Source organism: Hyperoodon ampullatus (assembly GCF_949752795.1).
Source record: "Hyperoodon ampullatus genome assembly, chromosome: 14".
NCBI classification, from domain to species: Eukaryota; Metazoa; Chordata; class Mammalia; order Artiodactyla; family Ziphiidae; genus Hyperoodon; species Hyperoodon ampullatus.
This window is the reverse complement of record NC_136927.1, coordinates 2,525,550-3,675,120: the sequence shown is the minus strand read 5'-3', so window position 1 is coordinate 3,675,120 and position 1,149,571 is coordinate 2,525,550. Positions and strand designations below refer to the sequence as shown.

General features: G+C 44.6%; 1 protein-coding gene and 1 pseudogene across 2 annotated transcripts; both read right to left on the bottom strand.

Moving 5' to 3' along the window:
* Window positions 1-214,003: 214,003 nt before the first annotated feature.
* On the bottom strand, window positions 214,004-1,054,973 carry SDK1 (sidekick cell adhesion molecule 1; the record flags this gene model as incomplete). The annotated part of the gene is made up of 45 exons (XM_079719129.1): window positions 214,004-214,249; window positions 229,889-230,018; window positions 230,403-230,523; window positions 233,007-233,144; window positions 236,137-236,301; window positions 246,693-246,818; window positions 247,377-247,538; window positions 254,814-254,951; window positions 256,680-256,866; window positions 258,755-258,870; window positions 274,771-274,872; window positions 276,898-276,957; window positions 278,252-278,387; window positions 289,084-289,154; window positions 291,620-291,723; window positions 298,430-298,631; window positions 300,300-300,494; window positions 312,817-312,915; window positions 314,979-315,168; window positions 316,499-316,614; window positions 323,729-323,966; window positions 324,528-324,678; window positions 326,336-326,445; window positions 348,840-348,961; window positions 351,746-351,937; window positions 358,001-358,099; window positions 365,256-365,448; window positions 367,278-367,393; window positions 398,715-398,896; window positions 403,410-403,550; window positions 404,498-404,645; window positions 422,819-422,955; window positions 436,352-436,528; window positions 439,365-439,467; window positions 441,410-441,577; window positions 442,711-442,827; window positions 445,407-445,601; window positions 449,016-449,099; window positions 457,839-458,029; window positions 458,703-458,814; window positions 572,663-572,796; window positions 751,680-751,827; window positions 753,965-754,071; window positions 768,343-768,502; window positions 1,054,727-1,054,973. 45 exons carry the CDS (start codon window positions 1,054,971-1,054,973, stop codon window positions 214,004-214,006), a joined length of 6,576 nt encoding a protein of 2,191 aa, XP_079575255.1.
* Window positions 466,376-467,931, bottom strand: LOC307063158 (cytosol aminopeptidase-like; annotated as a pseudogene). The gene has a single exon. The product of its transcript is annotated as a cytosol aminopeptidase-like (transcript).
* Window positions 1,054,974-1,149,571: the final 94,598 nt, after the last annotated feature.

Here is a 1,149,571-nt window from a genome sequence, read left to right as displayed (position 1 = left end):
AGTATCCTGGGACCCATACTAGGGCCCGGTGCAGTCGCCGCCGGCCCTTTACACCTCTTACAGTCTCGTGGGGGAAGGCAGACGCCTGCAGAGGGGTCTTCTGTGAAAACGCGGAATTGGCCACCTTAGGCATCCTTCAGATCCCGCAGTGCTTCAGGCATTCCTAATTCAGCCAGGGCCCCCTACAAAAAGGTGGCAGTGTCTGCACACTGCCATCATTTAATAATTATTGAGTGGGAGAAAACAGACCCTCCCTGGTAGAGCTTACGGTGTACTGGGAGATGTGGACAGGAATCCAGTAACGTTCTAATAAATACATACAAAATTACAGCTGTCTCAAGTCCCGTGAGGCATTGTTGCCCAGTGACATGTGCAGGGAGTGTGGCCCCCCTAGGGTGGGAAGCTTGTCTGCGTACCCACTGTCCAGCCTGGGGCTGCAACAGATATTAGCCCAACTGTCACATGATTGAATATATAGGTACAAACAGAATTAGTGCTTGGGGGGCAAGTAAGACATTTTCACAAGAAGCTGTAACGGGAGAACCTACTTGAAGGTGGAGGAAGACAAAAACGGGGTCAGGGATCTCTTCCCTAAGGAGTGACACTTGAACTGAAGTCCAGCGATGATTAGGAGAGGGGGTTGGAGTCCGGGGACGGCATTCCAGCCAAGGAACAGCGCGTGCTAAGGAACGGAGCATGGTGCCCTCCCAGGATTGACAGGTGGAAAAGAGAGAGTGACCACGTCAGCTGAACAACATCAGTCATGTAATTTGGGTCTGATCCCCAAAGCAATGGGAACCACTGAGGGGCTGTAAGCAGAAGGGCAACATGCAGACCCACATATTGGATTTAGGATCACTGGCTGTCGGGCTGAGCCTGAATCCGAAAGGGGTCTGCGTGACCATAGGAGGCCAGCTAGGAAACTCGTAGACCAGGCCAGGGGCTGAATTAGGGAGATGGGGAGAAGTTGAGGGAGTCAAGCAATATTTATCTCAAAGACGTTTACAGACACATTGCTGGCGAGAATGGAGAATGCTGCAGCCCCTCTAGAAAGCAGTTTGGTGGAAAACATACGATCATCTGATTCAGCGATTCCACTTTTCGGTCTATACCCACGAGAATTGAAAACAGGGTCTTTATTTGTGTTTAAATAAATTTGTTTATTTATTTTTGGCTGTGTTGGGTTTTCATTGCTGCACGCGGGCTTTCTCTAGTTGCAGCGAGTGGGGGCTACTCTTCGTTTCCATGCATGGGCTTCTCATTGCGGTGGCTTCTCTTGTTGTGGAGCACGGGCTCTAGGCGTGCGGGCTTCAGTAGTTGCAGCACGCGGGCTCAGTAGTTGTGGTGCATGGGCTTAGTTGCTCTGCGGCATGTGGGATCTTCCCAGACCAGGGCTTGAACCCGTGTCCCCCGCACTGGCAGGCGGATTCCTAACCACTGCGCCTCCAGAGAAGTTCCAAAAGCAGGGTCTTGAAAGGACATTTGTACACTCATGTTCATAGCAGTGTTATTCACAATATCCAAAAGATGGAAACAAGCCAAGGGTCCAGCGACCTGTCCGATGGGACATTATTCAGCCTTAAAAACAAAGGAAATTCTGACACCTGCTACAACGTGTCTGAACCCTGGAGACATGGGGCTAAGTGAAATCAACTGGTCACGAAAAGAGAGATCCTGTATGATTCCGCTTATGTGGGGTCCCTAGGGGAGTCAAGTTCATAGAGACAAAAAGTAGTAGGGTGGTTATTTCCCAGAGGGACAGGGAATGAATGGGGAGTGAGTGTTTAATGGGGACAGAGCTTCCGTTTTGCAAGATGAGAAAGTTCTGGAGATGACGATGGTGATGGCTGCACAACAATGTGAATGTACTTGACGCTACCGAACTGTACACTTAAAATAGTTAAGATCGTAAATTTTGTGTTACGTGTCTTTTACCACAATTTTTTCTTTAAAGAGAGAGATTTACATAAAACCTCCAAAGTTCTTTCCTCTGGCTCATCTGGGGTGACTTCTCTCTTGTTAATGACAGGTCTGTTTGAGAACAAGAGGGATATATGTGCTTCCACAGCCCTCAGGCTTGACGATGTTAAATGTGAAGACTTCTTCGCAGACTGACAGACCTGGACAGTTCTTTTCCTGACCAGCAAGAACCTGTACGTGACAATGGCAGGAGCTCCCAGGGCTGACTCACGATGACCCTGCAATCCTAGACGCCCACTGAACCTTGCAATTCCTTTCCTCTTAAACAGCAAGCCTTCGATACACTGACAGCTTCAACAGAGAGGGCCAGAAAAGGGGCAATAAAAAGCCATTATAGAACCAGAATCGGAGAAAGTGAATTCTTCTCATACTCTCTCCGGGTCTAGAGGGCCTGCTAAAGCTGCTTCATGATGCATTCGCTCAAAAAAGGAAAAAGAAAAAATTTGCGAGGGAGAACCCAGTCAACTGCTGGGAGCCCACGACACCCAGGCTCTTACCCTGATGGAAGCCTCTGGAGCTGGCTGCAGGAACAAAAAGGAACAGAATTAAGTACAAGACACTAAACCATTTACAAGAAAAACACACCGTATTGGGGAGTGACGATGAAGGCCACGTTAAAAAGAGGCCATGAAATATCTGGAGAAACAATCCATTAAAAACAAACACACATGGGACTTCCTTGGTGGCGCAGTGGTTAGGAATCCGCCTGCCAATGCAGGGGACACGGGTTCGAGCCCTGGTCCAGGAAGATCCCACATGCCGTGGAGCAACTAAGCCCGTGCACCATAACTACTGAGCCTGTGCTCTAGAGCCCGCGAGCCACAACTACTGAGGCCCGCACGCCTAGAGCCCGTGCTCCGCAGCAAGAGAAGCAACCGCAATGAGAAGCCGCACACCGCAACGAAGAGTAGTCCCCACTCGCCGCAACTAGAGAAAGCCCATGTGCAGCAACAAAGACCCAACACAGCCAAAAAAAAAAAAAAAAAAAAAAGATAATTAAAGCCTTAAAAAAAAAAAAAAAACACATGAACAGATCCTTCACTAAAGATACAGGCGTGAAAAACAAGCCCAGGAAAAGATGCTCAACATCATTCATTGTTAGGAAGTAGGATAAAACCACGCTGGGATTTCTGTTAAGACTGATGAGAAGGTCTGGAGTTCTCCCGCGTGGCTCGCAGAATTCAAGACGGTGCTGCCACTTTGGAAAAGTTTGGCAGTTTCTTATACAGTTCAACTACCTTACCGAATGACCTGAAATCCCATCACTAGCTATTTATCCAAGTGAAATGAAAACTTGTGTGGACACAAAAAGTTGTACATGATTATCTGTAGTGGCTTTTTTTCCTAAAGACCCCAAACTCGACAACCCAACAATCCAAATGCACCTCACTTGGGGAGTGGAAAACACACTTAGGCACAACCGTACGACGGAACATCATGCAGCACTAAAAAGGAGCAAAGGACGCATACACAGAACAACACAGAGGACCCCAAGTGCATCCTGCACGCTTTCATTTGTAGAACTGGAAAAAGCAAAACTATAGAGACAGAAGCAGATGAGTGATTCCAGAGGCTGAAGATCTGGGGAGAGGCTAAGTACAAAATGACACGTGGGAATCCTGGGTGGGAGGTGATGATCGTGGTGGTGATTATATGACTCCATGTATTTGTCAAAAGTAGCAGAACTGTACACAAAAAAGTGAATTTTACTCCATGTACCTTTTACTCTATGTACATTTAAAATTTATATATATATATATATATACATATATATATATATATATATACACACACACATCTCTAGAGAGTTTGTGATTATAGACCCAAAACAAGGATTGAGGGCCATGTCGTCCAATTCAGAAGCCGCTAGTCACATCTGGCCATCTACACTTATACTCCAATGAAAATGAAATAAAATGAAACCCTTCTTTGTGACGTGGCACGAGCCACATTTCAAGAGCTGGATCTGGAGGCCCACGTGGCTAATGGCTGCTGTACTGAACAGTGCAGATGAAGAAAGTTCCGGACCGTGCTGCTCTGGGGGTGGGGGGTGGCTGGGCTGCCTCTGCCCTCTCCTCCCTTCATCCTCCAAAGTCAGGGAATCACACCAACGTGCTCCGGGCAGAGCCATACAAGACCTCTGCAAAAAGCGCCGATGGGGTTACCCTCCTGCCTTGAGCCAAAGGGGTCCTCGCTTGGCCTGCTGTTCCCCATCACAAGACAGGGGCCCGGTGGAAACCCCTCCACCTAGTCCTGGCTGGGTCTGAAGGTGGGCAGATGGGCTGAGAAGCCTCAGAATCTGAAAGCGGCGGGTCCACACTCACAGCTTCGAGGGCCTGAAGCTCGACGTGCATCTGGCAAATGACTGATGAGCCCAGACCATTCTGTGTTTTCAGCGTCCCCTTCCTCTTCCTGTCTGCTGGATGTCACTTCCTGCTGCTTCTATATCCTCTTGGATCCTCCCTGCATCCCCAATGCTGCTACCTGTCTGCTCACTGAGTCCCTGGGGCGTTACATCACACAGTGATGGGCCTCTGACCACTACCAAGAAGGACTGCATTTTTGTATCACCACAGAAGATAGAGACAGATAATCCTCCAAGAAACTTCCTCACCCATTTGAGGCCCCCCAAACCTGAGAGAGATGGCCCCTGTGTCCTCAGCTCACTTGGAACAGGTTGGCTTTTCTTTTACAGCCTCCCCTGGCCACCCTGTCATCTAGAACCGATCATATTTCTTAAACGCTAATTCAGGAAAAGACATGTCTGACTTCGACACCACAGGAAACTTGTTCAAACAAAGCCGGGGTGAAAACTACTCTTGAGAGAACACTCGGGTGTTGGCGCTCAGGAAAAAAAAAGATGTTCTGTGTGTTACTCATCCATGGCTGTGTAACAGCAAACGGTTCCAAAACGTAGCAGCTGAAACCAATCAACGTGTACCATCTCACAGTGTCTGTGCGTCAGGAATTTGGGGGTGACCCAGTGGGGTGGTCCTGGCTCGGGGTCTCTCGTGAGACGCTGGCAGGGCTGCGTCTTCCAGACGTTCGCCTGAGCCTGGAGGCTTCGCCATGTCAAGACAAAGCAGAACGAAGGTGCTGGGGGAGGGGCGCCAGCCCCACTGTTAACCAGCTCTGTGCCCTCGAACAAGTTACTTGGCCACTGGGCCTCAGTTTCCTCTGCTGTGAAATGGGCTTAGGGCTGTTGGGGGACACTGAGTCACTCCTGTGACCTCAACAAATGCAGAGTGTTCTGTAAAAATAGACTTGGAAATAAGGAAAGCAAGACTCTTAGCCCGAGGGCCAGCTCCGCAGAAGCCCCCAGAAGCTGCTCAGCCAGGCAAGCCTTACAGAGAATAGAAAGAACGCACGATGCCTGTTTTCCTCACCCGATGTAAGGAAGCTCAAGGGGATTTTTTTTTTCCTGATCTTTACTGTGAAAACCTGGCAGGGCTCCGGGTGGTAAAACTCATGTCAGTGTCAGGGACCCCAGGACGGGCTCCCAGGAGTGTGTGATCTGTCCACCCAGTCCTGGGTCCCCCCGCCCCCCACCGTTTCCTGTTCTCCGGCTTCGTGCATCGTGACTCTGCATTCGTCCGTCTGTCCCAACAACCTGGGGCGGCGGTTTGCCCTGTGACCTCACTGCTCTGGCAGATCTAAGACGAGTTTTGATTCTTCAGCTCATTTAGCTTTTTTCTTGCGTGGCTGGGAGTGGTGTGTTATGGACCAATGTAAGCTCCGTGCGTGCAGGAATGGAAACAGAGGTCATTCCAAGCAGTAATTCAGCAGCTCTGTTTCTGCTTCTCCGCGAAGGTTTTTGTGCTGCTATTTCCACCACAAACAGGCTCAATTCTCTGAGCGCTCAGGGGCCCGCTCTTCTGGAGAGACATCCGATGGGCTGCATAAATCACCTTTGTACCGGGTGAACAGGTCACGCCAGATTTTTAAATCAGCGGCCTGAAGTCAGGCCCTCTGAGTGCCCAGTCAGTGGTGTCATCCCAGTGGAGGGTCCCCACTGCAGACAAAACCAGCCCCTGCCTGATGAGCCACTGGGGTTGTGCCCTCAGCGGGAGCCTTTGCTACAATCCTGAGGATGCAGCTGGGCAGAAGTGATGGTCCTTCTAAGGCTTCATGATCCAGAACACATGCAGAAACCCCAGAGGGATAATTTATAGCCCCTTTATAATTTGTAGCTCTTGAGCACTGGAAATGCGACTCAGCCAAAGTGAGATGTGCTGTCCATGTAAAACACACTAAACACCGATTTCAAAGACCTAGTTTAAAAAAAAAGGCAAAAGGTTATTAATAGTATTTTATATATTAGTTATAGTTTGAAACGATAATTTTTTGATATTGGGTTAAATAAAATATACTACCCAGATTAATTTCACCTGTTTCTTTTTACCATTTTAAAGCAGTTACTAGAAAATAAAAAATTACCTCTGTGCCTCACATTTGTGGCTCGTATTACACTTCTATCAGACGGGACTGTTATAGACCAATGTAACTTTTTTGTCCCAACAGATGTTTCTGTCTCAATTATGACGGTGCTCTGAATTTGTGTTTTAGCAGAGCTCGGGCTGATCCTATCAATCTGGTGTCTTTGTATCATGTGTATTCCTTCCTCTTTGGTTATCAGAGCACTCTGTGGGAGTTTTAATGTCCAAAGGGTCTGTGTTTGTGGCTGGATCAACTGAGGGAGGTGGAGAGATTTAAAAGTACATCGACCACTTGGTGAGCTTTGCTGTCTCTGCCGCTGGGTGCTTCGGTTTTCTGCCACGGAAACCAACTCTGGCCAACTTCAACAAAAAGGGAATGTGTTGGCATGATGCTAGGTTGATCACAGAACTGGAGAAAGCCGAGATCCAGCTTTCAGAAAGGGCTGGAGTCAGAGCAGCCCTGGGGATTTAGCTGCAAAAACCCCAAGGCTGGTCTCCCAGGATGCCCGTGCTGGGATTAACCAGCTACAAGCTTTCCCCTTTCTTGCATCATTCCATAGGAGATTGGAATTCCCAGGAGAAAGCAGCTGACGGGTTTAGGGACGTTCTGTGTCCAGGCCTGGGCCAAAGGAGGGCAGGCACCAGGCAGGGCCGGCCCTGGAAGGCGTCATGCAGCCCACGCTGTGGGGCTGGCCCGTCCACGAAGCAGTCTGGTTACTGTTAGCAGAAGGGGCGGGGACGCGGAGAAGGCAAACAATAGATGTCCACCTCCTCATTCCAACTGGATTCCGTCAGGGACCCGCCAAGAACTCAGCCAATTCAGCATTTTTTCAAAGACCCTTAAGCTCATCTTTTAAAACTTTTAATTGTGGGAACGTTGAACACATAGACAAAAGAAGACAGAATAATACAACAAACACCCATGTACCCAAAACCCAGCTCCAGCAGGGATCCGTATACACAGCCTTGTTTCATCTATAAGCCGCCCAAATCCTCTCGTATTCGTTTGAAGCCAATCTCAGGCATTATATCATTTCCTATAATTCACTGTGTATCCCTAAAAGATAAGAGTTGGTTTTTTAAAAAATCACCACAATATTATAATCCATGAAAGAATCGCAATCCTGCCTTAATAGTATACAATTTTTGGCCAGTGTTTAGATTTTCATCTTTTAATAACCTTATTGATGGATAATTTACCTCAATTGAGGTATAATTTACATACCACAAAATTCACGCACTGTAACGTACAGTTTGACAAATTTTTGGAGAATTGTACAGTTGTTCAATCATCACCCCAATCCAGTTTCAGAAGTTCCCTCAGGCCCATTTGCAGTCAATCTTCACTCTGACCTTCAGCCTCAGGCAAACATGGATATGCTTTTTTCTCTATGGTTTTTCCTTTTCTACCAATTTCCCATACACAGAATCATACACTATGTGGTCTTTTGTGTCTGGCTTCTTTCACAAAGCGCAAGGTTTTGGGGTTCATCCATGTTGCACGGATCAGCAGTTCATCCCTGTTATTGCTGGCAGTGCTTTATTGTATGAATATACCACCGTTTAAAAAAAGAAATCCGTCCACAAGTTGAGAGACACATGTGTTGTTTCCAGTTTGGGTTTTAGTAAAACTTCTGCTATAAACTTTTATGCACTACTTGTTGACATGTGTTTTCATTTCTCTTCAGTAGATTTATAGGGGTGGAATTGCTGGGTTACACGCCGAATGTATACTTAACTTTTAAAGAAATTACCAGACCGTTTTCCCAAGTGACTGCAGAATTTTATGTTCCCAAAACGAGTGAGGATTCTCTTCATCTCTTTTAGTCCATGTTTTCCCTCCACCTCCTTTTCTCCCCCTTTCGATTTATTTTTAAAAACGGGGTCACTTGTTCATTAAAGTTTCCCAGAGTCTGTTTCCCACTTTTGCTGACTGCATCTCATGGAGTCTAAGTTCATCTGAGCTAAAACAAACCAACAAACAAAAACAAGATTAAGCCGCACGTACAGTCAGTACACAAAGTGCAAACCTTAAAGTCTAAGAGAGTTGGTAGAGATAAATCCCGGTTTTAATTCTGAGCTTCCTAACAGCCCAAAGAAGGAAAGAGGTTTGGTTACAAGAGTCACTGTCCATAAGATAAAAACAAACTGATTGCTCTGAGGAAGCCGGCTTTTTCCTACTAGAGACCAAAGAGAAATTTCCACCATCATTCCCTCTTCCTTATTAGGGACGTGGTAGGAATTCGTGGGGCAGCGCCCTGACTGGTGACCCAGCCAGTGTACGACAATGTTCTTTGTCAGGGGATGTCAATGATTAAAAAAAAAAAAAGCCAGTAGGCTCCTTTGGTATCTGATGAGGTAACTTAACAAGTCAGACTCCCAATCCCAGGTCAAAAAGGGCAACTTTTGGACTTCCCTGGTGGCGCAGTGGTTGAGAGTCCGCCTGCCGATGCAGGGGACACGGGTTCGTGCCCCGGTCCGGGAAGATCCCACATGCTGCGGAGCGGCTGGGCCCGTGAGCCATGGCCGCTGAGCCTGCGCATCCGGAGCCTGTGCTCCGCAACAGGAGAGGCCACAACAGTGAGAGGCCCGCGTACCGCAAAAAAAAAAAAACAAAAAAAAACAAAGGCAACTTTTAACCACATAATTCAGGTCCTCATGTGAGTGTTCACCATCCAAGCCCCAGTGCTGTGTTGCTGGGAAGAGAAAGAAACATTGTTATAACATAGAGATAATTCCCAACAAAGTACCTACTATATTAGCTGCCCTTTCAGGTCTGTACCAAACCTCCCCACAAAACACAAAAATACACAAACAAAACGAAAACAAACAAAAAACCCGCTGTCAATTCATACTTTTTTTTTTTAATTCACGTAGAGTTGATTTACAATATTTTGTTAGTTTCAGGTGTACAGCATAATGATTCAATTCTTTTTGATTCTTTTCCATTATAGGTTATTACAAGATATTGAATATAGTTCCCTGTGCGCTAAAGTAGGTCCTATGTTGTTTATCTATTTTATATACAGTAATGTGTACCTGCTAATCCCGAGCTCCTAATTTATTCTCCCCCACCCCGCTTTCCCCTTTGATAACCATATGTTTGTTTTCTATGTCTGTGAGTCTGTTTCTGTTTTGTAGATAAGTTCATAAGCAGCCTTTAAATGCAGATCATAAGCACCATCCTCTGTGCCCATTCTCTTACCCTCAAGTGACAAACAGGCAAGTGTCTGAGATGTAGGGGGACAATGACCAGCAGATGAGTAAGTGGCACCTTCCTGAGGAGGGTGACTTCCTCGGCCAGCTTCCCATGCGGTGGACCTGCCTCTCCCCCCGAGGCCACATTTGGCCAGCTTATCTCGGAGGCCCAAGAAGAGACCTCCCCAGCAAAGGAGATGTTTGGCCCTGACCTTGCTTGTTGCAAACCTGGCTTAGATAAACTCACGTCCTTTGCATCCTGTTTTTCTTCTAAGTGTCAGCTGTACATCGGGGTCCATGGTCCACCTCAGCACTTTTCTCTCCCTCCTTTCTCACTGACCACATCACACCTTGGAGGTCTCCACGGTGACGAAAGGCACTGGACAAGAGCGACTTTTCACCCCAAGAAACTTGAACATGGAGTTCCTGGCTTACTTGAAGCCTCACTGTTTATTCCAAGTCCGGCCTTCTCGGCAGGAGCTAAATAATTTCAATATCTTATATTTTTGTAGCAATTTATAAATGTAAGATGTGAGAGAATGAATTCGAATCCAAGCCCCAGGAGGGCGGGGACCATCTTTTGTTTGCTGTGGCTTCCTAGCACCCATAACAGAGTTCGTGCTCAAACTGTTGTTTGAATGGATGCATGACTATGAACGTACAGCCATTCTATGGGATGTAGGAGGTGTCCCTGTGTTTCTACAAAATTTAAAAATAATTCTTTGAGTGCAGACGTGGTGCAAAATTCAGTTTCTCTCTTGCTGGCATCCTCCCTCTAACCCGGAGGTGTGCAGAGGCCTAGATGTCCTGCAGGAGGGCTCAGGCCTTTAGCCCACACTGAGCTTTGCTGATACGTCCTTTGACCAAGACCAATGCGGTCAAGGACCCCGCAGCTTTGTGGCCAAAGTCAGACACAGCAATTTTTGGCAAGGTTGGAGGCCTGGTTTGTGGGGTCCAACCTTCCCATGTGCGGCCCTGTTCCCTTCTTGGGGCTCTCCAAGAGAGCAGGGCTTGGGTCCCCGTGGCTCACAGCACCCCGAAATCTGGCACCTTCCTTGATCTTGCTTTGTGACCCCTCCTCTGGGAGGAGCTGGGAGCCACGGCTCCTGGGAACTTTTCTCTCGCCTTCTCCCTCCTCGGAGGCCCTAGTATAATCCCTCATTGAAAACTTAGGCTTCACTTCTGCAACCCAAGCTCACCTAAAACAAGAGGACACAAAGCCCGGCTACTTTCAAAAATAAACACAGAGAGGACAAAAATACAAATTTATGTATCAGGAAACATCCTGCCGCAGACACTTCGAGGAGCCTGTCTTCATGTCTTATCATTTTCAAAGTTGCTGTTGTTTTTTTAAAAAAATCTGATTTGCTTGCAGAGGCCAACACAGAGGGAGGTGTCACCAGTTCCATTTTACAGCCTGGAGGCTGAGGTTCCAATAGGACTGGTGAGGTGTCCTCGGCTTGCAGAGGTGGGCCTGCAGCCCAGGGTTCTCAGGGTCTTTCCCACCCTCATGAGGGGATTAGAGACTGCTGTCCTGGTTTTACAGCCAAGAAGGTGGCCACGCAGACTTGAGTTTCATCTAAGCTCACAGAAGATGCTAGGGAAATATTAACCAGGCTTGTCCCAGCAGATCTTCCCCTACCAGACCCCCAGCTCTCCCTTCTGGGTAATTTACTTTAGTTGACATTTATTGAGCGCATACTGTGTGCCAGGCACTGTGCTGGGCGTCTTGGGTATATTATTTAATTCTCCAAGCAACCCTGTGAAAGGCGTTATTAGCAGCTCCATTCCAACAGGGCCGAAAAGTGAAACTAAGATCTAGAGAAGGGAAATGACTTGCCTGAGGGCACGTTGCTGGTGGGACTGGCTGAACTGAGGCTTAGCTCTCAGGCCACCTGATGCTAAAGCCGCCTCCAGCTCTTGGTACTCCCTGCTCTTTGCAAAGGGATGGAAGCAATTAATTGGAGGGAAAGTTACTAAAATACTTAAGCAAAAAGCTTTCCCTTTGTACTTTCTACAAAATGCTCTGTAACCCATGCAGATGATAATATGCCTGTGTCCTCAGGTTAATGGAGCTGATGGCATGCGGGTGTGTTGGGTGCATGGACAGGCCCTGGAGTCAGAGCCCCTTAGGGTCCAAATGCAGCTCCAACACTTAGTAAGTGCAGGGCCCTGGGCAAGGCACTTAGTCTCCACAGGTCTCAGTTTCCCCTCTTCGCACGAACCTCCAGACCACAGGAGGGCCGTGTTACTGAGTGTCAGGACGACCCAGATGCAATTGCCACTCGGAACTGGGCAAACGCGGTCCACTGGTATTCCTTTCCCATGGTTCAACCTAAACTTATAATCAAAACTGAAGTTGAGGGTCTTCCCTGGTGGTCCAGTGGTTAAGACTTCGCCTTCCAGGACTTCCTGGGTGGCGCAGTGGTTAAGAATCCGCCTGCCAATGCAGGAGACATGGGTTCGAGCCCTGGTCCGGGAAGATCCCACATGCCACGGAGCAACTAAGCCCGTACGCCACAACTACTGAGCTCACGTGACACAGCTACTGAAGCCCGCGCGCCTAGAGCCCGTGCTCCACAACAAGAGAAGCCACCGCTATGAGAAGCCCGCACGCTGCAACGAAGACCCAACGCAGTCAAAAATAAATAAATAAATAAAATTAAAAAAAAAAAAAAAAAAAAAAGACTTTGCCTTCCAATGCAGGGGGTGCAGGTTCAATCCCTGGTCGGGGAGCTAAGATCCCACGTGCCTCGCAGCCAAAAACCAAAACATAAGACAGAAGCAATATTGTAACAAATTCAATAAAGACTTTAAAAAATGGTCCACATCAAAAAAATCTTAAAAAAAAACAAAACAAAACGGAAGTTGAAACAAATAGGCCCAGGGGTGGGAGTTGAACTGGAAATCTTCAGAGCTGCGAACAGGGAAGAGGATGAAATAAAGACAGTGAGAGAAAACGAAATTGGGCTTCGGTGACTTATGCGCCGTAGGTAGGAAATGCTCGTTTCTCATTCTGCTTTAGGTATATACACTCCTAGTTTTGAAGTCGGAGAAAAGGAAAAAGCAAATGTAGCTTCCCACATCTATGGGGAAACCTGTATCCGAAAGAAGGAAAGGGAATTCAAGAAGCCCTAGCTTTCAGCCCTGCTCTGGCTGTGTGTAAGAAGAGCAGTTGTACTAAACACACATGGCGCTAGGGTGAGGGAAAGCAGAAGAGACGCAGCCTCCTGTTTCGGGTGGACCTTGCGGATACCTAAGCATCATCTCGTCCATATGCAGTTTAATCTACCCACGCTTCAAGGGAAAGAACCAGTTGGCTAAGAGAGTCTTACGAAGTTTAAGTTAATCAAAAGATTAAAACTTCAGGACATGATGTCGCCTCCCTCTTTTTATGTTTCTTGTTGCCATAAAGAACAGGCAGCAAGCTGTTGAGATTCAAGTGAGTCAGCATACTGACTTACCGGCTTTGAAATTCTCCCTAGCAAGTGTTTTCCTACCAAGCCAAGAGTAGTAAATGCAGGTACCGAAGGATATTTAGAATAAACCTAGGATACGATAATAATTACCGTCTGAGAAAAGCGCCAAATAAATATAAGATTTAAAAAAGAAAAGAAAAGAAATACAGGGCCCAAGATTCCTGAACCCCTCTCAAAAGTAAGAACTGAAAACCCCGATTCCCACTCGTATAGAGCCTTATTGGACTGTAAACACAGAAAGGAAAATAGAACTTATGTAAAACTGCCATGTATCATGTGGTGGGAGGGGTCACTGCCCAGCCCATCGGCTATAGGATTTAAGTAGCCCCTGAAGATTTGAAACACTGAAGGATGGGCATGATTCTCCCCTTCGGGCTGCCAGAGAGGAATCACTGTTTGAATGAGGAAAACAGGCAGCATGTCCCAAGGGAGACCACCATCAAAGGACCCGGCTTCTCGTCACAACTCTGATGACAGCCGTGTCTCAGGCAATGCCCGCGGGTAGTTAGTGGTTACAGCCTGGAGTTAAAAGGGCAAAACCACCAGCAGCCTCCCCTGTGGCCATTCTGCTCTTTTCCCTAATTTTTCCTAGGATGGTAATGCGCCCAGTTAAAAAACTACATTTCCCATCCTTCCTTGAAGCCAAGTGAGGCCATAAGACATAACTAGGGTTAATGCATTTGATGAAGTCACAGGGTTTAGGTCGACCAACTCATTGCCTATACTTTCTGAATTTTAGCCACGAAAACCCTGCATCCTGGGAGACTCCTCAGCTCTGGACAAACTGGGACGGCCGGTTATCCTAGTTGAAGGCTCTGTGAAAGGCGAGATGCAGGTGGCACGTGCCGGCTCCTGTCTGCCCGTCCCCTCTTGATGCACGGGGTGTGGACTCCATCCTAGAGGTAACGATGAATGGACAGACATGAAGACAAGAGCCACCAAGCTATGTTAGCAGCAAGAGCTTGACAGGAAGAACCGTTAACTAGGTCCAAAGCTGTTAACAAGGTAACGGAAAGGGTACAAAGAGAACTCTGTCTCTTGGAGGTCGGGACTAAATGAGGTGGATAATTTGGTGGTGGTGATGGGGGCATGACGTGAAGGGCTTGGGATTATGGAAATGCAGGAAGTCAGAGGAGCTGAAACTCCGGTTCCTGAGGGGGGGCTGGCTGTACTGTCGTTTCCATAGGCGTTCGAAAAGCAGCAGACAAGAAGCTGCTGCTACCCAACGGAACTGACGATGCAGCAGTAGAGAGGCTCTGCTAGAACAGAGTCTATGGGAGTAAAGGCGCTGGTGCAGACCTAACGCGGAGGAGCCCTTCTTTGCTTCCTCTTCCCTGCCTTGCAGGCTTGGTCTAGCGCCACCTATTGGCAGATCCTGCCAGGGAGCCGGCTGGCTAAACAGAAGCATGGTGTGCAGGTCTCGGCCGCAACTCCACAGAGCCCCAGGCTAGGACGATGGGTTTGGGGCTGAGAGGCCGTAACTTAATAACTGGCACACCTTCCCCGGTCACATCACCTTCCCTTCCCCCCAGGAGGAAACCATGGCACCAACTTTTAAGTTGTTTTCTTGCTTTTCCTTAGAGTTTTATCACATACCCATGCAACCCTGAATGACGTGGCTTGATTTTCCTGTTTTTAAACACTTAATGATTGGAATCAAACTGCCTATGATCTATCCTGTCTGGCTTTTTACAGTCGAATTGGGGATGCACCCGTATTTTGCAGGTGGGGGTAGTTCATTCATCTCCAATGCTTTACCGGATTCCATTGCACGAACGTGCTGCACTTTATTCATTCAACTGTCGATGGACATTTTTAGCTATGACTCTGAGGACAGTTCCTGTACGTGTTTCCTGAAGCCCATGAGCACACGTTTCTCCAGGTGGTTCTCAAAGTGTGGCCCCCAGGTCAGCTACATCAGCGTCACCTGGGAGGGAACTTGTTAGGGATGCAGATTCTGGAGTCCTACCCCACACCTACTGACTCATTCTGGGAATGGGGCCCAGAAGCCCTCTGGGGGATTGTGATGTCGGCTAACGTTTGAGAACCACTTTCCTAGGTTACACATCCAGAAGTAGACCTGTGAGTCATCGGATATTTTTCTAGACAATGTCAAACTGTTTTCCAAAGTCACTGTATCAATCTACGCTCCCACCTGTGCTGTCTCAGAGTCCCCATGGCTGTCTTTGTGACCACTTGGCTGGATTTTGCCAGTCTGGAAGGTAAAGAGATCTCTCACAGTTTTAACAGGCACGTGGATAACTTCCAGTGAGGGTGAACACCTTTCTCAAAAGTTTCTTGGCCCTTTGGATGGCCCTTTTTGTGAAGTGCCCATTTTTTCCTGTTGGGTTGTCTATTTTTCCTTATCAGTTTGAAGTTCTTTACATATTTGAAAAACTGGTTTTTCTTGGTTATATTTGTTGCAGGTATCTTCTACCGCTCTGAGACTGGCCTTCTCACCTCAGTTTTCTCTTTGTTGCCATTCTTTGATGAACAACTTCTTGATTTTAATTATCGCTATTTTTATGATGAATGCTTTTAATGACTTAAGAAATCATTCCCTACCCCCAAATCCTGAAGATGGTCTCGTTTAATGTCTTTTTAAAACTTTGTAGCTTTGCCTTTCACATTTAATTTTTTTTATAAAGTATTTTTTTAAAATTTTTATTTATTTTTGGCTGCACTGGGTCTTCCTTGCTGCGCACAGGCTTTTCTCTGGTTGCGGTGAGTGGGGGCTACTCTTCGTTGCGGTGCACAGGCTTCTCATCGCAGTGGCTTCTCTTGTTGCAGAGCATGGGCTCTAGGCGCGCGGGCTTCAGTAGTTGTGGCACGTGGGCTTAGTAGTTGTGGTGCACGGGCTTAGTTGCTCCGCGGCATGTGGGGTCTTCCCAGACCAGGGCTCGAACCCGTGTCCCCTGCATTGGCAGGCGGATTCTTAACCACTGTGCCACCAGGGAAGCCCCACATTTAATTCCTGAATCCATCTGCAATTGATTTTTGCATATGATGTGAGGTAGGGGTTCCATTTCTTTCTTTTTTTCCATGTGAATACCTAATTTTCTTAGCACCATTGATTGAAAACTACGCCTCTGCAGTGCCACTTCTGTCATCAATTAAGTGTTTATGCACGTGGATCTGTGTCTGCGTGCTCTGTTGTTTCACTGGTGTATCTGCACGTACTTGAATGGATACCGCGCTGTACAGGATACCCTGTCACCTCCTCTGCTGCCAGTCTCCGCAGAGGGATCCATCCTCTCAGAGGAGCTCCTGATGCCCTCGAGTTGAGTTGTTCCTTTGCGCCGATATCATTACAGCCAGATGAGGTTAACAGCGTTGTCTGTAATTTTGCTTTGGGCTCACATGTTTCCGTGGGTGTTTCATGCCCTCTCCCCACACAGCATCCCTGCCTGTTGACACCCTACCCTTCCTCCAATGCCTCTGCAAGGCCGACACCGCTGATCTTCCTGCGGCCAGAAGGGATCCCTTCCTCCTCAGACATACCTGCAGTAGGATGTCTGTGTGAGTTTGCTGAGGCTGCCGTAATAAAGCACCACAAACGGAGCAACTTAAACCACAGAAATATATTACTGCACAGTTCAGGAGGCCAGAGGTCTGAGATCAAGGTGTCGGCAGGGTTGCACTTCCTCTGCAGGCTGTAGGGAAGGGTCTGTCCCGGCCTCTCTCCCACCTGCTGGCAGTTCCTTGGCTTGTGGCAGCCTAACTCTAATCTTCCCAGGGCATCCTCCTGTGTGCCTGTCTGTCTCCATCTTCCCCTTTATATAAGGACACCAATCATATTGGATTTGAGGCCCACCCTACTCCGATACAGTTTCATTTTAACTAATTACATCTGCGACCACCCTATTTCCAAAGAAGGTCCCATTTCGAGTTACTAGCTGTAGGGTTTCCACAGGTGAATTTTTCAGGGACACAACTCATAACAACAACTGTATAACTGATCATCTGAAACTGGGACGCTCTGGAGAGTGAACCAGGACACTCGTGATAATTATCCCAGGATCCCAGGTTAGACCGTGAGTGCTGGGGATTGTCCACGATGCGTGGGTTACCCCACGAAGGGGGAGGCCAGGGGATCCCCGTCATGCAAACCTTTAGCATTGGCACTGGCTCACGTGCAAGGCTTTGACTGCAAATAACAGAAAGCCCAGCTTGACGTGGCTCCAGCACGGAGCAGGTTTATGACCTCACAGACGAGAACTCAGGTGGAAGGGCGGCCCTAGGGTGACTGACTCAGTGACTCAGGGACGCCAGGAAGGACTCAGCTTCTGGCCCGCACTCGGCTCCTTCGTCCTTCATGGATCGACTCTTGTGATTCTGAGGTGGCTGCAGGGGCCTGAGGCCCCTCATCCTCCCAGCCCAGGATCTGGAGACCGCCTCTGCTTCGTGCATCTCTTTTCTAGGAACAAACACTTCTCTCAGGACCTCCCTGCCCCAGCCCACTTCCCCTCATGTCTTACTTGCCGAAAAGGCACCACATGCCTGTGTTTAAACCACTTCCAGGCAAGGGGTTTGTGACCATCATGCTTTTCTTAGCCCGATCACGGGTTTCTCTTAGGAGCTGGGCCCCAGCTCTCCTGAAGCTGATGGAAAGATGGTACAGGACAAGAATCTGGGTTCTCGTGGCAGGAAAAACAGAAGGGTGGGGAGGAGGCTGCTAGGTTGGTAACTACAACGCATTTGCTGCAACAGGAGAGAGAACAGGGTCCCAGAGACCAGCAGTGTCTCAGGGACAGGTAGAGGAGGTTTTTACGGCTGGGCATAGCAGCGGAAAGCTAGGAACCACGGATGTTTAAGGCGTTATTCTTTTTTTTTTTTTTTTTTGCGGTACGCTGGCCTCTCACTGTTGTGGCCTCTCCCGTCGTGAAGCACAGGCTCCGGACGCGCAGGCTCAGCGGCCATGGCTCACGGGCCCAGCCGCTGCGCGGCATCTTCCCGGACCGGGGCACGAACCCGTGTCCCCTGCATTGGCAGGCGGACTCCCAACCACTGCGCCACCAGGGAAGCCCTAAGGCGTTATTCTTTCTAGTACATTTATTAAATGTAATGTTTGGGGAAGTTGGCAGCAGTACCCACGTCTCCTAAGGTGGAAAGTGGGATAATTGAGGTCAGATCGTTTCGTTTATTGCCCTGGTCTGAAATCATTTCACACCGATTTGCTCTGCAATTCAGCATCACTACAGAGTACCAATGAGGAAAAGGCAATCAGTAACAATGACTGTTACCAAGCAACAAGCAGCCATAGCAAGAATTAAATAAAAGGAACGTAAATGGACCGGTCAACTCAATCACCAGAAAAAGGTAGCATATGGGAGAAAAAGAATAGGAGAAAGTTTTCCCAGTTTCTGTTAAATTTCATTGAGAAAACTACATGCCACGATGCAACACACGGTCGCTGCAGAAAATTAGGAAAATATGTATCAAAAAGAAACTAATCACAGGCATGACTTCACCACTGATGGCTTTTAAGAGTTGGGTGCATTTTCTGCAGAACACACACATGCTCAGTTTCCTATCTTGCTTTTTCCACTTCACTTTATACAGTATTTCCCCATGTTATTAAAAATCCCTAGTGGACATCATGTTAAGTAACCGCATAGCACAGGCATTGATCAATTACTCTTAGCAAAACACTATAAATTGGTGCTTTGGAAGGTCCGCACAGAGGAAAGGAGGTGAGTTGAGAACCTAAGCGCCAGCCCTTCCTCACTGTTCTCCTGTGCTGAGTTCTGCCGTTAGGTCAAAGGTGTGGCATCTTGCTAATCTCCAGTTTGGGAAAAATAAAAACCTGTGCCGGGGACGGGGTGGGAGGGAGGTCTCTGAATTTTTTGGTGGCACCCCGTGCATTGCTTTGTGCTGCAAACCATAAAGCCAGTACATAAAACTTTCCAATTATTAGTGGCATTTTTTTTTTTAAGGTCAGCCATCAAGGGCCTCAGCACTTCCTGGAATCACAGTGAGTGGGCCTTCAGCTGTACCTTAAATTTCCTACCTTCACTGGTGTGATGGCTCCTTCGGAAGCTCTGTAGAGCTATTATTATAATCATCTCTCCTGTTAGAGGGTCATTTTATTTAATTAAAAAAAAAAAAAACCCTCACAATAGCGAAGCTCCAGAAGTACTTTTTAACTGCCATGCTAGCAATTTCCCCCGCTATGTGATTACAGTGCGTGCCAGGCAAGACCATCCACATTCCAGTCATTTAACTCCGTTAACCTCTGAGGATGAGCAGGCATCACTGATCGCAAATCAAGTCGCAGAATCTGCCTCTCAGGTTTTTCTTTCTGAGAAGAGCACTGCTAACCCTCTTGGCTTGGGGCAGTGCCTTGGTGGTGTCCTGTGAGACTGTGCTCCCCTGGTCTCCTGGGCCGCATCACGTGGGAAGCAGCCTCCCCCCGCCCCAAAGTGTGTTCTCATAAATTATTCAAGAGGCCAAGTTCAGGGGAAGGAGCACGGACGGCCTCTGGAGCAAGACAGACCTGGGTTTAAATCCTAGGTTTACGCTAAGTGGCCTGTTCTCGTGACTAGACCAGGGCAGCTGCTTGTCCCCTGGGAGCCCTGGTGTTCTCACCTGTAAAACAGGAAAATAATACCCGCTCCACAGAACCCAGAACTCAGCAAGGGCTCAGGACTGGACGAAAATGGCTAGTGGGAGGCTTCTGTGCTCAGAGCCCAAGGTCGTGTTCAAGGTGAGACTGGCATGCATAGGGAGGCCGTATCCCGGGCAGGCCAAAATCTGCACCGTGAATTGCACCCCTGCCTTGAGAGGCCAAGGATGATGCTTTTTCAATAAACTGCTGTCTCTTTATTCATCTGATTTCCCAAGCTCATGCTCTGCGTTGCTTTTGGATGGACTTCTGCCCTCAAATCTAAATGGATGACATGCCGATGCTCTGTGAGCCACCTTTTTTTCTTTCCTTTTTTTCCTTCAAATTAAATTTTAACAAAGAGAACTTGCCTGCACTCAGAGGCATAAACGTCTAGGACTGTTGCCCCTGCTGCCTGATAGGGGCCCAGCACCTGGATAAAAAGGCGATTTTTCTCTGTAACAGGACAATTCAGACACAGACACGGGACCAGAGATAACATGCCCCCTGGTCCCTGGGGGGATGAGGGCTTGCTGGGGAAATGACTGCCTGGTGTTCTGGCCTGGGCCTTCTGTTTAAAAAGAGAAGCCAGGGCTTCCCGGGTGGCGCAGTCGTTGAGAGTCCGCCTGCCGATGCAGGGGACACGGGTTCGTGCCCCGGTCCGGGAAGATCCCACATGCCACGGAGCGGCTGGGCCCGTGAGCCATGGCCGCTGGGCCTGCGCGTCCGGAGCCTGTGCTCCGCAACGGGAGAGGCCACAATGGTGAGAGGCCCGCGTACTGCAAAAAAAAAAAAAAGAGAGAAGCCAAACTTCCTATTTATAGATGAACGAATAATGCAGTATCAGTTATTGGTTAAGGCAGGACAACAACACGGGAAAAAAATAGACAAAGGGGTTGAGGTTCAAGGTTACATCGGAGAAAGAAAGCAGATGGGATTTTTGTTTCATCTCTGCCATCCTCCTAGTATGTGTCTACTTTTAAAAAATACCATTTAATTGGGTCTTGTTGGTTTCTAAAATAAAACAAGGCAGGGGCTGCGTGCAGGTGAGACCCCTCGCTGGCCATCCCTAAACAGCCTTTTGGGGGCACAGGTGCAACTGGCTGAGGTCCAGACCCCTCTCCAGGCAGCTCCTGTTCGTGTGTGTGTGGGTCCGGGAGGCCCCGGCAGGCGTCTTGTTAGTGTTACGCTGGTGAGAGGCGCTGGGGACTCTCTCTGCTCAGCTCTTTCTCTCTCTCTACAAAGCTCCTCCTGCTTAGAAAAGAGGTTTTGTTCAACTCCTTTTTTGGCCTCGGAGGCACCAAAGGGAGTGATTAAGAGGGAACCACCTCGGGGTTTCGAGAGGCCACGGCTAGAGCTCCAGGGCCTCGGGGCTTTTGTTCGCTGGGCTGCGGCAGCCCAGGGGTGCGGCCTTGCGCTTCGGGTGGGCCCAGGGGGCGGTGGCTGGGCCTCGCCAAGTGCTAGGGCCCGCTGGGGCCTGGAGACCGGGTTTCTCTTGTGAAATCCAGCAGACAGGAGGCAGGGCTGGAGACGGACAAGCCGATTCCCGGGGGCAGGGTGCAAGGAGGGCTCCTCAGTGGAGGCGGCATGGCGGTCTGGCCTCCAGGCCTGGGAACAGGGAGGCGGCACTGGGCCCAGCTCGGCTAAGCTGTGGGCAGGCTGAACGGGGCTCCTGTGACCACACAAAAGCAAGGCAGGCTTGGGACGCAAGCGGAAGGTGACCAGGCACAGGGCGGGGAGTGAGGGGGCGGGTTAAACAGAAAGGAAAGCAGCCTGGCCTGCCCAGGCCTGGAAACCATTGTCCCTGCCCGGGGCACGTGGCTGGATGCTTCCTGGGGCTGCATTTATCCCCGCGGTGGAGCAAGGGGATTAGAAGGTTCTCCTGTGGAGGCTTCCCTTCCTCAGGCCCCAGGCCCCTTTGCTTCATTCATTTCACAACTGCCAGGCCCTCGTTAGGATGGGAGCATCCTTGCAAACTCAAGCCAGGCGCCTGGCAGCATCTGTGGAGACTGAGTCCGGCCCTGACCACGTTTGCAGGCGCAACGCAGAGGGGAAACGATGACACAGCTGACGGCGACCTCCCTGTAGCACGGAAGTATTTCACGGCATGTTTTCAGAGGAGATAGAGCATGGTTGATGCGGGGAGTGTCTTAGTCAGCTAGGCTGCTGTAACAAAGACACCACGGGCTGGGTGGCTTAAACAACAGACATTTATTTCTGACAGTTTGGAGGCTGGGAAGCTCAAGACCAAGGTGTCAGCTGATCAGGTGTCTGGTGAAGCCTGCCGTCTCTCGGTGTCCTCATGCTGAGCGGGGGGAATGAGAAAAATCGCTCTTGTGTCTTTTTTTTTTTTTTTTTTTGCGGTACGCGGGCCTCTCACTGTTGTGGCCTCTCCCGTTGCGGAGCACAGGCTCCGGACGCGCATGGCTCAGCGGCCATGGCTCACGGGCCCAGCCGCTCCGCGGCATGTGGGATCTTCCCGGACCGGGGCACGAACCCGTGTCCCCTGCATCGGCAGGCGGACTCTCAACCACTGCGCCACCAGGGAAGCCCCTTGTGTCTTTTCTTATAAGGGCACCAACCCCATCCACGAGGACTCCACCCTCATGACCTGGTTACCTCCCAAAGGCCCCATCACACTGGGGATTAGTGTTTCAACAAATGAATGGTGGGGGGTGGATAAACACTCAGTCCACAGCAGGGAGTGAGGCTGCCTGGGTGTGAGCCCTGGCCCTGCTCCTTGTAAGGCATGTGGCCGCGTGCAAGAGGCATGGCCTCTGTTTCAGCATCCTCAGCTGTAAAGTGGGGGTTTGTTGTGGCTGAACTGCATTTCCTCCAAATCCATATGTTGATGGCCTGAGCCCCAGTGCCTCAGAGCATGACCTTATCTGCAGACTGGCTTTACAGAGGTAAGGCAAAGTGAGGGCACAACGTGGACCCTAATCCCATGGGACTGGTGCCCTTATAAGAAGAGGAGGTCAGGACACAGACACGCACAGAGGGACGACCATGTAGAGACACAGGGAGAAGACGGCCGTCCCCCAGCCAAGGAGAGAGACCTCGGAGGAAACCAATATTGATCTCAAACTTGCAGCCTCCAGAATTGTGAGAAAATAAGTGTCTGTTGTCTAAGCCGTCCCATCTGTGGCATTTATTATAGCCGCCTGAACTAAGATAAGGTGGTAACAGTACCTGCCTCCCCCCAAGGCCGTTCTGAGCATGAAGTGACGGAACACCTGGGGAGCAGCTGCAGGCGGCATGTCCATGCCACAAAGGGCTTCAGCCCTGAAAACATGCCACCCCTGTGCCACGCCCGCCCATGTGTAGGCGGAGCTGCAGACACAGCATCCAATGGCCACTGTCCCTTGTACCCATCCCCCTGTACGGACCTGGTTAATGGCTTTACATGGCGAACGAATCAGGATGCAGGTTCGGCCCATCAGGCACCAGAAAACCCAACTCAGAATGGCCTAAACAATGCCGAAGCGTGTCAGTCACATACCTGGGATCTGGGTGCAGATGGAATTTCGGTGTGGCTTGACCCAGGGCTCCAGCTTCCTCGGTTGATGATGACGCTGGAAGCCCAATGGTTGCAGCGTCCCAGGCTGCGCACGGCTCGTCCTCTGTCATCGCCCCTGGAAGGGAAAGGCCATTTCTTCTCACGGCTGCCTTGTAGAAGATGGGAACCCTTCTCTGGAAACTCCTACCAGATGCCTGTTTCAATTGGACGCCTGATCTTTCCTGAATGGCTCAGGGAATGGCAGACAGTGACTCAGAATCATTTGCTGGCGGGTCACCCTGTGTGGTGTAGACTCGCCCGGACCCACCCCAGAGCTGGGGTCAGCACCTCTTGCCCCTTGATGGCTCTGTAATGGGTGAGGGCTACAGGAATGCTGGCCACTTAACGATGTGGTCCACTGAAAGGGGCCATCTCACCGCACCCTGATGCTGTCCCACAAGGCAGGGACCACTGTCATCTCCAATTTAAAGGTGAGGAAACAGAGGCTCGTGGACACAGGTAGGCAGGAGGTAAAAACTCAGGCACTGGAATCCAGCTCTCAACCTCATACCCACTTTGCAGTGTAGACAGGCCACAGAGTCAGGACAGTGAGATCACAGGGGCAAACAAACCCACTAAAACCCACTGCCAACTTTCCTCAGACTACCCGAGAACATTCTGGTGCAGTTATTTCCTGCTATTTTTATTGTACTTACATTTCCTCCCCAACCTTTACAAATTGAGAAATGTAACTCACATACAAAAAAGACACATACGTGCAGTGCTGCAAAACAAAGGACCACAAGTTTAGCAGCTAAAACGTACACACATTTCCAAGCTCGGAGTCTGTGGGGTAGGAGTCCCGGTATACAGCTCAGCTGGTCCTCTGCTCAGGGTCCCACGTGGCCACAACTGAGGTGCTGGCCCAGCTTCTTCTGGGCTGCTGGCTGCCCTCAGGTCCCAGAAGCTCCATGGTCCCCTGCCAAGCGTCCCTCTCTGGGGCCGTTCACAACATGGCTGTTTGCTCCTGAGAGGCCAGCGGGAGAGTCTGTCTCCAGTTGTCATGGGGTCATTTGGGTCCTGGGAGTGATGGGCGTGACATCCAACTCTCTTTACATATGATGCGACCCAAAGGGAAGGGATGACATCACAGCCCTTTCACCAAATTCTACTGGTTAGAAGCACATTGCAGGCCCCACCTACACTCATGGGGAGGTGATGATACAGGGCATTGACTCATTGCGGGGGGGGCAGGGGTGTTTCACCTTCCCGTGTGTCTAAGTTTAACCCAGAAACAGAACATCACCTGCCCTCCCAGAAGCCTGGCTTACCCACCCCCAGGTCCACTTAGAGGTAAGACCAGTGTGGAGTTAAGAGCCAGTTAGAGCTGATTGTTAAATATTCAGGAATTCCATGAGCTAGCTGTTAAACACAGATGTTATAAAAAATTGAATTATATAAGCTTAGAGTGAAATCAATTCTATCAAAAACAAGCTCTCAAAACTCACCACTTCATGATTACTTTACTAAAACCCATGCTTTTGAGGTTACTTACATCTCTTGTACCAGCATGGTGGAAATACTTTCCCTAACTCTGCATTCAAGGTATTTCATGTTGGTTCAGATACTCCCAAGTTGGCCATTAGAGAAATAGTTACACTGTGGAACTCTGGAAATGCTACAATTCAGAGCTTGAAGGCCAAACGAGGCCCTTGCTCAAGCTAAGAATGGCTTTTACATTTTTTAAAGGTTCGTAAAAAATAAAACAAAGAACATGTGCCAGAGACCATTGGTGTCCGGCAAATATGTATCTGGCCCTTTGTAGAAAACACTTCCCAACCCCTAGTCTAGTAATGGAGAAAATTAACAGTGCAGCTAAACTTAAAATTGTGTCCAGTTTTTAGCCATTATATTATGACTGGCACAAAACATTCATCCAGTACTGGAAAATGATCCAATACAGCAAAGAAGTTGCTCGCATCACTGATGAATAAAGATCTATATCTTTTTGGTTCATTTCTGTCTTACTCATTGATGTGATTAAATCAACCAAAGTTCATATCACATATTACATTTAATAACAATAAATTTATTGGAAAAACAGTGCGTTGGGAGACAACTCAATTTGATAGATTATGCTTGAATTTTAACCATAGGTTGGCCATGGATACAAGAGTTCAGCAAAAATAAGCAACAGCAACATCTGAGAATCAATTGGCTCCAGGGAATTTACAAGAAAGAGTACTGTATGTTTTACCATTTTTGGTAGGCTGTGTACTGCACGCGCTTTATACTAGTTAAAATTCATAATAAATGTGTCTACAGATGCACTCCTCCCCCTGCCAGCTGTTAAACATGTACCATCAGCCTGAACTTTGGGCGAGATACTTCCTGATTTCCTTTATAATTTAACCACTTTTAGGTTTCCTCTTACCTAGGTGTGGCCCATCTTCCTTAGGACCTGTGGCAACATCTGGTACATACTAGGTATTTTAAAAATACGGAAGTGGGTAAACTTCTGAGAAACACTAATTTTACAGAGCAACCAGCAGTGGCAATGCAACTGAGCAATGCAAGTGAGCCTTTAAGATAAAACGGCAGAAAAAAAGGGGGAAAGTTTCTTTGCTTTTCAATCTCTAAAAGGCCCTGCTCAAATCTTTTTATACTTAACGGAATAAAGTCAAAGGACCAAAAAAAAAAAAAGGCAACAGCCGTAACAGTAACTACCACAGACTGCTTGCTTACTATGGGCCCAACAGTGTCTCTCACGTAGAATCCCATAAATAAAACCTATAGAATAGGTGATAAAATAAAAGACCTAAAACACTTCCTGAATATCCTAATAATTAATTCACCCTCCGTTCATTGATTTTACTGAGCATTTTACAGCGCGCCGACAGGAAACCAACGGTGTCGGCCCTCCGGGAACTTAAACTCAGGCTGGGGAGGGGCAGCCAGTCTGCAGCCCCTCCGGCCCGCGCGGATGCCCCCAACGCGCATCACAGCCCGGCCGCCGTGCACGTCCGGCCGCAGGCCCCACTTGCGCGGGGCACGGTCTCAAACCTCCGCCAGCCCCGCACGTGCGCCCCCGGCGGCTCGCCTCGCCCCGCCCCCTTGGGGACCGGGGCGCCGCGGACCCACAGCCATCACGAGGACGCAACGGATCTACGCCCGGCTCCTGCGTAGACCGGAAGGCGCGTCGTGACGCGTTGTGCGCAGGCGCGACGTGCAGCGCAGAGCACCTGGCCGCCGCTAGGGGGCGCAGGGGCCGCCAGCGCCATGGGGGAGGGGAGGCCGCCGCGCCGGGACCGGACCACGTGCACACCACGTGGCGCCCCCTGCAGCCCCGGACCGCAGTAGGCTCGCCGGACCGGCCACGCCGCGCAGCCAGCAGCCCGCAAAGGCGAAGGGATGGGTCTCCCCGCCGGCGCCCCCCTTGACCTCTGACCTCTAACGCCACTACCGTTAGGGTCACCCCCTTGCCGGTGGCCGCGCGGTGTGTTTATAAACAGAACTCCCGGCGGGGCCAAAACCCCGGATCGCGGATTCACGCCCGGGGGAGCGGAGCTTTCCGTGCCGTGCGCCTTCTGCGCATGCGTCCTGCGGGCCGCCGGCCGGTTCCTCCTGCTCTTGCGCACTGGCGGGCGGGGCGGGCCGCCGCGCCGGGCGGGGTCGCGCTGCCGGGAAGGGGCTGGCGGCGGCCGGGAAGAGCTGGATGCGGCGGCTGCAGCCCTGCCCCCGGCCCTGCCCGGTCCTTCCTCACTCTTCCTGGCTGTGTGACCTGGGCAGGCCGTCAGCCTGCTCTGAGCCGGGTCCTCGCCTGAACGGCGGGGCACAGATGGGTGGTCGCGCAAGTGAAATACTGACCTTCCCTGGCTGTGTCCTTGGCCCGTGTTGACCCCTCGGGGCAGTGTCGCCTGGCCCTGAAGCGAGCCTTAAACATTTCCGTCCACCCGTGTTGACGAGTGGGTGAACAAAATGTGGTATCTACCCGCAGTGGAATACTATTCAGCCTTAAAAAGCAACGGAGTAAAATTTGTGTTATGCCTACTTTAATCACAGTATGACATGTGCTGTATAACATGGGTGGATCTGGAAGGATACTCCAGACACAGAATGACACGTGCTGTATGATTCCACTTACAGACATCTCTGAAATAGGCAGATTCACAAGTAGCCAGGGGCTGGGGAGGGGACCGGGGAGTTTTGATAGGGACAGAGTCTCAGTCTGGGAGGATGAAAAAGTTCTGGAGAGGGACACTGGTGATGGTTGTACAACAATGTGAATGTACTTAATGCCCCTGAATCTACACTTAGAACTGGTTAAAGCGGTAAATTGCATGTTACGTGTATTTTAAGCCCCGCCCCCCCATCAGTTCACGTTGTGCCTGAAAATATCCTTCCCATGTTTTAAAAGGCCTGGACCTATCTCACCCTGCCTGTGTCATTTTGAACCCCTCTAGCCTCAACCTGGTGCTTTTCTTACCTGGTACACACCACCCTCCTCACTTCTTGCGGTTCTCTGACAGAAATGTTTGTCCCTCTCATCTTTTTATGGCTGTGTCCTTCTTTGTATATTCATTCGTTTAATCAACATGTATCCATGCTTACCTTGTGCTAGGCTTTATACATGGAGCAGGGGACACACAGGTGATCACAGCAGGGAAGGGCTTTCCTCTCACGGACTTTGTTCTGGCAGAGAGCACAGTCAATAAACACAAACAGAAAAACATCATCAGATGGTTGGTTAAGTGCTTAAGAACCCCCTGGCGATGTGATAGCAGCTGGGGATCGGAGATCTAATCTAGATCAGGTGGTCCTGAGGGGCTCTCTGAGGGCTGACTGTTTGAACTGAGACCTTACAAGATAAGGAGGCGGCCATGGAAGATGCGGGGAGGGAGGGGAATTTCCAGGGAGGGAGAGGAAGCTAGTGGAAAAAACCCTGAGGCCAGAACCATTTCAGTGTGTTTTAGGAACTGAAAAAAGGGCAGGTGGTAGGAGCCCTGAGCAAGGGAGAGGTTTAAGAAGTGAGGGCAGAGAGATAGGTGCTCCCATTACTAAAACCATGGAACAAATTACCCTCAAACTTGTAGTGTAAAACAACCAACTTATTTGACTCACGATTTGATGGCTCAGCAGTTCGTTTAGGGCTCAGCCAGGCAGTTCTCGCTTGTGGGGGGGTGGTCTATGCGGTGACCATGAGACAGTGGTGGGGCTGTGGGCAGCTGAAGGCTGGACGGGGCTGGATGTCCGGGTTGGCAGGCGACACTGGCCGTCAGCTGGGAGCTCAGATGGGGCTGCCCGTCTGTGGCTTCCTCCACGTGGTGATCTGAGATGAAGTGCTCTTTTCTTGCAAAGCAAGGTTCCCAGGGGAACCAGGTGGAAAGGACACCGCCTTTTAAGACTTATCCTTGAAAGTCACGTAGTCTCATTTTTGTCATACTTGGTTGGTCGGAGCAATCAGAAACCTGCACAGATTCAAGGAGAGGGGGAAAAAGAAAAGATGACATGAATGCATTTCTACCCTAGATTCCTAGATTCTCAAACCAGTCCATAAGCACCCTCTGGGAAACGTATGGACTGATCATCCTCAAAAATAGTTAAACACAGCTGTACCCAATCTAGCATTATGTATTTACTCTTTTAGACTATAACTAATTTAGTGTTACTTTAGTATTGCTTCAAGAATAGCTCACATAATGTTGGTGGAGATAGGGAAAAAAAAAGCAGAGGGGACGGAGACCCCACCTCTCAGCGAGAGGAGTGTCAAAGATTTTTGGAGCCAGGTTTTAGAATCACTGCACAGGTGATCTTAGCTCTTTGTACAGGTGGAGAAAATGATGCTTCCAGGCAAAGTGACTTGCCCAGGGTTACCAGGCAGAGCAGGGCTGGGCTGAGTGAGCCAGGCCCCTCCCACATCTTTCCGACCCTCCTGGGCTCCAGCCACAGGGAACGGAAGGGAGGCTTCAGGATCAGAGTCTCACGACGGCTTTTGGCTCACACGTCTCCTCAGAGAGGCCTTTGGAAGACTGCCCAGTTCAAGTAGCGCGCGGCCCTCTGGTTCATGACCCTGATTTAGTGCCTTCACAGCCCTTATCACTCGGGTTATGGGTTCATTGTCTGTCTCGCCCGCTCCCGGGAGCCTCGTGTGTCTCTCACAGCTGCGTCTGCAGCCTCCAGCAGGGGCTTAGCCCGCAAGAAGCATCGCCGAAGCCCCCGCAAGGAGCCTATGGGTTTAACGCAGGGCTGGCTCACCCGGCCTTCCTAACTGCCGCCTGAGACAGCCATATAGACATCCACGTGGTCCTCCCAGCAACCCTTAAGCCCATTTTATAGAATAGGAAATAAAGGCTCTGGAAGGGAGAACCAGGATTGGAGCTGCGGACTGGATCGTTTTTCCACTGACGACAGCCCTCTCCTCCCTCCCAAACTTGTCACGGGTTAAAGAGGCAGTAAGTGTGGGGCTTTAGTCAACTGTGGGGTCCGACGGGGATGGCTGTGAGGGGTCTTTATTAAAATATGTGTGTCTGGGGACTTCCCCGGCGGTCCAGTGGTTAAGACTCACGCTTCCACTGCAGAGGGTGAGGGTTCGATCCCTGGTTGGGGAACTAAGATGCCACGTGCCCCGCAGCGCGGCCAAAAAAAAAAAAAAAAAAGTGTGTCTGTTTACATCACGCCTTATCTCTGAAAGGACAGAGGCTTGCCACACCCTTTGGTGGCATCGCCTTCCTGAGTGGCGCCAATGGTTGATTTTAGAAGAGGACCCTCGGGGAGTCTAACTGCAGTGTGTTGGCAAGTTTCATCACCGGCCAGCAGGATGGGGAGGCCCGGCCGGGCCCATGGTCCCAAGGATCCCACAGGAAAAATCCTCGGTCTCCCTACCTCATGTGACTTGTCCCCCTGCCAGCAGACTGGAGCAACTGGCAGGGTCCCAGACACCACTCCTCTGAGTGTACCACAAAGAGCTCGTAAGACATGCGGGGGCCAACATGTAATTACAGGATCCCAGACTTGGAGACAATTCTGCTGGTGCAGGAGCCGTGAGGCCATTCATGCCACTTGTGACACGAGTCCACAGTTAACAGGAGACCGCTTCACTGAAGCATCTATTTTAAAAAACTTAGCTTTCCCTACCCCCCAAATTGTACTTTTTAAACCTTAGTTTTTGGCTCAGTTTCCTCCGGCTCTGCCTCCCTCCCCCAAATTTGGAGAAAATCTATGAACTCCTTCAGTATCAAGGTATGTATCTATCCCTGGAATGGTATCCCTTTTTTCTGCTTTTCGACAGAAAAAGTCCATTACACACACACACACACACACACACACACACACAGAGTACAAGGTAACTCTGCATAAGTAGTATGATCTTGTAGTAATAAACCGAGTTCGGTTGCTGAACACGTGGGAACACATTGTAGGGTATAGATTTGGAATTCTAACATTTAATAACGTTGGAGACAATGTCTAAAGCAATGATCCTCCAAATGAAGTCTGAGGACCACTCCTGGTCTGTCCAATGTTTACTGGTCTCTGACAAAAAAGTACAGAAATCGGAAATAAGCATTTAGAAACTTCTTTAGCAATTTGACCTTTTAATGACATCCAGGAGTGGATTCTGTAGACGTCATTTATTTTACAAAACACATTGGGAAGAAGACTGAAGCCTGGTCCCTCACCACACATAGAACTCACCTAAAATTTTTTGTACATGATGTGAGCTCTACCTAGAAACCCAAGACAGTTGGAAAACTACCATAAGAAGGGTGGGTACACAGCATAAAAAAAAAAAATCGATAGAAGCTCTATATACAAATAATACCTCCTTATAAAACAGAAGACCCCTTTTACAGTAGAAGCTAAAATGAAAATACCCAGGAATAAATGAAGAAATGTGCAAAATCTTTATGATTGATTTTTCTCCCTTTAAAAACCGGAAGACACAAGGAATTTTCTTGACAAAATTGAGGTGTTTTAGCTGATCAAGTAGGACTCTGACCACTTTACAATAGTCCAAAAGAACATCCAAGAAAGCCCAGGTGCGAGTCCAGAAACTCATGGCTTCTTGAAGAGCCTGAAGAACACATGTCTGCCACCATGAATCTGCCTGTTCCAGATATTTCATGTAAAGGGATCATACACTATTGTTCTCTCCTGTCTAGCCTCTCATTTAGCTTATGATGTTTCCAAGGTTCATCCATGGTGTAGCACGCATCACTACTCCATCCCTTTTTATGGGCGAATAATATTCCATTGTGTGGATAGACCACATGTTGTTTATCCATTCATCTATTGGTGGACACTTGGGTTGTGTCTATTTTTTGGCTGTTGTCAATAATGCTGCAATGAACACGCATGAACAAATATCTGAATTCCCGTTTTCAATTCTTTGGAGTGTATTCCTAGGAGTGGAATTGCTGGGTCATACGGTAGCTCCATTTTAACTTTTGGAGGAACTGTCGGACTGTCTTACAGCATTACACCATTCTACATCCCATCGGCAATGTGCGAGGGTCCCAATTTCTGCCCATCCTCACTGGCACCTGTTATTTTCCACTGTTACAATGAGATGCATCCTGGTAGGTAGGAGGTGGCATCTCACTGTGGTTTTCTCCTGCGTTTCCCTACTGATTAGTGATGTTGAGCATCTTTTCCTGTGCTTGTTGGCTATTTGTATATCTTCCCTGGAGAAAAAAATCTCCAATAGATATTAAGAAAAATATTAGCAAAACTTAATAAAATATTGATAAAGCATTCTAATAGAAAGCAAAGTGCTTGAACTTTTCTATTAGAATCACGTGGGGAATTTTTTAAAATCCCTGATATGCAGGTTGCAGCCAGTACAGATTAAATCGGGGTCTGTAGGGATTCCCACATCAGCAATTTTTTTTTTTTAAAGCTTCCCGGGTGGTTTCAATGTGCACCTGAGCTTAAGGACCATGGTTCTTGAGCAGAGCATCTCAGACTTTACCATGTCTATGAATCATCTACAGATCTGGTTCAAATGCAGGTTGTGATCCAGAAAGTTGGAAGTGGAGCCTGAGACTCTATTTTTAACAAGCTCCCAGGTGATGCTGATGCTGCCCAAATGGGGACAGCATCATGAATAGCAAAACCCTTCCAGGAATGCTGCTGTCGAGGCTGCTGGCCCCTGGACCACAATTTGAATATAGCGGATGGACTGCTGCGTCAGACCAGCAGCACCAGCATCTGGCATTTGCTACGAATGCAGACTCTCAGGCCCCACCCCAGGCCACTGCCACGGAATCTGCATTTTACATGATTCCGGGTGCTTGCCAGGCGTGTCACCCTGGCATCAGCGCTGGTCTGGCGCTGTGGTCTCCCCAGCTTGTGGAGTAGGAGGCAGGCAGTGGGTGTCACCACTGCACAGCAACGATGAGCAAATGCTTCTCAAGTGCTTTGACCTTTCTCGGATCAAAAGCTCTGATTATGAGGGTGATTTTGCGGTTCCAGCCAAGTTGGCCGCACCCTTGATCATCTCGGAGCGCCCTGGTGCCCTGGAGATGGCACTGCAGGATGGGAATTGAACAGGACGGAGCTGAGAAAAACTGCAGCAGCTCCTCCCTGACTTCTTGCCAATGGGTCCAGCTGTAACTGCCAGGACTCGCCGGGGCTCTTCCAGGAGGTCCTCCCCTGACCTCTGGCTTCCCAGATAAATGGGGGGTGTGAGTCACCCCAGCACCCCTCCCTGGGCGATTCTCTAACAGGATGACTTGGACAGACACTGGTGGGAGGTTCACGTTCATTGGCTGAAACCGGAGAGGGTTCATTCAATTACTCAACCAGCATTTATTGATTGATTACTGTGTGACGGGCAGCCCGCTAAGTGCTGGGGACACAGATCGAGGGCAAAGAAAACAGTCGGTGATGAAGCATCACCCAAATGCGTGGAAACTATGAACAAGTGCTACCGAGGAGAGCTGCCCGGTGCTCAGAATGGATAGAGGAAGGGGCTTTGACCTTGTCTGGGAGGAGAGATTGAAGGGATAAACAAGCAGACAGCTCTGCGGAGTGGGGTGGGCAGGAAGCAAGCGCAGTGACTGTAAAACATAAAGCGTGGCTCTGTGTGTCTGCACAAACGACAGATTTCCTTAGTTTCCCCTTCTCCCCGGTGACAACTGGTCTTGGCCACGCGAAGCTGGAGTTTATGGGTCATTGTGTCACTCGGAAAGTGCCATAAGCTCTTCCACAGGGATGGCCCCAAACTCCAGGGCAATCCCTGACCTCAAAGCAATCAGCATGTGCTGTATCTTGTGCAAGATGTGGCTCCGGGTCATCCCGAGAAGTGCTAGCTGGGCTCTTATCTGCAAAGAGCCACTGATTTTATTGCAAAGATTGGAAACTACCAAGGAAAAGAACAAGAACAGTTTACAAAACGGCCGCTTTGGGAGTTCAGAGGGAAGGAGGGGCTGAGGGAGAATGGAGTGGTCTAGAGGGGCAGGGGGCAGGGGGCAGGGGGCAGGGTGGGCCGGGTGGGAACACAGTACAGACAAGAGGACTAAGGGGGGCTGTGAGCCTGACCCTGGAGGGAGGGGTGGAGGGCCTTGTCCCAAGTGCACACGCCTGCACAGGTGTAGATACAGATGGGAACCCAGGTACGACTGGCTGCAGGGACACCATTCCTCCCATACAACCAAACTGCTCAGTTGTAGACATGTTGAGTTTGCCAAGATGGCGGGCTTCTAGATGGATACGTCCAAAGGGCACTCGCAGATGTGAAGGGATTGTAGAGGCTGTTGTTGTACCTTTTCCTGCAGGACTGAACTCTTGTGTTTCTGTTCATGGAAGGTGGTCATGCAGGGGCTGCTCAAACATACCTGGTGATGGGATTCCCCACCACAAAGGGCCACCCAGTTCTTTTTTCAGAGACGTTTGATTGCTTAAGTTCTTCTTTATCCTGAGCCAATATCTCATTGCGGTGGCTTCTCTTGTTGTGGAGCACAGGCTCTAGGTGCGGGGGCTTCAGTAGTTTTGGCACGTGGGCTCAGTAGTTGTGGCACGCGGGCTCCCGAGCGCAGGCTCAGTAGTTGTGGCGCACGGGCTTAGTTGCTCCGCGGCATGTGGGATCTTCCCGGACCAGGGATCAAACCCGTGTCCCCTGCATTGGCAGGTGGATTCTTAACCACTGCGCCACCAGGGAAGTCCTTTTTTTTTTTTTTTTTTTTTTTAATGATAAACAGGACAGAGGCAAGAGGAGACCCACGAGATCTCAAGACCTTTCTCTGGCTGGGTATCAACCCATTCATCAAAACTGTGCATCTAGTCCTTCAGCATCTTCTGAATCAGTCTCACTCAACTACCCTTGGCCCATAGTTGTCTAACCCGCCCAGAGGGGCATCAGGAGGACCTCTGGCAAATGTCTGGCTGAAACCCAGACATGCAGTCTCTTCAGTCTTATCCTAAAGATAAGGGAATAAGGCAGGGGAACGAGTTTCCTCTGGTATGAACAGTCTCTGTGGATCCAAGCAGCCTCCTAAGGACCATCTATCTGTGCCTTCTTCTCCCAGAGCCTACAAGAGTGTAGAATTTGTGCCCAGCCAGCCGTCCAGCTGTGCAGCTTCTAGAATCTACCCTTCCTGGCTTTTTGGCAAAGTGGGACAGCTGTCTGTTCATTTCTCCTCTCCTGGCACCTCCCCAGCCCTCGGGGCTCTCTGAGGATGGGGACTACATCTGTCTTGGTCACTGTCCTGTTTGCTGCAGTGCCCCCAGAGCCTGGCAAAGAGATGTGCTCAGTCACGGTGTCGTCTGTGCTGAACTGAACAAGCTCCGATTCTGCAATCTCGTTCCCGAGTTCCGTCCATCCCAACCTGTCTCCTGCTGTTGCTATTCTTAAAAAAAAAAAAAAAAAAAAAAAAAAAAAAAATATATATATATATATATATATATATATATATATATATATATATATATACACAACCAAACAAAACCCAGCATATTCTCTTTTGTAACTAGACAAGAAACACATGCCCGCTAAGGATCCTAAAAATAACCAAACAAAAATCATCCACAGTTCAATGCTCAGAGGTAATGACTGCCAACATTTGCTTCCTGAGTTTTTGACTGAGATTTCCAACTGCCGGTAGAATATTTCCATCAGGATGTCTCTCAAACATCTCAAGCCCTACCTGACCCCAATCAACCTCATCACCTTCCCCACTCACACTGCTCCTGAGTTCCCTAGATTGGTGGACAGCATCACCATTCACCAGATCACCCAGGACAGAAATCTCGAATTATTTTCCTTTTGACCTCCAACATCCAATTATTCATCGAGACTTGTCCAGTCTAGCTCCCTGCAATGTGGTTTTGCGTTGTTACCCTGGCTTCCCTGGTCTCCAAAGCAGCCCCTTATCATTGCTCATCTGAATGATTGCAACAATATTCCTATGGGTCTCCTAACTTTTAACCTTTCCCACCGGGGCAATCTAATCTCTACACAGCTGCTGAGATAAGACCATATTATCTCTCTGCTCAAAAGCCTTCAGTGACACTCCATTTTCCAAAGAAAACTTCAGCATGACATTCAAAGCTCCACATCCTTTGGTACAAATCTCTATCTTCATTCTCATCTTCTACTCAAATGTCACCTCCTCCAGGAAGCCTCCTCTGATCTGGAGGGTCAAAAGTAACAACCCCCTTTCTCTGTTCTCCCACGGTGCTCTGGTCGGGTACCTTTAATAGGTCTTAGCAATCATCTTATGGTTTATCCCATGTATATCTTGCTCCCCCTCTAGATGAGGGACTCATTGATGCCGGGGACCACTTCATTTATCTTTGTGTGATCTGAGAGAACCACAGCGGTGTTCAGGTTGATTTCGAGATTCATCTGGGCATGAAACCTTGAACTCTGTAAATTTTAAATTAATTTTTCTTTTTTAAAAGTTTAAGTTAAAATTTGCATATTTAAAAATTTATAAATATATCTATTTCCCAGGTATCCATTTTCTCTGATCTCCCCTGAGGAATTGTCAATCCCTTTCCCATTGGATACAGTTCAGTGGAGGCGGGGTGGAGTTTATAAATAGGAGTCTGCCCTCCCCCAAGAGGGAGTCTGTGACCCACACTAGACCCAACTAGACGCTTCTTCCTCTGGAAACTGAATCTGGGGCAAAAGAATGAAGAGGATAAAAGTGAGTGAAGTTCTTGTCCATCCTCCCCAGCTCTCCTTGTGGGACCTTCTGTCTTAGGGTTAGGGCCCCACCCCTTGTGCGTTAGGTCACACTCTGATTTTTTTGCTAATTACAACATGGAAATTCCAGAACCCCAGAGGGCTTTGCCATCCACCCATTCCCTGTCAAACACTACGTTAAGCCACATTCGGATATACCCCATAGTACTTCCAATTCTGCCAGAGACAGGCTTCATCACTTGTCTAAACATCCTGGACCTCTGAGCTGGCAAGGCTTACCTGGTGGAGGTGTGGGCACCAGCCACTGGCTACAGTTTACAGTTCAGCACAGTGGAGAAATCATTCACAGTGGAGAAATGTGGGCACATCTATTCATAACACTTGTTTTATTTGAGACACTGAGAGGGTAAGTTTCTCTCTGGAAATATAACAGTAGGCAAGCAAAATCTCCAAAGAGGGACCTTTAAGAAGGCTAACTTATGGACTGGTATGTTCTCTCTCCTCATCCCAACCTATAGCTTAGCTTCCAGGAAAGGGTGTGGTTTGTTTTCACATACCAATGACTGTTTATTAAGCCAGCTGCTCCCTTGAGAAGGAGAATCATCATGTGATGGTGATAAGGTCATCCATAACTTTGCAGATATGGTTCTTGCTTTTTAACTCTTGAGCTGCCTTGGTTCTTGCTCATTTCCAGGCCTGGTTCTCCAGATTCCTACTGCTCCTGTGAGCCCTGGATTGGTTAGGGATGAGTTTGCAGGCAGCAGAAAAAGAGTGGCTTAAATGTCAGAGGTAGACAGCCCAGGTCTGGTCTGTAGCTCCACAGAGTCACCAATGTTCCAGACTCTTCCTCTCTGCTCCAACCATCCTCAGCATGTGGCTTCCGTCCTCAAGGTCTCATATGGTCAGAACTGCTGCTGTGGCACCAGCCATCACAATGATATTCCATACAGGAGAAACAAGGAAGGGAGGAGGGTCAAAAGGACTTTGCCAGCATGGCCAACCACTTAAAAAAAGCTTTCCCAGCATTCCAACCCAGTGATTTCCATTTATATCTTATTTGCCATAACATGACAATCCCTAGTTTTAAGAGAAACTGAGAAGTGCAATTTAGCTGGACACATTCCTGGCCTGAAAACCAGGCTTCTGCTAGGAAGGAAGAGCTAGACGATGGACGTTGGGTGGGCAGGTCTTGCGCTTTGTCTCAGCCTCCAATATTCTTCCTTCTTTTTGCCTAGATTAGTTTGAGTTACTTTCCATGGTTTTCAACCAAAGAAGGCTCACACTATATTTTTCTTCTTATAGAAACGATGCTTTCAGATTTATTGTGGGAAAAAGGGAAAATACAGGTTAAAAAAAAAAAGGAAGATCAAAATCACCTATAATCCCACTATTCAGAGATAAATATCATGAATAATAGATTCATATTAATAAGTATTCTACTAACTAGTGGTTTTCTAGCTTTAAAAAAAATAAAATCTTACAGGGATGCTCAGTTCACAAACTAGATAAAATGGAGCTGCTCTGATCCATGTTGGAATGGGAGGCCCAGACCCCTCCCAGTGAGCCCCCTCTCCTCTGGCTAAGTTTTGGATTTAGCTGGGAAACGACAATTTTAAAGGACTTCCTACTGGCCACTGCACGGATACACTGTCATTTACTTAATCAGTCCCCTATTGATGAGCACGTAGGTTGTTGCCAGTTTTCCACTGTTATAAACTTTGTTATAAACAAACTTTGTTATAAACAAACTCTCTGAACTATTCTTTCCACGTAGCCAGGTTTGTTGGAGCTCGTTTACTGCCTTGGAGAAGGTGGCAGGACAAGGGGAGAGATGAGTCCTTCTTCTTCTTCTTTCTCTGCCATTTAGTGGCCTTACACCAAGGAAGTGTGTCCCTTTTCTTCCCTCATTCCCATCTTTAAAGGCACCAAATCTTTTCAGTGCATCCCCTCCTGGGATGCAGCCTTCCATGACACCTCCATTTGGTTTCATCCTGGGGTCTGTGAGAGGCCTATATGCGCCAGTAGGGGGGTGACCACACTGGCTGTGCCTGGGCTCTCTTCAGACTGGTTAGTGTCCAGGCAGTACTGGCTCTTCAGCTATTTTAAAAATGCTTTTTATTTTTAAGTTGTTCTAGATTCATAAGAAGTTTCAAAAAATACGCAGAGGTCACTTGTTCCCTACCTCCAGTTTCCCCCAATGGTAACATCCTGCATAATTATAATACAACGTCATAACCAGAAATTGACATTTGTACCATAGAGCTTATTCAGATTTCACCAGTTACGTGTGTGTGTGTGTGTATTTTTATGTAATTTTTACCGCATGTGTAGATCTGCGTAACGACCACCACAATCAAGATACAAAACTGGGGCTTCCCTGATGGCGCAGTGGTTGAGAGTCTGCCTGCTGATGCAGGGAACATGGGTTCGTGCCCTGGTCCGGGAAGATCCCACATGCCGCGGAGCGGCTGGGCCCGTGGGCCATGGCCGCTGAGCCTGCGCGTCCGGAGCCTGTGCTCCGCAACGGGAGAGGCCACAACAGTGAGAGGCCCGCGTACCGCAAAAAAGAAAAAAAAAAAAAAGATACAAAACTGATCACCACCACCTCAAAGATCGCCCTCATGGGAAGGATTGGGAGTTTGGGGTCAGCAGGTGCAAACTCTTATATACAGGATGGATAAACAACAAGGCCCTACTGTATAGCACAGGGAATGATATTTGATATCCTGTGATAAACCACAATGGAAAAGAATATGAAAAAGTATATATATATATACATATATATGTATAAAACAGAATCACTTTGCTGTACAGCAGAAATTAACACAACATTGTAAATCAACTATACTTCAATAAAATAAAAAAAAAAGTCTCCCTTGTGCTGCTCTGTTATAGCCTCCTATCCACTCACCCCCGTGCCTAACCCTAGAAACCACTGATCTGTCTCCACCACTATAATTCTGCCTTCTGAAGAATGTTATATAAATGGAATCATATAATACGTAACCTTTCGGGACTCACTCCTCCCTTCCCCCCAACATAATCCCCTTGAGACGCATAAAAGTTCTTATGTGTATCGACAGTTTGTTCCTTTTGATTGCTAAGTAGTATCCCTGGTGTGGATGTAACAGTTTCCTTAAAGGCAATTAGGTTCTTTCCAGTTTTGGGGCCCGACGAATAAAATTGCTCTGAACAAAAGTTTCTGTGTGGCATAGTTTTCATTTCTGTGTAAATGCCCCAAAGTGTAATTTCTGGGTTGTATGAAAAGTGCATATTTAGTCTTGTAAGAAAGTGTCAAACAGGGAGTTCCCTGGCAGACCAGTGGTCAGGACTCAGCGCTTTCATGGCCGTGGGTCCGGATTCAATCCTTGGCCAGGAAACCAAGATCCTGCAAGCTGCTCAGCGCAGCCAAAAAACCAAACCAAAACAAAAAACTGTCAAACAATTTTCCACAGTGGCTGTACCATTTTACTTTCCCACCAGCAATCATGTACCATCCAGTTTCTCCACATCCTTGCCAGGTTTGGGTGCTGTCCCTATTTTTATATTTTAGCCGTCTGGATGTAGTCACACCCCACTGTGCTTTTCATTTGCATTTCTCCTGTGGCTGACAATGCTGAAGTCTTTTCATGGGTTCATCTGCCATCTGTATATATTTTTCAGTGAAATATCTCTTCATGTCTTTCGCCCGTTTTCTAATTAGGTTGTTTTTTTACTATTGACTTCTGAGAGTTCTTTTGTTTTCTTTTAAATAGATTCTAAATCCAAGTCGGTTGGTAAATAAATGGTTTGCAAATATTTTCTCCCACTTTGGAGCTTGTTTTTTTTTTTCACCCTCTTAATGGGATAATTTTTTTTTTTCTATTGAGATGTAATTGACATACCATAAATCCACCCTTTTAAAGTGTACAATTGGGTAGTTTTTAGTATATTTGCAAAGTCGTGCAACTGATGCCTCTGTCTAGTTCTAGAACATTTTCATCGCCCTTAGAATAGACTCCAGACCCATTAGTAGTCACTCTGCATCCTGTTCCTCCCCACAGGCTCTATAAGCTGTTTTCTGTGTCTATGGATTTGCCTGTTCTGGGTATTTCATTTCATATAAATGGAGTCGTACTCTACATGACCTTTTGAGTCCAGCTTCTCCCACTTGGCATCATGCCTTCAGGTTTTACCCACGGTGTAGCATGTGTCAGTATTGCATTCCCTCCCATGGCTGGATCATACCTCATTGTGTAGATACACCACATTTCATTTGTCCATGGTTAGGAGTTGAATTGTGTCCTCCAAAAAAACAAATAAGGGCTTCCCTGGTGGCGCAGTGGTTGAGAGTCCGCCTGCTCATGCAGGGGACACGGGTTCGTGCCCCAGTCCAGGAAGATCCTACATGCCGCACAGCGGCTGGGCCCGTGAGCCATGGCCGCTGAGCCTGCGTGTCCGGAGCCTGTGCTCCGCAACGGGAGAGGCCACGACAGTGAGAGGCCTGCATACCGCAAAAAAAACCAAAACACAAGAAACACAAATGAAACCCTAACCCCTAGTTCCTCAGAATGTGACCTTTTTTGGAAATAGAGCTGTTACAGAGGAATTAGTTAAAATAAGGTCATCCTGAGTGAGCCCTTAAGCAGCGATGACCAATGTCCTTACAAGATACATAGAGAGAAGGTGGCCATGTGACAACAGAGGCAGAGATTGGAGTGATGCAGCTACAAGCCCAGAAATGCCAAGGATTGCCAGCAAAACCAGAAGCTGGAAGAGGCAGGGAAGGATTCCCCTACAGGTTTCAGCCCTGCCGAAACCTTGATTTCAGACTTCTGGCCTCCAGATCTGTGAGACAATATGTTTCTATTGTTTTAGTCACTTGGTTTGCTGTAATTTGTTTCAGCAACCCTAGGAAACCCAAACATCCATTCCTCATGTGATGGTTATTTGGATTGTTTCCACCCTAAGGCTGTTAGGAATCATGCTGTTATGAACATTCATGGACAGCTTTTTGTGTGGACACATGTTTTCAATTCTCTGGGCTCTACACTGGAGAGTGGAATTGCTGAGTCATATGGTAACTCCAGGTTTAACTTTTTGTGTGTGCAGCAAAATGCACACAACATAAAATCTCTCATTTGAATCATTTTAAAGTGTACACTTCAGTGGCATCAAGTAATTCACAGTGTTGCGAAACCATCACCGCTATCAAGTTTCAGAACTTTTTCATCACCCCAAACTGAAACCCCACCCATGAAGCACTCACTGCCCCCAAATCCCATCCTCCCCCCTCCCCCACACGCCTTGCCCTCCCAGCCCCTGGAAATCATTCACCTCCTTGCTGTCTCCATGGATTTGTTATTGCACTTATTTCACAGAAATGGAATCACACCATGTGTGTGTCCTTTTGAGTCTGGCTTCTTTCACTTAGCATCACGTTTTCAAGTTCAACCACATTCTAGCATGTATCAGTACTTGACTCCTTTTATGGAGGAATAAAATCTACTGTATGACAAATGAACTTATCTACGAAACGGAAACAGTCTCACAGACGTAGAGAACAGACCTGTGGCTGCCGAGGGGAAGGGGGTGGGGGAGGGATGCATTGGGAGTTTGGGATTAGCAGATGCAAACTCCTATACATAGAATGGATAAACAACAAGGTCCTACTGTAGAGCACAGGGAACGAGATTCAACATCCTGTAACAAACCATAATGGAAAGGAATATGAAGATGAATATATGTATATGTGTAACTGAATCACTGCGCTGTACAGCAGAAATTAACACATTATAAATCAACTATAGTTCAATCAACTAAAAAATCTACTGTATGAGAGTGAAATAAGTCAGAAAGAGAAAAGCAAATACCATATGCTAACACATATATATGGAATCTAAAAAAAGAAAAATGGTTCTGAAGAACCTAGGGGCAGGACAGGAATAAAGACGCAGACGTAGAGAATGGACTTGAGGACACGGGGAGGGGGAAGGGTAAGCTGGGACGAAGTGGGAGAGTGGCATGGACATATATACACTACCAAATGTAAAATAGATAGCTAGTGGGAAGCAGCCGCGTAGCACAGGGAGATCAGCTCGGTGCTCTGTGACCACCTAGAGGGGTGGGATAGGGAGGGTGGGAGGGAGACGCAAGAGGGAGGAGATATGGGGATATATGTATACATACAGCTGATTCACTTTGTTACACAGCAGAAACTAACACAACATTGTAAAGCAATTATAGTCCAATAAAGGTGTTTTTAAAAAATCTACTGTATGGATAGATCACATTTTGTTTATCCATTCATCAATAGATGGACACTTGGGCTGTTTCCACCCTTTGGTTGTGGTGAATAATGCTGCTATGGACATGAGTGTACACGTTATTGTTTCAGCTCCTGTCTTCAGTTCTTTTGGGTACCTACCTAGGAGTGGAATTGCTGGGTTGTGTGGTCATTCTAGTTAAAGGCATTTGCAACCTAGAAGAGGGCCCTCACCAGAACTCAGCCATGCTGGCACCCTGATCTGGGACTTCCAGCCTCCAGAGCTGGGAGAAATAAATTCCTGTTGTTCACAAGCCACCCAGTCCATGGTGCTTTGTTAAGAGCAGCATGAAAGGACTAAGACAGTTTTGCCTGTCTTTGAACTTGATCTGAATGGACTCGTACAGCACATACGCTCTAACTTTGCTCAGTGTGGTGTATGTGAGGCTCACACGTGTTGTCGGAATGGGCTTTGTTCACTCTCACTGCTGTATCGTATTTCATTGTTACAGCCTATACACCCATGCTACTTACCCATTCACCGCTGACAGACATTTGAGTTGTTTCCAGCTTTTGCCTGTTGTAAGTAAAGCTGCAGGGACACGCCTGAATGGTTCTTTGGGTGGGTCCATGCCCTTCTTCCACTTGCGGATTAGTGAGCTGGCTGGGGCATGGGGAATGTGTATAATTAGCTCCGGCAGGCACTACCAAACAGACTTCCCAAGTAGCTGTACCATGTGGTGCTACCACGTGATGGGAGAGAGTTTACTTCTGCCCAACTTGGTATCGCGTTGTAATTTTTCTTGGCGTTTCTTGGATGGTTAGTGCCGTGAAGCACCTTTCCATATGCCAATTTCCCATTTGGCATTATCTGCAACACTCACTATAATCCTGAGAGGTTAGTGTCCTTGGGTCCATTGCACCAAGGACAGAGGCCAGTGGCCGGTCCGAGGGTGGGCAGCTGGGAAGCCCTGGATCCCGGGTCTATTCGGATAACAGAGCGAGTTCTCACTCTCTGTCCTGTAGAGAAGCCTTGATTCCAGGAGAGGAAAACGTTCTTTTCCCCCGTCAAACTGGAGGAAGAACTCAGGTGAGCACTTGACAAATTCAAGTTGGGCAATGCATGGGTTAAGAAGGCTTTTTTTGGGGAGAGGGCTTGGTCAGCGGTGGCATGGATACTGATGTTAGCCGTCGCTGTTATTTTTATGGGAAAATGCATCCGAGTTCCACGCTGGGGACAAGGAATGAAGCCTGGGGTCCGGCCTGGGGGAGCACATCTGTGTTCCCAAAGAAAACAGCACAGCGTAAGAGCAAATCCTGGAAATGATGACAGCCTCTTGCAAGCTTGTCACAAGCAACTCACTCTGTTTGCAAAACCGGATCCACAGGCATGTGTGGAGGACAGGAGGCGTGCCGCTCTGGGTCTCAGGTTTCCAAACCTCCAAGTTGATGGAATCCATTCTCTCCTCCGTTTTAGGTCCGGGTCCCCAGAAGCAAGCCCTGAGATGAGGGTTTATGTGCAGGTCATTTACATGGGTCGTGGTCCCAGGGAGGTCTGCAGGGGAGACCCGGAGGCCAAGCGGGCCAGGACTTCTGGGCTGGCATCGGCATTCGAAAGCATCCTTGGCCTCGTTTTCCAGAGGAAACCAAGGCGATCAGCACATCGTGTAACGATTTATCAATGCCTTGGAGCCAGATGAAATTGATGTGTGATTCCAGTGAGGCGGGCAGCCTCCCATCTCCCCAGTTCTGAAATGGAGACAGCCGGGAAAAGCTAGGAGGTCAAAGTCTAGACTCAAGGTCTTCATGTTGCAGTAGGGCGAGGCTATCCGAGCTCCCCCATGACCCCATGATTCTTTTCACCAAGAGGTGAAAGCACCAAGGGATGCTTAGCTTTGGATGGCCTGCACCTGAGCTGCTCTGCCTGCCCACACAGAGATCAAGGGGTTTCCATCTCCCAGGTGAGCCCTCGGCTGAGGACTGACAGGTGTGAGAACATGAAAGCCCAGCCCCCTTGCCCGAGTCAAAGCCTGAGGTGTAACCTACTTGCCGGAGGCCTGGATTTTGCCCCCAAGTCCTGCCTTCCCTCGACTGCTCTGTCTCCCCTACGGATCTCCCGGGAACCGCGACCCACATTAATGACTAGCACACAAGTCCTCGCCTCAGGGAAGCACGGATTCCTGGTCGCCAAACCCTGTACATCGGCCCGTTGACACAGCCCATCCAGGGGTGCTGGTTTTCCTTGGTAACAACACAACACCTGTGATTCCAGGCAGTTCTGGAGTGAACGTTATACCTGGAAGTGGCGATGCAGGAACCTGGGGGTTTCCTCCCCCTCCCACCTCCGAAGCCCTTGCCTGTCCAAAGCACACGTGGGATTCTCTGCTGTGACACTTGTGTGTTGGACTCATACGTGTACGGAAAGGGAGCAAACCACGAGTGGACCTCCCAAAGGGACCCCATCCGCGTCATCACCACCAGGTCAAGCGCCAGAACCTTACCAGCACCCCAGCAGAGTCCCTGTGTGCCCTTTGGGTCACCACCCAGGCACCCCTAAGTGCTATCCAGACTTCTGACACCATAGCTGAGCTTTGCCTGCCGTTTACATTTCACACGACCTTTCACACGAATGAAATCACACAGGACATTCCTTTTTGTGGCTGCCTTCACGCACCTAATATTACTTTCATGAGGTTTGTCCATATCCTGTTTCATTTGCATTGCTGTCTAGTATCCACTCTGTGAATATACAGTTTATTTATCCTTTCTATTACTGATGGACACTGGAGCTCTTTCTAGTTTTGGCTCTTACAAAGAGCGTGCCCACCGATGTTCTAGAACATGTTTCAGGGTGCATGTATGCATGTGTGCTGTTGGGCTCACACCTAGTGGAATTGCTGGGTCATGGGTATTTTTTTTAAGTTTTTTTTGATGTAGACTGTTGTTTAAAAGTCTTTATTGAATTTGTTACAGTATCGCTTCTGTTTCTTAAAAAATCATTTATTTATTTATTTTTGGCTGCGCTGGGTCTTCATTGCTGCGTGCGAGCTTTCTCTAGTTGCGGTGAGCAGGGGCTACTCTTCGTTGCGGTGCACGGGCTTCTCATTGCGGTGGCTTCTCTTGTTGCGGAGCACAGGCTCCGGGCGCGTGGGCTTCAGTAGTTGCGGCTCACGGGCTCAGCAGTTGTGGCGCAGGGACTTAGCTGCTCCACGGCATGTGGGATCTTCCCGGACCAGGGATTGAATCCGTGTCCCCTGCACTGGCAGGCTGATTCTTAACCACTGAGCCACCAGGGAAGTCCCATTGCTTCTGTTTCATGATTTGGTTTTTTGGCCACAAGGTATGTGGGATCTTAGCTCCCCGACCAGGGATCCAACCCGCACCCCCTGCATTGGAAGGCAAAGTCTTAACCACTGGACCACCAGGGAAGTCCCATGGGTCATGGGTATTTGTATGTCCAGCTTGAGTAGATGCTGTCAAACGGTTTCCAGAGTAGGGGGTGTATCAATTCACACCCTGCCCCCGCTCCCCGGTAGTGCATAGCTCCTGGTTTCTCCATAACCTCACTGACCTTGGTATTTGGAACTTCCATTTTGCAACCTAATCAGAATGGATGGGATCGTTCACTCGAGTATTCTCCACCCTCAGGGCTGCTGCTGGTCCTTACATCCCTTTTGTATGAATTAGAAGAAGGACATCTCTGCCTTAAGACACTTTACATCCATCTGTTGAGAATTTTTGTGATGTGCTGTGTGGTCAGAGCGTGACATGCTACTGCCCTCTGCTGGACAACGGTTGACATTCATAGTACAAATCTTGGATGCCTGGGATAGAAAAGGCAGCCTCTCAGGTGCGGGGCCCTTGCGCAGTGCACTCCCTGGACGACCGCACATGGCGACCCTGGCCTCTCTCTTCTCCTGTTCACACATGCTGGAGGTGATGGTGAGGACTGGCTGGAGGAGGCTTAATGAAATCTCAAAAGGTGATGGCTTGCGAGCTGAATCTGGTGTGCAGTTTATGTTTTACTTGACTCACAGTGTAAAAAAAAAAACGAGCTAAAATTATTTATTGATTTTAAAATTTGGGGGATTTTAAGTAAAAATCTGGAAAATCAAAGAAACTAGAAAAAGTGGGCCCTCATCCTCAAATTATGACCTAGAGGCAGATCTGCTCGGGTCTCCAGTTAGCCTCAGTCTCTACCACACCCCGCTGTCCTCAACCCCAAAGCCTCTGTCAGTTGGCAGCAGCGAGACCAAAACAGCAAGCCAATGCGGTGCCAGATCCCCAGCCCCTCCACCCACAGCGCTGTCACTTATTTATGGTAACAGCCTTGCTGCTGTGTGGATATACCTTTGTGATCACTGTTTTGACATTGATAAGGGAAGGAAAACCATCCCAAGCTGACCATTAGAGTGTGAGATAAAATAACTCCACTCTTCTGTGTACCGGGGTAAAAATCCCATCTGATAAGGTCTCTATGGAACAGTAGGGCCTTCACGACTAGAGTTTACTGACAGCCCTGCCCAAAGAGGCTGGTGCTTTATGAGCCGGTGGCCAAGAAATGAAGCACGAGGGGTGGGGCAGGAGGGGCTGGGATGAGCAGGTGGCATCTAGAACTTTCTCAGAAAAGCTCTGGTGTCCCAGGAATCAGGGCTGGGGCGGCAGCCTAGCAAGTTAGGGGGCTGAGACTGAGTGGAAAATTCCTTATCTGTATGTTACATAGTTAAACTATTTTTTTTTTTTTTTGCCGTATGCGGGCCTCTCACTGTTGTGGCCTCTCCCGTTGCGGAGCACAGGCTCCGGATGCACAGGCTCAGCGGCCATAGCTCATGGGCCCAGCCGCTCCGCGGCATGTGGGACCTTCCCGGACCGGGGCACGAACCCGTGTCCCCTGCATCGGCAGGCGAACTCTCAACCACTGCGCTACCAGGGAAGCCCTGAACTAGTTTCTTGATTAACTCAAGAATTTTTCACTTAATTGTATATCTTAGCAATTTTTAAAATCTAGTGCCTAAATCAACTACCTTTGAAGTAGCTGTCTATCATTTTTGTTACATGTGAATGATCATATTACCCGTGTTTATTGGGCACTTACTCTGTGCCACGTGCTGTATCACCTCATTTAAATGTTCACAATGATGCTCTCTGCCCTATGGCAGTATACTATTACCAGCTCCATTTTGTAGACTTATTTTACAGACAAGCAAACCGAAGTCCAAAGAGGTTAAACAATTTGCCTAAGATCACACTGAGTGGGAGGGGCTGGGTTTGAACCCAGGTCTTCCTGATTGCAGGACTCAAGCTCTGGACGCTTCTGCTCAGACACCATCTGACTTGGAAGCAGAACCTCTTCCTGGGTGGCGCCAGATAAAATCTATGTTGGAAACCGGAGCTTTGTGATCATTACAGATGTGTTAGTGCGTCGTCTCTGCCCATGTAACGTCTTTCTCGGAAATGCGGGTCTTTCTGATCTTCGAGACCTTGTGGGCGGAAGGCCACTGATGTGCTACCACATCTTCTTCTTACAGGAGGCCCCGGGGGGCAGGGGCTGAGGCTCTGTACAAGGTCACAGGGCCCGTCCGTGGAGGAACCTGAACTGGGAGCTTGGGTCCTGACTCATGGATTCCCCACCCCCCCACCCCCCGCCATGCTGAGTCTCAGAGCGCGCAGCTCTTTAGAAAGGAGGGAAGCAATGACATCCTCACCATCAGGACGCAGGCTGCCCCTCCCCCTGAGAGGCCGTTGTCACACTGGCAGATGCCAGCGGCCCTGATCCACGCGCGGCTTTTCCACGTGGTCCGCCTGCCCGGGGAGCCTCAGCTCGTGTTTGATGCCGGCCACAGGAGGCGGCCCCCGCCTGCACACTTGCTCCGGTAAATTCACTCCTATCCTGCTGCTGGGGCTCCGCTGGGATGTGGCAGGATGATCAGAGCTGCATTCCGCCCTCGCAGGGGGTATAGTAAGGATCGCAGGAGAGTTTTGGAAACACAGAACAACTCCGGGCAGGCACACAGCGTCATGAGGACAGAGGACAGCAGCGGGAAGAGGCAGGCGGGAGGGTGCTTTGGCTTTTCCTCAGGAGTCGTCTCCAGAGCCCAGCGGCACCTCCTTCTCGCCCCTCTCACCCTGCAGGGGCTCCCGGCTTCTGGGCCAGCAGGCGCGTGGGTCCTGAGCTCCCTGAGCTCACTTTATTTGCACCGGCGCCTTCCATTGAAGACAGCTGCCGGCCAGCTCAAACAAAAGCTTTTCTACGTTTGGTAGTGTATATGTATAGCTGATTCACTTTGTTATAAAGCAGAAACTAACACACCATTGTAAAGCAGTTATACTCCAATATAGATGTAAAAAAAAAAAAAAAGCTTTTCTACGGCCACGAGAAAGTGATTATTTGCATTGTGTGGGAGTCGCCATCCACGAGAACTCAGTTTCCCTCTGAGCAGAGAATGAGAGGCGTCTGAGCCTTCGGAGGGAGGGGGGCCACTAAGTGTGCAAAATCCTCCCGGGGGCAGAAGTCAAAAGGGGTCGGATGTGCTTATTCATTTATTTCCTCCTTAAAAAAAATCACTTACTGATCACATACCTTGTCTTATGTATGAACCCAACCCTCGGGGCCCAAAGTATAGGCAGAGATGGACGCTCACACTAGTGACAAAGTACTGTAGAGGCACAGATGCGGGAAAAGCCGACCCTGCTGGGGAGGCGGGTGTTGGAATGTTCTGGAAACCAGGTAACATTGCACTAGGTGTTAAAGGATGTATGATTTTTTTCCAATTAGACAAAGAAGGGATGGCATTCATGATGGAGGAACAGCATGTGCAAAGGTCCTGAGGCTGGAAAGTGCAAGGAGTTTGGGGGCATAAGGGTCACCTGGGTGACTAGAACATGGGGCGCTTGGGCAGAAGAGGGGGCGAAATCGGCTGTGAAGAGGCTCAGGTGTGGTGACGGAGGGACCCTTATTGCTCTTTTCCTCGTATTTCCATAGAAATATGGAGGGAAAAACACTGTACAGGGCAACATTCTCTGTGCCCCTTGCAGGAGGAGGACGGCCCTTCTGACTGGTAGGCTGAGCTGAAAGTGACTGATTTACCGCCCTGGGATGTGAAAATAGATTATTTGGGGTTCGCCCATGCTGACATACACCATATTCTCACTCTCAATTGCATAGAATGTGATTTCTTTTTCAGTGGTTGCCTTCCATCTCCAGATAGAACTCTGAAAGTGTCAAAGTGATCTTAGAAACTGCATAATTTTATCTGCCTGCTGAATATTCCAGAAGATTCAGGGAAGCAAGTCTGCGCTGTGGATTGTGGTGAAGAGGTATGCATTTTCATATAAGGATCCAAGAGTGACCCTGGATCTGACACAAGCAGGCGGGGAGTCTCTGACTTGGATGTTTCCGTCCTGTCCCATAGTCCATACAGCGCAGCCCCACAGAGAGCGGGGCAGGGATGGGGTGCAGATTCAGTACTGGGTCCTCCGGGTACCTTGTGGAAACATTGTCTTGGGTGCTGTCTCTAGTTCAAAGCAAATCAGGGAGCCCCCTGCAAGGGAGGAATTTTTCTCCTAAAATGTAAAAGTAGAGTCTTAAGTGTTTAAAATCTGAGTGAGGCTGCCAGGCACATAGGTGGTGCTCAAGAAATATTTACAAAATAAATGAATGAGGAGAATTCCCTGGCAGTCCAGTGGTTAAAACTCCGTGCTTCCACTGCAGGGGGGCCAGGGTTCAATCCCTGGTCGGGGAACTAAGATCCCGCATGCCTCGTGGTGTGGCAAAAAAAAAAAAAAAAAAACAATCCCAAACAAACAAAAAACCCCCACCAAAACAAAACAAAAAAACTCCAAACAAACAAACAAATCAAAACCCTAAAAAAATGAATGAGTACATAAGTCTAGTCTTTCAAACCTGCCCAGGTTCAAGAGGAAGGGACATGGCCTCCAACACTCCACAGGAGAAGTGTCAAGGTAATATTTTAAGAAGAGCAGTTGGGATGGGAGATACGGCTGTGGCCACTTTTGGAGAACAAAACCTGCCATAACACTGGAGGGAGGTAGTTACATGAGGGGGTCAAAAGATTTGGAAAACCCTCTGCCAATCCCAGCGAGGTCCCATGTTCATGATTTATGTAAAGAGAAAGCAGGAGAAGGAGTGTGGTCTGTGGTCCAAATCTCAGCTCATTCACTTATTCCCGGAGTGACCTGCATCTTCTTGCATCCATAGCAACCTGTGTGTGTGACGTGCCCACCCCAGACGGGAGCTCACGGAACAGTGGTTAGGTTGCCTGTTGTGTCACCAGGACTGGTTACAGGCGGTCGGGTTGGCTGCAGAGCGCTTTGCACAGCTTAATAGTTGTGTGTGTGGTCTGTACCCCACGCATCCCACGTTGCTCTAAAGGCTGACCCTGTTTGGTGCTGACTTTGTGTGCTGGGACAACATATTTCCAGAAAAGGGGAAAATTTGCGACAGCCCAACAAGCCAGAAGCCCTGTGCTTGTTGAGAGAAAGGCTTGGATCCAGAAAGCTATTGGGGGGGGGGGTTGGCTGGGGAAACAATGCCCAAAGGTGCCCCCGTAGGGTGGGTCTTGGCTCCAGACCTGCCCCTGGGTGGGAGGGGGTACTGTGTGCTCACAAAACCAGAGTCAGGGGTTAGCAAAGGCAGCCTCTGGATTTGGAGAAATCCCTTACTTCTCTCCAGGTAAGCACTCTGTGCTGATGACATTTCCATTTTTGGTCATTTTCTACCCTAACCCTCAGGAAGAGTCTCTTGTGTTAAGTGGGGAGGGGGCTGATTTTGTGCTCCACCTTGTAAAGAGAGAGGCTCAGTCTGGCTCCCACCCAGAGGTGAATGGGGCTGACTCTAGATTCTCCCCGGCTTGGAGGGGGCAGAGGCGGGAGCAGTGGGGTGACGGGGCCATACCCTTCTTGGGATACGAGGCTCTGAGCTGAGCTTTGGCCAACATTCAACACCATCTTCCATGACTTGCGCCCTGCACAGCGTTTTGTGCCTATATTTATCCATCTGCAAAATCTCTTTTCCTTCCCCAACTACTCCCAGGGATATAAAATACCTTCAAGGTACATTTTTGTTCATCAGACAAAAAGAAAAAAAAAAGGCACTACCGAAATAGAAGAGATTACTACTACTGTATGACTGTAAAAATGCTGATCAGGGAATTGGGAATTCAGGCGTGATGGGACAGCCGCGGTAGTGAATATTTTAGAAATAAAACATACGTGATAAAAGAATGATCAGAGCGGACTAATTATAGAACGGAGCCTATTAAGGGAAGCGAGGAAAATCTATGCTGAGGGGAAAATGAGGAGAAAATTGGTGAGCAGAGAAAGTAGAAAACGGAACGAAAAATATTCGTCGTCTTTTACACGGAGCGGCCTCTGAAATGTGACGGGTGAAAGGCACAGGAGTATCTGGAGAGGAAAGCGGTCACTGTTGAACACGAACGCTTTATTCCATATTTCTGTATATCGAAGGCACTGAGGTGTAATTCACACCGAGTGCAATCCATCCTTTGCAGTGTGCACTTCTGTGGGTGTTGACAGACAGGCGGAACCTCTCCCGCAGTGAAGATCTAGAACGCTCCATCCCCTTCAAAAGCTCCGTCTCCACACCCTGCTTCCCGCCCGCTGCTCAGGCTACCACAATCCATCCTACTGCCCCCCGCGCCCGGGAATGTTCTGCACAAGCCCTGGGATAACGTTTTTTTTTTTTTGCGGTACGCGGGCCTCTCACTGTTGTGGCCTCTCCTGTTGCGGAGCACAGGCTCCGGATGCGCAGGCTCAGCGGCCATGGCTCACGGGCCCAGCCGCTCCGCGGCACGTGGGATCTTCCCGGACCGGGGCACGAACCCGTGTCCCCTGCATCGGCAGGCGGACTCTCAACCACTGCGCCACCAGGGAAACCCTGGGATAACTTCTTGATGACCAAATCCAGGAGACACATTTGAGACACTTCAGATGTTTATTCAACGGAGTGCGGTCCAGAAGGAGGTGTGACGGAGGCACAGGTGTGGGTGCGGGCAGAGGACAAATGGCAGAGCCCAGACCTGCAGGTCTTAATCATCGAGGTGAAGGCGAGGCGTCTGGGGCATCGGATGACCGTCTTGACGGGAGCGGTGAAAATCAGGAAAGATCAGGAAGAAGAGGGAGATTCGAACGCGTCTCCGGGTTCCCTTCACTACCTTTGAGATGTTGTCGTCATGGAGACGGGGAAGAGGCGGGCGAAGAGGAGGAGGTCAGAGGCCCTGCAGGGGTGGGTGTGGGGCACCCACCCGTGACCGGTACTGAGAGGATAAGGTGCTGAGTCACCTTGCCCGCCTGACCCTTCCCTGTCGGGGGCTTTCTAAGTGCAGTGGGGCAGCGCAGCGATGGGGCTCTGATCCTCAGCTGTGCTATCTAGAACCTCTTTTGTTGGCTGTTCAAGTCCCCCTTGAGCAAACAGTCCAGCACACCGCTCCCTCTGCACCTGTCTCATGTCCCCTGGGGGCGAGCGGACGTGTGCGCCCAGCTCTGACAAGGTCACGTCCAGCGTCTCCTGTCTGCAGACCTCAGTGTGGTCTTCCGTTCCAGGAAGGCTCAGGTGACACGACTGAGTACAGAAGCCAGGCTTGTGCCTTTGTGCCCTGATGCACTGAGACTCTGGCTTCTCCATCATTTTCTGAACTGGCAGGGCGGCTCCCACATCTGGGAGATGTTCTTCCTCCACAGCGTTGGAAGGAAAAAGAATCCCCCTGGCATCTGGCTTGGAGCCTGCCAGGAGAATGGACCGTGAGATAGAGTGTGAATGAGGGTCCTAGGATGGAGGCTGAACTCAGACGACCAAGCATCCCAGGAGGACCTGTGGAGTCCTGGAGGGACCTGGTGAGAGAAGACGTTGCTGTCTTGACTCTAAGACTTGAGAGCTGCTGACTTCGTGGGGAGTCAGGCAGCTTAAGTGTAGAAATACCAGATGGTCGCTCATTTAAAGCGAAAGCTCCAGGTTCTATCTCTCGTTGTGCTGGCTGCTCTGGACTAGGACCCTGCCTCTCCTGGGAGTTTGCACTCACCCTTTGCCCTTGGGGTACCTGAATGAAGATGTTTGAGAAAAAGGGCATTTCTCCAGGGAAGTTGTATCTGTCCAAGGGCCGTGCACATCTTCAGCAGAGGCTGCAGGGGACGCTGCTGGTGCTCAGCCTCTATCCCTTGGGTCCCGGTTATGGTTTGACGGGTCTCTCTCAAGATTCGGTGCACCTGTGCCCTTCTGCAGAGGGTGGCCCCTGGGCCACTGGAACTGCCCCCCACCCCTGCCCCCCATGCTTTGCTGGGCCCCATCCCCGTCTCTGCCCTCCCTTGCTCCCTGGCTTCTTCTGGGAGAGAGTCCTTCAAGTGTCCTCCCACTTGACCGAGCTCTTCACTGGTCCCTTCTCACACCCTTGACCACAGAATACTGGCATTTCCCACTGCCCGGCCTTGGCCTCGCTTTTCCACTTACACTCCCTTCCTTGGTGATCTTGGCTACACTCAGAGCAGATGTGTGTCCAGCTGGAGCTCTGTCCAGTGCAGCTCCTGAGACCACCTCCCCACCCGTGCTCAGGCTCCCCTGCCTGATGCCTTCACACCTGTCCATCCCCGACCTGGGCCCCTCTCCTGTGTCACTGTCACACCTGTGCACTGTCCCCTTCCAGGTAGATCTTTGTGACGCTCTAGGGATGCACTCCCATCCCCCTCAGCAGAGAGGGTTCACCAGGTGTCTGGGAGGTCAGGCGGGTCAAAAATCCAAGGTCAAGGTAGAACTGTCCCTTTGAGCCTCGTTCAAACCAGGTCATATCAAACAGAGCCAAACCGACAAACGACACAAAGCAACTTCCTGCAAATCAGACTCAGGGCCACTTAACTAATGTTCCTTGCCTGCAAACGTCTATTAGGATATGTCAGCTTTATTTTAACTACTTTTCACAGACAAATGATACAATGTAGAACAGCTTTTTGTTCAGTTTTAAACAGATTGTTTAGTTTATCTATAATTCAAAATACTAAACAGATTCAGTCGGTGCCACAGAGTCAAGAATCCTGTACCATTTGTCCAAGTAGCACAGTCTCTCCTCATGCAGGGGATGGTCAACTTCACCTTCTAATTACAAACAGCTCATACTCAATGCAAAAAAATTCAAAAACAAAACAAAACAAAACAAAACACCCAACCCACAGAAAACACAAAGATTAAACATCTTTCATGCATCCTGCCTCTCAGAGATAACCACTACTAATATTTTGGTAATGATCTTGTGGTTTTAAAAATATGTATACACCCACTCATACCCACATAAACTATACGTATTTATAACTTGTCAATGATTTATAGATAATTATAAAATTATATATTTGTGTAAAACTACGAAGTACACACATTTACAAAATTAGTGGCATACTCATCAGCATACTTGGATGTCTCCTTTTTTCTCTTTGCAGTATATTATGAACTTTTTTGCATAATAAATATTCTTCCTCAACACCTTTTTTTTTTTTTAAGCGGAATCTATTATGTGAATTGCCTAATTTTTTTTTTTTTTTTTTGGTAAAGGGAGATTTTCTTGTGCATTCTTTTTATCCTTGGGCATGTTCCTATCCTATCTCATTAGGTTCTCATAGCAGCTGGTAAGGAACTCTTATTGTCATTTTGTAGGAAATATACTCCAGCGGCCATGGGTGGCTCATGAAAAGTGGTGAGTGTGACTAAGCAGCCTCAGAGGAACTGGGACGAGGCCACAGGGGCTGGAGCGGAGGGGCCCCATAGCCATGGTGAGGATTTTGGACTCTGCCTTAAGAAAAATGGAAGCAATGCACGGTTGTAAGCAGGGGAGCTGGAAGGATGGAGTGGGAACAGAGTGTGTATGTGGAGACTGGTGAGCAGGTCCCTGCAGTGGGTCAGGGAGAGAGGAGGAGGACAGCCCAGGCCAGGATGGCTGGGGAGACAGAGAGAGGCCGATGGGGTCTGGAGGTATTGGGGTGGCGAAATCGACAGGTCTTGGGCTGGGTGTGGTTACCCTGATTTAGAGAGAGGGGATAAAAGCGCTTTGTAAATGTTGAAACGGAACCGAGATCAAATCGATTATTATGAGAATTAAGGGAGGAGAATCTTAGGGCAATGAATCTTGCAGTCGTGTGTGTTTTTCCTACAACTTCATGAGAAAGCCAAGGCAAGCATAGCTCCCATGTTTAGATGGTTTTATGAGTCAGCATAAGCACCACTAGCTGCTACGACAGATAAACCTTGAGCAAGTTTCTTTCTCTTTCAGGTCACAGACGGATGTAAGCTGGGCAGCTTTCTGGAGTCAGGTCCCTTGTGGAGGGGCAGTTCTGTTGAGAGACAGGGTGCCGCCTGTCTTGGGCACGCCGAGGCCAGGTGAGATGACCCTTCAGTAGAAGCTGGTGTGGCAGAGTAGGTTTTCCAAAGATGCGCCACGTGTTCTTCTACAGACCACTGCGCCACCAGGGAAGCCCTTAGTCATCAATTTTATACACATCAGTGTATACATGTCAATCCCAATTGCCCAATTCAGCACACCACTACCTCCACCACCACCACTTTCCCCCCTTGGTGTCCATACGTTTGTTCTCTACATCTGTGTCTCAGTTTCTGCCCTGCAAACTGCTTCATCTGTACCATTTTTCTAGGTTCCAGATGTATGCATTAATATATTTGTTTTTCTCTTTCTGACTTACTTCACTCTGTATGACAGTCTCTAGATAATATCCACGTCTCAACAAATGACCCAATTTCATTCCTTTTTAATGGCTGAATGATATTCCATTGTATATATGTACCACAGACTTCTTTATCCATTTGTCTGTCGATGGCCATTTAGGTTGCTTCCATGACCTGGCTATTGTAAATAGTGCTGCAATGAACACTGGGGTGCATGTGTCTTTTTGAATTATGGTTTTCTCTGGGTATATGCCCAGGAGTGGGATTGCTGGATCATATGGTAATTCTATTTTTAGTTTTTTAAGGAACCTCCATACTGTTCTCCATAGTGACTGTATCAATTTACATTCCCACCAACAGTGCAAGAGGGTTCCCTTTTCTCCACACCCTCTCCAGCATTTGTTGTTTGTAGATTTTCTGATGACGCCCATTCTAACTGGTGTGAGGTGATACCTCATTGTAGTTTTGATTTGCATTTCTCTAATAATTAGTGATGTTGAGCAGCTTTTCATGTGCTTCTTGGCCATCTGTATGTCTTCTTTGGAGAAATGTCTATTTAGGTCTTCTGCCCATTTTTGGATTGGGTTGTTTGTTTTTTTAATATTGAGCTGTATGGCTGTTTATATATTTTGGAGATTAATCCTTTGTCAGTTGATTCATTTACAAATATTTTCTCCCATTCTGAAGGTTGTCTTTTCATCTTGTTTATGGTTTCCTTTGCTGTGCAAAAGCTTAGAAGTTTCATTAGGTCTCATTTGTTTACTTTTGTTTTTATTTCCATTACTCTAGGAGGTGGATCAAAAAAGATCTGTGATTTATGTCAAAGAGTGTTCTTCCTATGTTTTCCTCTAGGAGTTTTATAGTGTCCAGTCTTACATTTAGGTCTCGAATCCATTTTGAGTTTATTTTTGTGTATGGTGTTAGGGAGTATTCTAATTTCATTCTTTTACATGTAGCTGTCCAGTTTTCCCAGCACCACTTGTTGAAGAGACTGTCTTTCCTCCACTGTACATCCTTGCCTCCTTTGTCATAGATTAATTGACTATAGGTGCGTGGGTTTACCTCTGGGCTTTCTATCTTGTTCCATTGATCTATGTTTCTGTTTTTGTGCCAGTACCATATTGTCTTGATTACTGTAGCTCTGTAGTATAGTCTGAAGTCAGGGAGTCTGAGTCCTCCAGCTCTGTTTTTTTCCCTCAAGACTGCTTTGGCTATTCGGGGTCTTTTGTGTCTCCATATAAATTTTAAGATTTTTTGTTCAGTTCTGTAAAAAATGCCATTGGTAATTTGATAGGGATTGCATTGAATCTGTAGACTGCTTTGGGTAGTAGAGTCATTTTCACAATATTGATTCTTCCAATCCAAGAACATGGTATATCTCTCCATCTGTTGGTATCATCTTTAATTTCTTTCATCAGTGTTTTACAGTTTTCTGCATACAGGTCTTTTGTCTCCCTAGGTAGGTTTATTCCTAGGTATTTTATTCTTTTTGTTGTAATGGTAAATGGGAGTGTTTCCTTAATTTCCCTTTCAGATTTTTCATCATTAGTGTATAGGAATGCAAGAGATTTCTGTGCATTAATTTTGTATCCTGCAACTTTACCAAAATCATTGATTAGCTCTTGTAGTTTTCTGGTGGCATCTTTAGGATTCTCTATGTATAATATCATATCATCTGCAAACACTGACAGCTTTACTTCTTCTTTTCCAATTTGTATTCCTTTTATTTCTTTTTCTTCTCTGATTGCCATGGCTAGGACTTCCAAAACTATGTTGAATAATAGTGGTTAGAGTGGACATCCTTGTCTTGTTCCTGATCTTAGAGGAAATGCTTTCAGTTTTCCACCATTGAGAATGATGTTTGCTGTGGTTTTGTCATATATGGCCTTTATTATGTTGAGGTAGGTTCCCTCTATGCCCACTTTCTGGAGCGTTTTTATCATAAATGGGTGTTGAATTTTGTCAACAGCTTTTTCTGCATCTATTGAGATGATCATATGGTTTTTTTTCCTTCAATTTGTTAATATGGTGTATCACATTGATTGATTTGCGTGTATGGAAGAATCCTTGCATCCCTGGGATAAATCCCACTTGATCATGGTGTATGATCCTTTTAACGTGTTATTGGATTCTGTTTGCTAGTATTTTGTTGAGGATTTTTGCATCTATATTCATTAGTGATATTGGTCTGTAATTTTCTTTTTTTGTAGTATCTTTGTCTGGTTTTGGTATCAGGGTGATGGTGGCCTCATAGAATGAGTTTGGGAGTGTTCCTTCCTCTGCAATTTTTTGGAAGAGTTTGAGAAGGATGGGTGTTACTTCTTCTCTAAATGTTTGATAGAATTCACCTGTGAAGCCATCTGGTCCTGGACTTGTGTTCGTTGGAAGATTTTTAATCACAGTTTCAATTTCATTACTTGTGATTGGTCTATTCATATTTTCTATTTCTTCCTGGTTCAGTCTTGGAAGGTTATACCTTTCTAAGAATTTGTCCATTTCTTCCAGGTTGTCCATTTTATTGGCACAGAGTTGCTTGTAGTAGTCTCTTAGGATGCTTTGTATTTCTGCGGTGTCTGTTGTAACTTCTCCTTTTTCATTTCTAATTTTATTGATTTGAGTCCTCTCCCTCTTTTTCTTGATGAGTCTGGCTAATGGTTTATCAATTTTGTTTATCTTCTCAAAGAACCAGCTTTTAGTTTTATTGATCTTTGCTATTATTTTCTTCGTTTCTATTTCATTTATTTCTGCTCTGATCTTTATGATTTCTTTCCTTCTGCTAACTTTGGGTTTTGTTCTTCTTTCTCTAGTTCCTTCAGGTGTAACGTTAGATTGTTTGAGATTTTTCTTGTTTCTTGAGGTAGGCTTGTATAGCTATAATCCCATAGGTTTTGGATCATCTTGTTTTCATTGTCATTTGTCTCTAGGTATTTTTTGATTTCCTCTTTGATTTCTTCAGTGATTTCTTGGTTATTTAGTAACGTATTGTTTAGCCTCCATGTGTTTGTGTTTTTTACGTTTTTTTCCCTGTAATTCATTTCTAATCTCATAGCATTGTGGTCAAAAAAGATGCTTGATATGATTTCAATTTTCTTAAATTTACTGAGGCTTGATTTGTGACCCAGGATGTGATCTATCCTGGAGAATGTTCCGTGTGCATTTGAGAAGAAAGTGTAATCTGCTGTTTTTGGATGGAATGTTCTATAAATATCAATTAAATCTATCTGGTCTATTGCGTCATTTAAAGCTGTTTCCTTATTTATTTTCATTTTGGATGACTGTCCATTGGTGTAAGTGAGGTGTTAAAGTCCCCCACTATTATTGTGTCACTGTCAGTTTCCTCTTTTATAGTTGTTATCAGTTGCCTTATGTATTGAGGTGCTCCTATGTTGGGTGCATATATATTTATAATTGTTATATCTTCTTCTTGGATTGATCCCTTGATCATTATGTAGTGTCCTTCCTTGTCTCTTTTAACATTCTTTAAAGTCTAGTTTATCTGATATGAGTATTGTGACTCCAGCTTTCTTTTCATTTCCGTTTGCATGGAATATCTTCTTCCATCCCCTCACTTTCAGTCTGTATGTGTCCCTAGGTCTGAAGTGGGTCTCTTGTAGACAGAATATACATGGGTCTTGTTTTTGTATCCATTCAGCAAGCCTGTGTCTTTTGGTTGGAGCATTTAATCCATTCACGTTTAAGGTAATTATTGATGTGTATGTTCCTATGACCATTTTCTTAATTGTTTTGGGTTTGTTTTTGTCGGTCCTTTTCTTCTCTTGTGTTTCCCACTTAGAGAAGTTCCTTTAGCATTTGTCGTAGAGCTGGTTTGGTGGTGCTGAATTCTCTTAGCTTTTGCTTGTCTGTAAAGCTTTTGATTTCTCCATTGAATCTGAATGAGATCCTTGCTGGGTAGAGTAATCTTGGTTGTAGGTTCTTCCTTTTCATCACTTTAAGTATATCATACCACTCCCTTCTGGCTTGTAGAGTTTCTGCTGAGAAATCAGCTGTTAACCTTATGGGAGTTTCCTTGTATGTTATTTGTCATTTTCCTCTTGCTGCTTTCAATAATTTTTCTTTGTCTTTAATTTTTGCCAATTTGATTACTATGTGTCTCAGTGTGTTTCTCCTTGGGTTTATCCTGTATGGGACTCTCTGCGCTTCCTGGACTTGGGTGGCTATTTCCTTTCCCATGTTAGGGAAGTTTTCAACTATAATCTCTTCAAATATTTTCTCGGGTCCTTTCTCTCTCTCTTCTCCTTCTGGGACCCCTATAATGTGAATGTTGTTAAGTTTAATGTTGTCCCAGAGGTCTCTTAGGCTGTCTCATTTCTTTTCATTCTTTTTTCTTTATTCTGTTCTGCAGCAGTGAATTCCACCATTCTGTCTTCCAGGTCACTTATCCGTTCTTCTGCCTCAGTTATTCTGCTATTGATTCCTTCTAGTGTAGTTTTCATTTCAATTATTGTATTGCTCATCTCTGTTTGTTTGTTCTTTAATTCTTCTAGGTCTTTGTTAAACATTTCTTGCATCTTCTCAATCTTTGCCTCCATTCTTTTTCTGAGGTCCTGGATCATCTTCACTATCATTATTCTGAATTCTTTTTCTGGAAGGTTGCCTATCTCCACTTCATTTAGTTGTTTTTCTGGGGCTTTATCTTGTTGCTTCATTTGGTACATAGCCCTCTGCCTTTTCATCTTGTCTGTCTTTCTGTGAATGTGGTTTTTGTTCCACAGGCTGCAGGATTGTAGTTCTTCTTGCTTCTGCTGTCTGCCCTCTGGTGGATCAGGATGCTTTTTAAAATCCTATTCATCCTATTCCCCCAATCTCTATCTATATATGAGAGAACTTTCTAGGTTTCTGGGGTCCAGGTTTTTGAAACCAAAAGCCAAGAAATGACTGTCTTAGTCTGTTCAGGTTGTTATAACAAGATACCACAGCCTGGGTGGCTTATAACATCAGACCTTTATTTCTTACAGTTCTGGAGGCTGGAAGTCCAAGATCAAGGCCAGCATGGTTGCATTCTGGTGAGGACCCGCTTCCTGGTTCATAGTTGGAGCCTTCTCAGTGAGTCCTCACATGGTGGAAGGGGTAGGGGAGCTCTGTGGGACCCCTTTTATAAGAACCCTAATCCCATTCGTGAGGGCTCCATCTTCACAGCCTAATCACCCCCAAAGGCCTCACCTCCTAATACCATCACCTTGGGGGTTAGGGTTTCAACATATGAATTTCGGGGGGAGAGAAACATCCAGACCACAGCAATGGCTCATTTTCTTTCTGCATTTCTGCTTTGCATTCTTTCCTTCAGGCACCACAAAGCAAGGTCAAAGGAGATAACAGGCATGAGAAAACGCCAGCTATGATTTGAAATTAGAGGTGAGGGTTGTACAACATTGTGAATGTACCAAATGCCATGGGATTGTACATTTCAAAAAAAAAAAAAAAAGTTCATTTTGTGTTATGTGGGTTACACCCCAATAAGAACAAAGAAAAAAGGAGGCATTAGTTAATCGTTCAAAAACATGATCGCACTGCATTACAGCATCATCTCAGAGCCAGGTGGAGGGTGAACTCAGCACATTTAAATCTGTGCTCGCTAACTGGAGTGAGCTCAGGCTTCTGGCAGTGTCGAACGGACTCTATGTGATTAATTCAGCAAATGTCATGGTCAAGAGGACAGGCTGTAGAGCAGACTGGGAGCCAGGGCTTGGGGTCCACTGCCTGGCTCTGCCACTTATGAGGGGTGTGACCTTGGGAAGACTTTTAATTTTTAAAAATTGTTCATTTATTATTAGTGGCCCAAGAGGAAATAGGTGACAATGATCCAATATTCTATGTTTAACTTCTAATGTCTTATGAACTTTCATCCAAGGAAATGTCAAATCCAGCCATGGAACATCCAAGAAAGAGGGTAATCAGAAGTCATAATGTCCCCAAATGTTTCCAAATGTTAGAAAAATGAATCACTGAGGGACTTCCCTGATAGTGCAGTGGTTAAGACTCCATGCTCCCAATGCAGGGGGCCCGGGTTCGATCCCTGGTCAGGGAACTAGTTCCCACATGCATGCCACAACTAAGGAGCCCACATGCCGCAACTAAGAGCCAGCGCAACCAAATAAATAAATATATATATAAAAAGGAAAAATGAATCACCGGCCGACTTTACAAACACTTCTGGGAGTCATAGATACTTAAATTCTCCGTGCTTTGGTGTCTTTATTGGGGAATTGGCAGTAATGATACCACCTGTCTGGGTGAGGGTGTGGTGGGATAAAGGTTGTGTAACACCCAGCTCGGCAGATGTCAGCTTTGCTGCTGTTGTTGTAATTATTACTATTTTTAGTTCACCTATTAGTTCTGTGCAAGTTCAGTGATGGCGGGAAAAGTGCACCGTAGACTGGCCGATGGATAGTGTGTCCAGCACTCAATAAATAGTTTAATGGGTAATTGAATGAATTACACTCATATTCAAAATCCCCAAATTCTATGCTCCTTGGAGTTTGAGACTGGGTCATACCCTCTTCCGTGCTCATTTTTGGGTTCCTAACCCCTCATGGTGCCTGGTAGAGGAGCCCCCCACCCCAGGAGGCTCTAAGAACATGTTTGCTGGATGAATGGCCACATCCCAGAAACTGATTCGGGCTCGCTGAAGGTAGGAGATGGTGACGAGCGTGACTGTCATGGTTGGAAAGAAATATCTCCTGGAAGTTGAGCTTGGTGCCCTAAAGCCAGCAGCGCTCAGGGTGAATCCAGGAGACTTCAGGTCTGGTGGAATCCGGCCAGCTTTGGTCAGCAGCAGCTTGACGGGGCAAACAAGGCTAACTTGCTCCCGTGTCAAGTCCCGTGACTTGCAGACCCAAGTCAGCCAGAGCTGGCGGGAGAAGAAGAGTCAGTCTCTGCCTTCGATCTCTGGCCGACTCATCAGAACCCTGCAGCAGGAGTCAGTCCACAGTGTGGAATCCTGCCTGATCTCGGGGCTTGGCCAAGAGGGCCAGCCTGGGTAGGGTGAGCCAGGACTCCTGACTGGTGGCCCACGGGGGCAGGAGAGCTCCGAGGGGCCAGTCTGGACCAGGAAAGGCTGCGGCAAACCCGTGGCTGTGAGCATCTGTGGCCAGGAACATCCAAGCAGATAAAGCTGGTGACCCAGCAGGACCCATGCGGGGAAGCAGCCGGGGTGGCTGACACACACTTTGTCATCTTCTGTTTGTAAACCAGTCTCTACCTCCTACTCCTCCGGTTACTGCCGTAAGTCTGACTCCTGGGGCACCCCCCACTTTCGGACACGACTCAGGGTCAGCCCTAACAGACATCCTTCCTCTACAGTGAGTCCAAACATCCATCTGTCACCCAATCAAATGACCTACTGCATGCCAGGGGCCCAGTCCGGTCATTCTGGGCAGTGCCATCTTTGTTTTCTGACCAGCAGGGCATGTGTGACCAATGATTTGAACATTTTATTGCATTTCGCCCTAGTATTTCATAATAATACTCTTGTAATTCTGTAGTGCTAAATCTAGTGGTAAGAAGAGTGTGGAGGTGACCCAAATTGAGATGAAGAGAGAAAGCACTGGGTGTGGGGAAAATGGTGATCTTTTCCACAGGTGGATTCAACTGGGAACAAGAAAAATATGAAAGAATGTGTAAAATGACCAGAGTCTAACACTGAGGGGTGTCTCGACAGGACCTTCCCCTTCAATTTTGCAGTTATGCTCACAGTTACGGTTTATTACAGTAAGAAGATACCGATTAAAATCAGCAAAGGTAAAAGAATCACAGGACAGAGTCCAGGAGAGACCAGGAGCAAGCTTCCAATTGTCTTTTCCCAGTGGAATGCTACAGACAGCTCTTAATTCTCCCAGTAATGATGTATAATGACACCTATGACATATTGTCATCCAGGGAAGCTCACCCAGGCCTTGGCTTCCAGGTTTGTTACTGGGGTCAGTCACATAAGTATGGACTGTCCATGTGGCTGACTTCAGTTATTCAGTCTCCAGCCCTTCCAGAGGTCAAACTGATACAGCAGGGCCCAAGACCCCAACCATGATTCACACTGTTAGCATAAACTATCTGGTGTGGCCCACGGTCCCCATGTAATACAAAGACACTGTTATCAGGTAAGATATTTCATGACCTTAAAGGTTATCTCCCTGGAGCTGGTCAGGACCAGTCCTTTCTTTGGAAGGTGCAGGGTTTGGGCAACTCAGGCCTTCTGAGCAGTCATTCAAGACCCAGTACATGGGAAAACTGTACAATTACATGTAAAAGAATGAAACTAGAACATTCTCTAACACCATACACAAAAATAAACTCAAAATGGATTAAAGGCCTAAATGTAAGAGTGGATACTATAAAACTCTTAGAGGAAAACATAGGCAGAACACCCTTTGACATAAATCACAGCAATATCTTTTTGGATCTACCTTCTAAAGGAATGAAAAAAAGAAAAATAAACAAATGGGACCTAACGTAAAAGCTTTTTCACAGCAAAGGAAACCATAAACAAAACAAAAAGACAACCCACAGAATGGGAGAAAATATTTGCAAACTTTGTAACCGACAAGGGATTAATCTCCAAAATATACAAACAGCTCATGCAGCTCTATGTCAAAAAAAGAAAACCAACCAAAAAACAACCCAATCAAAAAATGGGCAGAAGATCTAAATAGACATTTCTCCAAAGACATACAGACAGCCAAAAGGCACATGGAAAGATGCTCAACATCACTAATTATTAGAGAAATGCAAATCAAAACTACAATGAGGTATCACCTCACACTGGTCAGAACAGCCATCATCAAAAAAATCTACAAACAATAAATGCTGGGGAGGGTGTGAAGAAAAGGGAACCCTCCTACACTGTTGGTGGGAATGTAAATTGGTACAACCATTATGGAGAACAGTATGGAGGTTCCTCAAAAAACTAAAAATAGAATTACCATATGATCTAGCAATCCCACTCCTGGGCATATACCCAGAGAAAACCATAATTCGAAAAGATACATGTACCCCAATTTTCACTGCAGCACTATTTTCAATAGCCAAGACATGGAAACAACCTAAATATCCATCGACAGAAGAGTGGATAAATAAGATGTGGCACATACATACAATGGAATATTACTCAGCCACAAAAAAGAATGAAATAATGCCATTTGCAGCAACATGGATGGACCTAGAGATTATCATATTAAGTGAAGTAAGTCAGAAAGAGAAAGACGGGGACTTCCCTCGCAGTCCAGTGGTTAAGACTTCACCTTCCAATGCAGGGGGTGTGGGTTCAATCCCTGGTCAGGGAGCTAAGATCCCACGTGCCTCAGGGGCCAAAAAACCAAAATATAAAACAGAAGCAATACTGTAACAAATTCAATAAAGACTTAAAAAAATGGTCCACATCAAAGAAAAAACTTTTTAAAAAAGAGAAAGACTATATCATATGATATCACTTATATGTGGAATCTAAAAAAATGATACAAATGAACTTGTTTACAAAACAGAAAGAGATTCATAGACATAGAAAACAAACTTAAGGTTACCAAAGGGGAAAGGTGGAGGGGAGGGATAAATTAGGAGTTTGGGATTAACAGATACACACCAGTAATTATAAAATAGATAATCAACAAGGACCTATAGGTGTTAATCAACTATACTCCAATATAAAATAAAAATTTAAAAAAAACAAGACCTAGCACAAACACGACCTCCTCAGAGAAGCTTTTGCTGACCAGCCATCCTGAACTACCCTCTTCACTTCCTATCGTTCTGTCTAGGTTTGTTGTCATCATTGCTCTTGGCCATATTTTTTCTTGTTTGTGTATCGTCTACCTTCTCCTCTAGAATACAAATTCTTTGAGGGTGGAGACTTTGTTGCTCGAGCTGTATCTGAAATGCCAAGCACAGAGAATGGCAAAGAACAGGCAGGTAATAAACATTTTGATGAATGAAGAAATCTGGACCACCCTGGGCTGATTTCTAAGATCTTTTCTAGCTTTAAACAACCATTAATCAAGTTAATGTATTCCTATTTTTTAAACTAGATTTTGAGTTCTTGTAGAGAAAGACTTTTTCCTGTGATTTTTCTACCTGGAAGTTCTGAAGGCTGGTAGACAAGAGCAGGTGCTGAGAAATGCTGGTTGAATGTGTGACTCTTCTTTCCTTGAATGTCCCACAGCCTCATGCTCTCCCGGGGTTTCCCCTTCCTCGCCTTCCTTTCTCTCCCCCCATTTCGCTAATATGACGTGTGAATCGGGCTGCTGACCTCACCTGTGGGTTCTCCCTACTTGGGCCTCTTTGGTAATGAGCTGGCACTTCCTGAGATGACAAGCGTGTCTCTTCCTTAAGAGCTGTGGCTCTCTGACAACTTCACTCCAGCAGGAGGTTCAGAAGATGCCCAGTGGAAGCCAATCTTATTTGAACCCTCTTTTCTTCTTTTTGCCACATCAGGCTTGGATGGCACATGTATTAGTGCCCTAGGGCTGCCCTAGCAAATTACCAGAAGCTGGTGGCTTAAGGCAACAGACATTTATTCTCTCACAGTTCTGGAGGCCACAAGTTGGAAGTCAAGCTGTCAGCAGGACCACCTTCCCCAGGAAGGTTTAGGGGAAAATCCTTCCCTGCCTCTTCCAGCTTCTGGAGGCCCCTGGTATTCCTTGGCTTGTGGCTGCATCACTCCAATCTCTGCCCCCATCTTCCCTGCATCTCTCTGTGTCTCAAACCTATGCCTTCTTTCTCTTCTAAGGACACCAGTCTTCGGATGTGGGACCCACCCACAATCCAGGATGATCTCATCTCAAGATCCTTCACTTCATCACATCCGCAAAGACTCTATTCCCAAATAAGGTCACGTTCACAGGTACTAGGACTTAGGACTTGGACGTATGTTAATGGGGGATGCAATTCAACCCACAGTAACACTCACGTTGCCTACAACAAGGAAAGCACCTGAAGAGTCCTCTTTCAGGGTCTGGCTGGCAGCTGGGTCGTGCAGGCTGGGATCGTGGGGCTGCACAGATGCCAAACTTCCACGTAGGATTATGCCCACAACTTCGGTCGGCTAATGGGGTCTTCTTCCCCACCTTGATTGTCCTGTTTATACACTTACATACGTCTTTGCAGAAAAACCTCTGACAATTAGCTGGAAATTAGGTGGTTGGAGATCCCAGGAGCTGGTAGGCTATGTTGGGTGGAAGGGCGGGGAGGTTGGGGTGCATCCAGCGCCGGGAAGCAGGTGTCAGGGCCCCCTGTGCAGGAGGCGTGCACTCAGCCCCTGGAGGTGACTATGAGCATCTCACCGGGAGATCCAGGATTTCTGTCATCCGCACCATGGAACGCTGTCTGGTAGAAGAAAGGGATGGTGGTGGACATGTATCCAGGAGTGAGAGGAAGTCTGGGGGACAGATGATTGACGAAGAGATGTTTGTCAATTCCTTCCTTTAGCTGAAGCTAAAATCGTTACAAAGCCAGAGGTTCCTTCCCTTCCTCACCTCCTCCTAGGTCATGGTGATCTTCATGTTTGTATCTCAGCGGCTGACTGATTCTTGATTCTTCATGACACACCGTTCATTAAGGAAGGCCTAATTTGGTTACCTAGGGACGGCCTCTATTCTGTTACTGAAATGTAGCCCCCCTTGCATTTCATTTGGAATTCAGAAGGCCAGATAAGCTATACACCCCCTGGTCCTGCCTGTTTTGGCTTAAATTTACCGTCAGATACAGCAATAGAGGATGCAGCCTGCGGATCCCTGCTCTCAGCCCCAAGGCTCTGCATCAAAGTTCTCAAAATTCATTATCAAAAGTCAAATTCAAGCATCACCTCTCCAAATTCAAGGGCAGTGACCCTGAGCAAGCCTGTCATCTGTTTTTACAAGGCTTTATCTAAACCTCAGACTCGGCAGAACATTTTTCAGATTATAAATCTAAAATATGCTTCGTATGAAAATACATTTGTTACATCAAAATATTATACATATTTATAATTATTTTCCGATCTCCAGGGAATCGCTCCCATTTCCCTCAGAGCTCACAAATGTTCAGTTATTTCTTAGGATTACACAAATGCATCTCCAATTTTGTGCTCCCTCCCTCCCTTTTTCTCATATATTGTCTCTTATTCATGTTGGTTCTCCTCTTGAATCTTCCACACCCACATGGGCTTCATCTCTCTGCCTCTAGCCATTATGCTCTGAGCATTGTTCTTTTTCCTTCCCTTCCCCATTTCCCTTTGGGAAAGGCTCCGAAAACTGTTTTTCAAGGCATGACTTGACTACTTTCTCTTTCTTGTAATTTTCACTAACTGGCTCCAAAACCCATTTATTGCAAGGCTTTCATGGACCAGACTTGGTGATTCCCAAAGAGATACTAAGATCATTTAGAATGAAAGACGCATGCAATAAGATGATGGGAAAAGAAAAATAAATCAAAACCATAAAAAGGAAAAAATCTGCTCTTTCTAGGACTAAGTTACTGTGATTAAATTTTACCTTGGGCTCTGGGATTCCCGTTGGTCTGGGCATTGAGGGAAAGAGGGCTGCCTAAGTTACACTGTTTAATAGAGAAGAATGCTGGTCCATTTGTTAGTAAAGATCTTTTCTGGTTTTAAACTACAAAAGGAATTTTTCCAGTGGGTGTCATGCAAGGGACACTAACATAATGGACAAGGCAGAGATTATCTTGACCTAGAAGACTCCTGCCCCTCCAAACAGGAACCTGGGTACCCCCTCCTCAGGATGCTCCTGTGTGACTTAGCTACAGAATGCCCCCCCATGGGACTGAACAAGTTGACCCCCTGAGCAGAGGTGAGAGAACTGACCATTTCCTTGCTGGAAAGCACCCGCCCAGGTCCTACTCAGATGCTGGTGTTGATACAGGTTCTGCTGTGCTATTAATGCTGCTTGTGTCGGATTCCCAGCCAATTGTTTCTTTTTAAAATAATTAATTAGGTTTTGGCTGCGATGGGTCTTCGTTGCTGCACACAGGCTTTCTCTAGTTGTGGCGAGCGGTGGTTACTCTCCGTGGTGGTGCGTGGGCTTCTCACTGCGGTGGCTTCTCTTGTTGCAGAGCATGGGCTCTAGGCGCGCGGCCTTCAGTAGTTGCAGCTCACAGGCTCAACTGTGGTCCGTGGGCTCTAGAGTACGGGCTCAGTAGTTGTGGCGCATGGGCTTAGTTGCTCTGCGGCATGTGAGATCTTCCCGGACCAGGGCTCAAACCCGTGTCCCCTGCATTGGCAGGCGGATTCTTAACCACTGCGCCAACTGGGAAGCCCCCCAATTGCTTTTTTTTTTTGTGCGGTATGCGGGCCTCTCACTGCTGTGGCCTCTCCCGCTGCGGAGCACAGGCTCTGAACGCGCAGGCTCAGCGGCCATGGCTCACGGGCCCAGCCGCTCCGCGGCATGTGGGATCCTCCTGGACCAGGGCTTGAACCCGTGTCCCCCGCATCAGCAGGCGGACTCCCAACCACTGCACCACCAGGGAAGCCCCCCCGCCGACTGCTTCTTGAAGCCACTCCAGGTCCCTGATGATCAAACGAGTTCATTAACTTTACCCGGAAAAGTGGCTGCAGGTGGGTTTTCCCATGCACATTGTCCTGCTTTGTGTCACAGGATCTTGTAACTCTGGCTTCCACTGCTTGGACCCCAAATCACTACTTGGCCCAAAGGAAGTTATCAAAAATGATGGTGATGGTGGTGATGATGATGGTGGTGATGGTGATGGTGGTGATGATGATGGTGGTGGTGGTGATGGTGATGACAATATCAGATAACCTCACCTTTTTTGAGAGCGTAAATCGTGAGTCACTGGGCTAAGTGTTGGTCATGTGTTTTCTCATTTAATTTTGACAATAGTCTCATGAAGCACGTGTTGTTATTATTTTGATCTTCATGACCCAGGAGATCAGAGGCCTAAGATATGGCTGAGCTGGACAGTGACTGTATTGGCGTCCCAGGGCTGCCGTAACAAAACACCACAAACTGGGTGGGTTAAAATGACACACATCTATTCTTCCATGCGAGGACTGCCATAACCAGTCTTGCCTAAGGTGAGAGTGCCAGAAAGGGCAGAGCCCTCCAGACCTAGGGCCTTAACCGTTCAGCTGTGCTGTTTCCAAACAACCTCATTAGTCCCCCTGCTGGGGTGGATCACCCAAAGGGCAGGGGGGGCTTTGAGGCTAATGTTGGCACCGTGAGTGTCCCCTCGGGGCCCAGCACGCTGCTGAGCACATTGCAGGCCCTCTGTGAGGACAGCTCCTGGCTGTTCATGAACCACCTGATGGATGCCCGCAGGCACCGCTCAGCCTTACGCCATGTGGGGATTTCCCAGCACCCCCTATCAGGAGTTTCATCTGAACCTCAAACACTTCTGGGAGGTCAGCAGGGGGTTCTTGTCCGGGCTTCTGTTTGGATCCACAAAGACTTCCTGGGCACCTCTCTGGGTCAGGCATGAGACACTTCCAGTTTGGTGGGGAAACGTCAGACCCATGAGCAGACTGATTCAATATGGCGGGAGGTTGGCCCCAGTGCTTTAGGAGCAAGAGACGGAGTGCTTAATCCCAAAGGGGTTTGGGAGGAGGTGACACACCTGATCGGGGATTTAAAATTTTATTTAAAAAAATCAAATTCATATATGTACATGCTTGAAGAAGTGGAACAGTCCTCCATGGTTTACAACAAAATTCGTGGCGCCTTGCTCTACCTGACCCCACTCTAGTTTTTCCCTCCAGTGTCCATTTTCAACCCATTTAGAAGTTTCTTCTGGTGTTTATAACCATGTTATTAAATGACACACGTATCCTACTGTTTCCTGATGAGAGTTCAGGTTTCTGACATCCTCTTCGCCTCACACCCACTTCCGGCCTTCCCAAAACATGGAAAGGAAGGATTCCCATTTGGTGTCTGCATCATCATGACCTAAGTTCTCATCATTCACGCTGGAGCCACGCACACTTCTATGCTTCCATTTCTGTCCTTGACATTTTTTCATTTTCTCTGGATTCAGTAGTTCCTTTTGTAATCTGATGAGTTCTCTCTGTTCCATCGTCTGTTTTCCACCAGCACCCTGGACCTGGGCACCTTTTTCTTTTTCTTTCCAGCTTTACTGAAATATAATTTACAAATAATATTGTGTAGCTTTAAGGTATACGATGTGATGATGTGACACACGTATGTACTGTGAAATGTTTACCTTGGTAAGATTAGTTAACATGTGCTTCACCTCCCATCTTGCAGCTTTCTGAGGGATGATTTTGGATAGGGATATAATTTTTTAAGCTGTGTACACTAGAGTCAGGCTTTCCTGTTGGTAGCACGAGCTCCGGGTAGCCTTTTTTTTTCCTTCCTCCTGGATTGATTGGAAATTTCAGTTTCTAAGGCAGCCCGAGGATTCGCCATCGGGTAGTTTGCCCGCACTTGGATTCTCTTAAGAACTGCTAATGCCTGCAGTTTTTTCCACGATCTACTCCACCACTTGTACCTGTGACATCTTTTGGGATTTGAGAGGTGGAACAAGAGCTTTCTGTTTTGCATCTGTGCCATCAAAGGAGGCACCTAGTGGGTACGTCAGAGCACGAGTGAGTGTAACTGAGGCAAAGTGGTGGTTGTCTATCGACTTCAGATGTTTAACCACTAAATAAATTGTGTTTTCCTTTTTTAAAAAACAAGGCAGAATCATTTATACGAGACCACTAGAAAGGAGATGATCTGACAAAATTATTAAACATTTAACTGAACGGAATGTACTGGGTGACACTGAATTTGGGCTGAGCCTTGGTGGTTCACGATGTCTCCTCCAGGGCCTGGCCCCTGAGCTGAAGGTCATGAGCTGCATCCAGATGACCTTGCGAGCAGGCTGCTCTCTGCCTCGGATTTCCTTTCCTGCAGATGTGGAGCTTGTATCTCAGATCCTGATTCTCCTGACGGAGGTCTTCACTGTCTCCCTACTGCCTAAGAACTTCCTGAACTCTTTTCCCTCTGAAGAAGCAATAATTTCCTCTCCACCTTTTCCAGATGAACTCCTTAGTGGATGCACAGCAAGACCCACATTTCTGGGACTCTCTTTTATAAAGTTAAAGCATCCAATATCACAGCAGAAACTCAGCGACAAGGTCTTTTGTTTTTTAAGTTACAAGAGTGAAAACTCAGGGTAAGTGTTTTCATCTGCACTGTCCTTTGCTGAGCTGTGGCATCTCCCCACCTTTTCGGTGTTGAGCTAGAAAATTAGAAGGGAAGTCCACTCTGTCACTCCCTCACTTTCTCACTCACCACATAACCCTTAGACTTCTTTACATTTGCTAGACCAAAAGAGGTCACTGGTACTTTAACTTCCTAATTCTGCTAGAATTCAAGAGAGGGCTCATGAGATAAATGAAAAGGCTGCTTAACTAGGAGATCAAAGTGTGTGCGGGCCACTCTAATTTCCCCTCACCTGTCCATGGAGGATTAACTCAGAAGGTTATGAGATTTTAGAGATAACACGAGCACAAGCAAAAGCCCTCCAGAAAGACAAGGAGCTACTTAGTATTCATTGCCAAGGGTGAGTGTTCGGTATCTACAATACTCAAAGAAAATTCAAGAGTGATTTTAAATTCTGTTTCAAACATCTCCTCTATTTTCTCTCCTTTCCTCTAAGACATCTCTGAATAAGAGCTTCCCTCCAACTGCCAGGGAAAAATAGTAAGCCTGATCTCACGGGAGTCAAGTCATTTTTGCCCCTAGTAGAGGTAGGGTTCAGGATGTTTAGATTAGTCAAATTTTATTTTCTTTCTCTTTGCAGAGTTTTTGGGATTTTTGACAAAAAATGTTTTAAAAAGTATAGAAAAATGGACGTAGAGATTATCATACTAAGTGAAGTAAGTCAGAAGGAGAAAGACAAATACCCTATGATATCACTTATATATGGAATCTAAAATATGGCACAGGGCTTCCCTGGTGGCGCAGTGGTTGAGAGTCCGCCTGCCGATGTAGGGGACACGGGTTCGTGTCCCGGTCCGGGAAGATCCCACATGCCGCGGAGCGGCTGGGCCCGTGAGCCACGGCCGCTGAGCCTGCGCGTCCAGAGCCTGTGCTCCGCAATGAGAGAGGCCACAGCAGTGAGAGGCCCGCGTACCGCAAAAAAAATAAAATAAAATAAAATAAAATAAAATATGGCACAAATGAACTTATCTATGAAACAGAAACAGACTCAGACATAGAGAACAGACTTGTGGTTGTCAAGCGGGGGGGGAGGGATGGACTGGGAAATTGGCGTTAGTAGATGCAAAACTATAATACACAGGATGGATAAACAACAAGGTCCTACTGTACAGCACAGGGAACTATATCCAATGTCCTGTGATAAGCCATAATGGAAAAGACTATGAAAAATAATATATATATGTATAACTGAATCACTTTGCTGTACATCAGAAATTAACACAACAGTGTAAATCAACTATAGGTCAATAAAATAAATTTTTAAAAATGTATGGGAACATGTGGGGGGGGTCAGTATTCTGGAAGCTTCCATTGCACAGACTTGTTATGATGTGGCCCCCCTTTGTGGTGTGGAGGACAATCTCAGTCCAGAGCTTCTCGAGATGAAGCCATCTATCATAAAGCTTTGGAGGCTTGTTCTACCAGGGATCCCAGATATCAGCAGGTATCCGGATCCACAGCCTGCATCAGGTCTGGAGAGCTGCAGGTCATCACTTTTCTCCAGACTTTGAGGCCCAGGGACCCCTGGCATCACTGTCTGTCCAGTGTCTCACTATTCTCCTTTTCTCCATTTTCCTTCCTTAGGGCACCCTTAACTGCATAAAATGCATTATTCCAGAACATTCTAATATGTGCTCAGAAATGCCTGCCATTACCCTCTTCCCACATGATTCATTTCTAATTAAAAGCAAAAGTCCTTCTACAGTAATCACAGCAGTATGGTAATGGTGCAAAAACAGACATATAGATCAATGGAACAGGACAGAAAGCCCAGAAATAAACCCGTGCACCTATGGTCAATTAATCTATGACAAAAGAAGCAAGAATATACAACGGAGAAAAGACAGACTCTTCAATAAGTGGTGCTGGGAAAACTGGACAGCTATATGTAAAAGAATGAAATTAGAACATTCTCTAACACCATACACAAAAGTAAACTCAATATAGATCAAAGACCTAAATGTAAGGCCGGACACTATCAAACTCTTAGAGGAAAACACAGGCAGAACACTCTATGACATAAATCACAGCAAGATCCTTCTTGACCCACCTCCTAGAGAAATGGAAATAAAAACAAAAATAAACAAATGAGACCTAATGAAACTTAAAAGCTTTTGCACAGCAAAGGAAACCATAAACAAAATGAAAAGACAACCCACAGAATGGGAGAAAATATTTGCAAACAAAGTGACCAACAAGGGATTAAACTCCAAAATGTACAAATAGCTCATGCAGCTCTAGGTCAAAAAACCAATCAACCCAATCAAAAAATGGGCAGAAGATCTAAATAGACATTTCTCCAAAGAAGACATAGAGGCGGCCAAAAAGCACATGAAAAGATGCTCAACATCATTAATTATTAGAGAAATGCAAATCAAAACTACAATGAGGTATCATCTCACATCATCCAAAAGTCTACAAACAATAAATGCTGGAGAGGGTGTGGAGAAAAGGGAACCCTCCCTGTTGGTGGGAATGTAAATTGGTACAACCATTATGCAGAACAGTACGGAGGTTCCTTAAAAAACTAAATATAGGGACTCCCTGGTGGCGCAGTAGTTAAGAATCCGCCTGCCAATGCAGGGGACATGGGTTCGAGCCCTGGTACAGGAAGATCCCACATGCTGTGGAGGAACTAAGCCCGTGCACCACAACTACTGAGCCTGCACTCTAGAGCCCGTGAGCCACAACTACTGAGCCCGCGTGCTGCCAACTACTGAAGCCCGCGCGCCTACAGCCCATGCTCTGCAACAAAAGCCACCACAATGAGAAGCCTGCACACTGCAACTAAGAGTAGCCCCCGCTCACTGGAACTAGAGAAAGCCCACGCGCAGCCAGGAAGACCCAACGCAGCCAAAAATAATTTAAAAAAACAAAAAAGTAAAGAGTTTAAAAAAGACAAAATAAAACCCCCTAAAAATAGAGCTACCATATGATCTAGCAATCCTACTCCTGGGCATATATCCAGACAAAATTATAATTCAAAAAGATACATACACCCCTATGTTCATAGCAGCACTATTCACAATAGCCAAGACATGGAAGCAACCTAAATGTCCATCAACAGAGGAATGGACAAAGAAGATGTGGTGTATATATATATACAATGGAAAATTACTCAGCCATAAAAACGAACGAGATAAACGAATGAAATAATGACATTTGCAGCAATATGGATGGACCTAGAGATTATCATACTAAGTGAAGGAAGTCAGACAAAGAAAGACAAATACCATGATATCATTCATATGTGGAATCTAATTTTAAAGAATGATACAAATGAATGTATTTACAAAACAGAAAGAGACTCACAGAGTTTGAAAACAAACTTATGGTTACCAAAGGGGAAATGTTGGGAAGAGGGATAAATTAGAAGTTTGGGGTTAACATACACACACTACTATATATAAAACAGATAACCAACAAGGATCTACTGTATAACACAGGGAACACTACTCAATATTCTCTAATAACCTGTATGGGTAAAGAATCTGAAAAAGAATGAATATATATGTATGTATAACTGAATCACTTTGCTGTACACCTAAAACTAACACAACAGTGTAAATCAAATATACTCTAATAAAATTTTTTAAAAAAAGGAAAAGTCCTTCATTTAAATTTTGGATTTAAGATGTCCTTTCTAAAGAGGGCCTTGGGGGTTTAGGTAAACAGAAGGGGAAACCATTTCTGCTCAGCTTTTGTAACTTTCTCTGCAAGTGTGGAGTTTGCTTCTTTCAATTTTAAGCGAAGGCTTTTCAATAGAAGTATAAACAATTATTGCTTTATCGATGCTGTTCCTCTGACTTTGAACAGATGTGGGATATTTCTAACCCGGAGTGTTTCCGGGGGGCTGATGGCCTTGATGATTTTGTAGAGTGACCTCAGCTGATTGCAGGGGCTGCTCCCTTTTGGAGCTGCTGCAGGTCTGGTGAGCTCAGGGGAGAGGTGTGATGTGGTGCCTGTTCCCTAAACGCCAGTGGGAGAAGGTTTTACTTCCCTTCACCTTTGCATCTTGCTCAGTGGACAAAGCTGGGAAACTGGGTATGTTTAAACAGAACTGAGAATAAAAACGTTTCTTTATCTATCCACATCCAGTGAAGTAGACAAGCTTGCTCTCAAAAAAAAAAAAAAAAGATCTGATGTATAGCTTATTTCTGTGACATAAATACTCTCATCACTATCAATTTCAAGCTACCAGTGGTTTGGCAACCAGCTCACAAAATTCCTGAATATTTAACAATTGGTTCTAGAGAACAGGGATGATATATTTACAACATACCACTGTGTCTGTCTTGATCTCTCCATTTACGTCTATCACCTGTCTATCTATCTATCATTTACTTATCATTCATCTATACCTATCATTCATTCATCTATATCTATCTTCATTCTATCTACCTATTTATCTATCATCTATCTGCATCTACCTATCTATTTTCATTATCTGTGGATCTATCTAGAAAGATAGAAATGTCTCAGGAACCCCAGGTACCCCAGCCCCTAGCTGTTTGAGTCTTTCCAACCCAGACATATGAAGAGAACATTTCTTTCTTTCTTTTTCTTTCTTTCCTTCCTTCCTTCCTTCTTTTCTTTCTTTCTTTCTTTCTAGCTGTGTTGGGTCTTCGTTGCTGCAGGCGGGCTTTCTCTAGTTGTGGCGAGCGGGGGCTATTCTTCGTTGCGGTGCATGGCATTTTCATTGCGGTGGCTTCTCTTGTTGTGGAGCACGGGCTCTGGAGCACAGGCTCAGTAGTTCTGGCACACGGGCTCAGTAGTTCTGGCACGCAGGCTTGGTAGTTGTGGCTCACGGGCTCTAGAGCACAGGCTCAGTAGTTGTGGTGCATGGGCTTAGTTGCTCTGCAGCATGTGGGATCTTCCCGGACCAGGGCTCGAACCCGTGTCCCCTGCATTGGCAGGCGGATTCTTAACCACTGCGCCACCAGGGAAATCCTGAAGAGAACATTTGGGATGACCCCAGCTTTAGTCTGCCTGCAACCACATGGCAGACCCCAAGCAAGAGCTGCCCAGCTGAGCCCTGTCAACACCAGATTCATGAGCAAATTAAAGGTCACTGCTCTGGGTTGGTCTGTGAGGCCACAGTAGACAATTGGAAGACTCCTCCTTCACTTGAGAGTAAGATGTGTAGGGCCCAGAAGAGAGAGGAGAACGGAGGGGACTGGAGGAAGTGATAAACCTTCATGTTTATCACTTGATGGAGGCAGCAGTGGGGTAGTGGGTCAGCTCGGAGGAAGGAGTGACAAGGTCTAAGCAGGGATGACCCTTGAGGGTCACATGGTCAGGACAAAAGGGAAAGAGAGGGTGCTGACTCTACTGAGTACCTATCATGTGTTAGGGTCCCTCACCCCAAGCCTTCTACCCCTAGCAGGCCTTCCAGTAGGGCAACACCGTGGCTGTAGGCTGTGGCAGCCAGCTTTGAAGAGCAGCCCAGTGACTCTCTCATCCTGGCATTTGTAACAGGGAAGAAGCTTTGTATTCTATTCCAGGTTAATCACCAAAGGCATGTTGCCTATACGCTTAAATGATACATAATGGTCCATCTCTGGGAACCCTGCTTCCCAGGTAATGAGCATTAAGCTGAAATACCTTTGTTTAGCTCACGGGAAACTTCCTGACCAGGCCCACCTGTGAATGACTGCAGGGAGGAAGAAATGAACACATCCCCTCCAGAGGGTGATGGGAACCAGGAAGTATTGGATTTTACTCCCTCTCCCCTTTTAGTATAAAAGGAGCCTGAATCCTACCTTGGGCAAGATGGCTCTTTGGGACATGAGTCTACCATCTTCTCGGTCTGCTGGCTTTCCAGATAAAGTCACTATTCCTCACCCTAACAGTTTGTCTCTTGATTTACTGGCCTGTCATGTGGCGAGCAGTACAAGCTTGGACTTGGTGACACATTCACATCCTTGTGTGGTCTCCTCCCACACGGTTAGGGCTGAGCTGTGAAGCCACAGGGATCCTGTGGACATGGTGTTCTGTGACCACTGGGGCTGGGTCAGAAGAGACACTGATGCTTCCACCTTGCTCCCTTTGTGGGGGAGGATCTCAATATACACATTTTTGGGGGACACAAACATTCAGACCATAGCACTGTCTTACTAAATTTAGAAGGTGGTCTTGCAAAAGGAGACAATTCCTTCATTCCCGATTTCATTCAAAATCACATCTCCTGCTGGGGCACATGCAAGACCCCAGGAATGTAGAAATGAATACACTGTGGTTCCCACCCAGGAGGATCTCACGTTTAATGAGAGAGAGAGAGATGGAAATGTTAATTATTGTACAATTAGTGACCAATGTCACTAGAGGTACATTCATGAAATGCCACCACAAGCTCAGAGGAGGAAGTCAAGAGGGGCTTCCTGGTGAAGGGGACATAAACAGTTCCCCTCTGGTCCCATCCACTTGAGAGGAAAGGACCCACATGGTCATGTGCTAATGGCACTTCTCCACCTGAGTATTTTGGTTTGTGGGATTTGCCAGTGAACAGGGATAGAATTAACAATCCCATGTCATAAAAGACTGTGGCTTGATGTTTCGAAGGAGTTTTTGAAATATCAAAAAAACAAAGAGGGGCTTCCGTGGTGGCGCAGTGGTTGAGAGTCCGCCTGCCGATGCAGGGGACACGGGTTCGTGCCCCGGTCCAGGAGGATGCCACATGCTGCGGAGTGGCTGGGCCCGTGAGCCATGGCCGCTGAGCCTGCACGTCCGGAGCCTGTGCTCCGCAACGGGAGAGGCCACAACAGTGAGAGGCCCACGTACCACAAAAAAAGAAAACAAAGAAAAAGGTAAACAGCACTAGGCCCTATTTCTCAGAATCCAGAATTTAAACCATTAATATGTTGTCATTTTTATTTCAAATCACTATTTTTTAACATTTAAAGAAGCTAGAATAATATAATAAATATGAAGTACCCCTTGTATCCATCCCCAGCTTCAATCTCCTTTTTCTCTCCCCAGAGGCAATATTATCATAAATTTGGTATGTATTTGTCTAGTCTATTTAAAATGATTTTATCACGTTTCAATGAATATATATCTCTATACCATATTGCAGGGTAGCATTTTATGCATTTAGAACTTCTAAAGAAGTTCTATGTTATGCATCACATAACATCCTAAAGCTTGATTTTTTATTCAACATGTTTTCCAAGATATAGCTGTCTTGATACATATATTAGCTTATTAATTTTAAATGCTGTAGGCCATTCTTCTACTGAATGACCATTCCATGATTTATTTATACATTTTCCTACTGATGAACATTTAGGTTGTTTCCACTTTTTTGCTCTTTCCAACAATGCTGCAAGAAGCCCTGTGTACACATCTGGTAGAAAACTGCAAACATTTTTGGACTGTAGACTACAAGCATCACCAGATAAAGACACCTTGCTCACCAAAGCGGATGTACCAATTTTCACTCCCACCACCATTTAATTCATCTTTATATTAAACACTCAGTATTGTCAGGCTTGTTGATTTGCCAATTAGTTGTGTGAAGTGGCATCTCATTGCCAGGCACGTGCTGGAATTGGTTTGGGCTGCTCAGAAGAGCTGATCGCATGCATCTCTTCCCAACTCTGGGTTCGGTGACATCATGACATTAGCTTGAAATTAGCCAGGATGGGAGTATTTACACCATGGAAAGTGGCAAACACGACAAATCAGGATTGTCTCCTGGAGAGCAGGATTGTCCCCTGGAGAGCATTTACAGGCACACCCCTGCTTACAGCACCCCTGAGGTCCACCTTCCTACCCTGAATTCAACTCACAGAATTCAACTCAACTCAATTCAATTCAACCTGGTCCCTGGGTTACCAGATTGATGCGATTCTTACCATTTGTGGCTGTAAGTCTTACACAGGAGAGTTGAGGCAACTGTTGCTGTCGTGGAATTTAACATGGTCTTAGCTGCTCCAGACTGAAGGGGGCACCAGGCAAGAGGTGCTCCTGTAAAAGCAAATTTAAAAAACATCTGTGAACTTCAATGGTTTCTTTATTGAGAGGGTATGCAAACAGGTATTTAAATACATTAGTACATTCTATTTGTATAACTTTTGGGCAAAATGTCTATTCAACTCTTTTACTCATTTTCAGTTGGGTTATAGAAGGTCCTTAAATATTCTGTTATAAGATGTTACAAGTTAATCAGATACATGATTTGCAAATATCTTCTCTGTCTGTGGCTTGTCTTTTTGCTTTCTTAATGGTGTCTTTGGAAGAGCAAATGTTTTTAACTTTGATGAAGTATAATTTATCACTTTTTTTTAAAGATTATGCTTTTTGTTGTCATATCTAAGAAAGTTTTGCTTAATCCAAAGTCACATAAATTTTCTTTAATGTTTTTCTTCTAGATGTTTCATAGATTTAGCTCTTACACTTAGGTCTCTGATCCATTTTGGGTTAATGTTTATATACAGTGTGAGTCAAGGATTAACTTCTTTTTCTTCCCTGTATGGATATTCAATTGTTCCAACACTATTTATGGAAAAGGCATTCTCTTTCCCTTTGGGTTGCCTTGGAACCTTTGTAATGAATCAATGAACTGTGCATATGTGGGTCTATTTTTTTCTTTATTTTTTTCTTTGGCCACAACCCATAGCATGCAGAATTGAACCTGCACCCCCTGCAGTGGAAGTGCGGAGTCTTAACCACTGGACTGCCAGGGAAGTCCTGTGGGTCTATTTCTGAATTCATTTCCTCCTTCTATCTATATTTCTATCCTTTCAATAGGTTCTTAAATATTCCTGGGGATATCACTTAAAAAAATGGATTTCTTTGGCTGCTTCCTATAGAATCTCTTTTTCTTGGGAATCTGGCCTAAGTATCTTTTTTTTTTGTGTGTGGTACATGGGCCTCTCACTGTTGTGGCCTCTCCTGTTGCGGAGCACAGGCTCCGGACGTGCAGGCTCAGCGGCCATGGCTCACGGGCCCAGCCGCTCCGCAGCATGTGGGATCTTCCTGGACCGGGTCACAAACCTGTGTCCCCTGCATCGGCAGGCAGACTCTCAACCACTGTGCCACCAGGGAAGCCCTGGCCTAAGTATCTTTAAGGGTTGGGTCAGGTGAGGTGCACAAAGGTGTCCAGGGATGTCCTTTGCAAGTATTTTAATTATTCTCCCCCTCCCGCCCCATCCCCCATCCCAGTTTCCCAGGCCTCATGTATCTACCAGGAACTCTTCTTTAAGAACGGGTCCCTGCCCCACTGGACACAGTTTACTAGGAATCTTAAACCTGGGCCAGGCCAGGAACCCATTCATCTCCCATGGGTTTCGTCTCTCCATGGACCCACCTGAGACCCTGATGGCCCCTAGGGATGCCCAAAATTGCAGTGATACCAGCCTAGGACCTTCTGCTCTGCTTATAACATAGATATGTAGGAGAGTCACCACAAAGTCACAGAGTGTGTGTGTTTATGGCCATTATAATCCCATTTAAATTACATTCTATCTGCAAATATTTGGGTCTTTGCTCTCAGCCCTGAATGGCTGAGAAAATGCCCAGTTACCCTCATGCCGTCAGGTGCCCTCCCCAACACAGCCCACGTCTACTGGGGAGACAATGTAGACAAGCAAACGCATAGCCAAAATATTATGTGAAAGGACAGCTACAGGAATACAGACACGACAAAGAGGAGGCCCAGAAAGAGACCAGTAACCCTTGGAACAGGCTGTGGGTGGTCGGATGGGGAAAGGCTTCAGGAGGCTGACATTTGAGGTGGAATCGGTCAAACAACAGGATAAGAGCAGGAAAGAGAATTCCAGGGAGAGGAAACAGAATTGGCAAACCTACCCAGGTGTAGACCAGCAGAGGATCGCCAGCGGGTTAGGAATTAGGGTCAAACTGAAGCCTAACATGGGAGCAGAGGGAAGCGGAGGCCAGAGGGATCGCATTAGTTCTGTGACTTTGCCCCACTTAAAAGTTTACAATTGTGGTAAAATACACATACATCTTGACCATTTTTAAGAGTAAGGGTCAGCCGTGTTACGTGCATTCACATTATCGTGCAGCCATCACCACCATTCTTCTCTAGAAGATTCTGCTCTATCACAGAATCACACAGCACTTGTCTTCTCATGACTGACAGCTCACTTAGCAGAGCCGCCCTCAGGTTCATCCATGTCGTAGCAGGTGTTACTGAACCAGCTTTGTTCTGCCCGCTTGCAGCAGGTCAAACCGCCAGACACCGAGGTTTGCAGCATCGAGAAGGGTTATTCGCAAGGCAGCCAATCGAAGAGACGGAAAACAAATCTCAAACCCGCCTCTCCCAGGGCAAGGGGCTGGGGTGTGTAGGGGATATACTGACGGAGTAGAATACAGAGGCAGGGCGGTCGGGGGCGTGGGGAGAGCTGATGGGGAGAAGTGTGGGTCTGCGCAGGCGGAGCTGATTCCCGGGCCTCAGCACGGTCCGAGGGTGGAGTTTTCAGCCCTCCGATGTTACAAGGTCACCCGACGACACTCGCGCATGCCCAGTTGGAGGGTCGGTGGTCTTATCCAGTCACGACCAGCTCAGCTCAAACTAGACACAGCTGACTCCAAGTTCCTGGAAAATAACTCGGGCAAACACCGTACGGTTTAGGCTCCGTGATGCCTGGAGGATGTGCAAGTCTTAAACCGACCTTGATTAGTGGAAGCGGGTGAAATGGATCTAACCCACGGTTTCATTAGAATTTCCTTCCCTTTCAAGGCTATTATTTTATCGTATGTATATGCTATATTTTCGTATCTATGCGTCTGTCAGTGAACACTGAATTTCTTCCTTTTACCTTTTGGCTACTGGGAATAATGCTGTTATGAACATGGGTGTACAAACATCCCTTTGAGACCCTGATTTCAATTTTTGCGGGGTGTAGACCCAGAAATGGAATGGCTGGATCCTATGGTAATTCTATTTTTAATACTTTGAGGAACCACCATACTGTTTTCCATAGCAGCTGCACCATTTAATTTTATTTTTTAAATAAATTTATTTATTTAGTTTTGGCTGCGTTGGGTCTTCATTGCTGTGTGTAGGCTTTCTCTAGTTGCAGTGAGCGGGGGCTACTCTGTTGCGGTACGTGGGCTTCTCATTGCAGTGGCTTCTCTTGTAGAATACAGGCTCTAGGCACGTGGGCTTCAGTAGTTATGGCACATGGGCTCAGTAGTTGTGGCTTGAGGGTTCTAGAGCACAGGCTCAGTAGTTGTGGCTCACGGGCTTAGCTGCTCGGCAGCATGTGGGATCTTCCCAGACCAGGGCTTGAACCCGTGTCCCCTGCATTGGCAGGCAGATTCTTAACCACTGCACCACTAGGAAAGCCCAGCTGCACCATTTTACACCCTGATCCACAGCACACAACGTTTCCAACTTCCCCCCATCCTGGCCAACACTTATGCTATTTTCTTCTTTTTGGGGGACAGTCGCCATCCTAATGGGTAGATTCACCCCACTTTTTCAGGAGACTCATTTACCTCTGAGCCACCAGAGTATAAACATTGGCTCCAGGTAATGAATTTTTTTTTTCTTGCGGTATGCGGGCCTCTCACTGTTGTGGCCTCTCCCGTTGCGGAGCACAGGCTCCGGACGCACAGGCTCAGCGGCCATGGCTCACGGGCCCAGCCGCTCCGCGGCATGTGGGATCTTCCCGGACCGGGGCACGAACCCGTGTCCCCTGCATCGGCAGGCGGACTCTCAACCACTGCGCCACCAGGGAAGCCCCCCCCCTTTTTTTTTAATGAGTATGGACTTGACTGACGTCTGTCAAGGTTTGATTCTTTGGCTATCAACAAGTCAGTGAGGATCATCTCCGGATCCTGAACTACCAGGTGGTATTTTCGTTACAGATCTCACCAGATGTGTTCTCTTGCCCTGGCCAGCGTCCTGACCGCTGCGCCTGCCGTGCGCCTCACTGTATGGACCCTCGCCTCCCACTCCCACCCCCTGGTCTACTGCAACCACGGACCAGGACAACAAAGGGAGGGTAAGAGGGAGCAGATGAAAGCTGGGAAAAATGAACTTATTTCTGAAGTTTCCACTGAAATCTGGGTCCTCCTGTTCCCTTTCTGTCTCTCCTCTTTCTTTCCGTGAGTGCAATGGTGTGTGTCCTTATCTCCCTCTCATCGGGTTAGAGTGTTGGATGTTCTTGACAAGCTCATGGGCTGTTATAAGGATCAGATGCGATTAGAGATGAGAAAGCACTCAAGTCTGAAAGTGCTCCATCAATGTACAGGATTATTATTAATCTCCCATTGATCTCTTAATACAGGAAAAAAAAACCCCAAAAAACAACTAACCCTTCTCCCGTGGGGTTTCCACAGCAAAGAGACGGCTGTGCCTCTCATCTGCCCGGGCCCTCTCCTCCCTGTCTCTGCTGGATCCAAAGTCCTGGCCCTGGAAATTTCATCACCCTTGTGATTCACCACTGATTAGCCCTCTCCTTAAATCAGGGGTTGCACGTCTGTTCTGAATCAGGTGCATATATTACTTTTGCTTGGCTCATAGAAGGTTTAAGAATTATTTTTATTTTGTGGGCAACGTACAGAAATCAGGAGGAACAAGAATTCAGGTTTCTGACTTTTGGGGAAAAGTTCAAAGACTTGGCTACTCTGGGAATACCTTTCTACCTGCTAACAAGGGTCCTCTCCCCACCTGCCTGACTCGCTCTAGGGATGTGAACTGCAGCTCTGATGTGACCGAGTAACCCGGTGTGAGGATGGCAGGAATCAAATGCACCAATACTCTCTTTTGGGAATTCGTGAGCGACACTGAATGGATTTGGAGAATGTTTGATTTTGGGGTGTGTCTGTGTCCCTCCCGGGGCCTGTAAAACCATCACCCCAGGAATATGGTCATCCTCCCCACCTTCTGGTGAATTAAATCCCTCCACAAAGCCGGGCAGGAAAGTCCACAGGTGGGTAACAGTATCAAGACAGGGAGACTTTGAAAAACTGCGATTCTAAGTGTAAGCCTACATGTGTTCTGTTTTACGATGAAAACATCCCAGACAGGGCTTCCCTGGTGGCACAGTGGTTGAGAGTCCGCCTGCCGATGCAGGGGACGCGGGTTCGTGCCCTGGTCCGGGAAGATCCCACATGCCGCGGAGCGGCTGGGCCCGTAAGCCATGGCCACTGAGCCTGCGCGTCCGGAGCCTGTGCTCCGCAACGGGAGAGGCCACAGCAGTGAGAGGCCTGCATACCGCAAACAAACAAACAAACAAAACATCCCAGACAAATGTGAAGCATAATCAGATAAAAAGATCCAGCATGATGAGGGGATCTAGAACCAATCTATGAAATGAAAATCCCACGGTGCCGTCAGCAAGATGCTGAATAAGACGTTCCTCACGTGTATCCTCCCACCTCAACAATAGTTTGGGGTCCATCCACCTACAGAAATGCTCTTGTAGGAGCTTTGGGATCCAGGTATGACATTGTAAAAGCTCAATGCAGTCCCTGATGAAGGAGAGGATTTTGAGAAGGCAGGCTCGCACCCCGGCAGCAGATGTGCTGACCACGGTCCCAGCTACAGACCCAGAGACAGCTCTGTATCCCCTGAGAACTCGGCTACAGCCCTGTTTGGCTTGGTCCTGTCATCAGCACCACATGCCAAGGGAGGAACCAGGCCCACCCACAGGTTGGGTGTTAGGTGTACAGACCTTGGTCCTGGCTGTGGGCCCTGAAGTGGCCCGTGAACTGGCCCCAGCCCCTCTTGGCTGCGGTCCAGGAGCCCGTGGAGGTTGAGTCCTCCAAACTAAGTCAGACTAGATTCTGAAAGGGCCCTGTAACTGGGCTCCAGAAATAGAAAAAAAAATCCTGAAATTCATATAGAAGCATGAAAGATCCTGAACAGCCAAAAAAATCTTGAGAAAGAAGAACAAAGGTGGAGGCCTCACACTTCCTGATTTAAAACTATACTACAAATCTGTAGTAGGTCAAACAGTACGGTACTGGCATAAAAACAGCCACGTAGACTATGGAGCAGAATCAAGAGCTCAGAAATAAACCCACACATATATGGTCAACTAATATTTGACAAGGGAGACAAGAATACTCAATGGGGAAAAGAAAGTACTTTCAATAAACAGTGTTGGGAAACCTGGATATTCACATGCAAAAGAATGAAACTGGACCCCTATCTTACACCACTCACAAAAATTAACTGAAAATGAATCAAAGACTTAAATATAAGACCTGAAACTGTAAAACTCCTAGAGGAAAACAGAGAAAATAGTCCTTGACATTGGCTTTGGCAATGATTTTTTTTGGATATGACACCAGAAGCATAAGCAACGAAAGGAAAAATAAGCAAGTGGGGCCTACATCAAACTAAAAAGCTTCTGCATGGCAAAAGAAACAATCAACAAAATGAAGAGGCAACCTGTGGAATGGGAGAAAATATTTGCAAACCATCTATCTGTTTAGAGGTTAATATGCAAAAAAATATAAAGAACTCAAAACAACTCAATAGCAAAAAACCCAAATAATCTGATTTAAAAAATGGATGAAGGACCTGAATAGACATTTCTCCAAAGAAGACATACAAATGTCCAACAGGTACATGAAAAGGTGCTCAACATCACTAATTATCAGTGAAATACAAATCAAAACCACAGTGAGGTACCACCTCACACCTGTTAGAATGGCTTCAAAAGACAAGAGATAACAAGTGTCTACAAGGATGTGGAGAAAAGAGAACCCTAAAGCCCTGTGGTGAGAATGTAAACTGGTGCAGCCACTATGGGAAGAAGTATGGCAGTTCCTCAAAAAAATAACAGTAGAACTACCACATGATCCGGCAATCCTACTTCTGGGTATTTATCTGAAGGAAATGAAATCACTGTCTCAAAGAGATATCTCTACCCTCACGTTCACTGCAGCATTATTCACAATAGCCAAGACATAGAAACAAGTGTCCATCAATGGATAAATGGATAAAAAAGATGTGTACACACACACACACACACACACACACACACACACACGGAGTATTACTCAGCCATAAAAAATGAAATTTTGCTGTTTGCAGAAACATGGATGGACTTGGAAGGCATTATGCTAAGTGAAATAAATCAGACAGAGAAAGACAAATATTGTATGATCTCACTTATACGTGAAATTTTAAAAAAAGCGCCAAATTCATAGAAACAAAGTAGAATGGTGGTTGTCAGGGGCTGGGGGTGGGAGAAGCAGGGATATGCTGGTCAAAGGGTACAAACTTCCAATTCTAAGATGGGTAAGTTCTGGGGAATCTAGTATTCAGCATGGTGACTGTAGTTAAAAAACTATATCACACACTTGAAAGTTACTAAGAGAGTCGATCTTAAGTGTTCTCACCCCAAAATAAAATCATAATTATGCAACTGATGAATGTGTTAACTAACTCTATTGTGGAAATCATTTCACAATATATACTTCTATAACACATCACATTGTAGGGCTTCCCTGGTGGCTCAGTGGTTAAGAATCTGCCTGCCAATGCAGGGGACACGGGTTTGAGCCCTTGTCCAGGAAGATCCCACATGCTGCGGAGCAATGAAGACTGTGTGCCACAACTACTGAGCCTGCGCTCTAGAGCCCACGAGCCACAACTACTGAGCCCATGCACCACAACTACTGAAGCCCGTGCACCTAGAGCCCGTGTTCTGCAACAAGAGAAGCCGCTGCAATGAGAAGCCCACGCACCACCACAAAGAGTAGCCCGCGCTCGCTGCAACTAGAGAAAGCCCGCGTGCAGCAATGAAGAGCCAACGCAGTCAAAAATAAATAAATTAAAAAAAATCACATTGTACAACACCTTAAACTTACATAATGTTATATGTCAATTATATGTCAGTAGTACTGGAAAAATTTTTTAAAAATCTTTACCCAGTGTGTTGAATAAAACCTGATTCCAGACAAAAATCAAAACATACCTTTTAAAATTTTTGCTGTTTTGGTAACTTTCCTCTGTCTCCCAGTAAAAATGTGGCTAGCCCATGAGTTTTTGGTTCATTCTCACATGACAGACATTCCCAGGTCAGTTTAAGAAGCAAAAGCAATCTCAGATCAACATATCCGACTTGAGATATTCATCAAAACTCCAAGCCTGTTTTAGCATTAAATCTCCATTCTGGTTTGGACCTGCTTCAGGCTGGGAGCCTGACGTGGAGACCCGATTGGTCTCATGTGTTCCCTGTCCTGCTTCTCACAACAAGCTACCTGTAGCTTGGAGAGAGACGAGGGGAAAAAGGCGAGAGCTGGTGCTATTGTAAGCCAACTCTATCCTCTCTAAGCCTGTTCTCTAGGTCCACACAGAATGCATGTTTCCTTTGGGTGGCTGTTCCAGTTATCTGTTGTTAGTTAACAAATTAACCCCTAACTTAGCAGCTTACAACCACCATTTTATTTTTCTGGTGATTCTGTGGGTCAGGAATTGGGGAAAGGTTGGGATGGGCAGTATTCCCTGGAGCCTTTCACGTGGTTGCCGTCATATGGTGCTGGGGCTGCATCATCTCCAGGATGGACCAGGATGGACATCCAAGATGGCGCACTCACACAGCTGGAGCTCAGCTGGGTCTGTGGATCTGAGCGCCCCCAGGTGACCCTTCAAGGTGCCTGGGCTCAGAGAGGGGTGTCCAGGAACCAGTGCTGAAGCCCAGAGGTCCAGATGACCTAGTTCTTCAGATTCTCCAGCACATAAGTCAACCAGCTGGAGAGTTAGGACACACCACAGTCATGAGAATTGTTGGACTCACCTCCCCCAGGGGATTTCCTCTTATTTTTTGTTTTTTTCCCCAAAGGCTGTCTTGGCTAATATTGGCCCTCTGCATTTCCACATAAATTTTAAAACATTGTTAATTTCTACAAAAATTATAATTTTGATTGGAATTTGAATCTGTAGATTCCACTAACATCTTTGTATTGAACAAAGGCGATTGTAGGCGATTGTAACAGCTGTACAATACGGAATTTTCCACTCCATGAACATAGTATTTAGGTTTTCTTTACTGTTTCTCAGTAATGCTTTTCAGTTTTCTTTAGAGATAAACTGTATAACATTTGTAAGATGCATTTCTAGGTATTTGAATTTTTTGTGTTATTAAAATGTTATCTTTTTACAGGCTTTATTTTCTTTTTGTTGCTGGTATGGGTGAATAGACTTTTAGGTATTGGCCTTGTTTCCAGCAATCTCGTTAAACTCATTTACTAATTGTAATTATTTTCTGTAGATTCTTCTGGATTTCTACAAACCATTAATCTCTGAATAATGCCCTTTTTATTTCTTCTTTCCCAAGTCTTATGTATTTTGTTTCTTTTTCTTGCCTTATTCTTATCTCACAGGATCTTCATTACAATGTTGAATTGAAGTGACAGCTGGTATTCTTGTTCCTGTCCTTAAAACTTTTTTTTCAAAATTTCATTAAGTATTTCATGTAGTTTGGTATTGCTGTAATTTTTTAAAGAAATATATCCATTATCATATTGAGGGAGTTCCCTTCTGTTCTTAGTTTGCTAAAAGTTTTTAAAATCACAAATAGATGATAAATTTTATAAAACTTTCTGCATCTATTGAGCAGATACTATAGTATCATTCAATGATTTTTTTTTTTTTTTTTTTTTTTTTGCTGTATGCAGGCCTCTCACCGCTGTGGCCTCCCCCGCCATGGAGTACAGGCTCTGGACGAGCAGGCCCAGCGGCCACAGCCCACAGGCCCAGCCGCTCCGCGGCACGCGGGATCCTCCCGGACCGGGGCACGAACCTGCATCCCCCGCATCGGCAGGCGGACCCCCAACCACCGCGCCACAAGGGAAGCCCATTCGTTGATTTTTGAGTAGTAGATCCACATTGCATTCCTGGAATAAACCCAGCTTGGTCATTAACTGTTATTCTTTTTGTTTTTGTTTTTATTTACCACTGGGATCAATTTTGATATTTTGCTTCAAAATTTTGCATTCAAATTCATGAACGTAATTGGTTTTGTCAGGATCTGGTATACTAACCTCATAAAATGAGTTTTTGAGTGTTCCTTCTTTATTCTATTCTCTATTAAAGTTTGCATAAGATTTGCATTATTTACTCTAAACATTTCATAGAACTTCTCAGTGAAAACAATCTGGGCCTAGAGTTTACTTTGTGGTGAATTTTTAAATTATAGATTTAATTCATTTAATAGTTATAGAACTATGCAGATTTTTGATTTCTTCTTGTGTCAGTTGTGTTTTTCTAGGTATTTGTAAACATCTAAATTTTGAAGTTTATAACTCTGCTCATATTAGCAAATTTGCCCTTATTTTTATTTTAACATCTAAATATCTGTAGAAATGTTACCTTTTTCATTCCTAATATCTATTTATTCCTTCTCTTTTTCTTGCCAGAGAACCACTGATTCTATTAGTCTTTTCAAAGATACAACTTTTGGCTTTTTCATCCTGCCTACTGTATATTTGTTTTTTAATTTCTGCTCTTTAATATTTCCTTCTTATCTACTTTCTTTAGTTTATTTGCAGTTTAATCTTTTTTAAGTTCTTGAGATGATTAGATGATTTTTGGTCTCACTGATTTTTGGTCTCACTGATTTTTGGTCTTCCTTTTTAATTTTGGACTAACATGAACAGGTTTTAAAGTTATGAATTAGAAATATTTCCATCTTACTCCACATATAGCTTAAATAACACAGTAATTACCTGTTTTCTTAAGGTTAACTAGAAGCCATCTTCTTGTCATCTCTTTATTTTCAAGCTTTCTGTGTCATTTGTTTCAGGTGATTTGTTTTAACTATATGTAGCTATTATTTGATACATTCTGAAAATGTTTCTCTTAACAAAACTTAACTGGTTTTTCACTTGTGATTACCAATATGTTTTAATACATTCCCGTCTTATTTTATGTTTTATTTCCTGTCTTTTGAGGATTGATCATATTATTGTTTTATTATTATTCCTCCAGCAGTTTGAAATCAAGTTATATGTATATTTCTATTTTTCTACTAATTGTTCTTAAATTTAAAAAATGGCTAGAGTTAATCAGAATTTTTATTTTCTCCTAAGTAAGACAAGACCTTTCGTATAATTTTACTCCCCTATTTTCCTACCAGGCTTCCCCCTCTTCTTGCTAACACACCTTTCCCAAGTTGAATTCTTTTGGAATGTTTTCAACTTAAAGTTTTCAATAACACATTTAAAAATATTATGCATCCTGAATTGTCAACAGATAATTTTTTTCTCCCCTCCATTCTCTCAGTTGTCTACACGTGAAACTCATGAGACGACTGTTAGAGTGATTTTATTTTTTTTCTCATTTTGGTTACTTGCATCTTATGTCGCCTACTTAAATTCATTATTTTTGTTTGTTTTGGTGGAGCAAATCCTTAACTATGTGTTCAAAAAAGATTTATTGGGTGGTAAATGCTTTGAGTCCTAGTATGTCTGAAAGTGTCTTGATTTTGATCTCACATTTAAATATTAGTTTTGGATGGTGTATAAGATGCTGGATTCAAAGTAATTTTTATCCTTAGAGTTTTGAGGTTGCTGCTCCTTTGTCTTCTAGCATCCACTGTTGCCAACAAGAAGGCAGAACCCAGTTTCACTTTTGTTCCTTTGTGGGCAATCTGTTTTCTTCTCTCTCCTCTCTCTCTCTCTCTCTCTCTCTCTCTCTCTCTCTCTCTCTCTCTCTCTCTCTCTCTCTCTCTCTCTGCTTGCTTTGTAATCTTTTAGGACTTCCCCTTCCTCCTGTTGTTTTGCTTATCTGTTTCATTCATTCTGATCAACTTTCAGTGAACCTATTCAACCACAATCCTTGTGTCTTTCTTTAACTCTGGATAAGTTTATTATTAAATTTTTTCCTCTCCTCCATTCTTTCATTCTCTACTTAGGAAATTCATTTTGGAATGGTTCGATTATTCAGGAAATAATCAGTTTTTAGCTCCATCTATCTACTATTCATTTGATCTGTTGAGTTTAAAATTTTCAGTATCATATTCAATATTTCTAAGACTCTTAATTGGTTCTTTAAAAAAAAAAAGTCATCCCCCCCTCCCCCCGATCTGCTGTAATCTCACTAGGCATTGCTTTATCTGGGGAAACAAAATACTTCATGAAAAAAACAGAAACCTTGTCAGTGTTACCCAGTATTTCAAATGGCTTGAGAACTATGCATTCATAGTTGACCTTAACCTTGGTCATGTGCAGAAAGATCTGAAGAAAGTAACACATCCAGAAGTCATACTGTTAAAAACAAAATTACTCCTGTCAAGGGTAAAGTTAAAAATCTTGAGATTCATTTTAAAACAGAGCAACACGGACTTACTGTATTCCCCAAAGAGGGACAAGCAAGCTAAACAGACACTGTTTGAAATGCTTTAAGAACTCTGCCACTGTGATTCTAACTTGTCACAGAGCCCGATCTGTAACCCTAAATTTAGACCATTCCTTGTTATGAAACCAGGACATTCCATCTTTGTTCAAAAAGGAATGAAAAAGAAGTCAATTCAGCTGCTTTTAATTCATGAAACAGATTTAAATTCAGCTGAGGAAATAAAGATGTTAATTACAGTATTATTTATAATAGCACAAATTGGAAACAACCCAAAAGGTCAAAAAGAAGGAAAAAAAAATCATAATCAAAGTATATTATGTAGACATTAAAAATGATAGCTATGAAGATTCAGTAGCAAGATGGGAAATACGTTATATAAGGTTAAATGAAAAACAGGACAAATTTGTATGTATATTCCTCTTACAATTATGCATATGTAAAATATACCTGAAAATAGGAAAATATAAAAGAAATGTTATTTGTGGTAATGAACTGGGATGCTTTTTTTTCTTTTTGTTGTAATTTTATTTAGTTTTTATTGTTATTTATTATTATCATTTTCTTTTCCATTATGGTTTGTTACAGGATATTGAATATAGTTCCCTGTGCTATAGAGTAGGACCTTGTTGTTTATGGGATGCTTTTTTATGGGGCAATTTTTCTGTTTGTTTTTTAAAGCCAAAGTTTTGTAACTTGAGATTACTTTTAAAATATTAAATTATTTAAGACAACATTTGGCAGAGATGGGGAATGTGATGGAGCAATCAGTGGACAGAGCCGGGAATCCTGGGTTCTAATCACAGCTCTGTTCTGGGCTGGGAGCATCCTTGAACCACATAAGCTTTTCTGTTGCTTTTGGGCTTATTTTTGTTGTCTTTTCTCCCTCCATAGATCATATCCTGTGTACTTTCCATACTTCAAAAAATCTTCTAGTTGGGGAGGGAAGGATTGGGAGTTTGGGATTAGCAGATGCAAACTATAATATATAGGATGGATAAACAACAAGGTCCTACTGTAGAGCACGGGGAACTAGATTCAATATCCTGTGACAAACCATAATGGAAAAGAATATAAAAAGGAATGTACACATGTACTATATAACTGAATCACTTTGCTGTGCAGCAGAAATTAACACATTATAAATCAACTATACTTCAATAAAATTTAAAAAACTCTTCTAGGGGCTTCCCTGGTGGCGCAGTGGTTTAGAGTCCACCTGCCGATGCAGGGGACACGAGTTCGTGCCCTGGTCCAGGAGGATCCCACATGCCGCGGAGCGGCTGGGCCCGTGAGCCATGGCCGCTGAGCATGTGCTCCGCAACGGGAGAGGCCACAACAGTGAGAGGCCCGCGTACCGCAAAAAAAAAAACCCACTCTTCTACAGTCTAGTACTATTATATATTTATTCTCATTAAAATTATATTTTCTGCCATTTTACAGAAGTTGCAGAGGAAAGTGACGCTTAGTCCAGCATTTTGTTATGTCTCTGTTGTTTATATTTTGTTAACTAATCAATACTTCTAAAGACATGCTTATTCACAATCTTTGTTCGCCTAATGTTACTTCTCCCTTAAATCTTTGTTAACCAGTAAATCTCATCCAGTTGTTTCTAGAAACTTAATCCATGAGGCTGGCACAGACTATCGTATGTTAGTTCTGACTAACCTTTAAGATTTATTTCAGTCTTTAACAATTGCTTGCCTCTTGGAGTTAAATAAACTTCATATCGCTCACGGTATTGATTATGGATCTCGCATCTTGCTCTTTGCTCTGTTGAGCTTGCTTGGGAGGAAATGTTTAGCGTTGATTATATAACATCGCATTGACAGTCACAGCTCATGGGCTCTGCTTTCAGCTGAGGCTCCAGGTTATGGACCAACTGAATCTGTTTTATTTTACTTGATATATATTTCATTATGCACCATCACCTGTGCTGGTCAGTCTGGATCCGTTCATAAAACAGTACCTGTGGGTAGGTACTCCTGGTTGACTAACTACGGGTTATTAAGATGGTATCCCAATAGCTGCCTGCCTTTTAAAATGTGGCTACTAGAAAATTTAAAATTACACACATAGCTTACATTTATAACTTGTGTTATATTTCTACTGGGCTATGCTGAAATACAGTCTAGAAATAGATCCATGCATATAGGATTAATTTTTGACAAAGATGCCAGAGCAAATCAACAGGGGGAAAGTCTTTTCAACAAATGGTGTTAGACCTACAGACACAGAAAACAAACGTATGATTACCAAAGCGGAAAGCAGGGGAGGGATACATTAGGAGGTTGGGATTAACAGATACACACTACTATATATAAGGTAGGTAACCAATAAGGACCTACTGTAGAGCACAGGGAACTATACTCAATATTCTGTAAATAACCTATACGGGAAAAGAATCTGAAAAACAATATGTATGTATATATCTATATCTATATCTGAATCACTGTGCTGTACACCTGAACCTAACACGACATTGTATCAACTATACTTCCGAAAAAAAGTTGAAGAAAAAATGGTGCTAGAATAACTGGATATCCATGTGGAAAAAAAATAAGCATCAACCCTTATACCAGGCCACACACAATATTAACTCAAAATGAAACACACACCTAAATGTGAAAGCTCAAACAAAGCTCCTAGAAGAATGCACAGGAAAAAAATATTTGCAACTTAGGGCATGCAATGATTTTTTCTTTTTTGAGATGTGTATTAAAATTTCCAGTCAGAGAAATAGCAAGGCAGTAAGACCTCATGGAGAATGGGGAGTTTTAGATACATAAATTTCATCAAACAGATAAGGAGGCAAATAATATACTGAGAGGCAGCAATGTACCAGGTCCTTTTTTTTTTGGCCATGTTGCGTGGCTTGTGGGATCTTAGTTCCCTGACCAGGGATCGAACCTGCGCCCTCTCAGTGAAAGCGCGGAGTCCTAACCACTGGACCACCAGGGAGTTTCCCATGCAATATACCAGGTCCTTGCTGGCTGCACTTTACATCTGTGACGTCACCCCAGCCTCACAGCACCCCTGCATGGTGGGAAGGATCGTCTGCTTTATAGAGAAGACAGACAAGAAAACGGAGTGACCTGCTCACATCACTTAAGCATAAGACATGAATCTGGGATATAAACCCAGTCTGCAGCCAAGTCCTATCACCATATCATGCTGCCGCCTTTGAGCTACCAATTTTTTTTTCATTCAATAGTCAATCATTTATTAGCCAACAAATGGTCATAAAATGGGAATGAATTTTAGATGTGAATTTCCTTTTATTTATTTATTTTTTTCCAAAGAAGACATACAGATGGCCAAGAGGCACGTGAATAGGTGCTCAACATCGCTAATTATTAGAGAAATGCAAATCAATAAGGTATCACCTCACACCAGTCAGAGTAGCTATCATCAAAAAGTCTAAAAATAATAAATGCTGGAGAGGGTGTGGAGAAAAGGGAACCCTCATACATTGTTGGTGGGAATGTAAATTGGTGCAGCCGCTATGGAAAACAATATGGAGGTTCCTTAAAAAACTAAAAATAGAACTACCATATGATCCAGCAATCTCACTCCTGGACATACATCTGGAAAAGATGAAAACTCTAATTTGAAAAGATACATGCACCCCAATGTTCATAGCAGCACTATTTACAGTACCCAAGACATGGAAGCAACCTAACTGTCCATCAAGAAATGACTGGTTTAAGAAGATGTGGTATATATATATATATATATATATATATATATATATATATATATATATATATATATACAGTGCAATATTACTCAGCCATAAAGAGGGATGAAATAATGCCATTTGCAGCAACATAGATGGACCTAGAGATTATCATACTAAGTGAAATAAGTCAGACACAGAAAGACAAATTATTATATAACTTACATGTGGAATCTAAAAAATAATACAGGGAGTTCCCTGGTGGCCGAATGGTTAGGATTCTGGGCTTTCACTGCTGTGGCCTGGGTTCAATCCTTGGCTGGGGAACTGAGATCCCGCGAGCCAAACAAATTTATTTACAAAACAGAAACAGACTCACAGACGTAGAAAGCAAACTTACGGTTACCAAAGGGGAAGGGAGGCGGGAAGGGAAAAAAATTAAGAGTATGGGATTAACGTATACACACTATTATATATAAAATAGGTAAGTAACAAGGATTTACTGTATAGCACAGGGAACTGTATTCAATAGCTTATAATAATCTATAATGGAAAAGAATCTGAAAAAATATAAATATATATTTAACTGAATCACTTTGCTGTACACCTGAAAGTAACACAATATTGTAAATCAACTATACTTCAATTAAAAAACCAAGAATTTCTTAAATAGGATACAAAAAGCAAATTATAAAATTTTTTAAACTGATAAACTGGACTTTACAAGATGTTGAAAACGTCTTATTGAAAACATCATTAAGTAAACAACAGGGCAAGTCACTTTGTTTGCAATATCTGTAATACACATTATCTTGCAAAGGACTTGTATCATATATATGTAGATAATAAGAAGGTGAATGGTCATCTTCAATAAGTGGTGCTGGGAAAACTGGACAGGTACATGTAAAAGTATGAGATTAGATCACTCCCTAACACCATACACAAAAATAAGCTCAAAATGGATTAAAGACCTAAATGTAAGGCCAGAAACTATCAAACTCTTAGAGGAAAACATAGGCAGAACACTCTATGACATAAATCACAGCAAGATCCTTTTGGACCCACCTCCTAGAGAAATGGAAGTAAAAACAAAATAAACAAATGGGACCGAATGAAACTTAAAAGCTTTTGCACAGCAAAGGAAACCATAAACAAGACCAGAAGACAACCCTCAGCATGGGAGAAAATATTTGCAAATGAAGCAACTGACAAAGGATTAATCTCCAAAATTTATAAGCAGCTCATGCAGCTCAATAGCAAAAAAACAAACAACCCAATCCAAAAATGGGCAGAAGACCTAAACAGACATTTCTCCAAAGAAGATATACAGACTGCCAACAAACACATGAAAGAATGCTCAACATCATTAATCATTAGAGAAATGCAAATCAAAACTACAATGAGATATCAACTCATACCAGTCAGAATGGCCATCATCAAAAAATCTAGAAACAATAAATGCTGGAGAGGGTGTGGAGAAAAGGGAACATTTTTGCACTGCTGGTGGGAATGTGAATTGGTACAGCCACTATGGAGAACAGTATGGAGGTTCCTTAAAAAACTACAAATAGAACTACCATATGACCCAGCAATCCCACTACTGGGCATATACCCTGAGAAAACCATAATTCAAAAAGAGTCATGTACCAAAATGTTCATTGCAGCTCTATTTACAATAGCCAGGAGATGGAAACAACCTAAGTGTCCATCATCGGATGAATGGATAAAGAAGATGTGGCACATATATACAATGGAATATGACTCAGCCATAAAATGAAACGAAATTGAGCTATTTGTAATGAGGTGGATAGACCTAGAGTCTGTCATACAGAGTGAAGTAAGTCCGAAAGAGAAAGATAAATACCGTATGCTAAAACATATATATGGAATTTAAGAAAAAAAAAGTGTCATGAAGAACCTAGGGGTAAAACAGGAATAAAGACACAGACCTACTTGAGAATGGACTTGAGGATATGGGGAGGGGGAAGGGTAAGCTGTGACAAAGTGAGAGAGAGGCATGGACATATACACACTACCAAACGTAAAATAGATAGCTAGTGGGAAGCAGCCGCATAGCACAGGGAGATCAGCTCAGTGCTTTGTGACCACCTAGAGGGGTGGGATAGGGAGGGAGACGCAAGAGGGAGGAGATATGGGAACAGATGTATATGTATAACTGATTCTTTGTTATAAAGCAGAAACTAATAAAAATAAATAAATAAAACACGTAACTACGAAAGAAAAAAAAATAAATAAAATGTTTACGGATGCTGATAGATTGCCTTCCAAAGCCGGATACAAGTGACAAGTGTTCTCATTTCCCTCTGCTTTTAATACAGAGTTTAAAAAAATATTTTACTAAAATACAGAGCATCTGGCTTTATCATACTGTTTTTGTTTCAGAAGCTCTAGTTTTGTCTAGCACCTGAGGCTTTTCACTGGGAAACACATACGGGGCGCCCACTCTCTGTTCTAAGTGTGAAAACACAGCCAGAAGCAAAACAAAGCCCTTTCCCCATGGCTGCAGCTTGGAGTGGAAGAGACCACAGCCCAGCCGACAAGCACACACAGAACAGGGTTAACAGGCAGGGGCTGCAGAGCAGGGGGTGGGGAGTGGGCGGGGCCGGGTGTGTGTGTGATCTTAGATCGGATGATAAGGAAAAGCCTCTCCAACGCGATGCCTTTTGAGCTGAGATCAGAATGAAGCAATCCGTATCAGAGGATCAATAAATGTTGACTAAGTGAATTGATGTTGTATATAAAAAATTTCCACTCACGGCACCGCTTGGCCAGATCATACAACTGGTCCTAGGCTGCTGCTGCTGCTGAAGGACCACGCGTATGGACTGACCCCTGACCCCGACTGGCCCAAACTGAAGATGTTTGCAGGACCAGTGAATGACAAGACTCGTGTTAACCCACTGTGCACACACCTCTGGACTTGTTCTGTTCACAATGGTAGCTGTCAATCTTTAATTAGCACAACTACCAGGGTCCCCTCTACAATCTAAACCCTGCATTTCTGCTCAGCACTTTTCTTCAGGGACACATGCCCCTTTGTCTGCACTGGAATGGACTCGGCTTTGCATGTTTTGTCTAAGCTCTGATCATCTTTATTCTTTGACGGCATCCATTCTGATCAAAATAAGTATATAGAGTCAGAGATGTGAAAAGGCCAGTGAGGATAAGTTTAACTTTGGTTTATTTGCCGTCTATGGGCTGCTGCTGATACCCCGGAAATGTGGCACCCAGGGACCCTGACACCTTTGGTGCCCTTACCCTGAAACTGAGCCATGAACAGTGACAACAGGTAGAAACTCACTCCCAGAGGACTTAATGCAGTGGAAGGGCAGGGAAAAAATCACTGTGAAATTCAGGAAGCAAGACGGAATTTACTTTCCCTAGCAGGTGAATTGCTGGACATGTCTCCTGCCCTTTTGGCTGTCTAGGTTTCTAAGGATGGTTAGTTTGGTGCTGATGAAGTGTCCAGTGGGCTGCTCTGGACACTCAGTGAATGGAAATGTATGAAGGTAAGAGCTGAGCCATTGCTTAGCAGCTTTTGTTCAGGATGCTGACAATCATGGTTAACGGAATTAATGATGCAATTCAATAAAGACATGACACGTACAAAAAAAATACTGGGGCTTCCCTGGTGGCGCAGTGGTTGGGAGTCCGCCTGCCGATGCAGGGGACACGGGTTCGTGCCCCGGTCCGGGAAGATCCCACATGCCGCGGAGCGGCTGGGCCCGTGAGCCGTGGCCGCTGAGCCTGCGCGTCCGGAGCCTGTGCTCCGCAACGGGAGAGGCCACGACGGTGAGAGGCCCGCGTACCGGAGAAAAAACAAAAAAACAAAACAAAAAAAAACTGTCTGATACCTTGCATTCTTCAAAGTGGAATCCACATACGATACTACACTATAATGTAAATTACTATTGATGTATTATGTCATATATAAATATAATATAGTATAATATAGTATGATATCATTATGTCATAGGATGACTTGGTTGTCTGATCTCAGTCCTGGATCTCAATCCTTGGGGGTATAGCTTTCGATCAGATTAAGCAAAAATTCAATTTGATTGTTAAAAGAGCCAGGATTCAAGCCACCACGACTTTCCCTGCTTATTAGCTTGGAACAGTGCTTCTTGAGTTTAATGTGCATATGAATCAACGGGGATCCTGTTAAAATGCCGAGTCCGATTCAGAAATTCCAGGGCGGGACCTGGGAACCTGCATTTCTGACCAGCTCCCAGGGGATGCAGCTGCTGCTGGCCCGGTGGACCCCAGTCTGAGCAGTAGGCAGTGGAGACACGGTCTGCCAGGCATGCGCCCCAGGAGTTAAGACGTCGCTCTCTGCAGACGGGTAGGGCCTGGGGCGGCCTGAATCTCTGGACTGGTTCCCTCTAGCCAAGAACAGCCTCATACTTTTACTCCAGTGGTTTTGGGTTTTTTTCTACACTTACCAGTATGGGGTACGAACTAGCTTTGACTTTATAGACCCTGAACTATCTGTATCTGTTCAAATTCTTTAGATTTCTGGGGACAAAAATCCACAATCCAAAATGACTGTGACAAAAAGGAGATGTACTGGTTCATGAACTGGGAAAGTCTAGGAAGAGTCCTGGCTTTAATGACTCAAATGATATCACCTGGACCCACTGTTTTCCTATATTCTCTGGTCCCACTCACCACCAAGGGGAGGGGGGTTCCCTCATATTCTTGGACTCCTATTCTCCCTGACAGGCCGGAGAAGGCTGGGGCGCCTCCAGACCTCACGTCCCCTCAAGGTCAAATCCAGAATTCTTAGCTGTAATCTCACTGCATCCGACTGGTTTCTACTGGATCACATACTCATCCCTGCATTAATCACTACTGTCAGCGATTGAACTGCAGCTGAATTGTGTTTCCCCCAGAGAAGTTGCAGTCCTAACCCCAGCACCCATGATGGGACCTTATTTGGAAATAGCATCTCTGCAGAGGATCAAGTTAAGACGAGGTCATTAGGGGGGTCCTCATCCACTATGATCTAGATCCTCGTTAGAAGAGGACATTTGGACACAGGGGCAGAAAGGCACACAGGGAGAAGGAAGAGATCGCGGTGATGCATCGCCAAGCCACAGAACGCCAAAGACTGACAGCAAACCACCTGCAGCACGGAGAGGAGTGCAGAAAGGACTCCCTCGCAGCCTTGGAAGGAACCCACGCTGCCCGCACCTCGATCATGGACTTTTGGCCTCCAGAACTGGGAAACCACACATTTCTGTTATTTCAGCTGCACAGTCATCACTTGGTGATGGCAGCCCTAGCAAACCACTGCCCCAGGGTCATGCAGTGCCCATCTGTCTCTGTTTATGCTGTTCCCTCCCCCACAGCTCACCCCACCCATCACCCCGGGAATGCCCATCCTTCTCTCCTCTACAGACTGTCCTTCTCCAGTGATTCTCCAATTTCAATCACTTGGGGGGCGGGGCTTGTAAACACATGTGTAGCTGGGCCCCATCCCCAGGGTTTCTGATTCAGCAGGTCTGGGGTGAAGCCCGAGAACCTGCATTTCTAAGCCCCAGGTTGATGCTGAGGCTGATGGTCTGAGGACCCCCTGCTCTGATCCATCCTCTGGATTTCCCCATGCACTGTTTTGTATTGTTGTTTAGACTTTCCTGTCTTCCTCTCATCCCGGCCACATTTAAGCCTCGGGGAGTTCTGTGTGTCCCTCCTCGTTGAGGATGCAAGAGACACACCAACTGCCAACTGGTGTCTAGACTTGGGAGGAAAAAGAAGAAAGCCTCCCTGACGTTTTTCAGTCACCAAAGGCTGCAACGTACCCTGTCGCTCGCACCTGCTTCTCAACTTTCCCAATATCGTCCGCGTTTGTGTACATCCTGATGCACACTTCGCCACAGTCCCCAAGAACCCAGTCTAAGTTAAGACTTCAGAGAATAACACTGCACACGCTTTTCTTGGAGATTTAAAGCAAGGAGTTATTAGTGTGAATGCTGTTGCTACCCAACAATTCGAGGGAAGTAGAAATACTCCTTGGCTGGTGCCCATGCAGAGCTGCACACAAGGGGCCTCCTGCCTTTTGCTGCATGTCATCTCACTTGGAGGGAAATGGACTCTAGTCTCCCCTCAGCCCCCAGGATGCTCCCTATACACGCTGGGAAATCCCTTTGTGCCCCTACAACTAAGAGATGAGAAAAGCCATGCCTACAACAGCTTGGGGAGCGCCCTTCCCCCCAAAAGAACCTTCTAAGAGAATAAGGGCTTGGTCAGTTGAATAACTGGTTATGGTTTCCTGTAATGCACCCTTGCTGTGGTCTTTCCTGCCCATGGTTGTTGGGCATTGGCTTTGGCCAGTGGGATGACACAGGCAGGGATTCAAAGTGTGCTTGCGAGGTTGGGCATGTACTTTTGACCTTCTATCACTGACAAAAGAAGAGCTTCCCCTGAATAGCTTCTGCGTCTTTAACCTGGATCCCAAGTGAATCCACATGGCACAGACTAGATGGGGAAGGGGGAAAGGCCAGCTAGACTCGTAGCCTGAAGCAGTAGAAACCCCCCAGATGAGCCCAGACTAGATCAACAAACACATGCAATTTTTTTTTTTTTTTTGCTGCTGAGATTTTTGTGATTATTCCTTATGCAGTGATAGTTGACTGATGCAGAAGGCAACGACAATGGTGAGGAAGCTGGGGATGCAAAATATACTTTTCTCACCTCAAAGTTGCCCAGCCAGGCCCTGCTCCTGTATCAGAAATCACAGGTCCATGCATGGCTTTTTCAAACACCTGATTCACATTTGTCTCCCTCGTCATGATTTGCAGAAAACGATGTCGTTAAGCAGCTTTAAAAACTCTTCCATTAGTAGAGGGATGGGATCATAACCAACACTTTGGCAAGATTTCAAAACCGAAGGAGAGTTGTGGGGTGGGTTCATTTATAATAAAATGCAATGATTTGAAGGTTTTAGTTTTCAATTATGAAAGTTCGAGTGCCAAAGCCTCAGCCGTGCAGTTCAGTTCTTAGCTATTTTCACTAATATCTCCTCAGCCCTTCACATCTAAATACCCAGTCAGTCAACAGCCATAATGGAGTTCTTGTTCCCTGCAGGGCTGTGTATGGAGCTTCTGGGAGAAGAGAAGAAAAACACTCTTCCACGCTTTGGGAATTTATAACTTAGAGTTATAATTAGTTATTTAGTGAGCCACTAAATAGATCAATTATTCATTTAAATGCCGAGAGAAGTTATCAATGCACTCCTTAGTAACTTTACTTTTGTAAGTTATTATAATCATTTGTGTTTACTTCAAATACTTTACAAAATATGAGAAACAAAGAAAAAAATACATTGCCAGTAATCCTAACTTTCAAATAACCATTCTTAACATTTTGACCAATAACCTTTCAGACATTTTTTCAAGGCACATGTATTTTCTTTAAAGATTTTTTTTGATGTGAACCATTTTTTAAGTCTTTATTAAATTTGCTACAATATTGCTTCTGTTTTATGTTTTGGTTTTTTGGCCGTGACGCATGTGGGATCTTAGCTCCCTGACCAGGGATCGAACCCACATCCTCTGCATTGGAAGGCGAAGGCTTAACCACTGGACCACCAGAAAAGTCCCAAGGCACGTGTATTTTCGTACACATATTTCTTTTTCAAAGAAAAATAATATCATATTGCTTTTTTCACTTAATATTACATGGCCATCTTTCCATGTCAATGATTATTGAACTGCAGCATAATTTTATAGCTGAAAAGTATTCTTTGCATGGCTGTGCCATGACTTGCCTAATCAATTTTCTATCAATAGGCTTTTAAGTTATTTTCTTATTTTCTCTAATATAAAGAGTAATGCAGGGACTTCCCTGGTGGTGCAGTGCTTAAGAAATTGCCTGCCAATGCAGGGGACACAGGTTTCATCCCTGGTCCAGGAAGACCCCACATGCTGCAGAGCAACTAAGCTTGTGTGCCACAACTCCTAAGCCTGTGCCCTAGAGTCCACGAGCCACAACTACTGAAGCCCGCGCGCCTAGAGCCCGTGCTCCCCAACAAGAGAAGCCACTGCAATGTGAAGTCCGCGCACCGCAACGAAGAGTAGCCCCCGTTCGCCCCAACTAGAGAAAGCCCGTGCACAGCAACGAAGACCCAATGCAGCCCCCCCCAAAAGTACGATGTAACATTAAAAGAAAAGAGTTATGCAGTTAGTAATATCATATATTCACCTATGTCCAACGGTCCCATTTTGACCTTAAGACAGGTTCCTATGTGTGGAATTTTCAGGTCGAATGTATGCTTTTTGAATAAAGCACTTGATATATTCAGGTAAACTGACTTCCAGAGTTTCAATTTTAAATGGCTTCTCTAAAACTTTATTTTGATAAGATGATCATGTCACCATTGAAACATATCCTGTATCTGAGTCTCTCTCTTGATGTTAAAGGCTATCATTTTCAAGTTTGTAAGTTGGTTCTAAAAGCTTGATGTCCTTGTGACTCAATCAAAAACTGTGAATTTTGGTCCTTTCAACTCAATGTTCATTAGAGGGGAACATCTACACATATGCAGGGAAAAAAAAAAAGAGACAGACGGTGCTACTGCATCTCTCCTGAGACTCAGCTCCCACATGCTCTGAGTACCTTACTCATCCCCTCCCAGCTCAGCATCCCTACATCAATAATTGCTTCCAACAAACCAGTACCAATCTCCAATCACCAGACACCTCCCAATGGCTGGGAAATTCCACAGGTTGGAAACTGGCAGCTTCTAGGTGGGACCAATACATCTGTTCACATAGTCCCCACTGTTCCCCAATGATTAAGCCTGGTTGCTTCACTTACTTTCCCTTCCTTGTTTCTATGGCCGTATTGGAGCAGGACCCTGTGGGGCTCTTGGGCGCGAAAGCCTTTCTGTGTCCCCCGTTTCTTGTTTTTAGGAAAGAAGCTTCATTCAGCCTCCAGGACCTTCCCTGAGCCCCGAAGGGCAGGTTCAAACAGAGGCTAGTCAGGGAAGGAGGGGGATGCGGAGACAAGGGAGGAGCAGTCGAGAAACAACAGTGCAGCCTTGGGGCAGGGTCTGTTCCCCTCAAGGGATACACGGAGTATCTCTGAGCTGTTCTGCAGATACTGAAACTCCCACCAACTGGAAGAAGTTAACTGCGTGCTGCCCACAAGCACGTAGACCCCAGCCCAGCTGGAACCAGAAGGTTGGTAATGCTGACTCCCAATAACCTCACCACCGACCAATCAGAAGAATGTACACGAGCTGACCACGCCCCCCTCCTTGAATCATTCCTATAAAACTCCTCACTACCCCCTCCAGGTCGGGACGCACAGGTTTGAGCGGTTAGGCTGCAATGGCCCCCTTTGCCTGGCAAAGCAATAAAGCTATTCTCTTCTACTTCACCCCAAACTCTGTCTCCGAGATTCAGCTCGGTACTGGTGTACAGAGGCCAAATTCTGGCTACACTATATGAATTTTGTTCTAAATCTCTTCTGGTTTAGAAGAAAAGGGTCTTACATGCAAATAAGGAACGTGTGAAGTGACCTCAGGTGAACTCTATTTCACAGAGCTTTGTAGAATGAATGGACCTGGGAAGGGGGCACTTTCTGCCCTGATTGGGGGCAGGCTTCCCACTGGCTCGCTTGGTTCTTCTTTTCTCTGTGGGTCCCCTTCTGCCTTTGGTCCCCAAGTCCCGTGTCTGATCTCATGGAAAATGAAGGCAACTAAAACAAGTCAAAACATAGGAAAAGGAAAGAGATTGAGCTGCGGTCTCCACCCTTTGTGTGACAAATGGACTCCTCTGGCCTGTCCAATGGTGCACATGAAGCTGGCTCTTCCCCAGCCACTCCTATGATTCCATCTGGGAGGCCAGAGGGCAGGCTGGGGCAGGAAGTGAACCCCTTCCTTCAATCTAAGCAGTGTCTGCAGAAGTCAGGGATTTTATAATTTGCTCCGGGAGAGAGGAGACGTTGCTATGACCCCAACTATTCTCTTCTACCCTCCGTCTCTTGTTTTTAAGAGGTACATCTAAAGCAAAAGGCACGCAGAGGTCGAAAATAAAAGGATGGAGCAAAAGACCCATCAGTAATATACTACCCCGAAGACTGCTGATCTTAAATATTAGACAGGTTAGTCTTTAAGACATAAAGCGTGATAAGGCATGGCGCTGGTCTCTGCAAAATGGTAAGAGGTTCCATTTGGTGAGAAGATACGGCTGCTCTAATCATGAATGCACCCAACAAAACAGCCCTATACGGAGGAAGCTAAAAATGGTTAGAACTGCAAGGGACATGGATAAATCCACTCTTACAGTTCTTTCAGTTACTGATAAGGGAATCACACAAAAAATTAACAAGGATTTGGGAGATCTGCACAAATCACAGCATTGGCTGAATGGACCCACATGGAATCCTGCATTCAGTGCTAAAGATGGACAGGACCCTCGGGCACCCGCCAACGTTAGCGGCGTCATTACCAGGCCACACAGCATCCTCTATAAATCTCACAGGATAGTTTACATACAGCCCTTGTTCTCTGATCACATATTATTAAGTTAGAAGCTAATGTGAAAAGACAATCAAAAAATGCTCAGTAGTTGGAAATTTTAAAGCATGCTGCTAAACAATTTGTGAGTTAGAGAAGAAATCTTAAAAAGCCAAAAGTTGATTCTTAAAAAAAAAAACAAACCCAAACCAAACAAACCCATATAGACAAAGTTCTAGCAAGACCGATCAAGAAAAAAGAGAAGGCCCAGATAAATGACGTTATAAAGGAAGAATCATACTTATGGATAAGGTCGAGATTTAAAAGATAAGAGAACACTATTACCAAATACAGTTGATTTTTGTTACTGCTGGCATCTGTTTTATAAAGTCACCACAAACTCTGAATTGATGGTTGCTCCCGGGAAGTTTGGGGTTAAGTTCCCGCCAGCCTCTGGTCCCAGCATTTTCATCAACGGATCAGTACATAATTTTGTTTTATGTGTATTTCTGTTAAAAGACCCCTTATTTTATATTGTTGATTAATACTGAACTCACAGCCAACCGCGCTGCAACTTAGGCATTCATGAAGCTCATCTAACACACGTGTTTTCTCTGAAATGCACATCACAGCCTTTATGCCCTTAGGAACCCTAGACCACACTCCAGCACCATGCTTAGGGGGTATTTTCAACAGCAAAGAGTATAAAAATGCAAAACATGGCATAAACAGACCGCAGGAAGATTGCTTGTTTACAGCACAAGAACTGAAACACAAAGGCAAGGGGTCGCATTAGGTGTATCAAGTTTTTCTCTGCTTTGCACAGCAGCCCTGCAAGTGCTGATTTGGGGATTACCAATAAGTTTTAGGGTGAAGGCACATTCGGAATTATGGAACCCGCGAATAAAAAGCATCAATTGCAGGTGCCGATGGTTTTTTTCTTTTTTAAGACTTGATTTTTTTAAAAAGCAGTTTTAGGTTTATGACAAAATTAAGGGGTAGGTACGCAGATTTCCCACTTCCCCTACACCTCACACAGCCTCCCCCATTATCAACATCCCCACCAGAATGGTACATTTTTTACCAAGGATGAACCTACATTGACACATCATCATCACCCAAAGACCACAGTTTACATTACTGTTCACTCTGGGTGCTGTACATTCTACGGGTATGGACAAATGTGTATAATGACATATATACACCATTATAATATCATAAAGAGTATTTTCACTGCCCTAAAAATCCTCTGCACTGTTTACTCATCTCTCCCTCACCCTAGAAACCACTGCTTTTTTACTGTCTCCACAGTTTTGCCTTTTCCAGAATGTCATATAGTTGGAATCACACAGTATGTCCTCTTTGCATGAGTTGATAACTCATTTCTTTTTAGCACTGAGTAATATTGCATTGTCAGGATGGACCACAATTTATTTATCCACTCACCTACTGAAGGAGATCCTGGTTACGTCCAAGTTATGAATCAAGCTGTTACAGACATCCACGTGCAGGTTTCTGTGTATACAGACGTTCTCCACTCCCTTTGTTTGCAAACCAGGTTCATTTTGCCTGACGTGCAGCAAGCCACAACACTAAGAAGCCAAGGTTTGCAGCAAAGGTCACCTGACACTCCCACATGCCTAACTGCAGGGTGGGTGGCCCTATCCAGTCTTAACCAGCTCAGCTTGAATAAGACACAGCTGACTCCAAGTTCCTGGAAAACAACTCAGGCAAACACCTTGTTTAGACCTTGATTAGTAAAGGCAGGTTACAGGTGAAACAGATTTAACTAAAGATTACCCACGGTTTCACGTTGGGTAAAACCAAGAAGCGCCATTGCTGGATCCCATGGTACTATGGTAAAAGTAGAGTTAAACTTTGTAAGAAGTCATCAAACTGTCTTCCAAAGTGGCTGCACCATTTTGCATTCCCTCCAGCAGTGAACGCGAGCTCCCGCTGCACTACATCCGCACCAGCATTCCCTGCTGTCGGTGTTGAGGATTCTGTCTGTCCTAACAGGTGTGTAGTGGTATCTCACTGTTCTAATTTGCTTTTCTCTAATGACATATAATGTGGAGCATCTTCTATACTATTATTTGACATCTGTATATCCTCTTTGGTGAGGTGTCTGTTCATATATTCGGACATGGTCCACTCTTTTTTTTTCTTGCGGTACGCGGGCCTCTCACTGTTGTGGCCTCTCCCGTTGCGGAGCACAGGCTCTGGACGCGCAGGCTCAGAGGCCATGGCTCACGGGCCCAGCCGCTCCGTGGCATGTGGGATCTTCCCGGACTGGGGCATGAACCCGTGTCCCCTGCATCGGCAGGCGGACTCTCAACCACTGCGCCACCAGGGAAGCCCCTATGGTCCACTCTTATAGAGACAAAGTGAAGCACAGAGCTGAGATGATCTGAAGATTCTAATCTAATGCCTGGAATCAGCTAGAACGTAAACTTAATGAGGCCATCAACTTGTGTTTCTAATCACTGCTAAATTTCTAGCACGAGAACGGTGCCTAGCACATGACAGAAGTCCTGTGTTTGCTGAGTGAATCATCAGATAAGACGTTTGTATGGATTTGTTCAAGAGTCAGCAAACATGGTCTCTGGGCCAATGAGGCCCTCAGCCCATTATTATAAATAAAGTTTTATTGGGACACAGACACACCTGTTTATTTACATATTGTCTAAGGCTGCTTTTGCATTATAATGGCATTGTTAAGTAGCTGCAAATGAAACCATCTGGCCTGAAAAGCTGAAAACCATTTACTCTGTGGCCCTTGACGGAAAAGGTTTATCCAGCTCTGGATCAGGTTGTCAGTTTACCAGTTGCCCAGAGGAAAACGGCACTTCGGAGCAGGGAAGGACATCCTTTGATTCCTCAGCACTACCTTTAATTGCATTCAGCATTTTCTTAGTTACTCATTGTACTGAGGCTTCAAATTTTATGGATGGCTGGGGAGCCAGTGTCTCCCATCTTCTGTTCAGTCTGGTGGGGTAGAAAGGTATGTAAACACAGGTGCATAATCCTTACATGCCACTCCGGGATTCAAAAGTTCTTCAAAGTCTGACTGACCTGATGACAGGCTATTTATAATCATTTTTTCCCCCGCTTAGTCTGAATATTCATGTGCTTTCCTGCAGAAATATTCATGGGTTTGATTACAGGTTGCCGTCCCTGGATCCTTCTGTGTCTATAATGTAATAGAAAGCCTCGGCCGTGCATTCTTTGGAAAGCTGCAAAGTTCTCAATGCAAAAGCATGTACGGCCCCAAGGGTGTTGGATAAGGCGCCTTGGCCTCTAATGGCAATATAACACGATGCAGTTACAGTTCAGCCTACAAGCAGAGGGCTCGACTCTGGGAGGGGGAAGGTGAAGGGCTGGGGGACTCAGGTGGGCAGCGCTTCGTGGGTATCTGGTAGCAAAGCCGGGGCCGTGGACATTCATGAGGCACTCGGGGCAGTTTGGGGAGAGAGAAAGGAATGATGGGAGACTTCTACTGAAAGCAAATTTCTAATTTTTCCCAGAACAGACTCCACCTGAGGCTCCTTCTGCTACAAGGTGAACTCATTCACCTCCAAGCAAAACGGTGCCGTATCTAGCCTCTTGGTTTTCTGTCTGCGCCTCTTCCCCCCACCCTTCTCTTTTTCACGGATGCTCCCCTCCCAGATAACGCATAGTCTCAAGTTGGGGAAATTCCTTGTCCACGCTTCACAACTGGTCCTGATGGAGAGCTCCCCGCCGCTTGCATCTGGTATCATTAGCTCAGGAGTCAAAATCAGGCTGTGCTGACTGGGGGGTGCAGGTCCACTTGTTACGGAACTGTTGACCCAAACTGCCTGCTTTGGGGCAGGCACGGTGGTAACCACTTATGAGCTGTCTCACAACAGGAGGTCCTGATAAGGAACGTGGTGCTGCCCCCGAAAACTACCCAGGAGAGTTCGGGAGGGGCCAAAGGAGGGAGGATACGCCAGCCCATAATATAGCCTCCCAGCCTCCCAGAATCCTTCACACTGGGATCCATCTTGGCTGACAGATGCGCGTGCCACCAGAAGGACCCCGAGTCGGACCAAACACGGGCCACGCCGGATGGCTGGCCAGAGATGACCCGGAAGCTGACCCCGTCGGCATAAAGCCCGAGGCTGCGAGCCGCGTGGCAGAGTAGCTCTCCTGGGCCCCCTCAGCCCCCCGCTCTCCACCCGGGCGCCCCTTCCCAATAAAGTCTGTTGCTTTGTGAGCACGTGTGTCTTCTCGGACAATTCATTTCTGAGTGGTAGACCAGAGCTGGCTCTCGGGCCCTGGAAGGTGTCCCTCTTCCTGCAACACTTGTCTGATTTTGAGCCGCAAGGGAGGCTGGGAAAGTGAGTGTCTGGCATCTCCAGCCCTGGTCTCGAGAGCTGTCTCTTCCATTCCCCCCCACCCCAAACGCACACCAAGAAGGGACCCTTGACTGGAAAACAAAACGGAAGTAGAAAGCCAATGAGATCATGGAAATTCCTAAATCGTCTATCATTTGGTTTTAGTTTTTTTCCTTCTCACGGATGCCAATCTTTGCTTCCCGCCCTTCTCTTCTCACTTGAAATCAAATTATGCTTTCAAAAACTAGTCATTTTTTATGGACTGATTGAATGACTTCATTGACTTGAAAGAACTTTCTGCCAACTGCCTTTAATTGATTTTTTCCCTTTAAATCAAAGGTGCTTATATTCAGTCCTGGATCTGCTCCAAATTAAGTGATTATATGTTGTTGCTGCCACACTCTCTCTAATTTCTTCAGAGTAAATGGACTATTCACGTCCCTGCCGAAAAGTAATAACGCATTCACAGAGGGAGCACCTGCCATGGTGGGTGATTGGTTTCCTGGGAGAGGTGAATTTTCTCTGGTAGGCAACCCCCTTAGAATTCTTACAAAAAGAGCTAAACGAAAAGGAAAAGGTAGAAAAAAATAAGGGAAACAGCTGGTCTCCAGGATGACAAATTAAGAAGAATGGTAACTGTGACTGAGTTGCTTTTCTCATCTTTGGATTTGAGTCATTAAAACATGGGAGAGACTGAACACCTTTTCTGTGTGGAGCACTTCTGCAGAAGCTTTTAGGAAAGACCTCTGTGGCTTAAGGAAGAGGACAATACAGGGGAGAGGCACAGCTCGGCAAAGACACAGGCAGTGATGAAAAAAGGCATGATTGGGTCTAATTCTGATGTCTCGTGGCCAACAGCAGGTCTCTGGACCCATGCCAATTTTCCTACTTTCTGTAGGAATAGCTTCTTGTGACATACGAACCTTTTGCAAATTCAGTTTCTGGGGCACCATGAAAAGCAATGATACAAGTTGCAATCATGAAGTGGAATCTAGTTAGAATAAATTGCCCAGGCATGAAGGTGAATTAGCTACAGAGGCACTGACGGGCGGGGATGGCTGGATTTGGTGATTGCCATCTGCTCAATTATCAGGGTGATAATTATTTGAAATGACCTTTCCGCCCATCTCTAGGCTAGTACAGAAGGGTAAATGTATTCCCCAATCCATTAACTGTGTGTATGTGTTTTTGATGTTTGTGTCTCTGTTCAGTTTGAATGAAGGGAATTCAGAACAAATTGAGGTGGGGGTGTTTAGGAAACACACAACTTTTCCTAGATGCGATGACTTTGATAAATGGGATGCAGGAGAAAAGAACCCAGGAAGGCATTGCAGAAGGAAGGGAGGGAGGGAGGGAGGGAGGGGGGAGGAGGAGGGAGGGAGGGTCTCTCCGGTTTAGCAAGGCCAACTTCTTCTCTTTTTGTTGGTTTGCCTCATTGCTTTTGCTTTTAGAAATCAAAACAGAAAATTGTGTGAACGCCCACATGTGAATCTAGCAAGACTTGACCTGCTGTGTCTGGGGCTGGGGTGAGGGAGGGGGGCTGAAGCCCCCCAACGTGGTCCCCTCCCCACTCATCTCCATTCATTCACTCAATCACGTGTTTATTCCTTATCTATTTATGGAGCATCTACTATGTGCTAGGTCCTGTGCAATGTGCCGGGGAAACAGTGGTGAGCAAGCAAGCAGATGTGATCCCCTTGAAGCTTCCAGTTTGGAGGAGGAGACAGATAAGGATGTAACCGTGAGTGTGCATCGTGTCATTACAGATTGTGAACAGGGCTACGAAGGAAACAGAATTTGGTGAAACAGACCAGCAAAACAAAAATACCTTACACAGTTGCTCAGGGCAGATCTCTCAAGCCAAGACCTGGAGGATGAGAAGGAGCCCATTCTGTAAAGAACAGATTGTTCTGAGCAGGAGAAAAGGCAGGTGCAAAGGTCCTGAGGCAGGTCACTGCTTGATGTGTTCTAAAAGCTGAAGACAAGCAAATACGGCCACAGTGACATTTCTTAAGTGCTGGATTCATCTGGAACTCATTTCTTCTGTGGTTGTAAGTTTCCTGAGCATAAGGGTTGGGTCCAGTAATTTTTTAGAATTTCTCAAATAATTCGCCATAGCAGGGAGAACACAAGGTGGCAATGAGGAAATGTTCGTGGAAGGGAATTGTCAACACCTTCTCAGAAACTCAAGGCCATGACTTGGAAGGCTGCCAGGCCCACCTCTGGCTTTTCCCGTGGGTGAATGACTTTTCTTGTTTAAGTGTTGGAAAGAGAAAGAAACCAAGTTAATAACCCCGCAGGAGCATGCCCCAGGCCTTATGGTTTATGAAGATCTAACATCACCCATTTATAACGACTTCATTAATTTATGAGGTTACAGTGCTCTTCGTTACCTAAAACCCTTTTAGGAACATTGTAGGATGTAAATACATAAGTAAATGATTACAATGATAATGTCTTCTGAATCTGAGGCCTGTGAAAATAAAGCATCCGCTGTCACAGGCTATTTGCTAGGCTGACTGCAAACTGCTGCTTCGTTGTTAATAAATTCAATCACGGAAAACTTTGGAGGTGTCAGAAATCAAACACCGCGCTGGGTGGAGAATTTCATTTAACTAATGATATCATGTACCACTGTGGTGAACTGATCTATAAATACACTATATAAACGGTTGCCAGAGACGGATCTGATGCAGCGTTAAAGGTGGGATCTCAGAGGCAGACACGTCTGTTCCACTCGCTGCTCTGTCATCCTCAGCTGTTTAAATTGAGGAAATCACTTAATATCCCCAGGCTCAGTTTCTTCATCCATAAGGGGACGATTACAGTATTACCGCCTCCTGGATTGCTGTGGCCTTTATATGGTTTAATGGGGCCTGTTGGCTAAGTCTGACTCTCTACCCATACAGCCTGTGAGCTAAAAATGACTTTTATATTTTTATTATTTATTTATTTATTATTATTTTTAAATTTTTGGGCGGTGCCGCACGGCATGCGGGATCTTAGTTCCCCGACCAGGGATCGAACCCTCATCCCCTGCATTGGAAGCGTGGAGTCTTAACCACTAGACCGCCAGGGAAGTCCCTACCTTTTTAAATGATTGCTCAAAAAATAAAAATAAACACCAAAAAACCAAACAGAATAGTATTTCAGGGCACGTAAAATTATGTGAACATCAGATTTTGATGTCCATAAATGTATCACTGGTTTATACATCATCTCTGGCTACTTTCAGGCTACACAGCAGAGATGGGTATTTGGACAGAGACCACGTCGTGGCCAGCAAAGCCTAAACCATTTTTTATCAAACCCAGTGGTCCTGTCATTTGAAGTTTCTAACCAGCATCTTGCTACCACAAAAGCTGGATTTCTATTGACAAATCTCTTTTCGTGCCACTCAAAGCTGTAACAAATGTTAATGTACAAATCATGTTGTGAATGTTTAATTATCATCAACACAATAAAGGGTAAGAATCACACCAGGAAAAAAAGTAAACTTGAGAAAAATATATGTATGTTCTCTAAGTATGGATTTAAATAGAGATATAAATGTGAATTCCAAATAATTTTTATGGGTTCATTAAATCAAGTTCAGTAGGACTTCTGCTTTTCAGTGGTTGCTTACTAAATGTATATCCTGTTAATATAACCACATCTTCCCCTAAATAAATCAAAATGAAACTTTTCATTGCATCAGGACCTACCTTTCTTTCCCACCCATCCTAAGCACTCTTTTTGCTACATCATTTAGCACTTATCTGTTCTGTAGATGCTGGAATGTTATTTAGAAGTTACCTTTCAGGTAACTATATTTCAAGGTTATGAGGCGGAGGCAGTGCTCATTTCTGGTATTTTTGCCACAACATTCTATTCTTGGGTTTTTCTTGATTTTTAGGAATGCTACCCAGCCCTGTAGGACATTCAAAGGTGGGCATCCCTGGGGTGCACTTCTTTGATGCTCTTCGAACTGTAATGGCCTTTCAATAAGTTAGGGCTGGAAAACTTCTCCTTCTTTCCCTAAAACATGTGTTAGGTAACTCATGGGCTTGTGCTGGAAGTTTGAAATTCTATGATCTTAGGCTTTCCAAAAATAGGTTCATGGCCGTTGCCTTTCAGCAATCTTGAGGATGTAGGACTCATTTTAAAGAAAGAGTGGTTCTGCTGCTCTGGACATTTATGTCCTTTGAAGTGTTATTTTCTTAATGTATATGCTCTCTGGGGTTTTGACACAGATGGGCAAGTCCCTTGAGCATTTCAAAGTATTCCTAATCAGCCAAAAGTGGTTATAAGATGCTCATGGTTACATAGTTCAAGATGCTAGAATTTCTACTATAGAAAAATCACTGTCTCCTTTCCCACATGGCTCACAGTTCAGAGGGAAAGAAAGGATACAGACAAACTTTATTCTAAAGAATAAGTCATGGAGTTGTCCCAGGACAGTGACCTGGAAACCTGTCTGTCTTGGAGTTTTGTCAGGACAGGCAGACATTAATGGATCTGCCAGCATCAGGCCATCCTCCCTCAGCAGGCTACAAACGAGAAGGCAGGGAATTTGTTACGGGGGTTCAGGACACTGGAAAGGGAGGGTTTCTTTGGAGGGTGCCTTTGAGAGAACACTCTGGGGACTTGCCATGAAGCCCGTGTAGTTAGAGATGGAAGAGGGCTCTGTGGAGCGCCCCCTGGTGGCAGCGCAAAGAAATGAAGGCTGCCTTGGGAACAAGTGAGTCATTCGGAAGGTCGCTCCCAGCCTCTAAAGACTGCCTGGCAGGCAAAGTGACTCAGCTGATAGGTGGATTGCAAGAAGCCTGGGATTGTTGAAAGCAGTCAGATGAAGGAGGTACCGCTTGTACCTGGGAAATGTAGTCAGATTCCCAGCAGGGATTACCTAGGGGGACCCCAAAGACACCAGATCACAACTGCACCAGCCAAGTAACACCTCCTCCCCTGTCCTCCTCCTTCCCTGCCTGACCCTGGGGAACTAATAGCAACAGCTATTGTGTAGGAAACAGAAGACCATTCTCCTTTCCATGGGAGGTTTCTAACCCCAAAGCCAGCCTGAGCTGATGGAGGAAAGAAAACGGGAGATTTAATAAAATTAGAAAATTCAATCCCCTGAAAACGCTACTTGTCTATATTTTCTGGAAGTGATCCAAACATCTCTGTGATCTGCCTCAGATTTCATTAAGTGGTGAGAAGGACTAGTCAAGAAGAGGGGTGTTAGGAGTCAGTAGCGGGAAGGAAAAAAGGTGATTTGTTTGCTACTCCGAGGCCAGCTCTGTTGATAAATCTCTTACGTGGGTTTTTCTCAAAGGAAAGGAAAGCTTAAGCCAAGTCAATACTTCATTTTCCTAATTCAAGAGTCACCATCTGTACTGCTTAATTTTTCTCTAAGGGATTAAAACGATGTCTTCTCAATGGTTGGGAGAGGTTAGGTTATGTCTCTATGGTTAGGTGAGGTTAATAGAGAATATTATACAAAAGGCAAAGCTTTTAATAAAACTTAAGTGAAAATTTAAAAAAAAGAGTCACCATCACCTTCATGGCTTATCTCAACTCCTCAAACATCTACCTTGACAGGCAAACTTTTACCACTCCATATGCCTAAAAACGCCCAGAGTCCAAGGAATTTTTGAGAGCTTTACTCACGGGAGGATTGGGTGGGGATTTTAACACTGGGGGTTGTGTCTCTCAGGGTTTCAGAGGTGCTCCGAATTCCACGAAACTGCAGGCAAAATTTTAAGTGTTTATGTACATTTTTCTGGGGGGAAATGTAGGCATCGTTTTTTCGAAAGGGTTTTGAAGTTTCTAGGCCCAAGATGGAGCCATTCCTGCCCCCGGATGCTGTGTCAGCAAATGGAAACTTAGGTAACTTTTGTGTCCCCGTAAATTCTCCCCTTGACCTGAAACGCCAGTCCACAAACGCCAAGAAAATGTCATGATTTCCTTGCTTTAAATAAGTCCAAACGTGCAACCCCAGCCAATCAAGCTTAAGCCAAGTACTGCTGCCTTATTCCCTGACTGAGCATCCAGCCTTATGAGGAAGGAAATCCCACCTCCCAGCCACCCCTGCCTGCTTCTATTGCTCCATAAACCTCATGCTTGCCCCAAATCCCTCGGGAACGGCGCTCCCCTGCTTGTGAGGCACTGTACTCCCTGAGTCCATGCGCTGTTTTCCTTTGAATTAAAGAACATTGAACTCGCTACTAAATTGGTTTATTTTTGTCATTTGGCGAGGGTCTCAGACCTAAAAGAGGTCACGAACTACTGGTTAGACTCGTGGGCCCTGATGAACCATTTAAGAGAACAAACACTCCATCCCAGCACCCAGGCGAGCGGCTTGGGTTCTCTGGAAGCTGAGTCGGAGATGGAGACGTGGGTGGTGATGCTCACTAGGGACCAGTTCCGGAGAACAGACGGGAGGAAGCAGGAAAAAGTGAAGCTGCCCAAGAGGCCAACCAAGCCTCAGCCCGCCCAGCCGGGCCCTGGAGTCAGCACGTCCATCAGATGCTATTTCAGAAGAGCCTCTAACCCTGGTCCGGGAAGATCCCACGTGCCGCCGAGCAACTAAGCCCGTGCGCCACAACTACTGAGCCTGCGCTCTAGAGCCCGTGAGCCACAACTACTGAGCCCACGTGACACAGCTACTGAAGCCCACACGTCTAGAGCCCGTGCTCCACAGCAAGGGAAGCCACCACAATGAGACGCATGCGCACCACAACAAAGACCCAACACAGCCAAAAACAAATAAAATAAATACATAAATAAAAGAATGATAAAGATGTGGAATCTAAATATGACACACATGGACTTATCTACAAAACAGAAACAGACTCCCAGACATAGAGAACAGACTGTAGTTGCCAAGGGGGAGGGGGAGTGGGGGAAGGATAGAGTAGGAGTTGGGATTAGCAGAGGCAAACTGTTACATACCGGATGGATAAACGACAAGGTCCTACTGTAGAGCACAGGGAACTATACTCAATATCCTGTGATAAACCATAATGGAAAAGAATATATGAAAAAGAATGTACATATATGTATAACTGAATCACTTTGTTGTACAGTAGAAATTATAATACTGCATATCAACTATACTTCAATAAAACAAAATTTTAAAAAAGAAAAAAAAAGAAGAGCCTCCTCTTCTTTAAAGAGAAGCAAATCTGACGTCCAATTGGACCTCTGTTATGATGATCATTTCTGGAACTTCTCCATCACAATTTCCGAAACACCCACGTGACAAACAAAACACCACAAAGAGCACGCAACAAGCTGTCAGTAAAGAAGCATCCTTGGCGCCCTTCTAGGCCGACTTGCTCAGCCACTGGTAAGGGGGATCCCGTGCTGAATTCTGGAATCTGGGGCTTTGTTACCAAACCAGATTCGTTTTGCCCGCGCACACAGCAGGTCAAAACGTTGAAACACCGAGGTTTGCAGCAAAGAGGGGCGTTATTTGCAAGGAAGCCATGCGAAGAGGGAGAACAGGTTCCAGATCAGCCTCCCTGAAGCCAAGGGTCTGGGGAAATTATGGGATGAAGCATAAAGAAGCAGGGTGGTCAGCGGCGGTGGGGGGCCTGGGCAGAGGGGATGGGAAAAGGTATGGTCGAGGTCGTTCTGCGCAGGCGTAACTAAGCCACCGCCCTCAGCACGACCTGAGGGTGGAGTTTTCCGTCCTCTGACGTCAAAAGGTCACGAGGCGGACACTCGCGCATGCCCAGTTGGAGGGTCAGTGGTCCTATCCAGTCTTAACCCGCTCAGCTAGAAGCAGACACAGCTGACTCCAAGTTCCTGGACCACAACTTAGGGAAACGCCTTATCGTTTAGGCTCCGTGCTGCTTGGAGGATGTGCTTCGTGAAGACCTTGACTGGTGAAGGCCGGTGCGATGGATTTGGCTAATGATTTGGCTTCGGCTTCACCTGATCACACCACCCTCCCAGCCTTGCCCACCTCGCCCCTTGGCAAGTTTTACCTTCACAGATTGGAATCCTCTAAAAGATGAGGCTTGAACCACCCAGAAAAACGCTCACCTTTTCAACTGCCAAGCTCTTAGCTCCCGTTTAATCCCTTACAAGTTGCAGAAACAGGAATGAAAAATAGGAGTTCAGCGGGCTGGGCGGCTCAGTGTTGGCAGCACCGGACCCTTGTGGCTATTTTCCCCAATTAGAATGTTTTCTGGACAGTTTGCTTGAGAACTAGGTCATAACCTGTTCAGCTTTCTCCATTTGAGAAGGCCCACTGATGCTCTCTGTGTCTAAGTGTTAAAAAAAAATCCCTATGGTATAAATTCAACTCGATTTAACTCTGGAAACAGAGTTTATCCAAAGAATATGCAACATAATTATATTAGTTTCCTAAGTGTATTTATGACTCAAGTAGTTTATCATGTTCAAGAACAAACAAATAGACAGGAAAAGATAGGCATTAACTTGGCCCTTGATTTTTTTAAAAGGTATAAATCCATTTAAAGGAAAAAATACAAAAGTGAAGTCTGGGAATTTTCAGTTTTTTAAAATTGGAGATGAATGGAGTGATCTGGAGCTCACTGGAGAGACTGATCTCTAGATGGCTTTGTGATAAAGGTCCCATTTTGATCAAGTACTGCTGCTGTTTATTCTGTTGGGGAACAGATGTTTATTTTGCTGGAGGGCAGCAAAAAAAAAGTCCCTGTCTTAGATGAGATAGGATCACTGGGAACAATTTAGAAGATGGGGTTTGTGAAATCTGCACCGGACTTTGGGGTCAACAGGGGGCTACCGCATTGTCTCTTCAAGGACACTGTGATGATCCTTCCCTAAAGGTGGTCTTCGTGGATCCAGCCCTCCTCCATTAGTGCTCAGACACAACTGACAGTACCTTTCCCAAGTAACTCCTAGGTTTTGGTATTTAAGACTGAGTTCTATTTTGTAAATAAGTCCATTTATATCTTTTTTTTTTTTTTTTTTTTTTAGATTCCACATAGAAGTGATATCATGATATTTGTCTTTCTCTGTCTGACTTCACTTAGTATGATCATCTCTAGGTCCATCCATGTTGCTGCAAATGGCATTATTTCATTCTTTTTTATGGCTGAGGAATATTCCATTGTATATATACATATACCATATCTTCTTTATCCATTCATCTGTCAGTGGCCATTTAGGTTGCTTCCATACCTTGGCAATTGTAAATAGTGCTGCAGTGAACATTGGGGTGCATGTATCTTTTCGAATTATGTATGGCACAGGGAACTATACTCAATATTTTGTAATAACCCGTAAAGAATATATATATATATATATTTATATAACGGAATCACTTTGCTGTACACCTGAAACTAACACAACATTGTAAATCAACTTAGACTTCAATTTAAAAATACATTAGAAAATACTGAAAGGAAAAAAAGAGACTGAGCTCTAATTGGTAAGACTTATAACCACTTCTTCAGGAAATACTTATAGGGCCTGATTACGAATGTTACACTATGAAGGTTGAACATATGTGGAGGATAACCTCTGTCTTCAAGGGCTTTGTATGCTCTTAGGGAAGATAAGGCACGACCACAAATAGGTATTACACAAGGTGGCATGGGACAAATACTAGCAGAAAGCTGTAAGTGTTATGGAAGTTTGGGAAGGCAGCGCTAACATCTAGCTATGTGCAGTATTTGTGTGCATGGACTCTTCTTATGTGACTACATGAGGGGTGCATGTGAGCCATGTGATGGTATCTCATCAGGAAATGACCTTGAGGGCAGAGGGTCAGGATTTACTGATGAATCCTCATTCTGGGGCCTGAGCAATGGGAGGACGGTGTTGTAGTAACTGAGACAGGAGCCCAGCGAGAGAGCTGAGTGGCGGGGGAGCCGGGGGTTCCATTCTTCAGCCCCATGAAGGCCGGGAAGCCTGTTAGGCAGTGGGTGGGGAGAAGGGAGTGGGATTCTGAGCCCGAGGGCTGGGAGAGGACCGGGCTGCGGATGTACACTCGGGGCCATCGGCTTCCGCCTGGAAGAGGTGACCGCTAAGGGACAGAGCCCTGGAGACTGGAGGGAGGGGAGAAGAGGAGGAAGCAGCAAAGGGGTTCCAGGGGAGCAGCCAGGGAGGTGGGAGGGAAACCCAGAGGGTTTGGCATCCTGAATCCAAATGAAGGAAGCAGCTGGATGAGAAGCGGGTGACCAGCTCTTGGTGGAATCGACAAAGCGCCGTTGAGACGGAATGGTCTTGAAAACTCTGACTGGAGTCTGCCTGAGAGATGTTACAAGAGGGGAAGTGCAGTGGTTCCAGAAGCAACATCAGGACTAACGGGTGATGGTTTTGTAAGAAAGGGCACAAGGCAACTGGGGTTGCCCGCGGTGGACGCTTATCCACAGGAGCCTCCCCTCTATGGGACCCGGTCCAAGGAAATAGATCTGCACATTTATCAGGAGGGTTTCTACCGCACGAGGAAGCCTGCGTGAGACGATTTAGGTCACTTGCAGCTCTAAGACCCCATCGTTCACTTTGCCGTGGGCTCTGTGACAGTCACTGTGGTCACATAATCTGAGGGAGTGAGCACACCTCGTCCTGGTGATAACATCAAGGCAGACAGATGCTCCAGCAGGACACCTCCCTTTCCATCATGTGTTCTTTTTCTTTTCACAATTGTATTCACATTCCCAGCCCCTCTTCTTACAATGCTGAATATAGACCACCTCCCCAGAGAAGTCCTAGAATTCTTCGTGGGATCAATGAGCAAAATTGAAAGAAAACGGTCAAAAAGAAACCTGCACAGGAAGCAGGGGCTCCCCGTGGAGAGGAAACACATGTTCTTAAATGAATAATGATCATGAAACTCATTCATAAATAGTGCTTCACTGGGTGGTAGAGTATAAAGGGCCTAGAAAACTTTGTATAAATGAAAGGAACATCCTGAGAAGTGGATAAGCACAGTCTCAGGATGGAAGCGAAGTCACATCATCACTTTCAGTTAGGAAGCAACCGGATTTTTGAGAAAAACACCGGGTGCTCAGTATCATTTTTCATCAGTGTTATTTTATATTTTGGCCAGAATGATTCACATTTCTGGCATCACTCTCCACCTCTTTACACTCTTTTCGTTTCTTCAAGGTGTATATCACCATTTAAAATGATCATGTTTACTTAATTGCACACGTTTCTTGTCTACATTCCTTGAGGACTGGAATCTTCTCTGTCTTGTACATTGCTTGGCGTTGAACAGATGCTCAATACGAATTTGTTTACTAACCCTGACTCTTTGTGGTTGCGGCTATGACACCAACCTACTTCACCAGTGTTTGGGAGTCACTGCATCTCTGGAATGAACCCTAATTAAAATAGATGTTCACTGTCAGACAGCAACCATCCCCAGCTCTCTTCCCTTTTGTTTACTTTCCACTTGAGAGAGTGTAAAATGGCCAGATGTTTGCTTTCCCAGTTTTTTTGTCTGTTCGTTTATTTTTGGCCACAAGGGATTGTCATATATCATAGTCCCAAGGGAACGTGCTGAAGTGCTTCAAGAAAAGTTTTTCTGTTGGTGATAATAAAAGAGAATCACTACAGAAAACGACCTTTTGCCACTGCACCCATCGTTTCCTGCTTTCGAATAAGGCAACAATGCCTGGAGCTGCAGCAGCCATCTTGTGACCATGAAGCAACAAACATCAGATCAAAAAGCTCACATTGTAAAGATGAAGGAAGCAAAGAATGGAGTGATCTTGGATCCCTGACAACTCTTTTAAGTTAAGGGCAGTCACCACCTATCTCCTTGCTAAGTAAGCCTCTATGAGTTCAGTTTTCTGTTACTTGAAGCTGAGGTGCTCTAAATGATACCATAACCAGCACACAGTATCACTGAACACCTGTAAGGTAAACACTTGGTTTTCCAGACTGTCTCCAGGATGTTAATGAGTCATGTTCATGGTTGCTTCTTGTCTTTCCTATATCTGGGGCCAAACAGAGTGAGGCACAAATGAGTTTACTAACTTAAGTTCACCTAGCTAGGACTGGGGCACCAGAACTTGGACTCAAACCCAAGTGTTCCAATTCTAAGACCTCTAGTTCCCTCTATACTCTCCACCCATTGGAGGGAGCTGATGAAGGCAGTGCAAGCCTAGTGGGTTGGGTGAATGCAGACTTTAACAAACTTACAGGAACTGTTTTCCAAGGCATGGTTTACTTAATGACAGCTACCTCTACTATAAAGAGATCTGTAAGTAGTGTGATGTAGTGATAAAATATATGCTACTTTTAAGAAATTTTAGAAGTGATAAACCTCAAAGAGACATTTTCCCAGAACATACTTGTTCGTGATTAACATTATGTAGATCCCTGATGATAAAACACTGGCTGGACTTTGGCCCTCTAATAAAGTACTCACTCCTTAAATTTGTTTCTTGTTCACTGATTCTACAAATAAAATAGGTCATAGTGAAATTCACGTTCACTGGCATGGTAAGTCTAGAATAATTATTTAAAAGTTTATGACATGCTACATCAGCTAGGATACTTTAGCTACAAGTAACTGAAAACTTGATTAAATGAATAGGATGTTTAGGATGATTAGGGTTAAATGATACAAGAGTTTAGTCTCTCTCATTGGAAGAAGTCCAACAGTAAGTTGTTCCAAGACTGGTTATTTCAGTGGAACCATGAAGACATCACAAACCTGGGTAATTTTCTCTTTCTGCTCAGTCATCCTCAGCTTTCTCCCTTAGGTAATTTTCCTCATGTCACCAGATGGCTACCACAGCTCCAGACATCACATCTTTACCCACTCATGTCCAAAAGAATAAGGAGGACTTAATTCTCTCATTCCCTGCTTGACCAGGGAATTTCTCTCAGCAGATGTCCTCTGATGATCCACTGGACAGGAGTTGGGCCAGCCTAGCTGCAAGGGAGGCTGCAATGTACATGTTTTTCACTTTCAGCTGCTATGGTGGGAGGAGGCTCTGCCAGCTGGGAAGAGGGCGGAGGAAGGAATGGCAATAAAGTCTGTTCCACAGGCCCATCTGCACAGGACAATACTGTGAATTCTCATCAAGGGGCTGGGAAAGAAACAGTCTTCACCAAACAATCTCAGAATTTGATGCAACCACTCTTTTTCCACAGGATGGCATTGCAGGGAAACAAGTCACCATGATACCTCTCAATGTGTACTTTGGTTTGAGGCCGTAGGGACCCACTCAGGAACTCCTGCTGGTATCCTTATATATTTTTTCTCCATTCCAAAAAAGGTTTTAAGTTAAAGTAAAATTTCGCTCCTATCACGTCCCCCAGTCCTCCTCCCTGTGTATCTTTTTAGAAATATTCTGTGAATTTGCAAGCAGACACACATGGACCTCACATAACAATGCCTCAGCGTACAAGCTTTGGCTGTGATAGCTCTTGGAAAGTTACAGCACTTTTTAAACAATGACTCCTTGTGTGTATATATGTGTGTGCACACGTGCATCATGACTTTTTCACCAAAATCACACTAAATAAATATGCTATAAAGATGTCATATTTTGATATAACAGTTTCAAGCAAGGACATACAACTTACTTGACCCAGTTTCTTGATGAAGAATATCTGTATAATAAACTTTAGGGACATCCCTGGTGGTGCAGTGGTTAAGAATCCGCTCGCCAATGCAGGGGACACGGGTTCGAGCCCTGGTCCAGGAAGATTCCACATGCCGCGGAGCAACTAAGCCCATGCGCCACAACTACTGAGCCTGTGCTCGAGAGCCCATGAGCCACAACTACTGAGCCCGTGAGCCACAACTACTGAAGCCTGCACGTCTAGAGCCCATGTTCCGCGACGTGAAGCCACCGCAATGAGGAGCCCCGTGCACCACAACGAAGAGTAGCCCCCGCTCGCCACAACTAGAGAAAGCCCGCTTGCAGCAACAAAGACCCAACACAGCCATAAATAAATAAACAAATAAACAAATTTTAAAAACCACTTTAATTTCACGCCAGCATATTTTGCTTTCCTATGTACGCCAGCTGAGAGGTGGTATTTTCAACAAGTCTTCAGTCTGTTTTGTGGATGCCCTATTTCCACATTTGAGCTTTGAACACTTCTCTGTTTTGCCTTTATTTGGCCCTCAAGGTGATTTTATGCGTCATTATTTTTAAGTTTGCTTTGAGTCATCAGGCACCCCCTAAAAGGTTGAAAAATTGGTGAAGAAAGTGCTGAAGACAAAAGAGCAAATGCAATAAAACTTTATTACATTTTATTTTATGGACATATGGACAAACTGTATCTATTTACTTTAAGAGTGTTACTATTTATAACTTTGTTTTCCTTGCTCAATTTGTATTTTATCTGTGAAAATTGTTTGGATATTTTAGGTTGGGATGGAACACATCACAATTTTTACTTTGAATAATGGAAACATTTTTTTCACTTCATAGCTCTTCACTCAGGGGTAGGGTTTTTCAGAAGTAAATGAAGATTGCTAAGTGAGGTATAGATGTTATAGATACATATTGCTTCTTAAACCCACAAGAACTACACATTTTGCCTCTATGCTCTTAACCACTTGCTGATTTATTCAGCAGGCTGAATAATGGCCCCCCCAAACAATACTGACATCCTAATCTTGGACATTTATTATAATGCTTAGGTATGCAGGGAAGTTGTGTATATATTGGACTTTGATTTTTTTATTGAAGCATAGTTAATTTACAATGTTGTGTTAATTTCTGCTGTACAGCAAAGTGATTCAGTTATACGTATATACATTCTTTCTAAATATTCTTTTCCATTATGGCTTATCATAGGATATTGAATATTGTTCTCTGTGCTATACAGTAGGACCCTGTTGTTTATCCATCCTATATATAAAAGCTTGCATCTGCTAACCCCAACCTCCCAGTCCATCCCTCCCCCAACCCCCTCCCCCTTGACAACCACCAGTCTGTTCTCTATGTCCATGATTCTGTTTCTGTCTCATAGATAGGTTCATTTGTGTCATATTTTAGATTCCACATGTAAGTGATACATCATATGGTATCTGTCTTTCTGACTTACTTCACTTAGTACGATAATCTCTAGTTGCATCCATGTTGCTGCAAATGGCATTATTTTGTTCTTTTTTATGGCTGAGTAGTATTCCATTGTATATATGTACCATATCTTCTTTATCCATTCATCTGTTGATGGACATTTAGGCTGTTTCCATGTCTTGGCTATTGTGAATAGGGCTGCTATGACATAGGGGTGCATGTCTCTTTTTGAATTAGAGTTTTGTCTGGATATATGCCCAGGAGTGGGATTGCTGGATCATATGGTAGCTCTATTTTTAGTTTTCTGAGGAACCTCCACACTGTTTTCCACAGTGGCTGCACCAACTTACATTCCTACCAGCACTGTAGGAGGGTTCGTTTTTCTCAGAGTTTGATTTTTTTTTAAATTTTTTATTTATTTATTTTTGTCCGCGTTGGGTCTTCGTTGCTGCACGCGGGCTTTCTCTAGTTGCAGCCAGTGGGGGCTACTCTTCATTGCGGTGTGTGGGCTTCTCATTGCAGTGGCTTCTCTTGTTGTGGAGCACGGGCTATAGATGCGTGGGCTCCAGTAATTGTGGCACGTGGATTCAGTAGCTGTGGGGCACGGGCTTAGTTGCTCTGAGGCATGTGGGATCTTCCTGGACCAGGGCTTGAACCCGTGTCCCCTGCATTGGCAGGCGGATTCTTAACCACTGCGCCACCAGGGAAGTCCCTCTCAGAGTTTGATTTTAAAGTTGCTAAGTGTGGTTCAGTCAATAGTATGCTTGGAAATGTCCTATGTGAGGGTGAGTTTGATGTGTCAGCCTGGCAGGGCTACAGGACCCAGGTATATAATCAAACACTAATCTAGGTGTTGTCGCAGAGGTTTGAGTAGTTGTGGTTAATATCTAACAGTCAGCTGACTTTAAGTAAAGGAGATTATCCTCCATCATTTGGTCGGCCCTCTCCAATCAGCTAAAGGCCTGAAGAGCACAAACTGAGATTTCTTGGAGAAGAAGAACTTCTGCCTCAAAACTGTAGTGTCAGTTCCTACTTGAGCTGCCAGCCTGCTGGCCTCGCCTACAGATTCTGAACTTGCCAGCCCCCACAACTGTGTGAGCCAATTCTTTAAAATAAATATAAAAATCAGTGTATCTTATATAATTGTAATTTGCATAATCAATAATGCATATATGTAAATATTCAATATATAATTTATAAAATTATACTAACTATTAATTATATTGTATATCATATATAATGTACATATAGTAATATACCCATAATTGATAACATAGTATCCATGGTTTCATGTATACACAGAGTGGTTAGTTAGAGTGTGCAGGCTAAAAAAAAAATAAGCATCTTTGAAAGTGAGAATCACACACTCTCATAGTTGGCTACACATACTGTATGAAGGCAAGTGTGCGTAGGATGCAATTACACTGTTTCCCAATCTATTTGGTCTCAGCCATCTATTGAGTTTCTATCCAGTCACAGGCACGGGTTGGGTTCTGAAATGTGACGGTGACCAAGGAGCAAGTCCGGGGAAAGTGCACAAGGCATTTATGCTGCGGTCTCAGGGTAACAGAGTTGGGTGTCTTGGAGGCATGGAGAGACCCCAACCAGGAATTCCTGCGGCCAGTGGGACCACACCCTGGACAAGCAGCCCCTTGTCGCCACCAGTCCAAACTCCTCCCCAGTGAGGAACTGGGAAGATGTGGGAAGCAGTGCTCCCTACATCCTACAGCCTGGAATCTTCTGGTGGGCTTTACGGAGAATGTCCCTTGAGCTCATTACAGAAAATGTCAACTTCCAAAAGATATATGTGGCAGAGAACTCATTTCATCAAACGTCAAACCCCAGTCCTCGGAGGAGCTGCTTCAGGGACTAAATGAACACACCGCCACCCTGAGTCATTCTCACACATCTTTGTCCCAGTGAACAGTGACAACAATGACAGTTCCTGCCCTGTGACAAGTCGCACATAGAGGGGCACCCGTCTCAGCCTGGCACGCGGGGAGAGAGATGCTTCAGAAGAGGACTGATGTGAACAGGTGGAAGGTGGAGGGAAAGGACAGACATTCCAATTCCAGGTAGAGGTAAATGCACATGCACAGGCTCCTGGAATGTTCCAGAAGCTGCCACGAAGTGGTGCTTCTTAAAAGCTGCCACAGAACCCTCCTGCACTGTTGGTGGGAATGTAAATTGATACAGCCACTATGGAGAACAGTATGGAGGTTCCTTAAAAAACTAAAAATAGAATTACCCTATGACCCAGCAATCCCACTACTGGGCGTACACCCAGAGAAAACCATAATTCCAAAAGACACATGCACCCCAATATTTATTGCAGCACTATTTACAATAGCCAGGACATGGAAGCAACCTAAATGTCCACCAACAGAAGAATGGATAAAAAAGATGTGGTACAGGGCTTCCCTGGTGGCGCAGTGGTTGAGAGTCCGCCTGCCAATGCAGGGGACATGGGTTCGTGCCCCGGTATGGGAAGATCCCACATGCCGTGGAGGGGCTGGGCCCATGAGCCATGGCCGCTGAGCCTGCGCGTCCAGAGCCTGTGCTCCACAATGGGAGAGGCCACAGCAGTGAGAGGCCCGCGTACTGCAAAAAAAAAAAAAAAAAAAAAAAAAAAAAGATGTGGTACATATATACAATAGAATATTACTCAGCCATAAAAAGGAATGAAATTGGGTCATTTGTAGAGATGTGGATGGACCTAGAGTCTGTCACACAGAGTGAAGTAAATCAGAAAGAGAAAAACAAATATTGTAATATTAACTCATATATGTGGAATCTGAAAAAATTGGTATAGATGATCTTTTTTTTGCCTCTAGTGAGGCAAACCTCTAGTGAGGTTTAGTGATTTAGTAAACTTAAAAGCTGGGATGTTCCGTATCTTTTGATGTTGCCTTAAATCTCTTCCAGAACAAGAAAGGTTACAAGATGGGGTTACCATATAGTTTTGTTTTGTCCTGACTGGAAAAATTTTGAAGCTAAAAAGTGATGCTAAAATATAAATAACTTTAAAATTATTTATTTATTGACTTGCAAATTGGTTTCATGATATTGGTGCAGCTCTAAAGTAGTTCTTTCTTTCAAAAATAAATATTTAAAAAAATTAACCAAAATCTACATGCATTAAAGGAAAAAGAATTTTAAAATGTTTATATTAATCATCTGAACACTAGATAACAACATGGGAAGAATAATTATTCTTGGCAGCTATTCACGTATTTCCTCAGTTTTTTTAGCCATCTCTACTTCTAACACCATCTCATTGGTATTTTTCTGAAAAAGAAAGTTTTTCAATATTGTTCTATTTTATTTTTTATAAAATTGCCTGTAATCTTCCTCAAAGTGGTTTCTATGACTAATGCATTTGAGATTGCTGACACCTTCCATCAATTTTTCTCAGTCAATCGTAGTATTTTAGGTTACAAAAACATTCCTCTCTACAGGTGCTGAGGTATCTGGTAGGCTCAGAACAATTCTGATAAATGGAGGTTATTATCAATTTTATTATTTTTGTGTTAAAATGTGTAAATATTTCAGTCCAAAATTTTACAGAGCCTGTCTTTTTTGCTTCCATTCAGAATACCTTCTGTTATTGAACGGTGAAAAGATGAAAGCATTTCCTCTAAGATCAGGAACAAGACAAGGATGACCACCCTCACCACTTCTATGCAACCTAGTTTTGGTAGTCCTAGTCATGGCAATCAGAGAAGAAAAGGAAATAAGAGGAATCCAAATTGGAAAAGAAAAAGTAAAACTGTCACTGTTTGCAGATGACATGATACTATACATAGAAAATCCTAAAGACACTACCAGAAAACTACTAGAGTTTTCTATGAATTTGGTAAAGTTGCAGGATACAAAATTAATACACAGAAAGCTGCTGCATCTCTATACACTAACAACAAAAGATCAGAAGGAGAAATTAAGGAAACAGTCCCATTTACCATCACATCAAGAAGAATAAAAGACCTAGATATAAACCTACCTAAGGAGGCAAAAACCTATACCCTGAAAACTGTAAGATGCTGATGAAAAAAATCAAAGATGACACAGATGGAGAGATATTCCATGTTCTTGGATTGGAAGAATCAATATTGTCAAATGACTATTTTACCCAAGGCAATCTACAGATTCAATGCAATCCCTATCAAATTACCAACAGAACTTTGTTTTTTCTTTTGCAGATCTAGAACACAAAATCTTAAAATTTGCATGGAAACACAAAAGACCCTGAATAGCCAAAGCAATCCTGAGAAAGAAAAACAGAGCTGGAGGAATCAGGCTCCCTGACCTGACTATACCACAAAGCTACAGTAATCAAAACAATATGGTACTGCACAAAGACAGACTTATAGATCAACGGACCAGGATAGAAAGCCTAGAAATAAACCCATGCACCTACGGTCAATTAATCTACAACAAAGGAGGCAAGAATGTACAATGGAGAAAAGACAGTCTCTTCAATAAGTGGTGCTTGGAGAACTGGATAGTTACATGTAAAAGAATTAAATTAGAACATTCTCTAAAAACATACAGGAGGGCTTCCCTGGTGGCGCAGTGGTTGAGAGTCTGCCTGCTGATGCAGGGGACGCGGGTTTGTGCCCTGGTCTGGGAAGATCCCACATGCCGCGGAGCGGCTGGGCCCGTGAGCCATGGCCGCTGAGCCTGTGCATCCGGAGCCTGCACTCCACAACAGGAGAGGCCACAGCAGTGAGAGGCCCATGTACGGCAAAAAAAGAAAAAAAAATACATGAAAATAAGCTTGAAATGGATTAAAGACCTAAATGTAAGACCAGATACTATAAAACTCTCAGAGGAAAATACTGGCATAACATTCTTTGACATAGATCACAGCAATATCTTCTTGGATCCACTCCTAGAGGAATAAAAATAAAAGCAAAAATAAACAAACGGGACCTAATTAAGCCTAAAAGCTTTTGCACAGCAAAGAAAACCATAAACAAAATGAAAAGACAACACACAGAATGGGAGAAAATATTTGCAAACTATGCAACCAACAAGGAATTAATCTCCAAAATATACAAACAGCTCATGCAGCTCAATAAAAAACAAACAGACAACCCAATCAAAAAATGGTTGGAGATCTAAATAGACATTTCTCCAAAGAAAACATACAGATGGCCAAACGGCTCATGAAAAGATGCTCAGCATGGCTAATTATTAGAGAAATGAAACTCAAAACTACAATGAGGTATCACCTCACACCACTCAGAATGGCCATCATCAAAATGTCTACAAACAATAAATACTGGAGAGGGTGTGGAGAAAAGGGAACCCTCCTATATTGTTGGTGGGGATGTAAATTGGTACAACCATTATGAAGACAGTATGGAGGTTCCTTAAAAAACTAAGAACAGAGCTAACATATGATCCAGCAATCCCACTCCTGAGCATATATCCAGAGAAAACCATTCTTTGAAAAGATACATGCACCACAATGTTCACTGCAGCACTATTTACAATAGCCAAGACATGGAAGCAACCTAAATGCCCATCGACAGATGAATGGATAAAGAAGATGTGCTGTATATATACAATGGAATATTACTCAGCCATAAAAAAGAATGAAACAATGCCATTTGCAGCAATATAAATGGGCCTAGAGATTATCATACTAAGTGAAGTAAGTCAGACAGAGAAAGACAAATATCATATATCATTTATATGTGGAATCTAAAAACCGACAGAAATGAACTTATTTATAAAACAGAAACAGACTCACAGACATAGAAAACTTATGGTTACCAAAGGGGAAAGGCTGGTGGAGGGATAAATTAGGAGTTTGAGATCAACATATACACACTAATATATATAAAATAGATATTCAACAAGGTCCTACTGTATAGCACAGGGAACTCTACCCAATAATCTGTAATAACATATGGGATAAGAATCTGAAAAAGAATGGATATATGTATGTGTATAATGGAATCGCTTTGCTGTACACCAAAAACTAACACAACATTGTAAATCAACTCTACCCCAATATAAAATAAAAATTAAAAAAACTTCTGTGAAGTAAGTTTATTCTATTTATGACTCGCTTAAGTGTGTCACTAATCAAAAATGTTGAGAAATTCTAAGTACTGTCACTTTATCAAATGAAAAATAGGAGCTCCATCAGAAGATTCTTTCTGCAAGTCTAGATATTCCCAATCACAATTTTAGAATTTTAAAATTAAATCCTGTACATGGTTTGAACTCTCACATCATTTATTTCCTCGCTTACTTTTGCGGGAACAAATTTCAATACCTTTCTGATTGCAGACTTTGTTTTCAGTAATTGCATTTGGCTAAGATCTTCAAGTGCTGAAGATCTCTTGGCACTCCATGATTACTTTAAAATTTCCAACGTATTTGGGAAAAAATGGGCCCCAAATTTGGAAGATTCATTTATAAAAAGGCAAAAAAACACACCATTCACTACCATTGTAGGATGCTTAAATGAAATAGTTTTCTCTAACAGTGGAAATATTTCTAAAATGCATTGATGATGGGAAGCAAAGATAGAAAGTGTTGAAATTTTTTCTTTTAAATTTAGCATCAACATCATTTAAATAATTTTGTAGTTCAGTTACTCTGTGCATAAAAAAACTATCTGTAAATGGTGACGGGCACAGTTTCTGTTTCTATTGTTAGAATCTTACTTCATATTTGGAAACAATTGTGGGCACCACAACCAGTTCCAAGTATGTTTTTGCTCCACAGATTTTAATAATTTAGTAAGAATGCTATTTTTATCTCAACATTTTTCTTCATAAAATTTTGTACTGTATGGTTACAGTCCCCTAAATTATTTTATCTTCAATGTTGAACTTTTAAACTGAATTTTCAATAGTATTTATAATACTTTTAGAGGTTTCACCTTCAAATAGATGAATTTTCAAAGGCTTTAGTTTGATAATGTGAATTGGATGAAAAAGATCACACTATTACTGGAATGAACTGATTTTCTACTAGAAACATCTCATGATGTTGATACAATACTGGCATCATTTAACTGTTTGTGAAATTATTCTGCCAATGAAGTTGACAACTTAGCAGCTATTCCTTCACTTTTTATACATATGTAGTAAAATTTGGGAGTAAAATTAGCAACACTGATTTAGAAGAACAGTCATTTGATCTAAATGAAAAGTCATGCTCCATGGAGTGCCATAGAAATGGACATTCTGCAGCTGCACGTTGTGTTGTCATCTTTGTCAGTTTAAGAAGGCTGTGCTCAATTAACTTTATTTATTTAAAAAAATTTTTTTAAAATCATGGCCATTTTCATTTTTATTTATTTTTGGCTGTGTTGGGTCTTTGTTGCTGCACGCGGGCTTTTCTCTAGTTGCAGTGAGCAGGGGCTACTCTTCATTGTGGTGCGCAGGCTTCTCATTGTGGTGGCTTCTCTTGTTGCGGAGCACGGGCTCTAGGCACACGGGCTTCAGTAGTTGTGGCATGTGGGCTCAGTAGTTGTGGCTTGCGGGCTCTAGAGCGCAGGCTCAGTAGTTGCAGCGCACGGCCTTAGTTGTTCCGCGGCACGTGGGATCTTCCTGGACCAAGGCTCGAACCCGTGTCCCCTGCATTGGCAGGCGGATTCCCAACCACTGCACCACCAGGGAAGTCCTCAATTAACTTTAAACAAATTTTATTATTTGGCTGTGCCAGGTTTTAGGTGCAGCACCCGGGATCTTCGTTGAGGCACGTGGAATCTTTATGTGTGGTGTGTGGGCTCTCAGTTGCGGCATGCGGGCTCTTAGTTGTGGCATGCAGGATCTAGTTCCCTGACCAGGGATCAAACCCGGGCCCCCTGCATTGGGAGCACGGAGTCTTAACCGCTGGACCACCAGGGAAGTCCCTCAATTAACTTTTGAAGTAGATACTGAAGCATCTTCAGCAGGTTGGCCTTTTTTCTGGTTTTCGTTGGGGGAAGTACAATCCCCATGGCCCCCGGGGTGAGTGGTAAATGTCAACAAGCATTTTGTGTCAATTATGCATTTGTCATCAATCTTCCGGAGAAATGGAAATTCAGTCCTTAGTTTTTATTAAACATGCACTTTTGCTTTTCATTTCCAGTTTATTACTACTGTAGGAGTTTGTTGTGAAATAAAAAGGCATTACCTAGCCATAACATACGTAACTAGTTGTTGATTTACTCCATGCAATAAGTGTCCGTACTACTACAGCAAGAGTGTTCAGATGGTTCTAACACACTCACCAGCAGGGGCTCAGTCTCTATTTCCCACATAAATTCCACACGCACCTACATATATTTTCCCCCATTGCTTACCAGCCTCACCAACCGCTGGCCTGGTAGTTTCACACATTTTGCAGGTCAAAGCACAGGCAGCTATGCCGAATACTTCCCCCTCATTCCCAAACTGGAAGGAGTTAGCCGTGTCTAGCCTCTCCTGACTTCACTCCATTGATCAGCAAGCCTGCTTTGTTTTCTCAGTGGGTCTCCTACATGCTATCCTTGAAAGACAGGTATCAGTTTCTGTTGGAAATATGTGGAAAAAAGGGATGGATGATCTCAGTTTAGCTTTCAGATTTCGTCACATGTGAGAGTGAAAACTCCATCTCCTGCATGTATGTCGCACACACCACCAGACGAGGTGAGGGCTGAAGCTCCACGTACACAAAGAGTGCTTTCCATCTGGGCTTATGCTAATGTGGCGATTACAGCCCTGGGTGCTCAGAAGTGAGAAATCTAGACAAGTGCTGACCTGGAACACAGAAATAAACTGATACTATTTCAGGCAAATCGGGAAGTTGGGTCACTCTAGTGATGATAGAAAAGAGATCTATATCTGTATCTCTATATCTATGATAAATAGATAAGTGATAGATGAGAGATACACAGATGACAGATAATGAAACCAAGTCCCTCTAAAGCTGAGCTTCTCTGCCGAGGTTGTGATTAACCTCTCTATCCAAAATGTTATTCCCTTTCTTGTCCAACACCTGTTCCCCTCTAGATAGAGGAGAATCAAAGACAATGGGGGACTGAAATTGAGCAGGACCCTGTGGGGCCCTCCCTGGCATAAAAACATTTCCACGTCCCCCATTTCTTGTTTCAGCCTCCTAGACCTTCTCTGAGCTCCAAAGGGCAGATTCAGTTACCAATTAGGGAAATGAAGAAAGATGCACTTCCTGGTTCCTCCTGTGGGCGTACGCATACCAATCTGATACGTGTCTCTGAGCTCTTACACAGCAACGAAGGCCCTCACCCAGGTGGAGAACGTCGCTTCAGGCTAAGCACAAAGACGGGGACCCCAGACTGGCTGGAACCAGAAGGCTGATGATTGAGATCCCTGTTACCTCACCACCAACCAACCAGAGGAGGATTACACACCCTGCAGCCTTCCCCCCAGATTTTGTCTATAAAAACTTCCTCCCTGAACTCATCAGGGATTTTGAGTCTTTTGAGCATGAGCTACCCATTCTCCTTGCTTGGTCCTGCAATAAACCTTTCTCTGCTCCAACTCTGATGTTTCAGTTTGTTTGGCCTCACTGTGCATCAGGCACATGAACTTGGGCTCAACAACAATGACACATAGATGATACATAGATAAATGATAGAGATATAGATAGGTTGGTGACAGGAAGAGAGAGATGAAAAATAATGATAGACGATAGGTAACTAAATGATAGATAACACATAGATGATAGATGATTAAATACATGATTCATAGATGACACATAGATATAGACGATAGATGATAGTTAAGTGATAGATGACAGGTAGATAGATGATAGATGATGATAGACTGCTTGATTGTTTTGCTAATTGTCAATGAATTTTAGAGCCAACTATGCTCAAGCTGACCACTAATATTTGGCAAATTTACTATTTTGTGAAATGTTAAGCGCAGTGTGGTCTGACTGTGTACTGAGAAGCCTTCTACTCTAGGAACTTAGAATTAATCTAAGTGTTAGTTTCCTTATTTTAAAAATGAGGATAACAAGCACTTCTGGCTCATAATACAAACGTGTGATATTGAATAAGGTGGTATCTGTGAGCACACTTTGAAAAATGTGAACTAAAAGCATCGTCTTTTCATTAGAGAAGGACCTCTGATGTCAAACTCAAGTCATTCCAAATGGCTTCCAAGTTTCTGCCAGTTCCATCAGGGAAGAAAAATATGTTATTTCTTCTTCTGGCGAGATAAGACACATGGAATAGCGATGGTAGTTTATATTCTTATATAGATTTTCTTTCCTTCCAGCTAAAAGATATCACCTACTGTGTTTGATTTTTTAATTAAAAATATTTATCAAAGTATCATGTGCATGTATTAAAAAATCAAATAGTACCACAAAGCTTATAAGGAAGATCAGTCCTCCCATCCCCAAGTCCTACTCTTCACAGATAACTGCCTTTGACTTTTTTTTAATGTGGGTAAAATATATGCACCACAAAATTTATTTATCATTTTAACCATTTTTAAGTGAACAGTTCTGTGGCATTAAGCACATTCACACTGTTGTGTAACCATCACCACCGTCCATCTCCAGAACTCATTTCATCTTCCCAAACTGAGACTCTGCCCCCCATTACACACTGACTGCCCCTGGCCTCCCAGCCCCTGGCCCCCACCCTTCTACTTTCTGTCTCTATGAATTTGACTCCTCTAGGGACCTCACAGAAGTAGAATCCTGCAAGATTTGTCTTTTGTGTCTGGCTTCTTTCACTGAGCATCACGTCCTCATGGTTCATCCATGCTGTAGCAGGTGGCAGAATTTCACTGCTTTTTAAGGCTGAGTAATATTCCATTTATGTATTCCTTTATGTGTAAATGGAATACACTATTAATAAAATACCATATATAAAACGTATAGACCACATTTTGGTTATCTGTTCATCTGTGGCTTGGTTACTTGGGTTGTTTCAACCTTTTGTCTATTGTGAGTAATGCTGCTTTGAACGTTTAGGCTCACCAGGAAGCCTTGCATTTGAAACACAGTTCTCGTTAGAGTCCTCCCACTGACAAGGTAAGTATTCTCTCAATCCTGACAGAGTCTGATGCTTGGACACCCAGCCTTGCTCCTTTGGCTGCCTCTGCAGGAAAATTCGTTACTGTGAACAAAGCCCCATCGTGGTGAATTAATCCTTGTCGAGAGACTGGCGGCGTCAGGAGGTGTGAGTCTACGTGGAAACTTTCAGTTGCTTCGGGTGAAGAGATGAATCTACTGGTCACTGACTTCTCTTTCAGGTGTTGGAATCCTACCTCCGAGGTAGGAACCCCAAGTGATGCTGTCGAGGCTCTGCGTGGCCCCTCCACCTGCTGGAAGAGAGAGACGTGGAGAGAGGACGCGGTGCAGCTGTCGGGGAGACCAGCGAGGACACCCCCTACCCCCGGGGCTGAGTGTGCCGCCCCATCTGGGAGCACGGTCTGACGAGATGCGCAGGACCACTCCAGCTTCAGATACGGGGGGCAAAGGGTGTTGCCAGCCCTGCTCTTCTGCCCTCTGGTTTCCAGGAGCAGCCAGGGCGACACCACCATCCACTTCGCAAGAGAAAGCTCACTGGGCAGTGGTAATGCCATCCTGCATTTCCAAGAAGAAACCCCTTCGCTGATGAGCCGGGGAAAGTGGACTTGGAAAGGCCAGGGAAGCTCTGATGCTCGGAAGACAGACGCGTCGTGAGCTGGGTCTTGAACATCCGAGAGAACTAAGACAGAGAGTCCTTCGTGGGAGGTGGCAGAGGACGGATGCTGGGGTCTGGGGCCGGTGCCTGTGAGCACAGAGGGCATGCTGACCCACCGACCCCTCAACAAGAGAACAGTGTTTCCAACCCCCCTGCAGAAGTGCTCCTTGGAGCGAAGGCAACCGTGGTCGAACAACAGAGACATTTTCTCCTGGAAGCTTCCTTGTCTGTTGGCTTCTCAGCAGCATCTTCCACAGCATCCCCCACCGTATCTCTGTGCCTTTGCCCGTCCCTCCTCCGCAGTGCATCCCTTAGACATTGGTGTTGCCCAGGGCTTGGGGCTCGGATCTCTTTTCTTCTTGCTCTGGTTATGTGGTATCCCCCAACCTCGGTTATCCCACAAAAAAAGAAAAAAATCCAAGGGGAAATGAACGTAGGCGGGAACAGTTACACACTGTAAAGCCAGTTTTCCCCGCAGACCTCCATCTGCAGTACGAATGCTGAGCGCCCCCTGGAAGCAGCCTTCAAGGAACCATTGGGTCAAAGCTGCTTAGCTGACCCTCCAAGCCCAGTGGTCACTCGGACAGTCCCGTCCCTGACTCTGGGTTCCCCCATCCCTTCCTCTCACCCCTTTCAGATGGGCTGTTACCATGTAAAACCTGCAGCGTCTCAGGTGTGACCCCCTCAGATGTGGAAATGAGATGCAGCTTCTTTGTTTCCTACTACGGGTCTCATTTTCCTTATTAGGTGCCCCCCTGGAGGATGGAAGGGTGGGAGGGAGACATATTTGTCCAGTCAGCCTCTGCCACCCCAAATACCATCTTTGGGGCAAACATTCAATCTCCCAGCATTCAATCTCCTCCCCAGGGAGGCAGCTGTGGGTCCAGGGGCATCCACGTCCTCAGGGCATTGGGTCCGGGAGAGCCCCTGGCCTCATACCTGCTGGTCTCCAGGAAGAGGGGCTGCTTTGTCCTTTGTGGGTCCTCTGGCTGCCGTCCACTGAGAAGTGGGGTTCCTCGTCCCATTCCTGGGTGTGTGAAGCTCCTTTCTATTAGGACAACCATGGTTTGTTTTCTTGTCCCCAGGAAGCTTGGCCATTACTAGCAGGATCCTGCCTTGGTGGTGTTGGTGCTGAGGACCCCAGACGTGTGGCCGAGACCCCCTACCAGATGTTGGATCCTAACAGCATATCCCTTTGACATCACTTGCTCCAGGAACTTCTTCAAAATCAACTTATCCGAACCATGGATTTCCCAAACAGAGCCCTTCCAGGACACGTGACTGCTCAAGTGGGCAGAGCGTTTGCCTACCAAACAACTGTGTCTTTATCAAAACTCCTCCTAGATCCTTGCCTTAGTGGCCCCGTCAAACCTAAGCTGTTACAATGAGAGCTTTGTCCAATCCCGGTATGATCTCCCGGTTGAAAGACCCACCTTAAACCACTGGTGACATGTAGTGGGCTGAAGGGTGCCCCCCCCAAAGATATGTCCACGTCCTAATCCCTGGACTCTGTGAGTGTGGCCTTGTTAGGAAAAAAGGTCTTCGTAGATTTATTAAGGATCTTGAGATGAGGAGATCATCCCGGGTTATCTTGGTGGCCCCCAAATCCAAGAGACACAGAGACAGAAGAGGCGGGAGCAGTGTGACAAGAGGAAGAGACTGGAGTGATGGGGCCATAAGCCAAGGAGCACCGGCAGCCACCGGAGGCTGGCAGAGGCAAAGAATGGATGCTCCCCGGGCGCCTTTGGAGGGAGTGCGATCTTACCAACATTTAATTTTGGGCTTCAGGCCTCCAGAACGGTGAGCGGAGAAATTTCTGTTGTTCTGAGCTGCTCAGTATGTGGTGGTTCGTTTACAGCACCCACAGGAAACTGATACAAGCCTGGACCTCAAAACCGTACACGTCAACCCTTGACCCTCTCCCCTGAGACGCACCAAGACTCCGTTGAGCTGGGGTCAGACTTCACTGCTGTGGGTGAGAAGCCCAGCTTGCTTGGTCCATGGGTAAGTCGTCTTCCGGGGAGCTGACAGTCAATACCTGTCTGCTCTTATGTCAGACTCTTTCTCTTCAGCACTGTGTTATAGTGTCTCCCCAGATTCTGCAAAGAAAATACCCAACAGTGGTGTGAAGGGCTCTCTCTCTCTCTTCCTCCTTCTCTGTATCTGTCTCTGTCTATCTTTCTTCATCTCTCTCTCTCGAGCAAGCATGAATGCTGTAGGGTCACACTTTTTCATAAGGATTCTCTTCTTGGAATATGCTGCATTTGTTCTGCGGCATCTTGGTCCAGAAAACTGATGAATTCATTCATTTGTTTGTTCTTTATGCATTTACCGTATATTTTTTTGTTTACACAGTATTTTTACTAAGGTCCTTGGGAAATAATAGTGCAGAAAAATCGTTGACAGCGCGTAGAGTGGGGAATACTGAAATAAAATAGATTAAGTGGGAAGAAAATACACATCTAAAATGTGTATTATGAGTGTCTAATGCCCTGCTACCGTATTAGTATTGATGCTTTACCCAGGATGGAGCCAGTTCCTGCTAACAGCAGTCACTCCAAACAATAAAAGAATTACAGCATGCTTAAAAATACACAGAAGAGGGGCTTCCCTGGTGGCGCAGTGGTTGAGGGTCCGCCTGCCGATGCAGGGGACGTGCGTTCGTGCCCCGGTCTGGGAGGATCCCACGTGCCGCGGGGCGGCTGGGCCCGTGGGCCATGGCCGCTGAGCCTGCGCGTCCGGAGCCTGTGCTCCGCAACGGGAGACGCCACAACAGTGAGAGGCCCACGTACAGCAACAAAAAAAAAAAAAAAAAAAAAAAAAAAAAAAAATACACAGAAGAGGAAGAAAAATCACTTTTAATAGTACTCAACATGGATGCAATTGTATTAGTATTGATAAAACTCAGCATGGCACCTACATGCCCCAGAGTTTACGTGACAGCTCTGATTTCAAATATTCTGTTTTTTTGCTCAGATTCTATGTTATAATTTCAGCATTGAGCTACAGGAACAAGCCCAGTCAACCATGAAAATGATCTGTTCATCTATTCAAGAGATAGCTGAGTGACACACAGTGGAAGATTACAGATTTTGGACTCAGGTACCACAATGCCCGTGGCCTTGGGCAAGTCACTTCACCAATCTCTGCACCCATTTCTTCACCTGCAAAGTAAGGATGGTAACTAGTAGGGAGCAAAGGAGATCATCCAAGTTTGGGGGCGATATTGTGAAGAATTTACCATGTTCTTTTTCTTCTTCTGTTAAACCCTCAATGTTGTCACTTGTAACCAGAGGGCTTCCCTTGCAGCCCTCAGTCCAAGGTGGGGGCGGGGGCAGGAACATCAAATCAAATCACTGAATTTTAAGTGTGAAAGAACCAAGGCTTGGATATAAGACAGAGGGATTTGGTATAAGCACTGTGGCATCGACACCCCCAAACTTCACGTCACTCCAGAGGAAATAAATCTTCCCTGCATTTGTGGAGGAGGAGACGCTTGGAAAGACAGCAGAAGTTTAGATGCTGGCGAGATCCCTGCCCCCGCCCCCACCAGGTGAAGGCTGCAGGAAGTGGGCGCAGGGTCTGCACGTGTGAGCTCAGCAAAGAAAAGAGGACACACCATCGCATCTTATTATAAACTCCCTCAGAGCACAGAGATTTGAATTTTAGATACTGCCTTTTCAAAGGGGTTACCTCACCCCACCGTGGGAACACTGGCCACATATAACAAAAAGAATATGGTCATTGCAGTCAGGAAAATTCGGGCTCAAATTCTATCTACAGTGAGAGATATTGCACCAAGGTGGCCTGGGGGATTAGAACACAGCAGAAGTGATGGCTTGTCCCTGTCTAGATCGGGTTACAGAAGACACTGCCTTTTCCATCCCGATCTGCCCCTCTCAGATCCCACACGCGGGGGGAAGCCAGCTGCCTTGTCTTGAGCAGCCCTTTGGAGGGTCCCACCTGGTAAGGAGCTGAGGCCTCCTGCCAACAGCCACGACCAAGAACCTGGAAGCCCATCTGCCAACCCAGTCAAGCATTCAGACAACTTCAGCCCTAGCCAACAGCTTGACTGCATCTCATGAGACCCCCCCAAGCAAGAACCAAGCAGCTGATCCACTCCCAGATTTCTGATCCTTAGAAACTGTGTGAGATAATCAATGCGCGACGCTTAAAGCTTCAAGGTTCGGGGATAATTTGCTACATGACTACTACACCATCTCTCCCAGGTACTGTTCGGTAACCTTGGGCACCTTGCTTCCCATTTTTCATCTGTAAGACGGGGACTCCCATCCCCTTGATTCTTCCAGAGATCCCTGAAAGGGGGTCTTATACACACCAGCAGCTCCCCACGTCTCCTGCCGGAGTCCGTTCTCTGGCCACGGGAGCATCCCTGGCCCGTGTGTGAAGGCCAGGCTGGAAGCGCCAAGGAGTTGATACCCCAGGAGAGACCCTCCACCAGCGCAGAAAGGGGCTTGGCGGACAGATACCCCAGCTCCCGCACCCACGTGAGAGGGCAGTTCTGAGTATCCTATGCCATCTCTCGTGGTGATACCCTTCAGTTCTCCTCCTCCCTTCCCTGCCTCATCCTCCCAAGACCTCACTGTGCTCCCTGGGACTGCTCTCAAGGAGGATGCTTGTACCCATGTCCTTGTCTCAAGGTTTGCTTTAGGGACAATCCAAACTAAGACAGGGGTAATATTCACTAAGTAGGCTTCTGGATGGCCAACCTGATGCACTGAGGTGCCTCCTTCTCCAGGAGACTTGCAGTGAGAACTTGGCTGAAATGCCTCATTCAGGGGAGCTTCATCCATAGGAGGCTTCGTTATGGATGATGTGTTGGACGTAGTCTTCTTCCTTCCTTCTTTCCTTCCTTCCTTTTCCCTCCCTCCCTCCCTCCCCGTCTTCCTTTTTCTTTCTCTTTCTTCTCAAATACATCACTTACTTTTTCTTTCTTTTCTATGGAAGAAATAGTACATAAATATAGATCTTCCAATCTGAATGACAATTTGATGCATAATCACCATGAGCTCAAGAGACAGATTCTAAACTATCTAGAATTAAAGCCCCATCTTTCCTTGGTGGTCCCTCTTCTGAAGAAACAACCTGTACCTGAATGACTGCAGAGAAGGCTTTGCAAGCTCCATGAAGAAAGCTATGAAAACATCTGGACATCCAGGCCACCCCACGGTGAGGAGGATTACCTCAGGGGGCGGGGGAGAAAACAACTAATAGAATAAATAAGCTGAAGACAGGCCAACAACGCATCTCCTTCAGACCAAACTGGGCTCAAGCTTCGGTTGATTTTAGTTACTCATGGTAGTTACGTCCTATAAACTTGCCGCGAACGTGGAATTAGTGAATATGGAACCATTTCTCACGGGGGAAATACAGGGTCAGGTTCCTGTGAGCCTCTGGTCACAACACTCTTGCCAAACAATCAACACGTTCCTTTGTTTTATGTGTGTTTCTCTTTCAGGACACCTAATTCAGTGATACTTTTGATTCATTAACATCGGACTCATGACCAGCAGTGCTGTAACGTGCACCTGAACATAGCTCATGTAACACGTGTGTTTCCTCCATGGGGCCCATCACAGCCTTCCTGGGCTTGGGAATACCAGCCAGCCCTTCAGCATCAGGCTTGGGGCCTTTTTCAACAGCAAAATCACCACAGAAAGCACAGAAATGTGAACAAGCTTCACTAGGTAGACCGTGGGAAGCATGCTTGTTTGAAGTGTGAGCTGAACTGAGAAGGCAGAGCATCACCTGTTCACCCTCAGCTGGAAACGTGTCACCAGGTAACCAGCCTGGGCTGAACTGTGTCCTTTCCAATTCACGTGTTGAAGCCCTAACCCCCGGGACCTCAGAGCGTGACTGTATCTTGAGATGGGGTCTCTAAAGAGGTGACCGAGTTAAAATGAGGTCATTAGGGTGGCCCTCATCCAACAGGACTGGTGTCCTTATAAGAGGAGGAGATTAGTATGCAGAGAGACTCCAGGGGCACTTGTGCCCAGAGGAAAGGCCAGGGGAGGACACAGGGAGAAGGTGGCCGTCAGCAAGCCAGGGAGAGAAGCCTCAGGACAAAATAACCCTGCCAACACCTTGATCTTCGATTTCCAGCCTCCAGGACTGTGAGACAACAGACTTCTGCCGTTTCAGCCCCCAGTCTATGGTATTTGGTTCTGGAAGCCCTAGTAAACTAATACAGAGACTCAAAATTTTGCTGCTCTGCGTGTGTCCACGATGGCCGTGAAAGCACTGCCAGCACTGGCCTGGGGTTTCACATGCATCTTAGCGAGCAGGCAAATTCCCAAATACTGAATCCATGAAGTGGAGGGTGACCAGACTGTCACCAAGCCCAGCGTCTGGTCTATTCCTCACATCTACAATCAAATATCCAGATTTTGATCGAATCACAGCCCCACCTTGCGGAGAACAGGCCCTGGATCTCAGAGGCATAAGTGGGTAAAACAGAGACTGAGGAGAGAGATGTCGCACCAAAAACCCAGCTCCGTTCATGCTCTGTGGGCCGATTTTTTCTCAACTCAGTTGTATCTCAAATCCCTTACACAAGTTTCACTGACTCCTGGTTTTAGCGCTGAACACATGGCAGAGGCTGACGGAAGCAGGGAGGATGACCAGAGCCCACTGGGGCTGCCCGGGCTTTGCTGCCTCACTGTGTGAACTGGTGCTCTGTGACAGACCAGTGCTGCCATTGCAGGATGAAGCAAAGCCCATTAAAACCATGACACCACTGACCCACATCAGTGAGACCCAGAGCCTCTGTTCTTTTGCCAGTAATGACCAACGATTTACACTGAGACATTTGCCGTCTTAATGGGCAACCCCTTGGATCACTGGCTGGGATTTAAAGGATGGCTGGAAGGGGTGAGCAGTCCTTCTTACAATTCCCTGAAATATTGACCTCATGACGCTGGCCTCATTAGCAGCAGGCTGTAAAACCAAGGGTGTGGCCCAGACAGAATCCCTCCTTAGCAAAAACTGACCATTATATGTCCCGAGAAAGTGAAGAGGCTTTTCCTTTATTCCTCCTGACAACACCTCTTAACACCAATTTTTGATAGAATGGTACCTAATGTTTTAATCGATTATTGTGCATTTCAGGGAAGTTCATGAATTCTCATCCATTTACTGAGGGTCTCTTTTATGGAAATGAACAATAATTGTTTCACAATCATGGAGATACAACAACCTTAAATATATATTTTAAAGTTAAAACTTTTTCCTCTTCCAAGTTGATAACAGCTTTTTGAATAGATAATACATTTATGTGGTTCAAAATTCACAAGGTACAAAATAGGACATAGTGAAAATCTTCCTTCTATTCCCGTCTCATGCTACTTAGTCCTTTTCTCCAGATGCAACTGATCTTGTTTGTCATCATACACGTGTATGGTCAGCTCTCCATATCTGTGGATGCAGAACTACAGATACAGGGGGCTGACTGTACAACATCATTTATACAAGGGACTTGAACATCCGTGGATTTTGGTATCCTCTGGGGGTCCTGGAACCCATGACCCGTGGATACTGAGGGACAACTGTATATATTTCCAGACATATTTTCTATGTACAACCAACCAGGTGCATGTGTGTGTATATATGTGTATACGTATATACGTGTGTATCCACGTATGTACATGGAGATATATATACACATGCACACACGTGTGCATACAGTGGTGGGCAGAGGGGTTGGGTTGCCGTTGAGAACATGCTGGTGGGAGCTGGTGGGAAGGAGACCCTGGTTCCGGGGTGGCAGAAAGCTTAGCTGAATGGTTGCTGTGGTAACATGGGAAACAGGAAATGTCTGTAATGAACGGATGGATCTGGTTAAGATTTCCAGGCAGAATGGCAAAAGTGTCTACTGGTTTCTCTGCACTAAATTTCCTCTTTGAACTGTCTCTTCATAGCCTTTGTCATTTTAAGGTTTTTGTGACTAGTGTCTTCTTATTAGGGAATTTAGACCTTTGTGATACAACTTGCAAATATATTTCTAAGTTTGTTGTTTGTCTCATGGGTCTGCTTAGGGTGGATTGTCATACAGAAGGTGTGATTATTATTGTTATTATGTGATCAAATCTGTTTTTTTCTCTTACAGTTTCTGAGTTTGTATCATAGATATACAGCTCCCCAAATCCAAGATTATTTTTTAAACCTAATGTATTATTCTTTATTACTTTTGTGGTTTCCTTTTAAAAAATAATTTAAACCTTTGTTCTAACTTATTATTTACGTGGATGTGAGAATGGCTGTCCAGTTGATCTAAAACCATTGATCGAGATGCCAACCTTGTCATAAATAGTCTATTTCTGGACTTTTTATTCTGTTCCATTGATTTTCCTGTCCATTCACGTGTTAGTGCCACACTATTTTAGGGAAGGTAAGTTTAAAATATGTTTTACTATCTGGTAGGACTGATTTTTCCCTTCTTTTTCAGATGTTCCTGTCTGTTTTTACCTGGTTTTCCACATCAACTTGACATCAGCTGTGTATACTGGACACACACACACCTTCTTGGTATTGTTATTGGGGTTATGGTAGATTTACACACTAATTTTGGAAGTATGGGCATCTTATTATGTAGATTTTCCAATGTAAGAATGTGATATATTTTCCCATTTATTCTAGGCTTATTTTGTGCCCCTGAGGAGCATATTAAAGTTCTCTTCATAATGACCTTGCATATTTTATTCTTAGGTTTTTTTTTTTTTTTGCGGTACGCAGGCCTCTCACTGTTGTGGCCTCTCCTGTTGCAGAGCACAGGCTCCAGACACGCAGGCTCAGCGGCCATGGCTCACGGGCCCAGCCACTCCGCAGCATGTGGGATCTTCCCGGACCGGGGCACAAACCCGTGTCCCCTGCATCGGCAGGCAGACTCTCAACCACTGCGCCACCAGGGAAGCCCTATTCTTAGGTATTTTATCTTTGCTGTTGATGTTCCTGCTTTTTTAAGGGAATTACTTCTTCTGTTATATATTCTAATTAGTTGTTTTATATGTTAAGACATTTTTTATGTATTAATATTTTTTCTTTTCTTTTTGCCTGCAGTTTTATACAAAGCAAAAGTCTCTCTTCTATTTGTGATTTCCACTTTGTCCCACCTGCCCTGCTTCTCGCGTTCAACCTTCCCTTTCAGGGGGACCTCTGTCTCCAGGGCAGGTATCTGATTTATGTTGCTGCAAACAAGGGAAGGCCCCGCTTTTGCCAGAAGTGTTCTTGGAGGCTCCTCCTGTGCTATGAAGCTGCTGTTGCTCAGATGTCTCACTATTTGCAGTCAAAGACGATTCTAGTCAATATAGAAGATAACATGGTGAAAGTAGAGCTTAGCAATGGAGCCGGGCTGGGCCTGATGACACCAGCCCTGGATCAAGGTGAGGTCTCCCCTTGGATTTTTGGCTATACAAAGCAATAAATGCTGTTTTGTAAGAAACCAGTTTGACTTGAGTCATCTGGCCCCAAATCTTCCCCTGTGACTCAGGGAATGACCCCCCTCTATCCTCTCAGTCACCATTCACTGAGTGCCACTTGATGATGGGCACGTGTCACGGCCCATGGACATCCATGGTCAGATACCGGAGGTTTATTTTGTTCTCTTGTTCTGATTCTTTGTGTTGCTTGTAGCTCTGCATCAGTGTCTGCATGTTTGAAGAAACAGCCGCCTACCTCAGGTGTTATGGACTGGCTTTGACTGGAAAGACCTTTACCAGTCAGCCTGGTAGAGATCTGGGCCTTTGTTCCTCACTGCCCAGATGTCCCGTCTTTTTTTTGAGGCGGGGGAGCCTATAATCTCTTGTTCTGGCTGGTGTCCGACTGCCAGCTCGGCCAGTGCCCCATATGAGGCAAGGTAGAAACTGGCCCCTCAGGTCCCCTGATGGGCAACCGGAGCTCGAATGAATGTGGCCATCTCTCCTCCGTCTGCTTTGTCAGTCGTAGAATGACTCAGGCCACCAAGGCAGGCTTGACCACTATAAAGTTTTAAAAGTTTTAATTGTGTAATTTTACATGGCTGTCATCCTTAGCCACAGCTTAGAGCATACATGGACCAGACCATTGTTCAAAGATGGGACGCATAGTGAATGCTGAATTTTAAATACAAGTTAAATAGGAGAATAAAAAAGAAATAGGGAGACTTCAGATTTGTCTCTAGATGACACTCAGTAGCTCCTTACAAGAGCCATAAATTGCTATCTTTGTATCGAAAATGACACACTGAGATTCCTTTCTCTTTTAAAAACGTGTCACAAAGAGTGAAGCAATAGTCCCGCCTGACTTGACTCTTCCCAGGAGAGTCTTTACCCATCTCTCTCTGCTGGGCTCTTTGTGAAGAGATGCCAGCAGCAAGCACTTGAAACCATCTCTCTCATCTTTTCACTTGGAGAAAAGGGAACACTCTTGCACTGCTGGTGGGAATGTGAATTGGTACAGCCACTATGGAGAACAGTATGGAGGTTCCTTAAAAAACTACAAATAGAACTACCATATGACCCAGCAATCCCACTACTGGGCATATACCCTGAGAAAACCATAATTCAAGAAGAGTCATGTACCAAAATGTTCATAGCAGCCTTATTTACAATAGCCCGGAGATGGAAACAACCTAAGTGTCCATCATTGGATGAATGGATAAAGAAGATGTGGCACATATATACAATGGAATATTATTCAGCCACAAAAAGAAACGAAATTGAGCTATTTGTAATGAGGTGGATGGACGTAGAGTCTGTCATACAGAGTGAAGTAAGTCAGAAAGAGAAAGACAAATACTGTATACTGACACATATATATGGAATTTAAGAAAAAAAATGTCATGAAGAACATAGGGGTAAGACAGGAATAAAGACACAGACCTACTAGAGAATGGACTTGAGGATATGGGGAGGGGGAAGGGTAAGTTGTGACAAAGCGAAAGAGCGGCATGGACATATATACACTACCAAACGTAAGGTAGAAAGCTAGTGGGAAGCAGCCGCACAGCACAGGGAGATCAGCTTGGTGCTTTGTGACCGCCTGGAGGGGTGGGATAGGGAGGGTGGGAGGGAGACGCAAGAGGAGGGGATATGGGAACATATGTATATGTATAACTGATTAATATTGTTGTAAAGCAGAAACCAACACACCATTGTCAAGCAATTATACTCCAGTAAAGATGTAAAAAAATAAATAAATAAAATAAAATAAAACCGTTAATGATTTTGAAATCCAAGATTCAAGAATTTCAAACATCTAGCCAACTTTTGTCCATTTTTAGGATGTAACAGGTAGTTGAAATTCAATGTAGATTTCAACATTCACTATTTATTTTAAAATTTTAAGTAAACAAATCAAGCTTTTTGTATAGCTTATTGGAAAACCCCACCTATTTCCGTATATTTTACGAAATAAATGTTTATAAAGTAACTTGTGTTAAATATGCTTTCAAAATTATACTGACCTAAATAAAGTGTTTTAACTTCACTTTATCATTCACCATGCGTGCAGAATTACCTGATCAGCTTGGCTGAGGCTGAGAACTACATTTCCCCGTCTCCGCCCTATAAGCTTCTGGTTAGAGTTGGTGGGAAGAGGAATTTATGGGGGATTTGAGGGAGGGGCGAGCAGCAGCTGCCGGTCAGCGGTTGGAACGGGCAGACGCGCGGTGCCCCGGGGCCAGTGGTCCTCACACTCTCCACTCTGCCCAGGGCGGGTGCAGACATCCTTTGGGCTCCATGTCACAGCGTCCTCTACTCTTTTCACCTGCAGACCCTTGGCCATGGTCCAGAGGGACAGTAGCCACCCAGGTGTGTGTCCCACCATCCTCTCCATGGAATTCCCAGCCAAGTCTGCTTAAGTTGCCGCGTGTGCTTGACTTCTTTTATTTCCCCCAAGGACCCACCTTGCCCACTGCTCCGTGTTCCGGGGAAACTGCTGAATGACTTTTCTGTGATGTCCCAGGAGCACCTTCCAAGCCTTCACTTCCAGGGTGGGTAAAGGTCCAATGTCTAGAATAAACCCCTAGTTCCACAATTCTCATAGTGGCCCTGCTTCCCTGACTGAACCCTGACAGATACACCAAGAAAAAGTTATGAAATGGTTAAGACCCCTGCAATGGTTCTCACGATGACATAATACTGTGAAAAAGGCTGGTATTCAGAATACATAGGGAAACCCTCAGGTAAATTCATAACTAAATGCGATTTTGTTTTTATTCCTTTGTATGATACTTCTACAAACTCCAAACCAACAACACCCCCGCCACCCAGATCCCACAAAGCCACATTTGGAGGAAAACATGGTCACTGTATCTGTATTTTATTCTCAAGACCTGGCACAGATGCTTCACAAATACTTTGAAGCCAGCTGACATTTTCTGCTCTTGCCTTTTGTGTTCTTCCTCCCAAGGTTTTACAAAGCCTTTCCTAGTCTGACTCTTAATGCAAAGGAGGCTTTTGGATTCCAGGTAAAATCTGGCTCTTTTTGAAATCCTATGCTGGTAGCAAGCCCTTCCATACCCCTTGGGATTTAAATGAAAACTTTCAACTGCTGGCCAGCAGTTGGGACTTAATCTTTCCGGGTTTTTAATTTGACACATGCAGTACTTATCTGTTTTTTGTTTGTTTGTTTTCATTTGAATTGTTAACAGCTTTTACACGGTAAGTGATCTGTCCGAAAACAATCAGAAGATGCAGCGTTACAGGGTCCTCAAACACGCCTGCCCACAGGTGGGTGGGGTTGAGCAGCAGCTGCCCTTCTGGGCTGTGAGCCCCAGTCCCCACCAAGCCCTACTGTCCTAACCTGAGCCTGCTGCCTGCATTTATTCTGGCTGCCAGGCTCCCCTGGTGGGTGGTGAGTCTGTGCCTCGGTCCTTCCCATGGACACCTTTCCAGGCATTGACCCTGGACGTAGTGAACTGCAAGGTGCTCTTCTTGGGCTGCAGGATCCTTCAACACACCATCCTGCCACCAGCCCTGGGAGCTCTTCAGATACTTACTGCTGTCATAGATGAGATAGGGTGAGTAGGGGACATCACACCCAGCGTGCAGAAGCTTAGATTTCAGTCAACTGACATTTTTTTCTGTCTGGGAGATTTCAGCCCACTTACAAGCTTTTTATCCTTTTGGTGTTTTGCTCCAATTCTTTGTTGACTTTCACACCCTATCAGTCTGGATGATATTTTCTGCTTCCATGACCCTCAGTTTGTCCATTATCAGGCATAGCTGAAAAATCAAGTCTCATCTGGAGATGCCAGCATTGTCTAAGGTTGCTATTTATTATTATACTCATTTCACATTGAATTTTTCTTTCACTGTTTCAAAGTCTCTTTTTAATCATTTTCAGGTTTTTACATCAGATTTTTTCCAAAGGACTTTAGAAGTGGCTACTGGTCTGGTTGCAATGGGGTGCAGTGGGGTACAGGGCCCCAGTTCTGGCCCCATTTGTCAATTTATCTGCCCCTAACATCCCATACTCTGGCTAGACTGCATGCCAGCAGACCCATGGACACTGCACCCACTTTTTCTCTTTGCTTAAAAGCTCTTTCCTCTCCCTTAGTTGCTTGATAAATCTCAGTTTGCGTTGCCTTCCCAAGGAAGGGTACCCTGATTGTAATAGGGAAGAATAAATCTGACTCCATACTGGATCTGTTTCTTTTACTTTTAACCTTTGTACTCTATTGCTTTAGCTTCCAGTTAAGAATGTTGCCTATAGCCTGAAATACACAGGAGAGCCCATTCTCAAGGCTCTGACCTTTAAGGGTATAACACTTTTCCATTTAGATAGAGATAAAAAGTTGCAGAACAGAGAAAGACATTTGTCCTGTTGGAGGTTTACAGGAACACGGTGACCTGACCTATGTGCACAGCTGCAGGAACAAAGGATTCTTGACACCAAGAAGTCGGCCTCGACCAGCCACATCGCCTTCCCTTTTTAGTATAAAAGGAGCCTGAATTCTAACTTGGCTAAGATGGTTCTTTATCTTCCAGATAAAGTCGCTCTTCCTCGCCCCAGCAGCTCGTATCTTGATTTACTGGCCTGTCGTGTGGTGAGTAGTACGAGCTTGGACACGGGAACATGATCTCTTAGAAGAAGCACAGCACCCTGCCCTGCCTCTAGGTTCCTACGACCCTGGCTCATACATTGGTAACAGCACCTCTGTCAGTTTTCCATCAGTTTACAAGTCTGCACCCCTCACTCGACTTCAAGCCCCTTAAACACTGGGATCTTCTTTTCTAAAACTTTTTTCATCTTTGCACCGAGTTTGAGAGTACTATAGGAGTGTATTGGTCAGCTATTGCCACAATAACGCTGTGTAACAAATCAACCCCAAACTCACTGGTGAACAATGGCAAGCATTTAACAATAACAAGCACTTATTTCTGGCTCCCATGTCTGCCAGTTGGTGGGGATTTGGCTGATCTAGGCTGGGTTTGCCTCTGCTCGGCCAGAGCTTGCCTGCTCTGTGCTTCTTATTTTGGGATTAGTGGGACACCAGAGGCATGCAGCATGTAGCCCAACTGGATGAGCACATTTTAAGCCTTAGCATCTCGGCTGCTAACACCCTATTAGCCATAGCATGACATACGGCCAAGGCCAGTGTCCAGTGGTGGGGAAATACTCTGCCCACCATGAATATTTGGATGTACAATACAAGGGAGGGAAGAATTCACACCAGTAATTCAGTCTACCCCATATATATTTGTGGAATCAGCAAATATGGTCTATTCAAGAAATTATGAAAGATTCCTCGTTAACTGTGTAGAATTTAGCAACTGCACATTTACTCACATGTGAGAACGAACTTTGGGAGGCTGTTTCCCACATGTGCCTCTACGTCACCCCACCCGTTTTCTTTCTTTTTTTTTTTGCGGTACGCGGGCCTCTCACCGCTGTGGCCTCTCCCATTGCGGAGCACAGGCTCCGGACGCGCGGGCTCAGTGGCCATGGCTCACGGGCCCAGTCGCTCTGCAGCACGTGGGATCCTCCTGGACCAGGGCACGAATCCGTGTCTCCTGCATCGGCAGGTGGACTCCCAACCACTGCGCCACCAGGGAAGCCCACCCCCACGCATTTTTAAAAGCAGCACTGACTGTTTCAAATCCACCTGGAGGGTCCATGCCATAAATGGACAGCAGCCTTGACTGGGATGTTCGGTTCCCTGGTGAACTGAGGCAACACGGGGCCATGTGGGTGAACCCGCCTCCGGACCCCATCCCCGTCTACTGTATTAACATTCACTCACACGTCAAAAGGGAGCAAAAGGCTGAAACCTTATGAAATTCTTGTCGACCGTCATGTTTTATTAAACCAGAGCTGTAGGATGAGTGTGGGCGTATGTACGAGAATTATTAACAAAGCTTATGAAGGAGAAAATATTTTGGCCCATTATTGTTCCTAACGTTTGTTCTTTTGATTATTTGCTGAATTTCATTACAGAAGCCCGAGGGAGATGGGCCCTTTCCAAGCTCTTGCCCATGGAAGTTAATCCTGGGGATTTTTATGCAGTGAAATTTGTTTTTAAGGTTCGTCTTTGTCAGGTTGGTGCAGAATTTCCCTTTAGCGTTTGAAGGGAGGCAGAGGTCAGGAATAATATGCATAAATTTGTTTCCTAAACAGTTAATTCTTTCCCTTAAGATGATTTGGGAAAGTGGAGGGGAATAAATTTTCATTATGTAGCAGAAAATGTTGAATAATTTAATGGGCATTTTCGAATACCTGCCTGTGAAATAAAGGCAAGGCACAAAAAGTGAAGGGATGCTTGGAATCGTTCAGGTAGGGACATGTGCCCAGCACAGAGGGGATAGGAGAGCGATAGGAAATAACAGAAGGGCACTGTGGGTCAGCGAGGGACTGTGGTCTGCAAATCCCATTGACCTGGTTCTTATCACTTGAGGCTGGAGATGCTGAATTACATGTGGGCAATCGCACTGCTAATCCCCGTTGACAGGAAGTCCTCACTGCCATTGTGGCTGGTGTATTTCATCCTAGAGGGCGGCTCTCCAACGCTCGTGTACGGGGATGAGGTTTTGCTGAGAAATGTCTCATCATCCTCGTTTTCTATAAAAACCACATGCCTTGTTCTAGGGTGCGCTCAGTTACAGTGATAGGTTTCGTACACTATATCTGCCTTCTCCCTGGTTTCTCAGCTTTGGCCTCACTGACCTTCTTTGTTGTGGGGTGTCCCGTACACTGTGGGATGTTCAGCTGCATCCCTGGTCTCTACCCACTAGATGCCAGGAGCACTGCTCACCCAGCATGACAACCGAATATGTCTCCAGACTTTGCTACATTGTTGCTGGAGGGGATACAATCACCCCTGGTTGAGAACCACTGCCTTCGTCCAATCCACAAACAATTATGTGGTTGTCATCCAGGGAAACGGAGATGAAAACAAAAATTCAGAACTGTTTTCCTCACGAGATTTGCAAGAGCATCAAGCTGGAGAACACAGGGTGTTGACAAAAGAACAGGGAGACAGGTTCTCCTAGTGGAGTGTTGGGACAGGTACTGGGAAGGAGAGGGACAATTGTTAGATTCTATTCAAACTAAAAACACACATTTCCGGTGACTGAGACCTCTTTCAGAATCCACCCAGCAGAAATCGTGGCACTTTTACAAGAGGAAGCGTTTAAACGATGTCTGTAGCAAAATGACTCGGTAGAGTGAAAAATGGAAAACCTCCTATGTGCCCATCAACAGGAGAGGAGCTCATTAAGCAGCAGTGACTGGGACGCGGGGCTATTCTGCAGCAGCTAAAAATAATTAAGTGCATCTGTGTGTACTACTGTGGACAGACCACTGAGACAAAGCGTTAGGAACATAAAAAGCAAATTACCATATGAAAGGTCCAGAATAATTTCATCGATGTTTCCCTCTCACTCCCTCTCTCTCATAGAAACACAGTGTTTCCTTCCGTTGCATGTTTGTGTATGCAAATAGAAGAACATAGAAAAAGGTCTGGAAACACTCTGGGAGCGGCAGGGCCCCCGTGACTCCATTCTCCCTTTCCTCAGGGCTTGGCGAGGGCTTTGGTGGTAACTGGGCTGGGGGTCTGGAGGGAATAGAAGGACAGGGTGGAGGCGAGTGGGGAAGTGGCACAGGCCAGCGTTTGTTCAAAAGTAGGGCATCTACACGTGTGTTCACAGCATCGTTATTTACAACCCAAAGGGTAGATAAACCCGAGCGTCCAACAGATGAATGGATGATATAGTTACACACCCAATGGAATATTATTCATTCATACCCCCCAAAAAATACCGATTCACACTACAGCATGGATGAACCTTGAAAACATGTTAAGTGAGAGAAGCCAGACACAAAAGGCCACATATTACGTGATTCCGTTTATATGAAAGGTCCAGAATCGGCAAATCCATAGAGACAGAAAGCAGATTAGCATTTGTCGTGATCTGCTGGTGGAGGGGTCGGGGGTGGGGGTGGGGGAACGGGGAGTGACTGCTTAAGGGTACAGGGTCTCCTTTTGAGATAAGTTCTAGAATTAGAGGTGGTGGCTGCACAACCCTGCGGATGTACTAAATACCACTGAACTGTTCATTTTAAAGTGGGCAATTTTATGTGATATGAATTTCAGCTCAATAAAAAATAAATTTTAGGGCTTCCCTGGTGGCGCAGTGGTTGAGAGTCCGCCTGTCGATGCGGGGAACATGGGTTCGTGCCCCGGTCCGGGAAGATCCCACATGCCGCGGAGCAGCTGGGCCCGTGAGCCATGGCCGCTGAGCCTGCGCCTCCGGAGCCTGTGCTCCGCAACGGGAGAGGCCACAACAGTGAGAGGTCCACGTACCGCAAAAAAAAAAAAAAAAAAAAAAAAAAATGCCCGTTTCGAGAGGGTGTGAGGAACAGACTTCCTGCGCCTGCAGGCGGCCAGCTTGGCCGGCTAAGGGCCAGGCTCTCCGTGCCCCCAGCACGCCCACCAGGTCCTCTCATCAGCTTCCGTGTTTGTGATCCCATGTTTGCTTTGACTCTCAAACCCCGCATCCTTCCCCCCACCCCATTTTAAGACAGTAACTTCGCATCCTTCACCTAGAAAACGGAAGCCGCCAGTGTGAGGCTCCTTCACTTCCCCAGGCTGTGCCCACAGGGCCCTACGCCTGGGCTGCCTCCTCCTTTCCACCCGCTGCCCCTGGTGGCGGGGGGAGGCCCAGATCAGGGCCTGAACCTCCCCTGTGCCCTTGAGCCCCTCCTTCATTCCCCCCTGTTGTTTACATCTTATCTGTGCGAGATGTGTGCTACAACCGATGGACCAATACTGCTGCCTTGTCACGAACTGAGTCCACAGTTTCACTCTGCATCAAACAATCCATGGGTTTTGACAAATGCATCCACCGTGACTGCATCAGAGTCCTCTCACTGCCCTGGATATCCTCCGTGCTCACTTATTCATCCCTCCCTCCTTCCTTCTCCCAACCCCTGGCAACCACTGATCTTCCGACTGTCTACACAGTTTCACTTTTTCCAGGATGTCACGCGCTTGGCCTCACAGCCTATGGCCCTTGCAGTCTGGCTGCTTTCACTCAGTGACACGCATTGAAGGTTCCGCCACGCCTGTCCACGGCGTGATAGCTCATTTCTTCTCTGTGCTGAATAATAATCCGTTGATTGGATGAACCATGTGTATCCATGCACCTGCTGAGGGCACCTTGGCTGCTTCCAATTCTCGGCGACTTCGGTGAAGCTGCTGCGAGCATCCACGGGCAGGTCTTTGCATTTAACACGGGCAAGTCTCGATGCCTCATTCCGTTTCCTACGGCTCCTTCTCCATTTCCTTCCCTGTCTCTGCCTTTCTTCCCTCACCTCCCACTCGCTTCTCAACTCAACCCACTCTTGCTTCCTTTCTCAAAGCTGTTAGCCAACCAGGTTTGTTTTGCCCGCGCACAGCAAGCCCAAACGCTGCGGTGCCTGGGTTTGCAGTACAGACAGGGCTCTTGGCAAAGCAGCCAAGCGAGGAGACAGAATAGGTCTCAGATCAGCGCCCCGAAGGTGAGGGGCTGGGGTGTTTGTGGGATGAAGAACGAAGCAGCGGGGCAGTGGAGGCGTGGGGAGCCTGGGGACAGGGGATGGGAAAAGGTGTGGTCGAGGTCGTTCTGCGCAGGCGTAACTAAGCCACGGCCCTCAGCACGACCTGAGGGTGGAGTTTTCGGTCCTCTGACGTCAAAAGGAGCGGACACTCGCGCATGCCCAGTTGGAGGGTCTTAACCGGCTCAGCTGGAACCAGATACAGCTGACTCCAAGCTCCTGGACCACAACTCCGGCAAACACCTGATTGTTTAGGCTCCGTGCTGCCTGGAGGACGTGCAAGTCTTCGGTAGACGACCTTAATTAGTGAAGGCGGGGGAAATGGATTTGAGTAATGATTACCCACAGCGTCAGTAGTTTGGCAAAGTGGTTCTCAAAGTGTGGTCTCTGGAGCAGCAGCATCACCTGAGAACTCATCAGAAATGCAATTCCCGGCCACCCCAGACCTGCCGAGTCAGACTAGGGAGCAAAGCCCGTCTTCTGCATTTTAATCTCCCTGCGTGATGCTGATGAGCGTTCAGGTTTGAGAACTGTAGCACTAAACCACAGCCCTGGACGGTCCTGGCATCTCTGAGCTTAAAGGCACTCAAAGACAGTGGGATACCCCTCACACCCTCCAGAACAGGTAGATCAAACAGTCTGACAACAACAAGTGTCCACGAGGATGCGAAGAGACTGGAACCCTCATCCACTGCTGGTGGGAACGTAATGTGGTGCAGCCGCTGAGGGAAACAGTCTGGTGGCTGTAGGACTGACCACAGTTAGCGTACGACCCAGCAGTTCCACTCCTATATACGCATAAGCAATGAAAATGTATATCCACGTGAAAACTTGCTCACCCGTGTTCACAGCAGCATTATTCACAGTGGCCTAAAGGTAGAAGCGACCCAAGTGTCCACTGATGGATGAAAGGATAAACAAAATGTGGTCTACTCATACGATGGAATATTATTCAGCCATAAAAAGGAATGAAGAACTGACACACATGCTACAACATAAACCTTGAAAACATGATGCTCACTGAAAGAAACTAGTCATAAAGGACCACGCACTGTATGATTGATTTCATTTGCATGTAATGTCCAGAACAAGCAAATCCATAGAGATGGCAAGTAGATTAGTGGTTGCCAGGGGCTACGATGGGGGTGGGGAACAGTGGGGTCATGACTACATGTATGGGACTTCTTCTTGAGATGATAAAAATGTTCTAAAATTGACCGTGGTGATGGCTGCACATATCCGGAAATATCCAGAAAGCCATTGATCCCGTACACTTTAAATGGATGAACTGTAGCCCAATAAAGCTGCTTTAAAAAAACACACAGGGATTCCCTGGTGGCACAGTGGTTAAGAATCCGCCTGCCAATGCAGAGGACACGGGTTCGAGCCCCGGTCCGGGAAGATCCCACATGCCACGGAGCAACTAAGCCTGTGCGCCACAACTACTGAACCTGCGCTCTAGAGCCCGCGAGCCACAACTACTGAAGCCCAAGTGCCTAGAGCCCAGGCTCCGCAACAAGAAGGCACCACAATGAGAAGCCACCACAATGAGAAGCCCACGCTCACCACAACTAGAGAAAGCCCACGCACAGCTACGAAGACCCAACGCAGCCAAAAATAAATAAATAGATGAATTTATACACACACACACACACAACCCCCATCCCACTGCTTTTACTATCAAGTTATGAGTCTTTCCAGCAGGCTATGGAGCCCTGAATGGCTACAGAGTGACCCAGGGGAGGCTGTCTGCCCACTGCGATGCTTTTGCTTTTCTGTGCTCATACTTTTTCTCAGATGCAGCTCACGTGGGTCTCTGCTTGGGTCTGCCCCTCCCCTCCCAGCCCCACTCTCTCAGGGTGCCCTGCCTTTTCCTTCATCATGCTTATCACAGTTTGTGAAGCATCTTTGTTTTTGTTTCATCAGCGTCTGGTTCTCTCACGAGATCCTAAGCTCCACTAATCCCCGCACCAGATCTCTTCTGTCTGCAGCACCGAGCACGGTGCCTGGCACGGAGAAGTAAATATTAATCATGTTAACTAATATTAATGGAAATGCTAATTAGCTTCCATACACCTGTGGGGAATGCATCAATATTCTTCAAATGCACGCAAAAATCATTATAATTGCTTTTCTTCTTAGCTGAGCATAAATTTTGTATAATTGCCCATCTTTTTTGAGTTGGAAATAAACTTGGAGAGGTCGCTGTCATTGATTGCATTAGGTTAAAAAGCCCATAATCCCAGCTGACCTTTCGTCTATAAACCCCTGCTGTTGGGGGGAGGGGGGGATTAAGCCAGAAGCTTCGTAGAAACCCAGACAGAACTTGGGAATAGCCACCTTCATTATCCTGTCTGAAAGGCAGGCCTCTGTCGGTATCCTGACATAAATTTATCCAAGTTGTCCGCTCATGTCAGTCTTGGGTTTCAAGATATTTATTATTTCTTGAGGGGTTTGTTACAAGAAGGTCAAAGAAAAGCATGACAGCGGGAGACTGCTGTGAGGAGAACAAGATTTTCCAAGGATGAGGTGAGGTGATGCTTATCAATGATGTTCTGTGACGGGGTCCATGCCTGTTTGTTCGGGCTCAGACTGGGTGGCTGAGCCGACAGAAATTGATTTCCTCATGGATCAGGAGCCTGGAAGTCCAGGGTCAAGGTGTCAGCAGGGTTGGTTCCTTCTGAGGCCTCTCTCCTTGGCTTGCAGATGGCCGTCTTTTCCTTGTGTCCTCACATGGTCACCCCTCTTTGTGTCTGTGTCCTAATCTCTTCTTATAACCAGTCATAGTGGGTTAGGGCCAATCCTAGTGACCTAATTGTACCATCACTGCCTCTCTAGAGACCCCGTCTCCAAATACAGTCATATTCTAAGGGGGTTAGGACGCCAACATATTAATTTTGAGGTGGGAGCGGAACACAATCCAGCACATCACACCATCCTTGTGAATAAAGGACAAGTTCAGGAGGACTCAGCATTTGTAACTCTTTCCAGAGTAGTAATGCCAACGTTAGATATTCCATGAATGATATTTTGATCAAAAGTAGAGAAAAACCACCATTACTCACAAGGCACACACTCTCTTATCAGTATCACGTTTACTTATTGTCTAAACAAATCTGAGACTAGCTCTCACAGTTTTGATAAATCTGACCACATAGTCCTGGCACAACATAGATGCTTAGTGATGACAGCCATTCCAACAGGTGTGAGGTGGTACCGCCTTGTGGTTGTGATTTGCATTTCCCGGGTGATTAGTGATGCTGAGCATCTTCTAATATGCCTGTTGGCCATCTGGATGTCCTCTTTGGAAAAATGTCTATTTCATTCTCCTGCCCATTTTTTTTTAATTTAAAATTTTAAAAATTTATTTATTTATTTTTGGCTGCATGGGGTCTTCGTTGCTGTGCGCAGGCTTTCTCTAGTTGTGGCGAGCGGGGGTTACTCTTCGCTGAGGTGTGCGGCCTTCTCATTGCGGTGGCTTCTCTTGTTGCGGAGCATGGGCTCCAGGTGTGCGGGCTTCAGTAGTTGTGGCACGCGCGTCCAGTAGTTGTGGCTCACAGGCTCTAGAGCACAGGCTCAGTAAGTAGTTGTGGCTCACGGACTCAGTAGTTGTGGCACACGGGCTTAGCTGCTCCACAGCATGTGGGATCTTCCTGGACCAGGGCTTGAACCCGTGTCCCCTGCATTGGCAGGTGGATTTTTAACCACTGTGCCGCCAGGGAAGGCCCTCCTGCCCATTTTTAATCAGACTTTGTTTTTTGTTATTGTTCTGTAAGTTCTTTACCTATTTTGGATATAGTTATCTATTAACTCCTTATCTGATATATGGTTTGCAAAAATTTCGCATTCTGTAAGCTCTCTTTTCATTTTGTTAATTGTTTCTTTTGCTGGGCAGAAGCTTTTGAGTTGGATGTAGTCGCATGTGTTGATCTTTGCTTTTGCTGTTTGTGCTTTTGGAATCATGTTAAAGAAAATCATTCCCAAGACCAATATTGATGAGCTCTTCCCTACATTTTCTTCTAGGAGCTTTATGGTATCAAGTCTTACATTTCAGTCTTTGGTGCGTTAACGAATTAATCAAAGATGTTTTTCATCAGCAGTTGTTTCATGCTATTATAAACAAAGACTGCTCCTCATCTTATGGTAGGGCTTGATGCAGTCCTGTTCTTTTTGATCAGGCATTCTCATGTACTTTTAGAGACAATTCCTCCCCCCTTACTTTTCGGCCCACTGAATGGTGAGAGTTTTCAAGTCCTGAAGATTGACTAAGAGATATTTTTGGGCAAACAGGGCCATTGGACTTGCCTTTGATCTTTTCTCACCAGGATCCTAAGAGCTACCTTCATAAATAGCACTTCATCCGGCTAGTGGCTGGGGCTAAACTACCTTACTTGACATGTTGTTAGTTTTTTTTTTTTTAATAATAATTGTTCTTTTTTAAAATAATTAATTAATTAATTTTATTTTTGGCTGCATTGGGTCTTTGTTGCTGCACGCGGGCTTACTCTAGTTGTGGCAAGCAGGGGCTACTCTTCGTTGCGGTGCGCGGGCTTCTCACTGCGGTGACTTCTCTTGTTGTGGAGCATGGGCTCTAGGAGCACAGGCTTCAGTAGTTGTGGCTCGCAGGCTCAGTAGTTGTGGCTCGCAGGCTCTAGAGCGCGGGCTCAGTAGTTGTGGCACACGGGCTTAGTTGCTCCGCTGCATGTGGGATCTTCCCGGACCAGGGCTTGAACCCATGTCCCCTGCATTGGCAGGTGGTTTCTTAACCACTGCACCACCAGGGAAGTCCTGTTGTTAGTTTCTGATTTAACAAACAAACAAACAAAAAATTTTGCCTGTAGGATTTTCCTTGCAGAAGAACTAGAAAAAAATCCCATTTGGTCCACTCAGTTTATGGAGCCATTTGTGTTTGCCAAGCATGGTGCAAGGTGCTGGGTTGGCTGGAACTTATCTTTGATTCCAGATCAAGTCTCTCCCTTCAATGCTGAAAAATTTCTAGATGTTTCTCAAAGTGTGGCCCAAAGATTTCTTTCAGTCAATTGAGACACTTGTTAAAAATTCAGATGAGAATTATCTTATGAACATATCTATGAAACTCAATTTCCCCCATACTCCAAAAAAAAAAAGTAAAAAATGCACACTTCATTTTTAGCCAATGAAGATGAACTCTAGCATATAGGTAAAATGCTGCCAAAAGCAACTGAGTTCCTCCTAGAACTGGCAGAAGGAAATGGAGAGACGTTGAGGAGAGATCCAAATGGTGACAGTCCAGGTGCTGCAAATCTCAGAAAATACCAGCAAAAATGCAGTTCTGTAAGGTAAGAGAACTGATGAGCAAAAGCTTTTCACCTGCTGCTGCAATGTGGTCAGAGAAATGGAGGGTGACAAACGCTCCCACTGGAACCATTCCAATTTACAGAAGTCTACACAAAGGATCATGAAGACATGCCACGTGACAGGAAAAGATCTGTTCTTGCTGCAGTTGACAAAAAGCAAGACTTTGCATCATGAGACCCTGCAAGGCTGGAATGCTACCTGAACTTCCCTTCCCACCTACAGGATTGTCTTGACAGTGGTTGGTACAAAGCCCTAACTCATTCAGTAATGAGTAATAAAAATATATATAAGCAGCACAACATCTACATAAATGGACTAAGAGGAAAAAGTGAGAAAAACAGCAGCAAAACTTTTTACAAAGAGTACTCAGATATTTTGCAATGTGTATTAGTTTCCTATTGCTGCTGTAACAAATTACCACAAAATAAGTGGCTTATTTTGAAGGCCAGAAGTCACAAAATGGGCTAAAATTGAGATGCCAGTATGGCTGTGTTCCTTTCTGGATGGTTGAGGGGAGAAGTGTTTTCTTGTCTTTTCCAGCTTCTAGAGGCTGCCTGCTTTCCTTAGTTCATGGCCTCTTTCTCCACATTTAAAGCCAGCAATGGCCAGTTGAGTTTTTTATCATGTTGCATCACCCTGACCTCCTCTTCCACCTCCTGCTTCCACATTTAAGGACCCCTGTGAGTACATTAAGCCCAACCAGATGATCTAGGGTAATCTCCCCATTTTAAGGTCATCTTATTAGCAATATTAATCCATTTGCAACATTTATTCCCCTTTATTATATAACATAACGTATGCACAGTTTCCACTAATTAGGACCTGACTATCTTTGGCGGGGGCTGGGGTCATTATCCTGCCGACCACACCAGAGTATACAGATGAAAACTGCAAACAAACATTTCACCAGGCATTGTTTTCAAAAAGTGAACGAAACAACTGCAACTAAGGAAGACGATAAGTAAAATATTCAAAATCTCAAGTGAGAGAGAAAGAGGGATAAAGCAAAAGCTGACAGCACTTGGGAAAGAAGTAGAAGAAAAGAGTAAAACCATTTGGAAATGTATATGGAGTTGGAAGGAGAAAGGGGAGACTGCCACTATAAATACTGCCCGAAATAAAGATAATAAAAAATAATAAAGTTGTAGTCTACAGCTGACATAGAGAAGCAGAAAGAAAAAAAAAAAAGAAAAACCAAAAAGAGACCATTTTAAAATAGGGTATGGAGGGAATGATGCACAAGCTATGTAAGGTGACCGCTACATCCAGGTAATTGGAGTCCCTGAGGAAGAAACCCAGAAAGGAACAGAAGAACTATTAGAAGATACAATTCAAGAAAACTTCTTTGAAGTAAAAGAAGACTTGAATCTATGTAATGAAAGAACATACTACATGACTCAAAGCAGTCAACACTGAAACATTTCTAGTTTGTTACTAAACTTCAAAGATAAAGAAACAATTCCTTTGGGCAGCCATGCAAGTAAAGGAAGACTCTTAGAAGGAAAAAGTCCAAGTAGGTCTCAGATGTTTTCACAGTAACACTCAAAGCAAAAGAGAGACAGAGAGAGACAGAGACAGAGACAGAGAGAGAGAAAGAGGGAGAGAGAGAGAGAGAGAGAGAGAGGGAGGGAGAGAGAGAGAGAGGGAGGGAGAGGGAGAGGAGGGAGAGAGGGAGAGGAGGGAGAGAGGGAGAGATGGAGAGAGAGAGAAATCCTTACAATATTCTCATGGAAAGAGGGTGTGAGCCATGATTTTACATCCAGCCAAACTATCCTTGAAGTGTAAAGACTAGCCACAAAAATGCCTTTTGCTAATAAAATATCATTCTATGAGTCCTTCTTGGGGCAATTAGTAGCAGATCTACTTTAGCCAAGCAGCTTGTGACCAGAAAAAGAAGCAAATGTTTCAAATTCTTTTCATGAAAAGAGCATAAGCTTGATATTAATACCCAACAGACTGCAACAGTAGCAGACGTGATACAACCATCACTAGTTACCACGAATAATAATAGTAACAACAATAATAAACTATCAGCTACTCTCACTCATGAACGCAGATGCAAAATTTCTAAATAAAATATCATACTAGTGAATGAATCTAGTAACATTTTCAAATACATCATGACCATCTTTATTATGGAATATAAAAACAATCCAATTTGAAGAAATCTAATAAATAATATAATTTAAAGGGAAAGGAAAAGATAAACTTCATTTTATGCTAAAAGGGTATTTAAAAATTTTCAACATCCATTCTCATTTTACAAAAGGCACCCAAAGAAATAGGGATAGCTGGATACTACCTTATCCACCGCAGACACCTAATAAAACATATTTACCCCAGCTCAAAATCCAGGGTCAGGGACTTCCCTGGTGGCGCAGTGGTTAAGAATCTGCCTGCCAATGCAGGGGACACAGGTTCGAGCCCTGGTCCGGGAACACCCCACATGCCGCGGAGCAACTAAGCCCGTGCGCCAGGGCCCTCTTCCCCACCCATGTGAATGTGGCAGCACACTTACTATGGAGGCAAAAGAACGAGCCATCACACGGAGGGCAGCTGCCTGGACGGTCACCGAGGCCCCCCAGGCACTCTGGGGCAACCAAGACACCAGCCCTTTCCATCTTCAGCCACTGAAGTTTTGGGGCTGTTTGTTGCCGCAGCCTAACCTGGCCTATCCTCGGGAGTGTGTGCAGGGGCTACAGACATTCCTGCCTTTGACAATGGTTATCCTGGCCCACACTCGGGAGAAAAATGCTGCTGTTCTACAAACTGGGGAGGCTTCTCAATGTAGCTGATAAGAGGGAAAAAATGACAACCAGTTAAGCAACGCTGAAGGTCTTCATATTTCAAATACACCACAGACAATTCGTTTTGATGACCACATGATTTCCACCTATTTTGAGATCCCCACAAATGCATTCTATTATGAAAGAAACAGGTGACACTGTTTCCCCCCACTTATTTATTCAACAAATATTTATTGAGTCTGGCACACTTCTGGGTGACAGATCGGAGAATAAAGAAAGTAAAAATGCCTGCTGGTCTTGAGTTTACATTCTAGCAGGGGAGACACAGACAATAAACAAACACAGCACATAAATAAAGGGCAGAGCATGACGGAAGGTGTTACAGGCTATGGGGAAAATAGGGCAGGATAAAAATGATGGGGAACACTGGTGGCAGGGCTGGTATTTGGAATGAGTAGTCAAGAGAGAATTTATTGAGGTGACATTTGAGCAAAGATTTGAAGGGGGAGAGATGCTGAGCCATCCAGCTGTCAAGGAAGTGTGCTCTAGGCAGATGAAGTGGTCTGTGCAAAGGCCCTGGGGTGTTAGAGGGACAGCAAAGAGGCTGGAATGGGAATGAATGAGAGCACATGGGAGAAAAAGGGCAGAGAGAGAGAGAGAGAGAGAGAGAGAGAGAGAGAGAGAGAGAGAGAGAGAGAGAGAGAGAGAGGGAGGGGGAGAGGGAGAGGGAGACAGAGAGAGAGACAGACCAGCGGAAGGACCTCCTGATCCAGCACGTGGAGGGGGAGATTCTGCTTCTCTGATTCGGGGTTCATACTTTCCAAGTGGGAGCTACAAGATTTCCTGATGGTTTGGCTGTGAAATCTTAGAGAAAGAGTCAAGAGTGTCTCCAAGGTTTTATCCTGAGCAGCTGCACACAGGAGGCGACATCAACGCAGAGGGGAAGGTTCTGGGTGCCGGGGCCTCAGAGGAAGACGTGGGGCTCAGTTTTGGACACGTCAACATGAGTTGACCGTTAGCTGTTATACTTGTCTCTTGTGGCTGCCCTAACAAACTTCCACAAACTAGGAGGTTTAAGACAACAGAAATTTCTTCCCTCACAGTCCTGGGGACCGGAAGTCCAAGTCCAGCGGGGCCACGCTCCCTCGGGGGGTGGATCTGTTCCAGGCCCCTTCTGGCTCTGGGGGCACCAGTGTTTCTGAGCTGGTGCCGGTCCCACACCTGTCTCTGCCTGTGTGGCCACATTGCTTCCTCTTCTTCTGTCTGTGTGTCTCTCCTTTGTGTGTCTTGTAAGGACACTCGTCATTGGATTTGGGGCCCATCGGGATAATCCAGGATGATCTCCTCATCTCCAGATCCTTAAAAACACTTACCAAGCCCTTTTTTTCCCCAAATAAAGCCACACTCACAGAGTCCAGGGATTAGGACATGGACATATCTTTGGGGGGGGCACCCTTCAGCCCACTATGTGTCACCAGTGGTTTAAGGCGGGTCTTTCAACAAGGGAGATCATACCATGATCAGGCAAAGCTCTCGCTGCAACAGCACAGGTTTGACAGGCACAGTAAGGCAAGGATCTAGCAGGAGTTTTGATAAAGACACAGTTACTTGGTGGGCAAACGCTCTGCCCACATGAGCAGTCGCGTGTCCTGGAAGGGGTCGGTTTGGGAAATCTGTGGTTCGGATAAGTCGATTTTGAAGAAGTTCCTGAAGCAAGTGATGAGGTCCTTTACTGCATCACAGCCATACGGCTGAGCAGGAAGTCCCAGTTCTTAGTTCTGATACTTCAGCCAAGGGCCTAGAGATGGACTCTGCCCTCAAAGGGGCAAGATGGGCATCCCCAACCTCCCTTCTCTGGGCCAAAGTCTTGGCGGGGGGTGGAGGTGGGCATGTTGGACAAAGAGAAGGCTGGTGACAGATAGCCTTTGTGGCACCACTGTTGGGACCCTCGGGGATACTGCTTCTCCCAGGGGTCCCCCAGCCCCTCAGTGCAGGGGCCCTGCGGCAGGTGGGCAATGACATCACCATTCATACAGTGCAGCCATCCAAGTGGAGGCATCAAGTACTATTAGCAATGACTTTCACATCTGTAATGCCAAATGAGACCTTCAGATCACTTGCTAGAACTCCCGCATTCTTAGGTGAGGAGGCCCAGAGACATAAAAACAAGGATCTCGTTATTGACATCTCTGCCACAGCTACCTTCAAACGCAAGAGACCAACCCTCAAAGCAGAAGAGTGCTCTGGGTGAGGGGTCTGACTTACAAGCAACAGAGACGGAATCTGGTTCACACCCTGGAGGCTGCTTTGCCGATAACAACACCCCAAATCCTAAACAGCAAGGACCTCCTGACAGCACAGGGAACTACATTCAATATCTTGTAAGAACCTTTAATGGAAAAGACTCTGAAAAAGAATATACGTATATATAACTGAATCACTTTGCTGTACACTTGAAACTAACACAACACTGTAAATCAACTCTACTTCAATTAAAAAACAAAAACAGGACTTCCCTGGTGGTGCAGTGGTTAAGAATCTGCCTGCCAATGCAGGGGACATGGGCTCCAGCCCTGGTCCGGGAAGATCCCACATGCCGAGGAGCAACTAAGCCTGTGCGCCACAACTACTGAGCCTGCGCTCTAGAGCCCACGAGCCACAACTACTGAGCCCGCGTGCCACAACTACTGAAGCCCGTGCTCCTAGAGCCCGTGCTCTGCAACAAGAGAAGCCACTGCAGTGAGAAGCCCGCGCACTGCAATGAAGAGTAGCCCCCGCTCGCCGCAACTAGAGAAAGCCTGCACAGCAACCAAGACCCAACGCAGCCAAAAATAAAAACAAAAATAAATTAATTAATTAAACACGAAAAACAAAAAAAAACAATGCCCCCACCTCGCACTGGAAGATGCTGCAGTCCCCACCCTGGGGCACCACTTGGATCCCACACGTTGGGGTTGCCTCTATGGTTGGCTCCAGACACTGGACAAAGCTGCTCTGCCATGGCCACTCTTGGCAGGATGGACCCAGGAGGTCCCTTTTCCTTGGCCTCCTGGCATCGACTCCAAGACTAGAGAAACTGGAGCCCAGACCACAAGCCCTTGTCCACTTTCCAGTCTGTCTGCGGGAGGTAGAGGCCCGGTGCCCAGTTCCCCAGACACACAGGAGAGGCGCAGGTGGGGCGGCCAAAGTTCACGGCCACGTTCAGCGTGAGAAGCGGGATGTGCCCACTTGACATAGTGACAAACAAACCAACTATCTTCCTCAACTACAGGCAGACCCTGGAGAGACTGCGGCCCATTCCAGACCACTGCAATGAAGCAAGTCACACGGACTTCGCGGTTTCCCAGGGCATAGAAAAGTGACGTTTACACTACACTGGAGTCTATTAAGTGTGCAAGAGCATTACATCTAGAAAAACAATAGGCAAACCTTATTAGAAAAAACACTGCTAAAAACTGCCAGCCATCATCTGAACTTTCAGCGAGTCCTAAAGTTTTTGCTGGTGGGGGAGTCTTGCCTCTGCATTGGTGGCTGCTGACTGATCGGGGTCGGGGGGTTGCTGAAGACTGGGGTGGCTGCCAAAATTTCTTAAAATAGGACAACAATGAAGTCTGCCGCATAGATGGACTCTTCCGTTTACGAACCATTTCTCTGTAGCCTGCAGTGCTGTTTGAGAGCATTTTACCCACCGCAGAACTACTTTCAAACTTCAATCCTCTCAAACCCTGCTGCTGCCTTATCAACTAAGTTTATGTAATATTCTAAAGCCTTAGTTGTCATCTCAACAGTGGGTTAAGTTCTGTATCTCACACGGGCACAGATCCTGGCGCCCCACAACTACAACAGGAACATCAAAGACTGACCACAGATCACCCTAAGTACAATAATAATAAAAAGTTTGAAATACTGCCAGATTTACCACCACGCAACGCAGAGACACACAGTGAGCCCATGCCATCGGAGAAACGGCACCAACAGACGTACGGGACTTGGGGTGGCCACAGACCTTCAATGTGTAAAAACCCACAGTATCTGCAAAGTGCAATGAAGCAAAGCCCAACAGGACGGGGTGTGCCTGTGCAGTGTCAGTGGCATCGTGCTCTTACACTAAAACTCAGTGCGTCCCGTGTAATGCAAACCAGAGTCCCGTCACCTGGTGACGGCTCGGGGGTGGGCTACAGCCGGTCTGTCGGGGGCTCAGCTCTCGCTGTCACCTCCCACCCTCACTCTGTTCGGCTACAACAGGCCACTTGCTCTGCCCACCCTCAGCACTCACGCTCCCTGTTTGCTGACGCTGCTTCTTTTTTTAGGTAAAATTTACACACAGTGAAACGCACAAGTCTTAAGTGTTAGGATCTGAAGAGCACTGCCAAGTGCACACACCTGTGTGAGGCAACCCTCTCTCAAGACATAGAACGTTCCACCACCCAGTCATTCTCTCAGGTCCCTCCCCATCTCCATCCACCCCCAGCAGCAACTACTGATTTACTTCTGTCACTCAGGATTTGTTTTGCCTGTTCCAGAATCTCACATCAGTGCATGCAACAGTATGTACTTTTGGTGCCTAGCTTCTGTCACTTAGCAAGACGTTCGTGAGATTCATCGCTGCTGCTGTGAGCATTAGCAGCTCGTCTGTGACTTCTACTCACTGTGACAGGATCAAGGGGGTCCATAATGGACCCACAGAGAGGCTGGGAAATTCACTGCTTCGAACAAGGATTTTTCTGATCCTGGAGACTGGCTGAGGAACGGGGGATGGGGGCCCTTGTGCCCTCCAAACCCATTACGTAAGTCAGACCCACTTTCGTCTCTTTTTACACAGTGACGCTTTGGCTAAGACTGTGTTTCGGGAGAAAAAGAAGAGTTTCTTCTCCAGAACAACATTTGAGAAACACGGACTGGAAACGTCAGGTCAGCTCTTTTTCTCTGAACCAAGCACATCCTCCAGCTAGAAACCATTTCACAATCAAGAGCTTGAGATTTTAGAAAATCAACGAACAAACGTTTGGCCGCCCAGCGTGGGCGCAGAAGCCCGCGAGACTCAGCGGAAGGTCCCCCAGACCCCGGCACAAGGCTGTACCTGCAGGGGCCGCAGTCCGGCTGGTGACGCCGCTTGCCCGGAATGTTGCTGCTTGTCCCCGGCGAGCTGCACTCGTCCTGCTCAGAGAGCTCTTGTCTCGCGGAACATTCCGGAAGCCTGAGGAGCCCTCCCGGAGCTGTGAGATAGGAAAGGCGGGGAGATTAGAGGCAGCTGACAGTGCAATGTTCACAGCGGGGGTGTTGCAGAGAAAACACCTGCGTGTTTCAAAACAATTTTGAGGCTTTCTGGGCAAACATCTCTGAAACATGGGATCCTCATTAAGAACAAGCTTTGGAAGTTAATTGGCAACTGTGTAGAGGGTGAGAGAGTCCCGTAATCGTGCAGGGGGAAGACGCGGGCTCCAGGACCTGGAGACGCTGGGCTTCCGTGGCCCCTGGAGGGGGGAATTCCATGCAGAAGGGCTGGAAGGAGGACCCGGCTCGCCCCACTCCCCTGGGCGCCCCCCCAGGCACTATGCGAGGTTTTTGCCATGGCCGCACCCCACTTTTGGGTGCACATTTATATTAAGGATGTATCACGTAGAGTGTGGGCTGAGGATACAGGAAGCATGGCTCCCGTGAGGGTCTCGCTTACACAAGTGTCCGTGGCTCTCAGTCCTGGCTGCTGCTGGGGGGTGGGAGGGTTCTCCATGCTCCACGACGTCACTTGGGACGCAAGGGCCTTCCGTTCTGTTACTCCCTTCCCCTCAGACTCCGTCCACATCCAATACCGCGGAAGCAGCACTGCTCCCACGTCCGCCTTCCGGCCTTCGGAGAAGGAAAAACGCCAAACTCCGACACAGGTGTTCTGCCTTAGGCCGGAGCCCCGCGCGCCCCTTCTGCTCACACCCCATTGGTCCTTCAGAGTCACATGACCACGTGGAGCTGAAAGGGAGGCTGGGAGGTGTAGTCTCTGCGGGTGGCCGGGAGGTGTAGTCTCTGCGGGTGGCCATGTGCTCATGGCTAAAGCTCCGTTTACACGGGAAAAGGAGAGAGAATTTGGGGAGACAGGGAGCGGTCTTTGCAAGAAGTCCTTGAGGGACGGCGGAACGATGTCAGCCCCAGGCAGGTGTTTCTTCTCTCCTGCCAGAGTGAGGCTACTTCTCATCCATTCTTTTTTTTTTTGTAATTGAACGAAAGATTCTTTAAATTCTACAGTGCTTTAGTTTTCAGAAGTTTCACCCAGATGATTTCATATAATCTCACAATAACCCCTTTATTGCTCCTCCCCCTTCCCTCTCCTCACTAGTAACCACTAGTTTTTTTCTGTCTGTGAGTCTGTTTCTTGTTTTATTCACTGGTTTGTTGTATTTTTTAGATTCCACCTATGAGCGAGATCATACAGTATGTCTTTCTGTCTGATTTATTTCACTAAGTATAACGCCCTCCAAGTCCATCCATGTTGCTGCAAATGGCAACATTTCATTCTTTTTTATGGCTGAGTAATATTCCATTGTGTGTATGTCCCACACCTTCTTTATCCATTCATCTGTTGATGGACACTTAGGTTGTTTCCATCTTGGCAATTGTGTATAATGCTACAGTGAACATTGGGGTGCATGTATCTTTTCAAATTAGAGTTTTTGGTTTTGTTTTCGGATATATACCCAGGAGTGGAATTGCTGGGTTATATGGTAGCTCTATTTTTAGTTTTCTGAGGACCCTCCATACTGTTTTCCACAGTGGCTGCACCAGTTTACATTCCCACCAACAGTGCAGGAGGGTTCTTTTTTCTGCATCCTCTCCAGCATTTGTTATTTGTGTTCTTTTTGATGATGGCCACTCTGACGGGTGGGAGATCCTGTCTCACTGTGGTTCTGGTCTGCATTTCCCTGCTTCTCATCCGTCCTTTACAGCCCTGCCTCCTCTGCTTCTCTGAAGCAAACTGGGGCTGAGGGAGCTTCCTCCACCGCCTCCTGCCCCAGCTCCCATGCTCACTGATGCCGACATCGGTGCAGCTGTTGTGTTTCAGGGTGAGCCCCTCATCTTAGGGGTGCATTCTGCACAACGGGTGCATTCCTCCACTGCCACTGGTGCCCCCGCACTTCTTCACTTCCTTCCTTCCTGTCAGGTCCTGCTCAACCCCGGCTGCTCTGTCAGTCTGCATATGTACTTTGAAGTCTGTGGACTATATCTATTTTCTGGTTTCTCCGAAAATGGAGTTTATGGGTTTTTTTAATTCTCCTTGCTCCTTATGCATGATTTCCAGGAGGAGACGTAGAAAAATGTTCTTATGCAGCCATGTTCATTATGAAAGGCAATGGGATAGTTTAACGAGTCACTTTATTCTGGTTAGAAGGAGCCAAGGTCTTAGCCTCTTGAGAAACGGCAATAGAAGGGATTTCTCTGGAGGGCAAAGAGACGGTGGCAAGTAGCAATTTAGGCCGGTGACTGAAAATCAGCTTGACCGACGACAACAAGAGCAGATGGGGAGGAGAGGATGCATCTGGGTTCGTGCCTTCCTGACTGCCAGCCCCGGGGACAGCTTTGATAATATTGCCCTGGGCAAAATATAAGCCTGGGCTCTCCACAGACAATGGCCCAGACGCACTTTGGAGGTAGGTTATGATTCTACAAAAAAAGGAAAAACTCCAAGGAAATCAATGTGCAAGTGCCACTGAGTAAATGCAAAGAGGGATGTCGGTGGGCACCGCTGTCCCCTGCTGGGCATCGTAACCACGGGATATAAATGAACTGAGCACAGAGAGCTGACAGAAGTGCTGTTAGGGCTGTAAGTCTGCCTCCATCTGGGGTCTCCAGCCCGATAAAGACAGAGAAAGTGCAGCTCACTTCATCTCCTTACATGATTGTGACTTGCAGCACTAAGGTTTCTCTGGAGCATCCAATTTTGTTGTTTTTTCACTTTTGAAGCAGATTGCTGGTCTCAGAGCCAGAACTGTGAACATTTCTGTGTCCCCACAATGTAACCCATCACCAGGTTAATTCTGGACAGTGTGTGATGTATTTGGATAGAGGACACGGCCAGGCTTTCTTCCAGGGATGCCTTCATTCAGGACATCCTTTGAAACCCAGCCACCCTGCTGGGGGCTGAGGACATGGTGTTGTTCCGTTTCATGGACAAAGAACAGGCTCACAGGGCTCAAGGGTCTTGTTCTACGTCACTTAGCCATAACCTGGTCAGGTGGCTCGAGTGGACACTGCTCACCAGACACCTAAAACTCGTCATCCCCTGCTTCCTTGCTAAGAGGAACTTCAGTTTAATACTGCAATGCACCCAGCCCCAAGTGATGACTTATGAGACTTACGATTAGCTAAGACGATCATGGGAATCAGCTGTTTTCCAATTCCCCAGCCTCTCCTGCAGCTAGAGGAAGCCATGTGATCCAATTCTGACCCATGAAACCTAAGGAGAGGACTGCTACATGGACATCTGGGAAACCTTTTGCTTTTTTGTTAAAGAGGAAAAAAAAGGAAAGATGTGGCTAGCGTGACTTCTCATGCTTCCTCCCTTCTCACTGCCTTGTTAGCAGAAGTGATATCTGGTGCTACTGCAGCCATTTTGTGACCCTGAGGCAAAAAAAAAAAAAAAATCACGAGTCTAGGAGCTAACATAGCCTGAGCCCCTGATGACGTTATTAAAGCAGCTGAAGCAATGCCAGCAAAAGCCTACCTCCAGATTTCTGTGAGAAAAATAATTCCCTCTTTTAAAAACCCTGGTTATTCAAATTTTCTCTTAACTGCAGCCAAAATGCATGCCTGATAAAGTAGCCGATCAGAGCTAAAATGTTTTCAGAGCTGTGTGCCTCCAAAGTCCTGTGGTTGTCACTTTACCATGAAAGCTCCTTGGCGAAAGACTCTGAAACAGGTTCCCCAAATCCAATGGAATATGGCAAACATGTCACGCAGTGAGGTCGGGCATAAGGATTCACATGCATAATGCTGAGTCTCACCTCGCTGGGCGAGAGTTATCTGAGCCCTTTCTGCTCATGTGCTGCCATCAGACGGTGGGGATGTTCAGTTGTCTGGGGACTGGATTGGGATGGACTTGCAAGATGGCGCACCCAAGTGGCTCACCCATGGTCTGGTGGTCGTCGGGGCTGGTGGCCTCTTCAGCCTGGTGGAGTTTGTCCTAACATGGCATCTGGTTTCCTCTAGCTGCCTCCAGAGCAAACGTTCGAAGAGAATGGTCTTTTTCTGCCCTGACCTTGGAAGTCACCCAGCATCACTTCTGTTCCGTCACAAAGAACTCACCAAGGTCAGCCTCGTTCTTACTGGAGGGACAAAAATCAAAGAATTCTAATGAAGTGTTTTAAAACCACCACAATCATCTGGAAGGAAATCCTGCTAGAGAACCACCTAGAAGGGCAGCGTTCTGCCAGCCACCAGTGCTGTGTTGAAGGCACAGATGCCAGTAAATTGCTGTTTTTTGAGCAGCTATTGCCCCTTTGCTGATTAGAAAATAATACATGTTAATGGTAGGAGCTCTGGAAAGCAGAGAGAAACTTGAAATCATGCCATATATCCTCTCATCAGAGATAAGCCACCATGTTACCAGTGGCTGTATTTCAGTTCTTTTAGTTTCAGATCACACTTAGTTCTATGCAAGAAATGGAACAAGATAAGGGCTAGAACAGGCCTGGGGTCTTGGGATGCACTGGCTTAGATGGGGGTGTCAGAGAGGACTCCCAGAGGGGGTGGTGTTTTTACTGAAACCAAAATGGCAAAGGACTTGGGGAAAGAGCGGTTCAGAGGAAGGTGTGAGCTGGTGCAAAGGCCCTGAGGTAGCAAAGGTTCTGGTATGGCTGTGGATGAATAGGGTGTCTGGTGAGCCTGGAGTGTACTAAATTTCAGGGAGAGACATAAAATGGGGTAGATGTCAGCAAACAGCAGGCTTTGTGGGGCTTGTCTGCCTTTGTAGGGAGGGTGAATTAATTCCTAAGTAAAATAGTAAATTTGAAGCGGCAGGGAGAAGGAATCTGATTTAAAAACCATTTCTCTGGGTGTATTAGTTTGCTAGGGCTGCTGTAACAAAATACCACAAATTGTGTGGCTTAGTAACAGAAATTTAATCTCCCCCAGTTCTGGAGGCTACAAGTCCAAGATCAAGGTATGGGTGGGTGGGTTCCTTCTGAGGCTGTGAGGGACCGTCTGTTGCAGGCCCCTCCCTGAGCTTCTGGGATTTTGCTGGCAGTCTTTGTCATTCCTGTAGAAGCATCACCCTGCTCTCTGCCTTCATCTTCACATGGAATTCTCCCTGTGTGTGAATCTGAGTCCAAATTTCCCCATTTTATGAGGATACCAGTCATATCGGATTGGGGCCCACCCTAATGACTTCATCTTAACTGGATCCTCTGCAAAGAATCCATTTCCAAATAAGGAAATGCACCAGGGTTAGGACTGTAACATCTTTTGAGGAAGAAGGCACAATTCAACCTGTAACATTGGGGCTGCCTGGTAGGTGAGCTTGGGACCAAGCGTGGAAGGCAGAACTACCGACTGAGCTCACGGAGAAAGTTCTCCTCCCTTCCTCCAGGGTCTGAGGCCCACAGGTGGGTGGAGTCCCTGCCCTAGGCTGTGGGCATCCCCATGGCGCCCTCACCCCCAGGCTGAGGTTATGAGGCTCCTGCGAGCAGATCAGGCCTATCAAGGCCAATATCCATCACCTGCAGGGCCGCCCAAGGACTCGGGGTCCAGGTCTTCCAAGTGGACATGGCCTTGTTCTGGTCCAGCCTGGGATGAGGCTGCATTTCCTGGTCTCCCCAGTGACTGACTTGCACAGGAGAAGATGCCTGACACTTTGCTTGGAGGTTTGTTTTGTCTGCTTTGCTTGAGATCTTCATCTTCATTATGGGCCCAAACCTGGTACCCTGATCCCAACTCTGATTAGAAGGAAGTCTGTTCTGCTCACACTTAAAATTCAACACAGTAGCTCTGAGAGGGGGAATACATTTTATAGTCTGAATCCCCCAGTATCACAGAATGCACTGGTATTTGGAGATAGGGCCTTAAAAGAGGTCATTAAGGTAAAATGAAGTCATAGGGAGGCCCTAATCCAGTAACATGGGTGTCCTTAGAAGAGAAGATTAGGACACAGATACACACAGAGAGAAGATGGCATGCAGACTCAGGTTGACGACAGTCGTCTACAAGCCAAGGAGGATGGCTTCGGGATGAATCAGCCCTGCCGGTACCTTGATCGTAGATTTCTAGCCTCCAGAAATGTGAGAATATAGATTTCTGTTGTTAAGCCACCCAGTCTGTGGTGCTTTGTTATGGTGTCCCCAGCAAACCAATACGGAGACTAAAGATGGAGAGATTTGGATAAGAAAGGTATAAAGAGCTTTAGGATATAGAATTCCTCCTCGTTATTCATGGATTCCACAGTTACACATTCACCGACTCCTTAAAATTTATTTGTAACCCCAAAGTCAACACTTGCAGCACATTCATGGGGTCATAAAATGGCCCCAACCTTAGTGCTTGTCCCGTGTTCCTAAATGCAAGTTGCATATGTTAGATGAGCTTCGTCCAGGCAGGAGATAGAGGGCTGTTGGCCCTCTATTCAGTGTTAATGAATAAACAATATACGTGGATTAAATAAGGTGTCTTTAAACAGAAACGCACCTACACTACTAGGTTTTGCATTGATCTGTTTTGCATATGCTGTGCCCAGAGGCTCCCTGGGGATGGCGTATTGCCCCTGGGAGCGATGGTTCCATACTGGCGGAGACTTTACAGGACATAATTACTGGGAATGATGAGAATCAGCTGTAGATGCTTCTAGGCTAAGTTGGTAAGATGCTAACAGGGCAAGGGTTTGAGGGGCACCTTAGGAGTGCTTCTACTTAATGGTTTTTTGGGAGTTGGGCCTCAAAAGGTGGAGATAGGATTAGAAAAGGTATCAAGGGGCATCTCTTGATTCCCTCTGCTGTTCGTGTGCTGATTTCATCAACCTTTCTTCACGGCCACGGACAACAGACATGGTAACTTCCCCTTCCTTCCCATGGAGTCTAAGTCCCATGATCAACATTTTGGGCTTACCTAGTGGCCTTCATTTTCTCTTAATGACCATTAGTGGAGGATAACTCTTGTGCCAGGCTGGAGGCGGGCACATCTTCATTTTCAGGTGGCCACGAACCCATGGCACTGCATAGTGGTGGCACCATGAACCCACACAGTACATTTGGGGAATAAACACCTGAAGTTCTGGGAAAGTGGAGGCACCTGACATCTATTCTCTTCCTAAATTGGACAAAAAATTACTTTATCTTTAAGAAAAGGGGTTTTGGGGGGAAGTTATTTGTTTGAACTTTACTCTTACTTTTGGGCACCTGGAGGCAACGTTCTATTTCCATAAGATGAACCATATAAATTCCCAGAAGATGGAAGACATGTAGCAGATTTCCAGAAGGGAGGGCTGTTTTAAAACGAGGAGGGCATTTCACTGAAAAGGGATGGAGAATAAAGGCCTTTTATCCGTACATTAACTCTAGCTTCTGAAGTCTGAAAAGAAAGTACCGCCAAGGTCTCCCCATCTCTCCCAGATAAAGAACCGGGAGCCATGTGACTATTGATTACAGACCTTGGCCAGATGGGGAGGGAGCTGAAAGTCCAAATGAAGGAAGGTCCAAGAAGGAGAAATACATTTTCCCGCTATTGGAATCAGCTCTGTATTTTAGTCCCGCACTCCTCTGGAGACATAATTAACATCGGGAGGGAGGACAAGACAGATCACAGCAAAACGATTCAGCAGAAATCAGAGCTGGTTACTGACCTCATAAGGGGAGAGAAAAAACAATCAGGGGGGCTGGTAGCAGCCAGCAAATGCAGGGAGACTCCCAGCCCCCCGTATGCGGCCCTCCACTTGGGAGAGCAATTGTTCATCTGCACACAATAAACAATACTCAGTATCTTAAAAAATCTGCACCGCACATAAACAATACTCAGTATCTTAAAAAATGAAACCATTAGTGTAACTGCGTATGTTGCAATTCCCTTCGCCGGGGCCAATTAGGATCCTCCACTGTTTGCACAAGCAAAGCCACTTATTATAGGTGACAGCATAATGCTAAAAAGATGCTTAGAAATAAAACCCAGGCTGTAATCATTTGGCTGAATAAGACTCCCTGACTTTGGCAGCCTTGTACATCTGCTAAAAATTCTTCTTTCCACAAAAGTTATGTCTCTGTTTACTATTTATTGTTGTGCAGGTGGGGCTGGGAGTGGGAGGCTGGTGGAAGGGAATCTCCGTCCACCACTCGGGTGTGCCAGAAATGTCTATGCCTTCAGGGTCTTGACATCAACTTAATTTTGTCTCCGAGTCCCCGTCCTGCTTGGCTGGGTGGGAATAAGAGGAGCTTTGATGACACGCTCCCACCCTGGCTTCTTCTGGAAATTGAGCCTAGGATTTGGAGTTCCAGGTGGGGCAAAGACAGCTGGGGTGTTGCTTGGGTCAGAGATGGGTGAGAAGAGAGACCCCCAAGTACCAGCTCCTATGGGCCCTCCAAGTCTGGAGCTCTCTTTGCTGCCTCCGAACCAGGTTTGGGGAAGCTGGGGGTCCAGGCTGAGATCCACACCCCAGGGACATCGTGAGGCCATGCCTCTGGGGTCTGGGCACCATTTGGGGTATAAAGGTCTGACACAGGCCCCCGCTGTTGAGGGGAACTGTAGCCACTCCTGCACATGCCCAGGAGATGCTGCTTTTTTTATCTGAGAGAAACTCTCCCTCTGCTTCTGTGTTTCCCCCAGAAACTCACTTCTCTCTTCAAACTATACTATCAATGAGCTTAAGCTTTTGAAACTAAACCAGGTACAGAAACAAAGTATCTGGCAAATACCTCCTGTCTCCCTCCCTGCCCCAAATCTTCCAATGCTGATAGCATCAATGAGGGGAGCAAATCAGTATTTTAAACAATATTCTCTGATGTTTGACTGGGGGCACTATGGTCTCCGCCATGTGAATTCTGCATTTCGGCGAGGTGGGGGCTGGGCGAGGTGAGCGAGCTCTCCTTGTGTCTTGCTAGGCCAGCTCTTAAAGAATCAGTAGGGAGTATCACCCATATGCCTCTAATCAATGTGATTTAGTGTTTTAAATTCATGTGTTTGGAGTTAGCCTTGCCATCAACTTTATCAATCATGGAGCTCAATATTTAAGACAGTGGGTTGAGATAATCCCTGAAGAACCCCAGCCGTAGAAATTACAAGAATCCTAGAGTATGCGGGCTATGAAATATCTTTTAAAAGGAAGTCTCCAAGAGTCATTTATTCATTTATTCAACCTAGTCTAGGAGCAGCTGGAAATTTCAATGAATTTGAATATTCTTTCAAATAAAGCAAAAATAGATGAAGATATGCTTGGAGCATAAGATTTAGGTGGTTATCGAAGCTGTCCTTTGCAGGTGAAGATGACGTTGTTAACCTACCACCAGGAAACAATGCACTTAATTATCTTTCTAGTAAAAATAGTGGATTTGTGCTAATCTGTGTTTTTTTAGTTTTGGTTTCTAAAATCCAATTCGGATTCCAGTTCTGGATAAGACGGAATAGTATCTCACCCCTATTTTCCACTGTATGTAATTATAAAACCGGGACAGAATGCAGAGCAGCTACTGGAGGACTTTGAAGAGAAAGCAGTAGCCGTCAGATTGGGGAAGAAGACCAGAATTTAAAGTACCACCAAAGGGATGGTGGATTTACCATTTTCCCCCTCCAGTGTCCCCAGCCTGAATTTAATGCAGCTGTAAACCCAGAAGTGAGCTGTGGGGAGAGGGGGATTGGGGGAGGGGAGAGAGGGAGGGAGGAGACGGAGGGAGGGAGGGAGACGGAGGGAGGGAGAAAAAGAGGGAGAGGGAGAGAGAGCGAGCGAGCGCAAACCCAGGGAAGGTGGCTGATTCCAGCTCAAAGACGAAACAGGAACTCCTATCCTCAGGCAAGAGAGAACATAAATCCCCAGGGTTTCCTTTCCTTCCTTCTCCCTTGTTTTCTCCATCCTCTCACACCCCAGCTCTCAGACAGCCCCAGCGGGAGCCAAGACTCCCGGAGAGGGGAGCTTCTGTTACAGACTCAGCTTCGTTTTGCCTGATGCCAAGATGCGCAGGTTTGCCCAGGTTTGCAGCAAAGAGGCGGGTTCTTGGCAAAGCAGCCAAGCGAGGAGACAGAATAGGTCTCAGATCAGCGCCCCGAAGTTGAGGGGCTGGGGTGTTTGTGGGATGAAGAACGAAGCAGCGGGGCAGTGGAGGCGTGGGGAGCCTGGGGACAGGGGATGGGAAAAGGTGTGGTCGAGGTCGTTCTGCGCAGGCGTAACTAAGCCACTGCCCTCAGCACGACCTGAGGGTGGAGTTTTCGGTCCTCTGACGTCAAAAGGTCACGGAGCGGACACTCGCGCATGCCCAGTTGGAGGATCTTAACCGGCTCAGCTGGAACCAGATACAGCTGACTCCAAGCTCCTGGACCACAACTCCGGCAAACACCTGATTGTTTAGGCCCCGTGCTGCCTGGAGGACGTGCATCGTGAAGGCCTTGATTGGTGGAGGCGGGTGCGATGAATTTGGCTAATGATTCGGCTTCGGCTTCACTTTCCTCTACATTCATGGAGGTGTGATCCTGGGAGGAGGAACCAACCAGGATTCTGTGTTTCTCTCTCTGTCCTCCCACCACTTGGGCCCAGATGCAGACCTGGTCACAGAAGTGCCCAGCAGATGGTTGTGCCTGGAGCCTTAAGCTCTGGACAGAGGACCTACAAAGGCAGCAGGAGGCACATGGAGGAGCCGGGAAGTGTCTCCAGTCCACTGTGAGCCCCAGGCTCCCCTCGGGGTCCGTGGGGGGATGCCTGGTCCTAATTAGCATACCCCCAAACCTGAGACTTGAACTGGTGGATAAGCCACCTTTCAGGCCCCAGACTGAACACCCGGGGGGAACACACCCAGGACAGACAGACGACATGAAGAGCATGGTGAAGGCTTTGAAAGCTGAACGACATTGGAGCTGTGGCCCCCGGAACTTGCAGCTTGAACCTCATGAGGTTGGTTGTTCACTGAGCGAAAACATCAACATTCTCCATAGGATTTGAACGAACCCAGAGTCTCACAGTCTGGGATATAATCCAGAGTTATTTAGAGTATGAAGAACCACAGAAAGTTCAACTCTCATGATGATCAAATGAGCAATCGCAAGTATTCTTGGAATATATATTGAAATAGAAAGTCTCAGTAAAGACATAGAAGATATTTTAAAAAATGGAAATTTTAGAAATGAAAAAGTTACAATCACTGAAATAATTTCACTGGGTGAACTCAGTGGCAGAATGGAGATGACAGAGGGCTTAATGAACTGAAGATAGATCAACAGAAATAATCCAATCCCAACAATGGACAAAATAAAGGGTTGGAAAAAAATGAATACAGCCTCAGGGACCTCTGGGATAGTAACATGTTTAACATTCATGTCATCAGAGTTTCAGAAGGAAAGGAGAAAGAGGGTGGTTGGTGCTGAAAAAATATTTAAAGAACTAATGGTTGAAAATTTCCTAACTTTGGAGAAAGACAAACACCTACAGATTCAAAGGCTATGTGAGCCCCAAATAGGATTAACCTGAAGGAATTCAGACACATCATAATTTAAAAACCCCTGAAAACTAAAAACAAGAAGACATGTTGAAAGTAGCCAGGAAAGCCAACAATAAAACAATGCAATACCTATAGAGGAAGAAGGATTTGAATGATTACAGATTTCTCATAAGAAAACATGGAGGCCAGGAGAAAGGTCCAGCACCTTTAAGGCGTACTGCTGAGCCTACAATATATATGAATATGGGGTGTATTTAACAATAGCAGCACAGGGGAAGCAGTGGGAACCATGCTGTACTGGGGTAAGGAAATGACACCAGGTGACACCATGAGACTGCAGAAGAAATGAAGACTCATAAGTGGTAAATAAGGAGGTTACTATCACAAACTCCATAAATATATTATTGATTCTCTAAGTTTCTTTAAAAGACATACAACCACAGAAAGTAAAAATTATGACAATGTTTTGTGGAGTTTATAACACATACAGACATGGTGTATATAATAATAGCTCAAAAAGAGGGGAGAGAGATTAGAACTGCGTAAGAGTAACATTTCTGTTACTCAGAAATGTATCTCAGTGGAATTGTTAGTATAAATCTGAAGTAGATTCTGATAGGTTAAGATGTAAGCCCATGAGAAACCAATATGAAAATAACTTTAAAAATTGGGTAAAAATTTCTCAAAGGAATTAAAATATTATTTTTGAAAATATTCACTTAACACAAAAAAGGGGGGGAGGAGTAAAGGAGTTTAGTGGAACAAAAATAGAGATATATAGAAAACAAAAATCAAAATGGCAGATGTATCCCAATCATATCAATGATAATGTTGACTGTTAATGGATGAAGCAAGCCAGTCAAAAGGCAGAGCTTGTCAGACTAATATACAAACAAACAAACAACAGGGTGTGTTCTCTACAGGAGACATATTCCAAATCCAAAGATGTGAGTAGAATGAGAATAAAAGGATAGAAATAGTAATACCATGCAAACAGCAAGCACGAGAGCTGGAGTGGCTATCCTAATAGATAAGATAGACTTTAAAACCAAAAATGTTACTAAAGATAAATAGGGACATATTATAATGATAAAATGATCAATCCACTAGAAAGATATATAAAATTATAAACGTATACGCTTCTAACAAGACAGAGTCCTAAAATATATGAAGCAAAAAATGATAGAATTGAAGGGAGAGGGACTTCCCTGGTGGCACAGTGGTTAAGAATCCGCCTGCCAATGCAGGGGACATGGGTTCAAACCCTGGTCTGGTAAGATCCCACATGCCGTGGAGCAACTAAGCCTGTGCGCCACAACTACTGAGCCTGCGCTCTAGAGCCCGTGCGCCACAACTACTGAAGCCTGCACTCTAGAGCCCATGCGCCACAACTACTGAAGCCTGCACACTTAGAGCCCGTGCTCCACCACAAGAGAAGCCACTGCAATGAGAAGCCCACGCACTGCAACGAAGAGTAGCCCCCGCATGCAGCAATGAAGATCCAACACAGCCAAAAAAAAAAAAAAAAAAAAAGAAGGGAGAAATAGATAATACAACAATAATAGTTGGAGATTTCAATACTCTGCTTTCAAAAATGGATAGAAAACTAGACAGAAGATCAAGGATCTATAAGACTTGAAAAACACCATAAATCAACAAGACTTGACAGATATCTATAGAACACTGCACCCAATAGCAGCAGAATAGACATTTTTCCCAAGTACACATGGAGCAGTATCCAGGATAGACCCTGTTCTAGGGCATAAAACAAACCCCAATACATTTAAAAGTTGAACTCATACAGAGTACACTTTCCAACAACAATAGAATCAAACTAGAAATCAATAGCAGAAGAAAATTTGGGAAACTCACAAAGACTTAGAAATTAAAAACATACTCCTAAATAACCAATGGGTGAAAGAAGAAATTAAAAGCAAAATTAGAAAATACTTTAACATGAATGAGAAAAAAATACAACCAGACAAAATGTATGAAATGCAGCTAAAGCAGTGTTTAAGGAAATTTACAGTAGTGGGCGGGTCAGGGGGAGAAGAAAGGTTCAAATCAATCACTAACTTTTCAACATTAAGAAACAAGAAAAAGAAAAGCAAACAAAACCCAAGACAAATAGAAATAAGGAAACTATAAAGATTCGAGTCAAAATATGATAAAAAAGACATCAATACAGATTATCAATGGAACAAAAGTGGGTTCTTTGAAAAGGTCAACAAAATTGACAAAACTTTAGCTAGGCTGACCAAGAAACAAAGAAGTCAAATTCCTAAAATCAGGAATGAAGAAGGGGATATAATTAGTTCCTCACAGAAATAAAAAGGATTACAGGGAATTCTATGAATAATTATATAAATAACCTACATAACAGGTGAAAGAAAATTCCTAGAAAGACACAAACTACCAAAACTGCCTCAGGAAGAAATAGAAAATCTGAATAGACCTATAACAAGTAAAGAGATTGAATTAGCAATAAAAACATTTCCCATGAAGAAAAGCTCCTAACCAAATAGCTTCACTGATTAACTCTATCAAACACTTAAAGAAGAATTTACACTAATGCTTAACAAGCTCTTCCAGAAAACAGAAGAGGAAGGACACTTACTAATTCTGTGAGGCCAGTATTACCCTACCAAAACCAGACAAAGACATCACAAAAGGAGACCAACACTACAGACCAATATTCTTTATGGGTAGGGACGCAAAAGTCTTTAACAAAATATTAGTAAATAAAGTCTAATAACATATGAAGAAGATTATATACCTTCAGCAACTGGGATTTATCCCCAGGAATGCAAGGTAGTTTAATAAGTGAAAATAAATCAACATAATAAAAATATTAATAGACTCAAGGACATAAACCATATGATTATCTCAATAGACACAGAAAAAGCATTTGACAAAATCCAACACCCTTTCATGATGAAAAAACTTAACAAACTAGGAATAGAAGGGAACTTCCTCAATCTGATGCAGAACATCTATGAAAAACCTACAAGTAACATCATAATTAATGGTGAAAATTTAATGATTTCCCACTAAGATCAGTAAAAAGACATGGATGCCTGCTTTCACCACTTTTGTACCATTTTGTACTGGAAGTTTTAGGCAGGGCAATTAAGCAACAAAAAGATACCGAAAGCATTCATGTTGGAAAGTAAGAAGTTAAAGTATCTCTATTTGCAGAGATATAATCTTGTATTTACAAAATCTCAAAGAACGCACTTAAAAAAAAGAGAGACCTATTAGAATGAATGATGAGGTTAGCAAGGATTCAGGATAAAAATCAACACACAAAAAATCACTTGTTACTTCTATGTTGTGACTATTCCTTCAGTTGCCCAAACAAACCTCTGAATCATTTCATTTTAAAATATTTCCATCATAGAACTGGCCAATTTCTAAATATGTCAAAGTCTATTGTTTTTTATTAGTGTTACTTCAGCCTTAATTTATATTCTTACCACTTTCCTCCAGTTACTGCAATAATCACCTGAATGAGTTTTCGGCCCTATTCCACTTTCTCACTTGTACTTCTATATACTAGCAATGAACAATTCTAAAATAAATTAAGAAAACATTTCCGTTTACAATAGCACAAAAAGAATAAAACACTTATGAATAAATTTAGTAAAAGAACTGCAAAACGTGTACACTTTAAACTATAAAATATTGTTGAAAAAAATTTTAAAGATCTAAATAAATAGGAAGACATCCCATATTCATGGACCGGAAGACATGTTGTTATGATGGCAGTACTCCCCCAACTGATTTACACATTCAGTGCAATCCCTATTGAAATCCCAGTTACTTTGTTTTGCAGAAATAAACACACTAATCCTAAAATTCATATGGAAATTCAAGGGACCCCAAATAGTCAAAACACTCTTGAAATAAAAGAATAAAAATGAGTAGTAACACTTTTTCATCTCAAAGCTTACTACAGAGTTACAGTAATCAAGATAATGTATTGGCATAAGGATAGACATAACTCAGTGAAATAGAATTGAGAGTATAGAAACAAATCCTTACATTTATGATCACTTGATGTTTGAAAAGGGTGCCCCATTATTTCAATGTGAAATAACAGTCTTTTCAATGAACAATGCTGGGAGAACTAAATGGCCACAAGCAGAAGAACGAAGTGGACCCTTCCTCACCATCATACATAAGTATTAAACCAAATGGATTATAAACCTAAATATAAGAGCTAAAATTATAAAACTCTTGGAGGAAGGCACAGGAGTAAATCTTCATGACCTTTGGTAAGGCAATGATTTCTTAGACATGACACCAAAAGCACAAGCAATAACAGGAAAAAGAGAAAAATTTGACTTCATCAAAATTAGAAACCTTTGTGCTTTAAATGAAACCATCAAGAAAGAGCAAAGACAACCCATAGGCTGAGAGAATCTTTGTAAATCTACATCTGAAAAAGATATTGTATCCCAAATATGCAAACCTCTTACAACTCAGTAATAATGCTTTAAAAAAATAACACAATTTGAAAAAATGCACAAAGAATCTGAATAGACATTTCTCCAAAGAAGATACATAAATGGCCAAAAAACACATGACATGATGATGCTTACCATCAGGGAAATGCAATTCATAACCACAACAAGATACCAGTTCTCACCCTCTACGATGGCAATGATCAAAGAGACCTACAATAACAAGTGTTGGTGAAGATGCGGAGAAACTGGAACCCTCTTGCATTGCTGGTGGGAACGTAAAATAGTCCCATCACTTTGGAAAACACCCTGGCATATCCTCAAAATGCTAAACGTATGACTATCATATAGCTCAGACGTTCTACTCCTAGATACAGTCCCAATAGAAATGAAAACACAAAAACTAGTACACAAATGCTAATAGGAGAATCATTTGTAATAGCTAATAAGTGAACACAACCCAAATGTACATCAACGGATGATGTATCAAACAATGTGTGCTATAGTCATGCAGTGGAATCTTTTTCAGCAATAAAATGGAATGAATTACTGAAGCATGCTACAGTATGGATGAACCTTGAAAACATTATAATAAGTGAAAGAATTCAGTCACAAAATACCACATATTGTGATTCCATTTATATGAAAGGCCCAAAACAGGCAAATCTATGGAATCGGAAAGTAGATTAGTGTTTGCCTAGGGGTGGGATTGGAAGGGAAATGGGGGTGGTTGCCGACAGGCACAGTGTTCCTTTTGGGGGTGATGCGACCATTCTACAGTTAGATCTGTTGATGGTTGCAAAACTGTGCCTATATTCAAAACCATTGAAAGCAGAGAGGAGAGGGATAAATTAGGAGTTTGGGATTAAAGTATACACACTACTATATATAAAACATAACCAACAAGGACCTACTGTAGAGCACAGGGAACTCTACTCAATATCTTGTAATAACCTATAATGAAAGAGAATGTAAAAAAAGAATATATATATGTATAACTGAATCACTTTACTGTACACCTGAAACTAACACAACGTAGTGAGTCAACAATATTTCAATAAAAATGTTAAAAAAAAACACCATTGAATTGTGCACTTTAAATGGTGAATTATATAGCACATAAATTATATCTCAATAAGGCTCCTAAAAAAAAAAAAAGACTCAGCACGTGATTCTGGCTGATTCACATGATCACTCTACTGCTGTCACCTTTGACACTGTTGTTTGTGAGTGTTGAAAGATTGTGATATCCTGGGGTAAGTTCTTCTCGGTCAGCTCGTATTTCGGTGTGTGTGATGTTGGCTTTGGCCCAATGTGCTCATCAGAGCGGAAGCCTCAATCAATTTGAGAGCCAGAGTCAAGCCCCAAACAACCCCAAACCCTCCCCTGGCTTGACGTGCCACCCCTGGAGATGGACATGAGAACAGGCGCCAGCTGAAATACAGGAGTCACATCTTTGGGCTGTCCTGATGCCCAACTCCAGGAGGCAGTGTTCACAGTGTGATCTATGCAGAGGGTGCCCTCTTGTGTGAATAATTCCCCTGGAGTGGTGCAAGGCATAGAAGCTCACAAGCCGTGCTCTTACACCCTCTCCATGAATTCTCACAGCCAACAATGGGTGACACTTATTTATTCCTGATACTCTGGTGGCCATTCCACACTGAAAAAAGGAAGACAGGAGACTATATGAATGCTCATGGAACCTCTCCAAATGGACGATTCCTCAGATTGCCGTCACCCCGCAGTGCTGGGGGCTCCTCCGTGAAAGGTCCTCATCTGCACAAAGAATGGACAGCATGAAATGTACTGAGTGCGTCTCCCTCTGGGGGAGCTCCAGTCCCCACCAGGTATCTCACCAATGCCTTTGGGGCTGGACCGAGTGTGTGAATGTGGGAAGCAGGCAGATGGAAGACCAAGACCCAGGGGAACTGCAGGTGAAGGGTCCACAGCCACATTTGGGTGGCCAGTTTGCAACGCCCTGTTCCGGATGTCATATGGGGCTCCTCCCGGGGGGACGTGCGCAAAGGGACGTAGGGAACCCCTACTTCAGCACCAGTATTTGTGTCAAATCTGGTTCAGGGTCCTGATCTTCAGGGGCACCAACAAACACCTGGAGCAGAAGGAAAAATGCACCTTGCAAAGAGATTGTAACCCACCAGCAAGTCTCACTGGGAGCTACAAAGAGGTGAGATGCCAGTGGTCTATCAACCATCTCTTTGAAGTTTAATTCTGACACAGCCCTCCCCCAGGGTGGGTCTAGCGAATGACCCTGATTTGTCACCCCTTAGGAAGAAGGCTGCCGTTGCTATGCTGTTTTACATTTCCCCAAATATCTAGACTTTGAAACCGTAGTTTTAGGACCGTGAATGTAAATCTGAGTGGAAAAAATACTCTTCTGGAGTAGGTATTGGGATAAACGAGACAGAATGACTCTGGGTTCATCAAGCAGCTAGTTAAATGAATCACCTTATTTTGTTTGGCTCAAAAATGATCCCAGATCTTCTTTATTATCTGTGCCTCAGCTGCTTTCCAGAAACATTTTAGCTGCCCTTATAGACAGATTATGAGAGCCTGGCTCTCCTACCTAAGAGGGTTTTAGGATTTCACTGTTACATTTTTATATCTCTACTCCCTGGAAATTTGGGTCATTTTGTGCATTACTAAGGACTTTCACTGTCCGTGTTCATTTGCTGTGATTATGCTGGTGGTCAAAGGAATCCAGCCAAATTCACAGGTGGAGGAAGAGGGCTCTGTCGAAGGCAATTGGCCTTGGAGGGCCAGCACCTGCGCCGTGTTTTACACAGGGGCACACCTGCCTCTGAAACACTCCTGTGATTTCTGACAAAGCAACTGCAATTTCCCACCTCTTATGAGCCACTAGTGACAACCTGTTCTGATGAAAGGGACAGGCAATTATGGACTGGGCCTCAAACAGTAAAGAAAACCCACTAAAACGTTTTTGTTGTGGGTAACAGTTTTGGCTTTTATTCCACACAGGGACAATGGACTGAAAATTACCTCGAAACTAATTTATTATAAATCTAAAGGATAAAGATACAAAGAGCGAGTTTCCTTCCTCCGCCCCGTCCTCTCTCTGTTCTGCTTTTGTTTCGTTTGGATTTTTGATTGTTTTCACCTCCTTGTTAAACTCGCTGTTAAATATTTTACTTGACATCTCTACAGGCTTTTGTACTTGAATTGCTGTTATTTTCTGATTATAAGGTTGATTCATGTGGATTGTAGTAACTTTGGGTAATGCACAAAAATCACGGACAAAACAAACACTACCCCAAATCACACCTCCCAAAAGCCAGGCATCGTATCTCGATGTATTTGTTTCATTCGAATTTTCAAACATTCCACTGTATGACTGAGGCTGACTATAAGTCAAGTACTGTTCCTTTCAGTACTTTTTTCTGTGATTCTATGTCTCTGTATGTACTTATTTCAGAATTAAGACGTACTGCACTTTTAATTTTGTATCTTGCTTTTGTTACCTGATGTTTTCATTCTTGCATTTCCCCACGCCATTCAGTAGCTCTTTAACTGGCACGTATAATTTGTTATACAAATTTATCATGGTTTATTTAACTGTTTACTTATTTGTACATATTTAGGAGGTTTCTGGCTGTTATAAATTAATATCTGTATATAATTCTTTGTGTGTTTATTTAATTGTTCTTTGAGAATGAATTGCTAAGTAAGATTTGTACTCAAAGGTATAAATATTATATAAGTTTTGGATGCTTATTTCTAAATGGTGCTCCAGAAATATTGGGAGATTTTCTCTTCTATGAAAAGTTGAATGGAAATGTCTAGTTCATAGTTCTTATACCAACACTGTATGCTATTTGCCGGGAGGGGGGCTCAAATATTGGATTTTTAATACCTTATTTTGCAATGTTTTAAATTTTTGATGAATAAGTCAGATATTGTGTATGTTTGATCGCTATTTATTTTTCTAGTGTCAGAACTTGCTTTCAAAGCCAGTTTTTCGTACACATTGCAAATATTTTTCCTCCTCTGCCTTTCCACTTTTAATTTTGCTTGCGAGGTTTTTTTTTTCTATTTTCAGTACATTAGTATAATTTCATTCATCTCTGTTGCTATTTCTTTCATGTTTTTATGCCTAGAAAGTCCTTTCTACCTTGAGACTCCTTGTATTTCTTTCTAGTTGTTGGCTTTGTTTTTAGATTTAACTCTTTAAAGCATGTGGTTTCTTTTAATATATAAAAAGCAAGGAAGGAAACTTTTTATTCAATTAGTTAATAATCCTGCTTCATTCCTCAATGAGGAGTGGGTGGTGTGAAATGCTCCTGGAGAAACAGAAATTATGAAACAGACTCTGGGCTTCATCTCCTGAAACTTCTCTGTGCTTTGGTCTCCCAACCTCTAAAATGCAGAGAATAGTAAACTTGTTTTAAGCATTAAATTACTATTTTTAAACAGTTCTACTTTCAGATGTAATTCACATACCTATAATTCACTGACTTAAAGCATACCATTCAATGGTTTTTTAGTATATTCACATTGCTGTGCATCCAGCGCCATGAACATTTTTATCACCCCAAAAAGAAACCCTACACCCCTTAGGCAACCACTGACCTACTTTCTGTCTCTATAGCATTGCCTACTGTGGAGAGTTCATATAGATGGAATCACACAAGAGGTGGTCTTTTTGATTAGTTTCTTTACTAAGCTTGTTTTCAAGGTTCATGCAGGTTCTAGCATATATCAGTATTTCATTCCTTTTCACGGCTGAGTAACATTTCATTTCATGGACAGACCACATTTCATTTATCTATTCACCAGCTGATGGACCTTTGAGTTGTTCCTACTTTTTGGCTCTTATAAATTATGCTGCTGTGAACATTCCTGACAATTTTTGTGTGGGCATATGTTTTGAATGCTCTGGAGAGAAGCATTCTCTCCACTTTCAACCCAGTTTGATTCAAAAGAACCATGGTCTTTGGGTTGTGTCTGCAAGAAGCCAGCCACTTTGGAGATGCAGGTTAGGGAAGAGTCCCTAAGACACCCTCACTTTTGACATCAGTTGCAAGCTCAGGAGTCTCTAAGACCACCTTCGGGTTCCATGATTCTCTAGGGCTCACAGGACTCGATGAAAGCTGAGCTCTGGTTACGGTCATGGTGTAGCAGTTACAGGACGCGGACTGAAATCAGCCAAGGGAAGAGGCGCCCAGGGTGGAGGCCAGGAAAGTTCCTACATGGCCCTTCGAGGAACGCCAGCATTACTTCCTTGTGACAACACACACAGAGCACTGCCAGCCCGGGAGGCTCCTCTGAGCCAGGGTTTTCACTGGGCGCCAGCACGTGGGCTTCTGACTCCCTGTGTGGCCGAGCTCAGCCTCCAGCCCCTCTGCAGCTTGGACTAACGTCGCAAAACCCAAAGCCCCAGGCCTAATTCACGTTTTGACTACTTGCTGTGACCCAAGACCCCCGGCAAAACAAACACGTCTATCAGCCATGACATTCCAAGGGCTTTGAGATCACTTCCCGATGCTGAGGGCAAGGGCCAGACTTCTTTGGGGACAAAAGGTTCAAGTGTTTACGACACAGTGAGGGGCCCACACAGACTTCCCAGAAATTAACCTGGAAGACTCCTGCCTCATACCCCACAGTGCAAGGTAAACCTGTTACAAAATACGGTCTAGAATCTGGATACATCACGCCCCTAATCGTAGGACTTTGGAATTTGGGAAGAACTTTAGAAACCAACATTATTAGCCATCAGGGAAATGCAAATCAAAACCACAATGAGATACCACTTCACACCAGGTAGGATGGCTAGGATCAGAAAGTCAGATCCTAAAAAACAAGAGTTGGCAAAGATGTGGAGAAATCAGAACCCTCATACACTGCTGGTGGGAATGGTGCAGACGCTGTGGAAAACAGTCTGGCAGTTTGTCAGACAATTAAACCTAGAGTTACCATATGACCCAGCCATTCCACTCCTAGGTATATACTCAAGATTTCTGGGCCTGTCCTCTTTTCTTTTTTTTTTAAATGTGCTTTTTATTTTTTTTATTCTGTTCTTTTTGGGCACACCGTGTGGCCTGTGGGATGTTAGTTCCCCGACCGGGGATTGAACCTGGGCCCTTGGCAGTGAAAGCCCAGAGTCTTAATCACCGGACTGCCAGGGAATTCCTGGGCCTGTCCTCTTTTCACTAGAGCTGTAAAGAGAAGTCTCCTCATCCTGGGGTTCTAGGTAGAGCGGAGGAATGTCTCCCTACCTGTCATGACCCGTTATTGCCCAGGAGCACAGAGGGAGGAGAGCCATGTTTGCCAAAGACCACACTTAGCAATTCTGCCTTTACCATGAGTCTTGGCCTCAACTACAAATGAGGGAGAACTCATGTGTAGACCTGCCTGGGCCACAGAGCTGACAGAAGGGGGTACGCGTCCAGGAACAGGCTGGAGCGGGGTCAGGCTGCGTCCTGCAGGGGCCACGTGCTCGACTGCATGGCTGCTCTGACCAGGGACAGGCTCTGGCCCGTCCTTACTCCAGGTGGACACAGGATTAATTCCTGCTGTGCCCGAGCTGTGGTGAAAAGCCATCTCGTTAAATAGGTTCCAGGTGATTCTGATTCCCTTGATTGTGCCTGTGAGGATTTATGCAAAGGACGCAGACTTCTTGGGGGCTGCGCTCTGCACAGATCCAGCCACGCGGGGGCCGCTGCGTCCTCTCTGCTCTGACGCATCCTCCAGGCCGGCCTCATTCGTTAGGCTGTGACCCCACAGTGAGTCCGGAAAATGGCTTGCTCATGACCACAGCTGGAAATTTAAATTTTATTTTCGACACACCTTGACCCTTCTTGCTGCTGATGTGTCTGGCTCCAAGCCAATCTCCCCATGGCTTTGGTTTTAATATGTGGCGATAAACCCCTCAGTGTTGCAGCTGCTCTAAGTCGGTCCTGGTGTCACTTTCCTCAACATGGTTAATTGCGAGCACAGCGTGCAAATGGAGATGATAAAACTCCTTGGCTGGAGAGAGTGGGCTGGATGCATCTGGGCGAACATTCGAATTATCTTTTTACAATGGTGTCAACATAGAGTGGGCAGAGGCCATCTGGGGTTGGGTGGACAGTGGTGCCTGTACGTTCCTTTAAAAAGTTCTATGATGTGTCCACTTGTAGAGATCAATGCAAGAGAAATGGAGACACAGGTCCACAAAAGGCTTTTTCAAGAATGACGATAGCAGCATCATTGGTTTTAGTCCCAAACAGGAGACAACTCAAGTGTCTGCCCACAGGAGACTGGATAAGCACACTGTGGTACGTCCATACAAGGAACTCTTGTTCAATAGTAAAAGGGAACAAACGACAAGACAAGTACATACTGGATTATTCCATTTTTTGACATTCAATGGCCAGCAAGACTAATCTATAGTCACAGAAATCAGAACAGTGGTTCCTCATAGGGGTGTGCAGCCTGGCTTGGAAGTAGCACAAGGGAACTTTCCAGGGTGATGAAAATATTCCATATGTTGAGTGGTGCGGTAGTCCCATTGGGATATATGTTTATCAAAGTGCGTCCACGTTTGCGCTTATGGCCTGGGCATTTCACTGTATGTAAGTGTTATCTCATAATCAAAAAAAGTTCCAAGATGATACACCCCCGAGAATTACCAGAAATTTGAGTGTCCAGCCCGCTTACCTTTCAGAATGGAACTCCTCAGGCTCTGGCCAGTGCTTGGGATTGGGGTGCAGAATGCAGATGGGGATCATCAACAAGTGTTCCCTTGGGAAGGGTCACCCCATGGATCTCTGGAGTTTTCTTAGACGCTCTTGAGACGTCCGCTGAGGAGGGGCTCATTCACCTCCAGGAGTCCACCTGCTGGAAAGAAAGGTGTTTATTAAGTGGTTATGGAATGTGTCCAACGCTGGATGCTAAGAAAAATAACTCTGTCTTTCAGAATTCCACTAGGCACCTCTGCTTGCTCAGAGCCAATGGAATGACTGTCACAAGAGAAGATTCTGTGAGCTGCAGTGACATCGGGCTGGACCGTCCCGTACGTCATTGGCTGTCATCATGTATTTACCATCGTGTCTCTTGCACTGGGTTAGGGGTGGTTACTTTTAGGCTTCTTTTAGCGTTGGTATAACCTTTCCTTTCTCAGAATAGACTGTGCCTATATGTGTATGGATATCCGAAGTCTACTCAGTGTCTCCCTGGGATGACTAACTCAACATGGTCAAACAAAATTCTCTTTCCCCACCAGACGGTTCCTCCTGACTCCCCTCCTGTCTTTCTGTCAATGGTCCTGCCCTCCACCCACTTGCTCAGACACAAACCCTAAACATGCCCTTGGTTCTTTATTTTTAAACACACCCTGTCCAGTCCAACAGCAAATCTCAACCATGTCACCTCCCAAATCTCTCAAATCCAATCAGCTTCTCAGTGTCCACTGCTGTCCTCTTTCCACCTGGACCTCAACATCCTCACTGGCCTCCCTGCCTCCATTTTTGCCCCGTGCATGTATCCCATCCCATCCCCCCCCCCACTGCTCGGTGGTTTCCCACTGCAGAGAGATCAAAAGCCCAGCTCCATCTCATCTACAAAGCCCTGTAAGATCTGGACCCTGCCCTCCTCCCTGGCCTCCCCTGAATTTTCTACAGTCCAGCCACCCTGGCCTTCACCCTGGGTTCCCGGAGCCCATTGCTGCCCCAAGGCCTCTGCACCTCCTGCCCCTCCACCCGGGACGCTCTATCCTAAGGCTGCCTCCTCGGAGATGCCTCCCAGAACACGTGATCCCAGGTGTAACCTCCAGCCAAGCCCGTCCCCACCCCCTCCCCAGCCTCCAGTCCCTAACCTGCGGTCCTCCGTGCTGCCTTCACCGAACGGCTCACTGTTTGCATTTATCTTGCTTCTCTGTCGGTCAACTTGTTTGCTGCCATTCTGCCACCTCCCCACCCAGGAGCATTTACACAATTTGCAGGGCTCAGGGCAAAATGGAAACGCAGGTCCCCTTGTTCAGAAATTAATAAGAATTTTAAGCAAAACAGCAAATCAAGCGTGTGGCCCCGTGTGCCTGCTCAGGCCTCCCACCTGGAAGCCAGCCCGTCTCCGCCCATCACACCTGGAAGGCGAGCATCCTGAGGCTACAGCTCTCGCCCTGCTTGTCCACCGCTGGACCAATGGAGCCACAAGGCAAGGGAACACCCTAGAAGGAATGGAAAAAGGACACGATCGGGAGACCCCTAGCACAGTGTGGCAGCCGGAGCAGGATCCAGCCCTGTGACATGATCCCTAAATGTTCAGTCAGTCCCCCGGGGTCTCCCAGCCCTGACCCCCCCAGCTTTCCCACAGTCGCCCACGATGCCCATCTGCACAGCTGGACGTGTCGCCACGCTTCGCGGCCTGGCCTGCAGGTGCATGGAGCCGCAGATGACCGAGGCCCCGGGTCGTAACTTCCAGCTCCATATTTTCATACCGGTTCTCAATTCACGTGGGCTCTGGGCCTCTTAGGCCATCCTAATAATGTGCAGGCCTGGGAAGAAACAAATGGGGCTCATCTGGCTTCCCATGATAGTCTATAAAAAGAGGAAGAGAAAATCGTGACCATTTATGCCTGGGCTCCTGGACCAGAGCCCCTTCCATCCACGTGCTCCAGCTCCAGGACACTGGAAAGACCCAGATGCTGCCTCCCTCCTCCCCAGCAGTCACACGACCCTTCACCCTCTCCAAGTCTTTCCAAGCCCCTTCCTTCCCAATGTTTTGCACCAGAAAGTCTCCCTGGCGTTGGACAAGGGGAAACGTCTGAAGCACAGTCACAGCCATTCAGTGTTTAGCCATTGGTGCAACCAGTGCCCCAAAGACATTTGGGTGCATCTAGTACAAAACCTCTGTCGACCAGAATTGCTGAAGCATGGGGTGGGGGACTGGGGTAGGGGCTGGGGTTCGGGTGAACCGAAAGAGGCAGCAGATACTCTGATCACTTAAATTGAGCAAGAAAAGGACTTTCATTTCACGATGGTTCTAAAAATGTTTCTGAAGCTTGAATTGACTTTCCTGTTTTTGCAGGTCCGGACTCTGAATAGAAATCTTTCTAGGACTTAAAGATCATGCTAGCTGAAGTCATCACTGTGCAGGAGAGGAGACTGGCTTGAATTCTAGGTGGAGGGATATTGTTGCTGGGCAGGTACTAACTCTCCAGGGAACAGGCTCTGGTTTGGGGTGTTCATCAGTTTCCATGGTGTGAGTCCTCCTTCGGGGATGACCTCAGGCTGCAGTGTGACATCCCTGAATGTGACATGGGGGTGAGTTTGGCACGATTGGCTCTGACAGGGAGTACAAGCCAGCGGTTACACTCCCAGGAGACCTTTTAGTTTTACTTTAAAAAAATTTCAGCTATGTGTTTACTCTGCTATCTTCTGGCCCCTTTTGCCTAAAAGGCAAGTGCAGGTGAAAAACTGACGGATGAGAAGGTCCCACGTGGGGCCTCCCACTGCCAGGCTCCGTGTCACTGGGACCCACCGGCAGGGTTCCCAAGACGCCACTTCCCCATGTCCCTGCTGGGGGTGGGGGGTGGGAAATGGGACAAATTAATAGCCAAAGGTAGAAATGTAGTTTTCCTGACCAGTGGACAGGAGAGAGAGTTTGGGGAGAGGTCTGCCTGGAACCTCTCCCATCCCCTATATAGGAGGCTGCCAGCTGGTGAAGGCCTGTAATCTTACACATGGAACCCACTCAGATCCTAGCTGCCTTGACATATGACTATTTTAACTTCAGCAAAGAGATAAATCGTATTACTTTGGGTGCCACCACTGGATGCAGTCATTTCTACAGTTACTTGCCTTTACTTTCCAAAGATGAACGCCGATTCACAGGCAGATTTTCCACATCTCAGATGCTGGCGTGATCGCAACAAGCCAAACCGTATTTTTCAAAGCCATCTGAGTATGACATGAACGATGAATATGAAAAAGGGCTTTAAGCCTATTAGCTGATGATTAATTCCTGTCTCGGGTCTAGAGGGAGGGAAAGGAAGTTGCCAGCTCACAAAGCCCGTGTTGAACTCACTTCTGGTCAAGAACACAAAGAGAAGGAGCAACCGCACATTGGAAACTACCCTTCGGTTGGTACAAAGGGTGCAAAACACCTGCACAAGAACTCACTTGATGAGGACAGGACCCAGGACGACCAGGACGGGCTGTGCCTTCACAGATGCTGCTGCAGATGCAAGACCAAAACAAAACAAAACGGGCAATGGCTATTTAAGAAGCCGAGATGTCCTGGTTAGCGAGCCTGGCATTTCCTCTCTGAGAACTTTATTATTATGCAAGTCCCCCATTTCTTTTCCCCCTTAAAGTATAAAAAACCTGCGTATGAATTTTAAGGGCACAACCTGATAGGATTTCTTCCATGATCTTACCTCCACTCGCCTCCCCAGTGCTTTATCAGGCATCATGTCTCCAGTCATGTTGAAATCTTTAGTCTTTACTGTATCCAGAATATTCCTGGGATTCCCCCCCCATTCCGTTTTGGGACATGTAAGCTGGAGAGTTCAGTTTTGAGACTTTTGGCAGTTGTGATCACCACCACCCAAAATAAGACATGGACGTGTCCACCATCTAGAAAGTTACGGTCCATTTTCCACTCAGCTTCCTACCTCAAAACCACCTTCTGATTTTGACCACCATAGATTCATTTTCTTTGTCTCTTCTTGGACTTCACAAGGCTGACATCATATTATACGTATTCTACTGTGTCTGGACTCCTCTGCACAACATGATGTTTGTGGGATTCATGCACGTTGGTGAGTGTATCAATAGTTTATTTCTTCTCATTGTTGAGTAGGATTCCATTGTATGGACTGTGTCCATTTTCCAAACTAATCCATCATTTGTTTATCCATTTTGCATTGATGAACATTTGGATTGTGAAGGAGTCTGCTGTGAACATTCTTGAGCAAGTTGTTTGTTTCTGACACGTTTTCATTTCTCTTGGGTGAATACCTAGGTGAAGGACTGCCAGGTTACAGAGTACATGTATGATTAACTTTATAACATGCTGTTCTTCAAAGTGGTGGAGCCATTTTACACTCTCACCAATCATGTGAGCATTCCAGTTGCTCCACATCCTCACCAACATTTGATGATGCCAATCCTTTCTACTTTAGCCATTCTAATGAGTTCTCTCCTTTTCTGTTTAACCAACTCCTACTTGTCCTTCAAGTGCTCAGACACCACCTTTTCTATGTGGCTTTCTGGCTTTGCCTGTGTTCCCTGTAGAACTAGAATGGGCTTCATGTTGACTTTGAATCATCTTTCCTTCACAGAACCACGAGATCCCTAAAGACAGAAGTTGTGCGTCCTATGTCTCTGCCCCTCTAGTGCCTAGCACTGTGTGTGACCCACAGCAAAAGCCCCCAAAGAATCTGATGAGTGAATGAGAAGCAGAGAAGGGGTTCGACGCTGATTTCTGGTTTTGAAATCTTGGCATTTCTGATTCTGTTAAAATGGGAATTTCAAGAGACATCGAGGTCAAACTGCATAAAAGTGTTTTCAAGACACTGACAGATGGTGTCCTATATCATATCCCCTGCCCTCAAATTTCTTAGCAGAAAACATCGGGCACTGAAATTTGTTTTGCTTGAATCCTGAGAGGATAGAGGGAGAAAGTGAAACTGGGGCAGGACCAGCCACAGCATACAAAATGCTGCCTCGGTTGTGGCTCTCACAGGGAAGGATTTTAAAGAAGAAATCAACCTGCATAAGGACATTTCTGCCGGGACCTGGGCATGCACACTGGAGAAGGGGGGTCCTCTTGGCTGCAAGGAGTGGTGCCTTCTGCTCATCCTTGAGGTCACCCGGGGCCAGCTGGGTTCCTGGCTCACTCAGCACCCTCTGTAGCCCACCTCCAAGTGTTGTATTTGCATCGGGCCATCTTCCCCAATGGACTCCAAGATTTTCTATGTAACCAGCTTCTACTCACTCCTACGAATTTCTCAAGACCTTACTGAGATATCACCCAGTCCAAGAAGATTCTGGAAATATGAGCCTTTGCCCTGTACCTGATTCAGGGCTCTGCATGCAGTTGTGGTCCAAATACCGGCTGATTAATTTTCAAACTGAGGAGGACACGGCAATGCCTCTGCATCCCCTGTATGAGTGAGACCAGGGTGTTACATAGCAGAGACGACAGTGGTCACTGTGCTTGCACTGCAAGTTGGACAAGGCCCCGCCCACCTTATCTTGCTGCAATGGAGGGAGAGGAGTCACGGTGAGAGGCTTACCCCATATTTTGCCATATTTCTTAAAACAGTTCAGATTCCAAAATCCCCCACAGAAGAAGAAAGACCTGTTAGACAGGTGATCCTCTACTGAGTCCACATGGCTCAGACACTCAGGGACCCTTCTCCATCTCCCAATCCACTGTTTCCCAAAGTGGCCGCAAGATGATTTGGGTGGTACATGGACTAACATGCATTAGGTTAATAGTAACTATTTTAAGGTAAGTTAGAAAAACATACAGCTAGTACATGTAGTCCAGAATTTCTAAGCTATTATTTCATAAGATAAAGCTACATTGATTTAGGTTTAAAAAATTAAAGGTTGACTTAAAGAAAATCATGTAGTGAATTATAGTACAGATAGTATTTAGAGATGGGCAAAAATAGTTATGATAGTAGGTGAATGTCAAAAATTTGGAAAACCACTGGACTATCCAAATCCCCTGTCATGCCCAGAAGGAGCTCAGGCATTCGTGGAAATCATCAGATTCCCACCCAGGGACTAGAAAGGAGGTGTTCTCCAACAGTTGTCTGTGAGGTTTGGCCACTTTTCAACCTGAAAAATTAGCACCAGTTGGCATCTGCATTTGCAAACTAGTCCAAGAAGTGGAACTGAGCTGCAGTGGATGGATTTATCTTAGAAACAATCTCCACGCTCCTGGCTGTGCCTCTGCATTCTTGGTGCTGAGACAGCTTTGGATGGAAGCAAAATGCTGTGTCCCCAGAGCACAGAGGACAGACATTGCTTTCAGAAAATTAGAAAAGACAAACCCTGGAATTCCAGGGTGTGAATCCACCTGGGCCAAGGGCTTGGAAAGGCACCATGTTTCCATCCCCAGCTGGTCAAACCTTCTTCCCCTGTGGAGACCCAACAACTGCCTCGGGTCCCAGTTACGGCCTCCTTTCCTCTTTGCCTTCCTAACCCCACCTCCCCATTAGAATCAGGTGGACGGGCCAAAGGGTCCCAACCGCTGGGGGAAAATGACTCTGAAACACACTCACCTTTCAATGTTCCAAAAATGCCCCGGTGAATGATAGAGGCCTGGGTCCAGGAATGCCCAGTTTCTTAAAAAAATTATTCGCCCATATCCCACACCTGTGATGGAGAGAGAGGCTGTAAAAAAGGTGTTCCGTCCAACAGAATTTCCCCAGTGATGGAAATGTGCCATCATCTGTGCTAATACGGTGGCCTTTACCCACATGTGATACTGAACCCTCGAACAGTGATGAGTGTGACTGAGGAAGTACATTTTAAATTTTAATTAATATAAAGTTAAGTAGCCACATGTGACTGGTGGCTTCTGTACGGAGAGCAGAGCTCCAGGCTGAATGCATTTCAGGGCTAGTGAAATAGTGAAATGAGTCAAGACACCCCCTCCGTCCATCTTCCCCCTTTCTTCCTCAGCAGCGAGGCATCAGGGGGATTTGTGGACATGGTAGTGTCATATGGATGCAGAGTGAGAGTGGGATTTGAGGAAGGAAAGCCAGTTCTGTCTAGGGGGTGGGTGTGTGGGGAGGGGGCATGAAACCAAAAGTAGGGAGGGGTATGGTCAGCTCTCAGAACCCATCAGCCTGCCCACGAGGATCAGGTCTTCTCAGCCCTCAGTGAAGCCCACGTTCACTTGACAGAGAAAAACCCCTAAGATGTCACATTAGAAAGATGAATGTGGAGGTGAAGACGTGCCGCTGTCGAGATGGTGCCCGGGAGGCACGGGACGCAGAGGCAGGTGAGTGTTCTCAGGTGTGTTGTCCCCTGAGAACGGTGGTCTCTCGCACATCTAAAGCCACATTCAAAGTTTGGTCAGCTTTTCTATTTCAAGGACAGAATGTGTCCCGTCTTTCAACTGAAGCTGCCTCTCAGACGTCCTTTGAAGAAAGAGGCGTTCCGCCTTCATCTGTGTTTTCGGCCCCATCGATGAGAAACTGGGAGATTACTTGTGTGTTGAAAGAGAGGTGCGTCCCTCGAGGTGTCCTGGGCTCGGCCGTCCTCCGTCTTCCCGGGCAGGTAACCATTCCCAGGGAGCGATTCGGTCCACTTCTCTGGAGGTGGGTGGGTCACGGGCTCTGAAAATCAGGACCCCGTGATTGATGTGGTCCCTCCGGGGCCGGGAGCCGGAAGGAAGCGCTGGGGTCTGCCGAGGCCTGGACTGTGGACTAAGAACATGGTAGGAATGAAAATTCCCCGACGGGCTGGAAGTTCCCAACTTCTTGACGTGATCTAGGGCTGGGTAGCGAGATGAACTTCAGCCGCATCACTTAAAAATGTGAATGTTGGGAACGACAAAAGAAAACAACCAAGAAAAGCGGCGTCTCTTGCACCGTGTCCCCTGCTGCACAAGACGAGGGGGAGGGTTTGCGCCCTCTCACAGGCAGGATGTGTGCTCTGGTTTCAATATGCTGGGCTTGTCCCCGAGCCAGGAAGCGCTCGATGCCAACAGCCCACCCCAGGGACACCCCCGAGTCCTGTGAGGACCACACGCCTCCTGCCGGCCCGCAGGTCACAGGGCCCTGAAGACCAGGCTTTGCACAGACCCGCTGTTGCTGGTTCCCCGCTAACAGGACCACATACAGCATCTCGTGGGCAGCGTGGTACCCACCTCCCTCGTTCCCCCTCTCACCTTCCTTCCCTCCCTGGGGGTGTCCCCGGGGCATCAGCATGGGTCTGTGCGGTTAAGAATGACGTTTTTACACGTAAGTGCGCCCTCCTCACCTTCCACCTTCTCCCGTTTTCACAGCGGCTGCCAGTTGTGACACAAGAGCTGGGTGGGCAGAGTGTCCGTGGCGAGAGTGGCTCTCAGAGGCGGGGAGGTTTGAAGAGGGATCGGGGCTCTGGCCACGTGGGACTGGCTCCCGGAAAACAGGGGAGGGAGATGCACCAAGGCCCTGAGAGCCGTGGAAGTGGCCCGTAACAGGCAGAGCTCACACAGGGGCGGCCACCCACCGCACCAATAGGAGGAATGGTGCTGAGGGTTCCATTCAGTTACACAGAATCAAGTTTCACTGTGGCCCCCGTCCTTTGCAGCTGCCGCTGTGAAGTTCAAACCTCTACCCGATTTACAATTTGACAGTGACCTCAGGGCCATGCCTCGGGCCACAGAATTGTGGGGGGCAGCCTGGGTGGGAGCAGGGGGCAGGTGGATGCCACCCTGAACTCTGATCTAGCATCCATTCTCCCTAAAACATATCTTCTTCCCCCACTTTTTACCCTTACACAGATAATCCATAAATATATATATTTTTTCAATATTTAGCAGCTTTATTGAGGTATAACTGACATACAATAAACTGCATGTATTTAAAGAGGACAACGTGAGAGATATATACACATACACATGAAACCATCACCACAAGCACAATAAGGAACCTATCTGTTGCCCCAAAACTCTTCTCTGCTCACTCCCTTCTGCCCGCCACGAAGTGTCTCATACCTGCCCTCCACAACCGAGGACCTGCCTCCGTCACTCGCTTGCATTTCCTAGAATTTTATATAAAATGAAATCATACGGTATGTTCCTTGCTTTGTCTGGCTTCTTCGTTTAGCACGGTGTTTTTGAGATTCGTTTGTGAGGTCACCTGTATCAGCAGTCCATTTTGTTGTTTTGGTTGTTGCTGTGTAGTCTTCCACTGTATGAATGGACCACAATTTGCTTTATCAATTCACCGGCGATGGACATTCAGGTTGTTTCCTACTTTGGCAATTGCAAATAAAGCCATGATTAACATTTATATGTAAGTCTTTGTATAGACACCACCTTCCATTTCTCTGGGGTAAATACCTCGAGTGTAAGAGCTAAATTACACTGTAGGTGTATGTTTAACTTTTTAAGACCCATGCTGATGCCAAGGGGACACCCCCAGGGAGGGAAGGAAGGCGAGAGTGGGGATGAGGGAGGTTGAAGTTCATTTTGGCGTGTGGATGTCTAATGGCTCCAGCACCATTTCTTGAAAAGAATTTCCTTTTTCCATTGAATTGCTTTTGCACTTTGTCAAAAATCAGTTGGCCACACAAATGTGGAGCTATTTATGGGTTCTTTATTTGGTGCCACGAATCTATGTATCTAAACCTCTGTCAATAGTACACTGTCTTTTTTTGGCCATGCCTGTGTAGCTTGCAGGATCTTAGTTCCCTAACCAGGGATTGAATCTGGGTCCTCGGCAGTGAGAGTGTAGAGTCCTGACCACTGGACCGCCAGGGTAGCATGCCATCTTGATTACTGCAGCTATATAATGTCTCGAAGACACCTAAACTGGCTCTTCCTGTTTACTCTTTCTCAGAAACTTTGTGATCTGGGGCTGGGCAAGGAGTTTTTTTTTTTTTTAATTTTTTAATTCATTTATTTATTTTTGGCTGCATCGGTCTTCGTTGCTGTGTGTGGGCTTTCTCTAGTTGCGGTAGCGGGGGCTACTCTTCATTGCGGTGCATGGGTTTCTCATTGCGGTGGCTTCTCTTGTTGTGGAGCACGGGCTCTAGGCGCAAGGGCTTCAGTACCTGTGGCGTGCGGGCTCAGCAGTTGTGACTCGCAGGCTCTAGAGCACAGGCTCAGTAATTGTGGCACACGGGCTTAGCTGCTGCGTGGCATGTGGGATATTCCCGGACCAGGGCTCGAACCCGTGTCCCTTGCGTTGGCAGGCAGGTTCTTAACCCCTGCGCCACCAGGGAAGTCCCTGGGCAACGAGTTCTTATGTGACACCAAAACCACAAATGACAAAGGGAAGATAGGTAATTGGACTTTATCAAAACTAAAAATGTTTGTGCTTCAAAGGACACCATCAAGAAAGTGAAAATACAACCCCAGACTGGGAGAAAATATTTACAAATCCTATATCTAATAAGGGACTTATATCCAGAAAACATGAAGAACCCTTAAAACTCAGTGATAAAAGGAGAAATTGCTGAATTTAAAGTTGGGCAAAGTATTTCAATAACCATTTCTCAAAAGAAGATGTATGAATGTCTAACAAGCACACGAAAAGGTGTTCAACCACCAGTCTAGAGGAATGTAAATTAAAACCACAAGATACCACGTTATACCCATTAAGATGGCCAGAATAAAAAAGACATACAATCATAAGTGTTGACAAAGATGTGGAGAAATTGGAACCCTCAGATTTTGGTGATGGGAATGTAAACTGGTGCAGCCACATTGGAAAACAGTCTGGCATTACCTCAAAATGTTAAATGTAGAGGTACCATATCGCCTAGCAATTCTATCTCTAGGTATATACTCAAAAGAAGTGAAAACCTATGTCCACACAAAGCCTTGCAAACAAATGGTCAGAGCAGCATTATTCATAATGGACAAAACCCCAAACAATCCAATTGTCCCTTAACTGCTGAGTGGATAAACAAAATGTGGATATCCATACAGTGGAATATTATTTGGCCAAAGAAAGGGAATGAAGTACTAATACGTGCTATAGCATGGGATCCTGAAAACATTACGCTCAGCAAAAGAAATTGGTCACAAAATTCCACGTATGGTATGATTTCATTTATATGAAATGTCCAGAATAGGCAAATTTGAGACAGAAAATAGATTTGTGGTGGCCCAGGCTGGGAGGGGGGCAGGCTCAGCGAAGATGGCGGCTGACTGCTAATGGCATGAGATTTCCTTTGGGGATGAGGCAAATGTTCTAAAATTTGAATAAGGTGATAGTTGTGGCTCTGTAAAGGGACGAGTCAGAATCGCCGACTTCCACACTTTAAACCCACGTGAATTATTTCTCAATAAAGCCCTTAGAAAAACATTAAGTGGCAGTGGGCAGCATGTGGCCTGTGGCTGCTATCTTGTCTGCACACTCCTGGGACCACCCTGACCCCACTGGGCCGTGGTCCAGCCTGTGTTCCATTCTTCCTGGAAGAAACCTCTGTCTCTTAAATTCTCAGGGAGGGCTTGTTGTACGAACCAAATAGCACAATGAGCCATGCCCTGGATTTTCAAAGGATTTCTCTAAAGAGCCTTAGTTATCTTTTCCCCACTCCTGAACTCTGTATTTTGGAAGGCTGTATCTATGCAGCAGATTCATTTACTTTTCCTCCAATAATAGCAGGCTTAGCTCCTTCACATTGTTGGTGGGACACCACTGTTTCACTGAGGCCGACACTCACCACCTTAGTTAAAGTGACAACTGCCCCTGCCTGCCTCCATCTCCCCTCTCCCGCTCTACTTCTGTTTCTCTGCTTATCACCACCGAGCAGCCTACACACTTCACTTTTATTTATTTATTTATTTATTTTCTTTGCGGTACGCGGGCCTCTCACTGTTGTGGCCTCTCCCGTTGCGGAGCACAGGCTACGGACGCGCAGGCTCAGCGGCCATGGCTCACGGGCCCAGCCGCTCCGCGGCACGTGGGATCCTCCCGGACCGGGGCACGAACCCGTGTCCCCTGCATCGGCAGGCGGACTCTCAACCACTGCGTCACCAGGGAAGCCCGTCCATTGTTCTCTTTTTTACATGAAAAGATAATATATGTACCTGGTGAAAAATACGGAGGGTGCCAAGGTTAGTCGCACTCCACCCTGGTTCCCCCCGTTTTCGTCCCCTCTCTAGAGGTAACTGTTACCAAGTTCCTGTCCATCTTTCCGGAGACAGTCTCTCCACATTCTGCACCGGCGTATGTGCACGTCTGCACGTGTGCAAACACACACACACACAAGTGGGAGCATATTTATTTTTGCACGGCATGGTATAACTTCGAGATTGCTTTGCACCTGTGTGTGTAATTTCATCTTGTTGAAACAGCTGCGTAGGCTCCAGTGTGTGGACGCAGCAGGATTCATTTCCTGCTTGGGTGAGCGGGCGCCACCAAGGTGGATGACGAAAGGGGGGCTCCCTGAGATGCAGACGAGGCCCCCCTCGCTGGGGTCCCCAGGAGGCTGTGTGGGCCCCTTTCTCCATCACAGATGCCCCTAGAGGGCTTGCTGGGTTTCTGTCTGGTTCCTGTCACCCCTCATCTCTGGAGCTGCAAGTCCCCAGTCTTCCTGCCCTCGACGTTCTCGAAAAAATGTCCCTGAAGACCAAGAGGGGCACAGGAATGTCCCCCACAGACTCTGGGGCTCCATCGGGTTTCTTCTTGGGCTCCCTTTGGGGGCCCCATGGGGCTGTCTGGACCCCCAAGTCAGCAGGCCAATTATGCTGTTCGCTGGTTGGAGAATCCCACAGAAACATTTTCAGGATGCCTTAGAAATATGCATTTTTTAATTAAACTATTTGAGTCTGGATTAGATTCAACCCCATAATGTCGTTATTTGCTTAATCAGGGTGGAATATTGCCTTATCTGAGGAGAAGCAGGACATTTTTAAGACTGCAGAGCCCAAAATGAACAGCTTCGAATTTTCGCCCATGCTGGCTGTTAACTGACTCCAGCTATTAAAGGGAAAGAGATTTTGGCAAACCCTAAGGTCCTTCTTGTACAAGCAAAGCCATGGACATGTTCAAATCATTTTAAAATAGGCGTCTGGCGAACCGATCGTGTTCGGAAAACAGGCCAGTTGATCAGAAGGTTTGCAAAAGCTGCTGCGGCTCCCAAATAAAGTATCTGAAAATGGTTTCACTTCATGACAAAACTAAACCTCTAAAACTTATGTGCCAGTGTCACAGAAATTGGCAACAACCGTGTCAAACTTCAGTTTTCTCCCGGGACGCCTCGTCACCAACCTCAGAGCCCCCCGTCGCTCTGCCTGTTCTTGGTGCTGGGGGGTCTCTGGTGCCCACAGGCGGGTGCTCTGGGAGATCATCACTGGTGGAGGCAGAGAGAATCACTGCCTCTGTCCTGGGAGAAGGGTTCGGCTCTGGTGGAGGAAGGGGTGCGTGTACACAGGGGGCAACTGGTCCCTGTTACCATCTACCTGATGTTCTGGGTGGGTGGGCACAGCGATGCTGACTTAGAGGACACTTCGGGTGGGGCCATTTAAAAATAGTTCATGAAAACTAAAAACAGAGCTACCGTATGATCCAGCAATCCCACTCCTGGGCATATATCCAGACAAAACTCTAATTCAAAAGAGACATGCACCTCTATGTTCACAGCAGCCCTATTCACAATAGCCAAGACATGGAAGCAACCTAAACGTCCATCGACAGAGGAACGGATAAGGAAGATGTGGTACATATATGCGATGGACTACTACTCAGCCATAAAAAAGAATGAAATAATGCCATTTACAGCAACATGGATGCAACTAGAGATGATCATACTAAGTGAAGTAAGTCAGACAGAGAAAGACAAACACCATATAATATCACTTATATGTGGAATCTACAATACGACACAAATGAACCTATCTATGAAACAGAAACAGAATCACGGACATAGAGAACAGCCTGGTGGTTGCCAAGGGGGAGAGGGTTGGGGGAGGGATGGAGTGGGAGGTTGGGATGAGCAGATGTAAGCTTTTATATGTCGAACGGATAACTGACAAGGTCCTACTATATAGCCCAGAAAACTATATTCAGTATCAGTATTCAGTATTTGATACACCATAATGGAAAAGAATATTATAAAAAAAGGAATGTAAAAAAAAAAAAGTAAAGGGCTTCCCTGGTGGCGCAGTGGTTGCGAGTCTGCCTGCCGATGCAGGGGATGCGGGTTCGTGCCCCGGTCCGGGAGGATCCCACATGCCGCGGAGCGGCTGGGCCCGTGAGCCACGGCCACTGAGCCTGCGCGTCCGGAGCCTGTGCTCCGCAACGGGAGAGGCCACGGCAGTGAGAGGCCCGCGTACCGCAAAAAAAGAAAAAGAAAAAGAAAAAAGAAAAAAAAGTAAGGAACATCAATCAATCAAAAAAAAAAGATAAAATATAGTTCACGATTTTCACAGAGTGTTTTCTCCCCCCCAGAAATGCCTTGTTTTGTGGAAAACACACGTCAGGCGACATCCCCAGCCAGCTGTGCTCTAGCCCTTGCCCGCTTGGTGCATCCTGTCTGTAATGTGGACCGTCCCTTTGTCCCAGCTGGAACCCAGGTCGTTCTGGGTTTGCTCCTGAGCCCAGGCAGCCGAGGATGTGACTGCTCTCCTGGGGCTGAGGGCCCCCAGGCGTTGCTGCCGGAGCCCCCGGGGTGGCCTTACAGATGCCCAGAGCTCGGCCTGGGGACCAGGACCCCTCCAGCTGCCAGCAGGGGAGTGGTCTCCAGCTCAGTTAAACAGGGGAACTTACTGAGAGGCTGTTGGGAGCCCTGGAATTGGCAGGAAGCAAGGCTGCTCTTGTAGCCGGGAGGACCCTCAGAGGCGCCTCTGCTTCTTCCCCCGCTTGGGGGCCTCGTTCCCAGGAGGGGCACCTGCCCCCTCAGCCCCGCTTGGCTCACCTGTCTCCTGGGAGGTCGTCCTGCCCCAACAGTGTCACTCGGGGGACAGGCAACGCCCCAGGAGCAGTGAGGGTGCGCGGGGCAGGAGGAGAGACACGTTCTAGGGCCCCTCACCCCCGAGCTTGCCCTGGGGGCCCAGCTCGTCTCAGAGGTGCCCTGCTGAGGGCAATGCCCGGGTCTTCACCTGCTCGTGGACTGGGCTCTCTGTGGAGGAGAGGACCCAGACCCCCAGCTCCTTCCAGAGAAAACTGACCTCGCGGAGATGCAGGGCCCACCAGCCCGTGACGCCCACCTTCCACAGTCTGGGCTGGGCTCCGCGGGACTCAAAGCCCGGGAACAACGTGCTTCTCCCAGGAAGGTGCAGGCATCAAGGTGATGGCCCCCTCCCCTCCTGCAGGGCATGGAGAGGTCACACTGAGCTCTGGAGACCACAGCTCGGGCGCCACTGCTCCCCAGCCGGCTGGGTGCAGTGAGGGCCCCCCCCACCGAGTCATTTTTCCTTCTTGGGGAGGTCCATCTAACTGTCATCCACAAGGTAATGGAGATTTCTTTTCTCTGTGATCACTGGCTGCATTTCTAAAGTTTTTACATTAACTTTTCAGTAATAACAACGGTAACAGTAACAACGGCCACGCTTTGCCTGGAACAGGCCAGATTGTGCAAGTGAACTCCTGCATTTTCTCTTTACTAACATAGGAGAGAACCATGGGGCGGAGAATAAATTCTGAGCTCCAGGTGCCTTTTTGCGCAGGTGTGGTCGCCACGCTGGACCCTGCGCTGTGTGCAGGGGCCCCTGCCTTCCCGAGGCCAGCTGTCCCTGACGGGAGGAAAGCTTAGGGAAGGCAGATGGCCTCTGGGAAGGCAGGCCGTGCAGTGGTTCTGCCTGCTCTGCAGCCCCTGACTGCTTGGTCTGGACCCTGCCTCTGCCCCGTGTCCACCTGGGGCAAATGGCTTCACCCTGGGCATGTTTCCTCGCCTGCAAAATGGGACCCTGACAAACCCACGGGGCATGGTGGACCCTGCGGATGGACGAAAGCAGAGCACGCTGCGCCACCCGGAAACGGTACCCTTCACACGGCAGCTGCGGTGTCCAAAATACTGGAACGTGGGCTGACCTTAAGTGCATATTTATGGGGGCGGAACGTAGGCAGACAATGTGGGGAAAAGAGAGAAAATGAAATGTTCTCACCTCTGGCTCGTCAGTGTTTAATTCTGGAGCAAAAGGGCCAAGTCGGAAGCACAGGCCCCCTTCTCCCTCCTTCGACCCAGCCCCCGGGCCCTGTCCTCGCAGCGCATTGGTGGCACCTGGAATCACTCGGGCAGCTTTTCCCCCGAGAATTGGATGCCTGGGCCCAAGCCCCAGAGGTTCTGTCTTCCTGGGCCTGGGTGTGGCCGGGCACTGGGATTTTTGAGCACCATGTGGAGAGCCGCGCTCTGAGGCTGGGAGGAGCTGAGGCTGAGGGCAAAGCCGAGCCCCTCCTGGTGGACCCTGGCACCCATGGCAACTTGGCCCCAGGGCACACGGGCCCAGCTGGAAGGGGCGGGAAGGGCCTCAGGCTCCCGGAACCTTCTGGGTCTTCATGGAGAGGGGAGGGGAGGGTCCATCGGAGGGGGCAGTCTCCCCCCAGTCAAGGCTAAGTTTGGCAAAGAGCAGTCTCCCCTCCAGGCACCTGTGGAGTCTTTGTGGGGTACTCCGGGCGGTGGGGGGCTGTACTGAGGATGGCTGCTGGCCACGCCCGGGTGTGCGGGCCCCAGGCTGCTCGCCTCAGGACCCTGGCCACCCGGCCGGGCTGCTCCCCCGGCGTGCCTCTCCCCGGGAGATCTAAAACTGAACCCCTCTGACCTCACCTCCGCTGTGCGTCCACACCTGCATTTCCAGGAGGGGCCAGCACAGCACTGGGCTGACGTTTCAGTCTTCGATCCTACAGCCCTAGAATTCATGAGTCACTTCATCAACACTTGCTGAAGAAAATCACAGGCGCATAAGGAACAAAATGATGCTTTTATTAAAAATCGTACCCATAGCACCTCCCTGTCTTCCTACAATGTTTTTTTTTTAAAGGAGATCTAGTTTTCTGCACAATTCCAGAAAATTGCTGGGAAGACTTCAGGACTGACCTAAGCCCCCCGATAAACCAGCAGGCGAGGCTGACAGGAAATGAGGCACGCACAGCAGACCAGCTCAGTTCCTGGATTTCTACGTGCTCCCACCTTTCAGAGGGTCCCCGCTACAGGGATGCTGAATCAAAGAGCCGCATCTGGATACGTGGATATGACCGCTCACTGGGACAAGGACTAGTGTGCCAGGAATTCGTAAAACTGAAAACCATGCTACAAAGCCTTAGAAACATTACGCAAACACCATGCTTCAGTCCCGTCGCGGTCCAGGGCAGGCACAGCGTCGCAGGGGTTTACGGAGCGCGCGCCACCCTCCGCGGTCTCCGCCGGAGCTGTCCCACATCACGTCTCTTCCGCGACATTTACCGAGCGCTCCTTGAAAGCATGGCCGGGAAGGGGAGGCCTTGGTTTGGACCGATTTATTCGGAGGAGGAGGTGCAGTCAAGGAGATGTGCCCCACGCGGCCCGCTAACCACAGGGACTGCCCACAGCCCCGCCCGGCCGCTCACTGGCCTGGAAACCTGTGCCCGGAGGCCCCAGTGGGGACGGGAACCCGCGCAAACCCATCCCTGCGGCTGCTTCGCTGCGGGTCCTCACACGGAAGGGGCAGCTCGCCTGCCCATCACGGGGCCTTTGACGGGGGACTCCGCGACAGCTGAGCGCGAGGCACCGGAAGGGCATCATGGCTCAGAAGGCGGCGGGATAGGACACTCCTCCTGGTCTCAGTTAGAGAAACGGTGCTCGTCCTTTTTTTCAGAGCCGAGATTAAAATCCAGCATCCATTTTCCTATCCTGTGATTTTCTTTGTTCCTCCCCAAAGACGAGAGGTTAGGAATCGACGCTTCTCAACGCCCACACTACCTGGAGGCTGAAATCTAACCCGAGACACCCCACTCTTCCTCTGGTCCAGTAGCTCCCACGGCCCACAGCGCCAGTGCCACTGGGCGGAGCGCGGACGCCAACGCCCATCGCCGCCTCGGACCGCCTGTTCCGTCCCAAAGAGGTTCGTTCAGAGCAGAGAAAACACATGAAGTATAATGAGCCTGGGGAAAAAGGCGTCCTGTTGTCACAAAAGCCCAAAAGCCAGAAACACGCCTCAAACCAAGTCGTCCCCACGCTAGGACGTGCCAGCACTTTCCCGTATATAAAGCAACGGACGTATGGCTTAGAGAGCAGAGTGCGGAAGGCAGTGTTTGTCCACGTTCTCTGTCGATCGCTCGTCCTCCGAGAAATTCGAGCTGCAGCCTTGGGGCTTCCTGTCCACTTCCCCGTCTGGGACTGAGAGGACTGAGGTGGCTGGCCCTGTGCCCTGGGCGGGTCCTGTCCAGGGAGCGATTCTCATGCAGGAGAGGCTTTGGGCAGAGCGTCTAGGATTTTTGGTTTAGAACGTTTCCCCTCTACACAGAAAAGGAAGGAAGGAAGGAAGAACGGAGGGAGGGAGGGAGGGAGGGAGGAAGGAAAGAGAGAAGGAAGAAGGAGGAGGAGAGAGAGAAAGGAACCTTTCCACACCTCCTACCTCTACTTTTAGAGAAGCTGAAAGGTTTTTTTTTACCCAACACAAAACTCTCAAACAGAAGAGGCCTTTGTTCAGCAACACAAAACTCTCCTTGGTCTCCTGGGGAGACCGCACCCAGCAACTCTGAAATCAGAGGGTTAAGACAGCCCTCTGCCTGGAGGAGGCGTGGGAGGAAGGGACCCCGCAGACCACGTGACACGCAGGTGGCCACGAGACTGGCTCCCCTTGGCGTGGGTGGCTGGCCCAGCCCTTCCCCCTTGGGGACCTGCAGGCCCGTCCTGTGCCCTGGGGGGTGTGGACAGGCTCCGGCTGACCGGGCAGCCGGCGGGGTCCTTCTGCAGTGCTCCCCCCCCGGGGGGGGCGGGGCACACCCCACTGACAGCAGCAGCATTCCGGGAACATCTGGCCCTGGGACCACGGCTTGACCACCTGTACCTCACACACCTTTTGCAAAAAATGATGTGATGGGCTAGAGGCAGAGCTACGGTTTGGAGTTTCAAAACAGTTCACGCTATTTCCATGTAGCTAAAAAACGAAAACAAAACAGTAACAATTAAAGTAAAAAACGGTTTCCAGAAAACCCATTAAGGCTAAGAGCTGGCCTGGGGTCGGGCAAGGGACAGCCACACCAGTCATGGCAGCGGCGGGAACCCGGAGGCCCCAGGCCGCGTGCGCTGCAAGGAAAGCCGCGGGCCACGCGCATGGCAGGGCCTGGCAGGCACGGGGGCGGGCAGAGGGGCTGGGGACCCCTTCTTCTCAGAGCCGTTTTGCTATACTTGGAGACACTGTCGCTCTTCGTCTTTCCCATGTACAAAGCTAAACAATTAATAAAAAGGCACCTGGAGACAGCTGAGACTCACTCATTTCATGTGACATATTTTAAAAAAAGATAAAAAGATTTAAAAAATACTCTGGTTAACAATGCACACCTCTTACACAGCGAGCGATTCTGCAGCCGCTGCCTCGTTCGCTCAGCTTGGCGGGCTGGCCGTGTGCTGTGCGGCCAGGGGAGGAGCGGGCTTGCCGAGGGCCACGGCGGTGGCTCCCAGCAGGGGTGCTTCCCGCTCCTGCGCTGCGAGGTCGAAAGGAAGAAAGGAACGGGGAGCCCCGAATATTTCACCCCTGGAAGGACGCCGAACGGAACCTTGGAATCTGTGGCCCTGCGGCCAGGAACCTTAAAGCCGATTCCTCGCCTACAAACTGCCGAGTGAGGACATTTCAGAGATGGCCGCCCTTGGGTCCGGAAGCCCTGAGCCTGGGTCACACACATGCTCTTCGCACGCCGGAGACGGAGACGGTGGGATGGAGCCCCAGGCGGGCCGCTGGTTCTCGGGCAGGGGTTAGAGAAGAGAAGGGAGCGGCCTGCAAGAGGCGCGGCCTCCCTGGACCCCCTCCCTCCCCACCAGCCCTCCTAGTCGGCGCAGGGTGGAGAAGCCCGGACCCGAGGGCTCAGGTCTTCCCAGGTCGGGGTGACAAGCCCTTGCACCAGTGAAACACACCTTCTCGTAAAAAGAAAAGAAAAACAAAGAAACCCGCTTCCTGCAGCGATGTTACAAAAAGCCAGTAAAAAAAAAAAAACTTTCCTAATTGAAATCTCGCGTTCACAAGTGGGTAAAAATCAATCATCAGGCGTGAGATCCTCTTAAACCCAAGCTGGAGCCCAGTTCCCGGAGCTGATTGTCTTAACAAGGGTCGCCGCGGGGTCGGCGCCGCTCACACGAAGGACGAGAAGCCGGTGAGCGGAGTCCGGGCGCCGTGGGCGGCGGGCGCGAACACGGCGCTCTGCGTGGTGACCACCGCGCGTGGGGCCGGCCCGGCCTCGGCCCCCGCCACCGCCTCGTACCTGTGCGGGGCCGCGCCCGCCCGCCGCTTCCACGAGTTGTAGTAGGTGGGGTCGCTCAGGTAGTGGTTGACGAAGGAGTGCTGGGGGAGCGCGTCCTCAGACTCGGACTCGGTGCCCTGCGGACAGACGGATGGACAGCGAGGCATCAGCCAGGCGGCTGGGGGGCTGGGGGGAGCTCAGGGGGGCCGTGGACACGGGGGGCGGTCACGGACGGGGTGAGCTATGCGGGAGGGCAGCCGTGGGCAGCAGGGCTGAGCAGGGAACAGGCAGGGCCAGGAAGGGAACCAGCACTGGCCGCCCGCGGTGGGATGGTGCAGGTCAACTGTTTCCTCCCGCTTCCCCCGCCCCAGACCTCCTACACTCCACACAAGCCGCGCACGGACCCCCCCAGACCTCCCCCCAAGAGACCCGGGCTGAGCTTGCGCCAAGCCAGGCAACGTGCTGTCTCACTGCCCTTGAGTCTCTGCTCCCCAACCCATCACTGTGCCTGAGCCTGTGACAGGAGGGTCTACACTGCACTCGTGCTCCACGAGAGGTCTACACTCCATTTCCCACTCAGGAGGGTCTACATTGCACTCGTGCTCCAGGAGAGGTCTACACAGCACTCCCACCCAGGAGGGTCTACAATGCACTCTTGCTTCAGGAGATGTCTACACTCCATTTCCCACCCAGGAGAGGTCTACACACCCCTCCCACCCAAGGAGAGGTCTACACAGCACTCCCACCCCAGGAGAGGTCTACACCCCGTCTCCCACCCAGGAGAGGTCTACGCCCCATCTCCCACCCAGGAGGGTCTACGCAGCCTCAAGGGGATGGTGTGTATGCTCGCAGTGGAGAATACAGAAGAGCATGGTAATGTGCAAGGCCTGGGGGCCAAGCCGGCTCAAGACCATGACGCAGGCTCTCACAGACCAATGGGACCCGATCCTGAGCTTGAGAGGGGGTGAGGAGGAGGCTTGTCCTTCATGGGACACACATTTCCAGGGAGTGTCACATCCATGCCGATCTCCGAGGGGAGCTTGCCAAGAAAGGACACCGTAAAGGAACGCGGTGTCGTGGTGTCTAAAGTGCTCGGGCCCCTCCCTCTCCAGGCACTGAGGGACCTGACCCCTCACCATGCGGCCACAGAGCAGCTGGTGGAGGAAGTGGGCCACCCATTGATGGTTCAAGATCAGTCCCTCTGAGGGTCTTTCCCCGCTTTCTTTCTACAAAGCAAAGCAGCAGTTTCTAGTAAGAGCATTTAGCCCGCACAGTTTCTATGTTCATTTTCTTGAAGTAAAACTCTATGCCGTGTATTGTGTGGTCTTGGGAGTGGATTTTCAGTGCTGGAGGGTGGTTTAATCCAGACAGTGGAGGCCGAAGTATTTTCCCAGAGTGGGGAGGGCTCCCGGTTCCCCTGTCCCAGACCTGCCAGGTGGTCCCGGGGCCCCTCCCCTGAATCCTGGGAGTTTCCTGCCCCCTAGTGGGTGGGGATGGCACCCAGGCTGGCCGGGCTCTGCTGTGAGGACCCGCACCCAAGACGCTCCCCAGACCCTGAAAGCACAGGGGTTCCACCCCGCGCCCGCTACCCTGGACCTCACAGAGGCCACCGTCCATGTGCCAAAAATGGGTCTGCAGGCACGGTGGCTTCCGGCCTTTCAAGTTCAGGGAGGGAACAGGAATCGTGGCCGAGTAAAGCCCCTCCCCTCGTGGGGCACCCTGCCAGGTGAAGGTCACCGTGGGCAGTGGGCGGGTGACTGGCTGGTCCCTCACACTCCAGCCGCCCACGGGCAGGGCGCCTCCCCGCTGGGCTCCAGGGCCGAGCCGTCAAAGGTTCAGCCACACGTGCCCTTTTTCCTCTCCCCGGACGGTGACGGAGGCCTGGGCGGTATAAAGGACTGAGTGTCCCCCTAATGCTGGCTCAGAATCTCCGGGGAAGTCTAGGAAGAGCACAGCTTCCTGGGCGGCGGCTCCCGCTCTGTTCTCCTGACTCAGTGGGTCTGGGATGGGGCCCGGGAACGTGTATTCCCTGGAGGCTCTGGGAGGATTCTGAGCAGCGGCCAGGCTGGGGTGGGGGCAGGGGAGGGGGGGACAGTCGCCTTCTGGCCTTCACCTGGCGGTCTGGGGGTGACGGCCGCCCCCAAAGGCAGCTCGGACCCGAGGGCTCACGCTGTCCGCACCCGGGGAGCAGCATTCTGTGCTGTGAGAGCGGGCAGCCTCTTGGCTGTGCAGACACCCCTCGTGTACATACGGCGGAGCCAGAGACTTCTGGGATTTTTTGGACACAGACTGAAACCCTTGCTCTAAATGGAATAGTTACATAAAGTAACAACGGTGAGTCACAGATCTGGGAATTCTCAGCACGTTAAATGTAAACCATTCGTGTTGTGACATCGTACATGGCTGAGGCATAGCTCCTGGAAACGGGGGCTGACGAACGTGCCCTCCCAACACATCCCAGAGGCGGAGGACAGCTCCTCCATCATTGGACAGCGATGACGAGAGGCGGCACAGGCTTCTTTCCTGTGGACACTGCTCACCACAGAGTAGCCTCGTGCCACCTCTGTCGCTGCACCGTGACCCTGCGAGCTGGGAGTTCGGATTCCGGTTTATGGATGAAAAAGGGCCGTGTGGGCCCCGGGCCCCTGAGCCCGGTCACCCAGGCCTCGGGCTTCCCGGCTCCAAGCCCCTCCTGCACGCGGCTTAACAGGCTCACCAGCCCCTAGTTGTCAGTCCCAAGCCCGTGATGCTCTGAAAACCAAAGGCTGTTTTTGCAACTCGTTTGGAGGCAGAGCCTGACCTGCGTTGAGCTCAAGTGCCGCGGACCCCGAGCTGAACTGCTGGGAGGCCAGCCGGTGTGGGTGTCCTCAGGCGCTGCTGCAGAAACACAGTGGGGTCCACGAGAGTGCCCCCCTGGCCCTGCTGGGGATGTGACCCGACACAGGACTCAGCCCCAACCTGAGGAATGCCCAGTTCTTGAAAGTGTATCTTTTTCAGATAAGAGATCAGGCACCTGCATCTGTGGCTGGTGGTTAAGATTTATCCTTCCTCTGTTTTCTAGAGGCCTTGAGGGGCTTACAAGGCCAAGCTCTGTGTAAACTCAGAGAAAGGAGGACAAAGGTCATGGAGAGAAGCTGAGGAATCTGTTAACAGTCCCTGAGTTGGGTCTGTCACTTTTTCAGACACTGACTTTGGTTCTAAATTTCCTGAAGCTCAGGGGAAGGAAGACACGAAGCCCTCTTTCCTCATGAGAAATTTGTAAGGCCAACTGGCCCGAGGCAGGGGAACGCAATCAGATTCACAGGTTGCATCAGACCGAAACTCTCCGGACCATCCAGTTCCAGAAACTGACCTGGAGACATTCCGGACCACCCAGTTCCAGGAACTGACCTGGGGGCTTTCCACCCGGCCCAGCCTTCCCGCCTTTCGAGGGACGGGACTAGCGGTCCCAAGACTGATGGAACCGGCACCAGATAGTGCCACGACACCCCAAGAGACCACCAGATAAGGAATTCCCTGCGCCCTCCCAGGTTCACCACACCCCTTTCCCTTCTTCCCCTATAAAATCCTGCCCAGCCCTCGCCCGGGGGCGACTTCTCTGGCCCCTTTCTCTCGGACCAGCGAACCTCGCCCGGGAGCGCCCCCTAATAAAGCTCACTTGACGCTTTCCTCTGTTTCGCGGTGCCGTTTGTTAAGATCCGACCTTACAAAATTCACGGAACGTTCAGGATTGGACGACAGCAATATGGTTCCTGGTTTCACAGACGGGGTCAGGGTTTATGATGATCTGAAGACTGAACGTTAAGATTCAAGATTTCACCCTTCAGTGTTTGGGGGTCCTCCCCACCCACCGTCCCAACCACGTGAGGACGAATGTGAGAAGTCGCGATTGGGTTCCATCTCACTTTGTGTTGGAGAGAATGGAGGCCCACAGAAGCAGTGACCATCTCAGGGTCATCCTGGCTGGGGACAGAGTGGGGGCAGACCCAGCTCTGGCGTCGCAGCCCAGGTGGCAGAGACAGAGGCTTCTCAGTGACCCTTCGGGGCCGCGTTCGACCCCAGCTGTACAAAAGATTAGAGACACTTCGATGGGTGGGTCTCACACCAGGTCTCTCCGGTGATGGAGAGGCCATCATATGCGGGGGTCCCTCGTTTTATAAACACGTCCCACACCCAGGGGGTGGGCGGGGCACTTCTCTCCCCTCTTTCTACCCTTGTGCCCCCTCCTGCAGCTGTTCAGGATGTGGGGAAGCTGGGTGCGCAGTCACCAGATGGCACCGAGGGGCGGCCTGGAAGGGGGCTCTGAGCTCTTGCAGGAGCCAGCACTTCTCAGAGTATGTCCAGCGCTGCTTCGGGAATGAACACATCACGTGTCCCACACTCACGTGTATGTTCACGTGATTAACAAAACATAGTTTCACTGGAGACCTCTTAGTAGCTATGTGTCACTATGCATTTTCTCAACCACAGATCTCAGTGTCCTCTAGGCCTGTGACAAATGTGGGCACTAAGAAGAGGGCCTGGCAGGAGACAGTCGGGATTGGCTGTCCAGCTCACAGTGAGGTCCCAGGGTTTGTGTCTGAACTGTGACCCTTTGAAGGAAGTGACCCTTGTCCCACCTTTCCCTGTGACATGGGCTGAAGGGCTTGACCCTCAGAAAGCAGTGACTGGCTAATGGGTGGGCATGTGGCTTAAGCTGAGCCAGTCAGAACCTGCCCTGGGATTTTTCCCACTGCATCTGGAAGAGCAGAGTGCTTCGTGTGGGGACCAAGCTGGGCGGCTGTCAGCCTTGAGTGGCAGGGCTGCGGGTCCAGCCAAGTGGTCCCAAAAGCCACTGTGAGAGAACAAAACCATCGTGCAGAAAGGAGAGGAGAGACTAAGAGCTGCTCCTTTAGCTTCTTGCTGTTCATTTAGGGAGAGTGAGAGCGTACCCAGGTCTCACGACACACGAGGGCGGGGGTGAGGGCGGGGGTGAGGGCGGGGCGAGGGCGGGGCCCGGGGCGAGGGCGGGGCGAGGCGAGGCGAGGGCGGGGCGAGGGCGGGGCCCGGGGCGAGGGCCTCCTGGCTCCTGCTCAGGTCTTGCCTTTGCCTTCACAAGAAGGCACTGAATTAAAATGCCATTCGTCCTTCTGCTGCCTGCCTGGCTTATTGTTTATATGACATTATTATTTTTTAATGAGGATGTATTTTAGTGATTTAGACTTATTGACAAAAAGGAAACACTGCAGGGTCTTTTTTTTTAAGTTTCCTGTGTGATAATGAAATAGCGTTGTGTGTTGGTTTCCCAGGAAACCGCAGGAGGCCAGCCTGTGACTGGATGTGCTGGCAGACGGACTGTGAGAGTTTCTAAAGGTGCATGGATGCCTGGCAAGCAGCTAATAAGAGATCATCTCAGCACTTTGGGTACTACATTGGCAAGATGAAAGACTCAAATATTATTAGAGAATTAGTTAAGCATGAGGGGGTTGCTCTAAGTTGGTTGGAGGAGAGATCTTGAAAACTGTTTCTTTGGATTTCGAAAACAACTTTTAAGATGCGATTTGAACAGTAGCCCTGACGTAATTCATAAGCATCTGTGCGATAAAACGGAGACAGAGCCTCCTATTTCTAAACAGAGGGACATAAAGAGCCACAGCACGTGTCATGTGACGCTGATGGGCTAATTCGGAGCAACTCTGATCAGTCAGGTTGTTGTGCACCTATGAACGGATTCTTAGAATTTTCACTTGAGCAATATTTCTGAAAATTGGGAGAAAAGGATGGCATCACTATTTTTTTTTAGTGAAATGTTAGCTTCGCAAAAGAGCTCTTCCGGCCAAGACCTCATAGGGTTTCTGGCTCTGGAGGAGCGGGCAGGCAGGAAGGGAGGTCAGGAGACCCCGCCCCCGTCGACCAACCATCAATACAAAGATCCTTCCAGAATGGCCGGAGGAGCCAGCAGGTCCTCTCCCTAGTGGGACAATGATTTAACTGGGGAAAACTATAAACGTTTAGAGTCCCTGGATTTGCTGCCAAGGGCATATAGCAAAGGGGGGAAGACTTATTCCAGAAAATCTAAAATCACTAGAAATAGCAAGAGTCTGAGCCACTTGACCTATGACCTGCTCCCCATCCCCCTCAGCCCAGGGTGACAGAAGCTCCACTCTGAGCACATGTGGCCAAGAAGACCCAGCTCCTAGACCAGCAATTTGGTTTCACCTGGAGCAGGAAGCTGCCGGCATCTCTCATCCAACTGCCCACCCCCAGCTCCACAGTGCAGGACTCTATTCCAGGCAGGTATGGCCAAGAGAACTGGGTTTCCTTTCCTCACCCGTCTTCGCTGGGAGGTTGGATGATGTGCACCCGGCACAGCAGGTCGCGAATACTAAGCCCTGACCGCCCCCACCCCAGCTGGCTAGTACGGAAGAAGTTCCACACTGCCCAGAAGAGCAGGGGCTACCGTCTCCACCCAGCGCCCCACTGGTTCAGCAAGTGCGTCACTACGGAGAAGAGGGCTGTCGGCCCCAGTCCAGCTTTGGTGCTGTGACACAGAGGTCCTGCTAGGGGGAGAGTCAGTCCTTAAGAATAGAGAGCGCCCCTGCTCTGCCCGAGGGGAATGGCTGTATTTGGGCCAGAGCAGGCCTAAGGGCATTGCTGGAAACAATGGCGACCACAGGGGTGAGAAATTGAGAGGAAGCTGGCAGCTCCATGATAGCGACAAGTGAAGTAATAATAAACCGGCCAGAAGTTTAGCAGCGAGAACCAGGCAAAGAGACAGCTAAGGAGAGCCCTCTGGGGGTCAGAGAAAAATTCAAAGGTTAACAACATCCTGCCACTGCAAAAGGTCTGGGCTGTAACTGGATCAAACTATGGAGTAATTTATACCCTGGAGCATTGTCAAAAATAATAGAGCTAGCAGGTAGTGGAGGTTAACAGCTGGGTGTGATACCCGTGGTGGTAAACAATCCAGAATCTCAATGGGGAGGCAAGAACAAGAGACAAGGGGACCCTGGCTAAGACCGGTCATCCCTGGTTGTCAGGGAAACTGCACGTGTGCCCAAGGCTGCACCTCTGAGGGGTGACATCGAAGGGTATACACTGCTGAAGAAATGGACTTCCCTGAACTAGTCCAGCAAGTCACTAAACAAATAAGCAGATAAGCAAACAACAATGACAACAACCAGGGGGGTTGAATATCAGTATTCTAAGTTGATACAATATATTATCGAAAATGAGCTGTTTTCCAAAAACAGGAAAGTGTGATCCATACAGAGGAAAAAAAGCAGGCAGCCTCTGGGGAGCCCCAAATATTGGCAGACAAAGACTTTGAAAGTAGCTATTATAATATGTTCAAAGAACTGAAGGAGGTTTTCGAGAGAAGATGGCGGAAGAGTAAGACGCGGAGATCACCTTCCTCCCCACAAATGCATCAGAAATACATCATCTACATGTGGAACAACTCCTACAGAACACCTGCTGAATGCTGGCAGAAGACCTCAGACCTCCCAAAAGGCAAGAAACTCCCCACGTACCTGGGTAGGGCAAAAGAAAACAGAATAAACACAGACAAAAGAATAGGGCCGGGACCTGCACCAGTGGGAGGGAGCCGTGACGGAGGAAAGGTTTCCACACACTAGGAAGCCCCTTCGTGGGCGGAGACTGCGGGTGGCGGAGGGGGGAAGCTTCGGAGCCGCGGAGGAGAGCGCAGCAACAGGGGTGTGGAGGGCAAAGCAGAGAGACTCCTGCACAGAGGAGCGGTGCCGACCGGCACTCACCAGCCCGAGAGGCTCGTCTGCTCACCCGCCGGGGCGGGCGGGGCTGGGAGCTGAGGCGCGGGCTTCGGTGGGAGCGCAGGGAGAGGACTGGGGTTGGCGGCGTGAACACAGCCTGAAGGGGTTAGTGCACCACGGCTGGCCGGGAGGGAGTCCGGGGAAAAGTATGGACCTGCTGAAGAGGCAAGAGACTTCTTACCTCTTTGTTTCCTGGTGCGTGAGGAGAGGGGATTCAGAGCGCTGCTTAAAGGAGGCTCCAGAGACGGGCGCGAGGCGCGGCTGAAAGTGCGGACCCCAGAGACGGGCATGAGACGCTAAGGCTGCTGCTGCTGCCACCAAGAAGCCTGTGTGAGAGCGCAGGTCACTGTCCACTCCCCCCTTCCGGGGAGTCCGTGCAGCCCGCCACTGCCGGGGTCCCGGCATCAGGGACTTCCCCGGGAGAGCGCACGGCGCGCCTCGTGCTGGTGCAACGTCACGCCGGCGTCTGACGCCGCAGGCTCGCCCCGCCTCCCTGCCCCTCCCTCCCTCCGGCCTGAGTGAGCCAGAGTCCCCGCATCAGCGGCTCCTTTAACCCCGTCCTGTCTGAGCGAAGAACAGACGCCCTCCGGCGACCTACACGCAGAGGCGGGGCCAAATCCGAAGCTGAACCCCGGGAGCTGTGCGAACAAAGAAGAGAAAGGGGAATCTCTCCCAGCAGCCTCAGAAGCAGCGGATTAAATCTCCACAATCAACTTATGTACACTGCATCTGTGCAATACCTGAATAGACAACGAATCATCCCAAATTGAGGAGGTGGACTTTGGGAGCAAGATATATTATTTTTTCCCCTTTTCCTCTTTTTATGAGTATGTATGTGTATGCTTCTGTGTGAGATTTTGTCTGTATAGCTTTGCTTTCACCATTTGTCCTAGGGTCCTGACCGTCTGGTTTTTTTTCTTTTTTACTTAAAAAACTTTTTTTTTCTTAATAATTTATTTTTTAATAACTTTATTTTATTTTATCCTACTTCTTTCTTTCTTCCTTCCTCCCTCCCTCCCTTTCTTTCTTTCCTTCTTTCTTATTTTTTCTCCCTTTTATTCTGAGCCTTGTGGATGAAAGGCTCTTGGTGGTCAAGCCAGGAGTCGGTGCTGTGCCTCTGAGGTGGGAGAGCCAACTTTAGGACACTGGTCCACAAGAGACCTTCCAGCTCCACGTAATATCAAATGGCGAAAATCTCCCAGAGATCTCCATCTCAACGCCAAGACCCAGCTTCACTCAATGACCAGCAAGCTACAGTGCTGGACACCCTATGCCAAACAACTAGCAAGACAGGAACACAAGCCCACGCATTAGCAGAGTGGCTGCCTAAAATCATAATAAGGCTACAGACACCCCAAAACACACCACCAGACATGGACCTGCCCACCAGAAAGACAAGATCCAGCCTCATCCACCAGAACACAGGCACTAGTCCCCTCCACCAGGAAGCCTACACAACCCACTGAACCAACCTTAGCCACTGGGGACAGACACCAAAAACAATGGGAACTACGAACCTGCACCCTACAAAAAGGAGACCCAAACACAGTAAGTTAAGCAAAATGAGAAGACAGAAAAACACACAGCAGGTGAAGGAGCAAGGTAAAAACCCACCAGAACTAACAAATGAAGAGGAAATAGGCAGTCTCCCTGAAAAAGAATTCAGAATAATGATAGTAAAGATGATCCAAAATCTTGGAAATAGAATAGAGAAAATGCAAGAAACATTTAACAAGGACCTAGAAGAGCTAAAGAGGAAACAAGCAGTGATGAACAACACAATAAATGAAATTAAAAATACTCTAGAAGGGATCAATAGCAGAATAACTGAGGCAGAAGAACGGATAAGTGATCTGGAAGATAAAATAGTGGAAATAACTACTGCAGAGCAGAATAAAGAAAAAAGAATGAAAAGAATTGAGGACAGTCTCAGAGACCTCTGGGACAACATTAAACACACCAACATTCAAATTATAGGGGTTCCAGAAGAAGAAGAGAAAAAGAAAGGGACTGAGAAAATATTTGAAGAGATTATAGTTGAAAAGTTCCCTAATATGGGAAAGGAAATAGTTAATCAAGTCCAGGAAGCACAGAGAATCCCATACAGGATAAATCCAAGGAGAAACACGCCAAGACACATATTAATCAAACTATCAAAAATTAAATACAAAGAAAAAATATTAAAAGCAGCAAGGGAAAAACAACAAATAACACACAAGGGAATCCCCATAAGGTTAACAGCTGATCTTTCAGCAGAAACTCTGCAAGCCAGAAGGGAGTGGCAGGACATATTTAAAGTGATGAAGGAGAAAAACCTACAACCAAGATTACTCTGCCCAGCAAGGATCTCATTCAGATTTGATGGAGAAATTAAAACCTTTACAGACAAGCAAAAGCTGAGAGTTCAGCACCACCAAACCAGCTTAACAGCAAATGCTAAAGGAACTTCTCTAGGCAAGAAACACAAGAGAAGGAAAAGACCTACAATAACAAACCCAAAACAATTAAGTAAATGGGAATAGGAACATACATATCAATAATTACCTTAAATGTAAATGGATTAAATGCTCCCACCAAAAGACACAGAATGGCTGAATGGATACAAAAACAAGATCTGTATATATGCTGTCTACAAGAGACCCACTTCAGACCTAGGGATGCATACAGACTGAAGGTGAGGGGATGGAAAAAGATATTCCATGCAAATGGAAATCAAAAGAAAGCTGGAGTAGCAATTCTCATATCAGACAAAATAGACTTTAAAATAAAGACTATTACAAGAGACAAAGAAGGACACTACATAATGATCAAGGGATTGATCCAAGAAGAAGATATAACAATTGTAAATATTTATGCACCCAACCTAGGAGCACCTCAATACATAAGGCAAATGCTAACAGCCACAAAAGGGGAAATTGACAGTAACACCATCATAGTAGGGGACTTTAACAAAGAACTGAAGGAGACCATGTGTAAAGAATTAAAGGATGCTGACACTACCACACCAAGTAGAGAATATCAATAAAGAGACAGAAATGACTTAAAAAGAACCTAATGAGAAGTTCTGGAGTTGAAAAATACCATAAGCAAACTTTAAAAATTCACTAGGGGGACTCAGTGGTAGATTTGAGCTGACAGAGGAAAGACTCAGTGCCCTTGAAGACAGAATGGTAGAGATTATGCAATCTGAAAAACAAACAGAACAAAGAATAAGAAAAGAAAACGAACAGAGCACCCGACAACTGTGAGAACGCACGGAGTGAACCAACAGAAGCATAGTGAGGGTACCAGGGTGAGAAGAGCAAGAAGGAAGCAGAGAAAACACTGGAAGCAATAATGACTGAAAACATCCCAAATGTGGTAAAAAAAAAAAAGTCAACACACCCGACAAGCTCCATAAACCACAAGTAAGATAAATGGAACAAGATTCACACCCAGACACAGCATAGTTAAAATTCTGAAAGACAAAGACAAAAAGAAACCCTTGAAGTCAGCAAGAGAAACATGACTTACCCAGAACGACAGAACTCAAATAATATTAACAGCTGACTTCTAATCAGAAAAAATGGAGGACAGAAGACGATGGGGTCACACATTCAAAGTGCTGAAAGAAAACTGTCAACCAAGAATCTTATAGTCAACAAACTATTTTCAAAATGAAGGTGAAATAAAGATATACTGAGATAAACAAAACCCGAAAAATTCATTGCTAGCTGACCTGCCTCACAGGAAACACTAAAGGAAGATTGTCAGGTTGAAAGCAAGTGACACCAGAGAGTAATTCAAATCCACATGAAAAAACAAAAAGTACCAACAAAGGTAATTACATAGGGAATTATAAAAGACAGTATAATTACCTATTTGTTCTCCTTTCTTCTCTTATCTGATTTAAATAGCAATTTCATAAAATAATATGTATATAATTGTATTGTTGGTCCTATAATATATAGAAATGTAACATACTTAACAATAGCTGTGCAAAGAGGCATAAAGAAATGAAGAGAACCAGAAATAGTAAATAAAAAGGTTAAAATGATAAACTCTAAATAGATACTTGCTCACCTTTCTTCTCTCAACTTCTTGAAAAGACACAAAATTCTATCAAATGATACCTATAAAAATGCATTCTTGGGTTTGCCACATATATGGATGTAATATGTATAATAATAACACAAAGAGGGGAGGAGGGAATAGATCTATCCAGAAATATAGAGATTTAGTATAAATCTGAAGCAAATACTGATACTAGAGCAATCACTATAAACAATAACTGAAAAAATATATAGTAAAAGCAAAACAAGGGAGTTAAAATGGTACACTAGAAAGTATCCACTCAAAAGAGAAGATGACAGCGAAGGAAAAATAGAGAAATAGAGACATGAGACTTATAGAAGGCAAACACCAAAATGGCAGAGGTAAATTCTGCCTTAGCAGTAATTACATTAAATGTGAATGGATTAAACAACCTGGTGAACAGGTAGAGATTGGCAGAATGAATAAAATAACATGATCCAACTATATGCTGCGTGCAAGAGACACATTTTAGATCCAAAGATTCAAATAGGTTGAAAGTGAAAGGATGGAAATGATACACTATGTGAACGGGAACCAAAAGAGAATTGGAGTTGGCTGTACTAATATCAGACCAAATAGACTTTAAGACAAAATTGTTACTAGAGAAAAAGAGGGACACTCTGTACTAATAAAAAGGGTCTATCCACCACGAAGATACAACAGTTATAAACATATATGCACCTAAAAACAGAGCCTGCAAATACATGAGATTAAAACAGACAGAAATGAAGTGAGAAATAGACAATGTTAACAATAATAGTTGGAGACTTCAATGCAGCAGATGGCAGGAGATCAAGAGTGTGGAAGACTTGAACAGCACTGTAAATCAACCAGGCATAATAGACACACACGAAACTCACCACACAGCAACAGCAGAGCAACACACCCTTTGCAAGTGAATTCTTGCAGCACAGACCAGATGCTATGCCATAAAACAAGAATCAATAAATTTGAAAGGATTGAAAATATACAAAGTGTGTTCTTTGACCACAATGGAATAAAATTAAAAATCAGTAACAGAAGAAGATTTGAGAAGCTCATAAATCTGAGGAAACTAAAACACACACACCTAAATAACCAATATGGCGAATGGGTGACTTGTGTGGTATGTGAATTACATCTCAATCTGGTTGTTTAAAAGATGTGGTTCAAAGGAAATGTTCCCATTGGAGCTGGCACTTCCAAGGTCCCTCTGTTGGGATCCCATGCATCTGCCTACAATTCTCCCAAATCATAAGGGTCAAAGTCGGGACCCAGCAAGATTATAGAGCACATAATTCTGGAAGAAAGATGGGCCTCACCCTATCTACCTGAGAACCCAGGAGCAGACAGAGAGCCCAGACATGCGAGTTCTTAGCCTGGACTCCATGGGGCCTTCGCTGGAGGCGACTACCACAGGCTTCGGGGCAGGGGCTGGAGCCCCAGATTCAAGGTGAAAATCCTGGGTGGAGAGAGCATCCACACCTTTGATCAACTTTCTTGAACCGAAAAGCATTAGGACCCAAAAAGCATCTGTGGGAATCGTAGAAGGAACCCCTTCCTCCAGGCACAGGGCTTGCCAAGGCCCCTCCTTCACTCAGCCACACATCCCAGGGCTACGACAGCTCAGCTCTGCACAGCAGGTCTGGCAGGAGAGATGGAGCTGCGAGCCCGAGGCCCATCAGTGTGCGTCTGGGGAAGACGTTCAAAAGCCTCAAGGGATTCCCTAGTGGCGCAGTGGTTGAGAGTCCGCCTGCCGATGCAGGAGAGACGGGTTTGTGCCCCGGTCCAGGAAGATCCCACATGCCGCGGAGAGGCTGGGCCCGTGAGCCATGGCCGCTGAGCCTGCGCATCCGGAGCCTGTGCTCCGCAATGGGAGAGGCCACAACAGTGAGAGGCCCGCGCACCACACACACACACACACACACACACACACACACACACACACAAAAAGCCTCGTCAAGACTTGGCTCTCTGATCTATTACGTGAGGATCTGAACAACCTCCTTGCAGGACGTACTGTGGATTCCACGTCCCTCTCCCCTCCTCCCTCCCTGCCTTCTTCCTCCACATGTGTACACGTGTATGTACTTAGGAATGCATGTACGTGTGCACATATGCATGTGTGTATATGCCTAGCTCAGTGGCTGTACGCATTTAATAATCCTCCATGCAAATCAGCTGAAATCTGAATCTCAAAACACCCGCATGTGTGAGAGGAGAAACAGACTGAATGCCTCCTATCAACCCATTCTGAGAGTGCTTTCATGAACAAAGAGTCCAGAATTGATGAATCCAGTCCTGGCAGTGCTGGGAATGGCCACAGGCACCTGGGAGTTGGGCTGCAGGAGATGGTGAGGGCGGGGGTCAGTAAGCTCTGGACACATTCGTGGGGTGGGGCTGTGTGTGCAGCCTCAGCACCTGCATGTGGAACGACCTTGGCCTCAGGCTTGTGGTGTGAACAAGGACGAGAACCGCTCTACCTCGCAGGGCTGGTGTGAGCGTAGAACGAGCGTGCCCGGCCCAGAGCAGGCGCTCAGTCAGTGCTCAGCACATGCGGAGCCGTGAAGCGCGCAGCCCGCAGAGCTGATGCCCGGTCACTGTGAACACCATCCACGAGGCCTGATGGTCTAAGCGCAGCAGGCCCAGGAATCCAGGACACATCAAGGCAGGTGCTGGTGACTGTCTCTAATTGCTGACCCAGAACGTGCTGGACGGCGGACCTGCCGCTTCCCAACGTGCTGCTTTTGGTACAAGCTGCGGCGTCCTTATCAGGAAGAGGCAGGTCAGTGTCTGCAGCTCTTCACCTGAAAATCTAAAGCCCCTCAACTGTAGACAAATGTTCCTTCTGAACATGTGCAGTGCTGCTTGCTGTTTTCCCTGCGCCCACGGCTACGGTACAGACGTGGGGCCCGGCGTCCTTGTCAACAGAGCACATGAGGCCGACCGAGCGAGCTGGTGCCACCCTGCCATCCCCCTGCTGTCCCAGTCCCACTGTGACCTCATACCTAAGCCACAATTTAAAAGAAGCCATTTTGTTGAGCCTCAGGGCTCAATAAGGCCTAAATTCCGATCAGAATGACGGTGAGAATTATTTTAGATTAAATATTGATTTAGAGTATGAATGCCAAGGGGTGGGGCGGGCCTGCGTGTCCATCAGAGAGCTTGGTGAATTTCATCCCTGTCAAGGCTCAGCACCTCTGAAACCAAGCAGTCTGGGACTGACCGGGCCCCAGCTCTCTACCGGCTGCTTCAACCGGTTTTGTTCGTGAACGTGAGAGACTGACTGGGGCGCTTGTGGGGGAAGCGGAGCCCCTCCCGGAGACACCGCCACGGCTGCCTCTAGGGAACGCCCCCCGCCCACCCCCGACGGAGGCCTCACCCAGGACTCGCTCAGCTCCACGGGGAGTGCGCAGGCGCGAAGGAGGCCTGGGACGGGCAGGGCAGAGTCCCGGGGGTCTCAGCTGGAGGCGGACAGCCCCTCGGGGCGGGGTCTCCCTGGCCCCAGGGCTCCCGTCCTGCTCACCTGACCCTGTTAACTGACCCAGCGACGCTGTGACCAAAGTGCCCTCTTCAGCACAGGGAAGCAAGCAGGGGGGCCGGCGGGAGGGGAGGCCACCACCCGGGGCGGGGGTCCCACGTGGTACCAGTTGGGCAGGCTCGGGGCCCCCTTTACCCAGCCGGGGTCCAGAGGCCACCAAGTTCCACGGTGACCTCCAGAAGACTCCGGGTCTCTTTCCGAAAACAAAATGGAACGAGGATGGTTTGCGGATCGACGTCCACTTTGGGCGAGTGACTGACCTAGGAGCCAGCCTCGAGCCAGGGACCTGGGGGCCAGAGACGAGCGAGGACCCTCCTCGTCCGGGAAGGGGCGCCGCTTGTCCCCGGCTCTGCCTGCCCCGTGCGGTCGCGGGGCCCCTGGGGAGGGGGCGGGCCCGCATAACAGGCACCCACCTCAGACTCCGTCGCGTCCCCTGACTTCTCCTGGAGGGTCCCGCCCTCGGTCAGCGCGGCACCGTTGTACTTGTTGCAGATGTCCTCATCTGAGTAGTGTAGCCCGCCGGGGCTGGGCCGAGGCGGGGACCTGGGTGGGACGGGGATACCAGTTACCCCCCAACCAAGGCCTCCCGACCCACCCTCTGGCCTGCTTCGAGGCTGAGTGGGAGAAATCCGCCGCCTCCGGCACCATTTTGACCCCCAATGCAAACAATTCGCAGTCCCCCTGCAGCTTCGCATGACGCCTGCCCCATCTGGGGCCGGGAGATCTCCTGAGACCACGTCGCTGCACCTGAGACCTGCCCTCTTTTTCCGTCTCTGGAAATGTCTTTAAAACATCCCTAACTCCCCACCACCCTGCCCCCCACCCCCGGCTCGGCGCTACCCCACTGGGGGGCCCGTGGGCGTGGGCACAGCCGAGCAAGCCCTCAGGGGGAGGCAGCACCGGGGGCTGGAGCTGTTGCAGCCCTACCTGGTCCCGTTCTTCTTTGAGAAGGTGTTCTTCACGTTGAGGTGGCGGCTGCTGAGCTCCAAGGTGGCAAATCCCCCGTTGTCCAGGGTCACGGACTCCTCCATGTTGGAGATGCTCTTACCTAAAGCCGGGCGGGGAAACGAGCACAGATGCTGCAGTAAGTTGCTGCCCGATGGCCTGCTGGACGGAGCCCAGGGCCGGGCCGGCCTGCGTCAGCCAGCCAGGCAGGCAGAGTCAGGCTGCGGAGGAAGGCTGCATGTCAACCCTGCAGCAAAATGACGTTAGTATTTGGGTGTTTATTCTGCTTGACACCAAAATACGAGTATTTTGATCAGTATTTTATTAAAGAGTACTCAGAATACGTGAACTTTTTAAACCATTGAAGAAATTAAATATTCAATAGATTTCAAAATAAAAGCCTCACAGTCACAGAACAAAACAGTAAGTGGAGAGTAACTGTATAAGGGGTGATAGCTAAAGGGTGCAGGGCTTCTTTCTGCGGTCATGAAAATGCTCCAAACCTGACTGTGGTGATGATGGTCACACGTGTCTGTGAATGTAACTGAAAACCACTTAAAACAAGTCTATAAATACATATCAAAACATATTCTAAAATACATTAGCCGGCCAAAGTTACAAGTAACCCGAGGACAAGAAGAGGTCCTGGCGGCTCCGACCTCGTTTGGCATGAGAGTTGGTGTCCTCACAGCTGTCCCTCTGCTCGGGCTGGTCTACCCCCCTTTTCCCTCCCCCACCTTGGGAGCCCCTCCCCCAGCCATCTTCCTGACTTATCACTCACCCCCTCCTTCAGATCACAGCTCAAGGGTCATGAGACCAGAGAGAACATTTGGACCCTGAACCCTTCGCCCTGTGTTTTTTCTCTCCATGGTGCCGTCACCATGTCTGCATTTTTCCTGCGCTGGCTTGTTCCCTGTGGTCGTCTGTCTTCCTTACCAGACTATAAACTCTTGGAGCACAGACCCAGTTATGCTCACACAATTACACTCTTAGTTACATCCCAGCCCCCGGGACGCTGCCCGAGCACACACCAGGGGCTCCATGTGTGTCTGTAAAATTCATCAGCCTTTCTAAACCGCAAGGGTCCTCTCTGCTGGGGATCCCACAGCCCTCACCTCACCTTAATGTTTTCCTCGTGTGCAACGGGGAAAAGCCAGCAGAACACAGAGAGTGGTGAATGAAAGATGAAGCTGCTTGCGAGTAGGGATTTGGGTTGATGGGAGGAGAGCAGGTGGAGACTGTTATCAGAAGGGGACTCTGACGTCGTACAAGGCAGCATGAGCAGCAGGGTTAGAACGAGGCTGCAGCAGCAAAGGTTTAGGTTCTGTGTGTCTCCTGGGCACGCAGGGAGACATTCTGGTAGACAAGTGTTTCTTTTCTTTTTTTCTCCCCCCTGGGCTTCAATGATGACGTTAAATTAATGCTCCAGGGTGAGGCTGAGTATCAGAAGCTGCAGGTCAGATCGGACTTTTCAGGTCTGTTTCCCAGATGGAGAAGAAAAGTGAAAGCGGGGAGATTTTCTCTGCGCCAGACATAGGATTCTGTAATAGCATTAACTCAGTAAAATGACATGCCATTCCTACACTGTAAACCCGTAGGAATAAAAATCTGATTTACGAACACTTGTTAGAAGTGAATTTATACAGAAAAAAATAAATCCTTTCTTGGAGGGATGAATGGCTTAATATTACAAAAGCAAATGGCAGGCACTTTAGGTGCCCGGTTTTATGAACCCTTTTGGTGCCGTGACAATGGTGCGGGGGGCTGGGGTCAGGGGATCTGCGGGCCCCCGCTGCACAGAGCTTTCAGAGTGTTCCCGGCACCCCGTAAGGTTCCCTCACGGACCTTCACTCCTTATACTTCTCCACTAAGAACACCCACCACCCTGCCTTCTAGAAACTTCCATTCATTAGGTTGTTCCTGACCTTCCTGTAAACGGAGTCACACTGTATGTGCCCTTCTGTGGTCGGCTTTGCCCAAGTTTGTCCATTTCTCTAATGATGGTGATTCCTTTAGCAACGGACGGTTACTAAGCACCTACTACACGCCACGCCAGGCTGTGCTGGGAACACCGGGGACCCGGCCCACAGAGGGCTCAGAGCTGCGACGCGGGACCTAAGGCAGGCGCTCCCCCTGTGTTAGTGAGGGGGGCTGGGCCACAGACACGATTCTGTACCATCCCCGAGCCACACCGGATGCCTGAGACGTGCCCCACTCACTGTTCTCATGATACTGAAAAGTGCGATTTTCCATCTGTTTAACGCTTTCCGCTTTCTCATCATCACTTAACAAAATACTCCTGCATTTGAGCAACCGTGCAGATGAGGAAACAGACTCACAGAGGCCAAATGACCCAAAGGACACACGGCCCGCTTGAGGGCAGAGCTGGACAGACTCTGGTGGCCGAGGTCCAGAGCGCCTGTTTCCCTGCACCCGCTGCCTCCGAAGGGATGTCTGCGGTGCCTGTTTTATCGAATGAAATGGAATGTGGATGTGGGCACCCCAGATCCAGGAGGGAAACCCCAAACGTTTCAGCTCCACAGAGCTCCCCCGTGGGGAGACAGGGAAAGGCAGGCGCCGTCCCACCTGGGCCGCAGCTCCCGTACTTCTTGTTCTGGCCGTGCAGGACCAGGGCGAACACCACCAGCAGGATGACAAGCAGGCTGGACAGCGCCATCACCAGGAGGAACCACCACTGCTCGTAGAACGGGCTCTCCACCTGAGCTGAAGGGCGACACGGCACACGGACTCGGTCACGTGGGACAGAAGCTCAGTCCCTGCCGAGAGCGGGGGAGGGGAGGACTCGAGGGGCAGCCCCGGGCACGGGGAGGGTAAAACCCCTGCCTGGTCTGGGTTGTCCTGGGCAGACCGACCCAGAGACAAGGCTCTGGTTCCACCGTCTCTTTTGGGCCCAGGGTCCTGTCCCCCGCACCCCCCACCAGAGACTTCACTGTCCTGGACCCTGGCCATCGTGCTTATATTCTCTCAATTTCATCTGGGTTAAAGGGAGGGAGGAGCAAAAGCACCTCGGTTTGCTCGTCTCTCCCAGTGCCGGGGCTTCCCTCCCAGACAGCCCCGAAGTCCCCTGGCCACCTCCATCCCCACTGCCACCCCCCCGGGCCACCACTGCCGCCCGGGCCACCGGAACCACTGCTCAACTGTGTCGCCTCTTCCCGTTGTGCTCAAACCCTTGACATCACAGAGAGCGTTCTCAGGTGGGAAGTCGGCCCCTCCTAAAAGGCCTCAGTGATGCCCCTACTGGCCTCGGGGTGTGGTCGGTCTAAGCATGGGAACCCCGCGACCCGAGCCCTGCCCGTGCCGAGCACCGGACCCTTCCACACCTGCCCAGAAACCTCTGCTCGCACCCTCCGGCTGGGTGGGCCTGCCTGACTACCTGTCGGCCTCCTCCGCTGCATCAGGGCCCCCAGCCCCGGAGGCTGGGCTGTGTTTTATTTATTTCGATCCTCCAGCAAAACTGAGCCGAACAACGGGCCCCCCTTAGATAACGTTTTCCCAGAACGAACAGAAAAGGTTTCACTTGAAAGTTGCTTTGAAGAAGGATCGTCTTCCTCATGTTTTATTCTGTTTACTAAGACGAGAAAAATGGGAATTGCTTCTCGGTAGGTGTCGGACGGCCCGGGGTCCCACTCGTGCCTTCCACGAGCTTCCCTGTTTCGGGGCATCGGACGTGAGGGATGGAACAGGAAGCCCGTTACAGGTGGAGCCCAAGGTCTGGCTCCCAGGAGCAGAAACCCCCAGAAAAGACCTCTCCCTTATTGTAAATACCTCACTGGATGGATGCGAAGCGTGTGCACCCTGGGAACGAGGGGGGCGTCTGCTCTGGATCATGTAACAGCACAGGGAGGCCTGACAGATGACAGCACTTTAAATCCAAAATACATGAGCTGGATTTCAGGCTGTACATTAGATCTCCCATCTAATAAGGCCAACACATCCAACCCAACTGCTGGGCCGTGGCACAGAGCAGGCCTGGGCAGAAAGGCCTGGGCTGGGCTACAGGACTCCGGCCCCGAGTCGGGCTCCCCACCCCCGGTCTGCACAGCGGGGCCTGAGGGGTGCCGGCAGGTGACGGCCTGCTGGCTTCTCGAAACCATGAGATGAGCGGACTGCCGACCAGCTGGCAGCCAAGGCCAGCGCGGGGATGCAACGGATTTCAGAAGAACGGTCCAGCCACGGTGCCCCATGACCTCAAGGGCCGGGATCCGCGTGCTTACGTAGGAACTAGCCTTTGCCACTGGCTCCGCGTGTGTGGAATTAAAAGCTCTGAGCATTTGGAATTGCTTTCTAATGATTTCTTGTTCATGGACCAAGGGAGGCATATCTTGAATTGCTGAACTGGGGTGATGGGTGCTGGGGCTTCCTTATTCTATTCTCTCTACTTTGGGGTGTGTTTACAATTTTCTTAATAAAGATGAAGGAAGCAAGGAAAATTTGACTTTTCTACGTACTGTTCGTTAAACAAGCGAGTGGTGCCCGGGTCCATCCTGCAGCCCCTCTCACTGAGCGCCCCTGGGATTCACGTTGCTCCGAGACCAGGGGCCTGAGCGCCCAAGACGCTACCCTTCCTCCAGACTCACGACAGGGAAAGGATGAAGGATGCTTTCAATTTAAACAAGTGCAGTCAGCAGCTTGGACAAATGTGACTGCAGGGAAGGGAAACATACTTGTCTTGACGGGAAGGAAGGCTCTCGTGGCTTCTGGCCCGGACTTGACCCGCTCCCGTCTCCAGATCACCTCCCGTGGCCAGCCCCCACTCGACCCCTCTACAGCCCGGCTCGCAATCTTGGCTGCACGTAAGGACCGCTGCGGAGCTAGACAATCATCAAGCCCAGACCTGTGCCCCCAGCGATGCAGTTGCTGTCCAGGGTGGGGTCCTGCGTGGCTGTTTTCTAGGCATTCCCGAGGGGTGACCCTAAGGTGCAGGCGGGGTGGAGACCCGCTTCTCACGCGCGCCTGGGACCAGCCTCACCCGCCCTCCCCTCCCCACCAGCTGGTCCTCACCGGGCTCCTCACCCGCTACTTCCTCTGCCTCGTCCCAGGCTCTCCCTTCCCTGCAGCCGTCCCCCTGCACCCTTCAAGACCCAGACCCAGGCTCCCTCCTCTGAAAAGCCCTTCCTGATTTTCGGGCAGTCACTTTGACCCCCAGCTGTTACACCCCTTGCCACGTCACTGGTGAGCACAGAGTCTGTCTCCACTGACACTCGAGCTCTGGGAAAGGGAGCCTGGCCTCCCCCGTGTCTGCTGCTCCACCCAGAGCAGGGCGGGGGGCGGGCACCTCCCACTTCAGGCGCAGGGCTCGCCGGGGTCCCCGTCGGACACGACCGCGTGTCAAGGGCTAACACACTCCCCGGTGGCTGCTGGGGGCGATCTTTGCTTTTCAAGACTGGCCCATGGCTCCACGATGAGGACGCGTCCCCTCGTGGAGGGTCTTGGGCTCCACTTTGCCTGGGAAGCCTCCTCCGTGGGGGGACCCCGCCCGGCTGGAGCTGGTGGCTCCAGCGCTCAGGGAGAGACGAGAATTCAGAACGGCTGGAGCACAGCGTGGTCGGGAGTGCGGAGTGCGCGGGGCCCGTGCCGTCCTCCCAGCTCCTCGGGAGGCGCGCGCCAGTCCTCCTTCCGTCACCGTGGCTCCAGGTCACCCTCCCTGCCCCCGAAGGAGGGGCATCGCCCCGGGATTCCCGGGCAGGGCTCCTACCTGACACGGCAGCGGGGGGGCTGCTGGGCTCCCCGTAGCCCACCTGGTTCACGGCCACCACCCGGAACTCGTAGGTCACTCCTTGCCTGAGCTTGTCCAGGCTGGCGGTGTAGGATGTGGCGCCCCGTGGAATATCCTTCACAAACATGTCCCACAGGCCTTCATCTGCGGGGCAGAGAGAGCAGAGGTCAGGGCGCCTGCGCGTGGATGCCCACCCTGCCCTCAGCTCCCAGCTCCCTCCCCGGGGTACGGATGTGAGCCTGAGGCTGGGGGAGCTGCGGGGCCGGGGGCACAGGCGGGAGAGGGGCCTCCCCCTGGTGACTGGACTCCGCTAAGGCTGCAAGCTGGGTGGAAGCATTTTCCCCAGTGCTCTCCGGCCTCTGGTTTCTGACTGGATCTCACCTTCGGTGGAGGGTTCCGGCTGCCCACCGACCACCTCCTGCTGCGTGTCCCTAAACCCACCTTTCAGGCTCACCGAGGACACCCGCTGGCCCAGTGGCGCCTGCGTGCACCAGCTGCTGACCTGAGTTCTCAGTCCCACTGCTTTCTAACTGGAAACGACAATCCAGCCGGCGGGTCAAAGAAAAAACTTTGAACGCCTCTTTTTTTTTTTTACATCTTTATTGGAGTATAGTTGCTTTACAGTGGTGTGTTAGTTTCTGCTTTATAACACAGTGAATCAGCTATACATATACATATGTTCCCATATCTCTTCCCCCTTGCGTCTCCCTCCCTCCCACCCTCCCTATCCTACCCCTCTAGGTGGTCACAAAGCACCGAGCTGATCTCCCTGTGCTATGTGGCTGCTTCCCACTAGCTATCTATCTTACGTTTGGTAGTGTATATATGTCCATGAACAACGCCTCTTTTGCCAGCCAGCTGCCAGCCTTGCGGTGATGCTGTCACGCTGTCCCCACCGCCTGGGGTGGTCGCTGCAGTGTGCTCGGCGCAATTTTCCATAATTGATAACGGGTCGCGTGCTCTCGTGGGGTGAAGGCGCCGAGTGGCAACTGGCATGGGGGTGCACGTGCTCTGGGACAACCCTGCCGGGGCCCGGTTCCCTCACCTGGGGACCCTGCCTTAACCTGCCGAACCAAACTCCCCAAGTGCCGCCCTCGAGTTTGAGCATCCTTTGGAAGCGCTGCAGCATCAAACCTGCCCTAAGACCAGTAGCTATTTAATCTATGCCCAGGTGCTACCGGATACAGGTATAAATTTTAAAAAATATACTGAATTTTGAACAGACACCGACACATCTATGTTCATAGAGCATTATTCACAGTAGCCAGAAGGTGGAGGCAACGCAAATGTCCAACCCAGGAATGGGTAAAGAAAAGGTGGTCCATCCATACAATGAAATATGTTTCAGCCTTAAAAAGGAAGGAAACTCTGACACCTGCTACAACATGGGTGAACCCAAGGACAGGGTGCTCAGTGAGGTAAGTCAGAAACAAAAAGGATAAATACTGTATGATTCCACTTATAGGAGGTCCCTAGAGCAAATTCATAGAGACAGAAAGTAGCAGGGTGGGCACCAGGGGGAGGGGGTGGGGGATAGGGGTTAGGGTTTGACGGCGACAGAGTTTCAGTTTGGGAAGATGGACAAGTTCTGGAGGTGGGTGGTGGTGATGGTTGTGCAACGACGTGGATATACTTAATGCTACTGAACTCTACACCTAAAAATGGTTAAAATGGTAAATTGTATGTTATGTATTTTACCACAATGAAAATACATATTGAATTTCTTTAAGTCCTGACGTGTAGGAAAACACTAATAAAATTGAAATTAAGGCCAGAAAATCAGGTGCAGAGAGAAAGGAAGAAGCTAGACAGCCTTGGTGTGAAGACTGCCTCACCGCACATTAGCTGTGTGACCTTAGGGAGAGTACTTAACCTCTCTGTGCCTCATCTGTGAAACGGTGACAACAAAGGGCATCTACATCACAGGTGTGTTGCAAGGGTTAAACAAGTTAATACTGATAAAGTGCTTAGTAAGCAGTACACTCCGTGAGTGTTTGCAAAATAAAATATAAATCCAATCTCTAAGGAGGTCTTTCAGTAAAAAGTGGGCTCAGGGCCCAAAATGTTCATTTGAAATAGTGCTCCTTCATGAATTATAAATTCTTTTATAGGCACAGGTTTGTGATCTTTTAAAAACAGCAGGAGATCTGGAGAGGAATCTCCATGCACATTTGAATATGCATGCATACGTGCAGACAGCTTTACGGGGGGCGGGGGGTTATCTGGAAACCAACCTTATCACACACCTTGGAACACCAGATATGTTTGAGAGGGTCAACCCCACAGTAACCAGAAAGAGATCGCTAGTGTGTAAGTTGTATTTGCGTAGGGTTTCGAGTTTGCACCGATTAAGTCCTTGTAGTCACAGGTTAATGAAGGAATGGATGTGAATGAGACTTTCAAGGCATAAATCTCTGTACAGGCAAAAAGGGAGTACGATGATGATTTATTTCTAAATATTCACATTTATAGTAGTTTCTCACCAAGTGACCCATTACCACTAATAATGTCCAAATGGCAAGTCATAGCTTAAGCCTTTCTTTTCCTTCTAAACATATTAAGGTTTACACTCATGATTGTCATATGTGATTTATTTCTGGTTTGGCAAGAATGCTCGGGGAATAACAGGCACGGAGGGGGCGTTTCCTCTGCACATGCCACTCCCCCTGCCTGGCGTCCCCGTGTGGCAGCGGGCATCCTCCCCCTCCACCCCCTCTCACTCACCCACGCATTCGATCCACAAATACTGAAGTGCTCCCTCTTTGGTCAGGCCCTGTTCCAGCCAACAGGGGATCAGGTGAGATTCCTGTTCTCAGTGAGCTGTTTGTAAGTCTCTGGGGCAGGGGGGTGATGGAGGAAAATCAACAAGGTCGTCGCACCCTTTCAGATTCATCTTTTTGAGGCCAGCCTTGACCCACTCCTACACTCCAGGAAGAGACGACAGCTTCTGCTCAGGGGCCTCCAGAACACTTCTTTACATTTACCTGTCTGTCTGCACCACTGGGCTCTTGAATTTTTCAGGAGTTCAATAGATATCAGTTGACATGATTCATCGCCCCTTCCTTACTCCTTTCCTTCCCTTCCCTTTCCTCCTTCCATCCATCCATGATCCATCCATCCATGCATCTTTGTGCCCCCATAGCCTTTCACAGGGCCTGGCACAGGGAGCTTTCAGAAATAATAACCACCACCATTTTACTTAGCACTTACTATGAGCAAGTCACTGTGCTAAGGGCTTTAAGCACTGAATAAACTGTGCAATATTTTCCCTCTAAAAAGACAGATAATTTTATGCTGTGAAAGAGACTGAAGAAAAAAATACAGACTCTTGTAAACTGGATACTGCTTAAAACCATTGAAATTAAGGGACTTAAGAGTGTGAAAGGCGTTCCCAGACCATCTGCAGCAGGCCTGAACACGGCTGCAGTGGGTTCTCTGGACGTCTTTTACACTAATGTTTCTGTAATGCTTTCCTGCTACTGAAGAAAAAGAATTACTTCCCCTGCGTCTCCTGTCACCTAAACTCCACATTTTATTTTAAGCGCTCTGTCACAGCTCCAGGAATTATGTGCATTTTTCATAAAAACATTTAAAAATATTGATACAGAATCTCAACACACGATTTACTTTACATTGAAAAACGCTGCGAGGGGAGGAGTCATACCAAGAGAATTTCCTTCTGAAGGAAGTTCGCACTTTTATTCTGCTTAATTCCGCCTTTCCAAAATTAGCACACTCAGCATTTTAGGCTCCTCTTGTGATTCCCCGGGCTATTTATCCACACGCATATTCACACCGCGATCACGGTGGGCAGAAAACCCTGGCGGCTCCCGAAGCCTCCACTCCGTCTCTCCACTATGGATTGCTTTCCTCGCTTGTATTATGTTGTTAAATATCTCAATAAATCATTGATGGAGAAAAGTATGTCTACAAATTAGGGGGAAAAATAACATTAGAGAACTATTAAACATAATGAGATTTGTGCAACTGATTTTCCACGCGCCAGGATAATCCCCGGGCCTGGATTTACATTCTCAATCAATACTTGAGGGGAGTGCGGGCCCTTGTGTTTTTCTGGGGATGCATTCAACCGGCTGTCAGACTCCAGGCGAGGTCACCCCGCCGGGTGCTCAGCAGACCCCAGCCTGCTTTCCCTCCCCACTGGGGGCGCTCCTACCCCTACATCACCCTCGTGTGGGGAACTCGTGATTGGCCCGAGGCGGGCAGTCGCTCGTGTTTCCCAAAGCCACATCCCTGGATGGCTGATGCCAGAGGCCTGAGGACCAGCCCTGCGGGCGGTGCCAGGACTTCGACCTTCCTGGGAGACACGTCGACCTTCAGGCCGGGGCCTCTTGATGTCTGTGGCGGGGTGTCCGTGGCATCTTGCCGGGCTTGGGTCCCCTTCTTGGACGCCCAGCACCTTCCTGGCCTCCCCTTACTGTGACACTGCTGGGAAGTCGCCACCTCGAGGTACGAAGGTGGGGGAGCCGTGGAGAAATACACGTGGCAGAATGCTGCTCGATAAGCCGCACTCCGGTCACACACCTCCATCCCTGCCGGGCTCGGAAGGGAAGCTGCGTGAGGGTCCACACACGCACGTGCGCCCCACTGGCTGGTTTTCCTTTAAAGATATAAGCTCTCGGTCCTGGCTGCCCTATGGCAGCATTTGTTTACTAAAAAAGGAGAACGGCTAATACTGAATATCCTCCAGGAGAGCAAGCGCCTCCAGTCCACACGGGTCGCTGCCCCGACCGCACTTGTTTCTGGCGCTTGGCGTGCGGCAGCTTCTCTCCTGCAGGGCCAGCACCTTGCCGCCCAGGCACATCTGCTCCCGGCCGTGCCCTCGTAACCGGGGAGCAGGGACACCGTCCTCCCGAATCCCAGGGTCTGTGCTCCACTTACCCTGCCGACGCCCAGAAGCGTATGTCTGTGGCAGGTTTCAAGGCAGACGCCAAGAAAGACGTTTGAGCTCGTGGACAACCCAGCAGGGTCTCCACGCTGAACGAAACTGTCATTCACGGCCCAAAGGTTCTGGTTCCACTAACTCACGTAACCAGCGCCATGACATCGGCTTGCAGCTCTGAGCCTGGTAGCTGCTTATGTCCTAAACGCTGCCATTTCTCTTGGTGTAACTGGGCTGGGTCGGAAATTGAGCTGAAACAGGTGGGGCTTACACCTGAGGCTACATACATCTGATGATAAAATAATGGTATGTTATCCGATCCTTGTTGAAGGTAGGACACCAGTGAGATGAACGTCGAAATGCAAAGGATGGCCCAGGACCAGGACCCAGCCCAGAGAGAAACGGCTGCAGAGCCCGACAGGCTGTCAACTCGGGGTCGTGAAGGAGAGGAGAAGTGAACGCAGGCCAGTGACAGAGTCAGAACTGCAGCCGCAGCCCTCGGGCTGAGGACGCTGACTTGGCAACTTCCATGGATTTTAAACCTTCTGAAAAGCACTGATTGTTTTTCTTTGTTCCGTTGAAAAGTCCCGCGGGCAAAGATCAGAAGTGGACAGAAAGAGTGGGGAGGGGCCTGGGGGGCCCCAGGAGGACCGCAAGTGGGCAGGGAGGGGCCCACGGGGACGGGGCCCTGCTGCATCTGACCGCCTCTCCTCTCTGGGCTAAACACATCACTCGTGAAAAGAGCAACACAACGTCTGCCTTGCGTTGGGTACATCCTAAATATGTATTTCACGGCTGCTGTGGAGAGGAAAATATATTTATAGTTCCTTTAGTGCCATTCTGGTCTATTGTGTAAATATGTAAATTAGGTTTCCTGATCTATACAGTAAAATGCCTCGGGACAATTTGTGTAAATAAATCATCTGCATATGCCCCTGCACAGTTTCCACCGCCTTCCTGGGAGCTTAGCAACACCAACTGGGAAGAAACCTTCGCCCGACCAGAGACACGCACCTTCGGCAAGGCTGTCCTGTGGCGTCTGGGGCCGCGTCCACACTCGCTGACCGCCCTTCTCCAGGAGTGAGGGGGGGTGTGTGTCCTAGTCCCACGTGAATGTCACCAGCTGCTGTTCAGTTCGGTGTTTTCACGTTAGGGCATCAGCAGAATTTGCAGGGGTTCAAGTGAAGATGCACAAGGCTGCAGGGCCACCTGCCCGGGCCGCTGGAGCCTGCTGGCCACCCTCCCCGCGCCAGCCAAGCGGACCAGCTCCATGCCTTCCAAGGGCAAGATGGAGATGAGGCCTGGTGGGGAATGGCAGGCAGCCTGGGGCCCCCAGGGCCACCCAACAAAGTGGCTCAGTCTTTCCAGACGCCCGCGGTGACGGGAAGCTGGGTGGCCCCCTATTAAAAACTACCCCTCCAGGGCCCAGCACCACTACCGAGCTCCCTTCAGACACCACTGCCCTGCCCGGAGAGGGTGTCGCCAAGGAGCTTCGGGGCGAGAGTGAGATGCTGCGGCATTTGCTGTTCTGTGTCATGAGGCCTGTACTAGATGACAGCTGAGATCCAAAGCCCAGGGTACTGGCAAGGTGTTTAAATACGGACCATCCGTAAATGCATTTCATCTGACTCCAAGCAGCTGCAGGCCCCCGTTGCGGGGGGAGGGCGGTGGCGGGGAGAGGGCGTCTCCCTCAACTTTCAGTGGCTGGACGGTGAGGCCGGCAGCCTGTTCTGGCCCAGTCGAAATCGCTGGCAACCTGCTTCCCAATGTTGAGAAAGTGAAGCAGAATCTTCGGGGCTCGCCGAAAACGACAGGGTCCTCTGGGTCAGTTTCCTGGAGTGTCTTGGTCCCCGTGGGTCAGCTTCCACCTTCTGGTAATGACCCAGGGAGTCGGACCGCCAGCTGCCGGCAGAGGGCTCGTGTCTGGGTGAGGCCCTCGGGTGTGGGGCAACGCCCCTTCCAGACTCCCTGAAGCTGCACCTGTAACCACCAAGCACCCCGTTTCCTGCATCACAGCAGATGGATGAGCACTGACAGCACAAGGGGAAATGAACCAGCTCCCCAGGGAGCCTGAGGACCCACCATCCCCACCCTGGGGCGGCCCTGAGTGCTCACTAGGGCTAAGATTCCAGGCCCGTGCCTGCGTCTGGCTGGTGGGGAGTTCCGTTCCCCACAGGCCGATCACTGCCACGAAGGTGCTCGTTTCAGAGAGACAGTGCACCTGACTGACCAGGGGGAGGAGACCATCCGTGGAGATGTAAAAAAAAACTTAAGCTGAGCTTTTTATTTTGAGATCATTGTAGATTCCCATGCAGCTGTGGTAAATAGCACAGGCATCCCACGTGTCCTTTATCCAGTGTTCCGGCCCCCCGTTCCCCAGCAAGGCGGCCATGCTGGGAAGCTACAGTACAGCGCAACCGGGAAACTGATGTTGACAGTCCTGACGGGACCCTTTGCTGCAATGCTTGCACCTGGACATGTCTCTCCTCGAGAAACAAAAACCAAAGAAACTGTACGAGACTAAAAATAACTACGTGCATGCCCAGTTGGGACAAATTCTGGACCCAAAAGATACAGAGACCCAAAAACCCAACTTCCACTTTTGAAGAGACTGGAGCAAAAGCAGGAGGTTGGGAGCAAAAGCAGGGCACTGAGCATGCCACCTGCATACAACACCACCTAAGAGGTGGGCAAAACACCTAAGCCTCCCCTCTGGCCCGACTCCTGGATACACCCCTACCCTCACCCCATGTAAGAAACAAGCTCACTCCACCCCCTGCCCCGCCCCCATCAGTGAGTGAGCAAGCAAGGGAAGCTGTTGCTCGTTCTCGCGCCCCCCTGCTGGAGCAATAAAGCCAATAAAGCCCAATAAAGCCTTGCCTGAATTTCCTGTCTGGCCTCTGATCGATTTCTACTGAGGAAGGAGGCCAAGAACCCTGGTCGGTAACACATCCACAGCATTTCCATCGCCTCAAGGGTGCCTCGTGTGGCCCTTTTATAGCCACGTGTCCACTGGGATCTTTAACTCTTGTCGGGGAGACAAGCCTTCAGGTAGAAGGAAACGACAAGCCGGGAGTCTTGGGTGCGTGTCCTCTAGAGCAAGGCTTCCTAATCTTTTCTTGGTGCCGTGGACCCTCTGGCAACCTGCTGACTCTGAAGGACCCCATCTCAGCATGGTTTTCATGCATAAAATAAAACTGAAAAGGAAACCAGTTATATCGGTGATGCTCATAAATGCCTAGCAGTAACCGCAAGTTCACAGTCACGTCCGTCTCCTGGGTACGCAGAAGGTCTGGATCACGTGGGTTTTCTTTTCACCCTTGTTAAGCTACGTGGTCCTTGGAAGATGTGGTGGAGAGACGTGCACCGAGGTGACACCCTTGTCCCAGGGAACTCAGACGTTTTCGCTTCTTCATGAACGCTTTTGATAAGAAGGTCTAGCAGGGTCTGCAGACGACCATAATTTCAACGCTGTGATGAGTACGAACGATCCTGGGAAACCTCTGCACAGCTGGCACATGATGTGAACGTAGCTGTGATTTCTACGGCTGGCGGTTTCACAGGTACTGCAATTACTTACGTGGTTTCTCACCTACGGTTATGTGTTGAACTGGGTCCCCTCATCGTTCATACCTTCAAGGCCTAATCCTCAGTATCTCAGAATGCGACCTTATTTGGAAATAGGGTCTTTGCAGACGTAATTAGTTAAGATGAGGTCATGAGGGTGGGCCCTAATCCAGTATGACTGGGTTCTTCTAAAAGGGGGAAGTTTGGACACAGGAACACAGTGGGGAGGCCACGTGAAGAGGAAGGTAGGGGTTTGGCTGATGCTTCTGCTACAAGCCAAGGACCTGCAAAGGTTGTTAGCGACACACCAGAAGCCAGGGGAGAGGCCTGGACCAGATCCTCCCCGATGGCCCCCAGAGGGAACCAACCCTGCCGACACCTCGATCTGGGGTTCCAGCCTCCAGACCTGAGACAGAACACGTTTCTGTTATCTATGCCACCCAGTGTTTGCTACTCGGTTACAGTAGCCAAGCAAACTAACACGTGTTTATAAGTGAAGGGAAAGCTAAGTTTCAGCTAGAGGGCTCGTGAAGATAAAAACGTATTTTTTCCCGTCGAAGCTGATGGAGCCCCTTGGTGGGCCTGAGCCAGGCAACCTTTGCAACAAACGCTCTCCCTGGATTTGGGGAGCAAGCGGCTTTGCCTTCTGGGGTCAGTGCAGCCTCCACTGCCTCAGTCTGGGCACAGACCTCACAGGGCCTCTCAGCCACGGCACTTGTTGATCTCCGAAAGTGCCCCGGGTCAGATGTCGCCAGCAGAGAGCTGGCTGGCTCTTCTGGGTCCACTGCTTTCAGAGGTACGGGGGGACCAAGTGACCACAGAGGCCTCTGGCGAGTCCAGCCCCGTCACGGATTTGGGACCCTCCAATTCCAGAAAAGGACACATGCCCTGCTTATCAGAAACTGTCGGGGTCCCCCAGGCCCGGGGGCTGAACATGGGCATTCTTGAGCCAAAGAAGGATTCACATCGCCTTTACGTAGACACTGTTTTGGTTTTATGTACTAGGTTTCTCCTTAGAAGTTTCTAGAAGGCACTTCTAACCAGTAATCTTTCAACAGCCATTTGGCGGGGAGGAGGGATGCCTGTGACGTCTGCAACTCCGGGGACCTTCCCCCTCGGTCTAATAGCTTCTTTAAACAGCGCACTGCAGTGCTCGCAGCGCTGTAGTCCATCTGGCGGCGGGGCCTGGCGATTCGCTTTCCGAGTGCGTCCCTGGCACGCCGTGTATGTTCATGCTGAGCCGTACGGCCGTCTGAAGGTCGCGGGGAACGTGCCCGGGGCTCCTCGAGGGTGACGCCCCCCCAGCTCCAGCTGTAACATCCGACTCAAACCATCGTTCACTTTCCAGCGACGTCTGCCCTCAGGCATTACTTGAACAGAGAGAAGGCGGAAGCCCTCTTGGGGCGGATGGGGTCGGGGCGGATCTCAGCCTCGCTCTCCGTGGGTGACGTGTGGGTTTCACTGCTAACAGGAAGGTTCATGACGATCCGAAATGAGCAGCACGCTCTCCACCGAGATCTCGAGCGGAGCCTCTGACAACGCTTGTGGGTCTCACCGCCGAGCCGAGGACGGCCTTAAGTGACCCTAAGTTCTCACGCACGTGTATCCAAGTGACAATCATCCTCTCCCTAAGCCTGGGTAACGTGGCCAGAACACCATGGGTCTGAGGCCCATGAGGTTGCTAGCGCGGCCGTGGTTATGAAAATGGGGGAGTGGGGGCTTCCCTGGTGGTCCAGTGGGTAGGGCTCCGCGCTCGCAACAGGGTTCCATCCCTGGTCAGGGAACTAGATCCCGCAGGCCGCAACTAAGAGTCCGCAGGTCGCAACGAATATCCCGTGTGCCACATCTGAGACCCGGCGCGGCCAAAATAAATAAGTAAATAATAAATAAATATTAAAAAATCAACAGCGGGGGGTGGGGGAGTGAGAGAGAGCCTCTCATTTCAAGTCAGTGCCCTCCGTCTCCATGTCATCAGGGAAATGCTGGGCCGGGGAGGCCCCAAGCTCTGACACGTCCCCTCTTTTACAGATGCAGACACATCGTTTCGGGGTTTCGCCCGACCTACCTGAGGGCCTGGCCTCGATGACGTAGCCCGTGGTGGGCGTCCTGCCCGCACGGCCCTCCGTCCACTGCAGGGTGAGCTCAGAGGCGGATCTGGTGACCGAGACGTCTCGAGGGGAGCCCGGGGAACCTGTGGACAGAGGAGAAAAGAGTGGGTGGGCTTTGGCCCGGGACTCCTGGGCCCGCAGAGGGGCCAGCTCTGCTGCTAGGTCTCCAGGCGGGGCTCCCCCTGGGTCAGTCCCGGTCCCTCATCTTGAAAGTCGGGGTGGGGCTGACACTGGCCTCACAGGGTCCATCAGAGCATCAAGAGAGCTGAGGCGTGGAGGTGCCCACTCGACCCACTGCCCTCTCCTCCAAAAGCACTTACACAGAGGCCGAGGGCATTTGCACAGCGGGAACCACGTGGCCCCTCTTCATGCCAGGAAAACTTCCAATGTTTCCTATGTATCTTATTTCAAAAATGGAATGCACTTCTTTTCGCTTTTTTTTTTTTACACACTGGACACGCTCAACACCTAACAACTTGCTCGCCCACACTGAATGCATCCGCGTGCAGACGTTCAGTTAACACACGCCTTGGAAGGCGGGGCCAAAAGAGTCCTGAGCTGACGCTGGCTCTGAGCGTCCAGCACGGCTCGACGGGAGTGCAGACCAAGCCCCGGCCGGACGAAGGAGGCCTGATACTCACCCTCGGCCGGCCCGGCTGTGACGCTGGCCCGCAGCTCGGGCCCGTAGGCGATGGTCCGCGCTTGCACTCGGAAGAAGTAGGTCACCCCCTTGGTGAGGTCGCGCACCTTCAGCCAGCGCTGCCAGTTCCCCTTCACGTCCACCGTCACCACCTTGCTGACCCCTAGAGCCGCCGGGAAGGGCGAGAAGGGCCCTGAGCACCGCCTCTTCGGCTCTGACCACCAGGAGGCCGCGAGGTTTGCTGAGGGAGCGTTTCTCACCACTGGGACTGTAAGTGCCGGTAACGGCCGATTTTTAGCACACGTAAGTGCCGTTAGAGTCTAAGCTTGGTAAGCGGGTGCTGACACGGGGAAGAACCACCCTCATGGCACGCGGGAGGAGGCCCCGGCTCACTGGCCACGTCGGTGGGGAGGGAGGCCCGGCAACTGGCACCATGGTGGGGGCAGGCCCCCGACATCTGGAGGGTCCCTCCCCGCTTGGCTTGGAGCTGCACAAAGCCCTGTGTCACGTCGGAGGCGACCTCGGGCTTCCCAGCTTAGCTGGGGGAGAGAACGTGGAGGAGGAAAATGGAGGAAGACTCTGCATGGGCTGAAGGCGCCCCCCCACCCCGCGCGGGGCCCACCCTGCGGCCTAAGGGCTTTGGCAACGCATGACAACTTCATCCACAGACCCTGAAACATGACGAACCTGTCACCACAGACAGCGGAGGTGACGCAGCTCCACAGACCTGTGCCAGCACAGAGACGCTTCCCTCACAAACACAGACACCGAGCAGATGTGATGCTGGGTGTACTAGGTTTAATTAGAAAATAGAGGTTGGACACTTTGGGGATACAAACTGAAAAGTACACAAACACAGCATTTTCCAGAAGGGAAAATAGGGTTCTTTGGTAAAACAAGTCTGAAAATGAAGCATTCAAACAAAAAAAGCTACATAAGCTCTAGACTGCGGGACTTCTCAGAGCCTTCAACACACCGATGTCTGTCAGGACCTCTTGGAGGAGGATGTCAGGCTGGGGCAGTTCCAGGACTCGTTAGTCAGCAGAGGTCGTGTGGAAGAGACGCGCCGGGTGCCTGCTGTCCTGGGCCCAGCGTCTGCGCCACCGTGTCCCACACACAGAGAACGGCCGGGCTTCCCAAGACCAAGGGGCCGCCTGCCCTCGCTGCGACTGGCCGGTGTTATCTGCACCTTGAATCCTAGGGAGGCCTTGACCTCAGAAGAGCCCAGCAACGTGCGTCCTCGCTACAAAGTGGGTCCAGCTTTCAAAGTCATCCAAGCAAATTCCTCTGACCCTACAGGTCTCCAGAAGCCATTCTAGTTGGTTTACTGTCTTCATGTTGCGCCTTTTATGAAACATTTGTTCAGCTACATGATTCTCTTCCAAGTTATTTCGGAGCTATTTGGGCTGTTCTTGCGTGACTGGGGCTTTTCGGTAGAGCAGCAGGGCCATTTCTGCACAGAGAGGCCGCCCCTCAGCTGCATCGCTCCAGAACGGGGTTTCAGGGATGACAATCTGCACCCACGGTTGACTGTCACCAGTGAACACACACGGGATCCTGCCGGATATAAAGTTTTCCTGGAGAGCAGCCCCTTCTTTTGTTAAAAAACGCCCTCCTTCTCCTCAGAGCAAAACCGACCCCGTGCACAGATTTTGTGAATTCCGTCCCGCCAAGAGGTGGAGCTGGTCTGCTCCCCTCCCCCCACCCCCTCCCAAACACGTCGGCGTCGTATTTATTCCGTCAACTTTAAAACCATGTCCTGCACTCCAAACCTCAGGGTGCAGTCGCCTGAAATACGTCCATTTCAAACATGTAAGAAAACATAAAAATAGCTCTTCTATGGAATCAGATTCCCAAGGACACGGCTCAGTGTTCCGAGGGCCTGGGGGCTCCCCACGCAGCCAGGCCTACCTTCCTGGTGGAGGGACCCGGGGTCCACAGCACTGCAGTACCACATCGACGCCCCTGTTCCTGGGGCCTGGGCTGCAGGCTGCACGACCAGGGTCTGCAGGTGTCCCTCCAGACGCTGCCTGGGCCTGGGGGAAGGGGCATGGAGAAGGGTCACCCCAGGGCGAGGTCACTGCTTTACAACTGCTTTTTTACTGTCTTTACCACAAACTTGTGTATGTGTATATCAACATAAATATCATATCCTTGGTGATCTTCACAAGGGAACCGGCGTTATCAGAGAGTTAATATAAAATAAAGATGCTCGAGGTTCTCCCTGCGTTTGCAGCCATATCTCTGGGAGATGCACAGGTCCTCTGAGGCATATGAGAGAACAGAAATGGTTCGGAGCCCCGCTTGCTACTTTCATGGTTCCCTGCCTAAATCCCAGATCCAACAGCATAGGGGCTGCAGGCCAGGCTTCTCCAGGAGACGCCCTCCAAGAGGCCTGCACAACCCATCACATCAGCCAGCCACCCTAAGGGGAGGAGATATAGAATCGGGGAACTGGGGGCCGCTGGGGAGGGATGGGCCCAGGTGTGGGGACGCAGGGCAGCCAGGGCTGGACCAGGGCACGAGGTGCCGGGCAGCCTGCCCTCAGCGGGTCCGGGAAGCTGTGTGGTGCTTTCACAGCCACGGCCTGGCGTTCAGCCTCTCTGTTCTCACCCACGACTCTGTCCACGATGTCGGGCCTGCTCAGCTAGGCAACGGCGCGGTCTTCGGTCAGAACGCCCCAAAGAGCCCTGGCAGAGAGGCGCCCAGGGCGAGTGCCGCTGCTCCATGATCGGCTGAGGGCGGGTTCCCTCTGACACTCGCAGGGTTGGCCAGTGGGACGGGGAGTGCAGACGCCCCGGGATTTGGAGCCTGTCCCAGGCCTGTTACTTCTTCCCCGTGTGACGCTGGGCGACGCACTTGACCTCTGCAGGCCTCCGTTTCCCGTCGGTCCTGAGTGGGCAGTGCCCACCTCACAGCAGTGGCAGGAGGGCCAGATCCCAGACCCTGCAGTGACTGTTCGAAAGCATGTTAAACTCCGGGCGCTGCGATCCACCTGGGTCCCCGGCTGCAGCTCTCACACTCCGCGGCGGCCACGCTGCCCCAGCACCCAGGGCTTATGGCGGCCACCGTGGAGCTCAGCTCACGACCCTGCTGGTCAGGCCTTGGGAGGTGGCTGGCGTGGCCGATTGTGGCCGGGCTCCTGCGTGCAGCTATGGCTGGTCCTCATGTGCCCGGCAGGTGGCCGGCTGTCCACCAAGGCAAGAGGACGGAGAGGTCACGTCCCCAGCATCTCCCCGAGGGCCGGCTCAGGCGTGTCCACGAGAGGACAGGGTGCCTCCCGCGTGCAAACGCTTTCCACGCCTCCGCCCGCCCCACGGTGGTTACTGCTCCAGTGGTCACTGTGAGTCTCACGGCCAAGTCCGGAGGAACGCAATGGGGCTCGATCTGGGGCCGTCCTGTGCTCGACCCATGACACCCACCAGCAGGAGGACTGCCACCGGCAGCCACTGCCCACGCCCCGCATGATGGCCTCCTTATGGCCCCACTTCGGCCGGGCCGTGCTCCTCTCTGGCTGCCAGCCGTGGCCGCTGGAAGGGCCCAGGACTAGTGTACATCTGGCTAAGTCAGGGGTTCTGGCAGAGGCCGTGGTCCAGGTGGGCTCGTGGTGGGATCCTGGGACATGATGGTGGGGTGGCGGTGAGCAGGGCACTTCGGGAAGGTCACAGGGTCACCAGGGCGGCACCAGGGCAGTGGGTCGGTGAGCTCTGCTCCTGGGGAAGGGGTGTTTGCTGGTTGCCAGGGAGGCCGGGGGAGGCTCGAGGCCTGTGGCCAGCCTCACCCCAGCGGGAGCAGGGCCCGAGCTGTCGGGGGGCGGGGTGGCCTGCGGTTGGCGGCCAGGCTTAGCGCCGGCCTGGTGCTAGAGGCAGCCCTGCGACGCCTCAGGCGGGACTGGACACTTCCTGTCACCGTCATTGTCACGTGGGGTAGCCCCAGCCCTGGACCGGCCACTTGACAGGCAAGCAGGCGTCAGTGGGTCTGGGACGTGCACAGCCAGAGCCTGGCGTCTGGACAGTTTGCCGCTGAGGGTGCAGGAGCCGGGGCAGCGGCTGAGTGAGCGCAGGGCTGAGCCCCCGTCCCTGCTCCAATGGCAGGGCTGGCACACTGGCCGGAGACCCAGGCTGAGAGCAGCGGCCCTCCCCACAGACAAGGGACGCTGCTGCGGACGGCAGATATCTCGCTACTTGTGAAACGAGGGGAAGACGGCTGTGACCGAAGTGACTCCACCTGTTGTCACTCCAGGGAACGGCAAGCCCCACCTGCAGCGGGAAAGCAAGATGCTTCCCTGACTGCCCTCGGGCTCCGTCTCTGCCGCTCGCCATCACGTTTACGTTCAGAGACACAGGTGCTCCAGACGTTCCCCATCACGTGACAGATAAGACCTCGGCTCTTGAACCTGCCCGCCTGGGTTTGAATCCCTCTTCTCCCCCCGCCGTTCCCCAACTGTAGGCCGTGGACAATGTCTGAAGGGCCCGAAGCCCAACTGCTTTTTTTTTTTTTTTTTTTTTTTTGCAGTACACAGGCCTCTCACCGTTGTGGCCTCTCCCGTTGCGGAGCACAGGCTCCGGACACGCAGGCTCAGCGGCCATGGCTCACGGGCCCAGCCGCTCCGCGGCATGTGGGATCTTCCCGGACCGGGGCACAAACCCGTGTCCCCTGCATCGGCAGGCGGACCCCCAACCACTGCGCCCCCAGGGAAGCCCAGCCCGACTGCTTTGTCTGTGGCGTGAGGATAGATGCGGCGCGCCCCGCAGGGCTGTGGTGAGGATGAGGAGAGAACACTCGAGAACGGTGGGTACGGCCTGGCGTGAAGTCAGTACCGGAGGGACGGCACCTACCGGTCGGCGTGCTCAGCAGGGTCGCGCTGACGGGGGCGCCAGGAGAACCCTGTGATCTGCTTGTGGTGGACCCGAGTGTCCAAACGACGTGAAACAAACAAGCAGCCACGAGGACACTGGGAATCCGAGCTGCTGATGCGCCCCCAGGGATGAGGCGGGGGCGGGGGGCAGGCGTGGGGAAGCTCTGCAACAACCCGGCAGCAATTCTAGCGCCTGACCGTGCAGAGGAGGGTAACAGGGGGCACAGCCAGGGCCCGTGGCAGAATCCGGCCAGGCGGTGGCCTTGCCAGGAGGCCAAGGAGACAGGTGTGGGCCGTGGGGTTTCTGGAAAGACTTGCAAACCTCCCCACACAGATGTTCTGCTCAGCAGTCAGTCACCTGCCGGGGGAAGCGTGGGAAACCTCACTCACGGTCTGGGGTGAGGAAGGAGGCGGAGGCCGAGGCCAGTCAGGCACCGTCCTTGGCAACCCTTTCCCATCTGAACGGCACTAGTGGGTTAATATCCTTGAAAAAGTGTGTGGGACCTGGGCTCGTGGAATCTGTGTGCATGCGTGTGCGTGCGTGCATGCGTGTGCAGGGAACGCTGGTGAGCACAATGAAAGTCTCCATTAATTCTCGGCCCTCCCTCCCTACTGAACGAGCAGGAACGTGGCCCGTCTCCTTCTGGACCTTGACCCAAGCCATGCCCAGGCCACCTGTCCCCAGACAGGTGCTGGGTGCTGAAAAGACACAGCAGAGCGTGCTAAATCAGTGCTGGTCCCCAGCCTCTTGGCTGTTTTACGAACCGTTTCCACACGTCACCTCTACTGTTATTTACTCAAGTTCACGTGAGAGACAGGAAGGACCCTCTGTCACCTCCACTGTTATTTACCTAAGTTCATCGATTTTCTGAGAGGCACGTTATCCCCCTCGCATTTTTACATCTCTGATTTGGGATGCAGCTCGGAACTGATGCTTCAAGAGGACTGGGCCGTGGTTTAGTGGAAGCATTTTTTCTTTCTCGGCACTTCATAAAATAACAATGAATCTCACAGGCCATGGCAGTGTAGATTTGATGAAATAAAATCTAGGGCTTGACTTTTCTTCTTCAAATCAACTCCCCGTTTTACTTGAATGTGCTTGTTTTAAAAGGAAGCTTTTATCACGGCTTTAAATGGAGAGCCAATATCATTTGATGGGTGGGCGATATCTTTTCCTCCCAGACATTAAATAATCCACAACTTCTACAGTCTGTCTGTGTCTATGACCAGGGCCTCACCTCCCTTCTCTGCACCACAGTGCCGGGCACACAGTGGGGACAGAAAGAAATGCCCGCTCGGCCCTCAGTGTGCGCTCCGGGAGTCGGGCAGTGGGCAGAGATGAGTGGATAAGAAATCAAATCAACACAGAGCTGGCGGCACCAACTACAGCAGGGGCGCAGGGACAGCGTGCCGTCAAGGCCCGGCTCCCTCCCGCCCACCCTGTCCACCCCTGCACCCGTCCTCTCCTCTCCCGTCCATCATCCCCTCCCAGAGCCCCCAGCCAGCCCCCCTGGTGGCGCCGGGGTTGATTCAGCCGGGGATCCCAGTCTCCTGTAACTCAGACCCAGTGCCTCTGGCTCCACCTCGGCCCCACATCACTGGCCCTGTGGCCGCCCGGACGACTGGCATTGCTCCCTCCCTGCAGGCCCCGCGTGACCGAGCCTCTGTGGGCCAGTCTCGCCTCGGATGCTGGGCTCCTGGGCCCTTCCTGTCTCTCGGCGCCTGTCTCTGCTCCACGCCCGACGCTCTCACGCGGTCCCACTCTCTTCTTTTTTGTGTGTGTGGTGCGCGGGCCTCTCACTGTTGTGGCCTCTCCCGTTGCGGAGCACAGGCTCCGGACGCGCAGGCTCAGCGGCCATGGCTCACGGGCCCAGCCGCTCCGTGGCATTTGGGATCTTCCCGGACCGGGGCACGAACCCGTGTCCCCTGCATCGGCAGGTGGACTCTCAACCACTGCGCCACCAGGGAAGCCCCCCACTCCGTCCTTCACGGCGCCGATCACTATCAGACTCTGTGTGTGTCTGTTCGTGTGTGGCTCTCTCCTCCCTGGAGCACAGCTCACTGCACTCAGGAAAGCAAGGATCTCGATGAACAGGTCAGCTCAGATCCCAGCTTCCCTGGATCCACAGACTCCAGCATCTAGAACGGCACCTGGCGCACAGCAGGCGCTTAAAAAAGACTTGCTAACCAGAGTTCCCTGGCAGTCTAGTGGTTAGGACGCGGCACTTTCACTGCAGTGGCCCGGGGTTCAATCCCCGGTGGGGAAACATCCCGCAAGGTGCGGGCCAAAAAACCCCCACTCCCGACACAAAAAACAAACAAAAGCCTCACTGAGTCAACGAAGAATGAAGGCAGCCCCCGAGGAGCCCCCGAGGGAAGCGTCCGGGCCCAGCCGCCCTCGTGGCTCCAGCTTGCGGCACCCAGGGTGGGACGCGCACTGAGATCTCAGGCGCAGCAGGAGGGGCGGGTCTTGGGGGATAAAGAGGCCGGTCAGGGGCCCTGCGGAGAGGGCCGTGTTCACCCGCCCCTCCCGGCGCCGAGCCGTGTAGACGGTGGCTGCCACGCAGCCGGGAGGCTTACCTTGGACAGGCGCTAAGGGCTCGTACACCACTCGGTAGCCCTGCAGGACGCCATTGGCTGCCGTGGGCTCCCCCCATGAAACGTTCAGCGTGGTGGAGGTTACTTCCGAGAATGCCAGAAAGCTGGGGGTCCCGGGAGCTGGAGGGCAGGACAGAGAGGACGTTCACCAAAGCCCCTTTACGCCATCTACATACGTGTCTACGCCTCCACGTGGAACAGAGATCTTATTAGATGGTATCTCCAATTTAGTGAAGTCTCAATGCCGTGGATGAAAAGGAGATTTATTGATCATCTTCGAACTTCCCAGGGTCAATCAGAAACTCAGACCCTCCCGAGAAGAGCAGAGAAAACGGCGGTGTTTAAACACAAAGGAGCCTGAGAGATGCGATGACAAAGGCATGAAAACGAATAATGGATGGAAACAGAAAATGAAGTGCAGACAGTGCCATCTTCTAGCACCTGCTGGAGGATTCCACGGGCTCCAGTCCTGCTCCTCTGGGGGGGGGGGTTCTCCCCTCCCCTCCCCTCCTGGGGGGCCCAGAGGCCTCCGAGGACACCCCCGCACACTGGTCCTCATCTGAAATCCCACGGGCGCCCGGCCATCTTACTGGCCCCCTTGGTCTGGAGATGGGGGAGCTCACGCGCCACCCTGAGCTGGAAGAAGCTCCTGGCAGATGCAGAGGCAGGCTGTGTGGCCAGGGAGGACGCTGACCCCGCCCACGGCTCCCGTCTGCCTGGGCCCCGTGGGAGGGCCGGGTGGGTGCTGGCACCCAGAGCTGCCCCTACCCCAGTGGGCACGGATGCCCCCCTAGCTGGGTTCCCCTCCGTGCTCAGAAATGCCCACTGAATAGGCCCCCACTTGCCCCCTTTCGGTCCTCCCCCGTCACTGGGGGCCCTTTGGCCCTGTGACCTGCCAGGCCTGCAGTGCCCGAGGGCCTCCACCTCCTACCCTCAGCCCCACAGGTCCGCCCATACCCTTCCTGTTCAGAGCCCACAGTCCACAGACAGCCCCTCCCGGGCTGCTGGACGGGCCCCGAGGACGCAGTCCCTGCAATGCAGTCATGGTCATCTCCCAGGGGGCCTGACGCTCAGGAGCCCGTTCCCGGGAAGGCTGAACCCACAGAGGTTTGGGGAGCCTGGAGCCAGTGGGTCTGTGCCCCATGGGCTCCCTACCTTACACTGCCAGCCTTCCACTCCCTGCATCTCAAGAAGGCCCCAGAGCTCCCGGGACGCAGGGCCCAGCCGCCATTCCCTCGGGAAGCCTGGTCAGCCTCAGGAAGCGCCCCAAACCACTAGGGACTCTGTGAGTCGCCAGGAGAGTGAGTGAGCGGCTCAGAACGTACCCCAGATGAGGAGAGGAGGTCACAGGCAGTGTGAACCCTGGCAGGGCAGCCCGGCCATGCCCTAGGACCTGCGCGGGGCTTGTGTCTGAGAGACGGCCTGCCAGCTGCTTCCAGGGGACTCTGTGGCCCAGAGGCCCGGGGAGGCCAACACTGCGGCCTGGGCTCAGCACGTCAACATACAAGGAGCTCCCCTGCCCCGGGGTCTGGACCCTGAGAGACTCCCCCGGGGGCCTGGAGCAAGTCCTGCTGGTGACAGATGAGGCCTTGTGCAGATGGAGCCCGGCCCCCCACGGCCCACGCTGCTCACACTGGTGGATGCTTACGGGGCAGCTCCACGCAGCAGGCCTGGGCTGGGCGCTGGGGACACCACATGAATCGGACCCAGAAATTCCCAGCTACGCGGGCTCTGGCTTACAGGACAGGCAGAGCGGAGAGCGGAGGGAATGGAGAGGGAGGGTCGGGGAACAGCTCCAGGGCAGGGAGGTGACCCAGGCTGTGGAAAGGAAACACACTGTCCTCCTACCGGCCTGGTGGGTGCGGCCCTGCTGGGGGTCACTCCTGGGCCCGTCTCCAGCAGCGTTGAAGGCCGAGATGCTGACCAGGTACTTGGTGTGGCCGGTGAGGTTCTTCAGCTTCGCCGTCGTCTCGGGCAGGAACAGTACCCTCATCTTCTCCGTTTCGTTCTGGCCGTCCGCCTCCCAGTAGTAGATCTGCCAGAAAGAGCCAGAGGCTGGAGGCCAGCGTGGGAGGGAAGGGGTGGCGCCCCCTCTGTTTCTCAGCCTGGGGACAGGTGGCCACGGAGCCAGAGGGGACCTGAGTGCTCCCGGGGGCCGAGCTGTGCTTTGCAGAGCCGGGGGTGGCTGAGGCCAGGCCAGGGTGGACGGGGCCTGAGGATGGAGGTGGCATCTCCTTCGGCTGCCAGGAAAGTGCCTTTTCTCTCACAGGCCTGGCTAGGGGGGTCGTGCCCCTTCCCCCAAGCTTCTGGACAGAAGGGAGACCAGTCTACCCCCTGCTCCAGCCTGTGGGGAGAACAAACCCCCAACCTCTACCCTACGCTCCCACGTTTTCTTTAAGGCTGAGATCGAAGGCTTGGATCAATGTGACCCAATACTCTGGATATGAAAACAGCCAAAAATAACGTGGAGATGAACCACGTAGGGCTCAGCCCTGTTGGAGCAGCCCTTGTTTCTCCTGGGTTCCGTTTCTTCTCGTCTAGTTTTTAACGCGCTCATGGGCAAACATGATGTCCACGTACAAAGGTTTGCTAAGGTCATCAGAACTGCTTCCCTAGACAGCTGGCCGAGAACCACTGCCCAAGCCAGTGCCAGCCAGGCCACCCAAAGACAACCCCAATCCACAGATCCACCTCAGCTCTGTGGGCCTACAACAGGCCAGGCCGTGAGAGCCGCTGGCCCACGCACAGGGCAGCCGAGGCTGCCAGGCAGCGCGGGGCCCGGGGCCTGCTTTCCCGTGCCCTGCTTTCCCGTGCCTGCATGCCCGGCCAGGCCAGAGCGGAGCTGGCGGGGGAGCCTCTCTGTATCCACCTGCAAGACGCAGTTCAGCTTCTGCTCTCTGAACTGACCAGATGAGATGCTCTGCTTGAACAGGCCTTACTAACTTGAAATCAATATCCAGGTTCAATGTCTCTATCATTAGGAAATTAGGAAACGTGTTTTGGACATACATAAACAGCACCTTGCCTCTGGGCTCAGGGCACTTTCTGTGACCTCATTAACCACTGCAGGTGCCCTGCCATGGAGGATGGTATTTATTTTCACAAAACACCTACAAATGTCATTTTTAAAGGGACATCTAATTGGTCCAATAGTCTGCAGGGTAGGCCAGCCCATGGAGCCTGATGGCTGATCAACTTGGGCTCAACAGACCAGACAAGGAAGTTCACTCTGGAGGAAGGTGGGGAGTTTTCAAGGGATAGCAGGCACTTCAGAACAGTTTTAGCTGATCTCAAGGGGTCCGAGCCCCCTACGCAGGGGTGATGTTGGAGGTGGAACACTGCGGGGGGCTTCCTGCCCCCACCAACTCTGTGTCATCGTTCATCACCTGATGCTCGGACCGCAACGGGCTGCTGCCTTTCTTGGATCCCACCTCTGGGATATTTAATGTGGAATCATGACAATTCAGTGTAAGGGTTCTCAAAGTGAGGCTCCCAGGAGCATGCAAACCCTTGGACCCCATCCTGGACCTACCGAACAAGAGACTCGGACCCAGGGCAGGGTTTGGGGAGCGGGGGAACCTGTCCTCTTGAGTACTTCCCTTTTACTGTCAGCAAAGGCGTGGAGACTCCCAGAGGGGGTGCAGGGGGAGGGAGGCGCTGCTGGCTGCGCGGGGAACTGGGTCCCGCTCTCCCAGGCCAGAGGCAAGGGCAGGCTGAGCCCGTTCCAGCCGCTCGGTGATGCCCGGGCTCTGGGGGCCGAGGGTCTGTCGGCCTGAGTCAGGACGGGAAGCAGAAGGGCAGGGTGAGCCGAGGGCGGCCACGGTCCCAGCGGAGCCCTCGGGAGATCTGGGGATTCAGGCCACTGACCCTGGCCCACAAGTGACCGGGAAGGAAGAGCCAAACCAAGCGAGAGAGCGCCTTGCCTTGTAGCCCTGGATGTTTCCGTTTTGGCTCTCGGGCGGCGGCGGGTCCCACGTGACCTCCAGCTGGCTGGCCGTGAGGGGGTTCACCTGCACGTGCTGCGGAGCCATGGCCGGGGCTGCGGAGAGAACAGCGGGGTCTGCTGAGAAGTCCCAAGACCCTGCCCTGGACCACCCCGCTTGTATGCCAGCATGACCACAAACCCTTCACAGAACCATGCCTTTAAATGCATGCAATGCAATCTGGAGAATCCCAAAGAAAACCGATTATATCGAGACACAGCAGAGCTTTGGAAAACGAAGGTGTGATACAGTAACCCACGTGCTTGTGCTTGTGACTGAGCCCTGAAGTCAGGCTTAGGAGCTGCTCTAGCGACAGCTCTGAGGTCAGGTGGGATGAGCAGAGACGGCGCAGCAACAGCCCACCTTGCCACGATGGGGGCACACCCAGGGGCCCTGCTGCTGAGAGGGTCCCAGGCCCCAGTGATGCGGCACTGGTACGTCGCCACATTCATAACCGAGGGAGATGCTCAGTTCCAGGTGGAACTTGGAGAAAATAAAGGCATTTGTGGGAGCTCCCTGGCGGCCCAGTGGTTAGGACTCTGCGCTTTCACTGCCGAGGGCCCGGGTTCGATCCCTGGTCAGGGAACTACGATCCCACAGGCCTCGCGGCCAAAAATAAAGAAAGAAAGGCATGTGTGTTCCCACCACGAGTCCCGGATCCTGGGGTACGAAGCCCCGCTCCAGGTGGAGCTGACGTCTGCAGACCCGGGGCTGCCCCTCCTTGGGGACGGAGCACAGAGGCCACTGCTCCGCGCCCCCCAGGAGGACCCGGTCCCACTGCTTCCCTCCCAACCCCGAGCGCCCCCGGGTGCTGTGCTGGTGTCAGCAGGGTCAAAGGTGAAAGGTGACTGACAGGGCGCCATGGCCGTGGCCTTGCAGGCAGCCGCGGGTAAGTTGGGAACGACGCACGTGTACATTTGGGGACATTTCTCCCCTCTGGCCCGTCTGTCCTCTGCCTCCCAGGAGCTACTCCTTCCTCCCACCTGGGTGACCCCTCCCCCGGTGAACTCCACGCTGGGCTGGACCCTGGGGAGCTCCACGGAGCTGTCGGGGACATGGCTGCAGGGGCAGGGCGCCAACCCAGCACCCTCACGTTCCGTGGCCCTGCCTGCGGCCCGGGCGCTGCCTCTTGACTCAAGTCTATTTAGGGCCATGAATGGAAAGGACCACACGTCAGGGTCGGAGGGAGGCAGCCCAGCTCACAGTCTCTCTGGAGAGGCCTCCTGGGGAGAGGATGACCTCCTTGAGGCACCCCTCCCCCGCATCTTCCCCTCCCTGCTTCCCCACCACCAGTGCAGAATAAAATGGTAATTAACACCCACTCAGCCTGACACGACTATTTATTTTGTTCTAACTGTGTGGCTCCTGTATTATCGCTGCCCACCCTGCCGTTAATGGAAATGTTAATAACCCACACCAGGTTGTTGTGACAGATGCTCAGCCTCATTAACAGAAATTCTTATTTACCGCTCCATTAAACAACAGAATCCCACAAAAAAACAATTCAATCAAAACTAACTGGAGGAATTTTAACAGCCACATTAATAATCCAAAACATAAATAAAGTTAATGTCTTCTGCATGTTTGCCATGGGCGACTCTATCACAAAATTACTGTTGTACGATTAAAATGTGAAAGGCAAAATTGAGCACAGCCATTACCCTGGTGGTGGGTTAGGACCATCTGGGCGTGGTCGCCCCAGTCCCCCAAGTTTCCCTCTCGAAGCACAGCCAAACCCAGGGCCCACCACGACGGCTCTGGGGTCGACACGGGCTGGACAAACCCTCCCTCCACCGCCACCCCCGGTCCTGTCCCGGGCGGCTGAGCCCCAGGTGCTGCTGTCCCCATGCTGAGCTGTCTCCATGCCCCCCAGCTGTCCTACAGCACAGCCCCTTCGGGCCAGAAAAATGCTGCAGGTGACAAGGACTTTTGTGATGCTAACACAGCAGGGGAGGGAGAAACCCAGGTGAACACAGAGCAAAGCACGCTGGTTTCAAGACTTATTTTTTTGGCTCCGGAGATCCTCAGGGTCTCCACCCTGATGGGAGACCCTGACTCTCAGGAAGGCCGTCTGTCTACACCCCCAGTGCAATCCTTTTCTGTCACGAAGGTGCTCAGTTTGGAAACCGATGGAGCGTCTGATGGATCGTGATCCTCTTGTTCTCCAACCTTAGCATTTGTGGAGTACGGCGCACACGAACATCAGCTTAGAATGCTGTGTTAAAATGCATGAAATTAGTTTTTAAAAGCATGCTGGCCCGGCCTGGCAGTCCCTGGTGTTTGCTGATATGCAGATTGCCCACGGACAGCGCTGGAAGGCGGGTGCAGGGTTAGGGCACAGAGCGGAGATTCTCTCCATCCAGCGTCTCGGCCCAGGCAGACGACACTTTCCCACAGCTGTCACCCACCAGTCTTGAGGGGTCGCTCCCGCCACCCTGGCCCCCCCGGAGAGAGGTCCGGGCAGGGCAGTGATAGAGAAGCTTCCTGGACTTCTGGGGGCTCCTTGCATCTGAAAGCAATAGTGGAATCCCAGCGATTTCTGGAATCTTCTGGGATTCTGGTTGAGCGCTAGGAGAGGCCCTGCACAGCTGGGTGCTGTGGGCTGGACTCGGCGGGCGGGTCCCACGGAGCAGGGAGGGCAGCACTTTGTCCAGCTTGCTCGGCCCCGACGTGGCCATCAGGCGTCAGGGATGCACGGCGGCTGCCCTGGCCCAGTGTAGGTTTGCTGCTGACAGGGGGCGCTGGCTCACGGGCTCGGTGTCCCGCAGACCCTGGGCGGCCCTGGGCTCATCGGGGTCCCCCACGTCAACCTTTCAGAACCTCTGTTCCAGGGAGACAGCTGGACAGGCAGCCGTGTGCTGAAACCACGGCAAGGAGAGGAAACAACGCCTCAGAGGCATTTGGTAAACGGCCGAGGCTGGGGGGGCAGGGGCTCGTCAGCTGCTCGGGTGGGACCGTTCACCATCCGGCCCCCGCTCACCCGCTTACTCTGCCCTCGTGGCACAGCGGGGGGCGCCCACCCACCCTGCAGACAGTCCCCCCTGAGGGAGCTGCATGCCTCCGACACTGGCCTGGCTGACGACAGGGGAGCAGTAGTGACATGCAGGGCACTTCCCAGCAGGAGCTTCCAGAGCGTTCCATGGCGCCGACCTCTCCCCACCCCCAGACCAGCGGGGCCCCCAGGGGCGCTGATCCCCGTCTGTGTCTGCGAGCATGAGAGACGCAGCTGACCGTGAAGGACAGGGACACGCGAGAGAAAACACACGGGTGGTGTTTCAGGCGCTGAGACTCGGGGGTGATCTGTCGCCACGGAGTGACTTTGTTGACGTTTTCCTGAATATCAACCAGGCCCTCGGCTTAGCTCGGCGTGGACGCAAGGATGGACAAGACAAGTGCAACAGGAGACATAATTCACAGTAGTCGTAGTACCAGGAGGAATGTGAGGACAGGGTCAAAGGGCCACGAGGGGTCACCTCTGGCCGGGGGACGTGGGGTCTTTCCTGGAAACAGAACATCCAGCTGGCTCTTCAGGAATGGGGGGGACTTAACGCGGGACCGTGGGCCGGGGAGGCGGGGATGGAGCGGTGGAGAGCTGCGGGGCAGGGCGTCTGCCAGCGTCACGACAGACGGGCGTCCGGGGGCTGGAACTGCTGTTGCTGGACCAGGCCAGACCATGCTCGGTTTTGACTTTCACTCTTCATAAGCCAGTGATTTATTACTTGGGTAGAGCAAGTTTTTAACTGATAATCTGAGGATCATTGTTAGTGTTTTAATATAATGAAATATGAATCTCTTTATGTGATCTTTAAAAAATTGTACATTCATCAGTTCACTTTAATTACACCAACATTTCTCTGGTCAAACACTGCTTCTGATTTCCTGTCAAAGTGAGTAGGAGGGCTTCCCTGGTGGCGCAGTGGTTGAGAGTCCGCCTGCCGATGCAGGAGACACGGGTTCGTGCCCCGGTCCGGGAAGATCCCACATGCCGCGGAGCGGCTACGCCCGTGAGCCATGGCCGCTGAGCCTGCGCGTCCGGAGCTTGTGCTCCGCAACGGGAGAGGCCACAGCAGTGAGAGGCCCACGTACCGAAAAAAGAAAAAAAAAAAAGTGAGTAGGAAACAGAATTCTCAAATGTAATTTCACCTTCTCAGCAAACTTTGCCACCACATCTGTTCCCCTAAGCAGGGCTAACCGGCGGGGAGGGACTCCAGGTCTGGGTAACCGTGTGGCCTCTGGGCCCCCTCAGTCCATAAAGGAGGTTTACATGGGTGGCGGGGCTTCGGCCCCGAGGGACAAGCAGCGACTCGGCCCAGGAAGGAAGGAGCGGGCGGATCGTACGGATCCAGGAAGGAGCCACGTCCGGGCAGGCGTGCAGCCCCCTCCTCCTCCAGAAGGCTGTGAGTCACTGCTGCCACCAAACGGGGACGTCCAACGCCCGGTCACCCAGGATGCCAGGCAGCTGTGAGCCCCGCCCACAGGAACTGAGGTCCATCAATGAGCATTTCCATTGACATTACAAAGTAATTTTTCACAGAGCTTACAACAGACAAAGTGAGATCGTATCTGATAAATCTGTAACGAACATGAGGGACACGCACCACCCTTCTCTCAACCGACAGCCCCCATCTCTCCAGAACCACCAGGACTTGTGAAGACAAATGCGGTGGTGCTAACGTCTGCTTTAACTTCTGGTTAACGTAGGGATCCGTCAGTGGATGTGAACAGCGCTGATGCCGATACCGATGGTGCTCCCTTCACACCAGGGGATCAGATATCTCTTCCAAACCCTTCATCTGGGCTCACTTCATCCTCCTAACCTGGGGAGGTGGGTACAAGTCACTGCCCATTACACGGACGGGAAGACTAAGGCCCAGAGAGCTCCGGTAACCTGCCTGAGGTCACACACTCAGCAAGCGTGGGGATTTGGCCTCGTACAGACCAGGCAGCCTGGCTCTGAGCCTCCCTCCCTCCCTCCCAGGGGAATTCCTGGGGCCGGGGCAGGGGTAGTGGGTGGGGTGGGTGGGTAGGGGGGACATCTCACTCCTGCTGCCGTCCTCCCCTCCAAGCTCCAGCCCCCCGCCTGTCCCCCATCACCTCACTGCTGAGCCAGGACCAAAAACAACTCCAAGGAAGCTCAGCAAGAAGAATCAGGAAACCGGTCACAAAAACTATTTTCAAAAAACTCAATGCTATATACTCCAGGCTATAGAAAACATAGCTGGGAGGCTGTGGAAGAAGCCCTGGCTGGCAAGTTTAAGGTCTGGGCTCAGCTGGTGGGACTTGGGACTCTGTTCAATCTCTGAGCTGCAGTTCCATTGTTTTTAAGATTGGAGAAAATATCAGACGTAAAGGGTTTTCGAGCTGAAATGAAATGGGTGGTGTGAGGGCAAAGCAAGGCCCGGCGGGGGCGCGTGGTGCCCCCAAGCTCGTCCCCGAGGTGACCTCTCTGTCCAGATAATTGCCCGAGGGTTTATCTGGGCACTGGGCACATAGGGCACTGCTCTGTGTGGGCTCTGTCCCTGTAGAGACGGTAGGTAATCGAGTCACCACGCGCTGACGTGTCTAGATGTTCGTCTCCCTGGTGGTTCCCGTGTGAACCGAGGGCAGCCCAGGTGTGTCACCATGGATCCCGGTCACAGCTCCAGGGACCCCACTCCTGGTGCTCACAGCCTCACGCGATCCTTCTGACACGTAGGATATGGCAGACGCGGTGGGGTGGGCAGCCTCCTGCAGGCAGGTCAGGAAGCCTGAGCCGCCCCTCCTGCTGGTGCCCCCTCCTGGCTCCTCTCGCACCCCACCAGCTCCCTCTAAGGAAGCCAGCCCGTTATGGTGATGCTCCACGGAGAGGTGGCCAGGCGAGGACCTCGGGGAGGCCTCTGCCCATCAGCCCAGGAAACGGGGTCCCAGGCACAACCACTCGTGAGCTCAGAGAGGGGCCCTCGCTGGTCAAGCCCTTGGACAGCGCTGCAGGCCTGGCGACACCTTGTGAGAGACCCAAGGTAGAGGACCCAGCTAAGTTGAGTCTGGATTCCTGACCCACAGACTCTGCGAGGCAGCAGGTGTGTGCTGTCTGAGCAGCTACGTTGGGACACTTTGTTACCCAGCAGCAGATAACTAATACACCCTGACCAGTGCGAGCTCCTCAGGGAAAGCACCCAGCCCAAGGCCAGACTGCATGCTCTGGGCTGCCAGAGGCTGGCTGGAATTTGGTGTGGCCCCTGTTGTAAATGCAGGATTTCATGGTGTTCCAGCGAAACACCCTCTGTTAAGGTCAACATGTCCTCTTAACCAGCCCAGACCCAGCTGTGGCCTTGGCCCCAGAGTTTGCACAGGAAATCTAGGATAAGCTCCTGGCCTTTTCACTGGTGGATGTCCAGGCAGAATTGCAGAATTCTGGAGTGGTGCAGGAGCTTGAGTGGTTCTGATTACAGGTGCCTCGGACCAAGGACGGGGTGAGTTAACGAGGGCTCTTAGCTCTGACAGAGCGCGTTCACACGTGTGCACAGAATTAGGGGTGCTCCAGCTGCGGACCAGGCAGCGGCAGCCCTCGGACGCCGAGTGCCCAAAGAGTATTTTAAAAACAGTGGTTTCAGTATGAAAGGAGGTGAGGCCAGAGAGTTCCAGACTCATAAGAACAAGCATATTTTTCTCACAGATATTTCCGTGATAAAGGTTAGCGCCGAACAAACCCAGCATTTGCTTTCATCCAGCAATGACCTTTGTTTTCCCATCATCACCACGGCTCACACCATCTTATCAGCTTAATCACTGCTACTACCGTTACGAGACGCAAAGTTAGAAGCCACTCAAGCAAACCAGCTACATTGCTCGCGACTATTGTGGGTTTTCTTTTTTTCCTCTTTGCCTGTAGAGTGAGTTTCCCATCACGGCAAGATCCAGGTCCTGACAGACCACAAATGTACTATAGTCGACCTGGTCCGCATAACACAATTCACGGTCCCTAATTAACCAATGTAGTTTGTATTCACAAAATTCAAGCTGTAGGGAAGGATCTTATTCTCATTTTCCCCCTTAGAAAACTGAGGCTTAGAGGAGTTAAGTCACTTGTCCCAGGACGGACTGGATTTGAACTTGGGTCTGCCGACTCTAGGGCCCAAGCTACTTCCCCAGGGCAGAGTTGGGAAGTTTCCATAAAGGGCCAGACAGCATTTTAAGCTTCAAGAGACAGAAGGTTTCTGTTGCAAGGACTCAACTCTGCCTTTGTATGTAAGGGAGTGGGCGTCTCAATAAAACTTTATTTACAAAAACAGGCACTGGCTGGGTTTGGCCTGAGGGCCTGGTCCGGAACCCTGCTCTACTAGGGCACAGTCTGGTTAACCCGCCGATTTTCCACATTTTTGAACCCCGTGTCTCTCTGCTCTGATGCTGATTCCAGAGGGGCCCTGCTCTCCAAGAGAAAAACAGTGGCCTTGGATGCAGTGGCCACACCGGTGCATCCCAGGACCCCTAACCAGCTAAGCATTCCTGGAGAACCCTCTGGAAACTTTGGTGCTTGTTTTTCTCATCTGTAAAACAAAGGTAACCTTTAAGCCCCACACCTCAGGTGTGGTGCGTCTGTGAGCCAAGGCAAAGGACACAAGCAGGGGTGGAGGGGTCTCCCTCCAATTCCCACGTCCGGGTGCCATGGAGACCAAGGTGGAGTCGGCCAGGGTCAGAGGTCAGGCCGAGACCAGGGCTGAGAAGCACCCACTCGACTTGGTGATAAGAAGCTCCCAGGGCAGAGGGGCGGGAGCTGGCAGGGTGGCCGTGGAGGAGAGAACTGGGGTTGGGAAGAGTAGGCAGTTCCCTGGGGGTCTGAGTGCTGACTGGATACTGATAATATTGAGAAACTGTTATTAATTTTTCTGGGTGTGATAATGGCTTTGTGGTTATATACACATATTTTTGAAAGAGTTCTTTTAGAGACACATTCAGGTATTTTTGAATAAACCGACACAATGTTTACAAAAAAGGACACATGTCTGCGAACAGGCGAGCAGAGATGCAGGTGGGTGGCGAGACGGGGGAAGACGGTCACGGTGCCTGGTGGTTGAGCGCACAGCCTTCTGTGTCCCAGTCTACTTCAAATTTCCCTCATTTCCCCGAGTTAAACAACATAAGGCAAACGAAAGCAAGCAGGTTCTTTCACGAAGAGCTTGACTGGGAAGGAGAGGCGAGAGCTGGGCCAGCGTTCGGGGTGAGACCTGGGCTCGGGTGGGACACGGGGTCACGGCCCGTCTGGATCCCCGGCTCCGTCCGTGCTGCTGGGAGCCCAGTGGGCAGCGTGAATACCCGACCCTGGGTGGCCGTCTCCCCAGCTGCCCACATGGAGACGGTGCCTCCTTGGTGTGGACGATCCAGCGTCCACTCTGCCTGCAAAGCTCAGCTGCAGCCCCGCTGCTGTCCACCCCCAGCTCTGTGACACTCAGAGGCCCGCCCCGTGTGGCTTGATCCTGGATGGCCTCAGCCCCTTCCAGGACCCACGGGAGGCCATTTCCCTTCTGCCCAGAGGGCACCCTCGTCCAGGGCAGGACTGGGGTCTCCCCGCCTTCAAGGGCCTAGTGGAGGGTGCACTGCGAGCCACCGGTCGGGTAAACTGCAGGGTTCTCTGGAGACTCTGGCCGAGGACATGGACTCTGAATTGTGTGGCGTTTGCGACCCTTTCCAAATAAAGAGCTATACGTTAGAATATTCTCTATAACCTTCCTACATTGATGGAAATAAAGTTATGAATAATGTCATTTCTCTACCAGTGCTTCCTGGGCTCCCATGTCTGCTAGGAAAGGCTGGAACCCAGGCAGGGCGGCGTGGGGAGCCCGGGGGGCGTGAGAGGGACGCCCGGGTTTCGGGGAGCGGCTGACCCCACCACGGCGGGAAGAATGTAGGGTGGGCCTGGTGCAGCCGAGGTGCTGCTGGGGGGCAGCCTTGGGTGGGGCCGGAGGCTCCCATGGGCCCCTCTCAGGAGCGCATCGTGCTTCCTTACAGACACAGGGATGAACTGAGGGAAGGAACCAGAAAAGCAACGGGATGGGGTTTGGGCCCAGGAAGGGTCAGTCCGCGGGGAATGGAGGACGGGTGGAGGGTGGCTCCAGAGGCTCCTAGGGCTCCCGCGGGAGGGGCCTGGGGGCCAGCTCACCCCCGGGGGGGGCCCCTGTCCCGCCCTCTGTCCCAGCATTAACGAGGCCCTCCCAGGGCCGGTCGCTTTCCCTCTTGCCCGCCCCCGGGGCCGCGTCTGACTGCTCTACTGGCCTAGTCCCGGGAGCACCCCGAGTTCTCGGCGCATTTGCTCCTGTTACCCTGCCCCCACTGCGCTTGCAGGGCGCTTGAAAACCAACGCGGATGCTGGACTCGTTGTCTCCTTCCCCACGCGGGCCTCAGAGCAGGCGTCCTGCGGTCAGGGGTGCAGGGGAGAGAGCCCGGAGAGGCAGCAAAGGCCCAGCGGTATCTTGCTATTCTCCCCGGCACGGTGAGGGGACGGGCCAACTCTGCACCCACGCCACCTCCGGGCCCCGTGGCCCTGGGTCGGGGGCTGCAGACGCCCCCTCCGCGGGAGCCCCGGGCTGCGTTCCAAGCAGTGGCTCGTGGGTGTGCACGCCGAGGGGGCGGAGCCCCAGGGAGACTGGGTGACGACCTCGGAGCGTCCCCTGTTCCCCTGGGAGATGGGGACGGCGACTCCCGCCTAAGCGACGGTGCCGACACATGCCTGGGACACGGCAGGCTGTCCACTGGCTGTTGCACCCAGTGATGGCCCAGGTGTGAGTCCATGCCTCTACCTGCACCAGCACTGCCGGCTGCGCCAGCAGGTGAGGCTGGCCACTGAAACGGTGAGCACCTGCCCGTGCTTTTCATACCTTCGTGGCCTGTGTTCCACGAGCACTGCCCTGGGGACCCCCGGGGACAGAGCCCTGTGCACTGTGGGAAGGGAAGCCGCGCTAACGCCTCTCAGACGAGCGCCGCTCACGGTGCATCACACGCGGGCTCCGGCCAGCGCGCCTCCAAGACCCTTCACTGTCCCGCGAGGCTCGAGGGCTGCCTTCGCTTGCCGCAAAGGGGAGAAGACACACGTGGGATTTTCCTCTCGTCCCAACCGACGGTAATCACACGCCTGGAGCCCATACAAGACAGGCGGAACCCGCAGCCCTCGAGCAGTTTTCTGAGTCTTTAACGACAACCAGACCAAGAGTTTCAAGATACCCTCCTGTCTTCCGAAGCAACGTGTACACCAAAGGAAACCCGGAAGCCACTCTGAAATGACTGAGGGGTCGTAAATACTGAGTTTGCATGTCCGCCTGTTTCCCCGAAAATCGTGGAACCAGCAACACAGTCCGGACGTTCCACCGCCGACCCGAGCGTTCACGGGCACGGCCCACTGGACGCAGAGTGAGCCCTGGCTCCTTCACTGCAGAACCGACAACGCTCTTCCTCCTGCTGGGTCTCAGGGACAGGGCGGACCTCAGCCCCGGGTCTGATCAGGGGTGAGCTGCTGGGACATCTGGGATCACAGAACAACACGAGGAAACTGCGGGCTGTGGCTCAGACCTACAACGAGGGACCCACCGACTCCAGCAAGAGATGAAAAGGGAGAGACAGGCCAGTGCCACGCCGAAGTCCCTGCATGGGGACCTTTGTGATGGCGACTTCCCACGGCAGGAAGGTGATGGCCGAGACTGGCCTGGGTCTCCCCCTCTGGAGCGAGGCTCGCGCACAGGCACCCCCACTAGCAGCCCCCCGTGGCGCCCGGCCCCCTCTTCCACCCGACACAGCCCCATGGCCGCACACCGGGCCGCAGAGCCCACGTGCGCTTTGCTGGGCTGTGCGGAGTTCGCCCTCCCTACACCCCAGACCGGCAGTCCTGGTCCCACGACAGTCTGCGAACATCAGGTGCGTCTGGGCGTCAGGTCCGGCCCAGGCTCAGCACTTGGCTGACTCAGTCGCTGTCTGGCCCAGAACTGCCTCTGCCTGACAGCAACCTGTCTAGCCAGACCTGCCTTGGGATCGCACTGGGTTTCTTCTCCTCTGCCTGGATCGTGAGCATCTCAGCTCTGCAGATGGCGTGGTTTGAATGTGGACAGAGTCCATCCGCTCTGGCTTTAAAACTGGGCTGAGGTTCAGGGGGAAGCAGGATGAACGGGGCCAGGGGCCGCTCACCTTGGCCTCCACCCCGGCCCTCCGAGGTCAGGTGGCAGGGAAGGGAAGCCACTAACAATCTTCACCGTGACCTGTGACAGGGGACCCCGGGCCCTGCGCCTCAGGGAATCAACCCCGACTCATGGGGGCTGCAGAGGCACCTCCAGGGACCGAGCACTTGGCCGGGGCAGGGGCTGCGTGCAGTAGACGGACGAGCTCAGAGTGCAGTATGGGGCTGCTGGGATGTACGGGTCAGGGCAGCCGCTGACGGGGTCCGGGAGGGGTCCCCACCCCCAGAGCCTGCAACACACGCTCTGCCCTCATGGTTCCCTACAAGGTGCTCAGGGAAGGATCCGTTTTTGACCCAATTGGAACAAGAGCCCAGATGGAAGCCTCAGGCTTTGTTAGGAGGGGCTGGGTCTGCTCTGCTGCTGTCGGGGCCCCTCGTGGTGTCAGAGCCCCTGGGGATTCTCAGCCACCACGCCCCCTGAAAGGGCAGAGGCTGCAGGGCAGGCGGGAGCTGGGGCTGTAGGCGCCTCGGGCAGGAGCCCTCCCTCTGGGGTCTCCCCTCACCTCCCTGGGCCCCAGGGGGTCTCCCCTCCCCTCCCTGGGCCCCGGGGGTCTCCTCCCTCTGGGGTCTCCTCCCTCTGGGGTCTCCCCTCCCCTCCCCAGGCCCCGGGGGGTCTCCTCCCTCTGGGGTCTCCTCCCTCTGGGGTCTCCCCTCCCCTCCCCGGGCCCCGGGGGTTCTCCTCCCTCTGGGGTCTCCCCTCCCCTCCCCGGGCCCCGGGGGTCTCCTCCCTCGGGGGTCTCCCCTCCCCGGGCCCCGGGGGGTCTCCTCCCTCGGGGGTCTCCCCTCCCCTCCCCGGGCCCCGGGGGTCGAGCAGGCTGCGTGGCCCCCTCCTTCCTTTCCATCTGAATCTGCTCTCCACCCCCTTCACCCCTCCAACATTTCAGTGTTTGCTGCGCTCCAGGCAACCATGAAGCCCCGAGCGCCCTGGACACTGGGGTGAGTCAGAGGGTCTCTGCATCACAGACAGCAGGTGCCGAGAGCAGAGCGGGGGGCGGGTCCAGAGCAGAGGGGTCCCGGGTTCTGCCCAGGCTGGGGACAGGGCGGCCAGGCCTTGAGGGGCTGGCCTGGAAGGTGGGCTAAGCGGAAGACTGGGGGGTCTCCCAGGGACTGGGGGGAAGAGCAGGGGTCCCAGGCAGATGCAGCACGGTGTGGGTGGGATGGCGTATGTCCTGGGGGAGCAGCCTGGGAGGTCTGGAAACACAGATGTGTCCCAGGCAGGAGGGCAGCCTTATCCTGAAGGTGGGGCCTGTCCTCCAGTAGTAAGTGTCCTGAAGGCCAGGATATGGGCTCCTTTCAGCTGTAGAACCCCGAGAACACAGAGCTGGGCCTGGAGATTTCACAGGGGCGGGGGCGGGGGTGACTGGCACAGCAGTCCTGCTGAGGAACCCACAGACACATCTCCCAGAAGCAGCTCTGGCCCCTTGGAAAACTCTGCCGTGAGTGCCGCGCTGACAGCTAGAGCAAACACCCAGTCCCCTTCTGGCAGCAGCATCCAGATCTCCCCTGGGTATCTGGGGATCCTTCCTCCCATTCGGTCCATGTGGTCCAGGTAGAGATGACATAATCCCTTGGCTTTGGGACCTCAGGCCATTGGCTGCAGCAGATGGGCGTGTAAGGCAGGCTAACGGGGGCCAGTGGACTGCCACTGTAGGCACCGTATAAAAAGCAAACTCTCTTTCTGCTGCCTGAAGCTACAGGGCCACCTTGATGAAGAGCCCGCCCCGGACAGAAGTGAGCTGAGAGGAGAGTGGAACCAAGTGGGGACAAGGGACCAGCCTGTTAGGGTGCTGGATCCAGCCATGCCTGAAGCTGTACCCAGGCTCTTCAACTTTTCTGTTATGTGAATTGATAATTGATTCTTTCAGCTGAAGCCTGTTTGGGTTTCTATCTCTTGCAAACTGGAGTCCTTACTAATGTATTATTTTTACCAATTTGAAATGCCTGGACTCAGAAATCAATCTCAATGAGATATCTCCTAAAGATTACGCTTTCTCTCTGAGGTTAAAAGGATTTAAATATTACATATTTGGACTGGAGGGGACCCAAAGATCATTAACTCTCAACCTCTCATTGCTCTGTAGATGGGCCAGACCAGTCCAGTAACCACACAGGGTCTCTTACTGACTGACCAGTCCAGGCGTGTCCTGGACATTTATCCTGCAGGTGGGACAGGCAGGTTGGGGGCAGAGTTGGGACAAGGACCCCAGTCTCCTCACTCCTAGCCCGCAGCTCTCCCCTCTGCACCACGGTCCTCAGGGCCAGGGCTCAGAGAGGTGAAGTAACTGGCCCCGCATCACACAGCCGGAAACTGGCCGAGCCGACACTCAGATGCTCAGGGCGGTCTAACTCGGAAAACCGTGTTGTTTCCAGGCTGTTTTCACACAAGTCTGAGTGTTTCATGCTGACCAGTTTGCGACCTGATGAAGCGTCTGGCCAGGTGAGTGGAAATTGGCCCCAATGAACTTTATTTTCTGCAGGCCTGGTTAGCAGCACCGCTCAGCATCGGAACGAAACCATTATAAGGGCCCTTGGGCTGTGAGAGGCGGAGACTGGGAGGCAAAGGGTAACTGGCAGCCACACCGGGAGCACTGGCAACCTCCTTTCAGAACATTCTCTGCAGCATAAACACAGACGGCAGAGCAACACGCTGAGGGCTGAGCATCCGCCTCTGTGTCCCGGCCCCTGCTTTCCGTGTTCCTGATGGAGGAACACGGAGGCTGCCGCCCACACCGCGGCGGCAGAGCCAATGGACAACCTCCTTCCATCCCTCTCTGCGACCCCCCCACCCCGGGGAGAGTCAGCATGGGGGCAGGTGCGTGTTGGGAGAGCGGCCCCCGTGGAGGGGGCGGGAGCAGCCAGCGCCCTGCATCAGGGCCAGGCCACACGGGCTCAGCCTCAGCTCAGCACTTGGGAAAAACACCTGGTCCACCCGAGTTCACAGCAGCTCCACCACAAACCCGAGAGGTGGAAACAACCCAGGTGTCCACTGATGGGCCCACAGGTAAAGAAAATGTGGTGTCTGCCCACCGTGGACACACCTACTGCATGAGAAGGAACAGTCTGACACCTGCTGCAACATGGATGAACCAAGAAAACATGCTGAGAGAAGGCGGGTGCAAAGGACAAATGTGGTGAGTCGCCGCCTAGGAAGTACCTAGACGAGGCAAATTCACAGACAGAAGGTAAATTAGAGGCCATCCGGGGCGGGGGGGAGGGTAGAGGGGAGGGTCTGCTGACGGCCGAGGGGCTCCTGCTTGGGAAGATGCAGGACCCTAGAGGAGACGGGGGGACAGTGGCCGCACAACAGGTGAATGTGCTTCATGCCCCTGAGCTGGACGCTTGCCAGTGATGAGGTCGGCACGTTTCACGTTTCACGTTAACGGTGCTTTACCACAAAACAAACAAACAAGCAAACGCAGAACGAGACCCATGAACTGGGCACACCCCACGGTCGCCCGCTGGCTGGCTGCGGCCCCAGTGCCGGCCGGGTCTCCCGCCCAGGCTCCAGCCCTGTTCTCTGGACGTCTGCCCTGGTCCTGGGCCTGAGGCCCTGTCTGGAGTGCCCGGGCCCCCGCAGGCTGGGTCCTTTCCCTGGAGTGCAGGCTGGCGGTGGGCAGGTCAGCTCTGCAGGTCACAGCTGGCCAGCCGTGCGCCCCTCAACCCAGCGGTACGAAGGCCCGCACTGATGCCCAGCGAGGTCCCAGAGCTCCTGCTCTGACGGACGGCACACGCCAGGTCCCCTCCCTGAAGTGTCCCCTCCCTGCCCGCGGGGGCTCTTCTGTGGCCAGGCCCACGTCCTCCTGGAATGCCTGGCCCCTGCGCCACCTGCTCCAAGGAACCTCCCCCTCCCCCCCAGACAGACTTTTGTGTAGAGGCCAATGCGACCTCCTGGTGGTTCACTTGGTTTATCCTCACTTACACGAAAATACTGTGGGACCGTTCCAGAAAAACCCTGCTAAGCTGGGCCCTCAGTGCTGATTGGTTTACGACGATAACCTCTCCAAATTGCAAAAGGTCACCTGATGTGTTCTGTGCGCCGGCCGAGTGGCCAGAACCCCTCTGTCCTCCGGCAGGCCTGGGCCTCTGTCCTCAGAGGGATTCCAACCACCCTTCACCCTCCCAACTCCGCAACAGCAGATCTGAGCAGAACCCTCGGGCCATCTGCCAAGCTCGGAGGAGACGGCCGTCGGCGGGGCGGTGGGCGTTGCGGGGAGGGGTCGCCCTGTGGGCCAGAGGGCAGGCGGCACAGCGCGCTGCAGGGCGGCTGGGGGCAGGCGCACCCTGGCCTCCACAGAGGACACGACGTCTCCCTGTGGGTTAGCCCCACAGAAGGGATGGTCCTTGAAACAAACCCAGGGGCCACCTCTAACCTAAAAGGGGTACAAACATGGATCCACGTGGTTTTTAGAGACCTGGGAAGGGCCTGTTACAGATGGTCAGGCCGGGGCCACTGCCCGGGCCCAGCCAGAGACGGCAGCTGACAAACATCCCCGCTCCACACACGAAGGTTCCCACACACCTAGGTTCCCACGGAGGCGACAGCATCGCTCCCCTAGAGCAGGTCCTGATAAATCCAGATGCTAAACACCCCTGAATCTCAAAAGCAAGACTTGGCTGCTGCCCCCGTCGGAACACCCAGCCCTCGGCCTCTTTCCAGCCATGACCGGAAGCCTCCTGTCCTGCCAGCAAAATGACCTTCATCGAGGGGGACGCTGCTGGCGCCTGAGCTCTGGGCTGGGGGAGGGCACGCAGGACCTACCGGCTTCACCGACGAAGACCTCCACAGGCGCGCTGGCCGGGCTCTCGCCGATGACGTTGTAGGCTGTCATGACCACTTCATAGCGCCGGTATTTCTTCAGATCTGCAAGGGCCAGGGGCCAGGGGTCAGCTGGCGGGACCCCCTCCCTTTCTTAGAAAAGTCCCTCCATGAGCCACGCTGAGGGACCAGTGCCCCTTGAGGAGACGCGGGGGAAGAGCTCTTTCTGGCAGAGAGAGGTGTGCGAGGGGCCTGCCACCCTCTGTCCTGGCATTAGTGACACTCGTGAGGCAAAGACGCAGCCCATCCTGCACTCAGGGGAAGGTGGCAGCAGGCTCCTCTTCTGAGGGAAAGAAGCTAGGGTACAGGGCCTGGCCCGGGTTTGCCTTTTGGTCCAGAATCTCTCCGTAAGCGTAGGAACAGACGGAGTGAGACCCTGGCCCAGTAGGGCAGGCAGAACCTTGACCACCTTCAAGGGAGGGCCTGGGGGTCGGATCCGCTGCACCTCTGCTGAGCTAGCCACTCGCCGGGAGGCACGATTTGCAGGAACCATGCACCCAGGTGGTCCGGCACGCACCTGGGGCCTCGGGAAAGCCACGCAACGGGGAGAACCTTCCAGAATGTTTTGGCTTAGAGTTCAGCTGCTCTCACCATGTTGGCTAGTACAGAGCTCGTGCCTGGCTACGGGGCCTGGGCGAGGTGTCTGGATTCACACGTCATTTTCTTCCCAGGACACGGCCATTAAAACCTCAAAGGCCTCGGTTTGCCGATATGTGTACATTTCATGGTCAAGGTTCTGTCCACGTGGTCCAGCCGTGCTGCCAGACAAACCACCAGGCTTCGTCTCAACCCCGGGACTCGTGTGGCCTGGGAATCCACGGAGACACACCTGAGTGGACGTTGCTGCGTGGTCGGGGCTGCCCCTCCTACACTTCATAACCACGACTGGAGGGCCTGGACGAGACCCCGGGAGGGAGCCCTCCTCACTGGGGCCGGGCCTGCACTGGACTCTTCACCTGGCTCCTCAGGGAGGTCACGTCTGGGGGAGCGCCCGGCCCAGGAGGGACTTGGCGGAGAGACAAGGAAACAACCAGGGAGCTATGGGGGGCGTGGGGGTGAGCGAGCACACAACGGATGGACGAGGTGACGCTTGGGGAGGTGGGACAGCTCCGTGAGCCCTGCCCCGGCTGCCAGGCCGGTCAGCTGGCCCAGGTGGTGGCGGGATGAAAGGGCACGGGCTGGCAGCCGGTGCCTGCACACCTGGGGCCGGGGGAGGGCCGGCTCCTCCTCCCCCATTTATCCTCTTTCTAATCCAGCCACTTCTCTGTGCTGAAGTGAATCGCATCGGGGCCCCTCAGCCTTGCACTCGGTTGCTGAAACCCATCCCCAGCCAGGAGTCCAAGGGGAAGCAGTTTGGTTAGAGAGGAATGGAGGACGGATGGATAAATACCTGGGGTGTGTGCACGCGGGGGACTGTCCCTCAGCCTTGAGAAGGAAGGAGACCCCGACTCTACAGCACGGGTGGAACCGGAAGTGAACCCAGCAGACACAGAGGGACCAACACTGTGCAATCCCACTTCTGTGAGGTCCCCCCGGAGGAGCCAGGGTCACAGAGATGGAAAGTAGGGGGTGGGTGCCAGGGGCTGGGGGAGGGGCCGGGGCGTCTGTGTTTCATGGGGGTGGAGTCTCAGTCTGGGAAGATGAGAAAGTTCTGGAGACGGACAGTTGCCCAACAGTGTGAACGTGCTTAATGCCCCTGAACTGGACCCTTAAAAATGGTGAAGATGGCAAATTGTGTGTTATGTGTATTTTACCACAATAAGAAAGGGGCTTAAAAAATATGTCGAAGGAGCCAGAGAGGAGATCCGCCCACTCTGCCTTTCCTCCTGTCCCAAACTCGAAGACCAGCTGCCGGGACCCTGCACTCCCAGCCTCTGTTTCTAGAAGTTTCCTTTCCTGTCTCCCTGGTGGTTCCGGCATATTGCAAAGCAGTATTTGAGGGGGAATCCCAGAAACGAGAGCCACAAGTCCAAGCTGCTTCCACTGGGCCCCCCGAGAGGCCACGCGGCACTGCCTGGCTGCTTGCGGCCACACGGCCACATGGCTCCTGCTGAGGGCGGTGCCACTTACGTGTTAGCTCGTATGTCGTTAACGTGGAGCTGCTGTTCACGGTCTGGAAGCTGCTCTGGGCTGTTAGGGGCAAGCAGAGCAGAAAGGCGGTCAGCACGCAGGGAGCAGCTGTCGCGTGACGGGCTGCGGGCGCGGGGCCGGGGCCTGGCCAGGAAGCCTCTCCACCCGCCGCGTGGCGGGGTCCGCTTGCCGGGGCCCCCGCGCTGCCTGGAGAACCTGCCAGGCCCCCCCGGCTCACGAGGGGGTGGCGTGTGCTCATCCCTCAGATTAAACGGGTCAAGTTCGCCTCCGGCACGAGGTAGCCTAAGCAGCACAGGGGGAGATGGAGATCGGCGTCTCCTGGGCAATGCCTGCACAGGCGCCTCGTCAGGCTACCTGTGCTCAGGTAGAGCCCCGGGCTGAAGGGGACGAGCAGATGACAAACAGGGGCCGGGAGCACAGACCCCACCGCACCCTCTTATTCCACGGATCTGATTTTGTGACACAGCCCAGGGAGACGCTTGCTGCGGTCTGGACGTCAGCAAGGGACACCCGGGATGACGTTGAGACTGGGGGTCACGACTGAGCCAGTGCTCCTCCTGGCGGGGCCGGGGCCAAGCTGCAGCCCCGAGGCCCCAAAAGGCGGGCTGGGGAGGGAGCACGGGAGCTGCCCATAGCACGTGGGACCCTCGCCGAGACGCGGGGCCCGAGCAGGCCCCGGCAGAGCAGGCCCCGGCTCCCCGGCCGGCCCGCCCCGACCCCGGCGCACAGGGGTTAAGGCTCAAGTATCTCCTCTGACAGTGTGTGGGACGCCAGGAAGAGAGAGGAGGGGGGAGCGCGGCGGCCCGCCCAGCAGCTCCAGAGCTTCCTCGACGGCTGCTGGAAGGACCGTCAGAGTCCGCGGAGGGGCCTGGCGGCGTGCAGGCGAGCAGACAGAGGAGCCGGGACAGAAGCCGGGGCTCCCTGCAGCCGCCCCGGCGCACCCCGAACCTGCTCCACTTGGGGCAGCCCCACGCGGCACACGCCCTGCGCTGGCCGGCAGACCCCTGCCCCACCCGAGCCCCTGCCGCTCTGCTTGCCTACCCGCACCGAGCTGTGCTGGGCCCTGCGTCCCCCGCTTCCCGTCACATCCTCAGTGACATCTTTTTACCCCGACAGTCACCTCAGATGGCTCCTCCTCCGGGCAGCCTCCCCGGTCCCCCACCGGCCGGGGGCCTCTGCTCACGGCACCTCTGGGCCGTGCGCACCGTCGATGGTGGGGCGCAGACCCGCACCTCCTCCAGCCCCCGAGGCCCAGGCCTGGGGGGGGCGGATGCACCGCGGTCACAGGAACCTCCCTGCTGCCGGGCCCGGGCAGGGGGAGGAGAGAGCTCACCTGTGAGCTCGGCCCGCAGAGCGGACGGCGCCTTGGGCGTCTTGGACTCAGTGGCCGAGGCCGCCTCGTACTCTAGCTCCCGGTAGTAGATCCTGTATCCCTGCAGGAGGCCGTTCAGGCTCTCGTCCCTCGGGGGCTGCAAAGACACCACAGTCAGGGCACCTGGATTCACGTGTGGCCGCCTGGCTAGGAGGGGTGCACCAGTCTACACGGAGGGCCCTCAGCTGTTTGCAAGAAAACAGGCAGGTGTCACACTGATGAGGGAACTCGGCGGGGACAGGGCCTGCCGTGCGGCTGTTTCCCTGGAGCCTGGGGCTTCTGGTGCCAGTTGAGTGCAGCACGGGCATCTCATCCACGTCCAGTCCAAACCCCCAAGCCCCAGGCCTGAGGCCGGAGACCGTGGCCCAGGTCACAGACAGGTGAGGAAGCTGCCCGTAGCAGGCCAACCCAGGACCTGAAGGGAACCGGGGATGTGGCCTAGCTCTGCATCGTCCGCCGCTGGCCTCACCCCGTTCCCTCAGTCCCTGTCCCTTCTGTCCACCCAGGCCGTGGCCGTCTCACTGGGACCCTCATTGACCCCTCCGCGTGCCCGGTCACCCCCACTCTGCCTGACTCAGGCGCAGGCTGGAACCCACACCTCCCTCTTCCATGTCAGCGCGTGACGGCAGGGCTTGTCTGACTCTTAAGAACCCGGTGGAAGCCAGGTGACGGGTAGCTCGGTGATGAGGCTCAGCTTGAGGGAGAACGTGAGCCCAGGACCCGTGCAAACCCACACTGGGTGCAGGGTCTGGTCAGGCAGGGCCCAGCCGACTGTCCCTTTCCCTGTGGCTGACAGATCTGTCAGTAGAAGAAAGGTCGTCTCATTCCACACGGAATCCCAATGAGGCCGCGGCACCGACCCCGGTCTTGGGGGCTTCGGGCTCCAGTTTCCCCTCTGGGATCCTCAGCAAGTAAAGGATCAAACCTCCCAAACTGTGACCAGACAGACAGACCGACCAAGGGCATGCCCGTGACCCCTGGCTGGAGGGGTCACGAGGCCTTGCCTGGGGACAGGGACGCTCCCTGGATTCCTGTGACTCTACAAGGTCACTGCCTAAGTGATGCCACTGTGCCTTGGTACACAGCGTCCTGGTGCCTGAATGGAGGACACAGCTTTAGTAGGAAAGCCCCTCTGTTGTTGGTTGAACTGTGTCCCCCCAAGAGATACGCTGACGTCCTAACCCCCGGTACCTGTGGACGTGAGACCTTGTCTGGAAATAGGGTCTCTGCAGATGTAATCAAGTTAGGAAGAGGCCACACAGTGGTAGGGAGGGCCCTAAGGAAATGACTGGCTTCTTCTGGGAGGGCAATTCCATCTTATTTGTCTAAGTCCTTAATGCACTTGCCTTTTAATTCAGCAGTTACACGTCTGGAAATCTATGCTACACAAACATTTGCAGGTGTGCTGTCCTGAGTCCTACAAATACAAGCTTGGGACTAACCCCCGCCCACCCCACCCCCCAAAAAAAACAACGCCTAAACCAATCCTCTCTGGGTCTTTCCAATGACACAAAGACAACAGGATGACCTTCCAGCTGGAAGGGCACTGACAGCAAAATTGCTTGCAAACATAATCGCAGACTTTGGACTCGTGAACACCGTCAGGTATTATAATAGTTAATTCGCACAGGCACCTAAATGTTCAACGTGATGGATCCATGAAGACAAAGCACATTTTAAGAGGCAATATACAATCTAGCCATTATCTGACAAATGCTGAGACTATAAACAGACCCAAAGATGAGGACGTTTGGACATAAGGAGGACGTCACGTGAAGGCAGAGGCGGAAGCTGGAGGGATGCGTCTAGAAGCCAAGGAGCACCGAGGACTGCCGCGGCCACCAGAAGCTGGGGAGAGGCAGGGAGGGTGCCCCCTGTGTCTTCAGAGCTAACCGACACCTTGATCTTGGACTCTGGCCTTCAGAACTGTGGGAGAGTAGAGCCCTGTCGTGCTCAGGCGCCCAGTTTGCAGTGACCTGTCACGGCAGCCCCGGGACACCCGCGTGCTTTGCTGTCCAAACTCTCACCCTTCAGTCCTCGTCCCTGAACCCAGGCGCCCCCAGGATCTGATGTTCACACGAGTCCGTTCTCTGTGACTTCTTGCTACTCTGTCCCAAACCCAGGAACCAAGTGGAAGTGGACAGTGTGGGGTCCTTGGCTCCCCAGACTCTCCAGCGGGACAGCGCAGACAGCAAGCGTGGTTCCCGAGACACGGGGGGGGGCCCTGCACACACTGGCGCACGTGCCAGAGTCACCACGTTGTCGCCAGCGAGAGCTGCCACGTGCTCCCTCGAGTCCGGGCGCTGCACTGCGGCTCTGCTGCGGCTCTGACATCCTCACGGTGCTTCCCGGGTCCTTGGTGACGCCCTCACCTCACGACAAGCACCTCGGCAGGTCACTTTCCCCATCAGACGCAGACACGCATGCCTGGGAAACTTGAGCGGACTCACCACGTGGACAATCCCCGCGTGTCCATCTTGTTGGAGGAACCCAGCAAATCCAATCAAACGACACTCCTCCTGGCTGAGGGGCGACAGACCCCAGCGTGAGCTCAGGGGCAGAGAGCCACCAGGAGGGCTGCGTCGGAGCCGCCAATGGCCCCAAGCATGTCTCCTTGAGGAGCCTGTCCAGGCTCTGCCCACCGGGGGCCGGAGGGGCCGGGCTGCTGGGCACGTGCGGGCCTTGGCTCCAGACCCTCCGCGGGTGCACAGGGAGCTGTGTCTCGGGGGCAGGACTGTTCTCCGGGAGGGGCTGTTTCCGTTTCCCTCCCGACCTTTCTCAGCCACCACACCCAGCACAGAGGACCTGGGGGCTGGCTCACCTCCAGCCCCTTCCCTTCTGGTTCTGGCCGCCTTAGCAGGACCCTGGGGCCCCCTCTGAACACTGCGGACTGTCAGGCCAGAACCGCAAAACCAGAGCCCAGGGACTGCCAGGTCAGGTGAGTCTCCCCTGTTTTGCTCTTCCCTCACAGGGTTGCCAGATGTAGCCAATGCAAACACCGGGCACCCAGTTGAATTTGAATCTCAGAACCGTCATCAATGTGAAGTTTACGTTGACGGGACACAGGCGGGCTACAGGCACACCTCGCTTTATTGCACTTCACAGATACTGTGTTTCTTACCGATTGAAGGTCTGTGGCAGCCCTGAGTCAAGCAAGTCTATCAGCGCCATTTTCCAGCAGTGTCTGCTCACTTCATGTCTCTGTGGCACATTGTGGTAATTCTCACAATAGCTAAAGCTCTTTCATTATTGCTGTTATTTGTTAGGGTGGTCTTTGGTGTCTCTGCTATGACTCACTGAAGGCTCAGATGACGGTTAGCATTTTCTAGCAATAAAGTATTTTTCATTCAATCAAGTACATTGTCTTGTCTTGACATACTGCTATTGCACACTTAACAGACTACAGTAAACATCATTTTTACATGCACTGAGAAACCAAAAAAGGCGTGTGATTCGCTTCACTGCCAGAATCTCTTCATTGTGGTGGTCTGGAACCAGACCCCCGATATTTCCAAGGTGTGACCGCTGCCGCCCCTTTGCCTGAGTGCCGGCCACTGACACCCACAGGTGGAAATGTCTTTAAAATCAACTCACAGTCACAGAGTTAATGACATGAAAGGCAAGGTGGACCAGCACAGACCTGGTGTCTCCTGGATGGCGTGTGTGGACAGGCGACCAGCAGGGCACACAGGGTCCCTGGGACACATGCCTGTCCGTCCGGCCCCGGTGGCTGGACCACCACCTTGACCACTTTCTCCAGCGTTGGGCCGTCTGGCCTCTCCCTCAGCCGTTCCCAAAACGAAGCCCAAACCGACAGAGAGCGAGGAACGCGGGAAGCTGAGTGCTCTCAGGAAGGGAGGTGAGGACGGGGTGAAGCCGGGGGGTCTGACTTGGGGGCGGGAGAGAGGCTCGGTTTCTTGTTATGGTTTTTATTTTATTTTATTTTTACTAAATTTTGTCCTTTTCTTTCTTACCAATTTTGATGGACAAAACCTCAGTGTTGGAGATGTGGAAGCATCCCTGTGAGAGGGCCCATCACCGGGCGTCCTGGGATGTCCCTCTGCTTTCTCTCCAGCTGGCCCAGCCTTTGGGCTCCTGTCCTGGTTGCTGTCCCACTCTGAGGATTGCAGCGTTTCAGATCCTTCCCTTAATACGGGACGTTGCTGATGTGTTGTTTGTTTCATTTTCCCCCAGATTTCTCCCTTTAGAGTTCACAGAGTTGTTTTCAGAATCGCTTTTAGGGTTTTTATGTTGTACCACCCTCCCCTATTTAAAAATTGGTTCCGTGTGGTAAAGGCAGACACCATTCAGCGTTTAACGCTAATTGATGCCAGAGACAGGGTCGGTGCTAATGCATCACAACAGAGGCTGAGACGCAAATCGTGTGTGTGTGTTTGTGCGCACGCACAACACACGCACATCTATGCATAAGGATGGAAGGCGGCAATGTGCCCCGTCAACTCTAGTCCTGTTTTCTTATTGGTTACAGTGGAGACAAATTACAATCCTTATTCTGTAGGTCTCCCTTCAAACACAACTCTTATAACATGTGACAGAACGTTTATTTCACCCCCTTCTTTAAAAAATGCAATGGATGGAAAAGTTGGAAAAGTCTACATGTAAGAATAAAAGGAGAGGCATTTCTCCACCCAACACCTAAGCTGTACAGAGAAGGTCCAGGACACGGCGATGCATTCTCCGTGGCCCTTTGCCGACTAAGGCCAAGCAATTCCAGGGCCTCTGACCCTGGGGACCCCAGGTTGCTCACAGATGTGGCCCCTGAGGGAGGGGGGAGGCCTGGACCCCACAAGTCCCCCCGCAGTGGAGACACTAGGCTGAGGCCCACCAGGTGGTCAGCAGAGCTCCTCTGCCGCAGGGGGGACCTGCCTGCACCGCCGAGCCCTGCGCCACTGCCGGGGAGCACAGCGCTCGCCCCAGCCCTGTCTTCTAACGCTGACCCACTCAGCAGGTCGATGACACGTCCTGAGTTATGACACACGAAGTGCCAGAAAGGGAGGGCTCGCCGCAGACTGGAGCATCAGAGAGAAACATACAGGGCACGCAACCACGGAGCTGGCCCTCGCGGGAGGAGGGGCTTTTATGGGGGAGAAAAGGCAGCCCCACCTAGTGGAGGTGCAGGGATGGGCGGGGCTCAGGCGGCAGTGGGGGAGGGGCGTCACTAGGAGCAACCGGCCAGGGCATCGACCGATCGGCACTGAGCCGGGACAGGCTGGGTCCTGCGCCGTTCCCCGCGCTGGCGGCCCTCCCAGGCCCATCTGGAGCTGAACCCCAGGAGATGGGCCTGAACGGAGAGTCCTCAAGTCCACAGGAGCCTGTTAATTGGGAAGATGCCCGGGTACGAGAGACAAGACCCGGAGTGGGGGGGGCTTTTGCTTCCCCTCTCCTGGGAGACTGTGCCCCGCATCCAGGCTCACATGAGGCACCGGCTGCGCACCCAGGGAGCCCCGGTCCACCCAGATGACGCCAGTGTCCTGCCTGAGAGTCCCGGGGCATCGTTGCTGCGGAGAAGGTGGGAAGGGAGAGGCGGTGACAATGAGAAATCCCAGGCTTCCCTCTCTGGGGTCTGAGCTGAAGACAGGCAGGTGGGCAGAGCCGTCTCAAGTCCCAGCCCAGCAATGTCACCCTGGTCACCTTCCAGGCCTCTACACAGGCCCAGATTATGGTCATGGCAGCTGCAGGCACCCAGACCCCTGCAGGGAGCCTGCAAAGGTCCAAGGCTGACCCTACAGACACACAGGCCTGAGATGGGATGACAGTGAGAGAAACTGACTTTCAGGGAGTAGGGAGCTTGAGAGGAATGGGAAGGACTGGATTCAACTCACCCAGAATATCCAACAGGCAGGATGCTGGGAGTTTGCGAAAATAACAACGTCCTCCCTGGGGACCAAATGTGGCTCTGGAACCAGCGGCAAACACCCAGTCCCCAGTCTGTGTCCACACCTAGGGGGTTGGGGTGCGGGGGACGGGGGAAGGGGCGGAGGCGGCCGATCCCAGGCTCAAACCCTTCCGGCTGAGGAGGAGAGGATGCTGCAGGGGTGTGAGGAGACGCCGAGCCCCAAGTCCCGAGGCACACCTGCTGCAGCTGCGGGCAGCTCCACATCTGGCCACAGCAGAGACCACACCCCCCGTGATGCCCTCCCGGCAGGAGCCGTACCAGCCCGGGGAGGAGAGGCAGGTGGTCGCACAGCCTGGAGGGTGGCCTCTCTGAAGGCCTCACTCAGTGAGGCTCTCATGACCCACGGCGACGCACAAGGCCCGCCTGCCTGCGCGGGATCCTGAACAGGGTTTAACCACACTTTCTATTCCTCGAGCTTGGAATAAACCCTCTGTCATTTGTGAGAGGCCTCTATGACTCTGGGTGTCCTGGGAGGTCCCAGTAGGGCAGCTCCATGTGACCCACAGAGAGTTCCAGAAGCAGTGGGCCCAGTTCAAGTCCTGGCTCTGCGATGGCCTTTCAGGGCAGGCTCAGGCTGGTGCACAACCTCCGGGGCTCAACCCTGTACCTGCTACGTGTGGAAGCCGGCCTAGGTGGTCTCTAGGGGGTTTCTGAACAGAAGTCTCCCTTCACACTGCTGACCTTTCTCCCAGCCCTTGGCCCTGACGACGCCGCTCCTGTGGTTTCTGATTTAGCACGTGCCGTGGAGGCTGGGCCTTGCCTGTGTTGTGTTCGTTTCTATCTTCCCACAGCTCCTCTGCCAGGCCTGGGACACAGCAGGCGCTTAGTCAGCGCCTGTGGAGGTGCGCTGGGTGTGCTCACGTCAAGGCGACACCACCTCTGGCTGACTTCATCCTGGATCAGCCATCTGTACGGGCAGACACTTGAAGGGGCTGGGGTCCCCTCTAAAATCATCTTCACTCTGCCTTTTGCACGTCAGAAGTTCTACCAGCAGGCTTTTTGGGGGCCCAGAGCAGTTTTTCAGTTTTCAAAGCCCCCGTTAAAATGCAGATGAGCTGATCAGAGCGCACTGGCCTTGACGGCCCACTCCAGTGGGCCGGAAGGGAACCGAGAGCTGGGGACGGCCGGGAGGATGAGGGCGGGCGTCTTGTAGGCGGCAGGGTTGAGCGGAGGGAAGGGCCTGGGTGGGGAGGGGGCTGGACTCCCACCACAAGCCTCAGTCCTGGGCGAGCACTCAGGGATGGGCTGGAGCCGGTGCAGCGGGCTTTCCCAGACCAGGCAGGTCTGGGGGGACCTGGGCTTGGGGAGGGTCCACATGGAGGCTGAGGCCTCACGGCGAGTATGAGACGGAGCTGGAACTCAGCTGCTGCCGTCCTGAGGCCTGAGCCCACGATTTCCCATGACTTCCGTTTCCTGGAGCACAGAACAGGGATTCCCTCTGACGCCTGTAGGATTAAGTCCCGATGGTTCAGCGGAGCACAGGAGGCCCTAGAGAACCCGGCTCCATCGTGCCTTCCCTTGAAACACAGCACCAAAGCCCGGTAGCCGTCACACCTCCGAGCGTTTGCTCTGGCTGTACGTGATGTTTGCATAGTCGTCTCCCTGCCTTTTACTGGGGGAGTGAGGCAGGCGATAGATGGGTCCCAGGCTGAGCAGCTGGAGTTTGTCCCCTGTGGGGGGACAAGGGCAGAGAGAAGCTGAGCCCTGCCCAGATAAAAGATAAAGAGACCACGTATTTCTCATTCTTGAGGTCAAGGAGACCTGCCCCGACTACACATGTGCAGAAAGGCCCCTCGGAGGTCAAAAGGGACGGGGTGCCACCCCACAGCAGGTGATGTCAACCTACCCATAGGCCTCTTCACCAGAATCCATCTTGGCTAAGAGATGTGCGCGCACACATGGGAGGACTCCGAGATAAACCAAATACGGACTCAGAACCAGGCAAAGCAAGATGACTGGCTGAAGGAAACCCGGAAGAAATGCCCCATATAAGTGATTCAAACTACCATGAGGGCACAGCTCCTTCTCTGAGTCCACCCGTGTGAATCCATTCACACACATCTTTTTTCCTCCTAATAAACACTTTACTCGTTTCACAACTTTCCATCTCTTTGTGGGAATTCATTTCTATAAAGCCGATGGGCCAGGGCCTTGTCCCTGGCCACTGGTCTAGTGGCCAGGATTCAGGACTCTCACTGTTGCAACCTGACTTCAATCTCTGGCCGGGGAACTGAAATGCTGCTTCAGGCCGCCGCAGGCCGAGGCCACCTGAGATCAGGAGGACCATTCATCCTGTCACCTCCCACCTCCCTCTGGCCAGACTCAGCTGTTCCCCTCCACTGGCTTCGCACTAATGTGCATAGAGCTCAATGAACTAAATGGAAGCTCTTCAAGGTCTGGAATCTGTCCTGTTCACCTCAAGGTGCTCAGCACCCCAAGCCAGAGCTGGTCCTCTGCAGACAACAGAGCAAGTGGTGAGGAAAGGGACAAAGGCCAAGAGCTGTCCTGAAGAGGCCCTGCCGTCCTGCCCCCTCTGCCCAGGCAGCCGCAACACTCCTCTTGGGAAGGCGTCCTGTACAGCACTGAGTCCCCCCTCCCCCGAGTCCATCGTGCATGATGTGATCTGTCCCTTAGGACGTTTTCTTTGCTAGAAAACAGCCTCAAAATCCACTGCAGTCACACGAGGGGAAATGCATTTGAGTGACAGACTGTGTGACCCGCTGGAGGTTTCAGAACAGCCAGCTTAAATGTTGTGATCAATTCAGAGATGTGAATGCCCAGTATGAGCTGCACTCAGTGTGCACACAAAGCCACCGCTGTCTAGAATATACACGCAAATCCTTAGATTCCAAACAGCACTGGACCCGTGAAAGGCACAGATTGATCATCCTACTAAGAGGAATCAGATCTGACAGGCAGCCCATTCAAATGGGTCAACGGCCTTGAAATTACAGGCAGTGTTTTCATTTTTAAACAAATTACAAAAAAAAAAAAGTTTACAGGTGAAACATTTCATTTGGAATGCAAATCTATATTTAAATGTAGTTCCTTTGTTCTGCTCACTCTGATTTAGTAAATTACTCGTAATTTTAATTATACTTCAATTGCCTGGCAGTTGACAGGCATTTATTTCCACAATGCATCATCCTGACCACCTCCTGTTCAGGCTTCCTGGAATTAGCTTGTTCTGCTGGGGTCTGAAGGCGGACAGCTGACAGACACACATGCCAAGCGCCTTTGGTGCGGTTCTCGCCACTTCACAGAGTGTTCTAGCCGCAGCTGAGGGCTTGCAGCCCAGCGGCCAGAGGCGGGATGGCCGGGCTGACAGCCAGCACCTCGTCCACGGCCATGTATGCGGAGGCAGTGAGGTGACATAGCCCTGAGCCGCTGCCTTCACAGAAAAGGAGCTCACCTAGTTACTGGGCAGCCAGACCCCAAGCCGACACACAAAGCACAAACCTGGCAGCATTCAGCACAGCCCGAAGGACCCATCTGCTTTTGGTTGATCATGTTAGTGGACGGTGGGAAACAGAAGCGCTCAGGACCTTGAATTTCCATTTTGAATGTTTCCCACCTCCCATCAGAGACCCAGATGGAAGTCAGGGCTGTCGAGGTCTAACGGGCCTTGGATCAGAGACCTTGCAGTGACGTCAGAGGTCACCTTTGACCTCCTGTTTTTATGGAGCAGGAAGCTGGAGCCAGAGAGGCCTCTGGGGATCAGAGTCACGCAATGGCAAACTGGGGCCTGCAGACTGAGCCCGGGCCCTGGTCCTCTCCTGGGGCTCTCTGCCCCTTTCCGTCCCGCCCTTTCTTCCTGTGCCAGTGCAGTGCACCCGGCCGAGATAAGCCCCCTCCACTCTCCAAGGCCACGTCCAGACCGTTATTTGTGCTTGGTTCCCGTTGATTCTGGATGTGATTCCGGCATTATCTAGACGATTATCATCAACCCAGAGGAAGACTCTCCTGCCCACACAGACCACAGAGGCCACTCCTAGGCAGACCTCAGCTGCCCGTGGCTCGAACCCAGACCACAGCCCTGCCCTCTGTCTGCCCTCCCCACGGCCTGCTGGCTGTAGGCACTGCCCCCGCCCAGGACGGCGGCCCCCATTCTGGACGCAGGAGCTTCCCTTGTTGGCCAGATGCTGTGCCCATGCTCATCACCGCCCTTGGCCCCTGCCCGTCGGTCTGTGCGCCTGCCCGGTCCAGCTCCAGCCCTGCTCCTGAATTAGCCCCCTGCGCCCTGGCTGGATCCCTCGCCCTCCGCTGGGCTCGCCCTCGGGCAGGGCAGCCTTCCTTGGCGGTTCTGCCCCTCGTTATTTCTGCCCTCAAGGCACCTCAGTGTTAGCGAAAATGATCCAGAAGTGGAAGTAAGGCAAAGAGAGGGCAGCAGGTGCTTTCAGTGTTGTGTTAGAGCGCTGTTAACAGCTCACCGAGGATCATTTGATTATTTAGGAGAAGGTTCCTTGGTTTGACTAAAGACTTGGAACTAACAAAGATACATGTCACCCTGTTGATGTTTTGTCTGGCTGGAATTAATTTCTGTACAAACGATAAGCCGGTAGGACGTGAACCAGTCTTGCCACAGGAGCCTTGCTCTGTCTGCATCCTTCTCCAAAGCTCAGCCCGTCTGTGCTCTGGGCAGCCCCCTTGACGCCCTGCTGGTCCCCTCAGTGCGCTGGGCACGAGTCCATTACGCATGCCACGACAGTCCCGCACTTCCCGTCTTGGAAGTTACACTCACCATTTCCCCGCACGGTGTGCAAGCCCAACTGGCGTGTCCCCTTTGTCCCACTCCACCCCGATCCGGGGCCCAGCAGGTGCCAGCTGACCAAGCGGTCGCATGAACGGTTTTACCATGGGATTCTGGGGCCCTTACCTCCCACTGGATCAGAACAGACGAGGTGGTGTGTGGCGTCACAGAGACAGAGCTCGGAGGCTCTCCTGGAACTGAAATACGAGAAAGAAGAAGGCAAGGATAAGGCGGTTCTGCCTGTGCTCGGCGGCCGCTTGGGCCAGCTCTCTCCCGGTCCCGGTCAGGAGGCAGGGCCAGGCCCAGCCCCCCGAGAGCCGGGGAAAGCTGGCCAGCCAGCATCCAGCCTCCCTCTTCCCTGGGGATGCCCTGCCCCCACCCGCCAGCCTGTGTCCAGGAGAGAAGGAACCTAATCCCGGTCGGGTGATCACAGCTCACGTCCCTGACCTTCCCCCCAGGCGGACCCCCAAGAGAGACACGCGAGTCTGGGTCTCTCCACGGGGAGCTGCTCACACCAGAGAAGGTGCCTGGGGAGCCCCTGCGCGTCCCAGATCTCCCCGGGGGCCACACCTCCCCCAGAGGAGGAGCATGATTTTTTTGAGGTACTCAGGTCAGAGCGACTTCCGAACAGGACAAGTGATCAAGCCAGGCCACAGTGCCCTTGGCTTTAAACACGGACGTGACTGTCAGGGACGGAGGCTGACTTCGGGGGCTGGAGGGACGTCTGCCCCGGGCTGGGTCTCGGTGGCGGCTCTGCCCCGCTCCCTGGGGGACAAGGTGACCCCTGCCCACAGCCCTGCCCTGCTCTGTGGAGCGTCTGCCATGCCCAGCAGGCCTTCCTGACACCCCTTCCCCACCTCTGCTCCCGCTGGGCCTGTGCGGCCCTGTCTCAGCAGTCGGATTGGCCTCCTTACGGCTGCCCCACGGTGACATCCTGACACCCGACACACGGTTAAGGTTCAGAAGTAGGCTTTGAGCAGGATGATGGAGGAGCTCGCCCCGCCCCGCCCCGCCCCGCCCCCAAGGCGTGTCTGGCACAGCATCCCGACGTGGCCCCGGGTCCCTGCCCTGTGAGTCTCCCCTGCACCTGCCAGGCTTCCCCGTCCTGCCCAGGGACAGCTCTCTAGGCTGCGCCCTCCGACCTCCTGCTGGCCTATCTTAAGACCCTGATCCAGCTTTCCTGATCACACAGGATTACAATTACGGGGCGGTCTCAGTACCCTAAACACTGTTACAAGGAAACGTTTATTAGCAAACCATCCATAGGCTCCCAAGCCCCTCCCCCAGCACAAGGCTGCCCACCCCTGGAGTCAGTCACTGCCTAGAGCTGGACTTTGAGAGGATGCAATGAAAACACAAGGCCGTTCCACGGCAAAGAGAAATCGCAAATCTCCGAAAAGGAAGATGACACGATAAACGCATCCAAAGGAGTGATCTGAATATGAAAGGGGTGAGAGAGGCCCTCTTCTGACTGAGCCCGTGAGGGGCGGAGGGGGGCTGGAGGGGGCGTCCTGCTTCCACAGTCCTTCTCAGAGACACCCCCCCAAACCAGCGTGCTGCATTTTCTTTCTTCTAACAATCAGTGCTCAGCTGAAGTGGAACCTTGGTTGTGTGAAACGTGGGGTTAAAGCGGGAGCCACAGAAGACAACCTCAGTTTCTCCAGGGCCAGGTCCCGCCCCTCCTCCCCGCAGTTGGGGCTGCAGCCTCCCATGAGCTCGGAGGGCACGTCCCCGGTCAGGATCACCAGCGGGCCCTGGTGGCTTCTGCTCTGTTGCAAATAGTCTCTGCGTGCCCCTGAAGAGCTAGAAGGGGCCCCAGAACCCCTTAGCTGGTCCTTCAGGTCACTGGCGGCCTGGTGTTGGAGAAGCCGCCCTCCCAGGTTACAGAAAGAGCAGAGTTGAAGGTGGGGGGGTCCCGGGGTGAGCAGGCGGACACGGGCTGGTTTGAGCCTCGTTCCCCTGCTGCATTAACGGGGGGGAGAGGGTGCTCGGGGCAGGTCTGGGGATTATCATAAAGCACCGCTGGGAGAGCTAAGGGTTGGGGTCTGCATTCCGGGATCAGAGCCCAGCACTGTTACGCAGCAGCATTCCTTTCCAACCCAAGCACCCGCCTGTCTGCTGGGCGGACTTGAGGACACCGTCTCCCAGCTCCCTTGAGCCTGGTTTGATTATCGATTGCCAAACAAACTCACAACGGATCTTCAGGCCCAATTCCTCTGAGCAGGACAGGGCGGGTGCAAAGCCACCTGGAGCTGTTAGGGGGTCTCACTTCCATCACTTAACTGTTCTTTTGTCAAGTGACAAAACTGGGTGGCTCGTGAATGAGAAAAATGGGGAAAACCTCTTAAAACGCAACTACCCCACGACATCTATCTTTAATGACCCTATCAATTATTCAGTCTCAGGGATGCTAATGGATGGTTGGGGTTTGGAAGCCAATCAAAGAAACCTCCTCCATTTGGAAGCCCTTGAAGTCTTGATTTACGGCCCTGGGCTGTACAGGAGCGCCCAGCTTCTGCTGCTAATTGAATTCCGCTGCCCACGGCCACTGCCCCCACTCCCCGGGGTGACCCCTTCCTGGCCCAAGACGAGAGTGGGTCTCTCTAGGAGCCAGGGTTCCGGGGCGCAAAGGCGGCAGCGGGAAGCGGGCCCCCTTGCTCACCGTCCTGCAGCGTGGTTACCGCCTCTGTCTCCGCGCTGAAGTCGCTGTCCCCAATGTCATTGGTGGCCTTCAGGCGCAGCTTGTAGGAGGTGAAGGGCCTCAGCCTGAAACACGGAAGGGAACCGTGACCACAGAGACCTCCGCCTGTCCACGGGCCCAGGCGGCCGCGAGGAGCAGGCATTCTGGGGCTGCGGTCGAATCCCACCCGGCAGCAGCGAGCCGGGCGCCCGGGACTGTCTGGGGAGCAGCTCCCAGCACCCAGCGCTGGCTCACTGGCCAGTCTAGGGAGACAGGAGATTCCCGGGGTGGGGGGAGCCCAGAACTTCCCAGCAGGGGGATTGGAGTGCTTGCCTAGGGCTCCTGGGGAGGGACCACCACTTCCTGCACTCAGAGACACCTGTGCACAGCAAGCAGCGCGGGGGACTTCCCAGGAGGAGCTGATCGCACCGGCGCAGGCTCGGAGCATCGGAGCACGGGGAGCAGGCGCGCACCTCCTCCCGCAGCCCAGCGCTCCTCTGCGGAGCTCCGTGCCAGCCCCGCCGGGGCCTGGCTCCAGGGGCTGCCCCTGCCCCGCCCCCTCCCGCCGACGGAGCCGCGCTCGAGCAGCGCCGCCCCATCTAGGCCGCAGGGCGGCTCTGCAGGGTAGAGCCGTCACGATTCCTGTTTCACGGCGAGGGGATAGAGGCCCCCGCCCTCCGCCCGAGGACTGGTCAGTGGCTGGGGGCGGAGGCCGGAAGAGGGGTCTCGCCCTGAAGTGACACTGCCTCCCACCTTAGGTAAGGCCAAGACAGTGTCGGCTGTCCTTGTGAAAAGACGTCCCCCTCGGCCCACGGATGAGACTTTCGGGACGTGAACGCGCTCCTTGGTGCCACCACTGCAGGCTTCCCCCCTCCCTTCCATCCTTCCTCCCACCCACCCAGACGGTCCGTGTGCCCAGCGCAGAGCCACGCTGACGACTGAGGCTTCAGACAAACTCCGCCGTGTGGACGACACACAAACCTTCACCCAGTGCCCCGGCGGCGCCTCCCTAGCTCAGCCCCGTTCAGCACCCGGCTGGCTGGCCGGCCGCTGTCACCGCCCTTCGGGTTTTACTTCCAGAGCAGCAGACGAGGGCCCTGCGTCCCCCCTTCCCTCCCAGCAGCGGCTGTGTCTGAGGCAGTGGCCCCGCTGTCCTCCCTGTTTCCCGGGACCGAAGATCCCAAGTGATTCTAGACGCTCCCTCCCCGTCCCTCGAGTCCAAACCATCCCCAAGTTTCCTCAACTTGGTCTAAGCACAGCCCTCCCTGCCTCAGACCAGCCCTTCCCCTGGCTCTGACCCAGCCTGTAGACCAGTGGTTTTCAAACTGAGCACCGAGGAAACCCTGAGACTCCGAGGGACCCTCTGGGCGTCCGGGGCCTCCATTCCCCCTGCATCAACCAACAGCAGCTCCACTTCCATCTGGTCTGTAACTGGTTCTGGGTGACACTTTGTTTAGAGAAAGGATTCTGCTTTTTGAAACACTGACAACCATTTTTGGAAACCATGATCAGAAAAGTTTTCTCTGCCTCTGTTTTCAAATCGCCTCCTGCGTAAGACCGATGACAGCGGTCCTCTGTGAGCTGACACCTCGGGGGGCGCTCTTGCTTCCCAGCCCCCCAGAGCCGACTGCACCCTGCTGCTTGCTAGTCCATCGGCGCCCCGATTCCACAGCCAGGGAAAGCGGTGACGGGCAACCCTGCCTCGGCCCTGGCTTTAGTGGAGACGCTTCCAAAGTCCCACCCTGAAGGACGGTCTGGTTTTGGGGCGACACCCTTTATTCAGTTAAAACAGACAAGTAAGCTCCCATCTGTCCCCAGCTTCCCAGGAGGGATGTCACGAATGGTGGAGGTAACCACGTGTTTCCTCCCCCGGCCTCCATCTCACCCCGTCTCCCCATCTGGGCTGACAGCAGCGCCCACGCCGTGAGGCTGTTGCTGGGATGAGTTCAGGAGACGGGCAGAGGGGAGTCTGGCCCACAGCCGGTGCTCAGAACCGAGAAGTGGTCGTAGTGCTCTTGCCCGGCAGGTGTCAGCTTCACCAGCTCCAGGCGATGCCTGGCCCCTGCCCACTGTCCCCGACGCCCCGTTCATTTCCTCGTCTCCTCCATCACAATTTGTAAGTAACTGTTTCCTTGACGACTGTCTGTCTTCTTTACAAGACTCAGGACTCCTTGGGGACAGGGACCAAGGCCTCATTTATTGCCTTGTCCCCAGCACCAATGGCAGTGCCTGGCACCCAGGAGGTGCTCAGTGAATCCCCGCATAAGGGATGAATGGCTGGGGTGACATTATCTGTCTCTGAAGTTTCTTGGGAGGGTTGAATAAGAGGACACGTGAATATCAGCACAGGTCCGGCACGTGGTAGGTGCCCCGGCAATGACCCTTGTCTTTATATGTAGCGCTTTTATTATCTAGTGCGCTGCCATTTAGAACATAGCAGTGCATCTGATTTATTACATTATATTCAGTACGTCACTGTTCTCTAATGATTCCGGAAGCTGAGGCCAAAGGTCAAGCTCTTGAAGACCACCCTTTCTTTCCTGACCTCCGGGGTCTCCAGGAGGCGGGGGCACAGCAGCGGAGCAGTAAAGGATGTCTGATGGCTGGATGACATCTGATGACAGGTCTGTGACAGACGGGCTGGGACGAGGAGCCTGGGAAGCGGAGCTCCCGGCATCAGACCTGCGCTGTGCAGGCTCTCCCGCTTCACGGGACCCATGACTGTCCCTGGGAGTCGCAGGGGACAGGGAGGCGTCTGAGCTGCAGGACTTACCCTCTCAGTAGGAAGCCCTGCCAGGCGCCTGAAAACAGGCAAAGAGCGACTCGGAGGCCGTGAAGGGAGCGGCCATCGCCCTGGAGAGGTGACCACGGTCACCGTGTCCGCCTCCTGGTCTCCGTCCTCCGCAGGCTCCTCATCTCTGCGGAGCTGCTCCTTTGGATTGCTGGTCTACCTTCTACCCTGAGCACACCCTCATCGCCCCGTCCATCCCAGCCCCTCGCTCCCTCCGGGCTCGCCCCTGGGCACAACAGGACTTCATGACTACTTGATAAATGAATAAGGAACTAGCCCTCCGACGTCCCCCAGTTCTGCCCTCTGTTCACTCTTCCAGGCCTCCTTGACCCTCTGCTTTGGAGTCGGCCAAGCAGGAAGTTAAATTCTGGCCCCGCCACTCCTAACTGGGGCACACCGTTTAATTTCTCTGAGTCTCACTCAGTTCATCTATGAAAACAGAGATAATGATACCCACGCTTCCAGGGGAAGTTAAATGACACAACCCACCCCATGAAGTCTGGCAATCGGTCAAACAGTAGGCACTTAATACATGTTACTTTCTCTTTCCTGTCTTCCCAGAGGCTGCCGGAGAGGGCAGGTCCAGAGGAACAGCGGGGCCCACGGTTACTGGACACACAGCCGTCACCGGAGCCCACGCCATCCCTGCTCTGTCCTAAAGGGACACCCAGAACGTCCACGTGGCTCTGTGCTCAGAGCTTTTCTCTTCAGCTACACTGCATTTCTATGGGATGCAACCATCAACCAGAAACCGGTGATGCTGAAATAGGTCCCTCAGACCCAACCCCTCCCAGTGTCCTGGACCCACATTCACCAGAGGTAGGTATAGGTACGAGATGTGGATCGTTAAACTTTTTGTTTTAAACTTTTGTTTAAACGTTTTATGTTTTTTTGGCCACTAGCAGACTTTGTGCAACTGGCAAAAGTCAAATGTAAAAAGAATGTTTAAAAAAAAAGGAGAATGTAGCTGTCAGGACGATGAGGCAGGAAGGGAGATGACACGGTGGCAGTGAACAAGACGTTGCTTTCCCGGCATCCTGCCCGCGACATGTTTTCTACTGATAGGGGAGGAACCATGTGTCCTGGTTCTGGCCCACTAGGAAACTTGACAACAGTGTCTCCTGCACCAAATTAAACTGTCTGTCCTGAAACATGGACCTCTCCTTTCCAACGCAAAGTCCCAAGCACACCATTGGTCTGTTGGAGGCTCCATGACAGGAGAGGCAGTTGGATTTTATCGCGCTTCTTTCACATGTTTACACGAGGAGGTGGGGTTATGTACGGCCGAGGGCACATGCTAACGAAGCCAGGCGCCCAGCGCACTGGAGTGTGCTGTACGAAGTAAGTTGGGCATCCTGGCTACGCTCGCCCGACCCCCAACCCCCGGGCGGCACAGGAGAATCCTGGCCCGGGGGGTGTATCCGCAGCAGAGTGCCTTCCTCTGCAGGGGGAGCTGTGCCTTGCGGGTCCTACGGCTGTCCTAAGGCTGGCGGGCTCTGCGGGGACATGCTTTGACTATTGTGGGGGCCTTGTTACTTGGCCGTCTGTTCACTGCTGTCGGTCACTGAGGCAAATCTTTGACCCGGAGCTGAGAGGAACCACAGGATGGTTCCTCCAGCCCCGTGTTTCGCTCCTCCAAGGTCCCATGGCCACGCAGGGGTAGACGGACTGCTGAGAGCTTGGGGTGTAGATGATAAACACTGTTCGCTACATCTGGACCCGCGTAAATTAGCTGGGCGCTGGTTTGCACCCGTGAAGCTTGGGGCTACAGGCCCAGGGAATGTCCGAACCACAAAGGGATCGATCCCCCCCCCATTCAGAGAAGCTGAGGCCCCTTCGCTGCTTGAGACACGTCCGATGCCCCCTGTCCTCGTCTACACGACGGGAATAATAAGAAGTCTGGTCTGTACCCCACAGGCCTCTCTCTCCACGTGGGCGACCTGGGGGACAACACGTGGGAATTGTTCTGGAACTGATGGAGGGCTGGGTGATGCTGAGACGGTGATGGTGGCGATGACAGTGACAGCAGGGGAGATGGCGCGGGAGGCTTCACCACCAGGTCGCCGTGGGGAGTGTCTTGGAGGGGTGCGTCCACACTGATGCCATTCCAGCCTCATCTTCCCACCACGAGGAGGGCGGTTACAGCTGCCGTGACTGTCACTAGTGCTCTAAACCCCTACTCGCCAGCAGACGGACCTGAACAAATGTCGCCTCTAAGTGGCAGGCAGTGACCTCGGCCCTTCCGGAGGCAGAACGTGTGCATGGGGACCGTCCATCCCTCATCTTCAGACAGAGCTGAGAGCTTTTTGGATCATGGGATGAGGGAGTCACTCAGACCAGGTATATCACTTGGGGTCCCAGGAGGCCGCAGCTCTAAGTGGTGAGCTGCCTTCCTTCTGGGCCCGTGGCTGCCTCTGAAGGTCACCTCCAAAGGGGGCGCGTGTTCCGTGCACCAAAGCAGAGCTGCCGGGAGGGCCCTGTGAGCCGCCCGCGCTGCTCATGCTCATCCCGTCAGGGTGCAGGCCGGCCGCACAGCCTCCCGGGCGGGCAGTGACAGTGGCCACCGCCGCCCTGAGCCGACAGCACCCGCCGTGGGCGCCAGCTTCACCTCCGTCGGTGCTGGCTCCTTGGTCCAGGGGGCGTGGTCCCCTTCTCCTTCAGCCCCGCTGCTGGCACACGTAGGAGGGAGTGACAGATCCACGCTCCAACCCCAGCCCTGAGCTGCGCCTCCGGGGGTCTCTGAGGATGGCACGGCTCATGGCCTCTGCTCAGCGGACAGCAGACTGGTGGCCTTGCGAGGGGGAGGGCGGGGTGCCCAGGGAGGCCCACACGTGCTGCCTGCTGGCTGGGCAGGGCTGCAGGCAAGGTACCAGACCGACCTCTCACCCTGTTCCTCACCCGTGGAACTGGGACGGCAGTTCCCGGAGCGGTCGTGGCAATTCCACGAGCAGGTGGACGTGAATGCGGCGCGGTACCTGGCACGGGGCTCGTTCTGAATGACGAGAGGACCTCGGTCCGCCTAGGAAGCCATGGTCCTGGCCTCCTCCGTCCTCCTGGGAGGTCCTGGCAGGGGTTCTAGCACCCACGGGACACAGTAGGACCCCCTACTTAGTAGCCCCTCCGCAGCCCCGGAGCATGAGCCTGGCAGAAAGTGACAAGGCCAGGGCCAGGCGGGAGGTACAGTGAAGATGCCAAGGCGTCTCCCCGGGCTGCCGCCATCACCCTCCCAGGAGGGGTCTTCCACGCGGGCGGACGTGAGGACGCAGGGCCCGAGGCCACTTCGTAGACCTGCCCGTCTAGACTGTTCCATCTGTAGGATTCTGGCGGGCGATGTAACCCCGCCCAGCCCTAGTCTCCTTCACCGTAAGCGGGGGGGCGGCCGAGAGAAGGGGCCCAGGTGGGATCACGACGCAGCGGGTCCAGCTGCGGCCGGCGGTGCAGCCCCTCCCTCCTGCCCAGCAGTTCACCAGACAGCTGGCTCGGGGAGCGGGGCTCTGATCCTGCCCCATCCGCCGTCACTAAGGAACGGCGGCCCCCAGGCGGAATCTGTCCACCTTGCTGACGCAGAGACGGCACAGAGAAGGGCCTCTCTCCGGCCTGTGACATGGTGACAGTGGCAGGCCGGGCTGCCCTCCCCGCCACCCCCAACTCCGTGCCTCTCGGGCACTGGGGAGCCTTAGTCCCCCTCCTGGGCTCAGGGCCCCACTGCCTGCTCATCTGTGCCTCGTCAGTCCCCGGGGCCTGGGGCGGGCGGACCATCTGTGCCGGGCCGCTCGGAAGGACTCTGGTGGGGAAGTGGCCCGAGTGGGCGTCTGCACCCGGACGCGGGATGCAAGGACTACCGGGTCCCGGCACAGCAGCGCTGACTACAAGAGGAGACGTGGGCTTTTGGTGGCGCGTCTCCGCGTCCTGCACAGACTCCCTACTCAGTGGACAGGAGCTGGCTGGGGAGGGCAGGGCCCCTGTACCCCGGGGGAGGGTCCCCCTGGCCCTCTGCGTACCTTTCAATGGCACAGGCTGTGGCCTCGTGGCTGATGGACGAGGAGTAGGTCTGCCACTGTCCCCGGGGCAGCTCGCGCAGCTGCACCGTGAAGTACCGGATGGGGGAGGCCCCATCGCTGCCCGGGACCCACTGGAGCCACAGGCTGCGTGCGGTCACTTCCGCTTGGGGCACCAGGAGCTCCCTGGGGGGCGCCGGCCGCTCTGCAACCAAAAGAGGACAGATCAGGGACACGTGAGAGGCTCGCAGTGAAATTAAGCAGGGGAGGCACTGTGGCTGCCCAGAGAGCCGGTTGCACAGATTAGATGGTCTGCAGACTGCCTGTCCCTGGTTCCGCAGGGATGTGAGGGTCTCTGACTTCGGCTGGGGCCCAGCTTGGATCTGACTGGAGACCCCTGCTGGCTCTTGGAATGGTCCATCCTCAGAGCAGAGAAAGACAGGCAGACAGACAGACAGACTGGAGGTGAACCCACCCATGCTCCCCGACGGCACCGCCGTGTAAGGCATCTTGAATGACACCTGGGTGCCCCAAGCATCTCCAGGTTCCTTTGGACTCTCTGCCTCTTTCTGATTTTGGGAGGAGTGCATCTTTTTTGTTTGTTTGTGTGGTTTTTTTGCGGTACGCGGGCCTCTCACGGCTGCGGCCTCTCCCGTTGCGGAGCACAGGCTCCAGACGCGCAGGCCCAGCGGCCATGGCTCACGGGCCCAGCCGCTCCGCGGCACGTGGGATCTTCCCGGACCTGGGCACGAACCCGCGTCCCCTGCATCGGCAGGCGGACTCTCAACCCCTGTGCCAGCAGGGAAGCCCGGGAGGAGTGCATCTTTAACACTAATCTCCTCTCCCTAGAAGTTGACCTGGGCCTGAAACTGTAAAGGCATAAGGAGCAGGGGTGCCTGGGGGCTGTCACTGGCCACTCCGTGCCTGCAGGGATGGGGACTGGGATGCGGGCAGCAGGGCCGGGACCTGGCTTCTGAGTGGGGCTCGTCTGCCCGTCACCCTGTCTCCTCACCCCATTGATTTCAACAGAGAAACTCCACAGAGGGAGGAATCATTCTTTCACTGTTTATCATGAAGAGTATCGATTCTGATTAGACGGTGTGGCGTGAAATACAGCAGCAATCGACTGCCGGCCCAGGTGATGGGCGGCCGGGGGCCCTCGCATCTAACGTGATCAGCACCCTTCGCTGAAGCACACACTTCGGCCGGGCGGCTTCTTCTCGCCCCGAGCAGCCTCAGTCCTGCGCCTGCTTCTCAGGCCCCTCCCGGACCCCCCGGACGGGACAAAGCTCTCCCGGGCCCCCTCTCCCTGAGCCACGCGGACCGAGGCCCTGCAGGCGCTGGCGGGGCGGCTCTTCCAGCTGTGGGACAGTGTGCAGGCGGGGGCACGTGGTGGGCAGGGGACAGGGCTGCCTCCTTGGGGAGCTCGTGTCAGTACTGGCACTCGGGTTTGGTTCAAGTCACCTCAGACCGTGAGCAAACCTCTTTCCCCCTCCTCCTGAGGGGCTGCATGGAGTCTAAGGAGGAGGGCAAGAAACGAGGCCTGCGGCTCTGAGCTGCCTGGGGGCGACACTCAGCCCTGGCTGCTCCCCGCACCCTGAAAGTGCTGGCCTGACGGAGTCCCGGCGGGGGGAGCCTGCAGGAAGCTCTGGTATCCCTGGGGAGGAGGAGAGCTCTCTATCTTTGGACCTGGGAGGATGAGGCCTGAGAGCCCAGCCTGGGGCCAGTGTTGGGCTGTGAGACCCGCTGTGCGTCCAGCTCCAGGTAGGCTCAGCGGTGCCTAAAGAACGCACAGTTCGCGCGGCCACCCTCCCCAGGCACGCGCGACCTCCCCTCCCCGAGCCCGGCAGGGAATTGGGCCTCCTGGTCTTACCTCTCTTCTCGGTGGTGATGACGGTGGCCTCCAGCGGCTCCCCCCAGCCCTGCCTGGTCTTGGCCGACAGCCGGAAGACGTACGCGGACTCCGGGGCCAGCTCAGTGGCCGTGAACTGCCTCACGGTGGCGCCGACCTCCACGGTGGTGAACGTGTTCGGGCTGCTGCTGGCCAGGCGGTAGGCGATCTGGTACCCTGTGGGGGGGCACGAGGGCTGCTGGTCAGCTGTGCCCTCACTCACGGGGCAGCCTCCAGTCCCGCCACCCGGGAAACCCTACAGAGCCACGTGTTTCTGCGCTGTTTCCCTCTCCCAGGACAGCATCTGAGCAGCAGGCTGGGGCGCTCAGGAGTGAAGCCAGGCTCAGTGATGAAGGGAGGGACTCGGGGCGCCAGGCCCCCTCTTCTCCCTTCACGGAACTAGATGTGAAGACAGCTTCCTCTTCCCCGTGGTCCTCGGAGCCCGGAGGACCCAGGGAGCAGCGCGGATGGCGGCCGCTTTCTCTGTCCCTGCCCCCCGCCCGCCTTCCAGTGGCCCTGCCCTCAACCCCCAAGGGTCTTCTTTCCTGGAGCGCCCTTCTCCCTGGAGCGGGCTGCCCTGGAGGCTCTCACACCTGTGCTCAGACCACGTCTGTCTGTCTGTCTGCACACTCCGCTTCCTCCCGCCAGCCCAGCGCTCCCGCCCCTCCCAGAAGCCCCACCCCTGCGGCTCTGAGCCAGGGGCTCCCCTGAAACAGCTCGCCCCACTGTCGAGGAAGCAGAAGGGAGTACATCAGCTCGGGGCAGGGCCCCGCCTCTGACCGTCTCTCAAAGTCCCCTGATCATCAAGGGTTCATGGTTGATCGGGTTTCATTAAGGACCAGGCCTCCCCCACCAGGCCCCTACTGGGGCCCCTCTGCCCGCATCTGAAAAGGCAGAGCAGACTTGCAGACCCGGCCCGAGCCTCCTGGGCTCCCAGACAACTGCGGTCCAGCCGCTGAGTCCTGCGCTAAGACCAGAAGTGGCGGTGCTGTGACCTCCACACCGCTAATGACAGCCAAGCCACTCAGTTCAACAGGGACCCTCAGGGGACGAGGCCAGCAGCGCTGAACCCAGCTCTGCCTTCGCAGGGCGTCCCGTGGGTGTGACAGCCCCTGTGGAGATGGGCTGCTGGCCCTCGGGACAGGCCCTCCGGGCCTCAAGCAGCTTGCGTCTCCGTGGCCTCCCTGCCCCGGGTGGGCATCTCTGCTCCTTCGGGCATCTCCTTGGGCTCCTTCAGTCCTCCCCCTCACACAGCCTTTGGCCCCATCAGTGGCCAAGCTTCCTGGTGCCTGCCCGCCTGCGTAAGGAGCCTCAGCCCGCCCGCCACGGGGGTGCCAGGAGGATGATCCCATGGGGTCAGACACAGAGTGTGCCCTAGCACTCAGCCCCTAACCACTGCGGATCACTACCACGGCCACGCAGAAGGGGGCCGGCAGCCCAGCCCTGTCCACAGTGACCACCGTCACAGCATGTCTGCAGGACCCTGGACAGGCTCTTACAGCTCTGTTCTGCCTCCGATGGTCATCCTCCCCGTCGTGGCGGCCAGCTGTCCCGGGGTGTCCTGCTGGACACCTGTCCTTTCCCATCCACTGACCAATGACCGGGGGCTCTTCTCCTGGACCTCCCCTAGCACCTCCCTCGCCCTTGCCTGGTCCTGGCGGAGGGGGTGCCTGGAGCTCGGGTGCATCGGGAGCCCAAGCCCAAGCTCTGAGACTCCTGGACACCTAGCGTTCTGAAAACGAGGGCCATGTGGTCAGTGTGGCCACCGCAGCAGAGCCCTCCTGCTGCCCGCCTGATGGTGCTCTCCTCCTGAGCCTCCTGAGGTCCTGCCAGGGAGCAGCAGAGCTCAGAGAGGTCAGCAGTCTGCCTGAGGTCACACAGAAAGTCACCAGCAGAGCTGGCCTGAGCCCTGCGTCTGTCCAGCTCCAAAGCCTTCACTCTCCACGGAGTCACACTGTCCCGAGAAGCGAAAGCATCCACCCCAGGCTCCCAGCAAAGGGAGTAGGGGCCCTTGGCGTCCTGCCCCACGAGAAAAGCATGTCTCCCAGGGACAACGGTGCCCCCGCAGCCACAGGATGTGGGAGCTTGTGTCCGGGCTCCGCTCCAGGCTCCAGGAGAACGTGCCACCCCCTGTAGTCCGCCGTCGGCCCCGCTGCTCATTTCTGCGTCACCGCTAACACCTCTGCGGTGGGCATCTGCTTTGTCAGAGTCGGTTTCCCTTCCGATCCCCGGTCCTTCTGGTCCTCACCCCCGCTAGTCCCAGGTGATGCGGTGAACTCGGTCCCCCGACTTGCGACAGCACCCGCTGGCTCCACACCGTGACCGTGGTGGAAGCACGAGACTCCCGTGCTGCTTGCCTCGCCCCTTGGCTGTCACACCATCCGTCCTGATTCCCTGGCCTGGGCCTTTACACTTTAGATCCATTTCTCTCTCTGTTATTTGATGTATTAAGCCCCAGCTCTCTTCTGAAACTCACCCACTGCTACGAGAGTGATGTAAATCCACGTTTTTACACCAGCTCTAACCTCAGTACATCTACGCCGGCTTTTAGGTGTCGTATTATTATTTTTATGTTGTCAGGATTTGCAGGTGAAAAGAGACACCCATGTTTGGCAGATTTCGAGGGGCACAGGGGGAGATCAGACGGCCTGGAGACAGCCTCTGTCCGAGGGTGGCGCGGTCCGCGTGGGCACGTGATTCATCCACAGAGGCTGCAGCAAGCCTCACGGGGGACTGGGGACCTCTACGTCCCCCTGGTCACTAGAGGAAAGTCTGCCTGTGCCCCGTACGAAGCAACTGACCAACGTCATTATCACACGCACATTCCCAAACTAAAGCAAGGAACTAAGGGAAGGTATCTTGCACAGACAAACCGAACTTCACAATCCAGCACAAAGACTACACAGGCAGACACAGACCACCAACAAGAACATGATCAAACACAATACTTTAAAACCCTCAAGAGGGAGGTGTGGCCCAGGGTGAGTGTGTACGGCCATTCGAATACCACTCCTAGTGATGAAGAGACGCCAACCCTCCCCAAAGAACAAGGAAGTAACTTTGCGTTAAAAACAGATGAACGTATGTATGTCTGAGACCCGGGCCCTGTCTGCGTACACACTGAATTTCTGCGTAGGATTGAGCTGACCAGTTTCTTTTTCAGAGTGTGAGACAGCATGCCTACAGCTGAGACGGCGGGAGGCGCAGAAACCACCTGACCAGCACGCCCAGGCACCTGGAACACCAGGGCGGCCGCTGGCGTGTGGTTAACACTCGGCGTCCCAGGGGCCCCCGACACCCGTCAGGGAGCTCCCCTCACGACCCCCACCAGCCAGCGTTCGGTCCCTTAACATGTCCCTTCGTATTTCGGAGAGTCATGTGTGTGAGTGATTAAGACTCCTCATTAATTCAAATCACCTTTCACCTAGTAAGCCTGAATTAATGAGGATTTATACACTTTTAGGAACAGGACATGATTACAGATGTGCTTTCTTTATCCTTTATTCTTTATGATGTTTCATCTCTTCTCAGATTATCTGCCACTGGAATTAAAAATCCTGGGATGGGGCTTCCCTGGTGGCGCAGTGGTTGAGAGTCCACCTGCCGATGCAGGGGACACGGGTTCGTGCCCCGGTCCGGGAAGATCCCACATGCCGCGGAGCGGCTGGGCCCGTGAGCCATGGCCGCTGAGCCTGCGCGTCCGGAGCCTGTGCTCCGCAACGGGAGAGGCCACAGCGGTGAGAGGCCCATGTACCGCAAAAAAAAAAAAATCCTGGGATGAAACTCAGATTTTGTTCAAAGGCACATATATCTTTGTGAGCTGGGATTTGGGGACGAAATGGGAACCGGTCTCCCCGAAGGTCCTCCCCTCCCTTCCCCTTCCTGGGCTGGCTCAGGTCTGCTCTCCATCAAAGGCACCACCTCTGCCCTCCCCCACCCCCAGAGCACAGGGTGACCCTTGACCTCGCCTCCCCGTGGGCGGTTCCTTCACATGGTCCCTCGCTCACTCCCTGTCCTGTCTCTTGCCTGCTTCCTCGCCATCCTGGCACTGGATGGCGTGTTGTATGTTTCTAGATGGTCTCTTGTCTGTCTGTCTGTCTGTCTGTCTCTCAGAAGCCCCTGACCATGCAGCAGGATGTCGTCAGGAGACCCGGGTCCTAACCCAGCCTAGCTTTTCTCACCTCGGGCAAGTTTCAACTCTCGACTTTTTGTTTCTAGCTACGAATAAAGAAAAACATCAGCCCCCACTCATCAGGGCCCTAGGCGCGTCACTCCTACCACGTGCAGACCTCGCAGTGGTCTATGGTCCACGGTCCACGGGGCACATGACGGCGTCTCCGTGTCACACCCGAGGAGGGGGGCGCGGGGCACCCAGTAAACAGGACACAGCTCCCTCCTGCTGTAAAATGACAGGATCCTGATGACGTCAAGGAAAGGGGCACAAAATAGAAAACAACTTGGCCACTCAGCAGGATATTTTCAGGGTGGCTGTGGAGAAGCATCTAGACGCAGTGAGAGGCTTGCTGCCCGGCCAGAGGCTGGACTCAAGCACGAACCTCCATGGGCGACGTTCCATCTGGAGGGGACGCGTTGTTTCAGAAAGCAGCCGAAGAGATGGGGTGCCTGGAAGAGCCTCGGGGTGCCTGTGCAGGGAGGGGCTCAGGCGAGGGGCGGGTCAGGTCCCCTGCGGCAGGGCCTGGAGCCAGAGCCGCCCCGTCTGAGGGGGGGACAGACAGGCAGCAAGGAGCAGGCGGGCTCCCCCGCGGCTGTGGAGACCAGCCTTCGGCACGGCCGCAGCCAGGGCGCCGTGCCGGCTGTAATGGCAGGACACGAGGACAGTAAGGTGTGCAGCGGGACAGCAAAGTGACACAAAGGATGGATGCCCTGAATGTCCTAGTCCACAGGCCCGCTGTGGGTCACCGAGGCCAAGCTGCCAGGAGATGAGCACTGAGCTCCCAAGCAGGGTGGGCAGGTGTGAGGGGCTGGGGCTCCGCCCCACACGAGATGCTTCCCATTCGATGGGTATTTCTGCCTGAGCCCCGAGGGCTCCCATCTACCCAAAGAAGTGCATGAAATCTGGGCTGTTCTATCTGATCCAGGTCCCACATGGAGCCACTGGGAGAAAATTCCTCGGCCCGAGGGATATATCTGTATCTTCCCGTTATTCGCCCTAAAAGAGAGACAATATCCCTACTGTCCCCATCCTGTGGTGTGTTGATAAAGATGAATACCCGCATCTCACCTTGACACGGACGTGATGAACAGCAGAAGAGAGGCTTCTCTACAGAAACGGCCAAGAGAGACAGCCGAGCGCGGGCTCACACATCAGGAACAAGGATGGCGCTTGCGGGACAAGGCTCGTCATGTGACTCTGGGTCCAGGAAGCTCAGAAACACGAGCTGAATCTCAGCGACATGAGGTCAGAGGCTGCAGGCACGCGAGGAAGGAACGGGGCGGGATCCACGGCGGGAGGACAGGTGCCCAGAGCAGCCGCCCTTGAAGGTCATGGTGCATCGCGGTGACACGGGCATTCGGAGAAGCCAGGCCACGTACGAGCCGTGGGGCCCCACGGCGAAGATGGAAACCGTGGGTGAGAGAAGCCTGAGCAGCTCCGAAGTGCCCGGGAGATGAGGAGACGTGGCTCATCTAGAAAATCAGGACCCAAAGAGGTCGGGGCTCCAAGCAGGAGGAAGGTTCCGGGCCACCGGCGGGGGAGGCGCAAAGAGGAGAGTCTGAGAGATGCCGCTGAGGACAGGAGGCCTTCGCGGGGGGCCGGCAGGGGGTCTCGGCTGCCTCGGTTCAATGATCTGGCTGTCGAAGGGTCCCAGAATTATTCTGAGAGAATCGTGTAGACATTTTAGGTGGTGGCAGGCTTTTATAAAGACTGGATGCTTCCTGGGCAAACAAAAGGCGTCGACCTGAGAGTCGCCTGTGTGGTGACCATCCCTGGGGCCTCGAGGCCAAGGCCACGAGAGGGGTCCGATGCTGCCGACCCCTCTGCAGGCACTGTCGGGGGGTGTGGCTGGTGACAGCCCCACCAACGCCCATTCCTGGTTCTCGGAACCCACAGCAGCTGAGTCTCCCTGCGAGCCAGTGTCAGCCTAGTCCAGATGCCACCTGGCTTGCTGGTTCTATGGCTTATCCGTTTGAGGGCTGGGGGCTGACAAGTGCAACAGTGGAGGAAACGATGCATTTGCGAACTCGGATCATACTCAGTCGAGCCCCTAATTCCCAGCAGAGTTCTCGCACACCCTTGTGTGACAAGCTAAAGGTCAAGGTTCAGCCCTCGTGGGCAAGCTGACTTCTAACTGGGTGGGGGGGGATCTGACGTGTCTGGCAGGGCAGACCCGCGTGGGTTTGAAGACCACATGCGTCACTTGAGTGTGACAGCATTTAAGGGATTGTGGAGCAGTTGGCGAGCGGGGGAGGGGTGGCCACTCTCCGGTGGCTCCCTCCACGCCCCCCAAAGGAAGGCTCTGAATGCTGCCAGCTCTGCCTGATAAAATATTTACACAAATAAACAAGTGTTTTTCCTTCTAGGCACCTCCAGTGTTTCACGCTGTTAATCTCTTTTGGAAATGCAAGAACACGTTTTGGTATAGGTTACAAAAGCACTCGCTTCAGAGGTGGTTATATACTCAGAAGGCCACGCCGCCGGAGTGGGAACACTGATTCAAGGCCCCTGGATGCAAAGTGAGTCTGGAAGAAAGATGTTTTCCTTTGTCCCCTGTGGACACCAGTCTGAATCTTTAGAAATTGGTTTCCCGTCTTTCCTACAGCATCTACCATTTAGTGCGCTGGCTGTAATGATATCCAGGTGACAGGTTACCCAAGACAGCGTTCGTTACAATGACCACTCAACGCCAGTACAGCCACAGAGGCTCAAGTGTGATGTCTCCCACCTTGGAGGGACACGGAGCACTGTTTCACTTAGCCTCTGGCCACGGTTGGAACCGTCGAAGGATTACAGTACGACTCCCTCCTTACCTGGAGTTTTGTGGTTTTTCAGTGACCCCCAGGGACTACAGATCCACACCCAAACTTCTCAGTGCCTCGGGGGCGTCCTGTAACCTGGCCCCATGCTGCCTTCCAGCATAAACCCTCCATTCCAGCCGCCAGGGTGGCGGAGAGCAAAGCTGTGCAACACGCCTTTGGTGGGTACGGAGAAATACTGAGTGTAAATACACAGTGACGCAGAACACTCCCCGGTCCAAGAGAAGGGGTGAGATACCGAATGGCCACAGCGTTCCAGCTCGCGCTGACCAGGCACTTGCTGGGAGGCTGGCCCTGTTCTGGGTTCTCTGTGCACCGTGTACTGGCCCTACCAGGGAGGTACACGCCGCCCCCCTGGAGGGTGGGGAAGCCCAGGCACACAGGGACTAAGTGACTGGTGTGAATTCACTCGCCGAGGTCGGCGTCCGGCCACGTGGCTGCGGGGTTGCCCCCTCCACCCAGCCTGTCCGCCACGCAGGGTTTAAAACACAAGGTCCTATTGTACAGCACAGGAAACTATATTCAATATCCTGTAATAAACCATAATAGAAAGGAAAAAATAATAATAAACACGATATTAAGTAAAGGAAACCTTCTAAGTGCACCGTTGAACTGCCAAGAGAGAAGGAGAAATGATAGGGATTGGAAAGGAAATGGGAACAGCATTTCAGAGACGTCAGGATGCCCAGGGCAGCCCAGGGATAAACGAACAAGGACGGCCCAGCTCATCTGCTGTCGGGGAAATCCAGCATAAAACCCCAAGGAGACACCACTGAGCCTTCCAGGATGGCACAAAAAATTAAAGTCTGAGTCTACCAAGTGTTGGCAAAGGTGTATCAAGTGACGGGGACACACGTGCCTGCTGATGGGAGTGTAAACTGGCGTTACCACTACCACTTAGGAAAACAGTCTGGCGTCATTGCGTAAAGTTGAAAATGTGCAAATGCTATGACCCAAGGAGGCTGTGCCTAGGTGTGCACAGGTGCCCCAGGAGGGGAGCCTCCAAGTGTCCATGTCAGAGAACATGAGCTGCTGTACGCAGGACTGGACCACTGAACCACCGGGGAGCGTGCTGATGCCACCATAGAGACAAGCAAACTTCACACGGTTGAAAGAAAAAGCAAGTCACAGAAAAATATATAACAGGAACTTATACAAAGTGCATTGCGTGCAACGCTAATGTTAAGTTGTTTGGGCTTCAATATAACACTAGTACAATCATAAAGGAAAAGAAAGCAATGACAAACACAAAATTCAGGGGTGTGTCTACCTCCTGCTGGGGTTTCAACAGTACTGGTGGCGTTCTACGTCTTAAACTGGGTGCAGGGACATCTGTGTCTTTTTATTATTCACTATAACATAAATACACTACCATGAAGAGATTCCTTTGTAAATATGAACTATTTTATAGTTCAAATACTAAAAATGACTGGGAGAAAAAAGTTGACATTATTTTTAGGTGGTGGAATTGTGGGTGATTTCCATTTTCTTCTTGTTACTTTTGTGAATTTTATTTAAGAATTTTATAGTGAATATGTTATTTTTATTTTATAGTTGTCCTTTTTTTTTTTTTTTTTTTTTTTTGTGGTACGCGGGCCTCTCACTGTTGTGGCCTCTCCCATTGCAGAGCACAGGCTCCGGACGCACAGGCCCAGCGGCCATGGCTCACGGGCCCAGCCGCTCCGCGGCACGTGGGATCCTCCCAGACCGGGGCACGAACCCGCGTCCCCTGCATCGGCAGGCAGACTCCCAACCACTGTGCCACCAGGGAGGCCCCTATAGTTGTCCTTTTTAAATTATAAAGTATTTCAAACATGCAGAAAAATACTTGGAATAATATAGATCACACACCCATGTATTCATCACACACTGAACAAATCTTGAGATTTTGCCAAATTTTTATGGTTTTTGTTTCCATTTTAAGAGAGAAAATATGATAGAAAAAAGTTGAAGCTATTCTGGTGGTCTTATTGGATCCTTTTCCTCAAAGGTAACCCCTATTCCCAACTTATTGCAAATTCCTGCCAAGTTTTTACACTTTTACTATATACATGTAGCCATAAGTGATACATGGTAATGTCTGTGGAGTGCTTAAATGTACAGAGACATTCTTAAGCTGGATATATTCTTCTGCAACTTGCTTTTCTTCACTCAACAGATGTTTGTGAGGCTTATTCATGTTGACACAGCTAGGTCTTGTTCGTTACTTTAATTGCTACGGTGATTTCTGCTGTAATGAACAGCCCGCAATTTACCTTTTCATTGCCTTATTGATGGACATTTGGATTGTTTCCAGTTCTTTCTTTTTTTAAATTTTCTGTTCTTTAAAGCAGCTCTGCAGTGGATCTCCTTGTGCGTTTCTTCCTGGGAACAGGCGTGAGGATTTCTCCAGGGTTAAGACTTGGAGGCAGAGCAGCTGGGGTACGGGGTGCGCCCACGCCCGGATCGCCCCGCCGCAGCTGTGCCAGGTCACGCTCCCAGCAGGAGGGTGTGACGCTGCATCCCCAAATCCTCCCCTCGGCTGGGGATCGTCAGACTTTCTGTGGTTCTAAACTGGATGAATGTGAAACGCTACTCAAATTATCTGCATTGTACACGTGCTTTTACGATCAGAAAAGCTGATGTTGAAGACACCCTTAAAAGCAGGTGACACGATTCTAAAGTGAGCCGCCGGTCTCCTGTGGACGGAGGATTCATGCTGTGACTGTGAGTGCAGGTGCTTTGGGAGTAAAGAGAAGAGCCCCGCGCAGGTCGGGATGGGCGAGGGGTAGAGCCGCAGGCAGAGATGCCACCTGACGTGACTGTCAAAGGAAGAGCAGCGGCCCGGGGTAGGGGGTCTCTCCTGGCAAAGAACCAGGCAAGTACCACGGCTCAGAGCTGGCTGGGGCCGGAACCTCAGCGTGTGGGCAGGGAAGCCCCCGGATGAGCAGTTCAAAGTCAGGGCAACAAAACCAGAGCACACGGCTGTCTACGCGAAGAGGGAATCCCACAGGAAGGGCACACGTGCCTTCTGCACATCCCCGTGGAGTCCTGCTGTCAGAACTAATTCTTATCAGCCCAGGAAAGCTGCGGAGAGCTCAGAGATGATCCCAGAATCGGGACGAGCCGGGGTATCAGCAGAGGTGGTGGCAGGGGCCTGGGGCAGCAGGGCCTCCTTCCCCAGCAGCCGGGGCCCCCTATCCTCACAGAGAACGCCGCTCTGGAAGGCTCCTAGGGCTGGAAGTGACGGGTGGAATTTCACATCTTGTGCTCTGAAAATGTTTCCTGTTGCACAGCGTGCTGGGGCATCCCCTGGGTAAACACACGGTTCGTCCTGCTTGTTGCAGGAAAGGCTGTAGGCAGGGCACTGAGTCGGGGGCAGGCCCTGCCGGCGTGCGGGCTCCAGGAAGCCTGGCGAGTGGCAGCCAGCTCCGCAGACCGTGGCCGCCCCAGGGCCTGAGACCGGCCTGCAACGGTCCCTCAGCCGGACGGGATCCGAAACGCACACTGCAACAGAGCCTTCTCCGGCTGTTTATCGTGATTTTAATAGCGAGAACCTGCAGTTCCAGAGGTCACCTAGCTCAGAAACACTGTCGTCACAGCGAAGTGGCTGCAGGAAGTGCAGAAGGAAAGGGTGGAGCCGAGGGGCCCCGGCCGGCTGCGCAGATGACGTGGGAGCCCCAGGCTCCGTCTTAATGAAGCCAGAACCCAATAAATAGCTGCCTTTCTGTTCACCCTCTTCACAGCTGCCAGGTATTATCCAAAAGACATATCCGATCACGTCACTTCGCTTCTCAAGGTCCTCAGCACAGATTTTCAAATTAAAAAAAAAATGAAGTGAAACCCTTTTCTAAACCAAATCTTATAATCCTCAGCTCAGAAGCAGGTCTAAGTGGTGCATTTTACTGCTGTTGTAAGCCGTGTTTATGGTCCTACCGTCAACCCCCGATAACCCAAGCAGGCGTATATGGGGTCCGCTGTGGGTGAGGAGGAGGTTACCACCGCATCTCAGTGCTGCCTGCGTCTGGAGCACACACCGGGCCTCGTGCCTGGCCTTTAAAGGCTCACTTTGAAAGGTCTGGGCCTCTGGCCCCTCCTGCACGTGAAGCATGGCCTTCCCAGTGGTTCACAGCCCGGCCCATCCCACATCTCCCTCTGGGAGGTCTGTGCGCCCACAGGCAAAAGGCAGCGCTCCATTCAAGGATTTGGAAACCACTTATGCAACCGAGCGGGACCCTATGGGGCCTTCCCAGCACGGACCCTCCCCGTATCCTCTGCTATAGCTTCTCTCTGAGGTACCCAGATAACAGGATCTGATGTCCTTACCCTGAGTTGTGTTACAGATGCTAAAACCTCCACCACGTGGAAGACGTTATCTACTCGATGACCTTGAGCACGAAACATAGTCCCCAGACCTACTGGAGCCCGAGGATTGATCACGTGAACCCCCGTGACACTGCCCTGTGACCTCACCATCAACCACCCAGACAGCTGAGCGTGAGCTGATCACACGCCCCGTGACCCCCCTCCCCGCCTGGCCTTTAAAAATGCTTTGCTGAAACGCTTCGGGGAGTTGGGGTGTTTTGAGCACCAGCTGCCCCGGACGCCTTGCTTGTTGCCCTGCAACGAAGGCCATGCTCTCCTTCACCACAACCCAGTGTCAGTAGATTGGCTTTACTGGGCGCGGGCTAGCGGACCCAGGTTGTGGTTTGCTACCACTCATCCTCAAGATAAAGCCCGACAATGCCTTCCACCCACTGAGCACCCTGGCCCAGGAGGCGCAGCTTGCAGGGCGTTTCCTGGAACCCCTACCGCCTCGTGACCATGTGGTAGTGTCGCTGGTGTCTACCCCGCGAGGACGGCCCACCTACATCTTATTCACTCCTTACCTACCACTCTGGGCGCGAGGCCTGGCATATCCGAGGCCCTTAATTTGTCCTAGTGAAAGGGTGAACCAATAAAGGGGCTGATGATTTTTTAAAATAAAATTTGCTGCCTTTGGGAAACTAGGACAAATTAAGGCTTTTCATCAAAGTTATCAGAGCTGGCGCTCTGAACGCAAAGTTCAGAGTAAACCATCTCCCTGAGACCTAAGCATGCAGTTCACTCGGGAAGCTTCCTCAAAGGGTTAGGTGCGGGCCCTGCAGCAGAAGACAGACGTTTCCGGGACTTCGGAGCAAAGCCTGGGAGTGACTCTTCCATGAAAAACAAGCCCGTGGTTTTCCAAACACACATCAAAATAGCTGGGGTATTTCAGAGCGGACAGAAGGTCAACTGCAGATGGTACACTGCCACGAACCCCGAACGAACGCGAAATTCTGGGCTAACGAAATGTAAATTTCATTCTGCAAAGAAACCTTAGTGCAGGACACAGTTAGAGGGCTGCAGTCTCTCAGTTCAGAGGATGCCAGGCTGCTGTAGACAGGATTTTTTTTTAACCTCTTAGACATCTAATAAAAATAGATGAGATCGACCGATTTGTTCTCTCTCTAAGCTGTGACCTCTTTAGTCACCGCTGCTCCCTTACCCAGAATAATGCCGTTGGGCTCCTCCGGTGGCTGCCACACGATCCGCACAGACGTGAGTCTCACCTCTGGGAACACAAGCCTCACGGGTGGGCCTGGGGCTGAAGGGAAAAAAAGACCGGTGATCCAGGCACTGCTGGGACGTCATGTGGGTTCACGACGAGGCCTCGTGGGGGAGGATTCTGTGGGCTGGCCAAGGACAGTCATGACTGCCGATGACACGGTTCAGGGGTGAGTTACTCTAAGTTCTGGGAAAGTGACTTTTGGAATCTCTGTGTGTCTCCCTAACGATTTTGAGAAAACGCCTCCTTTTGAATCCAGCGCGTCTGCTTTCCAAGCAGCGTAAGCAGTGCTCATGAGCTACGCTGCGAGTCCTGCGAGCGTGTTACCTAAAGCTAGCTGCCCAGTCGCTAAACAGCATCGTAGAGGGTACGTAAAGTCACAGGAGAGATTTCACCCATCTGAGCTGATTCCTCTCCTGGGCTGGACATCCACCAAGCAGGTGTCAGATAAATAAGGTGGCCGAAGGTCCCTCCCACCTCCAAATGGAGGTTACAATTATTGACCAAGTAACATGGCTAAAACCAATGATTTTTCTCTTAGGCACACGACCCCTCTCCTGCATTATCCCAGAAAATTAAGAGTTGATGTCCGCAAACACATGTAATAGTGCTTCTGGGTGGTCTGGTGCACCAGTAATTCAAAAACCAGCTACGTATCCTGGCACCATTGACTAATAGGGTCACGGCCATCGTAAAATATATTTACTTAAATGGGGAGGCGAGTAAGTGTGTGGCCAGCATGGGAACGTCTCATTGGAACTTAAGAACTGATTGGTTCCCAGGTAAGAGGCAATGAGCATGCAGCAATCAATACAAAAATAAAATGAGGGGCCTTACAGTCATTCCAGGGCTGTTGAATTCTGCCTCAAGCTATTAAGTTGAGAACGGTATTTTAAATTATAAACATGTGTTATGACCCCTGGGTTCAGGTAAAATAAATGAAAGACGGAGGCCACGGGCTCACACACCAGGACCAATTCACGGACAGGAAACTCTGCCGCTGTCTGTCCTCTGTGGTGTCTGCCCCCTCCCTGTCCCCAAGGCTGATCATTTGCATCACAATGAGGGGAAGGAGAAACACGTTTATATCAGGATTGTGAGAGAGAAAGAGAAATCAGTCCATGACTCCCCAGCCTATACTTTGGGAAGAAACAATGATAACTGCCCGAGTCTGAGGAAGAGTTACTAAAAGCCCCTGTCACTTTTTATGTGTGTGGCCCTCCACAGAGCAAATCGTTTTGCAAAGACATGACCCTGAGGTCACACGGTCTCTCTCAGACCCCAGCCGCCCTGAGACCAGCTCCCAGGGAAGGACCAGGTTCAAGGCGCCCCCTCTTCTGACCCAGGGGAGGCCCAGCTACGGGTGTCTGCCAGGAACACGGAGAGAATGTTGTCAACCCAGCGGTCAGAGTGCGTTGGGGGGTTGATTTAATTACTTCAGTAAAGATGCTTAAGAAAATCTATGGATGTTTCACCTCTGTCAGCTGCTTCTGAGCCTGGGTTTTTTGGGGGGAGACTGGCATTTTCCCCCGGAATATTCATCACAGTCTATTTAACAAAGATCATGTAAAGCAGCTAACTTTTAAGTGTTTGACATCTGCAAAGTGGAGTGATGATTTAGACAACGCCGTCAAGATGTACTTGTTACTGAGGCTGCGAACCCCGGGTATTCTGGGAGCCCATTACACACCGCACTCTGTGGGGCCTCTAAGGATCCCTTACTATGCAAACGAGAGCGGGAAGCCCAGAGAATCTAGAATCGAGGCACGGGGTCTGCAGTGGGGTTTTTCAGCCAGGTTTCTGCCAACACCACCAGGCCTTAGGTTTTTCTGGCCCAGCCTGCCCGGCCTTTACTGCACTGCCTATAGCAGAGCTACGATGAAATTGTGCTCAGGCTGTTAATTAGGCTGTGAACATTCACTCCTGCTGAAACTGGCCACAGAAGCGCTCAGTGACCAGAAAACAACTTTGTTTTGTTTTCCTGTGCTGAAATGAAGAAAAAAGAGTGTTTTGAAAATTAAGTTAAAAATGACAACCATCCAAAGGGTTTGGATGGCGACAGCAAACCTGGGAGACGGGCAAAGGCACAGCCGTCAACGTACCGTCATCTTTGGTCCGCTCCAGGATGGCGGGCGAGCTGGGGACCCCGTTCCCGATGCGGGTGAAGGCCAGCACCTGGAGCTCGTACAGCACGAACTTGCCCAGACCCGCCAGGAGCGCGGACTGCGTGTGGTTCCCTCGGACCACGTGGCTCCTGGGCTCAGGATCCAGATCTCTGGCGCGGAACAGGATCTGAGCATGACACACCAGGCGGGGCGGTCAGGAGGACGGTGTGCAAGGAGGGGCCTCGGCGGGCCTGGGTCTCAGGACCACATGTCAAGGACCAGGCAACTGAGGGTCCTCCCCCTGGGCAGCTGTGTTGAGGGCTTAGGGATCTAATTCCTATTCACTGGCATTTTGGGGGAAAGATGGAGATGAAGCAACTGGACTCCAGACCGGAAGGCAGCTGGAGCTGTGTCCCAGCCACGGCCGGACTGGGAGAGCCAGACGCCCCGCTGTAATTCACAGGGTTTCAGGTGCCCAGTGGCAGCCACTAAAACCAGGGCTCGCTAGGAACACAGAGACATTCTGCTTCCTGTACAAGGGGCCAACAGCCACTCGCTTGCCTGGCTTATTGGGAGATTAAGCTCCTGCCTCAGCAGACCTGTGCTCTCCCCCTGAACCCAAGGCCCCGCCCCTGGGCTATTTACTGCCCATGCTGCAGACACAGCACGCTGAGATGCCCCCTCCACGGTCCGCCTGCTCCCCCTTATTCCCTAAGCTCACCCTCTCGGAACTGGTCCCTCAGATCAGTGACCAGAAGGCCGTAAAAGAGGGGGTCATCGGGGAGGACTCTGAAAAGGGCTTGGCGAGCCCTTTTCTCCGGGGTCCAGGTAGGGGGTGTGGAGTTCTGGTCACTGGGCCCACTCAGTGGGATCGCCATGTCTAAAGGGGCCAGAAGGGAGCCATCAGAATGCCCGGGTTGGGGGAGGGCATGAGAACAGGTGGGGGAAACAGAGGCTAGGATCTAAATGATGGAAAGGGGGGAGGAGAAGGCAGCAGTGCATGAGACAAGCGTGGCCTTGTGGCCAAATCCAGGAAGATCTGTCCTGCTTCTTGGGGGAGGGGATGGAACAAAAACAGAGTAGGTTTTTAAGGGTCTGGGTAAACACACACAAGACTAAACCCAGAAACGTCTTCCAGAGAAGCTGGAAGGTGTCCAACCCTCACCGCTGATGACACACGTGCAGACACATGTGCAGGGATCTAATGATCCGTCCTCAGCATTTTACAGGATAAGCCACTTCTCACACCAACCCTGGGAGGGAGCTACCACCGTTCCTCCCACTTTACAAGTGAGGAAACAGGCTCAGAACTCTTAGTGCCTTGTCTTGGCCCACGTGAAGAGGGTCCACCAATGCCTCATCTCCAGACTGTGATGAAGGTAGATGAGACAAGTGATGTGGAATCAGGAAATAGGCCAGAGCTGGAGATCGGCAGGAGAACGTGAGCTCACGGGTTTGGGGAGACAGGTGACAGCACCTTCACAGCGTGAGCAGAGGAAGGTCACCTGAGCACATACCTTGTAGCCCAATATGAGCCCATTCTGGTCCTGTTCGGGCACCGAAGCCCACGTCAGTAAAATCTGGGTGGAGCTGACGGCCTCGGCTGACACATTTTCAGGGGCCGCTGAAGGAACTGCGGAGAATGAGTTAAATAGATTGGCAGCCAAGTCTAACGGCTTCTACAAATAAAGGTCTAAGTTTTACCCACATAATCAAGCTGTCCTTGAAACAGCAATGTATTCTGAACATTTTGCAGTGATCAGATTAAACCTGCACAGAAATGTAAATCTCTTTAATATTAGCAACAAATTCCATAAATCCTGGGTATTTAGGAGCTCAATTTTACCTGAGTCCACCCAGCAAGAAAATAAGCTTCGTCTGATTCTTATATTAACTTGTGAGAACTGTGACTTTCATCTTAGATGGAAATCCTCACTTTCAGACACCAGTTTACTGACATCTCTAAACGGGGCACTTTGTGGGGGGCAGGTGGGTGGAGAGGGGAGGAGGTGAGGCTCTGATCTGCACCAAGGGGAGGGGAGGGGAGGGGAGGGGAGGGAGGGGAGGGAGGGAAGGGGAGGGGAGGGGAGGGGAGGGGAGGAGAGGGAGGGGAGGGGGGAGGGGAGGGAGGGGAGGGGAGGGGGGAGGGGAGAGGAGGGGAGGGGAGGGGAGGGGGGAGGGGAGGGGAGGGAGGGGAGGGGAGGGGAGGGGAGGGAGGGAGGAGGGGAGGGGAGGGGAGGGAGGAGGGGAGGGGAGGGGAGGGGAGGGAGGGGAGGGGGGAGGGGAGGGAGGGGAGGGGAGGGGAGGGAGGGGAGGGGAGGGGAGGGGAGGGGAGGGGAGGGGAGGGAGGGGAGGGGAGGGAGGGGAGGGGAGGGGAGGGGAGGTTTACCAAGTGCACATCCCTGTGTGGGGGTAACAGGCACCAAGAAAAGGGCGGCTCTCAGCACCCCCCCCCAGAGCCTCCACGGTCGAAAAGGAGAACACGTCAAGTTCACGAATCTCATGGGTACATAACACGTGATGGGGCTTTGGCATCTTCTCAGTCACCCCCCAGGACCGCCCTGTGGGCTGGTTCACTCTTTCATTCATTCACTCACTGTTCATTCACTTGCTCACTCATCCATTCGCTCATCCATCCATTCGCTCACTCATCCATTCGCTCATCCATCCATTCGCTCACTCATCCATTCGCTCACTCACGCATAAGTACTTCCTCCTCATGGCACAGCCACTGTGAAGGTGACTCTGTTAGCCAGTTAGTCTGAATCCGGAAAGTAATGTGTGTTTGCACGACGACAGTGTTCCCAACCTATGACTCCTAGAGTTCCTACACTGAAGTGATTCGGTCTTTGTCATGGGTTGAATTGTGTCCCCTCAAGTTCCTATGCTGGAATCCTGACCCCACTACCCAGAATGTGACCTTATTTGGAAGCAGGGTCGTTGCAGACGTAATTAATAACATGAGGTCACATGGGGGTAATGTAGGTCCTAATCCAATAGGACTGGTGTCCATATGAGAAGAAACAGATGTGCACGTGGGGAGAACCCCCTGGCAGGACTAGGCTTGTGCTGCCACAGCCCAGGAGCTTCTGGAAGCTGGGGGATGGCTGTGACAGACCCTCCCGGCCCCTCCAGAGGGGGAGTACGGCTCTGCTGACACCTCAGTCTCCATCTTCTGGCCTCCAGAACTACGAGAGAATATATATCTGCTATTTGAAGCCACCAGTTTGGGTCCTTTGTTACTGCAGCCCCAGGAACTGAACACAGGCTTTAAGAAAAAACGCCAGGATTCATGCTGGGCCTGGAAGAGGTGCTGCTCCGTTGTCTGCAAGCTTGACCTGGTCATTCCCACAACTGGCAGGTCTGAGATGGAGAGAAGAGGAGGCCCAGCAACAGGCTGCCACCTCACAGGGCGAGCTTCTGGGGGACACTGAACCTGAGCTCAACCACCTCTGTCCTGGGAGGGCTGCAAGCCCCAGGACAGGGCAACTTCCCCGGCTCGATGCCCAGGAGGCAGTGCCCCCCTCCCTTTGTCCACTTGCTACACTGACTGTCCTCAGAACTCAGGCACCAGACCGGCTGCCAGTGCCCACAAAACAGAGATGCCACTGCTGGTGCCTGTTAGTCCCAAGCACAGGGGCCCTCCTGACATTTCTGGAGAGAGAAGATGCAAGTCAGCCCACTGGGTCGATAACAATTTTTTCTTCCCAATTATGTCAGTTGAGAGTCATTCATTCCGTTATTCAGTCATTCAACAAAATAATATTAATTTATTTGAGCAGATAAGTGTCACAGGAAAAGAATCTTCGTGGTTTCCGGTCAGCTCAGCCCCCTGAAGGGGAGCATGCTTGCCACACATGCCGCCCTGTGTCCCCCTGCCTCTGGCGGTGGCTCCCATGGCGTCACCTGTGCTCTCTGTGCCTTGGGGGCCCCCACCGGGTGTCGTAACTTCCGAGGCAGTTACCAGGACATTGTTTACACCCGTGCTTATTTTATAAAAAACTGAGTGATAAGCTGGCACCCAGAATCAACTGTGAATTAAAGGAGTCATTATCATTCAAAGAGAAGGTAAGCCTCCCATTTATCTAACTTAGTTTTCTGAGTTTATTTAGAATCAGGTGAGAGCAGAAAATATACTCTACGCCCAAGATACTAGTGCTATGTTCTAAACTCCCATCCCTGTCTGTGAAGAGAGAAGCCATTGTCATAGCAACACAAACGGTCAACCTCTCAATCCTTAACTGTTTCCTTCGGGTTAATCTTTGAAACCGTAAGTGCCCAATTCTCACTGTAGATCTAAAAATAATAGCTGATTTTCTAAGATGCAGTGACATGTGAATCCATTTACTGGCGGGCCATCCACATCTCCAGAGAATGAGGGCAACCCTGTGATCACAGCAACTCAGCCCTGGCTCCTAGAACACAGCTGGTTTCCTAACGAGAAGACAGGCAGAGAAAATCGCAGTGTTCAGGATGAACATTTCAGCTGATTCGAGTCCCACCAGGATAAACTCTGCCATCTAATTACAAAGTATTCATGTTTTTAAGGTTTGAAAAAAAAAAATCTTACTCATTACCTAACTTGAAGGAGATTCAACTTCTTTCCCAACCTGATATCTTGAGTTTTGAGACCATCCTAGAATCTCCCCTTTCATTAAAACCAATACCATTTAAAATGCGTTTTTCCTTCAGTTGTTCTCTCTCCTCTACAGGGTTTCTCACCCCACAGCTCACAGCTACTCCTCACGTAGTCTCTCTGATTTTTAGGGCCTCATTTACCCTTATAATATACCATAATATATCATAAGGTGTCATGAGACCAGCTCGATCGCACTTCAAAACTGGAAACCTCATTTAAATGTGGTTCAAGATGTTCTGCTCGGTGCCTCCATGGCTGGCTTTCAGCGCGTCTGCGCACCGTGCTGTTTCTAAGCACTGATGGACGGCTATCTTCACTGAGGTGACGCTGGGCTCCAGAGGTGGGCGTGCAGCTCTCCTCTCCTCCCCAGCTCTCTCCGACCCCTCCCCGTCCCCATCAGTGGTGGTGGGAGCACTTGGCCAGTGGGCCCGTGTAGCCCCTTCACACTCTTCGCCAAATGCTGAGCAGTGATTGGCAGGACTAGTCCTCTGAAGGGGCTGATTTCTCTGCTGGGGAGGCTACCTGTCCAACCTCGGCAGCACAAAGGAAGGCAAGACATCAAAGCTGCCACAGCTGGGAGAGGCTTGTGGGTCAGAGGTGAGAAGCTTCCTGCAGCAGAAGGTTCTGGAAGCTCCATTTGGAGGTGGGGGTACTGAACCCCTCCAGGACCAGCCCCAGATGGAGGGGCCAACATGACAGCACCAGTTTCCCTAGAGGAGAGAACAGCCCATAAGGGGTCTCAAGGAGCCCACTCTTCTGGTATTAAAAGTATCTGAAATCTGAGCCACCCATATCTTGAAATGAAGATCAATAACCCTGTTATTAAGTTGTAATGGAAACACCTGCTGAACCAAAACTGTTCTTTTCTTCTCCAAGAGATATGTGTTGAACCAAAATTTCTCACTGAACAAACATTCAGTTAAAAACAAAAGATAATTTTCTGTAAGCCATAACCCTCAAAAGTAGAAAGAACGGGATAGCTGGCAAAGCAAAGTATAAGCTGTAGGAACAATTCTCCCTCGAGATCAGAAGCTTTCTCAGCAAGTGAACTACGAGCACGGCCACAGTCAGCTCCGCTGGCCTGCACACGGTCCTCTCCTGGCCACACGGACACACATTTGTCAACCGAGACAAAAGCGAGCCCACAGTCCTTTTCTGAATACAAAATCTATACCTCAGACAACGACCCTGCTCAGCAAAGTCTTTTCAGAGTCCACGTAAGAGACGATCCAAGATTGTCCGAGGAGAGCAGAGGTAGACGAAAACACTGGAGTGAGTTCACACATAGAGTGACGGCCTCTGACCACTGTAAAGATGGCTGTTCAGCAGCTGGAAGGATTTTTACAAAATATAGTCTCAGTGCAGCAGTTCTGCCATGGGTTTACTTTGTTCTTTGAAAACTTACCCCAAAGTATTATTTTCTGTTTTTTTTTTTTTTTTTTTTTGCGGTATGCGGGCCTCTCACTGCTGTGGCCTCTCCCATCGTGGAGCACAGGCTCCGGACGCGCAGGCTCAGCGGCCATGGCCCACGGGCCCAGCCGCTCCACGGTACGTGGGATCTTCCCGGACCGGGGCACGAACCCGTGTCCTCTGCATCGGCAGGCGGACTCTCAACCACTGCGCCACCAGGGAAGCCCTATTTTCTGTTTTTAATGACACTTTCTTCATCTTTACGTAACATTTAGTTTGTTGTTTTCTGAACAATATCCTTGAAAAGTGTAGCTAGGTGTACAATGTGAGGTTGACGGTTATTTTCTTTCAGCTCCTTCAAGATCCTTATTCCATTGTCTTCTGGCCTCTCTTGTTCTTGAGAAGTTGGCCTCAAATGGTCTTTGTAGGTAAGATGCCTTTGCTCCAGATGTTTTTAAGATTGCTCTTTGGCTTTTGTATTTTCAGTTGTAGTGCAGTGCATTTTGGTGCAGATTTATTTTTATTTATTCTGTTCAGGATTCATGTCTTCGGTCTGATACGTACTGTCTTCTATCAGTTCTGGACTCTCTCGGCCATAATCTCCACATAGTTCCTCCCTCTCATTTCCTCCTCCTTTCTCTTCTGAGTCTTATGAAATGTATGTTGGACCTTCTCATTCTATTCTTTATGTCTTTTAACCTATCCTACTTTCAATCTTCATGTCTTTGCACTGTATTTTGAGGGTTTTTTTACTCATTTCCCGCTTCCAGTTTGGTAATTCCCTCTTTATCAGTGTCTAACCTACTTTTTACCTCAATCAGAGTGGTTTATTCAATGACTGTGTTTTATTTGTTTTTCCTAAAAAAAAAACTGTTTAAAATGGTATTTTAATCTCTACTTAAAGTTTTCATGCTTTCTTTTAATAATTAAAGACTTTAATATTTATTTCCAGTTTTACTGAGATATGATTTGTGTATAACATTGTGTAAGACTGAGGTGTACAACATACAACATGTTGCACATTTTAATCTCATACACTGCAAGATGATTACCACCATAGCATTTGCTAATGCCTCCATTAGGTCACATAATTACTGTTTATTTTTCTTTTTTGGGGTGACAATGTTTAAGATCTACTCTCTTAGTGACTCTCTCTCTCTCTCTCTCTCTTTTTTTTATGAATTATAACTGACATACAGTATTATACTGGTTCCAGTTGTACAACACAGTGATTCAGTTCTTAACAACTTTCTTTAATCACTATGCTGTACATAAGGTTACTCAGAACTTATTCATCTTCCTACTAAAAGTCTTTAATTAATTTAAATGTACTTATTACATTTTGAGGTGTCCAGCGTGGAAACAGCTGCTGGGAGGTGCTGGCTTCCCCTGGCTGCCCTCCCGTCCCACACGGGCTTCCAGGGTGACCTCTCTCTTTTTGTACCTGTGGAGCCTTGAGAAGACAGGACACACCCTGGGCTCAGGAAGCCTCCGAGGAAATAGCTAAGTCACAATGGAGCTAGTTCACCGTCTCAGACTTTCTACCTTCTTCTCACCCCTCGTTGGGGGGAGGTCAGGCAGGTACTGAACAGCGCCCCCCGCCCCTCCCCCCCACCGGATACATCAAGCGCTGGGGGAGCGTCACGGGGTAAGGGGACGGTGAGAGGAGCAGAGACGTTCCTCCTTTTCAGGAGAAAACCTCCCTATCTCAGACTAGTGGAAAGAGCTGTGCTGTGCGTCCTTAAAGAGTGTTAGCAACACTCTTTTCTGTGTTTCTACAAACTCGAACCAGGCCAGTAAGGGTCCTGCAAACCACTGTTGACCACAAAGCCTAGAAGAAGAGCATCCTGCAGAGAGACCGCTGCAAGTTTTCCTTTCCTTCCTGACCATGAGCGGTACCCCGAGCCCCGCGGCCGTGAGCAGAGGGGTGTGTGCCATTTCGGGGCAGGTGCTAAGACACAGGGGCGCCCACCCTTTGCTCATGCCTCCCCTCTGGCAGCTGCGTGCAGATGGCGGTTAATTTACAGGACAGCAGAGCCTGGGTCCTTGAATCACCTCATGGATGAGAGCCACCCAACAACAAGAACACCCATCTTAGGCTGTAATGCGAGAGAAATAAACCACCATTGTGCCAAAGCAATCGAACTTTTGAGGGTCTATTTTCTAGCACAGGGGAGACTCAACACATCACACACGTGACTTTATCAGGAGGAGGTCCCGAACACCTTGCATTATAAAGATCTCCTTAGAGTCTCTGTACACTCCTGCTTTTCATCATTGGTGGTGAGAATTACCCCTAATTAAAAAGATAATAATGCGAGTCTAGCCCCTGGTAGAATTCATCATCAACTTCAAAGCAGCGTCATGGGCTCTAATGCAGTTGGACCGAATTACTCAGGAAAGTGTCAACACAGACATGGCAGGGGAGTGGGGGACGAGCCAGCGAGATGCCAGCGACACTGCGGACGCTCTGCTCGGGCTCCAGGGAGACACGTCTCACCTGACTCCCGTGTCCGGCCCCGCACAGACTCGCTCCAGGGCCCGGCCAGGCCTCGTCTCACCAGACTCTCGTGTCCGGCCCCGCACGGCCACGCTCCAGGGCCCGGCCGGCCCTCGTCTCACCTGACTCCCGTGTCCGGCCCGGCCGGCCCTCGTCTCACCTGACTCCCGTGTCCGGCCCGGCCGGCCCTCGTCTCACCTGACTCCCGTGTCCGGCCCCGCACGGCCGCGCTCCAGGGCCCGGCCCCGATGGCGTTGAAGGCCTGCATCTGCAGCTCATACTCCGTCCATTCCTCCAGCCCCTCGACCGTGAGCTCCCTCTCCAGCCGGTCGCTGATGACTTGGGCCAGCGCAGTGGACGGGAGGTCGGGGCGCCAGCACGTAACTCTGTAGCCCACGGACTCGGGGTTCCCATTGTACTGTGAGTCGGGCAGCGGCTGGAAGTGGACAACAGTCCGCGGTGAGCCAAGGTCTTGGAGCCGCCCCCTGTGAGGGTCTCCATGCACGGGCCTGTCTTAGGGGGCCAAGTCCACGGAAAAGATATTCTGGGGTGAATATTCTTATGACCTTTATTCTACTTTCCCCTGGAACTTTTCTTCTGCTAATTAAATGAAGTCCTGTCAGTAACTTTGGCTGGACATAATTTCTTTTAATACATTTCAGCTTAATTTTGTGGGGAAATGTTCTGATTCAATATCAACCTGGCTCTCTTACAAATACTGAGCATTGGTTCCGTATCAACCTGGCTTAAGGACTTAACAGATTCAGCCTGTAGGGCCATCGGCTTTCCTCCCCAAAGAATATTCCTCGGTTCCAAGAAGCCAGTGAGTCATGCTACTAATTAATAAGACAGCTGGGGCTGGTCTGAGATCCAACACCGACTGTAAAATGCAATACTTTCTGGTTTAATGATGAGATTAGTTTTGACCGGGACAAGGCAAGACTAGGAAATGACTAAGCTCTGGGCTCCCACGCAGGCCCCCCACCTCCCAACTCACCACCCAGCGGAGCCGCAGGCTGGTCTCGCTTGCGGTTCGGACGGTGATGCTGGTGGGGGCCACATCCGGGGGGGCCTGCAGGGTCTGAATGACCCGGGAGGACTGACTGAAGGGGCTGGCGCCGACGACATTCACCTGCTTCATTCGGAACCTGGAAGCAAAGCCGACGACTGGAGTTACTCTGCACAAGAGGTAATGTGCAAGGAGGGAAACCCGCCCACAACTTCCTGGGGTACGGGGTGGGCGGGGGCGGATACGTGTCTGCCCGCGTCACAGAGGCCATTGCTCAAGGCCGCGCTCTTTCCACCTGTTTTCATTTAAACTGTGAATTACATAGATGGCCTCTTTCCCTAAAAGCCTCCACAGAATGGTAAATGCACCGCACCTCAGCAATTTCCCGTTCCAAGGGGAGCATGACTGGATGGGTTACGTGGCCAGAATCGGTACCATCAGATGCCCTTGGCTGGTTCAAGTTTAGGGCGAGACCAGGGGATTAGAGCTCAAGTAGCTCTTTAACGGAAGTGGAATGTCACAATGTCACTACCAGATGACAGCTTTGAAATTCCAGCGTCTCTTAATGACCAAGGGTGCCCTGCAACCCATTCTCTGTTGGTTCAGGAGAGAAGCAACGGCCCCAGAATCCACACCCTGCGACTCTCACCCCATCGCTGACTTGCCTTTTTCCTTACCTATAGAACGAGGGTGGAATTAGACGTCCTCTAAAGTCGATGTTAATGTTCTCAGTTTTTATCTCTTCTTTATTAATATGTACAACTATTCGAATTGAACTTATATACCAGAAGAATATCCCAAGTAGACACACATATTAATTATAGGGGCTTCCTAAATTTACGTGATTTTAAGACAGGGACACTGATCTCTAATCACACTTTCTGACCTCTGAAATAACTATATAGCTTATATAATTTCACACGGCAAGTCTTGCATCCCAACAGGTCATTTTATGCTGAATGTTTTTCTCTAAAAACAAGTGTATCTTGATTCATCTGCTCTAATGTTAGGAAGGATGTTAAAATGAATGTAAGTTAAACAGCATCTCTCGTTAGGTTTTTTTAAAAAAAACCCTAAGTTTGGGATCGTACTGAAAAAGCGTTCTTCGCAAAGATGTAATTTCACCTTTTACTCCCTGAATTTGTTGTCATTCTTAGTCTTTTGTTCCCCGATCTTACGAAATGTATCCATCCTGGCAGAACAGTGACTTTATCAAACTCAGCATCTGGTGATAACTGGAAATTCCACCTCCTTCAGTGACCTTATGGGGAGTCACCATGTCTCTAACAGCCCATGATCACCCCACCCTTTGTTAAGGCCAAGGATGTATTGCCTGGATACATTTCAGGGTCAAGGAGCAAAGGTTAAATGGCACATTAAGTGCTTAATTAGTGCTAGTCCTGGGCGGGGAGGGGGAACAGAAGGGTATTCTGAGGATGTCTGCTTCCTGTACACACAGCAGGGTAATGGTCCCCAGAGGTCGTGGACTTTTGTAAAGAAAAGCACCACATCTCCAACCATGTGGGTCTTGGCTACTAAGCCTAATATACCAGCCATGCTGCTGGCTGCCTGGCCAGCGACGTTGGTGGTAGGGACGTGGCTGACCTAGCATCGGGTACCATCTCCCTGGAATAACACTCCACCGTGTCTCGTGCCCCAGAAGGTTCAATTTACTGTTATGGCCACCTGGAAGTGTCTCGCTTGCACTCATGCAGCTAGGTTTCACTGCTGCAGACAGGGGCCACCTGTGGGGGGCACCCCCTCCTCGTGTGGGGCTCATGGCCTGCCGCTCTCACCTGTAATGAGTGTAGGGCGTGAGGTTCGGGATCTCCAGCGTCTGGGCGTCAGGCTCGTTCTCCTCCTCGTAGAGGGTGACCCACTCCTCCTCCTCGCCGATGGCTCCAACCTGGGGAAGGGAGGTCTTGGGACCGGCTGGACGACACAGGGCGGAGGCTGCCATTCATGTACGTGCGGCCGCCCCGTGTCCCCCACGAGTGGGGCGAGTTGAGTCCTGTGTGTGCACACCCCCAGCTTGGGCCTCTGAGACGTGGGCTCCTCTGTCCCTGCCACTGGGTCTGGGGGGTTTCAGTCACCAGCTCACAGTCAGGACCTGGGCACAACTGCCCGAGCGCTCTGAGACTGCAGGTGCAGGAGAGGACCTGGCCGTCGGGTCCTTCATTCCTGCTGAGGGGATAACTCGTCAGAGAAGACCTGCCCAGGACCCCACGGGACCTGGGTGGCCGGGTGTCCTCACGGAGGGTTCAGAGCCGTTTCCACTGCAGCTGAGCAGGGGGCTCAGTCTTTCCCGCTCCCACCCTGACCCCTTCTGCCCAGACACACACCAAAGACACCGCCGCTGGCCGGGACACTGGAGATCCTTCCACAGGGGACTCGCTGCTGCCCTGGGAACCAGCTGAGGTGGTAAAGACCCGCCTCGGGGCACAGCTGACCCCTTTCCAAGTGGGGCGCCCTGCCTGCCCTCTGGTCCTGCCCAGTGATCCACCTCCTGCTGATTTTATTCCCCGTCCGTGAACTTCCCGTCCAGTTGGCTGCCCTGGAGGTATTTTCACATGGCTCTGACCCTTCCAGGACCACCCAGCCTGCCCCCGAGCCACACCTCTCGTGATTCTCGCCACCTTCTGAGGCAGCTTCTAATTCTGCCTGCCCCAGTCTCTCTGCCCCACTCGCGCCACCTTGCAGAGCCCCAGGGCCTGTCCCAGCGAGAGAACAACGGGGGGACACGAGTCACCACCAGCCAGGGAAGCCTCTGAGTTCTCTTCAGGTCCCTGCATCCCTGTCCCAGGCAGGCTGGCAGGTGGTCATGGGAGGGTGGCGCGAGAATTCAAACGACCTTGGTAAACTGGAGAAACGGACGCGGAGGACGAGAGGGGGACAGCAAACACGGGGCCAGGCGGCGTGAGTCCCCAAGAAACTGAACGCAAAACTCCAAATACCCTTGACTAAGCACGTGAAAACGGCTTGGCAGCTCCTCAAAATCCTAGAATCACCACGTGACCCAGAAGTTTCACCGCTGGGTCTACACCCAGAAGAAGTGCAAACTGGTTCTCTCACAAGTCCTTGTACACACACGTTCACGGCCGCTCTGCTCACAGCAGCCAAGGGAAGAAGCAGCACGAGTGCCCATCAAGGGGTGATGGAGAAGCAAACCGCGGTGCGGCCGCAGGACGGACACCACTCAGCCTGACACCCGCTACCGCGCGGGCGGGCCTCGAACCCATGATGCGGAGAGGCCAGGCCCCAAAGGCCACGTACTGTATGAGTCCGTTTCATAAAATATGCAGAACAGGTAAACCCATAGACACAGAATGCAGCCTGACGGGCACGGGGGGACTGGGTGGAGTCCCGGAAAGGTTTCGGAACTAGACGGAGGTGGTGGGGGCGTGCTGCAGAGGCGCCAACTCGTGAACCGTACAGGCTGACACGGCTCACTTTACGTTTATCATGATTTCACCTCGGTTAGAAAGCATCAAAATAAAATATGGATGACCAGCCAAAAACATGTGGCGGGGAAAGAGCAGGAGGTCAGAGCGGGTCATGAGCCCGGGAGTCAGCAAAGCAGCGAGCCGCTGAAGTGACAGCGGGAGGATGCGGCCGGAGTCCAGGGCCCTGCGCCGAGGGGGCCCGCTCTCCGCATCCTCAGTGCGGGACCCCACAGAAGGGGCCGCGGGTTGGCTGTGGGGCTTTCGCTCTGATGAGTGTAACCTACAAGTGTAGGGTGGGGACACCTGAGGTCACAACCCCCCGCCCCCAGCAGCGCTCTGGCTCCTTTTTAAAAGACCTGGATTTGAATGGAGGCCGCGTTCTGGGGGCTCAGGTGGCTGCCGCATGTCTCTGCAGACCCCGCCTGCCGCTCTCCCTGCGGGCCCAGCCGTCGTGACCTAATGGCACCATATAGTCCCAAACGCCCGCACGTCCGCAAAACGCACCCAGTCCCCTGCTCCTTCAGGCGGCCGGCAAGCTCCTTCGGGTCTGGGCAGCCCCAGGCCTTCGGGAAGCCTCCATGAACGAGACCCCCTCTACCCCCACTACCCCCAACCCCCCCACAGGCCGCCAGAAGGCGATGTTCTAATTCTGTGCTGTGCCGGCACCTTCCACGTGCCCCAGTGCAGGGCTGATGACGCCCAGTTCTCACTCAAACACACAGCGCGTGTCGAAGATTTACGCTGCTCACGGATGAGGGAGCCAGCAGGTGCGAAGGTGGTTCAGAGGAGGGCACCCGAGGCGGAGTCTGGTCAGTGCAGGGAAGGAGGCCGCATGGAGACGGCAACGGGAGACGGGAAACCGGTTAGAAGAGCAGCACAGCGGCAACCTCTGGGTTTGCGGCTTCTACAGGTTTGCACCTCGCTTTACAGGGTCTGGGCCAAATCCTAAATAGTAAGTCAAACACAATCAGGGTCCTTAAGGCAGAGGAGCCTTAGGCAGACTTAAGGCTCTCGTTCTGGCTGGCGCCCGCAACCTCCGGCCCGCCGGCCGAACCCGGCCCACCTCCTGCTTTGTAAATAAAGTCTCACTGGCACACGGCCTCGCTCACCGGTTCGTGTACGGCCGGCCCCACGTTCATGCTTGCACAGCGGAGCCGCGAAGCTGCAGCAGAGCCCCCCCGGCCCCCAATCCTACGTGCTTACCACGCGACCTACCCTGCCCGCGTCCCGCCACAGGGCACACGGTGTGTCTTCCGCCTCCTCCCGAGGCGTCTTCCACGCTTGCTGTCACTTGTCCCACAAGCCCCCAAGGTGGGTTCAGGGTCTGACTCGCCACTGAAGCCCCAGCAACTCCCCCAGGGTCCAGCCCAAACTCGGGGCCCGACCCGTTGGTTTAACACACGAATGAATACACAGACAAACACGTGCATGACTTCCAAGGCAGTGCTGAAAACGGGCTGCCTGGCACTGAGCTCCAGAAACAAATTATTACCGAAAACATGGTTGTGGTTCTAGACCTCGGCGGCGGCGGGGGTTAAATTTCTACAATAGAAGGTTTACATTTGGATCTAAAGAGACAGGAGCCTCCTCAGTAGGAAGGGGAGTCCTGTGGTCCCTGCTGGGCTCCTCAGGCTCTCTGGTTGGATTTCAAGACCATCACGACGACGGACTTTCTAGAAGCAAGCGGCCGCTCCCTATGATGCGAGCGTGGCAGGATTCTTTAAAGATAAAACAAACCAGAGCTCCGTGGGGAGGCTGGGATTTTAACAAATTTTTTTCCTTCTTTTTCTTTTAAAGCTAACAAACAGCACTTTACAATGCTTATTACAAGAGCAGAAATGCCACGCATTTCAAATGTCACTCAGCGGGGGTGGTCATTAGGACCCACCGGGGAGCCCGCTGTCCTCTGCTAGAGCCCCAGGGGAGGCTGCCCCACTGCCCACCTCCACCGGAGGGCTCTGGGCGGCCGCTCCCACGGCCGGCCTGCACTTGGCGCCTTCAGACACGCCTGATCTTTTAGTTCCTGGGGTCCTAGAGCCCGCCAGCCTTGCCAAGTGGTTTTTCCATCAGAGCCCAAGTTGCTATGGCCGCCGTTGTCATGATGAGCTCAGCACCCGGAGGCCAGGGATCAGTGGCCACTCAGAGGACAGGCATTAACCTGGTCCACAAGGTAACTGCACGCGGAGAGGAAGCACGTGGACCTGCAGCCGCGCAGGGAGAGGACGAGCCGGACGGGGAGGGCGGGAGGCAGCAGCTCTCCTTTCATCCAGAGCTAAGGAGAGGGGAAAAGATGCTCCAAGAATCCACTCTATGGACACCTGCCAAACCCTGGTGTCAGCAGGAAAACCTGCCTGCCACGCAACCTGCACAGCTCCCGGGTCCCCTCGGGCTCTGGGCTGTGTCCCCATGCCTGAGCCAGTGGAGCCTCCCAGGGAGCCCCGGACAGCTGGGGCCCCTCTGCGTGGCACTGCTGGCAGATCGATGTACAGCCAGGAGGGGACTCAGGGTGGACAGGGCTCGAGGCCAGTTCCCGAAAAGTCTGGACAGCCTGCAGCCCTCGTGAGCTGGCGGGGGCGGGGGCGGGGTGCCCCTGGCACTGACTGAGCTTTCCTGCTCCGAAGCAGCCAGAAGCAGGGTCCCCGCCCTCCCCCTCCTCCCCACTACCTTGCTAGTTGCTTATTCATTTACTTTGTAACTAGCTAACACTCTTCTTATCTTCAGAAGCAGGAGGGTTGTGAGGTGACCATTTGGTCCTCGGCCTTAAACGTTCCTCCATCTCAAATGCTGCTCTCCTGGGTCTGTGACCCTGGGCACTCCTGGTCCCCTCTGGCTTTCCAGCCACCTGTCCTCTGCTTCCTCCTTTGCCCGCAGTGGCCCCTAAACGACGTCTCTCCCGGGTCTGTCCCGGCCCCTCCTTTCTCCCCTCGGCAGTGTCCTCCTTCCTCCTGGCATTTGGCGTCCCTCCGTGAGGACATCTCAGACCCCGGCGCAGCCTTCGTGCCTCCTGACCGCCAGGAGGACGTTGCTGCTTCCAGCCTCTGAGCCAGGGCCTCCCTCCCGACGCCTGCTGCCCGCCCCCTCCCTCTGCCCGATGCTGGGAGGCCCCTCGGCCTCTCTTACCTTCACTTGATTTCACTGGCAGGACCCCAGTTTAGAAGCTCCTGACCTATTTGGATAGTCAAGCTCAGTGACTTAAAAGAAAAGAATGACATCTCTTAGAAAAGCCCCTCTTCCTTAAAACAGACCAAAGGTTCAGGGCTACCGGCTAGCCTGCCCTCGGGTCTAGTCGTGGCCACTGGCCTAGCGAGTCTGCTAGAAAGTCACAGGTCAAATGGAGCCCCCGGCTGTTGATCTCAGGAAGGACTCCCTTCCCCATCGGTCACCCTACACAGCCCAGCCTACAATGCCCACGACGCTCAGGCCTCAGAAATTTCTGGGCCTCACCTGTTGCGGCCATAAAGTGAGGGACCGGGTCATCATCCAGTTCGGATGGCACACGGCTTCACCCGCCGGCCCAGGCTCCACTGAACGGCCCTCACTGTCCGCAGACTCGAGGCCGACCCCCCAGTCTTACCTCCCCCAACGTGCGCCTGGGTTTTTGCCACCTTATTCACATCCCCCCTGAAATATCCTTCTAGGAACCAGTTTTTCCATAAAGTCCTCCCACACCCAAGAAGAGGCTTCTCCTGGAAGCCACCTGTGCACGCACGACTGTCCCTGCACTGGGGGCCCCTGGGGGCCTGCCTCCCTTGAGTCTGTGGGCCCCCTGTGCCTGGCCTAAGCCCCACACCCAAGAGCGGCTCCACGACGCCGGGCGGCTCAGGACCGCTCTCGGCACCCCGCCCGCCCTCCAGCCGCAGTCTCCGTCCTGCCGTGGGACCCCGGACCCCCGGCTCCTCTCCTGCTCGCCTCGACAGCGAGGCTGGCCTCCTCCGTGTCCGTCACGAGTGTTGGGGGGACGGCATCTGTGTCTGTCCCTTCTCTCCCGTCAGACACGAAGCCTCTCAAGGACAAACAGGACTGCCCACACCGTCTTGCACCCCGTAGCAGGATTTGGTGCCACTTTCTAAGATCGTGCAGTGCCGGCGAGGATTGGGCCCCATCACTCATGGAGTGGGGTGTGTGTGGAGGGTCGGGAAAGGGACTGGAACACCAGAACCGGCCCAACACATGCTCGTGTGATGCGGGGACCTGGCCTTGGGGCTCCGAAGTGAAGGTCCGTCAGGAGACTCTGCTGGGGTGAAGCGTGCGGAGTGCCCAGACACCCTGGCTCGTGCTCAGAGACCAGGAGATGTGGGCTCTCGCCGGCGTTTTCAGACACAAACAATCTCCACCCTTAGTAAAGGTGCTGCAGGCTGCTCACACCGGCTCCTGCCTCCCCTCCGGTCTCGGCTCCCAGCACCACCTGCTCACACGGGGCCCGACCACGCAGCTGCTCAGCCCTCATCATGCATGTATCAGCCACAGTTCTAGTTTCTGTATTTCATGCCCTGACATCCGGGGCCTGGCTGACCCAGCTGGGACTGCCCCTCCCAGGGCAGCCGGGTCCTAGAGATAACACACAACTCACCCGTGAGCACAACCTTCCAATGCAAACCAACCAACCCAGAGCCCTCACCCCACCCCTCTCCTCCACGGGGCTCCCACACTCTGGACCACTGTCCCCCTGCCCTCATCGCCCAGGGCAGGTACCAGACAACCAGGGAAGGGCCCTGTGCCCCACAGCCCGCTGGAATGATCCAGACTAGCCAGTCCTCAGCCTGCCCACCCTGCCTTGTCCGCTCCTTCCACGGAAACTGCAGTGAAGTCTGTGGTCCACACTGCCCGCCTCTGCCTCCTGGAAGACCCTGGTGCTTCCTCGTGTGGCCCTGCCCGGCATCATGTGCCCCTCCTCTCGGGATCTGTGAGTAACAGATGATCCTTTCAGGGAGTTGTGTCTCCTGATCCACTGGCCTCACTCTACCTGAAGAGAAATGGAATTCACATTTTAAAACAGCGGGTCCCATGCCTTTCACTCTGCTATTCTCTCTGCTTGGAATGTCCTGCGCCCCATCAAAATACTGTGCAACCTTCAAGGCCCAACTTAATGTTCACCTCCTACATGGAGCCCTCCTTGATTACCCTATTCTGTTGCCCGTTTTCTTTCTGATACTGTCTTGGCAACATTTTTTACAACAATTCTCACAAGCCTCATTTTTATTGATGATTACATTACATCTCCATCATCCCTCCCCCATTTCCCCCCAGATTGTGAGTTTCTGGAGGTGGGGACTAAAAGTTTTCCATCTTTGTAATCTAGTATGTAGCATGAATCCTGAAACCTATATGACAGTAGATGCTTAATAAATGTTTGCTGGATCAATGTATGACTAAATGAAACAAGTATAAAACCTAATGACCGGAAAAATGAAACATACAGGCAAATCTAAAATTCCAACCAGAGAATTAGGATGGAAGAATTTTGAGCGGTCCTCAAAAAGGACAGGAAAATATTACTCTCGTAAAATTTAATTTAGTTTGACAGTTGTGATTTATATGTGCATTGACCTCTATTTCTTGAAAATGACATTTGTAGTAAAACGTGTCCCTCGGTTGTACTTGAGCTGTCACTTACACTGCAGTATTTTCTTCTCCTGTCTTATTTTTAAAAGTCCCATAATAGGACCTAAAAGGATCTGACAGACTAATGAAGAAAAAAGCCACTTCAAACCGTTCATCTTGTACAGATTTCCTACGCAAGTTGAGAAATAAAAGAGAAAAGTCGTCATAAGGGTGTTATTATGGACATTCAAGCAAACAATAAACATTTTGAAATATCCGAGTGTATATTTCACTGTCACCTATCCCCTCAGTACCTAAGCGCTCAGGCAGAGGCATTACACCAGAACAGAGCTGAAGCCCGTCTCGGCAAATTTACCCAGATGGCTGGGCCATTGTTGAAGGAGCCATCAGAGAAGTGACAGCCCTCTTATGCATTTGTGACAGACTGTTCAGAAAAAACGTCACTTTTTCTTCCTATTATGAAAAAGAAATTCAACCACAGTCAAGGCTTATTACAATTGAAATGCTGACAGATACTTATCAAAAGGGCCACAAACAGCCCTAATATCCACCCATATCGAGGGAAGGAGGAGAGATACTTAGCAATCAGAAATCCCCAACTCCAGACCTCGAAGTGATGAGATAAACAGCATCTGGCCTGTGACCCTGCCAGAGACAGAGCACACCTTCAGAGGTAGGAGATACATAAACAAAGGATGCAAAGTCTACTGGGAAAGGGGACCCGGGACGGCTGGATGCGGGATGGTTTTGGCGCCCTGTGACTAAGCTCCCCCACCAGCAGCTGGACGCCCAGCTGGCTTCTGGCTGCACGAGCTGCTCCTTCCCAGCTGCCCCCACACTGCCCTCACCGGGGACGCGGCCCAGCTCGCTCCTTTGACCGGAGACCCGCACGGAACTCCAGCACCTCCTGTCCGGAGCACCAGCAGGTCGCTGACCTTGGTGGGCCCAGCCTGGGACTGGCCTGGCGGTCGGCTTGACGCTGCAGCATTTCCCGGGGCTGAACCCTGCGCTGTCTCCACAGGCCTGTCCCAGGAACACTCCCGGTGCAAGGACAGTCCTTCCTCGGAGCCACAGCTACTCAAGCAGCTCTCTTTGAGTCCAAATATTTGCCTTGACTTTAATATTTTTATTATGTGCTGTGTTTATTAAGTGCTTAATCAGTGTGAGTCCGGTGCTGAGGCTCTCAAGGCACTGTTACTCTCCCAACGTTTTCCCGAGGGAGCAAGGCCGTGCCACGTCCCCGTCCCTGTGCCCTTGGCAGCGCGAAGGGTCTCCTACGCCCCCAGCAGCCTCGTGCTGAGGACGGATCCTCTCTGATGTGCCCGGTTCCCGCTCTGGCACCGTCTTCGCTGGTCAGCCTGTCCCTCCCCGGCCTTCCTGGGGCCACGTACTTCCCGGCAGGTCCCAGCTGGTCCCATCCTGTGAACAGCCGGGCCCAGCTGAGGATGGAACACTGGATGATCCTGGACAGAGCTGGGCATCTGTGTATCTTGTTCCAGGGAACCTCCGATCTTCCTAAGCCTCGATGTTTCCCAACTTGCTATTTAACACTTTTATGGACTGTTAAAGAGAAAACATCACTGGGAATGCACACACCGCAACGTGGACCGTTGAGAGCAACATTTCAGAGAGCTGCTCCCCGGATGCGGGCACACCTCCCGTCCTCGCTCTAAAGGAGGGTCGTGAATGGAGCCTCCCTGGAGGCCCGCGGCCGTCCGCTTCCCCCTCACTTGCCGTGAGGTTCCGGCACCCTGTTTCTTCCGTGAGTCCCTCTTCCCTCCGCGCTGGAGATGGGGGCACCCAGAGGTCAGCTCGGGACTGGAGCCCACCGGCCCTCGGCACGTGGGGAGTGCGTGCAGGCGTGGATGGAGCGGACGAGGCCTCGGAGGGGCAGGCAGGACCCCCAGCCTGGAGCTCCCGGGCGGCGCGCTGGCTGCAACCGTGACAAAGCAAAGTGGACACACACCTGCCAGGACTATGTTTTCCTGAGAACTCAATGCCAGGAGAGATTTACTGGGAGAGGCCTGGACCAGGTATGATGGGGAAACACGGGGCCCCATACACCCCGAAAGCTTTCTCTCGGGGGAGCACGTCAGCAAAAAGAAAAGGAAACAAAGCCCGGCCTTCCACTCCTCAGCCCCTGAGCCGGGCCCTTGGGGGGACGTGTACTTGGGAGACAGAGCGTCACTCCACCCCGCACCCCAAGTTCTCCAAATGCCACCGCCGCAGACACTGCTGGGCCACCTCGGGCATCTGTGAGCGCCTCGCCCACGGCTCCTGGGCACTGGCTTGCCACCTCCGCTGCTCTGTAGTTATCTAGAGACCAGCACTCAGCAGCCCGCGCTGCATTTTATTAGTCCATAACACTCCCTGAAACAGTGCCTGTTGAGAAAATGGCTACTATTATGCACAAATAAGCACTAAATGGGCTTTTTCCTTTTTCTTTCCATTTTCGGATGGAACCAGTTTTATCTGCACCCAAGTGGTACCACCAGCATCTTCATTACAGAAAACCTTGCTCAGAGCAGCCTCTGGAGAAGCTCGGGTGTTATCTTGGCTATTAGACACAGCCAACAGCTGTGAACGGCGAACGGCGGGGCTCCCAGACGCACCGGGCCGGCAAGCAGGATCAAAGGAAAACACGTCCCATTTGCAATCTCCCCTTTTAGCGCACGCCATGAAAGTGTGGGAGGAGATGTTTTGCTCACTCTACAGTCAAAGGTTACTAATTAAGCAAAGCATTACGGAACCAGAAATACCCGTAAAAGCTATTTAAAAAAATTTGTTTTTTTCACGGTACGCGGGCCTCCCACTGTTGCAGCTTCTCCCGTTGCGGAGCACAGGCTCCGGACGCGCAGGCTCAGCGGCCATGGCTCACGGGCCCAGCCGCTCCGCGGCATGTGGGATCCTCCTGGACCAGGGCACGAACCTGTGTCCCCTGCATCAGCAGGCGGAGTCTCAACCACTGCGCCACCAGGGAAGCCCTGCTATTTAAAATTTCAACCCACGTCTGAGCATCAGCTAATTACAGGGCCTTTCAAGGGGCTCCTCCGATGATGAGGATCTTTGGTTCCATGATTCACTTATGACAGTTCCGAGAACACAGCCTGCTCAGCGCACTTTAACAAACCGTCAGAATTCAAAGGAAACTTTGCTGCAAAGACGTGGATCAGACGGAGGAAAGCAAACGCCGTCCTGCCACAGAACGTTTTGGCAGGAGCCCAGTCCTTGCTCTGGGGGGCCGCTCAGCTGTCCTCTGCCCTGGCTAACTGTCGAGGTCCCTGGGGATGGGGCTCAGATGTCACCCCCTTCGTGGGCCTCTACGGCCACCTGAAGGACTCCGTCCCTCCTTCCTCAGCGTCCGCCAGCACCCTGAGCAAACCTCTATAATCACCTCCCCACTTTCTACGTGATTAATCGCTCAGTGGCCGACTCCTTGCTGGCCTGGGTGCCCCCGAGCCCCACTCCTCCGAGGATCCCAGCCCGCGGCCAGGCACAGGGCAGGAGGCGACAACCCCTTCTTGGGTGAGACACTGGGTGAGCGAACGCTGGGACTGCACTGCAGCACAGAGCGCCTGCCTGGGTGTGGCTTGCATCCATTTGAAGGGAATCAGGTGTGGAATATTCCAGAAGACGTCACCTATGCCAGTCACGGTCTCTAGGGCCCCATCATGTTGAGTCTAGGAAAGTTGGAGCCTGCCTGGACCAGCAATGTGCCAAGATACCCTCAGAGAAGTAGCGGTGGTGCACTGAGGCTTCCTGGGGGACAACATGACATGGACTTGGCCTCCCACTGCCCTGAGGCGCTGACGGGCTTCTCAGAGGAGATTTTACTTGTAAAGTGCCTCATGCCTATAGAACGCAGAGCCATGCACATCTTAGATACATAAATATAACCGAATGCTCTAGTGCTCCAGCAGCCTGCAAGACAGGTGCCGTCACTGCTGTTCTACAGCTGAAGGACCTGAATGGGAGGGGCAGAGCTGGGGTTCACGGTCCGGTCTTTCTGGCCCCAACGCCTGCACTGTCCTTGTGTCACTGACAGTGTCGTTCTTCATACCACATGTCCTCAGGGACCTTGTCTGTGGCCCCTCCTGGGGGTGTCAGAGGACGATGCATGGAATGTGATGAAGGCCAGGAGGGTGGCACAAGGAAAGATCTCTCTCAGAGGCTGCACGTCTGTTCTCTACCTGGACGGGGCCATGTGTGTTTTAGGAGATGATGGGGGTGGGTCGAAGTATGTTCTGCCTTGAGTCTGCAGATAACTGAACACTGGCCTAGCAGTGAAGTGCCTTTCAAAGCCTTTAAAGAGATGCCCATTCACTGATTTTTTTTTTTTTTTTTTTTTTTGCGGTACGCGGGCCTCTCACTGCTGTGGCCTCTCCCTCTCCCGTTGCGGAGCACAGGCTCCGGACACGCAGGCTCAGCGGCCATGGCTCACGGGCCCAGCCGCTCCGCGGCATGTGGGATCTTCCCGGACTGGGGCACGAACCCGCGTCCCCTGCATCGGCAGGCGGACTCTCAACCACTGCGCCCCCAGGGAAGCCCCCATTCATTGATTTTTGAATGGACACCCTGCTGTAATATGCCTTCGAGGTTAGTAGGAACCTTTCACAGATAAAAGCAGGATTCGTTTGCCCCAGAATGGATATTCATGCTAACCTTTGCCACATCATTGTGATATTTTCTTTGGATAACTTAGTATATGATTGAAAACCAGCTCCAACGAATTTGACCGAGAGAATGGATTAGTACAACATAAACCAGGTAGCAGTCTGTTGGTGGAGTCAGGGCAGAGGATGGAGGAAAGGGGCACCTCATCCACGTGGCAGGAGGAGTCGTTACAGGGGCCGCGTGCGTGTCAGCTCTGGGATGGGGTCGGCTCAGGCCCCTACCCACCGGGTGACGAAATGCTCGACACATCCTCTAGTCTCCTCTTGGACAGGAAACGTCTGTAACCCTCACCCCTGGGGTTTGGAACTAAGCTGCTTTTTATAGATGAACATTTACTCTCTAGGAATATTGAAACACAAATGGTTCAAATAACGAATTTCAGGAGAAAAAATTACCTTTCTGGTTTTGAAGTTCCAACTGTCTGCACCACTACCAGAATTTTTAGACTTGCTGAGTTAACGTTAAAATATTTTAGAAAGACTATTTCCAAGGGACTTCCAGTTCTGGAGATATGGCAGACTAGCTAACCTGAAAAGCCTCCGACCCCAAAGCCAGAGCAGAGCTGGACAGTGTGTAACAGATGCATAACAGATGCATGGCTGGGCGCATGGGGAAGCAAGGTCCATGCCTGGAGGCCAACAGAGTGGGAGGTGAAGCTGCAGCCAAACTCGCCGTGAAATCTAAGCAAGCACTGACTATAAGAAAAGACGGTAATCGTCATCGTAGCCTTTGTGGATATAGGAGACAAGGAAGAAGTGAATACTGGACACAATAACAAGTATGACTTGGAATTAAGGAATTTCAGAATCCTGTACCACTGGGAGGAAGACAGAGATAATGACTAACTTTAGACTTTGATAACGTAAGTTTGTAATTTAAAAGTTTTAGGGCAGCCTCCATCCTTCCTTCCAGCAGCTCAAGGCAAAGGAGCTTAGTCCGGACCTGTGCAAAGAAGGTGTCCACTCAGCTCAAAGGACTGGCCACATACGGGGGATTCAGCAAGTAAGTAAACAGAATGAGGATACTGGGAGCCAAGCAGGGCTGGTGTAAGTGTGGAAAGGGGGGTAGCCTGACTAAATGGACGGTACTGAATTGTATTTGCAGGTGCTGCTCTCAACTAATGCTTCTCAGTGCATGCAGACAGATACAGAGACAGACCTCGATGTAGCCCTGCACGCACGTGAGCACATGTGTCTCCTAGCTCTGTGCGCTCAGAGGGCCTGGGGGCAATGACACCCTAGGAGCAAGGAGCACATCTAGTGCCCAGATCTTGGTTTCTAAATGCCACTCTCCACTGAAAGGATGCAAGTTTCCTTGGAGAATGGCTGGGAAGGAAGGTAAAAGAATAAGATAATCCAAGAACATCTTGTGCCAGAAAGTAAGGAGGTACTCCCAGGAACTGGAACCTGTGAAAAGAACACAGATGCCGGCTGGAGGGCCTCCCACTGGTCAAATGTAGGAAAGTTTGAGCATAAACATAAATAATGACAGCAATGGATTACAATCTGTTACATAAAATAGAAATCCATGAGTCCACACTGATATAAACAAATAAACAAATAAATAAATGAGAAGAGAAAGCTCTTTTGTTTTTTCACAATAAAAGTCCCATCAATAAATGTAGAAGAAATGATTGAATTAGAAAGGTCACAAGTACGTGTCTCATTATACTAATTAATTCTGGCAAAACATAATCGGTGAATGACAAACTAGGGATGTGAGTGGAAAGGGAATGAGATTTTCACATAATCTTGAAGTGTCTCCCCACAAAGTACTTGTTCATTGTGAAAGGGAGGAAAGTAATTTCACAGAGGACAAAAGCTGGTGGACTCCATTTCAACCGAGTGAGCAAAATTAACTCCACCAGGGCTTCCCTGGTGGCGCAGTGGTTGAGAGTCCGCCTGCCAATGCAGGGGACACGGGTTCATGCCCCGGTCCAGGAAGATCCCACATGCCACGGAGCAGCTGGGCCCGTGAGCCATGGCTGCTGAGCCTGCACGTCTGGAGCCTGTGCTCTGCAACGGGAGAGGCCACAACAGTGAGAGGCCCGCGTACCGCAAAAAAAAAAATTAACTCCACCAAAGATGGGGCATTTCGGTATCATGTTAAACCCAACAAGACACAGTGTGAAGAACTCAGCATCACTTCTGTGACAGTCTGACTAAAAATGCATAATCTGGGTCCAATCATGAAGAAATATACACATCTAAATTGAGGGATATCCTAGGAAATGAATGGCCTGTCATCTCTGAAATTGTCAAGGTCATGAAATGACCGGAATGGCCGAGGAACTAATCCAGGTGAGGGGGATGGAGAGACAGGACAGCCAGGTGCAATGTGTGGTCCTGGACTGGATCCTTTTGCTACCGAGGACATTTGGGGACAACTGACAAAACTTGGATAGAGTGTCTGGGTGAAGGGTCATTCTTTGTAGTATTCTTGCAACTTTTCTGTGGTTTTGAAATACTTTCAAGGTGAAAGGTAAAAATGAACTTCAGGGCAATCTCAAACTTTTAAGAAATGGCTACAGGCTGGCGGTGAGCTAGCTGTGAGCATGGCAGCCCAGGAGCTGCACACCCGGGGGAGTCTGCGCCATCGCCCACAGGCCCCGTGCCATGGACCTGCACCGCCCTGGCCACTCTGAGACACCAGGTGCAGGCCTGGGGAAGGGGCACGGCCACCTCTGGGGAAAGGCACGGAGCCTGCCCAGATCATCCTCCCTGGGGAATGAAGCCTCGGAACCTCTGGAAAGAGACGTGGGCAGAGGCCGGATCACTGACACGTCCTACTGCAGGCCGCATGCATGGGGCCCCCAAGGCAGGACCAGAGCAGCAGACATGGTACCTTTTCAACCCCCTGTGTCACCTGGGAAGTTACATACAAACAGGACGGACCCCATGCCCGGAAATGCTGACGAATTGATTTGAGGTGGGGTCTGAGCGCTGGTGTGTCCTGGAATCTGCACTGACCCGCGGCTGGGATGAAGAATGCTGGTTACCTTAGGAAGATGGTCACGAGGCTCCTGTCTGTGCCAGCAAGGCCAGGGCGTCAGCACCCCTCCCTCTCAGCTCCCCTCAGAGCAATCACATCTTTATTTATGAAAATTGGTGAGAAAGTAAACTCTTGGTCTTAAAAGCCAAACCAACAACCAGAAAAGCCAAGTTCACTTATGAACATGAATACAAAAATCTTAAACCCAAACTAAACCAAACAAAATAAACATCAAATTGTGTTTATCTCAGGAACACTGGGACGGGCGAACATTAGAATATCAACATAAATCATCTCACCAACAGATGAAGGAAGAAAAAACATGAACAACTCAGTAGATGCAAAAAACAGTTTGACAAAATTAAACTTCTTTATGATTTTTTTAATCCTAAAAAAACGCAAAAAAAAACCCTCCTAGCAAACCAGGATTAGAAAAGCATCGTCTGAACCCAGTACAAACTAGCTGCAAGAACAAGCCTCAAGAATCCCACACAAAACCTCCCATAAGTGTTGTAAATGTCACACTTGATAATAAAGTCTTAAAATAATTTCTTTAAAGTTAGTAATAAAACAAAGGTTGTTCTAACGCTGCTCCAATTCAATATGATACAGGATGATCTAGCCTTCCCATTAAGAACAATAAATAACAAGAAACAGAAAAGAGGAAGAAAGGTTTCAAAGGAAGAAATAAAACTGTCACTAGCAACAGGTGATGTGACTTCTTTACAGAAAACTACAGAAGAATTAACAGACTAACAAGAGATTCTCCAAGCTTTTGGCCGTGAGGCCCTCACAGCAGGCTGGGTGGTGGCACAGCTGCAGCCTCAGGTGTGGGCCAGGGGCCAGGCCACTCAAGCCGGATCCCCTCCTGGGCTGAGCCGTGTGGTCCGGGGGCGTAACTGAGTCCCTCGGGTCTTGTCTGCAGGAGTGGGTCACAGCAGCCTCCTCTCGGTCAATATGAGGTTTAAATGAGTTAATGTTTGTAAAAGCACTTAGAACACAGGAGAGTTCATTAAATTAAAAAAAAATTCAAAAACCAACTGTGATCTTATATGCCAGCAACAGAGTCAGAAAATGTAACAAAATGTACATACATTGATTAATCCTCCGGACCATCTTGCAACAGCACTACTGACCCTGTTTTATAGACAAGGACGCTGAGGCTTGCGCAGAAGTTAAATTATGTCCAGGACCACAGAGCTAGGAAAGGGGGGCAAGAAAAAGGGGGGCCAGGGCCGCTGGTGCACAGTCCATACTTTTCCAATCACAGTTTTTGAGGCACGCTGATGGCCCCTCAGTTTGCCTGCCTTACTGGGAGCAGAGTGAAGGTAGGAATAGACAGCCCAGTGCTTTTGCCAGGAAGTAAAGAGCTGACAGAAGTAGATTTAAACAAATGGAAAGACGTATCATGTTCTTGGATAGAAAGACGACATCATAAGACCACAGCAAGGAGAGTAAAGCAGTGCGCATGCATGCGTGTGTGTGCGTGCGTGTGTATGCGTGCATGTGTGTGTGTCAGTGTGTGTGTGCATGCGTGTATGTTGGTGGGGATTGGGAAGACCTTAGCAGACATTAAAACAAATTTTAAAGCCTCTATAATTAAACAGTGTAGAGTTAGTGCATGAACAGCCTGACTAATAGAACAGAATAAACAGTTCAGAAACAGACCCAAGTGCATATGGGAATTTAATACTACAAATCAGGAGGAGGAAAAAACAGACTTTTTAATAGATGTTCTGGGGACAATTGCATAGCTATTTGCAAAGTGATAAAAAATGGACTCATACCTCACTCCTTATAAAAGAACAAATTCCAAATGGATGGAGACCTAAATGCAAACATGAAACCATAGAACTGGTAGTAAAAAAATTGGGTGAATTCCTTTTTAACCTGAGAAGGAGGAAAACCTTTCTATTTAAGACTTGAAGTGCAAAACCTTGCAAGAAAAGATTGATAAATTAGACTTCAATTTTTTTTGGCATGGCAACAAATTATATATATTGCTGATGGAAATGCAAAATGTACAACCTATATAGCAGAGGCATTTGGTAATGTCTAGGAAATTTACATATACTTTCATTGCTTGATCTCGAAATGCCGTTCCTAGGAATCTATCCCAAAGATTCAGTGGCAAAGGTACAAAATGAGTATGCAAAAGGCTGAAAACACCTTTAGGTAGAATAATGCCCCCTGCAGGCATCCTCCCAACCACTCCCCCAGGTGTCCACATCCTAATCCCTGGGACCTGTGGGTAGTTACTCCACACAGAAGGGATTTTGCAGACGTGATTAAGGTTAAGAGCCTTGAAATAGGGAGATGATCCTGGATTATATGGGCGGGTCCTGAAAAGTGCGAGAGTGGGGCAGCAGAGTGGGTCAGAGGGATGAGACAGATGGAGACAGTTGATGCCTGGGAAGGACCTACCCACGATGGCTGGCTCTGAAGGTGGAGGGAGGGACGTGGTGGCCGTAGAAGCTGGAGATGGTGACAGCCAGCTCCGTCCTAGGACCACCGGCAACAGCCTGAATGAGCAGAAGACGGTGGTCTTCCAGAGCCTCCGGACAGGAACGCAACCTGCCCACAGCTGGACTTCAGCCCATGGAGCCCAAAGCTGTGAGATAACACACTTGTGTTGTTCCAGCCACTGGGTTTTGGCTGTTTGTTGTGGCAGCAGCAGGAGAGGAACGCACACCCCAGGTGTCCAGAGGACCAGCTGCACACACAAACTTGCACGTCCACACAAGGGAAGACCACCCGCCAGGCATGTGATGTTCACATGTCCTCAACTGGAGAAAGCAAAGCACCTTCTGCATACAGAAGGGGGACATGGGTACGTACATTGCTAACGCTGCAAAAGACAAAAGAGGACCAGCCAGAAACCTACTGTGGGGCTTCTGGGGAGGGAGGCAACAGAGTAAAGGGGGAAAGACGAACACAAACTTCCCTGAATATGACTAGTAGTTTTGACTTTGAGATCATGCAAATGAGTTATGTGCTCAAAAATAAATTAAATTTTAAATGTTTGAACAGTTTTTTAAAAAGTAAAAATGAGGGCTTCCCTGGTGGCACAGTGGTTGAGAGTCCGCCTGCCGATGCAGGGGACATGGGTTCGTGCCCCGGTCTGGGAGCATCCCACATGCCGCGGAGCGGCTGGGCCCGTGAGCCATGGCCACTGAGCCTGCGTGTCCGGAGCCTGTGCTCCGCAACGGGAGAGGCCACAGCAGTGAGAGGCCCGCGTACAGCAAAAAAAAAAAAAAAGTAAAAATGATATTTAAAGAAAGCAACCTCTAAAAATAGAAGTGAAAGAACAAAACGAAGACACTGAAATGAATGAAGCTAATCTGTATTAGGTTGGTGATAGAAACACATAGAGAAGAATCTAGACTCAGTATTTTGGCTGTACATCCACAGTGTAATACGGTCTAAGGACAAATGAGTTGCATTCAGCAGGCTCCTTAGCAGTATCATGGGCATTGCAATTTTGAAACTCTTTATAGAATAATAGGATAAAGAAAATAAGTAATTTTGTTAATATTTCTAGAAAGCCCACTTTTAGTATAAAAGTTACTGAAAACGTAAATTCAAAGTTAAGTAATCTTAAATTTGAATTGGAAATATCAGTACGAACTCACGGTGTTTCCAAAAATATGCGTTTCCTCTCTCTATCCGCTGGAAAAGTCTAGAAATAATGACCAGTCAGCAGCAATGAGCACCCTCCCCTCCCCTTAGTGCCCAGATTATGGCCTTTAAATACGATTTGACACTAAACAAAACCAGGTAGCAGCGGCTCAGTGTGAGCTTCAGCTCGGCACTCGCAGGCACAAGACGCTCCCGGGAAATCCTCCTGCATCAGGAACCAAGGAAATCATCCAAGATCAGTTATCGTGAAGTCAAAACACCTAGAACATGAAGGGCTGCCCGCTGGCCAAGATGGGTCAGTGTCAGGTTCAAAAAGAATGATGATTGTAGGTGACTGAAACAGACTGAAAACACAGAGAACCCGTCCTGTCCTACTGACACTCAGCAAAAGAGAGAGCTGGGCAAAAAAGGAAGAAAAACCTGTTGACGCTGGGAGCGACTGGGAACCGGTTCCTCGCTCTGCAATGCCCTGCCTTCCTGTGCTCAGGGTAACGACCTGACCTGAGGGAGGAGGGAAGCGCTGCTTCTCGGAGCTCCAGCTACTAAACGCGGAAAGACTGATAGAAAGTTGCCATTTTGAGTATCTGCAGATGATACTGAATTCAGGCAAAGGTCACCGATGGGTGAGACCACTGGATACAAAGCTGACGGGAGGACAAGGCAGGGACCAGGCTGTGCCGATCGTGCGGTGTCCCTACGTTCCCTAGAGTGGGACCCTGAGACCCCATGTGTCCTGATGTCCCGCCGTATGAAGCCCCCAGCCCCGCCCAGGAATTACTCTCCACCACAGTGATCACGACAACGATCCAATGGAGGTTTTAGAATGAACTTCCTGTTTACAGGAAACACGGGGGCAGGGGGACATGTGAAGTGACACTACAAGGATGCAGATGGGAGGGCTTCTGCTTCTCCCATCAGAGATGCTTCTCCGATGGAGGGCATTCCACGGGACAGGGGACTGGGGTTTGTAACAAGGCAGTGGCAGGGGAACAGAAAGGGCTCTGGGTGAAAAGGGCAACATCTCTAGTGGCAGAAGGCAGCTGAGTGGTGGGTGGGGACAGGGTGGGCTTGAGGGGGTGCTCGGGAGGATTGCAAAGGGTGCAAGGGAGCTTCTGGGGGCGATGGGCTTGCTCACTATCTAGACTGTGGCAAGGGCCTTACAGGTATACAGACATGCATGTCTGGGTCAAAACTTAACAGACTGTATACTCTAGAAATGTCAAGTTTATTATATGCCAACTATACCTTGAAAAAGCTGTTAAAATTTTTTTTTTAATGATTTAAGAGACACGACAACCAGAGGCACAATGTGAACTCTGTGTGGATCCTGTTCTCATCAAAGCCACAGTAAAAAGACATTTTTGGAAAATCTGGGGACATTTGAATGTGTACTGATTATTAGATGATATTAAGGAATGTTTATTAATTTTGTCAGGTGTGATGATGGCATTCTCATTATGAGGAAAAGCATCCATAGTTGAACGTAAAGTTATCGAAGGAAGACGAGTGCACAAGATGAGAACAGGTGTGCAACCCAGATGCAGACCGAGAGACAACATTCCTAACAAACATTCCAGAGCCTTCCCGTACGAGGCCCCAAAGGGGACCAGCGCTCTGACACCAAAGACGATGTTTTCTTCTCTGGGACTTTGTCCTGTGGACTCAAGTCACGAGTCTGGCTTCTCTTGCTCAACACTGTGCTTGTGAAATTTGTGCCTATTCAGTGCTGAATACGTGGGAATAAAATGACGTGTGGTCTGAGATACGCAGTTGCCACCAGTGGAGAGAGGGAAGGAGGGGCATATGGGGCGGGGGAGTACGAGGCACAAACTAAGCTACAGGATGTGTTGTACCCCACGGGGAATAGAGCCAATATTTATAATAACTATAAATGGAGGACAACCTTTAAAGATTGTGAATGGCTACACTGTACACCTGTAACTTATATAACATTGTACAGCAACTATACTTCAATTTAAAAAGAAAAGGTGCAAACTGATAGGCGTGAAATAAATAAGATATAAGGATTTAATGTATAGCACAGTGAATATAACCAATATTTTGTAATAACTTTAAATGGAGTATAATCTATAAAAATATTGAATCGCTATGTTGTACAACTGAAAATAATGTAATAGTATGAATAGACGATACTTCAGTAAAAATTTTTTTAATTGAAAAAAAAAAACCTCAAAACACTCCAGCAACAATAAAAAGTAGGACTAGATGGATCTAGATAAGAGAAGAGACGAGCCTGGGTGATGGGTGTGTGTGGGAGCTCATGAGATCATGCTGCTTCCTTTTGGGTATGTTTAAAATGTTTTAGATTAAAAAGACAAATAGATCAGCTGTGGAACAGAAGCACAAAGCAAACATAGTGTGGAGAGAAGTGCTATGTGTTCCCCCATCTCTTCCTCTCCTCGGACAGACAGAAGGACCCTTCCCAGACCCCCTGCGGCTGCCTGGAGCCCGTGGCTGTCCTGGCGAACAGAACCCAGGCAGAAGGAGTATGGACGCTCCCAGGTCTGGCTCTGGAAGCACAAGACGCAGATCTTGAGTTGAGCCACGGAGGGGTGGGCATCTCCACTCCTGCGGCCCCGCCTGGCCTGACTCCCACTCGGAAGCCCTGGGAGTTTGTGTCCTTGGTGTTCACCGTGCCCAGCTGTACTGCTGCCCAGTGACACCAAGGACAGACTCTCGGCTTCTGTGTCCCTCCGAGCACTCGCCCGGCTCCATCTGGCAGACTCTAAGACGCCAGGATTGGTTTCCAGGAGATACCACAATTTTTCTCCTTGATTTTCTTCGATGCGTTTTCAAGTTCGCTTTTATTCTTTTGGTTTTCATTTCCAGGGGATTTATTTTTTCAGTTTGATGGGAGGTAGGGGCATACGGTGATTTTTTTTCTACATAAATAATTGTTCCAGCCCCATTGATTGATCAGTTCCAAATAGCTGGTTCCCATTGTCAGAATCCTGCAGAGGTTTCTGGAAACAGTTGCTTAATGAAAGTTTTGAAGATGTAGATGGATTTCGTGCCCTGATTCACGGCCAGTTTCCAAGAGCGAATTGTCTTGCGGTAGAGCACAAGCACAGTCACGAACATCACTAGGGTTTTACTACGGACAGTAACTATTTGGAAACTTTACCACCCCCGTCATGTGGCTCTTCGTCTGTTTTCTCAGCTCTTAGAACAAGGCGCTTCTGGGTGGGTGGGATTCACCGAGGCCCCTGTGACCTTCCCTCTGACGCACGAGCCCTGTGGGGCTTGCTATCTTGCTATCGTGCTTTGAGTCAGAGGCAAAGTTCTCCCTAAGGTCGACCCTCAGGATCCCCGTGACCTGCCCCCAGCTCTTCCCTACACGCTCTCACTCCAGCCATCCGGCACCCCTGCCGTCCTCACAGGTAAAGTGCATGTTCCTCTCCCAGCAACCTGAGGGTCCTTCTCCTGAGAGAGAACTTTCCTCCTTTACGACACAGACTTTGTCTGTTTTTGTTTACCACTGTGCCCCTCGAGCCTAGAATAGTGCCTGGAAATAAACACGCTCTACAAACATTGCTGAGTAAATGCATGTTCATTCATTCATCTGAGAGAAAAGTTGTACCAGACAATCCTCTTAGTCTGTTTGGTAGCCAATTGTGATATAGAATTAAAAGAAGAATCTCAACCAACGACGCCATCAAATTGGGGGAACTTACTATATATTGAACCACAACTTGAATGTTCACCCCGTGATCACTTCTCCCACCCCCTCCAGTAACAGCCCAGCCTAACATCCCGTTTTCCCCCATCTTCCCACACCCTGACCCCGGCATCCCAGCCGCCTCCAGTATCTGGTTCTCCTCCTCCAAACATCACCACCTCCCAAACGACCCAGAGGCAGCTCCAGCTATGGATTCATCACTCTGCAAAGGCATCAGTCAACCGTCTCTCAACTTTAGGCCCCAGTGTTTCCCTGTGGAAACTGCAACTCTCGGCTTCAAGGAGACCATACCTGTCCCTCCACGATCCACCTGGAGATGGACGTCTTCCCGTCGTAGCCGGGTCGGAACTGCAGGGTGGCTGAGCGAGGGCTGATGTTGGAAATGACCAGATTGGATGGGGCACCAGGGAGTTCTGGAGATAAATGAGAGGGGAAAGGTGGAGATTTAAATTCTGTCACAGCTTAGGAAAGGTGTCAACATGTCAGCAAGTAAACAGTTCCAAAACGCCTTTATATCAGAACACGGTTTGTTTTCACAACCACGAAGGTGAGAAGCACAGCTTTCCAGGGATGTGCTCACAGCATGACTGCCCCTCCAGCGGGGTGGCCCGTTAGGCTCCAGGCCATGTGCCGTGTCACTAGAGACCTGTGAATGTGGCTCCCAGATGACAAACCATGAAGGTCGGGTCATGTCTCACTCATCATCTCCCTGAACAGCAGGTGATCAGTAGACACTTGTTGAGTGAAGAAAGGATGGACGAAGGCAGTTCTTCCAGGATCCTCAAAGAACCCAAAGGACCGACCGTCCCTCCTCCCTCTGACAATGACCTTGAGGGCCTTCGATAGAGGCGGGGGGAGCGTGCACCCCGTGCGTCTCCAGGCAGCCTGACGTGGGGAGGTGTGCAGGTCCTGAGCCGTAGGCTTCCTGGCTCTGGTTTCCAAGACAACTGGATCCAGGTGAGAGAGCAGGACACTTCCTGCTCTGCCGGCGCTTGGTCGCTCTGGCAGCTGAACGAGGGGTGGGGGGTCCTGCACGAGGCTCCCCCCTCCCAGGCTGCCTGCGGCTAAGCCTCCTAGCTGAACACAGGCCCTGGGGCGGGTTGCCCACTCCCCCAAGGAGCCTGTCCCACTCAGAAGTGAGATACCGTGACTTCAAAATGAGAGCTCTTACGTTATTGGGCGATGCAAACACTCTAGAGAAAGACAGCAGGATGAAATGAAGGCGAAAAAGATGCAGTGGGAGCAGCAGAAAGGCTCTCAGGCCGCGCCGTATCTGAGGAAGAGCTCCTGAACTCGCCCGTGTTCGGGGTATTTAAGACCAGGTCTCGCACAGGGACAATAAGACCTCTTTGGTGATCAGTTCAGTATTTGCACAGGCAGCGTCGCTAGACCCTCAAGGGTCCTTTCCACATCACGTCTAATGAACTTGAAGAGGAAAATATTTAAATCGAAGGACAAGTGACTCTGTTTTGCATATTTCTCAGCTCTCTGGATTCTTCAGCTGGTTCTTCAGCCGTTGATGGATGTAAACTTTAAGCACGGCCAACGGAACACAGCCCCCAACGGGATCGTCACCACGTGGTTTTGCTCGGCCTGCCCCAGCATGGACCCCCGGCTACAGGTGACCCGAACCATCAGGGAAGCAACAGCAGCCCCGCGGCCTCCCCCGAGCCTGCGTTATCAGGGTCACTCGGCACAGCCAGGCCCGTGTCCCCTCCAGCGCTTCTCTGCGTCCAGGGCAGAGCTGGTCACAGTCACACTGGGGGCGGAGGTGAGGTCAGCTCGCCCACTTCCCAGCCCCGGTTGGACGGTGTCCAAGCCGTCCAGGGAACAACCTGGTCACGCGCAGGGACGCGCCCCCAGTGTTACCCCGGTCGCTGCACGTCAGCCGTGTGTCTAACAGATTAAATCATGTGCCGCCATCATCACTAGTTATTAAAGTACTAACGACGTTTTAAATGTGTGTTTTGGGAGCTGGCTGTTTACGCAGAATAACTGAATCTCTCTGGAAGCCAAAGACTTCTTTCTTAAGAAAGGATACATGTATTTTGAAAATATCTTTAAAAAAACATCGGATTGCCTCAAGCGTGGTCCCCGACCAGCAGTGTGGGTGCCACCTGGGGCTTGTTCCACTGCAAGCTCTCCAGCCTCACCCCAGACCCAGGAGTCGGCCATGCAGGACTGGGCCCAGCACTGATCTGGGGGAAGCCCTTGTGATTCTGATGCTCACGACAGCATTAGAAACATCACTGCCTGAGAGGGAAGGCAGTGGTGACTGCTTATCAGTAGACAGGAAGCCTTCTTCGGGACCCTGGGGGCTCAAGGCTCCACCGATGGCCAGGAAGGTAGAAAGTGCCGTGGGGTCACAGCGCTCAGAGGACAGGAAACACTCCCTCCTTCTCTACCACCCCGCGGCTTCTCAGGAAACACAGTCCCTGTGCGGAGAGGTGGTTATTCCTCTGGGGAGTTTTAAAAACTGTATACATTTTATTTGTTTTGTATTCTCTTCAGGTCCCCTGTGGTGTGCCACACTTCCAAGAAAATAATTAGGTTACAAAACCCTAACTGGGCCTGGGGGTAAATGCTGGCTTCAGCCTTTCCCGGCCTGATGAGCAAAGCCTGTTGTGCTTTTTTCTCAAAGACCAAAACGAGGCCAACTGACATTTTTTGAAGAGCAAGAGACCTCTGGCTTTAATTACAGAACTGAACGGATGGCCCCATGACATCCTCTCACACCCACACGTATTTTGTGAATTCCTTGGAAAAACACTTTCATTTTAAACATAAACTTTGGAGAGAAAAAGTTGAGTGCGATTTCCAAAGCGGGATGAGGGCGAACGTTTCGGAGGACACCCTGACTTCCAGCCCGGAGAGCAGGGTCACCTCGGCCCGCGGTGCGCGGACGCGCCCCTTCCTTGCTCCCCTCCCCCTCTGTACCTTTTCTCCCCGCCGCCTACCTTCTCCGCGCTCCTTCCCTCAAGCCCACATTTTCACTGTGTTGTTGAGTGAATGCAGTTTTGTGCTTCCTGGTCTTAACTGTAATGTTCATTGACCCCCGAGCACCCGAGCCAGGAGCTGACACCCCTCTTTTAAAGGCCCCCAGGGACTTCTGCACAAAAGATGCCTGTCAACTCCGAGCGTGAGAAACGGCCCAGGGAAACGCGGCAGCGGGGACGCCAGGGCCCGAGCGCACTGACCTGGGGGCACCCCAGAAGAGATAGTGGACGAGGTGGCCAGGCCAGCGCCCACGGCGGTGAGGGCCGCCACGTCGATGGTGTAGGTGGTGAGAGAGGACAGCCCTTGGATCTTATACTCGTGCGTCGAGCTGTTGAGAGTGAGCTCCAGCCGCGAGTCGCTCTTCCCGTACACCTCCCAGGAGATCTGGTAGCCTGGAAAGCAAGCGAGGGCACAGGGTTAGGCCCGGGGTCCCGGGGACAGAGGCTGGGCCACCCATTTATCTCGGAGGATCTGAGCAACAGCAGGGAGCTCAGCCGGGCCCCCTGAAGTCCACTGCGAGTCCACAGCTCCAGGAAATGAGACCCTGGGCTGGGCCCCTCCATCGGGCCGCTGGACCCACAGGGGCGGCAGGAGGTCGGGGCTGGCATCTTGGCAAGCTCGGTCCCCGGAGCATGGACGGAGGGGCCTGAGGGATGACTGGCAGCCTGCGGTGCTCGGTGCAGCCTTCTCTTGTCAAATGATAGACGTGCTTCATCCGTATTTCCATTTTTAGAAGCTGATATTTTCATTACACTGTACCCTAAATCAGCAGCTTGCTCCTGGCTTGCAACTAATTTGTGGAAACACTGCCACTTTTCCCTGTACAAAATGATTGATAAAACACTTTTTGCCTTAAAGTTTCTTTCCCCCAGGGCACGAATGTCGCTTCCAGCTCTGCCTTCCCCTTCGAGCCTGTTTTCCGAGCAACATCTGATCTCCTCTGTACTCGGATCGTCCGGCGGGGCCTCATCATCACAATTTATTCAGCCAGTGCAGTTTGGGGCTTAGAGAAAAAAGACCCTGCCAGCCCCTCGGTCAGCCCCCTGGGAGGGGGCGTCTGTGATTAGAGAACATTTAAGAGTGTCTCCTAAAGAGGGAGGTGGAGATGGAGGGCGCTCCCGGGGGGCCAAAGGCAGAGTGCTGAAAGCGCTTGTTCTTCCGTCTTCCCAGTCGATAAACTGGGGAGACAGAAGTACTGGGAGGCATCTTCTCGTTCCTCTCCCTCTGATGAAAGCAATAAACAGAGTGAGAAACTCGCACTCGCAGGTAAACAAGAATTTAGAGGAGAGCGGCCCGGGACCTCAGTGTTTTGAAAACAATAAAATTTTAATGTCAGAAGCCACTGTCCGTCTGCTGCCCCACAGTCTGGCGACCTCTGTGTGCTCGGGGGCTCCTGTGCTAGGGTGGGGCAGACGGGGCACCTGGCAGTGGAGGAAGCAGGGGGTCCTGCCACACGTCGGAAGCCCCTAGCTGCGCTCCTGGCCCGTGGGGACCGCTAAAGCCCACTAGGCCCGCAGCTCCAGCTGCCTCTCGGGGGGCAAACCACTCACCATCTCCCGACTCCGGATCTTAGAGCCTCCCTCCTCCTGGGGACCGTCCTGACCTCTGGCTTCCCGCATTCTCAGTGGGCCGGCACGAACACCACGATGCCCTAAAATCAACCCGTTCTGTCTTTTTGGCCAGTTCAGATGTTTGGAACTGATTGTACAATTAAAAAAAGAGAAACCTTCAGGGCAGTGAGGATTAATAACTTCAAATCCACAGAGTATTTATGAGGTTCCTGTGGTGCTCTGAGCACTTCACCTGCATTAATTCACTCAACCTCGTGCCAGAGCCCTGAGGCTGGAGCCATCATGACCCCTACCTCACAGAGGAGGAAGCCAGTGCCACCAGAGGTGCCTGAACTGGCTGGAAACGACCCAGGCTCTTCACCCTCCACGGAGCCTCCTTCCACACGACCCGCCCTCGGAAGTCCTGACGTGCACAGGTAAACCCGGAAACCAGCCCTGGCCTTGCTGGGTTGGCCTGATAAATCTGTACACGGAGTGATGACGCTCGGGCTCTTCCCTGAACGCACAGGAGGAGAAGGGGGTCGTTATGCTGTTATACACGCTTGCTGTTATGTATGTTGTGAATGTTACAACCTTGTCTGTTGGACAATTTTATTTGTTTAAAAGCTGTTCTTCATCAAAATTTACTAAAATATAGTCTTTTGTTCTGCATGGCAACTTGGAGCCCAAGCACAGCAATTACAGCACCTTTAGCGGAAGAGAATTACTAGGATCTCCTGGCATCAAAACTGACAATCCAGTGTGCTACCATCGTGGATACACACACCACCAAACGGACAACTGAAGACGCTCGTGTGCTCAGGAAAGGGTGTGACAAACACCAGCAGAGAGACGGAGCTGGCCTGGAGGCCGCGCACAGAGGGACCAAGCGCGGGCGTGTGGCGGGCAAGGCCCCGAGCGGGCCGTCCTGGCTGTGAGTGTCCCTCTGGCTCCGGTGCAGGAACGGGGGGCCCCCAGCCAGGGGCCGGGCCTCCAGCTGGCGCCCAACCTGCTCCAAACAGCTGCCCAACTGAGACTAGCGACCGGAGGAGCTTCGGAGCTAATTCTGTGTGGATCCGACGTGAACTCTCTGCGGGAGTTCAGTGCAGCCAATCCCAGGCTGTCTGCCTGCATCCGGGCCCTCACAGCCCAGAGCTCACGTAGGGAGAGAGGAGGAGGCTGGAATTTACAGGGAGCACTCGTGGGCAGTTCGCGCGGGCGCCCGGCGGCCCTGCCGCTCGCCTCTCCTTCTGGCAGCACAGGGAAGCCCCCAGCACCCAGTTTCCCGCGGGCCGTCCGCACCACAGAGCAGCCCGCACGCGGGACCGACGTCACGCTGCCCGGCAGCTGCTCTAACAGCCTCGGGCGCTGATGGAGCGGCTCCAGAGGGACGGTCGCTGGTGCCCTGCGGACGTTTCCTGAAAGGGGCTTTTGGAGGCCAGGTGTGCCCACAAACACGGTTTTTCTTTTGCTACACTTGGTAAAATTCTCTCCCTCCAGCCTGGAAAAGGCCTCTGGGGTGCTGCCGGCGTGCCCCACGGGAAACCCAGTCAACCTGGGGAGCGCCGCCCTGCGTGTCCGGGCAGAGCGTCCAGGGCAGGGAGAGCCCCACGGAGGGCAGGCGTCCCTGGCAGGTGACCACCGCCGGGCTCCCGCCTCTGGGGAGGCCCTCTTCCCCCGCAGCCCATCCTACAGGGTGGGCGGGAAAGGTGACAGCACAGGCCAGAGGTGGTGGGACAACGCGGCCCCGAGAGAAGAGAGCGGAGCGTCTGCCTGCAGCTCCGACCCAGACCCTCCGAGCTGCCACCGCGTACGCGCTCCCAGCCCAGGGGCAGGGGGACCCAGCTCTGAACAGCCCGAGCTGCGAAGGCCGAGTTCCACAATAAACAATAGCTGCTGCCTGTAACTACAGGTATTTGTTTAATAAAACACGGAATTGGGTTCATTAAGCTCTGTTAGCCGGTGTGACGGGTGACCGTCCATCGGGAGAACTGGTGCCCGCCGCTCAGCCTGGGGATGTCGGCTCCACTCGGGTGATGACGCCCGGGGGTCTCCTTCAAGACTGGAAACTGGAGGCGAGACCTCGGTGCTCCCAAAGGGCAGGGTGGGGCTGAGGGTGTGTCTGTAAGGGGGCAAGGCCTGCCTGCCTGCCTGCCTGGGGAGTGTGTCCACCAAGCCGTCCTGGCCAGATTTCTGAAACGCAGCACACTTAGGTGAAGCCTAAAGGCTGAGCTGACGGAGGTAAATGGTCTGCCTCTCCCCACCTCAGCCCCCTCTGAAATCAGCAGTAGGTACTGCTCTAATTCACTCTAATTCAGCCACAGATGGTCCCCAAGGGGCCTGAGCTAGAAAGCCTTTTTCTTCCAAGTGGTAGCCTCCTGCTAAGCATTTGGTGCTTCTGGATTTGCTTTCCCTCTCACTACTGTTTTTCCTCCCTTTGTGTACCTTAAAGTGACATCCTGCTGTGTGCAACCTCCAGCCTCTGCCCCTGAACCCACCTGGTTTAATTCCTTCCGTTCCTGGCCACAGGAGGGCTTCATTACATACTCAGCACTGCAGTCCTCTACTAAGAAGACCTCAGAACGTGCAACAGATTGGGGTTTTGAGGTCCAGTTTCAATAGTGACTTTTCCCCATTCCTGGACTTAACATTATTTAAAGTGGGTATTTCAAAACATCAGCTTCTTGAGGGCAGAACTAGATTTGTAAATTTACTTTATTTAACAGTGAGGGTTAGAGGTGGCATCAGTTCTCAGGTCCCATCTGGACCCGAGGACCCCACTCTGTGAGGGGGTCTGGTCGAGTCCAGGTGAGTAGAGGGCACCCAGCAGATAAGTAGGGGGCGGGGCTGACGCTGGGAGGTTTCCTGAGAAATGGGAGAAAAAGGGGGAGTTTCATGCAGGAACATGGTCCCCCGGGGCACTGCAGGGAGAGTGGTGCTGGCCCCCCGGCTGTGTCTGTGGGACTCCGCAGCCCTCCAGCTTGAGCGAGTCACAATTCAGGATCAGAGCGTGCTGCGCTCCTATGGATGCACCCTGTCTTTGCAAAGCTGAGGTTTTGGTGGTTGCTGTGACAAGGACACAGGAACAATGTGAAAACTGACGTGGAACCGGAGATTCGGGAGGCAGGTCCACTCTGATTCCAAAGCTGGAGAAGCTGGGCTGTACCTGGGGGCGCACATGGCCCATCAGGAACTAACTGGTTATTTGGGAAGGAAATGCAAATATTCTTTTCTTTCAATTAATGTGTCTTCTCTTTTCAAACGGCTATTAAGGTGCTAGGATAGAAATACTAAGTTGTGTGCACCTGACCACCTGGCGAGCAGAACTGCTGGGCATTTCTCTGGCCTGCGGCGTGGCGAGGGACCCAGCGAGTCACCGAGAGCAAGGACCCGAGACAGGGACGCGCTGGGCTGGGGTGAGCAGCGCGGGTCGAACCCGCGTCCAAGGGTTGATGACGTGGAGGAGGTGACGCGGCATCCCCGTCCTGGCTTGGCCACCTGCTGGCCGCGTGACCCTGGGACGTTATCGCCCAAGGTCTCAGACGGGGTTAGGAGACGCGCCTTGCCTGGTCGTTCGGAAACTAGACAAGAGCCGAAACGCTCAGGGGGCCCTGCACGCGGGAGGTGCCCACGATGGTGCTGCCACCCAGGACACAGGGCGGGAGGAAGGGGACCCTGACCCTGTGGCCAGGCCGGGGACAGCCGATCACTCCTGGTCCACGCAGCTCACGCCCGGACAGTTTTCTTGACCGCGCAGCCGGCGTGAGCACGCTTCCTGGGCCACGGGGCTCACGAGGGACCCCAGGGGCTTCGGCGGTCGGCTGGACCACCTGGCCAGTCGCTGAGGGGCGGGCACAGCTCCGGCTCCCGAGGGGTCACCAGCGGACGGACGTGAGGTCCCCAGAAAGGGCTGCCAGAGCAGTGGGGCCTGCGCTGTGAGAACGCTGCGCGGCTGGCGGGACGTTTCAAGTGCTGTCTACTGAATGGAAAGGGCCGCCCGGGGCAGACCACGCCAGGCAGCCCCCGGGGGTCGCCCGCAGCCCCGTGAGGGTGTTTCGATGCCCGTGTGTGGGGAGGGGGGAAGGGGTGTGCGAGGGGAGCCCTGAACCTGCTGGAACACGGTCCTCCCCAGCTTCCCCTGAGGCTGAAGCCCATGTGGATTTTATCAAGTCTGCAATTTTTTTCCCCCAAACTAAGATTTAAATTCAGCTTTAACCTGAAAGGTTTTTCAGAAACCTCTTCTACAACATAAAATCATTAAAAGCCCTACAAAGGTGAGCTGTTCCCCAGAGACCCCGCCGCAGGAGAGGAGAGGCAGCCGGCGCCCAGTCCCGCGTCCCTGGGTCTCCGGGCACTGCTCACCCTGAGGTACCCCAAGGGTCCCGAGGGGCCCGGCGGCCTGGCACTGGCATCGGGGGCAGGAGACAGGCGTGGCCTGGCCACTCGCAGGCCGGGGCACCAGGGCCGCCGTGCAGCGGTGGGCGCCCAGGGCACAGCTGCCGAGGAAAGGTCACCCCACCCGCCTGAGCCTCAGTCTCCTCAGCTGTAAAACGGTCGTAATCTCAGCAGTCGCCTCACTGAGTTGCCGTGAGAACTAACGGAGAGAAAGGCCCACGAGAGGACGCACCAGAACACTGCTGACCAGAGGCACTAGAGGCTTGTTCAGATAAGCCGAGGTGGCCAGATCTCCAAACCCTGAGGCTGCAGCCCAGGAGGGGGAGGGGCTCTCGGTGGCACCGCCTGGGGGGTGGCGAGCGAGCCCTCTGCCCTCGGCCCTGCGGCCGGTCACCCTGCAGGGGCTGCGGGCACCTGTGCGCCGCCAGCCGCGGTGTTTGGGGCTCTGGGTCCATCGCTCTGTGTTGGGGCAAACGTGTTCCTCCTCTACCTGAAGGCTGAGACCCTTACCTGTAACGATGCCGTTTTTCTCCAGGGGCTCCTGCCAGCTGACCTTGAGAGACGTGTCCAGGATCTCCGTGAAACTCAGGTGTCCCACAGCTCCCGGTTCTAGCAATTAAACACAAAGACATCTGTCAGCAAGCTAGTCCAATACTCTCTGGTCAGATTTGTGGGGAACGTTCTCACTGTGGGAGGGGGCAGGGAGCTGGGCCAGAGCCCGCAGGAAGTGTCAGAGAAAACCCAGAAGGGACAGGGAGTCCGAGGTGTTGAAGGTGAGCCGGCTACGGTCACATAAATGATTTCACTCGGCCTCATGCTGGCCTCGCCGAGAACGGCCGACACCAGCAGCAGCAGAGGCAGACACAATCCCTTCTCAGTCTTCCTCCTGATCGGATCTAATTGGAACAACCAGGCGGCTGGATCTGGAAAGCAACCGCGTGCTAGAGGGCTTTGCTGCCGTGTCACGTGTCTGGCTTGTGTGGGGACAGAGCCCGGAGCGCTGGCCTGGAGGCAGTCCCGGCCACACCTGGGTGCAGGGCGATGCCTGCTGACCTGACCCAGAATTCCAGGCCGCAACCCTTACTCACTCTCCCCAGGGGCCCCAGGGGCAGGGCGGGTGTGAGAAATTTCCAGCAAAACGGCATGTTTCCCTGGAGTTTCCCTGACCCTAGCCCCTTCTAGTGCAGAAGGGCAGAGCTGCGATTTAACGCTGGGCTCAGCGGGGTTCAAGCCTGGCCCCTCTGCTTGCTGGCTGGGCATTACTTAAGCTCTCTAAGCCTTAGTTTGCTCATCTGTGAAATGGGGAAAATAAAAATAACTCACTCTGCAAGGTAATCGTGAGAAGAAATGGAATAAAACACGGAAGCGCTTAGCGTGTCCTGACACCACCAAAATGCTGATCGACGTTGGCTGCTACTGTTACTAGGTGTCAGTTACCGTACCATCAGAATATAAAGTCATTTCTAAGATGAGCTTGCTGTCACTTTGAAGAGCACTGGAGAGAAAAGGCCTGAGAGGCCAAAACAGGAGTTCAACAGATCCAAGATGGCAGATTCTCAGAGCCGGAGGGACATTACGAATCTGCTGGGATCCCTCCCCGACTTTGCGGCCGTAAAGTTCAACGCCAGGCCCAGGGCAGTGAAGCAACTGCCCGAGGATGCACAGCCACCAATCCCAGAGCTGGGCCTGGCACGGGGGCCTCCTGCTTGCTCTGGAGGAACCGCAGGGCTGTCCGGGGGCTCAGTAGTCGTGGCGCACGGGCTTAGTTGCTCCGCGGCATGTGGGATCTTCCCTGGCCAGGGCTCGATCCCGTGTCCCCTGCATCGGCAGGCGGATTCCTGACCACCGCGCCACCGGGGAAGCCCACATTTCACTCTCTGAGTGTGGAACGTGGTAAAGCAGAACGGCTGTCAGGACCATCTCATCCTCCCCCAACTGTGAGTTTCCAGAAAGACAGTCTGACGGATTTTTTTTTTTTTTTTTTTTTGCGGCGGATTTTTGAACTGACTTGTTCCTTTTTCAATCGATAGAGCAGCAAAGAAAGCTTTTTGTTCCTTTTCTATTCTCAGTGTTTCTGCTTCCTGGATTCCTGCCCAAATATTCCTGTCCTCTAGCTCTGCTGGAACCAGCTGGCAAGGTCTAGGCTTAAGTTTATATTCTGTTTCCTCTCTACTGAGCTTCCCACTCCCCACACCCTGGCCCCAAGTTCTTAGTTCATCAGAGCTTTGGAGAAGGAGGCCAGCTGGATGTGGGGCTAACCATGGCGCCATCCGCACTGTCACTACAGAGCTATGGGGGCCATTTCTCCAGCACCCAGAGTCCCAAGTCCTCTTTTAAAGGCCGCCCCCACCCCAGAGCTGACAGCAGCCCTACCTCCCCCGTTTCAGTGAGATCGTCCCTATTTACAAGGATGCTCTATCTTTCTAAGTAGGATGAACAGGCTCCCTGCCTATCAAAAAAATGGTGGCTCAGTTAGAAAATTCTAAAAAGATGACATCACTGCCATTTTTCTCAATTCCCAAGACATTCCTAATTTCTCTTTTCCTTACGAATGGTGGGCCTGGCTGCCTTTAAGGCTCTGTTTCCTGGCTGCACAGCATTATGGGATGCTTCCCCATAGTTAGTGTCTGTCTGTTTAACTGGCAACAATAGGGCTTTTCTAGTAAAGAATTCAGCCAGGAGTTTTCTCTCATTTATCTGAAGAAGTTCTCTGCTTTTGCCACGTTTTATTTTTAACAAATGTCCTCTGGAAAGTAAAACCCGATATCCAGTTGGACCTGGCTGTGGTTGGAGCAGAGATGCGGCCCTGGCCTCTTCTTTCAATAATGAAATAGAGGAAAACGTCCAAATGATGAAGAGCCGTGAGGGGTGCTTGATAGCCGCTGCTAGAGTTCACTCCCACCTTCCTTAGTTATGGGGACTCTCCCCTCCCACCCCGCTTGCAAATGTAAACGCTGTGTTAGGCTGTGTTTCCCTACAGAGGAGTGGAGCACGGACCCTCCGAGCAAGCAGAACTTCCCTCCTTCTTCCAGAGGTCCCTCCGCTCGCCACCCCCTGCACTGTCCCCAGACCAGCCTCCCCTCACACCGTGACGGTGCCAGAGCCCAGGGAGCCGCCCGTTTCTCTGACGCTCACCTGATTCCCAAAGCGACTGCATCCACTTAGGTGGATGGCACTGATTTCAGATATTTCCATCTGTGGTTAGACCACGGGCTCAATTACATTCCCTCAATTATTTTCCTCGGGAAATAAGGTCACGATCGCTAATTGCTAGGACTCCCAAATCTACGGCTTCAGACTCTCTGCTGCCCATTGGCCACACCTGCCTCTGTGTGAATGTGATCCGACTAAACCCAGTGTCCTAGCCCTGGACCTGTTTCCACCCTTCAGTCACGGGCGTCACTGTCTGCCCCGTCACCCACGCTGAAGTATGTGGAGTGATCTGGAGAACCCCGTCTTCCCACCCCCTACGTCTAACCAGCCCCCAGTTCTCTGTGACATGCCTCTAGCGTCTCCCCCACTGCTGGCTCCACCGCGGGTGTAGAGGTGCACGTAATTATTTGCCTTCTTCCCAGATTGCATCACCTTTATCTCTAGCCCATCATCACAAAACCTCCAAACAGAGCTGTTGAAACACTCAAGTCACAGCCCTAAGGGAAATCCCTCTGTGGTTCCCCAATGCCTAGACGATCTCTGTCCAAGCGTCTTAACTTAGCAGTTGAGACTCTCCTGGGTCGGCTCCCAACTTGTTCTCTAGGGTCACCCCCACCCCACAGACTACACTGAAGCTGAGCTAAATCCCTCATCCCCTCTCACACTCTCTTCTACTCTCTTTGCCTTTACGGGTTCTATTTCTTCTCAACCATTCTCAGCATCAAAAGCTCATCCATCAGGGCTGACCTCAGTTCTCAGCTCCTCCACAAGACTGACCTGACTCCCCCTGGTATTTTCTGTCACTCCTCACTGGGCTGCCACAGCCACTGCTAACGACCTGCTTCCCCAGTGGCACTGACCTCAGTCCTGTCCACCTCAGACCTGATTAGGCTGGGAGCTCTAAAGGCAGAGGCTGTGCTTACTTATCTCTGCTCCCCCTTCAACACGCAGCTGGCTACCTCTCACATAACAGGTATTCTACAAATTGGAATGGAAGTACATATACATGTTTGTATGTTGGATAGATGGATGAATGAATCCCCTGTAATTATGACAGGCCCAGTACACACAGAACTTGATGAGGTAGACTTAACACTTCTTTTAAAAAAGAGAAGGCTACATCTGACCAACTGTCTCCTTTAATCCTAAAATCTGATGAGGGCTATATAAAGTTTATAATTATAAGGCAGATTCCAAAGCAGAATACACATTATATTTTCAAGAACTCATGAAACCTTAACTGAGATTGATCATATTCTGGGCCATAAAACAAACCTCAATAAATTTAAAAGAAGTGAAATTATGCAAAGTGTGTTCTTTGACTGTAATGGAGCCAAGCTAGAAGTCCATGGTAGAAAGACAACAGGAAAACTTCCAACACATGGAAATTAAATGGCACACTTCTAAATAATCCATGGGTCAAAGAGGAAGTCTCAAAGGAAATAAAAATATATAGAGCTCAGTGAAGATGAAACAGAACATATCAAAATATGTGGGATGCAGCTAGAGCAGTGTGAAGAGGAAATTTTATAACACTAAGTGCTTACATCAGAAATGAGGACAGACCTCAAATCAATACCCTAAGTGATTACCCCAAGAAATTAAAAACAGAAAAGCAAAATAAACCCAAATCAAGCAGAAGGAAGGAAGTAATAAGAGCAGAAATCCATGAAACTGAAAATAAGAAAACGATAGAGAAAAGTTAATGAAACAAGATAGCGGTTCTTCAAAAAAATCAATAAAATTGATAAATTTCTAGGAAGAATGACCAAAAACCTCCACAAAAAACAGAAGAAAGAATGAAATAGGGAATATGACTACATATTTTGCAGCCACTAGAAAAACAATAAGGAAGTACTACCAACAACTTTACACTCAGAAATTCAACAACTTAGTGGATTGATTCCTTGAAAATCACAAATTACCAAAATGAAATAGACGACTGAACAGTACTATAACCATTAAAGAAACTGAATTTATAATTTAAAAACTCCCAAAAAAGAACTCTCCAGGAACAGAGGATTTCACTGAAAAATTCTACCAAACATTTAAAGAAGAATTAATACCAATTTTACACAATCTCTTCCAGAAAACAGAAGAGTACGAACTTATTTTATGAGGCCAGTATTATGCTGATACCAAAACCAGACAAAAACAATAAATACAGTAAAATAAAATTTCAGACCAATATCTCTCATGAACTTAGATGTAAAACATCTTCCATAAGGTATTAGCAAACTGAATGCCACAACATGAACAATAATTATACACCATGACCAAGTGGGATTTATTCCAATCATGCAAGGTTGGTTCAACATTTGAAAATCAATCCACCTTATCAATTAACAAACTAAAAAGAAAAATCATATGGTCATATCAATTGATGCTGTAAAAGCAACTGAAAAAATTCAACATTTATTCATGACAAAAACTCTCAGCAAGTTAATATCAGAGGAAAATTACCTCAACTTGATAAAGAACAGCTATGAGAAATATCATACTTAACAGTGGAAGACCAAATGTTTTCTCTCTAAGATCAAGAGCAAGCCAAGAATGTCTGCTCTCACCACTCTTATTCAACACAGTACTAGAAATTCTAGCCATTGCAACATGGCAAAAAAAAGAAATAAAGGACATATAGATTAGAAAGGAAGAAACGGAAGGACATGGATATACCTATAAAAGAAGAATCTTTGTGGTATTGGAACCATGCAGTATCTTGATTGTGATGGTAGATACACAAATCTATACATGTGATAAGTTGCACAGAACTAAACACACATACACGCATGCATGCACGTGCATGCGTGTGCGCACACACACACAAGAACAAATAAAACTGCAGAGATCTAAATTGGATTGATGGGTTGCATCAATGTAGATATCCTGGTTGTCATGTACTATACTTTTGAAAGTGTTACCATTGAGGGAAACTGGGCAAAGTGTACATGGGATCTTAGTATTATTTCTTACAAGTTCATGTGAATCTATAACTATCTCAATAAAATTTCAGTTAAACAAAAAGCAGACAGCAGATCAGAGTATGGGAAGGACATCAGGGATCAGTTAATAGTGGCAGAGTTACTTTTTATCTTTTTAATGGAAGGAATATCAGTGGTCTCAGAGAGTCAAGAAATTCATTTCTATTCTTCCTGTGTCACTAATTTGACATAGACCTTGAGTCAATTCAAGGCGGTTACAGCAGAGTAGTGGAGTGAAAGCCAGGTGGCTATGGGTTATGGGGAGCGGGAGAGGTTAGGAGTCAGAGTAATCATTTTTACTGAGAGCTGGGTGACACAGTGGGCAGCACGGTCAGAAAGTTGGCACTTCTGGGTGAGGGAGACCTGAGCATATCTGTGGGCTAAGGAAAGGTCAGACTCTTCATCCTCTGAGAAAGGAGGGAAGAAGACCAAGAGTGAGAACACAGGGAAACTCAGATGGAAGGAGGAAAGCGAGGAAGCTCATCTTGCTCGGCCTTGACCTCTGTAAATGTCATTGCTGGGAGGACAGTGAAGCTGGGTCTCAGGGGGCAGGGCAGAGCAGAGCAGTGGATGACAGCACCAAGCAGAGATAAGTACAGAAGGTCAGACCACACCCAGAGCCCAGCTGAGATGGGAGAGGAGGAAGCTGGAGGAGAGACAAGTGGCAGCCCTTTTAAACTTATTTAAGTTTTAATTCTCCTTATAAAAGAGTACATACTCATTGTAGCAAAGAGAATATGCAGAGAAATAAGAAGAAAATAGTAAAAGAAACCCATAATCATGTCACATGGAGATAACAACTGTCAGAATTGTGATATATTTCCTTCAAGGTCTTTTCTCAGCTAATATGGTCTTATACAAGTGTATTTGTATAAAATTTGTAACTCATATAGTTTTGTATACTGTTTTTTTTTTACCATGTAACATTAGATCAAGACCGTTTCCTTGCAAAACTTTTTTTAATAACTAAAAAATATTTAGTATATTGTCATTCCATAGTTTTTCAATTATCCCCCTTTGGAACATTTGAATGTTTTTCATTTTTTTTTCAATTACTAATAATTGTAATTAACCTCATTGTATATAAATCTTTGTGCACATCTATGATCATTTTCTCAGAAAATGTTTTCCAGAAGCATCAGTTGGCCTAGGGGCAGAGAAACAGCTGATCTGAATTGACCAGCTGGAGACAATGGAATGTCCAGGGTCTTAGAGAGGCGCAGGTGAGATTCCCCTGGGGAAGGTCAGGGAAGACATGGGCTGGGAGGCTTTAAGGGGAGACTCAAGAAGAAGGTAAGGGGATTGTAAGTGGAAATCTGAGTGAAGAGAAGTCTAGCAAGACAAGACCAAAGGCTGACTGTACAGCTGGGACTGGACTGTCCCTCTTGTCCTCACAGCTCCTTCCTCTAGCCAGTCTTCCTTCCATACTCCACAGAGCATCTCTGCCAAACATTATTACTACTTTCAATGACTTATCTCTTCAGGGTGAGCAGTCTGTGAACACACTGAGAACATGGAGCTTCCCAGTGACCCACCTTTGCTCTTGCCCTGTGCCGGATACGACAGTGGCCCAAACCTCTTTGACAATTGACTAAAGGCTATTGATAAGACACTTGGAAAGGCGTACTCACTGTCTTCATGTGTCCATATGAGCTGAGGTGTGCTTGGAGGCCCGTCCCCCGGAGTGGTGAAACACAGAACTGATGTGAAGTAAGCAGTAAACTTCTTCAAGTTCGTTATGTACCCATGGTGGACTCCATGGAAATCTGGAGCAATGGTGACGACAGTGACGGCCTCAGGGACATCGGCTGGCCACGCCAGAAGCTGGGATGGAACAGGGTGAAAAAGAGATCCTTTTAATTGCATGTCTTCACCCTCAAGTCTGCATCAGAATTTTATTTCACAATTAAAATGTCTTCAAAGAAAGCAAAGTTGTAATTAAGAAACCCCATACATCCTACATTGTATAATCTCACTGAAAAATATTGAGTTTAAAAGATATCTCATAGATTATTGAGTACAAATATGTATATTTATATATATATTTTATACATGTGTACATAAATGAAATATCTACTCTAACTCATAATGGGAAAATGGACACTCCTCAAACCTTCACCTTCTGTTCACTTAAACATGTTACAGAACATATTTATTTTTTAACATTTAGAAATAATGATGACATTATGCAGTTATTCAACTGCATCAGTACAATCAAACATCAATACAAATATTTTTCCATTTAGGCACCTATGCTGATTCAAAAAGAAGCCCCTGGTTCAATGGGGACAATGTTAATTATTTATAATTTATATGACACCAGTTTTCTAAAAAGGATTTTAGGAGACTGATTATAATTTTAAAGAAATACAGTATATATACACATTCCAAGGGAAGTTGTTTTAATGTTTTGGCAACATTATGTATGAGTGTGACTTTTAATTCCTCTGACACCAAACATTTCTAGGGTTAATTAGGTCTGAAAATTGACACTGTGCAGGACAAGGAGAATATTTGTATAGATTCTAGGCCGACAACCAAGCCATCGAATGAACACCCCGGTCTTGCCAATAAGACCTGACAGGAGAGTCAAGAAGGCAGAATCAACTTCGTTGATCAATATGATTTCCTTTCTAAGAAGCTTCTGACTGTAGGTACCTCTGGGGGGAAAAAAAAAGGCAAGACAAACTTCTAGATACGTCTGCCTTTCTAGTGAAAAACAAGTGTTTTAGTAAGTTGAATCCAAATGGGAAAAAAAAATTAACTGTGTGTCTGAGGAAATAACACTCTCTGAATCTGAAATGACCAAGTTTTCAAGCAAACTGTCTATAAAGATATTCCCTGAGTTCACCTGCTGTCACAGAAGATTTGCGAACGTGCTGCAGGTAACATTCAGACGGTCTCCCAGGCCAGCCAGGAGATGCTGATCTAAAAGGAAAGGTAACCTGTACTTTTGGGAATTGCATCCAGGTACATCTCTGAAGGTAACATATTCTGGTACTCAGACAAAGGGCAGATAGGAGTCCGTCCCTGTCTCTAATTCAGTCCGGATAGGTGCCCCGAGTCAGCTGGTCCCAGTTCTACAAACAGAACTTTCCCTAAAGTAGCGAGAGGGGGACCTACTTATCCTTGCTTGGTAGAAACATCACTCAGTTTCACCCAGTGGGCTTTGAGAGGACGCCCTTCCCGGAAGAAGTGGTTTGTACACGTGCTGATGCCAATCAACAGGGATACATCTCCCACTGGTCATTTTAAAAGGGACGGCTCTTCTCATAACATTGCTCGGTTCTATATGAACCATCCTCTTTTTTTCTTTCTTTTTGTTTCTTGGCCATGCTGCGCGGCTTGCGGGATCTTAGTTCCCCCACCAGGGACCGAACCTGCACCCTCGGCAGTGAAAGCACTGAGTCCTAACCACTGGACCGCCAGGGAATTCCCGTGCACCATCCTCTTGATAACCAATAATTTGAGTTTCTGAACCAGTATAGCTGATGAAAAGACCCAGGATAAAAGGTGACCCCAGCAGGTCAACACACCCTGTAACCGGATGCCATGGGTTCCTGATGAAATGAGGGGCGGGCGGCTCCCTCACTCATCACAAGACCACGACACCCCACGACGGCCGCCCGGAGGCTGTGGCCCAAGGCGCCTACCTTGTAACCCTGGTTGATGCCATTGATGAACTGCTGGGGTGGAGGGTTCCACAGGAACTGGATGGTCGTGGAGTTCACGGCTTCCACCTGCACGTTCTGCGGGGGCGAGGTCGGCACTGCTCCAGGGCAGCCAGGGAGACAGCAGGACACGCGGCAGGAGGCGCGGGGCAGGGGGAGGAGAAGAGACGCTTAGCTGCTGCTCACGATTCACCGGCTCGCAGCGCTGAGAACGGGGAGGGTGATGGACGCTTTGGGAAGCTAATCGTGACGTTACAAAGAAGAAGAACTGGGCGACTTCTCATTTTCTGTTGGGGAATTCTTTAAGGCACACGCAGAAAAGTGGACCGGATCACCTTAGCCCCATGGGTGAGCCTTTCCTAGGGATCCCAGGATGGAGAGCAAACAAAAGCTTTCTCCGATTGTTTTTTTCAGTTACCCGATACTCGAGATCAAGGCAAGGTCTCATCCAGAAATCTGCCTTCCCTGTTATATGTCACAGTGTTTCAAGCCCAATTATCCTTCACATGAAAAAAAAATCCTTTTTCATAGGTATTGTTATTTATTCATTTGTAGGCTAAATTTCTCTTTGTCTGCCATAGAAATTACCTTTTAAAAAATTTCCACTTTCCACTTCTTTTATTGAACAGCTACTGAACCCAATTATATACCTACCCAGTGGCCTGTCTTCAAGGAAGTCATATTCTAGGGGAAGCACTCATAGAATTGAAATAGGCAAGCGACTCTAGAAAACACACAGGGCAGAGCCTCTGCCCTAGGAAAGCATGGAAGGCCTCACATCAGAAGACACCTGCACTAGGTCTGGGATAGAACTTTGAGGAGGGAAAGGCCTTGAGAAGGGCATTCGCACCTGGGAAAATGGAGTGAGCAAAGGCGTGGTATTATGAAAAACCTGGTGAATGGTGAGAAAACAGTGAGCATGGCTGGACGTGGGGTCCAGGGGGTAAGAGGGGCGGAGGAAGTAGACAGGTCACTGTGGGGATTGCCTCACATGTCAAACACAGTGGACAACAGTGTATACGGCAGGCAATGGGGAATCAAAAGCCTTGGAAAACAGCAGTGACGTGACATGGCCAGCTTTTTAAGGACGATAACCTCAGTGGCCTCTGGAGAGGGTACTGGTCCACTGGCTGTGCCATAGCAACTTTTTGCAGGATGCAAACGAAGGTCCTGGTTCTTTAGGAGCTTGTTTCAAAAGAAAGACACGGAATCCCAAAGGATCCTTTGGCTTAAGGTACAGAAACAAAGACAGGAGTCTCTTGGCACAAAACACGCGAGGACAGAGCACGGTCCTGTTAAAAATTACTACACCTTTCATTACGCTCTTCTTCAGAAGCTCATCTCATTAGGCAGAGGTGAAAAACATAGAACTCATCCAAGCCCCTCCAGTCACGCTCCAAGTCACCTGTCTTTTCCCATCTGCTCTGGCTGCGCTATCTCTGGGTCCCTCCCTCAGTAAGTCACCAAGAAGACTGTCCCACTTCTCACTCAGCACCCATCCAAAATTTGTGGACTAAAAATGGCCACGGGGATTGCTTTGCCCAGGCTGTAGAAAGTTGGAAAGAACATCGCAGCTATTAAGCATGAGAAAAAGCTGAACAAATGATAGAGTCCGAACCTTTCTTGAGCCCGTAAGGAAGCTGAGGTCACAGGGCAACCAAGTGTCTGAAATATAAGAAAAGATGGACCTCCCCAAGGAGTAGGAATGTGAACATGGGCTTGCCTGTGACAGAGCACGAGAGAAAGAGCAATGGCCACCACACAACTGGGAAAATTCAGCGAAATTCTTAATGAATTGCTAAAGGCTGAATGTGGGCTAGCAAGGGAGTATAGAAAGTCTGTGCTGCAGATACACAAAAAGGTACAATGCATGTAAGACACAAAAACAAGAATAACAGCCCTTCTCATCAGAAACTATGTGAACCAGAAGGTAATGGGGTGATATCTTTAAAGTACTGATAGAAAAATCTATCAACCCGGAATTCTATATTCTGTGAAAATATCTTCTAAATATGAAAGCAAAATAAAGACATTTTCAGAAAGACAAAAACTGAGAGAATTCATTACTGGCAGACCTGCATGCACTATGACAAATGTTAAAGGAATATGATATCAGACACCAAAACTTTAGATCTATGCAAAGAATTGATGACTTCTGGAAATAGTTAAAATGAAGTAAATGTAATGTATTTTTTTCTTATTTTGGCTCACTCTCAAAAATAGTAGCAATTTATTGTGGGCTTATAACATAGGTAAGAATAAAATGACTGACCACAATAGCACAAAGGGTGGAAAGAAGGGATTGAAAGTATACTGTTACAAGGTCCCTACATTATACACACAATGGATTTCAAGATACACTGTGATTAATGAATGATATATATTTTAAACTCCAGAGTAATCACTAAACAGATTTGAAAAGAGATATAAATAAGGCAAGAGTAAAAAAAATAATGTAATTGTAAAAATATCTAATGAATCAGAAAGCAGGCAGGCAAAAGGAAGAGAAAAGGAAAAAAATAAGAGGGAGAACAAATAGAAAACAATTAGCAAGGTGGCAGGTTTTAATCCCATCATATCAACAGTTACATTAAATATATAATGTAATATATTACCAATATATTTTATTGTATATACCAATAAAAGAGAGATTATCAGTTGGATGAAGAGCAAGACCCAACTACATGGTGTTTAAAACAACCCCACTTTGAATATGAGGACACAAATAGCTTAAAAGTAAGAGAATGGAAAAAAATACATGAAACACTAATTAAAATGAACCTGGAGTGGTTATATTAATATCAGTCAAAGTAAATACTCTACCAAGGAATAAAACCAATGATAAAGAGGGATATTATATAATGATGACGTGATCTATTCACCAGGAAGACTCAGCAAACCTAAATGCGGATGCAACAGAGCTTCAAAGTACAAAAGGCAAAACTGAAAAAACTGAAAGTAAAAACTAGACAAATCTATTAGTATAGATGGTGACTTCAACACTCCTTTATTTAAAAAAAAAAAAAGGTAGACAAAGAATATCAGTAAGGATCTACAAGACCAGAACCACATCATCAAGTAACTTGACCTACATAATATTTCTTTTGAAATCTACCCAATAACAACATACTACACATTCTTTTCAAGCACATATGGAACTTAACTGAGATGGACATATTTGAAATATACATGTCATATAAAACAAACCTAAACAAGTTAAAAATAACTGAAATCGCAAAAAGTATGTTTTATGACCCAACAGAATTAAACTTGAAATTAACAACAGAAAGATATGTGGAAAATCCCTAAAAACTTCAAAATTAAGGAGAACATTTCAAAATAACCCATGAGTTAAAGAGGAAATCACATGGAAAGTCAGAAAGCACTTTCAGTTTAATGAAAGTGAAAAACACAACATATCAAAATTTGGGGATATAGAAGTGTTAGAGGGGAATTTATAGCATTTAGATGTTTATATTAGAATCTAAACTTCTACCTTAAGAATCTATGAGAGTAAATTAAACCTATGGAAAGAAACAGCAAAGAAAAAGAGCAGAAATCAATGAAATAAAAATAAACAATAATTGAGAAAATCAATGGATCCAAAAGCTGGTTCTTTTTTTTTTTTTTTAATTTTTTATTAGTTTCTGCTTTATAACAAAGTGAATCAGTCATACATATATATCTGTTCCCATATCCCTTCCCTCATGCATCTCCCTCCCTCCCACCCTCCCCATCCCACCCCTCCAGGCGGTCACAAAGCACCGAGCTGATCTCCCTGTGTTCTGCGGCTGCTTCCCACTATCTATCTACCTTACGTTTCGTAGTGTATATATGTCCATGCCTCTCTTTCGCTTTGTCACAGCTTACCCTTCCCCCTCCCCATATCCTCTAGTCCATTCTCAAGTAGGTCTGTGTCTTTATTCCCGTTTTACCCCTAGGTTCTTCCTGACATTTTTTTTTTTTAATTCCATATATATGTGTTAGCATACGGTATTTGTCTTTCTCTTTCTGACTTACTTCACTCTGCATGACAGACTCTAGGTCTATCCACCTCATTACAAATAGCTCAGTTTCATTTCTTTTTATGGCTGAGTAATATTCCATTGTATATATGTGCCACATCTTCTTTATCCATTCATCCGATGATGGACACTTAGGTTGTTTCCAGCTCCGGGCTATTGTGAATAGAGCTGCAATGAACATTTTGGTACATGTCTCTTTTTGAATTATGGTTTTCTCAGGGTATATGCCTAGTAGTGGGATTGCTGGGTCATATGGTAGTTCTATTTTTAGTTTTTTAAGGAACCTCCGTACTGTTCTCCATAGTGGCTGTACCAATTCACATTCCCACCAGCAGTGCAAGAGTGTTCCCTTTTCTCCACACCCTCTCCAGCATTTATTGTTTCTAGATTTCTTGATGATGGCCATTCTGACTGGTGTGAGATGATATCTCATTGTAGTTTTGATTTGCATTTCTCTAATGATTAATGATGTTGAGCATTCTTTCATGTGTTTGTTGGCAGTCTGTATATCTTCTGTGGAGAAATGCCTATTTAAGTCTTCTGCCCATTTTTGGATTGGGTTGTTTGTTTTTTTGCTATTGAGCTGCATGAGCTGTTTATAAATTTTGGAGATTAATCCTTTGTCAGTTGCTTCATTTGCAAATATTTTCTCCCATTCTGAGGGTTGTCTTTTGGTCTTGTTTATGGTTTCCTTTGCTGTGCAAAAGCTTTGAAGTTTCATTAGGTCCCATTTGTTTATCTTTGTTTTTAGTTCCATTTCTCTAGGAGGTGGGTCCAAAAGGATCTTGCTGTGATTTATGTCATAGAGTGTTCTGCCTATGTTTTCCTCTAAGAGTTTGATAGTGTCTGGCCTTACATTTAGGTCTTTAATCCATTTTGAGCTTATTTTTGTGTATGGTGTTAGGGAATGATCTAGTCTCAAACTTTTACATGTCCCTGTCCAGTTTTCCCAGCACCACTTATTGAAGAGGCTATCCTTTCTCCACTGTACATTCCTGCCTCCTTTATCAAAGATAAGTTGGCCATATGTGCGTGGGTTTATCTCTGGGCTTTCTATCCTGATCCACTGATCTATCTTTCTGTTTTTATGCCAGTACCATACTGTCTTAATTACTGTAGCTTTGTAGTATAGTCTGAAGTCAGGGAGCCTGATTCCTCCAGCTCCGTTTTTCGTTCTCAAGATTGCTTTGGCTATTCGGGGTCTTTTGTTTTTCCAAACAAATTTTGAAATTTTTTGTTCTAGTTCTGTGAAAAATGCCAGTGGTAGTTTGATAGGGATTGCATTGAATCTGTAGATTGCTTTGGGTAGTAGAGTCATTTTCACTATATTGATTCTTCCAATCCAGGAGCATGGTATATCTCTCCATCTATTTGTATCATCTTTAATTTCTTTCATCAGTGTCTTATAATTTTCTGCATACAGGTCTTTTGTCTCCTTAGGTAGGTTTATTCCTAGATATTTTATTCTTTTTGTTGCAACGGTAAATGGGGGTGTTTTCTTGATTTCATTTTCAGATTTTTCATCATTAGTGTACAGGAATGCCAGAGATTTCTGTACGTTAATTTTGTATCCTGCTACTTTACCAAATTCATTGATTAGCTCTAGTAGTTTTTCGGTAGCATCTTTAGGATTCTCTATGTATAGTATCATGTCATCTGCAAACAATGACAGCTTTACTTCTTCTTTTCCGATTTGGATTCCTTTTATTTCCTTTTCTTCTCTGATTGCTGTGGCTAAAACTTCCAAAACTATGTTGAATAAGAGTGGTGAGAGTGGGCAGCCTTGTCTTGTTCCTGATCTTAGTGGAAATGGTTTCAGTTTTTCACCATTGAGGACAATGTTGGCTGTGGGTTTGTCATATATGGCCTTTATTATGTTGAGGAAAGTTCCCTCTATGTCTACTTTCTGCAGAGTTTTTATCATAAATGGGTGTTGAATTTTGTCGAAAGCTTTCTCTGCATCTATTGAGATGATCATATGGTTTTTCTCCTTCAACTTGTTAATATGGTGTATCACATTGATTGATTTGCGTATATTGAAGAATCCTTGCATTCCTGGAATAAACCCCACTTGATCATGGTGTATGATCCTTTTAATGTGCTGTTGGATTCTGTTTGCTAGTATTTTGTTGAGGATTTTTGCATCTATGTTCATCAGTGATATTGGCCTGTAGTTTTCTTTCTTTGTGACATCCTTGCCTGGTTTTGGTATCAAGGTGATGGTGGCCTCATATAATGAGTTTGGGAGTGTTCCTTCCTCTGATATTGTTTGGAAGAGTTTGAGAAGGATGGGTGTTAGCTCTTCTCTAAATGTTTGATAGAATTCGCCTGTGAAGCCATCTGGTCCTGGGCTTTTGTTTGTTGGAAGATTTGTAATCACAGTTTCAATTTCAGTGCTTGTGATTGGTCTATTCATATTTTCTATTTCTTCCTGAGTCAGTCTTGGTAGGTTGTGCATTTCTAAGAATTTGTCCATTTCTTCCAGGTTGTCCATTTTATTGGCATAGAGTTGCTTATAGTAATCTCTCATGATCTTTTGTATTTCTGCAGTGTCAGTTGTTACTTCTCCTTTTTCATTTCTAATTCTATTGATTTGAGTCTTCTCCCTTCTTTTCTTGATGAGTCTGGCTAATGGTTTGTCAATTTTGTTTATCTTCTCAAAGAACCAGCTTTTAGTTTGGTTGATGTTTGCTATCGTTTCCTTCATTTCTTTTTCATTTATTTCTGATCTGATCTTTATGATTTCTTTCCTTCTGCTAACTTTGGGGTTTTTTGTTCTTCTTTCTCTAATTGCTTTAGGTGCAGGGTCAGGTTGTTTACTCGAAATGTTTCCTGTTTCTTAAGGTGGGATTGTATTGCTATAAACTTCCCCCTTAGAACTGCTTTTGCTGCGTCCCATAGGTTTTGGGTCGTCGTGTCTCCATTGTCATTTGTTTCTAGGTATTTTTTAATTTCCTCTTTGATTTCTTCAGTGATCACTTCGTTATTGAGTAGTGTATTGTTCAGCCTCCATGTGTTTGTATTTTTTACAGATCTTTTCCTGTAATTGATGTCTAGTCTCATAGCATTGTGGTCGGAAAAGATACTTGATACAATTTCAATTTTCTTAAATTTACCAAGGCTTGATTTGTGACCCAAGATATGATCTATCCTGGAGAATATTCCATGAGCACTTGAGAAAAATGTGTATTCTGTTGTTTTTGGATGGAATGTCCTATAAATATCAACTAAGTCCATCTTGTTTAATGTATCATTTAAAGCTTGTGTTTCCTTATTTATTTTCATTTTGGATGATCTGTCCATTGGTGAAAGTGGGGTGTTAAAGTCCCCTACTATGATTGTGTTACTGTCGATTTCCCCTTTTATGGCTGTTAGTATTTGCCTTATGTATTGAGGTGCTCCTATGTTGGGTGCATAAATATTTACAATTGTTATATCTTCTTCTTGGATCGATCCCTTTATCGTTATGTAGTGTCCTTCTTTGTCTCTTCTAATAGTCTTTATTTTAAAGTCTATTTTGTCTGATATAAGAATTGCTACTCCAGCTTTCTTTTGATTTCCATTTGCATGGAATATCTTTTTCCATCCCCTTACTTTCAATCTGTATGTGTCTCTAGGTCTGAAGTGGGTCTCTTGTAGACAGCATATATATGGGTCTTGTTTTTGTATCCATTCAGCCACTCTGTGTCTTTTGGTGGGAGCATTTAGTCCATTTACATTTAAGGTAATTATTGATATGTATGTTCCTATTCCCATTTCCTTAATTGCTTTGGGTTCGTTATTGTAGGTATAGTCCTTCTGTTGTGTTTCTTGCCTAGAGAAGTTCCTTTAGCATTTGTTGTAAAGCTGGTTTGGTGGTGCTGAACTCTCTCAGCTTTTGCTTGTCTGTAAATGTTTTAATTTCTCCATCAAATCTGAATGAGATCCTTGCTTGGTTGCAGGTTTCTCTCCTTCATCACTTTCATTATGTCCTGCCACTCCCTTCTGGCTTGTAGCGTTTCTGCTGAGAGATCAGCTGTTAACCTGATGGGGATTCCCTTGTGTGTTATTTGTTGTTTTTCCCTTGCTGCTTTTAATATGATTTCTTTGTGTTTAATTTTTGACAGTTTGATTAATATGTGTCTTGGTGTATTTCTCCTTGGATTTATTCTGTATGGGACTCTCTGTGCCTCCTGGACTTGATTAACTATTTCCTTTCCCATATTAGGGAAGTTTTCAACTATAATCTCTTCAAATATTTTCTCAGTCCCTTTCTTTTTCTCTTCTTCTTCTGGAACCCCTATAATTCGAATGTTGGTGCGTTTAATGTTGTCCCAGAGGTCTCTGAGACTGTCCTCTGTTCTTTTCATTCTTTTTTCTTTATTTTGCTCTGCATTAGTTATTTCCACTATTTTATCTTCCACCTCACTTATTCGTTCTTCTGCCTCAGTTATTCTGCTATTGATCCCATCTAGAGTATTTTTCATTTCATTTATTGTGTTTTTAATCGATGCTTGATTCATCTTTAATTCTTCTAGGTCCTTGTTAACTGTTTCTTGCATATTGTCTATTCTATTTCCAAGATTTTGGATCTTGGAAATAGAATCTTGGATCAGCTTTACTATCATTATTCTGAATTCTTTTTCAGGCATACTGCCTATTACCTCTTCATTTGTTAGGTCTGGTAGGGTTTTATCTTGCTCCTTCACCTGCTGTGTGTTTTTCTGCTTTCTCATTTTGCTTATGTTACTGTGTTTGGGGTCTCCTTTTTGCAGGCTGCAAATTCGTAGTTCCCGTTGTTTTTGGTGTCTGTCCCCCGTGGCTAAGTTTGTTTCAGTAGGTTGTGTAGGCTTCCTGGTGGGGGGGACTAATGCCTGTGTTCTGGTGGCCGAGGCTCGATCTTGCCTTTCTGGTGGACAGGTCCACGTCCGGTGGTGTGTTTTGGGGTGCCTGTGGCCTTATTATGTGTTTCTTATCTCTGTGTTTCTGCCTTGCTAGTTGCTTGGCATAGGGTGACCAGCACTGTAAAGCTGGTTCTTTTAAATATCAATAAACTCCTAGCCAGACTGATCAAGAATAGACAGAAATCACAAATTACCAACATCACCAATATCAGGAGACACCTCTATAAACCCTACTGAGATTAAAAGAATAAAAACATTTTGAGTATCTTTATGCTCATTAATTCAACAACTTAGATGAAATGAACAAATTCTTTAAAAGAAACACACTTCCAATCTACTCAAGAAGAAATAGATGACCTGAGTAGTCAAAGAGCTATCAAATATTTGAATACAAAATTAAACCTTCCCAACAAAAAAAAGAATACTCTAAGCATATAAGGTTCACTGGTTAATTCTACCAAGCATTTGAAGAAGAATGAAATAAAAGACATTCTAAAGGATTATCCTGACACCAAAACAAGAAACAGATGTTGAAAAAAAAAAAAAGAAAACTACAGGCCAAATATCCCTGAGAACACAGGTGCAAAAATCCTTAATAAAATATTAGAAAGTCAAATTCAACAATATGTAAAAATCACAGTTTATCCTAATCAAGTGGGGTTTATCTTATAAACATAAGGCTGGCTCAATATTTGAATATCAATCAGGGTAATTCAACATTATCAATAGAATTTAAAAAATATAATCATCTTAATAGATTTGGAAAAAGAATTTGACAAAATTCAACCTCCAATACTGATTTAAAAAAACCTCTCAAAGTAGGAATTAAAAGGAACGTACTAAACTTGCTAAGGAGCATCTGTAAAACACCTACAACCAACAACTTATTTAAAATGAAAAACTGAATGCTTTCCCCTAAGATCAGCAACAAAGCAAATGTGTCTTTCTTGCCATTCCTCTTCTGGAAGGGCAAGCTGGTGCAGTAATCCAAGAAAAAGAAACAAAAGGCATACAGATAGAAAAGGAAAACAAAATAAAACAAAACAAAAAAACCTCCCTCTATTCACAGACAATATGATCATCCATGTAGAAAATTCCTCAGACTACCAACTATATACTCCTAGAACTGAAATTAGCAAGATCATAGGATACAAGATCAAAACACAGAAGTCAATTATATTTTCAAACACAAGCAATGGACAACTGGAAATTGAAATTAAAAATTCAGTACTGGGGCTTCCCTGGTGGCGCAGTGGTTAAGAATCCGCCTGCCAATGCAGGGGACACGGGTTTGAGCCCTGGTCCAGGAAGATCCCACATGCCACAGAGCAACTAAGCCCATGTGCCACAACTACTGAGCCTGCACTCTACAGCCCGCGAGCCACAACTACTGAGCCCACGTGCTGCAATTACTGAAGCCCATGTGCCTAGAGCCTATGCTCTGCAACAAGCGAAGCCCCCTCAATGAGAAGCCTGCGCACCGCAACGAAGAGAAGCCCCCGCTCGCCGCAACTAGAGAAAGTCCATGCGAAGCAATGAAGACCCCATGCAGCCAAAAATAAATAAATAAAATAAAATAAAATAAAGTCAGTACCATTTACATGGCAGTTAACACATGAAATAGATATAAATTTAACAAACTGTATGCAAGATCTGTATGCTGAAAACAGATGAAAGAAATCAAATGAAGTAAATGAAGAGTAAATGAAGAGTCATATATTAATGGATTGGAAGACAACATAACAAAGATGCCAATTCTCCCCCAATTGATCTATAGGTAGAATGCAATCCCAATCAAAATTGCAGCTAGCATTTTTTAGAAATTGAAAAGTTGACTTTAACATTTATATGGAAAAACAAAGAAATTAGAATAGCAAGATCAATTTCAAAAAAGAAGAACAAAATTGGACAACCTTTACTACATGATATCAAAACTAACTATAAATCTACAGTAATTAAAACAAAGTGTTACTGGAGAAAGGAGGAACACATCGTTCGATAAAACAGAGTTTAGAAATTATTCACATACATATCAGTTGGTTTCTAACAAAAGCACAAAGGCCAACTGTGGAAAAAGATAGTCTTTTCAACAAATGGTGCTGGAACAAACTGGACATCCATATGCCAAAAAGCCCCACAAAAACCAATCTGGATCCATACCTCACACCATATATGAGAACTAACTCAAAATGGATATGGATCACATGCTTAAATGTAAATCTATAATTATAAAACTTCTAGGAAAAAATAGTTTTGATGTTGTTGGGTTAGGCAAAGATTTCTGGATATGACAGCAAGTGTACAACCCACGAAAGAAGAAAACTGATAAATCTGACTTCATCAAAATAGTAAACTTCTGCTCTATGAAAGACACCTGTTGAGAAAATGAAAGGAGAGGCCTCAGATTGGGAGAAAATACTTGTAAGACACATATCCAGTAAAGGACTTTTATTCAGAATATATACAAAAAACTTTCAAAACTCAATAATAAGAAAACCAAAACCTCAAAAAATTGTCAAAAATAATTAAATAGTTACTTGAACAAAGAAAATGTAACGATAGAAATAAGCACATGAAAAGGCCCTCAATCGGCATCACTGGCCACCAGGGAAATTAAATCGTGATGTGATACAACTATATACCTACTAGAAGAGTTACAATAAAACAATGACCAGATTTTAGTGAAGATGCAAAGCAACTGAAACTCTCATACTTTTAATGGGAATGCAGAACGGTAATAGTGACTCGGAAAACAGTTTGGTAGTTTCTTGCGGAGTTAAACATGCTCTAGCCGTACAATCCAGCAGTCCTGCTCCTAAGTTATGTATGCAACAGAAGTGAAGACTTCAGCTCACATAAAAATCCGTATGCTATGTTTATAGCAGTTTTAGTAATAACCACCCTAAACTGGAAACATCCCAAAGCCCTCCAACTGGTGGAGAGGAGAACGAACGGTGGTCCGTCCGCGGGATGGAACGCTGCTCAGCAGGGAGCGGGAAGGGATGTCTCACCCTCAGCAACAACACAGGTGGGCCTCGAATGCATCACACTAGGGAAAGGTCAGAAGGCTACCTGCCGGGTTTTCCCACGTTTATGATATTCTGTAAAAGGAAAAGCTAAAGGAGAGAAAACACGGATGGTTGCTGCCAAGGGCTGAGGGTAGGGCAGAGCTCTACCCTCGAGGTAGAGTTTTACTGTAAGTCAGTTATGTCGCAATAAATCCGACTTTAAAACTGCTGCAGATTCTTTGATGCTTTTTCTCATCTAGAGGTGGTGTCTGTGTGTGGACCCCCTGAATGCAGGCTCTGTGACTATTCTGACCAAGAGAATACAATCCAGGCCTTAATGAACTAGAAGCTTCTACTCCTGATCGCTGGAACTGTCCTTTCTGGGAGCCCCGAGCGGCCATGGCAGGAGTCTGGCGACCCTGCAGCCACCATGCTGGAGAGGCTGTGTGCAGGGGCCCAGGTGGACAGTCCCAGGGTGCCCGGCCTCACAGCCTTCCCTGCTAAGGCACCAACACGTGAGTGAACCCGTCTTCCCTCCCCCGACACCCAACCGCCAGCCCAGCCCATCTGCCAACTGACAGGGCACAAGGCACTGCCCCCCCAGGCTCAAATTCCCAGCCCACGCAACCATGAGATATGATGCAACGGTGCTGCCTTCAGCCTCTAAGTTTATTCTACAGCAGTGGGTCACCGGGACAGTCTCCCCCGGAAGAAAGAAGGAAAAGAGGAGGGAAAGGGGAGGGGAAGGGAAAACAGCAAGGGCTGCTGGGAAGGGACTGAGAAGAGCTGTGACTTTCTCTCCTAGAACCCACGTCTCATTCTTCGCAGGCTTAGCTCTGGGATTTCATTTCCAATCACTGACTCTGAAATTCCAGACAACTTTCCAGTCAAGTGTTGTTATATTTCTCTAAACTAAGACCATACGGATCAAACACTTTAATAAAATGGCATTTTGCATAAACTAAATGAGCAGTAATCTCCTGCTGTTCTTTGCTTTGCTTTGCTTTGGCGTCACGTAACAGCCATGCTGAGAGGCGCTCATTTGCCTGGTTCTGGCCCCTCACCCCACCCCAGGACCCAGGCCTCCAGCCCTGGCTGACCCGGTTAAGAAGGCAATTCCCCCTCCCTTCTCATGACCCAAGATGGCACACAACCATGAGACTCGAGAACCACCCTGTCTGTGCCATCCTCACATCAAAGCTCACAGGGTCCGGCCCTTTTGCACACACTCTCCACCCCAAAGTCACAGGATAGAGGTTCTGAAGCTTCAGATTCCTTTCTCTTACCTATCCTGGGTTTTACTCCAAAAATTGCCAATTTTTCTCAGCCCTCTTCTCTCTCAGATCCTTCAGCTTCTCTTTTTCCTAATTATTGTCATCAAAAGTGACTCACAGATTTGCGAACAACGGTATTAAAAATTCCCTCAAGTGAGAAGAAGACCTACAGCCCATAAATCCTTCTTGACAGCGCTTCAAACAACCGAGTCACTGCGGCTGAAAGGTCTTAATTAGCGACGGTTACGTAACCCTGCCCTTTTGGGAGAGGCCGGGCTTAGGCTCTGAGCTGCCACCGGTCTGCAGAAAGGTGGAGGCCCATGTGTCCAGAGCCGGGTTCAGTCTTCACCAGGATCCTAGCTGGAAGCTGTGGCCTCCTGCTCCTGGGAGTAAGGCCTCCAGGGACACTTTCTCCCCAGATAATTAGCAATTGAAGTGCTATTCTTTCCAAGCCTCTAACTGCAGGCCTTGAAGAGGCCTGGTGAAGTGACTGGTGTTATGCTTTTTTGTGATTTTCATTGCTCAAAAAAACATCTATTTTCACCAGATAATTCCCCCAGCACCGATCCCAGTGTGTCCTCGGTCTTAAGTTGGATACAGCGTTAGCTCACTGGATACTGTCTCAATTCTCACAGCCAAGGACAAGGAGCTCTGTGGTGAAGCACCCAGCACTCGAGGGCACCTAACAACCAGGTTATGTGAAAGGAAAACCACAGGAGTGGTTTCAGATACAGGAGTCTTTTTCCTTATGGAAAACTGTTTGCAACCTAAAACAAGGGCCATTTCTGGGAGCTGAGAATGGATTTCTTGGAGAGTGGCGAGCAGGGGGCACTGCAGGGTAGAGTGGTCCCGTCAGGGTGCTGCCCACGGGGTGCACCTGGGCCGGGAGAGACTGATGTCTGTCAGCTTTTCACAGTAGTAAACCGTTGTTTACAGCCACTCAAAAATTTACAACTGTTGAAATGACATTTGAAAACTATACGTGTGCATTACATACATTGCTAAGCGAAAAAAGGCAATCCAAAAAGGCTACATACTTTAGGAGTCCAACTATATGACATTCTGAGAAAGGCAAAACTGAAGACAGAAAAAGATCCGTGGTTGTCAGGGGTGGGGAGGGAGGGATGAATAGATGGAACACAGGGGATTTCTAGGGCAAGGAAACGATTCTGTGTGATACTGCAATGGTGGACACATGTCATTCTACATTTGTCCAAGCCCATAGAATGTCCAACACCAAGAGTAAATCCTGAAGCAAACTATGGATTCTGGGTGATAAACAGGCGTCAGAATAGGTTCATCAACGGTAACAGAATTACCATCCGGAGGCGATGTTGACGGCGAGGGACGCTGTGGGAAGGCCAGCGGGAGACGGGAAATCTCTGTACCCGCTGTTCAAGTTTGCTGTGAACCTAAAATTCCTCTAAAGTCTATTTAAAAAGTGAAACTATACACAGACTTTTTCTGTAAACCCCCTGAATCCATCACTATTTTTCACTTTCTACAATATATAGTATCTGCGGCCAGGAGATGCTGGGAGTGGCTAAGCCACGCCTTCCCTGACGCCCACTGGTCCAGCTTGTCAAGCTGAGCTTTACTTTAGCTGCAAGTTGCTTCTCATCAGTGAGTCGTTGTTGTTGTTGTTCAGTGTGTGTGGGTATTTTTTTCAATGAATTTGGTTAGTATTTTCACCTAGTCCTATATACAGGGCATGTGTGATTATGCTTACGATTATTTTCTGGTATTAAGTGCTCCCCGATAAAACATGAATGATTTAAAATCTGTTCTTCTCCCTCATTCCCTTCCTTTCATCTTTGATAGTGATGTAAACTCAGCAAGATCTGATTCTTGATGAAATTTCAAAATGAATCATTTTTTAGAAATTTAAAAACATGTTTAAAAATAATAACCTGCAGAAGACATAGAAAATGGACTTGAGGACATGGGGTGGGAGGGCGAAGCTAGGGTGAAGTGACAGTAGCATCGACATATATACACTACTGAACGTAAAATAGCTGGTGGGAAGCAGCTGCACAGCACAGGGAGATCGGCTCGGTGCTTTGCGATGATCTAGAGGGGTGGGATAGGGAGGGTGGGAGGGAGACGCAAGAGGGAGGGGATATGGGGACATGTGTATGCATATGGCTGATTCACTTTGTTGTGCAACAGAAACTAACGCGTATTGTGAAGCAATTATACTCCAATAAAGATATCTTAAAAGAAAAAAAAAGATTCCTTGGTGCTCAACTGTAGAATCTGAAGAAAAGAAAGCAAATACGTGAAAGTACATGGTACTGGTCTTGGCAAGGGTGGCCATCATGGCTTAGTAAGTAACGAAGCGGAGAATGAATGGGTCCATCCGAATTCCAAGCGGCTGCTTCCCACGGAAGAAGAGGAATCAGAGAAGGATGCAAGGGTATGCTTCCCAGGGGGCTTTGGAAGGCAGTGAGGGTCACTGGCCACAGAGGTGACAGCCAGCGATGAAGGAGGAAGGGCAGAGAAAGTGGTGTGGCAGGGAGGTAGGGAACTGTGTGTGTGCATGTGTACACATGTGCATGTGTGTGTGTGTACACGTGTGTGTGTGAGGAGAGAGAGGGAAAGAGAATGGTTTTTGGCAGCTGCAGATAGTGAAAAAAATCTGATAAAGAGAGAGTCTAAAGAGGATTCTAGGAAGATTTCTGTATGGTATACCTTGTCAATCCCATGAGCCACTTTTTCTCACCTTTAAGATTATCCTTTAAGAACTTGGTGTCAGATACACACTACTGTATATAAAACAGATAAACAACAAGGACCTACTATATAGCACAGGGAACTATATTCTATATATGGGTAATAACCCATAATGGAAAAGAGTCTGAAAAAGATTATCTGTATATGTGTATATATATGTGTATATATATGCATAACTGAATCACTTTGCTATACATCTGAAACTAACACAGCATTGTAAATCAGCTATACTTCAAATTAAAAAAAAGGAAAAAAAATAACCTACTTAATTAAATCAACTCATTAGGACTACAGGGCTTTACAGCTTCAAATAATTTACTTTTTGAAATATTTTGGATAAGAGATTACACAACTTATATATGTCATGAGTATTTCAGAATTTTAATCCTTTAATTAAATAAAAAAGGAATGTATCAATATTGCTTACTGTATGCATTTTTTTTGGATTTTCCAACCCGATTTATTTGAAAACTTTCTTAAGAATTTGTTCAACCAAAACTTTTTGAAAAGTTCATTTCTGAAGTTACTACATACATACATATAGTCCACTTTATTGTACTTGATATTTAAATATGTAAATATTTATTAAAGTTATTTAGGTCAATATTATTAATACTATTTTATATTTATAAAGACATATTTTCTCACCTTAATGAACAACTTTTTGATTAAAGGAACATCATCAGGTATACCAAGTCAGAATAGTAGAAACATTTTCTAATCAGGGACTATAACGAGGCTGATCTAGAATTCAGACTTGTGTGTTCCAATAATCTTCTTTTTCAGCCTAAATGTTGTATTTGATGGAAGCAAAGATACCAGGAAAATTATGCCAGCACCTTTCCCCAAAACATCACTCTTACACAAAAATATTAGAACTGGGAAAATTGTCTGCAGGTACAAAGTAAGAATGACAAGTATTTATGAGTCTGGTTACAACTGTACCAGTCTGAGTACAAGAAGCTAGTTACAAAGTGCTGCATTTAATAGCTAAAGCCAAACTCCTCCTGCAATTGCAGAATCACTCACATTGCCAGGCTGTGTAGAAACTGTCAGCAATGAGTCTGAGACCAATGGAGCACAGGAAACAGGCAAGGTACCATTTCTGAAGAACACGGTTAGAAGCTGCATGGATGACATGTCAGATGACCCGGAGACACACTCATTCTGGAAGATTATGAAATCAGAAAACCTTCCATTGCTGACTGATGGGTACTGATGTTAGTAACTGCACTTGATATGTAGTAGTAGTTTGACTGCCTCAAAAGAAATGCGTACAACATTATGTTTCAAAAACATATGTGCATTAGACTGAGTGCCCTGGAAACAGACTCTGGCCATGAAGAGTTTTCTGTATAAGCTTTATGGGTGCTCCGTAGACACACTGCCAAGGAAGAGAAGAGGCCAGGGCTGGGCAGAAGGAGAGGCTTCCAGTGATGTCTCATTGATCCCACAGGGAGTTCCAGAGCAGGGATGCCCCTTCGAGTTGTCCTAAACTGAGGCCAAGGGACTGGACTTTTCTGTGCCCACAGCAACCAGCCATTGGTCACAGACTGACCCATGGGAGGGGGTCCCCTTGGGAGGGACACGTCCCCTTGGCAGTAGCAGTGCCCAGGAGGGCCACAGCTCTGAGCCTCAACAGACCAGGTGTTGGCATTGGGGATGGGTGTGTCACCTAGAGGAACTGTTCTGGACGGGGGCACCACAGCGTACCCCATACCAGACAGGCTGCTAAGGATGAAATCGTCAAAGCTAAATGGACACTGGGAATAAACAAGATACTAGAGAACAAATTGATAAGTTTTGTATACCAATGCTGACAGAAAGGTATAAAGACTTGGGTTGGAAGAATTAATATTGCTAAAGTGGCCATACTACCCAAAGCAATTTACCAATTTAATGTGATCCTTATCAAATTACCCATGACATTTTTCACAGAGCTAGAACAAATAATCCTGAAATTTATATGGAGCCACAAAAGACCCAGAAGTGCCAAAGCAATCCTGAGGAAAAAGAATAAAGCAGGAGGCATAATCCTCCCAGATTTCAGACAATACTACAAAGCTACAGTAATCAAAATAGCATGGTACTGGCATAAAACCAGACATATGGATCAATGGAACAGAACAGACAGCCTAGAAATATACCTACACACCTATGGTCAATTAATTTTCAACAAAGGAGGCAAGAATATACAATGGAGAAAAGCTGGACAGTCTCATGTAGATCAATGAAATTAGAACACTCCCTAATACCATACACAAAATTAAACTCAAAATGGCTTAGAGACCTAAACATAAGACATGACACCATAAAACTCCTAGAAGAGAACATAGGTGAAACATTTGTGCACATAAATTGTAGTAATATTTTCTTCAATTAGTCTCCCAAGTCAAAAGAAATAAAAGCAGAAATAAACAAATGGGACCTAATAAACCCATAAGCTTTTTTTTTTTTTGGAGCAGAGGAAGGTTTATTGCAGGGCCACGCAAGGTGCAGGGCCACGCTACGAGATGGGTGGCTCATACTCCAAAAAACCCCGAACTCCAAACCCATAAGCTTTTGCACAGCAAAGGAAACCATAAACAGAATGAAAAGACAACCTATGGAGAGAAAATATTCACAAATGATGCAGCCAACAAAGGTTTAACTTCCAAAATATATAAACAGCTCATGCAACTCAATATCAAAAAACCACAAACAATCCAATCAAAAAATGGGCAGAAGACCTAAATAGGCATTTCTCCAAAGAAGTCATGTAGATGGCCAACAGGCACATGAAAAGATGCTCAACATCACTAATTGTTAGAGAAATGCAAATCAGACTACAATGAGATATCACCTCAAACCAGTCAGAATGGCCATCATGAAAGTCTACAAATAAATCTATGCTGGAGAGGGTGTGGAGAAAAGGGAACCCTCTACACTGTTGGTGAGAAGGTATATTGGTGCAGCCACTGTGGAAAACAGTCTGGAGATTCCTTAAAAACCTAAAAATAGAATTACCATATGATCTAGCAATCTCATTCCTGGGCATATATCCCGAAAAGAAGAAAACACTAATTCAAAAAGATACAGGCACCCCAGTGTTCACTGCAGCAGTATTCACAATAGCCAAGACAGAAGCAACCTAAGTGTCCATCGATGGACAAAGAAGTTGTGGTACACATACACAACGGAATATTACTCAGCCATAAAAAAGAATGAAATAACACCACTTGTAGCAACATGGATGCACCTAGAAATTATCATATTAAGTAAATCAGACAGAGAAAGACAAATATCATATGATATTACTCACATGTGGAATCTAAAAAATAATACAAGTCAACTTATTTACAAAACAGAAACAGACTCACAGACATAGAAAACAAACTTATGGTTACCAAAGGGGAAAGGCGGGGAGGAGGGATAAATTAGGAGTTTGGGATTAACAGAAACACCCCACTATACATAAAATTGATAAACAGCAAGCATTTATTGTATAGCACAGGGAACTATATTCAATACAGGTATCCTGCAATAACCTATAATAGAAAAGAATCTGAAGCTGTACACCTGAAGCTAACACAACACTGTAAATCAATTATAGTTACATTAAAAAATGCAAAGGATAAAAAAAGACTTTATGGCAAAATTCGATCTGAAAGCCTGAGATTGAAGAAATCCATTGTTTTATTCACAGAGAAGTTCTCATCTGTAAGGGGTAGCCCGTACACCTGAGCTCCTCATTAAATGACATTATCAGGAGGTCAATCTAACAGAGTCCAAGACACTGTAGTTCCACCTGTTTTTCGCTTTGTGAAAGAAATGGAATCAGAACACCACTTTGACAAAAGAATTTCTTTTGAGGGGTTCCAGCTGCTGCTGTACATCAGTCAGTACTCACTGGCCTGCAATGGAAGTGTTGATTTAATGATCTGAACTGGGTCTGTCTCTGGATCATCTGCCAGGCCAACCATTTATCTTCTAACAGTATTATTCATAAATGGAACTTTCCTATTTCCGATTTCAGTTTCAAATTGAAGTCTACAAGAGTTTTTGCAAGAGTCTGTGAACTGAACAAAGCATTACTATTATCATTGTTGTTGGTGTTTTTAGTGAATGGGTCTCACTTTGAAGGTTTGTTGAAGGAAAAGTTACTGGTACCAAAAATGGCCATTAAGTGACATTTTCAGCACCTGAATGGACACAACAGAGAACTCCCCAGATCTTGTGACTGTATACGAACATGTATGTGTAAAATGGATGAATTCAAAGCAAAACTTCAACTTCCTTACAGGGTTAAAAATTGTTCACTAGTGACATATAATCAGTTTTATAATTCTAAAGGAATCAGTGTTTGAACTCTAAAGAAAAATTATTAAGACTGGCAGCAGTTATCTGTGTAGATATACAGAAATGCCTATTATTTTTAAATACTTGATATGAAAAACATTTGATCAGATTCCAAATCTATTCACATTATCACAAAAACCGTCTGACATTACATTGGTCAAAGGAATAAAAGGAAGAACTGTTAACTTAAAGAAACACCACCCTTAAAGTATAATGTAAAGAGGCTGAATTATCTACATTCTGGTTAATGGCAAGAAAGAAGTTTCTCTCAACTGTGGAAAATGCAATAAATAATCTTCAGGCATTTGTGACCACCCGTGCAAATACTTTCTTGTCAATGGTTACTTTCAAATATTTGAAGAGGTCATCATGAAAAGTCTTGATGGTATCTGAATGGGACCATCTCAAGAATAAAACCAGACAGTGAGTAAGTTATGTTCAACCATCAAGGTCAAGTTTCTCACTAAAAATTTTGAGATTTTGATTGGAAAGTTTTATACAAATCCAGTATGTCATAGCTTCCCTAGCATTCTCCTAAGATGACTAATGAGGCTTTTAACATATATACTGTTATGAATCCATGGACTGAAATGTATTTGGAACACTTCAATTCATTGCAGTTATTATTATTGATTTTCACATCATCCCATCTTTAACGAGGGGGAGCCTCTTCAAGGTGGCACAGGAGTCTTCCTGACAAGCCCTCACTAGTGTTTGATAAGCTTCTTTACTTTTTGGAATTATATATTATATTATATATTATTTATTGCCTGTCCCTGACTTGGAATCATCCATTTACTCAAGAAAGCCTGTTTATTTTGGGGGGTTACTGGGAAGCTCAGTGCTACTAGGTTGGTTCTTATTTCCAGGCCTTTTGACGAGAAATTCTTTTTTTCTTTGAAGATAAAATCATCGTCCTGCCAATTCCAATTTAGGGCTTCAGCTTTGCCCAAAATCTCAGTTCCTAACATCCACATAATCCTTATTCGCTTTATGTCACAACACTCATACAATTGCACCTTAAAAAACCAAACCCAGCACTACCCTTACCAACATGACTGCTGAAAACAGCTTTTGACCGTTTTCTTTTTCCTCCAGCTTTTGATTTTGGTTTTGTGCTAGGGATTGTCAATCAAACTGTCATGTTTTAAAGTTACTGGAAATAGTTACTTTCCATTTGGCTAAGTCACCAATTCAAAATACCGCTCTGATCATTCGTTTCATTTTGCCTTCAGTGTTTTAGAATTTCTTTTATAAATGTTTTAAAATAATTTAGTAACATCTTATGGAAAAATCTGAATGAACTTTTTGGCCAGCCCAATGTTTACATGGTTTCAAAGTCAATGAGAAGCCTAATTTCTATTTCTGTACCCTCCTTCTCCTGTAGGTGTACTTCCAGCACCCTGAGGTCCTGGGGTTCACCAACCTGTCCTTGCGGGAGCCCACCTGCCACTCCTCCGACAGGCAGCCACTCAGCTGCTGCCCGCACAGCTTCTTAGACACCTTCCCTGCTGTTTAGTCAACCTGAGCCCTGGCCGTACGCCGTAAAGGGACTTTCCTTACGCGGAACTGAAACACTTCCTTCCACAATTGCTGCCTATTGATGCCTGTCTGTCTCCTTGCCCACAGAGCTGTTAGACTAAATGAAAATCACAAAAATATCCAGCTGGGCTTTGCTCCCATGGGCCAAGTAAACACCCCGCTTCTCTCCCGTTTCCCACATGACATGATTGACAGAGCAGTGCCCCTGCTGGTCATCCCCCTCTGCAGAGGCCCCGATTTCTCACCATCCCTCAGGGTGGCATCCAGCCCAACCAGGATTCTGTGGCATCATGATCTGCCTTGATTTGGAAGTGTGTCACCTACAAGATGACGGTCAACGCTCTCCCTGGATCTGTGCTCAACTCACCTCCCTGACTCTTTTTATGATAACTGTTGGCAAGTCCTGTCTTCCCTCCCTCTGTCACATGGCTGGTTGTGTGTATGTAAATGCAGCGTCTGGCTTATCCCTTTTATGTTTCAGCCTGATTTCAGCCATCAATCTAACACAGCAGTTTATTTTTATTTCTGATTCAGGGACAGAATATCTGAATGGCCCGTCTCAGCTGTGACACCTGCATGTTTGATGGGCATGTCCTCTCCATCCCCTCCAAGTCACTGACAGAAGTGCTGACCAAGAAAAGCCCAGAAGAGTGAGGGGTTTTGCCACTGGAGTCACCCTCACAGCGGTGCTCCATCAAGTGAATGACACTCTTCGGGCAAAGCTGAGCCCTTGGAGTCCATCTAATTACTTTATCATCCAATCCACATTCCCCATCTTGGCCACGGGGTGCTGACTGAGTCAATAAATGAATGAATGAACGAGAGGAAATCAAGCCACAGAATGAATATACTATTTGGATCCATCGACTCGGTAGCCCTCCCCCAAAAGGAAATGAGGTTGGTAGCATGTGGCCCCTTCTTCTAAGTGACCGAAGGTCACTCCTAGTGGCTCTTTTCCACCTTTTCTTCCAGGAACGTCTACTGTTATTTACAGTGCACAGAATTTGAGACTCTGCCAGGCCAGCACTTTTCCTGAACCAGTCTCTGCAGCTGAAAAGAGAGACACCAGTGGTTTTCATGTTTGTTCTTTCATTCAAGTACTCAAACAACATCACGCAGATTACGTAAAGCTTATTTGCAAGATTCCCGAGTAAATTCTAGTTGATCATTAAAATTCACCTTCTCTGTAATCTACATAAACAGCAGAAACAGTTTAATGTAACAGTTAATTGAAAGAAACCTACACTGACCACGGAGCTACCTGGTGTTTGGGAGAGTCACAACAAGCCAAATAAAATTAATAAGCTGAGGCTGTGACGCACCAGCAGGGAATTCACAACGTCTCATGGGACAGGTGGGCATGGCCTCTGTAGTGGGAAAGTGATTGACTTCTGCTTCCTGCTTGTTCCCCGAGCCAACGGTTGCAAACCCAACCTAAAGATGCTGACGGCCCACTGATAATGCTGTAAAGTTAGCTGAATTTAGCACAGAACAAAATTACGGTGCATTGCCTGACAAAATTTCTATATGCTAGCATGCTCAGCTGTATCTCCCTGAGATACCTTATCTACCTTATCTGTTACAGAAAAATTGTGGAATCTCAGTGTCCTCCACAATAGCAGTTCATCTCTCATCACCCTACAGGGCAAGGTCAGTTTTCCTGGTTGTGAGTAGCCTGGCATGTGAGCATTCAGGGCACCCCCCTTGCTTAGAAGAGCATCTCCTCACTTCTGCTCATATTCCATTCACTGGGAACAGAGCTGCTGGCAGGACAGCTGCTCCCAGCAATGTCCACACCGCAGAAGGGAGCGTGGGTCCTCAGGTCTTCACCACAACCACACACCCTGATTTTCCTTATCCTAAAAGCATATGATTGCTAGTGTCAGGGACTGAAGTATCTACCCAGAATTCACAGGCATCTCCCTCTCCAGGTGACCCCACAGAATTAAATGCCTTTCAGAGAGGGGAGAAGCAGATCATTACGTGGAAAAATCACGGGCTACACTTTGCTGTGGGGACGAATATATTACAATCTGTGCGTTGGGCGTTATTGTTAATTCCAGATCGTTGTAGGCTACGGCTGAGTTCTTGTGTTGTGACGGTTCTTGCGGTTTTGGTACACGTAAATGTCCTAACTGCATTAAACATTCCTAACACATTATCAGGATAACAAATCTCGGACAAAGAAGCTAAAGAATCTTTTTTTAATGGCCAGCGTAAGAAAATATCTTAACACTTAAAAAGTTTTGTGCGTCATTTTCTGGACTTATTTTTCCCAATTCTTCATGCGCCAGGCATTGAGGAGAAAGCATTTGGGACCAGCTTTTAGGCTGGGGAAGTACAATGTGTGGGGCAAGGCAAGCAGGGACCCGGCTCTCCTTCTAAGACAGGCAGAAGACTGGGGGGAGAAGACCAGGCATCGTGCTGCACGCGGAGATTCAATCGGCGCAGTGTTGGACACTGAAATAAGAACAGCAAGGGTCTGTCTGTAATCAGATAGCTATTTACATTCTGTTTATTTACGCATCAGGCATTGTGCTTGGATTTAGGGATACAGATATAAATAAGACAAACCAGACGCAGCCCCTGCCCTTGAAGCGTTCACAGGCTTGGAGGGAAGCCCAGGCCGTAGTGTGCTGGTCACAGTAATTTAAGATGGGTTTGATCGTTCCTTGTATCTTCCAGCAGCAGCTGAAGGGCAAGTCTTACCCCGGAAACCCCTTCTCTCCCATGAGGTCGTCTGCACAGATACAGGTGCTGGACTCAGCCTCCTCCAGCCCCCGAATCTCAGCTCTGTGCCCAGGCCTGTCACCCCTGCCCAAAGCCCCACTCAGACCCCTGTTTGGTCTTTCAGTGTTGGTTTTAGCAGTATCTCCCTTGGGAAGCCTTCTTCAGCCCTGACCCTGATGTGTCCTACAGGCCAGTAGAAGCCTGTTCTGAAAGGGATTCAAGATCAGCTGAACCAAACATCCTGTATTGCTTAAATTCAGTGTTTTTCAAAACTGCAGGTTGGAAATGCATTAGCAGCAGCCCAGGAAGTCAATTTAGTGATCACAGCCTGCATCTGTTAAAGGAGGAGAGCGTGAAACAGAATGGAATAGACTAGAAAGTATTACAGAACATCACACACCGTCAGGGCGCCTATTGTTCTACGAGCCTTTTGTTTCAGAGGTAGGTGTGTGTGTGTGTGTGTGTGTGTGTGTGTGTGTGTGTGTGTGTGTGTGTGTGTGTGTGTGTGTGTGTGTGTGTCCTGGGTGTCCATGTAAAACAGACTTCTTATTGTGGATGGCATTAAAATATGTCCATGAGCTACTGCAAACCCACTTGCCATGTGAACATAAGCACCAAAAATCTGGAAGTAATTTATGTCCATGTTTGGTATATGCAGAATGAAAAGCAAAAGCATACATTCTAGCATTTTCCAGCCTTTTCGAGCTATGTGACCTTTGGAAAGTTAGTTACCTCTCTGAGCTTCCGTTTTTTCTCTGTGAAATAGGGACAGTGGTGCCCTTCTCATGTGATGGTTGGGGGATGACCGACGAAATGATAATGAGTATAAGTGGAGAGCTCAGCACAGCGAAACTAGCAGAGAGTGGCATCCCCTAAATGCTCGTTTCCTATCCTTTCCTTTCCTGAAAGTTCTAACAGGCCAGATGAAGCCCATACCTAATGGAACGTCCCATATCACTCTGTTCAGTTCCTACTTAGTGTTTTAGGCGATGCTGGGAGATTCTCAACATTATCCTGTTCTGTAGGCGCAGCTTGAGGTCTAGAAATTCTTAAGGGTTGCACAAATCTTTTGTGCAATGTCGTTTATGCCACACTGAGAATTTCCCAAGAGGAGATAAGAACGGAGCTTGCAAACGGAGTGTTCATTTATAATCCTTACTTTAGAAAACCTTGCAAAGCCCAAGTGAACATTTAAGGGCTTTTACTAATGTTTTAGAAATATGGATAACCAAGTGTTTTTTTCCATTTCTCTTTAAATATGAAATATTTCTCTTTCATTAGAAGGTAATGTTCTGAAACCAGAATAAATCATTACAGCACAAAAATACCTGTTATGAGAAGAAAAATGATAAAGAAATAAAACCAGAAAAAATTAAAACCTTGGCATGCTCAAAAATGATGATTTATAGTATAATTTGTCTTTGGACCCTTTCTAGAAAAACCAATATCTGCATCTTAATGGATACATTTAAGGAAGGGATAGGAGTTTGCTAACCTCACTGGCTTATTTTAGGATGGAACCATCACCTATTACATCCATATCCTAACAGTATGTAGGATTCCACACTGAGGCTCACCTCAGACCTCTGTGGTCACCTTACTTCTTCATGTGTCTTTCACCATTAGTCGAACAATTTTTAACAGAAACTCACTGGAACCAAACACTGCATCAGCATCAAATCTGAACCACTGATTGCTTCAGATGACTACAGTGCTTTTCCTCCCATACTAGATGATTAGAAAGTTGCTGAAGTAGACATTGGCAATAAGAAAAATGCTTGTAATTACACTGCGCGTTTACTCATGCGGAACTGAGACTCTATGGCTTTTTCTACTCGAAACTAAAAGCATATTGATTTCTGGAAGGGTTTTGAAGGAAATTCTCGAGTAAACTTAAGTCGTTTTCCATTCATTTTGGGTAATCACAATGGAAATTTGACAAGTGGGTTCCCCGTATTGTGGAACTTTAGGCCACGCCACTGTGACGAACGAACCACGCCCCGTCTTCCCCTGACCCCGCCCGGAAACTTCGCGTGGCTGGAGCTGTATTAGAGTTTTCCTGCTCCATGTGTAAATTAATCTCTCGCATTTTAAAATTCTTCTCTAGAGCAGAGAAGGTCACGAGGCCCTGCTGATAAAATCTATCAAACGGGATTGGCAGGCAAGCTCATGGCGGGTGGGGGATGACGGGGGATATGAGAAGTCGGGAGGTGAGGAAGTTTGTGTTAGATAATCCCTGCGTGTCCGAACCTTAAAGGATGAAAGCAGACAAACCAGACGTTTTTATTGTATCTTAATAATGGATGGGACTGAAGAGAAACCCGGGGTGTGTGACAGGTGGAACAGTGGGTTCAAATCACTTCAGGGATCAAGGTCACACTCGGCTGAACTCAAGGGAGGAATAACTCACTTATCTTCCTTTAGGAGCTTCCTGGAAGAAGATGCCTCTGAGACCAAGCCCATGTGGTCCAGGAGCACAAGGCCACTGCGTCTCCTGGGCAGCAGCCTTCCCGTCCCCGCGTTCCTGCCACTGTGTGCCTGCACCCGGGCCGACCCTGCATTATTTATAAGTTCTCTTTGCGAGTGACGCCCCCCTAATGGCAGGGGGGGCCGCACCCGCTCTCCTGGCCTTCCCACACCTTCTCGAGAGGAGCCTTATGAAAGTCAAGCTAAGTGACATCTCATGTCGCCTGATGGATCGAGCTTGCCACGCGGCTAACGGGAGAGGGACGATGAGGCTGGCCGGACTGCAGTCTCGCTCTTCCCAAGGCCCAGTACTTCCTGCTCCTCCACGGTCTCCTGATTGACTCCAGAATTACGTCTATATACATTCCAATAATCTCCCAAATTAGGCTGACAATTAATCTTATGAGTTATTTTTTTCTCCTTAATGTACAAGCATTTTAATGATTCTCTTCTCAGCTCCAAGGGCCAACTCAGCCCCCAGGCTTTCTCAGCAATGGCTGCTAACAGCACTGGGACACGCAAGGTGCTGGGAAGGGTCCCCGGTGGCAAATCCACGTGTTCGGCTGTTGGCCGAGCAGACCCGCTGAGCTTAGGGCTGAGGCTGAGGGGTCCGGAGGGGCTGTGGGTTTGCAGTTTCTGCTAATTCCAATGTGGGCGATTATGAAGGATCATGAGACGCTCTTCATGCAGCAGCCATGAGACAAGTTGTCCCACAATTTTGTATCTAGAAAGTGTAAACACATCCTCTGGGTTTGACTCCCCAGCAGGAGTCACCATACAAAGTGGGGCAGAAACTGCCAGCTGCCCTCCACTTTCCCCTCCCCCTTGCTTCCTTCCTAATGGACAGAAATGTACCCACAGCTGAAAGACCCCTTCCAGGCTCTCTGGCACAGAGACAGTCCATGAATTGTAAGCATACGTCTGCGGCAGATGGGACTTCTAAGAAAGCTCTTCAGAGGTGGGCACACTTGATTACTAGGCCACAAGGCACACCCCATGCCTTCCTCCTACTAGGATGTGGACGTGATAGCTGGCATCGCAGTAGTCAGCTTGTAACCATGAGGCAAATGCTAATGATGGCAAAGCAAAAAGAAGGAGCCTGACTCTCTGGTGACCATATGACCCTGTAGAGCCCAATGCCCACTCTTTCGGTATGAGAGAGATAAAAACACACCTCCACCTCAGTTAAGCTACTGTTCTCTTGGGTCTGTTTCTAGCAGCTGGACTCCATTCCTAACCAAATCAGACGGCTACACTTACTTCCCTGGTGCAGTCCCAGTAAAGTCCCTTCTCAGGGGTGCCTTCCCACCAATGGCATACTCCTCAGAGCATCTCAGTGGGAAAGCCTTTACAGCACGTTAGTAATGTCTATCTTGTGGGCAAACGGGGAGTGACTGCCTGTGAATGAGGCCGGATTCTGTTCTAGTTCTTGATCTTGTCTCACAAATGTCAGTCTTTGCTCCCGGGCGGGGCTGCAAGCCCGCAGGTTTGACAACGAGACAGGTATCCCCTCCACTCTCCTTGCCCTGGCCCATCACACAACCTTGAGCACACAGTAGGTGCTCACATCAATTCCTGCATGTGTGTTCTCGATTTTACTATTAGCAGAGAGAATAACCCCAAATTTCTTTCTGTACAACTACCAGTACAGAAACATTCAAATACCGCAGTAAATACTGGTCATTGTCACGGTGGAAGGAGGAATACAGACAACAACACGGGTGTTTGTATCATAGCTCAGCGTTTTCAAAGCCTTTTCACATGCATTGCCTTGTTTTCGCTTCACAACTGCCTTTAAAGCAGTCAGGCCAGGTAGACGCGTCACAACTTTACAAATGAAAACAGCAGAGGCTCAGAAAAGTTATTGTGTTTCTTGAAGGCAGATAAGGAGTAAATAGTAAGAATCAGGCCTTACAGACTCCAGGAAAGGGCCGTTTCTGGGGCCACGTGTACAGCAAGGGGTGTGTGCGCGAGCTTGCGTGCATGTGTTTGCATGTGTGTGCGCGCGTGTGTGCAGTGCGTGTGCCTGTGTGTGTGCGTGCCTATGCGTGTGTGCATGTGCGTGTGTGCATGCGAGTATGCGTGCATGTGCCTATGTGTGCGCCTGTGTGTGTGCGCGTGTGCAGACATCTCACAAGCGCCCCAGCCTCATCTCCGTCTCCCTAAGTTCCTCAAGGCCCCTCGCTGGTGCCGTTTTCTTCCCAACGTACCACCTTCTAGTCAGAGGGCTCCTCACCCGGCTTTACCAAGTCATTTGCTCCAGAGCCAGGCCAGCCGCTCGTCCCCCAGCGCTTGCCCCCATTCTTGCCGACCTTGTGTCTAAAGCTCTCCTCTGACTGTCCTGTCCTGGGCAGCAGCGCGGATTCAAGGACAGAGTTAACGTGCTTTTGCTCCCTGTTGTTGAGCTGTGGGTGCCTGGAAGGCTCACAAGGAGCATGGACGATGAGCCCCACGCGAGCACACCCGTGTCCTGTGGGAGCCCCGCGCGAGCGTGGGTCCCGCTGACAGCAGAGGCTGTTGACGGCGCCCAGAAAACAGAGCTCTTGACTCAGAAGACCCAGCGTTAGCGCTGCTCTCCGCCTTGTGTTAGCTGAGCGACCTCAGACCAGCTCAATTCGAGCAAAACGTGTCCTGTCCTATGCCATAAACTGCAAGCAAGCTGAGGGAGGGGCTGGCCCCGGTCCTACCGGGCAGGTCGCTTGGGGGAGGGCTCGCGGGGCCCCCTGCAGTCTGGGTGGGGTTCCGGGGGCACTGCAGAGGGAAGGCGTGTGGAGCTGCTCTGAAAACCATGAAGCAGCACCCGAACACACCCCTCGCCCCTCTCACGGCCAGCGCCAGAGATGGGGGAATTCATCACTTCACAGCCACACTATCGCTCTTTTGTCTCTGGAGCTGCCGCCTCATCCTCAGCTCCCCTCCGCCTCGCCCGCACCCACCGACAGGCCCCTCTTCTAATACGGCGCTTTGATCACGTCACCCACAGCCCTAAACCTTCCACGGGTCCCCAGGGCAGACTCTACAGCCTCCCAGCCCTTCTCCATCCAGCGGAGCCTGTGGCAGCACAGAATGCAAACGCACCGGTAACCCGAGGAAGCAGTCACAGTAAATAGCCATGGGGATTACTAACAGCAATATCTGTCATTTTAAGTGTTTCCAAATTTATTGTTATTTTATGAAATAGACTAATTAAAGCAAGCATGAACTGTGCAGGGTTTCAGCTATTTTCATTTTTCAATGAGTGATCAAGAATCACCAGCAGATAAACAGCCCCTTCCCGGTCGTCCTGCATGTTAAATATTTCTCCTAGTCACTGTGAATGCAGAGGTGACGGCGCTTTATTTATAAAGGGGGATATATGGACGTACAGATGACAACAGACAGCTGATCAATAAGGGACGGTAGTAACAGCATGTAATATCAAGGAACATTAGGTCCCAGGCATGATTTGGGGAGAGAAGTGGGCAGTTAGAAACCTTATCATTTGAAAAAGGTCAAGGCCTGGTAGCGATAAAAACGCCTAAGCAAATAAAATCACACCTGTGAGTCAGGAGAGGGTAAAGTTGCTGAACGAAAAAGGGTTTCAGATTTTGTGGGAAAACTGTTTCCCTGGGCAAGGCTCTGGGCTGCTCTGGGGCCCACCTGGTTGTGTTGAGAGAGGGTCTATTTGTTACCGCTAAGAGCTTTGAAAGCGAAATGCAGACATGGAGGAGGTTTCTGAGCGCCCAGCCCTTCCTGGCGCCAAGACGCGGATCCTCCAGAAAACCAGTGGAAATAACTGAAAATAATGGGGTTGGGTCTTAGCACATAAACGTAAGACCCACTGGCTTTATGACATTCTGCCTGGTCATTTTGGGGGGTGAGTGTGGGGAAGAGTTTTTATTGATTTAGTAAATTGTTTGCTTGTGTAATTGAAAAAGTAAACCAAAGCGGGGTGGGGGTGGGGGTGGAGGGGTGGGGGGGTGGGGGGGATGGAGAGCACCAAGCTGCAAATTCCATCACTAATAACTGTATGACATCAATAAAAGCAAAATACTAAATACTCATCCTCTTTGAAAAACATTCACAGTTTCACACAGGACTGCACAGCCAGTTTCACTGCAAAATATACTGTTATTCCATTTAGGAAAAGCCAATCCCACAGACCTTGTACAGAGTAAGTGGACTAGTTAAAGGATGTGTGTAGATACATCCTGTCCTTAGTAACCAGAAAAACGCAGTTAGAATCCTATCTGTTTCCCTTCTGTGGTTTTGTTATAGTTTCGGAATAGACAGAGAGATTAAATTAAATATGTGATCACTCTCCTTCTAACTACTCCCTAGAGGACTGGACGCTATTTTTATTCCGAACATGCTCCAGTTGAACTTTGCAAATCCTGCTCCCCAGCGAAGATTCTGCAGCCTCGGGGGAAAGCAAGCTTACCTCCTTGTAAGGTGTACTCGGTCACGGCCCTGCTGAAGACGCCCAGGCCGGCCCCATTGTAGGCGGCCACCTGTATCTCATATTGTGTCCAGATGATGAGCTCCGTCACCAGGCAGTAGCTGACCTCGGGGCTGGTGATGTTCCTCTGCTGGTACTCTCCGGGCAGGCCAGCCAGGCGGTACCTGCGGTGGACCCAGGGGAGATGACTTGAGCAAGGAACTGGGTTTACCTGAGGTCACTCCACACGGTTAGAGGAAAGCGGAAGTAAAAACAAGAGTAAAGCCAAGAGGTCAGCCCCAGACGACACCGCTTCTACTTCAACCGCTAAAAAGGTGTAACCTAATCTCACAGTGATTATAAGCTCTGGGCCAACAGAACTGACATTTCAACTATGCTAGGGTTCAGGGAAGATGCTCGCTTTTGAAGTGCCAGTTGTCCAGGGAGTTCAGTGACTTAAGGCCCCAAATTCCAGACGTGATTTCTAGCGGGGTGTGGCTATACATCCTTCTGAGCGACCCCCTCCTCCTGTGACTGAGATGAGGGAGGGAAGGAGGTGAGCAGTACGTGGCCTCTCGGTGTCCCTGGGCTGAGCTCCCCGCTGGGCTTGCTCACGAAGTCCCGCAGTCGGAATGAGTGCTTTCCAAAGGCATTCACCCTCCTAAAATGCTAGGCCAGCGCTAAGTATGACAAATGGCTTTTTAGGGGACCTGTAAGAGTGTGGTGTGTAGGCTCTTTAGTGGACTAAAGGCAGAGGTTTAAAGTTGTATTTATTTAAAACAGCGACATACATGGCTCTGGACACAGAAAAGGTATTAGCTAGGACATTGCTATTTGTACAATGAAAGGACCGCTGTAGTGTTGTTTTGAGTAGCGAATGTTTTCCACAATTGCATGTGTAGAAGTGAATCAGTTGCCCTGGGTGAACCGAGGGGCATGCGCAGTGGGCGTAACTTCCTCGGTCATCGGGCAGCTTCCAAAAGCACGGATTTCTATCCACGAGCTGGTTCTTGCCTCAGGAAGACGTGGCTTTGATGTTCCGTGGGGGAGGGAAGAGATGGAGGAGAATACGAACCCAGAGCGGCGGCAGGAGGAGACCGTCCACTCTCCACAGCGGGCTGGGGTCTCCAGGCCCCTCCTGGACACTGAGCAAGCCTGCGGGGTCCCGCTCAGTCATCTGCGCCGTCCCCAGGGGTGCAGCATCTGGATGCAGGCGGCCCAGCGCACCAGCAAGGCTGCCGCCCTCGGAGGAGAGAAGGAGCCCCGAAGTTCAGGCCTGGGACGGAAACAGCCCTCCCACAAGAACAATGGCTGGAAAGGCACCCCGTGAAAATCAGGATTTCCCGAGACTAGTCTTTTGTCCCTTCCTGCTACAGGCCACGTGTACGCGGTGAGGACTGCGGAGAGGAAGCAGAAACGCTGGAGAGCCGGCCAGCCGTGAAGAGCACGAAGGCCCAAGGCCTCCCCGACTCCCGCCTGAAAGGAGCCGCAGAACGCGGGCCCCGCGGTGGCCCTGGCGACGGTCAGCAGTGCTCTGCGACGGGCCAACGTGGAAGTTAATGTATCAAAACCCCATTTGTGCTTCACCGTCCATCAGCTTCCGATCCTACTCAACCGGCGCTCCTTTTCTGAACTACCTGCACCAAGTGTAGGTGCCATGCACAGCATGTTAAGTTCATCCATATGACAGGACGGTCTGTCTTCCAGGCAGGGGACAACAGGGGGAAGGCTTGGTGTGGAATAACCCACGTATCAGGTATTTACCATCTACGAAACATACACTTTTAAAATAAATGGCACTGAGACAATTAGACGGCCATTTTGAAACAGGTACATATTGGCTTCACACCCACACCAGACCCCAGAGTAACCTGGCACGTGACTGGTGCCCAGGATCGTGGGTAACCAACATGGCACAAGCCAGGCATGGCTGCTGAAGAGCTCACTCCACTATCTGGTACACATTCCAGGGAAAAGCAAAGCAATCAGCTCAGAAGACATAGGTTGGGAAGAAGACTTAACGTGCTGGGTGGCCTCAAGCAAATTCTTAAGGTCCCTGAGCCTTGCTTCCCTCCTCCCTAAACTGACAGAATCATGACGGCATCTCACAGGCTCGTTGTAAGAATAAAATGAAACAGTGGGCGCACAGGAGGTGTGACGGTGTAAAGCACCCCCTAAACACTTCTCTTTTGGAAACACTGCTCTTGTAGGAAGAATCCTAAGAGAGGACACCGAGTTCTGAGAAGCCAAGCCTGCTGCACACCTTCTCCCAGGCCCGTCTGTATGGGGTTGTGTGTGACATGCTGTAGAATCCACATCTTGGAGGCGGCAGCTCTCCCTTGGAGGCAGGCAGCTTGGTCCACTCTGACCAGCGGCTCAGGGTGCTTTTGTAACATTCATGGGATGTCTGGGAAGGTCATAATTAATAACAGAAGTGCAGGGCATCGTCCTCTGACTGGCCGGATATGTTGCCCGGGAGACCGTCTCAGAGAGAACGAGATGATTTTTTACACGGAAATAAACAGGAGAATGTTTTTAAAGGACGTAACCCCCATGCTGCTCTCAAAGCAACACCCTGCCCATTATTATAAATATTTTATTACTGAGCACACACTCTAACTAATTCTTATGTCCAGAGCCACAGCAGTGATTTATTTCCATTTTGTTCTTCCGTGGATCACGCTGTTTATCTGACACGGAGACTTGTGCCCCAGAGGGTACACACTTGCAAACGGAGCTGATTTGCAGATGGGAGGATTATTCGGAAATGTGTCCAAGCAAAGTCACTTTGGCCCGGGTCTTCAATTGCTGAAAACCTGGATGTTCACAGGCCGTGGGTAGCGCACTCTCCTCTTAGGGCTTTCTTGATTTAAGCCCCTGCAAACACAGACGCCCTCTTCTCCAGTGCTTGGCTCTATTGACACCATCACAGAAAATCCTTTTAACACTCGTAATCCCGCAAAATAGAGAAATGTGCAGTCCCTGATGGGGCCTCGTGACATCAGAGAGATTTCGTTATTAAACTCCGTGCCCCGGGCCTGGTTCTGTGGGCTGACTTAAGTCCTTACTTGGCAGCCGGAGCCCAAGGAAACTTTTCCTCCATGTGCTCAAAAAGAGACAGAGGCGGCCTGGATGACAAGCCTGGGAAGGAAGGGCTGGTCCGGGAGGGGAGGCCAATTATTTTCGTTAGTTGATAAGCATGGAACAAGGGCGACAGCTGGGGTGAGCAGGGAGGGGCAGGAACGTGACAGAAAACCCCAGCCTCTAGCAGGGGGAAGCGCCAGGCTGCTTTCCCCAGGGAAATGGGACTGTCTGGAAGCATCCACAGGACCAGAGTCCACAGGTGCCCCCTGCCCGCAGGGGACAGATCCGCGGTGTCCCCTTTGAAACGGGGAAGGACGGCCAGGGGCGCAGAGACCAAGGGGGCCCTGAGTGCTGGTCAGTCCTCCAGCCCCCGTGCACCCCTGGGGATGGCCGCACTTGAACCTCTTCAGGCAGATAATGATCTGGCTTGTGTTCAGAGGATGATTCATATGCTCGAGGAAAAACTCCAAAAGAGCGGTGGAATGGTTGTGACAGGTAAATATTACACGCATAAAGATAAACATGTATGAAACCATGAGTGGGTGATTACATAAATACATAGGGAATGAGCTACCTCCCATATGCAAAGACACGGAGTTAAAGAAGCAACTCTTTCATAATTTCTTACATTGATCTAAGAGACTATAATTCTCCACTTAAGACCTCTGTTAACCCGGTATTTTCTGATCACACTTTTAGAAAGGGCACGGGCTGGGCATCTGGAGGACGGTAATGACGGACACCCATGGTCCCTGCCCCGTAAGGCTGGTAACAGATACGGCCACAGCTGCACGGTCCATTAGAAGAGGTTTAATGGTTATCCTTTTAATACTGCTTTACTTTTTTCTTTCTACTTGTGTCAACAAACCACTCAAATGATCACTTTTGCTGCAATTTTAAAATTAGCAGTAGTTTTGGCAAAGCAGGTTCCTTCTGTCAACCCAGCCAGTGCTGGTACAGTTCACTCAGTGTGCTCAGAAGCCTAACGCGCCTCCCCACGGGGGCAGAGACAGCAAACCGGCCACTCTTGGGCCACATCTGTTCTGTGGCTGTGAGGGTCTGGCCTGCCCTGTGTTTCAAAATATGTTGATTTCATTCCCAATTTTTAAAAATTGTGAGAATGTGTGTAAAAAGCTGGATTTTAAAATTTCTTTGAAACGGGAAAACCTGGCAATTCTAAACAACATACTAGCATGGTAAAAACTGGCTTATAATTATATCAACCGCATTATTACTAATTAAAAATTGTTATACTTAATAATGCATGCCCCTGGTGAAAACTTAAGAGTGAAAGGATTTACAATGAATAAGCACACCTTGCCCTCAACCCATAATATTCCCCACCATTCTTCTGCCAAAATGCGACCCCTGATAGCGGTTTCTTGCATGTGCGCGTCACGGCTGAACTGCAGAGCCTGTCCGCTGAGGCTGCCCACAGGCGCCTGTTCTCACTGGTCGGCCGCCGTCTCCACCAGTCCCTAGAGTCTCGCTGCTGGCCTGAGTCTCTCGATTACTGTTGGGCTCCTACAGACATTTGAGTTTGCGACCTGGGCAAAACAGACACTTGACTCTCTATAAGGACAGTCTAAAAATGGCCAACCACTGGCTACTTGCCTGAGGATGTACCCACGCAGCACCCCGTTGTGCTCTGTTTCCGGGGGCGGCTGCCACTGGACCATGATGGACTGATTGGTGCGCCCACTGGCCACTATATTTTTCGGGGGAGCACTGGGTGGCTCTTCAGGGAGCATCAACCTAAAGAAAAGAAGTCAGGGAGGGGAAGAGAGGTCAGCCCCAGGAGCGAAGGGTCCTCGTTTGTATTCTCTATCTTGCTGAATCTTGAGCCTAAGTATTTACTCAAATCGAGCAATGAATAAAGCAAAGCCCACAGCTGATCAAACTGAAAGGATGTGCATGAAATAGTTACAAAAAATCAACATAATAGAAAATCAGTTCAGCAAGCAACAAGAAAGATGGGGGAGGTGACCTTATTGACGTGGGAGGTGACCTTATTCTGTTTGAACGGCCCGTGGTACCTCCGCTCTTTGAAGGATCACAGGTGCGAGTGAGGCAGCTCACAGGCCGTAGTCCGAGGCTCCTTCCCCATTGTTTCCTTCGGCTCTTTCAATATGTCTCATATCACACTCCCACATTTTGAAAAAGGTCATTTAGATCTCTCAACTCTTCTACAGCACAAGCCCATTAAGAGCTCAGGTTGGCTGGGGAGGGGCACATTGAAACAGGATGAAGCCCTTTCCCCACGTCACATCTAACAGGCTTGAAAGCAGCCGCCTGGCCTGGGGAGGTGGGGTTGGTGCGGGGGACAGCACCAGGACCACCAGGGAAACGCCAGAGCTCACTTGGCTTCCTGCCGATGCCTGCTCAGTGTTTACCTGTCAAGACAGTGGCACCAGCTCCCACCTTGCTGGCGGCCAGGTACACAAAGGGCATGGAAACACCGCAAGCTCTGAATCTCATGCATACAGAGGGCGGTGCGGTTGGGAATGATTTATGTTGGCACAGCCAGAGCACCACAGAAGCCTAAGAAACTCCCCCTGGCAATTAAGGACCCCCTGGCTAGGCCGGCGGGCCACTGTGCTTCCTCCCTGCGTCCCCCAATGTGACTAAAGGGTGGCGGCGGATGGCCCAACTCGATGCTTCCGTGGCTCCCTGTGCCTCTCCGAGGGGTGCGCGTCACACACCTGCTCGTCTCTGCGCTGTACTGGCCCTTGCCCACTCGGTTCACGGCGCACACCCTGAATTGATAGGTACGAGCCGGGGTCAGGCCACGCACGGCGACGCCTGTCATCTCGGGGCCAACGTGTGACAGATGCACTTTCCACGGAGAGTCTGAAAGAGCGAGCAAAACAAGGTCAAGCCTCTCCAAGCACATGTCTGAGTGACGATAAGTGAATGCAAGGTGCGTTCCCATAGATCAGCTCATTTGCTGACCAGGCAGGTGGAGTGGATGGCTCCACTGAACAGGTGGGCAAACCGAGGCTCGTGGTCCCGTGGGGAGCAACCAGCGAGCCCGGCTTGGAACTCGGGGTTCCCACACCGGGTCCAGCGTGCCTCCTGTTAACCCCGTGCTGCTGTCAACAAGTAAAGGGATTTTCTGGTTCAACCTGCATGTGGCCGTTTAAATGGAACCCAATATCCCTCATTCCTGTGTTCAATATGTAACGGGAAGAAGGCCTCTGTCAGCTCACATGGCAGATTGCAGATTTGTCTCCCAGAAAAGGATGCTGCACATGTCACCAAATGATAAATAAAACCTATAGTCATTAACATTTTAATAAAAGAGGAAATGAGCATGATAAAGACAGATGGGCTGTGCATTCTGCAACCCATCTGCGTGGCAACTCATTACACTGCCACACCCCTGAGCGGCTCTGGCTGGAGAGACAGGGAATGAAATTCACAGCGAGTTTAGAATATCTTTGCTCCCAGCTTTGCGGCAGGCGTGGAAGAGTGACTCTGTCAGCCAAGCGGGCTCTTGCCTGCAAGGCTTCAGAAGGTTCTGTCAGCTCCTACACTTTAGTGGGACTTGCTCTATAGAGTTTAAACAGGCTTTTTGACCCAGTCATTCTGTGCAGGGATGCCCTGGGATGAACAAGTGCCCTCTGTCAGTTCCACTCAGAATTGCTGTGACCCTGGACTACATTTTCAAGTTATCAGTGAAGCGAAACATAGGTGCTGGGGACTGACCCGTAGGAAATCAAGCTGCCTTTCTTATTTCTTGGAAGTGGTGCTAAGCATTTGAACATATAACAGCCAAAAGGCGATGCAACCCAAGTGTCCATAGATAGGTGAATGGACAAACAGAATGTGGTCCATCCATACAACAAAATATTATTCAGCCTTGAAAAGAAAAGAAATTCTGACACCTGCTCCAACATGGATGAACCCTGAGGACATGATGCTGAGTGAAATAAGCCAGTCCTCGAAGGACAGATAATGTAATATAATTCCACTTAAATGAGACACCTAGGGAACGGATGTATATGTATAACTGATTCACTTTGTTATAAAGCAGAAACTAATTAAAAAAACCCAAAAAACAAAAAAAACACAATCATATACTAAAAAAAAAAAAAAAAAAAAGAGACACCTGGAGTACACCGGGGGCTGGTTGGGGGGGACTGGAGTTAGTGTTGAATGGGGGCAGAGTTTCAGTTTTGCGAGATGAAAAGACTTCTGGAGATGACGGTGGTGATGGCTGCACAACGGCGTGATTGTACTTAACACTATCGAACTGTACGTGCCAAAGTGAGTGAGATGGAAAATTTCATGCTATGTGTATTTTACCACAATTAAAAAGTTTAAATGCTGGGAATTGCACATAACACAAGGGGGATAACACATGACTCCTGAGACCGATGAGTATGAAACAAGGGAAGGGCGCCGATGCATCTGGCGTAGGCCCGGCTCCGGCAGAGACTCTGCCGGGCGTTCCTGTTTTCACCCCAGGCCCCCTCTCTGCCCTTCCCACCCTGCCTGTGCCCTGGAGGGCCTGCCTGGCAGGGAGGGCTCTCCCCTCCTCACTGGAGGTTGCCCCAGGCTGTCTGCATTCTTCTCCCCACGGCCCCTGCTCTTCTCACGGCGCAGCCCTGCACAGTCTCTCCCCCCGGCTCTGGGCTGCCCTCGCCCGTGACCACGGGTGATCCCGGCTCTGCCACTCCCCCTCGTGAACTCCCCCTCGATTATTCTAAGTCAGGAGTGCTGCCTGCTCCTGCGGGGGCCCTGCCACACGCACTGAAGAGAACACGTCTTCCACCCCTCTCTTCCTGCAGATTACAGGGTCTGTAAGCGCACACTGCTCACCTGCTCAGTCAGGAACAGAGTGAACCGTGGCAATTTCAGAAAGAGGCCAAGTCAGGAGGACAGTGGTCGAGCCCGTGGACTGAAACGTTTAATCGCACAGGAAAGGGGCAGAGAAGCGCCCCGGACGCCTCCTTCCCACCCAAACTCAGCCCCACGCGATTCCCTGACTCTCAGCCATTTGTTCACGCAGAGTGTAAACAGCTCCTGAAAGTGTAGCCTGAGTAGTAGGAGCTGCTGCCCAGTTCGATTGGACAACAGGGCCTATTAATCTGCTCTAGACCCTGGGGCTCTGCTCAGTTCTCTGGTTGTATCTATAGGATTTTTTACTTATTCTTTTTCCTCTCCTACTAGAAGGTAAAAGATCTGGCAGGAAGAGAGATTAAACTGAAAACGAATACAAATGAACCCAATCCATGTCATGGGCACTCTGATTTGTACTAAAAAAAAAAAAAAAAAAAGTGGTTTAGGAAGGGTTTACTCACTAACAGGCTTTGGAATTGCAGACTTGCTGAGAAGTGTTAAAATTTAAATAGCGAGTCTGTTCCTGACAGTCAACAGGCAAAATCCCTTTAAAAGATTCTTCTCCCAGTCCTCACAAAAGAGTATTACAAGATGCTTGTCTTAGGGCTGGACTGTAGAAGGATCTGTTGATAAAGGAACCCATCCCATAAAAGTTTCAAGAGCTTTTTTGCACCCCTTCGGGGATGCCCCTTGTTCCTCTAATCTGGAAGTCTAAAGGAATTTTAGTCGTCCCCGGCCAGGCTATTGAACAAACCTCTGCTCCACAGACGGGCATCACTAATCTTTCTCTTGGCTTCAGGTGCCCAGAAACCACGAGGCGTTAATCACTCCTCCACTCTGTCTGTTGGTTAAAAAGCTCGTGGCTTTCAATCTTCCCAAATGTACTGGAAGCTTTTTTCGATTAAAAAAAAAAAGAGCATCACCATTTTCTCAATTAAAGGTACTTGAGGAAGGAAAATGCTTTCCAAAGAAAATTTTCTTAATTGCCAAAAGAACCATTATTATTATTAATACCTAACATTTGTGCAGGTGTTTGAAGTCTGGAAGCGCTTTCACATCTGTAACCACACGAGTCCTCTTGGGAAGGAGGTATTATCTCTCCTCTTAACAGACGGAGAAATCAAGACTCAGGAAGTTTAAGTAACTTCTCCCAAGCCTTACGGGCTGTCACCGCCTAGGCTCCTGGATGGTCCAGCATCACTGAGAAAAGAGCAGCCGGGCCTCCAGTGTTGCCCTGTGAGACGAGGTACGGGATATCCAGAAGCACCTGGGAAGTGCTGACACTCACGCACACCCCAAGAAAGCACACAAAACCAAAAGCTGAATGTGTCTGGGCAATAAAGAAGATGCAGAAACCAATTAAGTGACACCAGGAGGAAGCGGATAGCCAAATCCTGGACTTGGGACATTCAACAAGCAAGTGCCCTGGCCTGTACCCCAGGCGAGAGCCGGGAGGAAGGCAGGCGGGGGCTAAAAGCAGAGAAGGTCGGTTAAGAGACGAGAGAGACAAAACCACCAACACAACAGATGGACCTTGTTTGGATCCTGATTCAAGCAAATCAACTGTGAAAAGACTTTTTAAAAAAAGGATGAGGGACACTTAAATGTGGACTGAGTATAAGATGATATTAAAGATTCCATTAATTTTGTTAGGTACAATGTCCTCTTTTGAGCTATTTACTGAATTACTTAAGGATGAAATGACAAAATCTCTGGGATTTCTTTTAAAATACTTTAGCAAAAAAGGTAGGGAACTGATGAAACAAATGTGGTAAAATATTAATGGTTTTTGAAACCAAATACAAGAATACTCTGTACCTTTGTGCGTATTTAGTACTTTTCCTAACAAAAAGTTTTTAGAAAGTGACTATTTTGTCACTACATTGCCAGCAGTGCACATTATAACTGTCTTAAATTGTACATTTGATAGATGAAAATATATGATTTCACTGCTGCTGTACCTTGTATTTTTTTACGTGGATGAGAATGAACATTCTTTCATTAAAATAACTTCCCCCAGGTTACAGAGTGAGTTAAGTGGAAAATTAAGAGGCAAATTAATTTTTCTAATTGTAATTCTACTGCTGATTTGGCTACAACTGTCTGCATATTGTGTCTCCTGAAATATAAATATCATAAGTATTGTAATAATAATGGCTCCCCATTTAAATAGCCACCCACGAGATAAGCTCCATTCGAATGCATTTAATTCACTGTTGGATCCTCAGCACCTAGAAGACTGCGTGACCCACCGTAGGAACTGGATTCCTCTCTGTTCTGGGGAAGCACCTGCTGTTCCCCAGGCACTGGCGATGCCTCCATCGGGGCGCATCCAACCTCCACAGTTACCCGCGGCAGGTATGAGCTTCCCCATTCACACCCGAGAAACGGAGGCACAGACTATGGCCTGATCTTTCCACCTCGTGGAAACTCCCGGATAAGCCCAATGTTGTTCTTTTGACTTCTTGTAGCTGCTTAGCATTAAAGCAAGGAAGCCGAGGGCTCGGTCACAGAGATGATTCAGAAGAGGAGCTATTCTCTTGGACCGTCGCCTTCGAGGGTCCAGCAAGGTCACACTCATCACTCTCCTTTCCCGCCCCGGCCTGGCTGTGTAGACGCTGAATGCAAGTGCTCTGGGTTTCTGAGGCTGAGAGTGCACACTCAGGACAGGGGCCACAGAGAATGCGACCCTAGGCACAAACTCAGTTACAGCCCCCGACGTTTACAAAGCCTGACCCACATCAACAGCAGCAAGCTGAGAACAGGCGCCTGGTGGGATGGGACGTGAGGAGAGGGCGCTTCGCCTCAGAGCGCTCCCTCCCCCAAAGCCCAAACTCCAGTCTAACCACGAGAGAACGCTCTGACAAACCCCAATGGAGTGGCAGAATGCCTGACCTGCCTTCTCGAGCTATCACTGTCATCAAAACCAGGGTGAGTCTGAGAAACTGCCCGGCCAAGAGCAGCCCAAGGAGACACGGCCCCTCAATGTGACGTGGTGCTGGATGGGATCCTGGGACAGAAAAAGGCATCTGCAAAACGTTGAGGAAACCCGAGTAAAGCATGGCCTTCAGGGAATAACCATATGCCAATATTAGTTCACTGATTGTGACAAATGTCCCCCACAAAGGCAAGATGTTAATAAGAGGGGCAACTGAGCATGGGGTCCAGGGAGCCCTCTATCTCCACAATTATCCTGTAAACCAAAGTGTTCTAAATAAAATGTTTACCGAGGGGGGAAAAGCCAGTCAGTTAATGGCTCAGCGGGGCCAGGAGGAGGGGGGCAGGTGTGGGGCCTGCACTGCAGAGCCCGGGTGTCCGGCGCGAGGAGAGGTCAGGGCTGGTGTATGAGGACACCAGCAGGCACGGCGCTCACCAGCTGCACATGGAAAGCCCGGATTTAAGCCACTGGGATTCTTCTGGGGTCGGAGCTCTGGAGGGTGGGCTGTCCTAGACGTGGCTCACAGGAACCTCTCGTGTTTGGGGACCTGCTGCCTTTGGGTGGAGTGAAAACAAGGGGCCGGGCCCTCCACGGGCTGCAAACAGCGGTCACCCAATGCCCTCATGGTGGACCCCGTGCACCCTCCAGAGGGACCTTGCGCTCTTGGCCCCCATCTGCGCTGGCCCTGCCCAAGGTCCCAGCAGGGGTACTTTCAGCATTGAATGGTTTTTCTTAACCAAAGCTCCAAAATTACATAAGCTATAAAACCTGGGTCTATCCTGAGAACTGTACATCCATAGAGTAATACAAAAAGGTAAATTTTATTTTTATACATATACACACATATATATGTATGTATCTCACGAAAAAAGTAATATAAGTTCATTAACAAAAATTTTCTTTGGAAAATAACGAGTAGGAGAAAAACATGAAACAAAACAAGTACAGGGGGCTTTCCTGGTGGTGCAGTGGTTGAGAGTCTGCCTGCCGATGCAGGGGACACGGGTTCGTGCCCTGGTCCGGGAGGATCCCACATGCCGCGGAGCGGCTAGGCCCGTGAGCCATGGTTGCTGAGCCTGTGCGTCCGGAGCCTGTGCCCCACAACGGGAGAGGCCACAGCAGTGAGAGGCCCACGTACTGCAAAAAACAAAACAAAAAAACCCCAAAAAACAAGTACAGGTCAATATTACAGTTGTTTTCTAAACCATTCTCATGATTTTTCAAGTGCTTTGTGTAATTATTTTCAAGTTTTTCAGAGACTCTGACCTATACTTCAGTGTTCAGCTGAACGAGTTATTGACATTAGTGTGGCGGGATGAATCACGTTCGCTTGCCTATATTAAAGCACCCTCAGATTATCGTCATCGTGTCAACAGAGACACAGTGTCAAAGCCCAGACGCACAAATAATCTCAACCTCCACAGAGCGAGGCCGCTCGGGCGGAGGCTGTGGAATGGACCCCACTCCAAGCGGCTCAGCTGCTGCGGGCGGATGGGAAAAGCCAGAGGCAAGCACACCCAGGGCTACGGAGCAGCCTCTCTTGGTTTATTCACAGCTCATCTGCTCGTTGAAAGAGAAGCCCAGATAATAGCAAGCTCTGAAAGGTTAAATGAGATCCTTCTGCAGGATTCTGGATAAAAAGTTATTAAAAGAATGAAAGGAATGTAATTTGTAGGGACACTTGAGAATTGCAAGCTTGAGCTGGCAGAAATAACATTTTTAGAATGGACCGTAATCTTGAGAGAAGACCATGAGGTCTTCCATGATTCTGTTGAGGCATTAAACATACCTAAAACGAGCGAATCGAAACACAATTTTGAAAGGATGTTGTGACCCAGAGCTACTCATGGAATCACGGGGGATAAGTATGAGGTCACAGGAGGGCCAGGCCACTCCCCTAAGGATGGATGGGGTGAGAGACTCAGACTAGTCAGACATCGTCACTGGACCAGGAGAAAGAGCGGGAGAAGTGGATGGGTACTTTCTGCCTAAGACAAAAGCCCAAAGAGCACAGGCTAAAATAGTTGCACATCTTTCACTTGGGGAAGGCTTTCTCTGCTGTATCTGTCTTTAGAGAAGCAATAAAAGTCTGTGGGGTCAGAGTTACAATGTACCAAGTTTTGCCTTAAGAGTTAAGAGCAAAAGAGTTAAGCATTTAAGGAACTAAATGAAATTCTCTGCTAAGAACTATGGCCAGAGTGATGCCAAGAATAGGCTTTGAGACCTTCGGCTGTTCACATCCAAGGGACTGGGCCTCCTGAGCTGTTGGTAAGACACCAAATGTGCCCCAGGCGTGGGCTCACGGGGCAACACAGTACTGGGAAGAGTGTGGTCTCTGAACTGGAGAGGCCGTTTGCATCAGAGGAGACACTGGCCACAGAGGTTGGACATGGGCAGTGGACAAATGCAGAAGCGGAGGGCAACTGGGGCAGGAGACAAGTCTTGGTGGCAGGGAGCCCCACACGGTGGGCTGGGGACAGGTCCGACCTCGGCTGGCCAGCGACCTCGTGGAAGCAGCTGAGCCGGCCTCGGGGAAGACACACGGCAGGGCCACCCTGCTCTGCACCGGGCGTCCCCGCGCAGGAAGCCGCGTCCCTCTGGGGGACGGGCTTGGGAAGGCAAGGACCCGCAGGGGCTGTGCGGCCCCTCGGCTGCCCTGCCCACCTCCTCATCTTGCCCGAGGGCAGGGAGCCAAGGGGGCAGGACCCCAATCCCCACCCCGCCTCAGCCCCTCTCTGGGCCTACGACACAGCAACGCGACTGGGAACGACTGTGACACGCGCTGTCTTCCTGGATGGATTTTAAAATGGGAGCAAGTGCTTTTAACGTGAGGCTCAACATGCAAAAACCCACAGAAAAGTGCGCGAAGACCGAAACCACTTCTCACACTCCAAGGCTTTTAGCAAGTACCCGTGTGAGATGTGTGTCACAGACGGATGAAAACGATCTGAAGCGTACAGAACAAAGTCTCTGTGCCACTCAGGCAAGCAAAGCAGCGCAGAGCCCAGCGTCAGCTCTGGAGCTGCTAACAGCGAGGCGGGAGAGGGTGTCCCATGCTCGCAGGGAGGGGCTGGCGGGCAGGCGGCAGGACAGCAAGCAGAGCCACACGGTCTCGCCATGAAGGGGCGTCTCCTCACCTCCCCGAGGACGCCCGGGGGCGCAGCCGTCGGGGTCTCCGAGAACCTTCTCCAAAAGCCAGTCATGGGCCAGCAGGTGACACAAGAAGCCCTGCTCGAGAAAGGTATCGGCACCAGAATGTTCCACGCTCCAGGAAAGACAAACTGCCCTGGGCCGTCGCTACCTGAACCCCCAAACACCATCTCAGACTCAGCAAGCGCCCGGACCACGACCTTGCAGGGCGCTTCCCGTTCCCGCGCCCGGCTTCCCGGCCATCCTCGGCCCCCTCTTCCCGGAAATTCACTCACCAGTTCAGAATAAGGGCCCTTCCCGCCCCAGGCCCTGGGCCCCTGCCCTCTGCCGCCAGGACGAGAGCTGCCGGCACAGCACCGCCGGCCCAGCTCCGCGGGGCAAGCTGCCAGGCTCTGCTTCCACGCGGGGCTGCTCAGTGGCACTGCACGGCCCTCTGCGGCTCGCCCCTCAGCCTGGCATCATTCTGTCCTGCGTGAGTGTGTATGTGTGTGTGTGTGTGTGTGTGTGTGTGTATGTGTGTAGAGACAGAAAGAGAGATCTCCTGCTGTTAAAGACCTTCTAAAGTGAAATATGCATGAAACTGGATGATGAAATGAAAATTAAACAAATCCAAAATCACTAAGGAGAAGAAGCCAGAGAGATGTTCTAACACCTGGGGGACTTAGGAAGCTCAGCTAAGCACTCGGTTTAGCTTTGGGTTCCCTGTTGACTAAGGGAACAAAGCAACACTCTGGATGTGGGGTTTCAAAAGGGAGGGAGACGCAAGAGGGAAGGGATATGGGAACAGAGGTATATGTATAACTGATTCACTTTGTTATAAAGCAGAAACTAATAAAAAATAAAATTAAAAAAAGAAAGCCTCTAAGTCTCCCGGGAGAACCAGCAGCCTCTTGACAGCAGTGCTGCCTGCGGTGTGGACTCCTCCACGTGTCAGCGGCAGTGAAGGTTCAGAGGATGTAGGAACGTCCTTCCAACCTGACAGTTCTCACACATCTTTGGAAAAGACGAAGAAAGGTATTAACTTATGGAAGACAGTGTTTCTTTCCAAGTTAAGGAAAAAGACATTGATTTCAAGTCTGAGGCTCGGGAACCTCATATTGTTGACTTGTTGACCAGGTCCCTCAGAGTCAGCTCGGAAACCTGTCCAGAGGCAGGACCTTGGGAGTTCATGGCAGAGCTGCGAGCCTACAGGGGATTCATATAGTGAATTCTCCTGCATAAATTGTAGGGTATTGCTAAATGGAATTAAAAAAAAAAACAAACTTGCTTAGAAAGAAGAAACATCCCTACATACATTTTAAAAACCCTAAGAACCAGGAATGGGAGGAACGTACTACAGGATGAGAAACGGCTGTTTCAAATCAGTATCGCGTTCATTTATATGAAGTTCAGATGGAAGTCGGAAGAGTGCTTGCCTTTGAAGGAGGAAGACTGGAAAGGGACACAGGGAACTTTCTGAAATGTTGAAAATGTTTTGTATCTTGTTTAAGGTATGAGCTACGTGCTGTATATGTATTTGTCAAAACTCAATAAACAACAAAAATATCAATATCATACATAACAGTAAAATCCTCGTAGACATCCCACTGAGATCAGATAAACAACGACTATGCCAATTACCTTTACTTTTTAAAATTATTCTAACCGACCCAGTAAGATATAAAAGCAAAAGGAGGGCTTCCCTGGTGGGGCAGTGGTTAAGAATCTGCCTACCAATGTAGGGGACATGGGTTCAAGCCCTGGTCCGGGAAGATCCCACATGCTGTGAAGCAACAAAGCCTGTGCGCCACAACTACTGAGCCTGTGCTCTAGAACCCACGAGCCACAACTACTGAGCCCGCACACCACAACTACTGAAGCCCTCACGGCTAGAGCCCGTGCTCCGCAACAAGAGAAGCCACCGCAATGAGAAGCCCTCACACTGCAACAAAAAGTAGCCCCCCCTTGCTGCAACTAGAGAAAGCCCACACGCAGCAACGAAGACCCAACGCAGCCCAAAAAAGTACATAAATAAGAGGATTAACATAAATAATTTAAAAAAAAAAAGCAAAAGGAAACAAAACATTTTGACTATTTGGAGAAGATATGATTGTCTACCTTGAAAACTAAAAGGATCAACTGAAAAATATTTATAATAATAATAAACAAATACCTAAACATCAATAGCTTTCCTATGTTTCAACAATGAATAACTCTTTAGAAGATGAAATGGAAAGAAAGTCCTATTTACAGTAGCAATAAGACAAAATCTTAGGGCAACTGTAACAAATAAAGTATAGAACCTATAGGTATAAGCCTGCAAACTTCACTACGCAATATAAAAAAATAGCTGAAGAAATGGAGAAGCATATTATTTTTCTGGATAGGAAGACAGAATCACCAAGAAGTCAGTTCTCATAAAACTTATCATAGGTTTAACATGATTAAAAAGTCAATGTGATGATTTTCAAAATTTGACAAAATAATTCCAATTTTTTTCTGGAAGACTAAACAGGTGACGAGAACTAACAAAAATTCTGCAAAGATGAGGGGAATGCTTTATCAGTTATTAAACATATTTTGGGACTAAAGCAATCAAAATATTATAGAACTGGCAGATAATCAGGTGATGAATCAATGGGTCCAAACAAACTCCACAGACTTTTACATAAACAGGTCCCCTTAATATATGAAAAAGGCACTTCATAAATAAATGGATTATTTGATAAGTCATGCTGAAAAAAATGGGGTCATTTGGAAGAAATAAAAGGTCACATGTCAGATTACTTACATCTAAATTCCAGATGAATTAAAGAGTTAAATGTATTAAACCTTAAAGCTTTACAAACAAGATGAAAACTTATAAAAATATATGTTATGCTTGATAGTGTTGAAATATCCAAACATAAAAGTGATGAAAGAAATCATAAAGGAAAACATCAGTAGATTTACTACAAAATAAGCCCTTCTGTATGTCAAAAAGTAATACACAAAAATTAAGGGTAAAAAAACAAATTGAAAAAATTCTTGCCACAAATGACAGGAAAATCCCTAAGGCCTTGATAGAAAAATAGGGAAAAGGAAACTGGCAGATGATAGCAGGGGAAGCACGAAAAGCAACCAACTTGGAAAAATGTGTTCAGCACGACCAGAAATCAAAGAATGAAAGTGAAATAACTATAAGACCTGAACTCAAGGCTCAGAGCCGTGAATCTTCTCCATGAAAACACAGGGAAATATCTTTGCAAACTTGGAGTAGGAAAAAATTATTAAAGAGTTTCCTTCCAGATATTTTGCTTAGTTTTGGTTTCCTGCCTGTGCTGATTCTCTAAGGGCCGACTTTGCCTGCTGGGCAAATCAGCACGGCTGCCCTGCATGTGGGGGCAGGAGTCTGGGGACAGCACTTCCCGGAAAGGACAGTTCCCAGAGGAGGTGCTACAAAGGAGCCGGCGGAAGACGGAAGGGCAGGATTGGGGAGCTGAGCAAAGGTGCAGTGGCGCCGTTGGGTGCGCTCAGGGAGCTTCCAGCAGAGCCCTGATGCTGAAGCATGAAAAGCACAGCAGTGAGTGTTTGGAGATAAATCTGGAGAGGCAGGCGGGGGTCAGGTGATCAATGGCGCTATTTATGTGCAAATAAGCCTGGCATCTACTCTCTAAGCAATAAGCGTTTCTATACAAGAAGGAATTAGGGCTGGCAATCTGGTTAGAAGGTGGCCTGGGACTAGTCTCAGGGCTGTTAGAAGCACAAGGACGCTTGGGGGAACCCGAGGCTCCCTGCCCAGCCCGGATGCGACGCCTGCTCTGGGGGCCTCTGCAGGGCTTCAAGCGGGGTGTGCGCTCCGCAGACACGCAGGGAACGTGGGGACTCCTGGGCGGAGGGTCTGAGGAGGCAGATGGGGGGGATTGTACGGCGGGGCAGAGCCAGTCAGGGACAGGGCTGCTGAAATGCGGAGGGGCAGTGGATGAGACAAGACACTTACGAGGTGAAACCAACCCAAAGGGACGTACTGATGTCTTTGAGGGGGTGGGGAGTGGGGAGGAGACAGGAATGACGTCTCTGTTTCTAACCTGGAAAACTTCGGGGGAGGGTGATGAGGTCTCCTTTGACAGCCTGAGTTTGGTGAACCTGGGGACGTCTAGGTGGGGACGTCTACATGAATCTGAGGTCTGGGCTGGAAGCACATGACGGGGAGCTGCAGCCCGTGGTGGGAGGTGACCCTCGGGGAAGGGATCACTGGGGGAAACGTGGGGAGAGAAGACCAGTGTCCTGAGCAAGGAAAACCAAGGGACACCAACACTGTAAGGGCAGGACTGGAAATGAAGTCAGATGAGTCAGAGAAAATGGTCCAAGAGACAAAAGACTGAGACGTAAGAACGAGGAGGGAGATGGACGTCAAGCCCAGGGGGCAGAGCCGTAAGTGGAGGGATGCAGAGAGGTCGGGGAGGAGGGACCGGAAAGTGCTCGCGGGGTCTGTCCCGTGGAAATGCTGCTACGGCTCGGGCAGAGGGGAGCAGATGGCATGAGGGGTGGAGATGATCCTCCTCTGAGGCAGAGGGAGCCAGAAGACAGGGGGAGCTTGACGACGGAGGGCTGAGGGGTTCAGTGATGGAGCCAAGTCCTGGAGGATGTGGCCGCAGAGGGACCAAGCGCACGGCGGGCGGGGTGCTTTCCACACATGTGGGATCATAAGGATTAGTTTATTTTTTATTTTTTATTTTTTTGTGTGGTACGCAGGCCTCTCACTGTTGTGGCCTCTCCCGTTGCGGAGCACAGGCTCCGGACGCGCAGGCTCAGCGGCCATGGCTCACGGGCCCAGCCGCTCCACGGCATGTGGGATCTTCCCGGACTGGGGCACGAACCCGTGTCCCCTGCGTCGGCAGGCGGACTCTCAACCACTGTGCCACCAGGGAAGCCCCATAGGGATTATTTTTATTCTTTGTGCTGTAAGTAATTTCTAATTTTTTTTATTAATGAGCATATATAACTTTAATAACAAATTACAAAGGTATTTTTAATATTTTAATCAAATTTAAATATTATAAGGTATAAAGCTATGAACACTCATATCTGTTAAAAACTAACAATAGAACTAAACAAGATGAAATATTCTGAAATTTTCATGTAAGTATGCTTGTTACCTGCAATGACTTAACAGGAGTCACGTGCTAAGATTTAAATAAATTAATGGGGAAAAGACTTACGTTTTCTAAGTGGTCAAAGACAAAGCTTATTCTATTTTAGCAGTAAAATGCCTTAGTTAAACTCATGAAAACAGGGAAGGGCTTGGTTTGAGAATTAGTCTGAGATACAGAGATGGCCTTCCCCAAACATCAGTTATCATGGAAGCTTGTGGCACATGCTGCCTTAGATGAGTCTGTGCGTTTCTAACACTACAGGATGCCAATGCACTCGTGTTAAAGGATACATTTTTAAAAAGGGAAAATCATGGTTCTCATCCAAATATAAAATGAGCATGTGTTAAAGATTTTAGTTGTCGTTAATTAATGAGGGAACCAGTAAGATGTTACAATGTATCAAAAGAGAATTTGGACAACACACACACATACCGAAATACCAACAATGAGGAATGCTAAAATGAATTTACAAATAGATGCAAAACTGACCAATAGCTACAGAGCAATAACTAAGTACTGCAGTAACCACTTATAACCAGGACACAATTCATTTGCATTTCTATGGACAAGAATTATTTGCAGCACTACAAGTTTTCTATAATCTAGAGTTGCAAAAATAGCTCAAAAACAATGAAAAGTGCAAGCCCCCAAAGCATCAGGTAACCCTGAAGGCTGCTGGATGAGACACCCAGTGACCTGCTTTTGGGTCCACTTCAGAGTCCATCACAAGTTTTTTCTGGCTATCTCCCCCTTGTGATCATAATAATCTTAAAGAAAGATTATTCTGAATTAAACTCAACAAATATTTTAGAGAATGGGCCAAATCCTTTTGCTATGCAACAGAGTTTTCAGCCTGTTTACAAGGTCCCCGCTATGGAGACATCAAGAATCCCTGCACTTTCTTAACACAGGGATGCCCCAAGGCTCCTCTGGCCACCACTGGGCCTGACCCCTGCTCTCAGCCCAGCAGGCTTGTACCTCGGGCCAGGCCTTCGGACTATGCTGCCCTCTCCAGCCCCTGGCCTCCCACAGAGACGCCTGGGACCAGAGAACTACCGGCTCCACAGAGAGGAACTACAGGATGCGTGCAGGGGCCCGTACTCTCCATGAAGGGCTTCAGCTCCAGTCCAGCGCACGGACAAGCACTCGGCACAAGCTCCAGAGTTCTGCTCCATAAAAGCTCTAAAGAAGCCCTTTCGGAACGGCTGGCATGTTGTGAGGGCAGGTGTTACAAAGCGCCTGCCTCCGCCACTAAACCCCTCCAGTTTGGGTCCTGCAGGAGCCACGGTTTCCAGGAGAAGGGCATCCTACTCAGCCCGCCAGGAGGCGCTGGCCACAGCGAGCACCCTGAGTAGCTGGATGAGTGGGCTGTCGGATGGAGCTATTTAGAACTGTCCACTTACTTGCACACCACTGAGTGTAGCCCAAATACCATCTCCATTTTAGTGTACTTGCAGCTAAGCTGTTTTTTCTGACCATAATCAGCCAGCATGTTCAGCTGCTTCTTAAGGGCACTGGTTCCTAATAAAAATAAAAACCAGATCATTGGCCCAGAAGACAGTGATGGTCTTGCTGTCCGCACATCAGGAAGACCTGCGGCTAATCCACTGATAGCAACACGAAGTGATCCAGCCAAGGCCGCAGACATGTGTTATACAACTGAAATCAGCATCAGCCCGGAGATAAGCATCTTATCCACTTTAGAGTCTTTGTGTAATAATCCTACTTGGTGCGACCATAACAATAGTGCAGCGTACTCCGGATCCTTCTACACTACTTTTCCTCTGAAGGAGAAGCATCTGGGCATCGGCCAGCTCCAGGAGGGTCCAGTGGGAGAGCCAGAGGCTGAGGAGGGACTAATGACACCCTCGGGCACTTTCTCAGCATCCTGGCCTGGTTCCCCACATTGGCGTCACCTTGAAAGCCGGCTGTTTCTAAACGCCTCGAGGCTTATGCCCTGGGGCCTTTGCTGACGCTGCCCTTGTCGCCTGCTGGCCCCGGTCTCCTGGCACGCCTGCCCCTCCACACGCCGTCCCCCGACTGAACTCGGGACGCACCTCAGTGGGAGCGCCGTACGTGGCAGGATGTGTTGACGTGTCTGACCAGGTCCCTGCTGTCGGTGGGTTGAGACTGACCATTCCAGCTCGGCGCCCCAGCACCCAGCAGAGTGCCTGGTGCAGAGCAGACGCCCAATCAGGACTGGGTGCTGGATGGACGGATGGATGGACGGATGGATGGACGGATGGATGGAATAAATGATTGCACGTCAGACCTGCTTCTTATTTAGGCAGGATGTCTGACAAAGAACCAGCCGATCATGCAAGTTGTTAAGAAAATAGTTGGTGTGGCATTTTGAAACAATGCCTTATTTTATGTAACCGGGGTGCCATAGAGCACTTCCCTTTTGGCAGATGGTCTGTGACTATAACTTGGGTCCATCACTGGGGACTCTGCCAGGGACTGACCCAGTTCATCTGGTGAGCGCCTCTGAAGGGCACAAAGACAGATAAGTAAAACACATTCCTGATCTCAAGGAGGTGACACCCAGCGGGGGTCACCTCTGCCAGGGCCCTGATGGACAGCCTGCTTCTGACAGTTCTCTCCGTACAGATCACTGTCAGGTCCCGTTCTGCTTACAGGCCACGTGGCCCTGACACCCTCGGGAAAACCTTAACCGCCCAGAAAAGTTACACCAATAAATACTGCCCGTCCCTCTCCTCTTTGATCAGAGCTGTTGAACTAAAACTAAGATGGGTGTTGGCTGATTTCCATTCACACCCTACCCTCTCCTTGAGGAAAGAGACCAGATCGGGCCACGCAGAGGACCATGGAGAGGGAGCGAGGGCCTGGGCCCCGGGCACCTCAGTCTAGGATATGCTTGGAACCGAAGCTATTGTAGTCAAGGGTGAACATTTAGAAAGGCAGGACATGGAAGTAGAATACTGAAGGGGTTGGGGGAGCCCAATTCAAATAAAGGCAGGTCCACAGAGCGGCTTCCTTTAATGCCCACAGAGACTGACACCAAAGTGCCATCCTGGGTCCACTTTCACCACAAAGGTGCTGCTAAAGCACAAGAGGGAGGGTTCTGTCCCCCAAAACTTCTCTGCAGTGGCCTGGCCATCAGGAAGAGCACAGGCTCCAGAGGCTGACGGCTGGGCCGAGTCCCCTCCTCACCTACTGCTACCTGCGCCCTTGGGCCAGGGGTTTACACTCTGCACGTCATTGAATGACAGGGCCTGCTGTGGTCCGAGCATGTGAGGATCAGAAGGGGGCTCCATCACGTGAGAGGAGGCGGAAGAACAGAAGACAATTAGGAGAAACACGCGAGGTCAGTCAGTAACCAGCGGGAGAGTGCACAGGTCGAGTGAGCCTAGGAAGAGCTGTGGCAGAAGCCTAGGCTGTCCTGCCTGAGGGAGTGGGCAGGGCCAAGTGCCTGTGGGGTCTCAGCAGGACAGCCCGCTTGGGCTGGGGGGACACTGGGAGAGCACCACTCCCAGCTGTCCTGAAACAGAGACCCACTTATAATAGCGTCACGACGAGACCAGCTGCCAGCCCAGGGAAGCTGACCATCACAAGAGCCCAGCGACCTATGGTCCGGCCAGCTCCTCCCTGGGGGAGGCCCCAGGAAGGAGCCTGGATGGAGTAACAGTGGGGTGACAAAGGCAGGAAGCCAGCTTCGGCAGTAAGCAGTTCCACGGAGCTCGTGTGTGGAGCACCCAGGCAAGGGGCCAGGACAGGGGAAGCCTAGCCCTTAGGGAGACATCGTGAAACACGGTGGGTGGCACAGAGCAAAAAGCAGTGGCCTGGGAGGCTGCCCGGGGGCCGAGGAGGGGTGGGTTCTGCTCCAGGCCCTGCTGAGTTCGTACAGGGGAGGGAGGATATAGTCCAGTCATATTTTAGGAAGGTCGACGCTTTGGCCTGTGTGAGAACGGTTTGGAAGAGAACGAACGTGGAAGGAGGGGACCAGTTAGAGGCTGCGGCGCTTGTCCTGGTGAGAGGGAACCATGCCCTGGAGAGACAGAGAGAGGAGAGCAGGTCTCTGCTACGTCCTAGAACACAGACGGGCAGGGCTGCTGATGCACTGGGGTGGGCGTGGGGTCGGGAGAGAGGAAAAAGAAACCCAGGGCTCTTCCTGGGCTTCTGGCTTGAGTGATACAGGAGTCACCAAGGGGGCCGACACTGAGATTAGAATGACTGCAGTGATGAGGCGGGAACAGTTAGGGTTAAAATGTCAAAAGAAAGACAGAGTTTGAAGAACCTAAGTTGGAGGCATGTGTGAGACAACAAGATCAGAGATGCCAACTGCTTATGGGGGCTCCATCTGTGGTCCTGGAGGTCAAAGATCAGTAAAAGACGCCACTGGAAATCACAGGGATGCCCGAGATGTCCTAGGAAGAGGTTCTGGGACAGCGGAGAGGAGAGGCCAGCAGAAGGGAGGAGGCGAGGTGGCCAGTGGGGCTGGAGGGGAGTCCAATGGAGGAGGAGACTGTCTGGTGAAGGACGGTGCTGACCGCCGCTGAGAGGCCGAGGAAGGTGAGGAGGGAGAGAGCCCACTGAGCCCTTAGCGTGGCGTCTGCGCCCAAACCGCCAAGACAGGTGAACTATCGCTGCTGCTGACCCTCAGACCAGCCCCAGGTGGAGGCACTGTTCATGCATTTGCAAGTTCGTCCCATGCTGAACCGGGTACCCTTGCTCAGGGTGGCCCCGTGGGCACAGCCATCTGGGGCCTCGGCCCAAACCCAGGCTCCCGCAGGAGGCCCTCCGGCCACTCCGCCCGCTGCCCGTCTGGGCTCCCACGCTGCCCTTTAATTTTCCCAAAGCCCGAGCTGTGGTTTTCACTGGAAACTCCGTAAAGCATCGTAACGTTTTACTACTAGCTGTTCTGGGTCTGAGCCAGAAGTAAAGGTTAAGGACATTGAGAGCACAGGGAGAAATCCGATTATTGTCCACGGCGACAATGTTGCTTCGTTACTTACTGTTTTCAGACAGCTCCACGATGTAATAAAGAACAGGGCTGTTTCCATCAAAGGGTCGGACCCAGGACAGCATCACCGAATGGCTGTGGGAAGAATTCAGGCTGGCCAGGAGGTTCTGGGGTGAATGAGGCAGTTCACTTGGATACAAAAGAATGAAGAAAAGAAAACGCACGTCAGAATTGCGGGTCAGCCTCGTGGTTCTTACGTTGCCTGGTCCTTGTGTGCAATGTTTTGAAAATGGAGAACATCAAACACGCCCCGAGCACAAATACTAACTACTCCCCGCCCCCAGAAAACCCTTCAGCATTCACAATGTGTTTTATTTTCCAAACATAATTTGATTTAATCCCTCTGGTAGGGATTAAACAACTAATGACTCTCACTTAAATCTAGTGGGGAGCGCCGATTTTATACAGTAGACTATTTAATTGAGAAAACTTGGTCAACAGTTTGTTTTTACGGCTAGAGGCTGTTAGTGGGAAGGCAGCAAGCCATAGAACAGGAAAAGGCCTGGGAAATATAATTTACTGTGGAAGTTTCCGACACCAGCCATTTGGAGTTACCAGCCAAAATGCCCATATGTATTCTTGGATAACGGAGCAGCCTCATTACTGAGCTTGTGAGGTTATATTGTTGTTCTGTCTTCTGTTGGATAATGGAGGTTTGGGGAAAGCGCTGGAAGGGAAACGTGGTAAAAACACTAACTGGAACCCCATGGAAATAGTAAACAAGGCATCAGCAAGGCTATAAAATGGAAACACAAAGCAAATAAATTCTGGAAAGAAGTGACTAACAGAAAGGGTCTTCACTGGGATTTACTGGTGACGAAGCGTCAAAATCCAACTGCACGGTTTCCGCCACCGACGGGTCAGCCACCTTGCAATCATGAGCTGCCCGGCCCATATTTAACCTTTACATCTCACGCTCCGGGAGCAGGACCCTGTTCTGTAGCCATTAAGAATGGCTTCTTCTCCTACAAGGAGTGCTGGGAAAGGGGAGGCTGGATATCACCCCCTTCACCCACTAACTAGCTTCTGGTCTCTCTTAGACATCAATTATTGCTAACCCACACAGGTCAGCACAAAAAGCCATAATTATCCTTGATATTTTTAATTTAAAAAATGTACTCTTTACACTTTGAAATTTATTAAGATGTTATATACCTGCAGCTACCTAAGAAACACAGCTCTTTCTAACCCACCACACCATTTATAAACAAACTAATATTTCTAACATAGACTGTGACTTTATTTATTTATTTATTTAACATCTTTATCGGAGTATAATTGCTTTACAGTGTTGTGTTAGTTTCTGCTGTATAACAAAGTGAATCAGCTATATGTATACATGTATCCCCATATCCCCTCCCTCTTGCGTCTTCCTCCCACCCTCCCTATCCCACCCCTCTAGGTGGTCACAAAGCACCAAGTTGATCTCCCTGTGCTATGTGGCTGCTTCCCACTAGCTAGCTATTTTACATTTGGTAGTGTATATATGTCCATGCCACTCTCTAGCTTCGTCCCAGCTTACCCTTCCCCCTCCCCATGTCCTCAAGTGCATTCTCTACATCTACATCTTTATTCCTGTCCTGTCCCTAGGTTCTTCAGAACCATTTTTTTTTTAAGATTCCATATATATGTGTTAGCATACGGTATTTGTTTTTCTCTTTCTGACTTACTTCACTCTGTAGGACAGACTCTAGGTCCATCCACCTCACTATAAACAACTCAATTTCGTTCCTTTTTATGGCTGAGTAATATTCCATTGTATATATGTGCCACATCTTCTTTATCCATTCATCTGTCAATGGACACTTAGGTTGCTTCCATGTCCTGGCTATTGTAAATAGTGCTGCAATGAACATTGTGGTACATGACTCTTTCTGAATTATGGTTTCCTCTGGGTATATGCCCAGTAGTGGGATTGCTGGGTCATATGGTAGCTCTATTTTTAGTGTTTTAAGGAACCTCCATACTGTTCTCCAGAGTGGCTGTATCAATTTACATTCCCACCAAAAGTGCAAGAGGGTTCCCTTTTCTCCACATCCTCTCCAGCATTTATCATCTGTACATTTTTTGATAATGGCCATTCTGACTGGAGTGCGGTGATACCTCACTGTAGTTTTGATTTGCATTTCTCTAATGATTAGTGATGTTGAGTATCCTTTCATGTGTTTGTTGGCCATCTGTATATCTTCTTTGGAGAAATGTCAGTTTAGGTCTTCTGCCCATTTTTGGATTGGGTTGGTTGTTTTTTTGATATTGAGCTGCATGAGCTGCTTGTAAAATTTGGAGATTAATCCTTTGTCACTTGCTTCGTTTGCAAATATTTTCTCCCATTCTGAGGGTTGTTCTTTCGTCTTGTTTATGGTTTCCTTTGCTGTGCAAAAGCTTTTAAGTTTCATTAGGTCCCATTTGTTTATTTTTGTTTTTATTTCCATTTCTCTAGGAGGTGGGTCAAAAAGGATCTTGCTGTGATTTATGTCATAGAGTGTTCTGTCTATGTTTTACTCTAAGAGTTTGATAGTGTCTGGCCTTACATTTAGGTCTTTAATCCATTTTGAGTTTTATTTTTGAGTATCATGTTAGGGAGTGTTCTAATTTCATTCTTTTAAATGTAGCTGTCCAGTTTTCCCAGCACCACTTATTGAAGAGGGTGTCTTTTCTCAATTGCATATTCTTGCCTCCTTTATCAAAGATAAGGTGACCATATGTGCATGGGTTTATCTCTGGGCTTTCTATCCCCTTCCATTGATCTATATGTCTGTTTTTGTGCCAGTAATATACTGTCTTGATTACTGTAGCTTTGTAGTAGAGTCTGAAGTCTGGGAGCCTGATTTCCTCCAGATCCATTTTTCTTTCTCAAGATTGCTTTGGCTATTCAGGGCCTTTTGTGTCTCCATACAAATTGTGAAATTGTTTGTTCTAGTTCTGTGTAAAATGCCATTGGTAGTTTGATAGGGATTGAATTGAATCTGTAGATTGCTTTGGGTAGTATAGTCATTTTCACAGTGTTGATTCTTTCAATCCAAGACATTGATATATCTCTCCATCTGTTTGTATCATCTTTAATTTCTTTCATCAGTGTCATAAAGTTTTCTGCATACAGGTCTATTGTCTCCTTAGGTAGGTTTATTGCTAGGTATTTTATTCTTTTAGTTGCAATGGTAAATGGGAGTGTTTCCTTAAATTCTCTTTCAGATTTTTCGTCATTAGTGTGTAGGAATGCAAGAGATTTCTGTGCATTAATTTTGTATCCTGCTACTTTACCAAATTCATTGATTAGCTCTAGTAGTTTTCTGGTGGCATCTTTAGGATTCTCTATGTATAGTATCATGTCATCTGCAGACAGTGACAGCTTTACTTCTTCTTTCCCAATTTGGATTCCTTTTATTTCTTTTTCATCTCTGATTGCTGTGGCTAACACTTCCAAAACTATGTTGAATAATAGTGGTGAGAGTGGGCAACCTTGTCTTGTTCCTGATCTTAGTGGAAATGCTTTCAGTTTTTCACAATTGAGAACGATGTTGGCTGTGGTTTTGTCATATATCGCCTTTATTATGTTGAAGTAAGTTCCCTCTATGCCTATTTTCTGGAGAGTTTTTATCATAAATGGGTGTTGAATTTTGTTGAAAGCTTTTTCTGCATCTATTGAGATGATCACATGGTTTTTATCCTTCGATTTGTTAATATGGTGCATCACATTGATTGATTTGCGTATATTGAAGAATCCTTGCATTCCTGGAATAAACCCCACTTGATCATGGTGTATGATTCTTTTAATGTGTTGCTGGATTCTGTTTGCTAGTATTTTGTTGAGGATTTTTGCTTCTATGTTCATCAGTGATATTGGCCTGTAGTTTTGTTTTTTTTGTGACATCTGTCTGGTTTTGGAATCAGGGTGATGGTGGCCTCGTAGTATGAGTTTGGCAGTGTTCCTCCCTCTGCTATATTTTGGAAGAGTTTGAGAAGGATAGGTGTTAGCTCTTCTCTAAATGTTTGATAGAATTTGCCTGTGAAGCCATCTGGTCCTGGGCTTTGGTTTGTTGGAAGATTTTTAATTACAGTTTCAATTTCAGCACTTGTGATTGGTCTGTTTATATTTTCTATTTCTTCCTGGTTCAGTCTCGGAAGGTTGTGCTTTTCTAAGAATTTGTCCATTTCTTCCAGGTTGTCCATTTTATTGGCATATAGTTGCTTGTAGTATTCTCTCCTTTGTATTTCTTCAGTGTCAGTTTTTACTTCTCCTTTTTCATTTCTAATTCTGTTGATTTGAGTCTTCTCCCTGTTTTTCTTGATGATCTGCCTAAAGGTTTATCAATTTTGTTTATCTTCTCAAAGAACCAGCTTTTAGTTTCATTGTTCTTTGCCATCGTTTCCTTCATTTCTTTTTCGTTTATTTCTGATCTGATCTTTATGATTTCTTTCCTTCTGCTAACTTTGGGGTTTTTTTGTTGTTCTTTCTCTAATGGCTCTAGGTGTAAGGTTAGGTTGTTTGTTTGAGATTTTTCTTGTTTCTTGAGGTAGGCTTGTATTGCTATAAACTTCCCCCTTAGAACTGCTTTTGCTGCATCCCATAGGTTTTGGGCCATCGTGTTTTCATTGTCATTTGTTTCTAGGTATTTTTTGGTTTCCTCTTTGATTTCTTCAGTGATCTCTTGATTATTTAGTAGCGTATTGTTTAGCCTCCATGTGTTTGTATTTTTTACAGTTTTTTTCCTGTAATTGATATCTAGTCTCATAGCATCGTGGTTGGAAAAGATACTTGATACAATTTCAGTTTTCTTAAATTTACCAAGGCTTGATTTGTGACCCAAGATACGATGTATCCTGGAGAATGTTCCATGAGCTCTTGAGAAGAAAGTGTATTCTGTTGTTTTTGGATGGAATGTCCTATAAATATCAATTAAGTCCATCTTGTTTAATGTGTCATTTAAAGCTTGTGTTTCCTTATTTATTTTCATTTTGGTTGATCTGTCCATTGGTGAAAGTGGGGTGTTAAAGTCCCCTACTATTATTGTGTTACTGTCGATTTCCCCTTTTATGGCTGTTAGCATTTGCCTCATGTATTGAGGTGCTCCTATGTTGGTACATAAATATTTACAATTGTTATATCTTCTTCTTGATCACTTGATTATTGTGCAGTGTCCTTCTGTGTCTCTTGTAATAGTCTTTATTATAAAGTCTATTTTGTCTGATATGAGAATTGCTACTCCAGCTTTCTTTTGATTTCCATTTGCATGGAATATCTTTTTCCATCCCCTCACTTTCAGTCTGTATGGGTCCCTAGGTCTGAAGTGGGTCTCTTGCACACAGCATATATATGGGTCTTGTTTTTGTATCCATTCAGCCGAACAACTGCAACTTTAAATCATATATCAGTACAATAAAGAATAAACTTGAGCTTGAAATGTTGTTTTGTTTTCTCTTTGTGAATCAAGCTTTAAATCAGAAAAGGAACTTTTCTTTCTTTTTTTTTTAGTGGCTTTTTAAAAAAAATCAGTTTACTGTATTTACTTTTTAAAAATATTTATTTATTTATTTATTTATTTGGCTGTGTTGGGTCTTCACTGCTGTGTGCAGGCTTCCTCTAGTTGCGGCGAGCGGGGGCTACTCTTCGTTGTGGTGTGCCAGCTTCTCATTGTGGTGGCTTCTCTTGTTGCGGAGCATGGGCTTCTAGGCACAGGCTTCAGTAGCTGTAGCATGCAGGCTCAGTAGTTGTGGCACACGGGCTTATTGCTCTGCAGCATGTGGGATCATCCCGGACCAGGGCTCGAACCTGTGACCCCTGCATTGGCAGGCAGATTCTTAACCACTGTGCCACCAGGGAAGTCCTGAGCTGTTATTTCTGTCTGAGTTCTCCGATAATGGAACCTCCCTTGGATTTTCAATGAAGGCCAATATGAAGAAAATGCCAGGATGAAAACATCTTTTCTACTTCTCCCCATTTCCTGTTGGAATTGGTTTGTTCTGAAACAAACCAAACCAAAGTTGTTGAAGCAGTCCCACCTGAAAACAAACTAAGAATAAACTTGGATAAATATTTCCAAATAAGACAAGTTTGTTCTTTGTCCCGGGATGGAAGTAAACCGTTGGAATTTCCTGAGTGACAGGAGTGTCTTTGCTAATCATGGTGGGCCCCTCAGGCCACACCTGAGTTTGTGCTAAAGGTCGCTCGTTGGGGGGCCCCTGCATAGTTCCAGAAAGCGGGTATACGCGCTGGAGAGACCAACCATGTATCAGAGGGCTGGGGCTCTGAGACAGTGACATCAGCCTGGCCTTCTGATTTCCCGGGAAGTGGAGGGGTGGGCGCTGGAGAAGGAGTTCAATCACGTGGCCAAGGATTCAGTCATGACCACGTAATAAAACCCCATAAGAACTGGACACCAAGCTCAGCTGAGTGTCCTGGTCGGTGATCAGACATGTATGTCCCGGGAGGGTGATGTGTCCTGAGGACACGAGCTTTGTGCTTGGGACCCTCCCATTCCATGCCCTGTGCATCTCCTCATTTGTCTGGTTCTGATTTTTACTCTTTATGATAAAACTGAGATACTAAATAAGCATTTAGCTGAGCTCTGGCGGTTGCTCTAGGGAGTTACTGAGCTGACAGGGGAGTGAGTCTGTCAGGAGCACGGGGGCCTGTGAGCCCTGGAGTGAGCGGCTGGCGCTGGAGCGAGGACAGTCTTGCTGGGGACAGTGCCCTTCACCTGTGGGGTCTCTGCTAACTCCAGGCACTCAGTGCCAGAACTGCGCTGTAAGGACTTGCCCTGAAATGGAAGATTTTCTGACATGAGGAAGGTTAACTTAGCAGGCTGACAAGGGTGGTTGGGGTCCGGGCCGTTTTCTACGTGTGGTCACTGGCCGTGCTCAAAGAGGCCCCCTGAGGGCCACCACGGTCTCACTTCTAAGTCAGGAGGAGAGACGTGCAGGTGAGCTGAGGCCTTGGAAGCAGATGCAGAACCCACGAGCCTGAAAAGACCTGCGTGATGCGGACGAGACGCTGGGGGGTCCTGAGTGGCCCCTTACAGCCTCCAGGAAGAGATTCCACTAAAACACTCCAGAGGGCTGCCTCCGGGTTAGCAGTCAGTCACGAATCTTTCCTCCTGCCAGAACCAGTGATCTTCTCTGCCCGTCCCTCCTTCCCGTCGGTGGTTACGCTCCAGGATCTCCACTCCATCCACTGTCCACCCGGCACACAGGCATCTCATGAGTCACCGAGTCCTACCTGCTGGACCTCAGAAAGGCCCACGCGCCAGACCCTCTGCTCTGCCCACCCACCAGCCCTCCCAGAGCCGTCGTACTCGGGCCGCTTGGAACCCTCGGCACTGTTGGGGTCACGCCACACCCCTGCACCCTCTGCAGCTCCCCCTCCACGCTCATGAGCTCCATCCCCACACCGGGTGCGTGGAACTGCCCAGCCGTGACCAAGGCCATCACCAACGACTCGCAGCTCCCTGAGCCAGGCCGTTCCCTCCTGTGCCGGAAAATCCAGCTCAGCCTCCAGAGCTCCGACGCTCAGTCCCTCCTCTGTGAAGACTTCCTGGGCCTCCCTTGCCCTCGACTAACGTTTGAGCAGAACGAATCACGTCTACCCCTTGACTCCCTCTGCAGTCCGTAGCGTTTTCAGTTGAAGAAATATGGTGAAGCCTGACAGGCGCGTGTTCGATGGAGGACCTGCTCCCTACTCTCTGTGGCCTCTTTTCCTCTCCCCACTCCCGCATCAGCGACGCCAGCCAGGCCCGGAGCCTCGCGCTGTGCAGCGTGGGGAGAGTGGACACACTGACCCACACGGGGGAGGATGGGGGAGCAAACAGCCCTCCCCCAGCCCGCTGTGGGGCGGGGACTCGGGGTGGGGGCCACAGCCCTGGCCTCCCGGAGCTCACAGCCAGGAGTGCAAGGCCCGTGCCCGGTGGGACAGCACGGGGCAGCCGAGAGTGAGCGCCACAGGGCGGCTTGGGACCTGCCGGGCTGCACGCAGAGCCGGCCTGCAGCGGGACCACCTCGCGGAGGAGGTTAGAGCCCAGTTAAGACCAGGGGGAGTTCTGGGGCCACCGCTGGGAGCGCAGGGCCTGCACTGGGTCATGGAGGAAGGCAGGTAGGCGATGCCTGGGTTAGAAACTTCCGGCTTATCTGTGTGACACTGACTTTCTGGGCCTGGAGCTGGGACGCCAAGGGCGGCTCCTCAGGAAGTGTCCTGGAGACGAAATGTCAGATCATGGGCTCTGCAACAGTCGGGAGTGAGGACAGACCACGAACAGGAGCTGGTGAGAGGGTAGAGGAGACAGGTGGCCATGGCTGGCGCAGCTGGGGTCCGCGGGACACACGGCAGCCACAGGTGGGGCGGGTAGCTGGCTCGGGACAGGCCTTGCAGAGCGGCCTTCTTGTCCTTGAGGATGGATGGGCTGGACGGGAGGCGGGCGGGAGGGACAGCCTCCTCCTGGGCAGGAAGAGCGTCACCCTGCGGCCCGGAGCAACCGGCCCATCTCTGCACCTCTGCACACATCTCTGTCCTGGGGCTCCGCGAGATCCAGTGGTCAAATTCCCACACCCAGGAAAACCCAGGGTCTACACTCGATTTCAGATCATGCTTCTCGGCCTACATGAGGGCACACTCACTTAGCAATGACCGATCCGACAGGTGAGTGGACAGCTCTTTCCTTGGGGCTGGAGAGCTTTGCAGACGGTGGGCTGCTCACTGCTCCACATCTACAGGTCACTCCACAGCAGCCTCCCGTCCAGGCCTGAGCTCAGGAAATCCTTGGAGCCAGCTTAGGCAAGTCCCTCTGTCCAGCCCTCAGAGCTTGATGCTCACCCAGGGTGTGAGTCTGGGAAGAGTGGTTTCTGATGTCCCCCCTCCCAGCACTGAAAAGCCACCAAGGGGAATGCCACAGGGCACGCCAGAAGTAGGCACACTGAACAGCAACAATGGCAGCCCTGAGCTCGGTGTGGAGGGTGAGGAAAGACTGTTAAGAAGATTGACGAGACTTAGGAACGTAAAAGGCAAAGTGGCCTTGAGACGTTTAGAACAGGAACCGAGATCTAAAGCCCAGTGTTGCCCAAGGACATCGCTGTCCATTATGCAGCTAGAAATAACGAGCCCTCTTCCACTGCTGCCCCAAGAGAGTCCATGGTCGCCCCTGGAGGATGGCCCACGCAAAGTGTGTTCTTTACAGACATCACAGGACTCAGAGTTGGAAGGAAATTTAGATTTTTTTCCCCCTAGTTCCAGCCTCTCCCCTCCATGGAAATTCCCTCTAGCGTACCTCGTGTCCAATATTACCTGTTTCACAATGCAAAGAACTTTTTAATATGCATTGGAAACGTACATTATTTCTTTAAGTGATGTTTCGGTTATCTGGAAAATTAAGCTTTGTGAGATACTTGACTAAACCCATCAATAGCCGATAAATGAGGCTTTAATATATTCTGAATCCATCTCAGAGAAGCTCATCTAATAGCGGGAGATTGTGTCCTGGCACCTTCTCCGCCAAGTCTGAAAGGAGATAAATGATCAGCCAGTGACTCACAGACAGTGATTTTCAGACAGGGCGACAGCTGAAAGGCTCTGAGAACAACAGGGACAACGGGGACGAGGCCAGTGCTGTCACTTAGTGATTTAAAGAGAAATCACCATCAGGAAAATGACACCGCCATAATATCAGAAATTAACAACAACAAAACCTGGGCTGTAGGGGACGGCGATGAAGCGAGGTGTGTTTGAGAGGAACGGCTTGGGGAGAGGCTCGAGAGGCAGCCGGGACAGTGGTGGCCGTGGGGAGCTGCTCTGGTGGGAGAGGATTGGGTAAGTATTTCCTACGTAAAAGCGCTGTCCCTCTAACGCACAAATGACACCTTGGTCAAACCCATCTTCTCTGACTTCACTCTGAGGATGAAGGCGATGGGGTCCTGATAACTCTTGAGAGATGGTGTTAAATTGTTCGCTCCTTATTATGGCTTTGTCGGAAGTGGTTTTATTGAAAGAAACCTCTCCCACTGCCTCGGGGTCCGAGTCTTCCAGTCGCTCTGTAAATCAGGTTTTTCTCTATACTCCGGGCTCAGAAGAATTAGTCTCTGATCTCAGAAGGAAAGATGCAATGCTACTTGGGTCTTTAAATGATTAACAATCAATCCACAAAGCCTTCGCGCCTGGTCCCTCACAGCGAGAAGCTTTGGGGATCCGGAGTCACCCCAGAACCAGTTCCTTCCTGTAAGGCTTTAGCAAACTAGCAGGAGAGACACAGCTAACACAACTGGTGACCGGCGTTAATTTACCAGACGCATAAGGAGATCCTCTGGAATTGCAGACGCCTCTCCTCTCGGGGAGGGGATGAGGCAGATCCCTCAGAAATTAGTCCTCCTCGGCGGTACCAAATCCCAAACCCACTTCAACCTGGTAAGTGGAACAGGGCTTCCTCAGACACTGATGGGGCACCTGTTATGCACCTGGCACCGTTCCATGCACGGAGGGCTGGCTCCGCAGCAGACAGACACACCTAGTGTGTCAGAGGATGAAAGAGAGAAACTTCCTGGCCCTGGGTGATGGGGTGAGGGTGCCGCGGATGGAGAGAGGAACGTGTTTTATAGGATGGTAAAGGAACGGCAAGAGCTGTGACTGATTGAGTGTCTGCCCCAAGCTAGGCTCCCGGCCAGGGTTTACAAACAGCGGTCCACCCAAACCTCACCGCCGCCCTTGAAGGTAAATGGCAACGTGCCCAGTGTACAGGTGAGAAAACTGAGACTGAGGCGTGAGGTGACCTGCCCAAAGTCACACAGTCAGTGAGAACTGGGGAGGGGTCTCCAGGCCAGCCTCGCTCCGGAGAGCCGGTGACCCTGCGGGGACTGTGGCTTTCGCCCGCACGGTGCCCCCCACAACCCGCACCCGGCTGGCACAGCACCAACTACCGAGCAAACCAACAGGAAAGCTGCCAGCAGGCGGCCTGCTTCTGAAAAGCCCACTTGCGACGCTCCTAATTTCTACATTTAACAAAGTAGCTTTTAACTCAAGTGGGGAGGCTGGGGAAGCAGGCTTTCAGGCTCTTCGGAAGGACACCATTTAGCCGTAAGTACCTCTCAGTCACTCCTGCAACGGGAGATTGTTTGTTGTTGTCATCTGAGTGAGTCAGGGAAATGTCACTGGGCTGGGTTTGTAAGTTCTCCGAGAAGTGCAGAAGACCCTACAATCCTGAGCTGTGATGGTCGCTATTGCTCTCGTCAACACTGATGTCTCAGAGTTAAGACCTTATCGGATGTAAAGATACACTGCGCTCTAACCTACAACCTTCCCCATTCATTCCAATTTGGAAGAGTGGAGTGTTTATTACACCAATAATTCACAAGGAACCGCTGTCTTCCAAATCAGCTCTGTAGCCAGTTGTACCTAAAGTGGTTTGAATCACGAATCTGCAAGTATTTCTATATTTAGAGATGAGGTGTTTTACCATGACACAAAGCCTATTACTTTATAGATGCAGCAACATTTGCTGAAAAATGTATTTTACTTAGAGGAAATCAAATAAGCAAATACTAGGGGAGATGTGCAAATCAGTAGAACATAAACATTGTGCAGAAGAGAAAGAGTTCACTATATTGGAAGCACACAATTTGGCTTTTGCTGACAGAGTCTTTATGAAATGCTAACACTTATTTATGTGGTACCAATGATGGATGATCTAAGAGTTCTCAAAGGTAGTTTAAAAATTGTGAATAGCACAGAGCATTATGTGAATTCACTGGTCGTGGATGCCAACATCATCAGCAATTTTTAAAAAGATCCCCACGTGAGCTATGGATGGAGGAGGAAAGCCGGCCGATCAGAGCTGAGCAAGGGTTGGCCGTCCAGCTCTCGACGGTGGGGGGAGCCCAGGGCACGTGAGCATCTAAGGGAAGGTGAGGGGTGTGAGTGGGATGTCCGGGAGGGTCGCTGGGGGCCTGCAACAAACACACATTCATTCAACCAACCAACGTGTATTTATTGAACGCCTAAGGTACGCCAGACACTGCCAGGCACTCAAAATGCAGAGCTGTGCCACCCTTCTACTTCAAGAGAGAAGAAGTCGCCCGCGTGACCGGTGCTGACGAGGGCGGAGCGGGCGCTGGGAAGCACAGGAGAGACAGCCTGCATCCCGGGGGCAGGAAGGGACCCTGCGCTGATTCCCAGAGGAGGGGCGCACCCTTCAGGGCGAGGTGACAGAAGAGCCAGGCCAAGCTGTGGAGGCGGCAGAGGCTGAGGTGTCCTGGATGGGGGCCCGGGGGCCCAGGAGGGCAGGAAGAGCCCAGGGTCAGCGGGTCCAGTGGCGAGAGGCAGGGTGGGGAGACCCCCACTGGCCCTCTAGGGCTGAAAGGCAACTGGGTGACCTTTGATCACGACAGGTGACTAACCTCTGCGGGGAACAAGGTCATCCTGGGGAGAGGCCAGCCTGGAGGTAGAACGGCGCTCTCCCAGGTTCCGCAGATCCAACAGCCAGCCTTTCTGGACTAGCAGTTGCCCGTCATTAACCCTTCAAATCCCACGCACGGGCTGGCGGAGAGCTGCTTGTTCAGGTATGTGTGCAACAAACACGGGGGCCCTGGGTGCAGCACCGAGCAAGCGTTTTTCTTTTTCTTTTAATTCCCTCGGCCAGGGCCTGGGGATTCAAAGGCAAATGAGACACGCCCCTGTACTCAGAGTGTCCACAGCCTATTTCAGGGAATGATTTTTGCCTCTAGAAGCCTTCCTGGATCGCCGTGGGCAGAGCCCAGCGAGAAAGGCCTCTCCATCCTCTCAAAGGCCTTTCCTGATGGCCAGCGTGCCCCTGTCGACCAGAGCGGGCTGCTGCCCGGCCAGCCCTGCCCTGCTTCTCTAGTTTCGGGTTTTACTTCTGTGCGTATGGGCTGGGGGAACATTTTTGGGGGGGCAACATTTTTAAAAAGCAGATAAATACATGTCAGAAAAACACACTGGGTCAGCAGGCTTTTCAGCTTCCTGCCCATGAGGAGAGGGAGCTGTGGGAGGATGAGCTCGGAGCACAGAGGCTGATGCAACCAGGGCTCCCATGGCCCCCACCCCAAGGAAGGCCCAGGGAGAGGGAACGGGCGGCTGCTCGCCACTCCCAGGAGTTCAGCGGCTGCTCGCTACTCCCAGGAGTTCAGCGGACATAACAGGAAGTGCGCGTTTGCCCACAGAGAGGCCGCTGGCTTTCCTGGGAACTGGGCCAACCCGACACTGATCGGAAGTTCTGACGGGCATCACTTAGAAAAGTGGACCTGCTGTTACTTACACATGGTGTGGGAAACAGTCTACAACGATATGGGCTCGATGCGGAGAAGGTGATAAAAGGGATCAATGAGGAGGAAACCCAATAATTAAACCATCTAAACCGAGGCTGAACACATTCTCATTTTAAGGTTACCAAAAAAACCCAACCCTGTAAGTGTACGCGCCTGAGGCCCAAGGCGGTGGCCTCTGACTGCTGGCTCGCGACCCATCATGCGTGTTACGCGACGGTCACGTTGGGGAGGGTTGACCCTGTGAACACGGAGCAGCCGCGATACTCACATCACCTCCAGGCGGGCTGTCCTGGAGTCGTTCCCGCCCTCAGAGATGACGCCACAGGTGTAGTCTCCAATGTCGCCCGACCACGTCTGGCTAATGAGGAGGGACCCGTCCTTCTCCACCACAATCCTGGAGCTGCCAGATGGGGTGATGGTCACGTTGTCCTTCTTCCACACGTAGCTGTGGGTCAAGCAGAGAGTCCTGAGTTAGGACCCCGGTTGCTGATCCTTCCCTGTCTGTTAAAAAGCAAGCAACTGGGGCTTCCCTGGTGGTGCAGTGGTTAAGAATCCGCCTGCCAATGCAGGGGACACGGGTTCGAGCCCTATTCCGGGAAGATCCCACATGCCGCGGAGCAACTACTAAGCCCGTGCACCATGACTACTGAGCCCGTGTGCCACAACTACTGAAGCCTGTGCACGTAGAGCCCGTGCTCTGCAACAAGAGAAGCCACCGCAATGAGAAGCCCGCGCACCGCAAGGAAGAGTAGCCCCTGCTCGCCACAACTAGAGAAAGCCCGCGCACAGCAACGAAGACCCAACACAGCCATAAATAAATAAATTTATTAAAAAAAAAAAAAGCAAGCAACCGATGACCTTGTGAGTACAGTAAAAACCGCCGAACTGTGCTCTTAAAAGGGTGATATTTAACACTATGTGAATTATATCTTAAAAAAAAAAAAGGAAAGTGACCAGATGTCTTGGTCACAATACAAAGATAGATGCTGAAGTTAAAACAGGACAAAAAGACAAGTGCAGGGGCTTCCCTGGTGGTGCAGAGGTTGAGAGTCCGCCTGCCGATGCAGGGGACACGGGTTCGTGCCCTGGTCCGGGAGGATCCCACATGCCGCAGAGCGGCTGGGCCCGTGAGCCATGGCCGCTGAGCCTGCACATCCAGAGCCTGTGCTCCACAACGTGAGAGGCCACAACAGTGAGAGGCCCACGTACCACAAAAAAAAAAAAAAAAAAAAAAAAAAGACAAGTGCAGACATTCGTCTGTTTTTGGGTTCAGGACGGGGAGTCTGAGGGCTCCTGACCACCCGTGTCACCACTGCAACTGTACCTCCTGCTCCTGCAGGAAGGTCCCTGGGGTACAAGAGTGTAGCCTGGGCAGGGGGCAAGGTCCCCAGGGTGTCCCCGTACACGTTTTCTTAAAATCCAACCATGCTGGGGACTTCCCTGGTCACAGAGTGGTTAAGAATCCATCTTCCAATGCAGGGGACGTGAGTTCGATCCCTGATCAGGGAACTAGATCCCACATGCCGCAACTAAGAGTTCGCATGCCGCAACTAAGGAGCCTGCCGGCCGCAACTAAGGAGCACACGTGCTGCAACTAAGAGCCGGTGCAACCATAAATAAATAATATAATATAAATAAAAATGTTTTTTAGAAAATCCAACCATTCTGGCAGACTGTCCTTAAAACTGCATTTCTTTCTCTTTTCTTTATGACATTTTAGCACATTTTTCTTTTCAAATGTAGATTCCACTAAGAGCCTGTCCAGCCCCTCACTAGTCACGGCTGGATGAGATCAAAGTGCTGGCTTTCCTTTCCAAAGTACTGGATTGGATGTCCAGAACGCACCCAGTTCTTTAAAGGCTCAATGCACACAGAGCACAGACTGCTCCTCTGCAATGACCCCCAGACAGAGCAGGATTGTCTCCACCAGAAGGAAGTGAATCAGCCGCTCACTTGGGGAGCAGCATTCGGCGGCCAGTGTCCCTTAGGGCCAGGTGCTCCTTGGGGTAAAGGAACCCAGGACAAGGGGTGCCCCAGAGTGAGCAGCCTAATTCCTTCTCAGGAAGGAAGCTCCGATTCTGTCTGTCTAATCACACTAAAGAAGCTACAAGAAAACCACAAAGATCTGAGGGGGGTTTCTGGTGTGCCCTTAGGGTAGCAGAAAACTGGCTCATTTGTCCTTTGTTCGGTGACACTCCCAAGTCCTTTAGAAACCAATGAATTCTTTCCTAGAATCCTAGAATTCTCCAGGTAATCTCTAACTTGTTGGCTTTCGTTTCTTTGTTTTGCATTCAACATTCTTGTAACGAAAGCAAACTTGGTTTCTGAGCTCTGGGGAAACTCCAGAGAGACAGGTAGAGATGTGGAAATTCGCGATTTGTCAAACACCTGCCCAAGAAGAGTGAGGAAACAGCTTAGTCTCCGAATCCGGTTAGTAACGTACGTAAACATCGACAGCCACCTCCCTCTGCTCAGCGTGAAATGTTCCAGAAAGAAGGAGGGCATCTTGATTCTATCATTTGGCTAACTGCATGCCTTTGGGGCTAAGGCCAGAGTGAAAATACTGGGATGACTGCATCTTTCTTTCTAGATTCATTTTCAAGGCTGGTTCTGAAAATTAAAGACTATTCTGAAAGTGGCAGCCCTTTGGGAAGAAGCTCGCCACCGACAGCCAGCTGTGTCTGCTGCCGCGTGTCTACCTGGGCTGTCACGTTCTTCATCATGACCGTTCCTGTCTGAGTCAAACAAAGACAGGTGTCACCACCCACTTCGTGGACCTTCACGTCCTCTGGGTCGCCTGGTTCCCCGCAGTTTCCTCTAAGTGTGTTAGATAACCACGGATGCCTTTCTTCCATGTGGAATTCCCTCTCCCCATTACACAGTGGAACCATCCTTGGAGTAGAGAAAACCCCTCGAGGCTAGCACAGCCCCAGCACAAACACTGCTGAAATCCCATTCGATCCCTCTGGATTTTTCTCTCATTAAGTATCAGCCTCTGACAAGTACGTTTTACAGATAGTGTATTAACCTTGGCAGAAAAATCATGAAAAGCTGTATTGAAGTCATGAAGTGGAACATAGCTCACTGTAAATAATACATAAGGCTGGAGTGGAAAATGGGATTTGTGTGATTAATGATGGAGCCCAGAACTGTAAGATGCTATAATCAGGGATCTGTGGCTGGAATCAAAGTTCCTGAAATTCTCCCTTCTCATCTCTACTTCAGTTCCCCAGCTCCCAGAATACTAATGAGCCCCAAACGTTGTAATTGACCGAGCTGACCGGAGAGAAGTGCGGGGGTCGTGGGTGGTCCCACAGTGCAGCGTGGCCATGGTCCCCTTAATCACCACGCGGTCCTCCGGAGGGTTCACGATGGATGTTCGATCTGGAAAGACACAAGTTGCGACTCAGACAAGATTACGTGCCTGAGCGTTTCCTCCCTCGGGGGTGACGGATTGGTCATCTGACATCAAAACCTCCTAGTTTTCTCTTAGCCCGGCAAAACCAGTGCACATGGAAGCACCCAGAAACATTCAGGGAATTGAAAGCAAGCCTGTCTGCCTCCCAGCTAAGGGAGACAGGCCTCCCCCAGCCCGTCTCAGGTCACCCCCGGACCTCAGACACTCTGGAAGGAAACAAGAAGGAAGATCGTATGCAGACGGTTACCAGGTTCTACACCCTGGATTCTTTCCCAAGATTATCAACATTCTGGTCATTTCTACTGTCTACACAGCACATCATGACTTTGCAAAGTGCTTTCATTTACGCTGTTTTACTTGATCCTCACAGCAGTCTTGTGAGAGTTGTGATAATGCTTTTCCCAGTGATCAGGAAGTACAGGGTCTTGCCTGATGCCACGGGGCCAGTAAGCAGCGGGGCCTGGTGCCACGTGCAGGCCTGCAAGGTCGTCCAGCCCTGCGGCCGCCCGACACTCCACAGCTGCCAGAGCCAAGGCCCTGGAGACAGCCCTGTGGTGTGTGTCCCCACGCTGCACACCTCTTGGGAGGGCGCTGCTCTGGCAGCAGGAAAGGAGACGGAACTTGGAGCCATGAGACTGGGTTCAGGGCCCAGCCTGACGGCTTACCAGGGGGGCATCCAGAGAAACGCCTCTGAGCTTATTAGTTTTCTTGTCTATGAAAGGGGGTGCTGCTATCACTCACGCTGGGACAGAACAGAGTAGCTGATGCCTGGGAAGACCCCTGCAGGCCACACAGCACTGCACCAACCAGCCTAGTGCTATTATAATTTTGAATCTCAGCAGATCCACAAAATTTTCCGGTGAGTGACCTACAGAGATGCAGACATCAGTTTTCCACAAGCTTTTAAATTTATGGTGAATTTTTGGGGACACTGGATGAATCAGATGTGGTTGATAGAACAGACCACCAAATGGAACAAAACCTCTTTTTCAGTGCTAACAATATTGGGAGGATTTGGATTCATTCCTTTAAAACTTGTGATATTTTTAGAACACCTAATAAACGAGAAAGGGTCATGTATCAAAGCGGACACCAACTATATCATAGGAAACGCTAAGCAGATGTGAAATAAAGCACAACAATTTAGTTTTTCCTCAAGGATGGTATTTTAACAAAATATTCACTCAGGCAAGTTAAAAATTTCTCTCCTCATATAGATGGCTTTACAAAAATGTGTTAGTGAGCACTGACTGTCTCTTGCTTTTTTGAACAATAATTTTTTAGTAATATAGATATGGATGAAGCAGAGAGAGAAAAGTTTATCAGCCAGTGAAGCTAAATACTTGGTAACCCAGTCCTTATGTTCTGGAAAACAATTTACCCTGCATTTCAGAAACCCACGTTATAGATAAAATAAAGAGAAACAAAAGCTGGAGGAACCACAAAGATCCTTCAGTTCACTCCTAACATACAGGAAACATCCATATTTAATATATGAGGAATGTTTTAGTTGGCTATAATGATAGTATAGAAAAAGTGCTTTCTCTGGGATTTTCATTCTTGGTCCACTTTTCTTATGTGATGCTTATAAGATTAGCCAACCTATCAGTTTTTTTTTATTTGAGCTAGTTTTGGGGGGTAATATCCCTACTCTACTGAGGTTACAAAGTTAATCTCTTATCTCTCCTGCAATGTCCCCATTAAATCTTTGAATACATTTTCTAATTATTCTTTTAGAAGCTGAAAAATTAATTACTCAACAGACTTCTCCAAATTAGTTGTAAAAATAATGATTCTCCTTTGACTGGATTAGCGAGTCCAAGGGCATATATTGACATCCCCAGGCACAGATGACTCGCTGATTAAACCATTGTTAACAGAAAGCTCCACAGGGGCTGTGGTCCTTACTCCACACGGTGAGCATGGCAGACGCGTTCAGGGAGCCCTCGGAGTTGGCTGCACAGCAGGTGTAGTTGCCAGCATCCTGGATTAAGACAGGGGTGATCTGCAGACCCCCAGACTCAAGGAGCATGAACCTGGGAATCCGCACAGAGCCGCTGGCCAGAATGTGGTTTCCTGAGGACGACAGACGAAATAGCAACGTGAGAACTGCCACGTTCGACAGAAGGTAATGCTCTGGCCGCACCCAGCAAAATAATGTGAGGAAATAATCAGAAGAAAGTGGAAACTTTATGCACAAAAGTAACCAAAGCAGTTTGCTTTAGCGTTAATTAGAATAACAGAAACCAAGAACATCTAATCGTCCAATATTGAGAGATGTGGTTAGACAAATTATGATCCATGTATGTGATTGTTTCCTTTGGGTGACTGATTCTGAGTTTTCTTTATATGTGTATGCATTTGAAAAATTTCTCTCTAAAGCCATTATTACATTCTAAATTAGGAAGGACAAAAAGAAAATATATAAAATGAAAGAACCCTTTTTTCTGATTAATCTGTAGCTTCCCAGATCTTCATAAGCCATGGCCCCAGTGCACGAGTCATACCTTTGAGAGTTGGGAAGCCACCGAGTGGTTTTCTGGGAGTGAAAAAAGATGTAAGTTTTGAAGTTTTACCCAGATACAGTCCACTAAGCATGACCCGTTAATCTATGAGGATGAACCCAACTCAGCCGCGGTTTCTTAAGGACAGACTACGTGTGCTGTTTGTTTAGTGGCAGGTGTGCTGAACGTGTAGACAGGGCTGCAGGGAAGCTGCAAAGAGCCCAAGACGTGACACCACTCCTCACAGGAACTGAAACTACAGTCGGATTAAGAGAGCCACACACGTCAAACTGCGGAGGACGCGAGCGACCCTGTGCCAGAGCAGTTTCTCAGAAATGAAGGCGGATGTAGTCTTAACTGTGAATATTACCCAGGAAGCGCTCCTTCAGTCACAAAGGGGAAGCTGCAGCTGAAATCCAGAGCTCGTCAGGCCTGGGGCACCCGGTGAAGGGCTTGACGGAGGAAAGCGGCCTTCGCACGGTGTACAGAAACGTGCTTCCTCTTCTAGGCTGTGAGCTGCACAGAGCTTACGGGGTCTTGCTCGTCTGACCCTCCCCGTGCCCCTAGCATCGGCCCCTGGTGGGTGCTCAGTCAATGGTTTTTTACTCTTTACCGAACGAATGAGCGAGAATAGCCAACACGACGCGGGGCCGCCGGGCTCATTTCCTGCGTCGGCCGCGCCCTGCAGCATGTGCGAGCGCCTACCTCTCCTCCACGCGATGGCCGGCCTGGGAGCCCCGGACACCTCGCAGCTCAGGACGGCTGTCGTCCCGTCAGTAACCGTGGTGTCCGCCGGAAGCTGGGTGAAGGCTGGGGCGACATCTAGGCAGAGGAGGTGAACAGTGAAATACTCAGCGCGTCGTCCCTCGGAAACGCTCAAGCCAGCCTGGTGGAGTCATCCACCTGGGCTTTTACAGAACTAATCACAGAGATAACTGAGCGATAAAAAATGAAAACCTTTCAGGAAGACTACTACCCTCCACTACCCGTCTCCCAGGAATCACCTATCTTTGTTTACAGCCTAAAGAGAAATACGGTCTCGTGACGTGATGGACACACAAGTGGGGAAAAGCAGGAAGAACTGTTTTCGACCAACGTGAAAGAGAAGAGAGATGTTTATTTAGATAAATCAAACAAGCTGCTTTCATTATGTAAAGAAAAAGGAAAAAGCTAGTGTCTGAATATCCTACATTGTCCTGAAGAGGACACTTTGACACTTCCTAGGATCCGTTCTGAAAGTTAAAATAACCAGATTCCAAGGGCTTCAGAGAAGAATTCCTGGGGGGAGCGTTGGGTCTTCCTGTTCACGGGGGACCGCCCGGGTCTCCGGCTTCCAGCGGCCCTGAGTCAGACCCAGGAAGACAGCGGCAGCTCGGGCCGGCTTCGGGGAGGACTCCGCTGACTCCAAACTACCTTGCGAAAGGTTAAGCCAGAACCCCTGAGTCCCAGTCGTGAGCTGCATCGCCCAAATCCTGTGTAGGGGTCCCTGGGGTGCCTGGGCCAACGCCCCCGGGGCAGCCGCCCGCCTCTGCCCTCCCTCCCCGCTGGGCGTCCACCTCTGCTGTGAACCCCTGGACGACACGGGGGCCCCCCGACTGGTCTCTTCTGCTCGTCCCCTCATTGTCCCCCCACACCAGGTGCGGAGGCCCTCTGAAAGCTTCAGACGACGCCCGGCCAGCGCCCACCTCAGAGCCGCGAAGGCCCTGCTCGCCCCCTGTGCGCCCGCACACACCTGGGCCGGCCTGTCCCTCCCACGCATCTTTCGGGCACCTCCACCGTGGCACGCAGCTCTCCAAGGCTCTGCAGGGCAGCCTCCTCCCCACCCGCAGGCCTCAGCTGCAGTAAGAGCCCTCTCATCGCAGAGAAGCCACCCCGCTGCGCCCGCCCTCGCGCGGAGCTTCCCTGGCCGCTCTGGGCCTCGCCTGGTCGCCCCCTGTAGGGCCCCCGCCCTCTGCCACCTCTCCCCTCCCCCAGGACCCTCCGTCCTGGAAGCACGAGAGCCTCTTCCTCACAGCATCCTCCTAGCTCTGTCCCCGAGCCTCACGGGCCCAGAGTAACTGACACAGAGGCTCAGTAAACGTCTGTGAAGTGAACGAATAAATATTGATTGTTTTACACACTATTTTTCTTTCATTAAAAGTACTTTAATTAAAAAAAAAAATCCATTTTGCCAAACCCTGTACTTACAGAACAGATAGGCAGCGTTACATTACACGCATTTATTTGTTCACTCTCCGGTTGTCATGGTAACCAGGTTAAGTAGCACTTTCATTTAAATTTCCAAACCCATCCTCCTAAGAACCCTGTGAACTGGGCTGGGTTGGTTCCATTTTGAAAAGAAAACTGAGGCTGAGAAGAATCAGGTGATCTGCCCTGGGTCTCCCCCGAGAGCAGGGTCTGCAAACCACCAGCCTGGGCCAAATCCAGCCTGCCCCTGCTTTCGTAAATGGAGTTCTGTGGAACAGCCACGTGTGCTCAGGATCGTCTGTGCTGCCTGCAGGCTACGACAGCAAGGTGAGGCGTAGCAACAGAAACCAAGTCCTTCAAAGGCGAAAACAGGCACCATCTGGTTTTTTACAGAAAGAGCTTGCCCATCCGTGCCCTACAACATCCTGGCCCACTATTCCTAACAGACTTAAATAATTCTAATTGATCAAAACTCAGTTTCTGGCTTAAGTCCCCTGTATTACTTCTGCTGCTTGAGGTGATACTGGTTTCCTATGCTCCACAACGGAGGGGAAATTTGACCCCCGGCCAAGACTGGAGGAAATGACCCCTCGTTTACCAAAACATATGCGTGAATCTTTCAGGATTGCGACGGTCTCTTCCTACTTCTGGCTGACGAGAGCCACAGGCCATGCCCACGCTGACCAGTTTGCTTTCTCCAATGGCTCTTAGCATTTTGCTTCCAAAAGGGCAGACGTGAAAGGTAGAGTTCCCTAATCACTAAATTCTACTTTGTTTTAGAAAAACAACATTACGACTATGGGAAATTCAAGAGAAAACCCACAAATGTAATAAAAACCTTTACCTTTGCTTTGTTTTTCAGAGTGCCAAAGTATTTCTGTTACTGGGACAATAAAAAAAGTCACACAAGAACTACAATTGTTCAATAAAACTAAAATAGAGAATGAATATAAAAAATGGAAAAAAGATCCAAAGAAAAAGACTAGGGATGAGCTGTTCACTTAACAGTCTTTCCAGTTTTGTCCAGAAAAATGGGGAGTTTGTTCCTATGTCTCAACAAAGCAGTGTGTTCAAGTGCTGGGAAGATCAAGGCTCCAGAGGGCCAGGGAGAGCACCCGGGACGGGGGTGCTCGGGCTGAACAGACACTAGCGTTTCCTGACATGTCCATGGGGCGAGGACTGGGAAGGCCGGCTCTGCGGGGGGCGGTACTCACTGGTGACGTCCAGGTAGGTGTAGGTCTGGACCTCCCCGCCCTCGTTACTGGCGAAGCACTGGAAGATTCCTGAGTCCTCCGGACGCAGCTTCTGGACACGCAGGCCTCCACTTGACAGCACTTGGTATCGAGGGTTCTGGAGCTCGTTGATGGAGACCGCGTCCTTGAACCACCGGAGGGTGGGAAGAGGGGCCCCTGCACAGAAGTGCAACAAAAATCATTAAGCTTCGAGAATTCCTTACGTGAGGACTAAACGGCAGTATCTCAACGGGCATTTTCTCATCTAGTCGTCACTCCAAGCACCCTGTGAGGCGTCAGTCTTCTCATCATATGTGAAGACGGGGAGGGAGAGGCCCGAAGGGAGCGGTGTGGGGCAGCTGCAGACCCTTCCGGCTCTTCCCACGGCCTGTGCTCTTGTCCAGACGGTCCTGGCTGCGACTGACCACAGGCAGGGTTAGGAGGAAGGTCTCTGCCTCTGCCGCTCGGGAAGGGTCACCAGGGCGGAGACTGCGCCATTCGGCAGAGCACTGAACCCCGCCTTGTCCCTGCAGGGAACAAGGGTCACGGCGACCTCAAAGGTGGCTGTGAAGGTTAACTGGGTCAGTATACGAGGACCTCCTGGGGCCCGGCCCGTGGCGCGCGCTCAGCGGACAGCGCCGCTCGTCATCACAACTAAGGGCAGTGCTAGCGCGCACCGCCTTGGCAACAGCTCCGTCTAAGGAGCGGGATATCGCTGACCACCCACTAGCGCGCGGTGCTGGGGCAGCGACTGGTTAGGCAAAGGAATAAGCACAGGAGATGCATATGGTTCAGGCTGGGGAGACACACGAGACGTCCAAGCTGTGGCTGCAGGAAAAGTCACCTTGGCCCCCGAGACCAGCGCGGTTGCAGCAGATGGGGAGGAGGGTGCAGGGTGCCCCCGACCCTGCACCCAAGAGCGGAGTGAGCCGCGATCACAGCCAAGACTTGGACCAAGAGGGTGAGGGTCACGCTGAGGCTCAGTGCCCAGCTGCCCCTCCTGGGTGCCCCCCCTCATCCTGATGATGCTACAGGGCAGACCTAGGCCTCCAGGCTGTGAGACTGGAGTTGCTCACGGTCTTGCCACCTGGAAGGAGGCTGAGGCTGGGGTCGGATGGGGCGTATGCGGCGGACAAGGTCACTGGGGCGGAACCCGGGTTGCCAATGAAGGGACTGTCCTCAGCCCAGGAGCACGAGGACCTCTGTTGCTCGTCCCCCAAATGGGTGTGGTCAGTGCAGGTAACCAGGCGATGATGCACTATCTCCTGGTGGCCTCGCTGCGTGGGACACACTGGGCTCCTCCTCTTGGTGGCTTTTCTGGGAGCCTTGGGGAGCCAGCTGAGGGAAGACTGCTTCCGTTCTCCTTCCTCCCCTTCCTCCTAAACCTGAGCAGGGTCAGGTTACCCAGGGAGGGTAGACAAGAGGGCCCGTCCAGGGAACAAGACCATGGCACTCAAGACAAGAGCTCTGGGCTCTGGGGGGCACAGTGTGTTTGCTGTGGCCCTGCGGGAAGTGCAGAATGCCTGGGCTTATTTCTAGATCTCAGATGGTGCTGTGCCTCAGTTTCCCTAAATAGAAAATGAATTTAAATAAAATATCTTGATGTGATTCACGCTGAAAGGCACACCCAAATCCCTTGACTTAAGATGCTATGTAGGTATGTCTTCTTTAATAAGTAAAGTTAATGTCGTGGAATATTTCAAGAGAATGTATTCTCAGATTCTGTTCTTTGCCTAAATTATGTTGCCCGTCACTTTTCATTAAATCAGGAAATTAAAAAAAATCCATTGCAAGGTAAAAGCATAAGCAATCTATGTAAAATCTCATAATAGCAATTACATGATGTAGCTTTCATAAAGAATAACCACTTCGCATGCTGCTATAGTTGCATTATCAAAAGAAAGAAGTAAATTATATGATGGCAATGCAAGGCTGAAAGACCCGTTCAGTGTATATTTATAAGCGTGTACTTAACAAGCAGTTTACTCTGCAGATATCATGCCAGAAAAGCAACCTCTTGTCAAGAGGAGAGCCTAACACTGTCATTTATTGAAAAATAATTGTTAGTATATAGGGGAACTAGAAGTGTTTCTATTTTGGGGCAATTTAATGTCATAAAGAGAACTCTTATCCCCACAGTATTGTAGATTCTCGTTTCTAAAATATAAGCACTCTAAATATTTTGTAGCTTCACGTTCACAGAGTTGTTGGCCTTAAAAAGCTGGTGTTCACAGAGAAGAGAGAACAATGCAGCCACAATAGGGCAAAGATTTCCACTTGAAATTCACAGGACTCTTCTCATTCCCGTCTTCCCCTGCCCTGAGCCCCAGCAGCGGAGAAGAGAAGCACAGCAGGGATGGAGATGCACCCTGGGGGCTGGCGGGACTGGGAACCAGAACCACTAAGGAAATGACTCTTCTGGGCGGGGGCAGCTGTGGCAGAGGCTCAGTGGATGGGGGGAGGGGAGGAGCTTCTTGGCCGGGCGCCCCTCTCTACGCTGACCCTCTGCACTGTCCTGAGCGGCACTCCCACTCCTTCCCAGAAATGGAAAGTGACCTGCAGATCGGTGGTATCTGTTCCGAGTCCCAGGGCCTTGGCTCTCAGGGTCCAGGCCTAAGCACTGGCTTTGGAGCTGGTGCCTGTGGGTTTGGATCCCGTCTCCATCAACACGTGGCCCGAGGCAGGCTGCCTGTCCAGGGCTCAGTGAGCAAGGCCCCGGAGCCGGACCGCGGGCGGAGCTGAAGATGTCTCCTTCATTGTCCTGACTGCACCTTGAGTGCGTTACTTAGCTTTGCTTCTTAAGGGGTGTTTTCCCATGTATAGAGGGACGTAAGGATCTCCCTCTTACGCAGCTGTCCTGAAGATTCACAGAATTGTTAGGAATCCTCACCCGCCAAGCTCTTAGAAGAAAAACCCCACCCTTAAGATGAACAGGTGTTAACATTAAGGGGCCTTTTCCTTACTGGATGATCTCCAGAGGACTCGTGAAGTTTTGTTTATGAAATGGCCGCAGAGAGCCTGTCTCTGTCGGGGCGTTTAGTGTGACTACTTGCATGTTGGACACGACATGGGAACAGGGGACAACGAGGGGGGTCAAGGCTCAGGACGACAGGTAGAATTCCCTGAGTAACAAAGGAAAAGTCGACTCAAAGCTGAAAGGGTGGAAAAATAGAAGATTTCCTATCCAAGAAGTTGAAACAATCTCTCTTCTCTCGAGTGGGCGTGGTCACCAGTCCCGCTCACCCCACGGATGAGAATGAACTTCCTGCCCCAAGTCTTAGGGGTCACGTTCTTGCAGAATCAGAGCCTCTGAAGGGAGTCAAGGGGACAGGACTTCATCTCTCTCTGTTGGGACGGACAGGGTTAAGGCTTCCTTGCTGTTCCCTTGGGTAAATATTATTGTCCCTGCTTTGCAGGTTACATGCCCAGCAACTGAGTTCTACTCTACGCCAACGGCCCCGTTTCTAATCATCACAGTCCACCTGTCGCTGTCCAGAGGATGGCTCTGCCCTGGAGACGCCGTTTCTGTTCCTCCACCACGTCGCTGCTTGCCCTGTGGCTCCCGCACTCACCCATGGCTCCCGCACTCACCCATGGCTCCACACACGATGTCCACGGTTTCTTCTACTTCCACTAAAATCCGACTCTCAGGTTCCGCAGTAAAATACGGTGGCTCTTTAAACAAGAAAAAACCAAAACAGCCCGTAAGCCAAACAGGTATATTTCAGAAGACCCTTACAGCCTACAAGAGTTTGAGCTCCTTTTAAAAACTATTTTTGAAAACTTCATTAGTTACCATCGTGCACACAGACTCAGAATTCGGTGCGCAGAGGCCAAAGGCAATTTATAGTCTAAGGTTCTGGAAAGCAAATTACTACTCAGGGCAATGGCTACTTTTCAGTTTATGGGCTTGAATAATGGAATATCTTAATTCACATTTTAGAAGGGCTATCCCGTGAGGTTCATAAAGGTGTATATTCACAGCCCAGTATTTTATAGTCTAGTTTGCTTCAGTATCTAAACTAAACAACAACTCATGAAGCACGTCAAATAAAGCACCACAGACAGGCACCCGGCCTGTTTCAGGGAACAGGGCAGCCTATTAACATATTTTTTAAAGTCTTAGCAGTTCTTCTTCTCCAAAATATAGATTTAATACTTCAGTGGAATGCAAAATAATAGCTGAGAGAAGAAAGAAAATGGGCCTCTCATCCATCTTCAGTAGCAAAGGAAACCCAGCCACTTGCATATCTCCAGACTCCCTGCTCATCCGCCTGTTCAACAGCAAAAAAAGCAGTGGTTGTATTAAACAATGAATTTCCTTGGAGACTAAACTGCAATATTTTTCTCAGTTTATTCATCAGGAATTCAACGGTGGCACGGCCAAGTTCGAGGACTATTAAGGTAGTAGTGATTTCATTATCATGATAACAAAGGGCCATTGGATTCACTTTCTGTGTGATAATTTCTGGGCGCTGTCTTCCAGAGTGGCTTATTTCCACTGTAATTGTGTTGAATGTGGATACTATAGCTTGGCCTGCCTCTTGTATTGACTATATCTTTAAAACAGGGTGGGACCTAAAAGACGAAAAAGAGAAATGAAAACTTAGCATTTCAAGGAGATGATTAAGGAGACGAGGCTGAAGGTTCCTCCCTGGAAGCAGTCAGGTATCAATCCTGCAATTACCTGCGTCGCTCAAGCAGAAACAATCTGCTGAAGGAACCAATCTGGCTGAGGCCATGGCTGCAAATTCATTAGACGGAGGTAGATTCTCCACTTGGTTGTGTGTGTGTAGAGCCCAGGCTTCAAGAAATACTGCAGAGACCCCATGTGTCTTTTTCAAGCTGGTCTTCACGGCACACTCCTGCGTGCACACTCACGCGTGCACACTCCTGCATGCACACTCACGCGTGCACATTCAGCCGCGTCTCCTTCATCCATAGCAACGACAACAGCGCTGCTTATGCTCTAACTGCACAGCAGCTGCACCCTGCCAAGGCCCTGGTGTGCAGGTCATGCCCCATTTTCATCAGCAAATGCTGAAGTTGATATCTACCCCTGTGGTCTGGTTAAAGGGATGTGAGGGGAAAGGAAAAGAACTAAGTTAAAACAGCAACATCTGCTATGACGGATTACAGTTTTCCTTTCTTAAACATTTTATTTTGAGATCACTGGAGAGTCCCACGTATTTGTAAGAAAGATCCCTCGTGTCCCCTCAGCGGGGACATCTTGCAGAAACTATAGTCCAACCAAGATACTGACAGTGAAACACGTAGCCTATTGTATTCAACGTTCCCCGCCCCCCAGTCTTGGTTGTACTCGTGTGTAGGACTCAGTGCAGGTCTGTGCGTCCACACCACGGTCAAGATGCAGAGCGGGCCCACCGCCACCAGGGTCCTCCACGCTGCCCTCTGTAACCATGCCCACCCCAAGGTCCCATCCTGAACCTCTGGCAACCACGCATCTGCTCTCCATCTCTGTAATTCTGTCCTTTCAAGAACGTTATATAAATGGAATGGTGCCGTATGTAACCTTTGGAACTGGCTTTTTCCACTCAGCATACTTCCCTCGAGATTCTTCCAAGAGGAGTTGCACTTTGGTGGGAAGAATCCATACCTATAGATGCTCAACGTCTACAGGACCAGACAATTCCCGAGGCACTGATTACGGATGCTGTCTGGCACCCTGGCCGACGTCCCGGTGCTGCTGTCCCTCGCCCTGCAGCGCCCAGGTCTTCCCCAAGTGCTGGGGGGGAAGCTCCCAGGGTCAGAGACGATGGGCCCTCCTCACATGGTGACCTGAGGCTGGACCGAGCTGACTGAAGTCCTGGCTCTGGGGCTGCAGGTGCCTTAGGGACCCCCGGGCCTGCTCGGGACGACTCCTCTGCTAGTGCTGTCGTCCCCGCCTGGCCAGTTCCCTGGGGCGCCCGGCACGGGCTCACGGCTCCGTAGCCTCTGTGGCCCTGAGCTCAGAGCCGCCGGGCTCCCTGGGCGCGTCCCGCCGGGCGGCCTGCCAGAGCTGGACGAGTGCTGGCCGTCTCCTCCGCAGCCGACACCCAGGCAAGTTTCAGCGGCCAGGGAGGCCAGGTCTGCTCACTCATTTACTGATTCTCCTGCCTTTTCCGGAAAGTTTTCCAGGTGCTGAGCGCTCAGCACAGCCGTGGGGCTGCCGAAGCCCTCACAGACCCACGCGGCTTCCGACGGTAACGTCATCTCTCCCACGTCCGCACATTACCACCTCTGTCCCTGCTGACCCCGTATCCCAGCCCAGCTCAGCTGCGCCCTCAGCTACCTCCGCGTATACTTGTCTATAAGGAGAACAGTGCGGGAAAGTGCCGGGCGGATCAGCCAAGGAAGACTGAGGTGACTGGTGGGGAAAACCTGCTCTGAACGAGTCAGCCCCGCCACGGACTTTTCAACCACTTAATCTTCAACAGGCAAGTGTACATCTTAGCTAATCAGCAACAACTCTGTCTAGAAGGGGTACCCTGCCAACGCAGGCGCACACTAGACTTTTAAAGATTTATCGCAATTGCAGCCAATAAAACCGGGGACTGAAACGAACACTTTCACCTCTTTTGAAACAATATGAAGCCGTCAGGAAAACGTTCTCATCCCGTGTGACACTGGCGTGTTAAGAACAGGCCAGCCATGCAGGCTGTCCTCCACATCCCCCGGGGGCCACGGGCAGCTCCTCCAGTCAGCACAGCAAGCCTCCAGTCCCCCAACCTCAGAGCTTGAGGCAGGGGTACCTCCCAGGCAGCCCCCAAATTAGGATCCCTCAGGCTCTCCTGCCCTTGATGCTGGGCTCTGGCTCCTGCACCATCCACCCCCAACCCCGGCTCACGGCACAGCCCGGAGATGCCCCCTCTGCCGTCTGCCCTTCTCCCAGAGCGACCGTCTCGGGAAGCAACAGAGCCCGTGGTGTGCCCTTGACTTGCCACCGTCGGCCACGCTTGCGTGCCTTTGTCCACTGGGGTGGGCAGAATGCCCCCAGGACATGTCCACCCCCAATCGCCGGTACCTGTGAACATGCTACGCTACGCGGCAGGGGGGACTCTGCTGACGTGACTGAGGCCATCGATCTAAAAACGGGGAGATGATTTCAGAGCAGCTGGGCGGGCCCAGTCTCATCACAGGGACCCCTAAAGGCAGAGAACCTTCTCCAGCTGGCAGCGGGAGCGCCGGCAGGAGGGGAGGTCAGAGATCCGCAGTGTGAGGACCCGGCCTGCTGCTAGCTCTGGAGACGAAGGTGGCCATAGCCAGGGATGCCGGTTGCCTCCAGAACCTGAGAAAGATCCACCAACAGCCAGAAAGGAGACAGGCCCAGCCCCACAACTGCATGAACTGAGTTCTGCAGCCCCTGGGTGAGCCGGGAAGTGGATCCTCCCAGGGCCTCGGGAGAAGAACCCAGCCTAGCCACAGCCTTGGTTGCAGCCTTGGGAGGCCGGGAAGCGTGAGGTGACACATCTGTATTATCTTAAGCTGTCGAGCTTGTGGTCCTTTCTCACAAGAGCAACACAAAGGCCGTCACTGGTCCTGCCTCCTCCCCGCGGACCAGCCTTTCTCAAGTTGCCTCGTTGGCAAATTCAGACCGGTCTTCAAGGCCAGTCCTCGTGTTCCTTCTCCTGCAGAGGCTCCCTGCCCTCCTCGGGCTGGGTCTGCCCCACCCACGTGCCCCTTGGGACCGATGACCCACATCTGTGTGATGCGCCCACCACGCTGGAGGCTGCTTCAGGGAAGAGCGTGTCTTAGTCATCTCTGTGTTTTAGCACCTACCATCATTTCTGAGAAGACACTTAGAAACCGCCCACTGGAGAAGAGAGAGAGGAGACGCCCACAGACTTTAGGACCCTGAGACTCCTTCAGGGGTGGAGATGCATCCAACCCGTCTTCATGCCGCCCAGGCTGGTGCTCCCGCTGGGTGCCTGGCACACACTCTGCACTGGTGAATGACAGGTGGGTGAGCAGAGAAGCAGAGGACGGCGGGGGAGCCTGGAGTTGGACGGCGCATGGAAGAGTTCACACCCTGCTCCCCAGACAGAATTCCTGCTCATCTCGGGGCACCAGGAGCTGCCGATGCTGCATCCAGGAGCACATCACCCCAGGATCGTTTGAGGTTTGTCTCACACGACTTTTCCTTTTGTTTAAGGAACAGTTCTGTAATAGCTCTTTTCTGAGCTTTAATCAGTGATAAGGTGCCATACGGATAAGTCCTACAGTTGGTGATAGGATGCCGATAATGAACTTGGGTGCTTCTACTATGGGTCGTCTGTGAAAACTATAAAAAAAGACGTCTTAGGCTTTTCTTAAACCGCTGTGAGCGAGGTACCAGGCAGGTGCCCTGTAAATCTCCACGAGGAGAGGACTGTGCTCCCTGCAACATTCTCTTCTGGCCCGAATTGCTGTGAAAGCTCCTCTCCTGCCAATCCCAGGGGAGCCCCGACACCACCCCCACCCCCCGCCTTGCTGCGGGTCTAAGCACTCACTGTGGGGAACCTTAACTGCCGCGTGAAGGGACTGCCTTCCGCATAAGACCCTGGACGCCGGGACGAGCGCAGCATCGGGGGGGCCGACTCGGTAAAGACCTCTGCGTCGAGTGGAGGGAAGGAAGGAAGAGAACAAGGAAGGAAGGAAGGATGCTCAGTCTCAGCTCTAGGAGAACAACTTCTCAGTTGTGGCGCTGCTGTCAGCAGAGAGGTGTTATAGGTAACTTGTTATTTTAATAGTAGTTCAGATATTGGAGTTTCTGCATGATATATGTATAAAAAATCAGAATAGACTTGAGGTATACAGAGAAAGCTCTGCACAACTGTCATGCCCACCCACCTGAGTTTCTGAGCGGGGGGTGAAGGAGGCATCGTGCCTCGGGCAGGACACGCGTGTGCATGGCCGTGCTGTGTGTGGGACCAGATCCGTCAGTCTGGACGGGAGATGGACCCGTCGTGTTTCACTGAGGTTGAGACGTTGCAGCGTTGGTAAGAGGCATCATCGTTTTGTTTACACCCAAGAAAGAAGAAATGCTTCCGTGGGTTGTGAGACACATGCTGACTTCAGAGGCTGCAAGCGTGGAAGATGTGTCATGTCACCGCTGTAGGTAAAGCACTAAGGGTGACGTGTGTCACCGTGGAGTCCTACCAACAGCTCCCAAAGGGGCCATTTCAGTCCTTCCGTGCCCGTTACTTCATATGATCCTCACAATACGAGCCGAAATCATCTTCTGCAGTGTCCACATTTCACAGACGTGGACGCTGAGGCCCACAGAGGCCAGCAAGTGGTGCAGTGAGAACCTGGGCCCAGTCCCGTCTCCAGAGCCTGTTCCGTCACGCATGGAGCATCAGTGACCCTCTAGAGTGTCCACTCTCTGTAGGACAACAGCTGGGACAGCGTCACTCTCTGCCTGGTGAAGAGTCTGAGAGGTCACAAAGGCAAGTGGTGACGACTGAGGGAGTCCTGAGGGACACACAGATCCACAAGGCAGGTAAGGTGGGACCCAGGCGGGAAAGGCCATTCATCCTAAGCACAGGTGCTCAGGGGTCTGAAAGGCGCCGGTCCAAGTCTTGGGTGGGCCTCCCTAAGAAGCAGACCTGAGACAGGGTTCCCTGCCAGTGGTTTATTTGGGAGGTCATGGGAACACCAGCAGGCGGGCGGGAGGCCAGCTGAAAACGAGCCCGTCACCAAGGCAGCCACCCCTGTAGGTGACTGAGCTTACCCCGCTGGGAAACTCTGGAGGCCAGTGAAGACCACAGCCTCCAAATTACACCCCCACCTCAGGGGTGAGGAAGCTTGGCTGATGATCCTCCGGTCCCTGTGGTGCTGGACTAACGCACGCCGGGGGGTGTGGGTGCCAGCACTTCCAACCTGCCCCATGGCGGGTGCCCTGGCCTCACCCAGGGGCAGCCCTGGCTCCAGCGGCCAGAGAACACAGTCAGGAGATGGGCCCTGAGGCGTCTGTCTCATCACGTGGGGTGTGCAGTGTGTGGGCAGGTAAGGAAACAAGCGGTGAAGCAACAGCCACAGACTCCCCGCAGGGCAGGTGGAGGGGACCGTGGACCGCCAAGCCCAGGAGGCCGCTTGTCCCACTGGGTGGAGAGTCGCGTGTGCAACGCCGTCTGCAGTCAGACCCGAGTTCCTGTTTAAACCTCAGAAATTAAGCAACGCAGCAGAGGAGTTGACAGGTGGGCTGAACAGCCTGTCTTGTCTCATCAGTAAGAAACAGGAGTAAGTGGAAGCCAGTCTGTGTCTGCTTTTTTTCATCTGCACGTTCATATCGATAGTTCGCCGTTCCACCAGTGACAGGGCCGTGGAACCGGGACCAGGGTTTCCTGGGGATCCCTCCCTCCGCGATCGCTGGGCTCGGGGCTATAATCTCCCAAATCACTCTGAATTGACAGAGGCTCCTGAGGGCTTTCCCAGGATGATTCAACCACAAAATCCTACCTGTCACAGCAAATTCTTATGAATAAAGGGGATTTAAATGAACATCTTAAAGGTACACGAGTGTGTCCGTATACCTTTAAAAGCCAGAACACGGAGAGATGGCAACTCAGGAGAATACAGAAACAATCTGCTCTGGAATCCAGATGGAAGTGCAAAACCCAAGTTCACGTGACAGATTTAAAAATTATTTTTTTCAATAAATTTATTTATTTATTTTTGGCTGCATTGGGTCTTCGTTGCTGCACGTGGGCTTTTCTCTAGTTGAGGCGAGCAGCGTCTACTCTTCGTTGTGGTGCACAGGCCTTCTCATTGTGGTGCCTTGCAGAGCATGGGCTCTAGGCGTGCAGGCTTCAGTAGTTGTGGCACGCGGGCTCAGTAGTTGTGGCTCACGGGCTCTAGAGCACAGGCTCAGTAGCTGTGGCACACGGGCTTAGTTGCTCCGCGGCATGTGGGACCTTCCCAGCCCAGGGCTTGAACCCGTGTCCCCTGCATTGGCAGCTGTATTCTTAACCACTGTGCTACCAGGGAAGCCCTTAAATATTTTAAAAAGGGAATTATAATGGAAACAAACGTTCTGGTTTACAGGGAGATAAATTTCTTCTCTTGCTTAAATTACCTTGAAATGTTTTAACACGATATAGTCCTGTCTGCTGGAGATTTACACGTTTACAATTTTAATTTGGGTTCAATCTATAATGCGCTGTGCTCATGTAGCTGTAGATCACCCCCGACAGAAAGGTCCTCGCCGGGAGTGGGGATGGGGCGTTGACATCTTTAAAGCGTGGATGAGGAAGGGAGCACAGAACCAGCTCAGATCCCTACTGGAGAATCAGCAATGATTTGTGACTCAAAACCTGCCTTCTCTGACGCTTTTAAAATTCGTGCAAATCTTTCAGAGGGGCTGACAGGTTTGCATCACGTGAGTTTGGCAGTCATTTTCAGGCCACAGAGCCATTTCCTAATGATTTAAAGGAATGTGACACACTCAAGGCAAACTGCCTTTTATGCAGCATTTCTTCACACTCTTGCTAATTTTTTATGAAAACACAAGCTTTTATTTTCCCTTAGTTTGAAAAGTGGCAAACTGCAAAATACGTTACGTGAGGGGCGATTGCCCTCAAAGGGCTTTCTGCTTACGTGATCCTTCCTGTTCTCCATCTGCCTTGTTTGGATTGAGAGGAGAGACGCAGAGATTCTCCCACCTGGAGTGGACCCCGAAGGCACCTCTTATCAGCAGTGGCCACTAGACGGGTCACTGCGACAGTGACCACAGCCGCTGCAGAGGCCTAAACATATTATAGGAGCTGAAGAGACGAGAGAAATAAAGGGCTTTGCCTCACAATTTAATGTAATCTTATCATAATCTGAAAATAGACTGAGGATTCCCTTAGTCTGTGTACAATGCACCTTCCTAAACATCGAGGTTTCCCAGCATTTAGAGCAGCTCAAATGTGCCTAATTTTGTCTCCCTTCTCCCTGGTTTAAGAATAACACATGATTCTAGGAAGCCTCTCTGTTCTCACTTGCTAATTTAACAAAAGGTAACACCCAAGACTTTCTGACTTTCTTCTGGGTCAAAAAATAAAAAATAATGGTCATAGATTAATCTCTGAACATTGATCGTAATGGCCAAATAAGAGTTATAGAAAAGCCTCATGGCAGCAAGGCCAGCACAGGGAGGTGATAAACATGCCAAGGATTTCGACACTCCGTTTCCCAAGCTTTACGATTGGAAGTTTTCAGAAGGACGTTTCTTGGGAGTATTCAGAACATCAGCTCTTCGGACTTAACGCATTGATATTCTTGGGAAAGAAGAATAGGCTGAATCTGGGAGATAAACTCAACTTCACTTCCATGTGCTGAGTTAAAAACAGTCGGTGGAACACAGGTGTTAGCTACGTTGTTCCCGTGGCCTGGGGTGTGCCACCACTCTGCGAGGATACCGATGCCACCGCTTCCCAGTCTGAGTCTTACCTATGATAGAAAGGAAGGCTTTGGCTCTGGCGGGCTCGAAAGCGCTCCCTGGCAGCGCTGCCTCGCAGGTGTACTCCCCGATGTCCGAGGAGGTCGGCGTGCTGATGGTGAGGCGTCTCCCGAAGCTGTGGAGCCCACGGGTGACCCTCACCCCGTTTCTCTTCCAGGTCACACTCAGCTCCTCGACGGGCCTGGGAGAACGAAGGGCTTTAGTGACAGTTAAGTGTGGATCATGTAGATGGCAGTAATAACCATTCTACCAGGAGGTATGGTGGGTTGAACAGTGGACATTTAAAACTCAATCCAGATATTACCCTACTCTCTTAAGGCACGCGTCAGCGACACAGTCTGCTCAAGGGCTATTGAGCAAGGATAGCTAATTGCAGCAGCAATGGACCATAAGTGCTAATGATTCCATTTGCTCAGGAAAAGAATGTTTAAAACAAATACTGCTAGGGGACGCGCTGCACGGGAGGCGTGATCACAGGGACCCCATTCTGGAGCGACCACTGATGGGGCTGAGAACACCTACGACGACAGAGGAGAAGAGAATTAACTCTTCCCTTTGCACCCGAAGGAGAGCAAAGCTTGTCTCTGCTCCTCAGCCAGAATCTAAGAAGAGACCCTCTACCACGACCCAGAGCTAAAGTGAAAAACGCTGCTTTCCAATATAAATATTACATTCCATGTAAATACTGCAGAACAAGGCCCGGGAAAGGTCAGCACACCCACGTCCTATCTTCCCAAACGCACTGTGCCCAGAGCCCAGCTGGATGAACAAGACCACCATTGCTGGGAGAGCCAGCCACACGCAGGAGGTGTTGTCATGGGTTGTTACTCCCCGTGTGAGGGACTGGCACTCACCTGGCATTGGCTATGCATTCCAAGGTAGTCTCACCGGACCCGGCCACCACGCTTCTGTTGCTCGGGGGGATCACGATGACGGGGGCCACGGCTTCAGGCGTGCCAACTTCTCCTGTGGCAGAGAAAGCAGAAGCCCATGGAACTCTCTCAAGTACAGAAGGGGTGAGGATTGGAACGTGACACGAGAGTCTTGTCAAGCTGCTCCGACAGGATGCCCAGCACCTCGGGACCCGACCCCAGCCCTCGAGGGGCACTCGGTGTGGTCCTGGTCCGTAAACACGTGTCCCGCCCAGGAACCACGGGGTCAGAGACCTCCTGCTGCCTCTCCACACATCGTGCCCATAAAGGGCTTCAGACTGTCGTGCATTTTCTAAAATGGTTGCTGACTTTATTTATCAATTTTAGACTTTGCTGATTGAGTTACCTGGTCTACCCACTATTTTCAAATCCGTTCACTTCCATAAATATTTCATGCATCAGGCCCTCTGCTGGGCACGCGTGTGTTTGGAAAGCGGCTGCTCTCTGACTTGGGCCCGAACACTGTCCCGGAGCAAAGACATCCCATGAACCAAGCGCTCGGTTCTGTGCGTGCATGTTTAATCCCTTCTCTCTGAAAAGTAAATATTCCGACTCCATCTCTGTTGTGTGAGTATCAAACTATAAATAATTTAGCTCATACCTCTGGTGACAAGGGAGAAAAAAAACACGAGATGTTTTGCCACTTTTCTCTCAAATACAAGTAATGTCAAAATTAAACTACGTGCACATTACTACTATTTATTTAGGGAAAATGAAGACTGATCACACATTTCGAGAACAGGTCTTTCAATAAAGGGTGGAGATGGAAGAGGCTGGAAATAAAAATAAATTGACATCACAGCAAATGCCCAATGCTTCCTGGAGGACCTCATGCTGCAGAGACCCGCCACCAGTGCGAGCAGCTGAGGAGAACCGTGGAAGGTTCCAGCTGCTGGCAATGCGGTCAGGGCATCGAGAGAGAACAGAGGGAGAAAAGAGGACTGGCCTCTAGTCAATTTCCCACAGCTCTGAGTCCGGCTTTCACTGCCTAAGCAGTATGAGATTCTGGAATTAAAGGTTCATGTGAATTAAAAAAAAAAAAAAAAGCTTGAGGCGGGCAGAGTCAACAAATCAATTTTTTAACCCTATGTAGCGACTAGTTACTGCGAGGCCGTTTCAGGCCCTCGGGGCTCCTGGCAAGCGCTGGGCAGCCTTCCCCTCCCCACGCCCGGCAGGGCCTCCCGGGGACCTTCCCAACCCCCGACACCCTCGGCTTGTGCGACTGGGCATCGTGGGGCTGGTTATCAGACCTCCGAGGATGCCGGAGCACAGACACGTTCGTGACAAAGGCTGAAGGCCTGCCTGTCATCTGTGAAAAGTCGCTGATGAGGAGAAATGACCTGAGCTGCTAATATTTGCAAACAGTCATGTGAAGTGAAGGAAGGCAGCGGGGCGCGCAGAGGTCGCAGAGCAAGGTGCTAATTTGGCATGAATCAGCGCTCCGCCTGGCGCCGGAGAGGAAGCCCGAGCTCAGCACTCGTCGCCGCCCGGAGGCCAGACCCCCCGGCGGGCGGCTCAGCCTCGCCTGTGCGCTGACCCCGAGAGACCCGCACGCGACAGACAGGTCAGCGCCAGGCCCGAGTTCACAGCCCCGGGGACGAGCGAACGGGAGGATGCACGTGCTGCTCCGCGGTGATTCCAGCCGCCCCCAGGAAAGAGGAAGTCGTTCGTAATTGTGATTCACACGGAACAGCAACTTCTGTCTGTATTGCTCTCGTGGCCCAGATCATTACATGATTTCAAGGATCCTCACCCATGGCGGGTCGACAGGACAAGTGGAGCGAGCAGCTCGACTCGGGGCTGGTAAATGTCAGCCTGCCCTCAAACCCGACTACGTTGTTCTTTCTGGTGATGCGTGAGTCACACGTGACACTTGGAGAAGTAGGTCTGAGAGATGCAGATAAAATGTGACGGTTCCTAAAACGTGCATTTCTAACACACACGCAAGGTACACACATGCCGGCAAAGTGACCTTGAGTTATGGAAACGACAACAGGAAGATCAAAGCAAGGTCTTGTGGTTGAGCAGTCTGTGCGTTTTCTACCAAAACTTAACATTTCAGTGAACTTTTACGTAAGCTCCCGGAATCCACATCTCTCGGTAGCAAGGACAGTGCTGGTTGTAGCACACGATGCTGGCACACTTTCTTCATTAAAAATATATTTTTTTTAAATTTCAGTCAAATTCGTATGAGCACGTGGATTAAAAAGAACAGCAAAGAGAGGCTTAAAACGAAATCTGACAACCCACCCCCTCCCCCAAATGTGACTTTTAACTTGTCAGTGGGCAACTTTGCTTCAATCAGGCGGGAAGCTCAGTGGTGTCCCGAAGGGACCCTGAACCCCAGAGTGCAGAGCTCTTTCCTCTGGGGCCATTCATTCTCAGACGGGGTGGGGGGAGGGGGTCCTTACCTGTCTGTCTGTCTCTCTGTCTACTCGCCTTAGCTGCCAAGTACTCTACAGTGGGAGGGAGGAAGCAGACTGTCCCAGACGCAAACCATTAACCACCCCGGCTCTAGCTCTGGGTCATAACTAGTCCCACGGTGGCCAAGTCCGCTCCCCAAGCCGAGACCTCCTCCGCCCACCCCCATGGTCATCATGCCTCCATCCAGACCCTTGTTTCATTTCAGTCACTAACAGCGCCTCTTGTCCTGTGGACCTCAGTCTCTTCTTCCTGTACTGCATTTTAGTGGGTTTTTACTTCTTTTTTAAGTGAGAGGAGGTCATGGATGTGCATTTTTAACCTGCCAAGCTGACTTTTCTACCAATTTTTTTCCCACGTTCAATTTTTAGAAGAAAAATGCAAAGAAGACTATCTGGGCATTTTTAAAAGAATAAAACGATATCTTCATTTCTGGTACTCTCACGGTGTCTAAGATATAATAAGCACTCAACAAATACTCAATGATTGGTTAATTTTTCATAAATATTCTACAATAATGAGCCACTACTACCACCACCAGGAAAATTACCCTCTCCTTCAGGGTTCCGCATTAAAAAACATTTTTAAAATACCATATGCCAATGTATTAAGAATTATTTCTAAGAACGAAAACAAAATGGGAAGCCGGAGGGAAACCGTACTTCACCAGGTTCCCACACAGCTGCTCAACATTCTGTTATGCGTTTACATTTACAACTGTTGCCCAATTTAATCTAACAACAAGCTATTAAGATAGCTATTAGCATCCCCCTTTTATGGATGAGAAAACTGAGCCCCAAAGTCACATGACTAAACATGGTAGAGAATGGGTTTTAAATAGAGGAATGTCTTCATCCAAAGTTCATAATCTTTCTTTTATATAACGATGTTTCCTCCTAATGAAAACTTTGGTTGTGCTCAGTTAACCAAAAATTAAATTAACTAGAACACTCCTTCCCCCGAGCATTTCCTTAATTGAGACTTTACTGTAGCGTTTTCAACTGAGCATTTCCCAGGTTGGTTTAGGTGGTTGGGAGGTGCAGACATCGAAGCAAAAGAGGATTTCTGCCGAGGTCAGCAACAGTGGGTGCTAGGTAGCTTCAAAGGCAGAAAGGCGAATGCTTTGTAGTTATGGGAAGAAAGGCTCCCCGCAGAGGGAAATGGGGTCTACTCCTAGTCAGTTTCTCCCACATGAACCCCTTAATCACTGGAGAGGCTGAGTAGAGAGGAGCTGTCCAGGTTGCATTTAATTAAAAAGTACATTTAAAGAATATCAAGTCTCTCAGACAGAAAAAAAAAAAAAAGTTCAAAGTCTACCAGAACTGCTAAGCTGTGGAATTACTGCAGATAAAGCAGGATGAATGGCACACAGCCTGCTTCCCTGCAATCAAGACAGTGCCTGTGGTGGGCAAGAAGCGTATAAAGGGCAAGTCACATGGACCCAGGGTCAGGAGCACAGGGAGAGGCGGGAGGTGGTGACCGAGACCTGGAAGGAAGGAACCAGCCCCGCGGACATCTGGGTGCAGAGTCAGAGAGTCAAACTCTGGAGACAGAGGTGGGCAAAGGAGGCCACAGGAGCTCAGCCAAGTGACGGCAGGAGCCTGGGGGTTGGGAGGAAGAGAACTGAATTTAGAATCCAGTGGAGATACCCTGGGGCTCCCAGCGGGAAGCAAGTTACTCAGCTTCTCCGAGCCTTACCTTCCTGATTTGTAAAATGATGCCCGTTTCACGGGGCCACTAAAAACAGGAGTATACATTTGACACTCTCACTTTCGACATATGTTTGTATGTGTACACGATGCACATCCGACAGCGTGTGGCACACAGGACGTGCTTCGGAACTCGAGGCCGTGGCACCACGGTGAAGGGGAGACCGAGGCCCTCGGTCCCTGCTCTGCCCCAGGGTTTCCCGTCTCTCTGCCAGGATGGCCTCCCCGCAGACGCTCTGAAGGCCTGTGCGCCCTGGATGTGAGGCTGCGGGGGGCTGGACCTCGAGGGAAGGCCCGCAGCCCTGCTCGTGGCCTGGGAGGAGCGAGCCCGCCTGCAGGCTTGGGGCCCACATGTCCCCACACGCCTCCTCAGGAAGGTCTCCACAGCTCATTCAAAACACAGCCCCTTTCTTTCAAAAAAAGAGCCTATGCCCTGAAAGTGGAATTTTCCAGAACATCTGAGAAAGTAAATCCCTTGCTTGGGCTTCCTCTGTCAGAACCGTCATCTTGCCCGTCCTGCTTCCTAGGCGAGCGCTACCGGCCACGCGCCTCAGGGGATCTTCGCGGCCAAACCGGCGCGGAGCCGGGTGTCGCCCTGGCCGCCCAGAAAATAACGAGTTCAAAGGCCACCTCCACCGGCAGATGCTGAGGCACATCTGCCCGGAGACACACAAACGTGCAAGACGAGCCAGCCACACGGGCACACGTATTCAACCAGAGGCGATCCCGTTCCGGGAAAGATGGGGCGACGACAAAGGCCACGGCCCCCAAGACTCCAAAGAACCTCGGCTCTCCAGTTCCTGGTGGGTCCAGATCTACAGGGTTCTCACCTAGGTCAAAAGAGGGTCCCGTCCAGAAGCAGCAGCTAACGGGGCCTCCAGGACCTTTCGAAACCTCCAAATCTTACTGCTCCAAAACAAGTGGTCTAAAACTTGTAGGAACAAAAGAGAAAAACAAGGTTGAGAACACACACGGGAGTAAAAGGCCTTAGGAAAGCTCTGAGTGCTGAGCTACAGGTTCCTCGGTGTTTTTTGAAAGCTTTCTTCGACATCCAATAATGAAAATATTTATTGGTTGCGTTGACCAGATGACATAACAATTACAGACATGCTTTAAAATGCAGGCAACTGGCTATCTGGGTGGAGCGAGAAGTGACCCGTCTAGAGCCAGGGCCCTGGGTGCCGGGCTCCTCTGGCACCTTTGGGGCCAGCTCTCATCTCACTGCAGTGTCCCGATTCGCAGGGAGATCTGTCCACCTTCTGGAATAAGGAGGAGCGGGTGTGTTATTCATCTTTGCACGAAGCAAAGTGCCTGGGCTGTAAGAGCCCTTCTGTGCGCGCTTGTTGAAGGAAGAATTAAGTCGTGTCCAAACAGAGCACGGCTGGTCATTATCATCAGCTCTTTATCGCTGCAGGATGATAACCACCGTAGCAAAAGTACCTCTTATTTCCAGGCACCGCGTGAGCGTGGGGAATACAAGAGCTAACGGCACGGGGTCAGAGGTCAGCGACGTCAAGGAGGTCTGGGTTTAGCAGAGGAAGAGAGTCACGTCAGAAGAACAAGCAGCTGGTGGTGGGGTCAGGAGGGCCGAGGGGAGGGACGCGGCAGGGTGCAGGGTAGGGAGCGCTGCGAGACTGATTCTTCCAGGGGAACTAGGAAGGGCTTGAGCCCGGCCCGTGGAAGATGGACAGTATTCACCAGGCAGAGGAGGGAAGGAAAGGCATTCCAGGAACAGGAAAAAAAAGAAAGTGGAAACCGAGTTGGCTTGTTTGGAAAACTGTCAAGTGGTTCTCGAAGGCTGAGGGGAAACTGGGGCCTGGGGGTGACCCCAGAGGAGGCTGTCAGGGGAGGGGGGCCATGCTACCACGTTTGGACTTTATCCAGTAGGGAATGGAGAGCCACTGAAGGCCCTTGAGGAGGAAAGTGGTGACGGAGACCGTGCGGGGCTGTGGCGGGCGTCGGGGAAGAAGAGGGGCCGACGGCAGCTGGGTGTGCGCACAGAAGCTCTCCCGGCTTCTGGCTCGAGTGGTTTGGGTGGATGGCAGAGCAGCTCGTAAGAGTGAAAGCTCAGGAGCAAGAACGGGTTGGGGTGATGATGTGGGCGTGTGAAGCTGGCGGACAAGGAGGCCTGGGGGTGTCCACGTGGGCAGGGGCACTGGCCGGTTGGCGGCACGGGAGCTCGGGGATGAGCACGGAAGACAGGACTTGGAGGGGCCCCCGGGCGACTGAGTCTTAAAGGGCAGCCGCAGGAAGTGCACATGGACGGGTTAACTGGCGGTTGGGGCAGTGGAAGAAGGAGGAGAAAGACGTGATGACAGTAAGGAAAGGGAGGCTGTTCCTTCCAAATGAACGGGAGTTCTCACGCGGACAATCAAGGCTGCTTCTGCTCAGTTTTTGAAGATGAATCTTTGAGCTTCCCTCCTAGGACAATTACTAAGGAAGGCGGAGCTACATATAAGTAAAAATCCTGACCTTCCCCAAGAAGCGTTTCACTGTGCCACAGAGCACACTAATAGACACTGCAGAGCTCGAGCCACTCTTTTGTTCAGTTCTGTAGCTCAGCTTCTGCAAACAGGCTGCCTAGGGCCATTCTCAACCGCTTTCTGGCAATAAAAAACACAATTTAATTGGTCAGTCTCTGATGATTCTTGACCTTGTTCCATGCACAGCAAGGTACATTCGTGCCCTTTTGGGGGATGGGTGAAAACAGCTCCAAGACATTTTATTTAAAGAAAATCAAGTGGCTTTTCTTTTCTTTCTTTTTTTTTTAAATAAATAAATTTTTTTAAAAAAGAAGAAGAAAGCTCTACTGCTTTCTGCTCTCCCACTTATTAGCGTGGTGACATCGTTGGCATGTTACTAACCTCAAAATGTGCCTCATTTTCCTCATCTGTAACGTGGGGATAATGGTACCGCCTCACCTACTCAAACTCATCACTGAGTGCCCCAAAGTGATTATTAACATTGAGACCCAACTTAATTACTTAGTTCATATAACACAGCCAGAAGAGACAAGTTATATTATAGCATCACCGGGTTCATAATAATATATAAGTAAATATCAGAGCCACACCAGGGAGCACAAAAAGTTAGATTCATCGTTTCTGACAACTGCATAGCGACTTTTAGTTTGTTCATTATTCCCGGCATCACAAATCTGAAATACAATTTTGCTCCTCAATTACAAGCAAATACTCTGAAAAGTGATTAGGTAGCTTTTTAAAAAATCATCATTATTCATTTAAGATAGAATATCTTAAAAATCTTTGCCAAGCAAGATATTAGCTTTACCTTTATAAATCTCTGCATAAAATGAAAAACAAATGAAGGCATACAAATTTCATTTTGTTCTGTTTTTAAATACCGTCCTTTGTTTCCCTTAAAAGATTTTTATCTATTCATTCAAAAGTATTCTGAAGCTCTACTGCCCGTTTAAGACAGAATGAAAGTTTTAGAGCATCTGAACTAAGCACTGTCTTGACTGAACCGAAGCAGGAACTCGATCAGGGCCCTCCTGGGCCTCCCAGCCATGCCTTTGCACAGATAAGGAACCTCATCTTTGTTGGTCATCACGCCTGCTATGTCTAAATGCACCCACTTAGGAGAGTCACAACTTCTTTCCGAAATGCTGCAGCCGTGCATGCCCCTGCAGATCTGTATTTTCCAATGTTATTAACATCAGCAAGTTGGCAACCTACAATCTGTGTTGTGTAACGTTCAAAGAGAGGCATCCTCCAGACACGGTCTCCCGTTTCAATGCTGGCCTCAAATAGTTTGTTCCACAGCCAGGAAGAATTGGTAAAGACCCCAGTGGCACCGGACCCCAAAGCTGCATCCATGGCACCTGTCAGGGTGGCGGCACTGCTGATGACCTTTGGGTTAAAAGTGTGCGCGGAGCGGAGTACATGGGCCAGGACGAGTCTCCCCTCAGCATCAGTGTCACACACGGTACGGCCTTCCCGTTCTTGGCTCAAACAACATCCCCAGGCTTGCTGGCCTTCCCGCTGGGCATGTTTTCACAAAGAGAGGCCAAACCTACAATGCTGATGGGGCAGGTCGAGCTCGGCAGCAGACACGATGGCTGAACAGATAGTGGCGGCTCCTCCCATGTTGGCCCTCATGAGGCCCATGTCTGCAGCAAACTTGATGGAGATGCCACCACTGTCAAAGGTAATAATCTCCTTCCCAACAAACACCAAGGGAGGTTCACTTGCATTGCGGCTGCCTTTGTAGTGAATTTCCGGGAAGACTGGAGGCTCTTCGGACCCTTTGGCCACATGGAGGAATGATCCCATTTACTGTTCCTCAATCCAAGGCTTGGGTCTGATGTGGACGTCTGTTTTACTACTAGCACTTTTGAGATTCTTCTCAGTAATTCTGGAAAATCTGGTTGGTGTCCTCTCATTGGCGGGCGTCTCCATCAAGTGGCACGCCAGGTCCTGCCCAGAAGCAAAGAGGACTCCCCTTTGCAGGCCTCCTGATACCCACTTCCATGAAGCTTCACTGACACGGCCACCTTCTTTTTTTGCTTCAGATCGTCATACTCATAGAGCCCAAGCACCACGCCTTGTGCATGGGCGTCTCCGCAGGGGTCCACCTCCACGGACGGGATCTCCGGGTCCTGAACCTGTCTGCACCCTGCTGCAACAGCGGCTCTGATGTTTTCTTTGCCTTCGTGCCAGTTTTCCTGTTCGTCAACTCCGGCTGTCTTTTTGCCGAGGCCAACCACCACCATGCGGGAGAAGTCCTCATGCAGACCATAAAAGCTTTGGGTTTTGCCTTCCTTCAGGGGTGGTCCAGATATGTTCAAGATTTCTCTCAGCTTTCCAGACACCCATTTATTAAAATTCTCTCCTGCGCTTGTAAACTGGGGCACGTCATCTTCTTTTTCTTTGCCACAGATTCCTAAAACAAGGCCCTTCGTCTCGCCTGCGGCGGCTGGACCGGGTCCCCAGAAGCGCTTCCTGCTCAGCTGTCGGACAGGCAACTCTCACGGCAGCCAGAAGAGGCAGCAAGAACATCCTTTCGGCTTGGCCCAGCGGCACCGCTCTCCACCGAGCATGTGGCGCAAGGAGGGCGAGTGCGCGCCTGGGAGCCCGGCTTTCGTGCGGGAGGCGGGGCGGGGGGCGGTGGTCGGGCTCAAGTGGCTTTTCCACTCATCAGTTGCTTTTGCAACCCTTCGGAGTCTGTCATCTTTCTCGGCATTATTAAAACGGCCTGGCAAAGGGATTAAGTGCTCTCCTGCCTGCAAAAGCATCTCAACAGGTGTGTCGCTTGCCACCATGGGAGCTGGCGTCTTGATAGCTCACATCCTGTAGAGCTGAACCCTCCAGGGCACATACGTTTTAAGAGACTAGGAGATATATGTGTGTGTGTGTGTGTGTGTGTGTGTTTATATATTATATATATAATCTCCAAGAACTCATAGAAATTATTATTATTTTTGTTGTTGTTAACATGTGCTACAGTAAATGGTGTATAGGCAACAGGCAAACCGGGTCATTCCCTCAGATTCCAAGAGGTGAGTTTCTCAAGGCAGAACCTGGGAGATTTTAAGACGCACTTTATTGTGAAAACTGAAATAAACAGTACGAAATTTCTCCTGATTGGAAAAATCTTGTTCACTAAATAGAAAGTTCCTCCCACCTTTCACTTTCCCCAAACTCACTTTTTAGTTTCTGCCCACCCAGCTCCTGAACAGGTGAAGCAGGCGTGTAAATTTTTCTGCGTTAATAATCCCTTGTGTGTGGAGCTGCCGAAGAAGACTCTCCTGTTCTTCTAAAGGCTGTGTCCTCAATCGCTCGTTAGCGAGAACCCGCTCACAGCCGCGAAGGCGCCGGGCAGTGCCGCTGGAAGAGCCCAGTCACAGAAGCCCCGCTGCCCTCCCAGGAGAGTCTGCACCGGCCGACTCGCTTCTTGTTTACTGTAAAACAGTGGGAGGGAAAGAAAAATGGGAGGGAATACAGCCGTGTACCCCATTTACAATTTTATCTTTCCGTGTACTTCCATTTTTATCTCAATACACTTCTGGACTTTTCTATTGACAAGAGAGGATAAATAAAATAATGTGACAGCTTGACAAACAATCCAGCAGTTTCTTTTCTTCTCATTTATCACATGTTTGAAAACTTGCACATTTGGAAATCAACGGAATGTTACAAAGAAAGTATTTTCATCGGCAGAGAAAAATGAAGGTGATAAAAGGCAACTCTGCAGCAGACTTATTCGTTTATTTATTTATTGGTAAAACACAGAACAGGAGTGTGGATTTAGGAACTGCATGGTTGGACCCTGGAGTGATCCAAATATACAGAGACAACAGCTTTCCATTTAAGCATATAAATGCATAACCTACCGTTTAATGCAAAAGAACCAAAACCAACAGAGACACTGGGACCGTATGTAGTTTGGGTGGGATAGAGAAGTAAGAGGGTATTCTTCAGGAAATTAGGTCAATTTTCCAAATGGCTTACTGAAATCATTGAGAAGGTACCTAGGCACAATAGCAGATCACTTTTAGCTTCAGCGAGAAATGCCCTTGAATAACTTTGCCAAACATGCCAACCTGGGCGTGGAGCCCAAGCCCACCGGGGCAACTGATGCCCTTCTGAGGCTATTAGCAAGGACAATGGGGCACTGCAGGACCCCTTGGCAGGGGCCTCTGAAGCCTTGGTCCCTTCCATCCGCAGCTGGAGGAGGTCCAAGGAAAAAGGTTTTCTCAAAGTTCCCATGAGACACAAAGGATTTAGAGGTTGGTAGATCTGCAGGAAGAACACCACTGCCTTGAGCAACGTCGAGCAGAGAAATCAAAACCACATCTGGTTTCTTTAGTGACCATAAAGCCGTCATTTGGAGGACCGGAGCCACACTGACGGGGGCCTCTGCCTCCGCAGGCTGGGGGCCCCTCTGACAATGGCGAGCCCACCCCTCCCAGCCGTGCCCTTCCCCTCGCTCCGAGCTCCACTGGACCCTCCACTTACTATGCTTGTTTGGTTTGTGTCTGTCTCTCCCCACAGGAAGAAGACCAGGAGCACAGGCACTTTCATCTGTTCTGTTTTAGCCGTTCTCTCGAGGCCTACAACAGTGCCTCGTGCACAGCAGGTATCCAGTAAGTATCTGTTGATTGAACACGGAGAGAAGGGCCTGGGTTCCTGTGCTTCACCTGCCGCGTGGCAGGCGCTCTCTGAAACATCCCAGCCGCCCTCCTCTGGCCTGAGCGCCCCCGCCTGCAACAACTTTCCCCATTCCTACACCCCGCCTGCACTGCAGGCTGCTGAAGTCCACCCATCCATCGGGGCCAGGGAGCATGCCGCCTCCTCCAGGAAGGCTTCCCAGGCCCTCAGTGAAAGTACCCTTCCCTCTCGGTACCTGCTGCATGCATTTTAATAACATGAAATTTACCATTTTAACCACTTTTAAGTGCACAGTACTGTGGCATCAATTTACACAGTTGTGCAACCATCACCAGTATCCCTTTCCAGAACTTCATCTCCCCAAACTGAGACTCTGTCCCCATTAGACACCTGCTCCTCATTCCTTTCTCCCCACCCCCTCCCCCTCTCCTGCTTTCTGTCTCTGTGAGTTTGACTCCAGGTACCTCACGTAAATGGAACCATACAGTACTTGTTCTTTCATGACTGGCTTATTTCATGGAGCATAATGCCTTCAAGGTTCACATATGTGGTAACATGTATCAGAATTTCATTCTTTTTTAAGGCTGAATAACGGTCCATTGTATGGACGGACCACATTTCGTTTATCCATTCATCTGCTGATAGACACTTAGGTTGTTGCTTCCGCCTTTTGGCTGTTGTGACTAATGCTGTTATGACCATGGGTGTGTGAGTATCTGTTCAAGTCTCTGTTTTCAGTTCTTTTGGGTATATATCCAGAAGTAGAACTGCTGAATCATATGGTAATTCTGTGTTTAAGTTTTTTTTTTTTTTTGCGGTACGCGGGCCTCTCACTGTTGTGGCCTCTCCCGTTGCGGAGCACAGGCTCCGGACGTGCAGGCTCAGCGGCCATGGCTCACAGGCCCAGCCTCTCCGCGGCATGTGGGATCTTCCCGGACCGGGGTACGAACCCGTGTCCCCTGCATCGGCAGGCGGACTCTCAACCACTGCGCCACCAGGGAAGCCCCTGCGTTTAAGTTTTTAAGGACACATCATACCATTTTCCACAATGGCCGTGCAATTATACGTTCCCACCAGCAAGGCAAAAAAGAGTTCCAATTTCTCCACATCCTCACCAACACTTGTTGTTTTCTCTTTGTTCAGATTTTCTTCAAACTAGACGTCCTAATGGGTGGGAGTGGTGTATCATTTGATTTGATTTCCCTACTGATTAGCAAAGTAGAGCATTTTCCCAGGTGCTTAATTAGCCGTTTGCATATCATCTTTGGAGAAACATCTATTCCAGTCTTTTGCTCAGTTTTTTTTTTTTTTTTTTTTTTTTGTGGTACGCGGGCCTCTCACTGTTGTGGCCTCTCCCGTTGTGGAGCACAGGCTCTGGACGCGCAGGCTCAGCGGCCATGGCTCACGGGCCCAGCCGCTCCGCGGCATGTGGGATCTTCCCGGACCGGGGCATGAACCCATGTCCCCTGCATCAGCAGGCAGGCTCTCAACCATTGCGCCACCAGGGAAGCCCCTTTGCTCAGTTTTTAAATCAGGTTGTTTGTTTGGTTGTTGAGTTGCAGGAGTTCTTTATATTTTCTGAACATTAATCCCTTATCAGGTGTAGGATTTACAAGTACTTCCCCCTATTCCATGGGTTGCCTTTTCACTCTGTTGATAGTGTCCTTTGATGCGCAAAAGTGTTTAATTTTGATGAAGTCCAATTCATCTATTTTTTCTTTGCCTGTGATTTTGGTGTCATATCTAAGAAATCACTGACAAATCCAATGTCATCAAGCTTTCCCCCCTATGTCTTCTTCAAGGAGTTTGACAGTTCTAGGTCTTAGCTGTAGGTCCTTTGACCCACTCTGACCCTGGACCTGGGGTATGTGGTGTAAGGCACGCAGTGCACTTTTCACGCCTGGTTAGTATCGCTCCAGAGCTGGTGCTGCCCATGCCCTGCCCACAGTCTCTGTCACTTGCTGCTTACTTACAAACCCACAACTTTCTGAAAACACCTGCCAGTTCCTATCTGAGGTCATTCTCTGGCCAGGGGTATGATTGGCCTACAAGGGTGAGGTGGAGAGATAAGCCTGCATGTCTGGATGTTAATGTCCCTGGAAGTCGTTCTCAAGGAATAAAGCATGGGAGCTGATGAATAAATCCTTGCACTTTTTCCCTCAGTTAGCGACACTACAGTGGCTTCTATCCAGTCTCCCTGAGGCTCCTGGGGTACCCAGGCCAGATGTTCACTGAGGGGCTGGGCTGACTCACTGATGCACGTGCACTGGTGTCTTTCCCTCCTCTGTCTCCGTTGCCTACTCCTTTGCCCATACTTCCTGGGATCACCTCTAAATAAACGCCTGCACCTACATTTTCACTGAACTCATACGCTCTGCTTCTGGGGGAAAGTGAGACAAACCCTGGTCTCCTTCAGATGAGGGCACCTGTACAAGCGCATATCTGCCCCATCCACTGTAATCTCCTTAAGGTGTGTGATTCTTAGTCTTCAGAGCCTCTGGCAAACAGCCAGTGCCTAACAGATGCTTGCCAAATCGAATAAATCTAATTTTACAGTTTCCAAGTAGACATCAATATCTGTTCCTAAAATAATCAAATCTCTTCCCAAGACAAGAGTTTTGCATGTAAGTTTCTGGAGAGTAGCACAGCTGTGCTCCTGAGACATGTTTATGACCCTCTGTCAGGCTCAAATCCTGATGAAAATCAGATTGCCTTTACATAGCATGAATCACAAACAGAATCTGTAACTAGAAAAGTGTCTCATAGATAAAACCAAGAACAAAGAAATGCGATCCCGAGTCCCTGGAGAAAACAGAAAATTATCTTAACAAATGCTGTGAGCACATGAGAGAAAGAAAAAAGAAAAAAAGGAGATAAATAAGAGAGAAAGGGGGTCACAGTATGTTAAGCAGAATATATCAGGAAAACCACAGTTGTGCCCCCCTCCTTAAAATACAATAAAGATCTTTAGAAAACCGGACTAAACTGAAGTTATTTTCCTTGCTACCGATACCATTGTTCAACTCACAGACTAGAAATTATGGCAATAGGGCTTCCCTGGTGGCGCAGTGGTTGAGAGTCCGCCTGCCGATGCAGGGGACACGGGTTCGTGCCCCGGTTTGGGAAGATCCCACATGCCGCGGAGCGGCTGGGTCCGTGAGCCATGGCCGCTGAGCCTGCGCATCCGGAGCCTATGCTCCGCAACGGGAGAGGCCACAGCAGTGAGAGGCCCGCGTACCACAAAAAAAAAAAAAAAAAAAAAAAAAAAAGAAATTATGGCAATTGAAGCTCAAGGTAAATTCATGGTCTAGTTATAAAGATGCCTGCTTGGGAAGCCATACCGCAGGTGAACACTCCCACGGCTGTTACTTTTGGAAGACTTTGTTTGACTGGAACAACATAAAATTGAAAGCTTTGTATTTTACAGCTCCCCCAGCCATGTGAAAACACAAAGAGCTGAGGAGCCAATATTTTGAGAAACAGGTTTCTCAATGTTTCAGCTCCTTCCCAGAAGGGGCACCCCACAGACCAACAGATGACCTTCTTTTTATTTTTTCATGTAAGACTGATATCCTAAATAAAACCAGAGCCTCTCAAATGAGAAATCCAAGACCAATAAAACCTCTCACTTACATATTTAGTGTTTCATAAAACTGAAATGCCGAAAGGTGGTTATACCCAGAACTGAAGAAATATTTTATCGATCGTGTGGTATTTTCTTCTGTATTCCCACCTTAAATGCAAATGTTCATACAAATATATTGATGAACACTTCCTCTGCTGTGTTTTTAGGTAATCAATTTCTTATTTATTTCCTCTTAGAAGAGAGGAACACTTCCTCTGCTGTGTTTTTAGGTAATCAATTTCTTATTTATTTCCTCTTAGAAGAGAGCAAACTCTGAGGCAGGAAATCTTGCAGGTACCCTAACCAGCACAGAGCAACTGAGAGTACTACGTGTTCCAAAACAATAAACGGTAAGTAAACAACCTGATGGATAACCGTGCTCATCAGCCATATTCATTTCAAGCTAATTCTAGGAATAGAACTGTATTCTGTTTCCTAACATTAGGATCACAGAGCATTTCTCTCTGGGGGATGGAGTGAGGACTTTACCCCAGCTCATTTCTAGGTGGGCCAGGCAGGGCTGTATCTCTACCAACATGGTGGGCCTGACTGCTCCCAATGCACCAGCGCAGGTTCTGGGCTCGGCCTATTTGGAGATTCATCATTCTGAGTGGAGAGCGCTGGCCCCAAGAAGAATAAATAACCAGGCTGTGCGCTCTCTCTCCCCTATCTCTGGAAATTAGGTGGGTCATTGCCCTTGACGGGGAGCACAGCAAACAAGACCACAGAATGAGCCGGGGCACAGGGAGGCTTTGATAGTGACGGATGAGAGCTCGTAACTGTGGAGGAATTTCCCCTTCTGTTTTCCCATCTCTTTTCTTTTTGTTAGCGTTGCTATATCAGAATTACCCTTGTGTGTCACAACAGAGGTACAAACAAATCAGGAAATCTTAAGAGAAGAAAATATTTCTTTTCCTGTCTGCCCTAGCTTCCTTTCAATGAATAAAGTCAGTCCGGGCTTCCCTGGTGGCGCAGTGGTTGAGAGTCCGCCTGCTGATGCAGGGGACGCAGGTTCGTGCCCCGGTCCGGGAAGATCCCACATGCCACGGAGCGGCTGGGCCCGTGAGCCATGGTCGCTAAGCCTGCGTGTCCGGAGCCTGTGCTCCACAACGGGAGAGGCCACAGCAGTGAGAGGCCCGCGTACCGCAAAAAAAAAAAAAAAAAAAAAAAAAGTCAGTCCCACAGCGCAAGAATAGAGTCCTCAGCGAGAACAAGACGTTTTCTGATATGATCCAAGGATCTATTTAAACCAACTGTTCCCCTACTCAATCTGCTAGGAAGCAAGGTTTTGTTTTTTTTTAAATGTCAACACAATCTCATTTATATTTTGGTCTAAAATCAACACCAACAATAAATCTAAGATTGATGACAGAAAGAGAGAGAGTATATAAAGAGCAGAAACTGTGTATATAAAGAATTAGGCCTACAAAACACAGCTAAGATCCCGCTTAAGATATATACTTAAAATTAATTATTGCAGGTGTTATGAGAGGGGAGTGTGCTGCTGGTAGAAACATAAGACGTCTGTTCACATAACCTGGAAGGCAGGTGAATAGAATAAAAAATAAACTCCTAATCCCATCTATGTGATTGTTCAAATATATGAAGAAAGAAGCTGGTCATTGTGGGCCTATTTAAAACGTGAAAGGTTGATGATTACTCAGCAGATCTGGACAGTGCAAACTATCAATTCAAACAAATAAGCACTAAGCGTGTTTCACACACTTAGCAATCTGTTGTAGTTTTAAAGCAGCGTGGGCACTCAGCTTTCTGCGTGACAGCATGAATAACAGATATATAGAGAATTTGTAGGAAATCCAAAAGTAATTATGGCAAATCTTTAAACAACAGGCACTTCCACCAAACCTCTCCCAAAGCTTCCAATGAGAGGATCCATCTATTTACTTAAAAATCTACCTTAGTGTCTGTTCAGTCCATGGAACTACTCATTTACTGGCAGTGAAATGCCCCCACAAGCCTGCACAGAGGGGGAGACAGAGTGGAACTGGAGCTAGGACAGTGCTCTCTTGAACCAGCACGGGATCAATCAGCACACAGACGTGGGGTGGAGCTCACCGAGGAAGGCAGAGGGGGGCTTAAGGAACTCAGAATCCACCCCACACGCCTGGATAGAGGCAAGAATCTGCCCCCAAATTACTTCCTCCCAAAGTGGGAGCTGCCTTTGGTTGAGTCCTTTAAAAGTCTCTCAGATGACAGGGCTTCCCTGGTGGCGCAGTGGTTGGGAGTCCTCCTGCCGATGCAGGGGACACGGGTTCGTGCCCCGGTCCAGGAGGATCCCACATGCTGCAGAGCGGCTAGGCCCGTGAGCCATGGCTGCTGAGCCTGTGCGTCTGGAGCCTGTGCTCCACAATGGGAGAGGCCACAGCAGTGAGAGGCCCGCATACCGCAAAAAAAAAAAAAAAAAAAAAGTCTCTCAGATGACAAACGCTCCCTTTATTTCTTTGTTTTGAAAATTAAGTACTGCTTGGGAAAGACACATTAGCCTAAAATAACCCCAGTTGAAACATGTGGTGGTTACCTGGAAGGAATCCGTTTTTAGAAAGATGTAGACATTTAACATAGGGTTAGTAATTATGCTCCCACTTATAAGTGTTGGTTATTGTTCTGAAAGGCCTTTTAAATATCGTTTGGAAAAGCAAAATGTTAATGTGGTACATCCACACTGTTGGATGCTACCCAGCAGTAAAAAATGCCGAGGAAGCTCTTTATAGACTGATATGGAAAGACCTCTAAGATGTACTGATAAATGAAAAAGCAAAGTACTGAACAGCAAACATGACATGTTCCTTTTGGGGTAGGAGAGAAGGAAGAAATAAGACTATGCATGCATATTTGCTGTTATTTACATAAAGAAAAATAATGGAATAAAAATAAAAATAATTCAGTAAGACACATGCAGGAATCATTTTTCTTTCACAACTAGGCTTTTCTAAGAAATGGCTATAGATAAGACCTTCTAAATGATGATAAAAATACAAATCAAATATATTTATAAACATACTTTTCTTCTTCTAAACCTGGTACAGAATTTATTTTCCTCAGAGTGTCTTTTCTGATTAGTTCATTTCAACCCACTCACTAATTAGCTTAATTTGACATCAATATTTTCAGTTTCCAAAACACCAAAAAACCACATACAGTTTTGCAAACATTCTTAAGACCTTTTTATTTATATCTTCTAAATTGGTGCTTCTCAAACCTTCATATGCACACAAGTCATCTGGGAAGCCTGTTCAAAAGCAGATTCTAAAGCAGCACGTCTGGGTAGAGCTAGATTCCACATCACTCATCTCCCAGGTGAAGCCTGTCCTGCTGCCTATGCTCTGGCAGCAGAACTCTCACTAGTTAGAAGGAAAAGATCATGCTTTTCAGCACATGGTGAGTTTTCAATACATACCAACCAACTCATTGCTCCTCAGAGTGGAGCTGGGACCTGCAGTACAGACCTCTTCTGGGAGCTGGTTAGAGGGTCAGAGTCTTGGGCCATACCCTGCACCTACTGAATCAGGACCTAAATGTTAAACTCTCTGAGTGATGTGTAAGCTCATTCAATTTGAGACGCTCTGTGCTAGGTGATCTTACTCTTCAATTAGGATTATTTTCACATGTTTATCAATTACATAAAATAATACACATAAAAATACTCCATCTTCATGAACCTGACTCAGCAGGAAGTAGTCCTGCTGGGGGTGGAAGGATGCAAGGTCTGGGACAACTACCAGGGGAAAAGAGGCAGGAGGAAACTTGGGGTGAGTCCGAGGATTTCTGTGCAGCACTGGCATCTCCAGAGATTCTAGAAGCTACCAGTCTGGTGGAACTTCAGTCCTGCAGAGGAGGAAGCAGGTGGAAGGTGGGCTGAGCCTCGGCAATCTGGGTATGCTGGAAGGTCAAGAGAGGACTGATAGGACAAGGGAATGATTAGAATGTGGACACCGTGGTGTGGAGGAAGGAAAAGATGCTAGGAGAGGGCTAACAAATTGGGCAGGAGAGATGAGCTAGGTATTGATGAAGTAACAAGGACAAAGGGCAGGAAAAGTGGAAGGGAAGGATGACCATGAACAGAATTAAAGATCCCAAAGGCAGAACATTTTCAGAGATTATAAGGATTACAGCACATTTATTAACTGCTTAGTGTGGCTCAGACTCACTGTGCTACTCACTGTGTCCATTATCATGTATATTTCTATTGTTCACATTTTGACAGATAAGGAAACAGACTCACAAGGTAGCTTTCCTGCCCAATGTCACAGCACAGAGCTGGATATACACCCAGGGCTTTATGACTAGAATCTGTGCTCTTAACTCCTACCCCATCCTAACCCCAATGAGGAGGTCCCAGGTGTGGTCACACACAAGTAGCAGAGATAAAAGCCCATAGAGAGAAGGCTGAGAAATCCTGTAGCCAGAGTGGTCATTTCAAATGATGAACTCAGGCCAATCTTCCTAGAACCCAGGCTCGTCACACTCAGACCCTGATAACTGCTCCAGGACCTGCTACCTTGAGTCTGCACACCCCTACCTTGGGTGGGAGACATCATCATGGTTCACAATATGTTGAGCTCTCTGCTGCTTCTAGATATAAGGGGAGGATCCTTCTCTTTTCCCAATGAGTTAGGTGTAGGTACCAGTTAGCCATGTATCGATAACTGGTTTTGGCCCATGAAATGTGAGTGGAAGGGATCTACGTCATTTCCAAGCAGATGCACTCAAGTGCCTCTGTGTGACCCCCTGTGCCCCTGCAGTGAACCTGTGGACACGCCACGTCTTAGAACAGTGACACACCTGACAGCCCAGGTCTCAGCACTGTACAGTGAGCAGACTCCCCTCCCACACAGAACCTCTGCTGCACATGCAACGTGAGTGAGAAATAAACTGTGCTGTTTAGGCCCCTGAGACCTTCAGGTTGTCTTTATTGCAGTGTTCCTCTGTCTACCCTGACGGATTCACTTGGCTTCCAAGAACCCCTCTAATCCATCCCCCCAAAATAATCCGACTGTATTCTCCACTTCTCCCCAACATCCCTCCTCAACTCTGGTCATGCTGGTTTCCTCGCACCTGGCCCATGTCTGCTGCTTTGCTCCTGGCCCGTATCCACCCCTCCACCCCTCCCAACTGATCTACGAATGACCTCATAGGCCATCTAGTTCCACAGAATCCTTCAAGGGCCAGGTCAAATCCCCCCACCTCTGAAATTTTCCCTAATCACTCTGACCCCTTCTTCCAAATCCATAAGACCCTTACAGAACACATTACACAAGGTGACACTTCAATAAACATTTTGTTCAAAGGAATTTAGAAGACCAATTCTGCTTCCTTGTCTAAAAATGCCAACAGAATCCTGAGATTAACCTTCAAAACATCCCTGGGAGTGTGGGAAACATGGCACTGCTTGTATGTTCCTTATAGGTTAAGGCACACACCTGGAATGCTCTTCTGGTTGCTGGTCTCCAGAAAAGAAGGGTAGAAAGGTTTGAGAAGGACACACAAAACAGCCAGGGCGATGGCACAGGCGGGGTTGTCTGGTCTGTGAAGGGCACTGCGTTCAATCTGGCAGAGGCAGGCTGGGCAGATGGTCACCATCCATAAAACCCTGAAGCCTGTGTACGATATCAACAGGGACGGCGAAATCAAGTCTCAGTAACGAGTGACAGAATTCAGTGGAAAGTCTAGACTTTAAGGACAAATAAGAGGGCAAATAGAGGCCAACTCTGCCCAGATCATAGTTTGACCAAGAGTGAAGATAAACACAGTGGTTCCTCGCCCATAATAAACTTTTAAGGCAGCTTAGACTCTTTTGAGGAAGACTCTTGTATGTCCAGAGCTGACACTGGAAAGGACAGCTATAGCTAATGTCTCCTGATGACACTGAGAAAGAGCATCAGACGGGACAGAGAGTTGGGTCCAGCAAGGCAAATTTTATCTTCTTAAAAGAAGTCAGGGCTTCCCTGGTGGTGCAGTGGTTAAGGATCCATCTGCCAATGCAGGGGACACAGGTTCGAGCTCTGGCCCGGGAAGATCCCACATGCCGCGGAACAACTAAGCCAGTGCACCACAACTACCGAGCCCACATGCTACAACTACTCAAGTCTGTGTGCCTAGAGCCCGTGCTCCACAACAGAGAAGCCACCGCAATGAGAAGCACATGCACCGTAACAAAGAGTAGCCCCCGCTCGCCGCAACTAAAGCCTGCGCACAGCAACGAAGACCCAACGCAGCAATCAATCAATCAATAAACAGACAAACAAACAAATAAATAAATGCAACTTATTATTACTTAAAAAAAAGAAGTCACCCTCCACACGGCAGTCTGGCCCAGTGGCTGAGAGGGCATGCGGGGGGAGGTGGGGACAGCCCACCTGAGTCTAACTCTCAGCTTCCCACTCAGCTGTGCCAACGTGGACACATTCCCGACCGTCTCCAAGTCCTAGTTTCCTCACCTGTAAAGTGGAACAATACCTCCTGCCTCAAAGGTTGCTGTAAATGTGAAGATGAAAGGGCATGTGAAGCATGGGATCCAGTCCCAGGTACGGACTGCGGGTGTTTTCAGTGTTAGTTCCTGCGTTTCTATCACTGCGGTTGCTGCTGCCCTCATTCTCCGTATTACTGGTCTTTCCAAAGAAAGTGTGTCTACTGCTGCTGGGTAGAAACAAAGGCACAGAAAACTGTCTTGCAGCTTTATATTTTTGGACCTGAACTGTTCTTTGCCACTTTTGAGCAGTTTCTTTTTTTTACTAAAAAAAAAGTTTAATCATCATAATCAAATAATATTTGCACATGTAGATAAAATGTGCATATATTGATAACATTAACTTGTGAAAGGTTTTTAATTAAGTCGTAGAACTGAGGCATCTTAAACTAAGTAATAGTATTAGCTCACTACACGGAATTCTATACTGAAAAAGTAAAGAAAGGATCTATTCAACTATCTAGAGAATTCGACCAAGACATCCACCTGCAGTTTAATCAACTAGCCTAGCAGCCCTAATGGCTCTGGATACAGTAGATAATGACTATAATTTATGTTAGCTGAGAATTCTATTAATTTTCCTTTACCTTTTTTGAAGTTATATCATTAATGGCTATTTATGCTTCCTAATCAAGAAGAGCCAGTCACTGAAACAATTAACCTATTTCTGAAGGTGCAAATAGAAAGATAATTCATCAATTTCCTATTTTTTCCCTCTGCTGCAACACTAGGCTGGCTCTTGTCACTAAATACGCTTCTCCTCAGGACTCACAGCAGCTGCTGTCAGCAATCGAGGACCCACAGAGCACGTGTCCGTTTAGAAGGGTCATTGCTGGAGTTCTGCGGGGAGGAACAGTCATTTGTTAACTCAGGTAAGAGCCTCAGTCCCAACCACGACTTCCACCATCTAAAGACGTTAAATGAAGCTAGATTCCTGCAAAGAAATACACCTCAAAATCCCATCTACTTATGAAATCAGAGGGTATTGTTTTACTGCCGAGCAGATCTCTCTACAGTGACCTAAGGCACGTCCAGAGGGGCACGTTGGACAGAAGAGCAGAAGACGGTGCAGACGGGGCACTTCCTGTGCCAGCCAGTGGCTGAGCTCCATCCTGAGCCCTGGTACACCACACGCCCGCTGAATGACGGTGTCACGGAAAGAGCTCACACTTGGCCTCCAAGGGCCTTGTGGTTTGTTCCGGCTTTGCTGCCCACTCTCTGACCCTGGCAAGCTTGTTCCCCTCCAGCTTCCTCTTACTACAGGAGAAATGGGGCTGCACTGCTGTGAGGACTAAGTGAAAGAACACATGTAGGTGCTTATAACAGCGGCTAGCACGCGGTAGGTGCTCAATAAAGCGAGTGCCTCAAAATACCTCACTACAAAGCAGGAGAAAAACTAAAGAACCCAACATTTACTGGATTAAAAAAAGTTTTTTTTCCGCTAAGTCATGTGATTGCTTTAGAACATCATACATTTTTTTAAAAGATTCTCAGATACCAACATGTTTATCACCTTTTCCATATAATGTTTAGTCAGACCTGGTTCATTAAGACCTCAATTTCTGAGCCTCCCAAATCCAAACTATGAAATCTGAGGAACAAAATGGGGTCAGCCCCTACCTGCCCCTCACGCAGATGGAAAGCCATCGGAGGACGGATCAGGAGTCTGTCTGAGGCCTGAAGCCCAGGACTGAGGACCCCGCTTAAGTCCTAGGAATGACTGGGCTATCGAGACTGACCTTTATTTAAGTTCAGGTCCCCACATATCCTGTGGGAAACGTGGCTTCTGCCTACCGCTCCCTAAACGGATCAATCCTGAAAGGATTATTGTTCCTGCTTGACATAAGGGGAGAAGTCAAGCAAGTTGGCCTAGTCACCGAGTTAGGAGGTGGCTGGGACGGAAGGTGAACCCAGATCTGTGTGACTCCCCAGCCCGTGTCCCTGACCACCACGCCTCACTGCCCCTGAGACACATGGCTTGTATGTGACAGCCTGTGCTCTAAGGGGTGAGTCTGAAGTCAAAACAATTTAGTGCCATTTCCCTGGAACCAACCCCAGAGCACCATTTGTGGAGCACCTACTCTTCACCAGGCCTTAGGCTACGTGTCTATTCATACATCACCCAGTCGCTGTTCACATCAACCTCGTTCTCCTGCCTCCGAGGGCTCCTACGGGCGGCTAAGGGTCCTCTCGTGGCGAGGAATGAGCACCATCTACAGCACCACGGCCAGTGTTCTTCCTGCTGTAACTCACGCTCCTGTGACCTCCATCCGTGCGTGTTTAAAGAGGCGCTTATTCGGGGTCTGGAGGATTAGAAAAGACGCCGTGACTGTGCACGGGTAGAGCTGATCCACTCCCCCTGCAGAAGCTCCAAATACTCGTCACGGGCTCGTCTCGGGCCCCTGTACTTTAGGACGCAGAAAGGGGTAAAATGTTTGTACCGCTTACTACCGCACAGACCTCTAAAACCGCAGAAACACAAAGGACTGCTGAAAACACAACTCCTAAAGGAGAATTTCCACATCATGAGTGGGAAGAGGTGGCGCGATGACGGCCCGGACGACAGGGAGTGCAGGTGACGTGTCCGCGCACGGGGGGGCTGCGTGGGGGCCCCTCAGCAGACGGGGCGGCCCGCGCGGCCTGTCCCAGCAGGCGCTCCGCCCGGTCACCTTCTATTCCGAGACAGCGGCGACCCTCAGGACACCTTCCCTCGGCTGAAGACAGAAGCGAGGTCCTCGTGCCCGAAGAGTCCCTGCAAGGAGCGCGGGCCGGCCCTTCCGAGGTCTGCGGGGTGGGGCCCGCGGGCGCAGGGAGGCACCCTCCGCTCCGCCCCGACCAGCACCGCCGCCTCGGCGACCGGAGTTGGACTGCGGTGGCTTCCGCGCAGGGGACACGCCGAGCCTTGGGGCGCTGTAGCATCACTGGCCGCCCTCCCGCCCAGCAGAGCGGGGCAGGGCTCCCAGCCCAGAGTCCCCGCGGTGCTCTTCCTCACGTCTAGTGCCGGCCGCGTTAAGAGAGGGTGACCCGACCTCGAGGGCTCAGTCCTCTGCTGCAGTGACGTCACCGTCCCCACGGCAAGGGGGTGGCGCCTCCCGTTCTCACCTGGGTCTGAAGGCCCCCAGCCCTGCGCCGCGACACTGGGCTGCTCGCTTTGCGCCATCATACGCTCAGGAAGAGCGGGTGGCCTCCGAGCTACAGCGGGACAGGGAGAAGGGGAAGGCGGCTGACAGACCAGACCTCGAGGGTCAGTCTGGAGGGCAGGATCTGGCAGGTCATGGAGCCAGTGACAGACTCCAGCTCCCGTCCCCACAAGACCAGCGGGGAAACGACAACGGCCGTAACGAGGACTGAGGGTCCAGGACCTGAGGTCCCAGACGAGGGGGCTGTTTACGGTGAAGGCTGTGGCCCCTTCACCCTAAACTGTCACAAACACGGCAACAAGAAAACAAACGCTTTGAGCGGGAAGAGTTATGACAGACAGGAGGAGGGCGATGGGTGAGGAAGTTCATTATTATCTGTAGTGCCGCTTGGTAAACCTGAAAATTAACACGCCGCAGCTCCCTGCGGGACGGCTGGTTGGACACTGCAAACTGACCCACAGAGTGGAGGGACCACGCGCCTAAGGAAAGGGGCCGCCCCTCCGCGGTCATCTGTCAGCGCCCCTAGAGAAATGTTCCGAGTGCCGTTCTCATCAGCAAGAGGCTGAACGTAATAGAACTGAGAGGGATGCGCCGGCATCGGCCTGCGTCCTGCTTGCATCCCGCCTGCTGTCCGACAGCGACTGTGCGCGTGGCCAGGGTGGCCCGGGATGCACCACTGGCCGGGGAGGCCGCACCCCTGTCACCACGCCCAGCGGATGCCTATCCTGCTGTCCCGGCTACGGCAGCCCTGGTCAGGAAGGGCCTCCTTTTTCCGCTCCCATATGCAGAGCATCATTCTGTCCAAGCCAAGTACAACTGAATGTCGTCCACGACATCATCCAGGAGGCAAACTGCACTTTCCAGCACACGCGGCCGTCCTCAGCTCCGTCCTCTCTCACACTTCTCACAGGCCACTGCTATCAAGGTGAGCCACTGCTGCTCAGAAACACGTGGGAGCCCAACTTCTCCCCGCCACCAGCATCGCTCACTGCCGCAAAGGCCGGCCTCACTGACCACCTGGCGGATACGGCAGCTTCCCGGGTCCTGTGAGTCTCTGTGGTTACACGCCCTTGGGTCACCCTGAATGCTGCCATTAAAAAAAATCCAACTCCTGCCCCTAGGTGATTTGAACTCACCCATTTTGTGCTTCTTAAATCCCTATAGAAATTTCCAAAGGAACAAAATAGGGAAATAACTGTATCAATACTGAAAATCAGGATTGCTTCCATCCAGGGGAGAGTTTCTGCAAGGTGGTATGAATGAGCCCTGAGGGGGCAAAGGCTTACTGATCTGAATTCCCATCTGCAGAAGAAAAGTCAAAGGGACTCCCACCTCACCCCCTGGGGAACCGTGTAAGTGTGGCCAAGGTCAGAATGAGCAGAGTCTTCATTTTAAAGCATGTGGAGGAGCATCTCCTTTATGAAACGGACACTTCAGGAAATTTCTGAATCACACTGATTCAGATGAGTCAGAAAATCTGAATCGAACAAAAAACTCATTGAGAAGAGTCAATAATATACTATAAATTTGAAAATGGAATAATCTGAGATCAGGAAAGATTGTTTTTAGATGAGAATACAATTGCCACAATTAAAAATGCAATAGAAGCCCAGAAGAACAGATCAAAATAGTGCATAAAATCAAATCAGTGAATTTGGCTGGGTTTGAGAGTTCTTCCTAGAATTCAGAGAAGACAGATTAAACAAGCTATGAGGAGAAGAAAAGCAAAATGGAAGACGGATCCAAGGGATCCACCATAAGCACAATAGGAATTCCAGATGGGAGAAGTAGAGTCAGTGAAAGAAAAATGTTACTCACATTAACAATGTGAAAAAATTCCCTGACATGAACACAGAAGATCTGCATCTTCATAAAAAAAAAAAAAAAAGGGCTTCCGGAGTACCAGGAAAGAGAGAGCCACTACAGTCACGTCCCAGTAGAATGCTGGAGCTTCATGGAGAAATAAAACTTACAAGAGTCAAGATAGATAAAGCAAGGCATCAACGCAAAGGAAACAAAAACGAAACCCAAAATCCTCCAGACTTCTTCTCCACAACATTAAATGCCAGAAGAGGATGAAGTGACACCGACAGAGTTTTAATGGAGTTAAATTGTATCGCAAATATCCTAAAGGTGTCAATCACGGGCCATACCCTCCTCAAGGAAGCTGACAGTTTTATTCCATGTCACACCCAGTGGTTTTTGGATAAACATTTAGCAGCCGGCCCCGGTCTGCAGTATTCGCCAATGACTCCCACCCTGGCATATCTCAGGCTACATGTACGTCTACAGTCAGCACTCACCAGCACAAGACTGACTGAAACCCCACCCTCAAGCCCCCAACCCAAGGCTGCCCAAAGTTAACAGGCCAGGACTATAACGGGTAGGAATCTGGCGATCAGACTTACCTTCTCAGGAATTTTAGCAAAGAAACAGCGACGACTGTCAGCCACTGAATCTGAGTGGTCGTGATGTACAACTGAGGCTGGTGGCAGAAGAAGTAAAGCAAAACAGGCTGGTGAAGCAGAGGGGGCGGCCAAGAGGCAGAGAGGAGCACAGGTGAGGCCACCGGCTCCCGAGGGGCTGGACAGTGCTTTGGATCCAGGGAGCTTGTACTTCCAGTCTCTCAAGAGGCCTGCAGGTGTCTTGCTCTTGAGCTCCATGAGATTCCCTCATTCCTTTTGTTCATACGAACCCCATTTTCACACTGCAGCCAGCAGGTTTTTAATGGGTATCCGTTTCTTGCGATTAAAAAGCTCTACTAGAACACCCTTAAAATAACAGCTCTACTTCTAGGAATTTAGTGGGAAGAAGTAATTTTGATATTCACATCGATGTAGCTAAACGGCTATTCATCATTCTGTCTATAATGGTGAAAATCTGGAAACAATCTAAATGTCCAACGATTGAGAATTAGGCTGATGAATCATGATGCTTCCTTAAAAAAAGAACACTAGGCAGCTATTTAAAATGATAAGGTAGATAGCTAATATTGTATAAGTAATAAGATATTAAGTGAACAAGTTTACAAAATAGTACATACAGTACGATCTAAATTCCCTAAACGTGTCTATTTTTTTATTTGTATGAAACATATACGGGCAGACCTTGGAGATATTGCTGGTTTGGTTCCAGACCACCACTATAAAGGGAATATCAAAATAAAGCAAGTCACATGAATCTTCTGGTTTCCCAGAGCATATGAAACATAGTTATGTTTACGCTATGCATAAACATATGCATTATGTTACGTCTATTAAGTGTGCAATAGCATTATGTCTTAAAAGCAATGTAATACCTTAATAAGAAAATACTTTATTGCTTAAAAATGCTAATCATCATCTGAGCCATCAGCAAGTTGCAATCTTTTTGCCGGTGGAAGGTCCTGCCTCGATGTGGATGGCTGCTGACTGATCAGGGTGGTGACTCTGCAGGTGGGTGGCGATCTCAAAATGAGACAGCTAAGAAGTTTGCCACACTGATTGATTTCCTTTCACGAAGGATTTCTCTGCAGCCTGCAGTGCTGTTTGACAGCATTTTACTCAGAGCAGAACTTCTTTCAAAATTGGAGTCCATCCTCTCAAACCCTGTTGCTCCTTTATCAACTAAGATTGTGTACTATTCTAAATCCTTTGTTTCACTGCAACAATCTTCACAGCATCTTCACTAGGAGTAGATTCCAGCTCAAGAAACCACTTTCTTTGCTCATCCATAAGGAACACCTCCTTATCCGTGCAAGTTTTGTCATGAGATTACAGCAATTCAGTCCCATCTTCAGGCTCCACTTCTAATTCCTGTTCTCTTGCTGTTTCCACTACATCTGCAGTTATTTCCTCCACTGTAATCTCGAGCCTCTCAACGTCATCCGTGAGGGTTGGTGTCAACTTCTTCTAAACTCCTGTTACTGTTGATATCTTGACATCGTCCCATGAATCAGGAATGTTCTTAATGGAATCTAGAATGGTGATTCCTTTCCAGAAGGTGTTCAATTGACTCTGCCCAGATCCATCAGAGGAATCACTATCTACGGTGGCTACAGCCTTATGAAATGTATTTCTTAAATAATAAGACTTGAAATTTGAAATTGCTCCTTGAGCCATGGACTGCAGAATGGATGTTGTGCATGAAACTGGCATGAAAACATTAATCTTGTGGCCCATCTCCATCAGAGCTCTTGGGTGACCAGGTGCATTGTCTGAGCAGTAATATTTTGAAAGGATTCTTTTTTTCTGAGCAGTAGGTCTCAACAGTGGGCTTGAGATATTCAGCACGTCACATTGTAAACAGATGTGCTATCAACCAAGCTTTGTTCTTCCACTTATAGAGCACGTGCAGAGTAGATTAATTATAATTCTTAAGGGCCCTAGGACTTTTGGATGGTAATTGTCTTCAACTTAAAGTCACCAGCTGCTTTAGCCCCTAACAAGGGAGTCAGCCTATCCTTTTAAGCTTTGAAGCCAGGCAATGACTTTACCTCTCTTGCTCTGAAAGTCCTAGATGGCATCTACTTCCAGTGTAAGGCTGTTTCATCTACATTGAAAATCTGTTGTTTACTGTGGCCACCTTCATGAATTATCTTACCTGGATCTTCTGGATAACTTGCTGCAGCTTCTATGTCAGCACTTGCTGCTTCACCTTGTACTTTAATGTTATGGAGATGGCTTTTTTCCTTAAACGTCATTAAACCAACATCTACTGTCTTCAAACTTTTCTTCTGCAGCTTCCTTACCTCTCTCAGCCTTTAGAGAATTGAAGAGTTAGGGCCTTCCTCTGGATTTGGCTTTGGCATTAAGGGAATGTCGTGGCTGGTTTGATCTTCTGTCCAGACCACTGCATCTTTCTCCATATCAGCAGTAAGGCTGTTCTGCTTCCTTACCATTTGTGTGTTCACTGGAGTAGCACTTTGAATTGACTTTAAAATTAAAGCAAGAGGTGCAAGAGGCCTAGCTTTTGGCCTGTCTCAGTGTTTGACATGCCTTCCTCCCTGAGCTTAATCACTTCTAGCTTTTGATTTAAAGTGACAGAGGTGCCACTCTTCCTTTCACTTGAACTCTTAGAAGTGTCTGTAGGATTACTAAGTGGCCTAATTTCAACACTGTTGTGTCTCGGGGAACAGGGAAACCCGAGGAGAGGGAGAGAGATGGGGGAACAGCCGGTCAGTGGAACAGTCAGAACACACACAGCGTTTATCAGCTAAGTTTGTTGTCTCATGTGGGTGTGGTTCGTGGTGCCCCCAAAGCAATTACAATAGTACCATCAAGAATCACTGATCACAGATCACCATAACACATCAATAATAATGAGAAGTCAAGCTAGAAAGTCATACAAGACACTTCCCTCTCTTTAGCCCCATAAATTAGTGTGTGATAAATCCTGCTGACTCTACATTCTCCCCCAAACTCACAAGTATGATCCCTTCCCTCTACCCTCTTTGCCACTCGTAGTTCAAGCCCTTGTGTTATCTCATCCGACATCCTGCAAAAGCCTTCTTCCAGTTTGCCCAAGTGCTGCAGCCAGCGTGGTCCTAAGACACTCACAGGTCTGAAGCCCTGAATGTGTTACCATGACCCACGGAGTAAAGTCCAAAAGTCTCAGTATGCACAGCACAGTCTTCCCATATTGAGCCCCAGGCCCATATTCCATCGCCTCCCTGAACACAAACTGGCCACCAGCCTCGGCGGAGTGACTGCCATTCCCGGGGTGTCTTCCCTCTTCTGCAGGCGGCTCCCTGCCAGCACTGTCCTTTCACCTGGTCCTCCCCACTGCTTCCTTTTCATCCTGAAAGGCTCAGCAAATTGTCCTCTCCTCGGTAAAGCTTCCTCAGAACTGGCACCCCCTCAGGCTAACTAGGGGCCCCCCTGTGACCTCAGAGCCCCCGGGGCTTACTCTAGGGGTCAGTAGTGCTGACCACCTGTCTAACTGTGGTTCTGCTTGGTCTCTTCCCGGGGGGACTGAGGCCCCTCTGAGCTCCAGTCTGCGTCTGGGATGTGAGGCGTGTGCGCAGCCCGGGTCTCGTGCAGTCTCTGACGTGCAGTGGGTCCCAGTGAATTACCCCATGAGGTCCTCGACTAGACTGTAGGTTCCGTCAAGTCAGCAGCCCCCAGCCACCCCACAAGGCCCAACGCGACAGCACGCCCGCCGTCAGGTGATCACTCAGGACTTTAAGTGCTCTGAAAGCCGATGCTGCGCTCAGAGGCTGACTCCATGGGCGAGAAACACACGGGGATGGTCAACGCCTTGACGTGATCATGCCCTCTGCTAACTGCCTCAGTTCACCAGCGAGAGGGAGAAAGCCACCCGAGCGCCTCTGCCCCCCCCGCTCCAGCTGCCCTCAGTTCCGTCCTCACTGGATGGGTGCGGAGGGCCGGGCACGTGACCCGCCTCTGCTTCTTGACCTGCACCCAGGTGGGCCCCCTGGCCTCAGCAAAGACAAAATCCGACGTGAAGGCAAGGGCAGCACCGGTGCACACCTACGGGCCGCACAACCAGCCGTTCACCCGAGGTCTTGCCTCTCTGCGGACGAACTAACTGTCCACTGGTCACTGACACACATCATTATGTCCCGGGGAGGGAAGGCTGAATCTCAGGATGTGCTAGGAACCCTAGGTTGTCTGGTTCGTCAGGCAAGGCAGGGAGAAGGTAAAAGGGGGTAGAGGGAGGTGAGGCACCAAAGACAGATCACGTGAGATGGAATATAGTTAACAATAGTAATTATATTAGTGATAGCTTGAATTATTCATATTTAGTTAACAGTCATTATATTAGCACTGATAGTAATAGTTATGAACTAATGGGCTAATGATGATTGCATTGGATGTTGTAAGAATAATGGATAGAAGAATAATTCTATGCCAACAGATCAATCTGAAAAGAAGTAGAATATAACACTGTAAGTGGTACGGATGTATTCATGAGAAAAATGGTGTGAGAAACCACGTATGTGGAAAATTATTAGAGGATAGATTGGGCCAGCTACAAAAGGAAGGCTTTCGGTAGAACTGGTATCCAATGTCCTTTCCTACAGGCTAACTTGAGTAACCCACAGAAGCTTCCCGAGTGTTCCCAGGCAGCATGATGTGGAGATGGGGGACACAGGGGCCCCCGCTACTTCTGGGGTTCCCAGTCGTCCCCCGAGTTTGGGCTGGGAAGGCAGTGCCTGGGGCAGCTGATCTGAGACCCAGTCAAGGAAAATATTGCTGTGATCTCTACCTAGAAGGGAACTCCTACAAAACTACGGATTCCTTAGGAGGCCCATGAAACTGAGTTTCTTGAGCCCTGAAACAGAAAACTAGAATTAAAAAAGAAGCTGTTTCTGCTTTATTGAGACTTTGCTCAGAATTCCTGAGCCCTAAATCTTCTTTATTCCAATGGTGACCATATACCCTGAGTGCAGGAAGAGGTGTGTGTGTGTGTGTGTGTGTGTGTGCAGCAAACACCGTTGGGGCAGACCTTCATAGTGGCCCAGGGAGGCTTCAGACCAGGATGGTAGCACCAGTGTGACAGAACAGTGCAGCCAGTTAATACTTTTTCGTGACCTGGAAAAGCTCAGGCACCTTTGAGAACGCTAAGGTAACAGATTCCCTGGCCAGAAGAATCTGGCCTCTTGAGGCAATACTCCACAACATGCAGCTATTTTTCCTACACATACGAATTCTCTAACACAGAGAGCCTTTATAGACAGAGTACGGCTTTTAAAATGTGCCTCACAAGAGACAATTTTGAACAGAGGATTGTGCTGCGGCAACGTGGCAGCACAGCAGAATAATCTGCTTTTGTCTCGTCTCTCTTTGAAATGCTCCGATCGTCTCTGGCTGAGGCTCTGTGAGCTGCGACGAGAACAGAGGGACCAGCTCTGCACGTTCCACCGGAAAATAACGCGCTGTCTGCTGATGCGGCAAGGGGGGAAGCGTCGTACACTGTGTCATTGTTTTCCCTGCAAGGAAACACAATGCTTCCACGTCGGCGTCACCAAAGAGTCAGCGGTCCCTTCAGACGGCCTTTCAATCCATGGGCGCTTTTATTATTTTTATACATTTTACATGAACCTCACCCTCGGCCTCTATTTCTTCTCCTATAAGAGATTCAGTTCCCCCGGGGGGTCGATGCAGAATGATCCTTACTGCTCACTTATGTGTTCAAGGCTGTGTTTCAAGCCTGTTGCATTTAACGTTTATCCAAAAGAGGCTGATTTATGTATTAAGAGGGACCTGACTTCAAGCAAGTGATGTAAACAAAAAGATAAAGCCAAAGATCATGTGAATTAAGAGAGGATTCTTTAATCACTGAGCTTCTCTGTAGGAAATTTTAAAATATTTGTACTTAGAAAGTGTGTATTTGTTTGAAAGCTCATACTGCAGAGCGCATATAGAACAAATCCATCTGCACACACTTGATGCCTGGAAGACACTGCACCAGGCACTGTGGGGACCACGCAGATGGTCCCCGCCCTCCAGGCGTTGCCCAGGCTTATCACCTCTGGGAGGGCTAGGGACACACTAAAGTATTAAGGGTCAGTCAGTGCTGTCAGTGGCCACGCCACCCTCAGGAGGGGCCACACAGGAGGATCCAAGCCCGTGCCCTCTCTGCCAGCTGCTCCTAACACCCGTCCACAGCACCACCCACAGAGTAGATGGGGTGCTGGCCCAGGGCCAAGGCCGGAGTTAAGACTAGAGTTTCTGGTGGCCGTTGGGTCACCACCTGAGAGCTTGAGAATGCAGCCAAACTGGAGGACAGCAGAGGCACACGTGGAAAGAAACCCAGTCCGAGGAAGTCAAGCACGCAGGTACAGCTGTGTCTGAGGACAGTCTGCCCCTGGACCCGTCCATTACCTGTGCAAAGAAATTCCCTATTCAGTTGTAAAGCCAGTTCCAGGAATAAACAACCTTCAGGGGAACCAGGAGGAAAATGGGCCAAGAGGCACCGTCAAAGGGGCCACCTTCCTAATCTCCTTCCCGCCCCCCTGTCCACCTGAGTAGAGAAAGACCATCTAGATGTGGCCTCACTTTCACCTCCTGACGGACCATCCTAGAACCCCAAGATGACCTATGTTGGTGGAGAGAACACCTACAGATGCAGGGGACTCCAACCCGTGCCTTTCAAATATGGCTTATTCCTTCTTTATTCAAAGGCATCCAAAAAATGATTTCTTTTCCTCCTGAATCCCCCAAAGAATGCTGCCTTTTCCTTACCCCTGCTCTAGAGACCAGGGGAGACACGGGTAAAACACAACTATGTATCCTCTTACAAAAGAGCATGATTTCCTCTTTGACATCAAAAATATATTAAAAGTGATTTGGAGGAAGAAGACAACCATCACTATAAGCTTAGGGGTGATAAGCAGCTGAGATGACCAGACGCCAGGGTACTTGAAGGAAGGAAGGGGGCTTCCCTGGTGGCGCAGTGGTTGAGAGTCTGCCTGCTGATGCAGGGGACACGGGTTCGTGCCCCGGTCCGGGAAGATCCCACATGCCGCGGAGCAGCTGGGCCCGTGAGCCATGGCCGCTGAGCCTGCGCGTTCGGAGCCTGTGCTCTGCAACGGGAGAGGCCACAACAGCGAGAGGCCTGCGTACCGCAAAAAAAAAGAAAAGAAAAAAAGGAAGGAAGGGATTGCTAATGGCCAGTTGTAGCAGACGGACTAAGGGTTAGAGCACCCTGACACATCCACCACACACTTTAGGGGTCATTCCCCTAAAGTCATGATGTCGTTTCCATGTGACCCACCCTTTCTGCTCACAGCTGACTGGGCCATGGGTGGGCATCTGGCCAGCAGTCTAGGAAGGGATCTGCCAGTGTCACCTGGGCACGAGGTCACGGTGGGGAACTAGACCAAGAAGATCTTCACCTGGATTGGGTGACTTCCCTCAAACCCTGCCTTCCTTATTTCCACATGGACCTGAGCAGTGAATTCTCTGTCACTCTCTGGAACCCAAATGGGTGTTTGTTTTCTGCAGTCCCATGTGTGGACTGTGTTAGACACACAGCAGGCATCATCTGGGCTAGAAATCCAGTTCTACGGACATTCCATGCTTCTTCTATCACAGCCTTCACCACACTGCACTATCATCTTCTCTCTCTGTCTCTGTTTCACTCACTAGGACCCACGTCTTAACTCACTGATATCACAGAATCGAGTGTATTGTAGACACTCAATACATGTTTAAGTAAAGGAAAGCTAAGCAGCAGAGAAGTGATGAGAAAGGCCAGGGGATAACTGTGAAGCAGGAATGAATATAGCACTAATTCAGCATCACCCCAAGCCCTAAACAAACAAACCACCCCTCCTGAAATAAGAATAAAAAAAGAGCAGTATGTACACAAGCACTTGCTCAATCAAATTATTGTAGTTCCATAGAAAATCACATTGGATGCACGTGGTAATATGTAACAATAACTGGGCAATTCCAGAGCTAAAAAGTATTGGTCTTAACTCTGAATATCATAATATCATAAATGTTCACCTAGACAGAGGAAACTTGACAGAAGACCCTCACTATCTCTGCTGTTTGAGTGCTACATCTTTTGTGATTTATTTTATTTTGCTAAGAATATATTTAAAAAACATAAAATTACCATATGATGCAGCATTTCCACTCCTAGGTGTATACCCCAAAGGATCGAAAACAGGGACTAAAACGTACAGTGAGTGTTCACTGTAGCACTATTCACAACAGCAGAAAGGTGGAAACAACCCAAAAGCACATTGACAGGTGGATGAATAAACAAGTTGTGGGACGTTCATTCAAGAATAGTATTCAGCCAAGAAAAGGAATGAAGTTCTGATATATGCTACAATGTGGATGAACCTTGAAAACATTATGCTAAGTGAAATAAGCCAGATACAAAATGACAAATGTTGTATGATTCCACTTTGATGAAATATCTAAAATATGCACATTCATTGAAATAGAAGGTAGATTAGAGGTTACCAGGAGTGGTAGGGGAGGAGGGAATGGGGAGTTAATGCTTAATAAGTATAAAGTGTCTGTCTGGGGTGATGAAAATATTTTGGAAATAGATACTGGTGATGGCTGGACAACATTGTGAATATAATTAATGCCACTGAATTGTACACTTAAAAATGGTTAAAATAGCAAGTTTTATGTTATACATATTTTACTACAATAAAAAATCTATTTAAAGTTTTTTTTAAAGATCTATTTTTTTTAAGATCTATTTTAAAGATCCAGCAATCCCACTCCTGGGCATACATCCAGAGAAAAACATGGTTTCAAAGGATACATGCACACAATGTGCATTGCAGCACTGTTTACAATAGCCAAGTCATGGAAGCAACCTAAATGTCCATCAACAGATGAATGGATAAGGAAGATGTGGTACATATATGCGATGGAATACAACTCAGCCATAAAAAAGGATGAAATAATGCCATTTGCAGCAACATGGATGGACATGGAGATTATCATACTAAGTGAAGTATGTCAGACAGAGAAAGACAAATATCATATGATGTCGCTTATATGAGTAATCTTAAAAATAAAATGATACAAATGAACTTATTTACAAAACAGAAACAGACTCACAGACTTAGAGAACTGAAGTTATGGTTATGGGGGGAAGGGTGGGGGAGAGGGATACCTTGGGAGTTGGGGATTGACGTGCACACGCTGCTGTATTTAAAATAGATAACAAACAAGGTCCTACTCTAGAGCACAGGGAACTCTGCTCAGTATTTGTAATAATCTAAATGGGAAAAGAATTTGAAAAAGAACAGTACATGTATACGTATAACTGAATCACTGTGCTGTACACCTGAAACTAACACAACATTGTTAATAGCCTATGCTCCAATATAAAATAGAAATTAAAAAATACCTATTTAAAGATTTCTGATTTTAGCTACCTGGCAGAATGAGCTATTATGGACCCATTCCTGCTATAAGCACATAAAGTTCTAGGTGAAATATAAGAAAGAAATTTAAAATGCAGAGCTAAGCCTGATAGAAAAAAGGAAGACAATTAGTATATGCCAGAAAATAAGAAATATCAAAAAGACAAAGAAATGTTACTTGTGTTTTGTAGGACTCCTTAATCTGAAAAATTAATTTAAACCATTTCCAGAACAATGAAACCAGTGGGACAATGACACACACAATGCAAAAACATTCCATAATAACACTTCTACAATTCATGAATAGGAGAATTAAGTATTAATGAAAATGAGCGCTCACACACACAAAATATAGCCACCAGTAGGAAGAGTCAGTATATTCAAAAATAAGCTTTAAACCCCCTGAATGTGAGGCAAGAGAGTAATTTGAGAGAGCCTATAAAATAAGAAAGTTTCAAATTATTAAACATAAAAGAAAAAATGGAAATTCTAACAAAATAATAAAATATTATGAAAAGAAAAGGCAGATTTAAAGAGTAGCAAATAGAACTTCTCCAAATGAAAAATATTGTCATTGAAATTAAAAATTCAGAGGTGAGGATAAATATCAGTAAGACAGAGCTAAAGTGAAAATAATCAAATGGAAGAGAGATCAAGAAAATTTCCCAGAATATAGCAAAGATATAAGAGATAGAAACTATGAAAATGAGGCTTAAGAGGAAGTAAGGTAAAAGAAGAAGTTTCAATATATGTTTCAATAGGAGTTCTAGAAAGAGAGACTACAATAAGGAAAAGAAAAACATTGTCCATGAAAAAAAACCCTAAGAATTTTGGAACTGATAAAAGATGTGATTCTTCAGACTTATGAAACGTAGTGTATCTTAAGCAGGAGGAAATAAACTACCTAGTGAAACTGCAGACAGCAAAGGCGACGGGAAAAATCTTAAAAACAACCATAGAGAAAGATTACCCACAAAAGAATAATTGAACTGGCAGGAGATTCCTTATCGGAAAAATAAGGTGGCTAAAGAAAATGGAATAATAGCATCAAGGGGTTGAAAGAAAATAAACTATCAACCTAGAACTTTATACACATCCAGACTTCATTCAAGACTGAAGGGAAAATCACCCCCAACGATACCCAAACATATGCACAAATATTCATTGTGGCATTACTTATAATAGAAAAATAATGAAAATAATTTAAATGTCAATATACAGGAGACTGTAGAATAAACTATGGTACAATGAATTTGTAGCTGCTGTAAAAAAGGAATGGTGAAGGTTTTTATGAATTGATTTCCAGGATATTAACTGAAAACAAAGCAAGGTGCTCATTAATATATAAAAACATGTTTAGATTTTTATTGATATAATTCGTATACCATAAAAGTCACCATTTTAAAGTGCACAATTGAGTGGTTTTTATTATCACAAGGTTCTGCAACAATCAATACTACCTAATCCCAGAAACCGCAAAACTCCTAGAAGAAAACATAGGCAGTAAGCTCTTCAGCATTGGTCTTAGCAATATTATTTTGCATATATCTCCTCAGGCAAGGGAAACAAAAGCAAAAATAAACAAATGGGACTACATCAAACTACTAGAAAGCTTTTGTACAGCGAAGAAAACTATCAATAAAATGAAAAGGCCACCTACCGAATAGGAGAAGGTATATGCAAACTATATATCTGATAAGGGGTTAATATTCAAAATATGCAAAGAACTCAGAGGATGCAACTTCAAAATAACAAATAACCCAATTTAAAAATGGGCAGAGGACCTGAATAGACATTTTTCCAAAGAAGATATACAGACGGCCAACAGACACATGAAAAGACGCTCAACATCCCTAGTCATCAGGGAAATGCAAAATAAAACCCACAATGAGGTATCACCTCACACGTGTCAGAACAGCTATTACCAAAAAGACAACAAATAATAATTGTTGTAGAGGGTGTGGAGACAAGGGATCTGTCATGCATTATTGGTGGGAACAGAAAGTGGTACAGCCTCTGTGGAAATTGGTGTGGAGGTTCCTCAAAAAATTAAAAATACAACTACCACACAATCCAGCAGTTCCACTTCTGGGTATTTTTCTGAAGAAAAAAAGCCACTAATTTGAAAATATATATGTACACCTATGTCCACTGCAACATTATTTACAATAGCCAAGATGTGAAAGCAACCTAAGCGTCCACTAATAGACAAATGGAAAAAGAAGATGTGTTATTCATGTAAAATGGAATATTAGTCATAAAAGGGGTGAAATCCTGCCATTTGCCACAACGTGGATACACTCAGAGGGTATTATGTTGAGTGAAATAAGTCAGACAGAGAACGACAAATACCATACGATTTCACTCAGACGTGAAATTAAAAAAATAAAACAAATAAACAAAACAGAAACAAACTCACAGATACAGAGGACAAACAGGTGGTTGCCAGAAGGGAGGGGCTTGGGGCATGAGTGAAATAGGTGAGGGAGATTAAGAGGAACAAACTTCCAGTTACGAAATAAATGTGTCATGGGGATGAAATGTCCAGCGTGGGGAATCTAGTCAATAACATTGTAAGAACTTTTGATGGTGATGGACAGTAACCAGACTTATGGTGGTGATTATTTGGTAACATATAGAAATATCGAATCACTATGTTGTGCCCCTGGAGCTAACACCATTGCAGGTCAATTATATTTTGATATAAACAAAAAAACAAACACTTTGTCCCTTTTAAAATTAGGTTATTTGTATTTTTATTGTTGAATTGTAAGACTTCTTTACCTATTCTGGACAACAGACTTTACCAGATATATGACTTGCAAATATTTTCTCCTATTCTGTGGTACATGCTTGTTATTGCAAAAAGAAACACAGAAAGGATATAACAGAAACTTAGAAAAATGGCTGTTTATGGGGCATGGCTGAGAATGGAGTATGATGTAGAGATAGGAAACAGGATTGGGCTTCTCGGAGTGTATTTTTTCATGGAGTTTTAACTTTTGAACTATGCTAATGATTTACATATCCAAAAATATATTACTAAATCAACAGAGATAAGAAATTTTCCTACAGTTGATTCAGACAGAAACTAATCAACCTAACTCTACATCAAATAGATAATTATAATATGCATAAGAAAAAAAAAAGAATTAATCCAAGAAAGTTTGGAACCCAGTAACTGATTGTAACTCTCAATGGGATTTTTTTTTTTAATTTTTATTGGAGTGTGGTTGATTTATAATGTTGTGCTAGTTTCAGATGTCGAGCAAAATGAATCAGTTATACATATACATATATTCACTCTATTTTTTTTTAGATTCTTTTCCCATGCAGGCCATTAGAGAGTATTGAGTAGAGTTCCCTGTGCTGTGCAGCAGGCTCTTATTAGTTATCTATTTTACATACAGTAGTGTGTATATGTCGATCCCTATCTCCCAGTTTATCCCTACCTCCTCAGTGGGATATCTTTTATGCACACACACAAAAAAAAACCTAGAAAGAAATCCTGAATTGTACTTAATGACTTTAAAGTAGGTAGTGGTATTAGTATAGCAATTGCAAACAATTTAGTGTGAATTATAGAATTGAGAAAATAAATAAATATATTAATTTTGTTGGAAATCAGTGTTCTCACTGTGGATGTGGAATAAGGGAGATACAAATATGTAATGCAGGGAGGGGAGAAAGAACCCTGTGAAATCAGTACTAAACTGAAATTCAGAAGTGCCAGTATAAGTGCATGATTTTATATATAACATATATATAATATATAAAAATATAAATATATTTTTTCAGTGGATAGAGGAAGGAGATATATATATATATCTTATATAATATGTCATATTATTATATATCTTATATTATCTTATTATATATATCTTATATATCTCCTTGCTCTGTCCACTGAAAGAGCTTAAAAGCAATAATACCTCAGTAGTAATGAGCACACCTAGTTCCCAGATCTTGGTTTCTAAACACCGTACTCTACTTAAAGGAACCATGGCCTCTTGGAACCTTGGCTGATTCCAGGGCCGTGGGCAGGGAAAATACAAGGTGAGCACCTTGTTGGGCCAGAAGGTGAGAAATTCTCAAAATCAGATGAGAACATGTTGAAAGGACATAGGACACACTTTGAATGGACCCTCGCCAGCCAAATGTGGAACAATTTGAGCATCAGAATGAATAACTGAAGGATTATATGATAACAAGTTGAATTAATACAGAGAGCACATGAGTCCGTTCTAAAAATTTTTTAAAGGGCGGAGGTATGGAGAAGGAAAAGCAGTTCTTTACAGAAGAATGCTAACTTTAAAAACATGGAATGGTAGATGTTTAAAAAATCACTAGCATCTGACTGAAGCAAGAGGCATCAATAAATGTTAAAACTATTGGGAAACAGAATAGTCACATAGTTTCAACGTATTGCCACACAGAGTTTTAACTAATTACAAAGGAAAAAAAACGCATCTTTACATGTGGAAAAATCTGTTGGCCTCCATTTAACCAAATAATCCCTTAATCAAAAATCATCAATAATGAGACAAACAGACATCCAGTGGCCTCTGATGTGGTGCACTGAGAAGGGCATAATAGCACCAAAATGTTTAACCTGAATCTAATAAAGATAAAACAATCAGATAAACTCAAGACTGAAGAACATTCTACAAAACAGCTAGTCTGGAGTTTTCAAAAATGTCAATGTTAAGTGGAACAGAAGGCCAGGAACTCTTAGATTAAGGATAAGGAGATGAGGAGGACATGAGAACTAATGCGATGAATGATCGTTAATTGGATGCCAGCACAGAAAAAAGCTATGAAGTTCTTTATTGTTATAATAAGGGGCATTTGGATATGAACTATATACTAGATAATAGTGCTAAATCAATGTTAAAATTTAAAGAGCGATATTTCTACTGTGATTACGGAGGAGAATGCTCCTACTTACAGCTGATAGGTGTCGGAGTACTTCGGGGGAATAGCGCGACCAATTTTCAGACGCTTTAGTCTAAAGTAAGTGTGTGTGTGTGTGTGTGTGTGTATGAGAGAGAAAGCATAAGTGGAAAACACTAAGAATCTGTAAATCTAGGTGAAGGGTGTAAGATACACATTTTATCATCTAACATTTCTGCAGGTTACAATTTTCCAAAATAAAAGTGGGAGAACCAAAGAGTGAAGTGAAATAAAGATATTTTCAGACTTTCAGTAGAAAATGACTTCCGAAGACAGTACTTGTGTAAGAAGGATACCAAACCCAGGAGGAGGGGGGTGGCAGAAGAAATGATGAGTAATCTAAATAAGCACTAACGGGGAAAAGGAATTTTGTGTCATTATTGTAACTAATTGGGGATTAAAAACAAGACAGAACCCATACAGGAGGCCACACAGATGTGAGATGTGGAGAAGTTGGCCAGTACGGAAGTCGGTCCCGTTCTGTTCAGAACATGCTGTCTGATCTCCGTTAGGTCAGTTATGCATGTTAGATATTTGAGGGTAACCACTATAAAATGGAAATCTTTATGTAAATTTAAAAATACAAACATTCTACATTCTATAGAATCTGGAGGGAAGTAAATGTGTAAGAAAAGAGGAAAACACGGATTAGAAGGAGTAACACCAAGTTCAAGTTAATGGTTCCCTCAGCAAAGAGAGGAAGAGGGGGCAGGGGAGAGTGACATTTACAGTTAATTTTTTAATAAAAGAATCCATTCGAATACATAGCAATTTATATAGTGAGGCACCGTGTGAGTGAGGGAAGCAAAAGTCAAGGGAAGAACTGCGCTTTGCTACGACAACCCCTGCAGCTGAGATGTGCACAAAGCCTGGGGGCAGGGGCGCTCGGGGTCAGGGAGCTCCCCCTGCAGCAGTGTCAGCCTGCATTGCCGCCTGAAAACACTGACATTGAAGACAAGGGTGTCCAGGACAGAGAAACAGGGTGGCAAAAACACAAAGATGCAACAGAGCCGGGCGTTTGGACCATGGCGCGGCTGAGCGTGACGGAAGTGCTGGTGCAGAGGGGAGGATGTTGCTGATCGGCCTGTGAGGGAGGGAGGTGGCGGGGAGTGTGGAGGCGGTGACACCACATCTGGACCAGATGAGCCGAGGGCTTCACCTGCATTCTCATTCAGTCTCCCCAACGATCCTCTATGGGAACCTCAGTTACTCCCATTTTACAGGCAAGGAAACTGATGCTTCGAGAAGATGAGCATTCCTGTAAGTCACATAGTACGGGGTAGGCATAGGATTTGCACACAGGTCTTTTTGACTTCAGAGCGCTGTTCTTAAAAAGATGTTAAGCTGTAGGTGATGGGGAGATATGAGAGAACCTTAAACAGAGGAGGGCATGGACAAATGTGCCATGGGAACAGCCCTGTGAAAGTTTTAAAGCAGAACATCACTGCAGGGGAACTGAGGTGAGCTGTTAAATCAAGGCTAGGGCTTCCCTGGTGGCGCAGTGGTTGAGAGTCCGCCTGCCGATGCAGAGGACACGGGTTCGTGCCCCGGTCTGGGAAGATCCCACATGCCGCTGAGCGGCTGGGCCTGTGAGCCATGGCCGCTGAGCCTGCGTGTCCGGAGCCTGTGCTCCGCAACGGGAGAGACCACAGCAGTGAAAGGCCCGCGTACATCAAAAAAAAAAAAATCAAGGCTTGTTTGGAGGTCTCTCAACACCAGACCAAGGAGGTAAGTGTCTTTGTTTTCCAAGACAATTTTCACACACTGTCCCACTTGACATTGACAGTAAATCTGGGAGGATTGCAGGAAATAGATTTTAATAAATTTCTCATGATTAAAGTTGAAATCAAAAAGAAAGCTAGAACTATACTGATATAATAATAAAATGAGGTACATATGGGCTGTTTTATCTCACTATATTATTGGAAAACCGTTCATTCAGAATTGATGCTAACTCATTTAGCAGGGATTGGGTTAAAAAATCGACATTTGTTTAAAGATAAAACTTTTTCTCAGCAAATCAACAATATAAACAAGACGTGGGGAATAACCTCTTTGCACTTACAAATGAAAGATGTTCGCTGTGCTAAAATTACTATCTGTTTATTAAAACATGTTCCCAAGGAGCTCTAATTGCTAAGACTTAGTTTGACAACCAAGGGTGACAAAATGCCTTCAAAATAATAAAACCAGAACTCTGAATTAGTCATTCTAACTTTTTACTAATTCAGATGGCTTATCATTAGTCAGAATCACTGCGAGGCTGCTCTTTTGTTTCAGGAGCAATTATTTTCTTAAGAACAATAGGATGTAAAAAGCAAAAGACAAATGATAAAATTGAACAAATATTTGCAATGCACAACATCTAAAACCATTCAAAAAATGGGCAAAGTGCATGAAGAAGAAACAACTTAATTTTCATTGTCCACTTTAAATTATCACATACATATATAATTTTCCATATATTGCTTTGAAATTTAAAAAGTTAGCTGAAAAGAATTCTTGGGATAAGAGAACCGAAAGACATAATGACAAGAACATTGTACGGGAAGGCAGAAGGTTTTTAGCTTTCGCTCACATCATTTCTTCAACCTAGAACAGCTTTGCCATCATCGGTAAGCCCGACTGCGCCCACTTCTTAGGACTCAAGTCAACTATCAGTACTTCAGTGAAGCCTTCCTGGATCATCGAAAGCCAAAAATAACCTCCCTCACTGAATAACTGAACTGCTACATCTGCACTTCTTTTCATTTCAGGCTGCAGTCACTGATGCTCATGCCCCCTGTTCCCTCCTGGAATGTGAGCTGCTTCCTGTTAGCACATCGGCCTGTCAACTGTGTTGACTGGTCTCTGCACACAAAGCGGCTTCATGTAGCCACACCTCCACCGAAGGAAGAGAGGGGAAAGAGATGGGCTAAGAAGAGCAGAAGAGGAAAGGAAAAACCAAGAACGAGGGAAAAAGAAAAAGAGAAAAAGGAGGGAGAAAGGGGAGAAGGTGATAAAGAGAAAATGGCAAGGAAAGAAAAAAGAAACTGAAAATGGCAAGGAAAGGGAACTTGATCAAAGTTGGCTAATGAACCATATCCATTTATCTCTTCTTTTTCCCATGAGAATTTTATATAAAAAATATACACACTCATGCACCTGTAAAAATAAACTGGACAATCTGGTGAGATGGCTATCAATACTCTAAGAGTTTTAACAAGCTTGTGGCATATTACACGTCCCTAGAGAATAGCAGCATTATCCACAATGGCCAACAGGTGGAGGCAACACAATTGTTTATTGACAGATTAGTGAATCAACAAAATGTGGTCCATCCATACAATGGAAATTTAGCCTTTAAAAGGAAGGTAAATCTAACACCTGCTACAACAGGGATGAACCTTCAGGACATTATGCTGAGCAAAATGAGCCAGACACATATTATATGAGTCTACTTATCTGAGGGATCTAGAGGTTATCGAATTCATAGAGACAGAAAGTAGAAGGGTGGGTGCCAGGGGCTGGGGAAGGGGGACGGGGAGTTAGTGTTTCATGGGGACAGAGTTTCAATTTTCGAAGATGGAAAAGTTCTGGAGATGATGCTGGTGATAGCTGCACAGCAGTGTGAATGTAGCTAACACTACGGAACTGTACACTTAAAATGGTTAAGATGGTAAATTTTATGTCATGTGTATTTTACCGCAATTAAAATTCTTTTATTGAAAAAGTAGATGGAAAGGACTTTTGCTTTCAGCTGTAAAGGACTGAGAGGAATCAAATTTATTTCCTCACCTTAGACAGCTAGAAAACCAAATGAAATGTATGAAACAGTGATTTTCAGATGTTGGCCCACAGGCAGCAAAGAGCACTGATCCCTGGGAGAGACGGTGTGCGGCTGCCCCAGCTCAGCGCCTCCAGAGTGTCCACCCCAGGGCGAAGGACCCAAACACATCCCTTTGGGTCTCCTGAGTTGACAAGACAGACTGCAGACTTTGGGGAGGCAAGGAGGCTAGAGCTTGCGGGCCCGAACCCCAGAGAGGAGGTAAGAGCACAGACACAAGGGCCAGAGACCTGAAGGGGAGCCCCCTCCCAGCTCTGCTGAGTGCTGGCCTGTGCACCTGTGGTCCAGGTAAGGGGACCATCCAGGCCAGGGGGGGGCGGGGGGGGGGGGAGGAGTAGGCAGTACACCCCCAGGAGCCCAGCAAGGCCGGAAAGAGTTTGTGCTCCATGACAGCCGGCATTGGACAGACTTTATCACCAGGAGACCAGCTCCACCAGAAAGGTTAAAGCAATGCCTGAGGGAGAAGGAAAAGGATGCCAGACAGAAAGCTGGATGTACACAAGAGAATAAAGAGCCCCCCAGACAGTAAGAGTGTGAGTAGATATAAAAGACTTTTGTTTCTCATTTAAAACAATTTCTTTGAAAGAAAAGTTAGAGAAGCAGTAAAGATACAGAAGACTTCGGCAAAATTATAACCTACTTGACCTAATTGATATTTATAGAATGTTCCACACAACAACAGCAAAACATAAAGTCTTTTCAAGTGCACACAGAACATTTGCCAAAATATCGTGGGCCATAAAACAAATGTCAATAAATTTAAAGGGACTGAAATCATGCAAAGTACGTCCTCTGACCACAACAGAATTAAATCAGAAATCAGTTACAGAAAGATAATCTGGACAATCTCCAAACAGTGGGAATTTAACAACACACATAAATAACCCACAGGTCAAAGGAGAAATTACAAAGGCTATTAGAAAATATTTTGTCATGAATGAAAATGAAAACCCAACATATCAAAAATCTGGGAGGCACCTAAATCAGTGCTTAGAGAGCTATTCGCAGCATCAAGCGTTTACGCTACAAAAGAAGAAAGGTCTCAAATCAGTGACCTAAGAATCCACTTCCTGCAAGTTCAGAAACAGAGAACACGAAGGTCAGCAGCGGGAAGTGGTGAGGGGCGGGGCCGGGAGCCACTGGCTCTGCCGGGGCTGTGAGGAGGTGTTAGTCCAGCGTGGAGCACAGAGCTTCAGGGGCCGGAGCCAGCAAGCTTCCAGGCCCAGGCTGGGCAGCCCCCAGCCCCAGAAGGCTAAAGCGGATTCCGTAATTTAGCAGGAGCCATGAATGTTTTTAAACTGCTCCAGATTTAAGTTACAGGGAGAAGTAAACTAAGTTTTATGAAAGCTTTAACTTTTAATACTATCGGCAGTATATTAAAATGTTTTTTTTTTTTTTTTTTTTTTTTTTTTTTTTTTTTTTGCTGTAGGTGGGCCTCTCACTGTTGTGGCCTCTCCCCTTGCGGAGCACAGGCTCCGGACGCGCAGGCTCAGTGGCCATGGCTCACGGGCCTAGCCGCTCTGCGGCATGTGGGATCTTCCCAGACCGGGGCACGAACCCGTGTCCCCTGCATCGGCAGGCGGACTCTCAACCACTGCGCCACCAGGGAAGCCCTTAAAATGTTTTGAAGATTATTTATGGTGCATATTTTCCCAAACTGGTCCAACTCCAATGGTGGAAAGCGTGGAAAGTTCCCAGCTTAAGTACTTAAAACATGCCTGGCCCTATCTAGAGAGGAATCTCAGGAGACATTGCTTAAGAAAGTTCCCCTGTCTTCTAGTGAATTTATTCCCGAATCTTTTTTTTTTTTAATTTTTATTTATTTATTTATTTTTGGTTGCACTGGGTCTTTGTTGCTGCACGCGGACCTTCTCTAGTTGTGTCGAGTGGGGGCCACTCTTTGGTGAGGTGCGTGGGCCTCTCACCTCAGTGGCCTCTCTTGTTGCGGAGCACAGGCACTAGGCATGCGGGCTTCAGTAGTCGTGGCTTGCAGGCTCAGTAGTTGTGGCGCACGGACTCAGTTGCTCCGTGGCATGTGGGATCTTCCCGGACCAGGGCTCAAACCCATGTCCCCTGCATCGGCAGGCGGACTCTTAACCACTGTGCCACCAGGGAAGTCCCTTATTCCCGAATCTTAAACATCACCACAATGCCTGGCTACTGAGAAACCAGCAGGGCTGTCACTGCAGTCAAGCTAAGAGAGGTGCGGAAAGCAAACGCAGGGTGTGCGCCATGATTTCACCTCTTCAGTGGTGCGACCCAGGTGGTGCCCAGAGAATATTTGCCCTTAGTTGACTTGATGGTATCGGCATAAATGCTAGAGGATCAATCTCCACTTTAAATATAAGTGAAGAATAAGTGACCATTTCATACATTTCACAAAAATAATATATTTCCCCTCTTATTCTCTACTTGAAAAGACCAGGAAATTCAGGAAATTGTTACCCTTTTTCCCGCTGTTTGATTCAATTAACACTTTCAGAGATCCACTCAGCAAGGTAACTATTCCAGACCATTAAAGTAGAATGCTGGAGAATAAGAAATGAACCCTAAAGCAAAGAATAAATAAATGGTTATGATGCTAGGATTAGAAGGCCTGTCAAAGGCAAACCTGTAAAATCCTTAGTACTGGCCTAGGAAAATCTAAGTCAGGCAAAAAATTTCAAGCGGCAAGTGGGTGGTCCTGGAGACAGGGTCAGATAAGCATTAAGTCACCACCTTCGGGAGAGGGCGGGGCAAGGCCTCTGAGTGAGGCGGCCAGGACGCCACGGGACGGACTCTGCGTGTCCGAGGACGTGTCTAGAGACACCTGGGGTGCCACCGGCCCTGTGGACACTGACTCCAACTCTGACTGCACTTGCCGTCCCTTCACCCCGTAACAACGGCCGCTGAAGCTGATTCCCAAGAGGAGAGCTAGACTGGTGAGGCGTGCAGACAATTTGACACCTACAGGGTGCTCAAGGGGACCGAGTGGTTTAGCCTGGAGAAATGCGGGAGGGCACAGAAGGCATGAAAACTGGGTTCAGGTACCTGCAGAGCTGCCTTTAGAAGCAATAACAGCAATAGCAACAATAGCCGCTAGCACTGCACCCGTTAGCTCGTCTATTCTCACGGTTAGGCTGTGAGCAGATGCGACGAGTGGCTCACGTAGAGATGAGTGTACTGAGGCACAGAGGCGCTCAGCATCCTCCCCAAAGCCACGCTGCCGAGGAGCTGGCAGAGCTGGACTCAGACCCAGGGAGCCCGGCACCTGAGCTTCCAACTGCCTCGCTGCCCCCTGACAGAGGGAGAACTGGGGCCAAAGTTCACAGGTGAGGGCGTCAGGCTTTGACTCCATGTAACGAAGAATTTTCTCACAATAGGAATTACCTGAAATAAACCTAACAATGCCCCATGAGTTGGGTGCTATTATCTTCATTACACAGACAAGGAAATCAACCCAGGGAGTTTAAGATAGCCAGTGTTCCACATCTGGTCGATGGCAGAATGGGGTTAAAACTCAACTCAGCCTGATTCCTAAGCCTGTGTTCTTCCCACCGCAGCCCAGACTCCTCCTAATGCAATAACTGCTGCCAGATGGAGTGGTTCGGCAGAGAACCAAAGCATCATCCTTGAAAGCAACTCGAGGCGTCATCTAATCCAAAGGTAGCTATAACCTTTGTCCCTAGTGAAGAGGAACTTGAGATTCACAGAGGAAAAGCCTCTGGCCTGAGGTACGCTTGTAAGTGGTGGTGTCACCACTCCCCACAGGGTTCTCTCTGCGGCCTGGAGCCGGGTGCACGGCCGGAGGACCACCTGAGTCGGAGGCCCCGGAGGTTTATCTCAGGCCTACGCTGCTCCCGCTATAAAAATGCAACACAGCTGTCCTTGCTGATCCACTCTTGGGTTTCCGTATGGAGTCTGTACCTGTGAGACACAGTGGTACTTGTTCAACATTTTTTGCCTCCCCGCTGCCCTTCTCATGACTTCCCAGAAGGGGAAGGGTACATCCCGCCCCATTAACTTTGAACTTCCCATGTCACCTGCAGGAGAAGGTGACAGTGTGCCAGGTCCCAGCAGAGGCTTTACGAGGTAGTGTGGGTTTCCACTTCCCCCTGGAGGTCCTGCCCTCCACCAGGAGAAGAGCTCAGCCCAGATGGCAGCTGCTCATTCCGCTCTGGTCTTGGCATGAGAAGACATGGGAAGCATGTGGGGAGAACCCTGTGGGGAGTTGCAACACCACCACTTATAAGCGTACCTTAGGCCAGGCTCAGCAGAGCTGCAGCTGACTTGCAGGATTCTTAAGTGAAAAATAAATGTTGGTTGTTGGATGCCACAGAGATTTGGGGGCTGTTAGTTACTGCAGCAAAAGCTGACTAATGCGGAAACCGGTGCACAGAAGGAGGGGCTGCCATGACAGAAAGCTGAAATAGGTGGCATTGGTTTTGGGTCTAGGTGATAGGGTGCCAGAAAACTCCTGCAGGAAGTTGGAATAATGGCAACCCAAGGTATGCAGCACTGAAACATCTGGCAACAAATATCACCTGTGATAACTCAGAAGGTAAAAAATGCACCTACTAAACTTGCTTTCAGAATGTTACCAGTGTGAATTGATTGTTACAGGATACTTTTACAACCTATGCAGGGAAGGAAGCCCCCCACCCCAAAACAAAAACAAAAAAAAAACAACCCACTGCTTTGCAACTGAAAGGGAATACAGAAGATCCAAAAATTCCAGGACTTGAAGGATTTGCAAATGGAACTATTATACTTCTCACCAAATCAAGGTTGGCCATTAAGGCACAGCCTCCTGGTAAAGACTAAATCAAATGTATGACTGTTAACTCCCTTTATCGAAATCCCCCACTGGAATCTTCTCAGTTGTACAAAATGGCCCCGGGAGAAAGACCCGGAATTTGGTCTCTTGGAAGCACCAAAAGCTCAAAGTACTTGTGACTGAGCGTAGAGAGAGGACCTGGGATCAAAGATGAAAAGCAAACAATGGTTTCACGAAGCGCCAAACACACTTTGAACCTGAATGAAAACAGACTGTGACCATTTGCCATCTAAAATGATCCTCAGCTTCCATCTTTCCTATGGGTAGGAGACAAGTTAAGAAATCTGCTTGCCATCGGGGAGGGCATTTCTTCTAGTGCCTTCCTCAGAGGGAGCCGGGGAGGATGAGAGAAGAGTGTAACTTCCAGAGGGTGATCCAGAGTCATGCAAACGGCAGACTGGGGCGTTCTCCTAATCAAGGAACCCCTGAACCCTCGCCTCAGGTCTGAAGTATTTGCCCAGCAGGATGTCAGGACTGGTGTGGGCTGTTGTGAGTCTCCTGCCCTTCCTCTTTCCAAAGTGGTGGTCTCTGCTCCACCACTGGGGAAGCAGTGGACCTGCCGTTTGGTTCACGAGACTCCCCATCAGGACGGGCTGACTGGACACAGTGTGGACCTTGACAGCCTGACGCCCTAAACATGTGATAGTCTTTCACGTGGGGGGAGAGTGAACACGTGTGACCGACAGGGCGGAATGTGGCACTGCACATCACATGCTCACAACCGCTCGTGATCTCCCCGCTCTGGCAGTGTTTTTCCAGCAGGCAGGTACACAGCCCTGCCACGTTTACTGCGGACTTGGGCACGCGAGCTGCTTTGACCAAGGGAACATGAGAGAAGTGACGGCATACCAGTTCCGAGCAGAGGCTTCAAGAGGCACTGGGTGTTTCTGCTCCCGTGCTGGAGCTTCTACAGTGTGGAGAATGTGCCCCAGCGAGTGGCTGCTCCACCAGAGCCTGGGTCCCAAGTAAGGAGCACGTGTAGCCTGGGTTAGAGGTGCCAAGCCTGGCCCAGCCCGGCCAAGCCACAGCTGACTGGGAGACCTCAGTGAGAAACAAGTGTGTGCTGCTGTAAGCCCCTGAAGTTGGTGCAATATTAGTTACCACAGCAAAAACTGACTAGTATTCAAGCGTAATAACCACAGACCCAAGGCTACCCCCAGAGAATCACGTGTCATCTTCTCTCATGGTTGTATTCAGCAGCTTTGTTCAAGAGAAATATACTCCAACTCATGCATGGATCTTTAGTTTTACTGGCAGCCACAGTGAAAAATTAAATGCTAAGAAGTTTAAAAATATATTTTATCTCATCCAGTATGTCTAAAATATAATCATTCAAAATGTGATCAATACAAAAACGTAAACTTGAGATAGTCTCCTGTTTTTGATACTAAGCCTTCAAAACCTGACAGCATTTTGGTACAGCATGTCACAACTTATACGAGCCACATTTTAAGTACTCAACAGCCACACGTGGCTGGTGGCTGCCATACTAAACAGTAGAGGTCTCCAGAACGAGTCTTCTTCCTAATTAGAACTTCCACGAGTGAAAAGAAGAGGATGCCAGCACCAGCTCCAGCTGCCAACTCTCTACAGAACTCTGAGCAAGGACTATGTCTGGGAGTCATCTTAAAATGAGAGATCAGACCATTTCCCAAGTTTCTTTCTGCTTTGAGCACTTAGGAAATGTCAAACCAACAGTGACTGCTCAGTCACTCGGGAGTTCTTGGTTATAAACGACAGAAACTAACTCGGGCTAACTTATGTAAAGCAAGGGGCGGGAGGTTCCCAGGAAGGTTCTCAGGAGTTCACAAAACCAATAAGAGGCTGGCCAGGCAGTCTTAGAAGACAGACAAACGGGAGCTAAGGTATCTCTAAGACAGCATACAGTCAACACCTTCTAATGGGAATGGTCTGGTGAGGATGTCACTGGCACTGCTGTAGGGCTTGCCACCTTTGGACACGGCCACGGTGAGTTCTAAAGCAGCTACAGCGCCTTATGTAGAGGAACCCAGCCCTCCCTCTGTCTTTGTGTCACCCAGGCTATCCCGTGTCCTGGGAGAGTCGGGTTCCTGGGTGCCAGGTGGCAGGATGGGAGCATCACATCCCTACAGGGTCTCACTGCCATCTTCACAATGCAAGTGCTTTTCGACATAAGGCACCTGTCTTAGTATTAGGAAGTATGCAAAAATTCAATTACATATTTTCTATCCTCAAGGATCCTGGAGGCATTGATTAGACATCACTTTAGTGGGTTTTTGAATTTCCAGGTCCTAGAGGACAACGTGCTATGGACAATTTTGTCAGGATCCTTGAAGTAGTATCGATGCATCTCATTAAAAAATTAAGAGCAACAAGATTATGCTATTCCCATATTGCCACTTAAAAAAATCAAATTTCATCGTTCCTTTTAAAATTCTTGCAATTATCAGAAGTGCTCACAGATTCATTTTTAGATAAAATGAAAGAACTAAAGTGAACATAGCTTATCATATAGAATACGAAGAGAATGATTCAAAAGATATGAAAACCTTGCCAATTCTGCACCAATACCTATTGGAAAATACTGGCTTCTCAAAATATGCGCAAGATTTTTTTTGCCTCTGTACAATGCAAAAATGAAGTCTACTGCTCCACAAATCCTGATGACCCCAAATTAGATCTACACTAGAATTCTAAGATCCTACTTGTGTATAATTTATCAGAGTCATTTCCACTGTGGTGATATTACCATTGTTTTGTGATGATATACTGTACAAAATGCTATTATCAAGGAATTACATTCTGTGAACAATGAATTCAGTAGCAGTCTGTTAATGCATTACCATTGATTTATTGGATACTTTTTCTCTTTGGGTCCTCAAAAGCCTTTGTAAATCCACTCTACAGCAGGGCAAGTAATAGCACAAGCCCTCCAGGGTGGGGTGTGGTTCCTGTCCTGTCCTGCTCTCAGGGGCCAGAGACCAGGCCGTAGGATGGGGCACACGTACGGAAACAGCATCGGACCGTGTGAGGAGTCCTTCTCACTCAGAGCAAGGAATTATTTCCACTGTTTTCACAACAAATCCCTGAGTGAGGACAGCCTGGGAACAGCTGTAAAACTACGGTTTCCTCCCTCAGCAGACAGAATCTGTGCATGTCCGCAGAAAACAGAAGTAGAGTCACAGATGTAGAAAACAAACTTACAGTTACCGGGGGCGGGGGTGGGGGGTGGGCAGGGGGATAAATTGGGAGATTGGAACGGACATATACACACTTCTATATGTAAAACAGATAATCAGCAAGGACCTACTGTAGAGCACAGGGAACTCTACTCAGTACTCTGTAATGGCCTAGATGGGAAAAGAATCTAAAAAAGAGTGGATACATGTATATGTATAACTGATTCACTTTGCTGTATACCTGAAACTAACACAACATCGTAAATCAACTATATTCCAATAAATTTTTTTTTAAAAAATGCATTTTGTAGTTGTTTAGGTTAGGTTTCAAAACAGCTGTGAGAACAACTGTTGATTACTACCCCACGATGATATTTCATGCCAAGAAGATTTATTTCCAAGCATAACTTGGAGGGATAGGAGAGAAAAAGATGTTACAACTAATACAATGTATAAAATGAAGAACACGCATTTGCTTAAAGAACCATCAGGACCAGGGAAATGACAACATGCTCTTTTGAATTTTTAAATAACAACATGCTTTTTTTGATTTGTTAAATAACCAAACAAATATATCTTATGAGCAATAGCAACCTTGTCTCTGGGCATTTCTGAGGAATTAATGAGCAACTGACACAACCCAAGGCAAAATTCTTCCAGCCTTCCAGAAATCCCCAGGAAAGGCCCTAGGCGGGCCTTGATCACGACTGCTTAATTAATGAATGGTACTTCTCTTACTGGGGAAGACGTTTCTGGGTTTCTGGGGTTCACTAAGGCCCAGCAGTCCCTCCCCTGCCCTTCCTGGGCACTCGGAAGACTGCACTTCCCCGCCTTCTTGTAATTAGTTGGGCCACGCGACAAGATGTGGTGAATACAGTGGAACTAGAAGGGACATCTTCATTTCAGGGCTGAATCAGTGAGAGGCCCAGGGGGAGCATCCATTCATCTCTGTGACCTGCGAAGGCCCGATGAGCTGGGGGCACGGGAGCCACGGGATCAACACTGCCCAGTTCCCCGAGTCACCACACGGACCCTCAGTGGACTCTGTGTGGGTGAGCAACAAGCCAGTGTGGTTGTCAAACCACTGAGACCACGAGGTTGTTTGTGACAGCAGTGGAACCTAGCCTACTTACTACTCGAAGTTTAAATTAAAAACACATCACTCCAACAGAAGTATTTCCCCAGCCTCAGCCGTTTCTCTTCAGAGTAGGTGAGATATACTCCTTCACTGAAGCAAGCAGGCTCGGCATCTCAAGAGCCAACTTTTGGGTCACAGTCAGGTGGAGAAGACCCCCAACCCAGATGGAGGAGGCACCAAGCCCATGAAGCCACTGTCGAGCTGAACTGCTAGTTAAATCCTTGGTTGGCAGGAAGGAAGGGGGAGTTTCCACAGAGAAAAGAACATGAACGACCGACAAGTGTCACCTAAAGCAAGTCACTTAGGCCATTAAGTCTCAGTTTTATTACAGTAAGTCCCGTACGTACGAACGAGTTCCGTTCCAAGAGCGCATTCGTTAAGTCCGGTTTGTTCGTAAGTCCAACAAGCTAGCCTAGGTACCCAACTAAGAAAATCGGCTACACAGTACTGTACTGTAATAGGCTTATAATATTTCTCACACAAATAATACATAAAAAACATACACAAAAAGTAAACATTTTTAATCTTACAGTACAGTACCTTGACAAGTACAGCAGTGCAGCACAACAGCTGGCACACAGGGGCTGGCATCGAGGGAACAGGAGAGAAGGGTTACTGACTGGAGCGGGGAGAGGAGGTGGGAGATGGTAGAGCTGAAGGGTCATCAGCAACGGGAGACGGAGGGCCAGCTGCAATGTCACTCACGCCTGCCGTTGATGGAACGCACGTGCGCACGTTTGAAAGTTCGCAACTTGAACGATTGTGTGTAGGGGACTCACTGTATCTGTCAAATGGAAGTGACATGACGGCCTCCTGCAGCAGATGCTGTGGATCCCTGTCTGCATCCATCCCCTCCGCCCCCCGCGGCAGTGCCCACTGGCAACCTCCCAAGGCCAGTGTCTGTATCCCTCCCTGACAGCTTTCTCTGGGGGCCGGAGCCTGCTCTGCCTTCACCCACAGTGGACAGACGAGCCAGAGAATTCGCTCCCCCCGGGCACCGCTGTCAAACCGATGATCACCAGTTGTATACACACCTCGGCCCCTTCCCTCTCCCCTGTACACGGTTTGCACTGACTCCAGAGTCCCCCAGAGGGATTAAGCTCTGCTCGGCTACGGCACTACCTGCTACTGTGCCTGATAATAAGCCTCTGCCGGGCTGCCTTCCCTTAGCTGTGTCACACGTCACCCCTGTCCTAGGCCTGCCTCTTGGATAAACCACTTGCATTGAAATCCTTGTCTCAGGGGATGCCTCTGGGACATTCAAAACTCAGAACTCAGCTTAGGGTATAAGAGGGAGAATTCAAAATAAAACAATACACAAAACACACAGTCCTGTGTCCTGTCTCCAGAAAGTGCTTACTAGATGCTAGCATTTATCACTGTCATCGTTATTTACCATGAACTCTGGGAGGAAATAAGAGAGAGGAAAGGCTCCAATGAAACTGTACAACCAATGAAGGTCGGCACTGTGGAATGATGGGGAATGAAGTAGGCCAGCAGCAACTAAATAATTAAGCAGCATCCATCCTGTTTATTGGAAGATATGATAATACACGCTATAGGATTCACCAACTTAGGAGAGAAAACAGGCACACAAAAATGCCCCAGCTCCACGGAGGGCTGGGAGTGGCTGCCAAAACGAATGGCCAGGGTGCGAGGCACGCGCTGACTTGATATAAAAGCCGTCGCAGGTTCTCAGTATGTGACACATGCACAGAAAGCTCATGAATAAGAAACACCCAGCGTGAAGGGACAACCATCAGAGGTCGGCACTGCATTCTCTACAAAACGCGAGGACGTGTCATAAGTTCCAACCCCACACCGGTGTTGTCGGCCCCAGTTAACTGCACTGGGGGGCCAGCCCGGAGGGCACCGGCCGGTTTGCGTGTGTTAACTCAGGAAGCGGCCAGCCCTGAGGACCTGCCGGTCATTTGCATCTCCAGCTCTCCCTGTGCTGCACACGCACTGCACTCCGGCCAGTTGCAGCCGTCTCACCTGCGGGCAGGTTCAGGCTCAGGTACGTCAGGTTCAGGTATACCTGACCCGCCCCTCCCACCACCCCCAGGGCCCCCCGGGGTTGCTGTCAGAGAAGCCTGGGGGAGCAGGAGGTCAAGGGGAGCACCTTCCTTCCTGCCCTTTCTGATTGTCCCACCTGGAGTGACAGGGGCCAATGTCAAGGAGAGGGGACAAGCTCTCACCTACCCAAACCCAGGCCTCGAGCCCCGGCCTGCTCATGAGTACGGAAGCCTCCACCCCATCTGTACTGACCTACTTGGGGTGGGGTCGCCTTTTCCTCTGCAAGTCGGAAGGAGCCACAGCACAGGTGCACTTACTTTTGGAGACTAAGCATCTTGCTTCACATGAAGTGGGGAGCATCCCGGCTGCCCCACGTGCCCTGTACTTCCTCTGCCTCAGAGCTTCTCCTTCTGTCCCCCGCCAGCCTGTGAGCCTCCTGTGTCCCCAGCATGGGCCTGGTACACAATCGGTGCTCCCAAATGTCTCGATGAAAGGATGTTAGGTAACGATAAAGCCAGGCAGGCACTGATGTTTCCTCACCTAAGAGACGGAGTTATAGCTGCTCCACTGCTCAGGGTTCTCGTGAGAGTTAAAAAGGGCCCAGGTCCCTAAGTCAGAAGCCAGTACGCAGGAACGCCTGGAAACAGCAGCAACAACAAAGTACTGGTGAATCCCCTTCAAACATACTGAACACCTTTTATGCGTGTGGCACAAGGGATTCAAATGCAAGAGGCCCTCAGGAAGCCTCAGCCTGGTGGGATATAAAAGACGCACGGCCAGCAAAAGCTGTCAACAAAGGAAGCCCTCAGAAGAAGACGGCGTACCTTGGGAAGAGCTTTGCACACCTGGTTAAGAGGCTTGGACAGTATCTGGCAATATTATTTTTAAGGGTGGTGACTTGATTGCATCTATTTTAAAAGTAGGATTCTTGAGGCCACGTGGAGCTTGAGGAGAGGGAAAGGGCCGGGACAGTAGAAGGAAGAGCAGCTCACATCCTGAGGAGATTAGGTTCAGGGTGTCTGGAGAAGAGAGGAGGGGCCACGTTCTAGACCCAGCGCCTTGAGTCACTAGGCAGAGTGACTACTAGCAGGCTGACAATGAGAATGGGGCCTGGGGAATAACTCTCAGGCGTCTGGCTCTGTCTTCATGGTAAAGTCTACATTTCTCAGCAGAGAGATGAAAGGCCTTCATAACCTGGGGTCCTCACAGTCTCCCACTGGCCCCCAGGAGCCCTGGCTAGCCTTCAGGGTGAACTTCTGAAACTCACTTTTGCAATGAGACAGCCTCGGCAGCAGAGCTTCACACACCCTTCCCCCCCCTCCCCGCTCCATCTCTCTCTCACACACACACACACACACACACACACACACACACACACACACACCCCGATCAACCTATGGGAGTGTGCCCAGAGAACTGTGTCCTTTGGATACACCCCTTCCTCAAGGCTCTCAGGAAGGGGACCCCCCTGTCCTTCATAAATCCTTTGAGACAGAGCAAAGGGCTGTACAAAAAGGGCTGCGCAGGCTCTTAAACTTTTTTTTTTTTTTTTTGCGGTATGTGGGCCTCTCACTGTTGTGGCCTCTCCCGTTGCGGAGCACGGGCTCCGGACGCGCAGGTTCAGCGGCCATGGCTCACGGGCCCAGCCGCTCTGCGGCATGTGGGATCTTCCCGGACCGGGGCACGAACCCGTGTCCCCTGCAATGGCAGGCGGACCCTCAACCACTGCGCCACCAGGGAAACCCTCTTAAACTTTTAAGAAACATTTTTTTTTCTTCCTAACAAAATCTTAGGAGGAACTTCAACGTAGAAAACAGAGGAACACGGGGGCCATGCTGGACGAAGTGTGTGTGCTGGACATGCCTGAAGCCCTGCCCGATGCCACCCAGGAAATCTGCTTTATGCCTGGGGGCCTCTTGGCGCCTTCCCAGGACCCCTGGGCTCTGTAGCACCCCGCAGAAAAGCCCCTGGGCTCCATCAGTCACGCCACTAGCTCAGATGAGGGTCACATCTGTGTGGCTCCTCCAGGCAGCACTTGCACTGACCTATGGAAATGGGACAAAAGCTGCATTACCAAAATTACACTTGAAGAGAACAAAAGCCGGAAGCATCTCTTAGGTATGCATGACTAAATTGTTCTCTGCAACAATACAGTACAGTAACTCAGAGGATGCAGAGAAAGTCTAAATTATAGAATATTTTCTTTTAAATTAGTTTCATTCATTTTAACGGCTCAAATGAATTGCTAACAAAGTGGTTCCAAAAAGAGGCCCTGCCGAGGCCACTTCAATAAAAAGAGAAAGTTCAGCGGTAATAGTGACATCAGTGGTGCCGAAGCCCTTAAGAAGAGTCTGTTCGGGTAAGGAGGCAGGAGGTGCCCCTGCAACGCTATTCACAGTCCCCGCTGGCTCTGTGTCTCACAGATGGCGCGAGGGGAAGCGTCACCCCAGGCCAGGCCAGGCGACCATAAACCCTACACGCGAGGCTTACGGAGTCCGCGCACAAATTCCAGAAGGACAGACTCAGAGTTTGGGGTCAGATTACGAAGGAGAGAAGAAAGACGAGAGCGCTGACAGATGGTGCTTCTTGGTTAACGCTGGCCGGTCAACCTGCCTGCGGCACCCCGGGAAGGGTCTTCTACTGCCCCCCTGCGCCGCCTGGGTCCACGGCCCACCCCTAACGTGGAGGGAAACTGCACAGCGACCTCTCAGGAGAAGGTGAAGCTAACGTTTGCAGAGACACGTTGAAAAGCTGCGTAGATTAACCGCGCTGGTAATGCCTCCCTTCAGAACCTCCCCCTGAGCCACACTGGGATCCTGGCGTCTCTCTTTTATTCTCGAGGGTGAGTGGCAGCCAGTTACTCATGTCTTTCCGATCCCCTCCCAGGAGCCTCCTGCGAGTCTGAAGTCTGCGCTCGGGCCTCCCCTCTGCCTTCTCTCAGCAGGATAAATGACCCGCTCCTGCGGAGACTTCCTAAGGCCACCCGGCCCTGCGGCCGGAGCTGAAGCCCTCGCGCTGGCCTTGCGGTCAGCTGCCTGCGGTGTGACTTCCTGTCAAGGCTGTGTCAGCTCCCTTCGTGTCGCCTCGACCGAGGGGTCGGGGTTTGGGGAAAACCAAATAAGAGGGGGCGTGGGTGCAAGGAGCAGGAGCAGCCGTCTGCGAATTTAGCTCAGGTGCTTCTGAGCTGAAAGGATTTTTGATTTTCACCTGTCTGCATGTTCTTAACAAGAACAACAGGGCAGGGCTTCCCTGGTGGCGCAGTGATTGAGAGTCCGCCTGCCGATGCAGGGGACATGGGTTCATGCCCCGGTCCGGGAAGATCCCACATGCCGCAGAGCGGCTAGGCCCGTGAGCCATGGCTGCTGAGCCTGCACGTCTGAAGCCTGTGCTCCGCAACGGGAGAGGCCACAACGGTGAGAGGCCCGCATACCACAAAAAAAAAAAAAAAAAAAAAAAAAAGAACAACAGGGCATTGTGTTAAGATGTCACCACACACCTGCGCGTCGCTGCACTTGTATTTCGATCTTGGCAGCCGCCCGGGGAGGTGGCAGAGTGCACGCAGGGCCGTGTCCCTGCTGCCCTGCGCCCGCGGCCAGCGCGGCCCGACTGCGCATCACTCGGTCAGGCCCTCCTCGCCTAGCAGCCGGTGCCACTCACCCCCGAGTTCTTCACTCGCCCGCTGCTGCGTGTGGCCGGGCTGCAGCCCTGACCAGCTATTAGGCATTCATTTCTAATAGGGCTAACATTTAGCAATTACTTTTGCCAGAAATGAAGGCCCACCTCACCATCCTGGGGTCGCAGAACACACCCTTCTCTCTGCGAAGCACGGTGAGAATTACGTTTATTAAAATCTTTTCATAATGACATCGTTGCTCTCAAAGGGCACGGAGATGATTGACCTTGGCATCTAGGATTAAGGCGGCATTATTTTTCTTGATTACCAGCAGCAGAATAGAAGGGAAATTATAAAGCATTGAGAGGATTAATACAGCCTCGATCTCTCTCTCCTGGCTCTTTATCTCAAGTGATTAAAATTCTGCAGGAAAAAAAAAAATGGTCATGTGGCATACGCCGGCTGCCACAGACAGATACAGTATCAGCTCTGTGCATCGGCTCTTGGTGACAGCCGCGCAAAGGTTAATTATGCAGGCTGTACATAGTTTTAATCACTTGAATCAGCGCACTGTTCCGCTACAGACCAGGCTGTAACTTTTCTACAGGCAGGGGAAGCAGTGCAGGCAAGGTGGTGTTCGTGCAGGAAAAAAGAGAAGAAAAAGGGTACATTCACCACAAAAAAGAAACATAATGCAAAAGCTACCGACTGAACAACAAGATTAAAGCGGGTGTCCATCCTGAACAGGCAGGGAAGGGTGAAGGGAGGCTGGAGGGGCTGGGAGGTGAGGCCGACTTCGAATCTTCTCCGCTCCAGTTGTGAGGCACAGCCAGGCACCTGGTCCAGGAGGCAGGCTATGGCCTCTGCATCCAACGAGCACTGCGGCTTCAGGCAAACGGCTGAGCTCCCAGGCCTGTGTTGCTGGCTGCTGCACCATATAATCTCACAGGCACTTCTAATTCCCTGCCACGTTCCCTGATGCAAAGTGCACAATTCCTTATTGTACCTCCACCTTTATCCAAATAATAACTTGTGCTAAACGGTTCATATCTGGTTTCTGGCCAGCATGTACAGCAAATGTACCTTCAATTACATGCTTTTGCATTCTGCTGTGTTTTGCCCTTACAATTTCGTGGTCTGGTTTCACTGTCAAAGAGTAAGAATATTGACAGCTTTTTCAGTGCTGTGAATAATCTAAAAACCAGGCAAGTTACTACACACAGAATATTGAGAATTAATCACCCCCAGAGAAGCATAGAGGAGGGGAGACCAATTGGGTACATTCTCTCAAAGAGAAATTATTGACTGTCTGATGTAGAGGTCACAGTTTAAGGAATATGCAGGACAATTACACATTTTTCATTATGGTCACCTGTATTAGAAAATGTTAATAAAAAATTCTTTTGTTCTTGACCTGGGTGGTGATTACACAGATGTGTTTACTCTGTAATAATTCATTCAGCTGAGATTTTTATACTTTTCTGTATGCATGTTATACTCTTCTATTAAAACAACTTAAATGTCACAGGGCAGCCCTGAGGTTAAGAGAAAAATAATATTTCATCTAGGAGTAGAAATGATGACTCTTCCAAGATGAGGAGGCAGGTGACAGGAAGTGACAAAGAGGATTTAGGCCACTCTCCAACCCTCTGACTTCAGGTCTCACTTTGCTCATCTCTAAAGAGAGATGCTTCTCCAAGATGGAATTTAAGACTCCACTATGATTGTGATGAGTACAGTTGAATAGTCACTATGACCAGAGGATTTGGTTTGCAGTTAAAATCTTTTATTTTTTAGATAAGTGAATTTTTAAAAACTTTTAATATGAAAAAATTTTTTTAAATATACTATTTGATTTTAGGGAGAAAATGTGAAGAAAATGCTCTCACTTATCAAAGAATATAGAAATATTTTATTTTATTCTAAAACTCTCAAATGTGGAGATCTGAATGCTACATATGCTCTAATGGGAGTGTAACTTACAACAGCCTTTCCAAGTGAATTTGATAATATGTCGCATTTAAAATATGCTTTCCTTCTGTCCAGCAAATCCACTTCTAAAACTGTTTTCTAAGAAAATAACCATATATGTATGAAAAGACATACATATAAGGGAGATCACTGCAGTTCACTGGAAGTAAGCTAAATGTCCACTGATGGACATTATTCCAAATTTATTTAATTTGGAAAATCCATATAATGACATTCTATGATGATGTTATATACTGACATGGAAACATGTCTATGATATAGCATTAAGTGAAAAGGAGATTATAAAACATTGTATTTCATATAATACCATTCCTGTACCTATTTGTATATTTTCAAAAAAAATTTGGAAGGATATACCTCCAAAGTTGACAGTGGTTAATTCTCTACGATAGCATACAGGTGATTTTACATTTCTTTTTCTTACTTTTTCTGTACTCTCTCATTTTTTCATACTTTCATAGTCATAATTAAAATGGGAAAATCACCTAAAGATTCCTAACTGGAAAACAGAGAGAAGTGTCCATCAGATATAGTTCCCATCTCTAATGGATTAACCACCCCCCAATGACATGGACTCAGGGCAGGCACACAGAAGCAGGAGGCAGCTGAGGAGCATGTGCTCTTTATCTCTTTGAGATATCTGACATCTAACAATGTCATAATAGCTACCTTCTGCTGAGGGCCTACTGTGTGCAGGGAGCCACTGCCCCTGAGGTAATCCTCGTAACAGCTCTGCCAGACAGAGATTATTGTCCCCACATCTGGAAGAAACCAAGGAAGGCTCAGAGAGGCTGAGTGCAGGGACAGTAGAGAAGGGATGATGCCCAGCGGCTTGAGGCCACAATAGCCTAAGGGTTAGGGGCTCTCTGATAGGTCAGGTGACCATTCTGATTAGTCAGAATTCATTCTGATTGGTTAGGATCTGTTCCTGGCTGGAATTTGAATCTAGTTCTCTCTAATTCTGAAGCTGGATCTTTGAACTGTGCCGTTTCATCTATGAACATGCTACCTCTCAATCTAAGAATTAAAAATTATACATAAGACCAATGGGAAGACAGAGAGAGAGGTTATTTACCTTATCCAATAAGTCTTTGTTTTGCAGAAAGAACAATGTATAATTTATTTTTACCAATCCCTGTTAATATTAAGATATATTTCAACTCCCAAAATTGTTTTGGGGACACAGAGTAAAGTATTAAAATGCCAAGGTTTGGTGAATGCAGCTCAGTATCTATATCCCACCTTAGCTACTTCACGTGGAAGCATGGTCACTTATCTTGATTAGAAGTGCCACCATGTCAAAAGAAAGTAAGTATCCATGTCCCTTAAAAAAAAATCTTTCCTTTGGCCACTGAAGATCTACTATAGCATTGTATTTTGAGTTTTGAAATCCGAAATGTAATCTTTAGTATCTTAAACTTGAAGTATCTTAGGATGTTATGAGTCATCTATTTCACATTTTAAAATTGTAAAAATAACATCCAGAGAAAAAGTAATGTCCTGCAACCAGTTACTAAAAGCATCCATTCTCTTAAATAGAATAAGTGATGATAAGAGGATGATAATATTGGATTCTTCCTGTCTGAGTTCTATTGAGGCACCAAGAAATTTAAGTAATGATTCCTTCCATATCCCACAGTGTAATATCTCAAAACCAGACCTGCAACATTGGATGTAAAAAATCTGTTCTGCAACTTTCAGCTGCAGAAACCTGTTCTGCAAATTTGCAACCTAAAGGAGACTGGGGAAAGTAGCACCAAAAAAGCTGGAGATTAGAAAAAATTTTTGGAGAAAGTTATCAGAATGCTGGGAATCTAACCTTTATCCCAGTTCACCTCAAGTCAAGAGACTGGGGCTGCAGCAGACCCCTGGCAGAGTTTGGTTATGTGTCCCTGGCAATTTGAGGGTAAACAACAAGCTGGTGTCCAACTCACACCAGACCAGGCAAAAGGACTGGAGAAAGTGCCTACAGTACAAGAGCTGCCCCTGGGAATGTAACTACCCTCCCACTCATGGCAGTGTGGAAGTTTACCATGGATCGTGTATGAGCCAGTTTGGCATCGCCTTGGACCTTGCACAAGAGAACTGCCTGGAAAGTGAAAGAAGGTAGCACCTAGTACCTAGGGGCTAAGGAAGGGAACACAAGGACCTGCAGGCTGGAGGAGGTGCATTCTTCCATATTAAGGGATCTGTAGCTGAAGATTCCCAACATGAATTGGTCTCAGGATTCACAAGGGCTCTCACGGGAGAACTTCGCTTTTAAACACCTATGTACATTCAAGAAAGTACTAGTCAAATAAGAACTTTCCTGCATCCTCTTTATATCCCTTCCCCAACCCAACCTCTAGTCAATCTTTCTTTCCTCTGTCCGCAAGTCCGCAGACGGGGAGGGTTGAGCTAGCTGGGAGACAGAGAGAGGAGAAACAGAAGTGGGGAAACGGGAGAAGCCAGCCACGAACCCCTTTCCCACTGCAGGCTGCCTGTTCCACACAAGCTCTGAAAAGAGCAGGGGGAACGAAGAGCTTCCAGAGCATTTCCTGTGTGTTCTGTCACTGTAATTTCTGAACTGGGATTATCTGGGGTATTAAAGGGAGTGAAGGAGTGTTTATTTTTCTGAGAGTGACTTGGAAGGTAAATGGTAGAAAGTGGATAGAGTACAACTCTGGTGTCAGCTGCTACACGTAAAGAGCGTCACCTCCACGATTAGAACAAGAAAAATGCTGGACAAAGTGCAAACTAATGACTTTTCTTGAAACTGCCAGAGAACTGAAGCTGCAGGGCCCTGTGAACCTGGGGCTCAGGGTTGTGGCCCTAACAGGTGTTCCTGTTCCTCCCCATGTGCCATGCTGGCCTGGCATGTGTTTCTGTCTCTCCCCCACAGGCAGAGCCCCCCACCCGACTAGGTTCCACAGTGTTCTCCTGCTACAGTTCTGTTGCCCTTTCACATGAATAGTAAGGCTTTTGTTTTTTAGGGGGATCAGAGGAGATGGGTACGGGCAGCATTGATAGTGACCGCCCTTTGCCTCTTCCGGCTGCTGCAGGTTTCCACCAGTGCCTGAGGGCTGTGGTTGTGCTGTCCTTCCCCCTGCAGGTGAGGGGTTTTGTTCTTGAGGGAATAGGACAGATGGGTCTGGGCAGGGTTTCAGCAGCGGCTGCTGTTCTTCTCCCCTAGCCGGCCCCAGGAGGGGAGCTTCCTTAAGACTCCCATCCACCTTCCCTGTGAACGCCCTGTAGGGCTCTGGAGGAAACTCTGCACTAGGCTATGAGCGCCTGCACGCCTGTGGCCCTTAGGGCTGCACAGTCACACCAGGCCACACTTGACCTTAGACAATTTATTACAACTTGCAGCTGAATCTTCCTGTGGGCCTCAGTCCTGTCCAGTGGCGTCTGTCCCAGGTAAGCAATGCAATGCTCATGTTTCTCCCTGGAGGTGCCTGTCTCTGTCTAGATTTGGAGTTAGTTGTTTGCCCTGCAGCTTCAGTTCTCTGGAACTTGAATACATACAAAGAAACAAAGAGCATCAGCAAAGAAATAAATGAAGGTAAATTAAAATACTTTTCTTTCTTTAAAATTAATTAATTAAATGTTTTTGGCTGTGTTGGGTCTTCATTGCTGCCCGTGGGCTTTCTCTAGTTGCGGCGAGCGGGGGCTACTCTTCATTGCGGTGCATGGGCTTCTCATTGTGGTGGCTTCTCTCGTTGTGGAACACTGGCTCTAGGTGTGCAGGCTTTAGTAGTTGTGGCTCACAGGCTCAGTAGCTGTGGCTCATGGGCTTAGTTGCTCTGCGGCATGTGGGATCTTCCTGGACCAGGGCTCGAACCTGTGTCCCCTGAATTGGCAGGTGGATTCTTAACCACTGAGCCACCAGGGAAGTCCTAAAATACTTTTCTTATTTTTAAATTATGTAAAAGACTACTGACTGTTTAAAGCTGTAATGGTAAGAATGTATTGTGTGTTGTAGCATATTTAAAAGTAATATTATGGTGATAATAGTAAAAGAGATGAGAGAGAAGAATTGGAAATGTACTGTCAAAAGACCTTTATACTATACATGAAACAGTGTAACACTATTTGAAGGTAGATTCAAATTATTTTAAAATGTATATTATAATCTCTATAGCAGTCATGATAAGAGTTTTCAGAAAAGATGTACAGAGTCAATGAAACCAAAAGTTGTTTTTTAAAAAATATATATAAAAAAAGTAATAAACATCTAGGCAGGATGATTGAGAAAAGAGAGAAGACACAAATTACAAATACTGAAAAGAGAGAGGGAACATTACTACTGATACCATATATACTAAAAAGATAATAAAGAAATACCACAAACAATTCTACACCAATAAATTTGATAACTCAGATGACAAGGACTAACTCCTTGAAAGAAACAAGTTACCAAAGCTCACTCAAGAAGAAAAACATAACCTGAATAGTCATATATCTATTTTTTTAATGCTTATCATATTAATTTCACTTAAAACAAAGTGTACTTCAAAACACGGCACGGCATATTATCACAAAGGTGGACATTTTATGATGACAAAAGTATTAATTCATCAAAAAAGTCATATATGTATTACCAAAATTATATTTGTAGTTGAAACATTTAAAAATAAAATGAAAGTAGTATAGTATCAGTGGTGAAATCTTCCAAACACACCAACTCTACAGAAAACAGAAGAGAAGGGAATACTTCTCAACTCATTTTATGAGGCCAGCATTACCCCAGTACCAAAGCTAGATAAACACATTACAAGCAAAGAAAACTACAGATGAATACCCTTCATGAATATAGATGTATATATTCTCAACAAAATATTAAAAACTTGAATACCAGAATATAAAAAGTGTACAAAAGAAACATACATCATTACCAAGTGGAGTGTATCCCAGGATTGGAAGGTGGGTTCAATGTTGAAAAAAAACAATCAATGTAATTCATCTTATTAACAGATTAGATAAGAAAAACCATATGAACATCTCAATAGACGCAGAAAAAAAGAATTTAATAAAATTCAACATTCATTCATGATAAAACTCTCAACAAATGGTAAAAAAAAAAAAAAAAAGGAAAGTTTCTTAAACATAGGATATCCACAAAAAACCTAACAGCTAGCATCATACTTAACAGAGAAAGACTGAGGACATTTAAGGTCAGGAATAAGGAAGGCATGTCTTCTCCACCACTCCTATTCAACAGCCTATTCAATCCTAACCTATACAAGAAGGCAAGAAAAGGACATAATACAGATTGAAGAGAAGGAGAAAAAACTGTCTCTATTTACAAATGAGATGACTTGTCTATGTGGAAACTCTTAAAGAATTTATGAAAAAGCTCCTAGAATAAGTGAGTTTCACAAGATGACAAGGTACCAGATCAATTTATGAAAGTCAATTGTATGCCTGTATATCAGCAATAAACAATGGGAATTTGTGGGAAAAAAGAACCCACCATTTACCCTAGTACCAAAAACAAACAAAAAAGAAAAGAAATACATAGGTATAAATCTAACAAAATTTGTGCAGGATCTGTATGCTAAAAGCTATAAAACACTGATGAAGGAAATCAAAGAAGACCTAGATAAATGGAGAAGTACACCATATTCATGGAAGATCAATGTAGTGAAGATGTCAAATTCTCTCAAGTTTGACCTATAGATTCAATTCAATACCAAATAATCTCTTCAAAATACCTGACCCTTCCAAAATGTCAAGGTCATGAAAAACAAGGAAAGAATGAGAAACTTTTACAGACTGGAGAATAAGGAGACATAACAACTAAATGCAACATGACAGCCTGGAGTGGATACTGCAGCAGAAAAAGGACCTAAGTGGGAAAACAGGTGAAACCTGAATAAACTCTGTAGGTTAGTTAATGGTACTGTACTAATGTTAATTTCTTAGTCTTGATAAATGTATTATGGTTACAAAAAATGTTAATGTTATGGGAAACTAGATGAAATGTATACAAAACTTTCTGTACTAACTATGTAATTCTTCTATAAATCTAACATTATTTAAAATTAGAAGTTTACTTTCTTTTAAAAAAAGGTAATAGCACCTACTGGAGATTTCCCCCAAGGCATCAGGGAAAGACTGGTCTAAGGAGAATGTCTTGAAATGACAGTGAGAGACAAGAATTAAAGACATTTATTTAAAAGCTATTGCATCCTTCTATGTCCAACTTGTTCAGTGTAACAGTTACGCGCTCACTGAGCACTTATTTTATTCCTGATAGCTGTCAACTTCCCCCAAAGACTGGCACATAAGGTCAGCTGCCTTAGCTTATACGGGGCAAAGAGCTGTAAAAATGAGAAGTGGCAATTAATTGATATATTAGAATAAATTTATAGAATAAGAGAGTTAAGTTTAACATATCAAAAACTCATAGAAACTCTGGCCTCTAGATTGTAATATCTTTATGGAATCTTCAAAGCAAAGCATTATACAGCTTTACATAAACTTTTCTGAGTGCTGACAAAGGCTCTGTATTAAAGAATAATGCATTCTTAAATGCCCTCTATTATTTTGATCATTTTTACTTCTAATGACACGACAGTATGTACTCCATTTACACTGAACCTTTCACATTACACTCATATGGATGATCCAGAATAAATCCATGAGACACTTAAGTTGTAATACTCAGGGAATGATAAATATCAGATGGCATTTCTTTCAAATAAAATTATTTCAGCAGCATTTTCTTCTTCTACCCTGTGGGACCAAAGGAATCCACGTATGATTTGTTAAAGGTTGCATGCGATGCGCTATGTTAGCTTCTGGTCTGAACTGTCCATGGGAGCCCTTCTCCCTTCTGCTGGGCAGCATGGCACTCCCAGGCCCAGGTGGCTGCCCGAGACAGCCCATGTCCTCCTCCTGGTGAGGTCTCAAAATCTTCAATTTCAAAGAGTCAAAAGCAACGCGCCTACATACTCTCATCGGCAAGGAAAACGCACCTGGCCTGTGGAGCGCGGAGCGTGCACGAAGGAGTTCTCCAGGAGGGGAGGTGGGGCTTTGAGAAGCTCAGAGCCGACGCTGGCTTCCCGCCGCCCCACTTCCCTCTGGGCTCTGTTCCCCCGGTGGAAATCGTAGACAAACGAAAAACACAGCTGTGCCAAAAGGCACACCGTGTGAGTTCCCACTGATGTTTTTTAAAGAAATCTTCAACTGACAACGCTCTGCAGCCAATCAGAATCCCCTAGGAGAACCACCAGCGTTAGCTTTGTCTTTCCCCAACGAGAAATGTCAATCAACCTCATATTTCCCTTCTGTATTACTGGCTTTCGACAACGTTAATACAGTAATTTACATTTTCTTGAACAGAGCAATGATACTGTACACATCATTTATTCATCTCAGGATGTTAGGCAACAAAAGCAAGCAATGTAGATGTTTCTCACTCTGAAGGCTAAAAGGATACCTTTTTTATAAACAGTAGTCCTTGAACATACATTAACAGAAATGTTTGCAATTTAACTTCTGTTATGGAGAAAAAGGTATATGCTATACTACATGTAACTTACGTGCCCTTAGAGGTGCCCTTAGTTTCTGAAGAAACAGAATAAACAAGAGTATAGATTTATTTTCATGCTAATTCTAAAATTAGAATGGAAGTCTAGGCGGTTTATCATGGTAGAATGCAGTATTAAAACACTGGTGAATTTTTGTGGAAGGAAGGTATAGAGGAGAGAACAGGGTTTGACCTGCGTAGCAGAGCATATATTACGTCACCTGGTTGTGAAGACCTCCACATGTTTTATTTCCTCTAATAGTAATGCAAATTGTGTTTTCCACAAAAGGAGCACATTTATTAACCAGATGTCACCCAGTCTGTAAAGCCAACTTTGATAAGGTGGCTTTCTTTTCCTATTTCTTTATTAATAAAGTCTAGTTCCCCTGTACAGACAGTTTTAATCTCATTATATCAAGGGCCTTCTTGATGGTATTTAATAACCACAGCGCTTCCCTGAGACAAATCTCCTTGCTCAGATGAGACCAGTCACTGAAATAAACCAAGCAGTGTATTTTTTTCAGAATCAATGATTGGTGACGGGTTTGTTTATTGTTCATTAATAAACAATAAACGATAACATTCGTAGTGGGTAATTGCCAGGTTACTTGATTATATTTCCTTCCGATTTATAAGGCTGACCTATGACTTATCAGTTTGGGCATTTCTTCTAAACTTCACACACCACAGAGTTGCAATCCTTCATCATGGAAGCTAGATATGCCAGAATTAACATTCTGCTAAACATTCAAACCAAAATGACTCTCGAGTTATGAAATAGGGTTTTTATGAAACATTTTATATAATCTGTGAACTCCAATCATCTCTAGGAAGATACAAAGGATAAGTAATGGTCTGCCAGAAAGCATTTATCTCTTCCATGAAAGAAAAACAAACACAAAAGAGAACACACAGTGCAGTGGAAAACCATGAACAGCCAACGGATGATAGCTAGAAATAAAACACACCGTTATTTCCGAAGAAAATTCTGATTATAAAGACCCCACTATCTCAAAGCTGGAAAATAACCTAGAGATCCAAAAGTGTATTTGAAGGGTTTTCTTTAACATGTTTTAATCAAAAGGACCTACGTTTTCATATATCTTCACACCAAAAAAATCAAAGTCTAATTTCTTAACGTGATTGGGCAAAATATGCTTTCAATAAAGAGTTCATTTTTTTTTCTCTCCTGTGTTAAAGGCCCTTTTTTTTCCTTCAGCCAGTTTGAGCTCATCTCCTCAGACTGATCGACCAAGACCAATTCTTATTTCATCTTTTTTTTTTTTTTTTTTTTTTTTTTGCGGTACGCGGGCCTCTCACTGTTGTGGCCTCTCCTGTTGCGGAGCACAGGCTCCGGACGCGCAGGCTCAGCAGCCATGGCTCACGGGCCCAGCCGCTCCACGGCATGTGGGATCTTTCCGGACCGGGGCACGAACCCGTGTCCCCTGCATCGGCAGGCGGACTCTCAACTACTACGCCACCAGGGAAGCCCAATTCTTATTTCATCTTAATCCTACACAATAAAATCACCAAACATGCTTTTTCTGTGTTTGGTTGAACCTTAATTTCCCTTAGTTCTCATGTCATCACTTGGAGAAGCAGGACATTTCCATCAGTGCCAGGGATGAAAACCCACTGACAACAGCCAGGTCTACCATCTCCCAGTGCTCCTTGTTAATTCGCCAGGAGGGCAGAGGAACCCACAGCCTCACCACCACACTGGCCACTGAGCTGAGTGCTGTGGACTCAAGGCCGTTCACTCTCTTGGCAACCCAGCTCCCATGACCAATGGGGTCAAATCCCAACTCTTCAGCTGGGAAACTGAGTCCTTCACAGTGGGTCCTGATCCTTTCTCTCACACTGTTTCTCCATCGTCACCGCCCTTAAAGCGCATCATGTGGTTCCCACGCAGGGGACGGTAGCTTCTTCACTCTAACCAGCCTGGTTTCTGCACGCCCCCAGTCTCTCTCCTGCACTAATCTGTGGTCCATGGATTCTGGGTGGGAGGTGTGGGGCATCCATAACCTCCCCGGGATCGTGTGAACCGTTGTGTGAGCGTGTGCACTGTTTCAGAGAGCTGGTCCGCAGCGTTCACCGTCTCACACTACACGCCCCCTTGATGGGGACGCTCCAGCTACTCTGGCCTCCTTCTCCTAAACCTAACGAATCCCTTCCTTCCTAAACCTTTTGTGCCTGTTCTGTGCCCCTTTCATCATTCAAAGCACACATCCGCCTCTGGAAGGGCTGCAGAGAGGCACCTGTTTGCTGTCTGTCTTCCCCTCAGAATGGGGCTCATCAGAGCAGGGTGACCACTGAACTCCCAGAGCCTGGAACAGGTCTAGGCAGAGAGAGAGAGAGAGAGAGAGAGAGAGAGAGAGAGAGAGAGAGAGAGAGAGAGAGAGAGAGAGGCCCAATCGATATTTGCTGAATTAATGAATATATGAATGAATCAGCCTTTCGAAGTGGTTTGAGACCTAACAGAGGTTCTGATGTGGCTGCACTAGATGAGGGCAATCAGCTTCCCAATAATCAAAAGGGCTCTACGTCATCCATTGTAAACCATCTGACTCAACTAATAAAGTATAATCACAATGTTCTCTTCCCTTTGCCTTCTGCTCTGTTACTGTGGTCCCCTTTCCTTTCAGGCAGGTATCAAATCTCCTTTCAGGTGTATATAGTGCCGTGTTTTCAGCTCTTCTCTGTTTTTCCAAATGCATATTTAAAGCCTGCTGACTTATGACTGCAAAGGCTTCCTTTCTCTGTGAACCTCAAAATACTTTCTGGAAAGACATTACTGGTCGAGATCTTGGGTTGTATGTGGGCTACACAGGAGAAAACCCATAAAACCGACGTGTTGAGAACTGAGGTGACTGGTCACCTGGCTTCCAGCTGGGGGCTGTTCCATCATTTCTTCATGCAGACAGAAGTCTGGGAAATGGCACATCACATGTAAGAAACATTTCGGAGCCTGTGGTCACACGACTACCACCTTCCAGCCTCCCTTCACAGGGAGAAGGATGAACTGCCCTTCCCCATTCTCTCTCTCTGTCAAACTCACTCTCTTAAGGCTAATTCCAGCCTCCCTTTGTCAGGAGGCTCTGTCTACCCAAACCCCACTTTCACCCCTCTTTTTCCTCCCCTCCTCTCTCTCTGCCCGCTTCACAGTGGCTCCAACATGGCTTCCTGTAAATCTCATCTCCTTGGACATACTTCACTCCCCAAGACCAGCGGCCAGGGTATATTCTTTCTATTCCTGTCTGATGTCTAGGGGAAGGGGTTAGAATGATGGAAAGTTGAATAAATGTCTGGAAAACGCTAGCAACCCCAGCAGCAGGAGATGAAGTTCAAGTAGGAGCAAAGGAGACTGCTAAATTTGGAGGGTTCCTTCTGGGAAAAAGGCTTCTTGCTCACTTCCGCTTCCTTGTTTGTAGAGACGTCCACTCCTCATATCTTCCTCTGTCTCTTTCTGCCCTGTCATTCTTTCCCTCACCGGGGAGACACGTGACTTAGCTAATTAGTGGATTTGGGGAAAACACATAGATGGGGTGTGCTCGGCTCAGCCCCCCGCTTCCTCTCTCCTAGGCAGGCTGCCCAGCCCACAGAGGTGCGCCTGCCCCGCTCCTCCCTGCTCCTCCTGGAGCTGCACGCGTGCTGCCCAGGGCCGCCCAGGACTGAGTGGCTAAATTCCACTCTGGTTTTGGTGTTAGCAAACCCACTTTCCTGCAGATCCCAGCCACATCTCCAAAATCTGCTTTACTTGTCATAAAGATACGACTTTCACCTCCTGTCTGCCTTCCGCTTTTGTCTGACTCCATAGGTTGAGAACTCAGGCAGGAAAGGGGGTTATTGTTTATTGGGCTCCTCAAACCGTAACAGACGTTAGCGTATATTTACTCTCTCTCCCTCCCCAAATGCTTCTAAAATGACAGTAAAAGATTTTTTTAAAATGATTGCTCTCTCTGGGCTTCCATGGTGGCGCAGTGGTTGAGAATCCGCCTGCCGATGAAGGGGACACGGGTTCGTGCCCCGGTCCGGGAAGATCCCACATGCCGCAGAGCGGCTGGGCCTGCGAGCCATGTATACTGGGCCTGCGCGTCCGGAGCCTGTGCTCTGCAACGGGAGAGGCCACAACAGTGAGAGGCCCGTGTACCGCAGAAAAAAAAAAAAAAAAAAAAAAAAAATTATTGCTCTCTAAGTACAAGGCAAACAGAAGAGGCGATACAGCAAATTCTTAGAAGAAAGGAATTGATAGCAAGTTACAACTCGAGTGCCTGTTTAAAAAGATACCTTTAAAAAGTGAATACTGTAGAACCCAGAAAAAGAGGTAGGCCCTGGAGGCTGCAGGTATCACAGAAAGTTCGGTTGAGTTTAAGGGTGCAAATGGAGAATTGTTGCCTATCTCTATACAGAGCTATTGGAGCCCCTCCCCAAATTTTACCTAAAAAGAATATCACTTTTGTGTGTGAAAATATTAGAAGTAAGCCCATTCCAGACACAGTTGTACTAAAAATGGGCCAGCCAACTGCTTCACACCCATCAGAATGTCTACTGGGATCAAAAACAAAACAGAAGATAAGTGTTGGCAAGGATGTGGAGAAACTGGATCCTTTGGGCATTGCTGTTGGGAATGTGATATGGTGCAGCCACTGTGGAGGACAAGGTGGCATTCCTCGAAAAGTTAAACATAGAATTATCATATGATTCAGAAATTCCATTCCTTGGTATATGACCAAAAGAACTGAAAGCAGAGACTTGAGCAGATATTTGCACATCCATATTAATAGCAGCATTATCACAGTAACCAAAAGATGAAAACAATCCGAGTGTCCATTGACGGATGAATGGATAAACAAAATGTGGTCCATCCATACACTGGAATATTAATCAGCCTTGAAAAGGAAGGAAATTCTGACACCTGCTACAACATGGATGAAGCTTGAAAACATTATGCTAAGCGAAGGAAGTCTAACACAAAAGGACAAATGTGGTATAATTCCACATAGATGAGGTACCTGAAGTAACCCAATTCATAGAGACAGAAAGTGGAATAGAAGTTATGGGTGGAGGGAATAACAGGAGTTAGTGTGTAATGGGTACAAAGTTTCAGTTTGGGAAGACGGGAAAGCTCGGGAAATGGATAGTGGTGATGGTTGCACAACAATATGAATATACCCAATGCCACTAATTGCACACTGAAAACTGGTTAAAATGGTAAACTTTGTTATGCATACTTTATCACAATTTTTAACAAAAGGACCTGCTGGCCATGGGGTGCCGAAAGGGGCACTAAGACATCGATGGAAATGTTGAGAAAAGTTTCTACCAGAACTTCTCTCAGAGGAAGTTGTCTGATAAGTGCACTGATGTGAGAGACAAGGCACCCTGCAGACGAGCAGGAGTGATACTATCTACTCCCTGCATTCCTCCTAAGGTGTCTGGGTCACACTGCCAAGGGGAACATTCCAGTTTGAGACAGAGGTGAATGGTTGAGAATGACAACAAACTGGCTGGGTGTTCTCACCAGCACTTCCCTGCCCCACTCCCAAGGAGCTCTGGAATACGGAGCTAAGAGCAGATGCCCCAAAGAGCCACCAGTATCTCAAACCCTAGTTTTGTCAGAAGAAGGATGACATTTCTGGTAAATACAAGGAAGAGACTAAATGAAAGTCACTGATTATCCAAGCTTTACCTAACAAATAATTCAGGTGACCACATTTTCCAAATCAAGAATTAGGAAGTATCTGAGAAAGGAATCTCTCATTCGTAAATATGGGGGAAAGAAGTCTGATAAGGTCACAGAAGTTCCCTTTAGTTATATATTTAACACATATCCTTTACTGAAAAGAACTGTCAAAAATTATTCTATTCTAAAAAGACACAGCTGCTATATCATAGCGACGCAGACTGAGACTGCACTACCCTCTGTGAACGCTGTCTCAGTCAGGGGTTCTCGATCTTGGCTGCAGACTGGAATTACCTGGGGAGCTTCAAAAAGTGCCTATGCCTGGCGTCCTCCCCTCACATTCTGATGGAATAGGTCTGGGTGGGTTCTGGGACTTTCCAAAGCTCCCCATGTGATTCTAATACGCAGACGACAGCTGAGCGCTTGTCTAAATAAAGGAAACCAATTTCCTAATCATTGCATAAGCAGATAGATCTGCAGATGTAGTCATTCAAATGAGATGTCTGTGCAGGAAACTGCCACCGCCATTGGCAAGGAGTTTTTGGAAACTTGCTCTCAAACATGTTTATACAAAGCAATACCCAGGAGCCTTTGTGTTGTGCTGAGTCACTAAATAAAGCTGAGAGTTTGAGTCTCCTGGATGCCAAGTCAATCCTCACTCCCAGTAGGTCTGCATAAAGGAGCGTCTGTAACCACAGTGAGGCTCCTGTACCCCAGCAGCTGCTGGGATTGTTTTCCACAGAAGATACCCACCTTTACACTGGGACGGATAAACACAAACTCTTCTAATTTCAGTAATCAGGACAGATAATTGCACCCTCATAATTGTTTTCTTTTTCCAGCTTAGGTTCACTTTGATGGGAGAGGGTAAAATTAGTCCACAAGCCATGTGAAGCTTGCTTCTTTGCTGATTAAAGCCTTAATTGATTCAGAATGTTTTACAAATCAATCTCTGTGAATTACTTCAGGCACATGAAGGCATCTTATAAAAAAGCATTAGCCCCACATAAGGTTTTGACCGAGCACCAAGTTAACAGAGACAGCCCTTCTGGTGAAGACATTCAAGCTCTCCATGGGATGGAAGTGAGTCTTGCTTTCTCCCATTGGTGTTCAAATCACTCATTCCATTTCTTTTGGTGGCACCCAAGCAGCAGGGCGCCAACTAAAACTCTTCAGTTTGAAGCACACAAGCACTCTCCAAACCGCAAAATGCCCGTGTGGTATTACTACCGCCCTGTAAGCACCGGCCCAACGCGACGTACAGGAGACGCTCCGATTTTACAAAGACATCAGAGAAAATAATGGGTGGATCCCATTTAAACAAACAAACAAAAAATGGCTTAAGTAGCTGGTGGAAAGACATTTAACCAGTATTCTTTCCTGATCCTTATGCAGGGCGCTGCCTTGACCTTTATTCACTGGACACAGAGAGGGTGCTTAACCAGCCCCTGTCAGGACTGTTTCCAGTATACACCAGTACAAACACCCTCCTGTGTACTTCCTCGTGATCACGAGCAAGTATCTCTCAGAGCAGTGAAAAGAAGGGTTACAGAGCAGGGGCTTAGTCATTTTAACAGATATCAGCAACCTCCTCTCCAAAATGGCTATATTAACTTATACATTAGTTAACAGCATTTGTAAAATTCCATTACACTACACCCTGCTCAGCACTGGATCCTATCAAATTTTTCAAACGTTCGGCAATTTGATGAGTGAAAATTTATATTCTGTTTTCATTTGGATTTCCTGAATTAAAAGTGAGCTTGCCCCTGTTTTCCTAAGTTTACTGGCAATGTGTATTCATTTTCTCCCAGCTGCCTTGTCATGTGCTTCGTCCATTCTTTCCACTGAGTTGCCTTTTTTTTTAATATTGATTTTACCTCTAGAATATTAGGCCTCTGAAAATTAACTATGTTGCAAACATTTTCTTCCAGTCTGTCTCTTAACTTTGTTTATAGGGCCCTTTGTTACACAGAGATTTTAAATTTTGATGCAATAAAATATTTTATCTGTTCTCTTATTGCTTTAAGTTTTTGGCTCTTATAAAGGCCTTCCCTACGCCAACATTTCCTAAGGCTTTAACAGTTTTATATTTTACCTTTATGTGTTTGGTCAATTTGGAATTTTGGTAAGTACAGTGTAAGACGTGTCATGGACACTGTGGTTGACTCATCAATGCTGATTCGACCCCTGGAAATCGGTCCAAGCCAATGAGCTCTCCCCTGGCGGCTGTAATTGCAGTTGACTGAATGAGATGAAAGGGAAGGAATTTTAATGGTGTGACTCTCTTTCTCTCCTGATAATGTAACAAGGAAGCACAAAGCCCAAACTGCCACCAGCAGTCACCTTGCAACTTCAAGGAAAACCAGATGTGGGATGAAGGTGATGCTGAGGATGCTGAGAAAGGCAGGAGGAATCTGGGGCCCTGATGACATCATGGGCCACACTGGGCACTGCTCTGCCTTTGGACTTCACATGTGATAATAAATCACCTAACTGTTAAAAGCCAGTTTGAGTTGAGATTTTTCTGCTCCCTGAAGTCCAAAGTAACCTAACTGATTAGTGGATTTCACCACATAAGAGTGCCACTACCCTGAAGACACCACAGGAAAAGGTCCTGGAGAATGAGTCACCACGAGGAAAAGCCACCTTGGAAGGAGACTTCTAGCCCAGGACCTAGCTGACCATGGGTGGGCCAGAGATAAATCCTCTAGCTGAGTCCTCCTCCAGTTCATGACCCACAAAATCATGAGCAAAAGAGAGAGAGAGAGAGAGAGAGAGAGAGGGAGAGGGAGAAAATGGTTGTATTTAGCAAGTAAATTTAGGGGTAGTTGTTACACTAGATAACCAAAAATAGTACATTTGTTCATTCCTGCTCCAATATTGAAAATTTATTACTTTATCTTTATGATATGCTTTGAGACTCCAGGGGAAAATTTTCCTCTTTTTTTAGTCCTCATAAAACTTGTGTTTTGAACTTCCATTTCCAGAAGATGGCATAGACACAATTTTCCTTTTTCCTCCACTTAAGCACAACTAACCCCTCTGGGTTTTATATATAAAGCGAACATCAGACTCTGAAAGTGGGTGAAACGAACCTTAGGACATTTTTCTACGTTCTGTCCTGATCCTCCCTCTCCTGAGAAAGCCATGGTTAATAAACAGTGCAATGTGATTCTTTTTTGTATGTTTTTCAATTGAATTAGCTGTATATTCGTGTACTAATAAAATGTATAAAGTATTGTTTTGTGTTTTCTAATGAAGTGGTATCATACTATATGTAGTGTTCTGAAACTTTCTTTTTTCCCACACAGAAATATGTTTTGGGGGTCTGGCTATACTCATATGCACAAATCTACCTCATTATCCTTAACTGATCCATTGCATTCCACAGTATGACTATACTAAGATTTATTAAGTCATTTCCTCATTGAAGGCTTACATATTAATTCTAAAATCAACTTGATATGTTTCATGATTGTATTGAATTTATAAATTTGAGGACAGTTGATATTGTCACATAATTGAGTCTTTGCATCCATGAACATGGTACATAACTCCATTTGTTCCTATTTTTAGAATCTTCAGTAAAGCTCTACAGACTCTTGTATATCTTTTATTGGGTTTATTCAAAATATTTAAAAGTTTAGCTTGCTATAGAGAATGGTATATGTTAATTTTATTACATTTCTATGATATTTTTCTACGTAGTTACTCCCAATGAACAGAAAAACTGTTAATTTTTTCTATGTTGATCTTGTATCCAGCCATCTTTCAGAACTCTCCTATAAATCCTAATAGTCAATTGATTACCTCAGATTTTCTGTGTAAGCAATTACATTGCCTGAAATGATACTTTGACCTCTTTCCAATATCTATAACTCTTTTCTCCCTCCATTCATCTCTCTCCCTCTCTCTCTCCCTCCCTCTCTCTCTCTCTCTCTCTCTCTCTCTGGTCTTATTTCATTTACTGTGCCCTTAGTATTGATATAATGTAACAGTGGGCATCCTTGTCCAGATCCAGACTTTAAACCCAAAGTTTCTCATAATATACCAGTAGGTTGTTTCTAGTAGATTTTTGTTAGACACATTTTATTTTTTTGATTAAAGAAAGAACTCTGGTTTTAGTAATTTTGATCATTAAGAAAGTTTAAATCTGCATAACAATCATTTAAAAATATTTTCTTTTTCTATTCCCAGTTGGCTAAGAATACTTTTTATAGTAAATGGGAGCTGAATTTTTTTCATAGTGTAATTCTAAACCTTCTTTACATTTTTATATTCTTACATCAATACTTGGTGATGGCATATTAACTGTGATTGTCATAATGTCTGGGTAGATGCTTCCCTTTTCAACATGAAATATTCCCCTTTGTCCTTTATAATACAATTTGCCTTGAATCCTAATTTATCTAATATCTCATATATTCTAATTAATATTGCTAAACCTAACTGACTATGGTTAACATTTGTCTGATATGTTTTTATATTTTTTATCTTACGCTTAAGATTCTTTGAGAAAATAGTTCCTGTACGTAGCATATAATTTAACTGTTTTTTCAAAACCCAATCTGAAAGGCTCTGTCTTTTATAACAGGTGGGTTTAAATTAGTCACATTGACTGAGATTACTAATCTTTGGACTAATCTTGATATTTTACATATTTATTTTGCCATGATTCTTAGTTGCTTGTTTTTTTAAAAAAATTCTCTTTTCTGTCCTTTCTTGGATTGATCCAACTGATTCCAGTATTTTTTTCTCCTGGAAAAGCGATGCATTCAATTTCTATTCTTCTAGTGACTGTCCTTAAAATTTTAACATTTACTTAAACTTACTTTTTCCTTGTATCTAGACTAAATCAGTAAGAATCTCCTTCTCATGAACAAGATTAAAGAATTATTATACTTTTTCTTTATTTCTCCCCTACTCCATCTCGCTTCTGGGGCCCAAATGCCCAATACCTCTCAGTGTTGATAACTCTTAGAATCTTAGTTCTATGTTGATAGTATCAACAATAAACATTATTTAGACTTAAGATTTGGGAAATTCTTTATTCTTTATTACTTCATTTGTATGTAGTTGTCTTCCTGCTGGAGTATATCCTTTATTAATTCTTTCATAGTCTGTGTAGGTGGGGAATTTCTGAGACCTTGAATGTTTGCAATGTCTTTTTATTTTGACAGTTAAAAGACAGTATAGAGTTCTACAGTCTAAGTTATTTTCCCTCAGAACCTTGACTAGAAGTATTCTGTTTTTCTTTATGGGATACTTTAGGAATTGTGTTGGGAGGTTTGTCTGTTTGTTTCTGTTTTTATTGGCACCCAATGACTCCTTTGTCTTTCTATAGTTATGAAAGTTCCCTAAGATTTCTTTACACATAACTACACCAAATTTTCTTATTATAAGACTCCTGTTATTGAATAAATGCTGGCTCTATCTTCTATAACCATTAACTCTCATCCCCTGCTCAATATCTTATAGTTTGTTTTTGATATATTCTAGGAGGTTCCTTAAGCTTGTTTTCCAGTTGTGTTCACTTTTTTCTTCAGTCTATTGAATTTTTATTTCAGCAGTCAATCTTTACTTTCCAGGATCTCTAGTGTTTTACTGATGAAAGTTTTCTTGTATCTTTCCTAAAGTAATACATTTATCTTCTTTTTCACTTGTTCTCTTCAATCTTTCCTTGCATAAATATCCTTTGTTAAGTCTGGCGTCTCTCTTTCATGGTGTTTCCTGGCTGTCTAGTGACTCTTGGTGTTGTGCTCATCTTTGTATTTGAGATTCCACAGTAGCATCTACTCACTGCAGTGAGAGGAGGGAGGCAAGTGCTGCTGACCAGGATGCTTGTCTAGATAATCTTCTGGAAGTGAGTTCTCGCCTTTCCTCCTGGCTTTCCAGAGGACTGACCTCTCTCTTTCATTTGAATCCCAGTACTCATAGCTCTCACCTGTAGGCAACTATGTCTGCAGCCACAGCAGAGGAGGAGTGAGGAAGTACCACGTAAATACCATAGATGGAGCTGTTAGAGATCAATTCGTCACCCTCCGTTTGCACCTGGGTGCCTTCTTGCTCTCAGCCTCACCCACCTCTAGCGCTGCTCCCACCTTCTGTAAGTTTCCTGTCAACCCACTCTTGGTTGCTCTTCCTCTTTAGGAATTCCTCACAATATATCCCTTTTCCTCTTTTCTGTGTTGTCTACCTATTTATTTATCTATTACCTATCTATTTATCATGCATTTATCTATCTATCATCCATCTATCTATCATCTATCCATCTCTTTTCTTGTTTCTATTACTTACAGTGAGAGGAAAAGGCTATGGCAGAATCTTAGTCTTCCATTTGACCTGAAACCCCTCAAATATTCTTCTTATATTTTCAGAAGAAAATATTGTAGAATAAATCCAAATTGTCACTTTTATGTATTCTAATAAATACAGGCCCTCACGTACAGTTGTGTGACTCTTTATAAAATTTCATGAGCAAAATATTTCTTGAATTTGCATTTCCATTCTCATGGGAAGATCCTCTTGTCAGCATTATGGAATATGGTCGCTATGTTCCCTATAATAATCAGATCATCTCTAGCAGCTAATAACAGATACGGGTAATAAGTACATACCGAGGATGTGGGTAAGGAAAGAAGAAGGAGAAATAATTAACATTTATTGAGTGTCTGCCAGTTCTAGGAGCTCTTTTTATATTATCTGATTTAAGTTGCACAAACCCTCTGTAAGGTATAGACTGTTGTGTTTATTCACATTTTACAGATGAGGCATCTCTTGGTGGTGTGCTCATCCTAGTATTTGAGAATTCATGCTAGAATATAGGCTGTATCTGTTCACTGCAGTGAGAGAACGGAATGAGTCTGCTGCTGACCGGGATGCTTATCTAGATAACCTTTGGAGAGAATTCTTGCCTTTCCTCCTAGCTTAGCAGGAGTCTGAAGGTAATCTTCCCACAGTCACAAGATGAGGAAGGAACAGAGTTGAGATTTGAACCCCTGCTCCCAGCATATCCTGTATCATGTATCATATTTGGCTCCAGCAAGTTTTCTAAGAAAGTGAGATTTACTATATCATCCTCAAGTACTTTACTCCTCAGAGTTATAATCCCTATTCCATATTCTCAAATTAAGAAATTTGTTAAGCATTATTTTTTTAAAAAAAGGAATGCATACATACACATGCACATATTCAAAATCTAATTACAAAAATTTTATAGCATAGTTTTCAATATTTAAATTCCGTTGATTAAAAAAATCTAAGGATTGTAAAACATAAGACAGACTAGATTGTGAGGTCCTGAAGGACAGTCATATTTATTGCTATATCCTCAACAGCTGACACTTCATAAATGCCATCCAGAATTGTTAAATAAATGAGCAAACTCCAGAATCTACACTCAGAACTGCAAACTGTTTCCAAGATTAGTCTGAAGAAGAGATTGCCTTCCATCTTTCCAATCAGCAAAATCAACATACACATTGGGCACTATCCAAATGGAAACACGCCCTCATCCAGGCTGCTATGTAGGAAGATAGAACCAATCAGTACAACCACAAGTGAACATTCTGCCTTCACAAGGGCTGACCCTCTGGGGGTGGGTGACTTCTATGACAAAGGCACATGGTATTTAAAGACTAAGAAAATGTATGTTTTTCTTTCCTTAAATAGCATGTTTTAAAGTAAATTTCAAGAGATGTATTTTTTAAACAGAGAGCACCTCTCTCACATTTTGCCAGACTCATAAAATGGATGTGTTTCCAAATGGGATGGCTGATGACAGCACCACAACCACATCTTCCAAACACACGCACTGGCCTTCAAAGACTTGATACCATCCAGCCCTCGGGGCTGGTCAGCTTTCTATGCTTCCACAGGACACTAGCTAGAACCATCTTTGTAATCAAAAGTTCAAAATGACTTAACGATCCCCAGAACAAACAAGAGTAGACCCACACCCTTGCACACAGTTCATCATGAACATGAGGCCTGGGGACCAGCAGTGGGGCCTGTCCTCTACTTTGTCTATAAAAAGGCAGACTCTGATCCAACCCTTCCTTCTCATTTCGTTCACTCAGATTAACTCACCTTCAACCCCACAAGCAACCTCTCAACGCACTGGCAGCATTAAATGGTTTAAAACACACTTCAAACACATACTTCCTATGAGAAACACATATTTCTCTTATTTGTCAAAATCTGTCAGGGATATGAGAATGTGCTACCTCATTTATAGGTCTCATTCTTTAACAATCATACTTTAAATCTATTTTTCTTCCTCCAGGGGGTGTCCAAAGCCATTTAGCCATTTTGCTTCAATGTCCAGTCTTTCTCCAAAGGGCACATCCTCTGTGTTCACAGTGGCTCCCTGTGAGGAGGGTTTACTGCTGGGCTGTGGGCAATCACTCTGAGACTTTCCCATAAATCACCTGTACCAAGTGCCTAATGCCAGCAAAGCTTACCTAGTAAATGAGACTCATTTTTTAAAACACGCATCCTCACGACACCTGTATGATTAGCAAGTTCTTACATCAAAGATATTACTTATCTAAATTATTATGCTCTAGGGATTAGTATTTTCAAACTACAGTCCATTAAAGGGAATGCTGGTGACAAAGAAAGAATATAAACACATAACACAATGAAGCATATTATGCTTCTATCTTTATGGAAATATGAAGTATAAGTTAGTTTTAACTGAGATTTAAAATATGTTAAATACTTATTATTAACATGAAGCAGAAATTAAATATCAATTTCTTAAGAAATATGAAAATAGGATAATTCCTTCATTAAAATGTTAATATCACCAAATAATTCAATTTAAAAAAAAGACGATATCATGTCTTCAAGAGAGACATTGTCTCCTAAAAGCTTATTATTTGTGGTAGATAGTATCTTTGTCTGCTTTTAACAAGCTTTAAATGCATTTTAATAAAATGATAATTTTCACTCTAACAAGTGAAATTTCTAAGATGTATAATTTTGAATTATAATCATGCACATGTGGGATTTTTTTCAGTTAGTCCATCAGATTTGGTCAAGAACTCAGACACTTTTTAGAAATTAAAAAAGATGTCTTATTCTTATTAATAATAAAAATATGTGATAATTGAGACAATAATATAATAAGTGTCACTTTACTTAATTAATTATTAAATGAGTCAATAGGGACTTCTCTGGTGGCACAGTGGTTAAGAATCTGCCTGCCAACGCAGGGCACACGGGTTCGAACCCTGGTCCGGGAAGATCCCACATGTTGTGGAGCAACAAAGGCCGTGTGCCACAACTACTGAGCTTGCGCTCTAGAGCCCGTGAGCCACAGCTACTGAAGCCCGCGTGCCTAGAGCCCGTGCTCCGCAACAAGAGAAGCCACCGCAATGAGAAGCCTGCGTACCGCAACGAAGAGTAACCCCCGCTCACCGCAACTAGAGAAAGCCCGCACGCAGCAACAAAGACCCAATGCAGCCAAAAATAAATAAATAAATTTATAAAAAATAAAAAAATAAGGCAATAATAACTAAATAACCATAATAATTAAAATAAGTATCACCTTACAACATGCCAGGCACTCTCTTATACATACTTCACCTGTATTTATTTAATACTTAAAAGGTTCCTGCGAGGTAGGTGTCATTGCTGCTTCCTTTAGAGCAGGGGGAGAGTCAGGGGCTGGCTCGGGGCTGCCCCAGCCCTCGGTGCAGCCAGACTCCAAGGCGGGCGGCCCGTGCCCAGGCTGGCACTCCTCACTGTGCAAGTGCCACCTCTCCTAACTCGTTTTTGTCACAGGACAGCAACATACATATGTGGAAAGACGTGCCTCCATATTTTGACCTGCTAGGCAACATCCCAGAAATTCTACTCTGCCTCCAGGCCCTTGTCAACTTGTGAATTAAATACACATTATCGTTCCACATGTCTGAATTCTCCCTCTACTAAAGCTAATATGTCACCATGGTGCCAAGCGCTGCATTCATAGCTAAACTCTGTCGGCTTTTCTATTATATACTCCCTATTTTTAAAATAAATCTTTTAAAAAAGATTTATTTATGATATTTGAAAGTTACGTAGATCGGTACAATAACAAGAAAAGGAAAGAAACAAATGATCCCGCTACCCAAAGGACTGTGAGTTGTAATATAGGTAATGGCCGCTATCAGAACATTCCTATCTATTATCAAAATGTGCCACCCTGTCAGAATCGTCCTTCAAAATGAATTCTGCATCCTGCTTTAAACTGAAATTCACCAGTCAGCCTAAGACTCAAAAGATCTTCCAAATTCATATTTTCTTGTGATATTTTCTGAAGTCAAAATTTACTCTCAATAAATGAATATAATATCAAACTAAACAAAACAAATTTTCCTCAAAAATGATCTTTCTAAAGACTAATAAGCCAATTTCCTACAAATATCCAAGAAGTTTAATTTCTCAGCATCTGAAAGTCTGGGTTCCACTCCCAGCTCTGTACCGGGCATTGTGCTCAACCTGAGGATACAGGGTCAGAGGGAGGTGCTACCTGGAAAGGGCTCTAAACCTCTTCCGGTGAGGCGGAAGCACCGACAGCGTGAGCCAGGCACCAGGGCAGAGGCACCCAAAGCCCCGGGGACCTGATACGGCTTCCGAAAACCACCCTGCAGACGGAGAGGCAGAAGTAAGGGGAGTGGGGGCCCCCCGGCCAGGGGGTGTGTTCGGATTAGGACAGCGGGGGAGCGGTGGGGGGAAGAGTTGGGGTGGAAAACTGAAACTCTGCACATAGGCTGGGGCAGGTGTGAAATGTCTTAAATAGGAGGCCAAGCAGTGAGGATTTTAAGTTCTAAAGGGGAGTGGCACGTTTTAGCAGGAGGACTCTACTGTCATTACTGAAAGTCCCCTGGGGGGGACACGGTGGCCCAGGTACCTGCCAGGGACTGCAGAGGAGACCCCTGCAGCAGACCTGAGGGGGCTACCTGTGTGCTGGGGGAGGGGTACCAAAGGAGGGCTGCTCTGAGCACGCACAGTGTAAGGGATCAGTTTCCAGACCCTCAATTTCCACGCATCCTCTTCCCTAGCACTGTCTTCCTGACACGTCTCCCAAGCTCCAGGTCTCCCTGCCCCGCCTTCCCTTTCACAATCCTCCTTCTCCTGCTTCAAACAAGAACAGCATACCTCTCACCACGCTGAATCTTAAGGACCTTCCACGCTGGATAAAACCCTTTTGGTGTCAAAAGGAAAACACAGTTTAAGTTCATTTCATCAGGGCACCAAAACATAAATGCCCCTGAATCCATCTCATTAAGAGATGTGTTTCCAATTAAATAATCATAATAGTCATAATCCAATAATCCAACCACAATAATAATTCAATACAGAATTAGTTTTTTAACAAAGTTTACAGTCACTGGAAATAAAAGTTTCAAATGCGATTTATAAATGTGTGCATGCGTGTTTGTGTGCATGTGTGTACACACATGTGCACATGTATGGATGACCATATGTATCTATGTTTCAGGGAAGTATGACAGGGTAATCATGAAAACTCTTGAAGCATAAAAGAACATTACGTTAGGATAGAATTCTGTGTGTGTGTGGTGGCAGGGACGGGCAGGGGAGCGGAATTCCAAAACGTACCAGCACGACCTCCAAATAGCAAAGAAAATAGTTTTCACAGACTTTTGAAACAGAGGACAATATTAAATCACTATGGTATTTATATAATCAAGTGGATCCATTCAGAAGAATGATGTAACAATTCTATCTTTAAATGTCAGTATTTATAATAGATATTTCTTGAAACTGTTTACATTTATGAAAGTTTTATTGCCTTTAAAAAAAAGTATGCAAGGAGGTACCCAGCTTTCTAAACTTCTTTCCATAGGAAGAGTAGCAAAAGCCTCTGCAGAGTCCCATCCAGGAGAGCTGATCGGGGCGTGATAGCGGCAGTAGACATGAGAGGCCCCCGAGGGGGAAAGGAGAAAATAGGGCCAAGCCTCCGCGGCTTGGGGGCCCCGGGAAGCGGGGGAATTTCAGGCTTGAACAGAAGCAGGCAGACCCTTCTGAACAGGAGGGAGGCAAGCTAAGAGCAAGTTGACATACACCGATCTGGAGGGAATTTATAGAGTGGTAGCTGGCTTCCTTTCCCTCAAAGGGTCAAGAGTGTGCAGAGAGTGAGGCATGCAGGGAGCTGGCGCTTGGGGAGAGCAGTTCGCTGACAACATCAGCCGTGATCCGAGATGAATATGTTATGTAATCTTCCGAAATGACCTATCAGTAGGTAATCAAATTCCTTAAACAGATGTCCTTCTCTTTTTAAAATCAGAGGGCAGAATTCCCTGAGCACATTTAGAATTCACACCTTATACTCTACTTACTTTATGCAATAAACATAATTGATAGGAAATCTTTATTGAAGTCTCTTTAAACAGTATATTAACTGCACACCCTAAGGGCTGTGCCAGTGCATATTTCGTTTCCTCTGTGTGTGTGCACGCACGCACACACATGTGGCTGGGTGTGTGTCCCCCATGAGCCCTTTTATTATTCAGTTCATGGAAATAAGAAAGTGTCATTTATCAGCAATCTAAACTACCGTTAAAATTTCTGGGGCTTGCTTCCCTCCTGCTATGTCCAAGTTACTGTCATTTACTTTGAACAGAAATACATACGTGTTATCAAGAAATGCAAATGCAACCTTCTTCAAGTAATTGGGAATATGGTCTTAAATTATTAAATTGGATTTCTGTAAAGTTGTATATAGGGGAGCACGTCAAATAAAATATCATTTCCACTGAACTTATTCCAGAAACCACAATTTCCGTTTGTTCATACTGATGATCTGGTCACCTTCTAAACCTAGCCAGTAATTTTACCTATTCACTCAAATATGTTATTTTACTTTTATTATTTTGGGACTCGTACAGCAAGCAGCCTGTTCAGTGTTAAATAAATATTCACTGCAAATGGAATTTCTTTTTAATTGACTAGTCTGCACTTGTAAAAAAATTTAAAAAGAAAAGATTGTGCATGGAGGGAATGGCATCTGAGTGCTGAAGGGAGGCCCGTTGCCTAGGGGACACTGAGTCAAGAACTAGTTTCCTGTCGGGCAAGTCTGTGACCTGTTTTCCGCACAACCAAATTTCGGGCCATCTGACCAGCTCCAGAGCTCGAGCTTCCCTCCATTCCTTTGAAGGGTCTGGCCAACAACTTCCAGTCTCAGGTGACGTTTTCACTCTCGCACACCCTCCAGCCTGAAGTAGCTTTGTCCCCCAGCTCCCCCCGCACTGTCCCCGGCTGGGCACATCCACGAGAACTTGATGGGCTATCTTATCTCTCTTGCCATCCCCCGGCTCTCGGACTTCCCTCCTCTGACGCTGCACTGGCAGCTGCTCTGCAGCCCTGGGCCAGGCCGCTAAGCCCAGGTATTCATTCTCTGCATCTTGTGTGACAGCAGATGTTCTGCTGAAACACATATTCTGGCTCATAAAGTATTATGTTAAAAGCCCTTTTCTTGAGGGAAAAAAAGCACACTTATTTGTTGAGTAATAATTGGATTCATTCAGGAGGTTGTACTCTTAATAGATTTTGAACACACAATTGTGTATTTTACACGAATTAAGGCTCTTGTTTAATCAGACCAAATCAGAAACATGGTAGGTAAGTAGGTTTGGCTTTTGTCTCTAAGGCTTTAGATGGACAGCGATGTCCTATGTGTGGGACTCATGCTGTGGAGCTGCTGTTGGCATTAAGTGGTCTTTCAAGAGTGGTTCCCTCCATATTCTTCACTGTTGGAATTATAGTTGAAGAAGTGGATTTTTCTTTGGTTTGGTGAAATTTGGTTTCGTGGTATTCTGTTGCAAAAGACAGTCAGCGTAGGAAGCTGAACATCTGCGGAAGATCAGCAAAGGTGTAGACACCAAGCTTCAGTGTCCCGAGAGCCGGGTCAGCACGTGCGAGGCTCCCGAGGTCTAGGACCTGACACCTGACGGGGTCCCCTCCTCCCCCCCAACTCCTCCCCTGCTGTTTGAGGAGTTCCCCCTTTCCCTAGGGCGGTACTAGTTAGAATTTTGATTGGTATTCTACATTGAACTAAGAAAATGTTTAATCAGCATAATACTTACATAAACCTTTGTATAATTCCTCCCATATCTATTCTATAATAAAGTTCACTTAGTTTTGTTGGGCTCATAAAACAAAAGTTTAGAGTTCACCTGGTTCAAACTCCTCCTCATCTTACAGATGGAAAAACTGAGGCCCAGATGCTCAGCAGCCAAAAAGCCCGCACAGCTTCATCGCGAGGTGCGTCCTCCATGAAACAGATTCACGTCCTCAGGCCGGAGGCCAGCTTTATAATAAGGCCTTTTTGGTATAACAGTGTCTGAGTGCCTGTGATAATATTGTTTCAGTTCTAAAAGAAACTAATTAATTTTCATCAAAAGCATTATGAATAAAAAAATCAGATGTGCTGAGAAATGAATTAAAACTAATGAAGGAATATCACCAATTGAAAACAGGTTGATTTTAGTTAATTTGGAGAAGAAAGAGCCAAGTTCTATTTTGCAGAATTTCAACAATTTCTTCTCCACAATAAAAGCTCCTTTTTAAAAAAAATAGCTAGAGACAACGTGAATAAATCACATCCCATCTGTAGTCATAAAGAAGACAATTGGAAGCCAGAGAATTCAACTTGGTCCAGAACACAAAGCAAGGTGAGCCCACGCTGTGCAGAATTCTGAAGTAAATGTAAGTCAACAGAAAGCACAGGAAAGTGGTCCAGTTCTCCCTCTTGGGTTGGCACCACGCCCCACGCTAAGCCCAGCGTCCCAGAAGTCAAGAGCCGGGACGGCCCGGCTGCACCGCGCTGCACAAGTTCCTCCACTGTCAAGTCCCACAGGCTGCTCCCGGTTGGACCCCTGCTTTCCGAAGTCCCCAGTTACTGATGAGGGGCTCCCGCAGGTGCTCAGCGCATCTTCACCCCGTAGGCATGCGAGCTGGGCCACCTTCCTCCTCTTGCTGACACACGCTCTTCTGAGCTGGGCCTCCACAAATACCGCAGTAATTTCTTGGCCATACCTGTGGTGACACCACGTTCTCTTTGCCACGTAGACTCAGACACCCCGTCTGAGCCAGGGTTAGGGGCTGTCGGGGGGTCGATTCCAATGACACAGAGTGAGGAAGACAGGGGTGCATTCCTCTCCCTTGGCCAGCACGTCAGCTGGACTGGGTTGCTGGTCTGGTGGGGTAACCAAGACCTTCCTCAAAGTGTTTAGGTGATTTTCCCTGCTTGTTATATATAACACATACACTCAGGGCCCATGGCAGCACAGGTGCCCATGGGCTTGTGATCACAGGTGAAGCTTGTGATCCCAGTTTCAGCAGCAGGTCTCTCATTAAGCTTCACAAACTCCCTGCCGGCCCCCTGAGTTAACTGGAGGCTCACGGCTACCGAGGTCCATGCGGATTCTCTCTAGAGCAGAGTCCTTCGCCGATTTAGTATCAGAATCACCTGGGGAGCTGGCCGAACCACAGGCTCACGGACCCCATATTCCCAGAGACTCCGCTCAGTAGGTCAGCATTAAGACTCTGAGTCTCTGAACGTCTAACGGGTGCCCAGGTGATGCTGAAGCTGCTGGTCCCCAGACCATACTTTGAGCGGCTTTGCTCTAGAGCCTCTGAAGAGTGCTATTCTCTAACTCTGCTGCTCAACCAGCAGCAGCAACTGGGAACTTGTTAGAAATCTTGGTTTTCTCAAACTGCACTGTGCATCTGAATCACCTAAGTATCTTGTTAAGATGCAGAATTTGATAAAGTAGCAATGAGATGGAGCTCAAAATTTTGCATTTCTAACAAGCTCCCAAGATGATGTGACCATTACTGGACCAAGGACCACACTTCAAGTCTGGCCCAATCATCTGCAGCCGTGGCTACATGGTAACATCATCTGGTGCTTTAAAAAAGAGTCCTGAACCAGCCTGGGTGATTTTCATGGGCATCTAGGGTTAAGAAACAGTGTCATATACTTAAAATATACTTAAAATATTTTCATTCTACGTTGTTACTTTTCCTATGATTATGGTAAGTATATTGGCCCAGCACTTTTCCGAGTTCCACGCTACTTGCCCTCTGCCAGTGTATCTCCCGTTTTCCCACTGTCCAGGCACCCTTAGTAGGGCAGCCAGGGGTCCTCATCTCCACCCCTCTGCCACCTCCTTCCGTTTCAACTTTCATTTCCAAACTAAGCATAGACCTCTCATTACCACTTTTGCTGAACATGGGCTTTATATATTTTTGCCCATATCAACCATAAAAGAATTTTGAAAAACCATATCCCCTTCACATATTTTAAGTTTACATTTAAATAGGTAAATTTAATTTCTAGTGTATTTTATAAATTTATTTATTTATTTTTGGCTGCGTTGCTGTGCACTGGCTTTTCTCTAATTGCAGCGAGCGGGGGCTACTCTTCGTTGTGGTGTGTGGGCTTCTTATTGCGGTGGCTTCTCTTGTTGCACAGCAGGGGCTCTAGGTGTGTGGGTTCAGTAGTTGTGGCTCACGGCTCTAGAGCGCAGGCTCAGTAGTTGTGGCTCACGGGCTTAGTTGCTCTGCGGCATGTGGGATCTTCCTGGACCAGGGCTCAAACCCATGTCCCCTGCATTGGCAGGCGGATTCTTAACCACTGCGCCAGCAGGGAAGCCCTCTAGTGTATTTTATTTTATTTTATTTTTGCGGTACGCGGGCCTCTCACTGTTGTGGCCTCTCCTGTTGCGGAGCACAGGCTCCGTACGCGCAGGCTCAGCAGCCATGGCCCACGGGCCCAGCCACTCCGCGGCACGTGGGATCTTCCCAGACCAGGGCACGAACCCGTGTCCCCTGCATCGGCAGGCGGACTCTCAACCACTGCACCACCAGGGAAGCCCCTAGTGTATTTCAAACAAAACTTCAGATCACTATTTTCAGTGAATCTAAAGAGACCTAGATTCTACTGTGAAATGACACCTACCGTCATTCATTTAAAAATCTCCTTTTAATACCTAGAAATTTTACATCCTTCAATCCATGGCAGAATTGTTTTTCACTGTAATATGTATTATGCTTGAAAGTCTTTTATCACTGCACCACACTTCTCTACATAAGAAAGGATAGCTATTTCATTTTTTTCAAATTCCTGTGATCCTAAAACTCTAAATGTTAAAAAAATTTCTGGGCTTCCCTGGTGGTGCAGTGGTTGAGAGTCTGCCTGCTGATGCAGGGGACAGGGGTTTGTGCCCCGGTCTGGGAAGATCCCACATGCCGCGGAGCGGCTGGGCCCGTGAGCCATGGCTGCTGAGCCTGCGTGTCCGGAGCCTGTGCTTCACAACGGGAGAGGCCACAACAATGAGAGGCCCACATACCGCAAAAAAAAAAAAAAAAAAAAATTTCTGAGTTGGTTATCCATTCTAATTATTATTAATACTTAATAATCAAGCCAATACATATCATTACAAATTTTGAAAAATATTGAATATAAAAAGTAAAATTCTACTGGAAATGCATCTCAGTGAGATGAATGATACTGTTCTTTTTTAATTAGTTCATGTATTCATGGATGAATATTACTTCTAGCTAAAATGAGAAAGTGTTCAGCATCAATTTTATTTCTATTTTTTGTTTTTATAAATGTATGCGTGGAGAAAGCTTATTTTCATAAATAAGTAGATGCGAATGGAAGTTTTTTCGTAACAATGTCAGTCACTTCTCTTTGACATTATTCCTATGGCTATGCCCAAAGTCACATAGTAATTTATCATCAAACATTCTTTTTAATGATCTACTGGCTGACAACTTGATTAGGTCCTCCTTCCATTTTGTTGAAAGTTACGAATTGTAAGCCGCCTGACTTGCAAGAGGATTTCTTACCCAGTTATTAAAGTCATCCACTTTCTCAGCACTGACCCCAATGTTTGAAAGGATCCTTTGTCTGGCGGGCGGAGGGCTTGATAGTCCAGAGCAACGCACCAAAGGAAGGTTATTAGCATTTGGTGAGAGGGATGCTTTCCTTTTGCACAGTGGGAGGAAAGCAATTGAGAAAGGAAGGTGAAGGGTCTGCCCCTCTACTGCTGATACTCCTCAGGCAGATCAGTCTAGGAGACAGCACATGTGTGAGTTTGGGGGTAGAAACTGATTCCCGGAAAAGCATCCATCTCTGAGGGTCCCTGGAGTAACTGAACCCTGACCTGAAGATCCCAGATCTAGATTAACCCCATCTGCTAGTGGTGAGCAGAGGGGACGTGGCTTTGCCCGAACGAATGCCTGCAGGGACCAGGCAGCCAGGCAGCAAAAACGACTTCACTGAGAGGTGTGAGATGTTCTCCAACTTCTCTGTCTACCTTTCATTCACTTCTTTTTGGTAGAGACTGAGCATAGCAAAAGGCTTCTCTGCTATAAGAAAGAGAACAGGGCAAACACCACAATAAATGGTGCCTGGCTGGTGTCCTTGTTGGGGTCACAGTCTGGGACAGTTGGGACACTGGCCAGATGAGTAAAGGCACACAGGGCGTGAGCAACAGCTACTTAGCTTCAGCTCACCGTTGTCCTGAGAGGGGGATGTGCGTCCTGCGCCACCAGCTCTTCAGTATTTACATGGAATCTCCTGGTTTCTAAAAGGTTGTTCACGTCTCCTGAACAGTCCTATCTGGGCCTCTGCTAGGGCAGAGCCTTGTTCTTGTCTTGGAAGTTGGTATATTCAGTCTGTGGATAGAGCAGCGTCTGTTGACTCCAGGCATTGCTGTTCCCCCCTCAGGGCGGCCTCCTCCCCAACTCTTCAGCCATCTAAGTCTTATTCAACATGTAGGTCTCAGTTCAGCATCAGACCCTCAGGAAAAACCTTCCCAGTTCCCCCAGATGTGGCTGGGTGCCCCACCCTGGGGTTTCCATAGTGACCTGTGCTTCTCTCTATCATGGCTCACATGCTTGTTTTAATCATTTATTTAATGAGATGACCCTCTCATCCTTGGCTTTCCTAACTGTCCATTGCCTAGCACAAGGCTTGGTGCATAAGAGATATTCTATAAATCACTGTGGAATGGTCATTAGCATTTGCCGTGTACACCACGCAGGCCTCGCACTGACCACGTCTTTCGGGCACCATTACTATAGATTATTATAGACCCTGGAGATGTGCAGTGCAGCTGCCCCAAAGGAATGACTGACCAATTACATTTGCTAAAGGAAATTCTCCGCCTACGAACTGCTGCACAGCCACAGACCTTCGGTAACTGAACCTTAGGTATGTATCCCGCTCATACGAACAAGGGGGCCTGGAGTCAAAGTCTTACTGGTCATGACCAGCCCTCACCACTTCTAGACAAGTCCAGGAGCACGCAGAGGTCAAAGATGGGTCATGTGGGTAGTTTCAACGGGAGCTCTTTTTGTACACCGAGTGTTAGGCGTTCGTACAGAACTGTCCTGTTTAATATGGTAGCCTCTGGACACAGGGGGTACTAAAATTAAAATAAATTGAAATTAATAAAATTAAAAATCCACTTTCTCGATCGCACTAGTCACATTTCAAGCACTCAATAGCCCCACACAGGTACTGGCCACCACACTGTACAGTTCAAATAGAGAAGATCCCCATCATCACAGAAACTCCTACTGGCTCATAGTTCACAGCGCAAATGCTACCAGCTCAGTAGTTAATGTGAAAGAACCAACATAAGATTCAGAAACATTCCTCTCCAAAGAAGAGGGCTGTCAACACAAACATCCAAGTTACCTCAAGAATGAAGAACCTTAATCTCTCCTCTAAAACACCTGCCCCTCACATAGCTCTAAATCTGCGATATTTTAACATTCCACAATGAACGTTTTCCCAAAACAAAGATCAGTGTGCTCCACAGGAAGACTAGAGCCTCTGCCTCAGGAGGATGAGCTCAACTAAACAAACTGTCCAAACTGGGGAGGTGGCCAATTCGTCAAATAGTTTTTGAAGCCAGAAAAGTTTCTCTCCACTTTTAAATACCGGCTCATTTATTTTTAAGGTATTGTGCAGGCTAAAGGCAACACAGTCAAGGAGTGAACATATCCCACAAATGGCTAGTTTGGACTTCTGATCTAGAGTAATACCCTAGGAAAAAAGCCACAAGAGGAAGAAGGAATGGGGAGTTGTTATGGACTGAACTGTGTCCCCCTAAAATCCGTATGTGGAAGCCCTAACCCCCTTGTGACTGGATTTGTAGACAGAGCCTCTAAGGAGGTAATTAAGGTACAATGAGGTAATATGGTTGGGCCCCAATTTGATAGGACTGGTCTCCTTATTAGAGAAGGAAAAGACGCCGGCCATCTCTCCATCCCTTGCTCTCTCTACCCTCCTCCCTTTCCCCCCTCCCCATGGGTGCCCAGAGGACACACAGAACACGGCCCTCTGCAAGCAGGGAGAGCAGTCTCACCAGAAAGCAACCCTCTGGCACCTGGGTCTTGGAGTTCCAGCCTCCAGAACTATGAGAAAATAAAAGTTATTTAAGCTGCCTTGTCTGTGGTATCTTGCTATGGCAGCCCGAGCTAATACAAGAGTCTTAACTTATATATCTAAGTTACTTTATGTATACGTATATAAGTTATGTATATAACTTATACATAAGTTGTGAGGAAATCAATTTCTACAAACCACATATTGAATGGCTTAGAGATGAAGAACTTATTTTAATAGTCCATTTGTAAAGCACCTCGTTTTTAAAATTACCGTCTGACATACGGGGCTTGCAGAACACGAGTGCTGCATTATTTCACACGGCTCAGTCAGTTTTGCCCGCAGAAGGGCCCCACTGATGAGAATAATGACGCCTACGGCTTGAAGGCTATAATTCCACTGACTTGTTGTATTTATTTCTGACATAATCCATCTCTTGAAAATTTTCCATATTTTCTCTATAAAAGCCCACACTAATAGTTATATAAATAAGAACCATTGTGAACTCTTTTCAAAAAAGTGTTGCTTCAGGGACTTCCCTGGTGGTGCAGTGGTTAAGAATCCACCTGCCAATGCAGGGGACACGGGTTCGAGCCCTGGTCCGGGAAGATCCCACATGCTGCGGAGCAGCTAAGCCCGTGCGCCACAACTACTGAGCCTGCGCTCTAGAGCCCGCGAGCCACAACTACTGAGCCCGCATCCTGCAACTACTGGAGCCCGTGCTCCGCAACAAGAGAAGCCACCACAATGAGAAGCCCGTACACCCCAACGAAGAGTAACCCCCCCGCTCGGCGCAACTAGAGAAAAGCCCGCGCACAGCAATGAAGACCCAATGCAGCCAAAAATAAATAAATAAATAAATAAATATTTTTTTTAAAAAGTGTTGTTTCAACACACATTTTGCATATATTAACTTTATCTTTACCAACCCTATTTTTATAGCAGGCGAAGGATTAGAAATGGAAGTGGCAGAAACTCAGGATGTGTGGGAAAACATCCATTCCCCAACTTCCCCATATTAAAAGTGCTTGCTTGTCTTCTCCTCCCACCAAAGTAGGCTCTGATGGCAGAAACCAGTCTGCCCTGACCATCAGTATATTTTCAATGCCCAGCATAGTGCTGGCACTTACCAAGTACTCAATAAGTATATGTTGAGTGAAGGAAATAATGGATGATGGATGGATGAACATTCTGGAAGAATCCGGGACTTAGTACATGTTTTGGGATAGGTGAGAGCTGGGAACACAGAAAGGCAGTGAGATAACTTTGTATGGAATTGAGAAGAAGAACCTGCCTCAGGGTAGGGAGTACAAGGACACAGGCTAATTTGATTTCCAAGTGAAAATGCCCAGCAACACCACGGATTCTGTCCTCAGGGCCCAACGTCCCGATCACTGGGTCAGATGGGCAAGCGTTGTCCCCTGTCACCAGGAGCTGTATAATCTCTTGGATGAGGGAGAGACAGACACAGAGGGAAGCCGGAGACCAGTGAACCAAACAAAGTTACTAAACAGAAAAAAGTCAATAATTGAAGAGATGCACAGGGGCAAGGCTTCCATTTTAGGGCAACTTTACTAAATCAGGCAAAGAAGTTAAAAAATCAGAAGATAATCAGGATTTCAGAGTCATAGTGGACTTAAAATGATTCATCCAACTTTCCACTTAGGAAGGACTGAACACTGAGAAATGTCTGGAGAGGACATTTGACCAAAGGTGATATTTAAAGTCACAGAATCAATGAGTCCTCCAAGGAGAAGTACACAGCAGAAAAATAAAACACTGCACCCAAGGACTAGACAATGGAGGTCCTCTCACGTGGGGGTAAGGAGAACCAAAAAGAGCTAGAAACACCCAAAGAAAAGGAGCTGGAGGGGGAACAAGAACACAGTCAGTGAGAAGGTACCTGAGAAGCCGAAGACGGGGAGAGATCAGGAAAAGGAGAGTGCAAATAGTGGTCCATTGCACAGGGCGAAGAATGAAGACGGGGAAAAAAGCAATGCATTTGGTTCCTAACTGCTTCATTCATTCACTGAATGAGTCTTTACGGAGTCCCCGTTACTTTTCATGTATTCTTCTAGCTGCGTGGGAAAACAGACAAAAATCCCTGGCCTCGTGGAACTTCCGTTCTGGTGGAGATAAGACAGTACACATAAAGCAATGAGGTTGTAGGAGACGCCGACTTGCTGGGCGACACTCAAAGTGGAGACCAGGGGACCAGACAACAGGACAGAAGTTACAGTGGTCCTCGGACACACCGAGCACCGTCCTACCCCAAGTCTCCTCTTCTTAATTATCTCACTGGTGCCGCATCTCTCCATACATGAAAGGGAAGGTGAAAGTTCTGCTAACAATGCTCCTCTGACCTCGGAAGCAAAATTAATTGCTCCCTTGCCTGTGTTTCCACATTTTCTACCGAAGTCCGTTTCATCTGGCATTTAACACACTGTATTCTTGTCATTTGTTCATGGATCTGCCTCTCCTCGAGAAAAAGCAAGCTCAGGAAAGGCAAGAACCATGTGTCTTATTCATTTAGTTTCCTCAGTGTCAAGCATAATGCCTGGTAGATATGAGATGCTCAGTGTTTCTGAACAAAATACCAGAAAGGATATCTGAATTTTTTTAAATGGGGGGGTGGGTTATACATTTTGGAACAAAAATGAGACAGGAAGACCCTAAAAGTCAAAGGAAACGACCCTGCAGCACTTCTGACTGCTTTTCCTCAGATGTACAGGGATGAACACAGAAATGGTGTAGGGGTGACTCCAGAACAGCAAAGTATGCAAGCTGTTCCCATAATGATGATAAGGCTACTTTTCTATGCATCCTTGACTGTTCTTCCAGGCTAGGGTGATATTCAAAATACTTAATGACCACCATGCCCACATGGTAATGGTACCAACCAATTAACACAGAAGCCAGTGGAGGCACAATGGTTTCATATCCAGTCCTTCAGGTGCAGACTTCAGAGGTGGATACAATCCAGCTAATCTCAAGGCCAGTACAGAGTTCAAGGAAGCAGAACTGTTGCCTTGATTTTCATCAAGAACATGCTTTCTGTCCTAATTTTTTTAAATGTTATAACTCAAATGAACAAAGAAATGAAAGGCTCTGAATATTTCCTATTCATTTTATATTTCTTTATGATAGCAATAATTTTTTTCTGAGGCCATTTTCTCTATTTGGTTTGGTCTTCCTGAGTAGACCAAAGACATGTGAAACCCCTGAAACTCTCCTGAATGAGCTAATAACCAAAGGTCGACCTCTTTGGATGGTTTTGGATGGTTTTTATACATAAATCATTCTGACGGGTCTTAAGGAATGGAACGGCAGAAGGCTGAATTCTGGAGCACATTTGGGCTGGAAACCTTCCCAAATGAGACCAAATCTTTGTGTGATGCAGCCCTGTCTGAATTAATATAGCCATGGAGTGACACACTGACAGGGAGATATACTAGCGTGTGCAACAGTCTTTCAAGGAAAGTGAAAGCAGAAGCATAGAGTGGGACACTTAATGCCAGATGGGATGCAGCTCAACAAACTCCATTATCAGTAAAACAGGCAAACAAACAACCCACTCCACGGGGTCAGCTGAATGCGCTGCCACCACTGACATTTCTTTTCAAGTTCTAACTCCTACTCCGAAGTCCAAGTTGGGGACCAAAATGAAAAAATAGTCATTCTTTCAAGTCTTTCACTAGAGTTTTTGTACTTCTGGGTTTTTGCTTATATCTTGTTCCCTCGGAAAATCACACAGTGCAGCCTTCAGACTCACCAGAGGGTCATTCATGTCTATAACTAAGGTGAACCAGAAAATCCCCAGCTCACTTTTTTTATGATTTTATAAAACTATGCAAAATAATAGTCCTCAGAATCCACCTTAAGAAGCTACACTTGCCAGATATTCCTGGGCCAACAGCAAGTTACACTGACAATCAGAAGTCACATTTCTTACACTCTCTGATGACCTGCTGTGCCACATATAGAGCTACACTAGGCTCTGAGTGTGGGAACTGATTTTGTGCCAAGGAGGATATTTCTGAAGATCATAAAAGATAAGAGGGTATAAGCAGAATAATTACCTGAAATAACAGAGACTCACAGGCAGAGACCATTGCTAAGAACTCACTAATCGGAACACAGAAAGAGTCTACATCTTAAGATAAATTCCTGGCTTCTATTATATCTGATATAAATTCCATCTTTTTTTCTAACATCTTTATCGGAGTATAATTGCTTTACAATGGTGTGTTAGTTTCTGCTTTATAACAAAGTGAATCGGCTATATATATACATATATCACCATATCTCTTCCCTCTTGCGTCTCCTTCCCACCCTCCCTATCCCACCCCTCTACATCTCAGAATCAAAATGTTCTTGGAAAAGTGGGGAATCCAGCACTGTGGATCTGGTAATGGTCTTCACAGGAGCTAAGTGGCCTTTCACTTTAACAATACTTTACCCAATTTTCTTAAGGCTTGATTTAATATTCTCAGCTACCATGCAAAGATCTACAATTTTACTTACTTGCTGTAATTGCCTTCTATAAGAGCCAAAAGAACATCATTTATTGTGATCAGGAATAAAACATTATGACTAAGTGGTAAAGGTAGATCTGAACTGTTATCAGAAGGTGACCAAATGTTAGGCTGCATACACAAAGCAGCAACCAGATTAAGGACTTTCATCATGATTTGAAAAATTGAAAACAATTCTGCAATATAAATAATCTACAAGCTGGAGTTTGAAAACCTCAAAAACTCTTAAGGAAGAGAAGCTAACCAGATGTTTCTGAATTAACAGAGTCAGAATATTGAACTCATTCATAAAAGGAAGGAGTACTGGGAAGTGTGCGTCGTTTGTGTTCAATGACTGAGAAGATTGTACTTACAACTAACAACTAGTTCTGTGGTCTCATCTCAGCCGATAACCATTACTTTGCTTGAGGTTTCCCCAAACAAGATGTATAACAAATAGATGTTAAAGTTCATAAAATGATTGTAAGGAAAATTCAGTTTTCTATCCCCTTTGTCTGTGCCCTCTAAAAGTTTCTTATCTTTCCATATCAATTATAGTGTCAGAGAAATCAGACAAAGTACTTCAGTGAATGTAATATCCAAAGTGATCAGAGCTAGGAAGATACTGACTGCATGAGTAAGTTAAGATGCTGAGTCACTCTCCATATAAGTTTTGAAATGTTATGCTTCCATATTATGAGCCTAGAGTGAAATGATCTTAAATTCTCAGTCACCTAAATTCAGGATGTGGCTGAAGACTGGATCCAGAGCCAAGGGTAAAAGTCATTAGGGTTACTTCTATTTACAGTTCTAAAACTGCCACAATTAAAAGAGTCCTGTGTTTAAATATCTGAAATATAATCATTTAAATTGGTATGGTTAACAAAGGGGCAGGAGGAGAGGTGGTTTGGAGAAATTATTAAAGTTCAGTTCTGGCATCAAAACAGAAGTTCTCACTTTTTATAACACAGCCAAGCTCCTCTGAGGTCGGGTGTGTAAGAGCTCTTGATGGAGAATCTCCAGTGCAAAAGGAGGGCTGACTCAGAGGACAGCTACTTTTCCCGAGTTTGGCCTTTTCCTTGGGCTTCCCTCATCTGTACACATGTTGGCACCAACGGCATGCCCAGCCTCCTTCCAGGAGAAACGAGGGGCATTGGGAGTCAAATAAACCTTGACTTGAATTCTCAACTCCCCATTTACTATTCTTGTGATTTCCATGACTAACCTAACTTAGGGCCTTGGTGCCCTCAGCTTTGAAACAGGTTGGTCATTAAGGCACAGGGCTAATATGGAAGGAAGGTGCACATGAACGCCTGTCACCAGCTCAAGGAGCACCAGTGCCCTTCCTCTACCTATGCCCTTGGGGAATCACTTAACAGCTTATTTGTAAATTCTCATCAAATCTGATACAGCTTAGAACAGCTTTGCTCTTGTATCACCTAAAACTGTCACTTCCACAGTTCAAGTTGACCTCTAAAGGTTTTCAACACAGATTTGAAGAACTGCAAAGAATATAATTTCCAGTGTATTTTAATATTTTAATATTCTAGTATATTTTAGTAATATAAACTATTGCAGCACTCCTTTATATGTATCCAAAGGAACCTAAATATTTGATAGAGTAGGTCTACGGATGTGATACACAGCATCACCCATTTAAACAATACATGAACAAACACTAATTTTTAATATCAGAAAGTTTACATCATTTCTATTTTTCTTCCTGAACTGGTATTTCCATTCTACTCCTCCCACAGAATTTTATCTTAATTTACTATATTTAAGGATTCGAAATATTTTATTGATCACCCTATCATAGCCTCTGAAAAAAATATGTATATAAATTAAAAATTCCCAGCAAGCATATGACTCTGGGGTTAAAAAAAAAAAACCCTCTTGGATTGAGTTATTGCTACAATTATTATTTGCAGTCTGTAAAAGATAAATACATGTATAACAAATTTTTATGAATATTATATATAAAAGAAAAAATATCACTGGAAATGCGTCTCTCCATGAGACGGATGCAAAGTTTACCCTAATTCTAATCCTACTTTTCTTTCTTGTAGAAATAACTGCTGGGAAATTTTGCTCATAGAAAAAAGTAGATGAGAATGGAGGGAATTTTGTTATAGAAATATCTCTCAATCGTTTAAACACCTCTGAGTATAACAAAAGTCAGGGTAATTTATTAGTTAGGATAGACTACTTTTTGTTCCAATAACAAATAAACCCTGAAATCTCAGTGCTTAGCACACCAAGTTTTATTTCCCACTTATATCAAGTCCCATTCAGCTGGGGTGATTCGCCAGGGCTGTTCTTTCCATGCACTAATTCAGCCTCTGGGCAGCTTCTACCTGGTGGCTCTACCATCTCCATGTGTGGCCCGGCCACTGTGGGCCCCAGGGGGCAGGCAGAGCATGAAGGTGACTTGCTGGCTCTTAAACACATGGCCTGGAAGTGACACACTCCCTTCTACTCCACATTGAGTGGAGTTAGTCAGTGGCTCCAAACTGCAGGTGGGCTGGAAATGTCTTCTTCTCCTAAGAGCAAGGGGACTTTCTATCACTCAGCAATCAATCACCAGAAATTATTTGTAATAAAATGTCAGCTGACAATGCATTTGGGTGTTGCCTCATTTTGTAGACAGCAGGGAATTGAAAAGTCCTGATTTATAAAATGATTTATTTCCCAGTTACTAGAGCACTTCACTTTCCCAGTTCTGACACTGATATTTAGAATTATCCCTTTGTTTGGCACCTGGAAGTTTGTAGCCTCAGATAATGCCTGTACTAAAGATTCGGGATGGATGTGACACATGTCCATAAGAGAAGAGCCCCCGACACACAGGCATCCTCAGGATGATCTGATTTTAATTTTTTTAATTTTTTGATGTTTAATTTATTATTATTATTTTTGGCCTCGCTGCAGCTTGCAGGATCTTAGTTCCCCAACCAGGGATTGAACCTGGACCTCAGCAGTGAGAGCGTCAAGTCCTAACCACTGGACTGCCAGGGAATTCCCAGGATGATCTGATTTTAGAAAGTGTATAAGAAATCACCTGGAAACAGATGTCCTGAGAATTATACATGCCTGCTCACCCTCTTGGAGACCTGTGTGCACCCTGAGAGGTACTCCTAGCCCGATCTGAAGAGTGTTGCTTTGGGAGAGTGAGGACGTTGGTCATCTCAAATGTGTTCAGAAGTTGAGGGCAAATTACAATTCATGGTTTAACCCAATGCCCTAAGATTTACCAAGGGTGAAATCAGGCTGAAATAAGTCACAGAGGGGAAAAGAAAGACAGACTGGGATGAGGAGAGATGGGAATTCCATGGAAAGAATGTGAGTAGATAACAAAAATAACCCAGTTTTGTCCTGTGGAGGTGGGAGGAGAATTAGGGCCTCGTTATTTTTTAATCACTTTGTCCTTTTTTTCTCAAGTCTGGTTGAGAATCCCCAGCTGTACTCTTCTTCTAAACCTCATTCACCACCATTTATACATACGTTGGGTTCGGAAACAAACTATTAGGACTGGCATTTTCATTTCTGTCTTTGAACTGAAACTCATAAGAAGAAAACAAATCCCTAATGCTAGCGTGCAGATGGGGTCTCTCAGTGGGATGGCTCCTTCACACTGTGCATGCAAGCTGCCCCAAGGGACATCTAAAAATTCTCATTTTCAAGGTGCATAGGATGCCTTCCTACATCTGTTTGCTTCCAGAACTTTCCAATGGGCTATGGTTTCACTTTTGCCCAGTAGGTGGATTTACGTATTTGTGTACTTAGTTTTAACTAAACTAACTCTCACAGGGTAGATAACTGGATACAAAAGTACACCTGGGGGCTTCTCTGGTGGCGCAGTGGTTGAGAGTCTGCCTGCCGATTCAGGGGACACAGGTTTGTGCCCTGGTCCGGGAGGATCCCACATGCCACGGAGCGGCTGGGCCCGTGAGCCATGGCCGCTGAGCCTGCGTGTCCAGAGCCTGTGCTCCGCAACGGGAGAGGCCACAACAGTGAGAGGCCTGCGTACCGCAAAAAAAAAAAACATTCGAATTATAGGGGTTCCAGAAGAAGAAGAGAAAAAGAAAGGGACTGAGAAAATATTTGAAGAGATTATAGTTGAAAACTTCCCTAATATGGGAAAGGAAATAGTTAATCAAGTCCAGGAGGCACAGAGAGTCCCATACAGAATAAATCCAAGGAGAAATATGCCAAGACACATATTAATCAAACTGTCAAAAATTAAACACAAAGAAATCATATTAAAAGCAGCAAGGCAAAAACAACAAGTAACACACAAGGGAATCCCCATCAGGATAACAGCTGATCTCTCAGCAGAAACTCTACAAGCCAGAAGGGAGTGGCAGGACATAATTAAAGTGTTGAAGGAGAAAAACCTGCAACCAAGACTACTCTGCCCAGCAAGGATCTCATTCAGATTTGATGGAGAAATTAAAACGTTTACAGACAAGCAAAAGCTGAGAGAGTTCAGCACCACCAAACCAGCTTTACAACAAATGCTAAAAGAACTTCTCTAGGCAAGAAACGCAACAGAAGGAAAAGACCTACAATAACGAACCCAAAACAATTAAGAAAATGGGAATAGGAACATACATATCGATAATTACCTTAAATGTAAATGGACTAAATGCTCCCACCAAAAGACACAGAGTGGCTGAATGGATACAAAAACAAAACCCATATATATGCTGTCTACAAGAGACCCACTTCAGACCTAGAGACACATACAGACTGAAAGTAAGGGGATGGAAAAAGATATTCCATGCAAATGGAAACCAAAAGAAAGCTGGAGTAGCAATTCTCATATCAGACAAAATAGACTTTAAAATAAAGACTACTAGAAGAGACAAAGAAGGACACTACATAATGATCAAGGGGTCGATCCAAGAAGAAGATATAACAATTGTAAATATTTATGCACCCAACATAGGAGCACCTCAGTACATAAGGCAAATACTAACAGCCATAAAAGGAGAAATCGACAGTAACACAATCATAGTAGGGGACTTTAACACCCCACTTTCACCAATGGACAGATCATCCAAAATGAAAATAAATAAGGAAACACAAGCTTTAAATGATACATTAAACAAGATGGACTTAATTGATATTTATAGGACATTCCATCCAAAAACAACAGAATACACATTTTTCTCAAGTGCTCATGGAACATTCTCCAGGATAGATCATATCTTGGGTCACAAATCAAGCCTTGGTAAATTTAAGAAAATTGAAATTGTATCAAGTATCTTTTCCGACCACAATGCTATGAGACTAGATATCAATTACAGGAAAAGAGCTGTAAAAAATACAAACACATGGAGGCTAAACAATACACTACTTAATAACGAAGTGATCACTGAAGAAATCAAAGAGGAAATTAAAAAATACCTAGAAACAAATGACAATGGAGACACGACGACCCAAAACCTATGGGATGCAGCAAAAGCAGTTCTAAGAGGGAAGTTTATAGCAATACAATCCCACCTTAAGAAACAGGAAACATCTCGAATAAACAACCTAACCTTGCACCTAAAGCAATTAGAGAAAGAAGAACAAAAACATCCCAAAGTTAGCAGAAGGAAAGAAATCATAAAAATCAGATCAGAAATAAATGAAAAAGAAATGAAGGAAACGATAGCAAAGATCAATAAAACTAAAAGCTGGTTCTTTGAGAAGATAAACAAAATTGATAAACCATTAGCCAGACTCATCAAGAAAAAAAGGGAGAAGACTCAAATCAATAGAATTAGAAATGAAAAAGGAGAAGTAACAACTGACACTGCAGAAATACAAAAGATCATGAGAGATTACTATAAGCAACTCTATGCCAATAAAATGGACAACCTGGAAGAAATGGACAAATTCTTAGAAATGCACAACCTGCCAAGACTGAATCAGGAAGAAACAGAAAATAGGAACAGACCAATCACAAGCACTGAAATTGAAACTGTGATTAAAAATCTTCCAACAAACAAAAGCCCAGGACCAGATGGCTTCACAGGCGAATTCTATCAAGCATTTAGAGAAGAGCTAACACCTATCCTTCTCAAACTCTTCCAAAATATAGCAGAGGGAGGAACACTCCCAAACTCATTCTACGAGGCCACCATCACCTTGATACGAAAACCAGACAAGGATGTCACAAAGAAAGAAAACTACAGGCCAATATCACTGATGAACATAGATGCAAAAATCCTCAACAAAATACTAGCAAACAGAATCCAACAGCACATTAAAAGGATCATACACCATGATCAAGTGGGGTTTATTCCAGGAATGCAAGGATTCTTCAATATACGCAAATCAATCAACGTGATACACCATATTAACAAATTGAAGGAGAAAAACCATATGATCATCTCAATAGATGCAGAGAAAGCTTTCGACAAAATTCAACACCCATTTATGATAAAAACCCTGCAGAAAGTAGGCATAGAGGGAACTTTCCTCAACATAATAAAGGCCATATATGACAAACCCACAGCCAGCATCGTCCTCAATGGTGAAAAACTGAAAGCATTTCCACTAAGATCAGGAACAAGACAAGGTTGCCCACTCTCACCACTCTTATTCAACATAGCTTTGGAAGTTTTAGCCACAGCAATCAGAGAAGAAAAGGAAATAAAAGGAATCCAAGTCGGAAAAGAAGAAGTAAAGCTGTCACTGTTTGCAGATGACATGATACTATACATAGAGAATCCTAAAGATGCTACCAGAAAACTACTAGAGCTAATCAATGAATTTGGTAAAGTAGCAGGATACAAAATTAATGCACAGAAATCTCTGGCATTCCTATATACTAATGATGAAAAATCTGAAAGTGAAATCAAGGAAACACTCCCATTTACCATTGCAACAAAAAGAATAAAATATCTAGGAATAAACCTACCTAAGGAGACAAAAGACCTGTATGCAGAAAACTATAAGACACTGATGAAAGAAATTAAAGATGATACAAATAGATGGAGAGATGTACCATGTTCTTGGATTGGAAGAGTCAACATTGTGAAAATGACTCTACTACCCAAAGCAATCTACAGATTCAATGCAATCCCTATCAAACTACCACTGGCATTTTTCACAGAACTAGAGCAAAAAATTTCACAATTTGTATGGAAACACAAAAGACCCCGAATAGCCAAAGCAATCTTGAGAACGAAAAATGGAGCTGGAGGAATCAGGCTCCCTGACTTCAGACTATACTACAAAGCTACAGTAATCAAGACAGTATGGTACTGGCACAAAAACAGAAAGATAGATCAATGGAACAGGATAGAAAGCCCAGAGATAAACCCACGGACATATGGTCACCTTATCTTTGATAAAGGAGGCAGGAATGTACAGTGGAGAAAGGACAGTCTCTTCAATAAGTGGTGCTGGGAAAACTGGATAGGGACATGTAAAAGTATGAGATTAGATCACTCCCTAACACCATACACAAAAATAAGCTCAAAATGGATTAAAGATCTAAATGTAAGGCCAGACACTATCATACTCTTAGAGGAAAACATAGGCAGAACACTCTATGACATAAATCACAGCAAGATCCTTTTTGACCCACCTCCTAGAGAAATGGAAATAAAGACAAAAATAAACACATGGGACCTAATGAAACTTAAAAGCTTTTGCACAGCAAAGGAAACCATAAACAAGACAAAAAGACAACCCTCAGAATGGGAGAAAATATTTGCAAATGAAGGAACTGACAAAGGATTAATCTCCAAAATTTACAAGCAGCTCATGCAGCTCAATAACAAAAAAACAAACAGCCCAATCCAAAAATGGGCAGAAGACCTAAATAGACATTTCTCCACAGAAGATATACAGACTGCCAACAAACACATGAAAGGATGCTCAACATCTTTACTCATTAGAGAAATGCAAATCAAAACTACAATGAGATATCATCTCACACCAGTCAGAATGGCCATCATCAAAAAATCTAGAAACAATAAATGCTGGAGAGGGTGTGGAGAAAAGGGAACACTCTTGCACTGCTGGTGGGAATGTGAATTGGTACAGCCACTATGGAGAACGGTATGGAGGTTCCTTAAGAAACTACAAATAGAACTACCATATGACCCAGCAATCCCACTACTGGGCATATACCCTGAGAAAACCATAATTCAAAAAGAGACATGTACCAAAATGTTCATAGCAGCCCTATTTACAATAGCCCAGAGATGGAAACAACCTAAGTGTCCATCATCGGATGAATGGGTAAAGAAGATGTGGCACATATATACAATGGAATATTACTCAGCCATAAAAAGAAATGAAATTGAGCTATTTGTAATGAGGTGGATGGACCTAGAGTCTGTCATACAGAGTGAAGTAAGTCAGAAAGAGAAAGACAAATACTGTATGCTGACACATATATATGGAATTTAAGAAAAAAAAAATGTCATGAAGAACCTAGGGGTAAGACAGGAATAAAGACACAGACCTACTAGAGAATGTACTTGAGGATATGGGGAGGGGGAAGGGTAAGCTGTGACAAAGTGAAAGAGCGGCATGGACATATATACACTACCAAACGTAAGGTAGATAGCTAGTGGGAAGCAGCCGCATAGCACAGGGAGATCAGCTCGGTGCTTTGTGACCGCCTGGAGGGGTGGAATAGGGAGGGTGGGAGGGAGACGCAAAAGGGAGGGGATATGGGAACATATGTATATGTATAACTGATTAAATTTGTTATAAAGCAAAAAAAAAAAAAAAAAAAAAAAAGAAAGAAAACAATAATCACTGGATAACAAACAGTAAGACTTCACTAAGAAAAAGTTATACCAAATCAAATGGATTTCTCATTTGATAACCAATTCAGCAATTTGTTCTTTGTTCCCCAAAATATTCAGGTAGGAAAAAAAAAAAAAAAAAGTACACCTGGGAAGAAATCACAGATGTGAGTTACTCACAAGTCTAGCACAAATGAGCGACACAGACACAAATGGCAACATTGACACCTGTGCTCTTCATCAGCCACGTTCCAGGACAAACGGTCCTCTGTAATCAGATGTTGGAAGAAGTTGTCCAGAGAACAAACTATCAGGAAGACCAAGTCAAGTATGGATTTTCATTCACAAACTGTATATTGTGCTGTGAGACATGAACTAAAGATGGAATGAAACTTTCATGATTAACAAGGTACCGTTTATTTCACCTTTCAGTGTTTCACCTTTTTGTATGATAGCTAAACACTCATACTGTATAAACAGCTCAGTATGCATAGTCCAGGGGTGAATGTCAAGGCTTCCTTACTGATGGTGTTCCTATAAAAAGGCTTCAGAGACCACAGCCTAGACTTAGCTCCTTCCATAACCAGCTCCGGGAGGTCTGGGCAGAGCATGTCTTACGCTTCATTACATACCCTACTTAGCAGGTCAATACATGCTAAACAATTAAACTCATCATTCTACTGTAAAGTACACTTCCTGTTTATGTTTCTGAAAATTCTGGCAGTAAAGTACCATTTACCCTATAAAGCCGTAGCTGGATCTGAAATCGGTCCTTTATAATATAGACACTGCCTCAGGATTGTTCCTGAATATCATTGCAAACCGTTCCTACGGCTTTGGCCATCCAATTCACGTCAAAGCACAACTGAAAGGCTTATGCCTGGCCCTTCTCTCCCTATAACGTTAGAAGCATGAAGAAAATAAGACAGAATTTTATCCGGGCACACAAAAGCCATGTTTTACAGGGCAGTCCTCTTGGACGACTGATCCTAGACATTATTCTCAGGAATTCACTTTCAACTACAAACCCTACATGAGGTCTGCAGTTAAATTAGAATTATAGAGGACAAAAGAATGTTAAGTGGTCGTCAGAATTGAAAGCAAGGGTCTGCCAGCCTGAAGGAGGATCAGTTGAAATGATACCGCATCTGCAAATGTTGTCTGAGGAGCAGACATTAAAATGAGAGAGGCGAAAAACGCAGGAAGGAGAGAGGCAGTCATTTCTTTTCTAATTTAAGCTTCACCTCCAGCAGAGAATCTCATCACGCTGGACATTCCGAAGATTGGGTCAGAGCTGATGATGTGTCTAAGGTATGTACAATGGCATTTAAACAATAATTAGTTAATCACTGTACAGAATTCTTCTCATCTTCAAAAAGAAACTCTCATTTACATATCAGTTCAGTTCGGAAGACCTGATCCACACAAGTTAACTCAATGTAAAATCTTGAAAGTGAAAACCAAAAACAGGTTGACAGGTGTATAAAGCTTGCCCGAGTTTGACCTCAGAAGGGAAATGTGTACTCTCAGGCGAGTTCAGCCCATTCTTTTTCTGGTGTGCAGCTGAGCCACGGGAGCCAGCGATGAAAAATTCATGCAGGGTGCTTCAGCAGTCCCACCTGTGGCCTTAACATCTGCTGGCTTCACGTCACATTAAAACTTCACAGTGAATCCACCCCTGAGATGGTGGCAAGCTTTCACTGGTAGCAGGAGAATGGATAGTTCAGAGAAGTCCTCCCCTTCCCGACAGGAAATACCTGTGCAGGACATGCTGTAACTTACCCTCTTAACCATATAAAAGGGCGGGGCGGGGGGGAGTTAAGGGATAATAATGCACAAAACATCAGGCGGTACCGTGACGGGGCTGCATTTCACTTCTAATTGTCATGCTTTTAAAAAAAAATTATTTATTTTTATCTCAACCGTCTTTATCTTTTGCTTCCCATAAGCTTCAAGTGCAGCCAGAATATTCAGCAACTGAAAAGGTGGTCAGGTTTTGAACTCTCAAGTACAGTTGTTTGGGGAAATATGTGTCATCTCCTCCTGCCAGCTGGGGGATAGCGCATCACGCATTTTGATGTTTCGAGGCAAGGCTGGCCCTGGGTGCTACTCCACCTCGACACTAGGCTGTCCCTGCAGGAGGAACAGTTTATTATGACCACTGCACACAAGAGGTGGGCCGCACAGCACTTTGCACTTTTAAATTAATTACAGTGCAATCCACCAGGAATTTAATTTCCAGTACCCTACCACCTTGATCATATTCACTACAGAAATGTTCCCTACTTTATTCTCCTGATGCCAAGGGAACATTTATCATGTTAAATGATAATTGGCTGTAATATCTTTAGATTCTTCAGAATTGCTGGCTGGCAAGTTTTTAAAATTTTTCATCAATCTTGTTTGGTGTTTTTACAAAGCCTACATTAGGAAAAAAAATGTCTAAGTCTGCAGAACACATTGCATCTTACTACCTGCATGAATAGGTCTTGAGAGTATCTAATTTCATAATAAATCTGGTGGGGTTGTGCACCCTCCGTATTTCACAGCCTCACACACGGTGCTGGCAGGGAAGTCCTGGACTGCAGTTTCCCCCCTTACAGCGTTCGTTGCAGTCCAGAAAGGAGCAAATTTAAACAATCCCTGGTGGAGGAACTAACATCCCACAAACCGAGTAGCATGGCCGAAAAGATTAAAACATAAGTAAATAGAAATGAAAATAAATAAACAGGGACTTCCCTGGTGGCGCAGTGGTTAAGAAACCGCCTGCCAGGGTTCGATCCCTGGTCCAGGAAGGTCCCACATGTCGCGGAGCAACTAAGCCTGTGCGTCACAACTACTGAGCCCACGTGCCTAGAGCCCGTGCTCCACAACAAGAGAAGCCACCGCAATGAGAAGCCCGCGCACCGCAACAAAGAGCAGCCCCCGCTCGCCGCAACTAGAGAAAGCCCGCGCACAGCAACAAAGACCCGATGCAGCCAAAAATAAATAAATAAAATTTTAAAAAAGAGACTATTTAAAATAAATAAATAAATAAACAATCAATTCTGGGGTTTTCTGCAGATTTATCAAGATTTCTGATCTTTAGAGGTTTTCAAAATAGAATTTTAGTGAGAAAATGCATGATTGGGTGCCCTTTAAATTTTAGGTAAATCTAACACATCAACAGTGAGGTTCATCCAAGAATTAAAATAAGGCCGTTTCCTCAACCTCCTTACTTGTCACATTTTACCTGGTCCCCATAAAAAGCAAAGAACACAGACGGGGACAGAATGCAGGTTTTCTCCTAAGATTTAAAATAAGTCCGTCCATACCATCAGCTCCTTTATATCTCACCTTCTACACATTTTACCCAGTGCCAATGAAAAGATAAAACTACACAAGGGAACGAAATGCAAGGCAGTTAATTATAATATTTATGAGCTGCTTCCAATATGCTTCTTGGTTAGACACTGAAATTATTTAAAAATTTACATATTCCAATTATCTAACGCATGGTATGGCGTTAGTACGGCAACTTACAAATTCATTGCATTCGTTTTATTTTCTACTGGCTTTGTAGAGTAGGCATGTAGGAAACTACTAGGTGCAGACTATTTCATACCTTCGTGATGTTAGCATCAAGTTAACCAGAATATTTGTGGAATTTTTTTCCCCCTCTTCTAATAGACTAAGGTCAATTTTTGTGTTTCTGACTCAGAATTCCACCAATTTGACCTATTATTATCCTGGTATGTATATTACAATTGAGTGCTGAATCAGATTTGCTAAACAGAATAAACGGCTCTAATTATAAAAGTTGGAAGTCATTAAAATTATCACAATATATTTAATAACAAAATTTCCATCTTTTATTATTAATACTGAAAAATCTCCATAAATCACATTCTTTTTCTACTATGATTCTTGATTCATAGGGTCCTTTAAATAGTAGTACAACACGCACTGGGCTTTGTGAGCCCTAATCAATGGACACAACTCTCCAAAGCACCGCAAAGGCCCCGCTGATGGCCAGATCTGTACCGCCTGTGGTCTGGAGCTGAGGGCTCAATTCCTAGAAATTAGGAGCTGGTGGCAGGGTGGTGGCCACCTAGGAGCACTTGCTGGGCAGGTGCGGGGCATGTGGGAGCACACGCAATTAATGCCCACCGTCTGCTGACTGTGGTGCTGTTCATTAGGCCTAAAGCAACTGTATCCCTCAAGGACCAGGGGAAGCAAACACTACGGTCTGTCCTGCGTATGAAACAAAACTTTTCAAACTACCCGAAGGGGAAAGCCATTCTTTCAAGGTGGTTTTTAAAAACATGACATCTACCACTATACAGACAAATCCACTTAACTCACTCTTGTATGCCATGATCATAATATTTTGAAATCTACCATGACCATTTCCCAACTGTATTTTCTCAACAGCATAATCACCGCACTTCATACCATGAAGCTTCACGCCGCAGACATCTGGTGGCACCTCTGAGATGCACCTTTTGCTCTCTTTTAGCTCTGAGTTCTTGCTCCTGGTCATTTCCCCCTTCTCCGGCAATCAACTCTTCCTAGAAGAATTTCTGGAGCCTTCTTTCAAAGGCCAAATATTTAAACTAAGTTGCCTCAAACCAAAACATCCTTAAATTAACTGAACATTTAACTGTTATATGTGTGTATTTTCTTCATGATCCGGGCTTTCAGTTACTCTTAAGATATACTCCTAATTTTAACACAACTTAGTATATATATTTTCTCAAAGTTTTTAAATTAAAGTAAAAGAACATAACCTGTGGCCTAATCTAGTCTCAAGTTTCATGGATACAACTCCTTATAAGCCAAAAGTTGTTTTGTTGTTGTTAAAAACCATACACATTAACAGAGTACAAAAGCAAAAATGTTATTTTAAATTCCCCCAAACAAATAAGATCCTGTATTTAGAATTACCGGTCTGATTCACATTTTCTGCCTATCAGTTCAAAGAAAGCAACTATAGACATTGGATCAATACTGAACCATAACCACTAACCCAGAGAGGTAAGATTTATTGCAAAATGCCCCATGAGATGGTGGTTATTAATTAAATCCAGAATTTACTGCTTTCACAATGACCATGTGGGATTTTGGCACTCACTTGCTATGCTCAGGTGAATGGGCGGGCTGGTCTTGTTCTCCCCATTCCTCTCGTTGACGGCCTGCACGTAGTAAGCCCCTGCGTCACTGGCCGTCGCTGCCAGGATCACCAGCTGGTTCTCCAGTGTGATGGCTCTGCGTCAGGGAAGAGAAGAGACAGTGTCAAGGCCGGTCCATGGAGCTTCGTATTTGTAAGACAGATTAATTTACCAGGCCGACCATAAGGGAATGTCCAGAGTTGTTGTTGTTGTTGTTGTTGTTGTTGTAAAGGTTAAAAAAAGATCTGGAAGGACAAAAACAAATCCCCAGGCCGACCTGAGGGATGAGGTGGTGGCTGAGCCTGCTGAGGTCCAATGCTGCGCTGGCTTCTGCCAGGGGCCTGGGAGCCCCAGGCGCCGTGTCCGTACCTACCCTGGTTGTGCAGAAGACGGCCTTTTGGAACACACACATCCAAAGTTTGTTGCAACTCAAAGGTTCCTCTGGGAATTCGTAACAAGACAGGTTAGAACAAACTCTGGAAGAGCTGGCCTTTTTTCTTTGAGGCAGGGCTCTGTGATCACACTGGACCACCAAACCCTGAACCCGGGGTGACAAAATTTATTGTGATTTCTCCACTCCCAGGGAGCCTCATTAGAGACTTTGTACATCTATTTATAGACTAACGGGTAGAAGAAAAGTTGTTAGTGGGCATAGTGCTGATCCCTTCAACTCAATTTCCCCATAATTACTAACCCCAGGGCTGCATATTCTCCACCTCTGCTATCTCCCCACGCCCTCAGGTGCAGACCAACAGTCTAGGAGATCATCCCTGAACCCTTCTCATATATTCCAATTCTACTGTGAAAAGGAATCTCTGAGACACATTTGGCCCACCCTCCTTCTCTTAAGAAATGAGAAAACAGAGGATCAGAGAGGTTAAGTTGTTTTTCCAAGGTAAAACAGCAAGGTAACAATGCCAGAGGGAGGACTAGGTCTTCTCACATGTAGACTGGTGCTCTGCCAACCATACCATACACAGACTCTCACCCTTACTTATTTAAAAGAAGAAGAAGAAGAAGAAAAACAACAAAGACACAAATTCCATAAATCCAAATAATCTTTCAGTAAATGGGTGCCCCAGTATCCTTTGCTCATGTTATAGTTCTATATTCTTTTTACTAGTTAAGGAGGTTGTGGGGTAGAACCTGCTAAAAAACAAAAACAAAAACAACAAAGGTAAGTGATCTTTTCCTTGGCTGGTGAAGTGCACTTTGAGGGTCAGACACATTCTGAGCACCAAAATGTCATTTAGCCTACACTCTCATGCTCAAAACACTAGGAAACTCCTGGGACCCTGGACTCGCACAACTGCGTCACTCTACAGATGAATAGTTTTGTTTGTTCATTTTTAATGCTAGATAATCATAGCCCTTCTAGAGTCAGCTAAACTAAGATCTCTATTCTAGTAACAACAACAACAAAAAAACATGCAGGATGTAAAACCGGGGCCTCAGATGTAAATTCAGGGCCTCAGACGTAAAACTGGGGTCACTGATGTAAATCCGTGACCTCGGACGTGAATCCGGGGCGCAGACGCCTGTCAAGCCCAGGTGGAGTCCCTGGAGCGCTGGGCGGTGCGGGCGGCACAGATGGCCCGGCTCTGACCCTGAGGACACCAGTCCGCCACTCTGCCCCTCCGGCAGCTCTGGGTCCCCATCGCCACGCACCAGCCAGGTGGTTCCAGGGATCTGGATGTCTGTGTCTTTGGGGGACCATTACTTTCCCTGCCACATGCTTGTGGGATCTTGGTTCCCAGGCCAGAGGTCGGGCCTGAGCTCCAGTAGTGGGAGCTCCAAGTCCAAACTGTTGGACTAAAAGAGAACCTCAGACCCCAGGGAATATCAATCAGAGTGAGGCTGCCCAGAGGTCCTCCTCTCAGCACCAAGATCCAGCTCTATCCAACTGCCTGCAAACTCCACTGCTGGACGTCTCAGGCCAAACAACCAGTAAGACAGGAATATAGCACCATCCATCACACACAAAAAAATGAAACAACAAAAAAATATGTTACAGATGAAGGGGCAAGGTAAAAACCTACAAGACCAAATAAATGAAGATGAAATAGGCAACCTAACTGAAAAAGAATTCAGAGTAATGATAGTAAAGATGATCCAAAATCTTGGAAACAAAATGGAGAAAATACAAGAAACATTTAGCAAGGATCTAGAAGAACTAAAGAGCAAACAAACAGTGATGAACAATACAATTACTGAAATTAAAAATACTCTAGAAGGAATCAGTAATAGAATAACTGAGGCAGAAGAACGGATAAGTGAGCTGGAAGATAAAAATGGAGGAAATAACTGCCAGGGAGCAGAATAAAGAAAAAAGAATGAAGAGAACTGAGGACAGCCTCAGACCCTCTGGGACATTAAACACACCAACATTCAAATTATAGGAGTCCCAGAAGAAGAAGATAAAAAGAAAGGGTCTGAGAAAATATTTGAAGAGATTAGAGTCGAAAACTTCCCTAACACGGGAAAGGAAACAGTCAATCAAGTCCAGGAAGCACAGAGAGTACCATACAGGATAAACCCAAAGAGAAACATGCCGAGACACATATTAATCAAACTATCAAAAATTAAATACAAAGAAAAAATATTAAAAGCAGCAAGGGAAAAACAACAAATAACATAAGGTTAACAGCTGATTTTTCAGCAGAAACTCTGCAAGCCAGAAGGGAGTGGCAGGGCATATTTAAAGTGAGGAAAGGGAAAAACCTACAAGCAAGATTACTCTACCCAGCAAGGATGTCATTCACATTCGATTGAGAAATTAAAACCTTTATAGATAAGCAAAAATTAAGAGAATTCAGCACCACCAAACCAGCTTTACAACAAATGCTAAAGGAAGGAAACACAAGAGAAGGAAAAGACCTACAAAACAAACCCAAAACAGTTAAGAAAATGGTAATAGGAACCGACATACTGATGATTACCTTAAATGTAAATGGATTAAATACTCCAACCAAAAGACATAGACTGGCTGAATGGATACAAAAACAAGACCTGTACATATGCTGTCTACAAGAGACCCACTGCAGACCTAGGGACACATACAGACTGAAAGTGAGGGGAGGGAAAAAGATATTCCATGCAAATGGAAATCAAAAGAGCTGGAGAAGCAATTCTCGTATCAGGCAAAATAGACTTTAAAATAAAGACTATTACAAGAGACAAAGAAGGACACTACATAATGATCAAGGGATCAACCCAAGAAGAAGATATAACAACTGTCCAAGAAAAAGATATAACAATTGTAAATATTTATGCACCCAACATAGGAGCACCTCAATACATAAGGCAAATGCTAACAGCCATAAAAGGGGAAATCAACAGTAACACAATGATAGTCAGGGAATTTAACAGCCCACATCCACCAATGGACAGATCATCCAAAATGAAAATAAATAAGGAAACACAAGCTTTAAATGACACATTAAAGAAGATGGACTTAATTGATATTTTTAGGACATTCCATCCAAAAACAACAGAATACACTTTCTTCTCAAATGCTCATGGAACACTGTCCAGGATAGACCATATCCTGGGTCACAAATCAAGCCATGGTAAATTTAAGAAAATTGAAATCGTATCAAGTATCTTTTCCGACCACAATGCTATGAGACTAGATATCAATTACAGGAAAAAATCTGTAAAAAATACAAACACATGGAGGCTAAACAATACACTACTAAATAACCAAGAGATCACTGAAGAAATCAAAGAGGAAATCAAAAACTACCTAGAAACAAATGACAATGAAAACACAACGATCCAAAACCTATGGGATGCAGCAAAAGCAGTTCTAAGAGGGAAGTTTATAGCAATATAATCCTACCTCAAGAAATAAGAAAAATCTCAAATAAACAACCTAACAAATCTCAAATAAATAACCTAACCTTACACCTAAAGCAATTAGAGAAAGAACAACAAAAAAAAACCCGAAGTTAGCAAAAGGAAAGAAATCATAAAGATCAGATCAGAAAGAAATGAAAAAGAAATGAAGGAAATGATAGCAAAGATCAATAAAACTAAAAGCTTGTTCTTTGAGAAGGTAAACAAAATTGATAAACCTTTAGCAAGACTCATCAAGAAAAAAAGGGAGAAGGCTCAAAGCAACAGAATTAGAAATGAAAAAGGAGAAGTAACAACTGACACTGAAAAAATACAAAGGAGAGAATACTACAAGCAACTATATACCAGTAAAATGGACAAATTCTTAGAAAAGCACAACCTTCTGAGACTGAACCAGGAAGAAATAGAAAATATAAACAGACCAATCACAAGCACTGAAATTGAAACTGTAATTAAAAATCTTCCAACAAACCAAAGCCCAGGACCAGATGGCTTCACAGGTGAATTCTACCAAACATTTAGAGAAGAGCTAACACCTATCCTTGTCAAACTCTTCCAAAATATAGCAGAGGGAGGAACACTGCCAAACTCATTCTACGAGGCCACCATCACCCTGATACCAAAACCAGACAAAGATGTCACAAAAAAAGAAATTATAGGCCAATATCTCTGATGAACATAGATGCAAAAATCCTCAACAAAGTACTAGCAAACAGAATCCAACAGCACATTAAAAGGATCAAGTGGGATTTATCCCAGAAATGCAAGGATTCTTCAATATACGCAAATCAATCAATGTGATACACCATATTAACAAATCGAAGGATAAAAACCATATGATCATCTCAATAGATGGAGAAAAAGCTTTTGAAAAAATTCAACACCCATTTATGATAAAAACTCTCCAGAAAGTAGGCATGGAGGGAACCTACCTCAACATAATAAAGGCCATATATGACAAACCCACAGCCAACATCATTCTCATTGGTGAAAAACTGAAAGCATTTCCTCTAAGATCAGGAACAAGACAAGCTTGCCCACTCTCTCCCCTATTAGTCAACATAATTTTGGAAGTTTTAGCCACAGCAATCAGAGATGAAAAAGAAATAAAAGGAATCCAAATCGGAAAAGAAGAAGTAAAACTGTCACTGTTTGCAGATGACATGATACTACACACAGAGAATCCTAAAGATGCTACCAGAAAACTACTAGAGCTAATCGATGAATTTGGTAGAGTAGCAGGATACAAAATTAATGCACAGAAATCTCTTGCATTCCTATAAGCTAATGATGATAAATTTGAAAGAGAAATTAAGGAAACACTCCCATTTACCACTGCAACAAAAAGAATAAAATACCTAGGGATGAACCTACCGAAGGAGACAAAAGACCTGTATGCAGAAAACTATAAGACACTGATGAAAGGAATTAAAGATGATACAGACAGATGGAGAGGTATACCATGTTCTTGGATTGGAAGAATCAACACTGTGAAAATGACTATGCTACCCAAAGCAACCTACAGATTCAATGCAATCCCTATCAAATTACCAATGGCATTTTTCACAGAACTAGAACAAAAAAATCACAATTTGTATGGAAACACAAAAGACCCTGAATAGCCAAAGCAATCTTGAGAAAGAAAAACAGAGCTGGAGGAATCAGGCTCCCTGACTTCAGACTATACTACAAAGCTACAGTAATCAAGACAGTATGGTACTGGCACAAAAACAGAAATATAGATCAATGGAACAGGATAGAAAGCCCAGAGATAAACCCATGCACATATTGTCACCTTATTTTTGATAAAGGAGTCAAGAGTATACAATGGAGAAAAGACACCTTCTTCAATAAGTGGTGTTGGGAAAACTGGACAGCTACATGTAAAAGAATGAAATTAGATCACTTCCTACCATCATACACAAAAATACACTCAAAATGGATGAAGGACCGAAATGTAAGGCCAGAGACTATAAAACTCCTAGAGGAAATCATAGGCAGAACACTCTATGACATAAATCACAGCAAGATCCTCTTGACTCACCTCCTAGAGAAATGGAAATAAAAACAAAAATAAACAAATGGGACCTAATGAAACTTAAAAGCTTTTGCACAACAAAGGAAACCATAAAAAAGACGAAAGGACAACCCTCAGAATTGGAGAAAATATTTGCAAACGAAGCAATTGACAAAGGATTAATCTCCAAAATATACAAGGAGCCCATACAACTCAATATCAAAAAAACAGACAACCCAATCCAAAAATGGGTGGAAGACCTAAACTGACATTTCTCCAAAGATATACAGATGGCCAACAAACACATGAAAAGATGCTCAATATCACATATCATTACAGAAATGCAAATCAAAACTACAATGAGGTATCACCGCACACCAGTCAGAATGACCATCATCAAAAAATCTACAGATGATAAATGCTGGAGAGGATGTGGAGAAAAGGGAACACTCTTGCCCTGTTGGTGGGAATGTAAATTGATTCAGCCACTATGGAGAACAGTATGGAGGTTCCTTAAAACACTAAAAATAGAACTACCATATGACCCAGCAATCCCACTACTGGGCATATACCGTGAGAAAACCATAATTCAAAAAGAGTCACGTACCACAATGTTCACTGCAACACTATTTACAATAGCCAGGACATGGAAGCAACCTAAGTGTCCATCGACAGATGAAATGGATAAAGAAGTTGTGGCACATATATACAATGGAATATTACTCAGCCCCTAAAAGGAAACGAAATTGAGTTATTTGTAGTGAGGTGGATGGACCCAGAGTCTGTCATACTGAGTGAAGTAAGTCACAAAGAGAAAAACAAATACTGTATACTAACACATATATATGGAATCTAAAAAAAAGAAAAAAATGGTTCTGATGAACCTAAGGGCAGGACAGGAATAAAGACACAGACATAGAGAATGAACTTGAGGACATGGAGAGGGGGAAGGGTTAACTGGGACGAAGTGAGAGAGTGGCATTGACATATATACACTACCAAATGTAAAATAGATAGCTAGTGGGAAGCAGCTGCATAGCACAGGGAGATTAGCTCAGTGCTTGTGACCACCTGGAGGTGTGGGATAAGGAGGGTGGGAGGGAGATGGAAGAGGGAGGGGATATGGGGACATGTGTATGCATATAGCTGATTAACTTTGTTATACAGCAGAAAATAACACAACATTGTAAAGCATTTATACTCCAATAAAGATGTTAAAAAACATGCAAAATAAATAAATTCTCATGAGAAATTTTAGCATAATAAAACTTTTTCTTCCTGTGTAAGATTATCTTAAGAAGTTACTGCTTATTCAGGGTTCCCTCAGGATATATTACATTTTGAGGTCTCTACGACTAACTTACCTCATTTCTCATTTAAGGAAATTTCCCTATTAAGAAGTTTTCAATTTTTAGTCCCATAAAAATATTTCAAAACAGCTTTACTATAATTATTTATGATTCCTTTATAGATTCCTTTATAGAACCATAGAAATTGTTCCATTTTATTTTAGTATATGTTACACTGGCACATAAAATTAAATATGAATGTTTATTACACATGAAGTTACACATTTAATAGTACAATTTAAAAACTGAATATATCATAACTTTTTTCTTTAACATCTGATTTTTGCCATACTAATTTCAAATATGCCTATTATTCCTCAGAATTATTCCCCAAAAAGTCCATTAATTCTCTGTATTATTTATGACGTTGTTTCAAGGGTATTGAAAATTAAAAAGTACATAAAGAATAGAAATATTAAAGTTTACATCTGTTATAATTTATCGATTTAAGCTCATTTTTTCTTTTAAATTTCAGTTGTAAATTCAAAAGTCATGAAGAAAAACCTATCTATTGCCAAAAAGAACACCACAAAAATGCCCAAACTTTAGGGGACATTAGATTAATGAGGATCAATTCCCCAGAAGACTTTATTCTTCTTTCCTATCCATCTCTTTCTGAGCAGGGCATTTCTACAAAAGAAACAGATTTTCTTAATGAAAACTAAAATATCTAAAAACATCCATCAAATTCAAAATTCTGGTGATTGTTATAATGCTTAAGAAGAAGAACAATTTTTAAAGACAATGAAGTAGGTACCAAGCATCCGTGCTCTTAGTCTTCTTTCCCAAGAGACCCTGACTTTGCTGTGGTGCTCATGCCTTCCCCAGGCATCCACGTGATGTGAGGAAGTCAGCACCCCAGGAAGTTTGCTACCCCAGCATGTTCAAGACAGTGAGGAACTGTCATGGGACCCAAGTTGCCCAGTCAGACCAACAGGAAGGACTGTGCTTGGGGCCAGTCAGGACACATGCTGCCCTGTGGGCTGCTGGTGGCCACCTTTACAACCCTGAGGGAAGGCAGTGTGTAAACAAAAGGAGGAGGAAGGACAGAATTTTGAGAATCAGGACAAATTAGACCACAGCCTGCATGTAATGATGAGAAGTAAGCTAAGAGATCCTTTAAGACGACCCTTCTATTTGTTCATAAAACATTCAGTGATAACTTTAGGTTACTACGTTGGGGCTGACTTCCAACGTCCACTCCACATCCCAACCTTTGACAGCAGCACTGCGGTGTGAGAACTGACCCCACCTGGGGGTCAAGGTTATCCAATCCCTCCTGCTAGTGACTAAGAGAGGAAACAAGGCTTAAGCCAGTCAGCCTACAGCATACACCTGGGGACTGTCATTGGTGTGGGGTGGCCACACCTAAGTTAGTTCATCAGATCAATGGCCAGAATCTCCATCCCACGGCTGGGGCTCAGGCTTCTTCTCCCTCCACTAGATGTGAACGAGGAAGCATGTTGCCCCAGATGTTCAAGGTGACAATTTTATGGCTGTGAGGGGAACAACCTTAACATGAAGCTGACAATGTTAGTGGCAGGACAAAGAGAATGGAAAGCACCCAGGTCCTTGACCTTGAGAACCTGGTGGGGGCTTCCCTGGTGGCACAGTGGTTGAGAGTCCGCCTGCCGATGCAGGGGACACGGGTTCGTTCCCCGGTCCGGGAGGATCCCACATGCCGTGGAGCAGCTGGGCCCGTGAGCCATGGCTGCTGAGCCTGCACGTCTGGAGCCTGTGCTCTGCAACGGGAGAGGCCACAGCAGTGAGAGGCCCGTGTAACGCAAAAGAAAAAAGAAAGAACCTGGTGGGATCAGTAAACTGTCCTGCAGGCCTTCTTGTCTCTGGACTTCTCATTTCACGAGGTAATGGTCTTTACTAGTGCTTAAACTTGATAAGTTAGGGCTTCTGTTACTAGAAGTGAAATACATCCTGATACAGATTCAAAACAGCATACACAATAGCAACAATTTAGGGTAAAAAAAAAACCCCAAGAAAACCTAAAATGTGTATGCTCTGTGCATAGAAAAAAAATCCCATATATCAGTCTATCTATATGTATACATGAAATGTTAACAGTGGCCAGCTCTGAGTAGAAAGATTCCAAGTTATATTCTTTCAATTTCTGCTTTTTAAAATATTTTTCCAATTTTTCCATAAGAAATAACTTTAGTTATCCAACGAAAAATTTTCAAATTGAATGCAAGGGTATGCTAACTAACTATGGTAGCAAAGCTTAATAATTTGTCCGTATTTATGAACTACGTGGCTTTTGCTATAATATAATTCCAAAGTACTAATTTAAAACTTACACTGATTTTATAGGAAAATTACAGTATTAAGTCAGAGATTTTCTTTTAACTTTATTAAAATAACTGTATGTACGGTTTTATGTAAAATTATTTCCTTAGTATTTCCCATCTTAATTCTACATTTCAAAATGAAATCTTATAATTCTAACTTCTAATTCCATGGAATAATAATAAAGAAAATAAGAAAAAAAAATGAAAGCACTTAGTCCAGTATGGGTGAAATGTGCTGCAGCTCAGGAAATCAGAATGCTGGATCCATAAAGAGGAAGTTAGAGGGTTACCAGCTACGGACTGTGAGCACAGGGGGGTTTTCGTGTGGCCCTTAATAGTGGGGATTCCTGACCAAGGAAACACTGCAGTTCCAAAGAAGAAGACTTGTTTGAATGGACATTCTCTAAGTGCTTTGGGTTAACACTTGATTCTCCCAGCACTTTCTTGAGGCAGTGGTCAAAATAAGAACTCTCCGTTTCAGAAAAGATGAAACCTCCTAGGAGCTACTGGGGGTCTTTGACCATCAGCATTAATCAAAAACACCTTTGGGGGAAAAGACCCCTAGGAGCTGGGCTTCCACCCCCAAAGCTTATGCATTTGGTGTACGGGGCTGGGGGGAGGGGAGTGGGCACCCAGCTGGGATATAGTCAAGCGTGCTTCCCCCAACACTAGCCAACACTGAGGAGACGAGGCATTCCCCGTGCCATACAGAGCATCTGCTTTCAGAGCTGTGACACTGACATATTAATTCTTGAAGCACCAGATTTACGGTTGATGAAAACAGCCCAGGGTGTGCCTGCTCAAGATGATGAAGGGAAAGTCAGGGTATATGTTCCCTTGGATTGCCACGGGGACAGGACCAAACAACTGTATTCACTATTTAGCAACTATCTGCATCCCCAGGCCTGACTTGAGTGCAGGGAATACAACCTGAAACCAGGTACACACCGCCCATGTTCCATGGCGCTTAGATGTGATATATTTACAAACCATGAGAAGTAATAGGAAACAATAACTTTCCCTTAAGAGCAGTTTTGGGCCCAAAGGGAAGAGTTCCAGGGGGCACCACCCAAACTTTCCATGATGTACATCAAAACTTTCAATGTAACCCGTCCTTTTGCTTTCATAAAAAAATAAAGTGTCTTTGGTATTTAATCTTTGACACTTAAAAAAAAAAAGTTTTTATTTATTTATTTATTTTTGGCTGTGTTGGGTCTTAGCTGCTGCACGGGCTTTCTCTAGTTGCCGCGAGTGGGGGCTACTATTCGTTGCGGTGCACGGGCTTCTCATTGCGGTGGTTTCTCTTGTTGCAGAGCACGGGCTCTAGGAGCACGGGCTTCAGTAGCTGTGGCTCACAGGCTCACTAGTTGTGGCTCGCGGGCTCTAGAGCGCAGGCTCAGTAGTTGTGGCGCATGAGCTTAGTTGCTCCGCGGCATGTGGGATCTTCCCAGACCAGGGCTCGAGCTCGTGTGCCCACCATTGGCAGGCGGATTCTCAACCACTGCGCCACCAGGGAAGTCCTGATCTGTGACACTTTTAACACACAGCAGGACGGTAATACAAACATTGATACATACATTATGATGAAAATTCAGTAAAGGGTTCAGTAAAAGAAGAATTTTGCCCATAAAATATAAAAGTGTAATTTGGGTCCGTGGTTTTACTATTACTAATGTTAAAGCAGCATTTGATTAGTTTGAATTGTCATTCGATTACATCTTTAAAAAAATCAGAGTGCAGAAAAAGGCAGAACATTAGTTTTTAAGCCCTTAAAAATAAAAACAAAACATTTAAAATATTCCCCATTTTAATTAAACAACTTTTTAATGGGTTGGTTCTAAGGTTTAGTGTTCTGAGGATAATCAGGATCTCAGGTCTCACAGCTGAATAGCAAGATCAAAGCAGACAACTTCAAAATTGATGAACTTCCCTTACTTGTGTAATTACAAGATCTAAAATTGCTTCCCAGTAGTTTTGGCCATAATGAGTCTCTGGATACTCAATAAATGTTAAGGAACTGGAATGACATGTTTACTTAGTCAAGAAGTAAACACTTGTGGCTGACCATTTGTTCTGGGTGCAAGAAAGAACATTTTATTTATCTATCTATCTATTTATTTATTTATTTTTGGCTGCATTGGGTCTTCATTGCTACGCGTGGGCTTTCTCTAGTTGTGGCGAGCAGGGGCTACTCTTTGTCGCAGTGCGCGGGCTTATCATTGCGGTGGCTTCTCTTGTTGCGGAGCACGGGCTCTAGGCACGCAGGCTTAAGTAGTTGTGGCATGTGGGCTCTAGAGCGCAGGCTCAGTAGTTGTGGCACACGGGCTTAGCTGCTCCGTGGCATGTGAGATCTTCCCGGACCAGGGCTCGAACCCATGTGCCCTGCTTTGGCAGGTGGATTGAACCACTGCGCCACCAGGGAAGTCCAAGAAGAACATTTTAAAAGCAAGTGAAGAAGAATTTGGGAAACCTATTTCTCAAAATTTCAAACCAAGAGAAGTGATGAGTTGAGCTGTGTTCATTCGTAGAACACAGGAACACCCTGGATAGATGACAAGAAGTAAATGGGATTTCAACTTAGCGCTAGTGCACCCAGCACTGCAGGCTTGCGGAGAAAGGCGCTGTTAAATTTGAGAGCTATGGTTGTGCAGTAAGGCCCTCGTGTGGTAGGAGAGAAACCAATGGTGACCAGAGAGGGAAGATGCTAGAGACAGGAAGAGGCCGTTCAAACCCTCACCAGCTCTGCAACCGCCACTGTCCATGATTGTGAAACACTTCCCTCCTTTCAGTCCCTTCAGGGATCCTGTTCTATGGCAGGTACAGTTAATTTCATAATGGCAAGTATATGGAAACATACAATGAAATTTATGTAAATTAACCTTCAGTCTAACTCTTCTATACTGATGGTTAACTCCTAATAACAGATACAAATGGGGGTAAGTTGTAGGGTGGAGTTTCTAAAATGGTAACTCCCTTAAAATCATCTGGATTTCAAAAGTATTCAGATGCACACGTGTTCTGCCTTATACACAACTGACCCCAGTATTTCAGCACAGAGCCTGACAAATAGTATGTAATCAATAGGTGTTGAAGGAATGAAAAGGTGAAAACATCCAGGTATTCATATTCACATATTTGCCCTCTTCCTTTCTGAGCTTGCAACTACATTTTGGTGCCAGAACCCAGGCAAGGAGAGGACTAACAGAACCTTTTAATAAACGTGCACGGAGCGCCCGCTACGTGTATAACACCATCCAGGGAAGGCAGCGGGGAGATATGGTCACTGGACCAAGGGGCTCGCTCCACAGGAGGAAGATCCCCGAAGGCATGAGAAGACAAGTGACAGCTGCGTGAGGTCCCGAACGTGTGCAACTAGTCTATGTGTTTTACAGAATTTTAGGGGAGGAGGGGAGAAGCCAAACAGGTCACGAAATGTGCAGGCCTGAGCGCACGGACGTGCCAGTGACAGCCTCCTGAAAGTAAAATGTGAAATCAGAAAGACAGAGCCGGATCTCTAGCCAAGAGCAGGTGTGATTGTTCAGGAACGGAGGGCTGCTCAAGAGGCGACCCGGGAGGAGATACACGTACCCTTCTGCGGTCCCTTCTACCCGCACGCGCCCGCTTCCACCTGAGGCTCTGGCCAAGGGCTCCTTTGAGGCAGCACTTCCCCTGAAGGCAGCACATCCAACTCTCTCCCAACCTGTGGGCCTGGTCTGGGGCTTCCCCAACTGCTCTCTAAGGGCCCGGGCCTGGAAGTGTGTCCCAGCACGGCCGACAGCGGCAGAGAGGAAACCACAGTGGGCCACAAAGAAGCAAAGAGGGACGCCCCTCCTGAGTGACATTGTCTGTCTCTGAATAAAAGCAGGCAGGAGCCAGAGCTCAGAGTTCACTCATCTTCTCCAAGCCCAGCTCCTGGAGCCTGGCGCAGAGCAGGGCCTGCCTTCAAGATAGGATCTAACGTGATCCACAGAGAATACACCTCCTTTTTCTACCAGAACAAGGTGATTACAGCTGATAGGAAGTAACACCACAGACAAGCTGGGGATGGAGTTATCCTGGTGCTCGGTGTTTAGACAGAGAGGCCCTGAAAATGCTCAGACAAAGGCAACCTGGATAGAGCAGGGCCTGGAACCAGATCTGGCCCTGAGTCTGTTCTCTGAGGCTCCTTACTTGGTTTTTTCATCTGTGAAAGAAGGAGAACAGTACTTACACCAGGAAGAAAGCACAAATCAGGCCATGAAATACTTGAGGCCAGCACACAGCCATTCATTCCATGTGTGCTGGATCTGAATCTGGCTCCCAGGTGTCGTGCATACAAACAAGCAATAAAATAAGGAATGTAGACAACTGTCCTCTTTGGGGGCTAAACAGCAAATATGTTCCAGAGTTTTAGTTGACAGACCTCCGCACACACACACACACAGCCAGGTGACTGAATTATCAGATTAAAGTCATAAATGATCTGATGCTGCTACTACCTACAAGTCATCTGATCAGGGAGCCAAAGTGTAATGATTTAGCAAAGAAGCCCAGGAAAAACTCATTTTCAGATACGTCCCCCCATCTAACACACAAATGGCAAAATCCACTTTACAAGACTTTAATGCTGGAAAATCCCTGGCATCTTCTCAACATGTATTGATGTGTCACAAATAGAATTGACCCCTTTCCTTTAGAAAAGATACTGAACAATGTGAGGGATGGAAAAGAAATGCAGAAATCACAGGGCAGCTCAGTATAACTGGTGAAGGGTTTATTTCATCAGGGACTCGTGCCCAGTAGAAATGTATTTATTTATAGCAGTTTCTTAAAATTTCTAGCTAGTTTTTGAAAGCATTTTAGTCAATTTATTCTTTAGTCAATTTATACTCAGGGGCCTTTTGCTACTTAACTAATTGTCAGCATACGGCACAAGGAAACGGCCATGCCAAACTTCTGGTGTGGTCATATACCAAAGGATGAAGTGAAACAGGACGGTTTCAACAGCGCTGAGGTTGAGGCATAAAAATTTCCAGCCAAGCTTTTTTCCTCTGCTAAAACAAACAAACAAAAATTTTAAAAAAGAACAAGAAACAAGACTTAAATTAATAAAATGGGTGGAACATGTGTTTTCAGGTCTTTAGGTCCAAAGAGTGACCTAAACCCCATTTTTACACTCTGAACAGAATGTAACATCCACTCAAACTAAAAGCCATTTAAAGAGATGGCAGAAAGGCGTCTAAAAATACATGGGCGCCAGTGAGAGCCTCTCTGGAGGTGGGCTCTCCACGAGTCCCTCCACCCCTGAGATCCTCTGAAAACAGAGGGCAAAGCTGAAGTAAGTTCACATTATATAGTGATCAAATAAAAACAATACTGAATTCATCCAAAAATTAATGAGTATTTCCACGGCCAAGTAAGACTTTCCCCCAAAGTAAAAGAGCACCAAGACCGGGGCGGCGGCCAACCCAGTGGTACAAGCGTCCAGCGAAGGGTTCTGCAGGGTGTGTAGTGACCTTCCTGAGCCTTGGTGAGTTGGGTCACTCCCAAGGCAGGGTGGAGAGAGTGGGGTGGAGCCAGCCGTTCCTGTGTAGGGTGGGGTCCGGGAGAGCCTGAGGCTGGCGATTCAAGCTTCCAGACAAGTCAGTTCCTCTCTGTATCCCACTTTCTTCAGAGTAAGGCACTCAGTGGGCGGAGCACTTGACCCCGTCTCGGCGTGGTGTCCTCTGTGCAGGACCACGTCTGCACAGCAGGATCAAGCGCACGGAGTAGCTGCCATGAAAGAGGGGCCCTCCTTCAAGAGCCCACAATGGCCGAGGGATCCCGGACAGTCACTAGTGGGGCACAGGCTTTCCTAAAGGTCTCCACCCACCTTTCAAGTCGGTCACAGTACTAGCTCCTTTTTAAAGAAAAGAACTTATTACAAAGGGTTCTCCTCTTTGTTCACCTCGTTTTGATTATTAAGGGACAGAGCTGTGCCCGCAGAGCTGGGAGCACAGAGCTGACCAGGGCAGGGCCTCAAGGGCTGAAGTGGATCTTCACCGACGGGGCCCCCAGAGACGCTGCTCCCCAGACTCCATGGAGAGATCTTCACGCTCAAGGACATGACTCCCTGGACAGTGCAGGGGAAAATTAATCTAGAAGCAACACAGTTTTCTTGTAACTTCTTTTCCTTCTAGAAACTACTATGGGCATGGCCCTCGTGTGTAAGCAGAATGTCTGTTGGTTCTCTGCCTTCTCAGGGGCCCACGAGCCACCTGTGGTTATGCACAGGCTCTGACACACACAGGGAAATGGGAAACTAATTTATAAGCAAGGTTGGAAATTAAAACCCTGGGCCCCTAAACCGAACTCTCCGGAAGGGTCACCACACCCCTTGTCGATGTGAGACAGACACCCCTTCCAGGGAGAAGCGCCACCCCCTTCGCAGGCCAGCTGGGGCCCTGGGGCCAGAGTGAGTCCAAAGGCGCTGGACAGAGAACCAGCTGCACCACTAGCCGTAGCTGGGAGACGGACGTTGGTATTTTCAGGGTTCTGCCAGGTTTCTCCGCGTCCAGGGGTGAGCCTGTTAGTCCGGGACAATCTCCCTGAGGACTGACCCTCGAGCCGCTCCCCCATTCATCCCTCTCCCTGGGTGCCTGCAGCTCCTGGAAGGAGCCGGAAGTTCCCTTTGAATCTCCTCCTCTGGGATGATAAGAGCCAGCTTCTGGGCGCCAGGTGCGGTGCTGAGCCCCTCCCTGCAGGACTGTCTCCCCGGGTCCTCCCAGCAGCCAGGGGTGAAGAGACAGGGTGTGGGTGCAGGGCGGGGCTTCCTCTGACACTCCCTGGGGGCACCGAGCAAGCTGCCCGCCTGCGGGTGGCATAGCCCTCAAGCCCCCTCTGCTGACGGGCAGAACAAAGGGACCCACTTCCTAGTGTTGGTGTGAGAAACAAGTGACATAACGTATAAAAAGCGACGAGAACCACACCTGGCACACACCTCAAACTCCAAAATGGTTATTATTCCCATTATACAGACGGAAACTGAGGCTCTTAGAGGTGAAAGAACTTTCCCAAAGGAAGGGACGGATCAAGACTCCCACCCAGTCCCCTCCACCCTGCCCAGCCCTAGTGTGTTCTCTGCGGGCCAGTCTACACCACCTAGTCTACGCCCTCCCCCGCCCACACCAGGAGGCGGGAACCGTCCGCAGGACAAACCGCGCCATGGGCTGCTCGGCACTGCGTCCGGGCCCCTTTCTCTCCCTGTCCCCCCACACTCCTCTAGGACTTCACGTCTGGCCCCAGGGTGGCTAAGAGGGCGCCTGGCACGTGGCGGTGGCGGTGGGAGACGAGACGCGGTGAAGGAGAGGCGCCGTGGGCCTGGGTGTCAGGAGATATGCACGCCCACATCTGTCGGGAGGACAATGGCTCCACAACACGTCAGACCCCCGTGGGGAGCCCCGCGTCTCTGAGGTGTGCGAGCCAGAGGTCCGGGTCCCCTCTCCTCCCCTGGCAGAACCCCAAAGCCAGGCCCTCTTGGTTACCGCTGCAGAGGTTCCTGTCTCCACCAGGTCCCAGCTGTTGGTCCTGGAAACGAGGGTCAGGCAGAGGAGACTGGGGCTGGGTCATGACAGTGAGTGAAAATGGTTTCTCCCTTGGAGAGAGGGATTATTTTTTTCTCAGGAACTACCAACTTTGGACTTTCCCTTGAAAAGCTTATATTACCCTGTGTTTGGGGGCATTAGGATGTGTCTACAATGAGAAAATGAGCAGGTGACTTCAGACTTGCCTGGGTAAATGACGATATGCCCAAAACAAAGCCATAACTAATTTAAGAGGGCCATTTTGGGAAAGTCTAAGGGTACTGGAAGCATTACTAACCACGACATGACATTCACCTGTGAGACACAGGCAGTGTGCCTCTCTAGGTAGTTATCACTCACAGCGCCTAGACACCCCAACGGAAATAAAACGAGAAAACTGGATAAAAATAGAAAAAAGGCAACAGCCGCTTTCCCCAGCGGCCCCCACTTCTTGCCGCTATTACTGACCATGCAGTTCATTTCCAAGACCAACGTAACACAGTAGCATGAAGCGTAATTGCGTCCTCTGTCTCTGCAGAGCGCCGCACTGTGTTCCGTAGATGGCAGTGCATTTGCTCTCGGCCCCGGCCACGCTGCTCAACAGGCCTCCCAGGTGTGTCACAAGCACCCCAGCTCAGAGTGATTCAAGTGAACCAGGCACCAGGTTTTGAACAGAATAAAAGACCCGGGCCATCGCTTACCCGAGTGACACAAAGGTAAAGACCTTTGAGATTTCCTGAAGGAGATGCCACCTTTGCTCGGAGGAGAGTTAAGAAGGGGCGAACACGCAGCCTAACCCTTACCACGTATTTGGTGGATGAACGTTCTTTGGGTCGGCAGAACAGTGGCCCCCAAAGATGGCCACGTCCTAACCCCCAGAACCTGTGAACACATTACCTCGCACGGCAAAGGGGCTTTGCAGATGCAACTAAGTTAAGGGTCTTGATATGGAGAGATGATCGTGGACTAGCTGGCTGGGTCCAAGGAATCACAAGGGCTCTTAAAAGTGAAAGGAGTCAGAACCAGGGAGACGTCTGAAGGTGCTGGCCGGGCGTGGAGGAGGGGCCCGAGCCAAGGGGTGCAGGTGCCCCAGGAGGCTGCAAAAGGCCAGGAAACAGGTTCTCCCCGCACCTTCCAGAAAACACAGCCCTACTGACACCTTGATTTTAGCCTAGTGAGACCAATTTCGGACTTCTGACACCCAGCCAGAACGGTAAGATAGCAAATCTGTGTTAAGTCACTATGTTTGTGGTAATATAGCAATAATGGAAAACTAATACTCCTGAAAAACTTCAGTTTTCTGGGCTCCAGTTTCTTCACCTCTGAAATGAGAGATTCCCTACCTAGCTCACAGAGTTGTGTGTACTGAAAAAAATCAGTGGAAGGTATGTATATGTGCTAAGCATAGGGCCTGACACTATAAGTATTCAACAATGTACTTCCCAATATGACACAAACTCAAATTTATGGCAAAACTGATTCAGAGCTTCCTCTGACAGACTCTTGGCAGCATTTATTCATTTATTTGTGATAAGTATAAAAGAGATTTTTAATCAAAAGCATTTATAATCTTCCTGTTCCTTTACTTTAGGGCCCTAGTGAGCAGTCTGGGGTAACACCAGAGATCTAGGAAGGAGGAGGGCCTCGGGGACTCACACTGAGAAGAGAAACTGAAATCCAGAACTGACCCAGAGAGGAAGGGGAGAGGCGAAGAGGCCAGGCTGGCTACGAGGAGAGAGGATGTGACGTGACGACTGCGGTTCGTCTGAATTTTGTAATTCTTGGAGAGACTGGTAGTGATTTCAATTGCTTTGACAATATTTCTTTTTTGGATGGGCTGTATTACATTTTTTTGCTCTGTCATCAAGCAGGGATAGCACAAGATCTGTCTCATTCACGTGTTCATTCATTCACTCATTCATTCATTTAATCATGTGACAAACAACTATTGAGTCCTTACTGGAAAGTGTTCTGACAGATCAGAGCATATCAGGGGGGTTCATCGGTCTCCACACTCCAGTAGGGGCTGTGAGGTCAGGCGTCTACCACAATGGCTTAAAGTGCTGGCTCCAACCCTAACACCAGACTGTGGTCTCTAAATGCTGTTTCCACAAAAAGGAACCAGGGCCTTTTGAAGAAATGATTAATTATGGGTCTGGGGCAGGAAATGTACAAGATGAGCCTTGAACATCTGGTATCACATAGGGAGGAAACAATCAAAGACAAGGTCATATCAAAAGGACTCAGGAATCAACCTGAAGAAGCTCCCACTGCCCTGAAAGGGCACAATTTGGCATCAATAAGACGTCACACAAATCAGAAAAAAAGAAATAAACTGTCTCAACCTCCAGATAGCATAGTCTCCATAGAAAATACCCAGAAATCTACCAAAAACAAACCCCCAAACAACTCATGGAACTAATGAGTTCTGCAAAGGTTTCAGGATACAAGATAGGTATACAAAAACCAACTGTATTTCTATATAGCAGCAACAAGCATGCAAAAATCAAAATTAAAAATACAATACCATTTATAATGGCTCACCAGAAATACTCAGGTGAAAATAGAAACAGGATTCCTATGTGAAAAACTACAAAAACACTGAAGAAAGAAAACAAAACTCTAAATAAATGAAAAGACATACTGAGTTCATAGACTGGAAAACTCAACAAAGTAAAGATTTTAGTGTTCTCCAAACAGGTCTATAGATTTAACATGATTCCTATCTAAATCCCAGAAATATTTTTCGTGGATGTAGGAAAGATATTTTTTAAATTAATATGGAAGGTAAAGAAATTAGAATGGTTAAAACAATTTCGAAAAAGTATGAAGGATCACTCTACCTGATGTTAAGATTTACTATATAACACAGTTATCGGAACAGTGTGGTATTGACAGATGAAAAGACATAGATCAAGAGGATACAGACAGGGGCACCGCGTGCAAAGGCCCTGGGAGGGGACACGTGTGTTGTGTTACCACCGGCAAAGGAAGCCATGAAGGCGGGAGCAGACACAGCAAGGAGACAGGGAAGGAGACGCGATGGGAGAAGCCATGTCGTCTGGAACTTTGCAGACCTTCCTCACCCAGCAAAGCTTATCAATGGGAGGGACTGCAGTTTATTGCTCGGAGGTCCTTCTTCCTCCTTTGGTCAAGCTTGGTGACCAGAGCCTCAGGGTTGAGGAGGAAGGAGACGGGGATACTGAGGACACACTGACAATGCACAGTGGGAATAAATAAGCTATATAAATGTAGCTCCAAGAACTCAAATGCAGAGCTGAGGCCAGTCAGGGAATTTTACAAAGAAGGATGAAACAACTCAGTGGACACTAAAGATCAGGGAACAGGAATTTATGCTTTTAATTATAACCTTGCAGTGATACTGAGAAGAGAATAAATTATACACCCTATTCTCTAAAATAAAAGTAGAGACGTTTTAGAAAAGTCTTCATTAAAGCTACCACAATGTAAAAAGCAAAAAACAAACAAAAAAGGTTATGGTGATAAAATATTACTTCAAGCTATAAAAAATAACCTGTTACATGAAATAGCTAATTACATAATAATGCCTCATAAGTGAAATAGTAATGTGTCTTATATTATCTTCTGCATCTCTGTCTTCCTTTGCTCAAAAACGGTCAGCTTGGTATGGCCAGTTTCACTGTGCTTTGGGATGCGGTAGTAAAATAAAAGGAATTTGCTAAAAACTAGACTTCATTGTGCAAAATATCTGACTTCGGGACATTTCAGTTAGTTACAAACAAAGCGGTCAGTTGATACAAAAAGAAAGTTAAAGGGCGTTAGCTCAACGAGAACCAAGAATTCTGACAGTAACAACTGTGCCGAACCAAGAGCGAACCAGGCTGGCCTGCTGGTATAGCCAGGCTTCTGACACACCTGTGCAGGTCTGTAAGATAACTCAAATGGTGCAAAGGACTCTTCTGTTTTGATGCAGGAATAGGGTGATCGTGTATGTAGGAAAGATACACAATGAAAAATTGAATGCTGTTGTACTTTTTAGGTCATTTGGGATGTGAAGAAAACTACAAGTATAGTGAACAGCACTTCGATACAGCTAGAAATTGTCCTCGATGAATTTTATACACACACACACGTCATTATCCAAATACCAAGAGATTTAAAGTAATAAGAAAATAGAATTGCTTCATTCCCTTCTAAGATTAGACACACAGGCTAGAAGCTTTCTAATAGAGTCCACTAGGCTATAAAGTAGAAGGCCTGATCAACTGAAAGGTTGGGGACGGGGTGCTCAACAAGAAACATCTGGTTTTTATTGTATATATTTGAAGGTTACAATGAATCCTGTGCAGGGACCTAAATAGTTACATAGTTCTGGAAAGGTATATTGTTCCATCACATCCAGACAAGAAACCAAACCTAACCTAGAAAAGGAAGAAAGTGTAGAATTAACTGGGGGAAAAAAAAAAATGAACCAAGCATCCAGGTTATAGTAACTTAGTAAATTTTAAAACAAATACCAAAAGCAAAGAATTCCAAATTTTCCATTTTGAAGAACATGTAAACTCAGGCAAGGGTAGAGAGAAGTTTAGGGTCCATATCTGTCAATTTCAGAATAAATGGTATCTAACATATTCATATGCCTTTAGCGTGGAGAAGCCAGAAGAAGTCTCAAGAGAATACAGTGATTAGGAAAACGGAGAGGAATGCCACATTTCCACATATGAGAATTACTGGGTCCTAAAGATAACATTTCTTTCCAGGTTTAGTTGTAAAGTTTAACAAAAGTCTAAAGAACACCCCAATTGAACCTTCTGAAAATGGAAAAGAGCTAAAATTAGTGAGTAAAACCTTAAGAAGAAACAAGGTGTGTGTAAAACCTCAAAGTGTCTACCCAAAATACTTATCAATTTTTTTTGTGGTGGCTTTAACTTATGTCCACAAATCCTTTGATTCTCTTCTCTCCAGTAGGTGAAGCTTACTCTTCCCCTGCGTGTGGGTTAGGCTGTAATTGGCCTCTAAGAACAGAACAAGGAAAAGGAAAAATCCTCACTTCCCAGTGGACAAACCCGCTGAAACCACCTTAACCACCTGACCAAGACTAATGCCACCTCGTGACTGATGCTGACATTACAAGGCCCTGATAGGATGAGGAGAAGTTCACCTCCCTGGGATATTTCCCCCCAGTCTATAACCCCAACCTAATCATGAGAAAACATCAGACAAGCCCAAATTTCGGGGCACTTTACAAAACAAGTAACCAGTGCTCCTCAAGAGTGTAGAGCTCATGAAACACAAGGAAAGACTGAGAAATTGTCAGAGGTCACAGGAGACTAAGGAGATGTGACAGGTACATGAAACGTGGGATCCTGGAGCAGAGGAAGGGCATTAGGAGAAAAGCTGGGAAAATGTGAATAAAGCCTCTAGCTTAGTAAATAGCACTGAAGCAATATTAATTTCTTAGTTTTGATAAATGTACTATGGTCATACGAGATGTTAACATTTGGGGAAGCTGAGTGACGGGAACCCTGGCACACTCTTACATAACTCTAAAGCTATTCCTAAATACAAAGTGTTTTAAAAAGAAATTGAACAAAAACAACAACAAGAACTTGACATCTGTACTGAACAGAGAGCCTCAAGACAGACCATGGAATATATATGATTAATATGAAATAAAAGGAGAGCTATAAATCATAGGACAGGAAGGGATAATTCAACAGAACATCAGGGAAATATTGGCTAGCCTGTCAGAAAAAAAAAAAAAATCAGATCGGTACTGCATGCCACACAGCAATATAAAATTCCAATGAGATTCTCCAATGGAAAAGACTATAAATTACGACAAACACACATAGGATATCACACAACTGCTTAAAAGAATGAATTGGAGCCAAGAAGTTGAGTTCAATGGTTTTGTGTAGGTATCGTTGAATATGAAAAGTGATATAGAAAAGCATATAAAGTGTGATCCAGTTTTTACAAATGGTGGCAATAAAAACTGTGTGTGTGTGTTTGTCTGTACCTGTCTACATGGAGCCACATGACTATACAAAAAAGAATAAGAAAAGATACATATTAAGCTATTAACATGGGTTGGATGAAAAGTTAAAAAGGAGAAGAGAAGAAGGAAGCAAAAAGGAAAAAGTTGAAAAGAGGAACTTTAAAAAAAGATGTATATGGGCTTCCCTGGTGGCGCAGTGGTTGAGAGTTTGCCTGCTGATGCAGGGGACATGGGTTCGTGCCCCGGTCCGGGAAGATCCCACATGCCGCGGAGCGGCTGGGTCCGCGGCATGGCCGCTGAGCCTGCGTGTCCGGAGCCTGTGCTCCGCAACGGGAGAGGGAGAGGCCACAACAGTGAGAGGCCCGCGTACCACAAAAAAAAAAAAAAAAAGATGTATATGATCACATTTACACATATTTAAAATGACAGTAAATGTGAATATATGTTTAAAGAAATTAAATCTTAAGAATAAACATTATAAAACAAAAATAAAATTTAGGTCAGTATACATCTAATTGCTAAATGTAAATGTGCTTTCCTAAATGTGAAAACTATGTAATAAATAACAAAGGTTAATAAACAAAGATTAATAAATGACTACATAATGTTTATAATTTTAATTTACCTAAAAAACAAGAAAACTGAAAGGTAAACTGGCAAAAATGTAAAAAAAAAAAACCGCATAAAATTCATTTAAGAATTAAAACTGAATAATGCACATTTGAAAAAAGCTCAACATTATCAACAGCCAAAGGAAAACAAACAAAAGCAATGAATGCTGTTTTTATCAAAGCCAGAGGTGCAGAGAGTAACCCAAGCACTTGGACCATGGTGGTCACGGGGAGGCAGTGAGAAGTGGTTGCACCCTGGATATTTACAGCAGGCAGGGTCGACAGGAGACCTCTGTGCTGGGTGTCAAGGATGAAGGGAACCCGCACCACACAGGACAGGAGGCATAAAGGTGCAGCGGTCTTTAAAAGGGAGCTCTGCTTCCAGGGAAGGACAGCAACGTGCAAAAGGAAAATAGCCTCCAAGCCTCCCTCTGAGACCCACTTCTACGCTCTGTTACCTTCTTGTTTAAGAAATCCCTTTTCACAGTCAAGGAAGCCTCTCCCTCTCTACTTAAGCCTCTTCCGTTTTTACCCGGCCACCTGTGGGCGCTGGTGGAAACTCTTCAGGCATCCCGTCCACTCACCAGTCAAGACCGCATCAGTCTTCCCTCTAGTAGCCTGGACAAACTCAAGTCTCCCTTTCATCTTACAGAACTATGTTCTATCCCTTTTATCTTTTCTTTTTTCCTTTTTTAAATTTCCTCTCCAAAACACTAGAAGCAGAACTTACACCTCTAAGAAAATCGAGAGAGGCAAAGAAAAAGGCTGCACACAACTGTAGGGCTCCATCTTGCTGGTTTCCAGAGCAGGCTGGTTGAGCTCACAGAACAGTCCATGATTTTTAAAGCCAAAGGTTATGACTTCTATTTCTTAGCTCTCGTGATGTCTGTGTGCAGCTGATCATAAATCATCACCTTCCCAGAAACACATTTTATGAGAGCTAAAGTTAGATTTATTGTTCTCACTGATGTGATTCTGAGTATAATCAGACAATTTCACCGATTTTACTACCTGACTCAAGGAAGAATACAAATGCGTACATACCCATTCTTATGACTTTATCCTATATAATATGGGGAGAACACCGACTACTTTCTAGAGTGGATGCTTCAGAAAGGACACATGTGAGGTTAGATCTCAGCTCTCAATCTAACAGGATGGGTTGTAACACATCAGTGTCACTTTTCAATTTAATGTAATTTAACTTTTCATGAAGGGAGAGAATGCCAGCTGAGAGACAGACATTTAACAACCAAATATGGTGAGGCACAAAAGAAAAATGTCCCGAGTGCAGTCAACCCTCCTCCGTTTGCGCTTTACAGACCCCAGCACTCCTCTCAGGTCCCATTTCTGAAGGAGTTCTGTGCACTTTATATTTGTTTCTATTCCCCTCTCTGTCATAAACTCACAAAATAATCTATAAGAATTGACCCCTTCCGGCAGCACCACAGGAGGTGCTAGCAGTACGCTGAGAGCCAAGTCTTGCTTGGCTTGGCATGCGAGGTGGCATCAATTTACAAGATGACCATATCTAGCACTCCTGTCCAGAAAAAAAAAAAAAAAAGAAATCACAGCCAGAGGACATTGTCCCATTGAAGGATGACGCAGGACTGAGCTAGCCAAGTCCCGGCTAATAAATCCCATCTCGTGTGCCAGGACGGTACGGCGTGGTTGACGGATTCTGGGGTCAGTCAGCTATGCCGCTAACCTTGGACAAGCTCCCTGACCTAACGGCGGCTCCATGCCCCATGGGAGAAGAGGAAGAAAGATGCCTTCCTTACAGGACGGACGCAGTGAGTGAAAGAGGGAACAGGCGGAAAGTTTCTAGCAGGCTCCCCGGCAGAGTTCACTCTTAATGGTGTACTAGTAACGACAATTACTTCAGTAGCTGCAGCACGCGGGCTCGGTAGTTGTGGCTCGCGGGCTCTAGAGCACAGGCTCAGCAGTTGTGGCACACGGGCTTAGTTGCTCTGCGGCATGTGAGATCTTCCTGGACAAGGGCTCAAACGCGTGTCCCCTGCATTGGCAGGCGGATTCTTAACCACTGCACCACAAGGGAAGTCCCTATACTTTTTTTTAAAAAGGAGGTAAAAATTATGAGATGTCAAATGAACTCAAAGAACATATTAGAGTAATTTTATAAAGATAGCGTGTTTATTAAAAATAAGACAAATTTGGCTTGTGCTAAGTCGGAGGACGCCACTCCCAAACAATGGGATTGGGGGAACACCCTCAGAGCAAGAGGGCTTCGGAAATAGAGGATTTTAGGACTCTCCAGAGAGAAGGCAAGGAGGACTCTGTTCCCAGATCCCCCTTTAAATAGACGGGGATGGACCCTCATCAGGCTCAGGCAGATCCAGCTACCTTTTCCAAGGTGACTGCAATTGTGCAAAAATGCTGCTCCCTACTCCCCAAGCCCCGCCCAGGCTCAGCACATTCCCTTCCTGTGATTCCAGAATAACCCCACTGCACAGCCATTAAAGAATCAGTATTCTGGGGCTTCCCTGGTGGCGCAGTGGTTGAGAATCTGCTTGCCAATGCAAGGGACACGGGTTCGCGCCCTGGTCTGGGAAGATCCCACATGCCGCGGAGCAACTAGGCCCGTGAGCCACAACTACTGAGCCTGCGCGTCTGGAGCCTGTGCTCCACAACGAGAGGCCGCGATAGTGAGAGGCCCGCGCACCGCGATGAAGAGTGGTCTTGGCTTGCCGCAACTAGAGAAAGCCCTCGCACAGAAACGAAGACCCAACACAGCCAAATAAATAAATAATAATTTAAAAAAAAAAAAAAAAAAAAAAAAAAAGAATCAGTATTCTGAATGCTGACACCCCATTTAGTCTTTAAATCTCACTTCCAATAGCTAAGTGGCAGAGGAGTGGAAGGTTAGAAAAGGTGCAATTTATGGCTTCCCAAACCTAAAGAAAGAACAAGATTGCTTAGCTGCTGACAGTAGCCATAGAATTGACTGACAAGGATGCAAAAGCTGGAAAGGGCAGACGGAGGCTGGAGGCTCTGTTGAAAGTCTGCACGGAGAAAGAGACCGGAAGACTACCCGAGGCCCAGGAGCCTTCCCCGATCTGACGTGACCACCACTGTGCGGAATATTCAGGGTTAGTCATGTCGATCACTGGGCAGGCTTTTCTTTGTGGGGCATGAAGATCTTCAAATACACAGCTTTTCTGTCGATTAGAAGATACATCCTATGTGTAGCTTCATTATTAATAATCATCATGTCTTTTCAGAGGAATACAAGAAGACATGGTTTAAAGCTAAGTAAATGAATCATTTACAGGATTTTATAATAGTGGAGGGGTTGCCTTCAAATTTAGAAATGTATTATTTGTCTTTTATAGAAACAGACCAAAATACTGAACTTATAACCCTTACATGTTACTATAATTTGTTTAAAAGGGACACTGGGGTAGATAACTTTTCATAACAGCACATCACTCTTCTTAATGGTGCTAATTTTATCATCGTCCCATTTGGAGGATTCTGGAATCCTTTGACCTTTTTTTTTTTCTTCCCATTATCACCCTCCCAATTCTATGTATCCCTGTGAAATGAATCTTTTTCCCTCCCATGTATAAAAGCCTTGAGTTATTACAATGTTAACATTTCATTGTGTCAAAGCTACAATAAATGCATTTATTAAGCTTTCTATGTTAAAAGCTAGGCTGGTATGTGTGCTAGAAGTTACAGAGAATCAGATCCTAAGCAGGAGCCAGCGGTGGCCCTGATGTTAAGTAAACGAGCTTAGAGTGAGATGTATAGAGACCCACAGAGGATGGATGGATGGGTGGGTGGATGGATGGATGGATGGATGGATGGATGGATGGATGGATGGATGAATAAGCTGATGCATGAATGGCTAAGTGGGTGGATGAATGAATGGTGGATGGGTGGGAGAGAGAGAAGAGATATTCAGGTCCCTGATGAAACACGTTCAGTGAGGCAGCGGGAAAGAAAGTGAGAGCATAAAAGGCCTGGTGTGTGTGATTCATTTATTTGTCAGCTAACAAGGGTCAGCTCTTTGCGGGGCCTGCTTGGCAGGGGAACAGTGAATATAAAGGTATATAAGATACACTGCATACATTCAAGAACATACATCTTAGGAAAATTTAAAAGTTAATTCTTCAGTGTTCACTAGAAATGACTGAAGAAGAAAGGAAAAAAGAAAGCAAAAAGGGGAGGAATAAACACATACACAGGCCCGTACTCAGGTGCTCTGTGGCTAAGAGGAGCAGGACTCCCACACTCACAGGCTGCTGCCCGTCAGGATCTGGCCACTAGGGATGTGGAAGTGGGTGTCCAGGATGGTCTGGACCCTGTTTTAGGGTCCATGCAAGTTTCCAAGCAATGCCAGGTATCTGGAAGCTTTGTTCCATATTTGGCCAAAGGATCCCAGATTGAATTGCGTCCCTAGAGCACATCCCGGGCTGATCACCCTTGATTAAGGTCTATTTCAAAATCAATCCCCCTTTCAGAGATAGAGAATTGGAGGCTTTCTGCATCGGAGAGGGCACTTGGTGTCAGCCACCCCTTCCCCAGGCTCCCTTCCCACCCAGGAGAGCTCCTGGCATCATCCCACTCAGCCTCGGATTGGGTCCTGAAGGAATGAAGACCAGGCAGGAATCATACCAGCAGCCTTTTCCCACTAGCTAGTAGGATCTGGAACATTCCACTGCTTTGGGCTCATGACCAATGGACTTGGGGAAGCTTTAGAACCACCAGTTGCCACCAAGTCAGACTTTCCTCATGTCTATACCGTGACTTGGTCCACATGACATGGTTTCTGCAACAGTTCCCTTATAATATCTGAAGCTCTGGCATCTAAATCATTCCAGCCAGTGCCCAGGGGTTGAATCTGCTTCTGGGCTGTTTCACCAGCTGTAGTGCCACCAGCTGGCTTGGTCTCACAGCACTATGTTCCTACTCAACTAAACTCTGGTTTTGCTCACCAGCTCAGCCATGAATGGTACAAGCCGCAGTCCAGGTGTTTTGTTTAACAAGCACTTATCTAATGTTTACTGTAGGCCAGACACTGTTCAACTTTACCATTTACAACTACTAAATAATCCTTCTAACACCCTGGGAGCTAGGCACTGTTATTAGAGACTGAGGCACAGAAAGGTTAAGTAACTTGTCCAAGGCCACACAGCTAGTGAGAGTGGAGCTGCGATTGAAACCTAAGCAGGGGGACTCCAGAATCAAAGCTCTTTTGACGACTGTGAAAGCTCAAGCTAATGACCCACACAGTGGTCCTCCCTTATCCGTGGGGGATATGCTCCAAGGCCCCCAGTGATGCCTGAAACTGTGGACAGTACAAAACCCTACATATACTATGTTTTTTCCTATACATACATACCTATGATAAAGTTTAATTTATAAATTAGGCACAGCAAGAGAATATCCAAATTGCCAGCATCACTACTCTTGCACTTTGGGGCGATTATTAAATAAAATAAGGGTGACTTGAACACAAGCACTGCGACACCATGACAGTTGATCTGATAATCAAGATGGCTACTAAGTGACTATTGGTTGGGATATTGCTGGAAAAAAGAATGATTCGTGTCTCAGGTGGGACAGAGGAGGACAGCGCAAGATTTCAGCACACTACTCAGAAGAACACTCAATTTAAAACTTACGAATTATTTATTTCCAGAATTTTCCATTTAATATTTTCAGACCACAACTGACCACAGGTTAACTGAAACTGAGCAAAGTGAAGCCACTGCTGAGGGGCGTCTACTGTGTTTAAATTTCTCTCCAAAGGCACCAGCAGTCCCTGTGCCACCCTTGCATATCTCCCCAGCCCCACTCCCAGACGCAATCACTTTCAAGTCTTTGAGGCTTGTCACCTGACCTTTGCCTCTGCGTGGGCCATGCACCGAGCTCCAAAGCCACTGTCCTACCGTGTGCCAGGATACCGGGCTGTTGGCTGTGGCCGTGTGCGGAGCAGCAGACTTTGCTCCAGCCTCCAGCTTCTTCTTCGCACGCTCGGGGCAGGTCCAAGCCCCCAGCAGCCGCCAGGTGGCGCCTCCCCCTCAGCCCTCTGAGCCGGCTCTGAGGGGTGGTCTTCGGAGCTCCTGGGTTCCATGGTCTCAGCCTTGTCCCTTGTGTCCCCCCAGCCCTAGCAGTGGCAGTTGCTCCTACAGTTGCCAGCTCTGGGTTACCACCTTTCTGCTTTCAGCCTTCCAACACCTATGTAATAATCAATACCACATGTTAAATCCCCTCTGCTGAAATACCTGGCATGACTTCTATTTTCCTGACTGACAAATATCAGTATCTGAAAGTCTTTCCCCTGAGTTCATTTAGCTTCTTCAGAGACAACCACCCTCCCACTCCTGGCTTCTAGACTGTGATGTAAATGTCTGGTTGCTGGTATTTGGGGGCACAGGGCAGAAAATGGGCAGTGGGTCCAGCATTCAGCATGCAGACTGTCACTCCGTCCCCTCTCACACCACCCTCTGCTACACCTAGTATCCCCATGTGTGGGTCTCTCTCTAGGTCAACCTCCCCCTGAAAAGACAACTGGTCCTGGGGAGCGGCGGGGGCAGTGGTGGGAAAATTAGTAAAAAGCCTACTTGTGAACTTTCCACCAATTCTGCCACTTCCGTCCTGCACCTCCTGGCATCCACAAGACCTGTCCTGCAGTCTTTACAGGGCGTGTGGACAAACCCGTCTCAGTCTGTCGTAACTGCCTCAGTTCTGCTAATCCAGCTCCGGCTCCTCCAAACGCTTTCGATCCTGCAAAGGTCTTTGCAGCCCCCACATCTACGGAACACTGCCATCTCCCCCACTCCTTCCCTTGTAGTTTACACTTTCTTATTCTCTCACTGACATTTTCTTGGGCTTTCAAGAGGAAGAGGAGAGATAAAGGTGTAAAGTTAATGTTCCATGTTTAACCAGAAACTAGATGGTACATTTTTTCAATCCATTATCACTTTCCTTTTTAATTCAGAAAGTACATACAAATGGCTTCATCAATATTTCTAAAATACCCAACACAAAAAGTACTACTAAAATGATTAGTTTTGAAAGGGATTTCCTAAGAACCCTTATTCACACGTATGTAAACTAGTAAAAGCAGCCAGAAGCAGAATTAGCTTCCGCAGTCAATAGACTTCTCAAGGGTTGATCACTGTCATTCCTTCAGGATCTGCCCCTAGAAAACAGTATTATCACATCTGGTGTATGGCCAAGCTCTGTCTCCCTCAGAGAAGACCTCATGGTACACAGCCAACCAGTGACAAGCCGTGTTCAGAGAGCAGAGAGGAAGCCCTGGCAACAGCTCCGCTCTACCTCCAAACCCCGCCTGAGCCCAGGCCTGTTCCAAGGACAGACCAGGAGACCCAAGCAGCGTGAGGATTCAGGCCTGAGTTCCAACTCCTCACCTCACACTGGGAGATGCCATGTCCTTATAAAGCGATGCTTCCTGAGGGGCCCTTGGGGAGGACTGTTTGATACACCATATAACTGATCTAAAGGTACAGAAATAATGACATTAGAACAGTGCAGCATGCAGAATTCTAATGGAAAACATTACAGGGACTTCCCTGGTGGTGCAGTGGTGAAGAATCCGCCTGCCCATGCAGGGGACACAGGTTCGAGCCCTGGTCTGGGAAGATCCCACATGTCGCGGAGCAACTAAGCCCGTGCGCCACAACTACTGAGCCCTCGTGCCATAACTACTGAGGCCCACACACCTAGAGCCCGTGCTCCACAACTACTGAGCCTGTGCTCTACAGCCTGCGAGCCACAACTACCGAGCCCGCGTGCCACAACTACTGAGGCCTGCGCACCTAGAGCCTGTGCTCCGCAACAAGAGAAGCCACCGCATTGAGAAGCCAACGCACTACAACGAAGAGTAGCCCCCGCTCACCACAACTAGAGAAAGCCTGCATGCAGCAACAAAGACCCAATGCAGCCAAAAATAATAATAAATTAATTAATAAAAAAATTACAAAATATGACACATTTGCCTGCAGGAGCAAACTGCATGCAAATGCAGATAGGGTGGCTGACACCACAGCATGGCTTGCTCACCTCCATCCATCCCCCTTGTGGTAGACCATCCCGGACGGCAGACGCTAGAAAGCTCAAGGCCATGTCTGCAGACCCCGCACGGGGTTTCACACATTGACTGCACGCACTGTTGAGGCAGGGGAGGGAGAGCTGAGGGCCCACGTGTCTGCCATTTCTCCTGTCAAGCACAGACACGGGGGTGTCTGGTGTGTGGGCAGCAGTGATCACAGGGGTTCCGGTGACCACATCCTCTACTTCCCAAGTGCCAAGTGGCAGGGTACATCGCTGCCTGTGATAGCACGAGTGATGCTCCATCTGGAAGCCAACAGTCACACAGGTGGCTCCCTGCTTCCACTCCCCGCAGAGGGAGTGTGGTCCTGGGGCCAGCACCGGTGGTGAAGCTTTGAGACTGCCCACCTCCCGCCCTCCTGCTTGTACCAGGGATCCTGCTCCTAAGAGTGGGCCAATTCCTCAGCATTACTCAGGGAGTCATCCCCCAGCTCGGCGCAGAGCCGTCCTGCATTTCTCCCGACGGCTCTGTGAGGAACAGCTCACGTTCCGCTCCTGCGTCTGCAGACTTGCTGAGAGCAGGCCCTGTGCCATCTGCCTCTGACACTGATGGCAGAAAGAACTCCAGTGCTCCTGAGGTGTAGGCAGGCCCCCATGAGATGACCTCTTCTGTTTAGGAATGCTTTGATGCAGTGGTTCACAAAGCTACTAAATGTACAAGGGACAGCAGAGAGAGCAGATATGTTACATTTCTGCCAGTGGGTCAAATACACAGGGGTTTTAAGAGTGCACCTCTGAGTGAACTGTATTATGGTGAGCTGCAATGCTACATTTAAAAAAAGGACACCTGTGGATTGGGCCAGCTTTAAAAAAAAAAAAAAAAGGAGTCATCATCTAGAGGAATGATTCTTACTATTTCTACAAAGGTACTTTGGGAATCCCTGAGATACAGAAATTGAGGGAACTAGAAGAGATTTTGCAACAATGGCTTAGAAAAACGAATGTTTTAAAACTAGTTTCTACAGGTATTTCTTTCTTCTTCTTACACAGGTTCATCTCTAGCGTTAGAAGATGCTCTTCAAACCAGTGAAAGAGCAGGAGGAGCACAAGGTCTGTCTTCAATGTGATAATTTTTACTTTGTTGTTGTGCTTTGTCACCTTTGCTTTCTACAAATGAAATAAATATTTCACTTCTGCGACTGAAATAAGTATTTTCTTTGTGTTTTCCCTAGTTAATCAGAATTTAGATGAATATATTTAGAAAAAATTAAGTGGGCAAAAGAAGAACGAAGATTAAGGACTATACTCTATGGCAGAAAAGTTTTCCTTATGGGATTTTTAAAAAATTCATTTATTTTATTTATTTTTATTTTTGGCTGCCTTGGGTCTTGGTTGCTGCACGCGGGCTTTTCTCCAGTTGCGGCGAGAGGGGGCTACTCTTCGTTGCGGTGCACGGGCTTCTCATTGCGGTGGCTTCTCTTGTTGCAGAGCACAGGCTCTAGGTGCATGGGCTTCAGTAGTTGCGGCACTCAGGCTCAGCAGTTGTGGCTTACGGGCTCTAGCGCTAGTCTCAGTAGCTGTGGCACACGGGCTTTGGTGCTCCGCAGCATGAGGGATCTTCCCGGACCAGGGCTCGAACCCGTGTCCCCTGCAATGGCAGGCGGATTCCCAACCACTGCGCCACCAGGGAAGCCCTCCTTATGGGATTTAAAAAAAAATGACTTTGATAATAAGTCTTTCCTGGGATGAAAGAATTTTAATGATAATGAATATATTGTCAAGAGGAGTCGCATTTCTTATTTGCAAACTGCAAACAAAAGCAATGTTTATGTCAAGCACCACTAAAGTGTAAGGGAAACAGCATCAACCAATTCGGTTTGAGCAACGGAAGAGAACCAGGTTTGTCCCGTTTCTTCTACCTTCTTTGTTATTTTTTAAATAAGTTGACGTGAAGTTCCAGTGATGTTACCTGTAATGAACTAGCATGTTTGTTGGGGTGGAGGAGAGAATAAAGAGCCACAGGAGTTGCAGGGTACTAGTCGTAGGGCAGCAGGACTCGCGTGTGTTCAAAACAAAATTTGTTTTTAAGGAAAAGCAAACTGTAAAGCACTCAGGCACCATTGAACTTCCCTCTTCTGTCCTTCCACCCCTAATGCAAGCAGACATTCACTACGTAAGAGAGATAAAGACCAGTAAAAGTATTTACTGTATAAAATTCCTTGTTATCAGGGCAAATAGGTGGTCATGGACCCCAAAACGTGACACGGAAATAGCTTTGCCCCCTGGAAGACATCTGATGGTATCCTTTGCATTTCTATTTGCATTCTTTCATATGGACAGGCTTTATAGAACCCTCTCTCCTTCTTTTGTGTTTCACATACATGACTGTCACTAGGCCAGAATTTAAGACCCTGAATCCAAAATTATCTGGTATATTTTTAGGTGGGAAAGAGGAGAAAGACTCCAAAGTGGTGGCTATGGAAGAGGTGGCCTATTTCAGTGGTCTCTTCCTCTATCTGAGCACTAGAGCACTCACCGGAAAAGCCTGTCTAACCTGCAGCAAGTCGACAGCACCAATTATTGATTATGCATAATGACGGCAGTTGTAAAAGAGGACCGTGCTTAAGTCAGCTGGAGATGCTCCGTCCAGCGCATGAATGCTGTTTACTAGGAGGCGGGAAGGAAGGAAGGAGAGAGACAGAAGCCAACAGACAGACAGAACTCAAAGGAAGAGAAACAAGACAAAAACGAGAGGTGCTTAAGGAGAGCAATCTGCCTTCTCTGCTCCACTGTGGTGCCAGCTTGTCCTGTTCTGAAAGAGATCACATTCGCATATAACATACATGACCACGACTGTACCATGTGACACAGATGACAAGACCCATGACCTATTACAAGTAAGCAATTCTCTAAAACTGTGTGTATCTGAAACATACACCTTAATTTCTCAATACGTACTTATCTCACAATTTTGCGTGGGGAAATAAGATAAGGGCACTCTGAACAGGGTTGTGATGTGACTAACACGGTGAAGACACAACAACTGTGGACAGCAGCGTCTGAATTTGCAACGCTCTGGGAAATGTTTAAGAGACCGTCTCCTCTCTCCTTACACTCTTCAGACTTAGAGCTTGGAAGGGCATTTACAACCATGGGCAATTGTATTTTTCAAATTAAATGCCTGTACTTACTGGGTGATTTCCCATATGTGTTCTGTTTTCTTCTCCCTTTTCCCTCCAGGAGACACTACTTTATGAAGAATTTACATCAACAGTCTGTTAAAAAAATAATCTCATTTGCAATGTTTTCCCGCATTTTGTTTTCTGGTTTCTAAGCAGACTGGCCTCAGCTTCTTAACTATATACTGTTCCCCCAGATTCTGTTTCAGCTAGAAGATTCCTTTCATCTTAAATGGCATTTCAAAGAAAGAGATGCAGTATCAAGACCAAATTCAAAAACTATTTTTCACTCACAGATGTTTAAAAAAAATCAGGTCTGATTCGGCTAACTCTGTCCATGACTCTAAAATGTACAGGATGCTTGTTTTTGCCACACAAAAAAGAGCATGACTTCACCAACAAACACCAACTACTGCTCAGTGCTTCCCATCTGTCTTTAGTATCATTTGTAGCTCTGGTAGCTGTGACACAGACACAGAAGATGGATCTGCCTGTCCTTGCCTACTCAGGAATGGGGATTTACTGCAGGCCGTTATTAAACTACACCAGCCCTAAGGGGACTCCTTTCTGAAGCCTGGGAGAGGCAGCCTGGGCAACTTCAACTCCATACTCATTCTATTCAGAGTTTCTTGGACCAGATGGTATATGCGTAGCCTTAAAGATAGTGTGTTTATTTTTTATATCAAGCAATTTGAAATAATATAATTAGAAAAGAAACTGGGCACAACTGTTGGCCAAAAGATAAAAAAGGAACATCCATAGTTTAATACTGTCTTTGTTAATTTCATTTTGCTCTGAGGCACTCAATTAAGTGTCTGCAATAAAAGCTGCAGCTACACTGGAATTCCAAATCCTATCAAGTGTCAAGGATGTTAAACCTAGAAAACTAACAGATTCTTTAGTCTGAAAGCAGCTTGCCTCCCACCTGAACAGTGCTTTACCAGGAAGGCAGTCTGTAATGTGTAATCATAGAAGCACTTTGAAGTAATGGACCCCACAGGGCCCTTCAACCTTATTCGGTTCACATTAAATGATTATGAACTCATCATTTTGCTTAAGCTTACGTTTAAAGTCAGCCATTCTGCCAAGTCTATTCTGTTAAGATGAAATGTATTTTAGTTTATGGATCATGCTAGATTCATGGTTGCTCTAAATACACTTCAACCAGCTAAAAACACGTGATGTACTTGACTATGATGAAATACAAAACACACACTCACAGCGTCAGAGCATAAATACAGACGCAGGCGGGTCATCTGCTCATGTGTAGAAATAACTGTTAGATGAAACAAAAACATTCTCTGACTATATTTTTCATATATAAAAATGTGAACTGCAGCCCAGCCATGTAAAGAACCATGATGCAATGGGAAATGGAGTTTCTCAAGGAGACTTTTTGTCCAAAGTCCAAAACACTTAACAAAGCATTATTTAAAAAATCTAAGTCATGAGGGCTTGTTCTAAAATTTATTATCACCTTGTTTTTTCATGATTTTCTTTAGGCAAATGCTATAAAAATATGGACTAATGTTAGTACAGAAAATTCCAGCTTCTTATTAACCTTTGTTCTTAATAGGGAAAACAAAATTTGCTTAAAAGTAGAAAGACTTTCATATTATACACCACTGGTTGTTACCAAGATGGCAGTCATAATGGCACGGAAAATGCATGGCACCAGTTGATTTCTATATGCACAGATCAAAAACACCTCTTTTGCCTAAAGGTAGATGAGAGAATAATCAAGAAAGACTTCAAGCTACTTATGTAAAGTCAAATCATGTTAGGAAATGTCAGCTACCAAATAACAATGTCCGCCATCCCCTGCTGTTCCTTTCTCTACAGGAAGCTGGTGCTATAGGATTAATGCTTAGGACTGGGGTGGGAACTGGGGAGGAGACCACAGCTCCTTTCATAATCGCCACAATGCTTTTAGAACAACTTTCTGCAAAGTCCCTAAGATTAAGATAATTAGTGCAAAATAACATGTAAATGCACTTTGTAATATGGCATGAAAAGCTGCAAGCTGGTGGTCAATCAAAAATCTCAGAAAGTCCACTCTGAGCTCAGGCTAAATATCACATCAGAGGACGTTTCCTCGCCTGTAAAATGACAATCTTGCTACCTGCCTTGACTACCTCACAAGGTGAGGAACGAGTTGGATCATATGAGTAAACACTTTGACAGCCATAACGTCTTATTCAAACATTAGACTATTTGTAAAAAGGCTTAGGGATATCTATTAAGCAGCATACGAATGAGGGCAAATTAGTGCAGGGCCATCTGAATATAAAGGGTGGGACGAAAGTCACTTGAAGATCAAACTCGTGTTTCATTCAGGTCTGCAGTTAAAACATTCATTTTATGTCTTGAGTGTCTTTATCATAACGCAGAGTTTGCCCCCTTACAGAGACACCTTCATCTCCTCCCGTGTAAGTGCCGAGGCGGGTAGAGAGTAAAAGCAGAAAGGGTGAGTTATGAAGTAGATTTTGGAGGAAAAGATCATCATGATTAGCGATGAAGAAGCAGGTGGCTGAGGCACTGGGAAAGCACAGAGGTGAAACAGCCAGTGGGATGTGGGGAAGGATGCAGACCTCTTGCTGGATCAGAGTTCCTGCAGGTATACACTGCTCTATGTGCTACAGTTCTCTGCATGTTACCATGGAGACTTCGAGAAGTTTCACTATATAGCAGATTAGGAAAGGCTACTGCGTGGCATCCTTAAGTCTCTGTAACAAGATCAAGGTCAATTTCTGTCATATGTCCTTTCCAGATTCATCCTTGCCCAGGAAACCATCTTACTGGTACATTATTTAGGTCTCTGCTTTAATTCTTCTAGAAAAACATCTTAGCAAAATATCTCCTTTTCTAGTGATTGTTTCTCAGGTAATTTACTGTGGACCGTTCACATATTTTGCAATGATTATTAACTATGGTACATGGTGACTGCATGTTTAAAACCCATGCTGCTGGGGCTTCCCTGGTGGCGCAGAGGTTGAGAATCTGCCTGCTAATGCAGGGGACACGGGTTCGAGCCCTGGTCTGGGAGGATCCCACATACCGCAGAGCAACTAGGCCCGCGAGCCACAACTACTGAGCCTGCGCGTCTGGAGCCTGTGCTCCGCAACAAGAGAGGCCGCGATAGTGAGAGGCCCGCGCACCGCGATGAAGAGTGGCCCCCGCTTGCCACAACTAGAGAAAGCCCTCGCACAGAAACAAAGACCCAACACAGCAAAAATAAATAAATTAATTAATAAACTCCTACCCCCAACATCTTTTTTTTTTTTTTTTTTTTTTTTTGCGGTACGTGGGCCTCTCACTGTTGTGGCCTCTCCCGTTGTGGAGCACAGGCTCCGGACGCACAGGCTCAGCGGCCATGGCTCACGGGCCCAGCCGCTCCGTGGCACGTGGGATCCCCCCGGACCGGGGCACGAACCCGTGTCTCCCGCATTGGCAGGCGGACTCTCAACCACTGCGCCACCAGGGAAGCCCCCCCAACATCTTTTTAAAAAAAATCCATGCTGCTCGCATAGTGGTTTATATACAGTCACATATTATTCCCATGTAAGCCTTGCAACACCTCTGCGAGATGGCTGAGCAGAGCATCCAGCAGAGAAATGTTACACAGCAACGGGCCTGGCCAGGTTCATTACACAGAGCGAGACACGTCGGATGAAGTGTAGAAACCGGCACCATTTGCTCCGGTGGTAGTGATACAGGCTCTGAACTGCCTGCTCATAAACCTGACAGAATATCTTTTCAGGATGCAGTTGGGAAGCAGAATGTGGACACAGCACGTATGAAAAACAAGTGTCCCTGGTTTTCCCAAAGCCCCTCAACACATACATCCACGACCGTCCTCCACACACTGAAGCTCTGTCTCCTGAAGACGGGAAGCTCCACCAAAGCTAATACCATTCACTCCCTCAGTCTCTCTCTCCTATGTATTCACCCAGCAAACATTCACTGAACACACATTCTATGGGATCCACCATCATACCCATGACCCGAGGGCCTGGCACTCAGCCCGGGGCACGGCAGGTGCTGAATGAAGGGCGCTGTGGAGGACACAGGGTGGGAAGTAGATCACACTTGAGTAGGACATCAAACAGGGACTCCCTTAGTGAACTGGTGCACATACTGGTCACGAGCAATTAAGCTGTAGGAGAGGAAGAGTCAGAGGCATTAACGAAAAGATTATAACATTTAAAGAGGTGGTAATGGCTGAGCACGAGAATTAAACAGGAAAAACATGAAGAGAGTAAAAATGTTATGGAAGGCTGAAAATTACTTTAAAAACATCGGCCTGAACGAGCAGGACAAACGTGTGCATGTCTCGGATGGAAGACCCTCAGGCCGCCTGCTCTGCAGACAGGAAGGCAGCCCGCCTGGCCGCTGAGCAGACCACAGCGACGCAGGGTGCTGAGCCGAGCGCCGTCGCCAGGGCTGAACCGCTCTGACCCACCAGATGGCAACGGCACAAGGTTCAAACTGACAGAAATCAGGACGGCCTGAAAAAGGCAAAAGCAGTGAAGAGAGACCACGGGAAGCTCATGAAAACAAACGCCTTGAACTATTTCCAAACCTCTTATTTGACCTGTATTTACTGAAAACCAGCACATGCAGAGCAAAACCCCAGGTGATTCCAAAACAACTGCAACTGAAGATTGGTGAAGGTGATTTTCTCCGGGAATGACAGTGGAAGAGAATGCACAGGGCTCCTGGAGGGGCTGACCCTGCTGCCCACCAGCACCTGGGCACCCAGCCTCCGTGAGTCCTCAACCAGGGGACCCTCCAGAGAGGATGGACCACGGAGGTAAAGGCGTCCCTCAGAGAAGAAAGCATGAGTTTGGTAATTGACAATCTCATCTAGGAGTCCCATCATGGTTTGCCAGACTCTGAGAATCAGAGTCACCTGAAGACTAATACCACAAACTAATTTAGAAAATGTAGACAAAGGGTAGAGTTCAGAAGAAGATCATACATCCTGAAAAAAACCTCCAAATTTTATAATTGTTTTTAGATTATAAAAACAATACACACTTTTCTTAGGAAACTTGGAAAATGCAGAAAAATGTCAAGAAATAATCTGGCAAAGATACACATTTCTGAGAAGTTAAAGCATATTGCTTTCCAAGGGGGCTGGCTTAAGCTGGGTTTGTTCAAAAACCAAATCCATCCTATGAAGCAAAGAGAAATGCCACAGATGTCTTGCTTTGACGGAAGGGATGGCATACCAGCTCCAAGCCGAGGTCCCAGGGGCCCTGTGCCCTTCCCCATTCTCCTGGTACATTGCAAGTGACACACAGACAAGCCCCAGCTGGCCTGCTGATGGGTCAGAGACCACATGGAGGAGAGCACGGTGGTCCGAGCGGAGGCCGTCCTTGGTCAGCCCAGAGAAAGCTGATCCCCAAATGTGAGAGAGCCCCGTTTGCCTCAACAGACACTTAGCTGATCACAAACACATGGCTGAGCCCACCCAAGACCAGGAAAAGCACCCAGCCGACCCAGAGACCCAGGAGCAATAATAACTGATTACTGTGAACAGGCAAATGGGTCAGGGACCCCAGAACTGGAGGAAGACGGCACCGGGTGTTCGTGACCACCCCCGACCGACAGAAGGAAGGACTCGGGCCCAGCACAGCAGCAGGAGGGTCAAGGCAGGCCCCTTCCTCACCTGAACTGAACAAGACGGGAGCCTGGCGGCACGACAAGGGGGCTCATCGATCCAGGCTCCGCTCCACATAAGCAGCCAGAAGAAGGGTTTTCTTTCCCCACTGGCCTGAGACTCCTCTCCTCACCAAGAGATGCCACGCAGCCATGGCAAAGGGGCTCTCTCTACAAGTGCCCGGGCCGGGAAGCCTGTTTCTGCAGGCCTGAGACGTCACTAGGCAGCCAGGTGTCACTCACCTGGGACGTGCTTTCTACTTGCCCACAGGCAGGGGAATCCAGCCAAAATAAGAGCCCAGTACCAGAAGCTCTGTCCTTCCCCTCAAGCCTGAGGATGCCCTCCCTCCCTGGAGGCACCAGGCACCTCTGCCTGTGGGAACTTCTGCCCCCTTCAAGAGCAACAGAGGACTGGAAGGAAACCCAACGGCACCAGATAAACAGAGCAGGCCTAAATGGCATTAAAGAGCCTCTGAAAATTGTCAGTGTCGTAAATTTGACAATGCAAATGAAATGGCCCAATTCTTTGAATTACAAACAGCCAAAATGCAACCAAGATGAAACAGATAACCTGAATAGTCCTATCATTAAAGAAATCAAATTTGAAAAATAAAAAAAAATGCTCCCAAATAGAAAGCTCCCAGATGAGGTGATTTCGCTGGAGAATTTTACCAAACATTTAAAGAGTAATTAACACCAATTTTATGTAATCTCATCAAGAGAGAAGAGAAGGGAACACTTCCAAACTAAATTTATGAGGTCAGATTACCCTGATACCAAACCAAAGATGGCACAAACACATAAACTACAGATAAATATCTCTCATAAACTTAGATGTACAAATCCTCAATAAAATACTAGCAAATTGAGCCCAACAATGGATAAAAAGAATTATATACACTATGACCAAGTAGGATTAATACCAGGTATGCAAAGCTGGTTCAACATTTGAAAATCATTCCATGTAATCCATCATATAAACAGGCTGAAGAAGAAAAATCATACAATCATATCAACTGATACAGAAGAAGCATTTGACAAAGTCTAATATTCATGACAAAAACTCTGAGTTAGCATAGAGTGCAATTAGCTCAACTTGATAAGGAATATTTACAACAAACCTACATCTAACATCAGAGTTAAGCATGGAAGCCAACGTTTTATCCCTAAGTTCAGAACAAGGCAAGGATATCTGCTCTCACCACTCTTATTCAATATAGTACTGGCTATTCCAACCACCACATAAGGAAAGAATAAGGAAAAACTGGAAAGGAAGAAGTAAAATCGGTCCTATTTTCAGGTGATATGATTGACTATGTAGACAATCATAAGGAATCTACAAAGAAAAACCTCCTGGAACCAATAAATGAGTTGAGTAAAGTCACAGAATACAAGATAAACACATGCAGGGACTTCCCTGGTGGGGCAGTGTCCGCCTGCCAATGCAGGGGACACAGGTTTGATCCCTGGTCCGGGAAGATCCCACACGCCTCAGAGCAACTAAGCCCATGCACCACAACTACTGAGCCCACGTGCTGCAACTATTGAAGCCCGCATGCCTAGAGCCCGTGCTCCACAACGAGAAGCCACCACAATGAGAAGCCCGTACACCGCAATGAAGAGTAGCCCCTGCTCACCACAACTAGAGAAAGCCTGTACGCAATGAAGACCCAAAGCATCCAAAAATAAAATTAAAAAAAACAAGATAAACACATGCAAAAACATAAATAAATAAAATTTATTTCCACGTACTAACAAACATGCGGGAATGACAATTAAAAGCATAATACCATTTACACTTACTCCAAACAAAATGAAATAAGTAACTAAAAACTTAGCATATATAGACTCTGTATACTGAAATTACAAAATGTTGATGAAAGAAATCAGACACGACCTAAAGAGATGGAGAGACGTACTGTTCAAGGACTGCAAGATTCAACATAGTAAAGATGTCAGTTCTCTCAAACAGGTCTATAGGGTTAGTGCAACTCCTATCAAAATCCCAGCAAAATTCTTTCTATACAGAGACAAGATTATTATAAAATTTATATGGAAAGGCAATGGCACTAGGATAGCTAAAACAATTTTGAAAAAGAACATTGAAATAAGAGAAATCATTTACCATATGTTAAGACTTACCATAAAGCTACAGTAATCAAGACAATATGGTACTGGCAGATGGACAGACACACAGATCAATGAAACAGAAAAGAGAACCCAGAAATATAGAAATATGAACAACTGATTTTTGACAAAGGCACAAAAGCTGAATAGAGGAAGGACAGTGTTTTTAAGAACTGGACATTCATAGGGAAAAAGAAAATCAACCTTGACCTAATCCTCACATCTAGATGCAATTAACTCAAATGATCATGGACTTAAATATAAAATGTAAAAGTACAAAACTATTAGAAAAAGATACAGGAAAAATTCTTTGGGACCTAGGGCTTGTTGAAGAGTTTTTAGACTTGGGAATTCCCTGGCAGTCCAGTGGTTAGGACTCAGTACTTTCACTGCCAGAGCCCTGGGTTCAATCCCTAGTTGGGGAACCAAGATCCCGCAAGCCGAGGTGCAGCCAAAAAAAAAAAAAAACCCACCTCAAAACTAGAATTAGGGCTTCCCTGGTGGTGCAGTGGTTGAGACTCCACCTGCCGATGCAGGGGACACGTGTTCGTGCCCCGGTCCGGGAGGATCCCACGTGCCGCAGAGTGGCTGGGCCCGTGAGCCATGGCCTCTGGGCCTGCGCGTCCGGAGCCTGTGCTCCGCAACGGGAGAGGCCACAACAGTGAGAGGCCCGCGTACCACAAAAAAAAAACTAGAATTAAAACAAAAAAGCATTTTTAGACTTGATTCTGATAGCAAGATTCATAAAAGGAAAAACTGATAAACGAGAACTCATCAGAATTTAAAACCTTTGTCTGCAAAAAAGCTTGTTAGGAGGTTGAAAAGGCAAGACACAGACTGGGAGAAAATATTTGCAACCCACATATCCAACAAAGGACTAGTACCTAGAATATATAAAAGGTCTCAAAACTCAACAACAAAAATTCAGTTAGGAGATGGGCAAATGCTGTGAAGAGATATTTGAAGGGAATATATAGATGGCAAATAAGCAGGTGAAAATATGTTCAACATCATTAGCCACCAGGGAAATGCAAGTTAAAACCACAATGAGATATCACTACAGACCTAGGATGGCTAAAATAAAAAATAGTGACAACACCAAATGCTGATGAGGATGCAGAGAAATGGATCACTCATACACTGCTGGTTGGAAAGTGAAATACTACAACCATTCTGTAAAGCAGTTTGGCAATTTCTTGTAAAACTAAACATAAGCTACCATACAATGCAGCAATTGCACTCAGATATTTATCTCTGAGAAATGAAAGCTTGCATTCACACAAAAACCTGTACACAAATGTTCATAGCAGCTTTATTCGTAATAGCCAATAGCTGTAGATAACCCAGATGTCCTTCAGTGGGTGAATGATTAAACTTACTGCGGTACATCCACACCATGGAACATTACTTAGCCATAAAAATGAGTGAACCATGGATACACACAACAGCTAGGATGGAGTTCAAGGGAATTATGCTGAGGTCCAATCTCAAAACTAGTATCTAAAGGTTATATACTGTATGATTCTATTTATATAACCTTTTTGAAATGGCGTAATCACAGAAACGGAGAACAGGTTAGTGGTTGTCAAGGGGGTGGAGGTCGGGGTGATGCGGTAGAGTCACTGCAGGTGAGTGCAGCTACAGAAGGGCAACAGGACGGTCCCTCGTGGTGATGGGACTACTCTGTATCCTGACTGTGGTAGAGATACATGAACCTACACGTGATAAAATTACATGGGTCTAAAGACACAGACACACACACAGGATGAGTACAAGTAAACCGGGAAATCTGAACAAGACGGGGGAGATGTTGTGTTGTTTTAATCAGTGTCAGTAACCTAGATGCGATACTGCAGTGCACTTCTGCAAGATCTCACCACTGTGGGAGCTGAGTCAATGGTACATGGCATTTCCCTGTATTATTTCTTACAAGTGCATGTGAAACTACCATTATTTCAAAATAAAAAGTTTCATTTAAAAAGCTGGACTGTTCAAAATTCAATGGAAACCACATTAGGGCACCAAGAGAAAGCGATATTACTGTAACCATTTTGCAGGTGTTACTCAGCATACACACAAGTTGTGGTCATGACATAACAAACCCATGAGGAACGTATGGCCCCTGACAAAGGGCTTCCTTCTGTCCTGTATTCCCACAGCAGTTCTGCAAGCTAAACAGGATCCAAGGGAGGGGGAAGGGAAAACTGAGTGGAAAAAGCAGACAAGGACAATTTGGGTCATGGAGCCGGTAGAAGAGAAGAGGGAAGAACAGACTGCAAGGGATGAGCAGGCACTGGTGACTGTTTCTAGTCGATTTCTCGGTACTCCTACAGCTGTGTGCTAGGGCTTTAGGCTCTAGGCAATGCATCGTGTGAAAACCTCTGTCAGCATGTGAGAATAGGTGTATAATTCACTCCAGACTTCCAGTGGCACTGGATCTTTCAAGAAGCAACTCTAGACATTCCAAATGTATGGCACATGCCTGCATGATCTAATCAAATTATTAGACTCAGCCGCAAAAACTGCTACTGGGCCAAGAAGTACTGAGAGTCTAATAATAAAGACTTGCTAGTTGATGAAATGCTGTCTTTGAAGTTATTGATTTTTATTTAGTTTCCTTGAAATTTAAGGTTCAGGAGTGATAGTGAAATACGTCATCAGCATGCTAAATCGACTGTTTTTGCCCAGTACAATGTCCTCCTGAATTCAGGGGCCTCTACCCTCTGCTTTCTGTAGAGTAAATCTGTACTGCTACAAATCCTTCAAAGCTACAGTTTTCCAGTTGAAACACAGCTGACAGAGGAGAGGAATTTTTGCTTCTACTACATTCACAGCTGTTTTAAAGAGAACAGTAAATGCAGTTAAAAAGCTGGTTGTTAAACTGACAACCAACCCGAAGAATAAATGGGACATCAGTGACAGTCAGAATGGCCATCCAGAGCTTGAGATGGCTCCAGGCCTTCTGTTCTTCCTTGCTGTGTGACCTCAGGCAAGTTAGGCACAGAATACCCACCTTTTAGGGTTGTGAGGATTAAAAGGGGGCAAGCAACACAAACGACTTAAACTAGTAACTGGCTCAAAATAAGTGTTCAATAAAATCACCTCTCCTGGGCTTCCCTGGTGGCACAGTGGTTGAGAGTCTGCCTGCCCATGCAGGGGACACGGGTTCATGCCCCGGTCCGGGAAGATCCCACATGCCGCGGAGCGGCTGGGCCCGAGAGCCATGGCTGCTGAGCCTGTGCGTCCAGAGCCTGTGCTCTGCAACGGGAGAGGCCACAACAGTGAGAGGCCCACGTATCACAAAAAAAAAAAAAAAAAAAAAAATCACCTCTCCTTTTTTTGATAAGAAGTCATTCATGACAATCAATGACCTGAAAGGAGGAAAACTATAACTTTGCCTTGCTCTATTTTTTGTTGCCTCTAGACAATTCTAAAGTTTGTTTTCTTGTTTTGTTTCATTTTATGAGGCAACACATCATAATTAAGAACAGAAAGTCAACACTCAATCTGCCCGGGTCAGATCCTAGCTCCTCCTCGTGACCATGTTTCCTTGGGTCTGTCACCTCATATCTCAGTCAAGTGAAGGATGTTACCTGCCTCTCTGGGTGGCCAGGTGTTGAAATGAGTTGGTACATGTAAAGTATTTAGACCAGAACTGAGTCTGCATACAGTAAGCACTAAGTACCTGCTAGCAAGTATGGATTTCATTTTGTGTTAAAACAAGTAATTGCAATAAAATCATGAAAAATAAAAAAGAGAAAAAGCCTTAATTCTCACCCTCGTCAGTCTCCCATCCCAGGAGTCTCAGCACCACCCGGCACTTTCTTTCAAACAACTTTCTGGGCTGTTCTCATTCTCAGCAATAATCTTAAACCTTTGCCACCCAGACCCCAGGTCAGCTTCTCGAAGCCAGGCTCGGAAACCCCAGGTGTCCATCTGCAGCTATGACTGGTCCCCTGAGTCCACCGGCAAGCCCCCCAACCTCCTCTCCACATCGTCTCCCCAAGCCATCCCGCCAGCCTGTGCAGTCCAGGCCCCTCCTCTCCCATCCTTAAGAAAGGACCTCTCTATTCCATCCTATCCAGACTTTCCCAAAAAGGATACACACTGTTTCTACTTCCATTCTATCCCTGCACTGCTCTGGGTTTTCCTACTTAGACTAATAATAGGATCCTGGAATCCAAATCCAAACAGCAACTGGAACCCAAGGTGCCCCCTCATATGGCTAGTGGTCTTCTGCAGCGTTAGATACAACCACCTTTGGGTATGTTATTGTGAAGGCAGTGGCATGAGCTTGCTCTGAGGAGCAATCATCCCTCATTCATATCTTTAATTCCCAAGTGTCTACACATAACAAGTTAATCTATATTTGTTGTCTACTGAGAAAACTAATTCCAAAATATTCATTAGAGGAGCACAATTCCTAATTTCACCATTTATTAGTATTCATAATAAAAACTAATAATAACCAAAAGTTATTTTTTATTGATCACTGCTAAAAGTCAAACAGTATTCTAAATGTTTCACATTCTATTATTCCATTTAATAATTACAATAACCCTATTAAGTAGGTAAAATTGCTACGAAGTAGGTATAATTTATCCCATTTAATGGATAAGAAAACTGAGGCAGACAGAGAAATGACTTGTCTAGTAGAGCCAGGATTAAAATCAAGGTAGTCTGACTTCAGCAGAGACTTCACCTGTAGCTACCATTCTACCTACTTCCCAAGGTGAAAAATAAGATAATACATTCTGCAATTCATGGTGGCTGGGTTATTTTCTTGGAATAAAAGATCTTCCTGAGGCATGAATTTAGAAAATGTTCAGACTGAGAAAAAAATGAATAGCTAGTTTGCTTATTTTACATTAACCAATGCAAATCAGATACCAAGGAGATAAATATAATTATATACAACAGGAATAATGCCCTCTATAAATCAATATTAGAATCTTGCATAGAATTCAGGATCGCAATCCTTAAACATGATGTTTCTATCCATCACTGCAAATCTTGGCCAACTGGCCAGAAATGTCATCTCTTGGAAAAATGTCATTTTTTAGTAAATGATACACTTAATAAAAACATGTTCTTATGAAACAAATGATTAATTCTTTGCATTGTAACATTATTGCTACTAGGTTCTATATTTCAGCAAGAATGATGAGCTAAGAAGAAAATAAAGACTTTAAAACATGAGCCAAGAAGTATTCTCAACCCCTTGGGATCTAAGCCCCTTTTAAACAACAAATATTTGATAATGCCCACTTCACTCTTCTGAAGTGAAATTCATAGATAAAATAACCACACTTTACAATTTCAAAAAATCAATGATATAGAGGAGAAATAAAGAAAACAGTTTATAAAGACATGCGTTTCAATACGTAGATGCTTAAGCCTGACTACACTGGAGGCATAATCAAGTTGTTAGATGCCTGTACCTTCTTATTAATCAACACGTCTGGATGTGGAAATACAGGCTTAAAAGCCATTCCACAGACGATATAGGAAAATGGAAGAGTAGAGGTGTACGTGGACACCAGAACAAGAACTGGTGCTAGAAGTGAAGAAAAAGAACAAATTGCTATCACACGACACAGTAGACTCTCACAGGCATAATGTTGTGTGAAAGCAGCTGGGCATAAAAGTGGGTACTCTTAACGGACTGTTTACATAAGATTTGTAGATGTCGGAATCACAGTTACCTTTAGGGGGGCAGTAATGATGGAAATATTTTGTATCCCCATCCAGACGGGTACATATATATTAAAAAACTCACTGACTGTGGTATACTCATATGATGGACTATTATTTATCAATAAAAAGGAACAAACTACCGCTAAACCAAACAACATGGATGAATCTCAAAACCATTATTTTGAGTAAAATAAACCTTAGACAAAAAAATACACCTTCTGTATGATTCCACTTATATGAAGTTCTAGTACAGGCTAAACCTGTGGCTCTCAAGGATTTTAGGCTCAGTAGCCTCATACAATCTTAAAACTATAATTATTGAGAACTCCCAAAAGCTCTTGATTTATGTTGATTATATCAAGTTCTATTTCTCATATTAAATTTTAAACCGAGACACTTAAAATATTCATTAATTCATTAAAAATGATAATAGCAAGCCTTACATATTAACATATATAACATATTTTATGAAAAATAGTATTTTCCAAAAACAAAAAAAAAAGTCAAAAGAATGGCAGTTTTCATATCTTTGAAAATCTCTTTAATATCTGACTTAATAGAAGACAGCTGGATTCTAAATAGCCACTTCTACATTCAATTTTCATATTAAAATACATATTCATTATGAATTACTTTCTTTTATTTCTCCTTTATAGCAGCACTAGGGCATTATATTGATTTTCTGAAATTATATGTGTAGGCTGGTTTTTTAATCTATGAATTTCATTGCAGAAGAGTAAGGGGGCATGATTAAATATTTGTTGTAATAAAAGGGGAGGGTAGAATGTAAATTGATACAGCCACTATAGAGAACAGTATGGAGGTTCCTTAAAAAACTAAAAAAAAAACTACCATATGACCCAGCAATCCCACTACTGGGCATATACCCTGAGAAAACCATAATTCAAAAAGAGTCATGCACCAAAATGTTCGTTGCAGCTCTATTTACAATAGCCAGGACATGGAAGCAACCTAAGTGTCCATCAACTGATGAATGGATGAAGAAGATGTGGCACATATATACAGTGGAATATTACTCAGCCATAAAAAGAAATGAAATTGAGTTATTTGTAGTGAGATGGATGGAACTAGAGTCGGTCATACAGAGTGAAGTAAGTCAGAAAGAGAAAAGCAAATACCGTATGCTAACACATATATATGGAATCTAAAAAAAAAAAAAAAAAAAAAAGGTCATGAAGAACCTAGGGGCAAGACGGGAATAAAGACACAGACCTACTAGAGAATGGACTTGAGGATACGGGGAGGGGGAAGGGTAAGCTGGGACGAAGTGAGAGAGTGGCATGGACATATACACACTACGAAACATAAAATAGATAGCTAGTGGGAAGCAGTCGCATAGCACAGGGAGATCAGCTCGGTGCTTTGTGACCACCTAGAGGGGCGCGATAGGGAGGGTGGGAGGGAGGGAGACGCAAGAGGGAAGAGATATGGGGACATATGTATATGTATAACTGATTCGCTTTGTTATAAAGCAGAAACTAACACACAATTGTAAAGCAATTATACTCTAGTAAAGATGTTTAAAAGAAAAAAAAAAAGGCGGAGGGTGATTTTGTCCAGTAGGATTGAGAATAACACTGCCTTAAAACATGTTTTAAAGTATTTGTTCTTTCCTTCCTAGCTCATCATCCTCACTGAAATATGAAACCGAGCAGCAGTAACACTACAATGCAAAAAGTTAATGTATAACTGGAAAAATCCCAGCAGACTCCTAAGAGAATGAAATGGAAAAGAGCAAATAAGACCTATGTAGTTTTACAAAAATAGTTTTGGCCCCATGGTCCCCCTTGAAGGTTTCCAAGGTCACCCATGAACCCTAGACCAGGGTTAAACTAATCTATGTCAAAAAAAAAAAAAACCCAGAAGAGTGGTTTCCTCTAAGGGTGGAAGTCAGGTTTGACTGGGGAGGGTCACCAGGGAACTGTTCAGGGTGATGGTGATTTTCCGTCGTGTCCGGGCTTGCACAAAGACATATGCATTTGTAAAAAGGAATCACGTGGTACACTTACAATTTATGTAGTTCATTGTATGCAAGTTTTACATAAAGAAAGTAAAGGAATATTGAAGTCTATTTAATGATATACACGGTGAAGTGTTTACGGGTAAGTGCACTGATGTGTGCAACTTACTTTGTAAAGCATCAAGCAATAAGATGGACTGGTGGGAAAAGAGAGGGATGGGTCAATGGAGAGACACATGATGAAGCAAATACAGCAAGACATTAACTGTAGAAACTAGCGGTGGGTAACAGGGTGTTTGTTCACTTTTTATTTTTTCTACGTTTGAAAATGTTCATAATAAAATGTTGGAAAAATTCATTGAGTTGTATATTTAAGAACTGTGTACTTTACTATATATAAGTTATACCTCAATAAAAAATTTAAACTATTACACAATTTAGGCTAAATAGTAACAGATGGCTTACTGGTAAATGATAAGAGAAAGAGGAAATAATATTTATTGAAAGAAAGTTTCAAGGCAAATTATACATGATTAAAGTGAAGAAAAAAATATATGATATTCTTAGGAATAATGAGGGTTATTTTTAAATGTTGTATCAAAATAACGTGCTACCTCGACAGGGGACAGGGTACTGACAAAGGATCCCGGAAATACACCTTGTATCTCAGATCGCCATCACATGCCAAGTGATAGACCCCGGTCTCTGAAACTTAAGAGGGAAAGAACCAAGAGGCTGTAACACAGGTTGTAGAACACTGGGGCTAGGATCAGAATAAGACTAAAAGGCAGCAGGCAACCCTCCAAATCAATAATTAAATATGTAATTTTATATTATATTTCATAGGGTCACATTACAAAAATAAAGAATATAGAGAGGATGACAATAAATTTAAATGACATTTTTAAAAAACTTGTATTATTAAAGTGTGATAGCTTCACATTTAATGTTCCTCTACTAATTAAAAAACATTTGGTTCTAAGTCTCTTGCAATGAATCCCCAATTCCCTCTGTTATATATTTGCATGCCGTGGCTACAAGTGAAGACTGATACAGGCGTGCCCTACGAGCAGCTCAGATACCATGAGGGCACTGCCGAAATGGTGAACAGCTCTTGGTAAAGTTCCCAACAAAACAAAGTACTATTTCCTCTCAATTTACTCAGTAATTGCATTTGTGGAAAATTTCAGTGTACGTTAAAACCCTGCAAAAATACTACGTGTTTATTTAAAAAATGGAGAACTAGGCTCAGATCATAATGTTCTTTTTTTTTTTTTTTTTTTAAACCCATGTAAACATCCAGGGAGGCGTGGGAAAGACACGTGCGGGCACAGAGCCATTCTTCCTCATGCTGGGCCACCCCGAGCACCGCAGGCAGTCTTGCCTGGCCCCTGCCCTCTCTGGGACTGGCTGCCATCCTTGGGACCAGAAATGCCCCACAAACATCCCGTAGAAGGCAGTCCCACATCCACTAGAAGCCACAGATCTAAGGTGATTAAAGGATTGTTTGAGGAACATTTTATATTTTAACAGCAGAAACATATTCCCCGAAACAGAATTAGCAGACTATTATGTGTTCATTCCTAAACTATTCAATGCAAAAATATTTTCAATTTCTTTAAACAATTCATGGCCAAGTTGTGGTTAAAAATAACACAACCCCACAAAGATATATTCAGATACACAGTCCTGTGCTGATGTTTTGTGACTATAGTTTCACTACAAAGAAAGCATTTCAAATAGTAGCTAAAGACTTGTCATATGGAAACAATATTTGCTTATTCCTGCCTAGGGCTGGATTTAAACCACTGAGCCAGAAGTGAAAAGCTCCACATTCTGCTATTTAAAAATCAAAGCAAATACAAAAACTTCATATTTGTTCTTAAATATTACTCTTGTGATTTTTTAATCAATTTTCAGGTTATCCAACCTCGGTGTTCCAGTGGCGTGTAACTTCATGACTTTTTTGTCTCCACTTCCAAGTGTCACCTGGCCCCTGCAGTACTGTGTGTTTGTACCCCGATCAGGCTGGTGTCGCCAACACTCCCGAGGCCTCCTGAGTTCCCCCCACTCTCCCCAGCATCCTAGACGCCCTTCGGCCTTTGCCGCCTCCTGTCTCTTTGTCTTTTTTTTTGTTCTTCCCCATCAACCCTGTACAAAGACTAGGCCTATTTTTTTAAGCAAGAAAAGATGAAATGACACGTGAATTTGTTTGTTTAGAAGAGGTGCCACCACATAATTAAATAGATCACTAATTATGGACCAAAAGAAAAATGTACTTGATCAATAGAATAGATACTGAATTTTTCAAAGAAATTAAGGGGGGAAAAAAATCAGTCGACTTTAAAAAGCCATATATAATTGGGCAATCAAAATGCTCACAAAGGAAAGGTGCTGTTCACTCTATGTTCTAGGTAAACAAACATTTTGCAAACACTTACATAAAAATTAAACATGTAATAGCTGACCTACTCCTAGGTATCTACCCAAGGGAACTGAAAATGTATATTTACAAAAGATTAGGTGTATATATATATATATATATATATACATATACATATATAGACCATGTATATATCAGCTTTATTCATAATCACCCCAACAACCAAAACGTCCTTCAACAGTTGAATGGATAAACAGATTGTGATACATTCAGACAATGGAAGATGCCTCAGCATTAAAAGGAATGAACTGTTGATTCACGTAACAGCATGAATAAATTTTAAATGCATTTTGCTAGGCAAGACCTAAAGATCCCATTTACATGACATACTGAAAATGGCAAAACTGTGGGGTCAGAAAGAGCTCCAGTGGTTGCCAGGGGGTGGAGGGAAGGGTTGAGCACAAAGGGATCACACGGGGACCTGTGCTGTAGGTACTACGGTGGTGGATACACCGCTCTGTGCTTCTGTGGCTCCCACAGAAAGGCTCACCGTTTGCAAACTAAAAAGAAACAAACAAACAAAAATCAGGGAACTTCCCTGGTGGGGAAGTGGTTGAGAATCCACCTGCTAATGCAGGGGACACGGGTTCGAGCCCTGGTCCAGGAAGATCCCACATGCTGTGGAGCAACTAAGCCCATGTGCCACAACTACTGAGCCTGTGCTCTAGAGCCCGCAAGCCACAACTACTGAGCCCACGTGCCACAACTACTGAAGCCCGTGTGCCTAGAGCCCGCAACAAAGAGAAGCCACTGCAATGAGAAGCCCGCGCACTGCAACAAAGAGTAGCCCCTGCTCTCTGCGACTAGAGAAAGCCCGTGCACAGCAACAAAGACCCAACACAGCCAAAAAAAAAAAAAAAAAAAAAATCAGCCAGGATACTGGAAGATCCCAGCACGGGGTTCAGACTGTGATAAATGAATGACTGATGAATGAAGTACAAATGTGTGACGTAACCTCACTGAAGGGAGTGAGGAAAAAGAAGGCGCCCTAACTAGCCTTGGAAAACAGTGTTTTGACTGTTATTTCAAGGCTAAAGGTAAGGGAGCCGTACATCAACAGTGCTCAGTTGGTGAATTTGTTTCTCACAGGGACATGAGTTAATTCTGAAACTAGCATACATGTACACTGGGGTTAAATAAGTAAGTAAACTGTAGGTAATGGAAGTTAGGTTTCTCACTGTTAGAGAAAGAGAGAGATTACAAATAAGGAACGGAAGAAAATGGCATGAACCCACGGTCCCGGATTACGGTCAGAGATGCCTGCGTGAACTCATACTTATTTTATTATTATTTAGAATTACTGTTTTTTTTTTTTAAGTTAATTAATTAATTATTTTTGGGCAGCATTAGGTTTTCTTTGCTGCAAGCGGGCTTTCTCTAGTTGTGGTGAGCAGGGGCTACTCTTTGTCGCAGTGCGCGGGCTTCTCATTGCGGTGGCTTCTCTTGTTGCGGAGCACGGGCTCTAGGTGCACGGGCTCAGTAGTTGTGGCACACGGGCTCTAGAGCGCAGGCACTCTAGTTGCTCCACGGCATGTGGGATCTTCCCGGACCAGGGCTCGAACCCATGTCCCCTGCATTAGCAGGCGGATTCTTAACCACTGTGCCACCAGGGAAGCCCCATGCTTATTTTAGAATGTATACAGACAGATAGATACAGGAATATAGACTTGGTGTATATATGGGTTAGAATATTTGTGTTGATTTCCTAGCTCTGTCCACTGAGAGGCCTAGAAGTGTGACAATCTAGCAGCAACAAGCATACCCAGTACCCAGATCTTTCTAATCCCATTTCCAATAAAAGAAACCAGGGATCTTTTAAGAAATGGCTGATTCTGGGGCCAGTGCAGGTAATATACAAAATGAGCCTGGAGCATCTCATGGTGCCAGGGAGGAAGGAAGTGCTAAGCAAAAAAATTAAAGCAATACACAGAAGCCAACCTGAAAAAGCTCCCAAGGCCAAAGTTGGAACAACCTAAGCTACAAATTAAAAATAGATTATAACCCAAGAAATGACATAAACACCCATGTCCATAATGATATAATAAATGACTGGATAATAGTACCGACATATATACACTACCAAATGTAAAATAGATAGCTAGTGGGAAGCAGCTGCATAGCACAGGGAGATCAGCTGGATGCTTTGTGACCACCTAGAGGGGTGGGATAGGGAGGGTGGGAGGGAGGCTCAAGAGGGAGGGGATATGGGGATATATGTATACGTATAGCTGATTCACTTTGTTGTACAGCAGAAACTAACACAACATTGTAAAGCAATTATACTCCAATAAAGATATTAAAAAAAAAAGATGGCATATAACCAGAAAAAAACAAACAAACATGGGGAGAAGGGACAAATCTTTGTTACAGAAGAATTCCAAATAATAAATGTAGAAGGAATGAGGGAAACAGAACTTCAGCACAATAACTGCTACAAGCAAGATCCCCTGATGAAAAAATTTAAGGAGAAACAGGTATTTGTATGGCTTCAAAGTATCTCCCCCAGAATATCAACGGATTACTGTGGTGGTTTTAACACAAGCCCACACATTATTTGATACTCTTCCCTCAGGAGGTGGAGTTTAATTCCCCTCCCGAGTGTGGGCTGTACAGAGTGACTGGCTTACTTCTAAGGAACCGGAATCCAATAGCAAATACACATCTGGTCTCTGTCTGGGGTCCTGGCAAAAGAGTTCCTGAAACACTTGGGATTTCCTGAGTGATAAGGATGGTAGGAGTGTCTTTTGTTCTAAAGATGGGATTGTTGGTGGCCTCCTACCTATAGAGCATCAGAGATGGGGGCTGGTTGCAAAGAGACCAAGCCCTGATCCGAAACTTGCAACGTTCAGTTCCATTCCCCTGGTCTCTGGGGAGGGAAGGGGTTTGGGGATTGAGTTAATCACTGATGACCAAGGATTTACTCAATGGTGCTTGTGTTATGAAACATGCATAAAACCCTAAACTGAGGGTTTTGTAGATCTTCCAGGTTGGTGAACACATGCAAGTGCTGGGAGGCGGTGCACCCAGAGAGGACACGGAAGCTCGGCTCCCCGAACTGAACTGCTGGACACCGTTTTGGTGTCAGAGAATTGGAGGACTGGTGTGGAAAAACATCACGTATTTGGTTAGTATGTGAAAAAACCTTTCAGGAGTAGAGTGAAGGAAAAAAAGCTAGGAACTGTACCTTGGAGAAACTTGTCAAGCACCACCTGCACCAAGTGATCAAGGTCCCCATCATCAGGAATAAGGCATGTTGATATCATGTAGCCCCAGATATGATGTCACAGAAGGGGCACTTCATCTCTTGTGGTTTTCCTCCAAATCCACAACCCCAGGCTAATCACAAGGAAACAAACATAACGTGGAGGAACATTCCACAAAACTTTGGACCAGTACTCTTCAAAAGTGCCAAGGTCAAGAAAATAAGGAAAGACCAAGAAGTTATCACAGATTGGAGGAGACTGAGAAGACATGACGACTAAATGCAATGTGGGATCCTGGATGGGATTTGGAGCGGGGGGAAAAGGATATCAGCAAAAGCTGGTGGAATGCAGATAAAGCCTAAAGTTTAGATTTTTTTTTAAAGAGAATAAACAACTGATACACATAAAACAATATGAATGTGTCATACACTTTACGATATGTGAAAAAAGCCAGATCAAAAAGCTCCATACTGTGTATATCCATTCATATGACATTTTGGAAAAGGCAAAACCATAGGGTCAGAAGATAGATGAGTGGTTGCTTGGGGTCAAGGGGTGAGGGAAGGGGCTGGCCGCAAAGCGAAGGCACAAGGACGCTGGGAGGTGATGTTCTGTATCTTGATTGTGGTGTTGGTGATCAGATTCTATGTCCTTCAAAAAGAGTGAATTTTACTATATACAAATTAAAAAGTAAATTTTAAAAATATCCCAATAGCCTTCTCAATTTAAAATTTCCCACTTAACTATATTCAGTTCACACATGGCTAGATAAATCCCTCAGTACAAAATGAGAGACTGAATACACAGAGAGACCATGGACGACAACAGAGCTCCCACCCACATGAGAAGCCTGGGGAGACAAGCCACGCTCATCCTCTGCACCATGGGCCTGGAGAGGCTGAGACTTGGTCACTGACGGCTCCCACACACTTCCCAGTGCAGGACCAGGCTCGTGAACTGCTTCAGCTTGCTTGGGCAATGGCCTCCAATCAGGGCCCACCCGAAGCCCTCTCTTCTTTCCCTGTGAAGTTCTCCCACTCCTGGGCCTGCCTTTGAGTCTCTGCCAAAAGCAAGGCTCCCTCTCTAGAGCGAGCTCCGAATCCACAGCCTCTGTTTGCTCTCCTTTGCTTTTCGTTTATTTCCACAGAAGCAAACCTACTTTATAAAACAAAGCCTTATCAGACATTAGATAAAACATTGCCCAAGTGCTATGTAATCAGTAGGGTAAGAAGCTCTGTGCGGAACAAATGAACAGCAGAAGGGAAGCTGCTGAAGGCTCCCTGGGCTGCGAGGCTCTTTCAGAGTCACCAAACCACTTCTGAACTCCGTATTCCCCTAGCGAACGCCATCCTTACTGCACACTAGCTGTTCAGTGAAACAGGTACAATCTTGTTGAATGAGACTTTCTTTCATCATGTCTGAATTATTCACTGCGTATTGTTACCACTGACAAGGGATTTTTTTTTTCTTTTCTTTTTTCTTGGTTATTCAGAAACCAGGTCCTGCTGTTACTCCAGTCAGCAATCCTGGAAGAACTTCCTGGGATAGGAGGAGACAGGAAGGAAGGAGGGGTGTTAGGGAATGCAGGGGAAGAGGGGAAACTAAGAAAAGACTGGCTTTTTTAGTAAAAGATAACTTTTCTTTTAAGGATACAGTAGAATTAGTAATGGAATGCTTCCAAGGACTGATAAAATGATTGCACTCCACAATTTAACATTTTAATGCTTCCTATAAAAGGGTTTTCTTTCTTACTACCTGTAACAGCTTGCCAAGCTATTTGAATTTCAGGAGAAATGTTATATAGGCTAAATTAGATGGTGTAAAATTAAATTATTCTGACAGAACAACACCAAGCAAAATTTGATGAAGGAATTAATAAACTAAGAAACCTTCTTAAAAATGCAATATTCCATTATAACTTAAATAAATCCTGGGGTACGAACCAAGACAATTGTATTAAAAAGTAATATGAATTTCTCAGAAAAAGAACTTCAGGTTGGTTGAATAAAAACTCTCCAAGGGCCAACTTCATTAGCCAGCATAACATCCAAGACTCTTGGAGTGACCGGCTAACTTAAAACAACTTTTACAACCATTTCCATGTGGCCTAGTCATTTATGTTTATGGTTTGGACAGAAGTCTGAAGAGGAAAGCCAAGAGCAGTGCCTAGAAATATCAAGTCTCTTTTAGAAAGATTTTCCTCATCAAATCATTCATTGTTTTGCATTTTACTTTCCTTCAACATTTTATTTTATAGGTGATACTGAATTCTCATCAACATATTTTATTAAATATAGTAAAAAGAAAAACAAAACGGATAATAAGTACCAAAGGGCCCAGTTCTAGCTACTTCAAAACATGCCTTTTTAAATGTTTTATTTGCAGATCACAGCCTGTTCAGCCCCCAAATGCCACTTCACCAACTTATGAGTGTCACCTCATGCATCTCATTAATGAGAAAACTGCGTGCAGTCAGCCTTCTCAGACTTTCCCTGTGATAAACAGGTCTACAGGATGGCTGCTCATGCTTAATGCCCCGGCTTTCCAGAGGCAACTGCAATAACCTGCAGGAACATTCCTGCCTTGGGTCACTGCAACCTGGCCAGGTTCATTCCTGCTTTCTCTCTTGCAATAAAGATACTTATTTAAGTGCCACCAACTCTGACTCTGCATTCCTTGTTTCTCTAATACTGATGGTGATTTTTTTTCCCTTTTTATTGATGATGATGATTTACTATAATGAAATATGATTTGAACAGTCAAAGTTTCTAAGGAGAATTCAGAGACCAAGTTCACAAGATGACAGAGAGTTTGGATTTTTTCATTTTCATAAATTCAGATTATAAAAATAGTAAAGAAATTACTATGAAATTAATATTGAAATTCTAATATTTCTAGATACAGTAATTCATAAGCTTGATATCATAACTAGTTTATAAATTACCGTATCTGGACATACTGCCCCACACCCTCTAATTTTTTCCACTTTTTTTTGTTTTTTGCGGTACGCGGGCCTCTCACTGTTGTGGCCTCTCCCGCTGCGGAGCACAGGCTCCGGACGCACGGGCTCAGCAGCCATGGCTCACGGGCCCAGCCGCTCCACAGCATGTGGGATCTTCCCAGACCGGGGCACGAACCCGTATCCCCTGCATCGGCAGGCGGACTCTCAACCACTGCGCCACCAGGGAAGCCCTAATTTTTTCCATTTTTGATCATCACCCCTGACATCTTATTGATCTGAAAGTCACAGAATTCAAAGACTCCTTGGGAGTTCAGTGCCTCTCCTTTTATTTGGTTACAGAACTACTACCCTTTTAGACTGGGGGAGAGAGCAATTAGGGAAAGCCAGAATTTAAAGCTGCGATAATAACAAAAACTAGACAGAAAAAAATTGTTGGGACTTCCAACAAAGATAACAGACTCACGACTTATGTACAAGTTACAAATCTGAATTTTTCGTACATTGTTTCTCAATAAGGTTCTGACCTTGGGAGATGGGTCTCATGATTCATAATAATAAAGATGCAAGGAAAGAAATGGCTTCACAGAGTTTTAAGAATTGGGGATGAGAGCAAAAGAGTATACCATACAGTCAGCCCTTCATATCTGCTGATTCCGCACCCACAGATTCAACCAACTGTGGACCAAAAATATTCAGAAGAAAAACAATTCATAAAGTTCTAAAAAGCAAAACTTGAATTTGCCACACACTGGCAACTATTTACATAGCATTTACATTGTATTAAGTATTATAAGTGATCTAGAGATGATTTAAAGCATAAGCGAGGATTCGTGTAAGTTATGTGCATATATTACACCATTTTATATAAGGGGCTTGAGCATCCTTGGATTTTGGTATCTGTGCAGTCAGGGGTAGGTTGGGGAAGGGGTTCTGGAACCCATCCACTGTGGACACCGAGGGATGACTACAGTCCCAGATGATATAAATGCATGCTAGAATTCTAAAATCAAAACAATTTCTATAGGTGTTTCTGAAGGCATCTCCCAGCATGTTTTTGATTTCTTAAACACAGACTCACACTTTGACCAAGAATTTAAAACTTCTTTGAATGCTCAGTAACAAAGTTTCTCCATGACCCTTGTTTTCTCATCTTGTTTGCATTTAATTCTATTAAAATCCTGAGGTCAAATGACATTAAAAGTATTGGGAGGTCTTGCAGAATAGTAATTATATATCAAAGTGAAGGCACGGAAGCTGTGATGTTCAGGAAACTATTTAAATGAATGAAAATCAAAAGAAAAGGGTCTTTGAAGTCCTAAACATGCATTAAGATTAAAATAATTGATCTAAAAAATTCAGCACATAGATTGCAGTCCTTAATAACAGTGAATAAGAGCATATGGAAGACAAGTTAACAGAGTCCATTTCAGCCTCAACCATCAGATTGGGCAAGATGAAAACAAAAATTGTGATATATGTTCAATCATGTAGGCAGAGACTTAGAAAGTGTTTATGAGTTAACTTTCTCCCAAATGTTGTTTTGAAATGTAAATCATAGAAGGCAAAAGAAATACTGTTTGACTGTTAGAGAGCTCATTTCGTTCTCTGCTCATTGGAAATATGCCTCACATGAAACACCATCTTTAGTCTCTAGACCATCGTTAGTGATGTTTTTAAAAATTAGACATAACCACACAGATTTAGCAGCTGAACCAGGAAAGGAAATGGAAGCAGAAAACAATTTTCCCAGGGCTTTCAGGAGACAGCGGTCCTCAGAGGAAACTTAGGAGGAGAGCTGTCCAGAACCCAAGCCCAGCGCTGGGAAAGGCCGCTGCAGGGGCCACGGTCAACGTCCTGTCTCGGCCCCTTCCCAGCTCCTGTCAGCTGCGTCTGATCAGAGCTTAGCACTGCCAGCAAGGAAATGCTGAGCAATTTCTTGGGAGAAAAAGGACTTTTCAAGAGGAAGTCTGTATGGCTGTCAGAGAACCATCACTGAATGAGGCTCAGTCCTTTGGAAATAGTCCACCTGGACAATTAATGACTGAACAGCACCCAGGCTTTCAGGGACTTGACCACAACCCCCTCCCCCATGGCCCCCTTCTTGTAGCTGGCATCTCTGGCCCTACTCTCACGCTTTGTTTGCTACATGCAGCGTCTTGGGCTGAGTGAATGTGCAGCAGTGATGAATTACGAATGCAGGTGCTGACTTCAAGGTTTATGGGACAGGAAGTAAAAAGGGGCATCATCCTAGTTTTATAGCCCTCTTATTCGATACCTTGAGAACTATCAGACCTTCAGAAGACTGAAGTGCGCATGAAAACCACTTGCTGAAATTTAAGTTCCACGTTAGTGAGAGCCTAAATGTCCCATAATATCAGAAGCCAAGCCCTCAAGCTGGTAGCCACACGGGGGCCAGAGGGAGGGCTATGGACCAAGACAGCGAGGGTCCCCCAGCCTTCCTCTGGAACCACAGCTGCAAGGTGGATCCTCAGGTAGTGCTGTGGGTGGCAGGCCTGCTCTGGAAGGAAAAAGCACATTCTCAGAAGCGAAAGGCTCTGCACATGCAGGTACGTGAGATTATGACACAAAGCAGGGCTGCCTTGACATGTGCCCCCTCTGCTCTGCTGTCATCACCACAGGCAGGCATCTTCCCACAGTTTAAGTAGAAAAAAGTACAGAAGAGAAAGGTGTGAATAGATGGTAAAAACTGAAATCTTTTATCCCACACGACATGACTCTATGGAGTATCTTTTATTTCACTAGTGTTTATTTGTAGACAGCATTACATATAAATTATATATTTAAATATTTTTTATACTTGTTGATTTGACATGATAGTAGATGTCAAAGTTAAGTGGTTTGCCTTACTTTTCGCTGTTCTGCGACACAATTAACACCTCTTTCTCATTCATTGTTGTCTATCTAATCACTTGAATCAAGCACCTTCTTTTAGAGATGGCTGTAAGATCTTATTAAATCTCTGGTCCCCCTTGGCAATGATAAACTGATACTCTTAAGTGATTTTTAACTGAAGCAGTCAAAATCACCATGTAGGGCTTCCTTGGTGGCGCAGTGGTTGGGAGTCCGCCTGCCGTTGCAGGGGACGCGGGTTCGTGCCCTGGTCCGGGAGGGTCCCGCATGCCGCGGAGCGGCCGGGCCCGTGAGCCATGGCCGCCGAGCCTGCGCATCCGGAGCCTGTGCTCCACGGCGGGAGAGGCCGCAACAGTGAGAGGCCCGCGTACCGCAAAAAAAAAAAAAAAAAAAAAAAAAAAAATCACCATGTATTTTGAGAGTAAGACATTTTTGCCAATTTTGTTCAATAACTTAGTCAATTTTGTGGTAGGCAAATAAATCACGTCTTGGTCCCTAAACACACATTACCATGGTCTGGAAGCCTGCGTGAGCTTTGAACTAAAAAGTGTGAAAAATGCCTGGATGCTAACATGAATGAAAGTCAAACCATTGTACACTGGTGTACAATTGGGAGAGGTGGGGTTTTGTTTTCAGTTTTGTTTCTCCTTTGTAGTACTGACGTGTTCCAAAGTAATCTGTACGGCTGTTATTTCACAGCCTTGGGAGCAGTAGGGTACGTTACCACCACCGGGAGGGAAATGGGAGGGAAATGGGAGACTGGAACTCCGCCCATTGCATAAGCCAAAGAGGAACCTTATCCCCAGCTCCTGGTCCAGCAAGGAGGAAAGCAGGATACAAGGTACTTTGTCTCTGCCGGAACCAGGGTTTAGCTATGAGCAAGCATGGAAAGGGGAAGGGAGTTTTATTTCTTTTCCTATTTCAGTTTAAGAGGTGGTGTTCCCCTTAACCTTCTTTAATGCATTCATCTATCAGACCATCTGATCAGATTCTCAGAAACAGTGAAAATAGGATCTGCTAAAATATTCTCATTACTGGTATGTTTCCATCTATCTGTGGCTTGATTTTTTTGTTCCCTGCTATACTGAAACTTATTTTAAACCAGAATATTATTATTATTAATGAATTTCTATAGAACAGAAAAAAATGTCTAGATATGACAAATCATATATACCCAAACAATTGCGGTACTGTGGATAATACTGAAAATAAAAGCATATAGTAGCTGAGATTCTAAGTTTATATAAAGTCATTATATGGTTGCATCAAGTACTTTTGAATTTTTAAGATTTGTTTTTGCTCCCAGTCAAATAAAACAGGGATGAGATTTAATTCACCCTACGATACCCTATGGTAAGAAAACCAGAATTTTTACAGCTCAATACATGAAGCATGAAGAAACTGAACATGTATTAGAATTTTGGAAGCAATTGCCCAAGGCTAGCTGGTTTCAGTTTCTCCCCCAAATCCCTATGCTTGAATACTATATTTTAATAAAAAACACTGAAGCTTAAGGGTCCTTAGAGGAAAAGTGTACACTGAAGATCTCAAAGGGACAAAGCCAGCATTAGCCTGACTCCATCCCATTTAATGGGTATTTCCCATGTCATGTCATAAGCCCATTTTAATATATATAGATATTCATTTAAGTGTTCCAAGATAAAACTGAATCTATTTTTCTGAAATAATACATATTTTTCCTAAGTAAATGGTAACACCTATTCATTTTAGAGAATTTAGAAAATAAAGGAGAATATGAAAAGCACCCTTCATCCTACCACCCAGAAAACCACTGGAGTAACAATTTGGAGTAATTTCTCAGCTTCTGCATGTATACATACAGAAAAACATACAGTTTTTCTTTTTCAAAGTTAAGGTTAAACTGTACATGCTGTTTTGTGCCCCCGCTTTTATAATTTCATATCATTAAATATTGTATCATCATTAAAATTATATTATTTAATATTAATGATTGCGTAAGTAATAATGATACACAGTATAATCATATAGTCATGATATACAACATAATTATGACATACTAATATTGTATCATAAATTATATAATTTAATATTGTATCACTGTCTTCTTTGGAAACATTATTTTCGTATCACTTTCCTGGTTCAAACCTCAAACTGCCTGACAGGTGTGGCAGGCTGTTTCCCTTCCTACCTTACCAGCGTCACCACAAGCTCCTCTCCTGTGTCTCTGTTTCATCCTCTTGTTCCCTGGCGCCAGTTCTGCTGGCCTTCACACACGCCACTACCCCTCCTCTTCTCCCGGACGCTTACTGTGGACTCGTTTAGGCTCCACCACTTCCCCAGGGAAAGCTTCCCATTCACGGTCCACCCCCGCCACACACACACAGGCGCCCACACCCGGTCCAGGTGAAACCCTCCAGTGAAGGCGCTCGTCCCCCTACATCGCCCTCTCTGAACACCAGTGATTACTTTACTTCCAACTTCTTTCTTACTGTTTCTAGTTTATTTATCATCTTTAGGACTTGAGTATTATTTTGTCAACCTTCCACATGTATCTTCCAGGAATGTGACTGAAATTGCATTAAGTCAACCTGTGAATCAAGTTAGAGAGAAATGATGTTCTCACAATGTCAAGTTTTCCCATTCAGGAGGAAGGTATGACTGATCACATGGTCAAGGTATTATTTATATTTGTTTGTAAAGTTTCAGTTTGTCTCATCAAGGTCTTCTACACTTCTTGTTATATTTGTTCCAAATATTAGGTTGTTTTGAGAATTTCTTTTCATGATGTTTTCTATATGGTTACTGCTGATTATATAGGAAAATATAGAAAACAATCTAAAAGAGTTTTTATATTGTGAACTAATACACATATATATGGAACAAAAACAAACACTCATATAAACTATCACCCAGATCAAAATACAGAGGCCTTGGAAACTTTCCTGCCTGGTGCCCCCTGGGGTCATCACCTGTCTTCACACCACAGTGAACATTTACCACCTATGTGTTCATCTCCACACACCATAATTTAGGTTGCCTATATTTTGAACTTTGTAAAAATGGAATTACACAGTAACTATTCTAAGATACTGATTTTTTACATTATGAGTACAAAAAGTAAAATATTTCATGTTACTTTGTCCCCTCTATAATGCTCTTCCTTCCCTTATGTGGGTCAGAGCATCTATAATGCTCTTCCTTTCCTTAATGTGGGTCAGAGTTTCTGACCTGTATCATTTTCCTTCTCTTTGAAGAGCTTCCTTTAACACTTCTTGCCAGGCAGGTCTACTGGCAACAAATTCTTCAGTTTTTGGCTGAGAAAGTCTTTCTCCTTCACTTGTTCTCCTTCAGGTTTCGAGGGTAATTTTTACTGGATACAAAATTCTAGGTTGGTGGGTTTTTTTATTTAATGCTTTAAATATTTCACTCCACTCTCTCCTTGCTTGCATGATTTTCAGCAAGAAATCTGATGTATTTCTTATTCTAGTTTCCTGCTAAGCATGGTGTTTTCCCTACTCTTTCTTTTTTCCAAGATTTTCTCCCTGTCTTTGGGTTTTCTGCAGTTTGAATATGATTTGCCTACTAACAGATTTCTATAATTTATCCTCACTGGTGTTCTAAGAGTTTCCTGGACGATTAGTGTGGTGTTTGTAGTTAATTTTGGAGAATTCTCAGCTGTTATTACTTCAAATATTTCTTTTCTTTCTTCTCCTTCTCATATACTTATTATGCATATTTACATATTTTGTAATTGTCCCATAGTTCTTGAATATTCTGTTCCACCTTTTTCATTGTTTTTTCTCCTGACGTTTCAGTCTGGAAAGTTTCTATTGACGTATTTTCAAGCTCACTGATTTATTCTTTGTCCATGTCCAGACTACTAATGAGCCCATCAAAGACACTTTTTTTTTTCAAGAATTTTTTTTTCCTGTTATTCCCTTTGATTCTTTCTTGGAGTTTCTATCTCTCTGCTTATATTATCCATCTGCTGTTGCAAGTTGTCTTTTTTTTCATTAGAGCCCTTAATATATCAATCATAGTTACTTTAAATTCCCTATCTGATAATTCCAGAATCTGTGTCATTCCTGATTCACGTTCTGACCCTGATTTTTCTGGTCTGTTACCGTGCCTTGTAATTTTTTTTTTTTTTTTTTTTTGGAGAACCAGGCATGATGTATGGGGTAATAGAAACTGATGTAAGTAGGCATTTAGTGTGAGGTTTTATGTTAGTTTGGCTAAAAGCTGGGCTGTGTTTAATGTTTGCTGTAGCTGCAGGTGCCAGAAACTTCAGTTCCCTTGTTGTTGGTTTATCTTCCTCCCCTGTTTTCTTTGGGTTTCCCTAAGAACTCCTCCTTAAATAGAGTCTGTGTCCTGAAGCCCTCTCAGTTGCCATCCACTATTATTATACTGGAGCCCTATTGACCTGGTGGTAAGGTGTTTGGGAGGGAAAACATTCTATAATCTTATGATTAAATCTCAGTTTTTTAGTGGGCCTAAAAAACAGATTTAATCAGTTAAATTTGATTATGAAGAGACCTTCAGAAGCACATCTTGGCCAATTTTCCTTCCCTTAGATGAGACAGGAAGGCTAGATGGGGCTAAAGCTGGCCAGCTGCCCTGCTCTCAGGTCAGATAAGCCTCTGGTGAGTTAGTTTCCCATGGAGGGCTGGCCTTTGTATGAAGAATGCTCTGGGTATATTTTTCAAAATGGTTACTTTCCTTTTCCCTGCCTAGGACAAGAAGGATCCCCGCCCCCCCGCCTTTTTACAGTAAGAATCTTGTGGGGTTCCAGGAGATAAAACTCACAAAATTGTGGGAGTCCTCCCAAGACTGGGCATCCAGGAGTTTTAAGTCTCAGGTAGTCTACACTTAGCCTCCGGCAATTCATCAGAATTACGATTTAAATGTTCCTGTGAATTAGTGGGTCAGTGGCTTCTGTTTTAGGTAGCTGATCTCAGCTATGATTCTCTGTATTCACCTGTCTCTCCAACTTTTGGGATTGAGGTTTGCCCTGTGACCTTAATTCTCTGATGGATCTTTACCAGTGTTCTTTGCTTTTTCATGTGGATTCAACTCACCTAGTCATTTGCTTTTGGCTGGAAGAATTTCCTTCAGTGTTTCTTATAAGGATCTGCTAGTAACAAATTCTCTCAATTTTTATCTGGGAAAGTCTTTACCGCATCTTCATTTTTGAAAGCCAGTTTTGTGGGATACAGTATTCTTGGTTGGCAGGGTTGTTTTTTGTTTTTTCCTCTGAGCAGTGTGAACATGTTATCCCACTGCTTTCTGGCCTCTACTGTTTCTGTTGAGAAGTCAATTGCTCATCTTATCTGGGTTCCCTGGCAAGTAATGAGCCATTTTTCTTTCTGGCTGCTTTCAAGATTTTCTCCCTGTCTTTGACTTTCAGCATTTTTACTATGATGTATCTGTTTATAAAGATATAATGGGTTTCTTTGCGATTATCCTACTTTGAGTTCACTGAGCATGCTGGCTGGATAGGTTATTGTTTCTCAATAAATTTGGGGTGTTCTCAGCCACTGTTTCCTCAAATACTTTTTCTGCCTCTATCTCCCTCTCTCTTTCTCTCTGGTATTACCATCATGCATATGTTGGTGTGTTTCATTGTGTCCGACATTTCTCAGCTCTCTTCATTTTCTTTCTTTATTCTCTCTGTTCTTCAGCTTGTACAACCCTATCAATAGATTTTCAAGTTTGCTCATTCCTTCTCCTGCCAGTTCAGATCTACTGTTGAGCTTCTCTAGTAAGTTTTTAACTGTAAATTATTACACTCTTTAACTTCAGAGTTTCCATTTGGTTCTGTCTATAACGTCTGTTTGTTGACATTCTCTATGCAACATTTTCATCATGCTTTCCTTTACTCCTTTAATCACGGTTTCCATTAGTTCTGTGAATATATTCCTAATAGCTACTTTGAGACTCTTCCTGATACATCTGACATCTGGTCATTCTCGGAAGCCGTTTCTGTTGCCTGCTTCCCCCCACACACACACACCCCCACCTCCAGTGTTTGGCTCATACTTTCCTGTTTCTTTTCATGCCTCATAACTTTCTTCTGGAAACTGGACATATATTGTAACAACTCTGGGTATTGGTTCCCCCAACTATGGAGCTTCTAACTGTTATTTGCTTGTTTATTTGTTTATTGACTGGCTGGATTATTTTAGTGAAGTGTATTTCTCCTCCAGAATGTTAAGCCTCCAGTGTTGCTCTCTGGATATGTTCACAGTCACCGGGGGTGACAGTGGTTTTGGTAGAGCTCTCTTCCTTTCTTTCCCTGAACACGTCCAGCTGTTAAACTCCACGGACTGCCAACTAACTGCTCTATTGTTTTCAATAATGTTCTGAGGCATAAGTTGTTCTACAAGTGAATGCAATCAAATCTGCCTCCTTTGAAGGAATGGTTTTTGAGGCCAGTGTCTGATACTTGTTCTAACCTCAGGAGGACTCCCCCCTCCCCCACCCAGGCAAAAATCTTTGAGCCAGGGCTCTGGAGCTGTGGGTGGGGACAAAGGCAAGTTTCTCTGAGTGTCACACCCCACCTGCTCCTCTAGGAGCTGAGCTCTGTGCTGGGGGGTGGGGGGCAGGGGAGAAGCCTGAGGTCCTCTCAGCTTGCCTCTCTTGGCCTGGAACCACTGCCTCATGAGTTGAAGCAAAGGTGGTCAGGACCCCAGTATTCTTCATGTGCTGAATCCAAGGTAGAGCGTCCCATCCACAAGTGGAGGATGGTGGAAGAAGGGAGCCTCCACCTCTCTACTGTAGTTGCTGGAGCTGAGACTCAGCAACAGGTAGTTGAGGCAGGATGAGAAACGCTGATGCTCTCTCACAGGAAGAAAGCCCTTCACCGGGGAGGTAGAGACATAAGGAGCCCTGTTCTAGGCTGAGGGGTCTCAAACGGAGTCTCTACCTTGTTAAGCTGGGAGGGAGGAGGAAGGAGCAATCTTGATTCAAATTCCACAGACTCTCACCTTTCTTACAGAGTTTTTGTAGATTTTCTTGAATAGATGTTTCTACATTTGTCCCTTGCCCTTATGACCATTTCTAGAAACTACATTTAAAAAATAATAATAATTTTATCAGTTTCACTGGGGAGAGGGTCAGTGGAGCGCTTCACACTGTGATGTTAGAAGTTGATATCCTGTGATTTTTTTTTCTTTTTTTTTTGCGGTACGCAGGCCTCTCACTGCTGTGGCCTCTCCCGTTGCAGAGCACAGGCTCTGGACATGCAGGCTCAGTGGCCATGGCTCACGGGCCCAGCCGCTCCACGGCATGTGGGATCTTCCCGGGCTGGGGCACGAACCCGTGTCCCCTGCATTGGCAGGCGGACTCTCAACCACTGCGCCACCAGGGAAGCCCCTGATTTTTTTAATATCTAATTTTTGACTAGTTGCCCTTACTGACTTCTCTTAATGGTGGTAATAACACTAATAAGAGAAAACATTTATACATTACTTTTAGGTCAAACTATATGACATTGCCAATACCTAGCCATTCTGATCTACAGAAACAGCTATTTCATATAATTTAACCTATTATATGTTGAGTATAGTTCTAAATGCTTTACATATATTATTTTCTTTAATTCTCACAACAATTCAGTGAGGTAGCTACTATAATATTGCTAGTCTACGGATGAAGAGAACCTTTACAGAGAGGTTAAGTAGTTTGCTAAAAGGATGACAGCTAGTTTGCAATGGAGCTGAGATCCAAACACAGCGAGGCTGCAGAGTATATGTTCTTAATCACCACAGCCTAACAGCTTCCAAATTAATAGTTTTCAACCATTTACTTTGGATTTTTCTGAAAAGAAAAACGTATCATTTCCAAACAATGATATGTTTTTTTCTTTTTTCTTTTCCAATAGTGTTATTACTATTTATCAGGTCTAATTACATTGGCTAGAAATTTTAAAACAAAGAGGGCATGTTAAAACTGGTGAAAACTGAATAAAGTTTGTAGCCTAGTTTACAGTATTGCATGAACGTCAGTTTCTTGGTCTTGATATTTTACTACAGTTATACAAGATGTCACCATGGGAGAAGCTGGACTCTATTATTTTTGCAACTTCTTGTGAGTCTATGACTATTTTAAAATAAAGAGTAGTGGCAAAAGCAGATATCTTCATCATATTCTGGACATTAACAGTAATGCTTTAGGATTTTACTGATAGCATAACTTTGGTTTAAGATACATATTATTTATGTACCTAAAGAGTAATATTCCAACAAAACAGAGACACAGAACTGAGAGACGTCAAGATACCACAGGATCTTCATCTAAGTTAATCTGATATAATTTATACACTGGATAAAAAAAATTCCCAAGATTATATTTAGCAATGGCAGGAAACTTCAGAGCAAAGAGGAGAATCAATGATTTATAAAAATTTTTGCTTTTAAGACAACAGTAAAGCTAACAATCATAAGAAGGCTTATTACTTAACGTGACACCTGATACTACTTCCTTGTCACTGATTGCTATGGAAGCATACAAGAGGATTTAGCCTTCATGAAGAGAAAATACAACCACCAAAAACAAACTGACTCTTCATTGTATTTACACTACTAGTTCATTTAGCAGATGTACTGAATGCCTATTAAATGTTTGGCAGGTGAAGCTCATGCCCAAATGAGACTTACATTCTAATAGAGCAGACACTGGAGACAAACATAAGGACACGCAGTGACAAGTGTACAAAGAAAATCAAAGCAGGGTAAGGTAAGGGGTTTAGCAGCAATTAGAGAAATGAGAGGGACCTATTCTGGATAAGGAGGAACTTTCAGAGGAGATGACATTTGAGAAAACAACTGAATTACGTGAGGGACTGAGCTATGGAAAAATCTTGGAACAGCACTCAAAGCAGACAAACAGTAGGAAGGACCCTGAGGCAGCAACAAATTAGGAGGCTATTGCAATAAACAAGGTAAGAGATGGCAATGATTCAAGACATCCAGTAGGATGATTTTTGGATGCAAGTTACAGAATATTTGAAGAAAGGTGCTTAATGAATAGTTTTATTGTCATTGTTTTACTAATCACACAGAAGAATAAATATGGAGGAACTGATTCCAGGGTTGGTGCTGTTGCTGAACAATGTAACCGCTTGGGAGACGCATCTATGATCCACTCATGGCTACAGATGGCTCCTAAGTTATGGCTACTATAGTTCCAGGCATTGCACCGCATACAATAATATCCAAGCAGGACGGTTTCCTTATCGTGCCATTGTCTTCATCTCTTTGTATGACACACGATGGTGAGGTATCTGCTCTTCCTTCTCCTCCTCCATCTAATTACAATGGCTAGTACATATCAAGCACTAAGCACATTCCTGGTGCATGGTAATTGTTTCTTAAATGTTAACTATTTTAGCTGTTTATAGTTGAGGTTATTTTGAGGTTATTAGGGTATTTTGTATCCCAGCACATCCATCCTAGTAAAATAAAGCAAGACTGGGGGTTGTGGGTGTTTTAAAAAGGCTTCTGCCTTCTCTGGGGCTGCATGGCCCCTCTCCGTTAATTAAATAAATTAAAAGGTCAACTCTAATTGCTCTGATAATTCCAGCTCTGTAAACAGAAGGCGACAAAAGGGAAAAGGGGGAGGGACTGTGGCAGGGAGGGCAGGCTGTGTGTTCAGAGTTCAGAGAGCCCCGGGCGGGGTCCCCCTCAGTCAGGTGTGCCCGGCCACGGAGGCTGAGTCAAAGCTCACCCAGAAGGCCAGACAGCCTGCAGCTCCAAATGTGCCCGCTGTCACCTCCAGGCACAGACTTCACAAAGGACCGCTTTTAAACTATCCCTCACAGGAGCTCCCCCTCACCCTGACATTGAGATTTTCCCCATCTGTGTGTCCAAGTACTCCTCTCCTATTCAAGGCACCCAGGACTTTTCTTATTCTTGAATAGAGCCTTTCCTGACAACAAGCCATGTGCACTGATGTGGGACCAATCTGATCCTGTACAATCAAATCTATGCCTTCCAATAAGTAAAAGTCATGTCATACCAAAGCTCAATACAAATTACTAATGTTGATGAAGACAAATCATCCCGTAGAAAACCAATCTCAGTTTAATACGTACAGTGTGCTGGTATTTTTTTGTTTGTTTGCAACAAATTTTTTTCTGGACTATTTCTCCAGGGATCTCTTCCCATTAACCAATCCCTGTGAACTCTGATCAAAAGGGCATTGATCTTTTATGTCATGAACTTTGACAAATACAGAAGAGATTGAGAAGGAAAGAAGAGGAAGGAAAGGAAAGGGAAAGAAGGCAGGGCCAGAGATTTAATGAAACCAGATACATGAAAACATAATGAAAACTGCCCCCAAGGGCTTCCCTGGTGGCGCAGTGGTTGAGAGTCCGCCTGCCAATGCAGGGGACACGGGTTCGTGCCCCAGTCCGGGAGGATCCCACATGCCGCGGAGCGGCTGGGCCCGTGAGCCATGGCCACTGGGCCTGCGCGTCCGGAGCCTGTGCTCCGCAACGGGAGAGGCCACAACAGTGAGAGGCCCGCGAACCGCAAAAAAAACAAACAAACAAACAAAAAACTGCCCCCACATTCGTGTTCTGTCCCTTCTATTTAAAGCACGAATCCTTAAATCACTATAAATACAGCACACGTGCATACACACTCGAGTATAGGTATACAAACTACAGCTCAAGAAAATGGATGGGGTACTGGGCCTGGATATTGGTTGGTTCTCCAAGTCATGAGCTCTATATACATATGCCTTTGGAAAGTCATTTACTGTATGTTTTCCGGTTTACACAGTAGTAAAATTACAATAATCAAGCATGTCAGTCCCCATAGTTCATCTCTTTCTTTGGTGAGTTAGTAATATAGTGACATGGTGTAAATGGGATATTTTTTTTGGCTGTGCCGGGTCTGTTGCAGCCCATGGGATCTTCATTGTGGCATAGTTGTGGCATGCGAACTCTTAGTTGAGGTATGTGGGATCTAGTTCCCTGACCAGGGATGGAAACCAGGGCCCCTGCATTGGGAGTGCAGAGTCTTTGCCACTGGACCACCAGGGAAGTCCCGGATAAATGGGATTATAAATGTAAATGTTAGGACTCCTAGCTTAAAAGCTTCATGTAATTTGCATGAATCTGCATGCTGAGTTCAAAAAGCACAAATCTGTAATATTAAAGTTAATAAGGGCAAACTACTATTTAATATAAATCCAATATTCAAGAATAACACAGATGAAATAGAGAGTAGTTTAAAAAAAAAAAAACAGTTGTTTGAATCATTTCCTGATTAGGACAGCTAAAATAAGCTCCACACACATATGGCACTGCCAGTGGGGTGTACTACGCCCACACAGACCACTGCAGGAAAGCAGGGGAAGAGGGAGAGCCTCCCAGGAGCTGCACATTTCTGTCGCGCCTTTCAGAGCTCCAGTGATGCAGGTGGGCTGACAGGGTCTTCCTAGAGTTCTGGTTGCTCTAAGACTCTGACTGGATAAACTTAAAACCCTGCAGACAGTCCCATGGCTGGTGGGGGGAGGACTGTCCCAGAAACTCTGTCACACCTTCCTCAGAGGCTCAGCAAGTACCTAGGACATCCATGTGACATGTAGGAGGTGGCAGGGTAGGGTGGGTGCTCAGGGAGATGTGGCCGAAGCAGCCAGTGTTCTTCCATAAGCCTCGTTCCACTCTGGGAGGTCTGCGGAGCAGCACAGGCACACGAACCACAAGGTGGGTCCCTGACAGCTTTTCTACACAAAGGGGCCTCTCCCCATGTCCACATCTGACTGAACCACAGGATATTGCCTGAGGAGAGAAGCACCTCTGGAATGGCAGAGTACAAACCTCAGAAATTCAACTCCTCCATAAAATCAATTGAGAACATTGGCAAAAACTGTAATGTCAACTTTTTCAGAACTCTGGGAATTAGTCAGAGGCTTGCAACAATCCAAGGAGTGTTTTTTAAAGAAAAACAGATGACTCTTGTTAAGAACAGAAAACTTTGGGTGTTTTAACTTGGCCTATTCCCATATCCCTCTCCTCGATTCCACAGGATTCTTGAACAACCTTGCAACTACAGTAGCCATGAAAACCAAGTCGCCTTGAAGCCACTAAGTGGGATAAAACAGGATTGTTATTATTTGGTCTGTCAAGGAGCTCCCTTGAAAAGCTTCATTCTTAGTATTTGCCTTTATTTGACCTGACTCAGAGCTCACTCTGTGTTAAAAGTCATGATGAAAACACTCAACAAAGTAGGAATGGAAGGAAGCTGTCCCAACATAATAAAGACCATATATGAAAAGCCTACAGCTAACATCATGCTTAATGGTGATAGGCTGAAAGCTTCTCCTCTATGATCAGAAACAGAACAAGGATGCCCACATTAGCCACTTCTATTCAACACAGTATTGGAAGTCCTAGCCAGAGCAATCAGGTAAGAAAAATAGAAGGCATCCAAATAGAAAAAGAAGAAGTAAAATGATCTCTATTTGCAAACATAATCTTATAAGTAGAAAACCTGAAAGATTCCAAAAATAAAACTGTTAGGACTAATAAACAAATCCAGAAAGGCTGCAAAGAAAATCAACACACAAAAATCTGTTGCATTTCTATACACTAACAATGAACAATCTGAAAAGGAAATTAAGAAAACAATTCCATTTAAAATACAATCAAAAAAGAATAAAATACTTAGGAGTAAACTTAACCAAGGAGGTGAAAGGCTTCTTCACTGAAAACTACAAAATACTGCTAAAAGAAATTAAAGAATACACAAATAAATGGAAAGATATTCCATGTTCATGGATTGGAGGACTTATTATTACAATGTCAATACTACCCAAAGTGATCTACAGATTTAATGCAATCACTATAAAATTCCCCATGCTGTTTCTGCAGAAATAGAAAAATCCATCCTAAAATGCAGATGGAATCTCACTGCACCCCCAAATAGTAAAAACAATCTTGAAAAGAAAGAACAAAGTTGGAGGTCTCACACTTCCTGATTTCAAAATCTATTACAAAACTGTAATAATCAAAACAGTTTGGTACTGGCATAAAGACAGACATATATATACCAATGTATACCAATGGAACATAATAGAGGGCCCAGAAATAAATCCTTGCATTTGTAATCAAATGATTTTTGATAAGGGTGCCAAGACCATTCAATAGGGAAAGGACAGTCTTTTCAACAAATCATGTTGGGAAAACCAGATATCCACATGCAAAAGAATGAAGTTGGACCCTTACCTTATATCACATAAAAAAATTAACTCAAAATGGATCTAAGACCTAATTGTAAGACCTAAAACTGTAAAAATCTTAAAAGAAATAGAAGAAATGCCTCATGAAATTGGATTTAGTAATTATTTCTTGTATATGACACAAGAAGCAAAGGCAAAAATAGTGAAAATAGATAAATTGGCCTACATCAAAATTAAAAATTTCTGTGCATCAAAGGACACAACGAATAGGGTTAAAAGGCAACCCACAGAATGGGAAAAATATTTGCAAATCTATATTTGATAAGGGGTTAATATTTAGAATATATAAAGAACTCAACAACAACAAAAAATCAAATAACCCAATTTAAAAATGGGCAAAGGATTTGAACAGACATTTCTCCAAAGAAGATATACAAATGGCCAACAACATATGAAAAGATGCTCAGCATCACTAATCATTAGGGAAATGCAAATCAAAACCACGATGAGATCACTTCACACCCAGGAGAATGGCTGCTATCAAAAAAAGAGAAGGGCTTCCCTGGTGGCGCAGTGGTTGAGAGTCTGCCTGCCGATGCAGGGGACACGGGTTTGTGCCCCGGTCTGGGAAGATCCCACGTGCCGCGGAGCGGTTGGGCCCGTGAGCCATGGCCATTGAGCCTGCGCGTCCGGAGCCTGTGCTCCGCAACAGGAGAGGCCACAACAGTGAGAGGCCCGCATACAGGAAAAAAAAAAAAAGAGAAAATATCAAGTGTTGTGGTGATGTGAAGAAATTGGAACCCTGTACATACACTGTTGATGGGAATGTAAAATGGTGTGGCCATTATGGAAAACAGTATGGCAATTCCTCAAAAATTAAAAATTGAATTATCATATGACCCAAACATATGGGTATATATCCCCCCAAAACTGAAAGCAAGGTCTTGAAGAAATATTTGTACATTCATGTCCATAGCAGCGTTATTCACAGTAGCCCAAAGGTGGAAGCAACCCAAGTATCTACTGACTGACGAATAGATAAACAAAATGTAGTATATGCAAACAACAGGATATTATTCATCCTTAAAAAGGAAGGAAACTATGACACATGCTATTACATGGATGAAACTTTAGAATATCATGCCCAGTGAAATAAGCCAGTCACAGAAAGACAAATACTGTAGGATTCCACTTATATGAGGCACCTAGCGCATCACATTCACAGAGACAGAAAGTACAATGGTGGGTGCCAGGGGCTGATGGGATGGGGAAACAGGTAGTTGTTTAACAGGTACTAAGTTCCAGTTTTGCAGGACAAAACAGTTGTGGAGACTGGATACCAACAATGTGAACTATACACTTGAAAATGGTTAAGATGGTAAATTTTATGTTATGTGGTTTTTACCACAATTTTAAAAATAAATGAAAAAGAAACAAAAGCCGATACTGACTGAAAGCAATGAATGAAGCAAATTTATAAAGAGATGCAAAGAGAAAAGAGAGAAAAATCTAGAGGTTTCTGATCCCAAGCCCTCCTGAGTCCCGGCTGGACTCCTGCCCTATGACTCCAAAGATAACTCAAGAGTCTAATTACAAAGTCTCCATTGGGCTTAAACCAGCTTGAGAGTGTGTCATGCAACTACCAGAGCCCTAGCCAGCATGCACACAAAAAGGAGAATGAGGGACACAGTCACTAAAGACACACGGCTTACTTCATAATTCTGGCAAGAGCTTGCTACGTGCTGAACTCAGAAAACAAAGAATACGGGGCATGGGAAATACTGTCCCCCCAAATAAGGCTGATCCTAAAGATATTATAATTTGTTTTTAAGAGAGAGGCTATTCAACTAAAAAACTATGCAGTAGGAGATAAGTGGCTTCCATATACCTCAGCCGCACTCATAACAAATACCCCATACAACTCAAAAACACTTTGGCCTCCAGCCTTTGCTATCTATATTCACTTCCTCCAATTGGAAAGGAAGTGGTGTTTAATTAATGGCTATTTCATTTGATCAAGTTTTGGAAGGGAAACATTATTTAAGCTGCAAATGGTAACTAATCTCAGATAATATCTTTAGCTGAAATGTTTAGCCCTCTTACCGAATTACTGACTTAATACTTAAGGAGAAGCTTGCTTATAGACAAATTCTAAAATGTATGTCTATTCGAGTTATCATCTTTAACGTCATCTATAGGTGAGTCAAAGTCTGAATACAGATTTCATGACCTGTGGTTAATGTGGATGGATGCATTTCCTCATGCTGATTTGTGTGGAGAGAACCTTCACGTTCCTTTGATCTGGTTACGCCAAGGTTTACGTCATTCTTGCACAGGTCACAGAATGTGGGTACCCTCCCTCTGTTGATGACAGGACACCAGTTAAGCATTAAGGCCTCTGTTCCAGGAGCAGTAGAGTGTCCAATGATACAACTGAATTTAAAAACAACTATAGCTAAATATCAGCACGATACTATAGGTAGTGAAGAGAGCTACTGCCCCTTAATTCCAGTTACTTTCCACGAAGAAGATGAAATGGGTTGTAGGAACCTTCATCTTACTGGGAACCTGGGCAAGAGGAAGGAGCTTTCAGTAAGGGCACACCCAAGGCTGGTAGCAGGTCTGGACCAACAGTTCCCGGCATGGATTCTCAGGGCAGTTTTATTGGAAACGTCTTGGAACCTTTAGAAAATTTGGAGGGCTACTCCTTGGAGATCCTGAGTCAGTAGCTCAGGGCTGGGGCTCCAGAACAAGTGCCCTGGGTGATTCCCACGTGCATTCAGATTTGAGAGACGTCTGTCCTGAGAACAGTCACTACAGGTTGTGAGAATCGGGATGGAACAAACCTCTCACAGGGAAGGCTAGGGACATGACAGGCCTCTGAAATGCCTCAGAGCGAAGTCACCTCCAGTCCCCACTGTGCCTTCCTTTGTTCCTTCCCGTCCAAGTACCATATGGACTGGTCACCTCACTGCCAGTCGCTGTACCAGGGGCTGAGAGGCACAGGAGACAGACGCAGCTTTCGGAACTCAGGTAGAGGTGAGCACAGGTCTTAAGCATATTAAAGGGGGAGGAGCTAGAGAAGGCACCCAGGAAGGCCTGCCATCGCAGTCACTCACCGCTCAGCACCCTGACCACCAGAGCAGGGAAACTGAGACCCTCCAGCTCTGGAGGGAAGACCCAGTGAATTGAATCAAAGCAAAGAGGGTGCTTCTATTACTTGTAGTTTCTATGTATCAATCATGAAAAATAACTCATAAGATAGCCTCTCCTGAATGAAATACTATAATTTACAATGGCTGTCTAACTGCACACAGTTAGATGTCTTCCCAAGGTAGTAACTATTTTCATGTCAACCTGTTAAAGTTCTTCAAGGGAAGTATCTTCTTGGAAACTGAATTTGATTCAAGTGGCCTACTGAAAGACACAAGGTGATAAATTAGCATATCCCTTAAAGACCCAACACATTACATAGAGAGCTGTTCCTAGTCATATAAGCCCCCTTTTCAAGATATCTGTCAAACTCTTTTATGCTTATCACTGAACTGCCTAATGTCTGTTTTATTAATTGGGAAAAAAACACAGAGCTCAAGGGATGGATTAACTTGCCAATGTGCAGACAAATGACCAAAATGCAAGCCTGGAGCCCCTGAGATTACTTGCTAGAAACTGGTTGCCTCCCTAGACTCTAGGAAAACTTCCAATGGAGATAAACTCATTCCCCATGCAAGTAAGGAAGGACATTTTAAGAAAAGGTGAATATCACGTGGAGATACACTAATTCCCACATCTACGTTCCAGTAAAATGTAAACTTTGAACTGCCTCATGAGCACTGCCTTATGCTTATTGCAGCAGCTATGGAGCCTGAATTGAAGGTTTCCCATCCCGTCTGCCACTAGATTCCATGTCACTGAGGGTGTTCCTAGACACTCTGTGCCTCAATTAATCAAATAAAAAGACACATTGCAAAGATTAATTAGTGTTCGCCACTTAGTCTCTCTGAATGCGTCACATGGAGCAAGCAGAGAAATGTGTTGCCAAAAAGAAAACAAAAGTATAATTACGAGCACTGAACAAAAGGAAATATATGAATAGAAATAGTTAAGCTTGAGACAAGACCGATGGCAGTGCTGTAAATACAAACTGTATAAAGTCAAAACTTAGTGTACAAAGTTTTAGAAAAATCTTCCCTATCTTTTCTTGGAATTTTAGAAAGTTCCACTTTACTCTACCTAAATAAGCTCCAAATAATATGGCAGCTCTCTCCTGACAAAGTGCAAAAATGTACTCTTATTATTCATATATGTTTATAAATATTCCTATATTCATTTGATCATAACAATTCGAAATCCAGCAGTTACATGCCCTACTGGCAAAACTCACACATGGCTGGAGTGCCGTACGTCACTATACTGCACCACCTACTCCAAAAAAAAAGAGAAGGCCAGCTGGAGCTTTATGTAGTCACAGCTAACAAACACTTCTTCCTTCATCATTTCATCTTAAAAATAATGGGCTTAGGGCCTCCCTGGTGGCGCAGTGGTTGAGAGTCCGCCTGCTGATGCAGGGGATACGGGTTCGTGCCCCGGTCTGGGAGGATCCCATATGCCGCGGAGCGGCTGGGCCCGTGAGCCATGGCCGCTGAGCCTGCGCATCCAGAGCCTGTGCTCCGCAACGGGAGAGGCCACAACAGTGAGAGGCCCGCGTACCGCAAAAAAAAAAAAAAAAAAAAAAAAAAAATAATGGGCTTCCCTGGTGGCGCAGTGGTTGGGAGTCCGCCTGCCGATGCGGGGGACGCGGGTTCGTGCCCCGGTCCGGGAGGATCCCACGTGCCGCGGAGCGGCTGGGCCCGTGAGCCATGGCCGCTGGGCCTGTGCGTCCGGAGCCTGTGCTCCTCAGCGAGAGAGGCCACAACAGTGAGAGGCCCGCATACCGCAAAAAAAAAAAATAAAAATAAAAAAATAAAATAAAATAAAATAAAATTACCAGGAAGTTCTTCTCCATGGGGATTCCATTCTGTTTCTTCTTAAATCTACACACTTCTTTTATTTAGTTCCTCTGAACATGCCCTGTTAGAGTGGTATTTGTATTCCCGGGGTTTCTATCATCATCGTGTAGCTGACAGATGACTCAGAGATAGAAAAATTATCTACTTAAACCGCCTAGTCAAGATGCCCGCCGAGGTGGATCTCAACCACAAAGTAGATTAAAATACATGACATGTTTAGCTCCAAAGCAGCAATACCAAACATAAAAGAATATACAGGAGAAAAGTCATTCTGACACCTGGTACCTATCAACTGACTTACTTGTATGTCACCAGTTCGGGTAGAGGGATGGCATCACTAGTCCCATATCCACCTGCCTGTAACCACTTTCTGGAGTAACGTCCTCCCACGTTGACTCTGAGCTTGGCTGTGTGACCTGCTTGACAGTGGTTCCATAGGAAACATAATACAAGCAGCAGCTTGAAAAAGCACTTGTGAATTTCTTTCTCTCCTGGACACACTGCTAGGAAAATGTGCCCCTTGAGCTTTACAGAAGGATGCTGGTGACATGTGGGAGAGAAATGAGGCCCCCGTCTGAGGCCACCCCTGACCAGCCGCTCTCAGTCATCCCCCATCCGCGACCATGGATGCATAAGGGAGCCCAGATCGGCAGAACCACCTAGCCAATCCACAGACTTGTGAGAAATAATAAAAAGTTACTCTTTGAAACCGCTAAGTCTGGAGGTGGTTTGTTACACAGCAATAGCTAACTGACACACTACATGATGGAAATGTAGAGAATATGAACTGAGAACCAAAATCATCAAAATGAAACCTGTCCTGAGGTTCATCTAAGACCTTAAGCCTGATGCTGTATTTCAAAGACTGATGGCAGCCATGAAAAGGCCTCTAGTTTGGGAGACAAAGCAAAATCTTCAAGGCCAGAGTTTGGTACGGTACAGCTGCCAAAACAGCCAATTATACGTCCTCTTCCTCCCCTCCACCCTCTTACTACATCTGAGGCTCTTCCAACTGGCCGCCTCTTGATCTGTTTGCTTTAGCTAGTCTCCTGGAACGAATGTGGACCTTAATTGTGTGAGTAAGAAAAGGTAATCTAAGATCTGGAACCCAAGCCACAACTCTTGCATGTCTTTGGCTTCCTTCCCAGAGCAAAAGGACACTTGTCACTTCATCCTCTCAGACCTGCTGCCAGCACACCTACTCCTTGGAGGAGCTCTTCCCACTGGCACCAGTCCTCTCACTGCCTTCTTAGAATCGTCTCCTTCGCAGCTCTGTTAACTCCAGGTTCTAGCCTCCTGTCATTTCACAATCTGCTCTTTGAAAAAGTGGACACAGACAGTCCCAGAAGATTCAATGTCTGGGCAACAGTCTCTTCTATCCATTGGCTTCATCCCAGGGCTCCTACCCTCACTGGGGCTAGAGAAAGCAGCCTGGTGCCTCAGCTGTCAGAGTCCTTTAATGATAGGTGATAAGGCATGAAAAGTACGGCAGAGCTCCCCCCATCATTACCAGACAGTTGATGAGCGGTCACTGTATGTGGGGCTAAGACACTCCTCCTCTGTCCTAGACTGACCATTTGTTCAGCTCCAAATGTAAGGATGCTCTAAGTCATCTCTGTCTCAAAGGAATACTCATTAATGGCCCAGGTTGTGGGCCATTTTCCCCCTATGAGGACAAAGGTTTCCTTCCAGGGGCCATCAAATCCATATGCACCCAAGCACTAGCTGGAGACTGAACAAATAATGGGTCTCACACAGACACACAGGTACAATTGTTTTTCAAATGTCGTGTTGCCAAGACAGAAGTTACTGTAAATATCTCACTAACCTATAGCCACTTTGTGAGTGAATGTGTGTGCTAGCATTATGATACGTTTTCTCCATTACTAAATAATAATGGGTTGACAATTATGTGAGACTCCTTGAAAGCTCTGGTCATTAAAAAAGGTCTTCATATTTAAACAGGCTGAGTGGAAACCACTGTTCTAGAAGTCATTCTAGAACATTCTAGAAGGCACATTCTTAGGTGGACCTAGGGTCACCGATGTTCTCTGGGGTTATTTAACACCTTTCGGACCAAACCAAAACACACAATATGTCTCAGGGCCTAGGGAGGCGTGCCCCAGACAAGAACTGGAGACGGCACAGTCAGTCATGTGAGTTTCTCACCCTGGCACTGTTGACGCTGTGGGTAAGACAGCTCTTTGCTGGGGGAGTGGGGGGCACCTGTGCATTGCCAGGTGTTTAGCATCATTCCTGGCTTCACCCACAACATATCAGCAGCACCCTTCCACCCAATTGTGACAACCATAAATAAATGTCCCCAGACATTGTCAAGTGTCTCCCAAGGGACACACTCCTCCCCCGACCCTGGAGCCACTAATCAAGGCTATTGTGAGCATCTGAAGGCAGTGCTAGAGTGAACACTTCCAATGTCAACCCATTAAACCATTCCTTTGTGAAAGTCTATTTTCATTTGGGTCAATGAACAATTTTATACCTGAATATATAAACGTTAATTTTGCTTCAAAATTGAAAACAAAATAGTAAATGATTTACTAAGATAAAAAACACTTAATTTCATTGGACCTTACAACCAAACTTTCATTAATACCCAAAGTAGTGTGATGTCATGTTAAAATAAGTACAAACACCACCCAGGCAAGGAGAGTGATGCCAAGAGGCTAAACTGAGTTGTCAAGTGGGATCCATGCTGTCAGCAGCTAATCACAAAGGCTGAGGTCAAGAGGTCCAGTGGCACCCTATATTCTCCCTCAAGTCATTTTCCTTCATCATTTTTAAATCAAAATTTTCTTTGTATCTTTCTGCCACTAATTACTGAATGTATTCATTTCAATGGGAACTTGTGGTTGTTTTATACTGAATTTCTTCTACGAGCTATAAGGATTTTTGTTTCTGTTTAGAATGCCTGTTTTGCTGGTTCAAGGGATCAAGAATACTCAGTCCTTCATGCACAGGCAGAACTAAGGATAATATAACATGACACGTGGTGGAAAGAGAAGAGAGAGCTTTTGGAACATATACGTGAGGGCTCAGCTCTGTGCTAAAGCTTGGAGGTTACAGAAGACATAAACTACATGGTCTCTGACTGAAAGTGAATACAGGGGAAATTTTTCAGATAAAATAAGAGTGAACACCAGAGGTTAAGAATAATTAAAAGCTCAGAGCTGTGAGGAGAGGGATTCCAGGCAAGTCAAACTTTATGGCAGACAGAGCTACTTTCATGTATCCTGCCAGCTGGCAAAGGCAGGCTAAAATCCCAGCAAAGTGACAGATCCAGGATATTTTTCTGGAAACACTGTCTTCCTCTCAAGTATGTATTTTCACTCTTAGAAACACCCATTGGAGTTTGTTAACTCGTGACTATGTGGTTTCCTCACCCCTCACCTCAGGGTCACCAGACCCTTCTCCACTGCTGACCACAAAGCCATTCTCAGAGGAGTTCTGAGGTTTTTACCTATGTATAAAAGACAAACTCTAATTCTGATATATTATGGAATTGTAGTTGGGTCACTCAGCTAAGAGGTGGTGAGCACTTCTCACCTGCCTTCCTACTGCAGTTCTCAACAAGTAAGTCTTGTCTCAAATAGTAAGCCTGTGGTCTAATAATCCACAAGACTGGTCAGATTCAAGGGAAGATATCTAGAAGGAGGTGAATCCTGAGGCAGTCTTTGAGGTACAGGCAGAATTAAAATAGAAGTAGTATGGAAAGGGGAGAAAAGACTAACTTTCCAGTGGAGAAACCGGAAAACACACCTCAGCCAGGTGAACAGGTCAATATCAACAGTGACAGATCATGTTGATAGCGTGTACCCTAGATATGGTGCCTGGTGAGGATGGGGCCTGGTGAGGATGGGGCCTGGTGAGGGTGGTGCCTGGCGAGGGTGGGGCCTGGTGAGGATGGGGCCTGGCAAACATCAGCGGTAAATCCAACACCACACTTTCTTTCCAGAATAGAAAGCAATGGAATGAAACCATTTCCTACTTAGGGATTCTGATTACACATGAGATCAGCAGACACAAACAAACAGAACTCTGATCAAATCAATACGGCAACAAGGTTGCTTTTAAAACTAAAAGTAACTTGCTCCTCTGTCTGCCACGTAAACAGTCAGCGAGGGACATTCTCCAATGCCTATTTATGATGCAAGTGAAATTTTAAAAATTAATTCCCTTTAATAGAGGGAAACATTGTTGTCTCTCTAACGCAAGCTTGCTTTCTTGTCACAAGCATGTCATGCCTGTAAAGACTGAAAGGTACATTCTCCAGAGCATTGCTCAGAGACCTACCTTATACATGATCTATTTATCATGGAGACAGGCAATTATAGTTTGGTTAGCATGTATAAATGCTGTTTCTTTCCAATATATCTAGCAAAGTGGGTGAGCAAAAACCTTCTGGTGGGATTTACACCCCTACAGACTACACAGTGGACTGAGTAAAGGGAAGAATTGAGCTGGTAGTAGAAAATTTACTAGAAAAGTGGAAACCAGGTCAGCTGGCTCTGCGGTCATTGCTGAAATCTGCTGTCGTGAGCTGTGATTTCCCCCAGCTCCTGACTATGTGAGAGAACCCAGAGTTTGATGTGCCCCACTATCCACATTTTAAAGTTTCTGAAGCATTAAAGGTTTAGAGTTAAAAAAAATTGATTTGTAATCTTGGAGCAGATTCAATGACAAAGAGTAAATTCAGAAACAACTGCATTGCAATGGATAAAACCAAATCGCAAATCAAATATTTTAGAAAGCTCTTACTAAGACAAAGAATTCATTTACTCCCTTAAAGGAAAACACGTAAAAGGGATGACAGTTGGGCCTCAAAACTCGCCATTAAGGCTACAAAAAATTAATTTCCTATAAGTGAGAAATATCTACAGTTGAGTTACTGCTCCCGATTTCATTGTTTGCATGTATCATCTATCTTAATATCCAAAAGCACTAACTTTGCTCTTCAGCCTGCTCAGAGTTAATGGCTTTTAGTAAGCATGCCTCTAAATCCACTCTGTAAAAAGAAAGTATCTGTCAGCTCAGCGGCTATCATATTCTGCCTGGAGTAGTGTGAAGATGCTTACAAACTGGGTTCTAGCACTAGGCTAAAACGCTCTTCGGCAAAGACTTCTCCGATCTGGAGACTCTTTCTCTATGAAGTGGGAATTCCTGCTCCCCTCATCTCATTGGGATTCTGGGAGGACCGAGCATCAGGCAAACGTAGGGTGATGTGACTTCAAGTATACTTAGCAAATCTGCAATTTATTTTCCCCTAAAGAATTTTAATAGTGTCCCTCTTGCTCTGAGATACCGGTGCCTGCATACAACCTTATTTTTCTCAAACCAGCCATTCTTTTGTAATGTAAGCATGTTTTAGCCCAGAATCAATTGACTGCTCAATACAATTGAATTCCAACTGCAGTAATCTTAGAAACTTTATTACAGTAGTAAATTGTGGTTTCAAATCAGATGTCGGGCTTCCCTGGTGGCGCAGTGGTTGAGAGTCTGCCTGCTGATGCAGGGGACACGGGTTCGTGCTCCGGTCCGGGAAGATCCCACATGCCGCGGAGTGGCTGGGCCCATGAGCCACGTCCGCTGAGCCTGCGCGTCCGGAGCCTGTGCTCCGCAACGGGAGAGGCCACATCGGTGAGAGGCCACGTACCGCAAAAAAAAAAAAAAAAAAAAAAAAAAATCAGATGTCATTCATGACCATGCTTGCAGAGGAGGAGAAGACAGTATGCTCTCACAGTGGCACGGGCAATTTTCTTCTCTCTAATGGTCTTGGCTTTGGGCAAGTGTGAAGTTTGACTGCAGATGGCTGAGTCCCCGGGGACAGAGACTGCTTTGGATTATTTCTTTGGTGTGGCTATCCTCTCCTTTCTTGGGGCTCCTGTCTCTCTACGTATGGTTTATATTATAAAGTAGATAGCAAAAGAATAGCAAGGATGAGCTAAAGTTTCTGAAATAACAGTAATTTTAATGACAGTATAAATATTCTCTTAAGGGGATCTTTTATTACACCTTCTGTAATTGTGATTAGGAAACTTTTTTTGTTTTTTTAAACACAGAATTTGTCAAAACCTAAGTCATCTTTGGATTTCAAGGAGAAAAGAACAGAGAGTTACTTAACAGAAAGCACATTTATGGACCTTCCCCAGCCCTCCCTCATATAATAAGGCCTTGAGACGTGAGATAGCCAGTTCCTTCTTGTTCAAGGCCCAGGCATACACACCTTGAATCTCAGTTTGCGAAATTCCTAGAAGTAATGCCCGAAAGACTCTCTTCCTTAAACCCTGCATTCGTTCACCTCTCTAGTCAGACTGAGGGTAGACTTTCTTGTAGTTTTCAGAATGCTCAGAAATTTTTCTTGCTTAACTAAATCCTAGTCAGAAAAATTAATTCCTGTATCAAGTGAAAACGGATTCAACTCTCTAGAACTATCCTTCTCTTAAAAGTACCTGTGGAGGCCCAAATATCTGGAAACGGAATGTGGCTAAGGAGGGACGTCTAAGCCAATACAGCTGAAGAAAGAAAGCTTCCAGCAGTTGGGTGGACTGTCCACCAAAATGCACTTTCTGTCTCTAAAATGCACAGCTATGCCTGGGAAGCAGCCCCCCAGCCAGAACTGTACACCCCCCCTCTGCAGGTGTGGTCTGGTCCCAAGTTCCCTCAGGGGAACGCCGTTAAGAGTGACGTGTGCTACTTCCAGGCCAGGCCCTGGCTGGCGAGGTGTGTATCCTCCTTGCTGTTTCTTCCTTCCGACCAGACGCAGAGCAGTGGTGGACGGCAGGATGACAGGAAAGCGAAAGCCTGTGTCTCTGAATTCCCAAAGGAAGACAGCAATTCCAGGATCAGGAGCTCAGGAGCACCCGTCCTGGGCTCTTCTGGGAATGAAAACCACTTCTGTTGTGTTTGAGTCTGTTACCCTAGCTTCGTCTTACACAGTGCACTATTAGGACCTTCAGAAGGTATAAACACAACCACATAAAGAGTTTTCCCTTAATGCAAATCAAAACCAAATGGCCATCATAGAAAAGCCTACAGATAAAAATGCTGGAGAGGGTGTGGAGAAAAGGGAACCCTCCTGCACTGTTGGTAGGAATGTAAATTGGTGCAGCCACTACGGAAAACAGTACGGAGGTTCCTTAAAAAGCTAAAAATAGAGCTACCGTATGATCCAGGCTTCCCACTCCTGGGCATATATCCAGAAAGGATGAAAACTCTAATTCAAAAAGATCCATGTACCCCAACATTCATAGCAGCACGATTTATAATAGCCGAGACATGGCAGCAACCTAAGTGTCCATCGACAGATGAATAAAGAAGATGTCATACACAGTGGAATATTATTCAGCCATAAAAAAGAATGAAATAATGCCATTTGCAGCAACATGGATCGACCTAGAGATTATCATACCAAGTGAAGTAAGTCAGAAAGAAAAGATAAATATTGTAGGACATCTCTTATATGTGGAACCTAAAAAATAATACCAATGAATTGATTTACAAAACAGAAACAGACTCACAGACATAGAAAACAAACTTACGGTTGGTTAGGAGTATGGGATTAACAGCTATACACTACTATATATAAAACAGATAAGCAACAAGGATTTACTATGTAACAGAGGGAACAATAGTCAATATCTTGTAATAACATATAATGGAAAATCATCTGAAAACATTTAATATATATTTATATATATATATATATATATAACATTCACTTTGCTTTACACTGGAAACTAATGCAATATTGTAAATCAACTATACTCCAATAAAAAAGTTTTCTCTTAATCTCACCCCTCAACACACAACAACTAAATATTACTCAGGCATAATAAGCAGATGGCGCAGTAGGATGACAATTACTTAGTTTGCCATGTTTTTCTTTCTAAATGCATGAATTGTCTTCTTCCAATTCTTCAAATTTCATTCATGAAAAGCGTCTATGTTTGAAATTCAGGTTTTACAGTAAAACGTTTTATCATTAGGTCAAAAACCAGAAAAAATTCTCTCACTGATTTTCCTAACTTTGTTACTAACGCGTGAATAAAGAAAACTGAAGACGTAACCTCTTTCAACTTCCCTATTTGTTAAATCATGAAGACATGTAGCAGCACCTAGAAGTTTCCTTTTTTCAGCAAATATATTTTTCAAAAGCTTGTCTTTAAGATGTAAAAACTGTTATTCTAATATTTTAGGAAAGCGCTCTCTGAGTTCTATAGGAATCATCTGAATTTACGTCTACATCTTGGTACACAGAGGCAACATATTTATTTGGTCTTATTTACTCTCATTTTGAATTCTTAATTTATTACTCAAGAGGGACGGGCTTCCCTGGTGGCGCAGTGGTTGAGAGTCCGCCTGCCGATGCAGGGGATACGGGTTCGTGCCCCGGTCTGGGAAGATCCCACATGCCGCGGAGCGGCTGGGCCCGTGAGCCATGGCCGCTGAGCCTGCGCGTCCGGAGCCTGTGCTCTGCAGCGGGAGTGGCCACAACAGTGAGAGGCCCGCGTACCGCAAAAAAAAAAAAAAAAAAAAAAAAAAGAGGGACAAAGCTAAATCTTGAGTATGGAAGCCTTTTACTTGAGAAAGTTCTGAGAACGGAATTATATAGTCACAAATTCCTTCCTAACACAGATATGCTACCTGGCCTTGCAAAAGTTACTTAACCTCACTGATTGTTTCCCAAGTGTGAAATTGAATATTACATACTTCTTTCTTTTCCCACAGAGTCATGTGAAGTTTAAAATTTGTAATGCAATTTCAAGGTGAAAGGAGTTTACCAATACTAAGTACTTAGGCTGATTTTCCACTCTACCTTGGGAAGTATCTCCTGAGAGTGGAAGGGAAAAGTTCAGGAGGGAACGTGTGTGTGGCCCTGTAGGTCAGAAGCCCACTCTGCTCCAGCGCCAGGCATGGCCCGAAGAACAGGCAGGGGTGTGTGCTGACCTACCCCAGCTCAGTTCCCGTCTCCGAGGATCCTGAACCAGGGGTGAGGGGTACTTGCTATCACGATGCATGTGTCTGGGCCTCTTGGGGTGGGGTGTTCTTGAACACACTTCGGCCCTTTATTTATAAGCACCTCCTGTGTGTCCAGAAGGGTGTGGTGTGCTGTGGAGTGTACACGGTGTGCCCATAAGGAGTTCCCGATTCTGACAGAGCACGTGGACGGAGATAAAGGACTGGAGGAATGCACAGGCCGACTGCTCCTGTGTGCCCACCCCGGGTGCTGTCCCCTGCAGTGAGCTGGACAGCCAGGTGGCCCTTGTATTAAAAGCTTTGTATGTGCTTCTCTGCCCTGGGCTGACTCCCCAGGGAGCCCCTTTCCTGTGGCTGACTTGCCCGGGGACAGAGATTGCTTTGTTTCTTCAACTCAGCTACCTTCTCTGTTCTTGGGGTCCCTGTCTCCCTAAGGGTGGTGATGGCATAGGATGTGGTCCCCAGGCCTCCTCTTCTTCCAGGAAGTCTACCAGCCAGAGGTTCTTTTTGTGTAAATCCTCTTAGCAAGATTTACTGCTAAGAATGATGAGAAAATCCGCAGATAATTGACACAGAAGGGAGAGTTTAAAGGACGGCAGACAGTTCATGACGTTACTGTGCTACTTGTCCTTAAGTCCTAGTAAAACGAAGCAGAATACGTTTCTAGTAGCTTCCAGCTCTGGATTCTCTCTCCTTATGGTCTATTTCTCCTCCCATTCTTCCCCTCAGGTAGAACACAATGTACCCCAAACCATGTCCTGTCTTCCTCTGGAAATACCAGACACCCTTTGTGGCAGATGTTAGAGCAGAACAGACAACTGAGAATCGTTTGCATCTTAAGGGAATACCACTAGCAGTGTTACCAAATCACTGTAAGACCCTCTTTCCAAAATTTAGACGCTTATGCTTTGAAAGCTCGATCATTATTTGGTTTTTGCACATTCTAATTGTATTTTTAATTAATTTTTTAAAAACTTTGATTCTGAAATAATTATAGATTCACAGAAGTTGTGCATGCTTCACCCAGCCTCTCCCAATGCTGGCATCTTGAGCATAACCACAGCACAACATCAAAATCAGGAAACTGACACGGTACAATCCACAGAGCTTATTCAGATTTTACCAGTATGGTATGCACTCATCTGTTTGTGTGTGTAAACACACTTTGCAATTTTATCACATGAGCAGCTTTGTGTAACTACCATCACAGCCAAGATGCGAAACTGCTCCACCATCACCTAACTCCCTCCAGCCACTTCTGTACACCCAAACCCATCCCTTTGCTCCCCGCCCCACTCCCTAACTCCTGGTAAGCAATAATCTCATCTCCAATTCTACAACTGTGTCCTTTCAAGACTGTTATCTAGGGACCTCCCTGGCAGTCCAGTGGTTAAGATTTTGCACTTCCACTGCAGGGGGCGCAAGTTCAGTCCCTGGTCAGGGAACCAAGATCCCGCATGCTGCATAGTGTGGCAAAAAAAAGAAAAAAAAAAAAGAATGTTCTCTAAATGGGAATTCTACAGTACGTGCCCATTAGAGACTGGCTCTCTTCACTAGGCATAATCCTCTAGAAGTCCGTCCAAGTGGTATGTATCGATGGTCGATTGTTTTTTATTACTGAGCGGTATTCTATGGTAGCACGTTTTTTTTTTTTTTTAACCATTCACATATTGCAGGACATTTGGGTTGTTTCTAGTTTGGGGCTATTACAAATAAATCAACTATGAACATCCATATATAGGCTTTTGTGTGAACATAGATGTCATTTCTCTGGGATATGCCCGAGAGTGCAACTGGTACGTCACATAGTAAGTGTATTTTCAGTTTTAGAAGAGACTCCCAACGTGTTTTCCAGAGTGACTAGACGAGTTCACATTCCCACCAGCAAAATGTATGAATGATCCAGTTTCTCTGCATCCTCACCAGCATTGGATGTTATCACCATTTTTTATTTTAGCCATTCTGACAGGTTTGTAGGAATATCTCATTGTGGCTTTAACTTGCATTTCCCTTATGGCTAGTGATACTGAATATCTTTGCATGTGCTTGTTTGCCATCTGATGTCCTCTTTGGTAAAATGTCCATGCATGTCTCTTGCACATTTTCTAATAGCAGTTTTTTTTAAATGTCAAGTTCCGAGAGTAGTTTATTTATTCTATATATCCTAGTATATTCTAGATATATTCTAGTCATTTTTCAGATATGTGGTTTGCAAATATTTTCTCCATCTCTGTAATCTGTCTTTTCATACTCTTAACATGGTTATTTGTAAAAGTTTGTAATTGTGATGAGGTCTAATTCATCTTTCTTTTTTTCTTTTGTGGATCACACTTTTGGTATCATCAAGTTTAAGAACTCTTCTCCTGGGACTTCCCTGGTGGTCCAGTGATTAAGACTTCACACCTCCAATGCAGGGGGCACAGGTTTGATCCCTGGTCAGGGAACTAAAATCCCACATGGCATGTGGCACGGCAAAAAAAAAAAAAAAAGAACTCTTCTCCTAGTATTAGGTTCCACAGGTATTCTCTGATGACTTTTTTCTGACAGTTTTAAAGTTTTACATTTTACATTTAAATCTGTGATACATTCCAAATTGACTTTCTAAAATAAAGTAAAAGATTTAGGTCAAGGTTGTTGTTGTTGGTGGGTTTTTTTGCCTATGGATGTCTAATTACTCTCACTACAGTTACTGTAAAGTCCATATTTCCTTCATTGAATCACTTTGGTCCTTTGTCAAATCAGGTGGACATATTGGTGTGGGTCTATTTCTGGGTTCTCTGTTTCTTCCCATTGATCTATGTGTCTGTCCCTCCACCAATGCCACCCCATCATGATCACTGTCACTATATAGTAAGACCACACTGCATAGAGTGATTCCTTCCACTTTATCCTTTTTTTTCCCCCACAATTGTTTTAGTTATTCTAGGTCCTTTGCCATGCCATACAAATTTTATAATGAGATTGTCTATGTCTACAAAAAATTGTTAGTTTTTTAATGGGAATTGTGTTAACCCAATAGATTAATTTGAAGAGAACTAACATCTTTTTTTTTTTTTTTTTTTTTTTTTGCGGTACGCAGGCCTCTCACTGCTGTGGCCTCTCCCGTTGCGGAGCACAGGCTCCGGACGCACAGGCTCAGCGGCCATGGCTCACGGGCCCAACCGCTCCGCGGCATGTGGGATCTTCCCAGACCGGGGCACGAACCCGTGTTCCCTGCATCGGCAGGCGGACTCTCAACCACTGTGCCACCAGGGAAGCCCGAGAACTAACATCTTTACTACATTGAATTTTCTAATCCATGAACAAGTAAGTCTCTCAATTGGAGGAGAGGTATCTTTTGATTTATTTCATTTCTCAGCATTTTCTAATTTCCAGCATATACCTCATGTTTGATTTATACCTAAGTATTTCATTTTCTTTGGAGCAATTGTAAGTAACATTGTGTTTTTAATTCTGGTTTCCACATGCTTGTTACTACATAGAAAAGCGATTGACTCGTGTGTTGATTTTGTATCCTGCAATCTTACTGGAATCACTAATCTAGGACTTTTTGGTGAATTTCTTTAGATTTCCTATGAAGACAATGATGCCTGAAAATAAGAACAGTTTTATTTTTCCTTTCCAGCTGTTATGCCCTTTTTCTTGCCTTATCATACTACTAGATACAATGTTAAATACAAGTGGGAGAGCAGACATGCTAGCTGTGCTCCCTACTTTAAGGGGAGAGCAGTGAGTCTTTCACCATTAAGTTCAGTGTTAACCGTAGGTTTTTGTACATGCTGTTAATGAAACTGAAGAAGTTACTCCCTATAACAAGCTTGCTGAGGATTTTTATCATGGACGAGTGTTGGATTTTTTTCAAATGCTTTCTCTGTGTCAATGGATATGCTCCAAAGATTTTTTCTTCAGCTTGTTGATACGGTGGGTTACACGGATTGATTTTCAAATACTGAACAAGCCTTGCATAACTGTAATAAAATCCACTTGGTGATGGTGTACAATTCTTTTCATACTTTGCAAGATTCAATTTGCCAGTGTTGTATTGAGGATTTTTACATCTATATTCATTAGATATATTGGTCAATAGTGTCTGTTTTGTGCTCTTTTACTGGCCTCATAAAACAAACTGAGAAGTGTTTCCTACTCATCTGTTTACTGGATGAGACTGTGTAAAATTGGTTTTAATTCTTCTTTAAATATTTGGTAAATTTCTTTAATAAGATCATCTAGGCTAGGAGATTGAGGGGGGAGGGTTTAATTTTAAATTACATTTCTCTAATAGCTATAGAATGGCTACATTTATTTATTTCACAAAGGTTGAGTTTTGGTACTTTGTAGTTTTTGAGAATTCGGTCCAGTTAATCTAAGTTCTCAAATTTGTGAGCACAAAGTTGCCTGTAGTATTTCCTTAACATTCTTTTACTAGCTGCAGGTTCTGTAGCAATATCTCCTGTTACACTCCTAATATTAGAGTTTTGTGTCCTTTTTTTCTTCTTTCTCTAGGTCCCTAAGGTTCTTAATTATTGATTTGAGATCTCTCCTCTTTTCTAGTAGAAACATAATGCTATAAATTTTCCTCTCAGCACAGCCTTAGCATACTACAAACTGTGGTGTTTATTTATTTTCATTTTCATTCAGTCCTATGCATTTCTTTTATTTCCTTTAAGATCTTTTCTTTGATACATGGATTATGTAGAGGTTGTAAATTCACATATTTAGAGATTTTCCTGTTTTCTTTCTCATTAATTTCTAATTTGATTCCATTATGTTCACAGAATATACTTCGTATGATTTCAATTCTTTCAAATTTGTAATAAGGTTTGGTTTATGACCCAGAACATATTCTATTTTGGATACTGTCCCATGGATGCTTTGAAACAATGTGTGTTGGGTAAAGTTGTTCTATAAATGTCAATTAGCTCTTACTGGTTGATGGTATTGTTCAGTTCTTCTAAATCCTTGCTATCAATTGGTACTGTCAGTTGGTGAGAGCCCCCAGATATAACGGTGAATTTGTCTCAGGTCAATAGGTTTTTGTGTCATGTATTTTGAAGTTCTGTTTTTTGGAGCATATACATTTAGGATTTCTATGTCTTCTCAGTGGAATAATCCTTTTATCATTAAGTAATGGCCATTTTTCCCCCTTGTAGTTATCTTAGCTCTGAAGTCTACTTTATCTGATATTAATGTAGTCAGTCCTGCTTTTTAAAAAATTAATGCTTGTATGATGTAACTTTTTGTCCTTCTGCTTTCAACCTATATATGTCATTATGTTTGAAGCGAATTTTGTAGGTTTTTTAAATCCACTCCGCCCATCTCTCTCTCTTTTAATGGGTGTATTTAGACTCTTTTAATTGATTCTGTTTCTTGTTCTTCTGTTCTCTTTTATTGCCTTCTTGTGGGTTACCTGAAGGTTTTCAGGATTCCACGTTGATTTCGTTATGGTGCTTTTTAGAGACTCCTTTTGTATAGTTTTCTTAGTGGTTGCTCTAAGGTTACAATATACATTTATAACTTAGCACAGTATCAATATTCTACTCCTGCAAGTGATGTCCTGAGAGTCCCCTTTCCCTCCCCACGTTTGAAATATAATTGTCTTAAGTATTCCCTCTACACATATCTAGCACCACTTCAGATGGTTTTACAGTTTTTCCTTCAAATTTCAAATATTATTTAAGAAATTCGTTGAGAAGGAGAGTCTATTTTAGTTACTTTCATTTTCCAGTTCTTTGTTCTTCTTTCCTTTCTGTAGTTCTGAACCTTCTTCTCTGATCACTTTCTTTCTGTTCGGAGGGGCTCCTTTGGTTATTCTCCAAGTGTAGGTGTTGTAGCAACACATTCTCTCAGTTCCCCTTACTCTAAGTTTTCCCCTTCATTCCTGAATGATATTTTTGCCGGATATAGATACAGAATTAGCAGCTGACAGTTCTTTTTTTTTTTTCTTTTCTTTTAGTTTGAAGAGTTTTCACTTTTCTTTACTTTTTATAAGTTTAAGTATGATGTATCTTTGAATAGGTTTCTTTATCTTATTTGGGATTCACTCAGCTTCTTGAATCTCCAGGTTTGGTTTTTTTTGTTGCTGTTGCTGTTGCTGTTTGTTTGTTTCCTAATCTGGGAATTTTTCAGCCATTATTTCTTTGAATGCCTTTTCAGCCCTCTTCTCTTTCCCCTCTCCTCCTGGGCATTCCAATGACATGAACGTTAGATCTTTGGTTATAGTCTCACAGGTCCCTGAGGCTATGTTCTCTTTTTTTCCTTTAAGTACAGTTTTTCTTTATTGTTCAAAGTGAGTAAATTCTGTTGATTTGTTCTCATATTCAGTGGTTCCAACCTCATCACCTCCACTCTACTACTGAGCTCGTCCACCTAGCTTCTTGTTTCAGTTATTGTGTTTCAATTGGCTAATTTCCACTTGATATATTTTTTAAAATTTCTTCTTCTTTGCTGAGATTTTCTATTTCTTCATTCATTTAAACAGAAATAAGAATGTTCTGTTGAAACACTTTTATACTGGCTGCTGTAAAGTCCTTGTCAGATAATTCCAACACCTGATTCATTGCAATGTTGTCCCAGTTGATTTTCTCATTCAAGTTGTGATTTTCCTGGTTCTAGGTATGGCAAGTGATTTTCAGTTGTATCCTGGACATTTTGGATATTATGTTGAGGCTCCTAACCCTATTTAAATCCTTCATTTTAGCAGGCAGTTGTCTGATAAATTTCATGTATAGGATGTAGCCTATTTTGTGCACTGTGGTTCTAATGACAATTTATTTTTCAGAACTATTCTGGTCTCCTTTGTTCTGTAGGGTATGCTGGGGCTCTTGCTCTGTAACCCTGTGGGGACAGAAGGCACTTCCCTAGGTAGGCCTCCCTGTGTCACTGGGTATGAGGTGAGGGATGCCTGGCCCTCTGGACTGAGAGAGTTTCTCTGGGCCATCAGGTACTGGTGAGGTTCTTGCTCAATCTTGGCTGGTGCCATGCAGGGAGGGAAGCACCTACCTGGTCTATCTTGCAGGACCAGAAAATCAGAAAATGCTGGGAATGGATCAGAAAATGCTGGGTCACCACTTTTTCCATTTACAAACTTCCAAGTGTTACATTCTGGGCTTGCTTGCTACAGTTTGAATGATCCAAACCAAGATAACATAAATAGTAAAGGGGTAGCTCTTTAAATATTTCCCTTAGTACAAGTAGGCTGGACAGTGGAGTCAGCCTGAGTCCCCTCCTCCTTCTTGTAGCAACAGGCTCCAGACAGCTTGAGACCAAGCACTTGACCATGACACCATAAACAAACAAATGAAACTGGAGGCCCTCAAGCATGTGACTTCAGTGCCTCAAGGCTGACTTTAATCAGGACACCTGTGAGAACTCAGCAGCAAAGCCATGGGTGGGACATAATATCTTTAAATAAATTAGCAAACGTTTATGGAGCAATTTCTCTGTGAGTTTCAAACCTCAGGAATTAGTCTCTGCCCTCAACGTACTTATACTCCACAGCGGACTTTCTGAGGAATCAGGATGAATGACTATTCAGCTGATTTTGGGGTGTCAATAGTGGTACAATGAAAAGAGGCAGACCTCTTTTTATCGCACTTTGCAGATACTGTGTTTTTTTTACATATTGCAGGTCTGTGGAAACCCTGTGTTGACCAAGTCTATCGGTGCCATTTTTCCAACAGCATTTGCCCACTTTGCGTCTCTATGTCACATTTTGGTAATTTCTGCAATATTTTAAACTTTTTCATTATCATATTTGTCATGGTGATCTGTGATCTCTTTTTTTTTTTTTTTTTGCGGTACGCGGGCCTCTCACTGTCATGGCCTCTCCCGTTGCGGAGTACAAGCTTTGGACGCGCAGGCTCAGCGGCCATGGCTCACGGTCCGGACGCGCAGGCTCAGCGGCCATGGCTCACGGGCCCAGCCGCTCCACGGCATGTGGGATTTTCCCGGACCGGGGCACAAACCCGTGTCTCCTGCATCGGCCGGCGGACTCTCAACCGCTGCACCACCAGGGAAGCCCGATCAGTGATCTTTGATGTTACTACTACGACTCGCTGAAGGCTCAGAGGATGGGTAGCATTTTTCAGCAATTAAGTATTTTTTAATTAAAAAAAAGAAAGAAAATGCTGGATAAAATAGTTTTTAACAAAATTTCTGATAAGTAGTTATGTCATTAATTCACTTATAGTCTGCAGTTCATCTGCAAAAAGTGAAATAAAACCTTAAGTTTACAATTTATTTGAACAATTTATGACAATCTAGTATATTTGTGATTAGGGTAGTTTAATATCTCTCTTTAATGGATGCTAATTATACATGCAATTATTTTGGTATATAGTGAACAATAAGGGCAATTACGATCTTAGCATTTAACAGATTTTTAAGTCATCATTTGAGAGGTTGAACCAACTGAGAGATGAGTGTTCTCTACTTGATTCTTCCTTAATTTTTTATTTAATTGACTTTTAATGCTACATAATACTAATTCAAAACTTAAAAGATTAGAATTATAATCAATCTAAGCCTGCACTGCATTCTCTCAAAGCCCATTTTAAAGTCTAAAAATTTGGTGTCATTTATTAATTTCATTGTAATTTGCACTTAATTAGAACCTCTCCATATTTGAGACATACACAAAACAACTCATTCTAGCATAACTGGGAAATGAGATATCCTACAAAAGCAAATTTCCCAGACATTTGATGCTCAATGCTTCAAGCATGGTAACTTGTTTTAGAGTCACATTTTAGAGAAAATTTTCTGGAATTAATTATACAGTAGTTCTTTTCCTTCTTAAATAAAGCATACTGAATGACATTTAACCTTTTCTTGAGGCCTCAGGACCATTTTCACAATTTGTATATTGTTCTGTAATGTAGTAATGACAATATCAGCCACTTACATAAGACTGCAAAGCTTACAGCATTGCAAAATTCTGTAATCCTGTAAGGCTTACAGAACGCAAAGCACTTTACGGACATTATTTTACTCGTGTGAAATGGGCAAGTAAAGTATAATTATTTTCTCAATTTAAGAGGAAACTGAGTCTCAGGGAGGTTGAATGACTAGTCAATAATTAAATAGCTAATCAAAAGAAAAAGGACTTGAAAAAGCTAAACTTCACATTGGACTTTTGTAGTGCCAAAGCCCTTTTCACACATATTATTTCATTTAATCCTAAGAACAATAACTATTATCCTTCATATTTCATAGTGAGGAAACTGCAGCTCAGAGACTTTAAGCAACTGTCTGTTCACAGATGGCACAGTCAAGGCCTCTGCCTCTGGGTCCTGTGCTATCTGTAGCTCGTGGGTTTTTAAAGCCCTCCTGAATCTGAGTCCAGAGCTATCCCTGACGCACCGGGTTGGCAGGGCTCTTTACACCTTCATGACTTGGCTTCACATGGCTGGCGCTGTGATTCTGGTTCCACGTTTTGCATTCCTCTGCCTCCTCCATGGCTGCTAGGCTGCTGGCTCTCTCTTTGCTGCTGCCTGTACGCCTGCCTCTCACAGTTTCTAATCTATTTCAAATATGTTTGTGGACTGAGATGAATGAAGCAGCCTTTGAATTAGGGTCTGAGGAGCTCTCTCCTTTAAATCCAGCCATGAATTAATGTTATGTCTATTTTGGCTGTGCAAAGCCTGCTTTGCTCATTCCTAGGTCTCAGTTTAGTTCTTAATCACAAAGGTTACTAGATATATGACTCGTCGACAAGTGACAGGTTGTGACTATAATACCTTAGCATTAACAAATTACACAATAATTAAATTGTTGATTGGCTTTGCTTTCTAAGCTAGTACATTCTCCAGATGAAAGCTCTAGTTCAGATTCCATGATCAATGACCAAATAGTGGGACAGAAAGCTGCTGAAAGATTCTGATGACTGATGGGATCTTATTCTAATGGAGTTGACATATGTTTGAAATGCTTTTTTGCCCTTTTTGTTACAAATACCAAAGTCTAGACGAGGCCCAATTCAATGGTAGGAGACTGCGTTGGGAAGAAACCAATAGGAGATATCTAAGATGACGAGAGCAATGAATGAAGCAACTCCTGAGGGGAAGCAACGAGAAGATGTGTGACAGTCCATCTATCCCCCACCCAGGTCCTTTCTTACTTCAAACTCTTTGGAAACCCTTGTTATCAAGGAACTGGATTTCTCTAGGCGTGGAGAGATAAACACCCCCAATTGTACTTTACACAGAACCTCAGTTCCCAGAGGATTCTGAAGTAAGAAGATCACGATCTTTCTTAACCTAACAGAGGAAGACAACGTCTTCACCATCAGTCTGTCGACCAGCCAGACTCGGCTTTGAAAGTAGGTGTTTATCTCGGGGAGGCACTCACCTCTCCCAAGACTGCTGGAGGGTTCCCTGCACCCCCTGGCAGTCCAAGAGCTCCTCCTCCTCCAGACTCGGACCCCTGCCACCTTCCCAGGGAACGCAGCCTGTGCCGTGGCGTCCTTTCACCCCAGCTACATGGTGTCCCCTTGGTTGGTTCCATCCCCTTAAGACAGGCTCAGGACTAACAGGTAGTCAGGTGTGTGCGTTTGCACCTTCACAGGGGCTTTTGGGAAAGAGTGCTCCAACCCAAAGGAGGGAATCCAATGGTACCAGGGAAGGTCCATGGGGGAGACGTTGTAAGGCAGCTGGGCCAAATCACAGAGCCAGTCACCATATAGTTAGCCATGTTTAGACAACAATTTTATGTAGTCTTTTCTGAATTTTCCCCCAGGATAAACGTCTTTCCTTTGTGTCCAGGCATGCCCTGGATATGTATTTCGAACAATGGAACTACTCTACTCTACATGTCTGTTTGTGTGCCCACTGCCGTGTGCTTCACAAAGGCAGTGAAATGTCTTACTCATCTTTATAACGATGCGTTATAACAATTGTTACCATATTACTGACATTGTTTAACCGTAAGACTTTCACATACATTTTGTGACAGAACGCTTACGATAACCTTATTACACAGATACTACCTTTACTCTCATTTACAAATGAGGGAACTGAACTTTAGACAGACTCACACAAGACAACAGCCCAGGAGAACTTTCCTAGAGGATCAGCCATGGCAGGTCTCCTCTCCCTGGTCTTGGCTTCCATACAAATGTACAGAAGACCAGGTCACACCCTGCTCAGAGGAGTTCAAAGGTGTCCCTCTGTGCTCAGAATAAAATTCCCAAGGACGGAAATGGTCTAAAGAGCCCTGCAGGATCTGGTCCCTGCTGAACCCTCCATCGGCATCCTGAGACTCTTCCCACCACGCGCATTTTCTCCCTGCTTCTTCAATGCACCCAGCTTTTCCGCTTCGGGCTCTCTGAGCCCGTCATCTCCACAGCCAGAAACGCTCTAACCACAGGTATTTGCTGGCTCATTCTTATACTTTAGGAATCAGTGCAAATGTCAACTTCTTACAGCAGACTTCCCTGACCACCAACCAAAGTTACCCACCACCCCTAGTACATAAATCACTCAATTCCCTTCATATAATTTATAGCTATCTAGAATTATCTTGTTTATTCATTTGCTTACTTGTTAACTCCCTGTCTCTCCCATGTAAACTTTACAAGGTCAGGGACCTTATTTGTCTCCTCTCTGATGTATCCCTGGAGTGTAAGTCCAGTAGTCAATAAATATTTAATGACAGAATAAGTGAGTCCTTAATAGCAAAGATGATGGATAGCACAGTCTCCTAAATTAATGGAGACTATTCTCACTTTAAAGAAAAAAAGTAAATCTGCAAAGATATATAGAAATATCTCTGCGTTGTTTTAAAAATTCAAATCATACTGTTTCTTGTGATAAAAAAGAAGGTATATCAACTTTCTTAAATTACATAATTCAGACTTCTCAACATAAAGCTATTCTACCTTCTGAACAATAATATTAATTGCTATCAAATTATAGGTCATGAATTCACGAAAGCACTTCCTGAGAGTTCCCTGGAAATAAAATTTAAAGTTTGAAACTGACATAAATGCAAAAGCATAGCTTTCAAATGCACTTTATATTTTAGAGGAAAACGTCTGTATTACTACATGAAGCCACAGTAATAAAGATTTCAACCAGGTACTTACTAATGACGCAGTATTCACTGTGTTATGTAACAGTATACGGTAATTTGAAAATAGAAATAATCAAGTGTGCAAACATTACTGGGATATTTTCTAAAAGGTAGATGGGGGTTGGCTGCTAAGACTGTGGAAACATTAGCCTCTCTGTTGCTTTCCTAATCACCTGGGAGCCCCTTTAGTTCAAGCAGTGACACAGCTGTAGTTAAACTGGGGTGTGGAAGCACTCTCACAATATTTGCCTTAGATGCTACTGCTCTGTTTTAGGAGGTGAGAAAAAACAGTAAGTATATAAAGACTCTGTTTAAGAAAAAGTACACTGTGAAGCACTAAGACAGAAGAGAACGACTTTCCCTAACAGCTTGTTCACATATGAAAATTAAAAACAACTCCAATCAGATCTCTGCCCTTAATAATTCTAACATGAGAACTTTAATAAAAAACAATCAGATTTGGGCAATGGATTTGTTCCTGCCTCATTAAAACAGCATGGCATAATTGAATAACCAGTGAACAAACAAGTTATTAACTGTGTGTCCAGTATGTGACAACCTCGCATCAAGCTAGTCATTCTGAAGGATGCAGAGGTACTTCATATGACCCCTCTATAAGAAAGCCAGGTGGGAAAGCAAAATGCATACACGTGGAACACTGGAACAACTAATTGCAGCATATTACTGGCTATAAGTATCACAGAATCTGCCACTGAAAAATTAGAGAAATATCACTCCTCTACCTGTCCTGAAAGGATTTAAAATGTAAAAGGCATTATAGGCAATATCAAAAGTTTAATAAGAAATGTTTAAAGAGTTTTAATAAAATCTCTTTCTCTATACTCAATATATCAAAAGATTTTAAAACAATGTATCAAAAGATAAAGAAAATACAAAGCTAAGGAGAATGTTTAAGTCTTGGGGCATCTGGCACATGCATTGCTCCCTTGAGCTTGGGATGGAGCTCATCACTAAGGTCCTTGATGGCAAACATCAAGAGGAGAGAGCCTGGAGTTTCTATCCTTTGTAAATTCTCCTTTGATATTAGAAGTTTAGTTCACCCTGCAAAGCAGCTAAGAAAAGTTTTGCAAAAGACCAATTTCATGACAAAGAATTTACTCTAAAGAACAGGAAACCATTTGTTGATGCAAATGAATAAACAAAAAGAACAAAACTATAACATGAGACAACAACTAAAGCAAACCACTTGGGAAGCCAATAACAAATGCGGGAAAATTAACTGGCAAAATTCTATAGCCATTCATGACCAAAACTATTACTAAACTATGAACGGAACTTCCTCAACTTGGTAAACAGCGCATACAGAAACCCTACAGCTGACATCATACTTCCTGGTGATGTACCAAATGCTCTCCTGTAGGCTTGGCAACAAGGTGGGGATGTCCACTCTCACCACTCTGCTTCAACATGGTAGTGGAGTTTCTAGCAAGCTCAATAATGCAGAAGAGGAGTAACAGGAATACAGACAGGAAAGGAAGAAAGTAACCATTCCTGTTTGTAGGTGGCATGGTGATCTACCTGGAAAACCTCAAGGAATCTATTTTTGAAAAAGCTCATAGAATAAGTAAATTTAGCAAGGTCACAGGATAGAAGATCAACATGTGGATATCAACTGCATTTGTGATGAACATATGGAAATTAAAATTTAAAAATACAATACTTTTTATAATTACTTTTAAAAAAGAAATATTCAAAACACGTTCAGGGCCTGATGCAGAAAGCTACAAAATATAATAGGGAAATCAAAGATTTAAATATATGTTGCATGAATTGAAAGAAGTCAATTTTCTTCAAATTGATGTATAAGTTTAATGCAATTCCTATCAAAATCCTAAGAAAAAATTTTAAGTTTAGAAAATATTATTCTAAAACTTATGTGGAAAAGCAAAGAAGCTGAAACAAGTTTGAAAAAAGAAGGATAAAATCGGAGGAATCACTCCACCCAATCTGAATTCTTATTACATAGCTAAAGTAATAAAAACTCTGTGGTGTTGGCACAGGGAAAGACACATAGATCAGTGGAACAGAGACCAACACAGGTACAGCCAACTGATTTTTGACAAAGGCACAAAAGCAATTCAGTGGAGGAAGAATAGTCTTTTCAACAAATGGTGCTGAAGGGATTAAACATCCAGAGGAAAAAAAAATAAGCCCTGGCCTAAACCCTACTCCTTTTATAAAAATTCACTCAAAATGTGCTGGATTAAATGTTAAAACTATTAAACTTTCGGAAGAGAACATACAAGGAAATCTCCGGGGTTTAGGATTTGCTGAAGAGTTCCTAGGCATGACACCAAAGGCACAGTCCATAAAAATCAATAAATTGGAATTCTTAAATTTTTAAAACTTTTGCTCTGCCAAAGAGCCTGTTCAGGGAATGAAAAGACAAGCTATGGACTGTAATAAAATACTTGAAAGCCAATATTCTCTAGAATACATAGAGAATTCTCCTAAGTCTCCACAATAAAAAATTGAATTATAAAATGGGCAAAAAACAAGAGGAGATGTTTTATGAAAGAGGGTGTGCAGACGGAAAATAAGCACATGAAAAGGTATCCGGCACCACTAGCCTTGAGAGCAATGCAAATTAAAACCATGCTGAAATATCACTAAGGAGCTAAGAGAACTGCTAAAATAAAAAGTAGTGCCCCTAACCAAATGCTGGCAAGGATCTGGAGAAGCTGGGTTGCTCATATATTGCAGGTGGCAAGGTTAAAGGGTCCAGCCACCCTGGAAAATAGTTTGGCAGATTCTTAAAAAAATTAAACATACACTGATGAGAAGACTTAGCAATTGCACTCCTGAGCATTCATCCCAGAGAAAAAACCTCAATCCTTTAGGATTGCCATGTCTTCCTGGTAGACAGACCCTTTTTCATTATGTTCCTCTGTGTCTCTAGTAATTTTCTTTGCTCTGAAGTCTATTTTATCTGATATTAATATAGCAAGTTCTGAATTCTTTTGATCTATGTTTGCATGGCATATCTTTTACTTTTACTCTTTTACTTTACATTTACTTTCAGTGTACCTATATCATTATTTTGAAGTTAGTTTTTTATAAACAGCATATAGTTGGGTCATGATTTTTTATCTACTCTACCAATCTCTGTCTTTTTCCTGGTGTATTTAAGCCATTCCCAGTGTATTTAAGCCATTTACCTGTAAATACGATTTGAGGGCTTAAGTCTACTATTTATTTTTTATTTGTTGTTTGTTTTCTCTGTTTGTTTCCTTAATTTCTGTGATTTCTTTTTCTGCCTTCCTTCCTGATTGTCATTTGATTTTTTTTTTTTTTTGCAATTCTATTCTGCTGTATCTAGTGTTTTTGAGTGTATCCCTCTGCATAGCTTTTTAGTCATTACATTTTATCTATATAAATTTATCATGGTGTGCTACTGCCAACATTTTACGGTCTGAGTGAAGTATAGAAATCTCACCTCCTTTACATCCCTTCCCCGTGTACAATACAGTCATCTTAAATATTTCCTCCACATTCACTGTGAATAACATTTTACAGTGTTATACTTTCTACTTCAACCATCAAACATAATTGAGAAAACTCATAAGGAAAAGAAAAATTTATCTTATTTATCCATATTTTTGTTCTTTCTGTCGTTCTTTCTTCCTGATGTTCCAAGAGTCCCCTCGTCTTTTTTTTTCTTTCTTTCTTTTTTCTTTATCATTTCTGGGTTTTGAACTGCTCCCTATAGCCATTCTTTAAGGGTAGGTATTATAACAACACAGACTCATGGTTTTCCTTCATCTAAGAATGTCTTAACTTCCCCTTCATTCCCGAAAGACAGTTTCACCAGATATAGAATTAGTGGTTGACAGTTCTTTTCTTTCGGCACATGAAAAATGTTCAGAAACCTTCTTGTGGTCTTCACGGTGTCGGACGAGAAATCGGATGACATCTGCATTGTTTTCCCCTTGTAAGTAAGGTGTATCCTGCCTGGCTGCTTTTAAGATTTTTCCTTTGTCTTTAGTTCCAACAGCTGGGCAGTTGCGTTTCTTAGTAGGCATGTCTTCAGACTCACGCTGCTTGGTATGCACTCAGCCTCTGGAACTGTGGGTTTGCGGGTTTTGCCAAATCTGAGACTTTCCCCAACCCCAGCCTTCTTCCTTTTCCGCTTCTGGGATTCTGACGACACAGTTGTGAGATCCTTTGATGTAGTCCCAGAAGTCTCTGAGGCTCTGGTTTTGGTTTTGTTTCCGTCTATTTCCTCTATTGTTCAGACGAAGTAATGTCTGTTGTTCTGTCTTCAGGTTCATGGATTCTTTTCTCTGTCTTCATTCTGCTGTTAAGCCCATCCACTGAGATTTTTTATTTCAGATATTATATTTTTCAGTTCTAAAAATCTCAATTTGGTATTGCTTTATCTCTTCCATTTCTTTGCTGAGATTTATGTTCTCTTTTTTCCCCTATTTGTTTCCAGTGTGTTCATAATTGTTCACTGAAGCATTTTTGTGACTGTTGCTTTAAAACATTAGTCAGTTTCTAACATCCATGTTATGTTGTTGTTAGCGTGTGTTGTCTCTTCTCGTTCAAGTTGAGGTATTCTTGGCTCCTGTTGTGACAAATGACTTTCAGTTGAAACCTGGACATTGAGTGTCATGCTAGGAGACTCTGGATGTTAAGCAGCTCTACTCAAGGAGGCCTCTTCCAACCCTGCTCCCGCAGAGGAAAGGCAGCACTGCCCTCCATTGGCGCCAGCTGTGGCGAGAGGTCCAGGATTCCCACTCGGCCTCTAGGGATGCCCGGAGTTGGAGTGGAGGGCTCCTCGTTGCTGCTAGGTTGGGGTGGGAGCTCAGGCTCCCCATAGGCCTCTGCTGACACCTCCCTGGCCGAGAGGTGGAGTGGGTCTCTTGCTGCGCCTTACAGAGCCTCCACTGACTCTGTCGGGGAGGGGGCCCTGTTACCACTGGTGGAAGTGAAAGGCCCTGACTCTCCACTAGGCCCTAGCGAGGAGACAGAAGGGCACCTCAACAGCCCCAGGTGCAAATACAAGCCCAGGATCTCCAGGAGGTCTCCCCTGAAACCAAGCAGGGAGCTCATGACTGCTTAGAGGGCATGTAAGCCTTGGCTACACACTCAGCCTTCTTTCTCACCACTCTGGTCAGGGGTAGGGGAGTGGAGCCACCTGTGACAGTCTGGCGAGGCTGGAAGTCCAGGCTCCCCACTGGCTTTGCTGGTGGAGTTTGTGAGGGTGGCCACAGTGTTTTCCGTGGCATTTGGATGGAGACTGGTTAAAGGTGTTCTGTCCTGTGAGGCTATCCCTCTTGTGGTCCTTTGCCTAGAAAGGGTAGGGTTTCTTGAGGACTCTTTTCTCTGTGCCCACTGGAATCTGGGTTTCCACCTTCTCCAGCACCCAGTCCAACATGTATGAAGCAAGTAGAAAGCTCAGGGACCCAGCACTGCCATTCATTGGGTCCCAAGGTTCCTAGGCAATCTGCCTTCTGCTTTCCACCTTTCAGGCTCTTCTTATGTTTTTCATATAAAAAGTTCAGATTTTTAGCTGTACTTAGCAGGAAAATAGGGAAAAGTACATCTATTCCCTCTTTCCAGAAGCATGAGTTGAGAAGACTCTTTTAACAGTCTTTCTTTCCCTTCCACAGACTGATGATCAGCAAAATAAGATTCAAGGATCATGAGCACATAGAAATGCCGAAAGAACAACAACAGAAAAACCTACTACAGGGGTGAAGTGGGAAGAAGAAACGGATAAATTATGAACTGTACACCAACCTCAGAAGTGGAAACAAGGCCCTCGTCTGTTTTGCTTTATGGCAAAAGATAATGACTTGGAGATGTGGACAGTCAAAAACTGTACAGGGCAAAGAGTAGGAAGAAAATAATAATTTAAGAAAAAAAGGGAGCCTTAAAGTTATGTTAATACACATGGCCTTAGGAACAAAAAACAGAAAACCTTTTTAAATGTCTCATGTCAACTTTTAATGAAGCAGAGCTAAAGAGAGATTCTCCATGTTAGCCAAACATCACTCAATTCCATTAGTTGAAGATGAAACCTAATTGCTGAGAAAAAAAGCAGAGGTGGAAGCTCCAAATCAGCAACTGACATCCTAAAGACACACTGTAAATTACAGCTGGAGAGAAAGGAATGAGTAATTAGCACTACACAAATTTCAATATCTTGGCTTTCCTTATAATTAGCAGACAAGCAGTTTAAAAACCAGAGCCCTGCACAGAATCATTATTGTTATTTACCAAAGGTAAAAGAAAAAACCTAGCAAGAAAAGGTTTAAATTCCCTTCATTCACTCCATCTAGTTTTATTATAAGAACTGGTCAAAACAGCTAGAGAAGGAAAATCTAGAAAACAAAAGGTTCCCTCACAAGAACCTGAGAGTGTATATCCCTTTCAAGGTCTTTGACTGATTTTCAAACTGAAGGTTCACGCAGCACTGCTATTCTATATGAAATGAATTTATCACACATACCACGTTACTTCCGTTTACTTTAAGAAATCACAATGGTAAATATTAGAGGTCTCCTAGCTACTAGTGCTGGAAACCCTAGGGAATAAGAAGCAATGAAATGCTCTCCCTTTACAATTAATCACTTTCCTATAATTATATTTTAGTCTCTAAATTCAATATACTATTTAATACAATAATTAGAGAATCAATAAATTAGAAAATATTCAAATATATTATTTCTTTCATTCTTTAATTAATTTTCTTAATGTTATTTTAGAAGTTAGCACCTACAAAGGATTAGAAATTTAGACAATGATTACATTAAATGTAATCATCTTTGCTTTTTGAATAACCCTAAATATGGAAGATGATTCAAAGGAAGAGAGAACGCCATCATCAAGTCTTGGGTAAAGAAAAGGAGAAGCATGAAGAAATAGAAAAGAGGAGATTTTCATCACCAATAGATGGTCACACAGATCTGAGAAGAGAAGGGACAAAGTCATACAGGAGAGTGTGGACTTGAGCCAGGACCACAGCGAATGGCAGGTGTTAAGTGAGTCCCAAGGCAGAGAGAGGAGGATGGGATGCAGGATGGAGGGCCATCGTTCCTCAGAGGCAGTTACCAACACAGGAGTGAGAAGAAACCACCCAGGGAGATTGTTTAGAATGGAAAAACAGAGGGTCAAATAGAGAATGCACAGAAACACCAGCGTTTTAGCAACAAGGTGAAAAAGTAGCTAAGAGGAACGGTCAAAGGAAGAAATAGGAAAGAATAGTGTTGAGGAAGGCAAAAGAGGCATGTCAGGAAGCTGAAAGTCATAACAGCCCCAAAGGCTGCAAAAAGCAAAATAATGTAAATGGAGGAAATTGTCCATCAGCTTTGATAACTGGGCTGTCACTGCGGAACCAAGAGAAAGCAATTCCACTGGTGTCTCCTGGGGGCTAATCCCATCCTCTTCAGGGCTCCCCACAGCACAGACCGGCTACTGCCTCATATTTGCTTCTCTTTCAGGGCTTTATACTACACAGATTAATAAATACATTTTACAAGGAAAATGTATATATGATATAAATCTCAGTTAACTAAATTATTTATTTGAAACACTTAATGCATTGGCAATGCATTTCTCCATGTTTTGTGTTTTTGATTTTCTAGGAATATTCACATCCAAGTATGGTGCCTCACATCCAAGTAGGACAAACTATTATACCACCATTAAAATGATTTTTACAAGGTTTTTGATAAAGGAAAACATCTATGATATAATCTAAGTTTATAAAACAACTTACCAAGTAGGATCTCGATAATAAAAACATACATAAAAGAAAGTAGAAACATGACAAATGCTTGTAATTTTCTATAAAATAAAGTTATGGGTGATTTTTTCTGTTTGCTCAATCTCTTCTGTACTTATCTGTTACAACGAGTGTGTGTTTTGTATAATTTTAAAAATCATGAAAAGCAATAATTAAATCCTGTTATAAAGACAATCAACTTCCTATCCTCCCGCAATTATGTTTAGTATTCAAGTTCTTGGAGGGAAATACCTGTTTAATTTGCTGTGTGAAGAAGCTAATATAGACCATACTGCCTTCTAAGAGAGCTGCCTTATAAGAACTCTAAGACCATGTGCTGATAAATATTTTAGCAATCAATAAAGTGTGAGTTATACAGAAAAGTTGCGTTAACATAACAACCCTTTGTCTCTAATATGGACAGTTCCCGGTGAGCCACCTCTGTATCTGCTTTCTTGAACAAGGCATTTATATACTAAAAGTATTTCAGAATTTGGTGGATCAATAAGAAAACCCATGGAGATACACCAGAGCACTGACATGCCTGTTTTTCTAGGGTATGTGCTTGCGTTTGTACATGTGTTTAACTTTTTGTTTCATAGAAGAAACGATTTTCCGCAAGGTCTGAGTATCACTACCAAGAATCCTCTTGTTCTTCCGAGCACACGGTTTCACAAGCTTGCCTGATGATGTGACTTACAAGGATGTTTGTAAAAATGTAGGCTCCTGGGCCCAACCTATAGAAGCAGAATCTCAAGAGATGTGGATTAGAAATCTGTATTTTAAAAAACTTTCCCAGGACGCCAAACACACTGAGAACTAAGTATTATTTTCCTGAGAGTGCTTTAGAGCATCTAAAGAATCGCGTACTTTTCCAAATTCATATTTTCCCTTTGCAACTACTCTCATCAATATACACACATCCTTTCCGGACCAATGTAACAGCCAGTGATAACCAGAAATCCCCAGGTCTTTAGTTGCAATTTCAAATTTGCTTACCAGGCAGCTTCTATGCACACTCCAAAGTCCGCTAGAACCTAGGTGCTATCCCCCATTTGCCAAGGTTGGCCACCCACTGAGTCAGTCTAACTGAGAGTGTCTATAGGAGGACAGCATCATGCTAAACTAAACTTGCCCAGGAATACTGGTGTGAAAAACAGGCTTTGCCTCAGGAACCTCCCAATCTAGGAGGGGAAATGACTGGCATGGTTATCAACTCCTAAGTTTGCATTTTCCAGACAGCAAAGTGCTTCCACACAATCCTGTGAGGTAGGCAGGACATAATTTACTATTCCCATATAAGTCGGAAAACTGAAGCAAAGGGGTATTTAAATGATGTGTGCACTGTCACAGAGCTTTCCACGCTGTCACACTTTTGGGAAAGGATAGGTATACACATAAATCATCAAACACAGATACGAAAGATACTCTCCAAAGAGGTATGAACAAAATGCTATGAAGGCCTAGAGGAAGCAGTAATCATGTGCAGGCGGGACAAGCAAGAGGGCCGGCCTGGGAGCCCAGCGGTGGGGGATGAACAGAGTGTTGACAGGCACACATGGGGGCAGGGCAGGTCACTGAAGGAACCAGGAGGAGGTACAGACAGGGAAGGGAAGGGAAGAGCGATGTTCACAGAAACCAGGCGTTTGTCCAGTTCAGCTGCCCAGCTGGGGTCTACGGGGAGGGGGGAGTGAAGATCAGGCTGGTGAAAAGTACAGGCCAGTGCCGGAATCTAGAGGATGTTCCGTTCTTGAACAACTTACTTCAAGATGGTCTAGAGAATGGACTTGAGGATACGGGGAGGGGGAAGGGTAAGCTGGGACGAAGTGAGAGAGTAGCATTGACATACATACACTACCAAATGTAAAATAGATAGCTAGTGGGAAGCAGCCGCATAGCACAGGGAGATCAGCTCGGTGCTTTGTGACCACCTAGAGGGGTGGGATAGGGAGGGTGGGAGGGAGACGCAAGATGGAGGGGATATGGGGATATATGTATACATACAGCTAATTCACTTTGTTATACAGCAGAAACTAACACAACACTGGAAAGCAAATATACTCCAATAAAGATGTTAAAAAAAAAAAAAAAAGATGGTCTCTAAGAGAGAAACATAACAATTATAGTCAGGAAAGAAATAAAAACAAACAGTTAACAATAAAAATATATACAAAATTGCCCGCAAAATTAAAAAGTGTGGCACCCAGGAAAAAAAAATTTTACCAAACATCACTGGAAGTTATAAAGGACAATAGAAATTAGTTGAGAGATAGACAATATTTCTGGAGGAGAAGATGTAATACTGTAAAGATGTCAGTTCTTCCCAAATTTAACTTATATTTTTGATGTAATTCTAACCAAAATCTTTCAGAAAAGTTTTCGAACATTCCATTGTGATTCTGAAACTGATCGGAAGAATTAAGAGGCAACGCTATGATACAAAAAAATTGAGTAATTGAAGTAACTTGCAATAATAAATATTACGACATTTTCTTATGCAGAAAAAGGAAATTAGTAAAAGGGAGACAGGGTCATAAAAGAACACAGATGAAGAAACAGATTCTGATGCATGCATAAATGCATGATCTATAAGTAGCATTACAAATTAGTGTGGGGTATTTTGTTATTAGCAGAAAATCATAAATGGCCAATATCCTTAAGAAACAATATATATTAATATACTATATAGGAAATATATTGTCATATTAATGTAATATATAATGCCATCTATAATAATTTTATTTATCTAGAATATGTTCATGTATTTAATAAAAAAGACTAAAATAATAGAAAATTGGGAAATCACACATAAACACATGAAATACAACAGGATGACAAATAACTGGAAATGCTAAAGTAAAATATTAGGATACTACTTTTGTCCATCAAATTGACATATAATTAAAATCTGCAAAATACTCAATGCCAAGGACATGTAAACTAGATACTTACTCCTTGATGGGGTGTGTAAATTGATACAATTCTAGAAAATAGGAGTGTGCTTCACATTATATATTATATAAATTGGGTCCAAAGGCATAATATTTTTATAATGCTTCACAGATGATGTGATATGTATATGTTGCATTACAAAAATATACCCTTTGACCCAGTAATTCCAATTCTAGATTCTATTCTAGGCTATAGCAACAAGAAATGAGACAAGGATTTACACTTTCATCATCACATCTGTTAAAATAACACAAAAATCGAGTGGACATCATCAAAATGTATCCAGAGAAAAATAGTTAAATAATTAGGGTACACAAATAAAATAAAAAATTATTCAGCAAAACAAAAATATATTTTTAAAAGAGTATTTAATAATATGAGAAATTCTCACTACTTAATGATCATTTAAAGCAAATAGCAAAACTGAGCATATAGTGTGATCCCAAATGCACACACATGTGGGCACATATGCATGCGAACACACACCCACAAAGAGAAGAAATAAGGGGAAGGAAATACATCAAAATGTTAAGAACAGTTATTTTGTTCTTTTGTTAGGGTTGGTGGGTTATTTTAGGTTATTTTTTCTTGATAGAGTCTTATATTTTCTAAGTTGTCTATAAAGTTTTAGAATCAGAAATATTTTTTTAAGAAAAAAAAGAAATCAGAAATTATTTGGGGTCTCTGAACAGGAACTATAATTGCAACAAAAGTTCTTTATACAATTATTCATTTAACGTCTGTCTCCCCACTGAATTAGCAGTTAAGTTAGAGTAGGACCCACAGCCGTGGTGCTCAACAGCTGTAGTCTGAAGGCCTGGCACATTGAAGGAACTGAAAAAAATATTGATGAATGAACGAAAGGAAGGAAAGGGAGGAAGGGAAAGCCAGGTCATGGTGAATCTGGCAGACAAGGCGCCCCTCTAACCATCAACTTCTCAAGGACGTCGCTGCCGCACAGCATGTTACCTGCCTTATAACATATGCCGAACACATGTTGAGGAAATGAGTAAGCAGACAAACCAAGATTTACTGCTTAGTTAGGGCAAGAACAAATACTACAAGCCCCTATTTTTTTTCTTCCCTGACACGTTCTGAACACCACTGAAAGCACACCTGACAGTAATAGATATGCATCTAGGTCAGTGTTGGATGACCAAGGTCAAAATAGGAAAATCAATAAGATCAGTTCCCATGGATCATGTCAGATAATAATCTTTTTACTTCTTTTTAAAATATCATACCATCAGAGAACATCTATCTTCTACTTTTTATTGTGAATACTACTGCCTCCTTACATAGGTTCCTGAAAAGAGAAGAGGGTAGGCTATTTTCTGAGCCATCTCCAACATGCGGCAGTTCTACGAAGCTGCTATTTGTGGGTTCCCACGGCCAAGTGGGGTAAGCTGTCCATTCCAGTGCAAAACTAAGCCTGTGATTCATTTCCATTCCAAGGAGTAGCCTGACCTCTTCACGTCCGAAGACATTCTGCTTCCATGGCATTTCTACTCTGCTTTGTGATAATCATAAACCTTAAGAAAATTCAAGCCGTTTTTTCTGTCCCTCGCAAGTCTGAAATTCAGAAATTTCTAATTGGTTTTCAAATACATTTGAAGTTATTCGTGCTGAAAGGTAATTCTAAGGTATGAAACATTGGTGTAATTGTCTGAGAGAAACTGGTCAGCTTCCTGCTAAATGATAAGAAAATGAGAGAAGTATTTTTCTAACAGAAGTTGAAGAAATTTTCTTCCAAATAATCTTCCTTGAAGAACAAAATCATCTGACAAAGACAAACCACTGTATTTGAGTATTTCTGGTGGGTCACACAGAGTCTTGTAAGGAAACATTAGCCCAGGGAATTGCCTATAAATCCAGGCTAAAATATTAGTGTGTTTTTTTTCCTGAAGTGTTTCGAGACTACACATTAGGAAAGGTGTTATATAAATGCAAAGTATTACTTTTAAATTAAATTTTCTTGGAACTCAAAGACAAGTCATGTGGCTTGTATTAATGTAAAGGTTATCTTGACCTTGCAGTGGAAAGCATAATCAACTTGATAAAATGTTGGTACAACGTTCTATGGGGTTAAAACTAACGTGGAATCTTAGAACGAAGAAGTGCTTTCCTACTTTCTAAACAAGGTTGACTGTGTGACGTTTGCTTGGTGATTTAACTGTAGAAGTCTCATAATCCAATACTGGCAGAACTGCTCGATGCATGATTTTTTGGATTTCTCTTTATCCTAAATGCCAGCAAAAGGCATAGGCTATCCAGTGGGCTTACTTTTTCATTTACTACGTGCAAAATCTGGAAGAGACACAATGTGAGAATTATAAAAGAATAAACGTTTGCCACTATCATTGAACAGGAACAGTAAGCCTCAAGTGAATTACTATAATTGTGGCCAAAAAAAAAAAAAGTTATTTACTCACAGCCCTCAAAAAATTATAGTTACAATAAACAGATCTATATTGTATGATGCTTGAGACATAAGTATAACACATCATTTAATTCTGGATTCGTGGCACTCATCACTGGAAGTCCATCCAGGTAGCACTGGGGATAATGCTGGAGCCGTGGCGAGAACGCCAACCACTGCATTGACAGTAACCAAGCTGTCCCAGCTGCCATTCCCTACTTTTTTCAAAAGGTTAGATCCGCTGTAGGTTATAAACTGTAAATCTCATCTAAGAGCGTAATTGCCACTGGCTGCTTCTCCAAGGCAATATTCTAAGAAATGGACAAATATATTTGCAAAAGCATTTGGCAAAAATATTTTGTAGCTTAACTCAAATATTACAAAACATTCATTTCCACACAGATGATCAAAACAAGTATTTTTAAACTGGAAATATTTTTGTTTGCAATAGAAACACATGTTCTGGCTGTCAAAACATTTCTAGATAAAACATGGTTTTTACAAAAGGTATTTAATTTGGCAAATATGTGCCTGTGTAGACACAGACTCAAAGTCTTTAAAATTATGTATAAATTCATCAGAAATAAAAATAATAACTTCCAATTATTTGCTTATTTTATGGAAAGAACTGAGCAAGAGCTTTATACTTATTATCTAGTTTAATCTTTTTTGTTATTAAGTGTGAGAAACATATAAGAAATTTGAGGCCTGGAGAAGTTATGTAATTTGTCCGAAGTTTCACAAATAGTAAAAGCCCATGATATTGGATAGCAGTGAGTCACACGCAGGAACAACAACAACTGTAAAAACGTTTTAAAGGGAAGAGGGTCCGGGACTCAGCCAGCAGCTCAGCGAAGTCTGTAAGGCATTCTGCCCTTCCATCCTTCTATAGTTGCAAGCGAAGCTAGGAAACCGAGGGCTGCCAAGTACCATCGCTTTCTTAGAGGAGAGGCTGGCAAACATTTTCTGCAAAGTACCAGAGAGTAAACAGCTGAGGGTTTGCAGGCCATGTGGTCTCTGTCACGACTACCCAAGCCTGCCCATACAGCTGGAAAACGACCACAGACAATACACAAATGAATAGGTGACTATATTCCAATAAAACCATATTTACAGAAACACAAAACAGGCTGGGGTGGGGTGGGGGGAGGGACAGAGATTTGCCCCTGGTTGGCTGCAGTCTGCTGACCTGTCATAGAGCAATCATGATTCAGGTCGGGGTGGGAAGCACACAGCACCACTGTCTCGAACAAGATCACAGTCCCGTTAGGAAAGCCGGTGTCTGGCCATGAGCAGTGCACATACAGAACACAGAGAAGTCTCAAATCTAAGGCCTAGAAGATTCCACAGTCGGTGCTTTCAACCACTATGTTGTGGGGTTTTTTAACCACTATGTTGTTTTTATCATTTTATCTCCAACAAGTTCACCTTAAAATCCAAGAAGGTGAAAACTGGAAGATACTTTGCATATTATCTACTCTGCTGTGCAAAGGTTCTATAAATAGAAGAGGAAGCCAAGGTCTGCGAAGTTAAGTGACTTTCTAGAAGTCACACTACTAGTTAGAAGCACAGAAGAAAGCTGTCTCTGCATTCCTTTGCACCATCACTGCTGCTCCTGCTTCTAATAACTAACAATAGCAGCAGCAAAGCTCACATCTGCAGAGCAGTGAGAACTGCTTTAAGTACCTCATTTTTCCTTCAAAGGCCCCTTCAATAAGGATACAACTCTCACTGCTCAGTTCTCATTCTGCATGTAAGAACTGAAGCCCAAAGATCAACCAATTTGCCAAAGGTCACGCAGCCAGAAACTGGGGCCAGAATGAGAATCCAGGTCTGATTCTCAAACCACCAGGCTGAACTGACTGCAGCCTCCTGTGAGCTGCACTGCTCTCCAGGATTTTAGAAAGGTTTGTAACGCTCCTAAGAAACATTTAGAAAGCCTCAGCTGTTTTGAAGTAGAAATAATACAACTAGTTTTGTGTATACAGCACTCAGGAAGGAGTTAGAAAGTGGCCGCATCATGGCTTCACTAAGCATTGATTGTCTTAAAGCTCTTAATACACGGGCTGCCCTGAAGGCAGTTAAAAAACAGTTTCCAGGGCTTCCCTGGTGGCGCACTGGTTGAGAGTCCGCCTGCCGATGCAGGGGGCACGGGTTCGTGCCCTGGTCCGGGAAGATCCCACATGCCGCGGAGCGGCTGGGCCCGTGAGCCATGGCCACTGAGCCTGTGCTCCGCAACGGGAGAGGCCACAACAGTGAGAGGCCCACGTACCGCAAAAACAAAACAAAACAAAAGAACAGTTTTCAGAGCAGTTTCCTTTCAGCAATCTTCTAACCTTTGCAAGTAAGATCTTTTCTAACAATCTCTGAAGGTGCCACAGCTCTCCTCTCATTCCCTTACTCTAAGCTCTTAGGAGCTTTTAATCTGCTTACAAATGTGCTGACCCAGTTCACGGAAAGAAGAGGTGGTCTCTGTAGAGCATTTGAAACTAGAAACCTTAATTACTATTTTTTCCTTTTTTCCATACACCTCGAGAAGCCGTAGAAAGCCCCTTTTTGTCGCTAAGGGGAGAGTCATCTAGAAGGCAGAATTCCTTCCTGTGGATTTCTGATGCCTCGAAGCAAGACACTTCATACAAATTAAATTCAACACATACCTTGAGGTCTGTTCCATGAGCATTCCTTCCTTTATTCATCCAATAAATAGTGTCCTAAATCAACCTCTTCATATTGAGATAATAGTAGATACCCATGCAATTGTAAGAAATAATACAGAGAAAACCCGGGCATCTCTTACCCAACTTCCCCCAGTGGCGACAGCTTGCAAAGCTACAGTCCAACCTCACCATCCAGATACAGAGCATTTCCATCGCCCCATCGTCCCTTGTGTTGGCCTTTTATAATCACAGCCACCTCTTTCCCTTCCCTACTTCTCTGACCCCTCACAACCTCTAATCTCTTCTCCATTCCTGTAATTTTGTCATTTCAATAACGTTCATACAAATGTGACCTCCTAGGAGTGAATCTTTTTCTCACCTTAATTCCCTGAAGATTCGTTCACGTTGCTGCACACATCAATAGTTTGTTTCTTTTGACTGCTGTGTACTATTCCACGTTGTGGATGTACCACAGCTTCATTACTCATTAACCAGTCCTGGGACTTTTTTCAATTTTTGTTGTTTATGAACATTCATGTACTGATTTTTATGTGAAAATAATTTTTCATTTCTATGGAAAAAAGTCCATATGAAAGAGTTTTCTTTTTAAAAATATGCTGTCTTGACCTAGTTTTGAGGCCCTGGCTAAAGGCCAGTCAGTTCCCATTCCTTGAGCAGTGGTAAGTCCACATCCCATCACCTCTCTAGTGGGGCTCTCACAAGCCAGACCACCCTGCACTAGCCCTAACTGCCCCAAGACCAGCCATCAGGGATGGTCCCTAGACCCTAGAGCTCACTGAAATTGTTCAAATTAACCAATCCACAAGGAGGGCAAGAAACCTAGCTGCCGTATTCAAGCTCCCCCTTGCTGCTAACCCTGTCCTAGGCTACAACTCCCTGTGTGGCCTTCTCCTTTGGACCTGTAAGTAACAAAGAGTTCTGCCTTTCACCTATCCCAGGGTCAGTGTGTTGTGTCCTGCCATGAATCGAATCTTTGAATCTTATAAAACAGCCCAAGAGTACGTTTGATGGGTTGTATGTAATTGCATATTTAGATTTTTAAAAAACTACCAGACTAGTCCCATGGTGGCCATACCATTTTACATTCCCACCAGCAATGCATGGAATAGTGATAGGAGAAGGTCTGGGTTTTTTTTTCAGATGCTTTGATCAGTTTGAGGAAATTACAAGTTCCCCTCTGTATGGTCAGGCCACTCAAGATGGCTGTTCTCTCACTCTTCGTCCATCCCCTGCCCGACCAGGGCCTGCTTCACCTGCACCTGCTCACCTGACTGACCTTCCTAGTACTTGCCCCAGGCCCAGCTGGTGACTGTTCTTTAAGGGGCGGTGAGGGGCCGTGCCCCTCTGCTGGTTTCCCTGGTAACTAACGAGCCCACCTGACATCAATTCCCCTATAACCGGTAACTGCCCCTTCCCCTCCCCCGTGGAGCTAAGACTGCCGCCCTGTGCTGTCCGCCGCACACAGTGAGGTGTCACTCGAGGACCTTGCTTCAGACAGGAAAGCTCTCCCATCCATTAAACCACTGATGTATCTGATACTGACTCCAGGCTCTTTGTTTGGTTTTAAAGCTGGGCAAGCGCAAGCCTTGTAGGCCTGTGGGGTGCAGCCCAACAATTGGTGGAGCAGCCAGGAGACTGAGGAAAATCCCGTGAGCACAGAGATGTCAGGAAACACAGGATGGGGAATGGAAAGTTTCGGGGGCCCGTCCACTAGCTGCAGGCGTAATCCCAGGGTGGCCGTCCACTAGTATGTGGGGCCCTGTGGTGACTGTCCTTGATGAATGGGGGCTGCCAAGAGGTCTGGAGAACAGTGGTCCCTAACGGCTCTGCTACTGTATCAAAGGAGCCTTTGTAATTGGTTAAGCTAGCTTTCTAGAAGGAATGGTATTTCTCTTGTGCCTCTGAGATATAAACGATCTACCTGGTCTCTCTGGAACTTTAAGCTTATGTGATCTCTAAGAGTAAAGGAGAAAAAAGAGCTTTTAGGTAAACTCTATAGAAATAATTATGTTTTGGGAATCTCTATCTAAAATAGAGTCTCTCCAGATTTTGGTAACTTGAAACTAAAGTTGAAAGTGTAATAGGGAAGAACCTTTTGTGTTCTACTACAAGTTAATCACTAAAGGGATGTTGCCTGTACGCTTAAATGATACATAATGGCCCCTCTCTAGGAACCCTGCTTCCCACATAATGAGCATTAAGCTAAAATACCTTTGTTTAGCTCACAGGAAACATCCTGACGGAGGACCACCTGTGAATAACTGCAGGGAGGAAGAAATTAACACATCCCCTCCGAGGCTGATGGGAACCAGCAAGTGTTTGACTTTACTCCCTCCCCGGTTAATATAAAAGGAGCCTGAATTCTAACTCAGGCAAGATGGGTCTTTGGGGCAGAAGCCCACTGTCTTCTTGGTTTGCCGGCTTCTGAATAAAGTCATTTTTCCTTGTCCCAACAACTCGTCTCTCAATTATTGGCCTATCGTGTGGCGAGCAGTACGAGCTTAGACTCGGTAACAAAAGAAGAGAATTCATGGGCCATTTCAAACAGGATAAAATATTGGAACATTAATTGCTGGGTGGGTCTAAATTAATCTACCTTTTCCTGCTTAAGAGAGGAAGACTAAAGCATTAAGTTTTCAATCAGGAAATGCACAGTTACTTGCTTCTTGGTTTTTGCCAGAGATTGTTTTCAAGGGTTAAGATTATAATCAGTCATTATTCTTGTAGCCAAGTTTCTTTATCAATTACATTGTGATCAGGTGTTTAACTGTGACTTTTTAAGTTTTTTGTCATTTATAGACAGTTTTTGTTTTACTCTGATGCTTTTGCAAAAGTGCTTCATCTTCAAGATGATTCATAGGACGCACTTTCTGACAAGTACAGGCCTCTGACAAATTTCAGATCATACTGCCCAAATGGGTAAAAACAATGAAAGAATCCTAATGGAAAACCTGATGGCTTCACAAAAAGTTAACAAAAGGATTGGCTACTGAGTGAACTGATGAATATGGTTATAATGTTTATGGGTTTTGTCTGGAACGTTACTGGGTTTTTTTTTTTGGTTTTTTTTTTTTTTGCGGTACGCGGGCCTCTCACTGTTGTGGTCTCTCCCGTTGCGGAGCACAGGCTCCGGACACGCAGGCTCAGCGGCCATGGCTCACGGGTCCAGCCGCTCCGCGGCCTGTGGGATCCTCCCGGACCGGGGCACGAACCCGTGTCCCCTGCATCGGCAGGCGGACGCTCAACCACTGCGCCACCAGGGAAGCCCAGTTACTGGTTTTGATCTGTGTTTTCCAGACACAGGGAAGCCCTTCCCTTCAAGTTAGTTATGACTTACAGCAATTTGGTAAACTACACCTGTGGGTAGAACTGAAGCATTTTTCTTCTCTCACTGACTGGTCCCTCCAGAAATTAGAGACTTGGGTTCTGAGCAGCCTTAGCAGGTGAATGGGAAAAACTGTCTCCTGTCTTGTGCAGGAATCTCGATACTTTGGGGACCTCTAGAAGAGGGAAGTCCACTGAGGTGGAGCCTGATAGCAGGCCTTTTGCATGGCGTTCCTGGCCTTGAGAGGCCTACTGGGAATTCAGTGTGACACCCCTTCGGAGGAGTTCCACCACAGCCAGTTTGGAGGAGCCTATATGGTCAATTACCAGACTTGTTTTGCAAACAAATTAGTCTTGATTTGGTGTATTTGGTGGAGACGCAGGTAATTTTAGAGAGAACAATATTATGTTTCAGTGGATGTTAAATTCTAGTTCTTCAGGTCTGTATTTATGGAAGTTATTATGTTAGCCATACTTCGGCCCTGATGCTCTGGGTGGAAAGAAAATCATCTGGTGAAATTGTCACAGAGTATAACTACTCATGAAGGGTGACACTGCTTGCTTTAAGTCTGCTGCTAAAAGTACATGTACAATGCCTGTGTGACAATTGGGTATAAGTGATAAAATGTATAGCCTATAAAGTGTTTCCCCATTAACATACCCTGAGCCTGTTCATGAGATCTGATTAGTTTTCTCCCAACGTGAATGACGAGGTGAATGTAAAGAAGGCCTAGCAAAAAAAAAAAAAAAAAAAAAAAAAAAAAAAAAAAGAAGGCCTAGCAACCGAGGGACAAGGTCTGAACTTGTGGTAGTAAAACAGGAGGGAAGGGGGCAGGGCACAACCTCTAAAAGAATGACAAAGCCCTTGAGGACAGATGTAAACTGGCTAGAACCAACTAGGTCCAGGATAGCGGAAGATTCGACTTCCAGCAGACCTTGAGCCTCATTATATGCTCACTGTAATGCATTAGCATCTAAATGACACACCGGAGTTCAAGAGCACAGAGGAGAGTGTGATGAAAGAGTGAGGCCAGAAGAAACTGTTCACTGGCTGTGTGGCTGGCAGGGTCTTGGTGCTCCAGCCGGGTGTCAGGCCTGTGCCTCTGAGGTGGGAGAGCAGAGTTCAGGACGTTGGTCCACCAGAGACCTCCTGATTCCACGTAATATCAAACAGCAAAAGCTCTCCCAGAGATCTCCATCTCAACACTAAGACCCAGCTCCACTCAACGACCAGCAAGCTGCAGTGCTGGATGCCCCATGCCAAACAACTAGCAAGACAGGAACACAACCACACCCATTAGCAGAGAGGCTACCTAAAATCATAATAAGGTCACAGACACCCCAAAACACACCACTGGACGTGGTCCTGCCCACCAGAAAGACAAGATCCAGCCTCATCCACCAGAACACAGGCACCAGTCCCCTCCACCAGGAAGCCTACACAGCCCACTGAACCAACCTTAGCCTCTGGGGGCAGACACCAAAAACAACGAGAACTACGAACCTGCAGCTTCTGAAAAGGAGACCCCAAACACAGTAAGGTAAGCAAAATGAGAAGACAGAGAAACACACAGCAGATGAAGGAGCAAGATAAAAACCCACCAGACCAAACAAATGTAGAGGAAATAGGCAGTCTTCCTGGAAAAGAATTCAGAGTCATGATAGTAAAGCTGATCCAAAATCTTGGAAATAGAATGGAGAAAATACAAGAAACGTTTAAGGAAACACAAGCTTTAAATGATACATTAAACAAGATAGACTTAATTGAAATTTATAGGACATTCCATTCAAAAACAACAGAATACACATTTTTCTCAAGTGCTCATGGAACATTCTCCAGGACAGATCATATCTTAGGTCACAAATCAAGCCTTGGTAAATTTAAGAAAATTGAAATCGTATCAAGTATCTTTTCCGACCCCAACACTATGAGACTAGATATCAATTACAGGAAAAAATCTGTAAAAAATACAAACACATGGAAGCTAAACAACACACTACTTAATAACCAAGAGATCACTGAAGAAATCAAAGAGGAAATCAAAAAAACCTAGAAAAAAATGACGATGAAAACACGACGAAGCAAAACCTGTGGGATGCAGCAAAAGCAGTTCTAAGAGGGAAGTTTATAGCAATACAAGCCTACCTCAAGAAACAGGAAACATCTCAAATAAACAACTTAACCTTACACATAAAGCAATTAGAGAAAGAAGAACAAAAAAACCCCAAAGTTAGCAGAAGGAAAGAAATCACAAAGATCAGATCAGAAATAAAGGAAAAAGAAATGAAGGAAAAAATAGCAAATATCAATAAAACTAAAAGCTGGTTCTTTGAGAAGATAAAATTGATAAACCATTAGCTCAACTCATCAGGAAAAGAAGGGAGAAGACTCAAATCAATAGAATTGGAAATGAAAAAGGAGAAGTAACAACTGACACTGCAGAAATACAAAGGATCATGAGAGATTACTACAAGCAACTATATGCCAATAAAATAGACAACCTGGAAAAACTGGACAAATTCTTAGAAAAGCACAACCTTCTGAGACTGAACCAGGAAGAAACAGAAAATATAAACAGACCAATCACAAGCACTGAAACTGAAACTGTGATTAAGAATCTTACAACAAACAAAAGCCTAGGACCAGATGGCTTCCGAGGCGAATTCTATCAAACATTTAGAGAAGAGCTAACACCTAAACTTCTCAAACTCTTCCAAATTATAGCAGAGGAAGGAACACTCCCAAACTCATTCTACGAGGCCACCATCACCATGATACCAAAACCAGACGAAGATGTCCCCAAAAAATAAAACTACAGGCCAATATCACTGCTGAACATAGATGCCAGAATCCTCAACAAAATACTAGGAAACAGAATCCAACAACACATTAAAAGGATCATACACCATGATTAAGTAGGATTTATCCCAGGAATGCAAGGATTCTTCAATATATGCAAATCAATCAATGTGATACAATATATTAACATATTGAAGGAGAAAAACCATACGATCATCTCAATAGATGCAGAAAAAGCTTTCGACAAAATTCAACATCCATTTATGATGAAAACCCTCCAGAAAGTAGGGACAGAGGGAACTTACCTCAACATAATAAAGGCCATATATGACAAACCCACAGCCAGCATCGTCCTCAATGGTGAAAAACTGAAACCATTTCCACTAAGATCAGGAACAAGACAAGGTTGCCCACTCTCACCACTCTTATTCAACATAGCTTTGGAAGTTTTAGCCACAGCAATCAGAGAAGAAAAGGAAATAAAAGGAATCCAAATCGGAAAAGAAGAAGTAAAGCTGTCACTGTTTGCAGATGACATGATACTATACATAGAGAATCCTAAAGATGCTACCAGAAAACTACTAGAGCTAATCAATGAATTTGGTAAAGTAGCAGGATACAAAATTAATGCACAGAAATCTCTTGCATTCCTATACACTGATGATGAAAAATTTGAATGAGAAATTAAGGAAACACTCCCACTTACCACTGCAACAAAAAGAATAAAAAAACTAGGAATAAACCTACCTAGGGAGACAAAAGACCTGTATGCAGAAAACTGTAAGACACTGATGAAAGAAATTAAAGATGATACAAATAGATGGAGGGATATACCATGTTCTTGGATTGGAAGAATCAACATTGTGAAAATGACTATACTACCCGAAGCAATCTACAGATTCAGTGCAATCTCTATCAAACTACCAATGGCGTTTTACACAGAAGTAGAACAAAAAATTTCACAATTGTATGGAAACACAAAAGATCCCAAATAGCCAAAGCAATCTTGAGAAAGAAAAATGCAGCTGGAGGCAACAGGCTCCTGGACTTCAGACTATACTACAAAGCTACAGTAATCAAGACAGTATGGTACTGGCACAAAAAGAGAAATACAGATCAATGGAACAGGATACAAAGCCCAGAGATAAACCCATGCACACATGGGCAACTTATTTTTGATAAAGGAGGCAAGAATATACAATGGAGAAAAGATAGCCTCTTCAGTAAGTGGTGCTGGGAAAACTGGACAGCTACATGTAAAAGAATGAAATTAGAACACTCCTTAACACCATACACAAAAGTAAATTCAGAATGGATTAAAGACCTAAATGTAAGGCCAGACACTATCAAACTCTTAGAGGAAAACATAGGAAGAACACTCTATGACATAAATCACGGCAAGATCCTTTTTGACCCACCTCCTAAAGAAATGGAAATAAAAATAAAAATAAACAAATGGGACCTAATGAAACTTAAAAGCTTTTGCACAGCAAAGAAAACCATAAACAAGATAAAAAGACAACCCTCAGAATGGGAGAAAATATTTGCAAATGAAGCAACTGACAAAGGACTCATCTTCAAAATTTACAAGCAGCTCATGCAGCTCAATATCAAAAAAACAAACAACCCAATCCAAAAATGGGCAGAAGACCTAAATAGACATTTCTCCAAAGAAGATACACAGACTGCTAACAAACACATGAAAGAATGCTCAGCATCACTAATCATTAGATAAATGCAAATCAAAACTACAATGAGGTATCACCTCATACCAGTCAGAATGGCCACCATCAAAAAATCTACAAATAATAAAGGCTGGAGAGGGTGTGGAGAAAAGGGAACCCTCTTGCACTGTTGGTGGGAATGTGAATTGATACAGCCACTATGGAGAACAGTGTGGAGGTTCCTTAAAAAACTAAAAATAGAACTATCATATGACCCAGCAATCCCACTACTGGGCATATACCCTGAGAAAACCATAATTCAGAGTCATGTAGGGCTTCCCTGGTGGCGCAGTGGTTGAGAGTCCGCCTGCTGATGCAGGGGACACGGGTTCGTGCCCCGGTCCGGGAAGATCCAACATGCCGCGGAGCGGCTGGGCCCGTGAGCCATGGCCACTGAGCCTGCGTGTCTGGAGCCTGTGCTCTGCAATGGGAGAGGCCGTAACAGTGAGAGGCCCGCGTACCGCAAAAAAAAAAAGAGTCATGTACCACAATGTTCATTGCAGCTCTATTTACAACAGCCAGGACATGGAAGCAATCTAAGTGTCCATCAACAGATGAATGGATAAAGAAGATGTGGCACATACATACAACAATATTACTCTGCCATAAAAAGAAATGAAATTGAGTTATTTGTAGTGAGGTGGATGGACCTAGAGTCTGTCATACAGAGTGAAGTAAATGAGAAAGGGAAAAACAAATACCATATGCTAACACATATATATGGAATCTAAAGTGAAACAAAAAGGTTATGAAGAACCTGGGGCAGGACAGGAATAAAGATGCAGATGTAGCATGGATTTATATATACTACCAAAATAGATAGCTAGTGGGAAGCAGCCGCATAGCACAGCGAGATCAGCTCGGTGCTTTGTGACCACCTAGAGGCGTGGGATAGGGAGGGTGTGAGGGAGACACAAGAGGGGGAGGAGATATGGGGATATATATATGTATATCTGATTCACTTTGTTATAAAGCAGAAACTAACACACCATTGTAAAGCAATTATACTCCAATAAAGATGTTTAAATAAATAAATAAATAGTACACCCACCAGCACCATGGCAGTTCCCAGGCCAACCATAAAAGGTGAAAAAGTGGGCGTGGCCCAATTCCTGGAAATCCCCATGCCTTCCCTAAAATAGTTGGAATAATCCTCCCACTCATTAGCCTATGAAATTACCCAGCCCATAAAAACTAACCACCCCATATTTCAGAGCCTCTCGCCTTCTCAGATGACCCACACTCTGTTTGTGCAGTGTGTTTCTCTCTAAATAAACCCACTTCTTACATATCACCTTTTCTCTCACTGAATTCTTTCTGCTACGGGACATAAAGAACCTGAGCTTCATTAAGTCCTGAGGCCAGGTGTGTGATCTCAATTAAAAGACCTTGGGTTCAAGTCCCAATCTGGGTTGTAAGGCTGTGTAGTTTCAGGAGGAGCCAGCACCCCAGCACTGAGGGATGGACATTTTGATCATCAATGCTTTCTACTGAAATATTTGCCATCAGAAGGGGAAATGATGGAACCATCTGCATGGATTGAGCTATGGGGAAGTCATTCTGGCTTATGTATGGTTTACCTTAAATTTTACTGACCAGAGCAGCCTGTTTTATGGTCTTTCAGACGTGCATTGCACATCTGCTTTGTCCTCTGAGGAAGGGAATGCATTTGAAAGTCAAAATGGTGTAGCTGTGGTTCAGACATCCAAGATACAACTAGGTGGCCACTGTAGACGTGATTTTGGATATGTTCTTGTATTACTGAAAACTTGAGTTTTCTGAACTGTATTGCAGATCAGGATAAAAGCCACAGGTCGGTGTGGTATTATCTCTGATTGCAGTCTCTGCTTGTATTTTGCTTGGCTGTCATGATCCCCCCTGTGTTGTGCCTGTTAGGTGTCTTACATTCCATCCCTAGCCTGAGGGAGGAAACCTATGTGAGGACTGAGCAGCAACACTGGCCTCTCTGTGAAATGAGTCTAATTGCTGGGTCCCCAGCGAGATGCCATTGTTGTCTTCCTCTGGACTTCCATGAAAAATTGGCTGGGCTACAGTGACTATGTGGGGACTACCGACCATGGGGGAAAAAGACTCACCATCTTCCTGTCCAGTAAGCCAACAGGTCAGAAGGACCCCATCAGGAAACGTTAACTATACCACTGACTGCCCCTGAGCCCCCCTGGGCTATGCTGTGTGGAGTAGAATAGGCTGGCTTCTGGACACACAAGTCCAACTAGCGGGATGAACTGTGTTTTGTTTGGAAAGACCTAATGGGTTCACCCCTAATGGCACTCAACATAACATGGGGTGGCAGGCCTGTACCGTGACTGCTGACCCCTGGATAGGCCAACAGAATGTTCCTTTTAGAGGCAGGGACCACCCCTCCCCATGGGAGTGGTTCTTGGTTTGCTCTGGGTTTTTGGCCTGTCTCTATTGTATTTGTAGTATCTGGTTGCAGTGCCCCCTACATACCTGGCCCCAGGGATATCACGGAAGATGGGTGGACCAAAATTGTAAGGGTCCTGCAGGGTGTGTAGGGGTGGAGCATATGGTCAGGCCACTCAAGATGGCTGTTCTCTCGCTCTCTGTACATCCCCTGACCGACCAGGGCCTGCTTCACCTGAGCCTGCTCACCTGACTGACCTTCCTAGTACTTGCCCCAGGCTCAGCTGGTGACTGTTCTTAAAGGGGCGGTGAGGGGGCGTGCCCCTCTGCTGGTTTCCCTGATAACTAATGAGCCCACCTGATTTCAATTCCCCTATAACTGTCCTGCCCACAGTCCGCCTCACATGGTGGGATGTTGTTCCAGGACCTTGCTTCAGACCTGTAAGCTTCCCCATCTATTAAACCATTGATGCATCTGTTACTGACCCTGGGCTCTTTCCTCAGTTTCAAAGCTGGGCAAATGCAGGCCAACACCCTCTATTCCTAGTTTGCTGAGAGTTTTTACCAGGAATAGATAGGTGTTGAATTCTGTCAAATGTTCTTTCTGCATAAATTGATACATTTTTCTTCTTTAGCCTATTGATAAGATGGATTACATAGATTGATTTTCAAATGTTGATACTTGGAATAAATCCTAGTCATGATAATTTTCTATACACTGCTGGAATTAATTTGCTAATATTTTAGTGAAGAATTTTTATGACTAAGTTTATGAGAGATATTGGTGTACAGTGTTTTTTTTTTAATGTTGTCTTTATTTGGTTTGGGTATCAAAGTAATACTATCCTCATAAAATGAATTGGGAAGTGTTCTCTTCATTTCTTTGGAAGAGACTGTGTAAAACTGGTGTTAATTCTTTAAGTTTGGTTAAATTCTCTAATGAAACTCACCTAAAATGCAATGACATTAGAGATTGCATGGAAATTTCTTTTTCAGAAACTTTTTAAATTGAAGTATAGTTGATTTACAATGTTGTGTTAATTTCTGCTGTACAGCAAAGTGATTCAGTTATACATATTGATATATAGATACATTCTCTTTAACTTCGTTTCCATTATGGTTTATCACAGGATATTAAATATAGTTCTTTGTGCTATACAGTAGGACCTTGTTGTTTCTCCATTCTATAAATAATAGTTTGCATTCAGATACTTTTTAATTGCAAATTTAATTTCCTTAATGGTTATCAGGCTATTCAGGTTATCTATTTCATCTTGACTCAGTTTTGATGGTTTTTTTCCTTTTGAGGAATAGGTGCATTTCGTTTCAGTAATCAAATGTATATGTGCAAACTTATTATTCCTTATTATCATTATGATTTTTGCAGATTTTTCATTTCTGACATTGGTGATTTGTACCTTTTCTTTCTTCGTTGTCGGTCTTCCTACAGGTTTGTCAATTTTATTAATCTTCTTTAAGTGTTTTCTTTTTTTCAGGAGTAGAAGCTGTCAATTTATTTTCTGTTAGAATTTATAGTAACTTGAAATCGGCATTTAGACCCTATATTAGTAGGCTTACATTTTGGTGTGTTTTGTGCTGCATAGTGGCTAAGCTATTTTTCTTTAATCAAAGACTCTTGAATGGTATCAAGATTCTAAAAGTTGGCTTTTTTCTTACTATATATGAAATAAGTAAGATACAGGATGGAATGTACAGAACAGAGAATACAGCCAATATTTTATAATAACTTTAAACGGAGTACAATCTATTGAAAAACATCTTTAATATTGACTTTTCCCTCATATTTCTGTTTTCAATTTCACTGTTTTTTGCTCTTTATTATTCCCTTCCTTCTGTTTCCTTTGGATTTATTTTGCTTTTTTTTCTAGTTTCTTGTTTTTAGTTTCTTGAGGTGGGAGTTTGGCTTGATTGAGACTTTTTTTTTCTAATGTAAGCATTTTATGCTACAAATTTTCCTCTCAGCCCTGATTTAGCTGCATCCCCCAAATTCTGATATGTTGTATTTTATTTTCATTCACTTCTGTATATTTTAACTTCCTCTGAGTTTTCCTTTTTTGACCCAAAGATTATTTAGAAGTGTGTTGTTTAATTTCCAAGTGTTTGGGGGTTTTCCTGTTATCTTTCTGTTAACTGATTTTTACTTTGATTCCATTATGGTCAAAGAAGATTTCTGTATGACTTCAATTTTTTTAATTTGGTGAGGTTTGTTTTAACGGTCCAAGATAATGTCTATCTTTGTGAATGTTCCATGTGTGCTTGAGAAGAATGTTTATTCTGTTTCTGTTGAAGTGTTCTATACATCTTAACTAAGTTCTGTTGGCTGTGTTGTTTAGTTATTCTGTATCATTGCTGATTTTCTGTCTAGTTTGTTCTATCAATTACTGAGATTGGATTAAATTCACAACTATAATGGTGGATTGTCTATTTCTCCTCTCAACTCTATCAGTTTTTGCCTCATGTATGTTGAGGCTCTGTTGTTTGGTGTATACACATTTAAAATTATTCATTCCTGGTGGATTTATCTTTCGTCATTATGTAATGTCCCTTTCTGTCTCTAGTAATTTTCTTTACTCTGAAGACTACTCTTATGGGTTAACTGCCCCCCACCACCAATCCCTCCCCACACATATAATGAAGTCCTAACTCCCAGTGCCTCAGAATGCAACCTTATCTGGAAATAGGGTCACTGAAGATGTAATTAGTTGAGATGAGGCCACACTGGAGTAGGGTATGATTCCAATATGACTGGTGTTCTTATAAGAAGATAACCATATGAATACAGTGACAAATGGAAGAATGTTATGTGAGGACAAAGGCAAATTCAAGTTATGTAGCTGCAAGGCAAGGAATGCCAAGGAATACCAGAAAAACCTCTAGAAGTTAGGAAGAAGCAAGGAAAGATTCCCCTACAATTTTCAGAGAAAGCATGGACGTGCCAACACGTTCATTTCAGGCTTTTAGTCTCCGTATTATAAGAAAATAACCTTCTGTTGTTTCAAGCCACCCAGTTTGTGGTACTTTCTTGCAGTAGTCCTTGTAACCTAACATAACTGTTTTGTTTGATATTAATACAGACACTCCTAATTTTTTATTAATTAATGGTTCCATCATATATGGTTTTCTATTCTTTTACTTTCAGCCCACCCATGTCATTGCATTTGAAGTGAGTTTCTTGTAGACAGCAAATAGTTGGATCATGCTTTTATTATTCGCTCTACAGATCTATCTCTTAGATCATTTACATTTAATTATTGATATGTTACGGCTTAAATTTGCCATTTTATTTTTCTGTTTGGTTCCTCTGATTTTCACTCTGTTTTCACTTTTCTTATCTCCCTATGGGTTAGTTAAACATTTCTTAAATGATTTATTTCTAGTGTTTTTCAGTATCTTGTGTAGTTTTCATAGAGGTTGATGTAGGTACTATATGTATATAGAAAACTTACCACTCTGAGTGAAGTTTAGAAATCTTACTTCCATTTAGATCCCTTTACCTTCTCCACTTTTAAAAAGGAATTGTTTTAATTATTTCCCCTATGTATACTGAACACTATTTTAGATGGTGTTATAGTGTTTGCTTCAACCATCAAATATGATTTAAGAAATTTAAGAGAGGTAGACTAGTCTGGAACATTCACCTCTCTTCTTATGCATTCCAATGTTCTTCTTTCCTTTCTGGGGTTCTAAGCTTTCTTTCTGTTATCATATTCTGTTTAGAGAATTTCCTTTAGCTGTTCTTTTGCTAGCAACAAATTATCTTAGTTTTCCATCACTTGAGTATGTCTTGATTTCCCTTTCTTCCTGACGGATGTTTTCACCAGATATAAAATTTGCTTTTGACAGTGCTTTTCTTTCAGTATTTAAAAATGTTATGCCAATTCCTTCTATGCCCCATGGTTTCAGACGACTGCTGTCATTAGAATTTATGTTCCCCTATAAGTAATGTGTCATTTTTGATTCTTTCAAGACTTTTCCTTTTTCTTTAGTGTTCAGAAGTTTAATCATGATGTGGCTGGGTGTGATTGTTTTTACATTTATGTGATTTGGAGTTTCCTCAGCTTCTTGAATTCATAGGTTTATGTTTTTTGCCCAATTTGGGATGTTTTCAGACATTACACCTTCAAATACTTTTCAGCCCCACTTTCATTCTCCTCTCCTTCTGAGCCTTGATGATACAAATACTAGCTCTTATCATTGTTTACAGGTCCCTATGGGTCTGTTCTTTTTTATTCCATTCTATTTTTTCTCTGTTGCTCAGATTGGGCAAATTCTTGACGTTCTCAAGTTCACTGATTCAATTCTGTCATCTCTGCCACTGAGTCCATCCAGTGAGTTATGTATTTTGGTTATCATGTTTCTCAGTTCTTTAATTTCCATTTTCTTTTCTGTTACTTCAACTTATTTGCTGAACTTTTCTACTTTTCTATTTTTTCCATTTATCTGAGGAGAGTTGTTAGCTACTTGTTAAATTACTTTTATGATTGGCTCCTTTAAAATCTTTTTCAGATAATACTAGCATCTGATTTATCTCTGGATTAGTGTCTCTTGACTGGCTGTTCTCACTCAAGTTGTGATTTTCCTGGTTCTTAGTATAAGCCCTCTTAAATTATGTCCTAGACATTTTGGATAGTACGTAAGACTTTGCAGCATATGTAATCTTTTTAGCAGGCAGTTCCATGGTTGGTATGTAGCGTAAGGACCACTTGTGTATGTTCAGCTTTGTACTGGCCCCTCCAACACTACTCTGGCAAAGGTGGGGCACCAGCTCCCACTACTTCATTTCCTGAGTGAGAGTGAAGATCAGCTCCATGGTGGGCCCCACGGCCACCGGGAAGGGGCAGGCGAGGCTGACTGCTTTGTTTCTGCAGGGTGGCCTGAAGCTCCCCTCCCACTGGGCCCAGATGAAGCGAGTGTTGCGTATGACTGGTCCCCCCCTTCACCAGCTCCCTAGGGTCTCCTGGCTGCTGAGTTAAGGGGATGCTCCGCTCTGTTCCAGCCCACTAACAGCACCTTGGTGGGGGACATCAGAGCACCACCTCTTTCTTCTGGGCAGAGGATGGAGGATCAACTCTCTGCTCAGTCCTGCCAACACCACCCAGTGGGTCGAGAAGAGCAGCTGCCTATTTGGGTGGAGCAGGGGTTGGGGCGAAAGGTCAACGTTCTCACGAGTGGGGCTGGTGGGGGAGGGGGACATTGTGCATATTCCTGTGTGGCTAGAGTAGGAGAGGGTTACAAGGATAACCCTTGTGGAGACTTTTCCCAGTGCTCTGGCTAGAAGGAACCATCTTTTTTCTGCAGCTCCTTGTCCAGGATACATGGGGGGCAGTGAGGAAACTCAGGGAACTTACCAACACCTTGACCCTTGAGTGCCAAGTCCCCAAGAAGGCTACCTCTTCTTTCCACCTTTCAGAGACATCCTATGCTTTTTTGTTGTGCCATGTCCAGGGAATTTCAGTTGTAAGGGAAGGCCCTGGGAGCACTGGAGCTACTCCATCTTGGCAGAACCTGAAGTCAGTGAATACTTTCTGAATTGCTACTATGGGCCAGGCACAGATGCGTTTTCTGTCCTCATGAAGCTACCTAAATCTTAATGGACAGATTACACAAAAATCATGATAATTTATGATAAGTGCTCCCACAGGGCGTGCCCAAATCTACTGACTCTCCACAAAAATCCTCCTATCTGCTTCTGGCCTGAAATTGTTTTTTAACAGAGCTCAAAGGCATATAGCTATTAAAAATGAAAGGGGTCAATAGTCATTTACTTATAAGTAGATATTTAGCAAGTGCAGAGCATGTTCTGGGTCCTGTTACAGGTATTAGAAAAGCATCAGAAAACAAAATCACGAAGAGCCTTGCACTGACGCAGCTTCCCTGCTACTGGAGTAGACAAACACAACCCACACAATCCACGAGAAGACTGAAATCTCCACTCATTCAGTCACTCAGCTCGCTCAGTGCCAGTGCCTTACCAGGCAATGCCTTGCCTGAAAATCACTCCCAGCAAAATTTGCCATTAAATTTATAAATTCTGGATGGCTGATTTCAGATCCTCCTCTATTCTGAGAGGGGAGAGCAGGCTGGAGTGTAATGGGCAGCACTGTGGAGCTGATGCGGGAAAATAATCCTCTACAGAGGGAAGAGGGAGCACAGGAAGGCAAGCATCCTGGGGAGCAGACGGTCAGTGCGCTCACTGCAGCAGACAAACGAATGCCGGCCCTGACCGTCCAGTGAGCACTCGGGCCTCGGTGGGAGCACTGCCATTAGTTCTGTTCCAAATCTCAGTACAACTGTGCACGATTTATGACAGCTTCATTATGAAGAAGCTTTTTCCCCTCTGGAAATGTTAATTTACAAATCACAAAAACTGCCACTTTCATGAGAAGCAGCTGTGGCATTGTTGAAAAAGTATTAGAATCAGAAGACAAGTTTGTGTTTCAGCTGTGCTGCTTAGCAGACCCTGGGGTAAGATCCTTCTTTTCTAGTGACTCAATTATCTCATCTGGGAGGTGAGTATAATCTTATCTATGTGGCCTATCATCTCACAGAGTTGTAGTGAAAGGTAAAACAGTTTCATAAATTTTGTTGTATAATTTTTAACATCGTAATCTTCAAGTGATCTGACAGACAGGTCCTTTAAAATTCTACTACTAATCAAACAATGACTTTAACTGCTGTAAGTCTATTTAGAGTCTGTTCTTATTCCATTTAGTCTGTCACAGTTTCACTGCAGAGACATTAGCACGTTTGATTATGCAATGCTCCCAGCGCCTACTTGGGGTATTAGGTAATATACAGCATATGAACTGTATTACGTTTCTACAAAAGGAAAAATTTTAAACTCTGAATTCCAAAATACATCTGGTCTCAAGGGGTTCAGAAAAACACTGTGGACCTCTATTTTAATCTTTTTCAAGTGAAGGGAGGGTTAATCAGAGAAGAAAAGCTGTCTTTGGGATGTAGCGCCCATGAATTCCATTTATTCATTCAACAAACAATCTGCTATGTTTGCTGTGCCTGCCATGTCTCCGGCTCCGATACAGATACTGGGGATACAAACTAAAAAAAGCAAAACAAAACAGTATCTATTTTTTGGGGGGGGCTGTGTGCCATGTGGGATCTTAATTCCCTGACTAGGAATTGAACCTGCATCCCCTACATTGAAAGCGCAGAGTCTTAAGCACTGGACTGCCAGGGAAGTCCCATAAAGCAGTATCTTGAGAGCTTATATTCTAATGATGAAAGTCATACCTAGACGTTATAAATAAGTAAACTATGTTAAAAGTCATTAAAGGAAAAACTGGACTAGATAGAAACATTTTGAAAAACAGGCATTTCTTCGTGAATTTGAGAACATGCCTACATGAACGTGACTCAGCAATTCCATTCCTAGGCAAAGACTAACAGAAATATGTGTGCAAGTATAGCAGGGAACACGTATAAGGATGGTTTGTAACAGTCTAATCAGGAGAAAACTCAAAAGTCTATTAACACTAGAACGGATAAACACACTGTGCCGTGTGCACACAATGGAAAATTAAAAGGTAATGAAAATGAATGTTTACTTTTTAGAACAAGCATGAATTTCATAAAGTGTTGAGTGAAAGAGGTCAGACACAAAAAGGATATATACAGTAAGATTTCATTTATATAAAGTCTAAAACCTAAATTATAGCACTTAGGGGGCACACTTATTAGTAACTATATTAATTACTATAAATTATAAAGCATTACAAACTGGTTAATATACTTATGAGGCAGGACAGCTGTTACCTTTAAGGGAAGAGAAGGGGTAGGACTGGGAAAGGGCAAAAGCCTAGGCTTCTCAGGCGCTGCAATATTTTATTTATTAACATTGTTTCTGCAAACATTTACTTTGTAATAATTTATTAAGCTTCACAACTATGTTTTAAAGCCAATCATAGATTTTAAGTAATAATAGATTCATAGGAAGATGCAAAAAATCTTATATAACTATAGTACAATTTCAAAACCAAAATAGCCATTGGTACAATTTCCAGAACTTATTTAGATTTCCCAGGTCTCATGCAAGTTTAGCACGTGTACATCATTTGTGTAACCACCACAGTCAAGACACAGAACTGTTCTGTCACCACAAAGGTCCCTGGGCTATAATAACCCTCTGTATGCACATCCCTCTCTCTCCTGACCTCTGCCCTCCCAAACTCTCCTGGATGTCTAACTCCAGAACCACTAGCCTTTTCCCCATCTCCATAACTGTGCCATATGGAGAATGTTATATAAATGAAGTCATACAGTATAGAACCTTCTGAGACTCTGGTTACTTTTCTATCAGCATAATGTCCTTGAGATCCACTCAAGTTGCTGCCTGTATAAATAGCTCATTTCTTTTTATTGCTGAGTTATATTCCACGGTTATGGATGTACCACAGTTGGTTTAATCATTCACCCCCTGAAGAACAACAGGTTTTGTTTCTAATTTTTGGCTGATTTCAAAGAAATGTCTAAAATTTGGCTATTACAAATAAAGCTGCAATTAATGTTTGTGTACATATTTTTGCTTGAACATAGGACTTCATTTCTCTGGAATAAGTGCCAAGAAGTACCAATGATCACTGGGTCCTCTGATAAGTTTATGTTTGCCAAGTGCCTGTGCCAGTCTGCACACCTCCCAGCAATGTATGAGCGATTCAACTTCACATCTTGACAGCATTTCCCATTGTCACTACTTTTAATTTTAGCTGTTCTGATAGGTGTATAATGAAATCTCACTGTGGTTTGAATTAGCATTTTCCTAATGGCTAATGATGTTGAAAATATTTTTATATGCTTATTTGACATCTGTATATCCTCTGGTGAAATGTGTATTCATTTCCTTTGTTCATTTTGTAATTGGATTTTTTAACTGTTGTTTTGAAAATTCTTTATATATTCCAGATACAAATCCTTCAGAAGATGTGATTTACAATATTTTCTCCCCATCTGTAGATTATCTTTTCATCCTCTTCACAGCATCATTCACACTGCAAAGTTTTCAGTTTTCATGAAACCCGATTTATTGATTTTTTTTTTCATCTATGACTCATGCTTTTGGTGCCACGTCTAAGAATTCTTCACTACTCCCTAGGCCCTGAAGATTTTCTCCTACTTGACAGTTAAGTCTATGGTATGCTTTTAGCTTTGTGTTTCTGGTTTTTGGGTTTTGTTGTTGTTTTGGTGTGAGGTTCAGGTTAAAGTGGTTTTTTTTTTGCCTATAGATGTCCAATTGGTCAAAAGCACCATTTGTTGAAAAGATTATTCTTCCTCCACTGAATTTTCTTTAAAATTGTGGTTATATATACATATTTATATTTACATTATATATATAACTTAAAATTTATCATTTGAACCATTTTTAAGTTTACAGTTTAACAGCATTAAATACATTCACAAAGTTATACAACCATCACCACTATTTTTTATCATCCCAAACAGCAACTCTGAACGCATTAAACAATAACTCTCGATTCCCTCCTCCCTCTAACCCCTGATAAATTATACTTTACTTTCTGTCTCCATGAATTTGCCTATTCTGAATACCTGATATAAGTGGAATCATACAATATTCGTGTTCAGCTTTTTTTACTTAGCATGTTTTCAAAGTTCATTGATGTAGTAGCATTTTTCAAAATTTTATTCCTTTTATGGTTGAATAGTACTCCAATGTATGGATACATCACATTTTGTTGATTATTTATCTGCTGATAAACACTTGGGTTGTTTCCACCTTTTGACTACTGTGAATAATGCTGCCATGAACGTGGGTGTGTAAATAAGGTATCTATTTTCAATTCTTTTGGGTATATACCCAGGAGGAGAACTGCTGGATAACATGGTAATTCTATGTTTAACACTTTGAGGAACCACCAAACTGTTTTCCACAGCAGCTGCACCATTTTACATTCTCACCAGCAATATACAGGGCTCCGATTTCTCCACATCCTCATCAATTTTTGTTTTTAAATGATAGCCATCCCAATGGGTGTGAAGTGGTATGTCACTGTGGTTTTGATTTGTACTTCCCTAATGACTAATGACATTGAGCATCTTTTTGTGTGCTTATTGGCCATCTGTATATCTTCTTGGGGGAAATATCTATTCAAATCTTTTACCCACTTCTGAGTTGTAGGAATTTTTTAAAATATATATTCTGGATATTAATCACTTATCCAATTCAATTGAATGTGAGTTATGTATTAGATTTCCAACTGGAGTTGTTTCATAGGCATGATAAAGTCTACGGCAGTGACTGGCAAATTATGGCCTGTGGGCCAAATCCAGCCCAAGACTGTTTTTATATGGCCCACGAAGTAAGAACACTGAGGTCACTGTGCATCTACCCACAGTAGTCAAGAGGGAATACCAAATGCTCCCTATACTTTCACAGTCTTGCCCGATTACCTGCCTTGTCCACCAGGATTAATTCTAGCATGCCCTTTACCCAGTGTGGGCCAAAGTTGGTGCCTGTTGACTCACAGGAACCAATTTTGTGCTTTTCTGTCCAAATTCTTATAAAATGATGCCAGTGTTGGTAGCTGAAACCTGCTTTGATGGGCGTATTTACAACATGGAAATTCAAATGCCACAAATGAAGACTTTTCCTGAAAGAGCCACTTAACTAAACATTTAACAGCACATCACTGTCTTTATTCCTGTTCACGGGTAAAGTCCCAGAATCTCAATTCATCTCTCATCTCTTGTACTCAAATCCCCAGACATCTCTGAACATCTCCTGCTTCACTGCATCCCTCAGGAATCCCAAACTCCTTAACCACTCCTACTGTGCCTTTGAGAATAACAGCCCAGCCTCAGCGAAAGTCCCTGTATTGTCAACCTCTTCCCTGAATATTTCTTTCTTCATCTTGCTCCACTGGAAACCTGGTTCTCCCCTGTTGGCACTCTGACCCTTGCAGCTCTCTCTAGACCCCCCAGACCTCTCCCACCACGGGGCTTGGAGCTGGAGGAGGTGTCCTCCTAGCTTCTCACTGCCACATCCAGTCCACTCCACCTCCTTCTTCTCCAACTGCCTCCATCCCTGATTTTGAATCTCATGTTATCCAACTTTATTTCCCACTATCCCTTCATCATTGTAGTGAACTTCTGATGCTGTCTATCCCTTACTTTTGATGATATATCTCTTGATTCACAAATCCCATATGTACACTGACAGTGTTCCAATCAACATATGATCAGTCTGTGCTATCCAGAGATATTTTCTCATTCTCTCTTCTGTGCCTTAATGGATTTCAAACCTTCAACAGTACTTAAAAATTCCACGACCAAACAAATCTCCGAATTGTTATCTATTAAAAAACCTCCTTGAAATAATCCCTTATTCTTTATAACATTTCTACTGTGAGTTTTAATGAGATAAAACTTGCTTTGTTCTTGTTTCTAACAATAATTTATAATCATTTTATTGTTAATGATATCAATATTTGAGAAGAGGTACTTAGAACCCAGTTTTATGATATTTCCAAATGAAACCAACATTTATGTTTTCCTCCTTGGAGTGAAAACTATCGTCCATGATGTAAAGCAGTGACTACGCCAGCAGTAGAGAATGTGGGCCTGAAGAGAAGCTCCGTGTTGACGATAGATTCCTTGTCTTCTCACAGTAAGACAAAACTACCTTAATGCATTAGGAAAACATAATATTCAAAATCACATGAGACAGAGATAAAAGAGTAAGACTATCCCAAGGCATCTCACAAATGATGTGAATCAACTCAGGTGTGGTAACATGCCGGCAGGACAGTGGTATGCCAGTATTTTTATTTTGACATGTTTAAATATTTGGTTATAAATTATTAGGAGTTTGACATTCTCCTATGAGCTGATGAACAACTAGGCAAAGAGAGCAACCTGAATAGAAGAGCCACATGACAGCACATGACACCAGGGAGAAGGCTAAGGCTTCCTTCAGAAAATGAATGCTTTCATTTCATCTTTCTTTCTCTACTGATACTGTCTAGCTCTCAGCTACGTCCATCTAATGAGTGATCCTGTTGATCATGAACTGCTCCAGCAAGATTTGTTACTGCAATGCTTCATTCTAGTATCACACATCCATTCTATCAAGTGTAGTCAATATTCTGTCCATAGGATGAGAGTTTTGCAGATAAAAATGATTCCCTTTGGAACTCATTTTCTGAAAAGCTTGGTGTATCATTGAAATGTAGAAACAAGTACCTTTCAAATTGGTCAAATGCTAGAAAAAACTATCTTAGTACATTAAGCATTTATTACTATCAGTAAAAGCAGTCCCAGAGCCAAAAGAAGGAAAAAAAAAAAAGATATTTAGCCTTTAAAAATGATAGGAAAAAAAGCAAATAAGAGGAATAAGAGGAAATTATTTGGAATCCTTCAAAGGGATGTTGAAAGATGCCCCTAGAAAATACATTCAACTGTTTCAAGAGGTGGAATAGAGCTCTTACCCCCACCCACTGCACACACTCAAAGGCAGGGCCTCAGGATGGGGCCTGTTTGGACACAAGTACACTCTCTACACACTTAGAGCTTTCTCAATCTTTCTCTCTTCTCCACATCATCTCCTCCTTTGAGGCAGCTCTAGAGCCTATAAATGGGATTACTTCTGGACTTATCTAGGCACTGGTTTCCAGTTCATCTCTCTTCTTCATCTGTATATCCTATCTCTTTTGATGATACCTCAGTTTTTCTCCTCAAGAGTTCTCTGTAGAAGGATAAGTTGAGATTTAGTTTTTCATGTTGGCCTATCTCCAATAAGGCCAAGAAATAGAAGGATATTTCGAGGTTTTGAGGGTTGGGTGGAGAAGACAAACTACTTTGTTAGGACAGAATAATGCAGGGTACGTGTTCATGATAGCCCAGCACTATGGAAACAGGACTGGTGTGGAAACCACTTGGGGGATGCTTCCATTCTGGCCAGCATTCATAGACAGATCCCCTCTTTATAATTCTCCCTGCCCCTCAATCCTACAGGTCAGAAAAAAAGTCCCTGAACCATGACCCACCATTCCTCAGAGTTACCAAGAAAACTCTTTAAGCTCTCAGGTGACCGTAGGGCCTAAAGCATTGTTAAATCCTCCCAGAAGCCAAAGTGACTTCAGGGTAGCTATTTCTCAGTTTTCAGGGTCTTCCAGGTTTTGGCTCTAAGCAATTGCTATGTATGCCTTTATGAGTTGGAAAGGGAGCAGTTATGATCAGCTGATTTCCTCATATTATTAAATACAAATAACAAGCAAGAAGTCAAGCAAACAAAAAGTTTAACAACCTCACAGACATACTGTGAGACCTAATTAACTTAAAAGAAAAAACCTTATAAAATAGTTTCAAGATTTTCCACTATGGATTTTATTTTCTGTTCATAATTTCTACTTAATTTCATTAGAAATATCAGTGAAAATGCTTTCGATTTTCCATAACACTGTTTCCTCAAGGAATATTTTTTTTCTGAAGGACAACAGCAACAAAAAAAGGTTTTTGATTGGCTAAACACCTGGAGAAAGACAAGTTTATTTTAAATAAAAATAACTTTTTTTTCTATTAGCTATAATCACATTCATATAGACTACATATTTTTCTCATATATATTGAGAAAAAAGGGAGAACATCATATTTTACACATTAGGAGTCCACAATAAGGAAAAGGATAACAACTGGGGCTTTAGATAGTCTCATCCACCAGAGGGCAGACAGCAGAAGCAAGAAGAACTACAGTCCTGCAGCCTGTGGAACAAAAACCACATTCACAGAAAGACAGACAAGATAAAAAGCCAGAGGGATATGTACCAGATGAAGGAACAAAAGAAAACCCCAGGAAAACAACCAAACGAAGTGGAGATAGGCAACCTTCCAAAAAAGAATTCAGAATAATGATAGTGAAGATGATCCAGGACCTTGCAAAAAAGAATGGAGGCAAAGACTGAGAAGATGCAAGAATGTTTAACAAAGACTTAGAAGAATTAAAAAACAAACAGAGATGAACAATACAATAATTGAAATGAAAAATACACTAGAAGAAATCAATAGCAGAATAACTGAGGCAGAAGAATGGATAAGTGACCTGGAAGACTGAATGGTGGAATTCACTGCTGTGGAGCAGAATAAAGAAAAAAGAACGAAAAGAAATGAAGACAGACTAAGAGACCTCTGGGACAACATTAAACGCAACAACATTCAAATTATAGGGGACCCAGAAGGAGAAGAGAGACAGAAAGGACCCGAGAAAATATTTGAAGAGATTATAGTCGAAAACTTCCCTAACATGGGAAAGGAAATAGCCACCCAAGTCCAGGAAGCACAAAGAGTCCCATACAGGATAAACCCAAGGAGAAACATGCCAAGACACATATTAATCAAATTGGCAAAAATTAAAGACGAAGAAAAATTATTGAAAGCAGCAAGGGAAAAATGACAAATAACATATAAGGGAACTCCCATAAGGTTACCAGCTGATTTCTCAGCAGAAACTCTACAAGCCATAAGGGAGTGGCATGACATATTTAAAGTGATGAAAGGGAAGAACCTAAAACCAAGATTACTATACCGGGCAAGGATCTCATTCAGATTTGATGGAGAAATCAAAAGCTTTAGACAAGCAAAAGCTAAGAGAATTCAGCACCACCAAACCAGCTCTACAACAAATGCTAAAGGAAGGTGTCTAAGTGGGAAACACAACAGAAGAAAAGGACCTACAAAAGCAAACCCAAAACAATTAAGAAAATGGTCATAGGAACATACATATCAATAATTACCTTAAACGTCAATAGATTAAATGCTCCAACCAAAAGACACAGGTTCGCTAAATGGATACAAAAACAAGACCCATATATATGCTGTCCACAAGAGACCCACTTCAGACCTAGGGACACATTCAGAATGAAAGTAAGGGGATGGAAAAAGATATTCCATGCAAATGGAAATCAAAAGAACGCTGGAGTAGCAATACACATATCAGATGAACTAGACTTTAAGGGGGCTTTCCTGGTGGCGCAGTGGTTGAGAGTCCGCCTGCCGATGCAGGGGACACGGGTTCCTGCCCCAGTCTGGGAGGAACCCACATGCCACAGAGCGCTGGGCCCGTGAGCCACGGCTGCTGAGCCTGCGCGTCCAGAGCCTGTGCTCTGCAACGGGAGAGGCCACAGCAGTGAGAGGCCCGCATACCGCAAAAAAAAAAAAAAAAAAAAAGACTTTAAAATAAAGAATGTTACAGGAGACAAGGAAGGACACTACATAATGATGAAGGGATCAATCTAAGAAGAAGATATAACAATTATAAATAGATATGCTCCCAATATAGGAGCATTTCAATACATATGGCAACTGCTAACAGCTATAAAAGAGGAAATCAACAGAAACACAATAATAGTGGGGGAGTTTAACACCTCACTTACACTAATGGACAAATCATCCAAACAAAATTACTAAGGAAATAGAAGCTTTAAATGACACAATGGACCAGATAGATTTAATTGATATTTATAGGACATTCCATCCAAAAACAGCAGATTACACTTTCCTCTCAAGTGCGCACGGCACATTCTCCAGGATAGATCACATCTTGGGTCACAAAACAAGCCTCAGTAAATTTAAGAAAATTGAAATCATATCAAGCAACTTTTCTGACCACAACATTGTGAGATTAGAAATCAATTACGGGGAAAAAAACATAAAAAACACAAACACATGGAGGCTAAACAATACGTTACTAAATAACCAAGAGATCACTGAAGAAATCAAAGAGGATATCAAAAAATACCTAGAGACAAATGACAATGAAAACATGATGATCCAAAACCTGTGGGATGCAGCAAAAGCAGTTCTAAGAGGGAAGTTTATAGCTATACAAGCCAACCTCAAGAAACAGGAAAAATCTCAAATAAACAATCTAACCTTACACCTAAAGGAACTAGAGAAAGAATAACAAACAAAACCCAAAGTTAGCAAAAGGAAAGAAATCATGAAGGTCAGAGCAGAAATAAATGAAATAGAAACAAAGAAAACAACAGCAAAGATCAATAAAACCAAAAGCTGGTTCTTTGAGAAGATAAACAAAATTGATAAACCATTAGCCAGACTCATCAAGAAAAAGAGGGAGATGACTTAAGTCAATAAAATTAGAAATGAAAAAGGGGAAATTACAACAGACACCCCAGAAATACAAAGCATCCTTAGAGACTACTAGAAGCAACTCTTATGCCAGTAAAATGGACAACCTGGAAAAAAATGGACAAATTCTTAGAAAGGTATAACGTTCCAAGACTGAACCACGAAGAAATGGAAAATATGGACAGACCAATCACAAGTAATGAAATTGAAACTGTGATTAAAAATCTTCCAACAAACAAAAGTTCAGGACCAGATGGCTTCACAGGTGAATTCTATCAAACATTTAGAGAAAAGCTAACGTCCATCCTTCTCAAACTCTTCCAAAAAATTGCAGAGAAAGGAATACTCCCAAACTCATTCTATGAGGCCAGCATCACCCTGATACAAAAACCAGACAAAGATACTACAAAAAAAGAAAATTACAGACCAATATCACTGATGAATATAGATGCAAAAATCCTCAACAAAATACTAGCAAACAGAATCCAACAACACATTAAAAGGATCATACACCATGATCACATGGGATTTATCCTAGGAATGCAAGGATTCTTCAATATACGCAAAGCAATCAATGTGATACACCATATTAACAAATAGAAGAATAAAAACCATAGGATCGTCTCAATAGATGCAGAAAAAGCTTTCAACATATTTCAACACCCATTTATGATAAAAACTCTCCAGAAAGTGGGCAGAGAGGGAACCTACCTCAACATAATAAAGACCGTATACAACAAAAAGACAGCAAACATCATTCTCAAAGGTGAAAAACTGAAAGCATTTTCTCTAAGATCAGGAACAAGACAAGGATGTCCACTCTCACCACTATTATTCAACATAGTTTTGGAAATCCTAGCCACAGAAATCAGAGAAGAAAAAGAAATAAAAGGAATACAAATTGGAAAAGAAGTAAAACTGTCACTGTTTGCAGATGACATGATACTATACATAGAGAATCCTAAAGATGCCACCAGAAAACTACTAGGGCTAATCAATGAATTAGGTAAAGTACCAGGATACAAAATTAATGCACAGAAATCTCTTGCATTCCTATACACTAATGATGAAAAATCTGTAAGAGAAATTAAGGAAACACTCCCATTTATCACTGCAACAACAAGAATAAAATACCTAGGAATAAACCTACCTAAGGAGACAAAAGACCTGTATACAGAAAACTGTAAGACACTGATGAAAGGAATTAAAGATGATACAGACAGATGGAGAGATATACCATGTTCTTGGATTGGAAGAATCAACATTGTGAAAATGACTATACTATCCAAAGCAATCTACAGATTCAGTGCAATCCCTATGAAATTACCAATGGCATTTTTTACAGAACTAGAACAAAACATCTTAAAATTTGTATGGAGACACAAAAGACCTCGAATAGCCAAAGCAGTCTTGAGGGAAAAAAACAGAGCTGGAGGAATCAGGCTCCGTAACTTCAGACTATACTACAAAGCTACAGTAATCAAGACAATATGGTACTGGCACAAAAACAGAGATATAGAAATGGAACAGGATAGAAAGCCCAGAGATAAACCCACACACCTATGGTCAACTAATCTATGACAAAGGAGGCAAGGATATACAATGGAGAAAAGACAGTCTCTTCAGTAAGTGGTGCTGGGAAAACTGGACAGCTAAATGTAAAACAATGAAATTAGAACACTCCCTAACACCATACACAAAAATAAACTCAAAATGGAATAGAGACCTAAATGTAAGACTGGACACTATAAAACTCTTAGAGGAAAACACAGGAAGAACACTCTTTGACATAAATCACATCAAGATCTTTTTTGTTCCACCTCCTAGAGTAATGGAAATAAAAACAAAAATAAATGAATGGGACCTAATGAAACTTAAAAGCTTTTGCAAAGCAAAGGAAACTACAAACAAGACGAAAAGACAACCCTCAGAATGGGAGAAAATATTTGCCAACGAATCAACGGACAAACGATTAATCTCCAAAATATATAAACAGCTCATGCAGCTCAGTATCAAAAAAACAAACAACCCAATCCAAAAATGGGCAGAAGACCTAAATAGACATTTCTCCAAAGAAGACATACAGATGGCCAAGAAGCACATGAAAAACTGCTCAACATCACTAATTATTAGAGAAATGCAAATCAAAACTACAATGAGGTATCACCTCACACCGGTTAGAATGGGCATCTCAGAAAATCTACAAACAACAAATGCTGCAGAGGGTGTGGAGAAAAGGGAACCCTCTTGCAGTGTTGGTGTGAATGTAAACTGATACAGCCACTATGGGGAACAGTATGGAAGTTCATTAAAAAACTAAAAATAGAATTACCATATGACCCAGCAATCCCACTACTGGGCATATACCCAGAGAAAACCTTAATTCAAAAAGACACATGCACCCCAATGTTCACTGCAGCACTTTTTACAATAGCCAGGACATGGAAGCAACCTAAATGCCTATCGACAGACGAATGGATAAAGAAGATGTGGTACATATATACAATGGAATATTAATCAGCCATAAAAAGGAATGAAATTGGGTCATTTGTAGAGACGTGGATGCATCTAGAGACTGTCATACAGAGTGAAGTAAGTCAGAAAGAGAAAAACAAATATCATATATTAACGCATCGATGTGGAACCTAGAAAATGGTACAGATGAACCAGTGTGCAGGGGAGAAATAGAGACACAGATGTAGAGAACAAACGTATGGACACCAAGGGGGGAAAGTGGCGGGATGGGTGGGGGTGGTGGTGTGATGAATTGGGAGATTGGGATTGACATGCATACACTGATGTGGATAAAATAGATGACTAATAAGAAAAAAAAGAGAAAAAAGCAAGCAATGGCGATAATGATGATAATGTTTTAAGGAAGACCTTGCAATAACCAGTAAATCAATTCTGAATTTAAAAAAAAAACATAACGTTGAATTCAAGAAGCAAGACACAAGATAATATATTCTGTTTGATGCCATTTGTATAAAAAACTCCCAAAGCAGGAAAAGATATAAGCAGTACAACTAAGAACAACAAGAAAGTATTACCATAAAGGTCAAGTCTTCCGGGGGAGGAATGGAGGGGAAATGAATTGGAAGGGGGCCCACGGGAGGGTTCAGGTTGTGTTAAATGTTGGAATGAGAGGTGGGCACAAGGGTGTTTGCTTTATAATGTTTTATTCTGTACATTTACGATTTATGTACTTCACATTTCTGTATATTTCATAATTAAATATGGTGGCATCAGTTAAAGAGGGACATTAATAGTATAGCTGGGCTGTGGAAGAAGGTAGATTTCAAAGTAACAAGTTCAAGATGACAGTGATTTATTTTGTAAAATACTTGTTGATATTTAGAAACGTTGAAGGAAAAACAAAGATGTAGATATGGGAGTTCCACTAGAAAGTAAGCACGTTTAATTTTTTCTCTTAATATTGCTGTATTGTGTTTATCATAATTCCACAGGGATGGTTTTCCAAAATAAGTTTATATAAAATTAAGCAGATAAGTGACACTTTACATATGTTGATTGTTAACATCTCAGTGCAATGTGCCTTTATATCTGAACTGAAAAAGCAATAATGAGAGTAATGCATTAAAGCTTGTTGGAACATTAAACCTTAAACTTCTTTTACTTACATGGAAACCCCCAAAGTTAATGCAGGGTATGTGACTGCTACACTGTCAATGACATTTCCATTTGCCTCTCTCTGTGTAACCAGAATTACCAATTCTTGTGAGTCAGCTATTGATAGATTTTCATTTAGGCCCAATTTTTCAAAAACTAACTTTAAAAGATTATAGGTCAAAATGTTCTACATATTACTTATATGAAAAAGAAATACATGTTATCATTTTAATAATGGAACAAATAGAAGCTGCAGAGTCCCAAGGATGCATTTTTGATAATAATATAGTTATAATAAAATTACATGTGAACAACTATATGAACTTCATGGATATACATTTCTCAAATGACAATTTACCCATGGTGAGGTCAGAATAAGCTGCCAGGGTATACAGATAAGCACAAGAAATTGCATGTGTCATAATTCATTGAGGTTTGTTTTCTTTTATCATTCTTTTAAACATCTTTATTGGAGTATAATTGCTTTACAATGGTGTGTTAGTTTCTGCTGTATAACAAAGTCAATCAGCTGTATGTATACATATACCCCCATATCCCCTCCCTCTTGTGTCTCCCTCTCACCTTCCCTATCCCACCCCTCTAGGTGGTCACAAAGCACCAACCTGATCTCCCTGTGCTATGCTGCTGCTTCCCACTATCTATCTATTTTACATTTGGTAGTGTATGCCACTCTCTCACTTTGTCACAGCTTACCCTTCCCCCTCCCTGTGTCCTCAAGTCCGTTCTCTACATCTGCATCTTTATGCCTGTCCAGCCCCTAGGTTCATTAGAACCTTTTTTTTGATTCCATATATATGTGTTAGCATATGGTATTTGCTTTTCTCTTTCTGACTTACTTCACTCTGTATGACAGACTCTGGGTCCATCCACCTCACTACAAATAGTTCAATTTCGTTTCTTTTTATGGCTGAGTTATATTCCATTGTATATATGTGCTACATCTTCTTTATCCATTCATCTGTCGATGGACACTTAGGTTGCTTCCATGTGCTGGCTGTTGTAAACAGAGCTGCAATGAACACTGTGGTACATCACTCTTTTTGAATTATGGTTTTCTCGGGGTCTATGCCAAGTAGTGGGATGGCTGGGTGGTATGGTAGTTCTATTTTTAGTTTTTTAAGGAACCTCCATACTGTTCTCCATAGTGGCTGTATCAATTTACACTCCCACCAACAGTGCAGGAGGGTTCCCTTTTCTCCACACCCTCTCCAGTATTTATTATTTGTAGATTTTTTGATGATGGCCATTCTGACTGGTGTGAGGTGATACCTCATTGTAGTTTTGATTTGCATTTCTCTAATGATTAGTGATGTTGACCACCCTTTAATGTGTTTGTTGGCTATCTGTGTATCTTCTTTGAAGAAATGTCTATTTAGGTCTTCTGCCCATTTTTGGATTGGGTTGTTTGTTTTCTTTGATATTGAGCTGCATGAGCTGCTTGTAAATTTTGGAGATTAATCCTTTGTCAGTTGCTTCATTTGCAAATATTTTCTCCCACTCTGAGGGTTGTCTTTTCATCTTGTTTGTGTTTTTCCTATGTGTGCAAAAGCTTTTAATTTTCACTAGGTCCCATTTGTTTTTATTTCCATTTCTCTAGGAGGTGGGTCAAAAAGGATCTTGCAGTGATTTACGTCACAGAGTGTTCTTCCTATGTTTTCCTCTAAGAGTTTTATAGTGTCTGGCCTTACATTTAGGTCTTTAATCCATTGTGAATTTATTTTTGGGTATGGTGTTAGGGAGTGTTCTAATTTCATTGTTTTACATGTAGCTGTCCAGTTTTCCCAGCACCACTTACTGAAGAGGCTGTCTCCATTGTATATTCTTGCCTCCTTTACCAAAGATAAGGTGACCATACGTGAATGGGGTTATCTCTGGGCTTTCTATGCTGTTCCATTGATATATATTTCTGTTTTTGTGCTAGTACCATATTGCCTTGATTACTGTAGCTTTGTAGTATAGTCTGAAGTTACGGAGCCTGATTCCCCCAGCTCCGTTTTTCTTTCTCAAGATTGCTTGGCTGTTCGGGGTCTTTTGTGTTTCCATAAAAATTGTGAAGTGTTTTGTTCTAATTCTGTGAAAAATGCCATTGGTAGTTTGATAGGGATTGCACTGAATCTGTAGATTGCTTTGGGTAGTATAGTCATTTTCACAATGTTGATTCTTCCAATCCAAGAACATGGTATATCTCTCCATCTGTTTGAATCATCTTTAATTTCTTTCATCAGTGTCTTACAGTTTTCTGTATACAGGTCTTTTGTCTCCTTAGGTAGGTTTATTCCTAGGTATTTTATTCTTGTTGTTGCAGTGATAAATGGGAGTGTTTCCTTAATTTCTCTTACAGATTTTTCATCATTAGTGTATAGGAATGCAAGAGATTTCTGTGCATTAATTTTGTATCCTGGTACTTTACCTAATTCATTGATTAGCTCTAGCAGTTTTCTGGTGGCATCTTTAGGATTCTCTATGTATAGTATCATGTCATCTGCAAACAGTGACAGTTTTACTTCTTTTCCAATTTGTATTCCTTTTATTTCTTTTTCTTCTTGACTGCTGTGGCTAAAACTCCCAAAACTATGTTGAATAACAGTGGTGAGAGTGGGCAACCTTGTCTTGCTCTTGATCTTCAAGGAAATGGTTTCAGTTTTTCACCACTGAGAACAACGTTGGCTGTGGTTTTGTCATATTGGCCTTTATTATGTTGAGGTAAGTTCCCTCTGTGCCTACTTTCTGGAGGGTTTTTTTTTATCATAAATGGGTGTTGAATTTTGTTAAAAGCTTTTTCTGCATTGTCGAACCTGAGTGAGATCCTTGCTGGGTAGGGTAATCTTGGTTGTAGGTTTTCCCTTTAATCACTTTAAGTATGTCCTGTGACTCCATTCTGGCTTGAAGAGTTTCTGCTGAAAGATCAGCTGTTAACCTTATGGGGATACGCTTGTATGTTGTTTGTTGTTTTTCCCTTGCTGTTTCTAATATTTTTTCTTTATATTTAATTTTTGATAGTTTGATTAATATGTGTCTGGGCACGTTTCTCCTTGGATTTATCCTGTATGGGACTCTCTGTGCTTCCTGGACTTGATTGACTATTTCCTTTCCCATATTAGGGAAGTTTTCAACTATAATCTCTTCACATATTTTCTCAGTTCCTTTCTTTTTCTCTTCTTTTTCTGGTACCCCTATAATTCGAATATTGGTGCGTTTCATGTTGTCCTGGAGGTCTCTGAGACTGTCCTCAATTCTTTTCATTCTTTTTTCTTTATTCTGCTCTGCAGTAGTTATTTCCACTATTTTATCTTCCAGGTCACATACCCATTCTTCTGCCTCAGTTATTCTGCTATTGATTCCTTCTAGAGAATTTTTAATTCCATCTATTGTGTTGTTCATCATTGTTTGTTTGCTCTTTAGTTCTTCTAGGGCCTTGTTAAACGTTTCTTGTATTTTCTCCATTCTATTTCCAAGATTTTAGATCATCTTTACTATTGTTACTCTGAATTCTTTTTCAGGTAGACTGCCTATTTCCCCTTCATTTGTTTGGTCTGATGGGTTTTTACCTTGCTCCTTCATCTGCTCTGTGTTTACCTGTCTTCTCATTTTGCTTAACTTACTGTGTTTGGGGTCTCCTTTTCACAGGCTGCAGGTTCGTAGTTCCCGTTGTTTTTGGTGTCTGCCCCCAGGGGCTAAGGTTGGTCCAGTGGGTTGTGTAGGCTTCCTGGTGGAGGGGACTGGTGCCTGTGTTCTGGTGGATGAGGCTGGGCCTTGTCTTTCTGCTGGGCAGGACCGCATCCGGTGGTGTTCTGGAGTGTCTGTGACCTTATTATGATTTTAGGTAGCCTCTCTGCTAATGGGTGGGGTTGTGTTCCTGTCTTGCTAGTTGTTTGGCAAAGGGTGTCCAGCACTGTAGCTTGCTGGGCATTTTTTGAGTGGAGCTGGGTCTTAGCATTGAGATGGAGATCTCTGGGAGAGCTTTCGCTGTTTGATATTATGTGGAGCCAGGAGGTCTCTGGTGGACCAATGTCCTGAACTTGGCTTTCCCACCTCAGAGGCACAGGCCTGACACCTGGCCAGAGCATGAAGACCCTGTCAGCCACACAACTCAGAAGAAAAGGGAGAAAAAAAGAAAGAACGAAAGAAAGAAAGCAAGAAAAAATAAATTAAAATAAAAAAAATTATTAAAAATTTAAAAAATCTAAAAGTAATTTTAAAAAAAGAAAAAAGTAAGAAAGAAGAAACTAACGAAACCAAAAAACAAATCCACCAATGATAATCAGCACTAAAAACTATACTAATAAAAACAAAATGGGCAGACAGAACTCTAGGACAAATGGCAAAAGCAAAGCTATACAGACAAAATCACACAAAGAAGCATATACATACACACTCACAAAAAGAGAAAAAGGAAAAAAAAATATGTATATATATAAAAAAAGAAGAGAGCAACCAAATCAATAAAGAAATCTACCAATGATAATAAGCTCTAAATACTAAACTAAGAGAAACATAAAACCAGAAACAAATTAGATGCAGAAAGCAAACCCCACGTCTACAGTTGCTCCCAAAGTCCACCGCCTCAATTTGGGATGATTCACTGTCTGTTCAGGTATTCCACAGATGCAGGGTATGTCAAGTTGATTGTGGAGATTTAATCCGCTGTTCCTGAGGCTGCTGGGAGAGATTTCCCTTTCTCCTCTTTGTTTGCACAGCTCCTGGGGTTCAGCTTTGGGTTTGGCCCCGCCTCTGCATGTAGGTCACCTGAGGGCATCTGTTCCCCAACCCAGACAGGAGGGGGTTAAATCAGCAGCTGATTAGGCGGCTCTGGCTCACGCAGGCCGGGCGGAGGAAGGGGCACGGATGTGGGGCGAGCCTGCAGCGGCAGAGGCCAGCGTGACGTTGCACCAGCCTGAGGTGTGCCATGCGTTCTCCCGGGGAAGTTGTCCCTGGATCACGGGACGCTGGCAGTGGCAGGCTGCACAGGCTCCCAGGAGGGGAGGTGTGGACAGTGACCTGTGCTTGCACACAGGCTTCTTGGTGGCGGCAGCAGCAGCCTTAGCGTCTCATGCCCGTCTCTGGGGTCCGCGCTGATAGCCGTGGATCACGCCTGTCTCTGGAGCTCGTTTAGGTGGTGTTCTGAACCGCCTCTCCTCGTGCACCCCGAAACAATGGTCTCTTGCCTCTTAGGCAGTTCCAGACTTTTCCCCGGACTCCCTACCGGCTAACTGTGGCACACTAGCCCCCTTCAGGCCGTGTTCACTCAGCCAACCCCAGTCCTCTCCCTGGGATCTGACCTCCGAAGTCCGAGCCTCAGCTCCCAGACCCCACCCGCCCCGGCCGGTGAGCAGACAAGCCTCTCGGGCTGGTGAGTGCGGGTTGGCACCGATCCTCTGTGAGGGAATCTCTCCGCTTTGCCCTCCGCACCCCTGTTGCTGCGCTCTCCTCCGCGGCTCCGAAGCTTCCCCCCCGCCACCCCCGTCTCGGCCAGTGTAGGAGCTTCCTAGCGTGTGGAAACTTTTCCTCCTTCACGGCTCCCTCCCAGAGGTGCAGGTCCCGTCCCTATTCTTTTGTCACTGTTTTTCCTTTTTTCTTTTGCCCTACCCAGGTACGTGGGGAGTTTCTTGTCTTTTGGGAAGTCTGAGGTCTTCTGCCAGCGTTCAGTAGGTGTTCTGTAGGAGTTGTTCCACATGTAGATGTATTTCTGATGTATTTGTGGGGAGGAAGGTGATCTCCACGTCTTACTCCTCCGCCATCTTGAAGGTCTCTCCTATCATTTATTTTTCTTCTAAGAGCACTTAATGGAAAAAACAAATCCTTACCACACAATTTCCCAAACTATAAGAGCACCCAAAGTAACAAAGCACAAGTCCTTAAAGAGAAAAGTTCAATTCCAAGTTCAAAAAGAGAGTGATGTGATTACGTCAGCCAGTACCACCAGATAAAAGTAAATGTGAGCATCTATCCGTCATTTCATCCTACAAGACCTGAGACAGGAAAGAATAAACCAACTTTCCTTCCCACTGACATTGTTAAACTACACTGTCACTCTTTGATCTTTTTATCTCCACAAATATACTTTAACAGACAGATAAGTATGAAAAGAAAATTAATATTAGTCATAAATCAACCAATTCACTCAAACAAATCCAACTGCTTGCTATGCACCAGGTGCTGCTTTAGGGCCAGGGATACACAAGTGACTGATACATGGTGTCCATCCTCAAGGCACTCACAGTGCAGAGAGAAACCAACAAACAGGCCATCACAGCTTAGAGCTGACAGGACCGACCACGAAGTAAACATAGGAGACACGGGACCACACAGACCTCACTGCACCTGGTCTCAGTGGGCAGCTGGGCTGAGGAAAGTGGCTGGGGAGGTGTTCTCAGAGAAAGATGAAATCTAAAGCCCAAAGCAAAAGCCAGTCAGGGGAAGGGCATTCTAAGCAGTGGAATAGCATGTGCAAGGGTCCTGCAACGAAGAGGGCCCAGCGCAGGTGGGGCACGCTTTCCAGGTGGCGTCTTGTTGAGGGAAAGGGAGAGGCAGGAGGAGGTCGAGGCAGGCAGCACCCGCCGGGAGGACCCCAGCTCAGACGTCATCCTGAAGACTGTGGGAAACCACTCAAGCGGGGAGTGGGGGTCAGGGGCAGTGTGTGACCTGCAGAGGGTGTCCACCCTCCAGGGTAGAGACTGAGCTGGGGAGGACAAAGCTGGAGACCTGGACATGGGTCAGAGTTGGTACAGGGACCTAAGCAGCACAGTCCGATGGCCTGAAGGAAGGCAGGGGCCATGGAGGAGAACTTTTTGACACCTTGGATTCGAAGGGAGAGGTGAGGGAGGAATCCCGGGAGACGGCACAGAGTGTTCTAACTTCCTCTGCCCTTTCATTAATGAAACCAACTGAGAAACTGCCTTTATCACTAAAAATCAATCCAAGCCTGTTAATAGAGGGAGGATAAAAACAACACAAATAATACTCAATATTTCAAATGTGAATAAACCGTTTACCACTTTTCTCTCTGACTCTGGGGTGCACTAAACAGACTGCAGACTGCTGAGGTGTGAGCGTCAGGGAAGGGCCACTTCTCCATGGGCCACACTGCACATCCTGGGACAACCTCAAACACTACTTCCTGCTGCCTTTTGCTGCTGCATTATGTCAAGGGAGGGAGAAGGACAATTTGTTAACTCTGGGTGGGATTCCAACCACAAGACAAGCTCCATTCATTCATTCAACCAACAAATATTTCTCGAGTATGTGTGGTGAACTGTGTTGCATGCAAGAGGTGCAAAGGTGAAGAAAAATCAGTCCCTGTCCTCAAAGAATTTCAGCCTAGCTTGATTTAAGGTAGCAGGGATTGGAACAGAAATAAAAGCAGAATTATTCACTGTTTTAGTTGACGTTCAAATTCAGGTGAGTTATCCCTCATGGTAAAGAGAGCTTTGCAGAAATTGCTCAAGCATTCCCAAAGGTCAGGCCATCCATCAGTCATAAAGTGTGGTGAAAAGGGGGTCGAGGTATCATTATAAGGAGAAAGAGACGCTGGAGCCTGTTGTGGATGCACGGAAAGGGTGTCCATGCACACAGGCTCGTGTTGGGAAACTATAGAGAACTCATACCTGGAATCTACTGCACAGAGGAAGGGCCCAACCACAAGCTCTCACAGGCTTGAGAAGAACAACAGCCATCAGAGAGAAAAGTCCATTCTTTCTCAGAGATGTATATCATTAATTTACTTCTCTACTTTCATGTAAATTCAAAGATCTCCAAGTTAGTCAGAAGAATCTACTCAAAGTTACAAAGGTCTTAATCATTCCACTGTTGATATGGCTCATATCTATTCTTCCTGAAAATGATAAACTGCCCTTGAAAATCACTGCTATTTTTCAAACATGAAGATATGAAGGTAACACTTTGTATTTCTTGGAGGCAGTGTTCCTTTGTCTGAGAGCCATGAGCAAGATGCCAAGTTGTTAGAACTCTTGCAGACTTCATCTACTTCCTCAAGAGAGCAAAAAAAAAAAAAAAAAAAAAGGAAGTTTCCCTAGAAAGAGATTTAAGCACACCAGAAGTTAGATTATACTATTTCTAATTTTCAAATTTATGAGCACAACAGCAAAGGCGTTAAGATGACCAGAATGAAATGTGCCTAGGAGAAAAGAGTACACATATTAGATTTTCTCATTACACTTTCTCACAACACGACTGCATTTTAGCTGGAGTTGCCCTGAGTTGTGGGAGCAGTTAACAGCCTGGCATTTCTCATTATAACAACTGCCATGACTCAGGGCATCCCAGTGACGCAGTTGGCTGGCACCCCTCCTACTCGCCTTGCAGTTTACATCCCCTTCAAGGCACGTGTGTTTTTGACAAGCATTCCACCAAGAAGAAGGAAAAATGTCTCCCTGTGGAAACTGGGAAATGCTCACTAAGCTAATTTTGACAGGTACGCTTCTGTAAGCACTGATGTTGTTAAAGGAGGAAGTAAACCAAAATGCTTGCAAAAAGATATGAGTAGTCATTTAGTCATTCTGTGAGACTGAAATGAGATGCTGGGGTCAGGGAGTATCTTATGGTTCATTTTTCTCAAATTGACAATGCCTAGCATACTGTGGAAGCATATCAACTTCTTCCCATGGTGACAATGATCTATTAATTTATTTTCAAAGCATATTTCAAAGCAAGTTCCGTTCAGGAAAATAAGCCTTGCTTAGCATTTACAGGATAGTTAGCTAGCGTTAGATTTCTTTTTCTACTGTCCATGCTTCTTTATAGATGTGGAGCCTTTGGCACTAGTAGGGAAAACACATAATTATAATATGGCAAATTTTATAACCACAGTAGCCACAAACAACAGGTCGGGTGGCCAACCATCTTAGTTTGCCCGGGGACCTGTGGACTCTTGGTGCTAAAACCAGAACAGACCTGGGCAAACCAGCATGAGCTGGTTACCCTACATGTCACACACACACCCTTCCGCCAGACATGTGGTCTCAAGAATATGTTTATTTTCTCAACTTACCCAGTGTTTTGTTGTATAAATCCCTCAATTCCAGCATAAACCTCTAAGAAGAGAACATCACAGAAAATAAACAAACGAAACCATGAGAACAAGCCCCAAATCAAGTAGAGATGTTACAAGCGTAAATTCAACTTCCCTAAATGTTTTATTTATTTAAACACTCAAAAGAGAAAAAAATACTATGCAGGAAATAAACTTTCATTTTGTATAATCAAAGTTATAATGCACGTATAATCCCCCTAAGATCACCCCATTCGAGGACAGAAACATGGATGTTCATTTCTCTGCTCTAGGATGTTTTTCTATCATTACAAATCTTACTCTGTCAGTATCACAGTCTTACTCAGTTCAAATATGGACAAGTCAAATCTTTTTACCACTGTAATAGATTTAAAAATATGGAGGGGCTTCCCTGGTGGCGCAGTGGTTGGGAGTCCACCTGTAGATGCAGGGGACACGGGTTCGTGCCCCGGTCCGGGAAGATCCCACATGCCGCAGAGCGGCTGGGCCCGTGAGCCATGGCCACTGAGCCTGCGCGTCCGGAGCCTGTGCTCCGCAACGGGAGAGGCCACAGCAGTGAGAGGCCCGCGTACCGCAAAAAAAAAAAAAAAAAAAAAAAAAAACATGGAAACGTTTGACTCAACTACATTTAGTCTGAGTATATTAATTAATACTAACTTAAAATAATCTAATTATGCATTTCTTCAAAGTCCAAAATGAAATCAAATATGCATAGTACTAGCTGTCTGTTATATATAAGGTATATGTTATACACACATGCATATCTCGACCACCATGCACAGATATGTTTATATGTGTTATATATTTATTTTATACATGCACGTCTCTCTAGATATGCGTGTGTGAGAATGCATGTGTGTGTGGATGCAGGCATGTATTCCTTTACACCTGTGGACACACCTGGAGGGCACAAGACCCTAAACATTGGCTGCCACTCTGCTGTCTCTCCACGAATGTGCCAGCCCCGACCCTGGGCCTGCAGGCTCCTGACCTCAAGCGTCCACATCAGCATCCCTGTTCTCAGGGCCCAGGAGACGTGTACCTCCTGGCAGCGCCACTGCCATGCTAAAATAGGGTCTTTCCAAGGACAAATGGAGTCTTAGAAAGCTGTCTGCAGCGATGGCTTTGCTCCTTTCAGGACGAAGCTGCAAGGCATGGCAAGGGGGCTAGGAAGAGAAATAGTCTAACTTGCTCCAAGTCTCACCCTGCGAAACGTTCCGGGGCTATTTCCTGTAACCGAAGAGGATATCTTCTTGGAGATACTGTGACACATCGGATCACACCCCTAAAACCTGCACTACTTCGTTACAGCTAACCCCACAGGATCTACCTCACTACTGCTTCATCAGTTCCATCTTACCTATTGCTATTGAGAACTTGGACGTTTGTTCACATGAAGGATTAAGGAAATGATTTTCACACCTCTGGATCGGATGAAAGTAATCAGAAATACAAAATGCAATTTTGCTTTGCAGGATTTACTTGAAGGGAATTAACACCAAGAGAATAACACAACCATTGCCTCCTCCTCTATTTGAAACCCTCAACTAAGTAATAATAATGAGAGAAATAAGAACCACTAACAGTTATGATGCTGTTACATGAGCCAGGAGCTGGTCCAAGCCCTCTAAATGGACAGGTGCCTGCACAGTCCTGTGAGGCAGGGGTTGTTGTTATTCCAGCCACACAGAAGAGGAAACTGAGTCACAGAGAAGCTGAGTATGCGCCCAAGGTCATATACCATTAAATGGCAGAAGCAGGGTTTGAACTCAGGCCATGTGATCTCAGAGTTCATATTCTTAGCCACCATTTTGTGTTGCTTCTTTTCAAGCTGTAGCTATTATCCTTCCTAACCATGGTAAGAAGAATAGGAAGATAACAGAAAATGCTAAGGACATTTTCCACTAAATATTTAGAAGCAGTATTTTTTAAAATTTTTAATCATTAGATGCTTTTCAAATTTTCCATCATTGCCACAATTCCTTATTTCATCATTAGATCAAAGAAATGACTAAAATTTATCTGGGGCATTTACAATTTATTTAAATTCATATAGAGTGTGTGAGATGAAAGCCAGGCACTAAACAGCTAGACGCTCCACTCACAGCTAAAGACCAGAGATAAGCCATCGGCAGGTTGCCAATTCCTCCTTCCTCTCTAACTTTAATTAACACAAGTACTGTTTTACATCCATTTCCACAGACCAAATTCTTAAATTTAACTAAAATTTAATTCAATAATATTAACCCATACACAGCAGCTTCAAAACAGACTATGATTTCTCCATATATATCTAGTTTTAAAATAAGAAAAAGTTAATAAGACTATTGATAGTAAATTAGTTGTGTAAAGTACTTGGCGTGACACAGGTTTCAGAAAGAATACTAAGCTCCACGGAGCACTGGTAAATCGTGATCTAGACCTTCAGAGTAGGCAATAATGATTTCCCAATGACTTTACTGAACGAAAGGCATGTGTTAAAATGGGTAGACTTCACATAGGCAATTTCTAAATACCCAAGAGTACTCAGTATAGGTAATACACAAAATTGTTTCATGCATTAAACTATAGACTCTGACTACGAAAATAAAGTATACACATTGTACATATAACCAAAGGACATAATTTATCTCCTGGATATAATACTTTATCTTGCCTAATAATGAACGGGCACGTCTAAACTGAAGGAGATTCATGCTTTCAAAGATAAATCAGTTCTAAGGATTACTCCCCATTTACAACCTTCCAAGGCAAAACAGTACAATTCCATCAGCGATGATAAAGACCGAGCACTAAAACACCAAGAAAAATCATCCTGGGTGAAGCATGAACTAGGCTGTTATGGTTGTTTTGATCCCAAACTTTCTAATCTGTCCACAACACATTTTTTCCAGAGGGCCTTCTAATTTATGGCTATGGCAGAGAAGAAAACTGGACCTCTTCCCAACCAGGCTGCAGAACTGAGTCCATTGTGTGCGGGTTTTACCCGAAAGGTGATGAAAGCTATAAAATGATAGGCTTTTCCCTCTTTCTCCGCTTTTCCCTTTTCTGCCTCACACTGCCTTTTCTCCTCCTCTGCTTTGCTAGAGCTTCTCCTGTGATCTCCTCTTCCCCTCCTCCTCTCCCACTCCTTATTTTGTTTGTCCTGGAATTCAAGTTCTCTTGACTCAGACTATGTGTGGGCTGGATTCAGGTAAAATGTTCTTTTCTTGGTGATTCCATGACATCAGACACTCCTGGTTGCCTCTTCCCTTCCTGCTGTCTCTATCTTTCTGTGGGCATTTTATTTCTCTAAATGTTGAGAAATAATGTTCTCAGAGCTGGCTTCTCTTCTTTCCCATCTAGTATCTCTCTCCCCAGAAGAGCTCACCCTTCTCATAGTTTTAAATACCACCTGTATACTGACAATTCCCAATTTTGTATCTCAAGCTTAGATCTTTCCTTTGAGCTCCACACTTGTGTACATCCAATTGTTGATCTAAAAGTTGATCTTTCTATGCTGATTCTTCATAAGCATCTCTCTCAAACTTATCATGACCCAAAAGCATTCTTATCCAGTTGTCATTATTTCAGTAAATATATACCCAAGGCTCAAATCAGAAACAAAAAGCCTGACTCCACTGCATACCCAATTCATCTGTAAGCCCTACTGATTCTACTTTTTAAATCCTTATTCTGTTATGACTTATTCACACTGTTGAATATAACTGTTGATTATACTTTTGACCGATAGCTCTAATTTGTCCACTTTCTCCATTTCCTCTGCCCTGTCTTAATCCAAGCTACCAGTACCTCATTTGCAAAATAAGATGTTTGCAAAAACTTCCTAAGGATTCCATTTCCACTGTTACCATCAAGTCTTCACAAAGCAGCCAGATTTTTCTTAAAGCAAATCAGATTATGACACCCTCCATGTCCCTCCACTGCACTTAGAATAAAACCCAAACCCTTTTCCATAGCCACATGACTGGGGCCCTGATGTCATCTGGGGTATTCCACCCACTGTTGCCACGTGGATGGATTCCTTTCAGATCTTAGACCACCAGGCTCTTTCTCACTTCAGCTTCCTTGCCAATGCTGCACCCAGAACATCCAGCCCCATTTCTTCATGTCACTGGCTCCTTCTCTCTCTTCAAATTTTGGTCTCAATGTTATATCCTTGGATAGGGTTGATTCTCTTGATGTGTTTGTTCGTTTGCCCATTTTGCATCTGTTTACCCTTATCAGACTGTAAATTCTGTGAAAATAGGGACCCATGTGGCATCATAACCTGCTAGAGTGTCTGACACAAAGGAAGCATCTGGTAAATATTTCTTAAAGAAATGAAGGAATGTCTTTTCTTTACCCACATAGAACTTAGCTCAAGAAAGTTACGGGGAAAAAAAAAGATCCAATGGATGGACATATATACACTACCAAACATAAAATAGATAGCTAGTGGGAAGCAGCCGCATAGCACAGGGAGATCAGATCGGTGCTTTGTGACCGCCTGGAGGGGTGGGATAGGGAGGGTGGGAGGGAGGGAGACGCAAGAGGGAAGGGATATGGGAACATATGTAAATGTATAACTGATTCACTTTGTTATAAAGCAGAAACTAACACACCATTGTGAAGCAATTATACTCCAATAAAGTTGTAAAAAAAAAAAAAAGAAATATTTAATGATGATCAGTGAAAGTAAAAAAGAAGATTCAATGAAATATTTAATGATTATCAGTGAAACGTCAAAAAAGAAAAAAGGGGAAAAAAAAGAAAAGAAACAACTGAGTAAAGACTATACATGGTGTCAGGTGTCAACAAGCCACAGAGTATATGATTCCTTTTATATGAAATGTCCAGAACAGACAAATGCATAGAGACAGAAAGTAGATGAGTGGCTGCCAGGGTCTGGGGGGACGGGGGACGGTGTGCAACAGCTACTGGGTATGGGGCTTTCTTTCAGGGTGATGGAAATATTCTGTCAGTGGTGATGATTGCCCAACTCTGTGAATACAGTTGACCCTTGAACAACACAGGTCTGAATTGTGCAGGTCCACCTATACGTGGATATTATTCAATAGTAAACACTACAGTACTACACGGAGTCCATGGTCAGTTGACTATGGATACAGAGGAAGCAGGTGTCCGGAGGGTCGACTGTACCCTAAAGACCACTGATTATACAGGTCAGAAGATATATTCTTTCTTTTAAAACAACTTTTTTCTAATCTTTACCTTTTGGCCACGCTGCGCAGCACACAGAATCTTAGTTCCCTGACCAGGGATCGAACCCGCACCCCCTGAAGGGGAAGCGCGGAGTTTTAACCACTGGACTGCCAGGGAAGTCCCGAAAGATATTTTTTAAAAAGAATTAATGATAAGTGAGTTACATCTCAATACAGCTTTTTTTTTTTTTTTTTTTTAAAGACTATACAGGATGAACTACAATCAAATGCTACAATCCATTCACTAGAGTGTGAGCCCTTTTGAGCCAGAATCATCGTACTGATCTTTTTATCCCCAGATCCTAGCACAGTGCTGACTGGTGGACAGACTGAATGGATGAATGATGACTTTGACTTTAGGGACTGTCATCTGGATGCAAATACTCCAGCAATTAGATCTAACTAGGCTTTGGTCAGATCTGATGACAGCGAAGAATGAGCCCTCATGAGAAAATGATTCCACATTACACAGACATGACACTTTGTAATTCACAAAAGGCTATCATATCTGTTGCCGTATTTGAATATCACACACAAAAATAAAAGTCCTGTGAGGTGGGCAGGCTGCTATATCGTCACTTGTATTTTCCAGAAGAACAAAGGGAGCCTCAAAGAAGTCAGAGACTTGCCCTAGGACACCTGGCTACATGTGGCATCGTGGAGTCAAAGAATGGGTGGCAAATGCCAACTGCGGGCCCCTTCGCAAACCGCTGCCCTTCTGGACAAGCTGAGATCAACTCTGCCATCAACATTCACGAAAATAACCAGAAAGGCATCAGTCAGGTGCTCAACTCTATCCTTGGCTCCATCACTAAAGTAGATTTGACCTTAAATCACGTAGCCACTTTCTTCCCCCATGCAGTCATCCACAAAATTGGTGTGATAAGACTTCCTCTGCTTTCTTTACTGGATGCCATGAAGATTTAGAGCAGTCTCGCAGAAAGAAAAGAGCTACACAGGACCCTCTGCAGCATCCGCACTGGCTGTACTTCACCTACACTGCCCCGCAGACCTGCATCCCCAAGGACAGCCAGCTCCCTCCACTTCCCGGCAGAACCCCAGCCAACAAATAGGGGTGCAAAACGTTTTCACGTCAGACATTCACAGGATTGGCTTTACCCCATTCTATGTGTGAAAAAGCTGAGTCCCCCAAACGTTAAGTTAGGCCTGCCCAGGATCAGAAAATGATCAAAGAGTACAGCTGGTTCTCAAAGTCAGCTCTTCTTGCTTAAACCCAGAGTGCTTTCCAAAGCCCATCCTGCCCCTCACACACCTCACACCCCCACAGGACCGCCCCTGCTTCTACTTAGGCTCCTCGACCACTTCCATACACAGGATCTCCGGCAATGCTGCCTCTCCTCCCACAAAGAGGGCACCCAGTGGACACAGGCTGCCAACGGTACCAGTGGACCACTGCCCATCTGTGTGACCTCTGACCCTCTCCCTGCCCCCACTGCCTTGATCTCTCCAGTTCTCAGCTCCTTACGGCCCCAGGCCTGAGGTGCACGAAGGCCCTGGAGTGGGACACACGTCCTGCGACTTCCTCTGAGCTCTAAGAACATCCCTTCCTTCCTGGGGTTCCTTTCCCCTCCTTCTTTGTGCGGGAGAACTTCACGTTGGTATGCAATATTTCTGCCTGAAGACCCAGGGATAAAACCAGATGGGAGCAGGCTTGCCGGGACACAGAGTCCCCAGGTGCAAGTGAAAGGTGAGTCACACTGTGACGGCTGGCTCTCCGTGGGTGTGCAGGCGACGCACATCCTGGAGCATCACCACAAGCTGCCCTTACAGGCCAGGCCCTGCCTCTAGGTTACGAATGGGACAGTGTTACAAAGTCTTCTTGACTCACTCCGGCGGTACCCCTTGGCCAGAGCCCAGAGCATATTTCCTTCACAGGGAATTTGGTGCTTCAGGAGTAGCTTCCATGGATGACACCAGTGGAATTCGGTACTTGTTCAGTGGACAGATAAGTGAATGAATAAATGACCTGTATTTAGGAAGAGTAACACTGATATTCCTAATCTAAACGAGAAGCTAATACAAGTCACTTATATTTGACTGTGTAATACACTATACATTAGATGCACAGGTAGAAATGCCTCCCTAATTACCCAGCCAACATTAAGACTGGCTTCAATTTCCCGAGGACATTTTAACTGAGGAAGGACGGAAGGGGAGACGGGAGAGGCACATCTCCTTGTGTTCTAGTACTACAGGTACCGCTAACCGAGGGCTGAACAGTCACTGCTGGTAGCGCAGTGGTTAAGAACCCTCCTGCCAATGCAGGGGACACGGGTTCGAGCCCTGGTCCGGGAAGATCCCACATGCCGCAGAGCAACTAAGCCCGTGCGCCACAACTACTGAGCCTGCGCTCTAGAGCCCGCGAGCCACAACTACTGAAGACTGTGCGCCTAGAGCCCGTGCTCCACAACAGGAGAAGCCACTGCAATGAGAAGCCCGCGCACCACAATGAAGAGTAGCCCCCGCTCACCACAACTAGAGAAAGCCTGCGCGTAGCAAGGAAGACCCAACGCAGCCAAAAATACATAAATAAATAAATAAATTTATATTAAAAAAAAAAACTAAAAAATCCATAGTTCCAATGAGGTGATTAGTCAGTTGCCTTTGAATACTAATGCATGTTCATTTATATACTTAGGATAACGAGCAGAAGAGGGGATGATAATAACACCACTACATTACATTTACTTTACAGGTTAGAAAGTGTCTTCACATCTGTAATTCTATCCATCAAATAAATGCTCCCCATAATAATTCCAAGAGTGTGGTGGGGTAGGTACCCTTATTTCCGTTTGAGATATCCCATTACATCATCTTTGCTGGCAATAGTCAAAAAAGACTTGCCCAGGGTCACACAGCTACTAAGGGACAAAGCTGGGACTGAGACCTTCAGTCCCACACCATCTCCCCAGAATGAGCCAAGTACTACTATTTATTTATTCATCCAAGAAATGCTTATCCATTCATCCAATAAACATCAAGTAAGTATGGCCAAGCACTGTGCTAAGTTTCTGGGCCTTCAAAGACAAAGAAATAATCCAATACAAAATGGGCAAAGGTATGGTTAGATTCTGTTTGCTAGCATTCCGTTGGTTACCAGAGTGGGGCAGTGGCAGGCAAGGGGTGAAGGTGGTCCAAAGGTATGAACTTCCAGTTATAAGACAAATAAGTCCCAAGCGTGTGATGTACAGCATGGGGACTACAGTCAACAGTACTATATTGTATATTTGAAAGTTGTTAAGACAGATCCTAAAAGTTCTCATCACAAGAAAAACACTTTAACTGTGTTGTGAGGAATATTCGCTAAACTTCTTGTAGTATATATATATATATGTATATATATATCAAATCATGATGTTGCGCATCTTAAAATGATAGTGTTATATGTCAATTATATCTCAATAAAACTGGGAGAAAAAAAGACAGAAAACCTTAATCTGCTTCTACAGATTATAATCAGTAGTAAACAACCAACTATATATGCAAGGGGGATAGACAGATATATGACAGCCATAAGGAAGCATATTATTTCGTAGTACACACTAATAAACATATTTTAAAATGCCTCCTGCACACTATAAAACTCTTAGAGGAAAACATAGGAAGAACACTCTTTGACATAAATCACAGCAAGATCTTTTTAGACCTACCTCTTAGAGTAACAGAAATAAAAACAAAAATAAACAAATGGGACCTAATGAAACTTCAAAGCTTTTGCACAGCAAAGGAAACTACAAACAAGATGAAAAGATAACCCTCAGAATGGGAGAAAATATTTGCAAATGAATCAACGGACAAAAGATTAATCTCCAAAATATATAAACAGCTCATGCAGCTCAATATTAAAAAAAAAAACCCAATCCAAAAATGGGCAGAAGACCTAAATAGACATTTCTCCAAAGAAGACATACAGATGGCCAAGAAGCACATGAAAAGCTGCTCAACATCACTAATTATTCGAGAAATGCAAATCAAAACTACAGTGAGGGACTTCCCTGGTGGTACAGTGGTTAAGAATCCGCCTGCCAATGCAGGGGACACCGGTTCAAGCCCTGGTCTGGGAAGATTCCACATGCCGCGGAGCAACTAAGCACGTGTGCCACAACTAACTGAGCCTGCTCTCTAGAGCCTGCGAGCCACAACTACTGGAGCCCACGTGCCTAAAGCCCGTGCTTCACAAGAGAAGCCACTGCAATTGGAAGACCGCTCACCACAACAAAGAGTAGACCCCACTCTCCGCAACTAGAGAAAAGCCCATGCACAGCGACGAAGACCCAATACAGCCAAAAATAAATAAATAATTGATTTAATAAAAAAAAAAAAAAAAAAAACTACAGTGAGGTATCACCTCACACCAGTTAGAATGGGCATCCTCAGAAAATCTACAAACAACAAATGCTGGAGAGGGTGTGGAGAAAAGGGAACCCTCTTGCACTGTTGGTGGGAATGTAAATTGATTCAGCCACTATGGAGAACATTATGGAGGTTCCTTAAAAAACTAAAAATAGAATTACCAAATGACCCAGCAATCCCACTACTGGGCATATACCCAGAGAAAACCTTAATTCAAAAAGACACATGCACCCCAATGTTCATTGCAGCACTATTTACAATAGCCAGGTCATGGAAGCAACCTTAATGCCCATCGACAGACAAATGGATAAAGAAGATGTGGTACATATATACAATGGAATATTACTCAGCCATAAAAGTGAATGAAATTGGGTCATTTGTAGAGACGGGGATGGATCTAGAGACTGTCATACAGAGTGAAGTAAGTCAGAAAGAGAAAAACACATATCATATACTAACGCATATATGTGGAATCTAGAAAAATGGTACAGACGAACCAGTTTGCAAGGCAGAAATAGAGACACAGATGTAGAGAACAAATGTATGGACACCAAGGGGGGAAAGTGGTGGGGTGGGATGAACTGGGAGATTGGGGTTGACATATATACACTGATATGTATAAAATAGATAACTAATAAGAACCTGCTGTATAAAAAAAATAAAATTCAAAAAAAATGCCTCTTGCTCATGATTGTTGCCATTTCAAAACATAATGTAGATACAGATGTAAGAGCTAAAAAAGAGTGAGGTATGATTCGAACTAACACATTCTAGGCTTGGCAACTTCAGCATTTACTGTTCATTAAAACTGTATTTTCAGGCTTCCCTGGTGGCACAGTGGTTGAGAGTCCGCCTGCCAGTGCGGGTTCCAGCCCTGGTCGGGGAGGATCCCACGTGCCAAGGAGCAGCTGGGCCCATGCGCCGCAGCTACTGAGCCTGCGCTCTGGAGCCTGCTAGTCACAACTACTGAAGCCCGCACACGTGGAGCCTGTGCTCCACAACGAGAGGCCACCGCAGTGGGAAGCCTGCGCGCTGCGGCCAAGAGTGGCCCCCACTCACCACAACTAGAGAAAGCCCGCGCACAGCAGCAGGGACCCAACGCAGCCAAAAATAAATAAATAAAATAAATAAGTTTATTAAAAAGAAACTATTTTCATTATCCTAGTTTTAAGTAAAGTATTATGTAGAGTTGGTGAGATGCAATTATGTGCAACTGACTTAAGATGTATAATAGGCTAATATTTGTAAAGAAATTCATTATTGTCACTAGATCTGCTCATGTAAAATGAAGTGGTATTTTATTTTCAAATGAAAACTCGGTACGTAGAACATTAAACTCTTGTCATTAGAGTTAAACACCACATTGCCAACTCAAACGGAACCAAGTAATTGCAAGACAACCTCGCCCATCCCTCAGGCTATTCCCTGTGCACGGGAATGGTCCTCTGGCTGTGATGGACCCTGACTCCCAAAGCAGCAGGTGCAGGGCCAGCTGCCTGCACATGCCCAGTGACCTTCATTACGTCCATCTGCATTGCATCATGATGCAGGCCTCACACTTAAATACCCGGCTGCTGCCAGGTGTAGCCCATAACCTGGTCTCCTACTGTTTATAAGGTAACCCTTCATACAACAGTGTCACAATGACTAACAACCTGAAAGAAAATGTGAAATTCTCACAACGACCTTAGCCCTCCTCTCACTATGCAGGGTGAGGCTCCAGGATAAAGCACAATGAGCTGGAGCCTGGGTCAGCACTCTGTACGCCATTCAACAAAGAGACGCAGTGCCTCCAAACTTTCACCTGCTTCTGTGGACATTAATACTAGTCTCCAGGATAATATCGGCTCAGAGGATGGGACTCCTCCTGGTGTGGTTAGAACGACCACAACAAAAAGAACTTTCTAGGCTTTAGAAATCAGCACTTGGGAAAGCCCATGGAGCATGTACAGGAGCTAAGGCAGAGGTGCTGTGCCCCAGGGCTCCAGCACGTTCTCTTCCCCTGGGTCCCTCCTTCCCAGCTGGCTCTAACTCCCGGAAGACACCTACAGGTACAGCCATGCACTCAGCCACGTCTATACAGGACTTTCTGAAGCAAGCATCAGGACATGATCACTACATGCAATGTCATGCAGGTGACATGTAGCATGTACTGTCTTCGCATCCTTGAACATGAGGTGGTAAATTACTTCTCACTCCATTATCTCTGGTTAAATCTCCTGACAACTCCAGGAGGAAGAGACCATTCTCCCGCTCCTAAAGGAAGCAGAGGCGCCGTGAGGTTACGTGACCTGCCCCCAGGACAGAGAGATGCCCCTGGGTGGGCGTCTTAGTCCATTCAGGCCACTATAACAAAATACCACAGATTAAGTCATTCATAAGCAAAAACATTATTTCTCACAGTTCTAGAGGCTGGGAAGTCCAAGATCAAGGGGCTGGTGAGAACCCACTTCCCGGTTCACAGACGGCCGCCTTCTTGCTGTGTCCTCGCGTGGTGGACGGGGCGAGCTCTCTGGGGTCTCTCATCCCAGTGTGGGGCTCCACCGTCACGACCTAAGCACCTCCCAAAGGACCCACATCCTAACACCACCACAGTGAGGATCAGGTTTCAACACAGGAATTTGAGGGGACACAGACGCTCAGTCTACAGTGGTGGGATTCCAAGCTGCAGATGTTGGAGCCAAACACCCAGAGGAGCAGTCCAGGGAGGTCTTCGTTGTGCTGGTCTACCCAGAGCAAGCCCCCTCCGTGCCACCAGCAGGCGCTAACCATGTGTTCTCTTCCTCCTTGCAAACCCCAGCTCCTCTGAAGCCCAGGTGACCCAGCTACAGCACTGTTTATTCCCGAGGTGTCCCCTTCCTCCGCCCACTGACTGAGGAAGGAGGCTCCCGGCTTTCCATCGCCCCCAGCTCCTTCTCCTGCCGTCGCCCTGCACGGCTCAGCATCCACGTCTCCGTCCACTCTCACATTTCCTCCACGCCGTCTCAGCCCCGTGCTCACGGTCACCCCCTAAACCTTGCCAGCCCCTACAGAAATTCCATTCTGAAGTCTAGCCCTCAAATGCCCCATGTCTAAGCCCAGTTCTTCTGGGGAACAGAGCCCTTCCTGATGTGTGTGTCACCACAGGTAAGCAGGAAGGAGGGACAGGAGGAGAGAGCACAGACCAAGGAGGGCTTGATCCCACTGACTCCAGCTGTGTAGCTGTGCTTGACCCTCAGGAGGACTTCCAAGAAGCTGCATGAAGCTGTGTCCCTCAGGAGTCCAACTGGGAGAAGTCCATCTGCTGGTCCGCACCCCTCACCTGCATACACCCATCCTGACTCACCAAGGGCCAAAGTCTACCCCCTGAGAATTTAACTTGACCACCCTCCTGGACTGCATCACCTGATCCCTTCCAATGGAAGGGACTGGCTGGAGAGGTCACGGTGAGGATAGGAGGCTCTGAGGTGCCCAGAGCACCCACTTCCACTCAGTCCCCCACTCAGGTATCCTTCCACTTCAAAGGCTGCAGTCTCCTGACTCTGCCGAATTGGACCACCCATCACCTCCTCCCTTACACGACTCCCAGAAAACCAAGAGCCACCTCCCATTTGCAAACCCTCCACGTGCTTGTTTCTTGGTCCCACATGACAGGCTGCACTTCATCCTTCTTTGTAGAGCTGCCTTCTCTACAACTTTACTGCGACAATCCATGACCACAGACCGCAAAGGTGCCACTGTACTCAAATGGTCCCCTAAGTCTAGCGTGTTGCTCAATTTGCTTTTGACTCTCCAGATAATTACTGAATACCTTCACCTCTCTTCTTGTGTCACACTTCACTCTAAACTTATAACCTCAACCCAATATTCACAGAGGAAATAAAAATCCACAAGAAAACCCTCAGTTTTCCACAAGCATGTCTGCCAGACAACACACGTCCAAACCCATATCAGGCCCTGTCCTGTAGTGGAAGCTGCCCTTGACTCTATCAAAGGCTGTCCCTTGATGGGCTGTCATACAGAGTGGTGAAGCCTGTGCACCACACCACACTGGGGCCCTCGTGCACGTGCTGGTGACGCGGGTGCCCGTGCCGCCCAGCCTCTACCTTCTCCAGGGCTCTGCCCCTCACTCACACTCTACTGCATCCTCACACTCTCCTTCTCTAGGAGAGAAGTTCCATTAGCATATGAGTATTCTCTGTTATTTCCCACGTTAAGGAAAAAACCCAACCCCCTGACCTCACGGATCCTCACCATTTCTCTGCAGCCGTTCTCGATAAAAATTCCCAGAGTTCTCATCTTGCTGTCTTTACTTTCTTCTCTGTTATTTAAATGTATTAAAATTGCAATCACCAAACATTTCCTAACTAGAAAAAAATAATAAAATGAAGACCAACATTTCTAACATTCTATTTCCTCCTAGGTTCAATATTCCTTTTCCTCAAGCCCATTCTTAGTAGATCTTCCAGTAAGTTCTCAGAAATGTAAATTCTCAGTCTGAACCCGTGTCCCCTGCATTAGCAGGCAGATTCTCAACCACTGTGCCATCAGGCAAGCCCTTGGTTCTTTTTAAAATCAGCACATTAAAAGATGTTTGACATCAATAGCCATTAGGGAAATGCAAATTAAAAACACAATGAGTTGTAATTAAATATCCATCGAGATGGCTAAAATAAAAAAAATAGTGACAACATTGAATGCTAGTGAGGAAGCAAAGAAACTGGATCATTTGTACATCATTGGTGGGATTATAAAATGGTACAGTAACTCTGGAAATAGTTTGGCATTTTCTTAAAAAAACTAAACATGCAAATACCATATAACCAGTCACTGCACTTCTGGGCATTTATCCCAGAGAAATGAAGACATGTTCACACAAAACATGTACAAGAATATTTACAGCAGCTTTATTCCTAAGGGTGAAAAACTGTACACAGCCCAAATGTCCTTCACCTGGTGAAGGGTTACACAAGCTGTGGTATGTCCACACCATGGAAAACTACACAATAAAAAGGAACCCAGCACTCACACATGCAGTAACCTGAACTAAACAGAGAATTATGCTGAGTGAAAAACGCCAATCCTAAAAGATTACAGACTGCACAATTCCATTTATAAAACATTCTCTAAATGATAAAATTATAGAAATGGAGAACAGATTCATGATTGCTAGGATTTAGGGTGGGGACAAAGGCTGGGGGAAAGTAGCTGCTGGTATAAACAGGCAACGTGAAGGGTCCTGTGGTGATGGGACTGTTCTGTGTTTTGAGTGTATCAACATCAATATCCTGGCTATGGTGCTGCACCACAGCTCTGTAACGTCTCACCTGGCTGTGATGCTGCATCACAGCTCTGTAACGTCTCACCTGGCTGTGATGCTGCATAACAGCTCTACGAGGTCTCACCTGGCTGCGATGCTGCACCACAGCTCTACGAGTTCTCACCTGACTGTGATGCTATACTACAGCTCTACAAGACCTCACCAGGTAGGGGAACTGTTTAAAGGGCATATGGGATCTCCCTGTATTCTTTCTTTTTTTTTTTTTTTTTTTGTGGTACACCAGCCTCTCACTGTTGTGGCCTCTCCCGTTGAGGAGTACAGGCTCCGGACACGCAGGCTCAGAGGCCATGGCTCACGGGCCCAGCCGCTCTGCGGCGTGTGGGATCTTCCCGGACCGGGGCACGAACCCGCATCCCCTGCATCGGCAGGCGGACTCTCAACCACTGCGCCACCAGGGAAGCCCTCCCTGTATTACTTCTTAACAACTGTATGTGAATCTACAATTAGCTCAAAATAAGTTTAATTAAAAATGAGGAAAAAACAAATACTGTATGATTTCACTTATATGAGGGACCCACTGGAGTCAAATTCAGAGAGACAGAAAGCAGAAGGGTGAGTGCCAAGAGTGGGGGGAGTGGGGAGTGGAGAGTCATCCTTAAATGGGGACAGAGCTGCAGTTTCTCAAGATGAAGGAGCTCCAAAGATTGGTGGTGGTGACGGCTGCGCAACAACGTGAATATATTTAATGCCACTGAATTTACAGTGAAAAATAGTGAAGATGGTAAATTTCATGTTACACATATTTTAGCACAATTTCAAAAAATGTTCCAAAAAATAAAACCACAACTCTTCCAAAGACGTCCCACTGTATATGGAATAAAACTCAGATTTCTTTCCAGATCCTGGCACCTCCAGGATCTCTTTCCACTCTCTTTGCCCGCTGTTCACGAGGCCCTAAGCGCCAGACAACAGTTTAGCAAATACAACAGGCTTTGTATTTGCGTTTGCATGTATGTGGCCCCAGTGTTCAGAATATTCGTCCTCTAGATGTGTGCACGGCTAGATCTTTCAGACGTGAGCCCGAGAGAGCAGTGCAGCACAGAGGCAAAGCAAGTGTGGGGTCAAGAATCAAAGGCTCTAACACTAACCAGCTGCTGGCCTCCTTCTGTTGTTGTTCCTTTCAGCCAAGTGACGATAATAACAGTACAAGCCATGGGCTGCTGTGAGGATTCAATGAATCATTATAGAGAAAACACTTAAAACAGTGCCTGGTACTCAAAAAATATTTAGTAACAATCATTATTAATACCACCTCGAGAATATCACAGAAATTATGTCGAATGAAAGAAGGCAGAAACAAAAGAGTTCATATGCCATGATTCTATTTATAAGCAATTCTAGCATAAGCAAACTAACCTATGGTAATAGGATGAGATGAGCAGGTGGGGCGGGGCAGGGACCAGGGGTAAGAACTGCCCTCGGGAACTTGCTTAGGGTGGTGATTACACCTGTGTACACATTTGTTAAAATTCATCAACCTGTGTGTTTAAAATCTGTACATTGTGTTGTATGTAAATTACAACTCAATAAAGCGTCACCTTAAAATGTCACCTGCATAGAGAGGCACCCTTGACACCTCCCTCCCCTCCCGTTCAGTCCTCTCCTATCCCGCCCTCCATCTCCCTCATAGATTTCATCATCCCCCAAAGAACCCTGGTTATTAACCTGTTTCCACAATGGACCATAACTCAGTGAAGGCAGAAGCTTCGACGTCCTCATGCCCCTTCCTGTCCCGAGCAGCTACAACAGTGCCTGGCACAAAACAAGTGCTCAGTAAGTATCTACTGAGTGCAGGGAGGAGGACAGAGGGGGAGGGAGAGGCAGGCCTGGCCCTGAGCACCCTCCTCCCATGAGCATCGCTGGTGTGAACACCAGGAAGGACCTCAGAGGTCTTTCATGTCACCTTCCTCAGTTTGGACATGAGAAAATGGAGGCAAAGGAGAGTAAGTAAGTTCCCCAAGGTCAGAATTAATGGTGGAAGCAGGTCTGGAGCCCGTTATCTCCTAGTCTTTTTTACTTATACCAAATATGGCTCAATTCACATGTATAGACATACTCTATAAACATTCACAAAATGCCTACAAAACATAATATAAAAATTTTAAAAGCATATTATTTTGAAAACCCAGTTAACTGTAAAAATGTTATTACAACCAGATCTACTTCATTCAAGCATTAAGTTGTGTGACTTCCAATACAAGTGCTAATTTAAACAAATCTTTCTTGCAGCAATTGAAATGGTAATAGGTTAATGGATGTTCAAGTATTTAAGCATGGACAATCATGAGTCAGACCGTTTCTAAGTCACCTGGGATGCTGTTTGCTGCCCATACTTCACAATTCAGATCATTCCTGGCAAGTCGGCTCACAAAGCTGACTGGAGGTTTGAAATATTTAATCTATAAACCACGCATTCCTAGGAAAACACATGCCAGTACACTTGTGCTTAAACATTCCTGTCAGGTAGGCTACAGGATGCAGTTTGAGCACAAGAACCTGCAATTAAGCAAAAGAATGGAATTGCACAGGACAAGTTTCTGCGTCCTAATCTGATAACTGCCGACATAAATTACCTCCCGGAGGTCAGAGAAATACCGCATGACATCAACATTCACATTTCGTATTTTGAGAAATATAAGGAAACAAAGAACATATATCTAAACTGAAATAACACAGAACAATTTTATTATCAAATTAGACTGTATTTGTAAGACAAGGCTATAATCATCTTTGATACCCAAAGATAGCAAACTAACTGTTCAGATGCAGTAAATCAGAAAAATAAACATGCACTTTTTTCATCTTCTCAGATAAAAAAACTCTATAATTACCAATTCATAATTCTGAGTATAACTTATTGCCAATTCTTTCAAAATACTGTTTGCTTTCCCAAGATACATTTCTCCTTCATCAGCACCATTTTCTCCTGAGGTTTGTTGTGCCATTTTTTTCCCTTTTTTGGTGAGGATGTTTACAGATATTACATGATTTTTCTTCACATTTCTTCATTCATTGATTCAGACTTTCCAATATTGCATTTCTGCTCTGCATTAACAGCAGGCCAGACAGAGTTATAAAAACAAAGACGTTTTAGATGGTCAATACCCAGGGAAGGTGAAAACCACTTGCGGAGACAGGACCTACACTTACAGTACGGGGTTCATGACTCTCACTAGCTAAAGACTCAAGGTGAGATGTTGAGAGAAAGAGCTGCCGAGCCTGGCATGTGCAGGTCATGGGTATAGACCCTCAGCTTAACTGCTCCTGGCCTGAGACTGTCCCACCTGGCCTTTGTCCCACCTCCCCAACTTATTAGTTCCCTATGGAGTCTGCTACCTTCACCTGCTTTGCCATGTTACCTAACAAATTCAACTGTTCCAGGCATTAGGACCTGGATATCCTTGGGAGGCCATGAAAGTGCCGCCTTGCTCCCTGCTCCTTGGGCCTCGGGAGCAGCCCTGGTTACCACCCTGTCCTCTCCTTCTGGTGGTTTGGTTCTGTAGTTCTCTAAATACTCCAACATATTTTCTTTTTGCTTAGCCAGAGCCATCCTCTGTAACTTGCAGCTAAGGGCATCTTAAGTGAAACGATGGAACTCTTTGGGCTTCACTAACTGGCTTATGTAGTCCATACACAGCTTTAAAGACCTATAAATCTCAACACAGCAACAACCCCCAAGTTTAACCAAGATCTCTTTGCTAACCTTGAGTCTGATATATACAACTATCTAACGACTGGACCCCCTTGGCCACCTACTAGCACATCACACTTAACATGTCCGACACGAATTTCAGACACCACCACCAAGCCCCCGCACACAGACACAGCACTGTTTCACCCCAAATCATCTCCCCATTTCAGAAAATGGTAATTCCTTCCTATCAGTTGCTGAGGCCAAAATTCTTAAGAGTTACCCATGGCTTCTCTCCTCTCATACCCCACATCCAGTCCAATGGGAAATCCCATTGTTTCTACTTTCAAACTATATCAGCATCTGACACTTCTCACCACCCTGATCCGAGCCACCTGAATTACTGCAGAAACCCCTCACAGGCCTCCTGGCTTCTGATTCTGTCACCCTACAGCCTGTAATTAACATAATTCTCTCTTTTTTAAAAAAAATAAATTTATTTATTTGTTTCTGGCTGTGTTGCGTCTGTTGCCGCATGCGGGCTTTCTCTAGTTGCGGCGAGCGGGGGCTACTCTTTGTTGTGGTGTGTGGGCTTCTCATTGTGGTGGCTTCTCTTGTTGCGGAGCATGGGATCTAGGTATGTGGGTTCCAGTAGTTGTGGCTCGTGGGCTCAGTAGTTGTGGCGCACGGGCTCAGCTGCTCCGCGGCATGTGGGATCTTCCCAGACCAGGGATCGGACCTGTGTCCCTTGCATTGGCAGGCGGACTCTTAACCACTGCGCTACCAGGGAAGTCCCTGTTCTCAACATAAATCTTAATAGAAGAACCCTAAGTGAGACTGCATCACTCCTCTGCTCAGATCCTCAGAGCAAACGCCCAACTCCTCACTATGGCTAAGTAATCTGCTTCTGGAATCTGGCCCCAGGGCCCTGATCACCTCATCTCCAGCCCTCTCCCTGGCTCCACACCAGCCCCACTGGCCTCCCTGCTGCTGCTCAAACACCCCGGCACGGTCCTCCCTCAGAGCTTTCACACGTGCTCTTCTCACCAATACACCACCATGCCTCACTCCCTGGATTCATTCAGGGCTCTGCTCAGTTTAGTACCCGAGAGGCGTTCTCTGATTTCATGTCTAAAATGTCCACCACCCCATCCTGCACCCCCGCTCTGTCACCCTGCTCTGTTTTCTCCTCACTACGTATCATCAGCTGGCATATCATACACTCATCAGGTTGACATTTGTCTCCTTCCAGTGGATGTAGGCTCCCTGAGGACAGGATCTTTCTTTTGTTTACTGCTGTCTATTCAGAGTATGCCCTGCACAAGGACTTGGTGAATGAACGAAAAACAATGCCCAAATTGCAGTCAGAACTTTGTTAGTTTTTCATTCAGCCTTTCTCATATGAATGTGAAGCAGCTCAGGTACCACCACCAGGTCCCACTACTCTTCTGGAAATGATGATGAATTTCCGCTATTTTTCCTACACAGTCTATTCTTCATTCAACAATATGTAGCCGAAGGACAAGGAGGCTCTGCCCCTGACACAGTGCCAGATTCTGCACCTGGTCACCACCCCTATGTCTCCTGTTGCCGTCCACCCCGTGCTAAGGTACCTGATGATCCCTATATCGAGATAATTTCTGTCTCCATCTCCCACTAGACCTCCGAATTTAATAAAGTCCATGCCTTAATTGGAAGGCCACATTTGCCTTCTCTTTGTCAAAAATTTCTGATAGGGACCAACAGACCTAATACAGAAAGGATAAACAATGCACACGCAGGGATGCTCACTGTTGAGGAGGGTGTGTGCGTTTGTGCGAGTCTGTGGCTCACGGCAAACCTAGGTTAACCTACAGCATTTCAAATCGAAACCTGGTGTTCTAAAAAAGGAGAAGAAATGTTGAGAGCAGTGTAAGAAGAAAATAAATCAAAAGCACGAAGAAGGTTCAGCAAAATAAAGTGAAAAGAAGAATTAGCCTGATGCAGAAGAGAGCATGAGATTTAGAGCCAGACAGACCTGGGTTTGAGTCCCAGCTCTGCCATTTGTCAGCTGTGTGCCCTTGGGTGGGTCATTTAACATCTCCAATCTTCGGTTCTGATAGCTAATTATACCTGCCTCAGAAGGCAAATGTGAGGATTACAGAAGATATGTGTAAAGTAGTACTCAATAAATAATAGCTGCTGTTAAAATTATTAATAGACTATTCAACTAATTTTTCAAGTTGAGGAACATTAAACTTACTGTTTCCCTTGAAAATGAAAAAAAAAAAAGCCTAAAGCTCACAGTTTTAGGGTCATGAGATAATATTAAAAAATACAGGGGTGGGGTGGCAAGATGAGGTTCTCCCTCCCCATGACAAAGGTACGTCTCTCCCCTGTGTTAGGGAGCTGACCTCAGATAACCAGGCTAAAAGCAGGAGGAGAGGCTTGACCTGTTTCGACAGGTGCGAAACACTTTGAGCCAGACGTTCCATTTTGAAATGATACCTGGTGGCACAGAACAGATCTAATGCCATCTGAGTTCTGTCTGCCAACCGTCTGGGCAGAGGCAATGCATATATGCCCTTCCATCTGATGTCCAAGCTGAATGTTATTAGATGTGTAAAGTAATACATCTTTGAATGATGCATAAACTTGTGGAGAAAACCATGCAACTGCTGATTTATGGTATCTTGCACAGCGGGTACTTAAATAAATACAGGGGTGGTGATAAGGTGGAAAATATGAAACTAAAGGGCCTTGAGAAGTGTAAATATCCATAATCAGCCTCATCTCATCTCTTAAAAAAAAAAGCTATACAGGCATATTATTCCACTGAGATTGGAGATTCATCAATAGCTTCATGGTTGTAAGCAGACCATTTGCTTGCTATGACACTAAGTTAAAGCCCTACTAGCGTCTTTGCCTTATTAGCTCACCAGGAATTAAACAGTCTTTAGCAAGAACTTGCAAGTTAAAAAAAAACAAGCTTATAAAATTAAGAGTTATTTCATTCTGTATCCTTTTATACTTCTTGAGTAAATGTTGTCTCACGAACATAGCTAGACCATAGGTTAACAAATGAATTCCTCTGTAGTTGTTTGCTACGGAGTTAAAATAATCCTTCCACCATTGACATTAGTTAGAAGCTCCAGTGTTTGAGAGGAAGCCTAATCCAACCTACCCACCCCTCCCTGTACCAGCTCTTCCCCAGCACTCATCCCACCTTTGCCCAGCCACACTGTGTTCAACACTAGGACCTTCCAGAATATTTCACAAGAATCTCTCTCAGCTGCCTTTTTTTTTTCAGCCTAACAGTCTTCTAAGAGAATGAGAAATTGATCCTTGTCTTTGTTTCACCCCATCTCCAGAGGCATTTGTTATAGTTGGAATGAATATAAAGGTGGATACGTAAGCAACTTTTAATAAAATAAAGAAAAAGGATAGAAGTTATCCCATTTTTCCAAGGTAATTTACATTTTTACTAGAATCTTAAAATATAGATTTTACATATTTCAATATTTTTCCTGTTTCCAATAACCAAAATAGAAACATTTGTTAAATAAGCTTAAGAATTGTGTAGGCTCAAGCAGAGTTCTGATGCCCAAGTGGACGAGCAGGGATACTGGACTTAGAGAAGGGACTGCATGGATGCTCAGATGGGGAGAAAGCACATTTGAAAACTGTTCAGCAAATTGCCTTCACATATCCCTTCTGGGGGAAAAAGAGCGCATTTTCTTCTCACAATTTTTTTTTTGTCTGAGTGCAACCAACTGATGGCATAAATATTTGACGTTTAGCCCAAGCTTATAGCATTTCACAATTCTTTCAGAAATGTCCATCCTCAAAGCCTTTATATTCAGTATGTTATCTTTAAATTACATTGAAAAATGCCCACTTATAAAATATATACCAAATGTTCTTTTTAATCACTTAAAGCTCCAAATGCAGAAACTGTTTGGCATTAGATAAATATCTTAAATGTGAAATAGGCAAGAACACCTTGAAATAATGCTTAACTAATCACAAAGCAACTACTCTGCAATAGATGGGTGAACCACTAATTAGACAAAAGGAAATAAAACTGTCATAGTAGGATAAAAGGACAAAGAGAAATAAGCAGCAATTACTATTTTATCATCAGAGAAAGTAGCATCAAACATGGCTCAGTAAAAGAGGGAGAAAACCCCACAGCTCTACCAGTAAATACGAGCGCTCATTAAATTAGTACTTGGAGCTAAACACAGCTCAGGATGAAAATGACATCTCAAAAAGTGCATTCCAAAAGGAAAAAAAAAATACCATAAAGAGTATGTAAAGGTGCTTTAGTTAGGCTATGCGGCATATTAAAGAATAATATTACATGACAATTTTCTTAAACTGCTTAAAAATTTCCAAGCCAGTCTTAAAATAGCTGTTTATTAAGGACTGAGGTAGGTCTACTAGACCAGGTTAGTCTTTTCAAAGTTTAATTGGTACACTTAATATGTAAATGGTACCAACAAGTGTCATGAGATGTATTTTAAACTTTAAAGTTTGGAACGACTTACATTCTGTTGCTTGGAATAATCTTGTGCCCTTCTCTGAACCAGGTCACTTGAGGGCTGGGGCAGCTGGTGATGGGCAGTAAGTTGAGTATGGCTGCATGTCCTTGAGAGACCATTTTTCTCTGATCTGTATCCATGAAATTTCCCATATCTGCAAAGAAAAATCAGACCTTTTAAGTTTCAGAAAATTCTTTTTTGAGGGAGCGGGAGGTCAAAGATGGAAATAACTATATTTTATTGCAAAGTCACCAGTGTTGCTATAATTAAGCAGGGAGACCAGAGGCGAGCAGTAATGCTGATGAGTGCAGACTGGGTGGTAAAGTGGAGCATAAGGCAAAGCCACGTGCCTCCAAAGTACCCATGAAGTGCGTGAATCAGCAGAACTTCATGGTCTTTGTGTCGCTGCAACAATACAATGAAATGTTTGCAACCAATTTTAATATTGAAATAAATTGTGGAAAAGCATCCTCATGCCACATGAAGCATTTTCCCAGAAATGATAATAAAATGATTTCAGACATCCCCCGGCTCCCAGATCTCTCCAGCTGGTTCTACCCAGGCACCTGCTGCTGTCCTGCTCAGTTTCTCCTTTTCTTTGTTTCTGGGGTGAATGCTCCCTAAAAGATCTTTTGGGAGAAATATTTAACCCGATTCATTTTTAGAGGGTTCTCCAAACCCCATACTACTGACTTAATTGGGGGCAGGTAGGTTTTGTTCCAGTCTTTGTGCTACTGGTTTACAACATTTAAAAAATGAGATCACAGGAAAAAAACCCAGCGTTTAGAATGTGGGTATATGTGGCCAATTTTTAAATCAGTACCATTTGAAAGTTTTTTAAAATTTCCATATTATGATTAGCTACAGATATATGTATACACACACTGATATGGCACATATACTACATTTTTGTCTGAACGCATATAAATTTGGAACAGTCCATAAAAGATCTCTATTATCAACAGATTTGTGATTCAGAAGAAATTATTGACTATGTTACAAGCAGTGTTTAATAGTCTAGGAAAAGATGAAACAAATGAAACAGATTAGGAAAATATGCACGGTTATTTTAAAGTAAAGTGAAATTTGTTATCAAAGACAAGGAGAAAAGAGACAAAATCTAGCGCTAGAGGTAAAGGATAGAAACAAGGATATTATATTAAACAATTTATTAAATATAATAAATTCTAAGCTTATTCAAATGTTTTGGGTATTGACCTTAATTTTTTATTTATGAATTATGTTTTCAATTATTCAACTGAATAAAAGTTCTGAATTATTATGCAGACAGGTTTAGGTGAGTGACTTCACCAGAAAAATGTAAGCCTCCCTAGTAATTAAAACTATAACTAAACATGTATAGCAACAGCACCTCACCCAGTCACTAGTAATTACTGTAGAAAAGTAGAAAAACTAGAAATTATTTTAAGTTATACAGTAACACTGAAAACCACAAGCCTTAACTGGGGTCAAAATGACATATGAGAAAATATTGTCATCATTGGTTCACACACCCCAATTTAGGGGCTTTTTAGAGTTCCCTAAATCTATTATAACATATTTATATGTAATTTAAAATGTCTTAACACTTCTTGCTTTCTTTTAAATGAAGAGACATTTTGGTAGTAAATTCAAAACATTATAAAGCCTACAGGCCATTTTAGATGGACCCTACCCATCACAGATTTTGGACTAGGAAAGTATTAAATGTTTTGCATCAGCCAACTTCCCTCTCCACAGCCTCCTAAAGACTACACCAAAATTCAAGGCCCCTGCATTCTGATATCCCCTCCAGTTACTTTTAAAGGTTTCATTCTCCAAAATGGCCTGCCCAGTAGAGAATTAATTAATTCACTACAGCATTAATACATGCTATCCACGTACTTTTTGTTGTGCAGCTGAAGGATTTCTAAACAAATCACTGGAAAGAACTGAATATGAATTGATAAAATTTTAACTAATTTGGTTTAATCTTTTATTTAAAAAATATCTGAACCTGGATATGATAAAAGCTAAGAGCAGCTAACTCATAAAACAGAAGGCATCTTGCTCATTTTTTAAATCCTCAACAGAGCCTTAGCTATTTAATTGAAAACAGTGGCATTTACCTCATTAGCCCCAGATCATCGTCAGACCAGCTGCATTAGCTATTTACTTCTCTCAACTGATTTTAGAAATTATACTATTCCAAATAGAACCCAAGATAGAAACTCGACTCCCACCATGGTTAAAGTGATTTTGATTAGTGTTTTGTTATTTAACATTTGTAGATCTTTTCAGTGTTCACATACATGCGACTTGAACTTCTGATCTTCTTTGCAAGAGGGCTCCCATTCTGTTTCGAACCACACAGCGGTAAAACCCAGCATCCAGCCTCTGTAAAGATGGAATAACATACCTGCCAAACACCAAAAAGCAGTGTTAATGGTTCTGTACCTAGGCAGCCAGCCTTGGCATCTCATCTAGTATATTTTGGAATCTAGTACCAAAAATATTTAATTTTTGATAAACTAATATCTATGCAAGCCTTCCCTGACCTACACACTTACTGCAACTGCAATTTATTTGTGAGATTATTTAATTGCTATTTGTCTCTCCAGCTAGGCTGTAAATATCATATGAAGCTAGGTTCTGGAACTGTCTTGTTCACTACTGTACCCCTGTGCCATCACATAGTATCAATAGATATCACTCAAAACTGCTTGAATTAATAAGAACTGTTAAATAGCTAAAAATCATTACAAGTAAACCAGACCTTTCAATTTTTTTTATAATTCTATCTCTCAGAATTTCTAAAAATTATTTCTAGAACTGGCAATGGTCTTAACATAATGTGTTGTGTCATTCTGCATCAAAGTTCAAACAATGCAGGATGAGACACAGGTGTCATTCAGGCAAAGCAAGCAGTGACATCAGGACACAACTCCCCTCTCCAGTCCCCACAGCGAGCAGACATCTCCCAACACCATTTACACACTTTCCTTACTTCACATATGGCTTGACATTAACTTTTAAAACTTTTTTGATTGACTGGGAGGTTATTTCATTTGTATTTTCCATTCCTGCGACTATAAGTAACCATCCCTCAAATCAATGCCTTTCTAAAAACGTCAGTAAATTTTATAGGGGGGACAAAGTAGCTAGAAGATACAGTTTCCATAAAAGCCCTGGTTTAGGTTTATGGTTAGTTTTATAATTCAGGATATTTTTAAATCCACGAACAAGCAGGAGGTACAACTGAGGACCACTTCATGGGAGCTCTGCAGCTCTGGAGCTCAAACCTTTCATGCTACCTAGAAGAGTGCATTTAATTGGTTTCTAAGCCATATTCACCAAAAATCAAGAATAAGGCTTGATTTTCACACATGGGAGGGTGCCTATCCTAAGAAAGAATAAGAGAGCTAAAACCCAATCAAATAGGAGCCTACTTTCCAAAAAAAGAGAAAACACAGTGATGCTATCCTTTCTAAAAACATGTTCTGATAATAGTTATCTTCAATTTAAAAATATTTCCTCTTACAAAGTATAATCAGAGAAACCTAAAAAAAAGAAAAAATCAGGTAAAAGGCACCAAGTATGGTATGCTTTATTTGCTCAGCTCTTACACATACCTTAAAGTCACTTATATTCAACTAATTGCTCATCTTTTTATTCAAGTATGTCCAATTAGTCAACTGGAAAAAGGAACTGATAGGCATACTTTTTAAGTGAATGAAACATTTGGACAATACAGGTAATTCAGTATTAAGCAAATATTAATCAGAGTGTGTTTACCCTCTAATAACCATCTTGAGATCTTACAAGCAAGATTAATAAAATATTTTATGAAAAAAAAATGCTGAATCTCAGTCTTCAAATTTTTATTCTATTCTGAGGAATGGTTTATCTCAAACAAAAAATTAATTAGTGAAGACAATCAGAACAATACCAAACTGAACACAAAGAGTCAATGCCATTTATTTAAATTACAAATCAAGACTAGAAGGATGAGCAGCGTTGATTATACACTATGATTATAATTAGGAGGGGTTTTGAGATTAGGTTAAAACAAAGTCAATAAAAGTTTCTGGAAAAGAAATTCCACAAGTTATTGGAGTACATATTTGAAAAACTACAAGAGCAGTTTCATCATTGCAAGCTAACCACATTTATATGATTGTCATTCATTTCATTTTTCCTTTTTTGCAGTATCCTGAATAGATTTTATATTCTTATAAATTTCTATAGTAATCCTGTGTACTAATGCACAAAAACAGCACTGCTTTCAAACAACTGGGAGAAACAGATACAAAACTGAATATTAGGCATATGCTGTTTTGTACTGTCTCTTTAGTCTAATGTCTCACCAGGGAAAAAATATACAAAAAAGTGGCAAAGTACTCCACCTATTACAGGAATTCCTACACAAATTATGTTTACCCAACAGATGGGAATATTCAGTGTAAGCCTATTGTTTATAAACACGCATTTTTAAGCAGAGAAAGTTTCCTGGCTCCTTATACGAAAGTATGATAAAATCCTAGCACCATATGCCACTAAAATATAGAAAATGCCTGCTCCTACTTCAAATAAGCACAGCTGGGAATGTTTGTATTCACTGTTTCAAGGCAGAATCTACTAGACTAACAGAGCCTTTTCCAGAGCTAGTTCATTATCAGGAAGAGCAAATTAAAGAAAATCAAACACAAGATCACAACAAACCCAAGGGTCTAAACGCTCATTTCTGCTACGCAGGAGAATACCGCAGTTCCAAACTGCCACTCGGAAGGGGCAACAAGAGCAGCTCTAGAATTTCTCTAAGAAGCAGTTTTAGGTCCATTTCCGTCCGTGCACAATTGCTTGACGAGCCCCGCCTGGAGAGGATATCTGACATTTTTTGTGTGCCTAGGGTCTGCACCATGTTCTTATATTTGGAGGATTCTCCACCCTGAGTCCTGGTGGAGGCGGACCCCTACATCAGCAGGGCACAAGAATGAGATACCACAGGACCACTGCACACACATGCTCTGGGCTTTCAGATCTGGGGCTGGCGACACATGAGAGCAGGGCTAAAGGAGAATCTGTCCAGCAGCAGTGGCGGCGGTGGGGCGCAATGGAGCCCCGGATCAGGGGAACGGTGCAAGTGTCCAGTGCCCATAGGGGCAGCGGCTCAAGCAGTGGCAACCAGGGTCCAGCAGTACCAGCAGCAGGACCCTGTGGGACTGGCTCTTGGGGCAGCTCGGCTCTGATGGGCCCACCCCCCTCTGTTCCTGCCCAATGTCCAGTCAGCCCAGTGACGGTAAGAGCAACCCAATGGCCAGGTGACAACTTCCTTTTTTGTTTCAACGAGAGAGGGTTTGTTTGGCTTGTCCTAGAACTCCCCAGAATGTAGCCAAAATAATTTTGGTTGAAAAGGCTTCTGAAGTTACTAGGTACTCACCATGGTCACAGAAAAACCTAAATAATGCCTCACTGAATCATCTCTTTTTAAAAAATCATGGCTTCCCAGCTAACCACTAAGAATCATTAAGTGGTAAATAGTCCCTCCAAAACTGAGACTAATTAATCTTTTATAAGGAGTATTCCTGCCATGAGCCACTAAAATTTTAGAAAATGTCTGACAAAATACTATCTGCTTTGGAACAGTTACTGTTGAGCAGTTCTTCCCAACAAGAGTTAAATGCTCTAAGCACACAGGTCTACAGAGACCTATCACAGTTCAGAATAACGAAACAACATCTTTGATACAGAAGAGAAAACCCATACTTCTCCCTCTAAGGTCAGTGGACATAACTCAATCCATGAGAAAGAATTTTCATACCCATTAAAATTAGATATAAGGTTTTTTTCTTTCTGGGAGGGGGGGTCTATACTCATTTTATGCCACTCCAGACAAGACTATTCCTCACAGCTTTAATTTTTTTTAAATTGAAGTATGAAAATATCTATTCTGGTATGAAAGTATCTGGTATGAAAGTATCTATTCTGCATGAAAATAAACAACCAAGTTCTATAATAAACTTTCATATCTTGGCCCAAAGCCCATTATCTTTAAAGTGAAAAAAGGTTTAAGAAAAGAAATATACAAAACTAAGCCATTTATATCCTTCTTGGAACTAATTCCATTCTATTTTTGGAAACAAGATTACAAATAATTGTATTTTCAATTTTATTTTTATAAATTTCCTATATGAACATTTAAAATAGAGCAACAGTCAAAAGTGGAATGAGTCCATAGCTGGCTTTTGCTACAAGCAAACAGTGAAATGAAAAATCCAGACTGAAACTTGTTAACAAAGAGACGGACACAAAATTTTGAAAGGTGTGTCCAGCTCACTAATAGGTCTTAGACGTTAAGCAAATTGAGGGTTATGTTTTGAATCCTTTCCAAAGAGTTACAGTAATCAGTATGAAGTTAAAGTAAACAGCATAATAAAGATGGAAGTTAGCCGATGGGAACATTATACTCGCAAAAGTTCTTTAATCTCTATTTCATTTACTTAAAATTCTGCATTAAGTTGAAAGAGGCAATAAACAGGTCCCTGCTGGGGATGGGCTAAGTAAGCATCTATGGAATCTGTCTGGGAAGATAAATCTGGGGACTGTAAGCCCTCCAGGGATCAAGTGGATGATGAGTATTCACATACCAGGAATAACTACATTTAAATTTTATATTCACTTATAAACACCAATTCAAAATTTCTAGAGTTAACATTGAAAAGTTACTAAGAATCTTCTTCTGGGATTGTGGTTTATGTGATTTTCTCTAACAGTAACAATGTTTTGGGATCATTCATTCTTCCTCCATTCCTACCTTCTATTATCAAACCAGGGACAGTAAAGGAGAAATTCACATTTTGGTAAACATGGACACATGACCAGAACTAGTCTGTCAGATCTGTCATTAGGAGAAAATGGTCTCTCAAGTCAGTAAGAATGGAGTTTCAGAAAATCTTTGTGAAAGACAGAGCTTTTTTTAGAGCTAAAAGTCCTTTATTCATCTCTGTTTACTTTAATTCTTTATATTGCCAGGTTCTCTAGAGATATTAAAAAAAAACATCTAGAACCGTTATATGAAGGGCTAAAATACGAGGGGAAATGTTAGTTTCTACACAGTCAAAATGATCCACACCAAAACACAATGGAAAGAAGACCTAAGCTATTAAGTGTTGCAATATTAGCACAAGTGAATTAGAAACGTAAATGAAAAAGCTTTCACTTGTCTCATGGAAGTACTTGTTGACCATCATGTTACAGACTTGTTTGGTCACTCTGGCTAAAGTTCTCCACTTAGAACCCACGATGATCCTGAGATGAATAAGCCAAATAGAATCACTTCTTCAAATCCAAGTCATCGCCAGTAAGAACTTTTAAAAGTTCAATGCTACTCTGCTTCAGAAATTCTCCGGAAACAATCATACCTGCTATGACCACATGGAGTTGAAAAGATGGTCAATTAAAATCAGAAACAAATACGAATGATACACAACTTTGTGGGAGAGATATAAGCATTGGGACACACCGTATTAATATTAGAGATCAAAATCAAACAAGATAGCACAGACTCATACCACTTTAAGCCTTGGAAATCAATGTCAGATACTTTGACTAGGAATGAGATGAGAATAGTCCACCCACTTTTACCTGCCAAAGTTTATCTTCCCCTTCCTTATAAACAAATAGACAAAAGGACTTGATGCCTTAGGAATGAAAAATTCATTTGTTAATTCCAGGGCTCCTAAATATAACCATGTGATATAGAAGAAAGGCCAAAATTAGGTTGAAAGCTTTACACCAAGTGCCCAACCATTCACATCTTGGGCACTAAGAAATAAGAAAGTTACCCCAAGCCTTAAGCAGCTTGGGACTAGAAGGGGTTCTACTGGGTTGGGTTGGCGAAAAGGTTCACTTGGTCTTTTTCACAAGATGGCTCTAGTAGCACTTAGTTGTCTTTAACTTCATTTGAAACAATTTTGTTAGATTGTATGTGACAGCTGTCATATCAGCATGCACTTACAAAAAAGACATCAAAATTGGTGAATTTTTGTGTAGCCATTTTAATATTGAAGATAGAAGAAAAAAGCAACATTTTTGTCATATTATGCTTTATTACTTCAAGAAAGGTAAAAATGCAACTGAAATGCAAAAAAAAGATTTGTGCAGTGTATGCAGAAAGTGCTGTGACTGATTGAACATGTCAAAAGTGGTTTGCAAAGTTTCATGCTGGAGATTTCTTGCTGGAAGATGCTCCACGGTCGGGTATACCAGATGAAGTTGATAGCAATCAAATTGAGACATTAATTGAGAACAATCAACGCTATACCATGTAGGAGACAGCCGACATACTCAAAATATCCAAATCAAGCGTTGAAAATCACTTGCACCAGTTTGGTTATGTTAATCGCTTTGAAGTTTGGGTTCCACATAAGTTAAGCGAAAAAAAACCTTCTTGACTGTATTTCCACATGCGATTCTCTACTTAAATGTAATGAAAACATTCCATTTTTAAAACAAATTGTGACGAGCGCTGAAAAGTAGATACCGTACGATACTGTGGAATGGAAGAGATCGTGGGGCAAGCAAAATGAACCACCACCAACCACACCAAAGGCCGGTCTTCATCCGAAGAAGGTGATGTTGTATGTATGGTGGCATTGGAAGGGAGTCCTCTATTACGAGCTCCTTCCGGAAAACCAAACGATTAATTCCAACAAGTACTGATCCCAATTAGACCAACTGAAAGCTGCGCTTGATGAAAAGCGTCCAGAATCAGTCAACAGAAAGCGCATAATCTTCCGTCAGGGTAATGCAAGACTGCTTCTTTCTTTGATGACCAGGCAAAAACTGTCAAAGCGTGGCTGGGAAGTTCTGATTCATCTGCTGTATTCAGCAGACATTGCACCTTTGGATTTCCATTTATTTAGGTCTATTACAAAATTATCTTAATGGAAAAAATTTCAATTCCCTGGAAGACCATAAAAGCACCTGGAACAGTTCTTTGCTCAAAAAGATAGAAAGTTTTGGGAAGATGGAATTATGAAGTTGCCTGAAAAATGGCAGAAGGTAGTGGAACAAATGCGTGAATACGTTGTTCAATAAAGTTCTTGGTGAAAATGAAAAATGTGTCTTTTATTTTTACTTAAAAACTGAAGGCACTTTTTGGCCAACCCAATACTTAGTCAAAATGGGCAAGACTAGTTCATTTGAACCAAAATACAATCTGTTGTTGTTGTTGTGAGCTGGGCAGCTCCCAGAGGACAGGACCAATGAAGAGTGAACCAGGAGAAAAGAATGACTGTAAACAAGGTTAGGAAAACTGAAGCTCAACAATCTGGGGAACTCAGCCCTTTGTGGGAAGCTGTAGGTGGGAGTTGCACTCAGTTTGGCTGGTTCATGAAGAAACCAACTGGTTACGTTTCACTTAAGAAAAGGGTTCTCAATTAAACGGACCTTTCCTGATGAGTAGGGGACTCAGCAGATTCAAAACAAAACAAAATAAAAAAACAGGTATAGGAGTCTAACTCATGGCTTAGTGATGAAGTTATGTCTCAGGGTCTCAAGCCTAAAGGATATGGCCAAGGGATCAATCTGGGAAAGTTTGACATGGCAGTAATACTGAATTTTCAGACACATGAACATGGAATATCTGTCCATTTATTTAGGTCTTCTTTTATTTCCTTAGGCAACGCTTTATAGTTTTTAGTGTAAAAATATTGCAAATTCCATGTCAGATTTATCTCTAAGATTTTTGAAGATATTTTAAAAATATATTTATAAGATATTTTTAATAAAAATTATAAATTTTAATAAATTGCAGATTCTTTCCTAGTATATAGAAATATAATGGATTTTTGTATGCTCATCTTGTATCCTGTAACACTGCTAAACACATAAATTTTAGCAGCTTTTTAAAGATAATATCACATTTTCTGCAATCATGTAACCCTCAATAAAATACATTTTTACATCTTCTCTTACAATCTACATGCTTTTTATTTCTTTTTCTTATTGCACTGGCTAGTAACTCCATTATTGGGATCTGTTGTTGAGCTTCTTGCATTGATGAGTTTGTAGTTCTCATCAAATGTACAAATTTTTCAGTATTATCTATTCAAATACTTTTCCACCCCTGCCTCCTTTGGGATTCCAGTTATACATATATTAGGCCATTTGACGTTGTCCTGTAATTCACTAATGGTCTTTTCATTGTGTTTGATTTCTTTTTTTTCCTATCCACCTTTCATTTTGAAGAGTTATATTGCTATATTTTAAAGTTTACTAATATTTTCTTCTGCAATGTCTAATCTGCTGCTAGTCCCATCCAATGTGTTTTTCATCTCAGACATTATAGGTTTCATCTGATCACATGGAGTACAGTTATGATGTTTCTACGCACTTCTCTGCTAATTCTAACATCTGTGTCAGCTTTGGTTTGCTTTCAATTGATTGCTTTTTCTCATTTTGGGTCACGCTTTCCTTCTTTACATGCCTCATAATCTCTGATTGGATTCTAGACATTGTAAATTTTGGTGCTGGATATTTTTGTATTCCTATAAATATTCCTGAGCTTTCTTTTCCAGTGCCGCAAAGATACCTGGAAATGGTTTGATCCTTTCTGGTCTTGCTTTTAAGATTTCTTAGGCAGGACCAGAGCTGTATTCGGTCCAGGGTTAGTAACCCCCACTAGAGACCCAGGACACTTCTGTGTACCCTATCCAATAACCCCATGGATTACAAGGTTTTTCAGTCTGGCTGCTGAGAAGAGGCACTGAACCCCATGCTGTGTGAACCTGGGGAACTACTGCCTCCACTTTTTGGGTCCCTGGCCCCTGGTCTTGGGCAGTCTCCTTACTTGAATGTGCTGGTGAATAATCTGCTAAATACTAGACAAAGAACCTCTGAGGATCTCCAGAGTTCACTCTACACAGCTCTCTCCCCTCCAGTACTCTGCCTTGATCTCTCTGAACCCTCAGCTCCCTTCACCGCAGGGATCCCTCCAGGTTTCACCTGTGTTCTCCCTCTCTGTGCCACAGCCTGGAAATTCTCTCAGGGCAGTAAGCCGAGCAATCACAGGGCTCACCTTGGTGGTTTTCCATCTCTCAGCCATTACACCTTCGGTTGCCTGATGTCCAGTATCTTGAAAACAATTATTCCATATACTTTGTCCAGTGTTATGGTTGTTTAGATTACCTATCTAGAATTCTCCTTCAACTCTCTCAGTGGGGTTTTCTACTTTTCTTCATGTTCTACTCATTTCTTACAAAGGTTATTCTCAGGTATTTAATAAACTTTACTGATATTGTAGAATTTTCGTCCTTTTATAGGACATAAGAAAAAGTAAATTTTCCCTTAACCATTCCTATTTTTTTTACTGAAATAAAAAGATAAATATCCATCAAATTTCAACTGTTTATACTGTAACAGAAATTGAACCAGAGGCAGATCATGTAAGGAGACTATAAGATTTTCTGCAGTTTAGAGCATCCAATTATTCCTCCTGCTGGAATGAGTATTGTGCCTAGCACTAGAAATTTTGGGCATATATATTTTTTGAATATAGTTACAAAATATTTTTTATCCCAAAGTAGAAAAAATAATTTGCAGTAACTATTTTATGGGGGGAAAAAAATGGGATACAAATCTGCCTGTGACACTTAAGCAACTTTGTTTAATTACTGAACTACTCTCATTTTCCCAGTGTAGCCACCTGTGCCTAAACATGGATATAAGCATCAATATGAACTATATAACATTTGAAACTTACTAAAATTCATTGTGTAGTTTATAACACAAGCAGCAAAGAAAATGTTATTTTTAGTCAAAGATGGAAAAGCTGAATTTATATTAAATATTTGCTTTTTTTAGGGTTAGCACTTTCATAACTGACACCAAAGGGTGGAGTTAGAAAACAGCTACTGTTTTTATAGAGTATGTTTTCCAATTTGAGACTTACAGCAGCCTCGTGAAGGTTAACATATGACAGCTGAAGGTGATTATCGGAAGGAAGCAGATGAAAGAGTAATTTGAAAAAATAGTGTAAGATTTTTAGACAGGTTTTATATCTTGAAAAAAATGATGACAAAAATACAATGGATCCTTAATAACCCATCTCAGTGTCTGAAGCCCTCAGTGAACAGAATATAATTTATCACGTCTAACCTAAACCGTTTTTGCTTCAGAATAACCAATATCTTCTTAACGAGTTTCTGGTGAAATGGTAGTGAAGCATCTACCCTGTTTTAATGGTGCATATATAATGAACCACCTTCTCAATCCTGCTTCAATATATAATGAACCACCTTCTCAATCCTGCTTCAATCAAGCAACAATGCTTTCTCTTCTTGAGGATTATCCAGGGTGTGTCAGGTTAACAGGTAAATTAGCTGGTGCAAAGAGCAATGCAGGGCTTCCTTGGTGGCGCAGTGGTTGAGAGTCAGCCTCCCAATGCAGGGGACATGGGTTCATGCCCTGGTCCGGGAAGATCACACATGCCATGGAGCGGCTGGGCCCATGAGCCATGGCCGCTGAGCCTGCGCGTCCGGAGCCTGTGCTCCGCAACGGGAGAGGCCACAGCAGTAAGAGGCCCGCGTACCACAAAAAAAAAAAAAAGCAATGCAAAAAAGAGCTCAATGGCCTCAATTTTTTTTTTTTTTTTTTTTTTTTTTTTTACTGCGCCATCAGGGAAGCCCTCCCTGCATATTTTTAAGTTGACACCAAAATTGTTCTATCATATAGAAGTTTAAATAGTTGCATATACAATAATGGCATAGTATATGTTTTGGCATTTTAAAATAAAACGGTCACACACTGTTTTAAATGTATCCAATGGAAGTTAATATAATGATTTTGATATCCACACTTTCTATTTCTTAAAAATTAACTGACAGAGCTTTCATACTGTTTCTTTTTACTCTTTGAACTTGAGTATTAAATCCATTTATCCCACAGAATTTTATTCTAATGTAACATTTTTCTATGCCTGAAAGATACTTATTATTTATTACCCAACATACTTCTCTGAAATAAAAATATACAAATAAATGGTAATTTAAAAAGAATTTCCTTTTGTCAAAATAGTCTAAGCACAAAAAGAATTTCATCTGGATTACTTGTGGATTGTAATTATTATTACCACAGAGCTAATGAAAGCAACATCAATGTATTACAAATTTTGAAAAATAATTATTAAACATTAAAAACTTAGAAAGGAGATAGGTCTCTTGAAAGTGGCTGTTCATTCAATTACTTCACATTTTATTGAATGGAAAGTTATTTACTATTAGAATGAACAGAACTGGATAGAAATTTACTACAAAAAGAAAAGAAGGTATTGACCACATATTTGCATACAGTTAATTTAAATCTAATGAGTACACGAAGACATAAACAAGTAGAGAAGAGGCTGATGTGTACCAGCAAGCAAAACACAATGAAGTAATAAAAATGAATATGGATTTAGAATATCAAATGATATATTTTTTTTTTTTTTTTTTTTTTTTTTTTTTTTTTTTGGCGGTACGCGGGCCCCTCACTGTTGTGGCCTCTCCCGTTGCGGAGCACAGGCTCCGGACGCGCAGGCTCAGCGGCCATGGCTCACGGGCCCAGCCGCTCCGCGGCATGTGGTATCTTCCCGGACCGGGGCACGAACCTGTGTCCCCTGCATAGGCAGGCGGACTCTCAACCACTGCGCCACCAGGGAAGCCCCTCAAATGATATATTTTTGCAAAAGTTAATGAAAGTGTCTTCCGAATGAATGAGAAAATATAAAGCACAAACTTTCCTGTAGTGCATGGTCCTTCTACATCAGGAGGGCACATTGATCTGATGAAAATAAACAGAACTTTTCACCCCCTCCTCGCTGAGATCTATCACTGAAGCCTCCCCGAGCTCTTTTCACTTCTGGGTAGGTGAAACGAAGACAAGTGTGTTTCAGAGAAGAGTATTTCTCAAAGGGCTTTTTATTTCTAACACATCTTGAAAATTCTAATTCTATTATGTGTAAGTGTGTACACCACAGAGCGTTACACTAAGTTTGCAGCCTGGATAAAACAAGGTGCCTTGCCTGCGGTAATTCTTGCAGATGTTTCTCTGCTTTGTTCTCATAAACGTTCCTTGAGGCACAATATATACTTTGATGATGGCTGGAGAAGGGAAAAGGGAAGGTTGTTCACAAAAAAATGGTACAGCTCTTGCTGACCACCTATACATCTGAATTAAGAAAACCCCAAGATTGGTCAAAAGATCCCATTTCTAGTGTCATACTCTGCCCTTAAAAGTAGTACGTATAGAGTGAAGACAAGGAGCTGTTCTATGGGATGTTTAAAAGAGGCTTCTTCAAGGCCAATATTTTAAACTGTGCTTGTCTTGCACCCTGAAGGTGTGGTTTCACAGAAGACTCACTGAGAAAGGTGTGTCCTTCTTTTGTGAAGTGGAAGAAATAACGCAAAGCAGGTGTGAAAAGAGAACTGGCAGGTGCCAACACAGAGGCATGTTCTCAGGTAGCTCAATTTCAGAAAACACGCATGTGGAAACTGAAGATCTAGAAAACTATTCCTTTGCCACTATCCATGGCATATACCGCAGTTTTAAGACCACTGTTATAGATCAACCACATCACTACTTCTTTTTATGAGGAAAAACAATATGTATTCTTTTGAAACCTCACTTCCTTCTTCCTGGGGCATACAAAACATGGTATCATTTAATTTTTATGAGAACCCTCTATGGTGGGTTTTATTATACCCATTTTACAGATGGGAAAAGTAAGATCAAACTGGTTAGATAACTTGTCCAAAGTCAAACAGATAATAAGTTGATTAGAAGTATTTGAACTCAAGTCATCTGCCATCAAAGCCCACTGCTCGTAATGGTTCTCATTTCTAAGCCCACCTTTTTTTTTTTTGCTTTCTAATACCCCTTCTAACAAACCAAGCCCCATGCCATATTATGATAAAATAGAATTTAACAGAATTTATTAACTGATTGCTGGTGGGCCAGAAAATATGTTGTTCTACATACATTAGAGCCTTTTAATGCTCACACCACCACAAATGAGGTTTGATCACCCCCATTTTGCAGATAGTGAAAGTGGGGCTAACAGGCTTCTTGCCCGAGGTCATACTGCTAACACTAATTGGTGGTGAGCTGAGATTCAAACCTAGGTCTGTTTGATTTCAACAAGCTCTTAACTATTATTATAAATTGTTCTCACAACAGCAGGTCCTCTGACAGTACAGGCCTAATGATGAAAGAGGAGGACACAAACTCCTCTGTCTAAACAGGGCAGGTGGATAATGGGACTGGGCAAAGCAAGTAGGGCACAAGGTGGGGACCAGAGAGTGCTGAGAACTGGGTATCCATGCCTGTATCCCAGGGCAGCACTGCCAGGGCCAGCTTCTGTGTGGGGTTGCAAACCCAGGAAGCCATACCTGCTGACTGTTCAAGAGGGACTGAAAAGCAGATTTTTATGTGAAATCTTCCAAGTGTTAAATTCTGGCAATCAATTAAGAAATATCTACTGTGCATATATCCACATATACTTTTAAACTGATTTTTAAAATACCCACAGCATGTTCCAGGCAGGCTGAATGTGGTTCATGGACCACCATATTATAACTTCTGAGGTAAAGAGTGCATGGTGGGCTATGCCCCATGCTGAGAAGATCATTACTCTATATAAAATATCTCTAGAGACTTCCCTGGAGGTCCAGTGGTTAAGACTTTGCCCTTCCACTGCAGGGGGCATGGGTTCGATCCCTGGTTGGGGAACTAAGATCCCACATGCCATGCAGCCAAAAATAAATCGAGTGAAGATTATGTTTAAATAAATAAATAAAAATAAAATATCTCTAGACAGCCAATTCTCTTTCTTATTTCATTTAAATAAGAGCATGGTACTGCTGATTTCTGCTGATCTGTGGGCCTCTGGGACTGGTTTAGGCAGTTGCTAATTCTCCATCACACTCAGAACTGGAGCATCCAGCATAATTCTCATGTAGAACAGGAGGTAAAAAGACACAAAACTAGAAAACCATCAAGCATGCGAGGTAAGGCTGGGAAGCCGATCCAGACGCTTCCTGGGTGCAGCTGCACCTGAGACGTAACCTGATCTCCAGTTTCCCCCGTCTCCGTCCTCTGTACTCAGCCCCCAATACCTAGCACATGGCAGGTGTTCAATAAATATTCGTTTTTGCTGCTCAGTGTAGATGCTGTACTCATGCCCATCCTCCCATAGTTCCATTTTTGCCCACGCCAGCTCTGAAAGTTAGCCAGGAAGGTATTTGTTGACTAATCAGAGCTCCAGAAGCTATGACCTAAAGGTATCTGTTTAAGCATTTACGCTCCTCAGACAGGAACAATAGTGGTGGGTGGGACAGCTGCCACAAGAAGTCAAACCTATCAGGCTAAAGCTGTTACTTGCATTCCTCTGTAACTATAGCTCCTTTGGTCTGGTGATCTCACTACCGGGCTTACTTTCACAAATATAACGACAGACTTCCTAAGTGTGAATACAACCTGTATTAGAATAGTAAATCACATTCTGATTATATGTTCAAATCTATGCCTTTAATCCTTAATGTATTACAAATTAAATCCAATATTTCCCCCCGCTTGTGCTATTATGGCCAATAGGCGAATATTCTAGACACATCAATCTGAAATAGAATCTTATTTTCAAGCAATCAATTACTTATATTCGCTGGTGTAGGTGGTGAGCTCACTGTCATTGTGCATCCACTTGAATTCCAAGGGCCAGCTCCCTTCAGCAAGGCAAGTGAGAACGAGACGGTTCCCTTCCAGGTGAATCTGCGGAAGGCCCGGCTCTGTTTTAAAATATGGCACAACGTCATCTGAAATATTAAAGGAAAAAGAGAAAGAAAGGAAAAAAACTGAATGAAGTACACGTGAAAATGTCATTCATCCAATTTATCAATCACTTATTTAAACAGACCTAATTTTAAAAAGCAGAAATGATGGCTATTTGGCCCAATTAAGTAACAAATTATCCTTGACCTCCTAGAAACCTGCAATACCCTAGACAATATTTCAAAAGGCTGAATGCTCTATGACAGCACCATGTGAAAGCACCTGACAAGTTCATCCAAGTTATTTCCATTTGTGATTAACACTTACTTATCGCATACTGGGCAATCTCTGCTGATGCAAGCCTTGGTTTTAACTAGGCATTATATTCTCAAAGTAACAATCAAGGGTATATATCTTGGCTCTAAAAGAAAAATATAACCTTCACTTAGTTATTAAAAAAAAAAGGTAACTAGGATAAGCAAGATTAACACATATACATAAATGACAGGAATCACAAACCAGCTTTCATCTCACACACACACTGGCTCTTTCGGTGACATCCAGGGGGCTATCACACTGGAAACACGTGTGTATTCAAACAGTGGAACAGCTTGCAGCAACAGGAACGAACCAACTATTGCTACACACAACACACAACACCATGGATGGAGACGTATGTGTAGTGAGAGAAGCCAGACAGGAAAAAATTACAGCATATGCTTCCATGCAAAAGTTCAGAAAGGTTCAAAACCAGGCAAAACTAGTCTGTGGTGTTAAGAGGTCAGTCAGGGTGAGCGTTGTTACCTCTGGGGGATGGGGATGGTGGCGGGTGTGTAACAGGGCAGCTCGTGGAGAGCACATCAAGATCCATTTCTCAATATGGTTACACGGGGCCATTCACTTTGTGAAAATTCATAGAAAATCATTCTGTATCTGACTTGTGCAATTTTTGTATGATGCTTCCTTAAGTTTTAAAAAGTATATGAACATAGGAGACTTATTTCCAGTTCTAGCTCTATCATTTTTCTAATAAAATCCCCAGGGCTATGAACATAGGAGACTTATTTCCAGTTCTAGCTCTATCATTTTTCTAATAAAGTCCCCAGGGCACACCCGCATAATCCGGTGTGTCTATCCTTCAGGACTCCTACCCTCTTGACTCAGGAATGAACACTCCAGCACACTCTGCTTTTCACTTTAAGCCAGGCTAAGCCCTTTCTCCCTGGTGGGGGGGGGGGGCGGGGCCTTGCCTGTGCTCCTCCCCAACCCCAGGCGCTGCTCCCCAGCTCCCTGCAAAAAGCTGATGCATTCCCACCCTATAGGTTCACCAAGCTCCTCCCACCAACATGCCCTAACAAACCATGACTTATACCCAGTGGATTCTCATGCACGATCTCAATCACTTCTGAATTTCTAAACCAATGCCAGGAACAAAGTAGATACTGAATAACTATTCGTTCAATGAATAAATATAATAATAACAAAATTAACAGTAATAGCTAGTGTTCACTGAGTATCTACTATGCCAGAAACTGTTCCAAGTGCTTTATATGTATTACTTGATTTAATTTTCACAAAAGCCCTACAAAATAGATGCCATTATTATACTCATTTTACAAATGGGTAGAGGCATAGGGAAACTAACTTGTTCAAGGCCACCCAGACAGTATGTGGTACAATCATGATTTAAACCCCAGATAACCTGTTCCAGAATCCAGATATCCTACATATATACTATGACTCTAAATGTCACAGGTTTCTCAATAGAGAAATTTTCTTCTCAAGAATCCCTATCTTAATGGGACTTCCCTGGTGGTCCAGTGGTTAAGACTTCATGCTCCCAATGCAGCGGGGGCCCGGGTTTGATCCCTAGTCAGGGAACTAGATCCCGCATGCGGCAACGAAGATCCCGTGTGTCGCAACTAAGACCCAGCACAGAATGAATGAATGAAAGAATGAATAAATAAAAGAATCCTTATCTTAACTTCAAATTTTTGATAAATTTGTAGAATTACTAAACTGGACTTATTTTTACTGTATTTTTCAAATTAATCATCAAATAGCATATTAACAGTGCCAAAATTGAGACTGTTTTTACATTAAATTGTACGTATAGCTGGTTTCTTCTGTACTGAATATATAGAATTTAAATATAGAGTTTATTTTGCCATTGTGCTGATCACTGTATTACATAATTGGTATATTGGTAATACAATGTTACCAGTCTCTTACTAGTATTTATCCAAATAAATAAGTGTTAACTTGTATCTGTGAGTGTAGTAAGAGCCTATAATAAGGAGATTTAACCACCTCAATGAGATGCCGGGCAGGAGCTGAGAGCTAAAAGATCAGTAGTTGTCAATACTCCAACAATACCATGTGCAAAGGCCCTGTGGTGGTAGCAAACATGGCAAATAACCTTGGAAAGCACAAAAGACTGAAACACAAGCAGTTCTGTAGGTTCAGAGAGAATGACTGGAAGCAGGGCCTCGCAGGCAAGGCAAACACAAGTCTTCTTTCTACATCATCCCTGTGTGATTTTCAATGGTGCCCACTTCACATTCAAAAGCGTTCTTCTCATGTGAATGATACATTATATGACCACCCGATTTCTAGGCCTTGGTCAAAAGTACTGTCAGTATAATTATGATGATGATTAGCTATTATTATAAAAGGAAGGCAGAAAGGCTTTGAAGGGGCTATGTAGTTAAACGCTCATTTTGGCTGCAACATGGAGAAGGAATTAAGAGGGGCCAGAGCAGTGGGAATAGACCAGTTAGGAGGTCACTGCAGTAACCCAAGAAAATGCTCTGAAAGGTGACAGTGGGTTGCGTCAAGGTAAGAGTAGTGACTGTGGTGGTGGAGACAGAGAGAAACGGATGGCTCTAAGACAAGATCTAGGGGGCAAAAAAGACTTAACGATGGACTGGATACGGGGGTAAAGGACTGAGAGGTTGAAGGATTCTTAGATCTCTGACATGCACAACTTTCCGTTCAAGAAACACACCTTGGTTCTGTAATCAGCATGGGGAATACAACAAGAATGAGACATAGTTTCTGTCCCTTTAGAGGTTATAGTCTAAGTCTGGCACAGGAATAGAAACGGTAAAGTGTCAGGTGCTGTGACCCTAACCCTAACGCAAAGGCAGGAAGTAGTCACCCCCGTCCTACCCCAAAAGTCCCACCTGCTTCTGTCACACATCACCTTCTCTAAGTTACAATTCAAGTGAATTCTTAGGTTTTGATTGTCAACTGTGTGTCCAATTTCCCTTTTTGCTATGTGCTAAAATCATACACTCTCATGACCCAAGCAGTCTAATAAAGCTGAACTGTGATGGATATGGCTTTGGTACCTTGGGATTGACTGAGCTACTGGCTTTATTAATGCCCTGCCATTTGCACTATATTCAACAACAGAAAAAGAAATGCCTTCATATGGTTCCAGTGTGCTACAAGAGGGAGTCGTTAAAAAAACAGATCTTTTTGAAAGAAAAAGGCTTCAAGATAGATGCTTAAGAATTTGAATTTGGTTTTACAGTTGACAGAGCATCACCGATTTAATACATGATGGTTCTGAATGTAAATAATACCAAAATAATTCAATTTTTCCTAGAATTCATAGTTTACTAAACATGCCTACACCGTGTACAAATTATGCTGGGTATTGTGATCTAGCAGGAAAATATATTTTCAAAACAGAGTAGTTTCGGGCTTCCCTGGTGGCACAGTGGTTGAGAGTCCGCCTGCCAATGCAGGGGACGCGGGTTCGTGCCCCGGTCCGGGAGGATCCCACATGCCACGGAGAGGCTGGGCCCGTGAGCCATGGCCGCTGAGCCTGCGTCTCCGGAGCCTGTGCTCGCAACGGGAGAGGCCACAGCAGTGAGAGGCCCACGTACCGCAAAAAGGAAAAAAAAAAAAAAAAAAAAGAGTAGTTTCATAGGGCTGGCAAGCAAATACCTTGCGATAGTGTAGAATTACGGTTGGCACTGACTCTGATGTTAATTATATGGCAATGTTCTGGAATGCTAAGGGTCTAAGTTAAAATTACCGCCACAAGTATTTTAGCATAGATTAGCCAATGTGCAGAATAACACAGTTAGCTCTCTGAGCCCAGAACTATTTACCACTGAAATATACAGAGTAGATCACGAAATTAAGAGCGCTTAAAGGTAACAAAACATAAAAGCTCTGGGGAGAGAAAGAGAAACAGAAGGAATAGTATTCAGGTCTGCACAGACCCCTACAAAAGCATGTGATCTTTATATATGTTAAATGGAACAGAAAAGAGTTTGAAAAGATCCATAAAGACAAAAATGATTGAGGTACCTCTGAGATAAGATTATGAGACTCTGACCTGGGGACAAGTCAGTGGTCCACCTGATGCTCTTTGAGGTGTGTGTGTATGTGTTTTTCCCAAATAATAACTAATAGGAAAAATGAGCAGAGATTAGGTATGCTTCTGTATTCTTACAATGAACATTCATGGAACCCTGAATGAATTACTAAGAAAAACTGTGAAATTTCCATTTTCACATACAATTAAACAGAACATAAATCATTTATGAAAGGAAGAGTCTCGTCTGTCTGGATAATACAGATTTAAGGTCCATCCAAAGGAGAGGAATGGACTTAATGTTCTCTCAAGACAACATCATAATTTAATGATGTATAAGTCACTTCCCTAAATGGATTTTTAAGGTTTTCAGATATAGTGTAAATGTATTTAACTTTACCGGTCCAATATGGAGATAGTCTTCTGCTCAACCAGAAAGGAACCATGACCCATGTGCCACACTAGAAGTCATTTCCATGGGAAAGCGAGAGGATAAGATGCTCTGAAGCAGAGCCACGTCCTGGGGTTCCAGGCTTTCCTACCATGAGGAAGAGTGGCCTTGCCATGGGTTTTAACTATCTGCTCCCCGTGGAATATGGAGGATTTATTACCAGATACTCCTTCATGGCAGAATGGACAGGAATCAACTAGTAGGTGCCAGGAAAGTCAAACTTCAAGCGATTCTTGCGATGCTGCCAATGACAGACCTTCAGCCACGACAGTCAGTAACTGTAATCTGTTCCGCAACTTCCCTCTTCTCCTCCATTTTAAAGGGATAACGAGTAAAGAAATAATAACAATCACTTCCACTTAGTAGAGGAATCAACCTACCACAAACAAGGGGGTGTCTAAAGCAGAGCAGCCCCACATGTTCTGGTGACAATAAACTTTATTAAGCAATCATCATCAGCGCCGTCAGCCAGGTGAGAGCCCAGCGGGAGGGGTTAGGAGTCACAGCGTGTGGGCTGCAATCGGCTGGAGGAAGGCCCTGCGCTACTGAACTCTGCTTTCTTGACGGCTGAATTTCTCAGGGCAACTAATCTTTTGGTTTGAACCACTCATCTTCCCTTCAAAGCTTCTTTTGTATCAAATTCAAACATTTTCATGCCCCAAGCTTATGAATTTACCACTAGCAGAAAGTTTTATTTTTCAAACCCCAGTGAAAAACAAAAGCACAGGGCATAATGCATCATTTGTGAACAGTTATTCTGAAAAATATGGGTAGAAGTTCCTTTCGGGTAAATACAGTCATTCAAATTTCAGCTGCCGGCAGGTCATAATGTACACCCATCAAAGCCAGGAATTTAATCTCACAGTATGTTGTGCTTTTTTCATAGTAGTAGTATTAATCTTTTTAAAACAACGGTTGTGCATTGTAAATGTATTTCTGAGGTAAAATTCAAATGTATGATTAGATATGTTCTGTTATAGTTAAATATACAAATATGGAAAGGTCTCACTACAGTGCAGAAGGATGATCCTAGAAGATAACAGTCTCAGGACAAAGTCCTCTACGTGCTTTAGGACAAGCTGTTTCAACCTGCACCTCCTGTGAGCACCTAATGTAAACCCTTCGGTGGTTAAGCTGAAATGAAGAAGGAAAGGAGGAGACAAAGGAGGAAGAGGCAGAGACGGTGGCTCTATCATCCCAGCTAATTCTCAAGCTTCATTCTTCTAGCTTATCAGAAATATCTGTACTTATTTTCCAGTGATAGACTTTCAAATATAGTAGGATGTACCATCACATTCTGGGGCTAAAAAAGTTAGCCAACTTCTCTGTATGTCACTTTATATATTTCTACTACTGCCTTGTAAAATGAATGAGAATCAGAAATTTCAGGGCCAAAGGTGGCTACAATTAAACAAATATATACGGATCTGATTTCAAACATCATAACCTATCATGACGACCACGAGGCACAGGGACAGGGTGCTCTCCAGTTCTCACCGTCTCTTAAGCACTTCCGATGGGGCAGGACTGGAGGCTGGGCTGTAAGCCAGGTTTCCACTCTGCGCTGCAGCATCTCTGACCAACAAGCAGCCAGGCCCCCGCCCCTTCCCAGCTGGCGGAGCTTCGCACAGAAGAGGAGACACAAGACTGAGGCCCACAGTGGCTCCTGCCCCACATCACCAAGGCTCATCATCATCCCTCAGGCACTTGCTGAGTGTCTCCTGGCTGCTCTGGGGATACAGCTCGTCCCTGTCCTGAGGGGTCACAGCCCAGGAAGCAAGAGGCTAGTCAACGAGGCAAGGGCAATACAGGAGGTGAGAGCACAGAGGCAGGAAGCCGTTGCCCGAGAGGGCCCTTGACGAGGTTCAGGATCGCAGACCTCCCCGGCTGGGCGTCCGCATATCAGCCAGGACAGAAGGGAAGGGGCGCCAGTGCGCAGAGCAACCTGACGGCCTCGGGCTTCACAGGGGCTGAGGCCCCAAGGCCGTACAGAACCACGAGGGCTCAGGTGCATCTCCGTGCTGCTGCAGCTACACAGTGGCTTCCAAAGGTTTCCGAAGGCTTGTTAAGGAACTGTCGCATCCCTTATGACAAATGAGAATTTTTTTAGATAAATGCACTCCTCCATCCCAACTAAGAAGGAAACTTTTATGAGTCATTTGTTTGTTTGTGCCTGGGCCCAGCTGTGAAAGGTGAGCAGGGCTGCAGGACCGTCCTCACGTGCCTGGAGAGGCCTCTGAGGATGAGGAATGGCCTGGTGGAGTGGCAGCGAGTACTAAGCTTGCTTAGGGAAAGAGTTTGGGAAGCCAGGGGACAGGACACCTGAGTACCCTGTAAGAGGAAGGAAAAGACTTACTGTTCATCCCTCTTCAAGTGTCTGTCCCACTGCCCTCTGGGGGGCACCGTAAGCAGAGGCAGAAAAAAGATCAAACCATGCACCGCATATTCCTAGATCTCATGGTAAAGCCATCATTTTCTATTCAAAAGTTCATCTAGAGAGTGTGGGAAAGTAGCTGGTCTGCAGTGCTCTCTTGGTATTTGGATCTGTGTGTGTGAAAAGAGGAAAGCAGGAGGGGTCCCTAAGATTTCCACTGAACAGTACTGGGAACAGCTTGCCAATGCATTTAGTCAGGGGGAAGTCAAACTGATTATCTCTGTTTTCTCTAAAATCAATGTGAATTAACAGCATATTTAAGGGAACTCATGGGGTAAAACTACCCTTCCAATATTTTCCCCTAAGAAATCATTCAAGCTTTCAGTGAGATTAATCTACAGTGATGCTGATGGTAGAAACATAAATGGTTGTATTTATGTACTGGTCTGATCCTGCACTGTGCTAATCTATTTCAGCATATAAATTAATAATAAGAGGCAGTGGAATAAAACCAATTCCCCTATTTCTCTAAACTGCAATAAGCTTGCAGCTCTCCAATATTTTATTTCAAAGTACGATCACACTGAATCATCATTTCTATGGTTTGCCGTTAAAAAGTATGACCAACCAAAATAAGGAGAAGAGTTATCAGAAGTAACCAACATTTTTCTTGAATATGGTACAATATTTCTCTCAAATATTCTTTCAAATAATCCTGAAACTCCAACTCAGGTTAAATAAAAGGCCAAAAGGTAAAAGCAAAGAAACTCAGATGAGATTTATCTTTCCCTGATTAATGCAGACTGCTGAGTTTCTGTCATATGTGTACTGACATAAAAACTGGGACTCATCTGACAAGTACAGGTTTCTGGTAACTGACTATACTGCTGAACTGAATGAATAAGCATTTTCAGAACTCTAATGGAAAACTGATGAATTCATAAAAGTGCTAACAAAAGATCAAGATGAAAAAAAAAGTAATTACATGGGAATGAGTGAACTGATGAGGATGATTATAATTTTTGCAACTGTTTGAATAAAAAAAAAGAACCCCACAAGGACTCAGAGGCAAAAAATATACAAATCAATTTTCACTGCAAAGTAAAGGAGCTGTTACAGTGGAGGATTCCTGGACTGAATGTCAATATTATGACATAGTGTGAGTGTGTTTCGTGTATAGTATGAGTGTGTTTCGTGTATAGTATGAGTGTGTTTCGTGTTTGGTAATTGCAATCATTGTTGCTTTTGTTGTGGTCATCCATTTATAATGCTTGGTGTCAGTTTATTTATCTCTTGTAAAAATAAAATACAGTGTGTGTGTGTGTGAGTTGTGAAAAAAAAAAAACCTGGAACTCAGAAGATACCTAAATGGTGAAGGTTTAATTTTAGACCAGGAAAATTACATGGGAAAAGAACTTCTTAAGAATATCTAAATTCAAATAGTTAAGGCCTATTGATTTCAGCAAAGTTACAAACCATAAAGGTTTCTCAAAGAGAAGTACTCGTACATCATAGCAGCTTAGAGCAAGGGCTCAGGAGCCAGACTGCCCAGGCTCAAACCCCGGCTCTACCCTGACCAGCTCTGTGAGCTTGGGTAACTCAACCTCCTACGCCTGAGTTTCCTAATCAACAAAATAATGAAATTATCTCAAAAAGTTTCATTAAAACAAATGCACTGTTAAGATAATGAATATGAAAGCCACAACGTGGAAGAAAATATTCTGGTTACATGTATCTTGAAAAGATTTGAAGTCAGATTATAGAAAGAATGCCTACTACTCAATGATAAGACAAAGAAAACAAATAAAATGAGCAAAAGACTTGAACATGCACTTCACAAAGGAAGAAATGCCAATAGCTAACAAGCACACAGGAAAGTGCTAATATCATCTGACAGTAGGGACTATAATGGCTAAACTGAAAAAGACAGACGACACTGAATGTGCTCAAATATGTGTTGCAACTGCAACCCTCCTCCTCCATCACTGGTAAGGGTGTAAAAATAGTACAGCCACCTGAGAATAACGTCTGGCAATTTCTTATAAAACTAAACACCTACTCAATGACCCAGAAATTCCAGGCCTAGGTATTGTTTTGAGAGAAAAGAAAGCAAATGTCCACGCAAATAACTTCACATGAATAGTCACAGTGGCATTAATTCTAATACCCTAAACTGAAAACAACAGAGATGACATCAATAAAAATGAACAAACTGATAAACTCAACGCCGTGGAGGAGTTTCGCAGACATTATGCTGGGTGAAAGAAATTCTGCCCATATTATGTGATTCCCTTTATACGAAATTTAACACAGGCAAACCTAATCTATGTGAAAAGAAAGCAGAAAAATGGTTGCCTGCAGGGATAGAGATTGACTGGAATGGACATGAAGAAATTTGATGGAGTGAGAGAAATGTTCCATTTCCAGACCGAGGTGGTAGTTGCATGCGTTTATACATTTGTCAAAACTCACTGAATTGTACACTTAATATCTGTGAATTTCACAGTTTACAAATTTTACCTCAACCGAAAGTCCTTAAGGCATACATGTGCCCATTGTCTCAGAAACAGAGACACTCCTTTGTCAGTCACGGCCTCCATCTGCTTTAGATCAATGACTGGCTTCTACCTGCATGGTCACTGGCACTTTAAGACACACTCTCCTCTACTATTATGCTAATGAGATTGCCAATGTGTTACTGAACTTCTGATTCTATTGCCATTTAACTCTTCAGGTGTATCTTATCTCCCAGTCAGATGGATGAGTCAACAAGATTATAGTTCTATTTGTACTACTAGGACTACTACCTACCAATTATTGAGTATTTACTGCATACCAAGGAAGACATGTTTTAATAAATCATATCTCAGGTATTCCCACGACAACCCCAACCGATAGGTCATATTTTTTAATGCCCATTAGACAGGTGAGAAACTGAGACAGAAAGTGATTAGGTAACTCATTCAAGATCACATTGGTAGTTAAGTGGTAGAGTCAAGGTCAAACACCTCTGTCCTTAATTAATTCCACCACCACACTGTTGGCCTACTGCCCCTCTGTTTCAGAACGTAAACTAAAAGTGAATAGAAATACAATTGCATAATTAAATATCAACATTAGTGTTGGCAAGTTTTATATCAAGGGGAGTGGTTCATGTTTCTGTTTCAAAATCCCTACAATATACAGACAAATATCCCCCTTACCCAAGATGAAGCTATGTAAAGGTAAGATTTATACAAAAGCAGTAAAAGATAATCAGTGCCATAGCTAAATATTCCCTGCAGGGAGCAGTCAATGGATAGGGTAAATTGAGATATAAAAAAACATATATTTATAATTTCCTACAAGCCAAATTACATTAACACACCTATACTACAGAAAAACCACTATTATGTAGTTGATTGAAAACTTACATCATTCAGGCAAGATGAAAAAAAAAAATTGGGAGAAAACTGGCTGCATCTGACTCCAATCTTCTAAGAGTTGCTGAGAACAAATTGGAACTCACTGTGGTAGCAAAAAAGGCATTTTCCAAGTTACTAAACACCAATTTTTAAAATTAAAACACAAATGCAAGTACAGATGAAACCAAACAAAATGATCTCTCTATACATAAACATATTAGGAAATGATTAAACTCTAAACATTAATGACGACTTTGTTTTATCTAGAGCTGACATTTTCTTAATGTTAATGAGATCCAGGTATGATTCTTTAAGTACGCGTGACTTAAAAACTATCCTCTCTCGCCACGGTTGCAAACTTTATTAAAGCAGGAACTGGTATTTCTTATATCTGTATTATCTCTAAAGCAGTAAGCACAATTTTGTTACAGTCAATGTGTTTAAGCTAACAGGCACATAAAAATCTCAACATCATCAGTCATTAGGAAAATGAAAATCAAAATCATAATGAGATAACCTATCCCAAACCACCCACTATAATGGCTATTATCAAAAAGACAAATAATAATAAGTGTTGGCAAGGATATAGAGAAACTGGAACTCATACACTGCTGGTGGGAATATAAAGTGGAAACAGTCTATCAGCTCCTCAAAGCAATAAACATAGAATTATCATGTGACCCAGTAATTCCACTCCTAGGTACACGTCCAAGAGAAATAAAAACACATGTCCACACGAAAACTTGCACGTGAACAGTCATAGCAGTGTTAGTCATAACAGCCAAAAGGTGGAAACAACACAAATGTCTACCAAGCAATGGATGGACAAACAATATGTGGATGGATAAACAATGTAATATTATTCAGCAGTAGAAAGAAAAATATATGATACACGCTGCAACAATGGATGAACCTTAGAAACATGAGCTAAGTGAGAGTGACTGGTCACAAAGAATCGTATGGTCTACGACTGCATTAATATGAATGTCCAGAATAAGGCAAATCTTTACAGACAAAGTAGATTAGTGGTTACCTGGGGACAGATAAGCAGAGCAGGGAGAGGGAAGAGGATGACAAGAGTGCGCTCATAGGTACAAGGTTTATTTCGGAGGTTCAAAAATTAGTGTACGGTGATGGTTGGACAACTGTAAACATTAAAAACTTTGAATTTACACTTCAAACAGGTGGATTTTATGGCCTTAAATTATCTCAACGAAGCTGTTAAAGTAGCATGTTTAGGAAATAATAATAATAGCTATTTGTGCTAAGCATGTTAAGTACTATTATTTTCACTGCTTTACAGATGAGGAAACTGAGGCACAGAAGGGGCAAGGATGTGCCCAAGGTACACAGCTGGGAAGTGGCAGAGGCAGGGCTTGTGCCCAGGGAATTTCATGCAAAGTGTGTGCTCTCACCCACTCTGCCTTACAGTCTCCTAAAAAGAGCCAGTTTCTGTCTGTGGGTGTCAGCAGTGGTCAGTGCACAGAAGGAAGGGGAGGGAAACTGGAGGGGACACAGGAGAGGACAACAAGAGAAGGACGGAAGGACAGTTGGCTTAAGTTTGGACATACATTCTTGAAAACCAGAAGGATCTCCCCTGTAGACAGGGGGACTTCTTTGCAAAAAGATCTTGGGCAAGGCTGATGGATTCAATTTGAGAAGAAGAAGGAAAACCATTATGAGAAGGTGTCTTCAAAGTTTTCTTCAAAATAATCATGTTCTAAACAAGTAGAATTATGAAAAAATGAGCTGAGTACTTTCAGAGCCTCCAAGGTCCCTGAGTAAACAAAGCAAGATTAAAGGAAAGGGGCAGCAGACCCATGGCCACTGCCCACGGGGAGCACATGCCATTCCCACACCTGAAGGGCAAAAGAAGGGAGGCATGGCCTGGTGGAGATGTCTACCCTGTCCCCGGGTCCCCTACACTCAACAGGGAGGCCCAGGGGCAACGGCAGTCGGGTAGAAATAACTGAAGGCAAATGCCCATTTCAAAAGCCCTGAAGTGCTGAGAAAAAAGCATTACTACACAAGCATGTTCTTAACATCAAGAAATAAGCCTTAAGATGAGTAAGACTTCTCAAAATAGTACCTAGACCCTAGCCTGCTGTCACAGATACTGAATCAACTAAACTACCCTCCCCAACAGTAAGACCGAGGTAGGACTCTACTGCAGCCTCACAAAGTTCCAGCTGCAACACTGCTTTCCAACAATGTTTTACAGATGAGTTCTCTCTCCCTAGGTGCCTGTCTTAACTCCCCAACTGCCTGTGGACGGAAGGCGGGCAGGAGGGAACAGACTCTAGATTGCTCAACCCCCACTGGCTACTTTTCACCTTCACCCCAAGGATATTGATAAACAAGGAGTTAAAAACCCCGTGCCAAACCAGCTAGTGTTTCAAAGTACACAGTAAGCAGATGCTTTCAAACTGCCAGATAAAACAGCTAAATGGTGGCAATCTAAGCTGTTTCTAGAGGTGCGATTTAGCCAAGTTCTTCTTTGTCTAAAGCAGTGACATTTACCTAAACAGGGCTTCCACAGCAGGAGTCCCCAAGCTCCACAAGCCTGCTGTGCATTACACAACGGCATGGAAAGGAATGTCTGGTAGCAGCTCAGAAAGGAAACAGAATACCAAGATAAGTAAACAGAGGAAAAAATCCAGCTTAGGAAAAAATAAATAACCTTCCCTGGGCAGAATTCATCAGCAGCAACATACAAACAGCATCATGAAAATGGCGCAAGAATGACCAAGAGGTAGAGAGAAAGAAAAGGACAGTAAGTGGAGTTATAATTATCTGGACTATTAAAAGCCTTAAAATAGAAGGCAGTTTCTCAGATTTGCAACGCTTGAACCTTGAATGCTCCTCCTCATTTTGCAAGGATTCTGTTATTCTCAAACGTTTGCATGTAAGGGGGAGGGAGGGGGATGGCAGTTATATTTAAAGTGGCATGTAATCTTTCTACAGCAGGTAGCTGACATTTTATAGTGAGACATCATTTTGATTTCAAACTGTTGGGTGATTCTTATAATGACTTGAGGAGCTCTAAGGAAATAAAGTATCAGCAGGTGGTCAGTCAAATACTAAGTTCCTCACTCCACAGGCAGTAATCAGGTTGAAATACTTCCTCCCTTACTTCCAAAAATAGAGTAGATAGTGATACACAGGTCTCCCGGGTTTCAAAACTATAATTTCCGCAAATGGTAAAAATACACTCATTTGTTTCTGTATGAAACCATCAATAGACTTGTTTGTAATCTGTGCCAGGGCATCTAAGAAAAATAGCTTTGGGGGGAAATTCATTTAAATCATTGCCTCTCAAACTTTGGACCCCAAATCTGATACTAAATCTGATCCTGATATGCCTACAAAAGTTTGAGAATCACCCATTTAAAGGTTTCTCTCCCTTTGCACAAATTTTGCAAACATTTAAAAACTGAGCTTCATGTTTCAAATTTTTAAAAAACCCAGCAATATATGTACATCCCAGCCTGCCCATGTGCGCCTGCGCGTGGACACACACACACACACACACACACACACACACACACACACACACACAAATGGGTGCAGAGATTACAAATAGCTTCCAGTGCTGTGGCCTCATCATGAACATGCACCCTTTTTTATCCATCAGCACACAGTAGGCCCACTGCAAATTCTACCAAGAAATATACACCCAAAAGGCATTCAGTGCATGTTCTTTCAACGGGGGAAGCCCCAGCCATTACTGTGACTTGTTTTTCTGAATGTCAGTATGAGCAGCCAGTGCACAATACTTCTTTAATTTTATGACTTTCACAACGTGCCCAATGCCAAGGCCTCTGGGCAAACACATAAAGGATGTCCAGAAAGGAATTAATAATGGTACGGCTTCCCCTAGGTGGTCAGTGATCCTCCCCATGTCAATCAGATTAAAGCACTGAATTAACAGCCAGGTCCTGCCATACCCGGCAGGCCCAGAACAGTTTAAAAAGGGTCTATTGGGAGGTTTCCAAAACTTAGGTCCTGGCACTCAGTATTATGACGCTGCAAAAGGAAACGGGTAATCTTTACGGTAACTGCCATCTAAAATATAAAAACCTTAAGAATAAAGGTCAAGACTTTTAATTGCCTGTAAGTTGGTCTGAGCTGCCTTCCTCAGAACTGTACTCTAAAGTCAAAATGTTAAAATACAGAGCTCTAACTTTAAAAAAATAACCAAATGTGATTAAAGAATGATTAGAATACAACTATGGTTCTCAACTTTGGAAGTACATTAGAATCTCCTGGGGAGTTTTAAAGAATGCTGATACCCAGGCCACACCCCAGACCAATTAAATCTGAATGCCTGGCAGTGGGGCCCAGGCATCAGCATTTTCAAAGCTTCCCTTGTGATTTTATTGTGCAGCTGAGGCTGAGAACAGTTTAAAGGAAGTGAAGGATATCATACACCATTATGTGACACGAGCGGTCTTCCCCAAAATATGTTTAGACTTTCAATTTTAATTAATAGAACTCTGTTGCTCAAAGCAAGAAATCACTGTGATTCAGTGATTTCAAACTTATTAATATTCATTTTTTAGAAGCTAAACAGAATATTTTCAATTATCAATTCACTCTTTCATTAAATTTGTTTCATTAAATTTCATTAAATTTGTTATATAATTTAAAAATAATAAATCTTTATTCAAAAGAAAGGCCAAGGAAACAGAAACAGGGAAGGAGGTAAAAAAGTCTAAATCGATCCTTTTTTTTTTTTTACTTCAAACCAACCAGTATTCAGAATTCAAGGAACAGGATTTGTTTCTACTTCAAATCCATTGAAGTTCAAGTTTTACTCCGGAGTTCCCATAACAGGTGAAGAAACTGAACAAGTACCCTCAAAGTTCTGGGAGCAGAGTCTGAAGCTACCTGCTACGAGCTCTACATGTTAGCTTTAGTCTTCAATTTTATAAACCCATGCATAGCTTATTTACCCTCTATCCCATAACATATTTATGCCAACATGAAAACAAAATTTCTACTCCCTATCATTTTTGTGTATATCCTGGCATAGCACCATATAACTAGTTCCAGAAGCATACGATTCTGGTTAAGTGGAGACTGTGATGAACACAAAGACTGAGAGTGTGGAGAATCAAAAGATTCCATTTATCCATACTTTTTGTATTGCTCAAATAGTACAATTATTCAAGAGATTTTGATGCAAATAATATCACATTGTCTTCCAAAAACAGTGGTCAAAGCAGCTGACACTAATAATATATGTAAAAACTGGAAGAAGACATTCTGGCTGTGGAGACAGTGTTAATGACCAAGAAGAGTCCAGGCACTGATGTCCAAGGTCCATGCTAACTGGGTGAGCAAGTCTGTTCATCCCCGAGTCTCGGGATCTCCAAAACGGGGCTAACAACGTCCACCCCGCAGAGCTGTGAGAATTAAGTGAGGTGATATCTGCACAACAACTGTTATCGAATATCAGTACAAAGTAACTCCTGTCCTTCACATCTGACACTGTTCCATGTCAGGAAACTAAAATCCCAAATGAAGAGGAAGCTTCTTTTGTAGTTAAGTGACAATTTCAAAATCATTTTTGATAAGCAGAAGCCATGGGAAAATGACCATGAAGAGAAAGGAGAGCAAATCAAATGCAGGCTTTGATTCCTTCATTTCTTTGGTTTGGATCATCCAAAAGAGCGATCCAAAGTAGCTTTGCTTTTTTCTCAAGTTTCTCTCATCCAATAAATTACTTTATTCTAGAACACAGCAAGAAGAAACTAAATCAACGCAACACAGATGTTGATAAAACCTGATCAATTTTAAATGAATAATTCAATCAGTGAGGTGTCCAAAAGGTTTCACTAAACCTTTCTCAACATCTTTCTCACACTTAGCATGAAGTCATGGCTGCAAGGACTTTCATCACCTCAACAGAGAACCCAGGAACACACGCTCACGACCCAGGCCATGCACCTGCCCAGCACGCCCACCTCCTCACACAAGTCACCAAAGAAAAACTCAGTGCTTTGAGTCAGGGGCCTTTTATAAGTGAATTTTCTTGGCTAGAAGCTTTTCCTGTGGTTTTTTTTTTTTTTTTCCTAATTACCCTGCCATAAAATACAAAACTGTTCCATGTAGATTTCACTCATTAGTGTATTACTGAAATAATGTTTCACCTTAAACAAATCTACTAAGTATCTGCAGACTAAAGATAAATACTGCTGGAAATATGATGTTATTAATCTAATGCTATAAATCCCATAGTTGGACTTTTCACCGAGTCTCTCTTTACCTAAATAACAGGTATACTTTGCTTGAAGGAACCTTATATTTGGCCAGCAAATCAGATTGGGACAAGTCACTTAATTTCTCTGCAAATCAGCTTCCTTATCTGTAAAATGAGAATAACAGAGTAAAGGACGTCTGGATTCCTAAAAATTGACTTAAGCTTCCTTTAAATGCTGAAGATCCCTTGTACATTTGAAATAAGATTCAATTTACAAAGAATTGATTTACCCACAGCTTTTTAAGAGCAATTCTACATTGGCATAGACATAAGTTTATTGGATCAATGAACCACCCAACACATTTTTATTGAATATTTAGTACATGGAAAGCACTGTGTCAGCTGCAGAGAACATAGAGGAGAAGACAGGGACCCTGTTCTGGAGGAGCTCACTCATAACTGGACTGTGGAGATCTGACGTGCACACATGGAAAGCTAGGTCACTGTCCAAGGAAGGTCATGGAGGAATGTGACGGTTAATTTCATGTGTCAACTTGACTGGGCCAAAGGATGCCCAGATAAGTGGTTAAACATTATTTCTGGGTGTGTCTGTGAGGGTCTTTTGGGAAGAGATGAGCATTTGAAACGGTAGACTGAGTAAAGATGGCCTTTCTTGCTGTGGGTGGAGATCATCCAATCCATGGAGGGCCTGAATAGAACAAAAAGGAAGAGGCAGGTTGGATTCACCCTCCCTCTGCCAGACTGCTGAGCCAGGACACTGATCGTCTGTCCTCGGCACTCCTAGTTCTCAGGCCTTAAGACTCACTGGAATCGACACCATCGGCCCTCAGGCTTTCAAACTACCACCAGCTTTCCTGGGTCTCCAGCCTGCAGATGGCGCACTGTGGGACTTCGCAGCCTCCGTCTTCACGTCTCTCTCTCTCTCTCCTCTTGTTATATCCCATTGTTTCTGTTTGTCTGAAGAGCTCTAATACGAGCAGCAACTGCTGCAAGTCTCAAGCCCTCTAAAGCCCCTCGACACCCATTCCTTGTCATCTCCTTCCTCTGCTCCCTCCCTTCTTCTCTAAGTTTGGCATCAGTCTGACTGCTAAATTCTCAATCATTCCTCTTACCTAGGTCCACGAGCAGGGCGTGTGTTAGGGATTAGCCATTGTATCTGGACCCATAACCAGCCCTTTCAACATGAGTTCACACACCCAAGAATCCCCCCCTGATGGAACGGCAGCCCATGCCCAGCACGCCAATCCCCAAACCTCTGCACTGGGCCCCCCACCCTCTCCTCCTCCTCTACCTTCTTCTACTACACCCAGCAGTTATGCCACTGCTTCGCCACAAGGCCAGCTAACCCTACTTGGACCCTCACTGCTTTAAAAAAACAAATCTCCTGTGGAACCCTAATCACACTGACTGTCCAGCAGCTTGTCCAGCCCATGTCCCCTCTCTGCCGCCTCCACTGAGTGCTTCCCCGCTGCCTACACAAACGGTAAGAATCCCCCATGACATCCAGATGACAGCTAAGGTCACTCTGTCCTCGGACACTGTAATCAAAGTGCCTCTGCTGTCCTCTCCCACGTACTGTGGGAAGTCCAAATCCCTCCTCAATTTTGCTTATAATCTCTAAGAGACAGGCTCTCAAGGCCACGTCAGCTGGGCACACTTGCTCCCGCGCACAGCTGCTGGCCCCCATCTGGGCTCTTCTGCTGATCCACGCTGACCAGTAGAAAGTAGCCCTTTTTTCTCCGTATGACTTAAATCTTCCTCTCCCTGCTCCATCCTGCCCGAAACACTGGCCCGAGGTGTTCTGTGCATGGCACACGTCCCTGAAGGTTAGGGCAACAGAGCAGTGCCTCTGCCCTCTCCCTCCCTAACGACTCTGCTTCCATTTCACTCAGGCCTCTCTTCCAGGCCAGTCCCACCCCCAAAGTCAATTCCCCCCACTTTCTTTAGCACAGCAATATAGCTCTCTTCCACCCAATCAGTTGTGGAGCCCATATGTGCATATCCAAAAGTTCATTCTTGTTTCTTTTAAAACAAAGAGCCACAAACTCTGTTTCCTTTAGCAACAAGGAAATAGCAGAGGCCCTGCAATGTCAGTTTTCCCTCTAATCCCTGAGCCACCAATCTCTAAGGGTAGAGAAAAATAGATTTCTCCAATGACGAAAATTATACCACATCTTTAGAGGCAGAAGTGGCTATAATCTGTTTTGCTTTTAGTTTGCTTTTTCCCCCGTTTCATCTATCTTCCCTTTCCTCAACCCAGATGTACCTTCTAGCTGCCATCCTCCTCCCCTCCACTACCCAACTTCCAGTCTTAATGCCACCCCTGGCAGCACCCACTGCACCCGCCGGGAACCGTGATTCCACCACTGTGTGACACCTGGAGTCCAAGGTCCTGGTCCCCTCCGTCATCAGAACACGTGCTCTTCAGTGTTCTCAGGGGCTCCACACCCCACTCCTGCTTCTGCGGTCATCCTCCCTCTCTCAAGAGCGTCTCATCCTCTCCCTTTCCATGCCAAGACAGTCCCACCTCTCACCTTTTTCTGCTTACCCCACCCCCATATGCAGTCTATACCACCATCTTTTTATTAATCGTCTCTGAGAGACCTCCCCCAAGTCCTTTCCTCTGGCTCCTCTAGTCCCAGTTCTGAGTTACCTCATCAACTACCTGCTGGGCATATCCTCTCCTCCTCTCTCCTTCTTGTGCTCTGTTGGTCTAGACTACTGTGAGGCTGGTCATCCTTGGTGCTTGATGCCCCAGCCCAGCCCAAGCAACCATCACACTGTTTCCCAAAGTGAGCCCTGTGAAACACTGGTTTCGAATGCGCAACACAAACAGGATTCTGCCTTTGCCCAGGTCCTCCAGAAAGCAGAGCCTGAGGCAAGGATTAAGTGCTGACATTTTATTTGCAAAGTGCAAGCTAGGTCAGAGGACGTAGAGAAACAGAGATCTGAGGCAAGGAGAGATGTAAGTACTGGGTCGCCCCAGAGGCTGTGATGGCACAGACTCAAAGACACATCAGCTCACTTGGCAGACATGTCCAGGCATGTGTGGCTTCTCTGAAAAGTTCTCAGGAGAAGCATACCATGGAACAGACTGTGAAGAGACAAAGGACAGGAACTCCACCAGCCCAGCCCCCTCCCAACGCCTATTGATCAAGATTAACCTCTTGGGAAGCTAACTCCCCCAGAAAGTCCAGGTTGCATCACCCCCACCCCTTGGTTGTGCCATCAGGAACACTGTCATGAAGCATCTTACCCAAGGCCAGGAGTGGAGGGGCAACTGAATCAGAATGCAGCCTAGACAGAGGGCCAGGCAGGGCTGGGGCAGGGAGTTCCTGGCAGAAGACAGAAGGAGGCAGCCAAGGGAAACCAACAAGGTGCTCCTGGCTTGTGTCCCACTCAGGTTTATGGTCCAAGACACTTGAAATGGCACAAAATACATCCTCCATCCAGAAAGTCACAAAGCATATTGAAGGCACTAAGCAATCTTATAATAAAGACCTGCTTATTTCCCAAACTTAATTAAAGCACAGACCTTTTTTTCCTCAGAACACTCCAAACTACATTCAAAAAACATCCTTTGGAAAAATTATTCAACTCAGTTTACTTTTCTTGCTCTATAAAATTTAGAAACTTCTCCACCATCGACCACTTCAGACTGCCATTTGGTTCCTCCCGGGATGGTGAAGGATGGCTGGTACCTGTCCCCAAACCAGGGTTCCAGCCTATTCCTTACTAGACTGCTGGCATCTAACCTTCACTCCAACCAGACTAGACTTCCCAGGGCTCCACGGGCCCCATGCTTTCCTCTGTCCTTAACAGCCCCTCCACCGGCAATGCCTGCCCCACCTTCTATCTACTGCTGAATAAATCTGCTGTCCAGATGCCACCTTCTCTGTGCCATTTCCTCTGATCTTGCAGGTATATGTGGTCTTCCCACCTGTGCCTTCCTCTGCACACCAGACCTCTCAGAGGGCACTTAGGACTCTCCACCTCTCATTTTAGTACTTGTTTTATTTCCCCTTTCAAAGTGTGGAGGTTCAAGGGCCAGAGAATAGTTGTATGTTATTCATTTCTGTATCTTAAGGAGACCCCCGAGTGGAGGGTCTTGCACATAATAGCAACTCAGTGAATGAATCAGAAATAAGTGTCATAAACTGGATAGAAACAACCTCTCAAAGACAAATACAGATGTGGATTCCAGTGTTTTAAGCTCCTCGCATCCTTCTAGCAAGGGACTGCTGACTCTCCTTGTGTTTTAAAACTGTTCTAAACAGAACCTTATTTCAAGGTAAATAAAATATCCTTTATGAATCCGTCACCTTTAAGAGCAATTTGGAGCAAGAAGAGGAAAGTTTCTAAATGGTAACATAATAAACTGAAAACTTGTTTACTGAGAAAGCAGTTTACTCCCCAAAGGACAGAGAGTGTTATTTTAGGGCAAGAACTGCCAGATTTACACACCCTCAGGCATAAGTGATAACCCTCATTAGACTGAGAGCTATGAACACAGTCATGCTGATGTACGGCCCACATGGCTGTGGTCGGGGGCTACATGGACGACACAACCAGGGGCTTGGGGGCCGTTCACGCCCATTTGCCCAGAGTCTCCATCTGAGTTTCTCCGTCAAAATGCTCTCGATCCCCCACTCCCACCCCCTCGCCCTCCGCAGGCCTGAGCAGCAGACGCGGGACCTCGGGAGCACAGTCTCCCTCAGGCTCCTGGAGTCCTGAATGCACACCCACTACCTGTGTAAGTCCCTCATTACCTGCCACGGCCTGCCATGTGTGTCCTCCCCCCAGCGCGGCGGAGGTCCTGGATGATAAAGTCCTTGCCATGCTCAGGCCGCAGAGCTAAATGAGAAAGAGGACGCTGGAAAAATGGGAGGGAGGGCTGGGCTGGGCACGGCCAAAGGCCTACCAGAGACGGAAGGAACTCTGCTTCCTTTACTGCACGATCAGAACAAGGACCAGAACGGAAGGACTAGCCTTGATGTTACTTTCATAAAGCCTCCCTCTTAGGGGAAAATAATGCAAACTACAGGAGGAAAAAAAAAAAGATGAAATCAAGAAAAAGGGAGGGGAAGGAAAAGAAAGGAACCTCACCACCTCCCTCGTCGGTATAAGGTGAATCGAAAGGATCCATCTGACCACTTCTCCTGTTCCTTCTTACCCTGATCATTTCTCTATAGCCTGAGATTTCCTTTAAACTGAATTAACCAAGGCACTCACTGCAAGCCTCTTTGTTGTATGGACATATTAGGGGTCACCTGGGAACACGGAAAATGAGGAAATTATCGACTCTGCCCTCAAGAAGCTTGTAACATGGTTGTGGGACGATACAACCAAATGAAAATTTAATGTGGGCCCGGTCCCTCATTAGTAAAATACGGAATGCTTTCCTTGCTGCTGCAGAATGAAATGCTCAGTTTACTTCAATTTAACTCAACAGACATGGAAAGCTCTTAGCACGGGGTCTGACACAGAGAGAGATCAGTAAATAGCAGGAAAATGAAAGACTTCCATGGGGGTTACGCAGAGGGACGGAAACCTTCAAGAGGACCTGGTGCACAGAAGGTTACACGTGAGGCGGGCGTGGCTGCAGCGTTAGAGCTGGGAGAGCGTGAAGGACCCGACCCCGCACACCAACTCCCAGGGGCCCGAGGGACTGCGCCGTGCCTCAGCAAAGAGCTCTGCAGTCAGACGGCCTGGCTCAGGTTGACACCAGGACCTGCTGGTTGGGGACCCTGGGCTGGGCACCCTTCTCTCCCAGCCTCCTCCTCCTTGTCTGTAAAATGTGCAAGTAACAGCACCAGCCTTGGAGCTCCGTTATTACTGCCGTGATTGTTACTAGGACTAGACGATGATTTGTAGAGAAGCGTAAGGAAAGGAAGTGCCAAGCCGGTCTGTGGGCGTTGCAGGGGATCTAGGATTCCAGACGCAGGAGCCTCTGGACTTGGTGTGGAACGGGCTCAGGGGCGGGTGAAACCGTCCCACAAGGCCAGTCTCCAGGGGCACTGACATGCGGCCCCGTCTCTGAGGTGGACTGGACACGAGGACTCAAGTCAGGAGGTGGCTACAAAGGCACCAAGGAAAGACGAGGAAGTCTGTCCGCAGCGGGTACGTGCAAACAGATGCACACCAAGTCTACCGTCTGCTCAGATGCCCACCAGCTAGCTGGGAAATTAATGTGCCCTTCCCCAGAGGCAGGTTTAGACAGTCCCAACAAACAGCAGCTGACTTCAGCTTTGCAGATACTATGTATATAATTTAAGCACACACCTTCCACCTGAATCAAGGAAGCATCAGGAACAAAATGTAGAAGCTCTAGTTTCCAGGGCAATAAAGAAACACTGTTTTTAGTTTGTTCACATGGGCTTAAAGCAGACAAAACACAGCCACATACATGACCGTGCATAATTCACAAAGGTATAAGTAATGTCTCCTACACTGGAGAAAACTGGTAGAATTGATTATGACTTGGTCTTTTCTAGCAAGTTAAAAGATACTGACTGCTTTACTATAGTGCAACACTAGTATCCAAGTAAAGAAGTTATTTGCTGGATAGCTGAGGGCATGGAATCCATTAACTGGATCAGTTCCCTCAAAGGCCACCATATTAAGACACCAGGGATCTCCCGTTGTCACCACTGCCACCCGGCTGCCCAGTTGGGATTCTCTGCTCGATGTTTTCTGTGCTTGCTCACTGGTCCCCCAAGGAAGATGCAGGCTTTCTCTAACCAGGCAACATGCTGCCTACCTGCTCCAGATGCCCCCAGCTAGATCAGAGTCAGACCCCAGGTGTCTGGTGTAATTTCAGAAGCCTTCACCTGGGGCAGGACACTACCTACTCTGTAAACAGTGGTGACCCCAAGAGACCTACCTACTTGGGGGTGATAGACATAAAAGAGAAGTCTGAAGAGCACAGCATTACCATTCTACATTGTTCATAATGATCCGCGAGCAATCCAAAGCACAACTGGTTTGATAAAAAATTTTGTTGAGAGTTGGAAATGGTAGGGTACCCGTCTCTAATTACAATTTTAACTCTCTTCTGAAATGTAAAGTCAGATTTGTGATTTTCCTCATTTTTCCCTTTCTTTTTTCTTTACCTTTGAACATAGTCCAGGTAAACAAACACATTCATAAGAGAAGCAGGAACACTGAATCACTGCTGACCTGGGTCACATGGGGTACAACTGAGCAGAGATGAAAGGCTTCATCTCCTATTTCTCTTGGCTATTCACAGGCCTACCTCTGGAGCTTGCACCTTTAATAAAAAATAAATAATAGATTTACAGCCTCCTGGTTTGTAACAAGACAATGCTATTGTGTTTTGGGTTTCAATGATACATGATAGACTGGGAAGTTTGTTTTTAATTCATTCCCTTAACTTTAAAGAACAAAGAAAGCTTGATGGGTTTGAATGCTATTAATAAGCTGATCCCCCAAATTTTCTCTAAACAGAGTTACTGCCTTTACTAAGACGGTCCCTTTGAAGCTCCTACTTAATGGAATTTTATTGTTTATCTCTAGATTTTTCTTGATCTTGAAATATCAAAAGCCAGCTGAAACCACTATTTATAGCCTATGTGGGGTTTTTTTTCCTCCAGAAAATGTATAAATGTATTCTTTCAGCTTAAATAAACATATTAAATGAGACGCTGCTATGGACTAAATGTTTCTGTCCCCCCAAAATTCGTATGTTGAAGCCCTAACCCCCAATGCAATGGCGTTTGGAGATGAGGCCTCTGGGAGGTAATTACGATTAGGGTAAGTCGTGAGAGTGGAGTCCTCATGGGAGACAGCTGAGCGCCTGTGCTTTCTCCACTCTCTCTCTTTCCCCACCACGTGAGGACACAGCAAGAAGGTGACCGTCTGCAAGCCAGGAAGAGAACTCTCCCTGGGAACCATACTGGCCAGAAAATTGATCTTGGATTTCGAGCCTCCAAGACTGTGAGAAATTTGTTGTTTAAGCCTCCCAATCTATGGTATTGTGTCATGGAGCTAGAGCTAAGACAAATGTCAATTCAAACTTAAGGATTTGTCTTCTGAGAGGCAAAGGGGGCGTTCTTTGGGCTCCTCATGAGTGTAAAGCAGTGATAATTCAAACAACCTGGAGGGGGCTGGAAGGAGCAACTCAGAAAATTACTCTCCTGCACTTGGAGATAAAGTGGCTCCAACAGGACAGCTCACACTCAGACGTTTTCTCTAATCCAGAGAAAGTGCCTTTCACATTATTAATCTGTGAGCCTGATAACTGCTTCTTTTCTCAGTCCTAGAACTCTAACTTATTCATCTCAGAAGACTTTCTTTCCAGCTTTCTTTCACCTTTTGTCACATGTTCCTTCTTTATTCCTTTATTTGGTTGAGTAATTGGTTTGCTTCGTAACTTTAAGTGAAATGTCTTCCTTCTGATTTTCATGAAACCAGGCAGTGCTGTGTTGCACTAACTACTTTATAAGCTGCTTTAGCTGCGTGGAATGTGTGCGTGGAGGGAGATGGTATGGAGGGGAATGGAGGTGGCGCTTTGCAAATGGTAGGACCCTGAAGCCAGCGCTGGTGAGGGTCAAGGCTGTGGGGAGGAGGCCGGGAACCTTCCCAGGTTCATCTACTCTCAGCAACAGCACACTAGCCCCACCGGTTCCTTAAACCCAGGTTCTGGCAACAGTTCACGGCAGAAATTCACAAACCAGGTCAATTCAGGGACCACAGAGTCTGCTTTGGAAGGACAGCTGAGCCCTCACTGTGAAGCCAAGTCTGTCCACTCTTCAAAGTAAACTATTAGGAATCCTGCAACACAGCCTATCTTCAGAACACGGACTCCGCAAAGAATGGCACCTAAAATACAGCCTGTCTTTAGTAAATATTCAATAAATGCATGTAGACTTGATGAAGCCGTCAGGAAAAAAAAAAAGATAAAAAACACAGCGTCTAGGTTTGACCTGGTCCCACATTCAGGTTTCTTCTCCTTTCCTTTCTTTCTTCTTCTGCCTCTCTTTTTCTTCTTAATGAGCACTGGAACAGGAGTGGCAAATGGGAAGAACTGTAGGGGCCTGAAGGGTGCCCGGCTGCCTTAGAGAAAAGGAAGAGCAGAGTTCACAGTGCTCGTGGCCGCAGCCACCACAGGCAGCTGCGTTCCCAGAAAGCCTTTGGTCTTTGGGTTTAGCTTTGGCCCTAAGCTAATCGTGATAACGCACCATGCCCCGGGAAGAGGAGCATTTGATTATTGTTCCTCCCATTCAAAGGCTGGTTCTGGAGGAAGCGCTCATTCGTCAGGTGCAGGGCGGGACTGAGAGACGCACCGTGACTGCACCTCTTCCGGGCTGGGCACGGCGACCGCTCCCGTTCCTCAGGGGACAGCTGATCTACTGTTGTCTGGTGACACTGGCTCCCTAATGCCAGTTCTTCCCTGGGCCCTCGAGCGAACAGATCCAGCCCATTTCCCACTGCTGAAGCGTCTACAGAAGCCCAAGACCGGCCCCCCGAGAAGGGCCCTATGCCAGCCTCCTCTGCCCGCTGTCCACGCCTCTGTGGGGCACTCTGCATTCTTCTGCCCCTCCTGGTCACAGCTGCTCAGTGTCAGCCCCGGGCCCAGTGCCAGCCCCAGTTCTGCCGCTGCCTCTGGCTCTGCAGCAGCTCCTCCATCAGCCCAAACCGTTCTCCACCTTGAGGCCAGAGAAGTTTTTCTAAGTATTTTGTCAGATCGCAGCAATATTTAATCTACAGCTCCCCCACTGCTCTGGGATAAAGTGCAGACTCCTTCGGAGCAAGCTAGAGGCCCTGCCCGCGCAGGGCCCACCTGGCCCCTGACCTGGGCTGCACACGAGTTCCGGGGGTGCCCTGCACTCTCCCTCACTTCTGGGTGGTCACGCCGGATGCTGCCTCTGCTGGAACGGTGCTCCCCGCACCTCCTCCTCTCACCAACTGCTACCCACCTTCCAGCTGAAACACCCCTTCCAACGGGAATGCTTCCTGTACCCCCCTCTTCAGGAGAACACATTCCAAATGGCACCGTGTATTTTGCCACCATCACACATGCTGTTTAGCCCGAGCACTCGTCTGAATCCCCCACAGAACTACAAGTTCTATGGAGGCAATGAGTTGGTCTGTGTAGTTCACAATGAAATCCTCTTTACCTGGTACCGTGCCTATCACATAACAGGCACTCCATGAGCAGCCATTAATGAATGGCTGTCTATCTTCACTGAAGCATATTCATCAGAATAAAAAAAATAATAACAGAATAAAAATAGGAGCCACCATTTATTGAGCTGTGAGGCAATGTGCTAGGCCCTTTTATATGTGTGTCTCATTTAATCTGTGCTCTTTCTGGCACATTCCAGCTGTCTCTCCTATGCTCATTCAGTGGTCCATGCACCTTATACAGCATATGGAGACATTACTCCAGTCCGGTCAGACCTGATGTCTACACCAAGCCCAGATCTTGATGCCCACCCACTATGCCCATAGTCTTGCCCTCTGAGGATCTAGGGGATCCTAATCCAAATAAGCTCCACATCCTCTCCAATGAGGCATTTTTGCCGAGGATTGTCATTAAAAAAACTTCTTTACAAAAATACATGAGGGCTTCCTTGGTGGCGCAGTGGTTGAAAGTCCGCCTGCCGATGCAGGGGACACGGGTTCGTGCCCCGGTCCGGGAGGATCCCACATGCCGCCGAGCGCCTAGGCCCGTGAGCCATGGCCACTGAGCCTGCGCGTCCGGGGCCTGTGCTCCGCAACGGGAGAGGCCACAACAGTGAGAGGCCCGCGTACCGCAAAAAACAAAACAAAACAAAAATACATGAAATACCATTAAACAACTTAATTAAACTCCATTTAAATTGGAGTCAGGAGACCATAAGGGAGAGCTGCCACACCCTACTACTCGACATCAATTGTAGAAACAACAGGAAGAGACATACATTTGCATCTCCAACAGGAAGAAGGTTATTACTTCACCACTCAGCAAGAGGAAGGAAGCATTTCTCCCAGCTCAGCAACAGCCCAGCCAATGAGAGACTGTCACAACTCAGCCAATGAAAATTCCCAGTTTCCTCCAATGGCCTTTTTGTTTGTAACAGCCCCTCCCAACTCCCCCTTCTCCTCTATAAAAGACTGTTCCTCTCCTTTGTCTCTGGAATTGCCTGTGCTTCCCCAGAGATCACATGTCCTTGATGGCAATTCTTTGCTGTTCCTGAATGAACCCATTTTGCTGGTAAAAATAAGTGGCTGTTTTATTATTTTAGGTCAACAAGTTCCAGCAAAGGAATAGAAAAAAGCAAGAATGAAGGTTACTTGAAACTAGAAACTACTGACTTATTAGTTCTCTTATTATCCACAGTATTTTGAACATAGTAAGTACCTAGTAAATGGCTGTTGACTTGAATTTAAAAAAATTAGTCACTTCTTGCTGATCTAAAGGTTTAATTTAATGGGTCAAGTGCCCTTTCTTTGATGGTTAGGCATTGGTAGTTAGCCAGTAAATCCTATGTACTTAGATGTTCAACAAGTAGATTTTGAAAATTTTCCTAATAGAATAGCAAGGGAGTAACTTGGGTAAGAGGAGGGAATAATAGGATGAGAAGAGAGAATGATGACTTTTTAAGGGGTAGGTAGAGGTTTACCGATTAGCTTTAAAAAACACAGCAGATTTAACTCAACATTAATAGGTCAATTTACACTTCCTCATAACTCATGCTGGAATTGCTTGTCCAAGCTAAAAATTTGGCCCTTTTCTCTAACTACCAAGAATGCTGTATTCAGTGAGCTCCGTACACTCCTCAAAGCTGATTTTAAAAAGGGGTCTTAATGAGCTAATACTTTTTAAAAGATGTGAATTTGGGAATTCCCTTATAACAAACTCTAAAACAAAAAGCTACCTCATTAACAACAAAGATAGCCTAGAATAAGAACAATACCACCAAAACCAATATTTTGTAGACCAGTAATATAAAATATCTAAAATAAGTTTATATATCTATATATAGAGAGAGACAGAGAGATATAGATACTCCAGAAATTACTTTTAAGTAAATAATCAACTTCAATAATCCAACTCTAAATTAAGTTGCATAACATCAAATACTTAACTGGAATTTTAAAAATAAACATTTCAATGGGAAGATCCTAATTTCATTAAATAAATATATTTGAGAAAAATATATTAGCTCCCTGCGGAATGTAAAACAAATGAGTGTACTGTAAGTACAAATATCTCAGTACATATTCTGACAGAGAAATTCATACTACAGATGGTAAACACATAAATCACCATAGATTAAAGAAGCATGAAAGAAAAGCAAGCAAACTATGATTATAATGAATTCTAAGCATTTATGTATTAACAAAAATCACTGGACAAAATAAAGAACATTAATTTGAGTTAAAATACAGCATTTTGTGGAGCAAAGCTTTAAATGCCTTTAGGGACTCACTGATGCAGTAAATCACACTGCTCTCACATGCCACGGCATGCCATGCTGCAGGATACGGCCAGGCCACTGCCATCTGTGACTGTGACATAAGTTAATGACCGTGTCTTTATAAATAAAACCATCATTAGAAAACAAGAACTATCCCCACATAAGAGAGAACTGGACAGATCCTCCCAGGAGCGATGGGTTAAATGGGAATCCTCGCCATCCAGTGAGAGGCAGACAGTAGTCTGGGGAAACGGAACCATTAATTAAGTGATACTGGGGGAAAACCAAAACAAAACAGGGATGAAGCAGCCTAAGGCTTCTCCCAAACCAACTGGATGCTAGTGCTACACAGAAAATGAAGAGCCAGTGGTTTCCGTCCCCACCTCTCTCAAATGATGGAGCTGTTGTCCATGATTTAGAATTGTGAAGAAAACAGTGATAAGAAAATAACAGTCCTAAGGCCAAAGGCAGAGAAGGACTCTGAGCCCCAAGGAGGCAGCATCAAAGGAAGATGGTGGTATATCGCACATAAGATGCACAAGGGGACACAGTTCCCACTAAAACAGTAAACCAAGAGTCAACTGTACGGCACAAAGAACAGAACAGACCCTAACAAGTCTAAGGTAAAACTGTTCCTCCGAAAAGAACAACTTTGTAACGCATGCTGACAGAGTGAAAATTTCCTTGCATAAGTGCAAAAGAAGCCAATGATTCCTGGCTGCACAGGCACCCTGGCCTCTCTAGCAGAAGATCTCCGAGAACTGCCGGGCCTGAGAGACCATCCAGTGAAGAGCCTTCACTCCTCATCCTGGCTCCCGTGTCAGGGGGACCTCACTGCCCACGTGGAAAGAGGCTGCACTGGATGCCCTTGGGACTCTTCACAAGGCTTTATAAGGATGCCACTGAGACACTGCTCATTAAGCCTCACTGTCCTCCACTTCCAACTTCTCAAGAAACATAGACTCTGGTCCTAGCATCCTGAATATCTGTGCTTCTTTGAAACAAAGAGCTTGCTTTATCTGATGAGCCTTGGGAACCAGGCAACTGGCTAGGATTCCCTTTTCCTGTTGGCTGCAACACAGCATATCACTAAAATCAGGCACAGTCATGGCGAACAACCCAGGCTCTGCGCGCTTCTATCAGCCTCACATCTGGCTCTAGTTTGAGGGTCTACTTTTCTTTTTCCTTGTTTTTCTTCACTTCTGATACATTTGTTTTTGTACTCTCTGTATCCTTTTCACCAACTTTAAATGCATTTTAGAACTAAGCAAGATATAAATTTTAAATGAGTAAATAAGTATAAAAAATACAAACATTAGGGCTTCCCTGGTGGCGCAGTGGTTGAGAGTCCGCCTGCCGATGCAGGGGACACGGGTTCGTGCCCCGGTCCGGGAAGATTCCATATGCCGCGGAGTGGCTGGGCCTGTGAGCCATGGCCGCTGAGCCTGCGCGTCCGGAGCCTGTGCTCCGCAACGAGAGAGGCCACAACAGTGAGAGGCCCGTGTACCGCAAAAAAAAAAAAAAATTAATTTTTCCAGTAAGAAAATTAAGGTCTAAAGAACTGCCAACAGTAATGTGTACTAGAAAAAACTATGCCATGCTAAAATATTCAGTAATAAATTAGAGAAGTTAAACTAAATGTTTGTATAGTGAAAAAAGATAATAAATCAATTTGTCTATAATTTCTTTTTCTTTTTTTATAAATTTATTTATTTATTATTTTTGGCTGTGTTGGGTTGTTTCTGTGCGAGAGCTTTCTACAGTTGCGGCGAGCGGGAGCCACTCTTCATAGCAGTGCACCGGCCTCTCACTGTTGCGGCCTCTCTTGCTGCGGAGCACAGGCTCTAGGCGCATGGGTTTCAGTAGTTGTGGCACGTGGGCTCAGTAGTTGTGGCTCGCAGGCTCTAGAGTGCAGGCTCAGTAGTTGTGGCGCACGGGCTTAGTTGCTCTGCGGCATGTGGGTTCTTCCCGCACCAGGGCTCTAACCCATGTCCCCTGCATTGGCAGGCGGATTCTTAACCACTGTGCCACCAGGGAAGCCCTGTCTATAATTTCTTTGGGAAAATATTTTCTATTTTATTAACAGCATAAAATGGATATATGCTCCTATGTAGGAGCAAAACCTGTTGGAATATGGTGTTTGAAGGGACCTGGTGACCAACAGTACGCATCAAAGATACTCCAAGATGAGGTTAATTTAGGAAAAAATCATTTCATATCAGGGAGCCTGCCAAAGGCCACATCTATATGTCACCAGAGGTGGAGTCATAAATCATAAAGTCATAAATCATGCCAAGGGTCTGCTCTTTATCATAAACTGTCGGTGCAAATCATTTCTGAGGTCCTTTGGAATGTGGCAATGAATAACCTTGGGGAACAGGCTGAATATTTACCAGAAAGAAGTCCAAAGGATACCAAGGGGGAAGGTCAAGATTCAATTCAACAAAAACTCCTTGAATGTTAACCACTTGAGGGATTCAGTGATGAGCCACCCATAGTCCCCAACCAGGAGAATCCGAAATCTAGGGAGGGAAAAAAATATGTGCACTACATACAAAGAAGAATGGTGATTATCGCTTTAACAGAGGTACAAAGAGTTATGGAAGCACCACGAAGGAATGCACTTCCTTCTGGAAAGAAGCCAGAAATTAGGAATGGTCTATCAGAGCTGTCTAAAGTCACTGACTAACAAAGATTAACATAGTAAATAAATGGCCCATATGCTGCCATTTATGACACTGGTTCAAACAGCAAATCTCTTACCCTCTTGAGAACCATGGAGGATGTGATACAGGTGGCAGGTGGCCAAGCATTTTAACCCCCACCTTGACTAGGAAACAATGATGAATAAGAGGAAAACCTCAGGGGGTTACCATCTCTTGCTGACACTTGTGGAATGACAAAATGAAGGACGAAGTGATGAGTAGATGACCCAAGTGCTGAGCACACTTGAATCAGAGTACCATGAAAACTAACCACAGCTTTATCGTCATCTGTGACACTTATTACCATGTAATATAGGCTATGTTTTATTTATTTATTTTTGTTGTTACTGTGGTAATTTAGTTCCACTTTTGTCTAAGTACCAAGACATATTATGGGCACTTAATAAATATTTATTGAATGAACAAATGAATGATGAGTCTTAAAAAAAAAGTTAACACCAATTAACCCAGTGCTTCTGCTTCTAGGAATAACGCCATGGTAATAAGCTACCATTTACCAAGCATTTATTATGTGTCAGACACTCTTCTAATCCTGTTACAGGTCTCACAATAACCCATGAAGAAAGTAAGGCAAAGGGGAGAAATATCTTGGCTGAGGTTACAGTTAGTAAATGCCAGAGCACTGTTCTTTCTAAGTAGATAACCTCAAATGTGACCAAATGAATATTTGCAACGATGTTCATTACACTGCTTTTTTAAAACCCTAAGACAATCTAAATACCTAACAATAAGGGGCAGCTTTCACAAACTGTACCACATTCATGAAGGGAGTATCATATAACCACCGTTTATATGTATGGGTTGATTTATGTACAGATTCCCTCCTCAACCCATTCCCCACACTCGCACAAGAGCAAATGTAATGACAGTGGCAGCAGTGGTAGCAGCAGCACCTTCCTGTCCTCTGTCCTTTGAGTGTAAATGCAGTGATGTGATCTTGAACTCCTTCCCCCAAACCTGCTCCTCCGAGTGCTTCCAGCAACTTTTTAAGTATCTGACCCAGAATACTACCTCTCCTTCCACTTGACAACCTGGAAGGACACATTATTTCCTACACTAAACTGTAACTTACCGCAGTATACTTGTCCTGTTCCCAGTATCAGAGGGAACGTATCTAATATTTCTCCATTAAGTGCAATCTTTGATATAGTTTTTGGTATGTAACCTTAAAGAAGTTCCCTTTCGTTACTAATTTGTTACGTGCATGTGTGTTTTTAAAATCATAAATAGGTGTTGAAATTTATCAAATGTTTTTGCTGCACTAATATTATTTTCCTCCATTCTTTTAAATGTGCAGTATTACATTCATAGATTTTCTGATAATGATTACAGTAGCTTCATAAAATGAGCTGAGCATTTTTTTCTTTACCTTCTACTTCTGGGACAACTGAGAAAAATGGACTGTTTCTTAAAAGTTTAACAGAAATCACCTATAAAATTTCCCCTAGAGATTTTGGGAGAAGAGGCCTTTGACGACTATTTCCTTGCCTGGTTTAACCATACATTGGTCAAACCATGTTCTCTATTTCTTCTCATGACAACTTTGACCTTTAATATTTTTTCTGAAAATTTATTAATTTAATTTAATTTCCCCCCTCCAAATTTATTAGCATATATTTGTTCCAATACTTTTTTCATCTGAAAATGTCTTTGGTCTATAGCCTATCTCCTGTTTGCATTTTATTTTCTTCATGTTTAGTCTCTTAGAGGTCCATCTTTCAAAGATCCATTTTTGGATTTTCTTAACCTTCTCTATCATTTATTATTATCATTGTTCTGTATTTTATTGCCTTCGGTACTTTATTTCCTTCCTTCTAGTTTCCCTGAACTTTGTTTTTTTTTTTTTTTTATATACCAACTTTTGAGTTGAATGCTTGGCTCACTTTTTTTTTTTTTTTTTTTTTTTTTTTTTTTGCTATACGTGGGCCTCTCACTGCTGTGGCCTCTCCCGTTGCGGAGCCCAGGCTCTGGATGCGCAGGCCCAGCGGCCATGGCTCACGGGCCCAGCCGCTCCGCGGCATGTGGGATCCTCCCGGACCGGGGTACGAACCCGTGTCCCCTGCATCGGCAGGCGGACTCTCAACCACTGCGCCACCAGGGGAGCCCCTGGCTCACTTATTTTTTAACCATTCTTGTTTATTGATAAAGGTATTTAAGACTATAAAATCCCTTTAAGCACGGCTTGAACTATAGCCCACAATTCTGACATTTAATGTTTTCACTACCTTTCAATTCTAATATACCGTAATTTCATTTTTATTTCTTTTTTAACCCAAGGGTTATTTAGAAATATGCTATTTAATTTGTAATCATAAGGGATTTTTTATTGGGGGGAGGGCTATCATTTTGTGAGTAATTTCTTATTACATTGCACATATTCAGGGAACCTAATTTGTATCACTTCCATTCTTGGAAATTATCGAGCTTCCTTTATAGCATAATATATACCCATTCCACATGAGCCCCTCCCCCCCAAAAAATCACATTTCTCTGTTAGGTATACAGTTTTAGGCATATTTCTAATAGCTCAAGCCTATTAATTGTGTTGTTCAGGACTTCTCCATGTCTGCTTATTTTTTAACTTCAGGATTTAAGTTTCTGACAGCAGTGTGTTAAAAATCTTCAAATACAATTGTTGATTTTCTCTCTCTCTCTCAGCAGTTGTCAATTTCTGCTTGGTATATTTTCAGACTGTATTGTTAGATACCTATGTTTTTGATGATTATACCTTCTTGTAGTCTTGACGTTCCAATGCTCCTTTTACCAGTATATAACATTCCTTTCTCCCTTATATTTATTTTAAGTTACCGCTACTTTCTCTTGGATCGTATTTGTGTAGTATACCTCTTTTCTATCCTTTCATTTTCAACCTTTCTCTGCCTTTTTTTTTGAAGTATGTTTCTTGTAGATAACTCATTTTTGCATCTTGTTTTTCTATTCAGTCTAAGGATTTCTCTTTATAATGAATAAGCCAGTAACATATATTGTGATTAATGTTATATTAGACTCTGGTCACTTTTTCACATTTCCCACTTAATGTACTTTCTTTTTGTCTTCTTCCCCCACCCCACCTCCCTTTCCTATTTCTGATTAGGAAAATCAAGTTTTCTTCTGCTGGTTTAAAAGCTGCATCTTCTGTTTTCTGTATGCACAGTGGCTGCTTTTAAGATCCATTCTTATGTTTATCTAACCCTATTGTCAAGTCCCTTTGGTTTCCTCTCAACCAAATAATGCAGATAATGTCTAGAATTTTAGTCCTGGGTTATTCTGCCTGTTTCTCTCTCTTTTTATTTTGGTCCTTCACTTTGGTCCAGCCCACATCACAAATCAAAACGTAAATCAGCCTGCACTTACAGGAAACACCTGTCAAGGAACCTAACACACCAAGCACAATCCTCCAACTCAGTTTGGCTATAGTTCACCTGACCCTAGAAAACAGGGCCTGCTAGCCTTACCAGGAACTCTCCAGCTCCCTAGCCACTGTCCTGTTTCTGTTTTGCTGCTTCTAACACTCCATAAAACCTTGTTCTTACCCTGTACCCCTCAGGAACGATGCTCCCCTGCTTGTGAGGCACTGTACTCCCTGAGTCCAAGGACTGTCCTTCCTTGAACAAAGCATATCCAACTCACTATTAAATTATATTATTTTTTGTCATTTACAGCTTCAATAAACTCTCCCAGGGCATCTGATTCCTCCTCACTTCCCTTATCTCTTGGAGCTGCTCATGTGTTTGTTACCCCACATATTTAGATACTTCTCCCAAAATATTTCAATGTGGGCCTTCATATGGAAAGTTTTATAAGGCCTTGTACAGCTGAAGGTACTTATTATGCCCTCATATTTGCATGACAATTTGGCTGAAAATATAATTCAAGGCAGTGGGAAAGGTGAAAGCAAAACTTACCATGAATGTACTTAATGCCACTGAACCATACACTGAAAAACAGTTAAAATGTTATGTTATGTATATTTTACCACAGTTAGAAAGAATAGCTAAGAAAGCTTTCCTCCATGACACCTCCGGCTGCCTCCCGCACAGGCTGCAGTCACAGGCTACCCAGCTACACAAAAGTTCAAGCAGCCTTCGGTCTCCGCGAGGGGGTCCTCATGTTCTGTTGTTAGTTAGTTCTCAGCACCGGGATTTCCCTGAGTTTCTGTGCTTTCTCAGAAGTTACCGTGGGAAGAGGAAGTCGGTAGTCTATGCTAGTTTACCCTTTGGCTGGCACTAAAAGCCCATACACCGCTTCTTGGATGTCAAACCTAAAGAAGATTATGCCAAAGTATTTTCTACGATAAGCGTATTTTACTTGAACAAAGAAAAAATGTTATTTTAAAGGTAACGGTCAAAGCTGATAATGGCAAGTTATTTTTGGAAACTTTACACGATGGTCTGAAATCCTGGGCGATAGGATCTGCCTCGCACTTGGAATCATTTTTCACTCGGGCACTATGCAGTTTCCCAAACATAAAATTATATTCCCCAGGTGAACGCTGGCTCTGAGGCAGCATATTGTAGAGATATGGCATTGCATTCTGTCCTAGATCAACTACGTAAATGTAGCCGTGGGTTGGTAAAAGACAGAGACCTAAAATATTTATTATGACTGCATATTTTCTCTGTATTTCCCCCCACTAGCATTTTTTGTTAAAATTAATCTTTCTCAATCCATTTTAACAAGAAAATGAAAGCAAATGTGAATTTAAGAAGAAAACTTTGAAAAGAGAAATATTCATAACTTACAGGTTCCTTATAAAAATAAGTTCCCTGTGCAAGGCCAGCCCTACAATGAATCTTATTTATATCCATATTCAGAAAAACCTGTTTAGTTTGCTTGTTAGAAACAGTGCATTCTGGAAGGAAACATGCTCTTTGTAGCCTGGCCTCTGATAATATCTCCTGGAGCTTCAGAATGTAAATATGTGAAGACCACGTGTAAGCTGTATAGGGACAAACTAAAATCATCAAATTCACATTTAGGGGCCCTATCTTGATTTATAAATGATTTACTGAGCACTTACTATGTGCTGGACATTATGTCTGACCAATAACTACCATTTAGGAAAACACATACACATCCTGATGAGCAAGTCTCTTTAGGAAACAAGTCATCAGGAGAATGTTTATCCTCTCGGGGACTTCCAACTTCCACAACTGCGCTTACTGTTTCTAACATATAGAACCGCACTGGGATATGCATGTGGGAATAAAGAAGTGACCAGAAAGGAGACAGCATCTTTCTTTTCTCCACTAGAAGCTCTGTCCCTGATGCCTGAAGAAAGCAGCAAGCACAATTAGACAGCTGGCTCGGAAGTATTTCTGACACAAAGCTGGCCTAATATCCTAAAGACATGATGTAGGCTTTAGACTTTGAGGGTGAGTGTTAGGGATCTGACTCAAGAAATGAGTGAGAGAGAGTTAAAAGGGGGCATTCTGCTAACTCTGGAGACAGATCAGGATTAAATGAAGATTTCCTGGCATGCCTGTTCTATGTAGCAGGTACCATCTTATCCTACCCTCACCAAGTTTACAGTCCAGGACTGTATTTTGCAGGGGAGGGAAGCAGAGGGAAGAGGAGATAATAAGTACCTTCAACGTGTAAAATATATATAGTATGCTGATATGATAAGTATAAAAAAATAAAGTGGGAAGGGGGGATATGCTTGGTGGTAGGTGTGAAATTTTAGATAGGATGGATGGGATGACCTCACTGCAAATGTGACTTTTGAGTATAGAGCTAACTGAAGAGTAGGAGCCAGCCATCTGGATATCTGGGGGAGAGCTGGTCCGGCAGAGGGAAAGCAACTGCAAAGCCTTGAAGAAGCACCAACTCAGGCATGCTGGAGGAACAGCAAGGAGGCCAGACTGGCTTAGGCAGAGAGCCAGGAGGATGGGAGGCTGCAGGACGTAGGTTACAGAGGGGTGTGCAGGGTCACTCCAGACAGGGGGCGGCCACCGGAGAGTGCTGTGTCAAGTGTGGCCATGACCTGACCTGTGTGTTTATAGGGTCACGTGGTTCCCATATGGACACTGGGCAGAAAGGCGGGCGGGGCGCTGGGGGGTAGACATGGTAAGACCAGTTACAAGGCTCCTGCACAAACCCAGGTGAGAGATGCTAAGACAAACTGAGACAATATTTAAAATGTTAAGAGTTTATTTGAGCAAAAATCAATTTGAATCAGGCAGCCCAAACAGGAAGTGGTTAGAAGCACGCCACCCCAAAGGAGCCAGGGTAAAAACTTATATAGAGAAAGTGCGGAAGCAAAGGAAATCATTTGATTGGCTACAGTAAAGCCAAGCTGGTTGTTTGTGATCAGCTGTCCTTAGTGTTTTGATTTTGTAACCTTGAGGCATTTACAAGCTTAGGTTTTGGTTTGCTTACAAAGGCCACCAGCATTAGAGTCACTTCAGTCTAATGGATTCCTTGTTCAATTAATTTAAGAGATAATGGTGTCAGATGACGGTAGTAGTAGGGGTGGTTACAAGTGATCTAATTCAGAATATAGTCTCAAGGCAGAGATAAAAGTAATTCCAAATAGACTGGATGTAGATGGTGAGAGACAGAAGCAAGTCATGGATGACTCAACAATTTTTTTGTCCAATGAACTGGAAAGACAGTTGCCATTAACTAAGATGAACTGAGGGTAAAGACAAAAGACATGCATTTGAATGTCATCTGCATACAGATAGTGCTCAAACAGAATGTAATTAATTGGACATCTGTATTTCTCAAAAGCAACAGAGATGTATTAGGGGTATTCGGACACACACAGTGCATTTTCCAGAAGCATGATATTATTTTATGATAGATAACATTTAAAATAATTTTTGCAATAGAGCAAACATTCCAAATATAAAGTAGAATTTTAAATGTGTATGAGTTTTTAAGATAAAACACCAGACTTCAAAGAAATGTACTTGTGACAGGTTGTTTTGAGCTATGTTCTGGTCTCCTGGGGCTGTGCATTTCTCTCTTCTGCCAATACAGGTTTTTCTGTGTTCTTTCAAGTTCTGAGGAGCTCAGTCGTTTTTAAGTTTATTCAACATCAATCATCTTGAAACATTTATTGAGTGTCAAGCTCTATACTGGGAACTAGGGATACAGCAGCGAAGGCGAGAGTCCCTGCCCTTGTGAAGTCTATAGTCTATGTTGATACTAAGTTCATCTGTGCTTGTTTTTGTTTTGGTGAGTTTTTAAAGGAAAACACAGTGTCATCTCTATTTAAACTATGCAGGGTTATTTTGGAGGTTCAAATATTTATGATTGTGAAAATAGTTTAGAAATTGTAAACAGATATGCAGGTAAACTGAATCGACACTTCTTTTAAAACAGAGCTTCAGACAGATAAAGTAAAAGCTATTGCAAGACACCTAGGAATGAATCAGAATGGAGTACAAATGAATGGCTTACATCTGAGGATGCCGATTACTACATCTGGGCACTAAATTGGCCCCCTAAGTGTCCTGGCACTAAAGAAAAACTTAAAGCATGTATCTTTTCGTTTTCTGGCAAAAGACACACAAAAATTCACTGGCAGAGAAAATATTTTTCCTGGAAATGGACTGAAGCGGGGTTCACATGGGTCTTCATGTAAGCCATACTGGGTAACAGAGTGGACAAGAAGACTGTCCACTACCATTTTACAAAGGAGACAACAGCATTGTTCAAATTGATGCTTCCTGTGCTGATGAGTTATAAAGTCAGACTTCATAATAGTAAATTATCCTTGCAAGAGTCATTATTCTGTACTGTTTGGGGTTTTGTTTCCAAGTACACATTTGACTCTTGTAATATTACTAAAAATAACTATTTATATATCATAGTTAGGTTCAGCATCTCAATTACAGACTGAAAGCTTCAAGGAAAACACCTTCAGTTGGAGAGGGCATGCTTTCTATTTTCATTCTTAAGTTTTCAAAAACATACATCCTGTATGTAACAGGAAAATTTAAAACATTCAGCTGTTGCTTCTCATACCCATTAGGCAAAAGCCTGCTTTCAAACAACCTTAGATATGTGACTTCAAGTACAGTAGGAAGAAGTGATTATATGAATTTAGAGTGGAATATACATTTGCCTAATAAAAATGCATATTAAAAACATACCAATATTCCTTGTTTAAATGCTACTTTAAAATATATATATATATATTTTTTCTTTTATTTTGCGGTACGCGGGCCTCTCACTGTTGTGGCCTCTCCCGTTGCGGAGCACAGGCTCCGGACGCGCAGGCTCAGCGGCCATGGCTCACGAGCCCAGCCGCTGTGCGGCACGTGGGATCTTCCCGGACCGGGGCACGAACCCGTGTCCCCTGCATCGGCAGGCGGACTCTCAACCACTGCGCCACCAGGGAAGAGTCTGCCTGCCGATGCAGGGGACACGGGTTCGTGCCCCAGTCCGGGAAGATCCCACGTGCCGCACAGCGGCTGGGCTCGTGAGCCATGGCCGCTGAGCCTGCGCGTCCGGAGCCTGTGCTCCGCAACGGGAGAGGCCACAACAGTGAGAGGCCCGCGTACCGCAAAATAAAAGAAAAAAATATATATATATATATTTGATAATCCCTAATATAGATTGGTTTGTCATTAACAGAAGGGGAAATGTCTACTGAACCCAAAAGCTATTACAATTAAGCATATTTTTAAACTTATTTTTACAGTCACGATTTTACTATCATTTAGATATCCTGCCCTGATAACTACCGCCATGGACCGCAGCAGCTCCTGGTTCCCAGTGGTCATGTCTGGGCTGCCCCTCAAGTGCCCTCCCCTTTCCCACCCCCTTCATACAGAGACAATCTCTATCTCCTGGTCCACGCTGCCCATGCTGCTTCGCCAATCACTGCCCCTTCCCCAGTGATTGGAGAAGGTTGGGAATGTGACCCAAACCAGGCTAATCTCAATCTTCCCTGGGATCTTTTCAAAGAAATCCTCGAAGAGGGAGGTTCCCTTTCCTTCTGACTGAAGGACTGCTAGGATAAGACCCTAGAGGCTACCAAGGATCCCACTGCAGGCGGTACAGAGAAGGCTCATCTGCAGTAGAACCCAATATCTAAGAAGAAAAGATAAGAAATGGGGAAAGAGACTGTGTCCCAGGTCCCAGTCTCAGAGACCCCCAGAGCTCTCTCATCCCCTCCACAGTTCTTGTGATCCTATTACCTACTAAAAGATCCTTCCAAGAAATCCCCTGTGCTCCAGCAATTTCTTTGAACCATATGAAACTGCCATTTCTGTAAATCAAAATTGTCTAATTTGACAACCATATTGGCAATTTCAATTGGTTCTGCCTAACAGGTCATGTCAAATTTATGCCACTTAGAACTTAAAGAGTCTTTGGTGATCACAGCTGCCAATACTGAATGGAATTTTCAAACTATGTGATAGAAAAAAAAAAAAACTACATTATCTAGTATTAACCATTGCTAGTAAAGATAAAGATATATATGCAAATACATATATACATCTATACATATACACACACGTTTTTAAATTGACACATAGTATGAATCCATGTGATTGCATAAAACTTCTAGTAATGCAATGTCTCAAATCACATGGCAGTGTAAATGTGTCACTGGGAACACACGTTCTGGAATTACACTGCCAGGGGTCAACTCAAAGTAACAAGTTCTTAGCTTTTCTTTCAATTGAAAATTATATTGAGATAATTATACATTCACACACATTTGTAAGAAATTACAGAGATTTTTAGTACCTTTCATTCAGTTTTCTGCAACAGTAATATTTTCCAAAACTATAGAATATTGGGACCAGGATTTGACATGGATATAATGCACCGCTCTTTCTCAGATTTCCCATTTAACCTGATCTTGTGTGTGTGTGTGTGTGTAATTCTACAATTTCAGCACATGTGTAGGTTCATGTGTCCATCACTACAGCCAATATACTGAATATTTCCATCACCACACAGATCCCTGGTGTTGTCCTTTTGTAACCACAACCACTACCCTGCATCACATTTCCTTAATGGTTATAAAACTCTTCAAATTATCTACTTCATCTTGATTGAGTTTTGGTAGTTTGTAGTTTTTGACAAATTGGTCCATTTCTTCTCAGTTGGCAACTGTATGAGCATAAAGTTGTCCTTTACATCTTTTAATGGCTTCAGGATCTGTAGTGTTATCCCATTTCATTTCTGATATTAGTGATTTGTGTAGTTTTTTCTTTCTCAGTCGTGCTAATGGTTTATCAATTTTATTCTTTTTTTTTTTTTTAACAAAGAACCACCTTCTTGCTTTACTGATTTTCTCTATTATTTTCCTATTTTCAATTTCATTGACTTCTGCTCTTTAATGTTCCTTCTTTCTGCTGGCTTTTGGGGGTTTTTTCCTCTTCTTTTTCTAATATCTTGAGGTAGGAACTTAGGTTACTGATTTGAGACCCTTCTTCATTTTTGATGTAAAATTTAGTGCTATACATTTCCCTCTCAGAACTGCATTAGCTGCATCCTACGTAGTTTGATATGTTTGTTTTCATTTCCATTCAATTCTACATATTATTATTTCCTCTAAGATGTCTTTGATCCACATATTGCTTAGAAGTGTGCTGTCTCATTTTCACCTGCCTGGAGGTCTTCCTGTTGTCTTTCTGCTATTGAGTCCTTGTTTTACTCCACTGTGGTCAGAGAACACACTCTGCATGAGTTCAATTGTTTTAAATGTGCTGAGGTCTGCTCCAAGACATGGGATGTCTCCCATCCTGGCAAATGTCCTGTGAACTCTTGAGAAGTCTGCATTCTGTCACTGTTGGGTGGCATGTTCTAGAAATGCCAATCAGGTCATTGGCTGATTGTGTTGTCCGGCCTTTCTATACCCTTACTGATCTTCTCTCTAGGCAGTCACCCTGTCTAGGTTCAGCATACAGGTCATGGTCTATCTTTATGGGCTGTGGCTTCAATGACAGTCTAATTATCAGAGGCTTTGCAGTGTTCTTTTGGTCTGCTTCATTTATCTGGTGCCAGTGAAGCTCCCAGTGGTGCTGAGAGGATGGAAGGGGTTTCCCCAAGTATGGCTGCCTGCTGTTTCTCAGTGGAAGAGGGAGAATGCCTACAGGCTGGAAGAGGCTTCCCAGGCCTAGCACTTACTGTGGCAGAATCCCCCTTACCTGTGTCCTGGCAACCTTCTGTCTCTGGACAGGGGAGGGTAGTATCAGACCCATAGTGACAAAGGAGCTACTTGGCTGGGCCATTTGTTGTGGCAGGACCCCTGTAGCAGGAACTACTAAATGCTCAGGTACCTCTCAGCCCCGTCAGGGAAGGAGAGTGCATACCCTGGCCAATAATTGTTGGAGGGGCTTCTACTGATCCCACTTGCTGTTGATGCCAGGCTTGCTCCTGTTTGATCCAGAGAAGGAAAGGGCCTACTGGAGCTGCTTATGTTGCTAGTGTGGGGAGTCAGAAGATGCCAGGCCTCGCCGGCTCTTGTGTTGGCTGGGGAATGTATGAATAATAGGTCCTACCAGTACACAGTTCCTCTGTTCCAGAGGTCCCAAACCAGCTGGCCTGCTTCTTACCACCTTTCAGAGCTCTCCTTTTTGGCCTCGTGCACTAGTTCTAAGGTTTATAGTTGTACTCAGTGGGGAGGAGGAGGGAGAAACAGATCTACGCCATCTTGTACAGACAGGGAATCTCAAATTTCTAATTTTTTGACATTGAGTAAAATCTCTCTAAGTCTCAGATTCATTCCTAAAAACTAACTGTCTCATAGTCTGTGGTGAACATTAATAACACACATAAAGCTCTCAGCTCACCGCCTTCTATGAAATAAGCATTCAGAAAATGTCACAAAATATAAAGCAATAATTAAACTTTGTGAAAAGATATGAATAGAAAGGGCCAGAATGAAATCCATTAAATAATTATACCTGTAGATGGTAGGATCATGGGTATTTTTAAATTTCCTTCTTTTATATTTCTCTGTATTTTCTAAGTGTTCTACAATTAATAGGTTTTCATTTGATGATAAAAATTTTAAAATAACTAACCTAAATCTATACTTTATCACTTCTTATTTAAATATCTTCTGCACATTCTTCAGATAAAGTGAGGAAGATGATGAATACAACAATAAGATCCAAACTTATCTTTCATTTCTGGGTTTATGAGACATCAGAATAAAATGATTGGGCAAGAGCACTAACTGCTGCTGCTTTGTTCTGAGAATGTGATGATTATTTCAAAGTCTTTCACTTCCCTTAACCCCTAGAATGACTTAATTAGCAAACTGCATGACAGCTAAGATAAATGGCTTAACATGATTCACAGCCATGAGTAAGGTAAGATCCTTCTCTGTGGCTAGTCCAGCTCAGAAACATTGCTCGGCATCCACTTCACTGCAAGGAGCTCTCTACAGTGTGATCCACCCAAATGAAAATCATTTCTTCCAAAGTAAAAATAGGTACCACAAACTAACATAGGTGCAAATTCTGCCTTCCTTTCGGACTACGTCAGCCTTGATGTATGGGGAGCATAGGTAGGTAAAAAGCTAGCAGGCTCTGGAGGATGGAGTTGCTCAGTGAGCGTTCCTTCAACAGACATCAGCTGAGGGCTTGGGACCATGACTTCAGTAACCAGAGGGTCCATTTAGGAGCTGTGCCAAACTGAAACCTCAGTGAAACCAGCACTTAATGCTCTCAATCACAGTAAGAGTTTTTTAAAGATTGATAACATGAATCAGCATTTCTAGGTCTAAATAATTCCCTTGAGAAAAATTTTCTTTAAGAAAACCTTTAAGGTTGTCTGTTATATAAAACTACTAAATTCAGGGGCAAAGTGAGATCAGCTAAACTGATATTTCTGTTTTTATTTTTGGATAGCTTTAATTCCAGGGAAAAAAAAAGACTGAAAAGGCAGGCAAAGCAAGCTTGAAGTTTAACTGACTCAAAAATTATTAACATAATAGTGTATAAATATATACGTAATTAGCCCATTTTAAAGCAGGAAAACATCACTGAAGGTTGAGTCCAACTTTACACTTGCTACAAAGTGAGGGAGAAACACTGCGGCTGACTCCCCATATGGATTTGAAAACTTTTACCGGAATAATCTTGGCAGATCTTATTACATAGGAACATTTAAAATTCATTTTATTTCAAATACCATAAAATAGTACACAGATGCTCATTTTAAATAATTCACATACCCATCAGGTACTGATATATTAAAGTAATATGACCTATGTTCATAAATATTGCATTATAAACACAGATGTGGTTTTTTTTTTTGACAGGGTTGTACCCCCTAAAAACATCTACTCCTGGCAAACTACCATTACAATAAACATTAATAAAATGCAAAAGAATAAAAAGGAAAAAGATTTGTAAACAAATAAAAAAAAGAAAATTTAGTGTGCATGATTTAAAAGTGAGGCCCTTAAATAGGTTGTTCTATCCTGCTATCCTGCTAAAAAATAGTATCAAAAGCTGGTTGAGTTTACCCAACACTTACACATTTTAACCTTTACTTCTTTTAACAATCACAAATGATAAAGGAAGGTTTAAAATAAGCTAATATGTGCATTTCAACTAGGCTCCAGAGCAGTACTGCAAAAAAATTATAAGTACTTATCTTTAATAGAGGAAAACATTTCCTAGAAATACCAAAACATGAAGATAGAAGGAATATGATGAGAGTTCTTATGAGAAATATTTTCCTTCTTAAACTATATTTTTGTCACAGCACTAATATATCACACAAAGCGTTTCAAATTTTACTTCATATTTTAATGACTACAAGAAAGTTTCAGAGTACATCTGTCAAGTGGATATAATCAGCACAAGAAAATTCCTGACTTGTTTTCTACATGTCCTAAAAGTCCACTTTTAGGAGTCATGCATCAAGTGATAAGGATGGAGAAAAACCAAACTAATATATGATAGGCAAAGACGTATTCCAATTTATACTATTCCAATAAAACCAGAGAAGGAATAATGATAAGTATCCAATAATAACTAAGGGGAGGTCTTAAAGGTAGAGGGGAGATGAGATGCTTTAAGTGGTCGTCAGGACTACTCTGATCTAATCCCTCGTAATGTGTGCAATACCCATCATTTTCACTTTGCCATAATACTTTGATTTTGAGTGTATTAATTCATCTGAAGAGTACTTGAGAAAAGAGAAGAAAGTGCAAATCACTAAAATGTAAAGGTTAAAAAAATTCCAGGCACTGAAATACTGTGAGTTTATTTAAACATCACAAGATACCTAAAATTTGTAACCCCCTTGATAAATCATGTTATTTGTGTTATCTCAATATATATGCAGATATACTAAGATATACATATATGTTGAGATAAATAAAATACATAAATATATTGAGATATATACATATGAATGTATGCTAAAAATTCACCTTGACTTTACAAATATCAATATCATTGTGCTGATGTTTAATAAACATATATACTTCATATATCTAAATATATGTTTTTAGATGCAGATTTAAGGAGACTGTAAATGAAGCTGCATTGTTTTATTTCAGTGTTGCATGCACCAAAATAAGATTTTTTTCCTTTCTGGCTAAATTTGGCTTGAGGAAAGAACCGGACTATGCAAAGAAAAATGAGTCATGACTCAGATCTCCGCTTACATATTAAATGATCTGCAGTAAAAAGAAGGGCAAGAGTAAAGAGAAGTGCCTTTATGTGCGTTAGTAAAGCAATTTACAGAAGGATGTCAGTGTTACTCTGTAGGGTCAATTTAAACAATTCCTATAATTTTCACCTTATTTATAGTATAACCGTCTAAGTCTGTGCTAAAAAGTAAAACCAAAACCAAAACCCCCTCCTACTTGCATGGAGACCCGGTAACAGATCATAGGACACAAACGCTCTAAATTCAGCCTGGTATGCACTGTGATTCATGACACATCTCCATCCTATTTCACACTGAATACTGTAAGACATAAAACTCCCTGCTCTGAAAAGAACTTTATTTTCCTTCAGCACAAGGGATAATATTTAGCACAATATATTATTTAAAATTTTTAAGTAAAATGGCAACACACAAGGAATTCTTATGTCATCAAATAATTGGTGAGATGCCCTTACTTCGTACAAAAAGTACAAAAAGTATATGGAAGAAAAATAAATAATACTGTATCAACCCTGTGGTGGCTTCCACAAAGAGAATGCATCCACACAGGAAGACCAGAACTCATAGCAATCACACTTCATGGCCTTCAGAATTAACTCTGTAAATTCTAGATTCCATGAAAAAGAAGTGTATGCATGAAAGATAACTAAACATAGGAGTAAGTCTTAATACAGCACATGTTTTTATACAGTTCGGAAATATACTGCACTTCCACTGAATAGATAATGGAGAGTGACAGAAATCGTGTAGCAGCAAGCTCTACCAGGGCTGTAATTCACGGACAGTGTGAGGAGGAGGGACTTCTGGCCACCACACCCTTTATATATTGACACTATGCAAAGTAAACCCTACTACTGCTGTTCTATGTGACTGAATCATAACAGACGTCTCTGATTAATGCTAGAGAAGATATTTGGGGTCAAAGAAGTGATATTTTCTTCCTGACCTTATTGATATGTCACTCTGCAATAGATGATAAAAAGGATAAAAGGATATTAACTCCAGATTTCACAGGAAGCCCTAAGTTAATTAAAAACTTGCCAATATAAAAAGAAGATGGGGGAAAAGTACATCTCTATAACAAATGATGGTCTAGGAATAGAAAAATAGTAAGATATTGAATACAACACAAGAGCCAAATCATTAAATTGGCATGGCCTTTCTGAAGAGCAATTTGGAAATTCATTTCAAAAGCCTTCAAAAATCTGAGTATCCTTTGACTGAACTATTTCACACCTAGGAAATGGTTCTAAGAAAATAATCATGGATCCACTTATCAATTTAGACAATTTATAAGCATTATTTATAAAAACAAATGATGAGCAACAGAAAACATTTCTCTCCCCTGTCTCTCCTTCAGGGAATATAACAGGACAACATCTGTCAATATTAAAGATGTAGCACACAAGCATGAGACAGACCTGGGTTCAAATCCTGCCTCTACAACTTCTATATCTGGAATGTTTAGAATAATAATGTAACTGAAATTTATTTTTGCACATAGTAGAGAAGGATGTCTAAAATTATTTTCTTCTGGAAGTATGGTCAGTTGTGTCAATTACATTTATTAAATAAACCATATTTTCTGAACTGATTTTTACAGCTTTATCATATATCAGATCTTTATATATACTTGGACCTCTAATCTATTCTACAGATCTATTTCAATGTTAATTCATACTGATTTAATTGTGAGAAATTCATAGTACATTGTACATGGTTTATAGTTGCCCCACAGTGAAATGTTTTAAGAATGTGGGGGGCAAATTCTTGGATCTATTCTTCTATTGGTACTTTAGAAGTAAAAGTTGTCTTTAAAAGAATAAAAGGAAAGAGGACGGCGGGAAAAATTGGTCACACTATCTAATACGTTCTTCAACAAGAATATGTGGGTTGACATGATCAGAAAAGGTTCTGAGGGGAGACAGCCAGGCAGAGGGAAAGGAGGGAAGCAAAAAGCCATCATCTGAGGCTGAGGTGTATCTGAAGTCTTAAGAAAGTATTGAAGTATCCTCACATCCTAAGTTAATATTCTTGGTTTTCCATCATTGCTTCCTTTAGAGAAGATATAGTTCTAGTCAAAAGGCTAAGAAATATGTAAGAAACATATGTTACAAGGTGATCCAAACAGCAAGTCAAGATGAAGGGCCAGAATAGTATCATGGACTGGGTCAGGGATTCCCAATCTTTTTCAGGTATGAGGATCCCCCTTTTAATGCCAAGAATCTAAACAGAACCCATATGGTAGTAACTGGCCTTTTGGTATCCACTGTTTGAAAAATACATAATAAAATCTATTACAATTGCAGTCAAGCTTTTATATAATCATATTAATCATAATGGTAGCCAGCATATATAGTTACGCTTCACTGTCTAGAGCTCAATCTACTGCTCAGATACTGTCTTTGCCCAAAATAAGTTTTAAAATCTCAATTTTATTGTCAAAAATAATTTTCATTTACCAGATAAATTGCTCTGACCTATAAAATTAGTCCATATTTTCTATTCAAATCAATATAATTAATGATAAATTATCACTTTAAACTTAAATATCAGGCTATTAAACCACTTAAAGTAAATACGTTAATATTCTGCATTCCATATTAATTTCTAAACCTACTATTAAGTATAATTTTAAAAATTAGAGTTAAACCATAATAAAAATATCTAAAACTCTAAGAATGGACAAGGTCACACATCATAAAAGAAAAATGCTAGTGCTGATCAACTATTATGAGCTACATTTTTAAAACTGAGATTTTCAGGGGTTTTCCTCACCCACCCCATTTGGCTAAATCTAAAGTTTCGGTAGACTGCTATAGACTAAATGTGTGCATCCCCCCAAAATTCACCCGTTGCAATCTAAGCCTCAGTGTGACAGTATTAGGAGGTGGGGGCTTTAGGAGGTTACAGGTCACAAGGGTGGAGGTTTAGCGCCCTTATAAAAGAGACATCAGAGAACTCCCTTGTACCCTCCATCATGTGCGGTCACGGCGGCAAAAGGGTGGCTACCCATGAACCAGAACTGGGTCCCTCACCAGACACCGAATCTGCCACTGCCTTGATCTTGGACTTGTCAGCCTCAGAACTGTGAGAAATAAATGTCTGTTGTTTATAAGCCACCCAGTCCACAGTATTTTGTTACAGCAGCCTGAACGGGCTAAGAAAATGACATTATATATCTTTCTGATATTTATATTTACAACTATCTTACTGAGGTGAGTTTTAAATGCTGGCAAAACAAATAATTTTATACTCTTAATTTCACCAAACTCTAAGAAGTAGGTAACCTGAGATTGAGTCCTTGGAAAGGATAAACTTCACTGAAAATATGCCAACATTACAGATTTCTAGGTTTCAGGACATTACCTCTGCGATAAGACAGTTCTACAGCAAAGAACACCCAGTGTTTTCCTGTGAAATGATGGTCTTTGCACAGCAAACTATGGGCAAAGGTCACCTGCAACAGCCCACTGCAACCTCTCTTTCTCTGAATTCTTAACAGCCACTGCACATATTTAGCATTTGGGATAGCTCACACTTTTGCTGTTCTCTTTTTCTATGTCCTACACTCTACTGCCTTGCACAGTGTGCCCTGTATACATTTGACTGCAAATTAAATGTCTATGGTTCATAATATATAGGACATTCTAAGGTGGTATTTTCACAGAGCCTTACTTTAAAAAAAAAAAAAAGGGTCTGTTATACAATCTTATCTGACCCTCTGTGAGGTCAATTATGACCTTCATTTTCCACAAGAAGGAAACAGAAATAGAGGGGCTGAGTAACTTACACAAAGCCAAACATTTGTTAAGTAGCACCACAGAGACTCAAGTGCATACATTTTTTTACTCCATTTTCCTCAACATCATTGCTTATCAACTTGTGGTCCCCAGAACAGCAGTCTCAGCACCTCTTGGGAACTACATATTCTCAGGCCACTGCCCAGACTAACTGGACCAGAAACTCTGGGAGTTGGCGCTCTGCAATCTGGGTACTAGCAAGCCCTTCAGGTGACCCTGATGCACTCAAGTTGGAGAAATGCTGTTCTATATCACAAGGATTAACAGTTAAATTACATGTCTAATTATGTTTAGTAATTTTGTAATAATAAAAGAATGTGAAGCAAGAATACTGCAAGTTATAGAGTCTTTAAATGACTAGATCATATTAATTTAGGTTTTCCTCCTTTTAATATATTTTGATACACTCAAAAGTAGGAAACAAAAACAAAACAAAAACTATGTATTAGGTACAAATTTACTTTTTCCCTTTCACTTTTCAGCTCTCCAACTACTACTTTATTACCCCTCCTACTTGCACTGGCCCCACCAAGATGAAGAGAGCAGAGGCCAGAATGCTCAGAAATGCCACCCTGCCCTAGCCACTGCCACCAGCGGCAACCCCAGTGTAGGTGTGTGAAATGCTGAGCCAGCCAAAAGGGATTGCAGGTACCTGGCACCGTGGGAGACGGTTGCCAGATGGTTCTAATTCATTCATTCAATAATCTCGCAGTGCCTGTAAACCATGTGCTAGGAACACAGTATACAAAAATGGCCCCTTGTCCCTGAGGAATTCATATTTCAGTGGGGAAAAATACATGCAAATAAATAACTGATATTTGAATTAAGCCATGTAGGATGAGGAGTAAAGGATGTTGAGAGTTCTTGAAGCAAACAGCTATGAAGAAGCCTACAACCCTATCTTTCTGGAAACAACTCCATATTCATCTTTTTTCCCCGAAATGTGCAATGTCATGTTGGCAAGTTGATTGTTAACACTAGCCCCTTTTGGCATTCTGTTTACTTGGTGCACCACAACTATTTTTCTAACCCTTCATCAAACCCATGACACGTCTCTGCTTCCTGTCTAATGACTTTTTCACCAGCCATCATCCTCATTCTGTACAACGTGGAAATGTCTTGAGCAAAGATCTGTTGCCTATCAAAATTTTCTCCTAAAGTTGGCTTTGGTTGGAAGTTCGCCTCTGTAAAGTGGGGTTTTAATCCTGCTGCCCAGTAAACATTCCCCGTTCTCCCAGGCCCTGGTGGGTCTGCATTTCCCTGCCCCCTGAATTGGGTATGGCACTTTGCTTCAGCCAGTGAAATGCAAGCAGAAGTCAGGAGGCTCACTTCCCGGCAGATGCTTAGGACCCAGTAAGCTGTATACACATACACGGGCCACACTGCCTTGCCATTCCGGCAGGTATCGGCATTTGAGAGGGTGGCTCCTCCACCAGCCTAGGACTGTGCTGAGCAGTAGTTCCCCAGCCTACCCACACTGGATGGGTAGCCTAAGCATGAAATAAACTGAAATTTAAAAAGCCAGACTCCCAGTGCAACATTCTCTGGACACCCCACCCTGCCTTTGAGGCTGCTCGAGGTCCAGTGCTGCTTGATCCACGCCACCTCCTGCACTGCCTTTGCTGACAAAATGCACTCCACTCTAAATTAAGTTGCAAAGGAAAAATGTCTTTTAAATTATTCTGGCAGTCAAACTGTTGGGAACCAAGATGGATACATATGGTCCTTGGAAAGTGAAGAATTCTTACAGAACTACACTAGAAAATTTATAAGCAGTCAAGCATATCTCCGTAGGCATTTAAAAATGAAACTGATGCTATAAAGGCCAGATAGTCAAAAGCATTTACTAAAGAGAAAAGCCTTTAGCCAAGGATAACACAATTTATGAGGAAAATAATTCAAATATAAAAACCATACAATTGTTATGGTTGAGGAAGGAATTAAACAAGTTGAACAGCAGCATACATGGCTAGTAGTAACAATCTATGAGCAAACAATGATTTTAACTTTTTATTTTATACTGGAGTATAGTTGATTAACAATGTTGTGTTAGTTTCAGGTGTACAGCAAAGTGGTTCAGTTATACATATACATGTATCTATTGTTTTTCCAGTTCTTTCCCATTTAGGTTGTTACAGAATATTGAGCAGAGTTCCCTGTGCTATACAGTAGGTCCTTGTTGGTTATCCATTTTAAATATGGCAGCGTGTACATGTCAATCCCCAACTCCTTAACTATCCCTCCCACCCACACACATGCCCCCCCACCCGCCCTGTAACCATAAGTTCATTCTCTAAGCCTGTGAGTCTGTTTCTGTTTTGTAAATAAGTTCATCTGTATCCATTTTTTTTTAGATTCCGAATATAAATGATATCATACGATACTTCTCTTTCTCTGTCTGACTTAACTTCACTCAGTATGTCTAGGTCCATCCACGTTGCTGCAAATGGCATTATTTCATTCAAAAATGATCATTTTTCAAAAATAAAATCAAGCCCATCTTCATGATAAAAACTAAAAGTTTATAAAACTCAGATTGCTATTGGTGTTTTTATTATCAGGTAACTAATAATTGAATATTTTGAGGTAATACAGACGCTAATATTTATTAAATGTTCTGAAAAAAATCATCCTCTTATACAGAATGAGCCAAAAATGAAATTCAAACCATATAAATAAACATCAATAGAACTTAAAACACATTATAACGATGAAGTCTATAATTCCTGCCCGTGTCTATAAACATGCATAACGCAGAAACATACTGAATGCCATTCCAAACCTTTTTCTGAGAAGCAAATGACCATCTTATATGTTTCCAGACCTGCCTTTATGTGACTATGTGTCATCTTTATTACTATTAGAAGTGGCCCCTGGAAAGCGCATTAGTCAAGTGCAGTAGCCTCTCACCTGACCTGCCTGGGGCCCATTCTGCCCAGACTTCTTTCAGACTGGAGAGCTCATCTCGTCAGTAAAATGGCTGCACCTACAGGGTAGGAGTCTGGCCTTGTGGCTTTACCCTCACAATCACAACAGATAATGATCAAATTAAACACTCAGGGTAGAACAGGAGGCCAAGGGAAATGGGATCTATTTCTTCAAAAGGTCAAATCTTATCACAAATGCCATCTCAATGACAATTCCTCTATGGTGATATCTCAACTTTTTTCTTGCTAGTGGTAGAAACAGTCTGTCAATTAAAAAAAATAAAATAAAAATGAAGCATAAGCTCAGTTAGCTTGGAGACATACATGCTTTGGCAGAGAACTTTGAAACACAAGTAGGAACTACGTCTAAGTTTGCCCAGCATGGGGGGATGAGAGCAACAGCAGCAAACTTACCATGAAGGTTAATCTCCCCCAGAGAGGCTCTCAGCATCAGGGGACAAAACAAGCAACAGAGGGAATGAAGGATGCCTTCAGCACAGTCTGCCCCCGTTTCCTTGCTCCTCCCTTTGGGGAAGCTTCTGAAGCCAGGGTAAATCCATTTTTACTCTCCTTCTTAGAAATTTTCCTTTGTCCTTGATGTTTTTTCTCATTTCTCCATTTACTCTTAAAAGAGGCCCCTTTCAGAGCTCTCTGCCTTCTCTGAAGGTACTCCTCGTAAACAAAGAATAAAACTAAGCCTACCATGTCATATCTAAGAGAGGTTTAAAGAGGAAAAATTTCACATTGCCAATAGCTACTGCAAGGTGTCTTCAAAAATTAAAATATCTTTTACTTTAAAACCTTAACTATTTCAAATATTTTTACTGACTACCATATCAATGCCATTTTAATCGAGCAACACTGCATAAACACTTATTAAATGCTAACCTACTATATATACGCCAGGCTGGGGAAACCGAGCTGTTTCCCAGCACAGCCCCTAGACACGGATCCTTCTCTCTTACAGACCCAGTGCTCCGCCCTGGAGCATGGGAGCCAGGGCCATGCTGGCTACACAGGTCTCTATAAAACGAGTTGTGTTCATGATCTCTACATAAAGCAGACGTTAAAAAGGATCATTTAGCTATAGTAGATCACCTTTCCAACGCTGGTATTGGGAGAAAAATAATGTTCCAAGTTGTCTTATGTGAGACCTTCACAATCATTAGATCTCTGAATGATGAGTTTACTTGTGGCATATCTAAACTATGTAATTTCAAGGGATGACATAAAAGAAATATACTGCAGATTATTAGAGAAATCTCTATCATTCTGAATGAAAATTCTAGAGTTTGCTTTGTCACTGACTTCTTAACCAACAATTAAATGTTTAAATCAATGTGAACCATCTTAAAATACAATAGTGCCGGATTTTTGAGTTAATTAGTTTATGAAAGCTTAAACACATACCTAGCCCTTCTTCCCTTGAAAAGTCTTATTTTTGTTCCTTTGTTTGAATTACATAATAATAATATGTGAGATCATTTAGTTCATCACACTGTTAAGCTAAATATTTAATAACACATTGGGTTAATGGTTTATTTGCCTGAGTCATGCACTGGAGTGATACCTGTCCTAATAAATGGATTCAATCCAAGTCAACAATCATTTGTTGAAAAGCACCCCCATGTCAGATACATGCCTAGATGCAGAAATAGTTTACACAAAGTGTTATGGGAATAATGATAAGGAGGCATTAAGGATAGCTCTAGAGTAACTGACATTTTAAACTGTCCCTGCTGCATAAGTAGGAATTCACAAAAAAGATTAGGACAGGAGACTGGAAATGGATGGAACATTCCAGGCAGAGGGCAACACATCAGAAAAAGACATGGAGGTAAGGAAGTACAGAGAATGATCAGTGTGTGGCTTAGACTACACCCTCTTTAGCATTATCATAATAAATCAACCTGCATGGCTTTGAGCATATGGGAGTACACGGAGGGAACTCAGTAAACGGGTTTTGTTTGTTCCGTGAGACAATTTCCAACTTGCACAAAGCACTCATTAGAGTAATTTATAATTAATTATAAACTTTCTATTTCAACAAATAAAAATGAAAACATCTTCTATTAGTCCAATACCTTAGATAGGATACACCTTGTTACATTCAAGGATGTACCTTGTTCAATTTTGATTTAAAATGCATATATCACTTGAAGAACACTGATGAAGTTCAACAAATGGAAATGACTGTGTCAAATATTTGAGAGACACTGGAAATCTGTTCTTTGGTAGATAACATGACAGAAAATTAACACTGAGATTTTAACTGGGCTTCCCTCCAATAAAATAAAACCTCCTGGAATAGGATCTACTGTCATAACTTTACCCAGACAGACAAGACAAAGGCCCATACTATCATGGTGAAGATATAAAAAGAATGATTCCTTTGACAGTTTCATGTAAATTGCTTGAAGTATTTTAAATACTCTATTGAAGTATTATATTATGGATACATGAATAATGGTTTTCAAAATGTCAATTTATATGAACTTGGACTCATTTTTTGTTAAAGCTTTAAGGAAATCACTTTAAAAACAACTTTGGTCAAATTGATACTTAAGTCACAGTCTGGACCATATTTATGCAGACCAAAAATAGCTGCATAATATTAATATGCATTCTCCCTGCATTCATGAATGATTCACTGTGTTCTCTAATTACTTGACTTCTCCATAGCATATATCATTGCAGATATCCATCAACCTTGCCCAGATTTCTTGAGAGTCTTCCCTTCTTAAGATTCAAGTTCACTGCTCTCCTCCAGCTCTTTAATTGCCCTTTCTCAAGCTTGCTGGGAATTCCTTTCCTTCCACTTGCCCCTTCAGGGTCCCTGGCGCCTTGCCCTCTTGTTTGGTTTTCTGGAGAGCGCAGTGTGAAAGCCTACAGACCAAATCTGACCTATATGTGTGTTTTATTTGTTCCTCAAGATACTACAAATTTAAATTTAAAAATCAGAATAGTTCATGTTGCCTTCTGAAAAATTGGGAGGTTTGTCATCATATCTACTGGCTACAGCTGAGCAGCAACTGCCCCCATCAGATAAGGTGTGTGCTCTCCAGCCGGCCACTGCCTACCAACAGACACTGAGCTGAGCTGTAGCTGCAGCTGATCATCCTAGAGTGGCCGCTCTGCACTCATTCGTCTGGACACTGTGCGCACAGAGCTGATGAGTCCTGTGATGGAGACGTCTGCAATAATTCTTTGTAACCAAGCGCGTTCCTAGGATTCATCTTGGTGTGGATGATCACCGTGATGGTAACATCCTCATTTAATCAGTCTACAATAATTTATTGAGCACCTATTACATGCCATGAACTATGCCAGCTGTCAGGAGTTCAACAACAAATGAGATGTGGTCCTGCTCTAAATGAGCCTGCAGTTCAAGGTAGGGAGCCAGGCAAGTAAATCAGTCTCTGCTGAGCTCCAGCCCACAGTCTCTAGACCCCAGGGACCTCTCACATGGATGCTCCAAAGCCAGCACAAATTCAGCTTGTCCAGCCTAAAACTCCCACAAGAAGCCCTCTTCTGAGCATTGCAGGCGGCAAGGGCAAAGGCCCAAAATTCCTCTTTCACTTTCCCATTAAAATTCCACACAAACACTCAAATAATGTTTTAAATCATGTATATATCAAGTCTTGGAAGCAATTTCTAAAGATGAAACACCAACTGGATAAGGTCTCCATAGCCAAGCTCCAACTTCTTGGTAAGTATAAGTAACAGGATGCCCTAGCGGCCCCCTCCCACACAGGCCCTAACTTGTGGAAAGATGCTTACCAACCTGGGAAGTAGGTGGCTTGAACAAAGAGAAAGGACCTACTGAAAAACCTCTCCCTTGGGTCTTCTTGTCCCCCTAATGGTGGTGGGGAGTATTCAACTCACAAACAACAAACCCAGAGCCATTTCTTACAAGCCGAGACACACCAGTTAGCGACCAGGTTGAAAAGGCAGAGGGAGATGATACCAATTGGGGAGACAGGACAGAAACAGGAAAAAGAATCCAGCAAAAACACCTCTAGAGGAATCCCTTCCGTCTCTTGGTTCCTACAACGATAAAATCATGCCAGCAGGATAATGCACTCTGGGGCTCTCTTTTCCCCCCTCTTCTGTTCCTTAAAACATTATCCAGCCACCGCAGTAATTTCCTCTCCATCAGGCTCGAACGAGCCTTTTTGCCCTCCTCCAAGTTCATCACATTCTGGGGTGAGAAGTGTCTTAAATTCCTGTGTCCTCAGCCTAGCACAGAAGTAGCTGGGTTGGCAGATATGAGGGGACCATGGAGATTAGTCGATTCCCACATAAAAGGAATAAAGCAGAAATTCTTTAGCACGCCATCCAAAGTATTTCACAGTCCAACACCATCTTCCTTTCCAGGTAATGGGGCATGTACCTTAAGAATGAATAAAGATAACTTGCTGACAGGGCAACAGGAAGGTGCTTGGAGTCAAAATTACATTGATTTTTGGGGAAAAAAAATTCAGTATTTCTGAACCTGCCTCAGAATTAACAGAAGGAAACATTAATTTAAAAATTAATGAAAAAAGATCTGTTCCTAGACTAATTTTTTTTAAAAGGGACTTCCAAGGTAAAGATGGCCGATTGAAAGTACATAGTTAACTCTCTTCTGAAACTTCATGAAATGACAGTAAAAGGATTTTCTTCTAAAAGTAAAGGGAACACAGGAGAGAATACAAAATTTGGACAGCTGGAAAATGTTATAGCAGTGGGAAATGCTATAGATGACTCAAGAAGCCTGAATCCAAAACTGGCAAAAGGGAAACTAACAGCAGAGATGATGATTTATAATGCAAAATCCCCAAAGGATTCTGGGTAGCCTGAGCTACCCCATAAAGGAGTGAAAAGGAGCTAGGCAAGGAAGATTACATGAAAGGTAGTTAAAAACAACCAGTATCTCAATGCTCTTTCCCACTATGCATAATCAGGTGCCACCCTCTGCCATTCTGGGCAAGCACTGAAGGTTTATTCTCTGGAGAGGGTAACACAAGGGTACATGGACTTAGACTCTGGGACAGACATAGCCGAGTACCTTCCTGAAATCAGGGAGATGATCTGATTTTATGCATATATGCCCCAACTCACCTTCCTGAATGCTGCAGCCAGGCTATCACCCTCTAGGCAGGCGACAAATAGAATCTTCCCTGGAGAAACTAACCTGCTCAAGGGGGAAACAAAAATGCCAACATCTAAAATCAAGTTCCCTGACTCAACAGGTCACCAGATCACCCCACAGCCAGGGCTTGGGGTCAGCAAGCTACTTAGAACAGTAGTGACTTGATGAATCCTTACTGAAGGAAGACTGGAATTTTATATATATATAATATATATATATTATATATATTTATATATATATATTTATATATATAAAATGAAGGCAGTTTGTTGTACTTCACAACCCCAAAGCATCATGGTATTGTAGTGGAGAGCTCATTAGAAGGAATAAAATGCACATTCCTTAGCATAACATTCAAGGTACTTCACAATTTGACACCATCCTCCTCTCCAACTTTATTTCCTATCACAAGCCTAGGAAAGTCACAAGCATAGGGTCAGAGAAAAGAGCTCTGGGGTCACACAAACCTGAGACCAAGCCCTGGTTCCAGCACTTCCTAGCTCTGCAACTTTAGCCCAGTGACTTGAACACTGAGAAAAAGAATAGGTGTTTTAAAATAGTGATGAAGACACATAAAGATATGATGTATAACAGAATAGTCAGACACAAAAGAGTACAGAGACTGGGATTTCATTCAAATGATGCTCAAAACAGAAAAAAACTAATCCATAGTAATAGATGCCAGACTGGTGATTGCCTGGATGGAGGAGAGGGGTTGATTTTAATGGGATTCAAGGGACTTTTATGGGATTGTTGGAATGTTTTATATTTTAAGTGTAGTGGGTAAAAAACTCATCAGAATGTGCAGTTAAAATCTCTGCATTTTATTACATGTAAGTTATACTTCAATGAAAAAATAAAAATAGGAAGAATGACAATAAAATATTCTAATGAGGTGCTATTTGATAGTCAATAAAGAATATGGTTTTATAATTCAATTAAACAACTAATGATTGATAAACACTTCATAATAGCATGGTACTTTTTATTAAAATAGATTTTTCCCCCAATAAAATGTCAATTGTTACAAATATGAAATATACAGAAAAGCATAAAGGAAAAAATTACTTCAAATTTAGCACCCAACATAAGCATTATTAACATCTGCTTTATTTACTTTCATTTTCTTTTTTATTAGTCATCACTTCTATACACATCAGTGTACACATATCAATCCCAATCACCCAATTCATCACACCACCACCTCCACCCCCACCCGCTGCTTTCCCCGCTTGGTGTCCATACGTTTATTCTCTACATCTGTGCCTCAATTTCTGCCCTGCAAACCGGTTCATCTGTGCCATTTTTCTAGGTTCCACATATATGCGTTAATATACGATATTTGTTTTTCTCTTTCTGACTTACTTCACTCTGTATGACAGTCTCTAGATCCATCCACGTCTCAACAAATGACCCAATTTCATTCCTTTTTGTGGCTAATATTCCATTGTATATATGTACCACATCTTCTTTATCCATTCATCTGTTGATGGACACTTCGGTTGCTTCCATGACCTGGTTATTGTAAATAGTGCTGCAACAAGCACTGGGGTGCATGTGTCTTTTTTAAATATGGTTTTCTGTGCGCATATGACCAGTAGTGGGATTGCTGGGTCATATGGTGGCTCTATTTTTAGTTTTTTAAGGAACCGCCATACTGTTTTCCATAGTGGCTGTATCAATTTACGTTCCCACCAACAGGGCAAGAGAGTTCCCTTTTCTCCACACCCTCTCCAGCATTTTTGTTTGTAGATTTTCTGTTGATGCCCATTCTAACTGGTGTGAGGTGATATCTCATTGTACTTTTGATTTGCATTTCTCTAATAATTAGTCATGTTGAGCAGCTTTTCATGTGCTTTTTGGTCATCGATATGTCTTCTTTGGAGAAATGTCTATTTAGGTATTATGCCCATTTTTGGATTGGGTTGTTTTTTTAATATTGAGCTGTATGAGCTGTTTATATATTTTGGAGAATATTCCTTTGTCTGTTGATTCATTTGGAAATATTTTCTCCCTTTGTGAGGGTTCTCTTTTCGTCCTGTTTATGGTTTCCTTTGCTGTGAAAAAGCTTTTAAGTTTCATTAGGTCCCATTTGTTTATTTTTGTTTTTATTTCGATTACTCTAGGAGGTGGATCAAAAAAGATCTTGCTGTGATTTATGTCAAAGAGTGTTCTGCCTATGTTTTCCTCTAAGAGTTTTATAGTATCTGGTCTTAAATTTAGGTCTCTAATCCATTTTGAGTTTATTTTTGTGTATGGTGTTAGAGAGTGATCTAATATCATTCTTTCACACATAGCTATCCAGTTTTCCCAGCACCACTTATTGAAGAGACTGTCTTTTCTCCACTGTATATCCTTGCCTCCTTTGTCATACATTAGTTAACCATAGGTGCGTGGGTTTAACTCTGGGCTTTCTATCTTGTTCCATTGATCTATGTTTCTGTTTTTGTGCCAGTACCGTATTGTCTTGATTACTGTAGCTTTGTAGTATAGTCTGAAGTCAGGGAGTCTGATTCCTCCCTCTCCGTTTTTTTCCCTCAAGACTGCTTTGGCTATTCGGGGTCTTTTGTGACTCCATACAAATTTTAATACTTTTTATTCTACTTCTGTAAAAAAAAATGCCATTGGTAATTTGATAGGGATTGCATTGAATCTGTAGATTGCTTTGGGTAGTATAGTCATTTTCACAATGTTGATTCTTCCAATCCAAGAAAATGGTATATCTCTCCACCTGTTTGTATCATCTTTAATTTCTTTCATCAGTGTCTTATAGTTTTCTGCATACAGGTTTTCTGTCTCCCTAGATAGGTTTATTCTCAGCTTTTTTATTCTTTTTGTTGCAATGGTAAATGGGAGTGTTTCCTGAATTTCTCTTTCAGATTTTTCATCATTAGTGTATAGGAATGCAAGAGATTTCTGTGCATTAATTTTGTATCCTGGTACTTTACTAAATTCATTGATTAGCTCTAGTAGTTTTCTGGTGGCATCTTTAGGATTCTCTATGTATAGTATCATGTCATCTGCAGACAGTGACAGTTTTACTTCTTCTTTCCCAATTTGTATTCGTTTTCTTTCTTTCTCTTCTCTGATTGCCATGGCTAGGGCTTCAAAAACTATGTTGAATAATAGTGGTGAGAGTGGACATCTTGTCTTGTTCCTGATCTTAGAGGAAATGCTTTCAATTTTTCACCATTGAGAATGATGTTCGCTGTGGGTTTGTCATATATGGCTTTTATTACGTTGAGGTAAGTTCCCTCTATGCCCACTTTCTGGAGAGTTTTTATCATAAATCGGTGTTGAATTTTGTCAAAAGCTTTTTCTACATCTATTGAGATGATCATATGGTTTTTACTCTTCAATTTATTAATATGGTATATCACATTGATTGATTTGCATATATTGAAGAATCCTTGCATTCCTAGGATAAATCCCACTTGATCATGGTGTACGATCCTTTTAATGTGTTGCTGCATTCTGTTTGCTAGTATTTTCTTGAGGATTTTTGCATCTATATTCATCAGTGATATTGGTCTGTAATTTTCTTTTTTTGTAGTATCTTTGTCTGGTTTTGGTATCAGGGTGATGGTGTCCTCATAGAATGAGTTTGGGAGTGTTTCTTCCTCTGCAATTTTTTGGAAGACTTTGAGAAGGATGGGTGTTAGCTCATCTCTAAATGTTTGATAGAATTCACCTGTGAAGCCACCTGCTCCTGGACTTCTGTTTGTTGGAAGACTTTTTTTTTTTTTTTTTTTTTGGTGGTATACAGGCCTCTCACTGCTGTGGCCTCTCCCGCCGCAGAGCACAGGCTCCAGACGCGCAGGCCCAGCGACCATGTCCCATGGGCCCAGCCGCTCCACGGCATGCGGGATCCTCCAGATCAGGGCACGAACCCGCGTCCCCCACATTGGCAGGCAGACCCTCAACCACTGTGCCACCAGGGAAGCCCCTGTTGGAAGATTTGAATTACAGTTTCGATTTCATTACTTGTGATTGGTCTGTTCATGTTTTCTATTCCTTCCTGGTTCAGTCTTGGAAGGTTATACCTTTCTAAGAATTTGTCCATTTCTTCCAGGTTGTCCATTTTATTGGCATAGAGTTCCTTCTAGTAGTCTCTTAGGATGCTTTGTATTTCTGTGGTGTCTGTTGTAACTTCTCCTTTTTCATTTCTAATTTTATTGATTTGAGTCCTCTCCCTCTTTTTCTTGATGAGTCTAGCCAACGGTTTATCAATTTTGTTTATCTTCTCAAAGAACCAGCTTTTAGTTTTATTCATCTTCGCTATTGCTTTCTTTTGTTTCTATTTCATTTATTTCTGCTCTGATCTTTATGATTTCTTTCCTTCTGCTAACTTTGGGTTTTGTTTCTTCTTTCTCTAGTTCCTTTAGGTGTAAGGTTAGATTGAGATTTTTCTTGTTTCTTGAGGTAGGCTTGTATTGCTATAAACTTCCCTCTTAGAACTGCTTTTGCTGCATTGCACAGGTTTTGGATCATCGTGTTTTCATTGTCATTTGTCTCTAGGTATTTTTTGATTTCCTCTTTGATTTCTTCAGTGATCTCTTGGTTATTTAGTAACATATTGTTTAGCTTCCATGTATTTGTGTTTTTTATGGTTTTTTTCCCCTGTAATTCATTTCTAATCTCATAGCGTTGTGCTCAGAAAAGATCCTTGATATGATTTCAATTTTCTTAAATTTAACGAGGCTTGATTTGTGACCCAAGATGTGATCTATCCTGGAGAATGTTCCATGCACACTTGAGAAGAAAGTGTAATCTGCTGTTTTGGGATGGAATGTTCTATAAATATCAATTAAATCTAGCTGGTCTATTGTGTCATTTAAAGCTTCTGTTTCCTTTTTCATTTTCATTTTGGATGATCTGTCCATTGGTGTAAGTGAGGTGTCAAAAGTCCCCCACTATTATTCTGTTACTGTCGATTTCCCCTTTTATAGCTGTTAGCAGTTGCCTTATGTATTGAGGTGCTCCTATGTTGGGTGCATATATATTTATAATTATTATATCTTCTTCTTGGATTGATCCCTTGATCATTATGTAGTGTCCTTCCTTGTCTCTTGTATCATTCTTTATTTTAAAGTCTATTTTGTCTGATATGAGTATTGCTACTCCAGCTTTCTTTTGATTTCCATTTGCATGGAATATGTTTTTCCAACCCCTCACTTTCAGTCTGAATGTGTCCCTAGGTCTGAAGTGGGCCTCTTGTAGACAGCATATATATGGGTATTGTTTTTGTATTCATTCAGTGAGCCTGTGTCTTTTGGTTGGAGCATTTAGTCCATTCACATTTAAGGTAATTATCAACATGTATGTTCCTATGACCATTTTCTTAATTGTTTTGGGTTTGTTTTTGTAGGTCTTTTTCTTCTCTTGTGTTTCCCACTTAGAGAAGTTCCTTTAGCATTTGTTGTAGAGCTGGTTTGGTGGTGAATTCTCTTAGCTTTTGCTTGTCTATAAAGCTTTTGTTTTTCTCCATCAAATCTGAATGAGATCCTTGCCGGGTAGAGTAATCTTGGTTGTAGGTTCTTTGCTTTCATCACTTTAAGTATATCATGCCACTCCCTTCTGGCTTGTAGAGTTTCTGCTGAGAAATCAGCCGTTAACCTTATGGGAGTTCCCTTGTATGATATTTGTCATTATTCATGTTATTTGTTGTTTTTCCCTTACTGCTTTCAATAATTTTTGTCTTTAATTTTTGCCAATTTGATTACTATGTGTCTCGGCGTGTTTCTCCTTTGGGTTTATCCTGTATGGGACTCTCTGCACTTCCTGGACTTGGGTGGCTGTTTCCTTTCCCATGTTAGGGAAGTTTTCGACTATAATCTCTTCAAATATTTTCTCTGCTCCTTTCTCTCTCTCTTCTCCTTCTGGGGCCCCTATAATGCGAATGTTGTTGCATTTAATGTTGTCCCAGAGGTCTCTTAGGCTGTCTTCATTTCTTTTCATTCTTTTTTCTTTATTCTGATCTGCAGCAGTGAATTCCACCATTCAGTCTTCCAGGTCACTTATCCACTCTTCTACCTCAGTTATTCTGCTATTGATTCCTTCTAGTGTAGTTTTCACTTCAGTTATTGTATTGTTCATCTCTGTTTGTTCTTTAATTCTTATAGGTCTTTGTTTGTTAAACATTTCTTGCATCTTCTCAATCTTTGCCTCCATTCTTTTTCCGAGGTCCTGGATCATCTTCCCTATCGTTATTCTGAATTCTTTTCCTGGAAGGTTTCCTATCTCCACTTCATTCAGTTGTTTTTCTCGGGTTTTCTCTTGTTCCTTCATCTAGTACATACCCCTCTGCCTTTTCATCTTGTCTCTCTTTCTGTGAATGTGTGGGGTTTCCACCCCCCGCCCCCCCCACAGGCTGCAGGACTGTAGTTCTTCTTGCTTCTGCTGTCTGCCCTCTGGTGGATGAGGGTATCTAAGAGGCTTATGCAAGTTTCCTGATGGGAGGGACTGGTGGTGCATAGAGCTGGCTGTTGCTCTGGTGGGCAGAGCTCAGTAAAACTTTAATCCACTTGTCTGCTGATGGGTGGGTCTGGGTTTCCTCCCTGTTGGTTGTTTGGCCTGAGGCAACCCAACACTGGTGCCTACCTGGGCTCCTTGGTTGGGCTAATGGCGAACTCTGGGAGGGCTCAGGCCAAGGAGTACTTCCCATAACTTCTGCTGCCAGTGTCCCTGTCCCCACAGTGAGCCACAGCCACGTCCCGCCTCTGCAGGAGACCCTCCAACACTAGCAGGTAGGTCTGGTTCAGTCTCCCCTGGGGTCACTGCTCCTTCCTCTGGGTCCTGAGGCACACACTACTTTGTGTGTGCCCTCCAAGAGTGGAGTCTCTGTTTCCCCCAGTAATGTTGAAGTCCTGCAATCAAATCCCAGTAGCCTTCAAAGTCTGATTCTCTAGGAATTCCTCCTCCCACTGCAAGACCCCCACATCGGGGAGCCTGACGTGGGGCTCAGAACCTTCACTCCAGTGGGTGGACTTCTGTGGTATAAGTGTTCTCCAGTCTGTGAGTCACCCACCCAGCAGTTACGGGATTTGATGTTACTGTGATTGCGCCCGTCCTACCATCTCACTGTGGCTTCTCCTTTGTCTTTGGATGTGGGGTACATTTTTTGGTGAGTTCCAGTGTCTTCCTGTCGATGACTGTCCAGCAGCTAGTTGTGATTCTGGTGTTCTCGCAAGAGGGAGTGAGAGCATGTCCTTGTGCTCCACCATCTTGGTTCCTATCTCCAGACATTTTTCTATATACAGGTTTTTAAAAATTATTCTATTATTACAATTCAAACTTGCAGGGGGAAAATTAAGATTTAAGAAAAAAAGTAAAGAATTAAAAATTAAATTTCTTATTAAATTATAAATTGTAGCTACCAGATAGTGATTAAAAATAAATATGTACAGGAATATGTTTACATAAGATCATTCCCAAGATATAATGGGGAAAAAAGGTACTAAATAGTACCTGTATTATGATTTATACGTATATACACTGACAAACACATGAAACATTTCTGCAATAATGTACAGAGCGTGTTAGCAATTATTAGCTCTGTCACTGTAGACTTTTAATCTGTTTTGTTTTGAGTGGGGGTGGGAGCAGACTTTCACTTTTTGTTTTACAGACTTTGATAATGTCCGAATTTTTCACCACGATACACGTACATACATATATATGTACGTGTGTGTGTATGTATATAAAAATATGTTGTTTGGGCTTCCCTGGTGGCGCAGTGGTTGAGGGTCCGCCTGCCGACGCAGGGGATGCGGGTTCGTGCCCCGGTTTGGGAGGATCCCACATGCCGCGGAGCGGCTGGGTCCGTGCGCCATGGCCGCTGAGCCTGCGCGTCCGGAGCCTGTGCTCCGCAACGGGAGAGGCCACAGCAGTGAGAAGCCCGCGTACCACAAAAAAAAATAAAAAAATAAAAAAAATAAAAATATGTTGTTTGCATTAGTTGATTATACATTAATTTAATTAGGAAGACCTATAATGACATAATTTGTCATATAATAAGGGAGCATTACAAATAGAGGAAACCCAAGGGCTCTCATTTCACAACTGAGAAAACTTTAAAGCAGAGAAGCTAAGTAACTTGCATAAGGTCACACAGCTAAATAAGTAGTCAAACTGAACTTGGAGAACAGTTCTCTTGGTTCCCAGACCAGGTTTCTTTCCATACTGTAGTCATAGGGTATAAAGTAATCAAATGTTCTTAAAATTAAGAATGAGAGTCATGAATTTATGAACGTAACATTCAACACTAATGCATATAATTAGAATAATATATGTTTTACTTTTAAATTAAACCAAGAGATAAGCAAAGGGACTCTTTATAGCCTACCATAGTTTGTTTTAACGTAATAAAAGAACTACCCATACTTAAACCCACTCATACTAATGAAAATTAATGTGCAAGCTTTTATATTTTATTAGCTTTGATAGTTCTGAAATAAACTGGTGCATTTTATTAATTTAAACTGTAAGGCTAAATGCATTTTTTCTCACTTTGCAAGACCCTTAGAAACTATTAGTAAAATGATTTTGAGAAAATATCTATCACTGCTCTTTCTATGAAAACACTGATATCTGCCTATTTTTTTTACAGTGGTTTAAAATATTTAAATTATTTTTACATGAAATAATTTCTCAACAAGTAAGTATTTAAGAATGAAAAAAAAAAAAACATTATCCTATCCTAATTAAGGATCATAGTAATAAAGTATCACTTAGGAGGAGTTCTGAACCACGTAAGTGGCTAGCAATTCTACCAGAAGAAGTGTGTGTTGTAATTTGTTAGTGTAAACCCAATTTACTACTGAATTACAGTGAACTTTGGGGAAGTAGAATTGTAATGTTCCTGCAAACAACACCCTCCTCACCCACAAAAAGACAAGGACCCTGCTCCTGATTCCCCCAACAAAATCTCCCACACTAAACACACTGCAAACAGATAACATTAATATTTAAAAACCAAAACAATAAGCTTTCAGAAGTTATAAAGCCTTCCATAATAATTCAGTGCAATATCTAATATACCTAGAATTTAAATTTTTCTTTTTTTTTTTTTTCCCGGTACGCGGGCCTCTCACTGCTGTGGCCTCGCCCGTTGTGGAGCACAGGCTCCGCACGCGCAGGCTCAGCGGCCATGGCTCACGGGCCCAGCTGCTCCGTGGCATGTGGGATCTTCCCGGACCAGGGCACGAACCCATGTCCCCCGCATCGGCAGGCAGACTCTCAACCACTGTGCCACCAGGGAAGCCCAGTTCTTCGTATTCTTAATTCAAATAGCTTTCTAGGTTTGCTAGTTAAATGTGGAGAACTTTATATAAGAGAACTCTGTACACTGACACCTGGAGAACTCCACTGAGGTAAGACAGATCACCTTATAAAAAAGCATTTGGGTCCCATCCATGTGCAAGGAATTTATGACCAACAGGCATCTGAGGAAAGCCTCCAACACGAAGGACAGAGACCAAGAGAAACAAATGTAAAAAAGGACGCAAGCAGCAGCAGAAGCAATGAAGAAAGCAAAAGGAAAAAATGAGTATCCTCAGATAGCTAAGAAAAGACTACTATGAAATGGGGCAGAGCGGGGGTGTGGAACCGAAGAGATTTACAATAGGAAAAAAAAAACCAGATGAAATTAGGATAATTATCCCAGCAAGTCCAACAGGAAACTGCCAAGACTTATATACTAATTGGTTTTATATAGTACATGTTAGGCCAATAAAAATAAAAATATTTAAATTCAAAACACTGCTTATACCATAATCCCTTACTGTCTGGGGAATATATAGAATTTATTTTGGCACCACCTTCAGAATAATAAAGTTTATATATTTAAGTCACCTATAAGTCACCCCTTAACATTTCCTTTTCAAGTCACAGTAATTCTGTTTCCTTAAGTTTTTACCAATGGGTGTTCTTATTCTACTTTTCAATTTAGTTACTAGAGCTCACATTCCTCAGCCCTGTCTACACTTTTTATTTAGCATTACCCTGTACTGGAAATGGGATTCCAATCAGAGCCTGAGCAGCAGTAACTTTAATCTCTAAGTACTGTATTTGATAAGCAAGAGGTCAATTTTACGTGCCACCATGCATCCGGGGTTTTCATGGTGTCCTACCCGATATTTACCACAAAGTTCTGGTTGGCTGGGACACGCGAATCATTACCTCTCACACCTCTACATACACATTTCAATTACTTTCTATCTGTATTGGTGTATTTCTATTTTTCTACCCATTGGAACTCATTCTCTGCCCTCCAGGTATCCTCAGCCTATGTCTGTTCGTAGTCTCTCCATCTCCCTCCTTCTCCCACATTTTCTCTGTTTATTGATTGCTTATACTGGCTGAAGGGATGGTGCTTTTGAGGACAATGGCTCCAGAAGCAGGGTGCAGAACAAAGAGAGAAAAAAGACAAAAGATGACAATGCATGGACCGGGCCTATGTAACAGAGATGGAGAGGTAGGAAGACTCCAGTGAGATTTAAACCACACGAGGTTTCAGTAACTCTTGGAATGCAGAGTGCAAAAAAGTCTAGGATGATTCTCTGGTTTCTAGCGTATGTAAGAGGGTAAGTAATATGAGTCCCTTCAAGAAAGAACACAGACTTTTTTATTTATCAAGACTGATGGCAATGCTCTTAATTACCTGGAGTTAAGGTCATAGTTACAGCAGATAAGCACTGAGTTTGGAGACAAGAGTCTGAGACTTAAACCCAGGTTTCTGTTACTATTTAGTGTATGTAAGCTCGGGTGATTCCCAGGATACTCACTTAGGGCACAGTTTACTCACCTCTAAGGGAAGGTGAAGGTACCAGGTAGGACCTAACATACCATGAGTCAGTGACCTCTCAGTAATCAACCTTTCAGGACAGAGCTCAATGTCCAGAAGCACTGCGGAAGTGTGAATGCCCAGTCAGCTGAGGTCCTCACCCTGATCCTCCTGGATTCTGATTTACCATCAACAGTAATGCCTAAAAACTTTGGTTTCACAAGCCGTGGAGAACAAAAAGCAAAACCACGAAGAGAAAAAGAAAAGTTATTAGATGTGATACAAGAGCAGAGGAATAGGCAGCTTGTTAATAATCTAACCAAGAAGAAAACACTTAAAAGTAGGCGTAACACTCGACAACCTCATTTCTTTAAAATAGTGGTCCTCAAAGAAAGAAAGCTACAGGCCAATATCACTGATGAACATAGATGCAAAAATCCTCAACAAAATACTAGCAAACAGAATCGAACAGCATATTAAAAGGATCATACACCATGATCAAGTGGGGTTTATCCTAGGAATGCAAAGATCCTTCAATATACGCAAATCAATCAATGTGATACACCATATTAACAAACTGATGGAGAAAAAACATATGATCATCTCAATAGATGCAGGAAAATCTTTTGACAAAATTCAACACCTATTTAGGATAAAAACCCTCGAGAAAGTAGGCACAGAGGGAACTTACCTCAACATAATAAAGGCCATATATGACAAACTCACCGCCAACATCGTCCTCAATGGTGAAAAACTGAAACCATTTCCACGAAGATCAGGAACAAGACAAGGTTGCCCATCTCACCACTATTATTCAACGTAGTTTTGGAAGCTTTAGCCACAGCAATCAGAGAAGAAAAAGAAATAAAAGGAATCCAAATTGGAAAAGAAGAAGTAAAGCTGAAACTGTCTGCAGATGACATGATACTATACATAGAGAATCCTAAAGATGCCACCAGAAAACTACTAGAGCTAATCAATGAATTTGGTAAAGTACCAGGATACAAAATTAATGCACAGAAATCTCTTGCATTCCTATAAGCTAATGATGAAAAATCTGAAAGTGAAATTCAGGAAACACTCCCATTTACCATTGCAACAAAAAGAATAAAATACCTACTTAGGTAGGAATAAACCTACCTAAGGAGACAAAAGACCTGTATGCAGAAAACTATAAGACACTAAGGAAAGAAATTAAAGATGATACAAATAGATGGAGAGATATACTATGTTCTTGGATTGAAAGAATCAACATTGTGAAAATGACTATACTACCCAAAGCAATCTACAGATTCAATGCAATCCCTATCAAACTACCAATGGCATTTTCTACAGAACTAGAACAAAAAATTTTACAATTTGTATGGAAACACAAAAGACCCCGAATAGCCAAAGCAATCTTGAGAAAGAAGAACGGAGCTGCAGGAATCAAGCTCCCTGACTTCACACTATACTACAAAGCTACAGTAATCAAGACAGTATGCTACTGGCACAAAAACAGAAATATAGATCAATGGAACAGGATAGAAAGCCCAGAGGTAAACCCACACACATGTGGTCACCTTATTTTTGATAAAGGAGGCAAGAATATACAATGGAGAAAAGACAGCCCCTTCAATAAGTGGTGCTGGGAAAACTAGACAGCTACATGTAAAACAATGAAATTAGAACACTTTATTTTTATTTTGTACAAAAATAAACTCAAAATGGACTAAAGACCTAAATGTAAGGCCAGACACTATAAAACTCTTAGAGTAAAATATAGGCAGAACACTCTATGACATAAATCACAGCAAGATCCTTTTTGACCCACCTCCTAGAGAAATGGAAATAAAAACAAAAATAAACAAATGAGACCTAATGAAACTTAAAAGCTTTTGCACAGCAAAGGAAACCATAAACAAGATGAAAAGACAGCGCTCAGAATGCAAGAAAATATTTGCAAATGAAGCAACTGACAAAGGATTAATCTCCAAAATTTACAAGCAGCTCATGCAGCTCAATATCAAAAAAACAACCAACCCAATCCAAAAATGGGCAGAAGACCTAAATAGACATTTCTCCAAAGAAGATATACAGATTGCCAACAGACACATGAAAGAATGCTCAACATCATTAATCATTAGAGAAATGCAAATTAAAACTACAATGATATCTCATCTCACACCAGTCAGAATGGCCATCCTCAAAAAATCTACAAACAATAAATGCTGGAGATGGTGTGGAGAAAAGAGAACCCTCTTGCACTGTTGGTGGGAATGTGAATTGATACAGCCACTATGGAGAGCAGTATGGAGGTTCCTTAAAAAACTAAAAATAGAACTACCATAAGACCCAGCAATCCCACTACTGGGCATATACCCTGAGAAAACCATAATTCAAAAAGAGTCATGTACCACAATGTTCATTGCAGCACTATTTACAACAGTCAGGACATGGAAGCAACCTAAGTGTCCATCGACAGATCAATGGATAAAGAAGATGTGGCACATATATACAATGGAATATTACCCAGCCATAGAAAAGAAACGAAATTGAGTTATTTATAGTGAGGTGGATGGACCTAGAGTCTGTCATACAGAGTGAAGTAAGTCAGAAAGAGAAAAACAAATACCATATGTTAACACACATATATATATGGAATCTTAAAAAAAAAAAAAAAGGTTGTGAAGAACCTAGGGGCAAGACAGGAATAAAGACACAGACCTACTAGAGAATGGATTTGAGGACACGGGGAGGGGGAAGGGTAAGCTGGGACAAAGTGAGAGAGTGGCATGGACATATATACACTACCAAGTGTAAAACCGATAGCTAGTGGGAAGCAGCCGCATAGCACAGGGAGATCAGATCGGTGCTCTGTGACCACCTAGAGGGGTGGGATAGGGAGGGTGGGAGGGAGGGAGATGCAAGAGGGAAGAGATATGGGGATATATGTATATGTATAGCTGATTCACTTTGTTATAAAGCAAAAACTTATACACCATTGTAAAGCAAGTATACTACAATAAAGATTTTAAAAATAATAATAAATAAGTAGATTAAATAAAATACTGGACCTGAGTCATTAGAAAAAAAAGATTGAATTACACTGAGTATCCTCTGACTAAGAAAACATAAGAAAGGAAGAAGGTAGAAAGTGTATAATAAATTTTATGATGATTTCCATAAAAAATGGTTAAATTTAAAAGATTTTAGTCCTTGAAGGTGTAAGATTCAGTTACCTGGAAAACTAATTTATGATCAGCTACCTGGAAAATTCCACCTTATTCTGGAAAATGACCGGATAAATGGGGTGCTACTGAATGTGCTACTTTAGTACAAATAAATGAATCAAGTTAAAACAAAAGCCTACTTAACTTCTAGGCAGCTTATATTACCTGAACTGCAGAGTATTTCCTGTGAATTCCTTATATGTTTAAAATATTAATGTGTAACACTGCATTGTTCAGATAAGCATTGTAAGTAGTAAGCAAAAATCATTTCTTTTTCAAGAGTAAACTCTGCCATGTATCACTTCTAACAAATGTCAATACCCAGTACAAATGGAAGAATCAAAATAATGCAATTAATTTAATTATCTACACTAACAGGTATGAAACAGTATGGATGATCCAAATAATATTAAATATATTAAAATCACTTATATTTGACTGAGACATACTCAGATAATGACAAATTTAATTACTTACACAGTAAGTATGTTTTAACTAACCTACATTCCCTTTTGGCTAGACTCAGAACATGGCTAGGAAAATTTGAGTCTCTATGAAAAAAATTCAAAAGACAGATTAATGCTCAAATAGCTGGTAAATTCACTTTTTTTTTAATTTTAAGAAAGTAAAAGTTAAATTTATCCTCAATTTAGCCTTCCCAAATACCCATTATTCAAATAAAGACTAAATCTGCATCACATTTCTCACTACCGTTAAGTAACTGAAGTCAAAATAATCATGAACATTTGAATACAAAATTAAAGGTAAATAAAGGTCTTACACAAAGCACTAAAATAGGGAATGGATTAAGATCACTCCAAAATGTGCCCTTGAATTATTCAAGTAAAAACGTGGGCTTATCAAAAGATCCACATTTAATATCAACTGAAAACCATGTAGTTTGAGGGTAAGCACTTCGGTCTGACAATCAGGAGCGGATCCAATATTCAGAGTAGAGTTCACATTAGTCCAATCTTGTTAGACTCTTAAATGCATCATTCATTCACTGGTACATGAAGCAGAGCTATCTTGGTAAAACATTCTAACGGCAGAATTCCAAATACCAGCCATATATTTCCAGCAGAGATGATCAACTGTACAATAAAGTTTTTCGTTGAGAAACAAATTTTAATAATATTTAGATTTGACCTTCTGGATAGTTGTCTATGCTTTTATACATAGAGAAATAATAAGGCAAGCTAAATAATTCTTTCAGAAATTAAGTTATCACACAAATTTGTTCATAGATGTAAGTTCACAGACTCACTAGTACTCCTCATGAAGTAAATGAATCCTAATATTCCATGTATGAATTTAGCTACCATAGTTTACATTTTTATTTCTCACTCATGCACATATGCTAACTTCATATTCAAGGTAATTTTGAAATAGATGATTGACCTTATATACCTGTCTATTTGAAAACAGGTAACACACTGCCAATAATATCACAAATAGGGCTTCCCTGGTGGTGCAGTGGTTGAGAGTCCGCCTGCCGATGCAGGGGACACGGGTTCGTGCCCCGGTCTGGGAGGATCCCACATGCCGCGGAGCGGCTGGGTCTGTGAGCCATGGCCGCTGAGCCTGCGCGTCCGGAGCCTGTGCTCCGCAGCGGGAGAGGCTACAACAATGACAAGCCCGCGTACCGCAAAAAAAAGACAAAAACAAACAAACAAAAAAAAATAATAATATCACAAATAAACAACAGAAATACTATTTCCCTCTACTGTTCATTCTATCCATTTATTTTCCTTTGTAGAACTTAAAGATTCACTCATGTTTTATCTATCCCTTCTTTATTCTTTCTGACTTTGTTTTCTTATTTCTCTCATGGTTCACAGTCATTCTAAGAGCTAGTCATTAGTAGATGTCTTCTGTAAGCTACAATATAGGTTAATAATATGGTAAAAGACAAATTTCCTCTTAGTAACTTGAAAAGGCCTAAAATTTTAATAAGCATTTAGCCTTAAAAGAAACAAAATCCATGAAATTTCATTGGAAGTGTTTAAGCAGGAGGGTGATGAACATATGTAAGGGATACTATAGAAAATGTTTTTAAACAGAAAGATCTAATCCTTGCTCTTAGGCAAGTCAAAATGGTCATTCTAAGACTATGGTTTATTGTATTATTATTTTTAGGGACTTCCCTGGTGGTCCAGTGGGTAGGACTCCACGTTCCCAATGCAGGGGGCCCAGGTTCGATCCCTGGTCAGGGAACTAGATCTCACATGCATGCTGCAACTAAGAGTCCACATGCCGCAACTAAGACCCGGTGCAGCCAAAATAAATAAATTTTTAAAAAAATCTAAAAAAAAAGACTATGGCTTATTGTACTATTATTTTCAAATGCATGCAAATAAACTCATTGCCATTTTGAGCTGATATAATTGGTACTTACATACAAATCACTAGTGAGAGCATAAACTGATGCTAGGTTTGGGAATATAATTTAATAATACTTTTTAAGTCTTTAAAAGTTCTTACTCTTTCTTCCAGTTATTAGATTCTCAGAACTCTATCCCAAGGAATACTCTTAGGTATAGAATTCTACCCATAAAAGTGTTCATCACATAGTGAAAAGTTAAAACTCAAACTATACAATGTTGAATTATGACTCATTTATATGATGGAATACTATGTCTTGACATTAAACAGCTGCTTATAAATAATGTTTAAAAGAAGGTAAAATAGCTATGAGGTGAATTATGTTTAAAAAGCAGGACATACAGTAATATATATAGCATGATTTCAACTATGTAAAACTACAAATAAAAAGTAAGGAAGTATACCAAAATGGAATGCTGATTATTTGAGTGAATCACTCTTTTCTTCTTCATACATTACTATTATCTCTATAAGGTTTCTTTTAAACTTAGGGGAAAAAATAAAGATAATTGCTATAGAATTAGTGACTTTTATTTTCTATTTTGGTGGTGTAACAGAGTACCTGAAAGGCTGTGAGTAGGAAAAGTACCTTCGTGCATCTCTAACGGCTGAAATGCCTTCCAGGTCTGTAAGGTGAAGACCCCAGGTCAGGGCAAATGAAGCACTGGCACTGCTGGAGGAGGGCTTGCTGCTGCCCTAGGCCTTGAGGAGGTGCTCACACCACGATGCACTGCCCGACAGACCAATCCCAGCACAGGGGTCAGATTAAGCACTGATTACCTACATTTCTGTGGAGCGATCCCATGATGCCCTAAATTACTAGTTTGGGTGGTTTGCTTATTTCGCTGTCAACTTCCGCCCACAAAAGAACTTCAAGCACTCTGGTTATCTGACATTATGCAAGTTCCTAACCCCATGTAACCCTCTCCACCCAGTAAACGTATTCGAATTCTACCTGCTCTGCCCTCCATACCCGACCACTATGCCCTCTGCCACGCCTCGACACCCTCAATTTCTTCTCGGAATAGCCCCATCACCTCTTCCTTTAACTGAAACCAGGCTGTCCCCAGAAGCCCCTTGGAGGTGGCAGCCGTTTTTTTCTCCACACCACATATGCCATTGCCCTGAAGACAATATGCCATGGCTGGTTACAGATTTTTTTCCTCACTCAAACTTCCAGCAAATTTAAAGAATTAGCCTTAAATCCTTTGTATTATTTTCCTATTCCTGTTATAACAAATTGCCACAAAAATCAGTGGCTTAAAACAACACAATTTTATTATCTCACCATTATGGATGTTAGAAGTTCAAAAAGGGTTTCATTGGGCTAAGATCAGATTGTCAGCAGGGCTGCAGTCCAACTATTTCCTTGCCTTTCCAGCTCCTAGAGGCCTCTTGTGCTCCTGGCTGGGGGCCCCTTCCTTCATCTTCAAAGCCAGCAAGCAGCACGGCATCTTCAACCTCCCCAACTCTGCTCCCATCATCACATCTCCTTCTCTGGCCTTACCTCCTGGCCACCCCTTCCTCTCGATGATGAAATGTTAGCACTGAGGAGCTGTCTTCTTCCTACTGTCACAGTTTCTGTCATCATTCAACGTGCACACAGATGATCCATCCTTCACACTCACCGCCCATTTCTTTGCTGTCATCATATCTGAAGAACTTTTCCTCCATCCCGACCTGATCGCCTCCTTGCATGAGTATACTCTAGAGACCTTGACAAAATCTCAACCTCAAGTATCCTGCTATGTCCCAGGCTCACTTTCTCATTATCAGGGCCCCTGAGAGCTCTTTCCTGCAGTACAACTGGGGCTGTGCAATTAGGCAGTCCTGCTCACACACTGCCAAACTACTGACCTCCATCAAGACCTTCAAGCCATTGACCTCTAGAACATCTTTACTGGTCATTCCTCTGTTCATATCCTACCTCAGCCCTACACAGTTTAGATCCCACTGTCCGTCACTATAATCATGCCCTTATAAGCACCCCTAACTTCCCTGTCCTCTCGCCCTGTATCCCAGACAGCTGGAAACCCCCAATATCAATTAAACCAAATGCTCTACCCCCACCTCACCTGCACACAAACAGCTGAACATGGTTCGTGAAAAACACAAAACCAAGCTGGCTCAATCTCACTTTAAATGCCATCTTTGCAATGATAAATCCTGAAATTATTTCCAGCCATAATTTCTAGAAGTCTAGATTCCTAAATGCAATGAGTACACCAAGTGCTTAGGTTTTATTTTCTAAATTCCATCTTCCACTAAAAGAAAACCACGGCTCCTTGAAGGAATAGTTGATTCCAGCATAAACATAAGATGATCCTGGAAAATGTATTTGTGTCAGAAAGCAAGAAAGTACTCAGAATGATTGGGGCATGTCCAAAAGCTACAGGACCCAGCCTGAAGGGGTTCTCACTGTCCAAATCTTGGGCAATTTGAGCATCAAAATAAATAATGATGGTAATAGATACAAATAAACATAAATAAATGGGAGAGAAGGAAAGTCCTTCCTTACAGCAGAATGCCTGTTAATAAATGAGGAAGGAATAATGAAGTAAAAAAAAAAAAAAAAAATCACCATTTGGCAACCACTGTAGTGGTGACTGATTGAGGTGGGAGTCATCAATGGATGCTAACGTTGGTGGGGGAGGTTTGATGAGAAACAGAATATTGGTGTAGTCTTGGCTTATCTCCCGACAAAATACTTAAATTACAAAGGGAAAACTGGTGACCCACTGATGGAGGTAAACATTGGCAGTCGTGGGATATGGTGACATCACGTGCCTCCTGATGAGCAGTACTGAAAAGAGAAGAGTATCAATTAGCTGATATTTCTGCCAAAATTCCAGCCCTGGGCTGGATATGAGGAAACACCAGACAGACTCAGGTTGAGGGACATCCTGGAGAATGATAAACCTAAACTCTTTAGAAATGTCAACATCATGAAGATGGGAAAAGACTAAAAAACCAATAAAGACTAAAAGACAGGAGACGCAGCAACTAAAGGTAACATGGATACTGCAGCAGGAAGCAGAAAGAGACGGTAGGATGGCTGGTGAAATGTGAATAGGTTCTGTGGACAGGACTGACAGTGTTATATTAACACTGACTTCCTGATTCACATGGTTACACTGTGCTTATGTAGGTGAGGGTTCTTGTTTTTTGTTTCAGGCTTTTTGTTGTTGTTGTTGCTGTTTTTAACAAATGCAAGCTCACCACCCTTCCCTACAAAAACATCCTCCATTACTCAGGAGGACAGAGCCTCCACTTAAAGTCCAAACTCTCTACTATGCCTCTTAAAGCCTCTGGATCACCCCTGCTGCCTCTCCAACCTCAGCTCCAACCGTTCACCCCAGCTACTACCACCCACTTCCCTAGGACACTCAGCTAGTTCTGCTCAGGGCCTTTCCATGTGCTGCTCCCTTCTCTAAACTGCCCTCATTCCATCATATTTGTCAGGACTCGGCTTGAACGTCACCTTTCCCAAGAGGCCTTCCCTGACCACACCAAATGTCTTCAGCTCCACCCCTGCACCCTGCTCTGTTTTCTTTGAAGCACTTAACACAACCTGTTGTTCCATAAGGTTTGTATTCACTTGCTTATTGTCTGCCTCCTACGTGAGGGTGTAATTCTTACAAGGGCATCCTACGCATCCTGGTATCCCCATTAGTGCCTAATACGTGGTGGGCGTTTAATAAATATTTGCTAAACTGACACATTAACAGAAATGTACGTATAACAAACGTTTACAAAAGAGAAATAGAATCATCTGAAGATGTGGATTCACTATAAATGGGAAAATAACAGGGTTAGTGACACTAACCACTAGCAACAGACCACCAAACCAGAGATGTGCCATTCATACTAGAATTGACGTAATTATAGAATACTGAAACTGAAGACAGGTTTATAGCAATTTAACTGACAACCTGCCATGTGAACACTAGTAAAGGTAAGTAGAGAGAGTCTCAAGGAAAAAGCCTTTCAGAGCTGCCCAAATGACAAATATCTTCATAATAATATAAAGTTAGATCTGGAAGACATACATAGGATTCAAAACTGCACACTCCAGTGGTTTGTATATGCATCAAGAATGAAAATCAAGCAAATAAAGACCATCCATAGCTCTGCGTGGCGGTGAAAAAAGGAAAAGAAACTGAACCGGTACAGAAGTGAGGCAGATTGATGGCATGAAGGAGAACTTGACGAAAATAAATGGGGCTGCAGGAACCAATCATGATAGTCAAAAAGAGGAAGGAAAGTAACTATTTCACCCATCATTCCCAAGCAAAGTGATAGAGGAAAGTGTAACAGCTAAAAAGAAAAATTCAACCTAAGAACGATCTGCAGACAATGAAAATAATTCCATATATATATACATATATATGGAATACATACACTCACATGACAACATATAAGGAAAATATATAATATAAAAAGGTGGCTGAGAAATTTTAATCTAAAAACAATGATTATTAAATAAAAGTTATACCAAAATCATAGGGGAAAACACTGACTTTAAAAATTTTCTCCAATGTATGAAAAATACTGCCAATTTACAGTGAAATAGGTACCATAATAAAAATCCATGGTAAATCCTACAATGGAAAATTGGATGGTAAAAACAACAAATCCTATAAAGGCCAAAATGTGAATTCTTTGATAGCAGGGATATATTATCTCATTAATCTCTATCCCAACCCCAACTTAAGTCCTGGGTAAAATCTGAATTTTATTTAAGTGAACAAAATTACATACGACAAGTTATTACTTTATTTTTTTATTTTTCTTTTTTTTTCTTTTTTTTTTTTTTTTTTTTTGCGGTACGTGGGCCTCTCACTGTTGTGGCCTCTCCCGTTGCGGAGCACAGGCTCTGGACGCGCAGGCTCAGCGGCCATGGCTCACAGGCCCAGCCACTCCACAGCATGTGGGATCTTCCCGGACTGGGGCACGAACCCGTGTCCCCTGCATCGGCAGGCGGACTCTCAACCACTGTGCCACCAGGGAAGCCCACGACAAGTTATTACTTTAAATGTGATAGTTTTTTATTGGTCAGGGAATAGGGAGTTAGGGAATTTCAGGCAGAAGAAATCTACAAAGCAACTGAGACAGAAAATAACAGGGCATGTGGGGAAAGCCATTTGGAAGACCAACTGTAAATATGGCTTCCATGTTGATATCACCTGTCCACAAGCCATCCCTTCATCAGAAACGTTCCTCTAAGAGAAACAGAGGTGACAGGAATTAACCCTGACCCAGTACAAGGATAGAGGCTTTTGCAATCAGAAGTATATTGTACACATAACAGCTACAAAAGCATTTTCCAGGTTGGGGTGTGGGGGACACTACTGAGGTGGTTCTGCTCTCTTACTAACCAGCCACACTCGCAGTGAATGTACTGTGCCATCAACCTTCCAGAAGATAAGAAAAGGGAGACGTGGGGTCTAAACAAAATTAGGAGCGAAAAGGCATTTCCCCAAGTACAAGTGAACAAACTGCCTGATATAAACTCACTAGATAAAGAAAGGGCAGGAGGCAGAAAGTGACCCACTGTACCCAGAACCCCCTCCTCATGGCCTGAATCCATGGAGAGAGGCCCACCATCGCTACAGAAGCAGTCCACTCTCTTGTATGTGTGAACTCCACTTCTACTCCCAGGCAACTGACTGTGTCTGGACAAAGACACACAATCATATTGACTGGGCTCCCTTTAAACTCAAGATTGCAAACCTCAAGCGGGGCCCTTCTTGCAGTCTGGCAGTCCCACTGTCTGGTCCGTTCCCTCTCCCAATCCCCTACACGACAATTTCATACACCTTCCCCTAAACCTCCCACGTCACCTCCTCCTTCCTCATTTTCAGTTTGCTCCTGCTTCTCTAAGAAGAGCTCTACATAACCATCACCACCTCATCTGCTCTCCCACCTGTCTCTGTACCTGTGTATTCTGCCCTGTCACCTATTACTATTGGCCATACTCCTCCCATCTAAGACCAAACCTGCATTTGCACACTAAATCAAGGACCTAATTCCAGCCGTCCTGCGCTGTCTCTCCCTGTCACTAACTTTTCTCTCCTCTTTTCTCTCCTCTCCTTTACAACAAACTCCATCTTCACTTTCTCCAATTTCTTTTCTCCCAGTGACTCTCTGGAGAGAGAGTTAGGTTTTCCTCAATATCCAGTTAGGTTTTCATCAGTGTCACTTCATCAAAACTGTTCTTCTAAGGGTCTCCAATAACATCCAAGTGGCTGAACCCAGTGTTCAAGTGTCAGTGTCCTCTTGCTGGACTCAGCAGCAGCAGCTGGCACGGCCGACCTCCTTTCTTCCCTCAGCTTCCAGGACGCCATGGTCCCTGGTCTCCTCCTGCTGCTCTGCTTGTTTCCTCTTTATTGCCTAGATCTCTAAATGTTGGAGAACCCAGTGTTCAGTTCAAACAACCTCTTCTCTTTTCCATTTACACTTTCCCCCTCAGTGACCTCATCCAACCCCGTGACTTTCAGGCCTTTAGTGACACTGATGACCTCCAGTTTTATTTCTAACCTGGACCTCTCCGGAGCACAACTCCAGGTCAGTACATCCAGCTGCCCATCCGACAGCTCCACGTGGACATCTAGTTGGCGTCTCAAAGTGAACATGCCTAAAACTAAGCTCCTGAAATTCATCCTCCAACCTGCTGATCTCAGTGACCCCATCTCAGTGGACAGAAACATAATTTCTCAGGTCAAAGACTTTGAGGTCATCCTTGGCTCTATTTTCTGTTTTTCCTTTCTTTTATGGGCACATATACGCATGCATGTGTGGGCATAGACACACACACACACACACACACACTCTCTCTCTCTCTCTCTCTCTCTCTCTCTCTCTCTCTCACACACACACTCTCCATATCCAGCCTGTCAGCAAACCTTGCTGGCACAACCTTTAAAATATATACAAAAATCCTACACTCCCCACCGTCTCTCCTGCTAACACTTCGTGCAGTTATCTCATTACCTTTGTTTGATCATTTAAATCACCTCCCAATTGATCCCCCTGCTTCCATTCTTGCCCCCTTCAACTGTTCTCAACACAGCAACCAGAGTAACTTCGTTAAAATGTAAGTAGAATCTTGTCATTTCTACCTTTACTCAGAGTTCTCCAATGGTTTGCCAACTCACTGCAAATAAAAGCCAAAGTCTTTAAAATACTCCAGAAAGCCCTGTAGGATCGTGCACGAGCCGGTGCCCCTGACCTCATCTCTCGTATCTCGTAGCAATTACTTTTGCTGTTCCTTCCTTCTGGAAAGCCTCTCCCTCACATAGCCAGTTAGTTCACTCCCTTCCTTCCTGCAGGCCTTTGCTCAAATGTCATCTTCTCAGGCAATATTTACTGAATGAATGAATCAATCAATGCTGTTCACAAAGCTGATGTGCTGACTCAGGCCACGAACTACAGGATTCTAATCCCAGTGATGGACTCACAGGCCAGGGGTGAGAGTCCAGACCCAAAGGAGACAGGTTTGCATAGACACCAAGTCGTTAGCCAACAGCAGGGTCTGGACCCACAATCACAGTAATATTTTGCCACTAAGTTAAGCAGAAAACCAAACATACAACCACAAGACTGCTTGGTGATGATAACATTACAACAAAGAGACTTAAATTATCTAGCAGAATACAGGCAAAATTAATCACCCAGTCACACTGTAGAATTGCTGCTCAAACGTGATCCAGCACTGCCAGTCTGCACACTGTCAGGACAGAAAGAGCAAGCGCTTCAACTTTGAGGCAACTTGACTTTGCTGTGATTTGTCGATGAACGTGATCAAGGTACACATCGTTTGGGCTCCATGTGGTGTGAGCTACATCCTACTCATGTGCAGAAAGGCCATTCACTAGTCTTCAGTGGATGAGAACTTCTTAAAAAAGAAAAAACTGCTCTTTCACCACAGATAGTTTGAGAAGCACCACTATACGGGGCGCCTTTACAATATACACCTGATTACCTACCGGATAATATTTCTTCCTTTAAATATACACAGAAATATTAATACTTGCAGTCCATCTTTTTTTTCCCCTTACATCAAATTATTCAATTTTCTCTTGACAGCATATACCCATAACATACCGCGATTTGGAAATTTTAAATTTTTCTTTTAACTGATATTGATAGGTTTACTACTTCCTAGTGACTGCTTTCTAAAGATTTTTCTTAGAGATCAACAATCCTGTCTTTGGCATATAGATTCTACTAACCATTTTTCAGAGAGATTTCCGGTATCAAAGAGTTTCTATTATAACATTGTAATCTCTTTTCCCAGACCCCTCAGTACTCCATATGTCCCCTAAGACAGTTCCCATCTCATTACACTTTAATTACTAGTTTAATTATCTGTTTTCTCTATTGGACTGTAACATCTGTGAGGGCAGGCACTACGTCTGAATTCTAGAATAGCTTTATCCCCAGTACCTACAGTAGTTCCTGGCTCACAGCAGTTGTCCGATAAACATCTACTGAATAAATGAATGAATTCATTTTATATAGGTAAGTGAACTATAGGTGACAGAAAATCTGGAGGCCATCAACCGGAAAAAAGGAGAAAGAAGTACATGTTTCCTAAACAAGAGGACACAACACAATGGTATGACTCCGAGTGGTGTGCGTAAATGAGCTTTGTTCCAGAAATTCACATGCCTACCATCAGACAAAGCTAGTGAAACGGAAGTAGACTTCTGCAACAGAATACAAGAAAGGAAATGAAAACTAAGAAATCCAATCATTTTTGATAAAAACAATAAGCACAATAAAAAGTTTCCTTCGAACTGGAATGCTTTCCCCCCACAATATTCCTGAACATTTACCGAGCACTTGCTCAAGCACAGCACATGGCGGGGTGAGGGAGAAGGGTGGGGAGGCGGATGTGCTGTCCCTGGAGCAGAGGGACTCCTGTGTGAGCTCAAGGATTCTAATTTTCGTTTGTTTTTTCTAGCTTGATGGAAAGAAAACGTTTTCACATTGCTGCACATCAGAAGTCTGACTGGTTGTTAACAACGGTCACAGCTTATTTAATATTTGATGATTCTGATTTTCTGACAGAAGTTTTCCTCCTGCTCTGGGAGGCTGGGCCCCTCAGGGCTCCCCATGCTGCACTCATTCTGGTGGCTATACCTGTTGGGGTATCATAAATTCTGTGACAGAAGCTCACACTGCATAAAGGTGGTAAAGAGTCCAAAAAGACCCTCTACAGGACACTTATGGGTCTTAGCTAAACCTCAAAAGCTTAGTAGCCATTCACCAGGCAGACACGTTTAGAAGAAGGGGCACTTTCATTCACTAATCCAATACTTCGTGATACCCTAACGTACTGAGTACTTACTGCATGCTCGCTCTGCACCCACAGTGAACTCCCTTGGAAACGTATGCCTGAGTCTGTGTCTCATTCCCCACTAGACTGGAAGCCTTGGGACAGCACAGGCTACATCTCTAGGACCCAGTGCCAAGCACAGTAGTAACCGTTTGTTAACAGAGAAGAAAATAAGCTGTTTCATTTATGATTTACAGACACTTTTGCAAATTTTAGTGGCTCTTTAACAATTACAGCATTCAGGTCAATTGCATTTAGTGTTTTTCAGGAGATTTCATTCCAAGTTTTCTCAAGAATATACAAATATTGTCATTTCTAATTCAAATGTGATACCTAAATTTTTCCCCTTTATTTAATCCTGACCTACGTCACCTGTCTCAGGATACAAATGTTAAAGGCATACCAATTTACCACACTGTATTAAATTACAAATTTGCCTTGAAGAGGGTTTTTATAAAACTATTACCCAAGTCCTATACGGTATAATTAAATAAGTCAAACTAGCCCTTAGGGACCTCTTACTTTGAAATGAAATTTTAGAGCCAAAGAGTGCCTGTAACCTTTACTGAAGTCATGTCTAAAATGCTAGTTTGAATTTAACAAACTAATGAGATCTCCTTAGAAAAGGCTAGTCATACTCTCTGATGTGAATACTTGTCAATTCCCTTCCCACCAAAAGCATCAACATGGAAATTATTTTAAAACAAGATTTTGTTTTTCAAAGGGTGCTGTGAGCCTCAAAGCTGGAGCCCATGCATCGAGTACTCAGGGTTTGGATCTGGCCAGGGTGTCAAGTGGCCTTCAGGCCTCTGGAAATGTGGAAGAAAAGAAATAAGAGGCTTTTCAAAGGTGAGCCGAGGTGACCCCAATTATCAATCATTAATTTAATAAGCATCTCAGGGCTCCTTCTATGAGCCAGGCCCCATAATAAGCCCTGAAGCAACAAGATGATCAAGTCTCTGCATCCAACCAGCTCCTAAGTATTTATCATATGCCTCATCTAAGATATCTGCTTAAAAACCAGTAACAAAATACATATATTTATTTAGCAGGAAAATTATTCAGTTTAGTTCAAACTGCGTATCTGAAGATTCTCTCAACTTATCTCCAAGAACAGCTGCCAGGATAGGGCACTGGATCAGAACTAAAGCCCAGAATTCTACTTCTATTTATGACACTGACATGCTGAATGATCTTGATAAAGTAACCTCAGATTTCTGAATTTCACCTCTTCATATTCAAAGAGAAAAAGCAATTCTTCCTATCCCAAATGCGTTCTGAAGACTATTATCAGAAAAGTATGTGAAGCACTAAAAGTCTGACACAGGAGAAAAGTTTATCACTCTAACTGACTGACATCAAAGCCGCCATAGGGAGATTTACTGTATACAATGAAACCAAAAGATAGCATCGTTAGTGAAGGAGTTAATGAAGTTGCCTCTTAAAACTTTAAAATCATAACAAGTCTTACGATGTCAGTATTCAAGCCTGTGCTCAGTAAGCGAGGTGCTTGATGACGATGGTCCAGACCCTGTGCCCTACTTGTCCGAACTCCACCTCCTCCACCGTCAAGTCCATCCTGCATATTTTGCTGCCAGAATAATCTTTCGGAAACTCATTTCCTTATACTACTCTCTCGCTCAAAACAAAGTGGCTTCCCATTTCAAGAAATCATACCTAAATTCCACTGCATGACTCTCCAAACTTTATACAATTTGTACATATTATTTACTACTATTTCTAACGTAGTCAATGGAGCCTATTTGCTGTCGCATAAATATACCATGTCCAATCCGACATCATATCTGTTGAAGTTGATCAAGTTCTTCCTGTCTTCTACAACTCCACAGTCCTTAGGGTGTGAACATTCAAACAGTCTTAAAGGCTCACTCAGAGGCTTCCTCCTCTATAAAGCCTTCTTATTTCCATCTTCACTGAATTTACTTTCCTTTAAAATCCTAAAACACCAGTATAAGTGTTGATCACAATCCTCAACTAGTTTTTACCAACTCGGGTGTTAGGACTCCATCTCTTATCTTCTGGGTGCTCACTACTGTGGTTAACACACAGAAGGAACGTGATTACAGCCATGAAAACAAACAGGCTCACTGTGGAAAACAGATCAGCCCGCAAAGCACGTTTGCGCCCTAAATCCCTAGAACCTTTATGTTACTATACAAGGCGAAAGGGACTCTACAGGTCTAATGGGAAGATTATCCTGGATTATAATCAGGATGGGCCCAATCTAATCACATGAGCTCCTAAAGCAGAGAGGTGTAGCAGAAGGGAAGTAGAACATTCCCTTGAAGGAGATTCAAGCTGCTGTCCCTGGAGAGAGGCACATGGAAAACAAGAGAAGGAATGTGGGTGGCCTCTCTCGGAGCAGAGATCAGCCCCTGGCTAACAGCCAGCAAGGAAACGGGGTCTTCGGTCCTACAACTGCAAGGAATTGATTTCAGGGAACACCTGAATGAGCTTGGAAGCAGATTCATCCTCAGAGCATCCAGAAAAAAACATAGCTCTGCTGACACCTTGATTTTGACCTTGTGAGACTCTAAGCAGAAGAATAAGTCGAACCATGATGTACTCAGACTTCTGATCTACACAACTGTGAAATAATAAATGAGCATTGCTTCAAGTTGTTAAATGTGTGGTAATTTATTATGGTAGCAATAAGAAACTAATCTGCTCACAAATATGGCAGCACAAGGTCAAACAAATATGGCAGCGCAAGGTCAAACACAGGCCAAAATGCAAATTCAGACAAGCTATCCAAACAGAAGCTAAATGCTGGTAAGTTGGTTAAAAATAAACATGCCCACGTGAACAGAGATAAAAGTAAAGAGCAGACAACATTTCAGTTTTTATTAAGGAAAACTTGGAGAGATCCCCATAGTCAAACTGGGTTTTAAAATAATCTGGTCAAATATATTAGAACTATAGTATATGATAAGGCTATTTGCTGCAATTGCTTTTGAAATAAAGTGAGAAGTTTATACAAAATTTCTAAACATTCAGGCAAAATGTTTCAAAGAAAAGGCAAAACCCTTTTCTCTGACAGGATTAGGAGTACAGTCTGTAACACAAAACACAGCAAAGTTAAATAGCCTGCAGAGAGATTGTTCACACAGCTTTGTTATTATAAATGCTATACTAACGAGATAACCATCCAAAGGCTCAATGGAGTAAACAGATAACTGCACCTGATGTTCTTAACACACAAACTGGATATAGATATAGATAAATCAATGGAACCACAAAGCATTTATCTAGAAGCCCTAGAGGAACAGACAGTGAAACTATGAACTTGGTGGTCAAATCCTGACCATGTAACTTACAAGGTCACTGTGTCAAATGCAGGTAGAGTGTGAACATAGTCCCCACAGGAGGGCTCTAGAGAGGAGTCTGATAACTAAATTAAAATGCTAAGTATCAAGTTAACTGGCACAATGGCAAAAATATAATCAAAGGTAGTAACTTTTAATCTAATAAAAACCTTTTTGATTTTAATTAACCTTTTTTTTTCTCCAAATGCAGAATAACGTGCTCAATGGAAAAAACTTAGGAAACAAAAAAACTACATGCACAAATAAAATCATCAACAATCCCAATATCTAGAGGTAGTCAATATTACTAATATTCTGTTAGATGATTTCCCAGTTTATTTATACAATATCTTTATTCAAATTTATGTGTATTAATACCCTTTTTATAAAACTAGTATCATACTTTAAGGTTTACCATTACGGAAGGCATTTTCCACAACTTGAATTTTTAATCTCCTCATAGAAATCTATTGTATGATTCTTTTATTCAATAATAACTTCTATTTGTGGAAATACAAGTGGATTCAAAATTTTTCATCTTCTACACATACTTTAATGCACACCTCTGAGAGTAATAGAGGCAAAATAAAACAGTGGCTTCACCATTCACTAGCTAAGTGATACTGGACAAGTTACTTAACTTTCTGTACCTCAATTTTTTAATCTAAACAATGGATATGACAACAGTTCCTACCTCCTAGGGTTATGGTGAGTTAGATAAGTTAATATATGTAAAATGCTTTAAAACAGCACCTAAAACACAGCAAGTGGTAGAGAGATGTTAGCTCTCATTGTTATTATTTCCTACAATAAATTCCAAGAAGTATAATTATTGGGTAGACAGGCTCACACTTTAAGAATTCTTAATATGTATTACTAATTTTTTCCCAGAAAGGATGGTATGAAATAAATTATTCACCTAAAGAAATATATTCTCTTGCCTCATATCAACATTGGGTAAACTATATAATCTCAGCCCATCTTCTAGGCAAAAACAATACTCTAAATACCTCACTAAAACACTTTGAAAGATTAATTATGCTTTGACAAAGCAAAGCCCTAAAACTATAACTTTAATTTGGCTCTTTAAATACCCTGGTAGGCTTCTGCACCAAAAAGAGTGAGGGCACTAAAACAGAGTAACAAAATACAAAATGAATTACCCACTAGATTAAGAAAAAATATTTAGTCACTGGGTAGAGGTAGCGCAATAACAAGAAATTTGTTTTCTGGAAAGAGCAATCTCAACTGTAGTGTCAGGTGCTAGAAAAGTGGTCTTATTTAATGATGACCTAGGAGAAGAAATGCACAAGAAATTCTCTAGATGAGCTAGGAAGAGAAGGCACTGGGTGGTAGTAAAGTTCCAGGCTAATAGATCATGCAACATAAAAAAGCTGACAGCTTTATCAGAAGAGTGGTGGGTATCAACATGGACAACTTGCAGGTAAAACAGTCCAGATAATAACAACCTACTCCAGAGATGATAGGCTCTGAGCTAGGAATCATGGAGGGTGACATATTCGTGGCTGCCTAGGTTGTCCTGGGCACTTCCTATAATGAAAAGGGCTCAGTAAGTTCCCGCAGGAAGCACGTACAAGTGACGAGTATCATCAGGAAGAGTATCTGAGACACAGAACATTACTTGACTTCCTCTTCTGTGGAACCATGATGCATTTCTGTCTCTGACACCGTACTGAATTTGCATGGGTACAATTCAAGAGGAGACGTAGGAAATAAAACAAAAGTAAGCTAAAATAACAAAGAGGGCGGAAGAGACCCTCATAAAGATAGACTAAAAACGTTACTGCTCTACAAAACGGAAGAGTAAATTGGGCATAATTGAAGTTTTTATGTAAAGATGCTTGAATTACGGGGCACTCTCATAAACCTAAAAGTTGTAATTTCCTGACCACCAGAGCAACTGCTGATATTCTTTCAGAAGCAATTGCTTAGGAATAAGTTTCTTCCAGAAATGGTTCAGACTAAAAATGTAAGTAGGCTCAATAAGAGTTTTCATACATTTATGAATGATGTATACAATATAAGTCACAGAGAAATATCAGGGCTGTTTGCTTATAACTCTAATCCTCTGAGATGACATAACCCATATGTGTGTTTTTGGCAAACATACCAAAAAACAGCGTCTAGTTCTCAACATCAGAGAGAGCTACTAGCAGGCTGATCTGACCCAACACAACATTTCACAGCTCCTTAAGTGACTACTTCTTCATGTCCCCAAATTATGGGTAATGAAGTCTGTTACAACGAATGAATTCTTAAGAAAGTAAGCACTTTTCTTTGAATGATTTTTGTATCCATTTCTTTTAAAGTAAAAATATATAATACTGGATATATTTCAAATTGTTAACTATCAGAAGATAACCAGAGTTTTTCACAAAAGTCTTCCATGAACTTTCCCAAATTATCCTTTATACAAACCCACAATAATTCACTTGAAAGGCCATTACACCCTAATTAATATATGTTTAGAACACTTTGCAAAAGTATTGTTACTGGTACACTAAAAAATGAATTCCTTAAGAGGTCAGGGAAGCTCTAAAAAATACTTCATTCAGAAATCAGGAGAATGTTTTCATTAAAGGTTTGACAAATATGTCTTCAAGTATTTCTTAAAATATAAAATAGCCTTTATAAGTAAAATACTTTAAAATTTCTTATTGTACTTTCAATTATTAGCCTGTGGCAAATAATTCCAACATATAAAAGTCAGTTTTTGGTTAAAAGAATATGGAATCATCCAGTAGGATGGTTTGACATAGGTAGATTGTGTGTGTGTGTGTGTGTGTGTGAGAGAGAGAGAGAGATTATTTATAGGTTCATGTATGTATAAACATTATATATATAAATAATTTACAGTATACATAATATGTACATATATAATATGTATAAGCTATATAACTTTAGTATATAGGTGCATAAATATATCATATAGGTGTATATATACATAGAGAGTTTATATATATATCTTAAGCATTATACACACACATACCTATTTTGAAAGTGGACCAAAAAACAAGAATATATCTTTTGAGTTAAAGGGTAAGAACAGGGACTTCGCTGGTGGTCCAGCGGTTGGGAATCCATCTTCCAGGGCAGGGGACACGGGTTTGATCCCTGGTCAGGGAACTAAGATCCCACATGACGCAGGGCAACTAGGCCCTTGCGCCACAACTACTGAGCCCGCACGCTCTGGGGCCCACACACCACAACTAGAGAGAAGCCTGTGTGCTGCAATGAAAGATCCTGTGTGCCGCAACTAAGACCTGACGCAGCCAAAAATAAATAATAAATAAATATTTTTTTAAAGAAGAGGGTAAGAACAAAGGAGAGTTCTAAAATTTTCTTACATTTTTCCAACTTTTATCACTGAAGACTTAATACTTTAGTTCTCATCTAATGAATTACAGGTATAAAATAACAATGAGTAATGAAATAATTACATGTGCAGAAAGCCCTTCTAATTACACTACATGAATATTTCCAAAGGTCAAAAATGAAAAATTTCAGCTAAGTCTCTTATACTTAGTGAAGACTATTTTTCATTAGTTTTGTTTCAATCTTTAAAAATTGATCAAAATACTGTGATTTATAGCTTTGAGACTGTACTATTGGGATTTCTTAATAATGCATTTGTAATTTAAAGTAATTGGTAATTTGGGCCTTATGCACATGGACCTGTGCTAAGCAATTCATAAGGATGCAATTTTTGCCCTCCAGAATTTTGCTGATTAGGGGTACCTCTCCTTCTGAATTAAATTTAGTCACAACAAAAAAATAGTAAATTTTCTTCTTTTCCTAAAGTATATAAGTCTTTCCTCCTATGGGACTATTTCTCAGGATGGTCCCAAGAGTTAAGAGTCAGCTCTAGTCCAAGATGTGCTCAACCTCCCAAGATCATTCAATAACACAGCAGAACGAGAAGGTGCTACACCTCTAGTTCCAGTCTCCTCCTGGCCAGTCCAGTGTGCCCCTTCTCTCACTTGCCCCCCTGAACCCCCAGATATACAGAGATGTCAAGGGCACAACAATGTTAAAGGTACCTTCCAAGCCTGATAATGTCTCATCCTGAATCTTTACATTTACTGGTGAAAATGGCCCAAGGGATTATTTTTCTTATTAGGATTAGAAATGTTTCCTTTGCTCTTATTACACATGAAATAAATGCCTCTTTGTATGTATGTAAGAAGAGAAATGTAAATCAGGTGGAACAGAGATGGCTACTTATCTAGCCCAATATCCATTCTTCCATTCCTCTTTAGTAACAACAGGCTCCTGAATTTCAGCTGGGCACAAAACACCGTATCTTGTTCCACAGGCCTAACATGTAGCCAGTGAGAAAGAGTGCGAGTACTGCACAGCAATTTCCAGACACCTCCTTCACAGAAAGCTGAGCCGATACCATTTGCTCTGTTTTCCTTGGCTCTCTTCCTTCCTGCAAGCAGAAATGCATGAGAGCTGGATGAGAGCATCCATCTATGACAACGACATGCTATTCGTGGCAGAGTGGTGAGTCACATGGAGCCTGAGTGCTAAGACTGCGGACCCACCACACCAGCCCTGGACTACCTACCTCTCACAGTGTAAGAGAAAATTAACCTCTCTCTTGTTTAAGCCACATGGATTGTCTATTGAAAGCAACCAAAGGTAATCTACCTGAAATGTAAATTTTCTACAAATATATTTGTGAGTTTTAACCACATATTCGTTTCCTTGTTGCATTAGCAGAAAATACACACTAACACGTAAAAACATGTCCAAGAAACAACAGAAGATTACACACCATATTCAACTTATAAAATGCAGAAATGTCAATTGTAAATCTCTTGCAGAAAAAAAAAATTACACTTGGCAAAAAACTCCAGACAGTAAGTCTATAAACATTTGCTCTGAAACCTATCTTGTCCTTCTGCTCTTTCCTTATTTCTAAAATACTATTTTCTTTATATTGTACACCATAATTTCATGTTTCAGTCACATGAGTCTTAAGTCCTCATTAAGAGACATTAAACACGACAAAGATTTAAATAAAGAGATTTGCTATGTATAGGGAGACTATTTTTTAAATGTCAGTCCCAAATTGATTTATAAGATTAACACAATTCCAAACAAAATCCCAGAATTAAGGGAAAATTTAGATGTAAATATTTATCAGCTTTCTGGATGATGTTTCAAAGAAATAGAAGAAACCATAAAAGAAACAAGTTTATCTCCTCAGACCATATTTTTTAAAACTGATAATTTGCAACGTCAATTTAAAATCCAAAAGCAAATCACAAACCCAGACAAAATATTTGTAACAAATATGACACAATATAGATCGGTTAATTTCATAGCAAGTTAATAACAATTTAAGGACATGAAAAGACAAGGAACGAAACAAGAAATACAAATGGATAATGCATATTTGAATAATTTTCCATTAACTTTTCAAAGTACACCAAAACAAGAAGCCATGTCTCAGCTATAAAATTACTGAGATTTTAAAAACAGAAACTTTATAATATTAGCAATCTAGGGTTGAAAACCAGTGCAGTGTTTTCTTGCCATGCAAAGCAGTACAGCTAAGAGGATGCAAAAGCAAGGGCTCTGGAGGAGAAAGACCACCTGAGTGTGAATCCTGGCTCTGCTTCTGCCATCTTTTTGAGCTCCAGTTTCCCCAGAAATAAAACAGGGTTATCACAGGCACCCCCCCAACAGGGTGTTTAAGAGGATTTAATGAGATAAAACATCAGAAAGACTAGGAATAAAAGGGCTCAATGTTAACTGCTATCATTTTTATTAGTCTAATTATTGAAAAGCAACCTCATAATGTGTATGTAGACCCTCAATAATGTTTCTATTCTTCAAACCAGTTACTTAATTTCTGGGAATGTACTCTAAGAAAATAATCCAAAATACAGGAAAGTTTTTTATGCACAACGATTTTAATGGGAATGCTATTTATAATTTTTAAAAGGTGAAGATAACCAAGATTTCTAAGAAGAGGTGAATATTAAATCTCATTACAATCACACAGCTCTTACAATGACATGATGCATTTTCAACAACACAGGAAAAGAAGCTTTTATTGTGATGCTAACCGGGGAAAAAAATAGTCACAAAATTATGTTTACCCCAAATCTCAACTACTCATACAAATGAGCGTGGAAATCATTCCGTTTTTCACTTAATCCTCCATCTACCATGTTAATTCTTTTTAAGCAAAACATCAGAATATCAGTACCCAGTTTCAATACTGTCACAGGACATAAAAATCCAAGCACTGCATTGTCAGCAAACACAGGTGAAGTGAAAACTTCAAGCAGCCAAGACATGGCCCGTGACACCTATGGTGTAACAGAGTCTTCTGTGCAAATCGATTACACTTTGAGCATTCAGGCCCTGCTTCCTTGTGAAATGTTACACTCCTTGATACACTGGCTTCCTCTCCACCTCACACACTGCGCTTCTCTCACCTCGTGACTAACAGCACCTAGTGGTCTGCAAAGTTGAATTCAAGCTGCAGTTAAAAAAAAAAAAATCCCCAGGTCCAAACACTGCAAAAACACTGTGAGATCTACTTCTGATGAGGCTGTCTCCTGAAAACCCTGGAGGCACAAGCTGTAACTGAGCCCCCCCGCAGCCTACATCAGTGGCTCTTCTCAACCACGCCTGCACCTGGGGCCACCTGGGAGCTCTGACCAGTGCTGGAGGTCCTGATGCTCACACGCAGCCTGCGTTGACCTAACTCATTGTACTCTCTACGATTTAGACTCCACAAGCTCGCTCCCCAGTTGTACTGGGGTCTCTCTCTACCCGTCCTGTTCCTTTTCTTACAGAAATCCTACCCAGGGCCAATGGTAGAGGACACACGCCCTGTGTGACGGCTGCTGTGGGAGGCTGCCCGCACTGTTAAATGGAGGGTCACGTGGTGAGTGAAGAAACAGGCATGATGTGGGGAAAAGGACTCGGAGGCAGATCAGCTCTGTTCCTTGAGGAACCCGGGGAACACTCGGCTGACTGGCCCATAGTTTTGGATCTCTAAAACAGAGAGGACAGAATAACCCCTAACACTGTGGTTTTAAGCATTTATTTAATAAACCCTTAAACAGCAATGATTAGGTGCCAGACACCCTTAAGCACTTTACAAATCATCACTCCCATTTTTACATGTGAGGAAACTAAACACGAAAAGGTGAAGAAACGCCTCAGGTCACATCTTGGCTGAGCTGGGATTCAAACCCAAGTAGCTCTGGCTCCAGGGTCAGCCTGAGAAGCTCCCATCACTAATATTAGAAATACAGCACAATTAGGAAAGCCTGAGAATCCAACCCCAAGCGTATGTGCCAGTGCTGATACTTTGGGGGTTAAGTCGTTGGGCACAATTCCATTACTTAATACGACTTAATCTCACTTAATATACTGACTGCTCCTTTAGGGTGGATTGTGTATGTATGTGTGCCCATTATCTCACAAGCATGCACACAAACACAATGTACACACATGCACACAGACCTCATTCCTTAGGCTACCATAAAATTTTGAGTTCACCACTGCTCCTGGCCTGCTATGACTGCCATCACTGCTACAGCTATTACTAGAACATTCGATTTACTAAAACATTTTAGATGTGTTTACTCTTTAAGAGCAAAAGAATAAACCACATGCCACATTCAATAAAAGAAATAATCACTTCCTATAAATCTTATTTCTTCCTTTGTTCACCGGATATATACTAAGTACCTACTTATAGAATCAGTTCTTACTTACAACATAATTTGGGAAACAAACAAGTCTGGGGAAAGGCCAATGCAATACAAGGCAATTCCCATACAAAAGCTCTATGTGTTAAGACAGAAAAAGTATAGAATGCTTCGGAGAATTAAGAAAGGATTCTTGGAATTAGATATCGAAGTTGCAATCTCAAGAATGATAATGTCAGAGGGGCAAGAGCAATGTTTAGTTCAATTTGGGGTATACTAAGTTTGAAAGTCTGATGGACAGGGAAGGCAACAGCCAGTTAAGCTCAGAAAAAAGTATGGCCAGAAAAAAAAATATTTGGAGAACACCAGCTTATGGATGATAATTCAAGTTACGGAACTATGTGACATTGCTAAGGAGGAGTGTGCAAAATTAGAAAAGACAAAGACCATGGACAATACTCCAGTAATCACCAGAATTTTATGCCTGATAAAAGTAAATCAGACAAGATAGGGATAGCCTTAAAGGGAAGAAGAAAAGTAGGAAGTTATGATATCAAAAAAAAAGGGAAGAAAGAATTTCAAGAAGTGTCAAATGCCACCAGAAATTAAGTGAGATTAGTATTGAGACAGTCTGCTCGTTTAAGCAACAGGGGAGCCATGAGTAACCCTGCGAAATGCTACTGCAGGAGAACTACTAGGTGAATGCAAGAATGAAATAGGTTGAGAATTAAGTGACACCAGGTCCAGATATGGCTGTTTAAGACAAGGAGAGATTAAAGCATATCTAAATGCTAATTGGAGGACATCAGCCCTGTAGAAGAAATAGAACATACAGGAGAAAGGGAGAGATCATCTATTCAATAGAACATTCAGCAAGTACTTATTAAGCACTTACTATGTATTAGGCTTTGTTCCAGACTCAATGATACAAGAAAGACAGGAGAAAGTCTCTGCATTAATCAAGGTGACAAGATATTAGCAAGTTAAATAATAATAATAAAGGGACTGCTAAACATTTCACAATAACTAGCATTGGACCAGTCTTCCTGGAGTAAGAAAAAACTAGAAAACAAAACAAAATATGAGAAATGACCATTTTCTGTCACAGACTATGATGCCCCAGAAAAAGGAAACAAATGAAGTGAGCCCTATAGTCAGGCACCTTAGGTTTCTGCCTGGAGACATTTATTGGACTATGTTATGGGGGATGGGAGCCCAAGAATCTGGTCTTGTCAGCTGAGGAGACAGAGAGCAGAGGAGTCTGTGGAGCGGAACACTAAAAAGGAGGAGATTTACGGAGAAAGATGTCCAGACATCTGCATACAATCCCCTTGACTCCGTGTCTGAATACTCAACTGTGCATGTGTAGCGCGAGGTTAGAAGAGACAAGGCAAGAAACAAAAACTGGGGAGGAGTAAGCTGGACACCACTGGAGTGTACACAGGGTCGGACGACATCGGAGTCCCACTGGAACCTCCCTAAACACCAGAGGCATTAAGTAGAGACCTCTGAAGACCATGAATTAGAATTAGGGCTAAAACACTGCTATAGGACAGACCACTGTTCACCCACCAATCAAAACTGGGAAGCCAGACTTGAAGAGGTCACACGTGTAATTTAGCTTGCCACCAGAAATAAATAAATGCTTTTAAATGAAAATGTAATTAACCAGAAGAAAAATCAAACAGTATAAACAGATGCAGCAATGACAGAGATGATGACATTAATAGGACTTCAAATGAGGATTTAAAGGAAAACAAACATAATTAATTTATATGAAAATATAGGGAAAAAGAGTAGAAAAATACAACACCTGAAATGAAAAAGTGACTGAATGTGCTTCAAAGCACATAAACCTAGGAGAAGAAAAGAACAGTAGATTTGAAGACAGGGCATTAAAAACTGTACAGACTGAAGCATGGGGAGAAGAAGAGCCTGAATGAAAGACATAGTCACAGTAATCAATCAGTATGCTCTACCTGTCACTGGAGTCCTGGAGGAAGGTAAAGTATTTAAATTTGGGAAATTAAAAACATAAATCCACATATCCAAAATGCCTATAAACCCTGAACAGAATAAAAACCAAGAAAACACACCAAGGCATTAAAATTATATTTCTGAAAACTAGTGACAGACAAACTCTTACAAAGCAGCCAGAAGAAAAAAAAGAGAAAACAGATAAGAGATATTACTGACTTTTCATAAGAGACAACACAAGTCAGAGACAACGGAAGAAAATCCTTCTCTTTCAGAAAAATAAATAAATAAATAAAACCATGACCTTGGGATTCTAAATCCAATGAAAATGTCATTCAAAAATAGAACCAAAGGGCTTCCCTGGTGGCTCAGTGGTTGAGAGTCCGCCTGCCGATTCAGGGGACACGGGTTCGTGCCCCGGTCTGGGAAGATCCCACATGCCGTGGAGCGGCTGGGCCCGTGAGCCATGGCTGCTGAGCCTGCGCATCCAGAGCCTGTGCTCCGCAACGGGAGAGGCCACAACAGTGAGAGGCCTGCGTACTGGAAAAAAAAAAAAAAAAAATAGAACCAAAAAAATGTTGAGATAATTTGATTTCAAAAGAACTGCAAGAAAAGCTAAAAGAAGTTCTTCAGGTAAAAGAAAAATGTTATAAAATAAAAGCTTAGAACTACAAAAAGGAATAAAAAGCACTGTAAATGGTAAATATGGATAAATTTAAATTGAATTTTTCTTATTCTTTTAATTTCTTTAAACAGAGTTAAAATCAAAAATAATTGCAGAGCTTATACATATGTAAAAAATATGTGATGGTAATAGCATAAAGGGCAGGAAGGGGGAATAAAAGTGTACTGCTTTGGTTTATTATCTTTTACATGAATGGATATGATATTTAAAGATAGACAATAAATTAAATATGTGTACTGTAAACCCTAGGTTAACCAGTAAAAATGAAAGAGTGTTAGTTAATAAGGCAAAAGAGAACAGGTAATACTTTAAAATTCTGAAACCAAAGGAAGGTAAGCAAAAAGGAAAATTTCTACTTTATTTTTTTCAACTACATATAACCTGTGCTTTTTAAAGAAAATTATTCTAATGGTCAAAGGTCTTACCATATAGAAAAAGAGCCAAATTAAACATCTAAAGGTGTATCACCCCTTGAAATGTTATATATTTTACTTGTTTATTTACTTATTATGTGAGGCATAAAAGAGGTGCTCAATTTAATACTAGTTGAACGAATAAATCAAATTCTTATAAATGGTGGTTAATGCCGTAAATATCTACTCCCCATTAATTTATTTTTTAAAGCAGTACAATACATTTTCCAAACAAAATCATATGTGGAACTACAACCTATGTAATGAATAAAAGAGGGACTTTGTTAGAAGTTGGAAGAAGGCCTGGGGGCACCTGAGGTCCCTGTCACTTATCTTCCCTATCACCCATGTCAACCCCAAATACATCTCTGTGAAACAAAAATGGCCCATGAAGAACAGCCCAAAAACTTCTGTTTTACATCATTTTACTGACAACTACGAAATAGCTGGGTTTTAAGAAAGGACTATTGAGATATGTCATATACCATAAATTTTAGCTGTTTAAAGGATACAGTTTAATGGATTTTAGTAAATTCTCTGAGTTGTATCACTATCACAATGCAATTTTAGGATATTTCATCACCTCAAAAGAAACTTCAATTCTATTAACAATTAATTCCCATTCCCCACCTCACTCCCACCCCCAAGCAACCAGTATCTTTCTCTATATATAGATTTGCCTGTTCTGGACCTTTTATATAGATGGAATCAAACAATATGTGGTCTTTGTGTCTATCTTCTACACTTAGTATAATGTTTTCAAGGTTCTTCCATGTTATAGAATGTACCAGTATTTCATTCCTTTTTACTGCTGAGTAATATTCAAGGGTATGGATATACCACATTTTATTTACCAATTCATCAGTTGATGGACATTAGGACTGATTCCACTTTCGAGCCATTATGAATAACGCTGCTAGGAACATCTGTGCACAGATTTTTATTTTTTTATTTTTTTTTTATTTTTTTTTGCGGTATGCGGGCCTCTCACCGCCGTGGCCTCTCCCGTTGTGGAGCACAGGCTCCGGACGCGCAGGCTCAGCGGCCATGGGTCACAGGCCCAGCCGCTCCGCGGCATGCGGGATCTTCCCAGACCGGGGCACGAACCCGCGTCCCCCGCATCGGCAGGCGGACTCCCAACCACTGCGCCACCAGGGAAGCCCGTGTGCACAGATTTTTGAAAGGATGTATACCTTCATTTTTCTTGGGTACATATCTAGGAGTACAATTGCTGGGTTATACGGTAGTTGTATCTTTGACATTTTGAAGAACTGCCGAACTGTTTTCCAAAGTGACATTCCCACAAGCAATGCATGAGAGATTGTTTTTCTTTTGTTTCCTGTGCTTTCAGAAACTACTGCCTAACCCAAGGTCTCAAGATTTACTCCTGTGTTTTCTTCTAAGAGTTTTATAACTATAAGAAAAACTTTGAATTATTTTTTGTACAGGTGTGAGGTAGGGATCTGAACATTCTTTACACATGTGTATACAGCTGTCTCAGCACAATTTCCTGAAAAGACTATTTTTTCCTCCATTTAATTGTTTTAGAACTTTGGCTAAAAATCAATTGACTAGGGCTTCCCTGATGGCGCAGTGGTTAAGAATCCGCCTGCCAGTGCAGGAGACACAGCTTCAAGCCCTGACCTGGGAAGATCCCACATGCCGCGGAGCAACTAAGTCCGTGCGCCGCAACTAGTGAGCCTGTGCTCTAGAGTCTTTTAGCCACAGCTACTGAAGCCTGTGCGCCTAGAGCCCATGCTCTGCAACAAGAGAAGCCACCACAATGAAATGCCTGCACATTGCAATGAAGAGTAGCCCCTGCTCGCTGCACCTACAGAAAGCTCACACACAGCAACGAAGACCCAACGCAGCCAAAAATAAAATAAATAAACAAACAAATAATTAAATTTATTTTTTTAAAAATCAATTGACTATAAATGTAATGGTTTATTTCTGGACTTTCAATTCTATTCCATTGATCTACATGTCTTCCTTTATGCCAATCCCACACTGTCTTGATCACTGTAGCTTTGCAGTGTTTGAAACTGGGAAGTGCAAATCCTCCAACTGTTTTTTTTTCCAATATTATCTGGTTATTCTGGATCCCTTGTATTTCTATGTGATTTTAGGATCAGCCTGTGAATTCTGCAACACTGACAGAAAAGATTCAGCTGGAATTTTGATATGAATGTGTTTAATCTGTAGATCAATTTGGGAAATAATGTTACTTTAATAATATTAAGTCTTCTGATCTATAAACATGTCATGCCTTTCCATTTATTTAGGTGTTCTTTAATTGCTTTTTAACAATGCTTTATAATTTTCAGTGTACTAGTCTTGTACTTCTTTATATTTATTCTTAAGTACTTCACTCTTTATTGCTATCATAAATGTAATTGTTTTCTTAACTTCATTTGTGGATTATTCACTGCTGTATACTCTGTTTGACAAGATTCAATCGTCACTGGCTGAAAATGAATGTACTGAAATATTATGAATACCATAGGACAAATAATCCAATTTTTCCAAATACAATTGCTGTAATTCCTGAATATTAATTAACATTTTCTTACTCCCTGTTTTGCCCTAGAGCTGATAAATTCTTCAGAAACTTGTAATTATGTATAATTTAAATATTTTATGTTAATATGCACTTGCCATTTGCAGAGGACAAGATTGCAGCAACCATGCCACTATCTCCATGTAATTTTAATGAAAAGGAATCCAAAACATTGGATGATACAATTATCTAGTCCACTGTACTGAACATAATACATAATACATAATATTAATGATAGTATCATCTATGTAGGTAATTCCAATTCTAAGAAGAACAAAATATTTCACAGACATTAGTTCATTAATCCCTACAATACTGCAATGATTTGGTAGAATCAGGATTAACATCTTCATCTCAGCATTATAGCCTAGAAAAGTGTGTTATAGAACAAATAAACAATTTGTTCAAGGCCTCTCAGAAAATCAGAAGCTGGAGCTGATTTCTATTAAAAAGCCCTTTCACTTGTCAAAAAATATAGGTGTATGCTCATGCAACATATGCTGTCCTGAAAATGCATGTGAATCCAAATTTTGTATATATAATCAGGATTTAAATGTATTAAAGATACTATTAAAATAAATCATCTTATGAAACATTTTGTTAAAAAAATTTATTAAAACAATGAATGCTAAAATTCTGAAGCAGCAATCTCCAATTAATGATCCTTGTGTACACCTGAATTTTCATTTCATAGTTTTGTTTTAATGGCAGTGACTAAACCATAATTTTAACATTAATTGGTTAATTCATAGTTACCAAATGACAATGAGCTTATGCATAAATGGAATTTTTACTAAAGGTTTTTCTATCACTAGAAATCCAACTATATAAAAACATATGAAGTTATAAAGAAAAAACATCTCTGGCCTGGGAGGGCAAAACAACAAGCAAGAATAAGGATAAGTTAAAATGGTTACAGAATACCTGAAATTTCCAAATGTCTGTAAATCAAAAGGAAATCATAATATGAACCTTGGAGAACATCAAAAGTAAGAAGTCCTTCTCAAACACAGTCTCCCATTACTTTTGAGAACTTGTAGACAGTTTATAATTGCAAAAAGTCAAATGACTGTTCTACTTCAACAAAAATAAAAGATTATGATAATTATGGATCAGTAGAATTTACTTCAGTAACTAGGAAGATTAGAGAACAAATTAATAAGTAAATCATTTTATAATCAGCTAGAAAAGTACACATACTGGATCAACTGAAATGGTTAAGAAAAAACAAATTACTCCAGAACAATTTGCATTAATACTTCATCTACTTAGAATTCTGTTACATGAATACATCATGTTTCCAGAATACATCCAAGAACACAAAATAAACAAAAACATGTTTCTAGGTCACCAAAATAGATGCCAAAAAATCCACACATTTAAAGCATTTTATGCACAGGCCAGTCCCTTAGGCTGTCACTCAAGATTTAATTGTTATAATTTCAAACAATCCTAATCAGGTTCTTCCCCCTGACTCCCTAGCTTATAGAAAATTGCAAACAGCAAATTAGAGAAAGGGAAAGGAAGAAAAAGTGACAACAGCTAAAATCCAAGCAAGTGATTGAAGTAATCTTCTCTAGGGAATCTAATCAGTCCAACAGGAATTCTCTAAAGATACTAATGTCAAAGGTGACCCAAAAAGAGCTCAAGTAGATCACCCTGCAATGAAACTTCAAGTTAAAATGTCCCACCCACATGCTTAGCACTTTCAATCAACTTTTTTAGCCTGCTATTTGGCATTATAAACACACATATAGGATTAATAGTCATCTAAGGAAAGACTTCAACAGAGAAGTTAGAAATCAAAACAATCATTAAAAAAGAAAAGCAACTTTTGGAAAGTAAAGGCTATGGAGAAAGAAGAAAACGTCTTTAAAAATCTATCATTAAGGGGCTTCCCTGGTGGCGCAGTGGTTGAGAGTCTGCCTGCTGATGCAGGGGACACGGGTTCGTGCCCTGGTCCGGGAATATCCCACATGCCGCGGAGCGGCTGGGCCCGTGAGCCATGGCCGATGAGCCTGCGTGTCCAGAGCCTGTGCTCCGCAACGGGAGAGGCCACAACAGTGAGAGGCCCGCATACCGCAAAAAAAAAAAAAAAAACCTACTATTAAAGTTCTCAGAGATATGAAAAAAATATTACATCTAACCAATAAGAACAGGATGCTATAAAAAGGAAAAGAACAAAAAAAGAACTCTTAAAACTTAACAGCATGGGGCTTCCCTGGTGATGCAGTGGTTGAGAGTCTGCCTGCCAATGCAGGGGATAGGGGTTCGTGCCCCGGTCCGGGAAGACCCCGCTTGCCGCGGAGTGGCTGGGCCCGTGAGCCATGGCTGCTGAGCCTGCTTGTCCAGAGCCTGTGTTCCGCAACAGGAGAGGCCACAACAGTGAGAGGCCCGCGTACCGGAAAAAAAAAAAAAAAAAAAAAAAAAATTAACAGCATGATAGCAGGAAAAAAGGAAGAGTTGGAGAATGAAGTTAAAGAAATCTCCCAGAAAGTAGAGCAAAAAGTCAAAGAAATGAAAAATTAAAGAAAAGAAAAGAAATAGAGGGCCAGTCCAGGAGGTGCAGCATCCAAATAACAGGAATCCCAGAAAGAAATAACAGGAAAGAAAAAAAATGGAGAGAAAATCATTAATGAAAATTTTCAAGAAAACTCAGAACTGATTCCACCTAGGTATATATCATTGTGAAATCTCAATTCACTGGGGGAAAAGAGAAGTTCTTACAAATAGCCTAAGAAAAACCACAGGATCACATGAAAAGAATTAAGAAACCAAATGGCTTTTAACTTCTCAACAGTAACACTGGAAGCCGGAAGACAATGGAGCAACACTTTCATGTTACTGACGAAAATTATTTCCAACTGAGAATTCTCTATCCTTCGATCTAAGAATGAGGGTAGAAGTGCGACGTTTTTAGATATATAAGATCTCAAAAAAGTCATCTCCCATGCAGGTTTATCTCAAAAAATACTGGAGGATATGTTCCACCAAAAGAAAGTAATCTAAAGAAGAGGGAAATGTGGGATTCAGGAAGCACAAGATCTAGCATAGAGAATAAGTAAATGGAATCATCAAAACACAGTGAAGAATGATCACTGGATCAGAACTGTGAGACAAATATAGAGACCTAATGCAATTTCAGCAATGTGACTAATGCAATAGACATGCTGAGGGCTATCACCACAAACCCCACTCCCTCCCCACCCCCCCCTTTTTTTTTTTTTTTTTTTTTTTTTTTGCGTTACATGGGCCTCTCACTGTTGTGGCCTCTCCCGTTGCGGAGCACAGGCTCCGGACGCGCAGGCTCAATGGCCATGGCTCACGGGCCCAGCCGCTCCGCGGCATGTGGGATCTTCCCAGACCGGGGCATGAACCCGTGTCCCCTGCATCGGCAGGCGGACTCTCAACCACTGCGCCACCAGGGAAGCCCAGCCCCCTTTTTTTTTTAACCACCTTTTCAACCTGAATACAAAATGCCCAGGTGAGCCAGACCCAGACTCTTATCTGTACTTTGGCTCATCCTAACCACATGTTAATGAAGTTCCTACTCAATTTCCCACCAACTCCCAATTCCACCTTGAAGCCTTTATCCACTGAGGACTTTCTTTTCACCCTATGATGGCTACTTTCATCTACTCTGGAGAGAGCTGTGGTGGCCACAGTGAACTTAGAAACAGAAAATAGAGAAGCATGCATCCTCTCTTACCATATTTCTGCCAGGCATCTGACACATGACTCGCACATCAGCCCTGCCAATTTTTCTGATTATGGTAAACCTTATGTTTCCCAGAACTCGTTCATGACCTTGAGCATTAACTTCCCCAGAAGGGGTTCTGTAAACTCCCAGGAAAAATGAAGCACAGCTATGACCCAGAGACTCAGTTCAGTTTCTCTAATTATGGAGACCACAGCAGCAACATTGCCTTTCCCTTACACAGCTGGATGTACAAAAGTTACTCAATTTTTCAAAACAACAATAAATTGTTTTATGCAAAATAACAATATGGTGGTTAACCTGTAACGAAGAGCAAGGAAACACCTTGGGTTTACTTCTGGGTGTGAAGGAAAGGGAAAAAACAGGGAATGAGTCCACAGGGGGCTTCTAAGACACTGATAATGTTATTTGCTTAACTTGGAAGTTGATTACTTAGGTGTTCATTTTACTATTACTCTTTAAACTATAATACACATTTTACACATGCTTCCCCATATAGTATATGTCTCACAATTAAAAAAAAAAAGAAAGTAAAAATAGAAAAAAAGGCTAAGACATTAAAGAATAATTGGTTAATAAACCCCATTTTAACAAAGCAAGTTAGTGCTTTATTAAAATGACTGAAAAGCTACAATGACTGGAAGGCTATAGCACTTTCATATAAAGGTGCAATGATGTCTGTAGCAGAGAGTTACAAAAAGAGTGATAAATATCTATCAAAAAAAATAAAAACCAAAATGTAAAAAAGAGTAGGTAGCTTGACAAGGCATTTATCCAAGTTAATGTTGTATATATGACTGTTGAATTAAATCAAGACCTAAGATAAATTTGAAAAGATGTCCATCTTAAAGAACCAATTTAGTGCTGCACTGGGTACAATTTCAGCAATTCAGAAAACCAGGTTTTCCAAAATAATTGCAGAGGCATCATCGTAACCAGGAACTCTAGAAATGGAACACTTGACTAAAATTTACTTATTTTATGGTGCGACACGCAACATCAGATTTTAAAAAACAAAGTACAAAACACCTGCATTTTAATTAAACTTTGGATTTCCACATATTCTTAATTAACCAATAAGAGTTGGCTCCAGATCAATGGTATTCATTCCCAAATTGATCTCTACCTGCCCTTATGGCCACTGGGTCCCCTGACATGCCCTGGAAGCAGGATAAGAAGTGCCCTTCAGAGGAGCCCAAAAGAAAGGTCTGGGTTGGAGATAACCATGTGGAAGCTGTCAGCGCACAAACAAGTGACTGCTGAGGTCTTGGCTGTGGCTCAGGTTATCAAGAGCGTGTAAACAAAAGATAATGCGTACAGGAGAAATTCCAGTACGGAACAGGCAGACAGATGAAGAGGCAGGTAAAAGACTGAGCCACTGTGTCAGTGATACTTGAGGAAAACAAGGTAAGAGGAAGATTTCGGAAGCAACACAGGAGAGAAGTTCAAGAAAGGAAGGAGTAATCAGTAATGGTAATCAGCAGGAAAGTATATGTTTTCCTCACACTGAGCTATGCAATACGTTAAGCACACGACATATTACTTCACTTAATTCTCCCAACGATGCAATGAAATAGGTACTATCATCACCCCACATTCTAGACTAAAGAGACTCAGGGAGGTTAAGTAATGAGCTTAAATCTAGAAAGCTGGTAAATAAGGAAGCCGATCCTAACACCAAACTCCACGTATGTTTTCAGCTCTTGCAAAATCTAAAAAGAGACATAAATTCAAACTATAAGTGTACATTCATATACAGTCTGCAGAGTATAAACTATTATTCACAAAAGCTGATGTTTTTCAAGGCTGGCCACAAGTATTTTCACCCCCAAACCTCACAAAGACAAGAAACAAGGCTTAATTTTACAAATCAGTTCAAAACAAGTTTCAAGAATAATGACTTAAAACTTCAAATTAAATGTAGGCCAGTTTAGCCTCAGGGTTTCAAATGACCAACTTTCAGAGAGCTGGTTCCTTTAAATCAATTATGATCGATATAAACCAGATGGCTGGACTGTCAAACTGGATAGAGCTGTCTGCATGATAAGGTCACTGCATCTGTCACTGGGAGACTTTGGAAAAAGTGTCAAATCCAGAAACTCGAAAACCTCACAGCCCATATATCTGCAAAAAGTCCGTCAGGGATTAAGATGTGCAGTGAGGGGATGAGATGAGGTTACAGCGTGTGACAGTGTTTGTCTGTCAAATTATTGTTTGCATTTTTATTTTGGGAGCAAAGAACGGAAACAAAATCAAAAGCTCCCCACAGCCTAAATAGCATCTAAGGGGTTTATCAAGGGATGTGATTTTATTCCTTCGTTTTTTTTTTGTTTTTTTTTTTTTTCGGTACGCGGGCCTCTCACTGTTGTGGCCTCTCCCGTCGCGGAGCACAGGCCCCGGACGCGCAGGCCCGGCGGTCATGGCTCACGGGCCCAGCCGCTCCGCGGCATGTGGGATCTTCCCGGACCGGGGCACGAACCCGTGTCCCCTGCATCGGCAGGCGGACTCTCAACCACTGCACCACCAGAGAAGCCCTATTCCTTCATTTTTAAGCCACTTTCTACTCCATCTTACTACAAACAATATAATCTTAACAGGCGCCACACCGTGTCTGATATCAGGAAGGATATTACCATAATTAAACGTTATTTCTGTGAGGATATGTGTGTTACAGGTTGAGACAAGATCATATATAGTATTATTATATCGCAATTTGCAAAATCATCTCACTCCTGCTGCTTCAGAAACTCACTCTGGAATAGCAATGACCGGAAAGCTACTGCACTTTCATAATAAAGGTGCAATGATGTCTATAGCAGAGAGTTACAAAAAGAGTGTTAAACATCATCTATCAAAAAATAAAATGCAAAGAAGAGTAGGTAGCTTGACATTTCCCACAAATACTATATTTTTTCACACAGATCTATAGCCCCAGTCCCCTTGTGTTTGTTTCTATTTCACAATTTCCACCCTGGGGATGTCTATCTTCGGGGCAAAACAATCTAAAAAATAAAAGAGTAACCACTGCACTCATGTAGAGGTAACGTGCTTACAACAGGAGCGTTACTCAGGATCCCTCTTTTAAGTCATAGATTAAAATAAAGCCTTAAGAATAAGCACTGTCTTGTCTGTTAATAAACATTCTTATCTAGAATGATTTCAACTCTCACATATTTGTTGTGGACGTTTTTCACTGGAAAAATGTCATGACCAACACCGATAATTATTTAATTATTCCATGCTGAGAACATAAGGGGACAGAAATACGAATACGGGGACTCAGATTGCTTGGCTGCTTCACACCCACAATTAGATCAGGTGACCTCTGAAGAGGAATCTGGTCAAGCACTACTAACCTAACTGTGAGAGGTAAAAGGATTTTTATCTTCCAGCCTGTAGAGCTTGGATTTGTATACCTTCACTACACTAAATGAATTAACCAGCGGTCCACTCTTTATGCTCTCAGAATGTAACAGATGAAACGGAATTGAAAAGCAAAATATTTGAAGCACAGATATTCTTCACAAAACAGAGAAATTCAACATGTGAAAATTCACTGTTTTGAAATTTATTGAGCATAAACCAATGTATTATACTTGACCTGAATCCTCACTATTTTAAATTTTCACCTTCACCATGCAACCTATATCCAATTAACTCATTCATTAATGTAAAACAGTATTATTTTCCGTATATATTATAATTAGGAAGCAAAACAAGATAAAGTACGTAAGACAGCTTCCTTCTATAATGCTGAAAATATAATGTTAAAAATAGGACTTGAAAAAAAAATCTTAATCATTGCTTAAAAAAAAATAGGACTTGATACTCTGACAAGTTATAGAAACTTTTAAAAAGTATGTATGTATAAGCGTCGTTCTGAAAAAAGAACAGCTTTATTCGGAATTCCCATAAATAAACTGTGGGAATTACGAACACAGCTACAACCATGAAAACAGTAACAACAGCAGCTAAAATATACAGCACATGACTGCATACCAGACATTATCCCTGAAGCTCCAGAAATGCTAACTTGTTTGTTCCTGCAGCAGCCCTGTGAGATACGTACCATATCACCCCCACTTTAGTGATGAGGAAGCAGGTCTAACACAGGTTGAAGTCATGCAGCTACTTACTCTGTGCTAGAGCAGGAATTCAAAACCAAGCCGTGCGACTCCAGAGTCCAAGCTCTTAACCACTATGTTACACTGTCTCTATTCCTTGGAAAAATTTATCAATAACTTTATTTTACAGTTGAGATCCTATTTGATCTCCACAGCAACGGTCCACTGAGAAAATATGATAAATATGTTCTAATTGTGTAGAAAACTTTCCTGGAATGTATGAATTGAAATTTTGAGAAGTAAAGCTTAATAGATCCACACTAGAAGAAGATGTTAACTCAAGAGACAGTGGTCTGTTATTTCCTTGGCTTCAGTATTGTAAGAGAGCCTCCAGGCACTGAGAACAGAACGTGCCAAGGCACAGGTTTGTGGCAGGACACAGCCCACCGGGGAGACCAAGGTGCTGCATGGCGGGAGAAGGCAGTGGAGGGAGCCAGAGTGAAAGGGATGTGGGAGCCAGAGGACAGAGTGGTTGGGGGCGGGGGTCTCTGTGGGAAGTGTGACATCATCACTATCATTTTAAAGGGAATAGTTACGTCAACACTGTGGAAAGCCGAAACAAAGGGAGAACATTTACAACTGTTACATGTTCCAGCTGTTGGCCTGAACTAAGGCAAGAGAAAGGGGGAAAGGGGTCTCACTAAGATGATGGTTCTGAGGAAAACATAATGTTGTGATCAACAGGCTGTGGATAGTAAGAAAAGCATTGAGAGACCCTAAAGCTTCAAACTTGAGAGCCCGATGGTGGTGTCCCCATTAACCAATCAGGAAACACCCCTGAGTAGTAGCGCTCCAGGAAGACAGAGAGAAGAAGTTTCTGTTCTTTGTTTTAAGTGCCTTTATTACAAATTTCAAATCTGGGGAAGTCCTTTTTCCCACCCAAAGAGTTCATAAATAGAGACAGCAGAGCAAGTTCTGTATTTTAAAACATCATTTATGAATAGGTAAAAGCTGACACTCACAGCCATCAGTCCAACTTCTACTAGGTAGTGCACAGTACCAAAGCTAGTAAGCCTGCCTCACCATCCAGAATTTATGGGTTAATTCCTACACTTAACAAGGAAGGATAAAATTCATATGGTTCAACAGGAAAAAACTATTTCCAAAAGACACGCCTGGATCAGTCCCCAAGTTTTCCACCCGAGGTGATGCTGAGTTCTTCTATCCCACTGGCCCCTGGTATTCTCCCCATACATACGACTATTATTCTCTATCTCTTTTTACACAAATGTGTTCGAGTGACATTAAGGTTTCAGGTTCTCACCAGAGAGAAACATCGCTAAACATTAACCTGTAAGAAACAATGGTCTGGAACTCAAGCAAGAGGTTGGGTTGCAGATGGAGAGAGAGAGACACACATGAAACCACAGGACCAAGGAGTGGGCACCTGGTGAGAGGAGAAATCCCCACATCACTTCCTGCATATGATAAATGTTTCCCAAATAAAGTATATGGAGTAACCTCTGAATTATGCAGCATAATCAGTGAATGAGGTAATCCAAACAGGTGAACTGTACAAACATTTGCTCTTATCATTTTAAACATTGGTTAAAATTTTAATGACTTTGGTGGCCTTCCCAATATATTGTCTTCTTTAATAAAGTACATAAAACTTAACCCTTTTCCATAAATTTATAATTTCTAACACTAATATTCTTACTATAACATAATGTTATGATATCCCTATAAGTTATTATTGGCTCGGAGTTATATAGCACCACCCTCAATATCCGCGGACTATTATAACTCCTTCCCTCTCTTCCAGACATGATTCCCCCATCCTTTCTCACTGCTCCATCTTGCACTACTTAAAACCTCCCTCCAAATTCCTATCTTTAATCTGGACTATAATAGAATAAGATTTAGCAAAGCTCGTTAAAATCATATATAAGGTAAGTATACTGATTCAAGATAAAAAAGCATAAAAGTCTTCCTTATGCAATAAGGAAAAAAGTTTTTTGGTTTTTTTGCAATACGCGGGCCTCTCACCGCTGTGGCCTCCCCCGTTGCGGAGCACAGGCTCCGGACCCACAGGCCCAGCAGCCATGGCTCACGGGCCCTTCCCGGACCGGGGCACGAACCCCCGTCCCCTGCATCGGCAGGCGGACTCTCAACCACTGAGCCAACAGGGAAGCCCAACAAAAAGATTTTATAATAGCTATTTTGAATGTTGAAGTGAGAAGGAGGTGTTTATTTGCTTTCTCCTAGGTCCTTGAAATATATCTGAATTCTAAATAAATGGGATTAAAGTTTAGTAAAAAATCTAACTTTTCAGAACTCACCTAAGGATAATACAGAAGCTTGAACTGATACTTCCAATGCAAACTAGAAGGCTGGATGAAGGATTTGTAATGGAACTTTGGTGCCAATTCAATCTGGTCATTCCATGTACAGACAGATTCAGACTGATCTACTATAGGAAGTCCAATGTTCCATAAGTCAGAGGCTATGTCACAAGTGAGAAAGGATGATCAAATGCAGGATTTGTGAGCTAACACAAGAATAATTCTCTTAATCTTGCAAGAGAGAAACAAACTGAAAAGCCCTAACAATGCAAAAGCCCTGACTCATGAAGATGAGATTCATAAAATTCTTCCTATAATCCCTCCTTGTCTTTAGTTAAATAAAAGCATTATCCCAAGAAAATCAAATTTCTTGATTAATTATGACTATTTTATCTCTGTGGGCACTTCCTTGTAAATATGTATAAATCAGAAATAAAGGAAACAATATTCTGTAGTGAGAACAGCACACTACCCAAGAAATATTTTTAATTTTTTTTAGAACAAAATCCATAAGCATCATTAAAATACGATTATTACAATAACTGAATGAACAGAGCTCTAGACTTGAAGACTAAAAACTCAGTTTTAGCTCTCAAGTGATGTCAAGGATGGATAAATAGATGTTAAGTAGGTAGGTAGACACATATTTAAATCTTCTCTTGGAACACAGTACATGCATATTTGAATCCCATTAAATTCCCAGTGTTTTCCTGGCTCATCTAAAATATAAAAATTTTAGTCATTAGGCAACTAAAGGCTGAATTAAGTTCTATGTTCAATCAAGAAGAGCAGGCTAAACAGCTGCATCTTTCTGTCAATGAGTTGGGACTTTGTTTTATAATTACAGTCTTAATAGGATGTCAGGATGTTACATAACAAACAGAACATCAGTCAACCAGAGAGCAACAGGGCGCTTGTTAAATGTGAACTGTTGAGATACAGGATGAAGTTTGCTGTGTTGAGGAGGAGGGAGAGGAACACTGATGAAGAACTGCCCAAGGCACGCCTGCTGGCCACCCATTCCTTTGGTAAGATCACCCAACTTCACAGACACCTATCAGACACAAGCTTTCTAATTAGAGACATTACCCTCTAACTCACAAATCTGCCCTCACATATAATAAATTTTAGCAGGGAAGAAAGTCTGAGATGAACAGAAAAGACTTTTGGAAATGCTCAGGATTTAAATAAGCAGCTATTATAGTTTCCTCATGTCTTAAGTTCCTAAAAAGCGTCTATTAGAGAAAACTTAAGTCTATTAGAAAATTTAAGTCTATTAGAGAAAATTTAAGTTTTATTCCGCCAAATGTCCAAATCACAATTCATTTGAAAATGAAATCATTTTCAATTCATTTGAAAATGAAATCATTTTCAATTCATTTGAAAATGAAATCAACACCTTGAGTTGTATCCAGAAACCAACAGGGAGTCAATGTAAAATGGAACAAAAGGTAATGTGTTCCATATAGATAGAGGACTTTAAATGCCTATATGTTTCATAAGAGGACCTGTATTCACTGCATCAACTAAGTGGTGGTCAATAAGATACTTTTATCTATGCTAATTATTATTTCTAATTCTTAAATTTAAATTCTGTTCAAGAGTAAGAACTCTTCAAATGGCTACTTTATACTTTGATTATGTAATTGTTGGCATATAGTAGTTGGCTTGCAAACAATGTTGGATTTATTGCTCTGATTCATTTAAAAAGCCATAACACTCAGGTAACTTTCAGTAGAACAATGAGACAATATCTAAAGTTCTACCTCAGCTAAGAATGCCTAACTATTACTAATTATTGCCTTAATTAGCTGCTGCAAAAAAACTTCAGGAGAGATACAGCTATATGCTTATTTCTTTTTCTAAGTAAATCTCATCAGGCAAAATTAGGTAATTCTGCAGAAGACTGCTATCACAATGGTTTATGAATGGGGGAAAAAAAGAAATGCTTTAACCTTTAATTCATTTTATAGACAACTCAATATTTTTCAGTAACATCTACCCTAAAACTGCAACAACTGCATTATTCAAAGCTCTAAACCAGTAGTTCTCATATTTGGCTGCATACTGAAATCATCTGGACACTTTCAAAATACTGATGGCCTGGGTTCCACCCCAGAGGCTCTGACAGGGATCTACATACAGCACTCCATATTGTGGTATTATGATGGGAAGATATACTGACCCACCATGACGCAGTCGCATCGTACGGTGTCAACATGAACAGAAGCCAATGTGGGCCCCTTAGCAACCGGGGAGACATCCTGCTCACTTAAGGCTACATATGCCTGTAAAATGAAGTTCCATGAGCACATGCTTGAACTTCTATGAGGCAATCCAAACAAGACCCTCGTCCTTTCTGTCCTGCAATCTATAAAGTGCGGTAATGTGAGGCTGAGAGCGAGAGTGCATAAAGCACAAGGTGTGGAGAAGCTGATCAACCTGGTGATGGTGGCTATTCTCACATTTGCAATTTGTGGCCCCAGCATGAATGCTATACAGGAGTAAATGCCAAAGAGAAGAAAATTTGCCTGTGGGAGTGAGGGACAGGGGGAATCCACTAGGCACCTAGTCTTCTCCTGAAGTTCCAAGAATGCCCCAAGAAGTGAGGGAGAATGCACTTCATCAAAGCCTAAAGCAAGCTCCGTGCCTTGCAAAAATCTGGGAGACTGCCCCCAAATTGTAGGGAACGAGGGTTCCTGCAATGTCTTGAAGCTGTTTGAAGAAGGAGTGCTCATAGAACCCCCGAGTCAGGGATGTGGGCTCAGGCAGTGTTCTCCCCTCACCAGCCATTCCACGTAGTTGAGTGTCTGAGCAGGTAGGGCTTCATGCATGTGTTCACACTGAACTGTATTCCTGACAGAGAGTTAAATGGAGGTGACGGGAAGTCCTAGCTTTCTACATGGTAAATTCTTAACACAAAATAAGATCTCTAAAGAAATATACGAAGAAAAGGAATAGCAACCTATAAAATGATGTACAGAACACATGAATGACTGGCAATCACAGGTACTCAATTGAAATAATACATAAATTTATTCTATGCCAGATATGATTCCTAGGCCAAATTTCATACACCTTCCCCAAGAGTAACAAAGCAATCCTGAAAGAGCTATTACGAAATATAAATCCTGGGAATTCATTTCTCTTTCCCTAATCGGTATCAGTGATAAGGACTATTAACTTAAAGTATGCCTATTTCCAATAAAAAGAATATAATAATCCATCATTCATATTAAATTACCTGGATGCAAAGTAAAGCAAAGAACCTAGCAGTTACAAGATTAAACAGTTACAGGATACCTATACTAGCTGTAATAATTTTTACTAAAGACGGATTTCTTTTTACTTAATTGGTACCTACATCTAAACATCAAGAGAAATAATTCCAGCTTGAAGGCAAGTGACAATATATCACTTTTTGTATTCTCTCAACAAAACTGAAAATAAACAAACGAACAGTAAGCACAAGGGGGGTAAAAAAGCTCATCCGGACAATTAGTTATTCAAATATATTAGCCTTTGACTACTTTGTGTAATTGGCAACATCACTTCTTTATGACAGGACTCATTTAGTGACACTACAACTTCACATCAATTCAGCATTTTACAACAAAGTTGAACTAGTAATTATTTGGCATGAATCTTGCTGCATTACCATATACACTTTGTGACCAAATTTTAATAGGACTATCTCATCTGTATTCACACAATGTTGTTAAACCAATTATTTTTTATGTTGCCTTAAAATAAATCTACTTTATTTTTCATATTAGAAGCTTTCCCTGGGTTACAAATATGCAGGAAAAAATAACATTTTAATAATAACAAACTAGGTAGCTAATCACATCTTGAGTTACATTTCAATCCATCTCCAGATATGTACCTTTTATTATTATATATAACTAATAATTATATATAACTAATAATGAGTTTCTGGAAATCCAGTGCTCACTGCTGGATGAACAATAAAGAAGATACAATGTCTGCTCAAAATCCTAAGATTCTGAATTATAAACAAAATAGCAAAAAAAAAAAAATATATATATATATATATATATATATATATATATATATATATATATCTGACATACTCATAGTAATAGAAAGAGAATTTTATAGTAATCATTTTTTGGGGGCAGCAATTACTTATTAAAGAAAAAAATCGGGCTTCCCTGGTGGCGCAGTGGTTGAGAGTCTGCCTGCTGATGCAGGGGACGTGGGTTCGTGCCCCGGTCCGGGAGGATCCCACGTGCTGCAGAGCGGCTGGGCCCGTGAGCCATGGCCGCTGAGCCTGCGCGTCCGGGGCCTGTGCTCCGCAACAGGAGAGGCCACAACAGTGAGAGGCCCACTTACAGAAAAAAAAAAAAAAAGAAAGAAAAAAATCACACCAAACTTTCCAGGATAAACTCAATTATTTATAGCCAAAAAGATGCTTAAGTTACACCTGAAAAAAATATTCCAAATGAAGTGTATGGATTGTTTGTGCAATCTTATGGCTGATAAAGTATTGTACTGTGTAGACAATAATACTGGTTTCCCACCCAACCACCATCCCTGCACTCCCTGCCACACCAGCCTTTAAACTTATTTGTGGAACCCTGATTTTGTTCACTCTGGCTCAGGTTCTTTGGAAAAGGCAGCTGTCCTTTTGTGCCCCCAATCCGGACTTACCCTCAAGCAGCAAATTATTATTGCACTTACTACCCATGGTGGTCTTTTTCCCGATGACTGCTTTAGGAATGGGCCTGTAACACAATTCCGGTCGTTCAAAGAGCTTGCTGGAGCTATAGGAAGCTTCTGGGAAGGCCTTCCCCCCACCCACCCACACACCACTGGCACTGAGATGAGAACATTTATTCTTTATCTGGTCGTTATCTGTGAGAGCCATCCTGAAACCATGGGGAGAACCAGCCTAAGAGGATAAACCTAAGCTGAGAAGGGGAGAATGGAAAAATGGAAAGAACTTAGGTTTTTGATGATGCTATTGAAGCCCGCAGTTAACAAGCCCTAGCATTACCCTACTTCAGGGCTTCTTATTATATAGATCAGCGGTCCCCAACCTTTTCAGCACCAGGGACCGGTTTTGTGGAAGACACTTTTTCCACGGACTGGGCGCCGGGTGGGATGGTTTCGGGATGATGATTCAAGCGCATTACATTTATTGTGCACTTTATTTCTATTATTATTACATGGTGATATATAATGAAACACGTATAGACTCACCATCATGCAGAATCAGTGAGAGCCCTGAGCTTATTTTCCTGCAACTAGATGGTCCTATCTGGGGGTGATGAGAGACAGTGACACCAGAAGTGTGTTGCTATGTCCAGACTACTCCGTGATCTCGTTTTGGTTGCTGTCACTGCAGAAAACCCTGCTTCACAAAGATAGGATGTTGGAAATGGAAGCAGGCTTTTTGTGGCAATCTCAGGATATTCTGCCTTCACTTTAATCAGAATGTATGGAGGTTTGAAGTTGTCTCAAACATACTTTTAAGGCCACCGTCATTTGCGATCTCAAGCAGTTGATCCTCTTGTAGCACGGACAAAGTCGATTCACCCGGCTTATTCACAAATGGGTCGCAGATCCACTCCTTCCCAGATCGGGGGTCTTTTGTGGTTGGGAAGCAATGCTCAAACTCTTTTGAAAGCTGAGATAAGTGATCATGCGCCAGCTGGGAGAAAGAAAGCCCTGGTTCAGTCTCTTTCAAAATCTCTGCTAATGTTTGAAACATGTCAAAAATCCCAATGGTCACTCGTTGTCGCCATAATTCCAGTTTCCAGTTTGGCTTTGAATGCAGCCACTTTATCTGCCGACTTGAACACAGTTGTCATTCTCCCCTGAAGTGACAGACTGAGTTCGTTGAGCAGGTCGAATATGTCACACAAGTAAGCAAGTTTTGCAACCCATTCTGTGTCACTGAAATGTGCTGTGACTGTTTTTCTAAAAGAAATCTCTGGAGTGGCTGTCGTAACTCAAAACCTCTGGCCAGTGATCTCCCTTTGGAAAGCCATCTCACTTCTGTGTATAAGAGAAGACGTGTGTGCCCTGCGTCCATCTCCTCACAGAGCTGCGTGAGCAGACGTGAGTTAAGGGCATGTACTTTAATGCAGTTGATAATTTTAATCACATCCTGCAAAATATTAAGTTCAGGTGACATTTTTCGGCTAGCCAGCATTTCTCTATGGATGACACAGTGCGTAGATTCACATTCAGAAGCCACCTCTTTGACCCGAGTAGTGAAACCAGAAAGCCGTCCAGACGTGGCAGCCGCTGCGTCATGCATACACCAACACGAACGACCAATTCATTTCTTCTGATATGTATCATTCAAAGGCTTGAATAGTTCTGCCACTGTGGTGTTGGTTGGCAACAAAAGTGCACATAACATATCCTCATGCATATCCTCCTGAAAAATATATCACACAAAAACAAGCATTGCTGCTTTGTTGTCAACATCTGCAGACTCACCAACCTGGATTGCGTACCATGGTGACTCATTAATCCTAACAATTGTGCCTCAATATCCTCTGCTATTTCATCAAATAATCTAGTTATGGTGCCAGCCGAAAGAGGAACACGTGCCACCTTTTTAACTGCAGCCTCTCCTAAAAGTTCACGACAAATGTCCTTAGCAGCAGGCAGGATCAATGCTTCACCAACAGTAAAGGGCTTCTTAGCTTTAGCAATGCAGTTAGCCACTGAGAACGATGCTCTCAGTGTAGACGCACTTGATGAAGTGGTGGCCCTCAATAACTGCTTCTGTTCTTCATGTTCACGTTTCTTTCTTTTGAAAAACTCCAAGGGCTTGTCTTTTGATGCAGAGTGCTTGGTCTCCATATGGCGAAGCTGTTTTGAAGGTTTCCTGGCTTTGTTGGATAGCTGGTCGCCACATGTTACACAAAGCGGGCTTGGAGAATGTGAATCACCTGTTGCAATGAACCCGTGATTTAAGTAGGACTCTTGGTGTCTTCTTTTAAATGCAGCTTTCTTCTTGTTGGCAGTCTTAGAGTCTTCTGCTGTCTCATCACTGGGTCTTTCCCCCTTTTCAAAGAAGCTCTCCAGTGATGTTTGCTTTTTACTCATTTTGTCTAGGGTTAGCTTGTGGGCTTACCAAAACTGTGATTGAGACAAGTGTGCAGTGTGGGAAAGAGGCACACGGATGGAAGTAGTAAATAAAATAATGGGTGGGCCACTCGTGGACTAAAATAAGTTTCGGATTCTGACTTAAAGCCTGCACCAGATGCAGCTATACAACTGGAGTACATCAACTCATTTGCCACTATAAAGCCTGCAGATGCAGCTTAACTGTCACTTGCCACTCACTGATAGGGTTTTGATATGAGTTTGCAAGCAATTGATTTATATAGTCTCTGGGCAGTCAGACCTCTCTGCTAATGATAATCTGTACTTGAGGCCCCTCCCCAGCGCCAGCATCACCATCACCGCCTCAGCTCCACCTCAGGTCATCAGGCATTAGATTCTCACAAGGAGCGCGAACCTAGATCCCTCCACGTGCAGTTCACAGTAGGGTTCGTGCTACTATAAGAATCTAATGCCGCCACTGCTCTGACAGGAGGCGGAGCTCAGGCAGTAATGCGAGTGATGGGGAGCGGCTGTAAATACAGATGAAGCTTCTCTCACTCACCTGCTGCTCACCTCCTGCTGTGCAGCCAGTTCCTATCGGGCCACGGACTGGTACCAGTCTGTGGCCCAGGGGTTAGGGACCCCGATGTAGATAATAAATTTCCTTTCTGCTTAAGCCATTTTCAGCTGGTTTTCCATTTTCAGCTGGTTCTCCATCCTGTAGCTGAAAGCACCCTAACTGATGATCATCGTGATAGACTTCAAAAATCATTTTGTGATCATAGAACACTATAAAACTTGATTATTATGTCACAAACTAAGCCTCAGTTCAAAAGCACATAAATTACAGAGATCACATTCTCTGAAGATAATGTAATAAAAACTGAAATTCGGGGCTTCCCTGGTGGCGCAGTGGTTGAGAGTCCGCCTGCCGATGCAGGGGACGCGGGTTCGTGTCCTGGTCCGGGAAGATCCCACATACCGCGGAGCGGCTGGGCCCGTGAGCTATGGCCGCTGAGCCTGCGCGTCCGGAGCCTGTGCTCCGCAACGGGAGAGGCCACAACAGTGAGAGGCCTGCGTACTGCAAAAAAAAAAAAAAAAAAAAAAAAAAAAAAAAAAAAAAAAAACTGAAATTCATGACAAAAATATAAAACAAAAATAGCTAAATAAGGAAAAGAAAAATTTTTAATTCTCCTCAAATACTAAATCATTTCTCAAACAAACGAGAAGCTAAAGATGCAATTATAAAAACTTTAGAAAATAATTCAAGAATACTGCATACCACAAAGAGAAAGAAAAGATGGGGAAAAAAAGAAATATAACCCAATTGATATCAGAAAAAAAGATACAGCATAAAACTAGGGGGAGGGGAAGTAGAAAACAAAGTAATCATTCAATTAGGGATATTGGAAAGCAAAGAGAAACAAGCAAAATAAAGATGAAAGATAAAAATAGATGAATATGGGAAAGAGTTGAATTGGAAAACTAAACCAAGAGTTCCTTGAAGGCACCAAGCTCAGATGGTTTTTGGAAGAGTTTTCCAAATCTTCAAGGAACAGATAGTTCCCATGTTATATAAAATGTCTTAGGACAAAGAAAAAGATTTTTTTAAAGAGCTACCTAACATATTTGTAACATTTTTAAAATAAAGTATTATTATCTTAAACTATAAAAGTTAGACAAGTGTTGTGACCATGTGGCATTTCTCCAAGGTATATAAATATGTTTTGATAATATTAAAAAAAGGAAAAGAAATAAAGAGACCCAATGAATTTACTCTAGTAATGTATTAAAGGGGGAAAAAATCATATAATTATCAAATAGACGCTGCAATATCATTTGATGATATTCAACTCTAATTCCTAACAAAAATGCTTAGCAAAGCAGAAAAAGGGTATATACCAGAAATTTAGAGAAAATTTTATATGTAATGGTAAAATATTAGAAGCATCCATTAAAGGAAAAGTAAACCAAGGAGCTGGGTTCTACCTGCTAATATTCCACATCTCAATACCTGATTGGGGTATTGTAATAAGAAACAAAAATTTAGAACTATAAATATTGGAAAAGGAAAGATAAGATTATCATAATTCATAAACAGTATGATTATTCACCTAGAAAATCAGACGCAATAGAAAAATAAGAAATTTTGTCAAGTGTACCACATACAAGGTCAACACAGAAATCAACAGCTTTCTTCCACCTCCAAAACAGCCAGTTTAAGAATCTAATAGAAAAAAGCAACATAAACACTAAAGTAGGTATAAAACTAAAAGAAATGTGCAAGATCTTTATGAAGACAACTGTAAAACTTTACTAAAGGACATAAACGAAGCCTGAATAAATGAAAAGACACACTCTGTTCAAGAAATGGTGAGACTCAATATTATAAAAATGTCACTTTTTAACAAATTCATTGATAAATGTAATCCCTATCTCTCAAAATTCAAACATGATTTTTCAGGAACTTGACAAGTTAATCCTAAAACTTACATTAAATTTAAAAATATGGAAGAAAATTTTTAGAAAGAACAATGAAAGCATTTGAGCTATATGAAATAATAAACAAAATAGCACTGTATTTAATTAAAGAGTGTGACAGTAATACTGGAAGAGAAAAAGCAATCAAGAGAATTAAAAAGCCTTGAAATCATGAATGTCATCATTGTTACCATCGTCGTCATCATCATCATAGCTAACATTTACTTGGCACTTATTAAGTGCCAGACATGGTTCTAAATTTACTGCATAGATTAGCTCATTTAATTCCTACAACAATCCTTGTAAGTAGGTATATTTTTATTATTCCCACTTTATAGCTGAGGAAACTAAGACTCAGAGAGGTTAAGTAAGTTGTCTAAGGTCCCACAACTAATGCTTGGCAGACTGGGATTCAAATCCAGCATGTCCGACTACAGTAACCACCATATTATCCTGGTACAGTGCCATATAGTTTAGGGAGGTTGAGAATTTTAAAAGGTAAAATTTCCAATCATCGGACACGCTAACGTCTTCCACATACCTCTGTAGATGCGCCCTTCTGCAACCTGCTCTGTGTGCAAGACGCTGGCCTGTTTGGACTACATTAGTGGGCTCCTATGACTTCCAGTTGGTTTCACCCAATGGGGAATAAGGGTAAATAATTAGGTCAAGATATTTATTCTGGCCCCTGAGCCCCAACTGCGCCCCCCCGCCCCGCCACACACACATACACATCAGCTCCCTTTCCACAGGGTTGCCACAAAGCTCACTACATCCCTCGGCAAAATGTCACAGCTCCTATCAGGTGGCCCTCTCCACTCAGCCCTCTCAACATCTATTTTCCACTTCCACTGACCTCATCCCTAAAGGCCTAAGGTGGAAAAAGCAGTTGTTACTTGCTCCAGAGTACGGCAGAATTCCTTTCGGTTTCCCTCAACTGCCACACTTTTGTGAAAGTCTTTTTATTAAACTCTTCAAAAACTATCCCTGTTTACTTGACCAATCTGTTTTCTGCCAGGACCCTGACTGATACACTGAGAAAGGATCAGTTAATCAAATCAGCTAATCTTTGGGGGGAATAATGGTTAAAGCCTACCTCATATCAGTCACACAGAAAAATTATAGACAAACTGAAGATCAATATATTCAAAATAAACTATATAAATATTAATAGAAGGTACAGGAAAATAAATATTTTATAACCCAGGGTAAGAATTCCCTCTTTAAAAAGACAAAATCTCAAAACACATAAGAGAAAAACTTATTAATGACATCAAAATTAAAATTTTTGTGTGACAAAAAAAAGCAACAGATTTGGCAGTCAGAACTTGAAAGGATTAATAATTAAGGCATAAAAAGGATGTCAAAACACCCATAAAAATGATGAGCCACACAATAGTAGAGTGAAAGAACATATTCTACCAGACATATTGTAAAACTACAGCAATAAAATGTAAAAAAGAGACAGGTTTTATTTTACAGTGTTATGACAGATCAGATGCCCTAAACTATGTACCTACTGACAGCAATTTAAAATGTTAGATGAAATATTTTTTAAAAGGTATTGCAAAATGTATCTCTGATCAGGCAAGAGGGTAAGAAATTGTCAGGGGGAAAAAAGTGAAAGCTGTACTCCAGGACGGCAGTGAGATTTCACCATGTCTCTGAACTCTGGTGGCCGGGAGCCTCTGATTTGAGGACTGCATGGGGCATCAGAGGTAAGCAATAAAGCCTATGGGCTCTACAAGGTGGGAAGCTCAAAAGAGACTTCTGAATAAAGCTGGAATCACAAAGTCCTTCACCCACAGTGTAAAGGTGAATGAGGAATAAACCCCTGTATAGAAGAAAAAGGCAAGGACAGAGGACAGGTCTGACTTACTGGTTTAGAAGGGAAAGCTCTTCCCCGAGAATTTCTAACCACCAGGGGGCCTCATGCAGGTCTGAGGTCCAAATTCCCACTACACTACCAGGAAGTCCAAAACAACCTTAAGCTAACAATTTTTAAATGTACCCTTCAGGTAGCTGTGCCCCCAGGAAAAAGCAAGTACAAATCCTCTCTGGAGGCAAGCAGCTTGAACCCAGGATTCAAAGCATTACTGAAGGCAGCAAATAGAAAAACAGGTAAAGGATTAGCAAGCAATTCACACAAGATAAAGTGTACGTCAATAAACAGAGAACACAGAACAAGATGAATCATCTCACCAGGTGCAAGAGATATGCAAATAAAAACAACAACACGATACCACCGCACCCACCTGATTGGCAAAATTTATGTCTCCTAATATTAGGTGCTAACAAGGATGTGGGAACACTGAACCCACACACATTGCTAATTCATTCATTATTCAACAAAATATTTATTGAGCCCCTATATACACCTGGTATTATTTTGGTGAAAACATAAAGTCTGTTTTGAAGCTTATATTACAGTGACCAGAGCCAAGTAATAAAGAATTACATGTTAAGGGGAGCGGGAAGGGCAGAGAGTTAAGGGCTACAAAGAAAAATAAATTAGGGTAAATATATAGAGCAGAGGTCTGCAAATTTCTTCTGTAAAAGGTCAGATAGTAAACATTTTAGGATGTACAGGACAAATGGCCTCAGTCGAAACTACTGGCATTCCTCATGTCATTGCTCTTCACTTTATTGCGCTTCACAGATACTGTATTTTTTACAATTCAATCTCCATGGCAACCCTGAGTCAAGCAAGTCTATCTACACCATTTTCCAACAGCATTTGCTCACTTTGTGTCTCTGTGTCACATTTTGGTAATTCTCACAATATTTCAAACATTTTCATCATTATTATATTTGTTAGGGTGATCTGTGATTAGTGATCTTTGATGTTACTACTGTAATTCTTCTGGGGTGCCACAAACCATGCCCATATAAGACAGTAAACTTCATCTATAAATGCCCACTGTGTTCCGACTGCTCCAGTGACCAGCCATTTCCCCGTCCCTCTCCCTCTCTTCGAGCCTCCCTATTTTGAGACACAACAATATTGAAATTAGGCCAATTAATAACACTACAATGGCCTCTAAGAGTTCAAGTGAAAGGAAGAGTGGCACCTCTCTCATCTTAAATTAAAACCTAGAAGTGATTAAGTTTAGTGAGGAAGGCATGTCAAACACTGAGATAAGCCAAAAGCTAGGCCTCAGTTAGCCAAGTTGTGAGCTCTAACTATAAGTTCTTGAAGAAAATTAAAAGTGCTACTCCAGTGAATGAGGCCTCAACTCTGTTCAATTCTATAAAGGCTGAGAGAGATGAGGCAGATGCAGAAGAAAAGACTGAAGCTAACAGACGTTCGTTCATGAGGTTTAAGGAAAGAAGCCAGCTCCATAACATTCAAGTGCAAGGTGAAGCAGCAGGTGCTGATGGAGAAGCTGCGGCAGGTAATCCAGAAGATCCAGGAAAGATAATGCATGAAGATGGCCGCACTAAACAACAGATTTTCAATGCAGATGAAACAGCCTTACATTTGAAGAAGATGCCATCCAGGACTTCCTTGGCAAGAAAGGAGAAGTCAGTATCTGGTTTCAAAGCTTCAAAGGACAGGCAGACCCTCTTGTTAACAGCTGGTGACTTTAAGTGGAAGCCAGTGCTCATTTACCATTCCAAAAATCCTAGGGCTTTTCAGAATTATGCTAAATCTATTCTGCTTGTGCTCTGTTAATGCAACAACAAAGCCTAGATGACAGCGCATCTGTTTACAACATGGTTTACTAAATATTTTAAGTCCATTGTTGAGCTCTACTGCTTGGAAAAAAAGGATTCCCTTCAAAACATTACAGCTCACTGACAATGCTCCTGATCACCCAAGAGCTCTGATGAAGATGGACAATGAGATTAATGTGGGTTCATGCCTGCTAACACAACATGTATTCTGCAGCCCACAGATCAAGGAGTAATTTCAACTAATTTTACTATTTAAGAAATATATTTCATAAGCTATAGCTGCCACAGATAGTGATTCTTTCATGGATCTGGGCAAAGTCAATCAAAAACCTTCTGGAGGGCTTCCTTGGTGGCGCAATGGTTGAGAGTCCGCCTGCCAATGCAGGGGACACGGGTTCGTGCCCCGGTCCAGGAGGATCCCATGTGCCGCGGAGCGGCTGGGCCCGTGAGCCATGGCCGCTGAGCCTGCGCGTCCAGAGCCTGTGCTCTGCAACGGGAGAGGCCACAACAGTGAGAGGCCCGTGTACAGCAAGAAAAAAAAAAAAAACCTTCTGGAAAGGATTCACCATTCTAGATATCACTAAGAACATCTGTGATTCATGGGAAGAGGTCAAATAATCAATATTAACAGGAGTTCAGAAGAAGTCGATTCCGATCCTCATGAATAACTTTGAGAGGTTCAAGACTTCATTGGAGGAAATAACTGCAGATCTGGCAGAAACAGCAAGAGAATTAGATTTAGAAGTGGAATCTGAAGATGTGACTGAATTGCTGTGATCTCATGATAAAACCTGAAGGATGAGAAGTTGCTTCTTATGGATGAGCAAAGAAAGTGGTTTCCTGAGATGGAATCTACTCCTAGTGAAGATGCTGTGAAGATTGTTGAAATGACAGCAAAGGATTTAGAATAGTACATAAATTTAGCTGACAAAGGAGTGGCAGGACTTGAGGATTGACTCAAATTTTGGAAGAAGTTCTGTGGATAAAATGCTATCAAACAGCATTGTACACTACAGAGAAATCGTTTGTGAAAGGAAGAGTCAATTGATGCAGCAAATTTCATTATGGTCTTATTTTAAGAAATTGCCACGGCCGCCCCAAACTTTAGCAACCACCACCCTTATTAATCAGCAGCCAACAACACTGAGGCAAGACCTTCAACCAGCAAAAAGATAACGACTCTCCGAAGGCTCAGATGATTAGCATTTGTTAAAAAAAATTTTAATCAAGGTATGTACATTTTTTAGACACAGTATCACTGCACACTTAATAGATGATAGTGTAAACAACTATTCCAAGCACTGGGAACCCAAAAAATTTCATGTGACTCGCTTTAATGCAATATTCGCTTCACTGCAGTGGTCTGGAACTGAACCTGCCGTATCTCTGAGGTGTGCTGAATTCAACTCAACCCATGTAGCACAAAAGCCGCCACAACCACACATAAATGAGTATGGCTATGTTTGTCAACCCGTAATACAGAACGAAAAATAATTTGCTTTTGTTTGTTCGATTGTTTACCTATTGTGAAAGTTTCAAATATAAAGTATTTTAAAAAAACAGTCTAATGAATATCTATATACCCACCATCCAGGTTTAATATGAACATTTTGGTATACTTGTCTTATCAATATCTTGTTGAATTATTTTCGAGTAAATACTAGAAATCATAACATAGCCTCATGCATACTCCAGCATGCATTTTAAAAAATATTTTCCTACATAATCACACTATTGTCACAGCTAACAAAATTAACAATAATCCCTTAATTTCATCTTACCCTCTGTCCATATTCAAATTTCTACAGAGGCTTAAAAAAAATTACTTTTACAGCTGGTTAGTTCAAATCAGGATCCACTCAAAGGCAACAGAATGCATTCAGTCATTAGCTCACTCTTACATGTGAGCTAATCTCATTTTAATCTCAAGTAGTCACCAACATATTTTTTCATGACAGACTTGATGAAGAGACCAAATCAGTTGAAATATGGAATGGCTCACCTTACCAACTTAACTGATTTCATTTCCACTTTTAATTACATACCTTAGAGAAACTCTCCCAAATATGCACAAAGAAATAAATGCATGAGAATATTTTTGTTTATAACAGCAAAAAAGTGAAAACAACCCAAATGCTTATTGATAGGGAATGGATAACTAACACATCACTGTTTATCCATAAGACAGAATTTCATGTAGCAGTTAAAAAGTATATACTATATGTATTTACATGGATAAATCTAATATGATTAGTAAAATAGCATTTAAGAACATAGTATATTGTTTATATATTTTTTTAAATAACACATTCAAAAAGTAGCAAACACTGTTCATAAATGTTCACATTCTAAAAATGTGTATATTATAAAAAATAGAAAATAAACTAATCTAGACCCCTCAAAAGGTTTTTGTTGCAATAAAATACTCAAAGAAAGATGAATATTTGGAACTCCTTTTATGTGCACAGCTTAGCTTGCAAAGAAGAGAGGGAACTCCTTTTCAAAGGATAGAACAAATAAATAAGAAACATAAAGATGGAGCACAGACCCCAAGGAGCTTAAATTGGTGGTCCCAGAAACTAGAGCTTCTGTTTTCAATGACTGCACAAAAAACAAGGACAAGACCTCGGGCCTATATAGGGTGGGAAACTAAAATAAAGACAGAGCCATTAAAGGTCCCTACATTTACTGTGAAAAGATTTTAAAAAGCTTATCATTTTTTGGTCTTAATTCTGGATAAAGGAGGGGAAAAAAGTCTGAATTCTAATCACAAATTGACCTTAATGAATGACTGAAATTTAATTTTACCCTATCTGTACAGTCCAAAGCACTCCAAATAGAGAAATTAATGTGAAGTAGTCCCATCTTGGTAGCTGTTCCAAAGAAAGAGAAAACGTAACTGCCTCTAGAGAAAGTCTCCCTGTGACACAACCCTCACAGAATTTTTACAATTAAAATCTCCATACACATGAGCTCATAATAAAAATGATAACATATAAGAAAAGAAAGCAACATAGTGAGGGTCAATAGAAAGAGCAAATGTGATGAGACTCATTAAAAAACTTAAGATACACATAACATTGAGATATAGAAAACAAAGTCAATACGTTTTGAAAAATAATAGGCAATTAAAGTCACAGGAAAGCACCAAGAGACAATGAAAATATGAACAAGTGTATTTTACAAAGTAAAAAATACACCTTCTAAAAATAAATAGAATTAACAGCCAATTAGATATAGCTGAAAAGAGAACTTTTGAAGCAGAAAGAAAATAACTGTTAACCTAGAATTCTATAGCAAATAAAACTATCTTTCAAATGCAATGCAAAAATAAAAATATTTTTTTCAGGCAAACAAAACCAAACAATGTGAAAAGGAACTTCTGAATGATATATACTTGAAAAAGAAAGCAAACCCAGAAGGATGGTCTGAGAATGCAAGATGAAAAGCTGGCCACAGGCAAGAGTAAACATGGGGTTAATCCCAAACACATATTACCATATAAAATAACAATAAGGCTACTGCATTTGGGATTAAGAAAGAAGAGACAGAACTAAATATACTGGAAAATAAGAATGTGGAAAAGAAATGACCATTACTAAGAGGTCATTTAGAGGTCCTTGGATTGTTAGGGCAAAGTTTTTAGACTTTAAATACGCATGTTAAACCTTTATATGTTTATACACGTAATAATATGTTTAATACATGTTTAATAAATATAATTTATTAAATCTTAAGTCGTGGAGAAAAATATGCAAAGGAGAAGGTTTTTAAATCAAAATGGGGACAAAATAAAATGATAGAAATACAGTGGTAAAAATGGTTCCAAATGTATCAGTAATCATAGTAAGTATAATTGTTGAGTTCTCCAACTAAAAACAAATATTGTCTAACTAGGTAAAAAATTCAAAATCCACATACATAATGCCTACAAGAGACACAAAACACAAGCACAGTGAAATGTAGAAAGATAAAGAAAAAAGATACACCGGGGAAATACTAACCAGAAGCCTGATGCAAGTCTCACTGGGCTACAATCAGGAGAGCTGCATCCTTCCTGGAGGCTGTAGGAAGAAGACATTTCCTTGCCTTTTCAATTTTCTAGAGGCTGCCTGCCTCCTTTGACTCACGTCTGCTTCCATCTTCAAAGCCAGCAAAGCTGATGGAGTGTTTCCCACGCCACACCACTCTGACCTCTCCTCTTGCCTCCCTACCCCACATTCAAGGGACCCTGTGACTACATGACATGGCTAGCAAGTGATGGAGAGAATCTTTCAACCCAAACCAGTCTGACTTGAAAGACCAGATCCTTCCAATACCCTTCATGGCTGTCCAAGATAAGAACATAATGAATTTGGGAAAATAGCCTAAGAAAAATAAATGAAGACAATACAATGGTCAAATATGATCACCTAGTTTCTATCACACTCCTAAACATTTATAAGTTAGCACCTTATTTTAGGAGCTAGGGTTTAGGAAGAAGAAGCTGGAAGTAGAATGAAGGTAACTAGAAAGATAAAATGAAAAAAAAAAAAAGCAATAATTGAAGATATATTAGCAGCTGAACCTAGAGGGAAAATGTAGTAATCAATAAGTACATGGAAGCACACAGTTGAATTCAAAAGGCTTTTCTAGTCATTTAGGACTGCAAACATCCCACTTCATGCAAGAGTCCCATCTAGAGATACATGGTCCCTCAGGTTTAAAAACTCCACAAAGCTATTCTTCAAACCAGCCTAGACTTTTGTTTATACTATCTAACTACTAATAGTACATACACGCAAATCTACAAGGATTATTAAAGAAGTAAATTTATAAAGCATATTTAAAAGGCACAAGCCAAGTAATTACAATAAGCATTTAATCACAATTTCACTTCTCATTTTCCACATGTTCTAAATGATTCCCTGGTTTGGGAAAGGATTTGGGATGGAACCAGCTTTCTGAGAAGCAGTGGGAAAGGCTTGCAGAAAGACATTTGAGTTTGAGGTCTTGTTTCACTTGCTTCAGCAAATTATTTCACTGATTTGCAGGTGTGTTTTCTCACCTTCGATCAGTCAATCTTGACGTACCTCACAGGTTTCTGTTATGCTCAGGTAAACTGGTATATATAAAAATATTTTTTAGGGGCTTCCCTTGTGGCGCAGTGGTTGAGAGTCCGCCTGTCGATGCAGGAGACACAGGTTCGTGTCCCGGTCCGGGAAGATCCCACATGGTGCGGAGCGGCTGGGCCTGTGAGCCATGGCCGCTGAGCCTGCGCGTCTGGAGCCTGTGTTCCGTGGCGGGAGGGGCCACGGCAGTGAGAGGCCCGCGTACCGCAAAAAACAATATTTTTTAAACCCTAAGGAGCCATTCAAATAGAAGGCATAATGACACTGATGTTGATAATGATGGAGAAAGAACAGCAGTAAGAGGAAGAAGGAGAAGAAAAGGAGGAGGGAGGGAAAGGGTCAAATATAATGACCTTTCATTTACTACATCAGTAATGCTTATGAGAGTTTCTTCCCTAAGTATGGCCAACAACTCAAACTCATATGTTACCACATGTTCTAGTGCCGACACTACTAGTAGGTAGCTGTGCAACTTAGGTAAGTCACTGGTCTTAATTTCTTCAAATGTAAATTGAGTAATTTAAGCTAAAGTTCTAAGTTTTCAAAGCTTTCTGGTTCTCCAGAAACTTCACTTCAATAAGATAGTGATTCATTTTCTTTAAACTTCAAATGGTAGTATCTTGTTCATTTCAAGGCCCTGTGATGGTGAAGTAGCCAATTTTAACTAAATAAAGAACTAGTCATTTATCAATTACAATTATCCTGCTAAGATATAAAAATAATCTTATTTATTTGTTCATGCAAAACATACTTATATATTATCTTTAGCTTGTATTGTTTTCTAACTTATTAGCCTTGTCCCTCTAACTACATAATAAGAAGCTCTTCAGGCAAGAAAGATGATTAATTCCTCTCACGTCCTTCACAGTACCTAGTAACACTCTGGGCATATGCCAGACACTCAGCAAAATTTATGCAAAATGTGTAACATGTAGAAACTCAACTGTTCTTTACAATCCTTCCTCCCTCAGCAAAAGGTGTCTCAAAATTGTGAAAACATAATAGCTAAAAATGGAATTCTGTGTATATCTAAAAAACAAGAGATGCAAATATTTTTACAATCCTTTTTGCCAACAAAAAGTAGTGGAGGGAAGTATGAATTTACTAACTCGAAACACAGTAGAGAAGGAGACATGGATAATGGATAAGAAAGCACTCACGTTCACTGTAACACTACTTTTACATAAGCCAAAATACAAAAGAAGGATATAAAGATTACAAAAGTGAAAAACTGAAAAAATGCTCAAGACTACAACACATGCTTCAAGTAAAAGTGATTGTGGTTATGAATAATTTGAAGAACTTGATATTTTTGAAGAGGAAAAAAAGCCCTTTTCACAAATCAAATGCAAAACACTTCATGTTTGTTTCAGAGACATTTTATGTTATAATTGAAGTTTAAAGTCCCAGAGTGTTTCAAACTAGTATAATATAATCAGGAAGTTTTATATTAAAAAACAGAAAGCCAAAGGGACTATAAAAAGTAAAACCACACAACACTCATTTTGTTCTTGGTTAGTAAAAGTAGTATTTTATCTGATTCTTAGCAATGTTACCAGTCCTTCACTTGAACCCAAACTAAATTGGTCTATGTAAGTAAGTTGACAACATTTCTTATTCTTGACTTACTTCAAACATTTCAGGCAAATTGAAAACAAAGTGTAAATATATAAAATTCAATTTCATCTGAATTAGTTGGAGAATCTAAATTGACTGCTCATATTGCTAACTTTAATAATGACTCCTTAATTAGCAAGGTTTTAAGTACCTATAGTTTGAGGATTAACACATATTAAAAATAACAGTGTGAAATAACCCAATTTACAATATCAGGAGATGATAATGATTTGTAGAGAGAAATAAGGTCTAATAAAAATAATCTAGATTCCTAATACCACTTACAATCACAGCTTTATATCATGCTAAAATTACATACTTGTCTCCTCATTAGCAACTAATCTCACTCTTCTTGCCAAAACAATTATGAGAAATTTTTGGACTCAAAGGAACTAATAGGACACTTGGACCTCTCTCAGTCTTCTCATGACTCAAGTAATTAGCATTCACTTGAATATGAAATCCATATTGTTTTCCTAAACTAATTAATGAAATGAAGGACATCAAAATGTTATCAACTAATAGCAACTAAAGTCCCATATACCAATAGTCCTCAAACAGATATAATAGCTGCCAGATGTTGACAGGTTCTTTTTGGTCAACTCAGAGACTAACCTGGGGTGTAAATGAGGAGAAGGAAGCAGAGGTAGTTGCTTATCAAATACAGCAAACTATTTATGTGATAAAGGAATATTTTATAGGCAATGCTTTGTATCTTAAACAGCTTCTGGACTCTCCTAACTCTTTAGGCACATAATACAAGGTGAACAAATTATTATAGTGGAAATTTGCATTTATATGACACTTTCTTCCAAGCAGCTCAAAATGGAAGAACATAAGGTTAAGCCATTTTCTCAAAAGTTCATAAAAAGCTTGGAATTTCTGAAAAGAAATTTGGAAAGCTTGTTTCTCCTGTCAGTCCCTTATTTTCCATGTCCTTTCAGCCATTCATTTCAGAAATCAGACTGTAACCGTTCGTTAGACTTTCATATTGTTTCCTCTCCTTCCACAATCCTAAACTCGATAAAAAGTTTCCATTATACACAGTTATAGCTTCCTCCCCAAGGTTTTATTACTGACTGAATGAGAGCCTCAAAGCAGACTTCTTTTTACGGACATGTTTTATATTATAAATTAACAGCTCATTAGCTGTCCCTAGCTCTAACTTTTTAAAAGGCTAAATTAACAGTAAGTCAGAAATTAAATTTAGTTTGATTACAGACTTTATATTTCTTTACTAAAACTGAGGACCATCAAGAGATCTTTAAACAGTCATACACAGTGTTTTGAGGACAGTACTTCGACTCTCTCTGAAGCCCATTGCCTATTAGATCCTATATCTGTTGGGTTTGCTCCTGGTAAATAGTACAAACCCAGAGTCTGGCACAAAATAAGCACTCTACATATATTTGTTTAAAGGGAGGGAGCGGGGCTGGCATACACATTTTTGAAAATTATCAACGAGATTCAGAAAAGCCCAGTTGCAAATTCTTCCAAAGACACCAGGCCCCGACAAAGCTGAAAACAAACGCAACCTTGCTAGTCTCTTCCCCATGGACATGAGTAGTGTTAAATATGGTAAAATTAATGAAAAGAAGTTGCTTCTGGCCGTCAATATTATTGCATGAATTTTGTGCCTGAGGTGTAATTTAAAATATTCTCATACCAAGTCAAACAAATCTCTGAAACTTCTAACCAATGATTAAACCATTGATCAGCACAGTTATTTTCCTAGGTCTTAATTCAGAGATGAAGCTTCACCTGATCTGAAATCTTAGGAAGCACTTTCAATTTCCTTGGGAAAATGCCTGACAGACTTCTTTTTAATATTCCTTTAGATAAAGCTCTCTGAAGATCAAAGGGGCCTCACACAGGCAGATGTGTTTTGCTGTCAATGGCTATGGGGGAAAAACAGACTTTAAGCAAACTGCTCAGAGAATCCTTAAACAATTAGGCATTAAATAGAGAATACAAGCTATTCAGAAATGTCAATGGATAAGGAAAAGCATGGCATTCACACACACACACACACAGAACTTCCCTTGGAAAACCAACCTAGAAATACCTGGAAAACTAGTCACAATTAAGTAGACAAGGTCTTCATAAATATTTAAAAATACTAAAGCAGTATGCACAACCTGATGCTATTTACTGAAAGTCTTAATTTCTAAAGAATTTCTCACAGAATCACTTGACACAAAATTCCAAATTTAAAATCAGCCTATACATAATCACATAATCAGAAAAATCAGTCTTTAAACCTGACAACATATTGTTACTCACTATTTCATAACTTCACGTAATTAGAGAGAAGCCCAAATTGTGTAAACAGCCCCCAAAATTCCATAATCTAATTTCTGTTTATATCCTTCCAGAAAACACATCATTGGGCATGAGAAAATCATATTTCACTAGTAGGAAAGGAAAACATTCTTCTCTTGGACAACATGAATGTCACATGAGGTAAGAATAAAGAAATGTTGAACATTTATCTGAACTTTTTCACAACTTGAACAACTGATTCTCTATGCTTTATTTTTTCCATTCTAGAATATTAAGATAATTATTCATTTCTTGGATATACATCATTATAAACGTCTGAGGCAAAGAACTGCTTAAAATCCTCAACAAATACAGTAACAGTAATGATAAGGTCATGTATGTATAACAGTTAGAAAGCCAGGAAGCCTAAAAATTATGCAAAAGCAAGATCTCTAATAAACCTGTGATGCATTTTCAGATTTTTCCAAGCACTGTTCCAGTGCATAAGCTAATAAACAAAATCTAATACTAAGGAAAAGTAACTAAGTTTTCATTTGGAGAATAAGTTTTAATTAAATACTGTCCAATTAATTTTACTATAAAATTAGGTGTATCTTTAATCCTACCTCTATTTACAAATCCAAAAAACGTAGAAAAAATCACTAATAAGGAAACTGGTTATAAGACAAATTCTTAAAGGTTTCAGCAAACTTTGTTCTTTGATAGCTACAAAACATGCACTATGATTTCCATTGTATTTTAGTAAAGATAACAATTTTTTTAAAACTTACTATAATAAAGAATTACCTAAAAGCAAATAAACTCACTCAAGGAAAGGAACATCTAGCCCATCTCTCCAAACACCAATAAGATTGTTGTTTTACCAGGTATAGTTTTTATGTATACCAAAAGTACAGTGGGCAACAATTCTTAAATGCCTGTGAATATGGCGCTTAAATTCATGAGTAAAAATATTCTCCTTTGGGGCTTCCCTGGTGGCGCAGTGGTTGAGAGTCCACCTGCCGATGCAGGGGGCACGGGTTCGTGCCCCGGTCCGGGAAGATCCCATATGCCAAGGAGCAGCTGGGTCCGTGAGCCATGGCCGCTGAGCCTGCGTGTCCGGAGCCTGTGCTCCGCAACGGGAGAGGCCACAGCAGTGAGAGGCCCTCGTACCGCAAAAAAAAAAAAAAAAAAAAATTCTCCTTTTAAAGGGAATGTAAGTGGTATTTAGCTTCAATTCAAATGTTGCTCAATATTCAAATTTTACTGTTTTCAATTATTGGCAATTTTTTAAAGTATTTTTTCTACCGTGAAAGTAATGCGTGCTTATAGAAAATTTTTTTTTACTGATTTCACTAAAAATAACACATGGTCTCCATGAAGCATAGATCAAAGTATAAAGAAGTGAAAAGTAGCCTAAATTCTACCATCCAGGTATAAACACATTTATCAACATTTTGTGCCTTTCCTTACTAACTACATGTATTGTTGTTTTCACATAGTTGACTATATATATATACACACACACACACAGACATATATATGGAGAGAGAGAGAGAAAGAGACAGATTTTTACCAGCATATTTGTCAAAGGAATTAAAGACACTAATGGTACATAATGTTTACCATGGATGATTCGTAAGTATTTCCAACTTAAAAAACTCAACGCCTCCAGTCATTTCACATCAATTTAAACACACAGTAAACCATTAGTCAAAATCCTAAGCTATGAAAATTCCCTTTATGTTGTTCAATTCAACTCTGCTATGGAGAATGGGGGTGGGGGAATACTTTGTGTAATCCTCTTGACAGATTATCATAATCATTTGGATAGTTCTGCCATTACTACAAATGCTACAATAGAAAAGCAGCCAGTTATTATTTTATGTAATAAGCAAGAATGACAAGCAATTTCTTATGAACTGTGTATATGGAACATGGCTCAAAAAACAGATATACTCATTCTGAGATAAGCGTGAATGAAAATGGGTAAACCTGCCAGAAACAGTGCAAGGCTGAGCTCATGCCCCAGGCTAAAGAATCCAACTGACAAGACACAACCCAACTGAATTCTTGAGGTTAGGACACTAGCTAGATAAGAATACTGTCTGTGAAAGAAAAACATTTACTTTGTTCTCCGGGTGAGCACCCAGAATTTATCCACTATCAGAGAGAAAGTGTAACGTGATATTGCCGTGCTTCCTATTATTTCCTCTTCTGGGAAGCAGCATTCATGATGGAACATCTCATTGTCTGTTTCATACCCTGCAGAACACAGCTCTCAGAACTGGCATATAAAGCTAAGAATCCGCCTGAGGACCCTCAGGCTCTCTCCGTATCCCAAGAACTAAACAAAAGTTAGTTTCCCATGAGTTTTCATGTGTTAAATCATGACTGCCAATTTGTCCAACAGTCCCGTTCTATGAGGCAGAACTCAAGGCATAGCCAGTAGCAAAACCTCACCTTCTAACATAGTTGTCCATTTAGGGAGAGAAAAGCCACCACACCTCCTGAAGATGGAATTCATTCAAAGGAATCCATGTCTATGCTTTACTATCAGTCCAAGAAAAAAAGAGTGATGGAAAATTACTGCAACAACTTTTATTCAGGAAGGACTTGGTCCATGTGAACACATGTCTCAGGTGTGGTTAATACAAAATTCTCCTCAACATGTCCCTATGGTTTGTTGGGTATTTAGACCTGTGGTTAACTCAGTGTTGACTCCCTGAAATGCTCCGTCGTAGGATGTAAAATGCTTCAGTAACCACCAACACAGTGCTCTAAGCTGGCTCACCAGGCACTCCTTCCAGACCTTCCAAGTCCTGTGCCTGAATGGTCAGATAAGTGAATGATAAGAAAAAATGGGTCCACCTCCCTTTGTGGGTCTTTCCCATCCTCCATTAAATGGTTAAACAGGAAGAGTGTGTTCTCAGTATATGGAGGGGGCTTGATTCCACCAATAACCTAACATTATACAAACTTCAGCAAGTAGAGCGATGAAAAGCCATTCAAAGAAGAAAGGGAAGTGTTCATAGTAATCCCTATGACAGGAAAAACAATGGTCAGGGACACCAGAGTATCTCTACTAGAAATATCTCCTCTCAAACTTAGTCTTCAATTGCTGCGATCTCAAATTATGCTGAGGTTACTCATTATGTTTTATGTATCTATGTCTCCTAATTTTCATTTTTGGTTTAAATAGTTTTATTCATAGATGAATTTGCATGTGTTACAAAAATGTTGGAAAAAATTATGATAATCTCTAGAGAATGCCACCCATTGTCACAAGTGACCAACTGGACATGAGGGCCTCTGCTTCATCTCAGAAGCCGAACCATATCACAAATCAAAAAGTCCTCTACAGAGTCCATCCTTAGAACTGCACTAACCACTGTGAACTGGAGGCCCAATTCCAGTTTGCTGTGGGGAGCTCCCTACTTGCAGCCTCGCTTACAGAGCTGTCTCCACCACACACAGATTTTCTGACTCAGTTTCTGCTGGAGTCTGTGCACTTCCTTTCCAAAGTCTTCCTCTAAGTGTGCCTTCAGTTAGTAATATGTTAGCCTTGGCCACACAAAGTATATTGTTTTTAAAATACTCAACAGATACTATAGTTCAGGATCAAATACTAAAGGAAAATCATATAAATGTATATTTCCTCCAGAGAAGGACTAATTTAATGTACAATATAAAGTCAAGACTTACCTTGTAAAAATCTGCTATTAAAAACTTGAACTGAGAAATGTCATAAAATTGAAATATATTTCAGCCAGAATACTTTATATGTGTGTATAAATATACGCGTATGTACACATACAATGAACGTTAAAAATGTACTATGAAGCAGGTATTAAGCAAATACTTATTATCATATTTTAAATGTCTTAAAAAACATAACTTTTCTTAAAAAAAGTAATTGACAGAAGGAAAAGACATTTCAAGTTTTAACTTTTATATCTTGCTTTAACATAGGAAAACAGTTTCTCTGTCCCCAAAGCAACCATGCAGCCCAGACTGGGGAAACACCTTCTGTACCCTCAGTAGGCATCAGCAGGAACCAGTGCAAGTCCTGCAGGCACCAGAAGAACAAAACAGATCAAAACAGAAAGACCAAGGCTCTAAAAATTAAGGTGTCACTGGAACCACTAAAAAAAGTAGATTAGAATCTGAATGCTGAACCTAAACAAGGTGACTGTTGGCTAAAATAAAAGGTTTAAGCAAGACCAAGAGTCTCCCAACATGATAGCCAAAATGTTTAAGACACAATTAAAAATCATACATCACACCAAACGCCAGGAAAATCACAACTTGAATGAGAAAAGACTATTGACTGATGCCAACACTAAGATGCACTTGTTAGAATTACCTAACAAGAGCTTTTAAGTAGCCGTCATAAAGATGCATCAATAAGCAATTACAAATTCTCCTGGAACAAATTTTTTAAAAAAGAAAAGATAATCTCAGCAAAAAATAAAATAGGGCTTCCCTGGTGGCACAGTGGTTGAGAGTCCGCCTGCCAATGCAGGGGACACGGGTTCGTGCCCCGGTCTGGGAAGATCCCACATGCCGCAGAGCGGCTGGGCCCGTGAGCCATGGCCGATGGGCCTGCGCGTCCGGAGCCTGTGCTCCGCAACGGGAGAGGCCACAACAGTGAGAGGCCCGCGTACCACAAAAAAAATAATAAATAAGTAAAATAGAAGTTATAAAAAAGAAACCAAACAAAATTTACAGAATTGAAAAATAACAGAAATGAAAAAAGAAACTTGCCGCCAGTGCTTAATAGGACAGTGTAGATCACAGGATAGAACTGGTGAACCTGAAAATAAAACAGTTCAATTTAACAATCAGAACAAGAGAGAAAAAAATACACCAGGGGAAAAATATGACAGAGACTCAGGACCTGTAGTGAAATAACAAAAAATACAAAATTTGTATCACTGGAATCCCAGAAGGAGAGGTGAAAGCTAGTGGGGCAGAAAGAGTATATGAAGAAATAATGACTATTTCCCAAATTTAGCCAAAAAAACCTAAAACCTACAGATTCAAGAAGCTGAATGAATCCCAAAAAGGATAAATGCCAGAAAATCCGTATCAAGACAAATTAATGAAAACTTAAAAATTACTGAAATCAGTGACAGAGAAATAACACCTTACCTACAGAGGGATAACAACTCAAATGACAGATTTCTCAGCAGAAACCATGAAGGCCAGAAGGAAGTGAAAGCACTTTTTCAAGTGCTGAAAGAAAAAAACTGTCAACCATAACTTCTATATCAACAAAATTATCCTTAAGAAATGAAGAAAAAATAAAAACATTCTGAGACAAAGGAAAACTGAATGAATTCATAACTAATAAACCTTTTCTTGGAGAATGTCAATCATTTCCCCCAAACTGATCTATTGGTCTAACATGAATGACTTCTATCACAATCCCAGTACAAACAGACATTGCAGACATAGACAAGATTATTCAAAAAGTTACATGAAAAGGTGAATAACTACAACAATCAATCTTGACAGAGAAGAACAAACTGAAAGGAATCACATTACCCAATATTAAGCCCTACTATAATACTACATTAATCAAAACTGTGTGATATTGGCAGCAGGACAGATACACAGATCAATGGAACAAAACAGAGAACCCAGAAATATATACACATAACTATGCCCAACTTACTTTTGACAAAGATGCAAAAACAACTCATGAAAGAATGAACAGTCTTTTCAATACGTAGAGCTGGAACAACTGGGCAACCATGGGTTTAAAAAAAAAAAAAAAAAAAAAGAAGAACCTCAACCTAAAGTGTCACATCTTATGCTAAAATTAACTCAAAATGGATCACAGATGTAAGTATAAAGCTTACAACTCTGTAAGTTTTAGAAAACATAGGGGAAAAATCTTCCAGAACTAATGGTAAGAAAATAATTCTTACACTTGACTCTAAAAACACATAAATCCATACAGGAAAAACTGGTAAATTGGACTTCATCAAAATTTAAAACTTTTGCTCTGTAAAGACCCTGTTAAGAGGATGAAAAAAACTACAGACTGGGAGAAAATATTTGCAAACCCACATATCCAATAAAGAACAAGTGTCTGAATATATAAAGAACAATCAAAACTCAACAGTAGGGAATTCCCTAGCAGCACAGTGATTAGGGCTCTGTGCTTTCACTGCTGAGGGCGCAGGTTCAATCCCTGGTCAGGGAACTAAGGTCCTGCAAGCTGAACGGTGGGGCCAAAAAAACAAAAAAAAACCTCAACAAGAAAAAAAAGCCAACCCGATCATAAAATGGGCAAACAACATGAACAGACATCAAAAGATGTTCAACATCAATAACCACAAGAGCACTGGGAAATCACAATAAGATATTACTACATACTTACCAGAATATCTAAATTTAAAAAATGATTATACCAAGTACTGGCAAGAATGCAGAGAAACTGCCATTCATACATTGCTGGTGGAATACTAAAATGGCACAGCCACTCTGGAAAATAGTTTGATAGTGTCTTATAAAACTAAAAATGCAATTACTATACAACACAGCAACTGCACATTTGGGCATTGCCCCAGAGAAATGAAAAATTATGTTCACACAAAAACCTGCACATAAATGTTCACAGTAGCTTTACTGGCAATAGCCAAAAACTAGAAATAACCCAGATGTCCTCCAACAGGCAAATGGTTAAAAATACCATAGCAGATCAATATCATGGGATACTCCTCAGCAATAAAAAGGAATGAACTATTGATAAACACAACAACTTAGATGACTTCCAAGAAAATTATGTTGACTGAAAAAGAAAATCCTAAAAGGTTACATAGTGTAACATTTTTGAAATGACAACTTATAGAAATGGAAAACAAATTCATCATTGCCGTGGATTAGGGATTGGGGAGGGGATGGTTATGAAAGCACAAGGGACCCTTGTAGTAACAGAACGACTCTGTATCTTGACTACAGAAACACAAAACTACATCTGTGATAAAACTGCATAGAATGTGCGCATGTGCGTGCACGCACACACACACACAACACAAATGACAAGTAAATCTGGGGAAACTTGAAAAAATCTAAATACATTTATTAATACCAACAAAAGTTCATTTTTAAAGGGAAAATTAAAAGAAAAAACAATAAAATGTAACATTAAAAAGCATGATAAAGATGAAACTCTAGAAAGTGAGTTGATTTTTATGATCTGGCTATATCAATTTTATCTTGGGACTTGGTTTTCTCTTATGCATATCGTATTTACATATTTTTATTGCATACTGCCTTAAAGTTTTGCAGAAAAACATGTCTAAATAAATTGACAACCAACCAACCTTGGCTCCAGGTTTATATAAGAAATAAGAAAGCAGTTGTTAATTACTACAAATAGAAGTAAATTATAATGAAAAAGTTAGCATTTTAATGAAAATAACAAAGTTCTCAACATAAAAAAGCCATATAACCTAAAATTCTTAAATCTTCCCTTTCTTCCTCTATCTCACAGCCATGCTTTGTAGCAAAATTGAATAATGAATGAAATTACTTTATAGATCTAGACTAATCCAAAGTAAGTTAATCCAAAATACCTGAGTTACAGTTCTAGAACTGTAGAGTACACCACTGTCTCTCAGCTCTATTAAGAAATACCACAGTCCCAATGTCCACCTGAGATGCAAGGCATCATCTTACACTGGCTGAAGGTCAAAGAACACAAGCTGATAGCCCTTCCTAAGCCAACATGTGTCAAGTGTAGTGAGATGAACACCTGCACTGAAATTACCCAGATGTTTGATTAAAAATGCATATTCCTGGGCTCTACCCAAAGCTATCATATCAGTTCCTGTGGCTACCATAACAAATACCGCAAACTGGGTACTTAAGACAACAGAAATGCACCCTTTTAGATTTCTGGAGGCCAGAAGTCTGAAATCACAGTGTTGGCTGGGCTGCCCTCCTTCTGGAGGCTCTAAGGGAAATTTTGCTCCTTGCCCTTTCCAGCTTCTGGTGGCTCTCAGCCCTTTACACGTGGTAGCATCATTCTAACCTCCGCTTGGTCACACTACCCCCCTCTTCTGTCTTCTCTGTATGTCTCTCTTATTAGTACCTGTGATGGCATTTAGGGCCCACCTACATAATCCAGAGTGATCTCCTCATCTCTAGATCCTGAATTTATTCACATTTGCAAAAACCCTTTTTCCAAATAAGGTAAAATTCACAGATTCTGGGGATTTGATGTGGGATATCTTGGGGGAGGGACATTTTTCAGCCTATCACAGCTACTGAATCAGGATCTCTGGCTGTGGGGAACAGGGGTCTGCATTCTTTACATGCCAGCAAATCTCATGCACAGTCAAGTTTCAGAGCCACTGTCCTAAGTACTAGGAAAGAGGACTCCCACAGCGCCAAGGCACTCACCCTACTCAGGCACTGATACAGGGGCTTCAGCAAGTTTGGAAGAAGTGGGCAGAGTACACTGGGTCTAAGCTCTGCCACAGTTCCAGACACCAGTAGTAGGATGTGGACAGAGGAGCAGTGACACAGGGTCAGTTCCATCATGGGGTCAGGATGGAGCTGAGGAAGCAATGTTGGGACAAAGGGAGTGGTGGTATTAAAAGTAACAGTCGCATGTAGTTTTCTCATGGTTGAATGAGGTGGAATGGGGCAACTGTCATCAATAAGGGCTTCACAATGGAACGTGCTCTGTGCTGGGAAAAAACAAAAACAGAAAGAGCCAGAAAACAAAAACAGGGAGAGAAGAAGGGGATATCTCAGCAGGAATAGCAGCAGAAATCTGATTCATCAAAAACCTTACAAGACTTTTGGAAAAAGTAAACAATGGGAAGTTCTAACAGGGTGATGGATGAAGAAAGGGAAATTCCCACAAGAAGGATAATTCACATAACTACATGTATTCCTTTGAATTCTAAATGTCACCATAAATAGGACAATACTGTAGGAAGTGTTTCTCTAACATAACACAGCAGGTTGGCAAATATTTTCATTATTTTAATATTTGCAAGACAGCATTATGAGCTCTAAGTATTGAAGCAAATATACACAAAATTAAGAGTTTTCTTAATGTGACATTTTAGTAGTAAATGTTTTGTTTTGTTATTAATGCATTTTCCAAGTAACTTTCTTGCTTTTTACTTTTGATACAACAATCACAAGGTTAACTTTATTCCAGGGATGTTTACTGTATGAATTTCCCTATGATTCAAAATGAATTAATAAATCCATGTTATTGATAATTAGGTACATAACTCCCAACCTGCCAGTTTCTAGTATCAATCACCTGCTTCTAGAGAGTGGCAGAAAGAAACCAGATGCCTAGCAAAAGCAATGTACAGCCAGCATCTAAGAATCTGAGATGGCAACATCATTCTAGAATCCTTAGGAAAGTAACTACTTATTCTGAAGAGCTTAGATGACATTCTACCTGTTCTAAAGAAAGCTGACCTGACAAAGGCCCCAAATATGTTAAACAGATAAGATACAGAAATGTCTGTAGCTTAATTTTAATCATGTGAGTCCATTTCTATGACCCTTGACAAATTTACACAATTTAACTCAATAAAAAGTTTAGTCCTCTGTTCCTGGTTCTAAGACACCAGTTTACTAACGTTAATGAGTTTTGAACAAATTATTTTTACTATATACAAAAAATCAATATTATTCACAGCTCATAAGCAGAGACACCTATACACTGTGTTAACACCCCTACTTGGGGCCCATTTTCTTGGCAACTGCCCAAAGCAATGTCTTCATATACTGCCCCAAGTTTCTTCCCTACTGCACTGGTTTGACTGGCCATATACAGTTGGTTCATAGTTAGAGAGAAAAACTGTTAATATTGGAAAACGGAAAGTAATCAGGTAGAGCAGAGTTCCTGAACTCTGATGGAACTATTTAATTTTATGTGTTTTGTTCATCAAATATTTACTTTAGCTTAAACTTCAGTAAATTACTCAGTCCTACATTAAACATAAATTCTCAGTATCAAACATCTTATGCAGTGAAAGATAATGGAAATTAAATTAAATCTACTTAATTCCGATTCCACGTCCATACGTCAGCAGGACCGAGGAGACGGACCTTGTGCTGAGGCACGTTTGCTGGGCAGCTCCCCTCCCCGACCCGGAGTCCCCAAGCCCTCCATCTCTGCTCTCTCTGTCCTCAGATGGCCTCTCTCAATTCACAAAAGAAAACGCAGCTGTCCTCACTCTTCCTCCTGCCTGCTTCGCCTCTGACTCAAACTTGCCTGCACCTCACGTGCTCCTCTTCTCGTCCGTCTCTCCAGACACAGCGGGAAAGGGGCCCCTACTCTTTAATAGAGCTCCAGGCTCCCTCACCTCTTTAGGGACCTTGGGTCGGTCACCTCCGTCATCTCCTTTATTGTCACTCTCTAGTCCCGAAACTTAGGACATTGCTCAAGTCTTGTTCTTCTTTCTCTCTCTCTCTCTCTCTCTCTCTCTCTCTCTCTCTCTCTCTCACTCTCACTCTCACACACACACACCTCCCTCCTCAGCCCTACATCATCTCCTTCTAGCTATTGCATTGTCTACTTTTCTTATAGCCAACCTACTGAAATAAAACACTAGTATATTTGTCTCCACTTCATCTCCCATCCTCTATTCCGTCCCTTTAAGCCACCATCTTTCAGTGCCACTTCAGGAGCCCGGTCTGGCCTGCACCACGGATAACCTCTTTGTTGCCAAATCCAACAGACGCCTTTCAGGACGGAGCGGGCGTGAACTCTCTGTGCCAGCCGACCACACTAACTACTGCTTCCCTTGGAAAACTTTCTCCTCCTTTGGCTTCCACAGAACTGCTCTCCTCCTATTTTCTTACCTTTCTGACTATTCCATGTCAGTCAGTTTTATTTAGTAAATGAAAATGAACAAATTAGTCCCACAAGTCTCTTTGCTACTTGGTATCTTTTGAGCTTAAATGCTGGATATCTACTGTAGATACTAATTTATCATGGAACATAATATTGTGAGAATATTTATCAACTATAAATATTCATCAAAAATATAATATTTAATACTTACGTACTGTTCCATCCTAGGAATATAGTGTATTCTATTTACTTAGGCCCTTACTGTCGGAGAGTTAAGCCGTTCAGTAAAGTGTTCTGAACAGACTTCAATAGCCTATTTCTAATTAAAGATGATCTATCATCACAATAATGTAATATATAACCAAATCTTCTCAAATCTGTAATTGATATGATTCTTGCTGCTGCCTCCTGATTAGAGATACTGAAGTCACCTTTGCCTCTCTTTCATTCCTTGTATGACGGTGGATAAATCCAATCAGCATTCCTCAGCAGGAAGATTTTAGAAAGCATGATGTTGTAGCACCAAGCCCAAGGACATATTTCCACAGTGAATGAAAGTAACAGATGCCTGGATTTGACCTCTCTGTGCAGGGCACACTTAAAAGATGAGCCCAAATAGAACTGGGGGTAGAGGGTTTGCCTTCAGAACCCTCTGGAGGAGCAGCTTTGAGGTGCCCCAAGCCCAAACCACAACTGTCTTTCTTGGAGAGCCATCCCTACGTAGCTTACGCCATGAAGGAAGAGAAAGGCTTCTGTGAACCTAACTTCTCTGTGTATGTGTGAAAAGAAAACATAAATTATTTAATAAATTATTTTCTTTACAGTGCTTATATGTTACTGCTTTTGTAGAGGTACTGAATGAATATCTCAAATTTTCCCTTTGTTACCCAGGGTCTTAAAATTGTTAAGTTACATCCTGATTAGTGGATTTGTTCACAGCAGTAATCCTTCTTGTGCTTGCAATTTTATTCAGCAACAATAAAGAGTTATCAGGTAGCATTTGACATTTGAGCACAGAGAAATAACCTTTCCAATTTACTAAATCCTGCTTTTAAAAAGTCATTACCTTTCTGAAAATGGGTTAAGCTGGAGAAGAAATGTAATCATTTAAGTATTTTAAAAGAATACTGATGGCATTTAAATTTAGAGGCGGAAAGGATGGTTTATTTAGTAAAAGCCATCAGCATAATAAATGGCTAAAGCTATCAAGAAAAAGGCAAAGGTTGGCCCTTGTATCTCACCATACATAAAAGTAAATTCCAGGACTTCCCTGGTGGCACAGTGGTTAAGAATCCGCCTGCCAATGCAGGGCACATGGGTTCGAGCCCTGGCCCGGGAAGACCCCACGTGCCGCAGAGCAACTAAGCCCCTGCGCCACAGCTACTGAGCCTGCGCTCTAGAGCCCACAAGCCACAACTACTGAAGCCTGCGTGCCACAACTACTGAAGCTTGTGTGCCTAGAGCCTGTGCTCCACAAGAGAAGCCACTGCAATGAGAAGCCCATGCACCGCAACAAGAGTAGCCCCCGCTCACCACAACTAGAGAAAGCCTGCACGCAGCAACAAAGACCCAACGCAGCCAAAAATAAATTAATTATTTTTTTTAGAAAAGTAAATTCCAGATGACTTAAGGATTTCCGTACCAGAAAAATAAGTCAGTAACGTTCAGACTAGGAGAATTTAGGAGCATATCTGTAGAACTAGGGAAGACAGGAAACTCTCCACAATACAGATAGATAACTGTGATGACATATTTTTTGTATTTATTCTATAGCAAAATAATAACAAACCACTTCAAAAATTTATAGACTGGTAAAAAATACTTCCAAAATAAATGATCAAAGAGTTAATACCTGATACAGAAAGCACTTCCACAAACTGAAAAGAAAAAGACAACTCAATGTAAAAATAGGCAAATAACATAAAGAGGAAATTCACAGAAGACCAAACTAAAGTGGCCAATAAAAAATGAAGATGTTCAACGTGACCAACAGTCAGAATATGTCCCTTAAAGCAAAAATGAAAATCTCACAGGAAACTACTGAAATGTCCAATAGGGAATGACTGCATAAACTGACCATCCATACTACAGACACTATATACTGTAGTTAATTTTAAATAACTTTGATATATATCTATTGTCCTGGAAGAAGGAGAGGAAAAAGGCAATTTGAAGACTCATGTACAGAGAATGATCCCATTTATGGATCACATATTACTATTAATGAAGTCTAATACGTTTGAAATGTATATGGGTATATGAAAGTAAGTATGTGTGTGTGTGTACTTGAACGTGGAGAAAGATATGGAAAGATAAACCCTCCAATGTTAACATTAGTTGGGGAGAGGGAGAGAGGATGAAGAGGAGGCTGCTGGGGAAAAGTAACTTTCCTTCATTATATGTTAATCGCTTCAAGTGTTACAATTATTTTACTCTTGTAATTAAAGAAAATATTAAATATAAAAATTGTTTCCTCTAATGTAGTTTAATGTATAATATTTAATATATTAAAAGATATAACTAATAGTGAATTACAAACCTGCTGAGAACACTTTTAAAATGAGATTGAGTCTATCTCCATCCTCTGAGATTTAAATAAGATTTCAAGTTCAGAGCTCTGTAACCCGTCACTTGCACAAAGAAGGGACCTAAAACCCAGCCTACCAGATTTATTCATATTTCACATCACTTCATTAACTGTCCCTTCAAGAAATTCATCTTTTTCTCAACTTTTTTCTTGAAAGCTGTTCTACTGATTACATGGTCTCTAAAAAGATGAGCCACATAAAGACTTTTTGAAAGTCTGAAAAAGAATTTGAAGAGAATAAATTCACGGTAAAGCAATAATCTCATGAGCAAATGCACTTGACGGTAAAGTTTAACATCCAAAAATATTGTACTTGTAGCTAAAACAATACCCTGGGATATTAACCTAATCCTACACAGTGCCACTGATTTAATATTATTTATTCCTCAAGGATTGAATTCAAATACAGTTTAATCTTGTTTGAAAACAGGTATTGCTTAAAGTTATCGTTAACTTGTTCTATAAATGCTATTTTACAATACAATGTCAGGAATCTACTAGAGAAAATTAAAAGCAGGGAGACTTGATAGAGTTGAATGGATCCAAAATATTTAACTTGATAAAGTTTCTGAAAGTTGGTTGTTCTCACTCACACTCTCTTTTTTACTCCTTTTTAAATCCTACTTTAATTGTAAGCCAAACAAAGCACTGAGAAAGTAATTTTAATTTCGAGGGGGAGGAAGGCTAGTGGAAATTTTGCTGACTCTAAGATTTTAATCCGGTTTTCTGCAACTGTATGATAAAGGCAATGGGCAAATTTTTTTTTTTTTTTTGGCGATATGCGGGCCTCTCACTGTTGTGGCCTCTCCCGTTGCGGAGCACAGGCTCCGGACGCGCAGGCTCAGCGGCCATGGCTCACGGGCCCAGTCGCTCCGCGGCATGTGGGATTTCCCCGGACTGGGGCACGAACCCGTGTCCCCTGCATCGGCAGGCGGACTCTCAACCACTGCGCCACCAGGGAAGCCCGGGCAAATATTTTAGAATTAGACAAACTTTGGTCCGTACCTAATGCAACCATTTCTTCATTTTGTGACCTCGGCTAAGTTAATCTACTTCCATGAGCCTCAGCTCTTCATGCACAAAACAGAGATAATACAATCTAATGCATGGAGGTCTAGAGAAGATTAGAGATAGCACACAGCATGCCAAGCACATAGCAGGTGCACCATGAATTATAGTAACTGATACTGTGATTGTTAGCAAAATTTCAGATTTATACCAAGGCTATTAAAAATTTCAAAAACAAAAGAAAATACACACAAATATGCATAAAACATGTATAAGTTAAACTGGCTGAACATTCCTTTACCCTAAGAGTATATTCTGATTTAATGTGCAAACTTTATTTAAAAGAAATATAATCATTAGGGAAAGCTTTCTGACTTCCAGCTCCAAACCAAGATGGAGTACACATACTTTTCCCTATTCCTCCTGCTAAGTGCAGCTAAAAACTCTGAACCTAATATAGAAAACAATCATAAAAGCCTCAGAAAGGTGGAAAGAACAAGTAAGACTGGCTAGGGACCCCAGGACCCAAAGAATGACACAGCAGTATATTCTTTTGGTCTTCTTTTCTCCTCATCCCAGATCAGACGCTGAAGATGGTAACCTAGAAAAACCAACGGGAGTAGACAAAAAAGTCTCCAAGAAAATCTTAGCTCTAATAACCAAAGCACAAGGAAGGACACAACCTAACAAGACAGAAAACCTTTAGACAATAACCACTCTACTCCAGCAAAATACCTCAGGGAAAAAAAAACCCACAAACCACATTCCTGTAAGCAGAAGCCAAGTGGGCTGCCTAGATTGCCACTCTTGCCCTGTACCATGGTACCGTTCCTCCCATCCCTCTGGGGTGGTCTCAGAGAAGACAAAAGACTTTCATCACCATTCAGCAGTAACAAGTTCCAGCCTCCCCTCAATGAGTCATCTGTGCAAGTGGGGACCATTGCTCTACATAAGGCACCTCCCCCCAATCAAGCTCGATACTGGCCTATCAAAAATGGAATATCAATCAAGGATAGCAATCCAACAACTGACTGCAGAATAGAAATATACACAGCTAGGGAGGGGAGCGTGGAAGTGGGATCATCCAAGGAGAACTAGCAGGGGACAGTAAGAGTGTGCCCAGTTCTGAGTGGCGCACTTTTAAAAGAACTTCGAAAAAGTACAGTTTTCTTGTAAAATGAATGGGGTTTTCTTATTCTTGGATGGAGTAAGGAAAGAGCCTTCCCTCTTCTTAGAACTACCTACTGCTGAAATTATATGTTTAATTCAGCGACTCATTCAACGAATATGTATTACCCTAAACACAGGGATACAAAAATGAGTAAGAGAGAAAAGGTGAGGAGGAGGTAGAGAACCCAGTTTGGGAAAAGGAAAACCAAAGGGGCACTAAGCACATGTGGAGCTGGAGAGGTCAGGGAGACATCCACGTGGAGATTGTCAAACAGGCAAAACTCGCTGGCAGACAAGCCTAAATACTGGAGGACTCCTCTACTGCAGAGACAGAGAGAGCCCACCCAAGGAGAAAAGCACAGAGCTGGGGCCTGGGCCCAGGAGATAGCAATCATCTCCACCGTATAAATCAGGACAGAACTAGACTAAGTTGTCCTTTCCAGGGGAAAAGGACGTAGGAGAATAGCAGTGCCGGGTAAAGATGTCTGCAGAGGGGAGAGCGCTACAGCAGCCTATTAGAGAGACGGAGGACACGGATGGGAAGCCTGCACAACGGTGTCTCCTGAATCTTTTTGCTTCTTGTCAGGCTTCCATGCTTACTGCCCAAACAACTGTAATTGCTTCCTAACTGCTCTAGTCCACATCTACTTCAGCGCATTTCAATCCGTTTTCCAATTGCAGCCATAGAGATTTTTATCAAAACTGAAGTTTGATCATGTTCCCTCCTTTCCTTAACCCTTCCAATGGATTCCCTTTGCTCTTCTTATAGCATAAAGACACATCTCCTGAAATTGGCTTTCTGGGCCCTGCAAGCTGAGGGTCTTAGCTAACTCCCCAGAACCATCTGTATCTGACCTGCTCTCTGCTCCGAGCTTCACCGGTCTTCTCTAAGTGCCTCAAATAAGTGCCTCAGATACTAAGTGCATTGGCTGTTCTCTCCCGCCACAGGACTCCACGTGAGCTGTTCCCTCTCCTGCACACTTTCACCTGGTCCACTTCAGATTGCAATTTAAGCAGCCCATCCTCAAGAAACCCTTTCTTGACCTCCAGCAGCAATGACAATAAAATGTCCCAGCCCTTCACAACACCCAGCACAGTTAGCATCTTTGGAGTGACTATTTGCCTACCTCCCTCTAGAGTATTAGCTGCTTAGAGATACGGAACCCTCTGGCTCACTACTGTATCCCCAGCACTTAGTTTAGTGCCTGGCATACAGTGAGCTCTCAATAAGCACTGGTTGATAGAAGAGATGAATGACACCCAAAGCAAGGGCTCATGATGGCTAGCGAGTACGTGCCCTGAAGTGAAACACCTAATACAGCCTTTTGTTCATGCTTAGAATTTCACTCACCATCCGAATAGTATTTCTCTTCTGTGTTAAAAGTAAATGCCACATTATATGAAGATAATGAATAATGCTCTTTTGTTATTAAACTATTTATGTTAATAGCATTCTGCATTCAGGTCTTCAAGTCATATTGGCAGATCATGTTCTGCTTAGCTTTAACTGAACTTGACTTTATCTGTTTGCACTTTCTTTTAAACTTCCAGTGGTGATATCCCTAGCCTGACGACACTAAATTTATAACAAAGAATCTAAAAATAAAAGTCATTACGCTTGCTGAGCAAAAAACAGAAACAGATTTACTATCTTCAAGGTCACTCAAAGCTGAATTTAACAAATTCAGTTTTCCCCTTGACAATCAAAGAGGAAGAAAGTAAGCACAAATCAAACTAGTATCAAGGCTCTTATTTATGCCCGCTGTATGGGAAATATTTAAACTTGGTATTCATCTAGCACTACGGATTTTGTAACTAGTTGCTATCTCCTTCATTAATAAGCAGTTAGTGACAAAATCAGATCACATCATCTGTGCAGTTAATTACAAGCTGGAAAATATTCAAGGTATACAAATTTTATTAGCATGACTGATTATCTGTCGACTATTTTGGTTAATTACTTCTGAATTTGGATTTTAGCCTTCAACTATTTCAAATTTAACATACTTGACATCAAGGGTTTTCAAGCTACTCTTATCTCTGTTTAGTATTTTGTCTTATTCCTATATTAAAACTGTCAGAAATAATACTGTTAGCTCTTAAACTGACAGTTCATTCTGCAGCTAAATAAATTATTAATCGGCAGAAAACTATCTACCACATGGTTAATTTTTTGTCAATGTTTATTAAGTACTCTCAGCATTACTATATAGGACAAAAAAATATTTTGAACTCTATGTTACATGTTAAGGATAGAACCCTTAAACTTTTCTCTTTGCTTTGGAGTAGAAAAAAGCATTTGGCTTTTTATATTTACAGGTTGGATATGGATCGGTTGTTTGTGTGGCTATGTAAGTAATAGCATAGACTCTAATCTATAAGTCATTTGTGGTGCGGGAGGACAGGCTTCCTGGAAATTAGTTTTGAAGTGAAAGAGAAGGCTGACGGAGGTGAAAAGATCAAGAAAGTAAGAGGGAACATGACAGGTGAGACAGGGTGAGCAGAACAAGTAATTTACAGAAAGTAAAGCAAAAGCCGTTCACAGAACACGCAGTTCACATTTTCACAGGGAGTCGGTGGCAACAAGAACGTACAAAATGAAAGATAAAAAGTTGAAAAAATAGATTCTGCTAAAAACACAAAATGTACCGAGCACACTAAACCCAAATATTCACTTTTAAACTCTCCATTCTATGTTCACAATTTTCTGTATCCTTTAAAGAAAAGAGGCACAGAGAAACAGACTCCCCAGTGCGCAAAGGCAGAATGGTGATTTGAACCCAGGCAAGCTAGCTTCATGCCCTCAACCACAACACCACCCTAGTTCGAAAAGATGTATTCTACATGCAAGAGGACAGCACAGGCACATATTCAACGACAAACAGGTTCTGGCTTGTCCTTGAAGAGCTTGTGGTTAATGTGCAATGACCAGTCACCATTCCATTTATCTTTATATAACTGACTAAGCAGGACTGTGGGTACCCGTTATGGTGGTGATAAACAATCCCACTACCTGAGGCACAGCTTAGCCTCACACTATAATCAACACTCCTTCAGAAAAATGTGAAGCCCCAATATGAAAAGCTATATTCTATAAAAGGCATGGTTATCTAAATACTTGTGGTATCTGACCTCCTTCTCTCATAACCAGAATTATGTTGCTCTTATTAATAATGGCTTAATCTTTGTTGCATGTATTCCTTTGCCTTTCCTGCAGGAAATTCCCAAGAGAGGTAGCTGATCAAGGATTTGAGGATGTGAATGTTCTTGGATCTCTGGCTTAAATCCCTCTTGATCTCACCCAAAATGCTCACCATCTGGTGTGGTATCAGCAGGCTAGTTGAGTGTACCTGTTTATGGTTGACTGGCATCTATGGGACAAGGATGCTTGTGGAGGGCTTGAGGTTTCTACTGAGTAAGACATCAAATATTTAGACATTTTCACATTAAATGAAAATTCTGTGGAGAATTGGTCAAGCAAATCAAGCAAAAAGACCAATTCCCATATAAATCAAAACCACAATGAGGTATCACCTCACACCTGTCAGAGCAGCTATTATCAAAAAGACAACAAATAGCAAGTGTTGGTGAGGACGTGGAAAAAGGGAACCCTCATGCACTGCTGATGGGAACGTACATATAAATGAACGTAAATTGGTGCAGCCACTACGGACAACAGCATGTCGATTCCTCAAAAAATTAAAAACAGAACTACCATGTGATCCAGCAATTCCATTCCTGGCATTTATCCAAAGAAAATGAAAACACTAATTTGAAAAGATATCTGCACCCTCGTGTTCACTGCAGCATTATGTACAATAGCCAAGATATGGAAGCAACCTAAGTGCCCATCAATAGATGAAAGGATAAGGAATGGAATATTACTCAGCCATAAAAAAGAACAAAATTTTGTCATTTGTGACAACACGGATGGATCTAGAGGTCATTATGCTAAGTGAAATAAATCAGAGAAAGACTAATACTATATGATTTCACTTTACATGTGAAATCTAAAAAAATAAAACAAATGAACAAACATAACAAAACAGAAAGAGTCACAGATACAGAGAACAAACAGGTGGTTGCCAGATGAGAGGGAGATTAAAAAGTACAAACTTCCAGTTATAAAATAAAGAGTCATGGGTATGAAATGCACAGTGTGGGGAACACAGTCAATTATGTAATATCTCTGTATAGTGATAGGTGGTAACTAATCATGGTGATCATTTTGAAATGTACAGAAATGTCAAATCACTGTGTTATGTACCAGGAACTAACATAGTGAGGTAGGTCAATTATACTTCAAAAAACAAACAAACAAATTCACAGAAAAAGAGATCAGATCTGTGGTTACCAGAAGCTGGTGGGGAGGAGGAATTGGATGAAGGTGGTCAAAAGGTATGAACTTCCAGTTATAAAATAAATAAGTATCAAGGATATAATGTACAACATGATAAATATAATTAATACTACTGTATGTTACATATGAAAGTTGTTAAGAGTAAATCCTAAGAGTTCTCATCAAAAAGAAAAAAATAAGGGCCTCCCTGGTGGCGCAGTGGTTGAGAGTCCGCCTGCCGATGCAGGGGATACGGGTTCGTGCCCCGGTCTGGGAGGATCCCATATGCCGCGGAGCGGCTGGGCCCGTGAGCCATGGCTGCTGAGCCTGCGCATCCGGAGCCTGTGCTCCGCAACGGGAGAGGCCACAACAGTGAGAGGCCCGCGTACCACAAAAAAAAAAAAAAAAAAGAAAAAAATATATTTTTCTATTATTTAAATTTTGTATCTATACGTAATGATAGATGTTCACTAAATTTACTGTGGTAATCATTTCATGAGGTAAGTCAAGTCATTATACTATGCACCTTAAACTTATACAATGCTGTATGTCTATTATATCTGAACAAAACTAAGGTGAAAAAAGACCAATTCCCAATGTCCTGTTTAATCTAACTATGAGGCACCCGAGTTATCCCTTTGCTTTGTCTCCTGATCAGTGATCTTGAGTGTTTTACATTTTAAACTTATGCCTGTTTTAAATTTCAGAGATCCAGAGACCCTCTGTTCATTGTTTGAAAGACTCAATGTTTGTTAAGATGTCAATCCTCCCCAAACTGATTTATAAATTCAATGTAATCTCAATCAAAATCCTAGCAGAACTTTAGGTAGAAAATGACAAGCTGGTTCTAAAATTCATATGGAATAGCCAAACACAACTCTGGAAAAGGAGTACAAAAGAACAAAGCCAGAACGCTAACGCTACCTAACTTCAAGAATTATTATAAAACTACTGTAAACAAAACACTGTAGGACTGGTATACAGAGAGACAAATAGATCAATGGAACAAAATAGGGAGTCCCAAAATAAACCCATACACACATGGACAAATGGTTTTCAGAAAGTACAAAGGCAATTCAGTGGAGAAAAAGAGAGCCTTTTCAACAAATGGTGCTGGAACGAGAAGACAGCCATGGAAGGATGGAAAGAAGGGAGGGAGGGAGGAGATCGATCCCTAACACCGTATACAAAAATTAATTCAAAATGGATCATAAGCCGAAAACTAAAAAAATCCTAAAATAAAATTTAGGAGAAAATATCTGTGATCTTGGGTTAGACAAAGGTTTCTTAGATATGATACCAAAAGCACAATCTATAAAGGACAAACTGGAAAACTGGACCACATCAAAATTAAAAACTTCTACTCCTCAAAAGACATTAAGAACATGAAAAGGTGCAGGCTGGAAAAGAATTTCTGCAAAGTACATACCTGATATACTTGCTTTCAAAATAAATAAAGAACTTCCAAAATTCAACAAAGAAAACAACCCAATTTCAGCTGGACAAAGGATCTGAAAAGATACTTCACCAAAGAAGATATATGTATGGCAAACAAGCACATGAAAAGATGCTCAAAATCACTAGTCATTAAGGGAAATTCAAACTCTGACCATAATGAGATACCTCTACACATTTATTGTAATTGCTAAAATTAAAAAGACTGCTCATATGAAGTGTTGGCATGGATGTGAAGAATCTAGACTTTGGAAACTGTGTCCTTAAAAAGTATACTTATCATATGATCCCACCACCCATTCCTATGTTTTGCCCAAGAAAAATGTAAACCTAAGTCCAAATAAACACTTATACAAAAATGTTCATACCAGCTTTATTTGTAATACCCCAGACCTGGAAATACTCCAAATATCCATCAACAGATGAACCGATAAACAAATTGTGGTATACCCACACAACGTAATATTTACACAGCAATAAAAATGAACAATGAACAGCTGATACACACAAGAGAGATGAATCTCAAAATAGTCAGGCTAGACAAAAAGAAGACATACCACATGCTTTCATTTTAAATAAAACTCTACAAAATGCGAACTACAGTGACTAAAAGCAGATCAGTGATTGATGATGGGGGAATGTGCGAAGAACCTGCTCAAGGGATTACAACTCAGCTCCATGAAACTTGAGGGGAGGGATATATATGTTCACCACCTTGATTGTGGTGATGATTTCATGATGTATACACATCAAAACTTACCAAATTGTATACTTTAAATATTTTGATTGCTGTATGTCAATTACACCTCAATAGAGCTGTAACTTTAAAAAATGTACACTATAGGTTTGGGAGTTATTTTAATCAATGGCCCATTCTGATCCACCTCAGATGCTTCTGGCACAAGAAAAGGGTCTTCTGGTAGGGAAGGAGGTCTTCATGTGTGTAGTTAGAGCTGCGCTGGTCATTCTGATACAAAAGTGTATCAGATCGTTAAGAAACAAATTAAAAAGTAGGATAAACATTTTTTTTACCCCACTGGAAAGTATTAACTAAGCCAACACAGGACATTCCTGGCCACACTGACTCACAGTAGCATTCCTGTACAGATTCAGTATGAGTATTGGCATGTGGAATTTTGGATTTCACTTACGTATCTTGGCACATAACTGATTTCTGTCCACTGAGTCAGTCCTGGGGAAGACTGACTACACCCCCAAACAATCTGATATTATTCATGACTTTCTCCACAGGTTTGTAAGGAGGGTAACAGTGGTCTCCAGTGGAAAGCTGGATCCGGAGCTTGCACGTTCCTCACGTATAATCATGGCTGCAGAAACATTAGTTTTATCGTTTTTTAAGCAAGAAAGTGACATATGTTTTGGATGGAATGTTTACTCAGGGTAAATTTAAATAACGTTATTTACCTTTTGAAAAAATGGGTTCACTATATTGTATGTAACCAGTTGAGGCTCAACTGAAAACTACCATGAACTACACATTCAAAAGGCTCAACAATTACTGCAAAGGGGAAATAGGACTGCTGCCAATGAGGGAATTAGTGAAGAATAAACTTTTCAGAATGGGGATATGATGGCTGTCTGAGGGGAGAGGAGAAGATTCTTTGGAGAGGAAGATTAAGAATTTGAGGGAGAAATAAAGAATCAAAGATGAGTGTTGGCAGTGAAGATGAGAGGCCCCACACCAACCAAATGACAGGCTAGGAGTGGAACCCAGACACAGCCTGCTCCAGAGCCAGACTCTTGATCACGACACTAAACCAACATATGGGCTAGCAGCCTTCCCAGCAGACGTTTCATGAGGCTGGCGCTGTCTCTGTAGCTGACCACATTGTACAGATGGCACAGGCAGCAAGGACACACTCAACAACAACAGGAAACACACACATTTACGAGGCTTCTTTCATATAGAAACCTGAGGGCCTAGAATATGCTAAGACTAAAGAAAGAGAAACTATTCAGAATATGTGGCACATTCTATCTTCTGTCTTTAAATGAAGGCATCCAATTTAGCTGGAAGACAGATAACTATAAAATGATAACCCTCGTTACGTGTTTTAGGCAGAAGTGATTATTCATTGAGAAAATGAAATAACAATGCCATATAGATCTCAGTAGCAAATTTTTGGCTTAGTGTTAATGATGCATAAAATCAAAGGAATCAAAAGACCATACAATGCATCACCTTAAAAGCACTGTGGGGAAAAGGAGGGTTTCAAAAGATCTGGAGGGAAGGAAGGTTAGTTGCAAATGTTGACTATGTAGCCTTGGATAAAAATTATTCTAAGTCTATTTCTTCATCTGTAAAATGTAGAATAATTCCACCTGCCCTAACCATATTTCAGGATTGAGAAGATCATATGAGACAATAAAGAAAACTGTCAAGTCTCTTGCACACTTGTAAGGGGGTATTCTCAACTGTCAACACATTACCTCTTCCAGGGGTGTCAGCTATGTGGTTTCTTCACTACTAACTTCCCGCACTACAAAGATGAAGCTTCTATTCAGCTTCTCAAACCTACATGAATAATTTTTGGTTCTGCTTAACCATATCCAATTTTTACATTTTTAAAAAAACAGACCTTTATTGGAGCAAAACTGCTTCACAATACTGTGTTAGTTTCTGCTGTACAACAAAGTGAATCAGCTATATGCATATATATATCCCCATATCCCCCCTCCCTCTTGAGCCTCCCTCCCACTCTCCCTATCCCACGTCTCTAGGTCATCGCAAAGCATGGAGCTGATCTCCCTGTGCTATGTTGCTGCTTCCCACTAGCTCTCTATTTTACATTCGATAGTGTATATATGTTGATGCTACTCTTACTTTACCCCAGCTTCCCCCTCCCCACCTGGGTCCTCAAGTCTTTATTCCTGCCCTGCCGCTAGGTTCATCAGTACCATTTTTTTTTTTTTTAGATTCCATATATATGTGTTAGCATATGACATTTGTTTTTCTCTTTCTGACTTACTTCACTCCGTATGACAGATTCTAGGTCCATCCACCTCTCTACAAATAACTCAATTTCATTTCTTTTTATGGCTGAGTAATATTCCATTGTAATAGTCCATCTGAGTAATATTCCATCTTCTTCTATCGATGGGCATTTAGGTTGCTTCCATGTCCTGGCTATTGTAAACAGTGCTGCAATGAACACTGTGGTACATGTCTCTTTTTGACTTAATCATATCTAATTTTAACTGCTGACATCTGATAGGGAACTTCAGGTTTCATAAATTTCCATATTTTTTTAAGTTTTACTTTTCATATGCTATTAAACATTTGTGTTTTTATGCTAAATCATCCTTTTTAAAAAGTCAAATTTTAGGCTTGAAAATATCACATTCATCTTTTATTCCACCTCAAAAGCCACCTCTCAATTCTGAGAAATAACAATGTTAGAAGTTTTTTTTAAAAGAATCATTTATTACTTATTATTCAGTTAGGCTTTTAGATCTGTTTTTTGCATTGGAATATCTCCTTTCACCCCTGAAGGGCACTGAGCAATAAAGGTGAAGGACTACAATAAAATGTCTTGTATGCATTTTTAAGGATTGTATTAATTGTCTTTTAGTGTCATGAGATCTTTGAGAAAGAAAAGCAATGTTAAACCAGACTGGGCTCTCCTGGATTACTGGGGAAGAGGGGATTCTCTTCCTGGATTCTCCTGGAAGAGGGGCTGCTGCCCCTTGGATATCTAACCCAGGACTTTTTCATGTAACTGATCTAATAGACATTCTAAGCTCTACATTTTTTTTATCAATAAGTAATAATGAAGTAAAGATATACTTTCCTTAGAGAACATTTTATTGTCTGTGCAGGTTCCTGGGTTGGGGGGGGGGGCGGTTAGATAACTTTTTAAAAGTAGTCTAGCATTTTCCTGGTTTTTATTTGCAACTCTAGATTATAGTTTTCAGGGAAAGGGGGAAGAATGTGAGCACAAAGATTCTGTTCTAATTTAAATATCTTCACAATTTAGAAGTAATTACTTCTTTTAAGGTTCAATCACCTTCTAAATGTTACTCAATAAAAAGAAGAGAAAGGTATTATGTGGGTCACAGACAAGAATATTAATAAAATAATTTCTAAGGTATAATCATTATTTTCATTTTCTATTTAAAATTTTTCATTTTTTATCATCTCAGTTGCCAAATTTTAATCTTCACTGATTAAAACCACAGAACTCCTTGCATACAAATTTATTCAGGTTTGCAAACATTAAATAATCATTAGATTAGAATGACAAGCATGACAAAATTAATACTTCAAAAGAAGTTCAGGGAAATATAAAACTTTAAAAGTACTGAATTAGGTTTTAAATTGAACTCATACAAGCTTAAGTTCAGTGAAAGCTAATATTGCATACTTATAAATCAATTATTTCATAATCATCCCCCTAAATCCTTTAACTTACCAAGAAATCCTGTCTAAAAAAGTTTTCTAAAGTCAGCCATAAAATACAACTGACATGCAAATTGATCTAAACTTCCACTGAATCCATCAAATGTCGCCTCATTTCAACTCATCAAACCACTTTACGTGAGTGAATGCAAAGTGTCCTCAGTGCTCAACAGTGTTACAATTAAAATCCATATTATACAGAAAATAAAATGATGTAATCACTTGGAACCATTATGGGACTAACTCTATTTTTACTTTATTTTTCTTTTCTGAATTTTATTTTTTTATACAGCAGGTTCTTATTAGTTATCCATTTTATACATATTAGTGTATATATGTCAATCCCAATCTCCCAATTCATCACACCACCACGCCCCCTGCCGCTTCCCCCCCTTGGTGTCCATACGTTTGTTCTCTACATCTGTGTCTCAATTTCTGCTCTGCAAACTGGTTCATCTCTACCATTTTTCTAGGTTCCACATATATGCGTTAATATAAGGTATTTTTCTCTTTCTGACTTACTTCACTCTATGACAGACTTTAGATTCATCCATGCCTCTACAAATGACCCAATTTCATTCCTTTTTATGGCTGAGTAAAATTCCATTGTATACATGTACCACATCATTACCCATTCATCTGTCAATGGGCATTTAGGTTGCTTCCATGACCTGGCTGTTGTAAATAGTGCTGCAGTGAACACTGGGGTACATGTGTCTTTTTGAATTATGGTTTTCTCTGGGCATATGCCCAGTAGTGGGATTGTTGGATCACATAGTAATTCTATTTTTAGTTTTTTAAGGAACCTCCATAATGTTCTCCATAGTGGCTGTATTAATTTACATTCCCACCAACAGTGCAAGAGGGTTCCCTTTTCTCCACACCCTCTCCAGCGTTTGTTATTTGTAGATTTTCTGATGATCCCCATTCTAACTGGTGTGAGGTGATACCTCACTGTAGTTTTGATTTGCATTTCTCTAATAATTAGTGATGTTGAGCAGCTTTTCATATGCTTCTTGGCCATCTGTATGTCTCCTTTGGAGAAATGTCTATTCAGGTCTTCTGCTCATTTTTGGATTGGGTTGTTTTTTTAATATTGAGCTGCATGAGCTGTTTATATATTTTGGAGATTAATACATTGTCCCTTGATTTGTTTGCAAATATTTTCTCCCATTCTGAGAGTTTGTCTTCTCGTCTTGTTTGTAGTTTGCTTTGCAAAAGCTCTGAAGGTTCATTAGGTCCCACTTGTTTATTTTGTTTTTATTTCCATTACTCTAGGAGGTGGATCAAAAAAGATCTTGCTGTGATTTATGTCAAAGAGTGTTCTTCCTGTATTTTCCTCTAAGAGTTTTATAGTGTCCGGTCTTAAATTTAGGTCTCTAATCCATTTTGAGTTTATTTTTGTGTTTGGAGGTAGGGAGTTTTCTAATTTCATTCTTTTTTTTTTTTTTTAATTAAGGGTACTTTAATTAATTTATTTATTTATTTTTTTGGCTGTGTTGGGTCTTCATTTCTGTACGAGGGCTTTCTCTAGTTGTGGCAAGCTGGGGCCACTCTTCATCACGGTGCGCGGGCCTCTCACTGTTGGGGCCTCTCCTGTTGCGGAGCACAGGCTCCAGACGCACAGGCTCAGTAGTTGTGGCTCACGGGCCTAGTTGCTCCGTGGCATGTGGGATCTTCCCAGACCAGGGCTCCAACCTGTGTCCCCTGCATTAGCAGGCAGATTCTCAACCAGTCGCCACCAGGGAAGCCCTAATTTCATTCTTTTACATGTAGCTGTCCAGTTTTCCCAGCACCACTTATTGAAGAGACTGTCTTTTCTCCATTGTATATCCTTGCATCCTCTATCATAGATTACGTGACCATAGGTGCATGGGTTTATCTCTGGGCTTCCTCTCCTATTCCACTGATCTATATTTCTGTTTTTGTGCCAGTACCATATTGTCTTGATTACTGTAGCTTTGTAGTATAGTCTGAAGTCAGGGAGTCTGAATCCTCCAGCTCCGTTGTTTTCCCCTAAGACTGCTTTGGCTATTTGGGGTCTTCTGTGCCTCCATACAAATTTTAAGAATTTTTGTTCTAGTTCTGTAAAAAATGCCATGTGTAATTTGATAGGGATTGCACTGAATCTGTAGATTGCTATGGGTAGTACAGTCATTTTCACAATATTGATTCATCCAATCCAAGAACACGGTATATCTGTCCATCTGTTTGTATCATCTTTAATTTCTTTCATCAGTGTCTTACAGTTTTATGCATACAGGTCTTTTGTCTCCCTAGGTAGGTTTATTCCTAGGTATTTTATTCTTTGTGTTGCAATGGTAAATGGGACTGTTTCCTTAATTTCTCTTACAGATTTTTCATCATTAGTGTATAGGAATGCAACAGATTTCTGTGCATTAATTTTGTATCCTGGTACTTTACCAAATTCATTGATTAGCTCTAGTGGTTTGCAGGTGGCATCCTTAGGATTCTCTATGTATACTATCATGTCATCTGCAGTGACAGTTTTATTTTTTCTTTTCCAATTTCTATACCTTTTATTTCTTTTTCTTCTCTGATTGCCGTGGCTAGGACTTCCAAAACTATGCTGAACAATAGTGGTGAGAGTGGACATCCTTGTCTTGTTCCTGATCTTAGAGGAAATGCTTTCAGTTTTTCACCATTGAGAATGATGTTTGCTGTGGGTTTGTCCCTTATGGCCTTTATTATGTTGAGGTTGGTTCCCTCTATGCCCACTTTCTGGAGAGTTTTTATCATAAATCGGTGTTGAATTTTGTCAAAAGCTTTTTCTGCATCTATTGAGATGATCACATGGTTTTTCTTCTTCCATTTGTTAATATGGTGTATCACATTGATTGATTTGTGTATACTGAAGAATCCTTGCATCCCTGGAATAAATCTCACTTGATCATGGTGTATGATCCTTTTAATGTGTTGTTGGATTCTGTTTGCTAGTATTTTGTTGAGGATTTTTACATCTATATTCATCAGTGATATTGGTCTGTAATTTTCTTTTTTTGTAGTATCTTTGTCTGGTTTTGGTATCAGGGTGATGGTGGCCTCATAGAATGAGTTTGGGAGTGTTCCTTCATTTGCAATTTTTTGGAAGACTTTGAGAAGGATGGGTGTTAGCTCTTCTCTAAATGTTTGATAGAATTCACCTGTGAAGCCGTCAGGTCCTGGACTTTCGTTTGTCGGAAGATTGTTAATCACAGTTTCAATTTCATTACTTGTGATTGGTCTGTTCATATTTTCTATTTCTTCCCGGTCCAGTCTTGGAAGGTTATACCTTTCTAAGAATTTGTCCATTTCTTCCAGGTTGTCCATTTTATTGGCATAGAGTTGCTTGTAGTAGTCTCTTACGATGCTTTGTATTTCTGCCCTGTTATAACTTCTCCTTTTCCATTTCTTATTTTATTGATTTGAGTCCTCTCCCTGTTTTTCCTGATGAGTTTAGCTAACGGTTTATCAATTTTGTTTATCTTCTCAAAGAACCAGCATTTAGTTTTATTTTTGCTATTGTTTTCTTTGTTTCTGTTTCATTTATTTCTGCTCTGATCTTTATGATTTCTTTCCTTCTGCTAACTTCGGGTTTTGTTTGTTCTTCTTTCTCTAGTTCCTTTAGGTGTAAGGTTAGATTGTTTGATATTTTTCTTGTTTCTTGAGCTAGGCTTGTATTGCTATAAACTTCCCTCTTAGAACTGCTTCTGCTGCATCCCATAGGTTTTGGATCATCGTGTTTTCATTGTCATTTGTCTCTAGGTATTCTGTGACTTCCTCTTTGATTTCTTCAGTGACCTCTTGGTTATTTAGTAACGTATCGTTTAGCCTCCATGTATTTGTGTTTTTTACGTTTTTTGCGCTGTAATTGATTTCTACTCTCACAGCATTGTGGTCAGAAAAGATGCTTGATATGATTTCAATTTTCTTAAATTTACTGAGGCATGATTCCTGACCCAGGATGTGATCTATCCTGGAGAATATTCCATGTGCACTTGAGAAGAAAGTGTAATTTGCTGTTTTGGGGTGGAATGTCCTATAAATATCAATTAAATCTATATGGTCTATTGTGTCATTTAAAGCTTGTGTTTCCTTAGTAATTTTCTGTCTGGATGATCTGTCCATCAGTGTAAGTGAGGTGTTAAAGTCCCCCATTATTATTGTGTTACTGTCAATTTCCCCTTTTATAGCTGTTAGCAGTTGCCTTATGCATTGTGGTGCTCCTATGTTGGGTGCATATATATTTATAATTGTTATATCTTCTTCTTGGATTGATCCCTTGATCATTATGTAGTGTCCTTCCTTGTCTCTTGTAACATTCTTTATTTTACAGTCTATTTTATCTGATATGAGTATTGCTACTCCAGCTTTCTTTTGATTTCCATTTGCATGGAATATTTTTCCATCCCCTCACTTTCAGTCTGAATGTGTCCCTAGTCTAAAGTGGGTCTCTCGTAGACAGCATATATATGGGTCTTGTTTTTGTATCTATTCAGCAAGCCTGTGTCTTTTGTTTGGAATATTTAATCCATTCACATTTAAGGTAATTATTGATATGTATGTTCTTATGACCATTTTCTTAATTGTTACGTATTTGTTTTTGTAGGTCCTTTTCTTCTCTTGTCTTTCCCACTTAGAGAGGTTCCTTTAGCATTTGTTGTAGAGCTGGTTTGGTGGTGAATTCTCTTAGCTTTTGCTTGTCTGTAAAGCTTTTGATTTCTCCACCAAAGCTGAATGAGATCCTTGCTGGGTAATCTTAGAGTAATCTTGGTTGTAGGTTCTTCCCTTTCATCACTTTAAATATGTCATGCCCTCCTTTCTGGCTTGTAGTGTTTCTGCTGAGAAATCAACCCTTAACCTTATGGGAGTTCTCTTGTATGATATCTGTCGTTCTTCCCTTGCTGCTTTCAATGATTTTTTCTTTGTCTTTAATTTTTGCCAATTTGATTACTATGTGTCTCGGCGTGCTTCTCCTTGTGTTTCTCCTGTCTAGGACTCTCTGCACTTCCTGGACTTGGGTGGCTATTTCCTTTCCCATGTTAGGGAAGTTTTCAACTATAATCTCCAAATATTTTCTCAGGTCCTTTCTCTATCTCTCTTCTCCTTCTCTTCTCTTCTCCCTATAATGCGAATGTTGTTGCATTTAATGTTGTCCCAGAGGTCTCTTAGGCTGTCTTCATTTCTTTTCATTCTTTTTTCTTTATTCTGTTCCACAGCAGTGAATTCCACCATTCAGTCTTCCAGGTCACTTATCCATTCTTCTGCCTCAGTTATTCTGCTATTGATTCCTCCTAGTGTAGTTTTCATTTCAGTTATTGTATTGTTCATCTGTTTGTTAGTTCTTTAATTCTTCTAGGTCTTTGTTAAACATTTCTTGCATCTTCTCTATCTTTGCCTCCATTCTTTTTCTGAGGTGCTAGATTATCTTCACTATCGTTATTCTGAATTCTTTTTCTGAAAGGTTTCCTATCTCCACTTCATTTAGTTGTTTTTCTGGGGTTTTATCTTGTTCCTTCATCTGGTACATAGCCCTCTGCCTTTTTATCTTGTCTCTCTTTCTGTGAATTTGCTTTTTGTTCCACAGGCTGCAGGATTGTTGTTCTTCTTGCTTCTGCTGTCTGCCCTCTGTTGGATGAGGCCATCTAAGAGGTTTGTGGAAGTTTCCTGATGGGAGGGACTGGTGGTGGGCTGAGCTGGCTGTTGCTCTGGTGGGCAGAGCTCAGTTAAACTTTAACTTGCTTGTCTGCTGATGGGTGGGGCTGGGTTTCTTCCCTGTTGGTTGTTTGGCCTGAGGCAACCCAACACTGGAGCCTACCCAGGCTCTTTGGTGGGGCTAATGGCAGAGTCTGGGAGGGCTCACGCCAAGGAGTACTTCCCAGAACTTCTGTTACCAGTGTCCTTGTCCTCACAGTGAGACACAGCCACCCCCCGCCTCTGCAGGAGACCCTCCAACACTAGCAGGTAGGTCTGGTTCAGTCTCCCCTGGGGTCACTGCTCCTTCCCCTGGGTCCCGATGCACACACTACTTTGTGTGTGCCCTCCAAGAGTGGAGTCTCTGTTTCCCTCAGTCCTGTCGAAGTCCTGTAATCAAACCCCGCTAGCCTTCGAAGTCTGATTCTCTAGGAATTCCTCCTCCCGTTGCCGGACCCCCAAGTTGGGAAGCCTGACGTGGGGCTCAGAACCTTCACTCCAGTGGGTGGACTTCTGTGGTATAAGTTGTCTCCAGTCTGTGAGTCACCCACCCAGCAGTTATGGGATTTGATTTTATTGTGATTGCACCCCTCCTACCATTTCATTGTGGCTTCTCCTTTGTCTTTGGATGTGGGGTGTCTTTTTTGGTGAGTTCCAGTGTCTTCCTGTCGATGACTCTTCAGCAGTTAGTTGTGATTCCGGTGCTCTCACAAGAGGGAATGAGAGCACGTCCTTCTACTCCGCCATCTATAATTCCTTCCGGACTAACTCTTTAAAATAACTTAGTGTGCAAGCCACATGGTGCTAAGCTCATTTACGACCTGAAACAAAATTCAGACCTAATTTCCAAAGCTAACATTTAGCCAAGAGCAACAGTCCTTTTTCCATATTTCTAGTGGAGAAAAAACTCTGTCAGTTTCTCTATACAATGTTGTGGTTAACTTGTAAATATAGGGGAGGCAGCCTAGAAATCTAAGTTTGGGAGTAATCACCATAAATCCATGAGAAAGGATGAGGTCCGCAGAGAATGAATACAGAGAGAGGGGAGGTTAAGGAGGGGAGGGAACAAGCAGAGAAACAGAGAACTAGTCAGAAAACACCTACAGAAGACAGACAAGGGTGAGGGTTGGGAGCATGTAGAATAGCACAGAGATCAGTTACCCTTTAGTCCCTCTTCGAATAGTATCCCCCTTAGTAAGTGTCAAATACGTGGAATTGGAACTCAAACTGGAAAAGATTCTTAATGTAATCTGCTTTGGTTTTCTCCCAGTCATTGTCTTCCATAAAATAGTGAGAAAAACAAAATATTTATGTCAATAATAATACAGAGGCTTTTGTAAAAATATTAAGAATCACAAAAATAAACTGATTATAAGTTAGAAATCTTTAATTCACATGAAGCCAAATAGATTGCAATTAACTGATCAGAGTAAGAATTATATAATTTGGTATTTTATTCTTTGGGATACAACTTCATATCTTATTAGTGGGATCCAAGTGGAGACTTAACATTTAGGAAAAGTCTTCAAAAATTGATCTATAATTTTAGCCCATCATCTTTACTCCAGAAAAATCAGCTATGAAACAAGAGAACATAAAATAATCAGTGCTATGAAATGGGTCAATTCTAACCTGTAACTGAGTCTGCTGAGGGTCAACATGGAAGCAACAGGAGGCTCCACCAGGATGTGCTTGATTCCCATCTACTCTGCTGCCAGCACTACCGCCCAGAAGGTGTTGCAATTCAGAACCCCAAAGCATTCAGTTTGGGTTGGTGATGGTAGCAAGTCACACCTCATGGGGAGGACCATCTGTGTTGGGTCAGCTGACTTAGGATGGAATCCCAGCTTGGTCACTTGACTGGGAAAATGACCTTGGATAAGCTACTCAACATCTATGAAATGGAAATACTTTTGTTGTTGTAAGAATTAAAATGGGGAAACATGTGATCTTCAATAAATGGTAGCTCTAGTTACGGCACACCATCCTCTCCAAGAGAACTGGGTGGCACTCATGGCTAAGCAAACTTCCTCAAGGTAAGTGCAAGGTGGCACAGCCAGGCCACTCATCCCTCAACAAAATTAACAAAAAGAGGAGTTGAGTAAAAATTCCACCTCATACACCAAAATCAAGGGGAACAAAGTGCAAATTCTCTTACAGATCCTTGATAAAAGAAAAATCAAATTAACATACTAATCTTCATTAAATGAGTCTTTGAAAACGTGATTTCCTAATCTTCTCTCCATCATGCTGGTTCCCTCCCAGTAAGGTGAGTAGCACAGCGTGCATAGTTTCTAACTCTAGGTCTCCAAAGAGAAAAAAAAAAAGTCCATCACAAAATAGGCCAAAATTACCAGCAAAAATAAATTATAAGATGGAACCACATCTATGGTTTTTGCTTCTTTTCTGTTATTACTCCTTTATTGAACTTCCTTCAATTGACTGCTTAAAAGAAACACCACTTTGGGCTTCCCTGGTGGCGCAGTGGTTGGGAGTCCACCTGCCGGTGCAGGGGACGCGGGTTCGTGCCCGGGTCTGGGGGGATCCCACATGCCGCGGAGCGGCTGGGCCCGTGGGCCATGGCCGCTGGGCCTGTGCGTCCGGAGCCTGTCCTCCGCGACGGGAGAGGCCACAGCGGTGAGAGGCCCGTGTAAATTGTCAGATATGTGGAGTAACAATTCTTAACTCTTCCTTAATGCGCTGTAGTATTTATATGTAAAGTAACCTATTTAACAAAAGTTAAACTTATTAATAAATCACTAAGTACACAGAAAACTTTGATGTAAAACTGTGTTTAAAACATAAATTTTTTTTTTTTTTTTTGCGGTACGCGGGCCTCTCACTGTTATGGTCTCTCCCGTTGCGGAGCACAGGCTCCGGACACGCAGGCTCAGCAGCCATGGCTCAAGGGCCCAGCCTCTCCGCGGCATGTGGGATCTTCCCGGACCGGGGCACGAACCTGCATCCCCTGCATCAGCAGGCAGACTCTCAACCACTGCGCCACCAGGGAAGCCGTAAAACATAAATTTTTGAAGTCAACTGGAGCATGCATGTAATCTATAAGGTTGTCAACTTGTGATACCTAAAAGCCGTGTTAAAGATGAGAGTTTTTCAGGGGCTTCCCTGGTGGCGCAGTGGTTGAGAGTCCGCCTGACAATGCAGGGGACGCAGGTTCGTGCCCTGATCCGGGAAGATCCCACATGCCGCGGAGCGGTTAGGCCCGTGAGCCATGGCCGCTGAGCCTGCGCGTCCGGAGCCTGTGCTCCGCAACGGGAGAGGCCACAACAGTGAGACGCCCCGTGTATCACAAAAAAAAAAAAAAAAAAAAAGATGAGAGTTTTTCAAATTTACAATAGTATCTCTTTTTTTCTGCTAAGCACTGACTATTGCTCTTAAAATTTTTCTGGGTCAGTTGAGCTGGAACGGCAAAAAGATTTCTAAAGGCTGGTTGGTCCCTAAAGGCTTTCATACAAAAAGTAATAGTTTCTTGGCCAAGCAATCTTTAATGTTGCAATTCGCTCAGCCATTGTGCCAGAATTTTTTTTTCTGTTTAATATACACCTAAAGAAAAGGGAGAAGAAATAGGGAAAAAGAGATAAAAAGAAGTGATGAAGATAAAAATGAAGACAGAGGGCATCCCTACCTGAATTCCACAATTGATATTTTACTATATTTGCTTTAACACATCTCTATTCATCTACACGTTCTTCTATCCTTCCATCTATCTGTCTTATTTTTTGGATGCAATTCAAAGTCTTTCCATATTTGGGACTTCCCTGCTGGCGCAGTGGTTAAGAATCCGCCTGCTAATGCAGGGGACACGGGTTCGAGCCCTGGTCCAAGAAGATCTCACATGCCGCAGAGCAACTAAGTCCGTGTGCCACAACTACTGAGCCTGCGCTCTAGAGCCCATGAACCACAACTACTGAGCTCACATGCCACAACTACTGAAGCCCATGCACCTAGAGCCCATGCTCTGCAACAAGAGAAGCCACTGCAATAAGAAGTCCACGCACCACAACAAAGAATAGCCCCCGCTTGCCACAACTAGAGAAAGGCCACATGCAACATTGAAGACCCAATGCAGCCAAAAATTTTAAAAATTAAATAAGATAAAAATAAATTAAAAAAATAAAAATGAAGGCAGAAATAGAAACAGAGACAGAGATGGTGATGGGATTCTTGGGGGAGGGGAGTTTATTAATCGAGTACAATAATCTGAGAACCTACCTCACCTTTCTCAAGAGAAAAGAAATAACAGAACTCTAATCCAACTATCCCTTCCTCCCAAGTATTAAAATGACTAAACCAAACATCAACTGGCACGCACCTTTTGAAGTGTGACTATGAACCAATAACTGCAATGGCAAAACATCTGTAGTATCACAAAAGGCTACAAAATTTATCTCTGGTTTAACATTCATCTGATGCCAGCTGAAATTGAGAATCAAAGCAGTTAACCAGATAATTTAGGCAAAAGCAGACATATTCTCTGGCCTCGACCTGGTTTCACTTGGACTTGCTGAACACTGTGCTGTCACACTTGGAATCAACCGGTCAGCATGAGTTATGTCGACTGGAATCTCTGGGGATATGTTTTGCAACTAAGATGAAACTTTGCGGAAAACCTTCCTCTAAAATTAATGGAAAACTAGTTTTAACTCAGAAATCTCAACAACAGTATAAAAGAACTGCAAGATTCTAGTCACTATTTCCTGTAAATGAATATTTACACATTAGCAATAACATGCTGTGAATCCATACAACAGTGAGGCTAAGCCATGAAATTCTTTCTGGAAAAGGCGGCAGCACAGTATTCATCTTCAGACTGGTTTGGGAGAGTCTCTTTTAGCTGGAGGAAACAATTTTATTTGGGAGTTATAAGCAAATTTTGTTACCCTATGGGGAGGGGACTCCTTCCAAAGCAACTCAAATGCAAACATCATTCTGCTTCACAAACCAATCCTCCAACACCCTTCTGTGACAGGCAGTTCAGGGTGCAGTCTGGACTGGGAAGGTAAGAAACCTGGGTTCTTAATAAGATTCGGACACTGTGTCTCTAGCCACTGAATCTCTCAACTTCAGGAGTTTCTCTGTGTGAAACCCGGCAAAATATACTTTTAAATAAGTATATACAAGCTTTTGTGATACTACAAACTAAGTTTTTACAAAATATACTTCTAAATAACTAAGACTGTTATGTAAATTCAACATAAATATATAACAATCTATTATTTATTTCTTCCCACTACTTTAATCCTTTGAGCTTGTTTTACATGTTACCTTTTAGGATACTTTGCCCTCTGGAGAATAAATTCACAAGCAGGCATAAGACTGCCACAGTACAAATCAAACCTCCAGCCCTGCTACATCAAAATTCTCATAGCAGCAGATAAACTGAAACTGCCTACAGCCATTCCTGACTAGAGCAAGATGACATGGTGCCAGTGTGAATGTCGACTCAGCACCAGCATCATGCCAAGACCAATACGATGATGCCCATGTCAACCACTTAGCAAAAACATGGCAGAACTGGCACTAATGTCATTCTCATACTGAAAAAAATTCACCCTGAAATCTAAGCTATGAGAATATTCTTTGTTTACTGCTGCCTGCAAAACATTTTTTTGAAGTATCTCACATGGATTTACTGAGTTTTTATCATAACCCTAGCAGAATTTTTTTTCTCACTCTATCCAATGGGTGTTTTTTTTAAACTCATATATATAAACTTAACTTCTGTCAGTTAATCATAATTTAAAAGACTGAGAAAAGGCTGGATCTTAAATGAATTCTAAGGAGAATCTTTTTATAAACCACAGTCTTCTGATATGAAAAAAAGTCACTCCTGATTTTTATAAAATCTTTCTTATTATTCAGTTTGCTCAAATCAGAATGTACCTATATTCTGATCTATTCTATCAGGTAGATCCCATTTTACATATGAGGAAATAGACAGAGGTTAATGTGCTTTTTTTTCAAGGTCACAAAGCTAGTCAGTTGCAAAACAGATTATATCTCAGAGTTCCAAATTCCCCATCCTCCCCTTAGTCCACTGGGCCATGGTGCTTCTCTGACTGAACTGAAAATAGATTACAATAAAAGATTACCATAAAAGTTTGATTTTTCCATCAACCACTTCATGGACTGCCTTTGCAAGTACAATACTGAAAAGGTGATTTGGCATTCACCTTTGGTATTTTTCATTGTAATGAAGCAGTAAAGAATATGACTAAAAGGCATAGTCTTACTCACAGACCAGACCACTGTATGTGTCTTCAGATTACTCATCTAAACAATCAGCAGGCTAGTAGGTTTCTGATTAAGTAAAATAGACAAGTTTGCTTTAAAGTATCTCCCCTAGTTTCCGGAATAAGTCTGCTCCTGGTCCTTCTTCTATCACAGTTCTTTGGGAGCCCTTTATGACTGGGCATACTTCGGATGTGAATTTTAATTTGAAAATGCAGAATGTGTGGTGATAATTGTTTCCTTAGATTAGAAGTAGTAAAATACAGGAAGCCAAATACAACTAATGAGTAACACACCATATCAGGCACCCCCCAGTCGCCCTCTGCTCATGTTCCAGTAGAGGACTGAGCCACAGCAGCACCTGGGGAGGGCAGGACTCGGCCCCCCAGACCACGGGCATCACATGGATACCTCTCTAGCGATGGATACCTAACTTAGGGTGGGCCAATCAAAGTCACTCTGTCTTTGGGATTCTGGAATCAGGTCTGAGACTGGTTAGAATCTACTCATCACTGAAACTGAGGAGATATGAATCCATGAGCAGGGAGGCAATCATGTAGGACCGTGTGCTCAGAGGCCTTTAGCAAGCCAGTGAATGGAGAGAGAAGGAAGTCGACAAGCAAAGGAAAGGCTGCTTCAAGTGACCTTAAAGCCAGAGAGGCAAAGGGAGAGACAGCGCAGAGCCAGACGAAGAGGGAAGCTCCTCTGTGCCCGAGTTCCAGTCCCTGGTCCTTGGGGACCTTGTGATTCCAAATGTCAACATACCCACTGAAGCCTTAGAATTAGTGTCTTTTTTAGTAGGCTAGAGTCTGTTTTTGTCACTTGCTATCAAAAGAACTTTAATTACTAATTAAGACAAGTCCCAATACACAAAAACAATTTATTAAGAATACACCCATGATAAGAAAAAGGGAACATAGAATGTATCAATTAAGTGCCGTTTATTCTCAAATTCAGAATACCTGAGAAGTGATTCACTGGAAATGCTGCTTCTCTTATGAACACAGAGATGAAGACAGCTGCCACTCCTGCACAGATGTAAACATCTGACAACTTACCAGGGCCCCTATTCCTCAACAGTGCTGCTGACAGGAAGGGAGGCCCTCCGGGTGAGCAGCGGAGTTCCCAGGGTTCCTAAGTTGTACCTCAAAAACATATTGTTTTATATAATAATTACATGTATTTTAAGTAGTACAGAAAGAAATTTAAATTATTTAAAGAAATATATATAGTGAGACACAGAAACATAGAGATATGCATATAAAATAGGTTTTTGCAGTATGGCCCATGTAACAAATCACAATTTAAAAAAATTATTTCTACAGAAACATGAATTCTGAGGTCCCTACAACAGGCTTCGTTCAAGATCAAAGATGAAACATATATATATGGAATCTTAAAAAAAAAATGGTTCTAATGAACCTAGGGGCAGGACAGGAATAAAGATGCAGACATAGAGAAGAGACTTGAGGACACGGTGAGGGGAAAGGGTAAGCTGGGACGAAGTGAGAGAGTGGCATTGACATAAATACACTACCAAATGCAAAATAGCTAGCTAGTGGGAAGCAGCTGCATCTCATGGGGAGATCAGCTCAGTGCTTTGTGACCACCTAGATGGGTGGGATAGGGAGGGTGGGAGGGAGCTGCAAGAGGAAGGGGACATGGGGATATATGTACATATATAAATGACTCACTTTGTTATACAGCAGAAACACAACAATGTAAAGCAGTTATACTCTAATAAAGATGTTTAAAAAAATAAAAAGATCAAAGATGAGACATATACTCCCTAAATGTCTTACTTACTTTTAATAATGTTTTAGTCTGGTATCTTTTACTTAAGAACTATGTGATATATTAAAATGGGTCTGGGTTTAAAAAGAAAACCTCAGCCTTACCACTTACTAGCCCTAGTGCTTAAGTTACTTAACTTTTTTGAGTCTCAGCTTCCTTATCTCTGCAATGCCTGCTGACAAGATTTTTATAATTATGTAATTAATAACTAAAAGCCATGCACAAGACCTGGCATTTTAGAGGCACTAAATAATGTCACTTTTTTTCTTTAATCAAATTTTTTCTCAGCCTTCATCTTTCCAGGCCTAGTATTAATCCTTTTAATCCATCTCTGTACCATAGTTCTCTTCTACCCTGAATAACTTTTAATGCTCCAAACGGGACCTCCTCAGTTTTAGAAGCTGGACTGTATCTCAGAATCAGACTCACTCAGATTTAACTACTCAGTGTGGACTCCTACTACCAGCTGGCCAATGAATGAAGAAGAGACTATGCTGAAGCCATCCCTGAATCCCAGAAGCTGAAGGTGAGGTCAGTCACTTAACATTCCTACCCACTCTGCTTATTTCCCAACCTAACCAGGGATCTCAACTGCTAACTATTTAGCCTACTTTTCTCCACTCAATTACTGGGATGTTCCTTTCCTTCTCAGGGATGTTTCACTTGTTCTAGGCTAGTCTCTCCTTCATTCTAAGACTAAGGACTCTTGATTCATTCCAAGAAACAATCTCATGTAAGGTCAAGTGTGTCACTAGCTTGCAGAAGCTTTGCACAATCACTGTACAATACTTCATTTTTCAGGCAAGCCCTGGAAACATTACATGGTCAGCCCAGCTAAGCAGGGACAGAGTTCCTAGAGGGCTGCAGGCCTGATTAGATGTGCAGATGAGATTTTGAAGACAATCCATTAGTAATTCAAGCTCCATCAGTATGTCGACAGAAACATCAATAGACAGGTTGTGCATCCTTATAGCATTAAAATCAGAGACATTAAAAAGTTTTGTTAATGGGTTTCTGACACTTCTTAGCTATGTGACCTTAGGCAGTTACCTAGTCTTTCCAAAACTCAGTTTCTTTGCTTGAAGAATGATGATAACATACAGACAGCCCTTGCTTTGCACGGTTCTAAGATGCACACATTTCAGTTACCACATTTTAGTTAAATAACACCATTTCCTTAATAACAGGGTTCAAATGTCAGTTACCATACCATGTTAACCATGAATAATTACACAAAGCACAAACTTCTGCACTAGCTCTTCAGTCCACAAATCGCTAAGTAAGTAACAGACGTGTATCATGATCCATGACCAATTAGGTCACTTCTTTCAAAGCCTGTCAGTGATTGGTCACCGTGCATCTGTTCGTTCACGCACAGACAGCAAAGCGCGTCGCTGTTTGGCCTCCTTGTCTCCCAATGATAAACGCACAGGACATCTTACAAAAACTGGTAACCCAACGAGGGTATTGGCCAAAACAAAGATGAAAGTGCAACAAAGAAACAAACAGTGGTAAAGCTGGAAGTGAAATTTAAATCTAGCGTAAATGGGGGTTATAGAGAGGCTGCTGACCATGTAAGTATTGGCACCACTGCTGTTTGAAAGATTCTGGATGTGCAGCCACAGGGAGTTGGGGAGGCAACTTATCAAGGTAAACAAGCAAAAGGATGAAGATGCCCAGGAGGAAGTAATACCAGTGAGAAACTTCAGGTTGGAGGAACTCCAGGAGATACTTCACAACTACGAAAGCACAAAGGATAAAATATTGGAAGCTGATCCAAACTTAGAAAGGAGTATTGACAAGGCACAGAAAAGGTACTCCATAGGTCACACAACAAGATGAAGCAGGGAGAAACTGTTCACACTGCTCTTGATAAGTTTTTATTTCTCAATGTTTCTAATGTTTTACATTACAGTGTACTAAATCAATGTTCGTTTTACTATTTTTTCACTTCCCTACACATTTATAACAGAGAGTAAGAGTTTTCAGTGCTTTAACAAAAAGTTTTAAAGGTCCTGAAACCACTGTAAGTTTTCCCATTGGTTATTTTTTTTAACGTCTTTATTGGAATATAATTGCTTTACAGTGTTGTGTTAGTTTCTGCTGTATAACAAAGTGAATCAGCTGTATGTATACATATATCCCCATATCCCCTCCCTCTTGCGTCTCCCTCCCACCCTCCCTATCCCACCCCTCTAGGTGGTCACAAAGCACCGAGCTGATCTCCCTGTGCTATGCGGCTGCTTCCCACTAGCTGTTTTACGTTTGGTAGTGTATAATGGACATATATACACTCCCATTGGTTATTAAGGTTGCTCTGCATGGGTCCAGCTTGCACTGCTGTTGTTACAGTCCTGCACTGCCCTGCAGAGTGAGGATGCCTGCACAACCTTTGGGAGGTTGTAGTAAAATTAAATCATATGACGTTCATAAAGTATCTGCTGGGAGATGAGGTTGGAAAGGCAAACAAAGCAAATTCTGAAGAATCCTGCATGCTAAAGATTAATTATAAATTCCTTAAGTATGACAAGGGACCACTGAAAGGGCTGAGGGGATTGTTAGGGCAAGATCTGCATTTAACTGGTCATATTGAGCAGCATGGATTTTAGGAAACTTTCACGAAAAAAAGTAACTGAATTAATATGAGAGATTAAGAGTCTCTAAGACTATGGCCCTTGGATGGAGAACCCATCTTTAGGAAATATTTAAATGTAGAACTGACCAAAGGTGATGACTAACTAGAGACAGGAGTTGAGGATGGCTGCATATGTCTAACCAAGGTAATACTTGCTGCCCTTTGTTGAATGCCATGTGCCAGGTACTATCCTAGGGGCTTTACAACCACATATTAACTCAGTCAATCCTCCTAACAAATTTATGAGGTAAGTTCTCTTATTACCATTATTTAGAGAAAGGAAAATGAGGCATGGAGAAGGTAACTTGCCTAGGGTCACACAGGTAATAAGTGATGTTGCTGCAACTGGGGTCAGGCTGTCCAACTCCAGAGCCAATCCGAACATATCCTCAACCCACTCATCCCGTGGGTCACCCTCTTTTCATCCAGGGCCCCGTCACTGCACTTACAGCCCTCTCTTGGTGTCATCCCTCCCACCAGGCTGCTTCTCTTCCTTCTGTCTTTCATCAAATACTTATTAAGCACCCACTGTGTGACTAGCACTGTCCTTCTCTTCTTACTGTAGTGAAAGTTCCCTTTAAAACAGCCAAGATCAACTGCTTATCTCCTGACCAACCATTTCTTCCATGCTGTTAACTGTTTAAGTCATACAACTGCATGGAACAAGAGCAAGATAAAGGAAGGGGCATTTATCTGAGAAGAAAGTAATATAATTTCACAAAGTTTGTAATCCCTCCATCTGCAGGTTACCATCTACAGATCAAAATTTTTTGTGAGGACAATAGTGTTCATGAAACTGTTTTTTAACCCACCTGATTTCTAGCCTTCCCTTCCATCTGAGCTCCTACATCTCCCATCTTGTTTTTAGAAAGACTCATCTTCCTGAAGGAAAGCCTCTTGGGAAAGTGTGTTCAAAAGATCGTGGGCTAACATTTTTTTACACTTTTCTAGGACTTTCAATAGAAGTTATTTACTCTGCAAATGTCCCAGAAATGACTTTCTCTTTCTACTTATTTTCCCTAACTAATGGCACATTTTATCATAAGTACCTTTAAAATTAAACATATATTTCATTTTCCCTCTCCCACCTAAATGGTGGATATGGTTGCTTTGGTCAATCCCATGCATGGGATTCCCACTACATATTATAAATTTGTTTTCTACGCTATTAACTGAGATTATTTATTGAGTTATATGAGAAAACATACCTAACAGAAAAAAAAACACAGATCTGTCACTGGTATTAAGTTATATTTTAGTTATTCAGTTTATGCCAAAATATAGAAAATTGGTCAAAAATGGTAATTGAAATGGGTTACAAAAAAGTTACTCAGAAATCAATCTCCAAACCATAGATTTATGCTCAAAGAGAAAAACAGTCATTCAATTCTTGATTTACACCAGTCATTCATAAACGTCTTCCACAGATAAGGGCCATAAATTTGCTCTCTATAAAAGTGTACATCATTGCCACATGAAGATAACACAGGCCAGCCTCCCCGAGGTCACCCAGCTGTTGAGCAGCAGCTTATGTGTAAAAAGAAAAGGTAATTCTTAGTTCCGTAGTTCCTACAACTCTTCTACCGCTTGCAAAAAGCTGACAATTTTACAACTGACAAGAATGGAAAATCAAAGACCTCAAGGTTTTGATACTTTTTCCATATAGAGGATGTAATAACTATATTAAATAATTAATATACAGTTGATTTAGCTAGAAATAGTTTTAATCAGCCATGGCCATTTCAAACAATGAAAAATATTTTGCTGTTCATCTTAAATATTTTAGGTTTGATTAACTTTGAAGGGAAATTCTTAGGTTAACTAAACTGCTTATCAGTCAGACTATCAGCAAAAATAAAAATTTAATTTTGATGCATAAATGAAACATATACTCATAAATCTCCCATTTTTTTCCTTTCCACAATAATACTAGTCTCCTGTTTTCATCAGTGTGAAAAGATTTCCTGAAATATCCCACATGGTTCATAAATCCCTTATACTTGAGGGTGGTCTAGGTTTAAATGTTTAAGGACATGATTCCAGAGAGAAAGAAGACTTATCTAAACATAGGTATTTATGAAAAGATACCAAATATCTACAGCAAATTACCTCGGTTAGCACACGTTTGAGTGTAAAATAATGAATCTTTTTACACCTTTGATCAAAATGAACTATAAAATAACATCCTTAAAATTAAACTAATATGTATTTGCCAAGAACCAGTTGCTTATTGTTCAGAATGTGTAGGGAGAAAAACAGTAATGGTTTTACTTACTTTTATTCTCTATGTTATTTACAGAAAATATAACATTAGAAAAATTTCACAAGGTTGAATTATAATTTTCATAGCAAAGAAGATGATATGGTGTCTGATCATCTGGCCCCTGGTTGCTCGAAAGGAATTTTCCTAATCCATTCAGATAACAAAAGCAAAAGTAAATTCAATTCAAATTACTGAGTTCTATAATACAATACCACCTAGAAATATATTTCCCTTGTATTTGGGATTCTCTGTATGGAAAATAAAAGCAAAAAAGTATAGAAAGCAATTGACTCCATGATTAAAACACAATTCAGGGCCTTTATCAATTGACTTTTCATTCCGGAATTTACTGTTTTTATGTTCTCATTGCCCCCCAAAAAAGTCTCTTTTCCCTAAGGCAGAAAACTCGGGTCTCCTGGTTCCTCAATAAAAAGTTTACTCCATCTGATGTAAACCAAGCCAACCATAGTGCCATAATAAAAAATGTAAATTATTGGCATCGTCTGTGCTTAAATTTTCTCATGGGAAGGATGACAGTTCTCACCAACCAATTTATTTTCTCTTTACATGCTGCATCTACAATAGTTTCCTTCAATTCCTTATTGATTATGATTAGCCCTTGACAGTAGAGAAAGAATTGAGTCACAAAAGGACAAATACTGTATGATTCCATGATTGCACTTATATGTGGTATCTAAAGTAGTCAAATTCATAGAAATAAAAGTAAAATGTGCTTACCAGGGGCTGGGGGGAGGGAGCAAAAGAACTGTTGTTTGATGGGTACGGAATTTTAGTTCCGCCAAGATGAAAAAATTCTGGAGGTCTGTTTCACAACAATGTAAATACAGCTAACACTGCTGAACTGTGTACTTAAAAATGACTAAGATGGTATATTTTATGTATTTTTTCCAATAAAAAGAATTAATTGAAAAAAATTAAAGGGGAAATAGTAAAAAAAAAAAAAAAGAAAGACTTTAAAATTAAGGTGTCTATAATATTAATGAATGCTTTTTACACTTTAGCAGGTATATAAGATTGGCCTGTCCATTAATATCCCTGATAATATGCAGGGTAAAATGAGATAACAAAATGAAGACTTAAAACAAGACCCTGCAACACTTAATAAATGCTATCTATTTTTATGATTACTTTTGAAAATCAGATCGTTTCTGGTATTTTTCCCTGGAATTCACAGTCGATCATATTTGTATCATTTTCCTTTCCCACATTCTAAATATCCCCATTTTACCCCCATCTTTCAACCCCTTGGTCCCAGGTTTTGCCAGAGTAGATTTTTCAGTCAATTAATTAGAAATGCATGTGAACTCAGAGCTATAGAAAGGAATAATTTGACTTTTGTAAAAGAACTCCAGTGTTATTAAGAAAATAAAACTGGCTATGTTCTACAGTATTTTCCATGCAATGAATCCACTTAGCTTCACAACCTATTAATAATTATTTAGATTCAAATCAAGTTCAATTCTTTGCATACAAGCCACTGTTTCTTTTCTACAATGGTGTGTGCATTTTTCACCCTTGATTTTGCCACTGCCTTCAATATTTTCTTAATTTTTTCTGAAAGGATTCATAGTTAAAACAACAGCATGTCTGCCAATATTGATCCTTTAACCACTTAAATAATAGTAGTTTGCCTGGGTATAGAATCCTTGGGTCTGACTGTCCTTCCACTTGACGTTAACATGTTTTATACTGATTAGATACTTGTAGAATTTTCTGTTTTAAAATTCAGAAATCTTAATATAGATATATACATATATCTCATTATATCTCTGCTACCATTGTTCATCAGGCATTATGTCTTCTGATTTACTATTTGATTTTGAGCACCATGCAGTCTATTTAATTCCTCTAATCAGCAACCATGCTTTACATCTCCAAGAGTTCTCTTCCATGCTCAGATTATTTTTCATATCAGTCTCTTGTAGATTTAGCACATTGAAAATTTCATTAAAAACTTAGTTATCAGGTTTCAGCTTAAATGTTATTCCTGAAGTTTAGATCTACATTGTATACTAAGACCTAAGCTATCTAGTTTTTATTTCAGGCTAGTCATAAAAAAACTAGGGAAGCTCTAGGGAGGCAAGGAAGTAGTACTTAGATTCTACAGGAGAAGCTCCACTACCCTAGGGATCTTAACTTATCAATTCAGTCAACTTATCTTAAGAAAAACTTTGCCTACTTTGCAAAATAGTCTCAAGTACCCAGAAATCAGAAAGGAAAGATGCAGGTCCTGGAGCAGTTCTATTATTTAAGGTTGAGAGCAGGTTCTCACAACTTGACAATGGATGTTATACCAAAAGACAACTCCCTTCCCCTAATTTAAAGGTGACATTTAAATGAGGTGTAGACATGGAAAGCTACATCTCATTGCCTAGAGGTGTTCTTTAGTTTTGGACATTCATGTAGAGTAGAAGATGTCAATTCTCCATTGATTTCATTTCACAATATAATCAATTTACATATGGTAGCTCAGTACTAAAAATTAAAACTTTACACTTCTAAACTAAAATCAATAATATGAAATTTTTAAGTATTCGTAAAATATTTAGGTCAAAATGTTTTCTATCATAAAGTAGCAAATATGAAAATGCAATTTTAATAGCTTTAGTAATTGTGAACATCACAATTATTTAGTGACAAACAGTAAATTTAACATTGTAACAACTAAAGGTGGGAGTACAGAGAAGGAAATTTCTTATCAAAAAAAAATCATTGGTAAAAGGTTTTATTCTTTCTCCTTTGGACTACCACTTAAGCAACAATGCAGTAAAGCAATCCAAGTATTATGCTTAAAAAATAATTGTTCCTGAGATGTGGTAAATTCTTCCATAAAGATTCTCTTTATATTAAAACAAATACAATGAGATAACATTCAGATTCCCTAAAACAGTAATTTATTATAATCCTACTTATTGTTGAACCATATACCAAACTCTGTAAAAGACAAAGTGTATCACAAAATTAAGCAAAACCTCTCCCATCCCTCCCCAAAACATTAGCAAGGCTATTAAGAGCTATGATAAAGCAGACACACAGACATGAAGTGCACAGAAGTTCATTAACACCTAACTACTTAAGCATCTCTTCTACACAAAGTAAAATATGGTCACTGCTCTGAAAGAAAAATTAATGAGAAAGGAAAAACGCAAAAAGAGGATCAGAAGGGTGTTGAAAACATCTGAGCTGTAAAGCCTTCCCTGCTGCTGGCAATCCATCAAACTGTGCAAAATAAATGCTATTTCATCTAACCTTTAAAAATCTCTTAGGTTAAACAATACTTCCAAATTCACCAAGCCAAAAAAATAATGAGAAAATTTTAACACTAATCTGACAATACTGTTAATCCAGCTAAAATATTACTACTAACACTTTTAAATGTAAAGAATACCAAATTGAATATTAAATAGCATTCTGTTTTGTTTTCACTCTAGGGCATTGTTTTTCTTTGCAATAACTGTGGAAGGCTCTACAGTTTGCCACTGACAAAGAGGTCTGAAATACTTCAAACACCCAATGCTTTGGTGGCACGTTGACAGCACAGGGGTTGGATGCATTTCTTTGTATTATCTACTTCTGAGTCACTGGCACATCTCTAACAGCTTTGCATATTTTCCAATTTTATTTATTTATCTTTGCTTTTCCACATTTTGCCCTTTTCATTGTGGAACTTCTAGGCAGGGATTAATACCAGACCGCACTGAGCTTAGTTCTGTTCTTTAGAGAAAGCTGTTAATTCTTTTTTAATAGCGTAGTACATTTCTTGAACACTGGGAACTTCTGTACTTAATGCATACCCAGGTAGTTATCAACTTCAAAACAGATTATGTTCCAAAAGTGTACATGTAAAACTAGGAACAGAACTAGGAACATATTTTCCCATATGATCAACATTGTGAAGGTTGACTAGAATTCGTAACCAGCATTCAAAAATCGACGGAATCCACAAGGAAGCTCCTACTGCAAAAGAATCATACAGAGTCAGTGACAGTGTCCGGGGAGCCTGATACGTTCCAAAACAGCGACTGCCCTGGTGGGAAAGCGTGGAAGCCTTTGCGTTGCTGTTTCTCTAGACACTCACACTAGAAGTGAAGAAGGAACGTGTGCTCAGCAAGAGGGCAGGACGGAGGCAGAAAAGGGAAGGGCCGTCAACCCTAGGTCCTGACTTCATAATCAGTGCCCTCAGAGGCACGTTACAATAGGGGAGAACGTGGATTCGGAAGCCAGAATGCCTGGGTTCAAATGCCAATTCTGCCCTCTTGGGCAAGCTACTGAAGCTCTCTGAGCTTCAGTTTCCTGACAGATAAAAGAAAAAAAAGGAATAAGGGCAGCTTCCTCATAGGATTTGTTGTGAAGATTAAATGAGTAAATACATGTCAAGTGCTTAGAACAGGTGACTCGCCCAAAGTGTTGCATGTATTTGTTACTCTTATTACTTTTCAGAAGTAGAACACACCAGGACTATGCACAGCATTGCCCAGGGATCTGTCCACAGCACCCTCCACAATACAGTCTGGAAGAGCTTCACAATAAATGTCTTCACAAGGCCACGTCCATCATATAAGGATTTTCAAATTACTTCATGCTTATGTGAAGAGTTGGTCTTCTAAGGTTCGGTTTCAAGTTCTACTGAGCGCAGCAATGAAAGAGTACATATTGTTTAATGCCAGTGGTACTGAAAAAAAAAATGACTGTACTTTTGGCTCAGTGAGAAGCAGAGGGGATGGGAAACATCTGGGTTACTCTTTGCTCTTCTGGAGCAGGGAGCTCTGAACTGCCTGCCTGTGATCATCTGTACTAAGTGCATATTCCATTCTATCCATTATCCACTGAGCAGAGAAATCATAGTAGGATGTCTTGGGATTTATTTTTTATCTTATTATAATTTGGAGGATTCTGACAGTGTTTACTGAATTAGAAAAGGTGCTATCAGTAGAGAAATTATTTGCAAGTGTTCCAGTGTTTTATAGTGAATAGTCTTGCTTTTCTTTTTAACATTCTGCAATCTTGCTTCTGTCCACCGCCCCCCCATTCTACTAAAACTATGCCTTCTAAAATATCTAGTGACCTCTACTTGCCAAACCCAATGGACACCTTTCAGACTTTGACTTGCCATCCTCAGCAGTATATGTCACTGTTGGACACTGCCATTTTATTCACTCCAGGTATCTCTGTTAGGCACAGGAATGTGTGCCAGGCACTGAAAACACATGGGGGATACAGCATGAGCAAAACTATCATGAAAGGCAGAAAGGCAACAAGAAAATAACTGCATAGATATTTTATTACAATTGTGACAAACGTGACTAAACAAGAAATACCAGGGGCAGTTAGTACATATACTCAGTATATTTGCCTTAGTATATGAAAGCAGGAAAACCTAGCCTGGAGGGTCAGAAAAGGTAATATTTAAGGGCAAGCTTGAAGAGTTAGTAGGACTTGACCAGAGGAAGGAGCAAGAAAGGGTTTAGGCAGAGAAAACAGCGTATGCAAAGGACACAGGCTGAAGAAGGTTGGTGAGCCTGAAAAACTAAAAGAAGGTCAAACTAAGTGTCACGAGAAGACGCTGGGGAGGTAGGGAGAGGCCAGACTTGTTGCAAACTCTATGAGCTCTATCCTTTTAAAAGTAAAATTATATACATTTTCTCCTGTAGCCAAAACTAGAATCTCAGTCTCCAGACATTCAGTTCACCATTCAATGTTTCTTCACACCAACCTGCCCCTACTATTCTGCAAATGAAGAGTCACTCATTTTTAAATCATTTATCCCATACCCCTCTTTTCTTTCGTACTGTAGTAACTGTGGAGTGGGGGGAGCATCTTATACCAAGCGGCATCATACCGTTAGCTGGCAGCATCTTTTTTAGTGAGACATAAAACAGTGCACATTTTTTTAATCAGTGGCATCTTAGATTTAATTAAATACAAAAGCTACATTTTTTAAGTAAAATATTCCTGTGCTAAGTAGGTATTTGTCTGAACGAAGACAGACTGTTTTGGTACTTTCACAAGTAAAAATAAAAGGTCTCACCACCTATAAAAGCAACCATCAACAATGGGCTCTGTCAGGCTCCCTTAGGATTTTAACTGCTTTTATGGGTTCAGATGGTCAAACTGCTTCTAAAAAGCTGAGTAAATTCCTATAATGCCAAGATGCTGGCTGAAGGTTCTGTGAGACATAAAGAAAAAAGTTTCAACGATTGTAAAGGACGGAGAAAATCAAGACTATCATCATTACGGGGGCGGGGGGGGTTATACATAGGAAACATGTGGCTCACTTCTACCACCTTTCCTGGTTCTAAACAACTGAGCATAACCACAAATAGACAGATGGGGATCAAAGCATGAGCGTCAGCTACCTGCAATACCCTCAGAGCTTCTGGTAAACCGTGCTGGAGAATGTAGCTTGAGCCTAAGGTCAAAATGAGGCCCCCTATTCACAGAGAGAGCCTTAACTGGTTTACTCACCCAGGGAAGGCTGAGACAGGACCAGACATGTGCAGGTCAGGCTAGGCCTCACAGGGCCGTCCCCCTTGCTCTGCTTTCAGGACCGTGAAGCAGGCAGGGAGAAGAGAACATCTTTACCACCATGAAGCACTCGGAGAAACAGAGTCAGAACAGAGACATGGAGACCAGCACCTTCACCCATATTGTTGTCAAGCTCCCAACTTTACAATGTGTCCTTCTTTTTCCCGTGGGGAGAAGATAATAGAGAGAAAGGAGGCACAGACCCTAAGTGGAAGCAGAGTTGTCTTCCTCCATATAAACACAAAGAAGTGAAACCAACATATTCCTGAAAGGCAAAAATATTAGTAATACTACATCCAAGTCTGATCACAGACATCTTTCTTTCTACAACTACCTGACTAAGCTGTGTAATCTGACACTTGATACAACAAAGCCATCAAGATTTATAGGATACATAATCATTACCTTGACAAGGAAGATAAAATCTACTGAGATATCATAAAATACTCCATACTTTAAAGGAGACAGCAATGACTTTTGCAGCAAAGATATCTTTAATCCTGCTTATTTGCACACACCATCTGCTTTATTAGCATGTCATGTCACAAAGAACTACTCTTGTAATTGCAGGCCTCATTTTATAACACTAGGGGAATGTGAAGGTAAAGAAGAGACAATAAGCAGAAAGGGAGAATGGCGAATTTAATGTCTTGCCCTACCTTCTTCCCAAAATAATTTAAGTGGCCTCACGTTCATTTGCTTAGCCATTCAAAACTATGTTTTTATGCCCATGTGCTAGGCACACTGTGCTAGACCATGGAAATAAAACAGTGAAGAAAATATGGCCGCTCTTCTAAAGAAACTGACAGTCTTGTAATGGAAATAATTTGTTAAATACACAGGAAGGAGTAATGGCAGGAACTTTAAAGCTCAGAAGTAGGGACACAAAGCAACCGCTGCATAGACTGATGAATGTCCTCCACACCCATTTTTATACTTTTGCATGTGGGTAACAATGTATAGTATTTCTTTATGGTCTTCTTACCTTGCGTAAATGATGTTATACTGTATCTATCATTCTGCAACTCATTTTTTCACTGGGCATTATGTTCTTCTATGGTTTTAAATCTATTCCTGTTGAGCTATATGTGTGTATATATTCTTTTTCTGCTATATAGATAAATGCTATACACACAAACCTATCTGCAACAGTCTTCTACTATGTGAATAGCACACATTTTATTTACCCTTCCTGACCAATATTTAGGTTTCAGTTCCACCCTAAAGTAACCAATACATCAATGAACCTCATTTTAAATATATTTTTGTGACACATGCAAGCTTTTCTCTAGCCCACCTGATCTTTCAGATCTTCAGTTTCCCTTCTCAGTCACTGTGATAAATAAAGGATACAAAGCACTTTGTAAAGTTCTACATAACCTCAAAAAGTTAAACACAGGTTACCATATGACCCAGCAATTCCACTCCTAGATACATAACCAAGAGAAGTGAAAACATACGTTCACACAAAAACAGGTACACGAATATTTACAGCAGTATTATTTATAATGTCCAAAAAGTAGGAACAACCCAAATGTCCATCAACTAATGAATAAATAAAATGTGGAATGGTATAGCCATACAATGGAATATTATTCAGCAATGAAAATGAGAGAAAGTAGTGAAAGATGTTGCAACATTGATGAAACTTGAAAATATTACGTTAAGTGAAAAAAGCCAGTCACAAAATGCCACACATTGTATGATTCCATTTATATGAAATATCCAGAATAGGCAAATTCATAAAGACAGGAAGAACACTTGTAGTTCCCAGGGACTGGGTGAGGGAGGTGGAGGGAAAATGGAGAGTAATTTCTAATCAGTATGGGATTTCTTTCTGAGGTAATGCAAATCTTATGGAATTAGACAGCGGTGATGTTGGCATAAACTTGTGAATATGTTAAAAATCACTGAACTGTGTACTTTAAAATGGTGAATTTTATGGTATTTTAATTATATCTCAAAAGAGTTCAAAGTTATAAACTTTCCCAGCATACAAAATGTGCATTACACATCTCTGCATTCCCCAAAATATTTTGTATACAGTAGCTTCTCAACTTATATTTGCTACATCAATATTATGGGCACCAGGAATATTACAGGCACACATCACTCAAAGTTCATTGGAAACTTCATCCCTAGACTATACCAATTCGTATCTAACCTTTGCCTTTCAGTAAGATGACATGTAGTTCTTATTAAAGAGGGTGGAGGCCATCCTATCATAAGTCAAGTGAATGGTCATAGTGTGCCAAATTATAGTACTTGAGGAACAGTGTCTGAAAATCTGCAAAGAATGGATCCCAGGGAGCTCCGTCAGGCTGGGGGTCTACAATCCCTGCCCTGCCCAGGGTCCTGAGCTTGGCTCCATAACCCTCCCACATACCACCCACACACATGCACAATCTCAACTGCAGAAAAGCCTGATTTTATTATATTAAAAGAAATTACACTTACTGGCAAATTACATAGTCTGTTTTCTACTTTTGGTTAATTTTGAAGCACACCAATTATGTACATCATTATATTGTGTCATAAATTTTTTTGTAAATTTTGTGACTATGAAGCTCCAAGGAGAGTTCATTCATGCCTTATTTAAATTACATTGATTAAGGACCTACTATGTTCTGGGCACTATTCTAGGCAATGGGTTCATACATGGTGAGCAAAGCTCCAGCCCCATCAATCCCTCATAGATGTTAGACAAGTCAGACTGCAGAGTTCATAGCCTGTTGCTCTCAAAACATGGTCAAGTCATCTCACAATTTTTTGATTGTGGAGAAAGCAGACACAAAGAATTAAGAAAAAATGGGAAGAATTAGTATGAATAAGAGAAATCACTGCATTAAAAGGGAGCTTCTCCAGGTTACCATTAGCACAACGTTCATCATTTCACAGCAGTGTATCTACTGCATTTCAGATTTGTGGAGAAGCATCAGAGATGCAGGAGATAGCTGAGTTTTCCAACTAGATCTCTAATTAAGCTGACACATGTCAGACAATGCGTGCTACTAGAATATTCTATTGATAAAACTTATGAACTGGAAGGGGGGGTCAAAAGAATAAATCTAACTCCAAATTTTAGCTGATTCATCTACATAATTGGATCCTATATTTGTTTCTTATCACTGTATTTTTAGTCAACTGTTTATAGCTCAAAGGGAAATAAATTTAATCTGTTAACACCAAAGAGTGATTCAGACTGCCTTTTCTCAGGTCTCATTCTCCTTGACCTCCATGCAGCACCTGACAATGTCAACCAACAGGTACTTTTTAAGCTCTCTTGTCCCTAAATGCAGAAACGACATGACCTTTCTCTACTCTCTCGTTCTCTCTGACTTTGCTTTGTCCTACACGATCCTCTCCCTTTTCCCCTTCCATTCTTCCCCAGCAGTTCTCAAATGCCAAGCTTCATTTGCATCTTTCTGTAAAATTTTCTCTCTTACAATAACTGTTATTAAAAAGCTCTCCTTATAGTGTTTTGGAAGGGCACTGCCCGTTAAATACTTAAAACAACTTTCTGTGCATTAGGTATTTTGTCCTCTATCTTTTCTCTACACCATACAGCCTCTGTTGAAGAGTTTATTTTCACAAAGGAAGGAGAGAGACAAGCGAAGTTAGGAATACAGTTTGACCTGGGTTCAAATTCTTCTACCACTTACTAATTATGTGACCTCTAGCAGAGCAATTAAGTAGTTAAGTTGATTGAGCCACAGATCCCTCTTCTATACAATATGTACAGCTGACCCTTAAACATGGGTTTGAGCTGCATGGGTACACTTATACACAGATTTTTTTTTTTTTGGTAAGTACATATATGTACTGTAAATGTATTTCCTCTTATGATTTTCTTAAAACATTTTCTTTTCTCTAGCTTACTTTATTGTAAGAATACAATATTTAATACGTACACAAAATATGTTAATCGACTGTTTATGTTATTGGTAAGCCTTCCCGTCAGTAGTGGGCTGTCAGTAGTTAATTTGGGGGAGGTGTCAAAAGTTATACGCAGATTTTTGACTGAGCAGGGGTTCAGCTCCCCTAACCCCCGCATTGTTCAAGAGTCAACTATATAAAAATACCTTTCCAAACAAATGATGGATTAAATTGTGATGATAATGATAACTAGCATATTTTTTGATAACTAGCATTTAAATATTAGTTATTATGTGCTAGATATGTTAAGCACTTTACACATATTAACTCATTTAAATCTCACAAGAATGCTATTGTACCCCTTTTACAGATAAGAAAATTTAGGCTCAGAGAGCATGTTCCTATAGCCCTTATCACAGTAGCTAACAAGCATTCAATAAACGGGGGCTGCTATTATGATTACCTTCAGGCTGTGACTCTCAAACACACATCCCAGCAAACATATACCTTCCTTCACTTGAACTCTGCTAGGGGACTTCCACACAGTGTCTCACCAACATAAACCTAAGAATATCAAGAATCAAACTCCACATTCCATTCCCCTCCTCCCTGCCCAGCCCCACATAAAGCCTGCTTCTCCTGTCCATGCCTCTCAGTCGGCAGCTGCCGGGGTTCAAGTCACAGTCGCCCTGACGCTCTGCTGTCCTGCTCTGTCTCGGTCCAGCGCCAGTCTGGGTTCCTCCCTACTTGCACCCCTCCTCTTCCCTCCATTTCTACTTCCTTCACCTCTGTCCTGCCAAAGTGCTAGATTCTGAAGCCGATCAAACTGTACTAAATGTATGCTGTGGAATTCCATAATTTATATAAAGTTTGATGAAAACAGGAAGCGGCAACACCTCAAACCCCACCCACAAAGGATGTCTGAAAGGCAACGCGGCAGGAGAAGCAGCAGAACAAGACCACCTACCCGACTGTACAGGCAACCAGACGGCACACGCAGGGCAAATATGTGATCAGATTATAACCTTGAATATTATTATAACACTCATGCTCTCAGAGTAACCATAAGTATTATCCAAATGGCCTTGAACGCATCCAAAACAAACACATAATAAAATCTTAAAAGAGACCATCATACGGGAAAGGTGGGATGAAGGACAGGAGGTTTGGTGAAACCTCAGCCACAGGCAAAGAACTGGAAAACTACCAACCCCCATTGAATGAAAAGGCCCACGTTATGTTAATCATGAGCAAAGGTGTCCGTTTACATTATCTGGTTCTGTTTTTATATCGTGAAAAGGAAAGCCAACTCATCTCTCAAGGGTAGGGAGGGAATGGAGCTAACCACGGTAATTCCATTCTTACAAGTTCCATTTTAGCAGCCTGACAAGCCAGCACTATGTGCCTCCAACTGCCACTAGGGCTGACAGAATCACTTAAGCTAATTATTTAGCTAGGTCTTGGAAATGCAATGGGAACTGTACGTCAGCACTGCTTAATTATTTCAAAACTCGAAACTGCAAAATAAATATTGTAAAGCCTTGGTAAATAAGTGGCACTGCTGTTCTATAATGCATTACTATTATCAAATGTTAGTAAATATAGTTGAGTATGCAAAAGCAAATAAAGTTCTAAAAGCAGAATTTAGAAATGCATATTAAAATAAAACAACTTACAATTCATAAATAGAGCAATCCATAGTACTGTCTGTCCAACATGTTAAATGTAAGCAGTTAATTCAAGTACAGGTCAAATCAATAAGCTTATACAAACAGGTAATTAAAAAGAATGATCAATTCAGCATATAGGAAACAAAGAGTAATTGGCTAACACCTCCTTGAATAACAAGATTAATGAGATACTCAAATATATTATTTAAATATTATTTTTTCAGTAATTTGTCAAATGGCATGCTGTATGGAATCTGTTCATAAATTCCTTTAGAAATAATAACCAGAGTGTAAATATTTTTAAAAAATCAATAAAGCCAATGCTCATAATTAAAGACTGAGGATTGATAAGTAATCATATTAAATAGAAGAAAAGTAACATTTTAGTCATAAAGTGAATTTATCTGAGCCAAAACATGAACTACAGCATTCTCCAAGTCATCACAGCACACTGGCCTTCAGCTGATTCTTTGTAGGTTCTGTCTGAGCTCCCCATCCCCTTGCCTCTACCTTTCTCAGAACATTGATAGTGTTGGCTGAGAACACAACTATGTCTGCCTCTTTCTCCAGAGCCTGGTACCATGTCTGGCCCATGGTAGTCACTCAATAAGGACTAGTTGTAGGATTTGTTACAATTATGCCACAAAAGTAGGAGCTCCTTGAAGGGAAGGACCAATTCTTACAGATCCCTGTATACCCAATGCTAGAACAGTGCCTGACATATAAACACCCAAGAAATGTTTGCTAAATGAAGAATCTTCATTTTCAATTTATATCCAGCTTGAAATTCTATAATATAGGTAAACAAATTATTATGATATATGTCACTCACGTAAAGCTGGTTTCCTGAAAATAAATCTCCTTTATTAAAGGAGACTGACACACACTGGGATAAACTTATTTCTGTATGTAAACATACCATCGCTATGTTTATTTTTTCCTCCATTTATCCGTTCTTTCATTCGCATCTTTTAATCACAGATATTTAAGCAGGTTGCTGAGGCCAATCAACCATGGCACTGGTCACAAAAAAATACCACTTAGCAGGATGCAAAAATCTGTGAAGACTGGCACCGTGCAAGAGGGCTCAAAGAAGCTTTGTTTTCAATCAGTCATTGAAGGAACAAGTGTTTGGTAATGGCTATCAGCAAAGATTATGCTGTTTGAAAATTCCTTCTGTGATCTACGAAAATTTTAATATGAAGTTCCAGGAAGCCCAGTGAATTCTGAGTAGGTCATAAACTAAGGGAGAAACAAAAGCCAGCTTGTGAGGACTTCTTTCACCCTGAGCGTCATTCGTGCAGACAGTATGCCCTGTCTCTGTTCATTGTGTGTTTTGTTTTTGTTTTTCTCTACCCATATGGAGAGAGAGAGAGCAATTTCAGGTGAAAGGATAATCTCTGCCCTTTCCTCTAGGATTCTTGATCCTGTTGGCAACCAGTTCTCTGTGCCTCACCAACTCTGCAGTTTACTCAATCTTGCCCACAAAGAGGTAAAATTAGAAGAGGGTATTTTCTGCTTTTCTGTGTTAGTATTACATTACAAATGTACTGTTTGCTCTTATTCTACAAAATGGAAACTCCTCCACTCATTAACTTTCTAAATTCTTTTTGTGTTTATATCAATGTTTGTATTCATGCACACATAAATCTCCTTATGTTTCTGTGTGTGTGTTTATATGTGGATGTTGTGTGTGGTTTCTCAATCATTCAAAAAGTCTTTGATGACTTTCCCTTAAATAGCCCTCCTTATGAAACACATCCAAACACTAGGAGATTGGCTTATATCTTTGTTTAGTACCCTAGGCCGGATGGTAAAGCTGAATGTGTTTACGATGTCCACGAAACGATCTATCAAGTAAGAAACCAAATCAAGTAAGAAACCAAAACTTAGGTACATGAATGAACTGGCCCAAGGAAGAAAGAGAGGTAAGATTTGAACAAGGTCTGTCTGACTCCAGAGTATCTGATCTTGACTTGACAATAATACACCAAGGCAGTGAGTGCAGTAGCAGAGGAAAACATACCCTAGCAAGTTCTCCTCAGACACAAGCAGCACAGAGAGAGAGAAACACGTTTGGTACTTAAGTACAAATCTAGGGTTATTTATATTGTCTCGGCTATCAGAAAAGCTTTCCCACAGATATATCTATATAGATATATCTATACATATATCTATATCTAATAGAGATTTAAGACAAGAGTCCAGTGTAATACACACATCCAAGTTCTATGCCAAGATAAGCACAGTGAGATGGTCATTGACTGAGTTCATATTTCAATGCATCAGCTTTTAAATGAGAGCAAAAAAATTTTGGATTAAGTTGTTCTATATTTTGTTTAAAAATTGTAACATTCAAAACTATTCTGAGGAAAACAGTCATGAAACAAAATCAAAAATACTGCTATTAACTTTCTTACAGGGTTAGCTACCCAGCCACTACCCTTGAGTCTACTCTATCAACCTTGCACTGTTTCGCTAAAGTAAGCTTTCTTATAAGCATATCTGATGATGTCACTCTCCTCTCAAAACCCTTCTATGTCTACATATTACCCCAACATGGGATAAACTCAAGAAATTTCAAAGGCAAAAGGCAGGTACAACAGTCTAGTATGAGACTAAGAAAAGGTAGAAATCGTGGGAAATGGAGAGGGTATACACCTGTAAGGCTGTTTTGATACACAATGTTCAGGAGAAGCATTAAAACCAGTGGTCAGCCCACTGGCTACTTGTTTCTAATTTGTGCACTTATGGTGTAAAGTCTGTACAGCCTGGTCTAGCAATAAGGCTCTGGGTCCTCTGGATGTGGCATGTCCAAGTTTTACTCCCATTTACTCTACATTCTCCCTCAAACTTCAAGCTCCCATGATAGCAGAATATACTCATACAGCCACTAATACCACACTTATTTCTTTCAAAAAGAAATTCCAGGACTAAGGAAAGTTTTACAAATGAGAGAGTTGGAACAGATCCTCTTTAACAACGAGGATATTAAAACTCCCCAAAGTCATAAAGGTTGCTTATAGGTAGGCCATGATCAGAACCCAAGCCTTTTATCAACTAGCTCAACTTTTTAAATCCAACTGTTTTTGCTCAGAGTCTTTCACATATAGGCAATTCCTCTTATATAAAAGGCTCATTTGAATATTTTCATTTACTTAAGATAAACAGTGAAACCTCAATCTTATTATATACGTTACAGAACACTAAATTAACAAGTTACTTTATTTTAAATTTCTACCTTTGAAAATACTCCAAAATAGCTCTTCCATTCTTGTCCAGTCAAAACACATTATTTAAACACCAATTACGGCAGCATTTAAAAGGATCCTATACTGTACCACCAGGCAGAATTAAACCATTTACCAAGGCTGCAATTGTTCTAGCTCTGAAGTAACTGAACTCAGTCATGTAAAAACACTGACAAGAATCAACTGGCTTTCAGCCCAGAGAAGCTTTCAAAACCATTTCAGAAGTATTTAATAATTGTAATGATTTCAAACTCCTTTTCCACTGAATATTATTGGATCCCTAAAATAATGCCAAGCCTAAGAGCAGCCTAATCAGTTGTTTAGATAAACAAAGAAAAGTCAACAGACTCTGTTAATAGTAATGCTATCAATTCTCTATTACCTGAGATAAACAGGTAGATATAGATAGATACACACACACACACACACACACACATATCGCCTTAATTCAACTTGAAATATACGACTCCAGCACCCACACAGATGTGTAGGACTCCTGCCCTCTCAGAAAGAGCACACCAGTGAGCATTCCATAAGGAAACACACAACAGTATCAGACTATTTTAACAGATAATAACCACTGGGCTATTTTACATCAAAACACTGATATAATATTGAGTCTCCCTTTTTTAATATACCTGTGCTCTTTTCACACTTTACTCAGATAGGTGTCATCTGTCATTTTGCTCATAAGTACAAAGAAATTTTTATTTACCTAAGTCATTTTGCTGCTACCTAAATAATTGCTCTTTATATTAGAACCAAAATACCTTTTTTCCAGTGGCATTTAGGAGTCAGCACCACAAATCAAACAGAAAACACTGTCAAGTAGTCATAATATTAAAATAACCTACAGTAGGCAATAATAACTAAAAATTTTCCAGTATTAATTTCCAAACATTTGAAAGAAACAATCATTCATTACTATTAAGGGGAAAAAAGTAAAGTAAAATAAAATCACAAAATTTTAGACAGAGGGAATCTTAGGGATCTCCTAATGAGGAAGCTAATGACAGAGATACAGAAATGTTGGTTTACCTAATTTATAATAAACCAAAGTGTACATAATTAAATATCAATCAGAAGCCATCACATTTACATAAGAACAAAATAATTTTAGTAAGTTTCCAGAGTTGTAATAGAATCTAGTGTTGAATTTAGAATAGTTCATATTAACTGTAAGACTCAATAATGTTGAAACTTAAACACATTGGTTTCTATTTTTAAGCTACACAAACAGTGAAGGGAAAATTGCAATCAAGAAGAAAACAACATAGTGATCTATTTAAACACCTCAAAATGTCATCATAAAATGGCCCATGTAAAAAAAGAAAAAAACTACTTCAAATTATTTGCCTTTCACAATGCATATTCTTATTTCACTTGGAAAATTTAATTGTGTTTCATGTATGACCTTTAAAGCATCATTGTCACAGCTTGATAACATCCAAATGATTTCAATAAAACATCTACCACAGATGGGAAGTAATAAAATCGTAACAGAAATACTCAAACTTTATGATAGTATCTAAGAGAAATTTCTTTCCTAAAACTTAGTCTTTGTCTCTTCAGAAATGAATATTGTGCTTCCAAGTAACTTTCTTGGGAAGACACAATAAAAACTCTCTGAAGAGGGAGACTGCACCATCCTTCATGTCTGATCACTCAGTTCTTCAGTCCTCATTAAACCCCTTCCGAAGAATCTCCGTTAGACCTTACACATATCCCCTGCATATCCTACTGAGTGCAAGACACTAAGCCACATGGAGCTTTCCCTTCTTTAAGGTCTTTTTACATTTATTTTCTGAATATTATTTTCTGTAAATGACACAACTTTGTCATTTATGATTCACCTAAAAGCAACAGATCATGAGCCAGACTGAGGTCCATGACGGTAGGACCCAGTTTTCTGCTTCTTTATATCTCCCACAATAGCTGGTACAAGGTACATGTACAGCAGGTGTTCATACCTCCTAATTGACAAAAGCGGTAAAGACAGCCACACAAATATATGAGGGCGTCAATATCAATTCCTAGCAAATATCATGTACTGGTTTTCAAATCCAGATAAATAAAAATTGAATGGCTATGCATTTGTACAAATGCCATTTGCTCTGATTTTGGTCAATATTCAAACGTTATTTTATATTTTAAGTATTTGAGAAACTAAGGGGTAATTTTTATGTTCTAAAACTAGAAGATACAAAATCATTACAAATTGGCAGAACTATTCCCATAGTTCAGATAGGTAAACTAAGGCTCAGAGGAGTAATGTAACTGTCCAAAGTATAAGAAGTAAATCCAGAAATCAAAGTTGGGTCTTCACAACCAGTGAACTGTGGCTGGTTCAAGCTACTGTGGCCATGAGCAGCCTTGCTATTTTTCCCAACAAACCATAAAAATTGCCATTTTCTATGCATCCCACATGAAAAGGTCTGGGAGTACCATCTGACTACCAATACTGCCTCTCTAAAAAGTTTTCCAGTAATATCAATTACCCAGCGGTGGTACTCCCATTATCAACACTCTGTGCTGACACTTCTATTTTAAAAAGTCATTCTTTAAAATAGAAAAACTACAACTGTTTAAATTTTCATTTTCTTAGTTTCCTTTCCCTTCTGATCCTGTCTGCATGATATTATGCTCAAGTCATCTTGATGGCAGTTCTGGGTATTCTCCCAAAATCTCCACTTGATTATTCTAAAAAATCTCTTGAATGCTTGAACAACTGGAGAACATCATGCTTTAAATATGGATTTAATGAGGGCAGAATTTCCTGTATATTTATTGGACTCTTGCTGACAGCTCCTGTATATTTATTAAACCCCTCAGAGCACATTATGGAGATGAGGGCTGTGAGATTGCAGATGGTGGCAGGGACCTAGGGAGGGGCAGTGTGAGACAACCATTTGTCTCAAAGCAGCAGTATGGCCATCACTTCTTTCATGGTTACCCCATCTTGTCCTGATAATGGAGTCTGGGCAAGCTGAGGCAGCCCCATGTGGGACTGGGCAGAGATATCCTCCCTAAGTAATTCCTCTGGTCATAAAAATGGCTTTGAAAGCTGAGGTCAAACTGTTTCATAAAACTCCATTACATAATATTGATAGATTCCCCATCTCATATGTTAGTGTGAAAGTAACCACAACCATAAAATTTTTTGTCTGTGTACATGTTTTTAATAATGTAATAAAACCCCATGAACCCATTACTCCAAAATAAAACTGGCCCTTATTTATAACATACATATTCCTATGTACCCCCATCCCATTCCTAGGCCTGCCTCCACCTTAGGAGACCACTATCTGGAACTACTCATGTATTTCTGGGTGACGAAAATATTTTATATACATATATATATGTGTGTGTTTGTATATTATGTATATTATGTGCATTTATGTTCTTTTAGTTGTTTCTAAGTTTATAAAATGGGTACATGATATATGTAATATTCATGGACTTATTGTTTCACTTGCTATTAAAATTCACCCATACGGCAGGAGGGGAGGAATGGCAGTTTCGTTGATGAAACTAAATGAAATCTCAAATCCAAGTAAAGAACACCAGTAAAGGAAACTACAAAGGTAAATATAAAAGACAATAATTATATTTTGGGGGAATAGAAGGTGTAACGACTTTCTTCTATTTGATTTGAAAGGCAACTGTATAAACAACAATTATAAAGACTTTAATGGGCTTACAATGTATAAAGATGTAATTTGTAAAATAAAAATAGCATAAAGGTGGGGAAAAGGGTTAGAGCTATATTAGAGCAAGATTCTATACCACTGAAATTATGTGAGGATTAATATGAACTGGATTGTTTTAAATTAAGACGTTTATTGTAATCCCCAAGATAACAACTAAGAAAATAACATATATATGGGAGAAAAAAAATCTACCTAACACAAAAGGCATGAGAGAGTAATGGATGAACCAAAAAGATGACATGCAGAAAACAAATAAAATGGTAGACAATTATCTTACCTTATCAGTAATTATAATAAATGTAAATGAATTAAACACTAAAATCAAAAAACAGATTAACTATGGATTTTTTTTAAAAATGACTCAACTATATGCTATCAAAAGAGACTCAGATTGAACGACACAAGTAAGTCAAAAACAAAAGGATAACGATGAATCACACTAACAGTAAGCAAAGTAGAGCTATACTAATATCAGACAAAATAGACTTCAAGACAAAAATGCTACTAGAAAAAAAGAGGGAAATTTTGTGATAAAAGGGTCAATTCAGAAGGAAAGGTAACAATTATAAATGTTTATGAACCTAATAACAGAGCCCCAAAATACACAAAACTAAAACTGACAAAACTAAAGAGAGAAATAGACAATTCAACAATAATAGTGGAACATGTCAATACTCCACGTTCAACAATGGATAGAAACAAGCAGAAAGATCAACAAGGAAATGGAAGACTTGAAAAACACTACCAACCAACTTACTTTAACAAACATCTACAGCACACTCCACTCAACAAAAAAAGGAGACATTCTTCTCAAGTACACATAGTACATTCTCCAAGATAAGCCATATGCTAGGCCAATTAAAAAAGAGCATTTATAAATTTAAAAGGATTGAAATTATACAAAGTATATTCACCAACCATAATGGAGTTAAATTAGATATAAACAATAAAAGAAAGTTTAGAAAAATCCAAAAATATTTGGAAATTAAACAACACATTTCTAAATAACAATAGGTCAAAGAAAAAAATTACAATGGTAATTAGCAAGGATTCTGATATCAGCAGAAATAAAAACATATCAGGTCAAAATGCATGGGACACAGCTAATGCAAGACTTAAGGGAAACTTTATAGTGTTAAATGCCTCTATTAGTAAACAAGACGACCTCAAATCAATAATCTAAGCACTTCCCTTCAAAATGTAGAGGAAAAAAAAGGAAAACACATTGAAGGCAATCATAAAGAAGGAAATGATAAAGATGAGAGTGGAAATTAAAGAACTATAAAACAGAAAAGTAAATGTTCTAGATAAATTTAAAGAACCAAGAGTAAATTCTTTAAAAATATCAACAAAATTGACAAACCCTTAAGTATACAAACGCTTAGCAAGAAAAATGAGAGAAAATACAGACCACAAAAATCAGGAATGAAAGATTACCTCTGACTCTGCAGAAACTAAAAGAATTATGAAGAAATACTATGAACAACTTTAGGCCAACAAATGCAACAACTTAGATGAGAAAGTAAAAATAATACAAAAAGGAAGGGAACATGGGCTGATCTCTTTGGCTATGTCTTGTTTTACAGCGTTGACACGGAAACCATGTAATCCTATTATGTAATTTAAAAACAAAATTAAACAAAAACAAGCAAAAGGCAGTCACCGAATAGAAAATGAACTAAACTGCACATCAGGTTGGTGGCATAACCACACAGAGAAAATAATTCCTTCAAGTTACTTTAAAATGCTGAATTTGGGGAGTTCCCTGGTGGTCTAGTGCCTAGGATGCGGCACTTTTAGTTCCGTGGCCCAGGTTCGATCCCTGGTCAAGGAACTGAGATCCTGCAAGCAGCGCGATTGCAAGCAGTGTGATGCGGCCAAAAAACAATGCTGAATGTCGACCACACATTTCTCCAGGGGATACGGCCTAAGGCAGTGGTGGGGCGGGGGGAGGGGGAGGGGAGGGGATGGAGGAGAAGGAGCAGGTGTGGGGAGGAAGAGGACTGCAAAGAAATACCAAATAGCATTCTATAGTCTTTTGGTAAATAGAAATACTGTGGTATCATCATCTTTTAACTATCATAGTTATATCATAGGATAAATCAAATGAGTAGTATCAGACTTTCCAATATAAAGTCAAAGAAGAGCTAGTACTCTTGCATTTGACTTAGAAGCATAAGTTTTTCAGCTTAAAATAAATATATGCTTAACATATTACTACAAATACGTATCTGTGTATATATGACCTCAGAGATAGGTATGTGTGTATTTGTATTTCCTAGCTCTAACCACTGTAAACACCAAAAAGCAATAATCCAAACTGTGGTGTCTAAATATTGTTTCCACTAAAGAGAACAAGGGCTACTTTCCAAAATGCTTGATTCCACAGTGAGATGATGAAATGTACATGAGACTAAAACACTTATTATTCCAGCAACCCACAAAACTACCAAAAACTAATGGGGGTCTCAAAATGAACACTAGCAAACCGAACCCAACAGCATATTAAGATTACACACCATGATCAAATTGGATTTATCCAGGAATGCAAGGGCGCTTCAATGTAAGAAAATCAATGTAACACCATGTTAACAGAACAAGGGAATAAAACCATATGATCATCACAATTGACAAGAAAAGGCATTTGACAAAATTCAATATCTTTTTATGATAAAAATACTTTAAAAGGTAGGAATAGAAGGAAACCTCCTCAAAATAATGAAGGGCATTTATAAAAAACCCACAGCTAACATCATTCCCGATGGTGAAAGACTGAAAGCTTTCCACATAAGATCAGGAATAAGAAAAGGATACCCACTCTCACCACAGTTATTCAACATGGTACTGGAAGTTCTAGCCAGGGCACTTAGACAAGAAAAAAGGGATCCAAATTGGAAAGGAAGAAGTAAACTATCTCTACTCAAAGATGACATGATCCTGTATACAGAAAATCCCAAAGAATCCATAAGAAAGTTACTGGAACTTAATAAATTAATTTGGGGAAGTTGTACAGTACAAAATCAACATGGAAAAATCAGTTACATTCCTATACATCTGCAATAACCTATCTGAAAAGGAAATTAAGAAACCAATTCCAGGGGCTTCCCTGGTGGCGCAGTGGTTAAGAGTCCGCCTGCCGATGCAGGGGACACGGGTTCGTGCCCCGGTCCGGGAAGATCCCACATGCCGTGGAGCGGCTAGGCCCCTGAGCCATGGCCGATGAGCCTGCGTGTCCAGAGCCTGTGCTCCGCAACGGGAGAGGCCACAACAGTGAGAGGCCCACATACCGCAAAAAAAAAAAAAAAAAAAAAAACAACTTACTACAACACAACAATTAAAACAGTGTGGTACTGGCATGAGAACAGACATATAGACCAATGGGATAGAATTGAGAGTCCAGAAATAAATCCATATCTCCACAGCCAAGTTAGTTTTGACAAGGTTTCCACATCTATTCAATGGGAAAAGAACTCTCTCTCCAACGAATGGTGCTGGCACAAATGGATGTCCACATGCAGAAGAATGAAGTTAGACCTCTCTCTCACATAACGTACAAAAATTAACTCAAATGGATCAACAACCTAAATACTGTATAGGAGCTAAAACCATAAAACTCTTAGAAGAAAACATAAGGGTAAATCCTCATGACCTTAGATTTGACAATGGATTCTTAGAAATGACACCAAAAGCGCAAACAACAAAAGAAAAAACTGGACTTGATCAAAATTTTTTAAATTTGTGCTTCAAAAGATATTATCAAGAAACCGAAAAAAACGCCTACAGAATGGAAGAAAATATTTGCAAATACACTATCTGATTAGGGTTTAATATCCACAATATCTAAGCAACTCCTAAACAAGATGACAAACAACCTAATTTAAAAATGGGCAAAGGACTTGAATAGACTTTTCTCCAAAGAAGATATGCAAATGGCTGATAAGCACATGAAATGATACTCAATATCATTAGTCATTAGGGAACTGCAAGTCAAAAATCACAATGAGATATCACTTCACCTATTAGAATGGCTATAGTTTAAAACAAAACGAAGAAAATTAACAAGCGGAGAGGATGTGGAGAAATTGCTAGTAGGAGTGTACTACCATGGTGCAGCCGCTGTGGAGAACAGTTTTGGCAGTTCTTCATAAAACTAAACATAAAATTACAATATGACTGAGCAATTTCACTTCTAGGTGTATACTCAAAAGAACTGGAAACGGACTCATATTTGTACACCAATATTCATTCACAGAATTATTCACAATAGTCAAAAGGCGATAACAACCCAATTATCCACCAACAGATGAATGAATACACAGAATGTGGTATATCCATTCAATGGAATATTATTCAGCCAAAGAAGGAACAAAATTTTGACATATGCTACAATATGGATAAACCTTGAAAACATTATGCTATGTCCAATCACAAAAGGACAAATACTGTATGATTCCACTTACGTGAAATATCTAGAATAGGCAAATTCACAGAGACGGGAAATAGATAAGAGATTGCCAGAAGTAGAAGAAGGAGGGAATGGTGAGTTAGTGCTTACTGGCTATAGAGTTTCTGTTTGGAGTGATGAGAAAGGTTTGGAAATAGATAGTGGTGATGGTTGCACAACATTGTGAATATAAATTAATGCCACTGAATTACACACTTAAAAATGGTTAAGATGTCAAATTTTATATTTTATATGTTTTTTAAACCATAAGATAATTTTTTAAAAAACTAATTGAGTCTTGCAAAAAGTTGGATCACAAGATCCAACTTAAAGGGGCCCAACTAGCCAAAAATGTGACAATTTGAGTGTCAGTAAAAACTAATGAGTGACATGGAATAAACACCAAGTACATAAAAATTCATGAATCAATAACCTTATTAGATTTTTTAAAATCACTGGTCACCAGAAGAATTTGCTAGAGTATTATGGTAGATTAAGATGGCTGCAAATTCTTTCCTGCTCCTCCCCTTAAATCCAGACCGGCCTCAGTGACTTACTTGAGTGAGAGAATGCAATAGAAGTAAAATTCTGAGACTTCAAGGCTAAAACATAAGAAGCTTTGCAGCTTACACAGGGGACTCTTGGAACATTCCCTCTGGGAACGCTGAGCTACCATGGAAAAAGCCCAACACTACCCTGGGACCATCATGCCTAAGGGGACATGTTTAGGCTCTCTGATAAGTAGTCCCAGGTGAGCCTACTCCTCTAACTATCCCCTCCTCCAAGGTGCCAGACACATGAGTGAATCGGTCTTGGACCCTCCAGATCAGCCCATCCACCTTCTTCCACATATAACAGTACTGCCAGCCAAGCCCTCCAAAATACCTGACCTATCAAATAACAGTGTTTAATAAAACAGTTGTTGTTTTATGCCCCTTGAGTTTTGGGGTAATTTGTTATGCAGCAGCAGATAACCAAGCAGGCATCAGCTTATTACTCTGAAAATTGATAAAGGAAAAAAATCAAGCATTTACCTGCCCTTCTAGTATAACTATTTCAGGGTAACTATATAGCTGATGAGGGAAGAATTCTAGCTAATAAAAGCATAAAGAATGATATCATTAGAAATGCACTGTTTTTCAACCCCTGAGGAAATCATGGTTCTAGGCAGTAATCATCAGCGGACTATAAAACCTCAGGTGGAAGGTTTTTAAGAGAAGGATTAGGCACATACCACTGGAACACGCACACCCGCCAAACACATCCCCACGACCCCACACACAAAGGCACACACAACAGATAAACTGCAGGAAATAAAAGGTGGGAAGCCATTATACAACCAAAGAGGCTTAAAGGACATAATCGAATACAATGTAAGGACTTTTGTTTACATGCTAATTCAAATAAGCCAAGTGGAAAAAGCCATCTTTGGATACAACCTGAGATGTCTGAATGTGGATGGAAAATTAATATTAAGGAGTTACTATTCATTTCTTTTGGTATGATAATGGAATAGTAGTTATGTTTTTAAAAAAATAAGTACTTAGTGATGAAAGCTGAAGTAATTACAGGCAAAATGGCATGATGATTTCTAGTCCTGCTTTAAAATTCTCCAGGAAAACAAAACACACTCTTAACCTCAAATTCCTGCAATTATAACAATATTGCCAAAATGCTGGTAACTATCAAAGCTGGATGATAGGTACACGGGGGTTCACTATACTGTTCTCTTCTGTGAAGTTTGAAAATGTCTGCTATGAAAAATGTTGTAACTGCTCAGTTATCAATTAGAACTGAATTTATGGGTTAATGTGGGGACAACTGCCATCTCTGTAATATTGATACTTTCCATGGTGAATATGGTACATCAGTGCATTTACTGATGTCTCCTTTTATGTCTTTGTGAAGGCTTTGCATGTTTTCTTTTTAATTTAGCCTTAGGTAATATATATATTATGCTATCTTGAATATATAATATTCTTTACAAAATATTTCTATTGTTTGTTTATTGGATACATATCTACTTTTAAATATTTTTTAATACATATTGGGCACAATTATTTCCTCGTGGGAAGAAATCTTTTACTCTACAATAGAAAAACTAAAAAGAAGAAAACGTAGCTTCACTTCATAGAATGTACTTTAAAGCAGAATTTCAAGGGACAACTCTATTCCACAAAATGAGGCATCCTTTTAGTTCCAACATTGCTATAAGCAAACTGCTTATATTCAAAGTGCATTTCTAAGTCCTGCACAAGGAATAAAGGTCACGCGGGGGTTGACAGGACAGAGGAAAAGAATGACAGGAAAGACATTTTTAAGAGCTGACTTCCGTAGAGTCTGTTATTTCCCTGGCCAGCCCAGGGCAAAAATTACAAGAAACAAATTGCAAAAGACATGGTGCCACTTTATGCAACCTTCCTTCTAGCTCTTTCTTGTCCCTTCTCAGTTTGATATTAAGTTTGATTTTGTGTTCAAGGTCTTTCCACTCCATTCTAAATCTCACCTGGCACAAAAGGTTTAAGAAGTACCCAAGGAGCTATCATAGCTAACTTAAACCTCCAGAATTCCAAATTTGGAAAACAGCCATCGTAGGCACTGGCTCTGTGGAAGAGTAACATTTTCTATTGCGTTTTTTAATTAATTTGCTAGAGTCTCTTATCTAATTTTTACTTGTTAGAAGATGAATTTGTTCCCTAGAGCTGCCATAACAAAATACCACAAACTGGATGGCTTAAAACAACAGAAATTTATTCTCTCACAGTTCCGGACACCAGAAGTCCAAGATTAAGACTGTTGGCAGGGTCAGTTCCTTCTTGGGGGCTCAGAAGAAGAATCTGCTCCATGCCTCTCTCCTAGATCCTGGTGGCTGCCAACAATCCTTGGTGTTCCCTGGCTTGTGACAGCATAACTTCTATCTTTACTTCTGTCTTCATGTGGTATTCTCCCTGTGTGTCCCTGGGGTCCAAATTCCCCTCATTGTGTAAGGGAGTGTCACTAGACTGGGGCCCACCTAATCCTGCATGACCTCATCTCAACCTCATTATATCTGCAAAGACCCTATTTCCAAATAAGGTCACATTCACAGGTTCCAGGGTAAACATGAATTGGGGGGTGGGGGGAGGAGCGCTATTCAAGCTAGTACAGGAGAGACGCCAAAAAGCTTTTCAAAATAAGAGAAGGCATAGTTTTTATATACTGGCTTAGATCACTGTAATTAGATCAGTTAAGTTATTGTCAGTGGTAAACATTTTGAAAACAGATAAGCAAATTCAAACCCGTGTACCTATGACACGTTTGACACTCTAAATAAACAAACATGGCTCTCCACAACCTTGCTATTCAAAGTGTGGTCGTTAGGGCAGGCTGTCAGAAAGGGCAGGCTGGAACTCTAGGGCATGCACTGAAGCTGCAGTCCACAGGCAGAATTTCTTCTCGTATTTTTACCATAAGCAGCAAGAAAAAACCAAACAGCACTTTCAACACTTTGCTTGGAAATGTCCTTAGCTAGGTATTCAAGTTCATCACAAGTTCTGCTTTCCATAAAACTGCAGGACATAATTCAGCTAAGCTTTCTGCCACTGTATAACCAGAATCTGCCTCCCCCAGTTTCCAAGAACAAGCTTCTCACTTCCTTCTGTGCACTCAGCAGCAGAGCCTTGAACATCCATATTTCTACCAACAGCCTGTTCAAGGCAACCTAGGTTTCTTCATTCATGCACATTAAAATTCAATCCTCTAGCCACTGACCATTTCCAAAGTCACTTTTACATTTTTAAGTATATGTTACAGCAGCACCCCTCCTCCAGGTACCCAAATCTGTATTAATTTGTTATAGCAGTAGTGGAAAACTATCACAAACTGATGGCTTAAAACAACAGCAATTTACTCTCTTAACAGTCCTGGAAGCCAGAAGTTCAAAATATGAGGACAAAAGGGCAAAACTCGGGCTTCCGTGGTGGCACAGTGGTTAAGAATCTGCCTGCCAATGCAGGGGACACAGGTTCGAGCCCTGGTCCAGGAAGATCCCACACGCCACGGAGCAACTAAGCCCATGTGCCACAAATACTGAGCCTGCGTGCCACAACTACTGAAGCCCTCACGCCTAGAGCCTGTGCTCCGCAACGAGAAGCCACCGCAATGAGAAGCCTGCACACCGCAACGAAGACCCAACACAGCCAAAAAATAAAAAATAAAATAAAATAATAAAATAAATAAATTTTTTAAAAAAGGGCAAAAGTCAGCCAGAGCCTCACTCTCTCTGGAGCCTCTTGGGGAGGATCCATTTCCCTGCCTTTTCCAGCTTCTAGATCTGCATTCTTTGGCTTCCCGCCCCTTTACTCATCTTCAAAGCTAGGGGTGTACCATCTTCTCTCTCTGATTCTACTTCCCTCTGCTTCTGTCACGTGGCCTTTTTCTCTTTTGAAGTCAAACCTGCCTCTTATAAGGACACTGTACTTGGGGCCCACCCAGATAATCCAGGATGATCTCCCCATTTCAAGATCCTCAACTTAATCACAAGTTCCAGGGGTGAGGACCTGGATACCTTTGGGAGCCATTATTCAACCTTCCACACTCACCTAGCTCTTCTCCCCCGATCCTCTACCTCTGCCCTCATTTCTCCTAGAGTTGGCTCCTTCCTGTCACTCTGTTAGCTTTTAGTTGACATGCCACTTCCTCTGAGAGGCCTTTCCACACTGCTCTATCTAAAAGTTGACCCATCTCTACCACAGCAGTGATTCTCTATCACAGCATGCTGCTATTGCTCTCCCAGGAGGTATCACACCGTCTACTGATTTTATTTACTCATTGGTTTACTTGTTGATTGTCTGCTTTCTCCACTGGAACGTAAACTCCACTTGGGCAAGTTACCTTCTCTTTATCATTCTCTACTCCAGCATCCAGCATGGTGCCTGACACATAGTATGTATTCAATAATATTTGTTGAATATGATAGAATTCCCTTTAATTATATATTTATATTCCATAAATATTACATTATATTTATATGATATACAAATATATGAGTATCATGCATACTACTAAAAATTCTATCTTTATTTATAAACCTAAGTATCCATCGAGAGATGATGGATAAAGACGTGGTACATATATACAATGGAATAATACTCAGCCATAAAAAATGAAATAATGCCATTTGCAGCAACATGGATGGACTTAGAGATTATTATACTAAGTGTAGTAAGACAAATATCACATGGTATCACTTATATGTGGAATCTAAAAAAAAGATACAAATGAACTTATATACAAAACAGAAATAGACCCGCAGACATAGAAAACAAACTTGTAAGGGAAAAGAATCTGAAAAAGAATATATATATATATGTATAACTGAATCACTTTACTGTATACCTGAAACTAACAACATTGTAAATCAACTATACTTCAATAAAATTTTTTTTTCTTTTTTTTTTTTTTTACAAAAGAAGGTTCTGTCATCAAGTTTAGGAAACACTGAATTCGACAGTGCTAAATTTATTTATTTATTTACTCTAGATTTTCTCAGATATTTCAGTATGTTAATGTACTTTGTGACCTTTCTAAGGAGAGGATATAGTATGCAGTCTTTCCCAAAGTTACTGAAGCATGGAATCATTTCCAGAAAAGCACCTCTTAAAGGAATTAGTATTCTTCAGACTGTCCTTTAGGATATATTGCTATTGAAAATAAAAATACATTCCAGTTAACTCCCTTGGAACTGGCTAATGACTGCAAAACACTAAAACGTATACATTAAAAGGAAAGATTAAAAGGCAAAGATTAAGAAACACATAATGAAGTTTGGCATCTTAAAATAAAATTAAAATATTAACCATATAATATTAAAGTTTTCTTCTATAAATAGCTGTAAAAGAAGTTTCACTTCAGATATCCACCGTAATAATTGTGCATTTATTCTATCTAATTCTTTAAGGCCTATGCTGAGTCTGCATAAAATAAATTTATTTATAAACATCAAGTAATAATTTAGCAGTTCTATGAAGTACAGTGTGGATAATAAATGATCATAATTACCTTTTGAAATGTAAACTGTCTTAATTTGAAATATAAGAATCTATTGTGGCTCATAAGGTTGACTTAAGTTCTCTACCTGAAGAGTTTAAAAAATGTTTCTCTAAAACATAAAAAAAAGCACTATGTACTGTTGTCCTTTGACTAAGACCATTTGCCCAAGAAGGACTAGTCTAGCTACTTATTCAAATGATATGGCATTTAATAGGTTCCATGCATCAAAGATATTTGACAATCATTAACCTTTTATGGCTACAGTAATTTGTGCAATTAACTTGGGAGAAATTATTTTTCTCAGTCACATAATTAATTTCCATGCCATCTTTTAAAAATTCTTGTACCTGAACTAAAAGTTATATGAAAATACTAAGACTATACAGTTTAAGATCAGGTCCCCAACATGGAGGAAAATTAGTATCCTAGTGCTTCGATATGCATGTAATCTAACTGATTATGTATGGAAGCAGATAAAAGAGGTCGAATATCCTCCACTAGCTTGGTAAACCAAACACTGCCACAAGCATAACTTTTTATCCTTTTAACTAAGACTTTAATTTGAAAAAAGTAATCATCCAATTTCTAAGCTCATAATTTTAAATTGGAATTTTTAACTGAAGTATAACAATACAATTTAAGAACTAATATTTTATTAGTATGAGAGAGTGGGTGATTTACTTTTAATTAGTATCATTGGTACCTGTGGGTGTTTGCAAATTGGAGACGAAGTGAGAAGTTGGGAAGGAATTTCTTCCCTTTACCCAAAACAAGCTTCATAAAGAATCAGGTTGATCAGTCAACAAATACGTAGTAAGTCGGAAACCTACTGAATTAAAAACTAATCCACATTTGAGTGACTGCCACTCACTGAATCAGATGTTGTGGAGAATACAAATATATAATTATTTGACTTTTATATATATATAATATCTGATTATATATAATTTATATGTATTTTATTATATATAATTTTTATATTTGATTTTTAACTTTTATATGAGTATGGATTGCTTTTATAATAAAAAAAAGTCTTAAACTGACATTTATTCTGTGGTTTGGCTTATAATGATTTTATATGCATTCATATACAATAAATAAATTATGGATATAGATAATAAATAATAGAAATGAATACTAAATAAGCAGGCTTACACCTATTCCAATTTAGTCAGTTTTTATGTTGTGAGAAATTAAACTTGTAATGTTTGTTTTCTTCTATATTTTTGCCAATATTCCCAGCAGATCCCCAACACCACAAAATACCATTTACATAACATCACTATCAAAATGTACTCATTTAAAGTAAAACAAACTGGGGAGTTCCCTGGTAGTCCAATGGTCAGGATTTGGTGTTTTCACTGCTGTGGCCCAGGTTCAATCCCTGGTCTGGTAACTGAGATCCCACAAGCCGTGTGGCGTGACCAAAAAAACAAAAGTAAAACTAAGGATGTTATTCAAAAATTAGCACTAATATGATGATTTTAAAAATCAGGATAATTAAGATTATAAATAGTTCAGAATGTTACAGACTATGACAATTAAAATACTTAGGGCAACGCCTGGAACAAAGCAGTCCAGTGACCTTGGCAATTATTTGAGTAAGTACTGAGTACTGGGTTGAACCATAAAATTGCCAATCTTCTGTCATTTTTTAACCTACAAAACAGGCAATTTTACGTGGTTCAATCCACACAATACTAGTTAATAACACCACTCTGGAGTCAATGAGATGCAGGTCAAACCCTGTTGTTATTAACTAGCCTTGTGATCTAGGACATGTTATTTAATTACCTGAGCCTAGGTTTTGTCATCTTTTAAATGGCGACAATAATATACCAGCTTCCTAGGTTTTTCTTGCGAAGTTTGTATAAATCATGCAGGTAACGTGCTTACCTTTTCATGTGGGACAGAGTGGAGCCCTCAATAAATGTTAGTTATTATTATTAAAAATTACTTGTCTTAGAGACAAAGAAAACTATTAAACATGTTCTAACAGCTTTTTGTACAAATCTATGGTTCTATACCTCTAAAGTGCTTGTAGGTATCAGTCAGAAACGTCAGCTAAATTTCTAAAAATCCTTTCCCTGTAAGATAACGGCACTCCACAGCTTGGTACTGCTGAACTCAATTTCATTTACGTTCCCTAACCATGACTGGGCTCTTCATGCAACCCACCTACCCACAGTTCACTCTCCCAAATTCTCTACAGCATTTATCAATGGTCTTGTCCATCCTCCTCAGTCTCGTCTGCTGTCTCTCTCCTAACACGGAGGATAACGTCTTTTCTCATTTCCTAGAGAAGACAGAAGCCATCAGAAGGTTCTCTCACATATCCCTGCCACCAAACTATGAAAGTCCCTCTGTGTCCATATACCTTTCCTTCCTTCAAAGCTTACCCTTTCCCCTGGGCTCTGGATCTCAACACCTTCCATGTCCCTTGAGAAATATAATTCTTCCATGGAAAATATTTCTAAATATCTTCGACCTTTAACCATGCTCTAGGATCACATCACTTCTCGAACGCACGTCTCCCTCCAATCACTCCTCTCCCTTCCCTGCCCCTCCATTTCACTTACAACCCTTTGAGTGTCATTTACTTTCATCGTCACTACTTAACCCCTCTTCACTCCATAGCCCACCGCCACCACTGAAACTGCTTTCTCCAAGGCCACGGACGGCTTCCTTTTGCCAAACCTCAAGTCCCTGCCTCAGTTCCTGGCATACTGGACTCACCAGCACACAGGGCAATATAAACTGTCTTCCTGCCTCTCCTCAGGCTTAGAGAACACCACACCCACCAGGTGATCACCCTCCTACCACTCTCAGTCATCCCTTCTTAACATCTTCATGACACTGCAGTTGATGTTCCCTTGACCTATTCACAAACTGCATTATTTTTTTACATATCATTATAAGCCAAACCGTAAGTTAAACATTAGTTTCTTTTAAGAAAATTTTTTTCTGATTATAAAAGCAATCCACACTCATAGAAAATTTGAAAATCAAATAGAAGTATAAAAAAGGTCATCAAATCATGCCATCCCACCTCCCAAGGATAACATTTTTGGTACTGGTATAGTGCCTTCATACTTATATATATATATATGGCATAACACATATGATATGTAAGTTTTTTATGCTTTTTCATTTATTGCTTATATCATACATTTTTCCCAGGTTATTATTCTTTGAGGCTTCTTGGTTCGATCAAGACAGCTGATCTAGCTTTTTCCCCCTCCCAAACTCCATGAAACAGGAGAATAAATATATACTGAAAACGAACCCGCAGCAACAGTAAGTACCCAGCAGCCCATGCTCCCCTTCGTGTGTAAGGTCTCCTCCCCTCCTGTCCCCTCCACATGGCCTCACTCTTCATCTCCTAGTCCTTCTTCCTCCTCCCATTGCTCAGGTCAACTGTCACTTACTCCAGGTAGAATTCCATGACAATCCCTCTTCCACTAAGTAGCCCTTCCATATGTCCCCAAAGCACAATGCAACTTTTCATCACAGAACATGACCTTTTCTGTGAGGTGGTTGTTTAATGCCTATGTTCCCCACATGACTATGTAGAAACTCCATCATGATGCGCTCTGTTTCTCTCTTTGTTCACCTTTATTTTCTAATGCTCAGCACACTGCCCTCCACGATAAACATTTGTGGAATAGATGAGTGAACTTCTGGAAAAACTAAGATTGATGGTAGCACAATGGCAAATCCAAGGAAATACAAGGAACCTGTGACAGCTGACAAGTTTCCCCAGGAGAAGCTCAGAATAATCCCATTATCAGTACAGCACAGGCTAGGAGAGGGAGCTGGCCACAGACAAGTGGCCAAGTAATTAACGAGAGGGTGGAAGTGCTGAGTTAGTCCCCCTACTCCGACTGCTGAGCTCTGACGTTTGCTCCAGGGAAGGGGTGGGTGGGCATGAGCACAGCTTTCTAACAGGGAAGACAGCCAGGCGCACAAAGGGCCAAACAAAATGGAGCGAAGCCGCCTCACCCAGCAGGACAGCTAAGTGAATACCCTGCCCCCAAACATGCCCCTACCTGCCCCTGAAAAGTCATCTGAAGTCAAGCTCCTATACCGAACCTACACTGGCCAGTGGTGAGGGGGGAATTCTCACTTGAGCTGAAGAAATACACTCCGTAACAGATCCTTACCTAGAGATGTGAACAGAAATACAAGCAACACCGGATGTTTGAGGTAATCAAATAGCAAGAAAAAGAGGCACCTAACTAACACCCAGAAAAGACAGTGAAGCAGTTACAAGGATGGGCCTTGAAGTCAGCCAGCCTGGTCTGAATCCTAACTGTGACTTCAGTGTCTCCTCATGGGTAAGAGGCATACGTACACACTCCTAACCCCTCACTAAACCGTTAATACAGTAAGCAGAAAAAGGTTTTAAATAATCACATTTAGACAACTTCAAGGACATAACACACCCATAAAAAAACCAAAAACCAGGGCATCTGAGCAAAAGTGTCTACTTCCCCTCCCACCCAAGGCCTCATGCACTGACAGAAAAGACTTTTGTTTTTAAAATGAAAGAATCCTGGGGCTTCCCTGGTGGCGCAGTGGTTGAGAGTCAGCCTGCCGATGCAGGGGACACGGGTTCGTGCCCCGGTCCGGGAAGATCCCACATGCCGCGGAGCGGCTGGGTCCGTGCGCCATGGCCGCTGAGCCTGCGCATTCGGAGCCTGTGCTCTGCAACGGGAGAGGCCACAGCAGTGAGAAGCCCGCATACCGCAAAAAAAAAAAATAAAAAAATAAAATAAAAAAATAAAATAAAATGAAAGAATCCTGGACACAAAAAATGGTGCCATCAGATTAAATATTTTATAGGATGCCTGGAAATCAGAAAAATTGCAGGACCAAAAATATGAGGGACTCCCGGAAGACAGAGCAGTGTTCATTGTGGCCCCAAACAGAAGACTAGAGGATTCCCAAAGTATCCAAGAGAAGTTTCCAGCTCAGAGTCAACAAGTACAGAAAAGCAAGAGTAGCTTGACAAATAAGTTGATTAAAAAGGAGACTTGAGAATAGCTGGACTCGTAAGCACCCCACCCATAACCCCCTGCCCTCCGTGTGGCAGTGAAAAAGAAACTCAAAGTAGATGGTTCACCTGCGGAGAGCTCCAAGTGTGGATGTTACAATGTAAGAGAGAAGAACAGAGAAAGAAAACTCTGAACCTCTGGAAAAGACAGGGACTGGCGGTGAGGAAAAGTGGGGAGGGAGAGCAGCAGCTCTGCCTCATAACATAAACACCGACACACCCCATGACACAGTGAAGCCCTTCCTACAGTGACAACTTGGAGGGAACCCAGCTTGCTGCCTGGTTCCCCACCCACACGGCACCCAACAGGGAAGCATGCCAAGCAGCACAGTCCCCACTCCATGTGGAGGCTGCAGCAACCCTCCCACTCAAAGGAAAACAGACCTGTTCACCTGAAGAGGAAACCTGGAGCAGCTCCAGCACCAGTTTACCTAGTCCTTCACTCACAAGTACAAGTAGTTAGCCAAGAAGCACCAGGCCTTGGAGATGGTCTAATAGCATGGGAAGAAAGGAGCAAGATGAACACACACAACTAACTCTGGAACAAACAGCCATAATCAAGAAATCTGAAAAGAACTTTAAAAAGTTTCTAAGTGGCATCCTCAGAGACATTCAAGAACTATTGGACCCATCATAGAACAGACTCCTAGAGAAAAGAATTTATCAAGGATGATAAAGTATTTTTGGAAGTTAAAACTAATTGCCAAAATAAAATTTTCAAAGCAGGGTTGAATGTTACAATAGACATGGAAGAAGAAGGAGTTGGCAACATGGGAGTTAAAAGTTAAGGAAATTACTAATATAGAGAAGAAACATTTGAGAAATAAGAGCATAATGTTGAGAAGCAGATAGGAGATACAGGAGGGCTCAACAGGAATTTCTGAACGGGAAACAGAATTCATAGAGGTGGAAGACAGAGACAAAGGCAGAAGGAAATGTCACTAGGCCAAAAATCGGGCTTGGGGATTTCATAATATATACATCCTTCTGTACCTGAGGATAAACTCACGCAAGTAGAAAAGTTTTGTATTTCCATTTTGAGACACGTCAGGCTGCCCTCCAAGAAAGTCAGACAAATCTATATTCCCACCCACATTTTCTAACCTTCCTGCAGATAAAGGAATCTTTTCAATCTCAATCTTTTTAATCTCTACCAATCTGATAGGTAAAATGTGATTGTTCATTGTTCTTAATTATATTTCTCAGATAACTATTACTCATGCATTAATTAGTACTCCTACTTTGTGAATTGCTCATGCATGTTATTGGCCAACCCATCTACAGAGAGAATCTTCTTATTGCTGACTTTCAAGAGCTGTCAATATTTAAGAGATAAAAACTTTCGTAACACAGGTTGCTAACATGTTTCCCTAATTCATAGTTTACCTTTAACCCTTGCTTATAAGGTTTCTTTGTCATAAAAAAAAGTTCTGAATTTTACCTTATGGTTTGGAAACTTCATATTCATAATTAGGAAATGTTTTTCTGCCCCAGAAGTATAAAAATATTCAGCTTTATTTTCTCCTAAATACATTAATAGTTCCATTTTTTACAATGAAATCTTTGATTCACTTGGAATTTTCTTGATAAAAAAAATATAGTAAGAATCCAACTTATCTTTTTCCCCAAATACTGGCTGGCTGACTGGTTATTCCAACACCATTTATTTAAGAATCCATCTGATCAGTTACCTATTGCTGTATAACAAATTACCCCAGTACTTACTGGCTTAAAACAACAATAAACATTATCTCACACAGCTTCTTTAGATCAGGCATTCAGGAGCAGCTTAGCTCTGTGGTTCTGGTTTGGTGATCCTCATGACGTTGCGGGCAAGATGTCACCCAGATCTGCAGTCATCTAAAGGCTTGACTGGGGCGGTGGGATGCACTTCCAAGAGAGCCCACGCATATGGCTGGCAAGTTGATGGTGGCTGTTGACCAAGGTCTCAGCTCCTCTCCACATGATCCTCGCCATAGCATTGCTTGAGTGTTCTCATGACATGGTAGTTGGCTTCCCCCAGAGCAAATGATCCAAGGGAACACAAGACGGAAGTTGCAATGTCTTTTATGACCTAACCTTGGAAGTCACACACTGTCACTTTCATAATGTTCTTTAGGTTACGTAGGTCAACCCTATCCAATGTCAGAGGGTCTAAGAAGGATGACAATACTAGGTGACAAGGATCACTGGGGGCCATCTTACAAGCTGGTTACCACCTTTCAGTTTTCCACTAATTTAAAATGAAATATGTTGGACCTATACTAAAACTCCATATATACTTGGGTTTACTTCTAGACTTTATTTCATTTTTCTGTCTCTTCCTGGGCCCATATTGCAGTGATTTAATAATCACAGCCTTATCATAATTTTATTACATGTAAAGGCAAGTCTGCCCTCATTACTGTTCATTTTCTAAAATTTTTTTCAACAACTCACAAATATCTATTCTTGAAAATGAACTTCCAATTTACTTTATTAGACATGAGAGACAGATTGGTCTCTGTGATAAATAGTGTTGAGTGGTTGTAGAAGCTGTGTAAGTAAAATGCCTATATAGCATCATTAAACATGTTATGCTACTCATGAAACATGTTTTAAGTTATTGTACACTTATTCATTCACCAAATATGTACTGAATGTCTACTACGTGGCAGGTACCATCTAGGTGCTGGACCTACAATGGTGAACTAGGCAGACGTAGTCTCTGTCCTCTGATGAGTGTGACAGACTATAAACAAAATAAACACATGATTAAGTGTTAAGTGCTATGAAAGAAAAGCTCAGGGACGGAAAGAGTGAGCATAACAACGGGACCTAATCAATTTTAAAAGGTCAGGAGAAGTCCCTCTGAAGAGTTAAATAATCAGAGACCTGAAGGGTGAATTAGAGTTGACCAGATGTGTGGGGGGGGAGTGGGGAGACAGGGAGAGGAGAATGGTCAGGAATTGGTCCAGAGAGAGGGAACACCATAAGTAAAGGGCCTGGGATGAGAAGAGAACTTGACTTGTTCCAAGCACTGAAAAAAAAGGCCAGTAAAGCTATAGTGTAGGGAGAATGGGGTGACCTGAGAAGTATAGTGGCCAAGGAAGTAGGCGAGAGGAAGATCATATATTGCCTCAGGTAATATTTTGAAGCAAACTGCCTCAACTTTCAGAGAAAGAGTTAGACTGTAGTGGTGCCAGGGCTATGATTGGCTAAGACATTAAAGTAAGGCAGCTAAACTCCCCAAAGAGAGTAGGATGAAGGTAGAAAGTCAATTGTGGAAAAAAATCTTTTGGGTAGCCACAGTAGCTGATGACAATCTGTCCTGTACACAACTAGGGGGGAAAAGGTCATACACCTTCCAGAGAGTTAACAAGTCCCAAGTAGAGAATTTAAGACCAGTTAAGAGGTGGCCTTGCTCCTAAAGAGTGAACCACTTAAAGCAATAGTGGATTCTTGATACCAGACTCAGACAATCTCCCCCAATCATCCAGCCTCTAGCTATCAATAAGTGACCATGAATCTAAAGACTTCCATCATTCCAATTTCCATGGGTATCATAATATCAAGTTTAAAAAAGAAAATTCTACTACAATTTGAATTGGGATTACACTGAATTTACAGACCAAGGGAAAACTGACATTTTACAAAGTTGGCTATTCTCATGTGAAAACAAGGTGTGACTTTTTTTTCAAGTCTTTTTGTCCCTTTAAAAAGTTTTATGGTTTCCTTCACATAAATCATATACAATTCTTATCAAGTGTATTTCAAGTTTGGGGGTTTGTGATTGTGAATGGGGTTTTCTCTGTTATTTATTCTAAATGGTTATTGTTGGTGTAAAAGAAAGTTACTGAAATTTACACACTTAATTTGTAAATAAGCATCTTAGTAAAGTGCTTCTAATAGTTTGTCAGTTTTCCTTTTTTTTCCTAATCATATCTTCAAAATTACAATAATTTTGCTTCCTCCTGTCATTTACCACTTATTTTTCAGTGTCAAATAACATTATGTCACACTTCCAAAAGGAAACATTTTTTACTGGAATTGATAACACCCTTATTTGGGTTTTTTAAATAAGTGTTTCTAGAATTTCCACTATAATAAGTGATGTTAAACTATTACTTTGAGACATCTTTAACAATGTTAAGATCAGAAAGCACCCTTCAATCCTTCTTTTCCTATTACTAAAGATTTTCCTTTTTAAAATAAGGAATAAATGTGAAATTATCAAGTAACTTCACAATATCTATTTAGACCATATGGTTTTCCTCCATTGATTTATTCATAACTTCAATTATATTCTTAATACCAAATAATAAATTCCACTTATATTTTTTAAATTAACTGTTGAATTCTAGTTTCTAAATTTTAATTTTCATCATCAAAATCCTGCAATTTTATTTTTCATGTTTTCTTATTATAGAATTTTTAAATTGGGAATGTAACCAAAACATAAAAGGATACTTCCAGAATGTTAGAATTTAGGTAATTCTGTATTTTGAAATAAAATCCATCACTTTAATACATTTGCAACTCTGCCAATACAGCCTACAACGTATACTATCCTACATCATTTGCTATCTTTGGAGGTTAGTTTATTTCATTTCACTGTTTATCACTTAGGATGTATTCAGCTGCAAGTAACAAAAACGTCAACTCAAACTTTCACAAAAAGTAAACTGACCATCTCCTATAATGATCACTACAGAGGCAGAGCTAGTTTTAGGGTTCTTTTGTTCAGGAGCCAAATGATGTTCTCAAGAACTCATATTCTTGGAAAACAGTATGGAGATGTCTCCAAAAACTAAAGACAGAACTACCATATGACCCAGAAATTCCACTCCTGGGTATATGGGTGTATAATTCAAAAAGATACATGCACCCCAATGTTCATAGCAGCATTATTTACAATTGCCAAGATATGGAAGCAACCTAAGTTTGCATCAATATATGGAATGGATAAAGATGTGATTATACACATACACATACACACACACACACACACAATGGAATACTACTCAGCCATAAAAAAATGAAATTTTGCCATTTGCAGAAACATGGACGGACTTGGAGGGTATTATGCTAAGTAAAGTTAGGCAGACAGAGAAAGACAAATACAGTATGATATCACTTATATGTGGAATCTAAAAAAAATAAAACTAGTGAATATAACAAAACAGACTCACTCACAGATACAGAAAACAAACTAGTGGTTACCAGTCAGAAGCGGGAGGGGCAATACAGGGGTGGGGGGTGGGAGGTACAAACCATAGGGTGTAAGAGGCTCAAGAATGTATTGTATAACACAGGAAATATAGCCAATATTTTGTAATAACTGTAAATGGAAAGTAATCTTTAAAAATTATATAAAAAATTTTAATTTTAAAAGATTTCCAGCAGAAAAAAAAACACCTCAGTTGCAAAATGGTAGTAAGATGCAACTGGGTGTGTTTTAAAGCACAAACGTTTTCAATTTCAATGGAGTTCAATTTATCCATTTTTTTATCCCTTCTGCTTTTCATGACATAGGATTAGGCAAATGCTTTCTTAGCTACGTATTCTTCTAAGAGTTTTGTCATTTGAGCTCTTACATTTAGGTCTGTGATACATTTTGAGTTAACTTTTGTGTATGGTGTAAGGCACAGCTCTGGATTCATCTTTTTCCATGTGGATATCCAATCGTCCCTCTTGTTGAAAAGCCTATTTCTTTCCCACTGAACAATCTTTATAACAAATGGCACTGGGACAATTACTTTCCCATCAATTAGTTCTTAGACTAATCACAGACCATCCCATGGAGCTGAAGATGGAACGGATCCCTGACAAAAATCAGAAAACTTTTTAGAGGGGCGGCAAGGACAAATAGACGTTGAAAAGGCAACCAATAGGGCAGTCAAGAGGTTTCAAAAGAAGTTTCCCATCTTTTTATGTTTAGGAACAATTTATGTACCGTAGGTATGATCTGTTTGGAAGAATTCACCAGTGGAACTACTTGGGTATAGATTTCTGTGTTGGAAGTGCGTGGGGCTAGCTCTCCAACAACCCTCACTCACTGCTATTAATACTGTTATCCTTATGGCTCTTCTCCTCTACTTCAGTCCATTTGGGTAACTTACACTTTACTAGAAAAGCATCCATTTCATTTGGGCTTCAAATTTATGAACACAGTCATAATATATATATTTTTGCCCTTTTTCATATTTTGTTCTGTCTCAGTTAGGTAACCTAAAGCCTTACCTATATACTGGAGCATTTTTCCCAAAGAACTAACATAAATTTATCAATTGTCTGTTTTCTAGCACATATTTTTTAATAACTTCTTTCTCTTTTTTTTTTTTTTTTTTTTTTTTTGCGGTACGTGGGCCTCTCACTGTTGTGGCCTCTCCCGTTGCAGAGCACAGGCTCCGGACGCGCAGGCTCAGCGGCCATGGCTCACAGGCCCAGCCGCTCCGCGGCATGTGGGATCCTCCCAGACCGGGGCACGAACCCGTATCCCCTGCCTCGGCAGGCGGACTCTCAACCGCTGCGCTACCAGGGAAGCCCAACTTCTTTTTCTTTTATGTCTGTGCTGAAATGCTTTTTATTCCCTCTTGCTACGAAATGTCACTATTTAAGGACATTAATTTTCCTCTATGTACTGCTTTGACTAAATCTCAGTGTTAATATGCACTTTCCATTATACTTTTTTCTAGATTTTTTTTAATCTTAATTTTTCTATTCTCTTTGACCCAATCAAGAGTTATTTAAGAGATGGCTTGAAGTGGGGGGGGAGGGGAAATTGGCACTTTTTGTTTTAAATTTTCATGTACAACATTTTTGAAATTTCATTGTGGTTAGAGAATGCATTTTCTATTATACTCAGTTTGTTGGAAGTTTAGGTTTTATGATCTAGAAAAAGAATTCCCTGGGGCCCTGGGAAAAGAAGGAATCATCTCTATTTTCAGGGTAAAGCTCTCAACATGTATCTTAGATCACCCTTAGAATATTCATGCCTTCTATCGTCCTGACTTCTTGTCTAACAATCTGTCAAAAAGAAACATTAGTGTCTCATCACTCTTTGCTTTCCTTTGCATTGCCAGTGATAAATGTTTATTGTGATGTAATTTATCCCATAAAAATTAATGTCATTACTTTATTGTGGCTTGTACTTTTCATCTTCATGATTACTTTTGTCCCATTTTAATACTTTGTCTTAGGGTAAGAGAACTTCTATTCTCTTTGTTCACATTTACTAATTTCTTTCCTTAAAGCCTTTTAGCCATAACCTTTGACACATAGGCTATGACTCAAAGCCTTTGACACATAGCTTTTATAAAGGAAATATAGTTGGAATGTTTTTGGTTTTGTGTTTGGTTGGTGGGTTTCCAGTTGAGCTAGAATAGTCTGACAGCCTGTACTGCTAACCTCCAATCAAAGGACACAACACATAAATATATTCCAACTTCCCAAAAGGTCAGGAAGCTATACAACTCCATGCTCTCCTTTCAAAGTCAGAGAAATAAGCTAAAACCCAACAGTGGTCTCCCCCAGGGATGAAATATGTATCTAAGCAGCTCTTTAAGGGATGCAACATGAATGCTGTTGTTTTACATCTGAAAACAGTCATTTACAAACAAGATTTTATATATATATATATAAACTCAGCTGAACACAATTACTGAGCCACAGACTTACTATATTCCTTTGCAGGTAACCTGCTTTCTTCCTGGGTTTGCTTTATCCTTAAAGTTCAAATAGTTTGGCAGAATAGGCCTAAGTAAGAACCTTTAGTCATTACTGTTGGCTGGTTCTCAGGACACCCTTTTGATCTCTACTCACACTCTCTCTGGCATGGGAAAGTTCACTCATGATTTCCCTGCCTACTGCTTTAGTTTCCTGCTATGGAACACCTCTTGGGTTGAAGAGGTGTTATCTGTCCTTCATATCTACTTTTCATATTTACATACCTTTATCCTTTTCTTCTCTGCATTCTGTTCTCAAACTTGTCATCCATGATACACTTCCTTGTTTTGGCATATCAAGTATTCTTTTGATTGCCTTAATTTTAAATTTTATTGCAATTCTGGTTTTCTTGCATTCTTTTATTTCAACCAGCTTTGACACTTCTGCTTTCAACTCATCCTGTTCCTCCTTAGGGCTCTCTGGTTTCCTTTTTGCCCAAGGCCATGATTTTAAGATCCCAGGAGACTTACACTAAATTTGTTGTAAATTTATACTAAATATGTTTCTTACATGCAATCATTTTTGGAGAGACACACTGTGTCTTCAAAGTCATTATTTTATTTCCCTTATTTTCGAAAATCTTTTCAAATCTACATGATAGACATCTTCCTTATATGTAGTTTTGTAGAGGAGAGGGCTATTTAAAGTTAACGTTTTTGCAGACAAGGTAACTTGTCTTTAGTCTCCTCAATGTCCACTAAATGTTGGCAGGTTCTCCCTCTCAGAATGAAACTCAGATTGAAATGAGATGCGTTCTACTCTCAGCTCAACTGCTGATGGGTGACAGACATTCCTTCTAATGTGAGCATGTGGAGAGAGAAACTCTTCCTGCTCTGACAGGTACTCCTGTCAGCTGTCACACGCACTGTACATAATACATGAAACACATGGGCACCCACAGCTTTTTCTACTTAAAAAGCTTTTCTTTAAGTGACATGCATTCAATGGTGTAGGGCACCCTTAGCCATCTCCCTCTAGCTCCCGCTACTGGGTTGCACATTGGGAGTTACCTTTCAGAGGAAAACGAACGGAAATGAACCAGTGGAGATGGGGAAAGGGGGCAGGTTAAGGACACTGATTGACTGGCTCAAAAGTCTACCAATGAAGTAGCAGGATACAAAATTAGTGCACAGAAATCTCTTGCATTCCTATACACTAATGATGAAAAATCTGAAAGTGAAATTAAGAAAACACTCCCATTTACCATTGCAACAAAAAGAATAAAATACCTAGGAATAAACTTACCGAAGGGGACAAAAGACCTGTATGCAGAAAATTATAAGACACTGATGAAAGAAATTAAAGATGATACAAATAGATGGAGAGATATACCATGTTCTTGGATTGGAAGAATCAACATTGTGAAAATGACTATACTACCCAAAGCAATCTACAGATTCAATGCAATCCCTATCAAACTACCAATGGCATTTTTCACAGAACTAGAACAAAAAATTTCACAATTTGTATGGAAACACAAAAGACCCCAAATAGCCAAAGCAATCTTGAGAAAGAAAAACGGAGCTGGAGGAATCAGGCTCCCAGACTTTAGACTATACTACAAAGCTACAGTAATCAAGACAGTATGGTACTGGCACAAAAACAGAAATATAGGTCAATGGAACAGGATAGAAAGCCCAGAGATAAACCCACGCACATATAGTCACCTCATCTTTGATAAAGGAGGCAAGAATACACAATGGAGAAAAGACAGCCTCTTCAATAACTGGTGCTGGGAAAACTGGACAGCTACATGTAAAAGAATGAAATTAGAACACTCCTTAACACCATACACAAAAATAAACTCAAAATGGATTAGAGACCTAAATGTAAGGCGAGACACTATCAAACTCTTAGAGGAAAACAGAGGCGAGACACTATCAAACTCTTAGAGGAAAACAGTTTAGAAAAAATCTAAACCCTTAGATTTATTTATGACACAAATCACAGCAAGATCCTTCTTGACCCACATCCTAGAGAAATAGAAATAAAAACAAAAATAAACAAATGGAACCTAATGAAACTTAAAAGCTTTTGCACAGCAAAGGAAACCATAAACAAGACAAAAAGACAACCCTCAGAATGGGAGAAAATATTTGCAAATGAAGCAACTGACAAAGGATTAATCTCCAAAGTTTACAAGCAGCTCATGCAGCTCAATATCAAAAAAACAAACAATCCAATCCATAAATGGGCAGAAGACCTAAATAGACATTTCTCCAAAGAAGATATACAGATTGTCAACAGACACATGAAAGAATGCTCAACATCATTAATCATTAGAGAAATGCAAATCAAAACTACAATGAGATATCATCTCACACTGGTCAGAATGGCCATCATCAAAAAATCTACAAACAATAAATGCTGGAGAGGGTGTGGAGAAAAGGGAACCCTCTTGCACTGTTGGTGGGAATGTGAATTGATATAGCCACTATGGAGAACAGTATGAAGGTTCCTTAAAAAACTAAAAATAGAACTACCATATGACCCAGCAAACCCACTACTGGGCATATACCCAGAGAAAACCATAATTCAAAAAGAGTCATGTACCAAAATGTTCATTGCAACTCTATTTACAATAGCCAGGACATGGAAGCAACCTAAGTGTCCATCGACAGATGAATGGATAAAGAAGATGTGGCCCATATATAAAATGGAATATTACTCAGCCATAAAAAAGAAAGAAAATTGAGTTATTTGTAGTGAGGTGGATGGACCTAGAGTGTGTCATACAGAGTGAAGTAAGTCAGAAAGAGAAAAACAAATACCATATGCTAACACACATATATGGAATCTAAAAAAAAAAAAAAATGGTCATGAAGAACCTAGGGGCAAGACGGGAATAAAGACACAGACCTACTAGAGAATGGATTTGAGGACACGGGAAGGTGGAAGGGTAAGCTGGGACAAATTGAGAGAGTGGCATGGACATATATACACTACCAAACGTAAAATAGATAGCTAGTGGGAAGCAGCCGCATAGCACAGGGAGATCAGCTCCATGCTTTGTGACCACCTAGTGGGGTGGGATAAGGAGGGTGGGAGGGAGGGAGACGTAAGAATGAAGAGATATGGGGACATATGTATATGTATAGCTGATTCACTTTGTTATAAAGCAGAAACTAACACACCATTGTAAAGCAATTATACTCCAATAAAGATGTTAAAAAAAAAAAAAAAAAAAGAGGTGACTAAGGTTAAATAAGGTCACTCAGATGGGCCTCAATCCAGTATGGCTGGTGTCCCTGTAAGCAAAGGAAATGAGGACACAGACATACAGAGGGAAGATAGTGTGAAGGCACAGGGAGGAAACAGCCACCTGCCCTGCCAACACCTTGATCTTAAACTTCTAGGCTCTAGAACTGTGAGAAAATAAATTTCTCTTTTTTAAGCAAAAAAAAAAAAAAAAAAACAGAAGTCTACCAATGGCAAACTTTTGCCACTCAGCATAACCCACATGCTTCCTGAAGTTAGGCATGCTGTGCAAATCAACCTTTAAACTGTGTCCTACGTTGGGTGGGGCCATATACCCTATTCTAGTTCAGAAGCAGAACAAGTGCTATATAATCCCTAACTAGTCTCAATCCATCCCACCAACCATATTTAGGAAGCTTCTACCCAGATCTTAGTATATGGCATTTGCTTTATAGTGAAATTGCCCGTATTTGTCATCTGCATGGATGTTTTAACAGGAGTTGGGAAGCGACCTATCAGGCTCAAGTAGTGTGCCACCACATTATCTCAGAAACGTCAGACCTAAGAGTTGTTTCCTTTTTACATTACATCATCTTCCACTGTTTTAGTGAGAACTGAGATTACAGGCTGGACTTGTGCATCTTATGCATACTTTTCTTAAAAGATTTCTTTTCCCACATCATTCTGAAGTCAAGCTACAGACTTATAAAGAACAACTGACAGCAACTGTTTTCTCACTCCCTCGGGGGTTAACATTCGTGTAGCTGTCTCCTTTGGTTGGCACACCCTGTACTGAAGAAAAAGAGCCATCTGCCTTGCTGTCTGAAAAACACCACTTGTCTGATATTCCCCTGCCAGTAAGGAGACTGCTCTGAAAACCCACATATTCAAGAAGCAGATTCACTTTTGAGAAATTAACGATCACACTATCAAAACCATACTCTCTAAAGCCATATACACATTTCAATTTAAAGTCAGATCTAGGGCTTCCCTGGTGGCGCAGTGGTTGAGGGTCCGCCTGCCAATGCAGGGGGCACGGGTTTGTGCCCCGGTCCGGGAAGATCCTACATGCCGCAGAGCGGCTGGGCCCGTGAGCCATGGCCGCTGAGCCTGCACGTCTGGAGCCTGTGCTCTGCAACAGGAGAGGTCACAACAGTGAGAGGCCCACATACCGCAAAAAAAAAAAAAAAGTCAGATCTAAATTCAAATTTTATCTTAGGCCTATGTTCGTACTCTTTATTATGGCTTGAATCTAAGTGATTCAGGTAATAGTAATGACACATTTTGAAACACAGTTTGGTTTTAAAAGTCCTTCTCAATGGGTAGCAACATGCTGCCTCCTGTGGATGAAGGTGATACCACTGACTCCCCACCATGTTTAATTGTTTGAGTTGGTACTGGGAGCTGATGAGGCTCAGAGCTGCCTTGAAATACTAATTCTTATGAAAGCAAACCATTGCACAGCATAAACCTAAGTATTTATTCTTAGTAAGTGGAAAGAAATGTACCACAAATTTTATAGGTTCAGGTTTTCATCTATTATGAAAGAAAAGGAACTACAAGCATTTAAATTAATTCACATAGTTTACTGCAGTTGGTAATGTTTCAATAATTTACAGTAACTCAAGACCAGCTCTTTGATAGCAACATAAATGAAAACCTGAATAAACATCTTACTTTGGGCTATCCTCTTTTATACAACACCATTTGTTTCAATATGAGATTAAGAGAAACGAAGACTAAATGCTGGTTTCAGAAAGCTGTTCTATAATTGAGTTCTTTCTATTTACTTTTACTTTGGATCAGAATACCCTGTGTATCAGGTGTTGGCAAGCTTTTCCTATAACGCACAGATAGTAAATAATTTTTGTTTTGCAAACCACATAACCTCTGTCTCATCTGTTCAACTCTGCCACTGTAGAGTGAAAGCAGATGTAGACAATACATAAATAAATGAGCATCAGTGCACTTCAATCAAACTATTTACATTATTAAAGGAGGCAGGAGGTAGGGCAATGACGTATAAAAATGTAGGACAACATGATTTCATAGAATTACAGACTTCTTGACTTTTATATATAAAATAGAGAAAACAAGGGGCAACATTTATATTATTTATATTATTTATTATTTATTCAAATTTTACATGTAATAGCTAACTTTTATTCAGCTCTTACTACATGTCAAGTACTGTTCTAAGTGCTTTGCATTAACTGTCTCATTTGGTTCTCATAAAAACACGAAGAAGTTTGAATCGGGGTGTTATGATATAGAGGAGATGCCAGGTCATACCAGGCTCCTTTTCACTTCTAGGAGTGGAAATGAATAGAAGGGAAGATTGGGATGGCAAGGTCCAAATGCCACATGCTTTGGGTTCAAATAACAGGCTGTCAAAGTCCTAGAGAGTTTCCAGTGGGTCTTCTCTCCTACTGTCCTTACTGCTTTATCCCTTCAACTCTACCATCCCATCCATGATCCAAACCCTTACATACTGCTTTTAATTCTCAAATTGTCAATTTCACTCAATCCCCTAATACCCTATTACTGACCGCCCTTCTGCAACACCATGAAAACTGGATGGAAACTTGGTAGTAAGAGACACCGGATTTGCAATCCCTCTGATAAGATTTGGAACTGAATAAATGTTTCCCACAAAAGTGAGTTGGGAAATAGGTGGTTTTAAATGTTCATTTAAACACTAGCCTAACAAAAGGACAAATATCTTTGTCAATAGCAGGTACACAAGACACTCTTTCAGGAAAGGAGAGGCTTGGGAACACTTTCTTCTTTGTAATACCTAGAAATGATCAGGACTTACACAACTGACTCAATAGTTAACTAAGTTTTATGTATTTTATCTGTTTCAGGCTTTTTTTTTACTCATAGAAGCCATTATTATTAAGTTTACTTTTAGTTGAGGACAATAACACTGGCAGTAATGTGACAGGACTCCTTCCTGATGCAGATCATTTCCTCTTAGAATTATCACTTCTACAGAGAGGTCTGACAGTGTGATGGTATCACTGTTTGTCTTTCTACAAAGTTCATCCTCAAAGGGAGCATTGTCAGCAACATTAGCATCCAATAAATAGGAATTAAAGCATATTCTAGTTATTCTGATTTTCTTTAAAAATTTTTCTGCATATTTGTGCTATAATAATAGTGTATCAAAAATAAATAAAATCTTATCACCATCATCATCCAAACACCATACCAAATTCCCTGGAGGTTGATGACTCTACTATCTGATTTTATAGTTAAGTTTTTTTAATAGCTTTTCACGTACTCAAAATGATGGCAAGGAAGTGAGCAGTTAACACGTTGAAGGGGAGTTTAATTATAATGGCCTAGAGCAGGGGTCAGCAGAATGTAATCCATGGGCCAAATCTGCCCACTCTTCTCCCTCTCCCTCCACCGTCACCTGTTTTTGCAAATAAAAATTTGCTAGAACACAGCCATGACATTCATTTACATATTGTCTAAGGTTACCTTTACATAACAAAAACAAATTTGAGTAATTGTGACCAAGACTATATAGTCTGCAAAGCCTAAAATACTTACTTCTGGCCCTTTGCAGAAAGGTATTGTAAACCCCTGTTTTAGGCAAGAGATGCAAGGAACAAGACTATGGAAATGTATAACAAATATAGAGGGGAAAAAGGGCATGAATGTCATTCCACAAAAAGAATTAACATCACTAGGCAACTGTTTCACAAATGACAAGTTTATGATAGAAAAAAGCCAGTAGAGGCTTTCTGTGGTTTTCTGGTATATGGTGAGATTAATCAACAAAGGAGCTGGAATAATGCACTGTTATTGACAAGGTGGTTTGAAATACACCCCCAAAAGGTGAGCAGCTAGAGAATGCAGACATGAAATTTGTAACTTCTCTATCCCATCTATGTAGAATATACACATAAAGATCTAGAGCACATGAAATTACAACTTTAAAAAAGATATTTTTCAAAACTTACACATGGGACTTCCCTGGTGGTCCAGTGGTAAAGAATCCGCCTTGCAATGCAGGGGACACGGGTTCGATCCCTGGTCAGGGAACTAAAATCCCACGTGCCGTGGGGCAACTAAGTCCACATGCCACAACTACTGAGCTTGCGGGCCTCAACCAGAGAGGCTGCGTGCCGCAAACTACAGAGCCCACGTGCTCTGGAACCCACGCGCCACAACTACAGAGCCCACGTGCCCTGGAGCCTACGTGCCACAACTAGAGAAGAGAAATCCCGCACGCCACAACTAGAGAAAAGCCCATGCACCGCAATGCCGCACACTGCAACGAAAGATCCCACATGCCTCAAAGACCCCACATGCCGCAACTAAGACCCGACGCAGCCGAAATAAATAAATAATAAACCTTAAAAAAAACTATACATCTAAAAAAAAAAAAAAACCATCCTAAAACAAATGGAAAACCAGAATACAAGAGTCACAATTCATCTCCCAAAAAGAGAATCTTTCTTTTTCTTCAAAAACAGAAGCAATAGGTATCAAAAATCTGATAGACAAATAGGCAAAACAGGTGAACCAACAGTTTACAGAAAAGAAAGCTCTTAAATATTTTTTAAATGCTCAATTATACTCATAAGAGAAATGTAAAGTAAAATTACACTGAAACACTACTTCTCACCTACCTGGCAAAAACCTTCTCTCCTGGCAAGGTTGAGAAGTAACTGAAAATGGCAAACACTGTTGATAAAAGTACAAAATAAAATCCCCATAAAGGGGAATCCTACAATATCTAATAAAATTACACATGCAAAATTATCCAGTACTTATGCTGCCATAAGAAGGAGTAAGGAATATCTTTATGTACTATTATGGAGTAATCTGCAGGATATATTGCGAAATTTAAAAAAAGATGGAGAACAGAGAGTATACAATACTACCTTTTGTATAAGAAAATATGTACTTCCTTATTTTTATGACAAAAATTAATAAAAATGGAGGAGACACTGGGAATGAGTGCAGGGGTTAGAGATGGAAGTGAGCCATCTCTAAAGATAGCTTTTTATTTGACTTTTGAACTTAATGTACTGATATATACGTGTGTATATATCTATACATACATATATACAAATACATATACATCTATGTACTTGTGTATATATGTATACATATAGATATATATATACAGAATTAACTCAAAACACAATATGTAAAGAAATGGAATTAAATAGACCAACATTTATATCAAATTGGTAAAATATCTACACACAGAATTGTTTGAAGAAAATTTTCAACTCAGTACTCTCTCTGTACATCCTTGGTAGTATACATTGAAAGGACTCCAACCTTAAAAAAACACCTGCAAAAAATCTTGAACTTTATTCAGTAGTTTTATTCTTAATAATATTGGTACTGTAATTTTAAAATGTTTTATGTATATTGTAGGAGAAAGCAAATAACTTATTATTAAGGAACAATCATCTTCAATGTAAGAGAAAAAGGACAGAAATATAAAGTGAAAGGAGCTAAGAAGTTAAAAACCATCTGCTGTTAAATTTGGCTTTGAAATATCAATGTGAACTCATAATTCTTTTCATTTCCTAGCTCTGACCACTGTTTTTCTAGCTATTTTGAAGCAATGGCCACCTGTCACAATAGAGCCCGGATCTTGGTTTCTAAATATCATTCTCCCCTAAAAGAAACCAGGGCTTCTTGGAGAGAAGGCTGGGTCTAGGTCTTGGAAAAGAACAAGATGAAAACAGAATATATCCAAACGGAAAATAAATGAAATATTTAAAGTCTTCAAAGGTCCTTAAAATCAAGAGACATTTCTACTACCACCATTGTCTAGAAAACAATTTACTCATTTCTAAAAAGAAATGAATTGGTGATATCTGGATGAATATCCAGAGAATTATGCTGAGTGAAAAAAGGCAATCCCGAAAGTTACATAGTGTACTATTCCATTTCTATAGTTCTTGAAATAAAATTACGGAAATGAACAAATTAGTGGTTGCCAGGGGTAGTACTGAGGTCAGCAGGAGGAAAATGGGTGTGGCTATAAAAGGGTAACAAGAGGGATCCTTGTGATGAAAATGTTCTGTATCAATGTCAATATCCTGGATATGATATTGTTCTATAGTTGTCAAGATGCTACAATTGAGGGAAACCTGGTAAAAGGGGCAGAGGATCTCCCTTATACAGTATCTTAGAACAACACACAAATCTATAATTACCTCAAAATAAAAAATTAAATAAATGAGACACAAATGTTTATTTCCTAAAATTTCCTAAAATTACCCAAGTTTTTCTTAGAAGTCTAGTAAAACAAGCATAGAAAACTGTAAAAGAAAAGTATAAACTATAAACAATCCCCTGAAGTACCTTTTAGACAGTACATGAAAATGTCTTCCGTGCTGGAGAGGTATGGAGGGAAGGGACCCCTCCTACACTGTTGGTGGGAATGTAAATTGGTACAGCCACTACGGAGAACAGTATGGAGGTTCCTTAAAAAACTAAAAATGGAGCTACCATATGACCCAGCAATCCCACTCCTGGGCATATGTCTGGAGAAAAACATGGTCTGAAAGGATACAAGTACCCTAATGTTCATTGCAGCACTGTTTACAATAGCCAAGACATGGAAGCAAACTAAATGTCTGTTGACAGAGGAATGGATAAAGAAGATGTGGTATATATATACAATGGAATATTATTCAGCCATAAAAAAGAATAAAATAATGTCATTTGCAGCAACATGGATGGACCTAGAGACTGCCATACTGAGTGAAGTAAGTCAGACAAAGACAAATATCATATGATATTGCTTTTATGTGGAATCTAAAAAAAAATGATACAAATGAACTTATTTACAAAACAGAAAAAGACTCACAGACTTAGAGAATGAACTTATGCTTACCAGCGGGAAAGGGTGGGAGGTTGGGGGAGGGAAAGTTAGGGAGTTTCGGATTGACATGTACATACCGCTATATTTAAAATGGATAACCAACAAGGACCTACAGTATAGCACAGCGAACTCTGCTCAATATTCTGTAACAACCGAAATGGGAAAAGAATTTGAAAAAGAATAGATACATTTATATGTATAACTGAATCACTGTGCTGTACACCTGAAACTAACACAACATTGTTAATCAACTGTACTCCAATATAAAATGCAAAGTTAAAAAAAAAAAAAAAGTCTCCCAGGGAGAAAAACCAGTTGTGTATGCATGTAATTGTTAATAAGTACTGTTTTTCTTAATTATATATTTCAACACTATAATTTACACTGCAGAGTGTTAGTTTAAAAAATAAATGCAAATTTTTTATTTTCTAAAAATTAATGAATTTTAAATCTTGTGTATTCCTTCAATAGTCTGAAAAGAAAAAAGTAATTATACTTAATTTTTTAAACCTTAGTATTCTAATGGAGTTTGTGAAGATACCAGAAAATATTAAAAAATGGCATTTCTTTAGATAAAATAAATCCAAGAACGATTATGAATTTGGTGGTGTATAAATTTTCTACTGCTGTCTATTTATGTTCAAACACAGTCAACAAAATCCTACTTAAATAAGATTACCACAATGACAAAAAGAGAAGATTCAAGCAGTGTTAGACAAATCCTCTCTAAAAGGAGTCACCATAGAGTCAAAAAAAAAAAAAAAAAGGTAAAGGAAGGTTGCATTTACACTCAGCTCACACACATATTTATGTACTACGCTGTGTGAAAACAGATTATACAAAGTCATAATCAGACACCTAATGCCTCAGGGGTATATAAGTTCTCTCAAGGTTAATTTCATCCAGGTTCTACAGTGAGAGTTATTTATCACAGTATAGTCCTCAGATCAAAATGCTATTGTGAGAACTAGGTCCTTTCACTCAGGAAAACTATTTTTCTTTCCTTTCTATCCTGCTCTAGAATTGCAATAATAAACTTTAAATCCTTTAGGTCTGAGAGTTTTGCAATAAAGCGTGGTACCAAGTCATAACTCAATGTACAGAAAATGAGGCCTGTCATTGAAAAATTAATCTGCTCCAAGGTATAGATCTAGAATACTTAAAACAGATTTTTTAAAATGCCAGGTTGTGCATATGGCTTAGTTTCAGTATCTATTATCAGTATAGCACTTTAAATAATCACCCTGAAAAATTCACTAGTTATTTTTAATTGATTGAGATTAGAAACCTGCCCAGCTACATATCTTTCCTCTAATAAATATTAAGTAAAGGCCTATATACTTTGCATGACCAAAGGAGAATTCTAGCCAACAGTTAATTCTAAGAAGGAAGCAACCACAGCGTAGGTGGTCAGGAAGCATAGTTGGCTCTTAGCCTATTTGAAACCTCCTACTGACACTCATGAATAATTTAAAAAATAAATAAATGAGAGATAGTCAAGCTGTAGATTTAAATGGAGTGAATCAAAAGCAAAAGATAAACAGAGAAGATGAGGAAATGAAGATGTGAGAGAAGTAACCTGAGGAAGGAAGAGATACATGGAAATGCAGAAAAGACCAGACCTGGACACTGAAGTAGAAAAAATGAGAAGAGAACCTACTAGTAGGTGGGACATAAAATGGACTCAAAGAATAACTAACACAGAGGTACAACAAGAGAAATACAAATATTCTTACCACAAACATCCAGAAAATTAGCACTAGTTTCAATAAAGGTTTTTTTAATTAAGTAATTATGGAAATAATGACAGTATCAGAGATACCTGGCCACATATTTTTTCTAAGACTTCGTTATATGTTTAAGATTATCTTTTGATCCTATTAAATTTCTTAACGTTTGTCACTTTAAAATTCAACCAAAGCGAGAAGATGGCAGATATGATTGCCAACTCATCATTTTGTTTCTTCAGTACATATGCTATAAATGGCAACCGCAGGCCTTACTATTCGAATGTGCTGAATTGCTACTCCGTGTAAGTACATGGAGTAACACACAGGCAGAACCATTTCCAGTATGGAAATCCCCCAAAGTAAAACTCCTCCCAGTGGGCTCACAACTTCACAGCAGAGGACAGACTTCCCTTCCTCGGGGGCTTCTCATGTAGCTAACCTGGCAGCTTCTCCTCCCACTGCTCCAGGAACGAGCAGCCTAGGTGACTGGGGGCGCGGAGGGAGCACTGGGCCAGGGTTGCAAAACTTGGGACAATCAACCCAACACTAACTTGTCACATACTCTTGACATGTTCTAAAACACATAGCAAAGAAAAGTTTATGTTTCAACAGGAATCTTCAGCAGTTATTCCCATTGAAGAATGTCAGTAACCCTAAGGAGACCTAATATTGATAAAGAATTGAGAGTAAAATCTGTTTTGCCCCCGGAACACACCCCCCCTTCATTCACTAACATTATGGGCCTGGCATCTGAGTAGGCTACCCGGAGCTACACATTTGCATGACACTGTTCCTCTAAGGTCTAACTGCTTTAAAATACCTGTTGTTTTCTGCACTGGTCTGATGAGAATCAGCCCCACCAGCCACTGAAATTTAGGTAATAGAGGAGCTTCATTCATTTATTCAACAGATTGTATAATGAGCACCTGCTGTGCCGGGCACTCCACTGGGTCTAGTGAAGAACGTTATCGTGAACAAAACTAACTGGTCCCCTGTCCTCTTGAAGTTTACATTCTAAAACTGAAGAAACAAACTAACAGAAGTGGTGGGAATGTTAAAGGGTGCTTCATTCTAAGAAGGCCATGAAAGAGGAAGGAACATCTCTCCTCCAGCCCCTGATGTTATGTGGCCTGCAAAGATGACAGCAGAATGGCAGAGCCAGAAGTGAAATGGAGAAAGTGTGGTAACATCTTGCTTATAAAATATCTTTATGAAAGTATCTATTGCTCTAAATGAGGACAGTAACTCCAGAGGCAAAGCGGAAGCCTCAAGATTCATTCAGCCAAAGAGCCTTCCTCGATTTGCCCTAAGACCCAAAGAATCATGGCTGCAGTATAAATTCCTATCTCCAGGGCTTAATTACTGAGTATTATTCCTTTTTACAGTAACCTCCAGAATGCCCTAAAGAGTAGTATCCCCCAAAGAGTTCCATGAAGCCTAAAGATACTGTCTTGAAATTGCTAAACTCCTGAAAGTGAGGTTCATAAACTGAAGAGTGACAGCAGGAACTGCTGTGGAACTGGTGCCTCTTCTCTATGGTTCTCACGGTATTCCAAACAGGGAGCCCCCAGATCCTCTGGAGTAGAATGTCAGCACTAAGGGACCACACAGTAATCTTGTGCTGAGAAGGTATCCAAAATGTTTTATTTAAATGCATTCCTAGCCAGATGTAAAGTCACTCATTACGAGCAAAAAAAATATAGTGATAGGGCTTCCCTGGTGGCGCAGTGGTTGAGAATCTGCCTGCCAATGCAGGGGACACAGGTTCGAGCCCTGGTCTGGGAAGATCCCACATGCTGTGGAGCAACTAGGCCCGTGAGCCACAACTACTGAGCCTGCACGTCTGGGCTTGTGCTCCGCAACAAGAGAGGCCGCGACAGTGAGAGGCCCGCGCACTGCGATGAAGAGTAGCCCCCGCTCACCACAACTAGAAGCCCTCGCACAGAAACAAAGACCCAACACAGCCATACATACATACATACATAAGTAAGTAAATAGGTAAGTAAATAAATAAATATTTAAAATATATATAATGATAAACTTAAAAATTAAAACCTAAAAGCCTAGACTATGATTCTTTTAATAACAATGGCCTGTAAAAAAAAAACAATGAAATAATGCCATCTGCAGCAACACGAATGGATCTAGAGATTATCATACTAAGTGAAGTAAGCCCTACAGAGAAAGACAAATGTCATATGATATCACTTATATGTGGAATCTAAAAAAAAGATACAAATGAACTTATATACAAAACAGAAATAGACCCACAGATATAGCAAACAAACTTCTGGTTACCAAAGGGGAAGGGGGAAGTGGGATAAATTAGGAGTTTGGGATTAACATATACACACTACTAAATATAAAGTAGATAACCAACAAGGACCTACTATATAGCACAGGGAACTATACTCAATATTTTGTAATAATCTATAAGGGAAAAGAATATGAAAAAATAGATATATGTATAACTGAATCACTTTGCTGTACACCTAAAACTAACATAACCTTGTAAATCAACCACACTTCAATAAAACAACAACAATGACCTGACCAAGTACCATTCCTAGTTTTCCATCTTCCTTAAGGTAGTATTGTTCATAGTTCTCAATTCTAAGTGGAAAAAAATCGCATAGCTTGAACAAAAAAGGGAATGTACCCATAATGCAAGTAAGTAGCCCTGGAGTGGAAGGCTTTTACCTGTAAGGGGCCCAGATCCCTAGAGTGTCATCAGGGCTTGAGTCCCTGGGCTCGGCTCCCTCCAAGCGCTGCACTCCTCAGAGCAGCTCTCCCACAGAGCCAAGGAGGCAGCCTCTAGGCAGCCCACACACAAGCAGCAATCCAGAAAGAAAAGGCAGTCTTGCCTTGCTGGTCCTGCAGAAAAGTACCCAACGGGATATGCCAGTCGAGCTAGGTGATCACATGCCCATCCCTGAACTAACGCTGTGTCTCCAAGATGATGCTGTAGAGCTCTATGGGAGGAAGAGGGGGCCGAGGTGAGGGGGACAGTAACTAACACCTTCCACCAAAGAACTATGTTTAGGCATTTGCACGCAGTGTGGAAAAAAGGGGGGGGTGCAAAACAACAAGACAGAAGGAAAACCATCCAGAGAGAAAACTATAGTTGCCATAGCCCACTGTCCCAGATTTTTCAACTTTTCATCGTTACAAGAGTAAGCCTTTCTTTAAGTTAAATCTTACATTTTATTTTTGTCCAGAGGGCAAACAAAGAGAGAAAAGCAGAGCTGGATGGAAAGTGGGGAGGGACAGTGTCTTCCCCTCACCGCTACATACGTCCCTTACCCCCAAATTCATGCCTGAGGGAACTCCCGTAACTCCTGGAGTTCTGAGGAGCAGCCTGAAAACCAGGGCTCTAATTTAGATGTTTTTGGGGAAAAGCTGCACTAATGTCCCAAACCATGCCTTAGAAATGTTGTACCATATTCCTATCTATAACGATCATTATTTAATCCTTATTTGCAATTGCAAAGAGAAATTAAATAGTTAAAATGTTTAATGATTTTATTAAATGCTTAAAACCCACCACATTTTGGCTCCATCTAGGATGCATTCTTATTTACTGTAGTGCAAGCACATATAAAGGTCTCAGAAATCAAGTCCTCCAGGGAGGACTGCCAATTGGTTTAATTTTCAAAATCAATATCAGTGCTCAGAGCTACTAAAACCTTCAAACCTACAGAAAATTCTAGCTGCATAGTATTTCCAGACAACATTTTGAGATTGCTTTTTATAGAAAAAATTTTTATGAGTCATACCTTAGCTTATGCCGTAAGCCTGAAAGAACATTTTAATGATCAGATTAGCTAACTGCTCCAAATGTCCTCCCTCATTAAAACAACTTACTAATGAAACACACTGTCAAAGATCACCATTTCTAGCACCAGAGATGAATAGGTACAGCTTACACATCAATCTATGAACATCATTAATGATTTAAAGTTTTATTAAGCTACATTCTGTGTTACTACAGTTTTTTTAAAAGCAAATATAATTGAGAAGTACATCTGTCCATAACTACAACAGTGTGAAAGAGGAAAAAAGATACATTTAATTACAAATCATAAATACAGCAGCAGAGAAAGTTCAGCTCATCTTTTTTGTTTTTAAGAAGGTACTGTCATCACAGAAGATCTGCCCAGTGGTCAGATAATAATATGTGCACCTCTCAGACCATCCTCAACGTGCTAACACTTAACTCATTAGTATCTGTTTGCTTTCTCTTCAGACCCTCAGGTCATAGCTATGTGACACCTATGTCATCTTAGCACCTGTGCCATTATATTTTAAAACTTGGTTCTGTGTTTTCTGGTTTCTGTATCATGTTCAAGTAAGAGGAAGAAAGAGGTAGGAGAGAAAAGTGGACAGAGGTGGAGGCAGGGAAAAAACAGAAAGAGGAAAGAGCCTGATAAAGAGGTGAAGCAAGAGAAAAAAACTTAAAAACATCACATTTTCTAAGATCATGAGTATACACATGTACATCAACTACAAGAGTGTCCTGAGTCAAAGAGAGACTACATTCTGACTACAAACACATGATTTCAAGGACAAAGAAATGGAAGAGATACTTAAAGAGATTAACATGATCAAGCAGGTATTTTTCTGATAAGCTCAGAAATGTTCAAAAGACAAAGACATATCGTGTATAAAAGAATAGCATGAATCTCTAGAATTATCATCAGGAAGCAATCTCAGAATAAGATGAGGTTTGTAAAAAATGAAGTTCCATTTAGTTATACTACACTGTTAACAATTACAGAAAACATAACTCTACAAATACTTTCTTGGTCAAAGAAAATAATCTTCAGAATACATACAGAAAACTAAACATTGGAAAAAGGAAAACTAAAATCCAAAGATTGGTGAAGACAGTGAATTAGTGAATCTTAGATACTCTAAATAAACTGCAGCCTCCTAACTTGCATGAATTACAATGTAGGAACTTATGGATGGAACTCATGGAATACCTGCCTTAATCGTTCAAGAGAGGTAACAAATGTGAGTGCTTCCAGGAGCTGGCAATGTCCTACTTCTTGATCTCAGTGGTGACTACACAGGTGTTTATTTTACAGTTGGATGAACTGTACACATCAGCTTTATGCACTATTTTATGTGCTGTATTTCACACAAAATAAAGGTTAAAAAATTTAAGCGGTACCAGATGGCTGGGGAAGGGCAGATGCCTTCAAGAACTGTGGCTATAGATATATTTAATATGAATCCCTACCGAGAGTCTCACAAACTAAGAGAATAGTTTGTAAAAGCTAATGAAGATGTCATGGGAATTCATACACTACAAGGCCATGAAACGCCCCTTTTACAACAGTGTTACTTGTCAGCAACTATAGCTTGTAAGAGCTATGAGGTGTCCTACTCATACAGTGCAGCCCTCATGGTAAGGGAGTGGGGGAAGGTAAGATGGAGAAGTGCCCTGAATGTTGGAACTGTTGTGTGATTTCCTAACTTTGAAGAACCAGACATAAAGGGAATTAATTACTGGATCAAATTCACTCTAGAGGGAGGACTCTGGGATGTGCTGCAAAGGTCTATGTCCTGTCCTCTCAAGACCTGTAGGTAAGAATATGGAAGGCATACAACAGCAGATTTCACGGATAATGAATTTGGGCATGATAGATGAATTCAGGGGATAGTTTCTGAAATTAGGACCAGAAGCCCTTAAGATACAGATGGTAAGGATGCGTGCCTAAAAGTATAAACATGTGGACAGATGGGTAGGAAGTCAAGGGTGTTTCCACTAATGGCTTCTATTTTGTCTATGAAGGACACCTGTGAGGAGGGAGACACCAGGGGACTGAGAAGGATGGGGTAAAGTTGATGTAGAGAATGGAAGAGAAAGCTGACTGGAAACACAGTGGAAATTTTAAGATTTAAATTTGCAAATGGCAGAGTACATTTTCACCAACGGATGTCTATATTTTAAAAATAACTCCATATCCATATATCCACTCTTTTTTGAGATTCTTTTCCCATATAGGACAGAGTATTGGGTGGAGTTTCCCATGCTATACAGTAGGTCCTTCCTAGTTATCTATTTTATATATAGTAATGTATATGTATAACAGATTCACTTTACTGTACACCTGAAACTAACAAAACATTGTAAACCAACTATACCTCAATGAAAATTAAGAATTAAATTAAATTAAAAAATAACTCCATTATTGATATGACTGACTCATTTATATTTTAACAAAGATTTTTAGCCCTAATTTCAGAGAAGATTCAAAATCAAATTTTAGATATGAGATATTCTGAAATCTTCAGTTACCTTAGTATTTTTAAAAACCTTATATCTTAATAAAATACATCAATGGATTTATCATATAACATGACTGATAAAGGACTAGATTTGGCCAGATAGGTCCCTTCCAATTTAAATCAGAGAAAATGAGGAAATAAACTAACTGAAACTTAGTTATAATCATATGAGAACTTCCCAATAGATACAAGAAAGTAAACCACTATCACATACATTTAGTGCTGCTTGGTTAATTATTTTAGGCATCTGCAGTTACACAGCAGAGAGAATTCCTTAATGTAGTCAACTGAATATAGTTAAGTCCAACAGTTTCTTCATTTAACTTTGCTTCATTCTATTTCATTTTGAGATATTTAAGCACAATATAGTCAATAATATTTTGCCCTTATCCTTCAGGATATGTTTTTCATAAGGGCAAGGGTTAATGCCTTAGCTAGCAGAGCTCAACAGTCTAGCCAGACTTACGAAGCCAATGTGAAAGCCAATGAAATGTAATTAACTGTATGTGATTTAATAAATGTGTGGTTTTGATATGCATGAAAAAATAGAGATTGATCATTTGAGTTAATTCTTTTCAGGAGCTTTTAACGCATTAAATGATACAAAAAATGTTCCTGCAAATGAAATGTGAGGACTGTTAAATTTAACTTTTATGATGCTGCTTTTACCAACATTTTCCCCAGAAAATTAATTTCTAAAATGATAATTACCAATGAAAAACATTGTTTTAAAAGACCTCTTCCTTATATTCATTTATGCAGGCATAAACATAAGACATAAAATGAAGTCATACTGTCCCGATTTGTTCACAGCTCTGGTTTTTTGCCTTAAAAAAATAATCTGAACCTTGGTGAAATGGACGGTGGTCTAAAATGTTGATGCAGAACCCAACTCTACCACGAAATGTGTTACTTGGGCAACTGGTCAACCTCGCTGTGGGCTGGTTCCCTATCTTCAACCTCATGAGGCTATTGTGAGGACCCGATGCCCTTTCCACCCTATGAAAAGCACTCTGCACAGAGGCTGACACAGGATCTGCTCAAGCACATTCGACTGATGCTTCCATTCATCATTTGTATGGAGTCCACTGTGAATGGTCCTTCACCCAACAATGACAAACATGGGCCCTGTAACTACAACTCACATGGTCTGCGTATGCTAACCTAGTTATTGTGGTTTCTATTCATGACAGTGATAATATTTGCAATAGGTCTGGGAGTGGTGGGCAGCCCCACTGGGCATTCAGAAATGGACTATAGCCAATTCTTGGGTGAACCATTAAGGAAACTACACAAAGGGCACAACTAGTTAGAGCTACATACTTTTTGAATTTTATGGAGTAGAAACAGAATATGGGTTAAGCTGTTAATTCCAAGTAGTAGTAAAATTTAACTTCTCTCAACTTGTGTTTTAATTTTTTTCAATTATGGTTATTTCCAAAATTGGGAGTCATGGTCAGTACATTTTATAAATACAAATGTGGTCTAAGTTTATATCAGCTTTTATTCTAAGTACCAGCAATTTTCAAAACAACTCCCAAATGAAAGATATTCACTAAAATGCGTAAGCACCAATCCAAGATTAAGCCAGGCACCTTAAGAAGAGTAAAAGAGGACATACAGCTGACCCCTAAACAATGCAGGGATTAGGGGCACCAACCCCAAACAGCTGAACATTTGCATTTAACTTTACAGTCCAGTTGGCCCTCTATGTGGTTCCGCATCTGTGAGGTTGTGTAGTACTGTAGTATGTATTTAGTGAAAAATATCTGCATATAAGTGGACCCGCACTGTTCAAACCAGTGTTGTTCAAGGGTCAACTGTAATCTACTTCATGGTCTTGAGTTCTTCCATGCCATCATCTGCATCACTTAGATATCCAGCCTCTACTCAAAAAAGGTAACAATAACAGGATCCAAATTAGAGAAACTGCCTCAGGAAAAGAAACTGTAAATTGGGATAATGTGGAAATTTTTTTTAAAAACAAAAAACTAATGAGCCAATGGGATATAATCACCGGAAAAACACATGTATCCACCTGACATTTAACCTACCTTTCTGTGCCTTGTTCTTCAAGGCAAATCCTATTTCAACAAGCTATTTCCATGTATAGTGTGTTCCTGCATCCATGACATGACAAATTAGTTCTCCAACCTGGTGTCTGTCCTACTTCAGATCCTTACTCTTTCAAAACATAGGCCAGAACCCATTTCCTTTTAAGAAGTAGTGAATGCCTGAATCTTTTCATGCTACTCTTTTTCTTTTTAAAAAGAAAAGGGGGGATGGGGGAGTTTCTCCAGATCACCAACAATCAGTAATAATCTGAAATGCCTCTTCTCTCTTATCCTCAGAAATGGACATGGGAAGGGATGGTTAAATCCCAAACTCGTGCATCTCTGAAGGCCTACAGGTGCCTCTGCTACCATCGTTTAAATATGGAACTAGAAATAATCTACTTCCGCCTGTCTGAGCCTCAAATTTCCTTCAATGTCCAGCCCACAGTCACACTATAGGCTCAGCTGGTCTCCAGTGCTCTAAGTAAATGAAAACAGGGACCACAGCCTGTGAACTAAAACCTTCATGTAAATACCCTGTTTCTGGTAAATCCACAGATTTCTTGGTCAAGGTACACTCTCCTGCCACCAGCAGGAATGATCTTTTCCCCCTTTAGCTCAGAGACTTACTTCCTAATCCCATTTAGATGATCACTAGCCTCTAGGGAAAGGAAAATTTTCAAAAATACTGGAGATCTCTGGAATACAGAATTATCAAAAATTTGGACATTAAGAAAACTACATACAAACGCTGACAACTTTTAGTTTCTAGGTTCAGCGTTCACTGCTGAATGCCCATTTTTCCCTTTACGGAGTACTCATCCTATTACTACTTTTAGATCACGTTATTTGCCAGGCTGGGGGGCGTCTCACACTCTCCCCTTTGATCCGTTATATACTGGTTGACTCAAAGTAGTTTACTCCTCGCAAACCAAACTTACTGTTATTGGGGCAACTCACCCATACAGCACCAACATCATGAACTTACACTGTTGTGCTACATAAAATGATGGCATAAACATGAGACATAAAGGACAAAAAGCCGAACTTCATCCTCCTCCTGCTACTTTATCAGCAGCCCCGCAATGCTCAAGAAGTAAATTCCTTCGCTCTACCAGCAGGGTGCTCTCTAAGACCCCAGAGGGCAGGTAAGCCTGCACAGGCTATGTGCCCATATTCCTCACTTCTTAGTCCTCTATCTGCCTCCACGTAGCTGGTCCCTCCCAGACACACACCAGGGCAGCTCCCTCCTGGACATCTTGGTCAGTCACACTCAGGTCCAAGAGTCAAGCAGAGTTTCAACCTATAGAAACCCAGAGTTCTTCCTACCGCCCTGCTCTCCAGCCCCTGTGCCACCCTCCCGTCTGGGAAGCCAGCCTCTTTTTCAGATGAGCAACTCCAAGAATGACTTTCCCCTTAAGTGATAATGAGCCACAGTCTAATAAGGGTGAGCCCACACCTTATCCCAGAACCACAGCCCTCAGGAAGTCAAAGTCATACACGTACATACGGGATCTTTTTTTTTTTTTTTTTTAACTGCAACCACAGGGCAGCTGAAGACTGAGGAAAGAGGCAGCAGAAGTAGTGGAGGCACAAGGATACAGAAGGGAAATGAAGAAAATGCCAAAACTAAAGTTCACTTTCAAGTTACTTCTGCCTAGGGGGCAAAAAGGAGGTGGAAGAGCAAGCCAGCCACAAACTCGACAGTGACGTGTACAAAACTATGAGAAGTGCATTCCAGAGATAGGACAGAGGCTAACAACATGAGACACAGGGGGCAGAGCATCAGAACGTTCTGTTCTGTGAGTGGCTCACTCCATCTGTACCTTAAGACTAGAACTCTCTGCAGATGAACCTTCTGCAACCAATAACACTAACAGCAAAAGCTACCCTCTATTCAGTGTTTGCTACCATGTCCCAGGCACAGTACTTGGCACTTTTTATCACTTACCGAGTCATGATGATGAATAATAAAAACAACAGCTCACATTTACCGAGTTGCTAATCTTCATACCAACTCTATGAGTTAGATACTGGTATTATTCCAGTTTGAGTGAAAAAGGCTGAGCTGGAGATTAATTTGCCTAAGGTCACACAGTTATCAAGTAGTAAAGCCAGGAACTGAACTCAGTGCACCTGGGTTATATACTAAAACCTAAGTGCTTAACAACTGCCCTATGCTCTCCCTGACACAGCATCAACCCTCACTTTAAAGGTGAGAAAAAAGTAGACAGGTTAATCTACCAAAGTCTCACAGAAGTACAGTGCTGAGCTAGAATATGAACTTGCTTCATCTTTATTATTATAATATACCCCTTCTCTCACTGAAACATTACATGTTTAGCTATTTATGAAGCAGGATTCCTAGATTTAAGCTCAATCTCCATTTGTTTTCAAGGACTTAAATCTACTTTCCAAAATGGGAAACAAAATCCATAGTGTGTGTGTAACTGGCTAGATACTAAGCTACACTCTAACGCATAAATTGTTCCCTGGGAATTACTACGGTACTTAAGAAACTTGTATTAACTCTTTCAGGTCATATCATTCAGTGAACTGAATTCTTAACTTACTAAAATGGTACCCAGGAGGTTCAGAAAAACATCACTTCCTCTGAGAGTATGGGGAGAAAAAACCCTGAAAAGCCATTTAGGAATATAAGCTAAATTCAGAATACAATTTAAAAAACAAGCTACAGGGAAATACTGTTCTAGTGAATTGGCCCCTGGCCCTCAAAAATTTGGCAGAAATGAAACTAAAGAGAGGTTGGAAATATCTATGTCTTTTGGATAGAAAATCGCCTGGGACACAGTATCTGGGCCCAATGGCTAGACTTGACTATAGTCACCAGGGAGCAGATAAAAGAAAAGGTTATCTTGTTCCTGTTTCATCAGGTACTTTTGGGAGAGACAGAGTGAGAGCAGTGGCTTTAGGAAGAATCGCCAGGTCTCCAACTGGCACCACTATCTTCCCATTCTCTCTCACAGCTTCCTCATTTGGGGGTTCTAACCTATCACAGTCTGTTTTCCAGCAATATTCCTCCTTGTCACTGTCTCATGGTAACAGCACATCAGCATTAAGTCTCCAGCAATTTAAATCTCACTGTATATACTATATACTCAAGACAAAATAAACACGGCTAATATCACATTAAATACACTCTTTAACCTAAAAAGTGACTGCTCCATAAACTACAGAATATCAGACGACTTACTTCAAATGTCATCAGAGTACTACAAAACAGCTATAAGAAAAGCAAGAACATAAAAAAGCAGTTTTGTTTTGTGCAACTGGAGAGGAATTCTTGGAGGGAGTGGGGCTATAAGGACAAGTAAAACTTAAAAAAAAAAAAAACAGGCTAACATCTAGATGATGGAGATAACAAAAAGAGAGCAGAAGCAATGGCACCAGCAAATGAACAGAATGAGAAGACAGTCTTTCCGGGAGTAGCAAGTAAAAGATTTAACTGTAGACTTCGGTATCTAAAGTGGAACTTTCTCCAGTTTCTTCAGTAAAGAAGAACAAAGATTTCTCTCAGCTTCACCCCTAATTCTTTCCATGTATGGTCTCACCAGCTTTCTTCTTTTTACTGATTCTGATGTTCTTATCAATGTTCTCCTTTAATATTTTTGCCATATCTGATCCCTAACAAAGATATAACTAGCCTTACTTAGTATGGCTTGGTTGTTCTTTACCAGTACTCACTATTCTTAGGTTTCTTTCTTTTAAGACAGTCTCTTACTTCAATAATATTGCTGTTCTTATATGATGCATGTGTTTAATTCTTCTACTCCTACTGAAAGACCAGAATATTGCCATGGACACGCAATTGCTCAGAGTCCACATTCCACTTGTTATGGGAAGCCCAGTCTTACCAAACCTCTAAGAATGTTTATCTTCCAGAAATACAGTACTCTGACATCCCTAAAGACCTACAGAAAACAATCTAGAAGGGCAACACTTCTTCCACTGGGGGAATTGGGAGGAAAGCCCTTAGCTTTTACTATGTGAAACAGTTTGGCTCCACATTCCAGTATAAGATCTTGGGTTCTTCTAAGTAACCAGAAGACCTACTTAAGTGAATTTCCCAAAGCAGCATTTTGTCCTCAAAGGTGACCTCGGGCTCCATCTCTCGAAATGCAGAACTTCCACAAATTTTAATATTATTAATTTTTAAATTCTGATTGAGGTTTCAAAAGCTAATTGGGTCAGTAATCAAAAAATCTCCCAACAAACAAAAGTCCAGGACCAGATGGCTTCACTGGAGATTTCTACTATTTGAAGGAGAGCACCAATCCTTCTCAAACTCTTCCAAAAAACAGAAGAAGCGGGAACGCTTCCAAATTCATTTTATGAGGCCAGCATTACCCTAATACAGTTCGAAAATCAGACAAGGACACTACAAAAATATTACACAATATCCCTAATGAGCATAGATGTAAAAATACTAAACAAAATATTACCAAACCAAATTCGACAATACATTAAAAGCACGATCAAGTGGAGTTTATTCCAGGGATGCAAAGACGGTTCAACATCTGCAAATCAATGTGATTCATCACATTAACAAAATCAAGGATAAAAACCACATGATCATCTAATAGATGCAGAAAAAGCATGTGACAAAATTTAGCATCCACTTATAAAAACTCTCAAGCTGGGTATATAGGAAACATAATAAAAGCCATATATTACATGCCCACAGCTAACAGTATACTCAACAGTGAAAAGCTGAAAGTTTTTTCCTCTGAGATGGAGAATGAGACAAGTGCCTACTCTCACCTCCTTCATTCACTATAGTATTGGAAGTCCCAGCTGGAGCAATGAGGCAAGGAAAATAAAAAGCATCCAAATCAGAAAGGGAGAAATAAAACTCTCTATTTACAGATGACATTATATATAGAAAATCCTAAAGATTCCACCAAAAACTGTTAGAACTAATAAATTCAGTAAAGTCACAGGGTACAAAAATATTAAAATTCTGTCCCATTTCTATATACTAATCAACTACAGTATCACAAAGAGAAATTAAAAAGCAATCCCATCTACAATTGCATCAAAAAAATAAAATACCTACGAATACACTTAACCAAGGAAGTAAAAGCCACGTACGCTGAAAATTCTAAGATATCGATGAAAGAAACTGAAGACACCAATAAACAGAAAGGTATTCCATGCTTATGGACTGGAAGGATATTGTTAAACTGTCCATAATACCCAAAGCAATCTACAGATTCAACAAAACCCCTACCCAAATTCCAGTGGCATTTTTCACTGAAATAGAATAATCCTAAATGTTGTACAGAACTACAAAAGAACCCAAATAACCAAAGCAATCTTGAGAAAGAACAACAAAGCTGGAGGCATCATGAATCCTGATTTCAAACTATATTCCAAAGCTACAGTAATCACAACAGTATGGTACTGGCAAAACAGACACATAGATCTATGGAACACAATAGAAAGCCCAGATGTAAACCTGCACATATATGGACAATTAGTTTACGACAAAGGAGCCAAGAATACACAATGGGGAAAGGACAGTCTCTTCAATAAATGATATTGGGAAAACTAGACAGCCATATGCAAAAGAATAAAACTGGACCACTATCTTACATCATATACAAAAATCAACTCAAAATGGATTAAAGACTTAAACATAAGACCTAAAATTGTAAATCTCCTAGAAAACATAGGTGGTAAGCTCCTTGACATTGGTCTTAATGATGGCTTTTTAAATTTGACACCAAAAGCAAAGGCAACAGAAGCAAAAATGAATAAGTGGTATATCATCAAACCAAAAAGCCTTTGCACAGCAAAGGAAACCATCAACAAAATGAAAAGGCAACCTATGGAATGGTAGAAAATATCTGCAAATCATGTATCTGACAAGGGGTTAATATCCAAAATATATAAAGAACTCATTTAACTCAACAACAAAAACACCAAACAATTAGATTGAAAAACAGGCAAAAGTCTTGAAAAGACATATCCAAAGAAGACAACCAGACAGCCAACAGGTACGTGAAAAAGGTGCTCAACATCACTTATCATTAGGGAAATGCAAATAAAACCACAATGAGATATAACCTCACACCTATTAGAATGGCTATTATCAAAAAGATAAGAAATAAATGTTGGTAGGATGTGGAAAAAGGGGAATACCTGTGCACTACTGGCAAGAATGTAAATTGGTGCAGCCACTATGGAAAAGAGTATGGAGGTTCCTCAATAAATTAAAAATAGAACCATCATATGATCCACAAATTCCACTTCTGGATATTTACCTGAAGGAAATGAAAACAGTAACTCAAAAAGATATCTGCACACCCATGTTCACTGCAGCATTATTTACAATAGCCAAGACATGGAAACAACCTAAGTGTTCATCAATGGATGAATGGATAAAGAAAATGTGGTATATATACAATACTACTCAGCCATTAAAAAAAGGAAATCCTGCCGTTCGCGACAGCATGGATGGACCTTGAGGGCATTATGCCCAAGTGAAATAAGTCAGAGAAGGACAAATACCGTATATGGAATCTCACACACACACACACACACACAAAACACATCTATGAGAATAAGGAGTAGATGAAAGGCATGAGAGTGGTCAAAAGATACAAAATGTCAGTCAAAAGTCCTGGAGTTGTAATGTACGGCATGGTGACTATATTTAATAATACTGTATTGCATATTTGAAAGTTTCAATAGTAGGGTCAATTACAAGTGACCAGGGACTTCCCTGGTGGCGCAGTGGTTAAGAATCCGCCTGCCAATGCACGGGACACAGGTTCGATCCCTGGTCTGGGAAGATCTCACATGCTGCAGAACAACTAAGCCCATGCGCCACAAGTACTGAGCCTGTGTTCTAGAACCCATGAGCCACAACTACTGAGCCCGCGTGTCACAACTACTGAAGCCCATGCACCTAGAGCCCGTGCTCTACAACAAGAGAAGCCACCACAATGAGAAGCCTGCGCACCGCAACGAAGAGTAGCCCCCGCTTGCCACAACTAGAGAAAGCCTGTGCACAGCAACAAAGACCCAACGCAGCCTAAAATTAATTAATGAATTAATTTTAAAAAAACAAGTGGTCAGTTTCAGGATTCAGTTTGAAGGTAGAGCCAACAGAATTTGTTAATGGACTGAATGTGAAAGAGAAGACGAAGGATAATGCCAAGGTTCTGGGCCTGAGTTACTGGGTAAATTATAATGCCATTTACTAAGATAGAGGACATCGGGTAAAGGGCAGAGCTGGAGGAGGAAAAAAAGTTTGGTTTTAGACTGATCTGAGAAGGCTATTAAATGTCTAAGAGGACATCGGTGTAGGCCACTGAAAATATAAATCTAGACCTCTGGGGAAGATTGAGGCTAGAGACAAATTAGGCAGGTGATTACCCACAAAGAGAGAAGAAAATAAAGAAAGGACGGAGCCCTGAGGCAAGGAGAGGATTCAACAAAGGGAAGAGAAATGGTTTCAGTCAGTGAGACAGGAGAGTGGAATGTCCTAGACTCTGAAGACAGGTTTTCAAGAAGCAAAGAGTAATCTGATGGTATCAAGTGCTCCTGAGAGGCTGTTTTTGGAGTCTCTAGAATGTTTTTATTTTCCTCCTCATACTTACTCTTCTCACTTCCTGGACCCCAATTCCAAGAGTCTCTGTGTCACTAGAACTTTGCTGACTCTTGCTTCCTTTTTCCTACATTCCTTAAGTACTGCAAGCTACTCACAGTAACTTGAAAGGGACAAGAAAGAAGGTATAAGAATGATTAAGTCGAGTTCACACCACAGCTTCTTTTTCTTTCATGCCTGAGCTGTAGTATCTGCTAAGATTAAAAGGGACCAGACTGAAGTAGAGTAGGAATTGCCACTTTAAGGAACAGAAGAATCACCCAATCAAGGACAAGTGAAAGGAAAGTACAGCAATTTTGAAGAACCAGCTATGGTTAGAAACCACACACCTACGGAGAATACTGTAGATCGACTCACTCAAAGCTACTCCAGTCTTCTTACTAACAATTCAGAAAGACATTTAATTCCCTGTAATAAATCCCTTTCTGTTTAAAGTAGAAAGAATTAGATTCTATTTTCTACAACTGAACCCTGACCAACACAGTCTTCAAAGTTGTACTAATTCACCCCAAAGTGCTGAGCAATGTGGCCACAAGAGCGGATAACATGAGTTTATGTTGGGTTAGGGATTTGCATGACAGGAGAGATTTAAAAATGACAGGAGAGATTTTAAAAGTAAGAAATTCCAGACATCCCACAAGTAGTTTCTGAGCATCATGATTCTGCCAGTAACTGGCCCCATCGGCTCAGTGCATTTTGACCTTCATTAGGAATCAGCCACCCTCAGAGCAACAGAACCAAGGCTCCTAATTTCTTAAGCAAGAGACCTGAACTCATTCACAGACAGCCCACCCCTGAGAATGACACAGTCAAATACACTGCCTGAAGTAGCAGCCTCTTCTTTTTTTCTTGTAAAAGATTATGACATACTGACAAGGAGAAATATAAGAGCCTTTTCTGGACAATGAAAACCAGCCCCAGCCTCAATTTAGCCTTCAGTTCTAATCAGTGGTAATGTCAAAGTGGTAAGCTGAATTATCTGTTTAACTTAAAATGTTATTATTATTTAGGCACCTTCAATGATATAATGAGTACCACAAAAAAGCTTCACTGATTTACCGAAAATACTTCTTACCTATTTAGAGGAGGGGGAGTTATTTGGAAATACAAACAACTTATTGGCTAAATGTCAGAATCTTTAGAAGTATTACTGTCTCTACAGCATATTATGACATTCCCAGAAACTGTTCCAGCTTCCACTAACTTTAATTATGAAATGCAGAGTCTTTCTAGGGCCTAGAAATATATTATTTCTAAAATAAATGGTAAGCCATTTACATTTATTATAAAATTTGTTTTTCCAAATAGGTAACAGATGCCATTATCATTCCTTTATAATTACTCTAACTTCACTCTAAAAGAGTTACTACTTATTAGAAGTGTGAAGGAGGGCAATTTTCAACTTCTTGAATTCTACTGACCCATATCCCTTTACACCCACAAAATAATAATTTATATACGCCAGAATAACAGGAAGAATGTGAGAACAATTTACAGCACTGACATTAAAGGATGGAACCCTGCTAGCTTTAATTTGTACAACTTTAGTCATACTTATCAGTAAGCCATGCCCTTAATTATCCAGAAGAAAAGAGATTTAAAGCTACAATAAAGAAAAAAAATTTTAACTTTCTGTGGATGACCAAAAATAACAGCTTAAAATCTCAAACGATTTCAGTATCAATTAGTGTTACTCAAAAAAGTTAGAGATATTAACTTTAAACATAATAGTTTGGATAAAGTGGTTTTTAATCTGCAATAAATTAACCACCATATTCTTAGCTTAAAAAAGAGGCTTACTGCTAATCAAAATAAGGCACGAGAAAGCCGCATTCTTAAGCTGAAAATAGATTATTTTTTAGTACCTATAAAGTAAGTAACAACAAGTGTTTTACCATAAATATACGGAACTACATTGCAAGGTCATATATTATAAAACCTAGATTAATTTTCTTATGAAACTGCTTTTAAAATACTTCCAAGTAAAATATCTTAGTCAACTTAGTTGATGCCGCCTTAAAATAGCCTGCACCTGAGATGTTCAAGGAATGTTTGAGATAACATGTTGCCTCAGTATCCAAAGGAAAGGTGTTTCATCAATCAAATTCATCATCTAAAAATGTATGTTGACATATGACACCAAAAGCATATGCAGCAAAAGAAAAAGAAATTGTACAGCAAAATGTAAAACTTTTGTGCTTCAAAGAACACTATCAAGAAAGTGAAAAGAGGACTTCCCTGGTGGTGCAGTGGTTAAGAATCCACCTGCCAATGCAGGGGACTCGGGTTCAAGCTCTGGTCCAGGAAGATCCCACATGGCGCGGAGCAACTAAGCCCATGCGCCACAGCTACTGAGCCTGCACTCTAGAGTCCACAAACCACAGCTACTGAGCCCACGTGACACAACTACTGAAGCCTGCGCGCCTAGAGCCTGTGCTCCGCAACAAGAGAAGCCACCGCAATGAGAAGCCCGTGCACAACAACAAAGACCCAACACAGCCAAAAATAAATAAATTTATGTTTAAAAAAAGAAAGTGAAAACAAACCCAAAGAATGGGAAAAAATATTTTGAAATCATATACTAGTTAAGAAACATTACAATTCAAAACTAAATAATTTTAAAATGTGCAAAGAATCTAAAAACACATTCCTCTAAAGATATGTAAATGGCCAATAAGCACACGAAAAGATGCTCAACCTTATTAGCAATCAAGGAAACACAAGTCAAAACCACAATGAGATACCACTTACTAGGATGGCTATAATTTAATTTTTTTAATGGAAAATAACAAGTATTAGCAAAGATTTGGAGTAGTACCCTCATACACTGTTGGTGGGAATATAAAATGATGCAGCCTCTTTGGAAACCGTCTGGCAGTTCCTCAGAGTCATATGACCCAGCAATTCCACTTCTAGGTATATACCCAACAGAAACAAAAACAGCCATACAAAAGTATGGCAGCATTATTCATAACCACCAAAAGCTAAAAACAATCCAAATATTTGTCCATCAACTGATGAATGGATAAATAAAATGTGGCATATCCATACAATGGAATACTATTCAGCTATAAAAAAGAATAAAGGATACATGTTACAACGTACATGAACCTTGAAAATATGATGCTAAATGAAAGAAGCCAAACACAAAAGGCCAAACACATACTGCATGACTCCTTTTATATTGAATGTCCAGAATAGGCAAATCTAGAGACAGAAAGTAGATTAGTGGCTAATCTAACTGCTAATTAGATGAGATTGGGGTTAAAATAATTAACCCCACCCCCGCCCCAGGACTCAAAGGATGAAGGGATTATAGCTAAGAAGTGTGAGGTTTCTTTTAAGGGTGATGAAAATGTTCTAAGATTGTTGATTGGTTGCACAACTCTGAATATACTAAAAGCTGCTGAATTTTAACACTTTGAATGAGTGAATTATGTGGTATGTGAATTATATCTCAAGAAAGCTATTTAATTTTAGAAGTATATGAACAAGGAGCTCAAAACGAAGAGAGGACAAAGAATCTGTTTCTCCCCAATGTCATAAGAGTGCCTCAAGAAGGTAGTCCAAAGGCATGGGAGCTGAGAACCTACATGAGTACAAACCACTGTCTGCAACATGGCTCATAACGTAAATTTTTTCAAATTGGCATTAACAAAATATGAATTAATTTAAATGAAAAAAGTAAAACATACCTACATAAATAATACCTAGCAGCAGCGAGAGGGGATAAACAGCATTCATGAACACAATAAGAAGATACAGATGTATATGTATGACTGATTCACTTTGTTATAAAGCAGAAAGTAATAAAAAAAAAAAAAAGATACATCGGTGAGACCTTTTGTTTGGGTAATTCAACACTATCAGTATGTTTAAATGTACATATCTAGCATTTCCATGGTAGGAGTCAACTTTTTGGATTTTCTTGCAAAAAAAATATGTTGAACTACACATATAGCCAGTGCATGATCATGTCTAATAACAAAAAAGAAACAACCTAAAGGTCCCTCAAGGACTGGTCATAGAAGTTACGATATACATGGAATACTACACAGTGACTACAAGGTCAGTGTGTGCACTTATAGAAAGATCTTAAAAGACACATGTGAAAAAGCGATGGTCAGTATAGAGAATACATAATCCTATTTGTATCATTTTTTTAAAAATACACATATATACTAACATGAATAAAGATTTTCCAGGCTAAAAATACACAAAATATTTTAGTAGCAGTTACCTTTGGGTAGAAAGATTCTCGAGGCTAAAAATACACAAAATATTTTAGTAGCAGTTACCTTTGGGTAGAAAGATTAGGGTAAGGAGATTTTTTTTACGTAATACGTTTTTTGGCTGTTTGATTGTTTTTCAACCAAGTGAGCTGTTGTTTTTATAAATAAATTTTTAAACCATACTGCCTTTCTGTGTGACATTTGGGGTGTGGCTTACAATACAAGCAAACTAGATTACTTGAACTAGGATGTTAGCATGATCTAAAATGAAATCATCATCATCATTTACAAGTAACTTCAATATATATGCCTAAAAGCAAATTCAAAGAGCTCATAAATGTAGACCTTAAAATAGGCCTGTTTCTGTTTTATGATACATTACTTCATTTCAAACAATTCAAAATAACATTATAATGCACTAATCAAAGAAGACGAAGTGAAAATTTTGAAATGTCATTTGCCTCTAGAAGATATCTCTTTGCTCAACACCTGTAATATTTCAACTATACACTTCAACTTTATTCTTCCCACTTTCAGAAGGAATGTTAAACATGTACAGAATAATACTATATTTATAACATGTTATTTTTAGGTAATCCTATTCTGAATGTTCTATCTACATCTTAACCTTATTTTCACAGCCTCCAAAGGGATAAATGGGGGAAACTATTATCCTCTTTTTATATATGCATAGTGATCAGGTATCAAAATACACAGTATATCATTCAATATATGAAAAAAACAACGATTATATTATACGTACAAAAACTCTTTGGGCCAAAAGTGTTTGAGAATTCAGACTTCTTTGGGTTTTAGAACAGTAATAATACAGCACTACATAACACCTACTAGGGTATGGCAAAGCACAATATACTCTAACACATTACTATTTCTGCAAAGAAATGTATGAATGTTCACACCAAGTGGGGTAAAGAAAGACACATCTGTGCAGGTAAAGTTTTGCCTCCAGTGAGTTATAAAAATTATTTTAGAACTTTTATTCTGAAGTGATAGATATTAGATTCTGGGCCTACACTGGGCAGTTTTCTAGCTGGAAAATTACTTTTTTCTACTCAAGTGTATTTTCTTGTATGGCAAAAATCACTTTAAATCTCAAAGTTAAATCCTTTTTTGGAGAGATGGGTGTGTGGAGTAATACCTGACAAAGATCATCTCAGGTTTTCCTGGAAACACAAAAGCATCATTTGCATCACATAACTAATCACTTGCTTTCATCAGCTGTATATAAACAAAATGAGTAAAATCCAAGTATGAGACCCAGAGAGGAGATATAATTTATTGCTACTTAATTAGCAGCTTCTTCCTCTTTATCTCCCTGAAATCCTCCACATGACACATCTTGCCCCATTCATCGCCCTCTTTCTTCAGTTTTGCCTTCTCCAAACTAAAGATCCCCACCAGGCTCCTTCAACCATCCTCTGTGTGACACTATTCCCTAATTTTCCCACACTGATCACTCTCTTGTAGATATACACATTTGTCAATATCCTTCTGAAAATGTCATGCCCAGGACCAAATGCTGGTGTTATCTGACCAGCACAAAATCTATTACTTTCCTGGAACTGAGTATTATCATTACATCTAACATCTTAAGATTATTAAACCTAAGTGCTAAATCACACTAATGCAATTGGTATAAAATCAGAGATGATCAACTAATTCACTACTAAATTAAAATGTATAAACACTTTGTACCCAATATGTATATAAAAGGATACTTATTTTCAGTAATAGAGAGATGTAAATAAAAATGAGGTGCTCTATAATAATTTGATACAGATTAAATGATAATGTCTGGAACTTGCTTCAAATGGACAGAAGGGAAACAGGTGAGATGCAAACAAAACAAGATTAGCCATGAGCTGAAATCACTAGGTGAAAAAACTGGATGATGGGTGCATATTCTAATGTTGCACATGCTTACAATTTTCATGATAAAAAGTTAAAGCAATAAAAAAAGAAAGAAAAAGTGTAAAAGAAGAAGCCGTCAGTTTGCCTATTTCTGATTCGTAATAATTAAAAAAGACCACAAAGCAGTGTTGGTGAGAAGATGTGGAAATGAGGACTTCACTTAGTGACGTATAAATTAACACTACCTTTTTCAAGAGCAACCAGGTGATAGGGAACAAAATGGAAATACTCTGGGACACAGCAAACCTACTCCAAGGTATTTACCCTAAGTAAGGTGATTATCAGACAAGTAGGAAGAGATGAATACCTAACCATATTCATCACATCATGATTTAAAATGAAGAACTCTAACAACTTCAATGTCTATTACTCGGAGAGTTAAGGAAAATCTGACTCACACTGGAAGAGTATGCACCCATCCACTGAAAATAACGGTTGCATGTCTATATTTACAGATTTGAAAATAGATTGATGGGTGAAAGGTAACAAAAAAGGACACAACTTGATCCCACTTCATTGGGGATATGTATACTTTTACATATGAATGGAAGTACAGAGAGATTTCTAGAAACCAGATCATCAAAATGCTAACAACGGTTATCTGTGCAGAGGAAGATTTCTGTTGATGTTTCCATTCATTTCTTTCCCAGTTTATTTTTTTTTAATGTTAGAATTTTATATTTTTATAAGCAGGTTCTTATTAGTCATCCATTTTATACATAATAGTGTATACATGTCACTTCCAATCTCCCAGTTCATCCCCCCCCTTGCTACTTCCCCCCTTGGTGTCCATACGTTTGTTCTCTACATCTGTGTCTCTATTTCTGCCCTGCAAACCAGTTCATCTGTACCATTTTCTAGGTTCCACATATATGTGGTAATATATGATACTCGTTTTTCTCTGACTTACTTCACTCTGTATGACAGTCTCTAGATCCATCCACATCTCTACAAATGACCCAATTACGTTCCTTTTTATGGCTGAGTAATATTCCATTGTATATATGTACTACATCTTCGTTACCCATTCGTCTGTCAATGGGCATTTAGGTTGCTTCCATGACCTGACTATTGTAAATAGTGCTGCAATGAACATCGGGGTGCATGTGTCTTTTTGAATTATGGTTTTCTCTGGGTATATGCCCAGTAGTGGGATTGCTGGGTCATATGGTAATTCTATTTTTAGTTTTTTAAGGAACCTCGATACGGCTCTCCATAGTGGCTGTACCAATTTACATTCCCACCAACAGTACAAGAGGGTTCCCTTTTCTCCACACCCTCTGCAGCATTTGTTGTTTGTAGATTTTCTGATGATGCCCATTCTAACTGGTATGAGGTGATACCTCACTGTAGTTTTGATTTGCATTTCTCTAATAATTAGTGATGTTAAGCAGCTTTTCATATGCTTCTTGGCCATCTGTATGTCTTCTTTGGAGAAATGTCTATTCAGGTCTTCTGCCCATTTTTTGACTGGGTTGTTTGTTTTTTTAATCTTGAGCTGCATGAGCTCTTTATATATTTTGGAGAATAATCCTTTGTCCGTTGATTCATTTGCAAATATTTTCTCCCATTCTGAGAGTTGTCTTTTCGTCTCGCTTATGGTTTCCTTTGCTGTGCAAAAGCTTTTAAGTTTCATTAGGTCCCATTTGTTCTTGTTTTTATTTCCATTACTCTCGGAGGTGGATCAAAAAAGATCCTGCTGTGATTTATGTCAAAGAGTGTTCTTCCTACGTTTTCCTCTAAGAGTTTTATAGTGTCCAGTCTTACATTTAGGTCTCAAATCCATTTTGAGTTTATTTCTGTGTTTGGAGTTAGGGAGTGTTCTAATTTCATTCTTTTACATGTAGCTGTCCAGTTTTCCCAGCACCACTTACTGAAGAGACTGTCTTTTCTCCATTATATATCCTTGCCTCCTTTGTCATAAATTAGTTGACCACAGGTGCCTGGGTTTATCTCTGGGCTTTCTATCCTGTTCCATTGATCTATATTTCTGTTTTTGTCCCAGTACCATATTGTCTTGATTACTGTAGCTTTGTAGTATAGTCTGAAGTCAGGGAGTCTGATTCCACCAGCTCTGTTGTTTTCCCTCAAGACCGCTTTGGCTATTTGGGGTCTTTTGTGTTTCCATACAAATTTTAAGACTTTTGGTTCTAGTTCTGTAAAAAATGCCATTGGTAATTTGATAGGGATTGCACTGAATCTGTAGATTGCTTTGGGTAGTATAGTCATTTTCACAATATTGATTCTTCCAATCCAAGAACATGCTATATCTCTCCATCTGTTTGTATCACCTTTAATTTCTTTCATCAGTGTCTTATAATTTCTTGCATACAGGTCTTCTGTCTCCCTAGGTAGGTTTATTCCTAGGTATTTTATTCTTGTTGTTGCAAAGGTAAATGGAAGTGTTTCCTTAATTTCTCTTTCAGATTTTTCATCATTAGTGTATAGGAATGCAAGAGATTCTGTGCATTAATTTTGTATCCTGCAACTTTACCAAATTCATTGATTAGCTCTAGTGGTTTTCTGGTGGTATCTTTAGGATTCTCTATGTATATCATGTCATCTGCAAACAGTGAGCTTTATTTCTTCTTCTCCAATTTGTATTCCTTTTTTTCCTTCTCTGATTGCTGTGGCTAGGACTTCCAAAACTATGTTGAATAATAGTGGCGAGAGTGGACTTCCTTATCTTGTTCCTGATCTTAGAGGAAATGCTTTCAGTTTTTTACCATTGAGAATGATGTTTGCTGTGGGTTTGTCGTATATGGCCTTTATTATGTTGAAGTAGGTTCCCTCTATGCCCACTTTCTGGAGAGTTTTTATCATAAGCGGGTGTTGAACTTTCTCAAAAGCTTTTTCTGCATCTATTGAGATGATCACATGGTTCTTCTTCTTCCATTTGTTAATATGGTGTATCACACTGATTGGTTTGCATATACTGAAGAATCCTTGCATCCCTGGGATAAATCCCACTTCATCCTGGTGTATGATCTTTTTCATGTGCTGTTGGATTCTGTTTGCTAGTATTTTGTTGAGGATTTTTACATCTATATTCATCAGTGATATTGGTCTGTAATTTTCTTTTTTTGTAGTGTTTTTGTCTGGTTTTGGTATCAGGGTGATGGTGGCCTCAGAATGAGTTTGGGAGTGTTCCTTCCTCTGCAATTTTCTGGAAGACTTTGAGAAGGATGGGTGTTAGCTCTTCTCTAAATGTTTGATACAACTCTCCTGTGAAGCCATCTGGTCCTGGACTTTTGTTTGTTGGAAGATTTTTAATCATACTTTCAATTTCATTACTTGTGATTGGTCTGTTCATGTTTTCTATTTCTTCCTGGTTCAGCCTTGGAAGGTTATACCTAAGAATTTGTCCATTTCTTCTAGGTTGTCCATTTTATTGGCATAGAGTTTCTTGTAGTAGGATGCTTTGCATTTCTGCTGTAACTTTTTCTTTTTCATTTCTAATTTTATTGAGTCCTCTCCCTCTTTTTCTTGATGAGTCTGGCTAATGGTTTATCAATTTTGTTTATCTTCTCAAAGAACCAGCTTTTAGTTTTATTCATCTTTGCTACTGTTTTCTTTGTTTCTATTTCATTTATTTCTGCTCTGATCTTTATGATTTCTTTCCTTCTGCTAACTTTGGGTTTTGTTTGTTCTTCTTTCTCTAGTTCCTTTAGGTGTAAGGTTAGATTGTTTGAGATTTTTCTTCTTTCTTGAGGTAGGCTTGTATTGCTATAAACTTCCCTCTTAGAAGTGCTTTTGCTGCATCCCATAGGTTTTGGATCATTGTGCTTTCATTGTAATTTGTCTCTAGGTATTTTTTGATTTCCTCTTTGATTTCTTCAGTGATCTCTTGGTTATTTAGTAACATATTGTTTAGCCTCCATGTGTTTGTGTTTTTTACATTTTTTCCCCTGTAATTCATTTCTAATCTCATAGCGTTGTGGTCAGAAAAGATCCTTGATATGATTTCAATTTTCTTAAATTTACTGAGGCATGATTTCTGACCCAGGATGTGATCTATCCTGGAGAATGTTCCATGCACACTTGAGAAGAAAGTGTAATCTGCTGTTTTTGGATGGAATGGCCTATAAATATCAATTAAATCTAGCTGGTCTATTCTGTCATTTAAAGATTGTGTTTCCTTATTTTCTGTCTGGATGATCTGTCCATCAGCGTAAGTGAGGTGTTAAAGTTCCCCATTATTATTGTGTTACTGTCAATTTCCTCTTTTATAGCTGTTAGCAGTTGCCTTATGTATTAAGGTGCCCCTATGTTGGGTACATATATATTTATAATTGTTATATCTTCTTCTTGGATTGATCCCTTGATCATTATGTAGTGTCCTACCTTGTCTCTTGTAACATTCTTTATTTTAAAGTTTAGTTTATCTGATATGAGTATTGCTACTCCAGCTTTCTTTTGACTTCCATTTGCATGGAATATCTTTTTCCGTCCCCTCACTTTCAGTCTGTATGTGTCCCTAGGTCTGAAGTGGGTCTCTTGTAGACAGCATATATATGGGTCTTGTTTTTGTATCCATTCAGTGAGCCTGTGTCTTTTGGTTGGAGCATTTAATCCATTCATGCTTAAGGTAATTATCGATATGTATGTTCCTATTACCATTTTCTTAATTGTTATGTGTTTGTTTTTGTTGGTCCTTTTCTTCTCGTGTTTCCCACTTAGAGAAGTTCCTTTAGCATTTGTTGTAGAGCTGGTTTGGTGGTGCTAAATTCTCTTAGCTTTTGCTTGTCTGTAAAGCTTTTGATTTCTCTGTCAAATCTGAATGATATTCCTGCTGGGTACAGTAATCTTGGTTGTAGGTTCTTCCCTTTCATCACTTTAAATATGTCATTCCCTCCCTTCTGGCTTGTAGAGTTTCTGCTGAGAAATCAGCTGTTAACCTTATGGGAGTTCCCTTATATGTTATTTGTCGTTTCTCCCTTGCTGCTTTCAATAATTTTTCTTTGTCTTTAATTTTTGCCAGTTTGATTACTATGTGTCTCGGCGTGCTTCTCCTTGGGTTTCTCCTGCCTGGGACTCTCTGCGCTTCCTGGACTTGGGTGGCTATTTCCTTTCCCATGTTAGGGAAGTTTTTGACTATAATCTCTTCAAATATTTTCTTGGGTCCTTTCTCTCTCTCTTCTCCTTCTGGGACCCCTATCATGCGAATGTTGTTGCGTTTCATGTTGTCCCAGAGGTCTCTTAGGCTGTCTTCATTTCTTTTCATTCTTTTTTCTTTATTCTGTTCCACAGCAGTGAATTCCACCATTCTGTCTTCCAAGTCACTTATCTGTTCTTCTACCTCAGTTATTCTGCTATTGATTCCTTCTAGTGTAGTTTTCATTTCAGTTATTGTATTGTTCATCTGTTTGTTCTTTAATTCTTCTAGGTCTTTGTTAAACATTTCTTGCATCTTCTCAATCTTTGCGTCCATTCTCTTTCTGAGGTCCTGGATCATCTTCACTATCATTATTCTGAATTCTTTTTCTGAAAGGTTTCCTATCTCCACTTCATTTAGTTGTTTTTCTGGGGTTTTATCTTGTTCCTTCATCTGGTACACAGCCCTCTGCCTTTTCGTCTTGTCTCTCTTTCTGTGAATGTGGTTTTTGTTCCACAGGCTGCAGGATGGTTGTTCTTCTTGCTTCTGCTGTCTGCCCTCTGGTGGATAAGGCCATCTAAGAGGCTTTGTGCAAGTTTCCTGATGGGAGGGACTGATGGTGGGTAAAGCTGGCTGTTGCTCTGGTGGGCAGAGCTCAGTAAAACTTTAATCCACTTGACTGCTGATGGGTGGGGCTGGGTTCCCTCCCTGTTGGTTGTTTGGCCTGAGGCAACCCAGCACTGGCCTGAGGCAACCCAGCACTGGAGCCTACCCAGCTCTTTGGTGGGGCTAATGGCAGACTCTAGGAGGGCTCATGCCAAGGAGTACTTCCCAGAACTTCTGCTGCCAATGTCCTTGTCCTCACGGTGAGCCACAGCCATCCCCCGCCTCTGCAGGAGACCCTCCAACACTAGCAGGTAGGTCTGGTTCAGACCCTTATGGGGTCACTGCTCCTTCCCTTAGGTCCCGATGTGCACACTACTTTGTGTGTGCCCTCTATGAGTGGAGTCTCTGTTTCCCTCAGTCCTGTCAAAGTCCTGCAATCAAACCCCGCTAGCCTTCAAAGTCTGATTCTCTAGGAATTCCTCCTCCCGTTGCCGGACCCCCAAGTTGGGAAGCCTGACGTGGGGCTCAGAACCTTCACTCCAGTGGGTGGACTTCTGTGGTCTAAGTGTTCTCCAGTTTGTGAGTCACCCACCCAGCAGTTCTGGGAATTGATTTTATTGCGATTGTGCCCCTCCTACAGTCTCATTGTGGCTTCTCCTTTGTCTTTGGATGTGGGGTATCTTTTTTGGTGAGTTCCAGTGTCTTTCTGTCGATGATTGTTGATTGTTCAGCACTTAGTTGTGATTCCGGTGCTCTTGCAAGAGGGAGTGAGTACATGTCCTTCTTCACCATCCTGAACCAATCACCACCCATTTCTTTCCCAGTTTAGTTTTTACTTTCTTTATAGTTTTCTACACTCTACATTTTTCAATGAACGAGTAATATTTTCTCAAATCCTAAGCCACTGGGAGGGAAAAACTAATCACCATATTGGAATTATATTAAGAGACGTTTAACAACATATATAAATGCCTAAGTATGTAACTTTTTCTTTGGTTGGCTCTCTCTCACAATGAGAATGTGTACGGATACAATCAAGTGAGGTGGCCTTCCCTAGGTCTCTCAAAGGGGATATACTTGACTCATGCAATCTAATCATGATTTCTAAAAGCCTGCCACTTTTATTATAACCACCATCTCTAAGATCTTCCTGCTCACGAAAAATTAGTTGATCAAAACACCAGAAATTCAAGCAGTCTGAAGAATATTCATGTAGTTGTTTAAAAAAATGTGTAAGACTTTACTCAGCAATGGTTCTAGTACACTTTCAAAGATATATAAAACTATATTATTTAGCAATATTAATAATTTTACGAGAAGCTGGTTTATTTTGTTGATATGCACTTTAATATCTTAAGATGGTTTTGTGATAGAAATAATTACTTTCACATTCTATCATCTACAGTAAAAATCATTTTGGTCCCTGGGAACCAGGATTACATAAAACAAGCTTCTTCGTATGATTTTAATATAGAGTTTTAAATGTAATGTTGAAATTCACATTTTAAAATGTATCCATATTCTTCTCCTTTTAAAGTTAGTATTCTTTGAATATTAATGAAAATAAGTAAAGTTACTTATGTATAGATATATGCAATAATTCATGAGGTTAGAGAAATACAGAGTAATAGGTTAAGATGATACATACAAAGGTTAGGATATTATACATAAGACTGGGAATGCTATAATATATGTAATTAGAAAAATAGGCTATTGATGCTCAGATCATGAACCCTCAAGTATCAGTATGTATGATATGGTCTACTGCTTTAAGTTATCAAATTTCTATGTAAGAATACCACATCAGAATCTGTGTTTTAAGATGGACCCGTAAGACTCAAGCATCACCCAACTGTGGATATGTAGAGAAGTTTAAGAAGATGTCCTTCCCAAAGGGTCCAGGATTCTTTTGGTAATGGTGATCATTCTTTTGGTAATGGTGTCTAAGGACACAAATGAATAGGTATCCCATTAGCAAAGTCTACCACATCATATGGGGCCTTGAATACAGCTTCCTAACGCTTGTTCTCTTAAAAAAGAAAAGTTCAACATGGAAAACTTGCCATATATTAAAATAGAAAAATTAAGAATGGAAAAAGGACTTCCTTTTGAACACTGGCCCCTAAGAACTTTCAAGCGTATAAATTCTGTAATCTTACCCTTTACTACTTTCTGGGCACAGGTTTAACAAAATTATAGAAGAGAAAAACTAAAATCTCTGGTCTTAAAAATAAAATATAGGGCTTCCCTGGTGGCGCAGTGGTTGAGAGTCCGCCTGCCGATGCAGGGGACACGGGTTCGTGCCCCGGTCCGGGAAGATCCCACATGCCGCGGAGCGGCTGGGCCCGTGAGCCATGGCCGCTGAGCCTGCGCGTCCGGAGCCTGTGCTCCGCAACGGGAGAGGCCACAACAGTGAGAGGCCCACGTACCGCAAAAAAACCAAAAAAACCAAAAAAATAAAATAAAATAAAATATAAAACCAACCACCACTTCAAATTGACCCCATTATGTTGACTTTCCAAAAGAACAGTTTTCCAGTTTCTATTTTAGCAGCAAAAGAACCTACTACTGCTTTGAGTGCAAAGCCCATTTTTATAACTATAAGTTAGTTATACAATGAGAGTTTATTTCCTATTACTGAGAAGATAAGGAACCTAGCCCCACATCACCTTTGGTCACTAAGTCCCATCCTCCGTAGCAAGAAGACTTACAAGAGCTACCTCCTAACTACTCATATTCCACGCTCCAAACAGTTTAAGGATTATCTTTTATACCTACTTCTTTAATAAGTTTTTTTAAAGGATTAAATAAACAAAAAGCTCATCAAATTAATAGGCAAATAAAACACTGCTTTCAAAGGGGCCATAGGATAGTCAGGCTTATTGGAATACTGATACATGTTCTAATGCTTTGATTTGGGTATTAATTACATGTATTCCATCTGTGAAAATTTATCAAGTGATATATTTATTATCTGTGTACCTTTCTATATGTCTATTTCAATAAGAAGCTTACTTTAGAAAAACCATGTTATGCTTATAATCAATATTATGCTTATAATCAAAACAATCTCCTCAATGATTTCAAATGCTAAGATAAAAGAGAAGACAGGCAAGAAAAACAATCTGAACCTAAAATTGCAATTGGAGAAAGGAGAGAAACATGAATCACATTTCCCCAGAACAATACATACTAAATTTCATTATGGGGACCAACAGTTCATTTAAACTCACTTCTCTCCAGCTTATTTCCACATTATGAGATACATCACATGATTAAAATCCTTATGCAGCAATATGAGGCCAAGGGCTTGAAGAAATGGAAACAGGTCATATAAACCCTCAAGTTAAAAGGCAGGAAAAGATGTATTTTACTGGCTAAAGCAGAACTTTTATCCAACCTGTCAAAACATCACAAAACTTTGAGCATTGCAGGAGGCAGAATTCCAAAAATGTCCCACCCCAATCTCTGGAACCTGTGAATACTGTGACATATGGCACATTTAAACCTTCAGACAGGGAGACTATCCCTGCAAGGAGGCAGTGATCTGGGCACATGAGTCCTTAAAAGCAGAGAGCTTCTCTGGCTAAAAACAGTAGTCAAAGATTTTCAGAGCATTAGAAGGATGTGCGGTGCTGTTACTGGTTTGAAGATGGAGGGGGCTCTGTGAGAAGGCAGGCCTCTAGAAGCACAGTGGCCCCAGCCAACACGGAAAAGGGACCTCAGTCCTACAAATGCAAGGACCTGAACCTGATCAACAGATGAATGAACTTGGAAGTGGGTTTTCCTCTAGAATCTCCAACTATATGATGAGCCACCCAAATGCTGGCCCATGTTAACCATATTTTTTCTTATCTTTTATAGCAAGCTCTGGAAATTCAATAAGCGCAGGCATAAATGGTGATAAAGGAAAAATTACACAACGTATTCATTCATTCAACAGGTATCTATCAAGTTCCTATTATACACTGGGCACTGTGCCAGGTGCAAGGAATATAACAATGAATAAAACAATCATATCTTTTGAGGTTCTCAGACTGGTGAAAGAGACTGACATAATAAACTATAATGAGGAAGGTACAAAGATAGGGAGATGCACAGGATACTGTGGAAACCAAGACGATTCTTTGTGTGGAGGACACAGAAATCCAAAAGGCTACAAGAAGGCCGTGATACCTGAGCTGAGACTCAAGGAATAAGCTGAAGTTTGCCTGGCCAAAGGTGGGGTGAGAGAGGGGGCTTAGGGGACAGCATTCAGGGCTAAAGGGACTTGCAAAATAAAGGCAAGGAGGTAAAAACAACACAGTGTGCTGGGGAGAAGGGACCAAAGGAGTGGAACTACTGGTAATTCAGTACTCTGAGAGTGCCAAACGAAACCCAGGAAGAGATTACACAGCAGAGGAAAACAAGGCTCAGATTATGATCTCCAAATGCCTCAATAAGAGCCACTGTAAGCAGAAACTCATGGTGAGATTCATGTTTTGGAAGCTATGTAGAGGATGGATTTGACCAAGAATTGGGCAGAAACTTCAGTAAGAATGATGAAAGATTTTAGAAATATTTAGAGAAGTATAATCCTCAGGATTTCAAAACTGACTAACTGGATGTGGCAGGGGAAGGGTCAGGAAGGAAGAGGTAGATTGAAGATGAGTCTCAGGTTTCTAGCTGAGGTGACTCAGCGGATGACGGTGACACCAAAACACAGAAAATACTGGCTGAAACACAGACTAGGTTACAGAAGAATAAGAGAACAGGCTGGAAAGGTGTTTAGTGACATCTAGAGGCAGGTGAAGAGCTTTTAACGCTAGGCTCAACTTGGTCAGCTTTGGAGAGCCGAATAAAGTTTCGAAGACTAAAAAGTAATCCCCAAGGTATTCACTAAAAAAATTCTTAGTCATAATAGCCCAGACAGTAGGTGAAGTCCACATTCAGGCTGAGGCAGTAGAAAAACAGGGGATATATATGAAATATTTCCATGTAGAAACAGTGGTATTATTTTTGTATATGGCGTGAGGAAACATTCCGATCTCATTCTTTTACATGTAGTTGTACAGTTTTCCCAGCACCACTTACTGAAGGGACTGTCTTTTCTCCATTGTATCATCTTGCCTCCTCTGTCATAGATTAATTGACCATAAGTGTGTGGATTTATTTCTGGGTTCTCTATTCTGTTCCACTGATCTACATGTTTTTGTGCCAGTACCATGCTGTTTTGATTACTGTAGCTTTGCAGTATAGTTTGGCGTCAGGAAGCATGATACCAATACCTCCAGCTTTGTTGTTTTTCTCAAGACTGCTTTGGCTATTTGGGGTCTTCTATGGGTCCACATAATTTTTAGGATTATTTGTTCTAGTTCTGTGAAAAATGTCATATTTTATAGGGATTGCATTAAATCCGCAGATTGCTTTGGGTAGTGTAGATATTAATTCTTCCAATCCAAGAATATCTTTCCATTTCTTTGTATCATCTTTAATTTCCTTCAATGTTTTATAGTTTTCAGAATATAGGTCTTTCACCTCCTTGGTTAAGTTTATCCCTAGGTATTTTATTCTTTTTTAATGCAATCTTAAATGGGATCGTTTTGTTTCCTCTGATAGCTCATTATTAGTGCATATAAAAAGCAACAGATTTCTGTATATTAGTTTTATATCCTGCAACTTTACCTAATTTATTAGTTCTAATAGCTTTTTGGTGGAAACTTTATGGTTTTTTTACATATAGTATGTCACCTGCAAAGAGCAACAATTTTCACTCTTCCCTTCCAATTTGGATGCCTTTTATTTCTTTTTCTTGTCTGATTGTTGTGGCTATGAATTCCAATATTATGTTAAACAGAAGTGGCAAGAGTAGGCATCCTTGCCTTATTCCCGATTTTAGAGGAAAAATTTTCAGCTTTTCAGCACTGAAAATGTGAGTGACTTTGGTTGTGGTTTTGTCATAAGTGGCCTTTACTATGTTGAGTTATGCTCCCTCAATACCAAATTCAATGAGAGTTTTTAATCTTAAATGGATGTTGAATTTTGTCAAATGCTTTTCTGCATCTATCAAGATGATCATGTGATTTTTATCCTTTATTTTGTTAATGTGGTGTATCACATTGATTGATTTGTGAATACTGAACCATCCTTCCAACTGTGGAATAAATCCCACTTGATCATGGTGTATGATCCTTTTTCTATATTGTTGAATTCTGTTTCCTAACATTTTGAGGATTTTTGCATCTATATTCAGAGATATTGGCCTATAATTTTCTTTTTCATACTGTCTTTGTCTGGTTTTGGTATCATGGTATGGTGGCCTCATAGGATTAACCTGCGAATGTTCCAGCCTCTTCAATTTTTTGGAACAGTTTGAGAAGGACAGATATTAGCTCTTCTCCATATGTCTGGTAGAATTCCCTTGTGAAGCTATCCAATCCTGGACTTTTGTTTGCTGGGAGTTTTTTTAACTACAAATTCATTAATACTGCTAGTAATCAGTCTGTTCAGACTGTCTATTTCTTTCTGATTCAGTCTTGTAAGGTTGTGCCTGGAAATTTGTCCATTTCTTCTAGGTCGTCCAATTTGTTGCCATATAACTGCTCATAGTATTCTCTTAGGATTTTTTGTATCTCTGTGGTATCAGTTGTTATTTCTCTTTCACTTTTATTTTGTTTATAGATAGGCAAAGCAAGGTCTGAGTAACACTTTTTAAAAGGAAGTCAGGAAAAGATGAAAAAAAATGTGTTCAGTTATGCATTTATTCCAAAACTACAAATGCTTACTATATACAGGTCAGATATGGTGCTAGATAATGTTATGTCAACTCCGGCTTGAAGGATTACTGTATTTGAGGTTCTGGTGGGATGAATCAAACTCAAAAGCTCAGATCAGAGGCTGGAATGGGGAGATACAGGTGAAGTCATTTGTTTAGGAATGACAGCTGACAAAGAGTAGATAAGGTGAAAAGGAAGAAAAAGCCAAAGATGAAACCCTGGGGAACATCTACACTTATGCAGTTAAGAAGGAAGGAGAGGAAACAGCATAAAACCTTACATAGCAATTCACTCAAAATGCTCAGCTACAACTGATTCAGCATGATGTAAGTTCAAAGTTCTGAAAGATACACTCTCTAGTCTCAAGGAGTCTACATAATACAATATGAATTTATGTGTACAATAACTATAATACTAGATGGATGGAACTTATGGGTACTATAGGAAGTTGCCAAAAATGCTATGAAAGTTGGGGTACTATTCTAAATTAGGTAAATTAGGGAAGATTTCATCAAGGAGAATGCATCTTAGTTGACCCTTCAAAGAGGGAAAGGAACAAAGAAAAGAAAGAATGAGGATTGGCAAGGATGTGGGAAAACTCACACATTGCTGGTGAGAATGTAAAATGGTCCAGCCACTCTGGAAAACAATTTGGCAAATATTCAAAAAGTTAAACATAGGATTATCACATGATCCAACAATTCCACTCCTAGGAATATACCCAAAAGAAATGAAAGTTAAGTACTCAAACACATGTACATGCATTTTCATAGCTACATTATTCACAATGGCCAAAAGGTGGAAACGATGCAAATGTCCATCAATGGAAGAATGGATAAACAAATTATGGCACATACATACAACAGATTACTATTTAGCCATAAAAAGAAATGGAGTACCCTGAAAACACTGTTAAGAGAAATAAGCCATATGTAAAAGTTATCATATTGTATGACTCCATTTACATGAAACACCCAGAATAGGTAAATGCATATAGATAGAATGCGGATTAATGGGGAGGGGACAGCTGGGGCGCCCAGGGGTTTGCTACTGCTAATGGGTATGGGTTTCCTTTGGGGGTGATGAAAATGTTTCAGAACTAGGTAGAGGTGGTGACTGCCCAACACTGTGAATGTACTAAATGCCACTGAATTGTTCACTTTTAAATAGCTAATTTTATGTTACGTAAATTTTACCTCTATTTTAAAAATTATCTTTAAAAGAAAGAAGCTAATATGGTTTCCTGTGACAGGGGGAGGTGGCAAACAGGCTGGAGGGCAAGAGTATAAGCAAGACCTCTCTATATACACTCCTACCCGGTTTGACCTTTGAATCCTGCTCACAAAGTAGTCAAAAACAACTCCACATTCGTTTTATTAAATCTAAGGTTTAAAAAATAACTTTTGTCACAACATGAAGAGTATTTTTTTGCATAAACTTCTTCAGATACCATAGATCTTTATAATACCTTTAAAAAAATGGCTTTTTTGAGTTCTTCTTAACAACAGGTTCTGATATCCTCACCCGATCGATTCACATTCCTGCGCTGAGCCTCCGGAGCCAGGGGTAGCAGAACAGGCCAAAGCTCACTGCCTGCAGCCTAACCACCCAGGACCCCATCATTAGAACTGCACTGTAAGAAAGCTTACATGTGACAAAGAAATCAACACAAATTAAATGACCCAGGAAAATCAAAGATGATTTTCTAATTCATTTTGACTTTGATTTTGAGGCTTCTAAGCAATCTGTCAAAAAATTCTGTAGTATCATCTTTCTTCCAGATTTTGTTTTTTAAGATTTTTGAATTTCATAAAAGATTTTTTATGTACAATAAATACTTAATAGTTTTCAAGAGCCTTCAGTAGACATGCTCTGATATATCTGAACATTTTAGCACAGCAAGATATCCCTATACCCTATGTTACGTTAGCAAAAGTTACATTTCAGAAGAAAAACAGAGAAACTTCAAGAACTTTGTGATCTTCTCTGTCAAAGTCTATAGGCTACATTCAATTTTTATCAAGTACAAGGTTTAAAGGAAGACTGCTTAGGGCTTCCCTGGTGGCGCAGTGGTTGAGAGCCCGCCTGCCGATGAAGGGGACACGGGTTCGTGCCCCGGTCCAGGAACATCCCACATGCCGCGGAGCGGCTGGGCCCGTGAGCCATGGCCGCTGAGCCTGAGCGTCCGGAGCCTGTGCTCCGCAACAGGAGAGGCCACAACAGTGAGAGGCCCGCGTACCGCAAAAAAAAAAAAAAAAGTAAGACTGCTTAGCCTTGGCTGGTATTTTTAAGCCACACTATTCCTTCAGTACCAAGGTACTAACTGATTTTTCTAACTCCTGAGATCAAAATTATTTTAAACATATTTTGTCAAGTTCAATACTATATATAAAGTTTGGTCTTATTCTATAAGCATCAAAAGATATATGAAAGGTCTTATTTCCTCTCTTAACAAAGATAAGTAGTTGAAGAAATTCTGTACCTCAAGAAGGACTTATTCTGGGATGGCTGTAATTATTATGTAAACAGAAATTGCTTAAAATATGTAAAACATTTGATAAAAATCTACAAAGACCATAGACTGGCACCACAGATTCGGTTAGATTTCTGATGACTTATTTGTAAAGAACAAAAATTAGTCAAAAGGCTTCCTCTATCTTTAGGGTGTTCATACACCAACCGAGACCCCCCCCCAAAAAAATCAATATTAAACAAGGCCAGTTTGGGACTTCCCTGGTGGTCCAGTGGTTAAGACTCCATGCTCCCAAGCAGGGGGCATAGTGTCGATCCCCAGTCGGGGAGCTAAGATCCCTCATGCTGCACCGCGTGGCCAAAAAAAAAAAACAAGGCCAGTTTTTCTAAAGAAGGAACTCTGACACTGAGTGCTAAGCAGCAACCTACAGGAACATGAGTTCTTATTCTGTGTACCAAAAATACCTATTTTCGATTTTACTTGTAGCTTTCTCTATAGAGTCCAAGGTACTGCCTGTAAAGTAAGAAGGTGGGATAGGAGAAAACTTCCAACTGCAAAGGAAGGCAAAGATGTCTGGAGCTAGAACGCCTAACTCTTCCAGTGTACACGTGCAACTATGAGGGGTGAGGAGGGAGAGAGGGGAAACTGTATGAAGCAGAACCTTCTGGCACTTCTTAAGCCCACACCTCAGAACAGAATGGGGCGGCAGGGAAAATGAACCCGGAGGAACTGCCTCAAAAAGCAGAAGAGTTGTGGCTCTGCCACAGCACACCCTCCACCACTTCTGAGCGAGTCTGAGGTGGGATTCATTTCCTCACTTTCTCAGGAAACGCTGGTGCAGAGTTGAGCCGTCATCTCTTTAAACGTTCAAATTTTCAGAAAAGTAAATGAAAAGAAAAAAGGACTTCTAAGAACGGGACATATCTAGACAAATGGAGGAAATCAGATTTTCAATATAAAGAAACAGTAACAAAAACGAACTCCTTGAACGGAGCATCTCAAACGTATTCTCATGTGCCACATTTCTATATATTTCCTTCAGTGATTACAGTTCTACGGCAGAAAGGCTGAGTTGGCAATACACAGACCAAGGACATGCAGACCATCACCAGATACCTTGGGAGTAGGTAACAGATCCTCACTCGTCACCACAGCATATGATAGAAACTCAGTAGGGACGAAAACATTAAGGTGATCAAACAGCACACATATGTATCATCCAAGTAGTGAAAACCTATCAAGGCCAAGAAGCCAGAAAACACAATCTTGAAGAGAGGATAAAAGAAACCTCTCAAATGTAATAAGCCAGCTTGCTTAGGCCACACCAGCCAGTAGGTATAGATGAAATAACACCGACATGAACTAATACCTTTAACTAGCCAGCTAAGGCCCCAGATGCTCTTCCAGACGCTCAACCCCCTGGAAAGGCCCTACACCAGAATTCCCGGGTGCACCAATCCTGAGTCCTCCAAGCATCACAGCTTGGCAGACCGCATCAAGTGAGACTCACACCTACCCTGTGGGAAACGGTGGGGCTTCCCACAGCTAGACTGCTTATACCCTGAAGCAGAACATTAAAACAGCTCAGTAAGATAGCTCACCTAGTTTCTGCACACCAAATTTTTTTATTTTTTTTAAACACACCACACCCTGCGTACTATTCCCCATGAGGACCCACTGCTTCTGACTTATCCTGACAGTTTTTAATGAACAATGTGTCACTGCACCCCCCCACCCATGCACACACACGCCCCCTCATAATTAGCCCGTGGACCAGCCTCCTAGGGCCACTTCCAGACAGGCCCACAGTTGAAGTGCTCCTGTGGCATCTTGGGCCCACACTTAATACTCTCTGCCAAATGCCATCTGTATCCAAATCTCATTTCTATCCCAGCTGAAATCCCAACCACAAAAAGAATCATCCTGCCTAGTGACTTGACTAAATTTGATTGCCAATATTCAATTCATTCCAGAGTATCATCAACAGAAATATTCCTTCTCTGTTGAGGTTTATACTAAACCATAACTGATGGTACCCAATGCAACGGCAGGAGGATATGATCAGTCAGTAAAGTCATCAACGAGCCAAGAAACCTCAAAAGTAAAAGAATATTATTTATTGGGGAGAGGGTGAGGAGGGAAGAAGGAGAGACTATAAACAATAGACTGGAAGAAAAGGACAACCAAGGTAAGTTATGAGGTCAAGAAACATGTAATGCCTTCTGTGTATTTTATTTTAGCTAAGGCAGGAGAAACACATCAGGGGTTCATTTGATCTGATAAATTCATGAACCTAATAGCAGCTATGATTTATTAAGCAAGACACTGGGCTAAATGTTTTACATACATTATCTCTTCTAATCCTTACAAAAACCTTGTGAAGAGATATTAACTATTCATTTTATAAATGAGCAACTGAAACAGACAGGTTCTGTAACTTGCCCAAGGTCACACAGCTTATAAATGGCAGAGCCACGATTTGAACCCAGCTCTAAGACTCAAGACACCATCATGTTATAATGCCAATACACCACAGCCAATGGCTTAAAAGCACATTTTCTATGTACGTATTTAAAAATGAAATATATCTGTATTTGCCAATACAAAATGATATCTAAGATACATTGTGAAGAGAAAAAAGAACTATGCTGAGGGCAGTCTCCAAAGTATGTAACAGTATGCTACCATCTGTATAAAGCTAAAGGATATACGTATATGGTTGCATTACACATATCACTGAAAGAATACTCAAAACAGCGAACAGTGATGACCTCAAGTAGAAAGGACCAGGGGAATGAAGATCAGGAAAGTAGATCCCTTTCATACATATACTGTGGAATGATACAACTTTTCAACCCACTCATGTATTTTTTCACAGAGAATAAGCGCTACATAATAAAATATAACTGTAGACTAAAATCCTGTCATGAAAGGATACCTTAAGCCTCCCTGCTTACCAAAGCTAAATAAAATAAAGAGGCTTAAGAACTACAAAGGCACATCTATTTTAATAAAGCATATTTTCTGGATGTTTCCACAAGAAAAGGGTACCTATTAACACTGCTCACATCCTAAATGTGGACCACACATGTTGCCACCCATAGAAAGAAATGCTGGTGAACATGGGAGGAGAGACTGCCGGTAGGAAACCTTGAGGAAGGGAAGAACAACAGCCACTCAGAAACAGTAAGTCAAGAGAGACGGGACTAGGCAGAGGCAAGCCCACTCCTGACGGGCCCAGGGAAGCACAGCCAGAGAACGAAGCCAAGATAAAGGCACATAAGCACCTTCAGCAAGGTAAGGGAAAGGCATGCTCACTTCCCAATCAGGCTGGAAAGTGGTAAGATGAAAACAAGATCAAAACACGCAGAGACCAATCCCCTTTGTTGTAATTCAAAGAATAATACTCCCATTCAGAATCAATATATGTTTCTTTGCTTGTCTTGAAATATTTACTTTTGGAACTTCTACAATTTTTTTTTACTTATAATACAATTCAAAATTATTGGCAGTGCTTATTAAGCCCTCCCATTTTAAAAGGTTTGGATATCGTTTGCTCGAAGAAAAAGCGAGTCTGGCTAGCTTAAGCAAAAGGGAGACATACTGGGAAACAGACTTGAGGAAAAGCTGAACATCCACACTTCGGGATCGGCAAGAACCAGAGAAGCTCTGAGGCTGCAGGATTTGTAGAATTCCACGAAAACAAGCCAAGAGATGACACAGCAGAGAAATGGCACCCTGCTGTGTGCCAGGGTCATTCTTAGAAGATGGCACCTTTTGTACACTATTGCATTCATTCATACATAATACTCTCTTAATTTGCATTTACATCATATTTAATATAAATTTATTAATAATTCATAATTTATGTAAAACACAAATTTAAAATCACTAATTTTCATTTATAAACTACATGCTTCAAAATTTTTGTACATATTATCATTAAAACTTGAAGTTATTAAATTTATTTGATATCAGAGTTGTTACTGGGAGAATGTGACACCAGAATCATAAAACAAAGATTAAACAGCACTAACTAAAAATCAATGGTACAAATGTGTTTATCAACCCATCTTTCAAAGGAGTTTTTGATCTTACAATGAGCCTGTATTTTAGATACTGCATACCTTTTTCAAGTAGATGAACAAAATAAGGCCCAAAACAGTCATTTAAGTTTCCTCAAACAGAAAAAAAACACCGAAATCTCAAGTCCCCATTACTGCAATCTCAGCCTGAACCACTAAACTACTTAAATACCATATTCCTCCTAAAATCCACTAATATCACATTATGGTAAGTAACAATTGCTTTCACAATTTTTAAAAAGTTATAAATGCTTGTTGTTAGAACTTTCAGAAAAAAAATTTCCCATAACACAGAGATAAGCGCTTTAAGCAGGCTGGTCTATTCCTTCAACCATACTTGCTGCATATATTATAAAACAGTAATCTCTTATCCATTTCTGACTTTAAATTATATCCCCATTACTTTTTTAATCTATTACACTTTTCAAAAGCAATCTAAGCCCATTACAGAAAATCAGAAATTAGAGAAAAGGAAAAAAAGTCACCAAGAAACAGCTGCTATCAATATCCTGGCGCATCGCCTCCCAGACCCTTTTCTATTGACCTATATACGGATGACCCTATGTCAGAAACTTCCCACCACATGTGCTCATGTCACACACAATGGGCAGCACAGTGTAAGGACCAAGAGCAGGGGCTCTAGAGTCAGCCAGCACTGCATTGAAAGCCCAGCTGCACCACTTACTAAGTAGGTGACCTTCAACTCTCTGTACCACAATTTCCTCATCTATAAAATAGGGTTGTCACAAGATCATAAGATACTGCATACAAAGACCCTAGCCCGGTGCCTGATGCATGAGAAGCACTCAATAAAGACACTATTACACTGTACAAACCATGCTATAACCTCATTTTTCATCTAATATATTCTGAACAGCCTTCCATGTCAATTAGATCCACTTCTACAACATCTTTTTAATACCAGCATAGTACAGTAGTTTTCTCATGTGCTACATCAGCCACTAGAAAAGATGTCAGAAAAATTCAGATCCTCACCATTTTGGTCAGTGTCACCTGCTGCTAACTCTTACACACAGGGCAGAGGACTCCAACCAAACCAACTTGTCCCCTAAAAGGGGGGAATGGGAGTCAGAGCAGGTTAAGACTCCCAATGTTTCCTCAATAGCTGATTTGGGAGAAGTCACAGGGCAAATGGGGTTTGGCTGTTTGTGGGTTTTTTTAATGTTTTTTTATTGTCAATAGTATCTATGATAAAATTCAGTTTATTTACCCAAGAAAGAGCAAGTTTTAACGCAAAGAACTGTAGTTTTAAAAAACCCTCTTAAGCTGTATTTTCAGATAATAAAATGCTAAACTGTAGATTTTAAATTGCTACAAAGTATCCATCTAAATAGAAGCATACCACAACTTATATTTCACACCTTTGATCCCACAGAGAACAGCAAACTTAGAGATGCAGATGACCGTTGTCTAACTATACTACTGTGATACTAGATTTAAGTAATTTCCAAAGTCCAGGAGTTGGTCAAAAACAACTAGCCAATCATATCAAGTTGACACAAAACGGCAAACGTCTACATTCTCATCTGCCATTTATCCTCATCCGTTGAGCTTTTTCGTATCTTAACCACTGTCCTCCCTCAATATGTATGCTTTCCCTCAAATGTTGTTAAACGTAGTTTATTTTACCCTTGTACACTGAATCTCTGATAGCTAAGATCCAAGTCCTATTTTTCCACAGCTAAGAGCCCAATTCGGAATGTAAAGGAGGTCACTTTGGAATGTGCTGGCTAAACATGAAGGTCTTGATATTTGGTTCTATCTGGCAGGAATCTTGTTATTATCTAGACAATGAATTCCTCACTCCTATTGCTCAGTTTCTTTTACCTGAATCCTTCATCTTTGCGTTCCCAAGTGCTAAGCCGAAACCCCAGACTCTAACGTGGGCTGCCTACTTGTAGCCCTACTAGGATTCTGTTTAAGCTGATCTCCTAGGTTCTGAACCCTCTGTCAGCACTTCACTATTTGTATTTCACTCCTTCCTTCGACTTTCAATTTCTTTCATCCTGAAATCTTTTAGTAGTTCCTTCAGCAAAAGTCTACAAGTGATCAACTTTGTCTTTATCGACAAAGCTTTCATTTCACTTTTACTCTTGAATACTACCTCATATGGATACAGAATGCCAGGCTGATGTTTGTTTCTCCCCCAAAGCATTTTGTAGATATTATTCTATCATCTTCTGCTACCAACGAAGTCTTCCAGATATTTAGACAATGACTTTCTGCAGGTTGCTTCTGTCTTGTTTCCAATGTTTCATGTACAATGTGTCTGGGTGTGGATTTGTTTTTATTTATCCTGCTTGGGTTCACTGTGCTTCTTGGACCTAAGAACTCAAGCCTTGCGTTTATTATGGAAAACTGTCAACCATTTGGAGAGTATCTCTCCCACTCTATTTCCTCTTTCAGGAAGCTCACAGAAATCGGTAACGGTGAACTTTCTCACACTAAAGTTCATGGGTCTTATCCACTCATTTTCCACCTCTATCTCTCAGTACTGAATCATAAGCAATTTCCTCGGAACTCCTCAAAGATCAATAGTTTTCTCTTCATGTATATCCACTCAGCTGTTTAACCTGTCCATTGAGGTTACTTGAGGTTTCTAGAAATTCTATTTGGTTCCTTTCCAAATCCATGTGTTCTTTTTACAACCTGTGATGTTTTTTCATTGCAGTCTTACCCCTTTTATCTCTAGTAATTTTAACCAAGTGACTTCTGTCCTATGTCCCAGGAGCACCTTTCTCCTATTTACAACATCTGCCAAAGCTCCTCCATAGTGATTCATTTCCTCATGTGGCTGCAATGTTTTATTGCAAGTTCACCCTTAGCATGAGCTGTTTCTTCTGTTAGAGTCCCCAGACTCATCTGCTCTGCAGGACAGGTGTACACTTACGTCTGAGGGCTCCACTGGCTCCCATAGTTCTGGACCAGATTTTGTGCTAATTTCTTAGCTTGAGGGTTAGTTGCACTGTAAGAAGTGTTAAATTTTAACCTACCGCCAGTGTGAGGTACACCTTTTCTCTTTTCTTATTCCTAATTATGCACAGCCCCAGGAGGATAGCACGTTTCTTTGCACTCCCTCAGACCAGTGGGCAAGGCTTTTCTAGTCTTCTTTTCACAGACGGGACAGCTTCAAGATTTTGTACAGGAGGACACCAACTCCACCTTCCTTCTTTACACAGACCTAAGACCACGTCTCCTGTTTCTTCATGAGACCCTCAGGTCCATGCCCTTGGGGCCTATACCCAGATCTGAAACCACCACAGGCCTTGAGTTCCCAATTACAGACTTGCTTTGAATTCTCTTTTCACCTGTGGCACCTGGGATTTCCTGGTTTATCAGGCTCAGGAATGCTTTTGCTTTTCCTTGTTCTATTTTGTCCGCAGTTTCAATGCGTCTGCAGCAGGGTGGGAGTGGAAGGCCTCTCTAACAGTTCTGGCAGCAGTGTCACTAGAAGGCTCCAGGAGTTGCAGAATAGGAAACTGTGAAATGATCACTTCAGAGAATCATGATGGTTACTCACAATTTTGCCAGATGACAACAGCCCATATTTTTTTCAGTCTCGAGAACAGTTTTTAAATTGTTTTTAAAATATTCCCGAGATATTTCAAGATCATTTTGTCACTACACACTTCAAGAGCCTTCATAGTTCTTTTCTTGAGAACTTTAACAGCATGAGAAAAATGCCTGTTGACTCCATTTTCTCACTAACCATTAATTCTCTAATCAACTTCAATCTGCTTTATAGTCCTACAACTCTAGTGAAATTATACTAAAAAGGATCAACATTTACCACCTTATCAACAAATCCAAGGGCCTTTCCTTGGTCCTCATATCAAATTCACTCTCATCAATCCAATCTCTTCCCCCTTCAATTTATCCAGTAAGTCAATGCCACATTAACATGACTACACATCAACTGTTCACACTCCCCATTCTGTCCTAGTGGCTTATTAGTACCTAGTACTATGAGAAAAGACAAAATGAATGAGGCATGATTCCTGTTCACAAAAGTGTAAACAACGATACCACCACCTAACACTTACTAGATACATACTATGTACTTGGTAAGGTGCTACATACCTTATCTGTGATCGTATCAACTGATCCTCAGAATAGCTATATGAAGTAGGTACAATTATTAAGAAGGTAAAATTGTACAATTATACTTCAGGGATGAGAAATAATGCCTAAAGAAGATTAAGTAGCCCACCCAAGGAAGCAGAGCTAGCTTTTATGACTCAGTTTTATTTTATGCCAAGCTCATCCTCTTAAACATGCTACACTATCTCCACCAGTATTTATACCAAAAGCCCAGGTTGCAAACCTCATATATCCAAACATCTTCTTGACAGGTCTCCCTGGATGCCTCAAAGGTACCTCACATTAATACATTTAAAACCAAAATCATGATCTTGCTGCCCAAACTGAGGTGGTCTAACCTCAGTGGATGACTCCCCTAATCAACCAGTCATGCAAGTCAGAAGCCTGGATACCACCCGTGACATATTCTCACTCACCCTCCACATCCAACCTACTGCCACGTCCTGTCCATCTTTTCCCGTCTCTCTCCCTACCCATCCGCCCTCCTCTCTCCACCTCCAACCCTACCACCCTGGCTCAAGCTACTACTTTCTCTCAACAGATATCACAGTTTAACTTGTCTACAGTTATTCTGGCTTCTACCAACCCCTTCTCAATTTTGCAACCAAAGTGCTCTTTTCTTCTCAAGATAATGCTTTTAAAATGCAAACCTGACCATTTCACAAATTTCATAACCAAAGCTTTAAGTCAATCTTTATTTCAGGATTTGAAGCAACAGAAATGCAAAGACTGGCAATAGCCCCATTTTAGTCACAAAGAGAAAGGCAATTTCAGTGAGAGTCAAGAAGGACCCCAACACAGGAACAGAAGCAGAGATGATGACAAAGAGGACAGCACCTGAGAGGTTTCAAATACTTGGCTCTGGTTATCCCTGAGATGGAGCTGAATCCTACACCTGCCAAGTTTCAAAGTATTCTTCTTGTTACACTGATACCCCAAGATGCCTCTAATAAAATCTTTTTTTTAAAAAACGTCATTCAGACTAAATTTCTAGTTTGCAACCAAGAGAGTCTTAGCAAAGGGAGGGGGGGAACACCTTAGAACAGCCAAGAAGACACACTTAGAAAAAGGGGACATACCTACACGGCAAAAATAAAACAAATTCCACATAAAGTAAGAATACCTTTGGCCAGAAAATATATAAATATGTTCAATGTTTGTAAACTCATGTATCTCCTTTTAAAGGTGTTACATAAAATGCTGGAGGGTAAGAGCCATGTTTTATGTTCTGCAAATCATCACAGCTTACTGTAGAGCTAAATGCTGAATTAAAAATTAGTAGTAGGGCTTCCCTGGTGGCGCAGTGGTTGAGAGTCTGCCTACCGATGCAGGGGACACGGGTTCGTGCCCCAGTCCGGGAGGATCCCACATGCCGCAGAGCGGCTGGGCCCGTGAGCCATGGCTGCTGAGCCTGCGCGTCCGGAGCCTGTGCTCCGCAATGGGAGAGGCCACAACAGTGAGAGGCCCGCGTAATGCAAAAAAAAAAAAAAAAAAAAAAAATTAGTAGTAAAAGCATGACTGTACGATAACATAAATCATAAAGTTGCATCCTTGGAAACCCACTCCCTCTGGGAACAGTTTATACATACACTCATGTAAATAAAATGTCTTTTTCTAGTAATACTTTACCACTACTCTATTTCCTGGTTGTGATTTCCATTGTAAGGTATTACAAACTCACCTTGCTCATAGACAAGAATTTTATACATTGCATGAAGTGCTGAAAAGCAGTGTACCATGGACAGGGGAAAAAAATAGCTATGGAAACTAGGGATTACATCCTATATAAATACTTTTTCTGTTGCCATCTGGTGGTTCATGTATTAAATCAACACTGACACTCATTGTACAGAAGGGCTCAGTCCACAAAATTAAAACCTCCTATTCTTTTTGCATCACATTTAACACCTACGAGGAAGGCAAGAAAGAACTGACCTTCGCTTTGAAAACAGTCCCTCTTTCACGAAACCATAAATACACACACAAAATTAAGGATCACACTTAAGAGAAAAACCCACAGACACCTGTGGATATAATCATCCTTATCTACATATGAATAGGTTATACCTATGTGATATAAGCTATGATAGCCCTCCTTACCCCAAATCTAACTTCTTCCTTACTAGCCTGCTTGGTTTGGTAAAATTCTTAATAAAGGCAACTAACAGCACTCTGAGCAGCCATACTCCTCTTCCAGTTGCCACAGTCATTCTCTAGTTACCTCCCTGTATTCTTTTTCTTGGAGAGATCATTCATCTTCATAAAAATCAAGCTTACATATTTGAGAGCTTCCAAAACTCTCACAATAAAGAATCACGTTTAGAATACAGAGTAGAGTTCTGAAAGGGAGAAAAGGCAACAAAACATTGCACCAAAGGCTAAATTTATCTATGTAATAATATGGGCCCAGGAGTCCAATTCTCTAAAGTCCACATCTCCAAAGTTAAACACACACATGTGCACACAAACACCAAACCCAAAAACACTGCAGAAACTACAGTCTTAGCTCATGTTCAACAAGCTTATCTCCAAAAATCAGTAAATTAATAGATTTACCTGGCTGACATATTTGTTATCAAGAAATTGGATCATTTAATTGATAGCTGTTACCTTCACTAGACATTGTCTGTGTATCAACAGAGTGGCAGCTAAGCCTGTTAAAGTGAAAAGTAATTACTCTGTTAATTTTGAGGACCTTCTGATTTACTGAAAGTCCCTAATGAAGACAATTAACCAACATAACATTAGGTTGCGTCCAGAAACATCAAGAGAACACCACCTGCTAATCTCTTCGATTACTGGTCACTGTCCAGTAAACATAAACATTCTCATATCACAATTTCATATCTTCTAAAATTTCTCATTGCATTAAGTACCTCCTAGATTTCAATTAGCCTTGCCCTTTCCCTTCCAGCCGTTTAAATAAATAAGCATCTTGCATTTTAAAGAAATTTATTCCCCCAAACTTCAGGCTTACACTGATAAATTACGGCACTAATTCATTTTACAGAACCTAACATTTTGAGCATGAACCACTTTCAGGCTAGAGTAAATATATCATGTGTAAGATGGCAGCCCCTAAGGAGAAATGTTATACTGCATCTTCGTTGTTTTCAACATTGTAAATATCACGGTAAAAGTAAAATGAAGAGAATCAGGTTCTAAGAGCCGAGACATATGGAGTTATAGAATCACCAGACAGAAGACACAGAGAGTTTGGTGAAGGGCAGAAAGGATATGACAAAATACAGATCAAAAAATCAGAGCAGAATGATTTTGAAGATCTAGTCTAACCCCCAACTTTTACAGTTGAGAAAAATCAACTCAGAAGCTAACAGACCTGCTTATATTGCAAGTTAGTTACAGAATAAAATCGAAACCAGGTCTAGTAACACTTATCCCAATGCCTCTTCCATTCACCTCATCCCTGTTTCTAGAAAAGCTTTGTAAACATTCTCATTCCCACAACACCTACAGGAGACCCTGGGGACGGGACGCCTGGAGCCAGGCTAAGGCAGTGAGTCTCTGGCTTTAGAAGCTGCCTGCCAGAAGCCACACCACCTAAATACTAGAAGAGCAAACAGAGAAACAAGAGTTCCTGAAGCAGTGCTCCCCTACATTTTTAATTTTTGTATTTGGATATGGTAAGAATAGTGTTAACATAATGAAGCTGTAAGACTAATAATAATGTATTTCTCCAGAACAGGTCTCAGGTATGGGATCAATAACTGGCAGGTAGGTATCTATCAAACTATGACAGACTTTGGTAGTTCAGGGAATCATTAAAAAACATAAGACTAATTTCTATGCGTTACTCCAAAAGGATGGCACGAGGTGCTATCACTGTAGTCCCAGATGACAAAATATATTCTCTCTTGGGATCATAGGTACAAATATTTATAATGTTTTATTAAGAGATTTACAAACTGAGAAATTTTAAGAAAATGCCTTAAAGAACTGATGAAGTCAAATTACTAATTAGAATGAAAGAGGCTACACGTATTAAAATGCTCAGTTACATTAGGTAAAAATGTACCATCGCTTACTGTATTAACCAGATCATAAAACTTATATTGACACCTTTACTTTTTTTTTTTTTTAAAGATAATTCTACTTTAACTCCTCTTTATACTATAACCTTCAACCTGATTTTCATTCCCCACCCTCAGTTTTACTCAACTTTCATTGATTTGGACTTAAACGGTGTACTCTTAAAACTGCTGTTTTTACTTCTTAGAGAAATTTAAGTCATGACCTAGGCAAAATCCAGCTTCTCAGTTTTCACTCTGCGTCTGTTCCATCCTCTAGATTCAGTCAACAGACATTATGGTCTCTGACCTCAGGGACACCTGGAGGAAGGGCCTGAGTCTCCCAACAAAAACAATACAAGGACTCTTAAGAAAGGATAGAATATAAAGGCAACTGGGAGGTAGAATTTAACTACAATATCTTGTTTGATTCCACTCCATCACCCGGCTTAACTTTTCAGAGTGACTTTGTTTTTTTTTTTTTTTTGCGGTACGCGGGCCTCTCACTGTTGTGGCCTCTCCCGTTGCGGAGCGCAGGCCCAGAGGCCATGGCTCACGGACCCAGCCGCTCCGCGGCATGTGGGATCTTCCCAGACCGGGGCACGAACCCGTGTCCCCTGCATTGGCAGGCGGACTCTCAACCACTGCGCCACCAGGGAAGCCCCAGAGTGACTTTGTTTTACTCCAATATTTGACGACAAAGGAAACTTCCTAGCTAGATATAATCCCAATATAGAGCTAAACTTAACTCTCGTTAGATAAAATGCATGTTAACAAAAGATCAGTACCTTACAAACCCCACCTCTCTATTTCCATTTAGAGGACTTATGCATGTACTTGAGTGAGGATAAAAGAACTTTCCAAGTGCTCTTCAAAGAAGTGGTTAGTATGCTCCTAGTGGTCAATTCTGGGGACTTCAAATCTGCCAACTGACTGCCACAACCACATTCTCAGTTGCAATTTGACATTTACATTATGAGAAAAAAAAATTCTTCAAAAAGAAAAACCAAAATGACGAGTGATTTTCTAATGGGAGAGGGATAGTTATATGCAGGGGGCTGTGCATATTCTTCTGTATTTTCCAAATTGTTTAACGTAATTTTTATTGTTTTACGGTAACAGTAAATTAGGTGACCCGAACCTTGAGGTCATGTAACTCAATACAGCAGTTGGAAAACATCAGCTGCCATCTTCCCCCTGGTATTGATCAGATTGCTCTCCCTCCCCATATAAAGCCACAGGCTGCATGGGAGACACTGCAGCCCACTGGTTATGAGCATAAACTGTGGATTAGTCAGCCTGCTTTCCAGTCTGCTTCCACCACTAGTCCCGAGGCCTCAAGCGAATTAGTTAACAGTTCAGTACCTCAGTTTCCTCACAGGTAAAATGAGTACAAAATGCTACTTGCCTCTCAGGGGTTGTTGTGACGAGTAAATGAGCCTACCTGTAACGCACTCAGTGTGTGGCACGTAGTAAGGGCTCAGTAAAGGTGAGGTACAGGTGGCCATACATAAGACTGCAGAGAGGGTGATAATCGCTTATTGTCAGATTTACAAGACGGTTACCAACCAAGCGGCCAGCTGCCATCTGTTAAACAGGCAGTGGTCTAATAAACTTTAATCAGTAAGTACCTGAACACTTACTAAGTGTAGTACTCTCTATGAAGACTCTCTAGTGAAGCTGCCAGCCTGGAACTCAAGTTCCACTTGAAACTCAAATTACAAAGATGTGAGGAGAAGGGGGTCTAGGGGTAAGAGGAACAGGGGAAACAAACCACTTCAGGGAGAATGGGAAGCAACGAGGGCCCAAAAGGAAGCTAGATTTGTACTGAACCCAATTAGCACTGTTTTGAGATTTCTCCAGCAAACCAGTGGCAGAGAAGCCTAATTAGTAGACCTTACTCAAGGCTGAGATCGGCCCAAGAAGAGGGATCCAGGTAGGAGTCCAGGTCATAGCAAGTCAGGCTAAGGATGACAGAGAATTGGGTGAGATTATGGGATTGCCCAACAAGGATAAAAGTGTAACACAAAGATACAAGAATCACATGTGGAGTTTTTAAATGCACAAATTCTCCCTCCAAAGACCTGCAGGTTGGAGGCAGAGCCCAGATGAGTGTATTTTTAAATTGCACTGGTGATGCTGATGCAAACCCCAGACTAGCACAAAGCAGGAGCTCAACAATGTCAGTAGGAATAAATAGAATGAGCGACTGAAAAGCTAATTAAGTCTGGAAGAAATTTCAAAGTTTGAGATCATGAACATGGAACAAGTGAAAATCAGCTTGAAGTGCAGAAAGCTCACTGGAATTGGGGGCAGGGGGGGAGGTACACACACTATAGAACCACAAGACCAGCCAGAAACAAGGTTAAAAGAAAAACCAAGTCATGTGATCTTACGTAAAACGGATTACAGCAATGGTTCTCAAACTTGGCTGAACACTGGAACCACCTGAGGAGTTTTTAAATCTCCTGATGCCCAGGTCAAACCGCAGGTCAATTAAAACCAATTCTGGGAATGAGATCCAAGCTTCGGTATTGTTTAGAGCTCCCAGATGATTCGAATGTGCAAATACGTTTGAGAAACACTGGGAAAGAGAGGGTCCAGGAAATCAGCAGGTGAAGGGAATGAGGAAAATCCAGGCAATCCAAGTCAGTGGTTCTCAAACTCTGGTGTGTATCAGAATCACCTGGAAGCAAGTTCACTTCTTCCATGTGGCTCACTGAAGAACAAAAGGACCTGGCCCTCTACAGGTTCCCCCAATTCCCCAGGTAATTCTGATACACACCAAAGTTGGAGAACCATGGTTCCAAGTGGCTAGAAATAACTCCAAAGGAGAAACTAAGAACTATGAACCACCCCAAGCAGTAACTGAGAGCGTTCCCACCCCTCTGCACCTGATGAATACAACCTTAACACGAGGCTGTACTGAACATGACCAGAATCAATACACCTGTAAAGGTCCAGCAGTAAAGCTAAGGCACCACAGGTCTCACACATGACACTTGCAACCCTGCCATCCTTCGCCTCAAAAGGCACCTTCTACAACACTCACGTCTGGATCCTAGTGGACAACATACCGAAAGCATGTGTTGCCACCTGCCTTTCACAATTAGAAAGCAATCTAGAAAAGTTACAAACACACTAATAAGCAGAGTATATAATTCAAATTCCTATTACCTTGTAAAAAGAAACCCAGGACTATTAAAGTTACATTGGGAAGATGTGAACCTGTTTCACATAATGGTCAATCACGCACTCTGCTTATAACTTGGGCTATGTAACTCTACGTAGCTTTTACTGGTTAATATTGCACTTATTTTCTCCCAAGATATCATGACCAAGCCTAGCCACATGAAACGCCATTAGAAGGAAACACTTAAAGAGAAATTAGGAATTGCTTCACCTAGCTACATAGTAATATAATACTTATGACCAGTTCCAACCAAGTGGTAGGTATTCCACTTAGAATGTTACATTTTATCTAATAAGATTCAAGAGAGTACTTCCCCATGCATATGACCAACTCATCATCCCATCAGAAATCTCTATAGCAGCACCAGAGTTTTCATTTTCAAGATACATGAGCTTTTGTCAAATGGTGACATCTCCCCTGTAATATGAATTTTCAATATAATATAAAAAATGATGGATATATTACACATTTCACAGAGGACAGAAACCTGTCAATGAATTTAGAATGTTACAACCTATTTGAAATTTTACACTAAAAGATCTGTTCACTCTTTAAACCATGTAAATGTAAAATAGGTACCCATGTTTTATACTGGTAACAAAGAATAAAATACTCCTGCCTAACAAAGTTTGTTGCCTTGGTACATTTTTAAAATTAATTTTCATTAACACTACAATTGTAGAAAGCAACAAGCCAGACAGCCTTCAAACTGATAAAAAGTTGAAATCTGCATAATATACTTCAAAACAAAGCCAGATTTTTTCCCCACCATTTGAATTTGTGCACTAATCTTTAGATGTATAAATGTACAGGGCTTACTGCAAAGTGCAAGTCACTGTTTTAGAAAAAAACAAAACAGGAAAACTTAATAAACACCCTTTTCTATCTTAAAGGTCATCCCTAAGTGATTTAGATTTCTTCATTTGAACCTGGCTTCTCTGGCAATCTACAGATCCCATTTTACAAAACGACTTAATGTTTTTCTACCAAAGTCTGTCATTAAGCAAAAAAGCACAAATAAGCGAAACGAAAATTTTCCAAGTAATGAAGGAGAGTTAAATTAACCAGAAATATGGCAATTTGTTTCCATGTATCAAAACATGAAAGCGGGCGCTTAGGGAGAGGGCGGGAAGGACCTCAGTGCACATCGATTAGGTTAACACTAACAAAAGAAGGATGAGTTATCTGTTAAACTATCGATGACAGTTTTGAGCTCAGACCTTTAAGATGTGATTCCATTTAAATCATTATCCGTCGCTACACACACATCACCTTCCCTGGACACTGAACACGGCTAATTTAAGTTTAGGGCTCCCATATGCCGTCCACCTGTCTCATTCCATGTCCCACAACACTAAGGACCACCAAAGCCAATTCCCCTGAAGCTGCCCACGCAGGTACACGCATCTTAAAAGACCGCACCAAAAGGACGCGTGGAGCTAGCTACTTCCACCTTTTCGCCCCTTGCTTTCACCTTTTTTCTTTCCAGACAAGCAAACTTCAGCGAGGAGGTATGCTCAGAGGCAGGGGGTACGTGCCGGGTCGTTAAAAGAACCCAGATTTTGGGGACAGCTAGGCTCGGGAGAGATGTCACCTCCCTTTTCAAACGGCCATTTGGCACCGGCAGAGGGGCAGCACCCACTCAGAGACCAGCACCGACGCAACAGAAACCACAGGGGGGCGGGGGGCAAAGCCTAGGGGAGAGGCCGCGGGCACCCAAAGTTCTGCTCTAGCAACTGCCGGGCTCCCCCTGGGGTCAGGCACCGGACCGGAGAGATGCGGGGTCTGGGACAGCGGCTCCAGGTGCCCGGCACCTGGAACCCGACGAGAGTCAGCCACTGAGCCCGCAGAGGAGCGGCGGGCTCCCAACTCGGAGGCTCGGCGCCCGGCTCCGCTCAGGTCCAGCGAGCGGCACGCGGGCGCGCCTCCCCGCGTCCGCCCCGCTCCCCGGCCCGCGTTCGCCCAGCTCCCGGTCCCCGTCCGCCCCGCTCCCCGGCCCGCGTCCGCCCAGCTCCCGGCCCCCGTCCGCCCCGCTCCCCGGCCCGCGCCTACCTTGAGCCAGAGCCCGGAGCAAGTGCAGCTGCAGCGCCGCGAGCGCCCACCACCCGCGCCGCCGGCCCGCGCTCAACTTTGTCGCTGGCCTCCCGGCGCGCTCCCCCTCGTCCTCGCCGGGGCTCCCGGGCGCCGCGCGGGCTCCCTGGGACCGCCGCCGCCGCCGCTCGGGGCTAGGCAGGGACCCCCGCAGCCGCCCGGAGCCCGCCGCGCCGCCGCCGGCCGCCAGCCGTACACCCCCGGCCATGCTGAGGAGCCGCCGCCCCCGGCCCCGGCCTCGGGCCCCGTGAGCGGGACGGCGGGCGGTGGCCTCCCGGCCGGGCGGCCAAATACGAGAGGCGCCGGGCGCTGAGGAGAGCGGCGGGGGAGAAGTTGTCAGCGGGGAGATGACAACCTGTCACGCCGCCCCCGCGGCCGGAGCGCCCTGGCCGCGCCGCGTCTCAAGAAGGGTCGGGCGGGCGCTGAGGAGACGCCGCCGCCCCCGCCGCGCGCGGAGGAGAAAGTGCACCCTCCCGCCCGCGCGCCGCCGCTCGCCCGCCGCCGCCGCGCCCCATTCACAGCCCGGCCGCACGCGCCGCCCGCCCGCGCCCGCCGCCGCCGCTGATTGGCCGAGGGGAGGTGGCTAGCGGGCCCCCCCCCCACGTCCCGCCCCCACGCCCTCGACTGTTTTCAAACTCGCCGCGCCCGCCCGCCTGGAATTTAGCGCCGGGCCCCGGCCTCGACTCGGGCGGCTTCCCGCGCCGGCTGCGCCCCCTAGGGACGCGCGGTGGGCACTGCAGGCCGGCGCCGGCTCGGCACGCGATCCCCTAGCGGCTCCCGCTGGGGCGGCTCCGGCCTCGCCCCGCCCAGCAGTGCCGGCGCGCAGGTGGGCTCGCACGTGCGGCCGAGGGCCCGGCGGACGGCATGCTGCGGGCGGGGACAACTGGGCGCGCCCCTCCCGGCGCCCTGGCCCACCCTCCCCGCCGCCCGCGGGGGCCGCCCCTCCCACCGGCAGGCTCCGTGTTCGCGTGGTTATGCGCCAAGTTGCGGGGATTGCAAACGAGAAACACGCCTGATCGGGTTTTCAATTCCCAACAACAAAAGGCACCTGTGGGTGCAGATCCGCAGCCTGTTGAGAGGAGTGGACGCAGGCTTTGTAGGGGCGTCCAAGGTCATGGGTGGCCTGCGGGGAGCACAGCTCCGGCCGCTTCATACCGTGGGGTGGGTCGGTCCCCTAGGGGGAAGGTCTCATAGAGGGAGGGTCTCCTGGGGGGGGTCCCCTAGGGGAAGGGTCTCCTAGGAGAAGAGTCCCCTAGGGGGAGGGTCTTCTAGAAGAAGGGTCCCCTAAGGGGGAGTGTCTCCTAGGGGGAGGATCTCCCGGTGGGAGGAGTCTCCTGGCGCAGGGCCTGGGGCCCCCGCGAAGGGCAGTGGGCGCGGTCGCCGGAGCTCAGCAGCATGTGGTAAGCATTAGCGGAGTTTATGGGGTGAACTAAGAGCTCTGGAGGCTGGGAAGCCAGCATTTTTGTGGGAGGAGGGCCTGGAAGGTGACACACAGTCTGACCCTGGGGCGTGTGATAATTGAGTGAGATCACTAAGTGGTGATGGCAGCGGGTTAGGGCGTGCGCCTCGCTCGGCGCTGGCTCCCCAGGAAGCACTGGGTGCCGGTCTGCTGTTACTTCGTTTATTGCCCCAGGCGGGAGAGCGGACAGCGGGTCAGTGGCCCGAAGTTCCTGAGTGGAAGCTAGCTCCTGCTTCCAATCACCTACTGTGCGCTACCCAACCTCTGCTAAGTCTGAACAATGACCCTATAAAGGAAAGATGGGGAAACTGAGGATAGAGGACAGCAGCCAGTTGGAGGAGGTGGATTCTGAACTGGATCTGACCCCAGGGCCTGCCCTCTGCCTGCTTCCCACACCATGCCAGGAGGGCCGGAAGTGACATGCAACCCAAAGCCAGCGTGTTTTCTGGGACCGTATTGCACCAACTCCAACAGCACAACAGAGCCCTGTGGGCCAGGGGTGTCCTAAGGACACGTGGACGAGGGGGGTGGGGGGAGGGGTATTCTTGCAGATTCCACGGCAGCAGCCCTTGGCCTCTTCTAACTCGCAGGGTTATATGAGAGTCTAGAGGGGGAAATGAGCCACGCCTACCGTGTGTTGAACCCTCCTGTGGGCCAGCCCTGTGCGGTGGCATCACACTCATCCCCACCCCACCCCTGCTGTGTGAAAGGGGCTGTCCCATGTGCAGTGGGGGAAACAGGACAAAAGAGGTGAAGTGGCTTCACTGCTGAGCACCTCTGCTTTGGTCAGAGATGGGGGTGAGGCACCAGTGGAGCGGATGAGGGTTTTGACATCTTAGCTCCACTCTTTCTAGTTGTGAAATCTGGACAAATTGCTGGCTCTATGTTCCTGTAAAAAGTTAGGAATAATTCCCATTTCACAGGGTAGTTGCAAAGGAGTGAGGTAATTCACGCTCAATAAATGCTAGTTTCCCTTTCCTCATACCACCTGTTATGAAGCAAACCACCCTTGCTATGCCCACCAGTTGAGTCCAGTCCACATTTAACCTTTTCTTTTCATCTAGAAACATAAACCCATTACTTTCCTTGCAAATGGCAACCCATGCCCATATACCCTTACAGCATAGGTATGAATATGGCTCAGGCAACTTCTTGACATCGGGACACTCAAAAAATGCCCAGAGCCTCTTTTGCTGGGACTGATTTTGCAGTTCAGAGAAAACTTTATGGAAACTTGCTTGGAAATTGGAAAGCCAAGCCAGTATGCTGCAGGTTGTCACAGAAGCATTGACATCACCGTTACTCCAAAAGGTCTGGAGAAACCTCTGGGAAATTTTTTATTCCAATATCATCCTGGGTAAGTGAGGCTCTAATGGTGTCTCATTTTACAGTTGAAGGAACCAAGCCAGGGAAGTTTAATAGATGCAAAGTAGCTGTGATAAAGCCAGAGCAGGAATCCAGCTCTCCTGAGTCCAATTCTAAGACTTCTTCCACACCAGATGGTGTTGCCTCTTACATGACCCATTAGGTTACTGTCTTAAGGAGTATGTGTAGACTGTAGGTATTCTTTCTCAAAAAAATAATACAGAGAAACCCCTTTATAATGCTGGGGAGAGGAGGTAGCCAGCACAGAGCTGGAATATTTCTGCCCAAAAGGGCTAATTAATTTCTCAGTTTAATTTTATCCAGCCCAACGAGAAGGTCTCAAGAAGTGAACATTTTATACGTGTTTAAAAATCTTTAGCCGTATAAGTATTTTAAAGGACCATGAAGTGGAGGCATGTTACTCCATGAAAGCAGAGTTATTTTTCTTTCAAAACTGAGCTATGGTGGTTTACTATTTTCCAGAACAAGAAGTTAGGGTTTTCCCTGCTTGCTTAGAGAAGGGGTTTTCAAAACAAATGATAATTTAAGTGGAGTTAGGACTATTCACTGAGATGACTGATGTTTTCCACTCTTCATAAATAAAAGCTCCTCCAGGTGTGGTCCATGGTCCATCAGCCTCACCTGGGAGCTGGTGAGAAATGCAAAAATCTCAGTCCCTTCCTGGACCTACTGCATCAGAATCTACAGTTTAACAAGATCTCCAAGTGATTCATATGTAAATTAAAGTTTGAGAATCACCCCCTGTCTCTTGGGAATTTAATAAACATGGTGAATTCAGCTCTCTTTATCTTCCTCCCTATATTCCTTCTTTGCTTCCTCTGTCCTTTCTCTTCCTTCTTCTTTTGCCCATAATGGGCCATGAAATACAAGGGAAGCTTTTTTTAAAGATGGAATTATAATTTTACTTTTTATTTTAAAAGGAAAATATGCATCTTCCTAGAACATTAATAGCCTCAACTGTATACAAATTAAAAACGAAAAAACACTCATGGCACCGTGAAAAAAAAAAGTCAAGGGAAACAAGCAACAAACTCTATACAAATGGCTTTTGTAAGTCAGTATGAAAAATTGATGAACAATTCGTAATATAAAGATGGGCAAAGCACATGAACAGGCAAGTCTGGGAGAAATACAAAGTGAAAATCAATGTTTGAAGAGTGCCCAAAGAAATGAAAAATTAAAGTAATCGGGCTTATAAAAATGTTAAAGGACTGATAACAGCAAGTGTTGGTGAAGGTATGTGAAAATGGGTACTCGTGTTATGGGTGGAAATATAAATTAAACAGCCTTTCTGGTGAGAAACCTGCAATCTGAGGCTAAACTTTAAATAAGAATTGTCTTTGGTCTAGACATTCCACCGCACAAATGCACAAATGTGTGTTTAAGGTTGTCCATTGCAGCATTGCTAATAATAGCAAAACTGGGAAGCAACCTAATCCCCATCCAGGAAGGTTAAGTACAATACGGTTCATCCACACAATAAAATCCCACGTGACTGTTAAAAAAAACGAAGAAAAGTATCAGTATAGAAATGTCCACAATATTCAGTTAAGTGTTCTCTTATAAAGTTATAGAACGAGTATAAATAGAATAATCCCTTTTATGTTCATTTAATTTTTTTTCTGAAAGGATGAATGCCAAACTTTAATAAGTTTCCTTTAGGGGTTATGGAATTATATGATTTTCTCTACTTTAACATTTTTCAAATGTGAATATATACTTCATAATAAATAAAGAGCTTATTTTTAAAAAGCAGATGGTGAGGAGCCCAAGTCATTTCTTTCCTATCATTCATTAAGAAATGTCCCTCATGGGTTCTCAGTGGCTCTTCTGAGAAAAATATTCCCCGATCCTATTAGAGGCTGTAACATACAGCACGAACTTCTCCACACGGGGATACCGTGACCATCCACGTGCAAATCAAGGCAAAGATCAAGGGGATTCCTTACTTCTGGTTTCCATGGTCTTCTGATGGACACTCTCTGAATGTCTTAGTATCACTGGAAAATCTCCACCACCTGCTTATCCTACCCTCACCCTCACCTTTGTTCCGTTGCCTAGCAACCCATTAACAAACCACCAGGTGCTGCCTTTGATCCCTACAGGGAGTGTGCTTTGGTTACCTTAGAACCTACCCAGTTTCCTGAGAATCTGTTCAGAGACTAAACTCTCTCATGAAATGCTCCTATTAAGAAAGCAGCAGAGAAGAGAGGTACCAGAAATTTACCAAGGCTCCAAAAACTTCTACCAGCCTTCTTTAAGAGTAATTGTCCTTCACCTTTCAGACTGCTTTAAATTGTATGAAGCAGAAGTTCTTAATGTGTGGTCCCAAACCAGCATCATTATCATCAGCTGGTTGGAAAAGCAAATTCTGGGGCATCATCCCAGCCTACAGGATCAAACTCCAATCAGAATCTCTGGGGGTGAGCCCAGCAGGCTGTGTTTTCACAAGCTCTCCAGGTGATTCTGGTGCATGCTCAAGTTGGAGACCCATTGGAAAGTAATTCCATCCATTCTTACTTCTCAACAAGTATTTATTAAATTCCTGATTTGTGCCAGCCCCAGTGCTAGGCAAGAGAGAAACAAACAATTACAGTAATTGTATGATAAGTGAAAGCACTTAAGGGAACAGCTGAGAAAAGAAGATCTCACCACCTTGGAGAATCAGAGAAAATTTTCCAAGGGAAGTCAAGTCTAAATGTAGACCTGAAGGATAAGTGGGAATTGAATCAACAGCGAGGAGAAGAAGGAAGGGCGTTCCAGGCAGAGGGAGCGCCACGTGCAGAAGCCCAGAGCGTGAACTTCAGCATGAGAACAACGAACATCTGCTGAAGGTTTGTAACAGGCAACTACATAATCAGATACATTTTTAGAAATATCATTCAGGCGGTGGGTTGGATTGGAGTGGGGCAAGATTGGAAGCCAGGAGACCTGCCAGGAGACAGTTGCAGCAATTGAAATAGGAAGTGACAGTGACAGGTGGAATGGGAGAGAAGAGGCAGATCAAGGAACTATTTAGAAGGTAGGATCCGTACGTGAGAAAGGGAGGTGTCAAAGATGACACCTGTTTTCTGGCTTGGGCAGCTAGAAAAACAGCCTTTTGCTTCTTAAGAGAGTGACAAACACAGGTGGAGGAACAGAATTGCAGGGATGAAGGTGGGAGGAGCACCTGATTCAATTTTGAATCTGTTAGATATGAGATGTCTGTGGGACATCTTCACACAGATATGATCACTAGACACGTGGATTTGGGGGGTAAAACTGAGAAGGAGGGAACAGAGGTAGGGGGAAAGGCAGGAGAAGATGGTGGTGTCCGAGTGACGGGGAGACGGGTGACTTCATGGAATCAACAATGGCAAAGACGACCGAGTGTCCAGAAGCTCAGGACTGAAAAGTGATCCCTGGATTTAGTGACAAGGATGTTCGCCCAGACCTGTGACAGCAGTTTCACTGGGAGCCCGTGCTAGCCCCAGGTGGTAGAGGAGTGAGTGGGAGATGGAGGTGACATTTTCAGCGGGTTTAGTGCGAAGGTGCGGGCAGAAGACGGCAAGAAGGTTTGGGCTTGCGGGAAGTTTCTTTTCTGTAGAAAGGGAGACCCAGGAGGAGGGAGTGGTAATCAATAGCCCAGGGTCCTGAAGGCCCCTGGGAATGTCCTGGCAAGTGAAGGCTTGATCTTATACAGGGAAGGGCCATCCAGTCCACTGTAAAGGGAGACTGGGGACGGGGGCAGTGGGCACAGCCTACTTGGTGAGCAGTTGGAGAAAGTTAAGGAAGATACAGTTGTTATCTTCTCTCTCTCATCACTCTCTTAAACAGGGGACCTAGTTATTTTAGGGATGGAAAGAGGAGGGGAATTGGCTGACTTTGAGAGTATAGAGTGTAGGAATTTTGAGATATTTACTTTGGAGAAAGGGAGAGACTTTAGCAACAGATTCAATAGACATCTTTCCACCTGGTTTTCACATAAGCACTATATTTAATCCTCACAACAATCCCTGTGTGATAGGAAATGTGTTTCTGCACTTTACTGAGGCCAAGTAAACTTAAATCATTTGCCCGGGGTACCCAGCCATGAGTGGTAGATCTGGGGTTTGAACCTATGTCCTGATACTGTCTCCTGCTTTGGGGGCAGGCAGGACAAATACTGTACAGACAGCATCATGAAAACTGATTAGAGGGGACCTTAAAGGGTGTCTTGTTTAAAAGAGTAAGTTTTAAGTCAAATAAAAGAAAGCTCTTAAATCCCTCTGGGAACAAGGCATGGAAGTGATGGAATCTCAGAGCTGAATGGGAGAGTTGGAACTGACCTTAACACATATTAAGTCCAGTCGTCTGCCCAAGGGACTCAGTGCCTCTCTGTCAACCCACAGGATCATTCCATTTGGAGAAAGCTCTGGTTACTAGTCTCACTTGCACTGAATTGTAATCAGCCTTTCTATGATGTCCATCTGCTGGTCCTTGTTCTGCACTCGGGAGCTATATGCAAGTGTCACTGTTTTCTCTCCCTGGTGCCCCAAGATGTGTGTGGTTCACGTAAACAATAAACATTTGTTAAAGAGTAAATAGTGGAAGGAGCTCTGGACTAAAAATTGTGAAGGCTGGATTTTAGTCGAGTTCCATCATTTACCAGTGGAATAACTTCGAATATGTCACAGTCCCTCTTTTGGCTTCAGTGTCATTGTCCCAAAACGTGGTATAAAAAAAATCACTTTGCTCACAGGTTCTGAGGGTGAGGAAGTTAATCAGGGTACAGCCGGGAAATGGCTGGGGACTGGAATCATCTGGAGCTTCTTCACTCAATGTCCGGTACCTGAGTCGGGATTACGTGCAGGCTGTGCTCGGTTGGGACTGTTAACCAACCTGCATACATGTGGCTCCTCCATAGGACTTGGGCTTCCTCACAGCATGGCAGCTGGGTTCCAAGAGGGAGCATCTGAGATCACGTATCTGGAAGCTGCATGACCTCTTATGACCTAGCCTTGGAAGGCATGCAGCATCACTTTCCTTGCAGTCTATTGGTTGAGATTCACTAAGCCCAGTCCAGATTCAAGAGGAGGGGGAATTAGATGCTCCCTCTTCTTTTTTTTTTTTTAACATCTTTATTGGAGTATAATTTCTTTACAATGGTGTGTTAGTTTCTGCTTTATAACAAAGTTAATCAGTTATACATATACATCTGTTCCGATATCTCTTCCCTCTGACGCTCCCTCTTGATGGCGGTGGCGGGGGGGAAAGTCACATTGCAGAAGAGCAGGCAAGATGGGAAATACTGTTGCAGCCATTTTGGACAATACAGTCTGCCAGAGATAATCCCTGAGGACTCTGGGAGATACTTGGAAAACAGGCACCTTGCAGGGCCAGAAGTCCTGCCTTAGAAAGCCGTGCTTCAGATTAGAAATACACAGCCCTCCACATCAACCATTCCTTCTACTACTAGGCATTATGTGTCCCCCCAAAATTCATACATGAAGCCCTAACATCCAGTACCTTAGAATGTGACCATACTTGAGAATAAGGCTCTTAAAGAGGTAATTAAGTTAAAATGAGGTCATTAGGGCAGGCCCTATTCCAGTCTGACTGGTGTCCTTATAAGATGGAAATTTGGACACACAAAGAGAAACCTGGCATGCACACACAGAAGGAAGACCATGTGAAGAGGTAGCAAGTGGGCAGCCGTTTGCAAGCCAAGGAGAGAGGCTTCGGAAGGAACCTGCCAACACCATGATCTTGGACTTCTGGCCTCCAGAACTGTGAGAAGATTAAATTCTGTTGTCTAAGCCACCCAACCTGGTGTTTTGTTATGGCAGTGCTAGCAAACTGATACAGTGAATGACTAGGTATCATGGTTACGGGCACAGTCTTGCTTCAGGGACATCATTGCCCACCTGTGCTCCTCGACATCTCAGCCCCAAATGGGACATTTATTATGTGTTTTTACCTTTCACTCTCCTGTGTTCTATTCAGTTAGGAAGTGAAGCTCAGAGCTGATCAACTCCATAATTCTGAAAAGTGATTAAATGAAGGAGGTGCATGATTGCAGGGTTGCATAGAGATTATGGAAAGTACTTTGGTGATACATGTATATGAAAATCCTTGAGAGAGTTCATATTCTTTGGCCCAAGATTACATTCCAGTAAATGTATCTTTAAAATAATTGAAAATGCTGAGATTCATGCACAAAGAATGCTTATCTTGGCATTGTTTGTAATAGGAAAAAAAAATCAGAAGCACCCTAAATGTCTGAAAGTAGAAATTATTATACATTATGGCTTGTCTACTTCATGGGATACTGTGAAATTGTTAGATCTATATTTTCAAAGAATATTTAATGACATGGGAAAATGGTCAGGATAAGTGGGGGAAATTGATTATGTCATTTTTCTTTCTTTCTTTTTTTTTTTAAATGTGGAAAACACAGGTATACTTTGGATGGCTGGATGGCTGGCTGTAAAGACAGATAAATACTAAAAAATGATTGGAAGAAAATGCCCCCAAATATTAATGGTGGTCATTCCTGTATAGGATTATAGGTGACTTTTTCATTAAAAATTCTAGGAATTGGGCTTCCCTGGTGGCGCGGTGGTTGAGAGTCTGCCTGCCGATGCAGGGGACACAGGTTCGTGCCCCGGCCCAGGAAGATCCCACATGCCGTGGAGCAGCTGGGCCTGTGAGCCATGGCTGCTGAGCCTGCGCGTCCGGAGCCTGTGCTCCGCAACGGGAGAGGCCACAACAGTGAGAGGCCCGCATACTGCACAAAAAAAAAAAAAAAATCTAGGAATTCTAGACTGAATACATTTCTCTTTATAATAAATAATAAGTAAACGAAAACAAGTTGTGTTTTAATGTGGAGATGGTACCCGCAGCTCTCTCCTCCCACATGAGGGGCGGACAGCACTTGTCCAACTCACACTGGGAGATGTTTGGAATTTTTAGTAATGCTGCTTTTTCCTACCTCTGTATCTTTTCTCTTTCCTCTCCCTTCTTTTCCTTTCAAAAACTATTACAACTGAGTCAGCTTCCTGGCCCAGTCGGTTTCATTCTGGGGCCAACAGTGGCACCGAAGAACGTTTGCTGGGAGGACCAAGAATCACAGAATTTGAGAGCTGGAAGGGGCCTCAGAAACCATCTAGTCCAGCAGTTATTTATCCTGTTGTCAGCTGGAAAAGCATGAAATGTGCAACAGAACATCCCAGTTTGCCATAATAAGCCATTATGAGTCTCTCAGCCATGAAGTTTTCCGAATCATTTTCAAAGCTATTTGTAGTTTCAAGTGTATCGTTTCCATAAATCTGCTCCCCACTGGAGAGGACGGGGGGGACATGGTTTAACAGCAATACGTGGCCGCAGGCTGTTCTCTGGGTGCCTGTGAGCACTATGGGGGAGGTGTGCAACATGTGGTGGTGGTCCTGGGCTAATGTGGGGTCAGTGTGGTGTGCAGAGAGCAGGACAAGCTGGCCAGAGCTGGGTCAGCCTGGCCACGGCTGCCGCAATGTGTTCATTTCTTGGTGACTGAAGAGGGATGGCCGCAAGCTAGAGCCATAAATCTCCATTGAAAATGTTGGCAGAAACGAGGGACATGTAGACTAAAATGGGGAGGACTTGACGTGGATCTGGTGGCTGTTTTTAAATATCCGACTGTGTGGACAAGTTATTGGACTTAATTTCAGCACCCGTTGGGGGGGGCGCTATCCAATGGTGAGTCGAAATTCAGTTAAAGGAGGACTTTCTAGCAATTGGAGCTCTTCCCACACTGAATAAGCTGCCTTGAGAGGTAGTGAGCTCCCTGTCAGTGGAGCAAGTGAAGACCAAGCAGCTGGATTTCAGGAATGTGAGAGAGAAGGAAAAGCGGCAGGCAGAGGGTTGGATCCAGCAAGAGTTGATTCCTATCAACTTTCCCTCCCAACTGTGGGATTCTGTCTCTTTTATTTTACTTATGAACGCTGTGTCTTATCCACAAAAAGACTTGAACACAAATGTTTACAGCAGTTTTGTGCAAAATAGACCCAAACTAGAAGCAATTCAAATGTCCTCAATCCCTAAATGGATAAACAAACTGTACCATAGCCCCACAATGAAATACTATACAGCGATGGAAAAGGTGCAGCTACTGATACAGGCAACAGCAGGGATGAATCCCAAAAACACACAGCTGGGGGAAAGAAGCTAGACACTAAAATATACATATGAGGTTCTAGAACAGGCAAGCTAGTCTACAGTGATAGAAAGCAGATAGGTTACATGGTTGTATACATTTGTCAAAACTCACTGAACTGTGTCATCACAATGGGTGTATTTAATTGTGTGCAAATTTTACCAAAACAAAGTTGATTTTTTAAAAATAGGATGCTTCGTTAGCCAGAAAGATTTAAGGCAGCTTTCTTTTATGTGAAAAAATTTTTTTAAGATTTTCTTAAACATCAAGGGTTGCCTCCCCTTTCCAGTATTCTGTGATGTGGTGAGCAGGGCCCTGTTCATCTTCTCTATACTTTTCAAGGATTTCAACGTGTTACTGGTGTCCACTTTTGCCGTCATCTTTCCAGGCTGAAGAGACCTGCCTCCCTACTGTGGCCCCTCCCTCCCGAGGGTCAGAGCGGCTGACTTGGGACGTCTCCCATTCCACGTGTCTGTCTTGAGATACACAGCATAGGTCCTTTTGTGCACCCCATAGTCACTGAGCACCTACTATATAAAACATTTCTCACTTTTAAGGAGCTCACCTTGCAAGAGGCCAGCGTTCAGCAGATCATCTTTACACACTTTCAACAGGGGTCTGAGCAGAGAATGGAATGAACACAGAGAAGGCAGGATTAACTCTAAGCAGTGACAGGGGGACCCATAGTCGGGGGAGGTCTCAAGGCATCTGCGTCAGGATTACAGGGGTACCAGGAACTCACAAGATGGTGTTATACTCTGTGCGGAGGGCAACACAACGTTCCAAAGCACGGAGTTATGGAAGAGGGACAAGGAAAGTTAAAAGGAACCCCCAGGGCTTCCCTGGTGGCGCAGTGCTTGAGAGTCCGCCTGCCGATGCAGGGGACGCGGGTTCGTGCCCCGGTCCAGGAAGATCCCACATGCCGCAGAGCGGCTGGGCCCATGAGCCATGGCCGCTGAGCCTGCGCGTCCGGAGCCTGTGCTCTGCAATGGGAGAGGCCACAATAGTGAGAGGCCCGCGTACCGCAAAAAAAAAAAAAAAAAAAAAAAAAAGAAAAAGGAACCTCCAGCAAAGGTGGCGGGAAATGAGAGCTTTCATGAAGCAGTGGGATAACGAACTATGTCCTTGAACGACCTGACGCCCTTCCTGGGAAGATCCAGTGTTCTGTTTGTGTCTTGTCTGATGTGTTCCAGAAATAGTGCACATGTCTGCCCAGACCTTTCCCTGGGCCCTGGCTGACAGCTCCACGTTACTTTTCCCTGGATGCATGACCAGGGTTTGCCCCACTGAAGCTCATTTGCCACTTCCCTGCCCACACACTCAGCCCTGAAGACCTCCCGCTGTTCAACTCCATTGGCCTGACTTTCTACCACCCAGGAAGGTCCAAGGTCACGTGCCGAGAGCTGACTTCACTGGGCACGTCTTCTTCCAGGTCGTTTGCAAAAACTTCACAAGGGACCCTTTCCAGGGCTCCTCACCGGGGTCCCAGCAGTTGACACTGCTCCTGCCAGAGCTGCCTCTTCATTACTGTTCTTTCCTCCCTGTCTCTAAGTCACTTTCTCATCCTGCACTGCCCACCCCATCCTACACTAACTAAAGGTTTAAAAATAGATGTTGGTGCAGAACCTTGTCAAGGGCTCTTTGAAAATCTAAAATATTATTTCCATGTGTACCCTCTTCTACTCATTTACTCCCTAATCGAGATGTCATCAGCTCGATTTCCTACATCAAAATAATGACATTTTTCCCCCAGGATCTTTCATTTCCTCTGGTTGGTGTTCGAAGATTATTATTATTTATAACTGAGACACCATCTTGCCCAGAGCAGAAGTGACATTCTCTTGGCCGTCCTCAAAGTCCTGGCTAGAAGACCGCCCCCTACCTTGACATTTTAACAACTACCCTTTACCCCTGCCCTGCAGATCCAGGGGGTTCTCAGTCTGAAGATGGTCAAAGAGATCTAAGCAAGTCATTTGCCAACTCTTTTAACTAAGGAAGTTTGTGCAACAAAATCTTAGGTGGAAATGTGTTCATTCAACAAATAATCACTTTAGTGCCTTCTCTGTGCCATGCCCTTTCCTGAGTCCTTGGAATATATCAAGGAAGCCAGCAAAGTTCTGGTCTGTGGGGCTGACACGCAGAAGGGTATAGGGAGGGGAGGAGAGGAGAGGCAAAGCAGGAAGCATAATCAATTACATCGTATGTTCAAGGGTAATACGTGTGATGGGGGAAAAAAGGTAGAACAGGGAAGACAGGGTATCCCCCCCCCCGAAGGTGGCATTTCAGCAAAGACCGCAGGGAGGGAGGGCTTAGCTGTGGGGATTATCTGGGGAAAAGTGTTCCAGGCAGAAGGAACTGCTTTAAAGAGGGAGCCTGCCTGGAGGGTTCCAGGAGCAGCAAAGAGGCCAGTTTGGTGGAAGAGAGTGTGCCAAGGCCAGGTCAGCTGGTCCACGGGGCGAGCGGGCCATAACAACTGCGGCTCTGGGGAGTCGTGGCAGTGGTTTGACCCAGAGAGAGCCATGACCTGAATGATGTTTGAAAAGATTACTCTGTAAACTAGATAATAGGGAAGCCACTCTGTTTGGGGGAAAGAGGAAGAAGAGACCTCTCAGTGGGGTGATCCCCAACTCCTGGGGATCCGCAAAGCCCTTAGTGGTTCCATTCCTTATATCACCGTTCTTAAAATATAGAAGATGTTTCTATTATTTAGGTATGGCAAGGCTAACAGATCCAGAGACAACTGCTATCGGAGAGACAGTTTTTTATACTCACAGTTCCCAAGAGAAGGGGCACGCCAATGCCAAGGGGGGATGGGGGAGCACAGGGAAGCACCAGAGCCGCTCAGGAGGCAGAGGGAGAAGGGGAAAATGTAGCAAAGGCCTTTATCGTTTTGTCTAGGAAAGAAACAGGTGAGGCAGGGTGGGCAGGCTTAGGATCGGCTGGTTTGGATCATTCCAGCGGGCTCAGGGGCACAGGGCTGATCCCTGGTTGTCTGGTACTTGCCCTGGGTGATGAGGGCAGAGGGACAGTGGCCCAAAGGTGAGGGGGGGCGGGGAGCCCCATGGAGGAGGGGCTGGGGTGTGGGCTCTGGGTTGGCTGGTTTGCACATGAAGGGCACGCTCACAGGGGAGTTGTTTACCATCGCCAGGAACTGGTTAACCTTGGGAGAGCAGTCCCTCCGGGGTCTGCAAGTTCCCAAGATAGCAAAGCATCAAAAAGACAGAATAAAATATATGATTAATACACAATGGTTCTCATTAGTATCACCCAGGGAGCTTTTGAAACACAGTGACCCCAGGCCAACTGAGTCAGACTTTGGGAGAAAGAGGTGAGCCTACTGTGAACCAGCACCTCACACCAATTCCTCAGAGATAAATGAGGAAAAGCGGTGGCAGAGGTCCAAGCTTGGCCACCCCCTGGTTGGGAGATCTGGGCCAGGTCACTGCCCCTCCGTGAGCCTTGGTTTCCTCCTCTACGAAATGAGGAATTGTTTCACGCTTCATGGTAGATGAGAATCTACATCTTGTCACAATGCTCTGTAATTACAACCACCACCAATATTGTTGTTCTTACTGTTTTGCCGATTTCTTATCCTGAGAGATTTTGAGATCATTTCAGAAGCAGGACTCTGGGTCATGTTTTCATCTTTCTTCTCATGGCACTTATTTCTCTTTGTCTTGTCTGATTAGCACTTGTGTACCTCAGTCCTCCTTCCCTAAGATACTGGGAGCTCCTTAAGGGCAGTCAATGGCTCTTCATCTTTTTTTCATTGGTCCTCATGCGTTCCTGGAACACTGGCTCCCAATAGCGTTTATTGAATGAAAGCAGAGGCCTTGGGCAGTAGCAGGTCAATAAATATACGTTGTATTGAATCCTTCACTCTTCTTTCCCAGGCCCTGAGCCCAGAAAAATCCCCTGCAAACACTCCCTTTGCTTAACGATGGTGTTGAAGACTTAAAAGGCAGAGAGGTCTTTCTGAATTGTTAGCCTTTTGATGTCTAAGGGAAAATGGCTTGTTCCTTCTGAATGACTGTCCAATTAACAAGGGGTTATGATTATAGCTATAGGAATGTTTCTTTTATTCAACAGACATTTGTTGAGTTCCTACTATGTATCAGACACAATTTGAGGGTTGGGGTTAGGGAATAAGACACAGCCCCTGGCCTCAAGGAACTTAGAGCTTAGAGTAGGATACGTACAGAGAAACAATTAATTATAATACAAATGATTCTCCTGGTATCACAGCCAACTAATACAGGTTCTATTACAGGAGTTTTAAAATGTCCACCATTTCCTTTACTGGATTTTCCAAACTTAAAATAAAATGGGAGGAAGCCAGAAAGTGATAAAGATTGATGAGGCTTCTGTTATAGAGGCCAGGAGGAAAGCCTTGTAACCTTCTTAAAAAGAATAAATGGAATAGACAGAAGCTGACCCATTGAATGAGACGTTATATAGGCAGAGAGCAGCCAAATAAACAAAGCCAGATTATATATCCCAATGCCAGGAGCCTAAATAACAAGACAGCTCATATGGATCCTTGGCAGAAAATGGAGATCTTAATGTAGCTGGCATCTCGGAGACGTGGTGGCAGGGAAACAATTGATGAGATGGGCTTCCAGGCCAAAAATGATACAAGAAGGAGAGAGACAGCAGATGGGAGTAGAAAAGCTGCTTGGAGAAGGATGACGCAGATAGCAGCGGGGCCCCTGGACTCACCTGGAAAAGGGTGTGCTAGGGAATCCCAGTGAGTGGAAACTCCATCTCACGTGATAACGCTTTGGGACACTCACCACCCACACACAACCATGCCCTGGATGGGGACGACCAAGATTAGAGACCAACATTAACAGTATTAGCAAAGAAGCCAGTTTAGACCTGGTATTGATGGAAACCTTCCATTGTCCTGCATAGGCAGGCCAAGTATCTTATTGAACAGAAAGTAAAGGTCAATGGCTTTGAAGGTCAGCGGCTTTACTGTTTTGGAAAAAAATTCAAATTTACAGCAAAGTTGAAAAACTAGTACGATGAACACCCATGTAGCTTTCTGCTAGATTTATCTGTGTTCACTCTCTCTCCCTTGTCCTCCCTCCTTCTCTCTCTCTCTCTCTCCCCCTCCCCATCTCATCTCTGTCTCTCTCCTTGAGCAACCATTTCTATCACCCAGCCCCCCACCAATTACTTCATCATGCGTCTCTTAAAAATAAAGACATTCTCCTATTTTTTTTTACATGGAGTATCTCATTTAATCCTCTCCACCACCCTGTACAGGAGGTATTCCTGTCCATGTTTTACTGGTAATAGCCCTGATCCCAATTCACACCTATAAGAACTAACATTGGGCCTCCCTGGTGGCGCAGTGGTTGAGAGTCCGCCTGCCGATGCAGGGGATACGGGTTCGTGCCCCGGTCTGGGAGGATCCCATATGCCGCGGAGCGGCTGGGCCCGTGAGCCATGGCTGCTGAGCCTGCACGTCCGGAGCCTGTGCTCCGCAACGGGAGAGGCCACAACAGTGAGAGGCCCGCGTACCACAAAAAAAAAAAAAAAAAAAAAAAAAAGAACTAACATTAATTCAGTTACCTAGTGCATTTCCCCGTTTGTTCCCTCAATGTTTTCTTGTAGCTGTTTTGTTTCGTTTTGTTTCACCTGAACCTGGACCAATCAGGGTTAGCCTATGGTATGTGGTTCTTCTGTGTCTCCAGACTCTTTCGATTTAGAATAGTCCCCCACCTCTTTTTGTTTGTTTCTCATGACATAAACTGTTTGGAAAAGTTCGAGCCGGTTGTCCTTTAGAACTTTCTGGATTTGCTGATTGTTTCCTCATGATGACATTCAGGTTCAACGCTCTGACAGAACATAGATGATATAGGTGTCTCAGTGCATCTCATCAGGGCACACAACATCAAGCTGTCCCACCGCTGGTGATGCAAAGTTTGACCACTTGGTTAAGGTGGGGCAAAGATCAAGTTTTTATAAGGGATGACCGGCTGACTGGCTCTTTTCTGGCACAGGTGGGTTAGGACCCTGGCCTTGATTACAGTGACTGGACCAGGAAGCCATGGAGGAAAGGCACCAAAAAATAGACTAATAAAAACAGTAATAATAAGAGCAGCAATTAACTACTGAATACACTGCCTGTAAGGCAAATGGCTACTGTTTTACATGGAGCATCTCATTTAACCCTCATAACTGCCCTGTACAGTAGGTGCCACCATCTGTGTTTTACCATCATGAGGCTCAGAGAGGGACAGTGATTTGCCCAGGGTCACACAGTGAGGAAGCAGTAGAGTCAGGGTTCAAACACCTGGCATCTGACTGCAAATCCCATTTTAGCCATCAGGTTAGACCACTTCCTAATCATAGACCAAATTCATTGTCTGAGGGAAAGTGCGGGGAGCACATACCCAAGAATTAGCTTGCCTACTTACCTGCTCCTTTCAGAAAGATGATACAGATCATACGGTCAAAAGTGGTCTTTCAGAAAACATGAAGGGAGCATTAAAAAGAATGAATAACTCTATAAATCCAGAGCATTGTCTTAAGTCAACTTACTGGAGGAAAAGTGCCTCATTACAGGAAAACATGCAATCAGAGCTGACCAATTTGCTTTAGTCAAGTCACTTTTACCTCTTCAAGGCGTAGTTTGCTCATTTTCAAAATGGGCTAGTACATCCTAGAGTGGAGGCTGATCCAGGTCTTAATGGATTTGAAGCTTATTCAATCTGGAATAAGAAAAAAAAAAGATTATTAATAAAATCAGGAACAAAGGTGAATATTTATTTAGAATGAGAAAAAAAAATCATCACAAATTAGCACATTTGAAAAAGCTGACAAATACCACACACAGCACAAAACCCGAGCCTTGGAGAGAAGGCCACGCAAGTGAGGGCTCCTGAAGGCTGAGCTTCATCAATATCCCAGAAAGTCTGCCCTGCAGTCATTCTCCATCTCTCCCTGTGATGTCTATGAGCCCAACCTTCGGAATGTATTCCAAACCTGCTCACTCTCACCACCGTCTTACCACCTTCGAGCAAGGCTCCCTCATCCCCCACCTGGACGGTTACAGCTGGTCTCCCAGTTTCCATTCTAGGCCCTTTACAAGTCTGTTCTTCACATAGCTTCCAGAAAGATCCTTCTTAAAGGTCAGGAAGTTCATGTCCCTGCCTGTTGTCCAGCCTACAGTGGTTCCCAGAGCACTTAGACCTGCCTTGTTCAGTATGGCAGCCACTAGCCACAGGCGGCTGTTGAGCACGTGAAGTGTGGTTCATGCAACTGAGAAAGTCAAATTTTAATTTAATCTAATTAATTTAAGCTTAAAAACTGATGCCCAATTCAGTTATTAGAAAACCTTTTCAGCGTGTTTGGGACAACCTGGGTATGTGCATCTACTTTCTCACTGTAAGCATATGAAATCTAAACACTGATCAAGTATTTATGATAAAAAGTCAGCACCTAAGTTGAGACGTGCAAATATAGGTGTAAAACGTATGCTGGATTTTTTAAAATAGTATGAAAAAAGAACTTCAAATATCTCATTATTTTTTATATGGATTGCATGTTGAAAGGTTAATATTCTGTATGATTGGTTAAATAAAATGTTATTAAAGTGACTTCACCTGTTTCTTCTTTGTTTTTTTAATGTGATTATGGGAAAGTTTTGAATTACATATGTGGCTCATGTTTTATTTCTCGAGTAGTGCTGACTTGGAGTAAAATTCAGTGTATCGAGATATCCTACATGATCTGGTTCCTGTTTCTCTGTGACCTTATCTCCTAAGACTTTCTTCATGACTGCCAGGTACAGTTGTCCAGGTTGTGTCCTACACAATGATGGCTGGCGCTAGGCTACCCAGAAGAGGATGCCTTTTTCTAATTAACATGAAGGTACTATATGGGCTAATAAACACCCAGACTTGCCCCCCACTTTCACACCATTGGCCTTGCTTTCTTAAATTATTAGGAAACTCATTCCTGCTTCAGGGTCGATGGACATGCTGTACACAGCCCTGGAATCCTCTTCCCAGTGGCTTGCTCCCTGAGTTCATTCGTGTCTTTGGTTTAATGTCAACTCTTCAGAAAGGCCTTCTACAATCACCTAGGAACACCTTGTCTAAAATGGCATCCAAGCCCCCAGTCGCTCTCTGACTTGATCTATTTTGTCTTCATAGGACTTACTGCCACCTGAAATCATACTGTGTATTTATTCACTTGTTTGTCTCTCCCACTGGAATGGAAGTTCATGAAGGTGAGAGCTTTGTCTTATCCACCTGTGTATTCCCAGTGCCAAGAACAACAACTGGGCATAGTAGGTTTGTGGACCTAATGAGTAGATTTCTATCTCAAAAAGTGGCTGACAGCTTTTAAGGAGGCATAAGGTATGAAAGTGCTTTGTAAGTAGTTTGGATCACTGAAAGAGAAAGAAGAAAGAGAAGGAAAAGCTTGCCCAAGTGGAAGTAGAGAATCCACTGAGGCATAGCCAGACACAGTTGGGCCTCCAGGATTTTGTTGTGTCGTTTGCAATAGACTCTCATACCAGTCCCATGAAAAGTGGCCTTTTAATGATATTAAAGAGGAAAGACTTCTAGAGACTCAGTAGGAAACTAATTTGGGAGCTGGATTAATCTGGACACATTGGTTGCAATCAGCAGGACCCCAACACATACCAGCTCAAGAGGGAAAGAAGGGGGCTTCCCTGGTGGCGCAGTGGTTGAGAGTCCACCTGCCGATGCAGGGGACGTGGGTTCGAGCCCCGGTCCGGGAAGATCCCACATGCCGCGGAGCGGCTGGGCCCGTGAGCCATGGCTGCTGGGCCTGCACGTCCAGAGCCTGTGCTCCGCAACGGGAGAGGCCACAACAGTGAGAGGCCCGCGTATGGCAAAAAAAAAAAAAAAAAAAAAGAGGGAAAGAAGGACCCATTGACTCATGTAACTGAAGGCAGGTGACGCTGCCGGCTCTGGAGGCCTCAGAAACTGAGCTCTGGGGGGCCAGACTCGCCTACTCACTCCCTGTTTCCCAATTCCTCCCCATCTCTTGATTCTCATTCTCTGAGCTTGTTGGCAGCACACTCACCTGCTTCAAACAGACCCCTACAGGAGAAATGAGAGAAGGACCTTAGCAGCTCTGGATTATATGTGTAGAAATGGCCTCCTCAACAGGCTCTACTTAGAAAACTTCAGGGAAGGATTCTGGTTGACCCTGGACCACTCACTGCAGCCAAGGAGATTGTGTATTGTGATTGGCGACCCCAGCACAGCCACTGTGATGGAGTGTGGAGGAGTAGCTCCCTAAAGGGAGAGAAGTGGTACCTGCCAGGCAAGCTCCCCAGATGGGAAATGATGGGACCAGGGCTTCAGCCCCGGTCAGTATGACTCCATAGTTGATACTCCCAGTCACTAGGCAACACAACTTCCTGATCACAGACAAGGTCAGCACCCTGCTAGGAGGGCGGCGCAAACCACCAACCCCGTTGCTTGCTTCGTTTCCGAAAATGATGGAATGACTAATAGATGTTCTCGACAGGGGAAAGGATGAAAAGAAAATAGCTAACAGGTTGAATGGACTTCCAGCCTTGGTCTACAGAGGCTATTAGAATGGCTTCTACAGCAGACGGGTACTAGATCAAACCGCGGTCAATACCAGGATGTTCTAAGCCAGATTGGAGAGAAGTAAGGGCAGATCAATTACTGCAAGCAGATGGCATCCACCTGAGAGAGCTGCAGCAGCTCATGGATGAAATTGGGGTGGTTGGTTGGCAGGAGTGTGGGTCCGCTGAGCTGGAGAGGCTGTCAGCTCACAGATGTGACCCCGGCTGTAAGAGCGCCACGGCAGGGCCCGGGGAATTACAGCACAGAGGAGTCAGCCCTCAGACTCCATCTGGACCAAGCTGGGGGCGACTGGAATAAAGGAGAGAAGCCTATGGACTTGGAAATAACCCACAGGGGAAGGAATGAACGGGGTGTGGGAGCAAGAGCAGCCACCCAGGTGTTGCCCAGAGAAATCACAGCTGAGGGCTGTGCTGCAGACCTCCGAGGCCAAGGGGGTGAGTTGGCGCATGCACAAAGAGAGCCGAAGGCTCTCGTTTCCATGGGGCGACGTACAGCCAGCAGCCCACTTAGCCGGGGAAGAGTACGTTTTCTGAGTCACGCCGTCCTGGCTCCAACCCCAGCTCTGCCACCAATTTAGACGAGGTGAATTTGGGCTGCTTGCACTGAGCCTCACTTTCCTTACCTATAACATGGGGATAATCACACCTCACTCCAAAAGCAGTGTTGAGGATTTAAATTGATTTCTTAAACATCCAAAGAAAATTTACTGCAACTTCCGTAGAATTGAATTTGTGCTGCAAGACATGTTGCATTTTTTTAAAAGTACCTGGCAGGTAGCAGGTAGGTAATAAGCAGTGGCCAGTATATTGACTACATCTGGAACCAAAGGATTTTTCATCTGAGTTCTACAGCGCCTAGTATATCTGGGGGCAAAGCCTTCAGAGCCACTTTGGAGGGTCTTTGGGAAGGTCTTTAACAAGACTCCAGGCCTCCTTACCTGTTCTTCCCAAACAGCTCTGCTTGTATTTATTTTCTACCTAAGGTTCTTTCTGAGAAAATGTGTGGCATAGCGGGATTCTCTGTCCCCTCTCCTCACGTCCCATCCTCACTGCTTGTGGGGTCATTTAACATAATTAATGATAGCTCGACATAATACTAATACAAGTTCATTTGCTTCTAGACTTACCACCCCAAAGTCTGAAGCAACTATACCTTTAGTGCAGTGGCTGAAAGCAGGAGCTCTGGAGCAGACTGCCTAGGTCTAAATCCTAGCTCTGCCTTTACTGGCTGTTGTCACCTTAAGTAAGTTACTTAACAACTCTGTGCCTCAATTTCCTCACCTGTAAAATGGGATCGATCATAAAAAATACTTGGCTCATACGGTTGTCCTGAGGGTTGAACGAGTTAATAAATGTAAACTGCTAAGAATAGTGCCTTGCATTCTTAGCTACTGATGCCATCATCACATCAGCATCAGCATCAACATCATCTCCACCACCACCACCGTCATTGTCATCATCATCATCACCATCGTTATCTTCATTATCACAAGCATCATCATCTCCATCATCACTGTCACCACCACCATCATCACCATCACCATCATATTCATCATGATCTTCATTATCATCATCATCTTCCTCATTAAAACCACCATCATCACTACACCCACAGAAAACTGTGATACTTTCTTTTGCCCTATAGGATAGAACAGATATTCCCTGACTTGGACTGTGCAAGGAGCCAGAAGCTGGAGATCAGGACTCTGGACTGGGGAGTGAGTTGAAAAGGAAAGATGGAGGGTGACCTATGAAAAAGAGAGGCTCCCCTATAGCCTATATCTGAGGCCAATTCTGCAAAGACTGAAAGGCGACCCAGGCAGGAAAGGGCTGTTTTCTGTGTTGCACCATTCCCCCTGGGCTTGTTAATCAGCTACCCATTGACTGAGTGCCTTTTCTGGTCTTGATCAATACACTCACACCCTTCTAGATGTCCAGTGGTGGCACAACAGTAGGGTAATTAAGGATCTTGCTGCTACAAAGGTTCGAAAAACACCTACATAAACTTTCAAGACGTCAAGGAATTTTATTCACTAAAGACCTTTTGAAATAATTGAGCCACTGACCAGTTGAGATGGGGGCTATACTGACACAGTCAGGGAGTGATAGAGAGTAGGGAACAAATGCCAATAATAACGGGACAGAGGCTTTTCTCCACAGGGAGGTGTAAAGAGCAAGACTCCGGGAGACCAGTGCGGCCCCAGTTGTGTTTAATATTCTTTTGCAAGGCCTGCAGGAAGTGGGTAGGGTGTACGGCAGAGAAAGCTCAGGGTTAGCAGATAAAAGGACAAGGGCTGGAAATTGATGGCAGGAAAACAGGAAGATCTCAAGACTCTCTGCAGGTGAGCAGGAAGGAAGGAGGTGAGATGGAATGTGAGCACGTTCAAGGTGATACTCTTACTAAAATGGGAGGTCTTGGACTGCTTTGGAAAAGTCACCATGCTTCAGACATCACCAAGAGGAACCTTAAAAACAGCATGGGAAGGTTGCCCGTCACTTACACGTTAATTTCATTTCCTCATTTCCCCCACATTCCCTATGCTTGTGGGACGTTCTGAGCTCCAGCACAGTAATGCCAAGGCTGGGAACAGCTGAACTGGGGGACTGGGTCAAGGGGGGAGCCTGCTATCTGCTGAGTGGGCCATCTGGCTTGTTCCAGTGCTAACAGCCGTGTTACCTTCCAGAGGATGACCTACAGAGAGGAAAAGGCCATAATGCGGCTATCACTCCTCAAAATGCCCTATCAACTCAAGTGGTAGATGACTGTGTTTTTCTCTCCAGAATGCTTGTGTGCGATCAGCGATCTCCCAGGCCCGGTGGCAATATTTGTGAGCCGCAAATGCTTAGGATGAGCTGGCTACAAAACTACTTCCTCTAGCTTGTGCCCTGGAGTTCAGTACCCAGTGTCGAGTTCCCTGTTGTTTAGATTTCCAGTGTGAGCTCATTGCATGAATGGCCCGAGAGGACTCTCCAGCCAGCTGGCTCTCCCAAATGAGCTCCTTCTGCCTTTTTCACTCCTCCATTCTCTTCCATAAGGCTGAGTATAAGAGCAAAGCAGCCTGGGCTTTTCAACAGTATTATGTGTCATCTAAATAAATACATTTCACTGGGGAAAACATGCTAAATATGATATTCCCATGAGTCACAAAACAGCTGTGCCAGCTTTGCAGCGTGAATCTGCTCCCCTATCAGTGCTAACGATTGGAGATCACATTTCAGAAGGGGCGATCCCCAGAGCAGCAGAAGGGGTCAACTCCTGGCATTCTGAGGGGGCCCTCAGAACTGCTGTGGAAAGTTCATTAGCCATAAAGACTAACACCCAAATAAAATATGATGAGGGTCTGAGGAGCTGGACACAGATTTGAAGTTCATGTAGAGGGCGAGAGATGGGCAGAGACAGTTCTACAAAGTGAACTGATTAGATCTCCCTTTGCTTCAATTCCTGTTACAATGGAAAAAAATAAATCAAGCCCAGCATGCCTCCCACCCACCCTCCACCACCACTGCCAACTGCTAAGGATCTTGGTCACAAACAATTGAGCTAATATTTAAAAAGACACTTTGTAAAATTTAGAGTCCTGTTGGTGGACAGGGGAGACAGGCTTTAGAATAAAGCTAAACCCCAGATTTCTTACTTTCAAATGTCAGAGGGTCTTAAAGGATGGCTTTGGCTGTGGCCATGTTCAGTGCATTCAAAATACAGGATGTAGGAAATAGAGGAGTATTTCGTTTTACTCTCCCCAAATGGCAGTTTAGTTCTGCGTTTCTGTAACCTGAGTAATGGGAGACCACTCGTGTCACAGTGGAGGAAGGCTCACTGTGACATCACCATAGTTTCCCGATGCACTGTACAGAGGGGAGAATTCGGGAAGTAATCTCTAAATCACACTAACAGATTGCCTATTTTCTTGAAACACGTTTTTTCAAGAACGTTTTGAGACCACTCCCAGGAGAGAGCCAACGGGCAAAAGGCATGAAGATATTACTGTCAAGTGTTTAGAGGGCTGTGAGGGAGGTTATCCTAATAGGGCTTTCACCTTCCAATCTTAATCCTTTTTGGGCCTCTGCAAACAGCCCTGCCAGGCTCCTTTTTCTAAAGTCTGAGGATGCCTCTGGCAAAGGTAGACTAAGGACATTTCAGAGGGAAGGAGCAATAAAGACAACAGGTCTAAGATGCTAGGAAGCTCTCCGTGGTCCAATTCTTCCCATCGCCCTGGCTTTGATTTTTAACGTTCATTCCAACTGCTTGGGAATCTCTGAAGCCTGTCAGCCCCGATCCTGTGCCGAGAATCACATGTGGAACCACTGCCTTCTAATAAAATATCTGAAATTAAATCCTTGTGTCCTTTGATAGCATCTTTCAGAAACAAAACTGCCTGCTCAGGGCTTCCCTGGTGGCGCAGTGGTTGAGAGTCCGCCTGCCGATGCAGGGGACACGGGTTCGTGCCCCGGCCCGGGAATATCCCACATGCTGCAGAGTGGCTAGGGCCGTGAGCCATGGCCGCTGAGCCTGTGTGTCCGGAGCCCGTGCTCCAAAACAGGAGAGGCCACAACAGTGAGAGGCCTGCGTACCGCAAAAAAAAAAAAAAAAAACTGCCTGCTCAGTTGTTCAGATAGCACTTCCTGTCTATGCAGAGCAACAGGATACACAACAGAGTTAATATGCTTAATATCTATTTTCAGAGGCCTATACCATAGAATATCTTTGTTAGTATAATTAATTTAATTCAGTCGTGCCTACCAAGAAATTTTTTTAATTGTATTGCTATTTGAATAGGTGATGTGATTATAATAAACATTCTTTTTTTTTAACAAATGCATATTTATTGTCAGATGATAGGAAGAAATTGAGAGAGGCCTGGAAACCATTACTGTGAAGGCTTGAACAACCACAATTTACTGCAAAGAGATAAAAACCAAACACCTCAGCCATATTATCGCCATAATTGTCTGCTGTTTACCCATCTTGTAAAATAAACGGATCATGAAATGTGAGAGCACGTTTCAAAACATACATAGAAGGTGTTAGAGTGATTATGCCTAGGCTGCCTGACTTAATTGTAAATTGTTTTGCTTTCAGCTGGAAGTGAGACGGTATTAATTAGTAGTGGTTTTAACAAGATTGGAAGTCCATGGACTTCCTTCAGAGGGAACTCTGCAAAGGTGCCTGCATCCCTCCGAGGGTTTAAAAAGAAAATTTTTTTTTAGCTTTTAATGGCATTTTGTTGTTTGTTAATCCCTGGTGCGGGCACAAACCAGAAGATCCGAGATGTGATAAACGTACAAGTGGCTCAAGTTTTAACAAGGAGCTTTTCTCTCTGAACTCCAGGTGGCAAAGACAAAAGCTGGACTGCATCCGGCGGCCCCAGGGAACTGCCGACGAGGATTCGTGCACAGCCACCGCGCCAGCTATCTCCTACAACTTTAGAGGTGCTGGCACCAAAGTGAAACCTAACTCGACACTCTTTTCCTTCCTTCCCAGTCACTCTGTGCTGTGCCTTTTCCACCAACAGATTTTTATTCTCAGCAGCCAAAATAATTTATTGGTTTCCACTGTTCTCCTTGGCTGAATCCTCAAGTACGCCAACTCCCCGCTTTTCTGGACAGACTCTCCATAATTCAGCTGGCATCGCAGCAGCGCCTTGCTGATCCTCCATCTTTCCTTCCTCCAGAGTCGTGGTTCCTTCCTGTCCCTCGAGTCGAAGAGGAATAACAAGCAAATAGACACCATCCAGTTTGGGTTAAACCGAATGGGGAATGAACCCTACCACATTTTTGCTTTGTTGAAATAAGCTCAATATCGCCCTTGTGCAGGTAGCAAATCGGCTTCACCAAGGCAACAAATGTTGCCCTTTTTCTCCTGGTCCACATCACAGTTCTGCATTTCCCACTCACAGATGAGGCTCTTAATTTTGTCCTCACTGGGAGAGTTTTCTGAGCTTTAAGATGCCCTGTTTTACCTAGATAATCAGTGCCATGCTCTTGTTTGGTGCAAAAACAAAACCATTATGGTATAGATTCTTTAGGTAAGTTAGGAATGGGGTCTAAACATGTAGGTGACGGGTCTGGTGATCAAATTCAGACTGTCGTCGTGGCGATCCATCTTCCAAGGAAAACCACACGGAGTGTAGATAACTCTGATTAACCTCACTGCTGCAGACAGAGCAAAGTGATAATATGGAAGTGAAAAATGACTCCTTTAAAATAGAAGTAGAATTCTGCTGGGCTTTGTGTAGTGTGTGCATGCGTGTGTGTGTGTGTGTGTGTGTACGTGTGTTTCACACCAACCTCCATTATTTTTCTAGTCTTAAGCAGAGACTTCCATCAGTCCATTAATTTCCATGACAGATTCCAATGAACTGAACAGTCAGTGGGAGCATCTGGATGGTCCTTGCACACCTGGAAGCAGGTAGATGGAGCACAGCCAGCCAACATACAACACCAGGAAACAGATCACATGTCAGGAAACTTCAAAGTGCTGCATCCTTCCAGTCCAGCTGCGAGACCCCACCAGCATGCATCTGAAGCCTCTCCCTTTTAAAATAATATACCTCCGAGTTCTGTTGTGTAAGTTAACATTTTTGACAAAAATGACATGAAGGGTTAACGTTTAAAAACTCTGTCTGTGAGTGAGGGATCTGATTGGGGCACTGAAGAGAGGCAAACCTTGGACATATGTCTAAAAATAACATCTACATCTCCCTTTGCAGCTTTAATTATTTTTACATCCCTGGTGAGCTGTCTGAAGGCTGAGATGGGAAGCTCTCCCAAGCCTCTCCCTCAGTCCCTGACACTTGGTTGTTACCTTATTAAAGCAGACATCAGGCAAGGGGAACAGGAAACGGAGGGCCGGGAGGGGGTTTGGGAGCCATGGTCAAATCCACCTACAGCCTTTGGCAGGACACCAGCTCCCTCAACAGCCACAGGTACAGAAGGATTCTGAAAACCACCCCAAACTTAGATCTACCTCCCGCTGCTTTGCAGGGCCCAGGAAGTGAACAGTGGGGTTCTTCCTCACGTTAACACGGAGCCCCTGCCTTCTGATTGGATCAGCACCGAGGAATTTTAGAGAACAGCGCCTCGGGATGAACCCCACAGATAACACTGAGAAAATGAAGTCAGCCATTAAAGAGAATATCCTGTAGGATTCTGCATGATTCCTTGATACAAACGTAAAAAATCAAACACAGTTTACTGATGGTGATGGAAGTGACAACAGTGGTTATTCTTTGAGGTGGTCTATCGTTGGGAGGACCTTCTGCAGTGCTGGATTCTATACGGTGCTCTGGATGTATTTACCTTGTAAAGATTTATCAAGCTGTAAACTTGAGATGGGTTAATTCACTGTATGTTAGTTACACCTCATTAGTTATGCCTTTATATAATTTCTCTCTCCTTCTAGTTCATATAAAATGAAAAACATCAAAATACAGAATTGTATGGGGAACGATAGCTTAAATGCTGTGTATTCACAATTTAACTTTTTTTTTTTTTGCGTTACGCGGGCCTCACTGTTGTGGTCTCTCCCGTTGCGGAACACAGGCTCCGGACGCGCAGGCTCAGTGGCCATGGCTCACGGGCCCAGCCGCTCTGCGGCATGTGGGATCTCCCCGGACCGGGGCACAAACCCGTGTCCCCTGCATCGGCAGGCGGACTCTCAACCACTGCGCCACCAGGGAAGCCCCAGGTCTCTCATTTTTAATGTGATATTATTAGCAATTGCATTTACATGAACAAGAATGGACATGGTAGACCTCATCTTTGTAATTCCAGCTTCTGCAATGGTCCTGCCTACATCTCGTCTGAGAAATCCCAGTCTTTCTGCAGTGAACACAATTCTCACTCTAACACATGTTTAGCGTGAGCAACAACCAATGATAACCCACCTTTTTTTTCTGACTCTTTTTACATGCCAGGTAACTGACACCTCCCTTTACAGGATAACACAGGGCACTGGCTGGTAGAACAAAAGTGCTTGAACCTTCTTTGTTTGTGGCATCGTGAGGATCTGGTTTGCCTATCATGATTACACTAAGTTTATAAAATTGTTTCAGTAGCTTACCTTCTTTTCCTAGCCTCTGTAATAGCTTTTATGAGATGAGGGCTCTCTCTTCTTTGAAGTTTTGTTAGAACTCACCTGTAAAACAGAATCCAGGCCTTTTGCCTGTGTACGGTGTCTGGGGTATGGTTTGTGGGAGTATTCTTGATTGTTGATTCCATTTCTTTAATCGTTTTGGTGTATTTAAACCTTCTTGAATCAATTTTGGTAGACTATATTTTTCTAGAAAATGATTCAGTTCATTTCAGTTTTCAAATTTGTTGGCATAAGTTATTCATTGTATCCTCCTGATTAAAAAAATATCTCAACTGTATCTGTGTTTGTTTACCCCTTTCTGTACCTATTGTTTATTTATACCTTTTTGATCCACTTTTAAATCTTGCTAGAGGCTTGTCAATTTTGTTTGATTAAAAAGGCAGCTTAAAAACAAGACTTTCTCCTTGATCCCAGTTTTCTATTTCACTTATTTTCATTAAAAAATTTATTAATTTTTCTCTGTTAAAACAAAAAAAAATAGCATTTTAAAAAAAGCAGTAGTTCATTGCATTTTCCAATGTATTTCATGAATTTTTGTACTGTTTCTCATTTTTCATGCCTTTCTTCTTTGTTTGCTTCCTCTGGTATTGAGAATCTGCTGATAATAAACTCTCTTATTTGTTGTATGTCTGAAAATGTCTCTGTTTAGCCTTGACTGCTGGATAGTAGTTTAGCTGGGTATAGAATCCCAGGGAAGGCATTTTAAAGAAATTTTCTTTATTGTGTTCATTACATTTTATAATTATACACATTGTGTGATTATTTGAAAAATGTCTATCTCACACCAGAATGATTTTTGTTTGTTTTGTCCACCACTGTGTATCCTAGTCTCTAGAGCAATGCCAGGCACATAGTAGGCACTCAATAAACAGTGTGCAATGAGTGAATGAGTGAATGAATGAATCCTTCACTGGGCCCTCTGTTCTCTGACAGCAACGTGGGTGTCTTCGTCTTCAGCGCTGAGTCCCAGTGCCTTGCTTAGCACCTGACACAGTAGTAACTAAATAAACATTTGTTTAAGGAATAAATGAACTCACCCTAGTTCTAAAACAAGAGCCTAAGGACAGTAGTCTTAGAAATCAGTGCCTTTTGAAAGGCAATCTTTGGAATCCCCTGGGTTCACATTTTCTTTTTGAAATTTCTTCTCTGGGGTTAGCTGCAAGGGAACTGGGGGTAGACAGGAGCTTTCATGAAAGCAAAACCCTCCTTCGAAAGGGAGTGTTCCCTTTTACCAAATCTGCACAAACTTTCAAAGATCTATTCACAGAAAGGAGAATGTTCTCCAGCTTAGCTGGGAGCCCAGCTGAGTCCTCTTTTCTAAATGGACTACAATGCATCATCACTGGTGGCTCCTTTAAAGGAAAAGGGTGTCACACCAGGAAAGATGACATCCAGATGCAGACTGCACGGACTGGCACAGCAACTAATAAAATATTCAGCGGCTACTGCTGTGGTGTCAGTGAGGACAGTGCAGCCAAGTGCACTAGGATTTTGCAGAAAGGCCCATTTAGGAAGGAGGTAGGGGCCTTTGAGGCCATGGTACAGGAGGCATTTAAAGACAGCCCCCTAAGAGCACTAAATGCACTTCGATTTGGCCATTTATAAAATAGAAGGAACTATTAGGACTCGGAAAGGATGCCTGGTCTGCACCATTTGAGGAGGCAGGGGTCACCTGTGTGTCAACAGTGAAAGAGGGTCATTCATAAAGCCTTTAGTCCGTTCATCGGCCCTAAAACCCTGCTCACCACACCCAAGTAGGCTGCTGTGTTTCGCCACGCTCTGGTCAAGTCTAACAATTCTCAAACATCCGGTCTCACACATGTAGAGTCCCAGCTGCAGGCGGTTTCTATAGGCACAGGCGGCACCCCGTCCCACTCAAAACACCCCCTTTAGATCGGAGGGCAGTAATCTTGTAACAGACACCCTCTACCAGCCGGTGGCAAGGCTCCAGTGCCCATCTCTGCCCCGGTCACTCTTAAGACCACACAGTTCACAGACAGCCATGTTGGAGAAAGACAAAAAGAGGAGAAAAATGAGTTTTAAAGACGCCAAAGCTAATGTGTTAGTGAGATTTTAAAAACACGTGTTCCTTGTCTCGCTGAACAGGCCTTTTCTCAAACTGCGTCTCCTTCAGCCATGATGTCTTCTCTGAAACATGGGAGTATAAACAGAGGAAAACACCCCTTCCAAATAGTGGTGCAGATGCAGGCAGGACACAGCTGCCAAAGGAAAAGAACAAAATCAGAATCAGAAGAGCGAATTGGTTTTTGAGGCATCAAAGTAGGTTTTCCAAACAAAGGAGAGCGGCTGTTTCTTTGTTAGGAGGGAAAAAAGCCATCCTGGGACATACTTGACAGTCACCCTTTAATGTTGATATATGACCAAAATGTTGTTTTGATCTGCAGCCCGCCATTAGGCCCTGCCTTCCAGAGACTCTCCAGCTTCTGCGTCCTCGAGAAAGGGATTTACTGAGTGGCTTAACACATCTTTCAAGTAAAGATTAACAACAATGATAATAATAAAGTGACAAATTGGCTTTGAATCTTGGCAAAACGGAAAACCATATGTTCTGAGAGTTGCTTCATTCACTGGTAATTAAGTTTTCTTTTCCCCCACAAAAATTAGACTTTTTTGAACCCAACACATAGCTTGAAGCATGTAAGCCTCTTAATAAGGACCTCTCTCCTCTTTTGAAGATCAAATCCTGGCTAGTTTTGTTTGAAGTTCAGAGCCCTGTGTGGGATCCGAGGCTCATTAATAAAATAGTAGTACATATTTGGAGTATTTCTACAACCCCAAAGACTTCATCCTAGGAGGGAAATGTAATAAGGACTCACTGACTTTAACCAAAAAAAAAAAAATGGTCTCCAAGTTCCTTTGACATTATGGAATTGAACATATGTCTACATGCCCTGGGCCACCCAAAGGACTCAGGCATGAGGATGCCAGTGCATTATCTGCATCTCTTCTAATCAACGCCCAGCCCAGACAGTCATCAACCCTCTCCTCAGCAAAAGTCACTGAGCATTTGGGTATATACACAGCTTGTTTGTCTTGAGTTAGAGCAGCCTTGCAAAACACAGATGTTTTCCTTTTAATCCTGTTTGCACTTTGCAGTGGTCACACTCGAAGTTATTTGGCTGCAGGAAACCCCTCCAAGACTGATACTGCAAGAGAAATGGCCTCTGATTTGGGGCTGCTCCCTGCCTCTCTGCATTGCTGAGCACAGTTAATTCATCTGAACAGAATGGCCTATGAGGGTGAGGATGAACATATAAATACCTCTTTTTTTAAATGGTAATGCTATAGAATCTCATCATCAGGCCCTTCAAGGTCAGATTATGACTGTGCTTTATGTACTTTTGGATATTCGCTCCTCCACCAGGATTTGCAAAGAGCCTTCCTGGCTTTCCTGAGAGAGATGATTCAAGAGCTCAGACTGATGGCAAACAGTCTGGACTCAGCAAGTCTTGGACCTGCTGCTTCCTTGGCTGTGTGGCCTTGGGCAAATTACTTTACCTCTCTGGGCTGCTTCTTTATCAGTAAAGAGAAGCTGAAACTAATATCTACGTCATAGGGCTATGGCAAAAATTCAGGGAGATACTGCACAGAGACATGTGAACATGCAGTACATGTTTGCTATTCTTTTATTTAATCTCTGTCCCTTGGGCCTTTTGTTCCTCGTTTCAGGCCCTTGATCTCATAAAGAGCCAGCTCAAGGATCAGAGCCTTGGAATGAAATAGACCGTGTGTGTATTTCTCCTCTGCCCACGAAAATGTCCAGTTTGCTCCCTCCTTTGGATCAAGGAGCAAAGGCTGCTATGAAACACGATATTACCACGTTACTCACACCCTGTGGATACCGTGATCAAAGATTTGGATCAGCTCTAGAGAGAGGGTTGGTCTTAGATGAATAGGACATAGGGCAGATAAAGGTCCAGATTCAATAAGCATTCATTGAGAGCCTACTCTGTACCAGGAAATTTGTTAGGTCTATTCTTACGTGTGGTCTTGTATAGTACCCAAAACAAAACTCTAGGACAGGTATCACTAAGATCTCCATTTTATAGAAGAAGTAACGGCTTTAGGGGAAATAAATAATTGGTCCAAGACCCAAAAGTCCCTCTCTGCCACCAGGATAAAGACCCAAGAGATGACCCAAGAGGGTCATGGTGTGACCCTCTATCCATCCACCTCATCTCCATCCCCTACCTTATACCTCACTGTAACCCAAGGCAAATCCAACCTTCTTTTTCCTGCCTTAAGGGAGACTAAGCTCCAACAGCCAGCAGCACAACCAACAGAAAATCCAACTTCCCAAAAGCACAGAACTCTAATGACAGTCTGTACTGGTGATATCTTATGGACGGTCTTAACACAAGGAAGAATAGCCTACAAACCCACTTTCCGGGCTTCCCTGGTGGCGCAGTGGTTGAGAGTCTGCCTGCCGATGCAGGGGACACGGGTTTGTGATCCCGGTCCGGGAGGATCCCACACGCCGTGGAGCAGCTGGGCCCGTGAGCCATGGCCGCTGAGCCTGCGCGTCTGGAGCCTGTGCTCCACAACGGGAGAGGCCACAACAGTGAGAGGCCCGCGTACCGCAAAAACAACAACAACAAAACAAAACAAAACCACTTTCCCTACCTCTCACCTCAAGCCCTCATCCTTATGGGAGCCGCTCACCCCATTTCCTTTTCTCCCTCATTAATTCTCAAATGTCACGCCCTTATTCTCCTCCCCCTACGATGCACCTGCTCTCCTTTCTCCAGGGAAGAGCGTGGCCAGGCCTGGAGTCCTACCCTGTCCTCTCTACTCCTTGCCAGGTTAGCACAGCAAAGCCCAGTGGGGAGGGAGGTCTGAAGATTGCAAACAGCGATGCTGACAGTTTTTTTCTTTATCCCATTCACACTGCATTTCCAGCAAAACCGAACGGCTGATAACTTCCCTGCAGAGGCCACGCCACTTAAGGTCTTTTCTCACACAGTCCTCTCTGCCCCAAGCAGCCAACTTCTCCCATGACTCTCCTCCTCAAGCCCTACTGCCCGCTCAGGCCCAGGGAGGAGGCCTTCCCCGACTGACCCACCCCTTCACCTGTGCGAGAGGCTCCGGGGCCTCTTCTCTGGGCTCCTGAGCGTCCCCGACCAGAACTTATGTACAGTGGTTACCACGCCATACTGCCACCCAGCTGTCCTCTCTTCTCCTTGGTTTCGCTTTCCTTGGCTTCAACTGCATGGTCAACTACGATCCAAAAATACCAAATGGAAAATTCCAGAAATAAACGATTCCTAAGTTTTCATTTGCGTCCTGTTCTCTGTGGCATGATGAAATCTCTCGCCGTCCTGCTCAGTTCCTCCTGGGACGTGAATCATCTCTTTGTCCGGCGTATCCTGCTGTTAGTCACTTAGTAGCCGTCTCTGTCATCAGATCTACCGTCACGGCATCACAGTGCTTGTGTTCAAGTCACCCTCATTTTACTTAATAATCGTCCCAAAGCGCCAGAGTAGCAATGCTGGCAATTCGGATATTCTCTTACGGTGCCTAATTTATAAATTAAACTTTATCATAGGTACATAGGTATAGGAAAAAACATAGTCTATATAATACGGAGCAGACGTAAGGTCAGCTGTCTGAACTTTGACCGGGGATGCAATGGCTTCCCTAGAACCCAGCCCTGTTTTGAACCTGAACCAAGGTGTCTTACTGGCCATTGCTGGGAAACAAAACATTTCCCCAGCCTGTTTAATGGATTGTTATGATCTGATTTGTTTTGCTTTTTTCCTTTTTGGACTAAAAGTCATATAACACAAAATAACCACTTTAAAGTGAGAAATTCAGTGGCCTTTAGTACATTACAGCTGTTGTGCAACCCTCACTTCTATCTAGTTCCTGAACATTTTCGTCACCCCAAAGGAAACCCCATACCCACCAAGCAGTTATTCCTCATTGCCCCCACCCCCTGCCCCTGGTAACACCAGTCTGCTTTCTGTCTCTATGGATTTCCCTATTCTACACATTTCATATAAATGGACATATACAATACATGACTTTTTGCATCTGGCATCTTTCACTTAGCATAAAGTTTTTGAGGTTCACCCACGCGGTAGCATGTACCAGAACTTCATTCCTTTTTGTGATGAATACTTTTCTGTTGTGTGGATATACCACAATTAGTTTGTCCATTCATCCATTGCTGGGCATTTGGGCTGTTTATCATGTGATTTGAGCCCAGGCATCCTGGCTCCAAGGCCCTGCCGTGGACCCCTGTAGAATGCCAGGGCCTGGTCCTTGGGGTGAGTAAGGGCTTCAGGGTTACCCTTGTTGCCTGGAGGGCGTGAGCTTGCTCCTGAGATGGGGAGGGGCCACTTGGGGACCCACTGGAAACCATCTTTGTCTGCTTCCCAGCCCTGCATGGCCCTTTGGGGAGCCTCTGCCTTCCATACTCACTTAGGGCTGTCACCAGGGAAAGCAGTAGCTGTCTTCACCTGGGGTCATCCAACCCACCACTGCATTGGCTGGTGCTCAACCAAGAACATTCCTCAGCACTGGGGTCATTTAAGTAGTTCTTATTAGTAATCAGGTAGTATTCATAGCTGGTTGATTCTTTCTTCTTGCCAGAGGCTGATCAATTGGCCAGACAAAGGAATCATTCTTCAATAATTAAAAGCCTTTATGGCTTGCAGAAGGAAGCAATTTGGGAGCACCAACCATGAGCCTAGGCAATACTCCTGTCAGCCGAAGACTACATCCACCACGGGCTGCTGACGGTTCACCTCTGACGTGGTCTCTGGGATCTCAGTTCAGCCATCCAAAGGCACTGTTCTCTGCAGAGTCAGGCACTTTCAGGTGTCCCCTGGGGTTTGAGTTGGACCGATTGGTCTAGGGAAGCAAAACGATGGCCCTGAATGGGCTCAGCATCCTGGAGGTTTGCATGGAGGTACCATTTCCAGCCCTTTTAATTTCTTGCTCTGGAGACATATAGGTATCCGCAGCGCAGGAAATAAAACCTGGCACACTGTCCTCAGCCCCCAGGGAAGGACTCTGTCTTCCTAGGGAAGAACCAGGAAGGAAATGCTCAGCCATTGGCTTTGGACAAGCTAAGGAAAGGTTAAGGGAGGATACACAAAGGCGCTCGGTGGACAAGCACAGCCCAAGCCACCTTACTTTCCTCAAAAGCAGAGATTCTATTCCAGCATGAGCCTTTACAACATCATGCTTACGATCCCCAGCTTTTGAGTCAAAAAGACCTGAGTTTCACAGATTTAGAGAATGAGCTGAACCGGGGTAAAGAGTTGGGGGGAGGAATAGATTGGGAGTTTGGGATTGACATGTACACACTGCTGTATTTAAAATAAAATGTCTTTCCATGAGGAAAAAAAAAAAAAAAAAGACCTGAGTTTGAATCCAGGCTCTGCCAGTTAGTAGCTGGGTGTCCTTGGGTAAGTTACTTAACTGAGCCTCAGTTTCCTCATCTGTATAACAAAAATAATGTCAACTTCATGAGGAGTAAATAGGATAATCCTGTGAAGTGAGGGTCTGGCACACGGTGAGAGCTCAGTCAACCGTAGCTGTTAAGTTACCTGTGACTCGATTCCCCACTTCACTTGCCCCTGTCCATCCAGACAAAGCTACCAGGACCCCTGCTTTCCAATACCTCCCCTATTTCAGTCCTTCAAATCCAAAGTTTTACAGACTCAAACCTTGCCAGGGCATGTTTCTTAGGGGGCCCTCTATGCCAGGATGGGCTGAGGATTATAAAGTGTGGTTAAGAGTTTCAAGGTCAAACCTAGTACTTCCTATGAAAATAGAAAGAGAGCAGCACATTACATTGTCAAGTTAATACAGTGCGATGGAACGTCTCCAGACTGCACATCCTGGAAGACTGTAAAAGTCTAATAGATTTAGGGAGGCTGTACCTCGGGGAGCGTATTAGACAGCGCTCATCAATGGATCAAAACTGTCTTGGAGGCTCCCTTCCCAGGGAACAGCAGTGCCCCTTAAGTGATTGCTTTCTCTCAACAACCTGGAGATGAATTGTACTTCATACATTAACTATACACAAATGGGGCACTTATTCTGAATGGAGAGTGCACCTTATTTTACCGCAAATGAAAAAGTATATCCTTTGAAAGCCAAATTCTGCTTTCTTCTTAGTTACTGTAAAATGACATAATGCCATACTGATTTCCCTGGCTCCATCTCTGCTGACTTCGGATGTAGTCGGACCTATTTCTATGCCTCTACTGAAGTGTCTTTAATTATTCCAAAGGATGTCTTCATGCATTTAAGTTTTAATCAGATATAAAATTAGCAGAGTGTAAACTTTGCACATATGCTCCTAGGAAGGGATCATTTCAGTGAGCTTTTATCCTGGGAAGAAATGCCATTTTACAATGAAAATGTTAACAAAAATAACATAACTGAACTCTTCAGACTTTTTAAGAGTTACCACATGAAATCATCAACTTATTTTACCCATTTTGTGCAGTCCTAAAATTGCACATGCTTTCACAATCTGAACAGTCACTTAAGAGGCATCGTTCTAATGAGCTGAGGGTTGATGAGGAACAGCACTGTTGACAGATGCTTGCCCCTTGCTTCTCATGTATCTTTCTGTTCATTGGGATTTAATCTCTTCCGTGGGGAGGATTGTTCACGTTGAGTAATTTAAATACGCTCAGTGACTAGACAAGGCATCATGGCACCCTCAGGGACCAGGCCATCGGAGGGAGCATCAATCACCGGAGTCTTGACTCCTTTTCAGGGGCGAGATGCTGCAGGAGGAAGTTATGCACTTCACTTCTCCCATAAATTGTTCGTCAGAACAGTCAAAGGTCAGCCTGGATCTCAGGGGAAGGGAAAGAGACCCCATCTCTCGATGAAAAGATTGTCAAAGAATGTACAGCCATCTTTAACCACCCGTGGCAATCAAGAACACATGCAAGGTGGTGGCTGTTCTGGAGACTGAATGTTACTGTTTGAGGCACATTGTCACACTGCACTATGAAAAGCAGGTTAACAAAGACGCATGTTCAGCTAAACCAAGAGCAACTTAAGGTCGTTACCAGACTTTTTACAAAATACATTTGATTTGTTCGTGTTTCTCATTCTCCATTTCTAAGTGATTTCCAAGAATCACTAAATCTTGTTCAATTTACCTTCTAAATATTGTGCACATTTCCATTTTTCTCCATCTCCACCAGCACAAACACTGTCACCACCACCACCATCACCATCAAAACCACCACCACCACCACCATCACCATGATCACCATCACCTCCACCACCACCATCATCACCTCCATCACTTCCACCACCATCACCTCCACCACCACCACCATTACCTCCATCACCTCCACCACCACCTCCACCACCACCACCACCATCACCTCCACCAGCTCCACCACCACCATCACCTCCACCACCTCCACCACCACCACCATCACCTCCATCACCTCCACCACCATCACCTCCACCACCTCCACCACCACCATCTCCATCACCATCACCTCTACCACCGCCGCCATCACCTCCACCACCATCACCTCCATCACCTCCACCATCATCACCACCACCACCACCAACATCACCTCCACCAGTTCCACCACATCACCTCTACCACCATCATCTCCATCACCTCCACCACCACCATCACCACCATCACCATCACCACCATCACCTCCATCACCACCATCACCTCCACCACATTTGTCCAACCTACCCTCATGTTACCCACAGTAGCCTCTGACTGTTCTAGCCACACCCACCCTGACTCCTTCCAGTTCAGCTGTTCCACTGCAGAGTGATCATTTCAAAATCTGATCATGTTCCAGAGCCCACTTATAACTCTCCAGTGGCTTCCTGGCACTCTCAAGATGAGAACCAAGTTATTTATCACAGCACACAAGGCCCAGCCTACCTCTCTAGCTTCATCTCTCATTAGCTTCTCCTTTTGCTCCAAACCAATCTTTTCAGTTTTTCGTTCTTGCTATCTTTCCTCGACCCACATGCTGACCTCCAGCCAAAATGCCCTTTCCTTCTCTCTTTGAACAGGTAACTCTCAGTTCATGTTGCTCTGGGTAAGCTCAACGCTCCCACTGTAGAATCATAGAGCAGCTCCTTTACTTTGTTTGCTGTGCATGTACTTTCACATTTGCTGGTGGGACTGTTTGGTCAGTAAGCATCCACCATCCTAAATGGGAAGCTCCATATTGGTAACAGGAATGTCACCAACATGGGCCCCGAGCCTGGGGAGGGGCAGCCCAGAGGAGCTGCTCAATAAACATTTCTTGAATGAAGGAAGGAATGAACCTTATGTTCACCAGGAACTGTCCCACTTACCTCTTTCAGGTTGTGAAGTTGGTTTGAGGGTTTAAAATTGGAACAAAGTAATGGCTGTGATATACTGCATTTTAGGTTCAAAACAGTCATAGACTCATATCTCAGTCCCCTTGCTGTATTCATACCTCCACTGAAAGACTTGTTATATATATTAACACTCAACTACTTTAAGCATGTAAAAAATTACTTTAAATTGTGATGCACTCTTAAAAACAACCCTTGAAGAAAGAATATTTTTATCAACTAAATAGGAGAATCTGAATATTTTTATAATCCCTGTGTACTTAGTTGATCACAGAGATTAAGCAGCAATCCATTCTTAGCTGTATTTTTATCATTTTCTTCAAAATTTTAATAAAGAAAGAAAGCATTACAAGTGAAAATAAAGTTAGCTTTACATCCTTTACTGGTTCCATTATTTCCCTCCCCACTCTGGAGGCAGCCACCATCAAAAATTTGGTATAAATACATTAAATTCTTGATTTCATATTTTTCTACATATATGTGCAATCATAAATAATGTAGGTATTGCTTTGTGTATCTTACAATTTTGTTCAAATGGCATCATATATTTCACATCATTCTGAAATATTTGTTTTATGAGATCTATTCATTCTGATAAGCATGGATCTATTTATTAACTGCTTATGATATTCCATTATATGCATATTCTACAATTTATTTATCCATTCTTGTACTGATGGTCATTTAGATTACTTCCAAGTTTTCATTAAGCAAACTCTGTTGGGATAGACGTGGAACAGAGATACTAGAGTTTCTCTATATTCAGGTACAAATTATACTCAGTAGAGACTTTCTAACGACTAGAACTGTCCAAACATGAGATGGGCTGCTTCACATGGAATACACTCTGCACTCCCCATGCCTGAGCAGAAGCTGGCCAATTATTCCTTAGAGATGTCTTAGAGACAATTTTTTTAAATTTATTTTTTTGAAGTATAGTTGATTTGCCATGTTGTGCTAATTTCTGCTATATATATATATATATATATATATATCTGTATATATATATATAAAACTGAATCCATTATGGTTTATTACAGGATATTGAATATAGTTTCTTGTGCTATACAGTAGGACCTTGTTGTTTATCCATCCTATATATAATAGTTTGCATCTACTAATCCAAAACTCCCAAGCCCTCCCTCCCCCACCCCCTTCCTCCTTGGCAACCATAAGTCTGTTCTCCATGTCCATGAATCTGTTTCTATTTCGTAGATAAGTTCATTTGTGTTACATTTTAGATTCCACGCATAAGTGATATCATATGATATTTATCTTTCTCTTTCTAACATACTTCACATAGTACGATAATCTCTAGGTCCATCCATGTTGCTGCAAACGGCATATTTCATTCTTTTTTATGGCCGAGTAGTATTCCATTGCATACACATATACACCACATCCTCTTTATCCATTCATCTGTTGATGGACATTTAGATTGTCTCCATGTCTTGGCTATTGTAAACAGTGCTGCTATGAACATAGGGGTGCATGTATCTTTTTGAAATACAGTTTTGTCCAGATATATGCCCAGGAGTGGGATCGTTGGATCATATGGCAACTTAGAGACAATTACTATAGGGAGTTGAAGACTTATCTGGTTCCTTCTGATTCTGTATGTTCTAGGTATTGCAGGTATGATCTTTTTGAAGCAGGTGTTGGCAAACTATAGCCAGAAGGCAAAATGCAGCCTGATGCCTGTTTTTGTAAATAATGTTTCACTGGAACACAGCCATGCTCATTCATTTATATACTGTGTGTGGCGGCTTTCATGCCAAAACAACCCAGTTGAGTAGTCGCAAAATCCACAACCTTTACTATCTTTGCCCTTAAAAAAAGTTCTGGGGTGGACTTCCCGGGTGGCGCAGTGGTTAAGAATCTGCCTGCCAATGTAGAGGACACGAGTTCGAGCCCTGGTCCAGGAAGATTCCACATGCCATGGAGCAACTAAGCCCGTGTGCCACAATTACTGAGCCTGCGCTCTAGAGTCCACAAGCCACAACTGCTGAGCCCACGTGCCACAACTACTGAAGCCTGTGTGCCACAAGTACTGAGCCCACATGCCACAACTACTGAAGCCCACGAGCCTAGAGCCCATGCTCCACAACAAGAGAAGCCACCGCAATGAGAAGCCCACACACCACAATGAAGAGTAGCCCCCACTCGCCGCAACTAGAGAGCCTGTGCACAGCAACGAAGACACAGTGCAGCCAAAAATTAATTAATTAATTAATTTTAAAAAAGTTCTGGGTGATTTGCGCTTCGCATCTCACACTCCTTTAAATAAGTCACCCAGCCTCTCTTTGCTTTGGCAGTACACTCCAGTGCAATGCCTGGAACACAGCTGGTGCTCAATAAATACTTGTGTTACAAGCCAGAGGGTGACTGAACCACTGGCAAGGTAGCCTCTTACAGCAAGAACATTGGGAAAATCTGTAGCGTCCGTGAGGGCAGAGATCTTCTCTTTGACATTCCTGCCTGACACACCACCCACCACAAGGTAGACGCTCACCAAGTATTTGTGGAATGGAATTGAACAGGTCTGCATTGGTGGCATTCCATTTGTTAAATAATGGACCTCATTATTTATTGGCTGTTTACAATAGCCAAGACATGGAGACAATCTAAATGTCCATCAACAGATGAATGGATAAAGAGGATGTGGTGTATATGTGTATGCAATGGAATACTACTCGGCCATAAAAAAGAATGAAATATGCCGTTTGCAGCAACATGGATGGACCTAGAGATTATCGTACTATGTGAAGTATGTTAGAAAGAGAAAGATAAATATCATATGATATCACTTATGCGTGGAATCTAAAATGTAACACAAATGAACTTATCTACGAAATAGAAACAGATTCATGGACATGGAGAACAGACTTATGGTTGCCAAGGAGGAAGGGGGTGGGGGAGGGAGGGCTTGGGAGTTTTGGATTATTTTCCTCAGTCTGTGCCCTGTCAGTAAACCAGCAGTCTTTTTTGGCTTGGAGAAGCTTAAGGGAAGAGGCAGTTCCTCTCTTGCCTTCAAACAGATGACCCTGTCCTTAGTGTGTAGGTCTGGCTGGTCCAACTTAGGAGCAGTGACACTGCCAGAGGCATGAGTGAGTTGGACTAACTGTTCCATCAGCAGAGCCATCATCTCTTTGTCAGGAGTTGGCAATGCGGAGCAGGCTGGCATGTTGTCTTCTCAGCACACAGTGCTGAGGGCTTACCAAACCCACAGTACTCAACGCCTATCTAAGGGCAATCCAGGGTTTCAGACTGTTTAAATGTATTGCATCCCATTGCTCATAAACACATAGAGATCAAAATCAAGGTTTTCACCAGGGTTGGGCATGATGGATCTGCTCTGTAGGAACCAAGACTGTTTCTGTTCCCATGTCTCCTTTTGCTACCTCATCCTTCAAAAAGCAAGTCAGTGTCACCCCCTCCAGGAAGCCTTCCCTGAACTCATTTGTGAAACTACCTACCTCTCAAATTCATGATGATCCTACAAAGGACTCCTGACAAGCAAGCCTGAAATTCTGAGCCATCCTCCATGCTTAATGACTATCTAGTCCTAAATCAGAGAAGAAGGATGCCCAAGGACTGGAAGATGAAAAAATCTAATCTCACTTCTTTTCCTAACTTAACACTCAGGGCCTTCATCTGAGAAGGGGAAGAATTCCTGCCTCACCTTGACAGGGACAGAGTTCAGCTTCTCACCCCGTATAGCCTTCCTCGAAGCTTCCTGAATTCTAGCTTCTCCTAACCCCCATTTCCATCATTAAAAATCCCAGCTGCAATGAACTGAATGTTTATGTCACTCCAAAGTTCATATGTTGAAATCCCACCTGCCAAGGCAATGGTGTGAAAAGGTGGAGCATTTGGGAGGTGATGAGGTCATGGGGGTGGAGCCCTCATGAATGGGATCAGTGCCCTTATAAAAAAGACCCCAGAGCTCCCTCACCCCTTCCACCATGTGAGGACACAGGGAGAAGACAGCCGTCTGTGACCCAGGAATTGGGTCCTCAATAGACACCGAATCTGCCGGCACCTTGACCTTGGACTTTGCAGTCTCCACGACAGAAATAAACATTTGTTATTTAAGTTGCCCAGTCCACGGTAACTTTGTTTTAGCAGCCCGAATGGACCAAGACACCAGCCCAAAACAGTATTTCGCAGACATTAACTAATGATTGCTCACTAACAATTCCAGGTATTTCAGATTTCTTGTCCCAGAGGAATTTTAAAGCTACCTGAGGACAAAGACTGCATCTTTCATTTCTCTTAAATAACAGTGATATAAGAGAGCTTTCTGGTGGGCTGGCAACATTCAACACTTGATCAGGGTGGTGGTTACATAGGTGTGAACATGTGTAAACATTCACAGGGCTCTACTCTGAAGCTTTGTCCACTTCACTATCTCACACTTCACCTCAGTAAAAACTGAAGACAGTAACAATGAATGACCATTGATTAAACTCTCACCATGTAAGGCACTAGGATAGGGACCTCACAGACATTATTTTCATCCTCACAACAAATGGGTGAGTTTGGTACCATCCTCCCCACTGAATAGCTAAGCAAACTGATGCTCAAAGAGATAAGGCCATTTGTCCAGGGCCACGTACTTTCTCAGTTCTGCATTCAGGGGTCACATTCAAGCAGAGTGGATTGTGACCCTTGTGTTCTCAGCTGAGGTCACCAGGACCTCAAGAGAAAAAGAAACACACACATATGCATGCACATAGGATGCTCACACATGCACATACACACACGTGTGTGTGCATACACTTATTCAAGATAAGCTTTCAACTGCAATTCCAAAATACATTTTATAAAAGACAATGAACAGGGCTTCCCTGGTGGTGCAGTGGTTGAGAGTCCGCCTGCCGATGCAGGGGACACGGGTTCGTGCCCCGGTCCAGGGAGATCCCACATGCCACGGAGCGGCTGGGCCCGTGAGCCGTGGCCGCTGAGCCTGCGCGTCCGGAGCCTGCGCTCCGCAACGGGAGAGGCCACAACAGTGAGAGGCCCGCATACCGCAAAAAAAAAAAAAAAAAAAAAAAAAAAGACAATGAATAAATGTATGCCTCCCAAGGAAATGCAAATGCAAGAGCATCGGAAAGGACTTGCCAAGGATGAACCCAGAATAGTGCTTCCCAAACCCTGATGTGCAGTGAATCACCTGGGCACCTTGTCAAAAGGCAGGTGCGGAGTCAGGACAGCTGGGGTGGGACCAGGGCGTCTGCATTTCTCACGAGCTCCAGGTGATGCCAACGCTGCTGATCTGTGATCAAACATCCGAGCCTATTTCGATGCACATGGGATCGATTGGATCATTAGCAAAACACAAGAACTTGCTTTAAAAGTTAGATAGTTCCTGCCAATGGAAAAGATTGGCATTGCCCCTGGTCAGGTTACAGACTCCATTTTCATCTAAAGTGCTGCATTTGAAATCCCGCCCCCCTGAAGGTTCCAACCTGAGGCCTGAAGCTCTCAGAGCCCACCTTGCTGCCAGGTGTCAGGTTCTGTCCCGGCCCTGCCCACCCCAGCTCCCAGGGACACCAGAGGCCATCAGCCACAGTCTTGTTCTGTAAGAGGGAGACCCCGGGGTCTGTTTAATTTCCCTCCAATGGCTTTTACCCCTGCAGCTCCTGGTGTGTCATCGTCGTTATAACCAAACCCTGAGAGTCTGCAACTGAAATGAACAGGACTCACAACTTCCTGCTGCTCCCCTGAACCCCAGATCTTGATGAAGCCAATTCACGTGTCAGCAGCACGCCAGCAAGGGTACGGGAGCTGTCAATTTACAAAGTCGCAGCCCTAAGTTCAGACAATGTGGGATTCTGCTCCCAGTTTACCAGCAGTGGTCGTCTCGTTTATTACTGAGAGAGCGAGATAGCTGATGGTAGAGACACAGCTCACCTAGCTTTATGTACCTGCAGGCCATGACAAGAAAGTTCCTATTCAGGCAGCTCTTCTACCTTGATTGACAAATTTGCTCCCTGAAATCACACAGTAGCTCAACAAAAAGGAAAGCTGTGTGTGTGTGTGTGTGTGTGTGTGTGTGTGTGTGTGTCGGTGTGGGTGTGTGTGTCTCCATCTATCTGTAGAGAGAGGCACATAAAGGTGTTTTGATTCTGGGCACTGGTGTCTGCTACCACATTATCTGAAGCACAGCCCTGAGACCTCAGGGAGAATGTGATTCTTTGATCTTTGCTGCAGTTTGGTGAAATATATACAGAGGAGTTTTTGTTGTGTGTTTCTCTCTGTGTGTGCATTTTTAACTGTCCCAGGCAGGCCAGGCCATAAGGGAATGGCTTTGTGCATGTGAGGAATGTAGGAGAAAGATGGGGTGCTGGGCCTCCATTCAGAAATGCAGCAGCAGTATCAGCTGCTAGTTGGCTTTGGAGCTGCCAAGAAGCATTCGCCCCAATAGCTGTCTCTTTTGTGAGTTGCTGATATGCAGGGTCTGCACGGCATTGCCAGCAGCTTTGTGTACAACCCTGTTATAAGCCCTCCACAAAGCTCCAGTTATTTGGCTGTTGTTATGGGAACAGTACAATTATGGCCAAATTGGAGTGGTGATGGGGGACAGAAAATAAAGTGGATTGGGGGTGGGCAAAATTCCTATTTTTGTTCAAACGCATTATGGCTGATCACCTGGACTGAAGGTGAGCAGACAGGAAGACCAGGAAGCAGAAACCCTTCCCGGCTTTGGGGATTACAGACCTGAGGATGTGCTGGAAAAAGAAGGTGCCTTTCAGAGAGAAATATCACATCCTCTTACTTTCTTTGTAATTTTACAAAAATACTATAACTGTGCACCAGAGCAGGAACTTCAGTGATGTTCAAAGATTCTATGTAGCCTCTTTACTTTTGTTACCCAAGTTGATACATGCCTGAAATATGTCATTTTGCAATTTAAGGTTTTTGATTGAAAAAGCTAAAGTATCAGTCAATAATCTTTTAAAAGGATTGTTATCATTATTCAGGCTTAATATAGTTATTAAGCCAATGCCTGACTACAAGCTAATTAAGATAGCAACTGAAACATCAAGGCAATCCATGCTCCATGAAGCCGAGCTGCTTTTTCAAAGCTGTAGGTGGGGAGAGGAGGTTACCTCCCATAAAAATGGCAACATGAGTTCACACAACGCTTCCCCCTTCCATCTCCAAAATCACAGAAATAATGAATAAAGTGTAAACATATGTTTTAAGACTTAACTTCCTTTGAAAAACACATAGATTCTTTGGGAGCTAAATCCTGCAAGGTAAAGAAAACAGCAAATTTTTTCCACCTATCCCAGGATGGGGTCCAGTCTGGGGAGGACTCTTCCACCCATGAACAGAGGCTAAAACATTGCAACTGTAGCCCAGGGTGATTGTCTGAGGTGGCAGGAATCAGCAGAGGCACCTGCAGAACTTATGTCAAATCACACCTTGTCAATGTCCCTGTGGGACAAAAACCCCAAGCCCCCAATATAAGCCCCCTTGTTACTCAGAAACCCAGTGGGCTTGGTGGAGGCCCCTGCAAAACTGCTGGTCACAGTGGGGTGATCCCAGGGAGGGGAAATGTACCCACATACACGCAGAACTTCTATTCAAGATGAGTTTTCAGACTAAAATTCCAAAGCACATCTTTTACAACAGGGTTCCCCAACCCTGGGCACTGGACAGGTACCAGTCCGTGGCCTGTTAGGAACCGGGCTGCAGAGCAGGATGTGAGCGGTGAGCGAACGAAGCTTCATCTGTATTTACAGCTGCTCCCCATTCCTCGCATTCCCACCTGAGCTCTGCCTCCTGTCAGCAGTATTGTGAATTGTATAATTATTTCATTATATATTGCAATGTAATAATAATAGAAATAAAGTGCACAATAAATGTAATGCACTTGAATCATCCCAAAACCATCCCCACCCCAAGCCCATGGAAAAATTTTCTTCCACGCAACAGGTCCCTGGTGCCAAAAAGTTGGGGACCGCTGTTATATGAGATGACCAACAAATTCATCAATCCCAAGGAAATGAAAACATTAGGGTAATCCGAAATGGTTTTGAAATAAGTATGATTACAATTCTCAAAGATGAAAGGAGGAACAATACCTCTTGAACAAGACCAAGATAACAAACAAAAACAAAACAGGTAAGAATGAACAAAAAAGCAAGACTTTAAAAATTAAAAATCCTGGAAATAAGAACTTCCACTCACAGAAAGATGGAATTCATGTACTTTTTCCTAAAAACCCTGGAGATCATACATAAAACAAACACAAAAAGATGTTGAGAGGTGCAGAGAAGATGTCAGTGTTCCTAGGAAAGAAGAAATGAGACAGAACTGAGTTCTTTAGTTTCCTTTTGCCTCATTTATCCCTCATACATCCCATCAGAAAAGCTAGCAATTTGGTAATACCAAGAGGCACAGTCAAAAAAGAAAGTCTCCAGGAAAGCCTGCTTTCTCTAGCTAATGAACCAAGAAAGCACCGGCCTAGAAAGACGAAACTTTTAGACAATAGCTACTCTACTGCAGGCAAACATCACAGAAAATACTGTGACCCCACCTACACTCCCACCAGCAAAGGCTGAGTGAAAGTCAGAACTTTCATCCCCACTGAATGGGTATGAGGCCCCACCCAACGGTGTCAGTGGACACCACGGCGGGGGTGGGGGGGTGGGCTAGACTTCCACGCATGCCTGGTAGGATAACATGCCCATCCACCTCCTTGCTGTAGTGTGTCTGAAGATCCAAGTGGAGAATCAAACCACTCAGCATTGTCCAGTGGAAACAAGGCAACCTTCACATGATGACAGTGGACACCATGTAGAAAGGAGTAAGGAAGTACCCATGTGCCCACCAGCCAGGGTGGTATCAGTGGTGGCTGGTAGGGAGCCTGAAGCCACCCCTCCACTCAGCACTAACGAGGAGCATGGCTCTCTCTGATGTCCCTGGAGACCAAGTGGGGAACCTGCATCCCCTCCCCCAACCCCAACACCTGGAAGTAACAAGGGGAGGATCCCCTCCTTCAGCTGAGGAAGTGTAGAAAAAAATGTTAAAATAGAAGGTTCAAATAAAATCCAGAATCTCATAACAAATACTCAAAACGTCATTTCAATCATATATTACTAACCATATGAAGAACCAACAAAACTCAGCTTGAATGAGGAAAGTGAATCAGCAGATGCTGTATTGTGTTGAAGGGCATCCCCCTAAAGTCCATGCCCACCTGGAACCTCAGAATGTGACCTTATCTGGAAACAGGGTCTTTGCAGGTGTCATCAATTAAGGAGGTCAAGATGAAATCACCATGGATTTAGGTGATTCCTCTCCTATTCTTATAGGAACAATGACACAGATAGATAGACCAAAAGAAAGCCAGAGGCAGGGATTGGAGTGGTGCCTTGACAAGCCAGGGAATGACAAGCACGCTGGCAGCCACCAGGAGCTGGGAGGGAGGCCTGGAGCAGACTCTCCCTCAAACCTCCAGAAGGAACCAACCCTGCTGACATCTTGATCTGAGACTTCTAGCCATCAGAACTGGGAGAGAATAAGTATTGTTGCTTTAAGTCACCCAGTTTAAAGTAATTTGTTATGGCAGTCCTAGAAAACTAAGACAGATGCCAACACAGAGATGATGCAGATGTTAGAATTATCTGACAAAGATTTTAAAGCACTCAACATAAAATGCTTCAGGGAACAATTATGAACACACCTGAAACAAATGAAAGTATAGGAAGTCTCAGCACAGAAATAGAAAATATTTTTTAAATAAAATAAAAATTTTAAGACTGAAAAATACAACAACCAAAATAAAAATCTCAATGGATGGGCTTAACAGCAGAATGGAGAGGAAACAACAATAGTGAACGTGAAGAAAGAATAATAAAAATGACGCCGTCTGAACAACAGAGAGAAAATACACCAAAAAAAAAAAAAAGAACAGAGCCTCAGGAATCTGCAGCACTAGAACAAAATATCTAATATTCATGTTCTCTGAGTTCAGAAGAAGAGGAGGAAATGAGTGGGACTGAAAAAGTCTTCAAAGAAATAATGGCTAAAAAGTTCCTAAGTTTGGCAAAAGACAAATTTACAGATTCAAGAAGCTGAGTAAACCCTAAACAGGATACACTAAAAGAAACCCATATCACAATCAAATTTATGAAAACCTTTTGGTTGAAAAAGAAAATAGAAAAAGAAAAAAATCTTGAAAGCAGAGAGAAATGAGACTTTATTTAAAGGGGAAAAACAATTCATACAACAGTGGATTTCCCATCAGAAACCACAGAGGCCAGAAGGAGGTGACACAACATTTTTCAAGTGCCGAACTAAAAGAACTGCCAGTCCAGAATTCTATATACAGTGAAAATTCCTTCAGGAATGGAGGAAAAATCAAGACTTTTTGGAATGAATAGAAGCTCAGAGAATTTGTCACCAGTAGAAATATGCTAAAAGAGTAGCTAAGTGAAGTTTTATAAACAGAAAGGAAATGATAAAAGAAGGAATCTTGGAACACAGGGAAAGAAGAAAGAACACAATAGACTTTTCTTCTTGAAATCTGTAAATTATGTTTGATGGTTAAAGCACAAATTATAACACCATCTGATGTGATTCTCAATGGTAATTATATTATAAATAGGGGAGGGTAAAGGGACATGAAAAAGAAGTAAGATTTTTAAGTTCTGCTCAATCTGCTAAAATATGGACACCAGTAGACTGTTAAATGTTTCGCAAAGACCCTAATGTAATACCTAGAGCAACAACTAACAAATCTATAAAAAGAGATGTATTCATCAAAGGCACTGGAAATAAATAGAAATGGCATTAGAAAAAAATGGTGAAAAGAAAGCAAGAAAAAGAAAATAGAAATCTGATTTCCAACTTTCAGCTCCCATCCTCCCAAGAAGAAAAAAAGCTGAACAAAATGAAAATCAACAACTCTTCTTAGATCCCTCATAGAACTGAGGTCATAGGGCAAACCTCTGCCTTGAAATTTGGAGAGATGGGTGAATACAGAGAATCATAGCTTGTGGAGAACAGAAGTCACTGGAGAATTTAAACTCCTGGAGGCCCAGTTTTGGGAGGCCCCCAATTTCACAGTTTTATCTCCAAGAGACTCAGCAGGTTCTCCCAGTGAAGAAAGGAGAAAAATGCCCCCATGCTTCGGGAGAAAGCAGAAAGTAACCACTTTGAAATACACTGAGAACATTCAGTTCTCAGCAACACAGGCCTGCTCTCAACGGAAACTTCCAGAACCTTCTCCGATCTAAGGGAAGGGCAGTTAGACAACTGGATCCCATTCTAGCCTCCTTATCTCACAGAAGTTGAGGGAAAAAAGGCTGAGAAACTCTGAGAAGGTCATAGCTCAGGGACTCAGGTCCACTAAAAAACAAAAACAACCAAAACACAAACTGAAAAAACCCTGAGATTTAATATAAGATGATAGAATATCTCCCCTCCCCCATACCTCACCACCACCTCAATAGGGCTCCAGCATAATCATAAGGAATTACAACTGAGAAATCTGCAAGACACAGACTTTATTTAAAAAGAAGTTTCCAGGGAAACACAGAGACAACAGGGAGAAAGAAACAATGACACTAGAGGACACTGAAGCCTCTGACACTGAAGCTGCAGCAAGCATTAACACAGCCTAACCTCCAGCCAGTAAACAGAAAACTCATAATAAAAGCCTACTCACTTCTGTTCTTATGGCCTGATACATCACGTCTGACTTTCAACAAAAATTATAGGCATGAAAAAAGGCAAGGAAAAAACACAATCTGAAGAGACAAAACAAGAGCCAGAATCAAACTCAGGTATGACACAGATGTTGAAATTATCAGGCTGGGGATTTAAAATAACTATGATAAATATGCTAAGGGATCTAATGGGAAAAGTGGATAACATGTAATAAAAGATGCATAATGTAAGCAGAGAGATGAAAATGCTAATAATGAATCAAAAGGAAATGCTATAAAAAAAACTGTAACAGAAATGAAGGACGCTTTTGATGGGCAAATCAGTAGACTGAACATGGTTGAGGAAAGAACCATTGAGCTTGAAAAATGTCAATAGACACTTCCCAAACTGAAATGCAAAGAGAAAGAAGAATGAGGGGAAATGAGGAACAGAATACCCAAGAGCTGTGGAATGATTACAAAAGGTACAACATTTGTGTAATGGGAATAACAGAAAAAGAAACAGAAAAAAAAGGAATATTTAAAGTAATAATGACTGAGAATTTTTCAAAATTAATGATATACACCAAACTACAATTAGGAAAACACCAAGGAGGATAAATACCAAAACGTCTACACCTAAGCAAATCACATTCAAATTGCAGAAAATCAAAGACAAAGAGAAAAATCTTGAAAGATGACAGAGGAAGAAAGCACCTTACCTACAGAGGAGCAAGAATGAGAATTTACATCAGAGTTCTCTTCACAAACCATGCAAGCAAAAAAAGAGTGTAGTGGAATGTTTAATGTGTTGAAATGAAAAAAAAAAAAAGACTTCCAGCCTAGAAATTGTATCTAGCAAAGTTATCCTTCAAAGGTTAAGAAGAAATACTTTCTCAAACAAACAAAAACTGAGGAACTCATTGCCAGTAGACCTGCCTTGTAAAAAAATGCTAAAAAGAAATTCTTCAGAGAGAAAGGAAATGATGTAGAGCAGAAACTCAGATCTGCATAAAGAAGGGAAGAACAGTAGAGAAGGAATAAATGAAGATAAAATTTTAAAATATTTTATTTTTTTATTCTTAATTGATCTGATAGGTAACTGTTCAAGATAATAATAGGAACAATGTACTGGGTGATTATATCTAATAGATAAGTGACATGCATGTCACCAACGTTATAACAGAAATTGGGAATACTTTGTTATAAGGAAGTAATGTACTGTTATTTGAAAGTGGACTTGGACTAGTTGTAAATATATATTGAAACCACTAAAACATTTCTTAAAAGAAATATAATTGACATACAAATAGAGGAGAGTAGGGCTTCCCTGGTGGCGCAGTGGTTGAGAGTCCGCCTGCCGATGCAGGGGACGTGCGTTCGTGCCCCGGTCTGGGAAGATCCCACATGCCGCGGAGCGGCTGGGCCCGTAAGCCATGGCCGCTGAGCCTGCGCGTCCGGAGCCTGTGCTCCGCAACGGGAGACGCCACAACAGTGAGAGGCCCACGTACAGCAACAAAAAAAAAAAAAAAAAAAAAAAAAAAAAAAAATAGAGGAGAGTAAATTGAATCACATAAAATGCTTAATTCAAGCCAGCGAAGGCAGAAAAAGAAACAAAGACCAAAAAAAAAAAAAAAAAAGAAGAAGAAAAGAAAAAGAAAAAAAAGAAAGAGGTAATGAAGAAGGGTTGTGAATAGAAGACAATTATAAATATGGTAGCTACATAACCCAACTGTAAAAAGTTATACTCAGAGAAGTCTCAGTTCCTATCCCAGTCCCCTAAACCCTTTAAGTAATTGCTTTCATTAATTTCTGGTTTATATTTCCTGTGTTGTTTTATAGGAAAAAAAAATCAAATACATACATACATACAAAACTAAGCATATTGTATGTAACACTCTTTTGCACTTTGCTTTTTTTACATAACAACATATTCTGGAAATCACTCTATCAGTTCTTGGGGATTTTCCTCATTGTTTTTTCCAGCTGCCTAATAATCTATCGCATGGATGTAGCCTAATTTATTCAATCAGTCTCCTATGGATGGGTAATTAGGTTGTCCCCAATATTAGAAACAAGGCTGCCATAACTGGCTTTAAATCATATGTCATTTCATATTTGTGGAGATGTGTCTTCAGGGTGAATTCCTAGAAGTAGGACTGGTGGGTCAAAGAGTAGATGCTTGGTATTTGGTTGAATATAGTCCAATTCCTTTCTGGAGGGTTTAGTTATTTTGCACCCCACTGCATCTTCCCATAGAGTGTTGTTCAGTTGTTCTTGAATATTTGTTAAAATGAAAGGTAAGAAATGGTACCTCAGTACCATTTCTCAGTGTAGTTTTAATTTCTATTTCTCTTATTGAGGGTAAAGTTGAATACCTTTTCATATGTCTAAAAGGGCTAGTTGTGTATTGATTTTTATGCAGTGTGTGGTTATGTCTTTTGCTCATTTTTCAGTCAAGTTTGTGGTCTTTCACCCCTCCCTTTAAAAAAGCTTTTTTTATATATTAGGAATATTAGCCCTTTATCTGTTATACAGGTTATACTCCTGTTCCCTGGTTTCTCTTTGTTGTTTGTTTTTTACTTGGCTTACATTGATTTTTTAACCATAAAAAGTTTATTTTTCATGCAATCAAATGTACCAGTCTTTTTATTTATTACATCTAGATTTTTTCATCATAGTTAGAAAGGGTTTCTCCACAGCCGGGTTGTAAAGGAATTCATCCATAATTTAAAAAAAACATTTGTGTGGTTTCATTATTTACATTAGATTTCTAATCCATTTTGAATGTATTCTAGTTTATGGTATGAGGAATGGATTAAATTTTGATTCTATGTCCAAATACCTAACACAAAACCATTTATTTAAAAGTCTGTCTTGAGAAAGAAAAATACTGTATGATATCACTTATATGTGAAATCTAAAAAATACAACAAACTAGTGAATATAACAAAAAACAAGCAGACTCATAGATCTAGAGAATAAATTAGTGGTTACCAGTGGGAAGAGGGAAAGGAGAAGGGACAATATTAAGGTAGGGGAATAAACAGTACAAACTATAAAGCTTAAGTATAAAATAAGCTACAAGGATATATTGTATAGCACAGGGAATATATTCAATATTTTATAATAACTATAAGTGGAGTATAACCTTTAAAAATTATGAATCACTACATTGTACACCTGTAACTTATAAAATATTGTACAGCAACTATACTTCAAAAAAAAAAAAGAAGTCTTTCCTATCCCCAGTGATCTGAGATACCACATTTATCACATAATAAATATTCATATGTTCTTGGGTCTATTTCCAGATTTCCTACTGATCTTTCTTCCTGTTTATGCACCAACACTACATTCTTAGTTATAGAGGCTGTATAATGTTTTAATATCTGGAAGAGTAGTTAGCCTTTATTGCCCTTTTTGTGGTTTTCCTATTTTTTGCATGTTTATCTTTCTATTTGAACATTCAAATCAACTTGTCTAGCTGCAGAAAACAAAACAATACTTGGTATTTTTATGAAGAATTGACATCATAATTTTGAGCCATCCTGTACAAGAATAAGAAATATCTTTCCATTTGCTCAAGTTTATTTTTGCAGAAAGATATTGGATCTTTAATTAGAAATTTCACATCTCACGCTGAGAAGGATAAATACAAACTAATTCACACAGACAATTTTAGTGAAACTGCAGAGTATTAAGGATAAACAGAAAAAGATTCATAGCTGCCAGGGAGAGGATATTTATTGCCCACAAAGCAAACACAGTTAGGAAGACATCTCATCAGCAACATCAGATACCAAGAAACATAAAACTGCTGAGAAAAAAACATGTCAATCTAGAATATACCCGGATAAGCTATCATTCAAGCGTGAGGGCAAAATAAAGATATTTTCACAAACCAAAATGATTAAAAGAGTTTATTTCCACAGATGGCCCCACCCTCCCATAAGAAAGCTACTAAAGGATATACTTCAGAAGAAAGAAAATTACATTCTGATGAAGGAGTGGGACACAGGAAACAAGAGCAAACAAAAACATCATTAAGTAATTTGACAAGTCTTGTTAACTATTGACTCTAAGAAAAGATATTTTCGTGTTTACAAAAGATAGATATGAACTTCTATAGAGCAGTAACATGGAAAATGGGAGGGAAGAGGCTGAATTTGCTAAAGCCCTTTTCTGGCTTGAGGGAAGAACAGAGACACTGTATACCTTTAGGCTTTTGAGACAAATACACAAAGTAATTGTGTTAGAAATTTTTGAGAACAGAAATATAAGCTATCATGTCCATCACAGTGAAAGAAACAAAAGAACATAAAGAAAGCTTATCAATCCAGAGCAGAAAGGAAAGGGAGGGGCAAAAACAAGGCAAATAGAAACAATACACAATAAGATGAGACAAATCCGGATGTATCAGCGATCACGATAAATGTGATCGGGTTACACTCACATTTTAAATATCAGATTGGATTTAAAATAGGGTCATATGCTGCTTATAAACAAGAGGCACACTTCAAACCAAATGACTTAGAAGGGTTAAGATCACAAGGTGGCTGTTAAGTTAATTCTTTGTACCCTGTAGTTGCTTTTATTTTTCTTACCCCCAGCACAGAATTTTATTTATTCTGGAAAACAACACTTTGTTCAATAGGCCCATCATTCCAGTCTGTTGAGGTTGATTGGTCCGATTCTGTCCTGCTTCATAACATGTCCCTCTTTTTTTTTTTTTTTTTTTTGCGGTACGCGGGCCTGTCACTGTTGTGGCCTCTCCCGTTGCGGAGCACAGGCTCCGGACACGCAGGCTCAGTGGCCATGGCTCACGGGCCCAGCCACTCCGCGGCATGTGGGATCTTCCCGGACCGGGGCACGAACCCGTGTCCCCTGCATTGGCAGGCGGACTCCCAACCACTGCACCACCAGGGAAGGCCAATATTTCCCTCTTTGATCAGCCTTGAATGGTTTCAGAAAAAGGCTAAGAAAAAAGCCCTAAGACACTCCACTAGAGATACCAACTCCCTAATAGTCCTTATTTGGACACTTTCATTCTAGAAGTTGCAAAGTCACCTGGTCATCTTCTCATTCATCCTGCTATTTTCCCGGCTTATCCAGATATCTTAATATGCCAGGGCTTTGACCACCAAGACACCAGGAGAACTTCTGCTAATAACAGACTTAACCACATCACAAGCTGTTTTGCTGTAAAACCCCAAACAACTGAAACCCCTTTCTTAAACTGGAGAAGGAAAACATCAGCTGATGGAAGATACTGCATTCCTGCTGCTTAATTTAGCACATCCTGTACGTCAAAAATGCCTCTTGGGCTTCCCTGGTGGCGCAGTGGTTGAGAATCCTCCTGCCAATGCAGGGGACACGGGTTCAAGCGCTCGCCCGGGAAGATCCCACATGCCACGGAGCAACTAAGCCCATGCGCCACAACTACTGAGCCTGTGCTCTAGAGCCTGCTAGCCACAACTACTGAGCCCACATGTCACAACTACTGAAGCCCGCATGCCTAGAGCCCATGCTGTGCAACAAGAGAAGCCACCACAATGAGAAGCCTGCATGCCACAACGAAGAGTAGTCCCCGCTCACCGCAACTAGAGAAAGCATGTGCGCAGCAACGAAGACCCAACGCAACCAAAAATAAATAAATAAAATTAATTAATTTTTTAAAAAATGCCTCTGATGTCAGTTCTTCTGTTTTTCATTTGCAGTAATTGAGAAGTGAAGTTTCCAAGTCAAGAAACAGTATCAGAACAAAAGCCATAGCTGCATACCAGTCATTTAGCATGTTTAAGTGTAACCTTCTTTAAAAGTTCATTGAGAAGTCCAGGCAAAGCAGGCCAGGGGTGCACCTGTCTCTTTCAGCTGATATAGGAATAATTAATTACGTGAAAATGACTTCCATTGGAGGTTAATTTATCTGGGCTGACAGTCACATACATACGCAGATATGTCTTATGCTGCAGTACAGCAGAGATTTATTTAGAACATTTTATTTATATCTTGGGTGATGTCATTCCTAAGAAATTGAGGGCGAGAAAGAGGAGACGGTGCAGGAATGCAAGAAGGGAAGATTTCTCACCATTTTTTTTTTAAACAAAAGGGAAAAGAGGCCAATGTCACAACTAAGAACTTGGCTTTCTCCCCAGGATGCAGTAGAATTCAGACACACTGAAGAGAGGGGTCAAATGTGTGTTGGGGGCAGGTAAGCAGGCGAGAGCAGGGGCAGGGGTGGTGGATTTGGCTGGTTGTCTGTGGGACCTTCCAGGTCTTCGTTTATTTACTTCCTCCTGAGAGATCGGGCGTGAGGCCAAAGTTGCCACCATGCTGTGCTCGAAGGTAAGACAACACGAACACAGTGCCTCAGAATCAGCCCACCCCCCACACACAAATATGACCTCAGCCTCCCTGGGAGCCGAGAAGAACCTGTCTTTCCAAATAATGGCTAAACTTTATCGTGGGCTTTGTTATGTACTGGGCACTTAACAAGCAGTAAGTCATTCCATCCTCACCCCAACTCTGAGTGGTAGTTACCTTTTATTGTCCCCATTTATGGATGGGGAAACTGAGGCTCAGAGAGGTTAGGGAACTTGCTCAAAATTGCACAGCTAGCCAATGATGGAGCCAGGTTTTGAACCCAGGACTGGAGCCGACTCTCCCAGTCTATACTGCCTCTCTGTCATTGCTGTGATTATTATTGTTATTATCCATTATAAGTGGTCCCACAACATCTCTGGAAGATCTAATGGATTCCTGACGTGTATCCCTGAGTACGTGTCCTGGGTTTTTAAATTTCAGGCTGGGAGGGCATCATCATCTCTGAGGGGTCAGGTGAGTTTTAGCCTACCCTCTGGTTCACTGGCACACAAAGAGAACAAACAAGGCGTGAGAGGAAAGTGTTTTTAATAATCACCTTGCAAGCCCCATCCGCATCAGCGCATCAGTGGTGGTTGTTACCATCAGCCCTAAGTCTCACTCTCCCAGGTGGTTAGTCACAGTGGGGTGTCAGCTCAGGTTCCGGGGACCCCAAGCCACCAGCTTGTCATGATAATAAGACCCACCAGTACCATCAGTACTCTCCCACTCGTGAATCGCTTACTGCGGCCAGAATTCGGATCCAGATCTGCCCATTTCATCTCCACCACCGACTAGCTTTGCGATTTGGGAACATGTCATGTCCCTTCTCTGAACTTCGGTGTCCTCTTGTGCCCAGTGAGGATAGCTATGCCCACTTAAAAAATAATGTTTATTTATTTAGTCATTACTTTATATGCATGATTTATTTATATGCATGATTTTATTAATTCTCACAAGAGCCCTGTTAGGCAGATTCTATCAGGATGCCCACTTAGATGAGGAAACTGAAATTCACAGTGGGGATTGTAACCTACAAAGGCCACAGCTTATTAAGTGGTAGAGCAGAGATTTAAACCAATTTCGGGGCGACTCCAATGCAAGGCTTTTAATCATAATACATCTCCAGGGTTATTGTAAAAATTAGATACAGTGTATGCTGAGGGTTTAACCCAGTGCCCAGCACATAGTAGGACTCAATCATCAGTATGTAGACACTGCCTTTATGATTACTGTCCTCACGCTGGCCCTGCTCATCTCCAGGGTGAATCCCAAATCATGGCACTGCAGGCAGCAGCCACAGTGACACCGCCTCCTAGGCAGGTTTAGGAGAGAGGTGAATCGCCTGCAGAGACAGGGTCACCAGACTGATACTCATCTTATTTTAAAATAGTATGCTAACACATATATATATGGAATCTAAAAAAAAAAATCGTTCTGAAGAACCTAGTGGCAGGACAGGAATAAAGACGCAGACGTAGAGAATGCACTTGAGGACACGGGGAGGGGGAAGGGTAAGCTGGGACAAAGTGAGAGAGTAGCATGGACACATATACACTACCAAATGTAAAATAGATGGCTAGTGGGAAGCAGCTGCATAGCACAGGGAGATCAGCTCAGTGCTTTGTGACCACCTAGAGGGGTGGGATAGGGAGGGTGGGGGGGGAGGGAGACACAAGAGGGAGAGGACATGGGGACATATGTGTATGTATAGCTGATTGACTTTGTTATACAGCAGAAACTAACACACCATTGTAAAGCAATTATACTCCAATAAAGATGTTTAAAAACATAAAATAGGTACTTCTGTTAAACAAAACAAAACAAAACCAAAACCTGTTCAGCCAGACTGCCCAGTTTCCTTACACAATAGCTATCTTAGTGGAATCTCAAGTTCATTTAACTCTATCTGAGAGCCTCTTGAAAGGAGAAGCACCCAAGTTCCCAACTCTGGTCTAGAAAGAGTGTACTGGGTAACCAGACACTTCTGTCATCAGCCAGCTTTAGGGAACAGACCCGCCCACTTGCCTCAGCAGCAAACACAGCCCTAACTTCACAATAGGTAATCCTTTCACTCCAGCTGCCAAGAGGAAAATAATCATTTATGGGAAACAAGATGGTGCTGCCTTGGAGCCCTGAGCATGGTGGAGGGTGGTGGTGAAAGGCCCACCGTGGGGTCAGGCTGCCTGGGTTGAAACCCTAGCTCAGTAACAACCTCCCTGTGCCTCAGTCTCCTGCTCTGTAAAATGGGAATAACAAGACTACCTACCTCTGTAGGGCTGTTGCTTGGATCTGATGAATCAATTCACACATGTAACGTGCTTCCGGCAGCGCCTGGCACATAGTCACGCCCATGGGACTTTCAGGAGTTATATTATTTATCATAATAATGATAACAATGAATATTAGTTTTATTGAACTCTCCACCATTCTGTGGCAACCCAGGTCCTGGCAATATTTTTACAGGCAGGTCTGCACAATCGAGAAACTTTCAGGTTTGCAACAGAACCTGGCAGGGAGGGTCAGAGTCTGCTGTTGGGGAAAGAGCTGGTGAGAGATTAGGATGAAGGAGGGTAGGAGAGGGGCAGAGACCGAGGGTCCCCTCCTTACGACAGGGCCTGAGATGGGGCTCGGGATGGACGGGCTTCAGGAGGATCCTCCCGCAAACTCCAGGGCAGCCTCTGTGCTCAGCCCTTGCTTCCTACTGCCAAACTCTTCCACAGTTTGAGGGACCAGCTTGTTTGGGGGGACAGGGTAGGAGGGAAGGTTCTAGAAGGGGTAGGCCCAGAGGACCATCGTGTGGCTTTAGGCAAAGGTGACAGTATTCTAAAGTGTCCATAAGCCATGAAGTGTTTGAGGTAACCCCTGCGGGTGGAAATGTTGAATTTTATCTGAGCCCTGTGCTCTGGGAAAACAACATGATTAAGAAATTCCCCGCCCTCTTGTGTTCCGGAAGCAGCTTACTGAAAAGAAACACCCTCCCCCAATATGACTTGGATAAGACTCAAGGATGCTGCTGCCTTATTTGCCAAACACAAGGCCAGACTCAGACCCTCCCCCGACAAATTCCCATCTTTTGCTTCATAAATGATTTGCTGGATTTCTCATCCCACTGATCAACCAGAACGAACCCCTGTTAACAGAACCTGGGTTAAGCGTCTCTCCTTCCTCAGGTCCCTGAACCCTGGCCCACCTGCAGGTGAGCGGGCCGACAGCTCCTCCTGAGAACAGGCTGTCCTTGGGGTAGGACGTTCTCTGATCTGCCGCTCCATCCTCTCCCTCCCACTCCCATTCAGACGACTTCCCCACACCCACTCTACCTAGCCTTGTTTAGTCTTTTCTGTAAAAGAAAAACTCTGTGCCTAACCTTTCACAGATCTATGGTCAGAGCGTTCCCCAAACTGCAAGGGTCCCTGAGCCCCACCTTCCTGCTCACAATAACCCTGCCAAATTAAGCCTCGCCTTACAAAATCTGGATTTGTTTCTTATTGGACAGAGGGGAAAACCTTTGCGTGGGACCTCGCGAACCGTGGTTTTCTAGAAGGCTTAGGTCTTTCTCTGCCCCTGACGGCTTTCTCAATCTTTAAGAAACAGAGGGTCCCTCCCGCCCCCCAGTCTCCTCAGAGGAGCCGTCAGCTGTCAGCTTCCCTCTGGTCTGTCATCCACTTACACGACCTGGCAGATTGCTGGTTACCCTCTGGATTGGCTGCCTGCAGTCAAGTCCTCACCTCTAGTGCCACCTGCTAAGCCTGGTGAGGTCACCTGATGAAAACCACAGATGCTCAGACAGCCATGCCCCAGGCAGCAGGAGGCGTTTCTCTTCAAAGGGGTCCAGGCGGGCCAGTGATGATGGGTATTTCCACTCCATCTCCAGGAGGAGGCTTCAAGAAAGCCATCAGGCCTCTTATCAACAGAAAACCGACTATTCTTTGGAAGCAGCATGAACTCAACCCCCAGTTGCTTAATTTGTTCATTTCTCCACTTTCCCAGGACACCACTTGTTTCATCCTTTTCTCTTTTACATGGTGCATTAAGAGTAACTGAAAGTGACTTCGCAAGGAACAGACCTCCCCCTGCAAAATTCCGCAGTTTCACCTCGAGCCCAAACAAGAGGAAATCTGTCCACTGGCTTTCTTGGTCTGGAGTAATTATTTGTTTCATGTAAAAAAAAAAAATTCTGTTTTTCTTTTTCGCTGGTGTTGCAGCAGCAAACAGAAGCCCCTTTTTTCTTTTTTTAGTTTCAGCAGCTCAGGATGCTACACCGTGCCCAGATGTGGAGGAGGTCCCGCTCACTCTGATGGTGGCAGCGGTATGTCTGTTGAATAATATAAAGGCAGCCGCCAGAGTGAAATAACGCGGATGAGCCCGTGTGAAGGAGTGGCCCTGCAGGGACCAAATCAGAGATTCCCAATTAGGGGTTCACAAACAATGGGAAATGCCATGTTCAGGACTGACTGCTGATAAGAATATCCCAGCTAATTAAAACGCCAGGGCTCCCCCGCTTCCCACGATTTATAATCCGCCCGGGAGGTAACACTTGTCCACTTGTCAGTTCCTGCTGACAAGAAGTTCTGCTTGACAGTTACGGAGGTCTTTGATAAATAAAATATAGGAAAACAGATGGATTATGACTTAATAAATGCAGTGTTTCTGGGGAAGTTTTTAAGGTGCAGAGGTCGTGACCAGCATTGGCATCACCTGTGAGCTTGTCCGAAACGCAGAGCTTGGTCCCTGCCAAAGGCCCATTGGGTCAGAACCTGCATGTTCACAAGACCCCCGGGTGATTTGTGTGCACATTACACCTGGAGAAACCCCGGGACAGGGTACAGTTGAATGCGAGCAAAGGAGGCAGAGAGCAAGGATGGGGAGGGACACAGCATCCCAAACATGCAGGGCCACGACTGCAGAAGGGGTGAGACGGCCCCCCACGTCCTTTGCTGCTGGTGTTCATTGATTCCAGTCACCCAAAAAGTATTTATTGAGTGTGCCCTTTCAGCGAGGTACTGTTGTAGGCATGGGGCACAGTGGTGTGCTGGTAAGTGTTTAACAACTGGCACCAGGGGAGGACTTCCATCATGATTGGTGTCAGTATCTTCGTTTGTGTTAAGACGAAAGTAAGACAACAAAGGCACATACTAGAACTTTACTTCTTCACCAATGACCTGAGCAACTTCTTTGCTGAGTCCAATAACAGTTACCAAACATTGGAAGAACATGTCTTTAATTCTTTGTGCTATTTACAATTTAACATGACATACATACGTTCATAATTTAATCTACAACATTAACCTTTTCTCCACCTGTCTTAATCTAGACAATCAACCAAAGAGTAAATCAAGCTCTGATTTGTGGTGTTTGCTGATTCCTGCAGTGTAAATACCCCCACTGTGGCCACCATGCCAACACGATGTCACACAGCACACCACCACACGGTGTGTCCCCTCTACAGATAAATAGATGCGAAAGACCTCAAGAGCAGAGGTAATCGTACAATCATTAGAAAGTGATGAGTTTTGAGTATTCATTATCTTTGCAGCATAATTTGTTTTTGTAATCTAATTTTTAATAATGTCAGCTTACAATATTCCTTAAAATGTAACAGTTGGCTCTCCCAAGCTGGTAGGAGCTGGCTCCAATGCAGCACCAGGTAGGGGTATTAACCACGCACAGGGCAGACGTGGCCCCCATCTTCTGAGCTTACAGTTTAGTGAGGGATCTTGAGCTTCATTAAACCCAGCTTCCCTTAGACTAAAGGCAGAGTGTAGGAGATGAAATTGGCCCTCGGTTTGCTCTGGCACCCACTCTGGTCTAGGAAAGCCCCTTCCCCAGGTGCAGCCCCAGGGACCGGGCCTCCAGAGCCCCCCACAGAGTGAGGTCAGTGGAGACCCACCAGGAGAGGGGAGGAAGAGGAACCAGGAGGCTGGAACAAAGAGAATTTTGGAGAGGAGATTAGGGAAGGGTGACCTTGGCTTGCCCTTCTGAAATCTGGGCCACCCATGGAAGAAACAATGGCGGAGCAAGTAAGCTCTTGAAGAGCTGCCTCCAAGAGCTAGAGCCCAGCCTAGACAGAGGCCAAAACTCCTGGGCCTGGAGCCAAGAAGGGAACTACCTCATACGTCGGTTCCCTATTACGGGCAGGTTGGATGACTCATACTCTCCCTCACATTTGACCCTCACAGAACCTGGTGGAGTTGGCACCTTTGCCAACTTCAACTGATGGAAGGAGAAACTGAGGCTCAGAGAGGTTAAGGAACTTACCCCAAATCACACAGACACAAGGTGGCGGAGCTGAGACTCAAACACAGGAGGTCCACAACTCTTCTCCTGCCTGGAATGGGGACCAAGGACACACGAGACCCAGGTCATCCTGGTTGATAATATTGCGGCCATTCCCACCCCTGTCCCATGTCCCTAAGTGAGGCAGGGCCATTCCTGGCCATCCTGAATGGCTATCCCTACCCACTCTGGGTTCCCTTTATGACTTGTTTCTTCCCTCCCAGGTCCGGCGTTATTTCCTTTTTGTGACTGTTTTCCTGGTAACAGTGCTACAGACACGGCCCTTGTCCCAGCCACGGTCCTTACTACGTGCGGCTACCCTGGTTTATTAGGCTCTTTAAGCTACTTTGCTGCTCTCTCCTTGCCACACCCCTAATCTTCACTTTTCCTCTAGCTTCTTCCAGGGTTATTGATCGTCAAGACAAAGGTCGACGCAGACTCAAAAGAAACAGGGAAATAGGCAAGAGAAGGCTGACTTCTGGCTGTCAAGTTTGCTCTCACCAACATTAAACTGAGATATGGAGATGGAGGAAGCCCTACTGTGTAACCTGTCTCTTCTCAAGCTACATCTTACCAGAACCTAGATTCAGAAATAACAATCATTATAATAACATTCTCTGCTAGCATCAGATTCACCAGTGTACTTTCATACACTTGAACATCTTCGTTAATTCTCACAACAGTTCCGCAATACAGGCAGAGGAGGTATGATTACACCCATTTTACACATAAAGAAACAGAATAGAAGGGTCATGTCACACCTGAACGTCCAGCTCTGGATGAGATGGCATATCCCCATTCCTCCCAGGTCCTCCTCCTCACAACTGAAAATCCCTAGACATGACAGAACAAAGAAGCAGAAGACAGAGTTCCCCCTCCCCTTCCCTGGTGTCAGCAGGGCGCTTCTGCCCCCTACCCTGCAACAACAAAGCAGTAGGATTTAGAGCTCCACCGCTCCCTGTGTCAGGGGAGCTTAGCCGGGGGCTCAGAGACAATAAGATGGTGCAAGGTGTTTCTCCACTTTCACTGGAAAGGTGTCAGCTGAGCCGAGGGGAAAGCTAACTGCTGCCTATGCAGCTGCAGTGAGGTAGAGTCAGCATTCACTTCTGCTAGGATGGTGTCAGGGGCTCAGTGGGAAGTGATCATGCAACCCGTCCAGCCCTCATCCATAACATCTTATGGAAAAATCCGAATGAACTTTTTGGCCAACCCAATACATCTCAACAGGGAGACCGCCTGCTCAAAAAGAAAACTGGAATAGGATCCAGGGTCTCGTAATATAACACTCCCAATGTCCAGGATAGGATGGGAAAATCACCCCTCATATCAAGAACCAGGAAAATCACAACTTGGGTGAAAAAAGACAGTCGACAGGCATCATACAGAGATGGATGAATCAGAGCTTGGAATGGTCAAGAATTTAAAAGCAGCCATGGTAAAAATGCTTCCACAAGCAATTATGAATTCTTTTGTAACAAATAAAATAGAAGCTCTCAGTAAAGAAATAGAAGTTATTAAAAAGAACCAAATGGAAATTTAAAAACTGAAAAATACAATGACCAGGAAAAAAACCCAAAACCTCACAGGATGGGCTCAGTAGAGTGGCAATGACAAAGGATAGAATTAGCAAACTTGAGGGTAGAGCAATAGAATTTCCCAATCTCAATAACAGACAGAAAAATAAGCTGGGAAAAAAAAAAAAGAAAATACTTTCAGGGACCTTGAGACAGAAAGAAAAGAATTAACGTTTATATCTTCTGGGTCCCAATTAAGAGAAAGAAAAAATATTGAAAGCATTCAGAAACAACACGTTACTTATTTGGGAAACATCATATGGGAATGATAGCAGATTTCTCATCTGAAACTATGGAGGCCAAAAAGAAGTGGTTCAACATTTTCCAAGTGCTGTGAAAAAGAACTATCAACTGCAAATTCTATATTTGATAAAAATATCTTTCAGAAATGAAGGGAAAGAGAGACATTCTCAAATGAAGGCAAACCAAGAGAATTTATTGTTGGCAAACATATCCTTAAAGATTAAAAGAAGTGGTCTAAACAGAAGCTTTTTAAAATATAACTTCTGTTTCTTTACTGAGAATTTCTATTTTTTTCATTTGTTTCAAGAAAGCTTGGAACTTCAGAAAGGATAAAAAAAAGAACTTTGGAATGTATAGAAATAGGGATAAATATAATGACTATACTTCTCATGAGTATCTTAAATTATATTTGATAATTGAAGCATAACTATAACATCTGAAGTGATATTCATGTATGCAGAGAATATACTTAAGGCAATTATATATATATGAGTATATATATGTATACATATTATACATATATATATATATATATATATATATATATAATTTTTTTTAATGAGGAGGTTAAAGGGACCTAAGTGGAAGTAAGGTTACATTTTACTCCAATGGTAAAGCATCAATACTACTAGACTGCAAAAAGTTGTTTATATATAGTGTAATCCCTACAGCAACCAATAATTTCACACAATCTCTCCCAGAAAATGGAAGAGAAAGTAACGCTTTCAGCTCATTTTATGAGGCTAATATTGCCCTGACACCAAAACCAGATAAAGATAGTTAAAAGAAAGAAAAACATAAGTCTGTATCTCTCATGAATTTAGATTCAAAAATCCTCAACAAAAATTTTAGCAAATTGAATTCAGTAATATAGAAAAAAGAATTTTACACCATAATGAAATGGAATTTTATTCTAGGGATGCAAGTTTCGTTCAATATATTAAAAAATCAATGTAATCTACCATACTGACAAGCTAAGGAAGAAAAATCATATGATCTTAACAATTTATGCAAAAAAACCCCACCACATTTGGCGAAATCCAACACTCATTCATTATAAAAGCTCTTGGAAAACTAGGACTAGAGGGAACTTCTGCAACTTGATAAAGAGCATCCACCAAAAGCTTTCAACTAACATCATATTCAATGCTGAAATACTCAATGCTTTCCCCCTGAGGTTGGAAACAAAAGAAGGATATCTTCTCTCACCACTTATTCAGCTTAGTACTGGAAGTTCTAGCCAGTACAATAAGGCAAGAAAAGGAAATAGATATATAGCTTGGAAGAGAAGAAATAAAACTGTCACCATTTACAAAAGGCATGATTGCCCTTATAGAAAATTCTAAGGAGTCTATCAAAAAACTCACAGAACTAATAAGGGAGTTCAGCAATGTTGCACAATGAAAGATCAACTCACAAAAATTGATCACATTTCAATGTACTAACAATGAACCTGCGAAAAGTGAAACTGAAAACATTTACAATTGCTTCAAAGAAAATGAAATATTGAGGTATAAACTGACAAAACATGTACAGGATCTGTATCTTGACCATTACCTGTACAAGATACAGGATCTGTATCTTGACCGACAAAACATGTACATGATCTGTATCTTGACAAAACATGTACAGGATCTGTATCTTGACCGTTACAAAATACTAATAAAATAAATAGAAAAAGACCTAAATAAATGGAGAAATATACCACATCCATGGATTGGAAGATTCCACATAGTAAAGATGCCAATTCTTCCCAAACTGATCTAAAGGTTTAATGCAAGTATTATTAATGTCCCAGCAAGATTTTCTTTTATAGATAAGCTTATCTAAACTCTCTATGGAAAAGCACAGGACTTCAAATATCAATAGCTAAAAATGTTCTTGAAAAAGATTAAATTGGGAGAAATTTCTCTAATATTGAGGCTTACTATATGGTTACAGTAATCAAAACAGTGTAGTTATGCCAGAGGGATTAGACTCATATGTCAGTGGAACAGAATAGAGAACCCAGAAATAGACTCACACAAATGCCCAACTGATTTTAGAAAAAAGAGGAAAAGCAATCCAATGGAAGAAAAGACAGCTCATTCAGCAAACAGTACAGGAGCAACTGGACACCCATAAATGACAACAACAAAATGAACCTCTATCTAAGCCTCACACTTTATACAAAAATTAACCCAAAATGGGCCACAGACTTAAATGTAAAAATACAATTACAGTTGACCCTTGAACAATGCGGGGAGTTAGGGGCACCAGCCTTCCATGTGTTTAAAAATCCATGTATAGAATATCCACTTACAGACAGCCCTTTGTATAGGAGTTTCCTCCCCATCTGTGGTTTTGTCATTCGAGGAGTCAACCAGCTAAGGACGTGTAGTCCTGTAGTTTTTACCATTGAAAAACTCTGCTTGTAAGTGGACCCACGCAGTTCCAACCTGTGTTATCCAAGGGTCAACTGTATACAATTCTTAGGAAAAGAAATAGGAGAAAATCTTTGCGATGCACGGCTAGATAAAGAGTTTATTGGAAACACATTTTTTTAAAGCTTTTTTTGTGTAATTTTTATTTATTTTTGGCTGCATTGGGTCTTTGTTGCTGTGTGCAGGCTTTCTCTAGTTGCGGCTAGCGGGGGCTACTCTTTGTTGCAGTGCGTGGGCTTCTCATTGTGGTGGCTTCTCTTGTTGTGGAGCACGGGCTCTAGGCACGTGGGCTCAGCAGTTGTGGCACGTGGGCTCAGTAGTTGTGGCACGCAGGCTTAGTTGCTCCACGGCATGTGGGATCTTCCCAGACAGGGATCGCACCCGTGTCCCCTGCATTGGCAGGCAGATTCTTAACCACTGCACCACCAGGGAAGCCCCAGAAACACATTTAATAGAAGGAAAAATTGGTTCATTGGAGTTCATCAAAATTAAAAACTTTGCTCTGTGAAAGACTCTGTTAAGAGGGTGAAAAGGCAAGCTCTGGATGGGGGCGGGGGGCAGGAATATTTACAAATCACGTATCTGACAAAGGACTCATATCTAGAGTATAAAAACCTCTCTCAAACTTCACAGGAAATGAACAATCCAATCAGAAAATTGGCAAAAGGAATGGACAAACATTTCACTGAAGAGGATACACAGAAGGCAGATAAGAACAGAGAAAATGCTCACCATCATTAGCCAGTAGGGAAATGCAATTAAAGCCACAATGACCTATCACTACATGCCTATCAGATGGTTCGAATGAAAAGTAGTGATAAGATGAAGTGCTGGTGAGGATGTGGAGAAGATGAAGCACTCACACAATGCCAGTGGGAATGTAAAACAGTACAATCATTCTGGAAAAGAGTATGGCAGTTTGTTATAAAACTAAACACGTGCTTATCATTCAACCCAGATATTGTACTCCTGGGCATTTATCCCAGAGAAATTAAAACTTATGTTCACACTAAAATCTATCCAGGAATGGTCATAGTGGCTTATTCATAATAGCTCCAAATTGGAAAAAAAAACCCAGTGCCCTTCAAAGGGTGGATGATTAAACAAATGGCAATACCTCTATACCATGAAATACTACTCAGCAATTTTAAAAAAAGAACAATCTACTGATACATACGATAACTTGGATGGATCTCAAGAGAATTGTGCTGAGTGATAAAAGCCAAATCTCAAGAGATTACATAGCTTACGATTCCATTTTTATAACCCTCTTGAAATGATAAAATTAGAGGTGCAGAACAGATTAGTGGTTGCCAGGGACTTCCAGGGGAGGGGGGAAGGAGAGGTAGCTCTGGCTGTAAAAAGGCAGCACAAGAGATTTTTTTTTTTTTGGCTGCACTGTGTGGCTTGTGATGTCTTAAGTTCCCTGACCAGGGATTGAACCTGGGCCCTCAGGAGTGAGAACGCAGAGTCCTAACCACTGGACCGCCAGGGAAGTCCCATGAGAGATCCTTTTGATGGAACTGTGTCTACTGTGGCTGGTAGTGGTCACAAAATCCACACGTTATAAAATCACATGGAGCTGAATACACACATATACACACCCAAATGAGAGCCTGTGAAACTGGCAAAGCACAACAGTGTTGGTGGATCATACCAATGTCAATTCCCTGTTGGGATATTGTAATATAGTCATGCAAGTTGGTATCATTAGGGGAAAGTAAGTGAAGGGTATACAGGATCCTTCTGCTTGTTTCTTACAACGATCTGCATATTTACTATGACCTCAAAATAAAGTTTTTTTAAAATGTCACACCTGCGTAATACACAGAAGGAACCCAAAGTTACCTCATTCCTGATGTTTTTGCTAAATGGAAGATATGAATCTGGGTGAGCCAGTGGACAAAGAGTTGGAACAACGCCCAGAACTTGTGTTCCAGCGTCTTTCACGGGGAAGGAGGAGCTGGACTGGTTGGTAAGGAAGATCTCATGGGAAACAGAGGGAGCCACCGAGACCGGGCCATGCCAAACACAAGATCAGCTCTTCCTGGAGGGACGTGAGAAATGCCAAGTGGTAGCACAGGCTCCAAATGCAATGGGGTCAGACAAAGGGAGGTCCCCAAGGCAGGAGGTCCAAGGAAGCTTCATGGAAGAGGCAGTTCTCAACAAGTATAAGAATGAGCTTGACCCACTGACTCACTTCTAATGACTAGATTACAGCAAAAGTGATGGATGTCAGGCTTCCCTGGTGGCGCAGTGGTTGGGAGTCCGCCTGCCAATGCAAGGGACACGGGTTCGTGGCTCGGTCCGGGAAGATCCCATGTGCCGCGGAGCGGCTGGGCCTGTGAACCATGGCCACTGAGCCTGCGCGTCTCCGCAACGGGAAAGGCCACAACAGTGAGAGGCCCGCGTACCGCAAAAAAAACAAAACAAAAAAAAGTGATGGATGTCACTTCTGAGATGAGGTTATAAAAGTCTGACTGCCATCTTGACCTCTCTCTCTTTTTCTCATTTTCTCCTTCTGACAAAGCCAGCTGCCATGCTGTGAAACCACCCTATGGCAAAGTTATGTGGCCAGAATCTGGGGCCTGGCTCTGGCCAACAGCCCAAGAGGAACTGAATCTACCATTAAGTGTTAGCTAAGCTGGCAGCGGCTTCTGCCCCAGGTGAACTTCGTGGTGACTTTCGCTTCCCTGACTCCTTGAGTGCAGCTGTACAAGACTCCAAGCCAAAGGACCCAGCTCAACCGAGCCTTGATTCCCCATCCACAGAAACTGCGAGATCATAAATGCGTGTTGTCTTGCTTAGTTTGGGGGCCATTTGTCATGCAGCACGTGATAACAAATACAGGTGGTGACGTCTCTCATCATCCAGCGGGCTAGCCCTGGCCTGTTCACACAGGAGGCTGCAGAGCCCTGAGAGCAGAAGCATGCAAGACCTCAGGGGCCCAGGTTTAGAGTCAGCACGTGTCCACCAAATTCTATTGGTCAACGCAAGTCCCGGAGGATTCAGGGGGTGGGGAAATGGATTTCCCCCTTCGATGGGAAGAGCCTGAAAGTCACATTGCAAAGAAGGGTGCATACAGTTTTGCAAACAATCAAAACCCCCTCATCCCCGGGGTCAGAAGGTGGATGTCACACAAGGTAACACCAGGCTCAGAACTGGAGCCCAGAGTCCAGCGGGTGGGGTGGGTGGGAACGGGCTACAGAGTTCCCCCAGGAAACTGCAAACTCTCCACACTCCCTCCATACCTTCCCCATCATGGCCTGAAATGAGCTTTCAAACAGGCCACCTTTGCACCCTCCGCGGCTCCCCAGGCAGACAGGACAAAGCTCTGCACCCAGCCTGCAACCAACACCGCGGTCTGGCCCTTGCTGGCCTCTCCCGCCTCCTACCAGAATCTTCCCACTCTCAACCCCCAGCTGTCCTGGACCCCTTGCAATGCTTTGGGGTTGCTCTCTGACCTCCAGTAGCCCCTGGACCTCCCTCATCTGTCCCAAGCACAGCAGCCTGATTTCCAAAGGCCAGAACCTCATCGCTGTTGGATAGTTGTTGGAAAATGGCAGCGAATTCCCAGGATTACCTGGGAATCAATATCCCCCCAGGGATATTTTTACACCCACATCGGGGTACAAGTACCCCAGCCGCTCACTCCACGCCCAGGACCATCCGAGGCAGGTGCTGTGTGTCATTTCCCAGATCTCCCTGCAGGGCTAGGAAGATAGAACCCCCCATGAGCGGGTTCCCGTCCACGTTGACAGCACGAGAAGCAGGTCCCCAGCAGCAGGCTGCTTGCCCGCTCTCAGCACAAAGGATGGAAACATTCAGCAGCTTTCGGTCCAAGATGCTCAGTGTCAAGGCTCCCATGCCCTCAGCCACGTCTCTGCATGCTGAAGAGTCCTGGGCTCCTTCTCTGCCCCCAGTCCCATCACCCGGAAGCACCGCCAGCCAGCCTGTCGGATCAGCTACAGCTGGGCCCGTGCCTGTGAGTTAATATGTCCAGGATCCACCTCCCCACCCTGGGTTGGTGAAAACATGCGGGGCCTCTGACCTGGTCTCGCAGGGTGGAGAGAAGGCATGAGCCGAAATCACACATGCTGGCCCGGGTTTGTGATGGCGCCAGAGGCTCTGATAAAATTACACCACAAGGGTTTGACCCAGGGCTGGGGGGTGGGACGTGGAAGGGGGTGGTCCTTGGACAACCCCAAGAAAGAGGTCGTCAGTGGAAGAAAGTCTTCGGTTCTCCGGGCACTTGCTCTCTGTGGAAATTCAGCAATTTTAACTGTGCAAAGCACAGCCCTGCGAAGGCTGGCCTGGGAGGACCAGCTGGACGGGGCCGGCCACACCATCCACACTTGGCATCCACACCCCGTGGGCATCTCTCCTCCTTGCTGCTCTATGACGAAGGCACCCTTGGAAGCCTTGCTTTCCTCTCCCTGTTCTCCTCCCCTCCAGCGGTCCCTTCCCCGACTCTCCCCCCAGCTCTGCTTCCTCCTCTGCCGCAGAAACAGAGGGGGCTTCCTCCCTTCTCTCTCCTTACACTCTTTCCCCGGCTAGCCTCCACCCCTGCGGGTCCCCTATTGCTCCCAGGATAGCGATGTCTGTTCCCACAAACCCTGAGCTCCCCAAGTAGGTCCCACGAGTCAAGTTCACGGAGCTCACACATCTGAACTCATCATGCCTCCCTCTCCCCACCACCCCTCCCCGCTGCCCTTCCAGGTGCCCCCCCTCCACCCGCTGCACCGTCCCTGCCTCGCCTGCTGACTGGGAAGGAGGGTGGGAGGTGGGAACCCCACCTCATTCCTCGCTGTGCTAAGGACAGTCTCATTCATTCACAAGTGTTGATTGAGAGCGTTCTCTGTACGGGGTCGGGTCACGGGACGCTGAGCAGGGAAAATGACCCATTACTGTTCTCGGGGCTCCCGCTGGGGAGCAGCTGAACCAGTGTGTGAGTCCCCGAGTGACCGAGGGGCCTCCTGAGTCCTGAGTCGTGTGGCTTTTGAAAACCACGATATTGCAGTCTGGGCTGTCATACGTTGGTTTCTTGGTAATCAATGCATCTCAGCACGGTATGGGGGTGAATTTCGTTTCCACTCGGCTTCCCTGAGGGCGGTAGACAAAATTGCAGTTTAGATCCAATCAATAAATGTTTGTTGAGAGTCTATTGTTTGCTTGCAGATCGTGGGCATTGTGGGGACACAAAGGGAGACAACGTGGGAGGAGCTTACCATGGAAACGTGTGCTGTCTGCCCTGTGGTGTTCACCATGGCCAGGAAAACAAACAAAGGGAATGTTTTTGGTGACAATGGAGGCAGGAAAGTGAGAAAACAAAAAGCACATCCTCGGCTTCCACACAGGACACAGCTCTGAGTGGGAGAGGCAAGTCTGATGTGATGGAATCATGTAGACATCCCCTCTCTTTCCCAAACTTCTGCTGACTAAAATTCTACCATGAGAGATTTATTCCTCTGATTAAACGTTGCCCTCCCTAGGCCAGTTCTTTTTTTCCAAATGAAAATACTTGTAGAAAGAGGATACCATGCCCTTCATCTCTTAAATGACACATAATTTGACATGCATGCCAATCTGTCAGGCCAATCTACCACCCATGGGTAGTACTTGCCTGAAGCAAGTACTGTGTTGAGAAAGCCTCTGAGGCTCTATCTGGCCTCTCATGCAAAGAATGTCGATTGATTAGTTATGTCTGCCATGGGTGTAAGAAGGGAAGAGAGTATTTACTTTCCCTGCCTTAGGGCAGAGGAGTTTAAGGGATTTTTTTTCCCCCTGCTGTAACAGGAGGGGCTGGACAAACACTGAAAATCTGATGGCAGGGGCCCCTGGAGGAGGGATGTAAGAAGAAAGGGCTGAGACTGCTAATCTCATCATGTCACCTCCTGGTCTGTCCATGGCCCCAGGCTCTCAGAACCTGCAGCTGGAAGCCCAAAGCCCTGTCCCTGCTCTCAGAGCCATCTCAGATGTCAACCCACCTAGACTTCCAGCCATGTGTTTGACCATAGTCCTGGTGCTTTTCTGTTCCAACCTCATGGAACTCTTTTTTCCCAAGCTTTTCAATGTATAATGACACACACACCCAAAACTGTTAAATATTTAGGCTGTACAATGTGATTGTTAAAAGGTGTATAATGCAATGATTTGACATATATATACAATGTGAATTGATTACCACAATCAAGTTAATGCATCCGTCACCTTACACAGTTACCATTTTGTGTGTGGTGTGGTGAGAACACTTAAAATCTATTCTCTTAGCAACTTTCAAGTATTCTTAACTACACTGACCATGCTGTACATTAGAGCCCCAGAACCTACTCAACTTATAACTGGACATTTGTACCCTTTGACCAACTTCTCCCATTTCCCGTGGTAACCACTGTTCTACCTTCTGGTTCTCTGAGTTTGACTTTTTCAGATTCTACATATAAGTAAGTGAGACCCTGCAGTAATTGTCTTTCTCTGTCTGGTTTATTTCTCTCAGCACGGTGTCCTCCGCGTTCCTCCTGTTGTTGCAAATGGCAAGATTTCCTTCTTTTTAAAGGCTAACTGGCAATCCACACTTTCTTTATACATTTATCTGTCAGTGGACACTTAGGGTATTTCCATATCTTGGCCAAGGTGTGAATAATGCTGCAACGAACATGGGAGTGCAGATATCTCTTCAAGATACTAATTTCATTTCCTTTTGGTGTGTATACCCAGAAGTGGGATTGCTGGATCATATGGTAGTTCTATTCCGATTTTTTTTTTTTTTTTTTTTTTTTTGCAGTACGCAGGCCTCTCACTGTTGTGGCCTCTCCCATTGCGAAGCACAGGCTCCGGACGCGCAAGCTCAGCGGCCATGGCTCATGGGCCCAGCCGCTCCGCGGCATGTGGGATCTTCCCAGGGCACGAACCCGTGTCCCCTGCATCAGCAGGTGGACTCTCAACCACTGTGCCACCAGGGAAGCCCTATTTTGAATTTTTTGAGGAACCTCCATACTGTTTTCCATAATGACTGTACCAATTTACATTCTTATCAACAGAATACAAGGGTTCCCTTTTTGCCACATCCTTGCCAACCCTGTTATTTCTTGTCTTTTTGATAATAACAGGTGTGAAGTGATATCTCATTGTGGTTTTGATTTGCATTTCCGTAATGGTTAGCGATGCTGAGCATCTTTTCACATACCTCTTGGCCATGTGTAGGTCTTCTCTGGAAAAATATCTCTTCAGGTTCTTTGCCCATTTTTTAACTGGGGTTTTATTTTTTGCACCACTGAACTCTTTGCAAAGCCTGGATGTGCCTTTATCTATGCCTTTCCTAGACCACTTAGAACATCCTTGCCCATTGTCTCCACAGGGGAACTCTTACGTAACTCCATCAAGACCCGACGCAAACATCACTTCCTCTGAGAAGCCCTCCCTGATTCCTCCACCTGAGTCATCACTCCCTCCTCTGTTTACTCACTGTGGACCCAGCCTTTGCCTGGCAGTCTTCACCCTCTATCACCCTATCCTTCAGTGTGTCTCACTTTCTCATAAGGCTGAGAGTTCCACTGAGAGCAGGGCTAGAGTTTGACGTCTGTGAGTCCAGACCCAGCCCTGGGCCTGACACTCAGCTGGTGTGCAATGACCATTGGCTACATATATGAATGAGTCGGTGAGTGAATGAACAAACTTCACAGATGTCACACTGGCACTGAGACTCAGCTCCACAACCACGCTCCGTGCTTTTCCTTTTGTTCCTACAACAGTGCGCTGATGTGGTAAATCAACCTCAGATCCCCATGGCTTAACATAATGCAGGTTAATTCCCTCCCACAAAGCCCAATGTGAGTTGTTTTTGTATTAACCGTGTCCTTTATTTTCTGTTCTGATGCTGTCACATCTGGGGCCTTGCTGACTCTCGAGGGACTGTACCTTCCAAAGTTATCTAGTTCCTAGAAATAGTAAACAACTCACCTGTGAGCACACCTTTCCAATGCAAACTAACCAACCCAGAGCCCAGCCCCCCCCACCCCAGCTCCTCCATGAGGCTCCCACACTCCGGGCCACTGTCCACCTGCCCTCATCACCCAGGGCAGGTACCAGACAACCAGGGATGGACCCTGTGCCCCAGAGCCTGCTGGAATGATCCAGACTAGCCAGTCCTCAGCCTGACCACTCTGCCTTGTCCACTCCTTCCACGGAAACTGCAATGAGGTCTGTGGTCCACACTGCCCCTCCCTCTGACACCTGACCCACCCTGGTGCTTCCCCGTGAGGCCCTGCCCGGCACCACGTGCTTCCTCCTCTTGAGAACTGTGAGTAACAAACGATCTTTCCAAGGCTGTCATCTCCTGATCTGCTGACCTTCCCGTACCTCGAATTTTCTATCAGTGCAGGACATTTTAGAACAGTCTTCCATTCAGTGACTCAGCCTTCCGGGGTGCTCCCAATACAGCTCCACCGCTTCACCACATCACAGGGTCCCCACATTCTGTGGCAAGGAAAAGAGAGCAGGAACATCGCACGCCAGCTCTTAACTACTCCTGCCCGGAAGTGGCACAGGACACCTCTGCTCACCACCCACTGGCCAGAGCCAGTCACACACATGGTGCCACTTGGGTGCAGGGGGTGTGGCTGGGAAACCTGGGGGTGGGGGGCTGTTACTCTCTGCACTTCTGGTCTTGATCTTCCCCTCCAAATTAAGGAATGAATCAGCAATCTGAGGTCAGTATGTATTTCGTTTAATGACAATGACATGATGTGATTGTAGAGTACCCTTTGCCATGGATATGACCTAGTTTGTCACCAGAAAATATGGAAGCTCAACATTAAAAAAGCAGAGACTGCAAGGAGATAGGGCAAAGGACTGATTGGGCCATAAACGTGCTCCGGCATTAGGGCCGTGAGTGAGATTAACGGGCCGAGGCCCCGAGAGCTCACCCGCTCTCACCTCCATGGGCCAGAAGCAGATGGGGGCCATTTGGGGATGGCTGGCTTAGGCTGGGATGTGGCAAAGAGGAAATGTGTGTCTGTTACCACCCTGTCTTGTTAATATCCTCCGGATGTGGTGTCTCTGGGACCCATAAGCTAGTTTCCCCCAGAAGTTTGCTTTAAGTGGTTGCATTAAGCAACCTGACCATGATCAGGCTCTGGAACATTCATGACCGGGGAGCGGTCAGCAGAGGAGAGAGGCATTGGGAATACTTGAAAGCACAGACCTGCATGAGATGATAATTCCAGCTTCCTTCTCTCCCAAATATTAACTACAGCTGCCCAGAGGTTGTAAAATGATGCAGGCTTCACCCCTCCCTTCTCCTGCCCTGGGAGACACAGAGGTGATACACCGGGTGGTGGAGGAGGCTGGCGAGAAGAGAGAGCCTTTCTGGAGGCAGGAGAGGAACCGGACGTGCGGTTCAGACCCGGGCAGAGGCTCTAAGTGCATGATTGTATTTAGTCTTCAGAAATGGAAGGAGGTTCTCATGTTTACACATGAGGGTGCAAGATTCAGAAGGGGTAGGAGACCAGCCTGGAATCACACAGGATTTGAGCGGGTGATTTTGAGGCAGGGCCCCTTCTCCTGCCGCAGTCCCACACAGACAGGCCCAGCCTGCAGCTCTGGGATCTTGAGACTAAGGCATCTCACTGCAGACCCATCGCCCACTTTCGAGATGGCCATTAACGGAGAACAATGGCTTTAACCTCATGGAGGATGCGATCCGGAGGCTGGTGAAAGCCGCACATTCTTTCTGCAGAAAGACGCACATACCCTCAGGCAGGCACATGCACTGTGGTTCCGCCCACAATTTCAGGGTGTTTGTGGGGGTCCCGGATGGAAGTATAGCTTGTCCCCAGCCTGGTGTACTGCAAACACCTTCAAGGTAATACGTTGACACACCTGTGGTTCGAGAGTTGCTAGACCACTGTGAGAGGAAACAGTGTGAGCAAAGGGCAGGGGACCCCGGACAAGGAATCGGAGAGTCACGTGCTTGTTTCATGTGCTTGTGCTTAAGCTGTGGCTTAAGACAATAGAAATGCATTCTCTCACATTTCTGGGGGTCAGAAGTCCGGATTCAAGGTGTCTGCAGGATTGGTTCCTTCTGGAAGCCCAGGGAGAATTGTTCCATATCTCTTTCCTAGTTTCTGGTGGCTGCTGGCATTTCTAACAGGCCGTAGCTTGTAGGTGCATTGCCCCAATCTCTGCTTCTGTCTTCACATGACCTCTCTCTCCTATGGGTCATGTGTCCAAATTTCCCTTGTCTTCTACGAACACCAGCTGATGGATTAAAGCCCACTCTAATCCAGTGTGACCGTGTCATAAACTGATTACATCTGCAAAGACCCTATTTCCAAATAAGGTCTCATTCACAGGTACCAGGGGTTAAGACTTCAACGTACCTTTTGGGAGGACAACCTGCAACAGAGGTATGATGGAATGTTTCCGTCTTTGACACTGCACACCTCCAGGTGTGCCCCCTCCCCACCCCATGTTAGACCTGGCCTCACCTTTGCTTGGTGAACCCCCGTGGGCGGAGGCTGTGTGTCGCCCCCCAGCCTCGGGAGAGGACCTTTCCTCCTCAGTATCACACGACCGCTTCTCTTTTCTTCCCACAGACCCTCCCTCATGACCTTCCATTCTACAGCTTGGCTGTCGACATCCTTGATTCAGAAAACTGGTAAGGAAGATGAGCCGCCAGCTACAGAGGGGCCGGGACGTGGAAGACCCCACTTGGGTTTCGGCAAAAGGCCTTCTGCCTTCCACGAATAGGAGGAGAGAGCTGGGGCTTGGAGAGAAAGCAGCAGCATTGTTTGTGGTTACTTGGCCTCCCGTGCCTCGGTTTCCCCATCTGTAAAATGGGGGCAACGGTAATTCTAACCTCAGAGGGTCATTAACCTGCAAAGCACGGAGAACAGCACCTGGAGCACAGAGCTCACAACATATGCAGGAGTTGTTGTCACTCCAGCCCCTGTGTCCACAGAGACCAGGAGACAGGGTCCTGGGGTTGCAAGGGAATACCTGTTAAATAACAGCTCCTCCTTCCCCTGGGCTCTAAACAAGTCGAGTGAGACCAGTGAGACAGCAAAGCATCCCCTTCATTCTTCATGCACTTAAAGTCCGTCCCTCCACCTCCCCGGGGCGCGCGGAGGCCAGGAGGCCGGGATGGGGGAGGGCAGTTCTCTCGGCCATGGTCAGGCACGGCTCTCCGTACCATCGTGCCAGCCACAGGTCTGCGTGGCTCCTGGTCGCCTGTGGTCTGAGATATGTCTGCGTATTTGTGACCAGCCCCCTGGGGGTTGGCTTTGCCCTCTAGTGACCTCATCAGTGGAACCTTCCACGTGGACCCCATACAGAAACACAATCTCAGCTGCACCTGCTTTTTCTCTTTTTCAGTTAAAGTTCTTTAATAGCCTCCATTTAATTGGTTTGTTTGTGGCCAGTAAGCCGGCAACACAAGGAGGGGCCGAGGGCTTACTCCCCCACCAGGTCCTGTGTTTGGGCTCAGGCAGGAGACACTGCCCCAGGGCAGGTGCAGGACAGGGCTCAGCCACCTGTGCCCCCGGGATGGAAGGAAAGGGCCCCTCACTTCTAGGAGAACCCCTGGGATGACGACGGTGGCCAACAGGGCAGTTTCTTCTCCAGTGTTGCCCCCCTCGTGTGGCTGCAATGGCTCTGTCACTATACTGTCCTCCTGCATCAGCAGGTGACGCAGGAGTGCCAGGCTACTTGCAGCCCCCAGATGACTCAGCTCAGCTCTGGTTGGAAACATCTAAAGCCTGGAAGCCAATAATGAGGACCTCAAGACCTCAGCTACCTCCAACTTTGATTTTCAGCAAGAGAAAAGCATCTGTAACATTAATGAAGTCAAGATTTGGGGAGAAACAAACATATAATACTTCCAGCTGAGTTCTGGCCTTACATATATACAATCCACTCAAAGAAAAACAACAGACTAGGAAAGATATTGCTAACACCCATCACACAAAAAGGATTACTTTTGATAATATATAAAGAGCTCCTACCAATCAAAAACAAAAAAGACAAATGACCCAGTAGAAAAATGGACAATGAACATTGTTGCAAGGAGTGCTGGTTGCCTGCTGGGACAGCCACCCGTGTCCCCGTCCCAGGACCCCAGGTGTGCTCAGGTCACCACCTGCACGTGGACATGTGCTTGGGGCGGGGCCCATCCCCAGTGCCCTGGAATCTGGGTTCATCATGGCCAGTCGCATTGGGCTAGGCTCCTTGCCTGTGACCCACAGACAGGAGCAAAGGGCAGTTGATGTCACCTGCCCCATCTGCTGGGCACTGTGGGGAGGACGGGAGGGGGCTTCCAGGAAAGGTCTTCCTCAACCTGCTTGCAGTCACTGTCGTGAAGATGTAAATCCTGAAGAGGCTGTGGAGATCCTGGACTCGGAGAGGAAATGGCTAAAGATGAGGATTTCTCTGAGGATGTCAGAGCAGAAAAATGGAAAGAGCCCTGATATCACTGGACTGCTGAGTTCACCAGTCTGGGAGCTACTTTTAGTCTGCACTTTTTTTTACTTAAAAAATTATTTTTAACTGTGGTAAATGCATGTAACATAAAATGTACTGTAGTAATGACGTGTATCATTTTTACGTGTTTAGTTCAGTGGCAGTAAGCACACTCACACTGATGTGCAATCAACACTCACCATCATCTCCAGCACTTGTTCATCTTCCCAAACGGAAACTGTGCCCCCATCACACACTAACTCCCTATCCCCCCACCCCACCCCTCCCCCTCCCCAACTTTCTGTCTCTGTGAATCTGACCCCTCCAAGGACCTCGTGTGACATCATACAGTATTCGTCCCTTTACAACTGGCATACGTCACTTAACGCCTTCCAGGTTCATCCGTGTTGTATCAGGTGTCAGAATTCTCTTCTGTTTCTTTTTTTAATTATTTGTTTTATGTACTCATTCATTTATTTATTTGCCTACTTCAGGTCTTAGTTGCAGCACGTGGGATCTTTTGTTGCGGCATGCCGGCTTCTCTCTAGTTGTGGCGTGCGGGTTTTCTCTTCTCTAGTTGTGGTGCACAGGCTCCAGGGCGCGTGGGCTCTGCAGTTGTGGTGCACGGGCTTCGTTGTCCCACAGCGTGCAGGATCTTAGTTCCCTGACCAGGGATCGAACCCATGTCCCCTGCACCACAAGGTGGCTTCTTTACCACTGCACCACCAGGGAAGTCCCTCCCTTCCTTTTTAAGGTTTAATAACATCCCATTGCATGGATGGACCCCATCGTGTTTACCCACTCATCCATCGATGGACACGCAAGTTGTTTCCACATTTTTGCCACGGGGAATAATGCTGCTATGAACGTGGGTGAACGAAGATCTCTTTAAATCCTTGCTTCAGTTCTTCTGGGTATAAACCCCGAAATGGAGTTGCTGCGGCATATAGTGATTCTCTGTTTATTTTTTTGAGGAGCAGACATACTGTTTTCCAAAGCACCTGCGCCATTTTACATTCTCTCATCTCTAGCTCTTTTAATATAAGAAGATAAATTCCTTATCATCCAAGCCAGTTGAGTCATGGTTTTCTGTTCCTTGCTCCCCAAACACCCTGATTACTACAGATAGAAACAGGCACTTTTATAGATGAGGTATGATTGGCCAATAAACATATGAAAATATGCTCGGCCTAAGTAGTTACATCAGGAAATGCAAATTGCAATAACTGATATATCAATAGTTTGTGCCCTTTAGATTGGTAAAGAGTAAAAAGATTGATAATTGGTAACATTGGTGATGCTGTAGTGTAGGAGCTCTTATACACAATTGGAGGAAGTGGCCCCTAGAACAGCGTTTGGGGAGGGCAATTCAGTGTCACTAAAATATATATTTTTTAATTTTATTGAATAAATAGCTAGTGGGAAGCAGCCGCATAGCACAGAGAGATCAGCTCGGTGCTTTGTGTCCACCTAGAGGGGTGGGATAGGGAGGGTGGGAGGGAGACGCAAGAGGGAAGAGATATGGGGATATATGTATGTGTATAGCTGATTCACTTTGTTATACAGCAGAAACTAACACACCATTGTAAAGCAATTACACTCCAATAAAGATGTTAAAAAAATTTTATTGGAGTATAATTGATTTACAACGTTGTGTTAGTTTCAGGTGTACAGCAAAGCCAATCAGTTATACATAAACATATATCCACTCTTTGTTTTAGATTATTTTCCCATATAAGCCATTACAGAGTATTGAGAAGAGTTCTTTTTGCTCAGTATCACTAAAAATTTAAATGCACCTACGCTTTAATCTCACGATGCCAAGCCAACCTGTTTTGTAGGAACACTAGCACAAATACACAAAGAAGTAAGGAGAAAGAAGCAGATGGTCTGGAGCAATGGTAATAGGAAAAAAAAACAGGAAACCGTCCAATGGCTTCCAAGACCTTGGTTAAATAAATCATGACGCAGTCACACTGTGGAAAACTACGCAGCTGTAGAAAGAATGAGTTTCTCCACAAATTGTGCAAGCATGGAAAAACCTCCAAGACAATCAATTTTAAAATTCCAGTGAAAATCAAGTCACAGAATAATGCAAATAATATAGTTGCATTTAGGTCAAACCTTGTAGCTGAACATGTATACGTATGTGTGTGTATACATACGCAAATTCATAGAGAAAAGGCTATAAAGGAATAGGCTACAGGGTTAACAATGGTTCCTCTGTAGAGAGGATGTGGAGAGCTGGGAATGAGAAGAAACTTTAACTTCTCATTCTATGTTCTGGTTGAAAAACATTTTTTACAGTGTATTGCTGCATTGTGTGATTTCTTTAAAATGCAAGACATTCATGATGTTCAAAATCAATATATAAAAGGGTTGTGTTATGGAAAGAAAGGGTTTCATTGTAAGAGGGCTGGTTCTGCCTGCCCCCTACTCCTCCGACGCCTGACCCCATTTCACAGATGCGGGCGTTTCCCTGCCAGTGAGGAAACTGCAGCAGCTCCGAGGCCACCAAAGCAAGGCCAGTGCCTCCAGTTTCTCAGCCTGGGCCCCTAAGGAGCCTGAAAACAGAGTCGTTGTCTGCAGCCCCCAGGCCTCCACCTGAGCAAACGTCAGTCACTCCCCCACCCCCCATTTCTTCCTACCTGGTGTCTCCCATGGAGCTCTGGCCTCAGCCTGTACCCAGCTGCCCCAGATCCAAAGGCTGCAGCCACCGCGGCCACGTGTCTGAGCCACGTTCCTGGTTGGCTGCCTCGTGGCTGGAAATCCACCTTCTCACAGTCAGGTTTGCTTTTGGAGGCCCCTGACAGCTCTAGGGGACATCTGACCTTGTGGGAAGGGTGCTGAATTCAGGGGGTGCTGTGGGCTTCATTCACCTCTGTCCGGGGTCCTTAACCAAGAGTTCCACAGGTACAAGTCAGAAGGTCCAGAGCCTGGTACCGGGTAATCTCCTGTGTTTTATTTTATGTATTTCCACATTTTTCACAGCCCCTCCAGCTGTAAGACCCGACCGTGACGTTTAGCAGCTGTGGACCTGGACAATGTCCCCTAACCTTCCAAGCTTCAGCTTCCTCATCTGTAAAATGGGGCTAGTGAGACCTGGCTGTGAGGAGTCACTGTGAGGATTAATGCACAGTGTAAGGGCAGTGATCAAGGAGCCTGGGCCAAGGGGGAGGGGGCACAGAAGAAGGATGATTTGACCCAGCCTAGGCATCCTGGAGGGCTTCTTGAGGGAGGGAGCAGAGAGTTGAGTTTTGAAGGCTGTCCAGCTACCACTGCTGTGTAATTAAAAAAACACCCAACTTAGTGGCAGAAAAGAATCATTTCATTGTGTTCACAGATCCGTGGGTCATCTCCGCTCCACCATGTCTGAGACCTCACCTGGGGATATGTGAAGGCTGGGCTCTATGGCTGGGTTCGGGATCATCTGGGGGTGTCTTTACTCACATGTCTCGCCGTCAGTGCTGGTTGTCGGCTGGGACCTTGCTGTCCTGTCAGCTGGGACACTGGCCCAGGACCTCTCTGTTGTCTCTCTACATGGGCTAGTTGGGCTTCCCCATAGCATGGCAACTGGGTCCCAAGAGACAGCCTCCCAAGAGAACCAAGAGGGAGCTTTATCACCTTTGTCAACCTAGCCCCAGAAGTCACATAGCATCACCTCTGCCGTGGTCATACACTCTCCCAGATTCAAGGTGATGGAACATAGACTCCACCTCTTGATGAAAGAACTGTCATTGTAAGATCATGTGAAATGGGAGATATTGTTGCTGCCATTTTTTGGGGGGGAACAGAATCTGTCACAAAGGCCAGAGCAAACAGGAAGTGTCTCCTCTAGACTAAGGGGAAGGGAATGTGTTTCCAGAAACATGTTTCCTGGGTCAGCTGGCACTGTTGTGCAGGCTGTGCACTGTACAAAGTCGCCCAGATGAGAGGGCAAGTGGGAGCTGAAATCCACGTGGTCCTCCATTCAGTGAGCTCTGTGTTCGTGCACGAAGCTGCATCTGCTCAGGGGGAGGGCAGACTTTTCCTTTTCCAAGGGCATTGTCCACTTGCTAAGCTGAGCACCCACAGAGTTGTGTGCACCCAGAGGGGTACACATTCTTAATACCCATAAGACAACCATACGGACCGGCCGGGGTCCTGGGGAAGGCGAGGCTGGAACAGGAGGTGAGGAGAGCGGAGGGGAGACCCGGGCTGAGACAAGGGGCCGTGCTCCTCTGCCATCATCCCCCGAGCCTTCCCCAGACACACACACCCAGAAAGTCATTTTCCATCTTACTTTGGCATCCTCTGGTCAGGACTCTAGTTTTGTTCTGGTCCCAAATCCAGTACACCTCAAGTTGAGGGAGGAGGTCCTGATGTCACCCATGGGTCAACATAAACGTGGAGCAAACCTTCAACTCAGAAGAGAAGCAGGAGGCAGGACTTGGGCCAGACTCCAGGCTTCAGGGAGGATGCAGCCTCTCCTGGAGACGAGAAGGAAAGGATCAGGACATAGATGTCCTTCCTTAGAAGGTTTGGAAGAGCATCCTTCAGGGGCCGAGGTGCTGAAGCAGGAGGCAAGGACTCCAAGTTAGAACCAGCAAATGCCCCTTTGCTTAGCATTTAATCTCTTTTTTTCCAATTTCCCTTTATGGAGATGGGGCTATTTTGAAGAACGCTCAGCGCTATAAAAATAAAGCCAGAATTGCATATCTGGGCTTCCAGAGAGCCCGCGGTAGGAAATGTGGAAGGCGAAAGCTATTTATACAGTGAGGGAGCGTTTCAGCAAGAAACTTACGACCAGTGTTTAGAATTAATTCAGCGCGTTGTCTGCTCCAAGGACATATGCTATGTGTCTAGAATGATGACACCTCCAACACCATATGTGTCTGTGTGATGTGGCCGTGAAGGATCGTGGAGCCTCCTGGCACACAGGCTCCATGTGTTGGCGATGATCACACCTCCCTATGCCCAGGTGTCTAGAATCCTAGAATCTTCGGAAATTAGTGGACATATGGCATGTGTCTCAGGGTTTGGCGCCAGACAGAGAAAATAAAAGGTGTGTGCAGTCCAGGGTCAGGCAGGGGGTGACCTGCGTATCTTTGCTGTCTCAACTTCACGTGATGTGGCGGGTTCCCAGCTCAGAGGGGGCATCCCCAGGGTTTGCATCTGGACGTACTGGAGCCCACAGTGGGGCTGCTGGAATCCGGGGAACGGGCACCCACCAGTTCTGTAACTGGCAGCCCTCAGCAGTTTTCACCTTCTAAACGCTAAAAAGGTAACTGGTACATCTGGTGACACAGAGCTAGAGAATCTGAATTAGCCAGAGACTCAGCCACTGCCCACAGGTGGAAGCAGGGAGACAGATTCATGGCAACAGATGTGGGGTCACAAGCCAGACCTTGAACACTGTTCAGGAAGGAATTGGGAAAAGCAGTGATTGTCACCAACCAGGTGTGGACTCACTGTACCCATGGAGACCAGACACACTCAGAAGCCCCAAGACCTATCCCTACTTTCCCTGTAAGAGCCAGAAACAAACTCACTTATGTCCTCAAAGAGAAATATCTATTAAGCACCCATGTAGGAGTTATTCATACAAAAGAGACAGGAGATCCAAACTCCTGTCTTCACGGAGCTGACATTCTTACGGGGTGATGGGCATTATTAGTGACATATTGGTCGGCTCCGGCTGCCATAACAAGAGACCACAGACTGGCGGCTTAAACGACAAACATTTATTTCTCACAGTTCTCAAGGCTGGGAGTGCAAGATCAAGGTGGCATCAGGGTTGGTTTCTGATGTAGCCTCTCTTCCTGGCTTGCAGATGGCTACCTTCTTGCTGTGTCCTCTGGGTGCCCTTTCCTCTGGGCAAGGAAAGAGAGAGATTTGGCGTCTCTTCCTCTTCTTATAAGGCCACCAGTCCTATTGGATCAGGGCCCCACCCTTACGACCTCATTCAACCTTAATTACCCCCTGAAAGGCCCCATCTCCAGATACAGTCACATTGGGGGTTGGGGCTTCACCATAAATTTTAAGGGGGACACAACCTAGTCCATAACAGGGGAAGAGAAACACACAAAAGAGTAAGTTCATTACATCGAATATTAGAAGGAAACTGCCCTGAAGAAAAAGGAAGCAGGGGAGGGGAGCGGGGAGGGCAGGGTGGGTTTGCAAATTTAATGAAAGTGGTCATATGGGCCTGGCTGAGAAGCGACACCTAAATGGAACAAGCCACTCAGCGTTGCAGAGACCAGGAGCACAGGTGCAGAGCACAGGTGCATGTCAAGGAACAGCAGGGAGGCCAGTTGGCAGGAGAGGTGGACACACGGGCGAGTCAAGTTCAGAGAAGACAGATGAGGTCAGACCAACTATGGGGGACAGGTCGTGTGTGCCTGCAGAGCATGGGGAGGACTTGGCTTTCAGTCCTGGCGACGAGGAACCTTTGGGGGAGGGGGTTCAGAGCAAAGCAGCAACATGACCTGACCTCCTCAGTGCCTGCCGTGTGGAGAATATTCTGTAACAGGGTAAAGCAACATTAAAAAAAACATTTCGAACTCAATGAGTTCTTGCTGGAAAATCAGTCTTTGATTTTCCAATTACACTTTGGACCCCGTAGAGAAAGCACAAAGTCATAGTCAGGGGACCCGGGTAGATGCCCTCACTCTGTGATGTGGACACACCACTTAAATTGCCCTGCCTCAGTTTTCCCATCTGTCAAATGGGGACAGTCTGGCAGCCCTCCCCGCCTCAGTAGTAACCAGCACGAGCTGAGATTACAGAAATGCAGACATGCAAAGCTTTGAAAGTAAAGATGCCCTTCAGCTCTTGGTGGGGGTGGGGTGGGGGGACAGGAGTGAAATCAACACTCCTTGCCCTTATGTTTCCTTGTTCGAGCCAAGACAGGGTGTGGTGTCAGAGCATCTGAAGTAACCCCACACGAGGCTGTGTCTGGAACATGAGTTGAGCTTCAAGGAGAGTCGTCAAGCTAAACAGGGAAGGTCTCACAAGTAGGATGACTTGCGTGGTGTTCTCTCTGTGGACTGTCCCCCTAAAGCACCCTAAACCCTCCCCCCAACCCCTGCGGCTAGCAACTTGCAAGAAATAGTTTTTTCTTTTTCACTTAACAATCACCAAATTCATCTTCAAATTGTGCAAATTGAAAATCAGCTCACGAACCAAGAATAATATTACCAACCAGAGAGTACAAGAACTTAAAAAAAAAAAGTTAGTTTAAAAAAATTAGGTACTACTCACAGAAAGGAAAGATTTCATTAGTACAAGGCGGGGGGGCGTGGTTCAGGGAGAGGTCAGTCGTCACCCTTCCTGATACCCATTCCACCTCCCCAGAGGCGGAGATTGTCACCAGTGCTCACGTGTCCTTCCAGAAGAGAGAGCCATACCTGTAACTCTGCCTTGAAATGCTTTTTATACACACATGCATATATGTAATCCCTTTAATTCCAAAATGGACAGTGAATTATACTTCCTGTGGCACCTTGATTTTTTTCACTTAACAATACGACTTGGATACTGTTCCAATTTGGCACTTAAAGAACTTCCTCATTCATGGGCTTCCCTGATGGCGCAGTGGTTAAGAATTCGCCTGCCAACGCAGGGGACACAGGCTCAAGCCCTGGTCCAGGAAGATCCCACATGCCACAGAGCAACTAAGGCCATGCACCACAACTACTGAGCCTGCGCTCTAGAGCCCGCGAGCCGCAACAGCTGGAGCCCATGCTCCACAACAAGAGAAGCCACCACAAGAGAAGTCCACGCACCGCAACGAAGAGTAGCCCCCGCTCACCGCAACTAGAGAAAGCCTGCACACAGCAACAGAGACCCAGTGCAGCCAAAAATGAATAAATAAATAAATAAATTTTTTTAAAAAAAGAACTTCCTCATTCTTTTTCATTTCATTTTGCACATTCTTTTTCATAGAGTGAAAGTACCATAATTTAGTCAAGCAGACTCCTATTGACTTGGGTTGTTTTCCATTTTTGGCTAATTTCTACAATGTTGGAAAGAATATGCTGTACAAATGCTCTGGTACCTGTGTGAATACATCTGTGGGATAAATTCCTAGGAGAGGAAAAGCTGGGTCAGGAAGTAAGGGCTTTAGGCATTTGGATAGGTCTCCCCAAATCGCCTTCCCAAGAGCTTGTATCTATGCCACAACCCCCAGGGTATGAGAGCCATCATTCCCCAGATGGAAGTTGTATCAGTTCCCTGGGGCTGCTGAAAAAAAATGACTGTAAGCTGGGGCTTAAAACCATAGAAATGCATTCTCTCACATTTCTGGGGGTCAGAAGTCCAGATTCAAAGTGTCTGCAGGATTGGTTCCTTCTGGAAGCCCAGGGAGAATTGTTCCATATCTCTTTCCTAGTTTCTGATGGCTGCTGGCATTTCTAACAGGCCGTAGCTTGTAGATGCATCGCCCCAATCTCTGCTTCTGTCTTCACATGACCTCTCTCTCCTATGGGTCATGTGTCCAAATTTCCCTTGTCTTCTACAAACACCAGTTGATGGATTAAAGCCCACTCTAATCCAGTGTGACCGTGTCATAAACTGATTACATCTGCAAAGACCCTATTTCCAAATAAGGTCTCATTCACAGTTACCAGGGGTTAAGACTTCAACGTACCTTTTGGGAGGACAACCTGCAACAGAGGTATGATGGAATGTTTCCGTCTTTGACACTGCGAGAGACCCCCAGCAATTTTTATGGCAAAGAGTCAAGTCAGTGGTGGAAATCCCAACAAGTCAGTCGCTCCACCTAACCCTACTGGCTGCCTCTTCAGCGCCATTGACACCTGAAGTCCTCTGTCTGCCTTTAGCAGAGGCCTCCCGAAGCTCGTTCATGGGCGGGGTTGGGTAGAGCTTGGGAGGAATGGGGGGATGGGGAGTGCTGTCCTAAGGTGTCCCCACACATCTCCCAAACCTGGGACCGCCTGGGGATGTTCGCCAATACTGATGCCTGGTCCAGTGGAGTCACATTTAATTGGAGCTTAAATTCTAAAGTTCTGCAAAGTAAAAATGACATGTAGTCAAAGTTATGCTTGGAAAGGCCCCTTAGATGTTCAAAAGCCACTACCCAACTTTTGTTTGCCTTTGCATCTGTCAATGCAAAATGGTCCACGGAGGCCAAGGTCTAGCTGGGGCCCCCTTATGTGTGACGGGGCGAAGGGAGGCTTCTTCTCTGTACTCAGGGAAGGATGCTCCCGTCCAGGGAAAGCCTTGAACTCTGCCTCTGGAGAGGAAGTGCACTGTTCAGACTCCCTCTTCCCTTCAGCTGAGCTTTGAAGGGAAAAAAATCTGAAAGCGCTTAGTGCCTGGAGCACAGGCTCAGGCAACAGGTAATCCCCACCTGCAGTCTGTCAGCAAGATGAATGTTCCGGAAGCGGACTGGTGACCCCCAGGGACACAGAGGGTGCCTCTGACCCTCTTGGCAGTCCTGCTAGCCCTCTTTCCATTTTCTGTCAATGGGACAAAGATTTTCTCTAGGGCCAGTGCCCTGGTGACGAGCCTGTGTCCCTCAGCCTTGCCACCACCTCCACGTCGAGGGAAAGTGAGGGGCAGGGTTGTGGGAATCCTCCCCCATCCCACCCTGCTTGCTAATCCAGGAAGATGGCTGTGACTTGGGGAGTATAAAAGCAGGAAAAATGAGAGCCTCCCCGGGGTTCTGACAGAGATGTAGAGAACCCCGCGTCCGATCGAAGAAATATGTAATGGACTGAGGGAATTTGGGAAAATCCGCCGTCCACTCCCTCCAATTATCCTGTCTCCTAACGAGGATCCTAAATGTTTGACTCCATTAATGATATTTAAAGACACGCCTTTGTGATGGAGCAGCGGGGTGGGCTCCCCAGCACACGTCAGCTTACATGGAGCAAATGCAAACCTTGTGCACATTTCTTGATTTATTGACTTACTTCTCCCAGGCAGTCTCCCACCCGGAACGGCATGGGGCTGGAAGCCATGTGAAAATCTTCCAAACGCTGCTCAGAAAACAGGGGGTCACGCCCTGAACACGTTGCCGGCTCCAGAGAGACGACCAGAGAGAAAAGTCTTCCTACCGCAGAATGTATCACTGGGGGTTCAAGGTTCCTCTCAAACACCAAACGCAATCAAGGCTCACAACCAGTGCCTGATAAATGTACCAAGGTGAGGAATTCGATCTGCCAGAGTTTCCCATCAGGGAAGTTGTTTATTGATTTTCTTAAGGGTTTTTTTTTTTTTTAAAGAAGGCTATTACTGCTTACAATTTTATTTCCTTTAATATTTCAAGAGAAACATGATCCAATATTGGAATTATTTGCAATTAGTGTTATTTGATGGCTTGTTTCTGCCAACATGACCCTATACTGAACAGAGCCTTGTGGGGCATGGGGGGTTACTTGAGTTACATTTTGCGGGTAACATTGGGATTCTGGTGAAAATGTGTTGTACGCAGTGTGGACCTGGGCAAAGAGAGTGTTTTCACCTCCTGGCTTCTGGACTTGTGAGGTCTGGAATTAAAGGCCCATCTGATTCGAGCCATTCTGGTTCTTGGAATACAACTGCAAATTCAGAGAGGCATGACAGAGAGGACCCTGAAAAGGAAACCACGCTTTCTGGGAAAATGCACGTTGGGGGCAAGATATTTCACGTGGAGACCCTGAGAGTAATGGGTGAGTTCACTGAAATTGCAGAAGCTTTAAAAACCTCTTCTGGAAAACTCTGAAGGTTTAAATTTGAAATTGGATTCACATCCCCCTTCTCCTAATGTCCAAAGACACTGAGAGTTTTTTGTTTTGTTTTTAAAATCAGAGTCCTTTTCAGACACTGAGGAAAGTTCACCATCAGATTAGCTAAAAATTGCTGTTCAAATTTTAAAATAATTAAAAAATTGTCTTCCAGGCATCTCTTCCTTCGACCAGTTATAAACTTATGGAATTCCAAATGTTTGAGTGAATAAAGGAATGAGAAATTGTCTTCTCATTCCACAGGACCTGACACTAGAAGGGTCATAGTAAATACCTGCAGACCATCTGAACCGCTGGCTGGTGGCGGCCCAGTGCAGACCCGGTCAGACGGAGGAAATCACTGAGTCCTACTCTCAGAGGATTGGCAATCCGGTGACTGGAAAAAGAAAGAGAGGGTGAGGAAGGAAGGGAGCCGTGGGCCGGAGCTGACCAGGCAGCTCCACGCTCTGGTGGGGAGCCCCCAAGTCCTATTTCATGCCTGCCTCTCTGCCACTCACCCACCACCGGCCCCTCACTGTATCCCTGCCCCTCACTGTGGGACTCTGAAGTTCCTTGCATCAAAGCGGGGGAGAATATTTCCCCACACCCTGTCCCTGGGTCCACCTGTGGGACCTGCTTTGCCCAATAGAACGAGTGTATGAGGCTTCCTTCCCAGCCAGCTCCCAGCCTGGGCCTCGAGTGTTTGCACGTTTGCGTTTGTCCTTTTATCCCTCTGCCAGCGTCATGAGAGGACAGGCCTGGCCAGCCTGCTGTCTCCAGAGGAAAATGAGAGACCTGTGGATCAGAGCCAGCCTCGCCAAGCCCAGTCTGGGTCATCCAATCCTCAGCTGACCCTCGGCCCCATGAGCATGAATAATGATGGTTTTAGGCCACTGAGCTCGGGGGTGTTTTTGTTATGCCACAATTTTATAACAACAGCTCATTGACCCACTCCCTGCCGTGAACTGCTCGGTCCTCCCCATTCCGCACAGTTTAGCCCATCTGCAGCTCCACGCCTCCCACACCAGTTGCTGTCCTGCATGGTGTCTGCTAATACCGACTCCCTAAGGCCCTTTGGCCCCACCATGTATTCTCCTGTCCACCTGTTCCCCGTGTATTGACGTTTCCACGTTTGGATCTCGCCCAGGTCTGCAGCAGCTCTGGCGCACACGCAGCCGGCTGGGCCTGCCCCGGCCGCTCCTCTCCCTGCGCGTGGTTTCCTCCCCCACCTCTCCCGGCCTCCTAGCGCTGGGCAGGTGCTCACCTTCTCCCTGGAATCTCTGCTGCCGTCTCTGCAGGAAGGTGTTTAGAAACACTCTGCGCGCGCATGATTCATCCACGAGATAGTGTCGCCGCCGATGGGGTAGGGGAGCCCCACAGCGGGCTCGGTGACCTCCGGTGCCAGACCTCCTGGCAGAGGAAGCCGGGCTCTAGTGGAACAGATGCAGCCTTGTCTGGCAGCAGGCGATCTCTGCCAACAGCAAATTCCGTCGGCTGCAACTGTTATTTGACAGCATTTGTTAACATATTAATGACGGGACAAGGCTTTTGGCAGACATAACTCATCCCTGGGTCCTCCTCTCCGAAAGGAAGGAATGGGCCGTGTGGGGAGGTGCAGCAGACACAACAGAACCAATGGCCCCTGGAAAGATCCCGGATTTCGCCAGTGTTGTTTCAGAGTGTGAGGCCTCAGAGGCAGACACACATCTGTCTGTTGAATCCCAAAGTCACACAGTTTGGGTGCAAGGAACAGGGACTCACACAGGGTAACTCAAGGAAAAGGAATGTCTCCATCAGGACCCTCACAGCAAAGATGGCACACTCAATTAAGAAGACTCAAGGGGCTTCCCTGGTGGCGCAATGGTTGAGAGTCCGCCTGCCGATGCAGGGGACACGGGTTCGTGCCCCGGTCCGGGAAGATCCCACATGCCGCGGGGCGGCTAGGCCCGTGAGCCATGGCCACTGAGCCTGCGCGTCCGGAGCCTGTGCTCCGCAACGGGAGAGGCCACAACAGTGGGAGGCCCGCGTACTGCAAAAAAAAAAAAAAAAAAAAAAAAAAAAAGAAGACTCAAGGCAGGCTTAAGGAAAGAGATGAGAAGTCTCCTGGGAAACCACAGGGGAAATGAAGTATCCCAGGGCTAGTAACACTGGAGTTGCCGCCACGTCCAGGCCGAAAGGGGCAGAGAGGAGCTGACGACAAGGACCAAGGTGGAGAGAGTCACGTACAGAGCCACCGCCAGGTGACTTATAGCTTCAGTTGAGGAGCTCAACTGGCCCAAGGCAACCACACAGCAGGGAGCTGGGGAGATTGACGCACCAGCCTTACCCTCTTCTGTCCCTCAGAATCCCCAACGGGAAGCCAAAGACAGGTTAGTCCATTGACATCATCTGCATGGATCAGCCTCCTAGGCTGAGGGTGACAGGAAGAAGAGTGCAGAGTGGATCTGGATACTTGTAGCTCTTCTGCAAATCCCAGGACCGCTCTTCAGGGCTGGGCTCCACAAAGTATGAGAAGGATTTCTCCACAAAGTATGGAGAAGTGTATGGTGTTTCCTAAAACATCTAAAAAACAGAGCTACAGAGCATACAGCACTTTCACTCATGGGCGTATATCTTGGGAAAACCAAAAATCGACAGGACACAGGCACCCCAAAGTTTAGCACTGCTCTGTTTACAAGAACCTCGACTTGGTTACACCTTAAATATCCCAGGAAAGAGAAAAATGGATAAAGAAGTTGTAGTACTTATGTACAATGGGATCCTTAATCCTTTGTACTTATGTACAAAGGAACATAAGAAGGATTCAAAGGCACTTGAAACACGCAGACATGGAAATGACCGTCATGAAAGGGGAAGATTTTATACTCACGTATCCCCAGAAAGAGGAGGCTTATGCCAGGCAGGGCCACGCAGAGAAGCACCAGGGTCTTCCAGGAGGCAGAGGGAGGGGCAGTGTGGACCGGAGACCTCACTGTGGTTTCTGCGGAAGGAGTGGACAAGGCAGGGTGGGCAGGCTGAGGACTGGCTACTTTGGATCATTCTAGCGGGCTCCGGGCCACAGGCCCCATCCCTGGTTGTCTGGTACCTGCCCTGCGTGATGAGGGCAGGTGGGCAGTGGCCCAGAGTGTGGGAGCCCCGTGGAGGACGGGGTGGGGTGAGGGCTCTGTGTTGGCTGGTTTGCATTGGAAGGTTGTGCTCACGGGTGTGTTGTTTGTTATCTTTAGGAATCAGCCAGCCCTGGAGGAACGGTCCCTCCAGAGTCAGCAAGACCCCAAGATGTCAAAGCATCAGAACAGAAAATTAAAGAAATGATTAATATAAATGGTGAGACCAGAGAAGAAGAATAGAGGTTCAAAAGGGGAGGATGTACTGACAGCGACTTTTTAGTAGAACCTCCTGTGTATAAAGACCTGTGCTAAACGCAGAATTCCAGGAAGCACTTGGGTGCCTGCCACCATCATGTGTACGATGTGGACACGGGGACGTCAGCTCAGAGCAGGTGGAACGTGAGCCCCCGTGCGTGCAGGCATCGTCTGCTCCGGGGAGGACGCCTGTGATCCTATATCTAGTCAGTGCCGCGAGTGGGCACCGGGGGTCCACTTCCAGAGACAATTCTCAAAGCAGCTGAGCACACACACCACCGTTCCCTCTGCCAGAGGAGGCCAGGGAGACACATCCACTGGCTTTTCAGGATGTGATGTTTTCTGCTGAATGGCCACTACAAGGCCATTCGGGGAATCGGTGGAGTCTGCATGGGAGGCGGGAAAGCGGGCATAAAGGGTGCCCTGGGGGACATCGGAGTGGGCAGGACAGGGTAGCACCTCCTGGAGGAAGACCCTTCTAGGAGGCAGGCTCTCGTTGCTGGCTTCTTGGCATTAAAAAACATATTCCACATTAAAATATGGGAGCCTCCAGAGAGGAAGCATCAAACATTTTCAAACAAGGCAATTCGTTTTCCTGTTCAAACCCCATCCCCAAACTACAAGAGGTGTCTTTCAGCGAACTTGGAACATTAACATGGCTGGAAGTCAATCAGTC